The following is a 1038456-nucleotide window of genomic DNA, read 5'->3' as shown; positions in this document are numbered from 1 at the left end:
GATAATACTTCAAAACTGTAACTTTAAAATGTAATCCTACTCATTCTATAATTTCATTGTAGAGTTTAATTTTACTTGTGAAAATTTAAAATTGCGATATGTTCAGAACAGCACTGTGGAAAGCAAATTGTTCCCATTTATCTGTGATTTTTTTTTTTTTTTCAACCAAACACTGAAAGGCTATCTCTTGGTGTTGATATATCATTCGTGGCCAAGACTTTAAGCCATAACATACGTTGGTTGCTTTGAGGTAAAGGTGTGTACAATTGACACAAACTCAGTATGTCGTTGAACTACTTTAGACTGAATCTTTAGATTAGCAATTGTGAACGGTTGTATAAAATCCGGTTGTTGTAATATTAAATGGGTTTATGGCCAACCAACTAAGTATTTTTTAAATAGTTATCGTTAAGTATGTGTGCTTGAAATCTCAAAAATATAATTTACTTGTACCTACTGCAAAACTGATCTGCTGGAATGTTTGTTCATTTTTTAAAAGTAAATTCTCTGAATGTGGATGGTGATGGCAAGGCCACATTTATTGCTCATGCCAAGTATCCATAAAATTGATCATGGGAATTCTCTTTGCAGTGATGGTGCACTCAATGGTATTAGGGAATTCCAGAATATTGATCCAACATTGATGAAGGAAAGTCAGTGCATGTTGAAGTCAGAATGATGTGTGGCTCAAGAATGTAGGAGTCGTGCTGTTATAATCTTGCCGCTGCAGTTCTCCATTTTCAAATAAAGACTGACACACTTTTGAAGTAAGTTTGGCAAGTTTCTTTAGATTGTAAATACTGCAGCTGAAGCAGGCAGAAGTGGAGATTGTGCTTTGTGGCTGGGATGCTGATCCAAGTGGACTGCTTTATCCAGGATGGCATTGAGCTTCTAAACCTGTGTTGTACCCAGTTGGGTGGCAAGTAAACTGAACACACTCCTGACGAGCTTTGCTGATGGTCGAGAGCCATTAAGGAGGTCCGGAAATGTGGCACTGGTTGCAGAATATCAGTTTCGATCCTGACATGCTTAAAATGGCTGGTCAAGTGGAGCTTCTGGTCAGTGGTGATTTTTCAAGATGTTAACAGTGAAAAATTTGGTAATGATTTACCTTTACAGGTCAGGGCAAGATAATACTCTTTTCATTTGTTGGGAATGGTCAAAACTAAGCATATGTGGTACTTTTATATTTCAGTGTCAGTTACTCTCCGATTGGCTGGGCTGTAGAAAGCACTTTCAGGTTCTGCTTTCATGCTCACAATTCCAGGAATACAAAGAACACTGGCTGTTTATCTTCCACTGCAACATATCATCAAGCAACTTTCCCTCTCCCCTTCACCTCTACAATAAGTGCATGCAACTCATGGACCTCTTTGTCATTAAACTGAGGCTACCCGATTTCCCTCCCTCCGCCACTTTCTTCTCTTCCCTTATAGTGACCCCTTCTCTTACCGTGAACTCTCATCTTCTCCCTCAGCCCTATTCAAACTAAACAGCTGACCATCCTGCTTACCTTGTTCGCTGTTATTGCTAATAGTTCTACTTCCTCGGGTACTGGCTTCCGCTGACCCCCCCCCCGCAAATGTGCCGTTGACACTCCTCAATAAAACACTCTTTGACCTCCATCCAGGATTCTATAGACTCTGGAACGTCACTCCAATATTCAAAAAGTGAGGTAGAGAGAAAGCAGGGAATTATAGACCAGTCAGCCTAACATCGGTAGTGGGGAAAGTTCTTGAATCCATTATCAAGGATTTTATGGCAGAACATTGAGAAAGCAGTGGCAGGATCAGTCAGAGTCAGCATGGATTTATGAAGGGGAAATCATGCTTGTCAAATCTGTTGGAATTCTTTGAAGAAGTAACCAGTACAGTTAACCAGGGGGAGCCAGTCAATGTGGTATATTTGGACTTTCATAAGGCGTTTGACAAAGTCCCGCATAAGAGATTATTGTGCAAAATTAAATCGCATGGGATTGGGGGAAATGTATTGAGGTGGATAGAAAAAAAAAGATGGGCAACATGGCAGCACAGTGGTTAGCACAGTTGCTTCACAACTCCAGGGTCTCCATTTCAATTCCCGCTTGGGTCACTCTCTGTGCGGAGTCCGCACGTTCTTCCCATGTGTGCATGGGTTTCCTCCGGCTGCTCTGGTTTCCTCCCACAGTCCAAAGATGTGCAGGTTAGGTGAATTGGCTATGATAATTTGCCCTTAGTGCCCAAAAAGGTTAGCTGGGGTTACTGGGTTACAGGGATAGGGTGGAGGAGTGGTCTTAAGTAGGGTGCTCTTTCCAAGAACCGGTGCAGACTCGATGGGTCTAATGGCCTCCTCCTGCACTGTAAATTCTGAGATTCTGTGAAATCACCAACAATACCTTCTCTTCTTGCTCAGACATAGTTACCTCTAGAGTTCACCAAGGAACTATCCTTAACCTCTTCATGTTTCTCATGTACATGCTGGCCCTCAGCCACATCATCCAAGAACACCTCTTGATTTGCACTCTGACACCATCACCTCTCTCAACCCCTCCTCTATATCTGGTCTGTCGGACTGCATGCCAACATCCCAAGTTAGGTGAGCAAAGCTTTCGTCAAACTGAATATTGAGAAGACCAATGTCATTATCCTCGGTCCCTGCCACTGACTGCATCCCTCTTGCTGCTAATTGTATGAGGTTGAGCCTAAATGTTCACATCAGTGAGCTCCTGACAATATATTTGCACTATGATTAAGATCGCCAATTTCACGTCAGAAATTTCCTTCTTATCATCTTTGATTCTTCTATCATTCATCTTAAATAGGTGTGCTCTGTGGCTCTGCCATAGCTCATCTGCAGCTGAAACACTCATCCATATCTTTGTTACCTCTGCACTTGACTGTTTTAATGTACTGCTGGCCAGCAACTCTTCCATTAAAATTCTGTTATGCAAAATTATTTATTTCCGTGCATAGTACCTTTAAACCATCTTGTGCAGTAACTGTCGCTCACACACATTACTTCTCATGGATCGAGGCCTATGTGGCACCTTCCAGGTTACTGTGTGCCACACATGCGTGTACAGCTTGGTCGGAGTATTGCTGCCCGACCTCTCAGTCTACCCTCTCAACGTGAGCTTGTGCAAAACGATGTGGCCTATGACCTAACTCGCATTATATCCCACCTACCTATAACCCCCTTCTGCTCAGTGACCTACATTGCCTCTCCAGCCTTACAACTGTCCATAATACTTGTACTTCTTCAATTACGGCTACTTGAACTTGCCTGATGTTAATTACTCCATCAATGATGCCTTCAGTTACCAAGGCCTTACGTTTTGAATTTTTTCCATAAACCCCTCTTCCTCTCGCTCCACTCATTACTGACACCTTAAAACCTGCTTCTTTGACCCTACCAAGTATCTTCATATGTGGCTTATATCAGAATTTTGTTTCTTAATGTCCCAGTGAAGGGCCTTTGAACATTTCAATCCATTAAAGATGCTGCATATGTTGTAACCCACGTCTGAATATTGTCCAGAGCCTATCGTAAGCTGGCATGGATTTGTCATTGCCGTAAGAGTTTAGAATGGAGCTGAATATTATGTAATCATCCGCAAACAGCCCTCCTTAACCTAATATCAGATCATTGATGAAGCAACTGGAGATACTCGGTTAAAACTACTGCCCTTAGGAACTCAAGCGCAATGTTCTGAACTGTGATTGCGGTTACTGTCTAAAATGTTTTCCCATTGATCTTGGTTTTACTCGGACTGCTGCATGTCATGCACATGTTGATTTTGATGCTGAGAGCAGCTGATCTTGTTTTATTCCCTTTGGTGTTTCTCTGTTATGCATGCATTTGGAAGAAGGCTGTGATGAAGCCTGGGTTTCAGAGGTGGTGCTGGAACCTGAACTGAGCATCGCTAAGTAGATGCCACCTGATGTCAAGATCAATGACACCCTCCATCACTTGATCTACAATTCAATGGACACCTGAGGCAATAATTGCCAGGTTAAAATCATCCTGCTTTTTCTTTGGAAAATACTTGGATATTTTGTCACATTGTTGGTAAATGCTAGTGTAACAGTTGCTCTGAAGTAGCTTGGCTTGGTTGCTAGATACTTCTGGTGCATGAATCATTCGCATTGTAGCTGAGATCTTCTCGTTCCACAATCTTACTAAGTTCTGTATACTTGGCTACTTCTTAAAGTGACGTGGAGTGAACATGAATTGGCATCTATAATTTGGCATCTATAAGGGGGCTTCTGGAGGAAGTGGCAGCAATTGCAAACATTTGAGCCTTGTTTTCACTTGTTTTTCAAGGTAGATATGCTTTAGGAGCACCCTCCTGTTAGCTACATGCTTGTCCTCCACCATTCCCAAAAGTTTGCAGCATGATTACTGAACTTGCTATGGTACTTTCATTGTTCACTTGCCCTGACAGCGTGCTACTTTGGTGTTTAACATGCAGGGAGCCCAGTTTTGGAGCTTCATAACATTGGTGCCCCATTTTAGTTATGTCGAATGCTTGACATGCCTTCTACACATTCCATTGAATCTGGACGAATCTCTTTGATGGAGAAATGAACAATGTGCCAGGCCATAATGGAACAGATTGTACATCTCTGCTCTGTGTTTTTTAGATGGCCAGTTTTGAAATGCTAAATCTGTCTTCGCCTTGTCCAGTGTGACATTATTTTAGACACTGTCCTCAATGTGAAAACTTTTATCTTCACAAAGGACAGTACCCACTTAAGTGCAGTCCCCACTTAAGCCTGTACTGTCATCGACAAATGTGGCTGTGATGTATATTGGGTGAGGATAAAATCAAGACGGTTATTGTTTTGATGCTCTCACCACCTGATGCAACCTGGCAGTGTTTAAAATTAGTTATATATAAATAAAGTGACACTGGCATCACTGAAGGCACAACCCCCAACCTCACAAGTTAGATGTGCACTGGAGTTCTGGAGGTAATGCCAGCTCAGAGAATTATTTGCATAACTGTTAACATATTTGGATAACTTATTCAAACCAATATTTGTTTGTGATGGTCTGTTTGTACCATCTCAGACCTGAGGAACATCTTATGACCAGGGACTAAATTCAAATGACCCTCAAGATGTTGTTCCCTGTGATGTTTCAGATATGGCCGAGTAGAACTGCAGTGAAATCTAAACAGTTGTTTCACCACATTGCAAAATTACTTCCATTGAATGTATCATTACGTACATGGAACAGTTTAATATAGTCTGCAGTGTAATTTGCTTAGGTTTTCTACAGCTCCCTGGTACCATGACTCAGACTGAGAAAAATGCCTTCTAAACTTTGCACTACAGCAGTGCCCTGCCCCTGTCTTGCAGTCAGAGGTGGATGGAGCCAGTGGGGAGACGTGCAAGGCTGGACTAGAAGAGGGTGTTGTGAGAATTGGGGTCGGGAAATTGAAACTCCAGGAAAAGAGATGTTGGATGGGGAAAAGAGTGAAAGCAATGGAAGTTGAGGGTATTGTGGGAGAAAGCGTGATGTGGTGAAGAACGACTGGGAGGTTGTTCAGTGGGAAATGGGGTTTGGCAGAAAGAGTGATATAGCTCAAGCAGGCAAGAAAACAAACCTGTTGGGTGGTGTATAGAGAGGAATGGGATGGACGGGATATATGGTTCGGCATTCCCTGCAGAGTTTAATACAGTCGCAACAAAAATGAGAATAGCATCAAGAGAAAAGTAACAATAGGACCAAGAGAAAGACAACGAGAGAGGTTGAGTGAAACTTTGGATCCTTACAGTGGGTAAATAGTGAAAAATTGTGTTGGTGAATGGGTAACATTTAAATTGCAAGCACCAATACATGGAGGAGTGACATGCAGGAGTCGCAGAAGCTGACAGTCGTGCTGTGGAGCTAAAAGGAACAAGCCTGCTCTACAAAAGGGAATGTGGAAAAATATTACTTCCCAACTATTTCTTCGCTGACCTCTCAGACCATTTAAGGACTGTTGTTGTGAACTGGCAAAACTCATCTGAGCTTGCATTGCAGGTTTCCATGTATTTTGCACAAAGGCCCAAAAGTGGCTAGGATATACTTTTATTGTTGCAGCGCTGATTCCAGACAGGTGCCTGAAAAAACAATGAGGGCCTCTGTTGTGCCCAGAAATTGCTATAGATTCCCATTTCCGCCCAAAGAAAGAGTGAAACCCAATTTGTTCAAACATGTTAAATTTGGTGAGTGCAGGCTGTCTGAACATGCCCACCATGTCCTAAACTGTGTCAAACAAGTATTATTTGCTTTAAATAATACTTTAATTAACTGGTGCCTGAGCAAGCACATATGTTAATGTACAAGGCAAAAGCAACCAACTTAATTTATGTTGGGAAGTACGGGCAGCATTATCTAGTTTTTTTGAGCAACCCATCCTGTAAACTTGATGGATTGAGATTTTGGTTATTACTGTGGGATTTATTTGTCCCTCCGTGAAAGTGTACATGCATAAATTCAGTATTTATATATTTGTGTGATTATGTTTTATGTTGGTAGGTTCTGCAGTGGTTTTAGGAAACAAATATTTTGGGTTTCATGTTTTGTTCCCTAAGAATACTTTAATTGGAAATGGTTAGTTTAAATCTTGAAAGGATGATCTAGATTCAGTCAGTTTGCTCAGGTAACTCTAGCATGGATGTATTAAATTTATATTGGTGTGATTGATAAGTAGGGATTATGGTTGCAGTCACTGCTTGTAAGAATTGTAAGAATGGATATAATAGAAACTGATGATCTACTTAGTGTGTATTAATGTATGTATCTAAGCATTTAGAATTGTATAGTGAATGCTAAGAATGTTGCTGACTCGATCATGTTAATTTGTAGTATTTTTTTAATTAAAGGAGCTGTATGCTTTAATTTGTGCCTGACTATCCTTTTTAAACTGAAGACTTTTTAAGAATTGATGTCCTTAGCCTTTTTACATTGGCAAGATCTATTTTGCAGAAACAGCATAAATTATCTTAATCAAAGTATGCAAAATGTCAAATCCTAGAGTCATTTACAGCACAGAAGGAGGCCATGAGCCCACACAGGCTCCCTGCAAAGTATGCAGTCAGTTCTACTTCCCCCTTTAGTTCTACTGAATGTCTAAGACATTGTATAGATAAACTATTTTTATGTAATGCAGAATATGTTTTAATTATTGCATGGTACCTCTTAAAGGTTGCTTTATGGTTTCTGTTTGATTTATTTTTTGTTGTTACAATACCACAATGTGGTTTGATTCACTGCTTTTTCTAACTTTGAGTTCCTGATCTTAGTCACATTGTGCACAGGAATTACCAAATGGAGCAAGCCTTGGATGAATGTTTAAACTAATCTGCTTTCTGTGCTTCCTGAAAGCTGTTGATAAATAACATTAGCAGCAATGCAAGAATATGCCATCACCTCAGTACCTCCAGGAAGTGAATAGTCTGGTAGGGGACAGGCAAGTGTCAGGAATCAAGAAGAAAATAGGGACATTATCACCCAAAAATCTATGTAAAAGTAAAGATGTTTCCGGGTTGGCTTGGCATTTTTGGGCCCTTTGGAACTAATCATAACTTAGTTCAACGTTATAGATATAAACTGTTTAATTGAGTATGAAATGCAGAACATCCAAGTGATTGTTACAAAAATGACACTTAAGAATATTGAGTAGTAAACTATTAAAGAAAAGATCATTAAGCGCACAAATGCTATAGCAGGCATTTTATGTTTGAAGATTTGAATGTGTTGTGATGCTGACTGGCCGATTTAATTCCTACAGTACTATATGTTTCACTGGGACACTAGAATAAGCATACATAAAAGTGTACAGCTCCTTTACATAAACAAATTAGACATTAACATTGTGAGCCTTTCCCTGGTATTTTGCATTTAATGATAAAATGAAAGTTATTTACTTGGTCAAAAGTAATTTCTTGTCAGATGATTGAGATAATATGCCTGACCAAGGTAAAGATGGCATCAATAATCAAAGGCTGAAATGACTGGTATGTTCTCTCGGATATTTGCTTTACTCTGCATGTGTGGCTGGCTCTCATTTATTGATGTGTTTTAATTTCTCGAAATGCTTGTATCTAAATCATGGAATTTACAATGCAGAAGTGGGCCATTCGGTCCATCAAGTCTGCACTGGCCCTTAGAAAGAGTGCCCTACTTAAGCCCACACCTTCACCCTATCCCTGTAACCCAGTCACCCCACCTAACCTTTTGGACACTAAGGGGCAATTTAGCATGGCTAATCCACCTAACCTGCACATCTTTGGGCTGTGAAAGGAAACCAGAGCACCCGGAGGAAACCCACGCAGACTCCACACGGCCACCTGAGGCCGGAATTGAACCCAAGACCCTGGAGCTGTGAGACGGCAGTGCTAACCACCATTCCACCCCTAAATGCAAAAGATGGATTTGGCATGTGTCAAGATTTTGGAAACAAACCTAGGCCTAATGATATAGAGCTGTCTCATGCAGTTACTGTTCTGCATTATTGAGTGCTGGATCCTTTTGCACACTGCAATGCAGTGGAGAGGCAGCGGCAATGGAAAGAATCTGTACGCATGTTAAATGCAGGCCTCATTAAAACCCCAACGATGGTATGTTAAAACATCATAATATAGCGTAACAATCCAGACTGTACTTCGAAAAGCATGCTGAGAAGGGATGGGCCTTTAAATATGTTGGGTGCTTTCTCTGAAATTGGGTTCATTTGATTGGATGTTTCAGTCCTAGCTTGCTGTTTAATTGCTTTGCAAAAGGCAATTTGCTGACATCTTAAAGCTCCACCTAACTTTACTATTTTTGATAATTCACCAAATATGTTTAATTGTCTATTTAGAAGTTATTATTGTTATAGCTGTCTGCAAGGGGAACTGAATGCGGCATGCAAAACAGATGAATTTGCACTGCAGGTGATGACTTTGGAATAGCATTTATGCTGGTACCACACTGTTTGCAGGGCCAGATAGTTTGGACAAGTCCAAAGAAAGCTGACCCCAAATAAATCGCCCTAAGAAGTCGCCCCAGAACTATTTCCAGGACATGGATTGCTCTGTTCATAGCGATCAAAGTAACTGCATTGATCATTTATATAACTGGGTTCATCCAAGTATCAAATGTAGATTTCTATGACATCTTGAAATCTGCAGTGCACTGTTGCATCATCAAATTCCAAATACCTTCTTTGCCTGGGCCACTCATTTTACAGCATTGAAAATACATGAGGACACTACAATTTTATTACCTGGCAGGATTCTATAAAATGTAGGGTAGGGAATAATTGTATGAAAGTGGCCATATTGGGTGGCACAGTAGCACAGTGGATAGCGCTGCTGCCTCAATGCCGGGGACCTGGGTTCCATTCCAGTTGTTCCATTCCAGTCTTGGGTGACAGTCTGTATGGAGTTTGCGCTTTCTCCCCATATCTGCGTGGGTTTCCTCTGGGTGCTCCCGTTTCCCCACCCCCCCACAGTCCAAAAATGTGCAGGTTAGGTGAATTGGCCATATTAAATTGCCCCTTGGGGATTGGGCACAGGTAGGGTGCTCTTTCAGAGGGTTGCTGCAGACCCAATGAGCCAAATGGCCTGCACATTAGGGGGTCTATGATTGACTTGTGCGCGAATATTATTCATCCCTTTCATTGGTATAAAGGCTTTCATTCCAAGAATGCATGTTATTCTGAGTTTGTGGTCATCAGGTTCAAAACATGAATGCTTGCAGTTATAATTCATCCATTTTATGCCATATTGAAGTACCACCATTATTTTCAAAATAAGACAACTGCATCCAGAATGAAAGGAATTTACCACCATTTACTCCCTTGAGAACTGAAGAGTCCTAGGAACACGCATGTATGGTGGAACAGGTCAACAGCACCCTGAAGCTACGGTCAGGTTCCTGGATTGTTCAACTCCAAGCTGTCCAAAATTGTCACGTGTGTTGCACCACTTTATCTTGCAAAGGTTCAGGCAGGAGATTGCAACAAATAGAAGACAACCCTGACCAGCAGATTGAAGGCTTAAATGAATTGTAAAACAGGCTGTAACCTAAGATTCATTTAAATACCTGAAGCCTCTAGTACATATCAGTCATGTACATATTCCTAAAATTCTCCCAAATAAAACATTTTGTTTGAGCATGGGTCTCTGCCAAATACATGAAGCAACATAATTTCTTCACAACACCCTTAACGAGTGTTATACCAGAAGAACTGAAGACACTTGCTGATATCAATGAATTTAATGTTGCAGTTGGTGGTGTATATGCTTTGCCAGTGTTTTCCCCTCTTTGAAATGGTCCTGCATTGTTGGAGTGTGTTGGATGGCTGCAGGATACCATTGGCCTCTTGATGGAAGTTATAGTATCCCCTTGTGTTAGCTCATAGCTACTATAAGTACCAGAGATATTAATGTGCTGGCTACTGGAGCTGTAAACTGGAAGTAACATTGGTACCTTTTAAACAAGGTAGCTGGTTGATCTGCAACTTCACCCGCCAAAATATCTGCCATTTTCCAAAATCCCCTTCACCACTGGATGCACAAACAACATAACACAAAGGCTTGCATGTATATTGTGCCTTTCATAACATGAGATGCTTAATTCCTTTATAGCAAATAAAGTATCTTTTAAAGTGTCAAAAAATGTAGGATGCATGGTAGCCAATTTGCGAACAGAGAAGCCTCATGGACAGCCATATAATAATGACCAGATCATCTGCTTTTGTGATGTTGATTGATAAATGTTAGCTGGAACATGGGGGAGAACACCCCGGTCTATGAACTGGTGAGAGCTTCAACAGGGGCTGTTTAGCACAGGGCTAAATCGCTGGCTTTGAAGGCAGGCCAGCAGCATGGTTCGATTCCCGTACCAGCCTCCCCGAACAGGCGCCGGAATGTGGCGACTAGGGGCTTTTCACAGTAACTTCATTTGAAGCCTACTTGTGACAAGTGATTTAGGGGCTGGTTTAGCACACTGGGCTAAATCGCTGGCTTTTAAAGCAGGCCAGCAGCACGGTTCAATTCCCGTACCAGCCTCCCCGAACAGGCGCTGGAATGTGGTGACTACGGGCTTTTCACAGTAACTTCATTGAAGCCTACTTGTGACAATAAGCGATTTTCATTTCATATTAGTCCCACTTTTTTTTTTTAAACTTGGGAAACATTGCACCTTGCTGAATGATTTGTTTTTAATGGAGTGCTAACTCCATAATTATTGTTAAGCACCGTCTTTGGTCCTGAAAAGCTAATTTTATATTTGTGAAATGTTAAAATCTCCAATTTGATTTTCACATTTAATTTTGGGCTTAGCTTTTTTATTTTAGCTTCTGAATCCAAACTTAAATACTTTATTCAGCTATCTGACCATTTAAATCAAAAGTAAGGGGATTCAGTGCTTTTAATTTCCTGGTTTGCGGCCTGTTACAATACTGCAATGTGATTGGCTGTTTATCCTACTTGCTGACATTGCTGCTACTGTTTTTCGAAGCATCAGATTTAAACTGCTGTTGGAAAAGGGAAAATCCATATGATGGACACGGCTAGATTTTTGCAGGCAGCTTTCTTCAAGATCACCAGCAGCTGCTGTAGCTTCATCCCTGACTGCAAACCCCAGGGCAATGAGGTGGGAGATAAGCCTGACATTGTATGAAGGTCTGTCTTCCCCTTCCCTTCCCAGTCTCTGAACTGCCTCCAAGCTCCCAATCTGCAGCCTTTTGCCCCTTCAGCAGTCCAGTGTTATGCTTGCTGTTCCCTCTGTAATTGCTAGTGACTGTTCTGTGTCCACCTTCTGCAAGTATTAGAAAAGAAATGTCTGAATGAGAAAGATGAAAAATGCGTGTCACAATGGTGCTGCCAAACTCACTGACATGTGATTTCTGAACATGTGGTATGCAAGTAGCTTATGCTGACTATTTATTGTTTGTACCTTGCCACACTTGGGTAAACATATTGACATGGTAGCAATACAGATTAGACAGCAAAAACACAGGCATGATTTTGCATTTGGGAAGTAAAAGGAGCGAGTGCTAGTCATTCTATCTTGTGATCCTACACCAAGGTGACATTGAAATTCTGAGTATACCATGTAAACTTAGTGAGCACCTCCTGTCACTTTCTGTGGGAAGTTGTAATGTCATTAATGATTTCAGCCACCTCCATTGAGTTGCTGTTTACAGCATGGAATGTTTCAAAACCACCATTTCCTGAAGTATAACATCCAGAACTGCATCTTGAAATAATGCTCCTGACACTTGACTTTGCTGCAGAAACTTTTCTCATTCCAATCCACAAAGAGCTGCTGGTTCCAGATAACCTGTCCCTTGTCCCCTTTCTCGCCCCAGCATGTCATGTGCTAAGAACATCAATAATCTGTAAATGAATTGGTTTTGCAATATATTACAAAGTCGCAAGGTGGAGAGGAAAACTGCAGGGGATGGGCACAATGGAAATGTGGGAGCTTGTTCAAGGAACAGCTACTGCGTGTCCTTGATACGTATGTACCTGTCAGGCAGGGAGCAAGTGGTCGAGGAAGGGAACCGTGGTTTACTAAAGCAGTTGAAACACTTGTCAAGAGGAAGAAAAGGAGGCTTATGTAAAGATGAGACATGAAGGTTCAGTTAGGGCGCTCGAGAGTTACAAACTAGCTAGAAAGGACCTAAAGAGAGAGCAAAGAAGAGCTAGGAGGGGACATGAGAAGTCTTTGGCAGGTAGGATCAAGGATAACCCTAAAGCTTTCTATAGATATGTCAGGAATAAACGAATGACTAGGGTAAGAGTAGGGCCAGTCAAGGACAGTCGTGGGAAGTTGAGCTTGGAGTCCGAGGCGATAGGAGAAGTGCTACATGAATATTTTTCATCAGTATTCACACAGGAAAAAGACAATGTTGTCAAGGAGAGTACTGAGATTCAGGCTGCTAGACTAGAAGGGCTTGAGATTCATACGGAGGAGGTGTTAGCAATTCTGGAAAGTGTGACAATAGATAAGTCCCCTGGGTCGGATGGGATTTATCCTAGGATTCTCTGGGAAGCTAGGGAGGAGATTGCTGAGCTTTTGGTTTTGATCTTTAAGTCATCTTTGTCTACAGGAATAGTGCCAGAAGACTGGAGGATAGCAAATGTTGTCCCCTTGTTCAAGAAGGGGAGGAGAGACAACCCCGGTAACTATAGACCAGTGAGCCTTACTTCTGTTGTGGGCAAAATCTTGGAAAGGTTTATAAGAGATAGGATGTATAATCATCTGAAAAAGGAATAATTTGATTAGAGATAGTCAACACGGTTTTGTGAAGGGTAGGTCGTGCCTCACAAACCTTATTGAGTTCTTTGAGAAGGTGACCAAACAGGTGGATGAGGGTAAAGCAGTTGGTGGTATATATGGATTTCAGTAAAGCGTTTGATAAGGTTCCCCACGGTAGGCTACTGCAGAAAATACGGAGGCATGGGATTCAGGGTGATTTAGCAGTTTGGATCAGAAATTGGCTAGCTGGAAGAAGACAAAGGGTGGTGGTTGATGGGAAATGTTCAGACTGGAGTCCAGTTACTAGTGGTGTACCACAAGGATCTGTTTTGGGGCCACTGCTGTTTGTCATTTTTATAAATGACCTGGAGGAGGGCGTAGAAGGATGGGTGAGTAAATTTGCAGATGACACTAAAGTCGGTGGAGTTGTGGACAGTGCGGAAGGATGTTACAGAGGGACATAGATAAGCTGCAGCACTGGGCTGAGAGGTGGCAAATGGAGTTTAATGCAGAAAAGTGTGAGGTGATTCATTTTGTAACAGGAAGACAGAATACTGGGCTAATGGTAAGATTCTTGGCAGTGTGGATGAGCAGAGAGATCTCGGTGTCCATGTACATAGATCCCTCAAAGTTGCCACCTAGGTTGAGAGGGTTGTTAAGGCGTACGGTGTGTTAGTTTTTATTGGTAGAGGGATTGAGTTTCGGAGCCATGAGGTCATGTTGCAGCTGTACAAAACTCTGGTGCGGCCGCATTTGGAGTATTGCGTGCAATTCTGGTCGCCACATTATAGGAAGGATGTGGAAGCATTGGAAAGGGTGCAGAGGAGATTTACCAGAATGTTGCCTGGTATGGAGGGACGATCCTATGAGGAAAGGCTGAGTATCGTGAGGCTGTTTTCGTTAAAGAGAAGAAATTGAGGCATACAAGATGATCAGAGGATTGGATATGGGGGACAGTGAGAGCCTTTTTCCTCGGATGGTGATGTCTAGCACGAGGGGACATAGCTTTAAATTGAGGGGAGATAGATATAGGACAGATGTCCGAGGTAGGTTCTTTACTCGGAGAGTAGTAAGGGCATGGAATGCCCTGCCTGCAACAGTAGTGGACTCGCCATCACTAAGGGCATTCAAATGGTCATTGGATAGACATATGGACGATAAGGGAATAGTATAGATGGGCTTTAGAGTGGTTTCACAGGTCAGCGCAACATCGAGGGCCGAAGGGCCTGTACTGCGCTGTAATGTTCTAATTTTCTATTTAAGTCGGTCGGTCCAAGATCGCAAGAAACTGCAGACTGTGGTGAACTCAGCCCAACACATCACACAAGCTTGCCATCCCTACATTGATTCTGTATACACCTCCCGCTGCCTCAGGAAGGCAGACAGCATTATCAGAGACCCCTCACACCCAGGCATTGCCTTCTTCCAGACCCTCCCATCAGGCAGAAGGTACAGAAGTCTGAAGACCCGCATATCCAGACATAGGAACAGATTCTTCCCCACAGTTACAATACTCCTCAACGACTATCTATCAGACTGATCTGTTCCCTGTAAGAACAGTATTGATGACGCCCTATGCTGCTCTTGCTCATGTATTTGCTTTGTTGACCCCTTGTTCAGCACTGTAACCAATCACTGTTTGTCGATGTACCATTTGTCAATGTACTCTGTTGTTTATTCTTTTTGTCGACCATGTACTGTGTAAGTACCCTCAGCTGCAGAAAAATACTTTTCACTGTACTTCGGTACATATGCCAATAAATCAAATCAAATTAATGTGCAGTACAAAAGAGCAACCCTTCTAGCATCTCTACATTTGAATGCCATGATCAGCCAATCACTGGTGTTGGTGAATATGTTTGATTTTCAGCGTTAACTTTGTGTTTTTGAACCTCATGCTTATTATTGTATCAGATCACATTCATGTTATGCTGTACTTCTAATCAAACTAGATCTATTGAATGACGACAGCTGAGATGGCTTAATTTTAAATTAATAATTAGTGGTGACAGAAACACTTCATTTATTCCACCTTCTATGGCATTAATTCCTGGTTACCTTAATCCATTCTCTCCACCATTACCATTACCCCGCTCTATCCTCCCTCCACACCCCTGGTTACCTTAATCCATTCTCTCCACCATTACCATTACCCCGCTTTATCCTCCCGCCACACACCCCTTTTTATCCCACCGAACAACAGTAGTTCACTGATGGCAGTTTCTTAAGTTGCCATAGTCCCAGATGACCATAGGCTGCTCTCCCCTTTGAAGAGAATAATTGACTGTTGGTGATTTAACCTGAGGATCACCACACCTCAGGTGAGGGGTAAACTTGAGAAAGCTGAGCCTTCATAAATAACCTCAGCCAGCATTGGCATTCAACCCGTGGTGTTAGCCTTGCTCTGCATCACAAACCAGCTGTCCAGCCAACTGAGCTAAACCCCTAAACCAGCTGTGTAATTATGCTAACCGTTTCTATAATTTAAATGCACCTTCCATTGTACATTCTGCTCAGGTGCAGAACATTGACTATGCATCTCATCCATCATGTTCGGGTCATAGGGCACAATTCTTCCAAAATAATTCTCAGTTCATTTGTGGCGGTTTTCTGCCGGTGCATTCCCCACCGCTATTAATGACACTTGGTCACTTTTTTGGGCACTGGGGAGTTTTTCACCGGTTTAGTCAACACTTGGAATTTTTTTAAGCACTGGGAAGCTGAACTCTGTGAGCGGGCCGCCATTTTGAAAGGGTGCCCCGATCGCTATGTGAGCTTGTGGGTCTCTTTCCCCCCGCCCCCCCCCCCCCCCCCCCCCCTCCCCACCACACACGGACATTATCCCACACACCCCAAGTGAGGACACCCTGCCACAGGGTCTCTGGAGTTCCCCTCTCTACAGGTCCCTCCCCTTCTAGGACCCCCACCCATAACCCCCTAACCTCCAAGAGGCCTCTCCTTACCTGACTTGCACACCCCCACCCTTCAAACCCCTGTTCCACCCTCTTTTCATGGGCATAGCCCCTCTCGGGCCAGGGCACCCTTGCATTGGCACCTGGGTAAGTGCCCCTGCCACCTTGGCACTGTCATGGTGGCAGTGCCAAAGTGCCCACATTCCAGGGGGAAGTCGAGGGGGGGCCACCCTGCACTTACCCTGACCACCAAGGCGTCGCTGATGGCCCCTTGGGTGCCGTTCCACCTGGTCCATGTTTGTCTGGACCAGCGCTGTGGCCTCTCTGAGGAGCTGGTGGATCATAGGTAGGTTCAAAGCAAAAACTGCTTTGGCGTGCACCATTTGGTCACGCTCCTTGTGGGCATGTTTCTGACTCCCATGCCTCACGGGACTTGAGTGAATCCCGTGAGGCATGAAGACAGACTTCTGGGAAACTAGCGAAAGGGCTCTCCCTACATTCACCGGCCGCACCATGCAACGCGGACGGTGGATCGCGCCCATAGAGTTTTACAGCAGAAAAAGAGGCCATCAGCCCATCGTGTCCGTGTTGGCTAGCAAGCACCTATCTAATCCTATTTTCCAGCACTTGGCCCATCGCCTTGTATACTACGGTATTTCAAGTGCTCATCTAAATACTACTTAAATGCTGTGAGGGTCCACTCCTCAACAACACTTTTAGGCAGTGAGTTCCAGATTCCAACCACCTTCTGGGTGAAAATGAGTTTCCTCACATCCCCAGTAAACGTCCTGCCCCTTACTTTAAATCTATGCCCTTAGTTATTGACTCTCTGCTAAGGGGAAAAGTTCCTTCCTATCCACCCTATCTATGCCCCTCATAATCTTATACACCTCAACCAGGTCTCCCCTTAGCCTTCTCTGCTCCAAGGAAAACAATCCGGCCCAGGCAACATCCTGGTGAAGTTCCTCTGCAGCCTCTCTCGTGCAATCACTTCTTTCCTATAGTGCGGCGACCAGAACTGCACACAGAACTCCAGCTGTGGCCTAACCAGCATTTTATACAGCTCCATCATAGCGTCCCTGCTCTTATGTTCTATGCCTCGACTGATAAAGGCAAGTATCCCATATGCCTTCTTAACCACCTTATTTACCTGTCCTGCTGCCTTCAGGGATCTATGGACATGCACAACCAAGGATCCTCTGTACTTTCTAGGGTCCTACCATTTATTGTACATTCCCTTGCCTTGTTAGTCCTCCCAAAATGCATTACGTCACATTTTTCAGGATTAAATTTCATTTGTCACTGTTCTGCCCATTTAACCAGGCAGTCTATGCCGTCAATATATATTATCCATCTATGTTGGACACTGATTGTGTTGTGAAATTAAAAGATGTCATTTTGCAAGCAATACTAATGCGTTGTACTGTCACCGCAACAGTTTCAGCATGGTCAACACTGGAAATAAAAGAAAAAACAGTCAAGGTTCTTGTAGCTTGCTTGTAGTCTACATTGTGATTTGAGTAAAATCCAATTGTACTGATTTATGCAAATTCTTTGCACTTCAGTTAAATCCAAGTGTGATACCCTACCCCTTTAACTACTGTAATTGCTACTGCATCTCTCAGTTCCGAATATTAGATTAAATATGGAAGAGGCAAGTATATTGTCTCAATTAAAATAATGTTGTTGTGTTTATGCTCATATTACACTGACTTTCTGAGTACTGATTTTTATGGGTTGAGGGATGAGGTAGATTTTTCATTTAGAATACTTAGCAGATAATGAAACTTTCACATTGCTTTTGTTTTATAAGACAAAAAAACTCCCTGTCATTGTATCTCGTGGATTCATCATCCTCTGATAACCATTTAATTTACAGAATGAACTGGCGTGAATTAAATGGAGATTTGGATTGAAGTGATTATCAATATTTCCTGGAACAAATACCCAAGGAAAATTATAAACAAGAAATTTCAAGGCAGGAATTTTTCAGCTGCCATTTTAAATGAACATCTTTCTGCTCTGCATTAGGTCCAAGTACTATTTCTGGCATACTCTGACGCATTTTGGTTGTTTGGCCCTGATACAACAGGTTGGCGTATTTGGAGTCAGAATCCAGGATGCACATTTATCTGCAACCCATGGCTTGGCAGTCTGTCAGTTCAGGTTTGAAACTGAATCTGACTTGTGTGAAGTAAATTGAGATTAATTTTGGATCCGCCCTCCAGATTTATAATGCGAATCGACTGTAGCTTGCGAGTGATTTTTTTTCTGCTAAACCAGGCTTGTCCAACCACCATCCCAGGGGCACATCCAACCCACCAACACACTCTCCGGCCAGTGAACTCACTAGTCAAACTATGGGTAAGTTCATTGCAACACTCTGTAAGAATCTGCTCCTCCAATCTCAGGCTGTATCTCTCCTCTGTTTTCTGCTGACAGGCTCATTGAGGAGCCTATCATAGCAAATTCAGGAGAGAAACACAGCCTGATTTGAGGAGCAGCAAGCATTGTGAAGATGAATGACGTCTCTTTTGTTTTCAGAGTGCGCGCTCTCTCAGCCTTTGTCCATACTCTCTCGCTTTCTCACCCTCCTGTGGAGGCATTAGCCCCTGAAAGGAGCACAGGACTTGGGATGGTTGAGCGGGCCAGGGAGGGCACGAGGAGCAGTAGAGTAGCAACAACAGCGCTCACGTGGCTTCCCGCTTGCTTGAGTCCCAGGCAGAGTGGAGTGAGGAAGCTCATTTCTTCAGTGTCTCAAATACCTCCTCAGTGGCAACATGTCCAAACCTCCCAGGCCCGGGTGAGCAGTGAGTCTAGGGGTATGTGAGCGAGAACCCGGAGACTTGGAGTGAGCCAGACATGCACACACCCTGCCGCCCTCCTCCAGTCCCAAAAATCTACAAAGCGGACCAGGAAAGGAGGAAAGCCCAGGCTGAAAGGCAACTGGATTCTTGCCCCTACTTTCATATGAATTTCTCTGAGGCCCGCACCGTGTGTGTGCCACCAGAAGCAAATGCAAGGTCAGTGTTTGTTAATTCCACTCCTTAGCTTGACCTTGGTTCTCTCCATCCACCCTCCTCCTTCCCTAGTGATCAGAACAAAGCAGCCGGCTTGATTGCTCCCCTTCCACAAACATTCAAACCCTCCACCACTGACGAACAGTGGCAGCCGTGTGTACTGTCTACAAGGTGCACTGCAGTAACTCACCAAGGTTCCTTAGACAGCACCTTCCAAACCCATGACCACTACCATCTAGAAGGACAAGAGCAGCAGATACCTGGGAACCCCAGCACCTGGAGGTTCCCCTCCAAGTCACTCACCACCCCGACTTGGAAATATATCACATTCACTGTCGCTGGGATAAAATCCTGGAACTCCCTCCCTAGCAGCACAGTGGGTGTACCTACACCTCAAGGACTGCAGCGGTTCAAGAAGGCAACTCACCACCACCTTCTGAAGGGCAACTAGGGATGGGCAATAAATGCCATAACCAGCGATGCCCACGTCCCGTAAATACATTTTTTAAAACGGACTTCGGGACTTGTCTCTCTCCAGTTCTGTTTCTTAAACAAAAAGGCATTAACAGTTTTATTGGTTAACTCTGCTGTTTGGCACTTCATTACTGATCATTTTTATTAATTGCTCTTTTTTTTCAATTCGCAATATTTTGCTTTGACGTTGCATTTTTAAGTTCATGTTTAGATACGCCAAACCTTTTGCTGAAATTTGATCATTGGCCGGTTGAGTGAGAAGAAAAAATGAAATGTGTCCCCTATGCAAAAATATTAGACAAGCCTGTATTCATCTGTAGCGTGTGGGAATTTGCATGTGTAGACACTGTGAAAAGAGATAACTCCCAAATGCTTTAACTCAAAGCGCTATTGGAATAGTATCCATTCCAATACTATTTTAATGGAAGTAGACTTATAACAAAATAGTATGTCTGATTTTTTTATTTATTGTTCTTCTGCATACAGTGTTATTATCCCAGCTGCTGTTGATACTGGACAATCTGATCCCAGAGTGAAACCTGGCGTAATAAATCCTAACCCTTTCTCAGAAACTGTTACTGAACAAATTCACAGGAGTCTGCTGATGAGATTTTAACACAGCACAACATATTTAATGAAACAAGAAAAAGTGAACTATATTACACCAGGCAAAAGATGGGAAAGATCGGAGTACAAACACAAGATGAAGATTTAAATTCCCACTGCTCCACATCGCAGCAATATTGTAATCAACACAAACCGTGAAGAGTTACCACTGGCTTGACACAGAGACTTTTCACATGGGGACTGGCACAGTTGCAAACAGTTTTCTTCAGGTGAATTCCTGAACATTCCCTGATGCTTCTTGCCCAACTCTGATCTCTCCTCAAGACACCCAAAAAACACATGTGCAGAGAGTGAACAAAAGTGCTCCCTAAACTCAGTCTTCCCGTAGCAACTCCATGAAACTTTACTTAGTCCCATAACTGACTATTCAGCTAACTACTATCCCACTAGCATTGCAGTTTTTCTTCCCAGAAGGTTTCAGATCCCTGTCTTCTCTCTCTGGCACACACACTCTGAACTCCTACCTTCTGTGTGTCTGTGCCACTGGAGTAAAGCATTTCTACTTTGTGTTTTATTTCCAGAGCCACTGAACTTTCAACTCCTTTTTATCCATCTCTTTCATTTCAGTGATTATAAGATTTCATTAAAGTGTATATATACAAACAATCATTAATGGAGATGATGTAATTGGGATCACGGAGACCTGCCTCCAGGGTGACCAAGGATAGGAACTCAACATCCAGGAATATTCAATATTCAGGAAAGATAGAAGGAAAGGAAAGGTTAAAGAGGAGATTAACACAATAGTAAGGAAGGACATTAGCCTGGACAGTGTGGAATCTGTATGGGTGGAGCTGCGGAACACTAAAGGGCAAAAAACATTAGTGGGAGTTGTGCACAGACCATCAAACAATAGTTGTGAGGTTGAGGAAGGCATGAAACAGGAAATTAGAGATGTGTGCAGTAAGGATACAGCAGTTATTAAGGGTGACTTCAATCTGAATATTGATTGGGCTAATCAAACTGGCAGCAATGCAATGGAGCAGGATTTCCTGAAATGTATAAGGGATGGTTTTCTCAACCAATATGTTGCGGAACCAACCAGAGAGCAGGCCATCCTAGACTGGGTATTGTGCAATGAGAGAGGCTTAATCAGCAACATTGTGGTGCTTTTCGGGAAGAGTGACCATAATATGGTAAAATTCTTCATTAAGGTGGAGAGTGACACAGTTAATTCTGAGACTAGAGTCTTGAACTTAAAGAAATCTAACTTTGATGGTATGAGACATGCATTGGCTAGGATGAGTTTAGGATATTTAAGGGGTTGACGGTAGGTACGCAATGGCAGATATTTAAAGAACACATGGATGAACTTCAACAATTGTACATCTCTGTCTCACACAAGAGTAAGACAGGGAAGGTGGCTCAACCGTGGCTAACAAGGGAAATCAGGGATAGTGTTAAAGCCAAAGAGGAGGCATATAGATTGGCCAGAAAAAGCAGCAAGCCTGAGGACTGGGAGAAATGTAAAATAGAGCAGGGAGGACAAAGTGATTAATTTGGAAAGGGAAGATATAATATGAGAGTAAGCTTGCAGAAAACATAAAACTGACTGTAAAATTTTCTGTAGACATGTGAAGAGAAAGAGACTGGTGAATACAATTGTAGGTCCCTTACAGTTAGAATTCATATAACGGACAACAAAGAAATGGCAGACCAGTTGAACAATTACTTTGGATCTGACTTCACTAAGGAGGACACAAAAACCTTCCGGAAATATTAGGGGACAGAGGGTCTATCATGAAGGAGGAACTGAAGAAAATCCTTATTAGTCGGGAAATTGTATTGGGCAAATTGATGGGATTAAGACCCAATAAGTACCCAGAGCCTGATACTCTGCATCCCAAAGTACTAAAGGAAGTGGCCCTAGAAATAGTGGATGCATTGGTGATCATTTTCCAGCTTTCTATAGACCCTGGAAGAATTCCAATGGATTGGAGGGTAGCTAATGTAACCCCACTTTTTAAAAAAGGAGGGAGAGAGAAAACGGGGAATTATCGACCAGTTAGCCTGACATCAGTGGTGGGGGAAATGCTGGAGTCAATTATTAAGGATGAAATAACTGAGCATTTGCTAATGATATTGATAATGATAATCGCTTATTGTCACAAGTAGGCTTCAATGAAGTTATTGTGAAAAGCCCCTAGTTGCCACATTCCGGCACCTGTTCGGGGAGGCCGGTACAGGAATTAAACCCGCACTGTGGAAAGTCAAGGCAGGATCGGTCCAAGTCAGCATGGATTCACTGAAGGGATATCATGCTTGACAAATCTTCTCGAATTTTTTGAGGATGTGACCAGTAGAGTGGACAATGGATGTTGTGTATCTGGACTTTCAAAAGGCTTTTGACAAAGTCCCACACAAGTGTGGTGATATGCCTGCAGAAAATATTACATGTACTCAGCAGTGTGACCTTCCACCAACAGGTGGCTATGTACTCAGCATTGTGACCTCCACCCAGCAGGCGGCATCAGACATCAGTCAGGTGACATCCGGCTACCAGCAGAAGGTTGTAAGGTGCACATGAGGACAGTCTCACATAAGGGTAGTTCCAGGAGAGTCTAATGTAACTCTCTGATAACTTGATCTGTATCTGATCGTTACCTTACCACGTGAACATTAATAAGTCATAGTTCTGGCTAAGTCACCAGCTGTTCTGTAGAATCATTGCAAGACAAGATCACAGAACACAACAAGAAATTAGTGAGCAAAATGAAAGCTCATGGTCTTGGGAATAATGTATTGGTGTGGATAGTAATACTAAAAGGAATAAAACTTGAAGTAAAAACATAAATGGAAGCGACGCGGCAGGGTGTTACATGAAGATATGGGTTCAACGACAAGAAAAATTAGGAGAAAAGTTAAGAGGAAATATAACTTAGGAGAGGTTACTGATCGAGGTGTTAAGATTCAAAACAGAGATATAAAAGCCAGCATAAGTGTACTTTACCTGAATGCTCGTAGTATTCGGAATAAAGTAAATGAGTTGATGGCGCAAATCATCGTGAATGCCTATGATTTAGTGGCCATTACTGAAACATGGTTAAAGGATGGTCACGATTGGGTGTTAAATATCCGAGGGTATCAAACTATTCGGAAGGACAAAGTGGATGGTAAGGGAGGTGGTGTTAATCTGTTATTTAAGGATGACAAGCGGGCAATAGTAAGGGATGACATCGGTGCTATGGAGGATAAGGTTGAATCCATTTGGGTGGAAATCAGGAATAGTAAGGCGAAAAAGTCACTGATAGGAGTAGTCTATAGGCCACCAAATAGTAATATTATGGTGTGGCAGGCAATAAACAAAGAAATAACTGATGCATGTAGAAATGGTACAGCAGTTATCATGGGGGATTTTAACCTACATGTCGATTGGTTTAATCAGGTCGGTCAAGGCAGCCTTGAGGAGGAGTTTATAGAATGTATCCACGATAGTTTCCTAGAACAGTATGTAATGGAATCTACGAGGGAGCAAGCGGTCCTAGATCTGATCCTGTGTCATGAGACAGGATTGATTAATGATTTCATAGTTAGGGATCCTCTTGGAAGGAGCGATCACAATATGGTGGAATTTAAAATAGAGATGGAGGGTGAGAAGGTAAAATCAAGCACCTGTGTTTTGTGCTTAAACAAAGGAGATTACAATGGGATGAGAGAATAACTGGCTAAGGTAGACTGGGAGCAAAGACTTTCTGGTGAAACAGTTGAGGAACAGTGGAGAACCTTCCAAGCGATTTTTCACAGTGCTCAGCAAAGGTTTATACCAACAAAAAGGAAGGACGGTAAAAAGAGGGAAAATCGACCATGGATATCTAAGGAAATAAGGGAGAGTATCAAATTGAAGGAAAAAGTATACAAAGTGGCAAAGATCAGTGGGAGACTAGAGGACTGGGAAATCTTTAGGGGGCAACAGAAAGCTACTAAAAAAGCTATAAAGAGTAAGATAGATTATCAGAGCAAACGTGCTCAGAATATAAAAACAGATAGTAAAAGTTTCTACAAATATATAAAACAAAAAAGAGTGGCTAAGGTAAATATTGGCCTTTAGAGGATGAGAAGGGAGATTTAATAATGGGAGATGAGGAAATGGCTGAGGAACTGAACAGGTTTTTTGGGTCGGTCTTCACAGTGGAAGACACAAATAACATGCCAGTGACTGATAGAAATGAGGCTATGACAGGTGAGGACCTTGAGAGGATTGTTATCACTAAGGAGGTAGTGATGGGCAAGCTAATGGGGCTAAAGGTAGACAAGTCTCTTGGCCCTGATGGAATGCATCCCAGAGTGCTAAAAGAGATGGCGAGGAAAATTGCAAATGCACTAGTGATAATTTACCAAAATTCACTAGACTCTGGGGTGATCCCGGCAGATTGGAAATTAGCAAACGTGACACCACTGTTTAAAAAAGGAGGTAGGCAGAAAGCGGGTAATTATAGGCCAGTGAGCTTAACTTCGGTAGTAGGGAAGATGCTGGAATCTATTATCAAGGAAGAAATTGCGAGGCATCTGAATGGAAATTGTCCCATTGGGCAGACGCAGCATAGGTTCATAAAGGGCAGGTCGTGCCTAACTAATTTAGTGGAATTTTTTGAGGACATTACCAATGCGGTAGATAATGGGGAGCCAATGGATGTGGTATATCTGGATTTCCAGAAAGCCTTTGACAAGGTGCCACACAAAAAGTTGCTGCATAAGATAAAGATGCATGGCATTAAGGGTAAAGTAGTAAAATGGATAGACGATTGGTTAATTAATAGAAAGCAAAGAGTGGAGATTAATAGATGTTTCTCTGGTTGGCAATCAGTAGCTAGTGGTGTCCCTCCGGGATCAGTGTTGGACCCACAATTGTTCATAATTTACATAGATGATTTGGAGTTGGGGACCAAGGGCAATGTGTCCAGGTTTGCAGACGACACGAAGATGAGTGGTAAAGCAAAAAGTGCGGAGGATACCAGAAGTCTGCAGAGGGATTTGGATAGGCTAAGTGAATGGGCTAGGGTCTGGCAGATGGAATACAATGTTGACAAATGTGAGGTTATCCATTTTGGTAGGAATAACAGCAAAAGGGATTATTATTTAAATGATAAAATATTAAAACATGCTGCTATGCAGAGAGACCTGGGTGTGCTAGTGCATGAGTCGCAAAAAGTTGGTTTACAGGTGCAACAGGTGATTAAGAAGGCAAATGGAATGTTGTCCTTCATTGTTAGAGGGATGGAGTTTAAGACTAGGGAGGTTATGCTGCAATCGTATAAGATGTTAGTGAGGCCACACCTGGAGTATTGTGTTCAGTTTTGGTCTCCTTACCTGAGAAAGGACGTACTGGCGCTGGAGGTTGTGCAGAGGAGATTCACTAGGTTAATCCCAGACCTGAAGGGGTTGGATTACGAGGAGAGGTTGAGTAGACTGGGACTGTACTCATTGGAATTTAGAAGGATGAGGGGGGATCTTATAGAAACATATAAAATTCTGAAGGGAATAGATAGGATAGATGCCGGCAAATTGTTTCCACTGGCGGGTGAAAGCAGAACTAGGGGGCATAGCCTCAAAATAAGGGGAAGTAGATTTAGGACTGAGTTTAGGAGGAACTTCTTCACCCAAAGGGTTGTGAATTTATGGAATTCCTTGCCCAGTGAAGCAGTAGAGGCTCCTTCATTAAATGTTTTTAAGATGAAGATAGATAGTTTTTTAAGAATAAAGGGATTAAGGGTTATGGTGTTCGGGCCGGAAAGTGGAGCTGAGTACACAAAAGATCAGCCATGATCTCATTGAATGGCGGAGCAGACACGAGGGGCCACATGGCCTACTCCTGCTCCTAGTTCTTAAGTTCTTATAGAGAACTGGTTGGCAGACAGGAAGCAGAGAGTGGGAATAAATGGATCCTTTTCAGAGTGTCAGGCAGTGATAAGTGGGGTACCACAAGGTTCAGTGCTGGGACCCCAGCTCTTCACAATCTATGTTAATGATTTGGATGAAGGTATTGCACGCAATATCTCCAGATTTGCAGACAGCACTAAGCTGGGTGACAGTGTGTGCTGTGAGGAGGATACAAAGAGACTGCAGGGTGATTTGGACAGGCTGGCTGAGTGGGCAAATGCTTTGCAAATTAAATATAATGTGGGTAAATGTGAAGTTATCCACTTTGGTGGCAAAAACAGGAAGGCAGATTATCTGAATGGTGGCAGTTTAGGAAAAAGGAAATGCAACGAGACCAGGGTGTCATGGTGGAACAGTCGCTGAAGGTTCACATGCAAATCCAGCAGGCAGTGAGGAAAGCTAATGGCATGCTGGCTTTTATAGCGCGAGGGTTTGTGCATAGGAGTAGGAATGTCTTGCTGCAGTTATACACGGAATTGGTGAGGCCACAGCTTGAGTATTGTGTGCAGTTTTGTTCTCCTAGTTTGAGGAAGGACATTTTTGCTATTGAGGGTTTCCAGACTAATTCCCGGGATGTCACGACTGACATATGAAGAAAGACTGGATCCACTGGGCTTGCACTCACTGGAGTTTAGAAGAATGAGAGGGGAACTCATAGAAACATATAAAACAGTGGTTAGCACTGCTGCCTCACGGCGCTGAGGACCTGGGTTCCATCCTGACCCCAGGTCACGGTCCGTGTGGAGTTTGCACATTCTCCCCGGATCTGCATGGGTCTCATCCCCACAACCCAAAAGATGTGTAGGGTAGGTGGATTGGCCATGTTAAATTTCCCCTTAATCCCTCAATTGGAAAAAAATAATTGGATACTCTAAATTTATTTTAAGAATATAGCAACATATAAAATCCTGATGGGACTGGACAGGCTAGATGCGGGAAGAATGTTCCCGATGTTGGGGACGTTCAGAACTAGGGGTCACAGCCTAAGTATAAGGGGTAAACCATTCAGGACTGAGATGAGGAAGAACTTCTTCTCTGAGAGTTGTGAACATGTGTAATTCTCTACCACAGAAAGCTGTTGGGGCCTGTTCGTTGGATATATTCAAGAGGGAGCTGTATGTGGCTCTTGCGGCTAAAGGGATCAAGGGGTATGGAGAGAAAGCAGGAGTGGGATACTGAATTTGCATGATCAGCCATGATCATATTGAATAGTGGTGCAGGCTCAAAGGGCCGAATGGCCTACTCCTGCACCTATTTTCTATGTTTCTAAACCCAAAATACCTGAAACCTTTCAGTCACCAGTCTATCTACACTTCCAGGCACCAAGGTTTTTAAAACCTGAAATGAAAATGAAACCATCTTTACCTTCCTTAATATGCATACTTATAAATTCATCTCAAAATTATACATTGTTCATAACAAAAGATGTGGTACATTGCATTCATTTTCACTTTATTCAACCTCGTTCATAGCCCACAGCCTAAATTGCACAAATCAACATTATGTTTGAAAATAGGGAAAGTCCCATGAAATATCCCACCTGCAACATTTATTTTGTAAACATTTGCTCAAGATGCTCATCCAGCCAGAAAGACCTTACAATTTCCTCATCATTATATCCAAAATGGGAGCCTGTGTGAGGAGTGATTCCATTTTCTCCCATAATGAAACCTTCTCACCTGGCTATGTCTTCGACTACAGCACAATGATGGTTTTGCTCATGTAACCAAAATCGGACCTTGATCTGTCCCCTTATTTTTCTGGCATTTTGTTTCCTCCTTTGAGTATATCGCTGTCACTGTCACCCATCTATGTATCAGGTAGTGGCAACCGTTCCTAGAATATCTCGCGGAGCGTTGAAGAAGGTCGATCAGCAGCAGCAGCAACCCTGGGGATGGGGGAACAAGAGATTGTTTGAGGGGATGGACGAGCGGGAGATAGCATGGAGGGTGGGGGGAAAATGTACGTGCGGCCAAGAGCCAGTGTATAAAGCTATGTAAATATACCATCTTGCCATGTATATATCTTGCTCAGGGAGATTTTGCGTTATTTTGTTACTGGGGGGGGGGTTACTGTTTGTAAGGGGGAAAATTGTGTTGTTAAAAAATCTTAATAAAAAAAATTTTTTTTTTTTTAAATAAAAAAAATCTATGTATCAGGTCAACTTTCTCACCAAGATATCTTCACTGTTTTCCTCCCTCAGCCCATGCAATGAGCAATTTCTCGGCCTTGGTGATTTCAACCTCCACCTTAATTCATCCTGTTTTCTCTCCTCTGAGTTCATTGCCCTCTTGTTTCTCCCTTTATCTCTCCCCTCTCCTAAATTCCATAATTAATAATCACAGCCATCCTCTTGGCCTTGCATCTCATAAGCCTCACTATTCCCACAGTATCAGCCACAGGTTAGACCATCTCTGGTCACTTCCTTGTATGGCTCACCACCCAAATACTGCTTCCACCTTCCGACATCCTTCTTCTCCTGTACAACACCGGAAACGCACTCTCTCCCAGTTCACTAGGAACTGCACTTTCAAAATCCCAACTGTCTCGCCAGTAAACCATTTGTGAGGAACCAAGACATCATGTTTTTTTTAAATATGTAGATACGCTCATTGCTATTGTAAAATTTTAAAAACTGAACAAAGTCCTTTAATGTGGTTGAAACTGTGTCTGCCTGTGACCCCATAACAAAAGAAGCTACTTGGCAGTTTTCAGGAAAAACTCACACCTTTTTATCTCTGAGGCGCCACTAATGATCTCCTGTGGACTGCAGAGCCCAACTTCAAAGAGAGCTACACAAAAACCATCTGCATTTTACCCCAGCTGGCCAAAACGAGATGGACTGTCTTCTAAGACAAAGGCCCTGCAGCCTTCTGTTTGATTCTTAATGGCTAAGGTTCTTTGGAATCAAGCCAATTGATACATATCCATTGTCAGACATGTGACCTGGGCCTCTGGCTTGTGGAACAAGTAATATTATTATTTTGCTGAACTGAAAAGCTCAGACTGCTGTTTCACATCTGACCAGCAGGCCACATTGAAGGAACTCTGGCCCAGGTTGGAGACCTCATTAGATTGGATTGGATTTGTTTATTGTCATGTGTACCGAGGTACAGTGAATAGTATTTTTCTGTGAGCTGCTCAACAGATCATTAAGTACATGGGAAGAAAAGGGAATACAAGAAAATACATAATAGGGCAACATGAGGTATACAATGTAACTACATAAGCACCGGCATCGGAGGAAGCATACAGGGGTGTAGTATTAATGAGGTCAGTCCATAAGAGGGTCATTTAGGAGTCTGGTAACAGCGGGGAAGAAGCTGTTTTTGAGTCTGTTAGTGCGTGTTCTCAGACTTCTGTATCTCTTGCCCAATGGATTAAGTTGGAAGAGTGAGTAAGCCAGGTGGGAGGGGTCTTTGATTATGCTGCCCGCTTTCCCCAGGCAGCGGTAGGTGTAGATGGAGTCAATGGATGGGAGGCAGGTTCGTGTGATGGACGGGGCTGTGTTCACGACTCTCTGAAGTTTCTTGTGGTCCTGGCAAGCAGTTGCCATACCAGGCTGTGATGCAGCCAGATAGGATGCTTTCTATGGTGCGTCTGTAAAAGTTGGTAAGAGTTAATGTGGACATGCCGAATTTCCTTAGTTTCCTGAGGAAGTATAGGCGCTGTTGTGCTTTCTTGGTGGTAACGTCGACGTGGGTGGACAAGGACAGATTTTTGGAGATGTGCACCGCTAGGAATTTGAAACTGCTAATCATCTCCACCTCGGCCCCATTGATGCTGACAGGGGTGTGTACAATACTTTGCTTCCTGAAGTCAATGACCAGCTCTTTAGTTTTGCTGGCGTTGAGGGAGAGATTGTTGTCGCTGCACCACTCCACTAGGTTCTCTATCTCCCTCCTGTATTCTGACTCGTCGTTATTCGCGATCCGGCCCACTATGGTCGTATCGTCAGCAAACTTGTAGATGGAGTTGGAACCAAATTTTGCCACGCAGTCGTGTGTGTACAGGGAGTAGAGTAGGGGGCTAAGTATGCAGCCTTGCGGGGCCCCGGTATTGAGGACTATTGTGGAGGAGGTGTTGTTCATTCTTACTGATTGTGGTCTGTGGGTCAGAAAGTCGAGGATCAAGTTGCAGAGTGGGGAGCCAAGTCCTAGGTTTAGGAGCTTAGATATGAGCTTGGGATTATGGTGTTGAAGGTAGAGCTGTAGTCAATAAAGGCATTCTGGGAGTATGGAGCTGATGCGCTTCATGACCAACCTCTCGAAGCACTTCATTACGACTGAAGTCAGGGCCACGGACGGTAGTCATTGAGGCATGTTGCCAGGTTCTACTTTGGCACCGGTATGATGGTGGTCTTCTGGAAGCAGGTGGGGACCTCGGAGTGGAGTAGGGACAGGTTAAAGATGTCCGCAAACACCTCTGCCAGCTGGTCCACGCAGACTCTGAGTGCACGACCAGGGATCCCGTCTGGGCCCGTCGCCTTCCGAGGGTTCACTTTCAGGAAGGCCGAACTGACTTCGGAAGCTGTGATGGTGGGTATGGGTGAGTTATGGGCTGCCGGGGCACTCGACAGCGGATTGTTGGTTACCTGCTCGAACCGAGCATAGAAAGCATTGAGTTCATCGGGGAGGGGTGCGCTGCTGCCGGAGATACTGCTCGGTTTCACTTTGTAGCCCGTTAAGTTGTTTAGTCCTTGCCACAACCGCCGAGAGTTTGTCTGTGACTCTAGCTTGGTTTGATATTCTCTCTTGGCATCTCGGATGGCTCTGCGGAGGTCGTACCTGGATTTCTGGTATAGGTCAGGGTCTCCTGACTTGAACGCCTCAGACCTGTCCTTCAGTAGGGAGTCAATCTCACGATTGAACCATAGTTTCCGGTTGGGGAACATACGTGCGGCTTTCTTTGGCACGCAGTCGTCCACACATTTGCTGATGAAGTCTGTGACGGTGGTGGCATACTCATTTAAGTTGGTCGCTGAGCTCTTAAATATGGACCAGTCCACTGTCTCTAAGCAGTCACATAAGAGCTCTTCTGTTTCTTCGGACCAACACTGCACAACCTTCTTAGCTGGATTCTCCCGCTTTAGTTTCTGCTTGTATACCAGGAGAATGAGCACCGTCTTATGGTCTGATTTCCCAAAGTTCGGTCGGGGGAAGGAGCGATTGGCGCCCTAGATTTTTGAGTAGCAGTGGTCAAAAGTGTTCTCGCCCCTGGTGGGACAGGAGATGTGCTGGTGGAATTTTGGCAGTACACTCTTGAGGTTGGCCTTGTTGACGTCTCCGGCCACGATGAACAAGGCCACTGGGTGTTCTGTTTTGTAGTTGCTTTTAACTGTGTACAGTTCGTCCAGCGCCTTCCTCACTACTGCCTGGGGTGAGATGTCGACCGCTGTGAGAATGGCTGAAGTGAACTCACGTGGAAGATAGTATGGGCGGCACCTCACGGTCAGGTATTCCAGGTCCGGGGAGCAGTAGGCCGCCAGGTTCGCCACATCCAAGCACCAGGAGGAGTTGATGAGGAGGCAAATCCCTCCACCCTTCGCTTTGCCAGATGACGCGGTGCGGTGTGCCCGGTGAACTGAGAAGCCTTCAGGTTGTATGGCACAGTCCGGTGAGGCAGGGGTGAGCCATGTCTCTGTGAAACAGAGCACACAGCAGTCTCTTACTTCCCTCTGAGAGGTAAGCCTAGCGTTAAGTTCATCCAGCTTGTTTTCGATCGCTTGGACGTTTGCCAGGAGTATGCTGGGGAGAGGGGTCTTGAAACTGCGTTGCTTCAGTCTAACCTGCAGACCGCCGCGTTTCCCTCACTTCCTCAGTCTGCGGCTGGATGGTCCCGGGATCCGATAGGAGGAGTCTGAACTTGTGGAAGGTAGCTGGTTGCGTCTGGCGGGGTCCAGGGCATTGGCGGGGACCAGGGCGCTAGTTACGTTTCCGGGGTCGCATCTGGCAGGGTCCCAGGCACTGGTTGAGGTAGAGGGGTTACTGGGAGGGCATGTTTGCGATCCGGACGGGTCCCGGCGTTCTGCGGGCACGGGAATGCCTTGCCGCACGTTCAAGTCCTCGCGCGGGGTCTCTGCCATTTCGGGGGTCGTGGGTCATGGGCAGGGGTTTCCTGAGGCAAATTGGGCTGGATCCCGTGGTCTGTTCCTTCCTTGGGCGCTCCTGGGGTCGGGTCTTGAAGTAGGCCCGGTCGGGCTTCCATGTGGATTTTTCTTTCTTCCATCTTCAGGTAGGTCGGGTTGCTGGGCGGGCCTCTCCGGGTCGGATCACTGGGCGGGCCTCTCGGGCTCGAGTTGGGCCAGGTCTCGTCATTGGGGGTTGGGTCGGGAGCTCCGGGGACTGGGCCGGGTGATCCGGGAGCTGGCGTCGGTTGTTAGGCCGGGTTGGGAGCTCCGAGGTCCGGGTCGGCTCTAAACCGAAGTCGGGGCTTCACTTACGATTTGGGCCCGATCCGTTTCCACGTCGTGAAGGTCAGGTCAGTCAGGTCAAAAGGACTCCACGGGCCTCGGAGGATGTTCAAGCCTGCAAGAAAGGATAAAAGAGAGAGGTTATTAATAATGTTAGTCTTAGAATTAAATTTTAAAAGATTAGAACGATTGTAAGTTAAGTAAAAAGTGGATCTGTTGGGGAGAGCTCACAGAGAGTCGCCTCGCTCCGGCGGCCATCTTCTGATCATCCTGTCTACCCTGCTTCAGCTAGAAGTCTGTACCATCATTTACAAGACTGATCCATCTCTGCATACCTATCTCATGTGAAGTCAACACCACTGGAAAAGTGAATTATTCCATCAGTTTTCAACCCATTGACTTCTGTGAAGGAATACCAAATTGAACTTTGCTTCTGAACTCTGGAACACACGTGAAACAATATTTATTTTCTCTGTGGTCTCTTTACTGTCAATTTTTCTTTTCTCTAGCCCTCTCTTTACAATCTGAATGCAAAGGCAACAAACCCTCTTTCATGTTTTGAATGTGTACAAATAAATTAACCCTTTAAGTTAATCCTATCTCGGGTTTTTTGTGTAGTTATTAATAGAAAATTGGATTGTATCAAAGCTGTGGGGTTGGGAAATATGGCACCGCTTATAAAGAGGGGAGCAAATCAAAACACCTTTCTATTCATGGATAGCTGGTGAGAGGAGGAATTTAAAATGTTGTGGTACAATGAGTCAAGATACATGTGTGGCTAGAACAATGCCTCTCATCCATTATTAATAGTCATTACCTCTGCCACTGAAGGTAGGACAAGATAATGTTTTCAACTCCGTTAGTCTGTAAGCGATATATCGGAAAAAAAACAATGAGCAGGTTTCAGCAAAATATGGTGCACAGATAAGGTGCAAGGAAGAACTGATTAATTTTTGGTGAAGATAGGGCAGCACGGCGGTGCAGTGGGTAGCACTGCTGCCTCACGGCGCCGAGGTCCCAGGTTCAATCCCGGCTCTGGATCACTGTCCGTGTGGAGTTTGCACATTCTCCCCATGTTTGTGTGGGTTTTGCCCCCACAACCCAAAAGATGTGCAGGGTAAGTGGATTGGCCACGCTAAATTGCCCCTTAATTAGAAAAATGAGTTGGGTACTCTAAATTTATTTTTTTTAAATAAAAAATAAAAATATTTGGTGAAGAAGTGGATCAGAATCTGGGTTGTGAAATTTCTTGAAGGATCTGTGAACATTGAGAGATGGAGTAAATTGACTTTTTTTCCAAATGTTATGGGTGGTTTATTTGGAATGTCTGTTTTAGAATGCCATTCATTGCCTCAGTTGCTGTGGTGGAATTTGTCGCAGCTGTCAGAATGTGAGCACATTTTTCAGAGCAGGTTGTTGGATGTTGATTGGGCCTGAAGCCTCCGCAGTGAAATGGAAGCTCTGTAGAAACGTATTTATTTTTCAGCTTTAGAGTTAGAGCATCAGCCAGGCAGGGGAAATTCTTAAGGAAATGCTGGTCTTGTTGTCCTCTGTTCACTATTCCACAATCATCCTGCCCTGCCTCCTCTATCCTAGCCTCCAAAATGTTTGAGGAGGTCACTGACTTCTTTATCACAAAGATTGAGACTGTCTGTACGATTACCTCTGCCACTTTCCACCCTATCCCTAGCCTGGAAATTGCAATAACCTTGAGTTAACACAGCATGGTGGAGGTATGCAGTACAAAGGTGATTACAGAAGAAACACATTAAATACAGATTTATCCTGATGTAATAGTCTTTCAGAGATATCATCTTGCTCCACCCCTCAAACCTCTCATATAAAATTCTTGTTTTTTAACCACTCACCAAAGTGCCACACAAGGTATTCACACGGGTATCTTCAATGCTTTGCTTTGTCAACCTCTCCACCAAGCAACACTCGTTTCAAGTGAGGCAGCACTTCACGTGCACTTCCTTCAATCTGCTCTATTGCATTTGCTGCTCCCAGTGTGGTCTACTCTATATTGGAGAGTCTAAACGCAGGGTGACCAATTGGCAGAAGACCTCCGGCCCATTCGCAAGCAGGACCCAGACCTTCCTGTTGTTTGCCATCTCACGTCCACATGTCGGTCCTTGGCCTGCTGCAAAGCTCCAGTGAAGCCCAGCGCAAACTGGAGGAACAGCACCTCGTCTTCCGAAGAGGCACATGACAGCTTTCTCGACTTAACATTGAGTTCTACAACTTCAGACTGTGAACTCTCTCTACCATCTTCACCCCATTTTTATTTCTGTCAGTTTATTTTCATTTTCATTTCTTCCATTGACCTGTATTTCCCTCACCATTGTTCCCCCTCCCCCCACTCCAACTGTTCCTAGTTGCCCTTTGACACACTGCTCACCTTTGTTCTGCCGTTCACATTCCAGTTTTTCTATTGTCATGGGCCAGGGTTTAGAGAATCCCAAAGTGTATCATGGAGTTCACCTGACCCACAACTTTTAATAGATTGTGGTATGGGGAGCACACGGCTCACTCTACAGGTGTGGTACAACAGAAATGGAAAGTTATTTTTTAAAGCAAAACAGTGTTTATTCTATGAACTCAAGTTAACCTTTCTAAAACAAACAGTGAACATCTTAGCAACAGTAAATCAAAAATACCCCCCAAAGAATGCAACACTAAGTAACCTGTATGCTGTCCTTTTACACCCAAAAGACTTAACAAACCTTTAAACATAAGCACATCAGAGTTTACAGTCACTAGTGAAAACATTTATAATTCTTCTGAATTCACCAAATGATCAAGAGATAGTCCTTCATGGCAGAGAGCTCAACAATACAGCTGCTTTGGCTGACTTCAGCTGGAACACACTGGAAAACCCAGACACACCCAAACTGTTCCTCAAAGTGAAACTAAAAAGCAGAACCAGAGCTCAGCTCCATCCACACTCTGACATCACTGCAGTAACATGAGCAGCTAACCATTTCTTAAAGCGATATTCTCATTACACTATGTGCCACTGTCAGCACCCTTCTTAGCCTTAATCACCCCCATTTACATTCCTTTTGTCTTCTGTCCTCACCATCTTTGTCAATCGGCATCTATCGCTGGTCCCCTATCCAGCCCCACTGCTCCACCCCCACACTACAGTATAAATCTGACCCCATTTCCAGTTCTCTCTAGCTTTGACAAAGAGTCATCAGATTCAAAACATTAGCTCCCTTCTCTCTCCACAGATGTTGTCAGACCTACTAACATTGTCCAGTATTATCTGCTTTAGTTTCAGATTCCAGCATCCGCAGTAATTTGCTTTTACTTTAACTTCTCATTTGTGGTCATTTTGACCTTCACCTCAACTCACCACACTTTCCTTCCTCTGAATTCAGTCCCCTTGTATTCTCCTGGACCTTTGTCTTGATTTAAACTCCCATCCATATTAACAGCCAACCTCTTGACCTTGCTATCTCACATGGATTTGCTAATCCCATTGTCTCAATCACACATCTCTGAGCACTTCTTCGTATCATTGTCTGCCCACATCCTCCTCCCAAACCATGCCCCCCCCCCCTACCCCATCAACCCTAATTCCATCTGTACATTCCTGGAAGAAACTCCCCCAAGTCACTTGGAATTGTATTTTGAAATCTCCAGTTGTCTCACCTTTGGCCCTCAAGTCACTAGATATTTTTGTAGCTACCAAGCTGCTTAGTCACATTGTAATCTCTCCACCTGTGATGCCCTTTTCCCAATAAAATGAATATTGCCTCTACTTATTCACCCCTAGTGTTGCATGGGTTTGCTCCAAGTGCTCCGGTTTCCTCCCACGGTCCAAAGATGTGCAGGTTAGAAGGATTGGCCATGCTAAATTTTCCCTTAGTGTCCAAAGATGTGCAGGTTAGAAGGGGTTACGGGTTTATCGGGGTCGGACAGGGGAGTGGACCTAGGTAGAGTGCTCTTTCGGAGGGCCAGTGCAGACTCACCGGGCCAAATGGCCTCCTTCTGAACTGTAAGTATTCTATGGATACAGCTCTCAACACCATTCCCTGAAGTATCCCAAGGGATTCAGACTTGAATGTTTTGTGGCAGGTTTAGCCATTCATGACCACATCTGGCTGGACCACATAGAGCATTATCTGGTCTTGTCCTCTGCCAGAACTGTTCACTATTCCACAATCATCCTGCCCTGCTTCCTCTATCCTAGCCTCCAACATGTTTGAGGAAGTCACTGACTTCTTTGTCACAAAGATTGAGACTGTCTGTTCGATTACATCTGCCACTTTCCATCCTATCCCTAGCCTGGAAATTGCAAGTGACACTCTCTGTGACTGTGCTAAACCATCGCTCCTCACCTTCCTTGACTTGTCTGCCGTGTTATGGGCCAGGGTTTAGAGAACCCCAAAGTGTATCATGGAGTTCACCTGACCCACAACTTTTAATAGATTGTGGTATGGGGAGCACATAGCCCACTCTACAGGTGTAGTACAGCAGAAAAGTATTTTTTAAAGCAAAACAATGTTTATTCTATGAACTCAAATTAACCTTTTTAAAACATACAGTGAACATCTTAGCAACCATTAATTCAAATACAACCCCCAAAGAATACACCACTAAGTAATGCTTATGCTGTCCTTTTAACATCCAGAAGACTTACAAAACACATAACCTTTAACAGAAGCACATCAGGTTAAAGTCACTACTGAAAACATTTATAATTCTGAATTCACCAAATGATCAAGAGATAGTCTTTTCATGACAGAGAGAACATGTCTGACTTCAGCTCCAACACTGAAAACAAAACTAAAACACAGACACACCCAAGCTTTTCTCAAAGTGAAACTAAAAAGCAGAACCAGAGCTCAGCTCCACCCACACTCTGACATCACTGCAGTAAAATGAGCAGCCAAACATTTCTTAAAGCGACATTCTCATGACAGCAGCCTTTAACACTGACCATGTCTTCCTTCTCTAATAATTCTCTATAGTCCTCCTGGGTGGAACTGCACTCAGGCAATCCCATTCTTACCTCCAAAATCATAGCCAGAGAATCACCTGCAATAGCTTTTCTTCCTAATCCTGCACCACTACTTCGGGAGTTCTCTCAGGATCTATCTTTGTTGTCCTCCTATTTCTTTTTTTTTTTAAATATATTTTATTGAAAATTTTTTCCAAACAACAATTTGTTCCCTCTTACAAAGCAAACGTAACAGTAAAGAAATGTTTAACAATACACAAATAACTAAACCCCATTATCTTTTGACATAAACTAAACTAAACACCCGCCCCCCTCCCGCCCCCCCCCCCCCCCCCCCCCCGCCCCCTGGGTTGCTGCTGCTGGTCATCTGTCTTCCCTCTAACGTTCCCCGAGGTAGTCGAGAAATGGCTGCCACCGCCTGGTGAACCCTTGAGCCGATCCTCTCAGGGCAAGCTTTATCTGCTCCAATTTAATGAACCCCGCCATATCATTTACCCAGGCCTCCAGTCCGGGGGGTTTCGCCTCCTTCCACATGAGTAGGATCCTGCGCCGGGCTACTAGGGACGCAAAGGCCACAACGTCGGCCTCTTTCGCCTCCTGCACTCCCGGCTCATCTGCAACTCCAAATAGAGCTAACCCCCAGCCTGGTTTGACCCGGGCCTTCACCACCTTCGAAATCACTCCCGTCACTCCCTTCCAATACCCTTCCAGTGCCGGGCACGCCCAAAACATATGTGCGTGGTTTGCCGGGCTCCCGCCACACCTCCCACATCTGTCCTCCACTCCAAAGAACCTGCTCAATCTTGCTCCCGTTATGTGTGCTCTATGTAGCACCTTAAATTGAATCAGGCTAAGCCTGGCGCATGAGGAAGAGGAATTTACCCTGCTTAGGGCATCAGCCCACATACCCTCCTCTATCTCCTCCCCTAGTTCTTCTTCCCACTTTCCTTTTAGTTCGCCCACTGACTCCTCCCCCTCTTCCCTCATCTCTTGGTATATCTCTGACACCTTGCCCTCTCCGACCCACACCCCTGAAAGCACTCTGTCCTGAATCCCCTGTGTCGGGAGCAACGAAATTCCCTCACCTGTTGTCTAGTAAACGCCCTCACCTGCATATATCTCAAGAAGTTTCCCCGGGGCAACTTATACTTTTCCTCCAATGCTCCCAAGCTCGCAAAAGTCCCATCTATAAATAAATCTCCCATCCTCCTAATTCCCAACTGGTGCCAGCTCTGAAATCCTCCATCCATTCTTCCTGGGGCGAACCTATGGTTGTTCCTGATTGGGGACCCCACCAGGGCTCCCCGCACCCCTCTCTGTCGCCTCCACTGTCCCCAGATATTCAATGTTGCCGCCACCACCGGGTTCATGGTAAACTTTTCAGGTGAGAACGGTAGCGGCGCCGTCACCAGCGCCTCTAAACTCGTCCCTTTACAGGACTTTCTCTCCAGTCTTTTCCACGCCGCTCCCTCACCCTCCATCATCCATTTACGTATCATTGCCACATTGGCGGCCCAATAGTAATCGCCCAAGTTCGGTAGTGCCAATCCCCCTCTGTCCCTACTACGCTGAAGGAACCCCCTCCTTACTCTCGGAACTTTCCCTGCCCACACGAAGCTCGTGATGCTCCTGTCTATTTTATTAAAAAAGGTCTTAGTGATTAGTATAGGGAGACATTGAAATACAAATAAGAACCTCGGGAGGACCATCATCTTAATTGCTTGCACCCTGCCCGCCAGCGACAGAGGCTGCATGTCCCACCTCTTGAAGTCCTCCTCCATTTGTTCTACCAGCCGTGTCAGATTAAGTCTGTGCAAGGTTCCCCAGCTCCTAGCGATCTGAATCCCCAGGTATCGGACGTTTCTTTCCACTTTCCTTAGAGGCAAGCCTTCTATCTCTCTACTCTGGTCCCCTGGATATATCACAAATAATTCACTCTTCCCCACGTTTAGCCTATACCCCGAGAAATCCCCGAACTCCCTCAACATTCGCATAACCTCTATCATCCCCCCCGCTGGGTCCGACACGTATAACAATAGGTCATCTGCGTATAACGAGACTCGGTGTTCTTCTCCCCCTCTAATCACCCCTCTCCATTTCCTGGAGTCTCTCAACGCCATGGCCAGAGGTTCAATTGCCAACGCGAACAACAATGGAGACAGCGGGCATCCCTGTCTTGTTCCCCAATATAGTCGGAAATACTCCGATCTTTGTCGACCCGTAACTACACTTGTCGTTGGAGCCCCATAAAGAAGTTTAACCCAGCTAATAAACCCGTTCCCGAACCCAAACCTCCTTAACACTTCCCATAAATACTCCCACTCCACCCTATCAAATGCCTTCTCTGCATCCATTGCCGCGACTATCTCTGCCTCCCCCTCCACTGGGGGCATCATTATCACCCCTAATAGTCGTCGCACGTTAACATTCAGTTGTCTCCCTTTTACGAACCCTGTCTGGTCTTCGTGCACCACCCCCGGGACACAGTCCTCTCTCCTCGATGCCAGTACCTTTGCCAACAATTTGGCGTCCACGTTCAATGATGAAATAGGTCTATAGGACCCGCACTGCAACGGATCTTGATCCCTCTTCACAATTAGCGATATCGTCGCCTCCGACATCGTCGGGGGTAAAGTCCCTCCTTCCCTGGCCTCATTGAACGTCCTCACCATCAACGGGGCCAACAAGTCCACATATTTTCTGTAATATTCCACCGGGAACCCGTCTGGTCCCGGAGCCTTCCCTGCTTGCATGCTTCCCAGTCCCTTAATAACCTCGCCCACCCCAATCGGTGCCCCCAGGCCTACCACCTCCTGCTCCTCCACTTTCGGGAACCTCAATTGGTCCACGAACCGCCGCATCCCCTCCTCTCCCTCTGGGGGTTGAGACCTATACAGTCCCTCATAGAAGGTCTTGAACACCTCATTTATCTTTCCTGCTCTTCGCACCGTGTCTCCCTTTTCGTCTCTAATTCCTCCTATCTCCCTCGCTGCTGTCCTCTTTCGCAATTGATGAGCCAACAGGCGACTAGCCTTTTCCCCATATTCATACCTCCTCCCCTGTGCCTTCCTCCACAGTACCTCCGCCTTTCTGATGGTCAGAAGGTCAAACTCCGTCTGGAGTCGTCTCCTCTCCCTGTACAGTCCCTCCTCCAGGGTGTCTGCAAATTCCCTATCCACCCTTAAAATCTCCCCCAGTAATCTTTCCCTTTCCTTGGCCTCTGTTTTCCTTTTGTGGGCCCCAATGGAGATCAGCTCTCCTCTGACCACCGCTTTTAGTGCTTCCCATACCACTCCCACAGGGACCTCGCCGTCGTCATTGACCTCCAGGTATCTCTCAATACATCCCCGCACTCTTGCACACACTCCCTCATCCGCCATCAATCCCACATCTAATCGCCAGAGTGCTCTCTGCTCCCTTTCCTCTCCTAATTCCAGGTCCACCCAATGTGGGGCATGGTCCGAAACCGCTATGGCTGAGTACTCAGCTTCTTCCACCCTAGAGATCAACGACCTTCCCAAAACAAAAAAATCTATCCGGGAGTACACTTTATGGACATGGGAGAAGAAGGAGAACTCCCTAGCCCTAGGTCTAAGAAATCGCCATGGATCCACTCCCCCCATTTGGTCCATAAACCCCTTAAGTACCTTGGCCGCTGCCGGCCTTCTTCCGGTCCTTGAGCTGGATCTATCTAGCCCCGGGTCCAGCACAGTATTAAAGTCCCCTCCTAAAATCAAGTTTCCTACCTCCAGGTCCGGTATACGCCCCAGCATCCGTCCCATAAATCCTGCATCGTCCCAGTTTGGGGCATACACATTAACCAACACGACCTCCATTCCCTCCAGCCTGCCACTCACCATTACATATCTACCTCCGCTATCTGCTACGATGTTCTTTGCTTCAAATGCTACCCGTTTCCCCACCAAAATGGCCACCCCTCTGTTCTTTGCGTCTAGTCCTGAGTGGAACACCTGTCCCACCCATCCTTTCCTTAACCTAACTTGGTCCGCCACCTTTAGGTGCGTCTCTTGGAGCATAACCACGTCTGCCCTTAGTCCTTTCAAATGCGCGAGCACTCGGGCCCTTTTTATCGGTCCGTTCAGGCCTCTCACGTTCCACGTGATCAGCCTCACTAGGGGGCTACCTGCCCCCCTCCCGTGTCGACTAGCCATTACCTTCTCTAGGCCAGTCCCATATCCCGCCTCCGCGCTCCCACTCGCTCCCCCAGCGTCGCACACCATCCCCGTCCACCCACTCTTTAGCCATTTCCTTTTGGATTTCCGCAGCAGCAACCCAATTGTCCCCCCCCCCCGCTCGATCTCTTTCTAGCGTGATTGCTCCCCCCATATTACTTCCTCAGCTGACTTCAACTGACTCCGGCTACTCCTGCTCACTCCTCGACCCCCCCCCGTGTGGGGAACTCCCATCCGCCTTGCGCCTGTCTTCCCGCCTTATTCTTTCTGGCGCGGGAACATCCCTTTACCTGACCCGCCTCTTATGGCGCAGCTCCCTTTCCCCTCCCCCTCTCCTTCCCCATTCTCCAACTATGTCCCGTCTTTCCCCCCTCACCGGCGCCCACATTTCCCAATGTCTCCCCCCTTCCCAATTTACTTCTCAATTAACTTCAACCATAACATTAACAATAACATTTCCTGCAGCATCAGTCCCTCAGTTCCGATCCAATTTCTCCTCTTTGATAAAGGTCCATGCTTCCTCCGCCGTCTCGAAATAATGGTGTCTCTCCTGATACGTGACCCATAGTCTTGCCGGCTGCAGCATCCCGAACTTCACCTTCCTTTTATGCAACACCTCTTTGGCTCGGTTAAAGCTCGCCCTCCTTCTCGCCACCTCCGCACTCCAATCCTGGTACACCCGTACCACTGCATTCTCCCATCTGCTACTCCGCACCTTTTTAGCCCATCTCAGGACCTCTTCTCTATCCTTAAGGCGGTGAAATCGCACGATTATCGCCCTGGGTGGTTCGCCCGCTTTTGGTCTTCTCGCCGGGATCCGATGTGCCCACTCCATCTCCAAGGGGCCCGTAGGGGCCTCAGCACCCATCAGTGAGCTCAGCATCATACTTGCATAAGCTCCACAGTCCACTCCTTCCACACCCTCAGGGAGACCCAGTATCCGAAGGTTCTTCCTTCGCGCTCCGTTTTCGAGGGCCTCGATCCTTTCAGTACACTTTTTATGAAGTGCCTCGTGCGTCTGTGTCTTAACCGCCAGGCCCAGGATCTCATCCTCATTATCTGTCACCTTCTGCTCCACCATGTGGAGCTCTGTCTCCTGGGTCTTTTGTGTCTCCTTGAGCCCCTCAATTGCCTGTAGCATCGGGGTCAGCACATCCCTCTTCAGCAGCTCCACGCACCATCTCAAAAATTCATCCTGCTCAGGCCCCCATGTCGCCTGCGCTTTCTCCGCCGTCATCTTGTGCTTCTCCCTTTCTGACCCTTTGGTCGACAATTCCTCGCGCTGCAGCCGCCGCCGCCGCCGGTTTTTTCCTCCTTCGTTGGGGGGGGACGACTCCCTTCTCACACACCCCACACCGGGTTGCGTCGCCAAAAAATTCCCCGTTGGGGCTCTTAAAAGAGCCCGAAGGTCCGTCGGAGCTGGAGCCGCCGAAACGTGAGGCTAGCAAGGCATCACCGCAACCGAAGTGGTCCTCCTATTTCTTTTTTTTTTTTAAATATTTTTATTGAAAATTTTTGGCCAACCATCACAGTACATTGTGTATCCTTTACACAGTAATATAACAATATAAATAACAATGGCCAGTTTTATAAACAAGAAATAAATAATATATAAACAAAAACAAAAATAAAACTAAATGGCAACTGCCTTGTCCCAGATAAATATTCTCCAAAATATGTTTTAACAGTCCAGTATACAATTATCTATAACAACAACCTATACATATTATACTTATATATTAACATCCCTGAGAATCCCTCTGGTTCCTCCCCCGCCCGCCCCCCCCCCCCCCCCATGGGCTGCTGCTGCTGTCTTCTTCTTTTCCATTCCCTCTATCTTTCTGTGAGGTATTCGACGAACGGTTGCCACCGCCTGGTGAACCCTTGAGCCGATCCCCTTAGGACGAACTTAATCCGTTCCAGCTTTATAAACCCTGCCATGTCATTTATCCAGGTCTCCACACCCGGGGGCTTGGCTTCCTTCCACATCAACAGTATCCTGCGCCGGGCTACTAGGGACGCAAAGGCCAAAACATCGGCCTCTCTCGCCTCCTGCACTCCCGGCTCTTCTGCAACCCCAAATATAGCCAACCCGCAGCTTGGTTCGACCTGGACCCCCACTACCTTCGAAAGCACCTTTGTCACCCCCACCCAAAACCCCTGTACTGCCGGACATGACCAGAACATGTGGGTGTGATTCGCTGGGCTTTTCGAGCATCTCGCACACCTATCCTCTACTCCAAAAAATTTGCTAAGCCGTGTTCCAGTCATATGCGCCCTGTGTAACACCTTAAATTGTATCAGGCTTAGCCTGGCACCCGAGGACGATGAGTTTACCCTACTTAGGGCATCAGCCCACAGCCCCTCCTCAATCTCCTCCCCCAGCTCTTCTTCCCATTTCCCTTTCAGCTCGTCTACCATAATCTCCCCCTCGTCTCTCATCTCCCTATATATGTCTGACACCTTACCGTCCCCCACCCATGTCTTTGAGATCACTCTGTCCTGCACCTCCTGCGTCGGGAGCTGCGGGAATTCCCTCACCTGTTGCCTCGTAAAAGCCCTCAGTTGCATATACCGGAATGCATTCCCTTGGGGCAACCCATATTTTTCGGTCAGCGCTCACAGACTTGCAAACGTCCCATCTACAAACAGATCTCTCAATTGTGTTACTCCTGCTCTTTGCCATGTTCCAAATCCCCCATCCATTCTCCCCGGAGCAAACCTATGATTATTTCTTATCGGGGACCACACCGAGGCTCCCGTCTTTCCCCTATGCCGTCTCCATTGCCCCCAAATTTTCAGAGTAGCCACCACCACCGGGCTTGTGGTGTATTTCTTCGGTGAGAACGGCAACGGCGCCGTCACCATAGCTTGTAGGCAAGTCCCCCGACAGGACGCCTTCTCCAATCTCTTCCACGCCACTCCCTCCTCTTCTCCTAGCCACTTACATACCATTGAGATGTTGGCGGCCCAGTAGTACTCACTCAGGTTCGGTAGCGCCAGCCCCCCCCTATCCCTACTACGCTGCAAAAATCCCTTCCTCACTCTCGGGGTCTTCCCGGCCCACACAAAACTCATGATACTCTTCTCAATCCTTTTGAAAAAAGCCTTCGTGATCACCACAGGGAGGCACTGAAACACAAAGAGGAATCTCGGGAGGACCACCATTTTAACCGCTTGTACCCTCCCTGCCAGTGACAGGGATACCATGTCCCATCTCTTGAAGTCCTCCTCCATCTGTTCCACCAACCGCGTTAAGTTTAACCTATTCAATGTACCCCAATTCTTGGCTATCTGGATCCCCAAAGAGCGAAAGTCCCTTGTTACCTTCCTCAGCGGTAAGTCTTCTATTTCTCTGCTCTGCTCCCCTGAATGCACCACAAACAGCTCACTTTTCCCCATGTTCAGCTTATATCCTGAAAATTCTCCAAACTCCCCAAGTATCCGCATTATCTCTGGCATCCCCTCCGCCGGGTCCGCCACATACACCAATAAATCGTCCGCGTAAAGAGATACCCGGTGTTCCTCCCCTCCCCTGAGTACTCCCCTCCACTTCCTGGAACCCCTCAATGCTATTGCCAGGGGCTCAATCGCCAGTGCAAACAATAATGGGGACAGAGGATATCCCTGCCTCGTCCCTCTATGGAGCCGAAAATACGCAGACCCCCGTCCATTTGTGACCACGCTCGCCATCGGGGCCCTATACAGCAGCTGTACCCATCAATATACTCATCTCCAAAGCCAAATCGCTCAACACCTCCCACAAATAATCCCACTCCACTCTATCAAATGCTTTCTCGGCATCCATCGCCACCACTATCTCCGCTTCCCCCTCTGGTGGGGGCATCATCATTACCCCTAGCAGCCTCCGTATATTCGTATTCAGCTGTCTCCCCTTCACAAACCCAGTTTGGTCCTCATGGACTACCCCCGGGACACAATCCTCTATCCTCATTGCCATTACCTTGGCCAGAATTTTAGCGTCTACATTTAGGAGGGAAATAGGTCTATAGGACCCGCATTGCAGCGGGTCTTTTTCCTTCTTTAGGAGAAGCGATATCGTTGCCTCTAACATAGTCGGGGGCAGCTGTCCCCTTTCCTTCGCCTCATTAAAGGTTCTCATCAGTATCGGACCAAGCAAGTCCACATATTTCCTATAAAATTCGACTGGAAATCCATCCGGTCCCGGAGCCTTCCCCGCCTGCATACTCCTAATTCCTTTCACTACTTCCTCTATCTCGATCTGTGCTCCCAGTCCCACCCTCTCCTGCTCCTCCACCTCAGGAAATTCCAGCCGGTCCAGGAAGCACATCATTCTCTCCTTCCCATCCGGGGGCTGAGCTTCGTATAGTCTTTTATAGAATGCCTTGAACACTCCATTCACTCTCTCCACTCCCCGCTCTATCTCTCCTTCCTCATCCCTCACTCCCCCTATTTCCCTCGCTGCTCCCCTTTTCCTCAATTGATGGGCCAGCAACCTGCTCGCCTTCTCCCCATACTCATACTGTACACCCTGTGCCTTCCTCCACTGTGCTTCTGCAGTACCCGTTGTCAGCAAGTCAAATTCTACGTGTAACCTTTGCCTTTCCCTGTACAGTCCCTTCTCCGGTGCCTCCGCATATTGCCTGTCCACCCTCAGAAGTTCTTGCAGCAACCGCTCCCGTTCCCTACTCTCCTGCTTTCCTTTATGTGCCCATATTGATATCATATCCCCTCTAACCACTGCCTTCAGCGCCTCCCAGACCACTCCCACCTGGACCTCCCCGGTATCATTGAGTTCCAAGTACTTTTCAATGCACCCCCTCACCCTTAAACACACCCCTTCATCTGCCATTAGTCCCATGTCCATTCTCCAGGGTAACGCCCTTCTGTTTCCTCCCCAATCTCCAAGTCTACCCAATGTGGAGCGTGATCCGAAATGGCTATAGCCGTATACTCCGTCCCCCTCACCTTCGGGATCAACGCCCTTCCCAAGACAAAAAAGTCTATTCGCGAATAAACTTTGTGGACATAGGAGAAAAACAAAAACTCCTTACTCCTAGGTCTACTAAATCTCCACGGGTCTACTCCTCCCATCTGCTCCATAAAATCTTTAAGCACCTTGGCTGCAGCCGGCCTCCTTCCAGTCCTGGATCTCGACCTGTCCAGCCCTGGCTCCAGCACCGTATTAAAATCTCCCCCCATTACCAACTTTCCCACCTCTAGGTCCGGGATGCGTCCTAGCATGCGCCTCATAAAATTGGCATCATCCCACTTCGGGGCATATACGTTTACCAAGACCACCGCCTCCCCCTGTAATTTGCCACTCACCATCACGTATCTGCCCCCGCTATCCGCCACTATGGCCTTTGCCTCAAACATAACCCGCTTCCCCACTAGTATAGCCACCCCCCTGTTTTTCGCATCTAGCCCCGAATGAAACACCTGCCCCACCCATCCTTTGCGTAGTCTAACCTGGTCTATAAGTTTCAAGTGCGTCTCTTGTAACATAACCACGTCTGCCTTAAGTTTCTTAAGGTGTGCGAGTACTCGTGCCCTCTTTATCGGCCCGTTCAGCCCTCTCACATTCCACGTGATCAACCGGGTTGGGGGGCTTTTTACCCCCCCCCCCTTGTCGATTAGCCATCCCCTTTTTCCAGCTCCTCACCCGGTTCCCACGCAGCTGTGTCCCCCCAGGCGGTGCCCCCCCCCGCCCACCCCACCCCATTCCGGCTCCCCCCTCTCCCCAGCAGCAGCAACCCAGTAACTCCTCCCTCCCACCCCCCCGCTAGATCCCCCTCTAGCGTAGTTACACCCCCCATGTTGCTCCCAGAAGTCAGCAAACTCTGGCCGACCTCGGCTTCCCCCCGTGACCTCGGCTCACACCGTGCGACGCCCCCTCCTTCCTGCTTCCCTATTCCCGCCATGATTATCATAGCACGGGAACAAAGCCCGCGCTTCCCTTTTGGCCCCGCCCCCCATGGCCAACGCCCCATCTCCTCCACCTCCCTTCCTCCCTCCACCACCACCTGTGGAAGAGAGAAAAGTTACCGCATCGCAGGATTAATAACATAAAACTCATCTTTCCCCCCCTTTGTCCCCCCTCTTCGCCCCCCATACTCGCCCCACCACTTTGTTTCAAACGTTCTTTTTTAATAACCTGCTTATTCCAGTTTTTCTTCCACAATAAACGTCCACGCCTCATCCGCCGTCTCAAAGTAGTGGTGCCTCCCTTGATATGTGACCCACAGTCTTGCCGGTTGCAGCATTCCAAATTTTATCTTCTTTTTGTGAAGCACCGCCTTGGCCCGATTAAAGCTCGCCCTCCTTCTCGCCACCTCCGCACTCCAGTCTTGATATACGCGGATCACCGCGTTCTCCCACTTACTGCTCCGAGTTTTCTTTGCCCATCTAAGGACCATCTCTCTGTCCTTAAAACGGAGGAATCTCACCACTATGGCTCTAGGAATTTCTCCTGCTCTCGGTCCTCGCGCCATCACTCGGTATGCTCCCTCCACCTCCAGCGGACCCGCCGGGGCCTCCGCTCCCATTAACGAGTGCAGCATCGTGCTCACATATGCCCCGACGTCTGCTCCTTCTGCACCTTCAGGAAGACCAAGAATCCTTAAATTATTCCTCCTCGCATTATTCTCCAGCACCTCCAGTCTTTCCACACATCGTTTATGGTGTGCCTCGTGCATCTCCGTCTTCACCACCAGGCCCTGTATATCGTCCTCGTTCTCGGCAGCCTTTGCCTTCACGACCCGAAGCTCCCGCTCCTGGGTCTTTTGCTCATCCTTTAGCCCTTTGATCGCCTGTAATATCGGGGCCAACAGCTCCTTCTTCATTTCCTTTTTCAGTTCTTCCACGCAACATTTCAAAAACTCTTGTTGTTCAGGGCCCCATGTTAAACTGCCACCTTCCGTCGCCATCTTGGTTCTTGCTTGCCTTCCTTGCCGCTGCTCCAAAGGATCCACTGCAATCTGGCCACTTCCCTCTCCTTTTTCCATCCGTTTCCAGGGGGATTCCCTTCTGGTTTACCACACAGTGCTTCTAGCCGTTAAAATTGCTGTTGGGGCCCTTATTAAGAGCCCAAAAGTACGTTCCACCGGGAGCTGCCGAAACGTGCGACTTAGCTGGTCATCGCCGCACCCGGAAGTGGTCCTCCTATTTCTAGTCTACACCCAATCCCTTTGTGACATTATCCAAATACACATCAGATTCTTCTGACACAGTGACACACCCACCACTTTGTCAGCTCGTCGCCACCTGTTATTTGTCACACTGCTGGTCTAACATCCAACACGAGAGGAGCCAGACTGTTCACAACCTTGGTATTTATTTGATCCTCAGATGTACTTCTGGCCACACACTCTTGGCATCAGCAAGAGCACGTGCTACCACCTCAGTAACAGCGACTTCTGCCCCCCTTCAATATTGCTGCAGCTGAAACACTCATCCATGCCTTTGTCACCACTAGACCTGATTATTTAAATATACTCCCGACAGTCCTTCCACCTTCCACTCTACATGGGATCGAGCCCATTCAAAACTCTGCTATATCCTAATTCGCACAAAGTTTCATTCATCCATTATTCCTGTGCTTACTGACCAACGTTGATTCTCTGTCAGGTGGCGCCTCAATTTTATAATTCTTATTCTTGTTATCAAATTCAGGGAGGTGGTGGCATTGTGATATTGTCACTGGACTAGTAATCCAGTGACCCTGGGCTAATCCTCTGGGGACCCGGGTTCAAATCAAACCATGTCAGACTGTGAAATTTGAATTCAATAAAAATCTGGAATTAAACCATTGTCGTAAAAACCATCAGGTTCACTAATATCCTTCAGCGACGGAAATATGCCATCCTTACCCTGCCTGGCCTACATGTGATTCCAGACCCACAGCAATGTGGTTGACTCTTAAATGCCCATTGAAATGGAGGACTTTTAGGGATGGACAACAAATGCTGGCCCAGCCAATGATGCCCACATCCCCTTAATTAACTTTTAAAAAGAGTACCTCCATGATCTGTCCCTCCCTAGCTTTGTAACCCCTTCCAGTCCTGGGACACTCCAAGATCTCTGCGCATCCCCAATTTTTGCTTTATTTCTGTTTGCTGATCAGTATAAATAGCATTTCAGCCCAATTATCTCCCATCTTCTTAGCTCCAGTGAGGTAATCCAGGAGCCATTCTATATGAGTATCACTGATCTCTTCTCTTTTTATCTTTCCCTATCCTTATTCCCACCACACATGAGCACACACATGTGCTTTGATATGCAGCAGTATAACATGCAGAGGTACCACTCTGAATAACTTAACCTGTTTCGATCTGTGATAAAATCAGTGGAATTATCCTAATGATTGCACCCACTGGCAGCACGGTGGCACAGCGGTTAGCACTGCTGCCTCACGGCACCGAGGACCCGGGTCCGATCTCAGCCCCAGGTCACTGTCCATGCAGAGTTTGCACATTCTCCCCTTGTCTGCGTGGGTCTCACCCCCATAACCCAAAGATGTGCAGGTTAGGTGGATTGGCTAAATTGCCCCTTAATTGGAATTTAAAAAAATATTATTGCACCCAAAGCCAGATTAGACCCCTTGTTCTGATCTACGGATCACTGTTATGACTAGTTTGTACTACAAATGCTGCTTTAATTTAGAATTGTGCAAGTTTTGCCCGGCTCAGCAGCTCCCAAGCAAGTGAAGTGCAACTCCACGCCTACATATTGAAATATATGTGAAGCTTCAGTCACCCGTGTTACAGCACCAGTGATATTTTTAATGTTAGTGGAAGAACTACCGATTCTCGCAACACTTCACTCACTTCAAAAAGCAACCATCTGGAATTTTTTTTAAACAAGTTGAAGTATGGCCCATTTTAGTTCCAAATATGAAGCCAGTGTGAAGTTAACGTGCTTCATTGAAGTGATTTTGCACAGCTTGCCAAGGTTCGAAGCACACTGAAACTGCTCCAGACTGCAATTACATTGTTGTTTGGGCTGGAAAATCTGTAGAACCCCTCTGGCTGTATGCCTGATGTTGAATGTATTTCATGACTATTGGGGAGGTGGTGGTGGTGTGGTAATGCCAGCGGATTAGTAAGCTAGCGGCCCAGGCTGATGATCTGGCGGCACAGATTTGAACCCCACCAAGTCAGCTGGTTGAATTTCGCAAGTATCAGTACCAGTGAACAGGAAACCCATTTGGTTCGCTAATGTCGTTTAGGGAAGGAAATCTGCCGCTTTTACCTGGCCTGGCCTGCATGTGATTCCCGACCCACATTAATGTGCCTGACACTTAAATGCCCTCTGAAATGTTCATTCAGTGGTATGAAAAACCATGACAAAGTCTACAAAAAGGAATGAAACTGGACGGATCACCTGGCATCGGTCTAGGCATAAGAAACGTCACTGGCAAATCCAAACCTGTCGATCCTGAAATGTTCACCTCGCTAACATCTGGGGGCTTGCACCAAAATTGGAGAGAAGTGCCACAGACTAGTAAAGCAGCAACTCAACACTGTCATATTCATGGGAACCCAAACTGAGTGTCATTGCAGTCAATGTCCCAGACCCCACCATCATTGTCCCACATCTGTGCTACCAGCTCTGGTGGCATGTTTTGTTCCACTGACAGGACAGACCCAACAGAGGTGATGGCAAAGTGCCAAACAGTTGGGAGCGAGTTTCCCTGGGAGTTCTTAACATTGACTCTGGACCCCATGAAGTCTGATGGCATCAGGTCAAAAATGGACAGACTCAATCGACTGAATGGCTTACTTCTGCTCCTATGTCCTATGCAAATCTAATGATTACCCTCTACTAACTTCCCATAGCTGAATCAGTACTGCTCAACATTGACCACTTGGAGGAAGCACTGAGGGTGGCAAGGTACTGAATGTACTTTGGATCTTCAATGTTCAATGCTCTGTAACACTACCACTGACTGTGCTGACCGTGATCTAAAGAACATAGCTGCTGGACTGGGTTTGCAGCAGATGGTGAGGAAATCAACAAAACCGACTTGATCTCATCCTCATCAATGTAACTGTCACAAATGCATCTGTCCATGACAGTATTGGTAGGAGTGACCACCGCATATTCCTTCTGAAGGCAAAGTACTATCTTCTCAGTGAGGATACCCTCCATTGTGTGGTGTGGCACTACCATCATGCTAAATGGGATAGATTTTGAACAGATCTAGCAAGTTAACACTGGGCATCATGAGGCGCTGTGGGCCATCAGCAGCTGCAGAATTATATTTAACCACAATCTGTAACCTCATGGCCTGGTGTATTTCCCATTCTGCCATTACTATCAAATTGGTGGATTACCCCTGAATCAATGAACGATGTGGGGCAGCACCAGGCATACCTAAACATGAGAAAGCAGCATGTAACAGACAGAGTGAAGTGATCCCACAACCAACAGATCAGATCCAAGCTCTGCAGTACCGCCATATCTAGCCGTGAATGGTGGTGTGTAGCCACCTGAGTTGGCCACTTCCCGACTTAAAATGGAGAACAGCAAAGGCTGAAGGGAAATTCAGTCAACACAGGCAAAAACTAGCAGGTGCAAGTTACTGTGTATTAGACTCTGCAAAAACCCAGACAGCATCGATACAAGCAGCCATCTGCATAATAATGTAGCAGCCATCTACATAGTAATGAGCGATTCCCCGGGAACAATCAAAACATTTGAGGTAAACAAGGCCAAGCCACACTCCTCGGTGCCAGCAGGAGCCAACACAAAAAAGGTGAACGGACACTTAAAGACCGCCCAACGATCCAGTATTGGAGAAATCGAACCAAGCGATTGGAACAAAGTCCAATCACTTGGAACCAGGTACGGGGTCCGCCCCGAAAGGCGGGAAGCCCCTGGGGACTATAAAGTAAAGCCCCCAAGTTCAAATCGTCCTTCTTGACAGAGTCACTCAGCAACGCAAAGCAACCCTTGACAGTGACCTGTCTGGCAGCCTCCAAAGAAGTAAGTCTCAAGTCAACGCTCGCTATGAAATAGGCGCTCCTAGCTACCAGTCCATACCAGCTTTTGAATCCCGTAGACTCAGAATCGAACGAAAGGCCATTTGTTCCCCTGACCTGGTGGGTCAGTCCGAAGCTAAGTATAGGCCTGTTAGTGATAGAAATAGCTTAGAAAGTAAAGTTTATGCATGAGTAGCGATTTACTGTGTATAATAAATGTGCTTTGATTTGAATCTTACTAATTGGTGTATTGAGTTATTGACCATTACTTGAACTTGAACCTCGTGGCGGTATCATAAAGATACCTGGCAACTCTAGAGCAAAGGTTATAAAACAGAGCCAATTGAACCAACCAAAAGTTAGCAACAGATGGACAATTAAATAACTAACTGGAGAATGAGGCTCCACATATATCCCCACTCTGAATGATGGGGGAGCCCAGCACATCTGTGCAAAAGACAAGGCTGCAGCATTTGCAACAAGCTTCAGCCAGATGTGCCAAGTGGATGAACCATCTCTGCCTCTTCCGGAAGTCCTCAGCAGTATAGATGCCAATCTTCAGCTAATTCAACTCACTCCACATGATATCAAGAAATGGCTGAAGGCACTGGATACTGCAAAGGCTGTGGGCCCTGACAACATCCCAACAATCGTACTGGAGACTTGTTCTCCAGAACTAGCTGTGCCCTTAGCCAAGCTGTTCCAGTACAGCTGCAACACTGGCATCTACCCGGCAATGTGGAAAATTGCCTGGGTATGTCCTGTCCACAAATAGCAAGACAAATCCAAACCGGCTAATTATTGCCCACCAGTCTACTCTCAATCCACAACATTCTGGTGGAATGGGTCATTGACAGTGATGTCAAGCAGCACTTGCTTCGTAATAACCTTCTCACTGGCACTCAGTTTGGATTCTGCCCAGGCCATTTAGCTCCTGACTTCATTACTGCCTTGGTGCAAACATGGACAAAAATGCTGAACTCAAGAGGGGAGGTGAGAGTGACTGCCCTTGACATGAAGCATTTTAATAATCATCTCAGTCCTAGGACAACACTGCAGGAGTTCCTCAGGGTAGTGTCCCCGGTCCAACAATCTTCAGCTGCTTCATTGATGACCTTGCCTCCAACCCCTCCATGCTGGAAGTGGGGTTTGTCATGTTAGGTACACTGGTCTAACACTGGCTGCAACTGGATGCAGCTTAGATCAGAAAGATACTCCAGACCTTGAAGTTAGTTAAATCAGGTTTATTGAACTAATAGCACAGTTAGCACAGTTCTCTGTGAGTTCGACTCTCTGCTAACTTAAGTGTGGTTACTCTGTCTGACTGAACCAGACTAGCTCTTAGCCACGTGGTGGAGGTGTGAGATTGTAACAACACCCTTAACTGACTGTCTAGATGTTCATCAGTGGAAAGAGGCAGAGTGTGAGTGCCTCGTATCTTTTATATTCAGATCCCACCCCTGAGTGTCCTGCCTGCTTATTGGTCATGTCCTGTTCTCTGTGTCCATTAGCTGCTTGTCTGTATATCATTATATGTGCGTCTGCATATCATGACAGGGTTGTTCACTGATGATTGACCAACGTCCAGCACCATTTGTGACTCCCCAGATCATGAAGCAGCCTGTGGCAATATGCAGCAAGACCTGGACAATATTCAGGCTTTAGTGGCAAGTGGTAAGTGGCAAGTAACATTCGTGCCACACAATGACCATCTCCAGCAAGAGAAATCCAACCATCTCCCCATGACATTCAATGGCATTACCATTGTTGAATCTCCCACTATCAAAAACCTGGGGGTTACCATTGACCAGAAACCGAACTGGACCAGCAAGGGGCAGCACAGTAGCATTGTGGATAGCACAATTGCTTCACAGCTCCAGGGTCCCAGGTTCGATTCCGGCTTGGGTCACTGTCTGTGCGGAGTCTGCACATCCTCCCCGTGTGTGCGTGGGTTTCCTCCGGGTGCTCCGGTTTCCTCCCACAGTCCAAAAATGTGCAGGTTAGGTGGATTGGCCATGATAAATTGCCCTTAGTGTCCAACATTGCCCTTAGTGTTGGGTGGGGTTACTGGGTTATGGGGATAGGGTGGAGGTGTTGACCTTGAGTCGGGTGCTCTTTCCAAGAGCCGGTGCAGACTCAATGGGCCGAAAGGCCTCCTTCTGCACTGTAAAATCTATGATTATAAATACTGTGGTAACAAGAGCAGGACAGAGGCTGGGATTTCTTGGGTGAATAACTTGCCTCCTGCCTCCCCAAAGCCTGTCCATCATCTGCATGGTAAAATCAGGAGTGTGATGGAATACTCTCCACTTGCCTGGATGGGTGCAAAATTCAAAACACTCAAGAAGCTCCACACCATCCAGGACAAAGCAACTGGTTTGAGTGGCACCCCATCCACAAACTCCCTCTACCACCAATGCACAGTGAGAGTAGTGTGTACCTTCTACAAGATGCATCACATTTGAAGGCCCATTAGGCAGCACCTTCCAAACACGCAACCTATACCACCTAGAAGGACAGGTGCTGCAGATGCATGGGAACACACTCTGCAAGTTCCCCTCCAAACCACAGCCCATCAAACTTGGAAATATATTGCCGTTCCTTTACTGTGCTGAGTTACAATCCTGAACTCCCTCTCTAAAAGCACTGTGTGTACCTGAACCATCTGGACTGCAGCAGTTCAAAAACGTGGCTCAGCACCACCTTTTTAATGGCAGTTAGGTATGGGCAATAAGCTGCTGGTCTAGGCAGCGACGCCCACGTCTCATGAAAGGTTAAAGAAAAATCGAGGATATTGAAATTGTATTGAGCCACCTCAGAGAGGAACATGGTTGATTGAGGAAACTTAAATTCTATTGCAATTTAAATGTTTTGCCCCCAGGCTTTATGCTTGACAGCAATGTTTGTTGTGACTATCAAGAGAATTACAATAATAGAAATCCGAGGGGTGTTACCCACTGGCCGGAATTTTCCCAAAATTGCTCACAGTGCTGGATTGGGCAGTGAAAGCTGTGTGAAACTCACCTGCTTCAGAGATGCATTTTCACACCTCATTTAATGGCAGTTTGTGCAGTCTCAGACCTTTGGTGAGGATCACACAGCCAGCATGATAGGGGTGGGCCTAAACACGCCTGCAAAGCCAGGATTCTGAGATCGGGGTGCCTTTTTTAATGGGAGCCCCGATCTCAAAGGTAAGTTTAAACTTCTCCCCCATAACAGACACCAGAGCTACCCCATCCCTAAGCATCGGGGAGAATTGCTGGGTCTATAGCCGCGCATGCACACGGCGGCGACCTGCAGTGGTCACGGCGTACAACTTGGCGCCGGCCGCGCGTGGACTAGGCCTGCCAGATAGTGCTCCCCTGTAACCCCCCTCACCATCCCCAGACCACCCCCCACCAGTCCCCCAGCCCCCGCTGAAGCTCCCCCTGGCCAGTGGAACGCCCCCCCCCCCCCCGACTGTGATGGCGCTGGACACAGTCCGCAGCCGCCACGCGAGGTCTCCAAAAACTGTGAGCACACGCGCCCCATGCCATCGGGATGTTGGCCCATAGGGAGTGGAGCATCAGGGGAGGGCCTCAGGTGAGGCTGTCCCAATGGCGTGCGGTGTACTCAGCGATGACGCCATTTTTGAGGGGACAAAGCATCCGAAAAAAACGCCGCCCCCTGATTATGGCATCAAAACGGATTCTCCCATCGCCGAATGTGATTTCGGCATCGGCAATCGGAAAATCCAGCTCCATGTTTGTATATCATTGCAGTATGATTTGTCTGCAAATGCAAACTTATTTGTAAAGATTGATCAAGTTTTATGTTTCATATCATTGGAAGCAGGATACACACATGTGAAATAATATTTAAACAGCTATTTAATGGATGACGCTTATTCCTCAACATGTATATGAAAAGACAGCTCAATCCATGTTATTCATGAAATGAACAGAGAATTGATCTTATTTCCTTTTTGTTTTTCAGTTCTTGGGCCTAAACTGACATGCTTTTTTCAGACCATTATGCTGGAAAAATAATTCCCTGTGCTGGATGACCAACAACTTGTCTGAGAACTAATTTAATCTTGTCCTCCACCTAATCACAGCTTATTTTTTTTATCTTTCCTCTCCCATCTATTTCCTGCTCCTGCTTCCAAGCTGTTCATCTGTTAACATTTCCCAGTTAATGTCAGCTACTTGAGTAGTTAGCCCAATGTTCCTCTTCACAGCTGTTGCCGAGCCAGCTGAGAGTTTCTCACATTTGCTGTTTTAATTTCAGACGTCCAGAATTTGCAGCATTTTGCTTTTTATTTTCGAGGGTTCTGAGTAAACTGAGCAACATTGCAGAGTATAGAAGGAAGGAGAAAGGACAAGTTCCATATACCTGTTAAATTGCATTTAGACTCGACTTAAAATTCTTCAGGCTCTCAAATAGTTGGGCATAAACTTTTGTTTTGTATTGCATACTTGTAATAGACAAGCAATAAGTAAGGGAGATACTGTATTGATGGCAATGTTAGAATTTTCTGCAATAGATTAATACATTCAAGTGCATGGCTTTTTCAAAGGGTGCCTAGGCCAGCCATACCCTCCCAACAATATGTTTGACATTATATTTAGTTCCAATATCTGATACTTACATTACGCCTATATTGTGTAAATATTCTGTGTCGACTGCTTCATATATCTTGGATCATTCTAAGTACTGTGGGAAAGGTTTAATCTAAGTCGCCTTTTGAATGGGAACCAAGGTATTGCAGCTGAGAGGGGAGAGAAGAAAAATACTTGCATTTATATTTGTTATTTACAGCACAGAAGGAGGCCATTCAGCCCACCATGTCTGCACCAGCTTCTAACAGAGCTACCAGCTAGTCCCATTCCCCAGCCCTATCTCCATAGCCCTCTAAGTTAATAATTTTCAAATATATATTTTGCTCTCTTTTGAAACCTCCTGTTGAATCCCCCTCTCCCAGGCAATGCATTGCAAATCCCAACAGCTCTCTGAGTAAAGAAGTTTCTCCTCATCTTGCTCCTAGCTCTCTTGCTGACCATCTTGAAATTGTGACCCCTAGTCACTGACACACCAACTAGTGGAAATAGATTGTGCTAATGGCAAAATGATCAGTCTTTGTGACGTTAATTGAGGGGTAAGTATTGGCCAGGACACTGGGATAACTTGCCTGCTGTTCTGCAAAATAGTGAATGGGATCTATTATGTATTATCTATTAATGGGTCTCCCATTTAAGATGGAGGTGAGGAGGATTTTCTTCTCTGAGGGTTATTCATCTTTAGAGTTCGCTCTCCCAGAGGCTGGATCGCTGATAATTATTCTTTTTGCCCCTAGTCTTTCATGGGGATTCAAGCGTTGCTAACAAGGCCAGCATTTATTGTCACAATTAACAACTAATTATTAATTATTATTACCATGTCTTACTGAATCGCAGAGCAGGCTAGATGGATTGAGTGGCCTAATTAATTAATATGTTCGACAGATTTTTGATTGTACATTGAACTGTACACTGTGTTCCATTGCAGACTCACCAAATTCTGATATAATTGCAGCAAAACTTCCTTAGTCTTAAACTCCAACCTCTTCTCTTAAAGGCGAATGTACTATTTGCCTTCCTAATTGTTTGCTGTACCTGCATGTTCACTTGCTGTGTTTAATGTGCAATTGCAACCAAAGCATAACATTTCTTAGTCTCTTAATTTTCTTTATCATAATTTACTTTTCCATTCTTCCGATCAAAGTGAATAATTTCACACATCCCCACATTATACTCCATCTTCGATCTTCTTGTCTAATCACTTAAATTGTCCATAATTCTTTGCAACCTCTTTGCATTGTACTCACGGCTATTTATTTAGCTTTGTATTGTCCACAAACTTTGGTGATACTCTGTCTTTTCATCCACATCACTGATATACTTGTAAGTAGCTGAGGCCCAAGCAACATTCCATGAGTTACACCTGCGACAACCTAAAATTGACTTGTTTATTTTGACTTTGTTTTCTGTCCATTCACCAACACTTAGTCCAAGCTAATATATTACCCCAATCCCATGAGCCTTAATCTTGTGTTCCAACCTCTTTTATGGCATCTTTTAAATACCCTCTGAAGATCAAAATATATTGCATCCAATGGTTCCCCCTTATCTGCCCTGCTATTTACATCTAAAACAAAATCAAGAGTTCCCTTTCGCAAAACAATGTGGACACTACCTAATCACATTATGGTTTTCCAAGTGCCCTGTTAGCACAACCCTAATAAAATGTAACATTTCTGTACCAATAATGCCAGGATGACCTGCCTGTAGTTCACTTTTTTCTTTCCCTCTTCTTTGTTGAATAACCGCCGATATTTGTTGCCTTACAATCCACAGAGACTGTTCTCGAGTCAAGGCAATTTTGGAGGATGAAAACCAATGCAGCTACTACCTCTGCAGCCATCTCTTTTAAAAACCATGGGTGTAAGTTGTTGGGTCCAGATGGTTTGTCGGCGTTTAGTGGCACTCGTATTTCTTCTTTAGTATTAATTACTTGCATTTTTTCACTCTCATGGGACCCCTTATGTCTTCTACTGTGAAGGTAGATGTAAAATATACATGTTTAATGTCTCTACCATTTCCTTATTACCCATCTGAGGAAGGATGTTCTTGCTTTGGAGGGGGTGGAGTGAAGGTTTACCAGGCTAATTCCTGGGATGACGGGACTGTCATTTTTCTTTTTTAAAATTAATTTAGAGTACCCAATTCATTTTTTTAAATTAAGAGGCAATTTAGCGTGGCCAATCCACCTAGACTGCACATCTTTGGGTTGTGGGGGCAAGACCCACGCAAACACAGGGAGAATGTGCAAACTCCACACGGACAGTGACCCAGAGCCGGGATCGAACCTGGGACCTCGGCGCCATGAGGCTGCAGGGCGAATCCACTGCGCCACCATGCTGCCCTGGCGGGACTGTCATGAGGAGAGACTAAATCAGTTAGGATTTTATTCATTGGTGTTTAGAGCAATGAGAGTGGATGTCATCGAAACTTACAAAATCCTAAAAGGATTAGACGGGGTAGATTCAGAAAGAATGTTCCTGATGGTGGGGGAGTCCAGAACCAGCGGTCTTAGTTTGAGGATAAGGGGTAAACCTTTTCGGACTGAGGTGAGGAGAAATTTTGTCACCCAGAGAATTGCGAATCTGTGGAAATCACTACCACAGAAAGTAGTTGAGGCCAAAACGTTGTGTAATATCAAGAAGAAATTAGGATCATAGAATTTACAGTGCATATGGTGGCCATTCGGCCCATCGAGTCTGCACCGGCCCTTGGAAAGAACACCCCACTTGAGCTCACACCTCTACCCTGTCCCCGTAACCCAGTAACCCCACCTAATCTTTTGGACACTAAGGGGCAATTTAGCATGGCCAATCTACCTAACCTGCACATCTTTGGACTGTGGGAGGAAACTGGAGCACCCGGGGGAAACCCACTCAGTCACGGGGAGAAAGTGCAAACTCCACACAGACAGTCACCCGAGGCTGGAATTGAACCCGGGATCCTGGAGCTGTGAGGCAGCAGTGCTAACCACTGTGCTGTGCCGATATAGCTCTTAGGGCTAAAGGGATATTGGGGAAGGTGGGATCAGGGTATTGAACCTGATGATCAGCCATGATGAATGGAGGAGTGGGCTCAAAAGGCCGAATGGCCTCCGCTTGCTTCTATTTTCTATGTTGCTATCTCCAATATGAGAGATTCAAACCATCGTCCCTTGACATTCAGTGGCATTACCTTCAATGAATCCCCCACTATCAACATCCTGGAGGTTACCACAAACTAAACTGGACTAGCCATATAAATACTGTGGCTACAAGACCAGGTCAGAGGCTAGGAATCCTGCGGCGAGTAACTCACTCCCTGACTCCCCAAAGCCTGTCCACCACCTACATGGCACAAGTCAAGAGTATGATGGAATACTCCCCACTTGCCTGGATGAGTGCTGTAGCCATCTGGGATGGCCACTTCCCGATTACAAAATGGACACTTGCAAAGAATGCAGGGAAAATTGGACAATGCTAAGAAACAAGCAGGTGCAAGCTCTGTCTGCTGATTAGAACCTTAAACGCTCAGACAGGACAGAAACTACCAAACAATCTACATACTAATGAGCCATCTCCGGGGACAAAAGGGAAACATTTAGATACACAATGTTAGGACAGACTCCCCGGCACCAGAAGAAGCTAAGACAAAGCTGACTGACAGTCACCAGGACACGCCCAGCGGTCAGGGAACCACCCCTCTATTGGAGGAAAATCGATACAGATGATTGGGAAAGACCCAATTAGTTGAGGCCAAGTTCAAGGCCCGGCCAAAAGAGCGCGAAGCCCTGTCTGGGCGTTTAAGGTTCTAATCAACAGACAGACCTTGCACCTGCTTGTTTCTTAGCATTGTCCAATTTTCCCTGCATTCTTTGCAAGTGTCCATTTGTGCAGCTCCAGCAACACTCAAGAAGCTCGACACCATCCAGCGCAAAGCAACCCATTGGATTGGCACCCCTGCCACAAACGTTCACTTCCTCCACCACCGATGCACAGTACGAGCCGTGTGTACTATCTACAAGAAATACTGCAGGAACTCACCAAGGATCCTTGGGCATCACCTTTCAAAACCACAACCACTACTATCTAGAAGGACAAGGGCAGCAGATACATGGGAACACCAACACCTGGTAGCTCCCCTCAAAGTCACTCATCATCATGACTTAGAAATATCTTTCCTTCACCGTTGATGGGTCAAAATCCTAGAACTCCCTACCTAAAATAACAATGGGTGTACCTACACCTCAAGGGCTGCAACGATTGAAGAAGGCAGTTCACCACCATCTTCTCAAGGGAAATTCGGGATGGGCAACAAATGCTGGCCCAGCCAGCGATGTCCACATCCTGTAAAAATTAATTCTTAAAAATCACTGCTGTTCCATATTAAAACGAAAGGAATCTTCTTCCATGGTTGAGTTATAATCCCGAGTTTGGAACTCAGCAGTGAAGATTTGTGGTAGTTTAATTTAACAGATTGTCACCAGGAATCATTTCCAATTTATCCAGTCCACCAAATGAATGAAAGCACTTGGGCGGCATGGAAGCACAGTGGTTAGCACTGTTGCTTCACAGCTCCAGGGTCCCAGATTCGATTCCCGGCTTGGGTCACTGTCTGTGCGGAGTCTGCATGTTCTCCCTGTGTCTGTGTGGGTTACCTTCGGGTGCTCTGGTTTCCTCCCACAAGTCCCAAAGACGTGCTTATTAGGTAATTTGGACATTCTGAATTATCCCCGAGTACCCGAACAGGCGCTGGATGTGGCGACTAGGGGCTTTTCACAGTAACATCATTGCAATGTTAGTTTAAGCCTACTTGTGACAATAACGATTATTATTATTAAATTGTATTTTAATGGAGCCCTCCACATCCACAAAAGGTGTAAAAGCCCTTCAAAACCTACTAAATACTTTCGAAGTATGGTCACAATTGTAAGGTCAGCGCACTATCTAGTCGGTTAAGGTATGCTGTCCTAAATAAGCCTTGATTTAAAAAAAAACGATTTCTCAGGATGTGTAAACTGTTCAGCTAAACGCCATGCGGCAATAAACAATCTAGAAAAGTATTTTCTCCAGACATATAACTTTACACCCGCTAATGGTGAAACACTTGATACTTGTGACAATATACGTGTGATTATAGTTCTCAACATTTACAAGCTCACATTAAAAAGTTTCTGAAAAAATAAAGCCTTGAGAAAAATACTTTGGTGCGAAAGGCTCGTGTGGAATATCGAACTGATTTGCAATGATTAGGGGTTATTTTGCATCGCCATGTTTGTGAATGTTACTTGCAGCATTTTCCACTGCAATTTTGGAAAATTTGCAGGGCAAATAATAAACCTGGTCTCAAAATATCCGACCGGTCGCTCCCGTGGGTGGAATGTGTGCCCATCGGGAGAATAACAAATCCATTTCTGTTATTAAGTTAATTTTAAAAATCCCATTCTATCTTTTGAGGTTTGACCTATTTCTGATTATCCTTGCGGCACTGTGTGAAAGCAAATGGCTCACAAAAGGTTTGTCAGAATTGGACCTCAGTTTTTTTTTATTAACTTGCATTTGCCTTTGGCTGTGCAATTATCAGTTCGCGCTGGAAGTTTCATTCAAAAATTGGCGAACCGCGGCGAGTGGAGGCAGAAGCTGAAATACTGCGTAGACCCGTTAACAGTGATACATGTTCCTGTCAAAAATCACAAATTGTTGCCTCATACGATAAACGGCGAAAGTTCGCTAACATGAAACTCCGGGCTGCCGCTGAACGTCTTTCTCAACATGTCATCCAAATTGGTGAAGATAGTCTGATTCCTGCGCTGAACGGCGATTAGATTCGATCGCTGCAAGCTTTAACTTGACAAAATCTGGGACTGACTTCAAAGTCCAGATTTTCTTTCTGACTTATTCATTTAAGTAGATTTTTTTTAAAGCTCCATATTACGGAATGGGGACAAACTTTTATCTTTTAGTTGAGTTTACAATCTGAGCACTTTTGTTATGAAGTAATATTTCTTTCTCTGTTTTCCGCGAGCGAAATGTGTACTTTTGCACTTTCAGTTCAAGGGAAAACGACACCCATGAATAAAGAACTCGTGAGCAGTGTGCACCAATACTGGAGCTTCAGTTAGACCCTCCATTTATCACATTGCTTTTATCGCTCAGTTAATAGGCCTGACTTGAATGCCCAGAATTGGAAAATTAATATCCTCCAACATTTTGAAGAGCTGTTATGAAGGAACTGGCTGTTAATCAGTCACATCCTCGCGGCTTAGTTTGTAACCTATGCTCTGTGTCAGAGTAACGGGAAGGTCCGACCCCCATGGTCTCAGTTAAATACGCTGCATTCAATATGAACAAGACGGTTCAGCAGGCCATTGTCGCCATTTGGGCTGTGCCAAGCACTGTCTCTTTGATTATAAAGGAGAAATTGATGGATAGTGGATAAGTTGACAGGCGGGAGGAGGAGGGCGGTGTTGACTGATGGAGGTACGCCTATAAGATGGATGTTGGGATCTCTAAACCGAATAAATCAGGTGACGCCAATCTTGAAGAGGTTCCCAAAGACTTACGACTGAATCAAATAAAACATACAAGTACCCAAACAGTAGCACGTGTAGAGGAACAGTGGTGAAGTATTGCACACCCAAGTGTAAACCGGTTCCTCGAATGATGCAGAAGTAACTAAGGGTAATTAAGTTTATCAGACTGCGCACGAAATACATGCAGCAAGCGAGACAAGTAAAACGATGAACTGTAGCAAAAGCGGACATGTCAAAGAAAGAAACACGAGCATTTATAGTGTCCCTGTCCATGGCGCCCTTGCGCGTTTCCATTGTTTCACGTGTAGTTAGTTCTGTTGCACTGTCAAATGCAACGTCCAGTTTACACATTGCTAGAATCCACAAAGACTGGTTGAGGTGGAAATGGGTGTGGTGTGGGGTTTAGCTGAACGCGTGGGTGTCAGAGTGAGCCCTGGGTGACGGATTGCGAAGAGTGCCAAATGCTGCAGCAGCACAGATTCTGTGCTGGGTGGGCAGAGAAGCGAGTCACAATTTAGTGCACAAAGTCAGTTTGGGAGTACCTAAAAATAAAAATGGTCCTATCTGAAAGAGGAGCAGAGAGACTTAATTATGCGGTTGCTGGAGGTAATTGAATGTAGCAGTGCACATACGGAAGGTTCACAGGAAATCAAACCGAAACGTTAGTTTTCATCTGTTCGTAGCTGGTGAACAGAAACACGTGTGTGCCGACTTGAGAATGGGCTGAACGCCCAGTTCCTGTGCCATTGTGATTCCTTATTATCTCTCGTAGCGTTGGTGTAATTACAGTGATAGATCAACTGTATTTATAATCCATGTGTCTGGGTTTCTTGGGCATCGTGCGTGGGTACGTGCGATTCATTCGTTATCTCTCTGGTAACGTTTTCCTCTGTGTGTGTTTGAGAGAAGTGGGACACCAGCTTTGCAGGTGAAGCCGGTCATCCTGGGCGCGCTGTGCGCAGGCGCGCCTGCCTTCCTGCCGGGATGTGTTGGCTCCTGAGAACCTGAAGAAATCGCAAGAACCCGGAGTCCGGATCGCGGGTCGTGGAGCCTCTGGCCAGCTGCAGCACCAGGTAACGGGAGCAGCGAGAGAGAGAGCGAGTCCGATTGTTCTCCATGTTTTACGTTGAAGGGGCGGCGAACCGCGGGCACGAGGTATTTGCAGAGGACGAGGGGTGTTTTTTATCCTGTGTGAGTGAGGTGACAATTGTTTTATTTGGAGCTGATCTTTCCGCCGCAGGTTGGATGTTTATTTTCCAGTTTGTGAGTAATTTCTTGTTGGTGTATTATTTTTTTATTTTAAAAGGCGTTATTTTTCCCAAAGATGTGAATTTTAAAATGGTTTAAAATTGTTGTGAATTTGAAGGACACTTGCTACCTTCGTGTTTAAAAGCTGAACCCGAAAGGGACACGTGGAGTGCCAGCGTGATGGGAACTGAACAGTACATTTAATCAGCGTGATCCTATTCTGCATTTGGACAGCTTTAAATCTCATCGTGAAAGAAACTTTAAATGCATCGCAAATGCTTCAACTTCCACCGTTCACGAATGAAATGGGTGACCCGTATTGTACTGCGATTATTATTATTTTTTAAATGTGTAGAATATAGTGGAAGAACAGGATTGATTTAAACCATATATCGAAGTGGATAACATTTGAAGTGAAAAGTGAGAATATTTACAATTTTGGTCAGTGAGAATTTGTTTAAATCCAGCCTATTAGTGCGGGCTCTGAACAAATGTTTCAGCAGCTGGGTGTACAGCACCGTAATAAATGCTTCGAGGTTGGCTCAGTAACAAGAGGGGGGGCCGTTATTTCGCCCAACGCCCGATTTAAGTTCGAAAGACAGCAGCGACATTGTTGGATGATGCAATTTTGTTACAGTGTTAAATTATATAAGAATCGAGGTGACTTGGAATTCATATTCTGGTTCTTGTAATCATGTCGCGCAATGTTTTTTTTAAAAAAGGATTGCTATCCATTGTCTTCAGTATTGGAAGGTACGCTCTGAACTCCGTTACAATCTCTCTGGCCGAATCCCTCTGCCAATCTCAAGAACAGAAATCGCGTGAAACATTTTTGCTGATTATTGGCCCAAAGATGCATTAAGCGATGAAACAATTGCTTTCATCGCTCCCTGTGAATCTGGGAGTTGGCTGTCAATCACTTAAGCCATATTATATTTTTAATCCTCTTTGGTTCTGAGAGGAATAATCGGGTCTAAATATAGCACCGCGGCATGGAGAGGAAATCATTTCATAATAAGGAGTTTTACATGTCGTGAACTGGTGAGTTCGACATCTTTTATCCTCCCTTTGTTTTCTCCAGTTCTGATGAGTTCATCTGACGTCCTATGTCGTTGATTAAAGATCAGGAAAGCAGGCGGACTTTCTCAGACCTCTGGTTTAAAATCAGCTCATTGGCTATAGATTTGAGCAACTTGGCTTAGATCTGTTCCTCAGCGTGTCACATTTTATTTTCCACCAGTGTCTCACCACCTGGATGGAATTTTTGAATGGCGTGGCCGAGATCAGGGGTGGATTTTCAGGGAGAGCAACTGCAAATACCTTGATATTGAGACACTAAAATTAAAGGTCACGGTATCTGTGCAGGACACCACAACATGTAGAGAGTAAAACAGAAGGCTCAGTGAACTGGGGATTCAAACCTGGCATTTAAACTTGCAGATTGTAGAGCGGTTGGAGGGGAAAAATCTGGTGAAGAGCTATGTTTATGATGGCCTGAAAAATAATGTGTTAAAATGAGAGTATGACTGGTGAGTCTTGATCTCAACATGTGACTATGCCAACAAAACGAAGGGTGTGCAGAATGATATACCTGCAGCCTAGAAGGAAGGATTCAGAAGTGCAATGATAACTGCTGTACTTTGAGTTAAGATATAGAGTGCAGAGAGAGGTTGATGGGCAAAGATGATATGAATTATTGCTACTTGGACAACAACATTTTCTGATGATCCTGTCCAGTTTTGATGGAAGGTATTGGAAGATCCTCCCTTGCTACAAGTACAATACTCGCACTTGACAGTACTTCTTGGATTCCTGAAGGGAAAAATATGTTTGACATAAAATGAAACCACACTTCTCAGAGGTGTGGCTTTAGTAATGACAAATGTGGAAATACCACCTGAAGTGGGAGGAAATAACATGGAGATCCAGAAAATTGATGCACAAAGAATGTCTTGGAGTACAGCCACAGAAGGTTTTCCTTAAAAAAACGGTTTAGATGTAGCCGACATGAAGGAGTAGTCTCTTTTGTGTAATTAAAAAATGAATTACCCAGATTGAAGGATATGAAGAAAATGAATAGCTAAATCGTTGCACTGTGGGGAATGGACTATGTGTGATTAAAGAAAGATGAGTGGCTATGGAGTGGAACTTTGTTATTTATTCATGCGACGTGAATGTTGTAGGTCAAGCCAGCATTTACTGTCAATCCCTAATTTATTGTCCATCACCTAAGAACGTGATGGTGAATTTCCTCCTTGAACCCCTGCAGTCCACGTGGTTTCAGTACACTCACAGTTCTGTTATTTAGGGAATTTAGAGCTCTTGGTCCAGTGATATATTTCCAAGTCCAGATGATGTGTGGCTTGGAAGGAAGTTTGGAAATGGTGGAATTCCCTTGTGCCTGCTGTCTTCCTTCTAAACTATCGAGGAAACCTTGCTGAATTGGTACAGTGCATCTTGTAAATGGATTACATTTACAGGGATGGTACAGTAGTTAGCACTGCTGCCTCACAGAGCCAGGGACTTGGGTTTGATTCTGACCTCGGGTGACTGTCTGTGTGGAGTTTGTAGGTTCTCCCCGAGTCTGCATGGGTTTCCTACGGGTGCTCTGGTTTCCTCCCACAGACAATGAAGTGCAGATTGGGTGGATTGGCCAGGATCAATTGTCCCCTAGTGTCCAAAGTTAGGTGGGATTACGGGTTAGGGTGGGAGGAGTGGACCTAGGTAGGGTGCTCTTTCAGAGGGTCGGTGTAGACTTGATGGGCTGAATGGCCTCCTTCTGCACTGCAGGGCTTCTATACTCTGCATTGGTGGTGGGGGGACTCGATGTTTGAGATGGTGGATGGGATGCCAATTAAGCAGGCCAATTTGCCCTGGATGGGCATTGACCACCTTGAGTGTTGTTGGAGCTCCACTCGTTTATGCATTTGTATCATACATGGTGGAGAGGCTTTGGGAGTCAAGGGGTGAGTTACTGCAGAATGCCTTTTGCTGTCCTGTTTTGGCCACATTTATCTGGTTGGTGAAGTTTTGAGTCCATGGTGGATATTTATGATTAGAGATTTGACAGTATTTATGCCATTGAATGTCAAGGGGTAGTGGTTAGACCCTCTTGTGTTGGAGATGGTCATTGCTTGGCAATTTTGTGACACTGATGTTACTTGCCACTTATCAGTCCAAGCCTAAAGGTTGTCCTGACAGTAGTATGCATGCACGCACTGTTTCAGTATCTGAAGAGTTGCGAACGGAACTGAAAATTCTGCAATTATCAGAGAACATCCCCACTTCTGACCTTTTTATGAAGGGAATGCCACTGATGAAGTTGTGGAAAATGATTGGGCTGAAAATGCTGCCCTGAGGGATTCCTTCTTAGGGCTGAGATGATTGACTTCCAACAACCACAACCATCTTTCTTTGTGCTCGTACCTACACGTGCACACACACACCCCTCATCCCAATTCAGCACTTTCCTCCATGCTTGGACCAAGGCTCGAGTGAGGTCTGGAACTGAGTGGTCTTGGCAGAATCCAGACTGAGCATTGCCAAGCTGTTTATTGGGGAATGTGTTACTTAATAGCATTGTGAACACCCCTTTCATAATTTCCCTAATGTTTGAGAGTTAATTGGTGGGTTTATCCTGCTTTATGCGAGTGGGCATATTCGTCAATTTTCTCCTGTTGTTGGGTAGATGTCAGTCTTGTAGCTGTATTGCAATAACTTGGCTAAAGGCAAAACTAGTTCTGGAGTGCCAGTTTTCAGCAGTACAGGGGGATGGTGTCAGGATCCATAGCTATTGCGTTATCCGGTGTGCTCAGTAATTTTTAAAATCTCATGTAGTGAATCGGTTTGGCTGAAGGCTGGCATTGGTGAAGTTGAGGACCTCCGGACGAGGCCAAGAAATATCATCCATTTAGCACTCCTGGCTGAAGATGGTTACAGTGTTTCAGCTTATCTTATGTGGTTGTATTGAGCTCTGCCATCATTGAGGTTGGACTGTACATGAAGCCTCCTCTTCCAGTTAGTTGCTTAATTGTACACCACTATTTATGATTGACTGTGGCAGGTCGATAAGAGCTTTAATCTGATATATTGGTTGTGGGATAGTGCAGCTCGGATTATAGCATGCTGCATCCCCTGTTGCAAAAGGTTAAATCTCATGGAATCCAGGGTGAGGTAGCCAATTGGATACAAAATTGGCTTGGTGACCGAAACCAATGACAGACAGCAATCATGCAGGCACCACACGGGCTGTTCACAATCTGTCCTCTTTCAGATACCAGGGGCTGGATTCTCTGGTCGCTGACGCTGAAATCGCATTCGGCGAACGGCCGGAGAATCCAAATTTGTGACAAAATTGGGGGCGGCGCCGCTTTCGCAATGCTGCACCCCCTCCAAAGTGGCATCCTCTAGGAGTACGCCGTGCCACATATCGACAGCCTCAGGCCATCGCCTAAGGCCCGCCCCCCAATGGTCTGCCCCCGACCAGCCGAGTTCCCGATGGCGCGGGACGCATGTGGTCTCATCCGTTGGGAATTCAGCGTGGCAGCTGCGGACTCAGTCCAGCGCCGCCCCAGTTGGGGGAGGGCTGATCCGGAGCGCGCAAGCCAGCCGAAGGCGGGACTATTTTGCGGGTCGGGTCCGTGGGCTGCGTCCGCCATGAAGCACGGCACGGCCGCCGTAGACCACCGCCGTGCGCATGTGCGGCCACGGACCCGGCAATTCCCCAAGCTGTATCGGCAGCTAGAGCTGGGTGCTCTACGCTGCCTCCTTGCTAGCCCCCAGCAAACCGGGGCATCGGTGGCCATTTTGCATCAGTTTTCCTGGCATAAAACGCCACGTTCCCATGCTGGAGTGGGGACATAACCCCAGAATTGGAGAATCCAGCCCCACAGATGTGTAGTCACACAAGAAATGTTCAAAGGTGTCATCTGTTGGTTTGTGCTGGGTAGTTTTATTTTTGTTGTAGCAGTTTTGATTTCCAAGACTACATATCTTGCTGGGTTATCTTAGACAACATTTAGATGACAGTAGCACATTGCCATTGGTCTGCAGTTACAAATAGGCCAGACCCGGTAAAGTGAGTAGGTTTATTTCCCAAAGGGTATTAGCAGATAGGCTTTTAATGACAATCCCTTAGTTTAATGGTCACCATTACGAACAAATACTATTCATTCCAGATTTATTAAATTATATTCCTGAACTGCTGTGGGGGGATTTAAGCTCACCTCTCTGGTCTCTGCAGTCCGGTATTATAGTCACTATACTACTGTACCCATTTACCTTTGATACATTATTCCTTAAATCATCATGCATCTTTTGGATCTCTTTTGAAGTATTTGTTTTTGTCCAAAATTATTTCTTTATATTGTGTCGAGCTGCATATTTGGTTGCTAAATATTATTTCTGCAAAGTCAATCACACATAGAGTAGCATAACTACAATTTTAAAAACTCTTCGATTTTCTCAGTCTTTACTGTGACAATCTGCCATAACACTCCTTGGAGTAGCACTTGATGTACTGCACTGCCAAGAGAGGATTGAAGGCTCCATTTTTGACATAAAACAATTTTTATATGATTGAGAAAAAAAAACGAAGAACCACAGAGTATGACATATCCCAGGAAGACTTCCGGTGGTGACATGCAGGTGAAGGTTGTACGTTGTATGGCTCCCGCTGTGTTAATATTTAGCCCTTTTCACCCGGTTTCTTGAGGGAACTTAGATGAAAATCTGTTCCCAATAAGGTTGTGGGTAGCAGAAATTGCCAAAATTTCAACGAGAAATAATGGGAGTAGGGGAACAAGCAAAACTCAACCAGCTGCACCCATCACTGGGAATACATTGGCAAAGGTGATGGTGAGTTTGAGCGTCAATTTGTCAAACACTTTGAACGGCATGGGAAGGAGATGATGGGAACTCTTAAGCGGGTGGTGGAGGATGCAATCACCCCAATAAAGGAGGCTCTTGGAAAGATGATGGAGATGGTGCGGGAGCATGGTGAGGTGCTGGGGGGGGGGGGGGGAGGGGAGGGGCTGGAGGAAACACTATCTTGGCATAACAACCAGCTCGTTTCGCTGGCAGTGGAGCTGTTGAAAGTGGAGGATAACGATGGGTGGATAACCTGGAGAATAGGTCGCGATGACAGAATCATCAGATTGTGGGCCTGCCAGAGGGGCTGGAGGGCCAGAAACTGACGGAGTACTTTGCAATGTTCGCGAAGCAGTTGGGGGAGGATGAAGATGCCACCTCTTCGAGCTGGATATGGCCCATTGGTCGCTTCGGCTGAAACTAAGGACTAATGAGCCACCAAGGGTGGTGATAGTCTGCTTTAGCAGCAATCGGGCAAAGGAGGTCTTTGGATGGGCTAAGCAGAACCGGAAGGTGAGGCGGGATGCAGTGGGTTTTGTATAAACCAGGATGCCACGACGGAGCTGACAAGAAGGCGCAGGGCCTTTAACAAGGTTCTACAAGAGTATGTATGGTTTGGGGTGGTCTACCCGGCGAGGCTGAGGGTTACATATTTTTTGATAAGGCGGAGGAGACCGAGGCGTTCATGAAGGCTGAAAGACTGGGACTGAACTGAGTTTGGATTAAGTTGTCTGAAGTTATAGTTGGGTTGGGAATGTTGGGGTCTGGTGTTTTCCCCCTGTGTTTCTCTTTTGATTGCTTTAAACATGTTTGGCAGTGTTTGCTCTGTACCTGCGTATTACTGTAAGGGAAGGTGGTTGAGTTGGAGGGCGGAGGGGTTTTGGTGTTCAAAGTAGTGGGTGAGGTGGGTGCGGTTGTGTCTGAGGTTTCTTTGTGTTCGATAAATGGGGGGGGAGGGAGCTTTGGCGGGGGCCGCCTTGCTCGCAAGCAAGAGCTGGCTAGTGAACGGATGAGTAAGAGGGTTAGGTTGCAGACGGAGCTGATCACGGGGGCAGATATGTTACAGTTAAGGGCACTTTGGAGGGGAGGTCAATGGTGTTGGTTAGCCTGTATGCCCCAAACTGGGATGATGTGGGGTTAGTGAAGAGAATGTTGGCTGCCATTCCTGGTTTGGACACACATCAGTTGGTTTTGTGTGGGGACCTTAATACGGTGTTGAACCTGAGATTGGATCGGTCAAAGTCACGCTTGGCCGGGGGGGCGGGGGGGGGAAATGTAAAGTGTTTGAGGCATTCATGAAGGAGATGGGGGGAGCAGACCTGTGGCAGTTGCTGCACCTGGTGGGCAAGGAGTATTCTTTTCTTGTTCCAGTGTATAAAGTATACAGGGGCTGGTTTAGCGCAGGGCTAAGTCGCTGGCTTTGAAAGCAGACCAAGGCAGGCCAGCAGCATGGTTCAATTCCCGTACCAGCCTCCCCGAACAGGCGCCGGAATGTGGTGACTAGGGACTTTTCACAGTAACTTCATTTGAAGCCTACTTGTGACAATAAACAATTTTCACTTCATTTCATATTCGTGGATTGATTTCTTTGTTATGGGCAAGTCGTTGCTGTCAGGAATGAGGAAAGCTGAATATTTGGCTATTGTTATTTGAGATAATGCACTGCACTTGGTGGATGTGGTTTTGGAGAGAGGCTGGCATGGCGGATGGACATGGGGTTGCTGGCGGATTTGGGTTTCTATGGGAGGATGGCGGAGGTCATAGGCGACTGATAGATTTAATACAACGGGGAGGTATCGCCATTGGTAGTATGGGCGATGTTGAAAGCGGCGGTGCGGGGTGAGGTTATCTCGTATAAGGAATAGGTTGACAGGGAGACTAGGGTGGAATGCCAGCGATTGGTGGATGAGATTTCTGAAGTAGACAGGAAGTACGCAGAGGATCCCACGTCTAACTTGTTGGTTAGCAGGAAGGAGTTGCAGACAAAGTTTGAACTTTTTTCCAAGGGGAAAGCGGTACGTCAGATTAGGCAGGCAAAGGGAACGGTGTACGAGTATGGGAAGAAGGCCAGTCATTGGTGGGCCAGCTTAAATGGCAGGCGGCCTCCTTGGAGATTGTTCAGGTTCAACATGGCGGGAGGGGTGGGGTGTTGGTTGGTGTCTGCGCCGGAGTAGGTGAATAGGGTATTTGAGGACTTCTATTAGAAATTGTATAGGTCGGAGTCCCCGTGGTATGAGAGGGATATGCAACAATTTTTAGAGGGTTTGGAGTATCCCACACTAGGGGAGGAGGGCAGGGCCAGATTGGAGGAGCCAGTAGGAGGTGCGGATGGCGATTGGGAAAATGTAGACTGGGAAGACACTGGGGCCGGATGGGTTCCCGGTGGAATTTTATAAGAAGTTTGTCGACAGGTTGGCACTGCTGCTGGTGGGGATAGTCGAGGATGTGGTGCTTCCAGAGACAATGGGACGGATGTCTATTTCACTTTTGGTAAAGAAAGATAAGGACCTAGTGGAGTGTAATAATAATAATAATCTTTACTGTCACAAGTAAGATTACATTAACACTGCAATGAAGTTACTGTGAAAAGCCCCTATTCGCCACATTCCGGCGCCTGTTCGGGTACACAGAGGGAGAATTCAGAATGTCCAATTCACCTAACAGCATGTCTTTCGGGACTTGTGGGAGGAAACCGGAGCACCCAGAGGAAACTGACGCAGACACGGGGAGAACGTGCAGACTCTGTACAGGCAGTGACCCAAGCCGGGAATCGAACCTGGGACCTTGGAGCCGTGAAACAACAGTGCTACCCATTGTGCTATCTGGTCATATCGGCCGATATCCCTGTTAAATGTGGGCATGAAGATATGTGCCAAGGTATTGGCACTTAGGCTGGAGGAGTGCTTCCCGCAGGTGGTGGTGAGGACCAGTTGGGGTTTGCAAAGGGGAAGTGGTTTGCACCGAATATGCGGCGCCTGTTAAAAGTGGTTCTGTCGCTGGCAGAAGGGGAGGCGAAGGAGGGCATTGCGGCGTTTGGTGTGGAAAAGGCATTTGACAGGGTCGAATAGAGCTATTTGTTTGTGGTGCTGGAGCGGCTTAGGATAGGGCTTAGGTTTGTGGCATGGGTCATGTTGTTGTACCTGGATCCAAAGGCAAGCGTTCATACGAACGAGGTAAGTCCGGGATACTTCCAGCTACAGAGGTGAATGAGTCAGGAGTGTCCCATGTCCCCTTGTTTGCATTGGCGATAGAGCCCTTGGCCATTACGCTGAGGGGCTCGGATATAATAATCTTTATTAGTGTCACAAATAGGCTTACGTTAACAGTGCAATGAAGTTACTGTGAAAATCCCCTAGTCGCCACACTCTGGAGCCTGTTCAGGTACACTGAGGGAGAATTTAGAATGTCCAATTCACCTAACAGCAGGAGGAAACCGGAGCATCCGGAGGAAACCCACACACATGGGGAGAACGTGCAGACTCTGCACAGACAGTGACCCAAGCCGGGAATCAAACCCTGGTCCTTGACGTTGTGAAGCAACAGTGCAAACCACTGTGCTACCATGCTGCCCAGGTGGAGGGGTATAGTGAGCTGGGGCCGAGGATGTGGCGGGGTGGTGGGGGTTATGGTGGAGCACAGGGAGTCCTTCTTGCCCTACCTACTGTGGGGGACATAATAGGGCTGCTAATGTGGTTTGGGCCTTTTTCGGGTTACAAACTACGTTTGGAGAAGTGTAAATGTTGTTTGGTTTCCTACCAGGAAAGGGGACTTACCTTGGGGGGGAGTTTGCTGCTTCAGGTGGCAGCCACCCATTTGAGGTATCTGGGGGTCTAGGTGGCTCGGGATTGGGCCTGGCTACGTAAGTTAAACTTCAAGCCTGGTGGGTATGGTGAAGGCGGACTAGCAGAGGTGGGATAGTCTCTCCAGTCGCTTGTGGGCCGAGTGCAATCGGTGAAAATGAATATTTTGACAGTTTCTATTTTTATTCCAGTGTCTCCCGGTCTTCCTGCCAAAGGCATTTTTCGTGGAAGTGGAGTGGCTGATCTCGTCATTTATTTTAGCCTGGAAGGTTGCCAGGAATCATTAAAACGATGCTTCAGAGAGGGCGACAGTTGGGGGCTTGGCCTTACCGAATCTTGTGTATTACTACTGGGCGGCGAATGCTGAGAAAGTGCAGGGTTGGGCTAGGCAGCCAGAAGCAGTGTGGGTGAGGATGGAGGCAGGCTCATGTAGGGGGTCGGAGCTGTGGGGGTTGACTACGGCGCTGCTCCGTTCGTGCCAGGGAAGTCCTTGAGTAGCCCAGTGGTGGTGACGACGCTGAAGATATAGAGGCAATTTCGGCAACATTTTAAATTGGGAATGGCGTAGAAATTGATGCCGGCTCAAGAGAATCACTTGTTTGAACTGGCTAGATTGGATGTGAGGTTTTGGGGCTGGGAGGAGAAGGGTGTGGTTACATTGAAGGATCCATTACTGGGGGGACGATTCGCAAGTTTGGAAAGAGTTGAGGGAGAAGTTTGGGATCCCATGGACCGAGGCTTTTAGGTATATGCAGGTGTGGGATTTTGTCAGGAAGACTTTAATGATGTTTCCGGTGATGCCTCCTCCCTCTTTGCTGGAGAGGGTGCTGTTGGCTTTTTATGGGAGGATTATGGAGGAGGATGAGGTGCCTTTGGAGGGGGTGAAGGCCAAGTAGGAATTGTGAGGGGCTGCTGGAGAAGAGGCTGTGGTGCGAGGTGTTGCAGAGGGTGAATGTGTCGACCTCTTTTGCGAGGCTGGGACTGATACAATTGAAGGTGGTGCACAAGGTCAAGGATGAGTCGGTTGCTTGAGGGGGTGGAGGATGTTTCTGAGCGGTGTGGGAGGGGGCCGGCCAACCACATACATATGTTTTGGTCGTGCCTGAATTGAGGATTGGGTCTGCTTCTTCAGCACCATGTCAACAATCTTGCAAATGGACTTGGAGCCTAGTCCACTGGGGCCCATGTTTGGGGTGCAGGACCTGTCGGGGATGGAGGCAGATGTTTTAGCCTTTGCCTCACTGCTGGCTTGGAGGTGGAAAAGCAGTTCACCGCGGCGCACGTTGGCTGGTGAAAGCCGGGAGACCCCGCTCCCAGGATTCAATGCAATCTCGCGAGACGTTGCAAGGGGAATTCCGCCCACAATGGGCGGCATCACATATTAGCAAAACTGCATATTGGACCGAGGCAGTAAGCCTTACTCTAATGTGCAGGCTCTGAAAGTACCAGAGGCTTTTGAATGAATTCCCTTCACCTGGGGGACTCCAGGCGAGCGGCATTTGGTACTGGTCCCTACAAACGGGGCCCAGATGGAACGGCACTTATGGGGGTCTCCAAGGCCACCAGCTGCATGCCCTTTGGCAGGGCGGTACTCTGGCACTGCTGGTGCTAGCCTGATGCCCTGGCAGTGCCAGCCTGGTACTGCCAGTACCCAGGTGTCATTGGCAGCTGGCAGGGGTATTTAAAAATGGGATTCCAATCTCTCGCTACAACAGAGAGTTCCGGCGAGCGGAGCTCCACAATGTAAAAAACGGGGCTACGTGCGGCCTTGGCTGCAAGTTCTCCGTTTAGGCCCCTTATTCAAAGCGAGTTGCGTTGAATAGCCATGTGCTTTTCGGCGCTACGAGTGCTAGGAAACACGTGGCTAAACGCGCTCACTTGGGGACTTTGTTCCACCCTTACGCCCTCTGTGTTTGGAGAAAAAGTGCACTTTGAGATGGGATGTGGGAGGGTTTCATAAGAGATGGTGCACGTTTATTTCCATTTTAAGGAACTGAGCTCCGTCAGTTGCAGGGGGGGTTAGTTTCTGGTTTATGGGTTGGTGGGGGTGGGTTGCTTTTTGTTTTTTCTTGCCTTAAGTATATGTATAAAATAATGATAAATTTAATAATATATATTTTAAAAAAGTATCCCATGAGTATTCATCACAAGTATGGAAACATTACCAATTTTATTTGTTTATATATTTCACTTAACAGGAGTATGTGTTCAATGCATGCTTCGGTGGCATGTTTGGCTGCTGCAGCAAACTTTGTCAGCTGAGTTGGCTTCTTTTGAGACACTTTATTAATATTAAATTATAACTGCTTTATTGGTGTGGAAAAGAAATTGTATACAATGTACAGTACAGAGACTGGACCAGGTAAAACAAGCAGATTTCCTTCTCAAAGGGTGTGACTGAACCCAGATAAGCTTTTAATGACAGTCCCTTAGGTTGCTGGTCACCTTAACTAACACTATTCAATCCAGATTTATTAAATTATATTCCTGAACTGCTGTGGTGGGATTTAAATTGGCCATTTGGCCCAACTGACCCATGCTGCACACAAACTTCCCACCCGATTTCATCTGAGCCTGTCAATATATCCTTTCACCTGTTCTGCCTCGTGAGATTTTTGGACTGTAGGAGAATCATGGGGTTTGGGGACTGGGCAGCAAAGTGGAGATAAGGTTGATGATCAGCTATGATCTTACTAAATGGTGCTTGAGGAGCCATATGGTCTATTCCTCCTATCTCTTAGGCTCTTATTTTGTTGTCATCTTAATTATAATTATTTTAGTGATGAATTAAATATGTTGGTGTTTTTAAAACTAAAAAGCAGTTCTGCCCCAATTTTCCACTTGTTCAAAATTACATTGATCCTGTCTTGTCTTTTTTCACCTAATCAATTGATGCCTAAAGTCTTTTAAAATAAATGTGTTTCTATGACTAATTACAAAGCAAATTAAATGCAAATATTCCCTGTTTAAATCTACTCATGGTACATGTATAATAGGGCAGCAACTAACTGACCTTTTCAGCCATTAACAATTTTCACAAGTCCAGAAATAATTGTTATTGGGAACAAAGTATTAGTTTGGCTGCTGATGCCTACCCACACCACATCGCTGAGGTTGTTTCTAACAATTCAGAGCATTTCTCTCTCTCCCCCCCCCCCCCCCACCCCCCCCCACCCCTCCAAAGTGTTGTCACTGGTCCGGTTGAGAAATAAAATTGCAAAAGTTGCCACCTGAGCCAACATTGCCATTTCCTTGTAAAAATGTGGAGTACTTCAGTGAAATTTAAGTAACTTCACAGTGGACTGAGATGTGAAAGCCATTTTCTTTAGGGAACTGTGTTATAAACTTTGTGTACAAAGTCTCTGCCTGTCTTCAGTAGTCCAGTGTGTTCAGAGCACACACAAAGCTATTGACAAGGTTTTTAGTATGTGCTCTTGGGGCATTCCATCTCAAAACTAAGCTGTTTTCTTTTACAGATTGGTAGGTTTATTTTTAATAGGTGAATATTTCAGACATGTGTAATACATTTAAAAAGTAGAAATTTTGGATGAGTCCTTTTTAGCTTTTGTTTCGTAACATCCATTGAATTTTCAAACTTTTCAACAGGCAGACCTAATTTTTTTAATATGTTTAGATTTTATAATGCTTAAGAATTTTAAATTACCCAAGGAAGCACATTAAAAGAAGTAACAGACATGTAGAATTTCTTTCCTTTACTTGAAAATATTATAACATATATGACAATTCCAAGTTGTTACTTTAAACTGTGGGTTTGGTTTTATCAAGACCACGGTGCAAATTATACTGAAGTTGGAGAATAACTTTGAACTTGGACTGTGACCAGAGTTTTCTGGCGCAGGTGTGTTCCGGTATGTTGTCATACCTAGTTTTGCTTGAACACTTAAGCCTATCCAGATTGATTTTACACGTGGAATGCAGGAGCTACTGGCCATGATTTTTTTTAAAAGAGTATATGAAAGGCATGTATTTCTGCACAACCTGTTACAACCACTGTCCTCTTCTGTTCTGTTGACTGATCAGGAGAATTCCAATTACAAACACTATAAAACCCCACAGTAGTTGACACATACTATAAAGCACACTGTGGTTGATAGGGCACTCAACCGTGTCCAACCCATCTCCTACTCCATTGACCTCCCCCCTTCCGTTCTCCTCCCTCCCAGTCCATGATAGAGTCCTAATAATCCTCACTTTTCGCCCCACCAGCCTCTGCTATTTGCGGAAACTCCAGCTTGATGCCATCATGAAATGCATTTTCCTCTCCGCTTCCCTGGCCCCCCCACCGATCAGCATTCTGTAGGTACCAGACCCTTTGTGACACCTTGATCCACTCCTCCATCGCTCTAAACCTCTCATCCCCTTCCCATATGAGCTTGTCATATGAGAAACGGTTGAAGACTCTGGGTCTGTAGTCATTGGAGTTTAGAAGGATGAGGAGGGAATCTTATTGAAACTTGCAGGATATTGCGAGACCTGGATAGAATGGATGTGGAGAGGATGTTTCCATGAGTAGGGAAAATGTAGAAACAGAGGGCACAGCCTCAGACTAAAGGGACGACCCTTTAAAACAGAGATGAGGAGGAATTTCTTCAGCCAGCGGGTGATAAATTTATGGAACTCATTGCCGCAGAAGGCTGTGGAGGTCAAATTACTGATGTCTTTAGGACAGATAGGTTCTTGATTAATTTAAAAAATAAATAAATTTAGAGTACCAATTCTCTTTTTTTTCCAATTAAGGGGCAATTTAGCGTAACCAATTCACCTATCTTGCTCATCTTTTTGGGTTGTGGAGGTGAGACCCACGCAGACACTGAGAGAATATGCAAACTCCACAAGGCCAGTGACCCAGGGCCAGGACCGAAGTTTGGTCCTCGATGCCGTGAGAACATAGAACATAGGCCATTCGGCCCATCGAGTCTGAACCGACCCACTTGAACCCTCACTTCCACCCTATCCCCGTAACCCAATAACCCCTCCTAACCTTTTTGGTCACTAAGGGCAATTTATCATGGCCAATCCACCACCTTGCCATCTTTGGACTGTGGGAGGTAACCGAAGCACCCGAAGGAAACCCACGCAAACACAGGGAGAACATGCAGATTCCGCACAGACAGTGACCCAGTGGGGAATCGAATCTGGGACCCTGGCGCTGTGAAGCCACAGTGCTTGCCACTTGTGCTACCGTGAGGCAGCAGTCCTAACCACTGTGCCACCGTGCTGCCCCTGGTTCTTGATTAATAAGGGGATCAAGGGTTATGGGGAGAATGCAGGAGAATGGGGATGAGATAAATATCAGCTATGATTGAATGGTGGAGCAGACTCGATGGGCCGCACAGTCTAATTCTGCTCTTCTGGTCCATGCAATCGCAGAAGGTGCAACATTAGCCTTTTGCCTCCTCCCCCTCACAGTCCAAGAGCCCCAAACACTCATTTCAGGTGAAGCAGAATTTAATTTACACCTCCTTCAATTTTGTCTACTGTATTTACTTCTCCTAATATGGCCTCCTCAACATTGGGGAGACTAAATACAGACTGGTGACCACTTTGCAGAACACCTTTGCTCGGTCCTCAAGCATGACCCCAACCTTCCTGTCGCTTGCCATTTCAACTCACCATCTTGCTCTTATTGCCCACATGTCCGTCCTTGGCCTGCTGCAATGCTCCAGTGAAGCCCAATGCAAGCTGGGGAACAACACCTTATCTTCCGATGAGGCTCATTACTGTCTTCTGGACCAACATTGAGTTCAACAAATTTAGACTGTAAATTTTCTCCTCCGCCATGATCTTTTCTTTGAATCCAATTTTTTCTTGTCTCAATGCAATGCCTCCTCCCCCACTGGGCCATCTGTCAATCTTCTTAGTTTTGCTTTCACTGAGTACTGATCTTTGTTCTCCCAGTAACAGATTCCTTTATGCCACTATCAAAATCCTCGGTCGCCTTTAACACTTGCCTTGTTTTGTGCCATAAACATCTTTGTGTAATCTTTCTATTAGCTTTCACCCATCACTGACCTTGTATTTTGCTCCATACCCTCTTAAACAATAAAAAACATCAAATTTCTCCATCTCTTTAGTTCTGAAGAGGAGTCATACAGACTCGAAACATTAATTCTGTTTCTCCCTCGGATGCTGCCAAACTTGAGTATTTCCAGAATTTTCTATTTTTATTTCAGATTTCCAGCATCCGCAGTATTTTACTTTTATTTGACGATAAATAAGTTACTTTGCAAGACTTAAAAATATTAAAATGCAATGGAAATGTTGAAATAACAGATTCTACCACGTGTAAACTTGGGGCTGGATGGTGGCACAGTGGTTAGCACTGCTGCCTCATAGCGCCAGGGATCCGGGTTCAATTCCGGAGTTCTCCCCGTGTCTGCGTGGGTTTCCTCTGGGTTCTCCGATTTCCTTCCACAGTCCAAAGATGTGCAGCTGAGGTGGATTGGCCAGATACAATTGCCCCTTAGTGTGCCAGTTAGGTGGTGTTATGAGGATAAGATCTGGGAGTGGGCCTGGGTAATGTACTCCTTCAGAGGTTGGTTCAGACTCAATTGGCCGAATGCACTGCACTCGGAATTTTGCACTGTAGGAATTTTATCTGCTTTCTCTCTCTGCTTTCCCAGCGTTAAATCTTTTGATTCACTTGGATTTCTTCAGCATGGAGGGACCTGTGTCCTCTTTCAGATAAAGCTCCATCCGCTGTTCAAGGATAAAAGAACTCTTGGCACAATTCAGAGAAGAAAGGAACTTCTCCTGGTGTCCAAACAAATCTGTCAAGTAACGTCATTTAAAAGAAAATGGGTCATTTATCTCCTTGCTGTTTGCTGCCTTTTCTTTACTGCTTAATTTAGTTTCCAGAATCTAGATTTGGGAATTTTCTATTCGACCACTGTGAAATTCTCCTTCTTCCCTGTCTAATGGGGTAGAAAACGTTTAGAATTGGGCAAGGAACCAAGAAATCAAAGATTTGGATATACATATCACTAAATCTAGAAATGCAGAGTTGAAGGTCATCCAAAAAGCAAACCAAGCCCTGGAGTTCATTCCTATAGGGTGGCTTCTTTCAAAAGTAGAAAGGCTGTGCTAAACCTGTAATGAATCTTCACTAGACCACACTTGTATTGTTGTGTGCAGTTTATAATAAAAAGGGTACAGAAACACTGGAGAAGATGTAAAAAAGATTCACAAGGATGGTCGGAAACTGAGAGGATGCACTTACCAGGTAAGGCTGAATAGGCCTGACTTCCCGTGACGACAATGTGCTGAGCAGCCGCACGTGAGGAGGCTCTCCTCCCATGGACCCGAAAAATAGCCACTTTTCAACGATAACTCACCAAAAAGACACAGCAACTCATTCCCCAACCTTAGTAAGTCAGAGGAAGGAAGAAAGAGAGGGGGAATATAAGGAAAAATGCCCGGAAAAAGCCAAACCAGAGGCAGAATGGAGACCAGGAGTGGAAGGGGCCAGGAACGACCACACTCAGACGAGCCAACCAGCACACCGGGCGGTGGAGCGCAAGTTAGCCGGAGTAAAGGGAGCAAGGCAAACAGGAACAAACCCCTCCCGCACCGGGGGGGAGCTGGAAGGCATCTTTCACCAAGGCACTGAGGGAGCACCAACAGGAGATAAAGGCGGAGGTAAAAGCGAACATTGAGGCCGTGGTGGCCATAACTCTGGCCCAAATACAGCTCACCCTGAGCGGAGAGGAGACTGGAAGCCCAAGAGGCGCCCATCAAGGACATGGAGAATGCAGCAACTGACCAGAGCGATCGGAATGTGGCGCTGGAGAAAGAGGTGGCGAGGTTGGTCGCGACGCAGGGCAGCCTGAAGGGTAAAGTAGAATATCAGGAGAACCACACAAGAAGCCAAAACCTGCGGATTGTGGGCCTACCGGAGGGGATCGAAGGCAGGCATTCCACGGTCTATGTGGCCGAGGTGCTGGGCAACCTGGTGGGGACAGAAATTTTCCACAACCCACCAGAAATAGACACGGCACACCGGTCGGTGCGCCCAAAACCCAAAGCTGGGGAACAACCGAGGGCAGTAATAGTTAAACTGCACCGGTACCAGGACCGAGAAAGGATCCTGCGCTGGACCAGGCAGTCCAAGAACTGTAGCTGGGAAGGACATTGAATTAGGATATACCAGGACATTGGGGCTGACATGGCCATGAAACAGGCTGAGTTCAACAGGGCAAAAGCAGCCTGTTCAAGAACGGTGTACTCTTTGGTATGTTCCTTGCTTTTCGGAAGTTGCTCCTTGTGTATTCTAAACTTTATGATACTGTCAAGCCCAGTAGAGGCATACTCATAAACATAGCTAGCGAAGCTCTGGGTCACATACCAAGACAAAGAACACGTCTTTACAGCCCCTGCCGAGGCAGACAAGTTTGTCATGGAAAGCAGACTGGAACAGCGACAGCAGGGAAAATGATAAGGGGCTCCTGGCAAGGAACAGCAGCATGGCGACGAGCCGAGGAGGTGGGGGAGAGGAAACACCTCTCTAACCCCCCCCCCCCCCCAAACCAAACACACCCTGAACGACAAGCGGCAAGCCACCACCTGAGGGACCGCTTCGCGCGGGAGATCGTGACCTCGTACAAAAGAACGAGCGCAGCGGAGAAGGGAAAGCAACGTGGCAAGCGAGAGGAGTGCAGGGTAAGATGAAAGATCGGGCAGGAACTACAGAGAGTGGGCGAGGGAGAAGCCAGACAGTCACACCCCGGGAGGGGGGTCACCGCACTAGTGGGAAAGCTAGCACTGGAGGTATGCAACAGAGCAAGGCCGCGGTGCGTCCCCAACAGGTGGGACCGTACCGGGGGTGGGGGGGGGGGGTTGGGGAGGGGGGGTGGCGTGGAACACACAACAAGGATGGGGGGGGGGGGAAGAGGGGGAATTGGGGGATGGGGGGGATATAGGGAGGGGGATAAAAATAGGACCAGAGCGAGAGCAGCTGACTACAAAGGGCCGCAACCAGGGGCCCGGAGTAAAGAAGCACTGCAAGTAACCACACAGTACAGTCTCTGGATGAAGGGAGACCCCGGAGTGCAGGGGCCTACCCGCGTGGCGGTCGCACACCATGTTGGGTGCTCCTGGACAAAGGGAAACCCTGGAGTGCAGGGACCCGACCGCATGGGGAGAGCAGTGACAGTGGCCATCTTGGGTGGTCCCCTAAAAAAGAGAAACCCCGGAGTGCAGGGGCGCGTCCACCAGGTGTAAGTATGGTTAATTCCACAGGAGCGGGGGGGACAGAAACCCCCCTCCAGGATAGTTACCTGGAACGTAAGGGGACTCAACGGCCCAGTGAAAAGAACCAGAGTCTTCACCCACCTGAGAAACATGAAAGCCGACATAAGCTTCCTCCAAGAGACACACCTGAGAGAACAGACGGGTTCCCAGCGGACTTCTACAAAAAATTTGCAAAAGCACTAGCTGGGAGATGTTCACAGACTCGCTGGCAAGGGACACACTGCCACCTACACTAGCACAGTCCTCAATCTCGCTAATACCTAAGAAGGGCAACGACCCAAGGGAATGTGGGTCATGCAGACCCATCTCACTACTAAACGTAGACGCCAAAATACTGGCCAAAATCCTAGCCAAAAGGCTGGAGAACTACATTCCAGAGGTGGTCGTAGAAGACCAGATGGTAGACAGCTAATATCGAACATCAGGCGCCTGCTGAACGTGATAATGACCCCTTCCAGGGAGAGAATGCCAGAGGTGATCGCCTCCCTGGACGCAGAAAAGGCCTTCGACAGAGTCGAGTGGTGGGACCTCATAGAGGTACTGGAGCGGTTCGGGCTCGGATCAGGGTTCACCTCCTGGGTGAAGCTTCTGTACAATGCTCCCATGGCGAGCGTTCGGGCAAACAACACCAGCTCCCTGTACTTCCAGCTGCACAGGGGCACCAGGCAATAATGCCCGCTGCCTCCATTGCTGTTCGCCCTAACGATCGAACCACTAGCGATCGCTCTCAGAACAGCAGAAAACTGGAGGGGGAGGCAGAGAGCACAGAGTCTCACTCTATGCGGATGACCTGCTCCTCTACATCTCGGTCCCCCAAAGCAGCATGGAAGGAATCATCGTGCTTCTGAAGGAGTTTGGTGCCTTCTCGATCTTCCCGGTGAACCCTCCAGGGGGAGGGGCAGCGCTGAGGGGACTGCCGTTTAAACAGGCCTGGCACAAATTCCGCTACCTGGAGATCCAAATCGTTCACAACTGGGCGAAGATTCACAAGTGGAACCTGACCAGTCTGACAGAGGAAGTTAAAGAGGACCTGCAGAGATGGAACACATTTGCACTATCCCTCATGGGAAGAGTGCAGACGATCAAAATGAACATGCTGCCCAGGTACCTATTCCTACTTAGAGCCATCCCGATCTATATCCCCCAAGGCCTTTTTCAACTCACTGGACAAATTAATCATGGTGTTTGTATGAGAGAGGGAGAATGCTAGGATCCCAAAGAAAGTCCTACAGAAAACAAAGTCCAGGGGAGGACTAGCCCTCCCAAACCTACAATACTACCACTGGGCGGCGACAGCAGAACGGGTAATGGGATGGATTAAGGAGCCAGAAGCCGAGTGGGTGCGCGCTGAGGAGACCGCCTGCAGGGGGACCTCGCTCCGGGCCCTCGCCATGCAAAAAACACCTGAGCAGCCCGTTGGTGGTCGCCGCCCTCCAAACCTGGAACCAATTACAGCAGCAATTCAGCCTGACCGAAATGTCTGTCAAAGCCCCCATCTGAACAACCATAGGTTCGTGCCAGCGCTCACTGATGCTACCTTTACAAGGTGGAGACAGGACGGGGGGGACACTGACAGTCAGGGACCTATACACTGACTGCATGGTCACAACACTGGACGAACTGACCGAGCCTTTCCAGCTGGTTAATTCATAGAATTCATAGAATTTACAGTGCAGAAGGGGGCCATTCGTTAAGGGCAACAAATTCTGATACCTGCAGCTTAAAAACTTCCTACAGAAGGAGACTAGGATATACCCACGACCACCGCGACAGACACTACTAGAGGAATTACTGGACATTCTAGGTAGAACAAACTGTAGCGATATGTACGAACGACTGGTAGAGAGGGCCAAAACTATACTGGACATGACGACGAAGGAATAGGAGGAAGACCTGGTGCTCAAAATAGGGTGGGGACTCTGGAACAAAGCACTACATAGGGTCAACTCGCAAGACTCAACCTAACGCAACTAAAGATGGTACATAGAGCCCACTTAACAAGAACCCGAATGAGTAGGTTCTTCCCAGAGGTGGAGGACAGATGTGAACGGTGCTAAGGAGGCCTGGCCAATCACGCCCACATGTTCTGGTCTTACCCCAGACTTGCTGGGTACTGGACAGCCTTCTTCGAGGCAATGTCTAAGGTGGTGGGGATGAGGGTGGAGTTGTGCCCGAAAGTGTCGGTCTTCGGGGTATCCGACCAGCCAGACCTGTTCATGGGGAAGAGGGCGTACACCATGCCTTTTGTATCCCTTATCGCCCGCCGTATAATCCTGCTCAGCTGGTGGTCAGCAGCACCACCTAAAGCTGCAGACTGGCTGTCCGATATTTTGGAATTTCTCCAGATGGAGAAAATCAAATTCGCCATTCGGGGGTCGGAAGATGGCTTTTCTTATAACATGGGAGCCATGCACCCAACTGTTCTGGGACCTGTTTGTGGCCAACGAACAAACAAATAAATAATCAAGTAGCCAAGAGCCAGGGAAAGCAGCCAAGGCATGAGAAAAGAGAAGGGAAGGACGGGAGGGAGGCAGCCAAACACAACAGAAAAGAAAGGAGAGCTGCAGAGAGAGGGGGAGTGGGGAGAAAGCTGGGCAGGGGAGAGGGTGGGCAGGGAAGAAGGAAGGACAGGGGTAAAGAATAATAGAGGGGAGCCAGAGGGGAGGGAACACAAACTGGAAGGAGAGCACGGGAAATGACAACGACCACAAAGAACACAGCAGGGCAACCGAGAGTAAGAAAGTAAAGGAGGAGGAACGATAGACAGCCGGGGCGGAGGCAAATACACAGCAGCAAAAACTGGCCGGGAGAAGCAAGCAACCACCCACCCAGTTTTGTTTTGTTTGTGCTGTATTTACTTACTTTTTTTTTAAACTGAAAAGCTGCAGGGGGTGGGGGAGAAAGCATCTCCCCCCAACCCCGCCAAAGACATTTATAATGTAATTGTTTCTCCGTTGCTTCCATGTATATGCACTTCCCCAGTTTTTACTTTCCCACCCCTTGGTTTTTTATTTATGTAGTGTTTTTGTTTTTATCTCTTTTTGGTTTCTCTTTTTGTACACCTGTCAATATATCATGTATAAAAGACCCAATAAAAATCATTTAAAAAAAGGCTGAAAGGCCAGGCCTGGACTCACTGCTGTGGAAAATGAAGGCTTGAGGGATGACCTGACAGAATTATTTTAAATTACAGAAGAGTTTGTTAGGGTAGATATGGGGGAACATTTTCCATTCGTGGGAACCTAAGCGAGAGGCCAACAACATAAAATTATTACTCATAACTCTAATAGAGAATTTATGAGACCAGTTCTTTACCAAAAAATGGTAGGAATGTGGAACTTGCTACCAGAAAGCTAACCAAATATTCATTTGAAGGTGAAGATGGATACGTAAACAAGACGGAAAGAAAAAGGAACATAGGCTAGCCAGTGTTAAGATAAAAAGAAGAGAGTAGAAATCTGAGTGGAGCATAAATGCTGTGTTACGGAGAGAAAGGGGGGGTTAATTTAAACAGCCCTGATTTCTCCTCTCACCACCCATCCCAAAGGGGGATAGGGAAAATAAATATTTCCAGAGAAAATACCACCGAGAAAATAATTGTTGTGGGTTCCAGAGTCCCAGAATCAAAGTTCAATTAAGTATTCCTTCACAGGGATCAGCGGGTTGAAAACAGGTGCCTATAATTCGCCTTTCACACGAGAGGCACACGGATGAATCAGTCTTGAAAACGATAGTACAGAGAGGTTCCAGCAGAAACTGAGTAGATGGAGTCAGGTATTCAATCTGGGCAGAGCCCCTTTTCTGTCAGGCTGCTTGTAGATAGTAAAATGGGTTTGCAATACAGTGAGGCACTATAGCTGATTCCACAAGCTGGTGGTGCACATCACATGATTCCCACCCCTCCACAGTGCCTTTAACAAAGGATGTATATCCCCTGTTTAGGTTTCTGAGGTGGTTAAATGTTCCAACCATTCAGACCTGAAATGAATGTTGTGGTTTTCTTTGTCCTAACAGTTGAATTGACTCAGGTTGGTTCATCTGGGTGAGGAAATGCAGATGGCCTTTGTATGATTCTCTTTGAATTTGGTCTGAGCAGCCCACAACGCGTTGTTGGTGTCTCTTTAGAGATAGTGGGGTGTAGGTTTCTCCGAAACTGCCAGGTAGCTCCTTTTGTTCAGGGATCACAAACCAACATAGATTTAACCATTTTAAAAGATTTTTGTCCAGTTTTTAGCTATGACGATATCAATGTCAAATTTATGAAGAGAAATATACAGGGTTGGTCTTAGTTGAACTAATTGACCCGTTTCGATGTTGTTTTACTTTTCTGTGGAAGTTGCATGCTAGAGGGCTTGGCTAAATTGACTGACCTGTGAACACGAAGTGTATATCCTTAACTGTCTGGAAACTTCCCCAGAGTAACATCAGCCGTGTTTGAAATTGTACCACATTTGTGAGAGATTTATAGGGTATATGCGATGTAATGGCTGACGCACAATTATCTCACTAGCGTGATCATCACCAAGATGTCTCGCGTCTGTTGACTTTACTCTAAGCTGCATAACTTCACTGTATTTAGCATTCTACACTGATCAACTCATGGCAGGAATTTCAATTGTAAATGTTGCTGTCATTCTACTCGACCTCATGTAAACTCTGAAATATAATGGAAAATGAGTTCATAGAATAAGACCATAAGACATAGGAGCGGAAGTAAGACCATTCGGCCCATTGAGTCCACTCCACCATTCAATCATGGCTGATTTCAACTCCATTTACCCGCTCTCTCTCCATAGCCCTTAATTCCTCGAGAAATCAAGAATTTATCAACTTCTGTCTTAAAGACACTCGACGTCCCGGCCTCCACCGCCCTCTGTGGCAATGAATTCCACAGACCCACCACTCTTTGGCTGAAGAAATTTCTCCTCATCTCTGTTCTAAAGTGACTCCCTTTTATTCTAAGGCTGTGCCCCCGGGTCCTAGTCTCCCCTGCTAATGGAAACAACTTCCCTATCTAAGCCATTCATTATCTTGTACGTTTCTATTAGATCTCCCCTCAACCTCCTAAACTCCAAAGAATATAATCCCAGGATCCTCAGACGTTCATCGTATGTTAGGCCTACCATTCCTGGGATTATCCGTGTGAATCTCCGCTGGACCCGCTCCAGTGCCAGTATGTCCTTCCTGAGGTGTGGGGCCCAAAATTGCTCACAGTATTCTAAATGGGGCCTAACTAATGCTTTATAAAGCTTCAGAAGTACATCCCTGCTTTTATATTCCAAGCCTCTTGAGATGAATGACAACATTGCATTTGCTTTCTTAATTACGGACTCAACCTGCAAGTTTACCTTTAGAGAATCATGCACTAGGATTCCCAAGTCGCTTTGCACTTCAGCATTATGAATTTTGTCACCGTTTAGAAAATAGTCCATGCCTCTATTTTTTCCAAAGTGCAAGACCTCGCACTTGCCCATGTTGAATTTCATCAGCCATTTCATGGACCACTCTCCTAAACTGTCTAAACCTTTCTGCAGCCTCCCCACCTCCTCCATACGACCTGCCCCTCCACCTATCTTTGTATCATCGGCAAACTTAGCCAGAATGCCCCCAGTCCCGTCATCTAGATCGTTAATATATAAAGAGAACAGCTTGAATGTATATTAGTGATCTGTATTTTTGAATTATGTTAACTGATTGGCATTTTGGTGAGGTAGTTTTTTTCTTACTCACGCAGTGCTTCAGCCCATCATCAAGGATGTTGCTATTTTCAATGTATTCTTCCAGTCTTTGTGGTGTTGGGTGTTCTGACACACAGAAGAGCCAACACAGTTGCATATGGTACAACGCTTCTTTATTTAAACTCACTATTTACAACTTGGTCTTTGCACTCTGCACGTGGGGGGCTCCCTGCTTGTGGTGTTTCAACAGCTCTTTCTTGTTTCCTTCTCCCCAGACCTACTGACCTCCAGGTGTCGTGCTCGTGCTTTTTATGTGGTTGGTGTTCTTGTCTGTGATTGGTTGTGGTGTTGTGTACTCTGATTTGCCTGTTAGTGTGTCCATCATGATGTGTGTGTTTGAATATCATGACATCCCCCCTTTTTACAAAGATATGTGCCTACGTGGTAATAAATATGATCGTGACGTGAGTGCATCTAAGAGTGTGTGTGTGTCGTGTGCAGCATGTGTCTATGACGGAACTATGTACATGGGGCGATGTCGAGTGCGTCACATGAATCCAGTTGTACCATAACATAACAGAAATGCGAACGAGAGAAGAAGAAAAAAAAATTTGAACAGTTGTCCAGTCAGACGACATCTGGAACGATAAACAACAACAGGTTATCATGTAAAATTGTCCAACTTATTAAACATATGAACTGTATTATAAGTCCATTCTAATGGGTTTGCGACGAATTCGGGTTGACCGCCTTAAGGGTGGATCAAGAACCACCGGCTGCTGTGCAGGCATGGCCATGGGTGGCGATGGAAAGGGCGTGATGTGCGGCAGCTCCACAAAGTCATCCTCGGAAGCCTGTTGAGGATCTGGCGTGTTGTGTGGCTGTGAGCGTGGAAGTCGGCGAAGGGCGCGCCGATTGCGGCGACGCACGGAACCATCCGGCATGCGAACCAGGAACGAGCGGGGAGCCACTTGTCGGAGGACTTCGGCCGGTGCTGACCAGCCACCATACGGTTGATGGACGCGTACTTTGTCTCCGGAGGACAGGGGGGGCAGGTCCGTCGCTCGTGTGTCGTACCGACCTTTCTGGCGATCACGCTGCAGTTGCATGTTCCGAAGAACCGCCTCATGGTCTGTTGTCGGTGCCAGGACGGAAGGTACCGTCGTCCTGAGGGAGCGACCCATTAGTAGCTGCGCTGGCGAGAGGCCCGTGGATAACGGGGCCGATCGATAGGCCAGCAAGGCAAGGTTAAAGTCCGATCCGTCATCAGCCGCCTTGCACAGGAGCCGCTTTGCGATGTGGACACCCTTTTCAGCCTTCCCGTTCGATTGTGGATGCAGAGGGCTGGATGTCACATGAGTGAAACCATATGCTGCGGCAAAGGACGACCATTCACGGCTGGCAAAACAAGGTCCATTGTCTGACATGACAGTCCTTGGAATGCCGTGGCGAGCAAACGTTTCCTTGCAGGCCCCAATGACTGCGGACGACGTCAGATCATGGAGAGGCATGACTTCCGGGTAGTTTGAGAAGTAGTCTATAATAACAATGTAATCTCTGCCGAGCGCGTGAAATAGGTCAACACCCACCTTCGCCCAGGGGGACGTCACCATCTCGTGTGGTAGAAGTGTTTCCGGAGGTTGCGCTGGCTGAAACCTCTGACAGGTTGTGCAGTTGAGCACCATGTTGGCTATGTCTTCATTAATACCCGGCCAATATACCGCCTCCCGGGCCCTTCGTCTGCATTTTTCGACGCCCAAGTGGCCTTCGTGTAGTTGACGAAGAATCATCTGGCGCACACTGTGTGGAATGACGATCCTATGCGATTTCATAAGGACCCCGTCTATATTGGTGAGATCATCTCGCACATTATAAAACTGGGGGCACTGCCCTTTTAGCCACCCTTCCGTCATGTGGCGCATCACTCGCTGCAGCAGAGGGTCAGTCGCCGTCTCTGCGCGTATGTGGGCCAGACAAGGATCATCAGCTGGCATATTTGCTGCTGTCAGAGTCACGTGTGCCTCAATTTGACGCACGAACCCCTCCGCATCTGGTGGTGTGCTCACTGCTCGGGAAAGAGTGTCCGCCACTATGAGTTCCTTCCCCGGAGTGTAGATCAGTTCAAAATCGTACCTCCTGAGTTTGAGTAAGATGCGCTGGAGGCGAGGAGTCATGTCGTTCAGGTCTTTGTTAATGATGTTGACCAGGGGGCGGTGGTCAGTTTCGACCGTGAATCGTGGCAGGCCATACACATAGTCGTGGAACTTGTCCAGTCCAGTTAACAAGCCCAGGCATTCTTTTTCGATTTGCGCGTAGCGCTGTTCGGTAGGGGTCATGGCTCGTGAGGCATACGCAACCGGGGCCCATGATGACGTGCTGTCTTTTTGCAGGAGTACCGCTCCAATACCAGATTGGCTGGCGTCTGTTGAGATCTTTGTAGGGCGAGTCGTGTCAAAGAAGGCCAGCACTGGTGCCGTGACCAGTTTGTGCTTGAGCTCCTCCCATTCCCGCTGATGCGACTGGTGCCAGTTGAATTCCGTCGATTTTTTTACGAGATGGCGCATGTTTGTTGTATGAGAAGCCAGGTTGGGAATGAACTTCCCAAGGAAGTTGACCATGCCCAGGAATCTTAAGACAGCCTTCTTGTCAGCCGGTCGTGGCATGGCTGTGATGGCGCTAACCTTGTCTGCATCGGGACGGACCCCGGACCTTGAGATGTGGTCCCCGAGGAATTTCAGCTCCGTCTGGCCGAAAGCACACTTCGCACGGTTGAGACGCAGGCCATTTTGCCGTATGCGGGTGAAGACACGTCGAAGACGATGCATGTGTTCCTGCGGAGTGGTGGACCAAATGATGATATCGTCCACATATACACGTACCCCTTCGATGCCTTCCATCATCTGCTCCATAATGCGGTGGAATACTTCAGATGCCGAAATGATGCCGAATGGCATCCGGTTGTAGCAGAATCTGCCAAAAGGGGTGTTGAATGTGCATAGTCTTCGGCTGGCCGGGTCCAGTTTGATCTGCCAGAATCCTTTGGACGCATCCAATTTAGTGAATATGTTGGCTCGCGCCATCTCGCTGGTGAGGTCTTCTCGTTTCGGGATGGGATAGTGTTCCCGCATGATGTTGTTGTTCAGATCTTTTGGATCTATACATATACGGAGCTCGCCAGAGGGCTTCTTTACACAGACCATGGAGCTGACCCATGGCGTGGGCTCCGTGACCTTGGATAGGACCCCTTGGTCCTGAAGAATCTGCAGTTGTGCCTTGAGGCGGTCTTTGAGAGGCGCAGGAACCCTGCGAGGTGCGTGAACGACAGGGATGGCGTCCGGTCTGAGTCGAATCTTGTACGTGTGTGGCAATGTCCCCATGCCTTCAAAAACCTCCTGGTTGTGAGCAAGGAGGGAATGGAGATTCGCGTGGAACTCAGCATCCGGGAAGTCGGATATCTCATCTGGAGAGAGAGACATGATGCGCTGTACCAGGTGAAGGACCTTACACGCTTGTGCGCCCAGTAACGAGTCCTTTGATGAGCCCACAACTTCGAAGGGGAGTGTGGCCGTGTACCTCTTGTGAGTCACCTGTAGCTGGCAAGATCCTACGGACGGGATAACGTTCCCGTTATAGTCAACCATCTTAAGCCGGGATGGTGTGATGGGTGGTTTGACCTTCATGGCCTGGACTGCAGAGTAAGCAATCAGGTTGGCGGATGCGCCGGTGTCCAGACGGAAGGCGACGCGCGATCGGTTGACCGTCAGGGTGGCACACCACTCATCGTCTGGATTGATGGCATTGACCTTGTTGACATCAATGACGGCAACTCGGAAGTCATCCTGGTCATCTGCATCACTTAACTGGAAGTCGTGATGCGTGGGCTGGACGGTCCTGACTCGTGTGCGAGGTTGTCGAGGATGCGCCGGATCCATGGGTTGAGCCGCACGACAGCGGGCTGCGTAGTGGCCTATCATGGCACATCTGTTGCACTGTCGGTATTTTGCAGGACATTGCCCTTTTAAGTGTAGACCTCCACACTTGCTGCACGTCATGACGTCACGACGTTCGTTGCGCCACTGCGCATGCGCAGTGCGATCTTGCGGTGGGCGCGCCTGCGCAGTGCGTCCCTCGTTGTGGCAGTTATTCTTGGCGCGCACCTGCGCGGGAGACCGCGAAAAGCGCGGGAAGCGGCCGCTGTCGTCCGGGCCGTGGGGCGGGAAGAAATCGACGGCCTGGATGCGTTCAACGTCGTGGGCGGCCTGGCTTGCCGATTCGACGGCTGGGGACCCCCTCCGTGCCAACTCGGACGCCCGAAATCGGGCAAAACGGCAGGCAGCATTTTCATGGAGGACACAGGCTTCCACAGCAGACGCTAAGGTGAGGCTCTTTATTTTAAGAAGCTGCTGGCGTAGGCCACTAGAGGCAACGCCAAAAACAATCTGGTCCCTGATCATGGACTCTGTGGTGGTGCCGTAACCGCAGGACTGCGCTAGAATCCGGAGGTGCGTCAAAAAGGGTTGAAAAAGCTCCTTACCTTGCAGGCGTTGCTGAAAGATGTATCTTTCGAAAGTTTCGTTTACTTCAGTTTGAAAGTGCTGGTCCATTTTGAGGATGACCGTGTCATATTTGGCCTGGTTTTCGCCTTCCTCGAACACCAGTGAATTAAAGACATCGTTTGGGTGGGGGCCTGCGTAGAAGAGGAGCATTGCAATCTTCGAATCATCCGAGACATTCTGTTTTTCGGTGGCACGGATGTACAGGTCAAATCGCTGCCTGTAGAGCTTCCAGTTGGTGCCTAGGTTCCCCGTGACTTGCATCGGCTGCGGTTTGCCGGTGTGGTCCATGTCCAGAATGGCAGGTTGGTAGGCAGGTATCGATCCACTCCTGTACCATGTGGTGTTGGGTGTTCTGACACACAGAAGAGCCAACACAGTTGCATATGGTACAACGCTTCTTTATTTAAACTCACTATTTACAACTTGGTCTTTGCACTCTGCACGTGGGGGGCTCCCTGCTTGTGGTGTTTCAACAGCTCTTTCTTGTTTCCTTCTCCCCAGACCTACTGACCTCCAGGTGTCGTGCTCGTGCTTTTTATGTGGTTGGTGTTCTTGTCTGTGATTGGTTGTGGTGTTGTGTACTCTGATTTGCCTGTTAGTGTGTCCATCATGATGTGTGTGTTTGAATATCATGACAGTCTTATTTTATTTAGAATGTTTCTCCATGCACCATTAAATCATAGCTTCCGTGCCCCTATATTTGAAACAGTGTGTTTGGAATATGGGAGCAACGGAACATTTACTTTTAGTGCCCTGTCTTGCATGTTGCAAGTATTAAAGATGGGCAGTGGTCAGAATGCTAATTACCCTGTGATGACCTACCCCTCAACCCCACAATTTTCCTTTGCATCTCATGAATGCTCATTTAAACAGCTACCCCCGCCAGATTCTTATCAGGCCTCCAAACCTGCGTCACGCCAGCATGCAGTCTGAAACTAAAGAGTGCCATGCACAAGGTGACCCTAGACTCGCAAGAAACTTTGAGATGATTGCAATAAAGCCTACCTGCTGTACTGCTACTCTGCTTCTGAAGTGCTATAGACCACTATTCCAGAGCAAACAGGCTCCTGTCACTCATCTACATGCCGAGTTGGTCTTCAGCACTGTGCGAGGTGAGACTGGGAGGTTGGGGTGCGAGATGAGACTGTGTGGTTTGGATGTGAGGTGAGACTGGGGGGGGGGGGGGGGGGGTTGGGGAGCGAGGTGAGACGGGGAGGTTGGGGAGCAAGGTGAGACGGGGGGGGGGGGGGGGGGGGGGTTGGGGGTCAAAGTGAGACTGCGGGGGTTGGTGTGTGAGGTGAAACTCGGGGAGGTTGGAGTGTGAGGTGAGACTGGGGGGCTGGGGTGTGAGGTGAGACTGGAGGGGTTGGAGTGTGAGGTGAGACTGGGGGGTTGGGGTGTGAGGTGAGACTGGAGGGGTTGGGGTGTGAGGTGAGATGGGGGGTTGGGGTGCAATGTGAGACTGGGGGGGTTGGGGTACGGGGGTGTTGGGTTGCAAGGTGAGACTGGGTGGTTGGGGGATGAGGTGACACTGGGGTATTTGGAATGTGGAAGAAGGCAAGGAGGGCAATGTGGAATGAGAGCTGTTTGAGGGGGCTGGGGGAAAGGGCAAGCACTGGAGAGGGCAATGTGAAAGGATGATTGTGCAAGGAAGGGAATGGGGAATGGCAGACACTAGGGGACAATGTGAAAGAGGGTTGTGCAAGGAATTCATGGAAGGGCAAGGGCTCACGATGGCAAGCAATGGGGTCAAGGAGGTGGATGAAAAGGATGTACAATGGAAGGCCGGGAAGACTGAGGGGACGCAAACTTGACCCCGACAAATATGCAGAAAAACAAGGGGGTCTAAGAGCTGGCACGTGTTACTGAAAGTGAATGCACATAGACAGCAGATTGTGGGCGAAGTCCTATTAGTGTAGCACATTAGGGATGGTTCACACAAATATTGAACAGGTCAGGACTGCAGTGCTTTGTGAAGATGACTGTTGTACTTGTCCCCTTTGGAAATAGCTGGTGGAATTCTCTGTTCCTGAGACCTGTGTTGACACTGGGGCAAGATTCGTGCACTTCCACGACAGCAAGGCTGGTGCTGCACCTGGACGGATTCAGAGACTGTTCAGGAGCTAGCACCGACGCCACATGGAACACAATCGATTCCAATGAGAAACGATGTGGGATTCGGCAGGTTCACAATTGACACTCAGGAGGCTGACCAGCTGTAGCCCCATATACACACTTCACTCCCCACACACACCATCCCAGCCAACAAGATAGCAAGATGCGTGGCCCCGCTATTTATGGACGGCGAGCTTGAGACCCTCCCGGACTGTGGAGGAGAGGCAGGCAACTCTGTATCCCGGCCTGGGAAGGAGGCTGCCAGCTGCCGCTGTTCGCCGTGCCTGGGTGCAGGTGGCAGAGGAGGTCAGTGCCACCAGCAACAAAGTCCGGACCGGCCCGCAGTGCCGGAAAAAACTGCACAACCCCCTCAGGGCTGCCAGGGTGAGTAGGCAGCACAGTGCCCATGGTACCAACCCCCATCCCACGCATCCGTAAACCCCCCACCCCCATGAGGGCAGTCAAACTCCTACCCTGCACCGCATCCCGCCACCCATTCCTGCGGCAATGGCCACTGAAGCCACCCACTCCCTGGGCTATATAGAAGATAGGACCTGGAGGAGGCAATCCGCTCCTTCGAGTCTGCTCCACCATTCGTCACGATCACGGTTGATCGGCCAACCCCAGAGCCTAATCCTGCTTTCTCCCCATAACCCTTGATCCCATTCACCTCAAGTGCCATATCTAGCCGCCCCTTGAATATATTCAATGTCTTAGCCTCAATTACTTTCTGTGGTAATGAATTCCACAGGCTCACCACTCTTTGGGTGAAGAAATGTCTCCTCATCTCTATCCTAAATGGTCTACCCCGAATCTTCAGACTGTGACCCCTGGTTCTGGACACACGCATATTGGGAACACCCTCCCTGCATCCCCCGTATCTCGTCCTGCTGGAATTTTATAAGTCTGAGTTCCTCCCTCATTCGTCTGAACTACAGCAAAAACAATCCTACTTTAGTCAATCTCTCCTCGTACGTCAGTCCCGCTATCCCCAGAATCAGCCTGGTAATCCTTCGCAGCACACCCTCGAGAGCAAGAACATCCTTCCTCAGAAAAGGAGACCGAAACTGCACACAATATTCTCGGTGTATAATTGCACAACACATCCCTGCTCCTGTACTCAAAACCTCTCGCAATGAAAGCCAGCATTCCATTTGCCTTCCTTACCGTCTGCTGCACCTGCATGTTTACCTTCAGCGACTGGTGCACAAGGACATCCAGGCCCCGTTGCATACTCCCCTCTCCCAATTTACAACCAGTTTTTGCTTCCAAAGTGAATCACCTCACATTTATCCAAATTATACTGCCGTCTCACATCGCACCCCAACCCCCCCAGTCTCACCTCACACCCCAACCTCCCCCAGTCTCACTTTGCACCCCAACACAGCCCAGTCTCACCTCTGCCATTGATTTGCCCACTCACCCAAACTGTCCCGATCATGCTGAAGGATCTCTGCATCCTCGTCACAGTTCACCCTCCCACACAACTTGGTATCATCTGCAAATTTTGTGATGTTACATTTTGTTCCCTCGTCCAAATCATTAATATATATTGTGAATAACTGGGGTCCCAGCACTGACCCCTGTGGCACCCCACTAGTTACTGCCTGCCAATTTGAAAAGGACCCGTTAATTCCTACTCTTTGTTTCCTTTCTGCCAACCAGTTTTCTATCCATCTCAATACACTTCCCCCAATCCCGTGCTCTTTAATCTTGCGGGATAATCTCTTATGCGGGACCTTGTCACGCACTTTCTGAAAGTCCAAATATACCACATCGACTGGTTCCCTCTTGTCAACTCTATTAGTTACATCTTCAAAGAATTCCAATAGATTTGTCAAGCATGATTTCCCTTTCATAAATCCATGCTGACTGTGATCCTGCCATTGTTTCCTAAATGCTCTGCTATAAAGTCCTTGGTAATGGATTCAAGAATGTTCCCCACTACTGATGTTAGGTTTACTGGTCAATAATTCCCTGTTTTCTCTCTACTTCCCTTTTTGAATATTGGATTGACATTAATTATCCTCCAATCTGCAGAAACTGCTCCAGAGTCTATAGAATCCTGGAAGATGACCACTATGCATCAACTATTTCCAGAGCCACTTCCTTAAGTACTCTGGGATGTAGATTATCAGACCCTAGGGATTAATCAGCCTATAGTCCCATCAATTTCCCCAGCACCATTTCTCAGTATCTCCCTCAATTCTTCCCTCTCACTAAAACTTGCATTCTCCAATAATTCTGATATCTGATTTGTGTCCTCTTTTGTGAAGACAGAACCAAGTGTGTATTCAGTTGCTCAGCAATTTTTTTGTCCCCTGTTACACATTCCCCCGTTTCTGTCTGTAGGGGACCTACATTCGTCTTCATCAATCTCTTTCTCTTCATGTACTTATAGAAATTTTTACAGTCAGTCTTTGTGTTCCCTGCAAGATTACTTGCATACTGTATTTCCTCCTTCTTAATCAATCTATTGGTCCTTTTTTGCTGAATTCTATACTGCTCCCAATCCTCAGACCTATTATTTCTTGGCCAATCTGTATGCTTCTTCCTTGGATCAGACACTGTCTCTAATTTCCTTTGTGAGCCATGGATTGGCTCTCTTGCCCATTTTGTTTTTGTGTGAGACAGGAATAAACAGTTGTTGCAGTTCCTCCATGCGTTCATTGAATGTTTGCCATTGCCTATCCACTGGCATCCCTTTAAGTAACTCTTCACAATCTATCAAGGCCAACTCACACCTCATATCTTCATAGATTCCTTTTATTAAGATTCAGCACCCAAGTCTCTGAATCAACTATTTCACTCTCCATCTTGATAAAACATTCTATTGTGTTATGGTCGCTCATCCCCAAAGGGTCTCGCACAGCTAGGTTGGTAATGATTCCCTTCTCATTACACAGTACCCAGTCTTAAAATGGCCTGCTCTAGCTGGTTCCTCCACATATTGGTCAAGAAAACCATCCCGTACACACTCTAGGAATTCCACCTCTATGCTACTGTTTGCCCAATCTATGTGCAGATTAAAATCACCCATGATCACAGATATTCACTTACCACATGCATCTCTAATTTTCTGTTTAATGTCAATCCCAACATCACCACTGCAGTTTGGGTGTCAATATATGACGCCCACTAGTGATTTTTGCCCCTTGGTATTACTCAACTCTACCCATACAGACTCCACATTGTCAGAGCTAATATCCTTTCACACTATTGTTAATTTCCTCTTTAACCAGCAGTGCCACGCCACCACATTTTCCTTTTTGCCTGTCCTTCCTCAATACTGAATACCTTGGGACATTCAGTTGCCATGCCTGGCCACCCTGCAGCCATGTCTCCGTAATCCCAATTATATTGTACCGGTTTACATCTATCTGTGCGATTAGTTCATGCACTTTATTGCAAATGCTCTGCGCATTTAGGCACAAAGCCTTTAAGCTTATCTTTTTAACGTTTTTTGTCTTGCTCCCAATATTTTTCTCTACAGCCCTGTTTGAATTTTGACCTTGCTTTCTCTGCCTATCACTTTTCTTTTTCCCCTACCTACCTTTCGTTTTTATCATTGCTCCCTCCTTCTATGACTCCTTGCATAGGTTCCCATCCCCAGGCATGCGTCGGACTGTCTAACACTGTGCATTTTCTGTTCCCCAGCAGTCACTGGCTGATGTGGCACAGACCAAGAAGGTAGTAGCATAGACGCACCGTGATGTGGTGCATTCCCAGTTGAAGGTGGTCCACTTCCTGTGGTCCATGGCTGCGTGCATGCAGACCCTGGCTGAGACAAGAGTGGGACTCCAGGACAGGCAGCGCCAGCTAGTGGGGGAGCTTCAGGAGATTCCCCCCCCCCCCCCCAGCAACATGCCACCTGGGACACCCGAGCAGCAGCTGGGCCATATTCGCCTCACAGGACGCCGACCAAAGGGGACCCAGGTCGCAGGGTAGGAATCATAGAAGGCCACCTCCACTCCAGATGTACCATCTAGAGATCCATCTAAACGTAACGTTAGGACCCGTAAGGTCAGACAATTAGACACTAGTTAAGTTGACATGGTTGCAGCACACAGTTTAGTGATGGGGCTAGGACACAAATCTGTATATATGTTTTTACATTAAACAGCTGTGCACAATGTTACTACTTGTCTCGGTACTCTGTCAGAAGGGTGTGAGGTGTGGGCTTGTCTGGGTTGGCTGCAGAGGGGCGCAGGTGGGAGGGGGAGGATGGGAATATGCACCACCCGCCACCCCAGGGGATTCTGTAGGACTGTGTGATGGAATGGCCAGCTTGCGTGCAGGAATTGACAGGTGAACAGTGAAAAGTGCTGCCGTGGGCAGGAATCAGATGTTGTCAAATGAAGCAGAGTACCAGAGCTCATTGCACAGCAGGAAATCATCCTCCATCCCATGGACCAGTCCCACTGTTACTGCCAACACAGGGCCCTGTTGCTATCTTTTGGTTGGTTCAATTGGCTCTGTTTTATAACCTTTGCTCTCGAGCCACCAGGTATCTTTATGATACCGCCACGAGGTTCAAGTTCAAGTGAGGATCAATAACTCAATACACCAATTAGTAAGATTCCAATCAAAGCACATTTATTATACACAGTAATCTCTACTCATGCATAAATTCTACTTCTAAGCTACTTCTACAACTAACAGGCCTATACTTAGCTTCGGACTGGCCCAACAGGTCAGGGGAACAAATGACCTTTCGTTCGGGTTCTGAGTCTGCGGGATTCAAAGTTGGTACGGACTGCTAGGAGTGCCTATCTCGTAGCGAGCGTTGACTTAAGACTTACTGGATCTTGGCGGCAGCTCAACCGGTCACTGTCAAGGGTTGGTTCGCGTTGCTGAGTGACCCGGTCAAGAAGAACGATTTGAACTTGGGCGCTTAACTTTATAGTCCCCAGGGGCTTCCCGCCTTTCGGGGCGGACCCTGTATCTGGTTCCAAGTGATTGGACTTCGCTCCAATCGCTTGGTTCGATTTCTCAAATACTGGAGCGGTTCCCTGATCGATGGGCGGTCTAGAGGTGTCCGTTAACCTCTTTTGTGTTGGCTCCTGCTGGCGCCGAGGAGTTTGGCTTGGTTTTGGTTATCCCAAATGTTTTGATTGTTCCCGGGGATCGCTCATCAGTATGTAGATGGCTGCTACATTATTATGCAGATGGCTGCTTGTATCGATGCTGTCTGGGCTTTTGCAGAGTTTAATACACAGTAAACTTGCACCTGCTGGTTTCTGCCTGTGTTGGCTGAATTTCCCTGCAGCCTTTGCTGTTCTCCATTTTACGTCGGGAGTTGGCCAACCCAGGTGGCTACAGCCTACACCCCATAATGTGGCAGGTATGTATCATAATAATAATCTTTCTTACTGTCACAAGTAGGCTTACATTAACACTGCAATGAAGTTACTGTGAAAATGTCCTCGTCGCCTCACTCCGGCGCCTGTTCGGGTACACTGAGGGAGAATTTAGAATGTCCAATTCTCCTGACTAGCACGTCTTTCGGGACTTGTGGGAGGAAACCAGAGCACCCGATGGAAACCCATGCAGACACAGAGAGAACGTGCAGACTCCGCACAGCCAGTGACCCAAGCGGAAATCGAACCTGGGACCCTGGTGCTGTGAAGCAACAGTGCTATCCACTGTGCTACTGTGCCGCCCATGGAGGGGTTGCAAGTGGGAGGGGGAGTAGGGTGCGACGGGATGCAGTGTCTGCGCCACTGGACACCCCCATGCACCTCCAAGATGGTGAACCTGGAGGCGATCAGAGCTCTCCTTAGCCATTGCTATCCCTTGAGGACTAGTGATTGAGAACTCGCCCATCATACACCCTGAGTAATGATTTATTGAATTGCCCTGACGGCACACACTGGTACAGTACTAAGTGGCACTGAGGATGACAAAAGGTGAATGTTAATCTTCAAAAGGGATGCTGTCAGGAAGCCTGAACCATGGATTAAGAGAATTGCAAAGATCCAAAGCAAAACCCTTTAATCTGACCGTCACATTCACACAGCCAGAATGATTTACAAAACATGCAATTTATTCAGTGATAGAGCACCCATGAGCCTGTGGTGACGTCAAACCTTTATAACATTTGTAATCTCACCATCCTGCCTTGCTGCAGCACTGACACCCACAGCAGGGGTGGAGGTAGCCTGCTGACTGCTACGTCCTGATGCCTGTGATGACCATGCGGACGTCCTTTGGTGGTCTGAGCCCTGGTACTCTGGCCACGCTGACACACCTCACATATAATAATAATAATAATAATCGTTATTGTCACAAGTAGACTTACATTAGCGGCGCAATAAAGTTACTTTGATAACCACTTAGTGGCCGCATTCTGGCGCCTGTTCGGGTACACAAAGGGAGAATTCAGAATGTCCAAATTATCTAACAGCACGTCTTTCGGGACTTGTGGGAGGAAACCGGAGCGTCGTGAGGAAACCCACGCAGACACTGGGAGAACGTACAGACTCCAGACAGACAGTGACCCAAGCCGGGAATCAAACCTGGGAGCCTGGTGCTGTAAAGCAACAGTGCTAACCACTGTGCTGCCGTGATGCCCTCAGCCTCAAAATGGGAGAATTCACCTTTTTGAACTGGTATCTCTGGAGTGCGACATGAACCCATCAAAGGTCCGATTGTTGCCCAAGTGAGAGCGAACGTAGATAATCTATTGGGTTTTCGAGCCCATACCTGTCCATAGCTGTGATCTTGCATGGGTGCAGGTACAGGCCATCAATAGTGACCAGAGACAGAATCCATGATTTACCTTCCTCCCTACTCCCCCTGGTGGCTGGGACCAGTTATAACTTGCCCTGGCTGTGAACAGATTACTGGAGAAACAGAATCCAATCTTAAATTTTGTCCATATGGCTCTTGTCCTACTATATGACGCATTTACACATTAAGCTACTGTGTAACTTAGTAATGTTTTAAAATTTGCACTTGAGAATAGAGGCGCAAAAGTATTTTTCACAATAAATACGGAGAGCATTGCAGTCACAATTTTTGGGATTTCTAAAGTAAAAACGACACAACCCACTCGACCTTTGAAAGTATAATACTTTAACTGCACCTGTTCATTTTTTGAAATAATTAATAACTTCTGCTTTTATCCACAATTACTTCATCAAATTCACACGCTAATTTGAGGAGCCAGTCTGTTGCTAGTACGAGTTGCATATAATTGTATATGATGTTGTACAATCGATTCTCTGAATATCCCGGTCTGCAATATGAAATCCTAAGTGAACTGTGCCTGGTACAATGTTAATGGAGATCTGTGAAATTGATATGTGGTGATATATTTGCTGAAAGATTGTCACATTTCGACAGTTGAATCCAAGGAAGTGAATTACCAGGAGGCCTGGTCTGTCTGATGTAAGCAATGTCATCATTCAGCTGATAAATATAATTTTAGTTTTGTTTTTTCAACATCACAGGATTGAAAGTGAGACCATCTACTTGTGTTGAAGCTCAGTGCTTTTTATAAGTTATTGTGTTTGGAATCAAAATGTTTGTGATCAAAATATCTGATGAGCAATCCATTGATACTTGTTAATAAGTATCACTGAAAGCAAAGACTTGGGAGGTGAACCACTCAATTTGAGGTGCTGCTTAACTGATATTCTTGGAATGTAATGATGGCTGTTATTAAAATAGATAAGAATTTCATGCATTTTTGTTCTATTTATAACAGTGAGAGGCTTGAGCCTAGCAGGTGATAATGAGCTTCCCTGCTAGGTACAGTTCTGGTAGGTTATTATCAAGTCTAATGTCTTGAAATTGTGATTATCATGTGTCTGACGAAGAAATTGAATAAATCTTTCACATGACTAAAATGACGTGTACTATGTTCATTTGAACTGTTGCGGTGCAGGAATTACTTGGGAGTTAAGGAGTGATGGTTTTATTTTACTAATTTGTTCAGCACCAAATCTCGCAGGATATCTGTATCTGATTGGAAATACAGCACAGAAATAGGCCATTCAGGCCAAACACTCCATGCTAGCATTTGTGTTTTGCTTGAACCTTTTCATATCTTTTCGCATTGAAATCTGCCATAGCAATCTTCTATTCCCCTTCTCCTTAAAATGCCGGTCCAGCTTCCCTTTCAATGCATGCACACTGTAGGCGGCACGGTAGCACAGTGGTTAGTACAGTTGCTTCACAGCTCCAGAATCCCAGGTTTGATTCGCTGCTTGGGTCACTATCTGTGCGGAGTTTGCATGTTCTCCCCGTGTCTGCGTGGGATTCCTCCGGGCGCTCCAGTTTCCTCCCACAGTCCAATGAAGTGCAGGGTAGGTGGAATGGCCATGCTAAATTCCTCTTAGTGTCCAAAAAGGTTAGGTGGGGTTGCTGGGTTATGGGGATAGGGTGGAGGCGTGGGCTTAGGTAGGGTGCTCTTTCCAAGGACTGATGCAGACTCAATGGGCTATGTGGCCTCCTTCTGCACTGCTAATTCTATGATTCTATGATTCACTCCTGTGGTTGAGTTCCTTCTCAAAAGTGTTTAATTTAGTTATTTGTTTTAAAAAGTCACTGGTTTTATAACTTGGGACAATTTTTAAAAAGTACCTACTCGTGATTAGAATTTTTAATGTATTGTGTGTTAATTTGAACTTGTAACAAATGTTTCTCTTGAAGCTGGTGACTTATCGTTCAATACAGGCATTGTTAGCTTTTTAATATTTTCCCCAAATTTTATTTTTCAGTTTGAGCCTGGACACCAGAATCCATTAGGTGAGTTAACTTGGGTAGATGTTAGGGGGGGGCCACAGCTGCACTTGATGCTTTTCTCTGATGGACTTCACTGCTCAATGACTCGCTGTAACCAGCTGTTTTTTACTTTCTTCCTTTTACCTAATCGTAAATCGTGAAGGCAAATTGCGCAATCCTTGTGTTTTAATTCTCATTGGACTGTAAAATTCCTTGCTTTGCATAGAGTTCTTCACTCGTTTGGATTACCTGTGTTTTAAAAAAAATATATGATTGATAGATTCCCCCACTTTATTATTTGATAATACTGCCTGTTGGGTGAACTGGATGCGTCCCGTGCAGGTTATAACAGGTCGATGCATTGTTCCAAGTTTTTCCCGACATCCAAGTTATATTAAGACATGGTCAACAAGTTCAGAAGTTTAAATTGATACTTGGCAATTCTTTTCTTCCATTACTTGGTCAGTTGGCTTTAATGGTCTGTTTGTAGTCGTAAATCAGAGAAGGAAAGTGTGTGAATTCACATAATTGAACTCGTCAAATAGAAAGGCTCTGAAGAAAACTATAAGTGAAAATTAACATCATGTTATGATCCCAGCTGATATTATTGGGCAAACCTGATCTCAGAATGGATCCTGGCTTGATGAATCAAAATTTAAAAAAATGTTTTGTGGCGGGGATTTACTGAAAAGATTCACAGGAGTCTGCAGCTGACTTTTTAACAAAATGATAAATATTTATGAAACAAGAAACAACGGGTGCAATTCCCCGGCCTCGTTGCACTCTCGCACTAGTGAAATGAGGCCGGTGAATAGTGGGAGAGGCCAAAATGAGAAACGAGCCAGGCGTCAAACACTTTGGGGTGCGACAGGCCCGCTCCTGTAGGGGAATCGTGATCTCGCCGGAGCATGGTGAGAAACCAATTATCACCACTTAAGCCCTATTTCCATACAATTAACGGGAGCTACCCCATGTCCAATGGCCTCCTGTCATTCAGCAGCAGGTGGTCGCACTGGTGCCGATCAGTACTCCTTTTAAAAACGTGAACCTGGCTTCTGTGTGGAGCTGAGGAGGTGACTAGTCATCTTTGCTCACAGGCAAAGAGCCTGGGGGCACTGGGCTTGCCACTCGAGTGCTTGGCGGGGAGTGGGGGACCCTCGGCACGGGGGTTACGATGACCAGTAGAGAGCTGAGCTCCTCAATCTATGCCATAGTCTGTCCTTTGCCTGTCTGCTGAGTGCTCTCTCACATCCATTACCTGCATGTGGTGTGTCTGGGGAGGAGGGGATGCCTGGAGAGATGGGCCAAGGGTTCGGAGGTCAGCCTATATTGCAGAAGAAAGTGACAGAGGCGTCATGCTGGTTGTGCACAAGGGTGTTTATTTATTGTGTAACACAATTCCCTATTCTACTGCTGGAGCCACCCCCTCATCCCCATCCTCATTCCCCCCGCTGCCCCGGTGCCCTCAGTGATCCTCGATGTGCTTTGCCTTCCTAGCTCTGCCGCTACGTCTTGGTGTGTCCCTAGCATGCACATTATGGAGACAGCTTACTATGTCCCGTGGCCTTCGATGCCCCTGATGGGCATCCTCTGGGGGCTCTGGAGTCGGAGGCACCGACACCTTGTCGGCGGCACATGCACAGCCGGGCCACCCTGTTCACAGTATCACACAGAATCAAAGAAAAATACAGTGCAGTAATGGCCCTTGGCCCATAGAGTCTGCACTGTCGCCTGAAAGACACCTTATCTGCCAATCCTAATCCCATTTGCCGGAATTTGGCCCATTGCCTTGAATGTTAAGATGTGCCAAGGACTCATCCAGATACTTTTTAAAGGATGTGAGGCAACCAGCCTCTACTACTCTCCCATGTTCTGGGTGCTGACTATGAGATGTGGCCTCATCAGAGGTGTGAAACTCGGGCGAGCTGGTGGCCACCATCGCCATTCCATGGTACAGGTCCGCAATGGCACCCAGTGCCCTTTCCTCCTGGTCAGTGCCCATGGGGCCTTAGGGTTCACCTTGGGACCGAAGGGCAGCTGGTTCAACCCCCGGCTGCCCCTGCATTATCTGGCTCTTCCAGCCCTGACGGGTCCCCATGGTCTGCACCAGAGTGTTGAGGCGCTCCGTGATGCTCCTCAGTGACTATGGCATCCTCTGCAGCGCCTCAGCAATGCCCACCTGCCACTGGGACAAGCTCTTCAGCGCCTCGGCCATTCCCATCTGAGAGCTGGATATGTCCCACAGAATTTCATCAAGGTCAGCCTGGTACCAGGTGACACCCCCAGTGAGGCGGACATTCTGCTGAGACCCTCAGCCATGGCCTTCACTGACTGCACAATGCCTTCGACACCTTCACTCATGGTGCCAACGTCATGCATCAGGCTCTCCACTGCGGCCGGCACCATGGCAGTGTTGGCCTTGGTGCCACGCATTGTCAGCGACATCTCCTGCGCCCGTAGCCTCTGGGACTCCTCCAATCGGCCATGGATCTGCTAAAGTGTCGCTGACATCTCCCTCTGAATGTCCCAGCTGCTCCCTATCGTCTCCGTCATTCCGGGAATACCTCTTCCATAGGCTCAGCATCAGGCTGACACTCAGCTGGGTTCTGGAATCCAACAGACCTCTGACTGCTGTCTCACCTGGGGGTTTCTGCCTCCGCTTGATGTACATCAGCAGCTGTGTGATGCGCACCAGATTGTGCCCCAGAAGCCTGACCACTAACATGTCCCACCGAGGTGCGTGTACCTGCACTGGGTGGAGGGTGGGGATGACAGCTGTGACACCTCAATCGTGTCTTCCTCTGAGGTGGTCTCGTGGGAGGCTGGAGAGGATGCCACCCGGAATGGGCCGAAGCCTTTGACTGGAGGGCATGCAGGAGAATGGACATGTGGCCAGTGGGAGGAATGGGTCAGTCAGTAAGACAATAACTCGTGTTTGACAGGATCTCCCAGTGGAGCCGGGTGGTTCCTTACCTCTGCGGCATCCGCCAGCCTCCGCGTGGGTGACTGCCCTGTCCTTGGCCACCCTAGTCACCTCCAGGGCCTGTTCCTTGAAGAAGGTGAGGATTCTTAAGTCTGGCGCCCCACCGCCAGTCTGGGCCCTCTCTCGGCGATTGTGGGAGAGCTTTTCCTGAGGAGACAGAGAGGGGGCAGCATTAGCCACACGCATGGGTCACAGTGGTGGGAGGGGGAGTGTGTGAAGGAAGGGTTGGGGGAGGTTGAAGGGAGGGGGTGAAGGGGGGGTGGAGGGAGGGTTGGGGGTCGCATGGAGAGTTGGGGAGGTGGATGCTCACGTGGGGGCGGAAAGGTCTCGAGGGGTGCGGGGGCTGGCATTGATGTCGACTCACTCGTGCTGCCTGGTATAGGTCATTGACCTTTTTCCAGCACTGGAGGCCAGTCCTCCTGGTAACACTCGCGGAGCTCGCAACCATCTTGTCCCAGGCAGCACTGACTGCCCAGTGGCTGACCCTCCGGACCCTCAGGGGAACAGGACCTCCTGGCCTCCACTGCGCCTAGGCGCCTCCCCATATCGGCATCCCTGAATCTTGGGGCCGGTCTCCTGGGGGCCATTGTTGCGAGCTGGCTGGGGTTGGCTGATCAAGTGCTGCTTAAGTGCTGTTCGACTATGTTAGGGGGAGGCTGGCAACAGCGGTGCCGGCGAACCGGCTGGCAAGCCTTCATTTGCGGCGAAAAGCTTGTAGGGCCTCATTAAGCGGACCAATTAATGTTAAATGGTATTGCCGGCCTCGCTGGGCCAAGCGCCGGGAAGCTTGCGGCAATTCCCGTTCGCTACCGCACTTCGAAATCTTTCTGGAGAATCGTGCCCATTAACTAATATACACTATGCAACAAAAAGGATGGAAAGATTTCAGCACAGACATCAGGGGCAGAATTTCAGGTGTGACATGCCGCTTGGTGGGCGGAACCGGAAGTGGCTGTGCCTACTGGTCCCACCTGTGATTGATTAGAAATCATGATATTAACACTGATTGGTCACTTATGTAGCAGCCAGGATGCATCGAGCCCGCATTGGATGAGTGGGGCCGAGTGCACAAAAGGGGCAGTGTCCAATGGTAGTCCACTGCGAAGTATAAAGGTAGCCTCCGGAGGCCGCTGAAGAAAGAGGTTGCAGTGGAGATCATTGGGCATGAGCTGGTCTGGTGCACCTGGATCCAGTGCCAGAAAAGGTTCATTGACCTTCTGTGCTTGGCACAGGTGAGTTCTTAGTCGACATTGTCCAGTGTGGGGGATTGAGGAAGGTTGCCCATCCATAGTTGCAATCAAGCATGTGGGATTCAGGGAGTCTCAGAGCACACGTCTGCCCGCGCACTCGAGGCTGGAGAGAACAATCTGAAGCCCAGGGTCCATCAAAGGGTGTCCAAATGAGTGCTAACACTTTTAGCCTCTCTGGGATGATTTGAGGTGGCGAGGGGTGAGGTATGCACAGCATCATATGGGGCTGGATGTGGAGGGTTAAGTACTCAATCGAGCCCTGCACTTTGTTGCAGGAGAAACGTAGCCACAGCAACTGGGAGAGAGCAGCCACTGGTGCTGGTAACTAACTTGGTGATCCTCATCAGCCATGAGCTGGGAGCCCTGGAGCTCAAGTGCAAGCATGGAGGGAGGTTGTCAGGTCACGGAGAGGCTAACATCTCGGAGGAAAGCAAGAGCCCAGTGGGCTCAATCGTGATAGGATGAGGGTGAAAATGATGAATGGGCGTCCCATCCCTGAGAATCACTTCAATGATGCATTGGTCACTGAGACACTTCAATGCAATTAAGACTAATCATAGTGGGCAACATGTGTTGAAAATTGACAGTGTAGTGGCTGGTCTGGGGGCACCAATTGGGTTGGAGGAGCTGAGCAAGGGTTTGGGGAGCATGCAGGCGGGGAAGGCACCGGGACCGGACGGGTTCCCGGTGGAGTTCTACAGGAAGTACGTAGACCTGTTGGCCCCGCTATTAGTGAGGACCTTTAACGAGGCAAGAGAGGAGAGGACCCTACCTCCGACAATGTCGGAAGCGACAATTTCTTTGATCCTAAAGCGGGACAAGGACCCACTGCAATGTGGATCGTAAAGGCCGATCTCGCTCCTTAATGTGGATGCAAAGTTGCTGGCAAAAGTGCTGGCCACGAGGATCGAGGACTGTGTCCCGGGGGTGATTCACGAGGACCAGACGGGATTTGTAAAGGGCAGGCAATGAAACACTAATGTGCGGCGGCTCTTAAACGTGATAATGATGCCATCGGTGGAGGGAGAAGCGGAGATAGTGGCAGCTATGGATGCGGAGAAGGCCTTTGATCGAGTAGAGTGGGAGTACCTCTGGGAGGTGCTGCGTAGGTTTGGGTTCGGGGGAGGGTTTATCAGTTGGGTTAAGCTCCTTTACAGAGCCCCGGTGGCGGGTGTAGTGACGAACCGGCGGAGGTCGGAGTACTTTCGGCTGTACCGAGGGACGAGGCAGGGGTGCCCTCTGTCCCCCCTGTTTGCATTGGCGATCGAACCATTGGCCATGTCATTGAGGGAGTCTAATAAATGGAGGGGGGTGGTCTGAGGGGGAGAAGAGCATCGGGTGTCGCTATATGCGGATGACCTGTTCCTGTACGTGGCGGATCCAATGGAGGGGATGGTGGAGGTTATGCAGACTCTAAGGGAGTTTGGGGAGTTTTCGGGCTATAAGCTCAATGTAGGGAAGCGTGAGCTCTTTTTTTTTTAATTAAATATTTTATTGAAAATTTTTGGTCAACCAACACAGTACATTGTGCATCCTTTACACAATATTATAACAACACAAATAACAATGACCTATTTTATAAACAAAAAATGAATAAATAATAAATAACAAAAATGAAAACTAGCCCTAATTGGCAACTGCCTTGTCACAAGTAACACTCTCCAAAAATATAATTTAACAGTCCAATATATAATTATCTGTAGCAACGACCTATACATACTATACAGTATATATTAACAACCCTGAGAGTCCTTCTGGTTCCTGCCCCCCCCCCACCGATCCTGGGCTGCTGCTGCTGCCTTCTTTTTCCCATTCCGTCTATCTTTCTGCGAGGTATTCGACGAACGGTTGCCACCGCCTGGTGAACCCTTGAGCCGACCCCCTTAGGACGAACTTAATCCGCTCTAGCTTTATAAACCCCGCCATGTCATTTATCCAGGTCTCCACCCCCGGGGGCTTGGCTTCTTTCCACATTAGCAATATCCTGCGCCGGGCTACTAGGGACGCAAAGGCCAAAACATCGGCCTCTCTCGCCTCCTGCACTCCCGGCTCTTGTGCAACCCCAAATATAGCCAACCCCCAGCTTGGTTCGACCCGGACTCCTACTACTTTTGAAAGCACCTTTGTCACCCCCATCCAAAACCTCTGTAGTGCCGGGCATGACCAAAACATATGGGTATGATTCGCTGGGCTTCTCGAGCACCTCGCACACCTATCCTCCACCCCAAAAAATTTACTGATCCGTGCTCCAGTCATATGTGCCCTGTGTAATACCTTAAACTGAATCAGGCTTAGCCTGGCACACGAGGACGACGAGTTTACCCTGCTTAGGGCATCTGCCCACAGCCCCTCCTCGATCTCCTCCCCCAGCTCTTCTTCCCATTTCCCTTTTAGTTCATCTACCATAGTCTCCCCTTCGTCCCTCATTTCCCTATATATATCTGACACCTTACCATCCCCCACCCATGTCTTTGAGATCACTCTGTCCTGCACCTCTTGTGTCGGGAGCTGCGGGAATTCCCTCACCTGTTGCCTCGCAAAAGCCCTCAGTTGCATATACCTGAATGCATTCCCTTGGGGCAACCCATATTTCTCGGTCAGCGCTCCCAGACTCGCGAACTTCCCATCCACAAACAGATCTTTCAGTTGCGTTATTCCTGCTCTTTGCCACATTCCATATCCCCCATCCATTCCCCCCGGGGCAAACCTATGGTTGTTTCTTATCGGGGACCCCCCCCAAGGCTCCAGTCTTTCCCCTATGCCGTCTCCACTGTCCCCATATCTTCAGTGTAGCCACCACCACCGGGCTTGTGGTGTAGTTCCTCGGTGAGAACGGCAATGGGGCTGTCACCATAGCCTGTAGGCTAGTCCCCCTACAGGACGCCCTCTCTAATCTCTTCCACGCCGCTCCCTCCTCCTCTCCCATCCACTTACTCACCATTGAAATATTAGCGGCCCAATAATACTCACTTAGGCTCGGTAGTGCCAGCCCCCCCCTATCCCTGCTACGCTGTAAGAATCCCTTCCTCACTCTCGGGGTCTTCCCGGCCCACACAAAACCCATGATGCTCTTTTCAATCCTTTTAAAAAAAGCCTTCGTGATCACCACCGGGAGGCACTGAAACACAAAGAGGAATCTCGGGAGGACCATCATCTTAACCGCCTGCACCCTCCCTGCCATTGACAGGGATACCATATCCCATCTCTTGAAATCCTCCTCCATCTGTTCCACCAACCGCGTTAAATTTAACCTATGCAATGTGCCCCAATTCTTAGCTATCTGGATCCCCAGGTAACGAAAGTCCCTTGTTACCTTCCTCAGCGGTAGGTCCTCTATTTCTCTACTCTGCTCCCCTGGATGCACCACAAACAACTCACTTTTCCCCATGTTCAATTTATACCCTGAAAAATCCCCAAACTCCCCAAGTATCCGCATTATTTCTGGCATCCCCTCCGCCGGGTCCGCCACGTATAGTAGCAAATCGTCCGCATACAAAGATACCCGGTGCTCTTCTCCTCCCCTAAGTACTCCCCTCCACTTCTTGGAACCCCTCAACGCTATCGCCAGGGGCTCAATCGCCAGTGCAAACAATAATGGGGACAGAGGGCATCCCTGCCTTGTCCCTCTATGGAGCCGAAAATATGCAGATCCCCGTCCATTCGTGACCACGCTCGCCACTGGGGCCCTATACAACAGCTGCGCCCATCTAACATACCCCTCTCCAAAACCAAATCTCCTCAACACCTCCCACAAATAATCCCACTCCACTCTATCAAATGCTTTCTCGGCATCCATCGCCACTACTATCTCCGTTTCTCCCTCTGGTGGGGCCATCATCATTACCCCTAACAACCTCCGTATATTCGTGTTCAGCTGTCTCCCCTTCACAAACCCAGTTTGGTCCTCGTGGACCACCCCCGGGACACATTCCTCTATTCTCATTGCCATTACCTTGGCCAGGACCTTGGCATCTACATTTAGGAGGGAAATAAGTCTATAGGACCCGCATTGTAGCGGGTCCTTTTCCTTCTTTAAGAGAAGCGATATCGTTGCTTCAGACATAGTCGGGGGCAGTTGTCCCCTTTCCTTTGCCTCATTAAAGGTCCTCGTCAGTACCGGGGCGAGCAAGTCCACATATTTTCTATAGAATTCGACTGGGAATCCATCCGGTCCCGGGGCCTTTCCCGCCTGCATGCTCCTAATTCCTTTCACCACTTCTTCTACCTCGATCTGTGCTCCCAGTCCCACCCTTTCCTGCTCTTCCACCTTGGGAAATTCCAGCCGATCCAAGAAGCCCATCATTCTCTCCCTCCCATCCGGGGGTTGAGCTTCATATAATTTTTTATAAAATGTCTTGAACACTCCATTCACTCTCTCCGCCCCCCGCTCCATCTCTCCTTCCTCATCCCTCACTCCCTCTATTTCCCTCGCTGCTCCCCTTTTCCTCAGTTGGTGTGCCAGCAACCTGCTCACCTTCTCCCAATATTCGTACTGTACACCCTGTGCCTTCCTCCATTGTGCCTCTGCAGTGCCTGTAGTCAGCAAGTCAAATTCTACATGTAGCCTTTGCCTTTCCCTGTACAGTCCCTCCTCCGGTGCTTCCGCATATTGTCTGTCCACCCTCAAAAGTTCTTGCAGCAACCGCTCCCGTTCCTTACTCTCCTGCTTCCCTTTATGTGCCCTTATTGATATCAGCTCCCCTCTAACCACCGCCTTCAACGCCTCCCAGACCACGCCCACCTGGACCTCCCCATTATCATTGAGTTCCAAGTACTTTTCAATGCACCCCCTCACCCTTAGACACATCCCCTCATCTGCCATTAGTCCCATGTCCATTCTCCAGGGTGGGCGCCCTCCTGTTTCCTCCCCTATCTTCAAGTCCACCCAGTGTGGAGCGTGATCCGAAATGGCTATAGCCGTATACTCCGTTCCCCTCACCTTCGGGATCAATGCCCTACCCAGCACAAAAAAGTCTATTCGCGAGTAGACTTTATGGACATAGGAGAAAAACGAGAACTCCTGACTCCTAGGTCTGCTAAATCTCCACGGGTCTACACCTCCCATCTGCTCCATAAAATCTTTAAGCACCTTGGCTGCTGCCGGCCTCCTTACAGTCCTGGACTTCGACCTATCCAGACCTGGTTCCAACACCGTATTAAAATCTCCCCCCATTATCAGCTTTCCCATCTCTAGGTCCGGAATGCGTCCTAGCATCCGCCTCATAAAATTGGCATCATCCCAGTTCGGGGCATATACGTTTACCAAAACCACCGTCTCCCCCTGTAGTTTGCCACTCACCATCACGTATCTGCCCCCGTTATCCGCCACTATAGTCTTTGCCTCGAACATTACCCGCTTCGCCACTAATATAGCCACCCCCCTGTTTTTCGCATCTAGCCCCGAATGGAACACCTGCCCCACCCATCCTTTGCGTAGCCTAACCTGGTCTATCAGTTTCAGGTGCGTTTGCTGTAACATAACCACATCTGCCTTAAGTTTCTTAAGGTGTGCGAGTACCCGTGCCCTCTTTATCGGCCCGTTCAGCCCTCTCACATTCCACGTGATCAGCCGAGTTGGGGGGCTTCCTACACCCCCCCCCCCCTTGTCGATTAGCCATCACCTTTTTCCAGCTCCTCACCCAGTTCCCACGCAGCTGTATCTCCCCCAGGCGGTGCCCCCCCGCCCATCCTCTCCCATACCAGCTCCCCCCTCTCCCCAGCAGCAGCAACCCAGTAATTCCCCCCTCCCACCCACCCCGCTAGATCCCCCGCTAGCGTAATTACTCCCCCCGTGTTGCTCCCAGAAGTCAGCAAACTCTGGCTGACCTCGGCTTCCCCCCGTGACCTCGGCTCGCACCGTGCGACGCCCCCTCCTTCCTGCTTCTCTATTCCCGCCATGATTATCATAGCGCGGGAACCAAGCCCGCGCTTCTCCCTTGGCCCCGCCCCCAATGGCCAACGCCCCATCTCCTCCACCTCCCCTCCTCCCCCCATCACCACCTGTGGGAGAGAGAAAAGTTACCACATCGCAGGATTAGTACATAAAACCCCTCTTTGCCCCCCACATTCGCCCCACCACTTTGTTCGAACGTTCTTTTTAATAACCCGCTCATTCCAGTTTTTCTTCCACAATAAAAGTCCACGCTTCATCCGCCGTCTCAAAGTAGTGGTGCCTCCCTCGATATGTGACCCACAGTCTTGCCGGTTGCAGCATTCCAAATTTTATCTTCTTTTTATGAAGCACCGCCTTGGCCCGATTAAAGCTCGCCCTCCTTCTCGCCACCTCCGCACTCCAGTCTTGATAAACGCGGATCACCGCGTTCTCCCATTTACTGTTCCGAGTTTTCTTTGCCCATCTAAGGACCATTTCTCTATCCTTAAAACGGAGGAATCTCACCACTATGGCTCTGGGAATTTCTCCTGCTCTCGGTCCTCGCGCCATCACTCGGTATGCTCCCTCCACCTCCAACGGACCCGCCGGGGCCTCTGCTCCCATTAACGAGTGCAGCATCGTGCTCACATATGCCCCGACGTCCGCTCCCTCCACACCTTCAGGAAGACCAAGAATCCTCAGGTTGTTCCTCCTTGCGTTGTTTTCCAGTGCCTCCAACCTTTCCACGCATCGTTTCTGATGTGCCTCCTGCGTCTCCGTCTTCACCACCAGGCCCTGTATGTCGTCCTCATTCTCGGCTGCCTTTGCCTTCACGACCCGAAGCTCCCGCTCCTGGGTCTTTTGTTCCTCCTTTAGCCCTTCGAACGCCTGTAGTATCGGGGCCAACAGCTCTTTCTTCATTTCCTTTTTGATCTCTTCCACACAGCATTTCAAGAACTCTTGTTGTTCAGGGCCCCATGTTAAACTGCCACCTTCCGACGCCATCTTGGTTTTTGCTTGCCTTTCTTGCCGCTGTTCTAAAGGATCCACTGCAATCTGGCCACTCTCTCCTCCTTTTTCCATCCGTATCCAGGGGGGATTCCCTTCTGGTTTACCGCACAGTGTTTTTAGCCGTCAAAATTGCCGTTGGGGCTCCTATCAAGAGCCCAACAGTCCGTTTCACAGGGAGCTGCCGAAACGTGCGACTCAGCTGGTCATCGCCGCACCCGGAAGTCGGAAGCGTGAGCTCTTTGTATTACAGACGGGGGACCAAGAAAGAGGGATAGGGGACCTACCGCTGAGGAGGGCGGAGTGGAGCTTTCGGTATCTGGGGATCCAGATAGCCAGGAGTTGGGGGTTCCCTACATAAACTGAATCTGACGAGGTTGGTGGAGCAAATGGAGGAGGATTTTAAAAGGTGGGACATGCTACCGCTCTCGCTGGCGGGTAGAGTGCAATCGGTCAAAATGGTGGTCCTTCCGAGGTTTTTGTTTGTGTTTCAGTGCCTTCCCATCGTGATCACTAAGGCCTTTTTTAAGAGAGTAGGCAGGAGTATTATGGGGTTTGTGTGGGCGAATAAGACCCCGAGGGTAAGGAGAGGGTTCCTGGAACGCAGTCGGGACCGAGGAGGGCTGGCGCTGCCGAACCTGGGGAGCTACTACTGGGCAGCAAATGTGGCGATGATCCGCAAGTGGGTTATGGAGGGAGAGGGGGCGGCATGGAAGTGGATGGAGATGGCGTCCTGCAAAGGAAGGAGTCTGGGGGCGTTGGTGACGGCACCGCTGCCGCTCTCGCCGACAAAGTATACCACGAGCCCGGTGGTGGCGGCAACGCTAAGGATCTGGGGCCAGTGGAGACGGCACAGCGGTGCAATGGGAGCATCGGTGTGGTCCCCGATCAGGGGTAACCATCGGTTTGCCCTGGGGAAGATGGACGGGGGGTTCCAGAGCTGGCATCGGGCGGGGATCAGAAGAATGGGGGACCTGTTCATTGACGGAACGTTTGAGAGCATAGGGGCACTGGAGGAGAAGTTTGAGTTACCCCCGGGAAATGCCTTTCGATATATGCAGGTGAGGGCTTTTGTGAGGCGACAGGTGAGGGAATTCCCGTTGCTCCCGGCACAAGAAATTCAAGACAGGGTGATCTCGGGCGCATGGGTCGGGGAGGGCAAGGTGTCGGCAATACACCAGGAGATGAAAGAAGAGGGGGAAGCACTGGTAGAAGAGTTGAAGGGTAAATGGGAGGAGGAACTGGAGGAGGAGATCGAGGAAGGTCTGTGGGCTGATGCCCTGGGTAGGGTTAATTCCTCCTCCTCGTGTGCCAGGCTCAGCCTGATACAATTTAAGGTGGTTCACAGAGCTCAGTTGACGGGGGCGAGGTTGAGCAGGTTCTTTGGGGTAGAGGACAGGTGTGGAAGGTGCTCAGGGAGCCCGGCGAACCATGTCCATATGTTTTGGTCATGCCCGGCACTGGAGGGGTTCTGGAGAGGAGTGGCGGGAGCAATATCTCAGGTGGTGAAAGTCCGGGTCAAGCCAAGCTGGGGGCTAGCAATATTCGGAGTAGTGGACGAACCGGGAGTGCAGGAGGCGAAAGAGGCCGGTATCCTGGCCTTTGCGTCCCTCGTAGCCCGGCGAAGGATCTTGCTAATGTGGAAGGAGGCGAAGCCCCCCAGCGTGGAGGCCTGGATAAACAATATGGCTGGGTTCATAAAGTTGGAGAGGATTAAGTTTGCCTTGAGAGGGTCTGCACAGGGGTTCTACAGGCGGTGGCAACCGTTTCTAGACTATCTCGCGGAGCGTTAGAGGAAGGTCGGTCAGCAGCAGCAGCAACCTGGGGGGGCGGGGGGGGAGCTACCTGGGGGGGTGGATGAGCAAGAGATAACATGAAGAGTCGGGGAAACTGGCATGTACGGGAGAGAGCCAGTGTACAAAGCTATGTAAATATACTATTTTGCCATGTATATATCTTGCTCCGCGTGATTTCTCATTTCTTTTTTTTTGTTACGGGGCGGGGGGGGGGGGGGGGGGGGGCGGGGTTATAGTTTGTAAGGGAGAAAAATTGTGTTAAAAACTTTAATAAATATATTTTACAAAAAAAGAAAATTGACATTGTTATGAATCAAATTGCAGTCCGTTTGTTTTAATCCCACAGATGAGTCATCCAGGAGACCAATGACCCTGGTTTGACACCCCAGCAGGAAACCTTGCAAGATGCACCCCGAGCACACCCTCTCTCAGCACCGAGCAACAGCACAGATACTGACATGTTGGTGGGCACTAACACGTTGGATAAGTTAATGCATAGCATATGCACAGGACATATCGAAAATGAAATGAAAATTGCTTATTGTCACAAGTAGGCTTCAAATGAAGTTACTGTGAAAAGCCTCTAGTTGCCACATTCCGGTGCCTGTTCGGTCACGCTTGCTGGAGCAAATGGTGCAGCCAGGGAATGCCGCTAGAGACGAGGAGCATGCTGAGCCGAGGAAGTTGATTAGCCTCTGGAATCTCCAATTAGGCAGCAAATGCTGCATGTCAAGTGGATGCGCGGGGAGATAGTTCATAGATTTGGTGGAGATCCCTGCCATGGTCTCTGTCATGAAGGAGTCCGTGTGGAGCATGAGCGCTGGGTTGACCTTTAGCTCTGACTGCACAACCTCATCCATTGAGAGACTGGCGACTGTCCTGGCGAGGCAGCTCCAGGTTGAGGTTAGACCTGCCCTCACACAGGCACTGACCCGAGGAGGTCACAGCCAGCGTGGGAGGAGGATACGGCAGCCAGTCTCACCAATGGGTGCCCATCCTTCATTGACGAGCAGGGAGGTGAGGACTCGCCTCACAATGGCAGATGAGTTGGCAGGCGTCTCTGGGGTGTCCTCTCACAGCACCCCGGATGAGGGCAGCAGCTCCTCCACCTCTTTGCCAGTCACTGCGCCATCCTTCGAGTTTGCGGCGACTGAGGAGTGCCTGGCCTTGTCAATGAGTGCACCCACTCAGGCGGTGCCTGCTCAGGCTCTACCAATCAGAGGACGACCACCAATGTAATCTGCACCAACAAAGCACCAAAGTCAGCAAACTGCCTCTCATACCACTGACAGTGAGGCATCTAATTGTAGTACCCGCAAACATAAACTGAAGGCACAGTGAGCAGGGCCAAGGTATGCACAGGGTGGTTTTCTTTTCTTTTCCTGTCACTGTTGATGATCCAACTGGATTTTCGCGCTTTGTTTTATGTTGCTGTTCTCCCATAAATTACTTGTTTCTCACAAGTTATGAAGGTCCTCTGTGCCCGATTGGCGTCAGCCTCATAATTGGCTGTGGAGAGACATCCGGGGTATCAAACTTTATTGCTAAGGCAATGGGTTTATGGAGTTGTTAAGTGTGAGGTGTTTGGGAGTGGTGTGGTGCACATGGACTCTGTGGGATGGCAGGGCACGCCAGACTCTCCAAAAAATGCTGGACTAGGTCCTCCCGGGTGACCCTGCCTCCCTTAAGGTTCCTGATTTCTGCCTCCTTGTCCTCTCCTTCTGGGTGCCTGGGGCCTGCATCCAAATCAACTTTGGTGTCCTCACCTGAGGCAGGTGCAGCAGCATCAGTGTCATCCTGTTCCAGAGGTTCACCCCCCGGAGAGAGTGAATTTGTGAAGAGTGCAGCATACAATGACCATGAGCGCCTCTCGCTAGGGTGGATACTGCAGGGCGCCCCGGGTTTGTCCAGACATCGGAACCTTATCTTGAACAGGCCTATGGCTCTCACTGGTGGATACATGGCAGCAATTGTATCTCTTGTCTCTCTGTCCTTCGGCGACTGACAAGTGCCATCAGCCACCTTTTCAACTGAGATATCTTGTCACCAATAAACCAACTATTGAGACGAGCTGGCGAATGATGAGTCTTGGAACTTGCAAGTGGCGGATTATGTAGGCATCATGGGAACTGGTAGGGTGCCTTGCACAGACCTGAAGAATCTGGGTCTTGTGGTCACAGACGATCTGAACGTTCATGAAGTGAAAACCCCTTCCTGTTCACAAAGGAGCCCAGCTGGCACCTTGATGGCCACATGGGTGCAATTGATGGCACCCTGGATGCGGGGAAACCCTGTAACTACAGCAAAGCCTCTGGCCCGTTTAGCCTGGCTGGCTTGATCTATTCTGAAATGAAAACTCCTAGCTCCTCAGCCTGGCTTTGCTCCAGTCCCATTTTATCCTGCCCTTGATTGAGAAATGCAAGTACAGTTTGCCTGCCTGCTTGTGCAACAACCTAAAAATCACATGGAAAACGTAATGCTCCTGCCAATTGGGGAGATAACTCGTTCGATAACCTGCAAAGGTAAGTGGAAGTCCCCCAATAGAGCTCTCCAGAGCCCCACCCTCACCTGTTACCTGTTTGAAAAGAAAACAGTTGTAAACCTCGCCGATATCACATTGGCGAGGGGGAAATTCCTAATGTGGGGGGATGATCCAGCGGAGAAGCCTGCTAATGATATTTAAATGTATTGAAATGCGATCCCCAATCTTCCTGGAAATCGGAGAATTAGATCTTGCGAGCTCTCGCGGGGTTTTGTACCCTGTTATGGGTCAGGGTTTAGAGAATCCCAAAGTGTATCATGGAGTTCACCTGACCCACAACTTTTAATAGATTGTGGTATGGGGAGCACACGGCCCACTCTACAGGTGTGGTACAGCAGAAATGGAAAAGTATTTCTTAACGCAAAACAATGTTTATTCTATGAACTCAAGTTAACCTTTCTAAAACAAACAGTGAACATCTTGGCAACCATTAATTCAAATACAACCCCAAAGAATACAACACTAAGTAATCTGTATGCTGTCCTTTTAACACCCAGAAGACTTAACAAACCATCAAACATAAGCACATAAGAGTTTACATTCACAACTGAAAACATTCATAATTCTTCTGAATTCACCAAATGATCAAGAGATAGTCCTTCATGGCAGAGAGCTCAACAATACAGCTGCTTTGGCTGACTTCAGCTGGAACACACTGGAAAACCCAGACACACCCAAACTTTTCCTCAAAGTGAAATAAAAAGCAGAACCAGAGCTCAGCTCCACCCACACTCTGACATCACTGCAGTAACATGAGCAGCTAACCATTTCTTACAGCGACATTCTCATGACAACCCGCATTTCTATTTGTGCTCGGAGCAAATATGGGGGGGTGCAAAATCCCCCTCCTAAAGTTCTATAAGCCCAAAACGTTTACATTTTTGATGAACCGAATTAAAGCAGTTTAATATGTGATCATAGGGGGCATGCTTGATTTACAAATTAGGGCATTAGTTTTGTTCAACAAAAGTTATTGAACCAAAGGTTCCAATAGAATTCAGCAAAAAAATGTATCTGAAAACCAGATGTGCTATTGCCTGACAGAAAAGATATTTGTGATAGGTAGACTATCATCTGTATATAATATGTTCCCCAGGAGGAGGAAGCAAAGAGGCAGGCGCTGGAGGAGCCCATGGGGCTGAGGGAGGTGCTGGATAGTATCAGGGGTATGAAGTCAGGGAAGGCCTCTGGGCCGGATGGGCACCCGGTGGAATTCTATAAGGACTTTGGGATGGACCTGGCATCACATCTGTTGGGGCCATTTAATGAAGTACTGGAGAAGGGGGAGTTGCCAGAGACAATGATGCAGGCAGTAATCACACTAATTCCGAAAAAGGGGAAGGACCCGGTCGAATGTAGATCATATAGGCCCATATCACTATTGAACACGGATGTGAAAGTATTGGCTAAGTTGTTGGCGGGGAGGATGGAGGAGTGTGTCCCCGGGGTGGTGGCAGAAGATCAAACATGCTTTGTGAAGGGCAGGCAGCTCGCGAGTAATATAAGACAGCTGTTTAATGTGGTGGTGAATCCATCAGGGGCTCTGGTACCGGAGTTGATGGTGTCCATGGACACGGAGAAGGCAGGTGGAGTGGCAGTACTTATTCGCGGTTTACAGAAGGTTTGGGTTTGGGCCGAGATTTGTGGCATGCGTGCGGTTGCTGTATGTGGCACCACGGGCGAGGGTGAGGACGAATGATATGAGATCACAAAGCTTTGACTTAGACAGGGGTACGAGGCAGGGGTGCCGGCTGTCACCGCTGCTGTTTGCGCTGGCGATAGAGCCATTGCGATGGCTCTCAGGTTGTCGGCAAAGTGGCGGGGGATTATGAGGGGACAGAGGGAGCATCGGCTGTCGCTCTATGCCGATGACCCCTTGCTGAATGTTTCGGATCCGTTGGAGAGTATGAGAAGGATTATGGGCCTGCTGGGGATGTTTGGAGGGTTCTCAGGGTACAAGCTGAATGGAGGGATAAGCGAGGTACTCCCAGTGAATGAGCTGGCACAGCGGACTAATTTAGGGGGCATGCCATTTACGGTAGCGAGGGATAGGTTTAGGTATTTGGGGATTCAGGTAGCGACAGAATGGACGGGGCTCCAGAAATGGAACTTAATGAAGCTGGTGTGGACAAGGTATGGCGGTGGTGGGAAGGAGAAGGGGTAGAGTGGGTTAGGATGGAGGAGGAATCTTGTAAGGGGTTTAGTTTGAGGGCTATGGTGATGGCAGCGTTGCCAATGGCTCTGAGTAGGTATTCAAGGAGCTCTGTGGCGCAGTCCACAGTGAAGATATGGAATCAGTTCAGGAGCATTTTAGGGTGGAAGGGATGTCTGTACTAAAGCCGCTGTGTGAGAATCATGAGTTTGAGCCGGGGGGGATGGATAGTGTATACAGGAGGTGGAGGGAAGTGGGGCTAGTCAAGGTGAGAGATCTGTATTTGGAGAAAGGGTTCGCCAGTCTGGAGGAGCTAAGGGGGAGGTTAAGTTGCCGAGGGGGAGTGAGTTCAGGTATCTGCAGGTTAGGGACTTTGAGCGAAAGGTCTGGAGGGGGTTCCCTAGGTTGCCGGGATACACCCTGCTGGAGTGACTCCTGCTCCCGGAAGTGGAAGGGGAAGGAAGAATTGGGGATATATACAAGTGGCTGAGGGAGCAGGGAGGCGAGTGGGTGGTGAAGATCAAGGAGAAATGGGAAGCGGAGTTGGGAGGGGAAATCAATTGGGGAGCATGGCGTGAGGCACTGCGAAGGATAAACAGGACCTCCTCATGTGCAAGGATGCGCCTGATACAGTTTAAGGTGGTGCACAGGGTGCATATAACTCGGGCGAGAATGAGTGGGTTCTTTCAGGCGGTAGCAGAGGAGTGTGAGAGGTGTGGGCGGGGCCAGCGAATCACACGCACATGTTTTGGGGTTGTGAAAAATTGGGAAGATTCTGGGCGGGTGTGTTCTCAGTCTTGGCAAGGATAGTGGAGGATGAGGTGGATCTTTGGTGGAGATATTTGGGGTCTCAGAGAAGCCGGAGCTCATGGAGAGGAGGAAGGTTGATGTCTTGGCCTTCGCCTCTGTGATTGCACGACGGCAAATTTTGCTGGAATGGCGGTCAGCATCGCCACCAGGGGTAGCGACTTGGTTGGGTGACCTGTATGACTTCCTGCGATTAGAGAAGATAAAGTATGAGTTAAGGGGCTCTTCAAGGGGGTTTGAGGAAAGGTGAGGGATGTTTGTGACCGTGTTTGAGGGGCTGTTAATCGCAGGGGAGGAGAGGGTGAAAAAGAGGAAAAGTCTGTATAGTTGATTGTTGGGAAGCAAGTTTCCCAGGTGTTTGTTCGCTGTAACCTGTTTTGATACTTGTTTGTAATAAAATACATGAAAAAAAAAAATAATAATATGAGTAGATCATTATCATCTGTATGTGTACTATAAATTATATGTTTTACTGTTGTAGTTCTAGCATCCAACCAGTAGGTGGTGCGAGTATGCAGGCACGTGACCCGAACGCCCAATGTGTTCCGACAGAAGGTGTTAGTAAGGAGTTGATAGTAGTCACATATTAGAGTAGCTCTGGAGTATCTTAATGGAAGTTAGTGTTAGACCATTATTTCCAACTGTATTAATCTTAGACATTACTGTAATCCTTTAGAATAGTGTTAGTAATAAATAGTTTTGTTGTAAAACAAAGTCTAATGTTCTTTGTTAACACTACCACATCAAGATTCAACATCAGCATAATCTTCTTTTAAAAAAAAATTTATTAAAGTTTTCACAAAATATCAACAATAAAATGTAAAAGGAACCCAATAGAATTAAGTACAAAACAAAACAACCCCGTGTCCCCCTTCCCCTATACATAAATAATAAATGAACACCCCGAATTAACACATAGCAAATATATCCACCCCCTCAGATCCCCCAGTGTAGACAAACAAAACAAAAAATAGACCCCCCCCACCCACCCAGGTTGCTGCTGCTGACGACTATTGTCTACCGTACTGCCAGGAAGTCCAAGAATGGTTGCCACCGCCTGAAAAACCCTTGCACCGATCCCCTTAAGGCAAATTTCACCCTCTCCAATTTAATAAACCCCGCCATATCGTTGATCCAGGATTCCACGCTTGGGGGCCGTGCATCCTTCCACTGAAGAAGAATCCTTCGCCGGGCTACCAGGGTCGCAAATGCCAGAATACCTGCCTCTTTCGCCTCCTGCACTCCCGGCTCCCCTGCAACCCCAAATATTGCGAGCCCCCAGCCCGGTTTGACCCTGGATCCTACCACCCTCGACACCGTCCTCGCTACGCCCTTCCAAAATTCCTCCAGCGCTGGGCATGCCCAGAACATATGGGTGTGGTTTGCTGGGCTCCCTGAGCACCTAACACACCTGTCCTCACCCCCAAAAAACCAGCTCATCCTTGTCCTGGTCATGTGTGCCCTATGCAGCACCTTAAACTGTATGAGGCTGAGCCTCGCGCACGAAGAGGAAGAGTTCACCCTCCCTAGGGCATCTGCCCACGTCCCCTCCTCGATTGCCTCCCCCATCTCCTCCTCCCACTTACCTTTCAGCTCCTCCTCCTCCTGCATCACCTGGTATGTTGCCGAGATCTTTCCCTCTCCAACCCACACCCCCGAGAGCACCCTGTCCTGCACCGTGGCAGCAACAGCGGGAATTCCACCACTTGCCGCCTGGCAAACGCCCTTACCTGTAGATACCTAAAGGTGTTCCCGGGGGGAGCCCGTACTTCTCCTCCAGCTCACCCAGGCTCGCGAATTTCCCATCCACAAACAGGTCCCCCAACCTTCTTATCCCTGCCCTATGCCACCCCGAAAACCCTCCATCTATTCTCCCTAGGACAAACCGGTGGTTCTCCCGTATCGGGGTCCACACCGAGCCCCCTACTTCCCCGTACCCTCACAAGACGCCGTCTCCAGCCTCTTCCATGCAGCCCCCTCCCCCGCCATCACCCACTTGCGCACCATCGCTGCATTGGCGGCCCACTAGTACCCACAGAGGTTGGGCAGCGCCAGCCCCCCCCCCCCCATCCCTACTCCGCTCCAGGAATTCCATTCTCACCCTCGGAGTCCCTCGCGCCCACACAAACCCCGTTATGCTCCTGTTGACCCGCCTAAAGAAGGCCTTCGGGATAAGAATGGGGAGGCACTGGAACAGGGACAAAAACCCTGGGTGCACCGTCATCTTGACTCGCACCCTACCCTCCAGGGACAGCGGCAACGCGTCCCACCTCTTAAACTCCTCCTGCATTTGCTCCACCAGCCTCGTGAAATTAAGCCTATGCAAGGCTCCTGGCCACCTGGGCCCCCAAATACCCGAAGCTCCTCTCCGCCCTTTTTAGTGGGAGCTCGCCAACCCCCCTCTCCTGGTCCCCTGGGTGAACCGTGAACATCTCGCTCTTCCCCATGGTGAGCTTGTACCCTGAGAAATCCCCGAACTCCCTGAGGATCCTCATTACCTCCGGCATTCCCCCCACCGGGTCCGCCACATATAGCAGCAAGTCGTCCGCATAGTGCGACACCCAATGCTCCTCCCCACCCCGCATCAACCCCCTCCAGTTCCTCGACTCCCTCAGTTCCATAGCCAGGGGTTCAATCGCCAGTGCGAAGAGCAGGGGGGACAGGGGACACCCCTGCCTCATCCCTCGATGCAACCAAAAGTACTCAGACCTCCTCTTGTTCGTGGCCACACTCGCCATTGGGACCTCGTACAACAGCCTAACGCACCTGACTAACCCCTCCCCAAACCCAAACCTCTTCAGCACCTCCCACAAATACCCACACTTTACCCTATCAAAAGGCCTTTTCAGCGTCCATCGCCGCCACTATCTCCGCCTCCCCCTCCCTCGCCGGCATCACAATAACGTTCAGGAGCCTCCGCACATTCGCGTTCAATGCCTCCCCTTCACGAACCCCTTCTGGTCTTCGTGGATGACCTGCGGCACACAATCCTCAATCCTCGTGGCTAAGACCTTCACCAGCACCTTGGCATCTACATTTAACAATGAAATCGGCCTGTAAGACCCACACTGCAGGGGATCCTTGTCCCGCTTCAGGATCAAGGAGATCAGTGCCTGGGACATCGTCGGGGGCAAAGCACCCCCCCCCCCCCCCTCCCTTGCCTCATTGAAGGTCCTAACCAGCAACGGGCCCAACAGGTCCACATATTTTTTGTAGAATTCGACCGGGAAACCGTCCGGCCCCGGTGCCTTCCCAACCTGCATGCTCCCTATCCCTTTGGCCAGCTCCTCCAGCCCAATCGGGGCCCCTAATCCCGCCACCAGTCCCTCCTCCACCTTCGTGAACCTCAATTGGTCCAGAAAGCGGCCCATCCCTCCCTCCCTCCAGTGGGGGCTTGGACCGATACAGTTCCTCATAAAAGTCCCTGAAGACCCCATTGATGCCAACCCCACTCCGCACCACACTCCCTCCCCTATCCTTAACTCCCCCGATCTCCCTAGCTGCGTCCTGCTTCCGAAGCTGTTGCACCAGCATCCGGCTTGCCTTTTCCCCATATTCATAAACCGCCCCCTGGGCCTTCCACCACTGCGCCTCCACCTGCCTAGTGGTCAACAGGTCGAATTCGGCCTGGAGGCTACGCCTCTTCCTCAACAGTTCCTCCTCCGGCACCTCCGCGTACCTCCTGTCTACCCTCACCATCTCCCCCACCAACCTCTCCCTCTCCCTCTGCTCACTCCTCTCCTTGTGGGCCCTAATAGAGATCAGCTCTCCCCGAACCACCGCCTTCAGCGCCTCCCAGACCGTCCCCACTCTGACCTCCCCATTATCGTTAGCCTCCAGGTATCTCTCTATGCTTCCTTGGACCCGCTCGCTCACCTCCTCGTCCGCCAACAGCCCCACCTCCAAGCGCCACAATGGGCGCTGGTCCCTCTCCTCCCCCAGCCCTAGGTCTACCCAATGCGGGGCCTGATCCGAAATGGCTATCGCCGAGTACTTGGTATCCTCTACTCTAGCTATCAGCGCTCTGCTCATAACAAAAAAGTCGATCTGGGAATAGGCCTTATGAACATGCGAGTAGAATGAATGTTCCCTAGCCCCCGGCCTTGCAAATCTCCAAGGGCCCACCCCTCCCATCTGGTCCATAAACCCACTCAGCACTTTAGCCGCCGCCGGCCTCCTACCCTTCCTAGACCTGGAACGGTCCAGTGCCGGTTCCAACACTGTGTTAAAGTCCCCCCCTCATTATCAGGTCCCCCACTTCCAAGTCCGTGATGCGACCCAACATGTGCCGCATAAAACCCGCATCGTCCAAGTTCGGGGCGTACACGTTGACCAGCACCACCCTCTCCCCTTGCAGCTTACCACTTACCCTTACGTACCTGCCGCCATTGTCTGTCACAATGCTCGACGCCTCGAACGACACCCTCTTTCCCACCAAGATCGCCACCCCCCCCCAATTTTTGGCATCCAGCCCCAAATGAAACACCTGACCTACCCACCCCTTCCTCAATCTTACCTGGTCTGCCACCTTCAGGTGTGATAACCTGGAGCATGACCACATCCTCCTTGAGCCCCTTCAAGTGCGCGAACACCCGGGCCCGCTTAACTGGCCCGTTCAGTCCCCTTATGTTCCAGGTTATCAGCCGGATCAGGGGGCTACCCACCCCCCTCGCCCGCCGACTAGCCATGACCCCTCCTCGGCCAGCCACGCGCCCGCACCCCACGCCTGGCCCGTTCCCCACAGCGGCAGACACCAGTCCTAACCCGCTCTACTCGCTCCAGCTCCCCCTTGACCAAACCAGCAGCAACCCGGTTCTCTCCCCCCACACCCCCCCCACCCCCTCCCCAAAGCTAGGACCCCTCCTAGCTGCTTTGCTCCCCCCCCCCCCCCCCATTGCACTCCCGTAAGTCAGCTGACTCCTGCTGACCCCGGCCACTCCTGCCTCTCCTTCGACTCTTCCCATTGTGGGACCTCCCCTCCCCCTTCATTCCCCACCAGCATGCTCTCCGCCACCCCCTTCCATACCAAGCGGGGGAAAAAGCCCACGCTTTACACCTGCCCCGGCCCCGCCCCCTCCAGCCTTCAGCGTGGGAAAAAGCCTGCGCTTTCCACCTGCCCGTCCCCGCCTCTTCTGGCGCAGCTCCTTTTACAGGCCCAGTCCCCTCACCCCTGACTCGGACCACCCCCTACTCCATTTACTTGCCCCCCTCCAAGAGCCCACCCGACAGACCCAACCAAAACAGTGTCCAACACCCACACCGAACCAAAACTAAACGAGAACAAAGAACCCCCCCTCAAAATGTAACACAACAACAACAATCCCCGACCATCCCCACGCCCGAACCCCCCATCCCGACCCTCAGTTTGTGTCCAGCTTCTCGGCCTGAACAAACGCCCACGCCTCCTCTGGGGACTCAAAATAATGGTGCTGGTCCTTGTAGGTGACCCACAGTCACGCCGGCTGCAGCATGCCAAACTTCACCCCCTTACTGTGCAGCACCGCCTTCGCCCGGTTGTACCCGGCCCTCTTCTTCGCCACCTCCGCGCACCAGTCCTGATATATTCGAACCTCCGCGTTCTCCCACCTGCTGTTCCTCTCTTTCTTGGCCCACCTGAGCATGCACTCCCGATCAAAGAACCGATGAAACCGCACCAGCACCGCCCGCGGCGGCTCATTAGCCTTGGGCCTCCTCGCCAGCACTCTATGGGCCCCTTCCAGCTCCAGGGGCCCCTGGAAGGACCCCGCTTTTATGTAGGATGACTTTTTCATACTTGATGCCCCGTCCAATGAAGGCAAGCATTGCGTATGCTTTCTTGACTACCTTGTCCATTTATGTTGCCACTTTCAAAGGTCTGTGGACCTGCACGCCCAGATCTCTCTGACTTTCTATATTCCTAAGAGTTTTACCATTTACGGTATATTTCCCCTCTGTGTTAGACCTACCAAAATGCATTACCTCACACTTGTCCGGATTTAACTCCATTTGCCATTTCTCCGCCTAAGTCTCCAACCTACCTATGTCCTGCTGTATCTTCTGACAATCCTCAACACTATCTGCTATTCCAGAAACCTTGGTGTCATTCACAAACTTACTAATCAGACCGGCTACATTTTCCACCAAATCGTTTATGTACACTACAAACAACAGAGGCCCAAGCATAGATCCCTGTGAAACACCACTAGTCACAACCTTCCATTCAGAAAGAAGTCTTACAACACCAAGTTAAAGTCCAACAGGTTTGTTTCAAACCACTAGCTTTTGGAGGGCAGGTCCTTCCTCTGGTGAATCCTGAGGAAGGAGCTGCGCTCCAAAAGCTAGTGATTTGCAACAAACCTGTTGGACTTTAACCTGGTGTTGTAAGACTTCTTACTGTGCCCAACTCAGCTCAACGCCGGCATCTCCACATAATGGCTTCCATTCAGAAAAACATCCTTCTACTGCTACCCTTTGCCTTCTGTGACCGAGCCAGTTCTGTATTCATCTTACCATCTCTGATCCCGTGTGACTTCACCTTTTGTACCAGTCTGCCATGAGGCACCTTGTCAAAGGCTTTATTGAAGCCCATGTAAACAACATCCACCGCCCTCCCCTCATCTATCATCTTTGTCATCTCAAAAAACTCGATCAAGTTAGTGAGGCACGACCTCCCCTTCACAAAGCTATGCTGTCTATCGCTTATGAGTCCATTTGTTTACAAATGGGTATATATACTGTCCCTGAGAATTCTCTCCCAATAATTTACCTACTACTGAAGTGAGGCTCACCGGCCTATAGTTTCCAGGATTATCCCTGCTACCTTTCTTAAACAGCGGTACCACATTAGCTATTCCCCAGTCCTCTGGGATTTCGCCTGTCACCAATGAGGATACAAAAGGTGTCAGTCAAGGCCCCAGCAATTTCCTCCCTGCTTCCCTCAGTATTCTGGGGTAAATCCCATCTGGCCCAGGAGACTTATCTACCTTAATATCTTAAAAGACCCAATACCTCCTCCTTTTCGATGTTAGCATGATCCAGATTGTCTACAATCCCTACCCAAGAATCATCTTCCACAAAGTCCCTTTGTTTGGTGAACACTGATGCAAAGTATTTGTTTAGTACCTCGCTCATTTCCTCTGTCTCAACACATAGATTCCCTCCCACTGTCATTAAGTGGTCCAATCCTTTCCCTGGCCAGCCTTTTGCTTTTTCCGTATGAATAAAAAGCTTTGGGATTCACAATCCTACTTGCCAAGGACTTTTCACGACCCCTCCTAGCCCTCCTAATTTTCTCTAGCACTTAGTGAGTCCCAGTCAATATAGGGGAAATTAAAATCCTCTACCACAACAACCCTGTTACTTTTGCACCTATCCAAAATCTCCCTACCTATCTGCTCCTCTATCTTTCTCTGGCAGTTGGGGGTCCTGTAATAAATGCCCAACATTGTGATTGCCCCCTTCTTGTTCCTGAGCTCATCCAGATTGCCTCATTGTATGAGCCCTCCAAGGTGTCCTCCCGCAGTACGGCTATAATATTCTCCTTAACCAGTAATGCTACTCCCCACCACTTTTACATCCTCCTCTATCTCTCCTGAAGCATATATATCCTCCAACGTTCAGCTGCCAATCCTGCCTTTCCTTTAACTATGTTTCTGTGATAGCCACACCATCATAATTCCAAGTACTAATTAATCCGGACAAATGTGTGGTAATGCATTTTGGAAGTCTAATGCAGGTAGGGAATATACAGTGAATGGTAGAACCCTCAAGAGTATTGAAAGTCAGAGAGATCTAGGTGTACAGGTCCACAGGTCACTGAAAGGGGCAACACAGGTGGAGAAGGTAGTCAAGAAGGCATACGGCATGCTTGCCTTCATTGGCCGGGGCATTGAGTATAAGAATTGGCAAGTCATGTTGCAGCTGTATAGAACCTTAGTTAGGCCACACTTGGAATATAGTGTTCAATTCTGGTCGCCACAACTACCAGAAGGATGTGGAGGCTATAGAGAGGGTGCAGAAGAGATTTACCAGGATGTTGCCTGGTATGGAGGGTATTAGCTATGAGGAGCGGTTGAATAAACTCGGTTTGTTCTCACTGGAACGAAGGAGGTTGAGGGGCGACCTGATAGAGGTCTACAAAATTATGAGGGGCATAGACAGAGTGGATAGTCAGAGGCTTTTCCCCAGGGTAGAGGGGTCAATTACTAGGGGGCATAGGTTTAAGGTGCTAGGGGCAAGGTTTAGAGTAGATGTACGAGGCAAATTGTTTACACAGAGGGTAGTGGGTGCCTGGAACTCGCTGCCGGAGGAGGTGGTGGAAGCAGGACGATAGTGACATTTAAGCGGCATCTTGACAAATACATGAATAGGATGGGAATAGAGGGATACGGACCCAGGAAGTGTAGAAGATTTTAGTTAGACGGCATGGGCTTGGAGGGCCGAAGGGCCTGTTCCAGTGCTGTACTTTTCTTTGTTCTTTGCTCTAAGTTCTTCTGCCTTACCCGCTATATTTCTGGCATTGAAACAAATACATTTCAAACCACTGCGTTTGATTAGACAGGGTGATATTGTTCTCTTATTTTTGTTCTCTATTTGCCCTTCAGTTATTCCACCTTCTGAGCTAGCGCTTGGTTCCCACCCTCCTGCCATATTAATTTAAACCCTCCCGAGTGACTCTAGCCTTTTTGGCCTTTTTCCTGTGTATTGCAATGTCCAGGCTGCAGCCTGCTCGTCAATATTTATTTAGACTGCAGTCTGCTTGTTCTTGCACTTGGCTAATTTTCCCAGTATACCTTGCAGCACACCACTTAGGTGGCCATTCGGCCACAGAGGGTATCCCAATAGGAAAGTGAATCAGAGGGATTTGGGTGGTAATTCCAAATGGCTAAAGGCACATATCCAATATTGGAGAGAAATGGAAGGGAGATGCACAAAGAGTTGGAGGAATGGGGAGTGAGTTAGTGGTGCGAGATACATAAGCCAACAGGAGGTTAGGTAGAGGTCGGAAAAGCCATGGGGGAAGTAAGCACAAAGCTAAGAATTATAAATTTGATGTGTTTGGGGCAACATAAACCAGTGTAGTTCAGCAAGAACAGGATTGATAGATGAGTACTTATGCAGTAGGATGTAGGCAGCAAGGTTTTGGATAATCTGAAGTCATGGAAAATGGAGATGAGGGGAACATTGGAATTGTCTAATCTCAAGGTGTTTTGTCTAATCTCAAGGTGTTAAGTTATGAATGAAGGGTTCTGGGTAGACATAACTGCTTGAAGAAAAGCAATTTATTTAATATGAAGGAAATCATATAACTAGCAGAAAGAAATGGAGTCTTAATGTTGCTTTGTCATCACTTTACCTTGCGAACACTGTGAAAACAAAAGAACCGGATCCGGCTTTTGACCTAGAGTTTAAATTCGTGCTCACCTGCGTATTTGTTCAACACTGATGGTGATAACACAGAATTAAACAGTGCATTAGTCTAAAAGTTACGAAAATCATTCATCCCTTTGACTTTACTAAATCTCCCTATCTGCGGCTGGAATTAGATATGAGACTGATTGAATAAATCAACCTGTGAGCTTTTTATTTCGTAGCAGCATTTTACTACCCTATAAAAATATTTGTGTATATTGTTCCCAAGAAGATTTATTAAATCATCATTCCCACCATCTGAGAAAGGCAAAGGGTGCGATTTCCCCCCCCCCCCCCCCCCCCCCCCCCCCAACGCCGGGCCGTGCGAATCGCTCCAAGCCGCCCGGACCCCTGCACGTGATTCTCCCACCCACCGGGCCGCTCGGAGAACTGCCGCAAACGGCGAGCGGCGATCTCCAGCCCCGATGGACTGAGCGACCGTTACGACACGACAGGTTCCCGCTGGCGGCGTCCACCCCTGGTCGCTGCCGGCGGGAACTCTGCGGGATCGCTGTGGGGGGAGGGGGGCTCCTTCACCGGGGGAGGGGGGGCCTCCGATGGGGTCTGGCCCGTGATCAGGGCCCACCGATCGGCGGGCCGCCCCCCCCCCCCCCCCCCCCCGGGCCTACCTCCTTCCGCGGATGGCACCAGAGCACTGACGCCCTGTTGGTGAGGGGCCGTCGCGCGTAAGAAGTTTCCTGTGCTTGCGCAGGATGCCGTGGCCCGCATGCGCGGGTTGGCGCGGCGCCCATCTGGCGCCACGTAAGGACGCTGGAGCAGCGTGAACCGCTCCAGCGCCGTGCTGGCCCCATGTGGGGGCCAGAACAGGTCACGCCCGGCCCTGTTCGTGCCGTCGTGAAACGCGACGGCGTTCACGACGGCGCGAACACTTAGTCTCCATTTTGGAGAATCGTCCCCAAAGGGTTCCCAACTAAAATTTGCAATTACCTTCAGGAGTTGCAAATATCTACCTGACAATCCCCTCCACAGTGGAAAGGGACAGTGGAAAGGGAAAATAAATTATAACTAATTCATGAAGAGTTAACTTCCTGAATAACTTGCATCAGCTGCTCCATTAACCGCTGGGTCGACAAGCCAGAGGTCCGGTCTTCCGCCATGCTTTCTCCCCCTGCAGCTTCAGCCCAAGCCCTCTCTGTCTTTCTGTTTCTGTCTTTGCGAGCACTTCTAGTCTCCCTCTCTATGCACCGATGTGGGAATTCAGTACACAATTGCCTCTGTCATCAATTTTTCAATTCAAGTCCGGCAGAAAATCAGGGGGAAAAAGGTCCAAAAGTCAGACCCGAGCGGGAGCCTCCAAATGTGCGACTTACTCCTTCATAGCCGCCGCGGGAAGTCCCTTCTGTGGAATTGTTTTGCTGCAAGAAATACCTACACATTTAATAATTTTAAAGTTGTGTTGTAGGTGAGCCCTGGCTCCGTTGGGACTACACCATCCTCTGAATTGCAAGGTCCTGGATTCAAGTTTGCTGGAATGCCAGCACAGTTGAATTTCAAGGGCAATTAGGGATGGGCAATAATTGCTGGCCTAGCCAGCGACACACATCTCGTAAATGAATAAATAAAAGTAACACTTAGTACTAGTAATTCAGGTTAAATTACATTTAATTTCTCCATAATAAATAAGAAGAACACATACATTTTACAGGCAAGTGGTTTAATTTGAATGTCATTTTCCATTCCCTGTGACTAAATTGTAGATTCAGAAATTATTGTCCCTTATTAATCCCCTCAAAGGACAACGTCTTGTTATATCTAAGGTCATCCTCATACTGTGATTTGATTGCTTCAGTCACAGTAACATTCCTGCTAAGATCGCATTATGTTTCCTCATCTACCACACAATAGAGGCCTGAATTCTCTGTTTGAGAGACTAAGTGCTGACGCCGGAACTGAATCGTGATAGTTCTACATTGATGAAAGTGGTGCAGATCCCGGAGCGATCCAGGACACGTTAATGGGATAGCACCGGTGCCACATGGAATTTGTGCAATTCCAACTATCGCCGGCGTCTGATTCGCTGGGTGGAGAGTGGAATATGCTGCAGCCACATATAAGCACCCCACTCCCCATACACACACATTCCAGCCAAGATGATGCCATCCCAAAGTGCGGACCCGGGATTCATAGAGCTGGAGACGTTGTTGGATGGCGAGGAGAAGGGGGCGCATCCTGTTCCCCGGATGGGAAAGAGGCTGCCACCCGCAGATGTAAACCGGGCCTGGGCGCAGCTGGCGGTGGCAAAGAGTGCCATGGGCCCCACCACCAGACTGGACAGCAGTGCAGGAAAAAGCTGCACCACCTCCTCGGGGTGGCCCGGGTGAGTCACCGCCGTTGTACCCCTGGCACCACCCCTGTCTCACAACCCCCCCCCCCACCCCAACAATGTGGCCCCCGCCAGGCGGACCGGTAGGCAGCATTGGGTGAGGATGCGGCGAAGGCAGCCCACAACTGTAGGGAGGGAAAGAAGACCGGCAGAGGCCTGCCGGATCTGCGGACCCTCGCCGTCGCAAAGCAGAGGGCGTTGGATCTGATTGGTGGGCCCGGTGAGCGTGCAGTCGCCGATGCTGAGGTTGGCATCGGGGAAGCAAATGAGCCCCAGATGGATTGCACTGTCCTTACTTTACAGACACACACCCACCTACGACCTAATCATGCGTCTTGTATTTTGCCTTGCAGGATCAGGTAGAGGTAGGAAACCTTCAGGGGGCAGACTGATGGAGCGCGGCCTGACCCCAGGGACCAGTTTACTTCCAGACGTTTCTCGGGCTTATGGAAATGGCGGTCCCATCAATGTTGGAGATGTTGTCAGCAACCATCCAGCGCCTGGAGGAGTCCAACTTGCAGGGGCAGGAAGCTGTGCTGTGCAAATCTTGCGTGCCATCCAGGCCAACAGCTTGGGGTACTCTGTGCAGGTGGTGGCCGAGGCACAGGACAGGGCAGCCAAGTCTCAGGCAGACATGCACCAAGGCCACCTGAACAATGCTATGACACTCCAGAGCTTGGCTCACAACGGGCCATCGTTGCAGGCATCGATGGTATTGGTCTGGTGCTGACGATCTGAACCCAGCACAGAGGGACCTGGTGCGGTCCCTGAATGAGGTGGCACAGTTGCAGAGGGACCTGTACAGTCCCTGGGCTCCATGCCTGCGACCATGGAGACCCTGGTCGATACGAGAACGGGTCTCCAGGACTGGCAGCTGTAGGTGATGGTGGAGCCCCCGGAGCTTGCTCTAGCCGCACCCCCGTCTCGAGGAGTAGCCCAGATGCCATCGGGCACACCGAGGGAAGAGGAGGTTACGGGGCCTGTGCCGGTGACTCCTGCAGGGGAGGAGCTGGAACACCTAAACACCCTTTGACCCTCCCCCCAATCTGTCCGAGGTGCATCCGGTGGGCAGCAGGTAGAACAGGGTGGCACCACGGCTCCTCTGACACCCGGAGGATAGCCGGGCCTGATCCCTCCAGAGGATGGCCGCCAAATGGCACCCAGGTGACGAGGCATGAGGCGCAGCAGGGCGCCTCCATTCCTGATGTACCATCTGGGGAACTACCTAGACAGAGCGTTAGGGTCTGTAAGGCCAGAAAGGTAGAGACACCAGTTAAGTTGGCATGAGTGAAGCAGATAGTTAGTGATGAGGGCTAAGGCACAATACCAGTAAAGAGCACAATAAACAGCTATTCACCAACACCCTGAACTGCTTCGGTCCTCTGTCAGAAGGGTGAGACGGATGGGCTGTGCTGGGAGCAGAGCGTGTGCCGGGTTGAGGGGAGGGGCTGGAGCTCACTGGTATGGGGTGCACGTGATGACCCTTTTACCTTTCCAGCATTTTCACATTATATCAAGACATTTGCTTAACTGGGAGCCAGCGAGCCTAAGGGGAATAGGACCGAGTTAAGACATGGGCAACAAATATTTATCAGATCTCCAGTTAATGGAGGATAGAATTTGGGAGACAGCCAGGAGTGCAGTGAAATAATGCATCTGCATCATTAAGGTATGGAATGCTGTTGGAAATGATTGGAAGACTGGGTTAAAAGCAAAGCTTCTTAGACCGTAGTTGTGATATTAGACTAGGTGTGGAAAGTGATTTTCCATGGGGACCTGTGTTGCACTATTCCTATTTACTGTACACATAAAATTCTGTAAATTTGGTAATTAAGGGAGTAATTCTTTTAATTTAATTACAACAATTTGAGTTGGGGTTGGTAGATGTGGGGTAGTTCGGACAAACGCTGATCAGGATTGTGAAAATTGCAAGGGAAGGTAGGCTGGTAGGATGGTGCTACACCATCAATAACACACGACGAGTGATGAATGTGACTGAGGCTTTAATACACTAAACAGCAAGCCTCCTGCCTCTGAACCCAAACTGGGTCCGGAGGCGGAGACTTGCCATTTTATACAGAAGCCCGAGGGGAGGAGCCACAGGCGGAGCCAGCCTGGACAAGCCCAGGCATGCACAATACAATACAGTACATGTAATGCAATAATGTGGTTTACCACAGGTGGGCAGATGCAGTTCTATGCAGGAATAAAATGATTCATTTAGAAGTAAGAATAACATGATTGAATCCATGGTTTCAAAGCTTAGGGGCGGGATTATCAGTCGGATGCGGCAGAGAATCGGTTTTGACGCTGAAAACGTGTCGGGCGCCGCGTTCACGCCAAATAGTAACTCCCTGGTGCCTCGACAGCGGTATCAATGCGTTCCATTCCGCATGTCCAGTAAATGCCGTTTGCATATCATTAGTGGACCTGACCCGGTATTCTCCAGAGCCTCCGTGATTCTCCACCCTCACTGGGGGGAATTCCCGATGACGAGTTTAAAAAAAAAAAAATAAAAAAAATTAGAGTAGCCAATTATTTCTCTCTTCCAATTAAGGGCAATTTAGTGTGGCTATTCCACCTAACCAGCACATCTTTGGGTTGCGGGGGTGAAACTCACGCAGACATGGGGAGAATGTGCAAACTCCACACGGACAGTGACGCATGGCTGTGATTCGAACCCAGGTCCTCACCGCCACAGTCCCAGTGCTAATCACTGCGCCACATGTCATTCTCCCGATGATGAGTTCACTTGTGCTTTTAAAAATTGAGAAACAGGCGCCGTGGCTGAGAGGAGGTGGGACATGCAGAGGCGCGATCATGGGCCTGCTGGGCTGGACACTGGCCGTGTTTGGTGTAGGGGAGGGGCGACCAGATGATGGGCTGTGGGCTGGGATGTGTTGTGTTCTTTGGTTCCCCTGATCATGAAGGCACGCTTGGAACATGAGGGTGTGGTGGTAATAAATAATTATTCTTGACACGCATAAAGGTAACCATGCAATTCTATGTACACACTATTAGGTCTAGGTTACTGTGGAGCTAAGGTGAGATGTGACTGTCCTATTGTCCGTCCTGCTGCCAAGTATTTGTCTCATCCATCCCTGGTGTGTATATATATATATATATATATATATATATATATATGTCTCTATGAGTGTCTGGTTCCACCTACTGGCAGGAGGTCATGACTGTCACTACATGAATTGATTAGTAGCTGTATACACTGGTACTGTTATATACAAATATATACATTGGTGTAATTACATACAGTTATACACAGATATGCCTTTGTGCATATCACCACAGGGTGGTGTCCGGGCTTGGCCCGCCATTGCTGCAGCCTGTAAGGCAGCCATCTTGCTGCATACCCCACTGACCACCCACCTTGGGCCCTGGTAGTGCAGAGTGCCACTGGCCATATGAGTGCTCCCACACCACTCACCCACCTCCCCACCCCTATGGGCCCTAACGCTACATCTAGACGGTTCCCCAGATGGTACATCAAGATTGGAGGTGGCCTGCTATTAATCATGGCCTGCGACTTGGATCTTGGATGGGCCCGGCTGCTGCTCAGGTGTCCCAGGTGGCATGGTGACCACCAGATGTACCAGGGACACGGACAGGGAGGGAGGGGGAAAGGAAGTCAGGGATGCTGCGGTATTCCGGCATCTCCCCAGCAGGAGTCACCGGTATGGGCCTCATCACCTCCTCCTCCTTCAGGGTGCCCAATGGTCCCCAGGCTACTCTGTGGGACTACCAACCTGGTAGTGATTAGAGTGTCCCGTGCTTGGCGGCCCAGTTGTGTGCCAAGCCCCATGCTCTGCCCCATCCTGGGTTGGTGTCAGGGACACAGTGCTGCCTACTTACCCTGGCTGCCCTGAGGAGGTCGTACAGTTTGTTACAGATGGTCCAGATGGTGTTGATGACGTTTACAGCCTCTGCCACTTGCACCCAGGCATGGTGAACGGTGGTGACTGGCAGCTTCCTTCCAGTCCAGCGCACCAGGTTGCATTCTCCACCCCCCCCCCCCCCCTCCTCCTCCAAGGCGTCAAGTCGGGTCTCGAGCTCGGTGTCCGTAAAACAGGGTGCCGCTCTCCTCACTGCCATCTTGTGTGCTTGGATGTTGTGTGTGGGAAGTGAGGTGTGTATATGTGGCTGCAACTTCTCAGCCTCCTGAGTGTCAAACCCAGATCCGGCGAATCTGGCACCGCTTCTCATTGGAATTGACCGTGTTCTACGTAGCTCCGGTTAACAGTCATTCAATCAGTCCAGGTACAGCACCAGTTTTCCTGTTGTGGAACTCCACTAATCCTGCTCCGACATCAACAATTAGGGTGCGATTCTCCGGCCTTGTTACCCTCTTGCTCAAGCAAAACGAGGCCGGTGAATAGCAGGAGGCCAAAAACAAGAACCACGCAAGGTGCCAAACAGTTTGGGGTGCAACCAGACCATTCCTGTGGGCGAAATCAGGATCTCGCATAGCGTGGCACGAAACCAATTATCATCACTTAAGCACAATTTCCATTCAATTAACAAGAGCCACCCCACATCCAACGGCCTCCTGTCATTCAGCGACCTCACCAGCAAGCGCTCATGCTCGCGCTGCTTAGTACACCTTTTGAAAAACATAAACCTGGTGAGAGCTTCAGTGGGGAGCTGAGGAGGTGGGTAGCCACGCTTGCTCACAGGCAAAGAGCCTGTGGGCCCTGGGATTGCTACACCTGTGCACTGCGGTGGGGTGGGGCACTATAGGGTGGGGGACCTCCACAGGGGTGGGCCGCCATGGGAGGGTGGGGAGGGGGGGCACCACCATGTCAACCCCTGGATCTTGTGTGCCCATTCCTGGGCAACCTTGTCCCTGCCCGTTTGCCCCACTGCCCATCCATAACGCTCACAGACTGCCAAGGCCTCTGGCCGTGCGACTGAAGGTTATCGCTAATAGGGAATTGGCAATTGTGTTAAGTGAGCAGTTCACACATCCCAACTGGATTCCTGTCGGTGGGCGGGCCATGTAGCATGTGGGAGTCATTGCCTAGCATCCCAATCACACCTTAATGCCTGGACACTGTGCCTGAACACTGCTGGAGGCAACACCACACACAGAGGTATCATAGTGGCTGAGCGCAAAGGTGATTATTGTGTAATACCAGTCCCCACTCTCCCGATGGTGCCCCTCCCCGGTGCCGTCAGTGATACTCAATGTGCTTGGCCCTCCTAGCTCTACCGCTATGTCTAGGTGTCTCCCCAGGATGCACATCGGAGATGGAGGCAGCCAGTTGCTTACCTCATGCTGCTGCCTTCGATGCCCCTGGTGGGTGTCCTCTGGGGGCTCTGAGGCCGGAGAGCCCTGGCTCACATGTCGGCGGCACATGCACAGCTGTGCCGCCCTGTCCCGTGTGCTGACTACGAGAAGCAGCCTCATCGGGGTAGAACTCGAGGGAGCTGATGGCCACCATCACCACTCCATGGGACGAGTCTGGGTTGGCAACCAGCGTCCCCTCTATCCACACGGTGCCCATAGCACCCTGGGGTTCATCTTGGGATGGAGGGGCAGCTGGTTCGAGCCCTGGCTGTCCCTGCATCATTGGCTCTGCTAGCCCTGGCAGTTCCCCTATATCTACACCATTGTGTCGACGCCCTCAGTGATGCTCCTCAGTGACTGGGACATGCTCTGCAGCGCCTCAGCAATGCCCACCTGTGACTGGGTCAAGCTCCGCAGCACCTCGGTCATTCCCATTTGAGAGCAGGACATGTCCCGCCGAACCTCATCAAGGCTAACCTGGTACTGGGTCACATCCCCCAGCGAGTCGGGCAGTCTGCCGAGACCCTCAGCCATGGCTGTCACCGACTGTGCAACGCCTTGGACACCTTCACCAATGGTGCCGACGCCATGCACCAGGCCTTCCACTGCGGTCGCCACCCAAGCAGTGTTGGCCTCTGCATTGCCGGTGACATCTCCTTCACGCTAGCTTCTGGGACTCCTCCAAGCGGCTATAAATCTGCTGGAATGATGCTAACATGCCCCTCTGTCCTGGCTGTTCTCTATCGTCTCCATCAGCTCTGGGTAACTCTGTTAGAATCATAGAATTTACAGTGCAGAAGGAGGCCATTCGGCTTATCGAGTGTGCAACGGTCCTTGGAAAGATAACCCTATTTAAACCCACACCTCCACCCTGCCCCCTCAACCCAGTAACCCCACCTAACATTTTGGGCACTAAGGGGCAATTTAGCATGGCCAATCCACCTAACCTGCACATCTTTGGACTGTGGGAGGAAACCGTAGCACCCAGAGGAAACCCACGCACACACGGGGAGAAAGTGCAAATTCCACACACTGACCCAAGGCTGAAATTGAACTCTGGTCCCTGGAGCTGTGAGGCAGCAGCGCTAACCGTGCAGTTCCACAAGCTCAGCACCAGCTGTTCCGACTGCTGTCTCGCCTGGAGGTTCCTGCCTGCACCTGATGTATATCAGCAGCTGTGTGGTGCTCACCAGATGGTGCCCCCGAAGGCTGTCCACTAACATTTCCCACTGAGGTGCATGTATCTGCGCTGGCGGAGCGTGGGGATGACAGCTGTGCCGCGACTATAACGGTGGCATCCTCCGAGCTCTCCTCTGAGGTGGCCTCCTGGGAGCTGGAGAGGGGGCAACCCGGGATGGGCCTGCGCCATCGGCTGGAGGTCCTGCGGGTGAATGGACATGTGTTTATTGGGAGGGATGGGTCAGTCAGTAATGCAATAACAACTCACGTCTGACAGGTCCCCCAGGTGGAGCCTGGTGGTCCTCACCTCTGCGGTGTCCGCCATCCTCCATGTGGGTGACCGATCTGTCCTTGGCCACCCCAGTCACTTCCGGGGCCCGCTCCTTGAAGGAGGTGAGGATTCTTAAGTTCGGCAGCTCTCCACCAGTCTGGGCCCTCTCCCGACAATTATGGGAGGGAGAGATTTACGTGAGAAGACACAAAGTGGCATTGTTAACCCCACGCGTGGTTCACAGTGCTGGGAAGGGTTATGGCGGGAGCGTTGGGAGGGTGTTGAAGGGGGAAGGGTGGAGTTGCATGGGGAGTTGGGGAGTGGATACTCTCTTGGGGGAGGGGGGGCTGCGGTGCTTGGCGTCTACACACTCGTGCTGCCTGGTGTAGGTCGCTGACATTTTTTCGGCACTGGAGGCCAATTCTTCTGGTCACATTCTCCGAGCTCATAGCTGCCGCCACCTTGTCCCAGGCAGCACTGGCTGCCCTGCGGCTCACCCTCTGGGACCCTCGGGGGAACAGGACATCTCTCCTGGCCTCCATTGTGTCTAGGAGCCTCCCCAAGTCAGCGTCCCTGAATCTTGGGGCTGGTCTCCTCAGCATTTTGTTGCGAGCTGGCTGGAGTTGGCTGAGCAAGTGCTACTTAAGTGCTGCTTGATCTTGTTAGCGTGGGGGCTGGTGATCGCAGTCCTGACGAGCCTTCATTTGTGGCGAGAAGCCAGTGAGGCCAGTTTAAGTGGACAAATTAACGTTGATTTGTGTTGTCGGCTTCGCTGGGCTGAGCGCCGCGAAGCTTGTGGCAATTCCCGCCCGCTCCCACACTTAGAAAGTTTTCCGAAGAATCGTGCCCTTAGTCTCAAGAATGGAGAATTCCTATGTGTTTTTTGAGACCAGTCCTAATTGAAAAGCGAAGCTGCAATAGGAAACTGACCATTGCAGTTTCTGAGGAAACTATGACTGAAACAGATTGGATACCAAAACCTCTGGGGGGGAGCGAAACTGGTTGAAACCATATAGAAGGACAAAGCCATCAGATTTCAGATGCTGATATTAGTGATGAAGTACAGGCAGGGTGAAGAAGTTGGAGGCTACGTCCGGAAGCTATGAAAAGGCAAATATTCCGGGGGGTTGTTGATTTTCCACTCCCATTTTCAGTGGGCAGGAATGGCGGATGAGGGCTCATCCCAACTGTTGTAAGCATAGTCGAGGTTCTGCGGACATGTGCCATTTTTGTTGCAGACTGAGTCCATGGAACTCGGGTTGGTTATGTCTTGCTGTCGGCTGGGGACCAGGTGATATGCGAGAAGAGGAGCTGAAATTCTTTGTGAGGAAGTCAGAGTTTTAAAGTGCTTTGTCACTGAGATTGATGACATATAGCTGAGTGGAGCCAATTTATCAGATTTGTCTCTGTTGTGTGTGCCATTTAACGTGTAATAAATCAACCACAGTTTGCCGGTTGATTCTGTTGATTCATGTTTCATTTACGTTGGTTCTTAATTCTTGCAGTCAATAACTGATTTTGAGATTTTTTTAAAAAGTTACTTGTTTCAACTGAGATCATGACAATGGGAAAGGAATTCACCTGAAATGTTTCATTAAATGGTGAGTAGAAATATTTGCATGTATGTGTATCAATCAGCTAAAATGGTCACGAAAGCAGAAGCTGCTGTAAAAAGGGCAAATTAAATTCTTAGTATCACACCTGAAGACACAGAGTGCAAAAGGAGTGATCTAATTTTATACCTGTGCAAGACCTTGAGCTGCAGTTACAACGTTGTGTACAGTTTTGGCAACTCATTGGAGGAGGAAAATTACCAGGACTAAAAGAAATAGTAAATTTTTCAGAATGTTGTCCATTATGAGGATCTGTGTTTATGAAGAGTGTTTAAGTTGGGACTTTTTTCAATGGCGTGAGCAAGGTTAAGGGGAGTCTGAAACAGTGCTTAAAGATTGTAAATGATCATTATAAGGTGATTGGTGATGGACCATTTTCCATTGGTTGTGATAACTAAATAGATAAAAAATATATATTTTTTAAATTTGGAGTATCATAGAACATAGAAAATACAGCACAGAACAGGCCCTTCAGCCCACGACGTTGTGCCGAACCATTGTCCTAGATTAATCATAGATTATCATTGAATTTACAGTGCAGAAGGAGGCCATTCGGCCCTTTGAGTCTGCACCGGCTCTTGGAAAGAGCACCCTACCCAAACTCAACACCTCCACCCAACACCAAGGGCAATTTTGGATATTAAGGGCAATTTATCATTGGCCAATCCACCTAACCTGCACATCTTTGGACTGTGGGAGGAAACCGGAGCACCCGGAGGAAACCCACGCAGACACTGGGAGGACGTGCAGACTCCACACAGACAGTGACCCAAGCCGGAATCGAACCTGGGACCCTGGAGCTGTGAAGCAATTGTGCTATCCACAATGCTACCGTGCTGCCCTTAAGAACAAATAAATCTACACTATATCATTTTACTGTAATCCATGTACCTATCCAACAGCTGCTTGAAGGTCCCTAATGTTTCTGACTCAACTACTTCCACAGGCAGTGCACTCCATGCCCCCACTACTCTCTGGGTAAAGAACCTACCTCTGATATCCCTCCTATATCTTCCACCTTTCACCTTAAATTTATGTCCCCTTGTAATGGTTTGTTCCACCCGGGGAAAAAGTCTCTGACTGTCTATCTATTCCCCTGATCATCTTATAAACCTCTATCAAGTCGCCCCTCATCCTTCTCCGTTCTAATGAGAAAAGGCCTAGCACCCTCAACCTTTCCTCGTAAGACCTACTCTCCATTCCAGGCAACATCCTGGTAAATCTTCTTTGTACCTTTTCCAAAGCTTCCACATCCTTCCTAAAATGAGGCGACCAGAACTGTACACAGTACCCCAAATGTGGCCTTACCAAAGTTTTGTACAGCTGCATCATACCTCACGGCTCTTAAACTCAATCCCTCTGTCAATGAACGCGAGCACACCATAGGCCTTCTTCACAGCTCTATCCACTTGAGTGGCAACTTTCAAAGATGTATGAACATAGACCCCAAGATCTCTCTGCTCCTCCACATTGCCAAGAACTCTACCGTTAACCCTGTATTCCGCATTCATATTTGTCCTTCCAAAATGGACAACCTCACACTTTTCAGGGTTAAACTCCATCTGCCACTTCTCAGCCCAGCTCTGCATCCTATCTATGTCTCTTTGCAGCCGACAACAGCCCTCCTTACTATCCACAACTCCACCAATCTTCGTATCATCTGCAAATTTACTGACCCACCCTTCAATTCCCTCATCCAAGTCATTAATGAAAATCACAAACAGCAGAGGACCCAGAACTGATCCCTGCGGTACGCCACTGGTAACTGGGATCCAGGCTGAATATTTGCCATCCACCACCACTCTCTGACTTCTATCGGTTAGCCAGTTCGTTATCCAACTGGCCAAATTTCCCACTATCCCATGCCTCCTTTCTTTCTGCATAAGCCTACCATGGGGAACCTTATCAAATGCCTTACTAAAATCCATGTACACTACATCCACTGCTTTACCTTCATCCACATGCTTGGTCACCTCCTCAAAGAATTCAATAAGACTTGTAAGGCAAGACCTACCCCTCACAAATCCGTGCTGACTATCCCTAATCAAACAGTGTCTTTCCAGATGCTCAGAAATCCTATCCTTCAGTACCCTTTCCATTACTTTGCCTACCACCGACGTAAGACTAACTGGCCTGTAATTCCCAGGGTTATCCCTAGTCCCTTTTTTGAACAGGGGCACGACATTCGCCACTCTCCAATCCCCTGGTACCACCCCTGTTGACAGTGAGGACGAAAAGATCATTGCCAACGGCTCTGCAATTTCATCTCTTGCTTCCCATAGAATCCTTGGATATATCCCGTCAGGCCCGGGGGATTTGTCTATCCTCAAGTTTTTCAAAATGCCCAACACATCTTCCTTCCTAACAAGTATTTCCTCGAGCTTACCAATCTGTTTCACACTGTCCTCTCCAACAATATCGCCCCTCTCATTTGTAAATACAGAAGAAAAGTACTCGTTCAAGACCTCTCCTATCTCTTCAGACTCAATACACAATCTCCCGCTACTGTCCTTGATCGGACCTACCCTCGCTCTAGTCATTCTCATATTTCTCACATATGTGTAAAAGGCCTTGGGTTTTTCCTTGATCCTACCCGCCAAAGATTGTTCATGCCCTCTCTTAGCTCTCCTAATCCCTTTCTTCAGTTCCCTCCTGGCTATCTTGTATCCCTCCAATGCCCTGTCTGGACCTTGTTTCCTCAGCCTTACATAAGTCACCTTTTTCCTCTTAACAAGACATTCAACCTCTCTTGTCAACCATGGTTCCCTCACTCGACCATCTCTTCCCTGCCTGACAGGGACATACATATCAAGGACACGTAGCACCTGTTCCTTGAACAAGTTCCACATTTCACTTGTGTCCTTCCCTGACAGCCTATGTTCCCAACTTATGCACTTCAATTCTTGTCTGACAACATCGTATTTACCCTTCCCCAAATTGTAAACCTTGCCCTGTTGCAAGTACCTATCCCTCTCCATTACTAAAGTGAAAGTCACAGAATTGTGGTCACTATCTCCAAAATGCTCCCCCACTAACAAATCTATCACTTGCCCTGGTTCATTACCAAGTACTAAATCCAATATTGCCCCTCCTCTGGTCGGACAATCTACATACTGTGTTAGAAAAGCTTCCTGGACACACTGCACAAACACCACCCCATCCAAACTATTTGATCTAAAGAGTTTCCACTCAATATTTGGGAAGTTAAAGTCGCCCATGACTACTACCCTATGACTTCTGCACCTTTCCAAAATCTGTTTCCCAATCTGTTCCTCCACATCTCTGCTACTATTGGGGGGCCTATAGAAAACTCCTAACAAGGTGACTGCTCCTTTCCTATTTCTGACTTCAATCCATACTACCTCAATAGGGTGATACTCCTCGAACTGCCTTTCTGCAGCTGTTATACTATCTCTAATTAATAATGCCACCCCCCCACCTCTTTTACCACCCTCCTTAATCTTATTGAAACATCTATAACCAGGGACCTCCAACAACCATTTCTGCCCCTCTTCTATCCAAGTTTCCGTGATGGCCACCACATCGTAGTCCCAAGTACCGATCCATGCCTTAAGTTCACCCACCTTATTCCTGATGCTTCTTGCATTGAAGTATACACACTTCAACCCATCTCCGTGCCTGCAAGTACTCTCCTTTGTCAGTGTTCCCTTCCCCACTGCCTCATTACACGCTTTGGCGTTCTGAATATCGGCTACCTTAGTTGCTGGACTACAAATCCGGTTCCCATTCCCCAGCCAAATTAGTTTAAACCCTCCCGAAGAGTACTAGAAAACCTCCCTCCCAGGATATTGGTGCCCCTCTGGTTCAGATGCAACCCGTCCTGCTTGTACAGGTCCCACCTTCCCCAGAATGCGCTCCAATTATCCAAATACCTGAAGCCCTCCCTCCTACACCATTCCTGCAGCCACGTGTTCAACTGCACTCTCTCCCTATTCCTAGCCTCGCTATCACGTGGCACCGGCAACAAACCAGAGATGACAACTCTGTCTGTCCTGGCTTTTAACTTCCAGCCTAACTCCCTAAACTTGTTTATTACCTCCACACCCCTTTTCCTACCTATGTCGTTGGTACCAATGTGCACCACGACTTCTGGCTGCTCCCCCTCCCCTTAAGGATCCTGAAGACACGATCCGAGACATCCCTGGCCCTGGCACCCGGGAGGCAACATACCTTCCGGGAGTCTCGCTCGCGACCACAGAATCTCCTATCTATTCCCCTAACCATTGAATCTCCTACAACTATTGCTTTTCTATTCTCCCCCCCTTCCCTTCTGAGCCCCAGAGCCAGACTCAGTGCCAGAGACCTGGCCGCTAGGGCCTTCCCCCGGTAGGTCACCCCCCCCCCCAACAGCATCCAAAACGGTATACTTGTTTTGAAAGGGAACGGCCACGAGGGATCCCTGCACTGTCTGCCTGTTTGTTTTTTTCCCTCTGACTGTAACCCAGCTATTCTTGTCCTGTACCTTGGGTGTGGTTACCTCCCTGTAACTCTTCTCAATCACCCCCTCTGCCTCCCGGATGATCCGAAGTTCATCCAGCTTCAGCTCCAGTTCCCTAACACGGTCTTTGAGGAGCTGAAGTTGGGTGCACTTCCCGCAGGTATAGTCAGCGGGGACACCAGTGGTATCCCTCACCACCCACATCCTACAGGAGGAGCATGCAACTGGCCTAGCCTCCATCCCCTCTTACCTTACAGAATATAGCTGCCGTGTGGACTAACTAGATCTCCGCCCTCCGACTCTGCTCCCAGTCAGCTACACTTTCTGTAAACTCCTGGCTCTCTTCTCACTCTTTGCGTAAATGTCGGAAACAAAATGAAAGGAGCACTTTACTCCCTCCTCACCTAACTCCCTCAGTCACCAAACTCTCACTATAGCACTCAAATGCACCAAATTCAGCACTCCCTCAGTCAGCAAACTCTCACTATAGCACTCAAATGCACCAAATTCAGCACTCCCTCAGTTACCAAACTCTCACTATAGCACTCAAATGCACCAAATTCAGCACTCCCTCAGTCACCAAACTCTCACTATAGCACTCAAATGCACCAAATTCAGCACTCCCTCAGTCACCAAACTCTCACTATAGCACTCAAATGCACCAAATTCAGCACTCCCTCAGTCACCAAACTCTCACTATAGCACTCAAATGCACCAAATTCAGCACTCAGTGCAAACAAAGTCTGCACTGTAGGGGATCACTTTTATACTGTGAATCTAGCCTCTGAAAACTGGCCTAATCCAATTAACTAATTAACAAGCTCCAGCTGCAAGTGCCTACAAGTAGAAGCCTGTTTAAAGCTGATTAAAAATTCACCTTCTGCTAAACCAAACAGCAACTTTTAAGTTAATTAACTAAATAAAAGAAAGACTAAACTTTAGATAAAAATGAAGCCTTATACTCCCTCGGTCACCAAACTCTTACTATAGCACTCAAAAAGCACCAAATTCAGCACTCAGTGCAAACCAATTCTTTTTTCTTCCAACTAAGGGGCATTTTAGCATGGCCAATCCACCTTACCCTGCATATCTTTGGGTTGTGGGGGTGAGACCCATGTACTGTCTCTTGTATTTTGATAATGTTAATAAACTGAAATACACACTGGGAGAATGTGCAAATTCCACACGGACAGTGACCCGAGGCCACGATAGAACTCGGGCCCTCGGGAGATAAAATATATTTAAGATAAAAGAACGACTGTAGATCACAGTATGCAAGACCCCCCCCCCCTCCCGCCCCCCGCCCCTGTCATTTTGTGGCTAATGAATGCACATTGAAACTTGCATTGGGAGTTGGCCTCAATGTTTTCATATCAGAGATGTATATCCTGGTTATACTCATCTCAAAATTTGGTACATGGGAATCAAGCAGGTGATATGGGCCATGTTGCCAAGAAGATGTGTGGGAGTTTAAGATACTTTCACAGAGCAGATCACACATGGCAACTAATGACCGAAATTGCTCCTCTTGCACGAGCACTGGTTTAATACTGTGATCAGCAATTTTAAAAGATGGGGATTAGGTAGGGTAGAAGCATGGGATTCGGTGGTGACTAATTTCTGTATGGTAAAAATCTTTGATTTGCCGCTGATATAATCAGGTTATTTGTGTTGTGCGCTTCAGATTTCTAAGCAATTTACTTTTTCCCCCATGTCCGGACTTCCTTTCCGCTTCCCTTCTTTACTGAAGGTAGCAAGATTTATTCAATATCGTTCTATCATATTCTGGCCTTGCCCTGCATGTCATTTAAAGGTTGCTGATTAAGATCAGGGTGAGAAAATCTGTCTGTTTTTTCTGCATCTCTGGCATGAAATGCTGCACTGGTTGCAATAAAATCCATTGCCACCCTTGCTGAGATTAGTTACCTCAGCACAGATATGGGATCGAACTCACAATTCTCCTCCTCTCAGCAAATCAGTAGTATATTACTGGGGCAACTTAATTATGGGTTACCTTTTGCTCACCATTTTAAAAAACTTCTTTATCTTCAAATCAAAAATGGGCTCTTCACATACATGCCTCTAATCAGCTAATTTACCTCTAATTTAGAATTGAATAGCTCATACTTAAAATAATTGTTTTACAGAAAGTTGTTTAATTCTTGCTGAAGGCAGCAATAAGACCATAAGATATAGGAGCAGAAATGGCCGCGCTCCATAATCCCATACCCCCCTATTAATCAAGAACCTATCTATCTCTGTCTTAAAGACACTCAGTGATTTGACCTCCACAGCCTTCTGCGGCAAAACGCTCCACAGATTCACCATCCTCTGGCTGAAAGAATTCCTCCTCATTTCTGTTTTAATGGATCATCCCTTTAGTCTGAGATTGTCCTCTGGTTCTAGTTTTTCCTACAAGTGGAAACATCCTCTCCACGTCCACTCTATCCAGGCTTCTCAGTATTCTGTAAGTTTCAATAAGATCCCCCCTTATCCTTCTAAACTCCAACGAGTACATACCCAGAATCCTCAACCGTTCCTCATATGACAAGCTCTTCATTCCAGGGGTCATTCTTGTGAACCTCCTCGAGTCCCTTTCCAAGGCCAACACATCCTTCCTTAGATATGCTGCCCAAAACTGCTCACAATACTCCAAATGAGGTCTGACCAGAGTCTTATACAGTCACAGATGTACATCACTGCTCTTGTATTCTAGCCTCCTCGACATGAATGCTAGCATTGCATTTTCCTCCATAACTGCCGACTTAAAATTGCACATTAAATTTAAGAGAATCTTGAACAAGGACTCCCAAGTCCCTTTGTGCGTCTACGTTCCTAAGCATTTCCCCATTTAGAAAATAGTCTATGCCTCCATTCGTCCTTCCAAAGTGCATAACCTCGCACTTTTCCACATTTTATTCCATCTGCCTCTTCTTTGCCCACTCTCCTAGCCTGTCCAAGTCCTTCGGCAGCTCCCTGATTCATCAATACTACCTGTCCCTCTATATGTCTTTGTATCATCTGCCAACTTAGCAATAGTGCCCTCAGTTCCTTCTTCCAGATCATTCATGTATATTGTGAAAAGTTGTGGTCTCAACACCGACCCCTGAGGCACACCACTAATCACTGGCTGCCATTCTCAAAAAGACCCCTTTATCCCCACTCTCTGCCTTCTGCCAGTCAGCCAATACTCTATCCATGCCAAGATCTTACCCTTAACACAATGGGCTCTTAACTTATTTAACAGTCTCCTCTGCGGCACCTTGTCAAAGGCATTCTGGAATTCTAAATAAATCACGTCCACTGGTTCGCCTTTGTCTAACTTCTTTGTACCTCGTCAAAGAACTTAACAGATTTGTCAGTACTGACCTCCCTTGACGAAGCCATGCTGACTCAGTCCTATTTTATCATGCACTTCCAAGTCCTCCACGATCTCATCTTTAATAATGGACTCTAAAATCTTACCAGTGACCGAAGTCAGGCTAACTGGCCTATAATTTCCCGTCTTCTGCCTCCCTCCTTTCTTAAACAGTGGTGTTACATTAGCCACTTTCCAGTCCTCTGGGACTCTTCCTGCCTCCAGTGATTCCTGAAAGATCACCACCAATGCCGCGACAATCTCCTCAGCTATTTCTTTTAGACCCTGGGGTGTAGTCCATCCGGTCCAGGTGATTTATCCACCTTTAGACCTTTCAGTTTCACCAGAACCTTGTCCTTAGTGATGGCCACTACACTCACTTGTGCCCCCTGATTCTCCTGGAGCTCTGACATCCCACAGGTGTCCTCTACCATGAAGACTAATGCAAAGAAACTATTCACTTCCTCTGCCATTTCTTTGTTTCCTGTTATTACTTCTCCCGTCTCATTTTCCAGTGGTCCAATGTCTATTTTTGTCTCTCTCTTACCTTTTATATATTGAAAAAAGCTCCTCCTATCTTCTTTTATATTACTAGCTAACTTGCACTCATATTCCATCTTCTCCCCCTTATTGTTTTTCTAGTTGTCCTCTGCTCACTTTTAAAGGCTTCCCAATCCTCGGGCTTCCCACTAACGCTCACCACTTTGAATGCTTTTTCTTTTGCTTTTATGCTGTCCTTGATTTCCCTCATCAGCTATGGATGCCTCATCCTCCCCTTAGCATGTTTCCTCCTCTTTGGGCTGAATTTCTGTTGTGCCTCCCGAATAGCCCCCAAAAACTTCTGCCATTGCTGTTCCACTATCTTTGCTGCTAGACTCCCTTTACGATCAACTCGGGCCAGCTCCCCCCTTATCTCTTTGCAGTTACCGTTATTAAATTGTAAAACCGTGACATCTGAGTGCAGCTTGTCCCTCTCAAACTGCGGGGTAAATTCTATCATATTGTGGTCACTGCTCACTGAGGGTTCCTTCACCTTAGGTTCCCTAATCAAGTCTGCCTCATTACACATCACCAAATCCAGAATTGCCTGTTCCGAGTAGGCTTTTTCACAAGCTGCTCCAAAAATCCATCTCTTAGATATTCCACAAATTCCTTTTCTTGGGATCCACTACAAACCTGGTTTTCCCAGTCTAGCTGCATATTGAAGTCCCCCATGATTATTGTAATACTGCCTTTTTTACATGCCTTTTCTATCTCCTGATTTATCTTCTGGCCCACATCCTGACTACTGCCAGGGGCCTGTACATAACTCCTAGCAGGGTCTAAGGAATATGTGAGGATCTAAAAGAAAACCACCTAGTTCCACTTCACTTCTAGTTGATTTTTTTTTTAACTGAGCTGTGAACTTAGACGACAGACGAGCTCCAAACCTTTTCGTTGAAGCACAATAATCTCAATATAATTTCGGAACAAAGGCCAAAGATACACATCTGAAATTACACTGTGAATTTCCAAATAGTACAAACTTCTGCTCTCAGTACAACCGACGTGCCACCAGTTTTTCCTCCTCCTACTTGTGGTACAGCTTTGTGGAAACTCTAGGTTGTGACTAAAGATAATAATCACTGGTGCTTCAATAAGTGCACAAAATATACCACATTCATTTAGTGTTGCTGACTGTCAATGCAAAGTTACTATAACTTGCTGTTTAGAAAATAGCATGAATCTTGAATACATTTTTTGCTGATTAATTCAATCCGGCACTTTTATAAATAACCATCTTAAAATGTTGGTATCTGGAATAAAGTAACACGCCGAATATTTCGTAAATTGTAGAAAATGCTTAATCATTCATAAATGAATAGAACTGTCATCAACTTCAAGTGGTAAAAACAAAATATATATATATTTTTAAGAAACTTAAGAGTACCCAAATCATTTTTTCCAATTAAGGGGCAATTTTAGCGTGGCCAATCCACCTACCCTGCACATCTTTGGATTGTGGGGGCGAATCCCCACACGGACAGTGACCCAGAGCCAGGATAGAACCTGGGACCTCGGTGGCGTGAGGCAGCAGTGCTAACCACAGCACCACCGTGCTGCCTAAAATATATATTCATGCTTGATGGGATGCAGAGGGAGCACACGGCTCTTGCAGTCGATGTTGTGTGTGCAGTCAGCCCACACTCATTTCATGTGCACATGCTTTATGAGTGTATCACTTCAGTCAGACCAGTAGGGACAAAAAAACTACGCGGATGGAAATCAGTGGAATGTGGCAACAGTCTGCGCGTGAGCAACAGTCAACAAAATGTCTCGTGCACCACACTCAGAACCCTGATGGTACTCTAGATTAATCCTATTCAGTATCACTGCATGATTGTATAATTACAGTGAAAAGCGTTCAATGAGTTGAACCTGACCCAGCATTCTCAGTGCCATCTTTCCCAGTGTTTGGAATTATGGTTATCTCTGACAAGAAGCTAAAGTGGGGTAGCTATATAAGTCACTGGTTGGATTGGAAGAGTGGAGACCAAAGTGAACATGATGGAGTGCAGGATGATCCAGAGAAAAAAGCCTGTTCTGCTAAATTCCCTTTTTTTAATTTGAGGGAAATCATTAGGTCCTGAGAAATGCTCATTTCCTACAGCCCAAGTTGTTTAATATTCATAATTTTATAAGTAGACTTGTATGCGTCAAAGTCTGAAAAATTAGATATATCTGATTGAGAATATGAAAAAGAATAGGAGGAAAGTACTGCCCCCGACAAGTTCATCTGGCCACTTATTTTTTGTGAGGGTGGAAAAAGTGTTTTTATAATAATTATTCTTGAACCTCCAGATGTAAAATAGAGGGAAAAAAAGCATTTCCATTTCCCAGATAATTATGACCTTCAGACATGTTCAGCTGGACAGTGTTTCATATTTAACCTTTACTTGAACAAATTGGTCTTTACCATGACTAAAAGCTGGACATAATGTCCAAACGTTTAAGTGACATGCCCACAAAGCACAAAACAAGTCTTCAGTCATTTTGAAGAAAATTGCTTTGTGTGTTATCGCACAATGCTCAGTTCTTGCTCCCCCATCCCTCCATTTTCATGAAAGCATTTTCCTTTATTAAAATCAATCATCAAATTGATCATCAAGCAGAAGACTGCTGGTGCTAGAAATCTGAAATAAAACGCAAAATGCTGAAAATACTCAGCAGGTCTGGCAGCATTTGTGGAGAGGGAAACAGTTAATATTTCAGGCCACTGATCTTTCACCAGACCTGGGAAAGTTAGAGACTCAATACGTTTTGACCATGGGTGGAAGGTTCAAGGACAGAGGAAAGGTTTGAGATAGGGTGGAAGATTTGAGAGGTTGGGTGACAGAAGAGTTGGCCTTACTTTGCCAAAGGAAATGGTGGTGGAGCAAGAAAGGAAACAAAAGATGTGCCTCTGTTTAGTCCACATGTAGGGCCCGAGATTCCGATTGATGTGTTGGGTGCTCTGGATCCGTGGAACACATACAGGCCACCAACACTTTAAGTGGGCGGAGCCACAGTTGCCGCCCATTGTAGCGTCAGTACGTTCGCTGCACCACCGTGCATGCGCGGTGCGGTCGTACGTGGTGCGCGCCTGCGCAGTGCGTTCATCGACGTGGCCGTCCCCTCGTTTGGTGTGCACAAGCGCGGGAGTCCGCGAAAAGCACGCAAAATGGCCCCCCTCATCCCGGCTGAGGCCCTGGAGTTGCTCGATTGCTTGGACCCGTTCTGCCTCGTAGGGACCTTGCCGCGCCGTTTCAGCCTCTTGGATGTGGGAATACCGACTAGTGGCGTGTTCATGTAGCACGCAGGTCTCGATGGCAATCGCTAGGGTGAGCTGCTTTACCTTGAGGAGGTGCTGACGTAGGGGGTCCGACTGAACACTGAAAACGATCTGGTCGCGTATCATGGAGTCGGAGGTGGGCCCGTAATTACAGGACTGCGCAAGAATGCGGAGGTGGGTGAGAAAGGACTGGAAAGGTTCATCCTTACCCTGCAAATGCTGTTGGAATACATAGTGCTCGAAACTTTCATTCACCTCGACGTCGCAGTGACTGTCAAACTTAAGGAGGCCCGTCTTGAATTTTGATTTATCTTCACCATCAGCAAAGGTGAGAGAATTGAAAATGTGGATGGCATGTTCCCCGGCCGTGGATAGGAAGAGAGCGATCATCTTGGTGTCTGAGACAGCTTCCCGGTCTATGGCTTCAAGGTAGAGCTGGAAGCGTTGTTTGAATATCTTCTATTGGCCCCTAGGTTACCGGTGATGCGGAGCGGCGGCGGCGGGCGGACGCTGCCCATTTTGCAGGCTGGCTGTATGCTGGTGGAAGGCAGATCACTTGCAGGTAGATCTAAGTAATTCTAACATCCCTCAACTACTGGTACCATGATGTGTTGGGTGCTCTGGATCCGTGGAATACATACAGGCCGCCAACACTTAAAATAATACAACACTATTTTATTAAGCTAGAAACTGTTGAACATACTTTCACTGTGGGTTAACACGATGTTAGATTAAACTAAAGGCCTATGCCTGTCCTAACCAGTCTATGCACTCAGCACATGGTGAAGATCTGTGCTGTAGGCTGTAAGCTCTGTCCTTCTGAGAGGCTGCATCCCGAATGAGCGGGAACTCTGATGCCGTCTGTCTTTATAGTGAGTGTGCTCCAACTGGTGATTGGCTGCGATGTGTGTGTTGATTGATCTTGCTGTGTGTCCATCAGTGTGTGTGTCTGCACCATGATATACTGGTGTATATTATGACACCGATGGCTGTCAATTTAATTCTCCACCTTGCTCTCACACTGATTTCTCTGTCCTCGGCCTGCTGCATTGGATGGAATTCTCCCCTTTTGAGACCAAAGGTTGGATTCTCCGCCGGCGGGATGCTTTGTTTTGCTGGCAGCCCGGGGGTTTCCCGACGGCGTGGGGATGCCCCACAATGGGAAACCCCATTGACGAGCCGGCGTAACGGAGCATCCCACTGGCGTGCTGAACCAGAAATGTGGCGTGGTGAGGTGGAGAATCCAGCCCCAAGTCCTGTAGAGGGGGCGAGAATGAGGAGTGTTTCTCACTGTGGCAGCCGGCGGGAAGACACATCAAATCTTCAGGCTCTGACCTCATTAATTATGCACCCGGGTGTTTTACGCTGAATTCCGTGGCAGGGCAGGCCTGCATAGAGGATAGGCCACCGTGCCATATTGAAATTATACCCAGAGTTCTGGTGGCAGCCATGCGCGGGTAGGTGCGTTACCGGCAGCTCCCTCCGCTAACGGACTAACGGGCCCTTTCAAGGAGCTTTGGCGGCCCCTTTTTGACATAAATCAGCAGGCAAACGGTGCGAGAAAGTTCCCCACATTAACTTATGGAGGGGACCATGAGCAGGACGGCCAAACAAACGACCACTGAGAAGCGGCAGGAACGGGCACGGGAACAGTAAATGGCGGCCGGCTCGGATCAGGCAGCGTGGGCCCAGTGGACGCGGGAACAGCAGGAGTTCCTCAGAAGCTGCTTTGCTGACCTGAAAACTGAGATGCTGGCCCCAGTGAAGGCCTCAATGGAAAAAATGGTTGAGACCCAGAAAATGCAGGAGAAGGCGATCGAGGAGATTGAGAAAAAGGTCTAGGATAATGAAGATGAGATACTGGGCCTGGCCGTCAGGGTGGAGGCACATGACGCCCTGCATAAGAGGTGGCAGGAGAGGCTGGAAGACCTTGAAAACAGGTCCAGGAGGCAAAACCAGCGCATTCTGGGCCAACCTGAGGGTGGGGAGGGGTCGGACGCGAGTGCATTCGTGACCACGTTGCTGGGGACCCTGATGGGGACGGGAACATTTCCTCGGCCTCTGGAACTGGGTGGGGCGCACAGAGTCCTCGCAAGGAAGCCCAAAACTAATGAACCACCGAGGGCTATGGTGGTACGGTTCCACTGCTTCTCAGATAATAAACGAGTCCTGCGATGGGCTAAAAAGGAGCGGAGCAGCAGGTGGGAAAAGAGCGTAATCCGCATTTACCAGGACCTGGGAGCAGAACTGGTCAAGAGGTGCGCTGGATTCAACTGTGCTAAGACAGCCCTCCACAGCAAAGGGATGAAGTTCGGGCTGTTGCATCCGGCGAGGCTTTGGGTCACGTATCAGGATTGCCACCATTACTTTGACACACCGGATGAGGGGTGGACTTTTATCAAGCAAGAAAAGTTGGACTCGACCTAAAGGACAGCCACACTGGGAAATTACTCTGGTGGGGATGTTAATTGCCGGATAGCCGGAGGGAGCGACATTACGTTGTTCCCTCTTATTTTTGTTTGTTCCCGGTTTCTTTGGCCATGTTTTCGGCTTTTGTAGAGTTCGGCCGCAGAGGGAGGAGAGGGGCCCTACACGTAGGGCTGCTCTTCTGGCGGCTGGGGACATTTTTTGGGGGGGGCCAGGTTTGTGCCCGGGGTTTGTTGTTGTTTCATTGGTGGGGGGGGGGAGTTGGGGGGAGTTTTCATAGGGAGGGAGGGGCCCGAAAAATGAGGTATCTGAATAATCGGAGATAGAGGCGGGAGCGGCCGGGGTCAGAATGGGTCAGCTGACTCACTGAAGCGTAATGGGGAGACAGCCAGTGTCAAGCGAGTGCTTGACTTGAGGGTTTGAGATCATGGGGCTGTTGGGGGGTGGGGGGGGGGTGGGATGGGATGCTGCTTTGCTGATGGAAAAGGAGCCAACATGGGGGAACAGAGTGAGAGTGGGGGGGGGGGGGTGGCCTCCAATGGGAGGGCTTGAGTAAGCGGGGGACGGGGGTTCGTGGCTGGCCAAAAAAGATGTTGCTCGTTTTAGCCTTAGTTTAATTGCTCTTATTCTGTCACCTTTGCTCTTGAGTCGCCAGGTATCCTTCTGATACCGCCACGTGGTTCAAGTCCGAGTAATGATCAATAATCCAACACACCGCTTAGTAAGAGTTAAATCAACGCTCATTTATTATATACAGCAATTAATACTTATACATTAATTCTACTTCTGAGCTACTTCCTACAACTAACAGGCCAATACTTAACTTTGGAACTGGCCCACCAGGTCAGGGAAATGAATGGCCTTTCGAATGGGTTCTGAGCCTGCGGGATTCAAAAGCTGGAACAAGTCGATAGTCAGGAGTGCCTATCTGGTAGCGATCGTTGGAGTAAAACTTAGGTTCGCTTGCAGAAGGGTCTCGAAGAGTGCGGAGAGGAAAAGAAGGGTCGATTTGAACTTGGCCCCTATTCTTATAGTCCCCAGGGGCTTCCCGCCTCTCGGGGCGGGCCTTGTACCTGGTTCCAAGTGATTGGACTTGGTCCCAATCACTTGGTTCGATATTCTCCAATGCTGGAGCGATTCCTTGATCGAGGGGTGGTCGTTTGCCTCTCTTTGTGTCAGCTCCTGCTGGCGCCGAAAGGTCTGGGTTGACTTTGTGTGTCTATTTTGTATCAATTGTTCCCGGGGATTGCTGATTAATATGCAGATGGCTGGCGTGTTCTCGCACCTAAAGGGGTTAAAGGCAGACGTAGCCATGCTACAGAAGACGCACCTAAAACTTGGGGACCAAACAAGATTGAGAAAAGGATGGGTGGGCCAGGTGTTTCATTCGGGGCTGGATACAAAGACCAGAGGAGTAGCAATCCTGGTCAGCAAACGGGTGGCTTTTGAGGCAAGGGATATTGTGGCTGACAATGGGGACAGATACATAATGGTTAGCGGGAAGCTGCAGGGGACTCGGGTGGTGCTAGTGAACGTTTACGCCCCGAACTGGGATGATGTGGAATTCATGAGACGCATGCTGGGTAAAATTCCGGACTTAGATTCACACAATCTGATTATGGGGGGTGACTTTAACACAGTCATAGACCCTATATTGGACCGGTCAAACCCCAGGTCGGGGAAGTGACAGGGGATTCATGGAACAGGTGGGGCGTAGACCCATGGTGATTCGCCTGGCCGAGGGCGAAGGAGTTCTCTTTTTTTTTCCCACGTCTACAAAGTTTATTCCCATATAGATTTCTTTGTGATGAGCAGGGCCTTAATCCCTAGGGTGGAGGGGACAGAATACTCGACCATTGCAGTCTCCGACCATGCTCCGCACTGGGTGGATTTGCGTCTTGTGGAGGAGAGAGGTCAGCCCCCACCATGGAGGCTAGATGTGGGGCTGCTGGCAGATGACGAGGTTTGTGGGCGGATAAGGAGGAACATCAAAAATTACTTGGAAACTAATGATACGGGGGAGGTAGCGGCGTCCACCGTGTGGGAGGCCCTGAAGGCAGTTATCAGAGGGGAGTTCATCTCTATCTTCTCTCATAGAGAGAAGAAAGAAAGAGCGGAAGGAGAAAGGCTAGTCAGGGAGATACTCAGAGTAGCCAGGAGTTACGTGGAGACCCCCGAGACGGGGCTACTGAAAGAGCACCAGAGGCTGCAGCCAGAATTCGACCTGCTGACCACTGGGAAGGTGGTAGCACAGCTGAGGAAGGCCAAAGGGGATGTCTACGAATACGGGGAGAAAGCAAGTAGAATGCTGGCGCCCCAACTTCGCAAGAGGGAGGCGGCCAGGAAAATTGGGGAAGTGCGGGATGATGCACTGTCAATTACCACAAGACGAGAATGGTAGAACAATCAAGGCTTTAGTGAGCAAGATGTTGTGCCTCCTGTAGCTGGAACCAGAATGGCTGCAGCATCGGAGAGCACACACATTTATACGCCGCCTGATGGGCAGAGCCAGCAGGCAGGGATTTATCCTTATACCTCTAATATATGGGCAGTGCCGTAATATATATAATATGCCACTAGTGGTGACTACCACACTCAACCCCTGTTTAAAAAAAAAGAGTCCGGCGGAGGTGGTGGAAAACATTACAAGTTAAGTCTGTCGGGGGCCTTGACCCTCCTCTGCGATCACCTCAGTCCTGGTGGCGATGTGGGCACCGACTTGGTCACCTGCGACTCCGGGAACGTGTTGTCCTCGTCTTCGTCACCGCTGAGTGGAACCAGTGGGAGGACGGATCCTGCTGGGGTGGGGGCTGCGGTGAGGTTCGCTGGAGGGAGGATGAGTGGCGCAGGGGTGAATGAGGCAACCGGGGGGGGGGGGTGTCAGGTCGGGGATCGTGGGTGGGGATCCAGCGGGTGCCAGGTCCCGGAGGAAGACTGTGTCCTGGCGCCCATCGGGGTGTGCCACGTAGGAGTACTGCGGGTTAGCATGTAAGAGGTGGACCTTTTCGACCAAGGGGTCCGACTTATGGGTCCGCACATGCTTACGGAGGAGGACGGGTCCAGGAACTGTCAGCCATGTTGGGAGCGAGACCCTGGAGGTGGAATTCCTGGGGAAGGCAAACACACGTTCGTGAGGGGTCTCATTAGTCGTGGTGCAGAGGAGCGATTGAATGGAGTGGAGCGCGTCGGGGAGGACCTCCTGCCAGCGGGTGACCGGGAAATTTTTAGACCATAGGGCCAGCAGGACGGCCCTCCAGACCGTCCCATTCTCCCTCTCCACCTGCCTGTTGCCTAGGGGTTGTAGCTGGGCGTCCTGCTCGAGGCGATGCGCTTGCTGAGCAGGAATTGACGCAGCTCATCGCTCATGGAAGACGATCCACGATCGCTGTGGATGTAGGTGGGGAAACCGAACAGAGTGAAGATGCTATGCAGGGCTTTGATTACCGTGGCAGAACTCATGTCGGGGCATGGGATGGCGAAAGGGAACCGGGAGTACTCATCAATCACGTTCAGAAAGTACGTGTTGCGGTCGGTGGAGGGGATGGGCCCTTTGAAATCCATGCTGAGGTGTTCAAAGGGGCGGGAGGCCTTCACTAGATGCGCTCGATCTGGCCGGTAGAAGTGCAGCTTGCACTCTGCGCAGACTTGGCAGTCACTGGTGATGGTCCTGACCTTCTCAATGGAGTAGGGCAGGTTGCGGGCCTTGATAAGATGGAAGAACCAGGTGACCCCCGGGTGGCAGAGGTCATAGTGGAGAGCCTGGAGTCGGTCCACTTGTGCGCTGGCACATGTACCGCGGGATAGGGCATCAGGGGGCTCGTTGAGCTTACCCGGGCGTTACAAAATCTCATAATTATTGGTGGAGAGCTCGATCCTCCACCTCAAGATTTTTGATCTTGCCCCGCTGTGTATTATTAAACATAAAGGCAACCGACCGTTGGTCAGTGAGGAGAGTGAATCTCCTGCCGGCCAGGTAATGCCTCCAATGTCGCACAGCTTCCACAATGGCCTGGGCCTTCTTTTTGACAGAAGAGTGCCAAATTTCGGCGGCATGGAGGGTGGCAGGTTGAGGGTGGCAGCCATGGCTTCGTCCGATGCATCGCTCTCCACCTGAAAGGGGAGGGACTCATCGAGTGTGTGCATTGTGGCCTTGGCGATGTCTGCCTTGATGCGGTTGAAGGCCTGGCGGGCCTCAGCTGCCATGGAGAAAACTGTGGACTGAATGAGTGGGTGGGCCTTGGCCGCATAATTAGGGATGCACTGGGTGTAATAGGAGAAAAACCCCAGGCATCGTTTCAGGTCCTTGGGGCAGTGGGGGAGAGGGAGTTCCAGGAGGGGGCGCATGCGGTCGTGGTCGGGCCCTAGGACTCCATTTTCCATGACATAGCCAAGTATTACTTAGCTGTTGGTGCGGAACACGCATTTCTCCTTATTGTATGTGAGATTAAGGAGTTTGGAGGTTTGTGTCGTGGTCCTGCTGATTGTGGCCGCAGATGGTGACGTTATCTAGGTACGGGAAGATGGCCCACAGTCCGTACCGGTCAACCATTCGGTCCATCTCTCGCTGGAAGACCGAGACCTCATTAGTGACGCTGAAGGGAACCCTAAGGAAGTGATAGAGGCGGCCATTTGCTTTGAACGCAGTGTATTGGCGGTCCTCCGTGCGGATGGGGAGCTGGTGGCAGGCGGACTTCAAGTCCACTGTGGAAAAGACTTGATACTGCGCATCTGATTGACCATGTCAGATATGCGTGGGAGAGGGTACGCGTCGAGCTGCCTGTACCGATTGATAGTCTGACTGCAGTCAATGACCATCCTGTGCTTCTCCCCAGTCTTCACTACCACTACTTGAGCTCTCCAGAGGCTGTTGCTGGCCTCAATGATCCCCTCCCGCAGAAGCCGTTGGACATCCGACCTGATGAAGGTCCTGTCCTGGGCACTGTACCATCTGCTCCTAGTGGTTACAGGCTTGCAATCCGGGGTGAGGTTCGCAAACAGGGAAGGTGGATCGACCTTAAGGGTCGTGAGGCCGCAGACGGGGAGGGGGGGTAGGTGTCCGCCGAATTTTTAAGTTAGGCTTTGGAGATGGCATTGAAAATCCAGGCCGAGTAACAGGGCTGCGCAGAGGTGGGGGAGGACATAGAGCCGGAAGTTGCTGAACTCTACGCCTTGGACGGTGAGAGTCCGATGCAGTACCCCCCGGATTTCCACGGAATGGGACCCGGAGGCCAGGGAGATTTTCTGGGTGACTGGGTGTACCGAGAGGGAGCAGCGCCTTACCGCAGTGGGGTGGATGAAGCTCTAGGTGCTCCCAGAGTAAAAGAGGCAGGTCATCTCGTGCCCATCGATCTTCACCGTCGTCGTCGCGGTCGAGAAGTTGCGGGGCTGGAACTAATCCAGAGTGATAGAGGCGAGCTGCGGCAGATGCTGGGAGGTCCCGGGATGGTCAGCGGTGGCGGAGGTAGCGGCAAGCGGCGAATGGCCAGACCAGCAGGGGTCCTGAGGCGCCGTCCAAAATGGCGCCGAAGATAGCGGTGCCCACAGGGCGCACATGGTGGGTGGCATCAAAGATGGCGGCGCCCATGGGCTGCACGTGGTTTGGGGTGAGGAAGATGGTGCCGCCCACAGGCCGCATGTGGCTTGTGAAGGGGAAAATGGCAGCACCCCTGGCTCACATGTGGGGGGTGTAGGAACGCCGGGCCTGGAAAGAGTAGCGAAGTGTCCTTTCTTCCCACACCCGTTGCAGGTCGCGCTCCGCGCCGGGCAGCGATGCCTGGGGTGTTTGTTTTGCCCGCAAAAATAACACTTGGGGGGCCCCCGAGAGTTGGCTGGCTGCCGCGGGCGCAGGCTTGCGGTGAGCTGGAGTCGGCAGCTGGTGGGGCCCACGAGGGTGCGCGCAGTCGGGGGTGTAGGACTGTACATTACGGGAGGCCACTTCTAACGAATTAGCGAGCTGCCTAGTTCCCGCAAGACCGAGCGTACCCCCTTCCAGTAGCCACTGGTAGGCGTACGCAGACTTCATGCCCGTGACGTAAGCGCCTCTAATTAAAAGTTTGGTGTGCTGGACTGCCGAAACTGCCTGGCAGTCACAGTTCCTACCTAGGATGTGCAGGACACGCCAGAAATCGTCCAGAGACCCCCCGGGGAGTTGCTGTCTCGTGGCCAGGAGGTGCCTGGCGTATACTTGATTCACTGGTCGAACGTAATTCCCTTCAGGAGCTCCATCGTTTCGGAGTAGGTGGGCGCATCCCGGATGAGGGGAAAAATGACAGGGCTCACCCGTGAATAGAGGACTTGGAGCTTCTGCGAGTCCGAGGGTTCTTCAGCGGCTGTTCTGAGGTAGCTTTCGAAGCAGGCTAGCCAGTGGTCAAAGGCGAACGTAGCGTTGGCTGCTTGAGGGCTCAGCTGCAGGCAATCAGGCTTGATGCGGAGATCCATCGTTTAAAAACTCTTGCTCAATAAATTGATGCACCGTCAATTCCCACAAGACGAGAATAGTGGAACAATCGAGGCTTTATTGAGCAAGATGTTGTGCCTCCTGTAGCTGGAACCAGAATGGCTGCAGCACCGGCGAGCACACACATTTATACACCGCCTACTGGGCGGAGCCAGCAGGCAGGGATTTACCGTTGTACCTCTAATATACGGGCAGTGCCGTAATACACATAATATGCCACTAGTGGTGACTACCACACGGGATAAGGAGGGCAACATGGTCATGGACCCAGAGGGAGTGAACGTCTTTAGAGCGTTTTACGGTAAATTGTATGAGTCAGAGCCCCAGCCGGGAGGGGAAGGGATGAAGCAATTTATGGACCAACTGAGGTTTCCAAAGGTGGAAGAGGATCTGGTGGAGGGACTGGGGGCCCCGATAGAGCTGGAAGAGATTGGAAAGGGTCCAGGGAACATGCAGTCGGGCAAGGCCCCGGGGCCGGACAACTATCCTGTAGAATTCTACAAGAGATTTCCGGAGCTGCTGAGCCCACTCCTGCTAAGGACCTTTAATGAGGCCAAAGAGAGAGGGACCCTCCCCCAACAATGTCACAGGCTTTGATTTCACTCATCCTCAAACGAGAGAAAGGTCCGCTACAGTGTGGGTCTTATAGACCGATATCGCTCCTGAACGTAGACGCCAAACTGCTGGCCAAGATCTTGGCTGCTAGAAGTGAGGACTGTGTCCCTGGGGTGATAGGGGAGGATCAGACAGGTTTCGTCAAGGACAGGCAACTGAACTCCAATGTACGGAGGCTCCTAAACATCATCATGATGCCCTCAGAGGGAGGGGAAGCAGAAGTAGTGGCGGCCATGGACGCAGAGAAAGCCTTTGACCGGGTGGAATGGGAGTACCTGTGGGAAGCGCTAAGAAGGTTTGGATTCGGTGAGGGGTTCATATGTTGGGTGCAGCTACTCTACCAGGCCCCCGTGGCAAGTGTGTGCACGAACAGGATGAGTTCGGAATACTTTAGGCTCCACCGGGAGACGAGGCAGGGGTGCCCCTTCTCCCTGTTATTATTTGCCCTTGCCATAGAGCCGTTGGCCATAACGCTACAGACTTCAAAGAACTGGCAGGGGTTGGTTCGGGGGGGGGGGGGGGGAGAAGCATTGGGTCATACTTTATGCGGATGATCTGCTCCTGTACATCTCGGACCCACTAGAGGGGATGGGGGAGGTCATGCAGATTTTGAGCGACTTTGGCAATTTCTCGGGGTACAAGTTAAACGAGAAGAAAAGCAAGATGTTCGTGATCCAAGCTAAGGGGCAGGAAAAGAGACTGGGAGAGCTTCCGCTTAGGATGGTCGAGAAGGGCTTTCGATACCTAGGCATACAGAGCCTCGAAAGTGGGATGCCCTCCACCACCTTAATTTATCTTGGCTGGTAGAGCAGATGGAGGGGGACTTCAAAGGGTGGGACTTGCTCCCGCTATCTCTAGCGGGGAGGGTGCAGACCGTTAAGATGACGGTCCTCCCCAGATTCCTGTTCGTCTTCCAGTGCCTTCCCATCTTCATCCCTAAGTCCTTCTTTAAGCGGGTGAACAAGATCATCTCATGATTCGTATGGGCAAATTAGACCCTGCGAGTAAAGAGACTGTACCTAGCGTACTGTCGGGGGAGGGGGAGGGTTGGCGCTGCCGAACTTTTGCAGCTACTATTGGGCGGCTAATATAGCCATGATTAGGAAATGGGTACTGGGGGAGGGGTCGATGTGGGCGCGGCTAGAGGCGTCCTCATGCAAAGGTACCAGCCTAGGGGCACTTGTAACGGCACCTCTGCCGTTCTCGCCGGCCCGCAACTCCTCAGTCCGGTGGTGGTGGCGGCATTAAAGATCTGGGGTCAGTGGAGAAGACACAGGGGGGCGGAGGGAGCCTCAGTCTGGACCCCGATACGTAACAATCACAGATTTGTCCCGGGCAAGATTGACGGAGGGTTCCAAAGCTGGCATAGGGCAGGCATTAAAAGGATGGGGGACCTGTTCGTGGACAGGACCTTTCCCAGCCTGAAAGCGCTTGAGGAGAAATTCAGTTTGCCTCCTGGAAACGCTTTCAGATGCGTTCAGGTACGCGCCTTCCTCAAAAAACAGGTGGTGACATTTCCGTTGCTACCCCCACCCGGGATACAGGATCGGGTGGTCTCCGGCACCTGGGTAGGGGAGGGGAAGGTATCGGACATCTACTGGGAACTTCAGGAGGCGGAGGAAGCCCCAGTGGAGAGCTGAAGGGCAAATGGGAGGAGGACCTATGTGGGGAGCTGGATGCGGGCCTGTGGGTGAATGCCCTAAACAGGGTCAATTCCTCTTCATCATGTGCCAGGCTTAGCTTGATCCAGTTTAAGGTGGTCCACCGGGCACACATGACGGCAACCAGGATGAGCAAGCTCTTGGGGGTTGAGGATAAATGTGCGAGGTGTGCGGGAAGCCCCGCAGATCAAGTCCATATGTTCTGTGCATGGCCGCCTCTGAAGGGATTCTGGCAGGGATTTGCGAAAGCAATGTCCAAGATCTTGGACACGCGGGTGGTGCCGAGTCCAGAGACAGCGATCTTTGGTGTGTCAGACGATCCGGGAGTGCAGGAAGCGAAAGAGGCCGACGTATTGGCCTTTGCCTCCCTGGTAGCCCGGAGACGGATCCTTTTAATGTGGAGGACTCGAAGCCCCCGAGTGTGGAGACCTGGATTTGTGACATGGCTGGGTTTCTCAGTCTTGAGAAAATAAAGTTTGCCTTGAAAGGGTCCATGACGGGTTTCTCTCGGAGGTGGCAGCCGTTCCTCGACTTTCGAGGTAAGCAGTAAAGGTCAGCAGAAGCAACCCGGTGTGGGGGGGAGGGGGAATTGTTACATAGTTCCTTTTTCTGTATATATGGTTAACATTTATTTTGTTATGTTAAATGTTGTTAATGGTTATGCAAAAAATGATGTTTTGATAAAAATTTGAATAAAAATAATTTTAAAAAAAGAAGAAATTGCACCCAACGTCACTGACCCACTATTGACGAAAGAAGGCGAACTACCTGAAAATGAAGGTAGATCTCCAGGAACATTCTGAGGCTGAAAGATGGACCCCCCTCCCCCCCAGGACACGGAATCTGGAAGGTCCAACTGTAGGTGCTCCCCCGACTCACTGCCAAGGTGTTCCAGGATCCAGGATTGTGAGTGGCTCCTTCCTGAACTCTGTAGGCAGCCCTAGGCACTGTTCAGATGAGTCCTAACATCAGCACATCACGTTGTTCCGAATGTCTTTCCCAGCAACCTCATGGAGAATCTGGAGGTCCGGCCTTCCTCTGCATCCCATTATTGGGATCGCGAGATGTCACGATCTGGATCTCACTTGCACTCGGCGAGATCCAGATTAGCAGATTTAAGTAAACTCTACGCTCATTTAAATATGCTTGTGCTGTATTGTCCTGGGGCCCAGAAACTAACCGTCTCTCCAGAGAGGCCTGCACCAGGTGCCATTTAGCACTGTTTCACACAAATGTGGAGGGCACCTGGGGAGGAGGGGCTTCCAGGCCTTTGGAGACCAATGGGTGGTGGGGGACAAGGCAGGGTGGCACCCTGGCTCTCTCTCTGGCACCTGGCACTGCCAGCCTGGCACATTGGCACATCCAACATGGCACTGCCAGAGTGCCTGGGTGGTGGTGCCAAGGTGGTACTGCCATGAGTCTGGGCCTGAGGGGGGACATGCCCATAAAAGGGGAGATGGGGGGCATGAAGGGTCAGGAGTGAAGGGCAGATATGAAGGGGCCTAATAAAAGATGGGGATCCTGAAAGGGGAGGCGTGGGTGGCCCGAAAAGGGAGGGGACCCTCACTTGAGGGAGTTGGGGGGTGGAGGGGATGTAATGTCCATATGTGCGGGGATTACATTGCCGCTGGTGGGGGCATCCGCAAGCTCACTTCGAGATGGTGGCACTCTCTCAAAATGGTGGCCTGATCTCGGAGGAATGTTACGTATGGGTGCATTTTGGTGGGGAGCAATGCGGGAATGGAGGGTCCCGGGGTGGAAGAACCACTGGTCGCCAGTCTCTCACCCTCTCCAATTCCTTACAGATATTACACGAGATAGATGATATCTTGGAACACGTGGAGACTGTAATTGCGGTGAAGCCGGCAGCGTCGACAGAGACTCGAGGCATCAGCTCATATGCAGCGTCCCACCCTACACCTTGAGGGACCCGGGGGGATGCCGATGATGGGCCCCAGTATTCAGGCATCTTGTGTGCCGCTGGAGGCTCTGCCTCGTCAAGGAGACGTGTGCCTTGTGGACTTGGCCCCACGTGGAGGAAGAGGATAACTGCTCCCGGTGGGCGTCCAGGTGACTGCAGCCCTGAAGCTCAACACCTCAGGATCACTCCAGGGCTCAAGCGGGGAGGCGTGGCATCTCACAAGCTACAGCCGTGAGGTCACAGATGCCCTGTTTGCACAGGCAGGAAACTATATTAACATTGGCATGGACCAGGCACAACAGGATACCCGGGCAGCAGGATTCTATACCATTGATGGCATGCCCCAGGTCCAGGGGATAATGGATGGCATGCATGTCGCCCTGCATGCACCGGGCCATCAGGGAGTGCCCTATATAAACAGGAATGGGCTTCAATCCCTGAACCTCCAACTTGTGTGCGACCACCAGACGAAGACCATGCACATGTGTGCACGCTTCCCGGGGAGTGTGCACCACAGCTACATCCAGGGACAGTCGGACATCCCCAGCCTCTTCGAGGACCACCCCATGATGGCCGGTTGGCTTTCTTAGGGGATAAGGGGTACCTACTGAGGACCCCTAGCTAATGAATCCATTAGGGAGGCGAGTGACCGATGCAGAGACCTGAAAGCAGAGAACTGATACAATAAGGCCAATGCAGCCACCCGGGCTGTCACTGAGCCCTGCATCGGACTCGTCAAAATGTGGTTCCGATGCCTCAACCACTCTAGTGGTACTCTGCAGTGCAACCCCCCCCCTCCCGATGGTCACCGGCTTTATGGTGGTCTGCTGTGTCCTCCACAACCTGGGCAACAGCGAGGCGACGTGCTGCAGGGAGGATCATGTGGCCATCTGCGAGGAGGAGGACAAGGAGGTACCGGAGCGGGAGGAAGAGCCCTGCAGGACCGGATGGAGGACAGATGGAAGTGGCGAGGGTCCGGCAAGCCCGGAAGGCCAGGAAGGGCCTCATCCTTGCCCGGTTCACATAGAACATGGCTTCGTCTGTCATCTCACCCCCCCACCCTTCCCTCCCCCTCTGCTCACCACCCGTTTCCATCTGCCCAGGGTCTGTGTAACATCACTCCAGAGTGATGGGACTGTGTCAGCGCTGTCAACGGGTCACCGTCGATGGTAGGGGGTGATAATAACCCGTTCTGAGCTGAGCGCTGGTGCTCCTCAATCGATGTCATAGTCTGACTCCTGCCTATCTGCTGAGTGCTCGCTCACACCCATAACCTGTGCCTGGGTGGGGTGGGGGAGGGAATGGGGGGATGGGGAAATTCAGGACCACCATGCCAAGGGAGCTGGAGCAGGGGATTGGTGGTCTTCCCGTGTTGTGGAAGAAAGTGTCAGAGGCATCATATACCTCTGGTGCAATGTTTTCAATGCTGATATGTGTCCCCAATTGCCCTTAGCCCCTGATGATGCTACCCCTCTTGTCCCTCCCCCCCCTCCCCGTCCCCCATAGTGCCCTTTCAGTGATCCTTGACCTGCCCTCTACTGCTGCGTCTAAGTGTGTCCCCAGGATGCACGTCACAGATGGAGGTAGCCTGCTGCTTACTGCGTCCTGTGACCTTTGATGCCCCTGAAGGGCTTCCTCTGGGGGCCGGAGGGGCACGGCCCACTTACTTGTGGCACATGCCTCACTGCACCACCATGTTCCAGGTGGAACCCGGGGGAGCTGATAGCCACCGTCGCCATGCCGTAGGGTGGCTCCTTGTTGGCATTCGACAATCTCTCCTGGTCAGTGCCCATGGGGCCCTGAGGGTCACTTCGGGACCGAGGGGCTGCTGCCCTTGTGTCATCTGGCCAGCCCTGGCGACTCGCTGATGTCTGCAGCATGGTGTCGACGCCTTCGGCAATGCTCCTCAGTGACTGGGACATATTCTGGAGTGCCCTGGCAATGCCCACCTGTAAATGGGACATGCTCTGCAGAGCCTTCGAGATGTCCACCTGGGACTGGGACACATCACCCCAGCGAGTTGGACGTAGTGTTGAGGCGATCAGCCATGTCCATCACCAACTGAGCCATGCTTTGTTTACCACCACTCATGCTGCTGAAGTTGTGCATCAAGCTCTCCACTGTGGTCACCACCCGAGCAATGTTGGCTTCGGTGCCACGCATTGCCAGCTTGATCTCCTGCGCCCGTAACCTCTGGGACTCCTCCAATCGGCTATTGACCTTCTGGAATGTCGCTTACATCCCCCTTTGATAATCACGGCCGCACTCTTTCACTGCATCAGCTCCGGGTAAACCTGGTCCAGAGATTCAGCATCTGATTGGGACCCAGTTGGGTCCTATGATCCAGCATATCCCCGACTGTTGTCTTGCCTGTGTGTTCCTGGCTCCACCTGATGTGCTTCAGCAACTGTGTGGTGCTCACCAGAATGTGCCCCAGTAACCTGAGCACTACTTTCATCCACCAAGGTGTGTCTCTCCACAGGTGAAGGGTGGGGATGACAGCTGTGCCGCGTATACAGTTGTCCTCCCAGAGCTCCCCTCTGAGGTGTTCTCATGGGAGGTGGGGTTGGGGAACCACAGCGGATGTGCCGGCATGGTTAGGTTGAGATCTTGAGGGATAATGGGCACATGGTCAGGGGGAAGGAAAGGTCATTCTGTCTGGCGTTAACAACTCGCGTGTCACAGGTCATTTGTGTGGCGGCAAGTGGATTTTCACCTCAGCGCCGTACGCCAACCTCTATGTCAGTAACCAGTCTGTCCTCGCCACCTCCGCGACCTCCAACTTGGTGGTAGGGGGAGGTCCAGATGCAGCGGTGGGGATCCCAAAGGGAGTCGCGAGATCCGGGCAGCATTTAAAAGATCCTCGTAGGAGGTGAAGGTTCTGTTGTCCGGCACCCCGCCACCCATCTGGGCCCTCTCCCCGTCTGTTGTGGGCCAACATCCCCTGAGGAGATGCCACATTGTGAGCTGCATGCTTTGTTTATCTTTGGGGGGTGGGGAGAATTGGGAGCTATGGCAGGAGGGATGGAGGGATATGGGAGGGTGGGTGTTTTATTTGTGGGGGGGGGAATGGTGGGGCCGGTCCCTGTCGACCGATGCCAAGATGTCATCAAGAGGTTAAGAAATTATAGTATGGCAGCATGGCAAGTATCACAGCAAGCATTAACCCTTTTGTGCTATAAACCTTTGAAATGAGGGTATTAATTAAATAGTTGCAATCGATCTGAAGACGAATCTTAGGAAAAGAATGATGTGATTGACTCTTGTGACCACGGCAGATGGTGAGATTTGAATTCAATAAAAATCTGGAATTAAAAGTTTAATATTATGAAACCATTGTCAGTTGTCATAAAAACCCAACTGGTTCACTAATGCCCTTTAGGCAATGAAACCTGACATCCTTACTTAGTTTGGATGCAGATCCACAGCAATGTGGTTGACTCTTAAATGCCCTCTGAAATGGCTGAACAAGCCGTTCATTTCAAGGGCAGTGTTGCTAAATTTTGGTTGGCTCTTAATTCGTAATTTGCTCTGTTTGTTTAACCTTTGCTCTCGAGTCGCCAGGTATCTTTACGATACCGCCACGAGGTTCAAGTTCAAGTAATGATCAATAACTCAACACACCAATTAGTAAGATTCAAATCAAAACACATTTATTATACACAGTAAATCACTACTCATGCATAAACCCTACTTTCTAGGCTATTCCTATGACTAAAAGGCCTATACTTAGCTTCGGACTGGCCCACCAGGTCAGGGGAACAAATGGCCTTTTGTTCAGGTATTGAGTCTGCAGGATTCAAAAGCTGGTATGGACTGGTAGCTAGGAGCGCCTATCTCGTAGCGAGCGTTGACTTGAGACTTACTTGGTTGGCGGCAGCTGAGACAGGTCACTCTCACGGGTTGATTCAAGTTGCTGAGTGACCCTGCCAAAGAAGGACGATTTGAACTTGGGGGCTTTACTTTATAGTCCCCAGGGACTTCCCGCCCTTCGGGGCGGACCCCGTACCTGGTTCTAAGTGATTGGACTACTTTCCGATCACTTGGATCGATTTCTCCAATGCTGGAGCAGTTCCCTGATCGTTGGGCAGTCCCTAAGTGTCCATTGGCCTTCCTTTGTCTTGGCTCCTGCTGGCGCCGAGGAGTCTGGCTTGGCTTTGTTTACCTTAACTGTTGCCATTGTGCCTGGGAATCGCACATTACTATGTAGATGGCTGCTACATTACTATGCAGATGGCTGCTGGTTTCAGTGCTGTCTGGTTGTTTTGCAGGTTCCAATATACATGATTTCAGTATTTGCTAGTCTTTGCCTGTGTTGGCTGAATTTCCCTTCAGCCTTTGCGGTTCTCCATTTTAAGTCGTGAAGTGGCCAACCCAGGTGGCTACACACCCTCCTTGTGATCCTAACGCGAAGCGTGAAGGATTACATAACTGCGTTGTCTTCATTCCCTGACCCAGCGAGCACTCTTCTATGGCCTCTACACTGACCATAACTATGCAAGAAAAATTTTAACTAACATTCTAAGTGGCGCTATCTCAAAACAGGGACATGCATTACAAAATAAAACAACGGTACCTCTAACTGTCCTCCATAAAGTACACTCACTCAAACATTCAATCATACTAACTTCCTAAACAATACAAAATAATCGCAGGATTTACATTTTTCCTGGCTTGGCAGTCAAGCACAGGGGTGTGCAATATTTCCATTTCTTTATTTACAGAAGAACGCAAACGAATGTCCTTTATTATAGATCGAGGGATTTGAGGTCCTGGGGATAACTGAACATAGGGGATCTTATTCTGTATACCGGGGTGCGAGCGCGGTCGGCTCTCCTTCTCCATTTCCTCATGCGGATAGTCTGCACGATGCTGCAGAGTATCGCCAACATTAAAAGGGATTCGACTACGTAGGAAAGGGAGTACCACGTTATGAGCTTATCACACCATGATGGTGTATCGGAAACTATCTCGGGGTTCTGTGTGCTATGGGGAAGTGAATCATTAACGGCTGGGGGGGTTGTGGTCAGGGGGTTCGCGTTCGCGCGCAACCGGGTACACATTATGACGAAAAACATGTATGCCGTCTTCATTGTTGTCTTCTTCTTTCTCTTCTCTTCCTTTCCGTTTCGTCTCTTTTCCTGGAGCTTCTGGGGTTCTGTGGGATCAAGCATAGTGTCTGTTACTATCTTGGTTAATATCTCGTCTGTTAGTATGTCTGTCCTTTTGTGCCAATTCTCCCTTTACAATTTGTCACTATGTGTGACTCCCCCATTTAAAAAAATATTTTTAAAACCGAATATTCCGGACAAGACACACTTAAAAATACTGAAACAGTGCGAGCCGTCTCGCAGGCTGTGCGATTTACCATCCAAATGTTTGAGGATGTAAATAGCATAGGGATGGCAACCTAAGGGTCGCCTGGAAAGAAAAGAAAACTTTTTGAACTAAGAGTGCCGAAATGAGGTGCGTATGGGCCGCGACGGGTAAGATTGGATGGAATCCCCGGGTAGGACGACGACCAATGCCGTGTGTGCTCTACCCGAACGTAGCTGACCAGAGGAGGGGTCCTCAGGTAGGGCGGAGACCAATGCCGTTTCTCCACTGCCTGAGCAACCAACAAGAACGGGCAAAAATGTAGTCACCGTGGGGGGTTGCCGTATTGGTTCCACCTTCGAACCAGAAGAGCAGTTATGAAGTCTGGCAAACTCTCGGTTTCTGCCGATGAGCGTGCTGGCAAGTTCTCAAAGGTTTCGGCAGACAAATAAGGCGTGGGGCTGTGGAAAAAATTTCCGCTCTTACAAACAACATTTAACACTAGCAGTAACAAACAACATTAAACAACATGCAGGTTCCATCAGAAAAGACACCGTTTTCTCCCAAGCGGTTCCTTTTGAAAACATCATCTGGACACCTCAGTTATTGGTTGCGAACAGGGTCGCAAAGGGGTTCTCGTTTTGGGAATCAGACTCAAAGTCGTCAACTTCTCCCGGATGCCATACTCTGGAATGTATCAGGGCTGATAGGGCTGCATGGTGCGATTTGGGGTCCATCTCGTCGTTCCGGACGAGCCTGAATGAGTTGTCGCGGTGCCAAAAGGTGGTGTCTAGTTCTATGGGGACAGAGTCGGGATCGTAATCGTAGGGTGGTGGTCTTTGGTGGGGTTTATTGAGAAATGTGATGAGGAAGGGATCACTCGAATCGTGGTCAGATTCGCTGGGTGTGGGTCCTGTTGCCTGGGGATAGTGGGGAGGCGTGCTGTGGCTATTGCCTGTGTCACAGTCGCTGTCGCTGCTGCTGCTGTCTGTGGGCATTGCGGGGTGGAGTCTAGAGGTCGGGGGTGGAGTCGAGGGCGAGTCCGTGGATGTGGTGGGTGTGTTGGGGGAGGGTAGGGATACGTTGGCTGTGGGCGGGGCATGGTCTGCTGCGTCGAGCATGACGTGGTGTGCGTGGTTGGACTGTGGGCCATATGCCTTAAGCTGGTTAATATGGAACCACGCAGTATTTCCGTTGGGGTACTTAATTTTATAGATGGAGGGGCTTACTTTGTCCGCAATGGAGTACGGACCCAAATAATTTGGTGACAGGAATGTGCTGGGGTTGTAAATTGAGAGAATGATCTGCTGTCCTACCTCAAACTCAGTCGCATGCACTGTCTTGTCGAAACAGGCCTTGCTCTGTTTCTTTCTTGTGCCCAATTTCACTGCGGCTGCTAGCTGAGCCGTTTTCACATTTTCCACTAACTGCTTTACTGCGTTCTCGTGTGTGAGGGCCGTCACTTCAGGGCTGGTTAAGTCCAATCCTAATAAAAAATCTGTGCCTTTCATGGGGCGTCCGGTCATGAGAGTGTGTGGGGTGTAACCTGTGGATGTTGAGACAGTATTTCTCAAAAACATCAACGCAAAAGGGAGGACTGAATCCCAAGTGGTGTTGTTCTGTTGGACCATTTTTCTGAGGGTTGATTTTAGGGTCCGATTCATGCGCTCCACGATACCACTTGACTGGGGGTGGTATGCGATGTGGAATTTTTGGGTAATGCCAAATATCGTGAGGACGTTCTTCATGACATGTCCCGTAAAATGGGAACCTTGGTCGGATTCAATGCTGCGGGGGAGTCCCCATCTCGTAAAGATGTGGTGGGTTAAGATCTTTGCGGTGGTCTTTGCCGTGTTCGTTCTGGATGAGAATGCCTCTACCCATTTCGTAAAAGTGTCTATGACAACTAATACGTAACAATTCCTGCAAGGGGGCAATGGTCCTATAAAATCGATCGAGAGGTTAGTCCAGGGGCCGTTAACGGGGCGGGTGTGGCTAAGTTGAGCTTTCTTTGCATATCTGTCCGGATTGTTCTGGGCACAGATAAGGCAATTCTCAACGTAGTGCGTTACGTCTTCTTTTAAGCTTGGCCACCAACAGAGCTGCCTGAGGTGGGCTGTAGTGGGATCAATTCCCTGATGTCCATGACTGTCATGGAAGAAACAAATAAGTTGATTCCTGTCCTGTTCTGGAACCACATAAAGGGTGTCTTTTAGCACCACACCATCATGTCTGGTCAGTGCATTTTTAAATCTATCATAGGGTGCTGTAAATTTTCCTTTCCAAATCTCCCTGAGATTGCTATCCTGCTTCTGGGCCTGCACTAAATCCTCGATATTAGTCTGTGAGACCTGAACTGCCTTCACTGGGGCGCTTTCGGGGGGTGTCCAAAAATATCCGTGCCTGGAACCTGCTTTTGCCAGTCCGTCGGCTTTTACATTTCCAGGGGGGGAGGAACGGTGGTGACTTCGAACTTTAACGATTCCGAATGTCCTGTTCTGTGCTTTTTCTAAAATGTGGCGGAGCAATGGGGCTGAAGGGAGGGGTTTTCCGTCTGCGGAAACAAATCCTCTTGCTTTCCACAGGGGTAGGAGTTCTGTAAGGCTATTGCAGACATAGAGGCTGTCCGAGTATATGTCTGCCGGGCTGGGGAAGGAATCTGGGTGGTCCACAATGTACGCCACAGCTGCTAGTTCTTCCACCTGCGCGCCTAAGTGGCCTGGTAGCTTTAGTGATATTTCTTCTAGGGCGCGTCCCTGCGCGTCCTCGACATAAATGGCGCATCCTGTAATGCGCTTCCCGTCTAATACTGGAAGAACCATCCACATAAATCCTTAAAGGTGCACATGTGTCTGTGTGCGGGGGGCTCTGGGGTGAAGTACCTATCTTTCTGGGGGGTGTTTTTGCAATAAAGGGGCCTGTGTTGTGGTGCGGTGAGATGATTTCACATTCATGGGGGGTGCCTGGGTACTGAAGTTTATCGGCTATGAAAGTGTGGGTCTTGGTCCTTTTAACAGTGATGTCCCGTCCCTGCAAAAGGAGGGTCCATCTGGCTGCTCTAATCTGACTGACTGTACCCGTCCTTGAGTCATCCGTCAAATAAAAGTTGGGCGGGGGTGTGTTCTGTGAGGATTGTGATGGGGTTTAGTCCGGTTGTATAAGAAAAATACTGAACTGCGCAGAAAACTGCGAGCTTCACAGGCCGAAAATCCCTGCTCCACAGGGTCTAAAAGCCTGGAGGCGTAAGCCACGGGTCTTAATTGTTCGTGCCGTTCCTGGAGGAGCACGGCCGAAAGGGTGCGGGTCTGTGCTAGCTATCTCTATAGCATAGGGGGAGAGTGGATCTGGAACTTGTAGTGCAGGGGCTGCAATGAGGGCGCTTTTCAAAGCATCCACAGCATCTGTATGCTACGGAAGCCATTCCCAAGGGGCTCCTTTCTTTAGGAGTTCCGAGAGGGGTGCTGCCTTGCTGGCGAAACCGTCAATGTGGTTTCGGCAGTAGCCAACCAGTCCTAAAAACGACCGGAGGGCTGAAACATTCTGGGGAAGGGGCAATTTGGCAATCGAGTCAATTCTTTTCTGCTCGATCTCGCGTTCACGTCGATCGTACTCAAATCTATCACTTTGTTTTCCAAAATCTGGGCCTTTTTGGGGTTTACTTTGCAACCAATTTTCTGTAGGAGTTCCAGGAGTTCGGCCAGAAGCTCGATGTGCTCTGCCTTGGTGTCTTTCTGCAGTAATAGGTCGTCCACATTCTGGACCAGACATTCGGGGAGAGAAAATTTTGACAAACCATTTGCCAGCTGTTGGTGGAAAATGGAGGGGGAGTTGTGGAATCCTTGTGGAAGGCATGTCCACGTGTACTGCTGATTTTTAAAAGTGAAGGCAAATTTGTATTGGCACGCTTTTGCCAATGGAATAGACCAGAATCCATTACTGACGTCCAAAACCGTAAAGTATTGTGAGTTGAGTCCCTGTTTGAACATGGTCTTAGGACTTGTGGCTACCGTGAGGGCTGCTGCGGGGGTGACTTTGTTGAGTTCCCGGTAATCGATGGTCAGTTGCCATGATCCATCGGGCTTTCTCACTGGCCAAATCGGGGCATTATTAGTGGAGGCTACTGATCTGAGTACGCCCTGCTCTAATAAGCAGTTGATAACTTTTGCGAATTCTCCCTCTGCCTCGTGGGGAAATCCGTATTGCTTTTGGTGTCTAGGGTCAGGTCCTGTGATTTGAACGGAACCAGTCGTCCGGCCACAGTCGTGTTTGTGGGTCGCGAATGTTGTCCTGTGCTTCTGCAGAACTGCCCTAACCTGCTTGTCTGTGCTAATTGTGGTCGGGTCAAACCAAAATTCGCCGACTGCGCTAATCTTGTTGGCGTATTCACCTATTGTGAGCGTTGCAGGGGCTCTTGCGGATTTTGCCATTTTCCAGACACATTGGTTGACTAGATCAAAAGACAGGTTGTGGGAATTCATAAAATCGATGCCCAAAATGTGTTTTGCTGTGTGGGGCAGGTTGACTAAGATTATGGGGTGCTTGGTGGTGATGTTGCAGATTTGAATGGGTACAGGGGCTGTGATGTGTCCCTGTTGTGAGTGGCCTGTAAAGCCGCTGAGGGTGATGGTGGCTGTAGTGGGCCACATTCCTTTCTGGAATATGGTGCAGGAAATAATTGTGGTGCGGGACCCTCCTGTGTCCCAGAGAAATTCGATGGGCTGCCCCTGTATCTTTGCTGCAACTACTGGTCGGCTGGACCTATCCCAAAGGGATTCGCAGATCCAACTGGGGGAGCCCGAACACCGTCAGTCCGTTCCGTTCAGGTCCGTCTGGTCTGAACGGGTGCTCACACTATGTATGGGCTCTGCCTTATTCTTACTTAGAGTGCCCGTCTGCTGAGCTCTCTGTGGCTTTCGTGGGACATTGCATTCTCGTGCAAAGTGTCCTAACTATCCACAGTTGTAACACTCCTGTGGCTTTTGTGGGGGGCTGTTCCTGCCTTCGATCACCCATGCGGGGTTCTGGTTCGTTTTCACCGCTTGGATGTCTGCTTCTGCCTGCTGTTCCTCGTGTTTCCTAACTGCGGGTTTGTTTTGTACAGACTGCACCCAGGTGCGGGACAGTCTTTTTAAGACCTATTTCTCATTGTGGGCTTCCTCTGAGGGGTCATAATTCGTACAGGCTTTTTGTCCTGCCTCTGTGGCATGGGAGATAAGGGTGCGTGTCCATTTGGCCATACCGTCTTGGGACAAATGGGCATGGTCTAAATTGACGAAAACTGCTGTGAAATGAATCCACAGGCGTCCAGCAAGCGCTGTGGGGTGTTCTGTCTTTTTCTGCCTGCACTTATTCAGGCCTTCTACGGGGTCACCTCTGATGTAGCCGATCGCTTCTAGGATCGCTGCGTGCATTTCTGCAAGGGTGCCTCCTCCTACATTCTGTGGGCCGGGAAGGGCTGCTACGACCGAAGGGTCTAAACTCAAAAATGAGAGCTTCACGTGCTCACGCTCATCCAGGCCATACATGGTTGGCTGCTGCTTTAGTCTGGCAAAGAAGTGGTGGGGGTCTGAGGTGGGGAGGAACGGTGTGATTTTCTCACACGCATCCCGTAATTGGGTCACGGTAAAGGGGGTCGTATAAAGAAATTCTGTATCTCCGTCCGATGTGACTTTGCGGTGGGTGGTTACTGGGTTCATTGGTGCCTGAACTATCTGCTCTGTGGGGGGGTTGGGGCGCTTTTCTCTTCTGGGGCTTTCCTTGCGCACATGTTCCCTGAACATATCTATGCGCGGTCTCATTTACTTCTTCCCAATCCGGGCCGTCTTCTGTCTCTAACTGGGATCCAATGGTGCTCTGGAATCCATTCTGAACTGAAAGTAAAGATTGCAGTTCTGCAATGTGCTTCAAACACTTTGCGTGATCTAGTGAGCTTTGTCTGTGCTCCGTGCTGGTAGTATGGAGTGCTCTTAATGCTGCTTTCAGGTTGCTACACTGCCTTTGCAATGCCTCTACCTGTTTCTCTGTTTCCTCTCTTACCAGGACTGCACATTGCGTGTCCTGATAGGTCTTTTCGTACTGTGTCTGGAAGCTGCTTAGGTGCGCCAGACAAGACTGTTGTGCCCGCTTGGCATTATCCACCCCTACGTCCTTTGCTGCTAACTTCCTTCTTAGTTCTAGGTTCTCTTTCTCTATCTCGCCCACATCAACTTTACTCATTCGATGTGTCTCCTCTATCTCTTTACGGAGTGTCCGAACGACTTCCTCTGTGCCTTGCAGTTGTGCCAAACAGGACACGACTGCCATCGGCTTGCGAGCTTTTCCCAAGCTTTTCTTATGGATTTCGCTCAGGTTCTCCCACCAAGTATGTCCTATACTCCCGGGACCTGTTTCCTCATTTTCACAGAATTCGCTCCAAAGGGGCCATCCTTTCCCTTTGAGGTACTTTCCGATTTCCTCTTCCCAAACGGGACACTGTCCTACTGTGCTGCTGGTCGCTGTGACCACGAATTCTTCGGGGTTCATGAGGCGTTGCATTGCCTGCATTGCCATCTTTCCTCTCTAAATACTTCTCTTAAAATTTGGAACAAGGGGTATTAAGGCGGTGCTGAAATTACGGGTACGGCTTTCGCTATTTTCCGGAACTCCCGACAGTTTTGTCGCAACAAAAATCTATCAGTTTACCTTATAGCCCTGTTAGTTACGCATGCATTAACACACTTCCGAATTATGAAGATTGATCAGAACTGCTTGAACACTTGTGGTTTTTCTGTTCCCAATTGGATTTCTAGTTCAAATTTTGGGTTCTCCCGGAGTGGTTAAGCCACTTCTAAGTCGGGTCCCATCAGGATGTCGCCAGTAATATGTTGCTAACTTTTGGTTGGCTCTTAATTCGTAATTTGCTCTGTTTGTTTAACCTTTGCTCTAGAGTCGCCAGGTATCTTTACGATACTGCCACGAGGTTCAAGTTCAAGTAATGATCAATAACTCAACACACCAATTAGTAAGATTCAAATCAAAACACATTTATTATACACAGTAAATCACTACTCATGCATAAACTCTACTTTCTAGGCTATTCCTATCACTAAAAGGCCTATACTTAGCTTCGGACTGGCCCACCAGGTCAGGGGAACAAATGGCCTTTTGTTCAGGTATTGAGTCTGCAGGATTCAAAAGCTGGTATGGACTGGTAGCTAGGAGCGCCTATCTCGTAGCGAGCGTTGACTTAAGACTTACTTGGTTGGCGGCAGCTGAGACAGGTCACTCTCACGGGTTGATTCAAGTTGCTGAGTGACCCGGCCAAAGAAGGACGATTTGAACTTGGGGGCTTTACTTTATAGTCCCCAGGGGCTTCCTGTCCTTCGGGGCGGACCCCGTACCTGGTTCCAAATAATTGGACTACTTTCCGATCACTTGGATCGAGTTCTCCAATGCTGGAGCAGTTCCCTGATCGTTGGGCAGTCCCTAAGTGTCCGTTGGCCTTCCTTTGTCTTGGCTCCTGCTGGCGCCGAGGAGTCTGGCTTGGCTTTGTTTACCTTAACTGTTGCCATTGTGCCTGGGAATCGCACATTACTATGTAGATGGCTCCTACATTACTATGCAGATGGCTGCTGGTTTCAGTGCTGTTTGGTTGTTCTGCAGGTTCCAATATACATGATTTCTGTATTTGCTAGTCTTTGCCTGTGTTGGCTGAATTTCCCTTCAGCCTTTGCGGTTCTGCATTTTACGTCATGAAGTGGGCAACCCAGGTGGCTACAGCATTCAGGGGGGAGCAACAAATACTGGCATTGCCAGCAACGCATTCCCGTGAAAGAATATAAAAAGGTGGTACACTTTGTAATTTATGTAATGCCTCTGAGATATGAAAAACAAAGAGACTTTCGGTAAGCTGAATGCGTTCGAGATGTGGGACATTTAGGAGGATGTTCCACTTATTGGGTGGCTCGGTGGCACAGTGGATATCAATGCTGCCTCACAGCACCAGGGACCTGGGTTCGATTCTGGCACTGCCAGGGTGCCCGGGTGGCACTTCCAGGCTGGTAGGTGCACTCCCAGGGTTCCAGGCTGGCAGTGCTAAGGTGCTCAGGTGCCAGGTTGCCCATGCCAAGGATTGGGTCCGGGGATGCCCTACCTTTAAGGGGGGATTCGACAAACCCCTAAGAGGTTTGGGCATGAAGTTGGGGCATGAGGGGTGGTCCGGATGCTGCAGTGGGGGCCCAAGGAGAGGTGAGAGATCGGGGCAGTGATTAGAATTGGTGCCCTGATCTCTTCCTGCACTGACGAGCAGTCCCTGACTGAGGTCATGAAGAAACCAGTCTCATTTGATAGTGGGGTCATGCTCGGCACGACAGGTTCCTGAGAAACACTCCGTTATATCTGCCCAAAACGGGACTTTGTTTTTTGGGCATTAAATCGCGGGTATATTGAGGAATACAACATATGTCATGTTTTTATTTAATATTGACATCACTCACATGCCTAGTTCGCCAGATTCCGAAAAAACCTCTTGTTCTGTTCCTGCTCATCGGCATTGACTTCCAGTCTTGACAAAGTTCTGTACATCCATATCATTACTTGCTGTTCTCGCTATCCTTACCATCTGACCAGTGTGTTCTGGCACTTTCTGTTTCTGATTCAGAACCAAGTTGTTTGTGCTTCATCCCTACAATATTAATTATTTTGCAACAGTAAATGTTTCATTTTCTCATGGCAATCATATTAAGGCTTTCTAGGGCATTGTTTTCAAATTACATCAAATTAGGGCCTACACCCATCCCATCCCTTTTGTGTTGAACATTTACAACTAGTAGATGGTGAAGTTTCTCATCCGATCTCGTCACGTGTACAGTACTGAAAACTACACATTGACTTATCGATGAATGTGTTATATTCCATTACATTTTGCATGCAGTTCTAATTATAGTGATGCTGACATGAGTAGTTCATCAGAGAGGAACTGGAGTAATTTGTTCCAATTACATCTGGCTCATTTACAATTCAGTTCTAATTTCATTCCAAATCACCAGCACTATAACTGAAGTGCCACCGTGTATGATTGTACATGTCAGATGCTTAACTATTTTAAGTTGTGCTGGCTAAATCACTGGTTATGTCATATATCACTCGGCCTTTTTCTGAAAAGTTTTCCATGTCAGTAAAATTGTGTTTTGGAGCACTTTTAATTTGAGGAATATAAGTCATTCATAAAGAAAATACAGCAGGCAGCATTGATTTAGGGTTTACTATGTAGCAGATTTATAGTCTCTCAGTGGACTGGAGGTAAAGATGTTTGCTGGAGTATTGTGTCCAGAAGATGCCAGGTTTGATATGACCTTAACATGTGACCATCTCAATCGGACAATATTTAAGTCAGCATTTGATAGTTGTTCAAATACCTGTCCCATAAACTGCTTTGGGCTCAATTTGATGTCCACCATAGTCAATTAAAAAAAAACCCAGCCTTGCTGTATGTCTTGGGCATGAGAAACAGTAATTCAGATCAGCTATTCACAGTCACTGATAGGACTGTACCCGTGCATCTGGTTTGTCTTGATTAGATGCGAGAAAGACAAACGTGAGAATTTATGAAGCAATAAATGTTCATTTAATTTGACTTGTAAATGACTGTTACTGTAACATCTTTGCGTACATGGCTATGCATGTTTTAATGTTATTTTAAACAAGAGGATGTAACTGATGTGCTGACAGTTTAAGAACTTTCAAGATTTGAGAGTGTGACCTCCACTGACATTGGATTTAGTAAGGTTCCATTACATTTTCCTGCTCTGCATATTACTGCTTGCAAAGATTCCATTGTAGAATAGTTAAGCTTACCTTCATAACTTTATTGAGTGGCACCCTCTCACTAAAAATGTAATCTAAGATAGATATCAGGAGTCTGAATGATGAATTAGTCTGCTAAACATAGAGTACTAGACATTGCCGTGAGCTCAAAGAGGACCGCCAGTTCAAGACTCATGGAAGTTGTCCTTTGCTTTTCAATGTAAATTGCCATACTGTCATAGCTTGCTTTATTTCAGGTATAAGCAGGAGATTTGGCTGCAATAATATGACTGGCTATGTCATTGTGTGTCACTTGACAAGATACTGATGGTTGGCTTTCCGGATAAGTGAAGCAGCAAAACCAGGTCAGATATGATTGCTCTAGGACATGTGCAAAATGTTTTAGGTATGAGTTTTAATTATTTATTTCATAGTGCTGTAAATCTACAGGTAGTCTATGATACAATTTCCAAAATGATTCAAACATCCTGGGCGGGATTCTCCATCGGCCGAGGCCGGAAACGGGAAACCCAATTGGGTGGAGAATCAGTTATGACGCGAAAATCGTGGCAGGCACCAGTTTCACGCCAAATCACAATTCTCCGGTGCCTCGACAGCGGCATCAATGCGTTCTACTCCGCGTACAGAAATCGCCATTGGCATATCATTATCGGGCCTGACCTGGTATTCTCTGGGGCCTTCACGATTCTCTGTCTGCACTGGGGGGAATTCCTGATGGCGAGGTTCATATAGAACATAGAACATAGAACAATACAGCGCAGTGCAGGCCCTTCGGCCCACGATGTTGCACCGAAACAAAAGCCATCTAACCTACACTATACCATTATCATTCATATGTTTATCCAATAAACTTTTAAATGCCCTCAATGTTGGCGAGTTCACTACTGTAGCAGGTAGGGCATTCCACGGCCTCACTACTCTTTGCGTAAAGAACCTACCTCTGACCTCTGCCCTATATTTATTACCCCTCAGTTTAAAGCTATGTCCCCTCGTGCCAGCCATTTCCATCCGCGGGAGAAGGCTCTCACTGTCCACCCTATCCAACCCCCTGATCATTTTGTATGCCTCTATTAAGTCTCCTCTTAACCTTCTTCTCTCCAACGAAAACAACCTCAAGTCCATCAGCCTTTCCTCATAAGATTTACCCTCCATACCAGGCAACATCCTGGTAAATCTCCTCTGCACCCGCTCCAAAGCCTCCACGTCCTTCCTATAATGCGGTGACCAGAACTGTACGCAATACTCCAAATGCGGCCGTACCAGAGTTCTGCAACATGACCTCCTGACTCCGGAACTCAATCCCTCTACCAATAAAGGCCAGCACTCCATAGGCCTTCTTCACAACCCTATCAACCTGGTTGGCAACTTTCAGGGATCTATGTACATGGACACCTAGATCCCTCTGCTCATCCACACTTTCAAGAACTTTACCATTAGCCAAATATTCCACATTCCTGTTATTCCTTCCAAAGTGAATCACCTCACACTTCTCTACATTAACCTCCATTTGCCACCTCTCAGCCCAGCTCTGCAGCTTATCTATATCCCTCTGTAACCTGCTACATCCTTCCACACTATCGACAATACCACCGACTTTAGTATCGTCTGCAAATTTACTCACCCACCCTTCTGCGCCTTCCTCTAGGTCATTGATAAAAATGACGAACAGCAACGGCCCCAGAACAGATCCTTGTGGTACTCCACTTGTGACTGAACTCCATTCTGAACATTTCCCGTCAACCACCACCCTCTTGTCTTCTTTCAGCTAGCCAATTTCTGATCCACATCTCTAAATCACCCTCAATCCCCAGCCTCCGTATTTTCTGCAATAGCCTACCGTGGGGAACCTTATCAAACGCTTTGCTGAAATCCATATACACCACATCAACTGCTCTACCCTCGTCTACCTGTTCAGTCACCTTCTCAAAGAACTCAATAAGGTTTGTGAGGCATGACCTACCCTTCACAAAGCCATGCTGACTATCCCTGATCATATTATTCCTATCTAGATGATTATAAATCTTGTCTCTTATAATCCCCTCCAAGACTTTACCCACTACAGACGTGAGGCTCACCGGTCTATAGTTGCCGGGGTTGTCTCTGCTCCCCTTTTTGAACAAAGGGACCACATTTGCTATCCTCCAGTCCTCTGGCACTATTCCTGTAGCCAATCATGACATAAAAATCAAAGCCAATGGTCCAGCAATCTCTTCCCTGGCCTCCCAGAGAATCCTAGGATAAATCCCATCAGGTCCCGGGGACTTATCTATTTTCAGCCTGTCCAGAATTGCCAACACCTCTTCCCTACGTACCTCAATGCCATCTAATCTATTTACCTGGAGCTCAGCGTTCTCCTCCACAACATTATCTTTTTCCTGAGTGAATACTGACGAAAAATATTCATTTAGTATCTCGCCTATCTCTTCAGACTCTACACACAACTTCCCATCCCTGTCCTTGACTGGTCCTACTCTTTCCCTAGTCATTCGCTTATTCCTGACATACCTATAGAAAGCTTTTGGGTTTTCCTTAATCCTTCCTGCCAAATACTTCTCATGTCCCCTCCTTGCTCGTCTTAGCTCTCTCTTTAGATCCTTCCTCGCTACCTTGTAACTATCCATCGCCCCAACTGAAACTTCACATCTCATCTTCACATAGGCCTCCTTCTTCCTCTTAACAAGAGATTCCACTTCTTTGGTAAACCACGGTTCCCTCGCTCGGCACCTTCCTCCCTGCCTGACCGGTACATACTTATCAAGAACACGCAGTAGCTGATCCTTGAACAAGCTCCACTTATCCAGTGTGTCCAACACTTGCAGCCTACTTCTCCACCTTATCCCCCCCCAAGTCACGCCTAATGGCATCATAATTTCCCTTCCCCCAGCTATAACTCTTGCCCTGCGGTGTATACTTATCCCTTTCCATCCTTAACGTAAATGTCACCGAATTGTGGTCACTGTCCCCAAAGTGCTCACCTACCTCCAAATCCAACACCTGGCCTGGTTCATTACCCAAAACCAAATCCAATGTGGCCTCGCCTCTTTTTGGCCTGTCAACAAACTGTGTCAGGAAACCCTCCTGCACACACTGTACAAAAAACGATCCATCTAATGTACTCGAACTATATCTTTTCCAGTCAATATTTGGAAAGTTAAAGTCTCCCATAATAACTACCCTGTTACTTTCGCTCTTATCCAGGATCATCCTCGCCATCCTTTCCTCTACATCCCTAGAACTATTTGGAGGCCTATAGAAGACTCCCAACAGTGTGACCTCTCCTTTCATGTTTCTAACCTCAGCCCATACTACCTCGGAAGATGAGTCTCCATCTAGCATCCTCTCCGCCACCGTAATACTGCTCTTGACTAGCAGCGCCACACCTCCCCCTCTTTTGCCTCCTTCGCTGAGCTTACTAAAACACCTAAACCCCGGAACGTGCAACATCCATTTCTGTCCCTGCTCTATCCATGTCTCCGAAATGGCCACAACATCGAAGTCCCAGGTACCAACCCATGCTGCCAGTTCCCCTACCTTATTTCGTATACTCCTGGCATTGAAGTAGACACACTTCAAACCACCTACCTGAACACTGGCCCCCTCCTGCGACGTCAAATCTGAGCTCCTGACCTCTATACTCTCATTCTCCCTTACCCTAAAACTACAATCCAGGTTCCCATGCCCCATGTGCTTTTCAAAATCGAGAAACAGGCGCCGTGGCTGATGAGGGAGAGCGATGAGGTAGGACACGGAGAGGCGTGACTGTGGGCTGTCGGGCTGAACGTGGCAGGGCTGGGGGGGTGGAGGCAGTGAGCAGGGGAGGGGCCGGGGTGACCTCCTCTGGGACTGGGGTGGTGCCCATCCACAGACCACCATTGCCGTGCTTGAAAGGCAGCCATCTTGCTGTGCACCCCACGGACCACCCACCTTGGCCTAGGGATCTGCAGTGTGACACCGACTATTTGGATGCCCACGGTACCCCAGCACCCACCCTCCACCCCACCACACCCTGCGCCAAACCACCCTCCCAAGGGCAACACCCACATTAGCCCTTACAGGGGCGTGCCAGAAGGGGACGCGGACCGTATCATTGGCAAGGGCAGCACAAGCCGACAGTACCCCTGGCAGCAGGGATGGGCGCCAGGGCCAGAGGCCCGCAAGGTGCCAGGCGCTGACGGGACTGGGGATGGGGGAGGGGGGAGATGCGGGAGCAGGGTCCGCAGTGCCAACCTGGGGCCAACATGTAGCCCGTTGAACCTGGTTGGGCATGGGGATACACATCATGCTAATATGTCAGTCTTTCACCCCCCTGCAGACAATGGATATTAGAACACAACCAGCAATGGTGGTCCTCCTGCTAGTCGCTGCAGCCCTGGGGGATGCCCTATGGCTGTACGAGTTGAAGCTGCTCGAGGAGGAGGAGGAAGCTGCAGAAACGGAGCTTCTCCAGAGAAACAGGAGGCAACCACTGAGGATGGAGAGCTGGCCAGCCAACAGGGCGAGGAGGAGGTGTAAAGGAGGCGCCGCATGAAGCCTCGTGTGTTCCGGCCTGTCATTTGCGAACCTGCCGGACCACACATTCCGTCGAAGACACCAGCTGAGTAGGGAGACATTGCGACATAGATATCTGTCAGATGATGGTACATCTGGCGGCGGGGGGAGAATGGGGGAGAATATCTTCTCCTGTTGGCCAGCAGAGTGACAGCTGCCCTGAACTTTAACGCAACGGGGCCCTTCCAGACGCCAAGTAGGGACATGTCCGAGACTTCTCAGAGCTTGGTGCACAGGCGCATCTGTGCCGTTCGGAGGCCATATGTGCCGAGTCGGCACAATACATCCACTTCAATGTGGACTCAGCCCACCAGGATGCCCGGGCAGCGGGGTTCGCCACCATCACCGAGATGCCCCTTGCCAGAGGGTGAACTGTGGGATTATTGCCGCCCTATGAGCACCTGCAGATGACCGGCTGCTCTTCACAAACCGAAAGGGGTTGCACATGCTGAACATGCAGCTCATGTGTGACCATCTGCTGCACATCACGCACATCTGTGCCCGATACTCAACCAGTGTGCACAATGCCTTTATCCTGGCATACTCAACGATTCCCGGCCTCTATGACGCGCAACCCTGCAATGGAGGTTATCTATGGTGGGGTGATGGGGGGCGAGGGGGGACACACCGGAGTGGTGAGCACTGGCTTGCTGAACTGCAATCCCTGAGCCAAGCTCACTCCCAAAGCCTGCCCATTCACCACCCCCCCAACCTGCGCACCTCTGCGCCCAGCCCATCCCACCCTTCACACACTTCAGACAGAGCACCAAGACAGGTTATAACATTGTGCACAGGTGTTTAATGTGAAAACATAGATACAGATGCATGCCTTGGCCCCTATCACTAAACTGTGCCCTGCACTCTTGCCAACTTAACCGGGGCCTAATTTTCTGGCCGTAGGTGACCTAACGCTAAGTCTAGATAGACCCCCAGACGGTACATCAGGAGTGGAGGTAGCCTGCTGTGATTCCCTCCCTGTGACCTAGGTCCCCTTTGGATCTGCACCACGTCACCCAGTGACTGGGCCACCTCCATCTGTACCTATGCCATGGCTTCCAGTGGCCGGGCAATGCCGCCGATGCCCTCAGTCGTGCATTGATGTGACTGGGCCACACTCAGGAGCACCGCTGCACTGTCCAGGTGGCTCTGGCACATGGTCACCTGTGAGAGGGCAGCGCTGTCCTCGTCTTGGCCACCGGCTGCACAGAATGCCCCAGGCCTTGGACATGCTGATCCATACCTGAAACCCTCTCAAGGACTCCACTGTGGACGTCACCCATGCGGTGTTTGCCTGGATGGCACACATGGCCAGCACCGCCTCTTGCTCTGGCACGTGGTTGGACTCCTCCACCTGCGCCTGCAGGTGCTGGATGCACACCGACAATCCTTCGTTGTAGTCCCTGGCTCTGCATCTGCATCTTCATGATCGATTGGACTGTCCGTTCCAGAATCCAGAAACCCATCGGGATGGCAGCTAGTCCCTGGGGTCAGCCCACCTTCCGACTGTCCGCCCCCTCGGATGTTCCTACCTCAATCTGCTGTACCGGACGGCGTGTGTGTGGTGCACAACAGATAGTGTCCCAGGAGCCTCTTCACAAAAGTGCCCAGCCGAGGTGTCTGAGATGGTAGAGGGTGTTGCAGACAGCTGTGATGGGAAATCAGTGTCAACATCGGAATCAAAGGCCGGAGTGTCCTGGGTTTCAGGCATATGAGTTAACTCCGTGTGGGCATCGTCATCACTGCTCGGTCCATGGGAGGGTGTGGTTCTGGTTGTGGCATTGGCTATAGCTGGGGGATAGCAGACGGACCCACCTCATCATCAGCAGCTCCTGCAAGACACAACACAAGATGCATGATTACACGATGGGCCGGGGGGAGGTGTCAGGGGTAGGGGTGAGGGTGGTGGCGGGAGTGATGGTGTGGTGGGGGCGGGCTTGTTGCTCTGTTTCGGTCCCAACAGCTTCGCCAATACTGTGGGTATTTCTATTTATCTTAGTGAACCATAAGCCTTTCCTTATATTGATCAAATGACCACACAACCAGTTAGTTAGTTCAAAAGATGGTTTATTTACATGCACAAGAATTATCTCAACATGCAAACACAATATCTACTACGAGTTAAACTACACCTATCAGCTACAATAACCTATACTTAACTTCAGGGTGACCGGCACTGTGCAAATGGATAAGGCCTTTATCTCGATTTCACTTGGCTGGTTCGAAGAAGGTGGCTCTGTCTCTGCTGGGCTCATCCGTCAGGTTGTGATCGTTGGTCTTGAACTTGGCTGGCTGTTCCTGCTACAATTGGGTTGGCACAGGCCGGATCCAAAAGAGACAGAGCACATGGCTGTGTCCTCTTTTATCCCTATGGGATTTTGCGCTCTTTGGGGCGGTCCTTAACCTTGGACCCAATAGTTCGACAGGGCCCCGATCACTGTCTTCGATTTCGGCCAATAAAGGGGCGGCTCCGTTGGTGGCTGGGCAAATCCATAGCGGTCATTGACCTTGGTAGTTGTGCTTTCTGAGTAAGGGGAGTGGTGCCGATCAGTCTGTGGCTGTACCGGTTGCTTGATTGGAGTTCTATTGTCCTGGGAAATGGGCCATTAAAATGCAAATGAGCGGGGGTTTCGATCAGGTCTGGTTACCTGTGTTTCAGATACACAAGTACTCTATCTATCTGAGTCCTGGGTTGGTCATAATTCCCATGGTCCTTTGCAGGTGGCCATCTTAGATGACTACATTCCGTCCTCTTGATCCTGAACTCGAAACATGGTGTATCACACTATTGATCCCTGTTTATCCTTGGTGGCCCGGTCACCCTTGGTCAAGGCAAGGTTCTACTCCACTCTATCTTATGGTTTGGGACATTTACCTAATATGTCATTAATACATCCATAAATTAATTCATCTCTAACGGTTACTATAATCAGGTCTCCATAAAACATTTAATTTATCCGCACAGTTGACCTCTAGCTAACGCTATCTAAGCTACTCTCATGCTGCTGGTGAATATCAAAGAACTTATATACCGTACAAAATTTAAAACAGCAGCATCCCATTTCTACTTAATCCTTATAAAATTAAAGAGGTACATGATTTATCTTTAGCAGTGATTGTTACATGAGTTCAATTTTGTTGAATTCCAAAGAAGGGGGCTCGGACTGTATATGTCGGGAGAGGGAGGCTTTTGCTCGCCATTTAAGAAGTCGGAGTGTCTGAATGACACTGCAGATTATTGCAATTACTAGAAGGGCCTCTACTATATAAGAAAGGGGGTTCCATTTGGCAATGTTTTTGCACCAGGTGGGGGTTTCAATGTCTGTCTTTACGTGTGGTGTAGTGTCCGGGCTGGTGGTGGCCTGTTGTGTGGTAATGATCGGGGCTGGTGTAGTGTTCGTTACGAAAGTTCGTTGCGCGCACCGTTGCAGAAGTCCAGCGATGATCCAAACGCATGTCAGCAGTCCTTGCTTCAGCCTGTGTTTTCTGTTTACCGTGTAATCCTGGGGGTGCAAGCATAGTATCTGTTATTATCTTCGGTTAATATCTCATTTTATTAGTCTTTCTTTCCTTACTCCAATTACCCGTTATGATTGTCACCATGTGTGACTTCCTCATTTTTTTTTTTCGAAATACCATTTTGGAGTGACAAGAAATGCAAAACCTTTTTTAAAGTACAGAGACTCTCGCACTTGTGGTCGATGCGGGGAGTGGGCGGACAATTTCTCTAACCAGTCTTTTCTTTACTTGCAACCAGTGGTGTTGAGGCTTATCTTAACCAGCTGAATTTCAGGGCAGCCAGTTTTATAGAGTTTGGTCCCAGGGTTCAGAGGTAGTTCGCTTGCAGCATCGTGTATAGCAACCAATCATGTCATATGTGTAAATAGCATGTGGGGAGCCACCAGGGGGTCACGGGAGGTAAAGGAAAGAAGGGGTGAGCGTACGGAACGTGGCAAAATGCATTCTTTATACCACACCAAAGGGTGAGTAGAGAAGGTGAAACTAAGGCCTGCCAAAGGCAATGCAGAGTGTAGAGAACCATTCCGGAGCATATGAAGTGACGGGAACATGAGGTGCGTGTGGGCTGCTGCGGGAGAAGAATGGGTGGAATCCCAGGGTAGGGCGGGGTTAGTGCCGTTACTCCACTACTCGAGCTTAACTGACCGGATGCATTTGGGGTCCTCAGGTAGGGCGGGGATTAGTGCCGTTACTCCTTACCTGGGTGACCTGGGTGGATGGTAAGAGTTTTTAGTCATGTGGAAACTTGTCATAAAGACTGGGAGAACAGTGAGCTGTTTCCCAACAAATGTGTGCCTTTAACTGACATTGGGTATCGTACCCTCGAATCAGAAGAGTAATTTTGTGTCGGGCGACATGAATTAAAACCATGTAGTAGAAAAAAGAAGGAAAAAGGCGGGCAGGCTCCATCAGAACTTTGGACACCTTAATACTTAGGCGGTGTCTCTTTCTCATCATCTGGACACCTCAGGGTTCTGTACCAAACAGTGTTGTAAAAGGATTACCGAAACGAGAGTCAACTCTGAATCATCACCATCTCCCGGTTGCCAGAATCGTGTCTGCCGTTTCTGTGTCTTGGCCGCGTGGGCCGTCGGATGGTCCGAATCGTCGTGCCTTACTAGTCTGCAAGAGTTGTCGCGGTGCCAAAGAGGGGCTTGTTTGTTGTGAGGCCTAGGGGCGGTGGGAGTGGAGGACAAGTTACTGTGGTCAGGCGGTGGCTGTGGCGGTGGCTGGAGGAGGGCATATAGGGGGTCAAAGATATCTAAGTCATGGTTCCGGGGGCTGGGGTGACTGGGGGCAGAGAGATCGCGCCAGTGTTCAGAGATAGTAATCAAATCCGGGAGGCTCTCGCTGCCATCATAGTCCAGTTCAAGGTGAAAGTTCATACCTGTGGTTGGAGACAAGTTCGGGTCTGTGGGCGTAGACAGGGGATAAATGGCTGGGGGAGGGTTGGGGTAGGGGTTGGACTAGGTTGTTGATGGGCGGGGCGTGATCATCTCCTATTGCCAGAGAGATGTGGTGGGAGTGGCTACATTGTGATCCGTAGACTCTGAGTTGGTTGATGTGGAACCAACCAGCTTATCATTGGGGTACGTTATCTTGTATACGGAGGGGCTCACTTTGTCTGAAATGGAGTAGGGTCCTGCAAATTTGGGGGAGAGGAAAGAACTAGGGTTGTAAAGTGAAACCATTACTTGCTGACCGACTATGTACTCTACGGGGTGGACGGTTTTGTCAAAGCAGGCTTTACTCTGCTTCCTTCTAGCGCCTAATCGGACAGCTGCAGCGAGTTGTGCCGCTTTAATGTTATCTGGAACCTGTTGGACTGCTTTTTCGTGGGTGAGGCGGTTACCATAGGGCTTGCCAAATCGAGGCCTAATAAATACTCAATACCCTTCATGGGCCGTCCGGTCATGAGAGTGTGGGGGGTGAAACCTGTGGAACTGGAAATGGTGTTCTGAATAAACATGTGAGCAAATGGGAGGACTGTGTCCCACGAGGTATAATTCTGTTGCACCATCTTCCTCATGGTCGCTTTTAAAGTTTGATTCATTCTCTCGACAATGCCGCTGGATTGGGGGTGATGTGCTATATGGAATTTCTGCCTGATCCCAAAAATTGTGAAAACATTTTGCATGACTCTGCCGGTGAAGTGGGAACCTTGGCCTGACTGCGTGTGAATATCTGTTGGGTTAAAATCTTAGCGGTGGCCTTTGCTGTGTTTGTTCGTGAGGGAAATGCTTCTACCCATTTAGTAAAGGTATCGATTACAACCAGCACGTACTTGAAACCGTTTCTGCAAGGGGGAAGGGGGCCAATGTAATCGATTTGCAAGTTTGTCCAACGGCCATTCACAAGTCGGGAGTGACGTAATTGTCCTTTCTTTGAGTAACGTTCAGGATTGTTCTGAGCACAGATAAGGCCATTCTCGACATAATGGGTTACATCGCTTTGTAAATTGGGCCACCAACACAAAGGCCTTAATGGGAAATGGTATTGTCTATCCCCTGGTGTCCATGTCCGTCATGAAATTGGTGAATGAGCTGGTTTCTGTCTGGGTGGGACCACATAAATTCCATTTTTTAAAGCTATGCCGTCCTGCACAGTCAGTCCTTCCATTTATCATAGGGGGCTGGGAAGTTGCCGTCTAAAACCTTTTTGAGGGTGTTGACTGCTTTTTGGGCTTGGGATAGATCCTCAATTTTGGTCTGGGAAACCTGGACTGAGTGTATCGGTTCGCTTTCGGGTGGCTGCCAGAAGTGACCATGGCGTGATCCTGCTTTGGCTAAAGCGTCTGCCTTTACATTACCGGCTGGGGAGGAGCGATGATGGCTTCTTACTTTAATGATACCATATGTGCGATCTGAGACTGTCCTGAGAATGTGCTTCAACAACAGGGCAGAGGGTAGAGGTTTTCCATCGGCTGAAACAAAACCTCGAGATTCCCGGAGGGGCAGGAATTCTGTTAAGCTGTTGCACACATACAGGCTGTCCGAATGTATACCTGCGGGGGTTGGAAAAGAGTGGGGTGCTGAATTACATAGGCTATGGCTGCGAGTTCTGCTGCTTGTGAACCTAGGTGGCCAGACAATTTTAAAGAGATCTCTTCTAGTGGGCGTCCCTGCACGTCTTCCACGTAAATTCCACCTGGCCACCTGGACCCCCAAATATCTGAAGCTCCTCTCCGCCCTTTTTAGTGGGAGCTCGCCAATCCCCCTCTCCTGGTCCCCTAGCTGAACTACGAACAGCTCGCTCTTCCCCATATTGAGCTTGTACCCCGAAAAGTCCCCGAATTCCCGAAGGATCCTCATTACCTCTGGCATTCCTCCCACCGGGTCCGCCACATACAGCAGCAGGTTGTCTGCATAGAGCGACACCCTATGCTCCTCCCCACCCCACACCAACCCCCTCCAGTTCCTCGATTCTCTCAGTGCCATACCGAGGGGTTCAATCGCCAGTGCGAAGAACAGGGGGGACAGGGGACACCCCTGTCTCGTCCCTCGGTGCAACCGAAAGTACTCGGACCTCCTCCTATTTGTGGCCACACTCGCCATCGGCACTTCATACAACAGCCTAACCCATCTGACAAACCCATCCCCAAACCCGAACCTCTTCAGCACCTCCCACAGGTACCCCCACTCTACCCTATCGAAGGCTTTCTCAGCATCCATTGCCACCACTATCTCCGCCTCCCCCTCCCTCGCCGGCATCATGATAACGTTCAAAAGCCTCCGCACATTCGCGTTCAACTGTCTCCCCTTCACAAACCCCGTCTGGTCTTCATGGATGATCTGCGGCACACAATCCTCAATCCTCGTGGCTAAGACCTTCGCCAGCACCTTGGCATCTACATTTAGCAAGGAAATCGGTCTGTAAGACCCACATTGCAGGGGATCCTTGTCCCGCTTCAGGATCAAGGGGATCAGTGCCCGGGACATCGTTGCCTCAATAAAGGTCCTAACTAACAGCGGGCCCAACAGGTCCATATATTTTTTATAGAACTCGACCGGGAAACCGTCTGGCCCCGGTGCCTTCCCTGCCTGCATGCTTTCTATCCCTTTGATCAGCTCCTCCAGCCCAATCGGGGCCCCCAGACCCGCCACCAGTCCCTCTTCCACCTTTGGAAACCTCAATTGGTCCAGGAAACGGCCCATCCCTCCCTCCTCCCGTGGGGACTCGGATCGGTATAATTCCTCGTAGAAGTCCCTGAAGACCCCATCGATGCAAACCCCACTCCGCACCACGCTCCCTCCCGTGTCCTTAACTCCCCCGATCTCCCTAGCTGCGTCCCGCTTCCGAAGCTGATGCGCCAGCATCCGGCTTGCCTTTTCCCCATACTCGTAGACCGCCCCCTGGGCCTTCCTCCACTGCACCTCCGCCTTCCTGGTGGTCACCAGGTCGAATTCGGCCTGGAGGCTGCGCCTCTTCCTCAACAATCCTGCCTCAGGTTCTTCCGCATACCTCCTGTCTACCCTCACCATCTCCCCCACCAGCCTCTCCCTCTCCCCCCGCTCCCTCCGCTCCTTGTGGGCCCTAATGGAGATCAGCTCTCCCCTCACCACCGCCTTCAGTGCCTCCCATACCATCCCCACTCGGACCTCCCCGTTGTCGTTGGTCTCCAAGTACCTCTCCATACTTCCTCGTACCCGCTTGCTCACCTCCCCGTCCGCCAACAGCCCCACCTCCAAGCGCCACAGCGGGCGCTGGTCCCTCTCTTCCCCCATCTCCAAGTCCACCCAATGCGGGGCGTGATCCGAAATGGCTATTGCCGAATACTCGGTATCCTCTACTCTCGCTATCAGCGCCCTACTCAAAATGAAAAAGTCGATTCGAGAATAAGCCTTATGGACATGTGAGAAGAATGAAAATTCCCTAGCCCCCGGCCTTGCAAATCTCCAAGGGTCCACCCCTCCCATTTGGTCCATAAATCCCCTCAACACTCTAGCCGCCGCCGGCTTCCTACCCGTCCTAGATCTGGAGCGATCCAGTGCCGGATCCAACACCGTGTTAAAGTCTCCCCCCATTATCAGGCCCCCCACTTCCAAGTCTGGGATCCGACCCAACATACGCCGCGTAAAACCCGCATCGTCCCAGTTCGGAGCATACACATTGACCAGTACCACCCTCTCTCCCTGCAACTTACAACTTACCATTATGTACCTACCGCCATTATCTGCCACAATGCTCGACGCCTTGAATGACACCTTCTTTCCCACCAAGATCGCCACCCCTCGATTTTTGGCATCTAGCCCCGAGTGAAACACCTGACCTACCCACCCTTTCCTCAGTCTCACCTGGTCTGCCACCTTCAGGTGTGTCTCCTGGAGCATAACCACATCCGCCTTGAGCCCCTTCAGGTGCGCGAACACACGAGCCCGCTTAACCGGCACATTCAGTCCCCTTACATTCCAGGTTATCAGCCGGTTCAAGGGGCTACCCGCCCCCCTCCCCCGCCGACTAGCCATGACCCCTCCTCGGCCAGCCACGCTCCCGCACCCCACAACCGGCCCGTTCCCCACAGCGGCATACCCCCGTCTCGACCCCCACCACTTGCTCCAGCTCCTCCTTGACCTTAGCAGCAGCAACTCGATTCTCCCACCCCCCCTTGCACTTCTGCAAGTCAGCTGACTCCTGCTGACCCCGGCCACTCCCGCCTCCCCTTCGACTCCTCCCATTGTGTGGCACACCCTCCTCTCCCGCTCCCCATCCACAGGCTCTCCCCCTCCCCCCTCCGTTCTAAGCTAAGAAACAATCCTCGCTTCCCCGCCCCGGCCCCCCCCCCCCCCCAGTCTTTGGCGCGGGAAAAAAGCCCGCGCTCTTCACCTACCATGCCCCACCACCAACCAAAACAGTCGCCCATCCACCCTCCCCAACCCGAAAGAGAAAAACACAGAGAAAAAGAAACCCAAAACAATGCAAAGGCCCCCCCCCGAACCAAAAATAGGCATAACATATCCACCGCAGTCCCCAATCGCCCATCCCGACCCTCAGTCTGTGTCCAGCTTCTCGGCCTGAACAAAGGCCCACGCCTCCTCCGGAGACTCAAAATAATGGTGCCGGTCCTTGTAGGTAACCCACAGTCGCACCGGCTGCAACATGCCAAACTTCACCCCCTTCCTGTGCAGCACCGCCTTCGCTCGATTGTACCCGGCCCTCCTCTTCGCCACCTCCGCACTCCAGTCCTGATATATCCGAACCTCCGCGTTCTCCCACCTGCTGCTCCTCTCCTTCTTGGCCCACCTGAGCACACACTCCTGATCGACGAACCGATGGAACCGCACCAGCAGCGCCCGCGGAGGCTCGTTAGCCTTGGGCCTCCTCGCCAACACTCTATGGGTCTCTTCCAGCTCCAGGGGCCCCTGGAAGGACCCCGCTCCCATCAGCGAGTTCAACATGGTGACCACATAGGCCCCCACGTCCGGCCCCTCCAGCCCCTCCAGGAGGCCCAGAATCCGCAGATTCTTCCACCTTGACCGATTCTCCATCTCCTCGAACCACTCCTGCCATTTCTTGTGGAGCGCCTCATGTGCCTCCACCTTTACCGCCAGGCCTAAGATCTCGTCCTCATTGTCAGAGATCTTTTGTCGAGCCTCTCGGATAGCCACCCCCGGGCCGTCTGTGTCTCCAGCAGCTTATCAATAGAAGCCTTCATCGGCTCCAGCAGGTCCGTTTTAATCTCTCTGAGGCAGCGCTGGATACCCTCCTGTTGGTCCTCCGCCCACTGCCTCCACACTGCCTGGTCTCCGCCCGCCGCCATTTTGTCCTCCTTCCCTCCCTTCTTCTGGTCCACCACCACCTTTTTTGTCGCCCCGCTCCTAGTTAAAGCCATATACTGACGGGGAGCTATTATTAACTCCTTCCCACACTGGGAAACGTCGAAAAAGTGCCCTTGCGGGCCCTGAAAAGAGCCCAAAAGTCAGTTTTTGCGGGAGCCGCCGAATGTGCGACTTGGCTCCGCATAGCCGCAACCAGAAGTCTCAAGCAGGAATCCTTTTGGCAGTGTTCGCTTCACCAGTCTGCTCCAAAAAGTCTATGGAAACTCCTGAAAAAGGTCTGAGAGTCGGTTCCAGACGGGAGCTGCCGAATGCGCGACCTCCTCCTCCATGGCCGCCACCGGAAGCCTCGTCCCCGCTTCTTCAATGGCCTTGGTGAGATCTTTTCACAGTTGTTCCCTCTGCTGCTAGAATTCACCTTTGATAGAGGCCTTCAAGTCAGATTACAGCTTTAAGCTTGCCCTTCCCCCGCCTGCATGCTGGAAGAGGCCTTTGTCTATTCCTGCAGCTCAAGCCAAATCTTTTACTGTTTTTGACGGGTCTGGTAACCAAAAGACATACCCTTCCTGGGGGACACAGTCAGGGGAATGCTGCAGTCTTCTTCCCACACCGGGAAATGTCAAACAAATGCCGTGGGGGCCCTGTAAAAGAGCCCAAAAGTCCGTTCCAAGCGGGAGCTACCGAATATGCGACCTAGCTCTGCATAGCCGCACCCGGAAGTGTGTTTCAGATACAGATAGACTCTGTAGCTGTCTGAGTCCTGGGTTGGCCATAATTCCCATGGTCCTTTGCAGGTGGCCATCTTAGATGGCTACAGGCTTGATACAAGTGGCACGGGGAACCACAACTAAGCGGGGTCTCAGTTCCTTGCCCGCGGCCGATCTCCACCCCGTCGACTTCCCTTTCCACAGATCCACCAACCTCGTCCAGGGCCCGCAGGGGCCACAGGGCAGCAGTCCACTGCCAATTTTCTCCTGATCCTAGTGGTTATAGGCAGCTTTCTCCTGGCAGGGTGGTGGGGGGGAAGGAAAACAGAAAATGCAGTGTTAGGCAGTCCAACGCTTGCGGCGCTTCAGTGGCCAGGACATCAGGCCATGGCAGCCAATATGGGTGCCGGCATGTGGTGCAGGTTGGGGGCTCAGCCACCCTCCTGGTGAGTGGGGGCGAGTTATGGATGTGTGGGACAGGGATTGACAGTGCTGCCTACTCACCCTGAGGAGGTGGTGCAGTTTTCTTTCCTGCATTGCTGGCCGTTCTGGATGGTGTTGCTCGTGGCGCTAATGCCTCTGCCACCCACAGGCATGAACATGGTGAACGGCAGCGGCTGGTAGCCTCCTTCCCGGGTCTGGGTACAGGGTGGCCTGCCTCTCCTCCGCTGCATCCAGGGGGGTCTTGAGTTCGGTGTCTGTAAAACGTGGGCCGTGCGAATTGCTGCCATCTTGTTATCTGGGATGGTGTGTGTGGGGAGTGAAGTATGTATATGCGGCTGCAGCTTGTCAGCCCCTGAGTGTCAATCACGAATCTGGCGAATCCCGCACTGTTGGAATCGATTGCCCCGCGTCAGCACAGGAACAAAGAATACTGCCGTCTATTTTTATATCCAAAGGTACATTGGATCTTGTCCTGTTGCTGCTTAATGTTTTAATACCGTGCTTTATCTTTCCAATAGGGTTCCGGCTTTGGATAATTGGCTTTTATAAGCTAAATTAAACTATCCTGTAAAAAGTTGAATTAATTAAGAACTCCTGGATTCCGCAGCGGAAAATTTTAAACTGCATTCTTCTGCTGTGCTCAGCTTAAAAATATACAAACGTGCGAGGACTGTAAACTTTGACTTTCATTGCAGTTTCTCTTCAATTGCAGTTTGTGTGGGTTCCTTATATTTGTCAACCAATTCAAAGCAGCAATTCAGCATTTACGTATTTCTGGCAACGTAAGTTGCATTAGTAATAATGCAGAAAATTAGTAAATTTTGTTGGAAGCTATCCCGACGTCCAAGAAAATCCAAATGAAATTTGCAAGCTGAATTGCAGAACAAAAATACAAACAAATATAGTGCTAGTCTGTTAAAACGCAATAATGACTGACTATTACTGAGTTTTAACTTGAGATTCTGAAGCATAACTTAAGAAAGAATTATGCTTCATGTTATAGCATTGCATCTAAACAGTAATCAATGTAAATAAAAAATAATATTTTAACTCCGAGCTACGGTGCTTTTCTAACTTAAGTGATGACGAAAAATCAGATGCTTAGCTCACCCTTTAATTGGTTGTTCTGTCCTACAATGATTTATTGCTTTCCTGCTGTGCATTAAAATGATGTATGACTTGATGAGGTTAGATTCTAGAATGGGTTCATACCTGAAGATGCTGAATGGTGTTTTCATTGCAGAATTATGATACGGGACAGAACTGTTCCATTAACTGGACCATGAAATACAGTTACATTAAAGGTGCTATATAAATGCAAGTTACTGTTTCAGTGAGCATTTGATTTAAATTTTTTACAATAAGGATTGTGGGTACATGTAGCTATGTTTTGCAACCAAAATAATAATTCAAAACATTTTCTCAGTCATAATTGAAGGTTGCGCATTCATGTTTAAAGATCATTGAGAATGTATCTTAAAATGTTTTAACAAAAGTTCCCTTTACAATTTTATATTTGGAAGAAATTGGAGTGTTGAAAATTTGAAGCTTGGCCCAGTTTCTAAAATTCACAAACCTTGATGTATGAAATTTTTCTTGCATTCTGAAAGATGCTTCAGGCAGCAATCCAGAAAAACTGGGGTACATAGCAGAAATAAATTGGCTGTACACCTTATCCCTGTGGAGTTTAACAAATGACTGCAGTGGTAAGGATGATATGGTTTGCGAAGGTCAGCTGGTGCCTATCAATAATTAGCATCAAGGACAGATTTGAAGGGAGGGAAAGTGAATCATTTGAGTTCGGCAATTCATCATTCTTCAGAGTTACAGTCCATTTTTAGCAATTGAATATTGTGCCTGAAAGAAATTGATTTTTTTTTTGGATACCTTGCTCTCCGAATTAAAGACGATGAGGTCCCAGGATTCATCCCTGTTAGTTGGGGCATACAATTACAACATCCCGCAACATGAGGAAGGTAAATCATGGGCCCGATTAAACTAATTGGGAACAAAGTCCTTTCGCTGCATGTTCCCTGCGCTCACGTTGTATAAGGGGCCTCAGCGGGGAACATACAGCCTTTGCCGCACATAGCCCCGTTTTGTACCCTGGGGAGTAGCCCCCGAAGCGGCTCCCATCCCAATTGCATGCGTGCAAAATATGTCAGTGTGGCACCTTGGCAGTGCCAACTTGGCAGTGCCGCTTCCAGCTGGCAATGCCAGGCTGGCACTCAGGTGGCAGTGAGCACCCAGGTGGCACCAACAGTGCCAGGGCACAGCCCTGCCAAATGGGCATGTAGCTGGGAGATCCCCACAAGTGCTATACCATTTGTGGAGACCAGTGCTGGATGGTGCTAGCCCGAGGTCTCTGAGGCGAAGGGGATGAATCCCAAAGCCTCAGGTACCTCGGGAATCTGCACATTAGAGTGAGACTAACTGTTTCGCTCTAATATGCAGATTTGCCAAAAAGTGATCCCGCCCACAATTGGTGGAATTTACATCACAACGTCTCGCGAGATCCAACGCCATCTCGTGAGACGATGTGATGTAAATTCCGCCCATTGTTGCATTGCGGGCTGGGTAGATCTTGAGAGTGGGGTCGCCCAGCTTTTATCGGCCAGCTGCTTTTAAGGCGCAGCGTGGCCGTGAGATTTCGCCCTACATCCATGACTTTCAATCTTGTTTACCAGTTGCTTCTGCTGGGAAGTGGTGGTGCAAAATGGATTTCTGATCTGTTCATAGTGTATTAGCCTATTGTCATTCAAGTTGCCATAGAATTGGCAGGGTAGACTTCACCAATTCAATACCCATGACCTTGGTGTTATCCCAATGAGATAAATTTTGGTAAGTTGCTGGTGAGATTTCTGCTTGCACCAGGGTCACCACCTTGGGGATGGGAGGGATGGGAATGAAAATTGATGCTCGAGGTCTTGGAGCCTGCAGCAAATGGTGAGAAAGCCCAGGTATTTGTACAAGTTTTCCCATTTCTATTTCAAACTTTGCAGCTCTAAATTCAATCTATTACATTCCTTTAAAGGGAGGGCCCCATTAACAATGAGGGTTGAAAGCGGCCCCCGCAGCGACTCTCCGCTCTCGACGGGCCAAATGCCCGCCGAGTTCCACCAGTCTCACCGGCGTGGTTCACATGTGGTCCCACCCGGCAGGACCTCGGCATTCTGGTTATGGGGGCCGTCCTGGTAGGGGGGGGGGGGGGGGGCGCGGGGTGATCTGACTCCGGGGGGGGGGGGGGTGCCTCCATGTTAGACGTTTAGCTGCTGTTGTATAAAGAGTCAAAGGTTCTGCTCCTTTTCCACAAACACCTTTAATTTACTTCAACAGACTCTGCACAGAACTCTAACATCACATCACCTGACACAAAGGCCACCTGAAGCCCCTTTACGTATCAGTGTCAATTATTGGATACTTAACATAAACGAGACAACTAATTGGAATGTCTCTTAACCCATTACCTAACAGTCTCCCCTTCCTTGGAGAAAAAAATAATTAGGTGAAAACAAAATTACAAAAACTCAAAAACACACACACAATTTCCCCCCTTCTTTTTTTTCATTTTTGGAAGAAAAAAAAACAGTCACAGAAACAGGCGCCCTTCATTAACAGTGTCCAAAAGTTTCTGTGAGTTAGCCCCTCCTTTTGTAAAACAGTCTGACAATTGATAGCTACTGTCAACCCATTTAATTTTTGCTATTTCCCCTCTGTTCAACATCTGCTTCAAACTTGCAATGTCTATCCTTAACCTTTTTTCATTGACACTTTTTGTAGAGAGCACATTTTCCCACAGGGATTTATTGTTAATGTGACATTCAATAGGTATATTACCCAAATCCCCTAATCCCAAAATTTCTGTCAATATCTGAGATATATAAAAGGTCATATCCACCGCCTCTACAAGGCTTAACGTCTCAGCCGCCAAAGTGCTTTTGACCACTCTCCTTATTTTCTTTGTTTCCCACACAAGAGGGCAACATTTACCATTGTTCCCCAAAAGGAAAATTATAAAACCTCTTGTGCTTGAAACCCCATCACATAAATTAGCATAGGACGCATCACTATAAACTATGAGTTTCAAGTGCCTAAGGTCACCAAAAACTGGGAACCTCAAAACACACTCCTGCATTTTTAGTTTGACCAACGCTTTATTTGCTCTTATTATGTCTTCCACTTTGGGATCATTCAATTTTGTACTCAACTCTAAGACATCAAAACTCACATCCGGTCTAATCTGTCTACCTAACCAATTCAGTTGCCCAATTAAACTTCGCAGTTGCTCTTTTTCCATCTTTGAAACCATTTTTGTGAAACCCGGCCCCAGCTAATTGCTATTAGGCTGATGCTTTCCAAATAAGATTGCTGGCGTAAAGTTGCCCCTAACTTAGTCTGTTCGATTTCCAGTCCAATATATTTAAATGCACCGGAAGCCTGACTTCCAACCCTGAATTCTTTCCTCAAACCAGAGATTACAATAGCTTTGAAATCACTAGTCCCACCCCACAAAAAATCATCGACATGCATCATAAAGATGCCAGAAAGAGTTCCTTTATAGTGCCAGTAAAACATTGCCATATCTGCTTTCAACTGGCAACTGCCTAACTTCAACAAAACTGACCTTACCAAAAAATACCAGACTCCAAACGCATCATTTAATCCATATACACATTTGTTCAATTTGTTTCCCTGGGCCTTTCCATTCATTAAAATTGTCTCTCTTATAGTATACTATGTCTCCTTGCTGAAAAACGGTATTTGATGGCAGTACATTATGCCTCAAAGCTCTGCGAATTCTTTCAGAGACTTCTGCTTCCAAAAACGCTTTACTACTGCTATGTAATGCATTTAAATGCTCAGCAAAGACAGAAATAATTGTAGTCCCTTCCCAAGCTGGAGGCTGGTCATCTAAAATGGATGGAATTTTAGGATCTCTACCAAACACTAATTGATAGGGACTATAGCCCCCAACCATCTGCAATGAATTGCTTGCATGTACCGCCCATGCTAAAGCTGAATTTAGCTTGCAGTTTGGTCTATCTGCCAAAATTTTCCAGAGCATGTCATCGATGACAGCATGATTTCTTTCACACACACCATTACTAAATAGGCTTTCCGCAGCCGTATCCATAATTGTGATATTTACGTTTTCACACATTTCATCATTAGCAAATTCTCCCCCATTGTCCGTAAGGAATTTTGCCGGTGGGCCCATTCCAGTTTAAACTAATGTGCCAGGGGGATGGGAACCGATGCAGGAAGTTGGAAGGTAGTAAAACAGGGACAGAAATAAAAGGCAGTAAGGGGGAAAGTGTAAGGCAGAGAAGCCATAGTCAAAAATCAAAAAGGGCGACAGTACAAGGTACAGTGACTGAGGGGAGCTCAGTGAATAGGACCAGGAATACTAAAAGAAATAAAACGGGAAGTGAAAACATTAATGGTAAGCGACGCGGCAGGTTGTTACATGAAGATATGGGTTCAACGACAAGGAAAATTAGGAGGAAATATAACTTAGGAGAGGTTACTGATCGAGGTGTTAAGATTCAGAACAGAGGAAAAAAAGCCAACATAAGTGTACTTTACCTGAATGCTCATAGTATTCGGAATAAGGTAAATGAGTTGATGGTGCAAATCATCGTGAATGACTATGATTTAGTGGCCATTACTGAAACATGGTTAAAGGATGGTCATGACTGGGAGTTAAATATCCGAGGGTATCAAACTTTTCGGAAGGACAGAGTGGATAGTAAGGGAGGTGGTGTAGCTCTGTTATTTAAGGATGACATCCGGGCAACAGTAAGGGATGACATCGGTGCTATGGAGGATAAAGTTGCATCCATTTGGGTGGAAATCAGGAATAGTAAGACGAAAAAGTCACTGATAGGAGTAATCTATAGGCCACCAAATAGTAACATTATGGTGGGGCAGGCAATAAACAAAGAAATAACTAATGCATGTAGAAATGGTACAGCAGTTATCATGGGGGATTTTAATCTACATGTTGATTGGTTTAACCAGGTCGGTCAAGGCCGCCTTGAGGAGCAATTTATAGAATGTATCCGCGATAGTTTCCTAGAACAGTATGTAATGGAACCTACAAGGTAACAAGCGGTCCTAGATCTGGTCCTGTGTAATGAGGCAGGATTGATTAATGATCTCATAGTTAGGGATCCTCTCGGAAGGAGCGATCACAATATGGTGGAATTTAAAATAGAGATGGAGGGTGAGAAGGTAAAATCAAGCACTAGTGTTTTGTGCTTAAACAAAGGAGATTACAATGGGATGAGAGAAGAACTAGCTAAGGTAGACTGGGAGCAAAGACTTTATGGTGAAACAGTTGAGGAACAGTGGAGAACCTTCCAAGTGATTTTTCACAGTGCTCAGCAAAGGTTTATACCAACAAAAAGGAAGGACGGTAAAAAGAGGGAAAATCGACCGTGGATATCTAAGGATATAAGGGAGAGTATCAAATTGAAGGAAAAAACATACGAAGTAGCAAAGATCAGTGGGAGACTAGAGGACTGGGAAATCTTTAGGGGGCAACAGAAAGCTACTAAAAAAGCTATAAAGAAGAGTAAGATAGATTATGAGAGTAAACTTGCTCAGAATATAAACAGTTAGTAAACGCTTCTACAAATACATAAAACAAAAAAGAGTGGCTAAGGTAAATATTGGTCCTTTAGAGGATGAGAGGGGAGATTTAATAATGGGAGATGAGGAAATGGCTGAGGAACTGAACATGTTTTTTGGGTCGGTCTTCACAGTGGAAGACACAAATAATATGCCAGTGACTGATGGAAATGAGGCTATGACAGGTGAGAACCTTGAGAGGATTGTTATCACCAAGGAGGTAGTGATGGGCAAGCTAATGGGGCTAAAGGTAGACAAGTCTCCTGGACCTGATAGAATGCATCCCAGAGTGCTAAAAGAGATGGCTAGGGAAATTGCAAATGCACTAGTGATAATTTACCAAATTTCACTGGATTCTGGGGTGGTCCCGGCGGATTGGAAATTAGCAAACGTGACACCACTGTTTAAAAAAGGAGGTAGTCAGAAAGCGGGTAATTATAGGCCAGTGAGCTTAACTTCGGTAGTAGGGAAGATGCTGGCATCTATCATCAAGGAAGAAATAGTGAGGCATCTGGATGGAAATTGCCCCATTGGGCAGACGCAGCATGGGTTCATAAAGGGCAGGTCATGCCTAACTAATTTAGTGGAATTTTTTGAGGACATTAACAGTGCGGTAGATAACGGGGAGCCAATGGATGTGGTATATCTGGATTTCCAGAAAGCCTTTGACAAGGTGCCACACAAAAGGTTGCTGCATAAGATAAAGATGCATGGCATTAAGGGGAAAGTAGTAGCATGGATAGTGGATTGGTTAATTAATAGAAAGCAAAGAGTGGAGATTAATGGGTGTTTCTCTGGTTGGCAATCAGTAGCTAGTGGGGTCCCTCAGGGATCAGTGTTGGGCCCACAACTGTTCACAATTTACATAGATGATTTGGAGTTGGGGACCAAGGGCAATGTGTCCAAGTTTGCAGATGACACCAGGATGAGTGGTAAAGCAAAAAGTGCAGAGGATACTGGAAGTCTGCAGAGGGATTTGGATAGGCTAAGTGAATGGGCTAGGGTCTGGCAGATGGATTACAATGTTGACAAATGTGAGGTTATCCATTTTGGTAGGATTAACAGCAAAAGGGATTATTATTTAAATGATAAAATATTAAAACATGCTGCTGTGCAGAGAGACCTGGGTGTGCTAGTGCATGAGTCGCAAAAAATTGGTTTACAGGTGCAACAGGTGATTAAGAAGGCAAATGGAATTTTGTCCTTCATTGCTAGAGGGATGGAGTTTAAGACTAGGGAGGTTCTGCTGCAATTGTATAAGTTGTTAGTGAGGCCACACCTGGAGTATTGTGTTCAGTTTTGGTCTCCTTACTTGAGAAAGGACGTACTGGCACTGGAGGGTGTGCAGAGGAGATTCACTAGGTTAATCCTAGAGCTGAAGGGGTTGGATTACGAGGAGAGGTTGAGTAGACTGGGACTGTACTCGTTGGAATTTAGAAGGATGAGGGGGGGATCTTATAGAAACATATAAGATTATGAAGGGAATATATAGGATAGATGCGGGCAGGTTGTTTCCACTGGCGGGTGAAAGCAGAACTGGGGGGCATAGCCTCAAAATAAGGGGAAGTTGATTTAGGACTGAGTTTAGGAGGAACGTCTTCACCCAAAGGGTTGTGAATCTATGGAATTCCTTGCCCAGTGAAGCAGTAGAGGCTCCTTCATTAAATGTTTTTAAGATAAAGATAGATAGTTTTTTGAAGAATAAAGGGATTAAGGGTTATGGTGTTCGTGCCGGAAAGTGGAGCTGAGTCCACAAAAGATCAGCCATGATCTCATTGAATGGTGGAGCAGGCGCGAGGGGCCAGATGGCCTACTCCTGCTCCTAGTTCTTATGTTCCTATCCATTTTTCCACGATTTGATCCAGAATTACTCTCTTTTCTTTACTTCGTACAATCGTTGATTGACTAAACCTCGTTGCTAAATCTACAAAATGCTAAATAAATATATTATTGGCTTTATCCCAGATCTTAAGGTCCATGTCCACAATGTCATTAAAATCCCTCGCCAAAGGTAGGGTTACTATCGGTCGTGCTGGTGTCCTCCTGTACTTCCTACAAACTTCACAGCGATCACTAACCTGTTCTATTAGTTTAGTATAGTCTTCATCCCTTACCCCTGCATCCTTTAATACATTTTTCAGCCTCAGAGGAGACGGATGTGCAAATTGCCTCTGTAGTTTTAATACAACAAACTTTTTATCAGCTAAAGACCCATTTTCAACTGCCATTAACGCATCCTTAACAACTGTACTTGAAATATTATTTGTCAGTAATGGAATACAATAGTGTCCCGACTGGGTAAATTGTAAGTCCACGGTCTTTCCAAAAACTGTTGCCTTATCCTGTTCCATATCCAGTTTCATGTGTGCTTTTCTTCATCGATGATCTGCTCAGAAGCAAAGGTATCTCACTTGATACAACATCCGTGCTAATGAAATGATTCACTCCGGCAATATTGCAAGGGATCACCACTCTACAGCGACTTCAGAGTATTATCATCCCCAAACCTGAAACTTGTGGAACTTTCAAATTCCTTAACCTTGTTACGATTTTCAGCATTCAAGGAGTCCAAGTAACATTTTAACCAGTCAATTCCACACACAGTAGATGTGCAGCCACTGTCCAATACAGCACAATTGAAGGATCCTGCAACCAACACCCTCATTACCGGCGTAAAACTGCTTGTTAATAGGACAATGCCTTCTTTCTGGTCACTATCTTTTTCCTCTTCTGACTCTTCCATGTCCTGTGTTGCTTCAAACACTCTATTGTAACGTGTTGGACAGTTGAAAGCATAATGGTATTGAGAGTCACATCGAAAACATTGATTTATCATGCCCTGTGCCTTTCTGGGGTTCATCTTCCTATTGTAGGTTCGAACTGGGTTTCTGTCTTCATAATTTCCGGGTCCCGATCTCCTTCTATAGTCTTGGAACCTGTTTGTAGCCGTACGATTTCGCCATCCTGTTAGTAGTCTATCTTCCATATTCTGCTTTATTGCAGGCTGACCTATCTGGGTCATCAGAGCCATCGGAATCGAATGTTTCCCCAGAAACATTTTCAAAGCTTCTGTCATCTGATTGAATAAGGTATCCTTATCCGCAAACTGAACTTCTGTCAAAACCAGGAGCCTATCCATGTTGCTCACTCTAGCACAGTCGAGTAATTTAAAGGCCAACACAGACTGTGGAAATTCCAGATTGTGTTTCTGCAGCCTTTTATATAGACTGCCAAATTCCATTATATAGTCTTCCATGGAGATATCCTCCATTTTCCGGAACCTATCAAAATACGATCATGCTTCATACGCACTTAACAAGTCATCTTTCTTATAAATCTTATCCATATAATGTAATAAAGTCTCCAGACCTTCTTCTGAGTCTAACTCTTCCAATTCCAGCTCCGAAAACACTTTGCTTCGGATTTTACTGTCATATGGTAGAGAAAGAGCCAATGCCATACCTTCTTTTCTCTTTCTCAAGGCAGTTACCTTAGCCCACGTAACTACTGCACTTCTCCATTGATCGTACGATCCCCTTTCAGAAACCAATGGGGGGGTAGTCATATCCGGCCATCTTTATCCTAGGTTCAGCCATATATCTTTTTTTCCTTCTTCTCACTCACTCCTTGGTTTGGTCTGGAAAAGTTGTATCTTTCAACCCTTCACATTTGCACACCAACCGACCTCTGTTACCATTTGTTAGACGTTGAGCTGCTGTTGTATAAAGAGTCAAAGGTTTTGCTCCTTCTTCACAAACAGCTTTAGTTTACTTCAACAGACTCTGCACAAAACTCTAACATCTGGGGCGGGATTCTCCGATATCGGCGCGATGTCTTACGACCGGCGCCAAAATCGGCGCTAATCAGTCCAGCATCGCGCCGCCCCAATGGTGCGGAAGTCTCCGCATCTTGAGCGGCCGAGCCCTTACCTTGAGGGGCTAGGCACGCGCCGGACTGATTTCCACCCCACCAGCTGGCGGGAAAGGCCTTTGGTGCCCCCCCAGCTGGCGCGAAACTGACTTTGCTGGGTGGCGCATGCGCGGGAGTGTCAGCGGAGACCATGGCGAAGGTGGAAGGAAAAGTGTGCCCCCACGGCACAGGCCCGCCCGCGGATCGGTGGGCACAGATCGCGGGCCAGGCCACCGTGGGGGCATCCCCCGGGGCCAGATCGCCCTGTGCCCCCCCCAGGACCCCGGAGCCCGCCCACGCCGCCGTGTCCCGTCGCCCAAAGGTGGCTCAATCCACGCCGGCTGGCGCGGGTTGACAGCGGCGGGACTTCGGCCCATCGTGGGCCGGAGAATCGCCGGGGGGTGGGGCCAACCGGCGCGATTCCCGCCCCCGCCGAATATCCGGTGCCGGAGAATTCGGCAGCCGGCGGGGGCGGGATTCACGCCAGCCCCCGGCGATTCTCCAACCCGGTTGGGGGGGGTGGGGGGGGGGTCGGAGAATCCCGCCCCACATCTTCATTGTTGTTAAAGTGACTGTCAGACCTTGCTGTAGATTGCCGAGGGAATCGTGACTGTATTTCAAAAGTAATTTGTTTCTTTATTGCTCAACAACATAGGAACATTCTGAGACACTGCACAGAAGTGTTATGCAGATTGAAGTAGACGGTCTTTGATCGATAGCATGTGGAATCTGAAGCTTAGCTGGAGGTCAAATGTGGAACCGGTTTCTTGAACTAACTGTCAACCTGAGATGGTGGATGAGGCTGGAATAAGTGGCAAAGCTGCAAGTTCTTGCCATGGCTGACGTCATTGACTTTGGTCTTATTGTTTATTCGGCTGCATTGCCTCTTTCAGTATCGACCCACTGTCCAGTTTATTTATGTTTTTCCCTCACTCATGATTACTACATCACCATTTCACTCCCAAATGATTTGTGGCCACAGAAAGCATTCAGAACGGCTGTTTAGCATAGGGCTAAATCGCTGGCTTTGAAAGCAGACCAAGGCAGGCCAGCAGCATGGTGCAATTCCCGTACCAGCCTCCCCGAACAGGTGCCGGAATGTGGCGACTAGGGGCTTTTCACAGTAACGTAATTGAAGCCTACTTGTGACAATAAGCGATTTTCATTTCATCCAAAAAATACTAGACATGGCATCTGTACTCCTGGACTTTACCCAAATATCCAATTCAGTATTTTTAACCCTCCGCTGCCTCTGATGTCACCTTGCTTGTCTGGACTGATGAACAAAAAAACAAAATCCTCCAGTTAAATATTGGGCAGACTTTTTAGTCTCTATAATGAACTCCATTCTCCAGACCACCAATTCTATTCCGCTGTCTGGTCATTGTCTGAGGCTGAACCTGACTATTCACAATCATGGCATCCTCGTGGATCCTGAGCTGAGCTCCCTAACCCAATTTTCCTCTCAATCACCAAGGCCACCTACTTCCACCACTATGAATCATCCGTCTCCAGGTTTGCCTCAGCTCATCTGCTGCTGAAACCCTTTTCATGCACTTGCTAGCTCCTGACTTGACTATTCCAATATTCTTGTGGTCACCCTCCCACCCTCCACCTTCAGTGTAAATTTGACCACATCCAAATTGCTGGATGTGGCCTGCATCCTAACCAGATCCCATTGACCCATCATTTCTGCTTACTGATCTACAGTGGCTCCAGTCTAGCAATTCCTCAGATTCAACATTCTTATTAGTGTGTTCACATCCTTCATGGCTTGTCCTCCCCATCTATGTAATCTCTTCCAGCCCCACAACTTTTGAGACCGCCTCAATTCTGGCTACTTGTGCATCCTTGATTTGTCATTGCTCCACCGCTAAATGTCTTCAGCTGCCTGGACCCTAAGCTCGGGAATTCCTCCCCCCCCCCCCCCCCCCTCCCCCCCCTCAACATATCACCTCTTGTTGAACATTCTTAAAACTAACCTTTTTGACCAACCTTCTGTTCATATATCCTAATATCTCCTCCTTTGGTATCAAATTTTGTCCCCAACACTGCTTTGAGGATCATTTTACTATGTTAAAGATACTATGCAAATACTGTGAATTGCATTGGCTACAATCTGACCTAGCTAAACTAAGTTCGAGCTTGAATGTGCACTGTGTGTGATAAAATGGCCTACTCACACCTTTGAGGACTTTCAGCTGAAAAAAAGCACATGATTTAAGTTTATTTAAATAATATATGAACATTTCTAGCTTTTAAAAATAATAATGTTAAGTGCAACAAGTTTGAGGTCTGTTGTCAATTTGAAGCCATTGACTGTAACTGTTGAGGTAAATGTCCAGCTTGATATCAGACATAAAATTGTATTTTTTTTCTGAATTTAAAATTCTGGATTAAAAATGCATGAATTGCATATATGTCTGAACCACACGATAAAGTTGATAGAATATGAACAACTTATGTGATATGATTGATGACTGTCATCATTTATCTTGATCTAATTGATTTGTGCTATAAATTATAGCACATAGATTGGTATAAAATGACATGCTTTGTCAATAACATCTGACTATTCATTCGTCTCTGAAGGATTATCAACTTGAAAGATAATGATGAGGTTTAATCTGAAGCCCAAACAGCAACAGCTGTAGCAATAAAGCAAGCTCACCCAATAGCTTAACGTAGCTACAGGCTGCATTTCAATCTAATAATATTCTTTGCCTAGTGCATCATATCAAAACTTCATATCAGACCAGAATATAAACCACAATTAATATTTTATAATGCTTAAATATATTTTATAATCTTCAAAATAGACATATGGACATCCTGGTTTTTTGACGAGTTCTCTGCAACAGATTAATAACATTCTGAGAGGATTTAAATGTTAAGTTGTGGTTTCTGAGGAATGAAATTGGACGTTGATTAATCCTCCTGCTTTCTTTAAAATTGCATACATAATGTAAAAAAACAACAATGAAATAAAGACAGTAACATTAATAAATGTGACAATTTTATTGTGCTGTTGAACTAACTGCGAAAGGAATGGGAGTGCTCAGATAAACTTTATACTCCATGCAATTCGGTGTAATATAAAGGGTTTTTTTTGTTCAGAGGGCTGAAATGCCTGATAAATATAGCTGTTCACTTTTAAAAGGAATAATGTGTAAGAGCAATATACTTTTCAGATGGGCAGTAAGCTGTAACTGGGAATAAAGCAACTTAATTGAAGAATTTGTCTATATTCAAATTCTTCAGTGACAGCCTGGGTTTTCAACTCTACCCTCTTACATGTATTGTTCCTTCACAGACCTTGAAATTTCAAGATCTTCAAGGTGTAGCTCCAAAAAAGCTCAACACTAGGACCCAGTTCAACGACAGTACAATTCTATGTAGATAGTCCAACTAAGGAAGGGGCAGTACTGGACCTGGTATTGGGGAATGAGCCTGGACAGGTGGTTGAGGTTTCAGTAGGGGAACATTTTGGGAGTAGTTACCAGAATTCTGTATGTTTTAGGGTACTTTTGGGTAAGGTGCTAAACTGGGGAAAGGCAAATTGGATTGGATTGGATTTGTTTATTGTCACATGTACCGAGTTACAGTGAAAAGTATTTTTCTGCGAGCAGCTCAAACAGATCATTAAGTAGATGAAAATAAAATAAAATAAAAATAAAATACAGAATAGGGCAACACAAGGTACACAATGTAAATACATAGGCACCGGCATCGGGTGAAGCATTACGATAATATTAGACAGGAATTCAAGAATTTGGATTGGGTGCGGCTGTTGGAGGGTAAATCAACATCAAACCTGTGGGAGTCTTTCAAGCGACAGTTGATTAGGATATCAAGATTCAATATGATCAGGACAATTGTCGCATTGGACATTTCTCTTTCAATCACTCCATGTCGCACCATCTCCACTTTAGCAGCCAAACAGGAAGGAGTAATGTGCTGGGCTGCTGAGCCATCGGCCTAACGACTCAGCTACACCTTGGGTTTCCTTCCTTTTGATTATTAACTGCCTTCTCACAGTCCCATGCACCTACAGCCTTGGCAAAGTCTGCTAAAACACTAAACGCAATCTTAGGGTTTTCAAAGGCTTTTAAGAACATTATTGCTCTACTGTGATACTCCCCTTGAATTGTTCCGATTACTTTAAATTTGATTTTTAAGCAATGTTCCTCACCTAACACTAAGTTGCTCTAGAGAGTCTGCAATCAATTGACTTTGGCAAATTGGAAAAACACATCAACAGCCACTGCAAAGAACTATACAGCACAGGAACGGGCCCTTCAGCACTCCAAGCCTGTACCAGTCATGATACTACCCTTGGCCAAAACCCTCAGCACTTCCTTGTGCCGTATCCCTCTATACCCATCCTAGCCATGTATTTGTCGAGATGACTGGAGAATGCCGTCAATGAATCTGCTTCCACAACCTCCCCTGGCAACGCGTTCCAGGCACTCGCCACCCTCTGTGTAAAAGTCCTGCCTCGCACGTCTCATGTAAACTTTGCCCACGGGCCTTAAATCTGATGACTGACCCCTCCACCCTGGGGAAGAGTGCCTGCCCATCCACTCTATCCATGCCCCTCTATCAGGTAACCCCTCAACCTCCGTAGTTCTAATGAAAACAGTCTGAAACTATTCAGCCACCCGCATATCTAACACCCTCTAGACAAGACAGCATCCTGGTAAACCTCCTCTGCACTCTTTCCAAAGCCTCCACATGCTTCTAGTAGTCTGGTGACCAGAATTGTGTGCAATATTCCAAGTGCAGCCTTACCCAAGTTCTATACAACTGTAGCACGGCTTGACAGTTTTTATATTCGATGCCCCGTCCAATAAAGGCAAGCATTCCGTATGCTTTCTTGACTACCTTGTCCACTTGTGTTGCCACTTACAAAGATCTGTGGACCTGCACGCCCAGATCTCTCTGACTTTCTATATTCCTAAGGGTGGGCGGCATGTGGCGCAGTGGATAGCGCTGGGACTGCTGCGCTGAGGACCCGGGATCGAATCCCGGCCCTGGGTCACTGTCCGTGTGCAGTTTGCACATTCTCCCCATGCTGTGTAGGTTTCACCCCCACAACCCAAAGATGTGCAGGTTAGGTGGATTGGCCACGTTAAATTGCCCTTTAATTGAAAGAAAAAAAAAGAATTGAGTACTCTACTATATTCCTAAGGGTTTTGCCATTTACGGTATATTTCTCCACAATATAAATACTGACGGCGCGGTTCATTTATACTTTTAAAAATCGAGAAACCGGCGTGGTGGATGATGAGGGTACGAGAGAGGAAGTAAGACACAGAGAGGAGCAAAGGTGGGCTGCTGGGCCGGACACTGGCTGGGGTGGGAGAGGGACAGCCTATAAAGAAGCTATCTTGCTGCACGTCCCACTGACCACACACCTTGGCCCTGGTTCTGTAGAATGACACCGACTGAATGGGTGGTCTCCACCCCCCCCCCCCCCCCAATGCCACCCCCCCCCAATAACCTGACCGCCACCCGCCGGCGACCCATCCAGAGCAACATCCACCGTAGCTCCTACGGGACGCGGGTTGGGATCCGTGGAGTGTACCCCTGGCAAGGGCAGTGCCAGTCGATGGTAAACCCTGGCATCAGGGCCAGGCGCCAGGGCCAGAGGCCCCCATGGTGCTGGGCATCGACGGTGCCGGGGTGTGGAGATGGGGGAAACATGCGGGGGAAGAGTACGGAGTGCCAACATGGCCACCATGTCGCCTGCTGGACCTGGTTGGGCACCACGCTAACATGTCGGCCTTTCACCCCCTGCAGACAATGGATACTGGAATACAACCAGCAATGGTGGCCTTCCTCCTATCGCTGCAGCCCTGGGGGATACCCTGCAGCTGTACGAGCTGAGCTGCTCGAGTAGGAGGAAGCTGCAGCAGCAGAGCATGCCACAGCGGAGCATGCCGCAGAGAAACAGGAGGCAGCTGCCCAGGATGAAGAGCCAGCCGCCCAACAAGCTGAGGAGGAGGAGGTGCCAAGAAGACGCCTGTCATTCGAATCCTGCGCGACAGGGACCTTCCAGGAATCGAGTGGGGACCTGTCAGGGATCATAGAATTTATAGAGCAGAAGGATGCCATTGGGCCCCTCAAGTCTGCACCGGCCCTTGGCAAGAGCACCCACCCCACTTAAGCCCAGACCTCCACCCTATCCCAGTAACCCAACCTAACCTTTTTGGACACTAAGGGCAATTTATCATCGCCAATCCACCTAACCTGCACATCTTTGGACTGTGGGAGAAAACTGGAGCACCCGGAGGAAACCCATGCAGACACGGGGAGAACGTGCAGACTACGCACAGACAGAGACCCAAGCCTGGAATCGAACCTGGGACCCTGGAGCTGTGAAGCAACTGTGCTCACCACCATGCTACCATGCTGCCCATAATCTCAGACCTCGGTGCACTGGTGTATCCATGCCATCAAGGAGGCCCTAAATGCCCAGGAGGCACAATACATCCATTTCAATGTGGACCAAGCTCACCAGGATGCCCGGGCAGCGGGGTTCATCGCCATCGACGGGCTGTCCCTGGTCCAGGGGCTGATCGGGATGCATGTCTCCCTACTGTAGATGATCGGTTTCTCTACACCAACCAAAAGGGTTTCCACTCGATGAACATGCAGCTGATATGTGACCTTCAGCTGCACATCATGCACGTTTGCATCAGATACTCAGGCAGTGTGCACGACACCTTCATCCTGGCACACTCGATGATTCTTGACATGTTCGCGATGTCCCACTGGCTGGCGGGTTGGCTCTTGGGTAATGGGGGTTATCCATTGCGGTCGTTGCTGATGACACCAATCCAGTGGCCACCGAACGATGCGGGGACCTGCAACGCCGACACTCCATCAGCGGCCAGGCCCGTGACCGAGGTGCCCTCCAGTATGACGCTGAGAGGGTCACCTGCACCGTGGCAGCCTGCTGCGTCCTCCACAACATAGTGCAGTGACGTACTGGAGGAGGAGGAGGAACACCAGGCCTTGCCTGATGAGGAGGATGCGGAGGAGGGTGAGGTTTGGCAGGACATGGGGCCTGGGCAGGACATGGGGCTCAGGCAAGCAGGGGAGGCCATAAGGCGTGTGCGCCAGGGCCAATGCGCATGGGACACTCTGATCGCCTCTAGGTTCACCAACTAGGGCACCCTACCCACCGCCAACCGCACCCCCCCCGCCCCTCCCTGGGGTGGCAGTGGTGGGGACAGTTGGGGGGGGTGCGGTTGCGAGTCCGGGCTATCTACAACGTATGCTTCTCCACCCCCACCCTCGGCCAGCGCAGCCCACCCCCACACCCATCTGAAAGAGCACCAAGGCAGGTTGTAACAGTGGTAACAGGTGTTTAATGTGAACAGATATTTACAAGTTTGTGCCCTAGCCCCTATAACTAATTTGTGACCTGCACCCATGCCAATTTAACTGGTGTCTAACTTTCTGGCCTTATGGACCCTAACACTACATCTGGGTGATTCCCCAGACGGTACAGCAAGAGTGGAGAGGGCCTGCTGTGATTCCTGCCTGTGAACTGGGTCCCCATTGCTGGGTGCCTTCTGGGGTGACCAGTCCTGGATGGGCCCGGCTGCTTCTCGGGTGTCCCAGGAGGTGTGGTGTCACCCTGTTCTGCCTGTTGCCCACCAGGTGCGCTAGGGACAGGAGTGGGTGTGCTGGGGAGTCCGAGGTGCTCTGGTGTTCTGGCACCTTCCCTTCCAGAAACACCGGCATGGCCCCATCACCTCCTCCTCACTCGGGGATCCCAATGGCCCCCGGGCTACTCCATGGGATGGGTGTGCGAGCAGAGCTATACCCGGAGGCTCCCCTGCCACCTGGCACTGCCAATCCTGGAGGCCCACTCTGATCTTGACTAGGGTCTGCACACTCGTGGCCAAGGAGCATAGAGAGTGGACCACCTCCGTCTGACACTGTGTCATCACCTTCTGGCTTTGTGTTGCATCAGGTAGTGACTGTGCCATCTCCTTCTGGGGTCAGCCCGCCCTCCAACCGTCTGTAGCCATAGCACAGAATACGGCTGTGGCACTTGCTGGGGGCGGGGACGGCTGATGGACCCACCCCATCACCAGCCGCTCCTGCAAGACACAAGACAAAACACATGAATAGACCTCGGGCGGGAGTGGGGGTGGGGGTGAGTGTGTGGGGGTGTGGGGGTGAGGGTGTTGGGCTGGGGGTTGAAACGCGTGTCACGGGGGACTGCAAATAAGGGGGGTCTTGCTTCCTCGCCCACGGCCGAATTTTATCTCGGCGACCTCCCTTTCTTCCGTCCTACCGACCATGTCGAGGGCCCTCTGATCTCCACAGTGAGGGGATGCAGGTCCAGCGGTCCTCCTCCTATCTTCTACCGCTCCTGGCGGTTGTGCGCAGCCTTCTCCTGGGGGAAGGGGGTGTTGTAGGCTGTGTAGAGGTATTACGGTACCTGGTAATGCTGAAATACCATTGGTAAATATTGTATGCTTCCTATTGGTCAAGCTGTATGGTAGCTCCGCCCTGCTTGGCGGGGTATAAGAGCCCGTGCCGCCCCAGCCGCCTTCATTCTGTACCTGAGCTGCTGGGGGAAATATCTAGCTTATTAAAGCCTTCAGTTGGACTACAACCTCACTTAAGTGGTCATTGATCGTGCATCGGGGGGGGTCAAAGCAGAAAGCGGTTAGACAGTCCAATGCATGCAGCCCAGTGACTGGGTAGCTGGTGACCTCAGTGGTTGAGGAACCCAGCCATGGGTGCCAACATGTGGTGCAGGGTGGGGTGGAGGAGCAGGGTCATAGGTGTGTTCCTGATGCCACCTGGGTGCCACCCTGGCAATGCCCTGATGCCCAAGTGGCACTGCCTGGCTGGCAGGGGTGCTGCCAGGCTGACATTGCCATGGTGCCCAGGTGCCATTTTGCCTGTGCCAGAGATCAGGCCCGGGGATGCCCTTCCCTTATGAGGTGGGGGGGGCTCGAGAACCCTCTAATTAGTAGATTGGGGCGTTGTGGGGGTCTGGAGGCCGTGCCGGGGGGGGGGGGGGGTGCGAGATCGGGGTGCTGAGCTCGTTAGTACAGGAAATGAGTGCAGCCTTGGCGGGGCGTTCCTTGCCGTGGCCCGAAAAAGAAGCAGCATCCCGTTTAATAGTGGGGTTGTTCTCGCTGCTGCACACCAGGAAACACGCTGTTAAACGAGCCCAAAACGGGACTCTGTTGTTGTTCCATGAAATCACACCCCATATTACTTACTGCACACATTGCAATATGATGACCCACAAATGTTTTGGTGAATTTCGCCATTTGTCTAATTTATGACTTAACGCCTCATTTCATTATAGTGGACTTGTTAGACGATCAAGTGAGCTTCAAGCCTAAATTGATTTCTTCTGATTAGCAAAGAAAACAATCAAAAAGATAAATTAAATAAAAGCTCATTTCATGAGCAATTTAGTTCCACTTTTTTGCACAATGTTTCCTTTGCCTTTTGATGGATGTACCCAGTTAGACTATTGGCATTTATCGAAATTGTAGTTCCATCTTAATTATTTATCTGCTGAGGGAAATTTTAGACATAGTATCCATCAGTAATTTTTTATGGAGTGACTGCTCTTCCCTATCCAAACACTGGTCAATGCGCAATCAAGTTGTTATGGCCTTAGTGCATTTATCGTAACACTTAAAAAGCATCCTTTAAAAATAGGAAGGAACGTTAGTTGCAACACTTTGTTTTCTATGTGGGATTAAAACTAACATATTTCATTTTTGGAAAAGATTAAGGCTGATCTCCACAATTGTTAAGCCAGATAACTTTAAAATATTGATATTTTTTTTCCTCATCTAGAAATACAGGAGCTTACTTTAAACAATAATTAGAACCTTAATCTAATCTTTATTATTGTTACAAATAAACAGGATTCACCTCCTGGGTAAAATTCCTATACAACGCTCCCATGGCGAGCGTACGGACAAACAACACCAACTCCCGATACTTCCAGCTGCACAGTGGCACCAGACAAGGATGCCCACTGTCCCCGCTGCTGTTCGCCCTAGCAATTGAGCCACTAGCAATTGCGCTCAGAGCGGCAAAAAGCTGGAGGGGGATCCGAAGGGGCGGCAGAGAGCACAGAGCCTCACCCCATGCAGATGACCTGCTCCTCTACATCTCGGACCCACAAAGCAGCATGGACGTAATCATCGCGCTCCTGAAAGAGTTTGGCGCCTTCTCGGGCTACAAACTCAACATGAGCAAAAGCGAGATCTTCCCGGTAGACCCACAAGTAGGTGGGGCAGCACTAACGGGACTGCCGTTTAAACAAGCCCAACTTAAATTCTGCTACCTGGGGATCAAAATAGCCCATGACTGGAAAGGGATTCACAATTGGAACCTCACCAGACTGGCAGAGGAAGTAAAAAAGGACCTGCAAAGATGGAACACACTCCCACTCTCCCTCGCGGGGAGAGTACAGACGATCAAAATGAACGTGCTGCCCAGTTACCTCTTCCTATTCAGAGCCACCCCGATCTACATCCCCAAAGCCTTTTTCCAAGCACTAGACAAACTAATCATGCCGTTCGTATGGGGCAGGGGGGGGGGGGGGGGGGGGAAAGAATGCTAGGATCACAAAGAAGGTCTTACAAAAAACAAAATCAAAGGGAGGGCTAGCCCTCCCAAACCTACAATTCTACCACTGGGAGGCGACGGCCGAGCGAATAAGGGGATGGATCAAGGAGCCAGAAGCCGAGTGGGTGCGCGTGGAAGAGCCCTCCTGTAAGGGGGCCTCCCTCCGGGCCTTCGCCACGGCGGCTCTCCCATCCCCACCCAAAAAACACTCCAGCAACCGGTGGTGATAGCCACCCTTCAGTCCTGGAACCAGCTACGGAAGCAATTGGGCCTGACCAAAATGTCAGACAAAGCTCCCATCTGTAACAACCATAGGTTCACACCAGCACTGACTGACGCCACCTTCAAAAGGTGGGGACAGGACGAGGGGACACTGAGAGTCAGGGACCTGTACACCGACGGCAGGGTCGCGACACTGGACGAACTAATGGAGAAATTCCAGCTGGCCAGAGGGAACGAGCTAAGGTACCTGTAGCTCAGAAACTTCCTACGAAAGGAGACAAGGACTTACCCACGTTACTGGAAGAGTTACTGGAAGCAAGCATATTAGAGAGAGGAAACTGTAGCGACATGTACGACCGATTGCTAGAAGGGGCCAACACCGTACTGGACGCAACAAGAAGGAAATGGGAGGAGGACCTGGGGATCGAGATACGGTGGGGACTCTGGAGCAAAGCACTGCTTAGTGTCAACTCCACCTCCACCTGCGCAAGGCTCAGCCTGACGCAACTAAAAGTGGTACATAGAGCCCACTTAACAAGAACCCGTATGAGTAGGTTCTTCCCGGAGGTGGAGGACAGATGTGAGCGGTGCCAAGGAGGCCCGGCCAACCACACTCCCATGTTCTGGTCTTGCCCCAGACTTGTGGAGTACTGGACAGCCTTCTTCGAGGCAATGTCCAAAGTGGTGGGGGTGAGGGTGGACCCATGCCCGAAAGTGGCGGTCTCCGGGGTTTCAGACCAGCCAGATTTATTCCTGGGGAGGAGGGCAGACGCCCTCGCCTTTGCCTCCCTGATCGCCCGATGTGGAATCCTGTTCGGCTGGTGGTCAGCAGCACCACCCAAAGCTGCAGACTGGCTGTCCGACCTCTCGGAATCTCTCCAAATGGAGAAAATCAAATTCGCCATCCGAGGGTCAGACGACGGCTTCCACAGAACGTGGGAGCCATTCACCCAATTGTTCCGGGACCTGTTTGTGACCAACAAACAAGCAGAAGAATAGCCAGGTAGCCAGGAACCAGGGGAAAGCAGCCAAAGCATGAGAGGGAGAGATAGACCGGGAGCGGGGGGGGACGACAACTCAGTCTAAGAGGAAGGAAAGGCAAACCACGGGGGAGGGGGGGTAGGAGGAAAGGAAAGGCGCACCGCAGGGGAGTGGGGGGGGGGGGGGGGGGAGGGAGAGAGGAGTGATGGTAAGGTGAACCGCCGGGGGGGGCGGGGGGGGTAGGAGGAAAGGAAAGGTGAACCACAGGGGGGGGGAGGAGGGAAGAGACAGGGAACAATAGAGGAGAGCCAGGGAGATGGGGGTGGGGTGGGGGAGGCAGGGAAACATTAACCAACCTGACATCCACAGGAAGAGAGATAAAGGAGAATACAGGCGGAGGACTTGAGGGCCGGCTGAAGCGGTAGTGAGCACGAGAAGACAACGGCGGCGAAGTCCGACCGGGAGAAGCGAGGGGCAACACCGGCACCAGACCCACTCGAGGATTGCCCTCCGGAAGTGCCTCGCTGGCACAAATGGATGCCTACTTACATACATATAGATATATCATATCCTGTGTACCTAACGGCAAAATATACTCTGTGCAAAAATCCAATAAAAAACATTTATAAAAAAAAAAATTATTGTCACAAATAGGCTTACATTAACACTGCAATGACGTTACTGTGAAAATTCCTTAGTCGCCACATTCCGGCGCCAGTTCGGGTACACTGAGGGAGAATGCAGAATGTCCAATTCACTGAACAGCATGCCTTTCGGGACTTGTGGGAGGAAACCGGAGCACCCGTAGCAAACCCACGAAACACAGGAGAACATGCAGACCCTGCACAGACAGTGACCCAAGCGGGAATCGAACCTGGGACCAGGTGCTGTGAATAACAGTGCTAACCACTGTGCTACCATGCCGCCCATATCTTGACCACAATATCCAGAATTAAATTTCTGTTATGAAGGGAAAAAAACCAAATATCATGCAAGTAATCTGTTTTTCCACTGAATTTGAAAAGTTAGATTAGAAGAAGTAAAAAGTTAGATGATTAAATTATAATGTTAAGCTACCACCTAGAAACTTGGTTTCATTCCAAGTGTCGAGAGTTGACATGGGCTGGGAATCTCTGTTTTGGAGACTACAGCAGTCCCGGGTTGGGAGGGGGGGGGCGTGGGGTGGAAGGATCTCTATTATAGGGGGCCCTGGGGGCATCCCCCTATTATGGGGTCCCTGGGGGGGGGGGTCTCCATATTACAGCAGCCCCTGGGGGGTTCAGGATTTCCCTATTACAGGGGTCCCGGTGGGGAGGAGGGTCGGGTCACTCCTGTACTTGGCACCCAGCAAGCCGGGAGTGAGGTGCTGCTTTGCGGGGCGGGGGGGGCCCTCTGAACTTCGCTGTCGGGTTGCCTGCTCAAAATAACAGCCCAATGGCGGGAATCACTCGTATTCCAAGGCGTGCATAAATTTGCACGGCAAGGGATCCGGAATTGCATCCCGATTTGCGCTCCCAGGGAGATCGTGATTCTCCATCCAGTGACAGCGGAATCGCGACAATGTGATTGGGTGGAGAATCGCGCATGAGCCAAAACTCTTGGTCAGCGCCGGGCACCCGATGCAATGCCATGCTCTGGTGCCTCGACAGTGGCGTGAATGCATTCTACTCTGCATGTACAGTAGACGCCTTTGGCATATCATTAACGAGCCCATCCTGGTATTCTCCGGGCCCCCATGATGTTCGCCTCCGCCAGGAGGAATTACCGATGGCGAAGTTCACTCGTGGTTTTGTTATGGGCGAGGTGTTTTCAGAACCCCAAAATGTATCATGGAGTTCAACCAACCTCTCCCTTTAATGGATTGTTGCTTTTGAAGCCCGCGGCTTGTTCCCCAGGTGTGATATTACAATTATGGACACGTGGTTTTTAACACAAAACAATGTTTATTCTATGAACTCAACATAACCTTTTAAATAAACATTGGATCCCTTAACACCCCTTACTTCAAAGATAACCCCAAACATAATACAACACTAAATAATCCCTCAAAATGTTCCTTCAAACATCCAAAAGGTTTCAAACCTTCAAAACAGTAACACACCATTTTCTGTTTTATGGCAGAGATATATCAGCTTGGTTGACTTCAGCTCCAGCACCTTGCTTTTCTTCCTGCAGCTCTCTGGAAACACACAGACACACCCAAGCTGCTTTTTCAAACTGACTTTCTCCCGTCAAGCAACGCACCGCAAACCAGAACTTCTCAAGCAGCTCACAGCAAAACAGCCAGGCACTTTTAAACTGCTCTCAGCAAAACACAGACACACACCGAAGCTCTGTTTCAAACTCAAACTTCAAAATGGCTGAACTGAGCTCAGCTCCACCCACTCTCTGACATCACTGTTTTCTTAAAGGTGTATTGCTTAAACATCCATTTCTGATGGGTCATGGGACCGGGGCAACCGGGCATAGACTGCCATTGTCACGGCCTGCAAGGCAGCCACCTTGCTGCACACCCCACTGACTGTCCATCGTAGCCCGTAGTTGCGCAGAGTGACTCCAGCTGTATGGGTGCCCCACCCCACCAGCCCCGTAGTCCACCCCTCCAATCCCCCCCCCATCCCACAACCGGATGCCACCAGTCGGAAATGCCCTTAGTAGCCCCGACAGGAGGGCCCCAGACGCCGGCTGCAGTGCATACTCCTGGCATGGGTAGAGCCAGCTACCAGTAACCCTGCCAGCAGGAACGGGTGCTGAGTGCGGGCACCGACAGAGCCAGGGATGCCGTGCAGAGGGCAGAGTGCTGTGGGAACGGCAGGTGATGGCTGTGGGGATGGGGGTGGAGGGGGACATGAGAGGACAGGGGCTTCTGTGCAGACCGCTGGGCTACCATGTAGCCCCTTGGGCCTGGTGGGACGCAGGGGTACGCACCATGCTAACATGTCTGCCTTTCACCCTCCTGCAGACAATGGACTTCAGAATCCAACCAGGAATGATGGCCTTCATCCTAGCCACTGTAGAGCTGGGGAATGCACTTCAGTTGTACGAGCAGGAGCTGCTCGGGAGGACCCTGCAGCACTGGAGTTTGTCCCAGAGGAACAGGTGTCAGCCGGTGAGGAAGGAGAACTGGCTGCCCAACAGGCCGAGGAGGAGGTGGGAGGGAGGCGCCTCATCAGGCCTCGCATGTGCAGGCAGCGCCTGTTGGAAGACTCTGGCTGAGAAGGGAGACCAGACAGTACATCTGCTGGATCATGGCGCACCTGGCACTGCGGGGTTATGGGGGAGGACACCCGCACCAATCATGGTGTCAGTCGCTCTGAACGTTTATGGGGTCCTTTCTGGTGCCGAGTGGGGGCCTGTCTGGGTCCTCACAGACCTTGGTGCACAGGTGCATCCATGCTGTTTTGGAGACCTTGTATGCCCACTCGGCACAATATATCAAATTATTTTTTATTATAAATTTAAAGTACCCAATTATTTTCTTTTCCAATTAAGGGGCAATTTAGTGTGGCCAATCCACCTAACCTGCACTCCTTTGGGTTGTTGGGGTGAAACCCACGCTGACACAGAGAGAATGTGCAAACTCCACAATGACATTGCCCAGGGCCGGGATCAAACCCAGGTCCTCAGCACTGTAGGCAGCAGTGCTAACCACTGTGCCGCCCTACAATATATCAAATTCAATGTGGACCGAGCCCACCAGAATGCCCGGATAGCAGAGTTCTCCGCCATCGCCAGGATGCACCGGTCCAGGCGGTGATCGATGGCATGCATGTCCCCCTACAAGCACCTTTGCATGATTGTCTGGTCTTCACAAACTAAAGGGGTTCCACTCCATGAACGTGCAGCTGGTGTGTGACTATGACCTGCACATCATGCACGTCTGTGCCTGATACCCAGGCAATGTGCACAGCGTCTTCATTCTGTCACACTCGACGGTCCCTGACACCTTTGAGTCACACCCTCAGATGAGGGATTGGCTCCTGGGCAACAGGGGTTATCTGCTGTGGTCATGGCTGATGGTACCTCTTCGGAGGCCACAGACCGATGCAGAGTTCTGCTACAACAATGCCCATGCTGCGACAAGGGGTGTGATCGAGCGGTGCTTCAGCATCCTGAAGATGCAGTTCAGGTGCCTGGACTGCTCTGGAGGGACTCTCCAGTATAGCACTAGGAGAGTCTCCCACATGGTGGTGACTAGCTGCATCCTCCACAAGATGGCGCAGCAGAGATAAACACCAGACCTTGTCTGACGAGGATTCGGATGAGGGCCAGGATGGGCAGGGCATGGGGCTCGGGCAGGCACAGAGGGCTGCACAAAGTGTGCGCCAGAGCCGGCGCGCACGGGACACTCTAATCGGCTCCAGGTTCACCGACTGGGGGGCCTGGCCGACTGCACGAACATCCCATCCCGCCCCCGCAACTGAGGACCACCCTCCTCTCCCATCTCCCTGACTCACTAGCCGTTACGGAACCTGGCTTGGCAGTAACAGCGGGTATGGTCCAGGGGTGAATATGGTGTTGACGTTTGACAACGTCTGCATACTGCCCATGGCAGCACTAACAGCCACTGTCTTCCTGAATGATGCCTGCATGTGAGCTATTCCACCACACGGTCCCATCGAATTCTTGGGGTGGCAGTGGTGGGGACAGGGTGTGGTGGTGGGGGGGGGGTTGGAGGGATGGGGATGGGGTCGATGTGCGTGGTCCGACCTCTAGGTGGGGGCGGGGCTGGTGGTTACAGGTGTGTGGGACAGGGGTTGGCGCCAGGGGCATGGTGCTGGTTATTCATCATGGCTGCCCTGAGGAGGTTGTGCAGCTTATTCCTGCACTTCTGTCCGGTCCTGGCACCGTGGCCAACGCCACTCATGGCCTCTGCCACCTGTGCCCAGCTCGGTGTATGGTGGCGGGTGGCAGTCTCCTTCCCAGCCAGGGGAACAGGGTGGCTCAACTTTCCTCTGCAGGGTCCAAAACTCTGTGCCCATAAACTGGGGTGCCACTCTCCGTGCTGGGATGAGTATGTGTGTGGGGAGGGAATACAGCTACAGCTTGTCAGCCCCTCGAGTGACAATCCTGACCCAATTTTTCATTGGAATCGAGTTCCACGTGGTGCCAGTGCTGACCCATGAACAGATCATGAATTGCCCCGGGTCAGTGCCATTTAGTTGTGGAGGTCCGCCTATTCAGTCCCGGCTTCAACATTTAGGGTGGATTCTCCTTTGCCTGATGCTGATATTGTAATCGCCGATCGGGCGGAAAATCCCTTCCGAACGCCAAACCTGAGGCGGCGCCGGTTTGATGCCAGTTTTCTATTCTCCGCCCCCTCTGAAATGGCGACATCGCAACGCACGACCACGCCATTGGAACGGCGGCGCGTCATCGGAAGGCCCTCCCCTGATGCTTCGCCCTCAATGGACCGGGTTCTCGAGAACGCGGTTGACGTGTGGTCTCAGCAGTAGGGAACCCAGCATGTGAGCCGGGAACCGTGCTGCTGGCCGGCGGGGGGGGTGCTTCCGTGAGGGCTGGTGTGGGGTGGCCAGGGGTTGTCCGATGGTGCAGTATTTGGCAGGTCGGGTCCACGTACAGCTGGCGCCATGTTGTATGGCGTGACCGCTGCAGGTCGTCACCATGCGCATGCGCGGCCACAGACCCGGCCATTCTCTGGCGGTTTTTGGTGCGGGAGCTGAGGGTTTCACCCAGCGCCGATGCTAGCGTCGTAAAACGCCACAGTTCCCATGCCGGCTACAGCACTTAGCCGCAAAATTGGAGAAAACAGCCCTTAGTTTTTGAAATGGAGAATCCCGCCTGTAGTTTCCCAAACGGAAAATCCACCCCTATGTTCTCCTGACGGAGGTGAATTGGAACTGACTTGTGTTCTCCTATCTCTCGCGAGGCAAATTTATGTATTTATGTAGGAATAAGGGGATTCACGAGGGAATCCAGCTATCTGGCTACCATTTTGTGTGGACGGTCCGATAGTGATGTCCCGCAGCTGGAAACCGCCCCCTGTCATCGGAGAGCAGCCCCCCTCCTCTGCATCATGATTCAGCCCCCATACCCAGACTTTCTGGGTTTCCTCCCCCTTTCCCCAAGTCCAGGGGTGACCCAACCCTCCACCCCCCTCCCCAGAGACCCTCTGAATAGGGAGACCTCTGCCCGAGACAACCTGTATAACATAGGTGTCAGCCTTGCTTCTTTCCTCTTCCTTCACAGGTGAGTAACTCCCAAAGTGCTGGAACCACAATGTTTGCAAATATCAGCACATCAGAATCGCTCAAGCGTGAAGGGCAGTGATTGGAATGCACTTAACTCTCGTTGATGTGGTTGGGGAGGGCTGGGCAGGTTGTGCATTGTGGGGGGGGAGGGCGGGCCTCAGGTGAACTTTGGGGTCAACTCCCTTAAAGGGTTACCCCATTGGCCCAAGGCGAGGTCCACTACGTCAGGGCCACTCGGGTAAATACCAGTAGTGATCCGCGCCCACATGATTCCCGGCTCAGAGGACTGGGGAAGCGTGAGGGCCCAGAGACTCTGGTGTCGCGTGGGTGTGAACCCTGATCCCGCCATCAGTGGGAGGCCAGAGCAGAACGGTCTGTTCAGCGTCCAGCGCGACCATCGATTTCAGCTGGACGCCCGATTCTCCACCCGATTACGATTACTGTTCCCGGCATCGCGGAATGCAGAATCCAGCCCATGGTCTCAATGGGCAGAATTACCTTTCCCTGATCTGCCACCATTCTATGATCCCATGACCACACAGTAAGCAGAGAAGGTGACTGTAAATATTGACATTTTCACAAAAATATTAGAAGTTACAGATTAAAAAGATCTTTCCAACTAGTTGAATTTTATGGAATTATGTTTTCCCTCATAAAATTATATGGTTTGTTTGAAATCAGATATGAATGTTTATAATGTTTATAATTAGTGTTGTGTTGGAAGAACACTGGGTAACAGATGGAAATGGTTCTGTTTTCTTACTATCCTGGGGAGAAAGGACAGAATTGAGTGTTGCACGGGCCTGTCATTGTCCCCTGTGTCCTTGCAGAACTCATACTTCAAATGCATCATTCCATTCAGTGTGTTCAGCCAGCTTGTCAAGTCCTCTTTGCATCAAGTTGATTGTGGCACATTCATATGTTCAAGAATGGCATACTCAGCAATCAGTATTCTCTTCTCAAAAAAATATTCAGGCATTTGTACAAACAAACAAAGCAAATAAGAGCAGAAGTCAAATTATACAACATAATAAATAACCAAAATCCACTCCCCCCCCCCCCCCAACCCCTCCTCCCGCCCTGCCTTCTCCATTTTAACCCCCTTATCCCCCCCCCCCCCGCGCTGACACCTCAATCCTCCTTAAATAAGTCAATGAACGGCTTCCACCTCCGAGCAAACCCATCGACCGACCCCCTCGAGACGAATTTGATCCTCTCCAACCTCAGGAATTCCGCCAGATCACTCGCCCACACCCCCGCTTTCAGAGCCTCCGAGTCCCTCCACCCGAGCAAAAGAGCAAGATGGCCAAGTCATCAGCCTCTCTCGCCCCCTAGAATCCCGGGTCTTCCGACAACCCAAATATCGCTATATCTGGACTCGGGGCCACCTTCACCCACAATGCCTCGGACATTTTGTCCGTGAACCCCTTCAGTTTTGGACATGCCCAAAACATGTGGACATGATTTATGGGTCTCCCTGCGCACCGCCTACGCCTATCTAATCCCTCAAAGAATCTACTCATCCTCACCACCGTCATATGCGCCTTTGGGACTATGTTAAAATGACTAAGACTGAGCCTTGCACATGACGAGGACGCATTCACCCTCCGAAGGGCCTCCTCCCATGGCCCGGCCTACACTTCACCTCCCACTTCTGTTTAATGTCTCCCATCGGGGATCCCTCCCAGTCCATCAGCTCCTTGTAGACCGGGGGCGCCTTCCCCTCCCCTAGACCCACCCTCGACAGCACCTTGTCTTACAGCTTCAAGGGTGCCAACCCGGACATGTAAGTACTTAAAATCATTCCCCCTGGGCAGGTCATATTCCTCCTCCAGGTCCTCCAATTTTGCCAAGCTGTCCCCTACGAACAAGTCCCTGAATCGCTCAATCCTTGCATGCCTCCACCACCAGAACCTCGCATCCAGCTCCCCCCGGTGCAAACTTATGATTTCACAGATCGGTGCCCATGCCGGGGCACACTCCAGTCTCAAATTCTGCCTCCACTGCCCCCATTGCCTCAAGGCCGACTCCACCACTGGGCTCACAGAGTACTTGGCCGGTGAGAACTGCAGAGGCACTGTCAACAATGCCCTCAGGCTCATTCCCCTCCCATACTGACCCCTCACCCACTACCCATTTCCTGACCACAGCGATATTAGCCACCCAGTAATAATTCATTATATTCAGAATGTCAACTGCACCCCCCCCAACCTCCTCGCCCCGACTCCAAAAAGCCCTCTTGACCTGTTGGGTCTTCCCCGCCGCACAGACCCCGAGGTCAATCCTTTTTAAAGAATGATTTTGGGACAAAGATCAGGACGTTCTGAAATATAACCAGGAACCTTGGCAGCACCGTCATCTTCACTATCTGCACTGTTCCCGCCAACGATGGTGGCAGTACATCCCACCTCTTAAAATCCCCCTTCATCTGCTCGACTAACCAAATCAAATTTAACTTGTGTAACTGCGCCCAACCCCACGTCACCTGGATGCCCAAGTACCTGAAACATGCCCCCAGCACCTTAAACGGCAGCTCCCCCAACCTCCTTTCCTGGCCTCTGGTCTCAATTGGGAACACATCGCTCTTTTCCATGTTCCACTTGTACCCAGAGAACCGATCAAAGTCCTCCAAAATCCCCATGATGCTGCCAATGCCCCCCAATGGGTCCGAAATATATAACAACAGGTCGTCTGTGTACAATGAAACCCTGTATTTGACTGCACCCCACACCCCCCCACACACAATCTCTTTCCAATCTCGCGACACTCTAAGCACCATAACGAATGGCTCATTTCCAAGGCAAAAAGCAATGGGGAGAGCAGGCACCTCTGCGTTGCCCCACGATGCAACCCAAAATATCCCGAGCTCACTCGGTTCGTCCGCACACTTGTGACTGGCGCCTTGTACAACAACCGGACCCAGCCCACAAATCCCTACCCAAACCGGCTAAGATATTCCCACTCCATGTCCATCGCCATTTCCTGCCCCTCCGGGGGGCATCATAATCACGTTAAGCAACCTCCTCACATTTGCCAACAACTCTCTCCCTTTCGCAAACCCATTTGATTCTCACCTATCACCCCCAGGACTCAGTCCTCAATTCGCAAAGCCTAAAACTTCGGCAACAACTTAGCATCCACATTAAGCAACAATATGGGACAGTACGATCCACACTGTTCCGGAACCTTCTCTTTGTTCAGTATCGGGGAGATGGAGGCCTCCGATAGTGTAGTGGGGATTTCCTCCCTCTCCCTAACCTCATTATATGCCCTCACCAGCCACGGCCCCAGGAACCCCAAACCTTTTATAAAACTCCACCGGGAACCAATCCAGGCCCGTGGCCTTCCCTGCCTGCATCGCCCCCATGCCCTCCATCACCGCGCTCAACCCAATAGGGGCCCCCAAATCTTCACTCTACCAATCTTCCTTGCTGCCTCTTGTCTCCTAAGCTGGTGGGCCAGCATTCTGGCCTTCTCCCCGTACTTGTATATTGCCGCACTGGCCTCCGCAACTGCCCTAATACCTTACCTGTGGACACCAATCCAAACTCCATCTGGAGCCTCTGCCTCTCCTTCAGCAGCCCCTCCAGGGCCTCCGCGTACCTCTTGTCCACCCTCAAAATCCCTTCCACCGGCGGCATGTGGCGCAGTGGTTAGCACTGGGACTACGGGGCTGAGGGCCCGGGTTCAAATCCCTGTCCGTGTGGAATTTGCACATTCTCTCCATGTTTACGTGGGTTTCACCCTCACAGCCCAAAGATGTGCAAGGTAGGTGGATTGGCCAATAAATAATTGGGTACTCTAAATTTATATTTTAAAAAATCTCTTCCGCCAAACTTGCCATCTTTCACTTTCCACCTTCTCCCTATGTGCCCGAATCAAAATAAGCTCCCCCAAACCACCACCTTGATTGCCTCCCACAGCGTGGCGGCTGTGACCTCCCCCATGGCTTTCAGCTCTACGTATCTCCAGATGACGGAGCTCATCTGCTCGCACACCACCTCATCCGCCAACAACCCCACATCCACCCTCCACTGTCGGCGCTGCCCCCCCCCCAACCGGTCCGCCCGCAGATCCACCCAGTGCGGTGCATGGTCTGAAACCACAATCTCTGAATACTCCGAATTCACCACCCCGCCAGCCATGCCTTGTCCACCACAAAAAAGTCAGTCCTGGAGTACACCTGGCGCACATGGGGAAAAATACGAAAATTCCTTTGCCCTCGGCCTTCCTTCGCTAAAGGACATTGGTGAAACAGATGGGTTTTTACGACAATCGACAATGGTTTCATGGTCATTGTTAGACACGGATCCACCCCCTCCCATATGCTCCATAAGCCCCTTCAACTTCGCCACCGCCGGGCTCAACCAGTCCAAACTCGGCTCAATGACCCGTGATCAACGGGTGCGTGTCCAGGTCAAGAATCGCCCCCAGCACCCACCTCATAAGCTCCAAATCATCCCAGTTTGAGGCATAAATATTTACCAGGACCACTCCATCCGCTCCAGCTTACAACTAACCATCAAGAACCGTCCGTCCCCCCAATCCTAAACTATATCCAAGGCCACTGAACTCCCTGAGACATCCCCGTTCCCCAAACAACATTCAAATCAAATACGTCTGTAAGTAAAATCCAGGTTGTAGTTACCACACAATATAGGGATGGTAATCAAGTCTGGGAAATGTCTTTTCCAGATCCAGCAAAGATACTTAAACTGTCTTTCCAAAGGTTTCTGTTGCGTGCGGACCCGGCCTGCCAAAAACTGCCCCCCTGTAACCATCCTCACCACCCCTGGACCACCCATCATCGGTCCCCCCAGCCCCTGCCGAAGCCCCCTTGCCAGTGAAACAGCTCGCCCCTGACTGTGGCGGTGCAGGACTCAGTCCGCAGCCACCACGCGAGGTCCCCGAACGGAGTGAGCATACTTGTCCCACGCCGTCGGGGACTCGGCCAATCGGGGGTGGAGCATCGGGGGAGGGCCTCAGGTGATGCCCTGAGGCCGTCCATATGGCGTGCGGCGTACTCCCCGAGTATGCAGTTTTTGAGGGGCAGAGCATCGAAAAAAGGAGCTGCGCCCAATTCCGTTGTAAACGGTGATTCTCCGATCGATCGCGATTTTGGCATCGCCGATTGGAGTATCCAGCCCTTGACTCTAGAAATGAACATGTGCATGCTTCCCTGGTCCCCAAATTGTCTAGTTAATTTGTGTCTCCTAATAAGTGACTCACGTCTGATTCTATCGATTGTCCTGTGAGTGTTCCATTAAGAAAGTTTGGTCTTAGCACAAGACTTGTAGCACGGCTTCAGTGATGTCATTTGTGGGTGGAGCTGGGCTGTGGCTGTCAGGTGAGAGGAGTTTTTAGTGTTTTGTTTTGTTGCTTTGGACTGCAGAAGAGAAGCAGCATTTCCCTGTTTTCATTTTAAAGCTGTTCCAGGGAACTGAAAGCACATTGGGTGTGGCAAACTGCCTTGGTAACTTTAAAGATAGAGTTGCTTTCCAGAAGGAGTTTTGAATCTGCTGGTTGGAACTGGATCAGAAACTCAGGGAAAGGACCAGTCCTATTCAAATGAGATTACAGTGTGCTGGGCCATGCCCTTGAAAGGGGTTTTGGTTGATTGGATTGTGTATTGAATTTGAACAGCTACTAAGGGGGATTCATTAAGAGTTATACACATAGATTACAATAGCTGTTGTGTTTTATTCATGTTTGTAATTGATACCAAATTCTTGTTTTATATATGTTAACGACATTCTTATGATAAACTTTGTTTTGATAAAAGCGCCCAGGAAGCCTGGTGAATCACATCTGAAGTGAAGGCTCTTGTGCTCGTCCTAGCCAAATTCAACATAAAAGTTATAGGTCAGGTGAGCTTCATAATACACTTTGGAGTTTCTAAGCCCTGGCCCACAACAAATTGGGGGCTCGTCGGATAAAAGTCCATATTTCGTGATTGGGTTAGCTTCGTGAACTCAAAGACAGTGAGGAGTGAGCATATTTGTGTTTGCTGTTCAGGTGTTGTATTCAAGTTTAAATAGGGAGTGTGTTGGGGACAATGGCTTTTTCAGGGGCTCAGAAGTTTTTGGGGGTGGAAACGGTCATGCGCTGTAACTTACAAATGTTGACTAAAACAAGGCATTTAGATTTGGCAAAAATATTACAGTTAACATTGCCTGGCAAAGTATGGAAAGGAGAAATAATTGCGTCGGTAGCTGAGTATTTAAAATTGCTTGAGACACAGTCAGAATCATTGGAAATGGCACGAATTCAATTACGGATGAAACAGCTTGAACATGAAATAGAATTAGAGCAGCTTGAATTCGAAATGAAGGAAAAAGAAAAGGAGAGAGAGGAAAGGGAAAAACAGAGAGGCTTTGCAATTTGGAAACTGGCCTTGAGAAATAAACGTCAATTAAAACTTACAGGATACTGCAAGGCCTGGATAGAGTGGTGTGGAGAGGCTGTTTCCACTTGTAGGAAAAACTAGAACCAGAGGACACAATCTCAGAGTAAAGGGACGATCCATCAAAACAGGGATGAGGAGGAATTCCTCCAGCCAGAGGGTGGTGAATCTGTGGATCTGCGCCGCAGAAGGCTGTCGAGACCAAATCATTGAGTGTCTTTAAGACAGTGATAGATAGGTTCTTGATTAATAAGGGAATCAGTGATTATGGGGAGAAGGCAGGAGAACGGGAATGAGAAAAATAACAGCCATGATTGAATGGTGGAGGAGACTCGATGGGCCGAGTGGCCTAATTCTGCTCCTATGTCGTATGGTCTTAGAGCAGCCTGGAGGCCAGTTTTACATCCAACAGCCTGAGGTCTTAGAGCCCAGACCGTGCAGAAACCTTCGGAAAGGCAGTTTAGATATCTTTGCTGGATCCGGATAGAACATTTCCCAGGCTTGATTATCATCCCTGTATTTTACATTTGGCAGTGAACATATTTAAATAGTGAACATATGTAAATCCTAAATAAGAATAGAAAATGCTGAAAGTACTCGGGAGGTTTGGCAGCATTTGTGGAGAGGGAAACAGTTAACATTTCAGAACAATGTCCCATCAGAACCGAAAAAACATTGTTTTATCAGAATAGTTAAATGGCAATTTGGAGCTAGCGGGGGGTAATCTGCACGTGCTGTGCCACAGACTAGTAAACTTCCTTGGGTTCTCAAAGTTTGAAACTCCAAAGTTGAACAATTAAAACACAATTCACAATTTGAGGCTTGACAGCCCAGCCTGTTCCATTGGGTCATTTATCCTGTCCATTGCATCGTGTTTAATTATTTAATGCAGCTGGACTAACAAATGATTAAAATATAAGTATTAAATGACTCAATAAAATAACTCATATTATTTTCAATTCACATATTAAATGTATATATATATATATATATAAAATTGCTTTAGTTTTGTTGTAACATAATGGGTTATAAAAGGCCATGACCATGATTTTTTAGTAAAACCATATAAAATCTAAAAATGCCTCAGGATTTTTTGACATGGTTATGAACTTGAATAGAAGGCATCAAATGTGACCTTTAATTTACTAATGCATTGGAGATTAAGGAAATTGCATACTTGTAGTTACAGAAAGCTGTGTGTAGAATGAAAGGAAGAAGGGGTCCACCTGGAGGGTGAGTTGTACTCTGTTTTGTTGCACCTCCAAGTGGTTAATTTATGAACAGCATAGGCAAAATTCTTAGCAAGGTCTTTGTTTGCTTGTGCATATCCAAAACAAAACAAACTAATATGTGTTTGAACTGATGAATCAATTGCACTGTGTTGAAATGTAAATTTATTTTCATGAATTGAACTTATGTCAGTTGAAATTGTTATCATGTCAGAACTTCACCTTTGTTATCGCCTGTGAGTCAATTTTTAACTTCCAGAGTTATGGAGACTTTACCAAGGCGTGATCAAAGCTCAAATAAAGCTTTATCCAGCATGTTAAAAATGAACAATAGTGCAACAGAAATACATTGGCCCAAGATGTATCAGCAGGTCTAATAGTGCTCAATGTCACTTGAGTGTAAATGCTGCAGTAACCTCAGTGAGGGCAGATATGCGATTAAACGTGGAAATGGGGAAGTTCCATTTGGGGGTGCACTGCCCTACCATTTGCTTTGTGAAAGCACTATTGCCTTGTCTGCCTCAACATTTAAATGCACCGAGTGACATGAAGTTCCTATATTTGCACCATGAACTCGAACGTTTAGTCGGCATTTAAAATCTAAGTAACATTTTAACAACGTGCTAAGTGTTTATTACTATCAGCCAACCTTCCTGGCATTGAAAATGATGGCCTGAATCTCCTGGTCATTTTTCCCAACCTGATGCTACTGTCCATTTCTTCTGGCATCTTCCGATCCTAGCTGATGGAGAAATGGTAGTGCACCATCTCCAGGGGAACTCCGTGGGATCATAGTAGTGTAAGGGAGGCAGCTGAGGAAACTGTGGAATATCTGCGAGGTGGAGAAGTATGGTGGATAGCATGTATAGCTAGGTGGTCACACCGCAGGCTCAAATCACAGGCTGGAAGGGAGACCACCAGGTGGAGCAAGAGGACTAGGCAGGAAGTACAAAAATCTCCTGTGGTCATTCCCCTGCAAAAGGATATACCACTTTGGATAATGTTGGGAAAAATCGCCACTCAGGGAAAGCAGCAACAGGCAAATTCTTTGCACCAGGGTTAGCTCTGCTGCACAGGGGAGGAGTAAAAAGTGTGACAATGCAATAGTTACAGGGAATTTAATTGTACGGGGAATAGATTGGCATTTCTGAGGTCGCAAACGAGACACCAGGATGGTATGCTGCCTCCATGTGCTAGGGTCAAGGATGTCTGGGAGCAGTTACAGGACATTCTGGACAGGGAGGGTGAATATTCACTGGTCGTGGTACACATCGGTACAAACAACATAGGTTAAAAAAAGAGATGAAGTCCTCAGTCAGAATATAGGGAGTTAGGAAGTAAATTGAAAAGTAGGACCTCCAAGGTACTGATCCCAGGATTACTACCAGTGTCACATGCTCATCAGAGCTGAAATAGGAGGACATATCAGATGAATATGTGGCTGAAGAGATGGTGCAAGGGGAGGGTTCCAGATTCCTGGGACGTTAGGATCGGTTCTGGTGGAGGCGGGACCAGTACAAACTGACCGAGTTACACCTGGGCAAGACCGGGACTCATGTCTCAGGGGCAGTATTTGCTAGTGGTTGGAGAGGGTTTATGCTAAAAAGACAAAGGGATAGGAACTTGTGCAAGGAGTCAGAGGAGGGGGAAAAGACGGACAAGAAAAATAGACAAAAAAAGGAAATAAGAGAAGTGATGGGCAAAGAAATCAAAGGCCAGAATCAAACAGGGCCACAGTGAAAACTAATGGGAATAGGACAAGAAACGCTAAAAAGGCAAGCTTTAAGGTTTTGTGTCTTAATGTGTGGAGCATTTGCAACAAAATGGATGAATTAATCACGCAAATTGATATATACAGAGTCAGGATTACAGAGACATGGCTGCAGGCTGACCAGGGATAGAAACTGAAGGTTAAAGGTGTTCAGTATTTATGAAGGACAGACAAAAAGGAAAAGTGGTGGATTTGCTTTGGTGGTTAAAGAGTAAATTAACACAATAGTGAGGAAAAGTCTTAGCTTCGATGATGTGGTTCTGCATGGAAAGAGCTAACGAGCAATAAGGGGTAAAAAATGTTGGTGCGAGTTGTACATAGAGCCCCAAACTGTAGTGGTGATATTGGTAATGGCATTAAACAAGAAATTTGGCTCACAAGAGAAATTAGAGATAGTGTTAGCTACAAATTGGCCAGAAGAAAAACAGCCCGAGAATTGGGAGCAGTTTAGAATTCAGCAAAAGCAAAGGGGGACCTAAGTATGTATTAAGGAGAAAATAATAATAATCTTTATTAGTGTCACAAGTAGGCTTACATCAACACTGCAATGACGTTACTGTGAAAAGCTCCTAGTTGCTTCTTCGACTACGGGAGCGCAGAGAGCTTTGTCCACCCAGAAACGGTAAGGCGCTGCTCCTTGCACACCTATGCCCCTTCCCAAACCATAGCCCTCGCCTCCGGGTCCCACTCGGTCCAAATCAAGGGATATTGTATTGCGAATCTCGCGATACAGGGTGCCGAATACGCTCATTTCAAGCTCTATATCCTCCCTCACCTCTGCGCCCCCCTTCTGCTTGGTCCAATGCAGCCACCGAAGCCTGACCCTGAAGTTCGGCGGACCCTTGCCCCCCCCTCACAGTATGCAGCCTTGCAACACTGAAAGCTGCACCCCCCTCACTATTCGCGAACCTCACCCCCGACTCTAAGCCCGTCGCCACCAGGAGCCGGCGGTACAGTGCCCAAGATATGACTTTTATCAAGTCAGAGGTCCAGCGTTTACTGGAAGAGGGGTTCATCGAGGCTAGCAACAGCCCCTGGAGAGCACAAGTGGTGGTAGTACGGTCCGGGGAAAAGAAATGGATGGTTGTGGACGACAGCCAGACCAGAAACCGCTTCACGCAGCTCGATGCGTACCCCCTTCCCTGCATTGCAGAGATGGTCAATCGGATCGCTCAATACCGTGTATTCTCTACTGTCGACCTAAAATCGTCCTACCACCAGCTCCCTATCCGACCGAAAGACCACCTCTATTCTGCTTTCGAAGCAGCCAGCCGGCTTTTTCACTTCCTCAGGGTCCCCTTCGGCGTCACAAATGGGGGCTCCATCTTCCAGAGGGCGATGGACCAAATGGTGGACCAGTACGGCTTGCGGGCTACATACCCGTACTTGGACAATGTCACCAGCTGCGGCCATGATCAGCAGGACCATGACGCGAACCTTGAAAGGTTCCTCCAGACCGCCCGGGCCCTCAATCTGACCTACAACGAGAAAAAATGCGCTTTCCACACAACCCGACTAGCCATCCTCGGCTACGTCGAGGGAAACGGGGTCCTAGGTCCTGACCCCGACCGCATGCGCCCCCTTAAGGAACTCCCCCTCCCCCGTAGCCTCAAGGCCCTCAAACGGTGCTTGGGGCTTTTCTCCTATTACGCCCAGTGGGTCCCCAGATATGCGGACAAAGCCCACCCACTCATTAAGACCACGACATTTCCCCTGATGGCTGAGGTCCGGTCGGCCTTCAGTCGCATCAAGGCCAACATCATCAAGGCCGCTATGCACGCGGTGGACGAAACAATCCCTTTCCAGGTAGAGAGCGATGCGTCAGACATCGCCCTGGCTGCTACCCTCAACCAGACAGGCCAGTAGCATTCTTTTCCCGGACCCTCACCGCCTCTTGAGGTTCGGCACTCTGCAGTCGAAAAGGAGGCACAAACCATTGTGGAGGCTGTGCGGCACTGGAGGCACTCCCTAGCCGGTAGGAGGTTCACCCTCGTTACCGACCAACGGTCGGTAGCCTTCATGTTTGATAATGCACAACGGGGCAAAATTAAAAGTGATAAAATCTTGAGGTGGAGGATCGAACTCTCCACCTACACGTACGATATTAAGTATCATCCAGGGGAGCTCAACGAGCCCCCAGATGCCCTGTCCTGCAAGCCATCCACAATGACCTCTGTTACTTGGGGGTTACCCGACTCGCCCACTTTATCAAGTCCCGCAACCTACCTTACTCCACCAAGGAGGTCAAGATCATGACCAGGGCTTGCCAGATCTGCGCGGAGTGCAAATCGCAATTCTACCGGCCAGATGAGGCTCGCCTTGTAAAGGCCTCGGGGCCCTTTGAGCGACTAAGCGTGGACTTCAAAGGTCCCCTCCCGTCCACCAACCTTAATACCTACTTCCGAACTGTCATCGACGAGTTCTCCCGCTTCCCATTCGCCGTTCCCTGTCCCGCCATGACCTCGGCCACCGTGATAAAGGCACTGCACAGCATCTTCACCCTGTTTGGTTTCCCCACTTATATCCACAGCGACCGGGGTATATTGTTCATGAACGATGAGCTGCGTCAGTATCTGCTCAGCAAGGGCATCACCTCGAGCAGAACGACCAGCCATAACCCGCGGGGAAACAGGCAGGTGGCGAGGGAGAACGCGACAGTTTGGAAGGCCGTCCTTCTGGCCCTACGGTCGAGAAGTCTCCCAACAACCCGCTGGCAGGAGGTCCTACCCGATGCCCTCCACTCCATTAGGTCGCTCTTCTGCACGGCCACGAATGAGACCCCTCACAACCACTTGTTTGTCTTCCCCAGGAAGTCCACCTCTGGAGTCTCGCTTCCACCTTGGCTGACGACTCCGGGACCTGTTCTTCTCCGGAGGCACACGAGGAGCCATAAAACAGACCCCCTGGTCGAGAGGGTCCAACTGCTACATGCGAACCCCCGATACGCCTACGTCGCGCACCCCGACGGCAGGCAAGACACGATTTCCCTCCGGGATCTGGCACCCGCTGGTTCCCCCACTGATGCCCACCCCTCGCGGTTTCCCTACGGGACCTCGTACCCGCTGGTTCCCCCACTGATGCCCCCCCCCCCCCGATCCCCCACTCCTTCGGTAGACACCGACCGTGCCCCCCAGCACCCCCCCTCCACATTCCCCTCCGGCGCTGGCACCGTTACCCCCAGCCCCAGCTATTCCCCCCCGCTATTCCCTCTGTCCCCCGACCCCTTACCGCGACCCGGACGAAAGCTCCGACCACCGTGCTCCCGGATGTAGCCTCACCAAAGACGACGTGCCCGCCGCACCACCGCCCGAGCTGAGAAGGTCGACTAGGATGATCATGCCGCCGAAAAGAATAGACATGTAATTCCACTTCACCCCCGACGGACTTTGCGTTTTTTTTAAACAGGGGGTGAATGTGATGAATGGTTACTGTACCCTTAACACCATGTAGGTGCTGCCCCTTTAAGACCGAGTTTGGAGCCCTGGGGGACTCCGCCTCTGGCTCCGCCCACCAGGGAGCCGTATATAAGGTGACGCCCTGTAGGCGGCACTTAGTAAGCACATGTCTCTGTAGCTGGCTAGTTCTCTGCTTATTAAAGCCTTCATTTACCATTCCACACTCTCGTGTTGCTATTAAGGGGACTACAATCTCCAAATTTGCAGATGACATAAAGCTGGGTAGGAGGGTGTGAGCTGTGAGAAGGATGCAGAGATGTTGCACTGAGGTTTGGACAAGTTGAGATGAGTGGGCAAATGCATGGCAGATGCAGTGTAATTTGGGTAAATGTGAGCTTATCAACTTTGGTAGCAAAATTAGGAGCGTAGATTACTATCTGAACGGCTATAGATTGAAAGAGGGAATGTGCAATGGGACCTGGATGTCCTTGTACACCAGTCGCTGAAGTTAAGCATGCAGGTTCAGCAGGCGGTAAAGAAGGCAAATAGTACGTTGGTCTTCATAGCAAGAGGAGTCAAGTACAAGAGTAGGGATGTCTTGCTGCAATTATACAGGGCCTTGGTGAGGCCACACTTGGAATGTTGTGTGCAGTTTTGGTCTCCTTTTCTGAAGAAGGATGTTCTTGCAACCGAGGGAGTGCAAAGAAGGTTTACCAGATTGATTCACAGAAGCATAGAAACATAGAAAATAGAAGCTGGAGGAGGCCATTCAGCCCTTCGAACCTGCCCCCCATTCATTGGCTGATCATCAAGCTCAATACCCTGATCCCTCCCCTCCTCCCCTCCATACACCTTGATCCCGTTAGCCCCCAAGAGCTATATTTAATTCCGTCTTGAAATTACACAATATTTTGCCTCAACTACTTTCTGTGGTACTGAATTTCGCAGATTCACCACACTATCTCCGGGTGAAGAAATTTCTCCTCACCTCAGTCCCAAAAGGTTTACCCCTTATCCTCAAACTATGACCACTAGTTCTGGACTCCCCCAACATTGGGAACATTCTTTCTGAATCTACCCTGTCTAATCCTGTTAGAATTTTGTAAGTTTCTATGAGATCCCCTCCCACTCTTCTAAACTCAGTGAATATAATCCTAACTGATTTAGTCTCCCGTCATATGATCGTTCCACCATCTCAGAAATCGGCCTGGTAAACCTTCGCTGCACTCCCTCCATAGCAAGAACATCCTTCCTCAAATAAGGACACCAAAACTGCACACAATACTCCAGGTGTGGCCTCACCAATGCCCAAGACAATTGAAGTAAAACATCTCTATTGCCAAACTCATATCCTCTCACTATGAAGGCCAACATACATTTGCCTTTTTACTGCCTGCTGCACCTGCACGCTTACTTTCAGCGACTGAAGCATGGGGACCAAGATCTTGCTGAGTATCCAACTCTCTCAATTTACTCCCATTCAAAGAATAATCAGCCTTGCTATTTTTGGTATCGAAGTGGATAACTTCACATTTACCCACATTATACTGTATCTGCAATGCATGTGCCCACTCACTCAGCCTGTCCAAATCCTGCTGAAGCATCTTTGCATCCCCCTCACAGCTCACCCTCCCATCCAACTTTGTATCATCTGCAAATTTGGAGATAATGGGTGGGATTCTTCGGAAACCGGTGGGGCGGGCAACTCCGGTGCGGAGTGGGGTGAACCACTCCGGCGTCGGGCCGCCCCGAAGTTGCAGAATCCTCCGCACCTTTAGGGACTAGGCCGGCGGGTACAAGGGTACAAGTATGACTTCAGGAGCCAAGCGGGGCACAAATGACCAAATGGCCAAGAGAGAAATGAAAAGATGCACATTTTGGGAGCCAAGCTGGGTACAAAGGAGCTTGAGAGGGAAAGTAAGAGAGAATTCGGGAGACAAGCAGGATTGACTGCTGCTGCTCATCTACAGTCGGAGCTGCACTCAGAAAGAAAAATCAAGATATCACATTTTGATCATATGCATAATGTAAGTTTGAACATAATGTTATGCACGACCTCCGACCACTAGGTGGCATTGTAAACCCATCACGTCGTGATCCAGGAGTTGGGAGTTGGTCGTGCTGGGAGATGGATGTAGTTGCAGTAGTTTCACAATAGTTGTTTAGTGTTAGTTTATTATTTTATTTATCCTAGTTATCTTACCATGCAGTTGCTTTACAATAAATTATTTTAAACTACATGTTCTGTCGTTCATCATTCACTTTGGCTAGTCTACAGAACATGACACACATCTCTGGGAAGCATAATAAACTCCCCCATCTTTCTGTTTTTAAAGTGAGGTTTATTACCAGTAAGGTATTAGAGCTTACCAGTATTAGTAAGGTTTGTTAATAATGGTTTGGTTTATTAGTAAGGTATTAGTAAGATTTTGAATAGTAAGGTTCTAGGTATACTCAGATTTGCTTTCCTTGGCCTTGACGAGCTTTATAGGTCACCACATGATCTGCAGTGAATCAAGAGGGTAGCTCATTACCACCTTTTCAAGGGTATTTAAGGATAGGCAATAGATACAGTCCTTGCCGGGAACCTGATTTGGTAATGATTGAGGAAAAACCGACTTCAGTGCTCTAAAAACTTTATGTATTTCATTTTTATTGTTATTGAAGAATATACATGGACTCACTTATTTCCAGAGAAATATATCTAGCCAGCCACTGTAAGGTCAAGTGCTTTGCCTCAGAAAATGTGTTAATTAAATACCAAAGCCGAAGCATTGTAACCCGGAGCACAAATAATAATGGAAAAGCAAATCCAGAGAATGCTGGAAATCCGAAATAAAAACAACATTTCTGGAAATAGCCAACAGGTCTGACAGCATCAGAGGATAGAGAAACAGAAATGTTTCAGTCCTTGTAGCCAGTCATCAGCACTGTTTATTATAGATCTAATAAATAGAAGCTCAAGAAGGACACTGTGCCGGTAGAAAATTGCTGTATGCAAGTGAGAGAGTTCTAAACACTGCTCCCTGGTGGGTGATTTACAGAGTAACTCAACCAGGTGCAATGTTGACAATGATGACATTCCATTTAAGAAATTAAGGTGATGCTCCAGTGAACAGGGAACAGTGTCAGATCTCTTATTTTCCTTGTGTGGTCATTGAATTTTTTATGCACTGGTCAGGTGTCCAGAGGGTGAGGAAAAAGCCACTCTGTTAGTACATAGAGGACTAGCAATTCTTTTAATTGATTTTATTTCCAGTGAGCTCAGTAAGTAAGTAAGTAAGTAAGTATGCATCTTGTCCAAGAGGGTCCAGAGGTTTGTGACACTGAATTTTCAGTACATCAGGAAAATTAGTAAAAAGTGAAACTTTTGTGAGGGCCACAAAGAATCCAGCACGAGTTTTAAGGATACAAAGAAATAACATTTATTTACAATAACATATATATACAACAGCAGCATCAACTTTGCTTGCTGCTCACTCCTTCCTGCTGGTTCCAAACTGGCCAGCGTTATTTATACAGGGAGTCTGCTAATGATTTCTCCGCTCCCCTCATTGGGGAAGCTCATGCTCCCACAGGATTATGGGATTGTCATTAGTCCCCAGCCAATGGTAAGCAGGCAGGTTATAGCATTCCTCCCCCCAAAGTCCAAGGAACCCACCGATGACCCTGGCGAAGGAGGGCGTCGGACTCGTTTTGACGCAGGCCGGACACCATTTGCACGAGGCGCTGGATCAGGCGGCGTGTAATGAGATGGAGACCGGCGCTTCCGTGATGAACGGCGTAACGATTGTACATCCACGGCCCGTGGGCCCGAGGATTCCCCCTCTGATGCGTCCTGTGTCTCCATCTCGGAGTCAGAATCTGCTGCCTCCGTCATCTCGGCGTCTCTATCTCCACTCGGTTCTGTAACGACCTGCGCACGCTTTGAATGAGGCACCAGAGGACGATTGTGAGGACTATTTTCCATTGTCTCTGGTCTCTGTGGCTGTAGAAATGAGCTCCGGGGGCGGGGAATCTTTGGAAGGGATAGTCTTCTGGACGGAACGTGGTCTACATGTTTGCGCTGGAGTCGACCCTGTGCTTGCACCTGGTAAGATATAGGGCCCGTTTGGTGAAAGATTACGCCAGGGACCCACTGGGCACCACCAGCAAAATTCCGAACAAACACTGGGTCACCGGGTGCAAACTGCCGAATCGGCCGATGCCGAGAAAAGCCATGTCCCTGCTGATATTGTGTGCGGTGTACTTTTGCGCCAATGTCCGGGAAAACCATGCTAAGGCGGGTGCGAAGTCTCCGGCCCATTAGGAGTTCTGCGGGAGCTACCCCAGTCACCGCATGGGGGGTGGTCCTATACGAAAACAAAAAGCGAGCCAGTCTCGTGTCCATTGACCCGGAAGACTGCTTCTTTAGGCCTCTTTTGAATGTCTGCACTGCGCGTTCCGCCAACCTATTTGAAGCCGGGTGGTAAGGGGCAGTGCGGATATGGCGTATGCCATTCATCTTCATGAACCTCGCAAACTCCTCACTTGTGAATGGAGTGCCGTTATCCGTGACCAGCACCTCGGGGAGGCCATGTGTACTAAAAGACAAACGCATCTTCTCAATTTTTGCGCAGGACGTTGGGCCTAGCATCTTGTGCACCTCTAGCCATTTAGACTGGGCATCGATTAATAAATGGAACATGAAAAGGGCCGGCGAAATACGCATGCAAGCACGCCCAAGGCCGCCCTGGCCATTCCCAGTGATATAGGGGCGCGGTCGGCGAAAGCTTCTGATGCTGCTGGCAAATGGAGCCGTTTTGGGCCACCTTCTCAATGTCAGTGTCGAGGTCTGGCCACCAGACATAACTCCGGGCCAACATTTTCATTTTGGTCACACCCGGATGTCCATTGTGCAAGTCTCTGTTGCTCCTGTCCTTTTTCCGGGACAATCACACGCGTCCCCCACAAGAGGGTGCCGTCTTCCACGCTGAATTCTGACAGTTTGGTGGAAAATGCCCGTAACTCGCCTGGGAGCTGTCTATGCTGCCCACCATACAGGAATTTGTGCCGAACCTTTGACAGGACTGGCTCCATCTGGGCCCTCTCACGGATCTGTGATGCCGTGACAGGCAAGGTGTCCATAAAATTTAGGGTTGCAACCACCTCACTGGTCATGGGGGTCGACACGGGGCCGGTCGATAAAGGCAATCGGCTCAGTGCGTCGGCATTTTCTATCTGCGTTCCTGGTTTGTGCTCCAGAGAATACGCGTATGCAGCGAGCAACAAAACCCAGCGCTGGATCCGTGCGGAAGCAATGGGCGGTATTGGCTTATCCTCTCGGAAAAGTCCCAGCAGAGGCTTATGATCAGTCACGATAGTAAAGTGGCGGCCATACATGTACTGGTGGAAACCTTTCACTGCAAAGACCACTGCCAGGCCCTCCTGCGCGTACTTTTTCTCCGCTGCAGTCAATGTGCGGGAGGCGAAAGCTATCGGCTGCTCGGCCCCGTTCTCCACCTTGTGGGACAGGACGGCCCCAATACCATACGGGGATGCATCACATGTGATGAGCAAAGGCTTTCCAGGATCATAGTGGGTTAGTAGCCCAGACGACGACAATTGTTGTTTTACCCGCCGGAAAGCGTCTTTTTGCGGCTGACCCCAAACCGAGGTGTGATTTTTCTTTAGCAGAAGGTGCAACGGGGCCAGCATAGTTGCCAGATTGGGGAGGAACTTCCCGTAATAGTTTACGAGACCGAGAAGAGAACGAAGATGCGAAGTGTCAGTCGGGGCGGGGGCCTGTTGAATCGCGCACACCTTCTCTGCGACGGGGTGCAAACCTTCGCGGTCCACCCGATAACCCAGGTAGACTATTTCCTTTGCCTGAAAGACGCACTTTGTGCGACGTAAACAGACTCCAGCCTCCGAAAAGCGTCTAAGGACAGCCTCCAGATTTTCCAAATGTTCCTGCTCCGACGTCCCTGTGATCAAAACGTCATCTAAGTAGACAGCGACACGCGGTAAACCTCTCAAAATACCCTCCATAACACGTTGAAAAATAGCGTAGGCAGAGGATACTCCAAAGGGCAACCGTGTATATTCATACAAGCCTCGGTGTGTATTAATCGTTACATATGGTCGGGAGGCAGGGTCCAGCTCCAACTTTAGGGAGGCGTGACTCATATCTAATTTTGTCAACGAGAGTCTGCCTGCAAGCTTCGCGTAGAGATCCTCTATGCGAGGCATTGGATATCGGTCAAGTCGGGAAGCCGTATTCACTGTAAGTTTGTAGTCACTGCACAAGCGAGCTGTGGCATCTGGCTTCATTACAGGTACAATTGGTGCTGCCCAGTCAGTGAAACGGACGGATCTGATAATACCCAAAGTCTCCAAACGAGTGAGCTCCCCTTCTACCTTCTTGAGCAAGGGGTAAGGCACCGGGTGAGCGCCGAAAAAAGAGCAGCGTAGCTCCTGGTTCAACTTGGATACGGGCTACGGCCCCTTTTATTTTCCCCAACCCGGGCTGGAATACATCTGGGTATCGTCCTAGCACCTCAGTCAACCCTCCAGAAACTGTTTGGAGGATGTGCTGCCACTGCAACCGCAAATGGCGCAACCAGTCCCGACCCAACAGGCTGGGCCCATGGACGCGCACCACGATAAGTGGGAAACACCCCTCCTGGCGTCCATAAACAACAGGGGTCATCGTAGTTCCTGCAATGTCCAATGTTTCCCCCCATGTAGGTGGCCAACCTGGCCTGTGTGGCGGTTAATGTAAGGGTCTGTATACCCTGCTTGATGCGGTCGAATGTCCTCTGGGCGATCACGGAGACCGCTGCGCCAGTGTCCAACTCCATCTCAAGCAGGTGACCATTGACCCGTACTGTCACCTTAATGGGGGCCACATGGGGAGCTGCCACACAATGCAGCTGCAGGCAGTCGTCCTCCGTCTCCACGTCCTCAGGAATAGTCGCCGCAGGTTCATCCACATGGAAGGTACGGCCCCTGGGCTGCTCCCAGTTTCGGTTGGAACGACGGCGCCTCTGGTGACCCCAGGACCGGCGTCCGCGACGGGGTCGGTGCCTACAAGTCTGACACGGACATGGCTCCTCATCCATTGGTTCTGGAGAAGGCTCCCTTCGGGGAGGAATGTCCGACGGCCACTGCCGTCGATCCGGACGTTGCCTCACCCAAGGTACCGCAGTAGTGGGGGGGGGGTTTCGGACGGAAGGGGTTGCGCCCCAAGGCATGCACCTCCATTCCCTGTAGCTCCTGCACTCCTCGTTCTGCGCTCTCTCGGGACAATACTATTTGAATGGCCTGTTGTATAGTCACTGTTGGCTCAGCTAACAACTTTCTCTGGGTGGCCGCATTGTTAATGCCGCAAACAAAACGGTCGCGTAACATTTCTGACAAGGTTTCACCATAGTCACAGTACTCCGCAATCCTATGTAGCCTGGATAGAAAGTCGGCAAGGGATTCTCCTGGGGTCCTCTCAGCGGAATTAAACCGGCAACGTTGGACTATCGTGGACGGGGTTGGGGTAAAATGTTGCCCCACTAAATTCACATGTTCATCAAACGTTTTGGTGTCTGGCGCAGCTCCTAATCACCCCAAACGTATGCGGGCCGCAGGCGGTGAGCAATATGACCACCTGGCGCTCGTTTTCGGTGATATTGTTTGCCCGGAAATAGTAACGCATCTGTTGTGCGTACTGGTTCCAGCTTTCCAGCGCAGCATCAAAAACATCCAAACGTCCGTACAGAGGCATGGTGTAATAGAAAACAACTTCTGACCTGTATCCAACAAAAATCCAGGGAGGTGGCTTCAGCAGTGTAGACAGCTATTCACTTTAACCCTCGTCGCCAGTTTTGTGAGGGCCACGAAGAATCCAGCACAAGCTTTCAGGATACAAAGAAATAACATTTATTTACAATAACGTATATATACAACAGCAGCAGCAACTTCGCTTGCTGCTCACTCCTTCCTGCTGGTTCCAAACTGGCCAGCTTTATTTATACAGGGAGTCTACTAATGATTTCTCCCCCCCCCCCCCCCCCCCCCCCCCCCCCCCCCCCCCCATTGGGGAAGCTCATACTCCCACAGGATTGTGGGATTATCATTAGTTCCCAGCCAATGGTAAGCAGGCAGGTTATAACTGAAAACGATTTTTATTTCCCTATGAAGGCGCAGTTTAGCGTGGCCTATCCACCTATCCTGCACATCTTTGGATCGTGGGTGTGAGACCCACGCAGACACAGGGAGAATGTACAAAACCCACACGGACAGTGATCCGGGGCCGAGGATTAAACCCGCGTCCTTGGCGCCTTGAGGCAGCAGTGCTAACCACTGCACCACTGTGCCGGCCCAAGTGAGACTGATTTTTTAAATGTATACGAACATCAGTGAGCATTTTGTACATTTTCAGCAAATAAGCAGGCTCATAGATTTGGTCTCCTATAGATAGAATGTCTATGCGCCTCGCAGGCATTTTTAAAAGAAGATGCCATCCTTCTAAAGTAGTCTTGAAAAATCAGAAAAATCCTCAGACAAGAAATGAATTTAGCTGCATGTTGTGACAAAAGCTAAAGGAAATGACCATCACCTACCCAGTCATGCTCCAAAAAGGTGTTCTGTTTTGAGTCACTGCAGACTTTCATACCCTTCCACCCACCTTCAATGCCAGTTCATGCAAATAGTGCAAGCTGTTCTTTTTGTAATGATGTCATGGACACAGGATGGGAAGGAACTTGAAGGACAATCTTCGGTTGAAATATGGTTTACATTGACAGCATTGCAATTGTCTTTGGATTGGAAAAGACACTGCACAATGCTGTGGGAGCAAGGTGCATTGTCTAGTCTTCGGCGATCCATTCATTACCGTAGTTGTGTGGGTGCCAATCTGCTTAACCCCTCACTTGTGTTCATCTGTAATTCCCTCGTCGTCAACAGAACTTTCACTCTCTCCTATCTTAGTTAATTAGAACATAAGGACATAAGAACTAGGAACAGGAGTAGGCCATCTGGCCCCTCGAGCCTGCTCCGCCATTTAATGAGATCATGGCTGATCTTTGTGGACTCAGCTCCACTCTCCGGCCCATACACCATATCCCCGAATCCCTTTATTCTTTAGAAAGGTATCTATCTTTTTCTTTAAAACATTTAAAGAAGGAGCCTCAACTGCTTCACTGGGCAAGGAATTCCAGAGATTCACAACCCTTTGGGTGAAGACGTTCCTCCTACACTCCGTCCTAAATCTACTTCTCCTTATTTTGAGGCTATGCCCCCTAGTTCTGCTTTCCCCAACCAGTGGAAACAACCTGCCCACATCTATCCTATCTATTCCCTTCATAATTTCATATGTTTCAATAAGATCCCCCCGCATCCTTCTAAACTCCAATGAGTACAGTCCCAGTCTACTCAACCTCTCGTCATAATCTAATCCCCTCAACTCTGGGATCAACCTAGTGGATCTCCTCTGCACTCCCTCCAGTGCCAATATGTCCTTTCTCAGGTAAGGAGACCAAAACTGAACACAATACTCCAGATGCGGCCTCACCAACACCCTATACAATTGCAGCATAACCTCCCTAGTCTTGAACTCCATCCCTCTAGCAACGAAAGACAAAACTCGATTAGCCTTCTTAATCACCTGTTGCACCTGCACACCAACTTTTTGCGACTCGTGCACCAGCACACCCAGGTCCCTCTGCACAGCAGCATGTTTTAACATCTTACCGTTTAAATAATAATCCATTCTGCTGTTACTCCTCCCAAAGTGGATAGCCTCACACTTGGCAACATTGAATTCCATCTGCCAGACCCTAGCCCATTCACCTAACCTATCCAAATCCTTCTTCAGACTTCCGGTATCCTCTGCACTTTTTGCTTTACCACTCATCTTAGTGTCGTCTGCAAACTTTGACACATTGCACTTGGTCCCCAACTCCAAATCGTCTATGTAAATTGTGAACAACTGCGGGCGCAACACTGATCCTTGAGGGACCCCACTAGTTACAGGTTGCCAACCAGAGAAACACCCATTTATCCCCACTCTCTGCTTTCTGTTAGTTAACCAATCCTCTACCCATGCTACCACTTTACCCTCAATGCCATGCATCTTTAGTTTATGCAGCAACCTTTTGTGTGGCACCTTGTCAAAAGCTTTCTGGAAATCCAGATATACCACATCCATTGGCTCCCTGGTATCTACTGCACTGGTAACGTCCTCAAAAAATTCTACCAAATTAGTCAGACACGACCTACCCTTTGTGAACCTATGCTGCGTCTGCCCAATGGGACAATTTCCCTCCAGGTGCCCCGCTATTTCCTCCTTAATGATAGATTTCAGCATTTTCCCTACAACCGAAGTTAAGCTGACCGGCCTATCATTACCCGCTTTCTGCCGACCTCCTTTTTTAAACACTGGTGTCACGTTTGCTACTTTCCAATCCTCTGGGACCACCCCAGAGTCTAGTGAATTTTGATAAATTATCACTAGTGCGTTTACAATTTCCCTAGCCATCTCTTTTAACACTCTGGAATGCATCCCATCAGGGCTAGGAGACTTGTCTACCTTTAGCCCCATTAGCTTGCCCAATACTGCCTCCTTAGTGATTACAATCATCTCAAGGTCCTCACCTATCATATCTTTATTTCCATCAGTCACTGGCATGTTATTTGTGTCCTCCACTGTGAAGACTGACCCAAAAAACCTGTTCAGCTCCTCAGCCATTTCTCCGTCTCCTATTATTAAATCTCCCTTCTCATCTTCCAAAGGACCAATATTTACCTTAGCCACTCTTTTTTGTCTTATATATTTGTAGAAGCTTTTACTATCTGCTTTTATGTTCTGAGCCAGTTTACTTTCATAGTCTACCTTACTCTTCTTTATAGCTTTTTTAGTAGCTTTCTGTTGTCCCCTAAAGACTTCCCAGTCCTCTAGTCTCCCACTAATTTTTGCCACTTTGTATGTTTTTTCCTTCAATTTGATACTCTCCCTCACCTCCTTAGATATCCACGGTCGATTTTTCCCCTTTCAACCGTCTTTCTTTTTTGTCGGTATGAACCTTTTCTGAACACTGTGAAAGATCGCTCGGAAGGTTCTCCACTGTTCCTCAACTGCTTCACCATGAAGTCTTTGCTCCCAGTCTACCTTAGCTAGTTCTTCTCTCATCCTATTGTAATCGCCTTTGTTTAAGCACAAAACACTAGTGTTTGATTTTACCTTGTCATCCTCCAACTGTATTTTAAATTCCACCATATTGTGGTCGCTCCTTCCAAGAGGATCCCAAACTATGAGATCATTAATCAATCCTGCCTCATTACACAGGACCAGATCTAGGACCACTTGTTCCCTTGTAGGTTCCATTACATACTCTTCCAGGAAATTATCCCGGGCACATTCTATAAACTCCTCCGCAAGGCTGCCTTTCCCAACCTGGTTAAACCAATCGATATGCAGATTAAAATCTCCCATGATAACCGCTGTACCATTTCTACATGCATCCGTTATTTTTTTGCTTATTGCCTGCCCTACCATCCTGTTACTATTTGGTGGCCTATAGACTACTCCTATCAGTGACCTTTTCGCCTTACTATTCCTGATTTCCACCCAAATTGATTCAACCTTGTCCTCCATAGCACCAATATCATCCCTTACTATTGCCCGGATGCCATCCTTAAACATCAAAGCTACACCACCGCCCTTGCCGTCCATTCTATCCTTTTGTATAGTCTGATACCCTTGGATATTTAACTCCCAGTCGTGACCATCTTTTAACCATGTTTCAGTAATGGCCACTAAATCATAGTCATTCATGATGATTTGCGCCATCAACTCATTTACCTTATTTCGTATACTACGAGCATTCAGGTAAAGTACACTTATGCTGTTTTTTATGTCTTTGTTATGAATCCTAACATCTTGATCAGTAACTTTTCGCAAATTATTTTTCCTCTTACCCTTTCTCCTAATTTTCCTCGTCTTTGAACCCATATCTCTACATAATAACCTGTCACTTAACCTGCTGCCTTGCTCTCCATTAACCATTATACTGTCCATAGCTTTACCCTTCCCTTCCCCCCAACTTGCTAGTTTAAAGTCCTTGTGACCAACCTATTTATCCTATTCGCTAGAACACTGGTCCCAGAATGGTTCAGGTGAAGACCGTCCCAACGGTACAGGTCCCTCCTGCCCCAGTACTGATGCCAATGCCCCATGAAATGGAATCCCTCTTTCCCGCACCACTCCTTTAGCCATGTGTTAACTTCCCTAATTTTCTCAACCCTATGCCAATTGGCACGTGGCTCGGGTAGTAATCCAGAGATTATAACCCTGGAGGACCTGTTCTTTAATTTAGTCCCTCGTGTTTGATAATTGCCTTTGTATGTCCCCTTGAATTTTATTTAGTTGCAACTGTTCTTTGGAAATGGGTATTTTGGCAAAGGACAGTATTTATTGCCTGTACCTAGTTGCCCTTAAAAAGGTGGTGGTGAGTTACCTTCATGGATCACTGAAGACCATAAAGCTCATTCAACTCCAAGGAAAGCAAATCTGAGCATATCTAGAATATAATTGATGTATTCAACCATCACTGCATATGGCTTTAAAAATGTGGAACAAAGACAGAGAAGAATTTTCATTTTAAACTTTATCGACATGGCAGTCAAATTTGTTTTTTCTCTTAAAAGGCTGATTATGGATCAAGTCATGGAAAAAGATAGGGACCGGGCATGGAGCACTGGCTAAATTTCTGACCTACAGTTTGCTAATGATGAGTTCAGAGACATGTGAAAATATTGTTTTGATCCCAGTTGATGTTATAGCTGGATATGAGGATTCCCGAATGGAACCCTGGCTCAGAGGACTGTAACTTTTAGTTTTATTTAAATGAAACACGGAGGAACAGAGTCACAGGACCTCTAATTAGCTTTCACATTTAAAAAAAAAATATATATATTTTATTGAAAATTTTTGGTCAACCAACACAGTACATTGTGCATCCTTTACACAATATTATAACAACGCCAATAACAATGACCTATTTTATAAACAGAAAATGAATAAATAATAAATAACAAAAATGAAAACTAACCCTAATTGGCAACTGCCTTATCACAAGTAACACTCTCCAAAAATATAATTTAACAGTCCAATATATAATTATCTGTAGCAACGACCTATACATATTATACAGTATATATTAACAACCCTGAGAGTCCTTCTGGTTCCTCCTCCCCCCCCCCCCCCCCCCCCCCCCCCCGATCCTGGGCTGCTGCTGCTGCCTTCTTTTTTCCATTCCCTCTATCTTTCTGCGAGGTATTCGACGAACGGTTGCCACCGCCTGGTGAACCCTTGAGCCGACCCCCTTAGAACGAACTTAATCCGCTCTAGCTTTATAAACCCTGCCATGTCATTTATCCAGGTCTCCACCCCCAGGGGCTTGGCTTCTTTCCACATTAGCAATATCCTGCGCCGGGCTACTAGGGACGCAAAGGCCAAAACATCGGCCTCTCTCGCCTCCTGCACTCCCGGCTCTTGTGCAACCCCAAATATAGCCAACCCCCAGCTTGGTTCGACCCGGACCCCCACTACTTTTGAAAGCACCTTTGTCACCCCCATCCAAAACCCCTGTAGTGCCGGGCATGACCAAAACATATGGGTATGATTCGCTGGGCTTCTCGAGCACCTTGCACACCTATCCTCCACCCCAAAAAATGTACTGAGCCGTGCTCCAGTCATATGCGCCCTGTGTAATACCTTAAACTGAATCAGGCTTAGCCTGGCACACGAGGACGATGAGTTTACCCTGCTTAGGGCATCTCCCCACAGCCCCTCCTCGATCTCCTCCCCCAGCTCTTCTTCCCATTTCCCTTTTAGTTCATCTACCATAGTCTCCCCTTCGTCCCTCATTTCCCTATATATATCTGACACCTTACCATCCCCCACCCATGTCTTTGAGATCACTCTGTCCTGCACCTCTTGTGTCGGGAGCTGCGGGAATTCCCTCACCTGTTGCCTCGCAAAAGCCCTCAGTTGCATATACCTGAATGCATTCCCTTGGGGCAACCCATATTTCTCGGTCAGCGCTCCCAGACTCGCGAACTTCCCATCCACAAACAGATCTTTCAGTTGCGTTATTCCTGCTCTTTGCCACATTCCATATCCCCCATCCATTCCCCCCGGGGCAAACCTATGGTTATTTCTTATCGGGGACCCCCCCAAGGCTCCAGTCTTTCCCCTATGCCGTCTCCACTGTCCCCAAATCTTCAGTGTAGCCACCACCACCGGGCTTGTGGTGTAGTTCCTCGGTGAGAACGGCAATGGGGCTGTCACCATAGCCTGTAGGCTAGTCCCCCTACAGGACGCCCTCTCTAATCTCTTCCACGCCGCTCCCTCCTCCTCTCCCATCCACTTACTCACCATTGAAATATTAGCGGCCCAATAATACTCGCTTAGGCTCGGTAGTGCCAGCCCCCCCCTATCCCTGCTACGCTGTAAGAATCCCTTCCTCACTCTCGGGGTCTTCCCGGCCCACACAAAACCCATGATGCTCTTTTCAATCCTTTTAAAAAAAAAAAGCCTTCGTGATCACCACCGGGAGGCACTGAAACACAAAGAGGAATCTCGGGAGGACCACCATCTTAACCGCCTGCACCCTCCCTGCCAGTGACAGGGATACCATATCCCATCTCTTGAAATCCTCCTCCATTTGTTCCACCAACCGCGTTAAATTTAACCTATGCAATGTGCCCCAATTCTTGGCTATCTGGATCCCCAGGTAACGAAAGTCCCTTGTTACCTTCCTCAATGGTAGGTCCTCTATTTCTCTACTCTGCTCCCCTGGATGCACCACAAACAACTCACTTTTCCCCATGTTCAATTTATACCCTGAAAAATCCCCAAACTCCCCAAGTATCCGCATTATTTCTGGCATCCCCTCCGCCGGGTCTGCCACATATAGTAACAAATCGTCCGCATACAAAGATACCCGGTGTTCTTCTCCTCCTCTAAGTACTCCCCTCCACTTCTTGGAACCCCTCAACGCTATCGCCAGGGGCTCAATCGCCAGTGCAAACAATAATGGGGACAGAGGGCATCCCTGCCTTGTCCCTCTATGGAGCCGAAAATATGCAGATCCCCGTCCATTCGTGACCACGCTCGCCATCGGGGCCCTATACAACAGCTGCACCCATCTAACATACCCCTCTCCAAAACCAAATCTCCTCAACACCTCCCACAAATAATCCCACTCCACTCTATCAAATGCTTTCTCGGCATCCATCGCCACTACTATCTCCGTTTCCCCCTCTGGTGGGGGCATCATCATTACCCCTAACAGCCTCCGTATATTCGTGTTCAGCTGTCTCCCCTTCACAAACCCAGTTTGGTCCTCGTGGACCACCCCCGGGACACATTCCTCTATTCTCATTGCCATTACCTTGGCCAGGATCTTGGCATCTACATTTAGGAGGGAAATAGGTCTATAGGACCCGCATTGTAGCGGGTCCTTTTCCTTCTTTAAGAGAAGCGATATCGTTGCTTCAGACATAGTCTGGGGCAGTTGTCCCCTTTCCTTTGCCTCATTAAAGGTCCTCGTCAATACCGGGGCGAGCAAGTCCACATATTTTCTATAGAATTCGACTGGGAATCCATCCGGTCCCGGGGCCTTTCCCGCCTGCATGCTCCTAATTCCTTTCACCACTTCTTCTACCTCGATCTGTGCTCCCAGTCCCACCCTTTCCTGCTCTTCCACCTTGGGAAATTCCAGCCGATCCAAAAAGCCCATCATTCTCTCCCTCCCATCCGGGGGTTGAGCTTCATATAATTTTTTATAAAATGTCTTGAACACTCCATTCACTCTCTCCGCTCCCCGCTCCATCTCTCCTTCCTCATCCCTCACTCCCCCTATTTCCCTCGCTGCTCCCCTTTTCCTCAATTGGTGTGCCAGCAACCTGAACGCCTTCTCCCCATATTCGTATTGTACACCCTGTGCCTTCCTCCACTGTGCCTCTGCAGTACCCGTAGTCAGCAAATCAAATTCTACGTGTAGCCTTTGCCTTTCCCTGTACAGTCCCTCCTCCGGTGCCTCTGCATATTGCCTGTCCACCCTCAGAAGTTCTTGCAGCAACCGCTCCCGTTCCCTACTCTCCTGCTTTCCTTTATGTGCCCTGATTGATATCAGCTCCCCTCTAACCACTGCCTTCAGCGCCTCCCAGACCACTCCCACCTGGACCTCCCCATTATCATTGAGTTCCAAGTACTTTTCAATACACCCCCTCACCCTTAGACACACCCCCTCATCCGACATTAGTCCCATGTCCATTCTCCAGGGTGGACGCCGTTCTTTTTCCTCCCCTATCTCCAAGTCCACCCTGTGTGGAGCGTGATCCGAAATAGCTATGGCCGTATACTCCGTCCCCCTCACCTTCGGGATCAGCGCCCTTCCCAAAACAAAAAAGTCTATTCGCGAATAAACTTTGTGGACATAGGAGAAAAACGAAAACTCCTTACTCCTAGGTCTACTAAATCTCCATGGGTCTACTCCTCCCATCTGCTCCATAAAGTCTTTAAGCACCTTGGCTGCTGCCGGCCTCCTTCCAGTCCTGGACCTCGATCTGTCCAGCCCTGGTTCCAGCACCGTGTTAAAATCTCCACCCATTACCAACTTCCCCACCTCTAGGTCCGGGATACGTCCTAACATGCGCCTCATAAAGTTGACATCATCCCAGTTCGGGGCATATACGTTCACTAAGACCGCCGCCTCCCCCTGTAATTTGCCACTCACCATCACGTATCTGCCCCCACTATCCGCCACTATGGTCTTCGCCTCAAACATTACCCGCTTCCCCACTAATATAGCCACCCTCCTGTTTTTCGCATCCAGCCCCGAATGAAACACCTGCCCCACCCATCCTTTGCGTAGTCTAACCTGGTCTATCAGTTTCAAATGCGTCTCCTGTAACATAACCACATCTGCCTTAAGTTTCTTTAGGTGTGCGAGTACCCGTGCCCTCTTTATTGGCCCGTTCAGCCCTCTCACATTCCACGTGATCAGCCGGGTTGGGGGGCTCTTTACCCCCCCCCCCTTGTCGATTAGCCATCCCCTTTTACCCAGCTCCTCACCCGGTTCCCACGCAGCTGTGTCCCCTCCAGGCAGTGCCCCCCCGCCCCGCCCACCCCACCCCATACCAGCTCCCCCTTCTCCCCAGCAGCAGCAACCCAGTAAATCCCCCCCTCCCACCCCCCCCCCGCTAGATCCCCCACTAGCGTAGTTACACCCCCCATGTTGCTCCCAGAAGTCAGCATATTCTGGCCGACCTCGGCTTCCCCCCGTGACCTCGGCTCGCACCGTGCGACGCCCCCTCCTTCCTGCTTCCCTATTCCCGCCATAATTATCATAGCGCGGGAACAAAGCCCGCGCTTCCCTTTTGGCCCCGCCCCCAATGGCCAACGCCCCCAACTCCTCCACCTCCCTTCCTCCCTCCCCCACAACCTGTGGAAGAGAGAAAAGTTACCGGGTCGCAGGATTAACAACATAAAAATCCTCTCTCCCCCCTTTTTTCCCCTCTCTTCGCCCCCCATATTCGCCACTTTGTCTCGAACGTTCTTTTTTAATAACCCACTCATTCCAATTTCTCTTCAACAATAAATGTCCACGCCTCATCCGCCGTTTCAAAGTAGTGGTGCTTCCCTTGATATGTGACCCACAGTCTTGCCGGCTGCAGCATTCCAAATTTGATCTTTTTATGAGGCACCGCCTTGGCCCGATTAAAGCTCGCCCTCCTTCTCGCCACCTCCGCACTCCAGTCTTGATATGCGCGGATCACCGCGTTCTCCCATCTACTGCTCTGAGTTTTCTTTGCCCATCTTAAGACCATCTCTCTGTCCTTAAAACGGAGGAATCTCACCACTATGGCTCAAGGAATTTCTCCAGCCCTCGGTCTTCGCGCCATAACTTGATAGGCTCCCTCCACCTCCAGCAGACCCGTCGGGGCCTCCGATCCCATCAACGAGTGTAGCATCGTGCTCACATATGCCCCGACGTCCGCCCCTTCTGCACCTTCAGGAAGACCAAGAATACTGAAATTCTTCCTCCTCGCATTATTCTCCAGCACCTCCAGCCTTTCCACACATCGTTTATGGTGTGCCTCGTGCATCTCCGTCTTCACCACCAGGCCCTGTATATCGTCCTCGTTCTCGGCAACCTTTGCCTTCACGACCCGAAGCTCCCGCTCCTGGGTCTTTTGCTCATCTTTTAGCCCTTCAATCGCCTGTAATATCGGGGCCAACAGCTCCTTCTTCATCTCCTTTTTAAGCTCTTCCAAGCAGCGTTTCAAAAACTCGTGTTGTTCAGGGCCCCATATTAAACTGCCACCTTCCGACGCCATCTTGGTTTTTGCTTGCCTTCCTTGCCGCTGCGCTAAAGGATCCACCGCAATCCGGCCACTTTCCTCTCCTTTTTCCATCCGTATCCAGGGGGATTCCCTTCTGGTTTACCGCACAGTGCTTTTATCCGTTAAAATTGCCATTGGGGCTCTTATTGAGAGCCCAACAGTCCGTTCCGCTGGGAGCTGCCGAAACGTGCGACTTAGCTGGTCATCGCCGCACCCGGAAGTCCTAACTGGTTTTCCTGTAGTAGATTAAGAACCAATTTCTACAGAGCGAGAAGGATAGAAAGGGGAAAAAAACCCTCATCATCCCCCCCATCAAAAACTCCTTAAAGAAAAAACTTTTCAGAATCAAACACGCGCACAAACTCCTAGTTCAATGTTCTCACTCTCTTCCTAGTCCATTACCCATCATGAACTCCATCACCTCTTCTGGCGTGCTGGAATAATACTCCCGCTTTTGGAAAGTCACCCAGAGGCGAGCTGGGTACAGTACTCTGAACTTCACCTCCTTTTTAAAGAGGGCAGCCTTGGCCCGGGTAAACCCGGCCCTCCTCTTAGCCAGTTCTGCTCCCAGGTCCTGGTACAGCTGCAGCTCATTCCCTTCCCAGGTGCATTTCCAAGTCTGCCTCGCCCAGCGGAGAATCTTCTCCTTATCCAGAAAACAGTGCAACCGCACAATCACCCTTGGCGGCTCACCCACCTGCAGCTTCCTCATTAGCGCCCTGTGCGCTCGGTCGACCTCCAGAGACCGGCCAAAGGCCCCCATCCCCATCAGCTTCTCCAACATTTTGGCCACGTACATGCCTTCGGGCTTCTCCACGATCCTCAGATTTTGTCTTCTGAAGCGATTCTTCAGATCCTCCATATTCTCCTTCAGCCTCTTTTGGGTCTCCCGTATCATTCCCACCTCCGCCACCAACGAGGCCAACTGCTCCTTATGCTCCCCCACCGCCTTCTCCACTTTCTGGATCGTCCAGCCCTGGGACTCCAGCCTTTGTTCCACTCTCTCTCGATCCCTGACTTAATTGGTTCCACCACCTTGGCCAGGTCTTCCGGGGCCTCCTTCCTCTGCTGACAGAACTTTCCATTTAGGAACTCTATTAGCTGCTCCGTTGACCATTGGGCGGATAGGGCAGCTCCCTTGCCCACCACCATCTTATCCTGTGGCGCACCACGAAGACTCTCCTGTTCCAGCAGCTCTTTTCTTCTTGCCCACTCCTAGTTCGTGGATCCATCCACCAGCCACACCAGAGCAGCAAAACCTTCCCCAGGCACTCCTGCACCTCTTGCACTCAAATACTTCATTCTTCGGGTGGGGAAAAGATTGGAAAAATCCGCCTTGAACAGGAGCCACCAAATGTGTGACCCCTCACTCCATGGTTGCCACCGGATGTCTTTAGTTCCAATATTTTTCTACACACTTGTTTTCCTGCTTGTAAAGCATTCCTGATCCTGGCTGAAGTCAAAGAGAAAATGTTGAGAGATCTAGAAGTGTATTCCAAAGCATTTGAGACAATCTACAAACCTGGCAAATTGGTATGCTATAAAAGTGTAAGGATATGGACTCTATACTAAACCTGAGAATTACAAATTCTTGTTGAGGAATAACGGGCTGGATTCTCTGTTTTTTGGGATTATGTCCCCACGCCGTCGTAAAAACTGTGGTCTTTCATGCCACAAGGCGGCGTGGGCGGGCTCCGGGGTCCTGGAGGGGGCGCGGGGCGATCTGGCCCCGGGGGGTGCCCCCATGGTGGCCTGGCCCGCGACCGGGGCCCACCGATTCGCGGGCGGGCCTGTGCCGTGGGGGCACTCTTTCCCTTCCGCCTCCGCCACGGTCTCCACCATGGCGGAGGCGGAAGAGACTCCCTCCACTGCGCATGCGAGGGAAACTGTCAGCGGCCGCTGACGCTCCCGTGCATGCGCCGCCCGGGGATGTCATTTCCGCGCCAGCTGGCGGGGCAACAAAGGCCGTTTCCGCCAGCTGGCGGGGCGGAAGTTCCTCCAGCGTCGGCCTAGCCCCTCAATGTTGGTGCTCGGCCCCCAAAGATGCGGAGCATTCCGCACCTTTGGGGCGGCGCGATGCCCGTCTGATTGGCGCCGTTTTGGGCACCAGTCAGCGGACATCGCGCCGTTTCGGGAGAATTTCGCCCCTGATTCCATGCGTGGAAGTGGATTCTACGCCCCGGCGCCGGGCGTGATTTTGATGTCTGGGTGCAGAGAATCCAGCCCAACCTTCTTGGCAAAAAGATCAGTCACTAATTTAGAATGTAGACTAAAATGTAGACTAAAAGACAACAAAGATTAATACTTAAAATTCCACTGGTTGAGGCATGGCGCGATACACAAGTTCAAGGACCCCGGGACCTCTGGTACCAATTGTTACTGCTCATTCTTTCTTCCTGCATGTGGTAGTATGTATTGGGGGTCATGTGGGACTGGAAGCCCTAATGTCATTGGCTGACAGATCCCGGGTCCTGGTTGGCCGTTGACCTCATACTCCGCCCTGAAGGCGAAGTATAAGAAGCCGGTGCCTTCCCCCGCAGGCCAGTTTACTATCGGGCTACTGGGGAACAGACACGCTTAATAAAGCCTCATCGCCTTCACTCTATTTGTCTCACGGAGTCTTTGTGCGCCACACTGCAAAAGCCCCATTTCACCCAGTTGCATTCACATTACCTTCTGACATCAGCAGTTTCTAATAGGGGCTACCATATTCAGCAGCAGGATGCCTGAATTGTCTTATCAGTCTGAGTCGTATTACTACTGCCCAATCCAGAATAGCTACCTCAGCCCAAGCTGAGAGAAAAAAAAGCAGGACTTCCTTAATTTCTTAACTTTTATGTCACAGGAAAAGATTGATATGGTTTCTTGTACCTTATCAAGTATAAGCATTCTGGAGAGTGTTGATTAGTAAAATCTCAAATGATGTTTGACTTTTCTATATGGATGATTTTTTGTCATCCTAATTTGATTGTAAATCCATGGCCAGCTTAATTTTACATGTAGCAACAATTTTACATGGTAATTAGACATTTAGTTTATATACATAAGTATTACATTTAGTTTATATAAAAACTATTCTGACTTGGACTTTTCTGTCGGTGACAAAGGAAAAGTGCTTGCTGTTCATCTAGCTGATGGTTGTGTGGAGTTTCCTTGGGCTTGTCAACGGAAATTTCCTCCAATTTGGCACCTGTTGCAGTGCATCACTCCTTGCGACCTGATCCATGAGCAGGGAAAGAATCCTCACTGAGCCACTCAATCCCTAAGCCAGGACGTATAAGGCAGGAATTACAAAGTAAATTTAAAGGGTGCACAGAAAGCAAAATGACAATTGGGAAATATAATTAAGAAAGAGGATGAAGAGAGAGGGATAAAAGAGGAAGGAAAAGTGGGGAGGGGGGTGCGAGAAATATCTCCAGCATTAATTTCTTTAGAGACTGCTGAATGCACCATTTTTACTAGGGATTTGATGAGTAGGCACCCCCACATTCACTTTGTTGCTTCTGTTTCACTGCTAAACTCATCACTCCAGGGTTGCAACAGTGCACCCTATTTCGCAGCAGGGTATCTCTGGTAGCAAGTGTCAGATTCCTGTGTTTAGTTGTGGTTGTACATGTGCAAATGCTCAAAATTGCTGTCCAGTTTATCATATAATGGCAATTACCCCAAAATCCAGGTTATTGTGTTTCATATTACACCTTATATATTTAACTATATTCGTTTTTTAAAAAAAAGTATCTAGGTTTCACATTCAATTAATTAATTAGGATTCTGATGTGATCTGAATGTCTTGTGTTTAAATTGTTGCAGGTATGAAGCGACCGCTGAGTCCTGAACATATTGCTGAAGATGTCACGATGAATTCAGCAGACATTTACACTTGCAGTGATGGGAAGATACTAAGTAGTGAATACCTGGACTATCAGTTGAACATAGAGCAGAGAAAAATAGGACGAGCACTGTGTGAAGTATGTAACATTCAGCTGAACTCGGCAGCACAAGCTGAGATTCATTATAATGGGAGGTCTCACTTGAAGAGGATGAAACAAGTCAATGGTCACATTCCAGTTACTTCAGCACCAAACACCATTATTACCACCACCAGTGCAGGTATGTGGAATTGTTTAATACAAATTGTCAACATTGTGCTTGAAATAATTCTCATAGTGTTAGTTAGTTTATTCATTGGCAGTTTCTGTACTATTTAGTCAAATTTGACCCATTGTTCAGTTGGTTATTTCTTAGTTCATAAGCGCAAGTAAAAATATATTCAATCTGTATATTTTTCCTCCATTGTGATCTTGGCTTTTGGGCCTGCGGCTGTGCAGATAGTTCACCTCTCAAATTAGATACTTCGACAAACTGTTTCTGAATTATCCTTTTATCTAGCATGGGCTGGTTGCGATTGAATGGTGGAGGTAATCTTCAGTTCAGCACTGGAGCGTAACAGTGCCAGGCAACTCTCAGAAAAATCAGCCAGTTTTTCTTTCTATTCAAATCAGTGGGACAGGGAACCTGGCAGTACCTGGTACTTAACCTGAAACTCAGGGCAGGGTTCTCTCAGCTCTGGGCTGGGCTGGAGAATCCCCGTGACCGGGCCATGCCGCCCCGATACCGGCACGCGGAGAATCGGCGCCATTGGCGCCAGTGTGGTTGGCGCGTCGCCAGTTGGGGGACGCTCTATGCGGCCGGACCGCCGATTCTCGGCCCGGGATGGGCCGAGCGGCTGTCGTGGAAACGCTGAGTTCCGCCGGTGCCGTCCACACTTGCTCTCAGCCGGCGGGAACTCAGCAACTCAGCGTGGAAAGGCCGGGCGGCAGCCTGTGGGGGGGCGAGGGGGGCCTCCGATGTGGCATGGCTCGCGATCGGGGCCCACCGATCGGCGGGCCAGCCTCTCTGGCTGGGGAACTCATTTCCTACGCGCCTGCCCCTGTAGTCCTGCACCATGTTGCGTTGGGGCCGGCGTGTTGAAGGAAGCCACTGCGCATGTGCGGAACCCGCGGCATCCAGTTCGCACCGGAATCGGTAACTGGAGTGGCGTGAACCGCTCCAGCACCATGCTGTCCCCCTGTAGGGGCCAGAATTAGTCGTGGGAGCGGTCCGTTCACGCCGTCGTAAAACACCACGGCGTTTACGATGCCGTGGACACTCTGCCGCGGGATGAGAGAATCCCGCCCCCAGTTTTATGCTGTGACAATTAGTTGAAAAAGATCTTAGTGATGCTGAGACCAACAAGGTTGCTGATTATTCCGGTTGCTTTGTCCTGAATGGTGCTTTCTTTCTTCAGTAGTGCAGCTGCACATATCCAGGAATGTCCTGTATTACAGAGATGAAGTTTTACGATTATGTTTTGGACTGTATCTTTAATGTAGCGTAAAATGGAGGCCTTCAGATGTCATATGACCTGTTCCGATTTCTGCCTGTGAACTAGCCTTGCTGGCTTTGTTGTTAAAGGGGGACCAGGCTGTCTTACGGGGAAAATGGTGTGAGATATTTCACACGTGTAAACAATGACCAGGGCAGCTGTGCTGATGGTGGATGCACTATTTGTCTCCGAGTCACACGAAGGTGTGATGTTTTGTAAAAAAAATTAACTTTAGACTATCTTTTTAATTCAGGATAGAATGGAGTTGGGGAAATAAAGGATAGCTGATTAGCATTTGTACCTGGATACATTGCCATGGAGATGGGGATATCGAGGTGAAGAGTCCACAGCAAGCGGTTGTAGTATTGGGTTACAGGGGTTTTCTTAAGAATGTGGGAGACACAGAGAGAGAGAGGAACAGATAGAGTCAGCCAGTCTTGATTGTTCACCACACAAAATACTGGTGAGAGCTCACACTTGGACTGAAGAGACCAATGCCTGTTCTGGGACAGATTAAAAGTATAACCATGGAGGCAAATTTTCTGTGATTTTAATTTAAATGGGGGATCTTTCCTGTACCTTAAAGTATAAGCTGCCAACTGAATAGTGTTTAGACAATGTTACTTTTAATTTGATTATGACAATCAAAGTCTTAAAACTTGAAATCTTGCTATATGATCCTTCCAGTCAACCAATGGAAATGTAAATAACTTGCTAAAACTAATTGGTTTCCATGGGATCATTACAGATTATCATACTCCTGATTTGAATCTTGCAGGAGGTGGGCTGCCTCGCTAGGCTCCGGAGGGGAGCATGCATGCACGGGATGTAGGCTGACATGGTCTTTTTCAATATTGGATGTGTTGCGAATGGTGTTAAACTCCATAAAAGCAGCTGTGAACCACCTAATTATTCACAATTATTAAAGGAACGATTGTGATGAAGTAATTGAAGATTGGCTGGGTCATGCACACTGCTCTAAGGCAGTCATTTTCAAAGTCAGGGTCGTGACCCACGGGCGGGTGACGGGACTGTCGCGGGGCCACCGGTCGTGAGGAACAAGTGCCCAGAAGCTGCGACCGACTTTTTAAAATGCTGGCCGCGACCAGCTTTAAGAGTGCTGGCCATCCCGTGCATACGTGCTCCCCTCAGACATGTGCAGGCCTAGAGCCCAGCGAGGCAGACCACCACCTGCTGAAGTCAGCGTGCTGACCCAGGAGCAGATTCTTTTAAAAAAAATAGATGGAATCTTCTCTCCAGAAGAAGTGGCAGAGAGCAGGTCACGCGCCCCGTATACTGATGTCACATGCCCAGGGTGTGAGAGAGATTATTTGTTTTGTAGCTGCCAACAGTGCTGGTATGAGCTCCAGGGCCTCTGGTGAATAACCCATGAAGAAGAAGCTGAAAACGGGAACAAACCAGTATAAAGATGATTTTTATTTATAAAGCATTTATAGCTTTATAAAGCATTAGTTAGGCCCCATTTAGAATACTGTGAGCAATTTTGGGCCCCACACCTCAGGAAGGACATACTGGCACTGGAGCGGGTCCAGCGGAGATTCACACGGATAATCCCAGGAATGGTAGGCCTAACATACGATGAACGTCTGAGGATCCTGGGATTATATTCATTTGAGTTTAGGAGGTTGAGGGGAGATCTAATAGAAACTTACAAGATAATGAATGGCTTAGATAGGGTGGATGTAGGGAAGTTGTTTCCATTAGCAGGGGAGACTAGGGCCCGGGGGCACAGCCTTAGAATAAAAGGGAGTCACTTTAGAACAGAGATGAGGAGAAATTTCTTCAGCCAGAGAGTGGTGGGTCTGTGGAATTCATTGCCACAGAGGGCGGTGGAGGCCAGGACGTTGAGTGTCTTTAAGACAGAAGTTGATAAATTCTTGATTTCTCGAGGAATTAAGGGCTATGGAGAGAGAGCGGGTAAATGGAGTTGAAATCAGCCATGATTGAATGGCGGAGTGGACTCGATGGGCCGAATGGCCTTACTTCCGCTCCTATGTCTTATGGTCTTATGATTTCCTGAGTTTTGGTTTATTAACTGTGCCACTGTGAATCCGAATACAGCGTTCATGTGTGTTATCTGCAGGGAAGTACTGGCAAATGAAAGATTAAAACCCTCAAAACTTCAAAGACATTTCAAGACTAAGCATGGCAAGTTCGAGGACAAACCTCTTGAATTTTGGATGCATGAGATCTTAAATCATCAGCTGAAGTCCTTAGCAGAATTTAATGACAAAGCAAGTGAGATCGTGAGGACCAAGCAGGCTCACTTGTCACATTAAAGGTAAGTGAAAATGATGGATCACGAAGGTGGGCTAGCATGGATCCCGAAGGATGGCCGGTTGGTTAAAAATGGATCCTGGTAAAAAAGTTTGAAAAACACTGCTCTAAGGACCTCCTTAACTGCAATGATTGACCGCCTGTGATCCCTTTCCTTTGCCAGTCATAGTGAGTTTGTTCTCTGGCCTCTGTTGAGCTGTCTCACCATAGCTCCTTGGTGCCATGCTCATTTTATTTCTGTGAATGGTAGGGCCAGCCATTGGATGCTCTTCTGAATTATTCGATCCTTGCATCTATACAGTGCTGAGATCTGGGACTGGTTCCAGCAGAATCTCAGCTAAAACTTCAAGCTTTAATGACGGACATTGAATCCAGTTGAAAAGTGAGGAAAACATGCATGTTACATTTTCTGAATAAAAATCAAGAAGTGGTGGAAATTTCAATTTACAACAAAAGTTAATAGAAATCTTTCATGTTCGATCAACCTTGCCTTTAAATTTAGGTTACCCAATTATTGTTTATTCCAATTAAGGGACAATTTAGCTTGGCCAATTCACCTAACCTGCACATCTTTGGGTTGTGGGGGTGAAACCCACGCAGACACGGGGAGAATGTGCAAACTCCACACGGACAATGACCCAGAGCCGGGATTCGAACCCTCAGCGCTGTAGTCCCAGTGCTAACCACTGTGTCACATGCCGCCCTTGACACTAATAAAAATGATTATAAATTGCTCCTTAGGCCAAAAGGTTAGGTGGGGTTACTGGATTAAGGAGATTGGGTGGGGGCAACCTCAATGGGCCGAATGGCCTCCTCCTGTGCTGACATTTCTCGTGTCATCTATTCTTAAGGACTTTCTCCCTCTTCCTTCCTTCCCTTCTAAAATGTTAGGCCTTAATTGAGACAACTTTATGTCAAATCACAAGATGCAGTTCATAAATTGTTCATAATATAGTTTTCACTATTATGACAATTGAGGATTGGACTGTTGCCTATCTACACCTTAAACAGAGAAAATTGATATTCCCTCAGTAGCTGCAAGTAATCTCCAGTCGTTCTTCATTCATTACTTTAGCTATTAACTGCACATGGTTTCCATGAAATGCAAGATAATTTCCTTATTTGAGGAATAGTGATGCCATCTGCAGGCTGCATTCTAAAAGAATAGTGAACATAGCAGTAACTGAAAGAGCAGAAGCCAGGTTTGACCCAATGCTGACTTTGCTCTGAAGTAGCAGCATGTGATAACCAACAAGAGTGTCAAAGATGCTGGCATTTAGCCACTTCAATCATTAGCAAAAAAAAAAAATTGTATGTACTAATCGTTCTTTGTCAATTTTTGTTAAAACTATCTGACATTGGTAGGTGAACCAACAGCAGAATCAAAGGCCCTGTTGCCTTGTCAAATTCTAATAATTAGCCTGATCCTGAAAAATTGTGGGTGGAAGTTAGGGTCATGTTGGAATGGCTGGTTGGAACTCCTGGCCTGTCCATTTGCTGAGTTCTGATGAAATGTCTGCACCCAAAATATTGAACTTTTCATTTCAGGCACCTAGCGATCTGTATTGTATTTTGTGTATCTTCCATTTAATTCAGAATTTGAAGGTTTTGTTTTTCTTTGCAGCTGGAGATAAAATGTCTCCGCTTTTTGACCCTGAAACTCTGGGTATTTGTCATGAAGGTCTCCAACAGCTCGATATAAGCTCCTTCTGCAGCAAGTGATTGTCTTCCAATATTTTCATGGAGGGCTGGATTTTGATCTCAACTTCTTGGGCGGGATTTTATAGCCATTCTCGCTGGCGAGATCTCCTGGTCCCGCCGACAGCGACTCCAGCTGTGGGTTCCCCTGTAGCTGAGGATGCGAACAATGGGAAACCCAGTAGACAGCGGGGGGATCGGAAGATCTCGTTGTAGCCAATGGCAGGTCACCACTGCCGCTGCAAAACACAGTGGAGGGGGGGGGCACAGGAATCCCACCCCTTGTGTAGGTGACTATTTTAAACGCAAACTTGTTGTGTGAAAGTTTAGAACTGATGCAGGATGTGGAAGTTCAGCACATCTAGCATAAACTTGGAAATCTTATGTAGCATTGCAATCCCTTATGTTGCAGCTGTGATCATTTTCTAATTGCAAAAGATGTGTGCATGTCATAGGTTTTACAATGAGGGAAATTGTTACAAATGCAAAGTTTACAAGATTTATGCATTAAACTGCCTTTGCAATTTAAGATAAAACAGAAATGCCTTGGAAATATGGTTGGTATGAGGTTGTACAACTGCCTGGTGGACTTCCGATGGCCACCATGAGCTGAGCAGTTGCACGAAAGATGGATCTCTCCTTGAAACTTTTCATTGGATCTTTATAACCCGACAAACGGGCACCAAAATATGGAAAAGTGAACCAACTGAATTTTTAAAAAAACCAACCCGCCTGATTGAGGTGCCGGCGAGTTAGCAACCAGTCTGCAAGGCCAGTAAAAGAAAAGAGAGAAAGACCCTAATCCCAGAACAGGGGGACCCACTTGGTGACGCAGACCTGAACGTGGCAGACCCAGCGTTGGCGACTGAGAAATAGATGGAGTTTATCTCCACAGAGCTCCAGAGGCACAGAGAGACGGCAAAAGAAGACCTCTTGTCGGCAATGAAGCCAGCAATAGAGGTCGAGCTGGCCACTATAAAGGAAGTGTTGGACAGGGTGGAGCGGAGACTGGAGGACCAAGAAACCTGGTTCGAGACCTGGAGAAAGTGGCCAGCGACCAGGATGAGTGGATCGCATTACTTGAAGCCGAGGTCACAAAGTTGGTGGCAACCCAGAAGATGCTAAGGGCGAAGGTGGATGACCAAGAGACCAGGTCCCGACGACAGAGCCTTTGGCGCATCAGGTTATCAGCGGGCGCAGAGGGTAGGAGCCCAATGGAATTTATCTCGAAGATGCCCGGAAAACTGGGGAAGAAGGCTTCAAAAACATTAGCGGAAAAGCTGGTGTACGTGAGTAAAAAAGGAGGGGGATTGCAGTGGCTCTCCCAAGTGGGTAGGAGTGCCTGACACGGGAGAGGGGGCTGGTAGAGCAGCAAGCTAGGTGGGATGCAGGGTACAAGGGGCAAGGAGGGGGGGGGGGGGGGGTTTGGGGGACTTCTGAGGCTCGTAAAAATAAAATTTGCCATCAAGGGATTGGAGGAATGTTTCCACTGCAGGTGGCAACAGTTCACCAACATCTTCCTAGACCTGTTCATGACCAGCAGCTAAGTGGGGGGGGGTGGAGATAGAGGGAGCTGGGGTGAAGACGGGATGGGAGGAAGGGGAGAATAGCCAGAGGTGGGGGATGTGGGGTTGGAGGAAGTGGGGTGGGGGGTGGGGAGGCAGAACCCATTACTCAGGGAAAACAAAATGTTTGCACTACACCAGGATTGTGGGTGCCTACAAGCAGCACCACAGCAAATTGGCCCTAAAAGAAACCTCCAGGGCAGGCTTTACCACCTTCGGTTTGCCTCATCCTGTGGGGGCTGTATGCTGGGACCAACAACCCCCACCCCCAATGACTGATCATATTGTTACTATGGCTATCACAAGTGTACTTTCTAATCACATTTCTTGAATGTTCATTTCAAGGATGTATTTTATTTATACCCGTTATTTTGGTAGATACAATTGCATACTTGGATTATATGTTTGATATGTTATAAAAGAAAATTTTCAATAAAAATATTTCTAAAAACTGCCTGGTGACATCCAGTTGGTGTGGTTAGCATGGGACCTAAGTTAGAAGACTTGGGGGTGAGTGGGTGGGGGGAGGGGTAGCATTGGCAGAATAATTTCCGGAATAGGTTTTACTCCTAGTTGTCGATTTGGGACATGTCTGGTGACTGAGAGAAATGTCTGTTGATGGTCACTCAATATTCTGGCTCGATGAAATGGGGAGAAGTGAACTTGTTGGAAGCTCGGATGATGTTGGACAGGTTCTTCTGAAAAATTTTACTCTGTGGACAGTGGGATGAAGCATAACCTTTGTGGGTTTTAAAAGCTAGAAATGTAGCTCAGACTACTGGTTGTCCACAAAGTAGTGTTTAGTCCTGTTTCTTTTGTTGTTTTGTTACAGGAAAAATCTTAAAACTTATATTGTCCTATGATCCTTCCAGTTGGTTACTGGAATTCAAATCTCTTTAAGTTATTGGGCTCTACAGGGGTTGTGGCAATTCCAGTTAGGACTACAAAGTACTATTTTGGATGGATATACCGGAAATATTTTGAATAATGAGAGGAAATTGGTGTTTTTGTTGACGTTTTAGTGATATTTAATCTATGCCCTTATTTCTTCCTCTTTGTTTTGAACATTTTGTTTTTATTTCAATGTTGATTGTTTTCTCTTTATTTCCTCTATTATTGTGGTCCATTAACTTTGCGAATTTTTTTTGCTGTTTCTGTTTCTGTTCTGCCATTGATTATTCAGTTTGAATTTTGCTGAAATCGAAACAGTGTGTCCACAACATTCCCAACACACACAGTTTCTTGTAGAATTTTTGCAGAAGATGAAAATTGTGGAAGTCCTACCTTTATGAAACCAGGATTATTTCGACATCACACAAGGGAAATGATAATAAAGGAATAATGATGATAACCATTGTATCACTACATGTCGAAACTTTGAATTGATATATGTGGAGAAGATCCTTCTTTTTTTCTTTGGCTATCCTTTTATCTTGTATCAATTGTGTCTATGTTATTGGCAATGCTAGTATACTTTTTAAAAATATATATTTTAATCCAAGATTCTTCATAGGATCATAGAATTTATCATAGATTTTACAGTGCAGAAGGAGGCCATTCGGCCCATCGAGTCTGCACCGGCTCTTGGAAAGAGCACCCTACCCAAGGTCAACACCTCCACCCTATCCCCATAACCCAGTAAAGCCCACACAACACTAAGGGCAATTTTGGACACTAAGGGCAATTTATCGTGGCCAATCCACCTAATCTGCACATCTTTGGACTGTGGGAGGAAACCAGAGCACCCGGAGGAAACCCACGCACACACGGGGAGGATGTGCAGACTCCGCACAGACAGTGACCCAAGCCGGAATTGAACCTGGGACCCTGGAGCTGCGAAGCAATTGTGCTATCCACAATGCTACCGTGCTGCCCAGTTCAGTTACAATAAACTTTGTAACCAAACCAGCACTAGGGCTGTAAGATAGCACAGTGGTTAGCACAGTTGCTTCACAACTCCAGGGTCCCAGGTTCGATTCCTGGCTTGGGTCACTGTCTGTGTGGAGTTTGCACGTTCTCCCTATGTCTGCGTGGGTTTCCTCCGGGTGCTCTGTATTCCTCCCACAGTCCAAAGATGTGCAGGTTAGGTGGATTGGCCATGCCAAATTGCCCTTTGTCTCCAAACTAATGGTTGGGTTTGGTTTCTGGGTTAGGGAGATAGGCTGGAGGTGTAGACTTAAATGGGGTGCTCCTTCAAAGGGCCGGTGCAGACTCGATGGGCCGAATGGCCTCCTTCTGCACTGTAAATTCTACGATATTACCCACAGCTAAAGTTTACATAAGATCCATTTGCATCCACTTAATGGGCTGGATGCCACATTCTCCGGGCCCCCGTTATTCTCTGGACCTTTGGGCCGGGAATCACATGGGTGACTATTACTACAGGTTCTGACAATTGTGGCCCTGACAACGGTAGACCTTGTGGTAGGCCAAAGGGGAAACTCTTAGGGAATTACCCCAAAAGACTAACGGAGGGCCACCCTTCCCCCCTCCCAACAATGCAAGACTCCCCCCACCCCCCCACCACCACCACCACCACTCTCCCCGCTACCATAGATCCGCTAAATAAAAAGACCCCTCGGAGACCTCCTAAAAAAGAGATCCCTGCAGAGAACTCCTAAATAAACAGACCTCCCCCACAGATACCCCTGGGGTTGGCCAGCCACGGGACCTCACTGTTTGTCCCGCCCACTCAAAATGACGTTCCGATAGCGGAATTCCATCGGGAATCCCTTGTAATCCTCCATACATGAATTTGCAAAGCTAAGGATTTGGAATCGCTTCCTGATTTGCGGAAAACAAATGAGGTGCAATTCCGCTCCAGCAGGAGAACATAGGGCTGGATTCCCCGTTGCCCGACGCCGATATCGTAATCGGCGATGTGGCGGAGAATCGACTCCAACGCCAAATCAGGGTCTGCTCAACCATCCTCTCCCCCCCCCCCTCGGAAATGGCGTAATCGCACTGCGTGCCGTTGGCGCATAATCGGCAGGCCCTCCTGCGATGCTCCACCCCGATAGGACGACTTTGTCCAGCACCGCCACACTCGGCCGGGATCCGTGCCACTGTCTGTGGGCTTCCGCGAGGGCTGGGGGGACTGGTGGGTGGTGGCCAGTGGGTGGCCTGGGGTCGTGGATGGCGGGTCAGATCCGCGCACTTCCGGCATTGTACGGCCCGACCGCTGCAGTCCGTCAGCATTTGCAGCCAGGGCCCCGGCCATTCTCTGGCCATTTTCAGCACAGGAGCCGGGAGTTTCACCTGGCACCATTGCTAGCCCCTCACCAGTCCCAGAATCGGTGAGGGGTTGCCGCCGATATTTCTGGTCGCAAGCCTCCTACGAATTCTCCGTTCGAGCCGGCACTTAGCTGCTTAAATGAAGCATCCAGCCCATAGTTTCCCAAATGGAGAATTATGCCCAATATCCAATTGAAACCAAAGCCGTGTCTTATAAAGGTTCATCATAACTTCCTTGTTTTGTATTCTCTACCACTATAGATAAAACTCAGGATTCCATATGTCATTTTAACTGCTTTCACGTCTATCCTGTCACATTTAACTATTTGTGCACATATACTCCAACATCTCTGTTTTCCAACTGCTTTAGAATTGCACCCTTTATTTTGCCACTCTTTGTTCTGCCTACCAAGATGTACCGATTCGCACTTGCTACAATTCCTGGGGAACTCACTTCCTCCACTCGACCGAAAAATCCACTGCTCTGTTTCGTGTATTGCAAATTAGTATCTGTGCAGCCACTACCCCTTTTGGTCCATGAGTGTCAACTTGCTAGTAAGCGTATTGTGTAGCACTTTATTCAACACTTTTTTGCAAGTCTGTGACCCTTATCAATCCTCTCAGTTACCACATCAAAAATCCTTCAAAATGTCCCTGCTGAATTTTCCTTTCGAAACACTTTGTCAGTACCCAGTTAAACTGACTGGCCTGTAATTGCTGGATTCTTGAACAAATTCTTGCAATTCTTCAAACCTCTGGCAGAAAGGAAGATTGCAGCCAGTGCCTCTGCCATCACCCCCCCCCCCCCCCCCCCCCATTCCACCAGCCTTGGATGCATCCCATCTGTCCTGGTGACTTATCAGGTTTAAGTACAGCTTGTCTTTCCACTACCTCATTTTTCAAACTAATTTTTTACATCATTCATTGTCTCAAACTACCTCCTTCACTGCAACCTGCAGCAAAATCTTGCACCGTTACAAGTGTAGCTCTCATAGAATTTACAGTGCAGAAGGAGGCCATTCGGCCTGTCGAGTCTGCACCGGCTCTTGGAAAGAGCACCCTACCCAAGGTCAACACCCTCACCCTATCCCCATAACCCAGTAACCCCACCCAACACTAAGGGCAATTTTGGACACTAAGGGCAATTTATCATGGCCAATCCACCTAACCTGCACATCTTTGGACTGTGGGAGGAAACCGGAGCACCCGGAGGAAACCCACGCTCACACGGGGAGGATGTGCAGACTCCGCACAGACAGTGACCCAGCGGGGAATCGACCCTGGAGCTGTGAAGCAATTGAGCTGTCCACAATGCTAACGAGCACATTCTCCCCGTGTCTGCATGGTTCTCACCCCTACAACCCAAAAAGATGTGCAGGGTAGGTGGGAAGGCCACGTTAAATTGCCCTTAATTGGAAAAAAATAATTGGGTGCTCTAAATTTATTTTAAAAAAAACAAGTGGCACTAGAATTTATAACTGGCACCTTTATCTGGCTAATCACACTTTTTTAAAGAATTGATTTTAGTTTGATCTTGACAAAAAGATTGTACAGACAGGATTGAGAATTGCATTTATGTTTAGTTCAAGGTAAATTATGGACACTTCTCCTTGGAGCAAACAGAGAAGTGAATCACTGTTTCCAAATGATTTCAAATTGAAGTGTATTTAAATTTTGCAATTTGAAAAGTCTAATTTCTGAAATAGTACATTTAGGATACAGTTTAACTTATCCTAAAGTAAATCCAAACAATTGTAGCAGAAAAAAATGGCCATCTTTCATTAATGTGGTTTCGAATAACTAAAGTTTCAAAGGGAACCTGGAAGTTTACATATTCCCTGTGCAATAGTGTATCCTGAAAGATATGGGGCTGGATTCTCCGAGCCTCGTGCCGAAATCGCGTTCGGCGCGGAGGACGGAGAATGGTCATCAAACCAGAAATTCGGACCGGCGCCGCTCCCGCAATTCTCCGGTCCTTGGAGAATCGCTCGAGAATCACATGCATGTGAACTACGTGGCGCGGGTAGGGGGCCATTGACAGAGGCCCCCCCACCCCGCGATTCTCCGCGCACAACTGGCTGAGTTCCCGACGGCATGGTTCTAACCACCTACCGGCCGTCGGGCACGTCGGGTGGTGGCTGCGGACTCAGTCCGCGGCTGCCCTGGTGGGGGGTGGGCGGATCGTTCACCGTGGGGGCCTCATGGATGGCCAGGGGAGCGATTGGGCATCACGGACCCGCAGGCGTGCGCAATCTCAGGGGGCCCTACATTTTTGGTGCTGCTCCGCGGTCCGAGTCACCATGTCGCACAGGGCGGCCACTGCAGGCCGCCGCCGCGCGCATGCGCGGACTCCCTGCCGGACGTGCAGGGCCCCATATCTGCAGCCAGAGCTGCGAGAAGCACTCCGGGGCCCTGCCAGCCCCCTGCAGATGGGAGAATCACTCAGGACTTTCTTAGGAAAGTCCAGAGTGAAACGCCAGCGTTTTTACGCTGGCGTGGGGACATGGCCCCATTATTGGAGAATCCAGCCCCATATGTTTTGTGACTGTAAATTGTCTACCAGCTGATTTACCAAGAGGAACTGTTGCATTCCAAGAAATTTAAGAAGCAATTTAAAAAAAAAGCATATTTAATGCTAGATTCCAGTTCTCTTTTGTTACTAGTGTACTGTTTTAATTTGCTTTTGTGTATCATTTATTTACTTGTAAATCCAGAACACACTGCTGGAGCTTGCATAATATGGTTCAATTGTGTGATATTTTCTATCTTTGAGATTGACAGGATCCAGAGTATTCGCTAGAAAGCATTTCCTTGCAATCAGTTAATTGTAAGACCAGGGCTATGTTAATTTAAATACAACAGGAGATGACATATTAAGCTCATAACATTGGCATTTACCATACGTTTCTGAGCTATTGATTAAACATTAAGGTTGCGATCTAACAGAAAATTTAAGAGTCCGTTCTGGGCAAGATTAGAGGGATAATTTTGGTACTTGTAGCACCGGGAATGACCTTACTATCTAACTGCACTCTGTATTTTTCGGGCATCAGCGGGGAACGTCTTGTCAATTTCCTGCACTGAGGAGCTCCACTTGTCAGGATCTCACTACCCGCCAACCCCCCAACACCCCAACTCACCTGTTGGGAGGGATCTCGAACTCCCCGCACCCCACCTCATACGGCAGGGCACCACGGCAGGCCTGATTCCTGGCACAAGCAAAATGTTAACCTGGCCACTGCCAGTCTGGCACCTGTGTGTCACTGCCTGTGTGCCCATGTGGCACTGCAAGGGTGCAAGGCTGGTCGTGCTACAGTGCCCAGATGGCAATAACAGTAGCAGGGTGCTACCCGGCCCAAATTCCAACCACCTGTGGGCCTCCTATTGCCTGGGAGACCCACCAATTGCAATTCCGCCTGGTCCCCGTTTGTGAGGACCAGTGTTAAACAACCCCCGGCTGGGGTCTTCTTGGCGAGGCTGGTAGTTCCTTGGCACTGGTTTGATCTGGCAATGGCAGAGTTAACTATGCAAGATTGCGACATTTTGTGAGATCTCATTGGATCTCACGAGGCATAGCGGCCCTCGGGAATCCTGGAAGAGGCTTCTTGCGGGATCTACTGACTGTGTCCCATGCTGATTCCGGTGGGATGTGGCCGGTAAATCACGGCCCAAGTAAATTATACGCAATGGCAGAATCTCTTGGCATCCTATCCATATTCCAGTCTCAACTCTGTGCACATTAAAAACTTTTAGACGCAAAAGAAAAAGTGGAAAATTTACTTAACCTGAGGTTAAATGATGCAAAGTGAGAAATGGAGGGTTTTCAAATTTTTTTTTAAAAAAAGGACACGCTCAAAGGACAGAGAAGCTCAGTGTTTTCAACACTTGCACTTTACACTTGTGACTGATGAGTTCATTTAACAGTGACATGTATTCGATGGATGCGGGAAAAAGCTTTTGACCGGGTTGAGTGGGATTATTTATGGGAGGTTCTGGGGCGGTTCGGATTTGGGAGGGGCTTTATTGACTGGGTCAGGTTGCTATACCAGGCTCCTGTGGCAAGTGTACGGACGAACAGGACGACTTCGGACTATTTTAGACTGCACCAGGGGACGAGCCAGGGATGTCCCCTCTCCCCACTGCTGTTTGCGCTGGCTATAGAGCCGCTGGCAATTGCTCTGAGGGCCTCAAGGGGCTGGTCTGGGGGGGCGGGTGGCGGAGCACAGAGTCTCGCTGTATGCGGCCGACCTGCTTCTGTATGTTGCAGATCCAATTGAGGGGATGGAAGAAATCATGGGGATTTTCGGGGAATTCAGCCAGTTTTCAGGGTATAAGCTTGATCTGGAGAAGAGCCAGATGTTTGCGGTCCAGGCGAGGGGTCAGGAGAGGCGACTGGGGGAACTGCCGTTTAGATTGATAGGGGACAGTTTCAGGTACCTAGGTATCCAAGTGGCACGGGATTGGGACCGGCTATATAAATTGAACTTGGTCCGGTTGGTGGATCAGATGAAAGATGATTTCCGGAGATGGGATGCGCTCCCATTGTCTCTAGCTGGGAGAGTTCAAACGGTGAAAATGACGGTCCTCCCGATATTTCCTGTTTGTATTTCGATGTCTCCCTGTCCTTTTTTAAGCAGGTCAATAAAGTTATAACGTGCTTTGTATGGGGGGGGTAAGTCCCCGAGAGTGAGGAGGGGAATGCTGGAGCTGAGTCGAGGAGAGGGAGGGCTGGCCCTGCCGAACTTTAGCAATTATTACTGGGCGGCTAACATAGCCACGATCAGGAAATGGCTGGTGGGGGTTGGTGGGTGGGGGGGGGGAGGGGTTGGGTGGGGGGTTTCGACATGGGTGCGGATGCAAATGGAGGGGGCACAATTTTGGGGGCGCTGGTAACTGCGCCTCTGCCATTCCCGCCGGCGCAGTACTCCACCAGCCCCGTGGTGGTGGCGGCCTTGAGAGTCTGGGTGCAATGGAGGAGACATGTGGGAGCAGTGTGAGCATCGGTCTGGTCATCAACCTGCGATAATCACTGGTTTGCCCCGGGGAGGATGGATGGGGGGTTCCGAATGTGGCGGAGAGCGGGGATTGAGAGGATGGGGGACTATTGTTTATAGAGGGGAGCTTTCCGAGTATGAGGGCGCTGGAAGAGAAGTTTGCATTGGCCGGGGGGGTGGGGGGGGATTTCAATATCTGCAGGTGTGGGACTTTCTGCGTAGACAGGTACCAACCTTCCCACTCCTGCCGGTAAGGGGGATTCAGGATAGGGTAGTTTCCAGAGGCTGGATAGGTGAGGGGAGCGTTTCTGACATTTATAAGGAACTTATGGGTTCAGAGGAGACGCAGACTGAGGAGCTGAAGCAAAGGTGGGAGGAGAAGCTGAGGGGAGAGATAGAGGAGGGCCTTTGGGCAGACGTGTTCAGTAGAGTCAATGAGACCGCAACTTGTGCCAGACTCAGCTTGATTCAATTCAAGGTCGTTCACCGGGCTCACATGACAGTGGCCCAGATGAGCAGATTCTTTGGGGTGGAAGATAGGGTCGCAAAATGTGCGGGAGGACCAGCGAACCATGTCCACATGTCCTGGGCATGTCCATAGCTGAGAGGATTTTGACAGGGGTTTGCTGACGTCATGTCCAAGGTATTAAATACAAGGGTGGCATTGAGTCCAGAGGTGGCGACGTTCGGGGTGTCGCAGGATCCGGAAATCCAGGAGGAGAAAGAGGCAGACGTTCTGGCCTTTGCTTCCCTGGTAACCTGGAGGCGGATATTACTCGCATGGAGGGACTCAAAGGCCTCGAAGTCGGAGACCTGGCTATCGGACATGGCTGCTTCCTCTGTCTGGAGAAAATTAAGTTCGCCATGAGCGGGTCACTGTTAGGGTTCGCCTGGAGGTGGAAACCATTCATCGACTTCTTCGCGGAGAATTAATCGTCAGCGGGGGTGGGGTTAGGTTAGCGTAGATTAGGGGGTCAATTAATGGTGGGACCTGTTAGGGAGGGAGGTGGTATTTGCACTATGTTTATATTTTTATGTACATTGTTTATATTGCTGCTGTTACAATGCCAAAAAAATACCTCAATAAAATGTTTATTAAAAAGAAAACAATGACATATATTACTTTCTCCGACAGCAAGTTGAATAGTTTTGGAGTTCCACATTACACTGTTGTATTTTTCTTAAAAATGTTTTTGATTGGGTTTTTCCACATAGAATATTTACAGGTGTACACGAAGAAGAAAAAAAGAGAAGATAATAAAAACAAGATAAAAATAGCAACACTATATAATTAGAAAAATCACCTAAATAAAAAAACCAAGGGGTAGGAAAGTAAAAACTGGGTAAGTGTATATGCATCGAGGCACTGGAGAGACGATTACATTATACATGTATACATGTCTTTGATTTTTTTTGAACAAAGAGAGCACATACAACACCAGTAATACAAAATAGATCTTGGTGGGGGGGGGTCGCCAAGGTGGCACCGCTGATGTTGCTTCCTTCTCCCGGTCGGTTTTCGCTGTTGTGCGTTTGCCTCCGATTCGGCCGTCCGTCGATTCTTCCTCCTGTACTTTCTTACTCTCTGTTGCCCTGCTTTGTTCGTCATGGATTCTTTGTCATTTCCCGTTTGTGTTCCCTCGTCTTTCCCCCCTCTGGCTCCCCTCTATTGTTCTTTGCCCCCTGTCCTTCCTTCTCCTCTTGGAAAGAGCACGCTACCCAAGGTCAACACGTCCACCCTATCCACATAACCCAGTAACCCCACCCAAGACTAAGGGCAATTTTGGACACGAAGGGCAATTTACCATGGCCAATCCACCTAACCTGCACATCTTTGGACTGTGGGAGGAAACCGGAACACCCGGAGGAAACCCACGCACACACGGGGAGGATGTGCAGACTCCGCACAGACAGTGACCCAGCGGGGAATCGACCCTGGAGCTGTGAAGCAATTGTGCTGTCCACAATGCTAACGAGCACATTCTCCCCGTGTCTGCATGGTTCTCACCCCTACAACCCAAAAAGATGTGCAGGGTAGGTGGGAAGGCCACGTTAAATTGCCCTTAATTGGAAAAAAATAATTGGGTACTCTAAATTTATTTAAAAAAAAACAAGTGGCACTAGAATTTATAACTGGCACCTTTATCTGGCTAATCACACTTTTTTAAAGAATTGATTTTAGTTTGATCTTGACAAAAAGATTGTGCAGACTCCGCACAGACAGTCACCCAAGCCGGAATCGAACCTGGGACCCTGGAGCTGTGAAGCAGTTGTGCTATCCACAATGCTACCATGCTGCCCATGCTGTCCTGGTATATCCTAATACTATGTCCTCCCAGCTGCAGTCCTTGGCCTGTCTGGCTCAGCGCAGGATTCTTTCCCGGTCCTGTTACTGGTGCAGTTTGGCTATTACTGCCCTCAGATGTTCCCCAGCTTTGGGTTTTGGGTGCAGCGGTCGGTGTGCCCTGTCCATTTTTGGTGGGTTGGAGAAAGTTTTTCTCTCCACTAAGTTGCCCAGCATCTCAGCCACATATACCATTGGGTCACTGCTTTCGATCCCCTCTGGTAGACCCACAATCCACAGGTTTTGCCTTCTCGAGCGGTTCTCTTGATCCTCTACTTTGCTCTTCAGACTGCCCCACGTCGTGACCAAGCTCGCCACCTCTTTCTCCAGTGCCACGATCCGATCGCTCTGGTCGGTTGCGGCCTATTCCATGTCTTTGATGGTGGCCTCTTGGACTTCCAGCCTCTTCTCCGCTCTGCTCAGCGTGAGCTGTATTTGGGCCAGGGTCTCAGCCACCGCTGCATTCATCGCGGCCTCAAAGTCCGCTTTTACCTCCACCTTTATCTCCTGTTGGTTCTCCCTCAGTGCCTCGATGAAGGGTGCCTTCCAGTTCCCACCTGATGTGAGAAGGATTTGTTCCTGTCTATCTTGCTCTTTTTGTTTTGGCGAAACATGCGCTCCGCCACATCGTGCGCTGGTTGGCTCATCCGAGTGTGGCCTCTTCGTCCCTGGCCCCTTCTACTCCTGGGGCAGGATTCTCCAATAATGGGGCTATGTCCTCACGCCGGCATGAAAAGCGGCACGAAGCACTCTGGCATCAACGGCCCCCGATAATGGGGAATGCTCCCCTTCCTAGGGGAGTGGTCCCCGCAGCTCCAGCTGGCGCGGGTTCGCGCGTGCGCGCTATGGCCGGTGTATTTCCGCGCATGCGTGGAATGGCCAGCGTGATTCCGTGCATGCGCGGGGGTTCCCTTCTCCACGTCGGCCCACGGGCAATATGGCGGAGCCCTACAGGGGCCCAGCGCGGAGGAACAAAGCCCCCACGGAACCAGCCCGTCCGCCGATTGGTAGGTCCTGATCGCGGGCCAGGCCATTGTGGCCCCCCCCCCGGGCCGGATATTCCCCCCCCCCTTCCCCCTCCAGGACAGCTCCCGCAGACTCACCTTCCAGGTCCCGCCGTGTGGGACCTGAGTAACCCACGCTGGCGGAACTCGGCCGACTTCATCGGCCACTCGGCCCATCTGGGGCCCGGAGAATCGGCGGGGGGATACTTTCAACGCCCCCGACCGGTGTGGCGAGAGTCCCGCGGACGCCCAAGAATCGGCGGGGGAGAATCGGGAAGCCGGCGTCGGGACGGCGAGGCGTGATTCTCGCGTCCCCCCGGGGTTTCTCTTACCCAGCGCGGGGTCGGAGAATCCTGGCCCTGGTCTCCATTCTGTCTCTAGTTTGGCTTTCTTTGGGCATTTTTACTTATATTTCCCTCACTTTCTCCCTTCCTCTGTCCTATTAAAGTTGGGGAATGGATTGCTGTGTATTTTTGGCAAATTATCGTTGAAAAGTGGCTATTTTCGGGTCCACTGAAGGAGAGCCATCTAACGTGCGACTGCTCAGCACATTGTCGTCACCGTAAGTCCATTACACTGTTGTATTGACTGTTACATTAACATTTACGTTATCCAGCAGGGGGCAGTCAAAGCATTTGATCTGTTGATGTGCTTAGGTCAGCTGCGCATAGTGATCAGACTGTCTTTTATCTTTATTTTTTTACTGCATGTGCTTGGATTTTGCCACGAGGGATTTGTGTACCAAACTGAGATCTTTGTGCAATATTTTTATTGGCATTCATTGGGAGACAATAGACTGCGACCAAGGTGTATGTAACTACTGGATTGATTGTGCAATATTAACAATTGCAAGTACCTTAATATTTTGGTGATCTGAAAAGTTTTGTTTTGCGTTGAAGTAGATTTGTTGTCGCTAATGATGCAAAGGTTTGTATTCAGACTCAGTAATATTTCTATTTTGTGGATACATTTTTGGTGGTGAGGTCATTTTTCAGTGCTTTCAGCGCTGTGATATATTTAAATATAAATGTAACAACAACAGCTATTGATCTAAAAACACCAATTTAGACTCGTGTTGAGAAGATGATTCCTTTCATTGATGATGCCTTTACACATTCCTGCTTTTTATGTTCCTTATCTCAATTTTATTACCATTAAAAGTTTAACCAACAGAACAGAATTTTTAATCTGAAGTAAGCATTTAAAATCAAAACCTGCAACCTATCAATGGATTGTTAAACACGTAATTTAACATTCATGTCTGAGGTGTGTTTTCTTTCAAACAAAAGGATTGTTCAATGTTACGTAGTATTACTGCAGTATCCTCATTCAATAATTAGGAATAAATTGCTGTTGTAGTCATTTATTGAAGAGATGTATCTTTCAGTGGCCCAAGCTTAATATCATTCAACATAAATATCTTAACCAGGAGACCCAGAAGTTAAAGAAGTATGATACACACTGGGAACATTCCAAAACCTATAGTTATACCAAGAAAGGTAATTAGGAAGCATGTTGTAGGAAATACAGAAGAGAGGGAAGAGGTCTTCAGCTTCAAGTTCAAGATGGAGGAGGGATCGCGTTAAGAATTGTGGAACTTGTAATGAATCCTCATGGGTCAAGGAGACTATATGGGATAGGATTTGGATTGGATTTGTTTATTGTCACGTGTACCAAGGTACAGTGAAAAGTATTTTTCTGCGAGCAGCTCAACAGATCATTAAGTACATGAAAAGAAAAGGAAATAAAAGAAAATACATAATAGGGCAACACAAGGTACACAATGTAACTAGATAACACTGGCATCGGGTGAAGCACACAGGGGTGTAGTGTTAATGAGGTCAGTCCATAAGAGGGTCGTTTAGGAGTCTGGTAACAGTGGGGAAGAAGCTGTTTTTGAATCTGTTCATGCGTGTTCTCAGACTTTTGTATCTCCTGCCCAATGGAAGAAGTTGGAAGAGTGAGTAGGCCGGGTGGGAGGGATCTTTGATTATGCTGCCCGCTTTCACCAGGCAGCGGGAGGTGTAAATGGAGTCAATGGATGGGAGGCAGGTTTGTGTGATGTACTGGGCTGTGTTCATGACTCTCTGAAGTTTCTCGCGGTTTTGGGCTGAGCAGTTGCCATAACAGGCTGTGATGCAGCCAGATAGAATGCTTTCTATGATGCATCTGTACTGTGTAAAAGTTGGTAAGAGTTAATGTGGAAATGCCAAATTGCCTTAGTTTCCTGAGGAAGTATAGGCGCTGTTGTGCTTTCTTGGTGGTAGCGTTGACGTGGGTGGACTAGGACAGATTTTTGGAGATGTGTACCCCTAGGAATTTGAAACTGCTAACCATCTCCACCTCGGCCCCGTTGATGCTGACAGTGGTGTGTACAGTACTTTGCTTCCTGAAGTCAATGACCAGCTCTTTAGTTTTGCTGCCATTGAGGGATAGATTATTGTCACTGCACCACTCCACTAGGTTCTCAATCTCCCTCCTGTATTCTGACTCATCGTTATTCGCGATCCGGCTCACTATGGTCGTATCGTCAGCAAACCTGTAGTTGGAGTTGGAACCAAATTTTGCCATGCAATCGTGTGGGTACAGGGAGTATAGTAGGGGGCTAAGTACGCAGCGTTGCGGGACCCCGGTATTGAGGACTATTGTGGAGGAGGTGTTGTTTATTCTTACTGACTGTGGTCAGTGGATTAGAAAGTCAAGGATCCAGTTGCAGAGTGAGGAGCCAAGTCCTAGGTTTTGGAGCTTTGATATGAGCTTGGCTGGGATTATGGTGTTGAAGGCCCAGCTGTAGCCAATAAATAGGAGTCTGATGTAGGAGTCCTTGTTGTCGAGATGCTCTAGGGATGAGTGTAGGGCCAGGGAGATGGTGTCTGCTGTGGACCAGTTGCGGCGGTATGCGAATTGCAGTGGATCAAAGCGTTCTGGGAGTATGGAGGTGATGCGTTTCATGACCAACCTCTCGAAGTACTTCATTACGACTGAAGTCAGGGCCACCGGACGGTAGTCATTGAGGCACGTTGCCTGGTTTTTCTTTGGCACCGGGGATGGTGGTCTTCTTGAAGCAGGTGGGGACCTCGGAGCAGAGTAGGGACAGGTTAAAGATGTCCGTGAACACATGAAATGAATGAAAAATGAAAATCGCTTATTGTCACAAGTAGGCTTCAAATGAAGTTACTGTGAAAAGCCCCTAATCGCCACATTCCGGCGCCTGTTCGGGGAGGCTGGTACGGGAATTGAACCGTGCTGCTGGCCTGCCTTGGTCTGCTTTAAAAGCCAGCTCTTTAGCCCTGTGCTAAACCAGCCCCAGTTGCCAGCTGGTCCGCGCAGGCTCTTAGTGCACGACCAGGGATCCCGTCTGGACCCGACGCCTTCCGAGGGTTCACTTTCAGGAAAGCCAATCTGACTTCGGAAGCTGTGACAGTGGGTATGGGTGTGTTCTGGGCTGCTGGGGCACTCGGCAGCGGATAGTTGGTTTCCTGCTCGAACCGAGCATAGAAAGCATTGAGTTCATCGGGGAGGGTGTGCTGCTGCTGGAGATACTGCTCGGCTTCGCTTTGTAGCCCGTTATGTTATTTAGACCTTGCCACAACCTCCGGTAGTCTTTTTTGACCTCACAAGGGATGAAAATGGAAAACTCTGACCAATCTGATATGAAGAAAGGCCAGAGGAGCAAGATCTAGATTGAAGCCAAGGGAAGAACATAAGAACTAGGAGCAGGAGTAGGCCATCTGGCCCCTCGAGCCTGCTCCACCATTCAATGAGATCACAGCTGATCCTTTGTGGACTCAGCTCCACTTTCCGGCCCGAACACCATAACCCTTAATCCCTTTATTCTTCAAAAAACTATCTCTCTTTATCTTAAAAACATTTAATGAAGGAGCCTCTACTGCTTCACTGGGCAAGGAATTCCATAGATTCACAACCCTTTGGGTGAAGAGGTTCCTCCTAAACTCAGTCCTAAATCTACGTCCCCTTATTTTGAGGCTATGCCCCCTAGTTCTGCTTTCACCCGCCAGTGGAAACAACCTGCCCGCATCTATCCTGTCTATTCCCTTCATAATCTTATATGTTTCTATAAGATCCCCCCTCATCCTTCTAAATTCCAATGAGTACAGTCCCAGTCTACTCAACCTCTCCTCGTAATCCAACCCCTTCAGCTCTGGGATTAACCTAGTGAATCTCCTCTGCACACCCTCCAGTGCCAGTACGTCCTTTCTCAAGTAAGGAGAGACCAAAACTGAACACAATACTCCAGGTGTGGTCTCACTAACACCTTATACAATTGCAGCAGAACCTCCCTAGTCTTAAACTCCATCCCTCTAGCAATGAAGGACAAAATTCCATTTGGCTTCTTAATCACCTGTTGCACCTGAAAACCAACTTTTTGCGACTCATGCACTAGCACACCCAGGTCTCTCTGCACAGCAGCATGTTTTAATATTTTATCATTTAAATAATAATCCCTTTTGCTGTTAATCCTACCAAAATGGATAACCTCACATTTGTCAGCATTGTATTCCATCTGCCAGACCCTAGCCCATTCACTTAGCCTATCCAAATCCCTCTGCAGACTTCCAGTATCCTCTGCACTTTTTGCTTTACCACTTATCTTAGTGTCGTCTGCAAACTTGGACACATTGCCCTTGGTCCCCAACTCCAAATCATCGATGTAAATTGTGAACAGTTGTGGGCCCAACACTGATCCCTGAGGGACACCACTAGCTACTGATTGCCAACCAGAGAAACACCCATTAATCCCCACTCTTTGCTTTCTATTAATTAACCAATCCTCTATCCATGCTACTACTTTCCCCTTAATGCCATGCATCTTTAGCTTATGCAACAACCTTTTGTGTGGCACCTTGTCAAAGGCTTTCTGGAAATCCAGATATACCACATCCATTGGCTCCCCGTTATCTACCGCACTGTTAATGTCCTCAAAAAATTCCACTAAATTAGTTAGGCACGACCTGCCCTTTATGAACCCAATGGGACAATTTCCATCCAGATGCCTCGCTATTTCTTCCTTGATGATAGATTCCAGCATCTTCCCTACTACCGAAGTTAAGCTCACTGGCCTATAATTACCCGCTTTCTGCCTACCTCCTTTTTTAAACAGTGGTGTCACGTTTGCTAATTTCCAATCCGCCGGGACCACCCCAGAGTCTAGTGAATTTTGGTAAATTATCACTAGTGCATTTGCAATTTCCCTAGCCATCTCTTTTAGCACTCTGGGATGCATTCCATCAGGTCCAGGAGACTTGTCTACCTTCAGCCCCATTAGCTTGCCCATCACTACCTCCTTGGTGATAACAATCCTCTCAAGGTCCTCACCTGTCATAGCCTCATTTCCATCAGTCACTGGCATGTTATTTGTGTCTTCCACTGTGAAGACCGACCCAAAAAACCTGTTCAGTTCCTCAGCCATTTCCTCATCTCCTACTATTAAATCTCCCTTCTCATCCTCTAAAGGACCAATATTTACCTTAGCCACTCTTTTTTGTTTTATGTATTTGTAGAAACTTTTACTATCTGTTTTTATATTCTGAGCAAGTTTACTCTCATAATCTATCTTACTCTTCTTTATAGCTTTTTTAGTAGCTTTCTGTTGCCCCCTAAAGATTTCCCAGTCCTCTAGTCTCCCACTGATCTCTGCTACTTTGTATGTTTTTTCCTTCAATTTGATACTCTTCCTTATTTCCTTAGATATCCACGGTCAATTTTCCCTCTTTTTACCGTCCTTCCTTTTTGTTGGTATAAACCTTTGCTGAGCACTGTGAAAAATCACTTGGATGGTTCTCCACTGTTCCTCAACTGTTTCACTATAAAGTCTTTGCTCCCAGTCTACCTTAGCTAGTTCTTCTCTCATCCCATTGTAATCTCCTTTGTTTAAGCACAAAACACTGGTGCTTGATTTTACCTTCTCACCCTCCATCTGTATTTTAAATTCCACCATATTGTGATTTGTCCTGGTGGTGTCAAATGTCTTGTGTTGTCGGAGCTGCATTTATCCAATCAGGTGAAAGTATTCCATGGAATTCCTAACTTGTACCTTGCAGGTTTTGGGGAGTCAAGAGGTGTTACTCATGACAGGATGTCAGCCTCTGATCCGCTCTTGCAGTCACAGTATTTAAATGGGCAGTCCAGTTAAGTTTCTGCTAAATGTTAATTCCCATGATGTTAATGGAGGGGCATTCAGTGATGGTAATGCTGTTCAAAGTCAGAAGGAGATGGTTAGGTTCTCTCTTGTTGGCGATGTTCACTCTCTGCCATTTGGGTGTTGCAAATGTTACTTGCCACTTATCAACCCAAACCTGTGAGGCACGATCAATTTGACTGGAGACGAAGTTGAATCCAAACTGAGGCTTTATTAGTATCAGATGTGTGGCCTCCCACAGCAGCTGACGAAATGGCTGCGAGCTGGAGGCCACGCATATTTATACCCCGCCTCCTGGGCAGAGCTAGCATGCAGGGGCCACAGGTGAACCTGTAGTGCAGGTTCTACCGTACAACCTCTAATATCAGTGGTTTACCACATTCACACCCTGTTAAAATTGAGTCCAGCGGAGGTGGTGGATAACTATATACAATTAGAAATTTTAATATTTACAGAGCAGAAAAAAAAAATGTCTCTTGGCATCCGCCGGGCTGGTCAGAGGTTCAGCCGGTCCGGTGTCTTAATGGTTCTTTGAGATCGGCGAAGTGGTGACTGCGATGTGGGCGCTGTCGTGGTCGAAGTTGACTCCGGGACCGTGCTGAAATCCTCTTCATCGACAGGCGTGGGCAGGGGGAGGACGGACGGTCCTAGGGGGGGTAATGGGAGCGGCGGGGGAGGGGAGGGTGGCGCCAGGTGCGACGGTGATGGTGTGGGGGTGGAACCTGCTGGTGCCAGGTCCCTGAGGGAGACGGTATCCTGGCGGCCGTCGGGGATTGCCACTTAGGCGTACTGTGGATTTGCGTGGAGTAGGTGCACCCTCTCCACCAACGGATCCGCCTTGTGGAGCCGCACATGTTTACGGAGAAGCACGGTTCCCGGAGCTATAAGCCATGTTGGGAGCGATACCCCGGATATGGACTTCCTGGGGAAGGCAAAAAGACGTTCATGTGATATACTGTCAGTGGCAGTGCAGAGTAATGAGCGAATGGAATGTAGTGTATCAAGGAGGACCTCCTGCCAGCGGGAGGCCGGGAGATTCCTGGACTGCAGGGCCAGCTGGACGGCCCTCCATACCGTCCCATTCTCCCTTTCAACTGTCCGTTTCCCCGGGGGTTGTAGCTCGTCGTTCTTCTGGAGGCGATACCCTGCTGAGCAGGAACTGATGTAGCTCATCACTCATGAATGAGGATCCCCTGTCACTGTGGACAAGCCGAACAGAGTGAAGATAGAATTAAGGGCTTTAATGACGGTGGCAGACGTCATGTCGGGGCATGGGATGGCGAAGGGGAACTGGGAGTATTCATCGATCACACTGAGGAAATATGTGTGTCGATCGGAGGAGGGGAGGGGGCCTTTGAAATCCATGCTGAGGCGCTCAAAGGGGCGGGAGGCCTTCACCAGGCGCGCGTGGTCCGGCCGGTAGAAGTGCGGCTTGCACTCGGCACAGACCTGGCCGTCCCTGGTGATTGTCCTTACTTCCTCGACGGAGTAGGGCAAATTTTGTGCCTTAATGAAATGGTACAACCGAGTGACCCCTGGGTGACAAAGGTTGTCGCGCAGGGTCCGGAGTCGGTCTACCTGTGCGCTGGGACATGTACCTCGGGATAGGGCGTCTGTGGGCTTGTTGAGTTTGCCGGGACGATATTTAATCTCATAATTATAGGTGGAGAGCTCAATCCTCCACCGCAAGATTTTATCATTTTTGATCTTGCCCCGCTGTGTGTTGTTGAACATGAAGGTTACCGACCGTTGGTCAGTGAGGAGAGTAAATCTCCTGCCGGCCAGGTAATGCCTCCAATGTCGAACAGCCTCAACGATAGCCTGGGCCTCTTTTCCGCTGGACGAGTGCCGAATTTCAGAGGCATGGAGGGTGCGGGGAAATAATGCCACAGGCCTGCCTGCCTGGTTGAGGGTGGCGGCAAGGGTGACGTCCGATGCATCGCTTTCTACTTGGAATGGAAGTGTTTCATCTACAGCGTGCATTCCAGCTTTGGCAATATCAGCTTTGATCCGGGCGAAGGCCTGTTGGGCCTCGGCCGTCAGGGGGAAGTGAGTGGACTGTATGAGTGGGCGGGCCTTGTCTGCATAGTTTGGGACCCACTGTGTGTAAAATGAGAAGAACCCCAGGCAAGGTTTGAGGGCCTTGGGGCAGTGGGAGCTCCATGAGGGGGCGCATGCGGTCGGGATCGGGCCCCAGAACTCCATTCTGGACCACGTAGCCGAGGATGGCTAAGCGGTTTGTACGGAACACACACTTCTCCTTGTTATATGTGAGGTTGAGGAGAGTGGCGGTGCGGAGAAATTTAGCGAGGTTGGCGTCGTGGTCCTGCTGGTCATCGCTGCAGATAGTCACATTGTCTAGGTACGGAAACGTGGCCCGCAAACCGTACCGGTCGACCATTCGATCCATCTCCCTTTGGAAGACTGAAACCCCGTTGGTGACGCCGAAGGTTACTCTAAGGAAGTGATATAGCCGGCCGTCTGCCTCGAAGGTGGTGTATGGACGGTCCGATTTACGGATGGGGAGCTGGTAGTAGGCGGATTTCAGGTCCACCGTTGAGAAGACCCGGTACTGTGCAATTTGGTTAACCATGTCAAATATGCATGGGAGGGGGTAAGCGTCGAGCTACGTGTACCTGTTGATGGTCTGGCTGTAGTCCACGACCATTCGGTTTTTCTCCCCAGACTTAACCACTACCACTTGAGCTCTCCAGGGGCTGTTGCTGGCCTCGATGATGCCCTCCCGAAGCAACCGCTGGACCTCAGACCTGATGAAGGCCTTATCCTGGGTGCTGTACTGTCTGCTCCTGGTGGAGACGGGTTTGCAATCTGGAGTTAGATTGGCAAAGAGGGAAGGAGGATTGACCTTTTAGGGTCGCGAGGCCGCACACAGTGAGGGGTGGTAAGGGGTCGTCGAATTTAAGGGTCAGGCTCTGGAGGTTGCGCTGGAAGTCCAGGCCGAGGATAAGTGCAGCGCAGAGGTTGAGGAGGACGTAGAGGCGAAAGCCACGGAACTCTATGCCTTGGACTGTGAGCGTGACCGTGCAGTACCCCCGATCGCTACGCGATGGGATCCGGAGGCCAGGGCGATTTTTTGATTGGTAGGGTGTACCTTAAGGCAGCGCCTTACCGTATTTGGGTGTACAAAGCTCTCGGTGCTCCCGGAGTCCAGTAGGCAGGAGGTCACATGGCCGTTGACTTTCACACTGGTGGATGCGTTGGTCAGGTTATGTGGTCGGGACTGGTCCGGTGCCATGGAGGCGAGCCGTGGTTGATCATCGGGTAGTGAGGCGGCCGTTGAGTTGAGGTCCCGGAACACCGTTGGTGTCCATTTGCTGCGGGGTGGACAAGATGGTGGCGCCCGGAGATCCTGGGGTTACAAAATGGCGGCGCCCATGGAATGCACGTTGCAGGGGTGGAGCAAGATGGCGGCGCCCATGAAACGCACGCGTTGCGCGGAGGAGAAGATGGCGACACCCATTGGTCGCACATGGCCTGGGGAGGAAAGGACGATGGCGGCGCCCATTGTCCGTGACCGGGGTGGGTAGGGGCGACTGCGGCCGCTGAGCGGGCCTGGCACACCGCAGCGAAGTGACCCTTCTTCCTGCAGGCCTTACAAAGGGCTGCGCGGGCTGGGCAGCGTTGGCAGGGGTGTTTTTGCTGGCTGCTGAAGTAGCATTGGGGCCCCCCGGGGTGCACTGGCTGGCGCGTAGCGCAGGTGTATTGGGTGGGTAGCGCCCCTGCTGGGGCTGCTGCGTGTGGGGCCCATGAAGCGTAGGAGGAGTGGGCCACGCAGTTGGGGGCGTAGGACTGGACATTGCGCAGGGCGACCGTCATGGAGAGTGCTAGTGTTTTAGTCTCTGCGAGGTCGAGCGTGGCCCCTTCTAGAAGCTGCTGCCTGATAATATCAGACCCAATCCCAGTCACAAAAGCGTCCCGCATAAGGAGATCTGAGTGCTCCTTAGCTGTAACGTCCTGGCAGTCACAGTCCCGAACTAGTGGGATCAGGGCCCTCCAGAAGTCCTCGATTGACTCACCAGGTAGTTGAATACGAGTTGCGAGCGCGTGCCTGGCAAAGAGCGTGTTCGTCTTCTGTTCATAATTTTCTTTGAGTCGAGTCACGGCATCAGCATAATTGGGCGCATCCTGGATCAGTGGGAAAACTTTGGAGCTGAGTCTGGAGTACAATATCTGGATCTTCTGAGCCTCTGGAACAGGGATCAGCGCCGCGTTGCTATACGCTTCAAAACAAGCTAGCTAATGCTGGAAGTCCTTTCTGGCGTCGCTTGAGTGTGGATCCAGCTGCAGGCGATCTGGTTTAATCCGGAGGTCAATCTTCTGAATCTGATACTAATGAATTGAGGCACGATCAATTTAACTGGAGACGAAGTTGAATCCAAACTGAGGCTTTATTAGTATCAGATGTGTGGCCTCCCACAGCAGCTGGCGAAATGGCTGTGAGCTGGAGGCCACACATATTTATACCCCGCCTCCTGGGCAGAGCAAGCATGCAGGGGCCACAGGTGAACCTGTAGTGCAGGTTCTACCGTACAACCTCTAATATCAGAACACAGCGGTTTACCACAACCTGAGATTGCACCAGTCCTGCAGAATGCAGGCATGGACTGCTTCAGTATCTGAAGAGTCATGAATTTTACTGAACACTGCATGATCATTAATGAACATCCCCACTTCCGACCTTATGTTGGAGGGAAGGTTATTGATGAAGCAGCTGAAGAAATGAAAAATGAAATGAAAATCGCTTACTGTCACAAGTAGGCTTCAAATGAAGTTACTGTGAAAAGCCCCTAGTCGCCACATTCCGGCGCATGTTGGGGAGGCCGGTACGGGAATTGAACCGTGCTGCTGGCCTGCCTTGGTCTGCTTTAAAAGGCAGCTCTTTAGCCCTGTGCTAAACCAGCCCCTGGTTGGGTGAAGACACTACCCTGAGGAATTCCAACAGCTATGTCCTGGGACTGAGATAATTGGACTGCAATGACCACAAACATTTTCTTGGTGCAGGCATGAGCACAGCAGTGGAGAATGTTCTCTTGATTCCCATTGACTTCCATTTTAATAGGTCTCCTTGATGCCACATTTGATCAAGTGCTGCCTAGACGTCGAGGGCAGACACCCTGACTCCACCACTGGAATTCAGCCTTTATTGACTATGTTACACCAAGGTTTTGTGGTTTGGAGTTGAGTCGTCTTGGCAGACCAAACTGAGCTTTAACGCCCTCTATAAGATCACCCCTTAGCCTTCTCACTGCAAGAAAAAAGTGACCCAGCCTATCCACCCTTTTCCGAGAGGTATAACCTCACATTTCTCGTATCATCCTTGTAAATCACTTTTGAAACCTCTCCAGTTTGTCCATTGTTACAGTCCCCATAGAGATTGGTAACTGGATTTAAATTCCTTGTGACCAGACTCCATGATCACACAACAAAATTACACACATTAAGAATTTTTGTGTCTCAAACTAAGTAAAATCAACTAAATATTTTTCGCAGGCAGCTAATACTGTAAACTTCAGAAAAGATAACCCCCCCAAACCTCCTGAGATGACCAAAAACCCCATGCCATGTTTACACATTACATCGTACTCTCCAGAGAATTGTAGCTTTTACAGGAGCCAGTCTAAAGTTACCCTCAGCTTCCAATAGGCTTGCTTTTCCTTGTTTTGCTGAGTCATAATGCCCAGCGTCTGACAAAATTTGTTTCCCTCCGTCTTCTCAGAAGCTCCAAATGGACTTCCCACAGCAAGCTTTGCTCTGGAAATTCCTTCTGTCTGTCATGTCAGGGCAAATCTTCCAGTGTTCTTAACTCACCACAGGTCCTGTCCCTTTGACCAGCGAACAAACTCCCACCAGAATTCTGGCTGGTGGCTAACAGGAAGTTCTTTCCTTTATTGTTGACAGCAACAGCTGTTTTCCTCTCTTTCTCTCCAGTACACACACACTCTCTGTCAAGGGTGTTTGATTCAGTAAGTCTGTAATTAGCTAGATCACTTCTGTGTTCAGGTGTTAAATATCGCCCTTGAATAAGTTTTGACGTGGGCCCCTATCCCCATGGCAACCAGATCACCTGGGCTTATTGCCAGGTAGAACAATTTGCGGTCACACGCCCTTTTCCATTGCTCTGTTTCCCATAGATGTCAAGGAAATAGTTTGAAACATAACCATCTTATGAAGCCTTGCATTTGTAACGCTATATTTTCTATAATATGATGCTGTGACTGCAAAGTACTTCGTGGTCTAACGAAGTTTGGATACAAGGGGCAGGATTCTACGTTTCTGAAACTAAGAGTTGACGCAATGCAGAATTTGTGGACTTTCATGACAGAAAAACTGGCGCGACACCTGGATCGATTCAGCAACTGTGGAACGGCTAGCAACGGAGCCGCATGGAACACAATCGAATTCAGTGAAAAACGGTGCGGGATTCACGGGGTCGTGATTGACACTCGGGAGGCTGATAAGCTGCAGCCGCACATACACATTACAACCCCCACACATGCTCATCCCAGCCAACAACATGGCACTGGTTGGTGTGGAGCACGCCCATACAGCAGATGGGTCAGCTGGGACCAGAGGGCACCCGGGGGAGTGCCCTGGGGGGACAACTATGCAGCCCGTGGTACTAAGTCCAAAGGGGTCTGTTAGCAGTGTGTGCAGCTGCATGGCTGCCTTGTAGGCTGCAGCAATGGTGTTCCGTGCCCCTCCACCCTGACCCCACAGTGCACCTCCTGGCCACCCCCCACTACTCCCCTCGGCTCTGGTAGAAGTGCCCCGGCCAGCAGCACAACTGTCAGCAAACTATGTTGATGTTGGACACTTTCCGTACCCCCTCTCTCTCCCTCAGCAGCTACGACGCCGGTTTCCCGATTTTTAAATGCACAAGTCAACCAGGCCGACGGGAACTCGGCCCATCGGAGGAGGAGAATTGCAGAGGCTCCCGGAGAATACCGGGTCAGGCCCGCTAATGATATGCAAATAGTGTCTACTGTACGTGCGTTCCGGAACACATTGACGCCACTATCGAGGTGATGGAGAATTGCGATTTGACGCCAAATCGCGCCTGCTACGTTTTTGCCGTCGGAACCGATTCTCCGCCCAATCGCTAACTGAGAATCTCGCCCTACGTTTGTACAACTTTTTAATTCTGTCCTTCCAGAAATAAACCCCTACTGTTTGGTTTTTTGATTTCTTTTTTGATTTAGATTTTGGATTTGATTTATTGTTGCATGTACCGAAGTACAGTGAAAAATATTTTTCTGCGGCCAAGGGAACTTACACAGTACGTACATAGTAGACAAAATGAATAATCAACGAATACATTGACAAATGGTACATCAACAAACCAAACAGTGATTGATTACAGTGCGGAACAAGGGGCCAAACAAAGCAGATGCATGAGCAAGAGCAGCATAGGGCGTCGTGAATAGTGTTCTTACAGGGAACAGAGGCGGAGTCATTGAGGAGTCTTGTTGCTGTTGTTACCTTTTTTGTCTACTGTAAATATGGCAGTCAGTGAGGTTGCCCTCCTTTCTTTAGGTATCTGTATTATATTGCTCAGAGTCGCCAGGTATCAAATGATACCACCACAAGGTTCAATCGGCTATCGATCAAAGAGCCAAACACCAGTTAGTTAGTTCAAGGTCAAAGGTACTTTATTTACACACACAATTAATCATGCAACATAAACACTACTAGTTAAACTACACCTATCGACTATGACAACCTGTACTTAACTTCAGGCACCCAGCTTAGGTCAGAGGAACAGTGGCCGTTGTTCGATTCTGTATCTATCGGGTCTGTAGGAGTAACTGCTGCTCAGCTAGGCTCATCCGTCTGGTCGCGGGCGTTGAACTTCAATTTGCTTCTGGTGGTGCTGCACTTGGAAGTAGGCGTTGCTGGAGTGCCAGGCCCAAGAGAGGCTGAACACATGGTGGTCTCTCTTTTTATTTTGGGGGTTTTTTGCGCTCTTTTGGGTGGTCCTTCAGTTTGGACCCCACTAATTGGTTTTCTGATCACCGTGTTCGATTCGAACCAATAAAGGGGCGGGTGCCTTGATGGTTGAGCATGTCCTAAGCGGTCATTGATCCTGTTGTTTACGCTTCCCGAGTACAGGTAGTGGCGTCAAAATGTCTGGGATTGTATCGGTCGTTCAAGTATCAGTCCTTTGTCTGGCGGAGATGGGCCATCAAATGCTAATCGGTTGGGGGTTTCGATACCGTCTGGATTCCTCACTCACAAATATACATTCAGGCTCTGAGCCTGGCTGAATCTCGCATTGTCCATTTTTCCCGCTATGCTTTGCGACCTTCCCTGTTCCTGGTTACAAGTGGCCATCCCAGATGGCTACGCTGTGGGGAAGAAGCTGTTCCTATGTCTGGATGTGTGAATCTTCAGACTTCTGTACCATCTGCCTGATGGAAGGGTCTGGAAGAAGGCAATGCCTGGGTGGGAGGGGTCTCTGATAATGCTGACTGCCTTCCTGAGGCAGCGAGAGGTGTATACAGAATCAATGTGAGGGTGGCAAGCTTGTGTGATGTGTTGGGCTGAGTTCCCCACACTCTGCAGTTTCTTGCAATCTTGGACCAAGCAGTTGCCATACCAAGCTGTGATGCAGCAGGATAGGATGCTCTCTGTTGCACATCTGTAGAAGTTTGTGAGAGTCGATACAGACTTGCCGAATTCCGTTATCTTCCATAGGAAGTAGAGACGGTGTTGGGCTTTCTTGACTGTTGCATCAACTTGAGTGGACCAGGACAGACTGTTGATGATGGTGACCCCCAGGAACTTAAAGCTATCGACCATCTCCACTTTGGAGGCATTGATGCAGACGGGAGTGTGTCGTGCTACGCTTCCTGAAGTCGATGATCAGTTCCTTGGTCTTTCCGACATTTAGAGAGAGGTTGTTTTCAGTACACCATGCAACAAGGGATTTATCTTCCTTCTGTAGTCTGATTCGTCGATGTTTGAGATACGGCCCACCACAGTCATATCATCTGCAAACTTATAGATTGAGTTGGAGTTAAATCTTGCCACACAGTCATGTGTGTATAGGGAGTACAGTAGAGGACTGAGCACGCTGCCTTCCCCTCCACCCACCCTGCCTTCCCCATTTTTTATCCCCTGTAACCCCCATCCCCCTCGCTGACAGCTTAACTATCTTTGAAGAAGTCAATAAAAGGCCCCCATTTCCGTGCAAACCTCCCCATTGATCCCCTCAAGGCGAACTTGATTTTTTCCAGCCTTAGGAATTCCACCAGGTCACACCCCCACACCCTCGGCTTCGGCGCCCCCCAGTCGCTCCACTCCAACAAAATTTGTCTCTGGCTATCTGCGAGGCAAAGGCCAAAACGTCGGCCTCTCTCGCCTACTGGACACCCGGGTCTTCCGACACTGTAAATCGCCACTTCTGGACTCGGGGCCACCTTCACCTTCAGCACCTGGGATATTATATTTGTGAAACCCTGCCAGAACCCCCTCAGCTTCGGACACGCCCAAAACATGTGGACATGATTCGCGGACCCCCCCCTGCACTGCCCACACTTGTCCTCCACCCCCTCAAAGAACCTGCTTGTCATAATATACACTAGTATATCATGGTGCAGCCACACACACTGATGGACACACAGCAAGACCAATCAACACACACAACACCGCAGTCAATCACCAGTTAGAGCACACTCACTATATCAGAGTTCCCGCTCATTCGGGATGCAGCCTCTCAGAAGGACAGAGCTTACAGCGTACAGCACAGTTCTTCACCATGTGCTGAGTGCATAGACTGGTTAGGACAGGCATAGGTCTTTAGTTTAATCTAACATTGTGTTAACACACAGTGAAAGTATGTTCAACAGTTTCTAACTTAATAAAATAGTGTTGTACTATTTTAAGTGTTGGTGGCCTGTATGTGTTCCACGGATCCAGAGCACCCAACACATCACTGCTCATTCTGACCACCATCATTCTGTGCCCTATGGACGACTTTGAATTGAATAAGGCTAAGCCTAGCACACGAGGAGGATGCATTCACTCTAGTGGCTCCTTCCTTCGCGACCCACGTCTGGTCTGCAAATCCATCCACTGACTCCACCAGTGGAGTATAACTTTCCTCCTCCATCTCTGCACCCTTTTCCTTCAAAACATCCATAGCAACCGGGGAAAAGGACAAAAAAAAAACACCTCGAGCGGGAGCTGCCAAATATGTGACCATTCACTGCATGTCCGGCACTAGAAACCTGTCTGCATCATTACCTTTTGTGATTTAATTTCTCCTTTATCCCATTTAGATTCATATTTTTGGAGTAAGGTATTTTTACCAGTGTAAGAGATGACATCAAAATCTGAAGTATTGTTTTTCATCCAGTCCACCTTTGCTGTAAATACTCCGCAAGGTGGTGCTGTAATTATAAATCGTCAAGCCACATTTATTGCTACAAAATTTGCATTTCAAGAACATTTTTTAATCTATAATTTATTTCAAATGTGTTTTGCAATATTTCCCCCCTCCTGCAATTATTAGTCAAAACGTCTGTTACAGATTTGAGTCTGCAAAAGGTAACATCTGAGGTTCAGAGATGTCAATCGATCCCTTAAGCTCTAAGAGCATCTAACTTTGATCGAAGTTGATTTAAACTGACCTCTATCTTTGTATGATTCCATAACCTTCCATGTAGCAACAATGAACTGATGTTCCTGGGTTTTGTTTGAATATTTAAGTCTGTCTGAAGGCAGATCATGTGACCGGACAGGGTTTCCTGGGCAACCCGTTGCGTGTTTTTCGCCGGCGGAGGCTGCCCGCCAGCGAGATTTTCTGGCCCCGACCTTGTCAACTGGATTTCCCGTTCAAAGCGCCCCTCGTCGCCGGGAAACCTGGGTGAAATTCTCCGGTATCGGCGCAATGTCCGCCAACCGGCGCCAAAAATGGCGCAAATCAGTCGGGCATCGCGTCGCCCCAAAGGTGCGGAATCCTCCGCATCTTGACCGGCCGAGCCCTAACCTTGAGGGGCTAGGCCCGAGCCGGACTGATTTCCGCCCCGCCAGCTGGCAGAAAAGGCCTTTGGTGCCCCGCCAGCTGGCGTGGAAATGACATTACCGGGCGGCGCATGCGCGGGAGCGTTGGCGGCCGCTCACGGCATCCCCGCGCATGCGCTGTGGAGCGAGTCCCTTCCGCCTCTGCCATGGTGGAGACTGTGGCGAAGGCGGAAGGAAAAGAGTGCCCCCACGGCACAGGCCCGCCCATGGATCGGTGGGCCCCGATCGCGGGCCAGGCCACCGTGGGGGCACCCCCCCGGGGCCAGATCGCCCCGTGCCCCCCCCAGGACCCCGGATCCCGCCCGTGCCGCCTTGTCCCGCCGGTAAGAGAGGTGGTTTAATCCACGTCGGCGGGACAGGCATCCTGGGCGAAATTCTCCGTTTCCGCCGATCGGCGCAAAAAACGGCGCAAATCCGACTTGCGTCACGTCGGAAAAATGGGTCGATAGTCTCCGGCCCGAAATGGGCTAGCAGCGACGTAACGGGATCCGCGCTTGCGCAGTGGTTCACGCCGTGCAGCGTCATACGCGCTGCACGGCGTGACGGCTCATAAGGCCGCGCTGCTCCCCCCCACCCGACCGGAACACCCGACCGCAACACCCGACTGGATGGCTGGCCGTCGCTCAGCCCCGAGGTTCGAGTCACGCGATGTGGAGGCGCTCCTGGACGTGGTGGAGCAGAGGAGGGACGCCCTGTATCCCGGGCACGGCCGCAGAGTTGCCCCACGCCACAGCCGGCGTCTGTGGAGGGAACTGGCAGAGGCCGTCACCGCTGTGGCCCTGACACCCGAACAGGCACCCAGTGCCACAAGAAGGTGAACAACCTCGTCAGAGCAGGCAGGGTGAGCCTCCCATATCCCCCCCTCCCCATATCCCCCCTCCCCATATCCCCCCTACCCCATATCCCCCCTCCCCCATATCCGCCCCTCCCCATATCTCCCATATCCCCCCTCCCCCATATCCCCCATTTCCCCCCCTCCCCCATATCCCCCCCTCCCCCATATCCCCCCTCCCCCATATCCCCCCTCCCCCATATCCCCCCTCCCCATATCCCCCCTCCCCCATATCCCCCCTCCCCCATATTCCCCTCCCCCATATCCCCCCATCCCATATCCCCCTCCCCCATATCCCCCCTCCCCCATATCCCCCATATCCCCCCTCCCCCATATCCTCCATATCCCCCCTCCCCCATATCCCCCCCTCCCCCATATCCCCCCTCCCCCATATCCCCCATATCCCCCCTCCCCATATCCCCCCTCCCCCATATTCCCCCTCCCCATATCCCCCTCCCCCATATCCCCCTCCCCCATATCCCCCATATCCCCTATCCCCCATATCCCCCCTCCCCCATATGCCCCCTCCCCCATATCCCCCCTCCCCCATATCCCCCCTCCCCCATATCCCCCATATCCCCCCTCCCCCATATCCCCCCCTCCCCCATATCCCCCCTCCCCCATATCCCCCATATCCCCCCCTCCCCCATATCCGCCATATCCCCAAGTGAATCCAGCCCTAACCTTAACCTCTGCAATGCACGCGCAACCGATGGCGTGCATTCATATACCTGCCTAACACTGTTGCCTTTTACCCCTGCCCCCCCCCCCCCCACAGGAGAAGCGCGCACACAACAATAGGGAGCATGTGAGGACTGGAGGAGGGCCCGCTGATGAGAGGCCACTGACCGTACACGAGGAAAGGGCCCTGGAACTGGCTGGCGGACCTGAGGACCGGGAGGTTGCTGATGCAGAGGTCGGGGGTGTACTAGCGAGTGAGCCACCGACAGCCTGTCCCCATATACCCCCTCCCCTATATCCCCCTCCCCCGTATCACCTGATCACTGCCTGATGTCTAACCATGCATGCTTCATTGTGTATCGCAGGACCAAACGTCCAGGCACCCATCCCCGCAGATGCAGACCGCCCGCAGGATGCCCCTCGGAGACCACAGGAGACGGAGAGACCCGCACCCTCCAGCATGCGACGCCCGCAGGATGCCCCTCGGAGACCACGGGAGACGGAGAGACCCGCACCCTCCAGCATGCGACGCCCGCAGGATGCCCCTCGGAGACCACAGGACACGGAGAGACCCGCACCCTCCAGCATGCGACGCCCGCAGGATGCCCCTCGGAGACCACAGGAGACGGAGAGACCCGCACCCTCCAGCATGCGACGCCCGCAGGATGCCCCTCGCACACCACGGGAGACGGAGAGACCTGGAGCAACAGGGAGACGACACCCCCGTCACGTGCGGGAGCGACCACCCAGCGATGAGGGGGGCAGCCACAGGCCGCCGTCACATCCGAGCCAGGACACCACTACCCAGGACACCACTACCCAGGACACCACTACCCAGGACACCCCTACCCGGGACAGCACTACCCAGGACACCCCTACCCGGGACAGCACTACCCAGGAAGACGAAATACCGGACAGTGACTCAGAGTGGATGGGTGGAGACGAACCCCCACCCCAAAGTGCCATGGACTCAGAGTGGGATGAAGAGCACGACACAACGCCACTGCTGTCACCAACACCCTCCACCATTGCAGAAACACTCACCACGGTTGGGCACTTTAGTGATGAGGCGTCTGGTACACTCACTGGTGCGCACAACACAGCCGTCCCGGTACAGCAGGTGGAGGTAGGAGCAGCAGAGGGACCGGGCGGTCGGAGGGCAGCCCAGGCCAAGCGAACATCTGCCGCCCAGATGGATCCCGGGTTCCTGCAGTTACCACACCCACACATAGATCCGATGCAACCACCGACCCGGAGACGAGCGAAGAGGGTGACGGGCGGCTTGCGGCGGCTGCGGTCGCAGGTGGATGAGTCCACCCGCGTCCAGGAGCTGGGAGTGGTGCCGGTCATGCGTGCCACCCAGGCTGACACCGCACGGGTGGCGTCCGCGGTGGAGGCAATGGGTGCGACGGTGTCAGACATGGGGAACGGTTTGCGAGGCCTGGGGCCTTCCGTGCAGGCGGCGTCTGTGCCCCAGGAAATGGCTGCCCTCTCACAGGAGGCCATGAGCCAGTGCCAGCGCCAGATGGCAGAGGCGCTCAACGCCATAGCCCAGGCTCTGCAGGCCATGGCCCAATCTCAGCAGGCCATGGCCCAGTCTCTGCAGGCCATCGCTGAGGGCATCGGCGCCAGTGGCCATGTGCGAGCCGGCGTCGCACTGTCACAGACAGGGTTTGCCAACCCCCTGGGCTCCATGGCTGCAAACCTGCAGACCCCTGTCGATACCAGCACGGGCCTCCAGGACTGGCAGCGCCAGATGTCGGGGGGGCGTCGGATGGCCAGTCCGTTCGCATCCCCCACCCATGTAGAGGCCTGGGGGCCAACGGGCACCCCGAGGGAGGAGGAGGTGGTGTGGTCCGTCCCGGCTCCCCCTGTAGGGGAGGTCCCGGTACACCGCGACACCTCGGACACCCCCCCTTCCGTCCCAGGTGCATCGGGTGGGCAATGGGCAGGACAGGCTGGCAGCTCGCCATCCCAGTCGCCCGGGCCGCAGCCTGGCCCATCTAGGCCAGGACGCCCCAGGAAACGGCCGCCAAAGGGATCCAGTGTCAGAGGGCAGGAATCACAGGAGTCCACCTCCAGTTCTGCTGTACCGTCTGGGGAACCACGTAGACGTAGTCAAAAGGCCCGTAAGGCCAAACAATTAGACACTGAGTAAGTTGGCACGGGTGCAGGGCACAGATGAGTTTTAGGGGCTAGGGCACGTGCATGAACTCGTTTGGTTATTAAAGTCAATGTTACACCTACAGAAGCTGCCTTTGTGCTCTGTCCAAAGTGTGCGGGGGTGTCATGTACGTTGAGCGCAAGTGTGTGTGTGAGGGGTGGTCTTACCTCAGCCCCAGGTGAGTCTGCCCCTTCCCCCTGGGCCGCCATCAACATCCCCCGGGCAGAGGACGGGACCGTGCGCTGCAGTGTCACAGCCGCATGCAGGGACGGTCCGGGCGGATGGTGGTACTGTGGCCATGGGTCAGACATAGTCCAGCGATGTAGAGACCAGGAGCTCATCGCAGGGCGGGTTGTCATCATCCTCCATGGCCTGCGATAGACACGCGTCCACCCGCAACTGTGTGAGCCCGGCCCGTTGTGCCGCAGGTGGATCGGCAATGGGGGGGGGGGGGGGTCGTGTGCATGCGGGTGGGGTGGGTGGGGTTGGGGAGGGGGGTGAGGGTGCTGGGTAGGTGGATGGGTGGGGAGTGTGGGTGGTCGGCTGTTGCCATGGTGTGCGGTCTGTGGCCATACTACCCGATTCCCACGCCCATCTAGTCAGTGAAGCGGGCGTCTATCAGTCTGTCCCGTGCCCGCTGGGCCAGCCGGTAATGGTGGACAGCCACCCGCCTGTGTCTACCCCGTCTGCCCTGACCATTGCCCCCATCCCCCTCATCTGGGAGGACTGGGCCTCTTCCTGCTGCTCCTGCACTCCGCCCTCCTCTGCCTGCGGCACATCGCCCCTCTGCTGGGCTATGTTGTGCAGGACGCAGCACACCACAATGATGCGGCCGACCCTATCTGACCGATACTGGAGGGCGCCCCCAGAGAGGTCCAGGCACCTGAAATGCATCTTCAGCACGCCAAAGCACCTCTCGATCACTCCCCTTGTCGCTACATGGGCATCATTGTAGCGGTTCTCCGCCTCACTGCGTGGCCTCCGTATAGGCGTCATCAGCCACGATCGCAATGGGTAGCCCCTGTCGCCCAGCAACCAGCCCCTCAGCCGGGGATGGCGTCCCTCGTACATGCCGGGGATGGATTACCGCGACAACACGAATGAGTCGTGTACACTGCCTGGGTGACGGGCGCAGACGTGCAGGATCATCATGCGGTGGTCGCAGACCACCTGTACGTTCATCGAATAGGTCCCCTTCCTATTAGTGAACACGGCCCTGTTATCTGCAGGTGGCCGCACGGCGACGTGCATCCCATCGATCGCGCCCTGAACCATGGGGAACCCGGCAACGGCAGAGAAGCCCACGGCCCGGGCATCTTGGCTGGCCCGGTCCACGGGGAAGCGGATGTAGCGGCGCGCCATGGCATATAGGGCATCTGTCACTGCCCGGATGCACCGATGCACCGATGTCTGCGATATGCCGGACAGGTCCCCACTCGGTGCCTGGAATGACCCCGTTGCATAAAAGTTCAGGGCCACCGTAACCTTGACGGACACGGGGAGAGGGTGTCCCCCGCCAGTGCCACGCGGTGACAGGTGTGCCAGCAGGTGGCAGATGTGTGCCACGGTTTCCCGGCTCATCCGGAGTCTCCTCCTGCATTCCCAGTCCGTGAGGTCCTGGTATGACTGCCGGGGCCAGTACACACGGGGCGCCCTCGGGTGCCTCCGTTGCCGTGGGGCCGCGACGTCCTCCTCCCCCTCCTCGTCCTGTCGGTCAGGTGTCCCTCCAGCCTGGGCGGCTGCCGCCTGCCCCTCTGCGGCAGCCTGCGCCGCCTCTCTGGCACGCTCCTCCTCCTCCTCCTCCTCCTCTTCCTCATCCAGGGCAACATAGACATGAGCGGCTGCCACCACGGCGGCCAACATCGCTGGATGATCTGAAAACATGACGGCCTGGTGGGGGGGAGGGGAATGACGACATGTCATCATTGCCCATATCCCCTCCTCCCCCCAGCCAGGTGGCATGGACCACATGGGTCCAACTGTTGGAGGCTGGCACCTGGCCAGGTGGACCAACTCACTTGCCCTCCCATCCCCCTCCTCAGCACGGACCCCCCCCCAACCTCCACCCCGGCACGGCACGGACCCCCCCCAACCTCCACCCCAGCACGGACCCCCCCCCCAACCTCCACCCCAGCACGGACCCCCCCCCCCAACCTCCACCCCAGCACGGACCCCCCCCAACCTCCACCCCAGCACGGACGCCCCCCCAACCTCCACCCCGGCACGGACCCCCCCAACCTCCACCCCAGCACAACCCCCCCCACCCAACCTCCACCCCGGCACGGCACGGACCCCCCACCCAACCTCCACCCCAGCACGGACCCCCCCCCCAACCTCCACCCCAGCACGGACCCCCCCCAACCCGCACCCCGGCACGGACCCCCCCCCCAACCCCCAACCTCCACCCCAGCACGGACCCCCCCCCCAACCTCCACCCCAGCACGGACCCCCCCCCCCAACCCCCAACCTCCACCCCGGCACGGCACGGACCCCCCCAACCTCCACCCCAGCACGGACCCCCCCCCAACCTCCACCCCGGCACGGACCCCCCCCCAACCTCCACCCCGGCACGGACCCCCCCCCAACCTCCACCCCAGCACGGACCCCCCCCCAACCTCCACCCCAGCAGTGACCCCCCCCCAACCTCCACCCCAGCACGGACCCCCCCCCAACCCCCAACCTCCACCCCGGCACGGACCCCCCCCAACCCCCAACCTCCACCCCAGCACGGACCCCCCCCCAAACTCCACCCCAGCACGGACCCCCCCCCCCCAACCTCCACCCCGGCACGGCATGGACCCCCCCCAACCTCCACCCCAGCACGGACCCCCCCCCCAACCTCCACCCCGGCACGGCACGGACCCCCCCCAACCTCCACCCCAGCACGGACCCCCCCCCAACCTCCACCCCGGCACGGACCCCCTCCCGGCACTCCCCCGGAGCCCAGCCTACTCTAACCACCCCCCCCCCCCGCCGCACGCACACACACAACCCGAGACACACCTCTCCTCACGCAATCAGACTGCGGCCACGCCATTGCCTGCCCAGAGCCAACCCCCAAGGCCGTCACTCACCTCCACGCTGGTCGGCGTGAGCCTGGAGCACCGGGTCACGCCGATGAAAAGGAGGTTTGATTCACGTCGACGTGAACGGTCATCACGTCGACGGGACTTCGGCCCATCCGGAAGGGAGAATATCGGCAGGCCGAAAATCGGCTGCCTTGCGCAGACCCGTGACATTCTCTGCGGCAGCGGCGCCATTAACGCCCCGCCGACTTTTCTCCCTTCGGAGACTTCGGCGGGGGCGGGATTCACGGCGGCCAACGGCCATTCTCCGACCCTCTGGGGGGGCGGAGAATGACGCCCCCTAGCAGCGGGACTTTGGCCCATCTGGGCCGGAGAATCGCGGGGGTGGGGGGGGGAGGGGTGCGCCATTCGGAGCGGCGGGATTCCCGCCCCCGCCGAATCTCCGGTGCCGGAGAATTTGGCAACCGGCGGGGGCGAGATTCACGCCAGCCCCCGGCCGATTCTCCGACCCGCTGGGTCGGAGAATCTCGCCCCCTGTGCGCCGTCGGTGTGACCGGAATATCTCACCGGCGTGAACAGCTGGTAAATTCTGCCCAACAAGATGAGATGAATCTTGTTTCGAAGCACCAAGCTGTTTTATTCCACAGTATGGTGAAATCTGAGTAATAATTATGATAACATTTGCTTTGTCCAACCAATACAACGTACCCTGCATAATAGCATATAAATAATGAATATACTACCTCCTTGACTTAAATTGATTTATTCCTGTGCATTCTAATTTTCTGAGCCCACTTTTTCTAAGGCTTTTCTTCTTGAGTGACCTTTCTGTTTCAAACACCATATTGACATTTAATGTCTTTCCTTTTTGTTATCTCCCACTTCACAGACAGACTGATCCAAGGCTTTCCAGCATACTGGCTGAAAGTGGTTTTCTGACATCAAGACTTCTTGTTTTGTCTTGGGTGTCTGGAAGCAACATCTGTTTGGCATAATAACCATCATTTGTCTGTGTTCCTTTTATAAACGTTGTAACAAACCTTCTTTTTAAACTCGGCATTAGGAGTAATTATTTTTCCAAATAATCATCTGCGGCTCAGATGGTAGTTCCCTTGCCTCTGAGTCACAAGGTTCCAACTTCAAGACCCGTTTCAGGGGTCGAGTACAAAATCAAAACTGAGGGAATGCTACACAATTGGAGAGGCTGTCATTCAGATGAAACGTTGATCCGAGGCATGGCCAGCTGTCTGCACGGGTAAATGTCAAAGATCCCACATCACGATGTCAAAGAAGAGCAGAGGAGTTATTGTCAGTGCCGTGGCCACTATATATCCTCCAGTTAACATCATGGAGCCAGATTAGCTGGTCATTATCACATTGCTGTTTGCAGGAGTAGATGTGCGCATAATGGCTGCCGTGTTTCCTACATTAAAATTGTGACGACACTTCAAAAGTACTTAATTGACTGGAGAGCACCTTGAGACACCCTGTGATTATGACAAGTGCTTCATAAATACAAGTCTTTTACCCTGTCAAATCCTTTCTGTGAGCACTGAGCAAAACTTCCTGAGAAGTGATGAATTTTTTTTCGCGGATGCAATCTATCTAACCCATATTGATTGTAATTTTCCCCCAATACATTGTATCGTTATTTAAATGAAAACAGGTATTCTGCTTAATTATTCCACAGCATCTATGAACAAAATGCATTAGTTATGCTTATAAAAGAAAATCAACTTTGCCACCTTTGACTTGTGTTAATGGAGAAGAATTATATGTCCTCAGAGGTCACATGCAGGTGAAGGCGCTTCACGAACTATAATTTGAACATTTTAATACGTTTTGTAGGATGTAAGAAAATTCAGTAATGTCTGGAATTGGTCATAACAGTCACCACCACCGTGATGATCTGGACGAGGCAAGTGGTGAGAGCTATCCCCTGGCAGGAATGTATCTTTCCCCTCAGTCAGTTTTCCATCAAAGACATGGGCCGGGATTCTCTGAGCCTATGCGCCGCAATCGAGCGCGGGGCGGGGACGGAGAATGGGGCGTCGGACCCTGACAGATCTGCACTTTGGTCAATGTAACTTATTTGTCGCCGCACGATATATTACTCGACAGAACTTAAAACTGAGCTTCATGCGTGAAGTAAATTTGAACTTTATTCAGTCAGTTTCAGATGTCTCTTGATCAAGCCAGTTTGCTTGCAAATACAGAGGACGGGATTCTCCGCCCCCCCCCCCACCCCCAGCCGGGTTGGAGAATCGCCGGGGGGCGGAGTGAATCCCACCCGCCGCTCGGACGCCTGCTGCCGAATTCTCCGGCGCCGGTTTTTGGGCAGGGATTGCGCCGCGCCGGTCGGGGGTCGTTGGCAGTGGCACTCCCAGCGATTCTCTGGGCCCCGATGGGCCGAGCGGCATCCCGTATTTGGCCAATCCCACCGGCGTGGATTAGACAAGGTACATACCGACGGGACCTGACTTTGAGGGCGGCTTGCGGAGTCCTCGGGGGGGGGGGGGGGGGCGTGGGGGGATCCTGCCCCGTGGGGGGGGGGCCACGGTGGCCTGGCCTGCGATCGGGGCCCACCGATCTGCGGGCGGGCTTGTGCCGTGGGGGTACTCTTTCCCTCTGCGCTGGCCTGTCTAAGACTCCGCCATGGCCGACACAGAGAAGAAATCCCCTGCGCATGCGCAGGAATCACGGCAGCGGTTCTGCGCATGCGCCAGAACACGCTGGCGCTCCTGCTCATGCGCCAACTCCCGCCGCCGCCAACCACTCCAGCGCCGGCCTAGCTCCTGGAAGTGCAGAGGTTTCTACACCTTCCGAGCGGCCCGACGCCGGAGTGGTTCATGCCACTCTTTGACTCCGGTACGGCCTGCGCCTCGATTGCGGGAGAATCCCGCCCAGAGTTTTTAAAAGTTTTTTTTGTCCAATCAAGTACAGATGACTAAGTCAAATTCAATAAAAATTACAGTTCTTGATGATTTCTTCAAATTAAAATACACGAGAAGTTGAAAATAGACAAAATGGCAGCTTTCAGAGCAAAGCGCAGGAGATAGTTAAAGACAGGAGGTAAGATGATTCCGGAATAATTTGCTCAAAATCGGCACCTATTTTTAACGTAATTGCTATTGCTAATGTTCTGTCCCCTTTCTGTCTGTGATTGGGTCATAATAATTGTAGTTCATTTTATTCAATAGAAATGGCTGTCCATCAAATTTTTCGTATGGAGTGACTGTAACATCTCGTTCCCACCACACTTTATCAGTTCTCATGACCACTGAACTAGGAACTTTGCCCAGATTCACATACTAATGAATGTGTAACGAATGTGTCTGTCTGGAGTTTTAATCTGATCATTCTCATGGTATTCCTCAGTTTTCACTGCCTGTCTATTTGAACTGTGCGACCTTAGTGAACCATTTTGATCCTGAACCACTTTAATAAGCCATTTTGATTTTGAACCGTTTCTTCCTTTTAAACTTATTATATATTAAAACTATCTTTCTATCAGTCCCCCCTTTTGATTACTCGAAAGATAAATGAGATGAATAAAAATAAAATAGAAATCAAGAAAGAAAGGAAGAAATGCAATCGGACAGTTGTAAGCGTAGAGAGAAACCCATTCACATTGCCTTTAATAGTTTACTTGTCTGAGAACAGCCTTCAATAACAGAGTGGGAAAGCCTTGCAAGCGTTACAAACATTCTGGTATATTTCAATGAAACAAATCAAATATCAAATTAAAATATCAATGCATTAATAATTGAAATTGATTATATATTAATTATATGATTTAGTAAAAATTTGATTAAATGATTACATAATTCAGTAATAAAAGATTAATAATAATTCATTGATAACTGATAAATGATGCAATAAAAAAAGGAAGCAGTAAATAACAATTCAATAGAAACTTTCCTTTTCAAAGTTATCGGCTGGGGGTGCAGTGGGTGTGGACTGAATCAATTGGATCCTTTGGGCGTCACGGGTCGCCCTACATTTGCAAATTTGATGAGCAAGATTGTTACGTAAAGGATAAGTCCAATAACGCAAACCAAAAGGATTCCATGGATAATGGGCATTCCTGTGCTACCCATCCACCCAGAAAGCCAACCCCAAACATTGTAATCGGAGGGGTGTTTCAGTTTCTTAACTTCGCTTTGCATGTGAATTGCTAAGTCTTTGACTTGTTTGGGATTATTTGGGATGTAGGTGCAACATTCTGCACCAATCAGGTCACAGGTGCCACCTTTTTCGGCCAACAAATAGTCAAGTGCCATTCAATTCTGTAAAGCGACAGTTCTGATGGCAAGCATTTCGTTGGAAATTTGGACTAGTGCAGTCGAGGTGTCATTGGCTACTTGTTCAGTTATGTCAATCATTTTATTTATCTCGTAGGATATTTTTCCATACCAATAAAAGGGAGTAAGATAGGCCAGAACTATCGTACGCTATGATGGCGCGCTTGTGTCTTTGAACTGGTGGTCCTGCTAAGGTATGGAGGTGACAGATGGGAGGTATTACGTATGCTAAATAACAGGATCCTGACCAAAGTCTTGGAAGCCAGGGATATGCCCTGTTATTACAGACAAAATAAGTCCCACTATAAGGAGTGAAATGGGCAATGTCCTCTGAGAACCATAGACCTGAAAATGTGGAATTACTCGTGTGATTCATTAAGCCTGTCAGTAAGGAGGAACAAATAAGTCTCTGAGATGGAAATTAATTACATTTGTAAGCTGAACTTACATCAAAATAATGATCCCAACTTAACCCCTTCAGGGTGATTACTAACCAGGCATATGGATCCATTCGGAGTAACAGTGGGCAGGAGGTGAATTTGGGGAGGGTTTTTGTTTGTGTCATAGTTATGTTGATACCATCCTCTAAAAGTATTCAATGAATAACCTGCAGATTCCCAATGTTGGACAGTAATCAGTAAAATTAATTTGCCATTTGGAGTTCCAACATGCGTCTGCTCCTGCACGGAAATGGGAAGAGCGGTCCGCGCTCTGAAAAACATACCATTCAGTGGTTTGCGAAATGTTAAAAGGAAGGGGAGTGAAAGGGATACCTCTCTCTGAGTGGGTAGGGATTGCAGTACATACCCAGCACCTGGAGATATTAAACCTTTCCGCATAAATGTGAGACATTTGAAGGAAAGAATTGTCATGTAACCGTTTAGTAAGGCCTGCTAAGCAGACCGTGCAACTGAAAATCAATAATGTGGCAAACATTTTTACGGATTATTATTCTGACGCGCGCGCTTCACATGTGACGCGTGAATCCAGTTTTTCTTCCCTTGGAGTTTCGCGGTCGATTGTGTAGTCAGAAGAACTTGTTCAGGGCCCTCCCACTTGGCCCCGAGAGGGTCCCTTTGCAACTTCTTTAGATATACCGCTTCGCCAGGAACTATATTAAGTCCTCCTTCATAAGGATCGCCCCAGGCTGCGGAAACCTGTTGAGAAGCAGAACTAACAGCATTTGTTAGATTTTGACAATAACCAAGTAATGCATCACTCATTAAATGACTGTCTGCCTTTCGTAAGTCAATAGTTCCTGGCAAGGACATGGGTCTGCCTGTGATGACCTCAAATGGGCTTAGGCCTGTGGTTCTGTTTGGGGTTGCTCTGATACTGCACAATACTAGGCGCAAAGCTTGAATCCAATTCATGACTTCTTGGTTGTATTGGACAGTCTTTCTTTTAAAGTCCGGTTCATGCATTCCACTAGTCCTGATGATTCTGGATGATAAGGACAATGCAAATTCCGATCAATGTTCAGTAATCTGCACACCTCCTGGCATACAGCACCTGTAAAGTGGGTTCCATTATCTGAATCAATACTAGCTGGTACTCCCCATCTGGGAATATAGTCTTTGCATCGGACTTTGGCTGTATTGGGTGGCAGTAGCCTTTCTGGAGCAGCTTCTACTCATCTAGAAAATGTATCTACTATCACCAGGACCTCAGTGTATCTTTGGCACAGAGGAAGGGAGATGTAATCGACCTGTATATGCTGAAATGGTCCTGCAGGGGCAGGAGCTCTTAGCTGAAGCATCTTTGTGACAGATCCTAAGTTGTTCTTTTGACATGTAACACAGCGGTCTGCTACCAATTGTGCATGTTTTTTGAATCCTTTGCCACACCAACTCCTGAATCGATCCATCATCTGTTGAGGGGCTAAATGTCCCTATGAATGGATCTGTTGTGCCAGGAATGGCATCAGTGACTGTGGTGCCACTGGTTTATCAGTCTGAACTCCTCTCCAAATATCATCATCATATTCCTCAATACCTGAGTCTAGCCATGACCATTTTTCTTGTGGTGTACAGTTATGTTGCATTTCACGTCGATCTTGTAATAACTTGGTCACTCCCAATTGGTAGATGTGCCTTGGAGCTGCTGAAGGATGCCCCTTGGAGGCAGCTTTCTTTGCTGCTTGGTCTGCAAAGGCATTTCCTTTAGCTTCCATAGTGTCTTCTTGAGTATGAGCCTCACATTTGAGAAGAGAGACTTATTTTGGTAAAGCCATGGCTTCTAGGAGGTCTTGTACTTTTTTCCCATTTCGTGTAGGTGCTCCTGCTGTGGTGAGGTATCCTCTTTTCTTCCATAAGTGACCAAAATCATGGGCTACTACAAAATCGTATCTGGACCACGAGTCCGTATAGATGTTGGCTGTTTGATCTTTCGCCACACGACATGCTTACGTTAAAGCCCTTAATTCAGCCCGTTGAGCTGATGTTCCTTGGGACAAACTTCCTTCCGCCATTACTTCATACAGGCTGGTGACTGTCCATCCAGCTTTTCTGACACCTTTATCAATAAAGAAGGAACCATCTGTAAATAGAATCAAATCTGGGTTCTGTAGTGGTTCTTCTTCTATCAGGCGTAGCTCTTCCATTTCTTTTGTTACTTCCACACAGTCATGTTCTTCTATTTCTACCCCCTGTTGCTCCTCAGGGAGAGGGAGCAAAGTTGACGGATTTACTGGACTGGATCGGTTGAAGTAAAGATTAGGTGCTTCCAACACTGCTGATACTCTGTTCATGGAAAGTAGAGAATGGACTACGTGGGGGGCATTTAATAGTCAGCTGCTGGTCCAAGACAAGGCCTGCTGTATGCATCACAGCTCGACATGTGGCTTCCATGACTGAGACAGCTGCCATATGCCAGTGCAACATTGTCGAGTTTGGCAGAGTAGTATCCTACAGGTCTAAACTGGTCACCATGTTCTTGGGCTAGTACTGCTGTCATGTAGCCTTCTTTCTCATAAACAAACATCGTGAAAGATCTTCTATTGTGTGGGATGCCAAGTGCAGGTGCTGTGCACAAAGCACGTTTCAGGTTCAAGAATGACTCTTTCTGTTCCAATGTGAAGTTAACTGAGTCTTTTGATTTCCGGTTGCCTTTTCAGAGATCATTTCACCCCCACTCTGCAACTGGATCCTCGATTTTCTGACCAACAGACCACAATCAGTAAGAATGAACAACAACACCTCCTCCACAATAGTCCTCAATACCGGCACCCCGCAAGGCTGCGTACTTACCCTACTCCCTGTACACAACTGCGTGGCAAAACCTGGTTTCAACTCCATCTACAAGTTTGCTGACGATACGACCATAGTGGGCCGGATCTCGAATAACGATGAGTCCGAATACAGGAGGGAGATAGAGAACCTAGTGGAGTGGTGTAGCGACAACAATCTCTCCCTCCATGCCAGCAAAACTAAAGAGCTGGTAATTGACTTCAGGAAGCAAAGTACTGTACACACCCCTGTCAGCATCAATGGGGCCGAGGTGGAGATGGTTAGCAGTTTCAAATTCCTAGGGGTGCACATCTCCAAAAATCTGTCCTGGTCCACCCATGTCGACGCTACCACCAAGAAAGCACAACAGCGCCTATACTTCCTCAGGAAACTAAGGAAATTCGGCATGTCCACATTGACTCTTACCAACTTTTACAGATGTACCATAGAAAGCATCCTATCGGGCTTCATCACAGCCTGGTATGGCAACTGCTCGGCCCAGGACCGCAAGAAACTTCAGAGAGTCGTGAACACCGCCCAGTCCATCACACAAACCTGCCTCCCATCCATTGACTCTATATACACCTCCCGCTACCTGGGGAAAGCGGGCAGTATAATCAAAGATCCCTCCCACCCGGCTTACTCACCCTTCCAACTTCTTCCATCGGGCAGGAGATACAGAAGTCTGAGAACACGCACGAACAGACTCAAAAACAGCTTCTTCCCCACTGTTACCAGACTCCTAAATGACCCTCTTATGGACTGACTTCATTAACACTACACCCCTGTATGCTTCACCCAATGCCAGTGCTTTTGTAGTTACATTGTATATGTTGTGTTGCCCTGTTATGTATTTTCTTTTATTCCCTTTTCTTCTCATGTACTTAATGATCTGTTGAGCTGCTCGCAGAAAAATACTTTTCACTGTACCTCGGTACACGTGACAATAAACAAATCCAATCCAATCCATTTAATGGTTGAGCCATCTGAGTAAAGGAATCAATCCAATTTCTGTTAAAATTGCAAAGTCCCAAAAATGACCTCACCTCCTGGACAGTTGTCTGGCACCTCTTACTGCTGCTGTCCTGGGTAAGTTTTCTTTTACCTTTGGAGATTACCTAACCTAAGTAAATAACTTCACCCTGGGAAATTTGTGCTTTGGTGAGGCTTGATTTGTGTCCATTGTAGCAAAGGTGATCTAAAAGGGAAGACAAATCTTTCTCATGGTCATCGTCATGTGAAAAACAGTAGGACTGTTATGGAATCCTTGTGGACGTCTGGTCCATGTGTACTGTTGTTGGTTAACTGTGAAAGCAAACCATGTTTGCACTTCCTCAGCCAGTGGTACTGACCAAAAGCCATTTGCCATGTCTATAACTGAAAACTATTCAAGCTCCGGTGTTAAGGCATTGAAGATTGTCGAAGGATCGGCTACCAAAGGAGTTTTTCTGTCAATGCATTCAGTGGCTTTTCTATAATCAATAGTCAGGCGCCAGGTGCCATTAGCCTTTTTGACAGGCCACACTGGACTGTTTGAGGAACTATGGGTTTTGATTAAAACTCCTCTTTCTTCCAATTGCTGTACTACAGGTAGTATTCCCTCAATTGAGGAGGTGTTAAAGGGATATTGGGGAGTACACGGTGGTGCTATTCTAGTAAAGAATGCTGGTTCCATTTTTAAAAGACCACAGTCATTTTTGTCCTTTGCCCAAATTGGGTGTTGCTCAAGTTCACTCTTTTTGAGGCGTCTGAGGGACCATGTAACTTTGCCATTATCAAAATTAAGGGATGAATTCAATTGTGAGATGATATCCATTTGCAGAAGGGCTTGAGTAACTGGCCCAATCCAGATTGGGGCTGTCATTTGATATTTGCCAAATTCAAGCAGTAAAGTTTCTGTTCGTCGAAGGGTTAATGGATCACCTCCTACTGCGTAGGCCTCATTGTGTTTTCTGTTTAAGGGGAAGAATTTAACATATTCGTTAGGAACACAGGTTAATTCTGATCCAGTATCAAAAAGAAAATCAATTATTTGTCCTCCCACTCTCAATAATATATACAGTCCATCCGAATTGTTTTTAATTAAAGCGTGTAACGCTGTTTGAATGGACTCACTGAGAGTGGAGTCCACTAGTTTTTTGACCTCTCAAGTTGTGGTTTCCATTGTTGTCTTTGTCATCATCATAATTGTGTCTAGGTGGTGCGCATGGGTGGGGTCTAGGTTGTTCCCAGTATGTATCGCCGTAATACGTGTTCCTGGGCAGATCCCTATAGTTGTCATGGGGTGTGTTCCGATAGTAGTCACGGGGTGTGTCTCGATAGTTGTCATGGGGCGTAGCCCTGTGATATGAGTCATGAGGTGGATCTTTGTAGTCTTTTCCCTGTAACCCCTCTATTCTGTAACGACATCTTTTTGCCCAATGTCCGGTTTTACCACAAAAATGGCATTGCCCCAGTTTTCTGGAATCTTTTAACGGAGCAAGAAGAGGGCCGTGGTAGATGCTGCTAGCCCCCTTAAATCACTCCGGACATTCTAGAAAAAGGTCTGGAGTGATTTGCGTCCGTTTTCTCGCGAGCGTGGGGTCATAGCCCTATTTTTGGAGAATCTTGCCTGATGTCAATGCATTAAGGTCATGGATTGCTAGGTCTGTGGTCACAATATACTGGAGGGAGATGTAGAGAGTGCGATCGTTCCAAGCAAGGATGAGGGAGAACTGAAACGCCTGTTCCCTTTGCTCACTGTAATCAATGTGTTTCTTAACCCTGAGTGAACAATCAATTTGAATAACAAGCAGCACACTTTTCATGGATTGAAATAAAGGGGATTAAATTTGCCTCTGTCGTCCTGGAGGAAATTAATTTACAGATGATTTGCCAGTAAATTTCTAAATCCCTTAATTGCTGCTTCTACGACCCAAGAATATACTATTGCTAGTTCTGGTACTTATTTCTTATTAATTCTTATTTCTAGGGTGACAATGGGTAGTAAACTATTTTAGAACCCACACAAGGTCTCTGGGTTCTCCTTCTGCAACTTATCTTCAGTGGGTTCTGAAGTTGAATTAGTGGGCTTAGTTAGATTTGAACTTGACAATTTGATCCTTTCGTGGGCATTCCACACTGAATGAACGTGTTCCTCTTGTGGTTTTCACAAGTGCTGTTCATCACAGGACATATTCTCTTTTCTTTTCCCCATTACCTTGGGGATACATTTTCCCTCAATTTGTCCTATGTCATCAGGAACACAATGACCGGCAGGTGGATGTCTAGCTTCCGCTGCACTCCCGTGTGGTATTTCAACTAGGTGAGGCAGCTCCCTCATTCATTGTTGCCTATTTGGGAAATTTTTCTTGTCCCTATTTAAGTCTTGGAAAAAGGTGTCTGCTAACCATACCTCTGGTTCATTCCCTTCAAGCTCTGCTGCTTTTATCCTGGCTCCTTTGCATTCCACTGGCCTTATCTTGGCTTCTTTAAATTCTATGCGTTCTATCCTGACCTCCTTAAACACGACTGGCTTTTCTTTAGATGCCTTAACCCTCACTTGCCCTACTGCTCCCTGTAGGGTTTTAGGGATTTCCTCAGTCCTCTGCAGCTGAGCAGAAATTTGCTGCTTCCCCTCAATTTCCCCAGTCTCTGTGGACTTTTGGATCCCCTGGACACAAGACCAAATTTCCCATTGAGTTGTTTTTCTGTAATAGGTCAACCGCCTGCATGGTTAAGCTTGGTTACGTCAACCATCAATTTAGCAGTGGCCAACTTATTCTGCGGGTAAATTTTAACCCATTTACCACTAATGTCATATTTGTTCTGTTTTTGGGTGGTATCTCTGCAACCTTTGCTACTAGTAGTGTCTGTAAGTAGCTGGTTTCTTGAAGGTAGGTATCTGGGATATCAAAGGACTAATTTTTCCTTTGTGCAAAAAGTTCTTGTAGGTATGCTGGTCCTGTCCTGCTACATTTGAGCATAGATTCCCTACCCTCACAGCTACAGACACTATCTTGACTGCAGCACCCACTGTTGGTATTTTGGAATTGCTAACAATTCCGTCTGATGTGTCCAGGCTTTCCACACTGAATACGCACTGGGTGTGCCCCTGCTCGTTCACTATAATGGCCCCCTGTAAGAGTTGAGGATTGATCTATTTGTTCTTCCCTTTTCTCTCAATCCCATCTCCGCTTTGTCAATGTCCCTCCTATCACTTTCTAGCTTATAAAGATTACCAGATCCAAATTTATTTTGAGTTAATTGAGTTAATACATTGTCATCTGCTATGATGGCTGTTTCTCTGGGTTTTGAACCCCTATGCTCCTTTGTGTGTTGCCAAGCTATGTGGGGGCCAGTTATTCCTCAAATGGAATACTTCTCTTAATCCTTCATGAATGTGTTCAGTTTTTAGTATTCGACTCCGCCAGTCAAATGCAAGTCAATTCTCTCAGATTTGTGGAAGGTTTGAGTGGACTTTCTTGTGAGCATTCCCAAATCACTGGTGATATGCTTCTGGCACTCAGGATTGCATTATTTGTTCATAGTTTAAAGAGCTCTCTGAGGACATGGATAGCCCGGGAACTCTAGCCTAAGAAACCCTGCCATGCCACTAACCCAAACCCCCGACTTTGGAGGCTCCGAGTCCCTCCAACCCAGCAGAATCCGTCTCCGGGCCATCAGGGAGGCAAAGGCCAAAACGTCGGCCTCTCTTCCCCCCCTGGGCTCCTGGATTTCCGACACTCCAAATATCGCCACCTCTGGACTCGGAGTCACCCTCCCTTCCAGGACCTCGTAGGACTTCCCTCACACAGACCACACCTGTCCTCAACCTCCTCAAAAAACCTGCTCATCTGGGCCACAGTGATATGAGCCCTGTGGGCAACCTTGAATTGGATCAGGCTAAGCCTGGCACAAGCCGAGGATGCATTGACTCTCCTCAGGGCCTTCTCCCATACCCCGACTTCCAACTCCCCTCCCAGCACTTCCTTCCACTTCCTCTTCACGTCCCCAATGGGAACCCCTTCCCACCTCATCAGTTCCTGATATATTTCCGAGACCCTCCCCTCCCCAACCCCTGTTTTTGACACCACCTTATCCTGTAGCCCCCTTAGTGGGAAGTGAGGGACCTGACTGGACAAAATCCCGCACCTGCAAGCACCGGAACCCATTTTCGCCTGGCGACTCAAACTCTTCCTCCAGCTCCTCAAGGCTCGGGAAACCCTCCTCAATGAAGAGATCCCCAAAGCTCTCAATCCCTGCCCGCTGCCACCTCCTGAAGCCCACGTCCAGGCACCCCTCCCCCCCACCCCCCTGCCCCAAACGGAGCAAACCGGTGATTGTCAGAGATCGGTGACCACACCAACTACAGTCTCATGTGCTGCCTCTATTGCCCCCACACTCTCAGGGCTGCACTACCACTAGGCTTGTGGAGTACCGAGCTGGCGAGAATCACAGAGATGCTGTGACCAAAGCCTTCAGACTCGTGCCCTTGCAAGATGCCGCATCCACCCGCTCCCAACCGACCCCTCCCCCACTACCCATTTCCTAACCATCGCTATGTTAGCTGCCCAGGAGTAATTAATAAAGTTCGGAAGGGCTAAGCCCCCCCCTCCCCGTGCCCCTGGTCAAGAAGGACCTTCTTCACCCTATGGGCTTTCCCAGCCCAAACAAAACCCGAGATCACCGCGTCCATCTTCCTAAAAAATGACTTAGGGATGAAGATTGGAAGACACTGAAAAACGAACAGCAATCTCGGGAGGACATTTTCACAGTCTGAACCCTCCCTGCCAATGACAGCGGGAGCACATCCCACCAACGAAAGTCCCCTTTCATTTGCTCAATCACCCTGCCCAAATTTAATTTACGGAGCTGACCCCAGTCCCTTGCCACAATCCCCAGGTACCTAAAGCTCCCTCCCACCACTTTGAACGACATCTCCCTCAGCCTCCTCTCCTGTCCCCTAGCCTGGATCACAAAACCCACACTTTTACCCATATCCAGCTTGTAACCTGAGAACTGGCCAAATTCCTCCAGTATCTCCATAATTCCTGCAGTCCCTCCCAGTGGTTCAGTTATATAAAGGAGCAGTTCATCCGCATAGAGTGAGACCCTATGCTCCACCCTGCCTCTCACTATACCCTGCCAAATGTTCGATCCCTGCAGTGCCATTGCGAAAGGCTCTACGGCCAGGGCAAACAGTAGTGGGGAGAATGGACACACCTGTCTCATCCCCCAACACAGACTAAAATATTCTGATCGAACCACCGGTTCGCCACCGGTGCCTGATATAACAACCGTACCCAATTTACAAATCCCTGCCCAGTCCCAAACCTTCCCACGACATCCCACAGATATTTCCACTCCACCCGACCACAGGCCTTTTCTGCTCTTCCGCAGGCATCAATATTACATTAAGGAGTCGCCTAATAGACGGCAGGTGTCGTCCCTTAACAAATTCTGTCTGTTCCTCCCCTATTACCCCCGGAACACAATCCCCTCCTCCCCAGCTAGGCGTTCCAATTTATACAATTTACTATAGAACTCCTGAAACACATCATTTACCCCCGCCAGATCCAGAATCACCTTCCCCCCTGTATCCCCCACTTTCCCCATCTCTCTCGCCGCCTCCTGTTTCCTCAGCTGATGCGCCAGCATCCTGCTGTTTTTTTTCCCCATATTCATACACCGCCCCTTTACCCTCCTCAGCTGTCCGTCCGCCTTACCTGTGGACAGGAGCTCAAATTCCAGCTGCAGTCTCTGACGCTCCTTCAGAAGCCCGTCATCTAGACACCCGCATACCTCCTGTCCACCCGTAGAATTTTGCCTCCCAATCTACCAACTCCGCCCGCTCAGCCTTCTCCTTATGGGCCCCAATTGAGATGAGTTCCCCCCTGAGATCCGCCTTCAGTGCCTCCCAAAGCACCCCAGCCGAGACCTCCCCTATGTCATTAATCCTAATATATCCCCTAAAGGCCTCCCTCACCCGCTCACATGCCTCCTCCTCCACTGCGGGCGCTGGGCCTTTCCTTTACTAACTTGCAAGTCCACCCAGTGCGGGACGTGGTCTGACACCACTATTACTGAATATTCAGCATTACCACCTCAGCCAGCAACGTCTTATCCATAACAAAAAAGTCTATCCGGGAATACACCTTATGCACATGTATCGCTTCCCAGACCTAGAACTCAAACGATCCAACCTTGGATCTAAGACCGTATTAAAATCTCCCCCCATAATCAATTGATATGAATATAGGTCCGGAGATCTTCTCCAGAACCCGTCGAAGAAACTCAGCGTCATCCCAGTTCGGAGCATATATATTTACTAATACCACAGCCATTCTCTCCACCTTCCCACTAACTATAACATATCTCTCTCCCCCCCCCCCCCCGGGTCCGCTTCTATATTACCTCCTCAAATGCCACCCACTTATTAACCAAGATTGCCCCTCGTTTTAAACTCTAGCCCCGAGTGGAAGACCTGTCCAACCCATCCCTTCCTTAACCTAATCTGATCCCCCACCTTCATATGTGTCCCATGCAACATGGCCACGTCCGCCTTCAATTGCCTCAAGTGCGCGAACACACTTGAATGAGCAAGCCCTTTTGACTTGCTCATTCAGCCCCCGAACATTCCACGTGACCAGCCTGGTCATGGGGCACCCCACCCCCCTGTCCTGCCGATCAACCATAACCTCTCCTAGACCAGTCTTTGGCCCAAGCCCCACACCTCCCCTGGCCAGCCCTCAGGCAGACACTGTCATCGACCCTCCTTCTTCTCCACTTTAAAAGTCCCCTCCTCATCAACAGTGAAATCCCACCCCCAACACCCCCACTCTCCCTCCTATCCTCCCCCCCCACATTGATCTTCAGCTCACCCCCCACTTTGCTTCTGTGAACTAGCCCACCCAGCTAGCCTGACAGCCCCCCCATGACCCCTAGCATCCTACCCTCCACTGCTTCCCCTCCCTCCACTCCTCGTGCAAACAGTCAAAATAAAAGCAAGAAGTAAAAGCAAACAAACAATCCCTCCCAAGGTCCGAACGCAGAGACCCACCCCTCATCCCTTAACAAAGAACTGTAACCCAGCCTAACCCCAAACAGAACAGAAAAATGGACAAAGAAACGAACAAAACCCAAACAGCAAAAGCCCAAAGTTTCTCACAGTACAATACATGCACTTAAGTTCTCATCAATCAGAGTTCAAGGCCTCCTTCTCCTGCCATTCCATTTTCCTTCATGAAGTCCGCTGCCTACTCCGCCGAGTCAAAGTACAGTTCCCGGCCCCCATAGGTCACCTATAGGCGAGCTGGGTAGAGTAGACCAAACTTAACACCCTTCTTGTTCAAGGCCGACTTGACCTTATTAAAGCTCGACTTCTTCTTTGCGAGTCTGCCCCCAGATCCTGGTACACCCGAATCTCGATGCCTTCCCAGGTACATCGTCTCATCTGCCTGGCCCACCTCATGATGCATTCCTTATCCAGGAACAGGTGCAATCGAACCACCATTGCCCTTGGCGGCTCACCCCCCTGGGGCTTGCACATCAGTGGCCTGTGGGCCCGATCCACCTCCAATGGCTGATCAAACACTCCTTCCCCAAGCAACTTCTCCAGCATCTTTCCAACATTTGCACCCGCATCCGTACCTTCGATTCCCTCCGGCAAGCCCACAATCCAAGTGTTCTGCCTATGAGAATGGTTCTCCAGGTCCTCCACTTTCTCCCAGCAGTCGCTTCTGATGGTCCCGCATCAGTCCCAACTCTGCTGCCAATGTGATGGACTGTTCCTCATGCTCCCTCGCCAGCTCCTCCAACCTTTGGATCGCCTAACCCTGGGCGCCAGTCTCGTCTCAATGCGATGCACAAACGCCTTGATCAAGTCCACCGCCCGGGACAGGTCCTCCAGACTTTCCTTCCGCTGTTGGGTGAACGTCTCATTTAAGAAGCTCACCAACTGATCCATCGACCACTGAGCCAGCAGGGCCGAACCATGTCCATCCGCCATCTCTGCGTGTGTTGACCGCTCCTCACTCTCCACTGCCACCTGGTTCGTTCTTTTCCAAGTACTTCGGTGTGTGTCGATGTCGGGGATTTCTGACATGGTCTTTTTCATAATTCTGTGTCATCCCAGTTGGGAGCGTACACATTTACCAGCACCACCGGTGCCCCTTCCAGACACCACTGACCATGACGTACCGTCTCCTTGAGTCCTTAACCGTCTTGGTCTGTGTAAATCTTGTCCTCTTGCTGATCAGTATGGCTACTGCCCTTGCCCTCGTCCCATAACATGAATGGTACATCTGTCCCACCCATTCTTTCCTTACCAGTAATCTGCCTTCTCCCTCAAGTGTGTCTCCTGTAGGTAGACTATGTCAGCCTTCAGGCTTCTCAGGTGGGCGAAGACTCTGGATCTTTTCACTGGGCCGTTAAGTCCCCTTTCGTTCCAGGTGACTATCCGGGTGGGGGTTCTGACCCTCCCCCCGGCCCCGTTCCTGTAGGATCAACCATACTTACCTGGTGGGCGTGCTTCTGCACTCCGGGGTTTCCCTTTGTTAGTGGGGCGTCCAAAATGGCCAGGGTCGCCGCTCTCTCACTGAGCTCGGGCCCCTGCGCTCCAGCGTCTCCCTTTGTCCAGGGGGCACCCAACATGGCCGGCAACTATGTGTACGCCACGTGGGTACGCCCCTGCACCTCCGGGGTCTCCCTTTGCCCAGGGGCGCTCCCGAGTAGCTACTTGCGGCACCATCTTGGTTCATCGCCCTGTTCTGGGGGGCCAGGGAAGTTTTCCCTCCCAACTAAGTTGCCCAGCACTTGGGCAATATAGCCCGTTGGGTCCCTTCCCTCAATCCCCTCTGGCAGATCCACAATGCGGACATTTTGCCATCGGGACCTGTTCTCCTGGTCATCGACCTTTCCCTTTACGTTCTCCTGGGCCACCACCAACCTCTTCACCTCGGCATCCAGAGCCACGATCCTGTCACTCTGATACGTTGATGCCTTCTCCAGGTCCAGGATCGTCTTCTCTGGGCCTCCACCTTCCGTCACAGGCTGTCTATCGTGCGCTGAAGGGTGGCTGTCTCTTCCGTCACTACCTCCTTCACCAACACCTGGAACTCCATTTTGATCGCTTCCTTCATGGCGGTCAGTTCCTTTTTAAAGACGCTCTCCCACCCGTCCCCCTGTGTGAGGGTGGGGGGAAAGTCGTTGTCCGCTCCTGCTTCGCCGCTCGAATCGCCGATCTCCTGGTTTGCCTGGGTCTCCACCTCGTCTTGTGGGGCAGCTGATCCGTCCGCCATTGCTCCTGCCCCTTGCCTCCTTTTCTGCTGTCTCGTCGGCTCTTTGAACTAACATTTGCCGGTATCTTCCTTCCCCCTCGTTGTTGTTCGTGCCTTTTAAGTTTGGAGGAGTTTTAGGTGGCTTTTTGTGTGCCAAAAACTCAAAAACAATTTGCTGCATTGGGTCCAATTGGGAGGAGAGCCACCTGCTGTGCATCCGCTCAGCACATCACCCCCACTGAAGTCGCCACACACAGGCTTTAGGAGTAATATTGATTGCAAAGTGCATCTTAATCTACAATGGTCTCATTAACACAAAGTCCATTTTAGCACACAAGATGATTGTGGCCAAATACATTCACCACTCTGAACTCCAAGTGAATGCCTGTGGATATCTCCTCAGAATCCCTCAGATGATTGTCACCTGGCGGCACAGTGGTTAACATTGCTGCCTCACAGTTCCAGGGTCCCGGGTTCAATTCCGGCCTTGGGTGAGTGCCTGTGTGGAGTTTGCACTTTCTCCCCATGTCTGTGTGGGTTTCTTCCGGATGCTCCGGTTTCCTCCCAGTTCAAAGATGTGCAGGTTAGGTGGATTGGCCGTGCTAAATAGTGTCCAAAAGGTTACGTAGGATTTCTGGGTTATGGGGATAGGGTGAAGGTGTGGTCTTACGTGGGGTGTTCTTTCTAAGGGCCAGTGAAGACTCAATGGGCTGAATGGCCTCCTTCTGCATTGTAAATTTTATGATTCCATGAAAGTTTCTAAACTTCACTCCCAAAAACACACTTAACTCTTCTTTCATTAGAATGCTTTCGCTTAGTGGAATGCATTGCAAAATTAAGATCAGGTTTTCCAAATGACACCTTTAAACAAAGCTTCCCTCCCCTTTTAACAGCAAATTCAGTCCGGGATTTTACACAAATCCCTTTAGAATTTCACTGTATTGACAGTTGTGCAAACTGCTAACAATTGCTTTAACTCATGATTCCCAGACTGTTCAAAAATTGCATCAAATGTTTGATTTGTCTTTGAAGACTGCTGACATACTTTAAATCTGGTTGATGCAATTGTCTTTTAAACTCTGAATACTGTTTTTATCCTTCTTATATTCTTCTGAACAGTACCTTGGTCACTGTTCCCTTAACTCCAGTCATCTCAAATATTCTTTCTGCCTCAATTCCTTGGTTATCTGGACTGCAACGTACTTTAGAAAGCCTCCCGTCCTGACCAGTCTTCTTCTGGCAGAGTTGAGGAATGTTCACTCCCTAAAGTCCTGTCTCCAACTGCCCATAAATTCAGCTGAAACTAAAAAGCTTTTTTTATCCTTACACGGGCCTTCAGTTGCTAAGTAACCCCTGCCTGTTCTATTTATTCTTCATAACCCTCTTTAAGCACAATAGAAACACAATCAGTGCTTAACCAACCCCATCACATACAAACACCTGTGTCCAGTCTGAATCTAGCTATAGGATTTACCCTTCCAGGCACAGAAATATTAAATTAAACGCACTTATTTTTCATGTTTACTAATACAAATATAAATCCCTCAAAACTATTTTTATTTTCCTAACGAGGTAGAAAACTAAGAGGGGATCTTCACTTGTGCTTTCATAACTTTTCGGGCTACGGGTCTACTGCTGGGAAATGGATTTGATGTAGTCAGACCTTTGTTGACTGGTATGGACATGATAGGCCAAATGGTCTCCTGTTCTGTAAACATCTATGAATCTATGAAAATGTTGTTATTACACTGTTTCAATATTGGATCAGGCCTTTTATACTGTAGTGTAGCATCAGTTTGAAGAATTGCTTGGCAGTGAGGTACATACAGTTTCAGTGTTATGGTATTTTTGGTTGAGAATAGTACATTCTTTCAGAGTAACAGTGGTGGGTGTAGTTTTTACTGTGTTAGAGCAGAAGTGTGGTATTAACCCCTTTATGGAGAACATGAGCACAGGCAGTCCTCGGACTTACAACACAACTGGTTCCTGAAACCATTTTAAATCCGAACCGGTTTTCCCGTGGGAACAATTTTAGAAATGGGGAGTTGGTCCCTGAACCAAGGCGCAATACCCTATTTTCACTGAATCATGAAAGATTTTGAAATCTTGCTTCAATATAACTGCCTTACAGTAGTGTATTTACCATGATACAATAGTGCCTATTTTCAAAAACACTTCTAAACTGTATCTGAGAAGTAATTTGCTCTTTCTGAGGTTGTGAAAGGTGGACCATAAAGAAACATGACAATTGGTAAAGACCAACAGTTTGCTGCTATGACAAAGTCGATACTGGCGCTGTAAAGTTGAAACAAGGTATCAATTTATAAACTTTTTAAGTGCCATTCGTTGTAACTTGAACGTCGTAAAGTCGAAAACATGCTTGCACCAGGAATGAAAATAAATTATTAATTGTCATCCAGTGATTATATGGGCTATTAATGGCTCACTGGTTAATTATTGTTATGAAATGTTACAAAGACATTTTTGTGATGTTTGTGCAATTGATTATGTTGGACAGGTATGAAATATCAAACAGAACAATTTATGATTTCTGATCATTTGCCTCAAAATAAAACACCTGCACTGTTTTTAAAAGTAAGAACCTTACTGCTTTTTACATTATAGGTATGAATTTTAAAATGTGCATTAGAACAGAAACCAGCTCTTTATATAAATAGGTTTATAATTTTATATACATAATCTTCCAAAGGAAATTTTCTGCCATTTTGGGGGAAAGAAATTGCAAATATTGGAAATCTGAAATAAAAATGTATAATTTCAAAGAACACCTGAATTAAAAAGTGGGTTATTATTTTGCAGGGAATCCGGCAGGACTTGTGAGTAACCCGAAATTATTATGTTCTCCATCAGGTCAGCATCAAACTTTTCAAACGCTTAAAAAAAAAATATTGATCTTAAATATTGTCAGGAATAAAACTGGTATCCGTAAATATGAAGATCTACAAATTTGAGGAAGCATGTATATGCTGGTAACAGATGCCTTCTTGCTAAGAGCATACTACAAAATGAAGGTGCACAATCCCTCACAAAAGCTTTAAGTTTCACTTGAGTGCAACTATGGTTTCTACACAAAACAGTAATTCGGAGCATATGAGCGTTTATTTAATCCAATCATTGAAATAGTTTCAAGTGTGTTTAAATCAAAATAAACTTCCCTTTGAAAAGTGTGCAGCGGAATCCATTATTTAATCTAGATTGAGGCAAAGGTCATCACTCATCACATTAAAATTAGTTTCGGTGAATGTTAGTTCACATCTAGGGCAAAACCACACATCGGAGATTCCTGCCAATTAACCAAATTTCATAATTTGTACCCATGTCAGCAGGACTTTTCTTTCAACTTGTATTTTTCCTGAGCTGCCATTTCTAATGATATCAGTTGTCAGTTCGGCCTGTCTGAGAAAAGGCAATTATTCTGATTTTCTGCACCCCTCACAATAATAACTCATCAGCTTTGGATTTGTCATCCCTTCATTCCAGAGTGCCATTTAAATTATCGAAGCATAGAACACTGATTTCCTTCTGTCTCCGCTGTTTATCATTGAAAAGGAAAATGCTATTTTTAGCATTAACACAATGTTCAGAGACGAATCTCTATCTGTAGCTTGGATCTGGCCATGCTGAGGAACCAGTAATTGCAACGTTGTGGTGTTTGAATATCTTACTGCAAGTGATTATCTTCACTGCCAATGGGGACTTTCTCTGCCTGTTTCTACATGTTCTGCTACTTGGATTTCTTATGTGACATGCATATCCTTTGCCATAGCATATAGCAGCACATTGCTATTGAACGGAAAATAATTTGCTTGCTTTACAAATTGACTCTGAATATCTATTTTCCTTCAGTGGCAGAAACGTATCCAGGATTTTAATAGACCACTGACTCAAACCTGCACCCAGGGAAGTATAATAAAAGGCACACCTGATTTCCAGCATTACATTACAGATCATTTAACCAGAAATCAAGGAATTTAAACAGCACAATTGTCAAAACAAGCTTTTATTCTTTACAACATAGCAATTGTATTTTTGAAGCTGCAGTCATAATGTGGAGTGGATTTCTCAGCAGAGGTGAGTACCATGCTGTTTATTTTCCTTGATATTGAAACCAACAAATGGGTGATTGGGGAATTGGTGTGTAAACCTCAGTTCCCTTTCTTAATCCATTCATTGCCAGTAGCAGTTTTGGTGGGAAGTATTTGAAGTTAGTAAATATTGAAGCATAAATAACATTCAGCGTTGCTTATGAATGTTCTATGCACAGTTAATATTTTTTTCTTTAAATGTTTTTCAGAAATGTGCTTAGTTATGCAAACTGTTCATTTCTACAGTGCTATAATTCTGAGTAGTGCCATCACCTTACTGACAATGTCCTTGAAATCATATTGCTGTAGAGAGTGTGCTGTGTTGGTCTTTCTCTCGGTACATGATTTTTTTTTTTATTGACGTGATAAAGTGGCCAACAGACCTTAACAGTTTCTTTTTCTGGATTTTTTACCCTTTGATTGAAAACATTTGTTTGCCTTTTGAAATTAAGGCATTCTGTTATCTTTCATCTCCAGCTGTGTTTTTCTACACACATGTGGTAAACTACTGTTACTGTATTATATATATTGTGGTAAACCACTGTTACTGTATTGTATATATTGTTTGTTGTCTCTGCTGGCTCCGCCTGTGGCTCCTCCCCCCAGGCTCTGTGTAAATGTGGCCGACCTCTGGCCCTGCCCCAGTTCGGGATCAGTTGCCAGCAGGTTCTCGTTTGGCTTATTAAAGCCACAGTTTTGTTCACAACTCGTCTTTTTTATAATTGATGGCACATCAATTTAATAAACTAAACAATTAAGATCGATGCATCACTCAAGCCTGATCGCCTGGAACTGGACCCCCAAGCAGCCGATGCCACTGCGACATTTGAGCACTGGCTAAGCTGCTTCGAAGCTTGCCTCGAATCTGCTGCCGACACCGTCGCCGACATCCACAAGCTTCGAGTCCTCAACGCCCGGGTAAGCCTGCAGGTTTTCCTCCTTATCAGGAATGCTGCCTCATATGCGGAGGCGATAACACTGCTGAAGGGGCAGTATGTAAAGGCAATAAATGAGGTGTACGCTAGGCATCTCCTTGCCACTAGGCGTCAACGCCCTGGAGATTCGCAGGCCGGATTCCTGCGCGCCTTGCGGGTACTCGGCCGGAACTGTAGTTGTCAGGCGGTATCGGCTGTCCAGCCCATGGAGCTGTTGATCAAGGATGCCTATGTCGCTGGCATAAAATCTAACTACATCCGCCCGCGCCTGCTAGAAGGGGGTACACTCGGCCTCCAAGAGACAGTGCAGCTCTCGAATTCGCTGGAAGTTCCCTTCCATAACACGGATGACGTCACCTCCGACCACACGGCACCCTCGTGGACGTCGTGGGCGCCACCATCACCCGACCCGGGTGCATCGCAAGCCTGTGCCGCCCAATCCACCAACTCCGGAGGCCCGAGATGCTACTTCTGTGACCAGGATAAGCACCCCAGACAACACTGCCCAGCACGGAGCGCGATCTGCAACGGGTGCGGAAAGAAGGGCCACTTCGCCAAAGTCTGCCAGACCCTACCTGTTCCTAAAGTTTCCAGACCCAGCAGCAGCAGCGCTGCGTGTTGCCTGTCGGGACTGCCCCCATCTACCACGTCATCCACCCCGTGGGGGCCGCCATCTTCGATGCCACCCACCACGTGTGACCCGTGGGGGCCGCCATCTTCGACGCCACCCGCCACGTGCAACCCGTGGGGGCCGCCATCTTGGAATCACCCCGCCCCCTCCCGGAACCCCTGCTCACACAGTTGTATGCTGGCCTCCGCTACTCTCGACCAGCTCACTCACTTCCGAAGCTCGCCTCCATCACCCTCGTCCAGTCTCTACCACATCACCTCACTAAATCCATGATGGCCGCCAGGATCAACGGGCACGAGACGACATGAGGGGCACGAGGGGCTGTTTAGCACAGGGTTAAATCGCTGGCTTTGAAAGCGGACCAAGGCAGGCCAGCAGCATGGTTCGATTCCCGTAACAACCTCCCCGAACAGGCGCCGGAATGTGGCGACTAGGGGCTTTTTGCAGTAACTTCATTTGAAGCCTACTTGTGACAATAAGCGATTTTCATTTCATTTCATTTCATTTCACATGCCTCTTCGACTCCAGGAGCACTGACAGCTTCATCCACCCAGATACGGTAAGGCGCTGCTCCCTCCCAATTTTACCCGCGACCCAGAAAATCTCCCTGGCTTCCGGATCACTTTCCGTGGAGATCCAGGGGTACTGTGTCGCAGCCCTTTCAGTACAGGGTGTAGAGTACGCTAATTTCAAGCTCTTCGTCCTCCCTCATCTCTGCGCTGCCATAATACTGGGTCTTGATTTTCAGTGCCACCTCCGAAGCCTTACCTTGAAGTTCGGTGGACCCCTGCCCCCCCCCCCTCACTGTCTGTACCCTCGCTCTTCGTTAACCTCACCCCGGACTGTAAGCCCGTCGCCACTAGGAGCAGACAATACAGTGCCCGGACAAGGCCTTTATCAGGTCAGAGGTCCAGCGACTCCTGCGGGAAGAGATCATACAGGCCAGTACCAGCCGCTGGAAAGCCCAAGTGGTGGTCGTCAAGACTGGGGAGAAGCACCGGATGGTCATCGACTACAGTCAGACGTTCAACCGGTACACACAGCTCGATGCGTACCCCCTTCCCCGCATATCTGACATGGTCAATCAGATTGTGCAGTATCAGGTCTTCTCCACTGTTGGCTTGAAGTCCGCGTACTACCAGCTCCCTATCCGCCCGGAGGACCGCCAATACACTGCCTTCGAGGCAGATGGCCGCCTCTACCACTTCCTCAGAGTCCCCTTCAGCGTCACCAATGGGGTCTCGGTCTTCCAATGGGAGATGGACCGAATGGTTGACCAGTACGGGTTGCGGGCCACGTTCCCTTATCTGGATAATGTCACCATCTGCGGCCATGACCAGCAGGACCATGACACTAACCTCCGACACGTCCTCCACACTGCCAAGCTCCTTAACCTGACATACAATAAGGAGAAATGCGTTTTCCGCACAACCCGCCTAGCCATCCTTGGCTATGTTGTGGAAAACAGAGTCCTAGGGCCTGATCCCGACTGCATTCTAGAGCTTCCACTCCCCCACTGCCCCAAGGCCCTGAAGAGATGCCTGGGGTTCTTCTCCTATTATGCCCAGTGGGTCCCCAATTATGCAGACAAGGCCCGCCCACTCATTAAATCCACCATTTTTCCCCTGACGGCTGAGGCCCGCCTGGCCTTCAACCGCATCAAGGCAGATATTGCCAAAGCCGCAATGCACGCTGTAGACGAGTCCATCCCGTTCCAGGTGGAGAGCGATGCGTCTGACTTTGCCCTGGCCTCTACCCTCAACCAGGCGGGCAGGCCGGTGGCTTCCTTCTCCCGTACCCTCCAGGCCTCCGAAATTCGACACTCCTCCGTCGAAAAGGAAGCCCAAGCCATTGTGGAAGCTGTGCGACATTGGAGGCATTACCTGGCTGACAGGCGATTCACTCTCCACACTGACCAACGGTCGGTTGCCTTCATGTTTAATAACACACAGCGGGGCAAGATCAAGAATGACAAGATCCTGAGGTGGAGGATCGAACTCTCCACCTACAATGACGATATCTTGTATCGCCCGTGGACGCTCAGTGAGCCCCCTCTGCCACTGTCATCAAGGCCCTGCACAGTCTCTTCAGCTTATTCGGTTTCCCCACCTACATCCATAGCGATCAGGGTTCCTCTTTCATGAGTGACGAGTTGCGTCAGTTCCGGCTTAGCAAGGGCATCGCCTCAAGCAGGACTACCAGCTACAACCCCCGGGGAAAATGACAGGTGGAGAGGGAGAACGCGACGGTCTGGAAGGCTGTCCTTCTTGCCCTACGGTCCAGAAGTCTCCCCATCTCCTGCTGGCAGGAGGTCCTTACCGATGTGCTCCACTCTATCCGGTCGCTCCTGTGCACTGCCACCAATGAGACCCCTCACGAACGAATGTTTGTCTTCTCCAGGAAGTCCACCTCGGGGGTTTCGCTCCCGTCCTGGCTGACAGTCCCAGGTCCCGTACTCCTCCGGAAACATGCGAGGAGTCATAAATCAGATCCCCTGATCGAAAGGGTCCTTCTCCTCCATGGTAACCCCCAATAAGCCTACGTGGAACACCATGACGGGCGGCAGGACACAGTCTCCCTTCGGGATTTGGCACCCGCATGTTCCCCAGTGACCATCACCACCACCCCCGCCCCTTCCCGTCTCCCTCTCCACCGACTCAACTGTCATAATATCCACTCATGTATATAATGAGATGCAGACAGGCAGTGATTGACACACAGGATGACCAATGAACACACAACACATAACAACCAATCACCAGACAGGACACCACCACTATAAAGCTCACGGGGCATTAAGACTCTCCCTCTCTCTACAGGACACATGACACAGCTACTGAGATAGTAAGAGTGCACAAGCCAGTGAGCACTATCACCATGAGGTAGAGAGTTAGTCTGGTCAAGCCAGTAGGAGGTTATCAGTTAGATTGAGAGTGTCAACTCACAGCAGACTATGCACAGCAATCAGCAAGTTCAATAAAACAGTGTTGGACCATCTCCTGTGTCAGAAGCCTGTTTCTAGTTTTACTGCATCCAGTTGCAGTCAACGTTGAACCAACTTACTTAACACATCATGGTACCGGAGTGCTATTAATCCTAATGAACCTACCTCGAGTTCATCTGCAATGACCAGCAAGCAGCCATCCAGCGGCATGGAAAGGATCCAGCCTCCTTCGCAACTCCGGATCTCCGGAAAGTCTTCAAGGCAGCATTGGATGCCAGAAAGATCACGCTGTTCCTATCGACTGCGGGTGTCCACTCTCCTGACTGCTGTTTGCCCTGGCCATCGAGCCTTTGGCAATGGCGCTGCGAGCTTCGAAGGTCTGGCAGGGGATAGTACGAGGGGGGGTGGAGCATTGGGTCTCGCTCTATGCGGACGATTTGCTCTTATATAAATATCAGACCCGTTGGGGGGGATTGGAGGGATTATGGGGAATTCAGCCGGTTCTTGGGGTATAAATTGAACATGGGCAAAAGTGAGGTTTTTGCAATCCAGGCAAGGGGGCAGGAGAGGAGATTGTGGGAGATGCCATTCAAGGTGGTGGGAGGGAGCTTTAGGTACTTTAGTGGCACGGGAATGGGGACAGCTGCACAAACTGAATCTGGGTATGGTAGTAGAGCAGATTTGGGCAGCACGGTAGCCTTGTGGATAGCACAATTGCTTCACAGCTCCAGGGTCCCAGGTTCGATTCCGGCTTGGGTCACTGTCTGTGCGGAGTCTGCACATCCTCCCCGTGTGTGCGTGGGTTTCCTCCGGGTGCTCTGGTTTCCTCCCACAGTCCAAAGATGTGCGGGTTAGGTGGATTGGCCATGATAAATTGCCCTTAGTGTCCAAAATTGCCCTTAGTGTTGGGTGGAGTTACTGGGTTATGGGGATAGGGTGGCGGTGTTGACCTTGGGTAGGGTGCTCTTTCCAAGAGCCGGTGCAGACTCGATGGGCTGAATGGCCTCCTTTTGCACTGTAAATTCTATGATGAAGCGGGACCTTCAGAGGTGGGACGCCCTCCCGCTGCTTCTGGCGGGGAGGGTACAGACTGTGAAAATGACAGTCCTCCTAAGGTTGCTGTTTTTCAGTGTCTCCCAATTTTTATCCTCAAAGCGCTTTTTAGGAGGATGAATGCGGTAATTTGGGGATTTATTTGGGTCGATGAGGAAGGTGCTGTTGGAGCGGGAGAGTGGGAAAGCGGGGGGGGGGGGGCTGGCCCTTCCGAACTTTATTAATTATTTCTGGGCGGCGAATATATCGATGCTCAGGAAGTGGGCAGTGGGGGAGGGGTCGGTGTGGGAACGAGTGGAGACGGCATCCTGTAAGGGCTCGGGTTTGAGGGCATTGTTAACGGCATCTCTGCCGTTCTCACCGGCTCGGTTCTCCACAGGTCCAGTAGTAGTGGCAGCCCTGAGGGTGTGGGGACAGTGGCGGCAGCACAGGGTTTTTGAGGGGGGTGTCGGTGTGGGCACCGATATGCGATAACCATCGGTTCATTCCGGGGGGGGCTGGACGGGGGGGGGTTTCGGAGGTGGCAGCGGGCAAGGACCGAGAGATTTGGGGATCTATTTATTGATGAGCGTTTTCCGTGTTTAGAGGAGCCGGAGGAGGAGTTTGAGTTGCCAGGTGGGAAAGGGTTCCGGTACCTGCAAGTGAGGGATTTTGTACGGAGGCAGGTCTCGAGCTTTCCACGCCTCCCGCAAAGGGGGTTACAGGACAAGGTGATGTCGAGATCAGGAGCTGAGGAGGGGCAGGTCTCGGAGATCTATAAGAAGCTGTAGGAATGGGAGGGGGCATCAATAATCAATAGGGGAGGTGAAGAGAAAGTGGGAAGAAGAGGTCGGGGGAGACACTGGAGACTATGTTATGGGAGGAGGCCCTGCGGAGAAGTAACGCATCCTCATCATGTGCCAGGCTCAGCCTGATCCAATTCAAGGTGGTCCACAGGGCTCATATGTCTGTGGCCCGGATGAGCAGGGTTTTTGAGGAGGTGGAGGACTGGTGTGGGCGATGTGGGGAAAGACCTGCGAATCATGTGCACATGTTCTGTGTGTGTCCGAGGCAAAGAGTCTTTTGGCAGGGATTTGCGGATGTCATGTCCGAGGTCCTGCAAGGGAGGGTGGCCTCGAGTCCAGAGGTGACGATCTTTGGAGTGTCGGAAGACCCGGGAGCCCAGGGGGGGAGAGAGGCCGACGTTTTGGCCTTTGCTTCCCTGGTGGCCTGGAAACAGATTTTACTAGGATGGAGGGACTCAGAACCCCTGAAGTCGGGGTATGAGTAGCGACATGGTGGTGTTTCTCAGGCTGTAGAAAATTAAGTTCGCCTTGAGGGGTTTGTTACAGAAGTTCACTCGGAGGTGGCAGCCGTTCATCGACTTCGAGAAAAATTAATCTGTCAGCAGGGGGTGGGGATGGGAGGAGAGGGGAAAAAGGGGAGGCATGGAGGTGACGAATAAAAGTAGGAAAACCAATGGCGGGAGGGCCGCGAAGGGCTGGTGGTGTGTTTTTATAAGCCATGTTGGTTGGGGTTTGTGTTTGGGGGGAATGATGGTTATTTTGCTGTGTGTTCTGTTGGATGTTATTGTTGAAAAGAGTTACAATTATAAATGCCTCAATAAAATATTTTCTGAAATAAAAAGTAGTAGGCAAAACTGAGTGATTCCCGGCTGTTTAGCAAAGGGCTAAATCGCTGGCTTTGAAAGCAGACCAAGGCAGGCCAGCAGCACGGTTCAATTCCTGTACCAGCCTCCCCGAACAGGTGCCGGAATGTGGCGACTAGGGGCTTTTCACAGTAACTTCATTTGAAGCCTACTTGTGACAATAAGCGATTTTCATTTCATTTCATTTCATGAACACATCTGATCTAAGCTCAATGAAGGAGAAGCCCAGCACATATGTGCAGAAGACAAGGCTGAAGTATTTGCAACAATCTTCAGTCGGAAGTGCCAAATGGATGATCCATCTCGGTCTCCTCCAGAGGTCCCCCAGCATCACAAATGTTTGTCTTCAGCCAATACGATTCACTCCACATGATATCAAGAAATGGCTGAAGGCACTGGATACTGCAAAGGCTATGGGTCCTGACAATATTCCGGTAATAGTACTGAAGACCTGTGCTCCAGAACTTGCCACACCTCTAGCCAAGCTGTTCCAGTACAGCTACAACACTGGCATCTACCGTGCAATGTGGAAAATTGCCAAGGTGTGTCCTGTACACAAGAAATAGGGCAAAGCAAACCCAGCCAATTACCGCCCTATCAGTCTACTCTCCATCATCAGCAAAGTGATGGAGGGAATCATAAACAGTGCTATCAAGCGGGCACTTATTCAGCAATAACCTGTTCACGGACGCTCAGTTTGGGTTCTGCCAGGGTGACTCAGTTCCTGTTCTCAGCCGTGGTTCAAACATGGACAAAAGAGCTGATTGCCAGAGGTGAGGTGAGAGTGATTGCCCTTGACATCAAGGCAGCATTTGAGAATGGCATCAAGGAGCCCTAGTAAAACTGGAGTCAATGAGAATTGGTGCAAAACTCTCCACTGGTTGGAGTCATGCCTGACACAAAGGAAGATGGTTGTGGTGGTTGGAGGTCAATCATCTCAGCTCTAGGACATCACAGCATGAGTTCCTCAGGGTGGTGTCCTGGGTCCAACCATCTACAGCTGCTTCATCAATGACCTTCCTTCCATCATATGGTCAGAAGTGGGGATGTTTCCAGATGACTGCACAATGTTCAGCACCAATCGCGACTCCTCAGATAATGAAGCAGTCCATGTCCAAATGCAGCAAGACCTGGGCAATATCTAGACTTGGGGCTGACAAGTGGCAAATTAGATTTGTGCCACACAAGTGCCAGGCAATGACTATCTTCTACAAGAGAGAATCTAACTACCGCCCCTTGACATTCAATGGCATTACCATTGCTGAATCCCCCACAATCAACAACCCGGGAATTACCATTGATTAGAAACTGATTGGTCTAGCCACATTAATACTGTAGCTACCAAAGCAGTCAAAGGCTAGCAATCCTACGGTGAGTAACTCACCTCCTGACTCTCCTCTCTCCCCCCCCCCCCCCCCCCCCCCCCCCCCCAAAGCCATCTACAAGGCACAAGTCAGGAGTGTAATGGAATACTCTTCACTTCGCTGGATGAGTGTAGCTCCAACAACACCATCCAGAACAAAGTAGCCCGCTTGATTTTTTTAATCATAGAATGTACAGTGCAGAAGGAGGCCATTCGGCCATCGAGTCTGCACTGGCTCTTGGAAAGAGCACCCCACTTAAGCCCAGACCTCCACCCTATCCCCATAAGCAGTAACCCCAACCTAACCTAAGGGCAATTTAGCACGGCCAATCCACCTAACCTGCATATCTTTGGTCTGTGGGAGGAAACCGGAGCACCCGGAGGAAACACATGCAGACATGGGGAGAACATGCAGACTCCGTACAGATAGAAACCCAAGCCGGGAATCGAACCTGGGACCCTGGAGCTGTGAAGCAACTGTGCCAACCACTGTGCTGCCCACTAATTGATTGCTACCCCTTCCACAAACATTGACGAACAGTGGCAACCATTTATACCATCTACAAGATGAACTGCAGTAACTCACCAAGGTTTCTTAGACAGCACCTTCCAAACCCACGATCACTAATATCTGGAAGGACAAGAGCAACAGACACCTGGGAACCCCGCCACGTGGAGGTTCCCCTCCAAATCACACACCACCCTGGCTTGTAAATATATCGCTGTTTCTTCACTGTCATGGGTCAAAATCCTGGATTTCCCTCCTGAATAGCACAGTAAGTGTACCTATCTCATGGACTACAGTGGTTCAAGAAGGCAGCTCACCACCACCTCGCTGCCACAGGAGGTGGTGGAAGCAGGACGATAGTGACGTTTGAGGGGCATCTTGACAAATACCTGAATAGGATGGGAATAGAGGGATATGGATCCCGGAAGTGTAGAAGATTTTAGTTTAGATGGGCAGCATGGTCATGCAAGCTTGGAGGGCCGAAGGGCCTGTTCCTGTGCTGTACTTTTCTTTGTTCTTTGTTCACCTTCTGAAGGGCAACTAGGGATGGGCAATAAATGCTGGCCTAACCAGCAATGCCCACATCCCGTAAATGAATGTTTTAAAAATTCAATTTTGTTTATCATTGATTATTTCCTTAGTTTTCATTTTTCAATTGACTTCACTTGCGCATCAGTGATTTTTATGCTCATTTAATTAGTTTTTTACTTTGTATTCATTGAATTTCCACTTTCATGTTTTTTAAGCTTTCATTTAATTTGCTGCATGGATTGCATTATGATTTCACTTCTAACAACTTGTACACAATGTCATATCACCAACTAGAAGGTAGAACTAAATTGTGTTTAATTAGAAGGCACACATTTTGAATCTGAGGCCAAACTGACACTAAAGTCAGCGGCACCTACACATGTTGCTGTTACTGAAGAGTAGAGATCAGGCTCGTACTCACCATTAACCTGAAGGAAATTAATCTCCCACAACAATTACGAAGGATGAAATATAAGTCTATCACTGGACCATCATGTTATTTCAAACCTCCAATTTATATTACTTTAATTACACCATTGAGTCGGAAATGGTGCTGAGCCTTCTGCCATAGAATCCACTGCATGCTGAATTAACAATATTCCATCAAGTTTCATGAAAGTAATTAGGGGAATGAAATTGCGCTGCGCATGTACAGGGGGATATTTTTATTCTGTTGGTAGATATTTGTATGTTAGTCAAATTGGTGCATGAGCTGAAGAGTATATTTTATCTTTCATTGGAAACCTATCATTTGTTGAAAGGAATTGTGGTAACCTGCGTCCACAAGGATCTTCTATTTTAAATAAATAATTATGTTTAATTAAAGTAGTAAACAAAAGATAACAACAGCCAATTCCAAGCTGAAAGAAATGTCTGTTAACCATTTACACCACTCTACTCCCTTGCAAGATTTTCCAATCAATTATTTAAACACAAATTTGCAGTAGGTAGATAATACAATGAAACAATTCTGGTGGTGATCCAATTCTTTTAGAGTTTGGAGTTTGGGGGTTTCTGAAATTCACTTTCAAAGAGATTTTTATGAAATAGGGTAGAAGTTCCCCTTGAGTTCAAAGTGTAATGGATGTACCCATAGAAGGTTCAAGGATCCTCATGCCGATCCTATGACTTCTCTTCAAAGAAGAGGCTTTCATTTCATTAATGTGAGGTGATATCTGGCCATGCAAATGTCATTATGAATGTATGGCTGTCATCCAGGAAGCAGCTGTGATGTCATCAATTAATGATTGAGACTATTGGGCTAGAAGCCAGAGTATCTTTTCCCTGCTACTTCCTCTGCAACAACGTTGGACTTGAAGACTGCATATTGAAGACGGGAAGACTTGAAAGCAATGATTTTGTCAAGTACTTGAACTGGTATAGCCCAGAAGAATTTAGTGTATGGATTTATTCCACCACAAAATATGTACAGCAATGAGGAATGCACTTATCTTCACTTGCTATTGGATTTTTGAAAACCTCTTCTTTGTTCACAGCTTGATGCAAAGAACTTGGATAACCATATGGCCTTCTTCAATTTGACTTACATGTCCTTTTATTGGAGTTGGCCTTCAGCCCCAAATACAGCTCCCATCCTTTGGTGAACCCCCTTCAGCAGGACATCTGTATAAGGGCATAAAGTTAATGGAAACTGTTCAGGAGCTGCTTGATTGCTGGATTTATCAACCCTCAGTTAAGCCAAGTTCTTCAGATAAAGTTTTTCTGTCTAAGATATTAAAATTAGGTGGGGTACTTGCAAAATAAATCGGGCAAGGAACAGCTCCTCCACACTAAATTCTCAGGCAGAAATATGCATTGTGGCAGTTTCTTTTCCTTTCTTGGTACGTTAGGTTACAGTATTATCACAAAGGGATTATTTTTTACATGAAGCTTATATTCATGCTCAATGTGCTGTCAGACAAATGATGGGTCTCAATTTGTTTATTTTTTGTCCTCTTACAAAATACTCTGCTTATGTCCAATTTCAAAAACATGACATGAGGGGCGTCATTCTCCGACCCCCCCAGAGGGTCGGAGAATGGCCGTTTGCCGCCGTGAATCCCGCCCCCGCCGGTTGCCGAAGTCTCCGAAGGGAGAAAAGTCGGCGGGGCGTTAATGTCGCCGCTGCCGTCGGAGAATGTCACGGGTCTGCGCAAGGCAGCCGATTTTCGGCCTGCCGATATTCTCTCTTCCGGATGGGGCCGAAGTCCCGTCGACGTGATGACCAGCGTGGAGGTGAGTGACGGCCTGGGGGGTTGGCTCTGGGCAGGCGATGGCGTGGCCGCAGTCTGAATGCGTGAGGAGAGGTGTGTCTCGGGTTGTGTGTGTGTGTGTGCGGCGGGGGGTGGTTAGAATAGGCTGGGCTCCGGGGGAGTGCCGGGAGGGGGTCCGTGCCGGGGAGGGGGATGGGGGGGGGGTCCGTGCCGGGGAGGGGGGATGGGGGGGGTCCGTGCCGGGGAGGGGGATGGGGGGGGGTCCGTGCCGGGGAGGGGGATGGGGGTTCCGTGCCAGGGTGGAGGTTGGGGGGGGGGGTCCGTGCCGGGGTGGAGGTTGGGGATGGGTGGTCCCGTGCCGGGGTGGAGGTTGGGGGGGGGGGTCCGTGCCGGGGAGGAGGATGCGGGGGGCAAGTGAGTTGGTCCACCTGGCCAGGTGCCAGCCTCCAACAGTTGGACCCATGCGGTCCATGCCACCTGGCTGGGGGGAGGAGGGGATATGGGCAATGATGACATGTCGTCGTTCCCCTCCCCCCAACCAGGCCGTCATGTTTTCCGATCATCCAGCGATGTTGGCCGCCGTGGCGGCAGCCGCTCATGTCTATGTTGCCCTGGATGAGGAGGAGGAGGAGCGTGCCAGAGAGGCGGCGCAGGCTGCCGCAGAGGGACAGGCGGCAGCCGCCCAGGCTGGAGGGACACCTGACCGACAGGACGAGGAGGGGGAGGAGGACGTTGCCCCACGGCAACGGAGGCACCCGAGGGCGCCCCGTGTGTACCGCCCCGGCAGTCATACCAGGACCTCACGGACCGGGGAATGCAGGAGGAGACTCCGGATGAGGCGGGAGACCGTGGCACACATCTGTCACCTGCTGGCACACATGTCACCGCGTGGCACTGGCGGGGGACACCCTCTCCCCGTGTCCGTCAAGGTTACGGTGGCCCTGAACGTTTATGCAACGGGGTCATTCCAGGCACCGAGTGGGGACCTGTCCGGCATATCGCAGACATCGGTGCATCGGTGCATCCGGCAGTGACAGATGCCCTATATGCCATGGCGCACCGCTACATCCGCTTCCCCGTGGACCGGGCCAGCCAAGATGCCCGGGCCGTGGGCTTCTCTGCCGTGGCCGGGTTCCCCATGGTCCAGGGCGCGATCGATGGGCGGCCACCTGCAGATAACAGGGCCGTGTTCACCAATAGGAAGGGGACCTATTCGATGAACATACAGGTGGTCTGCGACCACCGCATGATGATCCTGCACGTCTGCGCCCGTTACCCAGGCAGTGTACACGACTCATACGTGTTATCGCGGTCATCCATCCCCGGCATGTACGAGGGACGCCATCCCCGGCTGAGGGGCTGGTTGCTGGGCGACAGGGGCTACCCATTGCGATCGTGGCTGATGACGCCTATACGGAGGCCACGCAATGAGGCGGAGAACCGCTACAATGATGCCCATGTAGCGACAAGGGGAGTGATAGAGAGGTGCTTTGGCGTGCTGAAGATGCATTTCAGGTGCCTGGACCTCTCTGGGGGCGCCCTCCAGTATCGGTCAGATAGGGTCGGCCGCATCATTGTGGTATGCTGCGTCCTGCACAACATAGCCCAGCAGAGGGGCGATGTGCCGCAGGCAGAGGAGGGTGGACTGGAGGAGCAGCAGGAAGAGGCGCCGTCCTCCCCAGATGAGGGGGATGGGGGTAATGGTCAGGGCAGACGGGGTAGACACAGGCGGGTGGCTGTCCACCGTTACCGGCTGGCCCAGCGGGCACGGGACAGACTGATAGCCGCCCGCTTCACTGACTAGATGGGCGTGGGAATCGGTAGAATGGCCACAGACCGCACACCATGGCAACAGCTGACCACCCACACCCCCCACCCATCCACCCACCCAGCACCCTCACCCCCCTCCCCAACCCCACCCACCCCACCCGCATGCACACCACCCCCCCCATTGCCGATCCACCTGCGGCAAAACGGGCCGGGCTCACACAGTTGCGGGTGGACTCGTGTCTATTGCAGGCCATGGAGGATGATGACAACCCGCCCTGCGGTGAGCTCCTGGCTCTACATCGTTGGACTATGTCTGACCCATGGCCACAGTACCACCATCCACCCGCACCATCCCTGCATGCGGCTGTGACACTGCAGCGCACGGTCCGTCATCTGCCCGGGGAATGTTGATGGCGGCCCAGGGGGAAGGGGGCAGACTCACCTGGGGCTGAGGTAAGACCACCCTTCACACACACACACTTGCGCTCAACGTACATGACACCCCCGCACGCTTTGGACAGAGCACAAAGGCAGCTTCTGTAGGTGTAACATTGACTTTAATAACCAAACGAGTTCATGCACGTGCCCTAGCCCCTAAAACTCATCTGTGCCCTGCACCCGTGCCAACTTACTCAGTGTCTAATTGTTTGGCCTTACGGGCCCTTTGACTACGTCTACGTGGTTCCCCAGACGGTACAGCAGAACTGGAGGTGGACTCCTGTGATTCCTGCCCTCTGACACTGGATCCCTTTGGCGGCCGTTTCCTGGGGCGTCCTGGCCTAGATGGGCCAGGCTGCGGCCCGGGCGACTGGGATGGCGAGCTGCCAGCCTGTCCTGCCCGTTGCCCACCGATGCACCTGGGACGGAAGGGGGGGGAGTCCTAGGTGTCGTGGTGTACCGGGACCTCCCCTACAGAGGGAGCCGGGACGGACCACACCACCTCCTCCTCCCTCGGGGTGCCCGATGGCCCCCAGGCCTCTACATGGGTGGGGGATGCGAACGGACTGGCCATCCGACGCCCCCCCGACATCTGGCGCTGCCAGTCCTGGAGGCCCGTGCTGGTATCGACAGGGGTCTGCAGGTTTGCAGCCATGGAGCCCAGGGGGTTGGCAAACCCTGTCTGTGACAGTGCGACGCCGGCTCGCACATGGCCACTGGCGCCGATGCCCTCAGCGATGGCCTGCAGAGACTGGGCCATGGCCTGCTGAGACTGGGCCATGGCCTGCTGAGACTGGGCCATGGCCTGCAGAGACTGGGCTATGGCGTTGAGCGCCTCTGCCATCTGGCGCTGGCACTGGCTCATGGCCTCCTGTGAGAGGGCAGCCATTTCCTGGGCCACACACGCCGCCTGCACGGAAAGCCCCAGGCCTCGCAAACCGTTCCCCATGTCTGACACCGTCGCACCCATTGCCTCCACCGCGGACGCCACCCGTGCGGTGTCAGCTTGGGTGGCACGCATGACCGGCACCACTCCCAGCTCCTGGACGTGGGTGGACTCCTCCACCTGCGACTGCAGCCGCCGCAAGCCGCCCGTCACCCTCTTCGCTCGTCTCCGGGTCGGTGGTTGCATCGGATCTATGTGTGGGTGTGGTAACTCCAGGAACCCGGGATCCATCTGGGCGGCAGATGTTCGCTTGGGCTGGGCTGCCCTCCGACCGCCCGGCCCTCTGCTGCTCCTACCTTCACCTGCTGTACCGGGACGGCTGTGTTGTGCGCATCAGTGAGTGTACCAGACGCCTCATCACTAAAGTGCCCAACCGAGGTGAGTGTTTCTGCGTTGGTGGAGGGTGTTGGTGACAGCAGTGGCGTTGTGTCGTGCTCTTCGTCCCACTCTGAGTCCATGGCACTTTGGGGTGGGGGTTCGTCTCCACCCATCCACTCTGAGTCACTGTCCGGTATTTCGTCTTCCTGGGTAGTGCTGTCCCGGGTAGGGGTGTCCTGGGCAGTGCTGTCCCGGGTAGTGGTGTCCCGGGTAGTGGTGTCCCGGGTAGTGGTGTCCCGGGTAGTGGTGTCCCGGGTAGTGGTGTCCCGGGTAGTGGTGTCCCGGGTAGTGGTGTCCTGGGTAGTGGTGTCCTGGGTAGTGGTGTCCTGGCTCGGATGTGACGGGGGCCTGTGGCTGCCCCCCTCGTCGCTGGGTGGTCGCTCCCGCACGTGACGGGGGTGTCGTCTCCCTGTTGCTCCAGGTCTCTCCGTCTCCCGTGGTGTGCGAGGGGCATCCTGCGGGCGTCACATGCTGGAGGGTGCGGGTCTCTCAGTCTCCCGTGGTGTGCGAGGGGCATCCTGCGGGCGTCGCATGCTGGAGTGTCCGGGTCTCTCCGTCTCCCGTGGCCTCCGAGGGGCATCCTGCGGGCGGTCTGCATCTGCGGGGATGGGTGCCTGGACGTTTGGTCCTGCGATACACAATGAAGCATGCATGGTTAGACATCAGGCAGTGATCAGGTGATATGGGGGAGGGGATATAGGGGAAGGGGGATATGGGGACGGGCTGTCGGTGGCTCACTTGCTACTACACCCCCGATCTCTGCATCAGCAACCTCCCGGTCGTCAGGTCCGCCAGCCAGTTCCAGGGCCCTTTCCTCGTGTTCGGTCAGTGGCCTCTCATCAGCGGGGCCTCCTCCAGTCTTCACATGCTCCCTATTGTTGCGCTTATCCTGTGGGGCGGGGGGGGGGGTGGCAGGGGTAAAAGGCAACACTGTTAGGCAGGTATATGAATGCACGCCATCGGTTGCGCATGCATTGCAGAGGTTAAGGTTAGGGCTGGATTCACTTGGGGATATGGGGGATATGGGGGAGGGGGATATGGGGGATATGGGGAGGGGGGATATGGGGAGGGGGGATATGAGGAGGGGGGATATGGGGGAGGGGATATGGGGAGGGGGATATGGGGAAGGGGGAAATGGGGGAGGGGGGAAATGGGGGAAGAAGGGATATGAGGGAGGCGGATATGGGGGAGGGGTGATATGGGGGAGGGGGGGATATGGGGGAAGGGGGGATATGGGAGGGGGGATATGGGGGGATATGGGGGAGGGGGGATATGTGTGAGGGGGATATGGGGGAAGGGGGGGAGGGGGGATATGGGGGAGGGGGGATGTGGGGGAAATGGGGGAGGGGGGGAAATGGGGGAGGGGGGAAATGGGGGAGGGGGGATATGGGGGAGGCTCACCCTGCCTGCTCTGACGAGGTCGTTCACCTTCTTGTGGCACTAGGTGCCTGTCCGTGGTGTCAGGGTCGCAGCGGTGACGTCCTCTGCCACTTCTCCACGTCGCAGCGGTGACGTCCTCTGCCACTTCTCCACAGACGCCGTCTGTGGCGAGGGGCAACTCTGCGGGCCGTGCCCGGGATACAGGACGTCCCTCCTCTGCTCCACCGCGTCCAGGAGCGCCTCCACATCCCGTGACTCGAACCTCGGGGCTGAGCGGTGGCCAGCCATCCAGTCGGGTGTTGCGGTCGGGTGTTCCGGTCGGGTGGGGGGGAGCAGCGCGGCCTTATGAGCCGTCACGCCGTGCGGCGCGTATGACGCTGCACGGCGTGAACCACTGCGTAAGCGCGGATCCCGTTACGTCGCTGCTAGCCCATTTCGGGCCGGAGACTTTCGACCCATTTTTCCGACGTGATGCAAGTCGGATTTGCGCCGTTTTTTGCGCCAATCGGCGGACTTTCCGCCGATAACGGAGAATTTCGCCCCTGATGTTTTCCTATTTCAAATTACATACTTATCATTTCATTTTGTGTTACCTAGTATGATTTAGTATTTCTAGACTGTTGGATCGAAATTAACCTGTGATCTGTGATTAATGCCATTTGCTTATCAAGGACCTCAGAATCTAGCCTGATGTTTAACTGTGTCGCAATTGGGATTTATTTTCTTTATTAGTGGGGGATGGGTGGGAGAATCAAATTTTGCTGCATATTGCTGCTAATATTTATTCAGTTTTACAATAAAGTGTGATAATATTGGAACCAAATTAGAAAATACTGAAAACAGCATTGTTGAACGGGAACGGCAAAATTAATGTTTTGGACATGATCTTACATCAAAAGTTCACATATTGGCATTGTGCTGTTTTCATATTTTTGTATGCAAAATATGTTTGTACACTCTGTTATGATCCTGTAAGGAACCATCCAACAATTTTTAATTTTAGAGTGCCCAATTATTTTTTTTTCCAATTATGGGGCAATTTAGCATGGCCAATCCACCTAATCTACACATCTTTGGGTTGTGGGGGTGAAACCGACACAGACATGGGGAGAATGTGTAAACTCCACATAGACAGTGGGCTGGGACCGAACCCGGATACTCAGCACCTAAGGCAGCAGTGCTAACCACTGCGCCACCGTGCCGCCCCAACTGACAGAACTAAGGCACAATATTTCACTTCTTTAATCAAAAACAAACATTATTGGGCTTCAAACAAAATTGAAGAGGGTAAGCCCTATTAACTTAATAATTAACGAATAACTAACTCAGTTCTAAGAGTTCCCTTATCTTTGAAAATGTTGACGGTTGATTACCTTTTCCTGGAACCAATGTAAAGGCGTGCCAGAGCTCTCTGGAAATTACTTTATTCTGCTTATCATTCATGCTATACCTCGAGATACAAATTTCATGGGGATCCTTCAATTAGCTTTTGGCTGAGGGATCCTAAAATTTTCCTCAAAATGACAACACAACTCTGGACTCTCTAGTTGTGTTGAAGATAAAATAATTAATTTACACTTGTTGAGGACATCCTAGTTATTATCATATTGCCATATTGATTCAAGTTGGAATATTAGTTAGAAACATTCTGTTGTTTCTTAACAGAAATAGTCAGTTCTGTGAGGCAGAAGAATCGCACAACAGAAACAATGGTGGAACTTTGACAAGGAAGGCTCGAAGTTCTCAACCTTTATCCCTAATCTGAATTTCTTTGTTCATAATTAAGCAATAGTCTCAAGTTAACATTTTTTTCATTGCCTGAGGATGAGGTTCATCTGGTCTCACCCCACCTCTGTAACTAGAATCATATTGGCTGCGATATAGGTACATCGCTTTATTCCGGGCCCCGTGAGGTTACATTACATTGAGGAAAAATGACACATCATCTTTCGATACAGATTACAATTTTATAAAGGACTCTACATCCTTTTATCAATGATACAAACTGTTGTAGACAAATCATATAAACATGATAATTTATTCCCAGAAATACTAAGATAATTTTAGAATAGACCTTAGTAATAATTCCAAGCAAGTTATCTTCATGAGATATGATTATTCTTTTGCTAATTATATGGATAACCAATCAAGGTTAAACCTAAGTCCAATCCAAAGACATGGGGTGGGATTCCCCATATGTCCCCACGCCCGCGAAAAACGCACACGAACCACCCTGGACTTACTCTAAGTAAGTCCAGGGTGATTCTGCGATTTGCAGGAGCCTAGCAGGGTCGCGGAGTACTCTTTGCAGCTCCGGCTGCTGATACGTGGCCCTGCACCTCCGGTCAGGGGGTCAGTGCATGCGCACGGCAGCGGCCTGTGTCGGCTGCCCCGCGCCAACCGCCGCGATTCCTGCCCCCGCCGAATATCCGGTGCTGGAGAATTCGGCAACCTACGGGGGGCGGGATTCACGGGCGAAATTCTCTATCCCGCCGCGCCACATTTCTGCCCCGACCCGCCGGCGGGATGCTCCGTTACACCGGCCGGTCAATGGGGTTTCCCATTGTGGGGCAGCCCCACGCCGTCGGGGAAACCCCCGGGCGCCGGCAAAACGGAGACTCCCGCCGGCGGAGAATGACGCCCCACGCCAGCCCCCGGCAATTCTCCGACCCGGCGGGGGGTCGGAGAATCTCGCCCCTGATGCCCATTCTGAGCCCCCGCGCTGAAGGCAAATATAACGTTAAAGAAGCTATGTTGAGTTCAAACTGTTGACCTAAACTGGCTTGCCTGTTTAAGGCTTTAAGTTTCCTAGACATTTTGTCACCTTTAATTACGTTATCAAGAAGCACAGTTCTCACAGGCACATCTGCTTTCCTGTTCTCAACCTACTTTTAACTGTTGAATTGTCACATTGGCAGAAATTCAAACTGAACTATTTAAAGGTTGATGAAAATAATACCCAGAAATATTAGTTCAATGATATTGAACTCTCAAAATTAGTGGTATTAGCAAAATCTTACATTTTATTTGTAATTAGCTTGTTTGAATTGCATTTATTTCAGGCACGGTAGCACAGTGGTTAGCACTGTTGTTTCACAGCACCAGGGTCCCCGGTTCGATTCCCGCTTGGGTCACTTTCTGTACGGAGTCTGCACGTTCTCCCCGTCTCTGCATGGGTTTCCTCCCGGTACTCCGGTTTCCTCCCACAAGTCCCGAAAGATGTGCTTGTTCGGTGAATTGGACATTCTAAATTCTCCCTCAGTGTACCCGAACAGGCGCCTGAGTGTGGCGACTCATGGCTTTTCACAGGAACTTCATTGCAGTGTTAATGTAAGCCTACTTGTGACAATAATAAAGATTATAGATTATAGGTTTGCTTATCAGTTTCTCAATCAGATGCCTCAATTCTTCTGTAGTTAAACTTTAATTCCTGCAACTAAAATCTATTTTCTTCAAACAAAAGAATTATGAACTAGATATTTGCAACAACTCAAATCTCAAGATTGATCAAACCTTGCTAAATTCTACCAGTAATTTCCAGTCACTTGAGTAAAAATGGACATGGAGCAGAGAATAAGACTTAAGAAAAAATTCTTTACAAAGTTGAGATTTAAATTGTTTTGAGGTTTTTCCTCCCAATGCTCAATTATCTCATGAGCTTCTGGAGTTTAAGAGCTGGACTGCAAAGGAGAACGGGTGTTCTAAAGAAAGGCCTTGCATTCACAAATGTTCCAGTGCATCAGCATATAATCAGAGCTGATTCTTTATCGTGCTGGGCGAATGCAGCATTGTTTGATATATAGGAGGAAATTTTCCGTCATTGTTTTCAGTAAGTGGGAAGCCGGTGGAAGTGGAGAATCCAACAGGAGTCCCTAAGTAACTTTCAGGCCGGTGGAAGTTCCTATTGACATTGGCCCCAACCATGCCAGTGACACAATGGGGTTCCCGCCATGAACGGCCAAGATTTAAATGTATGGTAATTGGGTTTGTTCTTGACCTTTCGTGGCATTTGCATGGAGGTTGCTGGCGGGGTGGGTACTAAATGAGCCAACCCTGCTAGCATGACATCGTGGGTCCCGTCCCTTCCATTTCTTTTTTCAAAGTGCTTGAAAATTTGATGGGAAAAGCTGCCAAGACAGCTGGTGGATGCTCTCTGCTCTTGTGCGAGACAAAACTTCGGGGGAAAAAATCATAAAATGCTGCCCACAGTGATTTCAGTGAGATGCTAAAGCAATGATCTTATCTATCTGCTTGGGTGATAGCACTATTTGAAGAAAACAGATTTTTTTCCTCTGTTCTGGCATCTCCTATAATTATAAATATAAAAGCAACTCCTTGAATGCTAACAGAACTGTGTTGTACATGGCTGCCTGCATAATATCCGACTGGACTTTAAAAAAGTAATTTATTCTGAATACGTGATAAGGTACTGTATAAATATTGGTACATGTTATTTTTCTCTGAATTTTCAATTACTTTGCCAGCTACAGTGTATACATATGAAAATTATTGGTTGTTTTTTATTCCCTCTGAAGATGAAAATCTGCCCAATGTGCCTTTTTGCTGCTATTTGGAAAATAGTTCAGAACTTTTTCCTGGCTTTTTGATATTAAACCGCCTTTGACCTAATATAATTGGTTTTAAATTGGCATTTAGAGGCAATTAATTAAGATGTTAACTTGCTTACATTTTCCAAAATTTATTAAATTGAAGAAATAATTGTTGACACATGGTGGGGTAGACAAAAATGACAAACTGGAGAACTGGTGAGATGGGCAAGCCAATTTAGTGAAGTATGTGGATGTCAAAAGCAATAAAGAAACAGTTCAATTTTATTAGTGAGAGGCTTTTACTAAGGCAGATAAAATAGCTATAATATAGGGACCCCCAGACCACTGGAGTAATTTTATGACCCTGTTGCTGTGGGAGCAGGGCTGGAAAATGCAGCAAGCTTTTCAGAAGGTTATTGGCATGTGGGTGGCACGGTAGCACAGAGGTTAGCAATGCGGTTCACAGCTCCAGGGTCCCAGGTTCGATTCCCAGCTTGGATCACTGCCTGTGCGGAGTCTGCACGTTCTCCCCGTGTCTGTTGGGTTTCCTCCGGGAACTCCGGTTTCCTCCCACAGTCCAAGGACGTGCAGGTTAGGTGGATTGGCCATGCTAAATTGCCCTTAGTGTCCAAAGGAGTTGGGTGGGGTTGCTGGGTTCTGGGGTATAGGTGTGGGCATAAGTGGGATGCTCTTTCCAAAGGCCGGTGCAAACACGATGGGCTGAATGGCCTCCTTCTGCACTGTAAATTCTATGCTCCATGTTCTATGACTTCAGCAGGAAAATCCCATTGGTGGAAGGAGGCCTAAAATATCACCCCATGAATGATACCTGGTATCTATCCGGTAGTAATCTAGGGACATGTTTCCAATTTAACTGTTTATGTGGCAGTCTTTTGTGGAGGGTACCTCACTTCTTTTGGAGTTGGTCCAATTTTAGTTCTATTGAAATTCAAGGGATGTAACATCGGGAGGGTTCTACAATTTGTGCCAGATGACTGACCAGGCAATGGTGAAAATTACTGATGTTTTGAAGTTAAGTTACATGAGAGAGGATCCCCCCCCCCCCCCCCCCCCCCCCCCCACACACACACACACACTTGTTATCATTGATGTGTACCTGAGCCACTGGAACAGGCAGATGGGTCTCACTTTAACTTCTGACCCACTGAGTGTGCCTCTGGCACTGCATAACTCCCTAACCCTACTTGCGTCTCAGACTTATATCAGTTCACAGAGTGGGATTGGAATCCACAGCCTTGTAAATCAGAGGAACCATGGTACCAACTAATCCAAACTGCTTCAAAACATTCAAATATACTTTGGGTAAATTGGAGGTATCCACAATGTAACCACACCCTTTTATGATTATACCAGTAGTCTGAAACTTCAAAAATACATTTGATACAATAAGTTTCTTTTGCAAAGTCTTTTTTTTTTAACCTACTGCATCTGGTATTCCCAAGCGGTCTCTCATCCAAGTACTAACCAGGTCTGAGTCTGCTTAGCTTCCTAGATTAAGACTAGTATGGCCTTACGCTGCCAAGTCATTTTTAACAGCAATTTTATTTTTATTTACAACTTACTGATTATTTAGATTCATAGAATCACGGAATTGTTGCAGCACAGATGTAGGCCATTCAATTCTCAAGTGAGTGCCGGCTCATTGGAGGAGCTGCTCAGCTAATCCCTCTCCCAGTCTTTTTCCTGTTATCCTGCAATTATTTTCTGTTCAGATAATTATGCAATTCCTTTTTGTAACAATTGCACATGCAATAGATCTGCCACTACCTTGCTCTCAGGACAGTGCATTCCAGATTGTTACCCATTACTGCTTAATTGTTTTTCCTCGGGTCATCCCAAGTTCTCTTGCCATTCACTGTAATGTGTTTCTGCTGGTTGGCAACCCTTACACAGAGAACAGTTTCTCCCAATCTACTCTGTCCAGATCCCTCAGGGTGTTGAACACCGCTTTTAAATTTCAGCTCCACCTTGTTTCCTAGAGAGAACAGCCCCAACTTTGCCAATCTTCCTATGTAACTGAATTAGCTCAATCCCAGAAATAGAGTTATAAAACTTTTCTGTATTGCCTTCACAACTTTCCTGGAGTCTGGTACCCAGAATTGGACACAATGGGCTGCATTTTTGGGCCTCACTGAGGTCGGGAATAGTGAACAATATTTAGATATTATTGCATTACCTCGTCCTCTGGCGCCACCAACCTACTCCTCTCTGTCTCTCCCAATCTTTTGTGCACCTTGTTTTTCCTAATTGTACATCCTGGTTCCAATTCCCCAATCCAAGTTGGGTTAAATGCTCCCCTCTACCACTAAAAAAAGGCACTTTACAAAGTCTTGGCCCTATTGAGATGCAAACCATCCACTTATACAGGCTACATCCTGCAAAGGAAACATCACTGTTCGCAATAATCAGAATTGAATATTAGAGAGTGAGGTGCAATTGGGACTCCTGCAACATCTTCCTGGCCCTCCTTGACTGCAAGTTGGGCAACCATTCCATAGAATTTAGAAGGAGGCCATTCAGTCCATCACATGAGCACCAACCTTTCGAAACAGCACTCTACCTAGGCCCACTTCCCCGCCTTATCCCCATAGCCCCGCGCATTTTTGGAAACTAAGGGGCAATTTAGCATGGCCAATCCACCTAACATGAACACCTTTGGACTGTGGGAGGAAACCGGAGCACCTGGAGGAAACCTATTGAGACATTGTGAGAACATGTAAACTCCACATAGGCAGTCGCCCAAAGCCAATTGAACCCAGGTCGCTGGCGTTGTGATGCAACCGTGCTAACCGCTGTGCTGCATATAGTTCCCTCTCAAGCATACCCTTAAGATGTGGGGTGACAATATCCAGAAACACACATTCTCCATATTATCTCTCCTGCATTGATGCATTGTAGCTCCGAAACCCAGATCCTGAGCTCCTCCAGCTGACGACACTTACTGAACATATGTTTGTCCAAGAGAAAGGTTCCGGAGTTCTCGCATGGAGCAGGATTTATATTTCACACGACTGAAGATTCCTGCCATGTTTCTATTTTATCAGACTAACTTAACAGATGTAAACTAAAGACAGATGAAAGAAAAAAATAATTCACCAGTCAGCACCCACCTTTTTGCTGAAAATACTTTAATTTGTTTTTAACCTAGCTCCCTGACCTTCACCCTGCTGTCTTCAAGCTCTTTTAGCTATGTGCTCCTTTACCAGGATGCTCCAAAAAACTCAAACACCTGCCTGCTAGCCTATTACATTATTTTTTGTTGATTTGTTCTCAGAATGCTCTTTCTCTAACTCCCGCTGACTCCCCAGCAGCAATTCTTTTCTGTCGGTCTCTTTCATTGTTTTCCCTCAGGCTCCCTTCTCTGGTTTCCTGCCGCAGCTTTTATTTGTGGGTTTTTGCCTCGGGCTCGCTCCCTGTCTCAATGAATGTATGTTAAGCGTTATTAGCAAATGTCAAGGTAAATACATGGATGTTGATGATTCGGCAGCTATTGGGTACTTCATGTTTCACTTGCAATTATTGACTTGTATAATTCAACAATTTCCAGATCTACTTTAATTGATGGGGATAAATAGAAAATATCACCCACAAGACAAAATTCAATTACCATCTCTGATTTGATTATTTTATGACTATCTTTGAATATTATTGGCCTCACTGATTAAGTGTTAAACAACACACACATGTATGATTGGTTTGATCTGTTTTTCTTCCAACATTATGGGCGTCATTCTCCGACCCCCCGCCGGGTCGGAGAATGGCCGTTGGCCGCCGTGAATCCCGCCCCCGCCTAGGTCTCCGCTCCCGGAGATTGGGCGGGGGCGGGAATCGGGCCGCGCCGGTTGGCGGGACCCCCCGCTGGATTCTCCGGCCCGGATGGGCCTGCCCCACCGATGTAAATCAAACCTGGTATTTACCGGCGGGACCAGGCGGCGTGGGCGGGCTCCGGGGTCCTGGGGGGGGGGGCGCGGGGTGATCTGACCCCGGGGGGTGCCCCCACGGTGGCCTGGCCCGCGATCGGGGCCCACCGATCCGCGGGCGGGCCTGTGCCGTGGGGGCACTCTTTCCCTTGCGCCTCCGCTACGGCCTCCACCATGGCGGAGGCGGAAGAGACTCTCCCCACTGCGCATGCGCGGGAAACTGACAGCGGCCGCTGACGCTCCCGCGCATGCGCTGGGAAACTGACAGCGGCCGCTGACGCTCCCGCGCATGCGCCGCATTTCCGCGCCAGCTGGCGGGGCAACAAACGCCATTTCCGCCAGCTGGCGGGGCGGAAATCCCTCCGGCGTCGGCCTAGCCCCTCAATGTTGGGGCTAGGCCGCCAAAGATGCGGAGCCTTCCATACCTTTGGGCCGGCGCGATGTCCGTCTGATTGGCGCCGGCTTTGGCGCCAGTCGGCGGACATCCCGCCGTTGGGGGAGAATTTTGCCCTATATCTGTGGTTTATTTGGACCAAGACTCGAGTTCAAAGTGTTCAACCAAAACAATAGGCAGCATGAAGACTTTTGAGGCTGTTTATATCTTTCCTGGAGAATTAGAATAAGAAACATGCAACTAAATCTGTAAATATTTGTTTTTCTGAGCACATTTATTTTATTTCCATTAACGATAAGCTTGGTTAGAATGATGGCAGTATTAGCACTGCCAGAAATATCATTTCTGCAGGCCTGGGCAATTATCTTTCTTGAAGCAGCTATGTGCTTTAAAAGCATGAAATTAGTTTTATTTGGAGTGTATGGTTTCTCATTTAAAAGTTATTTTAAGGGAATGGTCAATTTATGGTTCACTGGCAGAATTGCTACATTTTTCTGGACTCGAATACCTTGTGCTAAGGTGTCGCTTCAAGATAAAAACTTAATTACACCCTAGAGAGAGAACTGCATCACTGACCAAGGCTGTTCAGGGGAGCACTGAATTAATTGTACAGAATTCATCATTTTCCAAAAAAGCATCTTTTTTGTTTGCGTGTGTATGGAATTGTCCTGTGAGTAAGGATTAGTGGGGTATTTTACATAAATTTGCATGTTGGCATGGGGGAAATATGGGCATTTTCCCTGTATTAATGCTAGTTGTGAGTTTCTGAACATAATTAGTAGAACAGTGTGTTTTAGAATTTCTGAAATTCATAATCAGGAGGTCAGTTGTGCTTCTGCTGGGGGAATATGCCGAAGAAATTAGTGTAATGTTTGAAGAAATGCCAGAACATATTCTGAGATCCCTTTGTGACAAGTTGGACAAATAAACTTATTGCTTTGGATTCTATTCAAATTCAATAGCTAACAGACAACAAGAATGTCTATTAGATCTAGGTACCAAAGATGATACTCCCTTAGAAATTTGTGAATTGATTCTCAAGTTAACATGAAAATGCTGTAACCAAATCAATTCCAGCATACGTGTCTTGAAATTTAGCTTGCAAATTCATGATATTCATGTTGTTGTTTCTCAGTTGTTCTTGTTATGGTCTGAGGGGTTGGAAATTGAAGGAGTGTATTGTGGAGAGTATCAAAATTTCACTGCTGCAAATAAAGCTTCAGATGTAGCCAAGTAATAGTAATGCTGTTAATAACAGGCTTGTAGTGAAAATTAAGGAAGCTGTTTCTAATTTGTTTGTGTACAGAGATCATATCAGCTTTCATATTTTATGTCATTCTCATGGGTAACTCCCAATTCCCTGAAATATGCAAGTCTTTGGACTGGATTCTCTGTTTGGGAGACTACGTAACTTTGAAGTGGTCTGACCACAATGTTGATAAATATCAAGCTTTGATTGACAGCTCCTGGACCACTTCAAACAGAGTTAAGTGCTTTCTGTTAGTTTTACTACTGACTACTTTACAGTGAATGACTTTGAAATGGTCAACTATGAAACTAACCACAATGGTTGTGCACATCGAGCTTTGATTGACAGCTCCTGGACCACATCAAACTGAGTTAAGTGCTTTCTGTTAGTTTCACTGCTGACTACTTCACAGTCACTCAAGCATGAAGGGAGATAAATGGAAAGCACTTCACTCAGTTTTATGTGGTCCAGGAGCTGTCAATCAAAGCTTGATGTTCATAAGCATTACGCGTAGTTTCACAGCTGACCATCTCAAAGTCACTAAACCGTGAAGGGAGATGAATGGAACAATGCTTCCAGACAGGTATCATTCCTCTGGGGGCTTTCAGACATGGGTTTCTCTTCTGGGGGGCTTCCCAGCAGGGTCTCTCTTCTTCAAGGCTTCCAGACATGGGTTTTTCTTCTGGGGATCTCTTTAATTAGGTGGTCTCTGTGGGAAATCTCTTTATTTAGGGGGTTTCTGGGGAGGATTTTTTTAATTCAGGGGTCTCTGGGATCTCTTTCTTTAGGGGGTCTGTGTGAGTTTATCTTTATTTAGAGGGTCCCTTTATTTATAGGGTCTCTATATTTAGTGGGTCACTGGTGGGGGTCTCTTTAATTAGGGGATTTCTGGGGTGGTCTCTTTAATTGGAGCATCTCCGGGGGTCTCTTTATTTAGGGGGTTTCTGGACGAGTCTTTTTATCAAGGAGGCCTCTGATGGGAGGCAATGGGGTGTCTTGTGGGGTGGGCAGGGCTTGCATTTTGGGAGGGGGGGTGGTGGGTGACCCTCCTTTGGGGACAACCCTTTTAAAGAGTTTCCCCTTTGGCCCACTACGAGATCCACTGCATCAGGTATGTGCTTGTCACGACCAGCATCAATTCTCACCCATGTGATTCTTGGCCCAGAGAAAATTGTGCCCGACCCGTTAATAGTATGCAAACGGATCTTAATGACCCATTTGCACCCTCCAACTGGCGCAGGGAGTGAACCTTGATCCCAACTTCAACAGGGTACTGGAGCATCGGGAGGCATTGCCCCTGTTTCTTCCCCGGCGCTGGATTCTCCGCTGCATCGGGAACTCCACTATCGGTCGCTGCCAGTGGAGAATCCAGCCCTTTCGTTTTACCCAAAGCTTTTCTAGATTTAAATTCAGTGTGGATGGTGAATAAATCTTATCTAGTGATCACATTTAGCGGCTGGACTTCTCCCATGCCTCCACAAACAGGCTACCGAACTGACATCAGGACGTGTATTCAATTTAAAAACTGAGGATATTTATTTATAAAAGGTTGACAGGCTAAGTGACCAGCTGTTTAATATAGTTACATATTTACGATTGACATAGAATCATAGAGTCATAGATGTTTACAGAAGGAAACAGGCCCTTTGGCCCAGCTTGTCATGCCGCCCAGTTTCTATCACAAAGCTAGTCCCACTTTCCCCCATTTGGCCCATATCCCTCTATACCCACCCTGCCCATGTAACTGTCTGTTTTTTAAAGGATGAAATTGTACCCACCTCTACCACTGCCTCTGGCAGCTCGATCCAGATGCTCACCACCCTCTCATAGAATTTTTTTTTTTCATAAAATTTACAGTGCAGAAGGAGGCCATTCGGCCCGTCGAGTCTGCACCGGCTCTTGGAAAGAGCACCTTACCCAAGGTCAACACCTCCACCCCATCCCCATAACCCAGTAACCCCACCCAACACTAAGAGCAATTTTGGACACTAAGGGCAATTTAGCATGGCCAATCCACCTAACCTGCACATCTTTGGATTGTGGGAGGAAACCGGAGCACCCGGAGGAAACCCACGCACACACGGGGAGGATGTGCAGACTCCGCACAGACAGTGACCCAAGCCGGAATCGAACCTGGGACCCTGGAGCTGTGAAGCAATTGTGCTATCCACAATGCTACCGTGCTGCCTCTGTGTGAAGAAATTTCCCCTCTGGTCTCTTTTGTATCTCTCCCCTCTCACCTTAAACCTATGCCTTCTAGTTCTGGACTCCTCTACCTTTGAGGAGTCCAGGGGCTGGTTTAGCTCACTGGGCTAAATCGCTGGCTTTTAAAGCAGACCAAGGCAGGTCAGCAGCGCGGTTCAATTCCCGTACCAGCCTCCCCGAACAGGTGCCGGAATGTGTCGACTCGGGGCTCTTCACAGTAACTTCACTGAAGCCTACTCGTGACAATAAGCGATTTTCATTTTCATTTCATTTTCTTTGGGAAAAGATGTTGATTATCTACATTATCAATGCCCCTCATTATTTTATAGACCTCTATAAGATCACCTCTATCTCCAGGGAAAAAGGTCCCAGACTATCCAGCCTCTCCTTATAGCTCAGACCATCAAGTCCTGATAGCATCCTCGTAAATCTCTTCTGCACTCTTTCTAGTTGAACAATATCCTTCCTATAATAGGGTGACTAGAACTGAACACAGTATTCCATATGCGGTCTTACTAATGTCTTATACAACTTCAACAAGACGTTCCAACTCCTGTATTCAATATTCTGACCAATAAAACCTAGCATACTGAATTCCTTCTTCACCACCCTGTCACCTGCGACTCCACCTTCAAGGAGCTATGAACCTGTACCCCTTTGTTCTGTAACTCTCCCCAACTCCCTACCATTAACTGAGTATCATTCTATTAACTCCATGAATGGAACAAAAGAACACAAAAGTGGCAACTCTGATCCAGTGACTACCACCATCCCAAGATATTGATGGTGAAAGATTCAGCGATAGAAACCAGCTATTAAATGTCAAGGGATGTAGTTAATAATTGTATGTTAATTATATGCCAAATTTAAAAAGAGACACTGACTGAAATTGTTGTGTGGTTGAGTTACAAATGTATGCTTGTAATATTTCACTCTGTAAATAATTGCAAGACTCCATAAGATTTGGATCCATTATCGTCCTTCATCAACTGGCTTTCCAGAATAAAATAGTTGGCCACATCCTTGTTGGAGGTGATTATTGCCTGGGACTGTGGGCGGGATGTTACTTGCCACTTACGAACCAGTGGGTACATGCTTTACAGATAATGTCAATTTCCTGTGCTGACAGGAAGGTCATTTCAGATTGTTTCAATTGTGTTTGGGAGCTATATTAAGCTGCACAATTTATGCAAGTTACATCAGTCATCCTAAAGTATTGTTGAGTTCAATAACATGGTCTAATCTCCTGAAGCTGGTTTTCAAAATGCACTTGCTATCACTACTCTCGTTCCCAATTACACCGGTGCATGGTTAGAAACTGGGACTGGAATTGTCCAGCTGTTCGCCGACGGCTTATTTTTCTGGTCCCACTTGCAGCACACCCCTGCCCGTGGGTTTCCCAGTGGCATGGGGTGGCTTCAATGGGAAATCCCATTGACAAATGGCGGGAGTATAGAATCCTGCCGCCAGTGAACGGCACGTTGCCGAGAACCTTGCGCCCGAGGGACTGGAAATCATGGGCGAGATTCTCCGACACCCTGCCGGGTCGGAAAATCGCCGGGGGCTGGCGTGAATCCCGCCCCCGCCGGTTGCCGAATTCTCCGGCACCGGATATTCGGCAGGGACGGGAATCGCGCCGGTTGGCGGGCCCCCCCCACAATTCTCCGGCCCTGATGGGCCGAAGTCCTGCTGCTAGGATGCCTGACCCGCCGGCGTGGATTAAACCACCTCTCTTACCGGCGGGACAAGGCGGCGCGGGCAGGCTCCGGGGTCCTGGGAGGGGCGAGGGGGTGATCTGGCCCGGGGGGGTGCCCCCACGGTGGCCTGGTCCGCGATCGGTATAGAGTGCCGCGGGGGCACTCTTTTCCTTCGCCACGGTCTCCACCATGGCGGGGGCAGAAGAGACTCCCTCCACTGCGCATGCGCGGGGTGCCGTGAGCAGCCGCTAATGCTCCCACGCATGCGCCGCCCGGCAATGTAATTTCTGCGCCAGCTGGCGGGGCGGAAATCAGTCTGGCGCGGGCCTAGCCCCTCAACGTTAGGGCTCGGCCCCCCAAGATGCGGAGGATTCCGCACCTTTGGGGCGGCGCGATGCCCAACTGATTTGCGCCGTTTTTGGCGCCGGTCGGCGGACATCGCGGCGATACCGGAGAATTTCGCCCCATGTTTTGAAACATCTCTCTTCCTTGTCTCTTTGTGTCAGGGTAGGATTATGAATTTGCTTTGGCAGTGGGATCTGTCATTCCAGAAATATAAAGGTTGCTTGCCCACGATTTGCACCAGGATTTTCTGGGCCTTTTTTTATCTGAGATGCTTGAAAAATTCATTTTTTTAAATGTATTCATTGTCGGGATGTGGATATCACTGGCTAAGCCAACATTCATTGCCCATTTCTCGTTGTTCTTGGGAAGATCCTCCACCAGTCTGGGAGCACTCCCCTTTGCCAGCTTGTTCATTATGAAACAGAAGGCACGGGTGTGAGCAGGATGTGTACCAGATGATAAGAATGCCTGGCATGTGCAGGTGGCGAGTGGGACCATGGACAGGGGAGTTGAAAGTGTGCGTGGAAGAGTGAGTAGTGATGTCCATTGAGCTGGCGTTGAGTGAGATTCCTGTGGATGTGTAATGGGTCTATGACTGTGTGAGTTGCGAGTGATGAGAAGAATGACTTACCCTGGTGGAATGATGGAAATCATTCATACTCTTTCAGCATTGGATAGCTGACCTCCTTTGGAGGGCACTAGCGCTGACCACTGCTGTCACCGTCTCCCATACTGGATTGGTGTCCTTTCTTGGTGGTCTTCACCCAAAGTGGGAATGGAGGACATCGTGGCAAACCTCCACTGCATCTAGTAGGCACTCGAGGGAGGCATCACTAAATTTGGAGGCAGCATGTTTACTAGCTTTGGCAGCCATACGTTCCTTAGAGAATATTAGCTCTGTGCCAGGGCAGCCTTTAAATATGGAACTCGGATTAATGAACCTCTGAGGTCACAGTGGGGAGGATGAATCAGAGGTTGCCCCACCAGCGATACAACATGAAACTTGTGTCCGTTAATATTTTAAACCAAATGCCGCACAATATGACAGAAAAACCCGCTGTTGGTGTCGGCGGATCCAATGCCACTTTTCCCACCTGATATCAGACATTGCTGATTTCTGGGACAATTGCACCACATAACTCCTGTTTTTTCTATCGTGCTGAAAGATTCAACTCAAATAATCCTGTCATTGTTGCATTAAAAGATCTCGCTCGGCTTCTTAGAGGAAAGAAGCTGATTGAAAAATCCATGTCAAAGCAGGGATATATATTAACCTTTAATTGATCTATAAAGATGCAGCTTTTTCCAGCTTTGATTTCAAAAGCCCAAAAATTAGGAAGGCTATACATCAGCCACATTGACCTTCGCACGTGATCATATGTCTGAAGAGTCTTTTGGATTAAGACTCTGTGCCAGGAATGGAATCCTACAATGTTAGGATTATATTCACCGACTGTTAACCCTGGATTAGTATAATAACAGAAATTTGTTAATTTATTATTCAGCCCAGTGTAATGACAATACATATTGGACCACCTGTTGTACATTGTACATTCCGATCTTTACAGAAAGCTTTGAACAATCGCTTCAAATCAGTCTGCAAAGTAGAACTCATTTCAGCAATTAGAAAATGATATCATCAGTATTTATGTGGAAAGATGTAATGTTAGACGACTCAGAATTGGAAGCATATGTTGCATCCATGATGAAGTATTTTTGACTCGCAACTATTATTTTTTCAGTTTAAAGAGACATATTAAGTCAGAGATAGTTGATCAGCCAGCCAGATAGAGAGAAGTCAGAGATAGACGTAAAGGGCGTGATCAAATGGCCACATCGTGCCAGTGACGCGATGAGGCCGTTAAATCCATCTCGCAAGATTTGTGACTCTCGGAACGCCTTGCAAGATCTAACAAGATCTCACGGTACGTTGTGATCTGAATCTCGCCCTCACTGGGTGAGATCCAGATTAACATAGACTCATTTAAATATGCCAGCACCCGATTCTCCTGATGCCTGGGAACTAACACCTGCACCTGGGAGACCTCGCCAAGGCACCTTTTAGCACTGGCCCACACATATGTGGTCCAGGCGTAATGGCACCTGGGAGGGGGGGGGGAGTTCTCCCAGGCCATTGGAGGCCCCCATGTGGTTGGGTTCTGGGCATGGTAGTATGGTGGCACTCCCGCTGGCACCCATGTACCTGGGCAGTGGCACTGCCAGCCTGGCACGTTGATACCCCCAGTCTGGCAACTTGGCAGTGCCCGGTGTTATATGATAGAAATGTAATATAAATATTACTCATTTGTCATGCCGAGTTGTATTTCACTTGATGATAAACAGTCAAAGTCTTCCAGTTGATGACAAATTATATATTGAGTAATAAAATAATATACTTGTAAGTTCTTTCACTTTAATACTTTGACTAGTAATATAATTAACTAAGATTAGATTAAACTAACAATTATGATAATACACTACACTCTGATCTATCACGTCTTTACTCCAGTTGCACTACATACACACAGTAACCTACAGAAAGAGCGGGAAACTCCTTATGTAAGGTCCTGCTAGTGTTGCCATCTAGTGACCATCTTTCTGTACTGACTGTACATTAACTAATCATGTATTAACATATACAGAGATCACTACAACCCCCTTTTTTGTGTTATACGTTTCTATATATAGGATAAAGAAAATTGTACATTAGAAATGAAGTATTCTGTCATGCATTGAACATTAGTTATGAATCAATCAGTCAAATGTTTATAAATTCAAACAATTCGGTTTTCTTCTATGTCTAGTAGATCGTCTCAATTTGATTGGAGAAGTCGACACTTTACTATTCTGCTGTTCACTTTCAACAGGTTGTTTGATATTCACATGCTGATTTAAAGATTGGTTTAGATTCAAATTTAGAAAACTAGATTGACGAATGTGCGCACTTAAAATGCCACGCCTGTTCCTTCTAATCAATCCACCTTCTACAGTTTTGATTATGTAGGAACGTGGTGATATTTACCTAATAACCATAGCAGTATCAGATCATCCTCCATCAGGACATCTGATTCGAACAATGTCATCTGCTGTGAGAGGTTTTAGTGGTTTTTTGTGCCAGTCATAGTAACTTTGTTGTTTTTCACGTTGCTTTTGAATTCTTTCCAGCACATCCAGTTGATCTGGATCACCAACATTAATTTTCGGTAATGTTGTTCTAATTTCACGATTGTACAACATTTGAGCAGGAGATAAACCTGAATTCAACGGAGAGGCTCTGTATGATAGTAAAGCCAAGTAAAAATCGAATTGAGAATCTCTTGCTTTGCTCAACAATTGCTTCACAATATATACACCTTTTTCCACTCTTCGATTTGATTGAAGAAAATGGGGCTTGAAGTATTGTGATTGAAGTTATATGTTCTTGAAAATTCCTTCCACTCCCAGCTCGCAAAGCACAGACCATTAGCTGACATAACAGCTTGCGGAATGCCATGCCTCGCAAAAATTTCCTTACACACTTTGATCACTGCTGTAGAGGTGAGATCAGGTAGTCTCATTACTTCCGGAAAGTTGGAATAATAATCAATGACAAGAACATAGTCTTTTCCACTTGCATGGAACAAGTCAATGCCTACTTTCACTCATGGTGACGTAGCAATGTCATGTTGTTGTAGTGTTTCTTTGCATTGTGCTGGTTGAGGCCTTTGACATGTCGAACATAACATTATCATTTCTGCAATGTCTTTGTTTATACCGGGCCAATGCACAGCTTGCTAGCTCTTCGTTTGCACTTCTCGATGCCGAGATGTCCTTCATGAAGTTTGCTTAGCATTTCTGACCTGCGATTTGATGGAATGACAATCCTGTCATTTCTTAATAGTATGCCATCTACCACAGTAAGTTCTGCTTGAATACTTTGATGCTGAGGACAGTGTCCTTTTGGCCACCCATGCTGTAGATGATTGATAACTCTAAGCAAGGTTACGTCTTTTTGTGTTTCTTCACGTATCTGCTTCAGCTTTTCATCTGGTGCAGGAAGTGTTTCTCTACGTAACTGTAGCTGAGCTTTTACATCGTTGATGGATTCAAACGGTAGATTCTCGGTATTTATATATCTTGAAAGTGTATCTGCAATTACGAGATCTTTGCCAGATTAAAGTAAATAGATTAAAGTAAAATCATACCTCCTTAACTTCATCATCATTCATCATCATTCTCTGTAATCTTGGTGTCATATCATTGAAGCTTTTCTCTATGATATTTACTAGAGGTCAATGATCAGTTTCAACTATGAACTTAGGGAGACCATACACATGGTCATGAAAGTTAGTGATGCCTGTTACTAGTCCTAAACATTCTCTTTCTATTTGTGCATACTTGCACTCTGTGGCGGTCATCGCTCTAGATGCGTATGCCATTGGAATTTAATTAGTCTGGTTGTCTTGCTGAAGTAAAACTGCACCAATTCCATCTTGACTTGCATCTGTCGAGATTTTTGTGTGTTTGTTTGGATCAAAGAAATTTAAACTTGGAGCTTTTATTAATTGCCATTCTGCATTTTGGCGTGGAGTCCACTCAAACTCAGTCTTCTTTATGATCACGTTTCGTAGAGCAACAATTCTTGAAGATAGGTTGGAGATGAATTTCCCAAGGAAATTTACAAATCCAAAAAATCTAAGTACAGCTTTCTTGTCTTTTGGTTCTGTATGGCTGATATCTTTTCTTCATCTGGTCTGACACTTTTAGCTGAGATGGTATCCCCTAAAAGTTTTAATGACGAGGCGGATGTGCATTTAAATTGGTTCAATTTTAAATCATATTGATGTATTTGGTGAAATACTTTCCTTAGCCTTGCAATATGCTCTTACTCAGTAGTTGACCATATAATTATGTCGTCCACATAGACTCTAACACCATTTATGTTTTCCGTCATCTGCTCCATAACTCGGTGAAACATCTCTTGAGGCAGAGATGATCCTGAAGGGCATTCTATCAAAGCAGTACTTTCCAAAAGGCATGGTGAATGTACAGAGTAGCTTGCTGGAGTCATAGAGCTGCATCTGCCAAAAACTTGGTGATGCGTCCAACTTTGTGTAAATTTGCGCATTCGACATTTCAGAAGTAATTTCTTCTCTTTTGGGAATATGATAATGTTCCCTACATATGTTTTTATTTAGATCTTTGGGATCCATACAAATTCTAATATCTTCTGAACATTTTTTTACACAAACCAAAGAACTGACCCAACCAGTCGGTTGCTTGACTTTGGATATTATGCCTTGAGTTTGCAATCTCTGTAGTTCAGCTGTTAATCTCTTCTAGAGGTGCTGGAACTCTTCTTGGCGGATAGATGTCGGGTTTCGCATCCTTTTTAGCAAAATCTTGTACTGATGTGGCAATGTGCCCATACCATGAAATACCTCTTGGTATTCACTGAGTAACTGTTGAATGTCTTCTTCCAACCGTGATGTCTCATTTGTGTGCATGAAGATTCTTTGAATTAACTGCAATTCCTTGCATGCTTGAGCATCTAATAAAGAAGATTTGTGATCAACCACAATCTCAAAACAAAGTGTTTTCTGCACTTCTTTGTTGACAACTGCTAAGTGGCACGAGCCATGTGACACAATCTGATTATCATTATAATCTTTTAATTTGCATGCCGCAGGTATAATCTCGTAATCTCCTTGGATTGATGAGAGATCCTGGCAATTTAATAAATTGGCGGAAGCACCAGTGTCAAGTTTGAATAATATTGGGCTGTTATTCACATGTACTGCCATTGTCCATTCATTGTTGTTGTTAATTAAATTCATTCGATGAGGAGCCTTCCTTGTTGATTGAAGATTCTTTGATGTTGATTGAAGATCCTTTGATGTTGATTGAAGATCCTTTGACATTGATTGAAGATCCGTTGTTGTTTCAATGATGCCAACAAAAAATGAATTTTCCAGCGAAATATTTTCATCATCTTCTGAGAAATTCCTTTGTGGAGTTTTATTTTCTGTTTTCTCGATGGATCTAACATTAAAATGCTTTTTTGGTGCAGTATTGAGACAAATTGCAGTTGATTTACACTGAGAAGCGAAGTGGTTTAGTTTTGAGAACTTCAAACACCGTTTACCCTGAGCAGGACAATTCCCCTTTGAGTGGGCGTAACCACATCTGTAGCACGTCATGATGTTGTCTCTCTGACTCATGAGTGATGTTCGCGCATGCGCAGACTTCTTCTGTTGAGTCTTGCATTTCTGAATGAACTGCGCGTTGGAACGTGCATGCGCACGATAGCTGCCACCCCGAACATGCTTCTTTGCTGCCTGCGACACCATTTTCTCGGTGATAAAATTCCAAGTATTGTTTTTTACTCTTCCAAATAGAGCTGGAATTGCTGTTTAAATAACTTCCAATTAAGATTTAAGTTACCAGTAGTTTTCAGCTGTCTTGGAGCCTGCACATGATCCATCGAATAGATTTGCTGTCGAGGATCCGTTTGCTGCGACTTCCACAGTTGAACAGTTGGTATCGGAACTTTTTCTTTTCTTTCCTAATCTTACTACTAGTTGTTCTTAAAGCTTGTTTTTACCTGGTACCATGTTATATTACCAAAATGTAATATAAATATTACTCATTTGTCTTTCCGAGTTGTATTTAACTTGATCATAAACAATTGAAGTCTTCCAGTTGATGACAAATCATTTGTTGAGTAATAAAATAATATACTTGTGAGTTCTTTCACTTGATATACTTTGACTAGTAATATAATTAACTAAGATTAAATTAAACTAACAATTATGATTGTGCACTACACTGATCTGTCACGTCTTTACTCTAACTGCACTACACACACACACGAACCTACAGAAAGAGTGGGAAACTCCTTATATATATCCTGTTAATGTTGTCATCTAGTGATCATCTGTCTGTACTGACTGCGTATTAACTAATCATGCATTAACATATACAGGTGCCAAAGTACCTGGGTGCCAGGTTACCATTCCATGGATCTGGCCCTTAAGAGGTGGGGCGAGGGGGGGCTTCTGGCACCCCCTAAGAAGTAAGTTGGGGCAGTGTGGGTGTCTGGAGGCCGCAGTGGGGTGTCCGTGTGGGGTTGAGAGATCGGGGCAATATTTTAAAATGGCGCCCTGATCTTTTCCTGCACCGATGAGCTCAGCTTGTCGGTGTTGGAAGTGAGGTAAGTGCGGCCTCGGCGGGTATTCCTAACCGAGGGCAGAAAAAAATTACAGAATCCCGATTGATAGCAGGGTCATTCTCAACATTGCAGGCACCGAGTAAGGCCCTGCTATATGCACCCAAAATGGGACTCTTTTTTGCGCTTTAAATTGCACCCAAAGTTTTCTCATCCCAAAAAAACAAGCTAATATAATTTAACTAATGAAACAGTCTGTGTCCACATACAGCAGGACCTGAATAATATTCAGGCTTGGTCTGATAAGTGGCAAGACCATTTCCAACAAGAGAGAATCTAACCACCTCCCCATGATATATAATGGCATTGCCATTGGTGAATCCCCCCTTAATCAACATTCTGGGAGTTACCATTGATCAGAAACTGGACTGTACCAGCCATATAAATACTGTAGCTACAAGATCAGGACAGAGGCTGGGAATTCTGCAGAGAGTAACAAACCTCCTGACTCCCCAAATCCTGTCCATCACCTACAAGGCTCAAGTCAGGAGTGTGATAGAATATTCCACACTTTCCTGGATGAGTGCAGCTCCAAAACATTGAAGAAGCTCAACATCATCCAGGGCAAAGCAGCCCGCTTGATTGGCATCCCATCCACCATCTTGAATATTCACTCCCTTCACCAAAGACGCACAGTATCATCTACCAAAGCAAAGCAGCAACTCATTGTCGTGGAAATTATAATGAAGACAAATTCCTCGAGGTTCGATTTAAGGAAATTTATTTGCACAAATATATTTGCGGAGAGAGAGTGTTCCAGCTGCAAAGCCAGGGCACTGCACTCTGAGATTCGATTGAAGGAAGCATATTTTTATAGTCTGAAATAACAGCTTGAAGTAAACAGGCATGTTTATATTTTTTTTAAAATATATATTTTATTCATAATGTTTGGCCAACCATAACAGTACATTGTGTATCTTTTACACAGTAATATAACAATATAAATAACAATGGCCAGTTTTTTAAACAAGAAATAAATAATATATAAACAACATCAAAATTAAAAAACAAAACTGAATGGCAACTGCCTTGTCCCAAATAAATACTCTCCAAAAATATAATTCAGCAGTCCAGTATACAATTACCATAACAACAACCTATACATATTATACTTATACACTAACATCCCTGAGAGTCCTTCTGGTTCCTCCCCCACCCCCCCGGGTTGCCGCTGCTGTCTTCTTCTTTTCCATTCCCTCTATCTTTCTGTGAGGTATTCGACGAACGGTTGCCACCGCCTGGTGAACCCTTGAGCCGATCCCCTTAGGATGAACTTAATCCGTTCCAGCTTTATAAACCCTGCCATGTCATTTATCCAGGTCTCCACACCCGGGGGCTTGGCTTCCTTCCACATCAACAGTATCCTGCGCCGGGCTACTAGGGACGCAAAGGCCAAAACATCAGCCTCTTTCGCCTCCTGCACTCCTGGCTCTTCTGCAACCCCGAATATAGCCAACCCCCAGCTTGGTTCGACCTGGACCCCCACCATCTTCGAAAGCACCTTTGTCACCCCCACCCAAAACCCCTGTAGTGCCGGACATGACCAGAACATGTGGGTGTGATTCGCTGGGCTTCTCGAGAATCTTGCACACCTATGCTCTACTCCAAAAAATTTACTGAGCCGTGCTCCAGTCATATGCGCCCTGTGTAACACCTTAAATTGTATCAGGCTTAGCCTGGCACACGAGGACGATGAGTTTACCCTACTTAGGGCATCAGCCCACAGCCCCTCCTCAATCTCCTCCCCCAGCTCTTCTTCCCATTTCCCTTTCAGCTCATCTACCATAATCTCCCCCTCGTCCCTCATTTCCCTATATATGTCTGATACCTTACCGTCCCCCACCCATGTCTTTGAGATCACTCTGTCCTGCACCTCCTGCGTCGGGAGCTGCGGGAATTCCCTCACCTGTTGCCTCGCAAAAGCCCTCAGTTGCATATACCGGAATGCATTCCCTTGGGGCAACCCATATTTTTCGGTCAGCGCTCCCAGACTTGCAAATGTCCCATCTACAAACAGATCTCTCAATTGTGTTACTCCTGCTCTTTGCCATGTTCCAAATCCCCCATCCATTCTCCCCGGAGCAAACCTATGGTTATTTCTTATCGGGGACCACACCGAGGCTCCCGTCTTTCCCCTATGCCGTCTCCACTGCCCCCAAATTTTCAGAGTAGCCACCACCACCGGGCTTGTGGTGTATTTCTTCGGTGAGAACGGCAACGGCGCCGTCACCATAGCTTGTAGGCTAGTCCCCCTGCCCTCTCCAATCTCTTCCACGCCGCTCCCTCCTCTTCTCCCATCCACTTACATACCATTGAGATATTGGCGGCCCAGTAGTACTCACTTAGGCTCGGTAGTGCCAGCCCCCCCTATCCCTACTACGCTGCAAAAATCCCTTCCTCACTCTCGGGGTCTTCCCGGCCCACACAAAACTCATGATACTCTTCTCAGTCCTTTTGAAAAAAGCCTTCGTGATCACCACCGGGAGGCACTGAAACACAAAGAGGAATCTCGGGAGGACCACCATTTTAACCGCCTGCACCCTGCCTGCCAGTGACAGGGATACCATGTCCCATCTCTTGAAGTCTTCCTCCATCTGTTCCACCAACCGCGTTAAATTTAACCTATGCAATGTACCCCAATTCTTGGCTATCTGGATCCCCAAGTAGCGAAAGTCCCTTGTTACCTTCCTCAGCGGTAAGTCCTCTATTTCTCTGCTCTGCTCCCCTGGATGCACCACAAGCAACTCACTTTTCCCCATGTTCAGTTTATATCCTGAAAATTCTCCAAACTCCCCAAGTATCCGCATTATCTCTGGCATCCCCTCCGCCGGGTCCGCCGCATACAACAACAAATCGTCTGCATACAGAGATACCCGGTGTTCTTCTTCTCCCCTGAGTACTCCCCTCCACTTCCTGGAACCCCTCAATGCTATTGCCAGGGGCTCAATCGCCAGTGCAAACAATAATGGGGACAGAGGACATCCCTGCCTCGTCCCTCTATGGAGCCGAAAATACGCAGACCCCCATCCATTCGTGACCATGCTTGCCATCGGGGCCCTATACAGCAGCTGTACCCATCTAATATACTCATCTCCAAAGCCAAATCTCCTCAACACCTCCCACAAATAATCCCACTCCACTCTATCAAATGCTTTCTCGGCATCCATCGCCACCACTATCTCCGCTTCCCCCTCTGGTGGGGGCATCATCATTACCCCTAGCAGCCTCTGTATATTCGTATTCAGCTGTCTCCCCTTCACAAACCCAGTTTGGTCCTCATGGACCACCCCCGGGACACAATCCTCTATCCTCATTGCCATTACCTTGGCCAGAATCTTAGCATCTATGTTCAGGAGGGAAATAGGCCTATAGGACCCGCATTGTGTGGTAGTATGTATTGGGGGTCATGTGGGACTGGAAGCCCTAATGTCATTGGCTGACAGATCCCGGGTCCTGGCTGGCCGTTGACCTCATGCTCCGCCCTGAAGGCGAAGTATAAGAAGCCGGTGCCTTCCCCCGCAGGCCAGTTTACTATCGGGCTGCTGGGGAACAGACACGCTTAATAAAGCCTCATCGACTTCACTCTATTCGTCTCACGGAGTCTTTGTGCGCTACAATTTATTAAGCGTGCCTAAAAAGGACTATGGAGCTCAGGATCATTCCAGAATGCCTGAGGATCAGCCCCCACGCAGTGAATGCGGCAGCAGCCTTCAAACACTGGCAGACTTGCTTCGAGGCCTACATCAGATCGACCACAGGCCGAGTCTCAGACGAACAAAAACTGCAGGTCCTGCACTCGAGGGTGAGCACGGAGATTTTCACCCTCATTGAAGACACCGACGATTTCCAGACGGCGTTCACAGCACTGAGAAGTCTCTACGTTCGCCCAGTTAACCAAATCTACGCTCGCTACCAGCTCGCGACAAGACGGCAAGCTCCCGGAGAATCGATGGACGAGTTCTACGCCGCGCTGCTGATTTTGGGACGAGCCTGCAGCTGCCCGTCGGTGAATGCAAACGAACATACGGACATGTTAATGCGCGATGCTTTTGTGGCAGGTATGCAATCCTCCCAAATCCGCCAAAGACTTCTAGAAAAAGAGTCGCTAGGACTCTCAGAGGTACGGGCCCGAGGAGCCTCCCTAGACGTAGCCGCGCGTAATACCCGCGCCTACGGCCCCGACCGCGCGGCAGGCCATTGGGCCCCGTACGTACCCGTCGCGGCAAACCCCCTAACCCCCCCCCCGGACACCCCACAGGCTTGCGCAGTCCAAACGCCGAGTCGCATCGGGGGCGCCCGCTGTTATTTCTGCGGCCAGGCGAAGCACCCCCGACAACGCTGTCCGGCCCGCGCAGCCATCTGCAAAAGCTGCGGGAAAAAGGGCCACTATGCGATGGTGTGCCGATCCCGCGAGGTCGCCGCCATCCCGGGGCCACAGGGAGCCCTACAGGCAGTCTATGCCTCCCAACCCCCCCAGCACGCCATGTGCGACCCGCAGACGCCGCCATTTTGGGTCCCGACCACCGCGGCCCCGGGAGAACTGGGAGCCCTGCACGCCGCCTACGCTCCCCAACCCCCCTCCCCGCAGTCCATGTACGACCCGCCGCCGGCGCTCCCGATTTGGGTGCCGGCCAACACTCTCCACGGAGAGGAAGGGGTTTTTCGCGTCCCGAACGCCACCCTCACCCCCGTCCCGTGCCCCACGCCTGACCCGCCGGCGCAACCTACCTGGAGCCCGACCACCGCTGTCCCCGGCGAGGGAGCTCCGCGCGGTCCCAGCGCTCGCGGCCCCACGACTGACCCGCCGGCGCAACCTACCTGGACCACGACCACCGCTGTCCCCGGCGAGGGAGCTCCGCACGGTCCCAGCGCTCGCGGCCCCACGACTGACCCGCCGGCGCCGCCGACCTGGGCCCCGACCACTGCTGTCCCCGGCGAGGGAGCTCCGCGCGGTCCTAGCGCCCGCGGCCCTGGCGCTCGCAGTGAAGGAACTCCGCGTGGTCCAAGCGCCCGCGGCCCTGGCGCTCGCAGTGCAGGAACTCCGCGCGGTCCTGGCGCTCCCCAGACCCCCCAGCACACCATGTGCGACCCGCAGACGCCGCCATTTTGGGTCCCGACCACCACGAGCGGAGGAGGGGCGCCGCCATCTTGGACCGCCCCCGACCTGTACGACGCATGGGGGCGGCCATTTTGTCCACCCCCGACGCCATCTTGTGACCCCTCAGCCACGTGCGATGTATGGGGGGGGGCCATTTTGTCCATCCCCGATGCCATCTTGGACGGCAACAACGGACCCCACCCCACTACTACAACCACGGCTCGCTTCGGTTACGCTCGATCAGGCTCGGCCCCGGACTCTCCAGACGACGACGACAACGGTCCTAATTAACGGCCACGAGACGCCATGCCTAGTCGACTCCGGGAGCACGGAAAGTTTTATACATCCCGACACGGTAAGACGCTGTTCCTTAACTACCTACCCCAGCGCACAAAAGATTTGCCTAGATGTAGGATCCCACTCCGTACAGATCCAGGGATTCTGCATAGTTACCCTAACGGTACAGGGGAGGGAATTCAAAAACTACAAACTTAACGTCCTTCCCCAACTCTGTGCCCCCCACCTTGCTGGGCTTAGATTTTCAATGTAACCTACAGAGCCTTACGTTTAAATTCGGCGGCCCCATACCCCCACTCACTATCTGCGGCCTCGCCACCCTCAAGGTGGCGAACCTCACCCCGGATTGCAAACCCGTCGCCACTAGGAGCAGACGGTACAGCGCCCAGGACCGGACCTTCATTCGCTCCGAAGTCCAGCGGCTACTAAAGGAGGGCATAATCCAGGCCAGCAATAGTCCCTGGAGAGCGCAGGTGGTAGCAGTGAAGACAGGGGAGAAACAAAGGATGGTCATTGACTATAGCCAGACCATCAACAGGTACACACAACTAGACACAACCTCTCCCCCACATATCCGACATGGTCAATCGGATTGCCCAGTATAAAGTCTTCTCCACCGTGGACCTCAAGTCCGCCTACCATCAGCTCCCCATCCGCCCAAGTGACCGCAAGTACACAGCCTTCGAGGCAGACGGGCGATTATACCATTTCCTACGGGTCCCTTTTGGCGTCACAAACGGGGTCTCGGTCTTCCAACGGGAGATGGACCGAATGGTTGATCAACATGGGTTACGGGCCACGTTCCCGTACCTCGACAATGTAACCATCTGCGGCCACGATCAGCAGGACCACGACGCCAACCTCCAAAAATTCCTCCAGACCGCCAAAGCCTTGAACCTCACGTACAACGAGGACAAGTGCGTTTTTAGCACCGATCGGCTAGCCATTCTGGGCTACATAGTGCGCAATGGGATAATAGGCCCCGACCCCGAACGTATGCGCGCACTCATGGAATTTCCCCTCCCGCACTGCCCAAAAGCCCTGAAACGCTGCCTGGGGTTCTTTTCGTACTACGCCCAGTGGGTCCCCCAGTACGCAGACAAGGCCCGCCCCCTAATACAGACCACGACTTTCCCTCTGTCGACAGAGGCTTGCCAGGCCTTCAGCCGCATCAAAGCGGACATCGCAAAGGCCACGATGCGCGCCATCGACGAGTCCCTCCCCTTCCAGGTCGAGAGCGACGCCTCTGACGTAGCTCTAGCGGCTACCCTTAACCAAGCGGGCAGACCCGTGGCCTTCTTCTCCCGAACCCTCCACGCCTCAGAAATCCGCCACTCCTCAGTGGAAAAGGAAGCCCAAGTCATAGTGGAAGCTGTGCGACATTGGAGGCATTACCTGGCCGGCAGGAGATTCACTCTCCTCACTGACCAACGGTCGGTCGCCTTCATGTTCGATAATGCACAGCGGGGCAAGATTAAAAATTACAAGATCTTAAGGTGGAGGATCGAGCTCTCCACCTTCAACTATGAGATCTTGTACCGGCCCGGAAAGCTGAACGAGCCGTCCGATGCCCTATCCCGCGGCACATGTGCCAACGCACAAATTGACCGCCTCCAAGCCCTCCACGAGGACCTCTGCCACCCGGGGGTCACTCGGTTTTACCACTTCATCAAGTCCCGCAATCTCCCATACTCTTTAGAGGAGGTCCGTACAGTCACAAGGGACTGCCACATCTGCGCAGAATGCAAACCGCATTTTTTCAGGCCAGATGGAGCGCACCTGATTAAGGCTTCCTGCCCCTTTGAACGCCTCAGTCTCGATTTCAAAGGGCCCCTCCCCTCCACCGACTGCAACGCGTATTTCCTTAATGTAGTGGACGAATACTCCCGCTTCCCTTTTGCCAGTCCCTGCTCCGACATGCCCGCGGCCACAGTCATTTAAGTCCTGAACAGCATATTCACACTGTTCGGTTACCCCCATACGTCCACAGCGACAGGGGGTCCTCTTTCATGAGTGACGAGCTGCGCCAGTTCCTGCTCAGCAAGGGCATAGCTTCAAGCAGGACGACCAGCTACAACCCCCGGGGGTACGGGCAAGTAGAAAGGGAGAACGGCACGGTCTGGAAGGCCGTCCTACTGGCCCTACGGTCCAGGGATCTCCCAGTTTCACGGTGGCAGGAGGTCCTCCCGGACGCTCTCCATTCCATCTGGTCGTTATTATGTACAAGCACTAATCAAACGCCTCACGAGCGTCTCCTTGTCTTCCCTAGGAGGTCCTCCTCTGGAACATCGCTGCCGACCTGGCTGGCGGCCCCAGGACCCATCCTGCTCCGAAAGCACGTGCGGGCACATAAGGCGGACCCGTTGGTCGAAAGGGTTCACCTCCTCCACGCAAACCCCCAGTACGCCTACGTGGAGTACCCCGACGGCCGACAGGACACGGTCTCCCTGCGGGATCTGGCGCCCGCCGGCACCACGCACACCCCCCCGACACCATCAACCCAACCGCCCCCTTCCTGCCACCGCCGCACCCCGCGACCGCCCCCTTCCCAGGAGGATCAGTCCCCCTCCCCTTTGCACCGACAGCTGAAACCGTGTGGCTCCCAGAGGCGACAACACTGGTACAAGCACCACCACCACCGCCGGGGCCGAGGCGATCGACACGGATGACCAGACCGCCCGACCGACTCGTGGCGTCGATGTAAAACAAAGATGGACTGTCCAATGAACATTTTGTTTTTCCTATACCCTCTGTAAATAGTTGTAACAGGACGATACTGTCCAATACTGTACTACCATGTAACTGTTCTATCCTCCCAGGACCAGCCCTGTAAACCCTTACCACCATACGAAGCATCACCCCGCCGGGTTCATTTTTGACAAGGGATGAATGTGGTAGTATGTATTGGGGGTCATGTGGGACTGGAAGCCCTAATGTCATTGGCTGACAGATCCCGGGTCCTGGTTGGCCGTTGACCTCATGCTCCGCCCTGAAGGCGAAGTATAAGAAGCCGGTGCCTTCCCCCGCAGGCCAGTTTACTATCGGGCTGCTGGGGAACAGACACGCTTAATAAAGCCTCATCGACTTCACTCTATTCGTCTCACGGAGTCTTTGTGCGCTACACATTGCAGCGGGTCTTTTTCCTTCTTTAGGAGAAGCGATATCGTTGCCTCTGACATAGTCGGGGGCAGCTGTCCCCTTTCCCTCGCCTCAGTAAAGGTTCTCATCAGTAGCGGGGCGAGCAAGTCCACATATTTCCTGTAAAATTTACCTGGGAATCCATCCGGTCCCGGGGCCTTCCCCGCCTGCATGCTCCTAATTCCTTTCACTACTTCCTCCATTTCGATCTGTGCTCCCAGTCCCACCCTCTCCTGCTCCTCCACCTTAGGAAATTCCAGCTGGTCCAGAAAACACATCATTCTCTCCTTCCCATCCAGGGGCTGAGCTTCATATAATCTTTCATAGAATGCCTTGAACACTCCATTCACTCTCTCCGCTCCCCGCTCCATCTCTCCCTCCTCATCCCTCACTCCCCCTATTTCCCTCGCTGCTCCCCTTTTCCTCAATTGGTGGGCCAGCAACCTGATCGCCTTCTCCCCATATTCGTACTGTACACCCTGTGCCTTCCTCCACTGTGCCTCTGCAGTACCCGTTGTCAGCAAATCAAATTCTACGTGTAGCCTTTGCCTTTCCCTGTACAGTCCCTCCTCCGGTGCCTCCGCATATTGCCTGTCCACCCTCAGAAGTTCTTGCAGCAACCGCTCCCGTTCCCTACTCTCCTGCTTTCCTTTATGTGCCCTGATTGATATCAGCTCCCCTCTAACCACTGCCTTCAGCGCCTCCCAGACCACTCCCACCTGGACCTCCCCATTATCATTGAGTTCCAAGTACTTTACAATACACCCCCTCACCCTTAGGCACACCCCCTCATCCGCCATTAGTCCCATGTCCATTCTCCAGGGTGGACGCCGTTCTTTTTCCTCCCCTATCTCCAAGTCCACCCAGTGTGGAGCGTGATCCGAAATAGCTATAGCCGTATACTCCGTCCCCCTCACCTTCGGGATCAACGCCCTTCCCAAAACAAAAAAATCGATTCGCGAATAAACTTTGTGGACATAGGAGAAAAACGAAAACTCCTCACTCCTAGGTCTACTAAATCTCCATGGGTCTACTCCTCCCATCTGCTCCATAAAGTCTTTAAGCACCTTGGCTGCTGCCGGCCTCCTTCCAGTCCTGGACCTCGATCTGTCCAGCCCTGGTTCCAGCACCGTGTTAAAATCTCCACCCATTACCAACTTCACCACCTCTAGGTCCGGGATACGTCCTAACATGCGCCTCATAAAGTTGGCATCATCCCAGTTCGGGGCATATACGTTCACTAAGACCACCGCCTCCCCCTGTAATTTGCCACTCACCATCACGTATCTGCCCCCACTATCCGCCACTATGGTCTTTGCCTCAAACATTACCCGCTTCCCCACTAGTATAGCCACCCCCCTGTTTTTCGCATCTAGCCCCGAATGAAACACCTGCCCCACCCATCCTTTGCGTAGTCTAACCTGGTCTATCAGTTTCAAATGCGTCTCCTGTAACATAACCACATCTGCCTTAAGTTTCTTAAGGTGTGCGAGTACCCGTGCCCTCTTTATCGGCCTGTTCAGCCCTCTCACATTCCACGTGATCAGCCGGGTTGGGGGGCTCCCCCTTGTCGATTAGCCATCCCCTTTTATCCAGCTCCTCACCCGGTTCCCACGCAGCTGTGTCCCCCCCCAGGCGGTGCCCTCCCGCCCCGCCCACCCCACCCCATACCAGCTCCCCCTTCTCCCCAGCAGCAGCGACCCAGTAAATCCCCCCTCCCACCCCCCCCGCTAGATCCCCCTCTAGCGTAGTTACACCCCCCATGTTGCTCCCAGAAGTCAGCAAACTCTGGCCGACCTCGGCTTCCCCCCGTGACCTCGGCTCGCACCGTGCGACGCCCCCTCCTTCCTGCTTCCCTATTCCCGCCATAATTATCATAGCGCGGGAACAAAGCCCGCGCTTCCCTTTTGGCCCCGCCCCCAATGGCCAACGCCCCCAGCTCCTCCACCTCCCTTCCTCCCTCCCCCACAACCTGTGGAAGAGAGAAAAGTTACCGGGTCGCAGGATTAACAACATAAAAATCATCTCTCCCCCCTTTTCCCCCCCTCTTCGCCCCCCATATTCGCCCCACCACTTTGTCTCAAACGTTCTTTTTTAATAACCCGCTTATTCCAATTTCTCTTCAACAATAAATGTCCACGCCTCATCCGCCGTTTCAAAGTAGTGGTGCTTCCCTTGATATGTGACCCACAGTCTTGCCGGCTGCAGCATTCCAAATTTAATCTTCTTTTTATGAAGCACCGCCTTGGCCCGATTAAAGCTCGCCCTCCTTTTCGCCACCTCCGCACTCCAGTCTTGATAAACGCGGATCACCGCGTTCTCCCACCTACTGCTCCGAGTTTTCTTTGCCCATCTGAGGACCATCTCTCTGTCCTTAAAACGGAGGAATCTCACCACTATGGCTCTGGGAATTTCTCCTGCTCTCGGTCCTCGCGCCATCACTCGGTGTGCTCTCTCCACCTCCAACGGACCCGTCAGGGCCTCCGCTCCCATTAACGAGTGCAGCATCGTGCTCACATATGCCCCGACATCCGCCCCTTCTGCACCTTCAGGAAGACCAAGAATCCTTAAATTCTTCCTCCTCACATTATTCTCCAGCACCTCCAGCCTTTCCACACATCGTTTATGGTGTGCCTCGTGCATCTCCGTCTTCACCACCAGGCCCTGTATATCGTCCTCGTTCTCGGCAGCCTTTGCCTTCACGACCCGAAGCTCCCGCTCCTGGGTCTTTTGCTCATCTTTTAGCCCTTCAATCACCTGTAATATCGGGGCCAACAGCTCCTTCTTCATCTCCTTTTTAAGCTCTTCCACGCAGCGTTTCAAAAACCCGTGTTGTTCAGGGCCCCATATTAAACTGCCACCTTCCGACGCCATCTTGGTTTTTGCTTGCCTTCCTTGCCGCTGCTCTAAAGGATCCACCGCAATCCGGCCACCTTCCTCTCCTTTTTCCATCTGTATCCAGGGGGGATTCCCTTCTGGTTTACCGCACAGTGCTTTTAGCCGTTAAAATTGCCGTTGGGGCTCTTATTAAGAGCCCAAAAGTCCGTTCCACCGGGAGCTGCCGAAACGTGCGACTTAGCTGGTCATCGCCGCACCCGGAAGTCACAGGCATGTTTATATTAAATAGACCTTGGAAAGTACGTACGATGAAATACGTAGTACATCAGTAACAAGTATACCATATTGGATACTGTTGAGGGGGACGACCTACCAGGGGTAAGCCACGGTGAATGGATCTCCAGCACTGAGTCCATCCCTGTGGCTCAGAAGCGAAGGAGGGAGAGCAGGAGAGCAATAGTTATTGGGGACTCGATAGTTTGAGGGACAGATAGACGGTTCTGTGGCAGTGAAAGAGACTCACGGATGGCATGTTGCTTCCCGGGTGCCAGGGTCCGTGACGTCTCGGACCGTGTTTTCAGAATCCTGAAAGGGGAGGGGGAGCAGTCACAAGTCGTGGTACACAACGGTACCAATGACCTAGGTAAGAGAAGGGACTGGGATTTAAAACAGGAATTTAGGGAGCTAGAGTGGAAGCTGAGAGCCAGGACAAACGATATTGTCATCTCTGGTTTGTTGCCGGTGCCACGTGCTCGTGAGGTGAGGAACAGGGAGAGAGTGCAGATAAACACGTGGCTGCAGGGATGGTGTAGGAGGGAGGGTTTCAGGTACGTGGATAATTGGAGCACATTCTGGGGAAGGTGGGACCTGTACAGACAGGACGGTTTGCACCTGAACCAGAGGGGCGCCAATATCCTGGGAGGGAAATTTGCTACGGCTCTTCGGAGGGGGGGGGGGGTTTAAACTAATTTGTCGGGGGCTGGGAAAAGGAGCTGTTTTCCAGAAGCCAGTTTCGAGAGTAGTGAGGTACTGAGGAGGGTATCAAGGTCGCAGGAGTGTACCGGCACACAGAAAGGTGGGTTGAACTATGTCTACTTCAATGCACGGAGCATCCGGAATAAGGTCGGTGAACTTGGAGCATAGATTGGTACTTGGGACTACGATGTTGTGGCCATTACGGAGACATGGTTAGAACAGGGACAGGAATGGTTGTTGGAAGTTCCAGGGTATAGATGTTTCAGTAAGAGTAGGGAAGGTGGTAAAAGAGGTGGAAGAGTAGCATTGTTAATCAAGGATAATTTAACGGCTGCAGAAAGGCAGTTTGAAGGGGATCTGTCTACTGAGGTAATGTGGGCCGAAGTTAGAAATAGGAAAGGAGCGGTCACATTGTTAGGAGTTTTCTGTAGGCCCCCAAATAGTAATAGAGATGTGGAGGAAGAAATTGCAAAACAGATTATGGATACATGTGGAGGTTTCAGGGTAGTTGTCATGGGTGACTTTAACTTTCCAAATATTGATTGGAACCTCTATAGGTCGAACAGTTCGGCTGAGGCAGTTTTTGTACAGTGTGTGCAGGAGGGTTTCCTGACACAATATGTGGATAGGCCGACAAGGGGGGAGCCACATTGGATTTGGTACTGGGTAATGAACCTGGCCAAGTGTTAGATTTGTTTGTGGGAGAGCACTTTGGATGTAGTGACCACAATTCGGTGTCTTTCACTATTGCAATGGAGAGGGATAGGGCCATATGGCAGGGCAAGGTTTATAATTGGGGGAGGGGTAATTATGATGCGATTAGGCAAGAATTAGGCAGCATAAGATGGGAACAGAAACTGTCAGGGAAAGGCACAAATGAAAAGTGGAGCTTGTTCAAGGAACAAATACTGCGTGTCCTTGATAGGCATGTGAAATGAAAATGAAATGAAAATTGCTTATTGTCACGAGTAGGCTTCAATGAAGTTACTGTGAAAAGCCCCTAGTCGCCACATTCCGGCGCCTGGTCGGGGAGGCTGGAACGGGAATTGAACCGTGCTGCTGGCCTGCCTTGGTCTGCTTTAAAAGCCAGCGATTTAGCCCAGTGAGCTAAACCAGTCCCTGTCAGACAGGGAGGAAATGGCCGTGCGAGGGAACCATGGTTCACAAAAGAGGTTGAATGTCTTGTCAAGAGGAAAAAGGAAGAGTATGTAAGGATGAGAAAACAAGGTTCAGTCAGGTCGCTTGAGGGTTACAAGGCAGCAAGGAATGAGCTGAAAAAAGGGCTTAGGAGAGCTAGGAGGGGGCATGAGACGTCCTTGACGGGTCGGATCAAGGAAAACCCCAAGGGTTTTTACTCTTATGTGAGAAATAAAAGAATGACCAGGGTAAGGTTAAGGCCGGTCAAGAACAGTAGTGGGAACTTGTGCATGGAGTCAGAAGAAATAGGAGAGGCGTTGAATGAATACTTTTCTTCAGTGTTCACAAAGGAGAGGGGTCATGTTTTTGAGGATAAGAGTGTGATTCAGGCGGGTAGGCTGGAGGAAGTAAATGTTCTGAGGAAGGATGTATTAGCAATTTTGAAAAACCTGAGGGTCGACAAGTCCCCTGGGCCAGATGGGATATACCCAAGGATTCTTTGAGAGGCAAAGGATGAGATTGCAGAGCCTTTGGCTTTGATCTTTGGGTCCTCGCAGTCCACGGGGATAGTGCCAGAGGACTGGAGAGTGGCGAATATTGTTCCTCTGCTCAAGAAAGGGAATAGGAATGACCCTGATAATTATTGGCCAGTTAGTCTTACTTCGGTGGTCAGGAAGATAATGGAAAAGGTCCTGAAGGATAGGATTTAAGACCATTTGGAAAGATGCAGCTTAATCCGGGATAGTCAACACGGATTCGTGAAGGGTAGGTCTTGCCTCACAAATTTGATTGAATTCTTTGAGGAGGTAACTAAGTGTGTAGATGAAGGTAGAGCAGTTGATGTCGTATACATGGATTTTAGTAAGGCATTTGATAAGATTCCCCATGGTCGGCTCATGAAGAAAGTAAGGAGGTATGTGATAGAGGGAAATTTAGCCAATTGGATAAGTAACTGGCTATCACATAGAAACCATAGGGTGGTGGTGGATGGCAAATATTCAGACTGGAGACATGTTACCAGCAGTGTACCACGGCACGGCAGCATTGTGGATAGCACAATTGCTTCACAGCTCCAGGGTCCCAGGTTCGATTCCGGCTTGGGTCACTGTCTGTGCGGAGTCTGCACATCCTCCCCTTGTGTGCGTGGGTTTCCTCCGGGTGCTCCGGTTTCCTCCCACAGTCCAAAGATGTGCAGGTTAGGTGGATTGGTCATGATAAATTGCCCTTCGTGTCCAAAATTGCCCTTAGTGTTGGGTGGGGTTACTGGGTTATGGGGATCGGGTGGAAGTGTTGACCTTGGGAAGGGTGCTCTTTCCAAGAGCCGGTGCAGTCTCGATGGGCCGAATGGCCTCCTGTACTGTAAATTCTATGTTAACCACAGGGATCAGTGCTGGGTCCTCTGCTATTTGTGAATTTTATCAATGACTTGGAGGAGGGGGCTGAAGGGTGGGTCAGTAAATTTGCTGATGACACCAAGATTGGTGGAGTAGTGGATGAGGTGGAGGGCTGTTGTAGGCTGCAAAGAGACATTGATAGGATGCAGAGCTGGGCCGCAAAATGGCAGATGGAGTTTAACCCTGATAAGTGCGAGGTGATTAATTTTGGTAGAAAAAATTTGAATGCGGATTACAGAGTCAACGGCAGGGTTCTGAGGAATGTGGAGGAACAGAGAGATCTTGGGGTTCATGTCCACTGATCTCTGAAGGTTGCCACTCAAGTGGATAGAGCCATGAAGAAGGCTTATAGTGTGTTCGCGTTTATTAACAGGGGGCTTGAGTTTAAGAGCCGCGGGGTTATGCTACAACTATACATGACCCTGGTGAGACCATATTTGGAATGTTGTGTGCAGTTCTGGTCACCTCATTATAGGAAGGATATGGAAGCATTGGAAAGGGTGCAAAGGAGATTTACCAGGATGCTGCCTGGTTTGCAGGATAGGTCTCATGAGGAAAGGTTGAGGGAGCTAGGGCTTTTCTCTTTGGAGCGGAGGAGGATGAGAGGTGACTTAATAGAGGTTTATAAGATAATGAGGGGGATAGATAGAGTGGACGTTCAGAGACTATTTCCTCGCGTGGATTTCCTCGTAGCTGTTACAAGGAGGCATAACTATAAGATTCAGGGAGGGAGATATAGGAGGGATGTCCGAGGTAGGTTCTTTACTCAGAGAGTGATTAGGGTATGGAATAGACTGCCTGCTGTTATAGTGGAGTCGGACACTTTAGGAACTTTCAAGCGGTTATTGGATAGGCACATGGAGCACACCAGAATGACAAGGAGTGGGATAGCTTGATCTTGGTTTCGGACAATGCTCGGCACAACATTGAGGGCCGAAGGGCCTGTTCTGTGCTGTACTGTTCTATATGTTCTTGCCCTTGGCTAAAAACAACTTGAGTACACATTTTTTTAATCTTTCGGAGGACAATGTGTTTTCATAATAAGGCCGAGACCAGAATATTAAGCAGTATTTCATTTATGCTACCTGACCTACTTATTTTCATTCAAAAGCAGTGGTGAACTATAGTCAAGCATTTCCAGCATTCTCCTAAGTTGGCAACTCATTAATTTCCCTTCCACACTCATTAAGGCTCCTTCAACATTACCTTCCCAACCGATGACCTCTTCTCACCTAAAAGGACAAGGGCAGCAGATGCATTGGAACACCACCACCTGGAAGTTACCTTCCAAGACACTCATCATCCTGATTTGGAACTATATCACCATTCCTCCATTGTCAGTGCGTCAAAATCCTGCAACTCACTTCCTAACAGCACTGTCGGTGTTCCTGCAAAACACAGACTGCAAATGTTGAAGAAAGCGCTCATTCAAGGCCTTGGGCTCCAGCCTCGAGAACAGCACTGCTGAGCAAACTAAGACATCAAAATTGTTAACCCCTCACAACACTCACACACATCCCCCACCAGCGCAGAGACACACACCTTGGTGGGACCAAGTTCTTGAGTAGCTGCACGGTCACGGTCAGATGAGCATCCTCTACTGTCTGATCCATGGTAGGCAGAGGGAGGGACATCCCAGGGTGCTAGCACGCTGAAGATTGCTGGTGGCCAGGAATCTGCTGAGTCTGAGGCAGATGGGGAGCCTCTGGACTCAGTCATGCCTCAGTTACTGCAGCTGCAAAGACAAGCTTGGGAAATTTTGGCAGGGATGTCTGCTGCATTCCTCAGATTGTAAGGCTCGATGGAGGAGTCCGTCCACCTTTGGACCGAGGTGATAATAATAATCTTGCTTAGCGTCACAGGTAGGCTTCCATTAACACTGCAATGATGTTACTGTGAAAATCCCCGAAGTCACCACACTCAGGCGCCTGTTCGGGAACACAGAGGGAGAATTCAGAATGTCCAATTCATCTAACAAGCACCTCTTTGGGGACTTGTGGTAAGAAACCATAGCACCTGAAGAAAATCCACACACACACACAGAACGTGCAGAGTCCGCACAGACAGTGACCCAAGCCAGGAATTGAACCCTGGTCCCTGGCTCTGTGAAGCAACAATGCTAACCACTGTGCTACCATGCCACCCACCAGTAGTGCCGGCATGCCAGTGGACTGAGGTCAACACTGTTGGGATGATGGCTGCTATGAATATCTTGTTCCAGGCCATCTGTCCTGCACTGCTGCAGGAGCTGTACTCCATGGCTGAGGCAATTGCTGGCAGTGTCAATACTAGAGGGGGACAGTGCTTCCCGAACTCACTCCAACTGTCCCTCACTCTCAAGGAGGCAGCCAGGGACCCCCGAGCACCCATAGGGAGGAAGCTGAGCAGGTGCACACACATGGTCCATCCACCCAGATGACATTGGGAGTATCCAGCCCATCCAGATTTCCTCTTCCTGCGATCCCTTCACCACAGGCTAAGGAGGATCGCATTGCCATACAGCCGGACCTCAAATGAAGGCTTGTGCCCCCCTGGCCTCAACCCTCCGCAAGTCACCTGCCAAGGTCATCATAGACAACAGAGTGTAGCAGTCAGCAGGTTGCCTCCACGCCCCCTGTGGATGTTGGGGAAGCACCAAGATGTAGCGGCAGGGTTAGAAATGTCATTCTGTCTATGGCTCCTTGTTATAATGAGCAGTGTTCCTGGCAGTCTGACGTGAAAGCTTGGTTCCTGCACAAGATAAAGGAGGTTTCTCAGTCCAGAATCTCCTCCATGTGCTGTGTGAAACCTTCCCAATGCACTGCTGGCACACCCGCCTTCACAGTCACTGGACATATCAGTCATGCCTGCATCTCACTGGGAACCTATAGTTGCTACCAGACTGTCATGAGCTAGTGCCACAGAATTTAGCCATTCTCCCTGTGCTCTCAGCATACTTAAGATACGGCTGGCCCTCCAACTCATCAGCTTGTGTCTCCAGTGACACTGTGATCCTGAAGGGTCCAGCTCAGGAAGGTTGCCATTGAACCAAGAGGAGTTAAAGTTTCCCCGGTGCCTCTCCATGATATAACCCTGTTCATTGAGCGCAAGTGAGCTGCCATCAGCCAGACTGGAGTCAGACATTCACATAAGCTCTGTGAGGGTCTATGGAGTGTCCCCATTGCATGCCATCATCATTCACCTGGAATGACCTGATCACGGTCGAAATGTACAAAGTTGTGTGCCTTCACTAAGTTGGCATCCATGATCTCCTGGATGCACCGCTGGATGCGGATGCTGAAGAGATCCTGCAGAGGTCACCTTTAGAGCCCTGGAAAGAGCCACTAGCATAAAAATTGAGCGCCTTGGTCATGGAGATGCTCTCCAAATGCCTGTTGCGGCAAATCCTGCAGCAGGTGGAAGATGTGACCAATTAGTTCCCGGGACATGTGCAGTCTTTGGCCACACTGGTTCTTGGTCGCCTGTGGGAAGAACTGTGGACCCTGGGTCTAGTGAGGCGCCTATGAATTGTCATGATATTCAAGTGAACATCACAGCACATACACACATACATAGTGATGGACAGATCAACGGACCAATTAGCACACACAACACGACAGCCAATCACAGACAAGAGCATACACAGTACAAAACAAGGAACATGGCACTTCCTGGGCAGTCCAGCAGGAGACGGCTCAGGGCAAGGACCTCCAAGCCAGACACTCAGACAGTCACCATGTGCTGAGTACCAAGTTTGTTATATAAATAGTTAAAAGAAATAAAACTGCGTTGTACCAATCGCAATCGTGTTGGTTCGTCTGTGTCTCCGAGTACCCAACACTGCAAGAATGACAACTCTCTGGCATTTATCCGCTGTGTGCAGAGGAGGCCTTGCCTTCCCTTGCTTTTGAGGATTCTGCTCCTGCCTTTGGTGAGCCAAGTGCCAGTATCACGTTTTTCTCTGCGTTCTCCCCTGCCTATAAGTAATTTGACAGTCTGCAAGATCACCAAGCTCTATCTTTTTGATAGTCTGCTCACTGCAGTTTCAAAGAGAGAAGCAACGGTCACCATTTGTCTGTGAAAGATCACTCTTCGTCAAGTCATTGCCTGTGGCTGCATCTTAAGGCCCCTTTATGCATACCGCAAATCCTGACCACCCCACATGGATGATCAGTGTTCCTTATACAACCACCTCACACCACATGAACGAATGGCAACAGCTTTGGCCTTTCAATTGTATCCTGAGCTCTCATCTCAGGCGTGGACATTGTCCTAAATTGCACTGTGAATGCTTGTGCTTTGCTCAGACTATGAGGGGCACTGTTCAATGTGAACTTTAATATAAAGCAAGTGATTAGCAGTGCAGCCCTGGCCACCTTTCAAATGGGAACCTCAAACATGCCCAGTCACCCAGTGGTTCTGCCGAACCATAGCACTCATTGGATTTGGAAATCTGCATGCAAGAGGTTAAATGCAGAGTGGCAATCATTGGCTCTCTCGGGCATTAGTGCTGCTTGAGTGGCATGATTGCTTGATGAGCCTGACTCCAAGCTTGTCAATTGAGCTCAGATTACACGATCTCAGTTGCGATAGAGTGCTCACCTTTGACATTTTATTTATCTGGTTGTTGTCTTTACTCCCCCTCCCCCATTTCCTTGCGTGCAACATTCATTCTGTGCTGCCTTGACTACCACCCCCCCAACTGTTCCAACTTCCCCGGGGTTCCCTCGCCTGTTCCCCTTGTTGCATTAGGTTGTGTGCATTCACCTCCAAGTTCCCCTTGGAGTTCAGCTCACCAGATGCATGCCTATTGAAACCAATCGTACATATCGCCACTATGAGATCACGCTGACATGGGAGAATGATTCTGGTTTGTGGCCTCTATAATTAGATGCAAATTTATTATGATCCCATCATTCAAACAGCAGGAACCACGATGCACTATTGACGGTGGTGGGGGGCAATCACGTCCTGTATTCCCGCCTCTGGGAAATGCACCTAGGGCCTTTTGCTGATATTTTCCAGTTGCATCACCAAACATTCCTGCCCTAACTGGCGTCAACACAGCCTCAGGATCAGCAATTCTGGCCCCTACAGGGGGCCAGCATGGCACTGGAGTGGTTCACGCCCCTCCATCTGCTGATCCCGGCATCAACTAGGCCCCGCGGGGTCCGCGCATACGCAGTGGCACCGGCGCCAACGCACACATGCGCGGTGGCTCCCTTCAACGCGCCGGCCCCGACGCAACATGGCGCAGGGCTACAGGAACCGACGCGGAAGAAAGGAAGCCCCCAGCCAGAGAGGCCGGCTCGCCAATCAGTGGGCCCCGATCGCGGGCCAAGCCACATCGGAGGCCCCCCCAATGTCTGACCCCAACCCCCCAGGCCACCCCCTGACACTTCCACGGCGAGTTCCCGCCGGCTGAGAGCAGATGTGGACGGCGGCACTGGGACTCAACTTTTTTATGACGGCCGCTCAGCCCATCCCGGACCACGAATCGGCGGGGTGGGGTGGGGGGGGGGGAGCCCGCATAGAGCGATGCGCCAACCACGCTCTGCAGAGAATCGCGTGCTGGTGTCAGGGCGGCGTGTCGCGATTCGCGCTGGTCGCGGCGATTCTCCGGCCCAGACCCGGGCTGAGAGAATCCCGCCTAGGGTATGGCCGAAGCGAACCGAGTTTTGACAAGATTTAAATCTGGACCATGGAACTTTTTTTATTAAGGACCTACTAACATTGGGAGACACTGAAAAATTCCATTTTCTTTCTGAATGTTGAATTGTTTAATTTAGAATGTTGTTGATTGTTTTCCAATGTTATGGATTGTCTCAAGAGCTGTGGTTGAATTTGTCAACAGCTGCCAAAATATGAGCAGGGTTTTCAGAGAAGGTTGTTGGATGTGGATTAGCCTGAAACCTCTTCAGTGAAAAGGAAACTCTGAAATTTTTTTTTCATCTTTGTAATTACAGAGCATCAACAAGGTAGGGAAAGCCTCAAGGAAGAGCTGCAATATTGTAATAATGTTGAGTCAATACAGTGTGGTGGATAGATGAGGCCTACTGAGTGCCATCTTCACTTGTTTTAGATATGAAGTTTATAGACTTTTTGCAGACAAATTTATCAAGAAATGTGTGGCAAAGACAGGCATATGGTGTTAGTTCACAGTTCAGTCATGATCTTATTGAATAGCTGAACAGGTTTTATGGATTAAATGGCCTACTTCTGTTCCATATGTTCAAATTGCTGCAATTCATACTAATAATCACTGGATAAGCTGGATAATGTATTTGTGCATTCCATACTACATTTGAGTGCTACCCTAATACTCTCAGTGTTAAATCCATAAAGTGCCTGACTCACAATCCTTGAGGAACAGTGACTTTGGTCACTTGGTGCTATGTTTTCATGTATTACCTATTACCTGGTAGTCTTTCTGGGGTACATCTGTTTTATTTCCTTACTGATAAACTTCAGTCCCCTTTAACGTAGCTCTATTGTAGCAGATTGGAAAGACTTCACAGTACTGCTATTGGGTAGCCAGGTGCTGCGAGTCCTCACTTCCGATGTCAGTGGGACACAAAATGCAGATTGTTAACATGTGGAAAGAGAATTGTGGCTACCTTGTTTGATCTATCTGTTCCATTTAAGCAAGAGGAATAATCAAAGGACCATTCTTTCCAGGTGGCAACGTGGAGCACTTCACTCAAGTATCCAAAGTGTTGATTTAATTGTGTGTTTTCATGGATTACTGATTAATGGCACCAAACTGTCAATTCTATCAAACCACATTCATGCTCTTCTTGCAGCATTGACAGTCATTCACCAGTATTATTAATCTATGAACATGACTGTTAAGATTTCATAAGCTTTCATATTGTGTTTTTTATGTATTATGTATGTTTAGATAAGCAAGTTGCTCCAAGTAAGAATGAATGTTCGATGTGTACTGTGTCTATTCAGTAATTAAAATCCTGTTGCTAGCGAAGGATGATAACAATTGCAATAGATCAACTTTAATTTCAAATTATTTTCCAAACAGATCAAATAGTTTGAAATGTGTAACATACACAGATAGAGAACTTTTATTTTGATGTTTTTAAATCTCTTAATTGGCAACTTTTAGTTCTATATTTTTTAACTAAACTTTTGTCAGTTTTGCTTCTCCCAGGTTGGACATGAACAATCATCCATTCTTGGGAAAATGCAACAAAAGTTGCTGCTGGCTGTATAAGGAAGGAGATTTGTTGTTCCTACTTTGTTATTTTTCTCCCCCAACTAGGATCCATGACATAGAGGAGGTGAAACCCGATCTTGTTCTTCAGCACAAAATGAACACAGAAACCACCAATTTGTCACCAATGCCCTGATTGAAAAGTACAGGGAATGTGTTGGTTGCTTTATTGATGGTGGTAGCTGTTAGTCATCCTGGGTACCAATCTAAAGTATTTGCAATATGTTTACAACATTAACTGATGCTCCTTAGACCAATTTAGGTCTGATTCCTGAAATCTATTTGAGCTACGAAGGCAGGGATGCAGGCAGCCCTGCATCACATTGATGTTGAGGGACAACATTTCATATTTTGACTTTGCTCAAGAGTAATTGTCTCACCTTTCAGATGGGAAGTAATCAGGGAGATTTCTAATCTGTTCACTGGATTATACAGTGAATGGTAGAACCCTCAAGAGTATTGACAGTCAGAGAGATCTAGGTGTATAGGTCCACAGGTCACTGAAAGGGGAAACACAGATGGAGAAGGTAGTGAAGAAGGCATACGGCATGCTTGCCTTCATTGGCCGGGGCATTGAGTATAAGAATTAGCAAGTCATGTTGCAGTTGTATAGAACCTTAGTTAGGCCACACTTGGAGTATAGTGTTCAATTCTGGTCGTCACACTACCAGAAGGATGTGGAGGCTTTAGAGAGGGTGCAGAAGAGATTTACCAGAATGTTGCCTGGTATGGAGGGCATTAGCTATGAGGAGCGGTTGAAGAAACTCGGTTTGTTCTCACTGGAACGAAGGAGGTTGAGGGGCGACCTGATAGAGGTCTACAAAATTATGAGGGGCATAGACAGAGTGGATATAGAGACCTTTTCCCAGGGTTGAGGGGTCAATTACTAGGGGACATAGGTTTAAGGTGCGAGGGGCAAGTTTTAGAGGAGAGGTACGAGGCAAGTTTTTTACACAGAGGGTAATGAGTGCCTAGAACTCGTTGCCGGAGGATGTGGTGGAAGCAGGGACGATAGTGACATTTAAGGGGCATCTTGACAAATACATGAATAGGATGGGAATAGAGGGATACAGACCCAGGAAGTTGTCATGTGCGAGTACCTTTAAGAAATGGATGTTTAAGCAATGTACCTTTAAGAAATGGAGCTGATCATATTTCTGAAGTGATGTCAGAGGGTGAGGGGAGCTGAGCTCACTTCTGCTTTTTTAGTTTCAGTTTGAGAAGGCAGCTGGGAGTGTCTGTGTGTTTTGCTGAGAGCTGCAGGAAGAAACACAGAGCTGGTCTGTTGATTTCTGAAATCCAAAGACTATAAATATATTGAATGTGACCTAATGTCTGTTTTTGAAGGTTTGAAGTCTTTTGGATGTTTAAAGGAACAGTTTGAAGGATTATTTAGTGTTGTAGTCTTTTGGGGTTATCTTTGAAGTAATGGGCGTTAAGATATTCAATGTTTGTTTTAAAAAAGTTAACTTGAGTTCATAGAATAAACATTGTTTTGTTTTAAAAACCATTTTGTCCATTTCTGCTGTATCACACCTGGAGAGTACGCCGTGTGCTTCCCACACCACAACCTATTAAAGGTTGTGGGCCAGTTGAACTCCATGAAACACTTTGGAGTTCTGTAAACACGGACCCATAACAAAGTGTAGAAGATTTTAGTTTAGACGGGCCGCATATTCGGCACAGGCTTGGAGGGCCAAAGGGCCTGTTCCTGTGCTGTACTTTTCTTTGTTTCTTTGTTTGTTCTTTGTTTCTTTGTTTGGATCTGCCTGTAACTGGCATTGCCAGCATTGATTGCCCATCCTTAATTGTCCTGAGAAGGTGCTGTTGAGCCACCTGCAGTACACCCACATTGCTGTTAGTGAAGAAGTTCCAGGATTTTGACCCGGTGACAATGAAGAACCTGTAATATATCTCCCCGTCAGAATGGTGTGTAAATTGGAGGGAAACGTGGTGGTGTTCCCTTGCACCTGATGACCTTGTCCTTCTCAACATTACATATTATCTAGTGGAATGGTGTAGCGACAACAATCTCTCCCTCAATGCCAACAAAACTAAAGAGCTGGTAATTGACTTCAGGAAGCAAAGTACTGTACACACCCCTGTCAGCATCAACGGGGCCGAGGTGGAGATGATTAGCAGTTTCAAATTCCTAGGGGTGCACATCTCCAAAAATCTGTCCCTAGTCCACCCACGTCGACGCTACCACCAAGAAAGCACAACAGCGCCTATACTTCCTCAGGAAACTAAGGAAATTCGGCATGTCCACATTAACCCTGACCGACTTTTACAGATGCACCATAGAAAGCATCCTATCGGGCTGCATCACAGCCTGGTATGGCAACTGCTCGGCCCAGGGCCGCAAGAAACTTCAGAGAGTCGTGAACACCGCCCAGTCCATCACACAAACCTGCCTCCCATCCATTGACTCTATCTACACCTCCCGCTGCCTGGGGAAAGCGAGCAGCATAATCAAAGACCCCTCCCACCCGGCTTACTCACTCTTCCAACTTCTTCCATCGGGCAGGAGATACAGAAGTCTGAGAACACGCACGAACAGACTCAAAAACAGCTTCTTCCCCACTGTCACCAGACTCCTAAATGACCCTCTTATGGACTGACCTCATTAACACTACACCCTGTATGCTTCATCCGATGCCAGTGCTTATGTAGTTACATTGTATATGTTGTGTTGCCCTATTATGTATTTTCTTTTATTCCCTTTTCTTCTCATGTACTTAATGATCTGTTGAGCTGCTCGCAGAAAAATACTTTTCACTGTACCTCGGTACACGTGACAATAAACAAATCCAATCCATAAGGAAAAACACCTTTATGCAATGAATACTTGGGATCTGGAATGCACTGTAAAGTGGGATAATTAAAATAATTCAACATTAAACATTGATCGCTTTTATGTCGGCAAATGTAGTTAAGAGCATTAACAACTTTAAAAGAGCAGTTGTTAGAGCCCTTTATCAGCATGATAGTGTGGGAAAGTAATGATCGCAAACTTCACCGGGTGGACAAGCAGAAAGTGTGATAAGAAGCTCAGACTTCAGCCATCAGTTAGATAAAGGGGACAGCTGTAACCTGTATAATTCTACTTATTGGGATTTTATAGTGTAAGTGTGATAACCAGGCAGACATTCTGTAGGAGCAGCTTGTGTCTCCCAAGCATGCTTGTGAATACTGCAATTTACAGACTTACGTGGTTTCAATCTTTTAACACAAGGCACTGCCTGAGGGTATATTGCAGACAGATTGAATCATGGCTTTCAAAAGGGAAATGGATAATTACCTGAAGAAATAAAAATTGCAGGCCCCTGGGGAAAAGGCAGGGGAATGGGACTAGCTGCATTGCTCTTGCAGAAAGCTGGCATGGACATGACGGGCCAAATAGCCTCCTTCTGTGCTGTTGTGATTCTCTGATTCTAGAGGTTGCTGGATTTGGAGATAGTTGTGCATTCGAAGAAGTCTTGGTGAGTTGCTGCAGTGCACTAAAGATCAGCCATGATCTCATTGAATGGCAGAGCAGGCTCGAGGGGCCAGATGGCCTACTCCTGCTCCTAGTTCTTATGTTCTTACGCACCTTGTCGGCAGAGATCACCATTACTCAGCATTTGTGTGGCATGAATGTTGCTTGGATTTGGATTTGTTTATTATCACGTTTTTTTGACATAATGCTCAAACAGATCATTTGTATATGAAAAGAAAATATGTAATAGGGCAACACAAGGTACACAATGTAAATACATAGACACCAGCATTGGGTGAAGCACACAGGAGTGTATGGTATTATATCAGATCAGTCCATAAGAGGGTTGTTTAGGAGTCTGATAACAGTGGGGAAGAAGCTGTTTTTGAACCTGTTTGTGTGTATTCTCAGACTTTTGTATCTCCTGCCCGATGGAAGAAGTTGGAAGAGTGATTAAGCCGGGTGAGAGGGGTTTTTGATTATGCTGTCCGCTTTCCCCAGGCAGCGGGAGGTGTAGATGGAGTCAATTGATGGGAGGCAAGTTTGGGTGATAGACTGGGCTGTGTTCACAAATCTCTGAAGTTTCTTGCGGTCTTGGGCCGAGCAGTTGCCATATCAGGATGTGACGCAGCCAGATAGGATGCTTTCTATGCTGCACTTGTAAAAGTTGGGAAGAGTCAATGTGGACATGCCAAATTTGCTTAGTTTCCTGAGGAAGTATAGGCGCTGTTGTGCTTTCTTGGTGGTAGCGTCGACGTGGATGGACCAGGACAGATTTTTGGAGATGTGCACCGCTAGGAATTTGAAACTGTTAATCATCTCCACCTCGGCCCCGTTGATGCTGACAGGGGTGTGCACAGTACTTTGCTTCCTGAAGTCAATTACCAGCTCTTTAGTTTTGCTGGCATTGAGGGAGAGATTGTTGTCGTTACACCACTCCACTAGGTTCTCTATCTCCCTCCTGTATTCGGACTCGTCGTTATTCGAGATCCGGCCCACTATGGTTGTGTCGTCAGCAAACTTGTAGATGGAGTTGGAGCCAAATTTTGCCACGCAGTCGTGTGTGCACAGGGAGTATAGTAGGGGGCTACCGATGAGTCCAAGCCTGAATGGTATCTAGATCTTGCTGCATGCATTAACTACTTCAGTATCTGAGGAGTTGCAAATGGAACGGAACACTAATCATCAGTGAAAATCCCCACTTTTGAGTTTATGATGGAGGGAAAGGCATTGCTGAATCAGCTGAAGGTGTTTGTTCTAGGACACTGTCCTCCAAAACTCATACATTGATGTTCTAGGGATGAGGTGATTGATGTCCAATAACCGTAACACTATCCTTTTGTGCGAAGTATGACTTCAGCCATGGAATATTTCTTTTCAATGCCCATCGACTTCAAATTTATAGTTTGCTACACTTGGTCAAATGTTGCCTTGATGTCAAAGGCACCCATTTTTGAAGTCAGCCGTTTTGCTATGCTTAGGTTGTAATGAATTCTGGAGCTTGAGTGGTTCTGGCTGAATACAGCTGATCATGGCAGAGTAGGTTATCACGAGAAAGTGCCGCTTTGCTGTTGATGGCATATTCATCCTTTTAATGATGGGGTACAATTGGATTTAATCCTACTCATGGTGTTGGTAAAATGTAATTTCATGAATCATGGCAGGGATTCTCCGTTGCCTGATGCCAATATCATAATCAGTGATCGGGGCGGAGAATCCATTCCGACGCCCAAATTAGGGAAGGTGCCAGTTTGACGCCGGTCAGCCATGCTCCGCCCTCACAGAAGAGACGTAATCGCGTTGCGCACTGCATATTGTTGCAATGCCGTTGGTGCGTCATCGACAGGCCCCCCCCGCGATTTTCCGACCCCAATGGGCCGAGTTCCCGACAGCTCCGTTGACGTGCCCCCCCCCCACCCCCTCTCTCGGAGCCCTCAGTGATCCTCTATGTGCTTTGCCCTCCTAGCTCTAACACTGTGTCTAGATGGTGTTCCCAGGATGCACATCTGAGGTGGAGGCAGTCAGCTGCCTATCACTTCCCGTGGCCATCGATGCCCCTGGTGGGCGTCTTCTGGAGGCTCTGGGGCCGGGGGGGGCCCCACTCACTAGTCGGCGGCACATGCATACCCTTACCGCCCTGTCCAGTGTGTCGACTTCAAGAAGCGGCCGCATCTGAGGGGTGGAACTCTGGGGAGCTGGTGGCCACCGTCGCCATTCCATGGGACGGGTCTGGGTTGGCACCTGGCAACCCTCTTCCCGCTCACTGTGTATAGGGCCTTAGGGTTCACCTTGGGACGGAGGGGCAGTTGGTTCGAGCCCCGGCTGCCCCTGCATCTTCTGGCTCTGCCAGCCCTGGCGGTTCCCCATTGGCTGGACCATCGTATCAACGTCCTCATTGATGCTACTCAGTGACTCGGACATGCTCTGCAGCAGCTAGCAATGCCCACCTGCGGCTGGCATAAGCTGCACAGTGCCTCGGCCATTCCCATCTGACAGCGGGACATGTTCCGCAGAACCTGATCAAGGTCAATTTGGTACTGGGTCACATCCCCCAGCGAGACGGATATTCTGCTGAGACCCTCATCCATGTCTGTCACTGACTGCACAACGCCTTGGACACCTTCACTAATGGTGCCGATGTTGTGCACCACGCTCTTCACTGCGGTAGCCACCCTAGCAGTGTTGGCCTCGGTGCCATGCATTGCCGGTGACATCTCCTGCGCCCGTAGCCTCTGCGACTCCTCCAAGCAGCTATGAATCTGTTGGAGTGTCGCTGACATCTCCATCTGAATGTGCGGAATAGGCCACACCCTAACGTCTCCATCAGCTGCGGGATGACCTCTTCTACAGGCTCATCATCAGGCTGGGGCCCAGCTGGGTCCTGGGATCCAGTAGACCTCCGACGACTGTCTCGGGTTTCTGCCTCCACCTGATGTGCATCAGCAGCTGTGTGGTGCTCACCAGATTGTGCCCCAGAAGCCTGACACAAACATTTCCCACCAAGGTGTGTGTTTTTGCGCTGGTGAAGGATGGGGATGACAGCTCTGACACGGCTATTAGATTGGAATCCTCGGAGCTCTCCTCCGAGGTGGTCCCCTGGGAGGCTGAAGAGGGGGCCACATGGGCTGGGCTAGTGCCGTCGGCTGGAGGACCTGCGGGAGAATGGACATGTGGTCAGTGGGTGGGATGGGTCAGTCAATAAGGCAATAACGACTCACGTTTGACAGGTCCTCTGGGTGGAGCCCGGTGGTTCCTCACTTCTGCGGCATCCGCCAGCTTCGTGTTGGTGACCGCCCTGTCCTCAGACACCTCCTGGGCATGCTCCTCGAAGATGGTGAGAATTCTTGGGCGGGATTCTCCGACCCCCCGCCGGGTCGGAGAATCGCTGGGGGCTGGCGTGAATCCAGCCCCCGCCGTGTCCCGAATTCTCCGTCACCAGAGATTCGGCGGGGGCGGGAATCGCACTGCGCCGGTCGGCAGGCCCACCCCCGGCGGCGGGCCGAAGACCCACCGCTATCAACCCTCACCCGCCGTCGGGAGCAGGCGGCACGAGTGGGCTCCGGGGTCCTGGGCGCTCTGGCCCCGGGGGGTGCCCCCACGGTGGCCTGGCCTGCGATCGGGGCCCACCGATCCGAGGGCAGGCCTGTGCCGTGGGGGCACTCTTTTTCTTCCGCCTTCGCCATGGTATTCACCATGGCGGAGGCGTAAGAGACCCCCTCCCCTGCGCATGTGCGGGGTGACGTCAGCAGCCGCTGACGCTCCCACGCATGCGTGGACGTACGCAGGCCAGCAAAGTCCTTTCGGCCCTGTCTGGCGTGGCGCCAAAGGCCTTCCACGCCAGCCTGTGGAGCGGAAACCACTCCGGCGCGGGCCTAGCACCTCAAGGTGAGAGCTTGGCCCCGAAAGGTGCGGAGACCTCCGCACCTTTGGGGCGGCCCGATGCCGGAGCGGTTCCCGCCACTCCATCACGCCGGGACCCCCCACCCTGCTGGGTAGGGGAGAATCCCGCCCCTTATGTCTGACACACCACCGCCAGTCTGGGCCCTCTCCTGGCGATTGTGGGAGAGCTTTTCCTGAGGAGACACAGAGAGGGCATCATTAGCCACAAGCGTGGTTCACAGTGGCGGGAGGGAGTGTGTGAAGGAAGGATTGGGGGCGGTTGGAGGGGGAGAGGTGGTGGTGGGAGGATCGGGGATTTGGGGAGCATGGAGGGGGGTGGTGGATGCTCCCATGGGGCCGAAAGGTCTTTGGGGGGAGGGGGTGTCGTTGGCGTCTACTCGTGTTGCCCGGTGTAGGTCATTGACCTTTTTCTTCCACTGGAAGCCAGTCCTCCTGGTCACACTCACGGCACTCACAACTGCCGCCAGCTCGTTCCAGGCAGCACTGAGTGTCCTAGCGCTGACCCTCATGGACCTTCGGGGGTACAGGACATCTCTCCTGGCCTCCATAGCGTCTAGCAGCCTCCCCATGCATTCCCGAATCTTGGGGCCAGTCTCCTGGTCACCATTGTTGGGAGCTGACAGGGGTTGGCTGAGCAAGTGCTGCTTAAATGTTCGACCTTGATAGTGGGGGGCTGGTGAACACGGTTCTGACGAATCAGCTGGCGAGCTTTCATTTGCGGCGAGATGTCCGTGAGGCCTCTTTATGTGGACCAATTAACATTGAATAGCGTTGCCGGCCTCGCTGGGCCGAGTGCCGGGAAGCTCGCAGCAACACTTCGAAAATTTTTCGGAGAAACGTGCCCTGTAGCTGTAAAATGTGAGTTGCAGAAATGCAATGTAAATAGTTAAAGACATAAGGGGGAATGTTGTCCTGCAATTGTCCTGCAAGTGAACCAATCCTTGGAAGCATTTGGGGAGGCAGAAATTCAGAAGCAGGAAAACGAGGGTGACTGGGAAAAGGGGTCCATGAGATGTTAGAGCTGTAAAACATTAAATGATTGAGCTGTTTGAAAAATCTCTCTCCTACCTGGTGAACCAACTCTCCCCACTTCCATATTATTAAGCTCCTCTTACTACCACATTAATGCCCATGAAGTGTATCATCGGATCATAGAAAAGTTGCAGCACAGAAGGAGACCATTCGGCCCATCTTGTCCGTGCCAGCCCGATGTCCATGTTTATTTTTCCCCCTCTTTCTACTTTTTCCTCCACCTTCCTCCTCTTCCCCTTCACCTCTGTTTCCTCCTTTCTCCTCTGCCTTGTCTTTCTCTTTCCTTATCCCTCTACCAAATGTTTTTGGCCATTCGTAGTGTCAGTCTTTAGCTCACTTCCACATCTCCCAGCAATTCTCTGAACAGCTATTTGAAATGGAAAAACTGAATGTCACTGTATTTTGTTCTGTCAGTGACTTCTCAATGCTGTGGGAAATTTCCTGCTGTAAGAGCAGCAAAAGAAATGCAACAGTCCAATTGTCAAAGCAAGATGCAGGAAGTGTTGAAATGCAGCCCGGTAGTGTTCATGGAGCATTAAATTCAGATGCATTAGACAAGACTACAATTTTGGGCTGAATGTATGTAAAGTTGAGAGTGACAGGATTTTTCCATGTGATTGTTGTGCTGTATTAAGGTGGAACCCCACTGCCTTGTGGTTATGCCCGGTGAGGTGTGTTATTCCAATTAGAGGCAAGTGTCAAACATGCCCTATGTACATCGGTTTCTGTAGTTGGTACTGCTGCAAGTGGCACAACTGTCGACCACATCCCTTTTGAAGCAGAGGCATCCGATGCTTTGCTCTTCGGTGAAGTTGGTGTATGAGATTCTGTCCTCAGCAACAATCTTGTAAAGATCCTCCTGCACCACCTCTTCCTTTACCATCTTGTACCAGATGCAGGACAGTGCACTCTCCCGAGCTGGTGTTGCTGCTCTTCATCCTTGAATCCCAGGGGCAGATGCATATGACAACAGGAATTGTACAGAACAAAAACTCCTGCATCTCCAAAAATGTAGCTGAAAGAAATTTTAAATCATGATATGGGCAGCACGGTGGTGCAGTGGGTTAGCCCTGTTGCCTCACGGCGCCGAGATCCCAGGTTCGATCCTGGCTCTGGGTCACTGTCTGTGTGGAGTTTGCACATTCTCCCCATGTTTGCGTGGGTTTCGCCCCCACAATCCAAAAATGTGCAAGCTAGGTGGATTGGCCACGCTAAATTGCCCCTTAATTGGAAAAAATGACAGAGAAGTGATAGTAGGTTCTCAAAGTTTGACTGACCTTGTAACATAACTTATTCCGGTTGAGGTGTCACTCACATTGGAGACAACGTCTTCTCAATTCTTGGCATCGCACTCTATTCTGGGCCACTTAATCTTGAAAACTCTTGATGGGCCCACAATAACCAGGTCACTCTCTGGCCAACTGCTCACTTTCCAGAAACTGTTGAGTTACAGTTTCCAAAGTTTTTAACAGTGCATAATTCACCCACTCCATGCCATGTTACTGGACAAGCTGCCAATGAGAGGCATCCTCTATGCCTGACCTTTGCCCAGATTATTGTAATTTGGCTGACCCCAGCAGTTCCGCGGAGGTCAGTGCAGGGTGAAATATGGATGCAATCCGACTTCCGGTGGCGCTTATGCCTGGCCTAATCAGCTAAATCCTTCAGTCCAATACTGCTACAATCCTTGTACAACTAAAGGTCACAGTCGTATTAACCTGTTTTGCTTCAATTTAATTTCATGAACCAATGGGCATCAGCCAGGCATGAACTGCCATTGTATGTTTCAAATTAATGGAGCTTTTGTCAAGTGAAATTTTTTCTGAACTCTGTTTTCTGGGCATGTACAGTATTGATTTTGCAAATTCCTCAATGTATTTGATGAATCAGTATTGTTACATAAAACTGTTGCATGCCTTGAATATGCCAGTTGCCTGATGTCGTATTTAAAATCATTTCTCAAAATGTATTACATCCCCGAGGATCTCCTGTCGTCTGTTAATACAGAATTAATCGTTGTCTGTTTTGTGCTGTTCTCTAATTCTTAATGCTTTGTTTTATGCAACTGTTTGTTTCAATGCTCCACATTTGTTGTCCTATGAGACATCACACTGTATGGGACAAATTAGATTGACCAATAGATCTTTTCCTGCCTGTTATTTGCGAGTTTTAGTTTGTAAGTCCATGTGACATTATCTACTGCCATGTCTTACAACAGTTTATATGCCTTCATCTTACAGTTTCTCTGCAAAAAAACTATAATACAGAACTTTAAAAAATCACATTATGTTTTCAGTTTCATTTTGTCAAAGCTGAAGAACAAATCTTGATTCCAAAAATCTATAAATCATCTCTAAGCGCGCAGATCTGTCCAGTGGTGACTTCTGCCTTTCATTATTATGTTAAAGTATGCAGAGTTCAGAGAATGTTGGCTGGGATTCTCCGAGCCTCTGCGCCGAAATGGTGCTTGGCGCAGAGAATGAGGCCTCAGACCCGCGATCGGGTCCGATGCTAGGATGCGATTCTCCGGCAACCGGAGAATCGGCGCCAGTCGAGTGCGGTCGACGCAGTGCCGGTCGGGGCCGTTGAAAGAGGTCCTCCTGGCGATTCTCCGCGGTCAAACGGCTGAGTTCCCGCCGGCGTGGTTCACGTAGGGTTCCACCTGACGGGAGCTCGGCGCCGCGGCTGCGGGGGCCGCACTGGTGGGGAGCCACCGATCGGCGAGTGTGTGCGGTCTGGGGGGGGGGGGCCTGCCTTCTTCCGTGCCAGCCCGCTGTGTGGCTCTGCCATGTTGTGTGGCGCGCAGCGGCTGCTGCGCGCATGTGCGGACCCACGGCGAGCAGTGCAGGGCCGCATACGGCAGCTGGAGCAGCGCGGAGCACTCCCGGCGCCGTGCTGGCCCCCTGTGGGCTACAGAATCGCTGGGCCAAGAGGCCCGTTGACGCCAGCGTGAAATACTCCAGTGTTTACGCCGGGGTCAACACTTAGCTGCGTTTTTAGAGAATCCCGACCATGATTTAAATAAGCGGGCAGCACCCACAGTGTTAAGCTTAGGACTTTCCTGCCAGTCAGAGTGATCCTATGCATTCCACACTCACTGTTTCCTGCTTGAATACCATGGTGACTTAAGGATATTTACTTTGAAATTAATTTGAGGATTTACAATTATGAAAATATTTTGTACCGTTGTAAAACTGGCAGCGGGAGCCTGAGTTCACTGCACCAGGGAGGTAGTAAACTTGCACCATTTCTTTCTGATACTGGAATGTAAATCTGATTTACAAAATCACTCCCTTAAATTTCTGTAAATGTTCATGGTTTTGATTTTACACCCCTCTGGTGGCAGTTTGGCCTGAAACATTCGATGGGTGCCATGCCTTCAAATTGCCTTTGAACTGTTGCAATTTTACCAGCAGCGGAGAATCGTCGGGAGTTGGTCTGCTTGAAGGCCAAATGTAGCCCTTAAGTGGCCAATTAATAATGACTTAAGCTATCGGATTCAACGAGCAGCAGGAGAGGCCCACACCAAATGTCCAGTGTGGCAGCTTTTCCGTGCTGGCTGGTGGCAGCAATGGGGAAATGCCTCCTTAACAGGCTCCCTGGGTCCAATGAAGCACCCTGCACCACCCCAAACACCCACAATCCCCTGCATTAAATGTTATCCCCCCCCCCCCACCTCCCTTGCCTAGGCCTGCAACCTTACTCTTGGCAAGGCCTCCTCCCCACTTGCGTATAACTCCAGCTTTATGGTTCCTTACAGTGGAGAACTAGATGTAGTACCAGCAGTGGCCACCTCTCCCAGCAGCACTGCTGGAACCAGAGAGCTACCAGCCATTTAATTTTCTGGTAGCTCTTGGAGGCAATTCCCTGTGGGGCTACCTTTCACCGCAGGGTCAGATTCACCCCTGACCTTTTTAGTTGGGGGAGGACCATGGCACACTGAAAAATCTAGCCTTCTATTTATCACTTACATGAGATAGCTCTGTAATATACATGTATTCAGGCCTACCCTTAAACACTTAAGTCACCCCTCCCCCTCCACTGCAGTCAAGCAGAAGATCAGTTTAAAAAAAGACATGATTGTTTCTGATTAGAAGCTGGACTACAATAATATTCTAGACTAGTAACCGCAGCACAAGTGCATCTATACAACTGGCTGTTTAATGGGAATTGATTGATACTGTAAATGTGTTCCAAATACCTAATATGTTGTGACAGAAATAATTTATTGTGTCTAAATTTGCTTGAGGTTTACTCATTTTAGGCTTGAGTTTCTTTAGTTGTGCACTCTTGAGTTTGAGTTAAATATTTGTTCGCATCTCCAGCCTCTCAGTACTTAACGACTGGATTATTCCATCTGCTCAATTTCTTCTTTAAAATAAAAAGCTTAGTTCATGAATCTCCCTTTACAGCGGAGGTTTCCATTTTTATTGTCCTTCACTGAACCCTGAGTAGGGTATTGACTGTTTTTTCAAAGCCTAAGGCTGAGAATTTAGCTTCTCAGCAACCCTGAGCTCCAGTCCTGATAGGACTGTGTGTTTGTTTAGTTTTTGGCTCGACCACAAGGTCTTCTATTAATACATCATATAGCAGTAATAACGAAGGTTGCACTAATCATGAAGTTTATGGAATAATCAGCTTTGACATTCAGAAAGTAATTTGCTCCTTGCGATTTTAACAAGAAGACTCGATACAAGATTTATATGAGCCATGCTAGGGTGAAAGGTCAAACCTTTGGCCTGTAATTAGATTTGTAGGAAACCACAGCGCAGGCTGGAAGTAGGTTGGTACATAACTTTTATCCACCTGGCATGCACAGTACTGATGCCACCATACCCTTGGAGTCAACGTTGCTATGATATTACAAAAGAGCTGCAACTATTGAAAATATTTCTGATTGCGAGCTCATCCATTGAAGGGTTCTCATTGCATGCTGTCACCGCATTTAAAGGTCTGCAGCAGCTTAAAGGGGGAGGCATCCAGCTACTTCTAGTTGTCAGAGAAACAGCATTGAGGAGGGCCAGCATGTAGGAGAAATGCAGGAAACAGCCAGGTTTTCTCACAGGAGTCAGAAGCATTACACCAAGTCTTACAACATATCTTGCAACAAGTAAGACAGAGGAACAGAGTTATTTTTGGAATAGCTGGTCACAGCCCCCCTGCTCCCAGGAGAGCCAGTGTGGTTGGGCTGCAGGGCATGTGTGGAAATGGAAGCAGAGTGCCATATCTGTCATGCCACACATGTAAATTCAGAGCATTGTCAGAGCTTGCTTTAAATTACATCGATAACAGCCCAATTTCAGAGAAACCCCGACTGGATCATTAATTTGTCAATTTTCACTACTGATAATTATATTTATTGTCTAACAATGATGCATTCCTGTGATAGTGCATTCAAGGTGACACTGACATAATCCATTGAAGATCCAATGGAAATGAAAATGATTTAACCAGACCTGAAGCAAAGTAGAAGCTGGCTTTGATTGTTTCACAGCTGTCATGATATTCAGATAAACATCATGGTGCAAACATACATACACACTGATGGACAGATCAACGGACCAATCAATACACACACAACATCACAGCCAATCACAGGCAAGAGCATACACACTATAAAACGGGGAACACGACACTTCCCGCTCATTCCAGCAGGAGACAGCTCAGGGCACAGAGCTCAGAGCAAGCCATTCAGACATTCACCATGTGCTGAGTGCTTCTCCAAGATAGTGTTAGGGCTAGGTCCACAGGTTAGAGGGTAATGAACGAACCACAGTAACCAGTTTACAGATGTTGTTAATGTTAGTAATAAAACTGAGTTGTACCACCCGCAACCGTGTTGGTTCGTCTATGTAGCAGAGCACCCAACACGACAACAGCCTGAGGGATAATGCAAACTAAATGAAACTTTAACCTAGGGCATGATTTAATGGGCAAAAAACAGAACCCGTGGACCCCGCTATCCAATAGGATTCTGTTGCTTTTTTTTGCCTCAGTCGGGAATGCTGTGCTGAGGCAGCATTTAGCTCGTTAGTGCAGGAAGAGATAGAGGCGGCATTTTTAAATGCTGCCTCGATCTCTTGCCCCCCTCAGACACCAAACTGCGCCTCTGGACCCCCTCACTGCCCCAACTTACTTCCTATGGGATACCAGAGGCCCCCCCTCACCCAACCTCTTAAAGCCAGGACACCCTCAGGCCCGATCCCTGGCACGGTCAACCTGGCACTCAGGCACCTTGGCACTGCTAGCCTGGCAACCTGGCAGTGCTCCTGCCAACCTGGACAAAGAACAAAGAACAAAGAAAAGTACAGGAAAAGCACAGGAACAGACCCTTTGGCCCTCCAAGCCTGTGCCGGCCATGCTGCCCATCTAAACTAAAATCTTCTGCACTTCCAGGGTCCGTATCCCTCTATTCCCATCCTATTCATGTATTTGTCAAGATGCCCCTTAAACGTCACTATCGTCCCTGCTTCCACCACCTCCTCCGGCAGCGAGTTCCAGGCACCCACTACCCTCTGTGTAAAAAACTTGCCTCGTACATCTCCTCTAAACTTTGCCCCTTAAACCTATGCCCCCTAGTAATTAACCCCTCTACCCTGGGAAAAAGCCTCTGACTATCCACTCTGTCTATGCCCCTCATAATTTTGTAGACCTCTATCAGGTCGCCCCTCAACCTCCATTGTTCCAGTGAGAACAAACTGAGTTTATACAACCTCTCCTCTTGGCTAATGCCCGCCATACCAGGCAACATCCTGGTAAATCTCTTCTGCACCCTCTCTAAAGCCTCCACATATTTCTGGTAGCGTGGCGACCAGAATTGAATACTATACTCCTAAGTGTGGCCTAACTGAGGTTCTCTTCAGCTGCAACATGACATGCCAATTTTTATACTCAATGCCCCAGCTAATGAAGGCAAGCATGCCGTATGCCTTCTTGACTACCTTCTCCACCTGTGTTGCCCCTTTCAGTGACCTGTGGACCTGTACACCTAGATCTCTCAATACTATTGAGGGTTCTCCCATTTACTGTATATTCCCTACCTGCATTAGACGTTCCAAAATGCATTACCTCACATTTGTCCAGATTAAACTCCATTTGCCATCTCGCCGCACAACTCTCCAAACGATCTAAATCCTGCTGTATCCTCTGACAGTCCTCATCACTATCCGCAATTCCACCAACCTTTGTGTCGTCGGCAAACTTACTAATCAGACCAGTTACATTTTCCTCCAAATCATTTATATATACTATGAACAGCAAAGGTCCCAACACTGATCCCAGCGAAACACCACTAGTCACAACCCTCCAATCAGAAAATCACCCTACCATTGCTACTCTCTGCCTTCTATTACATAGCCAGTTCTGTATCCATCTTGCCAGCTCACCTCTGATCCCGTGTGACTTCACCTTTTGTACTAGTCTGCCATGAGGGATCTTGTCAAAGGCCTTACTGAAGTCCATATAGACAACATCCACTGCACTACCTGCATCAATCATCTTTGTCACCTCCTCGAAAAACTCCATCAAGTTAGTGAGACACGACCAACCCTTCAGAAAATCGTGCTGCCTCTCGCTAATACGTCCATTTGCTTCCAAATGGGAGTAGATCCTGTCTCAAAGAATTCTCTCCAGTAATTTCTCTACCACTGACGTAAGGCTCACCGTCCTGTAGTTCCCTGGATTATCCTTGCTACCCTTCTTAAACAAAGGAACAACATTGGCTATTCTCCAGTCCTCCTAGACATCACCTGAAGACAGTGAGGATCCAAAGATTTCTGTCAAGGCCTTAGCAATTTCCTCTCTAGCTTCCTTCAGTATTCTGGGGCAGATCCCATCAGGCCCTGGGGACTTATTTACCGTAATATTTTTAAAGGCTCCCAACACCTCGTCTTTTTGGATCTCAATGTGACCCAGGCTATGTACACACCCTTCTCCAGACTCAACATCCACCAATTCCTTCTCTTTGGTGAATACTAATGCAAAGTATTCATTTAGTACCTCGCCCATTTCCTCTAGCTCCATACATAGATTCCCTCGCCTGTCCTTCAGTGGGCCCACCCTTTCCCTGGCTACCCTCTTTTTATGTATGTGTACAAAGCCTCGGAATTTTCCTTAACCCTATTTTCCAATGACTTTCCGTGACCCCTTTTAGCCCACCTGACTCCTTGCTTAAGTTCCTTTCTACTTTCCTGAAATTCTACACAGGCTTCGCCTGTTCCCAGCCTTCTTGCCCTGACAAATGCCTCCATTTTCTTTTTGACGAGGCCTACAATATCTCTCGTTATCCAAGGTTCCCGAAATTTGCAGTATTTATCCTTCTTCCGCACAGGAACATGCCGGTCCTGAATTCCTTTCAACTGACATTTGAAAGCCTCCCACATGTCAGATGCTGATTTACCCTCAAACATCCGCCCCCAATCTATGTTCTTCAGTTCCTGCCTAATATTGTTATAATTAGCCTTCCCCCAATTTAGCACATTCACCCTAGGACCACTCTTATTCTTGTCCACCAGCACTTTTAAACTTACTGAATTGTGGTCACTGTTCCCGAAATGCTCCCCTACTGAAACTTTTACCACCTGGCCGGGCTCATTCCCCAATACCAGGTCCAGTATAGCCCCTTCCCTAGTTGGACTATTTACATATTGTTTTCAGAAACCCTCCTGGATGCTCCTTACAAACTCTGCCCCGTCCAAGCCCCTGGCACTAAGTGAGTCCCAGTCAATATTGGGGAAGTTAAAGTCTCCCATCACAACAACCCTGTTGCTTTTGCTCCTTTCCAAAATCTGCTATCTGCTCCTCTATCTCCCACTGGCTGTTGGGTGGCCTGCAGTAAACCACCAACATTGTGACTGCATCCTTTTTATTCCTGATCTCTACCCATTTAGCCTCGCTGCCCTCTGAGGTGTCCTCCCGCAGTACAGCTGTGATATTCTCCCTAACCAGTAGCGCAACTCCTCCACCCATTTTAAAGCCCCTTCTATCCCGTCTGAAACATCTAAATCCAAGAACATTTCGCTGCCAATCCTGTCCTTCCCTCAACCAGCTCTCTGTAATGGCAACAACATCATAGTTCCAAGTACTAATCCAAGCTCTAAGTTCATCTGCCTTACCTGTTATACTTCTTGCATTAAAACGTATGCACTTCAGGCCACCAGTCCCACTGTTTTCAGCAACATCTCCCTGTCTGCTCTTCCTCAGAGCCATACTGGCCCTATTCCTTAGTTCTCCCTCAATTTTTTCACCTTTTGACCTATTGCTCCGGTACCCACCCCCCTCCCATACTAGTTTAAATCTTCCCGTGTGACACTAGCAAACCTCGCGGCCAGGATATGTTTGCCTTTCCAGTTTAGATGCAACCCGTCCTTCTTATACAGGTCACAGCTGCCCCGGAAGAGCTCCCAGTGGTCCAGATAACGGAAACAGTCCCTCCTACACCAGCTGTTTAGCCACGTGTTTAGCTGCTCTATCTTCCTATTTCTAGCCTCACTGGCACGTGACACAGGGAGTAATCCCGAGATTACAACCCTCGAGGTCCTGTCTTTTAACATTCTGCCAAGCTCCCTGAACTCCTGCTGCAGGACCTCATGCCCCTTCCTGCCTATGTCGTTAGTACCAATATGTACAACGACCTCTGCCTGTTTGCCCTCCCCCTTCAGGATGCCCGCTACCCATTCGGAGACATCCTAGACCCTGGCACCAGGGAGGCAAAATACCATCCTGGAGTCTCTTTCACATCCACAGAAGCGCCTATCTGTGTCCCTGACTATAGACTCCCCTATGCCTACTGCTCTTCTGCGCTTTGACCCTCCCTGCTGAACATCGGAGCCAGCCGTGGTGCCACTGCTCTGGGGTATGCTGTTTTCCCCTGATAGGCTATTCACCCCAACAGTATCCTAAGCGGTATACCTGTTCAAGAGGGGGACAACCACAGGGGATTCCTGCACTGACTGTCTGCCCCTTCTGGTGGTCACCCATCTCTCTGCCTGCACCTTGGGTGTGACCACATCACTATAACTCCTATCTATGATGCTTTCCGCCACCTGCATGCTCCTAAGTACATCCAATTGCTGCTCCAACCGAACCACATGGTCTGTGAGGAGCTTCCATTGGTTACACTTGCTGCAGATGTAGTCGACCGGAGTTCTGGAAACACCTGGGTGGCAGTGCCAAGGTGACCAGGTGGCAGCAGGAGTGCCAGGGCACCACCCTGCCAGAGCCCGACCACCCGGGGGACTCCGATGACCTGGGAGGAGCCCCCCCCCCCCCCCCCCCCCCCCAGGTGCTGTTATGCCTGGTCCATGTATGGGTGGGCCAGTGTAAGGCCTCCCAGGTGGGGGGGTTCATTCCTGGGCCTCGAGAAAATTGGGTGCTGACATATTTAAATGAGCCTAATAGTTTAATAGATTAAATTTGTTCATCTGCATCCCCCCCCCCCCCCAAAGCGCTGAGGCCTCTCGGCAGTTTAACGGTCTCGTCGCGTCACCAAGTCAGGAGCAAAAAGGTTGTTCGATCGCACCCCACATGTTAGTTTTAACAGGGCCACGTACGGCTTCATAGTCCTATGGGGTGGTGGGGTTGGGTGTCACTAAAATACGTGTAAAATGTTTGGAACACATGTCTGATATTTGTGACAACAAAGAAGTACTTGCGAGACAGCGCAACTTCAAATTTAACGTTTTGCTCTTATCTGACATGCGTACATCCATGTGATGACAAAAGAAAATATTCACTGTATTTGAACAAAAATCTTCATGAAATACTTTCATTTTAAAATCACTTCAACTTCATTACAAGTGCTTCTCAATTCCTCAAACCTCAATGTGGAAAAAATAGAGAGTTAATTATATGGACCTATCTACGCTGAATGAAATAGACGGACAAAATTGAATTCATATTCCGAGCTGGAATTAAACTGATTCCCCAGCGACATAGGATGAGATTCTCCGTCAGCCGAATCAGGGAAGGTGATTGAGCGGAGAATCATGCGTGATGCCAAAATCATGGCCAATGCTAAGCGCCTGACAGAATGCCATACTCCGGTGTCTAAACAGCGGTGTCAATCCATTCTACTCCGCACGTACAGTGAACGCCATTCATATATCTTGAGCGGGCCTGACCTGGAATTCTCCAGGGTTTCCGTGATTCTCCGCTTCTTCCCGGAGGAATTACAATCTGAAACTGGTGCTGTGGCTGATGAGGGACAGAGAGGAATAGGACATGCAGAGGCACGACTGTGGGCTGCTGGTCCTGCCACTGGCTGGGGGGGGGGGGGGGGGGGGGGTGACCAGGGGATGGGCCGTGGTGTCGGGGTGAACCCTGATTGGACAGGGGCATCCAGGCATGGACCGCCATTGCCAGGGCCTACAAGGCAGCCATCTTACTGCACACCATACTGACCGCCCATCATGACCTGTGGTTGTGCAGCGTCCCACCCCCGCACCCCAGCCCCTCCCTCCACCCACCACCCCTTGTACACCAACCTCCCACCCCACCAACTCCCCCTCCCCCCCATACCGGCCACCACCCGCCACGGGCCAGCAGGTGGCCCATGGTAGCCCCAGGTAGTCAGGACGGCACCAGACGGGGGCTGCAGAGTGTACCGCTGGCATGGGTAGTACCAGCCAATGGTATCCTTGGCACAGGGAAGGGTGCCAGGGCCAGAGATGTCCATGGTGCTGGGCACCAATGGAGCCAGGGGTGTGGAGTGCAGGGCGCCGGGGGAACGGCTGGGAATGGGTGAGGGAATGGGGGAGGAGGGGGATATGCGGGGCCAGGATCTGCAATGCCGCCTGGGGCCACCATATAGCCCGCTGGACCTGGTGGGGCACAGGGGTATGCACAGGAGGGGGGGGGGGGGGGCAGGGAGTCTGAGGCACTGTGGTGTTCCGGCACCACCCCTACCGGAGTCACCAGCACAGGCCCTATCACCACCTCTGTCCTCCGGGTTGCCCCCGGGATAGTCCTTGGGGTGGAACTCACCCCTGAATCTCCCCCGCCACCTGGCACTGCCAGTCCTGAAGGCCCGCTTCCGTCTCGACCAGGGTCCCAATGCTCACGGCCATGGAGAACAGGGAGTTGGCCACCTCCCTCTGGGTCTGTGCCACATCACCCAGTAACTGTGTCACCAATCTCTGGGTCTGTGCCACATCAGCCAGTGAGTGTGCCACCTCCCTCTGGGTATGTGCCACATCACCCAGTAACTGGGTCACCACTAGAACAACAAAGAACAAAGAAATGTACAGCACAGGAACAGGCCCTTCGGCCCTCCAAGCCCGTGCCGACCATGCTGCCCGACTAAACTACAATCTTCTACACTTCCTGGGTCCATATCCCTCTATTCCCATCCTATTCATGTATTTGTCAAGATGCCCCTTAAATGTCACTATCGTCCCTGCTTCCACCACCTCCTCCGGTAGCGAGTTCCAGGCACCCACTACCCTCTGTGTAAAAAAAATTGCCTCGTACATCTACTCTAAACCTTGCCCCTCTCACCTTAAACCTATGCCCCCTAGTAATTGACCCCTCTACCCCGGGGAAAAGCCTCTGACTATCCACTCTGTCTATGCCCCTCATAATTTTGTAGACCTCTATCAGGTCGCCCCTCAACCTCCGTCGTTCCAGTGAGAACAAACCGAGTTTATTCAACCGCTCCTCGTAGCTAATACCCTCCATACCAGGCAACATCCTGGTAAATCTCTTCTGCACCCTCTCTATAGCCTCCACATCCTTCTGGTAGTTGTGGCGACCAGAATTGTACACTATATTCCAAGTGTGGCCTAACTAAGGTTCTATACAGCTGCAACATAACTTGCCAATTCTTATACTCAATGCCCTGGCCAATGAAGGCAAGCATGCCGTATGCCTTCTTGACTACCTTCTCCACCTGTGTTGCCCCTTTCAGTGACCTGTGGACCTGTACTCCTAGATCTCTCTGACTTTCAATCCTGTTGAGGGTTCTACCATTCACTGTATATTCCCTACCAGCATTAGACCTTCCAAAATGCATGACCTCACATTTGTCCGGATTAAACTCCATCTGCCATCTCTCCGCCCAAGTCTCCAAACAATCTAAATCCTGCTGTATCCTCTGACAGTCCTCATCGCTATCCGCAATTCCACCAACCTTTGTGTCGTCTGCAAACTTACTAATCAGACCAGTTACATTTTCCTCCAAATCATTTATATATACTACAAACAGCAAAGGTCCCAGCACTGATCTCTGTGGAACACCACTGGTCACAGCCCTCCAATTAGAAAAGCATCCTTCCATTGCTACTCTCTGCCTTCTATGACCTAGCCAGTTCTGTATCCACCTTGCCAGCTCACCCCTGATCCCGTGTGACTTAACCTTTTGTACTAGTCTACCATGAGGGACCTTGTCAAAGGCCTTACTGAAGTCCATATAGACAACATCCACTGCCCTACCTGCATCAATCATCTTTGTCACCCCCTCGAAAAACTCTATCAAGTTAGTGAGACACGACCTCCCTTTCACAAAATCACGCTGCCTCACACTAATACGTCCGTTTGCTTCCAAATGGGAGTAGATCCTGTGAAGAATTCTCTCCAGTAATTTCCCTACCACTGAAGTAAGGCTCACTGGCCTGTAGTTCCCACGATTATCCTTGCTACCCTTCTTAAACAGAGGAACAACATTGGCTATTCTCCAGTCCTCCGGGACATCACCTGAAAACAGTGAGGATCCAAAGATTTCTGTCAAGGCCTTAGCAATTTCCTCTCCAGCCTCCTTAAGTATTCTGGGGTAGATCCCATCAGACCCTGGGGACTTATCTACCTTAATATTTTTTAAGACGCCCAACACCTCGTCTTTTTGGACCTCAATGTGACCCAGGCTATCTACACACCCTTCTCCAGACTCAACATCAACCAATTCCTTCTCTTTGGTGAATACTGATGCAAAGTATTCATTTAGTACCTCGCCCATTTCCTCTGGCTCCACACATAGATTCCCTTGCCTATCCTTCAGTGGGCCAACCCTTCCCCTGGCTACCCTCTTGCTTTTTATGTCCGTGTAAAAAGCCTTGGGATTTTCCTTAACCTTATTTGCCAATGACTTTTCGTGACCCCTTCTAGCCCTCCTGACTCCTTGCTTAAGTTCCTTCCTACTTTCCTTATATTCCACACAGGCTTCGTCTGTTCCCAGCCTTTTAGCCCTGACAAATGCCTCCTTTTTCTTTTTGACGAGGCCTACTATATCTCTTGTTATCCAAGGTTCCCGAAAATTGCCGTATTTATCCTTCTTCCTCACAGGAACATGCCGGTCCTGAATTCCTTTCAACTGAAAGCCTCCCACATGTCAGATGTTGATTTGCCCTCAAACATCCGCCCCCAATCTATGTTCTTCAGTTCCTGCCTAATATTGTTATAATTAGCCTTCCCCCAATTTAGCACATTCATCCTAGGACCACTCTTATCCTTGTCCACCAGCACTTTAAAACTTACTGGATTGTGGTCACTGTTCCCGAAATGCTCCCCCACTGGAACGTCTACCACCTGGCCGGGCTCATTCCCCAATACCAGGTCCAGTACCGCCCCTTCCCTAGTTGGTCTGTCTACATATTGTTTTAAGAAGCCCTCCTGGATGCTCCTTACAAACTCTGCCCCATCTAAGCCCCTGGCACTAAGTGAGTCCCAGTCAATATTGGGGAAGTTGAAGCCTCCCAGCACCACAACCCCGTTGTTTTTACTCTTTTCCAAAATCTGTCTACCTATCTGCTCCTCTATCTCCCGCTGGCTGTTGGGAGGCCTGTAGTAAACCCCCAACATTGTGACTGCACCCTTCTTATTCCTGATCTCTACCCATATAGTCTCACTGCCCTCCGAGGTGTCCTCCCGTGGTACAGCTGTGATATTCTCCCTAACCAGTAGCGCAACTCCGCCACCCCTTTTACATCCCCCTCTATCCCGCCTGAAACATCTAAATCCTGGAACGTTTAGCTGCCAATCAACCAGGTCTCTGTAATGGCAACAACATCATAGTTCCAAGTACTAATCCAAGCTCGAAGTTCATCTGCCTTACCCGTAATACGTCTTGCATTAAAACATATGCACTTCAGGCCACCAGACCCGCTGTGTTCAGCAACTTCTCCCTGTCTGCTCTGCCTCAGAGCTACACTGTCCCAATTCCCTAGTTCTCCCTCAATGCTCTCACCTTCTGACCTATTGCTCCCATGCCCACCCCCCTGCCATACTAGTTTAAACCCTCCCGTGTGACACTAGCAAACCTCGCGGCCAGGATATTTATGCCTCTCCAGTTTAGATGCAACCAGTTCTTCTTATATCGGTCACACCTGCCCCGGAAGAGCTCCCAGTGGTCCAGATAACCGAAACCCTCCCTCCTACACCAGCTGTTTAGCCACGTGTTTAGCTGCTCTATCTTCCTATTTCTAGCCTCACTGGCACGTGGCACAGGGAGTAATCCCGAGATTACAACGCTAGAGGTCCTGTCTTTTAACTTTCTGCCTAGCTCCCTGAACTCCTGCTGCAGGACCTCATGCCCCTTCCTGCCTATGTCGTTAGTACCAATATGTACAACAACCTCTGCCTGTTTGCCCCCCCCCTTCAGGATGCCCTCTACCCGTTCGGAGACATCCTGGACCCTGGCACCAGGGAGGCAACATACCATCCTGGAGTCTCTTTGACGTCCACAGAAACGCCTATCTGTGCCCCTGACTATAGAGTCCCCTATTACTATTGCTCTTCTGCGCTTTTCCCTCCCTTCTGAACATCAGAGCCGGCCGTGGTGCCACTGCTCTGGCTGCTGCTGTTTTCCCCTGATAGGCTATCCCCCCCGACAGTATCCAAAGGGGTATACCTGTTCGAGAGGGGGCAACCACAGGGGATTCCTGCAGTGACTGTCTGCCCTTTCTGGTGGTCACCCATTTCTCTGCCTGCACCTTGGGTGTGACCACATTTATATAACTGCGATCTATGACGCTTTCCACCACCTGCATGCTCCTAAGTGCATCCAATTGCTGCTCCAACCGAACCATGCTGTCTGTGATGAGCTCCAGTTGGGTGCACTTTCTGCAGATGAAGCCATCCGGGACGCTGGAAGCCACCCGGGATGCTGGAAGCCACCCGGGTCTGCCACATCTCACAGTCAGAGCACTGCACCCCTTTAACTGACATTGCGTCAATTAATTAGTAAGTTAAAATTAAAAGTCTCTGGGTCTGTGCCACATCAGCCAGTAACTGTGTCACCACTCTCTGGGTCTGTGCCACAATAGCCAGTGAGTGCGACACCTCCCTCTGGGTGTGTACCACATCAGCCAGTGACTGTGCCACCTCCCTCTGTGCCCGGCTCAGGTCAGCCAGTGCCCAGGCAATGCTGCCAACACCCTTAGCCATGACCCTCTGTGACTGGGCCATGCTCTGAAGCACTGCTGCAATGTCTCTGTGACCCTGGTCTGCCTGCCTGTGTCTGCCTGTGACAAGGCAGCCCTGTGCTATGCCTCGGCCACCACCTGCACAGAGTGCCCCAGGCCTTGGACATCCTGACCCATGGCCAGTACCTTTGCCCCAAGGCCTCCACCGTGGTGTAATGCTGCATGTGTGTGGTGCGCACCAGATAGTGTCCTAGGATGGTGGAGGGAGTTGGAGACTGCTATGTCAGGAAATCAGTGTCATCCTCTCACTGTGCTCCGGTTGCCCTCCGGGTGGTGGGGGGAGGTGGGGGTTACAGGTGTGTGGGGTTGGTGACAGGGGCATAGTGCTGCCTACTCAGCCTGGATGCACTGAGGAGGTTGTGCAATTTTTTGCGGCACTGCTGTCTGTCCCGGCAGTGGCGCCCATGCTGCTCACGGCCTCTGCCACCTGTGGTCAGGCCCGGTGTAAGGAGGCGGGTGGCAGCTTCCTTCTCAGCCCAGGGTAACCCACCTCTCCTCCACGGCATCCAGCAAGGTCTTGAGCTCTGCATCCGTGAACCAGCGTGCCACCCTCTGTGCTGCCATCTTGTTGGCTGGGATGAGCGTGTGGGGAGCAGAATGCTAATATGAGGCTGCAGCTTGTCAGCCTCACGAGTGTCAAGCCCGGCTCCATCGAATCCGACACCGTTTTTTATTGTAATCGCTCGTCTTCCACGTGGCACCGATGCTAGCCCATTAACGGTTGTTGAATAGCTCCAGGAGCGGCACCAATTCTGCAGTCCACCGATTACATCTCAGCAGTCTCTGAAGCGCAGAATCCCACCCATAGAGTATTATAAATCATTTTACATTCCCTTTCTGGTGTAAAGTTCCATTAATTTTTTGTTTATTCACTGATTTACTAACAAATGTGTATTAATTCCTTGTACCATATTATTATACATCTAATAATATATTTCTTCTAAACATAATTACTAGAATTCGCATTTTATCTGAAATAATGATTTGAAGCTGTATTTAAATTTTTCCTCAACCTCCCTTAAAAACAAACCAGAGGAGCAGTTGAAGAAACCATGCTCCCACGGTGAAATCTCGAAAGATTTTGTTAGCACCATTCCTTAAAACTCTCCTCCTTTGGAGTGTGGACAGCAAAGGTCCACTAATGTGGAGTACAAAGTTAATTCCACGTGGGTGAGACTTGCATTTGAACCTTTGAAAGTGCACTGTGCAATGTAATGAATACCATATGACTCAAATATGCAGCGAGCTTTGCTGATAATGAATAGTGCCGAAAACAATTTGACATATGTGAAAAAAAGCTGCCATTTAACTGCAGGAACTCGGTACCAAATGATGGTTGAAGGAAGAAACTGAACCATAAGTTCGACAATGAAGTTTGAAGGAGTGAACTTTGTAAATATAATTTGACAGCACTGTTTTAGATACTTTGTTCAGTAACAGTCTGCAGAGATGAAGCCAGATATTAAGTGATAGCACAGTGACAACCAGATTCAAGTTGAGAATGTAAAATATTCTGCAAAATATTTCCTTTAAACCTTAACAGGGTGATCCAGTTCTATCCCCGCTCCTCTCCCCAGGCGTGGGGCCCATAGAACGTTCCCCACTCAAGTGTTCTGACAGCAATCATCTATTCCTATGCAATTTTCAACCTTATCTGCCAGTCAGCTCCTTTCTGCAGGGAACTGGGAAGTAGCAGGTCAATTCAAATCTGTCAGACCGATGACTCGTCCTCCCATGAACCTGGAGCTAAAATCAGCCATATACTTAATTCGTATAATGTCCAACCATTTCCAAAGCAGTGATCGTGGCACCTAAACTTTAAATTATATCAATCTATTTTCTTATTTATTGCCGCTTGGTAAATTCTTCTGAAAGCTATTGCCCATTAGCAATGAACTATTTCCAGTTGAGAAGCCAGCCTAACCCATTCTTCTCTTCTTGGCCAAAAGCCCTGCTACTCATGCTGGAAGTTGAAATATGATTATATCCTTAACATTAAGTCAAACTATAACTTATTGCTTCTCACCATACATTAAATACTCAAGTCGTATGTATTTTGGCTCCAAAGTCTGAACTTTGCATTTCCACATGTTGAATTCCATCTCCCACCGATTTGCCCAGTCACTTAATCTATCTGTCTCAGCTACACCATCAGCAAACTTAGATACATGGTTCTCTATTCTTTCATCAAAATCTAAATGTAATAAAAAACTGTGGCCCTGGTACAAACACCAGTGGTTATATCCTACCAATTGGAGTGCATAGCCCCTTATGTCCTACTTTCTGTCTCCTAACGCCTGACCAATTGTATACATGATCAATAGATTGTCCCCAATTCCATGTGCTTCCATTACCCTAAGCAGCTTATTGTGCGGTACTTTATTGAGTGCCTTCTGGACGTCTATGTAAATAACATTCCCTTACTTGCCACGTTTGTGATCAGCTCAAGAAATGCAATCAAGTTAGTTAGGCATTGCTCACCCATCATAAATCCATGCTCTCTCTCAGCCATTCATATTTATCCAAATGCTCAGTCACGTCCCAAATAACTAATCTGGGAACTTCTTCATAAAAGACATGAGATGAATAAGTCTATAATTTCCTCGGTTTATCTCCCACCCTTAGAAAATTAAGTCATTGTGGCAGTTTTCCAATCCCAGGGAACAATTTCTAAATCAGATGGTATTGGCATGGTTACACTGCTTGACTCAGGTAACAGCTAGTTCTGGAGTTAAGTTTTGAATAGTGCAGTCAAGCTGTTGTCAAAGGCCTTAAACCTGACAGAAATGCAAAATATTGGCCACCCACTTTACAAGGCTCTGGAAAAGCATCAAGTACTTTGCGACAGGAATTATTGATTTTTAACCTGTGTTCTATGTAGAACTGCATGCCGTAAGGGATCCTAGGGCTGCATTTTCCAGAAAATCCTCGGTCTGGATTCTCCGTTTGGGAGACTATGTGCTGACGCCGGCATGAGAACAGTGACATTTTACGCCCGTAGAAAATGGCGCAAAAGCTGCACCGATGCTCTGTCTGGTGAGGGGCTAGCAGGCACGCAGCGTAGAGACCCAGGCTCTAGCTGCGGATACGGCCGGAGAATTGCCGGGTCCGTGGCCTCGCATGCGCATGCGGATGGCCTGCAGTGGCCGGGCCGTTCAACATGGCGCCGGCCCGGCGCGGACCTGGCCTGCCAAATAGTGCCCCCCTTTGGCAAGGCTCGCCACTCCCGGAACACCCCCCACCAGTGCCCCAGCCCCCGCCAAAGCCTACCTGTCTGCGGATCGGCTCCCCCCCCCCGACTGTGGTGGCGCTGGACTCAGTCCGCCCCATGCCATCGGGAACTCGGCCCATCGGGGGCGGAGCATCTGGGGAGGGCCTCAGGTGACGTCCTGATGCCGCCCCGACGGTGTTTTGGAGGGGGCGGAGCATTGCAAAAGTGGTGCCGCCCCCGATTTCGGAGGCAACAGGGATTCTCCGGCCGATCGCCGAACGCGATTTTGGCGTCAGAGACCGGAGAATTCAGCTCCTCAACTCTGCAAACCCGATAAAGGAGAAAGTGCCGTGAATCTTTGGATTTTCATTCCAGGGTGTGGGGTGTTGGGTGCTAACAAGAGTCGGGCCCCCCGATCCTAGATGGAGTTTGGGGCTGGCCATGAGCGCTGACTGGTGCCGAGTGGCTGTTTATATGATCTGGTTCAGTGCTCAGGGAATTTATCCTAATTATACCAAAATCAGTAAAACAAAAAAAAACCTTTAGCCCTAAGCCCCACATATTCCCAATTCCCCAACCATGCCCCTCATTCTCCCCACTCATCCCACGACTCTTTATAGCCCTGTGCCAACTTAGTTCCATTTCATGCCAACCCATGACCCTTCACTCATGTCTTGCACGTTTTTCCATTTTGACAACATCACGCAACTCATGTACTTCATCAGTATCTCTCCAGCTTCTCACAGCCCCAATACCATTTGCCCTTACATCCTCCTGCCAAATTACCCAGTACACCATGGAGCGACCTCAGGAACCATGGCGCGATGAAATTGAATAAGATTCTCAATATGTATTGCAGACTTCATGATATTTAAACAGAGTACTCTCATTTCTGTAAATCCCTTCAGGTACTTAATCGCATATAAAACAAATACTTCTGAAAGGAAAATAAACATTTTTTAAAAAATGTATTTTATTCCAAACTTATTCAAACAGGTACAAAACATAAACGATCCAGGGAACATTCTCCCCATCACACAATTCTACAGTTTGTCCAGATTTCCCCTCCTTTTCACCCCACACCCCCTGCCCCATCTCCCTCCTCCTTGTGATGAACAGCTCCTCAAACATAGCCAGGAACAGCCCCCACCTTGTCTTGAAGCCCTCTGCTGAACCCCTCAGTTCATATTTAATTTTTTCCAAATGGAAAGAGTCAAATAAGTCTCCTAGCCAGGCCGCCACCTCCGACAGTGTGCCAACCACCATTCCAACAAGATCCTTCACCGGGCAACCAGAGAAATGAAGGCCACGATATCGGCCTTCCTCCCCTCCATCAGCTCCAGCTTCTCTGAAATCCCGAATATCGACACACCAGGGTCTGGTCCAACCTTCGAACACTCCCATCCAGTATCTCTCCAGCTTCTCACAGCCCCAGAACATATGTCCGTGGTTTGCTGGTCCCCAGCTACACTTCTCGCACTCGTCTGCCACTCGCTGGAAGGACCCAGGTCTCGCCCAAGTCATATGCATCCTGTGTACTACTGTATCAGGCTTATCCTTGTGCACGAGGAGGTCGCGTTTACCCTACGTAGCGCTCCATATTCCCCAGTTTATCTACCCTCCCAGTTCTCCCTTCCACTACTCATTCTTCACCACCTGCTCAACCCCTGTTCTCCCCGCCATCCATTTATATCTCCGATCCTGCCCTTCCCATCCACATCTAGGAGCAGCAGCTGCTCCAGTAGGGTATACTTCAGCAGCTTGGGGAACTCTTTCCAGACCTTCAGTAAATCCCTTCTCCTTTTCCTATCCTCATGTGCCTTAAATTAGATAATCTCCCCTCGGACCACCACCGGCCGACACCTCCCCATTCTGGTTCAACTCTACATAACCTTGAATCACTGACCGCACCTTATCACGGAACACTCTGTCTGCCAACAACCCCAAATCAAGCCTCCACCCTGGCCTCTGCTCCCATCCTGATTTAAGCCAAACCTCCAGCCAGTGGGGTCCGAAATTACTATCCCCGCGTACTCTGCCCCCTCCACACCTACCAACATCCCATGGCTCACCACGAAAAAGTAGATTCTGGAGTATACCTGTAAACATGCGAGAAAAAGGATTACTTTCTCTCCCTGGGTTTTCGTTTTAGAAAATATTTTATTGAGGCATTTATAATTTTAATATTTAAAACAACAGAGATCCAACACACACAAAAAACCCACAATAACATACCCAACTCCCCACAACCCTAGACCCTAACTACATATGTTAGATTCCCTACCCTTATTCATCACTTCCATGTCTCCCCTTACACCACCGCCCCCCCCCCCCCCCCCCCGCCCCCGGACTCGAAACGTTAGCTCTTTTGGCAATTCCTGCCCAAACTCCTACTGCCTGCCCCGCCCCATCCCTCCCCCTTCCCTCACCTCTTTGTTCTGTGTAGAAAGCTCCCCACGGACTTCACCCTCCCCAACCCAAAGAAAGACACATCCCAAACCACAGGTCGCTTCCTTCGAAAAAAAGAAAAAGCACCACCACGGGCAAGGCGGGGGGAGGGGGGGGCAGTCCCCTTACATATTTTCACCCTTGCTACCCATTGTTGACCCAACAAATAAAGAAAAACCCTCCACCTGGGAGGAACACCCCCCCCACCCGTTTCTCCTGTTATTTCAAAGTGCCGGCCCCTCCGTCTCCCACAAAGGCTCAGTTCTAACCCAGTTTGTGCTCATTAATAAAGTCATTGGCCGCTTCTGGGGTCTCAAAAGTAGTATTTCATAAGTCACCCACAGTTTTGCCGGGGAGAGCATCCCGAACCTGATCTGCCGTCGATGAAGCACTGCCTTGGCCTTGTTAAATCCAGCACGCCGTTTTGCCAGTTCAGCTCCAATGTCTTGGTATATTCGAACCTTGTTCCCCTGCCATCCACAGTTCCATTTCTTCCTGGCTCACTGCAGGATCTTCTCTTTTTCCACAAACATATGGAGTCTTATAATCACTGCCCGTGGCATCTCCCCAGCTTTTGACTTCTGCCTCGGAGACCTGTGCCATCTATCCACCTCTCGGGCCTCGTCCAGCATCCTCTCCGCCACCAGCCTGCCAACATCCAACTGCCTCCTTCAGGCAGGCCGACAATGCACAGATTGTGCCTTCTTGACCTATTCTCTTGTTCTTCCACCTTTGCTCTCAGCATCTTGCAAAGGTCTCCTAAGAGCCCCACCTCCACCTCCAATGCCACCACCCGACTGCTGTGGCCTGACATCACCCTCTCCATCTCTCAGATCGGCGACCCCTGTGCCTCCAGACACTTTTTAACCTTTTCCATTGAGCCCTTCAGGGGTACCACAGCCCCTTTGATAGCCTTCGAGTGATCCTCTTGCATCTCCTTCCTCTGCTGGCAAAACCCTTTCCTGATGAAAGCCATCAACTGTTCCATCTGGGACTTTACAACTTACACTGACCTTTCCCCCTGAGCTGTCTTTCTAGTAACTGCTGTGCCACAGATCTCTTCCAACTCCTTGGCCAGGTCTTTCACCTTCAGGGGGGTTTGATAACCAGCAGACATGCTACACCTGGGCGAAACTTCTTTTCCAACCTTCATCTGCACTTTTCCGCCGATGTTTCTCCAGTTTTCAGTACAAAGTGCTCTTTTCAATGCGTTCAAGCAGGAGCTGCCACTCACACTGCCACTCACGCCTGACACAATATGTTGACAGGCCAACAAGAGGCGAGGCCACGTTGGATTTGGTTTTGGGTAATGAACCAGGCCAGGTGTTGGATTTGGAGGTAGGAGAGCACTTTGGGGACAGTGACCACAATTCGGTGACGTTTACGTTAATGATGGAAAGGGATAAGTATACACCGCAGGGCAAGAGTTATAGCTGGGGGAAGGGCAATTATGATGCCATTAGACGTGACTTGGGGGGGATAAGGAGGAGAAGTAGGCTGCAAGTGTTGGGCACACTGGATAAGTGGAGCTTGTTCAAGGATCAGCTACTGCGTGTTCTTGATAAGTATATACCGGTCAGGCAGGGAGGAAGGCGTCGAGCGAGGGAACCGTGGTTTACCAAAGAAGTGGAATCTCTTGTTAAGAGGAAGAAGGAGGCCAATGTGACGATGAGGTGTGAAGTTTCAGTTGGGGCGATGGATAGTTACAAGGTAGCAAGGAAGGATCTAAAGAGAGAGCTAAGACGAGCAAGGAGGGGACATGAGAAGTATTTGGCAGGTAAGATCAAGGAAAACCCAAAAGCTTTCTATAGGTATGTCAGGAATAAGCGAATGACTAGGGAAAGAGTAGGACCAGTCAAGGACAGGGATGGGAAGTTGTGTGTGGAGTCTGAAGAGATAGGCGAGATACTAAATGAATATTTTTCATCAGTATTCACTCAGGAAAAAGATAATGTTGTGGAGGAGAATGCTGAGACCCAGGCTAATAGAATAGATGGCATTGAGGTACATAGGGAAGAGGTGTTGGCAATTCTGGACAGGCTGAAAATAGATAAGTCCCCGGGTCCTGATGGGATTTATCCTGGGATTCTCTGGGAGGCCAGGGAAGAGATTGCTGGACCTTTGGCTTTGATTTTTATGTCATCATTGGCTACAGGAATAGTGCCAGAGGACTGGAGGATAGCAAATGTGGTCCCTTTGTTCAAAAAGGGGAGCAGAGACAACCCCGGCAACTATAGACCGGTGAGCCTCACGTCTGTAGTGGGTAAAGTCTTGGCGGGGATTATAAGAGACAAGATTTATAATCATCTAGATAGGAATAATATGATCAGGGATAGTCAGCATGGCTTTGTGAAGGGTAGGTCATGCCTCACAAACCTTATCGAGTTCTTTGAGAAGGTGACTGAACAGGTAGACGAGGGTAGAGCAGTTGATGTGGTGTATATGGATTTCAGCAAAGCGTTTGATAAGGTTCCCCACAGTAGGCTATTGCAGAAAATACGGAGGCTGGGGATTGAGGGTGATTTAGAGATGTGGATCAGAAATTGGCTAGCTGAAAGAAGACAGAGGGTGGTGGTTGATGGGAAATGTTCAGAATGGAGTTCAGTTACAAGTGGAGTACCACAAGGATCTGTTCTGGGGCCGTTGCTGTTTGTCATTTTTATCAATGACCTAGAGGAAGGCGCAGAAGGGTGGGTGAGTAAATTTGCAGACGATACTAAAGTCGGTGGTGTTGTCGATACTGTGGAAGGATGTAGCAGGTTACAGAGGGATATAGATAAGCTGCAGAGCTGGGCTGAGAGGTGGCAAATGGAGTTTAATGTAGAGAAGTGTGAGGTGATTCACATTGGAAGGAATAACAGGAATGCTGAATATTTGGCTAATGGTAAAGTTCTTGGAAGTGTGGATGAGCAGAGGGATCTAGGTGTCCATGTACATAGATCCCTGAAAGTTGCTACCCAGGTTGATAGGGTTGTGAAGAAGGCCTATGGAGTGTTGGCCTTTATTGGTAGTGGGATTGAGTTCCGGAGTCAGGAGGTCATGTTGCAGTTGTACAGAACTCAGGTACGGCCGCATTTGGAGTATTGCGTACAGTTCTGGTCACCGCATTATAGGAAGGACGTGGAGGCTTTGGAGCGGGTGCAGAGGAGATTTACCAGGATGTTGCCTGGTATGGAGGGAAAATCTTATGAAGAAAGGCTGATGGACTTGAGGTTGTTTTCGTTGGAGAGAAGAAGGTTAAGAGGAGACTTAATAGAGGCATACAAAATGGTCAGGGGGTTAGATAGGGTGGACAGTGAGAGCCTTCTCCCGCGGATGGAAATGGCTGGCACGATGGGACATAGCTTTAAACTGAGGGGTAATAGATATAGGACAGAGGTCAGAGGTAGGCTCTTTATGCAAAGAGTAGTGAGGCCGTGGAATGCCCTACCTGCTACAGTCGTGAACTCGCCAACATTGAGGGCATTTAAAAGTTTATTGGATAAACATATGGATGATAATGGCATAGTGTAGGTTAGATGGCTTTTGTTTCGGTGCAACATCGTGGGCCGAAGGGCCTGTACTGCGCTGTATCGTTCTATGATCTATGATCTACACTATGGCTGCCACCGGAAGTTCCTAAAATAAACACTTATGAAATTAAATATTTGTATTCATAGCCCCACACCAGAGGCAGCTTGTCTCTTTACAATCACTTGGAGCTGTCAGTTGAACTGGAACTTACAGCCACCCCCCAGCTGTGATGATAGGTTGTGAAAGCAACGATGTTATAATGACCTTATAATGACAACCCATGTGTCCAAACAATGAAATTGGACCAATTTCTTTTATACTACAGGCTAGATTTTTCATCAGTTATAGGGCCTTGGAATTTAAATGGCTTCACAGCTTGACAATTCCATAGAGCTAATAGACCTTTTATGCGCATTCATGTCGAACTTTAAAAATCCTAAAGGGGTACCGTACCTCTCCAAATAACTCCGGCAGCTTTAAACCTTTCCCTGAAATAGCTCAAGTCCATGAAACTTGTTTCAGGCATCCCAGTATAAAGGGTTGCTCCTGTTTTCAAGGAAAAAAACTTTTACATGTACAGTTGCCTCTGTAAACTACAAATGTGCAAAGTACAATCCACCCCCTGACCTGGCGCCAAACTTGGGGGTGAGACTTCTGGAATTGGGGCTCCAACATCATTTTGGCAAAGGCCTTTTATGAAAATGTCTTTATGTCTTCATGCAAATTCAGGCCCTATTTTCTGTTGGTTTTAACATTTGTTGATGCATATTCATCAACAAAATTATTTAGGTCACAACTCCATGAAGTATCGAGTTTATCAAATGAACTTTAATAAGACTCTGAAACACATTTAGCACATTGTCATAATCCACAAGAGGAGCAATTGACCATATGTTAGATTAAATTGGAAGTATATCAATGCAGTAGAATGTATATGTTGATATGCATTTGGACATTGAATCATACAATCAGTTTCAAACAAGTTTTTTTGATAAAGATTTTAGTTTATTTTAATTCACCAGATTTACTTGCGTTTCTTGCTTTACTTCCGTACAATGCACTTCCATGGACATCCTGTAATTAAGCTGTGGAATGGGACTTATTTCTGCTCTCATAACACAGAATGTCTGCTATGACATTCCAGCAACTTAACTCTATGCTGGTTGGATTCTATTGACATCTATCTGCTTCTTCTGCAGTTTTCTGAGAGAGCTGGCTAGATGGATCTTCACTTCAAGACTTCAATAAAGTCTTATATCTTTTCTGACTGCCATATCCCAGCTGTTGGTCTCCCCTTTCAAAATACTAAATCCCCCCACCTCTGGAGAACACACCATTGCCCTAACGATCATAAAGCTAACAACAAGGTCCTCTCAAGCCAATCTCCTTGCCTGCATAGATCAGATGTTAATCGGCAGTAGACTGGAACCTAAGGCTTCGAGAGATGCGAAAAACGACATCAGCACTTGAACTCTGTCCCTCTCTTGCAGTGTGTTCTGGATTTGCCACTTATTTGGTTGAATCTGATAAATATCCCCTTCATGCCTCCGTCAACAAGAACTGCTGCTTGTTTATTTCATGCAGGGAACCCTGAAGACTCTCAAATAACCGCATGAAATACTTCAGTTTAATGAATGCAACTTTATGGGACTAAAGTACTTAATTATGATTGTTTATCTGATGGCTTGCTTCTTGCCTGTTCTTTTAACTTCATTTTGGGAGATTTTTAAGGTGTGACAGGGAATAAGCTATCACAAGGCATACAGTGAATGGCTATTCAGTCAATAGGAAGAGGTACAGAGAAGCAGATGTGACTGTGCTATGTACTCCAATTGTTGGATGCTGCATTGTAGACTTAAAAAAAGAATTGTAAAGAAAGGTTTTTTCAAATATAACACCATTAGAACCATATTCAAACAACAATGACAATATTTCAACCTCCCCACCCCCCAAAACCAGACCCAAAAAGAACAAAAAACACTTCCCCAATCCCTACCCCTAACATATGATGGTGACCAGCACCCTGAAGTCGGAAATAAACGGCTTTCATCTCAGATAGAACCCTTCCGTCGACCCTCTCAGGATATACTTAATCTTTTCTAAGTGTAAGAACTCCATCAGGTCACTTAACCACTTCACGCTATGGGGCGGGACCGAAGACTTCCATCCAAACAACTGACTCCTTTGGGCTATTAGCAAGGCAAAGCCCAGAGCATCTTTCTTCGCCCCTATTTGCAGCTCCGGTAAATGTGAAACCCCAAAGGTAGCCACCAAAGGGCAAGGTTCCAACTCAACCCTGAGAATTCCTGATATGGTGCTGAGGAAGGAGGCCCAAAAGCTCATAAGCTTAGAACAAGACCAGAGCATGTGTGTATGATACACCAGACCCCTAGAACACCGCTCGCAACTATCATATACTTCCAAGAATTCATCCGTGCCCTGGTCAAATCTGTGCTATGAACCACTTTAAATTGAACTGCACTGTAAAGTTAGCACAAAGCTAACAAGTTCTCTTTCAATAATTCTCTCTATGGCCTCCACGTGCAATGATTTAAAGGGTCTGCTCGCAGAGTCTGTGGAAGCAGTATAAGATAGCTGGTCAACTCCTATGAAGATACTGCAAAAAGATTATGAGCAGCCTACTGCTGGGAAAATGCAAACAGAAACTTAGGGCATTAGTAGTGAAGGTCAATTGCATCCTTATAGCTAGAAAGAAAAGGTGAGAGAACATGTGACTAGTTTGAGGAGTCATGATGAGTGGGTGAATCAAGGTATCAAGTATTGTCATTGAAGCAAACCATGCCAGCTCTGAACAATGGGTTCGACCGATGATCAGATTCAGAAGGGGGTTTAGCAGGATAGAGGAACAAAGTAAAGGCATTGGATTAGAGCTATTGTTTATGTGGAAGAAGAAAACCAAGTTGAACAGTCTGTTATAAATAAACTGTCCACGTGGCTGTGTGGTTTGAATATCATTCTGTGGATAAAGAAATAATGACATTCTCTGCATTGTGCAAATCAAACATGGCATTAAATTCAAAGTGAGATTTCTAAACCACTGTACCAGTCTTTCCAAAATGTTTTGTTTTCTTAAATTACTGAAGATGAAAAATACATTTATCACATTAGTAACTGTTTCCACGGTTTCCAGCAGTAATGCTTGGCACCATTTTACTAGGTTTATTTTTTTTTCATGACTATTTAGATGTACTGGATAATGTGAACTGCTGTTACATATTAAGTTTTAGCCATATAAGCTTGATGCCAACATGAAAATGGCCTGACGTGGTTTTATACGTGGATGTATAAGATAGCGATGAATTGGTTTGTCTCATTCTTATCTATATCTAAGCATACTAATTAATTTCACACCAAAGATTGGAGTTTGAACGTTGGCAGTTTCCCAGATTCATGAAATTATGTTCATTTCATCTCCTGAAAGTTTAATTAAACACACAATGTTCTGGAATGACAGTCTCCTCTTTGTCTTCGTTTAATTACTAGTTTTCTTCATTTCATTTTAAGCTTCTTGCGTGGTGGCGGGAATGGCAGGAGGACAAGTTTACCATATTTATTCAATAACTTTTTTCTAGCCTTAATGAAGTGTTCCCTTCTTTTATATTGGCCGAATAAAAGCTACTCTGGCTTGTCTGGGACTAAAGACACACATCTGTAGGCCTTAAAACATATTCTGGCACAATTGTGGAAAGACAATCAGGAAATGATTAACAGATGTTTGACTGAAACAGCCAATTTGAAATCTGTGCTCATTAAGTGGATTAGTACAAATACAAATAATAATGCAGATTCAAACTTTTTTAAAAATGTTTTTATTCTCCATTTTCACATTTTCCTTCAAATTTTACACCCCACCCACAAACAGTAAACGGTAACAAATACAAAATCAATCCCCTTAACAATACCAACGATCCCATCCTCCCACCACCCCAAACAACAGCCCACCTGTCAATATATGCATCCAATAAAACAAACCCTCCCACGGTGGCAACAAAAACCAAAGGAGAAAAAGAAAAAGGAGTCCGGGACCGCCCATGGTCACCATTGACCTATAGAGTCCACTCCCCCTCCCCCCCTACACTCAACGCCATCCAACCTCTGAAAGAGTACCGTACATGATACCCAAGAGTTGTACCCCCCCCCCCCCCCCCCACCCCAACCCGGTCTCCAACTCCTCCCGTCCACTGCCTCTTGTAAAACTCCTCCCCCCAACCTCGGTTCCTTCCCCCCAACTTTCCACCCCGGCTAGACCACTCAGACCCTGTTCTGCCAGGCTCCGATGGCGCAGCCCCTCCCCCCACCTCACTTCCGTTCACTGGCCGGCTTAAACCGGCCAGCGTGGAGGCCCCCGCCCGGGTCCCTTTACCCCTTGCCCAGCCCTTGGAAAGCCCAGAAATCTCCTTTTAGCACACAAACCCCGCATATCCACCTACACCCCAAAGAGCCCTCATTTCGAGTGAAAGTCCCATCACTTCCCTTGTCCAAATATATACAACATTGGCTCCTTTAGCCCATACACCCGCACGCAGTGAAACAAAAAAAGAAGAAAATACAGTCAGTCATGAAGTCACATCGGCACATGGCCATTTCTCAATTTCTCAGTTCTGCCACAGTCCTTCTGCCTTCGCAAACTCCTCCGCTGCTTCCGCCGTTCCAAAATAAAAGTCCCTGAGCTTGTAAGTCACCCTCAGCTTCGCTGGATATACAATGCCGCACTGCACCTTGCTAATGTACAGTGCCCTCTTCACCCGGTTGAAGGCAATGCAGATTCAAACTTTATGAGCTTTCTCCAATAAAGGCATTTTATATCTTAACTTGCACCACAACTGATCTGTATCCTCCATTGCCTGAAATACACGGGAACGGGAATAGGTCATTCAGTCTTTCAAGCCCGTTCTGCCATTCAGAGAGCCAAAAATGATCTATCTCTTTACTCCATCCTCCAATCTTGGCTCCATAACCCTGGATCAATTGATCTTAGATTTAAAATGATGAGCTATCATACACTGTTTTTTGCAGGAAATATTACCATTCTTCTATTGCCATTTGTGCAAAGTAGTGTTTTCTAACTTCCTTCCTGAATGGCCTCGCTCTGATTTTTAGTTGAGCCTCTTTGTCTTCGACTTCCCCACCAGTGGAAAAACATTTTCTCCAGCTACCATGTCAATTGTTTTAAAAGTTCTGGAACCCACCATCAAATCAGCCCTAACCTGCCATATTTCCAGGAATATAGTCCAGTTTTCACAACTTAATCTTTGATGTTCTGGAAACAATCAGGTGAATCTCTGCTGTACTCCTTCCAATACCAATCCTGCAATCTTTTCTAAAATGCAGTGCCCAAAACTATACACTGTACACCATGAAGCTCCGCCTTCTCAACGTTGCCCCTTGCCTGAGGTTTGGTGATCCTCGGGTTAAATCACCACCAGTCAACTCTCAGCCTCAAAGAGGAAAGCAGACTATGGTCATCAGGGGCTATGGCGATTTTACCTGTACATTACACCATACACCATATACGGTGTAAGAAAGGCTTCATATAGCTATAATAAACTTAAAGAAACATGAGAAGTAGGAGCAGGAATTGGCCATATCACCGCTCAAGTCTGATCCACTGTTCAATGAAATCATAACTGACCTTGGAGTTCAACGTCTTGAGAACGTAACTCGTGGAACAGATAAAGGGTAACCAGTAGGTATGGTATACTTGGATTTTGACATTCAATAAAGCGATACAAAAAGTAACAATCATAATCTTTATTAGTGTCACATTTCATTAATACTGCAATGAGTTACTGTGAAAATCCCCTAGTCCCCACACTCCGACGCTTGTTCGGGTACACTGAGGGAGAATTCAGAATGTCTAATTCACCTAACAAGCACATCTTTCGGGACATGTGGGAGGAAACCGAAGCGCCCGGAGGAAACCCATGCAGACAAGGGGAGAACGTGCAGACTCTGCACAGACAGTGACCCAAGCCGGGCATCGAACCCGGGACCCTACCGCTGTGAAGCGACAGTGCTACCACTGTGCTACCGTGCTGCCCTGTACATGTACCGAAGTGAAAAGTATTTCTCTGTGACCGAGGGAACGCACACAGTACGTACATAGTAGACAATAAGGTTGTAGATGATGTATAATGGAGTGAGGTATTCACTTTGATTGTAAGAACCAATTTTTTTTTAATATTGAAAATCAGAATATTTTAAAAATATTTAAAATATCTTGAAATGTATAAATATTGGTATTCAGACAGACTTGAGTGTACTTGTACAAGGAAGACCGAGTTAGTATGGAAATACAGAAAGAAATGAAAAAGGCAAATTGCTTGTTTGCATTTAATGCAATGGGATTTGAATGCAAGAAAAATCTTTCTACAATTGTGGAGGTCGGTGAGTGTTATGAGGTCCGGAAAGGAATTCATATTGAGCCGAACAGGTTGCATCGCAGCAGGCCAGTGTAGGTCAGAATGAGCCAGAACAAGTCCAGTGCAGGAGCAAATACTCCAATGAAGTCTCAAATAACATCGACAGTCTCAACGATGATCTTTTCAAAATGATTTCATTGTCTCAAATCAAAAAATAACTTCCTGCACCTTGTATACTTCTCATCATAAGAGGGACCTGTATTCTTTGTTAATGTTTGTGTCTCTGCTTCCACTGAGGTATAGACATTTCAAACTTCCATGACACAACTTCTAACTGAGGCTAACAATTGTGAAGCGTTCAATAAAGTTGTGTCAACATTTAGCAGCAATTTGTTGACTGCATTAATTCTTTGAAGTAAATGGTTCCACAAAACAGTAAAAGATGCAATTTTGTACTTTCAAACCTCTCTGCAAAGGATTTTGCTTCAGCTTTCACGTGTGGTTTCTCCGAATTTGATGTGGCCATGTCTGATGAGCATTCCTTTATATTAACAAAGTTTAGTCTCAAAGCCAAAACAGCATCTGCAGGAACGGACTGCCTGGTGTCACAAATTCTTTTGGCCTTGGGATCAGGTCACCCCTGCTCCCCTCGACGATATAAGTTTCTAAGTTCTTGGTGTGCTCCTGGCTGCCTAGCTGCAGCTACAGGCTATCTGACCTGGCCTTTGCTCTCACCCATGCAGGTCCAGTTTCTGCCTAGCCCCCTCACTCTCACACCCTGACTACTGATCAAGTTGCCTCACTGCACCCAAAAACCATGACGCCTGTGCCTGCCTGGCCCTCACACCTCTTGGACTGCTCACACCGCTCGCTCGGGCGGTTGGCGTTGAGCCTCAACGACCACGTGTGCTCCTGGCTGGCTAATGCTGCTGGCTATCTGGCCTGGTTTCTGCTCTCACCCTCACTGGTCCGGTTGCCGCCCAGCCCTCTCACTCTCAGCCCTGTCCACCAGCTCTGATTGAGTCACCCCACTGGCCGCTGCTCCCCGAAAACCAGAATGCCGGTGCTTGCCTGGCCCACAGACCTCAAGCTGCGCTCCTGGCTGACTGCCTGGCTGCTGCTGTGAAGTGCAGAGAAGGTTTACCAAACTGATTATTGGGATAGCAGGACAGACGTATGAAGAAAGGTTGAATCGGTTAGAGCTATATTTGCTGGAGTTAAGAAAAATCAGGGGGACCTCATAGAAACCCATAAAATTCTAACTGGATTAGACCGGGTAGATGCAGGAAGGTGGTTCCTGATGGCGGGAGTGTCAAGAACCAGGGGTCATTGTCTAAGAAGATGGGTTTAACCTTTTAGGACTGAAATGAGGAGAAATGTTTTCACCCAGAGAGTGGTAAACCTGTGGAATTTTCTACCAAAGAAAACAGTTGAGACTAAAACATTGCATGCTTTCAGAAAGCAGTTAGATATGGCTCTTGGGCTCAAGGTGGAAAATGGGAACAGGTTACTGAGTTGGATGATCAGCCATGAGCATATTGAATGGCAGAGTGGGCTTGAAGGGCCGAATGAACTACTCTTGGTCCTATTTTCTACATTCCTATGGTTCCCTGCTGTCTTGTTCTTTTTAAAAAAATATATTTTTATTGAAGTATTTGCAAAATTTTATAACAATAACAAACGCAAGAATAATAACATAAACATCAACATGGTTAAAAAAAAGACATTACCCACCCAACCCCTTCCATACATCCCTCAACCATGATGTGGAGATGCCGGCGTTGGACTGGGGTGAGGACAGTACGAAGTCTTACAACACCAGGTTAAAGTCCAACAGGTTTGTTTCGATGTCACTAGCTTTCGGAGCGCTGCTCCATCCTCAGGTGAATGAAGAGGTATGTTCCAGAAACATATATATAGACAAATTCAAAGATGCCAAACAATGCTAGTAATGCGACCATTAGCAGGTGATTAAATCTTTACAGATCCAGAGATGGGGTAAACCCAGGTTAAAGAGGTGTGAATTGTATCAAGTCAGGACAGTTGGTAGGATTTCGCAGGCCAGATGGTGGGGGATGAATGTAATGCGACATGAATCCCAGGTCCCGGTTGAGGCCGCACTCATGTGTGCGGAACTTGGCTATAAGTTTCTGCTCGGCGATTCTGCGTTGTCGCGGGTCCTGAAGGCCGCCTTGGAAAACGCTTACCCGGAGATCAGAGGCTGAATGCCCTTGACTGCTGAAGTGTTCCCCGACTGGAAGGGAACATTCCTGCCTGGTGATTGTTGCGCGATATTGCATCCATATTGCCCCTCAACCATATTGCATCAACCCGCCTCCCCCCCCCCCCCCCTTCGGAATGCTGTTTTTGCCGACATTTTAATTTTCCCCGAGAAAGTCGACGAACGGCTGCCACCTCCGAGAGAACCGCAGCATTGACCCTCTCAAGGCAAACTTTATTTTCTCCAGCCTGAGAAACCCAGCCATGTCACTGACCCAAGTCTCCACACTCGAGGGCTTTGAGTCCCTCCACATTAAAAGGATACGTCTCCGGGCTACCAGGGAGACAAAGGCCAAAACGTCGGCCTCTTTCACTCACTGAACTCCCGGATCTCCTGACACTTCAAAGATCGCTACCTCCGCACTCGGCACCACCCGCGTGTCTAGCACCCTGGACATTGCTTTAGCAAAACCCTGCCAAAACCCGCTAAGCTTTGGGTATGCCCAAAACTTGTGGACATGGTTTGCTGGGCTTCCCGCACACATCGCACATCTATCTTCCACTCCAGAACACTTGCTCATCCTCGCCGCCATCATGTGTGCCCGGTGTACCACTTTAAACTGTATTAAACAGAGCATGGCACATGATGAGGAGGAATTAACCCTGCTTGGGGCGTCCACCCACAGACCCGCCTCCAACTCTCCAACTAGCTCCTCCTCCCACTTGCCCTTCAGTTCCTCCACCGGGGTTTCCTCCACCTCCAACGACTCCTGATAGATATCTGACACCTTCCCCTCCCCCACCCAGGCGCCAGAAAATACTCTGTCCTGTATCCACCGTGGCGGCAAGAGCGGGAAAGCCAACACCTCTTTCCCGCACTTGCAAATATCTGAAACCATTCCCCGGCGGCAACTTGAACATATCCTCCAGCGCCTTCAGACTGGGAAAACTCCCGTCTATGAATAGATCTCCCACCCTTCTAATTCCTGCTCTCTGCCAGCTCCGGAACCCGCCATCTATCCTGCCCGGTGCGAACCTGTGGTTAATTCAAATCGGGGTCCAGACCAACGCACCCTCCACCTTCTTATACCTCCTGCATTGCCCCCAGATCCTCAGTGCCGTCACCACCACCGAGCTAGTGGAGTAATGGGCCGGCGAGAATGGCAGAGGTGCCATTACCAATGCTCCCAAACTGGTGCCTTTGCACGACGCCGCCTCCATCCACTCCCATGCCGACCCCTCTACCCTTACCCACTTCCGAACCATCGCTATATTAGCCGCCCAGTAGTAGTTGCAGAAGTTCGGCAGCGCCAACCCACCCTCCCCCGACTGCGTTCCAGCAACATTTTCTTCATTCGTGGGGTTTTATTCGCCCAGTCAAAGCCCAAAATGATCTTGTTCACCCACTTGAAAAAGGCCTTAGCGATGAAGATGGGGAGGCACTGGAAAACAAACAGAAATCTGGGGAGAACCGTCATTTTCACAGCCTGTACCCTCCCTGCCAACAAAAGTGGGAGCATATCCCATCTTTTAAAGTCCCCTTCCATTTGCTCTACCAGCTGGGTTTGGTTGAGCTTGTCTAATGCCTCCCATTTCCGAGCCACCTATATTCTCAGGTAGCGATAGCTCCTCTCTACCACCTTGAGCGGCAGCTCCTTCAGTCCCCTCTCCTGCCCCCTTGCCTGGATCACGAACAATTCACTTTTTCCCATGTTCAATTTATACCATGAAAACCTGCCAAATTCCCCCAAGATCTGCATAACCTCCCACAACCCCTCCACCGGGTCCGACATGTACAAGAGCAGATCGTCCGCATAAAGCAAAACCCGATGCTCCACCCCCCCCCCCCCCCCGAACCAGCCCCTGCCAATTCCTTGATGCTCTCAGCGCCATGGCCAACGGCTCTATAGCCAGAGTGAACAGCAACGGGGAGAGGGGGCACCCCTGCCTCATCCCTTGGTGTAACTTAAAATACCCTGACCTCAGCCGGTTCGTGCACACGCTCGCTACAGGCGCCTGGTAGAGCAATTGCACCCAGTCAATAAAGCCCTCACCAAACCCAAACCTTCCCAGCGTCTCCCACAGGTACTCCCACTCCACCCGATCAAAAGCCTTCTCCACGTCCATTGCTACCACCACCTCCGCCTCCTCTCCTTATGAGGGCATCATAATTACATTTAACAGCCTCCGGACGTTAGCATTGAGCTGTCTGTCCTGAACAAATCCAGTTTGGTCCTCCCCTATCACCCCGGACACAGTGTTCCATCCTAGTGGCCAGAATCTTAGCCAGCAGCTTGGCTTCTATGTTCAACAGCGAAATCGGCCTATATGACCCACATTGCTCCGGATCCTTCTCGTTTAAGAATGAGTGAAATCGAGGCCTGCAACATCGTTGGGGGGAGGATCCCCTCTGTCTATCCTCGTTAAAAGTCCTCACCAGCAGTGGGCACAGCACCACTGTGCCGTCTGGTAACCATCCGGCCCCGGTGCCTTGCCCGACTGCATGCCCTCCAGTCCTTTAACAATTTCCTCTGCCTCAGTCGGGGCCCCCAGCCTCTCCACCCTCGGAAACCTCAACTGATCTAGGAATTGCCTCATCCCTTCTGCTCCGGCCAGGGGTTCTGACTCATATAATTTACTGTAAAACTCTTAAAAAACTTTGTTCACCCCCCCTTGGTCCAAGACCATGTTACCCTCCCTATTCTTCACTCTACCAATCTCCCTGGCCGTCTCTCTCTTCCTAAGCTGGTGCGCCAGCATCCTGCTCGCCTTTTCCCCGTATTCGTAAACCGCCCCCTTTACCTTCCTCAATTGTTCCACTGCTTTCCCTGTGGTCAACAACTCAAACTCCGCCTGTAGCTTCTGGCGCTCCCTCAGGAGCACAGCATCCGGGGCCTCCTCCTATCCACTCAAAGTATCTCCTCCACTAATCGCTCCCTCTCCGCTCGTTCCTCCTTTTCTCTCTGGGACCGAATTGAAATTAGTTCCCCTCTTACAACAGCCTTCAGAGCCCCCCAAACCATCGCTGCTGCTACCTCTCCCGTGTCATTTGTTTCCAGGTAGTTCTGAATGGACTTATTCACCCGCCCGCAGACCTCTTCGTCCGCTAACAACCCCACATCCAGTCTCCACAGCGGACGCTGCCCCCTCTCCTCACCCAACCGCAAATCCACCCAATGCGGGGCATGATCAGAGACTGCAATCGCCGAATATTCCGTCCCCGCCACCTTCGGAATTAGCGCCCTGCTTAGAACAAAAAAATCAATACGGAGTAAACTTTATGGACATGAGAAAAAGACGAAAACTCCTTCGCCCTCGGCCACTCGAATCTCCACAAGTCTACACCCCCCATCTGCTCTATGAAACCCCTCAACTCCTTTGCCACGGCAGGCCTCCTCCCAGTCCTGGATTTTGACTGGTCCAGATCGGGATCAATGACCGTGTTAAAGTCCCCCCCCCGTGATCAGGCCGTGAGACACCATGTCTGGGATCCTGCCTACCACCCGCCTCATAAATCCCACATCGTCCCAGTTCGGAGCATATACGTTCACAAGCACCACCTGTACACCCTCCAACTTCCCACTCACCATTATATATCTACCCCCCCTTATCTGCCACAATTCTTCCAGTCTCAAATGCCACTCGCTTACCCCCCTCGTCTTTGAGTCCAGCCCAGAGTGAAACACCTGAGCAACCCAACCCTTTCTCAATCTCGTCTGGTCTATAATCTTTAGATGTGTCTCCTGAAGCATTGCCACGTCTGCCTTCAGCCCCTTTAAATGCGTGAAAATGCGAGCCCTTATGACCGGCCCATTCAAACCCCTCACGTTCCACGTAATCAGCTTGGACGGGGGGCTGCCCCCCCCCGGCTGCCCCCCCCCCCCACCCCCACCCCCCGGCGACTAGTCATAACCTTTCTTCGGCCAGCCCCGAGCCCGCACCCCCCGCTTCCCCGAGCACCCAGCAACCGTTCTAGGCCTCCCATTTGTTCCCCAGTAATAGTTCCTCCCCTGTCAGCAAAACAGACCCCCCCCCCCCCACAGCAGCACCCGAAACCTTATCCCCCAGGTCAAGCACCGACTTAGCACTTGCTCACCCCCCCATCTCGCTCCCAAAAGTCAGCTGAACCATGCTAACCCTGATAACACCCGCCCCTGGTGCAAAAGAGTCTGACTCCCTATTGTTCGAAACCCTCTCCCTACATGAATAAACCATTTAACAACATCGCATTCCCCAGTAAGTAAACAACTTCAAGTAGAAGGAAATTAACATAAACCAATGAAGAAACAATCACTTGAAACAAAACCCAACCTCCCACCGAGTAGCACCAACTTCAGGGACTCCTCCCCCCTCCACATCAAATCCCTGCAAAACAAAGCACCCTCAAACCACCACCCCAGCCCAATAATTAACCCAAAACTACATACAATCTTGTTTGACCCGATGCAAACATTACAAAAATACGAACCACCGTCACATAACTTCTTCGAGACTTAAGTGTCCTTTAAGACGCTTCTAACGTCTTTTCTTTGATAAATGTCCATACATCGTCTGGTGTCTCAAAGTAAAAATGCCGGTTTTCGTGCGTAACCTACAACCATGCTGGATACAGCATCCCGAATTTCACCCCCTTCTTGAAGAGGATCGCCTTCACCCGGTTGAACGCAGCATGTTTCTTGGCCAGCTCCCAGGTCCTGATAGATGTGCACCTCGCTGTTCTCCCATCTGCTGCTCCGCTCTTTTTTGGCCCACTGCAAAACGAGTTCTTTGTCCGAAAAACGGTGGAAACCATGGCCCTCGGCGGGTCATTCGCCTTAGGCTTCCTTGCGAGGGCTCTGTGCGCTCCATCCACTTCCAGGGGCCAAAAGAACACCCCAGCCCCCTTCAGCGTCTCCAGCATGCCAGCCACATATGCTCCCAGGTTCGACCCCTCAATTCCTTCAGGGAGGCCAACAATCCTTAAGTTCTGCCTTCTGGACTTGTTCTCCAGGTCTGCCAGCTTCTCCTGCATTCTCTTGTAGCGATCATCTAACACCTCCACCTTGTGCTCCAGCACGGTTAGATAGTCCTCCTGGCTGGATAACTTCAGCTCAATCTTTTGTATCGCTTTCCCTTGGGCCGCCTGATTCAATACCATTTGATCAACCGCTGCCTTGATCGGAGTCAACGTTTCCTTTTTCAGCTCAGCGAAACAGCCTTTAAAGAACTTCATCTGTTGCTCCTCAGACCACTGAGCCACCGCTCCCTGTTCCTGACCCTCCACCATGCTGCGCCGCGATACCAGCTCCGACTGCTTCACTCTATCAGGGCTGAGTCTTCTCACACGGCCACTTCTAGTCCAATTAGCCATACATCGGAGAGGGAATTCTTCTTAATATTGTCCATTTCACCTATCTATCCCATAAAGCTTGAGAAAAATCGGGGAAAAAGGTCCGAAAGTCCGTTCCAGGCGGCAGCTATCGAATGTGCGACCTACTCCTCCATGGCCGCCACCGGAAGTCTGCTGTCTTGTTCTTGGGAACTGCCTCGAATGTTTTCTATAAACTTGTCCTTCAAGCTACTTTTGCTGATTTGATTTGTCAGTCAAAATTAAGATTGGAATCTCCCACAATGAATACTTTGTCTTTTTTACTAGCTCCCCTATTTCTTGATTAATACTTTAGCAAACAGCATAGCTACAGGTAAAGATCCTATAAACTACTTTCGCTAGTGTTCTCTATTAATTCCACCCATATAAATTCTACTCCCTGATTTTCGAAGCAAAAATGCTTCCTTATTACTGTCCTTAAGTCCTCTTATTAAGGTGACCTGCATTCCCATCGATCCTTCCATATTCCCATTTTGTCTGGCTTTTGAAAATGTCAGTATCCTGGTATATTTAGTTCCTGTCTTGGTCACTTGCAATCACATCACCATAAGATATATTAGATCATGTCCATTTTAACTCGAGCTGTACCATTGATTAATTCACCTAAATTGTTACCAATGCTTTATGCAATCAGATAAAGAACATTTTATTTTAACTTATTACAATTTTCCCTTGATTTTAACCTTTCACACGAGGCACTGTACAAGTTAACTCTGTTCCTCTCAAAATCAGTTTCTGTTGACCAAAATCGCTGCACTGCTCTATGGCCTTGACCTTTCTGTTTAAATTTGTTGATTTTTCCTCACCTGAATGGTCAATCCCACACCATCACACTCTATTGCTTAGAGGTCCTATTTCCAGCCATAGTTATTCAATTTGCTGAGATACAGGTTCCAGCCCAGTTTAAGTGGAGCCCGTCTGAGTGGAACAGTTCCCTCTTTCCCCTCTTCACTTCTTCCTGTTCCTCATTAATTAATCTTGGGTGGATGGATTTGTTTATTGTCACATGTAACGAGGTACAGTGAAAAGTATTTTTCTGCGAGCAGCTAAAACAGATCATTCAGTACATAAAAAAAGAAAAGAAAAGGAAAAGAAAATACATAACAGGGCAACACAAGGTCCACAATGTAATACATAGGCACTGGCATCGGGTGAAGGATACAAGAGTGTAGTATTAATCAGGTCAGTCCATAAGTGGGTCGTTTAGGAGTCTGGTAACAGTGGGCTTTTGAATCTGTGTGTTTTATCAGATTTTTGTATCTCCTGCCCGATGGAAGAAGTTGGAAGAGTGAGTAAGCCGGGTGGGAGGGGTCTTTGATTATGCTGCCTGCTTTCCCCAGCAGCGGGAGGTGTAGCTAGAGTCAATGGATGGGAGGCAGGTTTGTGTGATGGACTGGGCTGTGTTCACGACTCCCTGAAGTTTCTTGTGGTCTTGGGCCGAGCAGTTGATATACCAGACTGTGATGCAGCCAGATAGGATGCTTTCTATGGTGCATCAGTAAAAGTTGGTAAGAGTTGATGCGGCCATCAATTCACATGAAACTAGGAGTAGAAATAAACTGTGGCTTTAATCAACTAGAACAGTGCCTGCCTGCGACTGGTCTGCTAGTGAGAGCCGCCTACAGGGCTACTGCTCCACCCTCAGAAGTTCTTGCAGCAACCGCTCCCGTTCCCTACTCTCCTGCTTTCCTTTATGTGCCCTTATTGATATCAGCTCCCCTCTAACCACTGCCTTCAGCGCCTTCCAGACCACTCCCACCTGGACCTCCCCATTATCATTGAGTTCCAAGTACTTTTCAATGCACCCCCTCACCCTTAGACACACCCCCTCATCTGCCATTAGTCCCATGTCCATTCTCCAGGGTGGGCGCCCTTCTGTTTCCTCCCCTATCTCCAAGTCCACCCAGTGTGGAGCGTGATCCGAAATGGCTATAGCCGTATACTCCGTTCCCCTCACCTTCGGGATCAACGCCCTTCCCAAAACAAAAAAGTCTATTCGCGAATAGACTTTGTGGACATAGGAGAAAAACGAAAACTCCTTACTCCTAGGTCTGCTAAATCTCCACGGGTCTACTCCTCCCATCTGCTCCTTAAAATCTTTAAGCACCTTGGCTGCTGCCGGCCTCCTTCCAGTCCTGGACCTCGACCTGTCCAGCCCTGGTTCCAACACCGTATTGAAATCTCCCCCATTACCAACTTTCCCACCTCTAGGTCCGGGATGCGTCCTAGCATACGCCTCATAAAATTGGCATCATCCCAGTTCAGGGCATATACGTTTACCAAAACCACCGTCTCCCCCTGTAGTTTGCCACTCACCATCACGTATCTGCCCCCGCTATCCGCCACTATAGTCTTTGCCTCAAACATTACCCGCTTCCCCACTAATATAGCCACCCCACTGTTTTTCGCATCTAGCCCCGAATGGAACACCTGCCCCACCCAACCTTTGCGTAGTCTCACCTGGTCTATCAGTTTCAAATGCGTTTCCTGTAACATAACCACGTCTGCCTTAAGTTTCTTAAGGTGTGCGAGTACCCATGCCCTCTTTATCGGCTCGTTCAGCCCTCTCACGTTCCACGTGATCAGCCGGGTTGGGGGGCTTTTTACCCCCCCGCCCCTTGTCGATTAGCCATCCCCTTTTTCCAGCTCCTCACCCGGTTCCCACGCAGCTGTGTCCCCCCCCAGGCGGTGCCCCCCCCCGCCCATCCCACCCCTTACCAGCTCCCCCCTATCCCCAGCAGCAGCAGCCCAATAGTTCCCCCCTCCCACCCCCCCCGCTAGATCCCCCACTAGCGTAGTTACACCCCCCATGTTGCTCCCAGAAGTCAGCAAACTCTGGCCGACCTCGGCTTCCCCCCGTGACCTCGGCTCGCACCGTGCGACGCCCCCTCCTTCCTGCTTCCCTATTCCCGCCATGATTATCATAGCGCGGGAACCGAGCCCGCGCTTCCCCCTTGGCCCCGCCCCCAATGGTCAACGCCCCATCTCCTCCACCTCCTTTCCTCCCCCACCACCTCCTGTGGAAGAGAGAAAAGTTACCACATCGCAGGATTAATAACATAAAACTCCTCTTTCCCCCCTTTTTACCCCCCTCTCCACCCCCCATACTCGCCCCACCACTTTGTTTCAAACGTTCTTTTTTTTTTAATAACCCGCTCATTCCAATTTTTCTTCCACGATAAAAGTCCACGCCTCATCCGCCGTCTCAAAGTAGTGGTGCCTCCCTTGATATGTGACCCACAGTCTTGCCGGTTGCAGCATTCCGAATTTTATCTTCTTTTTGTGAAGCACCGCCTTGGCCCGATTAAAGCTCGCCCTTCTTCTCGCCACCTCCGCACTCCAGTCTTGGTATACACGGATCACCGCGTTCTCCCACTTACTGCTCCGAGTTTTCTTTGCCCATCTAAGGACCATCTCTTTGTCCTTAAAACGGAGGAATCTCACCACTATGGCTCTAGGAATTTCTCCTGCTCTCGGTCCTCGCGCCATCACTCGGTATGCTCCCTCCACCTCCAGCGGACCCGCCGGGGCCTCCGCTCCCATTAACGAGTGCAGCATCGTGCTCACATATGCCCCGACGTCCGCTCCCTCCGCACCTTCAGGAAGACCAAGAATCCTTAGGTTGTTCCTCCTCGCGTTGTTCTCCAGCGCCTCCAGCCTTTCCACACATCGTTTATGGTGTGCCTCGTGCATCTCCGTCTTCACCACCAGGCCCTGTATGTCGTCCTCATTCTCGGCAGCCTTTGCCTTCACGACCCGAAGCTCTCGCTCCTGGGTCTTTTGCTCCTCCTTTAGCCCTTCGATCGCCTGTAATATCGGGGCCAACAGCTCCTTCTTCATTTCCTTTTTGAGTTCTTCCACGCAGCGTTTCAAAAACTCGTGTTGTTCAGGGCCCCATATTAAACTGCCACCTTCCGACGCCATCTTGGTTTTTGCTTGCCTTCCTTGCCGCTGCTCTAAAGGATCCACCGCAATCTGGCCACCTTCCTCTCCTTTTTCATCCGTATCCAGGGGGGATTCCCTTCTGGTTCACCGCACAGTACTTTTAGCCGTTAAAATTGCCGTTGGGGCTCTTATTAAGAGCCCAAAAGTCCGTTCCACCGGGAGCTGCCGAAACGTGCGACTCAGCTGGTCATCGCCGCACCCGGAAGTCTGAGCCACACATTCAACCCCACTGATCAGTTTGTCACTCAGGTAGACATCAAAGAATAATTAAACTATTTCCCTAGCTTAAGGATCAAAAATTAGTAGTCTTAGGCGGCATGATGGCACAATGGTTAGCACTGCTGCCTCATAGCTCCAGGGAGGCATGGGCTTAATTCGGGTACTCTTTGCAAGGGAAGACTCAATGGACTGAATGGCCTCCTTCTGCACTGTAGTGATTCTATGATCACTGACTAATAACCCTCCTCTTTATATTCTAACCCTCTAGTTTAAAGGCTAACATTCTAATAGCTTTTGTGAATTTTTTATGCACCTGACTACTACCTTTTAATGAGTTTTCCATTTCTTAAAAAGATTTGGATGGGTTTTTGGACAGGATTTTCAGATCCATTTGAAGATGATCATGGAGGCAGATGAGCACCAAAATTCACACCTTTGGCTAACGTGACTGTTGGTTCCATAACAGCCGCGGACTGTCTTCCCAGAGTCAAGTTCGGAGTTGGCAAGGCTACTCGCATTGCAAGCGGCAGATAGACTATTAAGGATAGTTAAAGGCCTATTGGGGTCTATTGTTCAGTCGCTCTAAAGGTGCCCCTAGGCCTTTCCACAATGAAAGGCGAAGCCTGGCTGCAGAGAGCATTTTTAAATTTAAATGTTTAACACGTTGGAAAGAAGGCACCTCAAATTGGAGGCATCCCCTGTCTTACCTGGACCACAGACTGCAACTTCTGAGCTGGAGGACCTCCGACTGAATGGCAAGCCTGCCCTCATGACAAATTGGCTAATTCGAGGAATGTCACTGCCAGATGCCTGTTTGCCACACAAAGTGGGCCTATGACTTCTGAGTTCTTATCCAAAGGCCAAAGTCTCACCCCTTACCTCTGGTGAAGTTTAGCTGCCACGTTTTGCTTACTTACTTAACATATAATATCTCTTGACATTTTTTGCTCCTGTCTATGCTACTTAGTACGGCAGTACCATAGAAAGCATCCTATCTGGCTGCATCACAGCCTGGTATGGCAACTGTTTGGCCCAGGACCGCAAGAAACTTCAGAGAGTCGTGAACACCGCCCAGTCCATCACACGAACCTGCCTCCCATCCATTGACTCTATATACACCTCCCGCTGCCTGGGGAAAGCGGGCAGCATAATCAAAGAACCCTCCCACCCGGCTTACTCACTCTTCCAACTTCTTCCATCGGACAGGAGATACAGCAGTCTGAGAACACGCACGAACAGACTCAAAAACAGCTTCTTCCCCGCTGTCACCAGACTCCTAAATGACCCTCTTATGGACTGACCTCATTAACACTACACCCTGTATGCTTCATCCGATGCCAGTGTTTATGTAGTTACATTGTATATGTTGTGTTGCCCTATTATGTATTTTCTTTTATTCCCTTTTCTTCTCATGTACTTAATGATCTGTTGAGCTGCTCGCAGAAAAATACTTTTCTCTGTACCTCGGTACACGTGACAATAAACAAATCCAATCCAATCCAATCCAAAAGGAAACTTGGATATAGGGGTCTCTATTGTGTTATTTAGCCTAGTGGAATGAATAGTTGAAGCCCCAGCACAGAGCTTTGTGTGAAACTATCTTTTACTTCCTTCCAATTTAACAACTTATTCTTCCTAATTTGACTCCTACCACTCAATCTCTTAACCAGGTCAATAATTTACTTTCGATTCCATGTCATTCAATTTTAGCTAACACTCATGTGGAACTTTTTACTAACACAACTGATATTAGATTAAACGAAAGAGAAAATGCTGGAAAATCTCAGCAAGTCTGGCAGCATCTGTAGGGAGAGAAAAGTGCTAACGTTTCGAGTCCGATGGCTCTTTTTCAAAGCTAACAGACAGAGAAAGTGGGAAATATTTATACTGTGGAGTGAGAATGAAAGATGAGTCATAGCCACAGAAACCCAGGAAAACCGGGTGCTCATGGCCACAGAAACCAAGGGGAAAGAGTGCTAATGGCAGTCTTCAGAGAGAACAAAAGATGTAAAAGGTCAAACAGCAGGGAAACTAACATCAGAGGATCAACTGTAGATGTGGGGGAGGGGAAGGGGGAAGCAAAGAGGAGAAAGGTGAAGGAAAGATGGATAGGACTGGGGGGGGGGGGGGGATTAAATATATATTAAAAAAGGAAGAAATGGTAAAAGACAGTTAAAATGAAATGGGATGAAAACAAATGAAATAAAAATGAAATGAAAATCGCTTATTGTCACAAGAAGGCTTCAAATGAAGTTACTGTGAAAAGCCCTAGTCGCTACATTCTGGCGCCTGTTTGGGAGGCTGGTCTGAGAATTGAACCGTGCTACTGGCCTGCCTTGGTCTGCTTTAAAAGCCAGCGATTTAGCCCTGTGCTAAACCAACAACTGTGGGTCGAGGTGGGGTAGAGCTGATCATCTGAAGTTGTTGAATTTGATGTTCAGGCCGGAAGGCTGTAGCATGCCAAACCGGAAGATGAGGGGGGGGGGCGATTCTCCAATATGGAGCCCAAGTGTTCGCGCCGTCATGAACGCCATCACGTTTCACGACAGCGCGAACCGGGCCTGGGTATGACCGATTCTGGCCCCCACAGGGGGCCAGCATGGCACTGGAGCAGTTCACGCCGCTCCAGCCTCCTTTCCCAGTGCCAAGTGGGTGCCGCACCAACCTGCGCATGCGCAGGGGACTTCTTCAGCGCGCCGGCCCCGACTCAACATGGCGTTGGCGTTCAGGGGCCGGCCGCACCAGAAAGTAGGCCCTGGGGGGAGAGACCGGCCCGCCGATCGGTGGGCCCCGATCGCGGGCCAGACTTCATCGGAGGGCCCCCCCGGTGAAGGAGCCCTCCTCCTCCCCACAGGCTGCCCCCCGACCATTCGCGCAGAGTTCCCGCCGGCAGCGATCGGGTGAACGGCGCCGGCGGGACGCTGTCGGATCCACGTGGCCGCTCGGCCCATCCGGGCCGAGGAATAGGCTGCCCCGCCGATTCCAGCGGCCCGCAGCCGGCGGCGCGCCAAACGCACCGGCGCAAATGGCGCCGATTCTCCGCACCTTGGAAAATCGCGCGCCGGCGTCGTGGTGCGGTTGCGCCGATTCTCTGGCCTGGCACGGGGCTCGGAGATTCGCCCCCGAGATGTTGTTCCTCACGTTTGCGTTGAGCCTCACTGGAACATTCGGCCCATCGAGTCTGCACCGGCTCTTGGTAAGAGCACCCTACCCAAGGTCAACACCTCCATTCTATCCCCATAACCCAGTAACTACACCCAACAGTAAGGGTAATTTTGGACACTAAGGGCAATTTATCATGACCAATCCACCAAACCTGCACATCTTTGGACTGTGGGAGGAAACCGGAGCACCCGGAGGAAACCCACGCACACACGGGGAGGATGTGCAGACTCCGCACAGACAGTGACCCAAGCCGGAATCGAACCTGGGACCCTGGAGCTGTGAAGCAATTGTGCTATCCACAATGCTACCGTGCTGCCCAGAAGTAGTGTTGATAGTTGAGGTGTAATCTCTTTGTAAGAGCACATTACTGCCGAGAATGGAATGGTTTGTTGGTTGAGGGGGAGAATCTGCACCTGAACTAAATTTTTTTACTATTTCAGAACTAAAGACTAAAAATTGTTTTCAGAAAGCCCTGTTTTCAGATCTTCTGTGCCTGCAGTTAATCCTCCCCTCTAGACTCCCTTCATTTTCTCTCCCATGATTTTTCAGTCTCTTAATTTTTTGGGGGTTATTTTGTTCTTTTGATGTTCTATCATAATCTCACCAAAATAATTTTTGATTTTACCAAAGTGCTTCCAGCTTTTCTATTAAGATTTTCAGGCACAGCACAGTGGCATAGCGGTTAGCATTGCTGCCTCACGGCGCTGAGGTCCCAGGTTCGATCCCGGCTCTGGGTCACTGTCCGTGTGGAGTTTGCATATTCTCCCCGTGTTTGCAACCCAGCATCAAACTGGCACCTTGGCATAAAATTGGCATTAGCTTGGCGCCCCGTGGAATTACCCTGGCATGACCCTCTTCCCCCCCCTGAGCACTGCGCTCTCCTCCAAGCCCCTCTCGGAGTACTGCTCGCCAGGTGCATGCCTTCTGAGACCAGTTGTGCATTCTACCGGTTCTCACATCATGCTACCATGGGTGCATTTTCTGACATGGGGGATATGATTTTGGCATATGGGCATGATAATAATATGGAAATGTTTTACAATAAGATTCCTGACATTGAATGGTGGGAAACAAGCCCTGCCGCTGACAGGGGGAGGGGATAATAGGTTCCTGTTTTTCGGTAGACATGAAATGCGACTTTAGCCTTCTCACTATATTTTCCGCACTTGTCGCCAAACCCGCCCGATCCGAACGGGAGCACAAAATCCCGGCCATGGAATGAGTGGGACAGTTGCATTGCAAGAACTTGTTGTTCAATTTAGCTTTTCACTCAGGGTTTGAGGATGCAGCAAGACTCAAATATTCTGCTTCCCAGATCACTGAAGAAAAATGTTAATGATATTTTAAAAGACAAAAATCAATGCAAGTGTAAGATTTCATGAGCTGAAAGGTTTCTTAAATTGGAAACTAAGGGTAAATGTTAACGTTTGGCATTTCCAGTTCAGTGCGTTACGTAATTGGAGAATGTATTTGGACTTCTGGCAAAAGATTACTGTGCCCCAAATCATTTGTTCTGTTATAGATAAAAAGATTGAATAATCAATGGAGTGTATGGGCCTATATGCTCGAACTGGTGAAAATGTGCACTTCTCACACAAATTTACGTGGGTGTAAAAAATTGAAACAATTTTCAAAGCAATTAAGATTTCATGGGTTAGAAGGAGCACACGTACATTAATTTGGCAGCTTTCACAACCTAAGAACATCTCAAAGAGCTTACATAGAAGGTTTCAATTTTGAGAATGGCATACGGGAGCTTCAACCGTGTCAGCAAACCTGGATGCATTATACTCAATCCACTGATCTAAATTCACTTCCTCATAAAATTCAATTAGGTTTGTTCGATGTAGCCTGTCGTTTAGCTGAGGCTCAAGCACTCATCCTAGTGGCGCTCTACCAGGTACATTGTGCCAATTTAATTGAAGAATTCTCATAGACAGCAAACCAAGAAACCAGAAGCACTGCATGATTATCATTCACTTTTTAATCATTTTGTAAAGAGCAAAAGAAAGATTGGGATGTACATGTGCAATTAAGATCAAAACTGACAAAGTGTGGGCTGGAGCAGGGGGAAATGTTTAGATACATCCAGGTTCGGGATTTTGCCAGGAAGGAGATACAGAATCTCCCATTGGAGCTGGCCTCCACATTGCTGGAGGAGGTGCTGACGACGGGGGGACTGGAGAAGGGGGTAGTTGAGAAGGCACCACTGGGAGGGATCAAAGCAAAGTGGGAGGAAGAGTTGGGAGAGGGTATGGAGGAGGGGTTCTGGTGTGAGGTGTTCTGGAGAATGAATGCCTCCACCTCGTGCGCGAGGTTGGGGTTGATACAGCTGAAGGTGGTACATAGAGCACACCTCACAAGGGCAAGGATGAGCTGGCCCTTTGAGGGGGTAGAAGATGTGTGTGAACGTTGCCGGCGTGGGGGGTTCCCACAAATCATGTTGATGTGTTTTGGTCCTGTATAAAGCTGGAGGATTACTGGAAGGAGGTTTTTAGGGTAGTCTCTAAAGTGGTGCACTTGAAACTGGACCCGGGCCCTCAGGAGGCCATATTCGGGGTGTCGGTCCAGCCGGGGTTGGAAACGGGTGCGGAGGCAGATGTTGTAGCCTTCGCCTTGATGATCGCCCGAAGGCCGATCCTGTTGGGATGGAGAGCAACCTCTCCACCCTGTGCCGTGGCGTGGGGGGGGGGGGGGGGGGGGCCTGTTCGAATTCTTGACTCTTGAGAAGGTTAAGTTTGAACTGAGGGGAAGGATGAAGGGGTTCTACAATTCATGGGAGTTACTCATTATGCACTTTCAAGAATTGGATAACGTCGAACATTAGTGGGCGGGGGGAGGGGGTGGGAGGGTTGGGGGAGGGGGACTGTATGTGTTAATGGTGACTATGGGTGATTCCTGATTCTTTTTTGTTATTTGTTTATGTTAACATGTGGGCAGTTGTTTGGAGATTGGTGGGAGGATGGGATTGTTGTTGTTGATATGGGGATTGACATTATATTCATTACTGCTTATTGTTTATTGTTGGTGGGTGCCAATTTGAGAGAAAATGTGAAAAAGGAGGATAAAGAAATATTTTTTAAAAAAAATCAAAACTGAAACATCATAAAAAACCTGTAGAACTTTTATCACAGAGGGAATGAAACTCTAGACATTTAAAATTAGCTTTTCAGAGCCAGAGTGATTGTTCATCAATAATTACGACTTTGTACAAAGTTAAAAAGTCAGTTACGCCTCATTAAATAAGGTGTAATTATTTGAACGGTTTCTACAGTGAACTTAGTCTGTAGAAAATGAAAGTACATACCACATCCCTAATTTCTATGCTGATTACATCTGCAAATAATGCAAGAATGTGCCCTGTGAAGGAGCAAGGTATTCCTGACAGCAACACCCCAAATTGCCTTTGAATAGCACATGTGTGACCAGACATTGCGATGCAGTTTCACTGAGAATGATCAGTTTCACATTAATGATGGCAAATGCTGACAGTTTCACCATGATTACAACCAGAAAATGCAGGCCATTGACTTTGTTCTTCCCAATATTTAATTGAAGGAAATTTATGCTCCTGCAAAGACTTCAGAGAGAAAAGGTTGTAATTTGCATGGGCAGAGAGTTTGAGGGTGGATTTTGTAGGAAAGGCGATGATGATTGCATATTTTGCAGCCGGTTGCACTTGTGCGTAAGCATTAAGCAGATTTTGTGGTTAACATTTTATTTGACCAACGTTAGCAAATTATTGGGATCTATTTTTGTTAATGTCATTAGACTGAGCATATGGTGAAAAACAGAGTCAACTTTAGAAAAAAGCCTTTAATTCTTTTCCGCAACTTAATGAGCCGGAACAGGATTTCAGTCACTTACCTGCAAGCATCACACATTGAAGTTCACACACAAAAGCCAGCTATTGAAATGTCATGAGAATCAAACATTTTTTTGAAAAATTGCAATGACTAGTCATGACACACAAGCAAACGTTGGCATTACGGTTGATTTCTTGTTGCACACAATGAGCATCTTTTTTAATGCACTGTAATTATATGGTACAGAACTGCAGGATGCTTGAAAGTTGTTATTAGGTAGCAGCCTTCTCCAACTGTGAAGAAGGTTTGAAGTTTCTAACCCTTCCTAATGGTCTTTTAATATACTCCAAAAATGTGGACTAAATTTAGCCCTCCTGACTGTACTCAGACAGCTGAAATTCTCTTCAGCTGAGTTTCGCAGTGGCTTGGGAACTGCATGTTATTGTCAGTCAAGTCAGATTACTGGTTAACTTTTTTCTACTTGCAAATCGGCAATACATAAAACCTGCAACATCATTATCAATTCCGACATTTCCATTGTTCTTTTTGTTTGCTGGAGTAATTGTTTTATGCATTTAACAGGTTTGGTTCTGGAAGATGTGGTTGGCTGCATTTCCCATGTTACAGTATCTCTGTTGGTAGCAGAAATGACACTATTCAGCACATGTGTCACTCCTGACTCTGGTGATCATATTCAAAATACAATCCACTTTCTCAGCAATCAAAAGCACACAGTTTGCAGGGAATTTGACCACTTAAGTTGCCACATAGTTTGTGGAGCCAAAGTTAATTTGATTTTGATAACTTGGCATATTTCAAGTCTTCCTCTAATTACGCTTCAGTGTGTCATTGGTTTCATGTCAACGATTGCTGCATAAAGTCAGAAGTAATTTTTGTAGTGGAAACTAAAAGACATGAGGTGAATATTGAACCATTCGAACGCTTGTCTCACATTTGCTAATATGCATCTAAGTTAATTTGACTATGTTCTTGATATATGCTTGATCGACATTCATCGATACATCCAATAAGTAAGGTACAGTAATGTCTTGGTTACAATAAGGTAAATATATTTTCTATGTGACAAGCAATGTTTTAATATTATTTGGTGTTTTAAATAGTAATAGTTTTCAAAATAGTTTTCTTACATTGTTACAATAAACAGTTGGATTCATAATGGAGTTCAAAATTAAGAATGGACAAATTTTTTTAATGACTTGTGAAACTTAGCAGACATATGCTTCAATCGTAGCCTGGTAATTAATTGAAAGACATAATTTCGTCTTTAAGTCAAGATGGAACTACCTTCTGAAAGCACATATATTTCTAATTTTTGAACTTTAGCAGCTGAGGTTTAATATCACAGAGTGCCAATGGTTTCAACAGATACTATGCTACAGCAATAGTGTTTGCATTTTACACTTCCAGTAAATATTCAACTTTAATTAGCATTTCAAAATTTTCCACAGCCAAGGGCGATACAATATACTGTTTTGCTGCAAATATTCTGAACCATAATCCTTAACGATATTTTTCTATAAGTTAAATTATAATGCGACTAGGAGCTGTTGAAGTTAAAACTCAATATAACTCAACTGTTACCCAAAGTCCTTTGTGATCTCTTTTGAAAACCACTCTTTTCAATTGAAGTACAGCAAGTACCATTTAAAAGCATTCTCTTAATGTTTTTTGGAAATGAATCTTATACTTGTCAGGAAAGATCCCTTACTTTCACACCTTACTAACAGTTGGAAACTTCCAATTTGAGGTTTCTAATCTCATGGACAGCTGCTAAGCTGGAGACCAGCTTTGTACAGCATCTGATGATGCCTTCTCCAACCTTGAGACCTGACATGATGACTGCTACTGAGGGGGAGTTGCAACTCCATACTATCAATCGGAAATTACTTTACATTGGAAGCATTTCCATCCCACCAATTCTCCCATAATGTTGTTTCTGCTTAATGAAGCATTTTTAAAAAAATATTTAAAATGAACTTCCAGTGGTGGCCATGAGCTGAGCAGTCGCACAAAAGGTATCTCTCTCCAATAAACTTCCTTATAGACCTTGCTACCCCATCAAATGGGCATCAAAAGTACCAGAAGGTTGCCCCTAACTTAACACCCACCTACCACTCAACCAACTAAGATGTTGGCGAGCCAGCTGCCAAGGTGAAAGGCTAGCAAAAGCAAAGAAAGGAAAACCACAACTTCAGAACGGGGGGCCCACGTGGTGACCTAGAACTAAGCATGATGGACCCAAAATGATCGCCAACTCCGGCCCAATCGTCGACAGAGAAGCTGATGGAGTTGGTCTCTGCTGAGCTATTAAAGCATAGAGAAGTGGCGAAAGATGACCTCATGTCAGCAATGAAGTCTGCAATAAAGACCGCACTGGCCCCCATAAAGGGAGCAATGGACACAGTGGGTACTGGAGGACCAAGAGGCAATGGTGCAGGATCTGGAGAAGGCAGCCACCAATCAGGATGAGAAGATTGTCTCGCTGGAAGCTGAGGTGGTTAGGTTGGGGATAACCCAGAAGGCACTAAAGGGGAAGGTGGATCGTCACATTATCGGGGGGCGCAGAGGGTAAGAACCTGATGGAATTCATCTCGAAGATGCTGGTGGAACTGGTTGGGGAGTGTCATGAGAATGTCGCTTTAAGAAATGTTTGGCTGCTCATATTACTGCAGTGATGTCAGAGTGTGGGTGGAGCTGGGCTGTCTGTCTGCTTTTTACTTTTGTTTTAGGCTGTTTGCTGCAGGGTGTGTTTTAGTTTTGTTTTCAGTGTTGGAGCTGAAGCCAGACAGAGCAGGTGTACTGTTGTTCTCTCTACCATGAAAAGACTATCTCTTGATCATTTGGTGAATTCAGAATTATAAATGTTCTCAGTAGTGAATGTAAACCTAATGTGCTTCTGTTTAAAGTTTTTTTTAAAAGTCTTCTGGATGTTAAAAGGACAGCGTAAGCATTACTTAGTGTTGTATTCTTTGGGGGTTGTATTTGAATTAATGGTTGCTAAGATGTTCACTATATGTTTTAAAAAGGTTAACTTGAGTTCATAGAATAAACATTGTTTTGCTTTAAAAAATACTTTTCCATTTCTGCTGTACCACACCTGTAGAGTGGGCCGTGTGCTTCCCATACCACAATCTATTAAAGGTTGTGGGTCAGGTGAACTCCATGATACGCTTTGGGGTTCTCTAATCTCTGGCCCATAACAGGAGGAGCGCTTCGCCAAGCCCCCAGAAGTGGACCGGGCCCACAGGTCGCTCCGACAAAACTCTTAAGTTGGGAGAACCACCGAGGACAATAGTTGGGAAACTTCACAAGTTTCAAGACAAGGAATGTGTTCTGTAATGGGCGAGCAGCACGCGGTCATGGAAGTGGAAAATCACACAATTCGCATATACCAGGACATTGCAGCTGACCTGGCCAGTGCCAGACAGGTTTACTGGGGCCAAAAGTATACTGTTTAAAAGTAATGCGCGATTTGGCATGTTGTACCCGGAAAGACTATGGGCTGGATTCTCCTTAGCCCGCGCTGAAATCGGGATCGGCCATTGGGCGGAGAATAGATTCCAATGCCGGAATCGGGGCCTGCGCCGATGTGACGCAGGTTTGCAATGCTTCGCCCCCTCCGAACGTGTGTCATCGGGACGCACGCCATGAAGGTTGTTTGCGCGTCATTAGCTGGCCCGCCTGCAATGCTCTGCCCCTGATGGGTTGAGTTCCCGATGGCATGGGCCACGTGTAGTCCCAGTGGTCAGCAACCCAGCGTGCCGGCTGCGGACTGTGTCCAGTGCCGCCACAGTTGTCCGGGATACATGCCACTGGCCGGGAGGCTTCTGCTAGGCTTCGGGGGATTGGTGGGGTGGCCAGGGGGTGGGCTGTGGGGTCGGGGTGGGCAGGTTAGGGTTCCAGCGTAGTTGGTTCCAGCATGGCTGGTGCCATGTTTTTCGGCAAGACCGGTGCATGCCGTCAGTCCTGCGCATGCGCGGCCCGGGACCCGGCCATTCTCCAGTCGTTTTCTGCGCAATCCACGGGTAGTTCACACCACGCCGATGCTAGCCCCTCACCAGTACCGGAATCGGTCAGGGGTTCGAGCCAATTTTCCTGTCATGAACCATCATGGAGAATTCCACCCTATTGAGTCACGTTTAATGACAAAGAACATTATTTCAACATAAGGAGGCAGCAAATGAGTTTGTTCAAAAGAACAGGCTCGGGATAAGCAGCGAGAGAGACCAAGGAAAATGTGACCCACACAATCCAAGGGGGGGGGAGGGGATAACTATATTTCGGGATGTGAAAATGGGGGGAAAATCAGATAGTTTGGAATGAGAGAGAACAGTTTTTCCATGGCGGAGCCACCACATTAGTGAGCAGACTAGTGCATGGGAAAAAGAGGGTGGTGATGGTCATGGCGTACCTCACGAGAGGGAGGGAGTGCCTGGGGGGGGGGGGGGGGTAGGACAGCAAGCCGGTGAGGGGATATGGGCAAGAAGCAAGGAAAGGGTGGCGGTGGACAAGGGGGGAAGAGATAATGGGGGAACGGGGAAAAGGAAGGGGGGGACAGGTAAAGAGGCTCAGGGAAGGGGAAAGGTCGGGGGGAAGGTGAAATGCTGGTTACAACAGGTCGCATGTGGAGAGCACTGGAATGAGAGAGATGGCCCATGAACAAAGGGAAACCCTGGCGTGCAGGGACACGTCCACGAGGTAAGTATGGCTGACCCCACAGGAGGCAGGGAGGGGGTGGGGACAGAAACCCTCCATCAGAAGAGTCACCTGGAAGTGAGGAGACTCAATGCATCGGTGAAAAGATTCTGATTCTTCGCGCATCTAAAAAGCCTCGGGGTCGACGTTGTCTTTCTAAGGGAGATGCACATAAGAGAAAAGTATTGAATGAGGGTAAGGAAAAGCTAGGTATGACAGACTTATCAGGTGTGCTTCGACACAAGGGCGAGGGAATGGCCAAACTGTCCAACAAAACAGTAGCATTTCGAGCAACGAACACAGTGCCGAACCCAGGAGATGATACGTAATGTTTAGCGGGACCCTGGAAGGAGCCTGGGTTGTACTTGTAAATATAATGGCCCCAAACTGGGACAACTCAGAATTCCTTAAAAAAGCTATGGCAGAAATTCCCGACCTAGGTCCCCACCAACTCATCATGGGGGGAGATGTCAGCTGCAGGACCCAAAAAACAGACAAATCCAGCCCTGGAACAGGGGCTATAAGCACAGCGACAAGGCCAGCCATGTGCTGGCACACCCGCTGAGGAAGCAGGCTGGCACAAGAGAGACAGCACAGGTAAGAGACAGGAATGATTGGGTTTTAACGGCTCTAGACGGGATCAACGGAACCTCCGCAATCTTTTACTGGAGACTGTACATCTCCGAGCCCCTGGAGGGAAACTTGAAGATGAAACAATTCCTCGACGGGTTGGACATACCAGTGGTGGGGGAGGAAATGAGACAGGGACTGGAAGCACCACTACGACTGGAAGAGTTCATAGAATGGATTAATTCCATGCAGTCAGGGAAGGCACCGGGGCTGGATGGGTTTCCCGGGTACTGGAAGACCTTCTTTGAGGCTATGTCCAGAATGGGGGAGTGAGGGAGTCATGCACAAAAGTGACGGTCTTCAGGGTTTCAGATCAGACAGAATTCTTCATGGGGAGGGGCGGCACTTTTGGGCATGGCTCTACCCTCACTCCTCTAACCCTGGACTTTGCCTCAAAAAAGGTCATCCAGTAGCTGGCAAGTCTGGGGCAGGCCCAGAACTGAGTGTGTATTTGGCTGGGTCTCCATGGCACCGCTCACATTTGTCTTCCACCTCCGAAAAGAACCTCAATGTCTCTTCTGTTTAGGTGCACCACCTTTAGCTGCTTTAGGCTAAGCCCTGTGCGCGTGGAGGTAAAGTTCGCCCTGTGTAGTGCTTCGATCCAGAGTCGTCCCCCTATTTCACTGTCGAGTTCCCACTTCCATTTTTCCCTTGTCTCATTCAGGGGGGAGTGTACCTCCTCCAACAGGTGCCCGTGCAAGTCCCCACAGCTTCCCTTCCCTAGGTCGCCCGCATCCAGCATTTCTTCTACTAATGAGTGTCCTGGTATCTGGGGGTACATTGTCAATTCCTTACGGAAGAAGTTTTTGACCTGTATGTGTCTTAGCCTGTTTTCTTTTGGCAATTGGAACCCCTCCATGAGTTCCCCCAGGGTTGCTACTCTGTCGTCCCTGTACATGACCCTAACAGTCAGTGTCTCCCTGTCCTGTCTCCACCTTTTGAAAGTGGCATCCATTATGAAATTAAAATCGCTTATTGTCACAAGTAGGCTTCAAATGAAGTTACTGTGAAAAGCCCCTAGTCGCCACATTCCGGCGCCTGTTTGGGGAGGTTGGTACGGGAGATTGCGGGAGTAAACCTGTGGTTGTTGCAGATGGGGGCCATGGTAGACATTTTGGTTAGGCCGAAGTGTTGCCTCATTTGGTACCCCGTCTCAGAATGGCTACTACCACTGGGCTTCGAGTGCTTGGCTGGAGGGGCGGTGAGCGAACAATTGTGACTAGCGCTGGAAGGACGTCACTATGCAGGAATTCTCCATCTCTATTCATTCTGCTCTTGTTTCCTTTACCCATTCCCTCACTCTTTCTGCTGTGGCCACCCAGTGGTGGAGCTGTAGGTTTGGGAGGGCCAGGCCTCCCATGTTTTTTTTCATTTGTAGGACCCTCCCCACCGCCCACTAGCAACACACTAAAACACCATGATGAGTTTGTCAACTGTATTGAAAAAGGCTTTGTGGATGTAGCTTGGGAGGGACCTGAACAGGAAGAGGAACCTGGGCAGTACGTTCATTTTGATTGTCTGCACTCTCCCTACCAGGGAGAGTGGGAGTGGGCCCCACCTCTGCATGCCCCTTTTGGCTTCCTCCACTAGACTCGTGAGGTACCATTCGTGGATGTGTGTCCAGTCATGGGCTATTTGGCTCCCCAGATAGCAGAATTTGGTCTGGGCTTGTTTGAACAGCAATCCTGGTACTATGTTATGCCTTGGTGCTTGGCCGCTAGGAATGATGCACAATAGAACGTCTAGTTCTTGACTAGTTAAGGTGTTTTATTATAAAATTAATGCATGATTAAGATAACGATGAAAAATATATTGCAAACTACAAATAATGATTGCCACTCTGAGGGTAATCGCCAGTGATTGCTGGAGCAAATAGCAGCAGGGATAACGAGCATCTCTGCGTCGTGCCTTTGTGCAGCTGAAAGTATTTGGAGCAGGTGGTGTTTGTGCATACGCTCGGCATGAGAGCACTGTATAGTAGTTTCACCCAGGAGGTGAACCCTGATCCGGACCCAAACAGTTCACTACCTCCGAGGTACTTCCATTCGACTCTGACGAAGGCCTTTTTTGCATACAGGGAGATGATCACTTCTGGTGTTCTCTCCCTCATGGGGTCATTATCATGCTCAGCAAGCAGCTGATGTTTGCTGTCAGCTGCCTGACCTTGACAAAACTCGTCTGGTCCTCCGTGACTACCTTTGGCACGTACCTCTCCAGCTGCTATGCCAAGACCTTTGCCAGGATCCTTGCATCTACGTTGAGCAAGTTAGGTGGACCTATAGGATCCGCATTCAGTTGGGTCTTTTGTCCTTTTTGGGTACCAGTGATATTGAGGCTTGTGCCAGCGTCGGTGGCAGGGTGCCTCCTACAATGAATCTGCGAACATCTCCCACAGATAGGGGACCAGTGCTGGTGCAAATGTTTTGGAGCAATTCACCAGGAATCCATCTGGCCCCAGCGACTTGATTTGATTTGATTTGATTTTCCTGCCTACATGGAATTGCTACTTCCCATGACTTCTCCCAGTTCTAATGGTGCTTCCAGGCCCTGTCTTCCCTTCCCCAAGAAGACTTTGTTGACCCTTTCTGGCGTGGCAACTAGCCTACCGCTACCGTTCCTAACCTAGGCTATTTCCCTCGTGGCTGCCTGCTTTCTCAGCTGGTGGGCCAGCAGGCAGCTGATTTTGCCTCCATCTTTGTAAAAGGTCCCCTGTGTATGGCGGAGCTGGTACACTGCTTTCCCCATGGAGGCCAGGTCAAAGTCCATTTGTAGCTTCTTCCTCTCTGCCAGTAGCTCTACAGTCTGGACCAAGGAGTACCGCCCATTCATCTCCAGTGTGGAGTCGACCAGATCTTGCCTAGCCGCCCTTTCCTTCCTATCTTTACACACCTCATAAACAATAATTCCCCCCCTTATCACTGCCTTCAGTGCCTCCCAGAATGTGGAGGGTGAGACCTTGCCATTCTGATTGTTGGTAACATACCCGTTTATGGCATCTGTTTGCAGAATGCCTTTGTCGGCCAGGTGGGCGGTGTCTGGCATGTGGGCTGTGCCCAGCATCCATGGTGGGGCGTTGTGCCCAGTCTGTCTCCAGCTTCACATTCACATAGTGTGGAGCATGGCCAGAAATTATGATTGTGGAGTACTCCGCTCCTGCTACCACTGGAAGCATGGCTTTCCCAACTGCAATGAAGTCGGGGATTTCCGTCATGGTTTTCTTCATGAGTTCCGTGTCGTCCCAGTTGGGAGCATACACGTTTGCAAGGACCACTGGTGCCTCTTCCAGGACACCACTAACCATGACATACCATGCCCCTTGGTCCATAACCGTCCTCAGCTCTGTAAATACGGTCCTCTTATTGATCAGTATGGCCACTTCCCAGCCCTCGTTTCATAGCATGAATAGCATGTCTGTCCCACCCAGCTCTTTCTTACCTGCAGTTGGTCCTTACTTACAAGACTTACCTTGTGGATGCGTCCCTGAACTCTGGGGTTTCCCTTTGTTTCAGGGGGTGATCCAGGATGGCTGTGGTCACAGTACACACCATGTGGCTGTACCCCTGTTCTCCGAGGTTTCCCATTGTCCAGGGGCCAACCAAGATGGCCACTATCATTGTGACTGCCATATGGATGTGCCCCTGCGCTCCGGGGTTTCTCTTTGTTTGGGGCCTTTATTTTCCTTGCCGCCATGTGCGCCCTGTCGTAGCCAGCCTATTACCACTCCCCCCATTCCTCAGCTTTCCCCCCCTCATCCCTACGAGTTGCCCCCTCCCCCAGCTTTTGCCCCTTTGTTTACTCCCCCATTTCATCCCCCTCCCATTTTAGGTTTTTCTCTTCCTCTGCCGCCAGGCACCCTCTCGCCATCGGGAGGTGTGCTGCGGCGATCCCTTCGCTCATACCTCCTTGTGCGAGCTCACCCGCTAGTGTGGTGCCCCCCTGGATTGATCTGTATCTCCCCCAATCCCGGCCTCTGACCCGGATGTGCGGGGGGCCATATCGGTAGCTAGAGCTGCGAGCTCTAAGACAGCTGCCTGCTAGCCCCCTGCAAGACGGTGTATCTGTGACCTTTTGACACCAGTTTTCCTTGCGTAAAAGACCACAGTTTTCACGATGGTGTGGGGACATAGTCCTAAAAACGGTGAATCCGGCCCCACAAATTAACCACTTCTCTGATACCACCAGAAAGTTCCTTTTGTTTGAAAGTCACATCCAGACAAGGTTTCAGTAATGTTAGTCTTTGTCCAGTGTTTAATACTTCTGAAGATAGACATGAGGATATCTATATATTTTATTTTTAAAATGTAGATTGAGAGGTCTCAGCTCCATTACCTGGGGGATGCGACCCAGAGACCTATGGGGGAAACAATTGCCTGGCAATGATTTTATTTAAATTGGCTAATGGTTAAAGGGTGAGCTCTCGAAGCTGGAGGACCAATAATAAACTCTCCAGCTTGGAAGGAGCTCCAGCCTGCTGTATTAGTTAAAAGAGAGTATGTCTCTATCTTGAGGAGCCCTCTCGGCAACTTTAAAAACTTTAAATTACAAGTGACCACAGTAGCTATACCACCATCGCAGGAGGGCAAACCGCTATATTTGGCTGTGGCCACAGCTGTGAGCAGAGAGATGAGTAGGGCCTCAAACCTGCCTGGAGTGTTAGCCCCTGCCACTGGGAAGCTGCCTCCACACAGCTGGTCAATTGCTCATCACGTGGAGTCCTACAGCCAACTTCAACAATAGGCCTTAACGGGACATTACTTAACCTTAATTGTCTATCTATCTGCCATTTGCTTTTTGTACCCCAATCTCACCTCTGAAAAAATGGCCTGAGATCAGGGGCCCCCAGAGGGTCGGAGAATGGCCGTTGGCCGCCGTGAATCCCGCCCCCGCCGGTTGCCGAAGTCTCCGAAGGGAGAAAAGTCGGCGGGGCGTTAATGGCGCCGCTGACGTCGGAGAATGGCACGGGTCAGCGCAAGGCAGCCGATTTCCGGCCTGCCGATATTCTCCCTTCCGGATGGGCCGAAGTCCCGTCGACGTGATGACCGTTCACGTCGACGTAAATCGAACCTCCTTTTCATCGGCGTGAACCTGTGCTCCAGGTTCACGCCGACCAGCGTGGAGGTGAGTGACGGCCTGGGGGGTTGGTTCTGGGCAGGCGATGGCGTGGCCGCAGTCTGAATGTGTGGGGAGAGGTGTGTCTCGGGTTGTGTGTGTGTGTGTGCGGCGGGGGGGGTGGTTAGAGTGGGCTGGGCTCCGGGGGAGTGCCGGGAGGGGGGTCCGTGCCGGGGAGGAGGATGGGGGGGTCCGTGCCGGGGAGGGGGATGGGGGGTCTGTGCCGGGGAGGAGGATGGGAGGTTGGGGTCCGTGCCGGGGAGGGGGATGTGGGGGTCCGTGCCAGGGAGGAGGTTGGGGTCCGTGCCGGGGAGGGGGATGGGGGGTCCGTGCCGGGGAGGAGGTTGGGGTCCGTGCCGGGGAGGAGGTTGGGGTCTGTGCCGGGGAGGGGGATGGGGGGTCCGTGCCGGGGAGGGGGATGGGGAGTCCGTGCCGGGGAGGAGGTTGGGGTCCGTGCCGGGGAGGAGGATGGGGGGGTTCCGTGCCGGGGAGGGGGATGTGGGGTCTGTGCCGGGGAGGAGGATGGGAGGTTGGAGTCCGTGCCGGGGATGGGGATGGGGGGGGTCCATGCCGGGGAGGGGGATGGGGGGTCCGTGCCGGGGAGGAGGTTGGGGTCCGTGCCGGGGAGGAGGTTGGGGTCCGTGCCGGGGAGGGGGATGGGGGGTCCGTGCCGGGGAGGAGGATGGGAGGTTGGGTCCGTGCCGGGGAGGGGGATGGGGGGGGGTCAGTGCCGGGGAGGGGGATGGGGGGTCCGTGCCGGGGAGGAGGATGGGGGGTGCAAGTGAGTTGGTCCACCTGGCCAGGTGCCAGCCTCCAACAGTTGGACCCATGCGGTCCATGCCACCTGGCTGGGGGGAAGGAGGGGATATGGGCAATGATGACATGTCGTCGTTTCCCCCCCCCCCCCCCAACCAGGCCGTCATGTTTTCCGATCATCCAGCGATGTTGGCCGCCGTGGCGGCAGCCGCTAATGTCCATGTTGCCCTGGATGAGGAGGAGGAGCGTGCCAGAGAGGCGGCGCAGCCTGCCGCAGAGGGGCAGGTGGCAGCCGCCCAGGCTGGAGGGACACCTGACCGACAGGACGAGGAGGGGGAGGAGGACGTCGCGGCCCCACGGCAACGGAGGCACCCGAGGGCGCCCCGTGTGTACCGGCCCCGGCAGTCATACCAGGACCTCACGGACCGGGAATGCAGGAGGAGACTCCGGATGAGGCGGGAAACCGTGGCACACATTTGCCACCTGCTGGCACACCTGTCACCGCGTGGCACTGGCGGGGGACACCCTCTCCCCGTGTCCGTCAAGGTTACGGTTGCCCTGAACCTTTATGCAACGGGGTCATTCCAGGCACCGAGTGGGGACCTGTCCGGCATATCGCAGACATCGGTGCATCCGGGCAGTGACAGATGCTCTATATGCCATGGCGCACCGCTCCATCCGCTTCCCTGTGGACCGGGCCAGCCAAGATGCCCGGGCCGTGGGCTTCTCTGCCGTGGCCGGGTTCCCCATGGTCCAGGGCGCGATTGATGGGATGCATGTCGCCGTGCGGCCACCTGCCCATAACAGGGCCGTGTTCACCAATAGGAAGGGGACCTATTTGATGAACATACAGGTGGTCTGCGACCACCGCATGATGATCCTGCACGTCTGCGCCCGTTATCCAGGCAGTGTACACGACTCATACGTGTTGTCGCGGTCATCATCCCCGGCATGTACGAGGGACGCCATCCCCGGCTGAGGGGCTGGTTGCTGGGCGACAGGGGCTACCCATTGCGATCGTGGCTGATGACGCCTGTACGGAGGCCACGCAATGAGGCGGAGAACCGCTACAATGATGCCCATGTAGCGACAAGGGGAGTGATAGAGAGGTGCTTTGGCGTGCTGAAGATGCGTTTCAGGTGCCTGGACCTCTCTGGGGGCGCCCTCCAGTATCGGTCAGATAGGGTCGGCTGCATCATTGTGGTGTGCTGCGTCCTGCACAACATAGCCCAACAGAGGGGCGATGTGCCGCAGGCAGAGGAGGGCGGAGTGGAGGAGCAGCAGGAAGAGGCGCAGTCCTCCCAGATGAGGGGGATGGGGGCAATGGTCAGGGCAGACGGTCTAGACACAGGCGGGTGGCTGTCCACCGTTACCGGCTGGCCCAGCAGGCACGGGACAGACTGATAGCCGCCCGCTTCACTGACTAGATGGGCGTGGGAATCGGGTAGTATGGCCACAGACCGCACACCATGGCAACAGCCGACCACCCCCACCCATCCACCCACCCAGCACACTCACCCCCCTCCCCAACCCCACCCACCCCACCCGCATGCACACCCCCCCCCCCATTGCCGATCCACCTGCGGCACAACGGCCGGGCTCACACAGTTGCGGGTGGACGCGTGTCTATTGCAGGCCATGGAGGATGATGACAACCCGCCCTGCGGTGAGCTCCTGGCTCCACATCGTTGGACTATGTCTGACCCATGGCCACAGTACCACCATCCACCAGGACCATACCTGCATGCGGCTGTGACACTGCAGCGCACGGTCCCGTCCTCTGCCCGGGGGGATGTTGATGGCGGCCCAGGGGGAAGGGGGCAGACTCACATGGGGCTGAGGTAAGACCACCCCTCACACACACACTTGCGCTCAACGTACATGACACCCCCGCACGCTTTGGACAGAGCACAAAGGCAGCTTCTGTAGGTGTAACATTGACTTTAATAACCAAACGAGTTCATGCATGTGCCCTAGCCCCTAAAACTCATCTGTGCCCTGCACCCGTGCCAATTTACTCAGTGTCTAATTGTTTGGCCTTACGGGCTCTTTGACTACGTCTACGTGGTTCCCCAGACGGTACAGCAGAACTGGAGGTGGACTCCTGTGATTCCTGCCCTCTGACACTGGATCCCTTTGGCGGCCGTTTCCTGGGGCGTCCTGGCCTAGATGGGCCAGGCTGCGGCCCGGGCGACTGGGATGGCGAGCTGCCAGCCTGTCCTGCCCGTTGCCCACCCGATGCACCTGGGACGGAAGGGGGGGGGAGTCCGAGGTGTCGCGGTGTACCGGGACCTCCCCTACAGGGGGAGCCGGGACGGACCACACCACCTCCTCCTCCCTCGGGGTTCCCGATGGCTCCCAGGCCTCTACATGGGTGGGGGATGCGAACGGACTGGCCATCCGACGCCCCCCCGACATCTGGCGCTGCCAGTCCTGGAGGCCCGTGCTGGTATCGACAGGGGTCTGCAGGTTTGCAGCCATGGAGCCCAGGGGGTTGGCAAACCCTGTCTGTGACAGTGCGACGCCGGCTCGCTCATGGCCACTGGCGCCGATGCCCTCAGCGATGGCCTGCAGAGACTGGGCCATGACCTGCTGAGACTGGGCCATGGCCTGCAGAGACTGGGCGATGGACTGCTGAGACTGGGCCATGGCGTTGAGCGCCTCTGCCATCTGGCGCTGGCACTGGCTCATGGCCTCCTGTGAGAGGGCAGCCATGTCCTGGGCCACAGACGCCGCCTGCACGGAAAGCCCCAGGCCTCGCAAACCGTTCCCCATGTCTGACACCGTCGCACCCATTGCCTCCACCGCGGATGCCACCCATGCGGTGTCGGCCTGGGTGGCACGCATGACCGGCACCACTTCCAGCTCCTGGACGCGGGTGGACTCCTCCACCTGCGACTGCAGCCGCCGCAAGCCGGCCGTCACCCTCTTCGCTCGTCTCCGGGTCAGTGGTTGCATCGAATCTATGGGTGGGTGTGGTAACTCCAGGAACCCGGGATCCATCTGGGCGGCAGATGTTCGCTTGGGCTGGGCTGCCCTCCGACCGCCCGGCCCCTCTGCTGCTCCTACCTCCACCTGCTGTACCGGGACGGCTGTGTTGTGCGCACCAGTGAGTGTTCCAGACGCCTCATCACTAAAGTGCCCAACCGAGGTGAGTGTTTCTGCGATGGTGGAGGGTGTTGGTGACAGCAGTGGCGTTGTGTCGTGCTCTTCGTTCCACTCTGAGTCCATGGCACTTTGGGGTGGGGGTTCGTCTCCACCCATCCACTCTGAGTCACTGTCCGGTATTTCGTCTTCCTGGGTAGTGCTGTCCCGGGTAGGGGTGTCCTGGGCAGTGCTGTCCTGGGTAGTGGTGTCCTGGGTAGTGGTGTCCTGGGTAGTGGTGTCCTGGGGAGTGGTGTCCCTCCTCTGCTCCACTGCGTCCAGGAGCGCCTCCACATCCCGTGACTCGAACCTCGGGGCTGAGCGGCGGCCAGCCATCCAGTCGGGTGTTCCGGTCAGGTGTTCCGGTCGGGTGAGGGGGAGCAGCGCAGCCTTATGAGCCGTCACGCCGTGCGGCGTGTATGACGCTGCACGGCGTGAACCACGTGCGCAAGCGCGGATCCCGTCAGGTCGCGTCGCTGCTAGCCCATTTCGGGCCAGAGACTTTCAAACCATTTTTCCGACGTGACTCAAGTTGGATTTGCGCCATTTTTTGCGCCGATCGGCGGACTTTGCGCCGATAACGGAGAATTTCGCCCCAGAGCTGGATTCCCGGGCTCGGAGAATCTCCGTGGCGATTCTCCGCGGGCGATCGGCCGAACTCCCGCCGGCGTGGTTTACATCTTGTGCCACCCGGCGGGAGCTTGGACCCGTGGCCGCGGTCCTGGTGGGGAGGCAGGAGGAATCTGACTCCGGGGGCCTCAGCGGTGTTCAGGCCTGCGATCGCGGGCCACCGATCGGCGGGCCATCGCAATCTGTCAGGGACCTACCTACCTCCGCGCGGGTCTGCTGTGTGGCTCCGCCATGTCGGTGGTGCCCACGCTGAAGTGGCCCGCTGTACTCATGCGCGGACCCGCTTGTGGCCGCTATGCGCATGCGCGGCCGCGCGGCCTGGACAGCTGCGGGACGTATGCCGGGGCCCTGCTAGCCCCCTGGAAAACGAAGAATCACCCTGGACTTTCGAGGAAAAAGTCCAGAGTGATTCTCGCCCGTTTTCCAGCATGCCTGGGGACTTAGTCCCCAAAAGGGAGAATCCTGGCCCAGAATTTTGAAGACAAACCAGCACCTCGGCTGGTAGTGTAAATGTTAGCATCCTCCCACCTCTATATTCATCCTCATACGTTGAGCAAAGATTCTGCCGTGTTTTGCTGCATTTGAAAATGTTTTACAGAAACTTTTGTAAAGTCCTCCCCGGTGTTACCATGTTGCTATGTAATTCAGTTTAAGGTTACGATAACATTGATGGGAGATAACAGACAACATAACAATTGATTTAAAAAATGTCCTTCTCTGTTACATCCTTTATTGGTTGTGCTCCTCAAAAAAAGGGGGCACAATTGTTTTATGGGAATTCCTCAACGTCTTCTTATTAGTTTATTAAAGCAACAGTAAGATCTTACGTGCAACCTGCAGCTACTGTAATACTGATTGCATCCTGTTTATCCAATTTTCTATTTAAGAATTGCAAAGTTGTTCCGGTGTTGGGGATGTGCTGAGTAGATGCACGAAAGGTGGATCTCATCCTGGAAACTCAAAATTAGGCGCTTTTACCCCCAAATAGCCCTCTAAGCCCGGGGAAGAAAAGCCCCAACCTCCTCGAACACCACCACAGCAAACAAAACATGCCAGGTAACAACAACCTGAGCAGCGGAAGAAACAACAGAGGTAGTAAAAGACTGAAGAGAAAGACTAAGGTGATGGCAGACACGTGGGGTGACGAGATCCCGGCCACACCAGAACGGAATGGACCGCCAGAACATATGCCAGGCTACCTCCCGATGAATGAATGGAGGGAATTCTGAACACAGGAACACCAAGAGGTCAAGGACGCCATCAAGCATCCCCGGGTTTGAACGCGATTTCGGCATCAGGGTGCGGAGAATCCAGCCCGTTATCTCAAAAGAGACACTAATGGCCTGCAGAGACCCAAATTCAAAGGGAATTGCATAAAAGCCATCTTAGGGCGCGATTGACCGGAAACATTTCAGAATACAGTTTTGGGCGCGTTTGCTGCAGTGCCGAGATTGACACCTCTGTTCAACAGCACATCGTTTCTTTGGGCCTCTGGGAGTTTCTTCCCATCGAGGCCACATTTAGTACATTTTCCTGCACTGTGGAGCTGAGCTCGCCAACAGGTCCAGGTCCTCACAGATCATGGTGCCATTTTGAAAAGCTGCCCCCCATCTCTGCACCCTCCCCTTTCAGGTCACCCTGCTTTCAGGACCCTGCCTTCACCCTCCCCAACCTTTTTGCGGCCCCCTCAAACCACCCCTCACCCCACCCTTTCATGAGATTAACCCCCCCTCCCCGAGGCCCAATCCTTGACAGTGCCAACCTGCCATCCCGGCACCTAGGCACTGCCATCCTGACACCCTGGCAGTGTCAAACAGGCACCATAGCATTGTCAGGGTTCCCAGGTGGCATTTAAGGGTGCCAGGCTGACAATGCCATGGTACTTCCCTGCCCTGTTCTCGACTACCCGGGGGGGGCTCGAATGGCCTGCGAGACCACCCCCCCCCAAGGTGCCATCACGCCTGGTCTATGATTGGGGAAACCAGTGCTAAATGCTGATGTTGGAAAATTCACCTTGCCTGGTTGAGGCCTCGGAGTTGCGGCTGTTGACTCCCGGACACTAGGTGAATACAGCATGTCATGGGAATGTCCCTTTAAGAAAAGTTTTTGGCTTACCACATGACTTCAATGATGTCATTTTGTGGGTGGAGCTGAGGTGTGGCTGTGGCTTTTTCTTAGTTTCACTTTCAGATTTGACGGCTGTGGGCTCAGGGAGAAAGAAGTGTTTTGTTCCTGGCTTTCTATTTTCATTTTGAAGAGTTGTCCCAGGAAAAGAAAACATTGATTATAGCTACCTGCTTTAGTAACTTAAAAAATATAGTTTGCTTTCCAGAAGGGCTTAAAACTGCTGGTGAGACGTGGTCAGAATGTCAAGAAAAGACAGTCTTATTCAATTGAGAATGGAGAGTGCTGGGCCACGCCCTTGAAAAGGTTTTTTTTGGTTTATGGAATTTTGTTTTTGAATTGGAACAGTAAAAGGGGGAATTCATTAAGTGTTATACATAGATTACTGTAGCTATGGGGTATCTTTTTGTTTGTAATTGATAAAAATTCTTGCTGTTTGTTTATACATAAATGTTAACTAAATTCTTAGAATAAAGCATGTTTTTGATGAAAGGATCTCGGAAGACAATTGAATCACACCACAAGTGAAGGCTCTTGTGCTCATTCAAGTCAAATTCAACACAAAATATTATCGGTCAGGTGAACTCCATAATCCAGATCACGCCGGCACCGTGGGTTGGGTGACTCCGGTGAGGTTCCGCATCCGCATGGAGCCCAATTTGGGGCTTCCCGCGATTCGCCCGTTGTGCCCTGTGCAGAGCTGGGTGCAGTGCGGTTGGAAAATCATACCCTAAATTTCAAATCCCAGTCTGTTAGGGCAAAGGACCCTACAATTTTCTTTCAAATAATTTTTCTTTTACCCAATTCATTTTTTCCAATTAAGGGGTGTAGCGCACAAAGACTCACGAGAGACGAATAGCGATGAAGTCGATGAGGCTTTATTAAGCGTGACTTGTTCCCCGCAGTTCAGTAGCTGACTGGCCTGCGGGGGAGAACTCCAGGTTCTTATACTCCGCCTTCAGGGCGGAGCTAGAGGTCAACAGCCAACCAGGACCCGGGATCTGTCAGCCAATGACATCACGGCTTCACAGTCCCACATGACCCCTAATGCATACTACCACAAGGGGCAATTTAGCGTGGCCTACCCTACCCTACACACCTACCCTACACACCTTTGGGTTGTGGGAACGAAACCCACGCAAACTCGGAGAGAATGTGCAAACTCCACACAGAGGAGGAGGTGCTGGAAGTCTTAAAGCGCATCAAGGTAGATAAATCCCTGGGACCTGATGAAATGTATCCCAGGATGTTGTGGGAGGCTAGGGAGGAAATTGCGGGTCCCCTAACAGAGATATTTGAATCATCGGCAGCCACAGGCGAGGTGCCTGAAGATTGGAGAGTGGCGAATGTTGTGCCCTTGTTTAAGAAGGGCAGCAGGGAAAAGCCTGGGAACTACAGACCGGTGAGCCTAACGTCTGTAGTAGGTAAGTTGCTAGAAGGTATTCTGAGAGACAGGATCTGCAAGCATTTAGAGAGGCAAGGACTGATTCGGGGCAGTCAGCATGGCTTTGTGAGTGGAAAATCATGTCTCACAAATTTGATTGAGTTTTTTGAGGGGGTGACCAAGAAGGTAGATGAGGGCAGTGCAGTAGACGTTGTCTACATGGACTTTAGCAAAGCCTTTGACAAGGTACCGCATGGTAGGTTGTTGCAGAAGGTTAAAGCTCACGGGATCCAGGGTGAGGTTGCCAATTGGATTCAAAATTGGCTGGACGACAGAAGGCAGAGGGTGGCTGTAGAGGGTTGTTTTTCAAACTGGAGGCCTGTGACCAGTGGTGTGCCTCAGGGATTGGTGCTGGGTCCACTGTTATTTGTGATTTATATTAATGATTTGGATGAGAATTTAGGAGGCATGGTTAGTAAGTTTGCAGATGACACCAAGATTGGTGGCACAGTGGACAGTGAAGAAGGTTATCTAGGAATGCAACGGGATCTTGATCAATTAGGCCAGTGGGCCGACGAATGGCATATGGAGTTTAATTTAGATAAATGTGAGGTGATGCATTTTGGCAGATCGAAACAGGCCAGGACCTACTCAGTTAATGGTATGGCGTTGGGGAGAGTTATAGAACAAAGAGATCTAGGAGTACAGGTTCATAGCTCCTTGAAGGTGGAGTCGCAGGTGGACCGGGTGGTGAAGAAGGCATTCGGCATGCTTGGTTTCATTGGTCAGAACATTGAATACAGGAGTTGGGACGTCTTGTTGAAGTTGTACAAGACATTGGTACGGCCACACTTGGAATACTGTGTGCAGTTCTGGTCACCCTATTATAGAAAGGATATTATTAAACTGGAAAGAGTGCAGGAAAGATTTACTAGGATGTTGCCGGGACTTGATGGTTTGAGTTATAAGGGGAGGCTGGATAGACTGGGACTTTTTTCCCTGGAGCGTAGGAGGCTTAGGGGTGATCTTATAGAGGTCTATAAAATAATGAGGGGCATAGATAAGGTAGATAGTCAACATCTTTTCCCAAAGGTAGGGGAGTCTAAAACTAGAGGGCATAGGTTTAAGGTGAGAGGGGAGAGATTCAGAAGGGCCCAGAGGGGCAATTTCTTCACTCAGAGGGTAGTGAGTGTCTGGAATGGGCTGCCAGAGGTAGTAGTAGAGGCGGGTACAATTGTGTCTTTTAAAAAGCATTTAGACAGTTACATGGGTAAGATGGGTATAGAGGGTTATGGGCCAAGTGCGGGCAACTGGGACTAGCTTAATGGTAAAAACTGGACGGCATGGACTGGTTGGGCCGAAGGGCCTGTTTCCATGCTGTAAACTTCTATGATTCTATGATTCTATGAGACATTGACCCAGAGCTGTGAGGTAGCAGTACTAACCACTGCACCAGCGTGCTGCCCTTTCTTTCAAATTCTTAATGGTTGGAACATTAACAACCCCAAGAACCCAGACAATGGAATATACACCTTTTGTCAAACCCAAAGTTGAGAGGTGGAGAGTCTTATGACGTGACCCCCAACCCCCCCAAGCTGGGAGGACCAGTTATATTGTCCTGCTGTACTGAAAATTAGTGCACCATCTTCCATCAACCAAACAACAACACTAAAAAGGGTTCTGGTCAGGTTTGAAAGCCTGGTCCCTATCTACACTGCTTCTACAGGAACTTGTGAATTTCTATACCGTCGGTTACAAAAGTAATTTATCTCTGCATGCCCATTTCATTGTGTAATCTCCACGGGATGTTAGACAAAGAAGAACCAGGGGACGTGATTTATTTGGATTTCAAGAAGGCCTTTGACAAGGTGCCGCACAGGAGACTGTTAAATAAATTAAGAGCCCATGGTGTTCAGGGTAAGATCCTGGCATGGATAGAGGATTGGCTGACTGGCAGAAGGCAGAGAGTGGGGATAAAGGGGTCTTTTTCAGGATGGCTGTGGTGACTAGTGGTGTGCCTCGCGGGACTGTGCTGGAACCACAACTTTTCACAATGTACATTAATGATTGGAAGAAGGAACTGAAGGCACTGTTGCTAAGTTTGCAGATGATACAAAGTTCTGTAGAGGGACAGGTAGTATTGAGGAAGCAGGCGGGCTGCAGAAGGACTTGTACAGGCTAGGAGAGTGGGCAAAGAATTGGCAGATAGAATACAATGTGGAAAAGTGTGAGGTTATGCACTTTGGAAGGAGAAATGGAGACATAGAGGGCGGGATTCTGTGATCCTGAGGCTAAGTCGCGTTTCTTGACGGCGTCAACACGGCCTCAGGATCAGCAATTCTGGCCCCTCCAGCTGCTGATCCCGGCGTGAACTGGGCGCCTCGGGATCCGTGCATGCGCAGTGGCACCGGCGCCAACGCGCACATGCGCAGTGGCTTCCTTCAACACGCCGGGCCTGATGCAACATGGCACAGGACTACAGGGGCTGGCGCAGAAGAAAGGAGGCCGCCTGCCAGGGAGGCCGGCCTGGCAATCGGTGGGCCCCGATCACGGGCCAAGCCACATCGGAGGCCACCCCCCAGATGTCTCCACCCCCCCCCCCACAGGCCGCCCCCTGACCCTTCCACGCCAAAGTCCCCCAGGCTGAGAGCAGGTGTGGACGGCGGCGGTGGGACTTGGCGTTTTTACAACGGCTGCTCGGCCCATCACGGGCCGAGAATCGGTGGGCCAGCCGCGTAGAGCGCCCCAACTTGCGCCGCGCCAACCACGCTATGCGGAGAATCGCTTGCCCGCGTCGGGGCAGCATGGCTCAATTCACGCCGGTCGCGGGGATTCTCCGGTTTGGCCCCGGGCTGAGAGAATCCCGCCCAGACTATTGGACTATTTTCTAAATGGGGAAATGCTTAGGAAATCAGAAGCCCAAAGGGACTTGCAAGTCCTTGTTCACGATTCTCTTAATGTTAATATGTAGGTTCAGTCAGCAGTTAGGAAGGCAAATGCAGTGTTAGCATTCATGTAGAGAGGGCTAGAATACAAGACCAAGTATGTACTTCTGGGGCTATATAAGGCTCTGGTCAGACCCCATTTGGAGTATTGTGAGGAGTTTTGGGCCCCGTATCTAAGGAAGGATGTGCTGGCCTTGGAAAGGGTCCAGCAGAGATTCACAAGAATGATCCCTGGAATGAAGAGCTTGTAGTATGAGGAACAGTTGAGGACTCTGGGTCTGTATTCGTTTGGGTTTAGAAGGATGAGGGGGGATCTTATTGAAACTTACAGGATACTGCGAGGCCTGAATAGAGTGGACGTGGAGAAGATGCTTCGACTTGTAGGAAAAACTAGAAGCAGAGGACACAATCTCAAACTAAAGGGGCAATCCTTCAAAACAGAGATGAGGAGGAATTTCTTCAGCCAGAGGGTGGTGAATCTTTGCCGCAGAATGCTGTGGAGGTCAAATCACTGAGTGTCTTTAAAACAGAGATAGATAGGTTTTTGATTAATAAGGGGATCAGGGGTTATGGGGAGAAGGCAGGAAAATGGGGATGAGAAAGATATCAGCCATGATTATATCAGAGCAGATTTGATGGGCCTAGTGGCCTAATTCTGCTCTTACGTCTTATGGTCTTATGGAAACAATAATTCATTTTTTCTCTTTGGTCTTTGCCCAGTAAATCTTACTTTCTCTACTCCCTCTTTTATTGCATGAATGTTGCTACCCTGCTCACGCTTTTGAGTGTGTGTCAAAATAAAGTAATCCTCCCATTTTATCTATCTGGAATTCACTGTGGACTTATTAAATAGGAAATGTTTCACACCATAACTGAAGAAACATGCCATCACTTATGAAGGGAAAATCAAAATCAAAACACCTTTCTGTTTATGTAAGGGTGGTGAGGGAGGAAACCAGGAATGTTTAAATTAAATGCCCTCCTGTCCGTAACACACCATGTCAGGGTCAAATATGGGTCTCAATATCCATTGGCGGTCATGCAGTGAGTCGTCGCACACAGGGCGGCTCCTGCTTGAAGGTGTTGGTTTTGGCCCCTTTTACCCAAACTTTGGGGAGTTTCAGTGGAAAGGTTGTATGGAGAGTGGAGGGGGATAAGTTCTCCCCCGGATGGGCATGTATACGGGTTACCAAACTTGACAGAAGGCAGTGAGAGAGAGCACTGGCTAAAGAGTTGGAGGAAACTCATGGAACAGCATCAATTATAAAGATGGCGGAGGGGAAGGGCCGCTGTCGACTGGAAAGCTGCAACTGGAACAGTTGATGAGCTTCATTCAGGACGCATTTCAGCAGTGCGTAAGGAAATGCAGAACGACTGGTCTCAGGCGATTAAGGGTGGCACCACTTTGTGGGACCTTGGAATGGGTGGAGAAGAGCTTCAAGGTGTAGGGGGTGATGATCCAGGGGGTGGAGAAGGTGGTGGCTGACCAAAGTGATCGGATTGTATCGTTGGAGGCAGAGTTGGCGATCCTGTGGGGGTCATGTGTAAGACACTACGAGCAAAGGTGGAGGACCAGCGAAACTGGTCCACACGATAAAATCTGCGGATTGTGGGCCCTCGAGGGGGAGTGGAGGGAATGAGCGCAATAGGCTATGTTGCAACAATGCTGGCCAGGTTGATGGAAGAGAAGGTGCTGGACAAGGCCCTGGAGGCAGATCGCGTCTATAGGTTCCTGAGGCAGAGGCCAAGAGCGGGAGAACCGCCACAAATGGTGATTGTGCATATGCACAAGTCCCTGGACAAAGAAAAGATTCTGAGGTGGGCCGGGGCACAGCAGGCAGGACTGCAAGTGGGAAGGAAACCAAATCCAGATCTATCAGGTGTTTAGAGTGGAGTTGGCCAGAGATGGGCGGCGTTCAACAGGGCCAAGACAGTGCTGTATCAGCGCCAGATTCGGTTTAGGATGCTGTACCTGGCCAGAGTTTGAGTAACATTCGAGGGACGAGAATATTACTTTGGGATGCCGGAGGGGGCAAATGACTTTATTACAGAACCATAAGCTGGGAGAGAGCTGAGGGGAGAGTGTTATTTCTGCAAATGTACGTTGTCTGTTTCTGACGTTGTAAGAGGGGGTTGTTTCACCCCCCCCCCCCCCCCCCCCCCACACACCCTCCTGTTTTTGTAGTTTTTTTTTGTACATTTAGCACTTTTTGTATATTTGGTACATACCTTGTAGATAGTTATTTTTGTACTGGTGTTTAATTGCTGCTTGTTTTAGAGGGCGGCATCTCGATGTTCGGGTACAGTGTTTAGTTTTAATGCACTCTGTTGGTTATGCACTGTGCAGGGCATGGGGAGGTTGATATGAGTCGAGGTGGGGTTGTTTGAGAATGCTGCCAAGATTTTTGTTTGTGTTTCAGTCCTTCCCAATTTTTCTCTCCAAGACCTTTTTCTGAGGGTAGATGCGCTAATTTCACCATTTTTGTGGGCAGGGAAGGTGCTGAGGGTGAAGAGGGCTTTGTTGCAAAGACAGAGGTGGGAAGGGGGGGTTGGCGCTCCTGAACTTATTGCATTACTATTGGGTAGGGAATGTGGAGATGATGAGATAATGATGGGAGAGGCAGGGGGCTGATTGGGTCAGGTTGGAGGAGGAGTCTTGTAAGGGTATGAGCCTGAGGGCTCTGGTGAGGGACCCATTACCGCTCGTTCCGAAGAAGTATACGGGGAGTCCGGTGGTGGAGTCGCCTATAAAAATCTGGAACCAGTTGAGGAGGCACTTTAAATTGGGCCATTTGCCAGTGCTGACGCCACTGTGTGTGAATCGTAGATTCAAGCTTGGGGGCTGGATGGGATGCATAGGCGGTGGAGGGAGGAGGGGCTGGGCTGGGTCAGGGGCATGTTTTCGAAGGGGAGGTTCACCGGGCTAGAGGAGCTGTGAGAGAGGTTTGAGTTACCAAGGGGGAGTGTGTTTAGGTATTGGCATGTGCGGGACTTTGCGGGTAAGGAGTTGCCTTTGTTCGGTCAGGTACCGGAGAATATGCTTCTGGAAAAATTGCTGCTCCTGGGGGTTTGGGGAGTTAAAGAACCTTTGGGAGATGATGTTCGGGACTCTATTGGGGATTGTAGGGGTTGAGGTTGTCATGTTGGGTGCTCTGCTACACAGACGAACCAACACGGTTGTGGATGGTACAACTCAGTTTTATTACTAACAATATTTACAATGGTAAACTGGTTACTGTGGTTCCTTCATTACCCTTGAATGTGTGGACCTATCCCTAACACGATCTTGGAGTGGCACTCAGCGCATGGTGGATGTCTGAGTGGCTTGCTGTGAGCTCTGTGCCCTGAGCTGTCTCCTGCTGGAATGAGCGGGAAGTGTCGTGTTCCCCGTTTTATAGTGTGTATGCTCTTGCCTGTGATTGGCTGTGGTGTTGTGTGTGTATTGATTGGTCCGTTGATCTGTCCATCAGTATGTATGTATGTTTGCACCATGATGTTTACCTGAATATCATGACAGAGGTGAAGCCGGATCCTATGGTGGCGGTCTTTGGGGTGTCAGAGGTGCCAGAGCTGCTGGAGGGGAAGGAGGCCGATGTCATGGACTTCACCTCTCTGATTGCTGAACTACGCTACCGGGGTTGTGGCATGGCTGTGGGATGTGTACGAATATCTCAGTTTGGAGAAAATCAAATTTGTCTTAAGGAGCGCTTCGAGGTATGGTGGAGGCCAATCATGGCTATATATGAACTGTTTGTCGTGGAAGGGGGGGGGATTAAAAGTGGGAAAAAGTCAAACTGTATACATTGGCTGGATGTTAAGCTTGTGTTATTTTGTTGAATGTGTTTGGAATAAACTATCTTTAAAAAAAAAATGGTCTCAACCCAAAATCCTGCTCATAGCTCGTGTAAAGAGTTTATGACCGGTTTGATATTAAATAAGTCACTAATGAGAGTAATAAACCAACTGTCAGTGGTAGTGGTTTATGTTTGAAAAAATAGCAACTCATGATTTTTATACCAGATCTCTTGCATTTTGAAGAATTTGTTTCTTGCTTAATGTTATGGTGAGGTTGGAATTACTGTGAAGGCAATGAAACATCTGGGACTTTCTTTTCTGTTCTTATTCAAAACAAGCAATTTAATAGGGAAACAAATCACAGGAATGAACATTTTAAAATCCACGATTCCTGAGAATAATTTTATTAATGGTCTGGGGACATAGGGTCAAATCTCACCATGTCAGCTGGTGGAATTTAAATTCAATAAATCTGGAATATAACAGAATATAACAGTCACTCATGGTGACTATGAAACTACCATCAATTGTTGCAAAACCCATCTGGTCCAAGAATGTCCTTTAGGTAAGGACATTTGCTGTCCTTACCTGGCCTGGTCCACGCGTGACTCCAGACCCACAGCAATGTAGTTGACTCTTAACTGTCCTCTGAAATGTTCAGCTCCATTGCAATTAAGGATGGACAACAAATGTTGCTTCCGCAACCCACGTCAATGAATAAAGGAAGAAAATACATGATTTGGAGTTTAGATAAATGACAGTTGATCTCACTGGAACATCAAGGCATGATCCAATGGCCACGCTGTGCCCGAAAAGCAGCTCGCCGCGGCACAGCGTGGCCAATAAAAGCTGAGAGACCCCGCTCCCAGGATCTAGCTGGCTCGCAACGCCTCGCTAGATCCAATGCTATCTCGCGAGATGTTGCGATCACTTTTGGCAAATCTGCATTTTAGTGAGACAGCTAGTCTCACTGTAATGTGCAGATTCCCGAGGTACCTGAAGCTTTGGGATTCATCCCCTTTGCCTTGCAGTGCCATTCAGCACTGGTCTCCATAAATGGGGACCAGATGGAATGGCATGGGGGGGGGGGTGGTCTCCCAGGGGATTGGAGGCCCCCAGCAGCATGCCCAATGGGCAGGGTGGTGCCCTGGTGCTGGAGGTGCCACCTGGACACTCTGGCAGTGCCATGTGGGTACCAGCCTGTCACTGCAAGGTGCTCAGGTGGCATGGCTGGCATGTGTACTGTCAGGGTGCCAGCCTGGTGGTGCCCAGGTGACGTTGCCAGCTGGCATGGGCACTGCCAGATTGGCAATGCCAAGCTGGCATTTGTTGTGCAGGGGTGTGCTTGCAGGGGAGGGGGTGCTAGAGACCCTCTCTCACTGCGTTCAGACTGGGAGGTTGGCGATCGCTTCGGGGGCCTTGGAGATCGGGACGTCATTTAAAAATGACATCTCGATCTCGCGCTGCACTGGGAGTTCTGGCAAGCAGAACTCTCAGTGTACAAAATGAGGCTATGTGCAGCCTCAGCTGCGTGTTCCCTGCTGAGGCCCCTTACACAATGTAGCCACCTAAAGTGGCCAACTCCCGATTTAAAATGGCGAATGGCAAAGGCTGATGGGCAAGTCAGCAAACAAGACAAAAACCAGCAGCTGCAGGTTTGCTGTGTATTTACCTCTGCAAAAACCAGACAACATTGATACCAGCGACCATCAGCATAACAAAGTAGCAGCCATCTGCATACTGATGAGCAATCCCCGGGAACAATAAGTAACATTTCTGACACACAAAGCAAAGCCAGACTCCTCGGCGCCAGCAGGAGCCAACACAAAGGAGGTGAACGAGCACCTCAAGACCGCCCATCGATCAGGGAACCGCTCCAGTATTGGAGAAAATTGAACCAAGCTATTGGGACAAAGTCCAATCACTTGGGACCAGGTATAGGGTCCGCCCCAAAAGGCGAGAAGCCCCTGGGGACTATAAGAGTTAAGCCCCAAGTTCAAATCGCTCTCTCTGCTCTCTTCACCGCTCTCTTCTTCCTGCCCGGGTCACCCAGCAAAAGGAACCAACATTGACCGTGACCGGTGCAGTGACTCCAGTGATCATCAAAATCGTAAGTCTTAATTCAACGCTCGCTACGAGATAGGCGCTCCTAGCTACCAATCCGTACCAACTTCGAATCCCGCAGATTCAGAACCCGAACGAAAGGCCATTTGTTCCCCTGACCTGGTGGGCCAGTCCAAAGTCAAGTATAGGCCTGTTAGTTGTAGAAGTAGCTTAGACGTAGAATTTGTGCATGAGTAGCGATTACTGTGTATAATAAATGTGCTTTGATTTGAATCTTCCTAATCGGTGTATTGGATTATTGATCATTACTCGGACCTGAACCTCGTGGCGGTATCATAAAGATACCTGGCGACTCGAGAGCAAAGGTAATAAAACAGAGCAATTGAACCAAGGAGAAAATCAGCAACACAATGGTCACTGCGAGCGCTAGGAAACACATGACTAAACATGCTCGCTATGGGACTTTGTTTCCAATTAGATGAACCCTAAAGATTCTGAAGGGGTTTGACAGGGTAAACACTGAGAAATTATTTCCTTTGGCTGGGAAATCTATAACACAGGGGGAATTAGTTCAGATTAAGGGTCCAATCATTTACGACTGAAGAGGAAAATTGCTTAATTCAAAGGGTTGTGGATGTACCATTTAAGCTTGAAATAGACAGATTTTCAGTCCCTCGGACTTGAGGGATATGGAGAGCGAGAGAGAAGGTGGAGTTGAAGCCCAAAATCAACCATGATATTGAATGGCAGAGCAGGTTTGATGGGCAATGTTGTCTTTGCTGCTCCTATTTCTTTTGTTTTTTTGTTAATAATAACAGCTAACCAGGTTGCACTTCTCAGTAAAGATTATTCAAAGCTTCTGGACATAGAAGAAACTACTTTGAATTCTAAACAGGAGGCCCCAGTAGAACTGTTACTTACTGCGCACTTTAATTTGCAAATATAGGACCCACCCATTGTGTGCAGGATCCAGATCATGGCGTCTCGCGAGATCCCGTTAAATCTCAGGAGCCATAGTGAGCTGAGTGAATCTCGCGATAGACTCTCGCAAGATTTACCGGCCACGTCACAACTGGAACGGGCATGGCATGGCCGTTAGATCTTGCCCGAAATATAATTTCTTGGAAATGCTCCAGACTTATTTTTTGCAGTGATGTACTGGGCTCCTCCATTATTGAGAATGAAGATATCTTTGGAGCATGCTCCTCCAGTGAGTTGTTTAATTGTCCATCTCTAGTCTTGGCTGGATGTGGCAAGACTGCACAGCTTTGATCTCGTCCATTGGTGGTGGGTTGCTTAGCTCTGTCTATCATTTTCTGCTTATGCTGCTTGCCATGCAAGTAGTCCTATGTTGTAGCTTCATCAGGTTGACAGCTCATTTTTAGGTATGACTGGTGGTGCTCCTGACATGTCCTCCTGCACTCTTCATTGAACCAGCGTTCGTCCACTTTCTTGATGAAATGTTAGAGAGGGGATATGCTGGGCCACATTGTGGTTGAGTGCAATTCTGCTGCTGCTGATGGCCACAGCACCCAGATTTGAGTTGCAAACCTGTTCGAAATCTATCCCATTTGGCATGGTGGTAGCGCCACACAGCACGATGGAGGGTATCCTCAATGTGAAGACGGGACTTTGTCTCCACAAGGACTGTGTGATGGTCACTCCTACCAATACTGCCATGGACAGATGCATGTGCAGCAGGCAGATTGATGAGGATGAGGCCCAAGTATGGTTTTCCTTCTTGGTAGTTCTCTCACCATCTGCTGAAAACCTAATCTAGCAACTATGTCCTTTAGGACTCAGCCAACTCGGTCAGTATTGGTTCTATCGAACCACTCTTGGTGATGGACATTGAATTCCCCACCGAGGATGTATTCTGCGCCCTTACCACCCTCCATGCTTCATTCAAGTGTTGTTCAACATGGAGGAATACTGATTCATCAGCTGAGGGGGTGAGCACGATACATAGTAATGAACAGGAGTTTTTTTTACCCATGTATGACCTGATGCCATGAGATTTCAAAGGGTTCGGAATCGATATGGAGGACTCCAAGCGCAACTTCCACCTGACTGCATGCTGCTGTGACACCACATCTACTGGCTCTGTTCTGTTGGTGGGACATAACATACTCAGAGATGGTGATGATGAGTCTGGGACATTATCTGTAAGGTATGATTCAGGCTGTTGCCTGATTAGTCTGTGAGACAGTTCACCCAATTTTGACACAAGTCCCCAGATGTTTATAAAGAGGACTTTGCTGGGCTGTGTTTGCTGCTGTCATTTCTGGGGCTTTTTCGATACCAGTTGATCCATCCAGTTTTATTCCTTTGAGATTCTTTATCTGAGGTTTGCTTGGCCATTTCAGAGGGCAATTAATTGTTGTGGATCTGGGTTCACACGTAGGTCAGATCATGCTCCTCATCCCCTCGATGAGGCCCTCATGCCTGGATTTACCTGGGTTCATTGGCGTGGAGAAACTACCTTTCGTCCCAGCCATGGCCATCTCTCCAAACTGACACTGCTGGAATTACAAAGCCACTGACTGTCTGATTTGCCTGCAGCTCTCCAAAGTGAACTTCCTCCTGAGTTAAATTGCTGATGGACAGTCGTTGGAATCGTGACCAACATCCCGTGGGGTTGGGGACCATGGTGCCCGAAAAATTCCCCTTATGTCTTAAAAGAACAAGGGGGATTTTAAGTGCCTCCCAATGAACTGCAAACAGGCACGACTAATGGAAACTCATGATGATTCATTTGATCTGGGGACATGGCCAGTTTTGTGGGCAATCAGAGTTCCAGGACATTTGGTTTTTAAACCAGCGCAAAATATTGCTGAACATGTATTTGAGTCGAATGTGCCTTTAAGAAATGTTTTTGTCTTATCACATGGCTTCAGTGATGTCATTATGTGGGTGGAGCTGGGCTGTGGCTCTGCGAGTTTTACTTTCGCTTTGAGTTTGGACTGGTTTGAACTGCACAGATTGAAAGAAGTGCTTTTCTCTCTCTTCATTTTAGAAGCTGTACCCGACTTCTTGGTAACTTAAAAGACATAATTGCTTTCTGGAAGGAATTCAAAGCTGCTGTTTGAAAAGGGGAACAAGAGTTTTGTAAGGGCCCCGAAGAATCCAGCACGAGTTTTAAGGATACAAAATAATAAAGTTTATTTACTATAACAATATATACATAGTAGTAGCAGTAACTTCCCTTGCTACCTTCTCCTTTCCTCTTGGTTCCTGGACTGGCCAGCTTATTTATAGTAGGAGTTTCTCCGCCCCCCTCATTGGGGAAGTTCATACTCCCATAGGATTGTGGGATAATCATTAGTCCCCAGCCAATCGTCAGTAGGCAGGTTATAACAAAGAGTAACAATAACAAGAGTCTAATACCAGCAAGAATGCCGTGTGCTGGGCCACACCTTTGAAAAGGAGTTTCTGGTTTTACTTGGATTTTGTTATTGAATTGGAACAATTAAGGGGGAAGTCATTAAGGGTTCTACATACATTACTGTAGATGTGTGGGGTTTTTATGTTCTTAATTGATAAAAGTTCTTGCTGTGTGTGTTTATACAAAAATGTCAATTAAGTTCTTTGAATAAAGCTTGTTTTTTTAAATTAAAAGCGCCTAAGAAGCCTGTTGAATAACAGCAGAAAGGCAGGCTCAGTGCTCATTTTAGCTAAATTCAACAAGTTATCATAGAATTTTTTTTTTATCATAGAATTTACAGTGCAGAAGGAGGCCATTCGGCCCATCGAGTCTGCACCGGCTCTTGGAAAGAGCACCCTACCCAAGGGCAACACCTCCCCCCTATCCCCATAACCCAGTAATCCCACCTAACACTAAGGGCAATTTTGGACACTAAGGGCAATTTTTCATGACCAATCCACCTAACCTGCACATCTTTGCCCTGGGGGAAGAAACCGGAGCACCCGGAGGAAACCCACGCACACACGGGGAGGATGTGCAGACTCCGCACAGACAGTGACCCAAGCCGGAATCGAACCTGGGACCCTGGAGCTGTGAAGCAATTGTGCTATACACAATGCTACCGTGCTGCCCCAGTTATAGGTCAGGTGAACTCCATAATATAGTTTGGAGTTTTCTCAAACCTGGCCCATAACAAATGTAACTATTATAAGGTCCGAAAAGGAGTCCAGGTTGTGTCAAAGGAAAAAGGTTCAATGCAACAGAACAAGAGTAGAGAGCAGTTACTCTATTACAAGGAGCCACTCACAGTTCTTGGCCCTCCAATTTATACAGGATGTAGAGGAGCGCCCTCTCTTCAGTGGGGGCATGCATATTCCCCATAGTCCTTTGGGAATATCAATACCCCAGTTTCATAAAAGTGTCCCATGACTTGTTTACGGTTTCATAAATGTCCCATGACCTGCTTAACCCCAGGTTATGACAGTAACAGCGCTTGAAATTCATCAACACCGGCTGGGACGATTTCAGACAAGTTAATAAATGCAAACTAAAAGAAACTCTATCCATTGTTCACACTAAAAGCTCATGAAGTTGTGATGCATCAACAGTAAGGCAATATTGGCGTATCGGTCTAAAAAGGTCTGGTTTTAACAAATTCAAACAAGACAAAACAGAAAGTAAGAAATGGAAATACAAATAATAAGAATGAATTGCCCAGACTTTGGCCACTAAATTTCCAGAGTTTAGGGACCGTATGTGGTCCATAGGCTGAATGTTATTAATGTATGTCACAGACAGGCTTTAGATTTTGTACATTTTATTCCCACATATCTGCATCACATGATTTGCTTTACAGGGAAGCACAACAGTTGTTGAGAAGGATACATGAAAGAAGACTTAAATAATGAAGAACAATTATAGAAAACAGGATTTTTTTGTGAGGGCCACGAAGAATCCAGCACGAGTTTGTAGAATAGAAAGAAACAACTTCATTTACAATTACATATATATATAAACACAACAGCAGCAGCAGTACTCTCTTGCTGCTCACTCCTCTCTCTAGCTGGTTCCAAACTGGCCAGCTTTATTTATGCAAGGAATCTGCTAATGATTTCTCTACCCCCCTCATTGGGGAAGCTCATACTCCCTAAGGATTGTGGGATTGCCATTAGTCCCCAACCAGTGGTAAGCAGGCAGGTTATAACATCCCTCCTCCCCCCAAAGTCCAAGGAATCCACCGAAGACCCTGGCGAAGGAGGGCGTTGGACTCGTTTTTCCGTAGGCCGGATACCATTTGCACGAGGTGCTGGATCGGGCGGCGTGTAATGAGACGGAGAATGGCGCCTCCGTGATGAACGGCGTAACGGTTGTACATCCACGGCCTGTGGGACCGAAGACTCCCCCTCTGAGGCGTCCTGTGTCTCCATCTCGGAGTTGGTGTCCACTGCCTCCGTCATCTCGGCGTCCCTATCTCCACGCGGTTCTGCAACGACCCGCGCAGGCTTTGAGTGCGGCACCAGAGGAAGATCATGAGAAATACTCTCCACTGTGTCTGGTCTCTGCGGCTGTAGATGTGACTTCCGGTGGCAGGGAACCTCTGGAAGATCAGTCTTCTGGAGCGAACGTGGTCAACATGCTTGCACTGGAGATGACCCTGGGCTTGCACCTGGTTAGAGATGGGGCCCGTTCGGCAAAAGATAACGGCAGGGACCCACTGGGCACCACCAGCAAAATTTTGAATGAACACTCGGTCACCGGGCACAAACTGCCGAATCGGCCAATGCCGAGAAAGGCCATGTCCATGCCGTTCTTGAATGCGGCGTACTTTTGCGCCAATGTCCGGAAAAACCATGCTCAGGCGGGTGTGAAGTCTCCGGCCCATTAGGAGTTCTGCGGGAGCTACCCCAGTCACCGCATGTAGAGTGGTCCTGTATGAAAACAAAAAACGAGCCAGTCTCATGTTCATAGACCCGGAAGACTGTTTCTTTAGGCCCTGTTTGAATGTCTGCACTGTGCGCTCCGCCAACCCATTGGAAGCCTGGTGGTATGGAGCGGTGCGGATATGGCGTATGCCGTTCATCTTCATGAACCTCGCAAACTCCTCACTTTGAACGAAGTGCCGTTGCCCGTGACTAGCACCTCAGGGAGGCCATGCGTACTGAAAGACAAACGCATCTTCTTGATTGTTGCGCAGGACATTGTGCCTACCATCTTATGCACCTCTAACCATTTAGACTGGGCATCAATTAATAGAAGGAACATGGATCCTTGAAAAAAGCCGACGAAATCCGCATGTAAGCGCGCCCAAGGCCGCCCTGGCCATTCCCAGTGATGTAGGGCGCGGCCGGCGGAAGCTTCTGATGCTCCTGGAAAATGGAGCAGTTTTGGGCCACCTTCTCAATGTCGGTGTTGATGCCTGGCCACCAGACAAAACTCCGGGCCAACATTTTCATTTTGGTCACACCCGGATGCCCATTGTGCAAGTCCTTTAGTATCAGCTGTCCTTTTTCCGGGACAATCACATGCGCCCCCCACGAGAGGATACCGTCTTCCACGCTAAATTCTGACAGCTTGGAGGAAAATGCCCGCAACTCACCTGGGAGCTGTCTATGTTGCCCATCATACAGGACTATGTGCCGAACCTTTGACAGGACTGGGTCCTTTTGGGTCCACTCACTGATCTGTGATGCCGTGATAGGCAAGGTGGCCATAAAATTTAGGGTTGCAACCACCTCACCGGTCGTGGGGGTCGGCATGGGGCGGGTCGACAAAGGCATTGGGCTCAGTGCATCGGCATTCGCTATCTGGGTCCATGGTTTATGTTCCAGAGAATACTCGTAGACAGCGAGCAACAAAGCCCAGCGCTGGATCCATGCGGAAGCAATGGGTGGTATTGGCTTATCATCTCGGAAAAGTCCCAGCAGAGGCTTATGATCAGTCACGATAGCGAAGTGGCGGCCATACACACCGCAAAGACCACCGCTATGCCCTCCTTCTCGATCTGCACGTACTTCTTTTCCGCTGCAGTTAATGTGCGGGAGGCGAAAGCGATCGTCCGCTCGGCACCGTTCTCCATCTTATGGGACAGGACGGCCCCAATACCACCCCATCCTCGTCACCAGTTTTGTGAGGACCACGAAGAATCCAGCACGAGTTTGTAGAATAGAAAGAAACAACTTCATTTACAATTACATATATATATACGCAGCAGCAGCACTCTCTTGCTGCTCACTCCTCTCTCTAGCTGGTTCCATACTGGCCAACTCTATTTATGCAGGGACTCTGCTAATGATTTCTCCGCCCCCCTCATTGGGAAGCTCATACTCCCTAAGGATTGTGGGATTGCCATTTGTCCCCAGCCAGTGTCAACAAAGCCCAGCGCTGGTTATAACATCTTTGTTTTTCACATGTTCATTCATACTCAATCAGCCCTAGAATTAGATTTCTCATCTAAATCGCGAAAGGAAAAGAAACATCAAATCAGAAAGGGATTCAATGGAGCATCAGGTTATTTTAGCAATAATCATGAGAAACAACAATGAAGAAAAGCGCATTGCCATCGCATCTTTTCAGGCAAAAGCATCAAACTATTTTTTTGTAACCTGACAGTCTTACTCTGGCTTTGTCTTACATGTAGCTTCTAGCAAGCCTCAGTGATGTGAGCCCAACTGATAATCTTAACTTGGTTGTTAGTGTAAACTACATGGGCGGGATTCTCCACTCCCACGCCAAAGTGGCCGCGCCGTCGTGAACGCCGTCGAGGTTCACGACGGCGCAGAACGGCCCCGGTCCCGACCGATTCAGGCCCTGACAATGGGCCAGTATCGGGCCGCGTCATCTACATGCGCCAGGCCTTGTCGCCCGCGTAAAAGCGGCGGCGCATAAATGAAGCGGCTGGCGCCGCATAACGGACGTCATCCGCGCATGCGCGGGTTGGCCGGTGCCAACCCGCGCATGCGTGGTTGCCGTCCTCTCTAAGTCCGCCCCGCAAGAAGATGGGGGACGGATCTTGCGGGGCCGCGGAAGGAAGGAGGTCCTCCTTCAGAGAGGACGGCCCGACGATCGGTGGGCACCGATCGCAGGCCACCCCACGTTGCAGGTGAAGCCCGGTGCAGGATCCCCCCTTGCCCCCCCCCACAGGCCGCCCCCCCCCCCCAGCGTTCACGCACCGCCCACGACTGCAGCGACCAGGTGTGGACGGCGCCGGGGGGAACCCGCCGTTTTGGCCTGGCCGCTCAGCCCATCCGGGCCTCAGAATAGCGGGGGTGCCGGAGAATCGCCATTTTTGGTGTCTCCGGCGATTCTCCGGCCTGCGGCCCGCGAAACCCGACCGGGCCGTCCCCGCCGCTTGGGAGAATCGCGGGAGGGCGTCGGACCGGCGTCCCCGGAAATTTTGGCGGCCCAGGCGATTCTCCCAACCGGCATGGGAGTGGAGAATCGCGCCCCATATATTCAGTCACAGCGACCTGTCCTCTGCAAGGAAGAAGGAACATGTCCAGACATTTCCCCTCTTTTGAATTAAACAAAAGTGTTGGGGCAGTTTTCTCCTGATGAGTACATAGAGGGGAAATATACCATAAATGGCAAAACATTTAGGAATATAGAAATTCTGGCGATCAGCAGCACCACCCACAGCTGCGGACTGGCTTGCTGACCTTTCGGAATTTCTCCAGCTCAAGATTAAATATGCTATCTGACGGTTGGAGGAAGGCTTCCTAAATGCCTGGGGGCAGTTCGTCGGCCTGTTCCAGAACCTTTTCGAGGCCAGCAACCATGAATAGATAGGGAAACGGGAAAGTTAGAAAGAAAAGAGCGTGGAAAAAGAAAAGAAAGACTAGGGGGAAACCATAGGAATGCGCAACCCGGGGTAAGGGAGGGGGGACGAGGAGAAAGTGCTGGAGAGACATAAAACAGACAATGCGGGAGGGAGGGCATAAACCCCGCCCCCAGCCACAGGGGAAACACGGCTGAAGCCAAAGGGGGAAGAGAAGAAAGTGTGGGGGGGGGGGGGTAGAGTGGAAGGGGAGGGTGATGCTCGATCAATAACTCCAGAAGCGAGATTGGATGACAATTGAAGGCTTTACTGGACTAGATGTTTCCCCCAGCAGCGCAGGTACAGAATGCGGCTGCTAGGGAGACACAGACTCTTATATTCCGCCTTACTGGGCGGAACCAGCAGGCAGGCTTCACCAATGATATTGCTGTCTCAGGTACCTCCCACACCAATGGTCTTACAGCATCAACCTGGATACCGTAATACCCCTAATACTGACTACCACAGAGGTGAAGAGGGATACCCCCTCCCAGGCCAGCCAGGAGAGACACAATGGGGGGGGGGGGGGGGGAAGGGGGGAAACCGCACACCGAGCCAGATGGTGGCAGACTGTATATAGGAAAACTCAAGGGACGGAAAAGACAAATCTTTCTGTATTGTACGGTGAATGAACATGACCAGCAATGTACATAATTGTTTATTATTCTTGAAAATACCAATAAAAAGATTAAAAAAAAAAGGAATATTGAAAGTGAGAGAGATCTGGGCATGCAAGTCCACAGATCTTTGAAAGTGGCAACACAAGTGGAGGTAGTCAAGAAAGCATACGGAATGTTTGCCTTCATTGGATGGGGCATCGAGTATAAAAACTTGCAAGTCATGCTGCAGTTGCATAGAACCTTGGTAAGGCCACACTTGAAATATTGCGCACAATTCTGGTCGCCGCACTACCAGAAGGATGTGGAGGTTTTGGAGAGGGTGCAGAGGAGGTTTACCAGGAAGTTGCCTGATCTGGAGGGTGTTAGCTATGCAGAGAAGCTGAATAAACTTGGACTGCTTTTATTAAAACGCCGGAGATTGAGGGGTAACCTGATAGAGGTCTACAAGATTATGAGAGGCATGGATAGAGTGGGTGGGCAGGCACTCTTTCCCAGAGTGGAGGGGTCAGTCACCAGGAGGCATAAGTTTAAGGTCTGTGGGGCAAAGTTTATAGGAGATGTGTGAGGCAGATTTTTTACACAGAGGGTGGTGAGTGCCTGGAACGCGTTGCCAGGGGAGGTTGTGGAAACAGATACATTTACGGCATTCAAAAGGCACCTTGACAAATACATGGATAGGATGGGTATAGAGGGATATGGTCAAGGAAGTGCTGAGGGTTTTGGCCAAGGTTAGTATCTTTACCGGTGGAGGGCTGAAGGGCCTGTTCCTGTGCTCAATTGTTCTTTGCATTTGCCATGGGAAAGCCACAACGAATCAGAGTTGTCTTGCCAACCAATCAGCATCCTTTTCTCGTGTGGCATAAATTGTTCCTGCCATTGATATTTTGACAATCTTGACACCGACCTGATGAGTGCAAGACATAAAGCTTTGACAGTATGTTTATATTTTCAGTAATAAGAAACACAATCATTCACCATAATGTTATTATCTATGAAAGGAATTATCATCAATACAAACGTTGCATGTGAGAACAGAAGGGTCCTTCCCAGTGCTCATGACCAGTATATTCTGTTTGGTAATTGTACCAGAGAGCCTCAGTTATAACTAAAGTATCTAAATATTTTATGGCTTAATTTAACTCTAGTTAACTAACTTCCAAATTGCAGCAGGGAGAGATGTCAGGTAGAAGGTAGGAAAAGGGATAGGGATGTAAGGCAGGAATTCAGGGAGCTAGGGTGGAAACTTAGATCTAGGACAAACAGAGTTACTTTCTCTGGGTTGTTACCTGTGCCACATGCTAGTGAGACGAGGAATAGGGAGAGAGAGGGCATTCAAATGGTTATTGGATAGACATATGGATGATAAGGGAATAGTGTAGAGTGGTTTCACAGGTCGGCGCAACATCGAGGGCCGAAGGGCCTGTACTGCGCTGTAATGTTCTATGTTCTATGTTCTAAGGTTCAAGCTGACATTGTGAAGGGTAGGATAATTTTTTATTTAAGAACTTTAAAGTTATAAAAATGGAACAGTGGAATTTTGTATTCACTTCTTTGTTACTTGAAAGCAATTATTTTCTGTGGCATTGCATGACATTAATCACTGTTGATTATGTTTAAGATTGGGATTAGCACTTCCTCTCAAGCAGTAATGCACCATTACCAATATTTCAGAGCTGTGAAGAAATTCTTGCAAAACCATTGTATTACAGAAACAACAGCATCTAACTCAGCCTTTTCATCCCTGCAAAATCCTCCTTATTAACATCTCGGGGCTTGTGCCAAAATTAGGATTGTTCTGCAGACCAGTCGGGCAATAATCTCACGTTGTCATACTCAAGAAATCATATCCTAACAACAGTGTCCCAGACACCACCAGTACCATCCCGGGTATGTCCACCGTGGTATGTGTTTGGGAGGAAGTGCCCTCCTCAACATTGACCTGGACGCCACAAAATTTCATAGGTTCAGGTCAAACATTGGCAAAGAAGCCTCTTGCTGATTACCACAACCGACTACAACCTCCTTTCCCCCTCAGCTGATGAATCAGTAGTCCTCCATGTTGAACACCACTTGAACGAAGCACTGAGAGTGGCAAGGGCACAGAATGTATTCTGGGTGGGGGCCCTCGATGTCCATCACCAAGAGAGTCTCAGTAGCACCATTACTGACCAAGCTGGCCAAGTCCTAATAGAAATGGCTGTCAGACTGAGTTTGCGGCAGGTGGAGAAGGTCCAACAAGATGGAAAAAGCTGCTTGACCTCATCCTCACTAATCTACCTGTTGCAGATACATCTGCCATTACAGTATTGGTAGGAGTGACCACTGCACAGTCCATGTGGAGATCGAGTCCCGTCTTCATACTGGGGACATGCGTTGTGCAGCACTACCACTGCCCTAAATGAGATGGATTTCGATCAGATCTAGAAACGCAAAACAACTCAAAACTGGCTGTCCTTGTGGCATTGTGTCCAATCATGAGCAGCAGAATTGTATTCAAACACAATCTGTAAACTCATGGCCCAGCATATCCCCACACTCTACCATTGCCAACAAGTCATGGAATCAACCCTTCTTCAATGAAGAGTGCCCGGAATCTTGCACCACGCATACCTAAAAATGAGCTGTCAACCTGGTAAGGCTACAACCAAGACTAGTTGAATGCCAAACAGTGGAAGCAGTGTGCAATAGACAGTAGTGAAAACTTGTACTCCGGAACCAGCTGCACCCTAATTCAAGCTGGCCCAGTACAGCTACAACACTGGCATCTACCTGGCAATGTGGAAAATTGCCCAGGTATCCACTGCCCACAAAAAGCAGGACAAATCCAACCCAGCCAATTATTGCTCCATCAAACTACTCTCAATCAGCAACCAAATGTGGGAAGGAAGGACCAGCAGTGATGTCAAGCAGACCTTGCTAAGCCATACCTGTTCAATGACACTTGCTGTAGGTCTCACCTGGGCCCTGGGCCATTTAGCTCCTGATCTCATTACTGCCTTGGTTCAAATATGGACAAAAGAGCTAAATTCAGAGGGGAGAGGAGAGTGACTTCCCTTGACATCAAGTTTGCATTTGACCAAGTGTGACATAAAGAAGCTTTAGCAAAACTAAAGACAATGGAAATCAGGGGCGTACCTCTCCACTGGCTAGAGTCATATCTCGCACAAAGGAAGATGGTTCTGGTTGTCCAAGGCCCAACGATATTTTATTGCTTCATCAATCCTCCATCAATAGATCAGAAGTGGGGCCGTTCACTGGTGATTACACAATGTTCAGTGCTATTCATAACTCCTCAGATACTGAAGCAGTACATGTTCATATGCAGCAAGACCTGGGCAACATTCAGGCTTGCGCTCTCAAATGGCGAGTAATATTCTCACCACAAAAGTGCCAGACAATGAACATGTCCAACAAAAGAGAATCTGACCATCTCTCCTTGACACTCAAAGTCATTACATCACTGAATCTCCCTCTATGAACTATTGGGGGTTGCCATTGACCAGAAACTGGACTGGACCCAGTCATATAAATACTGTGGCCACAATAGCAAGTTGGAGATGGGACTTATGTGGCAGGTAACTCACCTGCTTACTTCCTAATGCCTGTCCACCATCCACCAAGCAGAAGCACAGTGGTTAGCACTGTTGTTTCATAGCGCCAGGGTCCCAGGTTTGATTTTGGACTTGGGTCACTGTCTGTGTGGAGTCTGCACGTTCTCCCCGTGTCTGCGTGGGTTTCTTCCGGGTGCTCCGGTTTCCTCCCACAAGTCCCGAAAGACATGTTGTTATGTATTTGGACATTCTGAATTCTCCCTCTGTGTACCCGAACAAGTGCCGGAATGTGTCAACTACGGGATTTTCACAGTAACATCATTGAAGTGTTAATGTAAGCCAACTTGTGACAATAATGATTATTATTATTAAGTCAGGAGTGTGATGGAATACTTATCATTTGCATGGATGAGTGCAGCTCCAACAACACTCAAAAAGCTTGACACCATTCAGGCCAAAACAGATAATTTCATTGGCACCTTATCCACCATCTTAAACATTCACTCCCTCTACCAATGACATACAATGACAGCAGAGTGTACTATCTACAAGATGTACTGCAGCAACTCATCAAGGCTCCTTTGACAGCACCTTCCAATCTCACAACCTCGTGAAGGAGGAGGGCAGCAGATGCATGGGAATAATGTCACCTGCCAGTACCCCACCAAGCTCCACACCATTCTGTTGTGGAACTATATTGTCATTCCTTCACTGTGGCTGGATCAAATTCCTGGAACTCCCTTCCTAATGACACAGTGGGTATACTATTCCCTGATACTTGAAAAGTGTGAGTTTTAACCTTGAAAAATGTGAGGTAATTCATTTTGGGAGGTCCAACAAGGTGAGGGAATACACAGTGAATGGTAGGACGTCCGGACGTATGGAGGACCAGAGGGACCTTGGGCTGCATATCCGTAGGGCCGAAGGCAGGTAGGTAAGGTAGTTAAGAAGGTATATGGGATACTTGCCTTTATTAGCTGAGGCATAGAATTAAAAAGCAGGAAGGTTATGATGGAGCTGTATAAAACGCTTGTTAGTCCACAGCTAGAGTACTGTGTGCAGTTCTGGTTGCAACACTATAGGGAGGATGTGATTGCACTGGAGAGGGTGCAGAGGAGATTCATCAGGATGTTGCCTGGACTGGAATGTTTCAGCTATGAAGAGAGACTGGCTAGGCTGGGGTTGATCTCCTTAGAGTGGAGAAGGCTGAGGGGGGACCTGGTCGAGATGCACAAAAGTATGTATTTGATTTGATTTATTATTGTCACATGTATTAGTATACAATGAAAATGATTGTTTCTTGCAAGCTATACAAACAATGCATACCGTACATAGGGAAGGAAGGAGAGACTGCAGAATGTAATGTTACAGTTACAGCAAGGTGTAGAAAAAAGATCAACTTAATACGAGGTAGGTCAATTCAAAAGTCTGATGGCAGCAGGGAAGAAGTTGTTCTTGAGTCGGTTTGTACGTGACCTCAAACTTTTGTATCTTTTTCCTGACGGAAGAAGGTGGAAGGGAGTGTGTCCGGGGTGCGTGGGGTCCTTAATTATGTTGGTTGTCTTTCCGAGGCAGCGGGAATTGTAGATAGAGTCTATGGATGGGAGGTTGGTTTGTGTTATGGATTGGGCTAAATTCACGACCTTTTGTAGTTTCCTGCAGTCTGGTGGAGAACAGGATCCATACCAAGCTGTGATACAACCAGAAAGAATGCTTTCTATGGTGCATCTGTAAAAGTTGGTGAGAGTCATGGCTGACATTCCAAATTTCCTTAGCCTTCTGAGAAAGTAGAGTCGTTGGTGGGCTTTCTTAACTATAGTGTCGGCATGGGGGGACCAGGACAGGCTGTTGGTGATCTGGAATAAAAACTTGAAGCTCTTGACCCTTTCTACTTCATTCCCATTGATGTAGACAGGGGCATGTCTACATCAATGGGAATTGATGAACCACTACACTTCCTCAAGTCAATGACAATCTCCTTTGTTTTGTTGACTTTGAGGGAGAGATTATTGTCATCGCACCAGTTCACCAGATTCTCTACCTCATTCCTGTACTCTGTCTCGTCATTGTTTGAGATCCGACGCACTACGGTGATGTCCTCAGCAAATGTGAAAATAGAGTTGGAGGGGAATTTGGCCACACAGTCATAGGTGTACAAGCAGTATAGTAGGGGGCTGAGGACACAGCCTTGTGGGGCACCGATGTTGAGGATGATCGTGGAGGAGGTGTTGCCTATTCTTACTGATTGTGGCCTGTGGGTTAGGAAGTTCAGGATCCAGTCGCAGAGGGAGGAGCCAAGGCCCAGGTCACAGAGTTTGGAGATAAGTTTTGTAGGAATAATGGTGTTGAAGGCTGAGCTGCAGTCAATAAACAGGAGTCTGTCATAGGTGTCTTTGTTATCTAGGTGTTCCAAGGTTGAGTGCATTGCCAGGGAGATGGCGTCTGCTGTGGACCTGTTGCAGCGGTAGGCGAACTGTTGTGGATCAAGGCAATCCGGGAGACTGGAGTTGATTTGTGCCATGACTAACCGTTTGAAGCACTTCATAATGATGGATGTGAGAGCCACTGGATGACCATTAAGGCACGCTGCTTGGCTTTTCTGTGGTACAGGGATAATGGTCGTCTTCTTGAAGCAGATAGGGACCTCAGATTGTTGTAAAGAGAGGTTTGAGATGTCTGTGAATACCCTGCCAGCTGATCCGCGCAAGACCTGAGTGCTCGTCTGGGTACCCCACCTGGCCAGTGGCTTTCCGCTGGTTGACCTTCGAGAAGGCTGCTCTGATATCTGCAATGGTGACCTCAGATACCAGTTCATCTGAGGCTTCTGGGGTGGAGGGTGTGCTCTCGCTGGGAATAGGGGGATAGGGGAGAGGGAGGGGGGATCACGGACGAAGCCACACCCTATGTGAAGCGGGTGAGGATGAGGGTCTCCTTGGCCCTCCAGGCTTGTGGGAGCCTCGCCACTGCTGCCTAACCTCCATCTTACAGCTAGTCCTGCTGGTGCTCCCTGGGCTAAAAGCTTAAGTAGTGTGAGTCACCTTGGTTTAGCTGAGTTCTATATAAGAGACAGGCATCAAGCGAGCACTCAGTAAGCTTGCGCATGTGAAGGAGACACATTCTGAGTGAGACACAGCCAGAGTGGGAATTGGAACTTGGTAATTTGGGGCAATGCGGTAATTCAGCGCGGAGTGGGAGGAGGTGCTGTTTCCCTTTTTGTTCTGTTTTGTTTGTTTGGATTTGTAACTGGTCATCTGCAGGGAGAGATCCAGAATGCATTCCGGGAAGCAGGGAGAAAACTAGGGAGCACCCTGGGAAGGTAGGTGATATAAGATCTTACCCCCAGGTTCCGGCAGCCTTCATTTTCGGGAGCGGGAGAGAGAGAGAGACAGGGAGCAGCGTGGGAACAGGTAAGTGATAGATATTCTGCTATTCTGAGTGATCTGACTGGGGGAGGCGGGGGTGTGTGTGAAAAACTGAAAAGTGACGTGACAGGAAAGCTGTGACCTGATTGGTTGGTAGGGAATCTGCACTAAATTTTAAAATTAAACATTGTTAAACTAATTAAACGTAATTAATTAATTACTTAATCATAATTTAGAGGGGTATCTCAGCCAGAGACCCAAGAGTACTGTATTTAGCATTTACATTTATAGTAGAAATCTAGTGCTAGGAAACATATAGTTAACAGTAACTTTTTAAAAAAAAATATTTTAAAATTTTATTTATTAATTAGTTAATGCAATGTCAATTAGAGAGGTGCAGTGCTCTGCCTGTGAGATGTGGCAGGTTCAGGAGGCTTCCAGTGTCCTGGATGGCTTCATTTGCAGAAAGTGCACCCAATTGAGGCTCCTCACAGACCGCATGGTTCGGTTGGAGCAGCAGTTGGATGCACTTAGGAGCATGCAGGTGACGGAAAGCATCATAGATAGCAGTTATATAGATGTGATCACACCCAAGGTGCAGGCAGAGATATGGGTGACCACCAGAAGGGGCAGGCAGTCAGTGCAGGAATCCCTCTGGTTGTCCCCCTCTTGAACAGGTATACTGCTTTAGATACTGTTGGGGGGAATAACCTATCAGGGGAAAGGGCACAGATAGGTGCTTCTGTGGATGTGAAAGAGACTCCAGGATGGTATGTTGCCTCCCTGGTGCCAGGGTCCAGAATGGATAGCGGTCATCCTGAAGGGGGAGGGCAACCAGGCAGAGGTTGTGGTACATATTGCTACTAACGCCATAGGCAAGAACGGGGATGAGGTCCTGCAGCAGCAGTTCAGGGAGCTAGGCAGAAAGTTAAAAGACAGGACCTCAAGGGTTGTAATCTCGGGATTACTCCCTGTGCCACGTGCCACTGAGGCTAAAAATAGGAAAATAGATCAGCTAAACACGTGGCTAAACAGCAGGTGTAGGAGGGAGGGTTTCAGTTATCTGGACCACTGGGAGCTCTTCCAGGGCAGGTGTGACCTGTAGAAGAAGGACGGGTTGCATCTAAACTGGAGAGGCTTAAATATCCTGGCCGTGAGCTTTGCTAGTGTCACACGGGAGGGTTTAAACTAGTATGGCAGGGGGTGGGTACCAGAGCAATAGGTCAGAAGGTGAAAAAATTGAGGGAGAACTGGGAAATAGGGCCACTATGGCTCTGAGGAAGAGCAGACAGGGAAATGTTGCTGAAAACAGCAGGACTGGTGGCCTGAAGTGCATATGTTTTAATGCAAGAAGTAAAACTGGTCAGGCAGACAAACTTAGAGCTTGGATTAGTACTTGGAACTATGATGTTGTTGCCATTACAGAGACCTGGTTGAGGGAAGTACAGGATTGGCAGCTAAATGTTCCAGGATTTAGATGTTTCAGGTGGGATAGAGGGGGATGTAAAAGGGGTGGCGGAGTTGCTCTACTGGTTAGGGAGAATATCACAGCTGTACTGCCAGAGGACACCTCAAAGGGCAGCGAGGCTATATGGGTAGAGATCAGGAAAAAGAAGGGTGCAGTCACAATGTTAGGGGTTTACAACAGGCCTCCTAACAGCCAGCGGGAGATAGAGGAACAGATAGGTAGACAGATTTTGGAAAGGAGTAAAAGCACCAGAGTTGTGGTGATGGGAGACTTTAACTTCCCCAATATTGACTGGGACTCACTTAGTGCGAGGGGCTTGGACGGGTCAGAGTTTGTAAGGAGCATCCAGGAGGGCTTCTTAAAACAATATGTAGATAGTCCAACTAGGGAAGGGGCTGTACTGGACCTGGTATTGGGGAATGAGCCCGGCCAGGTGGTAGAAGTTTCAGTAGGGGAGCATTTCGGTAACAGTGACCACAATTCAGTAAGTTTTAAAGTGTTGGTGGATGCAGGTAGGGCAGTGGATGTTGTGTATATGGACTTCAGTAAAGCCTTTGACAAGGTCCCTCATGACAGTCTGGTACAAAAGGTGAAGTCACACGGGATCAGAGGTGAGCTGGCAAGATGGATACAGAACTGGCTAGAGAGTAGCAATGGAAGGGTGCTTTTCTGATTGGAGGGCTGTCACTAGTGGTGTTCCGCAGGGCTCAGTGCTGGGACCTTTGCTGTTCGTAATATATACAAATGATTTGGAGGAAAATGTAACTGGTCTGATTAGTAAGTTTGCGGACAACACAAAGGTTGGTGGAATTGCGGATAGCGATGAGGACTGTCAGAGGATACAGCAGGATTTAGATCGTTTGGAGACTTGGGCGGAAAGATGGCAGATGGATTTTAATCCGGACCAATGTGAGGTAATGCATTTTGGAAGGTCTAATACAGGTAGGGAATATACAGTGAATGGTAGAACCCTCAAGAGTATTGACAGTCAGAGAGATCTAGGTGTACAGGTCCACAGGTCATTGAAAGGGGCAACACAGGTGGAGAATGTAGTCAAGAAGGCATATGGCATGCTTGCCTTCATTGGCCGGGGCATTGAGTATTAAAATTGGCAACTCATGTTGCAGCTGTATAGAACCTTCGTTAGGCCACACTTGGAGTTTCGTGTTCAATTCTGGTCGCCACATTACCAGAAGGATGTGGAGGCTTTAGAGAGGGTGCAGAAAAGATTCACCAGGATGTTGCCCGGTATGGAGGGCATTAGCAGGGGTTGTTGAGCACAGGGCTAAATCGCTGGCTTTGAAAGCAGACCAAGGCAGGCCAGCAGCACGGTTCAATTCCTGTAACAGCCTCCCTGAACAGGCGCCGGAATGTGGCGACTAGGGGCTTTTCACAGTAACTTCATTTGAAGTCTACTTGTGACAATAAGCAATTTTCATTTCATTTCATTTCATTAGCTATGATGAGAGGTTGAATAAACTCGGTTTGTTCTCACTGGAACGACGGAGGTTGAGGGGAAACCTGATAGAGGTCTACAAAATTATGACGGTCATAGACAGAGTGTATAGTCAGAGACTTTTTCCCAGGGTAGCGGGGTGAATTACTCGGGGGCATAGGTTTAAGGGGCAAGGTTTAGAGGAGATGTACGAGGCAAGTTTTTACACAGAGGGTAGTGGGTGCCTAGAACTCGCTGCCGGAGGAGGCGGTGGAAGCAGGGACGATCGTGATGTTTAAGGGGTATCTTGACAAATACACAAATCAGATGGGAATAGAGGGATACGGACCCCGGAAGTGTAGAAGATTTTAGTTTAGACGGGCAGCATGGTCGGCGCAGGCTTGGAGGGCCAAAGGGCCTGTTCCTGTGCTGTACTTTTCTTTGTTCTTTGTTCTAAAAGTCTCTGATTCTCAGGCGGCTCACCATCACCTTAAGAACAATCAGGGATGGCCAACAAGAGCTACCCTAGCCAACAATGCACACACCCCATGGAAGAATTTTAAAAAAACATGTGCAGGCTATTTATTTTACTCCAGTGTAAGATGTTCAGAAAAAGTACATCACAGAGAAGCACACAGAAATGTTTCTAAATTTTGCTGTCGATTGAAAAAATAGTCAAATTATTAATTCAATTTTGTATGATTGTGTAATCCTTTCACTATGCCCTTATTATGTTGCCATGTCGCATGACACTAAGCGATAATTGCATTTGGAATATGTACAACCCAAAACCAATGCTAGACCATGCTAAACAATATCTGTGTAACATGCTGCGCTGCAGCAAGAGCTGTTTGCAATTACCAAGAAGATATCAATATCTATAGATTGTGATGAAGTTGCAGTGGGTAATTTTGTTAAAATGTCTGTGCAATCTGTATTTGGTTTTAATAATGATTGAAAGGGAATTTTAAGAGTTTGCATCGATTATAAGGGGATCAATTGTAATTTTCTTGAATAATATGAAATACTTGTTCATGTGAGCTCGCAACTTTAAATCTGGAAATAAGGAACTTAACATACGGAAGCCATATCTCCAGATACAAAGGACGCCTGCAGACAAGGCAGAGCTCAGCAGAGGGGAGAAAACAGAGAAGGAATCTTTACAAGCAGCTGTCGATGTTAAATAGTTAAACAGGACAGAAAGTCAGAGGCAGGGTTAGATGCGTTAGTGAGGATCGTGAATTAGACTGATTTACTGCTCCTGCTTAAGTTTTGCAAAAGCTGGCCAGGCTATTTTATGTGTTGATTAAAGGGTTATGTTAAAGGGGTCTCTGGGGGATCTGTGGCATCAAGACTGATGTGAACCCAGCTGAGGAGATTCTGCACAAGTATACCATTCAGGTGACAAATGTCTCCGTTGACCTCAGATAGAATGCAGCTGCCGGTCAACGCAATTCTAAGGCCAAAGCAATTGACTGGGAAAGTGAGAGATCCTCAAAATTGATATTATGATCTAGCATGGTGCCACATGTCTGTGGGGAATGTTGCTAATTGTGCAAGGCGTATCTCAGTATCTTTGTTATATCAATCATTTAAAATGAAACCTGCCTTTTTATTTTGAAGTATCATTTGTCAGTTGATTTATGCTTAATTTGCATTGGTTCCGATTCATGTTAAAGTAAAAAGTAAAACCTTGGCCTGGCTTTTTGACACGACGCAGAGGCTCTCCATTGTGGCAAAAATCCCAGAAATGGATGAAATGTTCAAGTCCTGTCCCTGAACCCGGCGTTTCCCATCTTTGCGGGGATGGGACTGGAGTTGGGCCGGGGCTTACGAATGCGCAATCATGGAAGCAGCTAGCCAGCCTTAAATCATCAGTTGCCTCCACTGACTTTTGATTTTTGGAGAGGTATGGTACTCCTTTGAATAGGGTCCCGGGACACCTTTCGGAGAAGTAAGGCACCCTTCAGGATTAAATGTCGAAGAGTTTTTCAGGAACTTTCATAAAAAATGAAAGACGTAACAGAGGAGAGAGAATAGAATTTCACATCCATTTCTGGCCAGAGCAATTAATGTGATTAATGAGATGCAATGATATTCCAACAGGCTGTGTCCATGTAATTATTTTTGTTCTGATGGAGCAGCATAATGCTGTCCTTTATATCTTGTCTTGAAAAATCATATAGAAAAATAGCATTATTTAGAATAATGGATTCTTCAGCCTTCTGGGACATCATGGGCCAGATTTTCGTGGAGGAGGCAGGAAGGTCAATAGAGATCCAGTGGCAGACATTTCAGGGTTTTTTTTCAGAATAAACAGAATGGATATATTCCAACGAGAAAGAATAACTCCCAGGGGAGGACGCACTATCCGTGGTGAACTAATATGACAGAAAGCTAGCTTGAAATATAAAGACAGATAGTAAGGGATTCTGTAGATGTTTTAAAAAGAAAAGAGTTAACAAAGTGAGCATTGGTCCGACAGAAAGTGAGCCTGGGAATTAGTAACGGAAAATAAGGATCTGGGAGGTGAATTGAACAGTTATTTTGCATCAGTTTTCACTATAGAGGATACAAGTGACATCCCATTCTTATAAATCAGGAGATGGAGGGAGTCCAGAACTTAGGAAAATTACAGTCACCAGAGAACTGGTACTGAGAAAATTGTTGGAGCTGCGAATTGATAAATCCTCGGGTCCAGATGGATTTCCTAAAAGGTCTTAAGATTTGATTTGATTTACTGTCACGTACTGAAATACAGTGAAAAGTATTTTTCTGCGGCCAAGGAAAGTACACAGTACGTACATAGTAGACAAAAAAAGAGCACATTGACAAATGGTACATCAACAGTGATTGGTTACAGTGCGGAACAAGGGGCCAAACAAAGCAAATACACGAGCAAGAACAGCACAGAGCATCGTGAATAGTGTTCATACAGGGAAAAGATTAGTCTGAGGGAGAGTCGTTGAGGAGTCTAGTAGCTATGGGGAAGAAGCTGTTCCTATGTCTGGATGTGCAGGTCTTCAGACTTCTGTATCTTCTGCCTGATGGAAGGGTCTGGAAGAAGGCAAAGCCTGGGTGGGAGGGGTTTCTGAAAATGCTGCCTGCCTTCCTGAGGCAGCGGGAGATGTAGACAGAATCAATGTGCGGGTGGCAAGATTGTGTGATGCATTGGGCTGAGTTCACCACACTCTGCATTTTCTTGCGATCTTGGGCCGAGCAGTTGCCATACCAAGCTGTGATGCAGCCGGATAGGATGGTCTCTATGGCACATCTGTGGAAGTTTATGAGAGTCGATACAGACTTGCCGAATTTCTTTAGCTTCCATAGGAAATAGAGACGTTGTTGGGGTTTCTAGACTGTTGCATCAACGTGAGTGGACCAGGACAGACTGTTGGTGATGGTGACCCCCAGGAACTTAAAGCTATCTACCATCTCCATTTCGGAGCCATTGATGCAGATGGGAGGGTGTGTCGTGCTACGTTTCCTGAAGTCGATGATCAGTTCCTTGGTCTTTCTGGCATTTAGAGAGAGGTTGGTTTTGGTACACCATGCAACCAAGTGATTTATCTCCCTTCTGTAGTCTGATTCATCGTTGTTTGAGATACGACCCATCACAGTCGTATCATCCGCAAACGTATAGATTGAATTGGAGTTGAATCTTGCCATACAGTCGTGTGTGTGTATATGGAGTATAGTAGAGGACTATTGTGGGGGAGGTGCTGTTGCCTATCTTGACAGATTGCGGTCTGTTGGTGAGGAAGTCAAGGATCTAGTTGCAATGGGAGGGGTCAAATCCATGATTGCAGAATTTGGTTATAAGTCTTGTTGGGATAATGGTGTTGAAGGCGGAGCTGTAGTCAATGAACTGCAGTCTGACATAGGTGTCCTTGTTGTTGAGGTGTTCGAGTGTTGATTGTAGAGCCAGGGAGATAGCATCTGCTGTGGACCGGTTGGGTGATAAGCAAACTGCAGTGGATCGAGACCGTCTGGGAGGCTGGCAGTGATCCATCTCATGACAAGCCGCTCGAAGTATTTCATGATAACAGACGTCAGGGCCACCGGTCGGTAGTCTTGAGGCAGGCTACCTTGTTCTTCTTTGGTACTGGTATTATGGTGGTCTTTTTGAAGGACGTGAGGACCTTGGAGTGGAGGAGTGAGGTTTTGAAGATGTCTGCGAATACACTCGCCAGCTGGTCTGCGCAGGCTCTGAGTGCTCGCCCAGGGACTCCGTCGGGGCCCGTCGCTTTCCGCGGATTCACTTTCATGAAGGCTGTAATAGTGGGTATGGGTGTGTCCAGGGCTGTTGGTGCGGGTGGCACTGATGTATTGGCTGACTGCTCAAAGCGGGCATAGAACTTGTTCAGTTCATCGGGAAGGGATGCTCCAGCCCCAGATATTCCGCCTGGCCTTGCTTTGTAGCCTGCGATCTCTTGTAAGCCCTACCATAAACATCGTGGGTTTGTGTCATTGGCCTGGGACACTAGTTTGATCCGGTATTGTCTTTTGGCATCCCTGATGGCTTTCCATATGTCGTACCTGGATTTCTTATATAGGTCAGGGTTGTCAGACTTAAACACCTCCATCCGGAACTTCAGCAGGGAGTGAACCCTTTGGTTGAGCCAGGGTTTCCGATTGGGGAACGCCCGTTTTGAGGGTCTAAGTAGAATGTCTGCCTCGCTGACCTTGATGAGGTTCTGCGGGATATGTCCCGCTCTCAGCTGGGAATGGCCAAACCGCTGTGAAGCTTGTCCCAGTCATAGGTGGACATTGCTGAGGCGCTGCAGAGCATGTCACAGTCACTGAGGAGCATCGCTGAGGGAGTTGACACGATGATGCAGACCATGGGGAACCGCCAGAGCCAGATGATGCAGAGGCCTCCAGGGCTCGAAACAGCTGTCCCTCTGTCCAAGGTTCTTTGGGAACCGAGTGGGAGGTGGGGGCACTGAGTGGAAACCCGGAACCACCCCTTGGAGTGGCGAAAGTGCAACCAGCTCCCCGAGTTCCACCTCTCTGATGAGTCTGTGTCTCACAGCCAACACACGGAACAGGGTGGCACAGCTGTGCAGAACCCCCAGTGGACACTCGCCAGGGGCATTGAAGGATACAGGACATGGTAAGCAGCTGGCTGCCTCCATCTCTCATATGCATCCTGGGGAGACACCTAGGCATAGTGATAGAGCTGGGAGGGCCAGCACATCGAGGTTCACTGAGGGCACCGGGGGAGAGGGGGTGGGGGCATGGGTAGCAGGTGAGAGAACTGAAGCTGGGGAGGGAACAGCACCAATGGGAGGCTGGGGAATTGTAAAACACAATAAACACCTTTGTGCACAATTAGTATGATGCCTCTGTCACTTTCTTACGCAGTGTGGGCCGACCTCCGAATCCTTGGTCCATTGCACCAGGCACCTCCCCCTCCCCTAGGCACTCACCCACCCTCTGGCCATGGACATGTCCCCGGAGCAGTGTCCCATCCCCTGAGTGTTTGGAGGTTGGCTGCTGCATGTGTGATGTTGCTCTCGCAGTGTTCAAGCACAGTGTCCAGGCAACAAGGTGTGGTTGGGATGCAAGGCAATAACTCTTACGTGCTACATGGCCCACCCATGTACAGGAATCCACTTTGGTTGTGTGAAGTGCTCACTTAACCACGATTGGCAATTTCCTGTTAGCAATAGCCTTCAGGCATGGCCAAAGACCTCGGCAGTCAGTGGGGGTTATGGGTCATTGGTGGGGCATATGGGCAGGGACAAGGGTTTCCCCCGAAATGGGTACACACGCTCCATGTGTTGGTATGGTTGTGCTGCGCATGGTTGCCCCCCCGTTGCTCCCCCCCCCCAGCACCTCCGCCCCCCCCCCCCCCCCCCCACCTCCCATGGTGGCTCACCCCTGCGGAGAATTCCCACCCCCAGTGGGATACCCGCACCTCCCCACTGAGCACTGGAGTGGCAAGTCCTGCACCCAGGCTCTTTGCTTGTGAGCAAAGATGGTTACTTCCCTCCTCGGCTTCCCACAGAAACCCTCCCGCTAAGTTCACGGTTTTAGAAGGAGTATTATTCGCGTGAGCACTTGCTGGGGAGGCCGCCGAATAACAGGAGGCCATTGGATATAGGGTAGCTCTCGTTAATTCTATGGAAATAAGGCTTAGATGGTGATAATTACTTCCGGGTGCGGCTATGCAGAGCTAGGTCGCATATTCGGTAGCTCCCGCTTGGAACGGACTTTTGGGCTCTTTTACAGGGCCCCCACAGCATTTGTTTGACATTTCCCGGTGTGGCAAGAGGACTGCAACACTCCCCTGACGGTGTCACCCAGGAGTGTTGTGTCTTTTGGCTGCCAGGCCCGGCAGAAGCAGTGGAAGATTTGGCTGCAACAGGATAAACAGGGCCCCTTCCAGCATGCAAGCGGGGGAAGGGCAAGCTTAAAGCTGCAAACTGACCTGAGGACCTTTATCAAAAGTGAATTCTAACAGCAGAGGGAACAACTGCGAAAAGATCTCACCAGGGCCACTGAAGAAGCGGGGACGAGGCTTCCGGTGGCGGCCATGGAGGAGTAGGTCACGCATTCGGCAGCTCCCATCTGGAATGGACACTTAGACCTTTTTCAGGAGTTTCCACGGACATTTTGGGGCAGATTGGTGAAGCGAACACTGCCAAAAGGATTCCCTCTCGAGACTTTTGGGCTCTTTTCAGGGCCCCCAAGGGCACTTTTTCGACGTTTCCCGGTGTGGGAAGGAGTTAATAATAGTTCCCCGTCAGTATATGGCTTTAACTAGGAGCGGGGTGACAAAAAAGTGGTGGTGGACCAGAAGAAGGGAGGGAAGAAGGACAAAATGGCGGCGGGCGGAGACCAGGCAGCGTGGAGGCAGTGGGCGGAGGAGCAACAGGAGGGTATCCAGCGCTGCCTCAGCGAGATTAAAAAGGACCTGCTAGAGCCGATGAAGGCTTCTATTGATAAGCTGCTGGAGACACAGACGGCCCAGGGGGTGGCGATCCGAGAGGCTCAACAAAAGATCTCTGACAATGAGGACGAGATCTTAGCCCTGGCGGTAAAGGTGGAGGCGCATGAGGCGCTCCACAAGAAATGGCAGGAGCGGTTCGAGGAGATGGAGAATCGGTCGAGGCGGAAGAATCTGCGGATTCTGGGCCTCCCGGAGGGGCTGGAGGTGCCGGACATGGGGCCTATGTGGTCACCATGTTAAACTCGCTGATGGGAGCGGGGTCCTTCCAGGGGCCCCTGGAGCTGGAAGGGGCCCATAGAGTGTTGGCGAGGAGGCCCAAGGCTAACGAGCCTCCGCGGGCGCTGCTGGTGCGGTTCCATCGGTTCGTCGATCGGGAATGTGTGCTCAGGTGGGCCAAGAAGGAGAGGAGCAGCAGGTGGGAGAACGCGGAGGTTCAGATATATCAGGACTGGAGTGCGGAGGTGGCGAAGAGGAGGGCCGGGTACAATCGAGCGAAGGCGGTGCTGCGCAGGAAGGGGGTGAAGTTTGGCATGTTGCAGCCGGCGCGATTGTGGGTTACCTACAAGGACCGGCACCATTATTTTGAGTCTCCGGAGGAGGCGTGGGCCTTTGTTCAGGCCGAGAAGCTGGACACAGACTGAGGGTCGGGATGGGCAATTGGAGACTGCGGTGGATATGTTATGCCTATTTTTGGTTCGGGGGGGGGGGCCTTTGCATTGTTTTGGGTTTCTTTTTCTCTGTGTTTTTCTCTTTCGGGTTGGGGAGGGTGGATGGGGCGGGTTGGGCACTGTTTTGGTTGGTGGCGGGGCCTGGTAGGTGGAGAGCGCGGGATTTTTTTCCCGCGCCGAAGACTGGGGGGGGGGCGGGATGGGGAGCGGGAGAGGAGGGTGTGCCACACAATGGGAGGAGTCGAAGGGGAGGCGGGAGTGGCTGGGGTCAGCAGGAGTCAGCTGACTTGCGGAAGTGCAATGGGGGGAGTAAACCAGCTAGGATGGGTCCTAGCCCGGGGGGGGGCGGGAATCGAGTTGCTGCTGCTAAGATCAAGGAGGAGCTGGAGCGAGTGGGGTGGGTCAAGACGGGGGTATGCCGCTGTGGGGAACGGGCCGGGTGCGGGCGCGTGGCTGGCCGGGGAGGGGTCATGGCTAGTCGGCGGGGGAGGGGGGGCGGGTAGCCCCCTAATCCGGCTGATAACCTGGAATGTATGGGGACTGAATGGGCCGGTTAAGCGGGCCCGCGTGTTCGCGCACCTGAAAGGGCTCAAGGCGGATGCGGTTATGCTCCAGGAGACACACCTGAAGGTGGCAGACCAGGTAAGACTGAGGAAAGGGTGGGTAGGTCAGGAGTTTCACTCGGGGCTAGATGCCAAAAATCGAGGGGTGGCGATCTTGGTGGGAAAGAAGGTGTTATTCGAGGCGTCGAGCATTGTGGCAGATAATGGCGGTAGGTACATAATGGTAAGTGGTAAGTTGCAGGGAGAGAGGGTGGTACTGGTCAATGTGTATGCTCCGAACTGGGACGATGCGGGTTTTATGCGGCGTATGTTGGGTCGGATCCCAGACTTGGAAGTGGGGGGCCTGACAATGGGGGGAGACTTTAACACGGTGTTGGATCCTGCACTGGATCGCTCCAGGTCTAGGACGGGTAGGAAGCCGGTGGCGGCTAGAGTGTTGAGGGGATTTATGGACCAAATGGGAGGGGTGGACCCTTGGAGATTTGCAAGGCCGGGGGCTAGGGAATTTTCATTCTTCTCACAAGTCCATAAGGCTTATTCTCAAATCGACTTTTTCATTTTGAGTAGGGCGCTGATAGCGAGAGTAGAGGATACCGAGTATTCGGCAACAGCCATTTCGGACCACGCCCCGCATTGGGTGGACTTGGAGATGGGGGAGGAGAGGGACCAGCGCCCGCTGTGGCGCTTGGAGGTGGGGCTGTTGGCGGACGAGGAGGTGAGCGAGCGGGTCCGAGGAAGTATAGAGAGGTACTTGGAGACCAACGACAACGGGGAGGTCCGAGTGGGGATGGCATGGGAGGCACTGAAGGCGGTGGTGAGGGGAGAGCTGATCTCCATCAGGGCCCACAAGGAGCGGAGGGAGCGGGGGGAGAGGGAGAGGCTGGTGGGGGAGATGGTGAGGGTAGACAGGAAGTATGCGGAAGAACCTGAGGAAGGATTGTTGAGGAAGAGGCGCAGCCTCCAGGCCAAATTCGACCTGGTGACCACCAGGAAGGCGGAGGTGCAGTGGAGGAAGGCCCAGGGGGCGGTCTACGAGTATGGGGAAAAGGCAAGCCGGATGCTGGCGCATCAGCTTCGGAAGCGGGACGCAGCTAGGGAGATCGGGGGAGTTAAGGACAGGGGAGGGAGCATGGTGTGGAGTGGAGTTGGCATCAATGGGGTCTTCAGGGACTTCTACGAGGAATTGTACCGATCCGAGCCCCCACGGGAGGAGGGAGGGATGGGCCGTTTCCTGGACCAATTGAGGTTTCCAAAGGTGGAAGAGGGACTGGTGGCGGGACTGGGGGCCCCGATTGGGCTGGAGGAGCTGATCAAAGGGATAGGAAGCATGCAGGCGGGGAAGGCACCGGGGCCGGTCGGTTTCCCGGTCGAGTTCTATAAAAAATATATGGACCTGTTGGGCCCGCTGTTAGTTAGGACCTTTAATGAGGCAAGGGAGGGGGGGGCTTTGCCCCCGACGATGTCCCGGGCACTGATCTCCTTGATCCTGAAGCGGGACAAGGATCCCCTGCAATGTGGGTCTAACAGACCGATTTCCTTGCTAAATGTAGATGCCAAAGTGCTGGCGAAGGTCTTAGCCACGAGGATTGAGGATTGTGTGCTGCAGATCATCCATGAAGACCAGATGGGGTTTGTGAAGGGGAGACAGTTGAACGCGAATGTGCGGAGGCTTTTGAACTTTATCATGATGCCGGCGAGGGAGGGGGAGGCGGAGATAGTGGTGGCGATGGACGCTGAGAAAGCCTTCGATCGGGTAGAGTGGGGGTACCTGTGGGAGGTGCTGAAGAGGTTCGGGTTTGGGGAGGGGTTTGTCAGGTGGGTTAGGCTGTTGTACGAGGTCCCAATGGCGAGTGTGGCCACAAATAGGAGGAGGTCCGAGTACTTTCGGTTGCACCGAGGGACGAGACAGGGGTGTCCCCTGTCCCCCCTGCTCTTCGCACTGGCGATTGAACCCCTGGCTATGGCACTGAGAGAGTCGAGGAACTGGAGGGGGTTGGTGCGGGGTGGGGAGGAGCACAGGGTGTCGCTTTCTGCGGACGACCTGCTGCTGTATGTGGCGGACCCGGTGGGAGGAATGCCAGAGGTAATGTGGATGCTTAGGGAATTCGGGGACTTTTCGGGGTACAAGCTCAACATGGGGAAGAGCGAGCTGTTCGTAGTTCAGCTAGGGGACTAGGAGAGGGGGATTGGCGAGCTCCCACTAAAAAGGGCGGAGAGGAGTTTCAGATATTTGGGGGTCCAGGTGGCCAGGAGCTGGGGGGCCCTGCATAGGCTTAACTTTACAAGGCTGGTGGAGCAAATGGAGGAGGAGTTCAAGAGGTGGGATGCGTTGCCACTGTCCCTGGCGGGTAGGGTGCAGTCAATCAAAATGACGGTGCTCCCAAGGTTTTTGTTCCTGTTCCAATGCCTCCCCGTGTTTATCCCGAAGGCTTTTTTCAGGCAGGTTAACCGGAGTATAATGGGGTTTGTATGGGCGCGAGGGACTCCGAGGGTGAGAAGGGTGTTCCTGGAGTGGAGTAGAGATAGGGGGGGGCTGGCGCTGCCCAACCTCTGTGGGTACTACTGGGCCGCCAATGCGACAATGGTGCGCAAGCGGGTGATGGAGGGGGAGGGGGCTGCATGGAAGAGGCTGTCGGCGTCCTGTGTGGGTACGAGTCTGGGGGCGCTGGCAACGGCACCGCTGCCACTCCCTCCAAGGAGGTATACCACGAGCCCGGTGGTGGTGGCGGCCCTCAAAATTTGGGGGCAGTGGAGGCGGCATAGGGGGGAAGTTAGGGCCTCGGCGTGGACCCCATTACGGGGGAACCACCGGTTCGCCCCAGGAAGAACAGGTGGAGGGTTTTCGGGGTGGCACAGGGCAGGCATACGAAAGTTGGGGGACCTGTTTGTGGACGGGAAGTTCGCGAGCTTGGGTGAGCTGGAGGAGAAGTACGGGCTCCCCCCGGGGAACACCTTCAGGTACTTACAGGTAAGGGCGTTTGCCAGACGGCAGGTGGTGGAATTCCCACGGCTACTGCCACACACAGTTCAGGACAGGGTGCTCTCGGGGGGGTGGGTGGGAGTGGGGAACTTACCAGGTGATGCAGGAGGAGGAGGAGGAGGCCTCGGTGGTGGAGTTGAAAGGTAAGTGGGAGGAGGAGTTGGGAGAGGAGATCGAAGAGGGGACGTGGGCAGATGCCCTAGGGTGGGTGAACTCTTCCTCTTCATGCGCGAGGCTCAGCCTCATACAGTTTAAGGTGCTGCACAAGGCACACATGACCGGGACAAGTATGAGCAGGTTCTTTGGGGGTGAGGACAGGTGTGTAAGGTGCTCAGGGAGCCCAGCAAATCACACCCATATGTTCTGGGCATGCCCAGCGCTGGAGGAATTTTGGAAGGGCGTAGCGAGGACGGTGTCGAGGGTGGTAGGATCCAGGGTCAAACCGGGCTGGGGGCTCGCAATATTTGGGGTGGCAGAGGAGCCGGGAGTGCAGGAGGCGAAAGAGGCCGGAATTCTGGCCTTTGCGTCCCTGGTAGCCCGGCGAAGGATTTTCCTTCAGTGGAAAGATACGACACCCCCAAGCGTGGAATCCTGGATCAGCGATATGGCAGGGTTCATTAAATTGGAGAGGGTGAAATTCACCTGGAGAGGGTCGGTACAAGGGTTCTTTAGGCGGTGGCAACCGTTCTTAGACTTTCTGGCAGAACGATAGACATTCGTCAATGGCAGCATCAGCTCGGGGGGTGGGGGGGGGGGGCGGGTTTACTTTATTTTTGTTTATGTTATTTACACTGGAAGGGTCTGAGGGGGTGTATACACCTGTTGTCTTAAGTCGGGGTGTTAATTTATTATTTAGGTGCAGGGGGAGGGGTTTGGGGGGTTGCTTTTTTAGATTGTGTTTTGTACTTAACCCTGTTGGGTTCTTTTTTCTTTCTCATTTTGTTATTGATATTTTATGAAAACCTTTAATAAAAATTATGTAAAAAAAAAAAAGATGGTGATAATTGGTTTCTCACCATGCTACAGTGAGATCCCAATTTTGCCTGCAGAAGCAGGCCGGTTGCATCACAAACAGTTTGGCGCCTGGCGTGGTTCTCGTTTTCTGTCTCTTCCGCTATTCACCAGGCTCGTTTCGCTTGAGCAAGAGTAACGATGCCAGAGAATCTCGCCCATAATCTCCCAAGCAGAGAATCCTGGCCCACACCCTTTAAGTATTGCATACTTTTAGCATTCATTGTTTGATTGATTGCATCATCAGAGTTTGGGATGATAGGGGCTGTTTAGCACAGGGCTAAATCGCTGGCTTGGGAAGCAGATCAAGGCAGGCCAGCAGCACGGTTCAATTCCCGTACCAGCCTCCCCGAACAGGTGCTGGAATGTGGCGACTAGGGGCTTCATTTGAAGCCAACTTGTGACAATAAGCGATTTTCATTTCATTTCATTTTCAATATCTAGATGACTCATAATTTTCTCCACCCATATTCATGATTCTGCCCCTGTTTGTTAGTTTGTTTGCCTGTAAACTATTAGCTCACTTGGCTAGATAGCTGATTCATGATGCAGAGCAAGGCCAACTGTGTGGGCTCAATTCCTGTACCGGCTGAGGTTATTCATGAAGGTCCACCTTCTCAACCTTGCCCCTTGCCTGAGGTGTGATGATCCTCAGGTTAAATCACCACCTGTCAGCTCTCCCCTTCAAAGAGGAAAGCAGCCTATGGTTATCTGGGACTATGTGACTTTACCTTTAACTTAATCTATATATATCTCAAATATTAATGGACAGATTTCACCAAAACTTAGATAAGATATAGTCCAAGGAAGAACAAATTAGTTTTTGGCCAAGATGTGGATCCAGATTTGGATCCTTGAATTTTATTTTAAATAATCTGTAAATATTTAGAGATTGAGTGATTAGTCTTTTTTTTATAATACTGTGGGCTATTATATTTAGAATGTTGTTGATTATCTTAAAATGTTGTTGATTGTTTTAGTTGGTGTGGTGGAATTTTGTCACAGCAGTCAAAATGTGAGCAGAGTTTTCAGAACAGGTTTTTGGTGTGGATCAACTTGAAGACTCCTCAGTGAGGTGGAAGCACTGAATAAAAAGATTTCTTGTTGAAGCTTTGTAGTTCCAGAGCCTCAAGGAAGAGCTGTGTAATTAAAATAACATTGAGTTGACATATTACTCCACTGTGTGCCTTCTTCACTTGCCCTTTGATGTGAGTACAAAGAACAAAGAAAGGTACAGCACAGGAACAGGCCCTTCGGCCTTCCAAGCCTACACCGACCCAAGCTGCCGTCTAACCGAAAACCTTCTACACTTACGGGGTCCGCATCCCTCTATTCCCATCCTATTTGGGCTGGTTTAGCTCAGTGGGCTAGGAAGCTGGTTTGTAATGCAGAACAAGGCCAGCAATGCGGGTTCAATTCCCATACCAGCTTACCCGAACAGGTGCCGGAATAGAACATAGAACATAAAACAGTACAGCACAGAATAGGCCCTTCGGCCCTTAATGTTGTGCCGAGCATTGTCCGAAACCAAGATCAAGCTGTCCCACTCCCTGTCATTCTGGTGTGCTCCATGTGCCTATCCAATAACCGCTTGAAAGTTCCTAAAGTGTCCGACTCCACTATCACAGCAGTCAGTCCATTCCACACCCTAACCACTCTCTGAGTAAAGAACCTACCTCGGACATCCCTCCTATATCTCCCACCCTGAATCTTATAGTTATGCCCCCTTGTAACAGCTACATCCACCCGAGGAAATAGTCTCTGAACGTTCACTCTATCAATCCCCCTCACTATCTTATAAACCTCTATTAAGTCGCCTTTGTGACGGAATGTGGCGACTCTGGGCTTTTCACAGTAACTTCATACTTGTGACAATAAAAGATTATTATTATTATTTGTTAGGAAGCCCCTTAAACATCACTGTCGTACCTGCTTCCACCACCTCTTCCAGCAGCAAGTTCCAGGAACCCACTACCCTTTATGTAAAAGATTTCCCTCGCACATCTCCTAAACTTTGACCCTCGCACCTTAAACCTATGCCCCCTAGTAATTGCCTCTTGAACCCTTGGAAAAGCTCCTGACTATCCACTCTGTCTATGCCCTCATAATTTTGTAGGTGTCTATCAGGTCTTCCCTCAACCTCCGTTGTTCCAGTGAAAACAAATCGAGTTTATCAAACCTCTCCACTTATCTAATGCCCTCCATAGAAGGCAACATTCTGGTAAACCTCTTCTGTACCCTCTCCAAAGCCTCCATACCCTTCTGGTAGTGTGGCGACCAAAATTGAACACTATACTCCAAGTGTAGCCTAACTAAGGTTCTAATCAGCTGCAGCATGATTTGCCAGTTTTTATACTTAATGTCCCGACCGATGAAGGTAAGCATGCCGTATGTCTTCTTGACTAGCTTCTCCACCTACATTGCCATTTCCAATGACCTTTGGACCTGTACACCCAGATCCCCCTGTCTGCCAGTTCTCTTAAGGGTTCTGCCATTTACTGTATATTTCCCATCTGCATTAGACCTTCCAAAATGCATTCCCTCACATTTGACCAGATTAAACTCCATCTGCCATCTCTCCTCCCAAGTCTCCAACCAATCTATATCCTGCTGTATCCTCTGACAGTCCTCATCCCGATCCACAATTCCACCAACCTTTGTGTCGTCCGCAAACTTATTACATTTCCTCCAAATCATTTATATGTATATTACAAACAGCAATGGTCTCAGGACTAATTCCTGCGGAACACCACTAGTCACAGCCCTCCATTCAGAAAAGCACCCTTCCACTGCTACCCTCTGAGTTTGTTCACCAAGCTACTTCTGTATCCATCTTGCCAGTTCAGCTCTGATCCCGTGTGACTTCACCTTCCATACAAATCTGCCACCAGGGACCTTGTCAGATCCATTACTGAAGTCCATGTAGACAACATCCTACCTTCATCAATCATCTTCGTCACTTCCTCGAAAAACTCGATGACGGTTGTGAGACATGACTTCCTCTTCACAAAACCATGCTACCTCTCGCTAATATGTCCACTTGTTTCCAAATGGGAGTAAATCCTGTCTCGAAGAATCCTCACTAATAATTTCCCTACCACCGATACAAGGCTCACCAGCCTGTAATTTCATAGAATTTACAGTGCAGAAGGAGGCCATTCGACCCATCGAATATGCCTTGGAAAGAGCACCCTCCACCTTATCCCCGTAACCCAGTAACCCCACCCAACCTTTTTGGACACTAAGGGCAATTTAGCATGGCCAATCCACCTAACCTGCACATATTTGGACTGTGGGCGGAAACCGGAGCATCCGGAGGAAACCCATGCAGAACAAGAGATTTCCTGGCTATCTTTCTGAAAAAAGGAACCACATTGGCTATTCTCCAATCCTCAGGGACATCACCTGTTGTCAGTGAGGATACAAAGAATTCTGTCAAGGCCCCAGCAATTTCCACCTTGCCTCACTCAGTATTCTAGGGTAGATTCCATCAGGCCCTGGGGACTTATCTACTGTAATGTTTTTCAAGATGCCCAACACCTCCTTTTTGATCGCAGTGTGACCCAGACTATCTACCCACCATTCCCCAGACTCATCATCCACCAAGTCCTCTTTGGTGAATACTGATGCAAAGTACTCATTTAATACCTCACAAATTTCCTGGCTCCACGCTTAGATTCCCTCCCCTATCATTGAGTGGGCAAACTCTTTCCCTGGCAACTTCTTGCTCTTTATAAACAAATAAAAAGCCTTGGGATTTTCCTTAATCTTGTTTGCCAATGACTTTTCATGACCCCTTTTAGCCCTCCTGGCTCCCTCCTTAAGTTCCTTCCTGCTTTCCTTATCTTCCTCAAGGGCTTTGTCTGTTCCAGCCTTCTAGCGCTTACAAATGCTTCATTTTTCTTTTGGATTAGATTCACAATATCCTTTATTATCCAAGGTTTCCGAAACATGCCATATTTAAAAAAAATAAATTTAGAGTACCCAATTATTTTTTTTCCAATTAAAGGGCAATTTAGCTTGGCCAATCCACTTAACCTGCACATCTTTGGGTTGTGAGGGTGAAACCCACGTAGACATAGGGAGAATGTGCAAACTCCACACGGACAGTGACCCAGGGCCGGGATTCGAACCTGGGTCCTCAACGCCGTAGTCCATATGCTAACCACTGTGCCACATGCCGCCCCAAAACTTGCCATACTTATCCTTCTTCCTCACAGTAACATGCTGGACCTGAATTTCTATCAGCTGACATTTGAAAGCCTCCCACATGCCAGATCTTGATTTACCCTCAAATATGGGCCAGACAGGATATGCCCAAGGTTATTACAGGAAGCGAGGGAGGAGATTGCTGCGCCGTTGCCGATGATCTTTACGTCCTCACTCTCCACTGGACTAGTACCGGATGATTGGAGGGAGGTAAATATTGTTCCCCTGTTCAAGAAAGGGAATAGGGAAATCCCTGGGAATTACACAACAGTCAGTCTTACGTCTGTGGTGAGAAAAGATTCTGAGATATGGGGGGCGGGTTTCTCCGCCCCGCCGTACCACTTTTCTGCCTCGACCCACCGGCGGGATTCTCCGTTACCCCGGCCGGTCATAGGGTTTCCCATTGTGGGGCACCCCTGGGCACTGGCAAAATGGAGAATCCCGCCGGCGGAAAATCCCGCCCAGGATTTATGATTATTTAGAAAAATATAGTTTGATTAAAGATAGTCAGCATGGCTTTGTGAGGGGCAGGTCATGCCTCACAAGCCTCATTGAATTCTTTGAGGATGTGACGAGACACATTGATGAAGGTCAGGCAGTGGATGTGATGTATATGGATTTCAGTAAGTCATTTGATAAGGTTCCCCATGGTAGGCTCATTCTAAAAGTGAGGCAGCATGGGATACAGGGAAATTTGGCTGTCTGGGTACAGAATTGGCTAGCCGAAGGTAGACAGCGAGTGGATGGGAAGTATTCCGCCTGGAGGTCGTGACCAGTGGTATCCCGCAGGGATCTGTTCTGGGACCTCTGCTCTTTGTGGTTTTTATAAATGACTTGGATGAGGAAGTGGAAGGGTGGGTTAGTAAGTTTGCCGATGACACGAAGGTTGGTGGAGTTGTAGATAGTGTCGAGGGCTGTTGCAGATTACAACAGGACATTGACAGGATGCAGAGCTGGGTTGAGAAGTGGCAGATGGAGTTCAACCTAAATAAATGTGAAGTGATTAATTTTGGAAGTGAATTTGAATGCTGAATACAGGGTTAAAGGCAGGATTCTTGGAAGTGTGGAGGAACAGAGGGATCTTGGTGTCCACGTACATAGATCTCTCAAAGTTGCCACACAGATTGATAGGGCTGTTAAGAAGGCATATGGTGTGTTGGCTTTCATTAACAGGGGGATTGAGTTTAAGAGTCGTGAGGTTTTGCTGCAGCTTTATAAAACTCTAGTTAGACCTCACTTGGAATATTGTGCCCAGTTCTAGCTGCCTCATTATAGGAAGGATGTGGATGCTTTGGAGAGGGTGCAGAGGAGATTTACCAGGATGCAGCCTGGACTGGAGGGCATGTCTTATGAAGAAATGTTGAGGGAGCTAGGACTTTTCTCACTGGAGCGAAGAAGGAAGAGGGGGTGACTTGATAGAGTTGTACAAGGTGATGAGAGGCATGGATAGAGTGGATAGCAAGAGACTTTCCCTGGGTGGAAATGGCTGTCACGAGGGGACATAATTTTAAGGTGATTGGCGGAAGGTATAGGGGAGATGTCAGAGGTAGGTTCTTTACATAGAGAGTGGTGGTTGCGTGGAATGCACTGCCAGCAGAGGTGGTGGAGTCAGAGTCATTAAGGACATTTAAGCGACTCTTGGACAGGCACATGGACAGCAGTAAATTGAAGGGGTGTAGTTTAGGTTGATCTGATATTAGGATAAATGGTCGGCACAACATCGTGGGCCGAAGGGCCTATACTGTGCTGTACTGTTCTATGTTCTATGTTCTATCCATCCCCAATCTAGATTCTTCAGTTCCTGATTAATGTTGTTATAATTAGCCTTCCCCCAATTTAGTACCTTCACCCGAGGACCACTCTTACCTTTATTTAACAGAACCTTAAAACTTACTGAATTACGATCACTGATCCCGAAATGCACCCCTACTGAAACTTTGACCACCTGACCAGTCTGATTCACCAATACCAGGTCCAGTATGGCCCCTTCCCTCATTGGACTATCTACATATTGTTTCAAGAAGCCCTCCTGGATGCTCCTTAGAAGCTTTGTCCCATCCAAGCCCCCAGCACTAAGTGAGTCCGAGTCAATAGAGGGGAAGTTAAAATCACCCACCACAACAACCCTGTTGCTTTTACATCTTTCCAAAATCTGCCTCCATATCTGCTCCTTTATCTCCGCTGGTTGTTGGGAGGCCTGTAGTAAATCCCCAACATTGTGACTTCACCCTTCCTATTCCTGAGCTCTACCAATATTGCCTCACTGTATGAGCCCTCTGAAGTGTCCTCTCGCAGTACAGCTGTGATATTCTCCTTAACCAGCGGTGCAATCCCCCATCCCTTTTACATCCCCCTCTATCTCGCCTGAAATTTGTTTCAGTAATCTGCTATCTTGAATGTAATCTCATTGTGCCAGAGTATGTTTTCAGAGATCAATGTAATTTTAGAGTCAAACAGCAGAAGAGGCAATTAAAAGGCATTTTGGATCCATGACTTTATACATAGAGACATAGAGCACAAAATCAAGGTTTGGGCTCTGCTGCACTGCTTCATCCCCAGTTTGAGTATTGTGTCCAATTCTGGGCACCACTCGTTAGGAAGTATGCCAGTGCCTTCAAGAAAGGGCAAAGCAGGTTTTATACAGTGGTACCAAGGATGAAAGATTCCAATTTTGTGGAGGGACTGGAGGAATTGGGGTCATTCTCATTGAAGCAGAGAAGAATAAGAGGAGATTTGATAGAGTTGTCAAAAATCCTGAAGGGTTTTGTTGGAGTAAATGAAGAAATACTGTTTTCAGTGGCAGATGGGTCAGTAACCCAAGAGACAGTTTTAAGGTATTTGGTAGCATGAGGAAAAGGTATTTTTATGCTGAGTTCTGATGATCTGGAATGCATTCGCTGAGATAGCGGTGAAGGCAGATTCAACAATAATTTTCAAAAAGGAATTTGATACACACTCAGAGTGGAAGAAATTGCAAGGCTATGGAGAAAGATCAGGAGAGTGGGAAGAATACACCAAAGATGGATCAAATGACCAGTTTCTGTGCTGTACCATTCAGTGATTCCATGAAGAATTTAACACACAGGTTATTCCTTGAGAATTCAAGATCATTCAAGGAAATAGTTCCTCCAGTTGCTACACAAGGTGTCCATGTAAAGGCATGTGAGGACATGGCTCCATGCAGAATTTCTAATGCAATTTTAAACACTATCTAACAGAATCAAACCTCTTGGTTGGAGGAGTCTCCAATGCGATTTCATGTTTGACTGAATTATACTTAGATTGAATATTTCAGTTGTGTACCTGTGTATTGCAATGTAAAGGGTTAATGTGAGTATGTAAATTGGCCATGGCATTGATAATCAAGAGGATAGCTGTTGTCTCCAGAATGATACCAATGGTTTGGTTGAGTTGGAAGAGAAATGGAATTCAATCTGTAAAAGTGTGAGGCATTTTGGGAGGGTATACAAAGCAAGGGAATACACAATAAATGGAAAGATATTGAGAGGGGTTTAGGAAGTGAGAGACCTTGGCATGTTACAGGTCCTTGAATGTGGCAGGACAAGTGGACAAGATGGTCAAGGAAGCATATGGAATGTTTTCCTTTGTTGGGTGAGGTATTGAATACAAAAGCAGGGATGTAATACTGGATGTGTATAAACTGCTGGTTAGGCTACAGCTGGAATCTTGTGTACAGTGTTGTGTTATGTTACTAACATAAGCTGCTTCCTTGATGTACAAAGAACAAAGAACAAAGAAATGTACAGCACAGGAACAGGCCCTTCGGCCCTCCAAGCCCGTCCGACCATGCTGCCCGACTAACTACAATCTTCTACACTTCCTGGGTCCGTATCCCTCTATTCCCATCCTATTCATGTATTTGTCAAGATGCCCCTTAAATGTCACTATCGTCCCTGCTTCCACCACCTCCTCCGGTAGTGAGCTCCAGGCACCCACCACCCTCTGTATAAAAAACTTGTCTCGTACATCTACTCTAAACCTTGCCCATCTCACCTTAAACCTATGCCCCCTAGTAATTGACCCCTCTACCCTGGGGAAAAGCCTCTGACTATCCACTCTGTCTATGCCCCTCATAATTTTGTAGACCTCTATCAGGTCGCCCCTCAACCTCTGTCGTTCCAGTGAGAACAAACTGAGTTTATTCAACCGCTCCTCATAGCTAATGCCCTCCATACCAGGCAACATTCTGGTAAATCTCTTCTGCACCCTCCCTAAAACCTCCACATTCTTCTGGTAGTGTGGCGACCAGAATTGAACACTATACTCCAAGTGTGGCCTAACTAAGGTTCTATACAGCTGCAACATGACTTGCCAATTCTTATACTCAATGCCCCGGCCAATGAAGGCAATCATGCCGTATGCCTTCTTGACTACCTTCTCCACCTGTGTTGCCCCTTTCAGTGACCTGTGGACCTGTACACCTAGATCTCTCTGACTTTCAATACTCTTGAGGGTTCTACCATTCCCTATATATTCCTTACCTGCATTAGACCTTCCAAAATGCATTACCTCACATGTAGTCTCTATGAAAGGATGCTCCAAACTAGCAAATGAGTTCAATATGTTTATTGAACTATTAACAGTTCTTAAATGAGTTTTACACTTTGCTAATCTACCTCTCTAGTAACTCAGTCTAACTATACCAGCTTGCTCTAAGCCACGTGCTAGGTTGTGATACTGCTGCTGATCAATCCTGTCTTACTCTCTAGATGTCTGTCTGTGGAAGAGGCAGAGCCTGTGTGCCCTGACATTTTATATGGGTTGTGCAGTGCCTCCTTGTGGTACTGCCACCTCTGGGTGTCCTGATTATCCATTGGTTGTGCCCCGTTCTAATGATTCATTGGTTGCGTGTCTGCATGTCGTGACATCTCTGGTGCTCCCTCTAGTGGTTACTTAGTTGTAGTGTATTTACATTAACCCCTTGTGTATATACAGTGATGCATATCACTATATCCCCCCTTTTTTCGTGTTACATATTTTCTGTACTTTGTTGAAGAAAATTGTACAAAACAAGTAGAAAAGTGATGACATGTACAAGTTGTGATGATATTGATGATTATACAATACCAATGAATATTTATGAGTCCAAACGTTATGAATTTGTACGGTCGAGTGGCTTTCTTCTTTTGTTGTTGAAGTTGTCATTTCTTTGTGAATGTCGTCAGTGTTCTTGTGTTGAGGTAATCAAGAAGTCAACATGAGGTGTTCGAATGGTCGATTCACTTCGTTGTCTGATTTGGACTCTTTTTTTTATGCTTGTGGTAGTGATTCTGTATGTCATCTTTCCTGAAAGCTGGTTTGCTTGTTTGTAGTGCAGCAAACGTGAATCGGTGAGATTCATTGTCATGCCATGGTGTGTCTGCACTCTTGCCATTGTCTTGAGCTGTACTGTCACATTGTCTTTCATGTGCAGAGTTGTACCATGTTGTACAAGTTGTTGTTATATTGTTGTTGTTTTTGTCGTGCTTGTTGTTGCTGTTGTAGCCTTTGTTATGCTTTTTGTTGTTCTTGTAGTTTTTGTTGTTGTGCTTGTTGCGCTCAATGACCGTTCTGAGTGGATAAGTCAAGTCATTCTCAAAGTTACTTGTGTCAGTGTCCTTTATGGTATCTGCTGCTTCATTGAGCGATTCTTCTTTGATTCCGTGGTGCTCCCCTTCTGGAGTCATTTCTGATTTATTTGAATCATCTTTGGTTTCTTGATGCTCCTCGGCTGGAGTCAAAATCTTCAAGATTTCATTTTCTTGTGGATAGGCTCGAGTGGATGAGGTTTTAATTTACATGGTCTCACTGGACTCATGAGTAGTTTCACTTTGATTGTTGAGTTCCTCTGTACATACGAGCTGAGATCTGTCAGTCTCAGCGTGATGTTGCACACCTTGTATGGGAATTGTGATGCCTTCATCACTTGTCTCACAGACAGTGGGTAGACCTTCAGTGTCTTCTTGTTGGTTAAATGAGCTGGGTAGACTTTCATAGTCTTCTTCTGGTGGCTCAAATAAGCTGGGTAGACTGTCATAGTCTTTTTGTTGTTCACGTGAGCGTGGTAGACTTGCATAATCTGCTGCTGGTTGCTCAGATAAGGTGGATAGACCTTCATGGTCTTGTTCATGCATGGACTGCATTATGGAGTCTTGAGTTGCTTCCATTGTGGAGTCTGTCAATGAGCTCTCTGTGGAGACATGTATAGCTCTCTCTGTGGAGTCGTGCATCGTTCCCTGTGTGGAGTCGTGCAGTGGTCTCGCTGTGGAGTTGATCTGTGCGGTCTCAACGGAGTTGTGCACTGGTCTCGCTGTGGAGTCTTTCATCGCTTTCTGTGTGGAGTCGGGGCTCTTCGTGGTGCATGGACCACTCTTCATGGTGCGTGAACCAGTGGTTTGTCGTCAGGCTGCTCTCTGTGGGCTTCGTCTTCTTCTTGGGTATTTGACAGGTTGCTGTCATCCAATGGATCGACGATCTGCCATGGCATCATGGTATTGGATTTGTCTACCATGAGTAGAGTCATGTTGAGCTTTGCAACCGTGTAATGATCATCAAATCCGAAGAACTCATCCATGTCTGAGTAGTATTCTTCAATGTACAAATCATCTCTTTGTGTTTCGGAGTTGTTATTGTGCTCTCTATGTCCAATGATGAATTCATCTTCTGAGTAGTATGCTTCAATGAACAAATCATCTCTTTTTGTTTCGGATTTGTTATAGTGCTCTCCTCTTTGGGTGGTGCTAACTGCTTGTTCCAGGGTGCGGCGGAGGTTGTTTTCAACTGATGGTAGAAGTTCAGGCATTGTTCTGTCTTTCGAGGTGGAAGAACTGTGTTTGTGGCTTTAAAACTCTTCTTTTTTATTTTCGGACATTTCCCCTTTAAGTGGGCATGGTCCGGGGCCTCTTGATGTCATGATGCTCGTGACGTCATGCGTAGGACTCAATTACGCATGCGCGCACCGAGGTTCCTTTACTGTGCGCTCTGCGCAAAACACTGTTTTGCTGCGGTTTGCAATTTGTAGGGAAGTACGCATGTGCGGACTGGTCAGGCTGCATACGCGCAAGATGGCTGCCAATCAAAACTGACGTCTGCTTCTTCTTCAACCCTGCCTCTGTCTCGTGGTGAGTATTCGCGCCATTCTTACCTATTTCTTTCATCTCCACCTCGCAGTGGCTGTCGAATTTGTCCAGGATTGTCTGGAATTTTGTTCTGTCCTGCCCTTCGGAGTATTTGAAGGAGTTGAAGATCTCTATTGCATGTTCACCCGCAATGGTGAGTAGCAGAGCTATCTTCCGAGCATCGGCCACGCCATGTAGGCCGGATGCTCCCACATATAGTAGGAATTTTCGTTTGAACGAACGCCAGCTAGCACTAAGATTGCCATTGTACCTGAGCGGATGAGGAGCCTGAATCTTGTTCATCGTGCCTGGGTTTGGATGCTGGTTGTTTCTAACCTTGCTGAGTTGATACCATGTTGTATTATGTTACTTCGTATAACATAAGCTGCTTCCTTGATGTAGTCTCTACCAAAGGATGCTCCGGACTATGAAATGAGTTCAACGTGTTCATTGAACTATTAACACAGTTCTTAAATGAGTTCGACAATCTGATAATCTACCTCTCTAGTAACTCAGTCTAACTATACCAGCTTGCTCTAAGCCACATGCTAGGGTATGATGCTGCTACTGATCAACTCTCTAGGTGTCTGTCTGTGGAAGAGGCAGTGTGCCCTGTCCTTTTATATGGGTTGTGAAGTGCCCCCTTGTGGTACTGCCACCTCTGGGTGTCCTGATTACCCATTGGTTGTGTCCTGTTCTAATGATCCATTGGTTGCGTGTCTGCATGTCATGACATCTCTGGTGCTCCCTCTAGAGGTTACTTAGTTGTAGTGTATTTACATTACACCCTTGTGTATATACAGTGATGCATATCGCTACATACAGTTCTGGTCACCACATTACAGTAAGGCCATCATTGCTCTGGAGAGAGTGCAGAGGATTTTCAAACAAGCACCAAGATTCAGCTTGACTTGTAATGATAAGGGTCCTTCCCATCAGATTTTTAGAGTATACTTTGAGGCTTACCCCCTTCACATGTTTCCCTTGAGGTGGCTGCAGTGAGGAAGAGACTGTCACTCACTTCCTTCCAGAAAGCACAATTGCAAAGCAGGTCTGGAAAGAAATGCAGTGTTTTTGTTGAGTTGCGTCCTGAGCAGCTCTATACACAGGACTTGGTGCTCTCCAGGCTGCACTCAGGAACACACATCAAGACAAACATCAACAGTTGCTGGAGGAACATAAACTCGGTGAAAGAAACTCTGGTCTGCCCAAACCTTGCTGCTCTTCCAGTGTAAAATGCTGTCATTGATTGAGTGTTGCAGACTGACACATTCCAAGGTCCAGGACTACGTGCAGAAGGATGCACTTAAGTTTAGGGCAGCCACCACAAAATCTCACTAGGGGATGCCAAGGTTTAATGCTCTCCTGCCATTGTATATCAAGGGACTGGAAACCATGTAAAACCCCTTGGGCTGTCTGCACCAAAATGTAATTGTACATTGTAAATATACCCTGTAATGACAAATGTAGGGAGGGATCTCATGTACTATATTGAAAGAAACTTCTGCATTGCACTTTATATAATGTCAATTTTGAACTGATGCGTAATATGTTTTTACAATGTCATGTGAGAGTACCTTTAAGACATGGATGTTTAAGCAATGTACCTTTAAGAAAACAGTGATGGCAGAGAGTGGGTGGGGCTGAGCTCAGGTCAGCCATTTTGCAGTTTAGTTTTGCAGTTTGGAGGAAAAGAGCTGGGTGTTTGTCTGTGTTTTGCAGTGAGCTGGATCTCTGCCATGAAAGACTATCTCTGGATCATTTGGGTGATTTAAACGTATAATAGTGAAGCCTTTAACCTGATGTGATTTTGTTTAAAGGTGTTAAGTTTCTTGGAAGTTTGAAGGAACATTTTAAGGAATTATTTACTGTTGCAATATTTTCTGAGGTATCTTTGAAGTAAGGGGTGTTAAGAGATCCAATGTTTATTTAAGATGTTAAGTTGAGTTCATGGAATAAACAGTGTTTTGTGTTTAAAAACCCACGTGTCCATAATTGTAATCCCACACCTCGGAAAAAAGCCGTGTGCTCGGAAAAGCAACAAATCCATTAAAGGGAGAGGTTGGCTGAACTCCCTGATACATTTTGGGGTTCTGAAAACGCCTCGCCCATAACAATTGGGGGCTTGAGGGGGATAAAAGTCTATCTATTGGATTGGCTTTTGTGAACTTAAAGACAGTGAAGGATTATTGTTTTTCCGGTGTGGCATTTTAGTTTAAGTGGGGAGAGTGTTGTGAACAATGGCTCTTTCAGAGGCTCAGAAGTTTTTGGGGGCGGAGAATGTCACACGTAGTACTTTATGGACAGAAACGAAAAGCAGACCGTTAAGATTTGGCAAGAACATTGCAGTTAACATTACCTGATAAAATGCGAAAAGATGAGGTAATTATGGCAGTGGTTAAACATTTAAAGTTGCCTGAGATAGATTATGACTCATTGGAAATGGCAAAAATTCAGTTGCAAATTAAACAAATGGAACATGAGAAAGAATTAAAGTGGCTTGCATACGAGAGTGAGAGAGAGGAAAAAGAAAGAGGAAGCGAGAGAGAGGAAAAAGAAAAGGAGAGAGAAGAAAGGAGAAAAGAAAGAATAGCCCTAGCAGAACTTAAAGACAAAGAAAGGGAGATACAGATCAGGGAAAAAGATAAAGAGAGGGAGTTTGAACTTCAGAAAATGGCCATGAAACATGACAATCAGTTAAAATTGGCAGACGTAAAAGGAAACGTACAGTTGGATGATAGTGATGAGGATAGTGAGAAAGAGCGTCATAGTCGAAGGCTTGGTGGGAATCTATTTAAATATGTCCAAGCATTGCCAAGGTTTGACGAGAGGAAAGTGGAAGCCTTTTTCATTTCATTTGAGAAGGTAGCTAAACAAATGAAATGGACACAGGACATGTGGGTGTTACTGATTCAAACAAAGCTGGTAGGTAGAGCTAGTGAAGTGTTTGCATCACTACCGGAGGAGGTATCTGGAACGTATGAGGAGGTGAAGAAATCCATCTTAAGTGCATATGAGCTAGTGCCTGAAGCTTACAGACAAAGGTTTAGAAATTTAAGGAAAGAATTTGGTCAAACGTACATGGAGTTTGAAAGGCTCAAACAGAGTCATTTTGATAGGTGAATAAGGGCTTTGAAAATAGACCAAACGTATGAAGCTCTCAAGAGAAATTATACTTTTGGAGGAGTTTAAAAATTCAATTCCTGATGTAGTGAGAACTCATGTGGAAGAACAGATGGTTAAAACTGCGATATTAGCAGCGGAAATAGCAGATGATTATGAATTAGTTCATAAATCGAAGATTGGTTTCCGACATCAGTTTCAGCCGATGAGGGATAGAAACTGGGGACATGAGAAATACTGAAGTGGTAAAGGTAAAGATGATCTGATGGGAGACAATAAAGAGAGTGTACCTCAGATTCAAAAAGAAATCCAGGAGGGTGGAAAAGAAATGAAAAGTTTCAAATGTTTTCACTGTAATAAACTAGGCCATGTAAAGTCACAGTGTTGGTGGTTGAAGAAAAGCACTGGGAAGACTGATGTGGTAAAACAGGATAAGACGGTGGGGTTTGTTAGAGTGGTAAAGGAAAGCCCAAGGGAAGCGAAGGAGGTGCTAACGATTGTACAGCCTGTTCAAGAAGTAATTGTTATGAAGGTGCCAGATGTATTTAAAGAATTTACTTGTGTGGGTAAAGTTTACTCATGTGTATCAGGGGGAGCAGGTAAAGAAGTCACAATTTTAAGAGATACAGGGGCTAGTCAATCTTTAATGGTAAGAGATGAGGAATTATGTAGTTTGGGAAGACTGTTGCCAGAAAAGGTGGTGATATGTGGAATTCAGGGTGAGAGGAGTAGCGTTCCATTATATAAGGTAAGGTTTGAAAGTCCAGTGAAGAGTGGTGCAATGGCAGTAGGAGTAATCGAGAAACTATCCAGGAATACAGTTTATCTTGGGTAATGATATAGCTGGATTGCAGGTGGGAGTGGTGCCTACTGTGGTTGATAAGCTAGTGGAAAATCAGACAACTGAAGTGTTGAAGGACGAATATCCTGGGATTTTTCCGGATTGTGGAGTAACAAGGTCGCAAAGTCATAGGTTAAGACAAGAGGAGAAATCAAAGTGTGAAGGTGAAGTTGAAGTGCAATTGTCAGAAACGATTTTTGATCAGATGGTTGAAAAAGAACAAGGTACCGGGTTGCGGCGATGCGGAGCTAAGCCGCGCGATTCGGCAGCTCCCGCGAAAACGGACTTTCGGGCCCGCTAAACGAGCCCCAACGGCACTTTTTGGAAAATCAACCCGTGGGGAAGGAAGGAGAAAGGTCCCCAACCAACCTGTATGGATCGGACCTGCAGCGAAACGGCAAAAAAAGCGGCCCTGGAGCAGCGAGAGAAGAAGGGAAAAAAAACCAAAATGGCGGCGCCAACAGAAAGAAGAGATGCAGGAGTTCATCAAGCGCTGCTTTGAGGAGATGCGCAAGGAGATGGTGGCGCCTCTGCTGGCGATAATTGAAGGACTTGGAGCAACCCAGAAAGCCCAAGAGGTGAAGATCCAGGAGATCCAGGAAAAAGTGAACGTGAACGACGATGAGCTCGTGGGCCTGGCGGTGAAAGTGGAGCGGCACGAGGCGCTGCACAAGACGTGGGCGGGAAGACTCGAAGACCTGGAGAATAGGTCGAGGAGAAGCAACTTGAGGATCCTGGGACTCCCAGAAGAAGTGGAGGGGGCCGATGCCGCGGCATATGTGGGCACAATGATCGGAACGCTGATGGGTGTGGAGGCCCCCCCGGGACTGCTGGAGCTGGATGGGGTGCACCGAGTGCTTGCGAGGAAGCTCAAGGCAAATGAGCCGCCAAGGGCGATGGTGGTGAGATTTCACCGGTTTACGGACAGAGGGAGGGTCCTGAAATGGGCCAAAGGGAACGGAGCAGCAAGTGGGACAATGCAGAGATGAGAATATACCCGGACTAGAGCACGGAGGTCGCTAAGCGGAGAGTGGGTTTCAACCGGGCCAAAGCGGTGCTGCATCGGAAAGGAGTGAAATTTGGAATGTTGCAGCCAGCGCGACTGTGGGTTACACATAGTGGCCAACACCACTACTTTGAAACGCCCGAAGAGGCATGGACCTTTATACTAACTGAAAAGCTGGACTCTAATTGAGGGTTTGTGTGGGAGGGGGGTGTTTGAGGGTTGAGGTATGATGGTCGTTGTGCATAGGGGGTCAATCACGCACAGGAAATGTTATATGGGCTGGGGGAGAGAGACAAGGTCACAACAGGAGGCGCCATGGGGGGGCGGGGCAGGCTTTGGAAAGCGTGGGGTTTTCTTTCCCGCGCGCGGCAAGAAAGGCAGGAAGGGGAACGAAGGAATGTATATTGATTGGGAGATGCCCACCCGGGGGGGGAGGGGTCAAAGGGATGGCAGGGGAAGCCGGGGTCAGCAGGTGTCAGCTGACTTACGGGAGGGATATGGGGGGAGCAAAAAAGCTAGACGGGGATCTAGCGAGGGGGAGGGGAGGGAGGGGAGGGGGGGAAGGCGGGGGAGAGGAGGGGGAAAAGGGTTGCTGCTGCACTGGCCGAAAGAGAACGGGACACAGAAGAGGTGGCTGGGACGGGGGTCCCCCGGCTGGGGGACTGGAGAGGGAGGGAGACGCGGACAAGGGACTGGCCCAGAAAAGGAGATGGCTAGTCGGCGCGGGGGGGGGGGGGGGGGCGTGAGAGTCCCTCCAATCCGGCTGATAACATGGAACGTGAGGGGCCTGAACGGACCGGTGATGAGGGCTCGAGTGTTCGCGCACTTGAAGGGACTGAAGGCAGACGTGGCAATGCTCCAAGAGACACACCTGAAGGTGGCGGACCAGGTCAGGTTAAGAAGGGGATGGGTAGGACAGGTATTTCACTCGGGATTAGACGCGGAAAATAGAGGGGTGGCAATTCTGGTGGGAAAGCATGTGTCATTTGAGGCCAAGACTATCGTAGCGGATAATGGAGGGAGATATGTGATGGTGAGTGGTAGGTTGCAGGGGACGTGGGTGGTGTTGGTAAATGTATACGCCCCGAACTGGGATGATGCTGGATTTATGAAGCGTATGTTGGGGCGCATTCCGGACCTGGAGGTAGGAGGACTGATAATGGGAGGGGACTTTAATACAGTGCTGGACCCAGCACTGGACCGCTCCAGATCAAGGACGGGAAGGAGGCCGGCGGCGGCCAAGGTGCTCAGGGGTTTTATGGATCAGATGGGGGGAGTGGACCCATGGAGGTTTGCAAGACCGCAGGCCAGGGAATTTTCTTTTTTCTCCCACGTACATAAGGTTTACTCCCGGATAGATTTCTTTGTTCTGGGCAGGGTGCTCATCCCGAGGGTGGAGGGGACGGAGTATTCGGCCATAGCCGTGTCGGACCATGCCCCGCACTGGGTGGAAATGGGGCTGGGAGAGGAGCGGACCAACGCCCGCTGTGGCGGTTGGTCGTGGGACTGCTGGCTGATGAAGTGGTGTGTGGGAAGGTGAGGGGGTGCATTGAAAGGTACTTGGAGGCCAACGACAACGGGGAGGTGCGGGTGGGGGTGGTATGGGAGGCGTTGAAGGCAGTGGTCAGGGGAGAGCTGATCTCCATTAGGGCTCATAGGGAGAAGCCAGAGGGCATGGAAAGGGAGAGGTTAGTGGGGGAGATCTTGCAAGTGGACAGGAGATACGCAGAGGCCCCGGAGGAAAGAGTACTCAGGGAATGGCGACGGCTCCAGACGGAGTTTGACCTACTGACCACGGGCAAGGCGGAGGTACAATGGAGGAAGGCGCAGGGGGAGACCTATGAGTACGGGGAAAAGGCTAGTCGGATGCTGGCGCACCAGCTCCGTAAGAGGGCGGCAGCGAGGGAAATAGGGGGAATCAAAGATGGAAGGGGAGCCACGGTTCGAAGTGCCACGAAAATAAATAAGGTATTCAAGGCCTTCTATGAAGAGCTGTACAGGTCCCAGCCCCCAGGGGGGGAAGGGGGGATGAGGCGATTTCTGGACCAGCTGGGGTTCCCGATGGTGGAGGAGCAGGATGCGGTTGGTTTGGGAGCACCAATTGGGTTGGAGGAGCTAAGTAAGTGCTTGGGGAGCATGCAGGCGGGGAAGGCCCCGGGGCCGGACGGGTTCCCGGTGGAGTTCTATAGAAAATATGTGGACCTGCTGGCCCCGCTGCTAGTGAGGACCTTTAACGAGGCAAGAGAGGAGGGAACCCTGCCCCAGACAATGTCGGAGGCGATAATCTCCTTGATTCTTAAGCGAGACAAGGATCCACTTCAATGTGGATCGTACAGGCCGATATCGCTCCTCAATGTGGACACTAGGTTATTGGCAAAAGTGCTGGCCACGAGGATTGAGGACTGTGTCCCGGGGTTGATTCATGAGGACCAGACGGGATTTGTAAAGGGCAGGCAGTTAAATACCAATGTGCGGCGGCTCTTAAACGTGATAATGATGACATCGGAGGAGGGAGAGGTGGAGATAGTGGCAGCTATGGACGCGGAAAAAGCCTTGGACCGAGTAGAGTGGGAGTACCTCTGGGAGGTATTGCGCAGGTTTGGGTTCGGGGGAGGATTTATTAGATGGGTTAAGCTCCTTTATAGCGCCCCGGTGGCGAGTGTAGTGACGAACCGGCGGAGGTCGGAGTACTTTCGGCTGTACCGAGGGACGAGGCAGGGGTGCCCCCTGTCACCCCCTGTTGTTTGCACTGGCGATCGAACCCTTGGCCATATCACTTAGGGAGTCCAAGAAATGGAGGGGAATAGTCTGCGGGGGAGAGGAGCATCGGGTATCGCTATACGCGGATGACCTGCTGCTATACGTGGCGGACCCAGTGCAGTGGAGGTCATGCAGACTCTGAAGGAGTTTGGGGAGTTCTCGGGCTACAAGCTTAATGTAGGAAAGAGTGAGCTTTTTGTATTACAGGCAGGGGACCAAGAAAGAGGGATAGGGGACCTACCGCTGAGGAGGGCGGAGAGGAGTTTTCGGTATCTGGGGATACAGGTGGCCAGAAGCTGGGGGGCCCTACATAAACTGAATTTGACGAGGTTGGTGGAGCAAATGGAGGAGGATTTTAAAAGATGGGACATGCTCCCGCTCTCGTTGGCGGGTAGGGTGCAGTCGGTCATAATGGTGGTCCTTCCGAGGTTTTTGTTCGTGTTTCAGTGCCTCCCCATCGTGATCACCAAGGGCTTTTTCAAGAAAGTAGGTAGGAGTATTATGGGCTATGTGTGGGCAAATAAGACACCGAGGGTTAGAAGAGGGTTCTTGGAACGCAACAGGGACCGAGGAGGGTTGGCTTTGCCAAACCTAGAGAGTTACTACTGGGCAGCAAACATGGCGATGATCCGCAAGTGGGTCATGGAGGGAGAGGGGGCGGCATGGAAGAGGATGGAGATGGCGTCCTGTAAAGGAACGAGCCTGGGGGCGTTGGTAACGGCACCGCTGCCGCTCTCGCCGACAAAACACACCACAAGCCCGGTGGTGGCGGCAACGCTAAGGATCTGGGGCCAGTGGAGAAGGCACAGGGGTGCAATGGGAGCATCGGTGTGGTCCCCGATCAGGGGTAACCACCGGTTTGTCCCGGGGAACATGGACGTGGGGTTCCAAGGCTGGCATCGGGCGGGGATTAGAAGAATGGGGGACCTGTTCATTGACGGGACATTTGCGAGCCTAGGGGCACTGGAGGAGAAATTTGAGTTACCCCCGGGAAACGCATTTAGATATATGCGGGTGAGGGCTTTTGTGAGGCAACAGATGAGGGAATTTCCAATGCTCCCGGCACAAGAAGTTCAAGATAGGGTGATCTCGGGGGTATGGGTCGGGGAGGGCAAGGTGTCGGAAATATACCAAGAGATGAAAGAAGAGGGGGAAGCGCTAGTAGAAGAATTGAAAGGTAAATGGGAGGCGGAGCTGGGGGAGGAGATTGAGGAAGGGCTATGGGCTGATGCCCTGGGCAGGGTTAATACCTCCTCCTCGTGTGCCAGGCTCAGTCTGATACAATTTAATGTGGTTCACAGCGCGTATTTGACGAGGGTGAGGCTGAGTAGGTTCTTTGGAGTAGAGGATAGATGTGAAAGATGTTCAGGGAGCCCGGCAAACCATGTCCATATGTTTTGGTCATGCCCGGCATTGGAGGGGTTCTGGAGAGGAGTGGCGGGAGTAATATCTCAGGTGGTGAAAGTCTGGGTCAAGCCAAGCTGGGGGCTAGCAATATTTGGAGTAGGGGATGAGCCGGGAGTGCAGGAGGCGAAAGAGGCCAGAATTCTGGCCTTTGCGTCCCTAGTAGCCCGGCGAAGGGTCTTGCTATTGTGGAAGGAGGCGAAGCCCCCTAGCCTGGAGGCCTGGATAAACGACATGGCAGGGTTCATAAAATTGGAGAGAATTAAGTTCGCTTTGAGAGGGTCTGCACAATGGTTCTACAGGCGGTGGCAACCGTTCCTAGAATATCTCGCGGAGCATTAGAGGAAGGTCGGTCAGCAGCAGCGGCAACCCTGGGGGAGGGGGAGGGGAGGGGGGAACGAGAGATTGCTGGAGGGGACGGATGAGCGGGGGATAACATGGAGGGTGGGGGAAACTGGCACGAATGGGCGAGAGCCAGTGTATAAAGCTATGTAAATATACCATCCTGCCATATATATATCTTGCTCAGGGAGAATTTGCGTTATTTTGTTACGGGGGGGGGGGGGGGGTATTATTTGTAAGGGGAAAAAATTGTGTTGTTAAAAAACCTTAATAAAAATATTATTAAAAGAAAAAGAACAAGAACAGGTGGAGGTTGAGGCGGATATTTTTAGTTCAGGAAAATTGCCGGACTTACAACAGAAAGATGTGGAAATAAAACGGATATATCAGAAAGCATATACGGAAGAGGAATCTGAGAGTATACCAGAGTGTTATTACCGTAAAAATGATGTCTTGCTGAGAAAATGGAGACCTGTACATATTCAGGCGGATGAAAAGTGGGTAGAAGTTCATCAAGTAGTATTGCCGGTAGGGTATAGAAAGGAGGTGTTGCGAGTTGCACATGAGGTATGAGAGGGAGGTCATTTGGGAATAAGGAAAACTCAAGCTAAAATCCAGAAACATTTTTATTGGCCTGGACTACATAAAGATGTAGTTAAATTTTTTCAATCATGTCACACATGTCAAGTGATAGGGAAACCTCAAGCAGTGATAAAACCAGCGGCCTTAATACCCATTCCAGCATTTGAGGAACCTTTTACAAGGGTCCTAATCGATTGTGTAGAACCGCTTCCTAAAACAAAAAGTGGGAATCAATATCTTTTGACTGTAATGGATGTGTCTACTAGGTTTCCAGAGGCCATTCCAATACGTAATATTACAGCTAAAAGGATTGTGGAGGAGTTACTTAAATTCTTTACTAGATATGGACTACCCACAGAAATCCTATTCGTATTGTTTGCAATTAGGGATGCACCTAATGAGTCTACCAAATTTAGTCCTTTTGAACTAATTTTTGGTCATGAGGTAAGAGGACCACTTAAATTGATTAAGGAAAAATTAATGGGTGAGAAATCGGAAATTACACTGTTGGATTACGTGTCAAATTTTAGGGAACGATTAAATACATCAGGTGAATTGGCTGGACAACAATTGAAAGTTGCACAAAATGTGCTAAAAAGGGTAGCGGACAAGAAATCCAAAGTTCGTAGTTTTGCCAGTGGGGAGAAGGTTTTAGTGTTGTTACCAGTGGTAGGGGAGCCTTTAAAAGCTATGTTTTGTGGACCGTATCAGATTGAAAGGAAATTAAGTGAGGTGAATTATGTGGTAAAAACACCAGATAGAAGGAAGACTTGCCGAGTGTGTCATGTGAATATGCTTAAAAGGTACTTTGAAAGGGAAGGAGAGAAAAAGGAGGTTTTAATGATTCTAACTCAAAATGACAAACCAAATCCAGATGACTGTGAATTTGACATACCTCAGATTAAATTGGAAAATAAGGATGTTCTTAAAAATTGGGATGAATTGTTAAGTTACCTTCCAGAGGAAAAACGAACTGAGCTGAAAGAGTTATTGATATCACATGGGCAAGGTTGTAGAGATAAATTGGGAAGTACTAAAATGGCTATACATGATGTAGATGTGGGAAATGCTGTTCCTATCAAACAACATCCATATAGACTTAATCCTTTAAAATTGGCACAGGTTAACAGAGAGATTGAGAGTATGCTGAAGAATGGCATAATTGAAGTGGGTTGCAGCCATGGAGCAATGAGAAACTGGGACAATCTGCTTTTATTTCCAACTTTCGGACATGGAAAGAACATTTAAAACATCGTATGGAGTTCTTCGATCGACTTCACGAGGCGGGTTTGATGATGAACCTAGCCGAAAGTGAATTTGGAGAAGCCCGAATCACTTTCCTTGAGGAGTTTCCGATACCCTCAAGACGAAAGGAAATAATGCGATCTCTTAACATGAATGAATTTGATCGAACAGCTGTGCAAATGTTTTGTGGCATGATTACTCCACTGATGGAATTGCTGAAGAAACGTAAAGAAATTCATTGGACCGCGGACTTTCATCAGGCATTTGACTGCCTGAAAACTGTGACCACCAATGCTCCTGTATTGGAGAATTGCAAGGGACTCTGTGGTCAGATTGAACTAAAGTATCTGATTCGAAAGAGAAATGCCGAGGAGTAGAGGAATGGATGGATCATGCAGAGAATTTGTTCAAAGAGACTGTTCATCGAGAATGATTTTGGTTGGAGGAAGAAGAACAAAGAAAAATGGACTATATTATTATACCTGTTTGCATGTGTATTTTTTAAAAACGAAAATGTATATTTACTGTGTACATTTCTTAGTGGATGGTGCAAAAGTGAAAAATGAAACCATCTTGAAGATGATGGTTTATTTTTTTTCCTTGGGGGGAGGTGTCATGTGAGAGTACCTTTAAGACATGGATGTTTAAGCAATGTACCTTTAAGAAAACAGTGATGTCAGAGTGTAGGTGGGGCTGAACTCAGGTCAGCCATTTTGCAGTTTAGTTTTGCAGTTTGGAGGAAAAGAGCTGGGTGTGCGTCTGTGTTTTGCAGTGAGCTGGATCTCTGCCATGAAAGACTATCTCTGGATCATTTGGGTGATTTAAACTTATAATAGTGAAGCCTTTAACCTGATGTGATTTTGTTTAAAGGTGTTAAGTCTCTTGGAAGTTTGAAGGAACATTTTAAGGAATTATTTACTGTTGCAATATTTTCTGAGGTATCTTTGAAATAAGTGGTGTTAAGAAATCCAATGTTTATTTAAGATGTTAAGTTGAGTTCATGGAATAAACAGTGTTTTGTGTTTAAAAACCCACGTGCCCATAATTGTAATCCCACACCTAGTGAAAAAGCCGTGTGCTAGGAAAAGCATCAAATACATTAAAGGGAGAGGTTGGTTGAACTGCACGATACAGTTTGGGGTTCTGAAAACGCCTCGCCCATAACAACAAAATAAATTAATAAAGTGTTCTTTTGGAACGAATCAAATTTAAAATGCTGGTCCATTGCTTTTCTAAATGGGAATCTCTAAACAGACTTGTAAATTAAGTGCAGTTGCTTCATTTTGCACACGGCGTATATACAAGACCATGTCAAATGTATGTTTTCATTTTAATTTAAAATAATTGATAGGAAGAAGAAACCACCTTTGAGGTTCCAAAGAAGGGGCCATTTTGAGATTTTGATGATTCAACAGTAGAAAATGAAATAGAGTGGCAATTATTGAATGGAGTTGTGGTTTGCTGACCAAGTTTGGAATATGTTCAAAAAAGTTAGTTCTTCAAGAAACGTTCAGAGTGTATAAATGGTTTCTAAACTTACCTCCAGTACAATTTGGTTGAGGTTTGAATTGAAGGCAAAATCTAATTAAAGAGCAAAGCATGAATTAGCTGCATAGCTGGTGTGCTGTCTCCAGTTGAAGGTTATTCTCGTACCATGTAATCTTAGAACATGCCATAGAATTTAGCCAAGAAATGTAGACTGAAATCTAGATACAGTAAGAAGTCTTACAACACCAGGTTAAAGTCCAACAGTTTTGTTTCAAACGCTAGCTTTTGGAGCACTGCTCCTTCCTCAGGTGAACATGAGGAAGGAGCAGTGCTCCGAAAGCTAGTGTTTGAAACAAACCTGTTGGACTTTAACCTGGTGTTGTAAGACTGCTTACTGTGCTCACCCCAGTCGAACGCCGGCATCTCCACATCATGGCAATCTAGATAGTATAGTAACCCTTTTTGAAATAACACAATAATATGCCATCTTCAAAACAGCTCAGTGATTTGTTACTCTCAATAGGATAATAGGTATATCAACAGCTTCAAACCAACCTACTGGACTAAAGTTGAATTTGTCCTCCTTGTTTAATAGTACAATATTGTAACTTCACCTTGACATTTCAGGCTGCTGAAATCTGCTCCTTATGGTGCTAATGATTTTGTAGAAATTATCTTTCATGTTGTGATAGGATATTTATATATTTATTGTATGTAGATCAGTTGCTAATGTTTTACGTTCTTCTACATCAGTGAGGCAGTAGATTATATAATTTAGATACAAAAGCTTTGGAGGCTCTTGGACTTAATTAGCTAAACATAGTTTGGCCTACTTGGCCAGGGAAAGGAGGACCATTATCTTCAACAGGCTTTTAAAAGTCATTTTGATTTATCCTGACATCCTTGTGATGCTCCTTGCATTGTTCTCCAAGATAACTAAAAGTTGTAGTGATGATAAAGAACATCAAGCTATGTATTTAAAACAGAGCTAGTTTATTTACACTACTTTAAATGGTTTGTACACTTTACTCAGTAATATCTAATAAAACAACAGTATTAAATCTATGCTACAGTAATCTATAATGTCCTTCTAATACAACTAACACTCTATCTCAACCTCACACTACCCTTCTCCTTAACCTTCTCCCAGAATGCTTAGAGACGCTGCTTTTCATAAGACTACTCAGTGATGCCATCCAGCGTTGAGATACACGAACATCATCTTGCTCATCCTTTACATTCCTGACATTATACATATCATAACAATCCTTGTGCCTCTTCACTTGTTTTTCTTCAAATGGTTTCAATGTGCTAGTGACATAGTTTGAGGACTGGGTTAAAGCAGTTTATTCACCCAGTAGCATGAGGGAACTGAATTAACGCAATTCAAATTCAAAGATCCTTGTAAGAATCTGGGGCGAGATTCTCCGACCACCCGCCGGGTCAGAGAATCGGCGGGGGCTGGCGTGAATCCTGCCCCCGCCGGTTTCCGAATTTTCCACCACCGGATATTCGGCGGGGGCGGGAATCGCGCCGCGCCGGTTGGCAGGCCCCCCCCCCGCGATTCTCCGGCCCGGATGGGCCGAAGTCCCGCCGCTAAAATGCCTGTCCCACTGGCGTAGATTAAACCACCTACCTTACCGGCGGGACAAGGCGGCGCGGGCGGGCTCCGGGGTCCTGGGGGGGGGGGGCGCGGAGCGATCTGGCCCCGGGGGGGTGCCCCCACGGTGGCCGGGCCCACGATCGGGGCCCACCGATCCGCAGGCGGGCCTGTGCCGTGGGGGCACTCTTTCCCTTCCGTCTTCGCCACGATCTCCACCATGGCGAAGGCGGAAGAGACTCTCTCCACTGCGCATGCGCGGGAATGCCGTCAGCGGCCGCTGACGCTCCCGCGCATGCGCCACCCGGAGATGTCATTTCTGCGCCAGCTGGCAGGGCACCAAAGGCCTTTTCCGCCAGCTGGCGGGGCGGAAATCAGTCCGGCGCGGGCCTAGCCCCTTAAGGTTGGGGCTCGGCCCCCAAAGATGCGGAGCATTCCGCACCTTTGGGGCGGTGCGATGCCCGACTGATTTGCGCCGTTTTGGGCGCCAGTCGGCAGACATCGCGCTGTTTCCGGAGAATTTCGCCCCTGGTGTTGATTACGTTTACAAATGTTAATTCACTTTCCTCTCACTGTGTTCAGCTCAGCAGGTTGTCAGTCTCCTGTCAACATTCCATCAACATTCCTGTAAACAAAATATTTTGGACAACAGCTGAAGAGCCAGATAGAATAAAAGCTTGTCAGAATTCTTATTTAATAAGAGAAGTAAAGATGTGGGGGGCGATTCTCCGATATGGAGGCCAGGTGTTCGCGCCGTCGTGAAACAGGGCCCGGGCACGACCTAGTCTGGCCCCCACAGGGGCCAGCATGGTGCTGGGCCGTGCCATCCTGCACATGCGTGGGGAATGTCTTACGCATGCCGGCCCCTTACCAACGTGGCGCCAGTGTTCTGGGGCCACGCGCGGAAGAAGGTAGACCCGGGGGAGGGGGGGTGGAGAGGCCGGCCCCGATTGCGGGCCAGACCCCATCGGAGGCCCCCGGTGAAGGAGCCCCCCCTACCTCCCCCACAGGCCACCCCCCCCCCCCCCCCCGCGTTCCCGCAGAGTTCCTGCCGGCAGCGGCCAGGGGTGGACGGCGCCGGCGGGAACCTGTTGTGTTGTAGCGGCCGCTCGGCCCATACGGGCCAGAGAATGGCCGCTCGCCAGTTCTCCGAGCGGCCCGGTGCGAATCGTGCCCCGCTGGTTTCCGGGAGGTGGGAGAATCGCGTGCGTGGGTCGGAGCGGCGTGGTGCGATCCGCGTGGCGCCCCGGCGATTTTCCCACCCTGCGTGGGGGGGAGAGAATAGCACCCGTGATATTCTTTATAGTTTCTGGAATCTATTTTGTCTCCTCTGTTTGATGTTTTTGGTGCTCTTCACAGCTGCTTTCAGATACCATTTTTAAAGTTAATTTACGGGATGTGGGCATTTCTGGCTCGGCCAGTGTTTATTGCCCATCCCTAATTGCCCTTGAGATCCCTCATCTGAAAGGAGACAACAGACAAGTCATGTCCCCAAAAGAGGAAAATATGGAAGAGACTCAAAATGGGATTTAGTACTGAAGGTGCGTTCTATCTGTTTTCTATCCCACGCTAGGTATAATGAAATAGTGATATAATTGAAGGCAAATGTTCTGTCATTACAGCTTCATTTATGTTAGTTGTAATTATTGCTGTGTCTTTTGTTGCTATAATGTAACAATAAAGGCAGAATTGAATTCATAGGAACAAAGCAGCAATATTAGATTTCCTGTTAAATCCGCATTTTATACGTCTGGCTTAATCTTAAATTGTTTCCCTTTCCTCCATATGTGTCTTCAGGTCTTCTGCTACATTTCATCTAGTTTTTGGAACTATTCCCATTCTATGTAGAACACTGGAATTTCATTTGGGAATAACCCTTATTCCTCTCTCTTGCCAGAGAATGACGTGAAGTGATGATGAGAACACATGTTGACCAGCTTAGACAGGCGACCCACCCGAAAGAATTTAAGGGCTTTGTTGTTCATAACTCTTCTCAATTCCGGAAACCAAAAATGAGTTGTTTTACTGTGGTATTTTAAAAGCACAGCTTGCAGACCATGAAGGTAGAAACAAAACATGAGCTTTATTAGAAAGCTGTTTAATCAACGGGCTCTAGAATAGACTGATTGTTACCCTGCCCAAACTGCCGATGATGTCATCCTTATGTCACATGATCGGACTCTTAAAATGACCTTGTTCCAACCAAGAATACACAACGCTTTCCTCCCCCTTTACATCAGAGGTTCCTGGAATGAAACACAGTATAACGTTAACACTCAAAATTTGCAATATGAACAAACATAACAGTCAATAAGTTAGATGTTTCGGAGGACTTTGATTCCCATCTCGTTGTTGGCAAACCTCAGGCGGCTGTTTTATCGTGTTGACTGTAACCTCTGATGTATTTTGGATATTAACCGTTGTTGCATCAATTGGAGTCGACGTAGGATTTGGAGTTTGATTCAGTGTTTAAATGTCCTCAACTGAGGTACTATCTTCCACAGTGTTTCCGGGATTGTCAGGTTCTCAAGTATGTACAGGTCTTCATGTGGCATAGTTTGTTGCAGACTCTCAGTTGACTCTGTATCTGGCAACCTTGTTCCAGCTGCTAAAATTTGCTCTGCATGTCTTCTCCACACAACGTCATCCCAAGTTTGAACATTTTAGGAGATCGGTCCTGTCTGTGCTGATACGATAGCAGATATACACTTCTCACTGTTGGTATAGCTTCTTGCCAATACTTCTTGACCTTTATGACAAACACGACATTTAGCCCTATTCTCATGTCGCAGAACCTGACTCGGCTGCGTTTTCGAAGCTTTCACTTTCAGAGGCTATGAACCTTCATTCGCACTGCTGAGCTTGATATACCCAGGATAGATCTGAGCTGGCATAAGGTGGAGCTGGGATTATGCGGGTGTTCGAGTTCTCCGACTCGACTCAAGCTCTGTTTCCTGCCTCTAAAGCCCTTGCCCCAGGCTGCTGATCTGGTATTCTTTTTGTTGCCAACCGCTGCCCTTCCAGCCTGAATACCAGGGCCTTCTTTACCTGAATCTCATGACACAGCCTTTGCAGTGCCATCTCCAGATTGTGCTGTGCCTCCATCGGACCCTACATCTCTCCCCTCGAGGTTTCATTCTAGCCCCATTCACCGTCTTGTGTTAGGACTTGTTTCTGGAATGCAATCTCTAACGTCTTCAGTTGAAGCTGTTGCTCCTGAGGATTTCCAAAAAGGTCCTCGCCCTTTCACAACATATCAAATTTAGCCTTTAGAGATGGCTTGTTCAGCAGTCAGCATACGGTAATTCTTCTTGCTGTTGGCATATTCATTCGACTTCAGATGCTGCAGTACAGAGTGAAATAAGAAAGGAATATTGGTGTTGCAAACTGCACTCTGAGCAGCTCCAACTCTTTTCATTTGGTCATCTGGAGCAACTCCCATCCAAACATCCTTCTTGACTTTTTGTGCTGGCTCCTTTTGCTCTTGTTGCCGTTGTTTACGATCAGCAATGATTTTAATCTTGTTGATCCTTGATGCATGAAGGAAGTCAGCAGTTCTTTTCCCAAACTGAATGTTCTTTCAATGAACTCGAGAGTTTCCTTATGGTCAGGCATTTCGCGATGCGCCTCAATCTCTTGTTCCTCTGTGGTACGGAATTTGCAAAGGGAGCATTTAAATGCATTCCGGTCATCCATGTTTCAACATACTTTTGACCTCCATTTTTACCAAAGCATCCATATGCAGCTGCTACTTTCTGTTCCTTTAGGCTTTTGGTTGGAACTGCTTTGCGACATGAGATTCACCATGGCCCAGTTTACCTTGATCTTTCTCCAGCCAGGGCTTGCTCGGTACCTTTAACGATGTGCAGGGGCAAGTCTGTCTGTTTAGCTGCACATTTACAGCGATCTGGTCCCTCACTGTTTCTCCAGTATATGCTAGATAGTGTTATCTTTGAGGGTTTTAAGGTGGTATGCCATAGTTTCTCTTGGAAAACAGTTTCTGGTACAATGAAATGGTTGCGCCAGTGCCCACTTCCATTTTCACTGGGTGTCCATGCAATAAAGGGGTGACCCAGTAACGGTTTGTTGTGCTCGCAATGGCAAATGCGTTCAATGATATTTTGTCATTTGACTGTGGCTTTGGTCTCTTCTCGAGCCCTTTCCGTATCATGTGGATACTCTTCCCACTATTCAATTCTTCACTTGATGTAATTGATTCTTGCTTTGTAGAATTCCTGTTTGTAACTTGTTGTTTCTTTCTCCAACATGCTTAATTTTTGCACTAGCTGTTAGCTCCATAGAGATTGTGAGTTCTAAAGCTTTCTGTTAACAGCCATTTCTGGATAGCTTTACTTCTTAACCCACACACAAGTCAGACTCTAATGGTGTCATTCAAGACATCACCAATTTCACGGTATTCAACTAATTCCTTTAAAGTGGCTACGAATTGTGTGATAGGTTCACCTACTTGCTGATTACGCTTATGGAACCTTAACTTCTTGGCGATGACCAAGGGTTTGGTAAGAAGTGGCTTTGCAATATCTCCACTAATTCACCATATGTTTTCAAACCTGTTTTTTCTGGTTGCACCAGACTACGCAGGAAATTGAAGGTTCTCCCCCACATTGTACTCAGGAAAGTTGGACTTCAATGTCTGCCAAAATTTTGTTCGCTGGACAAATAATTCAAACCTTTTAGTGTATGAGCTCCAGCGCTCGGTGTTTTCATAATCCGGTCCCATGGTGCCAAAAATTCCCATCATTTTACTTTGGGAAGGCTAGCCTAAGCACAAATGTGCCACAAAGCTTTTAGCACTACCTCTTTTCTTTTTCCCCCCCTTTCAAACAAGGAAACCCTGAGCTCAGCGAGTTCCTTTCTGAGTTTTATAAGGGGTGTTGCAGAAGTCCCCTAGCTCTCCATTAATTTTTGCAGGGTATTTGTTCCTTTGCTTGCTACTGTTCCAGAACTTTCCAGGCAGAGCACATGGCAAGCTTCTTTTGATGTTGTTTTCTCTGAAATCTGTTTAAATGTTGGTTCCTTCGATGGTTGCTGCTATTTTTGGCAACTCTCCATTGCCAGCTTTGGTGTAGCACAAACGTTTAGCTTCTTAAACCTTTTCAGATATCTGTGCACAGATCGACAATTTAAAAATATTTTTGTTTTCTTCTCCGGCAGCTGTTTAACGCCTATAATTATGGGTGATTTTAATCTGCATATAAATAGGGCAAATCAAATTAGCCACAATACCATAGAGGAGGAATTCCTGGAGTGTATACGGGATGGTTTTCTGGACCAAAATGTTGAGGAACAAACTAGAGAACAGGCTATCCTAGACTAGATACTGTGTAATGAGAATGGAATTATTGGCAAACTAGTTGTGCAAGACCCCTTGGGGATGAGCAACCATAATATGATAGAATTTTTCATCAAAATGGAGAGCGAGGTACTTGATTCTGAGTCTAGGGGCGCGAGTCTCTAGCCGCACTGCACTCAAACGAGAGCACAACGCAGCTGGAGAATCCTGGAGAGAGGCCTCGACAACCTCTGCGACTCGCGGGATTCACCGAAGTCCCGTGAGACATCAGAGTCAGAACTCCGCCCAAAATGTGGGAGACCAAATTGCTTTTGTAGAAGTAGGTCATAAACCTACTTACAACCTATCTGCCCGGGATCCACCAGCCACTGTTGATTCTCCGGCCTCCCCAAGGAGGCTGCAACTGGGCGCCAATCAGTGCGGGTCCACACATATGTGGACCAGGTGGAATGGCACGCGGGGGAGGTCTCTCGTGCAGGGTGGCTCCCTGGCCCTCCCCCGGAATGCAGGCAACTTGGCACTGCCCAGCTGGCACCTTGGAACTGCCACCCTGGCATTGCCAAGCTGGCAGCAGCACTGCCTGGCTGCAAGTGTGCCAGTGCAAGGGTGGCCAGGTGCCATGGTGGCTCTGCCAAGGGAGGGCCATGCCCATGAGATGAGGGTGGAGGGGGGGTGTAGTGATCTGTACATCTGTACATACATCTGCACATACACCAGGGACTGCAGCACAGATGTAACAGCCACAGCATCACTAGAGGGCAGCATCAGAGACGGGTATAATGGGCCGAGCACAAGGCAGTATCCCCCTCTTTCAGAAGCACAGGGCTAGGAGCAGCAGCACACAGAGACAGCTCAGCATAGGCAGCTTACCTTAGCTTCACTGGTCATACCTCTTGACTGTATTATATCTAGTTAAGCTCTGGAAACAGAACAAACCCATTGAATAAAGTATTTGTTTTAACTGGAAGTCTACAATCTTTATTCAGACTTAGAGAATAACATATGGTACCCGGAGTGATTTCAGAAAGCTAGCTAGACACCAGCAAGAGAAGAAAAACTTAAACCGGATATTCGACTGTTGAAGACTTCGCAGCAAATGGATCCTCGACGACTAACTGATTCGATGCAACTTGTTGGAACTCCATGGCAGCTGGAAACAACCGGTAATGTAAGTTATAACTGGAAAATGTTTGAACAACTGTTCCAAATATTTATCACAGCTAATGATTTAAGCACTGCCTCTGACGCAATGAAAATAGCCCTACTACTCTCAACAGGAGGGCATGAAGCGAGAGAAATGTATACTTGCTTTAATTACCTAGAAGGTGAAGACAACACCACAGTAGACGGTTCACTCAAAAAATTTGCTAAACGCTGTAACAGTCAGGCTGGTGCGTTGCTGGAAAGATTTAACTCTTGTCAGAGAAACAGAGGGCCCATCTTTGATTTTATTACAAACCTCAAGTTAATACCACAAGGCTGTGATTATGCTGATTTCAGAGACACTGTGATAATGCATCAATTAATTTCTGGACTATCTGATAAAAATTTGAGGGAAGAACTATCACAAAATAAGCATCTAACTCTAGAAATCGCTATACAAAAATGCCTTGCTTATGAACAAAAACAACATCAATCCTGTCAGTCTTTACAAACACAGAATCAGTGTCTAGAAAAGAAAATCGGAAAAAACAGCGCCAAAACTCACCACGATGCGGACACAGGGTTGAATCGGAGAAAGACGGATGTTCTGAGCGGCAGCCATCTTGAGAAAGGAGCCGCACATGCTCAGTTGTGAAAAGAGGGCACAGTACAGGAAACTTGGAGTGCGCATGGGCAATCGAGTCCTACGCATGACGTCACGAGCGTCATGACGTCAGAGGACCAGGCCCACGCCCACTTAAAAGGGAAATGCACGAAAATGAAGAAAAAGAAATTTAAAGCTGCAAAACCCAATTTTCTTGCCTCAAAAGACAGAACAATGCCCGGACTTACACCAGCAGTTGAAAATAACTTTCACAACACCCTGGAACAAGCAGTTAGCACTGCCCTACAAGATGATATGGTCCTTGTAGACTACAACTCAGACAAAGATTTAATCTTGGGAGATGGCTACCCCAGTACCAAATCCAAACCGCAACTAGAGGTGTTGTACTGGGAAGACCCCGATGATGAGTTCTTCGGAATGGGGAATCTTCAGCCCAGCATTTATGACATCCCGACTCGTGAGTGCAGGATTATGCTGCAGCCTGACGCCAAGAAACAGAGAGTGGTCCACGCACCACGAAGGGTCCCAGCCTCCACACAAGAAGATGATTGGTTCATTGAACATGAAGAGAACGATCACAACTCCGAAACAAAAAGCGATGATTTGTCCATCGAGCAATACACACAATACTACTCAGACATGGCTGAGATATTCAGAGATCCTGACCACAGCATCAGCAACACGGTTGAAAAGCTCAATTCGACTCTTCTCATGGTAAATGAATCCAATACCATGATGCCATGGAAGATCATCGGTACATTGGATGACAGCAATACCCAAGACGAAGACGATGCCACACAGAGAGCACAGAACGACTCCGTTGAGAGAGCACAGATCGACTCTACAGCGAGAACAATGCACAACTCCACAAAGAGAGCGATGACAGACTCCACAGAGAAAGTGATGACAGACTACACAGAGAGAGCGATGATAGACTCCACAGAGAGAGCGATGACAGACTCCACAGAGAGAGCGATGACAAACCCCACAGAGAGAGCGATGAAGGACTCCACAGAGAGAGCGATGAAGGACTCCACAAAGAGAGCGATGCAAGCCTCCACAAAGAGAGTGAGGCAAGCCTCCACAGACAGCTCGGTGACAGACTCAAAAATGGAAGCAAGCAAACACTCCATAGCAAACGCCATGGATGCATAAGACCACGAAGATCTGTCAAGCTTATTTGAGCCACCAGAAGAAGACACTGAATGTCTACCCACTGTATGTGAGACAAGTGACGAAGAAATCACAATTCCCATACAGGATGTGCAGGATCACAGCGAGACTGAAGTATCTCAGCTCGTAAGCACTCAATAATCAGAGGACAGCCACCCATAAGTCCAGAGAGACCACATTAATAGAAATCTTAAAGATTTTGACTCCAGAAAAGGAGCACAAAGAGATCACAGATGATTCAAATGAACCTGAAATGACTCAGAAAGAGGAGCACCAAGAACTCAATGATAATTCAAGTGAACCTGAAATGACTCCAAAAGAGGAGCACCTAGAAATAAATGATGATTCAAGTGAACCAGAAATGACTCTAGAAGAGGAGTACCAAGTAAGCAAAGAAGAGGAATCGAATCCACCACAAATGACTGATGTCACCAACATCAATGCAACATCAGATCATTCTCACAATACACAAGAAGATACGCTCAATGTAGCAGAGGCCACAAAGGACACTGACACCAATAACTGTGACAATGACTCAAATCATCCACATGGCACACTCATTGAGCGCACCAAGAACAACAAAAACCGCAAGGAGCACAGCAGAAACAAGAACAACAGCAACAACAAAAACAACATGCAGCGCAACAAGAACGACAAAAGCAACAAGAAGCATCCCAGAAACAACAAGCACGACAAGAAAAAGAACAAGAATAAAAGCGAAATCAACGAAAACAGAGTCAACAAGCGCGACAAAAAGAACAACAAGAACGATAACAACAAGAACTCCAACGAAAACAACAAAGACAGGAACGACAGAAACAACAACAATGAAACAACGACCTGTACAACATGGTACAACTCTGCACGTGAAGGACAATGCCACAGCACACTGCGAAACAATGACAAGAATACAAACATGCCATGGCATGATAAAGAATCTCACGAATTCACATCTGCTCCAGAACAAACAAGCAAAATAGCTTTCACGAACGATGACATACAGAATCAATACATGTGGGTACTATGCGACACAGAATCGCTACCCGCAATCAAATGGAACAGGGGGAAAAGGTGTCCACATCATTAAATGATTCATCAGCAAAGCAGCCGAGTCACGTTCCGACATCAACCTAGCTCTGTTATCATACTGAGCAACCTCATTGAGCTCAGGACTGTCACCAGCACAAATGCTCTTCGGCAGAGACATCCGGGCAACCCTACCGGCAAAGCAATTCCGATACCCCGGCAACCTACCAGTTCTCGACGACATGCGGGTACTATGCTCCAAACAAAAACTATACTACGAATAACATGCGATCCCACTCAAGCCACTGACAATAGGTGACACCATCAGAATCAGGGACCCAGAAGGTGGATGGTCTGTGTCAGCTACGGTGATCAGGCAAAAGGCACCGCGGTCCTACATTGTCAAATCGTCTGCAGGACTACTTTTTTGCCATAACCGCCGGGATCTATTAGAGATTTGACCTACAACGCCAGTATTTCCCACACTGGACTTGACCGAGTCCATTTGTCCACAGGACGTTCCTCGCCACACACCAGACAGTACTCTTGATGACATCAAACCATCATCCCTACTACCACAGTTAAGACGCTCCAGCAGAAGCCGTAAGGCACCCGACCGATAGATTTGTAACGACACTTCAACACATCCACAAGACAAATATGAACATTTCTCACAATGGACTCATAACACTGTTAATTGTTTCTCTGTTACGTTATCATTTTTGCAGTGTGCAGATTTGCTTATTCTCACCACTTGTTATGTACAGTTTTATTGCGGCCAATCTAGAAAACATATCAAATCAAATGGGGGGATGTAGTCATCTGTACATACACCAGCGACTGCAACACAGATGTAACAGCCACAGCATCACTAGAGGGCAGCATCAGAGACGGGTATAAAGGGTCGAGCCCAAGGTAGGATCCGCCTCTTTCAGAAGCACAGGGCTAGGCAGCAGCAGCACACAGAGACAGCTCAGCAAAGGCAGTTTACCTTAGCTTCACTGGTCATTCCTCTTGACTGTATTATATCTAATTAAGCTCTGGAAACAGAACAAACCTACTGAATAAAGTATTTGTGTTAACTGGAAGTCTACAATCTTTATTCAGACTTAGAGAATAACATGGGGGGGTTGAAGAATGGGGGAGTGCAGGACATGTAAGTAGGGGCCTTTGGGAGGTGGAGGGATGAAAGGTTAGGATCCTGGAAGGATGGGGGTGCTGTAAGGAGGCTGGGGGGGGGGGGGGGTAGTGTCCATGTATGTGGGCAGTGACATTGCCAATTGGATGGGAGTGTGAGGGACCCACAAGCTCACTTGGAGATCGGAACACCCTTTCAAAATGGCGGCCCAATCTCGGAGTTCAGCTCCCCAGTGCTAAAAAATTTTTAAAGTGTGGGCTAAACCAGTGAGAAACTCAAAAAGCCCAAAAAGGTGTAATTGAGTAGCGGTGGGGAACCCGCCAGCAGAGCCAGCGGGAAACTCCCTGAGAAACCTGCCACAAATTAACTTAGAGATTTTGGGGGAGAATCGCGTCCTGGGTAAAGTATTAAAGTAAGCTTGACTGTAAAAGTTTCTATAGTCCCTTACGATCAGAAACAGTATAACAGGGGAGAAAGAAATGGCTGAGCAACGAAGCACATACTTTGGTTCTGTCTTCATAAATGAGGATACAAATCAGATATCAGAAATGTTGGAAACGCAGGGTTTAGTGGGAAGGAAGAACTGAAGGGGATCAAGATTAGTCGAGAAATGGTGTTGGATTGTCCGCAGCCTGATGCTGTAATCGCGGCTGGGGCGGAGAATCCAGTTTGAGGCCATAATCGGGCCCGGCACCGGTCTGGCGATTCTCCGGGCACCGAAGATCGGCATCACCGCGGAGTACCCCACGCAGCCAGGGGGCCATTGCCAGAGGCCCGCTCAGCAAACCTTCGCTCCTGACCGCCCGAGTTCCCGACGGCGTGGAACTAACCACCTATTGCCGGTTGAGATGCTCACATGGCCGCGACCGCCCCGGTCTGGGGAGGGTGGATCAGAGACCAGGGGTGGCCTTAAGGCGGCCGGGGATTAAATGTGCGGGGGTGGTGGCTCGGGCGCGTGGCCAATCGGGGGGGGTTTATTTTTTTTGCCTGGCTCTGCAGTCCGAGTCCGGCATGGAGCACGGCGCGGTCGCTGGAGGCCGCTGCCGTGCACATGTGCGGCCCCTGACCCTGATGTGTGGGGGCCCTGCAGGGCTATGAATTCGTCTGACTTTTTTCAAGAAATTTCGGGAGTAAAACTCCACTGTGTGGGGACATAGTCTCATTTTGGGAGAATCCAGCCCCAGGTGTTTTTCATGCATCAGTACTGGCTCAATGGGCCCAAGGGCCTCTTCTGTGCTGCAGTATTCTGTCATTCTGTGAGAATACGAGTGTCATGCAATTTTATAAAAGTTGTAAATTTCTCTTTGCATAGGGGAACATGGGTTGCTCCCATAAAGCGATATTTTGTAAATGGTAAGCTTTTTTTGTGTAGTGCAAATGAAAGCTTACATTCCTGACAGTTGCCACAATACCTTCACATTAAGTCATTCCGCCTTACCAGCACCCTTTTGAACTAGAAAGACAAATGTCCAAGTGGATTCTGAACAAGTAAACCTTTTGTCTACAGCCTTACCTGATGATATCGGTGCACTTTGGCAGAACACCAGCTAAGATTTATTACAGTGAGGTCCGCCATTTAATATGCTGAGTTAGCGGGACAACACCCATCATCTGCCTCCTGTTTTACAACTTCTTACAGTCTAGAAAAGGAGAAGATACAAGGTTAGAATGGATTACACTTGAATCAAGCTCATTTAGTATTTGTGGTCTCAGAGGTTTTATTAATATAACATTGTGATTACATAGAATGTGCAGCATGGAAACTTGCTGTTCACACCAAGAGGTCCTTGCTGGTGAATATGCTCTTTGTGAACTTTATGAACCTCCTCCCATCCTACTTTAACAACTGTATCAACAAATCTTTCCATTCATTCTTCCCTCATGTGTAATCATCTAGCCTCCCTGTAATTGCATCTATGTTATTCACCTCAGCTAATCTACATGGTAGCAAATTCCACATTCTCCCCTGGATTCCTTATTGGATTTATGAGTAAATATCTTCCTAACTTGTGAGATTTGAGATGCTTGGGAAGTTATGCGAGATCCAACAAGATCTTGTGAGATGTTGCAACCTGGATCGTGCGCCCACTGTGCGTGATCCAAATTTGCATTTTTAAGTGAGCAGTTAGGCTCAATTAAATATGTCGCCGCCGGATTCTCCCAAGGCCTGGGATCAAACGCCCACACCTGGGAGATTTCACCATGGTGCCATTTAGCTCTGATCCACACAAACATGGACCAGGCATTATAGCACCTGGGGGTGGATTTCCCAAGCCATCGGAGGCCCCCCCAGGTGGTAGGACTCAGCAGTGTGACACTCTGGCACTCCTGCCACCCAGGCACCTTGGAAATGCTAGCTTGGCACCCTGCAGTGCCACCCTGCATTGCTTGGGTGGCACTACCAGATTGCGAGCCTTGCGGTGCCTGGCTGCCAGGTTGGCATTACCAGGGTTCGAGCCCAGAGGTGCCCTGTCCTTAGGAGGTGGGGTGAGCTCGAGGACCCAAACTGGCATGTTGGGGCATTGGGAGGTGTCTGCAGGTTCCGGCGGGGGGGGGAAGGGATTGGGGAGATCGGAACGACATTTAAAAATGGCAGCCCGATCTGTTCACCGAGGCTTATAAAAACAGTCTCATTTGGTAACGAGGTCGTTCTTGGCGCTGCAGGCGGCAAGAAACATCGTGTTAAACGTGACTAAATTTTTTTGTGAGGAATTCCACTATCTACTTTATTTGTGAACTCGGAAGTTAAGATGGCTTGTCAAACTAAACCTTCCCTTTCAAAATTTGGTCTGAATCATTTATTGCTGTGCAGGTAACAACATGGCACCAAACAAAATTGGAATAATTTTACCTGTTGTGGTAATACCAGGGATTGCGGTACCTGAGAGGTGGATGACCATTGGTTAAACCCAGGAGTCTACCATTGGCTGATGTACATAGCTCCGCCCTGAGAGGCGGAGTATAAGAACCAATGCCGTCCCAGCAGCCTTCACTTTCTGTATCGAAGCTGCTGGGGAAGAGTTCTAGCAGATTAAAGCCTTCAGTTATGAATCACCTTGTCTTGAGAGTAATTGATTGCGAATCAATTTAATCTGCTACAACTTCAGTTGAAAGGACGGATCTCCGTATCAAACCGGAGTGCCTTCAGCTCAGCCCCCATGCGGACAACTCTGCTGCTATTTTCAAACATTGGCTGGCGTGCTTTAAGGGCTACCTCGACACAGCCGCCGACACCCCCCACGGAAGGACAAAAGATGCATCTCCTACGCTCACGGGTCAGCCCTGGGATCTAGCCTCTTATCGAGGAGGCGGCGAATTATGCTGCCGCGATCGAGCTGCCAGAAGGACTTTATATCCGCCCTGTGAACCAGGTCTACGCTCGTCACCTGCTGGCAACTAGGAGGCAAAGCCCCGAGGAAACGTTGGAAGACTTCTACCGGGCGCTGCTGGTGCTGGGCCGAAACTGTGGCTGCCCACCAGTTTTGGGGAACGAGCATACGGAACTTGTGATCAGTAATGCTTTCGTGGCAGGTATGACCTCCCCCGATATCCGCCGAAGGCGCCTAGAAATGGACACTCTGGGACTTGCAGAGGCACGGGGCCTGGTGGGGTCCATGGACGTTGCCTATAAAAACGCGCTGTCCTTTGCTCTCGATCGCGCGGCGGCCCCCTGGGCTGCGTGGCACCTCGTAGCAGCAGCCCCTCAGACCTTTCCCCTGACCCCGCAAGCCTGCACGGCGAGACGGCCCGCTAATGCCGCCGGACACCGCTGTTTCTTCTGCGGGCAGGCAAATCATCCCCGCCCACGCTGCCCGGCCCGCACCGCCACCTGCAAAGGGTGCGGCAAGAAGGGCCACTATGTGGGGGTCTGCCAGGCCCACGCAGTGGCCGTGGTCTCCAGCGACTATCGGCAACCTCCCTATCAGGCCCCGACCGCCCAGCACTCACCGCCACCCCCCTATCCTAAGGCCACGTGCGACCCGCGGGCGTGGCCATTTTGTCCCCCGGACACTACACTGGACGGGTGGGCGCCACCATTTTGTCCCTCGCCGCCGCCATCTTCTTCATCCCCAGACACCATGTGCGACCCATGGATGACGCCATCTTGGATGGAGCCCCAGGCCCCCAGCACAGCCGACTACATGCTGCCCAACCAGAACTCTCCAGTACTGCAGCTGGCCTCGGTGACTCTGGACCAGAGTCGGCCCCGGACGCTTGCGAAAGCTACAACGACGATCTCCATCAACGGCCACGAGACACCGTGCCTGATTGACTCTGGGAGCACGGAAAGCTTTGTTCACCCTGACACGGTAAGGCGCTGTTCTCTTGTCACCCATCCCGTAAATCAAAGGATCTCCCTGGGCTCCGGGTCACACGCGGTGGAGATAAAGGGGTTCTGCCTAGCGAACCTCACTGTCCAAGGCAGGGAATTCCACAATTTCCGCCTGTACGTCCTGCCGCACCTCTGCACAGCCACCCTCCCTGGGCTGGATTTCCAGTGCCATCTGCAAAGCCTGACTTTTAAATTCGGCGGCCCTATACCCCCCCCTTACTGTCTGCGGCCTCGCGACCCTTAACGTCGACCCGCCTTCCCTGTTTGCGAACCTCACCCCGGATTGCAAACCCGTCGCCACCAGGAGCAGACGGTACAGTGCTCAGGACCGGACCTTTATCAGGTCGGAGGTCCAGAGGCTGCTGAGGGAAGGGGTCATCGAAGCGAGCAACAGTCCCTGGAGAGCTCAAGTAGTGGTGGTAAAGACCGGGGAGAAACATAGGATGGTCATTGACTACAGTCAGACCATCAACAGGTTTACGCAGCTGGCTGCGTACCCTCTCCCCCGTATAGCCGACCTGGCGAACAGGATCGCGCAATACAAGGTTTTCTCCACGGTGGATCTTAAGTCTGCCTACCACCAGCTACCGCTCCGTAATGGTGACCGCCAGTACACTGCCTTCGAAGCAGTTGGGCGGCTCTATCACTTTTTAAGAGTTCCCTTCGGTGTCACGAACCGGGTCTCGGTCTTCCAGCGAGAGATGGACCGAATGGTTGACCGGTACGGCTTACGCGCAACGTTGCCGTATCTGGATAACGTCACCATCTGCGGCCATGACCAGCAGGACCACGACACCAACCTCCGCAAATTTCTCCAGACCGCGAAAATCCTTAACCTGACATACAACAAGGATAAATGCGTGATTAGCACCGACCTTCTAGCCATTCTAGGCTACGTAGTGCGAAGTGGAGTCATAGGCCCCGACCCTGAGCTCATGCGCCCCCTCATGGAGTTCCCCCTCCCTCACTGCCCCAAGGCCCTAAAGCGCTGCCTCGGCTTCTTCAGCTATTATGCACAGTGGGTCCCCAATTACGCAGACAAGGCTCGACATCTGATCCAGTCCACACCCTTCCCCCTGTTGACGGAGGCCCGCCAGGCCTTCAGCCGCATCAAAGCAGACATTGCAAAAGCCACGATGCGCGCCATCGACGAGTCCCTCCCCTTCCAGGATGAGAGCGATGCGTCCGCGTAGCTCTGGGGGCCACCCTCAACCAAGCGGGCAGGCCCGTGGCTTTCTTCTCCCGCACTCTCCATGCTTCCGAAATTCGCCACTCCTTGGTCGAAAAGGAGGCCCAGGCCATAGTAGAAGCTGTGCGACAGTGGACGCATTACCTGGCCGGCAGGAGATTCACTCTCCTCACGGACCAACGGTCGGTTGCCTCCATGTTCGATAATGCACAGCGGGGCAAGATTAAGAACGACAAGATCTTGCGGAGGAGGATAGAACTCTCCACCTTACGAGATCTTGTACCGTCCGGGGAAGCTGAACGAGCCTGCTGATGCCCTGTCCCGCGGCACTTGTGCCACCGCACAGGTGGACCGCCTCCGATCCCTCCACGAGGACCTCTGCCACCTGGGGGTCACTCGCTTTTTCCACTTTATCAAGACCCACAACCTGCCCTACTCCATCGAGGAGGTCAGGACAGCCACCAGGGACTGCCAAATCTGCGCGGAGTGCAAACCGCACTTCTACCGGCCAGAGAGGGCGCACCTGCTAAAGGGTTCCCGCCCTTTGAACGCCTCAGCATGGATTTGAAAGGCCCCTTCCCCTCCACCGACCGCAACACGTACTTCCTTAACGTGATTGACGCGTACTCCCGGTTCCCATTCGCCATCCCCTGCCCAGACATGACCGCAACCACCGTCATCAAGGCCCTCCAGGGTATCTTTACACTGCTCGGTTTCCCCGCATACATCCACAGTGATAGGGGACCTCCTTTATGAGCGACAAACTGCGTCAATTCCTGCTCAGCAAGGGCATCGCCTCGAGCAGGACGACAAGTTCCAATCCCCGGGGAAACGGGCAGGTAGAGAGGGAGAATGGAACGGTCTGGAAGACCGTCCTGCTGGCCCTACGGTCCAGGAATCTCCCAGTCTCCCGCTGGCAGGAAGTCCTCCCGGTGGCCCTCCACTCCATCCGGTCACTCCTCTGTACAACCACGAATCAGACACCTCACGAACGTCTCCTTGTTTTCCCCAGGAAGTCCTCCTCCGGGACCTCGCTCCCAACCTCGCTAGCGACACCCGGACCCATCCTGCTTCAGAAACATCTGAGGGCGCACAAGTCGGACCCGTTGGTCGAGAGGGTCCACCTGCTGCACGCCAACCCCCAGTATGCCTACGTAGCATTCCCTGACGGCCGCCAAGACACGGTCTCCCTTCGGGACCTGGCGCCGGCCGGAACCCCACGCATACCCGCACCATTGCCCCCACCCCCACCCTCCCCACAGCACCTAACTGGAGGGTCAGTACTCCCGCCGCTCTTGCCTAGGCCCTAACACACACCGACGCCCCCTACAGGCGCCTTCCCCCCCTATCCACCTTTTGCCCCAACAGCGCCGCTTAGGGGTGACGAAGCTGCCTGGGAGGATGACATCACGCTCCCGGAGTCGCAACTGCCGGGACCCCCATCAGAATCACCGCCGAAGCCCAGACCCTCCAGAAGGACGACCAGGCCACCCGATCGACTGATTACTGCACTATGAACACTTTGTTATTACCCTCGACATCACGGTACCTCCATACCTGGTCATACCATGCGAAAGGCGACTATTAACCCTGGCCATCACCCCGCCGGGCTCTTTTTTAACAGGGGGTGAATGTGGTAATACCAGGTATTGCGGTACCTGAGAGGTGGATGACCATTGGTTAGACCCAGGAATCTACCATTGGCTGATGTACATAGCTCCGCCCTGAGAGGCGGAGTATAAGAACCGATGCCATCCCAGCAGCCTTCACTTTCTGTATCGAAGCTGCTGGGGAAGAGTTCTAGCAGATTAATGCCTTCAGTTATGAATCACCTTGTCTTGAGAGTAATTGATTGCGCATCACCTGTTTCTAATGTTTGACGGCCTATTCACACCAAAATTGGCTCTAATGAGTCCTTTATGGACTATGGCTAATTACTTGCGGTTATGTCACACGGTTTCCTTTGTGCAGCCCAGCAAACTTCACCAGTGCTTTTGATTTTTTTATTATGGTGCGCCCTGCTCAACAAATTTCCTCCTTGGAGACCTTCATGATTATGTAACATGTGACTTATGAGATTTGTTAATTTTAAGCTATTCAATTTGTGAAGTACCTTCACCAAAGTAACTTCAAAACCTTGAAGGAATTTGACTATCATATTGGATATTGAGTTGGCATTGATACAATATTTTTGCAACTACTACAAAAAATACTCAATGAGTGTTTTTATTGTTTACTGTCCATTTTACTGCCATTTTTTATGTTCAGAATTCTGACTGAATTTTACTGTTAAAATATTGAAAGAATACTTTTAAAATATATTTAGCATATTTTGATATCTTCATCTCTTCAGTCAATTTTGAACCTTTATTATCTTTTCAAATTTGTTTGAACAAGATTCCCCATCTGGGATGGCCAATGATTTTTCTTGCTACTTTTAATATAATTTGCCTCTCTTTCTTCCATTTTAATTGCTCTGTTTGTTCATGTTGGAGATCTTTTATTTAGTTCACATTTATTCTTTTTGGGAATCTTGCAACTGGACTTCTACTAAGTCAATCTTGTTCAGACAAGGAGTACAATAATTTTAACTCTTCATTGAGTAATAGCATTTCAAGTACTAAGGCCTTACAGAGCAAGGCTGTACAATGGGAGAGTCGTCTTTGTTCTACGTTTCCCTAAATATAATTATGTTCTGGATTAAAATATATACATAATTATTTTGGAGACATGATATTGATAGTACATGCATTTTCAAAGGACTTGATCAAAAGAAAATAGTTCTTTAGAAGTTAGAATTATAACTTCAGGTGTGCATTTATTTGAAATCGAGAATAGATTATTTTACATTCATCATACGTAAAATAAACTTGTTCAATTTGCATAATCTACCTAATTAACAGCAATTAACATCATAAACAACAGCTCAACCAATGTCTATAAATACTATAGAATCTCACAATTGCTGTTTAATGATTCATGCCACATAAATTATGAAACACAATGCAGCAAGAAATGAGTATTCATTTAACATAATATTCATAACTTACACTTTATGGTCTTGAAAATATGAGAACATTATCAACAAAATACAAGTTTTGTCTCAGTTTTTAAGTTTATTTTGTTTCAAGTAATTACTTTCCATGTTCAGTGAAATGCATTAGCATGTCTGTTTAATATTCCACCCCTCTTCTTGTCTACAATGTAGAACAAAGAGTAAAAGATGTCTGAGACTTGATTTATGGTGGGTTAGATTCTTTCAGGCTCTAAATCTTAGCCGCGAGGTGTATGGCAGAAGAGATTATTTCTGATTTAAATTAATATGTGAGTAGGCCATCCATGTATTCAAATCTTAATACTTCAAGTTAGGAACCTTAGTGTACTGACCTAGTTTTCTGTGGCTTCATGGGTTTGCAGTTTGAGGTGGCTGCAGCTGCTGACAGTCACTCTATTGTTTCAGTTAGTTTCTTTAAAGGAAAACCAATAGAGGGTGAGCACTTCGGTTGCCTTAGGGTACAATTCAATAGAAGCAGGTTTCTGAAGTCTCACGTTCAGTGCTTTGAGAAAACTTTGCAAGACTGATCGAGTCAACCCACAACTTTTTTTAAATGCTTTTTGAGCCTACTTTTCATAGCTTACGCTTTTGCTGAACTTGTTGAATGTGAGACATGCTGTTGGGTAAGTAAAACCAAGTGGAAGATAGATTTCTGTTTCTAACTGCGATCTTCAACAGTAGTACTTGAACTATATATGCAGATTGTTTGGTCTTTTATTGCTGAAGGCTGACAGACCTTTGCCCTATTTCAGGAAGAAGTAGTAGATATGTGGCTAAAGTTAAGAATTTCCATAGGAAACTCAGTTATGAAGTAGTATAAGTTACCTAGAAATGTAAATTCACAAACTGTTCAATCACGGATGTTTTTTGAAGTTGAAGTTTTTAAGACACAATGTGGTATAATTTAAATATTCAAATTACATTCAGCAAATAACTTTATGAATAGTTTGTAAACACCTAATATAATCACAGTAGAAACATGAAGTATGCTTTGCAACATCGAGGAGCAGTCAATAACTTTATGGCTGTTAGTGCCATCTGATTTTATGAAATTACTTATAATGTACCAAACGTAAATATGGAACACTTAATTGCAGATTAGTATTTATTCAGACCTATTGGACAGTGCTTTGACGTTTAACTGGTAACCCTGTTATCATCCTGATAATTAGTCTGTTCATGTTAATCTGTTTTCACAAAGCATTATTCAGTAAACATGAGTATTCACTTATCAGAAACTGACAAAGATATTATTGGAAGAATTGTTTGTTAAGAGTTTTAAAGTATTTATCGTACATGGGTCAGGAAGGAAAGGATTTCTTGTGCTTAATTTATGATAACTTGTTAATGTGTTAAATAGTTTGCACATTGTTGGGAAAGTAGGTGCACAGTGTGGGTTTGCCAGGTTAAAATGTTAAATTGGCAAAAGAAGAATTCATTGAGTGGATTAGAGGTAAAACCACTGAACCAGCAGAAGTGAATGTACTTGTGCCAACAGAAAACAGCTTTTGATTTAACTTTTGGCAACTTATAAGTATCCACTTAATCAGGTGTTGAATGATGTGAAGTTGGTTCTACAGTATGCCAAAATCATTACATAAACAACAAGTATCGCAAATGTATTTTTTCCAAAAATGCCCCACCATGAAGCAATATTTTACAAAATACCAGAATGATATGCTAGCTTTAGCAAACCAAGAGGATGATTGATGGACACTAAATGTTCATGTTACTGCCAAGTACTAACATCCTAGCCTCTGGGACATTTTCTGCTTGTTGTACTGAGTGCAAAAATATTTATCCTTTTGTTTAAATGAGCAACATTACTGGAATAACACTGATTTTATTTTATTGCAGTTGATTTAGACACTGCCTCTGAATCAGGTTCAGCATTACTTTATAAATTTACTTCATCAGGTGTATCTGTTGTATCTTGCTAAACTTTATTTGGCAATCAACTAATTGCGCAAGCTAGGAAGTTTACTCATTTCCTTTAGGGCAGGTTTAGCACAGATGATAATTATCTATATGCCTGCAACGTTTGTAGCTGTTTTAAAGGTTTCAATTAGGTAAGATTAGGTGCAGGGTTTCTCATCTCCTCCCAGATGCTATCAGGTATGTCCCATTATATTTTTGGAGGTTCACAAAATTATTTGAAGGAACTCTTGATAAAGGCATTTGATAAACTCTGACCAGAACAGTCGTTTTGTAAATAATTTACTCAACTGCTATGCATTTGAAGAAAATGAAGTGTTGCTGATTGCTCCCAGACTCTTCTGCATAAATTGACCTAAGTTCAAACAGAAATTTCAAAGTGCAAATTACAAAGTAACTAGCTTATATTTTCCCCCTAATAGGGATGTTGTGTGTATTAGCCTATAAATTAGTTGATTGCAGTTGAAATAATTACAACTGGATAGAACTTAAAGAATACTCACATTTTTACAGTTGACATCTATGGTATACTTTTGGATCCTATAGAATACTCAGTATTTAAATATAGTTTACTTAAACTCTTCACAAGTTAATGATAGGGTAACCCAATCCTTTGATAAAGCATATTTGTGCACAATGTCAATTTTGGTGTGTACATAAATTTAAATATATTTCCTTGGGCTTACTGATTTGAGTTCCCACTTCCTCAATTATTTTAATTTTAATTTTAATTTTTATTGTTGGTTGCAAGTCACAGAAATCCCTTTTAATAGTAGCTTCTTTTATTTTTTCTGAATACTAGTGATCTAGAAGTGACTTAAGAAATGACTTAATAAAACCATAAGAAATAGGAACAGGAGTAGGCCCTCAAGCCTGTTCCGCCATTCTGTAGAATCATGGCTGATTCCTTATTCCTTATGTTCACTCTCCTGCCCTTTCCCCCTAACACTTGATTTCCTGACTGATCACAAATCTATCTATCTCAGCCTTAAAAGTATACAAGGACTCTGTCTCCACAGCTCCCTGTGGCAGGGAGTTCTAAAGACTCACAACCTCTGAGAAAATAAATTTCTTCTCACATCAGCAGAGGGAGGACACCTTGGAAGAATCAAGTCACGAGACACTCAGAAACAGGAAGGGGCAGTCACTATAATGGGGGTGTACTACAGGCCTACCAACAGCTCACAGGGAGTTGAAGAACAGATATGTCAGCAGATTCTGGATAGATGTAGAAATAATAGGGTTGTTGTAGTGGGAGCCTTTAATTTTCCTCGTTTTAGGGCTAGGATTTCCGATGATGAGGAATTTGTGAAGTGTGTCCAGAAAGGTTTTTCGGAATAATATGTGGATAGTCTGACTGGAGAGGGGGCTATGCTGGACCTAGTACTAGGGAATGAACCCGGCCATGTCATCAAAGATGCAGTGGGGGAACATGTGGACAACAGTGACCACAATTCTGTAAGCTTTCAGATACTCATGGAAAAGGACGAATGTTATCCGAGGGTTAAGGTGCTAAATTGGGGAAAGGCTAACTACAACCAGATTAGACAGGATTTGGAGACTGTTGTTTGGGAGAGGCTGTTTGAGGGTAAATCCACAATTAGCATGTGGGAGCCTTTTAAGGCCCAGTTGATGGGAGTGCATGATTCAGGAACTGTGAATGACCAGGGAAAATGCGAGTCGAGTCAAAAAGAAAAAATGCGTACATGAGGGCTAGGCAACTACAAACAGATGAAGCACTTGAAGAATACAGGGAAAGTAGAAAAGAGCTCAAACAGCGTGTTAGAAGGGCTAAAATGGCCTTAGCCCCATTGGTTTGTCTGATACTACTTCACTGGTGATGGTATTTAATTGCTCCCCCGTACTCTTCGTACCAGTGGGATGTCTGAAGTATTTTCCATCGTGTAGACTGATGAAAAATATCTGTGTGTAACTCTTCTGCCATTTCCTTGTTCCCCGTAACTGTCTCCCCAGATTAATTGTCTTCCTTTTTATGTATTAAAAGACGTCTCCCAGTGCTGCAGATTAATACATTCACAGGACAGATATAGTATGATAATAGCTGTCAGCCTCTGTGTGCTCTGTGAAAGAGAACACTGACGTCATTTGGAAAACTTTCAATGTTACCTTATAAGTTCAAGGAGTATTACATTGTCAGATCTGTGGGGCAGATTATCAAGGATGCCTTCAATAATTTATGGAATCCAAACTCCTCATGAATTTGAAACGTCTGTGATGTAGAGCGGACTAGGTCTGGACTCCTATAAAGAAAAACTGTAGGCAGACCAGAGTATTTACCTAAAACAGTTTATTTACTCTGTTTACAGTATGTACAGAATTTATTGCAGAGAAGACATCTCCTCTTACAGTTGCACATCTGCTGAAGAGTGCTGAGCACATGACTGCCTAATCATCTACATCATAGATTACATATCCGTTCTGTTAACACTTTATACGATAGTCTACAAACAAGGCAGTTTAGAGTCCCTGGGCGCGATTCTCACAGCCCTGCGCCAGGCCAGAGAATCGCCACAACCGTGCCACGTCGCCCCGACACCGGCGCGTGATTCTCCGAGGTGCAGAGAATTGGCACCATTTGCGCCGGTCGTGGGCCGCTGTACGAGGCAGGGCCGCCGATTCTCCGGTCCGGATGGGCTCAGCGGCCGCGCGGAAAAAGCAGAGTCCCGCCGGCGCCGTCCACATCTGGTCGCTGCCGGCGGGAACTCTGTGCGAAGGGTCTGGGGGCGGCCTGTGGGGGGAGGGGGTGGGGGAGGGAGGGGGGCTCCGTCCCTAGGGGGAGCCTCCAATGTGGTCTGGCCCGCGATGGAAGCTCACCAATCGGCGGGTCGGCCTCTTCCCCCACCCCCCGGGCCTACTTTGCTGCGCGTCCGGCCCCAGAACCCCCGCGCCATGTTACCTCGGGGCCAGCGCATTCCATGCGCAGGTTGGCACGTCGTGAACTGCTCCAGTGCCGTGCTGGCCCCCTGTGGGGGCCAGAATCGCTAGTACCTGCGCCCGTTTTGCGCCGTCGTGAAACGCGACAGTGTTCATGATGGTGCGGATACTCTGTCCCGCAATCGGAGAATCGCGCCCCCTGTGCCTGCACTGTGGTATTTGGCAAGTGGGCCTGAGGGCTGGAATCACTCTGTGCACAATTGCGCAATACCAAAATTTTACAATTTTTTGGAGGTCATGTGGAGAACAAGTGTGGGCCTCATTGTACTCCTAATTTTGGTCAATCTTATTTAAATGAATTACACACATTTTTACCCGCTGGATTTCCATAGTATCATAGAGTCATAGAATTTACAATGCAGAAGGAGGCCATTTGGCCCATCGAGGCCCTTGGAAAGAGCACCCGACTTAAGCCCACACATCCCTATCCCTGTCACCCAGTAACTCCACCTAACCTTTATTGGACACTAAGGGCAATTTAGCATGGCAAATCCACCTAACCTGAACATCTTTGGACTGTGAGAGGAAACCGGAGCACCTGGAAGAAACCCGCGTAGACATGGGGAGAACATTCAGATTCCGCACAGTGACCCAAACCGGGAATCGAACCTGGGATTCTGGAGCTGTGAAGCCACAGTGCTAACCACTGTGCTACTGTGCTACCCGTATTATGCAGTCAAAAAAAACAAACGAACCCATGCTGTTTGCTCAAAATTTTGATCCTTAAACCTGTGCCTGACAGATCCATAGCATCTTGTTGGGTGACTTTCATACTTCAATTTCCACATCACCTTGATTTAGTGATGTTTCCTGCTGCATTTTTGCAACATAGGACTCCTTTTGCATCAAGCTGCAGTCACAATGCTGCTGTTGCTGTCACCTTCAGCTGTACTTGCACTGTCTGGAATGGGCCCAATCATTGGCTGTGCAGTTGGAGGATGAAATAGAATTCAGGCACTGTGAAGAAATATGAATGAGGACTGCTAATGCAGTCATACCTGTTGCTGTGACGGTCATCACAGTCCTGAACTTTAACATACCTGAATCATTTCAAGCCACCGCTTCTGGCATATACCGTAATGGTCAGATTTGGGCCCAGTGACAGAACAAACAGATAACAGAAGCTGTGTTTGTCAGCAGAAACACTTTTTGTCTATTTCCTCATGGAAAGGAGGCAAAAGCATTTTGGAGCAGGTGACTGGATACCCTCAAAGGCAAAACTTTGTAATATACGTAAAAATCAAGGCTGCTCACAACCCTTCCATGTTTACAAATAGGAAGGACTTTCATTGGTGCATATGGCCTCGAACCACAAACATAGAAGAATATGATGAACTCTAGAAGCTGTGGAAGTTGTTGTGGAAGCTGCCCCCACCATAAACTTAAATTAAACTAATTAATTAATTAGTGATGGCTGGTCAGGTGATGTGCTTGAGCTGCTTGATGTGGGAGCTGGCAGATCCCATTGCGAGCTGCAGCGACCACATCTGCAGTAAGTGTTGGCTGCTCGAAGAGCTCCGGCTCAGAGTTGATGAGCTGGAGTCTGAGCTTCAAACACTGAGGCACATCCGGGAGGGGGAGACTTACCTGGACACTGTGTTTCAGGAGGCAGTCACACCTGTCAGAGTAAGTAGTTTAAATCCTGCCAGTGGCCAGGGACAGCAGGGTGTGACTGCAAGTCAGGCAGGTAAAGGGAACCAGCAGTCAGGAACTCAGGAGCCTCAGCCCTTGACTCTGTCCAACAGGTATGAGGCACTTGCTCCCTGTGTGGATGGCGAACAGGGTTGCAGGAAGGATGAGTCAGCTGACCAAGGCACCATGGTTCAGCAGGCCATTCAAGGGGAGGGAGTAAATAGGCAAGTTGTAGTTGTAGGGGATTCTATTATCAGGGGGATAGATAGTATCCTTTGTGAGCAGGATAAAGAGTCCCGCATTGTATGTTGCCTGCCCGGTGCTAGGGTGCGGGACATCTCTGACCGGCTTGAAAGGATACTGGAGAGGGAGGGGGAGGATCCAGTTGTTGTGGTCCATGTCGGTACCAACAACATAGGCAAGTCTAGGAAAGAGGACCTGTTTAGAGATTATAAAGAGCTAGGATTCAAATTAAAAAACAGGTCCTCAAGGGTCATAATCTCCGGATTACTGCCCGAGCCACATGCAAATTGGCATAGGGAGGCAAGAATAAGGGAAGTTAACACGTGGCTGAAAGAGTTGTGTGGGAATGAGGGGTTCCTTTTCATGGGACACTGGCATCAGTTTTGGGACAGGGGGGACCTATACGTTGGGATGGTCTCCACCTGAACCGAGCTGGGACCAGTGTTCTGGCGAAAAGAGTAAATAGGGTGGTCAACAGGACTTTAAACTAAAGATTGGGGGGGAAGGGAAAGTCAGGGAACCAAGAGGTGAAGTAATCAGCGGGGAGCGTAGCTGCTTAGGAATACAAAAAAACACGAACAGACAAAACCCAACAGTGGTTACGATTGTCCCCATCCCACAAAATATGACACAGTGTATGGAAAGGCTCAGTAAACCAAGGTCCACCACACTAAGAAAACAAAAAGGGACGGTCAATAGAGAATTAAAGGTGCTATATTTAAATGCACGCAGTGTACGGAACAATGTAGATGAGCTTGTGGTCCAGATTGTGACTGGCAGGTATGATGTGGTAGGCATCACAGAGTCGTGGTTGCAGGGGGTTCAGGACTGGCATTTAAACATCCAGGGATTCACAACCTATCGAAAAGACAGAGAGGTGGGCAGAGGGGGCGGGGTTGCCTTGTTAATTAGGAATGAAATTAAATCAATAGCACTAAACGACATAAGGTCAGATGATGTGGAGTCTGTGTGGGTAGAGTTGAGGAACCACAAAGGCAAAAAAAACATAATGGGAGTTATGTACAGGCCTCCTAACAGTGGTCAGGACCGGGGGCACAAAATGCACCACGAAATAGAAAGTGCATGTCAGAAAGGCAAGGTCACAGTGATCATGGGGAACTTCAATATTCCGGTGGACTGGGTAAATAATGCTGCCAGTGGACCCAAGGAAAGGGAATTCATTGAATGTTTACAGGAGGGCTTTTTGGAACAGCTTGTGATAGAGCCCACGAGGGAACAGGCCATTCTGGACTTAGTGTTATGTAATGAGCCAGACTTGATTAAAGATCTTAAAGTAAGGGAACACTTAGGAGGCAGTGATCATAATATGGTCGAATTCAATCTCCAATTTGAAAGAAAGAAGGTAGAATCAGATGTAAAGGTGTTACAGTTAAATAAAGGTAACTAAAGGGGCATGAGGGAGGAACTGACGGAAATTGACTGGGAGCAGAGCCTAGTGGGAAAGACAGTAGAACAGCAATGGCAGGAGTTTCTGGGAGTAATTGAGGACACAGTACAGAGGTTCATTCCAAAGAAAAGAAAGGTTATCAGAGGGGGGATTAGGCAGCCATGGCTGACAAAGGAAGTTAGGGAATGCATCAAAGCAAAAGAGAAAGCCTATAATGTGGCAAAGAGTAGTGGGAAGTCAGAAGATTGGGAAGACTACAAAAACAAACAGAGGATAACAAAGAGAGAAATAAGGAAAGAGAGGATCAAATTTGAAGGTAGGCTAGCCAGTAACATGAGGAATGATAGTAAAAGTTTCTTTAAATACATTAAAAACAAACGGGAGGCAAAAGTTGACATTGGGCCGCTCCAAAATGACGCTGGTAATTTTGTGATGGGAGACAAGGAAATAGCTGAGGAACTGAATAAGTACTTTGCGTCAGTCTTCACAGTAGAAGACATGAGTAATATCCCAACAATTCCGGAGAGTCTGGGGGCAGAGTTGAATATGGTAGCCATCACAAAGGAGAAAGTGCTAGAGAAACTAAGAGGTCTAAAAATTGATAAATCTCCGGGCCCAGATGGGCTACATCCTAGAGTTCTAAAGGAGATAGCTGAAGAAATAGTGGAGGCGTTAGTTATGATCTTTCAAAAGTCACTGGAGTCAGGGAAAGTCCCAGAGGATTGGAAAATCGCTGTTGTTACTCCCCTGTTCAAGAAGGGAACAAGGAAAAAGATGGAAAATTATAGGCCAATTAGCCTAACCTCGGTTGTTGGCAAGATTTTAGAATCCATTGTTAAGGATGAGATTTCTAAATTCTTGGAAGTGCAGGGTCGGATTAGGACAAGTCAGCATGGATTTAGTAAGGGGAGGTCGTGCCTGACAAACCTGTTAGAGTTCTTTGAAGAGATAACAAATAGGTTAGACCAAGGAGAGCCAATGGATGTTACTATCTTGACTTCCAAAAGGCCTTTGATAAGGTGCCTCACGGGAGACTGCTGAGTAAAATAAGGACCCATGGTATTCGAGGCAAGGTACTAACATGGGTTGATGATTGGCTGTCAGGCAGAAGGCAGAGAGTTGGGATAAAAGGTTCTTTTTTGGAATGGCAACCGGTGACGAGTGGTGTCCCGCAGGGTTCAGTGTTGGGGCCACAGCTGTTCTCTTTTTCTTTTAACGATCTAGATGACAGGACTGGGGGCATTCTGGCTAAGTTTGCCGATGATACAAAGATAGGTGGAGGGGCAGGTAGTATGGAGGAGGTGGGGAGGCTGCAGAAAGATTTAGACAGTTCAGGAGAGTGGTCCAAGAAATGGCTGATGAAATTCAACGTGGGCAAGTGCGAGGTCTTGCACTTTGGAAAAAAGAATAGAGGCATGGACTATTTTCTAAACGGTGACAAAATTCATAATGCTGAAGTGCAAAGGGACTTGGGAGTCCTAGTCCAGGATTCTCTAAAGGTAAACTTGCAGGTTGAGTCCGTAATTAAGAAAGCAAATGCAATGTTGTCATTCATCTCAAGAGGCTTGGAATATAAAAGCAGGGATGTACTTCTGAAGCTTTGTAAAGCATTAGTTAGGCCCCATTTAGAATACTGTGAGCAATTTTGGGCCCCACACCTCAGGAAGGACATACTGGCACTGGAGCGGGTCCAGCGGAGATTCACACGGATGATCCCAGGAATGATAGGCCTAACATACGATGAACGTCTGAGGATCCTGGGATTATATTAATTGGAGTTTAGGAGGTTGAGGGGAGATCTAATAGAAACTTACAAGATAATGAATGGCTTAGATAGGGTGGATGTCGGGAAGTTGTTTACATTAGCAGGGGAGACTAGGACCCGGGGGCACAGCCTTAGAATAAAAGGGAGTCACTTTAGAACAGAGAAATTTCTTCAGCCAGAGAGTGGTGGGTCTGTGGAATTCATTGCCACAGAGGGCGGTGGAGGCTGGGACATTGAGTGTCTTTAAGACAGAAGTTGATAAATTCTTGATTTCTCGAGGAATTAAGGGCTATGGAGAGAGAGAGGGTAAATGGAGTTGAAATCAGCCATGATTGAATGGTGGAGTGGACTCGATGGGCCGAATGGCCTTACTTCCGCTCCTATGTCTTATGGTCTTAAGTCCAAAGGACTTGGGGATTCAGGGATATAGGTCATTAAAATCTATGTGGAAGTACAGAAAATAATCAAAACATTTAATGTAATGTACGCTTTTACATCGACAGGACCATAATACACAGGAGCAGAAATTATGCTTCTGCTATTCAAAAGACTGTTTCGACCAGATTTGTAGCACCACAAGCAGTTCTGGGCACCACACCCTCGGAAAGATATATTAGCTTTGGAAAGTGGTAACATAGATTTACCAGAATTCATATGGATTGCAAGGATTAAATCATGAGGATAGAGTAAACAAACTAGGGTTGCTCGGCCTGGGATTTAGAAGAGTGATTTGATCAATGTTTGTCAAGATATTTAGAGGAATCGGCTGAGTAGATTGAGAAGAAACATTTCCATTCTCTGGGGAGTCCCTGCCTCGGGACAAAGTCTCAAATTAAAACTAAACTTTTCAGGAATGAAATTCAGAAACTCCTCTTCACACAAAGGGTGGTAGGAGTTTAGAACACTCTTCCGCAAACTGTAATTGAGAGATCGATTTCTAATTTTAAATCTGAGATTGAAGATAACCAAAGTTATGACAAGTACATGCAGCTGTGTTGGATATCAGCCATGATCTCATTGAATGGTAGTACAGGCTGGAGAGACTAAATGCCATACTCTAGCAGTAGCCATGATGTATTTTCTTTGTGGTAGCACTTTTTCATGGAGCAAATAGACTGGACTGTTAGAACATGATGATTGCTCCTGTTGTTAAAACCAATGATGAATCCCTGAACAAAGGAAATACATTTCAAACCATCAATTGGATTGTTGTGGAATGTACAGGTATTTTAAACCAATTTGGCTCCCTCATTTACAGCTTTGATAATATTCTGCAAATGGATTACATAGTATGGTTCAGAATAGACTATTCTAGCACAAGTTTTCTCACATCCAAAGGGCCTGAAAGGAGATGTGGTGCTGTTACAGGAGACTCATCTGAGGATAAAGGACTAGATGAGCCTGAGGAAGGGCTGGGTGAGTCAGGTGCCGGAGTGGAGGCTAGATGTGGGTTTGTTGGCAGACCCGAATTTGTGCATTAAGATGGGGAGGGTAATTGATGAGTATGTGGAGTTCAACCAAAATGGGGAGGTCTCATCGTCGGTGGTTTGGGAGGCATTAAAGGCAGTAGTGGTGGGGTGAAGTCATCGTATTTAAGGCGAAGGTGGATAGAGAGGCATGGGAGGAGCAGCAGTGGTTGATAGAGGAGATTTTGGAGGCGGATGGGAGCTACCCAGAGGATCCGGAGCCAGGGCTATTGATGAGGAGGAAGGAATTGTAGGCAAAGTTGACCTTCTGTCTACGGGTAGGGTGGTTCGGCAGTTGAGGCGATTGTGGGGGGGTTGTGAATGAGTATGGCGAGAAGGCCAGTCGATTGCTTGCGGGCCAGTTCCGTCGCCAGGAAGCAGCGAGGGAGATTGTGCAGATTAGGGATGGAATGGGAGGGGTGGTGGTGGCTCCGAGCAGGTGAATAGGGTTTTAAAGGACTTTAAGAGGGCGTTATATAGGATGGAGCCGCCAGAGGATGAGTCCGTGGATGAGGGAGTTTCTGGAGCACCTGGAGTGGCCGGAGGTGGGAGAGGAGGAGAGGGCCAGGTTAGAGGAGCATTAGGGCTGGAGGAAGTGAAGACAGCGATAGGGAAGATGCAGTCAGGTAAGGTGCCCGGGTAGGATGGGTTCCCAGTGGAATTTTATAAGACGTTTAAGGACAAGTTGGCGCCGCTGATGGTGGAAATGTTTGAGGACGCAATGGCAAAGGGAGGGCTGCCGGAGACAATGAGGCAGGCATCTATTTCATTGTTACTGAAAAAGAAGAAGGATCCACTGGAGTTTGGGTCATTAGGCCCATTTCTCTACTGAATGTGGATGCTAAGATATTGACGAAGGTGCTGGCGGTGAGGCTGGAAGAGTGTCTGCCGAAGGTTGTGAGGGAGGATCAGACGGGGTTCATCAAGGGCAGGCAGCTGTCGTCAAATGTGCGGCGGCGGTTGAATGTGGAACACTCTCCAGCAGAGGGGAGGGAGTTAGAGCTGTTGGTGGCGTTGGATGCGGAGAAAGCATTTCACAGAGTGGAGCGGAATTATCTGAATTAAGATGTTAAGTTGAGTTCATGGAATAAACAGTGTTTTGTGTTTAAAAACACACGTGTCCATAATTGTAATCCCACACCTAGGGAAAAAGCCGTGTGCTAGGAAAAGCAACAAATCCATTAAAGGGAGAGGTTGGTTGAACTCCATGATACATTTTGGGGTTCTGAAAACACCTCGTCCATAACAATTGGGGGCTCGAGGGGGATAAAAGTCTATATATTGGATTGGCTTTTGTGAACTTAAAGACAGCGAAGGATTGTTGCTTTTCCGGTGTGGTGTTTTAGTTTAAGTGGGGAGAGTGTTGTGAACAATGGCTCTTTCAGAGGCTCAGAAGTTTTTGGGGGTGGAGAATGTCACACATAGCACTTTACGGACAAAAACGAAAAGCAGACTTAGATTTGGCAAGAACATTGCAGTTAACATTACCTGACAAAATGCGAAAAGATGAAGTAATTATGGCGGTGGTTAAGCATTTAAAGTTGCCTGAGATAGAGTTTGACTCATTGGAAATGGCAAAAATTCAGTTGCAAATGAAACAAATGGAACATGAGAAAGAATTAAAGCGGCTTGCATACGAGAGTGAGAGAGAGGAAAGAGAAAGAGAGAGAGAGGAAAGAGAAAGAGAGAGAGAGGAAAAAGAAAGAGAGAGAGAGGAAAAAGAAAGAGAAAGAGAGAGAGAGGAAAAAGAAAAGGAGAGAGAAGAAAGGAGAAAAGAAAGAATAGCCCTAGGAGAACAAAAAGAAAAAGAAAGGGAGATACAGTTCAGGGAAAAAGAGAAAGAGAGGGAGTTTGAACTTCAGAAAATGGCCACGAAATATGACAATCAGTTAAAATTGGCAGACGTAAAAGGAAACGTACAGTTGGATGATAATGATGAGGATAGTGAGAAAGAGCGTCATAGTCAAAGGCTTGGTGGGAATCTATTTAAATATGTCCAAGCATTGCCAAGGTTTGACGAGAAGGAAGTGGAAGCCTTTTCATTTCATTTGAGAAGGTAGCTAAACAAATGAAATGGCCACAGGACATGAGAGTGTTACTGATTCAAACAAAGCTGGTAGGTAGAGCTAGTGAAGTGTTTGCATCACTACCGGAGGAGGTATCTGGAACGTATGAAGATGTGAAGAAATCCATCTTAAGTGCATATGAGCTAGTGCCTGAAGCTTACAGACAAAGGTTTAAAAATTTAAGGAAAGAATTTGGTCAAACATACATGGAGTTTGAAAGGCTCAAACAGAGTAATTTTCATATGTGGATAAGGACTTTGAAAATAGACCAAACGTATGAAGCTCTCAGAGAAATTATACTTTTGGAGGAGTTTAAAAATTCAATTCCTGATGTAGTGAGAACTCATGTGGAAGAACAGAGGGTTAAAACTGCGAGATTAGCAGCGGAAATAGCAGATGATTATGAATTAGTTCATAAATCGAAGATTGGTTTCTGACATCAGTTTCAGCCGGTGAGGGATAGAAACTGGGGATATGAGAAATACTCAAGTGGTAAAGGTAAAGGTGATCTGATGGGAGACAATAAAGAGAGTGTACCTCAGATTAAAAAATAAGTTCAGGAGGGTGGAAGAGAAATGAAAAGTTTCAAATGTTTTCACTGTAATAAACTAGGCCATGTAAAGTCACAGTGTTGGTGGTTGAAGAAAAGCACTGGGAAGGCTGATGTGGTAAAACAGGATAAGACGGTGGGGTTTGTTAGAGTGGTATAGGAAAGCCCAAGGGAAGCGAAGGAGGTGCTAACGATTGTACAGCCTGTTCAAGAAGTAATTGTTAAGAAGGTGCCAGATGTATTTAAAGAATTTACTTGTGTGGGTAAAGTTTACTCATGTGTATCAGGAGGAGCAGGTAAAGAAGTCACAATTTTAAGAGATACAGGGGCTCGTCAATCTTTAATGGTAAGAGATGAGGAATTATGTAGTTTGGGAAGAATGTTGCCAGAAAAGGTGGTGATATGTGGAATTCAGGGTGAGAGGAGTAGTGTTCCATTATATAAGGTAAGGTTAGAAAGTCCAGTGAAGAGTGGTGACGTGGTAGTAGGAGTAATAGAGAAAATATCTTGTCCAGGAATACAGTTTATCTTGGGTAATGATATAGCTTGATCGCAGGTGGGAGTGATGCCTACTGTGGTTGATAAGCCAGTGGAAAATCAGTCAACTGAATTGTTGAAGGACGAATATCCTGGGATTTTTCCGGATTGTGTAGTTACAAGGTCGCAAAGTCATAGGTTAAGACAAGAGGAGAAATCAAAGAGTGAAGATGAAGTTGAAGTGCAATTATCAGAAACGATTTTTGATCAGATGGTTGAAAAAGAACAAAAACAGGTGGAGGATGAGGCAGATATTTTTAGTTCAGGAAAATTGGCGGTGTTACAACAGAAAGATGTAGAAATAAAACGGATATATCAGAAAGCATATACGGAAGAGGAATCTGAGCGTATACCAGAGTGTTATTACCGTAAAAATGATGTCTTGCTGAGAAAATGGAGACCTGTACATATGCAGGCGGATGAAAAGTGGGCAGAAGTTCATCAAGTAGTATTGCCGGAAGGGTGTAGAATGGAGGTGTTGCGAGTTGCACATGAGGTACCAGTGGGAGGTCATTTGGGAATAAGGAAAACTCAAGCAAAAATCCAGAAACATATTTATTGGCCTGGACTACATAAAGATGTAGTTAAATTTTTTCAATCATGTCACACATGTCAAGTGATAGGGAAACCTCAAGCAGTGATAAAACCAGCGGCCTTAATACCCATTCCAGCATTTGAGGAACCTTTTACAAGGGTCCTAATCGATTGTGTAGGACCGCTTCATAAAACAAAAAGTGGGAATAAATATCTTTTGACTATAATGGATGTGTCTCCTAGGTTTCCAGAGGCCATTCCAGTACATAATATTACAGCTGAAAGGATTGTGGAGGAGTTACTTAAATTCTTTATTAGATATGGACTACCCACAGAAATTCAATCGGATCAAGGAACAAATTTTACTTCAAAGTTATTCAAAGAAGTTATGGATAGCTTCGGAATAAAACATTTTAAATCAACTGCGTACCATCCAGAATCGCAGGGTGCGTCAGAAAGGTGGCATCAGACATTAAAGACAATGTTGAGGGCGTATTGTCAAGATTATCCAGAGGATTGGGATAAAGGAATCCCATTCGTATTGTTGCAATTAGGGATGCACCTAATGAGTCTACCAAATTTAGTCCTTTTGAACTAATTTTTGATCATGAGGTAAGAGGACCACTTAAATTGATTAAGGAAAAATTGATGGGTGAGAAATCGGAAATTACACTGTTGGATTACGTGTCAAATTTTAGGGAACGGTTAAATAGAGCAGGTGAATTGGCTAGACAACAATTGAAAGTTGCACAAAATGTGATGAAACGGGTAGCGGACAAGAAATCCAAAGTTCGTAGTTTTGCCAGTGGGGAGAAGGTTTTAGTGTTGTTACCAGTGGTAGGTGAACCTTTAAAAGCTATGTTTTGTGGACCGTATCAGATTGAAAGGAAATTAAGTGAGGTGAATTATGTGGTATAAACACCAGATAGAAGGAAGACTCATCGAGTGTGTCATGTGAATATGCTTAAAAGGTACTTTGAAAGGGAAGGAGAGAAAAAGGAGGTTTTAATGATTCTAACTCAAAATGACAAACCAAATCCAGATGACTGTGAATTTGACATACCTCAGATTAATCTGGAAAATAAGGATGATCTTAAAAATTGGGATGAATTGTTAAGTTACCTTCCAGAGGAAAAACAAACTGAGCTGAAAGAGTTTTTGATATCACATGGGCAATGTTGTAGAGATAAATTGGGAAATACTAAAATGGCTATACATGATGTAGATGTGGGAAATGCTGTTCCGATCAAACAACATCCATATAGACTTAACCCGTTAAAATTGGCACAGGTTAACCGAGAGATTGAGAGTATGCTGAAGAATGGCATAATTGAAGTGGGTTGCAGCCAATGGAGCTCACCCATAGTGATGGTACCTAGACCAGATGGTACCCAACGGTTGTGTGTGGACTATCGAAAGGTCAATGCAGTTACAAGAACGGACTCTTATCCTATCCCACGTTTGAAGAATTGCATGGAGAAAGTGGGACAATCTGCTTTTATTTACAACTTCCAGACATGGAAAGAACATTTTTAGCATCGTATGGAGTTCTTCGATCAACTTCAGGTGGCGGGTTTGGTGATGAACCTAGCTGAAAGTGAATTTGGAGAAGCCTGTATCACTTTCCTTGCGGAGTTTCCGTTATCCTCAAGACAAAAGGAAATAATGCAATTTCTTAGCATGAGTGGATTTGATTGAACAGCTGTGCAAAGGTTTTGTGGCGTGATTACTCCACTGATGGAATTGCTGAAGAAACGTAAAAAAGTTCAATGGACAGCGGACTTTCAACAGGCATTTGACTGCCTGAAAGCTGTGGTAACCAATGCTTCTGTATTGGAGAATTGCAAGGGACTCTGTGGTCAGATTGAACTAAATTCTCTGTTTCTGAAGAGAAATGCTGAGGAGTAGAGGAATGGATGGATCGTGCAGAGACTTTGTTCAAAGAGACTGTCAATCGAGAAGGATTTTGGTTGGAGGAAGAAGAACAAAGAAAAATGGACTATATTATTATACCTGTTTGCATGTGTTGTTTTTTAAAAAAATGAAAAGGTATATTTACTGTGTTTTACCACATTTCTTAGTGGATGGTGCAAAAGTGAAAAATGAAACCATCTTGAAATTGATGGGTTTTTTTTTCTTGGGGGGAGGTGTCATGAAAGAGTGCCTTTAAAAAATGGATGTGTAAGCAATGTACCTTTAAGAAAACAGTGATGTCAGAGAGTGGGGGGAGCTCAGCTCAGTTCAGCCATTTTGAAGTTTCAGTTTTGAAAAGTGCCTGGCTGGTTTTGCTGAGAGCAGTTTAAAAGTGCCTGGCTGTTTTGCTGTGCGCTGATTAAAAGGAGAAAGCCAGTTTGAGACAGCAGCTTGAGAAGTTCTGGTTTGCTGTGAGCTGATTAAAAGGAGAAAGCCAGTTTCAGACAGCAGCTTGAGAAGTTCTGGTTTGGAAAAGAGCTGGGTGTGTGTCTGTGTTTTGCAGTGAGCTGGATTTCTGCCATGAAAGACTATCTCTGGATCATTTACTTGGAAGTTTGAAGGAACATTTTAAGGAATTATTTACTGTTGCAATATTTTCTGAGTTATCTTTGAAGTAAGGGGTGTTAAGAGATCCAATGTTTATTTAAGGTGTTAAGTTGAGTTCATGGAATAAACAGTGTTTTGTGTTTAAAAACCCACGTGTCCATAATTGTAATCCCACACCTAGGGAAAAAGCTGTGTGTTAGGAAAAGCAACAATACATTAAAGGGAGAGGTTGGTTGAACTCCATGATACATTTTGGGGTTCTGAAAACACCTCGCCCATAACACTGTATTTACATTCACCACATTACTGTTGTACATTTCTGATCCGGGCGCATCGGTGAGAGACATAATGGGTTTGCTAGGGAAATTTGGGGTGCTTTTGGGGTATAAATTAGGGAAGAGTGAGTACTTTGTCGTGTCTCCATCAGATATAGGGGTGGGAGTGGAGGCATTGCCACTTAGGGTAGCGAGAACTCACTTCAGGCATTTGGGGGTGCAAGTAGTGTGGGATTGAGTACGACTCCGTAAACTAAATTTCACAAGCCTGGTGGGGAAAGTGAAAGAGGATTTGGAAAGTGGGATAATCTCCCTTTGTCATTGGCTAGCCGGGTATCAAAATAAATATTTTGCCACAGTTTCTGTTTTTGTTCCAGTGTCTACCGTTCTTTTTGGCAATGGCGTTTTTTCGAGGGGCGGATGGGCTGGTCTCGTTGTTTGTGTGGACAGGGGAGGTAGCGAAGATAAGGAAGGCGATGCTCCAAGGTGGACGGCAGTCAGGGGCTTGCCTCTTCCGAATTTATTGCACGGCGAATGCGGAGAACGTGCGGGGCTGGAGTAAGGAGATGGAGGCTTTGTGGGCGTGGATGTAGGTGGTGTCCTGTAAGGGGTCAGGGCTGCGGGCGCTTTCAACAGTGCTGCTGCTGCTCTTCCCAGAGAAGTATTCTGGGAATCTGGTAGTGGCAGCCACACGGAAGATTTAGGGACAATTTCAACAGCCTGTCAAGTTGAGGGCAGGGTCGAGGGTGAGGCCGATAAGAAGGAATCAGGTGTTTGAGCTGGGGATGCTCGATGGAGCAGAAAGGGGTAAAAGAGTTGAAGGATCTGTTTCTTGAGGGGAGATTTGCTAGTTTGGAGGAATTGGGGGTGAAGCATCGGCTGCCGCATGAGGATGGCTTTAGGTATATGCAGGTGCGGAACTTCGCAAGAAAGGCTTTCCCGAGTTTCCGGTGGCACTGTCTTCCTCGTTGTTGGAGGAGGTGCTGTCGGTGTGAGAGTTGGAGAGTGGGGTCGTTTCAGCAATTTATAGTAGGATTATGAAGGAGGACAAGGAGTCTATGAAAGGCAAGTGGGAGGAAGAGCTGTGGATGGGGCTGGAAGAAGGATTATGGTGTGAAGTGGTGCGAAGGGTCAATGCCTCGATTGTGTGCGCAAGGCTGATTCAATTAAACGTGGTGTATAGAGACCACTTAAAAGGCAAAGATGAGCCGGCTGTTTGAGGGGTTAGATGATAGTTGTGAGTGGTGTGGGAGAGGCCCAGCCAACCAGATCTACATGTTTTGTTCTTGCTCGAAGTTGGAGAAATATTGGGGGTGATTTTTTATGGGGGGTGAGGTTCTGCATATGGAATTGGAGCTTGGTCCCTAGAGGTCATATTTGAGGTGCCAGACGGGAGAGGGGGCAGACCCCTTTGCCTCGTTGATTGATCGCAGGGTGGAGGTCAGCTTCTCCCCATAGTGCCTCGGGGTGGCTGGGGGACCTGTTGGAATTTCTGTCCTTGGAATAGGTGAACTTTGGCGGATTGGGGTTGTTCATTTTACATTTTGGAGATCTGATTGCTGCCGAAGGGTGGGGGGATGATGGGAGGATGGGTGTTGGGTACCGTTAAAATGTTGAAGATGTTGAATAAAAGTATATATATTAAAAGAATAGGCTATTCTGCCCAATATGTCCATACCAATGTTTATGCTCCACTCAAGCCTCCTTCCAACTTCTCTCATCTAAATCTACCATCATAGCCATACATTCTCTTCTCCTTCAGATGCTTGCCTAGTTTCTCCTTAAATACATCTCTTCTATTCACTTCAACCATTCCCCATTGTTGAGAGTTCCACAATATCACCACTTTTTGGGTAAAGCTTCTTCTAAATTCTCCATTGGATTTCTTGGTGACATAGGGAGGCTACAAAGGGATATAGATAGTCGTTTAGAACTTGAATATTGCTGAAAGAAGGCATTTTGTTTAATCTTTTAACCTTTTCTCACCAGGACAAGAGCAAAAATATCACAAGATGCAGACACAACATGTACACACATTGTGCCTGTTTCAGCTATACAAAATAAGTGGTGGCCATTTGCTGATTCATTTCACAGGGCAATGCCTTGACCAATCAGTCAAGCTGCCTGGTTTAAATTTCAAACAATGCTTGGTAGTTAACTGTCAGTCGGCATCAACTGGTGCATTCTGCATGGTAAAACCTCTGCCAATCAGAGTCCACTTATCAACCAATCAGCACCCTCTTTTCATCCAGTATAAAGTTGTTGTTTCCCCTGACATTTGTCCTGATGACTGCAAGATGAAAAGCTTCGACAAAATGTATTTTTACAGCAAATCGAAGGGATATAGATATGTTAGGTGAGTGGGCAAAAATCTGGCAAATGGAATTTAATGTTGTAAAATGTGAGGTTATCCATTTTGGCAGGACAAATAAAAAGAAATCATTTTAACTAAATGGTGAGAGATTGCAGAGCTCTGAAATGCAGATGAATCTGGTTGTCCTAGTGCATGAATCACAAAATGTTGGTGTGCAGGTGCAGCAAGTAATTAGCAAAGCTAATAGAATGTTATCGTTAGCAAGGAGAATTGAATATAAGAGTTAAGGAGGTTATGCTTCAGTTGTACAGGGCATTGGTGAGGCCACATCTGGAACATTGTGTACAGGATTGGTCTCTATTTTTAAGGAGAGATCTAAATGCATTGAAAGAAGTTCAGTGTAGGATTCTTAGAATAATACCTGGAATGGGTGGGCTGTCTTATGAAGAAAGGCTGGCTAGGCGAGGATTGCATCTGCTGGAGTTTAGAAACGTAAGAGGTAACTTAATTGAAACCTTTAAGTTTCTGAGAGGACTTTGCAGAATGGGTGTGGAAAGGATGTTTCTTGTTATCGGAGAATCTAGAACTGGGGGCCACTGCGCAGGAGGAGGGGTTGTGGTGTGAGGTGTTGTAGAGGGTGAATGCCTCAATCTCGTGTGCGAGTCTGGGGTTAATACAGTTAAAGGTGGGCAATTGCGGCAATTTACATTAGGGGTGGGTTTGAGACTGTTACAAATTCGAGAGAATCATTTGTTTGAGCCGACGAGAGTGGATGCTAGATTTCATGGATGGGAGGAATGGAAGGTGGTGGAAATGAAAGACTTATTCTTGGAAGAGCGGTTTGTGAGCTTGGAGGAGTTGACAGAGAAGTTTGGGTTTCCATGGGGAGAGGCCTTTAGGTCTATGCAGGTGCGGGATTTTGTAAGGAAGGTTTCCCCGATGTTTCCAGTGACACCTCCCTCCTCGTTGTTGGAGAGGTGCTGTCGGTGATGGGGTTGGGTGGGGTGTGGGGGGGGGGGGGTCATCTTGGCGATTTATGGGAGGATCCTTGAGGAGGATACGGTGTCGTTGGAGGGAGTTAAAGCCATGTGGAAGGAGGAGTTGGGAGGAGGAGCTGGAGGAGGTGTGTGAGGTGTTGTGGAGGGTGAATGCCTTGACTTTGTGTGAGAAACTGAGATTAATTGAGGGGGTGGAAGAGACTTGCGAGCGGTGTGAGAACATGTACATATGTTCTGGTCCTGCCCAAAGTTGGAGAAATTCTGGAGGTTTGTTTTCAGCACCCATGTCGGTGATCTTGCACTTGGAGGAGTCCAGTCCCCTGGGTGCCATATTTGGGGTGTTGGACCTGCCGAGCTGCAGATGAATCAGTGGAGGATATTTTAGCCTTCGCATCTCTGATTGCTTGCAGGCGGGCCCTGTTGGGGTGGAGGTCAGCTTCTCCACCCTGTGCCTCAGTGTGGCTGGGAGACCTGATGGAGTTGCTATATCTTGATAAGGTGACGTTCACCTTGAGGGAGCGATTGAGGGGTTCCACAAGAGATGGGGTCTACTTACTCTGTACTTTAAAGAGTTGCTTGCCATCAGCTGCTAATGGGGGGGGGGGGGGGCGGGGGGAGGTTTGGTTTGGGAGGGTGGTTGGAATGGTGGGCGGCTTATTCTTCGAGTCATAGGTGGGTTGGTTGATAGAGTTGGGGGGGGGGGCGTTCTTCTGTTATTCTTTTAGTTTGTGTTGTTTTGAATTAAGTATAAAATGTTAAAAACCGAATAAAAATATATATATATTTTTAAATTTGACCTTAGGCTTCAACTCCATTTTCTCACCTGCTCCCCATATACCTTAATTCCCTGAGAGTAAATTCTGTCTATCTTAGCCTTAAATGTATTCAATGCTGGATTGTCCACAACCCTCTAGGGTAGAGAATTCCAAGGGTTCACAGCCACTTGAGTGAAATAATTTCTCCTAATTTCTGTCCGAAATGATTGGCCCCCTATTCTGAAATTATGTCACCATGTTTTAGACTCCCCAACCTGCAAAAACAATATCAGCAACTAGCTGATTAAGTCTCCTCAGAATTTTGTAGTTTTCAATGAAATTGCCTCTCATTCTTTTAAACTCCAGAGAGTATAAGCCCAGTTTACTTAGTCTCTCATCATTGGAAAACCTCCTTGTCCCAAGGACCAATCTCATGGACCTTCCATGCACTTCCTCAAATGCAAGTATTTTCTTTCTTAAATATTGAGACCAAAACTGCACACAGTATTCCAGATGTGCACTCAGCAAAATGCTGTACAACTGTAGCATGACTTATCTATTCTAGTACTCCAATCCACTTGCAATAAAGGTCAACATGCCTTTGCCTTCCTAATTGCTTACTGCACGTACATGCTAACTTTCTGTATTTCTTGTATAAGCACACCCAAGTCTCTTTAAACATGAACACAAGCAAGTTTCGCATCTTTCAAATAATATTCTGGATTTCTATTCTTATGACCAAAATGAGTAACTTCACACTTCCCTACATAATACTCCACCTGCCACCTTGTTGCCCATTCACTTAATCTGTTTCCATCTCTTCAACTAACTTGGTATCACCAGCAAACCTAGGGTGTATGCCATCAGTTGCCGGGGACCGAAATTTAGTCCCTCCAGTTTTGCCAATGCTTTTTCTCAGCTAATAATAATTTCCTCACTCTTTTTAGCTGATAGGTTACTGTCCATTTCTGGTATGAAACTTGAGCCTTCTACTGTGAAAACAGATCCAAATTATTTATTCAATTAATATCAATCTCCATGATAATTTCTTCTGTATCTGCTCCTAAGGGGTCAACATTTATTTTAACCACTCTCTTTTTTACATATTTCTAAAAGCTCTTACAGTATGTTTTTTATATTCCTGGGTAATTCGCACTCATTCTATTTTTTTCCCCTCTACATCAAATTTTTGGTGACCCACTGCTGGTTTCTAGAACACTCTCAATCCTCAGACTTACAACTGTTTTTTTCAACCTTGTAAGTCCCTTCTTTTAATCTAATCATATCCTTAATTTGTTGAGTGAGCCATGGCTGGGTCTTTTTCGTTGCATCAACTGTTGACAGGACCTTGGCCTAAATTATGCCCTTGCAGCCAACTATCCTCACTGTCACTATCACTGTTCTGCTGTTTTCCACTACATGTTAATGTTAGTATGTCCTTCTGGGAACAAATCCACATAGAGTATTTGACCAGTTTATTCCTTGCACAAGTTCTCCATATCAATGATTTCCAGCACTTGCTCTCTGTGAGAGGATCTGTGAACTCCAACGCTTAGCACGAACAGAGATGGGGAAAAAAACACTTGGGTCATCTAGATCTAATGCAGTCTTATAAACCATTAACATATTCACTCCAACTCATGCAATCTCCTGGAGTCAGAGAAAAATTAGAGCATGGAAGTCAATTTAAGAATGAAATTAACCTAATCACCCTTGAGGCACTTCATAGAGCAATACTCCAAAGCCCTAAGCTCTGGAATTCCCTTCCGAAACCTCTATGCCTCTCCACATCTCTTCCTGCCTTTAAGGAGCTTCTTAAAACTTACCTCTTTTATCAAGCCAAGTCATCAGCTCAAGTTACTCCTTACAGGACTCAATGTCAAATTTTGCTTTATAGTACTCCTGTGAAGCGCCTTGGGATGTTTTATTATGTTAACGAAATTACAGGGGCGGCACGTGGGTTTCACCCTCACAACCCAAAGATGTGCACTTTAGGTGGATTAGCCATGCTAAATTAACCCTCAATTGGAAATAAATAATAATTGGGTACTCTAAATTTATTTAAAAAAAAGAATGTTAGTGACATTATGGCATCTTCAGAGCAGTGGCAATGATGATCAGATTGTTGTTTTTCTCAAAAATACCCCGGCCTTGATGCTGCTGCGCATTTCTACCTGGAACTCCTGAACCTGGTTTCCACAGAAATGTAGCAGGGAGTCCATCAGTGGTATTGTTAATAATGAAGGGTAAATATCAGCTTCTGTCCCTTTACCTGCTTTTTCTTCAGGCTAAGAGAGGTTGGCATGGGGATGTGTTTCTGGTCCAGTTTTTGCCATTGTTCAGTGGTGAGAGGAGATGATTGTGAGTTCACTTTCTGACCCACCAGAGACTGGAAACTTTGGCGCAATATGCCATTGTTATTAACGGCAGATCCACCCTACCATTTCCATCCTTCCAATGAGCAGTAAACCCGGGAGCTGAGGGCAAACCTATATTCCAACGCCTCATTGAGCCATAATTTCTGGAGTCACCCCAACACAAAGCCTATTGTCCTCACAGTAACAATAATTCATTTGAGTAATTGAAGTCTCATCCATCTCCCCTTGTTCATACAATTTGAGCTGTAAATCCTCGTTGACAGGGCAAACTTAGCTATTCCCCAATCCCTCTCTCCACTTTCCACCCCCTCTTACATTGGACCAAAGAGTAAATTCACGGTCCTCCCACCACAAACCAAAGACATTAAGAGTGAAGAACTAGGTTAGGATTGAAAGAACAGATGATGAAGCTAGTTGAGGAGAATACGGTGGAATGGCGACCTCTGTGAAGTGCACGTATGCAGTATGGCTAGGAAAGCAGAGGCAATTAACCCAAGTTTTGGAGATAGATATGTCAGAACAAGGCTTCAACAAACAAAAACTTTAAAAAATATTTTTCTCTCATTTCCAAGAACACATTTCTCCAAATAACAATAAACACAGGTTCTTTCTACCCACAGTACACAGGTCTGTTTTGTTAAATTTAGTGGCCAGTAAAAATCCGGGCCTTGTTGCACCTGACTCTGTGATGCGATGAGGCCCTTAAAATCTTGCGCGACACAGCAGGAACATCTCGCGAGATCTAACGGGATCTTACAAGGCACCGTGATCTGGATCTCACCCTTATTGGGCAAGATCCAGATTAGCATATTGACTCCAGTCTGAACATTTCCCATCAACCACCACACTTTGTCTTCTTCCAGCTAGCCAATTTCTGATCCAAACTGCTAAATCACCCTGAATCCCATGCCTCCGTATTTTCTGCAGTAGCCTATCGTGGGGAACCTTATCAAACGCTTTACTGAAATCCATATACACCACATCAACTGTTTTACCCTCATCCACCTATTTGGTCACCTTCTCAAAGAACTCAAAGAATTCTCCCAGCCTCAAATGCCACTCGCTTACTGATCAAAATTGCTACCCCCCTGGTCTCCAAGTCCAGCCCTGAGTGGAACACCTGACTAACCCAACCCTTCCTTAATCTCATCTGGTCTGTGACCTTCAGATGTGTCTCCTGCAGCATTGCCACGTCTGCCTTTAGTCCCTTTAAATGCGTGAACACGGGTGCTCTCTTCACCGGCCCATTCAGACCTCTCACGTTCCACGTAATCAGCCTGGACGGGGGGGGCTACCCCCCACCCCCCGGGGCTACCGCCACCCCCCCCCCCCCCCGCCCCGCTCCCCCCCGCCGACTAGCCATCACCCTTCTTAGGCCAGCCCCGATCCCGTGCCCCCCACTTCCCCGAGCACTCCCTTAAGCAGCAGTCGCCCCCGACCTCGCATTTATTCCCTGAAAATAATTCTCCCTTGTCAGCAAAGCAGCCCACCCCCCCCCCCCCCACCATAGTACCAGAAACCGAATCTCCCAAATCAAACACCAACTCAACACTAGCACACCCCCCATCACGCTTCCGAGAGGCAGCCGATCCATGCTGACCCCGATAACCCCCGCCCCTGGCGCCGATCAGACTATCACCTTATTGTTCGGACCCCTCTCAACAGTATTTACAGGATCACATTCCCCAGTAAGTAAACAACAGCTCTCAAGAAGGCATTAACATAACCATAAAGCAGAACAGACACACTCACCTAAAACAAAACCCAGTCTCCCGAAGGATAATGCTAACTTCAGTGCCCCCCCCCCCCCCTTCAAGATCCATCCGCCCGACAATGTCGCATATGTGAGTCAGCACCCAGAACAGGGTGTCATAGGAGGGCATGTGCAGCTGGCAAGTGCACCGGGGCCCTCCGGCCATAGAGCCCCCAGAAAATACCTGCCGGGGGCAACGAAGACCGCCGGACATGGTAGGCAGCAGGCTGCCTCCATCTCTGATGTGTATACTGGGGATACACCTAGGCGCAGCGGTAGGGCATGGGAGACTAAACAGGTTGAGGATCACTGAGAGGGCACTAGGGGGTAGGGGAAAGGAGTGAGGGTATTTTTAGGGGGGGTGGGGGAGCACCATCGGGGGATTGGGGCAGTTGGGAACACATACAGTATGAAAAGAAGTTGACCCAGATCAATATGATGCCGAGCACCAGTCCCATGCCCCACCACTCTGGACATGGAGGTCCTGGATGCCTCTTCTGCACCCTCCCAGCACTCCCCCGTTCCCCCCCCCCCCAGCACTCCCCCGCTGACACACCATGTGCAGGTGACAGGTGTGAGCAAGCATACAGCAGACAGGCAGGAATCAGACTATGGCATAGATTGAGGAGCACCAGCGCTCAGCTCTCTGTGGGTCATCATCACCCCCCTGCCCTCGACAGTGTCCCACTGACAGTCCCTGCACAGTCCCAGCAACCTGGAATGCAGTTACACAGACCCTGTGAGGGTAGTTCAGGGTCGGGGGGAGAAATGGCAGGGAGGTGAGGGGGGGCTGGGGGAGGGGGGAAATGACAGACAAAGCCAGTGTAGCAGGTGAGGATGAGGGCCTCCCTGGCCCTCCGGGCTGGCAGGACCCTCGCCACTGACAGCTGGTCCTGCGGGTCCTTCCCGGGCTCATCCTCCAGCTCCTCCTGATCCGGCGCCTCCTTGTCCTCATCCTGCTCCTTGGAGATGGCCACATGTTCCTCCTCCTCCACCTCCAGCACAATGCCCAGCTGCTGTGCCCAGTTGTGGAGGACATCGCAGACCACCACAACGCAGGCGACCCTCTGGGGGGTGTACTGCACTGCACCACATCTCGAGGAGTCCGATCCACCACTCAATGACGATGGCTGCATGTCTCCACATCGGTCACCAGCCTCCGTACTGGTGATTTTCCCCCAAGGGCAAACCGGACACCCTGGGGTGGTCCTGGAAGAGGCTGGGGTGTCCGATTGCCTCAGGATGTAGCTGTTGTGCACACCAATGGGAAGCGTGCACACACGTGCATGATCTTCATGTGGTGGTCGCACATGAGCTGGACAATCATGCAGTGGAACCCCTTCCTGTTGACGTAAGGCACTCCTAGACGGCCTCTGAGAGCAAGGCAACAGCAATCTATTAGACCCTGGACCTGGGGCATCCCATTGATGGCAGAAAATCCTGCTGCCCGGGCATCCTGTTGGGCTTGGTGCATGTCAAAGTTTATGTAGTTTGCTGTCCAGGAAAACAAGACATCCATGACCTCACTGATGCACTTGTGGACTGTGGCGTGTGAGATGCCGCACAAGTCCCCCCTCGAGCCCTGGAATGATCCTAAGGCACAGATGTTCTGGGCTGCGGTGACCTTGATGGACATCAGGAGTGAGTATCCCCTTGCTCCACATGGTGCCAAGTCTGCAAGGACTGCGAGGCCTGGATAGAGTGGACGTGGAGAGGATGTTTCCACTTGTAGGAAAAACTAGAACCAGAAGACATCATCTCAGACTAAAGGGACGATCCTTTAAAACAGATGAGGAGGAATTTCTTCAGCCAGAGGGTGGTGAATCTGTGAAACTCTTTGCCGCAGAAGGCTGTGGAGGCCAAATCACTGAGTGTCTTTAAGACAGAGATAGATAGGTTCATGATTAATAAAGGGTTCAGGGATTATGGGGAGAAGGCAGGAGAATGGGGATGAGAAAGTATCAGCCATGATTGATTGGCGGAGCAGACTCGATGGGCCGAGTGACCGAATTCTGCTCCTATGTCTTATGGTCTTATGGCACAGGTGCCACACCGTTCCCACACCTTTTCCTTGTTGAGGTGAAGCCTCCTGTGGCACCTCGCTGTTCTTCACCTGTTTGAACGACGCCTGTACACCTTGGGCCTCCTCTGGGTCCCTCCTTGGCCTGATGGGTGGCTGGGTCCTCAGTGTGTGGAGTTGGTGCTGCACGTGGGCAGCCGCCTTGAGTCTCTGTCTGTGCCACTGTCGTCTCCGGCATCTGGCCGCATGGCCTGCCAGCAACACCACGAGGGCAGACTCCATGAAGTCCAAGATATCAACCATTCCGTGTACTATCTGTGAGGAATTGGGAAACCAACAGTGTCTTCCACCCCGGGATCTTCCATTTCCCCCATTGCTCCCCTCTCCTTGCCGCATTCTCCCATTGCTTACCACCCCCCCCCCCCCCCACCCCAACCCCCACATCTCCTGCCATCCGACACGTTCTACCCACGCAGCCCCTGCCGCAGTGGGGGGCCCTGCTCACCAGTCCCCACTCCCTGTACCCCAGCACACTTGCATGTAATTTTACCTGGACCCAGCGCTGGTGCCCTCCCCAGTGCACATGCCCACCCTCTGGTCGCCGAAATGACCCAAGTGCTGGGGCCCAGCCCCTGGGTGCTCGGATGTTGGCTGCTGCATCCGTGGTGTTGCCTCCCGCAGTGTTCAGGCAAATTGTCCAGGCCTCACAGTCTGATTGAGATGCTAGGCAATAACTTCCACATGCTACAGGCATGCCTCTGCATGGGGATCCTCTTGGGAGCTATGAAGTGCCCAGTGATTAGCATTGTTGCTTCACAGCACCAGGGACCCATGTTCGATTCCCAGCTTCGGTCACTGTCTGTGTGGAGTCTGCACGTTCTCCCCGTGTCTGGATAGGTTTCCTCTGGGTGCTCCGGTTTCCTTCCACAAGTCTCGAAGGACATGCTGTTAGGTGAATTGGACGTTCTGAATTCTCTCTCAGTGTAGCTGAACAGGCGCCGTAATGTGGCGACTCGGGGATGTAACTTCATCACATTGTTAATGTAAGCCTACTTGTGACACTGATAACGAATATTATTATTACTACTTAACAACGATTGACAATTCTCTATTAGCAATAGCCTTCAGCCACTTGGCTGGAGGCCTCCGTGATCAGTGGGAGTTATGGGTTGGCAGTGGGGCAGGCGGGCTGGTGCTGAGGTTGCCTCCGGAATGGGAACACACGGTCCAGGGGTTGACATGGTGGACCCGCGAGCACTAATACACCAATCTCCACCCCCCCTCACCGACAGCCGTCGTCACGTTTGGCCACCCTCCTGCTCTGCAACCCTGTATTTCTGCCAGCTTCGCATTTTTAAAAAGCACTAATCTGCACCCGTGTGACCACTTGCTGGGGAGACCAATAGATCCCAGGAGGCCATTAGAGATGGGGTGGCTCCCGTTAATTGTATGGAGATTGGGCTTAAGTGGCGATTATTGGTTTCTCACCACGCTACAGCGGGATCCTGATTTCACAACAGGGTCGGGCTGGTTAGATCGCAAACAGATCGGTGGCCGGCGCAATTCTTAATTTTTGCCTCTCCTGCGATTTAACGGCCTTGTCGCGCTCTCGCTTAAGCGTAACACGGCCATTAAATCGCGCCCTAAGTGTGGGTAAATATCAATGTGCATCTCACCGAAAAAGCGGGCGACAAACAGCCCACCAAACTTCCCCAAATTTTACGTTAAATTGCACCCTCTTTTGCTTACCCTTCTATGAATTATATTGGAATAATCTTATAAGAATTAGGAGCAGGAGTAGGCCATCTGGCCCTTTGAGCCTGCTCTACCATTCAATGAGATCATGGCTGATCTTATGTGGACTCAGCTCCACTTTCCCGCTCGAACGCCATAACCCTTTATTCCTTTATTCTTCAAGAAACTATCTATCTTTATCCTGAAAACATTTAATGAAGGAGCCCGAACTGCTTCACTGGGAAGGGAATTCAGTAGATTCACAACCCTTTCGGTGAAGAAGTTCCTCTGAAACTCAGTCCTAAATCTACTTCCCCTTATTTTGAAGCTATGACCCCTAATTCTGCTTTCACCCACCAGTGGAAACAACGTGCCCGCATCTATCCTATCTATTCCCTTCAGAATTTTATATGTTTCTATAAGATTGCCCCACATCCTTCTAAATTCCAATGAGTACAGTCTCAGTCTACTCAAACTCTCCTCATAATCCAACCCCCTCAACTCTGGGATTAACCTAGTGAATCTCCTCTGCACACCCTCCAGTGCCAGTATGTCCTTTCTCAGGTAAGGAGACCAAAACTGAACACAATACTCCAGGTGTGGCCTCACTAACACCTTATACAGTTGCAGCAGAACCTCCCTAGTCTTAAACTCTATCCCTTTAGCAATGAAGGACAAAACTCCATTCACCTTCTTAATCACCTGTTGCACCTGTAAATCAACTTTTTGCGACTCATGCACTACACAGCAGCCTGTTTTAATATTTTATCTCTTAAATAATAATCCCTTTTGCTGTTATTTCTACCAAAATGGATAACCTCACATTTGTCAACATAGTATTCCATCTGCCAGACCCTAACCCATTCACTTCAACTATCCAAATCCCTCTGCAGACTTCTGGTATCCTCTGCATTTTTTGCTTTACCACTCTACTTAGTGTCGTCTGCAAACTTGGACACATTGCACTTGTTCCCCAACTCCAGATCATCTATGTAAATTGTGAACAGTTGTGGGCCCAACACTGATCCCTGAGGGACACCACTAGCTACTGATTGCCAACCAGAGAAACACCCATTAATCCCCACTCTTTGCTTTCTATTAATTAACTAATCCTCTATCCATGCTACTACTTTCCCCTTAATGCCATGCATCTTTATCTTATGCAGCAACCTTTTGTGTGGCACCTTGTCAAAAGCTTTCTGGAAATCCAGATATATCATATCCATTGGATCCCCATTGTCTACCGCACTGGTAATGTCCTCAAAATATTCCACTAAATTAGTTAGGCATGACCTGCTTTTATGAACCCATGCTGCGTCTGTCCAATGGGACAATTTCCATCCAGATGCCTCGTATTTCTTCCTTGATGATAGATTCCAGCATCTTCCCTACTACCGAAGATAAGCTAACTACCCGCTTTCTGCCTACCTCCTTTTTTAAAACAGCAGTGTCACATTTGCTAATTTCCAATCCACCGGGACCACCCCAGAGTCTAGTGAATTTTGGTAAATTATCACTAGTGCATTTGCAATTTCCCTAACCATCTCTTTTAGTACTCTGGGATGCATTCCATCAGGGCCAGGAGACTTGTCTACCTTTAACCCCATTAGCTTGCCCATCACTACCTCCTTAGTAATAACAATCGTCTCAAGGTCCTCACCTGTCATAGCCTCATTTCTATCAGTCACTGGCATGTTATTTGTGTCTTCCACTGTACCCACAAAAAAAACCTGTTCAGTTCCTCTGCCGTTTCCTCATCTCCCATTATTAAATCTCCCTTCTCATCCTCTAAAGGACCAATATTTACCTTAGCCACTCTTTTTTGTTTTATATATTTGTAGAAACTTTTACTGTCTGTTTTTATATTCTGAGCAAGTTTACTCATAATCTATCTAGGGGCTGGTTTAGCACAGGGCCAAATCGCTGGCTTTGAAAGCAGACCAAGGCAGGCCAGCAGCACGGTTCAATTCCCATACCAGCCTCCCTGAACAGGCGCCGGAAGGTGGCGACTAGGGTCTTTTCACGGTAACGTCATTTGAAGCCTACTTGTGACAATAAGCGATTTTCATTTCATTTCATATCTTACTCTTCTTTATAGCTTTTTTAGTAGCTTTCTGTTGCCCCATAAAGATTTCCCAACCCTCTAGTCTCCCACTAATCTTTGCCACTTTGTATGCTTTTTCCTTCAATTTGATATTCTTCCTTATTTCCTTAGATATCCACGGTCGATTTTCCCTCTTTCTACCGTCCTTCCTTTTTGTTGGTATAAACTTTTACTGAGCACTGTGAAAAATCACTTGGAAGGTTCTCCACTGTTTCACCATAAAGTCTTTGCTCCCAGTCTACCTTAGCCAGCTATTCTCTCATCCCATTGCAATCTCCTTTGTTTAAGCACAAAACATTAGTGTTTCATTTTACCTTCTCACCCTCCATCTGTATTTTAAATTCCACCATATTGTGATTGCTCCTTCCGAGAGGATCCCTAACTATGAGATCATTAATCAATCCTGTCTCATTACACAGGACCAGTTCTCGGACCGCTTGTTCCCTCGTAGGTTCCATTACATACTGTTCGAGGAAACTATCGTGGATACATACTATAAACTCCTCCTCAAGGCTGCCTTGACCGACCTGGTTAAACCAATCAACATGTAGATTAAAATCTCCCATGGTAACTGCTGTACCATTTATTACATGCATCAGTTATTTCTTTGTTTATTGCCCGCCCCACCGTAATGTTACTGTTTGGTGGCCTATAGATTACTCCTATCAGTGACTTTTGCGCCTTACTATTCCTGATTTGCACCCAAACCTTATCCTCCATAGCACTGATGTCATCCCTCACTACTGCTTGGATGCCATCCTTAAATAACAGAGCTACACTACCTCCCTTACATCCACTCTGTCCTTCCGAATAGTTTGATACCCTTGAATATTTCACTCCCAGCCGTGACCACCCTTTAACCATGTTTCAGTAATGGCCACTAAATCATAGTCATGGGAATAATTTTTGGAAATAATTGCCTAAATTCAGCTTGATGACATCCGTAAAGTGAACATCCGTATTACAGATTACAGTTATTTGCAGACTGAAAATACTTTGTTTATGAACAGACAATTATAGGGTTGATTTTCCACTCCCAAGCTAGTTTTATGTTCTTGTGCCTCGTTGCTGGCCTGACGCCGATCCGTCATGCAGTGAGCTGACTGCAATTTTCCATGGTTTCCATGGCTCATTGAATAATTATTCATTAGTGTCAGCACAGCCTTGTGGAAAAACCGTGTATTGGACAAGTAGCCCAAATGAAATGCCACTCAGCGTTTGTAATGTCTTCCCAGAACTAAAGCATTTGTGTACAGCGCAGAATCAGGCACATTTGTGAAATTAGTTTAATCCAGTTTGACTTTTATACACATATGCATAGACGAATAACCACAAGAGGGCACTATTATATTCCTCCTTCCATATTGAGAAAGGGCGCAATCTATCGGAGAAGTTTCTAAGTGTCATTTCAGGCAGGTTTGGCTGGGAGTTACTCCCCGGTTCTGTCAGCGAGTTCCCCACCGCTTTCTAACCACACATAGGGCACGATCTACCCAAATGGGGTCAGCGTCCATAACATATGAGATTAGCCGGGTGTTTCTTAGCGCTCGGAGCACTGACAAACACCCCCCTATCCAACGCTTATCCGGGAACTCCCCAATGAGGCTGCACTTAACCCTGTTTTCTGCACTGAGGAGCTCCGCTCACCGGAACTCAACCCCCCTCAAGCGCCAAATCCCCTCCCCCCTCTCGCCCCCTCCCCCCGCACCCACGCAGAGCACCCTTGGCCTGATTGCCACTGTGCAAAAAATGCCAGCTTGGCATCTTAGCAGTAACCCTGCCAGCTGGCAGTGTCACCTGGGCACTTTGGCAGTACCAGGCCTACACCCAGATGGCACTGCCGGAGTGCCAAGCTGGCTCTACCAGGGTGCTCAGGTGGCACCAGCACGGGCAGGACGCCACCCTGTCGAGAGAGAATGCACCTAGGGATTTCCAATGTCCTGGGAAATACCCATGAGTGCTTTGCCATCTGATACCCATTTGTGGAGATCAGCACTGCACGGTGCTCGCCCGAGGTCTCCAAGGTGAGTGAGTTAGATCCCACGGCTTGGTTAGATCTCAAGAACGTAGATCTCGGGAAAGCATCTAAAAATGAGACTAGCTACCTCACTCTAATATGCATATTTGCCAGAACGTTATCCCGCCCACAATGGGTGGGAGTCACATCGCGACATTTCGTGAGATCGCGTTACATCTCATGAGGCATGGTGAGCTGAGTAGATCCTGGAAGTGGGATCTCCCGGCATTTACTGGTCACATTACACTGGACCACGCAGCTTTTCGGATGCAACATGCCTGGATGAGCCGCCCCAGTCACTTTTTCGGGCCTTGGGGAGTTTCTCTGTGGGCTAGCCCACACTATGAATTTTTTCCATCATTGGGGAGCTGGATCCGTTGGCCAGACCGGCTCATGGATTGGACCACCATTTCGAAAGAGTGCCCTCATCTCTAAGTGAGCTTGAGGGTCCCCCACACCCCCACCCATGGGCAATGTCACCCGCCCCCCCCCACACACACATGAGCACTAGCCCCCCCCCCCCCCCCCAAGTGCAGACACCACACTATGGAGTTACTGAGGGCCCCCACTTTTCATGCCTTCCCTCACACCGTTTCAGGCCCTCCCCTTCCAGGACCCTGACCCTTCACCCTCCCCAGCCTTCTGGAGGCAACTTCATACCTGCTCTTCACCCCCACTATCCTTCATGCCCCCTCCCCTCATCCCTGGCCCCCTCAGGCCCTGACCCTCGGCAGTGCCACCCTGGCAGTGTGCCTGCCAGCCTGGCAATGCCACCCAGGCACCTTAGCAGTGGGTGGCAGTGCCAAGATTCCAGCCTGGCAGTGCCAAGGGCCCATGTGTCAGAGGGAGAACCAGAGTGCCACCCTGCCCTGTCCCTGATCACCCATGCACTAACCTGGGAGACCCCCCTAGTTGCCTTTCCACCTTGTCCATGTTGGTTTGGACCAGTACTAATCAGCACCTGGCTGTGGTCTTCCTGAGAAGGCCGACAGATTTAAGGAACTGGACGAGATCCAGATCAGCATATTTAAATGAGACTTTTGGCTCATTTAAATGCGGTGATGTGCCAGATTCACCCAGCGCTCCAGGGGTATATGGCCATGCCTGCAAGTTCTCACCAGGGCGCTATTTAGAACTGGTCTACACAAACATGGACCAGGCAGAACAACATCTTGGAAAGTCTCGCAGTGCATTCGAGACTCCCAGGTATTCATGGACAAGGCAAGATGGTACTCCCTCTGGCAGTCAGGCACCTTGTCACTGACATCCTGGCACCCTGGCAATGCCACCTGGGTACCCTGGAAGTGCAAGCATGGAATCACAGTTCAAGTCATTGTAAGCAAACTAGCTGGATTGTGTGCAGTCACACCTGTGTTGACTTGAATGCTTTCTCTAATCTTTGTGTTTTGTTGAATTTCATGAGTATAAATGGCTCAAACATTCTGCATGTAAGAGTTGTTCTATTTCCTGCACTCAGGTTGAATGCTCCATTGGCAGATTACCACCCATGGATACCATAATAATCAATGAATCACCTTGATTAATATACATTGGATGCTCTTAGTTTAACTTTAGATGGTTAGTATATATTTGTTTCTTGTATTGAAACAATAAGAAGTGCACCTCACCAACACTTCAACCAAAAGAGGAGTTTTAAAGTCAGTAAACCATGCCAAGGGTGCTGTAAATAGTCAAAGTTTTTGTTCAGGAAGATTGATGAATTTTATTCAGGATCTCTGTGATCTATTAAAGCAAAAAGCTATTTTTACCATTCAATGCAGCATTGCACTGATTCGCTCCGTCATGTAATTTTTATTCAACTATAATGGTATGAGAAAACCTAAGCAGGTAATAATCCAATCCTAGTTCACCATTGAAAACCTTAACAATATTTTTATCCAGTACGCCTTCCAATAACTGTTGCCAACTTTGCATCCTATTTATTTATTTTCTATTTAAATAATGCACTAAATGATTGTGTAGTTGGAAACATGGAATGCAACCCACAATTTTCCCAAAAGCTTTAATGTGTTGTCCGCTAATATTTCTAGGCAATGGCTTTACCAAACATTTATTACCGGTCACACTAACGGGGACGCAGTGACATAGTGGTATTGTCATAGATTATCATAGAATTTACAGTGCAGAAGGAGGCCATTCGGCCCATCGAGTCTGCACCGGCTCTTAGAAAGAGCACCCTACCCAAGGTCAACACCTCCACCCTATCCCCATAACCCAGTAACCCCACCCAACACTGGACTTATCACTGGACTAGTGATCCAGGGACCCAGGGTAATGCACTGGGGACTCGGGTTCAAATCTTTCAATGGATAAATATCTGGAATTATAAGTCTCATGATAACCAGGTGTCGATTGTCGTAAAAAACCCAGCTGGGAGAGGAGGAGAGGGCAGGGCTGGAGAAGCTAGTGGGGGTGAAGGAAGTGCAGGTGGCGATAGGGAAGATGCAGACAGGGATAGCACAATTGCTTCACAGTTCCAGGGTCCCAGGTGCGATTCTGGCTTGGGTAACTGTCTGTGCGGAGTCTGCACATCCTCCTCCCCATGTGTGCGTGGGTTTCCTCCGGGTGCTCCGGTTTCCTCCCACAGTCCAAAGATGTGCGGGTTAGGTGGATTGGCCATGATAAATTGCCCTTAGTGTCCAAAATTGCCCTTAGTGTTGGGTGGGGTTACTGGGTTATGGGGATAGGGTGGCGGTGTTGACCTTGGGTGGGGTGCTCTTTCCAAGAGCCGGTGCAGACTCGATGGGCTGAATGGCCTCCTTCTGCACTGTAAATTCTATGATAATGAAAAAGGCACCAGGGCTGGATGGCTTCCCGGTGGGGTTTTAGAAGAAGTTCTCGGATAAGTTGGCGCCGCTGTTGATGGAGGTGTTTGAGGACGCAGTGGCGAAGTGGGTACTGCTGGAGATGATGGGACAGGCATCCATCACTTTGCTGCTAAAAAAGGATAAGGACCCAGTAGAATGTGGGTTGTATAGGCCAATTTCATTTCTAAAAGTGGGTGCCAAGAATTTGGCAAAGATGTTGGCAGTTAGGTTGGAGGGATGCCTCCCCAAGGTGATTGGGGAGGAGCAGACAATGTTTGTGATGCAAAGACAGTTGTCGTCCAAAGTGTGGCGCCTGTTGAATGTAGGGCTTTCTCCGGTGGAAGGAAAAGAGGTGGTGTCTTTGGATGCAGAAAAGGCTTTTGACCATGTGGAGCGGAGCTATCTGTTTGCGGTATTGGAGAGGTTTAGGATTGGGCCTAGGTTTGTGGCGTGGGTGAAGTTATTGTACAAGGACCCAAGAGTGAGTGTGCGTACAAACAAAATGAACTCAGGGTACTTTCCTTTGCATAGGGGAACGAGGCAGGGGTGCCCTATGTACCCCTTCAATTTGTGCTGGCAAGAGAGCCCATGGCTATTGCGCTAAGGTGCTCAGAAAAATGGAAGGGGATAAGGAGGGCAGGGGGAGGGTGTGGAACAAGAGTGTCCCTGTACGTGGATGACTTTCTGCTGTATATTTTCAATATGGGTGCTTTGGTGGAGGATATAATGGGGTTTCTTAAGAGATTTGGGACTTTTTCAGGGTAAAAGCTAAATTTGGGGAGAAGTGAGTGTTTTGTAGTGTCTGCTCCGGGGCCGGAGGCCAGGGGGGGGGGGGGGGGGGGGGGTCGGGGGGTTGCCATTTCCCAGCCCACTTTAGGTATTTGGGAGTGCAGGTGGCACAGGACTGGGATTGACTCCGCAAGTTGAACTTTACAAGTTTAGTGAGCAGGACTAAGGAGGATTTGCTGAGGTGGGATAGTCTCCCCCTATTGTTGGCTGCCCGGGTAGTGAAAATGAACATTTTGCCACGGTTCTTATTCTTGGTCCACTGCCTGCCAGTCATTTTACCGGAGTTATTTTTTCTGGGGTTGGAAAGGTTGATTTTGTCATTTATATGGGCAGGTAAAGTGGCAAGGATTCGAACGATGGTGCTCCCGAGAGGGCGACAGTCGGGAGGTTTGGCCCTTCTGGACTTGCTATATTATTATTGGGCCGTGAATGCCGAGAAGGTGCGGGGTTGGAGTAGGGAGCCAGAGGCATCGTGGGTGAAGTTGGAGGCTGGTTTCTGTAAGGGGTCGGGGTTCGGATGCTGACCGGCACCAGTCCCGTTTACCCCAGGGACATATACGTGATGCCCAGTTCTGATGGCTGCGATGAAAATGTAGAGGCAGTTTCGAGGGACACTTTGGGGGCGGGTTAAAGATGATGCTGATCCGAGGGAACCTAGGATTTGAGCTTGGGAGGATGGATGCGAGGTTGCAGGGTTGGGAGGAACAAGGGCTGGCGAAAGTGAAGGATCTGTTTTTAGAAGGTCAATTTGTGACATTGGAGGAGCTGGAGATGAAGTGTGTGTTCCCCCGGGAGCGGGGGTGGGGCTGGGCAGGAGGGGTTCAGGTGGATGCAGGTGCAGGGTTTTGTAAGAAAAGAAAAGCCTGCCTGACATTCCTGGTGACACCACCCTCCTTGCTGTTGGAGGGGGTGTTGTCGGTGGAAGTGGGGAAGGGGTTGGGGGCTGGAGGAGGGGAGGTTGTCTCAGCAATTTATGGGAGGATATTGGAGGAGGACAGGGCGTCTCTGGAGGACGTCAAAGCCAAGTGGGAGGAAGAGTTGGGGATGGAGTTGGAGGAGGGATTGTGGTATGAGATGCTGCGGATGGTGTCATACTCACGGAATCATACCTTACAGATAATGTCCCAGGAACCACTATTACCATCCCTGAGTGTGTCATGTCCCACTGACACAATGGTATACAAGTGTAAGGGAGTTGCCCTGGGAGTTCTCAACATTGACTCTGGACTCCATGAAGTCTCATGGCTTCAGGGCAAACATGGGCAATGAAACCTCCTGTTAATTACCATGTACTGTCCACCCTCAGCTGATGAATCAGCACTTCTCCATGTTGAACACTTGGAGGAAGCACTGAGGGTGGTAAGGGTACAGAATATACTCTGGGTAGGGAAATTCAATGACTCTTAGTAGCTCGGTAGCATCACTACTGACCAAGTCCTAAAGTATATACTGCTAAACTGGGTCTGCGACAGATGATGAGGGGACCAACAAGAGGGAAAAACATACTAGACTTCAACCTCACCAACCTGCCTGTCGCAGATGCATCTGTCCATGACAGTATCAATAGGAGTGACCACTACACAAAGTCCCATCTTCACATTGAGGATACCCTCCATCATGTTGTAAGGCACTACCACCATGCTAAATGGGATAAATTCATCACAGATCTAGAAACTCAAGACTGGGCATCCATGACGTCCTGTGGGCCATCAATAGCAGCAGAATTGTACTCAGCCACAATCTGTAACCTCATGGCTCAACATATCCCCCACTCTACCATTACCACCAATCCAGGGATCAACCCTGGTTCAATTAAGAGTGCAGGAGAGCATGTCAGGAGCAGCACCAAGTATACCAAAAAATGAGTTGTCAACCTGATGAACCTACAACATAGAACAACTTGTACGCCAGACAACATGAGCAGCAAGTAATTGACAGAACTAAGTGATCCCACAACCAATGGATCAGATCTAAGCTCTGTAGCCCTGCCACATCTCGTCATGAATGGTGGTGGACAGTTAAACAACTCACTGGAGGAGGAGGCTCCACAAAGGAGAAGGCGGAAGCATTCACAACAATCTTCAGTCAGAAGTGCCGAGTGGATGATCCGCCTTTGTCTCCTCCTGAGGTCCCCAGCATCATAGATGTCAGTCTGCAGCCAATTTGATTCACCCCCCATGATATCAAGAGACGGCTGAAGGCACTGGATACTGCAAAGGCTATGGGCCGTGACACTATTCCGGCAATAGTCCTGAGGACCGATGCTGCAGATCTTACCACACCCCTAGCCAAGCTGCAACTTTGGTGTCTAGCCGGCAATGTGGAAAATTGCCCAGGTGTGTCCTGTACACAAAAATCAACAAATCCAATGCAGCCAATTACCACCCCATCAGTGAAATCTTAATCATCAGTAAAATGATGGAAGAGGTCATCAACAGTGCTATCAAGCAGCATTTACTCAGCAATAACCTGCTCACTGACTCGCAGTTTGGATTCTGCCAGGATCACTCAGCTCCTGACCTCTTACAACCTTAGTTCAAAAGTGGACAAAAGAGCTGAACTCCAGAGGTGAGGTGACAGTAACTGCCCTTGTCATCAAGTCAGCATTTGATCGACTATAGAACAAGGAGACCTGCAAACTAGAGTCAATAGGAATCAGGGGGAAAATTCCCTATCCCCATAACCCTGCTCATTGATTATTGCCAACCCACCTAATCTGCCTATCTTTGGACATTAAAGGGCAATTTAGTGTGGCCAATGGGAACTCCCAGGATCTGGCACATCATAATTGAAGGTTCTTTTGTTTTTCTGCCTCTGTAGATAGTTCAGGCAGTGCCCTATTTGCCCCTCCCCCCCCCCCAACCTTCACCAACACTCCCGACTCCCTCCCCTTCCTTTCCCTTCTGTTGGTACAGAGGTGAGGGTATCTGGTCTCTCCAGCACAAAGTTTAGTGCTTGTACCATTTGTTTTTTGTAGAAACGTGTGTGAACTGTTTTAATAATCAGAGTATCCCCCCACCCCCCATACATTGGTACTGAGGGGAGGGTACTGCATTTCTCCAACACAAAATGAGTGTTTGTACCGTTTGGCCTTGCACATATTTTTTACTGTTTTAATAAAAAGATATGGCCAATCCACCTAACCTGCACATCTTTGGACTGTGGGAGGAAAGTGAAGCACTCGGAGCAAAACATGCAAACTCCACACAGACAGTCACCAAAGGCTGGAATTGAATCCGGGTCCCTGGTGCAGTGAGGCAGTAGTGCTAACTGATGTGTTAAGTAAGTTGGTTCAACGTTGACTGCAACTGGATGCAGTGAAACCAGAAACAGGCTTCTGACACAGGAGATGGTCCAACACTGTTTTATTGAACTTCCTGATTGCTGTACATAGTCTGCTGTGAGTTGACACTCTCAATCTAACTGATAACCTCCTACTGGCTTGACCAGACTAACTCTCTACCTCATGGTGATAGTGCTCACTGGCTTGTGCACCCTTACTATCTCAGTAGCTGTGTCCTGTAGAGAGAGGGAGAGTCTGAATGCCCTGTGTGCTTTATAATGATGGTGTCCTGTCCGGTGATTGGTTGTTATGTGCCGTGTGTGTTCATTGGTTATCCTGTGTGTCAATCACTGCCTGTCTGCATCTCATTATATACATGAGTGGATATTATGACACTAACCACTGAAGTGCAAACCATGAAGTCTGTCCACTTGGGTGAGGCACTGCAGCATTGCTTACACTTATGGAACTAGACACAAATATAAGTCACTACTAGCAGGAAATAAGGGAGAAAATTGGATTTGTTTTTTTGAAACAGCATCCTCGTCTCATAGTTTCTGTGACCATTTTTATTAGATATAGTCTAAGACTGTTTCAATGATGGAAAACAGGCAGAAAGCCATTTTAAATGTTCTTTTGCAAACATTGATTAGAGACTAATGTTTGTGTATAGAATGCTTCAATGTTTAATAGTAATTTAAATAAGTGTTGCTGCTGGAGAATACATTTTAAAGCTATGTTGCACTGGGATTTCAATTTCTTTTCACTTCCAACTGCACTTTAATCAAATGCAGATACTCCCTTAAAGAGTCTTTTGTAAATTATTATTTAAATGGAATTTTGCCAACTTGCTGTAAGAAAAGAAGAATTCCGTGCATAAGGCTAATTTATCTTTCATGCTGTACTGTATCCAGAGAGCTCTTATAACTCTTCTTGGGTCTCCATGGAAACTATAAAATTGAAACAATAGATTTTTTTCTGATGAAATCAGTTTCTGAAAGTAAGTTATACTCTTGTATAATCATCTACACCGCATCTAAATACTTATAGCAACATAACCTGATATTGATACATGCTCAGTGAACAGAATTAACATTGAGTTGAGATGTAGAAATTGCAATGGTGAGCAGTTTCAGTAAAATTACATTTTGCTCCTCAACATCTCAATAAGAACTAGTAAATCCCTAATCTTAGAATATATTCAAGTTTAATAGTAAAAGTGACTTTTGAGGAATACAAAGCAATATGTGTTCACAGTACTAATATGTGCTGCTCATAAACAATTCCTGTCTTGATAGTTGTCAGGAAATCAGGATAAAGAATGGAGGCCAGTAACAAACCCCAAAAATGTGATGATCTTCTGAACAAATGGGATAGGGAGCAGCCTTTTATCAGTCAGGTTTGCTTGATTGTCAAATCAACAAAAGTAGAAAAAAATTGTGTGCAGCATTGTAGGAAACTTAAAGATGAAGGCAGAATTTAAGAGCCCTTTCATTTAGGAATAATGTGAGTTAAGATGGTGGGGGCTGCAACATGTTCCCAATGTGTTCCTGTTCGTGGCCTAGACACTGGGGATAACTCCCTAGTGTTCTTTGCAGTAGTGTTCTGGGATCTGTTATGTCCATATGCGGGAGCAGACCAGGCCTGGTTTATCAAAAGACAGCAAATCCAACATTGCAGCATTGCACTGCAGTGACAGCCAAGTCTTTATGCTGAAGTCTCTGGAGTGGGACTTGAATCCACGGCCTTCTGACTCAGAGGCAACTCGGTTACCAACTGGGCCAGAGCTGTATTTAAAATGTCCCGTAAGACCATCAGATCATAAGAAATAGGGGCAGGGTAGGTCATTTGGCCAATTGATCATGCCACTCAATAAGATCATGGCTGAGCTGATTGTTGCCTTAATTCCACTTTCCTGCCTTCCCATAACCCTGGACTTCCTTGTAGGTAAACATTCGACCAAATTTATTTTTCAATACTGTCAATGATCCAGCCTACATTGCTCCCTGTGAAAGAGAATTCCAAAGACTAACCAATACCGTCAGAGAAGAAATTCTCCTCATCTCAGCCTTAAATGGGAGAGCCCTTCAGCGGAATTCTCTGTTCCTGAGACTAAGTGTTGACGTTGGGGCAGGATTCACGAACTTCCACGACAGCATAATTGCCGCCGCACCTGGACTGATTCAGTGACCATTGAGGGACTAGCACCGGCGCCACGTGGAACATAATTGATTTCAATGAGAAACGGTGCGGGATTTGCTGGGTCCGTGATTGACACTCGGGAGGCTGACAAGCTGCAGCCGCATATACACACTTCACTCCCACACACACACATCCCAGCCAACAAGTTGGCACTGGTTGCGCTGGAGCACACCCATACTGCTGAGTTGGCTGGGGCCAGAGGGCACTTAGGGGTTGGCCTGGGGGGGGGGATACCCATACGACCTGTGGCCATAAGTTCGCAGTGGGCAGTCAGCAGCATGCACAGCTGCATGGCTGCCTTGCAGGCCGCGGCAATGGTGTTCCGTGCCTATCCACCCCGACTCCACAATCCACCTCCTGGCCACCCCCCCATTACTCCCCCTGGCCTTAGCAGAAGCCCCCCCGGCCAACGGCATGACTGTCAAAACACAATGCCAATGTTGGACACTTTCCATACCCTCTCTGCCTCAGCAGCCACGGCGCCTGTTGCACGATTTTTAAAAGCACAAGTGAACCCCTCATCACGAATTTGCCCCGGTGGAGGCGGAGGATCGCTAGGGCCCCGGAGAATACGGGGTTGGGCCCGCTAATGATATGGCAAGGGTGTCTACTATACATGCGGAGTGGAATGCATTGAAGCCACTGTCAAGGCGATGGAGAATTGTGATTTGGCATTAAACCGGCGCCCGCCATATTTTCGGCATCAAAACCAATTATCCGCCCGATCAGGTCTGCCGATTTCGGCGTCGGCCAACGGATATCCGACCCATGATTTTTGAACTGCGCCCCCTAGTTCTAGATGCCCCCATGCGGGAATACATCCTCTCAACAACTACTCTGTCAAGACTCCTATTATCAAGAACACAAGAAATAGGAGCAGGAGTAGAGCACATGGGCCTTCAAGCCTGCTACACTGTTCAATACAATCATGGCTGATATTAGACTTCAACTCCATTTTCTTGCCCACTCGCGAAATTCCTTAATTTCCTGTCAGACCAACAGTCTGTCTATCCCAGCCTTAAATGTGTTCAACGATGGAGCATCCACAACCCTTTGAGGTAAAGAATTCCAAAGCCTTTTGAGTGAAATAATTTCTCTTCATCTCAGTCCTAAATGGCCTGAGACTGTGCGCCTGCGTTTTAGACTCGCTGGCCAATGGAAGCAATCTTTCAACATCTATCCTATCAAACCCCTTCAGGATTTTGTAGGTTTCAATGATATTGCCTCTCATTCTTCGAAACTCCAGAGAATACAAGCCCAATTTACTCAACCTCTCATCATAGGACCATCACAGGGACGAATGAACCATCGCTGTACTGCCTCCAATGCAAGTATATCCTTTCTTAAGTATTGACACAAAAACTGTACACTTGTGGTCTCACCAAAACCGTGTACAATTGGTGGCAAGACTTCTTTATTCTTGTACAGGCAGTCCTCCGACTTATGAAACAATTTGTTCATCGTAACTGTGCCGTAAATCAAAACATTATCAGTTGCAACCAACTTCCCCATAGGAACAATGTTAAAAATGGGGGATTAGTATCATCAGTGGGGCAAAGCTGCATTTTTACCAGCAAATTATGACATCACTTTCTGCAGGTTTTTGACGTTCACCCAATGCACTCAGACCTCAGCCTGCGAACCAGAGAGACAGACTGTTCTCCATACCTGGCTGAGCAAAAGGCTTCAGGCCACAGGCGTCAAAGGTCCCATTGTAATCAATGGGAGATCAGCCGACGCGGCAAGGCAGGATTTTTAGAAGCAATTTGTAGCCTCATTTTCCGGTTCTCAGATTTTTTTTTACAGTTTCTGGGCTCTAGATCGACCAGGCAGCGTGTTGCCAGCAGGCCACAGTGATCGTTCTCTGTAGCGATTTTGCAGGCCGGAGTTACGACCTTGTGAGGGAAGGGTGCAGGTGGCCCAGTATTTTGGCGGGAGGTTTCACAACACCCCCAGGTTTGTTCAAAACATATCAAATTTACAAATCATACTTATAAGAAATATTAAAGATGGGCTGGCGTGACATTGTAAAGTTAAGACCAACATCACAAATACAAATCAGGGTGTCAATTTTTAAATGTTTTAAGTTGAGGACTGCCTGTACGCCAATCTCCCTGCAATAAAGATTAACATGCCTTTTGCCTTCCTATTTACTTGCTACACCTGCATGCTAACTTTCTGCATTCCGGGTGCCCAAGTTTCTTTGAACATCAACATTTACAAGTTTTTCACCTTTTAAAGAATATTCTGCTTTTCAATTTTCAGTGTGATCAAAGCGAATAACTTCATACTCCCCTTCATCATACTTCATCTGCAATCTTGTTTCCCATTCACACAAACTGCCCATGTTTCTTTTCAGCCTCTCTGTGCCCTCCCCACATCTTTCCTTTCCATCGAGCTTGGTATCATCAGCAAATTTTGATAGTTAATCTCTTGTCTCTTCAAATAAGTAACTAATATAGATAGGATCCATAGACTCCCTACAGGACAGAAGGAGGTCATTCGGCCCATCGAGTCTGCACCGATCCTTTGAAAGAGCACTCTACCAAGGCCCACTTCTTCACCCTATTCCCTTAACGCTGTGCATTAATCATGGCTAATCCACCTAACCTGCACATCTTTGGACTATGGGAGAAAACTAGAGCACCTGGAGGCAAGCCACACAGACACAAGGAGAACATGCAAACTCCACACTGACAGTCACCCAAGGTCGGAATGGAACCCAGTCCCTGCTGCTGTGAGGCAGCAGTGATAATCATTGTGACACCATGCGCCTTTAGTTCCCTCTCCCTTAAGCATACCTTTAAGCTTTGCTCACACTCCATCCTCTGGCCCTTCTGGGACGGACTCAGCACACATAGGGGATATGCATCCCCTTATATTGCCTATAAACCTTTTGCGTAACACCAGGGGCGGGATACTCCGATCCCGCTCCAGGTCAGAGAATCGCCGGGGAGGGGCGCGAATCCTGCGACGCCGCTCCAACGCCGGACCGCCGATTCTCCGGTGACCGGGGAATCGGCGACAATGGTGCCACCGCAGTCGGCACGACGCCAGTTGGGGGCCACTCAACGCGGCCCTCCTCCCGGCGATTCGGCTGAGTCCCGCCAGCGTTGTTCGCGTGTGGTCTTATCCGGCGGGACCTCGGCTTTCTGGCTGCGGCAGCCGTCCCGGTGGGGAGAGAGGGGATCTGACTCCGGTGGGGGGGGGGCGGCTCCAAGGTAGCCAGGCCCACAATCAGGACCAACCGATCGGCGGGCTGCTAATTGCGGGGGGGCCTATGTTCCTCTGCCCCTTTGGGCTCCGCCATATTGCCCGGAGCGGCATGCGCGGACCCGCGCCGGCCGTGCTGGCACCCATATCAGCAGCTGGAGCTGCGTGAGGTGCTACAGTGCCATGCTGGCCCCCTGTGCAGCGCAGGATCACTGCTCCCAGGGGCCAGATGACGACGTCGTAAAATGCTCCGGCGTTTATGACGGCGTCAACACTTAGCCCCATTATCGGAGAATCCCGCCTCTCATCTTGTTCAAAGTCTCGACCATTTCCTTGTTTCCCATTATTAGTAGCCCTACCCTCCCCAGATGTGCCACAAATTAAAATCAACCACAAGATGTTAATTGCCATTGCCAAATATATAATGACTATTGTCATAATATCCACTCATGTGTATAATGAGATGCAGACAGGCAGTGATTGACACACAGGATAACCAATGAACACACACGGCACATAACAACCAATCACCAGACAGGACACCACCACTATAAAGCACACAGGGCATTAAAACTCTCCCTCTCTCTACAGGACACAGCTACTGAGATAGTAAGAGTGCACAAGCCAGTGAGCACTAACACCATGAGGTAGAGAGTTAGTCTGGTCAAGCCAGTAGGAGGTTATCAGTTAGATTGAGAGTGTCAACTCACAGCACACTATGTACAGCAATCAGGAAGTTCAATAAAACAGTGTTGGACCGTCTCCTGTGTCAGAAGCCTGTTTCTAGTTTCACTGCATCCAGTTGCAGACAACGTTGAACCAACTTACTTAACACATCAACTATATTTTCACCTTTTGGTGAGATTCAATTTATGTGCTCGTAAGTGATAAGTGATGATCGCCTCTGGATGGTGGAACATCTGGAATTATTTTCTCATGAATTTTTCCGCTGACTGCATCTCTTGTGCGGTTCCTTCAATTCATAAAAAGTCCACACCTCAGTCTTCCATTTAGTATTACAGAATTCAGCAGGTCTGAAATGATCAACTTTCACACCTTTGAATTAACAGTGCTGTGGGGAGTTAAATTATGAACAATACGTTTGAAACATAATTTAATGATCACTTGTCAATGGAGATTGCCTAACATGTGTCACAAGATCAAATTAATCATTCAGACTTGAATTTGAAATGTATTAGTAAAAATTATTTGAAGTGGGATCTAATACGTCTTAGTATTCCAGGGGTCAAAAAGGAACTAATTGTAAAGAAATTCCCAGAACTGCAATCTACTTGCAATGCATTTTAATTCCCACGGGAGAAATCGGGCAGAAATCCCAAAGAAAGTACAAAAGAATTCTTGGCTATGGGTCACAGAGCAGATAGGCAAGGCAGAGTGGTACAGTGATATTGTCATTGGATCAGTAATCCAGAGACCAAAGGTGATGCTCTGGGGACCAGGTTTGAATCCCACCATAGCAGATGGTGAAATTTGAATTCAATACAAAATCTGGAATTAAAAGTCCAATAATGATCATGAAACCATTGTTGACTGTCTTAAACACATCTGGCACCGTTCTAGACTGCTTTTAAAAATCGTCAGCCAGTCGTGCCAGTGGGGGGGGGGACTGTCGGCTAGCGTGACGGGCACAGCTGGGGGGCGAGGGGGGGAGGCCCTCCAGGTTCGGGGGGGGGGCCTGGGGTGGCCTGCCTCGCCGGCCGGGAATGGCCCGCCATGGCAGGGCGGTACCAAAGCCACGGCCGCCATTACGGCGGCCAGGCTGATGGGTGCCGACCCCGGGCGCTGGCTAAGCGCAAGACCCCGGCCATGCGCATGGATGCCGGAGCCCCCACGGCACCCACCGGCGGGTAGGTCCAGGGCCACACCAATGGCAGCCCCCAGTGAGGGCAGTGCTGTCCAAAGGTGGCGGTTGCAGGAGGGACGGACAACAGGGGTCGGGGCACAGACGGTGCGGGCAGGGGTGGGGGTGCATGCAGACAACCTGGGCGGCCATGTAGCCCATGGCATCTGGTTGTGGAGGGGGCCTTGCGCTATTGCTAAACCTGTTGTCTAACCCCCCACCCCCTGAAGATCATAATGTTTGGCCACCAGCCAGCGATGTTGGCCGCCGTGGCGAAGGCAGCTGCCCTGCATGCAGTCCTGTGGCAGCGTTGGCGCAGAGAGTCGGCAGCAGCAGCGGTTGCAGCCGAGGGATGGGCTGCAGAGGGCCAGGTGGCACCCGCTCAGGTTGCAGGAGGAGGAGGACAATGACAAGGGCAAGGCACAGGATGAGGATACCGATGTGGAGGAGGCGGGGGTGAGGGGAGAGGAGGAGGTGGTGGTGCCACGGCGCCGGAGGCGCCCGATGAGGCCTCATGTCCACCGGTGCCGCATGTCCTTCGAGGACCTGCTGGACAGGGCATGCAGGAGGAGACTCCGGATGAGCCAGGAAACCGTTGCCCATATCTGTTACCTGATGGCACACCTGGCACTGCGTGGAACTGGGGGAGGACATGATCACCAGGTACAGGGTTGATCCAATATCACTCCCACCACGTGGATTGCAGCAACTGGTCAGTCAGTCTGGGTAGCTATAGTAGGATTAGCAGTAGTGTTGAACCCGAGTAATAGAAGTGTAAATAGTTTAATAAACGTGTTGAAGTTATCCCATGTCTGAACCTTCCTTTGTCAAGTGCAGCACAAGGAAGCTGCTTATGCTACACCTAGAGCATAACAAATCAGCATGGGCCTCATTGTAGCGGGTCTCCGCATCGGTCTGTGGCCCCTGTATCGGCGGCAACCAGCACCGCAGCCGGGGGGGGGGGGGGGTCCTCGAACATGGCGGGGATGAACGATTGTGCCAGGATAAATGCGTCATGCACACTGCCCGGGTATCGGGCTCACAGACGTGCATGATCGTCATCTGGTGGTCACACATCACCCTGAATGGCCGTCAAGGTGACGGTGGCCCTGAACCTTTATGCCACGGGGTCGTTCCAGGCGCCGAGTGGGGACCTGTCTGGCATCTCCCAGGCATTTGTACACCGATGCATCCGTGCAGTGATGGACGCCCTATATGACATCATGGAGCACTACATCCAATTCCCTGTGGACCGTGCCCACCAGGATGCCCGGGCAGCGGGCTTCGCTGTCATGGCCAGGATCCCCATGTTACCGAGGGCGATCGATGGGGTGCACATCACCATGCGGTCACCAGCGGATAACAGGGACGTGTTCATGAATAGGAAGGGGGCATACTCCATGAACATTCAGGTGATGTGTGACCACCAGATGACGATCATGCACGTCTGTGAGCCCGATACCCGGGCAGTGTGCATGACGCATTTATCCTGGCACAATCGTTCATCCCCGCCATGTTCGAGGACCCCTCTCCCCCCCCACCCCCCCCCCCCCCCCCCCCCCCCCCCCCCCCCCCCCCCCCCCGGCTGCGGTGCTGGTTGCCGCCGATACAGGGGCCACAGGCCGATGCGGAGACCCGCTACAATGAGGCCCATGCTGATTTGTTATGCTCTAGGTGTAGCATAAGCAGCTTCCTTGTGCTGCACTTGACAAAGGAAGGTTCAGACATGGAGATAACTTCAACACGTTTATTAAACTATTTACACTTCTATTACTCGGGTTCAACACTACTGCTAATCCTACTATAGCTACCCAGACTGACTGACCAGTTGCTGCAATCCACGTGGTGGGAGTGATATTGGATCAACCCTGTATCTGCACTCACTGACTGTCTCCACTGGAAAGAGGCAGATCATGTGTGTGTGGTGTCCTTTTATATATAGGTTGGTGTAATGCCCCCCTGTGGTCGTGTCACCTGTGTGTGTATCGTGAATGTCAATTGGTCGCGTCCTATCTAACTGATCTATTGGTTGAGTGTGTGTGTGTGATGTCTCTGGTGCACCCACCAGTGTCTATCTAGCCTACATGTATTTACATTGATGCACATCACCACATCCCCCCTTTTTTATATGTTACATATTTTCTGTACACTTTAAGAAAATTTAACAAAAAACAAGTAGATAAGTTAAGGTATATACAAGTCATGGGAACAATGATTAAACAATAAGTCGAAATCATTCATGTGAGTCCAGAAACCATCAATTATCATGGTGAAATGTCTCTCTTGGTTATGAACGCCATCAACATCCCTGTGCTACAGGAACCAAGAAGTGGTCAAATTACTTCGCTGTCTGATTTGGAGTCCCTTTCTTTTTCGATGTTTGTGATGGTGCTGTCGGATGGCATCTTGTAGCTGATAAGGTGTTGACATTGAAGAGGTACCATCAACAGTATCATTCGAGGTCATGGATGTGCCATATGTTGAAGTTGGATAAGACTGTACATACTGGTTCTGGCCACATGCTGTGCAGGAAGGGTGGTCCTGCTGAGAACCATTGAAGCTTGTCGAATTGGAAACAGAATTGCTGCTCACATAAATACCTGGTGATGGTGTGAAACTAGAACCTTGCATCTAATAGGAATATGCCATCTGGCCAGGCTGGGTTGCAGCAAATCCTGGGCTGTAACTAAGGCCATGATGTGGAGATGCCGGCGTTGGACTGGGGTGAGCACAGTACGAAGTCTTACAACACCAGGTTAAAGTCCAACAGGTTTGTTTCTATGTCACTAGCTTTCGGAGCGCTGCTCCTTCCTCAGGTGAATGCAGAGGTCTGTTCCAGAAACACATATATAGACAAATTCAAAGATGCCAAACAATGCTAGGAATGCGAGCATTAGCAGGTGATTAAATCTTTACAGATCCAGAGATGGGGTAACCCCAGGTTAAAGAGGTGTGAATTGTGTCAAGCCAGGACAGTTGGTAGGATTTCGCAGGCCAGATGGTGGGGGATGAATGTAATGCGACATGAATCCCAGGTCCCGGTTGAGGCCGCACTCATGTGTGCGGAACTTGGCTATAAGTTTCTGCTCGGCGATTCTGCGTTGTCGCGGGTCCTGAAGGCCGCCTTGGAGAACGCTTACCCGGAGATCAGAGGCTGAATGCCCTTGACTGCTGAAGTGTTCCCCGACTGGAAGGGAACATTCCTGCCTGGTGATTGTCGCGTGATGTCCGTTCATCCGTTGTCGCAGCGTCTGCATGGTCTCGCCAATGTACCACGCTTCGGGACATCCTTTCCTGCAGCGTATGAGGTAGACAACGTTGGCCGAGTCGCACGAGTATGTACCGCGTACCTGGTGGGTGGTGTTCTCACGTGTAATAGTGGTATCCATGTCAATGATCTGGCACGTCTTGCAGAGATTGCCATGACAGGGTTGTGTGGTGTCGTGGTCACTGTTCTGAAGACTGGGTAGTTTGCTGCAAACAATGGTTCGTTTGAGGTTGCGCGGTTGTTTGAAGGCAAGTAGTGGGGGTGTGGGGATGACCTTGGCAAGATGTTCCTAGTCATCAATGACGTGTTGAAGGCTGTGAAGAAGATGACGTAGTTTCTCCGCTCCGGGGAAGTACTGGACGACGAAGGGTATTCTGTCGGTTGTGTCCCATGTTTGTCTTCTGAGGAGGTCGGTCCGGTTTTTCGCTGTGGCGCGTTGGAACTGTCGATCGATGAGTCGAGTGCCATATCCCGTTCGTACGAGGGCATCTTTCAACGTCTGTAGATGTCTGTTACGCTCCTCCTCGTGCTGAGGTGCTCACCATGGACTACTCTCCAAAATCAGCTGCATTCTTGGACTCACCATGGACTACTCTCCAAAATCAGTTGCATTCTTGGACACACTCGTCTCCATCAAGGACGGTCACCTCAGCACGTCGCTTTACCGCAAACCCACGGATAACCTCAAGATGCTCCACTTCTCCAGCTTCCAGCTTGGGTGTTCCCTGTAAGCGGCCTGGACACTCAATCACATGGCCCTGCAGAATCGCTGGGGGTGGGGTGATGTTTGTGTCAGGCGGGGGGGGAGGGGGGGGGTGCACATTACACCCACCGGGGCTCAGCGTTCCATCACCCCTCGACCACAGTGGCACTCAGTCCCCTACAGGACCCCGCAGGCATCGGACATAGCGCAGCTTGCATTGGTGCAACAGTGAGTTTAATTAGAACGGTTATATACACGTGCCCTAGGCCCTATAACTAAACTGTGCCCTGCACCCGTGCCAACTTGCTAGGTTTCTAAGTTCCTGGCCTTATGGGCCCTACCGCTACGTATTTGTGCCTCCCCAGACGGTGCAGCAGGACTGGATGTGGACTGCTGAGAATCCTGCCCTGCGACGTGGCTCCCCAATGGTGCTCGTTTCCTGGGGCGGCCCAGCTTGGATGGACCAGGCTGCTCCCCGGGCGTCCTGGATGGCATAGTGCCACCCTGTTGAATGAAAATGAAATGAAAATCGCTTATTGTCACAAGTAGGCTTCAAATGAATTACTTTGAAAAGCCCCTAGTCGCTACATTCCGGTGCCTGTTTGGGGAGGCTGGTACGGCCTGCTGCCCACCAGATGCACCAGGGACGGAATGGGGGGAGTCCGAGGTGCCGCAGTGTTTTGGGACCTCCCCTGCAGGAGTCACCGAAACGTACCCCAGTACCTTCTCCTCCCTCGGGGTGCCCGGTCGCCCCCTGGCCTCTCTGTGGGACGGGGGAGCGAACGGAGACAAGCTCCGAGGCACCACTGACACCTGGCGCTGCCGGTCCTGGAGGCCCACTGTGGTATCGACCAGGGTCTGTATGTCAGCTGCGATGGAGCCCAGGGAGTGGCTCATCCCTGTTTGGGACTGCGCCACCTCCCTCTGGGCTTGTGCGATCCCATCCAGCATCTGGGCAATGCCGCAGATACTCTCAGCGATGGCCTGCTGAGACTGGGCCATCATCTGGGCAATGCCGTCCATGCTCTCAGCGATGGCCTGCTGAGACTGGGCCATCACCTGGGCAATGCCGTCCATGCTCTCAGCGATGGCCTGCTGAGACTGGGCCATCACCTGGGAAAGGCCGCCGATGCTCTCAGCGATGGCCTGCTGAGACTGGGCCATCACCTGGGCAATGCCGTCCATGCTCTCAGCGATGGCCTGCTGAGACTGGGCCATCACCTGGGCAATGCCGTCCATGCTCTCAGCGATGGCCTGCTGAGACTGGGCCATCACCTGGGCAATGCCGTCCATGCTCTCAGCGATGGCCTGCTGAGACTGGGCCATCACCTGGGCAATGCCGTCCATGCTCTCAGCGATGGCCTGCTGAGACTGGGCCATCACCTGGGCAATGCCGCCGATGCTCTCAGCGATGGCCTGCTGAGACTGGGCCATCACCTGGGCAATGTCGCCGATGCTCTCAGCGATGGCCTGCTGAGACTGGGCCATCACCTGGGCAATGCCGTCCATGCTCTCAGCGATGGCCTGCTGAGACTGGGCCATCACCTGGGCAATGCCGCCGATGCTCTCAGCGATGGCCTGCTGAGACTGGGCCATCACCTGGGCAATGTCGCCGATGCTCTCAGCGATGGCCTGCTGAGACTGGGCCATCACCTGGGCAATGTCGCCGATGCTCTCAGCGATGGCCTGCTGAGACTGGGCCATCACCTGGGCAATGCCGCCGATGCTCTCAGCGATGGCCTGCTGAGACTGGGCCATCACCTGGGCAATGCCGTCCATGCTCTCAGCGATGGCCTGCTGAGACTGGGCCATCACCTGGGCAATGCCGTCCATGCTCTCAGCGATGGCCTGCTGAGACTGGGCCATCACCTGGGCAATGCCGCCGATGCTCTCAGCGATGGCCTGCTGAGACTGGGCCATCACCTGGGCAATGCCGCCGATGCTCTCAGCGATGGCCTGCTGAGACTGGGCCATCACCTGGGCAATGCCGTCCATGCTCTCAGCGATGGCCTGCTGAGACTGGGCCATCACCTGGGCAATGCCGTCCATGCTCTCAGCGATGGCCTGCTGAGACTGGGCCATCACCTGGGCAATGCCGCCGATGCTCTCAGCGATGGCCTGCTGATACTGGGCCATCACCTGGGCAATGCCGCCGATGCTCTCAGCGATGGCCTGCTGAGACTGGGCCATCACCTGGGCAATGCCGCCGATGCTCTCAGCGATGGCCTGCTGAGACTGGGCCATCGCCTGGGCAATGCCCCCGATGCTCTCAGCGATGGCCTGCTGAGACTCGGCCAGACTGCGGAAATGTCCAGCTGGCTCTGGCACATGGCTGCCTGTGTGAGGGCAGCCATGTCCTGGGCCACGGATGACGCATGCACATGAAGCCCCAAGCCTTGCATAGCCTGACCCATGACCGACACCGTTGCCCCCATTGCCTCTACCGTGGATGCCACCCATACGGTGTCGGCCTGGGTGGTAGCCATGACATGCACCACTCCATGCTCCTGGATGCGGATGGCCTCCTCGACCTATGTCTGCAGCTGCTGGAAGCCGGCCGTCATCCCGTTGTCCAGACCCTGGGTGCCTGATTGCATCAGGTCTATGGATGGGTCTGATAAGTCCAGGGACCCCAGTACCGTCTGGGCGGCAGCTGGTTGCTGGGGCCGGTCTGCCCTCTGACCGTCCGGCCCCTCGGCTGCTCCTACCTCCACCTGCTGTACTGGCAAGGCTGTGTGGTGCGCACCAGTGTGTGTCCCAGAAGCCTCATCACTAAAGTGCCCAACCGAGGTGATAGTCTCTGCCATGGTGGGGGGTGTGGGAGATAGCAGTGACGAGAAGTCAATGACTTCATCCGAGCCAAAGTCCGGGGTCTCCTGCATCAACCCTTGCCCGATGGTCCTTATGTCGCCCCCGTCTGTGAGTCACTTTCTGGTCTGTCCATCCTCTGGGTGTCGGTCCTCTGGCTGTCACTGTCCTGGATGTCTGTCCTCTGTGTGCCAGTGTCCTGGGTGTCCGTCCTCTGTGTGTCAGTGTCCTGGGTGTCGTGTGCATCTGTTTCCTGGGTGCCTGTGTCCTGGCTGTCGGTGTCCTGGGTGTCCGTCCTCTGTGCATCAGTGTCCTGGGTCTCTGTGTCGGCGGAAGGGCTTCCTTGCCGTCTGCCTTCCCCGCCATGGCTTGCGTCCTTGGAGGCCACTGGCCATGGGCATGCTACGCCAGACAGGCCGGGACGACCGGCGGCTGGTCCTGGAAGACCCAAGGCAGCAAGTATCATTAGACAGGCGGACTGGGGTGAGGGGGTGGAGTGGGGCAATGGGGTGAGGGGGTGGAGTGGGGGGATGGGGTGAGGGGGTGGAGTGGGGGAATGGGGTGAGAGGGTGGAGTGGGGGGTGGGGTTGTCATGTGAGAGTACCTTTAAGAAATGGATGTTTAAGCAATGTACCTTTAAGAAAACAGTGATGTCAGAGAGTGGGTGGAGCTGATCTCAGTTCAGCCATTTTGAAGTTTCAGTTTGAAAAGGAGCTTGGGTATGTGTCTGTGTTTTGCAGTGAGCTGGATCTGCTGTGATCTCTGCCATGAAAGACTATCGCTGGATCATTTGGGTGATTTAAACTCAATAGTAAAGCCTTTAACCTGATGTGTTTCTGTTTAAAGGTGTTAAGTCTTATGGTTGTTGAAAGGAATAACTGAAGGATTATTTAGTGTTGTAATATTTTCAGGGTTATCTTTGAAGTAAGGGGTGTTAAGGGATCCAATGTTTACTTAAAAGGTTTAGTTGAGTTCATAGAATAAACATTGTTTTATGTTAAAAACCACGTGTCCATAATTGTAATATCACATCTGGGGAACAAGCCGCGTGCTTCAAAAGCAACAGTCCATTAAAGGGGGAGGTTGGTTGAACTCCATGATACATTTTGGGGTTCTGAAAACGCCTCGCCCATAACAGGGTGGAGTGGGGGGATGGGGTGGAGTGGGGGGATGGGGTGAGGGGGTGGAGTGGGGGAACGGGGTGAGGGGGTGGAGTGGGGGATGGGGTGGAGTCAGGCAGGGGAGTCTCACTTGCTGGTGTGCCTCTGACCTGGCAACCGGCAACCTCCCGGTCCTCGGCTCTGCCTGCGAGGTCCAATGCCCTCTGCTCATGGACGTTAGGGGGTGCAGTAAGGGTGGACCCTCTCCGCTTCTTTCCCGCTCCCTGTGGTTGAGGGCGCTCTTAAACTGGGGGGGTGGGGGAAAGCATCAGTGTTAGGCGGTCCGACGCATACAACGCAGCTGTTGGGTATATGCTGGCATGGCAGCACGGGGCACCCGGCCAGAGCAGCTGACATGGGTGGGTGCAGTTCACGTGGGTCAGGTAGGGGCTTGTGCCATTCACCTGGAGGGAGGGGGGCGCCTTTCACATGTGTGGGTGGAAGGGGGGTATGGTGCCAGGGTAGCCATCTAAGATGACCACTTGCAGAGGACCATGGGAATTATGGCCAACCCAGTACTCAGACAGATGCAGAGCCTATGTGTATCTAAAACTGAGGTAACCAGACTTGATCGAAACCGCCGCTCGTTTACATTTCAATGGCCCATTTTCCCAGGACAATAGAACTCCAATCAAGCAACCGATACAGCCACAGACTGATCAGCGCCACTCCCCTTACTCAGAAAGCACAACTGCCAAGGACAATGACCGCGAAGGATCCTCCCAACTACGAAGGCACCCGCCCATTTATTGGCCGAAATCGAAGACAGTGATGAGAGCCCTGTCGAATTATTGGGTCCAAGGTTAAGGACCGCCCCAAAGAGCGCGAAATCCCAGAGGGATCAAAGAGAGCACAGCCATGTGTTCTGTCTCTTTTGGATCCGGCCTGTGCCAACCCAATCGTAGCAGAAACAGCCAGCCAAGTTCAAGACCAACGATCGCTACCTGACGGATGAGCCCACCAGAGACAGAGCCACTTTCTTCGAACCAGCCAAGTGAAATCCAGATAAAGGCCTTATCCATTTGCACAGTGCCGGTCGCCCTGAAGTTAAGTATAGGTTATTGTAGCTGATAGGCGTAGGTTAACTCGTAGTAGATATTGTGTTTGCATGTCGAGATAACTCTTGTGTATGTAAATAAACCATCTTTTGAACTAACTAACTGGTTGTGTGGTCATTTGATTGATATAAGGGAAGGCTTGTGGTTCACCAACATTATTAATAGAGCAACATTATTGGCGACCTTTGATGGGACTCGTTTAGAAGCGACTTTGTCACTCCGAGTGTATTGCCAATCGGCACCGGAGTAATGGTGCCAATTAATAATGATGCTCTTTTTAATGAGCGGAATACTATCCCACCAATCGGCACCAATAATGTTGCCAAATTAACTAGATATGGCAGCTATTAATGATAATATTGCTTTTCAGAGTCGCCAGGTATCAAATGATATCACCACAAGGCTTTACCGGATATCGATCAAAAACCAAAAACTAGTTAGTCAGTTCAAGTTCAAAGATAGTTTATTTACACACAAGGATCACTTCGACATGCAACATAAAACACTACAAGTTAAACTACACCTAACAACTACAATAACCTATACTTAATTTCAGGGCAACCGGCTCTTTGCAGATGAACAAGGCCTTTGTTTGGATCTTGCGTGGCTGGGTAGAAGAAGTGGCTTCGTTTCTGCTGGGCTCATCCATCTGGTAGCCATTGTTGGTCTTGAACTTGTCTTCTGGTTGTAATGTTACACTTGGTTTTAGGCGTAGGCCAAGGCCAAGAGAGACCGAACACATGGCTGTGTCTCTTTATCCCCCTGGGATTTCGCACTTTTATGGGCGATCCTTTACTTTGGACCCAATAATTTGACAGGCTTCAATCATTGCCTTCAATTTTGGCCAATAAAGGGCGCGTGCTTTGATGGCTGGGCGTGTCCTGAGCGGCCATTGACCTTGGCTGTTTGGGCTTTCTTAGCAAAGGGAGTGGCGCCGGTTAGTCTGCATCTTATCGGTTACCTGAGTACAGTCCTTTTGTTCTGGGGAAATGGGCCATTAGAATGCAAACAAGCGGGGGTTTCGATCGCGTCTAGCTATCCGGGTTGCAAATACACACACATGCTCTGAGTGTGTCTGAGTCCTGGGTTGGCCATAATTCCCCTGGTCCTTTTCAGGTGGACCTCTGAGATGGCTACATCCCATCCTCTTGATCCTGAACGCGAAGCGTGGTGGATCACACTGTTGACCCCTTATCCATCCTTGGTGTGTCGGTTACCCTTGGTCAAGGACAGGTTCTACGCTATTCTGTCCTATGTTTTGGAGCATTTTACCTAAGTTTTATTAACACATCATACATTCATAATCTCTAAGGGGTCATTATAAGACATTCAACTATTACACATTTAACTTATTCGCACAAGGGAATATCTAACTATCACTATCTAAGCTACTCTCATGTTGCTGGCAAATATAAAAAGGAACTTATGTACAATCCAAAAGTTTAAACCAACTGCAGCATTGCATTTCTACTTAACTTATCAACGTTACAGAGTTGTACAATCTTTATTTTTATCGGTGGTTACATTGTTTGTTGGGTTGGGTGAATTCCGAAGAAGGGGGCTGGGAGCGTATATATCGGGGAGCAGGAGGATCATTTTCGCCATTTGCAGAGTCTAAGTGTCTGGATGATACTGCAGATTATCGCTATCACCAGAAGGGCCTCTACTGTGTAGGAAAGGGAATACCATTTAACAATGTTTTCGCACCAAGTGGGGATATCAGTGTTTATCTCTGTGTGTGGTGTGGTGACCGGGCTGGGGGTATCATGTTGTGTGATCATGTTTGGGGCTGGTGTGGTGTAGGGTACCAAAGCTTGTAATGCGCGCAGTTGTAGGAGTCCAGCGATGATCACAATGGAGGTCATCAGTCCTCTCTTCATCTTGTCTTCTGTTTTTCGTTCTTCGTATATTCCTGGGGGTGCAAGCATAATATCTGTTATTATCATTGGTTAACATCTTGTTTTGTTTGTCTTTCTCTCCTTAACTTCAATTACCCATTAGAATCGTCACCATGTGTGACTCCCTCATTTTTGTTTTTTGAAATAAACTTTTTTAGAGACAAGACGTGCGAGAAAAATAAATTTCCTTTCAAGTGCAGAGAATCTCACAGCTTGTGGTCGATGCTTGGAGTGGGTGGACAATTTCTTCAACCAGTCTTTCTTAAATCATAACCATTGATGATTGAGGCTCATTCTTAACTAGCCGAATTTTAGGGCGGCCAGTTTTATAAAGTTTCTTCATCCCAGGGTCCAGAGGTAGTTCGCGTATAGCAGCGTATATGTAGCAACCAACTGTATCAAACATGTAAATAGCAGGTTGGGAAGCGACCAAAGAGTCACGGAAGGTAAAGAGTTGAGTGTACAGACTGTGACAAAGGGCATTCTTTAAACCACAATAAGAGCAGAGAAGGGAAAACTAAGACCTGCCAAAGACAGTGAAAAGTGTAAAGAACCATTCCAGAGTAAGTGACGGGAATATGAGGTGCGTATGGGCTGCTGCACGGCAAGAATGGGTTGGATTCCCGGGTAGGGCGGTGATCAGTGCCGTTGCTCCACTACCCGAGCTTAACTGACAGGATGCATTTGGGGTCCTCAGGCAGGGTGAGGATCAGTGCCGTTGCTCTCTACCTGGGTGACCGAAACGAGCAGAAAGAATTTGTAACACATGTGAGATCCAACAATTGTTCCTTTAACGGTCATTGGTCAGTAAATGGTGTCGGAAGAGTAGCTATGAGTGTATCAAGAAATTGGGTGTCAGGCCGACATTAATTAAAACCATGTAGCAATAAGAAAGAAAGGAGGAATTAAAAGGCAGGCAGGCTCCATCAGTAAGTAGGACACGGTAATTCTTATGCGGCTCCTTTTTCTCATCATCTGGACACCTCAGGGTTCTGTATCGGAAAGCGTTGTAAAAGGGTTACCGTAACGGGAGTCAGACTCGGAACCGTCACCATCTCCCGGTTGCCAGACTCGTGTCTGCCGTTTTTGTGCCGTGGCCGTGTGGGCCGTCATGGAATCCGAATCAACATGTCTAACCAATCTACAAGAGTTGTCACGGTGCCAAAGAGGGGTTCGCTTGTCGTGAGGTGTAGGGGCGGTGGCAGCAAAGGGCAAATTACTGTTGTCTTGCAGGGGCGGTGGCTCTGGCTGTGGAAGGGGATATTGGGGGTCAAACATGTCCTGGTCGTGGTTCCAGGGGCTGGACTGACTGGATACGGGCAGGTTGTACCAGTGGTCAGTGATCGTAGTCAATTCGGGGAGGCTGGCGCTATCGTCTGAATCAAGCTCAAGGTGGAAAGTCGTACTTGTGGGCGGAGACAAGGTTTGGTCTGTGGACATGGACGTGCTGTCATGGCTGGGGGAGGGTTGGACTAGGTTGTCGGTGGGCGGGGGCAGAATCGTCTGCTATTGCCAGGGAGATGTGGTGGGAGTGGCTACATTGGGTTCAATAGACTTTGAGCTGGTTGATGTGGAACCAACCAGTTTTACCATTGGGGTACGTTATCTTGTACACAGAGGGGCTCACTTTTCCAAAATGGAGTAGGGTCCTGCAAATTTAGGGGAGAGGAATGAACTGGGATTGTACAGGGAAACCATCACTTGCTGACCGACTGTATACCCTAAGGGGTGGACTGTTTTACCAAAGCAGGCTTTACTCTGCTTTTTCCTAGCGCCTAGTCGGACAGCTGCAGCAAGCTGTGCTGCTTTAATATTTTCCGTGACTTGTTTGACTGCTTTTTCATGGGTGAGGGCGATGACTGTGGGGCTTGCCAAATCGAGACCTAATAAATAATCAGTTCCTTTCATGGGCCGTCCGGTCATGAGAGTGTGGGGGTTGAAACCTGTGCAACTGAATACTGTGTTCCTAAACATAAGGGCGAATGGGAGGACTGTGTCCCATGTGGTGTTATGCTGTTGCACCATTTTTCTAATGGTCGCTTTCAAGGTGCGATTCATTCGTTCAACAATGTCGCTGGACTGGGGGTGATACACTATGTGAAATTTTTGCCTGATTCCAAAAATCGTTAGGACATTTTGTATGACTCTGCCGGTGAAGTGGGAACCTTGGTCTGACTTAATGCTGCGGGGAAGACCCCAGCGTGCAAATATCTGTTGGGTCAAAATCTTAGCTGTGGCTTTCGCTGTGTTCGTCTGGGAGGGAAATGCTTCTACCCATTTTGTAAAGGTGTTGATTCCTACTAATACATATTTAAAACCATTTCTGCAGGAGGGGGAGGGGACCAATGTAGTCAAGCTGTAAATTTGTCCATGGGCCATTAACAGGTCGGGTGTGTCCCAATTGTCCTTTCTTGGAGTACCTTTCAGGATTGTTCTGTGAACAGATTAAACAATTCTCAACATAATGCGCGCCGTCTGCTTTTAAATCGTGCCACCAGCACAAAGGTCTTAAATGGGCAATGGTATTGTCTATCCCTGATGTCCGTGTGTGTCATGAAACTGGTAAATTATCTGGTTTTCTGTCCTGGGTGGGGACCACATAAATTCCATTTTTCAAAATTATACCGTCTTGTACCATCAATGAGATCCTTGAATTTGTCGTAGGGGGCTGGGAAGTTACCGTCTAAAACTTGCTTAAGAGTATCGTCTGCCTTTTGGGCCTGGGCTAAATCTTCGATATTGGTCTGTGAAACCTGGACTGCGTGTATCGGTTCACTTTCGGCGGGTTGCCAAAAGTGTCCGTGGCGTGATCCTGACTTGGCTAAGGCGTCTGCCTTTACGTTACCGGGTGGGGAGGAATGATGATGGCTTCTCACTTTGATTATGCCATATGTGCGGTCTTTTGCTGTCTTAAGGATATGCTTCAACAATGGGGCTGAGGGTAGGGGTTTACCATCAGCGGATACGAATCCTCGAGATTCCCACAGGGGCAGGAATTCTGTCAAACTATTGCAGACATATAAACTGTCCGAATGTATGTCCGCTGGGGTCGGAAATGAATCTGGGTGCTGCACTACATATGCTACACCTGCTAATTCGGCTGCTTGTGATCCTAGGTGGCCGGGCAATTTTAAAGATATTTCCTCTAATGCGCGTCCCTGTGCATCTTCCACGTAAATTCCACAACCAGTTATTCTCTTTCCATTCTCAAGGGTGGAGGAACCGTCTACATAAATCTTTAAAGCGTTGTCCGTGGTCTGGGGATTCTGTGTTCTGATGCCTGCACATGGGTGTAGTGATTTTGGAATAAAGGGTCCTGTGTGGTGTTTGGCTGCAATGATCTGGCACTCATGTGGGGTGTCTGCATACTGAAGGTTGTATGCTAAAACTGTGTGGATCTTTGTCCGTTTGTCCGTTGTCCCTTCCTTGTAACAACAGTGTCCAGCGAGCTGCTCTAATCTGGCTGACTGAACCGTCCTTTAACCTACCATCTAACAATATGAAATGAAATGATAATGAAATGAAAATCGCTTATTGTCACAAGTAGGCTTCAAATGAAGTTGCTGTGAAAAGCCCCTAGTCGCCACATTCCGGCGCCTGTTCGGGGAGGCTGGTACGGGAATTGAACCATGCTGCTGGCCTGCTTTGGTCTGCTTTAAAAGCCAGCGATTTAGCCCTGTGCTAAACGAGCCCCTATAGCTGCGTCGGGGTGTGCTGGGTTAAATCGTTACTGGGTTGAGGCCTGTGATATATGCAAAATACTGCACTGCCCAAAAGACTGCGAGCAAGTGCCGTTCGCAGGCTGAAAATCCTTGCTCTACGGGATCCAAAATTCATGAGGCATAGGCTACGGGTCCTAATCGGTCATGTCTTTCCTGTAGGAGTACTGCTGATAGGTTGGTGGTCGCTACTTCTATGGCTTGAGTGTGGGTCTGAAACTTGCAAAGCGTCTGCCTTTACGTTACCGGGTGGGGAGGAACGATGATGGCTTCTCACTTTGATAATGCCTTATGTGTGGTCTTTTGCTGTCTCAAGGATATGCTTCAACAATGGGGCTGAGGGTAGGGGTTTACCATCAGCGGATATGAATCCTCGAGATTCCACAGGGGCAGGAATTCTGTCAAACTATTGCAGACATATAAACTGTCCGAATGTATGTCCGCTGGGGTCGGAAAGGAATCTGGGTGCTGCACTACATATGCTACACCTGCTAATTCGGCTGCTTGTGATCCTAGGTGGCCGGGCAATTTTAAAGATATTTCCTCTAATGCGCGTCTTCCACATAAATTCCACAACCAGTCATTCTCTTTCCATTTTCTATGGTTGAGGAACCGCCTACATAAAAGCTTTATCCGTGGTCTGGGGATTCTGTGTTCTGATGCCTGCTCGTGTGTGTAGTGACTTTGGAATAAAGGATCCTGTGTGGTGTTTGGCTGCAATGATCTGGCACTCATGTGGGGTGTCTGCATACTGAAGGTTGTCTGCTAAAAATGTGTGGGTCTTTGTACGTTTAACTGTAATGTCCCTTCCTTGTAACAACAGTGTCCAGCGAGCTGCTCTATTCTGGCTGACTGAACCATCCTTTAACCTACCATCTAACAATAGCTGCGTCGGGATGTGCTGGGTTAAATCGTTACGGGGTTGAGGCCTCTGATATATGCAAAATACTCCACTGCCCAAAAGACTGCGAGCAAGTGCCGTTCGCAAGCTGAAAATCCTTGCTCTACGGGATCCAGAATTCGTGAGGCATAGGCTACGGGTCCTAATCGGTCATGTCTTTCCTGTAGGAGTACTGCTGATAGGGTTCGGTCGGTGGTCGCTACTTCTATGGCGTAGGGAGAGTGTGGGTCTGGAACTTGCAAAGAGGGGGCTGTGCCTAGGGCGCGTTTTAATTCATTGATGGCGTCCATGTGCTGAGGAAGCCATTCCCATGGGGCGTTCTTTTTTAGGAGCTCTGAGAGTGGGGCTGCTTTTGTGGCAAAACCATCTATATGGTTCCTATAATATCCAACTAATGCTAAGAATGACCGGAGTGCAGTGACATTGTGGGGCAGGGACAATTTAACTAATGACTCAATTCTTTTGTGTTCAATCTCTCTCTTCCTGTGGGTGATAATGGTGCCTAAATAAAGGATCTTTTCTTTTAGGACCTGGGCTTTTTTCAGGTTAACCTTGCATCCAATTGATTGTAAGAGACCTAGCAATTCTGAAAGAAGCTTAACATGCTCTTCTTTTGCGTCCGTCTGTAGTAGTAAGTTGTCCACATACTGAATATGCCAGTCGGGGCGAGAAAATTTGGAAAGTCCGTTGGCCAATTGTTGGTGAAAAATGGAGGGGGAGTTGTGGAAACCTTGCGGGAGGCATGTCCACGTATACTGCTGCCCTTGAAATGTGAACGCAAACTTGTATTGACAGGCCTTATCTAAGGGGATGGACCAGAAGCCATTGCTAATATCCAGCACTGTAAAGTACTTTGCGTGTACTCCCTGTTTGAGCATGGTTTCGGGACTCGTGGCAATGGTGGGGGCTGCAAATGGGGTGACCTTGTTGAGCTCTTGGTGGTCGATGGTTAATCTCCATGAACCGTCGGGTTTCTTTACGGGCCAATTTGGGGTATTGTTTGTTGAAGCTACGGGCCAAATTACTCCTTGGTCGAGACCTGAAATTGTGGCCATGCCTGAGATCTTCCCACAATCGTGATTGTGTTGGGCGAAGGATGCTTTATGTTTTCTGAGGACCTCTCTAATTGTCTGATCTGTACTAATTGTTTGCGGATCAAACCAATAGTCTCCTACTGAGCAAATCCTATGTTCGTAGTCCCCCACTGTGAGCGTGGCGGGGGCTCTCGCTGTTTTGGCCATTTTCCATACACACCTGTTCACGGGGTCAAAGGAAAGGTTGTGGGAGCTCATAAAGTCAATTCCTAGAATGTGCTCGGCTGTTTGGGGCAAGTCGACTAAAACAATGGGGTGTCTGGTGCTTATGTTTCCTATCTGAATATCTACAGGGGTTGTAATGGATCCCTGCTGTACATGTCCTGTAAATCCACTAAGGGTGATGGTGTCTGGGGTGGGCCATTTGTCACACTGAAACATTGTGGAGGAGTTTAAGTGGTGCGGGACCCTCCTGTGTCCCAAATGAACTCTACTGGATGTCCCCGGACTGTGCCTGTTACTATTGGTCTGCCTGATTTGTCCCAGAGTGTATCGCAGACCCAAGTTGGGGAGTCCGAACACCATCAATCTGTGGTGTTGATTACTGCATTATCTGTTTGTGCGCTAATGCTATGTATGGGCCCAACATTGTTCCTAGGTGGGGCGTTCGATTGCTGGTGCCGTTGCTGGTTCAGGGGGTTTTGTCTGCATTTGCGGACGTAATATCCCATGTGTCCACAATTATAGCAACCTCACGGTTCCTGTGCTTTGGGGTACTGTCCTTCATGTCTGCCCTTATTTACCCATGCTGGGTCCTGATTAGTCCTGACTGGGTGCATATTCGCCTCTGCCTTTTCCTGATCTGCCTTCCTATGTAGGGATTGTTCCCAAGCTCTGGAGAGTCGCTTTAAAACCCAAACTTCATTATGTGTGGCATCTGCGGGGTCATAATTTACACAAGCCTTTTGAGCTGCCTCTGTGGCGTGGCAGGCTAAAGTGTGGGCCCGTTTAGTTGTGTCGTTGTTATCTAAGTGTGCACGGTTCAAATCCCCAAATACTGCTTTAAAATGGATCTAAAGGCGACCTGCAAATACAGTCGGATGCTCTCCCTTCTGTTGCCTACAACGGTTCGAACTTTCTGCTGGGTCTCCCTTGTTGTACCCAATCGCATCTAAAATGTCCCGTTTTGATCTCCTGTAGGGTTCCTCCTCCTACATTCTGGGGTTCTGGTAAAGCTGAGCTAACGGAAGGGTCAAGGCTCATGACTATAAGCTTAACTTCATCCCTTTTGTCTGGACCGTACATAACCGTTTGCTGTCGCACTCTCTCAAATAAATTATGTGGATCTGCGGTGGGTTCGAATGGTTCAATTTTGGCACAGGCATCTCAATTGGGTGATGGTTAGTGAGGTGGTGTAAACAAAATCAGGCTCATCCCGATTTGATGACTTGCGCTGTGTGGTGACTTGATTCATGTGTGCTGCCTGTGCAGTCGGTGGTGCGGGCGCTTTCCTTTTTGGGGCCTGGGGGCCTCTATTGTGATTTTCTGTGTTCTCCACATATCTCTGGGCGGTTTCATTTAGTTCTTGCCAATTGGGGGCACCTTCCTCATTTAAATTTTGTCCAAAGGTATCTCTAAATCCGTTTTGCACAGAAGGCAGTGACTGCAACTTCTCTATTTGTCGTCTACATTTCGCGGGATCTACTGTGCTCTGTCTTTGTTCTGTAGTGGAGCTATGGAGCGCTCATAAAGCTGCCTTTAAATCTGCGCATTGTCTTGTTAACTGTGCTACCTGCTGTTCTGTCTCTACTCGTACCAAAATTGCGTGCTGTGTATCTTGATAGGCTTTTTCGTACAGGGTCTGAAAGCTGCTAAGGTGAACTAAACAAGATTGGTGTGCCCGTTTGACATCAGCCACCTCTTTATATTTAGCTGCCAACTGATCCCGGAGTTGCTCAATAATCTTTTCGCTTTCACTATTGTTTCCCTTATTCTTCTCTTCTTTCTCAACTAACTGTCTGCGGAGCGTCCTCACGACCTCCTCTGTGCCTCGCAACTGTGCCAAACAGGACACTATTGCCATCGGCTTACGAACTTTCACTGCATTCTTCTTATGTACCTCGGCTAGGTTGTCCCACCAGGTTTGTCCTATGCTTCCTGGACCTGACTCTTCATTTGAACAGAACTCGGATCAAAGGGGCCATCCTTTCCCCTTCAAATACTTCCTCAACTCTTCTCCCCATATGGGGCACTGCTCTGCTCTGTTGGTTGCTGCGACCTCGGGTTCCTGTGGGTTCATTAGGCGTTCCATCGCTTTTGTGGCCATTGCTACTATTATCTCGTTTTTCCTACCGTTAATCTCTGTTTTCCTACCTCTAAGTTCTCTTTTGCTCTGCTTCTAACTTCTCTTTCCTTCCTGTCAATTTGGGACAGGGGGAATAAGGCGGTGATTCGAACAGCAGGTATGGCCCAGTGTATTTTACCGATTCACAATACTCCCGATAGTTTTACGCAAAATCTAACGAGTTTACCTTGTATCCCTGTTAGTACACATGCAAGTTAATACACACTTCCGAATCTTAGTGATTTGATCGATACGGGCCTTACACATGTGGTTTCTTTCACTTTTCCTCAATTGGATTTCTCATGCAAAGTTTTGTGGGTTCTCTCGGAGGACAAAATCACTTCGAGGTCGAGTTCTAGATGTCGCCAATAATGTTGCCAATCGGCACCGGAGTAATGTTGCCAATTAATAATGATGCTCTTTTTAATGAATGGAATACTATCCCACCAATCAGCACCAATAATTACATAGAATTTACAGTGCAGAAGGAGGCCATTCAGCCCATCGAGCCTGCACCGGCCCTTGGAAAGAGCACCCCCATTTTAAGCCCAGAACTCCGCTCCATACCCGTAACTCAGCAACCCCACCCAACCCCTTTGGACACTAAGGGCAATTTAGCATGGCCAATCCACCTAACCTGCACGTCTTTGGACTGTGGGAGGAAACCGGAGCACCCGGAGAAAACCCACGCAGACACGGGGAGAACGTGCAGACTCCGCACAGACAGTGACCCAAGCCGGGAATCGAACCTGGGACCCTGGAGCTGTGCAGCGACAATGCTAACCACTGTGCTACCATGCCAACAATAATGTTGCCAAAGTAACTAGATATGGCAGTTATTAATGATAATATTGCTTTTCAGAGTCGCCAGGTATCAAATGATACCACCACAAGGCTTTACCAGATATCGATCAAAGACCAAAAACCAGTTAGTCAGTTAAAGTTCAAAGATAGTTTATTTACACACCAGGATTACTTCGACATGCAACATAAAACACTACAAGTTAAACTACACCTACAAACTACAATAACCTATACTTAACTTCAGGGCAACCGGTTCTTTGCAGATGAACAAAGCCTTTGTTTGGATCTTGCGTGGCTGGGTAGAAGAAGTGGCTTCGTTTCTGCTGGGCTTAGCTGTCTGCTAGTGATCGTTGGTCTTGAACTTGTCTTCTGGTCGTAATGCTACACTTGGTTTTAGGCGTAGGCCAGGGCCAAGAGAGACCGAACACATGGCTATGTCTCTTTTTATCCCTCTGGGATTTCGCGCTTTTTGAGGCGGTCTTTAGCTTTGGACCCAATAATTCGACAGGCTTCAATCACTGCCTTCGATTTTGGCCAATAAAGGGGCGTGTGCCTTGATGGCTGGGTGTGTCCTGAGCGGTCATTGACCTTGGCTGTTTGGGCTTTCTTAGCAAAGGGAGTGGCACTGTTTAGTCTGTATCTGTATCGGTTACCTGAGTACAGTCCTTTTGTTCTGGGGAAATGGGCCATTAGAATGCAAACGAGCGGGGGTTTCGATCGCGTCTAGCTATCCGGGTTGCAAATACACACACAAGCTCTGAGTGTGTCTGAGTCCTGGGTTGGCCATAATTCCCACGGTCCTTTGTAGGTGGCCAACTGAGATGGCGACAAGAGAACCCACAAACTTTGAATCCAATTGCGAGAAAGAGAAAGAACCACAAGTGCAAGTCCCATATCGACCAAATAACCGAATTTCAGAAGTGTGTACTAAATGCGTACCTGACAGGAAGAGTAAGGTAAACTCGTTAGAATTGTGTACAACTATCGAGGGATTGTGAGCCGGAAAATAGCTTAAGCCATACCCGCTGTTCAAATCGCCGTCTTATTCCCCTGCCCCAAATTAAAAGCAGAGAAAGAGAAAAGAGAAGTAATGGCCACTAAAGCAATGGAAAGATTGATGAATCCACAGTAATCTGAGGTCGCAGCGACCAACAGAGCAGAGACAGAGCCACTTTCTTCGAACCAGCCACGTGAAATCCAGATAAAGGCCTTATCCATTTGCACAGTGCTGGTCACCCTGAAGTTAAGTACAGGTTATTGCAGCTGATAGGTGTAGTTTAACTCGTAGTAGATATTATGTTTGCATGTCGAGGTAACCCTTGTGTATGTAAATAAACCATCTTTTGAACTAACTAACTGGTTGTGTGGTCATTTGATTGATATAAGGGAAGGCTTGTGGTTCTCCAACATTCTTAATAGAGCAACACCAGGGGCACATCACTGTGTACTCACCCTGGCTACGCATGTTAGGTTGTTCATCTTCTTCCAGCACTGGTCGCCGGTATGTGGGGTGTGCCCACCTCCCTCCACATACGGCTGACGGTGCTACACGGGTGGCGGTGTCCCCGTCTTGGTCACAGGACTGGCCCCCTCTCCTCTACCGTGTCCAGCAGTGCATCTAGATCGTGTCCCTGAACCTCGGGGCGGCACGGCGGGTGGTGGCCATCTTGCGGGTCTTGGGACTGAGCGCCGCTTGCGCACCTTAAGCGACACGGGCCCACGTCATTGATGTGTCCCGCGTATCCAACACTGGTCTGGGGCCTCTCCCCCCATGCTTCTTGCGGCGCCCGTGCTGGCCCCTTTTGCGGGCCTGAATCGCTACTCACAGCGGCCCTTTCACGCCGTCATAAAACGCTCTGGCATTTACGACGGCGTCAACATTCTGCCGCGGGATCAGAGAATCCCACCCAGTGTGTTTGGCTGCAGTGCTCATGGTTTTTAAAAAGGATTTTGTTTTGCTTCCTGGAAACAGCAGGTGAAATTTACCAGGAGTGTATGTATTAACTGGGAGGTCCCTGGCGATTAATGTGCTTTTGCAGCCTGCAAAGATATTTTGTTTTTCAGTTTAGGGAGATGAGATCATTGCTGGTGGAGCCAAGAAAAGCAGAAAGGCAATGAGTTTTGAGAAGCTTTTAGAGGGAGAGGAACTGCTTCGGAGTCCACAATTCCTTTCCAGTAGTTTAAAAAAGGGTGATACAATTTTAAAACAGAGCAGTCTTGCCTGGAGTCAAGGAAGAGGCTGAAAAAACCTAGTTGAAGGAGCCATTTGAAGACATTCAGCCAGAATCTGCTGGGGTTCTAACCGGGGCCCAGATCTGTTCTGCAAAGCAACTATTACTCCATGTTCTCCATATTTTTTAATATAGGTTGAGAGTTGTATGTTTCTTTTCTGGCTGTTTAATGGGATGTTGTGTAGTAGTGCTAAAAGGTCATTATAAGCTGTTCTTTTCAGGTGTGAAGTTAAAAGTTGAATATTGTATTAATAATAAAGTTTTGTTTTAGAAACACCAAAGCCCTATTTTTTCATGCAATCACTCCTGGAGTAAATAATTTTTTCTGCAAAGTCTTAAGATACACTAAATTATTGGGGTTTTAGCCGAGTATCCAAGCCATTTTTAGGGTCTGGTCTGGGATCGTTATACCATCCAGTGCAGGAATAGTATAAATGATCTCATCCGTTCCACCAGGGTAAGTCACCCTTCAGCTCCCTCCACTATCAAACTCTCATCATGGCATCATGCACTCAAACAGCTACCCTTTTGACAGATTTCACATAACCATTAGCGTGTAAAACTCTTTTTCTGATGGAGACCACCGCCCCATCTGTCATGTTGCTCACACTCCATCCTCTGGCACTTCTGGGGTGGACTCACCATACACTAGAGACATGCATCTTACCCAATCTCTGCTCCATCCTTCTCATTGCATGCCTTTCTTTCGTCTTCAAACCCGGTAAGCTGGCACACAACAGGCACGAAAGATCGCAGACCAGGGAGGGATGGCCGACATCATTGCCCTCATTGAGTACGATGAGGCTACAGCAGAGCTGACTGGGGAATTGAGCGATTGCACCTGTGGGGAATGGGAGATCGGCCTCTCCCAGCAACCTAGTGCAGATCACTGGTCTGTCATTACATCACATCCTGACAATCACAGTGAGTCACCTGCAGTCTTATGTTGCTCATGCTCATCAACTAACTCGAGTCTCTATTTTCTTGGCACCAGCACTTCAAAGCTCACAAGGCAGCCAAGCAGCAGTCCGAGCCCTAGACTAGCTCCGAACAGGAAGTTCTGAAAGAAGCGTCGCTGCGCTCAGCTACCTCTTCCACCAGCGCAGAGGCAGGGATAGCCCAGGTCTCTGGCATTCAGAGGATTCAGCATCCGTCAGTCTGAATCAGATGATGAGCCTCTGGAAGCAGCTGCCAATTCAATACTGGAGATACAATGATAAACGACAGAATATCAGGCAGAAATTTGACAGTCACTCAGCAGACTAGAGTGAATGATGGAGGAGACTATCTGTGTTTTGTCTGATATTATGGCTCCAAATACGAGCACCTTGAGGTTACCATGGGACCATTGATGACCACCATGGAGACCTTGATGCCGGTCTTGAATCCTGCCAGATTTGCACTTGGCACTGCACTCCATGGCCACACACCCTGGTTGGCATCATCAGGATATAGGCGACATGGGGTTGAGGCACTATGACCGCCCTCAAAGTGCACAATCTCCTGCAGGAGTCAGGCCAGGTCCCTCAGGCATTCACGGGGAAGACAGCCTGGGTCCTCCTCTCAAGACAAGGGTGTGTAGCCGCTCACATTCCCCACTGCCTGTGACCCTTTGCACTCCAGCTACTCACGCCGCTGAGTGTGCTTCATCCCTCATGTGCTACACTATCAACCTCCACTCCTCCTATTCCAGAGTTTGTGTGCACCCCCTTCCAGTCAAAAATGCTGTACTCCTTTTACCCCCTTATTTGTCAGCATTTCATGCACCCTTGCCGGGCTGTATTCCGAAGCTTTAAGTAAATAAAAATTTTATTCACGCTACTAAACCACCATTAACCTGGTTTAGCACACTGGGCTAAATCGCTGGCTTTTAAAGCAGATCAAGGCAGGCCAGCAGCACGGTTCAATTCCCGTACCAGCCTCCCTGAACAGGCGCCGGAATGTGGCGACTAGGGGCTTTTCACAGTAACTTCATTTGAAGCCTACTTGTGACAAGAAGCGATTTTCATTTCATTTCATTTCATTTTCATTTCATCGGGAGAGTTGCAAACTGTTTTTACGCTGGCAGATTTCTGACTTTTGGCTGCCGCTAGATTCTCCACTCCTGCCCATCATGAAACCTGGGATAGGGAAATTTCACCTTCAATGTACATAGAGTGGCAGAAATGACCCTACGCATTAGCACAAGGACAATGATATATCAAATGCAATTGATAGAAATATTCTGTCACCCGCCATCTGAGTAGCCACTCTTTATGTTGGTCTGAACCAAATGAATTGTTGATGACTCTGTGAATGCTGTTGCACAAACCATAAAACAGAGGACAGCAAATTGCCTTTGTAGGTTGTTAGTTGGTACAAGCTTACAACATGTTCTCTGTTGATTCTGTTAGAATCTTATTCAGAATTCAGATGGTAGGATAAGGGATGTAAATGGAGTGCTTGTGTCAGACATATATATTTTATGGCGGTGCTATTATTAAAATTATTTAAAAGCACTAAAACTATCAACAGTACATGTAATGGGGGGAACCCTGAACTACATTATAGGCATAATTTTGCAAGGCCACCTTGCAAGATGGGAGTATAGATTCCCCGCATTGGTCTTTGATTTTATAGCTCCATATTTCATCATTGCTTTTAGTATGAGAAACAGAGGCTCACCAAGTTATTCTTTTTATCATTTCACAGCATTTCGTGAATTTATTACAAGTCTTTGGCATCAATATAAAAATAAGAAATTTATTCTTGTCTAAAAGAAAGGGAAATATCTACTAACTTCTACACCACTTCATGGTGCCTCAGTATGGAAAAACTAGAATGACACATTCCATTACCTTCACCAATTATGTTTGTTACCACAAAATTCCAGAAAGATTGCACATGAATGACAAGTTCATTCCCATAATTTCATGCCATAGCTAGGGTGATTTACAAGTGGACTCGGTGTTCTATTTTATGGTCTGGGATTTCTAAAATATGTGGCAGTAAAATAGGCACTGTAATAGCTGTCCTGTCTTCAATTAGAGTAACGGGTTTAGTGGCTCTCAGCAAACCTGCCAATTTAATTGATCTTATGCTCACTGCGATTCTACACAGATCTCCTATTTTAAGTGAACCTGTTTGTTCCTATTTGGAACAAGGTGACTTTAAGAGTCCAATCATGTACTGTATTGATGACATCATCAGCCGTTTGCATGGGCAGTCAATCCTAACAGCGAGTAGAGTAAACACCCTTTCAGTAAAGCTCTTCTCTGTTTGTACATTCATGGTCTGTAAGCCTATCATTTAAAAATACCACAGAACCCTTTCCCAAGACTTTGGGAATGATTCTCCCTGGTTGCACCTGGTGTAAATCCCGCTCTGTTTGGAGAATTCCAGCAGATTTGCGCCAGGTGCCAAATAGTGTCCGATGCTCCTGTCCCACTCCAGCTGGTGTGATCTGGTTCACGCCCAGTGAGGGTGTCAGCCAGATTAGAATATGTAAATCTTCATTTAAATACGCAGGATCTGTTTTGAGCCGGATTCTCCCGGCCAGATGAAGTTTAATTTGGATAAATGTGAGGTGATGCATTTTGGTAGATCAAATCAGGGTAGGACCTCCTCAGTTAATGGTAGGGAGTTGGGGAGAGTTACAAGAGAGTTAGAGAGATCTAGGGGTACAGGTTCATAGCTCCATGAAGTCACAGGTGGACAGGGTGGTGAAGAAGGCATTCAACATGCTAGGTTTGTTGGTCAGCATATTGAACGCAGGAGTTGGGACGTCTTGTTGAAGTTGTACAAGACATTGGTAAGACCACACATGGAATACTGTGTTCAGTTCTGGTCACCCTATTATAGGAAGGATATTGTTAAACTAGAAAGAGTGCAGAAGAGATTTACGAGGATGCTACCAGGACTTGATGGTCTGAGTTACAAGGAGAGGCTGGATAGACTGGGACTTTTTCCCCTGGAGCATAGGAGGCTTAGGGGTGATCTTATAGAGGTCTATAAAATAATGAGGAGCATAGATAAGGTAGATAGTCGACATATTTTCCCAAAGGTAGAGGAGTCCAGAAATAGAAGGCATAGGTTTAAGGTGAGAGGGGAGAGATACAAAAGAGACCAGAGGGGAAATGTTTCACACAGAGGGTGGTGAGCATCTGGAACAGGCTGCCAGAGGCAGTGGTAGAGGTGGGCACAATTTTTTCCTTTAAAAAGCAGTTAGACAGTTACATGGGCAGGGTGGGTATAGAGGGATATGGGCCAAATGCGGGCAAGTGGGACTAGCTTAGTGATAGAAACTGGGCGGCATGGGCAAGCTGGGCCAAAGGGCCTGTTTCCTTCTGTAAACACCTATGACTCTATAGCTTCTGCAATTCTCCCACCCGCTCGCTGCTCAACGTGGAGCTGGCGCAAATCACTGCTGATCTCCACAAATGCAAACCATGCCAGGGGATTAGAGGCCATTGTAGCCCCCGGATGGTCTTGGACATGGCAGTGAAATGCCCTGGCACTATCTCTGGTACCCTGACAGTACCAACCTGGCACTGCCAAGTGGTGGGTCCTGAAGGGGCATTTGGTGACCCAGCAGGGTGTCACTCAACTGGGGGGGAGTTGTTGCTGGTACCGACTATTTTGAGCGGGTCTGATGCTGGCGATCGGGGGGGGGGGCGGGTGGACTGATACCAGTGATTGGGGAGTGTGGTCTTTGCCAGGGTGAAGTGGCAGGGGAGGGAGAAACAAAGAGAGGGGAGAGAAGCCGGATCTGCCAGTGTCTTCAGGCACACCTCATTCATGGTGCATTTCACCCCGACCTCCAAAAATATTTCTAAATGTGGGTGCATTGTGATCTGGAACACACCGAATCATCCGACAGGTATCACACTTTGTTTCCTGCCAGAGGCCACACTTAGAGACTTTTGGGGAGAATTGCACCCTTTGTTATTTCTCTTAGTAACAAAACAGATACATAAGAGGGGAAAATGGAAGATTTTTAATGCAGGTACATATTGATTCTTGTCAGTTTGGAAATTATTGTTTTCATGATTATTAGTTTGTCTAACCAAAGAGTACTTGTCAAAAAGGACAGATTTAGGATCTGATTTGACATAAACAGCAAATCAGTGGTACTGTAAGCAGCAGTTAATGTCAGGTACTACCTTCTTACACAATTCTTTTCTCCATCTTCCTCCTGGATTCTAAGGGTGTTTGGCATAGCAAGGCTTAATGTGGGACTGGGGGAACAGTACAGCCCATATAATGATATAGAGTCACATAATAGTAAACTAGGTGCAATAGTCTGAAGGAGCAAGTATGGAGCAAGCATGGTTGTAGTGCTATACCTTGGAAATGTATGTAGTTTTGAGTTGTTAATAAACATACAAACCTCCAGAGTTCTCCGTGAGATACCAAACAACCCTTACAACAGCTCCTGCTTCGACAACATAGACTCCAACTTCCTGGTGGTCCAAGAGAAAACACCTCGGGTGGGATTCTTTCAGCCTGGGGCCGGGCCGGAGAATCCCCGCGACCGGCGCAAATCGCGCCACGCCGCCCCGATGCAGGCAGGCGATTCTCCGCGTGTTTGGCGAAGCACCGGTCGGGGGATGATCTACGCGGCTGGCCCGCCGATTCTCGGCCCGGGGTGGGCCAAGCGGCCATCGTAAAAACAGCGAGTCCCGCCGCCGCCGTCCACACCTGTTCTCAGCCGGCGGGAACTCGGCGTGGAATGGTCGGGGGGCAGCCTGTGGGGGGGGGGTCAGACCCCGGGTGGGGCCTCCAATGTGGCCTGGCCCGCGATCGGGGCCACTGATCGCCAGGCCGGCCTCCCTGGCTGGCGGCCTCTTTCTTCCCGGCCGGCCACTGTAGTCCTGCGCCATGGTGCATCGGGCCAGCATGTTGAAGGAAGCCACTGCGCATGTGCGCATTGGCTCCGGTGCCACTGCGCATGCGCGGATCCCGCAACGCCCAGTTTGCGCCGGGATCAGCAGCTAGAGCGGCGTGAACCGCTCCAGTGCCGTGCTGGCCCCCTGTAGGGGCCAGAATTGCTGATCCTGAGGCCGTGTTGACGTCGTCGAGAAATGCGACGGCATTTCCAACGGCGTCAACACTTAGCCTCAGGATCACAGTATCTTGCCCCTCATCTGCAGTTAAAATTAAATTGCTTTTATTAAACTACAGGAAAAAGGGTCATTATCATTGCCTGTTTCTCCATTTGTACAATGTCTCATCTTCCATGAGAGAGGAAGCAACTGAGGGCCTATTGTCCAGGAAACCTGGGTCCCAAAAGACTTTTGATAATATGTTGCTTGACAGTCGTCGCTAGCTATTGTGGGAAAATCATGTTTGCTGGATATGGGATTGTAAAAATACTTCATAAAAACAAATTTTAAAAACCAAAAGTTAAAAAATCTTGGTAGAAATCACCCTTTTAGTATTTCCAGAAGGACTATTTTTATATCATGGCCTACTTCGTGGTTGGAAAATATAACTTAAGAAATTGCAGTTCAAAACCAAAAAAGACATTAATGAACTTGAGGTTTTTTTCAGCAAACAAAAGACAGTTTTACCAACCAAGATTGGTGGTTTGACTATGTACAAGGATAAGTATTGGACTCAATAGTTTAACAAGTTAAAATCTGTGAGAATGGAAGACACATACAGGCAGCTGCATGTGGGAGAGTCTGAAAGGAAACCGCTCCTACATAAGATAGTCGCTATTAAATCACCAGTGGGCATTACAGATTTTGCGAGGGCAAGGTGAATAGTTCGAATTCATGGTCCATATTAGAACCAACAATATAGGAAGAAGAAGATTGAACTTTTACAACATTTCATGAGCCCAAGAATAAGTTAAAGAGCAGAACCTCAGATATGGTCATCTCTAGATTACATTCAGGGGTAAAAATAAGTAAGATAAGGTTTTCCAGTCCTACACACGGCCAGATTTTCTGGTCTCCCAGAAAACTGATGGATTTATAATAATAATAATCCTTATTGTCAGAAATAGGCTTATATTAACACTGCAATGAAGTTACTGTGCAAAGCCCTTAGTCGCCACATTCCGGTGCCTGTTCGGGTACATGGAGGGCGAATTCAGAATGTCCAATTCACCTAACAGCAAGTCTTTCTGGACTTGTGGGAGGAAACCGGAATACGGGGAGGAAACCCACACAGACACGGGGAGAACGTGCAGATTCCACACAGACAGTGACCCAAGCCGGGAATCGAACCTGGGACCCAGGCACTGTGAAGCAACAGTGCTAACCACTGTGCTACCGTGCCACCCATAGTTTTTGTCTACCTCTTCCAATTTTCCATTCCCGCCCATGACAGTTCTCACCACGGACAAGTCAGGAAAATCCCAGCCAAAGACCATTTGATATATGTGGCTGGAGAACTGCTGGAGGAGGAACAGCTTCTGATTCCTGGGGCTTTGGGTTCAGTTCTGTGACAGGACAGACCTGTTCAGGATAAATGAGTTGCATTTTAACAGAACCGGAATGACATTCACATCCTCCTTTTCCAGGCAAACAAATTGATGCTTTAGGGATGTTGAGTTGGAGGTTTTTGCTTCCCACCCAAAGGTCACACTGTGTTAATACCTCACCCTGACCTGCATGCTAATATGCTATACAGAAATGGGCCAAACCCTAACCCTAACCCGACCCAACCAGTTCATGCTAGCATTTATTCTCCACTCGAGCCTTCTCCCATCCTTCCTCCCATTCTCAGTGCATCCCTCTATTCCCTTCTTCCTCATATGCTTTTCTAGCTTCCCCTTAAATACATCTATACTGTTTGCTTCATTCACTCTGGGTATATAAGCAAGTTCCGCATTCCCACCATTCTCTGGGTAAGGGCTGGCTTAGCTCAGTGGGCTAGACAGCTGGTTTGTAATGCAGAACAATGCCAGCAGCGTGGGTTCAATTCCCGTACCAGCTTATGTGAACAGGTGCCGGAATGTAGCGACTCGGGGCTTTTCACAGTATACTTGTGACAATAAAAGATTATTATTATGTAAGGAGGTTTCTTCTCCAATATCTATTGCATTTCTTAGTGACTATTTTTTGTTGATGGCCTCCAGTTTTTCAGTTCCACACAACTAGAAACATTCCCTCTGATTCTACTCCATCAGAACCTTTTGAGATTTTACAGAAATCTATTAGGTGATCCCTGTTCTGTTCATCCTTTCCTAATAGATATAATAACACATCTGGTATCATCCTTGTCAATCTTTTTTACACCTCGTGTCAGACAAATACAAATTTCATACTTAACCATCTCTTGTTCAGCATAATAAGAGTTTTTCTGCAAGTCATTCACTGATGACATGGTCTTAAGCATTTGTGTTCATAAACGTCCCAGGGCATTTTAGAAGTGGAGTGGATAAAAAGCAGGAATGGATGATTAAGTTTGAAAAGTGGATTGAAAGGATGATTGAAAAGGCAAAAAATGTTGTGAAAGAAGTAGCAAGATGGTGTTTTCGGAAGAAACTTCCAGATATGGTCAAGCACGGTGGCACAGTGGTTAGCACTGTTGCCTCACAACGCCAGGGACCCGGGTTCAATTCCGGCCTATCTGCGTGGAGTTTGTACGTTCTCCCCATGTCGGCGTGTGTTTGTTCCGGGTGATCCGCTTTCCTACCACCGTCCAAAGATGTGCAGGATATGTAGATTGGCCATGTTAAATTGTCCCTTAGTATCCAAAACGTTAGGTGGGGGTAGGGTGGGGGCATGGGCCTAGGTAGGGTGTTTTTCGGAGGGTTGGTGCAGACTCGATGGCCAGAATGGCCTACTTCTGCACTTCAGTGATTCTATTCTATAATCTGGCTGCAAGTGGCTGAAAATGTTGCAATCAGTGTTGGAATGGAAGGGAGGTTTGCATGCCAGAGTCAGAAAACTGAAGTAAGTGGGATGTAATGCCAAAGGTGGTTGCAGATATCTGGGGCGGGATTCGCCAACCCCACGCCAGGTCGGAGAATCGCCAGGGGCTGGCGTGAATCCCGCCCCCACCGTGTCCCGAAGTCTCCGCCACCAGAGATTCGGCGGGGGCGGGAATCGCGGCGGTCGGCGGGCCCACCCCCGCTGATTCTCCGGCCCGCGCTGGGCCGAAGTCCCGCTGCTGGAATGCCTGTCCCGCCAGCGTAGATTAAACCACCTTTTGAACAGCGGGACAAGGCGGCGCGGGCAGGCTCCGGGGTCCTGGGGGAGGGGGGGGGGCGTGGAGCGATCTGGCCCTGGGGGGTGCCCCCACGGTGGCCTGGCCCGCGATGGAGGCCCACCGATCCGCGGGCGGGCCTGTGCCGTGGGGGCACTCTTTTTCTTCCGCCTTCGCCATGGTCTTCACTATGGCAGAGGCGGGAGAGACCCCCTCCCCTGCACATGCGCGGGGATGACGTCAGCAGCTGATGACGCTCCCGTGCATGCATTGCCCGGCGAAGACCTTTCGGCCCCGGCTGGCGTGGCGCCAAAGGCCTTTCCCGCCAGCCGGCGGAGCGCAAACCACTCCGGCGCGGGCCTAGCCCCGAAAGATGAGGGCTTGGCCCCGAAAGGTGCGGTTCTCCGCACCTTTGGGGCGGCCCAATGCCGGAGTGGTTTCCGCCGCTCCATTATGCCGGAACCCCCCGCCCACCGGGTAGGGGAGAATCGTGCCCCTGGAGTGCAAACACATGGAGAGATTTATAAACAAGTGCACAGATTTGAATTAAGTGCATTGAAGGATAGGGAACCCATTAAGGCTGCCAAAGGAAAAAGGTAATGTAAGAGGTATGATTAGTTTGGAACAAAGTGCATCTGTCAGAATTTTGGACTTTGCTTAGCGTGGCATTCAGAAAGCTAGTGAGAAGAAGGGTGTGGGTGAAGTTCAGCTGGAGGTAATAAAAACATTGCTAAGTGAGTGATTTTCTGGAGACGATGGTATTGTTTGTAGAACCAACGGGTTGTTAAATAGGATGAGCAAATTTGATCCTCTTGGAGCATGGCTGGTGGTACTGCCTGAAGCAAAACATTTTTTCTCAATGTCAATTCCCTGTTCTTATTTTAGTCAAGGCAACCTTGAAGTTTTAAACCCCTCTCCCCACCACCATCACACCAACAATGCAGTGGCCAGGAATACACTGGCACTGTAATTTTTAAAGATCCAAAAGCATCACTGATGAAATAATACAGCATAGCAGATCACTCTCGTTCTTTAATTTAGGACATAAAGTCGATGAGTTTTAACGATTTATATGTTAAGATTTTATTCGTGCTTAGGATGTAAATGTCGCTGGCCTGGCCAGCATTTATTACCCATTACAATTTGCCCTTGAGAAGGTTGTTGTGAGCTGCCTTCTTGCATGGCTGCAGTCCCTGTAGTGTAGGTACACCCGCAAAACTGTTAGGGATGGAGCTGCAGGATTTCTTACCCAGTGACAGTGATGGAATGGAGACATATTTCCAAGTCAAGATGGTGTATGACTTGGAGGAGAACTTATAGAGGGTGGTGTTCCCATGCATGTACTTCCCTTCCCCTTCAAGGTGGTACAGGATGAGGGTTTAGAAGGTGCTGCCAAAGGATCCTTGGTGAGTTGCTACAGCACATCTTGCAAATTGTGCACACTGCTCATTAGTCATAAAGTGAATTTCTGTCAGCTGGGGTCAGACTAGCACCTGGGAGAGGAGCTGAAATTCCTCATGAGGAAGACAGGGTTTTAAAGGACTTTGTGACTGAGATGGATGGCGTATATGCTGAGTGGACGTCTGAGCCAATTTGTAAGATTTACCCTTGTATCTGCCCTTGTATGTATAGTTATAGTCTATAATCAACCACTATTTGCTTGTTAATTCATGTTTAACTTGTGTTGAAAACCTATGTTTTAGAGGATAGGAAGGTACCTAAGATAGTATTTAGTTTTTGATTTGTTTGACTCTTTTATAGTAAAAAATCATTTGTTTTAAACCGTGGAATCTTGTGGCTTCATTCTTTTAGTAGATAACTGAGATTTCAGATTTCTTCTTTGGGGAAAAAAAAAGTTACTGACGTCAACCATGATTGTAACATCTGTATCCTGTGTGCACCACCATTCTGTGATGTCATGGAATGAATCTGTGGAAAACTGACATTGAACTTCCCCAACCAGAGTAAATTATGTGCCTTTGCTACACTCAGTGGTGTTCAACATGGAGGGGCACTGATACATCATCTGTAATCTGCAGGAGACTTTCGTGCACATGTTTGACCTGATATGAGAATTCATGGGGTCTGGAGTCAATGTTGAGAACTGCCAGAGCCATTCCCTTCCAACTGTGCACTGTGCCACCACCTCTGATAGGTCTCCAGCAGTGGGACAGGACACCCTCCAGGGTTAGTGATGGTGGAGTCTGGGGTGCTGGTTAAAATATATGACTGTATCAGGTTGTTGCTTGACTAATCTGTGGGACAGCTCTGCTAATTTTGGGACATGTCCTCAGATGTTAATGAGAAGGATTGCACGGGATTGATTAGGTTATGTGTGCCTTTGCTGTATCTGATAATCTGATGTCTCAGGCTCATCTGGTTTTATTATTATTGATATTCTGAGCAACTTTGGTACAACAGCATGGCTTGCTTGGCCAGAGGGCAGTTCGGATGTCAGCCACAGTGTTGTGCATCTGATGTCACATATAGGTGGGTGAGGATCGCAGATTTCCTTCTCAAAAGGGCTTCATTTAACTAGTTGGGGCTTTAGGAGAATTCAGTAGTTTCATCTTCAATGTGATTAATGTGAGCGTTTTATTCCAGATTCCCTTAATAGGTTGAACTAAGATTCCCCTGAAGTCCTGTCGGGATTTGAGGGGCGGGGGACTGCCTGTGGAGGGCACGTCAATCAGGAGCAGGGGGAACAAGTGGGGCCTTGTTGCCAACAACCCTTGCTGCCTGAGTTGAGCTGGGACCCTTCATTATTCAGTGGGTACCCGAACAGGAGGGACATCCCCAAACTCACAGCCATGCTGTCAAAGTTTACCTCGTGGCCTTGCACGTGGTGTAGGCACCAACTTGCAACTGGTAAAACACCAGCGGCGGTGAGAGGGGATCCTTAAGTGGCTATTAATTGACCACCCAAGGGCCTCAGTTGGCAAAGGGCAGATGGACACCTGAAACCCACCCGGCTGCTTGTAAAATCTTGGTGAAGGCCGGTAGGCGATGCACATGGTATGCCTGCCATGCCACCGATTTTATGGCTCGTTCTGCCTGGCAACCCATTCCTGGGGGTGCGGGGCAGGGGAAGGGTGAAATATTCTGGCACATTCTTTATAGGCATTGAATTGAGACTTTCAAAAAGATTGCTTAAAAATTTGTAACACTGAGCCATTCTCTTCAGCTTCTTCTTCAAATGCTTGGAATGGTCTGTATTCCTCCTCTTAGTTTGTCTCAAATTGAACAAGATCATTTTAACTTTCATTCTTGTATTTAATTCTGAATTAAGCTTTTGTACCCCACACTCTCCGTCACACAACCTGTCTACTTCCACCCACGTAACATTTACCTCTACCTTAACCCAGCTGCTGTTCAAACTCTTTCCCTCCACAATCCGAGCACTTCCTATCTGATTTCCCATCCTCCAATGGAAGTGGAAACAGAATATTGAGCAGGGAGATGGCATAGCACACCATGGTTCATATTCCACTCCCATCTGCACACTTATCACCTCAAAAACGGCTAGGATTTTAAGGAAAGCTTATGCCGGGTTCCAGCCTGAAACTGTGGTTTAGCAGGAATATCTTTAGGATATATCTTGGTGTCGTAGCTCTGGCACTTGATATGCTGGGCCTACGCTTCCATAATCTCCATGACAATGACGCCTCGACTGGCAAAGCTGAGTGGACACCAGACTATACTGATATTTGAAACACGATATGGCTGTGCTGCATTAACCCTGATCTTTCCAAATAACAGAACCTTTCTTTTAACATTTCAATATTGGTCGGGATTCTCCAAGCCTGCGCTGGGTCGGAGAATCGGCGGCGGCGGGGGGGATCCCGCCACGCCACGCCGCCGCGCCGCTCTGACGCCGGGCTGTTGATTCTCAGGTCTCCGGAGAATTGGCGGCAATCGCGCCCGCGGGGTTGCCGCGCCGCCGGCCGGGGACGGTAAAGTGGCACCTGTGGCGATTCTCCACGCTCGACGGGCCGAGTGCCCGCCGGGTTCCGCCGAGTCCCACCGGTGTGGTTTACATATGGTCTCACCCGGTGGGACCTCGGCTTTCTGGCTGCGGGGGCCGTTCTGGTGGGGGGCACCTACAGTGGCCAGGCCCGCGATCGGGGCTACCAATCGACGGGCGCACTCATTCCGGGGGGGGGCCTATGTTCCTCCTCGCCGGGCCCCTGTGCGGCTTCGCCATGTTGCCCGGGGGGGGCGATGCGGAGATGGTCGTGGCGCGCATGCCACTCCGGCGCCGTTCTAGCCCCCGAGGAAGGGGAGAATGACTGGGCCTGGAGGCCCGTTGACGCTGGCGTCACTCGCATCGGTTTTGATGGTAGCGTCAACACTTGGCCGGGATTTTGGAGAATCCCGGCCATTATGTTTGATTATGCCAGTACCAGTTATATCTGCCTTTTTGTATGGTTTTTCAGTTCATGTTCACGCCTCAAGGAGATGATAAGCCAGTGCTCTTCCCATCAAGGAACCATTTTGACTCCTTAAATATTGATGAGAGCCATAGATAGCCAGAAAGTGAAGGACTCAAGAGCTACCAGTATTGCAGCCTTTCATGCACATAATGTGCTTGTGGTGCCAGATGGTATATACATTAGTGGAGCAAATTCCATTTCAGTTCTTGGAACCTGTGAGATTGGAGATATTTTCAGTCACATCAATGCCAGTAATAATGCTGCACTTTGGGGAACCATTGACATGGAAATGGTGCTGTGCTATATTATGCTGCTGATTACTTGTCTCAGGGAGAGTAATGGAGGAGCTAGTACTGCCACTTGATTTTTACATCAGTAGAATGCTGATTGTGAAATATGACACACATAGAATCACAGAATTTTACATAACAAGAGGAGGCCATTCGGCACGTTATCCCTGCGGCAGCTTCCGAAAGAGCTACCTAGTTAGTCCCATTCCTCAGCCCTCTCTCCGTAGCCCTCTAAATTACCAGCTCTCTTTTGAAACCTCCTATGGAATCCGTCCCCACCACTCTCCCAGGCAGCATATTCCGAATCCCAACAACTCTCTGAGTAAAGAAGTTTCTCCTCATCTCATTGCGAGCACTCTTGCTAACCATCTTGAAATTGTGACCCCTAGTCACTGACCAATTAGTGAAAACAGAATATCCTTCTTTACCCTGTCAAAATTGTTCATAATTTTGAACACCTCAATAAGGTCACCTCTTAATCTTCTCTGCTCCAAGGGGAACAAGCCCAATTTCTCCAATCTTTCCTTGTATCTAAAATTCCTCATTCCTGGTATCGTTGTAGTAAATCTCCTCTGCACTCCCTCCAGAGCTTTAACATCCTTCCTTAAATAAAGTGCCCAAAACTGAACACAGTACACCAAATGTGATCTGACCAATGATTTGTAGAGATGTAGCATCACTTCCTTGCTTTTATACTCTATGCCTCTATTTATAAACCCAAGTCTCCTTCTTAACAATTGTTTCAACTTGCCTGGCCACCTTCAGAGAATTATGCACTTGAACCCCGAGGTCCCTCTGCTCCGGTACTCCCCTCCATTGAGCCTATATTGTCTCCCCATGTTTCTTCTCCCCAAATGCATTACCTCACATTTCTGTGCCTTGAAATTCATCTGCCAAGTATCTGCCCATTTAGCCAACTTGCCAACGTCGCCCTGAAGTTGCTCAGTGTCACCCTCACAATTCACTATTCTCCCTAGCTTAGTATCAACTGCAAATGGTATTTTATCCTCAACACATAAAAGCAATCGTCCCAACACTGAGCCCTGGGGAACACCACTTTCAACTCGTCTTCCGTCTGAGAAATGTCCATCTATACCTACCCTCTGCTTTCTATCTCTTAGCCAACTTCTAATCCATGCTGCCAAGGCCCCATCAATCCCAAATAATTCTAATTTGCTAACCAACCTGTCATATGGCACCGTATCAAATGCTTTCTGAAAGTCCAAATATACAACATCCGCAACATTAGCCTAATCTACTGCCTGTTTCACCTCAAAGAACTCAATTAAATTTGGCAGATATGACCTATCCTTGACAAAGCCATGTTGACTGTCTGGTCTGAACATATTTTTCTCCAAGTGTATATTTATCTTCTGTATTATGGCCTCCATCAATTTTCCCACTATTGACGTCAAGCTGACAGACATGTAGTTTCCTGGGTTATCTCCTTTCTTAAACAACAGCGACACATTTGCATTCTTCCAGACCCCCGGGACTATTTCTGTGTTCAGAGAGACCCGAAAACTTTCTGTCAATGGCTCTGGAATTTGCTCCCTTACCTCTCTCAGCAATCTAGGATGCATCCAATCCAGACTTGGCGATTTTTCTACCTGGAGTGCTGCCAGCCTTTTTAGCACCTCTTTATCTATCACTATACTGCTCAGTTGCCATTGTCACCATCTTCTCTTTTGGTGAAGACAGAAACAAAGTACTCATTTAGTAACTGCCATAACCTCTCCTTCAGTGAGCAGTTTACCCTGCTTGTCCCTTATGCGCTCCACTCTATCCTTCCTCAACTTTTGCTATTGATATGTTTGAAGAACATTTGACAATATTTTTTAGCGCAGCCTGCCACCTTTTCCTCATGTGTTCTCTTAGCCTTCCTTATTTCAGCCTCAGCCTCTCTCCTGCATTTGAGATACTCTTCCTGATTTCTATTGCTATTATTATTCTGGCATATGTCATGTGCCTCACCTTTTCTTCCTTATTTTCTCCTCAATAACCATAGTCATCCAGGGTACTCTAGCTTTGGATACCCCATCATTATTTCTCATGGGAATGTACCTAGTTTGCACCCTATTCACCTCTCCTTTGAAAGTCTCCCATTTTTCATCCACTTTTTTAACCACCCAAATGTGTTTCCAATAAACCTGCTCCAGTTCAACTTTTAGACCTCTAAAATGTGCCCTTTACCAGTCTGGGATCTTAATCCATGACTGGTTTTTACCCTTTTCCAACTTAATATTGAACCTTATTATATTATGATCGCTATTTCCCAACTTCCCCCCCCCCACTCTGATGTTCTTCACCTGCCCTGTCTCATTGCCTAGGTCTAGAACCAGCATAGCTTCCTCCCTGGTCAGACTGGAAATGTACTGTTCCAGAAAGCTCTTCTGCATACACTGCAGGAATTTCTCCCCTCCTGTGCCCCACACTTTACCTTTCTCACAGTCTACCTCAGGGTAATTGAAATCCCCAACTTTCATAACCCTACTTGTCCTGCAGATTTCCACAATCTGCCTGCAAATGTTCTCTTCTACTTCCTCCCCATTATTTCGAGGTCTATAATGAATACCCAAAAAGGTAACCGCTCCCTTTCGGTTTCTCATCTCCTGCGTTTCAACTTATCCCCTAAATCCTGAAACTGGTCCTGCAAGACCTCCAAGCTGTCCCTCCCTATGTTGTTGGTTCCCACAAGAATCACAGCCTCTGGTTCTTCACCCTCCCTTTCCAGAAGTTTGTCCAGCCGATCCGTTATGTTCCGAACCCTTGCACAAGGGAGGCAATAACCATACAGGCCTCAACAATCTCGACTGTAAACTAGACTGTCAATCCCTCAAACTATTGAGTGACCCACTACTGCCACCTTTCTAATCTGCCTACCAGCCTCCCTCTCTTTTCCCACAGTAGCCTCCGGCACCATGGTAATATGGTTTTCTCTCAAATAATCTACCCCTGAGTCAGTCGTTCAAAGGCACTAAAATTTCATACCTGTTTGCCAACTAGTCCTGGGTTTCCTGGACCTGATTCATAGAATTTACAGTGCAGAAGGAGGCCATTCGGCCCCTCAGGTCTGCACCGTCCCTTGGAAAGAGCACCCTACTTAAGCCCATACCTCTACCCTATCCCCATAACCCAGTAACCCCTTCTGACCTGTTTGGATACTAAGAGCAATTTAGCATGGCCAATCCACATAACCTGCACATCTTTGGACTGTGGGAGGAAACCGGAGCACCCGGAGGAAACCCACGCAGACACGCGGAGAACATGCAAACTCTGCAGACAGTGACCCAAGCCGGGAATCAAACTCGGGTTCCTGCCGCTGTGAAGCAACAGCGCTAACCACTGTGCTACTGTGCCACCTGTACCTGCTCTCTCTTTACCTTTCGACAAATGGGGCGACATTCTCCGACCCCCCGCCGGGTCGGAGAATCGCCGGGGGCTGGCGTGAATCCCTCCCCTGTCGGTTGCCGAAGTCTCCGGCACCGGACATTCGGCGGGGGCGGGAATCGCGCCGCGCCGGTTGGCGGGCCCCCCCGCTCGATTCTACGGCCCGGATGGGCCGAAGTCCCGCCGATAAATTGCCTGTCCCGCCGGCGTAAATTAAATCACCTACCTTACCGGCGGGACAAGGCGGCGTGGGCGGGCTCCGGGGTCCTGGGGGGGGCGCGGGGCGATCTGGCCCCGGGGGTGCCCCCACAGTGGCCTGGCCCGCGATCGGGGCCCACCGATCCGCGGGCGGGCCTGTGCCGTGGGGACACTCTTTCCCTTCTGCCTTCACCACGGTCTCCACCATGGTGGAGGCGGAAGAGACTCCCTCCACTGCGCATGCGCGGGAAACTGTCAGCGGCCGCTGACGCTCCCGCGCATGCGCCGCCCGGAGATATCATTTCCGCGCCAGCTGGCGGGACAACAAAGGCCGTTTCTGCCAGCTGGCGGGGCGGAAATTCCTCCGGCGCCGGCCTAGCCCCTCAATGTTGGGGCTCGGCCCCCAAAGATGCGGAGCATTCCGCACCTTTGGGGCGGCGTGATGCCCGTCTGCTTGGCGCTGTTTTGGGCGCCAGTCGGCGGACATCGCGCCGTTTCGGGAGAATTTCGCCCATGGTCACCCACACGCCTGCAATACCTAATCACAATAATCTTGATTGTCACAAGTAGGCTTACATTAACTGCAATGAAGTTACTGTGAAAAGCCCCGAGTCGGCACATTCCGACGCCTGTTCGGGTACACGGAGGGAAAATTCAGAATGTCCAATTCACCTAACAAGCACGTCTTTCGGGACTTGTGAGAGGAAACCGGAGCACCCGTAGGAAATCCACGCAGACACGGGGAGAACGGGCAGACTCCGCACAGACAGTGACCCAAGCCGGGAATCGAACCTGGCAACCTGGCGCTGTGAAGCAACAGGGCTAACCACTGTGCTATCGTGCTGCCCATGGTACACCCCTCCTTGCCTGCCTATCACGATGTGGAGTGACCACCCTCTGGTATGACTGTTCGAGAAAGCTCTCTCCCTCTTGTAATATGTGCAGTGAAGAGAGTCGCTGCTCCAAATCAGCCACATATTGTTCAAGGACTACTACCCTCTTTCACTCCTTACAGATCCGACTGTCCTGGATGTCTTGTGGATCCAAACATCTTGCATGCCACACACATCACAAGTCTTCCAAGAGTCCTTGCCATATTTACTGGTTGAGATGATGCACTGAGGCTCTGCTGTTTCTCTTACATTTGCCTGGAAGGACTCAGTCACTTGGAAGTTTAAGACTGTAGACACGTGGACAGGCAGATATGTGTACGTTATGCCTTTAAATATCCAAAATGGAAAGTTGGTGGTTTAGTAGTAATATAAGGAAAGTAGGAAGGAACTTAAGCAAGGAGTCAGGAGGGCTAGAAGGGGTCACGAAAAGTCATTGGCAAATAGGGTTAAGGAAAATCCCAAGGCTTTTTACACGTACATAAAAAGCAAGAGGGTAGCCAGGGAAAGGGTTGGCCCACTGAAGGATAGGCAAGGGAATCTATGTGTGGAGCCAGAGGAAATGGGCGAGGTACTAAATGAATACTTTGCATCAGTATTCACCAAAGAGAAGAAATTGGTAGATGTTGAGTCTGGAGAAGGGTGTGTAGATAGCCTGGGTCACATTGAGATCCAAAAAGACGAGGTGTTGGGTGTCTTAAAAAATATTAAGGTAGATAAGTCCCCAGGGCCTGATGGGATCTACCCCAGAATACTGAAGGAGGCTGGAGAGGAAATTGCTGAGGCCTTGACAGAAATCTTTGGATCCTCACTGTCTTCAGGGGATGTCCCGGAGGACTGGAGAATAGCCAATGTTGTTCCTCTGTTTAAGAAGGGTAGCAAGGGTAATCCCGGGAACTACAAGCTGGTGAGCCTTACTTCAGTGGTAGGGAAATTACTGGAGAGAATTCTTCGAGACAGGATCAACTCCCATTTGGAAGCAAATGGACGTATTAGTGAGAGGCAGAATGGTTTTGTGACGGGGAGGTCGTGTCTCACTAACTTGATAGAGTTTTTCGAGGAGGTCACTAAGATGATTGATGCAGGTAGGGCAGTGGATGTTGTCTATATGGACTTCAGTAAGGCCTTTGACAAGATCCCTCATGGCAGACTAGTACAAAAGATGAAGTCACACGGGATCAGGGGGGAGCTGGCAAGGTGGATACAGAACTGGCTAGGTCATAGAAGGCAGAGAGTAGCAATGGAAGGATGCTTTTCTAATTGGAGGGCGGTGACCAGTGGTGTTCCACAGGGATCAGTGCTGGGACTTTTGCTCTTTGTAGTATATATAAATGATTTGGAGGAAAATGTAACTGGTCTGATTAGTAAGTTTGCAGACGACACAAAGGTTGGTGGAATTGCGGATAGCGATGAGGACTGTCAGAGGATACAGCAGGATTTAGATTGTTTGGAGACTTGGGCGGAGAGATGGCAGATGGAGTTTAATCCGGACAAATGTGAGGTAATGCATTTTGGAAGGTCTAATGCAGGTAGGGAATATACAGTGAATGGTAGAACCCTCAAGAGTATTGAAAGTCAAAGAGATCTAGGAGTACAGGTCCACAGGTCATTGAAAGGGGCAACACAGGTGGAGAAGGTAGTCAAGAAGGCATATGGCATGCTTGCCTTCATTGGCCGGGGCATTGAGTATAAGAATTGGCAAGTCATGTTGCAGCTGTATAGAACCTTAGTTAGGCCACACTTGGAGTATAATGTTCAATTCTGGTCGCCACACTACCAGAAGGATGTGGAGGCTTTAGAGAGGGTGCAGAAGAGATTTACCAGAATGTTACCTGGTATGGAGGGCATTAGCTATGAGGAGCGGTTGAATAAACTCGGTTTGTTCTCACTGGAACGAAGGAGGTTGAGGGGAGACCTGATAGAGGTCTACAAAATTATGAGGGGCATAGACAGAGTGGATAGTCAGAGGCTTTTCCCCAGGGTAGAGGGGTCAATTACTAGGGGGCATAGGTTTAAGGTGAGAGGGGCAAGGTTTAGAATAGATGTACGAGGCAAGTTTTTTACACAGAGGGTAGTGGGTGCCTGGAACTCGCTACCGGAGGAGGTGGTGGAAGCAGGGACGATAGTGACATTTAAGGGGCATCTTGACAAATACATGAATAGGATGGGAATAGAGGGATACGGACCCAGGAAGTGTAGAAGATTGTAGTTTAGTCGGGCAGCATGGTCGGCACGGGCTTAGAGGGCCGAAGGGCCTGTTCCTGTGCTGTACATTTCTTTGTTCTTTGTTCTTTGTAAACTATATTGCAAACTGTATTTTGTTTTCTCCCTCCATTGTAATTATGGGCGAAATTCTCCGGAAACGGCGCGATGTCCGCCGACTGGCGCCCCAAACGGCGCCAATCAGACGGGCATCGCGCCGCCCCAAAGGTGCGGAATGCTCCGCATCTTCGGGGGCCAAGCCCCAACATTGAGGGGCTAGGCCGACGCCGGAGGAATTTCCGCCCCGCCAGCTGGCACAGAAATGACATCTCCGGGCGGCGCATGCGCGGGAGTGCCAGCGGCCGCTGACATTTCCCCGCGCATACGCAATGGAGGGAGTCTCTTCCGCCTCTGCCCTGGTGGAGACCGTGGCGGAGGCGGAAGGGAAATAGTGCCCCCACGGCACAGGCCCGCCCGCGGATCGGTGGGCCCCGATCGCGGGCCAGGCCACTGTGGGGGCACCCCCATGGGGCCAGATCGCCCCGCGCCCCCCCCAGGACCCCGGAGCCCGCCCACGCCGCCTTGTCCCGCCGATAAGGTAGGTGGCCTAATTTACGCCGGCGGGACAGGCAATTTATCGGCGAGACATCGGCCCATCCGGGCCGGAGAATCGAGCGGGGGGTGGGCCTGCCAAACGGCGCGGCACGATTCCCGCCCCCGCCAAATCTCCGGTGCCGGAGACTTCGGCAACCGGCGGGGGAGGGATTCACGCCAGCCCCCGGCGACATTCTCCGACTATAATTCTATTTTCACTAAAGGTACGTAATGGGCTGTGTCATTACTCACATTTCTCAATCAGTACAAGGTTCCTGTATAATATTTGATTCTTGAGCACATCGGGGTAATGATTTGAATTTGTATCCACTTTGGAGTGTACATTGAGCTGTGAGGCTTGCCAAAAAGAGGATTTTCAATATTTACTCACTGAAATAAACTTTTGTAACATTCTTAAAAATAGCCCACTGCTACTTGGTACATGGTGAGCAAATCGCAAGTAAAACATTTACAGGACTTCAGTGGATCATAACCGATGGGGAAAGAGGCTAAAGAAAAAGGGCCGGGATTCTATGTTTGAGAGACCAAGTGCTGATGTTGGGACTGAATCGGTGGTGTTCTACAGCCCCCAAAAGCGGAGCCAGTCCCTGAGCAATTCAGGATCCGTTAATGGGCTAGCACCGGCGCCATGAAGAACTAGTGCAATTACAATGCATGATGGCATCCGATTCGCCGGGGTCGGGATTGGCACTTGTGAGGCTGACAAGCTTCAGCCGCATGTGAGCATTCCCCTCCCCACACACACTCATTCCAGCCAACAAGATGGCAGCCAGAAGAGCGGCACCCTGTTTCGCCGATGCAGAGCTCGAGACCCTGCTGGATGCCGTGGAGGAGAGGTGGGGCACCCTGTTCCCCGGGGTGGGAAGGAGGCTGCCACCTGCCGCCGTACGCAGTGCCTGGCCAAAGGTTGCAAAGGTCATGAGCGCCGTGGGCCCCAGCGCCAAGACCAGCCAGCAGTGCCATAAAAAGGTGCACAACCTCCTCAGGGTGGCCAGCGTGAGAAACCTGCACCATGCCCATGGCACGAACCCCTGTCCCACACTCCCATACTCCTGTCTCTTCCCCCCCCCCACCCAGAAGGCAACCGAACCCTACCTGCCGTCTGGCAGCACGCACCCCACCCTCCACCACATGACTAACACCCATACCGCCTGCCATGGCCGGATGCTCTGTCCACATAGGCCACTAGCTGCCCACCCCCTGTGCTATCTATGTCCGACTGCCTTACACTGTGCACTTTCTGTCCCTTTCCCCAAGAGAAGGCAGCGCACAACTGCAGAGAGAGAGAAAGAGAGCAGATTGGAGGGGCCTGCCGGACCTGTGGCCCCTCACCGTTGCAGAGCGGCGGGTATTGGACCTGCCCAGTGGGCCTGGAGAATAGGCAGTCACCGAGGCAGAGGCCAGCTTTAGGGAACCATGTGAGGCCATGGATAGTTGAGTTGAGTTGGCACCACCCCCACCCCAGCACCCCACCACCTCCACAGCACCCTTCCACCACCCCACTACCTCCAGACCACCCCTCCACCTCCCCACCCCTGCACCCCACCACCCCCACACCACCCCTCCACCACCCCCACCCGCGATCCAATCATATGTCACGTCTTGTGACTTGCAGGATCACCTGGTGATGAGCCGGGCCCTTCTGGTGCCCCCCACCCCCTGCCACAATCCCAGGACATGTCGAGTGACGGGGCGGGACCGGACAGTGATGCAAGCCCCCAAACGCCAGCTTGCAACACCCCAGTGCACCAGTCTGGGGACGACACCGACTTTCCGTCACAACTTCCAACACCCTCCACCATCCCAGAGACACTCACCTCGGTTAGGCATTACAGTGAAGAGGCTCCTGGGTCAGTATCTGGTGCACACCACACAAGCAAAGTGGTACATCAGGTGAAGGTAGAAACCCCCGAGGGGGGGAACGGTCGGAGGGCGGCCCATCCCATGGACTAGCTGCCGTCCAGACGGGTCTCATGTTTCGATGCTGGAGATGCGGACACTGAGCCAGGGACTACATGAGGGGGTGTCAACAACCATCCAGCACCTGCAAGTGCAGTTGGAAGAGTCCAACCACCTGCAGGGGCAGAATGTGGTGCCGACCATGCATGCTACCCAGGCCAACACTGAACGGGTGGTGTCTGATGGGGAGACCTTGGGGGCGAGGGTCACGACCATCAGTTAAGATGGCGGTGGCCAAGGCACATGACAGGGCGGCCCTGTCACAGGACCACCGGGACATGTGGCTCTCCAGAGCATGGCCCAGTCACAACTGGTCATGGCTGCGGGTGTGGGCGGCATTGCACAGGTGCTGGCTGACCTGTGCAAGTCACAGAGGGATGAGGCACAGTCTCAGCGGGAGGTGACCCAGTCCCTGTGCACGATGGCCACAAATATTGAGACCCTGGTCGAGATGAGAGCGGGCCTCCAGGACAGGCATCGCCAGGTTACAGCGGAGCACCTGGAGCTCGCTCCGGCTGCACCTCTGTCCCAAGGAGTACCTTGGGGGTCATCAGACACCCCGAGGAAGGAGAAGGTGATGGGGCCCATGCTAGTGATCCCTGCAGGGGAGGTGCCGGCACACACAGCGCCTCAGACTGTACACCCCCCCCCCCCCCAGCCTCCTGTCCCTGGTGCATCTGACGGGCAGCGCTCAGAACAGGGTGGCACCACGCCATGTAGGACACTCGAGAAACTGCCAGGCGATGCTGCTCAAGAGGACGGCTGCCGAAGGGGACCAAGGTGACAGGGCAGGAATCGCAGTAGGTCATCACCACCCCTGACATACTACCTGGGGAACCACCTAGATGTAACGTTAGGACCCGTACGGTTGGAAAGTTGGCACGGGTGCAGCACAGGTGCATTAGGGGCTAGGGCACAAACCAGCGAAACATGTTCACCTGTGCACAATAAAAATACCTATTCACAAATGCTCCAATCTGGCTCTGTTCTATCTCAGAAAGGTGTGAGGACTGGGCTGGCTGCAGAGGGGGTGCAGCAGACAGGGGTGGAGGGATGGAGGGAGGGGACATTGCCCGGTACCTGGTCCTGCTTGATCCGCCCTGGACCGCGGACCTCATCTCCACCTCCGCTACCCTAAGGATTCACTGCGACCGTGTGATGGAATGGCCAGCTCGCATGCACAGATCACCCAGGCAGATGGTGGAAAGTGGTGCCGTGGACAGGAGTCAGACGTTGTCACTTGATTCAATGCTCATCACAGAGCGGGTTGTCATCACCTTCATTCGCATGGACCAGACCCGAAAATACCGCCATCCAGGGCCCATACCCCATAGTGAGGCAGGTAGGAATCACGGAGGGGGGTGCAGATATTTGCAAAGGGGGGGTGGTTTAGGAGTTGGACGGGATCGTCGTGCTGGAAGGACCTCATGCCAAAAAGGTTCAAGGCGACTGTCACCTTGACGACCCCTGGGTGAGGTCGTCCTCTCCCATACTCCCGTGGTTTCAGCTACGTCATGATGCAGCAGATATGCCGTACAGTCCACCTGCTCAGCCGGACTCTTCGGCGACATGCCTGGTCCGGCAGGCCCTCGAAGGACAGGCACTGCCGCTACACAGGGGGTCTAATGCGGCGCCTCCTTCCCACCTCCTCCTTGGCCTTTTGGGCGTCCAGGTCCCCATCCTCACTGGCTGCCTCCTGTTCCTCTGGGGCAAGCTCCACGGCTGCAGGGCCCACCCCAAGCAGCTCCTACTCATACAGCCTCAGTTCATCTTCAAGGGGTACGGTGACAAGGCAGATGCCAAATATTCCTGGTTGGATCCCAAAATCCATTTTCTGCGGGGGGTGAAAAGCAGACATGTTAGCATGGTGCGTAGACCCGTGCCCCATCATGTCCAACGGGCTACACGGTGACCCTGGCTGGCACTTCAGCCCTTGTCCCTACATGTCCCCATCCTCCCTTCCCACTCCTTCTCCCATCCCCATGCCCACCCCCAGCCATTCCTCCTGGCACTCTGCCCTCCACACAGCACTATACTCCTGGCCGCGTCGGTGCCCGAGGGACTCTGGCCCCAGCATCCGTCCCAGCCGGCAGGGGTACCAGTGGCAGCTGCCCACCTTCGGTGGACCACGTAATGTCCCACCGGCAGTGTGGCGCCACGTTACGGGAGCACATATACGGCCGGCGTCTCTCTGTGCAATCACGGGCAACGGTGGGCGGTTGGTAGGGTGTCTGCCTTTCAGGCTGTGGCAATGGCGTTCCATGGATGTACACCTCAGTCCCAGTGAGGACACGTCAACTCCACGGCCCATCCCCTGGTCACCCCCGCTAATCCCTTCTGCCCTGGCAGGCGCCCCCCACAGCCAGCCCAGCCAGAGGCAGGAACAGCAGCCTACGTACGAGCCTCTGGGAACATGTCTTACCTCCTGTGTCTCCCTCTGCAGCCACGGCGCCTGTTTCCCGATTTTAAATACCACAAGTGAACCTTGCCGTCGGTAATTCCTCCTGCAGACGCGGAGCTTCGTGGGAGGCCCGGAGAATACCAGGTCGGGCCCGTTAATGATATATCAACGGCATTTACTGTACAATTTGCATGGCCATGCAGGTGCGCAGCGTAGGACGTATTCACGCCGTTGTTGAGGCAGCAGAGCATGGCTTTCCATTGGGCGGCCAGTACCAGCCTTGATTTTCTGCTCACGCACGATCCTCCGCCCAATCGCATTTCACGATTCCGACGTCGCTGGATGGAGAATCCCGCCCAAGCATTTTTTCCAAGGAAACTTTCACAGGAGCCGCGTGATGTGTTGGGTACTCTGCTACACAGACGAACCAACACGGTTGCGAATGGTACAACTCAGTTTTATTACTAACATTTATTTACAGTGGTAAACTGGTTACTGAGGTTCAATCATAACCCTAGAATCTGTGGACCTATTCCTAATACTATCTTGGAGTGGCACTCAGCACATGGTGGATGTCTGAGTGGCTTGCTGTGAGCTCTGTGCCCTGAGCTGTCTGCTGCTGGAATCCCCGGGAAGTGTCGTGTTCCCTGTTTTGTACTGTGTATGCTCTTGCCTGTGATTGGCTGTGGTGTTGTGTGTGTGTTGATTGGTCCGTTGATCTGTCCATCAGTATGTATGTATGTTTGTACCATGATGTTTACCTGAATATCATGACACCGCGGATCAGTTTGGTGCAACCTATACATTCTGTCATGGGGCAGCCAGGAAAAATAAACTTAATGATGGGTGCTAATTTGGTTTTATTCCAATATACCTTATAATTAAAGTGATATAAAATGAAATAAATTATGCAAAGGAGATGATCAGGTTCCTGAGGTGCAGAGACCATGGGCAGGATTCTTCGCTGCCCGACGGCGATATCGTAATCGGCGATCGGGCGGAGAATCCAAGTTTATGACCGAATCGGGGGCGGCGCAGGTTCTTGGATGCTCCGCCCCTCCAAAACAGCGTCACCGAGGAGTATGCTGCACGCCATTGGGACAGCCTCAGGTTGTTACCTGAAGGCCCTCCCCCGATACTCCGCCCCCGATGGGCCACGTTCCCGACGGCGCAGGACACGTGTGCTCTCAGTTTTCGTGAACCCGGCATGGTGGTTGCAGACTGTGTCCAGCACCGCCACAGTCGGGGAGGAGCCATGCTGCTGGCTTGGGGGGGGCTTCGGCAAGGGCTGGGGGGACTGGTGGGGGGTGGCCCAGGGTGGTGAGAGGGTGTCCAGGGCGGGGGGTACTATCTGGCAGATCGTGTCTGCGCGAGGCCGGTGCCATGTTGTACGGCGAGATCGCTGCAGGCCGTGCGTATGCGCAGTTACGGACCCGGCAATTCTCCAGGCGGTTATATCGGGAAGTCTGAGAGTTTTTCGTGGTGTGGCTGCTAGCCCCTCACCGGTCGGAGGATCGGTGCTGGGGCCACGCCGATATTTTCATCGTAAAAGTAGACACTTCCTCCGGACATATCCTCAAAATCGGAGAATCCAGTGCCATGACTTCCATCATGCAAACTGGTCTTGGCACACCTACCCACGATAAAGGAAAATGCCCAGCACTAGCTTCACGTCAGCAGTGAACTGGTTGCACAACTCGGCCGTATGTTGCAGTAACTTCAGCAAACCTGCAGCAAAGGCCCAACACAGATATCCATCTTCTTTTGTGCCAGGTATAACTCCAACCCGTGGAGAGTTTCCTCCTGATTTCTGTTTGTTCCAGTTTTTCTAGGGCTCCTTGATGCCATACTCGGTCAAATGCTGCCTTGATGTCAAGGGCAGTCACTCTCGCCTCACCTCTGGAGTTCAGCTCTTTTGCCCATATTTGAACCAAGGCTGTAATGAGGTCAGAAGCTGAGTGATCCTGACGGAACCCAAACTGAGTATCACTGACCGGGTTATTGCCAGCCAAGTGTCACTTGATAGCACTGTTGATGTCGCCTTCCATCACTTTATAATGATTGAGAGTAGATTGATGTGGCAGTATTTGGTTGCGTTGGATTTGTCCTACTTTTTGTGCACAGGATGTACCTGGGAAATTTTCCATTTTGGCAGGTAGATGCCAGTGTTGTAGCTGTACTGGAACAGCTTGGTGAAGGGTGCCGGAAGGTCTGAAGCACAAGTACTATTGCCGAAATATTGTCAAGGCCCATAGCCGTTGCAGTGTCCAGTGCATTCAGCCATTTCTTGATATCATCTAGAGTTAATCAACTTGGATGAAGACTGACACCTGTAATGCTGGGGATCACAGGAGGTGACCAAGGTGAATCATCCACTCGACATTTCTGGCTGAAGATTGCTTGATGGCAATGGTAGAGTGCGGATATGCCAGGCCAGGAGGTTGCAGATTGCATTTGACTAATAATCTGCTGCTGCACAGCATCTCGTGGATGGCCAGTGTTGAGTTGCTAGATTTGTTCGAAACCTATCCCATTTAGCACAATGGTAGTGCCCATACAGCACAATGAAGGGCATCCTCAATGTGAAGACGGAATTTTGTCTCCACAAGGACAGTGCGGTGGTCAACTCCCACTGATACTGTCATAGATAGAGGCCGCTGCGGCAGGCAAGCTGTTGCGGATGAGGTCAAATATATTTTTCCCTTTTGGTTCTCTCACCACCTGCCGCAGACCCAGTCTAGCAGTCATGTCCTTTAGGACTCGGCCAGCTCAGTCGCTACTGGTCTCAACCGAACCACTCTTGGTGATGGACATTGAAGTCACCGCCCCCCCCCCCCTCAGTGCTTCCTCCAAGTGTTGTTTGACTTGGAGGAGTTCTGATTCACCAGATGAGGGTGTGTGTAGGATACAGAATGTGGTAATCAGCAGGAGGTTTCCTGTGCCCTTGTTTGACCTGATACTATGAGACTTTTTGGAGGCCAGAGTCGATGTTGAGGACTCCCTCCTGACCGTATACCATTGTGCTGTGTCTGTCCTGCCGCTGGTATCTGGACACATTAGCTGTAAGGTATGATTCCAGGGGCGTCATTCTCCGCCGACGGGGAGTCTCCGTTTTGCCGGCGCCCGGGGGTTTCCCGACGGCGTGGGGCTGCCCCACAATGGGAAACCCCATTGACCGGCCGGTGTTACGGAGACTCCCGCCGGCCGGTCGGGGCAGAAATGTGGCAGGGAGGGTAGGAGAATTTCGCCCCATGTGTATGACTAGTTGCCTGACTAGCCTGTGGCACAATTCTCCCAAGAGGACTTTGCAGGGTTGACAGGGCTGGGTTTGCTGTTGTCATTTCCAGCGCTTAGGTCAATGGTTTCATTCCTTTTAATTGAATTTTTTAGCAGTTTCAAGGGCTTGCTAGGTCATTTTATAGGGCATTTAAGAGTCAACCATATTACAGGGATCTGGAGTCACATGTAAGCCGGGGCATTAGTGAACCAGATGTTTTTTTACTGCAATCAACAATGGCTTTGTGGTTATCATTGGAGTTTTAATTCCAGAATCCTCCATGTTGGGATTCATCCCCAGAGCATTACCCTGGATCTCTGGGTTATTAGTCCAGTAATATTAGACACAAATTTATCTCCACAGATGCTGCCAGTCTGACTGAGCTTTTGCAGCACTTTTATTATTGCGCTTCTTCACTTGTGTACTGAGACCTCCCCAGTTACTTCAAGCTTACTAACTGCCTCATCCAGGATGTATGAAACTGTTGTGACCCTTATGAAAGCAAATGGGAGACATGCAACTGGATGTGTCTTATTCTGAGCCACATGCATAGTGGGCAGGCTCTTCTTCCAGGCCTCCGATAACAGAAAAATGAAAGTTATTAGAAGATTTGTTACAAGAGATACCATAAATAATAAATGATATTGTAATATATTCCGGATCATTTCAATGGTTATATTCGTGTGGGAGTGAATTTGAAAAGGAATGGGACATGAGGGCAACTGGCCGTGAACGTGAAGGACACCTTCATCTGCCCTTTCTGTACTCCTTTCTCCTGGATGTAAGGCAGTTTAAAGTGACTTCCTGCAAAGTAATGAGATCTCTGGCTGATTTGTTTCCTTACATTATTTCCCCACCTGAACATCAAAGTAAGGAGATATTCTTGACCTGTTGTAAGTTGAATAAATCCAGATTTAGGGGCTCGTCATCATTGCCGATTTTAAAATGGTTACACGTTTTTAAGACTCATTGTCTGTTCTATTTTATAAATAAAGTTCCTTTTCAAAGTGGTAACTATGTATATTTAAATTGTCTCATTGGGATATTTTGAGAGGAAGTTGTATTAGGTTATATTTGGCTGGGACTGTGACGTCAGAGATGCAGTCAGGTTACCCACCCACCTGAGATCAAGTTTCATACATCAGCAACAGCAATTAGAACTTGGCAGCAATTACCTTCTCTTTGTCTAAACTTACCCTTGCCTGCTGTTTCCTAGCATCCATCTTTACATGGAAGTAGTGCATTGCGATGAAAAGGAATTTTTGACTGCTGAAGTCTGGGCTTTTGATGTTTTGGGACAGCAATAGACTATTGGGCATACTTACCATGCAAGGTACGTCTCACACAATATGCTGTACTTCAGACCCTTTGTGCTATCTATTAATTTAAAAAATTGCATGTAAATAACTGGCAGAAGAAAATTGCTTTGTAAATTTTAAACTAAGACAAATTGAATGGAGGATTTTGAGAGTAATCTTAGCTTCGCTTGTATTAAAATATTGACATGCTTCAGATATGTAGTTTAAGGAACTGAAACACAGCATGGACAAGCATTTGAACAAGTTTAAACTAGTTTGGGGAATATTTTAATAATATTGAAGTACTATGCAATGTGCTCATGAGGCAACCAGTAAATTGCTACATCTTTTTAAACAAACTTTCTTAATATGTTCAGTGCATTCATTTTAAAATTTATAATTATTTTAAAAAACAAGTGGCGGCCTTTGTCTTCAATTATTTGTGCTTTGTTATGGAGCTGTTTTTCTCCAATCCTATCCACTATCCACTTTTGCCAAATTGGAACACATGCTTTGCATTTACAGAACATTATGCAAATTTGGTATAATTTGTGGCACTGGTAGCAGTGGAGTGTCAGTATTAAAACGGCGGAGGAAACCCTTGATATTAAAAAACCCAGTTGAGATTAAGCCAAATTGCGAGGCACTAGGCTATTTGCAATTACCATGTTCGGTATAATAATTTTTTCTTTATTCTTTCACGGGGTGTGGGCCTCGCTGGCTAAGCCAGCATTTACTGCCCATTCCAATTGGCCTTGGGGACGTAGTGGTGAGCCAGCTTCTTGAACAACTGCAGTCCATTTAATGTAGTGCTATTAGGAAGGGAATTATTCTCCCATTCTCTTTATGGGCTCTTTATCGTTCGAAGTTGAAAACGTTATATGCAAGCCTTTATTGCTGGCATATTCTATTTTTTAGTAAATTTAGAGCACCCAATTCTTTTTTTCCCAATTTAACGGATAATTTAGCGTGGCCAATCCACCTAACCTCCACATCCTTGACACGTGGAGAATGTGCAAACTCCACACGGACACTGACCCAGGGCCGGGTTTCGAACCCGGGTCCTCAGCGCCGTCAGCAGCAGTGCTAACCACTTTGCCATGTGCCGCCCTCTGCTGGCATTTTCTGCTTGGGTGAAAACCTCCCATAAAGTTAATCCCCCACAGCTTCTTTCCCCAGTGAATTTTTGGTGGACATGGGGAGGCTTGTTAGAATAATACTGAAGAGCACCCTGATAGGATTGTCATCTATGCCAGGAAACCTGCAGCAGGGAAAGGTTGAAGAATTGGCCTTGAGCAGCACAGTGAAGCATGGTCATCATTATTAATTGCAGGGTACCTCCAGAATTCATCTTTTCATTTAAAAAAATTCCCAAGCAGAGGGAGGGTAACTGATCATCCAATGCTCAGTCATACCTTATTGAACCTTCCATCACAGACATCCAGCAGGAAGGCTGGCATTCCTAACATCTTGCATTGTAACAACAGGATGCTGAATGATGTTTTCTCATTAGTACGTTCATTTGACATGCCCACCCCATAGCATATTCAACGTTCTTTCGAGGAGTGGTGGAATGGTTCCCCAATAAATCATGTGCCCTGCCGAGCAGAGCTATATTGGGAAACTTGTGCGATTTAACAGGAAATTTCTTGTCATATGTCATGGACTGTCATTTGACTACAGTTGAGCAATAGTAAATGGCAAGAAAATGTGTGTTATAGATTATTTAAATAAGAATTATATTGAATTAATTTTAATATCGATAATATTTAGCGGGAGAGGCCAATCACGAGATTTACGATGCTTGGAATGACTTGCGAGATCTAATGAGATCTTGTGAGATTGGGAGATATGGATATTTAGGCAGATATAGGTATTTAAATGAGCCATAAAGCTTATTTAAATATGTCAGCACCTATTTCTCTTGAAGCCTGCGAACAAACACTCGTGCCTGGGAGATCTAGCTACAAACGTGGACCAGACGTAACGACACCTGAGGGCAGGGGTCTCTCAGGTCATTGAAGACACCTGGGTGGCCAGGGAAGGGTGGCACCCTGGCTCTCCCTCTCGTGCCAGGGCACTTTGGCAGTGCCAGGCTGGCATCTTGGCACTGCCACCTTGGCATTGCCAAGGCTCTGGGTGGCACTGCCAGGCTGTCAGGGTTACTACCAGAGTGCTCACATGGCAGTGCCAGGGTGCCCAGGTGCCAGGGTGGCACTGCCAAGGGCCAGGGCCTGAGGGAAGCCATTCCCATGAAAGGGGAGTTGAGGGGAAGTATGAAGGTTGGTGAGGTGAAGGACATGTATGAAAGGGCCTCCTAAAGGTTTGGGTGGGAGAGGTGAAGGGTGGGGGTCCTTACAGGGGGATCCCAAAAGGGGGAGTGGGGTGGCCTGAATAGGGGGCCCTCAGCAGCCCCATAGAGGGATTTTCTCACCTTGGGGGGGGGGGGGGGGAATACCCATGTGTGTCGGGGACGACATTGCCCATTGTCGATTTTCGTAAAAACCCACTTGGTTCACTAATGTCCTTTAGGGAAGGAAATCTATCATTCTTACCTGGTCTGGCCTACATGTGACTCCAGATCCACAGCAATGTGTTGATTCTTAATTGCCGTCAGGGATGGGCCATAAATGTTGCCTGCCCCCCCACCCCCCCACCCGCCCAGTGACACCCCCATCCTATGGACAAACAAAAAATTTGTTTGCACAATATAACTTGTGCAAAGATTTGGTGCATTCTTGCATATTAAGGTCAGGGTGTACACATTGGGAGGTTTAATTCATTGATAGCTTCAGTGCTTAACCATATTCATCATCTGCATGGTCGGATTGCTAAAATTCAATTCACAGTTTTACTTGCAAATCTGTGTTAGAAGTAAAAGGTTGCGTTAACATATTGTCAGGATTCTTCATAGTTTTTGTTTATTGACTGAAAATATGACAAACTCATCTTCCTAAACTTAACTGCACCAATGTTATTCACAAGGACCGCGCACATTATGTTTATTAGTAATCTGTGCTTCAAAATAGTTGATAGTTATCATCGACTATCAAATATTCTTTTCGAATAAGATAAATGTTTCAATCTCCAGGCTTTGCGGGTAATATCACAAAGACACATCGGTATTCTGCTTCTCTCAAACTTACCGAAACACCTAAACTATTTGAAACGATAATTTAAATGTACTATGATATTATTTGAGAACAAATGAGATGATACAAAACTAAGAATAAACATTTGAGGAGGTAGTTTTCAAATTTAAAGCAGGAAATGATAATGTTTTCAGCTTGTCACTATTTAACCAAGAATCAATGTTTACCACATCAAGAAATGTGATGCCATTATTTCAGACGAAATGTATTTTTACATCAGCTGCATTGCCACAGAGTGATCAAACACATTACACTCCACCGTCTTCCAGGCTGTCCTGAAAATCAATATCCCTGACATTGCAATTCTATTTAAAGCTAGGCAGCTACCACATTACACGGGCAGACGTAGAATTAAAATGAAACGTGTTTCAAACATGGGCACAAAAACAATCACTGCAGCGCGTGTCAGTTTAAGATGATTCACGATTCCCTGTTTAACCACTTTATGACACTGTCAGGTATTAAACACTGGGTGGGATTTTCCAGTCGCACCCTCCCCGAGACAGGATTTTGGCTTTGTTTTCAGAACTGAGAATATCTCAGCTATTATGGGTTGAAAGGGGTGCCGTTCATGTTGGGGGTCTGTGTTGTGAAGCCAACATCTCAACACACCCACAGATTCCACTAGCAAAGTTGACTCATCAAAATGCAAATAGCATTGCAGCGGCTCCTTTTGAGATTGGTCTGTACAGTCCCAAGTGGTCTGTCAGAAGCTCCTTAGGCGTAATGAGGTATGACATTCCCAAAATGAAAGAGAATTATTTTGCATTGGAGACCGCTGAGGGATAATTTCCAGGAAGAGTGTCAACCATCTTGTCTTTGTTCAGCAGAAAATTCCGGTTTTGAAATAAGAAATCGGAATAAGGATAACATTTTAAAATATAACAGGATTGGGTTTCTTTTCCACGTCAGAGGGACCCAACAAAGTAGAACATAGAACATTACAGCGCAGTACGGGCCTTCGGCCCTGGATGTTGCGCCGACCTGTGAAACCACTCTAAAGCCCATCTACACTATTCCCTTATCGTCCATATGTCTATCCAATGACCATTTGAATGCCCTTAGTGTTGGAGAGTCCACTACTGTTGCAGGCAGGGCATGCCACGCACTTACTACTCTCTGAATAAAGAACCTACCTCTTACATCTGTCCTATATCTATCTCCCCTCAATTTAAAGCTATGTCCGCTCATGCTAGACATCACCATCCGAGGAAAAAGGCTCTCACTGTCCACCCTATCCAATCCTCTGATCATCTTGTATGCCTCAATTAAGTCACCTTCTCTCTAATGAAAACAGCCTCAAGTCCCTCAGCCTTTCCTCATAAGATCTTCCCTCCATACCAAGCAACATTCTGGTAAATCTCCTCTGCACCCTTTCCAATGCTTCCACGTCCTTCCTATAATGCGGCGACCAGAATTGCACGCAATACTCCAAATGCGGCCGCACCAGAGTTTTGTACAGCTGCAACATGACCTCATGGCTCCGAAACTCAATCCCTCTACCAATAAAAGTTAACACACAGTATGCCTTCTTAACAACCCTCTCAACCTGGGTGGCAACTTTCAGCGATCTATCTACATGGACACCGAGATCTCTCTGCTCATCCACACTGCCAAGAATCTTACCATTAGCCCAGTACTCTGTCTTCCTGTTATCACTGCGGCCAATGGGAGGGGGGGGGGGGGGGTGGGAGGGAGGGGAGGGAGAGTGTGGAGGTGGGAGGGGGGTGAGGGAGGGAGTGGAGGTGGGAGGGGGTGAGGGAGGGAGTGGAGGTGGGAGGGGGAGGGAGAGTGTGGAGGTGCGAGGGGGTGAGAGAGGGAGTGGAGGGGGTGAGGGAGGGAGTGGAGGTGGGAGGGGGGTGAGGGAGGGAGTGGAGGGGGGAGGGAGAGTGTGGAGGTGGGAGGGAGAGTGTGGAGGTGGGAGGGGGAGGGAGAGTGTGGAGGTGGGAGGGAGTGAGGGAGGGAGTGGAGGTGAGAGAGGGGTGAGGGAGGTGGGAGGGAGAGTGTGGAGGTGGGAGGGGGAGGGAGGGAGTGGAGGTAGGTGGGGGTGAGGGAGGGAGTGAGTGGAGGTGGGAGGGGGTAAGGGAGGGAGTGGAGGGGGGAGGGAGGGAGTGGGGGTGGGAGGGGGGAGGGAGTGAGTGGAGGTGGGAGGGGATGAGGGAGTGAGTGGAGGTGGGAGGGGGGTGGAGGGAGGTAGTGGAGGTGGGAGGGGGAGGGAGGGAGTGGAGGTGGGGGGGGAGGGAGAGTGTGGAGGTGGGGGGGTGAGGGAGGGAGTGGATGGTGAGGGAGGGAGTGGAGGGGTGAGGGAGAGTGTGGAGGTGGGAGGGGGTGAGGGAGGGAGTGAAGGTGGGAGGGGTGAGGGAGGGAGTGGAGGTAGGAGGGGGAGGGAGAGTGTGGAGGTGGGAGGGGGTGAGGGAGAGTGTGGAGGTGGGAGGGGGGTTAGGAAGGGTCTGGAGGTTGGAGGGGGGTTAGGAAGGGTGTGGAGGTGGGAGGGGGAGGGAGGGAGTGGAGGTGGGAGGAGGGAGTGGAGCTGGGAGGGAGGGAGTGGAGGTGGGAGGGGGTGAGGCAGGGAGTGGTGGTGAGGGGGTGAGGGAGGGAGTGGAGGTGGGGAGGGAGAGTGTGGAGGTGGGAGGGGGAGAGAGGGAGTGGGGTGGGTGGGGTGGGGAGGGAGTGGTGGGGGGTGGGAGAGTGTGGAGGTGGGAGGGAGAGTGTGGAGGTGGGAGGGGGAGGGAGAGTGGTGGAGGTGGGTGGGGTGGGGGTGAGGGGTGGAGGTGAGAGAGGGGTGTGGGAGGTGGGAGGGAGAGTGAGGAGGTGGGAGGGAGGAGCGGTAGGTGGGGGAGTGTGCGGAGGGAATGGAGGTGGAAGGGGGGGAGGGAGTGAGTGGAGGTGGGAGGGGGGTAAGGAGGGAGTGGTGGGGGATGGGAGGGAGTGGAGGGGGGAGGGAGGGAGTGGGGGTGGGAGGGTGGAGGGAGTGAGTGGAGGTGGGGTGGGGGAGTGAGGGAGTGAGGGAGGGTGGGAGGGGGGTGGAGGTATGGTAGTGGTGGGGAGGGGGAGGGAGGGAGTGGAGGTGGGGGGGGGTGAGGGAGAGTGTGGAGGTGGGTGGGGAGTGGGAGTGAGTGGAGGGGGAGGGAGAGTGTGGAGGTGGAGGGAGTGAGGGAGGGAGTGGGTGGTGGGTGGGGTGAGGGTGGGGTGGAGGGTGGAGGTGGAGGGAGAGTGTGGAGGTGGGAGGGGGGTGAGGGGTGTGTGGAGGTGGGAGGGGGGTTGGAAGGGGTGTGGAGGTGGGAGGGGGTGAGGCAGGGAGTGGAGGTGAGGGGGTGTGAGGAGGGTGAGGAGGTGAGAGGGGGGTGAGGGAGGGAGTGGAGGTGGGAGGGGGGAGGGAGAGTGTGGAGGTGTCCCCCGCGGTGAAGGATCGCTTTTCCCCGCCCCACAGGCCGCCCCCCCCCCCCCCCCCCGACCCTTTGCGCAGAGTTCCCGCTGGCAGCGACCAGGGGGTGAACAGTGCCAGCGGGACTCTGTCGTATCTGCGCGGCCAGCTTCGGCCCACTCGGGCCGGAAAATCGGCGGGGGCCGCCGATTCCAACGGCCCACGGCTGGCACCGCGTTTAAACGCACCCGGCGCAAATGGTGCCGATTCTCCGCACCTCGAAGAATCGCGTGCCGGCGTCGTGGCGCGATTGCGGTGATTCTCCGGCCCGGCGTAGGGCTCGGAGAATTGCCCCCGTTATCGTTAATGAGTTTTGCCTACACTTCCAGGTTAATATGAGAAGACTGTTTCATCCCTTCATCAGGGCTGAAACCAAATCCAGGTGTGGCAGGTGTGCTAAAATGCAGAATTAATGCAACATACTTTCACAGCTGTTAAGTTTGGTAACAATATGTTAATTATACAAGCAAATTCTTCCTGGAGCTTAGAGTTGAATTAGTACATGCCACATTTAATTTGGTAGCTACATGCTGATCTTTTTACGCCGCTTTACTACAAATGTAAATGTGTTTGAATGAAGATGAAAGTCTTCTCTGTCATTTTGACATGGACAATCACAGCTCAACTCATGAAGGACCTGAGACCTCAGTGCAAGACTATTGATAAATTGCTACTAGATTCGCAACTTTATTTCTTTTTAAAAGAGTGGTTTAGCAAACCCTCATTGTACCTGACTTAGGAATGGTTAGAGATAACACTGTCCAGGGGGAAAAAAAGCATTTCAATCTGCCTTCCTGATTTTTTTTCCGATTCATCAAAAATAGTTTGAAAATTGAAATGGTATATACTAATTATATGCAATTTTTAAATGTAGTTTATTACTACGGCAAGAAAATGATATTTGCCTTTCAGACAATCTTAGTAAACTGTGGGACATTTGCATCAACTGATTCACTGATTTTCTGATAGCTTTCACTTTCTGTGATGTAACGATGCCTATTGTGAGAGTTTCATGTGCAAGTGGGCGGCATGGTGCCATAGTGGTTAGCACTGCTGCTTCACAGCGTCAGTGACCTGGGTTCAATTCTGACCTTGGGAGTCTGCGTGGGTTTCCTCCGAGTGCTCCAGTTTTCTCCCAAAAGTCCCGAAAGACGTGCTGCTAGGTAATTTGGACATTCTGAATTCTCCCTCAGTGTACCCGAACAGGCGGCGGAATGTGGCGACTTGGGGATTTTCACAGTAACTTCATTGCAGTGTTAATGTAAGCCTACTTGTGACAATAATAAACATTATTATTATTATAAAGATTATTATTATTATGTGTCAATTTTTGTTTTAGAAGACCCCTGTGAAGCACCTTGGGATGTTTTATATGTTTAAGGCACTATATAAATATATGTTGGTCATGTTGGATGTTACCAATGGGTTCAATAAAGTTGTGAAAATTATATGCATTTGAGAAAATTTCTAAAAATATAGTAAGCTTGATGTCAGCCCATTGAACGGAATTATGTTAAAGTATATTAATATTATTTGCAAAGTTCATAGAATAGGGAAACGCAGAGGAAGGCTATGTAGCCCATTGAACTGTGCCAGTTTTTTTTGAGGAAGTTAGGCCACACCCAGTTCCTTCCACATACCCCGACAATTTTTTCTCCAAATATTTTGAATTCCATTTTCAAGGCGACAATTGAATACCCACCATCCTATCAGGTAGTTCATTCAAAATTCTAACCACTCCTTGGCGTAAAAGAGCTTTTCCTCATGTCACTTCTGGTTCTACTGCCAGTCACTTTAAATCTCTTCCCTCTGATTGTTAACCATTCAGTTTCTCTTTATTTACTTTATCGAAATCTTTTGACGCAATTTAATGGAAACATTTCTAAGTGTCACTTTGGGCATAATTGGCGTTTCTCGATGGCCGAGATCGCGGACGGCATTTAATGGCACATCGTACTGTAAATGAGCCCCCACGAGCTTCTCGCCATTACTGGCTGTCTTGCTGTCTGATTCGCCAGCCTCACGCCTAAGCATCTCGCTGCTAAAACGGGGGAATTGCTTTTAAACGCGCCCTCACCACTCACTCCCCGTCAACACACAGTTATGGCAGCGCGCAGACATACTCTTCGTTTTGAGAATGCCAAACTACTCAGGTTTCTTGACCCTGTGCATGCGGGACGGGACATCGTGTTCCCCTGAGGGGGTCAGAGGGCCAGCAGCAGGGTCACCAATACTGCCTGGGAAGCAGCGGCAGTGCATGTCAGTGAGGGCAGTATGATGAGGAGGACCGCCATCCAACGTAGGTAGAAGACCAACAACCTCCACCGAGCTGCAAGGGTAAGTTACCACCTCTCTCCTGGCATCAGTTCCCTCCGCCACCCCTTAATACCCACTCCTCCCCCAAATCTGGTTAACGCCTCGCACCCTCCCCAAATCCGATTTTCGTGCTTGCGACTCAGAACCCGCTGGCACCCACCAGCACAACCCCTTCATGTCCAGGTGCAGTGCGCACACATGCCTCCTGCTATTGACACCCCTGATCCATCAAGCGTGCGGCTCACAATGCCCTCTCTTTGACCGCGCAGGGGAAGATAGCTCATAGTAGCAGCAAAGGATGGGGGAGAAGGACCTGAGATTCGAGTCCTCACCCCCGATGAGGAACGGGCCCTGGAAATTGCGGGGTTTGACTGAGCAGACAGCAGTCACCGACAGCGAGGTTTGTCTATGCCACAGAGATCAGGATCCACAGCCCCTTCACCCAGATGACCTGTCTCACGTGAGTTGTTCATGTCAGACCAAATGATCCTTCCCTCTCACTGACCACATGTCCATTGTATCGCAGGATCTCCGTCTGATGGAGCTGGGCCATCCAGAGTCACTCCCCCCCCCCCCCCCCCCCCCCCCCCCCCCTGCCACCCAAGAAAGCACCTCGGAGGAGTGCTCCGAGGTGACCACCATCAAGGCATCACAGCTATCACCCCCATCTTCCACCAGCGTAGAAACACGTGCCTCAGTGGGTAACATTAATAATAATAATCGCTTATTGTCACAAGTAGGCTTCAATTATGTTATTGCAAAAAGCCCCTAGTCGCCACATTCCAACGCCTGTTCGTGGAGGCTGGAATGGGAATTGAACCCGCGCTGCTGGTCTTGCTCTGCATTACAAGCCAGCTGTCTTAGCCCACTGTGCTAAACCATTAGTGGACAGGCTTCTGGGGCACCATCTTGTGAGCACCACACAGTTGCTGATGCACATCAGGTGGAGACAGGAACATCCAAGGGAGACAGCAGTTGGAGGTCTGCTGGATCACAGGACTCAACTGAGTCTCAGTCAGATGCCGAACCTCTAAACAATGTTATCCCAGAGCTGATGCAGAGGATAGGACACAGCCGTTAGATTCAGAAGGGGATGTCAGCGACATTCCAGTGAGTGCAGAGCCGATTGGAGGAGTCCCAATGGCAACGGACGCAGGAGAGGATGCCGACAATGCATGGCACTGAGGCTGCCATCCACACTGGCATCATCAACCAGGACCTCAGCTGGTACCCCTTATCCCCCAAGAGCCAACCCGTTATCCTGGGGTGGTCCTCGAAGACGCAGGGGATGTCCAAGCGTCCCAGGATGTAGCTGTCATGAACGATTCCTGGGAGGGATGCACACATGTGTATGGTCCGGGGGCGGTGGTCATTGAACATTCAGAGAGTGGAACCCCTTCCTGTTCATGAACAGGGCAACGTACCTGCCATCAGTAATCCACTGGATCTGAGGCATTCCGGCGATGGGGGAAAATCCTGCAGCCCGTACACCTGGGTGGGCCTGGTCCAGCCCAAAATTTATGTAGTCTGCTGTCCAGGCATACAGGGCATCCATTACCTCATTGATGCACCTATGAGGCGGGATTCTCCCGCAGTCGGGGGGGTGGCCCGTACCGGCGCCAAGAGCGGCGTGAACCACTCCGGCATCGGGCCGCCCGGAAGTTGCGGAATCCTCCGCACATCCAGGGGCTAGGCCGGCGCTGGAGGGGTTGGCACCGCGCCAACCGGTGCCGAAGGGCCTCCTCCGGCCGGCGCAAGTTGCCGCATGCGCAGGACTGCCAGTGTGTTCTGCCGCATGCACAGAACCGCCGGAATGCTTCCTGCGCATGCGCAGGGGGTTTCTTCTCCGCACCGGCCATGGCGGAGCCCTACAGAGGCCGGCGCGGAGGGAAAGAGTGCCCCCACGGTACAGGCCCACCCGCAGATCGGTGGGCCCTGATCGCGGGCCAGGCCACAGTGGGGGCCCCCTCGGGGCCGGATGTCCCTGCGCCCCCCCCAAAACCCCGTTAACCACCCTCCAAGCCAGGTCCCGCCGGGATGGACCATGTCCATTTCTTGCCGGCGGGACTGGCCAAAAACGGGCAGCCGCTTGACCCAATGGCCGCTTGCTGCCAACGGCCCACGACTGGCGCGGTGCGATCCCCTCCCCCCGCATGAAAACCGGTGGCGGAGAATTCGGCAGCCGGCGTCGGAGTGGCGGGGCGGGATTCACGTCGCCCCCCCCGCCGATTCTCCGACCCGGCGGGGGGTCGGAGAATCCCGCCCATGGGCTGTCGTTTGAGAAATGCCGCACAAGTCCTCGCTCGAGCCCAGCAATGAGCTGGTTGCATAGAAGTTCAGAGCTATGGTGACCTTCATGGCCACTGGGAATATAGAATCACTACAGTGCAGAAGGACGAAATTTGCCCCATCGAGTCTGCACCGACCCTTTGAAGGAGCAGACTACCTAAGCCCAATCCAATTCCCCACCCTATCCCCATAATCCCATCTAGAGGAAATTTAACATAGCCAATCTACCTAATCTGCACATCTTTGGACTGTGGGAGCAAACCGGAGCACCCAGTGGAATCTCACGCAGATAGGGGAAGAATGTGCAAACCCCACAGACAGTCACCCAAGGTTGGAATCAAACCCGGATCCATGGCGCTGTGAGGCAACCGTACTAACCATTGTGCTACCATGCCTCCCAAGGATGTCCTCCTTCGCGGACCTAGCCCTGGTGCCGCATTCTTTGTTGAGGCAGAGTCTCCTGCAACACATGTTGTCCGTCATCTCCTCGAAAGACAAACGTTGCCAGAACATCTTGGGCTGTCACTGGTGTTCCCCTCTTGGTTCGTCCTCAACCTGATGGGCAGCCGGTGACTTTAAGACAGAAGTTGATAAATTCTTGATTTCTCGAGGAATTAAGGGCTATGGAGAGAGAGAGCGGGTAAATGGAGTTGAAATCAGCCATGATTGAATGGTGGAGTGGACTCGATGGGCCAAATGGCCTTACTTCCGCTCCTATGTCTTATGGTCTTAAGATTTGATTGAAATGCAGTGCAATAATCATTGTCTGAGACATGACACCTGTACCCACGAGAATCCACTTCAGAATATCTTGTTTATTAAACGGTCAACAGTACCTTTAAACAAAGAGATGAAAACTAACTACTTAACAGTCCATAAATCATACTAACCATTAAACAAGGAAAGAAAAGGCACCGTGCCATACATAAACAAATACCTTACCGCTACAGAATATCGGTACAAACACAAAGCGACAACAATTCATTTGTACAAAGAAAACCAAACCACTGCATCACCCCTCCGAGGTCCTCAACAAATTGGAATCTGTGCTGTGCGCCCGTTTTACTTATCTGTTTCTGTCCATGAGCCACCGTTTACAGGCCTTCTCATACGGCCTAATTTCATTGGAACCAAAGCTCAGTGTCCACATGTTCTGCTGGCATTCAAGGTTCAGTAAAACAGCCTCGACATCCAGCATGTTTGACTTGCGGTGACGTGCTAGTCGATGTGGCAACACTCACCACACTCACAATAAAATATCCAGCAATCTACAAAAGCAGAGAACTATCATCGACTCACTCACACGTCAGGCTGAAAACCTACCCTGCACATCTTTGGGTTGTGGGGGCAAAACCCACGCAAGCACGGGGAGAATGTGCAAACTCCACACGGACAGTGATCCAGAGCTGGGATCGAACCTGGGACCGCGGCGCCGTGAGGCAGCAGGGCTAACCCACTGCACCACCGTGCTGCCCCTGAAGCCTAACTTGATCTCGAGTGGTCCATTTGGTTTCTTTCCCTTTTGTAACAGATTGATATATCTGAATGGCTTACTAGGCCTTTTCAGAGAACAGTTAATAGTCAAATTCATTGTTGAAGTCACATATAGACCCAACTGAGTTAGGATGACAAGTTTACATCCCTAAAGGACATTATTGAGTTTTTACAACAATCTAATAGTTTCCTTGCCACCATTCCTGAGACTAGCTTTTTATTCTATATTTACTTAATTAACTTTATTTAAATATCACAACTGTAGGAGCGGCATGTGGCTCAGTGGTTAGCACTGGGAATGCGGTGCTGAGGACCTGGGTTCGTATCCTGGCACTGGGTCACTGTCCGTGTGGAGTTTGCACATTCTCCACGTGTCTGCGTGGGTTTCACCCCCACAACCCAAAGATGTGCTGGTTAGGTGGATTGGCCACGCTAAATTGCCCCTTAATTGGAGAAAAAATAATTGGGTGTTCTAAATTTAAAAAAAAATATCACAACTGCCACAGAAAGATTTGAATCAATGGGCTGGATTAGATGTTCCCCATGCAGGTTCCACCCATCCGCCAGTTGGAGAACTGGTGGGACAGCCACCTCACTCCCGAAGGAAAGGCCCGACCAAATGAAGTGCCTGCCAGGTACTAACTTGCCTACGTCAGGGCTTCCACAGAATTTAAGACCCTGGCAGGGGAATCTCACCCCTGAGAGCTGCTGACCTTTCAGAGGCCGGCAGCTTTTTTGATGCCAGCAGTGTCACTAGTAATGGTGCCTATGCTAGTCATGCAGTGAAGCTTTCACCAGAGATTATCATGGTTTCTCTGGAGAGAAGTGAGTGAGGCAGGATGGGGTAACAGGGATGGTGTTGCTAGCAAAGGAGGGCAGTGTAGGATCAGATCCAAGGGCAGTAGGTGGCACTTAGCAGGAATCTCTCTTCCTGATGCTGGGTCCTTTGATCAGGCAATAAGTGCCTTTGAAAAAGGGATACTCTGGGGAGGCTGCCAAAAAACATGATAGGGTTTGCTGGGCAACCTTCAGGAGACACAGGAAACCCATGAAGGTTTGGAAGGATCTCTGAACCACCACCAAATCCTGATGGGTGTGTTCAGGAATAATGACCTTAATAATGTACCTTATTAGTCAGCAGGTGGGTCCCCTGCATCAGTCCATTCCCACTGTTGGTTCAATAGGATCAGTTTTCCCACCGGCGTGAATGGGATGCGCAGCTCCCCTGTGGTTATGCCACCTAGCCCAATCAGGTGGGCTACTGTAAATCCCAGCTAATATCTTTGGCCTATTAACTCAGTGACAAAATTACTATGCTAACAAACGGAAAATATTTAGTTGATGGGATTTAGTGTTTTCTGTGTTCTGGTGAAACTTTTACCCAGGCTATGTTGCTGCAATACAAAGATCTCTTTAACAAGTATAATTTGCTGCATTTCCACTCATTGGGTAAGGAGATCCTAACCGTACATATGTGTGTTCTCACCAATTCCATACAAATTGTAGAATGTCTTTATTCTCAGATTCCAACATCTTTGTAATAAAGGTGAACATAGGACTGAATTCTCTGCTTCGCGCCGCCGGTAGCGGAGTTAACCACGCGGCTGAAAATCCTACTTTCCCAACAAACTTTGCATTGGGAGCAAAATCTGAACAGATCACTCAGCCCCTTTATCCAAGTCATTGATATAAATTGTAAATAGTTGAGGCCCCAGAACTAATCCTTGCAGTACCGTGCTAGCTACAGCCTCCTGCCAACCTGAAATGACCAGTTTATTCCTACTTTATAATTCCTGCCTATGACCCAATCCTCAACCTATCCTAATATATTGCCTCCAATCCCATGAACACTAATTTAGTGTAATAACTCTTGTGTGGCACCTTATCAAGTACTTTTCAAAAAACCCAATGATGTAGACCAGCACGTCCAAGAGATTTGTCAACTTTTCTTCGAACTGTTTCTTCAGTAATGCTACTTTATTTTAAGTTCCTCATTCTCATTAATTGCCCAGTGTTCCAGGATTGTCAGAACACGTTTTGTGACTTCTACAATGAAGGCAGATACAAAGTATTTGTTTAATGTCTCTGCCATTTCCTTATTCCCCGGAGATACAAAAGTCTGAGAACAAGCACAAACAGATTCAAAACTAGCTTCTTCCCCACCGTTACCAGACTCCTAAACGACCCTCTTATGGACTGACCTGATTAACACTACACTCCTGTATGCTTCACCCGATGTCTGTGCCTATGTATTTACATTGTGTACCTTGTGTTGCCCTATTATGTATTTTCTTTTCATGTACTAAATGATCTGTTTGAGCTGCACGCAGAAAAATACTTTTCACTGTACCTCGGTACAGGTGACAGACAATAAACAAATCCGATCCAATCCATTATAATTTCCCCTGTCTGTAATGTTTACATTTTCTCATCCCTTTCTTTCTTTACAAACATGTAAACTTTTTCTAATCTATTTTATGTCCCTTATTAGTTGAATTTCATGTTTTCTCTTTATCAATTCATCCTCAGCCGAATTCTAAAATCCTCCCGATCCTCAGGCATCTCTACTCTACTTGGCAATATTATAAGCCTCATCAATAACAAGTTATATAGCATCATGTGGTTCTGTCTACCACATTGTGAATAATGTGGTATATTAATTTTGGTGCCACTACTTTGCCAATGACTGGTCGATTGTATCAAAGCACGTCACATCAGCTATTCACAATAGGCAGAGTATTGGCCACATTTAACCAGCTTGTATTTACAAAGTTCAGAACAGAGACCCATAACATCCTGGTTCCCCAGTGTCACATTTAGATGGTACCCCAATGTTGCTGGGGAATCTACCCCTGTCAAGAGGAAACCAGGCAAAGTGAGAATTAAAATCCATCTTACATTTAATATGCTCTGCACCCCATGTCATTGAGGCTATTTCAACACCATCATTTTCTCAGGCGTCGAAGCTGATCCACTGATTTAGGGGGAAGCCTCAAATATGTGCAAAACAGAATTATTCTACTACTATTATAACTTCTCTGTCAACCTGAGCCTCTCACTCCATATAGCCTGACAAGGAAACCAGTGGAGGCCGTGTAAGATAAGTAGAACATTTATATTTACGGTGGCGGGGCGGGAGTGGTGAAGAGCTTTGAAATCTCTGGTATGTATGTCATACCAACATTCATATGCAAACTCTGCAAACAGAAACCTTAATTTCCCAACAATTCATTGAAAGCAGTATAGCTATTATCTACTTACTGATTGGTTCAAACCAATTCAAAAGCTATTCATCACCATCTGCTTAGCTTAATACATCAATTTCCCCAGGAACCAATCCAAAATAACAATCAATTATTTATATCGTTTATGGTCTCTCACCACCTCTTGTCTGTTCACAAACGTATTTCGCTTGAACAACATCATGGGAAAGCCATTAGATTTTTTTTCAAAAACCAGCTCGCTTTACTGGCAAGGTTCAGTGCTGCTTACTTGGCTTACTATGACATGCTGGGACACATTAATTAGGTCTCACTCCAGCAGAAGTTTCAGTTTGGTAAAAAAAAATTGGTTTGATCACTTTCAATTTGTTACAGCTTTTAATTTAATATTTGGCGGGATTCTCCGTTCCCGCTGCAGTGAATGGAGATTTGCTGAGCGCCAATTCCCACGTTCTCGCTGGCAGTGGTGGCAAGGCGGACTTGCAACGGAGACTGCCGATCATTATTTTATTGTGATTTTATTGTACCATAACCTTTGTTGTTATGTTGGAGAACAAGAGACTGCAGGCTGGCTCCGCCCGCCGCAAGAACGCCACAGGCAAGACGCGGACAACGGAGAAGTCCATTGACCTCGGGCGGGATTCTCCGGTCGCCGGGCGAATGCTGCCGGAGAATTCCGCCCTACATTTTCTTGTAACGTTAACATTGAGCCAATTCTAATGAAAAAAATGATTGTTTAGTTCTTTTGTGTTGGAAGTTCTGTAACTGGAATGGATAAGTATCCTAAAGTATCTGCAGCAAAGGCAATATTGGCCTATGCAAAAGGCAATTCATGCATGTTTCAGTTTTGTTTATGAGAGTGCAAGGATAAGGTTACAGTGCAGTCATTGGAATTCTACCTTGTCAATACACTGTATAGTTATGAAGAGTTCCTGGCACGGTGTGCTTGTTGAACTGGAACATTGTCTCAAAAATGGAATTGGTGCTGGGAGCTATTTCCACTAAACACATAAAAATGCTGGCACTTTTAGATAATGCTGCCCCCACCACACCCTATGATATAATTGATACCATGTGTAAAATATGATGCAATTTATGCTGCGAAGAAAACTTCCACAGTTAGAACACATTTCATCCACACTAACTGGTTCATATTTTCACCTGAATTATTTGCATTACCACTGAGGAACATATAATGAAGGGAGCACTCATAGTGTAAAAATCCTGACCTGCAGACCCTTCGGGGAGTGGAGAGTGTTGTGTATAGTGAATAAATCAGTATTGTTGCATCCATACGTGTTCCATGCGTATTCGCTCTGTGTGGATTCTACAGGGGTGTTTGACATTAACTCACTTTTTTATCATTCAAATGCTATGTTTTCTTTCAATTTTACAATCTGTACTTTTTCCTCTATCTCTTATTTTTTAGTGTATTTTATTTTAGCCTACACATTCTATTTGCTACCGAGCATTAATAGATTTATCTTTTCAAAAAAGCATACTTAGATCTAAAATAACAATTTGTTGAATATTGAAATTATGAAAGTTAATTTCTTGGATAATTGGGAGATTAATACACATGTTAATGCATTGCATTGAAATGCTAAGTTTATTGATACTGGTATTTGAGGCCAATTTTGTAAAAAGATATTTTATTCCAAACATACACAACATCAACTGAATACACAGTCAACAGTTTGTACTGTTTTTCCTCTTTTAATCCCTCCCCCTCCCCTCCTCCAATGACAAACAGCTCCTCAAATAAGGCCATGAATGGCCTCCACCGCCCCTCAAAACCCTCTGAACTCAACTTAATCTTCTGCAGCCGGAGAAAGTCGTGCATGTCCCGCAGTCAGGCCGCCATCCACCCCCCCCACCCGACCTTCAATGATACAGAGGCCAATATGGCCGCTTTTATTTACTTTAGAAGTATTAATCAACACTTACTTTGTTCACATCTGTGTAAACTCATCTATTGTCCAGACTCCAATGTGTTAAATTAATACATTAAAAAGTTCTACGATGGCAGGACTGGGTGGTGCAGTACATTAGTGTTATATCTTTGAGGTTGCAGCAAAGAGAAAAGGTGTGGAGGTGCCACACTCTTGGATTCTTACAAACACAATGAGAGGTTTTATTAGGAATGTTGCTCATACAAACTTAGATGGAGAACTGAAGCCCACGCAAACACTCTCTGCTGAAGTCACAACAGCTCATGTAATGCTTCAGCAGGGATGTATTCTCTGATACATAATAGCTAGAAATCTATCTTTCAGAGCGGGAATCATAGGTCAAAACTGGCTCATGATGCTGAGAATGATGGTTGACCATACTCAACAAAATGTCAACCATTGAGGGCAGCACGGTAGCATTGTGGATAGCACAATTGCTTCACAGCTCCAGGGTCCCAGGTTCGATTCCGGCTTGGGTCACTGTCTGTGCGGAGTCTGCACATCCTCCCCGTGTGTGCGTGGGTTTCCTCCGGGTGCTCTGGTTTCCTCCCACAGTCCAAAGATGTGCAGGTTAGTTGGATTGCCCATGATAAATTGCCCTTAGTGTCCAAAATTGCCCTTAGTGTTGGGTGGGGTTACTGGGTTATGGGGATAGGGTGGAGGTGTTGACCTTGGATAGGGTGCTCTTTCCAAGAGCGGGTGCAGACTCGATGGGCCGAATGGCCTCCTTCTGCACTGTAAAAAAAAATTCTATGATTAGATGCGATTTGGCAGCACCTGCTGAGTAATCCTTAGTGCACTAATAGCTACACTAACAACACATTTAAGATGATCAGTCAAGCTCATAACATGATTCATTAGGTTGGCTAGAAATGGCATACAGTCCTGACAAGGGAGTCCTTCCCTGAAAAAAAAAGGATTGTGCTCAAGCCTTGCATCTTTTTTGAATTACTCAGGAGCTTGGGGAGCCCATAGTTCCCCATTGCTTTCTTCATGGTCGCACCTTGGTCAGTCAAAGTTGACTTGCAAACTAATCTGTGTTCTTTTACCCTGTAGTATAAATGTGATTGCTTGAAAGCTGGCATTTGGCCTGATGAGTGCAAGATAAAAAGCTTCAGCAAAATGTTCCTCTTTTCAGCAATATTCAAGTTGCCCTTTCTGTGTTAAAGATTCTACGTAAAATGAATGTGGACAGCCTTGATGTAGTTATTAATAGCCAAGGATTTACTGCCCAAATTTCCCAAAGTTTGATGCTTGCAGTCTATTCCTGACAATTCCTGACATTTTTGTGCTACAATATCTGAATTGCTCAATTATTTGACTTTAACCATATGAGTAAAAAGAGCAAAATGGGAATATAGAATGAAAAATATTGAATTATCAGATAATCTGTAGTAAGCACATTTTATTTATCAGTGTTATTCATCTAGGTGTAGGATAGTTATTGTATTAAATTTTAAATGGTACCATGACAGAGGAGGCCGTTTGAAGTTGGGATGTGAAACAGATTGCTGGGCCACAGTCGAGGGTGCTCGTCTGACTGTACTTCACACCACCCAAGTTTCTTTTTTATTGCACAAAATGGACAATAGCAAAACTGGTAGCTAGTTTTACAGCCTGTTTCATTTTCGTTTCCACTAAGAGCAATGGGAAAGAAACACTATCAGAGTGTAAAAGGAGCTGCTGATTCTTTCGTTTTCTCGCTAAAACCGCTCACTTTAAGCACATAAAAGTGGAGTGCAAATTAGAAGCGGTTAACCATTGAGCAGCCAAAATCAAGAATGCTACTGAAAAGATATCAATGTAGTGCATGCATTGGCATAGTCCAGATAATGGCATTTGTCCTCCACAATTGAATCCCTGACCTGCAATTCAGATATAATGGGCGGGATTCTCTGATCCTGAGGATAAGTGTTGATGCCATCCTAAACGCTGTCGCGTTTCCCGACGGTGTCAACATGGCCTCAGGATCAGCAATTCTGGCCCCTACAGGAGGCCAGCACAGCACTGGAGCGACCCACGGCACTCCAACTGCCGATCCCGGCGTCAACTGGGCGGCGCAGGGTCCGCGCATGTGCAGTGGCACCGGTGCCAATGCGCGCATGCGTAATGGCACCGTGCCAATGCGCATATGCGCAGTGGCTCCCTTCTCTGCGCCGGCCCTGACGCAACATGGTGTGGGGCTACAGGGGCCGGTGCGGAAGAAAGGAGGCCCCCAGCCCGAGATGCTGGCCCGCCAATCGGTGGGCTCCGATCACGGGCCAGGCCACAGCGGAGGCCCCCCGGGGTCGGACCCCCCCATCCCCTCCACAGGCCGCCCACGGCCCCTTCCATGCTGAGGATCCGCCGGGTAAGACCAGGTTAGAACGGTGCTGGCGGGACTCGGGTTTTTTGTTACGGCCGCTCGGCCTATCCCGGGCCGAGAATCGCCGGGGGGTCCCCGTATAGTGGCCCCCGACTGGTGCCGCGCCGACCACGCTGGCGCCAATGCCGCCGATTCTCTCTGCTCTGCGGAGAATCGCGTCCCGGCGTCAGGGCGGTGTGGCACAATTCGCACCGGTCGTGGCGATTCTCTGGCCCGGCCCCGGGCTGTGAGAATCCTGCCCAATGTGCATCATTTAGTAAATATCAGTACAAAAAAAAGATATCTGGTAATTATAAAATGACTGATAGTTTTCTGCTAGAGCTGATGGATGTTGAGTTGGAAGTCTTGCTGTATTTTTCGGTACAACTTATATTGGCAGCACAATTTATCTTTCGGGATAGAAGTTCTACAAGAAACTTCCTGACCTTCCTATCTGTGTTTTTTTCTATTTTTGTTTCTATTGCTCTTCATATACTTCAGGTTCAAGCTACTCTTCTGGATAAAAGTATTGGAATTAAATTTAATTTGAGGCAGGTGGGGGACAGAATGAGCAACCATCTCCCAATAGCATGAGAGTCAGGCAATATTAATGCCTAATGAAAAAAAATCATTAGAATATGATTGATGGGATTCCCACTCATAGTGGGAAATAGGATACAGGTAACCTGAATATCTTCTGAACAGTTTTTGATGGGCAGCACAAAACCTTTTAAAATTTGGAATTAGTTGTCGAAAGAAAGACTGCATTCCCTGCTTTAAGGTTTTGTCAGAATTTGGTGGGTAGGAATAAGTCAGAGCCCCCGCCTCCAGGTGTTTAGAGGGCAGCATGGCACCACAGTTGTTAGTACAGTTGCTTCACAGCTCCAGGGTCCCAGGTTCGATTCCCGGCTTGGGTCACTGTCTGTGCGGAGTCTGATCTCCCCCCCCCCCCCCCCACCCCGACCAGGACAGCCACTGCGGCCATGGGTCCGAGTTCCCGCCGGGTGGTACCAGGTTGGAACCACGCCCGCAGAACTCGGCGGGAACTCGGCCAGTCGACTGGCGCCGCGTCGACTGCACGCGCGCAACTGCCGTGATTCTCCGGTCGCCGGAGAATCGCGTCCCAGCGTGTGCTCGGAGAATCTCGGCCCGGGAGTCCACACTGAGGAAAACAACACTTGATTTATTTACAATAATGGTAGATACACTACCCGGTAGATCCCTAATGGGTCTCTTTGTAGTCGGTGCCTTGCTGGCTGACCTTTTATACAATTGGAGCTCCCCTGCCCCCCTCAGTGGGGGCGATCGTACTCTGTGAGAACCACAGGAAAGATGATCATTCCCACTCTTTAAGTCCCGTGTGGGATATTACATTCATCAGCCCCCCCCCCCAAATTGTTGTGTATCTGATACAGCGGATCTGTCGGCGTATACCTTGCAGGGGAGCGTCGTCTGTGGTAGGAACACCATGATGGACGATCAGCAGGAGGCGACTGAACTGTTGAATCGGCATCTGGGACCCCAGACCGCTGCGTCTCCATTTCTGAATCTGAAGATACAACATCGGACATGGAGACTGGAGACATCACAACAGGCTGCTTCGGCAATGGAGTCTGAGGAACTAGGACAGGTTCATCCGAGGAACCTTATGAGGGACCAACCTCCCTGAGCGAATATGATCCAAATGACATCTCATTAGTTACCCCAGGACCAAGCCAGATAGGAGTCTGGTACCATTTGATGGGCGACAATCCCAGAGAGCCATCGAGCACTGTTGTTGAAGTTACTAACAAGCACCGCATCGGAGAGGTTGATATCGAACCGGGCACCGCCCTTGCAACTCCGGTAATGGCACACTTTCGCACCGATGTCTGGGAGAATCAAACTGAGTTGAGTAGAAGTCTACGACCCATTAGCATCTCAGTGGGGCCTACCCCAGTTACTGTGTGTGGCATGGTCCTGTATGAGAATAAGAAACATGCCAGCCTGGTGTCCATTGTGCGTGAAGCGCTGTTTCATTAGCCCCTGTTTAACCGTCTGCACAGCCCTCTCTACCAATCCATTTGAGGGTCATATGGACATGCCAAATCCCATTGCCTTACATTAAGGCAGTGAACTCTTCGCTTGTGAAAGAGGCCCCGTTATCTGTTACAATCATCTCCGGAATTCCATGAGTGGAAAAAGAAATGCGTAATCGCTCCATTGTCGCCCAGGAGGTGATCATCGCCATCTTGTGGATCTTCTAGCTACTTGGAGTGGGCATCCAGTAGGACAAGAAACATCGAACTCAGAATGGACCAGCAAGATTTACATTTACGCGAGCCCAAGGGTGCTCCAGCCATTCCCAAGGGTATAAGGGTGCTGCCGCAGGTAGCTTCTGGTGCTCTTGACAGATGGATCACCTTTGAGCCAAGGTCTCGAAATCCATGTCTAACCCTGCCACCAGACATAAGTTCTCAGCAGCATCTTCATTTTGGACACTCCAGGATGCCTATTGTGAAGATCCTTCAACATGATTGCCTGGCCGTTTGTTGAAACAACAACCCTCATGCCCCACATGATGATAACGCCTTCTACGATCAGCTCCGAGAACTTCAATAAGAAAGCCTTCAACTCCCCTGGTAGCTGTCGATGCTGGCCACCAGATGTCACACCTTGACAAGGACAGGGTCGGTTTGTGACCAGTCACAAATAAGCGATCCTGTGATGGGCAGAGTCCAGAAAATTGAGGACAGCGACCACTTTGTCCGCTGTAGGGGGGTTTGCAAATTTGGTTTGCAGAGGAAAACGGCTCAATGCATCAGCAAGTGCAATTTGGGTCCTGGGCGGTGCTTGAAAGTATCCGTTAGCAGCCAGTAACAAGACCCAGCGCTGGATCCTTGCAGAAGTAATCGGTCGGATTGCCTTGTCCTCATGGAAGATCCCAATAACGGCTTGTGATCTCTGACCATATAGAATTGGCAACCATAGACGTTTCTTCACTTTCTTCACTCCAAGTACAACCGTCAAGCCTTCCTTTTCTATTTGAACGTACTTTCACTCAGCCGCAGCCAGTGTCCATGAGCAAAGGCGATCAGACATTCACGGCCAGTGCTCATCCAGTGAGACAGGACTGGCCCAATCCCATACGGCAATCCATCATGTGATGAATAATTGCTTCGAAGGACCAAAATGTGTCAACAACCCCGAAGAGGACAACTGTCATTTCACTTTTTTAATCACCTCATTCTGGGCCTTGCTCCACACCCAAGGCTGGTGCGTCTTGAGGAACAAATTAAATGGGGCCAGGACAGAAAAGAGTGAAGCTCCGTGGCATCCTGCGGGGCAGGGACCTGATTGATGGCTCTCACTTTCTCGGTAACCGGCTGCAGGCCACCCCAGTCCACCCAATACCTGAAATAGACTACTTTTGTGTGAAACGCTCACTTGAAGTGACGCACGCGGAATCTGTATACGGAAAACTGCTTCAACAATGCTTCGAGGTTCTGTAAATGTTCTTGGCCTGTGGTCCCCATGATTAGCACACCATCTAAGTGAACTGCAATGCATAGCAAACCACGCAGGATGTTCTCCATGACGCGCTGGAAGACTGCGCATACTCTAAATGGTAGTTGGGTATCCTTGTAGAGACCCTTGTGCGTATTGATAATGACTTACGTCCGTGAGGACTTATCGAGATCCAACTGTAGATAAGCCTTACTCATGTCCAATTTTGTAAATGTGTAGCCTCCGACCAATGTAGCACAAAGAGCCTCGATGCGGGGTAAAGGATAACGGTCTAGCCTCGAAGCCGGGTTCACCATCAAATCAGAGTCCTTGCAGAGACAAATGATTCAGCTTCATGACCTAGGCGCCACCCAAGCGACGAATCACACAGGCCCAAACTCTCCAAAGATGAAATTCGACCTCGACTTTCTCTACTAAAGGGAACCAGGGGCACAAAAATATCGGGGCTGGGCATGTGGGTCCACCGGATATTGGCCGCAGCCCCTTTAATTGCACCCAAGTCAGGCTGGAAAACCTTGGGGAACTTGCTCAGTATCGCACACAGACCACAGTGCCCACTTGGAGAATGTGTTGCCAATCCAACTGCAGCTGGTGTAGCCATAAGACCATAAGACATAGGAGCAGAATTGGGCCATTCGGCCCATCGGGTCTGCTCCACCATTCTGTCATGGCCAATATTTTTCTCATCCCCATTCTCCTGCCTTCTCCCCCTAACCCCTGATCCTTTTAATAATCAAGATCTTATCTATCTCTGTCTTAAAGACACTCAGTGATTTGACCTCCACAGCCATGTGCGGCAAAGAGTTCCACAGATTCACCACCCTCTGGCTGAAGAAATTCCTCCTCATCTCTGTTTTAAAGGATCGGCCCTTTACTCTGAGATTGTGTCCTCAGGTTCTAGTTTTACCTACAAGTGGAAACATCCTCTCCTCGTCCACTCTATCCAGGCCATGCAGTATTCTGTAAGTTTCAATAAGATCCCCCCTCATCCTTCTAAACTCCAACGAGTACAGACCCAGCATCCTCAACCACTCCTCGTACGATAAGCTCTTCAATCCAGGGATCATTCTTGTGAACCTCCTCTGGACCGTTTCCAAGACCAGCACATCCTTCCTTAGATATGCGGCCCAAATCGTGGCCCAGAAGGCTAGTGCAGCTTCCTTTCACGACAAAGAGGGGAAGGTGAACCAATTGCCGCCCATAAACGACCGAGGTAAGCATAGTCCCCACAATATTCAGTCAATCCCCAGTATAAATGGCCCAATGAGCTGCCATGTCAGCCAAAGTCAAAGTTTTCACAGCCCATTTAATAAGATCAAAGGTGCTCTACACCACCACAGAAATGGCAGGTCCCGTATCCAAATCCCTCTGGAGTGTATGGCCACTCACCTGTATCAGAACATGAATAGGGGGCATGGGTCGCTGCCAAATAGTTTAACTGCATCTCAGCCTCATCCTCTGCCGTTTCTGGGTCAATTAAATTAAAGGCCGGGGCTGAAACCTACCTCTACCAGGGTGCTGGAGCGCTGGCCCTCCTGTTGCCTGCAGTTACGCCTAGACCGGTGCCCACAAGTTGCACATGGGCTGGAATCTCCTTCGGCTGAGGCTGGGATGTCACACATCTCAATAGCTGTCCCTTTGGCCAGAGGGTGGAGTTGCTGTGATGCTCAGTCACAGCCGTGGGGATACCACGTGAAGGAAGACACTTCAACATTTTCACCTCATAGAATCATAGAATCCCTACATTGCAGAAGGCGGTCATTCGGCCCATTGAGTCTGCACCAACCCCGCAAAAGACCGCCCTATCCCTGTAACCCCACCTAAACTTTTGGGCACTTTGGGGCAATTTAGCATGGCCAATCCACCTCACCTGCACATCTTTGGACAGTGGGAGTAAACCGGAGCACCCAGAAGAAACCCACGTAGACACAGAGAGAATATGCAAACTTCACACAGTCACCCGAGGTCGAAATCGAGCCTTTAACTCTGGTGCTGCAAAGCAGCAGTGCTAACCACTGTGCTGCTATGCCACCCATCCCCCATCCCTATATTTCTTGGATGCCCTGTTCTGCGCTCGCTTGTGTACCCTTCCGCAACTGAGTTCTGAATAGAGGAATTGATTTGGGAGTCTGATGTCAGGCATACAAAGGGGATGTCCAACCAATGGAGCTGGATTTGAGTGCTTAGAGCCTCTATGCTGGGCTAATTGACTCGCTAAAGGATGCTTATGTTGGTCTGCATTTTTTGCCACTGGATTTGGAGATCTTATGAAACTATCGCTGGTGGTACTGCCACAGTGCTTTGAGATACGTCCTACAGGTTGTCTAAATTTCCAAAGCCTATAGAAGTGTAGGGATCTTTTCTGGCCAGTAAATCATGACCAAGTTGTCACATCCTTCAAAAAACAATTACAGGAACTCACTGCAATGCTTTTCTCTCATTCATTTAACCTCTTCATTTTCTATTTTCACACCACATGCCACAGCATTCCCTTCTTGCATTATTGTGCTTACGAAAACAGAAACTGCACCGAGTACCCATTCAACATTTCACGGGGGCGATTCTCCGATATGGAGGCCAAGTGTTTGCACCGTCATGAACGCCGTCGCGTTTCATGACTGCGCGAAAGGTGCCCGGGCACGACCTATTACAGGGGGCCAGCACGGCGCTGGAGCGGTTCACGCCGCTCCAGTGTCCTTACGCGGTGTCAAATGGGCGCCGCGCCAACCCGCGCATGCGCAGTCGGGCAGCCCAATCCTGCGCATGCGCAGTTGGGCCGTGCCATCCTGCGCATGCGTGGGGAACATCTTATGCACGCCGGCCCCTCACCAACATGGCGGCGGTGTTCTGGGGCTGCGCACAGAAGGAGGTAGGCCCGGGGGGGGGGGAGACAGGTCGACCCGCCGATTGGTGGGCCCCAATCGCGGGCCAGACCCCATTGGAGACCACCCTGGTGAAGAAGCCCCCATCCCTCCCCCTCAGGCTGCCCCCGCGCAGAGTCCCCACCAGCAGCCAGGCCGCCGCCGCCGGGAACCTGACGTGTCGTAGCGGCTGCTCAGCCCATCCGGGCCGGAGAATCGCCGCTCGCCGGTTCTCCGAGCCGCCCGGTGCGAATCGCGTGCCGCTGGTTTCCGGGGTGTGGGAGAATCGCGTGCGGGGGTCGGGGTGGCGTGGCGCATTTCGCGCGGCGCCCCGGCGATTCTCCCACCCGGCGTGGGGGGGGGGGGGGTGGTAGAATAGCACCCCACATACTTGGCTTCCCAGTCACTACATTGTCATTCTCATTTCACCCTTTTTCCAAACTTTCAACGGGATTACAACATGCACATGTCCTTCATATCTCCACATACTTTCCAAGACCTATTTACTTCTGCCCTTCTCTTTTTTCAAAACAAGAAAGCACATAATGTAATGGGGAGACGTAAAACCCAGAGTGGAGTACGTGCTATAACAGCTCTCATCCAAGTGGAGTAGGAATCTTGGGACATTATTAGTCCAGGAAAAGTCATGAGCTTTAGAGAAGATGAAGTTTTTAAGTGAGCAGGTTGTCTTCATTTTATTTAAAACTCTTCATTTACTTCAAGAAATATTCAATCATAGAATTTACAGTGCAGAAGGAGGCCATTCGGCCCATTGAGTCTGCACCGACCCTTGGAAAAAGCACCCTACTTAAGCCCACACCTGCACCCTATCCCAGTAACCCAGTAACCCCAAGTAACCGTTTTGACACTAAGGGGAAATTTAGCATGGCCGATCCTGCATATCTTTGGACTGTGGGAGGAAACCGGAGCACCCGGAGGAAACTTACGCAGGCACAGGGAGAAAGTGCAAACTCCACACAGATAGTCACCCGGGGCCGGAATTGAACTCGGGTCCCTGGAGCTTGAGGCATCAGTGCTAACCATTGTGCCACCGTGCCGCCGCAATAATCCTGACAATTTTAAACTACAGTATCAAGACCGACACCTGCTAATACCCAACCTTATTCTTGTTTCTTTTCTCTAAGTCCTTCTCATCACTTGGACTCGCTGAAAAAGATATCTTCAAGGATGACATTCCTCCCGTGGCTGCACTATCTCATACTCCATTCATCTGAAGCACCAGTACAGACATTGGCACTCTGCTTGGCTTAGTCATTGAGCTGCAGCCCTTGACATGGTCAATCACAAGTGAGCAGCAGCAAGTACTGGTGGCAGGGACACTTTGGGAGAAAGTTCCTCGGAGGGCAAGTTCCTCTCCTAACTGTGCTACACAAGACAGAGATGAGGATTTCATGGACACAGCCATGAAAAGGGGATTCCTTGCAGTGATACCAGGTACTGGGAAACCTGTTCCAAGAGTTTAAGCACTACGGTTGAAACTAAAGTTACGTTTGCTTCCAGCCTGTGTGCTGTCATCTAGCATGGCATCAGCACCTCACAGTTTACCTTCAAGAGTCCAGAATAATACAGCAAAGCCCTCATAGGGTGAGAATTATACAGTTTAAGGTGGTGCATAGGGCCCAAATGACTCGGGCTTGTATGAGTGGGTTCTTTCCTGGGGTTGAGGACAAATGCAAGAGGTGCGCAAGGGGGCCTGTGAATCATGCATTGGTCTTGCCGAAAGTTGAGGGGATTCTGGACATCGATTTTTGAGACACTGTCAGAGATTGTCAGGGTGAGGTTGATGCCGTGCTCATTGGTGGGATTAGCTAAGGGAAAAAAAGGGGAAAATAATGAACTGTTTGTAACTTGGTTGTATTCACTTTGTTGACTTTATTATTGATTGTGTTAGAATAAGATATATATTTTTTGTATATTTTTCAAAAAAGCAAAGCCCTCACAATCTGAGGCAGTTTCACCACTCTTTGCAGTGGAAGCTCAAATGGATGCCATGTAGACTTTCTTTCCACTTTGGGAAGATTGTTGCACTGAATGGATGAGGACTTTCAAGCGTTCATTCGCCACCCGCATCCTGTTCTCCTAAAGATCAGTGGAAACGATGAACCCCAGAATGACAATGTTGCTATGGGAGCAATATGTGTTATCCTTTCTCAGGATAGCAGTCGGTTTGTTCTTTTATTGCTCCTTAATTGATACCCATTTACAATGCCAATACTCCATCTTGGTCAGATTGAACCAGCAGCTCACAGGCTCAAGCGCCCAGAAGTCACCAGCTATCTTCAGGGTAGCAGCAGCTTTCCACCAGGTTTTCTGAGGACACTATGGGAGCACCTTCTAGGAATGGTAGTGTTTATAAATGTTTTTAGATAGACATTGCCATTGGTGATAAATTAATTCAAAACAATTATTGGTAATTAAATTCATCACCTATGTTACATTTGGTACTTTAGTGTGCAGTTTGATTTTATAGCAGTTTCTGAGTTTGCATTTACAGTCTGTCATTCATATACAAGTTGCCTGAATGGTCTTTATTACAGAGCTAAGGGAGCAAGTGATAGAAAAATACTATTAATGCAGAGCTTTCATAGGAGGGAAATGAACAAGTTATCAGAATCATTGAGTTAGCCCCTTATTCCTTGCAACTCTTTCTGTAAGGCATTGAGGGAGCTCTAATGCTGCTGCTGCTTTCTTGCTTTCGCTCTGGTATACATCATCTAATGAGCATTGATGCTGGTGCTCCATCACTTTCAACTGCAGATCGCTGAATGTCAATGTTTGCAAAATGTAGAACACCCACTATGATGCAGGAAATATTTTGTGGGATATATCATCAAAAGCCCACAGATCTGCTGAGATACCTGAACCTCTGTTTGAGCAGCCCTATGGCATCTTCAATAATCAAACTGTTAATCTGTTTCCTGGCTATATATGTATGTTGCTTAGGCATGACAGAATGATGGAGGGCTGTAGTGAGCCATATTTGTGGGGCTTGACATTCATTCTGCAATGCCCTGATTTGCTCTTGGTATGTTGAATATTGGTGTGATGGTTGTGATTTTCAGGATAAAATATCTTTAAAATTGCCAGGACACTTTGTATAAGCTTGCAATATCCCGTTTCTATTATCAGGTCTACCAGGTCATTTATGGACTCAGTGTCATTTCTGTTTGTCGATACTGCGGGCTACTGTTAATGGCAACAATTGTGTAGTCAATGATGCCCATGGCAACTGGAAGGAAGTCACTTATTGCTTCACATCCCCAAGTGCTCTCCTGGTGACTGATGTTGAATGAAAGGGATGCACTGGTTATCCCCGGTGAACAACACATTAATGGGCAGATAGAGCTAATTGAGAGAAAGTAGGGCAAAGAGTATCATCATAAAGATGTAATTTGGAAGCTGGAAATTCTTCGCATTCCAAGCAAGGTAATGGTGAACGTCTCCTTGACAGCTATTTTAAACTCTCACTTGCCATTTCACACGAGATGGGCAAGGTTAAAGTCGCCTGTACCTTCATGGTTTAGAAAAAGTATATATGAAAACTATGTAGCCCAAAACTTTTGTTTTATTAAGTAATAGGAAAAGCTATTCAAGTTGTTCTATCATTCGTTTGAATTCTGGCATCTCATTTTCCTGAATGGCCTTGGGTTGATTTGAGTAGACATATTACAATACCGGTTCTTGAACTTACACTCTAAATTTTAAATGGGCCAGCCTTTGGGAATGCTCAATGAAATGCAGAAAAAGTACTGAATGCAAATTTTAAAAAGAATTTGCATTCCGTACTACTTCAGTTGTGAGATTATTGGTGTTTCTGAAATTTACTGAGGGTTTTGACAGTCTTTTGAAGTCTGCAGATATGTATGTATGTTTGTGGAAAAGAGAGATAGACTAGCTTTGAAATCAGTCCTGCATTCCCAAACATTTCACTGTTATGAGCATTCAGAGCTGGAGTGCTCCCATGGGCAGTAGGAAAAGCAGTGAATTGTGCTGGCACAGTCAAGCTTCACATAATTGCAAAAGGCATTAAAATTAGCATTGTTGGAAATATATCAAGTAATCAGGACTACAAGTGTTTAAAACCCTTTAAAGGGTGAAGCTCCACACAGGACTGACGCTTTAATGGGGGCAGTGCAACACATTATTAGCACTCCTGATGTGGATCAACAGTTTTGATGAAAATGGCGAGTGTAGGTTAATGGTCCATCAGGCCAGTCCCAATATTTAAAAACTGTTATATTAATGTTTTTTCCAAAGAATTTTGTTTGAGTTAAAACCTCAACTGCTGATTAACATAAACAAGTTATCAGTACAGCCTTTTAAATTCAGATCTCTTTGTGCATTGTGTAGTGTAACAAATCAATTTCTTTAAGGGTAGAGTTTTAAGTGTTGTTCACATACAAATAATAGTGATAAAGATTTTTCTGGAATTCATTGAGTCAGAAGACAGGAGTAGATCACACAAAGGGTCAGCTTTGCATTAATTAAGGGATGGTTCCAGATTGCTTTGACTGTTTTCCAATAATGTTAATTACAAAATAATTTAAATCAATAGGCAAGAATTTGTCTGTGACCTGTGCAGTGCTCACCTAAAACTAATTGAGAATAAAACATTTTGCTCTACAAATACAAATTCATAAACTAGGTCTCCAATGCCATTTATTTTCAGTCTAGGTGGCAGCGACAGAAAATGGCTCAGAAATAACAAATTCATGATCACCATTGATTTTAATGATGGTCGAAGACCTTCAATGTGGTAATGACAGAGTGGCGCAAAAATCATCACAAGTTATGGTGTGATGTAAGCCGTGGCATACATAAGTCAATCACACCGTAATTCCCTGGAATTGTGCCATAGATGTGCTATTATTATGGTAAGCTTTCAGCAGGTTCCAGCATTTCATGGGTATTACTTGGCCAGAATTTCCCAAATTGGCAGCGTATTAGGGTAGTGACATCTATGGACATGTGAAGATTTGTGACAAGGGTAAAAATGGGACAGATGATATTAAACACAGGGAAACGTGAATTGATTCATTGAAGAATCATAGATATTTACGGTACAGAAAGAGACCATTTGACCCAGTGTATCTATGTTGGCTGGAAAAGAGCCATTTGGCCTCATCACACTTTCTTTTCAGCTCTTGGCTCAATGCCTGTTGGTTATGGCACTTCAAGTGAATATCCAAGTACTTTGCAGTGTTAAATGTTTGCACAGCAGCAATCTGGAGCAGGGGTGGGCTTCCTCTCGACTTCTTAGCTGGGATAGTGGGGACCACAATACCCCATAAAATACAGCTGTTTTGAACCATGTCCATGTCTTCTGCTGCCACACACAAATTACCTTATTGGTCTCTAAGCAACCCTACTCTTTCCTTATTTATCCTCTGCTCTTTATGTATTCATAAAACATCTTAGGGTTTTCTTTGTTTTTATTTGTAACTATTTCTTCATGTCCTCTCTTTGCTTTTCTAATTTCCTTTACGCTATCAGCACTACATTTTCTACACTATTGAATTTCTGCAGTATTGAGCTCACTGTACCTGACAGGTTTCTCTTTTCTGCCTCATCATAACCTTTATACTGTTTGACATCCAAGGGGCTTAGATTTGGCAGTCCGACACTTTTTCTATGTGGGAATATATTTGTTCTACATTCTCTCTATTTCCTCCTTCAATGCCTCCTACTGTTCTGACACTGAATTACACTCAAACAGTTGCTTTCTGTGTGTTTTTGCAAAATCTTGTCACTGTTTAGTAAAAGTAACCTTTCCCCAATTTAAAACTTTTACTCCTAGACTATATCTAAATCTACTTGAATTTGCTCCCTACCACCAAAATGTGGTCCCACTAATGCTCCTTCTACTTCATTCCCTACGATGTAGGTGCAAACTACCCCTTCTTTTGTTGGGCGTGCTGTGTAATGGATAAAGAAAATCATCCTGAATATATTTTCAGAAAGCTGTGACCTCTATATCTTTTATACTGATTTGATCCCAATTAATATTAGGGTAGTTGAAATCACACTTCTTACAATTTGCCTGGACATTCTTCTTCTAAATCTCTCTGACTCTTTGAGGGTCTACAGTTGACGGTAAACATACCAGAAATGAAGTCTACGGCTTGCCGCTGATTTGGGCCACGAAACAGCTTCTTCCCTTTTGCTAACATCACTTAGTTGTTTTTTAAATTTCTCTGCCTGCTGCTCACATTCCCTTATTTCTTAGTCTATATTTGTAGATGCATTTTTTACCTTTAAGGCTGCTTAACTGGTTAGTTAACACCAAAACATACACTATGCCACTTGTTGAGATTTTCCCTTTTGTTTCTTTGGTGTCTGCTGCTCTGCCCCCAATAGGCTCTGCTGCTGCCAGCGCCCCTCGCTTTTACTGCTCGCAATAGGCTGAGCCTTTGGAAGAAAGAATTAGGAGCAGCAATATAACTGAAACAGAGCAATTGTAACAGGGGTGAAGGAGCAGAGACCTGGAGGAATTCGCACACTAATATGGGATCCAGGGCTTTATAAATTGATGTACAGAGCACAAACCCAAGGAAGCTATACTAAATCTTTATAAATGTTGGTTAGACTCTAGCTAGAGTATTAGGGTCAATTCTGGGCACCACATTTTATGAAGGATGACAAAGCTTTCAAGAGGAGGCAGAGGAGATGGATTAGAACAAAACTAGTGATGAAAGACTTCAGCTACATGGAGAGATGAGAGTAAATTTGGTTGTCCTCCTTAGACTAGAGAGGATTAAGAGGAAATTTAAGAGAGATTTTCAAAATTATGAACGGTTTTAATCATGTTATTGAGGAGGAATTGTTTCCAGTGTCATTTGCTTGGTAAGCAGAGCATACAGATTTAATGTCAAGAGAACCAGAGATGACATACAATATTTGTGTAATGTTTTCTTATGATTTGGCATGCACTGCCTGAAGCAGTGGTGAGCAGATTCAATAATAACTTTACAAAGGGAATTTTGCTAAATTGGGCAGCATGGTGGCACAGTGGTTAGCACTGTTGCCACACAACGCCAAGGACCCTGGTTCGATTCCGGCCTTGGTTGACTGTGTGGAGTTTGCACGTTCTCCCTGTGACTGTGTGGGTTTCCTCCGGGGACTCTGGTTTCCTCCCACAGTCCAAAGATGTGCAGGTTAGGTGGATTGATCATGCTAATTGTTGTCCCCTTGGTGTCCAAAGATGTGCAGTACAGGTGGATTAGCCATGATGAATGTGCGAGGTTACAGGTATGGGGAGCCCGAGGTAGAGAGCTCTTTCGGAGGGTCGGTGCAGACTCAATGTGATTTTAAAATGCCTCCCGATCTCTCACCCCCCCCTTGGGCATCCCATCATGGCCTCCGGACCCCCCACTGCCCCAATACACCTCTTAGGGCATAATTGAGCCCCCACCTCTTAAGAGCAGGGCAGCCATGGGGCCCAATCCCTGGAATGGACAACCTGGCACCCTGGCATATTGGCACTGCCAACCGACACCCTGCCAGTGCCCCTGCCAACCTGGCAGTGCCACCCAGCTGGCAGTGCCAAGGTGTCTGGGTGCCAGGGTGTCACCCTGCTCTGTCCCCGACCACCCTGGGGCTTCCAATGGCCTGGGAGGCCCCCTCAGGAGCCCAATGGCTCATTTAAATATGTTAATCTAGATATCGTCCAGCAAGGTGTTCCGAGTGGCGCAAATCTCGAGAGAGGCCTCTTGTGAGATTTAACGGCATCGTTGCATCACCGAGTCAGGTACAGTGTGGTCATTCGATCATGCCTACTGTCTAACTAATGCACTCTTCTGTCAGCTTTCTTTCCTTCTGTAATTAGCTTCAATTGGGTAACTTTTGTTTTATGTTTATCTTTTTTCGGTTTTAGAAATATTTCAGGTAGGATATTTACCATCTGTGGCAACCCATTCTTCTGTTTTACTCTGAGGCAGACTATCCGATTAGTTTAGTCACTTAGGCCATAAATGTAATTTCCGTTGGCAGGAGAGACTTTGGGCTGTAAGCCTGTGTGCCAAATTAGAAATGTCTTTGCTGTGCACTACACAAAGAAAACATATATGGCTTGAGTAACAAAACTAAAAAAATGTTGAAGTGGTGAAGCATTCAAAATTTAAAGAGGACAAATAGTCTTATTTGACTAATACTACAAGAGTATAAAACTGGAAATAGGTTTTGTAATTCTACTGTCCCTGTATGGTAGGAACGTATTGCCACTGCTTTATGACATTATAGTGAAATAAAATGTTTCTATGAGACAAGATGATGATGATGGCCTTTTTTTATCTTGGAAATTAGTTTAAATCCAGCTTGGATTAACAGGATGAAGTCTTCTCTGCCTGCTGATCCAATCTTTCTGGGATTCTGATACCGCTAGGTTAAAATGTGAAAGGTTGGATTGTTCTCTGAATGCTGGATTAGCAGCAGGGAGGATATATACCAACCCATGTGTTGTGGCTTGAGGAAACACTGAGGAGGCTTCTCGTTCAACAAAAGGAGCTTCTTGAGAACAAAGGAAATCTTAACGATATTTAGGCTCAGAGGCATCTGAAACAGGGGCGAAATTCTCCGTTATCGGCGGAAACTCCGCCGATCGGCGCAAAAAACGGCGCAAATCCCACTTGCGTCACGTCATAAAAATGGGCCGATAGTCTGCGGCCCGAAATGGGCTAGCAGCGACGTAACGGGATCCGCGCTTGCGCAGTGGTTCACGCCATGCAGCGTCATACGCGCTGCACGGCGTGACGGCTCATAAGGCCGCGCAGCTCCCCCCCACCCGACCGGAACAGCCGACCGCAACACCCGACTTGATGGCTGGCCGTCGCTCAGCCCCGAGGTTCGAGTCACGCGATGTGGAGGCGCTCCTGGATGCGGTGGAGCAGAGGAGGGACGCCCTGTATCCCGGGCACGGCCGCAGAGTTGCCCCACGCCACAGCCGGCGTCTGTGGAGGGAGGTGGCTGAGGCCATCACCGCTGTGGCCCTAACACCACGGACAGGCACCCAGTGCCACAAGAAGGTGAACGACCTCGTCAGAGCAGGCAGGGTGAGCCTCCCCATATCCCCCATATCCCCTCTCCCCCAAATCCCCCCCTCCCCCATATCCCCCCCTCCCCCATATCCCCCCTCCCCCATATCCCCCATATCCCCCATATCCCCCCCTCCCCCATATCTCCCATATCCCCCCTCCCCCATATCCCCCATATTCCCCCCTCCCCCATATCCCCTCCCCCATATCTCCCATATCCCCCCTCCCCCATATCCCCCATATTCCCCCCTCCCCCATATCCCCCCTCCCCCATATCCCCCATATCCCCCATATCCCCCCTCCCCCATATCCCCCATATTCCCCCTCCCCCATATCCCCCTCCCCATATCCCCCATATCCCCCTCCCCCATAGCCCCCATATTCCCCCCTCCCCCATATCCCCCCTCCCCCATATCCCCCCTCCCCCATATCCCCCCTCCCCCCCCTCCCCCATATCCCCCCTCCCCCATATCCCCCATATCCCTCCCTCCCCCATATCCCCCCTCCCCCATATCTCCCATATCCCCCCTCCCCCATATCCCCCATATTCCCCCCTCCCCCATATCCCCCTCCCCCATATCTCCCATATCCCCCCTCCCCCATATCCCCCATATTCCCCCCTCCCCCATATCCCCCCTCCCCCATATCCCCCATATCCCCCCTCCCCCATATCCCCCATATTCCCCCTCCCCCATATCCCCCCTCCCCCATATCCCCCATATTCCCCCTCCCCCATAGCCCCCATATTCCCCCCTCCCCCATATCCCCCCTCCCCCATATCCCCCATATTCCCCCTCCCCCATAGCCCCCATATTCCCCCCTCCCCCATATCCCCCCTCCCCCATATCCCCCCTCCCCCATATCCCCCATATCCCCCCTCCCCATATCCCCCATATTCCTCCCTCCCCCATATCCCCCCTCCCGCATATCCCCCATATCCCCCCTATCCCCCATATCCCCCCTCCCCCATATCCCCCATATTCCCCCCTCCCCCATATCCCCCCTCCCCCATATCCCCCATATTCCCCCCTCCCCCATATCCCCCCTCCCCCATAACCCCCATATCCCCCCTCCCCCATATCCCCCATATCCCCCCTCCCCCATATCCCCTCCCCCATATTCCCCATATCCCCCCTCCCCATATCCCCCCCTCCCCCATATCCCCCTCCCCCATATCCCCCATATCCCCCCTCCACCATATTCCCCATATTCCCCCCTCCCCCATATCCCCCATATTCCCCCCTCCCCCATATCCCCCCTCCCCATATCCCCCTCCCCCATATCCCCCATATCCCCCCTCCCCCATATCCCCCATATTCCCCCTCCCCCATATCCCCCCTCCCCCATATCCCCCATATCCCCCTCCCCCATATCCCCCATATTCCCCCCTCCCCCATATCCCCCCTCCCCCATATCCCCCCTCCCCCATATCCCCGATATCCCCCCTCCCATATCCCCCATATTCCTCCCTCCCCCATATCCCCCCTCCCCCATATCCCCCATATCCCCCCTCCCCATATCCCCCATATTCCCCCCTCCCCCATATCCCCCCTCCCCCATATCCCCCATATTCCCCCCTCCCCCATATCCCCCCTCCCCCATAACCCCCATATCCCCCCTCCCCCATATCCCCCCCATATCCCCCCTCCCCCATATCCCCCCTCCCCCATATTCCCCATATCCCCCCTCCCCCATATCCCCATATCCCCCCTCCCCCATATCCCCCCTCCCCATATCCCCCCTCCCCCATATCCCCCCTCCCCATATCCCCCATATCCCCAAGTGAATCCAGCCCTAACCTTAACCTCTGCAATGCACGCGCAACCGATGGCGTGCATTCATATACCTGCCTAACACTGTTGCCTTTTACCCCTGCCACCACCCCCCCCCCCCCCCCAGGAGAAGCGCGCACACAACAATAGGGAGCATGTGAGGACTGGAGGAGGGCCCGCTGATGAGAGGCCACTGACCGTACACGAGGAAAGGGCCCTGGAACTAGCTGGCGGACCTGAGGACCGGGAGGTTGCTGATGCAGAGGTCGGGGCCCAACGAGCAAGTGAGCCACCAACAGCCCGTCCCCATATCCCCCCTCCCCTATATCCCCCTCTCCCGTATCACCTGATCACTGCCTGATGTCTAACCATGCATGCTTCATTGTGTATCGCAGGACCAAACGTCCAGGCACCCATCCCGCAGATGCAGACCGCCGCAGGATGCCCCTCGGAGACCACAGGAGACGGAGAGACCCGCACCCTCCAGCATGCGACACCCGCAGGATGCCCCTCGGAGACCACGGGAGACGGAGAGACCCGCACCCTCCAGCATGCGACGCCCGCAGGATGCCCCTCGGAGACCACGGGAGACGGAGAGACCCGCACCCTCCAGCATGCGACGCCCGCAGGATGCCCCTCGCACACCACGGGAGACGGAGAGACCTGGAGCAACAGGGAGACGACACCCCCGTCACGTGCGGGAGCGACCACCCAGCGATGAGGGGGGCAGCCACAGGCCCCCGTCACACCCGAGCCAGGACACCACTACCCAGGACACCACTATCCAGGACACCCCTACCCGGGACACCACTACCCAGGACACCCCTACCCGGGACAGCACTACCCGGGACAGCACTACCCGGGACAGCACTACCCAGGACACCCCTACCCGGGAAGACAAAATACCGGACAGTGACTCAGAGTGGATGGGTGGAGACGAACCCCCACCCCAAAGTGCCATGGACTCAGAGTGGGACGAAGAGCACGACACAACGCCACTGCTGTCACCAACACCCTCCACCATCGCAGAAACACTCACCACGGTTGGGCACTTTAGTGATGAGGCGTCTGGTACACTCACTGGTGCGCACAACACAGCCGTCCCGGTACAGCAGGTGGAGGTAGGAGCAGCAGAGGGACCGGGCGGTCGGAGGGCAAGCGAACATCTGCCGCCCAGATGGATCCCGGGTTCCTGCAGTTACCACGCCCACACATAGATCCGATGCAACCACTGACACGGAGACGAGCGAATAGGGTGACGGGTGGCTTGCGGCGGCTGCGGTCACAGGTGGAGTCCACCCGCGTCCAGGAGCTGGGAGTGGTCCCGGTCATGCGTGCCACCCAGGCTGACACCGCACGGGTGGCGTCCGCGGTGGAGGCAATGGGTGCGACGGTGTCAGACATGGGGAACGGTTTGCGAGGCCTGGGGCCTTCCGTGCAGGCGGCGTCTGTGGCCCAGGAAATGGCTGCCCTCTCACAGGAGGCCATGAGCCAGTGCCAGCGCCAGATGGCAGAGGCGCTCAACGCCATAGCCCAGTCTCAGCACGCCATAGCCCAGTCTCAGCAGGCCATGGCCCAGTCTCAGCAGGCCATGGCCCAGTCTCAGCAGGCCATAGCCCAGTCTCTGCAGGCCATGGCCCAGTCTCTGCAGACCATCGCTGAGGGCATCGGCGCCAGTGGCCATGTGCGAGCTGGCGTCGCACTGTCGCAGACAGGGTTCGACAACCCCCTGGGCTCCATGGCTGCAAACCTGCAGACCCCTGTCGATACCAGCACGGGCCTCCAGGACTGGCAGCGCCAGATGTCGGGGGCGCGTCGGATGGCCAGTCCGTTCGCATCCCCCACCCATGTAGAGGCCTGGGGGCCATCGGGCACCCCGAGGGAGGAGGAGGTGGTGTGGTCCGTCCCGGCTCCCTCTGTAGGGGAGGTCCCGGTACACCGCGACACCTCGGACTCCCCCCCTTCCGTCCCAGGTGCATCGGGTGGGCAATGGGCAGGACAGGCTGGCAGCTCGCCATCCCAGTCGCCCGGGCCGCAGCCTGGCCCATCTAGGCCAGGACGCCCCAGGAAACGGCCGCCAAAGGGATCCAGTGTCAGAGGGCAGGAATCACAGGAGTCCACCTCCAGTTCTGCTGTACCGTCTGGGGAACCACGTAGACGTAGTCAAAGGGCCCGTAAGGCCAAACAATTAGACACTGAGTAAGTTGGCACGGGTGCAGGGCACAGATGAGTTTTAGGCGCTAGGGCACGTGCATGAACTCCTTTGGTTATTAAAGTCAATGTTACACCTACCGAAGCTGCCTTTGTGCTCTGTCCAAAGTGTGCGGGGGGTGTCATGTACGTTGAGCGCAAGTGTGTGTGTGAGGGGTGGTCTTACCTCAGCCCCAGGTGAGTCTGCCCCCTTCCCCCTGGGCCGCCATCAACATCCCCCGGGCAGAGGACGGGACCGTGCGCTGCAGTGTCACAGCCGCATGCAGGGATGGTCCGGGTGGATGGTGGTACTGTGGCCATGGGTCAGACATAGTCCAACGATGTAGAGCCAGGAGCTCATCGGAGGCGGGTTGTCATCATTCTCCATGGCCTGCGATAGACACGCGTCCACCCGCAACTGGGTGAGCCCGGCCCGTTGTGCCGCCGGTGGATCGGCAATTGGGGGTGGGGGGGTGGTGTGCATGCGGGTGGGGTGTGTGGGGTTGGGGAGGGGGGTGAGGGTGCTGGGTGGGTGGATGGGTGGGGGGTGTGGGTGGTCGGCTGTTGTCATGGTGTGCGGTCTGTGGCCATACTACCCGATTCCCACGCCCATCTAGTCAGTGAAGCGGGCGGCTATCAGTCTGTCCCGTGCCCGCTGGGCCAGCCGGTAACGGTGGACAGCCACCCGTCTGTGTCTACCCCGTCTGCCCTGACCATTGCCCCCATCCCCCTCATCTGGGGAGGACTGGGCCTCTTCCTGCTGCTCCTCCACTCCGCCCTCCTCTGCCTGCGGCACATCGCCCCTCTGCTGGGCTATGTTGTGCAGGACGCAGCACACCACAATGATGCGGCCGACCCTATCTGACCGATACTGGAGGGCGCCCCCAGAGAGGTCCAGGCACCTGAAACGCATCTTCAGCACGCCAAAGCACCTCTCGATCACTCCCCTTGTCGCTACATGGGCATCATTGTAGCGGTTCTCCGCCTCATTGCGTGGCCTCCGTATAGGCGTCATCAGCCACGATCGCAATGGGTAGCCCCTGTCGCCCAGCAACCAGCCCCTCAGCCGGGGATGGCGTCCCTCGTACATGCCGGGGATGGATGACCGCGACAACACGAATGAGTCGTGTACACTGCCTGGGTGACGGGCGCAGACGTGCAGGACCATCATGCGGTGGTCGCAGACCACCTGTACGTTCATCGAATAGGTCCCCTTCCTATTAGTGAACACGGCCCTGTTATCTGCAGGTGGCCGCACGGCGACGTGCATCCCATCGATCGCGCCCTGGACCATGGGGAACACGGCAATGGCAGAGAAGCCCACGGCCCGGGCATCTTGGCTGGCCCGGTCCACGGGGAAGCGGATGTAGCGGTGCGCCATGGCATAAAGGGCATCTGTCACTGCCCGGATGCACCGATGCACCGATGTCTGCGATATGCCGGACAGGTCCCCACTCGGTGCCTGGAATGACCCCGTTGCATAAAAGTTCAGGGCCACCGTAACCTTGACGGACACGGGGAGAGGGTGTCCCCCGCCAGTGCCACGCGGTGACAGGTGTGCCAGCAGGTGGCAGATGTGTGCCACGGTTTCCCGGCTCATCCGGAGTCTCCTCCTGCATTCCCGGTCCGTGAGGTCCTGGTATGACTGCCGGGGCCGGTACACACGGGGCGCCCTCGGGTGCCTCCGTTGCCGTGGGGCCGCGATGTCCTCCTCCCCCTCCTCTTCCTGTCGGTCAGGTGTCCCTCCAGCCTGGGCGGCTGCCGCCTGCCCCTCTGCGGCAGCCTGCGCCGCCTCTCTGGCACGCTCCTCCTCCTCCTCCTCATCCAGGGCAACATAGACATGAGCGGCTGCCACCACGGCGGCCAACATCGCTGGATGGTCTGAAAACATGACGGCCTGGTGGGGGGGAGGGGAACGACGACATGTCATCATTGCCCATATCCCCTCCTCCCCCCAGCCAGGTGGCATGGACCGCATGGGTCCAACTGTTGGAGGCTGGCACCTGGCCAGGTGGACCAACTCATTTGCCCTCCCATCACCCACCCCAGCACGGACCAACCCCCAACCTCCACCCCGGCACGGACCCCCTCCCCAACCTCCTCCCCCAGCACGGACCCCCCCCCAACCCCCAACCTCCATCCCGGCACGGACCCCCTCCCCAACCTCCACCCCAGTACGGACCCCCCCCCCCCAACCCCCAACCTCCACCCCGGCACGGACACCCTCCCCAACCTCCACCCCAGCACGGACACCCCCCCCAACCCCCAACCTCCACCCCGGCACGGACCCCCTCCCCAACCTCCACCCCGGCACGGACCGCCCCCCCCAACCTCCACCCCGGCACGGACCCCCCCCCCCAACCTCCACCCCGGCACGGACCGCCCCCCCCAACCTCCACCCCGGCACGGACCCCCTCCCCAACCTCCACCCCGGCACGCCCCCCCCCCCCCAACCTCCACCCCGGCACGGACCCCCTCCCCAACCTCCACCCCGGCACGGACCCCCTCCCCAACCTCCACCCCAGCACGGACCCCCCCCCCAACCCCCAACCTCCATCCCGGCACGGACCCCCTCCCCAACCTCCACCCCAGCACGGACCCCCCCCCAACCCCCAACCTCCACCCCGGCACGGACCCCCTCCCCAACCTCCACCCCAGCACGGACCCCCCCCCAACCCCCAACCTCCATCCCGGCACGGACCCCCTCCCCAACCCCCAACCTCCACCCCGGCACGGACCCCCCCCCCCCCCCCAACCTCCACCCCGGCACGGACCCCCCCCCCCCCAACCTCCACCCCGGCACGGACCCCCTCCCCAACCTCCACCCCGGCACGCCCCCCCCCAACCTCCACCCCGGCACGGACCCCCTCCCCAACCTCCACCCCGGCACGGACCCCCTCCCCAACCTCCACCCCAGCACGGACCCCCCCCCCCAACCCCCAACCTCCATCCCGGCACGGACCCCCTCCCCAACCTCCACCCCAGCACGGACCCCCCCCAACCCCCAACCTCCACCCTGGCACGGACCCCCTCCCCAACCTCCACCCCAGCACGGACCCCCCCCAACCCCCAACCTCCATCCCGGCACGGACCCCCTCCCCAACCTCCACCCCAGCACGGACCCCCCCCCAACCCCCAACCTCCATCCCGGCACGGACCCCCTCCCCAACCTCCACCCCAGCACGGACCCCCCCCCCCCAACCCCCAACCTCCATCCCGGCACGGACCCCCTCCCCAACCTCCACCCCAGCACGGACCCCCCCCCCCCAACCCCCAACCTCCACCCCGGCACGGACCCCCCCCCCCAACCTCCACCCCGGCACGGACCCCCTCCCGGCACTCCCCCGGAGCCCAACCTACTCTAACCACCCCCCCCCCCCTCCCCCCCCCCCCACGGCCGCACACACACACACACAAGCCGAGACACACCTCTCCTCAGGCAATCAGTCTGCGGCCACGCCATTTCCTGCCCAGAGCCAACCCCCCAGGCCGTCACTCACCTCCTCGCTGGTCGGCGTGAGCCTGGAGCACCGGGTCACGCCGATGAAAAGGAGGTTTGATTCACGTCGACGTGAACGGTCATCACGTCGACGGGACTTCGGCCCATCCGGAAGGGAGAATATCGGCAGGCCGAAAATCGGCTGCCTTGCGCAGACCCGTGACATTCTCCGCGGCAGCGGCGCCATTAACGCCCCGCCGACTTTTCTCCCTTCGGAGACTTCGGCGGGGGCGGGGGCGGGATTCACGGCGGCCAACGGCCATTCTCCGACCCGGCGGGGGGTCGGAGAATGACGCCCCTGGTCTTTACTCTACAATTCCCGGTGTCATGTGAGAGTACCTTTAAGAAATGGATGTTTAAACAATGTAAGAGATACAGGAGCTAGTCAATCTTTAATGGTAAGAGATGAGGAATTATGTAGTTTGGGAAGAAAATTGCCAGAAAAGGTGGTAAAATGTGGAATTCAGGGTGAGAGGAGTAGCGTTCCATTATATAAGTTAAGGTTGGAAAGTCCAATGAAGAGTGGTGAAGTGGTAGTAGGAGTCATAGAGAAACTATCTTGTCCAGGAATACAGTTTATCTTGGGTAATGATACAGCTGGATCGCAGGTGGGAGTGATGCCTACTGTGGTTGATAAGCCAGTGGAAAATCAGACAATTGAAGTGATGAAGGACGAATATCCTGGGATTTTTCCGGATTGTGTAGTAACAAGGTCGCAAAGTCACAGGTTAAGACAAGAGGAGAAATCAAAGAGTGAAGATGAAGTTGAAGTGCAATTGTCAGAATCGATTTTTGATCAGATGGTTGAAAAAGAACAAGAACCCAGGTGGAGGATGAGGCGGATATTTTTAGTTCAGGAAAACTGGCGGAGTTACAACAGAAAGATGTAGAAATAAAACGGATATATCAGAAAGCATATATGGAAGAGGAATCTGAGAGTATACCAGAGTGTTATTACCGTAAAAGTGATGTCTTGGTGAGAAAATGGAGACCTGTACATATGCAGGCGGATGAAAAGTGGGCAGAAGTTCATCAAGTAGTATTGCCAGTAGGGTATAGAAAGGAGGTGTTGCGAGTGGCACATGGGGTACCAGTGGGAGGTCATTTGGGGTTAAGGAAAACTTAAGCTAAAATCCAGAAACATTTTTATTGACCTGGATTACATAAAGATGTAGTTAAATTTTGTCAATCATGTCACACATGTCAAGTGATAGGGAAACTTCAAGCAGTGATAAAACCAGTGCCCTTAATACCCATTCCAGCATTTGAGGAACCTTTTACAAGAGTCCTAATTGATTGTGTAGGACCGCTTCCGAAAACAAAAAGTGGGAATCAATATCTTCTGACTATAATGGATGTGTCTACTAGATTTCCAGAGGCCATTCCAGTACGTAATATTACAGCTAAAAAGATTGTGGAGGAGTTACTTAAATTCTTTGCTAGATATGGACTACCCACAGAACTTCAATCGGATCAAGGAACAAATTTTACCTCAAAGTTATTCAAAGAAGTTATGGATAGTTTAGGAATAAAACAATTTAAATCAACTGCGTACCATCCAGAATCGCAGGGAGCGTTAGAAAGGTGGAATCAGACATTAAAGACAATGTTGAGGGCTTATTGTCAAGATTATCCAGAGGATTGGGATAAAGGAATTTCATTCGTACTGTTTGCAATTAGGGATTCACCTAATGAGTCAGCCAAATTTAGTCCTTTTGAACTAACTTTTGGTCATGAGGTAAGAGGACCACTTAAATTGATTAAAGAAAAATTGGTGGGGGAGAAATTGCAAGTTACACTATTGGATTACGTGTCAAATTTTAGGGAACGATTAAATCGAGCAGGTGAATTAGCTCGACAACATTTGAAAGTTGCACAAAATGTGATGAAACAGGTAACGGACAAGAAATCCAAGTTCGTAGTTTTGCCAGTGGAGATAAAGTTTTAGTGTTGTTACCAGTGGTAGGTGAACCTTTAAAAGCTCGGTTTTGTGGACCGTATCAGATTGAAAGGAAATTAAGTGAGGTGAATTATGTGGTAAAAACACCAGATAGAAGGAAGACTCACCGAGTGTGTCATGTGAATATGCTTAAAAGGTACTTTGAAAGGGAAGGAGAGAAAAAGGATGTTTTAATGATTCTGAATCAAAGTGACGAACCAAATCCAGATGACTGTGAATTTGACATACCTCAAATTAAATTGGAAAATGAGGATGTTCTTAAAAATTGGGATAAATTGTTGAGTTATCTTCCAGAGGAAAAACAAACTGACATGAAAGAGTTATTGATATCACATGGGCAAGTTTGTAGAGATAAATTGGGAAGTACTAAAATGGCTATACATGATGTAGATATGGGAAACGCTGTTCCTGTCAACAACATCCAAATAGACTTAATCCTTCAAAACTGGCACATATTAACAAAGAGATTGAGAGTATGCTTAAAAATGGCATAATTGAAGTGGGTTGCAGCCAATGGAGTTCACCCATAGTGATGGTACCTAAACCAGACGGTACCCAACGGTTGTGTGTGGACTATAGAAAGGTGAATGCAGTTTCAAGAACGGACTCTTATCCAATCCCACGTTTGGAGGATTGCATTGAGAAAGTGGGACAATCCGCTTTTATTTCTAAATTGGATTTACTTAAAGGTTACTGGCAGGTACCTTTATCCGAAAGGGCAAAGGAGATTTCAGCTTTTGTGACTCCAGATGGTATATACCAATTCAAAGTTATGCCATTTGGCATGAAAAACGCCCCAGTCATATTTCAACGGTTAATTAATACAGGATTGCCCAATTGTGCGATATATATCGACGATCTGGTAGTTTTCAGCCAGACATGGAAAGAACATTTAAAACATCTTATGGAGTTATTCGATCGACTTCAGGAGGCGGGTTTGGTGATAAACCTAGCCAAAATTGAATTTGGAAAAGCCCAAGTCACTTTCCTTGAGGAGGTTTCTTGGCATGAGTCGATTTGATCGAACATTTGTGGAAAAGTTTTGTAGCGTGATTGCTCTGCTGATGGACTTGCTGAAGAAACGTTTAAAAATTAAATTCAACGGACAGCGGAGTTTCAACATGCATTTGACTGCCTGAAAGCTGTGGTAACCGAAGCTCCTGTATTGGAGAATTGCAAGGGACTCTGATCAGATTGAACTGAAGTATCTAACTTTAAAGAGAAATGGCGAGGCGTAGAGGAATGGATGGATCGTGCAGAGACTTTCTTGTTCAAAGAGACTGTCAATCGAGAAGGATTTCGGTTGGAGGAAGAAGAACGAAGAAAAAAAAATGGACAATATTATTATACCTGTTTGCGTGTGTTGTTTTTTTTTGAACCGGTAAAGTGTTTTTACTGTGTGCATTTCTTAATTGATGGTGCAAAGGTGAAAAGTGAAACCATCTTGAGGTTGTTGGGGTTTTTCTTTCCTGGGGGGAGGTGTCATGTGAGAGTACCTTTAAGAAATGGATGTTTAAGCAATGTACCTTTTAGAAATGGAGCTGATCATATTACTGAAGTGATGTCAGAGGGTGGGGGGGAGGTGAGCTCACTTCTGCTTTTTTGAGTTTCAGCTTGAGAAGGCAGTTGGGAGTGTCTGTGTGTTTTGCTGTGAGCTGCAGGAAGAAACACAGAGCTGGTCTGTTGATGTCTGAAATCCAAAGACTACAAATATATTGAATGTAACCTGATGTGTTCTTATTTTTGAAGGTTTGAAGTCTTTTGGATGTTTAAAGGAACAGTTTGAAGGATTATTTAGTGTTGTAGTCTTTTGGAGTTATCTTTGAATAATGGGTGTTAAGGTATTCAATGTTTGTTTTTAAAAGGTTATCTTGAGTTCATAGAAGAAACATTGTTTTGTTTTAAAAACCACTTATCCATTTCTGCTGTATGACACCTGGAAAGTACGCTGTGTGCTTCACACACCACAATCTATTACAAGTTGTGGATCGGTTGAACTCCATGAAATACTTTGGGGTTCTGTAAACCCGGACACATAACACCAGGTCCACACTGCCCGGGTCGCTCCTCCCAGGGCTCCGTGCTTTACCCCCATTGGTTGGGGTTTGCACGATCAGGCACGCTAGGTCATGTGGACCATGTAGAATCACCCCTTAAAGGGACTATGCTATCACACCATGTGACCACATTAACCTACCGAGATTTCCTGAAGTGGCATTCAGAATTATGTTGAATAGGTTTATAACAATTAAACCAATGCTCATAAATTTACTGTCATTGCAAGGTGGTAATGGTGGACTTGGTACCTCACTGTTTAAAACAATGTAGTTGATTAAATGCGCAAACAGTTTTGGCAAGGAGCAGCAGAACAAGACAAGAATAAGTTAGGTGGTAGGATCCTTGGCAGGGAAGGGTTCAGCAGTTAGATCTCCAAATTTATTGATGCATCAGTTGATTACCAACTCAAAAAATTACAGGTAAGAAGTGCAGAACCTTTGAAGACTGTGAACAAGAAATGTGGTTCAGACTCTACAGAGCAAAATGTCAGAGACCTCCATTGCCCCATGAACTGCTGCATACTGCTCTAAAGTTTACTGACCTCACAGTGTTGACCAAAGACAGTGAAGGGCATGTTTCACATATCCTCCCAAATCCGTGACCTCGACCGCAAAAAAAAAGGACATGGATAGCAGGCACATAAGAAGATCGTCACCTGAAACCTCTCCCAAATCACACACCATCGTGACTGGAAAATATATCACTGTTTCTTCATTGGCAGTGCAATAAAATCTTGAAACTCCATAGCTAACAGCACTGTACTTTCACCGAATTGACTTCATGGGTTCAACACAGCAGATCACCATTGTCAGGAAAACCCAAGAAATTGTAATACTTGCCCGTTGGTAACATTTGTGTTTTTATTTTAAACTGTGAGGAATGTGTGAGTGCCAATTGAATCAAAGAACAGAGGGACTGTGAAAATCTAAGCTGTGGTTTTGATATGGTCATGAGCCTTGCAATACTTCATACAAATTGCTCACATAAGATAATTTAGTAAGAATGTTTAGCGAAAGGAGTAGATTTGAATGGGTTGTTGTGGTTCAAAAGAGAAGATATTCTCGGTAAAGTATAGATAGAATGAGTGTACTTTTCTTTTAAATTCTATTAAATTTAAATAAATAAATGAAGTGAATCAATTCTAGAAGAGAGCATCTCCATAGAGTCTGGGTGAGACAATAGAGCGATCAAAGGGAAAGAATGAATTTAAGGAGTTACTGAAACCAATGGGGGTGGTTATTTTAGCTCTCAGCAGACAGCAGGAATAGATGGTCAACTCCCAGAAAACAGTGTGAATGAAGCCAGATCTGAAAGGCCAACTTCTGGTAATCTCAGGGCACCACAAGAGAAATTAAAGGCACTATGTGTGTAATATCGTGCCAGGACATACGGAATTGGAATGATTATCTTTGCCGTGGAATACGAGTTCCCCCACTGAGGGAAGGGGGAACTTGATCAACCATTGTATAAAAGGTTGGCCGGTGAAGCACCGACCAGTGAAGTAACACAGTAGGGATCTACCAGGTAGTGTATATACCGTTGTTAGAAATATATCTGCGATCTTTACTTTACTCGGTGTGAACTCCCCATGTCCTTATTAAAATGTGGTAAACATTATTGGTCTTTTCTAGATTTTACAATCTATAAGGAGTTGCTGAACAGACACAGGGAAGGTTAGCTCTGAAAGTAGTTAAATTAAGATTGTGTGGAACTGACTTGCAGTATTGGTACTGCACAAAGCCATTGTTGTGTTTCAGTATAATTCTATTTCCCCCCACCCCATTTCTTAATAAATATTTATTTTACTATAAAATCATCACAAGTAGTCGGGGACATCATTTCTGAATTTCAAAACCTTTCCTCATACTTTTCAAATTGCAAAAAAAAAAAGCAAACGTGAGACAGTTGTTTCAGGTTCACCTTCTGGAATTTGAACAGCTCATCATTTATCATCAGCCATGGTTAAACATCATCACCTTCTCAAGGACAATTAGGAATGGACAATAGATGTTGGCCTTGTCAGGGGCTGTGTGTCCACATCTCGCGAATAAATAAATAAAAAACATCTCCTGGAATAAAAGAGGTGCAGCTTCTCTCCATACATCTCATGGCTTCTCTATCTTCTCCTGCCTGATGGAAAAACTGATCCAGTCCCATTAAAATCTCTGCAAATAGAAATACAACTACTTTGTGAACTCTCATTGCCTGCCACAGATGTTAATTTTGATGGAAAACTGAGACTTCCGGTGGTGCGATGTAAGGGGAAGACGTGTATGAGGTGGCTCCTGCTGGAGAACTGATCTTTTTGCCCTTTTTCTTGACACCACGGATCATTTACACCTTGGAAATTCATGAAACCTATTGGGGTAGAGTTCTCTCTTTGCTGAGATGCCCAGAAGAAACAAAGCCAAGAACGTTTTGAGCAGAAAGTCATTGATGGTCTTCAAGCCTTTCAGGGCTCAATGTGAGGTAAGATGGCGGAGTTGGCTTCTTCCTCTCTGTCTATTCCATTAACGGCAGAAGCTCTCTCTGGTATTTTATCGGTTCAAGAAAAACTGAAAAATGGAGGATTTTAAAAGATCAATCAAAGCACCCTCTGCCCCCAATTCGTGTGGTTCTGGAAAAAAAGTAGTAAGTCCGTCGAAGCCTGTGGAGTCACGATTAAAAGCATGGAGGCAGTTTTAGCGGATCATAATGATCAGATTACCAGCCTGGAGACTGATCTGACTTCAGTAGTTGAAACCAATAAAGCTTCAAGAACCAAGCTGAATGACACGAAAAACAGGTTTTGGAGGCACAACATCCAGTTTGTGGGGTTACCGGAGCGGATCGAAGGCCATACCCCCACAGAATATTTCTTGGACATGTTCCTGAAAATGGTGGGTGAGGGTGGATTTGCATCCCTGCCTGAATTAAACCGCGCCCATCACTCGCTTCGACCAAAACTTCATTCTGAAGATCCATCGCATGCATGATCTGTTGCAATCCGGGGCCTCAGCGGGGCATTTCCCGCTGAGGCCGCACTTAGTCCCGTTTCCTGCACTGAAGACTCCCCAGTGCAGGAGGAGATCGGGACACCATTTCAAAATGGCACCCTGATCTCTCGATCCCCTCGAACTGGCCCCCACACCCAACATAGCCCCAACTCACCTATAAAGGGGTCCATGGCCCCACCTCACACGGACAGGGCACCACTGGGCCTGATAGCCGGCCCGGGTACAATGCCAGCCTTGGCAGAGCCACCTGGGCATCTTGGCAGTGCCAGGCTGGCACCTCAGTGGCAGTGTCAAGGTGCCTGGGTGGCACCAGAAGTGCCAGGGTGCCACCCTGCCCAGAGGCCAATCACCCAAGGGCCTCTGATCTCCTGGAAGACCCCCCCCAAATGCCATTTCACCTGGACCCCGTTTGTGGTGACCAGTACTGAACAGCGCTCAACTAAGGCCTCCAAGGCGAAGGGGTTAGACCCAACGCCTCAGTTAGATCAGGCGAGCTGCAGATTAGCGTGTGAATAGTTGCTCACTCTAATCTGCAGATTTGCCAAATACTGATCCCATCCACAATCAGATCCAGATCCCATTAGATCACACGAGGCAAGATGAGCCGAGTAAATCCCTGAAGACGCCTCTCCCGACATCTACCCGCCCTGTCGCACCCCTGTTCAGATGGGATGTGTCCGGTAAATCACACCCATAGTTTTACTTAAATTTAGATTTATTGTCACGTGTATCGAGGTACATTAATTGTTTTGCATACAGTCCAGGCACATTGTTCCATTTATGAAAAACATAGGACATACAATAAATACACAATGTAAATACGTAGACGTAGACATCGGATGAGGCATAATGTGTATAGTGCTACAACTGTCGAGAAGATGCGTAGAGGGATAAATTCAGTCCATAACAGGGCCATTCAGGAGTCTGGTAACAGTGGGGAAGAAGCTATTTTTGAATCTGTTAGTGCGTGTTCTCAGACTCTTGTATCTTCTGAGGTTGGAAGAGCAAATATACCTGGGTGGGAGGGGTTTTGATTATGCTGCCCACTTTCCCAAGGCAACGGGAGGTTTGGACTGAGTCAATGGATGGGAGGTGGGTTTGTGTGATGGACTGGGCTGCGTTCACAACTCTCTGTAATTTCTTAGGGTCTTGGCCCGCGCAGTTGCCACATCAAGCTGTGATGCAGCCAGATAGGATGCTTTCTATGGTGCATCTGTAAAAATTGGTAAGAGTCAATGTGGACATGCCGAATTTTCTTATTTCCTGAGGAAGTATAGACGCTGTTGTGCTTTCTTGGTTGGTTTAGTACAGTGGGCTAAATACCTGGCTTGTAAAACAGACCAAGGCCAGCAGCGTGGGTTCAATTCCTGCCTCCCCGAACAGGCGCCGGAATGTGGCGACTAGGGGCTTTTCACAGTAACTTCATTTGTAGCCTACTTGTGACAATAAGCGATTTTCATTTCATCTAGACACCCACACAAGTGGAAACATCTACCCAGCATCTATGTTGTAATACCACCTCAGAATTTCATGTTTTAATGATTCATGTTTTCTCATTCTTCTAAGTTTCAATGGGTACAGGCACAACCTGCCCAACCTTCCTGCCGAAGACAAGCCTCTCATCCCAGGAATCAGCCTGGTGTACCTTCTCTGAATTTAGTTTCTATGCAAGTATATACCTCCTTAAGTAAGTTCGCTCTTGGTTGAGGTGACTAGGGCCCTAGATCTTAAGGGCCCTGTCTGCAAAAGAAAAACATTGAGGAGTACTAATCTGATGTGCTGGCAAGAGTGGGCTCACTGGAAGCATGACTCTGAGGATCTTCACTGAGATGAAGGTCACCTCAGTTTATTTAGGCTCCAGCAGAAATGGTCCTGTGGGCTTGTGTGGAGTGCTGCACACCCCAAGCTTCCAGACATTTTAACGTTTCCCCATCATGTTGGAAAACTGGAGGTTTTCCATTTTAGCCCTTGAAAAATCTCTTAATGAACCGAGTGGCTGGCAGTCTTGAGTGATGCCAGGAATGGCACCTATGATTAAGAATCTTCGTCCCTATGTTTAAGGCATTTGGAAACCAGCACATCGGTGGCAGGCCTGAAAATCCTGGGGGCGATCCTCCGAGTCCCGCACTGGGCTGGAGAATCGCCGCAACCGCGCCACGAAGTCCCGACGCCGGCGCGCGATTCTCCGAAGTGCGGAGAATCGGCGCCATTTGCGCTGGCGATTTTGGCGCGGCGCCGGCCGCTGGAATCAGCGGGGCCGCCGATTCTCCAGCCCGCATGGGCCGAGCGGCGGAGCCGATACGACAGAGTCCCGCTGGCGCCGTTCACCCCGGTCGCTGCCGGCGAGAACTCGGTGGGAATGGTCAGGGGGCGGCCTCTCCCCCGGGCCTACTTTCTGGCACGGCCGGCCCCTGAACACCGACCCCATGTTGAGTCGGGGCCGGCACGCTAAAGAAGTCCCCCACGCATGTGCAGGTTGGTGTGGCCCAACAGCGCATGTGCAGGTTGGCGTGGCGCCCAGTTGGCACGGTGCCCATTTGGCGCCGCAAAAGGAGGCTGAAACGGCATGAACTGCTCGAGCGCCATGCTGGCCCCCTGTGGGTCCAGAATTGGTCGTACCCAGGCCCGGTTCGTGCCGTCGTGAAACGCGAACACTCAGGCTCCATATTGGAGAATCGCACCTCCTGTCCCTTGAGTCGGTTCTGTCATTCAATTAGTTCATGGTTGATTGACACCTCAACTCTATTTACCTGCCTTTGCTCCACCTTAATATACTCACCTTACAAGCATCATGAGCTGATAAGAATTTAGGCAAAAAGGGGTAGACATTGTGCTAAGAAATAGCAACAGTTAGTCTATGAAATGCTGTTTATTAAGCTGTGAACCTGTACCGTGAGAAGAAAGCAGCAGCTGTTTTTGTAAATGAAATTCTTTAGTAGCCACACGATACAGACAGAATTCTGCACAATCAAGTTAGTTAAACATGTCTGAAAGCCTTGCGATTCAGATGACTGCACATCTAGTTGTGAGGCCATTACTGTTACTTAAAGGCTTGTGGTTTTGAGGATTTATGCAACCATCACTGGGACAGTCAATCAACGTATCAGCTAGTACTGAATTCCTCCTGTATTCTGCAAATGATTTGCTGTAGTATGCAGAAAGGTTACTGAAAAACAATTCAAAATTTAAGCCAGACAGCTGAACTATTCTGCGATTATCTCGGCTGCATTTCCTTCGGTGCCCGGACTGGCATTTGACATTCTGTCTGGAAAACCAAAGCAGTGCCTCATTGTGCCTCTGTAAATCATACTAGTTTCTCAAAGGTATAATTTTGTGTAAATGAGATTCTAGAACAAACACGTGACGTTGAATTGTTAGGCCGCAAGGTAGCACAGTGGTTAGCACTGTTGCTTCACAGCACCAGGGTCCCAGGTTCGATTCTGGCTTGGGGCACTGTCTGTGTGGATTCGGCACGTTCTCCCTGTGTCTGTGTGTGTTTCCTCCGGGTGCTCCTGTTTCCTCCCACAAGTCCCTGAAGACGTGCTGTTATGTAATTTGGACATTCTGAATTCCCCCTCTGTGTACCCAACAGGCGCCGGAGTGTGGCGACTAGGGACTTTTCACAGTACCTTCATTGCAGTGTTAATGTAAGCCTACTTGTGACAATAAAGATTATTGTAGGGCAGCACGGTGGCACAGTGGTTAGCATTGTTGCCTACGGCGCTGAGGACCTGGGTTCGAATCCTGGCCCTGGGTCACTGTCCGTGTGGAGTTTGCACATTCTCCCTGTGTCTGTGTGAGTTTCGTCCCCACAACCCAAAAGATGTGCAGGATAGGTGGATTGGCCACGCTAAATTGCCCCTTAATTGGAAAAAATAATTGGGTACTCTAAATTTATTTTTAAAAAAGAGAGATAAAGATTAGTATTATTATTAGTGAATATTAACACCAATCTCAGAAAGGCAAATGAATATTGCAAATATTCTGTTCATCCAAAGAACTCAAAATGGTGTAGATTGCTGAATAATAGTTATCCACTAGACATTGAAAGCTCATATCAAACTGAAATGTTTAATAAATGTTATGAGCAGTGAGACTTGTATAGTTCCGAACCATGGGCGAAATTCTCCGTAATTGGCACGATGTCCGCCGACCGGCGCCAAAAACGGAGCAAATCAGTCCGGCATCGCGCTGCCCCAAAGGTGCAGAATCCTCCGCATCTTGAGCGGCCGAGCCCTAACCTTGAGGGGCTAGGCCTTTGGTGCCCCGCCATCTGGCGGGAAAGGCCTTTGGTGCCCCGCCAGCTGGCGCGGAAATGACTTTGCCGGGCGGCGCATGCGCGGGAGGGACAGTGGCCGCTCACGGCATCCCCGCGCATGCGCAGTGGAGGGGGGTCTCTTCCTCCTCCGCCATGGTGGAGACCGTGGCGAAGGCGGAAGGAAAAGAGTGCCCCCACGGCACAGGCCTGCCCGTGGATCGGTGGGCCCCTATCGCGGGCCAGGCCACCGTGGGGGCCCCCCCCCGGGGCCAGATCGCCCCCCCGCCCCCCCAGGACCCCGGAGCCCGCCCGCGCCGCCTTGTCCCGCCGGTAAGAGAGGTGGTTTAATCCACGCCGGCGGGACAGGTATTCTAGCAGCGGGACTTTGGCCCATCCGGGCCGGAGAATCGCCGGGGGGGGGGGCCCACCAACCGGCGTGGCACGATTCCCGCCCCTGCCGAATATCCGGTGCCGGAGAATTCAGCAACTGGCGGGGGCGGGATTCACGCCAGCCCCCGGCGATTCTCCGACCCGGCGGGGGGGTCGGAGAATCTCGCACCACTTGAACCCCGAGTTGAAATTACATTTTGAAAATCGCTCTGAGAACAATTTATTTTTGTTGTCTCCACATAAATGGTGCCAGCTGACATGGTGAAAGGATGGAGGCTAATTTTGTAGTTTGTGTACCAGCAGAAGCAATCGTAGTTTGCCTTCATGCAGGTTAACATTCACTTAAGTGCGCTGATTTTTGGTGATGCCATTACTCTAGCTTTGATTACTGAAAATATTGTGTTCACTCTAGTCTATAATGCTATTTCAGTTTGAAGTTTAATAAATCATTATGAGCTTTTAATGTCACATGATTCACTCACCTTTTGTAAGGCAAGTACATCCTTCACCTTGATGTTTTTATGGTATTATTTTTATTTCTTGCCTGCCCTATGTTCCTAAGCTTTACTTTGTAAACCTTTGTGGAAAGCTGTAAATTGTGTTCGGTATCTTATGTTTAACTGCTTTTGCCCTTTTGAACATCATGGGACATTTTGACTGCAAGCATAAAAAGGAACACACGTCTTAAACTGCTTTCCAGAGGTTTCTGAATAGCTAAATGAGACAATAAGATATAGGAGCAGAATTCGGCCATTTGGCCCATCGAGTCTGCTCTGCTTTTCAATCATGGCTGATAAGTTTCTCATCCCATTCTCCTGCCTTCTCCCCATAACCCCTGATCCCCTTAGTAATCAAGAACCTATCATTTTCTTAAAGACAGTCAGTGATTTGGCCTTTACAGCCTTCTGTGACAAAGAGTTCCACAGATTCACCATCCTCTGGCTGAAGAAATTCCTCCTCATCCCAGTTTTAAAGGGTCGTCCTTCAGTCTGAAGCTGTGGCCTCTGGTTCTAGTTTTTCCTACAAGTGGAAACATCCGCTCCACATCCACTCTATCCAGGCCTCTCGGTATCCTTTAAGTTTCAATAAGATCCACCCTCATCCATCTAAACTCCAATGAGTACAGACCCAGAGTCCTCAACCGCTCCTCATACGACAAGCTCTTCATTCCAGAGATTATTAATGTGAACCTCCTCTGGACTCTTTCCAATGCCAGTATATCCTTCCTTAGACAGGGGGCCCAAAACTGCTCACGATACTCCAAATGGGGTCTGACCAGAGCCTTATACAGCATCAGAAGTACATCCCTGGTCTTGTATTCTAGCCGTCTCGACATGAATGCTAACATTGCATTTGCCTTCCTAACTTCAAACTGAAACTACACGTTAACCTTAAAATAATCTTGAACTGGGACTTCTAAGTCCCTTTGTGCTTCTGATTCCTAAGCATTTCCCCATTTAGAAAATAGTCAATGCCTCCATTCTTCCTTCCAAAGTGCATAACCTCACACTTTTCCACATTGTATCCCATCTGCCACTTCTTTGTCCACTCTCCTAGCTTGTCCAAGTCCTTCTGCAGCCCCCTGCTTTCTCAATACTAACTGTGCGTCTGATGCCTTTGTATCATCTGCAAACTTAATGTCAATGCCCTCAGTTCCTTCTTCCAGATCGTTGATGTATATTGTGAAAAGTTGTGGTCCCAACACCGACCCCTGAGACTAGTTACCGGCTGCCATCCTGAAAAAGACCCCTTTATCCCCCCACTCCCTGACTTCTGCCAGTCAGCCAATCCTCTATCCATGCCAGTGTCTTACCCTTAACACAATGGGCTCTTAACTTATTGAACAGCCTCCTATGCAGCACCTTGTCAAAGGCCTTCTGGAAATCTAAATAAATCACGTCCACTGGTTCTCCTTTGTCAAACATTCTTGTTACCTCCTCAAAGAACTGTAACAGATTTGTCAGACACCTCCCCTTGACGAAGCCATGCTGACTCAGTCCTATTTTATCATGCACTGCCAAGTACTCCACGATCTCATCTTTAATAATGGACTCTAAAATCTTACCAATGACCGAAGTCAGGTTAACTGGCCTATAATTTCCCGTCTTCTGCCTCCCTCCTTTCTTAAACAGTGGTGTTACATTAGCCACTTTCCAGTCCTCTGGGACTCTTCCTGCCTCCAGTGATTCCTAAAAGATCACCACCAATGCCTCCAGAATCTCCTCAGCTATCTCTTTTAGAACCCTGGGGTATAGTCCATCCGGTCCAGGTGATTTATCCAACTTCAAACCTTTCAGTTTCCCTAGAATCTTGTCCTTAGTGATGGCTGTTTTTTTCACAGTATTTCATAAATGTTACTTTTCAGTGGCAAACATTCGAAATTCAAATATCAGTTTTGTTGTGATTTATGCTAGAAACATCTAAAACTGCTCGCTCCCAGGGTAGCGGGCACACATGTGCAGGTTTGGAGGAAGTGGTTGCACACGATCTGAACGTTCAGGGAGTAAAACCCCTTCCCGTTCATATAGGGCACTCCCTGATGCCCTGATGCTCGGAGGGCGACATGCGTGTCATCGATCGCCCCAGACCTGGGATGTCCCGACGATGGGGGTAAACCCTGCAGCCCAGGCATCTTGGTGGGCTTGGTCCAGGTCAAAGGTGATATAGTCAGGTGCACGAGCATACAGAGTATCCATCACTTCCCAAATGCACCTGTGCGCTGCTGAGTGCAAGATGCCACACAGATCCCCGCTCAAGCCCTGGAATGACCTGGTGGCACAGAAGTTTAGGGCCGCCATGACCTTCGTGGCCACCGGGAGTGTGTGTGTCCCCTCCTCCTCACATGGCACAGGTGCAGCCCTGTCTCCCTGTTGTGATGGAGTCTTCTGTGGCATAGACAGTTCATCAACTCCTGAAAGGACCATAGATGCCTGTACACCATGGGCCATTGCTGGCCTCTCCTTCTCGCCCCCTCCTCAGCCTGATGAGCGACCGGGTCTTCAGGGTGTGCGGCGGTCCCCTGCACCGGTGGTACCGCCTCCAGCATGTGTTGGCGTTGCAGCCGTCTTCGGTGTCTGCCCTCCTCTACTGCTATACGCACAGTGAAGGCAGCCTCTGCGGCATCTACACCAGCAAACATTTTTTATCTGAAAGGAATAATCAGTTAGGGCTTCCATCCTGGGACCTTCAAATCCCCCAAGCCTCTCCCGGCCTTAGCATAACTGTCCCGCCTTCTCTCAGACTGCCATCCAATCAGCCAGTTGCGCTGGCAACCCTTACTCTGCTGCACACTTGCTGTCCTGCATTCTCTCAGACTGCCATCCACTCAGCCAGTTGCACTGGCAAACCTTGCTCTGCACACTTGCTGTCCTGCATTCTCTCAGAGTACCATCCAATGCGCCAGTTGCGCTGGCAAATCTTGCTCTGCACACTTGTCCCCGGCCACATCAGGAGCCCCTAGACTCCAGACCTCTGCTGGGAACATTGGGGAGGCCATGCTCAACAACGCTCTGCTCATCCACACACCTTTAGCTGCAAGAGCATCCTCAGTGGTGAAGCCCAACTCTTTAGTGTTTTATTGTTGACAGCTGCCTCTATAGTGCTGACGCTCCTAGAGTTTTCGAATATACAACATACAGTGCAGAAGGAGGTTATTCGGCCCATCGAGTCTTTATCAACCCACTTAAGCCCTCACTTCCATCCTATCCTCGTAACTCAATAACCCTTCCTCACCTTTGGTCACTAAGGGCAATTTATCATGGCCAATCCACCTAACCTGCAAGTCTTTGGACTGTGGGAGGGAACTGGAGTACCCGGAGGAAACTCACGCAGACACGGGGAGATCGTGCAGACTCCGCATAGACAGTGACCCAACGGGGAATCAAACCTGGGACCCTAACACTGTGAAGCCACAGTGCTATCCACTTGTGCTACCGTGCTGACCCAAGTTTAGGCACACTGTTCAGGATCAAAGATTGCTGGACATGCAGTGCACTAATCATCCTCTGAGGCATAGCACCTGTGCCTTTGAGGAGGCGCTTGAGAGTCTAGGAGCAGGAAGTGCCCTCCCAACTAACAAGGCTAACCCCTCACTTGAAATAGCCTTCAGCTGTGAAGCTAGAGGCTGCTTACAGTCAAAGGGGGTGAAATTGACTTTCAGGAGAGAAGGACCAGAGATGCCCCTTTTAGGGGTCTCCACAATGTTTAAAGATGGCTCAAAGGCCTCACAGATGCAAATCCCCTCATGTCCACCACCACACCCCCGCCGCACCGGCCAGCAGCGACCCCCGAACAACCCCAACCCCCCTGAAGGGCCCCAATCTCACCCCCACCTCCTCCAGCCTGAGCACTGGGGCAGCAGCTCCGGTGCCCTTTAAGTGCATGCTGGTAAATGGAAAAGGCTCCTCACCTCCTTGTCATGATATACATCAGCATATCATGGTGCAATCACACACACACTGACACACTGATGGCCATACTGTAGGACCAACCAGCATACACAACATCGCAGCCAATCACCAGTGAGAGCACACACACTATAAAGACAGGGGACACCAGAGTTCCCGCTCATTCTAGCAGCAGCCAGCTCAGAGCACAGAGCTCACAGCCTGCCTCTCAGACATTCACCTGTGCTGAGTGCCTCACCTAGATAGTGATAGGACAGGGTCCACAGATAAGCTGGTAATGCACGTACCCAAAGTTACAGTATGTTATTACAGTTGAGTTGTTAATAAAATAGAGTTACACCATCTCCAGCCGTGTTGACCTGTTTGTAGACCAGAACACCCAACACGACATGGTTCCAGGAGTGGACGCATACTAGCCCCTGTGATACCTACCTGCAACTTATCAGCAATCCGCCATCCTGCAGCATGGAGAACATCAAGCTGCCGCCCCCTCTACGCATCGCTGGCAATCTCGGGGTGAATTGGAAGCTTTTTAAACAGCGCTTCCAGCTCTTCCTAGAAACCACAGACAGGGAGAATGCATCGGACACTAGGAAGATTGCCCTTCTTCTCTCCACGGCAGGGCAACACACCACCCACATCTTTAACTCCCTGGCGTTCGCGGACGGCGAGGACAAAACCAAATACAAGACGGTTCTCCTAAAATTTGATGAACACTTCAGCTTTGAAGTTAACGAAAGCTTCGAAAGGTACCTGTTCCAGCAGCACCTGCAGGGTAAGGACGAGCCTTTCCAGTCTTATTTTACGCACCTCCGCAACCTCACGCAGTCCTGCGGCTATGGGCCCACCTCTGACTCCATGATACGCGACCAGATAGTTTTCGGGGTCATGGCGGCCACCCTGCGCCAGTAGCTCCTTAAAATCAAGCAACTCACCCTAGCGACGGCCATCGAGACCTGCATCCTGCATGAGAACGCCACCAGCCGGTACTCACACATCCAGGTGGCTGAAACGGCGCTGCAGGGGCCCCACGAGGTGGAGCGGGTCCAAACAATCGAGTACCTCACGGCCCGCGGCCCGGAGGAGGGCGGCCGTTTTGCGTGCTTTCCAAGGCCTCCCGCGCTTGTACGAGCCAAAAGAGGGGACGTTGAGGCGGAGGAACGCGATGCGCAGGCGCGCACTATGCAAGACCGCACCGCGCATGCACGGTGGCGCAACGAACGCACTGACGTCATGACGTGCGGCAACTGTGGCTCCGCCCATTTAAAGCGGCAATGTCCGGCCAAAGCGTGACAATGCCTACGCTGTGGCAGGCTTGGCCACTATGCTGCCTGCTGTCGAGCACATCAGCCTGCCAACTCGCAACAGTTTAACCAGCCTCGCAGAAATGTTCGGGCAATTCTACCCACGTTCACCGAGTGCGATCCTGACATCATACAGACCAGTGACACGGAGGACAGGGAGCCTTTCCGCGTTGCTGTCATCAACAAGAACAAGCTGTCCCTGAGTCAAACGCACCAGCCGCTGTCGGTGCACAGCATTGATCCGGACGACGAGTGGTGTGCCACCCTGACGGTCAACCGATCCCAGATCACATTCCACCTGGACACTGGTGCTTCCGCAAACCTCCTCGCATGGTCAGCATTTCAAACCCTTAGCGTCAAACCAGCAATTCTTCCATCCATCTGTCAACTGGTCGACTATAATGGCAACGTCATCCCCACCACGGGGTCGTGCCAACTCGAAGTGACGCACAACTCGCGTAAAGCCATCCTACCCTTTGAGATCGTGGGCTCTTCAAAAGACTATCTGCTAGGCGCACAGGCGTGCAAACTCCTCCACCTCATTCAGCGAGTACACTCTCTCTCTCCAGAAGGCACGTCTGACTTCCAAGATGCGGAATCCAGGGCGCAACTAAACTCAATCCTCTCTCACAACCAGGATGTTTTCGAGGGCATGGGTACACTGCCCTACACATACAAAAATCCTGCTCAAACAGGATGCCACCCCGGTAGATCATGCACCTCGCAGAGACACAGCACCCCTCAAGGACCGCCTCAAGCACCAGCTGCAGGACCTTCAGGACCAAGGAGTGCTTTCCCAGGTGACGGAGCCAACTGCTTGGGTCAGCTCCATGGTGTGCGTCAAGAAGCCTTCCGGCGAGCTCCGGATCTGTATTGACCCGAAAGACTTAAATCGCAATATAATGAAGGAACATTACCCTATACCCAAACGTGAGGAGATCACATGCGAGATGGCTCGGGCAAAAATATTCACCAAGCTTGACGCCTCAAAGGGCTTCTGGCAGATTCAATTGGATCAGTCCAGCAGGAAGCTGTGTACCTTCAGCACTCTATTTGGCAGATACTGCTACAATAGGATGCCATTTGGAATCATATCGGCCTCTGAAGTTTTCCATCGCATCATGGAACAGATGATGGAGGGCATCGAAGGCGTGCGCGCCTATGTGGACGATATCATTATTTGGTCTACCACACCGCAGGAGCATATCAGTCGCTTCCAACGCGTCTTTCAACGGATACGGGACCAGGGCCTGCGTCTTAACAGAGCCAAATGTTCTTTTGGCCAAACCAAGCTCAAGTTCTTGGGGGACCACAGCTCCCGGTTGGGTGTGCGGCCGGATGCCGACAAGGTGGCAGCCATCACGGCTATGCAGAAGCCGACAGACAAGAAGGCGATGCTACACTTTCTAGGAATGGTCAACTCCCTGGGAAAATTCATCCCTAACCTCGCTTCCCACACCACAGCTCTCCAGCACCTTGTCAGGAAGACAACTGAATTCCAGTGGCTTCCCACCCACCAGCGTGAATGGGAGGAGCTCAAGGTCAAGCTTACCACCGCCCCGGTACTGGCGTTCTTCGATCCGTTCTTCGATCAGACGAAGATCTCGACTGACGCCAGCCAATCCGGCATTGGGGTGGTCCTCCTGCAATGAGATGAGGCCTTATCATGGGCCCCTGTCGCCTATGCATCACGTGCCATGACCCCCACAGAGCAGCGCTATACGCAAATTGAGAAGGAGTGCCTAGGCCTGTTGACTGGCGTTGACAAGTTCCACGACTATGTGTATGGCCTTCCCCAATTCACTGTGGAGACCGACCATCGCCCGCTGGTTGGCATCATCCAAAAGGACCTTAATGACATGACCCCTTGCCTCCAGTGCATTCTGCTCAAACTCCGGAGGTAGACTTCCAACTTGTATACACCCCGGGTAAGGACCTGATCATAGCAGACGCTCTATCCAGGGCAATCGACACTCCGTCCGACCCAGTGGGGTTCGTTTGCCAAGTCGACGCACATTTAGCCTTCACTCCTGCCAATCTGCCGGCCACTGACGAACGCCTTGCCCACATTCGCCGTGAGACTGCGGCTGACCCCCTTCTGCAATGTGTGATACGCCACATGACGGACGGGTGGCTCAAGGGACAATGCCCACAGTTTTACAACATTCGGGACGACTTGGCAGTCGTGGATCGTGTCCTCCTGAAGCTGGACCGCATTGTGATCCCACACAGCATGCACCAGCTTGTCTTAGAACAGCTGCACGAAGGCCATCTCGGCGTTGAGAAGTGCCGACGGAGGGCCCGAGAGGCTGTATACTGGCCGGGAATAAATGAGGACATTGCCAACACTGTGCTCAATTGCCCCACCTGTCAGCAGTTCCAGCCGGCACAACCACGTGAGACCCTTCAACCCCATGAGTTGGTCACGTCCCCCTGGTCGAAGGTGGGCGTGGACCTGTTCTATGTGCTCGGCAGGGACTACATCATCATCATCGACTACTTTTCCAGCTATCCTGAGGTCATACGCCTGCACGACACCACGTCATCGGCTGTTATCCGGGCCTGTAAGGAGACCTTTGCTCTCCACGGCATTCCGCTCACCGTGATGTCAGACATTGGCCCCTGCTTCGCGAGTCAGGAATGGTCTTCCTTCGCTAGTGCATACAACTTTGCACACGTGACGTCCAGTCCCCTGCACCCTCAGTCAAATGGCAAAGCAGAGAAGGGCGTCCACATTGTAAAAAGGCTCCTCTGCAAGGCTGCTGATGCAGGATCTGACTTCTGCCTCACCTTGCTGGCCTATCGCTCGGCCCCACTGTCCACGGGCCTATCGCTGGCCCAACTGTTTATGGATCGCACCCTCAGGACCACTGTGCCGTCCATTCACGTCCCAGACCTCGACCATGCTCCGGTACTTCGGCGGATGCAACAAGAGCGTGAGCAACACAAGGCGGCTCATGATGCTCGGGCGACTGATCTTCCTGCCCTGGTGCCTGGAGATCATGTCCACATACATCTTCCGGAGGGTGGCTGGTCGGCAACCGCTGAAGTTCTGAGACAGGTGGCTCCCCGCTCGTTTTTGGTTTGTTTGCCTGATGGCTCTATTCACAGCTGCAATCGGCGTGCCCTTCGTCTGGTTCCACGCTCGCTTCGAAATTTTGCACCGGTGCCACGCCCTCCTGTTGTCTCTGACATGGACTTTGTTGAGCTTCTGGATACCCTGCCTCCTCCTCACTCGACCGTGGCCTGACCCATTCCTCAGCCGGTGGATCCTGAACCACCCTTGAGGCGATCAACCCAAATTTGTCGCCCACCCCAAAGACTTGATTTATAAACCTTGCACTATTGGACTCACTGACTTGTTCTGCCGTACTGCTTAAGAATTTTTCATCATTTGTTAAGAGCATTTCTTTCGTTCTTGGTGTAACATAGTTTTCCTCTGCACCTGGCACCTTCCCGTGTATATAGCATAGCCACATGTACATATTGATGTAAATAATGCACACACATGATCAGACACACTCACTACACTTTATTTATTCTCATGTAGGCACATATTCTTTGCTAAAAGGGGGGATGTCATGATATACATCAGCATATCATGGTGCAATCACACACACACTGACACACCGATGGACATACAGTAGGACCAACCAGCATACACAACATCGCAGCCAATCACCAGTGAGAGCACACACACTGTAAAGACAGGGGCACCAAAGTTCCTGCTCATTCTAGCAGCAGCCAGCTCAGAGCACAGAGCTCACAGCCTGCCTCTCAGACATTCACCATGTGCTGAGTGCCTCACCTAGATAGTGATAGGACAGGGTCAACAGATAAGCCGGTAATGCACTTACCCAAGCTTACAGTATGTTATTACAATTGAGTTGTGAATAAAATCGAGTTACACCATCTCCAGCCGTGTTGACCTGTTTGTAGACCAGAACACCCAACACGACACTCCTCACTTCTCCTAAGCAGCCATTGTGCCAGCTTCAGATTTTTGAAAAGGAGTACTAAACAACGCCTGTGTGACTTCCCGCTGGGGAGTCAGGTAATATCTGGGAAGCCGCTGCATTCAACTTCAATCTCGTTAATGAGATTGAAATAAATGCAAATTAGGGTTAATGAAAATCCTGCCATTTTGGGGCGAGATCTGGAACTCGCTGGCGGGAGCAGGCCAGCTGAATCGCAAAATGGTTCGCGCCTGGTGCGAATCATGATTTCTCCCTTTGCTATTCACGCAGTACAGCTGGATCTGCGCTGGGCGCAATGTGGTCACTGAATCTCTCTCAGTACTTTTCATAGGAGATTTATTTGGAATTTTACTTCAATGTTTTCCTTGTTTTTAACATCAGAGATCATTCCTGTAAAACAGCCTGTCTGTGTTGTATGTTAAAAGTTCAGCAGGTCTCAAAGAGGTTCTGAATCTTCAATTGTTTAAAATAAACTGTTCATTGATAATACATAACTTTGTACAGATGTAGGGTATCGCCCAGTGTTTTTCAAACCTTTTTGCACGGGACCCATTTTTACCCAACGGCCATCCTTCAGGACCCACGCCGGCCGACCTTTGCTACCCACCATTTTCACTTACCTTGAATGGGACAGATTAGCCTGCATTGTCCTCACAAACTCACTTGCTTTGTTATTCAATGTTACATTTCTGCTCGGAGCAGCACAGTGGCGCAGTGGTTCGCAATGCTGCCTCACAGGTCAAAGACCCAGGTTCGATCCTGGCCCTGAGTCACTGTCCGTATGGAGTTTGCACATTCTCCTGTGTCCGTGTCTCACCCCCGCAGCCCAAAAGATGCGCAGGGTAGGTGAATTGACCACGCTAAATTGCCCCTTAATTGGGTACTCTAAATGTTTTAAAAATTTAAAAGTGACTTCAGCTGATGATTTAGGTCTCGCAACATCCGTTGAAAAAAATAGAGTTTTGTCCTTGAAATCGCCATTCTTAGTCTTCAAATGTCTTTGAGGTTTTGAGGGTTTTAATTTGCCAGTGTTTCTGTGCATATGACACACATGAAATTTGAATCCTGCAAAATGGAGGGATCCCTCACGTGCCCAGAACATGTGACGTCAGTGTGCGGGAGCGTGACCTGCTCTCTGCCGCCGCTCCAGGCAGGAAGACTCCAGCGATCTAAAAACAAATCTGCTCCTGGGTCAGTGCACTGACATCAGGAGGAAGCAATCTGCCTCACTGGGCTCTGGGCCTGCGCACTGCTGCGGGGACGTGCATGTGCGAAACGGCCGGCATGGCCCTGCGATCGGGAACGCCATGACGCCTGGCCCCATGACTCTCCCGCCATCCATCCACGGCCCACCCGTGGGTCGCGACCCTGGGTTTGAAAATGACTGGCATAGCCCAATGTATGAGCTAACCTGTGCTTACTTTGACATTGGTTCTGTTGATTTGGGAAATCTTTGTTGATTTGGAGTTTGAGTGTAGTCTGTTTTTTTAACATTTTATACAAAATAACAATCAAAACAACAACCCATATACCAACAACCTCAACAAAGCATAACAAACCAAAAACCAAACCCCCTGCAACCCTTACAACCCCTTTTCCCAATTGAACTCCCCGTTCCCGTCCCCCACCACTAACAGCTAACAGTGACCAAATCCTTAAAATGCAGAATAAGCGGATGCCATCTCCAATAGAATTTATCAATCACTCCCCTCACCGTGAACGTAACCTTCTCGAGTTGCAAAAACTCCTTCAAGTCACCCAGCCATGCCGGTACACCTGTCTCCAACTCAGCAAGGTCTGCCGCTGAGCCAGCAATGAGGCAAAGCGTCTGCCATCACATGCGTCTTCAGTTCCGGCTGGTCTGACACCCCAAATATCGCTACTAATGGGCAGTGCTCCAAAGCCACATTAAAAGTTACCACTACGGTGTTAAAAAAAAGCCTCCGAAAACCCACTGTGGTAGTCACCACTAACTGTATTAGACATATATTAGATGTAGTACGGTAAGACTCCTGTACTAGAGGTACATGGGTAAATCCCTGCCTGCTGGCTCTGCCCAGTAGGCGGCATATAAATGTGTGTGCTCGCTGGTGCTGCTCCCATTCTGGTAGCAGCTGCAGGAGGCCACACATCTTTGCTCAATAAAGCCTCGATTATTCACTACTCTCGTCTTTGTAGTAATTGATAGTGCATTAATTTATTGAGCAAAGATTTTTAAACGATGGAATTTCGCATCAAGCCTGATCGCCTACAGCTGAGCCCTCAAGCAGCCAACGCTACGTCCGATTTTGACCACTGGCTAGCCTGCTTCGAAAGCTACCTCCGAACATCCGCTGAAGAACCCTCGGACGCACAGAAGCTCCAGGTCCTTTATTCCCGGGTGAGCCCTGATATTTTTCCTCTCATCCGGGATGCGTCCACTTACACTGAAGCAATGGAGCTCCTGAAAGGACATTACGTTCGGCCGGTCAACAAACTATATGCCAGGCACCTCCTGTCCACGAGACAGCAACTCCCGGTGAGTCCCTAGACGATTTCTGGCGTGCCCTGCACATCCTGGTGAGGAACTGTGACTGCCAGGCAATTTCGGCAGTCCAGCATACAGAACTTTTAATCAGAGATGCTTTTGTTACGGGCATGGGGTCGGCGTACATCCGCCAGCGCCTATTGGAGGTGGGTACGCTTGATATTGCGGGCACCAGGCAGCTCACGAACCCGTTAACAGTGGCCTCCCATAACATCCAGTCATACGCCCCCGACCGCAAGGCACCCTCATGGGCATCATGGGCCCCACCAGCTACCGACCCCAGCCCACTGTAAGCCTGCGCCGCGCGGCAGCCAGCCAACCCTGGGGGGCCCAAATGCTACTTCTGCGGGCAGAACAAACACCCCCAGCAACGCTGCCCGGCGCGGAGCGCAACCTGCAACGGCTGCGGAAAGAAGGGACATTTTGCTGCTGTGTGCCAGGCCCGGTCGGTCGCCGCTGTTTCTAGGCCCAGCGTTCCTACACCCCTCCACGTGCGGCCCGTGGGCGCCGCCATCTTCTTCTCCGCAGGCCACATGCAGCCCGTAGGTGCCACCATCTTCTTCTCCGCAGGCCACATGCAGCCCGTAGGCGCCACCATCTTCTTCTCCGCAGGCCACGTGCAGCCCGTGGGCGCCACCATCATCTTCTCCGCAGGCCACGTGCAGCCCGTGGGCGCCGCCATCTTCGACGCCATTTTGGACGGCGCCTCAGGACCCCTGCTCATCGGGAAGCTCGTCTGGCTGCTCATCGCTTGCCACCACCGCTGACCAGCCCGGGGCCTCCCAGCATCAGCCGCAGCTCGCCTCGATCACCCTCGACCAGTCCCAGCCCCACAACCTCGCAACCGCAACGACAACTTCCGGCTCTACGTCCTCCCCCACCTCTGCACTGCCCTGTTACTCGGCCTGGACTTCCAGTGCCACTTCCAAAGCTTAACTTTAAAATTCGGCGGACCCCTATCCCCCCTCATCGTATGCGGCCTCACGACCCTTAAGGTCGAACTACCTTCCGTGTTTGCAAATCTCACCCCGGATTGCAAACCCGTCGCCACCAGGAGCAGACGGTACAATGCCCAGGACAGGGGGGCGAGATTCTCCGACCCCCCGACCCCCCCCCCCCCCCCCCCCCGCGATTCGCCGGCCTGGATGGGCTGAAGTCCTGCCGCTAAAATGCCTGTCCCGCCGGCGTAGATTAAACCACCTACCTTACCGGCGGGACAAGGCGGTCCGGGGCCCTGGGTCCTGGGGGGGGGGGGGGGGGGGGGGGCGCGGGGCGATCTGGCCCCGGGGGGTGCCCCCACGGTGGCCTGGCACACGATCGGGGCCCACCGATCCGCGGGCGGGCCTGTGCCATGGGGGCACTCTTTCCCTTCCGCCTTCACCACGGTCTCCACCATGGCGGAGGCGGAAGAGACTCCCTCCACTGCGCATGCGCCGCCCGGAGATGTCATTTCCGCGCCAGCCGGCGGGGCACCAAAGGCCTTTCCCACCAGCTGGCGGGGCAGAAATTCGTCCGGCGCGGGCCTAGCCCCTTAAGGTTGGGGCTCGGCCCCCCAGATGCGGAGCATTCCGCACCTTTGGGGCAGCGCGATGCCCGACTGATTTGCGCCGTTTTGGGCGCCGGTCATCGCGCCGATTTCGCCCAGGATCTTCATCAGGTCGGAGGTCCAGCCGCTTCTGCGGGAAGGCATCATTGAGGCCAGAAACAGCCTCTGGAGAGCCCAAGTGGTAGTAGTAAAGGCTGGGGAGAAACACAGGATGGTCATTGACTACAGTCAGAACATCAACCGGTACACGCAGCTCGATGCGTACCCCCTCCCACGCATATCTGATATGGTCAATCAGATTGCACAGTACCGGGTCTTTTCCACAGCGGACCTGAAGTCCACCTACCACCAGCTCCCCATCCGCAAGGAGGACCGCCAATACACTGCGTTCGAAGCAGATGGCCGCCTCTATCACTTCCTCAGGGTTCCTTTCGTGGTCACTTAAGGGGTCTCGGTCTTCCAACGTGAGATGGAACGAATGGTTGACCGGTATGGACTGTGGGCCACCTTCCCGTACCTAGACAACGCCACCATCTGTGGCCACGATCAGCAGGACCACAACACTAACCTTCTCAAATTTCTCCACACCACCAAACTACTTAATCTCACGTACAATAAGGAAAAGTGCGTGTTCCGCACCAACCGCTTAGCCATCCTTGGCTAAGTCGTGGAAAATGGAGTTCTAGGGCCCGACCCCGACCACATGCGCCCCCTCATGGAACTCCCCCACTGCCCCAAGGCCCTGAAACGATGCCTGGGGTCCTTCTCCTATTATGCCCAGTGGGTCCCTAACTATGCGGACAAGGCCCGCCCAATCATTCAGTCCACAGTTTTCCCCCTGGCGGCTGAGGCCCGCCAGGCCTTTCACCGCATCAAGGCAGACATCGCCAAGGCCACGATGCATGCGGTCGACGAGTCCCTCCCCTTTCAGTTCGAGAGCGATGCATCGTACGTAGCTCTGGCCGCCACCCTCAACCAGGCAGACAGGCCCGTGGCATTCTTTTCCCGCACCCTCCATGCCTCCGAAATTCGGCACTCCTCTGTCGAAAAGAAGGCCCAGGCCATTGTGGAAGATGTGCAGCATTGGAGGCATTACCTGGCCGGCAGGAGATACACTCTCCTCACTGACCAACGGTCGGCTGCCTTCATGTTCAATAATACACAGCGAGGCAAGATCAAAAACGATAAGATCTTGAGGTGGAGGATCGAGCTCTCCACCTATAATTATGAGATTTTGCATCGCCCCGGGAAGCTCAACGAGCCCCCCGATGCCGAGGCACATGTGCCAGCGTACAAGTGGACCGGCTCTGGGCTATACACAATGGCCTCTGTCACCAGGGGGGCACCAGGTTCTTCCACTTCATCAGGGCCCACAATCTGCCCTACTCCATTGAGGAGGTCAGGACTGTCACCAGAGACTGCCAGGTCTGCGCGGAGTGCAAACCGCACTTCTACCGGCCAGATCGAGCACACCTAGTGAAGGCCTCCCTCCCCTTTGAACACCTCAGCATGGACTTCAAAGGGCCCCTCCCCTCCACCGACCGAAACACGTACTTTCTGAACATGGTCAATGAGTACTCCCGGTTTCCCTTCGCCATCCCATGCCTCGATATGACGTCTGCCATGGTCATTAAAGCACTCCACAGCATCTTCGCCCTGTTCGGTATCCCCGCTTACGTCCACAGCGATCGGGGATCTTCCTTTATGAGCGATGAATTCGTCAGTTCCTGCTCAGCAAGGGCATTGCCTCGAGCAGGACGACCGGCTACAACCACCGGGGAAACGGGCAGGTGGAGAGGGAGAACGGTCTGGTCTGGAAGGCCGTCCTGCTGGCCCAACGGTCTAAGAATCTCCCAGTCTCCCGCTGGCAGGATGTCCTCCCCGATGCGCTCCACTCCATCCGATCGCTCCTCTACACTGCAACTAATGAAACCCCCCATGAACATCTCTTTGCCTTCCCCAGGAAGTCCACCTCTGGGGTCTCACTCCCAACATGGCTGGCAGTTCCTGGACCCGTCCTCCTTCTCAAACACGTGCGGACCCATCAGTCGGACCCGTTGGTCGAAAGAGTCCAACTACTGCAGGCGAACCCGCAGTACGCCTACGTGGCGCACCGCGACGGGCGCCAGGATGCAGTCTCCCTCCGGAACCTGGCACCCGCTGGATCCCCACCCACGGCCCACCACCCGACACCCCCCCCTCCGATTGCCCCTGCGCCACTCCCCCTCCCCCCAGCGCACTTCACCGCAGCCCCCGCCCCAGGAGGATCCGTCCTCCCACTGGTTCCACTCTGGGGCGATGAAGACGAGGACAACATGCTCCCGGAGTCACCGGTGACCAAGTCGACGCCCGCATCACCACCAGGAACGAGGCGATCACAGCGGAGGATCAAGGCCCCTGACAGACAGAACTTGTAAATTTTTCCACCACCCCCACCGGACTCTTTTTTTAACAGGGGGTGAATGTGGTAGCTAACTGTATTAGATGTATATTAGATGTAGTACGGTAAGACTCCTGTACTAGAGGTACATGGGTAAATCCCTGCCTGCTGGCTCCGCCCAGTAGGCGGCGTATAAATGTGTGTGCTCGCCGGTGCTGCTCCCATTCTGGTAGCAGCTACAGGAGGCCACGCATCTTTGCTCAATAAAGCCTCAATTATTCACTACTCTCGTCTTTGTAGTACCTTTGTAGTAATTGATAGTGCATCACCCACCAACTTGGGGTTGGACCAGAACATGTGCGCATGGTTCGCTGGCCCACTTGAGCACCACAGACACCTATCCTCCCTCCACCCCCTCAAAAAAACAACTCATTTTGGCCTTGGAGCGATGCGCCCAGAACACCACCTTGAGCTGAATTGAAATTAACCTTGCCTAGGATAACGCAGCATTTATCCGAAGGAAAGACTCGTGCCACACCTCCTCCTCCAAAATGGGACCCAGTTCCTGCTTCCACTTAGACTCCACCTTCTTCATCGCCACTCTTGATCTGTGATACACAATCAATACGCTTGAGTCCACGTGGAGTCATATCGATTCAGCTTTAATCAGATAGAACTGTACCCAGCAGCGAAGTTACAGAAGTGAAGGCTGCTGGGACGGCATTGGCGAAGCTGCTGCCATATCTTTGGCGTAGAGATGACCACCGGGTTCGACGAATACTTCACTGTAATGAATGGCAGAGTAGTTGTCACCAACGCCTGCAGACACGGCAACTTACATGACCCCCAACTCCATCCGTACCCAGACAACATCCTGGTCCCCGAACCAGCCGAACACCTTCTCTTCATTGACCAATAGTAAACCAGCAGGTTTGGTAGTGCCAGCCTCCTCTGCCTGCTTCTCCCTCTGCAAGATTCCCCCTCCAAATCTGAGGCGGTCGCCCTGCCCATATAAATCCCATTATGAGTTACTCCAAGCCCTGAACGAACACTTTAGGCATAAAGGCAGGAAGGCACTGAATCAACAACACCAATCTTGGCAGGATATTCATCTTAACCGCCTGCCCCAGTCCACCAGACAAAATGTAATGCTGCCCCATCTCTGCAAATCTGTCCTCACCCTACTCGCCAAGCTAGTAAAATTTAGCTTGCGAAGCTGCGCCCAGCCCCGGCGCCACCTGGACCCCCAGATAGCGAAGGCTAGCCCCAGGGCACCGAAAGCGTAGCCCCCTTACCTCAGCACCCACATTCACAGGGACCACCACAAACTGCTCACTCTTCCCAGCATTCAACTTATACCCCGAAAACAAACAGAACCTCTCCAATATCCCTGTGATATCGGCTTTCCCTGCCCCCGTTCCCTTACATACAACTTGGAGCAGAGAAGATTAAGAGATGATCTTATTGATGTGTTCAAAATTCTGAACAATTTTGACAGGGTAATGGATATTCTGTTTCCACTGATTGGTATGTCTGTGACTCGGGGGGTCACAATTTCAAGATGGTCAAAAAGAGAGCTTGGAGTGAGATGAATAAAAACGTCTTTACTCAGAGAGTTGTTGTGGTTTGGAATGCACTGACTGGGAGAGTGGTGGAGTTGGATTTCACAGCAGGTTTCAAAAGAGAGGTTGGATATATATGTGAAAGTGATGAACTTAGAGGGCTACGGAGATAGGATTGGGGAATGGGACAAGCTAGGTTGCTTTTTTGGGAGCATGTGCAGACACGATGGGCCAAATGGCCTCCTTCTGTGCTGTAAATAACAAATAAAAGATCATCATCATACAGAGATACCCTGTTCCCCCCCCCCCCTCCCCCCACCACCGATTGGCCATGCTAAATTGCCCTGAGTGTCCAAAAGGTTAGGTGGGGAGACTGGGTTACGGGGGTGGGATGGAGGCGTGAGCTTAAGTAGGGTTCTCTTTCCAAGGGCTGGTGCAGACACGATGGGCTGAATGACCTCCTTCTGCACTGTAAATTCTATGATTCCATGATGTGCTCCACCTTCTCTGAGATTCTGTGTTTTTCCATTAGCTGCCACCATGTTGTCTGTTCAATAGATCTCACGAATCTTGTGTGGTTTAACATTAACTGTTTATTGATAACACAGCCCCACATTAACCCTTGCTATGCTTATAATTCAATGTGCCCTGTGAACCAGTGCCTCCCTTTATATGCTCAATATGGGGACATTGAGGCAAGCGGTGGAGCGAAAATACTGATTACTGTATTAAACCTGCTTTGGAAAATGGTACAGTAAATCTCTATCAGACTGCAGCTGAGGCTGTAAGGCATGGAAAGGTGGCATTAAAAATAACAGGAGCAAAGACAGCCTGCAATATTTCTTACAGGATTTGTAATGTGCCACCTATAAACACAAAATAATTATAAATGTGATTCTTTGTTGACTCCACTGCTGCAAAAACTGGATGTGGGTCAGTAACATAAATTATACTGGGATTTTCTTTATATCCATAAAGTCTGCAGTCCTGTCTCAAAAGCTTTTCAAGAAACGTCGAAGAAATAGTATACCAGGATCATACTCCTTGCAATAAATGGCTTTTTTGAACAGAAATAAAGGAACTCAGAAATGCATCCCTCAAGTTCTTAATATGTTTTTGCAAACAAAATGTATTTTCATGAGAATAATGTGCTGTATGTTGAAATGAATATGAAAGTTATGGCTCTTGTCTTCAGCAGTTTCATGTTTGAAGCTGAATAATAACTGTCAGTAACCAGAATTTAAAGTACTTGCCAGGTTAATACTTGGAGATATTGAAATGCAGAAACATATTCATGATTAGATTTGAGATTTAAACTCCCCATGTGTCACAGATATTTGATATCTGAAATGCTGCCAGTAGAATTCAAGAGACACAACATGTTTGATATGATGAATTGACAATTGATATGATGAATTGGCAGAATTCATTTTTTTAAAATTTACAGTAATTATTTAAACACTACAATCTTGTTGTTTTTGTGTGCTGTTATGAAAGAATATCAATTATATGCAGTTTATTTAAGTAATGCGGTAACTGAATGAAAGGACATGATCTTGCTGGAAGGCATTATTTCGATAATATTTTCTAGTGATAATTTTCCTTGGTTCATTAAAGGTAGTAATTATTTCCATGAACTGGTTTCACACTAATCTGTAGAATGGTACACAACGTTACCATCATAACATATGTACATATGACATTTTCAACACATTTCCATACAATACTTAGAACACAAAATTTTGGACATGATTTACGTGCCCAACGCAAGAGTTTTAAACTTTTTCAATTAAATATGTGCTTCACGACCATTAGCATAATGGAAATTTAGTAAGATTCCAATTCAGTAGGAGGGGAAAATTAAGTCTGAAGAAAGTGATATTTGATTCTGGGGAAGTCCCATTTAGGTAATTCAGAATTAATAGCAATTGGGGGACAGTCATCTGCCTGAGGTTTTGGGTTTACATTTCTTCTTGCAAACCCACTTAATTCCAATTATCTGATAATTCAATTTGTTTCAACCTTGAATCCCTGCTTTACAAACATTTGAGAACGATGTACAGGAAAACCAGCATGAGTAAACATTCCTTCTCTCCCTTGACACCCATTCTCACAGCTATGTGATCTCCTGGGAGAGGCAAAAAATCCAAAAATAACCCAGGGTGAAATAAGAGAAAAATATTCTATAAAATTCCTCTCCAATGCCCCCAGGTAGTCAAAACCAGATCAGGAAATCACATGGTCCAATTTTTATCTTTAAAGCCACTTAACCTGCTGCATGGTGTGACCTCCGCGCCTGTCAGGAATTACTTCAACTCCCCTTTGAAGGGATACAGTGAATTCACACCCACCAAATGAGCCAGCAATGTATTCCAGAGATTCACAATCCTTTGGGAAAAGAAGAACCACCTAATAACCAATATATTCCTGTCCTTGCATAGTTTAAACTCATGTCCCTTGTCATTGCCAATCTATTAAATTGGAATAATCTTACATTAGGTTGCAGCTATTTCACTGTTCCTGATCTTCTGCAGAGTAGCTATCACAGTCGAATTGCCACACAGCTTATACTTTCTCAGCAAAGTTCCTTTTGATCCTACATTGCCCGAACTTCCAACTCAGGCTGGGTGAGATCCAGGCAATACAGTGTGTCCATGGGACTGACCATCAAGTGTAGCTCAGTTGGATGTAAGGAGGCAGTCACTTTTTTAGACTATTTGCCGTAAACCAGGTAAATTAAACGTCCAGCCAATTTAAAGGTCTTTGCCCGGCCAGAGAGTAGGCAAGTGTATAAGGAAGGGTATAAGGTGAGTGGGTGGGATTTGGTGGAGGCGGGCGTGGAAGGGGGCAGAAAGGTGGGGTTCGGGTCGGACCGGGCCATGAGGTTGGTGGATAAAGTTGCGAGTTGACCTGTGTGGTGGGGTGGGAGGGAAAATCCCGTGGCAGGGGCAAGAATCTCGTGGGCGGGGCGGGGGGGGGGGGTTGTGGCTGTGAGGGTTGGGAGAAAACCCTGTGGGGTGTTGGGGTGGGTGTCCTGTGTGGTGGGTGGAAGACATCAAGGTGGAATTTGAATGAGTGTAGCATCAAGGAGCCCAAACAAAATTGGAGTCAATGGGAATCGAGGAAAATCTCTCCGCTGGTTGGAATCATATCGAGCACAAAGGAAGATGATTTCTGGCCCATCGGATTCTACAGGCTCTATATTGGAAGTGAATTGGCAGTACTCCACGGCCTTGACTGTGGAACTGCTGGCAGAAAGGGAAAACCTACAAATGGAATGTGACCTGCTATCCAGCGGGAAAGCGGTGGACCAACTCCGCCAGACACAGGGGACCTTTTACGAACCTGGAGACAAGACCATTCGCCTACTGGCACACCAGCTGAGAAGGCAGGCAGCCACGAGGAAAATAGCACAGGTGAAGGACAGGAACGGTAAACTAGTCACAGCGTCAGACAAGATCAATGAGGTCTTTATAAGAACATAAGACATATGGTGCAATGTCCTCTACGCCCCCCCATCTGCAAAAAACATAAATTAATCTCGGCAACAATAGACACCTCCTTCAAAAAGACAGAAGAGATACTGACAATAGGGCCTGTATGTAGACGGTGCAGTATCAACTCTGGGGGAACAGAAAAGCTCCAATTGGCAAAAAGGAACAAACTCCAATATCTGCAACTGAGGAACTTCCTCCGCAAGGAGACTGCCACGTTCTCCCAGCCACCCAAACACACCCTACTGGAAAGACTGCTAGCCTCAGACTAATTAGGGGACAGTAACTGCGACGGCATGTACGGACGAATGCTAAGGAGGTAAGAGCCTCATGGGACGAAACACGGGAAAGGTGGGAGGAAGAACTAGGCATGGAGATAGGGGGAAAACTTTGGATCGAAGTACTGCAGAAAGCAAACTCTACCTCCTCATGCGCAGAGCTGAGCCTAACGCAGCTAAAGGTAGTGCACAGGGCGCACTTGACCAGAACACTCATGAGCGGGTTCTTTCCAGGGGTGGAGGACAAATGTAAACGGTGTCAGAGAGGCCTAGCCAACCACACCCACATGTTCTGGGCCTGCCTTTTTTGAAGCCATGTCCAGGGTGTGGGAGTGAGGGTGGCGGTCTTCGAGGTGTCAGGACAGCCAGAGCTGTTTCGAGGGAGAGGGGCAGATGCTCTAGCCTTTGCCTCCCTGATTGTCCACCGGAGACTCCAGTTTGGCTGGAGATCAGCAGCACCACCCAAGACCGCAGACTGGCTATCCAACTTAGCAGAATTGGAAAGGATCAAATTTGCAATTTGAGATCAGAGGAAGGCTTCCGCAACAGATGGAAGCAGTTTACCAACCTGTTTGAGGACCTGTTCGTGACCAGCAACCAATATGGAAGTGGGGGACGGGGGACGGGGGGGACTGAAAATGACAAAAGAAGAAGAAGGAGAGTGGGATCATAGGAAAAGGAGGAGGGAGCACACCACCCAGAGTACAGGGGAAATAGGGCAGAGGAACCAAAGGGTGCCAAAGAAAAGAAAAACCCACAGGTACAGCCACATCAAATTAATACGCTTGGCCTCAAGCATGACCCTGGTATGTTTTAATACCATGGGCAACATGTAGATAGTAAACAGAATGCTTGTGGTAACCGATTACTAGGAGTCCAATGTTAATGTGCCTCGTACCTGTAGATATGTCTCCTATGTATTCATACCTGTTTATTTTTTCCCTTTTTTCTTTTTTCCTTTTCTTTCCTTACAATGTTGTTACAAATAAATGCAAAAACTAATAAAAATATTTTTAAAAAGAGAATCTAACCATCGCCACTTGACATTCAATGGCATTATCATTGTTAAATCCTCCACTATTAACATCCTGGGTGGTTACCATTGACTAGATATTGAACTGGACTAGCCATATTAATACTGTGGCTACAAAAGCAGGTCAGTGGCTAGAAATCCTGTGATGAGGAGCTCACCTCCTGATTCCCCAAAGCCGGTCCACCATCTACAAGACACAAGTCAGAAGTGTGATGGAATACTCTCCCCCTTGCCTGGATGAGTGCAGCCCCATCAACACGCAAGAAGGTCAACACCATCTAGGACAAAGGAGCCCGCTTCATTGACACCCAATCCACAAACATTCACTTCCTTCACCACCGATGTACAGTATCAGCAGTGTGTACCATCTAACATTTGCACTGCAGAAACTAACCAAGGCTTCTTTGACAACACCTTCCAAACTCAAGACCACTGCCATCTTACAGGAGATAGGAACACAAAACTACATGAAAGTTCCGCTCCAAGCCATTGACCAGCCTGACCTGTCCCTTCACTGTCGCTGGACCAAATTCCTGGAATTCCCTCCCTAACAGCACTGTTGGTCTACCTGAAGCACATGGGCTGTAGTGGTTCAAGAAGGCAGCTCATCACCACCTTCTCAAGGGCAATTAGGGATGGGCAATAAATGCTGGCCTAGCCAGCGACGGCCATATCCCATGAATGAATAACACAAAACTGGGCACAGTACACTGTGGTCTGCATAGTGTAAATATGGTGGGCGCGATTCTTCACTCCCGCGCCAGTTGGGAGAATCGCCTGGTGCGCTATTTTTCCCCGCGACGCCGGTCCGACGCCCTCCCACCCAAGCGAGAATGGCCCCGTCGAGTTTTGCGCGCGCAGGCCGAAGAATCGCCCGGGAGACCCAAAATGGCGATTCTCCGCTACACCCGCTTTTCTCCGGCCCGGGTAGGCCGAGCGGCCTGCCCAAAACGACGGCTTCCCACCGGTGCCATCCACACCTGGTCGCTGCCGGCGGAAACAGCGCAGGAACGCTGGGGGGGCGGCCTGTGGGGGGGGGGGGGGGGCGAGGGGGGTTCTTTCACCGTGATAGGACTGAAAAGGGGTCTGGCCCACGATCGGTGCCCACCGATCGGCGGCCCGGCCTCTCTGAAGGAGGACCTCCTTTCCTCCGCGCCCCGCAAGAAGTTGTCGGATGGATCTTGCGGGGCCTCGGGGAGGATGACAACCACGCATGCACGGGTGATGCCAGTTACGCGGCAGATAACGTGGCGCCGCATAAAAGCGGCGCCAATGCCCGACGCGCGCTGACGACGCTGCATTCGCGACCCGCCCCCCCGAGATTCTCGCGGCCCCGATCCTAGCCCATTTTCAGGCCCTGAATCGGTTGAGAACGGGGCCGTTTTGCGCTGTCGTGAACCTCGACGGCGTTCACGACGGCGTGGGCACTTAGTCGCGGGAGTGGAGAATCGCGCCCGATATCTTCTGATTTTTACAGAATACATCTATTAATACATACCTTCAGCTATGTTTTTTTTCCATTGGCCGCGAACAGTGGTCCACTCATCAAAAACATTTAGTGACTTGAGTACCGTGATCTTTTTCTTCCTTAATCTCTGACAGAATGCTTCATTGCAAATGGAAATGTATTCTGTTGACTGACTAACGTGCATGACATTTAATTGATCTAAATGTTTGTGTTATTTATGCTCAACTCAAATTACTGCATAGTTTGATTTTTTGACACACATAATTACAACTATTTAAAATGAATTCCTTTACAAAATTCTTCATTGAAACGAGGAATTTATTGTGAAAATTGATTTTAAAAGAAATAAATTAAGGTGCAATTTAGCGGGACCAATCCACCTACCCTGCACATCTTTTTGGGTTGTGGGTGTGAGACCCACGCTGACACTGGGAGAATGTGCAAACTCCACATAAACGGAGATCCGGGGCTGGGATTGAACCCGGGTCCTCAGTGCCGTGAGGCAGCAGTGCTAACCACTTCACCACCATGCGCCGGCATGTACAGACGAATGCTAAGGAGGTAAGAGCCTCATGGGACGAAACACGGGAAAGGTGGGAGGAAGAACTAGGCATGGAGATAGAGGGAAAACTTTGGATCGAAGTACTGCAGAAAGCAAACTCTACCTCCTCATGCGCAGAGCTGAGCCTAACGCAGCTAAAGGTAGTGCACAGGGCGCACTTGACCAGAACACTCATGAGCGGGTTCTTTCCAGGGGTGGTAGACACCCTCAACTGGGGGAAACATTCTTCCTGCATCTACCCTGTCGAGCCCTGGAAGAACTTTCTACATTTGAATGTGATCGCCTCTCATTCTTATAAATTCCAGGGAATGAAGGCCCAGCCTATTTAATCATTCCTCAGAGGCAATCCCGCCACCCCAGGAATTAAATTTGTGAACATTTGCTACACTCCCTCTATGGCAAGTGCATCTTTCCTTAGATCTGGACACCTCATTGAGGAGCTTGTTAACGGGAAAGAAGGTGATTTTTCATTTGCAAATCGCCAAACCCAAACAACCCGATGCACATTACTGCACATCTGTTGGGCCTCAATGCAGGGAGAAATTGATGGATTTTTTAATGATGGAAAATATTGGGAAAGGGGGAAATTGCTCTGATCATGGCACAATGCCTTTTAGTTGGCCTTTTGGTCACTTTTGTCCACTTTTGTCCACAGTGAGGCTGCTGCCCCTCTTGGTTGTGTTTAGATATATGTAGTGCTAAGCATCTTACACAGGCAAATATGGAATACACATATCATTTGCAGTGTACCATTCTGTAAGAGGTCAAGAGAGAGAAAGGTCATAGTGTTATTGTGAACAGTCCATCTCGGAGATGCAGCATCCTCACTTCTGCAAAGCAGTGGCAAGCCCCATCATGGCTGTTGTCTGCTTTTGCTGCTCATGCTCCGCAGGCAGCTCCCAATTCCTCGTAGCACTCATCGCCACTAATTGGCCACCAAGCCCAATTAGGGCTTTTACATTTAATGATTGGGTAACAAAATGCCCAAAGCGCTTACAGGAGCTTTACAGAACAAAGTGTGACACTGTCATACTTTGGTTTCAGATTCCAGCATCCGCAGTAATTTGCTTTTATAAAGTATGACACTGAGCCACATATTGGGTGGGATGTTCCACGCCCCCACGGCGATTTTCACAGTGGGCGGCCCACTATTGGATGGCGACGAGATCTTCTGGTCCACGACTCTGTCAACGGGGATTCCTGTGCTGCCAGGCAACTCACAGCTGCCGTTTGCTATCGGCAGGACCATAAGGTCCCACCAGTGAGAACGGCTGGAAAATTCCAGCCAAGGAGATATGTGGTCACCAAATACCTGGTCAAAGATTATGTTATGAGGAGTGTCTTGGAGGAAAGCAAGGCAGAGAAGTGTAGGAGGGAATTTCAGAGTTTGGGCATGAAGCAACTGAAGGCACAGGAACATAGGGATTAGGAGCAGAAGCAGGCTAATGAGTCCTTCGAGCCTGCTCCGCCATTCAATCAAATCATGGCCAATCTCTTCCTGGCCTCAAAACCACCGCCCCAGCTGTTCCCCATATCCCTTTAACCAGTTTTTTTAACCAGAAATATATCTATCTCCTTCCGATTCCACCACACTATGGGGCAGTGAGTTCCACAAATACACCACCCTCTGCAAAAAGTTGTTCCTTGTCATCTCAGTTCTAAATCTACCACCTCGCAACCTTTACCCATGATCTCTCATTCTAGATTGCCCCACAAGGGGGAACATTTGGTCTACGTTTACTTTATCAATCCCTTTTAGTATCTTATAAACCTCGATCAGATCCCCTCTCATCCTTCAAAACTCCAGCAAGTATAAGCCCAAACTGTTCACTCTCTCCTCATACGTCAACCCTTTCATCCCTAGAATCAATCTGCCGAAACTTCTCTGAATTGCCTTCAATGCCATCACATCCTTCCTCAAATAAGGGGCGGGATTCTGCGGGAATCGGCGGGGCAGGAAACTCCGGCGGGAAGGAGTGGCGTGAACCACTCCGCCATCTGGCCGCCCCAAAGGTGCAGAATCCTCCGCACCTTCAGGGGCTAGGCTGGAGTGGTTTGCGCCACGCTGGCCGGCCGGTAAGGGGGTTAGCGCCACGCCAACCGGCGCCGAAGGGTCTCCGCGGCCGGCGTGAGTTGGTGCATGCATGGGAGCGCCAGCGTGTGCTAGTGTCATCCCAGCGCATGTGCAGGGGGGATCATCTCCACGTCGCCCATCGCGGAGGACCACAGCAGCCGACGTGGAGGAATAGAGTGCCCCCATGGCACAGGCCCGCCCGCGGATCGATGGGCCCCGATCGCGGACCAGGCCACCGTGGGGGCACCTCCCGGGGCCAGATCCCCCCGCGCCCCCCAGAGGACCCCGGAGGCCGCCCGCGCCGCTAGGTCCCACCGGTAAGGATCTACTCTAATTTACGTTGGTGGGTCCGGCCGAAAACCGGCGGCCACTTGGTCCATCGCAGGCCTGAGAATCACCTGGAGGTCCGCTGCCAGCGGCCGCCGGCAGGCGTGGCCCGGTTCCCGGCCACGCCAAATCCGAGGCGCCGGAGAATTCGGCAGCCAGTGGGGGCAGGATTCACGCCGCCCCCCGGCGATTCACCGACCCGGCGGGAGGCCGGAGAATCCTGTCCAAGAAGACCAAGATTCTCCCTTCTGGGGACTAAGTCCCCACGCTGGCGGGAAAACTGGCGCCAACCACTCCAGCATCAACAGCTCCCGAAAGTGCAGAATTCTCCGCATTTTCGGGGGCTAGGTGTATGCCGGTGGGGTTGGCGCCGCTCCAGCCGGCGGTGAAGGGCCGGCGCGAGTTCGCGCATGCGGGAAACGGCCGGTATGATCTCATGCATGAGCGAAATGGCCAGTGTGATTCCGCGCATGCGCAGACTGGCCGCCGTATTTTCGCGCATGCGCGGGGGGCTCTCTTCTCCGTGCCCGCCATCGGGCAATATGGTGGAGCCCGACAGGGGCCCGGTGCGGAAGAAAGAAGTGTCCCCACGGAAAAAGCCCGCCCACAGATTGGTGGGCCCCGATCGTGGGCCAGGCCACTGTGGGGGACCCCCCCGAGGTCAGAACCCCCCGCGCCTCCCCGAGGACCGCCCCCGCATACTCACCTGTCAGGTCCTGCCGTGCATGAGGTGAATAATTGACGCCAGTGGGATTGGCCAAAAATGGACAGCTGCCCAGCCCATCGGGGCCCGGAGAATCGCCGGGGGCGGCCGCTGTCAATGGCCCCCAACCGGCGTGGCGGGAATTCCGCCGCCACCCGAGAAACGGCGCCGGAGAATACGGCAGCTGGTGTCGAGGTGGTGGGGCAGGATTCGTGCCTCCTCCCGGGAATTCACTGACCCGGCGGGGGGTTGGAGAATCCCGGCCTATAACTTTGCACAATACTCCAGATGTGGGGTGGGATTCTCCGCCAACCGGCGGGGCGGGCCACTCCGGCGCTGAGGAGTGGCATGAACCACTCCGGCGTCGGGCAGCCCCAAAGGTGCGGAATCCTCCATACCTTCAAGGGCTAGGCCGGTGCCGGAGTGTTTGGCACCGCGACAGCCGGCGCAGAAGGGCATGGCGCCACGCCAACCGATGCCGAAGGGCCTCCGCTGGCCGGCGTGAGTTGGCGCATGCGCGGGAGCGCCTACGCGTGCTGGCGTCATCCCAGCGCATGCGCAGGGGGGTTCTTCTCCGCACCGGCCATGGTGGAGGTTGACAGCGGCCGGTGCGGAGGGAAAGAGTGCCCCTACGGCACAGGCCAGCCCGCAGGTTGGTGGGCCCCGATCACGGGCCAAGCCACTGTGGGGGCACCCCCGGGGCCAGATGCCCCCGCGCCCCCCCCCCCCCCGAGGACTCTGCAGGCTGCCCGTGGAGCCAGGTCCCGCTGGTAAGGACCTGGTTGGTGGGCCTCGATCGCGGGCCGGAGAATTGCCGGGGGGGGGGGGGCGCTGCCAGCGGCCGCGACCGGCGCGGCGCGATTCCCGCCCCCACCAAAACCCCGGCGCCGGAGAATTCGGCAGCCAGCAGGGGCGGGATACACCCCGCCACCCCCAGCGATTCTCTGACCCGGCGGGGGATCGGAGAATCCCGCCAGTGGTCTCACCAACACCCCATACAATTGCAATAACACCAGTAGTGGAGGAATTATAATTGTGAATCCAAAGAGGCCAGAAGTAGAGATGCAGAGATTGCAGAATGTTGTGTGGCTGAATGAGGTTAGAGAGATGAAGGATAAGGCCAAAGAAGGATTTAAAGATCAGGATAAGAATTTTAAAAGTGAAAACATTGCTTAACTGGCAGCCAGTGTCAGTCAATAAGCAGATGAACGATAGGGGAATGGGGCTTGGTGCAAGTTAAGACACGGGCAGCTTTACTTTTCGATGGCTTCAAGTTTACAGAGAGGAGAATGTGAAAGCTAGCCAGGATTCTGTTGAAATAATTGAGTTTGGAGGTAACAAAGGCATGAATGAGGGTTTCAGCAACAAATGAGCTGAGACAGGCATGAAGTCTAGTGATATTACAGAGATGGAAAATAGACGGTATTAGTAATGGCATGCATATGAATTTGGAAGCTCATCTCTGAGGCAAATGATACAAAAAGGCTGTGAAGAGATTATGGTTTAAGTCTTCCCAAAATTTGATTGGGAATATTCAAGCCTTCTATAATGTTATATTTGTCTTAGCCCCCATCGCCAGCCTTTATTGGAGAATTTTACTTGTGGGACTTTTTAAACTTCTTAAGGCACTGTCTATGCATTGTAAATTACGAATTGCATCTCTCGAATGGTAGTCTTTGTTTATGTATCATGGTTCTGCCTCTGGGCCATTTTAATTTCAGAAGAATTGGTGCAGGTGTTTGGAGGACGGTGTGTGGGGTGGCTAGCTGCGACCCATCTGCAGCAGCAGGTACCCCATTTTGACAATGAATGGGTTTATTAAGGTGAAACATAGACAAACAATGGAGTCGGCCTCCTGCCAGCAGACCATGGGTGGTGCCAATTCTCCATCCACCGAGGGAAGGTCCTCTTGCCCACCCCAAACACTTGCCATAGCCATTGGTCAACAGCTCCCCCAGTGAAATGGTTGGCCCCTCCACTTTGAAGGCCTGACTGCTGAGGGCCTTTTTAAAGTTCAAAACTTTTAAGATCCTTTCAAAGATTATCTCCAACTTGAGGCGTTTTCTCATTCACCCTCCTAGATTGGCAACCCCCACCTCAAATGGTAGGGCTGCAGCTCTATCATCGCTGGAGGGTCTCCAATTGGCCCTCCAGCCTCAAGAGCCTCCCTGCAATCTTGAATTGGTTGGTGAGGACTGGCCTTTAATTGGACTGCTCATCAAAAATGACATTGGTCGCCAGGCAGCAATGCGATATGGGGTTAGGGCCTGGAAATTCACTTGTCCCAACCCAGAACAAGAATTCAGCCTCAGAAGTCAGTATTAGCACAATTCAGTGCCTGCATGACTACAGAAGGCTTGATCCCTTTGTGCAGAGTGAAATTTGCATTTAATTTGCTCTCATAAATCTGCTGTGTTTAATTTCCAGTGGGTAAATTTCCGAGGCTGTAAAATAAATTAGTTGCTTTTGTTGTTTACATAATGCTGCAGTTGTAACTCAGAACATATTTAAACCACATTTTGTTTCAACATTCAATATTATGAAGAAATAATAAACTGAGCGATTAGATGGCCTGTAGTGTCTAAGATTTGTATAATATCCTTAGCCCTCCAGTTCTATGCACCAATAGGTTAGCTTGCTTTCAATAGCATCTGGCTTTAATAGGTGCCTGTCCCCAGTTTCCTCAGCTCCATCAGAATTGTTCAGACAAGGGAGACACACACTCATTCTACCTGCCAGGATGACTCACGCACCATATGTCTCCTCTGAGTTTCAACTTGAATGGCTGTGGGGAAATGCTTTGCTCCAGCTGGAAATTAATTGTGTTGGTTTCATTTCTCATGTTGACATGTTCATTGTAATTGTTTATTCTATGTAACCGTTGTATCAGTCAGAAAATATTCCACATGACTGTAAATGTTTTATTTTATTAATTCATCCATTTTCTTTTCCTCATTGACAGGAAGTACATGCCATGCTAGCACACTTCCTGCATTTGTGCGGGCACCTACCCTGATGATGCAGCCGGCGCTTGACATTAAATCATTTATGCCCTTTCCAATGGATACTGGCTCAGCTGTTGGACTCTTCCCGAATTTTAACACAGTGAGTAGCAACTGAAATATATTTTTTCTCTGTGGCTCCAAGATTGATTCGAATATTGGTACCCAGTAGATGGAGCCTTTCTCACAGAATGAAAGGACTCCCAAGTCTTAAGCTCAAATATTAATCAAGGCTTCCAAACTGTTAGCTGATTTTATTACGTCAGGGACTTTGTCTGATTGACATTCCGTATTCATCTGTGCAAATAGTCTTCCTGGATTCTGTTAACCTACCACGTAGCAAAATAGCTGAAGCTGTGCAGCATCAAGCTACGAACAACTGTGAACTGTTCATGCTGTTAAAATGCTGTTGGTTTGCTTTCGGAGGAGCTAAAAGAGCAGCAGAGTAAGAGAAGGGAATATTGATTTTGAACTAAACTAAATGAAAAAAAAATTATTTTGACAGGTTTATGTAACCAAAAGCTGTGAATGTTGTGATGAATATCAATTAAAAATTGTTATTTCCATTATGTTAGCATGCTTCTATCTTTTAGAAAAAATATCAGACAATATTTTAAATATTATTTCAATTGTTATGATTTTGCATTCGAAAACTGGACATTGGATTACGAATTTTGAGAATTTCTGAGCTTGTGGAAATGAATATGATGAAGTGGTTACTAGAAAAATCTAATAAATAACAATGCAGTGACATAGTCTTTGTAGTTGTAGTTGGTTTCAGTTGCTGCCTTTTTGATTCTCGATTCCTCAATTGTTACTGTTCCTGTTATGGAGGTAGAAAAACGTTACGATGTTATAGGAGACTTACCTTTTGGTTTATGAGAAATCTTATCTGCAGAATGCACACTGGGCTATCACAGATTCAGTTTCATTGTAAATATCTTTGGAATATTTACAGCATGTGCAGTGGTTCGTACAGAGTGAAAATTGTATTTGGTTTATTCAAAATTTCCAAATTAATTCCAGCTTGTACATCAAATTAATTTGAAAAGAACTAAAACAAAACCTATGCATATGAATGGTAAAGTTATATTCCTGGCTCCTGAGGCAGTACAGATTATGTATGAGGTAGTTAGATTTCTGGTATAGCATCATAAATGTCTTTGTAATCAAGAAAGAATTATGTTATCAACAGGAGCAGACTGTGGGTGTTTGAAATATCGCCAAGTGATTAACGACATTAATTGTTTTAGCAAATTAATCTAGCGTGAAAAGAGAATGTAACAGGGGATTTCTGGTGTGCTGTAAATTAAGCTGTTGTCAAATGCACTGTTTTTCAGCCAAGGTTGTGTTTGAGAATCTCTTACATGATTTATAATTTTCTAGTTCTAAAAGATTAAGTCAAAATCGTAAAACAGGAACTAAGAATATTTCAATCCTCTGAATTATTCTGTATCAGTATATTGCTTTCTGGCTAAAAATCTGGAGAATTTTGTCTTAATGCCATTCATTAAAATCAGACCGTTCTTAATACGATTAAATTTCAGGTATTCTTGAATTTTAGCTTCAGTGGCAAAGAGGAGGACATGACCTCTTTTGACTGATATATAGTGTGGAGTTATTTGTCATGACACTGACAGCGATTGGATGTGCCAACACCTCTAAACTGCAGAGAATTAGATACATACTTCCACCACTGAATTGAGTAGTTAATCAGCAATACCAGGGAGTGCAAATATCCATCATTTGACTGCCAGGAAAAAATATGCAAATCCAGTAGATTGTGTGAAGTTTCTCTTCCTTCCAGACTCATACATGAGACCACCTGGAATAAAATAATTTGAAATAAAAATGAACACATATTCCACTAATACTGCCCAAAATCAGACTTTCCTACTGATGAATTTTAAAAAGCTATATTGGAAGCTATATTTAGCAGAGGTCAAATTAGAACCTCATACATACAGTATGCTTTGTAAATATAGTCTGCGGGATTCTCCATCGGCGGGATCCTCTGCTTCTCCAGTAGCACACTCATGCCTGCGGATTTCCCAATGGTGTAGGGGTGGCCACAATGAGAAACCCGATTGGCCTGCTGCGGGAACGGAGAATCCCGATGCCGACGGGGGCGTGCTGTGCCAAAAAATGGGGCTGACAGGATAGAGAATCCCGCCCAGTGTGTTACAAATGTATGATTTTAAGGTCAAAATGTTTTAGCATTATAACGTTTGGATTATAAGATATTATTCGGGTACAGGAAACTGTGATTTTAAATGTGGGATAGATGAAGGAAAGTTTGGTCTGGACAGCTTATCAGATAGATCTGGAGTTGCATATCAAAGGAGAAGTCTTTTACATCACTGTGATGGTGTGAGAGGTATTCAGACCTGGGAGTATACTGGTCTCCCTGAATATCTATTGAGGAGATGAGCTTTCTGTCGGCATCTTGGGAGAGGGTTTGAAGTCCAGGTATAAACCAGATATTTAAATTATTTTTGTAACTTCTCCAGATCAAAGAAAGACTTTAAAGTATCCATATACTTGTCTGATCACAAGACAGGTTTAAAGTTAAAGATAATTAATTTGCATTTCTATGGGAACATGTGTGTCATGTTGCCATGAGTATCAGCTGTGGGGGTTGGAAATTTTTTTTTGTGTGTGTTTTGATATATGCTAGCTGTATTGGTCAGTTGTGTCTAGAACAGAGAGACAATCTGGAGTAGAAAGGATAAGGAGTAGAGGGTCATCAGGAGCTCAGGAGCATTTGGATCATCAGGAACCAGGGGTATTTCTGATTTGGAATGACTATACAAGGATGCAAGTGAGGTTCATGTAAAGGCTAGGAAATCCAAATTTGTGAGGTGTTGAAATAAGGCTGGAGGATTTGCATAGCCAGATGCTAGTGGAAGAATCCCTAAGAAACTCCTCACCTCAAGATAATTGGAAAACCAAGGAGAATTGGAGTGAATTCTTGGGAGCTGTGACATACCTTGGTTTGATTTCAGGAGAATTTAATAACCTCAAGTAACTGAAAAGGAGTTCTCATTTGAAACAAGAAGTAGAATGGGGAATGTTTCATTCGGAATTCTGGGGCGTCATTCTCCGCCGGCGGGAGTCTCCGTTTTGCCGGCGCCCGGGGGTTTCCCGACGGCGTGGGGCTGCCCCACAATGGGAAACCCCATTGACCGGCCGGTGTAACGGAGCATCCCGCCGGCGGGTCGGGGCAGAAATGTGGCGGGGCGGGATGGAGAATTTCACTCGTGGGGCAAAATTCTCCGTTATCGGCGGAAAGTCCGCCGATCGGCGCACAAAACGGCGCAAATCCGACTTGCGTCACGTCGGAAAAATGGGTCGATAGTCTCCGGCCCGAAATGGGCTAGCAGCGACGTAACGGGATCCGCGCTTGCGCAGTGGTTCACGCCGTGCAGCGTCATACTGCACCCTGCGCTGCTCCCCCCCACCCGACCGCAACACCCGACCGCAACACCCGACTGGATGGCTGGCCGTCGCTCAGCCCCGAGGTTCGAGTCACGCGATGTGGAGGCGCTCCTGGACGAGGTGGAGCAGAGGAGGGACGCCCTGTATCCCGGGCACGGCCGCAGAGTTGCCCCACGCCACAGCCGGCGTCTGTGGAGGGAAGTGGCAGAGGCCGTCACCGCTGTGGCCCTGACACCACGGACAGGCACCCAGTGCCACAAGAAGGTGAATGACCTCGTCAGAGCAGGCAGGGTGAGCCTCCCCTATCCCCCCCTCCCCATATCCCCCCTCCCCCATATCCCCCCTCCCCCATATCCCCCCTCCCCCATATCCCCCCTCCCCCATATCCCCCCCTCCCCCATATCCCCCTCCCCATATCCCCCATATCCCCCCTCCCCCATATCCCCCCTCCCCCATATCCCCCATATCCCCCCTCCCCCATATCCCATATCCCCCATATCCCCCCTCCCCATATCCCCCTCCCCCATATCCCCCCTCCCCATATCCCCCCCTCCCCCATATCCCCCCTCCCCCATATCCCCCCTCCCCCATATCCCCCATATCCCCCTCCCCCATATCCCCCCTCCCCGTATCCCCCCCTCCCCCATATCCCCCCTCCCCCATATCCCCCCTCCCCCATATCCCCCCTCCCCATATCCCCCCTCCCCCATATCCCCCCTCCCCCATATCCCCCCTCCCCCATATCCCCAAGTGAATCCAGCCCTAACCTTAACCTCTGCAATGCACGCGCAACCGATGGCGTGCATTCATATACTTGCCTAACACTGTTGCCTTTTACCCCTGCCCCCCCCCCCCCCCCTCCACAGGAGAAGCGAGCACACAACAATAGGGAGCATGTGAGGACTGGAGGAGGGCCCGCTGATGAGAGGCCACTGACCGTACACGAGGAAAGGGCCCTGGAACTGGCTGGCGGACCTGAGGACCGGGAGGTTGCTGATGCAGAGGTCGGGGGCGTACTAGCGAGTGAGCCACTGACAGCCCGTCCCCATATCCCCCCTCCCCTATATCCCCCTCCCCTGTATCACCTGATCACTGCCTGATGTCTAACCATTCATGCTTCATGGTGTATCGCAGGACCAAACGTCCAGGCACCCATCCCCGCAGATGCAGACCGCCCGCAGGATGCCCCTCGGAGACCACAGGAGACGGAGAGACCCGCACCCTCCAGCATGCGACGCCCGCAGGATGCCCCTCGGAGGCCACAGGAGACGGAGAGACCCGCACCCTCCAGCATGCGACGCCCGCAGGATGCCCCTCGGAGACCACAGGAGACGGAGGGACCCACACCCTCCAGCATGCGACGCCCGCAGGATGCCCCTCGGAGACCACGGGAGACGGAGAGACCCGGACCCTCCAGCATGCGACGCCCGCAGGATACCCCTCGGAGACCACGGGAGACGGAGAGACCTGGAGCAACAGGGAGACGACACCCCCGTCACGTGCGGGAGCGACCACCCAGCGACGAGGGGGGCAGCCATAGGCCCCCGTCACATCCGAGCCAGGACACCACGACCCAGGACACCACTACCCAGGACACCACTACCCAGGACACCCCTACCCGGGACAGCACTACCCAGGAAGACGAAATACCGGACAGTGACTCAGAGTGGATGGGTGGAGACGAACCCCCACCCCAAAGTGCCATGGACTCAGAGTGGGACGAAGAGCATGACACAACACCACTGCTGTCACCAACACCCTCCACCATCGCAGAAACACTCACCACGGTTGGGCACTTTAGTGATGAGGCGTCTGGTACACTCACTGGTGCGCACAACACAGCCGTCCCGGTACAGCGGTGGAGGTAGGAGCAGCAGAGGGACCGGGCGGTCGGAGGGCAGCCCAGCCCAAGCGAACATCTGCCGCCCAGATGGATCCCGGGTTCCTGCAGTTACCACATCCACACATAGATCCGATGCAACCACCGACCCGGAGACGAGCGAAGAGGGTGACGGGCGGCATGCGGCGGCTGCGGTCGCAGGTGGAGGAGTCCACCCGCGTCCATGTGTGCCACCCATGCCGACACCGCACGGGTGGCGTCCGCGGTGGAGGCAATAGGTGCGACGGTGTCAGACATGGGGAACGGTTTGCGAGGCCTGGGGCCTTCCGTGCAGGCGGCGCCTGTGGCCCAGGAAATGGCTGCCTTCTCACAGGAGGCCATGAGCCAGCGCCAGATGGCAGAGGCGCTCAACGCCATAGCCCAGTCTCAGCAGGCCATGGCCCAGTCTCTGCAGGCCATGGCCCAGTCTCAGCAGGCCATGGCCCAGTCTCTGCAGGCCATCGCTGAGGGCATCGGCGCCAGTGGCCATGTGCGAGCCGGCGTCGCACTGTCACAGACAGGGTTTGCCAACCCCCTGGGCTCCATGGCTGCAAACCTGCAGACCCCTGTCGATACCAGCACGGGCCTCCAGGACTGGCAGCGCCAGATGTCGGGGGGGCGTCGGATGGCCAGTCCGTTCGCATCCCCCACCCATGTAGAGGCCTGGGGGCCATCGGGCACCCCGAGGGAGGAGGAGGTGGTGTGGTCCGTCCCGGCTCCCTCTGTAGGGGAGGTCCCGGTACACCGCGACACCTCGGACTCCCCCCCCTTCCGTCCCAGGTGCATCGGGTGGGCAACGGGCAGGACAGGCTGGCAGCTCGCCATCCCAGTCGTCCGGGCCGCAGCCTGGCCCATCTAGGCCAGGACGCCCCAGGAAACGGCCGCCAAAGGGATCCAGTGTCAGAGGGCAGGAATCACAGGAGTCCACCTCCAGTTCTGCTGTACCGTCTGGGGAACCACGTAGACATAGTCAAAGGGCCCGTAAGGCCAAACAATTAGACACTGAGTAAGTTGGCACGGGTGCAGGGCACAGATGAGTTTTAGGGGCTAGGGCACGTGCATGAACTCCTTTGGTTATTAAAGTCAATGTTACACCTACCGAAGCTGCCTTTGTGCTCTGTCCAAAGTATTCGGGGGTGTCATGTACGTTGAGCGCAAGTGTGTGTGTGAGGGGTGGTCTTACCTCAGCCCCAGGTGAGTCTGCCCCCTTCCCCCTGGGCCGCCATCAACATCACCCGGGCAGAGGACGGGACCGTGCGCTGCAGTGTCACAGCCGCATGCAGGGATGGTCCGGGTGGATGGTGGTACTGTGGCCATGGGTCAGACATAGTCCAACAATGTAGAGCCAGGAGCTCATCGCAGGGCGGGTTGTCATCATCCTCCATGGCCTGCGATAGACACGCGTCCACCCGCAACTGTGTGAGCCCGGCCCGTTGTGCCGCAGGTGGATCGGCAATGGGGTGGGGGGTGGTGTGCACGCGGGTGGGGTGGGTGGGGTTGGGGAGGGGGGTGAGGGTGCTGGATGGGTGGGGGGTGTGGGTGGTCGGCTGTTGCCATGGTGTGCGGTCTGTGGCCATACTACCCGATTCCCACGCCCATCTAGTCAGTGAAGCGGGCGTCTATCAGTCTGTCCCGTGCCCGCTGGGCCAGCCACCCGCCTGTGTCTGCCCTGACCATTGCCCCCATCCCCCTCATCTGGGGAGGACTGCGCCTCTTCCTGCTGCTCCTCCACTCCGCCCTCCTCTGCCTGCGGCACATCGCCCCTCTGCTGGGCTATGTTGTGCAGGACGCAGCACACCACAATGATGCGGCCGACCCTATCTGACCGATACTGGAGGGCGCCCCCAGAGAGGTCCAGGCACTTGAAACGCATCTTCAGCACGCCAAAGCACCTCTCTATCACTCCCCTTGTCGCTACATGGGCATCATTGTAGCGGTTCTCCGCCTCATTGCGTGGCCTCCGTATAGGCGTCATCAGCCACGATCGCAATGGGTAGCCCCTGTCGCCCAGCAACCAGCCCCTCAGCCGGGGATGGCGTCCCTCGTACATGCCGGGGATGGATGACCGCGACAACACGAATGAGTCGTGTACACTGCATGGGTGACGGGCGCAGACGTGCAGGATCATCATGCGGTGGTCGCAGACCACCTGTACGTTCATCGAATAGGTCCCCTTCCTATTAGTGAACACGGCCCTGTTATCTGCAGGTGGCCGCACGGCGACGTGCATCCCATCGATCGCGCCCTGGACCATGGGGAACCCGGCCACGGCAGAGAAGCCCATGGCCCGGGCATCTTGGCTGGCCCGGTCCACGGGGAAGCGGATGTAGCGGTGCGCCATGGCATATAGGGCATCTGTCACTGCCCGGATGCACCGGTGCACCAATGTCTGCGATATGCCGGACAGGTCCCCACTCGGTGCCTGGAATGACCCCGTTGCATAAAAGTTCAGGGCCGCCGTAACCTTGACGGACACGGGGAGAGGGTGTCCCCCGCCAGTGCCACGCGGTGACAGGTGTGCCAGCAGGTGGCAGATGTGTGCCACGGTTTCCCGGCTCATCCGGAGTCTCCTCCTGCATTCCCGGTCCGTGAGGTCCTGGTATGACTGCCGGGGCCGGTACACACGGGGCGCCCTCGGGTGCCTCCGTTGCCGTGGGGCCGCGACGTCCTCCTCCCCCTCCTCGTCCTGTCGGTCAGGTGTCCCTCCAGCCTGGGCGGCAGCCGCCTGCCCCTCTGCGGCAGCCTGCGCCGCCTCTCTGGCACGCTCCTCCTCCTCCTCCTCCTCATCCAGGGCAACATAGACATGAGCGGCTGCCACCACGGCGGCCAACATCGCTGGATGATCTGAAAACATGACGGCCTGGTGGGGGGGAGGGGAACGACGACATGTCATCATTGCCCATATCCCCTCCTCCCCCCAGCCAGGTGGCATGGACCGCATGGGTCCAACTGTTGGAGGCTGGCACCTGGCCAGGTGGACCAACTCACTTGCCCTCCCATCCCCCTCCTCGGCACGGAACCCCCCCCCCAACCTCCACCCCAGCACGGACCCCCCCCCCAACCTCCACCCCGGCACGGACCCCCCCCCCCCAACCTCCACCCCAGCACGGACCCCCCCCCAACCTCCACCCCGGCACGGCACGGACCCCCAACCTCCACCCCGGCACGGACCCCCCCCCCCAACCTCCACCCCAGCACGGACCCCCCCCCCCAACCTCCACCGCGGCACGGACCCCCCCCAACCTCCACCCCAGCATGGACCCCCCCCAACCTCCACCCCGGCACGGACCCCCCCCCAACCTCACCCCGGCACGACCCCCCCCCCCCAACCTCCACCCCAGCACGGACCCCCCTCCCAACCTCCACCCCGGCACGGACCCCCCCCAACCTCCACCCCAGCACGGACCCCCCCTCAACCTCCACCCCAGCACGGACCCCCCCCCAACCTCACCCCGGCATGGACCCCCCCCAACCTCCACCCCAGCACGGACCCCCCCCAAACTCCACCCCGGCACGGCACGGACCCCCCCCCCCAACCTCCACCCCGGCACGGCACGGACCCCCCCCCCCAACCTCCACCCCGGCACGGACCCCCCCCCCCCCAACCTCCACCCCGGCACGGACCCCCCCCCAACCTCCACCCCGGCACGGACCCCCCATCCACCTCCCCGGCACGGACCCCCTCCCGGCACTCCCCCGGAGCCCAGCCTACTCTAACCACCCCCCCCCCCCCCGTCGCACACACACACACACAACCCGAGACACACCTCTCCTCACGCATTCAGACTGCGGCCACGCCATTGCCTGCCCAGAGCCAACCCCCCAGGCTGTCACTCACCTCCACGCTGGTCGGCGTGAACCTGGAGCACCGGGTCACGCCGATGAAAAGGAGGTTTGATTCATGTCGACGTGAACGGTCATCACGTCGACGGGACTTCGGCCCATCCGGAAGGGAGAATATCGGCAGGCCGAAAATCGGCTGCCTTGCGCAGACCCGTGACATTCTCCGACGGCAGCGGCGACATTAACGCCCCGCCGCATTTCTCCCTTCGGAGACTTCGGCGGGGGCGGGATTCACAACGGCCATTCTCCGGCCCTCTGGGGGGTCGGAGAATGACGCCCCTGATTCTCTGAGCCCAGGCCGAGGCGGAGAATCGCTGGGATGGGCGTGAATCGCGCGACGCCGCCCCGACGGCAGTCTGCCAATTCTCCGGAGAGCGGAGAATCGGCACCATTGGCGCAGCCATGGTCGGCGCGGCACCAGTCGGGGGCCGCTCTACACCCTCCTCCCCCCTCCCCCCGGCGATTCTCGGCCCAGGATGCCGTACAATAAAAACCAAGTCCCGTTGGCGCCGTTCACACCTGGCCTTACCCGGCAGGACCTCGGCATTAATGAATCCGGGGCGGCCTGATGGGGGAGAGGGGGGGTCCGACCCCGGAGGGAGCTTCCGCTGTGGCCTGGCCCGCGATCGGGGCCTACCAATTGGCGGGCCGGCATCTCATTCTGGGGGCCTCTTTTGTTCCGCGCCGGCCCCTGTAGCCCTACACCAGGTTGCGTTGGTGCTGGCGCAGAGAAGGGAGCCACCGCACATACACGGCAGTCGTGCCGATCCCACTGCGCATACATTGCATTGGCGCCGGCCCCACTGTGCATGCGCAGACCCGCAGTGCCCATCTGACGCCGGGATCGGCAGCTGGAGTGGTGTGGGTCACTCCAGTGCCATGCTGGCCTCCTGTAGGGGTCAGAATCGCTGCTCCTGAGGCCATGTTGACGCCTTCAAGAAACGCAACGGCGTTTACGATGGCGTCAACACATAGCCTCAAGATCAGAGACTCCCGCCCAAGTTCTTTAGGGTTGTTAATAGTGCTTGTTCTTTTCCTATTGTCAGTAAAAGTTTGCCTCTTTAAATCTTGTGTGATCTTTTCAGTCAATAATAGCGACTCCTAATTTATTTTTAAAACCTTCCAGCCTTACTGAGATTGTCACACGGGATAAATCTAGTCAGATACACATATGGGGCGAGATTCTCCAACACCGGATATTCGGCGGGGGCGGGAATCGCGCCGTGCCGGTTGGCGGGGCCCCCCCCCCCGCGATTCTCTGGCCCGGATGGGCCGAAGTCCCGTTGCTAAAATGCCTGTCCCGCCGGCGTAGATTAAACCACCTACCTAACCGGCGGGACAAGGCGGCACGGGCCTGGGGGGGGGCGCGGGGCGAGCTGGCCCCGGGGGGTGCCCCCATAGTGGCCTGGCCCACGATCGGGGCCCACCGATCCGCGGGCGGGCCTGTGCCGTGGGGGCACTCTTTTCCTTCCGCCTTCGCCACGGTTTCCACCATGGCGGAGGCGGAAGAGACTCCCTCCACTGCGCATGCGTGGGAATGCCGTCAGCGGCCGCTAACGCTCCCGCGCATGCGCCGCCCGGAGATGTCATTTCTGCGCCAGCTGGCGGGGCACCAAAGGCCTTTTCCGCCAGCTGGCGGGGCGGAAATTCGTCCGGCGCGGGCCTAGCCCCTTAAGGTTGGGGCTCGGCCCCCCAAGATGCGGAGCATTCCGCACCTTTGGGGCGGCGCGATGACCGACTGATTTGCGCCGTTTTGGGCGCCAGTCGGCGGACATCGCGCCAATACTGGAGAATTTCGCCCTTGATTATTATAGCCAGCTGATTGCATGAGTTGAATCTTCTGTCCATTCATAATAAAAAGAGTGATATATTTGGTCTCCTGGGAACCTGAAGAGGGGGGCCACCCAGGGTGGGCCGGCGCCGTTTTCTGGAGGACCTGCAGCAGAATGGACAATGTGGTCAGTGGGAGGGGTGGGTCAGTCAGTAAGGCAATAAGAATTCATGTTTGACAAGTCTTTTGGTTGGGCCAGGTGGTTCCTCACCTCCTCGGCGCCACCAGCCTCCGTGTTGGTGACTGCTCTGTCCGCGGCCACCCCATTCATGCCCAGGGCACGCTCCTCGAAGGTGGTGAGGATTCTTATGTCTGGCACACCACTGCCAATCTGGGTCTTCTCCTGCCATTTTTGGGAGAGCTTTTCCTGAGGAGACACAGAGAGGGCATTGTTAGCCACATGTGTAGTTCACAGTGGTGGGAGGGGCGTGAGGTCTGAATGAAGGATTGGCGGGGTTGAAGAAGGGGGGGGGGGGGTGAACGACGGGTTTGGGGGGGCTTCAAGGGAAGGGAATTGAAGGGAGCATTGGGGGCCGCATGGAGAGTTTGGATGTGGATGCTCAGGTGGAGGCGGAATAGTCTCGGAGTGGGGGGGAGGAGCAGGTTGTGGGGGTGGTGGTGGGGGGCGGGGGGCAGACATTAGTGTCTACTCACTCGTGCTGTCCAGTGTAGAGCGTTGACCATTTTCCGTCACTGGATGCTAGTCCTCCTGGTTATATTCCCGGTGCTCACAGCGGCCGCCACCTCGTCCAAGGCAACGCTGGCAGCCCTATGGCTGACCTTCCGGGACCCTCGGGGAACAGGACTCCACTGCGTCTAGGAACCTTCCCGGATCTGCATCGCAAAACGTGGTGCCGGTCTCCTGGGCACCATTGTTGCGAGCTGTCTGGGGTTGGCTGAGCAAGTGCTGCATAAGTGTTGCTCGACCTTGTTAGGGGGGCTACTAAGCATCGTGCCAGCGAATCAGCTGGCGAGCTTTCATTTGCAGTAAGAAGCCCGTGGGGCCTCATTAAGTAGACCAATTAATGTTGTATAGCATTGCCGGCTTCCCTGGGCCGAACGACGGGAAGCTTGCGGCAGTTTTCGCCCGCTACAACACTTTTAAATCTTTCTGGAGAATCGCATCCTTAGTCTCCAAAACGGATTTCTTACCCATTTTTGAATTTCATTTAGGGTAGTCAGCAAAATTTTAGAAATGTCGGATTTGTCGTGTTATGTACTCTGGGATAACACAGGCTGCAACTGGATGCAACTTCAACCAAAAGATACTCCAGACCTTGAAGTTAGTTCAATCTGATTTATTGAACCAGTAGCACAGTTAGCACAGTTCTCTATGAGTTCGACTCTCTGCTAACCTAAGTGTGGTTACTCTGTCTGACTGAACCAGACTAGCTCTTAGCCACGTGCTGGAGGTGTGATACTGTACATACACCCTGACTCACTCTGTAGATGTTCATCAGTGGAAAGAGGCGGAGTGTGAGTGCCTCGTGCCTTTTATAGTGAGATACCATCCGAGTGTCCTGCCTGCTCATTGGTCATGTCCTGTTCTCTGTGTTCATTAGCTGCCTGTATGTACGTGTCTGTATATCATTATCTGAATGTCTGCATATCATGACAGAATTTTTACGAGTTACAGTAAGTTTGTAATTTATATGTTGTGCCTTGAAGACGTGGTTTGCATCTTCATGTACGCTCGAAGTGTCTGCACTCTATGAATGAGTTGCATTGTTCCATTACTGGGACGGTAACAGCAACACAGATATCACTGCAGTCAGCCTTGTAGGGAACTGGTATGGGGTTAGTGTTAAACCACATGGTATGTGGTGGTCAGGAGAAACAAGTTTAGGTATGAAAACTGGTAGTATTGGAAAACGAGAAGTTTGACTTGCATGGAACTGGGGCAGTGTGGGGGAGTGGTGCGATTTCTATTCTTTTTTTTAATAAATATTTTATTGAAAATTTTTGGTCAACCAACACAGTACATTGTGCATCCTTTACACAATGTTATAACAACACAAATAACAATGACCTATTTTATGAACAAAAAATGAATAACTAATAAATAACAAAAATGAAAACTAACCCTAATTGGCAACAGCCTTATCACAAGTAACACTCTCCAAAAATATAATTTAACAGTCCAATATATAATTATCTGTCGCAACGACCTATACATATTATACAGTATATATTAACAACCCTGAGAGTCCTTCTGGTTCCTCCTCCCCCCCCCCCCCCCCCCCCCCCCCCCCCCCCTCCGATCCTGGGCTGCTGCTGCTGCCTTCTTTTTTCCATTCCATCTATCTTTCTGCGAGGTATTCGACGAACGGTTGCCACCGCCTGGTGAACCCTTGAGCCGACCCCCTTAGAACGAACTTAATCCGCTCTAGCTTTATAAACCCTGCCATGTCATTTATCCAGGTCTCCACCCCCAGGGGCTTGGCTTCTTTCCACATTAACAATATCCTGCGCCGGGCTACTAGGGACGCAAAGGCCAAAACATCGGCCTCTCTCGCCTCCTGCACTCCCGGCTCTTGTGCAACCCCAAATATAGCCAACCCCCAGCTTGGTTCGACCCGGACCCCCACTACTTTTGAAAGCACCTTTGTCACCCCCATCCAAAACCCCTGTAGTGCCGGGCATGACCAAAACATATGGGTATGATTCGCTGGGCTTCTCGAGCACCTCGCACACCTATCCTCCACCCCAAAAAAATTACTGAGCCGTGCTCCAGTCATATGCGCCCTGTGTAATACCTTAAACTGAATCAGGCTTAGCCTGGCACACGAGGACGACGAGTTTACCCTGCTTAGGGCATCTGCCCACAGCCCCTCCTCGATCTCCTCCCCCAGCTCTTCTTCCCATTTCCCTTTTAGTTCATCTACCATAGTCTCCCCTTCGTCCCTCATTTCCCTATATATATCTGACACCTTACCATCCCCCACCCATGTCTTTGAGATCACTGTGTCCTGCACCTCTTGTGTCGGGAGCTGCGGGAATTCCCTCACCTGTTGCCTCGCAAAAGCCCTCAGTTGCATATACCTGAATGCATTCCCTTGGGGCAACCCATATTTCTCGGTCAGCGCTCCCAGACTCGCGAACTTCCCATCCACAAACAGATCTTTCAGTTGCGTTATTCCTGCTCTTTGCCACATTCCATATCCCCCATCCATTCCCCCCGGGGCAAACCTATGGTTGTTTCTTATCGGGGACCCCCCCAAGGCTCCAGTCTTTCCCCTATGCCGTCTCCACTGTCCCCAAATCTTCAGTGTAGCCACCACCACCGGGCCTGTGGTGTAGTTCCTCGGTGAGAACGGCAATGGGGCTGTCACCATAGCCTGTAGGCTAGTCCCCCTACAGGACGCCCTCTCTAATCTCTTCCACGCCGCTCCCTCCTCCTCTCCCATCCACTTACTCACCATTGAAATATTAGCGGCCCAATAATACTCACTTAGGCTCGGTAGTGCCAGCCCCCCCCTATCCCTGCTACGCTGTAAGAATCCCTTCCTCACTGTCGGGGTCTTCCCGGCCCACACAAAACCCATGATGCTCTTATCAATCCTTTTAAAAAAAGCCTTCGTGATCACCACCGGGAGGCACTGAAACACAAAGAGGAATCTCGGGAGGACCACCATCTTAACCGCCTGCACCCTCCCTGCCAGTGACAGGGATACCATATCCCATCTCTTGAAATCCTCCTCCATTTGTTCCACCAACCGCGTTAAATTTAACCGATGCAATGTGCCCCAATTCTTGGCTATCTGGATCCCCAGGTAACAAAAGTCCCTTGTGACCTTCCTCAACGGTAGGTCCTCTATTTCTCTACTCTGCTCCCCTGGATGCACCACAAACAACTCACTTTTCCCCATGTTCAATTTATACCCTGAAAAATCCCCAAACTCCCCAAGTATCCGCATTATTTCTGGCATCCCCTCCGCCGGGTCTGCCACGTATAGTAGCAAATCGTCCGCATACAAAGATACCCGGTGTTCTTCTCCTCCTCTTAGTACTCCCCTCCACTTTTTGGAACCCCTCAACGCTATCGCCAGGGGCTCAATCGCCAGTGCAAACAATAATGGGGACAGAGGGCATCCCTGCCTTGTCCCTCTATGGAGCCGAAAATATGCAGATCCCCGTCCATTCGTGACCACGCTCGCCATCGGGGCCCTATACAACAGCTGCACCCATCTAACATACCCCTCTCCAAAACCAAATCTCCTCAACACCTCCCACAAATAATCCCACTCCACTCTATCAAATGCTTTCTCGGCATCCATCGCCACTACTATCTCCGTTTCCCCCTCTGGTGGGGCCATCATCATTACCCCTAACAGCCTCCGTATATTCGTGTTCAGCTGTCTCCCCTTCACAAACCCAGTTTGGTCCTCGTGGACCACCCCCGGGACACATTCCTCTATTCTCATTGCCATTACCTTGGCCAGGATCTTGGCATCTACATTTAGGAGGGAAATAGGTCTATAGGACCCGCATTGTAGCGGGTCCTTTTCCTTCTTTAAGAGAAGCGATATCGTTGCTTCAGACATAGTCGGGGGCAGTTGTCCCCTTTCCTTTGCCTCATTAAAGGTCCTCGTCAATACCGGGGCGAGCAAGTCCACATATTTTCTATAGAATTCGACTGGGAATCCATCCGGTCCCGGGGCCTTTCCCGCCTGCATGCTCCTAATTCCTTTCACCACTTCTTCTTCCTCGATCTGTGCTCCCAGTCCCACCCTTTCCTGCTCTTCCACCTTGGGAAATTGCAGCCAATCCAAGAAGCCCATCATTCTCTCCCTCCCATCCGGGGGTTGAACTTCTTATAATTTTTTATAAAATGTCTTGAACACTCCATTCACTCTCTCCGCTCCCCGCTCCATCTCTCCTTCCTCATCCCTCACTCCCCCTATTTCCCTCGCTGCTCCCCTTTTCCTCAATTGGTGTGCCAGCAACCTGCTCGCCTTCTCCCCATATTCGTACTGTACACCCTGTGCCTTCCTCCATTGTGCCTCTGCAGTGCCCGTAGTCAGCAAGTCAAATTCTACATGTAGCCTTTGCCTTTCCCTGTACAGTCCCTCCTCCGGTGCTTCCGCATATTGTCTGTCCACCCTCAAAAGTTCTTGCAGCAACTGCTCCCGTTCCTTACTCTCCTGCTTCCCTTTATGTGCCCTTATTGATATCAGCTCCCCTCTAACCACCGCCTTCAACGCCTCCCAGACCACTCCCACCTGGACCTCCCCATTATCATTGAGTTCCAAGTACTTTTCAATGCACCCCCTCACCCTTAGACACACCCCCTCATCTGCCATTAGTCCCATGTCCATTCTCCAGGGTGGGCGCCCTCCTGTTTCCTCCCCTATCTCCAAGTCTACCCAGTGTGGAGCGTGATCCGAAATGGCTATAGCCGTATACTCCGTTCCCCTCACCTTCGGGATCAACGCCCTTCCCAGCACAAAAAAGTCTATTCGCGAGTAGACTTTATGGACATAGGAGAAAAACGAGAACTCCTTACTCCTAGGTCTGCTAAATCTCCACGGGTCTACACCTCCCATCTGCTCCATAAAATCTTTAAGTACCTTGGCTGCTGCCGGCCTCCTTCCAGTCCTGGACTTCGACCTATCCAGCCCTGGTTCCAACACCGTATTAAAATCTCCCCCCATTATCAGCTTTCCCATCTCTAGGTCCGGAATGCGTCCTAGCATCCGCCTCATAAAATTGGCATCATCCCAGTTCGGGGCATATACGTTTACCAAAACCACCGTCTCCCCCTGTAGTTTGCCACTCACCATCACGTATCTGCCCCCGTTATCCGCCACTATAGTCTTTGCCTCGAACATTACCCGCTTCCCCACTAATATAGCCACCCCCCTGTTTTTCGCATCTAGCCCCGAATGGAACACCTGCCCCACCCATCCTTTGCGTAGCCTAACCTGGTCTATCAGTCTCAGGTGCGTTTCCTGTAACATAACCACATCTGCCTTAAGTTTCTTAAGGTGTGCGAGTACCCATGCCCTCTTTATCGGCCCGTTCAGCCCTCTCACGTTCCACGTGATCAGCCGGGTTGGGGGGCTTCCTACCCCCCCCCCCCTTGTCGATTAGCCATCCCCTTTTTACAGCTCCTCACCCAGTTCCCACGCAGCTGTATCTCCCCCAGGCGGTGCCCCCCCGCCCATCCCCTCCCATACCAGCTCCCCCCTCTCCCCAGCAGCAGCAACCCAGTAATTCCCCCCTCCCACCCCCCCCCCCCCGCTAGATCCCCCGCTAGCGTAATTACTCCCCCCATGTTGCTCCCAGAAGTCAGCAAACTCTGGCCGACCTCAGCTTCCCCCCGTGACCTCGGCTTGCACCGTGCGACGCCCCCTCCTTCCTGCTTCTCTATTCCCGCCATGATTATCATAGCGCGGGAACCAAGCCCGTGCTTCTCCCTTGGCCCCGCCCCCAATGGCCAACGCCCCATCTCCTCCACCTCCCCTTCTCCCCCCATCACCACCTGTGGAAGAGAGAAAAGTTACCACATCGCAGGATTAGTACATAAAACTCCTCTTTCCCCCCTTTTTAACCCTCCTCTTCGCCCCCCACATTCGCCCCACCACTTTGTTCAAACGTTCTTTTTAATAACCCGCTCATTCCAGTTTTTCTTCCACAATAAAAGTCCACGCTTCATCCGCCGTCTCAAAGTAGTGGTGCCTCCCTCGATATGTGACCCACAGTCTAGCCGGTTGCAGCATTCCATATTTTATCTTCTTTTTATGAAGCACCGCCTTGGCCCGATTAAAGCTCGCCCTCCTTCTCGCCACCTCCGCACTCCAGTCTTGATAAACGCGGATCATCGCGTTCTCCCATTTACTGCTCCAAGTTTTCTTTGCCCATCTAAGGACCATTTCTCTATCCTTAAAACGGAGGAATCTCACCACTCTGGCTCTGGGAATTTCTCCTGCTCTCGGTCCTCGCGCCATCACTCGGTATGCTCCCTCCACCTCCAACGGACCCGCCGGGGCCTCCGCTCCCATTAACGAGTGCAGCATCGTGCTCACATATGCCCCGACGTCCGCTCCCACCGCACCTTCAGGAAGACCAAGAATCCTCAGGTTGTTCCTCCTTGCGTTGTTCTCCAGTTCCTCCAACCTTTCCACACATCGTTTCTGATGTGCCTCATGCGTCTCCGTCTTCACCACCAGGCCCTGTATGTCGTCCTCATTCTCGGCTGCCTTTGCCTTCACGACCCGAAGCTCCCGCTCCTGGGTCTTTTGTTCCTCCTTTAGCCCTTCGATCGCCTGTAGTATCGGGGCCAACAGCTCTTTCTTCATTTCCTTTTTGAGCTCTTCCACACAGCATTTCAAGAACTCTTGTTGTTCAGGGCCCCATGTTAAACTGCCACCTTCCGACGCCATCTTGGTTTTTGCTTGCCTTCCTTGCTGCTGTTCTAAAGGATCCACTGCAATCCGGCCACTTTCTCCTTTTTTCATCCGTATCCAGGGGGGATTCCCTTCTGGTTTACCGCACAGTGTTTTTAGCCGTCAAAATTGCCGTTGGGGCTCCTATCAAGAGCCCAAAAGTCCGTTTCACCGGGAGCTGCCGAAACGTGCGACTCAGCTGGTCATCGCCGCACCCGGAAGTCGTGCGATTTCTATTCTGTGATAAGGACAGGTTGTTGGCGACTCAGGAGAAAACCAGGCAAATATTTTCAGTAACTGCTGAGAGAACATATGGTTGTTTTCCCACTTTTGCCTCCAAATAAACCATATTGTAAATAGCAGAAGTGGCACAGGACTGAATATAGTTTCGATCACTAAGTGCAAATGAATAACAGCATCTATGGCAAGTTCAGATGTAGCAAAACACCCTTAAGGCAAAAATAAAGGTCTTTCCCGTCAATACCAATCTGTCTCTTGAGAGTGATGAAACGAAAGAATTTGATTAAGCCCGTTAGCTCGCACGGGGTGTATGATGTGCAATTACCCCATGGCCGTGATTGGAGCGAGGCAGGAATTATGGAAACATTGTGTTGCCCGACCACCTCAATGATTTTGGTGCGCAGCCCAATGTCAAATGTGCTGCAGACTGGCTGCACATTGAGTGGGGTTCCAGATATGTGTGCAACTAATACAACTTAGTGTTAGCCAGCACTTCTTAAAACAGATATGCAGGAACATGGAAGAACTGTTGTGAAAGGCTTTGAGAGAAGCTATCAATGAAGCATCAGGTTCTCTGATGTTATACTAGAGGTCTTATTTCAGAAGGTGCAAAGGCGGGGGAGTGGTCAGGTTTCTGCAGGGAGTGAGGAGGCCTCCAGGCACAAACACTGAAGGGAATGGGAGCAGATGTCCATGGAAGTCCATGCAAGGAGTCTGGCTCCAAAAGGCCCGATGCAGTGTCACAAGAAGTTCAATTACTTTACACACATTCTAAATCAGTGAATACATCTTCAAAATTACTTCTCCTACACATTGCAGCACCAACCTCTCATGCTGCTCAATTCACTGCACCCCCATAATTCACCCATCAACAATCTGAAGCAATCAGAGTCATGTCTAACATTCGGATGCTCCACCTCACACACTTACCAATGTTACAAGCCTTGTACCCACATCTCTCAGCTTTCACATTTATTTCAGCTATGACAGGCACATCCAAACATCTCACAGCTCACTAACAATTTTCCTCCTCACTTTTTAGACAAGCTCGCGCTCTGCAGCAGTAGAGAACTAGTGGAGGCCAGGTGTGCCTGCACCTCCTGAACCATTTAAATGAGATGATTCATAGAATCTACAGTGCAGAAGAAGGTCAATCAGCCCATCGAGTCTCCACCGGCCCATAAAAAGAGCACCCTACTGAAGCCCACGTATCTACCCTATCCCCGTAACCCAGTAACCCACACTTAACATTTTTTGGATACTAAGGGCAATTTTGCATGGCCAATCCACCTAACCCACACATCTTTGGACTGTGGGAGGAAACTGGAGCACCCGGAGGAAACCCACGCAGACACGGGGAGAACTTGCAGACTCCGCACAGACAGTGACCCAGCGGGGAATCGAACCTGGGACCCTGGAGCTGTGAAGCAACTGTGCTAACCACTATGCTATTGTGCTGCATCTACTGTGCCAAGAACATCCACGATCATGGTATGTTCTTGCCTAATGCATCTTCTTAAATCTCACTTCACGCTCATCCTGCTATCTGGCATGATGTATAAACTGTAGATTGTACAAGCATGGACCTCTTGTAATCTACCCCACCCACCTTACCTGCTCCAACCCTCCCTTCTACATTTCTGCTTTTAGATATCCAGGAGCTGCCTGACCAACCATTGCAGCCTACTCATGAAGGGTGTGCACAAGACTAGGGGCGGGATTCTCCGACCCCCCTGGCGGGTCGGAGAATCACCGGGGGCTGGCGTGAATCCCGCCCCCGCCTATTGCTGAATTCTCCGGCACCGGATATTCGGCGGGGGCAGGAATTGCGCCGCGCCGGTTGGTGGCCCCACCCCCGGCGATTCTCCGGCCCGGATGGGCCGAAGTCCCGCTGCTGGAATGCCTGTCCCGCCGGCAATAATGAAACCACCTCTCTTACCGGCGGGACAAGGCGGCGCGGGCAGGCTCCGGGGTCCTGGGGGGGGGCGCGGGGCGATCTGGCCCCGGGGGGTGCCCCCATGGTGGCCTGGCCCGCGATCGGGGTCCACCGATCCGCGGGCGGGCCTGTGCCGTGGGGGCACTCTTTTCCTTCCGCCTTCGCCATGGTCTCCACCATGGCGGAGGCGGAAAAGACCCCCTCCACTGCGAATGCACGGGGAGGGGCGCTCCCGCGCTGGCGCTCCCACGCATGCGCCGCCCGGCAAAGTCAGTTTCACGCCAGCTGGCGCGGCACCAAAGGCCTTTCCCGCCAGCTGGTGGGGCGGAAATCAGTCCGCCGCGGGCCTAGCCCCTCAAGGTTAGGGCTCGGCCCCTCAAGATGCGGAGACTTCCGCACCTTTGGGGCGGCACGATGCCAGACTGATTCGTACCATTTTTGGTGCTGGTCGGCGGACATCGCGCCGATTGCGGAGAATCCCGCCCCTGATGTCTGATGAAGAAGCACAGCTCATATATTGAAAATGTAATTACTTTAGAGAGCAGTATATAGGTGCAATCTGCACAGGCTGAGTCACCGCGCACAAATGGGCCTCAGTAATGTCAGGGGGGAAGGATAGCATGTGTTCCAGCATACCAGAGGGCATGGTCGCAAATGAGTTTTGCTTTAGGAGACTCAGGTCACAGCTTTGATGGCGCAACATACAGAAGAACGTTGATGAACATGTATTCAGAGATACATAATGCAGTGCCTAACACGCCACGGAGTCCGGTGTTACTGTCAAGGAGTATAGAGGAGTCCTGCTGCAACTTGGCACAGGCTTCATGCAGAACCTGGAGACCACCCTTTCCAACGTGGAAATAAAGGCCAACTTAGTGAGAGCAGCTATGGAGCCAGCTGTAATGTAGCATCTGATAGTCAATGTCTCAGCTTCCATTGCAGCCCAGGCAAAAGATAGTCAGTGTTTGGGTGCTGTAGTGGAATCTGAGAATAAAGTCATGACATTCATGAATGCTGCTAGGCAAGTCTAGATTGGTGCAATAAGGCTGAAGACAGACCCTCACAAATTTGGAACGACGCTCTCAATTATTGGAGTGCTTCAGGCATTGGAATCGTTGCTTCAGAACTCTGATTGTTGACTCCATGATGTTCCTGATAGCAGCAAGACTCTTATTGTACATTCCATGAATAGTCAGGTGAAAGAGGGAGTCATGAGCCATGTCTAGAGGGGATAATTCTTGCCACCATGCTACTAACCTTCGTTGTGCTGTGATGCTCAAATATGGTGACAATGCGTACTGCCACAGGATTGAAGCTTGTGACTGCTGCAAGAATAGTAGGCATTCACCAACATGCTCTGTGCATGGTCTCACACTGACTGCACAGGTAGGGTATGGTAGCCCTTTTGGTTGCTGCATATGCCCCTGTTAATGGATGGCATCTGCATATCCACCGGCAGCAGTTGATGGCTGCCTGCACCATTGAGATTCTGCAAGTCTAGCAAATCCATGCGCCCATGCCTTCTGCCTCTCCCTGGTTAGAGAGAAGACTATGAACATCCCTCTCAAGGCATACAGGGCCTCTATCACCTCTGATACTGTGATGCATGGGAAACCATGATATTTTGGCAATATTGTCTGCTTCCACCATGGGTGATGATGATGGTGATCTTCATGGAAACCTGCATCTCCACCTTTCCCTGCTGTGTGGCTGCAGGTCTGAATGGAGGAGGTAGCACAGTTCAGTGACCATCTCCTAGACGAAACTTGTCACCTTAGTCACTGTCCTGGCTCAGGAGGAGATAGGAGAACCTCTTTCTGAAGATCCTTGATGAAACGATCTTCAATTGAGAGCCTTCCTACTCCTCTGCTTGGACACAGCTTCCACTGCCTGTGCTCTGTGTCCTTGTCCTGCTGTGGCCCTTGAGGGACTGCAATTACAGCTCTCAATTTTGTCAGCAGGCTTTCTGCTCACAGCCCTTCAAAGTCCACTTCACTCCTTGTAAATGGTCCAGCAACATTTTCTCCTGATTGCACCACCTTTTCAGAACATGTTCAGCTGTTTACGAGAAGGTGTTAATAGGGCCTTAAAAGTTTAAAATAGCACAGCAGGAGCCAAATCAGCATTTAACACAGAATGACATAATGATCTGTCCACTCTCTATGCTTCCAGCGCATGCATCGCATGCCAGCTGTAGTACCCATACAAACATGCTGCAGAGTTAAAAATGCTTCAAGCTAAAGAAAGAGATGCAAAGGGAGAAGCAAAGTGGGCTTGAAAGAAGCTGTGAAAATCCGAGGAGGCAGCCAAAGGTTGCTGACTTCTCACTGCCGGCCTTTGGAGCAGAGTTATTGTGCATGTACCATGTGAGAAGTTGCTGATAGTGAGATCCCTGCCACTTTCATCACTCCAGACTTCCATGACACCATCAGCAGTGTAGAGCCGAATTCTGCCACCAGTGTGCAGCTGCGGAATGAGAAGAACCTGGGGCGAGATTCTCCGACCCCCCCGCCGGGTCGGAGAATCGCCGGGGGCTGGCATGAATCCCGCCCCCGCCGGTTGCCGAATTCTCCGGCACCGGATATTCGGCGGGGGCGGGAATCGCGCCGTGCCAGTTGGCGGGCCCCCCCCCACGATTCTCCGGCCCTAATGGGCCGAAGTCCCGCCGCTAAAATGCCTGTCCTGCCGGCGTAGATTAAACCACCTACCTAACCGGCAGGACAAGGCGGCGCGGGCGGGCTCCGGGGTCCTGGGGGGGATACTGGGCGATCTGGCCCCGGGGGGTGCCTCCACGGTGGCCTGGCCCGCGATCGGGGCCCACCGATCTGCGGGCGGGCCTGTGCCGTGGGGGCACTCTTTCCCTTCCGCCTCCGCCACATCTCCACCGTGGCGGAGGCAGAAGAGACTCCCTCCAATGCGCATGTGCGGGAATGCCGTCAGCGGCCGCTAACGCTCCCGCGCATGCGCCGCCCGGAGATGTCATTTCCGCGCCAGCTGGCGGGGCACCAAAGGCCTTTTCCGCCAGCTGGCGGGGCGGAAATACGTCCGGCGCCGACCTAGCCCCTTAAGGTTGGGGCTCAGCCCCCAAAGCTGCGGAGCATTCCGCACCTTTGGGGCGGCGTGATGCCCGACTGATTTGCGCCGTTTTGGGCGCCAGCCGCGGACATTGCGCCGTTTCCGGAGAATTTCGCCCCATGTTTTAGTGAGTGCAGTTGTAATGGCAGCAAAGGAATGCCACTAATTTTAATTACGATATAGTTTGAAAATAGGACATTGAATATGACCTCGAACCATAGTTATGACAATAATATCAATACATGAAAGAACGCAACGCACTAGTGGTTTTAAGGAATTTATTTTAGTATAATATGATTCTGCAACCATATATTGCATTCCTGTGTCCTTCAAAAACTTTGGGCGTAGTTCTCAATTCCCATGGCACGGTAGCACAGTGGCTTCACAGCTCCAGGGTCCTCTTTTTGATTCCCGGTGTGGGTCACCGTCTGTGCGGAGTCTTCACGTTCTCCCTGTGTCTGCGTGGGTTTCCTCCGGGTACTCTGGTTTCCTCACACAGTCCAAAGATGTACAGGTTAGGTGGATTGGCCATGCTAAATTGCTCTCAGTGTCCAAAAAGGTTAGGTGGGGTTACTGGGTTACGGGGACAGGGTGGAGGTGTGGGCTTAAGTAGGGTACTCTTTTCAAGGGCCGGCACAGACTCAGTGAGCCCAATGGCCTCCTTCTGCACAGTAAATTCTATGATTCTATGATCTGCCGCAACCAGTCCACAGCAGACACCATCTCCCTGGCCCTGCACTTATCCCTAGAGCCTCAACAACAAGGGCTCCTGCATCAGATTCCTATTTATTGACTACAGCTCCACCTTCAACACCATAATCCAGCCAAGCTCATATCAAAGCTCCAAAACCTAGGACTTGGCTCCTCACTCTGCAACTGGATCCTCGACTTTCTGACCCACAGACCACAATCAGTAAGAATAAATAACACCTCCTCCACAATAGTCCTCAATACCGGGGCCCCGCAAGGCTGCATACTTAGCCCCCTACTATACTCCCTGTACACACACGACTGTTTGGCAAAATTAGGTTCCACCTCCATCTACAGGTTTGCTGATGATACGACCATAGTGGGCCGGATCTCGAATAACGACGAGTCAGAATACAGGAGGGAGATAGAGAACCTAGTGGAGTATTGCAGCGACAACAATCTCTCCCTCAATGCCAGCAAAACTAAAGAGCTGGTCATTGACTTCAGGAAGCAAAGTACTGTACACACCCCTGTCTGCATCAACGGGGCCGAGGTGGAAATGGTTAGCAGCTTCAAATTCCTAGGGGTACACATCTCCAAAAATCTGTCCTGGTCCACCCACGTCGACGCTACCACCAAGAAAGCACAATAGTGCCTATACTTCCTCAGGAAACTAAGGAAATTCAGCATGTCTACATTAACTCTGAACAACTTGTACAGATGCACCATAGAAAGCATCCTACCGGGCTGCATCACAGCCTGGTATGGCAACTGCTCGGCCCAAGACCGCAAGAAACTTCAGAGAATCGTGAATACAGCCCAGTCCATCCCACAAACCTGCATCACATCCATTGACTCCATCTACACCTCCCACTGCCTTGGGAAAGTGGGCAGCGTAATCAAAGATACCATCCACCCGGCTTACTCACTCTTCCAACTTCTTCCATTGGGCAGGAGATACAAAAGTCTGATAACACACACAAACAGACTCAGAAACAGCTTGTTCCCCGCTGTTACCAGACTCCGAAACGACCCTCTTATGGACTGACCTAATTAGTATTACACTCCTGTATGCTTCACCCTATGCCGGTGTTATCTAGTTACATTGTGTACCTTGTGTTGCCCTATTATGTATTTTATTTTTAATTTATTTTCTTCCCATGTACTTAATGATCTGTTGAGCTGCTCGCAGAAAAATACTTTTCACTGTACCTCGGTACACGTGACAATAAACAAATCCAATCCAATCCAATCCCGCCCATGGCAGGTTTGGCAGCAGGTGGGAACGAAGAATCGAGGGGGAGTCAAAAAGCCGTGAAGCTGCCGGTATAAAATCATGTTGCAATTCTCCCACTGGCAGGTTAATGCCGGGTCAGCCTTCCTGCTCGCTGGTGGTGTGAACACCATTGGCATTAATTTGCATCTCATGAATGCTCATTAAAACAGCTGCCTGCTGGTGTCCCGTCAGACCGTCCAATCTTGCGACACACAAGCACGAAATTACTTTGGTGTAAAACATGATTGCTCTAGAGTGGTGTGCACAAGGCAGTCCTCAGTTCAGAAGAGACTTTGGGGTAAATGCAACAACATTCTGCCATATTGCTGCACTGCTCCTGATGCACTGTACACCACTCTGCCAGAGCAGACCGTTCTTTCCATCCATCTCCATGTTGAGCTGGTCCAAATGGACAGCACCGTGCTTTTGGACCCATGGACTCTCCTCTGTCACCATCTCGATTCAGTACTGCACCTGGGGTTGGGGAGTACAGGAGTCTCCTTCCCCCCAGTTCCACACACTAGTATCTATCAGGACAGCGCTGTACTACGGGACTCATGTAGGGATGGGCATGTGCCGAGGGGAGGGGCAGGCATAGGGACATTGAGGTGGACGAAGAAGATGAACAATGGAAAGCAGAAGAAAGATCAAGGAAAGGGAAGCTGGACCCCAAAACGACTGCAGGAAAAGCTCACAAACAGTGAGTCAAAGGGATACCAGTTGTTTACTGGAAGGGGACACACAAAGACGCCGGATGTGATAGATAGAGGTCCAAGTAGGACATGGGCGCCTCACAGAGGATGAGCCCAGGATCGAGGGTGGTTGAATCGAGGAACACATGTCTTCTTGAGGCTGCTATCCTTTTCCCTCTGGGTTGCTGACATCCTGGGCAGGATTCTCTGACCCCCCCCCCCCGCCGGATTGGAGAATCCCGGGTGGCGGGGGGGGGGGGCGGGAATCCCGCCCTGCAGCTCCGACGCCGGCTGCCGTATTTCCGGCGCCGGTTTTCGGGCGGGGGCAGGGATCACGCCACGCCGGTTGGGGGCGGTTGGCAGCGGCCCCCCTGGCAATTCTCCGGGCCCTGATGGGCCGAGCAGTCGTCGGTTTCTGGCCAGTCCCGCCGCCGTGGATTGGACATGGTCTCACACGGTGGGACCTGGCTGGTAAGGCCGGCTGGTGCAGTCCTCGGGGGGAACCGGCCACGGGGGGCTCCCACGGTGGCCTGGCCCGCGATCGGGGCCCACTGATCTGCAGGCAGGCCTGTGCCATGGGGGCACTCCTTCCTTCCATGCTGGCCCCTGTAGGGCTCCACCATGGCTGCCGCGGAGAAGACACCCCCTGCACATGCGGCAGAATACACCGGCCGGTCTGCCCATGCGCTAAACCACGCCGGCGGTTCTGCGCATGCGCTAACTCGCGTAGTCTCTTCGGCGTCGGCTGGCGCGGCGCCAACCCCTCCGCCGCCGGCCTAGCCCCAGGAATTGCAGAGAATTCAGCAACTTCCGGTTGGCCCGACGCCGGAGTGGTTCGCGCCGTTCTTGGCGCCAGCGTGGAGCCAATTCGCCAATTGCAGTGAATCACCCCCCCTGTTTGGTGAAGACCGATAGGCTGGAGAGAGTGATATCAGTGTGCTGGATTTCTGTTTAAATATGGTGCCGGGACCTTCGGACCCACCAGCTGAGGGCGCGTGGATAAATCAGCTGCCACCCCGCCAGGAGAGTTGGAGGGAAACTCGCCTGTGCATAATTAATGAGCTTCCAAGCCCAGAATCTGACGCAGGGTCCGACTATTCTGACCAGTGATAAATGCCCCGCGGGAACTTCCCGCCACCGCACTTGGATTTGGATTTGAATTTGGATTTGTTTATTGTCACGTGTACTGAGGTACAGTGAAAAGTACTGTTCTGCGTACAGTCCACACAGATCATTCCACACATGAAAAAAAAACATAGGGCAAACATAAATACACAAAGTTCATACATAGACACCGGCATTGAGTGAAGCATGCTGCAGTATAGTACTATTCAGTAGAGGAGATGTGTGAAGAGATCAGGGGCTAGATTCTCCACTCACCGACGCCAAAATCACGGGTGGGATTCTCCAACCCCCCGCCGGGCCGGAGAATCACCGGGGGGCGGCGTGAATCCCGCCGCCCAACGGCAGATGCCGGATTCTCCAGCACTGGTTTTTCAGCAGGGGCGGGAATAGCGCGTGCCGTTCGGGGGCCGTTGGCAGCGGCCCCCCCCTGCGATTCTCCGGCCCGCGATGGGCCGAGTGGCCGCCTGTTTTCAGCGGGTCCCGCCGGCGTAGATTACACCAGATCCGTACTGGCGGGACCTGGCTCTGCGGGCGGCCTGCGGAGTCCTGGGGGGGGGGGGGGCGAGATCTGGCCCCGGGGGGGGCCGCCACAGTGGCCTGGCCGCGATCAGGGCCCACCGATCCGCGGGTGGGCCTGTGCCGTGGGGGCACTCTTTCCCTCCGTGCTGGCCGGTGTAACAGTCTGCCATGGCCGACGCGGAGAAGAACCCCCCCCCTGCGCATGTGCTGGGATGACGCCAGCAAACGCTGGCGCTCTCGCGCATGCGGCAACTCGCGCCGGCCGGGGGAGGCCCTTCGGCGCCGGTTGGCGCGGTGCCACGCCCTTCCGCACCGGCTGCTGCCCGCCAACCGCGCCGCTGCCAGCCTAGCCTCTGAAGGTGCACTCCTCGGCACCGGTACGGCCCGCCCCGCCGTTTAGGGGAGAATCCCGCCCCACGTTTGGCGATGGGCCGAGAATCTGTTTTAGTGCTGAAATCGGGAGCGGCGCCGTTTTTAATATTCTCTGCCTCCCCGAAAATGGGCGTAGCGCCATGTATCCACTGCCTGAGGCCTGCCCAGCGATGCTCCGTTGCCGACCGGCTGAATTCCCGATGGTGTGGCTTACATGTGCTCACATTGCACGGGATCCTTGCGTGCCGGCTGCGGACTCAGTCCAGGGGCCGCCACAGTTGGGGGAGGGCCCCTCGGCGGGCAATGTGGGGCTTCATTCGGGGCTGGGGGCAATGTGGGTGGGTGGTCCGGGGGCGCGAGCGGCCAATGCGGGGCACTACTTTGGCGGTCCAGGTCTGCGGGCTGAGTCCGCCATGGAGCAGCCGCTGCAGGCCGCCACCGTGCGCATGCGCGGCCTCTGACCTGGAAGTGCTGGGGGCCGTATCGGCAGCTAGAGCTGAGAGCTTTACGACGGCTCCCTGCTAGCTCCCAGCAAAACGGGGAATCTGTGGCCTTTTGACGCCAGTTTCCCTGGTGTATAAGACCACAGTTTTCATGATGTCGTGGGGACTTAGTCCCAAAAAGGGAATCCAGCCCCAGATCAGTCCATAAGAGGGAGAATTCCACCCTTTTTTCCCCTGATCCTGTATGTATGCAAATTGAATAAGTCTGGAGATATTTTTGTTTATTGACTTTTTATAGCACAAAGAACAAATTGTAAATAGTCTCATTTTCTTTCATGTTCTTGTTTTTGAAATAGGAATGCATTTAAATACCAGTGACCCATTTCCAAAGACTCTCCAAAAGTTTGTTGCAGTTATTACTGATCTGTGAATCAAGTTCCGTTTGTTACTCTGATAACCTGACTCAAGGCATCAGAAACTTCAGCTCCTGCATCAGCTTTTTCACTTTGCAAAAGCTTTAATGGCCAGTAACTTCCTTTCAGATCCCCGACTTAAGTTGCTGGTCCATCGCACATGCACGGGGCGGAAGTGCGGATGTATGGACATACGCACTGGAAGTGCACGGTTTTCAAACTCTCGGCCTGCTTTTTTTTGACAGATTGAGTGAAGCGCTGCGCTCACACGGCTGAATGCAAATTAAAGGGACAGCGCTAACTTGGTCGGTTGGTTTGGTGGGTTTGGTTTATTGTCACACGTACCGAGGTACAGTGAAAAGTATTGTTCTTCGTGCAGCTCAAACAGATCATTCCATACATGAAAAGAAAATACATAATAGGGCAAGCATAAAATACACAAGGTAAGTGCATAGTCACAGACATTGGGTGAAGCATATAAAATGTTGTACTACTCAAGTCGAGAAGGTGTGTGTTGAGATCAGGGGCGAAATTCTCCCCCAACGGCGGGATGCCCGCCGACTGGCGCCAAAGCCGGCGCCAATCAGACGGGCATCGCGCCAGCCCAAAGGTGCGGAAGTCTCCGCATCTTTGGCGGCCTAGCCCCAACATTGAGGGGCTAGGCCGACGCCGGAGGGATTTCCGCCCCGCCAGCTGGCGGAAATGGCATTTGTTGCCCCGCCAGCTGGCGCGGAAATGCGGCGCATGCGCGGGAGCGTCAGCGGCCGCTGTCAGTTTCCCAGCGCATGCGCGGGAGCGTCAGCGGCCGCTGTCAGTTTCCCGCGCATGCGCAGTGGGGAGAGTCTCTTCCGCCTCCGCCATGGTGGAGGCCGTGGCGGAGGCGGAAGGGAAAGAGTGCCCCCACGGCACAGGCCCGCCCGCGAATCGGTGGGCCCCGATCGCGGGCCAGGCCACCGTGGGGGCACCCCCCGGGGTCAGATCGCCCCGCGCCCCCCCCCCCCCCAGGACCCCGGAGCCCGCCCATGCCGCCTGGTCCCGCCGGTAAATACCAGGTTTAATTTACGCCGGCGGGACAGGCAATTCCTGGGCGGGACTTCGGCCCATCCGGGCCGGAGAATCCAGCGGGGGGTCCCGCCAACCGGCGCGGCCCGATTCCCGCCCCCGCCCAATCTCCGGGAGCGGAGACTTCGGCGGGGGCGGGGGTGGGATTCACGGCGGCCAACGGCCATTCTCCGACCCGGCGGGGGGTCGGAGAATGACGCCCCAGATCAGTCCATAAGTCCATCGCTCCATAAGAGGGCCGTTTAGGAGTCTATTAACAGTGGGGAAGAAGCTCTTTTTGAATCTGTTAATGAGTGTTCTCAGACATTTGTATCTCCTGCCCGATGGAAGATGTTGGAAGTGTGAGTAAGCCGGGTGGAGAGGTCTTTGATTATGCAGCCCGCTTTCCCCAGGCAGCGGGAGGTGTAAACAGAGTCAATGGATGGGAAGTGGGTTTGCGTGATGGACTGGGCTGTGTTCACGACTCTCTGTAGTTTCTTCCAATCTTGGGCCGAGCAGTTGCTATACCAGGCTTTGATGCAGCTAGATAGGATGCTTTCTGTGGTGCATCTGTAAAAATTGGTGAGAGTCAAGGTGGACATGCTGAATTTCCTTAGTTTCCTGAGGACGTATATGCCCTGTTGTACTTACTTGGTCGTAGCGTCAACGTGGGTGGACCAGGACAGATTGTTGGTGATGTGCACACCTAGGAATTTGAAGCTGTCAACCATCTCCACCTCGGCATCATGGATGCAGACAGAGGTGTGTACAATACTTTGCTTCCTGCTGTCAATGACCAGCGCTTTAGTTTTGCTGGCATTGAGGGAGAGATTGTTGTCGTTACACCACTCCACCAGGTTCTCTCTCTCCCTCCAATATTCTGACCCATCGTTGTTTGAGATCCGACCCACTATGGTCGTGACGTCAGCAAACTTGTAGATGGAGTTGGAGCCAAATTTTGCCGCGCAATCATGTATGGTAGGGGGCTAAGTATGCAGCCTTGTGGGGCCCCAGTATTGAGGACTATCGTGGAGGAGTTGTTGTTTACTCTTACTGATTGTGGTCTATGGGTCAGGAAGTCAAGGATCCAGTTGCAGAGTGAGGAGCTAGGTTCGAGGTTTTGGAGCTTTGATATAAGCTTGGCTGGGATTATGGTGTTGAAGGCGGAGCTCTAGTCCATAAATAGGAGTTTGATGTAGGAGTCCTTGTTGTCGAGATGCTCCAGGGATGAATGTAGGGCCAGGGAGATGCCGTCTGCTGTAGACCGGTTGCAGCGGTATGCGAATTGCAGTGGATCTAGGAATTATTGGAGTATGGAGTTGATGTGCCTCATGACCAACCTTTCAAAGCACTTCATTGCGATCGGTGTCAAGGCCACCGGATGATAGTAATTGAGGCACATTGCCTGGTTCTTCTTTATGCCTTGGTCGACTTGACCCAATGTTCAGTAAGTATTTATACCTTTTATTTAGGTACGTTTTTACACCTTTTATTTGCGCTTTTATTGCTCGGTCCACAATCATCGAACATAGGCAGGAGACATCAGTAGGTTAATGTTTATATTATTTGTGTTTACCGTTTATAAATATGTTTAAATGCAAATAAAGTGAAAGGAAGATATAGTTTTTTTAAACTTTGGTTTGTCATGAGGCTGTTCATTCCATTAAAACAGTACTTTACTGTATAAAGTGAGTTTTGAGTCACAGAAAGTGAAAGAAAGATTTTTGTTAGCTTTGGTTTGTCATGAGGATGTTATTCCATTAAAGGAAGTATAATGGATCGAATGCGGTGATCACTCGCTGCCGAGAATGATTGTACGCTGAAGATATTCCATGTTACTAGTCATGGGCTCTGTGGGTCCTTGCATAGCTGATGAGCCCGATCCTAGAGCCACATCTGCAATCACTCATTGGCAGGAGTTTCTAAAAGGTGGGTCAGTTGTTGGATGTTAAGTCATGGGTATTCCTTTCTCGGCCTTCTTTTCCAAGCCTCCTCTTGCCGTGGGTGTTTTCGAAGAATTGTGTCACTTCAGGAAATTCCTCCAAGTACTTCTCTTCTGAGCACAGGTCTCACGAGCATTGACGTCTATGTTCCATTTCTTGAGGTAAGCCTTCAAGGTGTCTTTGAAGAGCTTCCTTTGTCCTCCTCTTGTTCAGAATCCTTTCTTGAGCTGGGTGAGGAAGATTTGCTTTGGCATTCGGTGCTATGACATCTTAAGCATGTGGGTGGCTCAGCAGAGTTGATTTCAAATGATCATGGCCTCAATACTGGACCTATTGACTCCTTCAAGGACACTAATGTTAACACGCCTGTCCTCTCAGCTGATTCAGAGCTAGAGTACATTACAATGTATTTTAAACTATGTTGTTTAAGTGTCTCCCTGATGTAATGTTCATCCTTGCAAGCCTCAATGATTACTTCAAATGCTTTAACAAAGTTTAATGCCTTAGCTGATATATGCAAACCTCTTGTAAGCTAATGTGAACTCTGACAGGTATTGCAGAATCGAGTGCAGATTCAAAATCTGGAATCATGCTTCACCTCCGCTGGAACATCACAGTAATACCTTGACTTCTTAAAATCCTTGAACTTCTTTTGAGGCTTCGATATAGGCACAGATCTTGAGAGAAGAGTCAGGCTATATCTCCGCCTGTGGAGGAAGCGAATCAATTGCCCACTCTTAAAAGTATACAGGCAAAGGACATCCAGAAATGATGTCAGAGGAGATGTGTGCCAGGACACTGCGCTTCGCAACTGCTACTTTCGGACTTTGAGCTTGTAAAATTAACAAGTGATATGTCTGATCCCTCTCTCCGTCCTCATCCCCTTTCCACCCCCCTCTCCCCTTCCCCCTCTTCACTTCCCCCCTCTTCTTTTCAAATAGACAGAACCGTTGTGTTTATGTGGAAAAATATATTTTATTGACCATTCTGTTTAAGTGAGAACATTTATTTATTGCAAGAAATTTGTAAAAGTTAAGGTTATTACACAAAATGCCATTGATCAGCTGATAACATTTAACTTAACTTTTAACTTTAACTAGTTTCAAAGTTTGGCATTTATAAAATTATTTTTGTTAATAAATCTTTTACATTAAACTTTACAAGCTTCTACAAATGTCTTGCTAAAACATCAAAACACAACATTTAATTACGTGATAATTATAAATGAATAAGATATTGAAGTAAACAAGGCAGAAACATAATAACATGGGTAACATGGCGGCCTGCTAGTTAACACTGCTGCCTTAAAACACCAATTCAAACTTTGAGTGTTTGCACATTCTCCCCGTATCTGCATGAGTTTCCTGGAACCATAGAATATAACCATAGAATTCCTATAGTGCAGAAGGAGGTCATTCGGCCAATCAAGTCTGCACTGACCCTTTGAAAGAGCACCCGACCTAGGCCCACTCACCCACCTATCCCCGGAATCTAACCTGTACATCCCTGGACACTAAGGGGCAATTTAACATGGCCAATCCACATAACCTGCACATCTCTGGACTGTGGGAGGAAACAGAGCACCCAGAAGAAACCCACGGCAGAACATACAAACTCCACATTGTCATCCAAGGCTGGAATTGAACACTGGTCCCGGCACTGTGAGGCAGCAGTGCTAACCACTCTGCTACCATGCCACCGCTGTTTTCACCGGGTGCTTCAGTTGCCTCCCACAGTCCAAAGATGTGCAGGTGCGGTGGATTGGCTTTGCAAAATTGCCCCTTAGTGCCCAATGGTTAGGGATAGGGTGGAGCCATGGGCCGGGGTAGGATTCTCTTTCGGAGCTTCGGTGCAGACACGATGTGCCAAATGGCTTTCTTCTGCACTGCAGTGATTCTATGATTCTATAAACACAAATCGAAAAAATATCGGATGTTACAAGAACAGTGACAACAAAATGAACTGGGGCGCTTTTAAAGTCTTATGACGATAATCTAAATTAAAACATACAAACACTTTTAAGCATGCCACACGTAAAGTAATGTAATAATATAGTGCAGGTTTAAATAGTTTCACAGATTTAAAACAAATAACCAAACCTATGATCGCTTATAAATAATCACCTTTAACCATAAAAAAATAAAATTAAAAATTACTTCAACAGAAACAATAACAACAGCAATACCTTTATAAAAGAACGAGCAAAGAAAACTCTTTCAAAAACTTCTCCCTACTTTTAAAACACTTACAACAACAGGTTAAAGTCCAACAGGTTTGTTTGGAATCACTAGCTTTCGGAGCGTGGCTTCTTCATCAGGTGAGTGAAGAGGTGGGTTACACAAACTAGCTTTCGGAGCGTGGCTTCTTCATCAGGTGAGTGAAGAGGTGGGTTACACAAACACATATATGCACACAATCAATGATGCAAGATGATACTTTCAACGTGAGTCTTTGCAGGCAATTAAGTCTTTACAGGTCCAGATGGTGTGACTGGAGAGAGGGATAATCACAGGTTAAAGAGGTGTGAATTGTCTCAAGCCAGGACAGTTGCTAGGATTTCGCAAGCCCAGACCAGATGGTGGGGGGTTTAATGCAGTGAGACATAAATCCAAGGTCCCAGTTGAGGCCTTACTTATGCGTGCAGAACTTGGCTGTCAGTTTCTGCTCAACGATTCTGAGTTGTCGTGCATCCTGAAGGCCGCCTTGGAGAACGCTTACCCGAAGATCAGAGGTTGAATGCTCTTGACTGCTAAAGTGTTCCCCAACTGTAAGAGAGCATTCCTGCCTGGTGATTGTCGCGCAATGTCCGTTCATCCATTGTTGCAGCGTCAGCATGGTCTCGCCAATGTACCACACCTTAGGACATCCTTTCCTGCAGCGTATGAGTGGATGACGTTGATTGAGTCGCACAAGTATGTACCGCGTACCTGGTGGGTGAAAATCCAGTAGTCATGGAGGGCGTTAATCATCATATAGATTAGACAAACCAATTTTGGAGCAATGCTGTGGAAATCGTTTACGATGGCTTTCTAGGTCAGTATGCTAAGGAAACAAAAGGGAACATGCTAATTTAGATTTATTATTGGGCAATGAATCATAGAATCACCACAGTGAAGAATGTGGCCATTCGGCCCATCGAATCTGCATCAAACCTCTGAAAGAGCACCCTACCTAAGCCCACACCCCTACCTTATACCCATAGCGCAATAACCCCAACAAACCTTTTGGACACTGAAGGAAAAATTAGCATGGCCAATCCATCTAACCTGCACATCTTTGTGGGAGAAAATGGAGCACCCGGAGGAAACCAACGCAGACACGGGGAGAACGTACAAACTCCACACAGACAGTGACACAAGGCTGGAAGTGAACCTGGGTCCCTGGCGCTGTGAGGCAGCAGAGCTACTCACGGTGCTACCATGTGCCCAATGAGACAGGGTTAATTAATATTTTTTTATTTTAAAATATATTTATTCAAGTTTTTCAACAAATTTTCAACAAAAACACTCCCCCCAACAAAAAGAAAGCAACAAGAACACAAGTAGAAATTATACATTGGATTTCCCCATGTACAGTAACCCCCCTTATAACAGTAAACAGCACAAATAGGGGGAAAAAAACCACCTTGACCCAAATACCCCCCCAAGGGAACCCGGCCCCCCCCCCCCCCCCCCCTGCCCCTGGGCTGCTGCTGCTGACCTCCTCCTAACGCTCTGCGAGATAGTCTAGGAACGGTTTCCACTGCCTGAGGAACCACTGCACAGACCCTCACAAGGCAAACTTTATCCTCTCCAGCTTGATGAACCCTGCCATGTCATTGATCCAAGCTTCCACACTCGGGGGCTTCGCATCCTTCCATAGAAGTAAAATCCTCTGCCGGGCTACCAGGGACGCAAAGGCCAGAATGCCGGCCTCTTTCGCCTCCTGCACTCCCGGCTCATCCGATACCCCAAATAATGCTAATCCCCAGCTCGGCTTGACCCGGGCATTCACCGCCTTGGACATAGTCCTCGCAAAACCCCTCCAAAACCCATCCAGTGCCGGGCACGACCAGAACATATGGACGTGATTTGCCGGGCTCCCCGAGCACCTCCCACATCTGTCCTCCACTCCAAAGAACCTACTCAACCTCGCCCCTGTCATAGACGCTCTGTGAGTAACCTTGAACTGTATTAGGCTGAGCCTGGCGCAAGAGGAGAAAGAATTAACCCTACTCAGGGCATCAGCCCACAGACCCTCATCTATCTCCTCCCAAAGCTCCTCCTCCCACTTGCCCTTTAACTCCTCCACCGAGGCCTCCTCCTCTTCCTGCAGCTCCTGATAAATCGCTGAAACCTTGCCTTCTCCAACCCATACACCCGAAATCACCCTGTCCTGAATCCCACGTGCCGGAAGCAGCGGGAATTCCCTCACCTGCCACCTCACAAACGCCCTCACTTGCATGTACCTGAAAGCATTTCCCGGGTGTAGCCCAAACCTCTCCTCCAACGCCCCCAGGCTCGCAAACATCCCATCGATGAACAGGTCCCCCATTCTTCTAATCCCCACCCGATACCAGCTCCGAAACCCCCCATCCATCCTTTCCGGGATGAACCAATGGTTCTCCCGAATCGGGGACCAAACTGAGGCCCCCACCTCGCCCCTGTGTCACCTCCACTGCCCCCAGATCTTCAACGTCGCCACCACCACCGGACTTGTGGTGTTCCTTGTCGGCGAGAACGGCAGCAGTGCCGTCACCAGCGCCCTCAGACTCGTGCCCACACACAACGCCATCTCTAACCTCTTCCACGCCGCCCCCTCTCCCTCCATTACCCACTTACGGATCATCGCCACATTGGCTGCCCAATAATAGCCACACAGATTCGGCAGCGCCAGCCCCCCCCTGTCCCTGCTATGCTCCAGAAACACCCTCTTCACCCTCGGGGTCTTATTCGCCCACACAAATCCCATGATGCTCCTGCTTACTCATTTGAAAAAGGCCTTGGGGATCAAAATGGGAAGGCACTGGAACACAAAGAGAAACCTCGGAAGGACCGTAATTTTTACCGACTGCACCCTACCCGTCAGTGAGAGTGGCAGCATATCTCATCTTTTAAAATCCCCCTCCATCTGCTCCACCAACCGCGTCAAATTGAGCTTGTGCAGGGCCCCCCAACTCCTAGCTACTTGGATCCCCAGGTACCGAAAGCTCCTTTCCGCCCTCTTCAGCAGTAACTCGTCTATCCCCCTTCCCTGGTCCCCTGAGTGCACCACAAAGAGCCCACTCTTCCCTATATTGGGTTTATACCCCAAAAAGTCCTCAAACTCCCTAAGGATCCTCATGACCTCCGCCATCCCCTCCACAGGATCCGCAACATACAACAACAGGTCATCGGCATACAACGACACCCGATGTTCCTCTCCCCCCCGAACCAATCCCCTCCATTTCCTGGACTCCCTCAGTGCCATGGCCAGCGGCTCAATTGCCATTGCAAACAACAAGGGGGATAAGGGACACCCCTGTCTCGTCCCCGGTACAGCCGAAAGTACTCCGACCTCCGCCGGTTCATAGCCACACTCGCCACCGGGGCTCTATATAGCAGCCTGACCCAACTTATGAACCCCTCCCCGAACCCAAATCTCCGCAACACTTCCCAAAGATACTCCCACTCCACCCGATCAAAGGCCTTCTCCGCGTCCATAGCTGCCACTACCTCCGCTTCCACCTGCCCAATAATAGCGACACAGATTCGGCAGCGCCAGCCCCCCCCCTGTCCCTGCTATGCTCCAGAAACACCCTCTTCACCCTAGGGGTCTTATTCGCCCACGCATAATCAGGGCATCATAATCACTTTGAGGAGCCTCCGCACATTTGTATTTAGCTGCCTACCCTTCACAAATCCAGTCTGGTCCTCATGAATCACCCCTGGGACACAGTCCTCAATTCTCGTAGCCAGCACCTTCTCCAGCAACTTAGCGTCAACATTGAGGAGCGAGATCGGTCTATACGACCCACATTGCAATGGATCCTTGTCCCGCTTCAAGATCAAAGAAATCAGCGCCCTGGACATTCTCGGGGGCAAGGTCCCCCCCTCCCTCGCCTTATTAAAAGTCCTCACTAGCAACGGGCCCAGCAGGTCCACGTATTTCCTGTAGAATTCAACCGGGAACCCATCCGGCCCCGGGGCCTTCCCCGCCTGCATGCTCCCCAATCCTTTAACCAGCCCAATCGGCGCCCCCAAACCAGCCACCTCCCCCTCCTCCACCCTCGGGAACCTCAGCTGATCTAGGAATCGTCGCATCCCCTCCTCCCCCGCCGGGGGCTCAGACCTGTACAGATCCCCATAGAAGTCCCTAAATACCTTGTTTATTCTCACCGCACTCCGCACCGTATTCCCCCCTCTATCTTTAACTCCACCAATCTCCCTCGCTGCCTCCGTCTTACGAAGCTGATGTGCCAGCATCCGACTCGCCTTCTCCCCATACTCATACGTCGCCCCCTGCGCTTTCCTCCACTGTGCCTCTGCTTTCGCCGTGGTCAACCAGTCGAATTCCGTCTGGAGGTTCCGTCTCTCCCTAAGTAGCCCCTCCTCGGGGGCCCCTGCATGCCTCCTGTCCACCCTTAAAATCTCCCCCACCAACCTCTCCCTCCCCCTCCCCTCTCTCTTCTCCCTGTGGGCCCTAATGGAGATTAGCTCTCCCTTGACCACCGCCTTCAACGCCTCCCAGAGTACCCCTACCTGCACCTCCCCGTTGTCGTTGGCCTCCAAATATCTTTCAATACACCCACGCACCTGCCCGCACACCCCCTCATCCGCCAACAGTCCCACATCCAGGCGGCTCAGTGGGCGCTGGTCCCTCTCCTCCCCCAACTCCAGCTCCACCCAATGCGGGGCGTGGTCCGAGATGGCTATGGCCGAATATTCCGTTCCCTCCACTTTCGGGATTAGCGCTACTCAAAATGAAAAAATCTATCCGGGAGTAGGCTCTATGGACGTGGGAAAAGAAGGAAAATTCCCTGGCCAGCGGCCTGGCAAACCTCCATGGATACACTCCCCCCATCATAAACCCCCTGAGCACCTTGGCCGCAGCCGGCCTCTTACCCGTCCTGGACCTAGAACGGTCCAGTGCTGGGTCCAGCACCGTGTTGAAGTCCCCCCCCACCCATTACCAAGCTTCCTACCTCCAGATCCGGAATCCGACCCAGCATGCGTTTCATAAATCCGGCATCATCCCAATTTGGGGCATATACGTTCACCAGTACCACCCGCACCCCCTGCAACCTACCACTCACCATCACATATCGACCTCATTATCCACTACAATATTCAGTGCCTCGAACGACACCCGCTTCCCCACCAGTATTGCAACCCCTTTGTTCTTCGCATCCAGCCCTGAATGAAAGACCTGCCCTACCCATCCCTTTCTCAGCCTAACCTGATCTGCCACCTTCAGATGTGTCTCCTGGAGCATAACCACGTCTGCCTTTAGTCCCTTTAAGTGCGCGAACACCCGGGCCCTCTTGACCGGCCCGTTCAGGCCCCTCACATTCCAAGTTGTCAGCCGGATCAGGGGGGTACTCGCCCCCCCCTGCCGACTAGCCATCTCCTATTCTAGGTCAGCCACATGCCCGCGCCTCCCGCACCCTCCAGTCCCCCAGGTGGCGGACCCCTGCCCCGACTACCTCTCATACTTCCAGCTCCCCTTTGGCAAATGCAGCAGCAACCCAGTTCCCCCCCCTCCCACCTGCCCCCTCCCCTCCCCCCGCTAGATCCTCATCTAGCCATTTTGCTCCCCCCATGACACTCCCGTAAGTCAGCAGACTCCTGCTGACCCCGGCCTCTCCCGCCCTTCCATCGACCCCCCAGTGTGAGAATCCCCCCACCCCTTGGCAGTCCAGCGTGTGCCCCCCCCTCTTCCTCCATGGGGGCCTGCCTCTCCAACACTGACGCCCACACTCTCCCGCAGCCCCCACATCAAATCCATTCACCCATCCCCACCCAGCACTCAAACAAAAAGAACATTCCCCAAACGCAGTAAGCACAGTAAACATCCCCCCACGACAAACCCTCAATTTGAGTCCAACTTTTCAGTCTGTATAAAGGTCCATGCCTCATCAGGCGTTCCAAAATAGTGGTGCCGATCTTGAAACGTGACCCACAATCGTGCTGGCAGCAGCATCCCGAACTTCACCCCCTTCCGATGGAGCACCGCCTTAGCCCGGTTGAAACCAGCCCTCTTCTTAGCCACCTCCGCACTCCAGTCCTGGTAAATTCGGATCTCCGTGTTCTCCCACCTGTTACTCCGCTCCTTTTTGGCCTATCTCAGGACACACTCTTTGTCCATAAAGCGGTGGAACCTCACCACTACAGCCCTTGGCGGCTCGTTGGCTTTGGGTCTCCTTGCCAAGACCCGATGAGCGCCATCCAGCTCCAGGGGCCTCGGGAATGCTCCCGCGCCCATCAGCGAATTGAGCATCGTGCGCATATATGCCCTGGCATCGGGCCCCTCCACTCCTTCAGGGAGACCCAGAATCCGAAGATTCTTCCTCCTCGACCTATTCTCCAGGTCCTCGAATGTTTCCGCCCACCTCTTGTGCAGCGCCTCGTGCGCCTCCACCTTCACCGCCAGGCCCAAGATCTCATCCTCGTTCTCCGAGGCTTTTTGCCGCACCTCTCGGATCGCCGCCCCTTGGGCCTTCTGGGTCTCCACAAGCTTCTCAAATCGCCGCCTTCATTGGCGCCAGCATTTCTGTCCTCAGCTCCTCAAAGCAGCGTTTAAGAAACACCTGCTTCTCCTGCGACCACTGTGCCCACGCTGCTCGGTCTCCACCCGCCGCTAGATTGCTTTTCCTCTCTCGCACTTTTCGCTGCACCAGGATCACTTTTTTAACCGCTCCTCTCCTGGTCCAATCCATATAATGTTGGGGGGACCTTGCTGTCACCTTCCCACACTGGAAGCCGTCGAACAATTGCCGTTGGGGCCCCTCTGAAGAGCCCAAAAGTCCGTTCCCGGCGGGAGCTGCCAAACGTGCGACCTATCTAGGCATAGCCGCAACCGGAAGTGACAGGGTTAATTAATAACCTTGTAGCAAAGTAGCCTCTGGGCAAGCATGAACCGAATACAAAAGAATTTTGCAATGAATTTACAAACAATTTTGTTTAGTTCAGTCCTGAGTCTTAAACCTGAATAAGTCAAATTGTGCAGGTATGAGGGGAGAGTTGTCGAAGATATATTAGTAAACTAGATCAAAATATATGGTGGTGGATATAAAACATAATTCTGAAGAAAACTACATTTCCATAAGGATTGAAAAAGCGGTCCAAAAGAAGTTAAAATGTGCAGGACGGGATTCTCGCTTGCACGTCTGTCCCTCGCTGCTCGCGATGGAGAATGTTTTTTTTTTAAAAAAATATTTTTTTATTCTCCTTTTTCACATTTTCTCCCAAATTTACACCTAACAATAAACAATAATCAGTAACGAATGTAATGTCAATCCCCATATCAATAACAATGATCCCATCCTCCAACCCAACCCTAGACATTAGCACGCATGTTAACATAAACAAATGACAAAAAGGAATCAGGAATCACCCATAGTCACCATTAACACATACAGTCCCCCTCCCCCCAACCCTCCCAACACCGCACCTAATGTTTGATGTGATCCAATTCCCGAAAGTGCATAATGAATAACGCCCGTGAATTGTAGAACCCCTCCATCCTTCCCCTCAGTGATGGTGGAGAATTTTGATGTGCCGTTTGCTGGTGGTGGAATTCTCAACTCCCGCCTCTTGTCAATGGCGTTTCCTATTGAAGCTAACCCACGCCGCCGGGAAATCCACAGGTGGGGGCGCTCTGCCAGTGGGCCCAAAGAGTCCCGCCGCCAGTGAAGATTGGATGGATTCAACAAAGGATGTATATTTGCAAAAAATAGAACACATCCAATCTGGCCAATTATCATCCCATCAGTCAATGCTCAATTAACTGCAAAGTGATGGAAAATGTCATCAACAGTACTATTAAGTAACAACCTGCTCACCAATGTCAGTTTGGGCTTTGTCCCAAAACTCATTACCGCCTTGGTCCAAGAATAGATAAAGGAATTTATTGTGGGAAAAAAATACAGCTATTCGGCTAGAGTGCACTTCACTCTCTCACTCACAAGGACCCGATGGATATTCAGCGAATATGACTATGTCAGTTTGTTGCTTCACTGGTTATTTTGGCACATGTCCCAAAGAGGATTTGGCAGGATTAACTGGGCAACGTGTGCCTTTGTCATTTCTGGTGTCTAGTTAATGATGGGTGGTCAGCTTTGTTTTGTTCTTATTTTACTTTCCTATAATGGCTTGGTGCGACTGAATGTCTTGCTAGGCCATTTCAAGAAAAGAAGGAAAGAGAAAAGAGGAATCAATAGGGCAGTTAGCTTACTACCAGTGGCAGGGGAATTGTTAGAATCTATTGGTAGAAATGTGGCGGGAGAGGGCGGCACGGTGGCACAGTGGTTAGCACTGCTGCCTCTACGGCAACAAGGACCCAGGTTCGATCCCAGCCCCGGCTCACTGTCTGTGTGGTGTTTGCACATTCTCCCCGTCTCTGCGTGGGTCTACCCCCCACAACCCAAAGATGTGGGTGATATCCATTTTGGTAGGGAGAATAGAAAGGCAGAATATTTATAAATGGTGAAAAACTGGGAAATGTTGGTATTCAGAGGGACCTGGTGTTCTTGTACATAAAGCACAAAGTTAACTTACAGGTACGAGCAAGCAGGTGGTATGTTAGCCTTAATTGGAGTACAAGAGTCAGAAAATCTTACTGTAGGGCATTGGGAACCCCAACCTGGAGTACTGTGCACAGTTTTGGATTTACTTGCCTCAAATAGAGACCAGTGTAGGATCACTTGGCTACTTTGGGGATGTGTGCATTGTCCTATGAGGAGAGATTGAGTAGATTTGAGGCCAATATTCCCTGGATTTAGAAGAATGAGAGGTGGTCTCATTGAAACATAAACTTCTCGATGCAAGGAGGATATTTCCCCCTGTCCGGGAGTCTGGAGCCAATGACAGACCCAGGATAAGAGTTTGGCCATTTAGGACTGAGATGAGAATTTTCTTCACTTCAGAGGGCTGTGAATATTTGGAATTCTCTACCCCAAAGGAAGTGGATGCCCAGACATGGAGTAAATTCAAGCCAAAAACTGATAGATTTTGGGATATTAAGGGAATCAAAGGAGATGCAGAAATCCAAGTGGAAAAGTGGAGTTGAGGTAGAATATCAACCATGATCTTATTGCATAGGGGAAAAGGCTTCAAGAGCAAATGGCCTACTCCTCCTATTAATCTTCATTAATTGGGTGAACCCCTTTGAAAATTAATCGCACAACAGAGGCTGGTTGAGGGTTGGGAGGTAATGGGGAAAGCAACATTGAGGAAAGCACGGCAAAGAAGTCAATGGAATAGAGGGAGTTGGATTCAAGTTGGGAGTTTCTCAGTGAAGAAGCAGAATTTGAGCATTGGAAAATACAAACTGAGGATTCAGAAGTATTTTGCCAACTAAAGCACTGCAGTATATCACAGAAGAAACAGGTTGCACAAAATTTAAAGAAACAAAAATAATGACTGTACTTCCCAATCTCCATGTTACCCATATGTTCCCACATTTTACTACAAGCAAAACTACACACAGCCCTCAATACTGTTCTGTCTATTGCCTCCGAGCTGGCTCTTTTCCCCAAGTTTTAATTGTGTGTGACTGAGAAACTAGAGAATGATCTCTTTAACTATCCACAGATCATAGAGTTTTACTAATATAAGACTGTAATTAAAGTTTGCTAGAAGTATGTGGAACTGGTGATTTCCTGATTCATGTTATAACGATCACAAAATGACACCATTCTGTTACCAGCTAGAAATGCACATTTTGCAGTTGGAATTCATTGAACTTTGATAAACTGACAAGTCAGCCCAAATTTTATATGCCGAAGTTGAACCACAAGACTAAGTCAAAAATAGCTTTCTCATTTTCAGTATTGCACTTGAAACTGGAACTCAAATACTATGAAACGTACCTAACTCTTTTTGTAATCTTTTAGGTGGTATACATTTATGGCAAAGTAGTTAGTAAGCATATGTGAATCATGAGCACACAATATGAAGCTACAAAATACATTTAATGGTGTAACTTCAATTACTACATGTTCATGAAATTACTAGTCACTTTATTGTGTATGAATAACTGGAGAACCTCTTGTAGAATCAGTTGTGCCCTGAAAATTCAGGAAACCGGTAATTTAGAAAATAACTTCTTCACCTTCAGGAAACAGCTACAGTCCTGAGAAAATGCATTCAATAACTTCTTCTTTTGTTCCTTACCCTACCCGCATTTTGTATGATGGTATTCGCTTTGTTTAAGCTGACATGTGCCATATAGCATTGCATTAAAGAAACATACAGATAACCTCCTTTGACGCAAGAAGATACATGCTCACTCTCAGTAGTCTTTTCTCCCTTTTCTTGGAGAAAATTACTAGTCACTTTATTGTGTACGAATAACGGGAGAACCTCTTATAGAATCTTATAGAATTATTGACAAAGGCTAGTCAAATGTTTATTATGTTAAAATCTCCCTGATTTTTACACAACTGTCTTGGCTACTTTCACGTGATACAGTGTTCTAGCTGTTGGGTTTATGTTGAACATCAGGTCGACTTTGCTTTTTGCTTCAATGACAGACGTCATCTCTGCTGAGTGGGTCTCAAATCAGTCTTTGTTGTAGGTTCCACCTCCTGTATTCAACTTCTCTTTCAGATAGCTTAATTGAATTCTAGGACTCGCCTTATCTTACCAATATTATGTGCACGCAAAGACTGCTGTTATTCAGAATTACAAATTGCTGATCAGGAAAGTTTATGTAATGTTGGAGGGATATCAATTAAACTCAATCAGTAAAGGAATTAAGGATTATGGGGAGTTGAGGACTATTATATCAGATCAGTCGTGATCTCATTGAATGGCAGAGCAGACTCAATAGGCCCAATGGCCTACTTCTGCTCCTATGTCTTATGGTAACAGTAGAGAGAGATTCCACAATCAGTTGAGAAGAATGCCCAGTTAAGCTGTATTTATTACCTTAGTCGAGGGAAGAATGTTGACCAGAAAGTGTAGGGAGGGTGTCGGGAGAAGAGCCCTTGCTGACCCCATAGCAGGGTATCACTTGGCGAGGGTCTGATGCCGGCAAGAATGCATGGGGGGGAGACGTGACCGGGTCACTCTCATGCCTGCGTGGTTGAGCGGGGGGGCAAGGGTGGTGAGGTGGACATTTAGTGATGGGGGGAGGTTGCCCCTCTGGGGTTCAGGGTTGGGGTTGATGTCCATGTCTGCAGGGGGCCGTGATGTGCATGGACCTGGACAGAAATCCATGGGATACATGACATGATTTCCCAGTGTGTGCCGCTGGCGGGTGGAGCTTTACACCAAGAAAGAAAAGAATTACCTTTTAATGGTGTACACAAAAGGTGGGAAGTTCAACAATGCAGCATTCCCTCATCACTGCATTGGAGTTTCAACCAAGATTATGTGCTAAAGTCCTGGAGTGAAATTGAAAAGCCCAACCTTTAGGCTTGGGTGGAAGTCCAACCAATTTAATCAAGGTGACACATTTTGTTATTAGTTTATGAACACACACATTTAATGAGTGTCTGAGGGATTATTTGTGACCATCATCATTTGGGGGAAATACTTGGCAGTGGCGAAGTGGTTCAAGAATTCTGGCATAAACATATTTAGACGGAAGTTATCATTAGGGGCAGCACGGTAGCATTGTGGATAGCATATTTGCTTCACAGCTCCAGGGTCCCAGGTTCGATTCCGGCTTGGGTCACTGTCTGTGCGGAGTCAGCACATCCTCCCCGAGTGTGCGTGGGTTTCCTCCGGGTGCTCCGGTTTCCTCCCACTGTCCAAAGATGTGCCGGTTAGGTGGATTGGCCATGATAAATTGCCCTTAGTGTCCAAAATTGCCCTTAGTGTTGGGTGGGGTTACTGGGTTATGGGGATAGGGTGGAGGTGTTGACCTTGGGTAGGATGCTCTTTCCAAGAGCCGGTGCAGACTCGATGGGCCGAATGGCCTCCTTCTGCACTGTAAATTCTATGATTTTTATTCATTTACAGTATTCTTATGGGTGAAAATGATTACAGTAATTTTAGTATAATTCTGGAAGAGGATGAACCTTAAGATTTGGAACAGTCAGGATTTATAATGAAATTTTATACTTGTTGAAAGAATAGTCACAGAATTGTTATGCCACAGAGAAGGCCATTCACTGAGTCTGCAACATTCTCCAAATGAGCATTATGACTTCGTGCATTCTCCTGCATTTTCCTCATAGCCTTGCACATTGTTTCTAATCAAATGATCATCTCATGCCCTATTGAAGGACCTTGCCTACACCACACTTCCCAGCAGTGTATTCCAGACCACTCATCGTGTGAAAAAGTTTTTTCTCTCATCAGATTTGCTTCTTTTTTACTCTGTCAAGCCCCCTCACAATTTTGAACAGCTTAATAAAATCTCCTCTTAGCCGACTTCTCTCTCAGGAGAACAGTACAAAACTCTCCAATCTGTTCTCAAAAGTGAAGTATCTCTTTCCTGGAGTCATTCTTGTAAACCTCTTCTGCACTCTTTCCCATGTGTTCACGTCCTTCCTATAGTGTGGTGTCCAGACCTTTACACAATACTCCAGCTGAGGTCTAACTAATGTTTTGTATAAGTTCAGCATAACCTCCTTGCTCGTGTACTCCATGCCCATATTAATGAAGGTCAGGATACTGTATGCTTTATTGTTATATAGTTGTTGTTGCCACAAAGAGAAAAAGAAGTAGAGGTGCCATGCTTTCAATTTGTTAAACATAGTGCAGGGTTTATTAGGAGATGTTGCTTCTACAGAGTAAGATGGTGAACTTTATATTGTTGTGGGGGGAGGAGGGTTGGGGGAGGTTATTACTGTTATTATATGTTATTGTTTGGTCTTTGTAAACTTTGTATGTAATTTGTTAAAATTTCAATGAATGTATTTCCAAAAGAGCATGGTGAACTCACCAAAAAGCCCACAAAACACTCTGCTGACGTCACTGCGTATCACATGACATTTCACCAGCCAATAGTGTTATTTGAATATACAACGCCCCTTCCCTTTTACTCCTTTAGTGCCAGCGAATTTTCTTTAAAAAAAATAAATTTAGAGTACCCAATTAATTTTTTCCAATTGAGGGGCAATTTAGCGTGACCAATCCACCTACCCTGCACATCTTTGGGTTATGGGGGCGAAACCCACGCAAACACGGGGAGAATGTGCAAACTCCACACGGACAGTGACCCAGGGCTGGGATCGAACCTGGGACCTCGGTGCCGTGAGGCAGCAGTGCTAACCACTGCGCCACCATGCTGCCCGCGACTTTTCTTTTAAGCACTTCAACAACAGATCCAACACAATATTCATTACATTACAGCATCAAGTTATTTATAATACATGCATCAGTAAGACAGTCTCTTTGGAGGGTATCTGTTTTGTTTAGGTAATATCCGACTTTCAGGAATTTATCTCTTTCAGATCACGGAAGTGTCTTCCTGTATATTTGTTGGTAGCACTTCTTGAGAAGCCAACTCAGTATCTGTTTCTGGTGTGTAGCCAGTTAAAATGGCTAACTCCCGATTTAGAATGGTGAACGGCAAAGGCTGATGGGAAAGTCAGCCAACAGGACACAAACGAGCAGCTGCAGGTTGAGTGTGTATTTACCTCTGGAAAGGCCAGACAAGATCGATACCGGCAACCATCAGCATAACAAAACACCAGCCATCTGCAGATGAATGAGCAATCCCCGGGAACAATGAGCAACATTTAGACACCTAAAGCCAAACCAGACTCTTTGGCGCCAGCAGAAGCCTACACAATGGGAGGTGAACGACCACCTCAGGACAGCCCATCGATCAGGGAACCGCTCCAGCATTGGAGAAAATCGAACCAAGCGATTGGGCCAAAGTCCAATCACTTTTAACCAGGTACAGGGTCCCCCCCGAAAGGCGGGAAGCCCCATGGAACTATAAGAATCAAGCCCAAGTTCAAATCGTCCTTCTCTTCTTGACCAGATCACTCAGCAACGCGAACTAACCCTTGATGTGACCGGTCCAGCCGCCGCTGATATCCAGTAAGTCTTACTTCAACGCTCGCTACGAGATATGCGCTCCTAGCTACCAATCTGTACCAACATCGAATCCCGCAGGCTCAGAACCCGAACGAAAGACCATTTGTTTCCCTGACCTGGTGGGCCAGTTCCAAGTTAAGTATTGGCCTATTAGCTGTAGAAGTAGCTTAGACGTAGAATTTATACATGAGTAGTGATTACTGTGTATAATAAATGTGCTTTGATTTAAATCTTACTAAGCGGTGTATTGGATTATTGATCATTACTCGGACTTGAACCACCTGGCGGTATCATAACGATACCTGGCGACTCAAGAGCAAAGGTGATAAAACAGAGCAATTAAACTAAGGCAAAAGTTAGCAACATTGTTTGGCGACATCCTGACGGGACCCGATCTAGAAGTGGAAAACCACTCCGGGAGAACCCAGAATTTGAATTAGAGATCCAATTGGAAACAGAAAACCACAAGTGTTCAAGCAGTTCTGATCAATACTCATAATTCGGAAGTTGTGTATGCATGCGTAACTAACAGGGCGATAAGGTAAAACTGATAGATTTTTTGTTGCGTCAAAACTATTGGAAGTTTGTATTTCGGAAAGTAGCGAAAGCCGTACCCGTATTTACAGCACCGCCTTAGCTCCCCTGTTCCAAATTTAAAAGAAGCGTTCGGATAGGAAAGATGGCAATGCAGTCAATGCAGCGCCTCATGAACCCCGAGGAATTTGCGGTCGCAGCGACCAGCAGCAGTAGAGTGGGACAATGTTCCATTGGGTGGAAGAGATCAGGAAATATCTCAAAGGGAAAGGATGGCCCCTTTGGAGTGATTTCTGTGATAACGAAGAATCAGGTCCCGGGAGTATAGGACATACTTGGTGGGAGACCCTGAGCGAGATCCACAAAAAGAGCTTAGGGAAAGCTCGCAAGCAGATGGCAATCGTGTCCTGCTTGGCACAATTGCGAGGCACAGAGGAGGTCGTTAGGACGCTCCGGAAAGAAGTTGAAGGCATACATCGGATGAGTAAGGTCGATGTAAGCGAGGTAGAAAAGGAGAATTTAGACTTGAGAAGGAAATTGGCAGCAAAAGATGGAGAGGTGGATGACGCCAAAAGGGCTCACCAGTCTTGTCTGGCGCACTTAAGCAGCTTCCAGTCTCAATACAAAAAGGCCTATCAGGACACGCAACGTGTAGTCCTGGTACGAGAAGAAACGGAAAAACAGGTAGAGGCATTACAAAAACAGTGTAGTGACCTCAAGGCAGCATTAAGAGCACTCCATGCTGCCACCACAGAACAAAGACAAAGCACATTAGACCACGCAAAGTGTCGGAAGCAGATTGCAGAGCTGCAATCACTGCTTTCTGTTCAAAAAGGTTTTCAGGAAACCTTTGGAGAAAGATTAGATCAGGAGGACGGCCCTGATTGGGAAGAATTGAATTAAACAGCACAGAGATATGTTCAGGGAATATGTGCGCAGGGAAAGCCACAAAAGAGAAAAGCGCCCCAACCCCCCACACAGCAGATAGTCCACGCTCCAATGAACCCTGTAACCACCCACTGCACAGCCACATCAGTCGATGCGGAATTTCTATATTCCACCCCCTTAACAGTGACCCAATTACGGGACGTGTGCGATAGGATCACACCGTTCCTCCCCACCTCAGACCCCCACCATTTCTTTGCCACAGTTAAGCATCAGGCGACCATGTACGGCCTGGATGAGCGAGAGCATGTAAAGCTCTCCGTTTTAAGTTTAGACCCGTCAGTAGCAGCAGCCCTCCCCGACCCACAGAACGTAGGAGGAGGCACCCTTGATGAAATGCATACCGCGATCCTGGATGCGATCGGGTATAACCGGGGTGACCCCGTAGATGGCCTCAACAAATGTAGGCAAAAGAAATCCGAGCACCCCACAGCGTTTGCTGGACGCCTGTGGATTCACTTTGCAGCAATCTTTGGAGACGTAGACCGTGCCCATTTGTCCCCAGACAACATGGCCAAATGGACCCGCACCCTTATCTCCCATGCCACAGAAACAGGACAGAAAGACAGAAAGCGCGAGTTATGATCCCTCAGAGGAGGCCTATAACGAGAAGTAGGTAGTGAAAAGATTGTCCCGCGCTTGGGAGCAACCTGTTCAAAGTAAATCCTCAGTTAAGAATACTGAGGAAAATCAGGCCGGCGCAGATATGCAGGCAGTAAAGACAACACACCACGACCCTGCATGGGTGAATGAGGGAAAGAACAGCCCCCCACCCAAGTCACAGGAGTGTTACAACTGCGGACAGTTGGGACACTTCGCAAGAGTGCAATGCCCCTAAAAAGCCACAGAGAGCCCAGCAGACTCTGAGTAAGAAAAAGACAGAGCTCATTCATAGCGTTAGCGCCCGTTCAGATCAGATGGGCTTGACCGGAACGGACTGACGGTATACGGGCTCCCCCAGTTGGGTCTGCGACACCCTTTGGGATAGGTCCGGACGACCGGTAGTTGCAGCAAAAATTCAGGGACAGCCCATCGAATTTCTCTTGGACACAGGAGGGTCCCGCACCACCATAAATTCCTCCACCCTGTTTCAAAAAGACACGTGGCCCACTACAGCCACTATCACCCTCAGCGGCTTTACAGGCCACTCACAGCAGGGACACATCACAGCCCCTGTACCCATTCAAATCGGCAACATCACCACCAAGCACCCCGTGGTTTTAGTTGACCTGCCCCACACAGCAGAACACATTTTGGGAATCGATTTCATGAACTCCCACCACCTTTCATTCGATCCAATTAACCAGTGTGTCTGGAAGATGGCAAAATCCGCAAGAGCCCCCACAACGCTCAACATAGGAGAGTACATGAACAAAATTAGCGCCGTAGACGAATTTTGGTTCAACCCGACCACGCTTAGTACGGACAAGCAGGTTAGGGCAGTTCTGCAAAAGAACAGGGCAGCATTCGCGACACACAAGCACGACTGTGGACGGATGACTGGCTCCGTACAAGTAACAGGACCTGACCCTAGACCTTCAAAACAATATGGACTTCCACAAGAGGCAGAGGGAGAAATCTCCAAGGTAATAGAAAGCTTATTAGAGCTTATTAGATGTACTTAGATCAGTAGTCTCCACTAATAATGCCCCGATTTGGCCAGTGAGAAAGCCCGATGGATCATGGCGACTGACCATCGATTACCGGGAACTCAACAAAGTCACCCCCGCAGCAGCCCCCACAGTAGCAACAAGTCCCGAGACCATGCTCAAGCAGGGACTCAATTCCCGATTCTTTACGGTTTTGGGCGCCAATAATGGATTCTGGTCCATTCCATTGGCAAAGGCGTGCCAGTACAAATTTGCCTTCACCTTTAAAGCACAGCAGTACACGTGGACATGCCTGCCACAAGGATTCCACAACTCCCCCTCCATTTTCCACCGACAGCTGGCAAATGGTTTAGCCAAATTCTCTCACCCCGAATGTCTCGTTCAGTATGTAGACGACCTACTACTGCAGACAGACACCAAGGCAGAGCACAGTGAACTTCTGTCCGAACTCCTGGAACTATTACACTCAATCGGTTGTAAAGTCAACCCCAAAAAGGCCCAGATTTTGGAAGAAAAAGTGATATATTTGGGAACAATTATCACACATGGTAAATGCGAGATTGAGCATAAAAGGATTGACTCGATTGCTAAATTGCCCCTTCCCCAGAACGTTTCAGCCCTCCGGTCATTTTTAGGACTGGTTGGCTACTACCGAAACCACATTGATGGTTTCACCAGCAAGGCAGCACCCCTCTCAGACCTCCTAAAGAAAGGAGCCCCCTGGGAATGGCTTCCGCAGCATACGGATGCTGTGGACTCTTTAAAACAGGCACTCATAGCAGCCCCCGCACTACAAGTTCCAGACCCGCGTTCCCCTTACGCCATAGAGGTAGCGACCACAGACCGCACCCTTTCAGCCGTGCTCCTCCAGGAACGGCACAACCAGTTAAGGCCCGTAGCTTACGCCTCCAGACTTTTAAATGCTGTGGAGCAGGGATTTTCAGCCTGTGAGAGGCACCTGCTCGCAGTATTTTGGGCAGTCCAGTATTTTTCGTACATTATCGGGCTGAACCCATCACAATTCTCACCGAACACACCCCCACCCAACTTTTACTGGACGGACGACTCAAGGACAGTACAGTCAGTCAAATAAGAGCAGCTAGATGGACCCTTCTCTTGCAGGGACGGGACGTCACTGTGAAAAGGACAAAGACCCACACCTACTTAGCCGACAACTTAGAGTACCCCGGAACCCCCATGAATGTGAAATTATCTCTCCACACCACAACACAGGCCCCTTTATCGCTAAAACACCCCCCAGAAAGATAGATAGTTCAACCCAGAGCCCCCAGCACACGGACACGTGTGAGCTCATAAAGATCTATGTGGATGGATCTTCCACAGTCTTGGATGGGAAGCGCATAACAGGTTGCGGTATCTATGTCGAGGACGCACAGGGACGCGCCCTTGAGGAAATATCGTTAAAACTACCCGGACACTTAGGCGCGCAGGCAGCAGAGCTTGCGGCCATCGCAGATATAGTTGAGCACCCAGATTCCTTCCCCAGCCCAGCAGACCTATACTCGGACAGCCTCTATGTCTGCAACAGCCTCACGGAATTTCTGCCCCTGTGGAAAGCAAGAGGATTTGTTTCCGCAGATGGAAAACCCCTCCCCTCAGCCTCATTGCTCCGTCATATTTTACAAAGAGCCCAGAAGAGGACTTATGGGATAATCAAAGTCCGCAGTCACCATCGTTCCTCCCCCCCTGGAAATGTGAAAGCCGACGCACTGGCAAAAGCAAGTTCCAGGCATGGATACCTTTGGACACCCCCCGAAAGCGCACCAGTGAGTGCAGTTCAGGTCTCACAGACAAAGATCGAGGATCTAGTGGAGGCCCAGAAGCAGGACAGCAATCTCAGGGAGATTGTAAAAGGAAAATATCCAGCACCCTATGAGAGGTTCAGAAATGCACTGACCACACAAGACGGTGTGGTGTTAAAAGACACCCTTTATGTGGTTCCTGAACAGGAGAGGAATCAATTGATTTGCTTGTTCCATGACGGTCATGGACATCAGGGAATCGATCCCACTGCAGCCGATCTCAAGCAGCTTTGTTGGTGGCCGAATTTAAAGGAGGATTTAAACCATTACATCGAAAATTGTCTTATCTGTGCCCAGAATAATCCAGACAGATATGCCAAAAAGGCTCAACTCAGCCACATCCGACCCGTTAATGGCCCCTGGACTAACCTCCAGATTGATTTTATAGGACTATTGCCCCCTTGCAGGAATGGCTATAAATATGTACTTGTGGTGATTGACACATTTACAAAATGGGTGGAAGCATTCCCAGCCCGCACAAACACGGCAAAATCCACAGCCAATATTTTGACCCACCACGGGCGGGATTCTCCGCAATCGGCGCGATGTCCGCCGACCGGCGCCAAAAACGTTGTGAATCAGTCCGGCATCGCGCCGCCCCAAAGGTGCGGAATTCTCCGCATCTTGAGGGGCCCAGCCCTCACCCTGAGGGGAAAGGCCCGCGCCGGACTGATTTCCGCCCCGCCAGCTGGTGGGAAGGGCCTTTGGTGCCCCGCCAGCTGGCGCGGAAATGACTTTGCCGTGCGGCACATGCGCGGGAGGGTCAGCGGCCGCTCACGGCATCCCTGTGCATGCGCAGTGGAGGGGGTCTCTTCTCCCTCCGCCATGGTGGGGACCATGGCCAAGGCGGAAGGAAAAGAGTGCCCCCACGGTACAGGCCCACCCGCGGATCGGTGGGCCCCGGTCGCGGGCCAGGCCACCGTGGGGCCCCCCCCCCCCCCCGGGGCCAGATGGCCCCACGTCCCCCCCAGGACCCCGGAGCCCGCCCACGCCACCTTGTCCCGCCGGTAAGAGAGGTGGTTTGATTCACGACGGCGGGACAGGCATTCCAGCAGCGGGACTTCGGCCCATCGCGGGCCGGATAATCGCCGGGGGGGGGGCCCGCCAACTGGCGCGGCGCGATTCCCACCCCCGCCGAATATCCGGTGCCGGAGAATTCAGCAACCGGCGGGGGCGGGATTCACGCCAGCCCCCGGCGATTCTCCGACCCGGCGGGGGGTCGGAGAATCCCGCCCCACATCTTTACAAGATGGGGACTCACCTGCAGCATTGAATCAGACCAAGGCTCCCATTTTACGGGACGTGTCATGCAGAACGTCCTCACGATATTTGGCATCACCCAAAAATTCCACATAGCATACCACCCACAGTCGAGTGGTATCGTGGAGCGCATTAATCGGACCCTAAAATCCACCCTCAGAAAGATGGTCCAACAGAACAACACCACTTGGGACTCAGTCCTCCCTTTTGCGCTGATGTTTTTGCGTAACACAATTTCGACTTCCACAGGTTACACCCCACACACCCTCATGACCGGACGCCCCATGAAAGGCACAGAATATTTGTTAGGTTTGGACTTGACCAGCCCCGAAGTGACGGCCCTCACACACGAGAAAGCGGTAGAACAATTAGTGGAAAACGTTAAAACGGCTCAGCTAGCAGCCGCAGTAAAATTGGGCACAAGGAAGAAACAGAGCAAGGCTTGTTTCGACAAGACAGTGCATGCGACTGAGTACAGTATCGGACAGCAAGTGATGCTGTCTGTACATAACCCCAGCACATTCCTGTCACCAAAATACTCGGGTCCGTATTCCATTGCGGACAAAGTAAGCCCTTCCGTTTATAAAATAAAGTACCCCGACGGTAAGACTGCGTGGTTTCATATAAACCAGCTGAAGGCATGGAACACAGTCGAACCATGCACACCACGTCATGCTCGAAGCAGCACACCACAACCCGCCCACAGCCAACATAACCCTACCATCCCCCAACACGTCCAGCCCAGCCACGGACTCGACCTCGACTCCACCCCCGAAATATAAACTCCGCCCCGGAACGCCCACAGACTGCAGCAGCAGAGACAGCGAATGTGACTCAGACGATAGCCACAGCACGCCTCCCTACTATCCCCATGCAACAGGACCCATACCCAGCGACTCCGACTACGATCCAAGTGATCCCTTCATGATTACTTTCCTGAACCAACCCCACCACCGACCACCGAACCACACTGACGACCCCGATTTTGTCCCCACACAGCTAGACACCAATTACTGGCACTGAGATAACTCATTCAGACTCATCCGCAACAACGAGAGCGACCCCACCTCACACCATGCAGCCCTTTCAGCCCTGATACACTCAAGAGTGTAGCACCCGGGAGAAGAGGACAACCTTGGGTCTGACTCCCAAACCGAGAACCCCTTTGCGACCCTGTTCACAACCGAGAACTGAGGTGTCCAGATGATGTTGTAAAAGGAACCGCTTGGGAGAAGTGTTGTCCTTTCTGATGGAACCTGCAGAATGTTTTATGTTGTGTGTACGTTTGTTAAATGTTGTATGTCCGACAGGAGAATTTTTTTCCCTCACTGCCCCACGCCTATTCGGCCGAAACCTCTGAGGACTTGCCTGCAGAGACTCACCATTGCCAGACACTAGTTCAGCAGAAACCTCTGAGAGCTTGTCTGCAGAGACTGGTTAAGGAACCAGACGTTCGTAACTGCCCTTCTAGTTTGAAGGTAGAACCACTACGGCAGCCCCACCACGATGACTACATTTTCTGCCCGTTCTTGTCGGTTGCTCAGGCAGTGGAGAAACGGCTTGGGACCCGCCCTGCCTGGGAACCCCCCTCTTGTCAACTACGCTCGGGTAGGGGAGATACGGCATTGGTAGCCGTCCTACCCGGGGACTCCATCCAAATCGTACCCGTCGCGTCCAACTGAGAGAGAAGCCAACTCAGTGTCTGTTTCTGGTGTGTAGCCAGTTAAAATGGCTAACTCCCGATTCAGAATGGCTAACTCCCGATTTAAAATGGTGAACGGCAAAGGCTGATGGGAAAGTCAGCCAACAGGACACAAACGAGCAGCTGCAGGTTGAGTGTGTATTTACCTCTGGAAAGGCCAGACAAGGTCGATACCAGCAACCATCAGCATAACAAAATACCAGCCATCTGCAGATGAATGAGCAATCCCCGGGAACAATGAGCAACATTTAGACACCTAAAGCCAAACCGGACTCTTTCGCGCCAGCAGAAGCCTACACAATGGGAGGTGAACGACCACCTCAGGACCGCTCATCGATCAGGGAACCGCTCCAGCATTGGAGAAAATCGAACCAAGTCCAATCACTTGTGACCAGGTATAGGGTCCGCCCCGAAAGGCGGGAAGCCCCTGGGGACTATAAGAATCAAGCCCAAGTTCAAATCGTCCTTCTCTTCTTGACTGGATCACTCAGCAACGCGAACCAACCCTTGACAGTGACCGGTCCAGCCGCCGCTGATATCCAGTAAGTCTTACTTCAACGCTCGCTACGAGATAGGCGCTCCTAGCTACCAATCTGTACCACCTTCGAATCCCGCAGGCTCAGAACCCGAACGAAAGGCCATTTGTTTCCCTGACCTGGTGGGCCAGTTCCAAGTTAAGTATAGGCCTGTTAGCTGTAGAAGTAGCTTAGACGTAGAATTTATACATGAGTAGTGATTACTGCGTATAATAAATGTGCTTTGATTTAAATCTTACTAATCGGTGTATTGGATTATTGATCATTACTCGGACTTGAACCACGTGGCGGTATCAGAAAGATACCTGGCGACTCAAGAGCAAAGGTGATAAAACAGAGCAATTAAACTAAGGCAAAAGTTAGCAACAGGTGGTACTGACGATTTTGTAGTTACAGATTCAGCAATTTCTGCAGTAGTAGATCTCAGTTCTGGCACATCACCGTATTACTGTCCATACACTTCAATGTGACAATTTCTGATGAAGACTTCTTTGCATTCACTTTGTGCAGCTAATAATTGGGAAGTGTGCTGATGCCAAACTCTTGCCTCGTCTGTTTGAACCGTGTAACATATCAAATCTGTCTTGGCTAGAATGATGGCTGAAGTCCATTTTTCACTTGTGTTATAATTCGCAGGTAATACACAGGGCTCGATTCAACTAAATGGGAACAAAGTCCAATAGCGAGCACATTTAACCACTTGTTTCCCACGTTTGCATTGTGACTCGCGTTGTATAGGTGGCTTCAGCGAGAAACACGCGGCTGAGGTCGCACATAGCCCCGTTTTGTACAGTGTGGAGTTCCGCTCACCAGAACAGTGTAGCGAGAAATCGGGACTGCATTTTAAAATTAATATTCCTTAATGCAGCGCAGGATTGGCATAGCCCCACCTTCGCCTCAATTTGGGCATTAATCCTGGCCACCGGAAGGTGCTGCGTGCCAACTCCTCCATCTTAACCTTACCATAATCTCCTTCATGTAGCTGTTCAAGAATTCTGTTTCGTAGATACGGTGGAATTATCACTCGAATACTCCACAGCAGAACTCCACTCTGAACTATCAACTCAAATCGGCTCGTAATGCAGGGCTTGAGGACTGGATTCTTTCGGTGCACATCGATGGTGCCTTTTTGGATCATATCAATAACCTTCTCCGTCATTGGATCAGTTCTTGCACATCTTTGTACTCGAAATATTTATGAAATTTTAATCAGATTCTTGTTCCACTTCCTGATCTTGTTTGACTTGCAGCAGCAGTCTAGCTAAAGCATCTGCATTTGCTGCACTGGCTTACGATACTGGATGTGATAATTGTGTGCCGACACGATCAAAGACCATCTTTGTAATTGACTGGCTGTTAGAGAAGGAATATCCTTATATGGCCCAAAGGTTGTAGTCAAGGGCCAATAGTCAGTCAAAAGTGTAAAATGACGACCATAAAAATAATAGTGGAACTTTCCTACGCTGAAAATGATGCTCAAAGTTTCTTTTTATAGCTGAGCATAGCTTGACTATTGCGAGTTAATGTTTCAGAGGCAAATGTTATTGGTCATTTCTCTCCTGAGAGCATTATGTGTAAGACAACTGCACCAACCCCATAGGGTGATGTATCACAAGCAGTTTATAACCTCAGCTTTGGATTGTAATGTACCAATAACTCCAACTTCTTTAAAACTTTTTTTACATTTTGGTAAGCATTTTCACATTCATCAGTTCAGTGGCAAGTTTGGTTTGACACAAAGCAAAGTGTGTAATGGTTTCAGCCTCATTTCAAGGAATTAATTTGCCATAATAATAGAGCAACCCTAAAATGACCTAAAAACAGCTACATCACATTGGGCGAAATTCTCCCGGGACGGCGCGATGTCCGCCGACTGGCGCCCAAAACGGTGCCAATCAGACGGGCATCCCGCCCCAAAGGTGAGGAATGCTCCGCATCTTTGGGGGCCGAGCCCCAACATTGAGGGGCTAGGCCGACGCCGGAGGAATTTCCGCCCCGCCAGCTGGCGGAAACGGCCTTTGTTGCCCCGCCAGCTGGCGCGGAAATGACATGTCGGGGCGGCGCATGCGCGGGAGCGTCAGCGGCCGCTGAAAGTTTCCCGCGCATGCGCAGTGGAGGGAGTCTCTTCCGCCTCCGCCATGGTGGAGACCGTGGCGGAGGCAAAAGGGAAAGAGTGCCCCCATGGCACAGGCCCGCCCGCGGATCGGTGGGCCCCGATCGCGGGCCAGGCCACCGTGGGGGCACCCCCCGGGGTCAGATCGCCCTGCGCCCCCCCAGGACCCCGGAGCCCGCCCACGCCGCCTTGTCCCGCCGTTCAAAAGGTGGTTTAATCCACGCCGGCGGGACAGGCATTTTCTGGGCGGGACTTCGGCCCATACGGGCCGGAGAATCCAGCGGGGGGGCCCGGCAACCGGCGCGGCCCGATTCCCGCCCCCGCCGAATATCCGGTACCGGAGACTTCGGCAACCAGCGGGGGCGGGATTCACGGCAGCCCCCGGCGATTCTCCAACCCGGCGGGGGGTCGGAGAATGACGCCCGTTGTGTGGACGTGGAGCTTCTAGGATCTCAGCCACCTTCGTTAGTTCTTTATGTAAACCATCTCTATCAAAGATATGATCCAGATGGAAGACTTAAAAAATTCACACTTTTCTTTCTTCACTGTAATTTTGCAAATGTAGAAGAATATTTTCCAAATTCTTTCCATGGTCTTCATCATTCGAGCGTGTAATAAGAATGTAATCTAGCTCAGGCATTGTCAAACTCGGGGGCGCGACCTGCGGGGGGGTCGCGGGCAGGTGTCGGGAGAGTCGCGGAGCCGTCCGTCACGGCGCTCCCGATCGTGCAAATCTGCGCGCAACAGCCGCAGAAGCCGGCTGTTAATAACTCCGGCTGCAAGCGACCTTCAAAATGGCCGTGAACACGTAATAAAAATGCAACCGCACTGCACATGCATGCCAGATCATCGTGCACATGCGCAAAACTATGTGCATGCGCACCGATGATCAGGCACGCATGCGCAGTGCGGCCGCTTTTTTTTTAAAAATGGTCGCAGCTTTTTGTTTTACAAGTTCGGGGGAGTTTTATTCATTTATTTTGTTCATTTAATTTTTATTTTTTTCATTTATTTTATTCATTTTATTTTTATTTTTTTTACAAGTTCGTGGGTGTTTTATTTGATAAAGTTTTACAGGAAAGAAATGCAGAACTTTGGACAGATGGAGGCTCCATACTTTCCAACACCGGAAGGCTTCACCTTCATCCACCAGGTTCCATTGGAGGAGTGTGTACGAGGGCCAAAGGGACCCAAAACCATTTCCTCCATTTTTGTCAGCAGCAAACCTTCGCGACCCATGCAGGTCGGCCGGCGTCGGTCGCGAAGGTTGGCTGGCGTGGGTCGCGAAGGTCGGCCAAGTTGGGTACCGAAGGTTGGCCGGTTGGTAAAAATAGGTCCCCGGAAAAAAAGTTTGAAGAACACTGATCGAGCTAACATTTGTTGTCTGTAGAACCTCAGACACTTCAATTGTTTTACCCAGGTGTCCTTATTTGTGAGATGAACAAAGGAAAAATACAAGTTTACGATTCAACCAAATTTATTATCAAACTCAGTAAAAACAGTTACTCCCTTTAATTTATCCCAACTACAATAATTATAAAATTCTTAATACTACTTATAACGATGGACTCAATCGAGCTGTGGGTCCAGTCTTTTGAGTCTCGGACATCTCAGGGCCTCTGTCCACAAAGGTGGGGATCACCTGCTGATTTCTTCCATCCTCTTGTTGAATCTTCTCTGTTACCTCTGAGCTGACTCTTCATTGTGGAGGGTTCTGGGAAGTTGATCTTTTCCCCTTCTTCACACCTCTCCAGCCAATGTGGTCTTAGGGTGGGGGTCGTAACACCCAATGGAGTTGCCGATTGCAACTCTGCAGGGCACCAGGAACCCACCTGCAGAGGACCATCTCCAGGTGTATTGTTTGCACGTAACCTTACTCCATATATATTTACGGCAGGAAAATTGGGTGCCGTAAAGTCTATCTATATCTGGCCAATCCATAACAATCTGTCCATTTGAATGGGACTGATTATCTCCTGATGTCTTGTTGACAGGGCAGACACAGATTTGTCCCGACTGTCTGTCTCTGTTCAGTGTTCACTACCACCTAGAAGGACATGAGCAGCAGATACCTGGGAACCCAACCACCTGGAGGCTCCTCTCCAAGTCACTCACCACCCTGACTTGGAAATATATCGTCGTTCCTTCACTGCCGCTGGGGCAACATCCTGGAACTCCTTCCCAAATAGCACAGTGGATGTAGCTGCAACTCAAGGACTGCAGCGGTTCAAGAAGGCAACTCACCACCACCTTCTGAAGGGCAATTAGGGACGGGCGATAAATGCTGGCCTAACCAGTGAAGGCCACATCCTGTAAATTAATTTTTTTAAACCCTGGCTGATTGAAAGTCCATCAGGCCTGCCTGTGAGCTGGTTATTGTTTAATTTAAAATGTCCAATTTTTAATTCAAAGCATAAAAATTTATATTGGGCCTAAGTTTCAGATCGCTGTCCATTTTACCACACATTGCACAGATAGCCCACTCAGGATTTGACCCATGGATTCCTGAAAAAGTGAAGGTGCCAAAGTATTCCTAAATGGAAGCCTTTGTTAATGAAAAAGACCCTTGTATGTCTTTATGATCACATTCAGTCACATGCAGGGCGTGTATGTTGGGTTGAGCCTTGTTCCAGGAGATATATAGCATTGGCAGTTTAAAAAAAAAATGTAAACTATCTTTTTATCTCTGTCTTCTAATACCATCTTTCTGTATATAGTTAAAGTTTACTTTTAGGGAGGGTGTGTGTGAAAGTTCCCAGCAACTTGGTGGCCTTTTGGAAGCAGGTGGACTGAGAAATTCACGGAGAGGTTGTACCGGTTCCCCAATGTGTTCCAGCCACCTCTCACTTTTCCCAGAGGTGGCTTCAGCCCTGTGATGGTTCGACCGGTCCAGCAGCGGAAAGAAGCTAATAGCTAATAAGGCTCATCATCAACCAATTTGCGATTTTCTGGTGTAAATGAGATTTTGCCAGGAGCATGCAGTCTCGATATGCAGGTACAGCATGTAATTAAAAAGGCAAATAGATTGTTATCGTTTATTGCAAAAGGACTGGAGTGTAAAAGTAGAGATGTATTGTTGCAATTGTATAGGGTGTTGGTGAAACCACATCAGGAGTATTGTGTCCAGTATTGGTCTCCTTATTTGAGGAATGATGTGGTGGCATTGGAGGCAGTTCAGAGGAGCTTCACCAGATTCATTCCGGGGAAGAAAGGGTTGGCATATGAGGAGAGATCAAACAGTTTGGACTTATACTCGTTGGAGTTTAGAAGGATGAGAGGGGATCTGATCGAGGTGTACAAAATACTAAATGCGAATCAAATAAATGTAGACCAAATGTTCCCTCTTGTGTGGAAATCTAGAACGTGAGGTCACAGATATAGGTTAAGAGGCGGTAGATATAGAGCTAAGATAAGGAGGAACTACTTCTCGTAGAGGGTGGTGAATTTGTGGAACTTGCTGGCCCATAGTGCGGTGGAATCTGAATCATTAAATGTTTTCAAAAAAGAGATAGATATATTTTCGATTTTAAAAAGGTTAAAGAGATATGGACAACAGGTGGGAGGTGGATTTGAGACCAGGAAGAGATCAGCCATGATCTGATTGAATAGTGGAGCAGTCTTGAAGGGCTGAATTGCCCACTTCTGCTCATAATTCCTATGTTCCTTTGACTCCTGCTGTGACTGCCGTTGATGAGGTAACTGGAGGCGCATGCTTTAAGATGCAAGTTATCAAGCCTGAATTCCTCTTACTTCTACAACATTCCAGCTGTCCCTACCTGGACCAGAGGCAGCCTCTAAATTACTCCGAGCTATGCTGTTGCCAGGAATAAATATATCCATATGTGGCTTCATGTCATATTTTGTTGTAAGGACTAGGGCTAGCAATGGATGGCGAAGCAGTGGGGTAGTGGTATTGTCGCTGGATTAGTAATCCAGAAACCCAGGGTAATGATCTGGGGGCCCGGGTTCGAATCCCACCATGGCAGGTGGTGAAATTTAAACTCAATAAAACATCTGGAATTAAAAGTCTAATGATGACCGTGAAACCATTGTTGATTTTTGTAAAAACCCATCTGGTTCACTAATGTCCTTCAGTGAAGGAAATCTGCCATCCTTACCTGGCCTGGCCTACATGTGACTCCAGACCCACAGCAATGTGGTTAACTCTTAAATGCCCTCTGAACTGGCCGAACAAGTCACTCAATTGTATTCAACTGCTACAAAGACGCGAATACAAAAAAAACTTGAAAAAGGAATGAAACTGGATGGACCACCCAGCATCGATCCAGGCACCAGAAACAACAATGGCAAACCCAGCCATGTTGACTCTGCAAAATCCTCCTTACTAACACTTGGGGCTTGTGCCAAAGTTGGGGGAGCTGTATCACAGACCAGTCAAGCAACAAACTGACATAATCATACTCACCGAGTCATACCTTACAGACAATATTTCAGACAGCACTGTCACCATTCCTAGTTATGTCCTGTCTCACCGGCGAGACATACCCAGCAGAGGTGGCGGCACAGTGATATACAGTTGGAGGGAATTGTCCTGGGTGTCCTCAACATTGACTCTGGACCCCATGAAGTCTCATGGCTTCAGGTTAAACATGGGCTAGGAAACCTCCTGCTGATTACCTCATACTGTCCACCATCAGCTGATGAATCAATACTTCTCCATGTTGAACACCTTTTGGAGGAAGTACTGAGGGTGGCAAGGACTTAGAATATACTCTGGATGGGGGACTTCAATGTCCATCACCAAGAGTGGCTCTGTAGTACCGCCATTGACCAAACTGGCCAGGTCCTAAAGGACATGGTTGCTAGACTGCGACTGAACAGGTGGTAAGGGAATCAACAAGAGGGAAAAACATACTTGACCTCAATCTCACCAATCTGCCTGCTGCAGATGCATCTGTCCATGACAGTATCGGTAAAAGTGACCACCGCACAGTCCTTGTGGAGACAAAGTCCCGTCTTCACATTGAGGATACCCTCCATCGCGTTGTGTGGCACTACCACCATGCTAAATGGGATAGACTTGGAACAGATCTAACAACTCAATACTGGGCATCATGATCCACTGTGGCCATCAGCAGCAGCAGAATTGTATTCAACCACAATCTGCAACCTCATGGCCCAGCATATCCCCGAAACTACCATTACCACCAAGCCAGGGGAGCAACACTGGCTCAATGAAGATTGCAGGAGATAATCAGGAGCAACGTCAGGCATACTGAAAAATGAGGTGTCAACCTGATGCCAGGCAATGACCATCTCCTGCAAGAGAGGATCCAACCACCACCCCTTAACATTCAATGGCATTACCATAGCTGAATCGCCCACAATCAACTTCATGGGTTTTACCATTGATCAGAAACTGTACTGGACTAGCCATATAAATACTGTGGCTACCAGAGCAGGTAAAAAGCTAAGAATCATGATGTGTTGGGTACTCTGCTACACAGACGAACCAACACGGTTGCGAATGGTACAACTCAGTTTTATTACTAACATTTATTTACAGTGGTAAACTGGTTACTGAGGTTTGATCATAACCCTAGAATCTGTGGACCTATTCCTAATACTATCTTGTAGTGGCACTCAGCACATGGTGGATGTCTGAGTGGCTTGCTATGAGCTCTGTGCCCTGAGCTGTCTCCTGCTGGAATGCTCAGAAAGTGTCGTGTTCCCTGTTTTGTACTGTGTCTGCTCTTGCCTGTGATTGGCTGTGGTGTTGTGTGTGTTGATTGGTCCGTTGATCTGTCCATCAGTATGTATGTATGTTTGTACTATGATGTTTACCTGAATATCATGACAAATCCTATGGCGAGCAGCTCACCTCCTGACTCCCCCCACACACACACACAAAAACCCTGTTCACCATCGACAAGGCACAAGTTGGGAGTGTAATGGAATACTGTCCACTTGCCCGGATGAGTGCAGCTCCAACATCAGATATATCATACATCTGTGAAAATCCTTTGATACTTTGCATCCTTAATTATAATTAGGCAGTGATAGTAAATAACTGCTGTAAGCCTGGGTAACAAAATTACAGAGTTTACAGTTAGCTGTTAATTTTGTGTATAACAAAATTAAGCAGTTTTTTTTCAAAGCCGTGTGTGTTGGCAGCAAATTCCTCCCATTCATTACTGTCAATGCTGCCACACTTCAAGGGGAAGATCAGAACTTCTTCGTAGTATTTTCTTTATCCTCCTCTGGAATGTTGATGAGTTGAGAAATCGACCTGGTCGGAGAAACACCTTTCAGCCACCTGGGCATAGTATCCAGTCCATTGTAATTAATTTTGCAGGGGCTTTCCCCGAATGCCTGTGGAGCTGGTTTGAAGAAGGACTCTGTGATGATATGCATAAGCAATCATGTATGTAATAATGTACACGACCTCCGACCAGCAATTGGCAGTGTAAACCTACCATGTGACTCTGTGCCTCGGGGAGTTGGGAGTAAGTCGTGTTGGTGGATAGACATGTTTTGCAGTAGCTCTAGAATAATTAGTATTTTGTAATATATTTCTTCTAGTTATATTTACCATGCATTTGTTTTATAATAAATTATTTTAACCAGTCAAGAACTAGATGTTTTTCTGTACATCATTCACTCCGGCCGAGCAGAAGAACATGACATGGTCCCAAGAGTGAAGATCGACTAAGAGCAAGACGATTCTGCGAATATCCGAACAATTCAAATTTAAAGATAACTCCGAATAAGAAGAAGGTACAATAAGAAAACTATTTTTTTCTACTAATCTCGAAAGTTGCTGGCAACTAGCACTCAATGCATTGTAAGTCTTCGAAGCCCAGGATGGAAGGTCTGAAGGCACCTCAACATCTTCGGGTCACCAGTAACGCAAACGGGAATTGGCGAGTGTTCAAACAGCAATTCAAACTCTATGTTGCAGCCCTTGGTCTGCAGGCACAGCCTGATAAGAGGCATATCACATTGCTACTCACTGTAGCAGGTCCCCAAACAATTGAAAGTTTTAACACATTTGTCTTTGAGAGCGAGGCAGATAGCACAAACTTCAACGAAGTTCTAAAGCAATTTGATCGGTATTGCTCTCCTAAAAAAGATGAGACCTTCAAGCGCTACATATTTTGCATGCGTACCCAGAAAGACGGTGAATCAATTGATAGTTTTCTAATCAACTTGAGGTTGAAGGCGCAGTCGGGTAATTTTCATACCTTTCAGTTATCAATGATCCGTGATCAGATAGTATTAGGGATTTCTTTTTTTTTTAGAAAATATTTTATTAAGGCATTTATAATTTTAACACTTTTAAACGGAAAAATCCAACAAAGACAAAATAAACACAATAACATGGCCAACCCCCCTCCCTGCCCAAACACAGACCCCAACCGACATGGTCCATATAAACACTCCGGCCGGGATTCTCCAAGCCCGCGCCGGCTCGAAGAATCGGAGTTGATGCTAAGGCGGCCCGCGACACGATTCTCCGGCGACTGGAGAATCGCCTCCAGCCGCGTGCGTGCACGATCGACGCGGCAGTCAGGGACCGTTGAAAGAGGCCCTCACGGCGATTCTCCGCGGTCGACTGGCCAAGTTCCCACCGGCATGGTTCTAACATGGTTCCACCCGGTGGCCGTCCTGGGTTGGGGGGGGATCAGACTCCAGGGGGGGCCTCCACGGTGGCCAGGCCCACGATTGGGGGCCACCGATTGGCAGGCGTGCGCGATCCGGGGTGCCTACCTTCCGCGCCGGCCCGCTGTGTGGCTCCGCCATGTTGCCGGCGGCCGGCGCACACAGACGCTGACCCGCAGTCAGCTGCCACACGCATGCGCAGACCCGCGGCCAGCCACTACACCCATGCGCGGAACCGCGTCCGGCAATGCAAGGCCGCATATCGGCAGCGGCGCTGCATGGAGCACTCCAGCACCGTGCTGGCCCCCTGTGGGTGACGGAATCACTGAGCCAGGCGGCCCGTTGACGGCAGCGTCAAATACACATACCCGTCGTATTACAGAATCCCAGCCCCATTCCCACCCTCCTTCCTGACAGACTAACTTTCCTTAAAGAAGTCGATGAATGGCTGCCACCTCCGAGCAAACCCCTGCAATGGACCCCTGAAGAATATTCGGCTTTCTATTGACAAGGTGCGCGAGAGGCCTTTAAGAGAAATGAGCTTCAGCTTGATGATGCTATCAAAATATATACGAGCTTGCAGCAAAACAGATTGGCACATTGAATCAACGACATTAGTGTAGTGACGCATTCGAATACAAAATGTGGTCCCAGCGCAGGTGCCATCTTGAGCAGCCAACCCGATCCTCCATTTTATGCCAGTGATGTGACAACCAACATTTGCCATGACACTGTCCAGCATTTGGAAGGGTATTCTCCAAACTTGGAAGAACAAATCATTTTGCTAGGCAATGATTTTTTCATCAAAAAGAGGAACAAACAAAAGCCGTCAACACAGTTGAAGAACCATGCCTCAAAGACATGTTCTTCGTCGACATGATCTCTAGCGAGGATAAATGTAGTCATTGTATGTAAAATGACAATGACGCAATGACAATTTGTAGCAATAGTAAAGTTAATGCAGAAACTCCTGTAGCCAAATGGACAGTTCCATTCATGATTAATGACACTTTAATCAACTTCAAACTCGACAACGGAGCGAGAGCCAACCTCCCCAGTTTGTCAGATTTAAAAGAGCAGAGATTTAAACCGCAAATGTTAAACTAAGTAGTACTGCTAAGAGACTACAACAGAAATGAAATTATGACGCCAGGAGACAAATTAAGTGAAAACAAATCAGCTGAGAACAACCAGCTGGATATTGAAGAAATAATCCCCATTTTGGAGAGCATTGACCTGTCCAAGATACAGGAATATGAGGCTTTGCAGATCATTCCTGGAGTCACAAACTTGCCTTAAACTTCAAATGCGTCCTGGCATCCGCAGACATTAGACGCCTCACCAGTTCATGGACACACAGTACAGCTCATGAATGCAAGCGCAATGGATCAACCAAACCTTTCTATCCAGCAAAAGCTCCAGACAGATCTAATTCCTTGGCCGAGACCAGCAGCAAGAATGTTGTTAAAGGTGCACAGGCAGATGTGAACGTGGACCTGACCAAATTCGAGGATGGTGGCACTAAAGTTAAGATAAAAGGGAAAAAGAAAGAACTGGGACAGGATTCTCTGTCCCGCCGCACCAGATTTCTGGTGCCACACGCCCCCGCCGGTAGCTGGATTCTCCATCTCGCCAGCCGGCCAATGGGATTACCCATTGTGGGCAGCCCCACACCGTCGGGAAATCCTCAGGTGTGAGTGCGCTGCCAGCACAATGGAGAATCCCGACAACGGAGAATCCAGCCCCTGATCTTTCAAAAAAGAGGGAAGTGCAAGAGAAGAGCCGAGGACACAGTCTATTGGCCGGGCATCAGCCGCGACATTGAAGCAATGGTAAAAGCTTGCACACAGTGTAAAGAGTCAGTTACTCGAAGACCAGGAAGAGAGGAAACTGATCTTTTGAAAGATGAAACAAGGTCACAAGTTCAGCCGCCACTCAGACGGTTGACAAGGCTATGACGTAAACCTGAGAGACTGAATTGGTGATGAAATGTTTTAAATTTATTATGCATATATTGTTTTGGAAAAATTAAGTCATGAATGTAAATAATTACATTTCCAAAGGAATGGGGATGTGATGATATACATAAGCAATCATGTATATAATAATGTACACGACCACCGACCAGCAGGTGGCAATGTAAACCTACCATGTAACTCTGTGCCTCGGGGAGTTGGGAGTAAGTCGTGTTAGTGGATCGTCATACTTGGTCCCTCGCTGGTGGTGATATCGATGTCAGTGCCGTATGCCAAATGCAGGCAAATGGCATTAGCTTAGATGGGCTTTTTTGTTAGAACAAACAAAGAACAAAGAAAAGTACAGCACAGGAACAGACCCTTCGTCCCTCCAAGCCTGCGCCGACCATGCTGCCCGTCTAAACTAAAATCTTCTACACTTCCGGGGTCCGTATCCTTCTATTCCCATCCTATTCATGTATTTGTCAAGATGCCCCTTAAACGTCACCACCTCCTCCGGCAGCGAGTTCCAGGCACCCACTACCCTCTGTGTAAAAAACTTACCTCGTACATCTCCTCTAAACATTGCCCCTCGCACCTTAAATCTATGCCCCCTAGTGATCGACCCCTATACCCTGGGAAAAAGATTCAGACTATCCACCCAGTCCATGCCCCTCATAATTTTGTAGACCTCTATCAGGTCGCCCCTCAATCTCCTTCGTTCCAGTGAGAACAAACCGAGTTTATTCAACCTCTCCTCATAACGTGGACAATTTTGGGCCAAAGGCCTGTCTCCATGCCGTAGATTCTATGATTAACGGCTTAGACACAGCATGCTCCACCCTTCCGCGATGCTCCACCCCTCTTAGGCAGAAGTCTCGCAGCTGTGAAATAATGCAAGTATTGACAAGTAGGGCCAGGTGACATGGCTGGGTGGCATGGGGAAGTGGGAGGATAAAAAAGCTGTGAAAAACTCTCAAAAATTGTCGGGCTTGTTGGAGGGAGGCTGCCCGGGCCAGGGGCAGTAGTGGAGAGTGGCTTGGTGCCAAGTCTGTTGACTCAGTTGTCACCCTCGAGATCAAGTAGCCTGGCTCAGACCGTTATTGCTGCAATTTGCCTTTTAAACACAATTTGTGTGGTGCGCCTTACCTGGCTGTTCACTCTGCTGAGTGCTGCCTGTGTTCTTGGAATGCTGAGAGAGCTTTTGGTCATCTGGGAGCCCACCCAGGACACCCGCATACCCCAGCTGTTAGGGATGGGCGCAGCCAGACTCGGTCAAGGGCCATCCAGGTGTTGGCACCCCTCAGAAGCTCTGCCCCACTGCAGAGAAAGCAGTGAATTAGCAACGCTCACCCCAACCAGAGGACACCTGCACCATGGCCTTTGGAGCCCTCTCTGGTTAGCTGCCCCTCTTAGGGCAGAGGCCTCACCAGTGACCCACACCCCCTCAGACCACCAGCTGTCTCCTCCTGGTAAGGCTGGCAGCAATGACTGCCTCTGCCATCAACTCCCGACAGTGTTCAGGAGGGCAAGCGTGAGTCTACGGCCCACCCTGCGTGTCTCTCCTCCCTGGCATGGAGCTGCGGATCCACCTCGGACTCCCGGCTTTGCGGGCAGGTCTTCCGTGAGCTATATTTGTGGCTGCAGTGAGTTTGTGGTAAGAGGAGCACTTAAAAACAGCTCCAGCTGCCAGGCTCTTTAGCGCTAACACCAGCCCAAGCGGTTAGAACGTCCGTTGGGCCAGGAGTTGCTCTAAATGCGCACCGGCAGAGTGTTGGTACATTTGCGTGTCCTAACTTGCTTTCTGAATAGCGTTCGCAATGGAAACGCGAATCACACACAATTCAATTCCAGTGGCAACAAGTCGTCTCCTGCCCGTAATTGCTGCAATGTACTTTACGGTATGTAAACACTATACATATTAAGTTAGCTCAGAAGTTTCAAGTGAGCCAAAAACAGATTGATTCATGTTTTTTGCAGAGGTTTGGTTGGTGCAGACTCTGAGCCACATGGCCGCCTTCTGCACTGTCGGGATTCTATGTTCAATAAATATTGAATAGAAATTTGACATCCTCACATGAGATTGAAAAGAATGTAATAGATATGCTTCTAATTCATTTTAGAAATTGAAATGCCGATTTCATTTGTGTAGTTCCCAAAACCTCCCGCAATTATCTCTAAACACTATTATTTTAAATATAAATTTAAAGAACCCAATTCTTTCTTTTCCAATTCTAGGGGCAATTTAGTGTGGCCAATCCACCTACCCTGCACATCTTTGGGTTGTGGGGGTGAGACCACGCAAACATCGAGAGAATGTGCAAACTCCACACCGACAGTGACCTGGGACCGGGATCGAACCAGCAGCAGTGCTAAGCATTGTGTCACCGTGCCGCCCCTTATCGCAAACGCTATTATATGTTGGAGATTGCATTTTTGCCCAATTGCTTTTGAATTGTATCATTTTATTGACACAGTTTTAAATGAATATTCTCACCACATTCTCAATGATTTGTTTGAAAACACAGCCCTATATTTTAACACGTATAAAACTGATGGGCAAGAACAGACCAGCTGGTCCATCAGGCTTGTCTCCACACTCATGGCACCTGGAAATTCATGACAAAACACCATCTCCCCCCCTTCTCCTTTCCCCCTTCCTGCAGCAATGTAATAACCTGGAAGAGGCAAAATAGCCAGTGCCAATAAGGGGAAAAGAAACTCGACCAAAGTTTGACTTCCCTCAGATGATCAAAACCAGTCCAGGAGACCACATGGATCAAGTGTTATCTATAGAGACACACAACCTCTCCATGATACAATCATTTTCCCAATTGAGAACCAATCCAGCTCCCACTTAAAGGAATATGGTGCATCAACACCCACCATACCAGCTCCAGGGGCATACTAATCTCAGGGAAAAGAAGAATTGCCTAATGTCTAAATCTATCCCTACCCCTGACTCATGTCAATGGTCTTCCTCAATGATTGGACTGGAACAATCTACTAATAAAGACCCTATACAGCCCTTAAATTATTTTACAAACCTCAATCAGGTCATCTCCAAGTCGAAAGTAATTAGCCCAAGCACCTTGAGCCTGTCTGAATAGCTGAGGTTCTTTAAGCCCAGAAATCATTCTTGGCTAAACAAATATTTTTTCTCAACTCATGCGGTTCAGCAGGCTTCCTGTGCCAGGATCTTCATCATGTCTCTGCAACCCAGTGCAAAATCATAATATTCTATTTCTTAGCCTCAGAAATCAGCAGCTTCCACTAAAGGGGCTGAGGAGAGAGAAATGCCCCAGCCATCAGGCACTGGGGCATTTGGTGTATTTTTCCTTTCCTGTGCCTTGTTCTGAATCTGTTTTAGTCATTGCACTGATGGGATGGGATTTAGCAAGTGGATTTTACAGCTCAGCATGTGCAGTCACCAGTTTCCCTTTTCTTGTAAATGACAGGCGATGCAGCAGGTTGTTTGTTTATTTTTAGCAGAGGAAAGCCAAGTCTAAATAAAGGCTGGTGTGCATTTTTTTCGATGCGGTAAACTAAGACTGTTTGAACCAGGAATGAGGTCATTAGTGTTAAGTACAGGAGTTGTTCATTCATAAGGATTGGTTGCATGCTCCAGGGGTTGGAGGGGATGTGGTGATTTAATATCATGTGAAATAATTGTTTCATGGTATATAAAGAGATTGTTAATTTGTAGCACCTTGGGGTGCTTTACTACATTAAAGGTGTGATATAAATGTTGTTGCCAAGGTGTGAGAGAAAGAATCTCCAGCAGTGCAGAATACATGAGCTGAAGCAAATTGCAGATGGCTTGTGGAGAAGGGTGTCTATCCCGTGGTCTCATGGTACCACTGAGAATTACTGTTACAGACAGGAGAGAGATAGACAAACTGTACTTGAACTGTACTGAACTGTATCCAAAGCTTTTTCAATCGACCGAATGGACCGCACGACGGCCTCAGGCAAGTCGAAGGGCGGGGATGTTTGCTTCCTGATCAACACCTCCTGGTGCTCGGATGTGGTGTCCCGAGCGTGCCATTGCTCCCAGACCAAGAATACCTAACCGTGTAGTGTCGCCCCTTCTACCTCCCACGTGAATTCACCTCTGTACTCATCACAGCAGTCTGCAGGCTAAATCGCTGGCTTTGAAAGCAGACCAAGGCAGGCCATCAGCACGGTTCAATTCCCGTACCAGCCTCCCCGAACAGGTGACGGAATGTGGCAACTAGGGGCTTTTCACAGTAACTTAATTGAAGTCTACTTGTGACAATAAGCGATTTTCATTTTCATTTCATCCCACCCCAGGCGAAGTGAAGAAAACATTTGACGAACTACATTCCACCATCAACAACCAAGAAACAAATCACCCCGAAGCCCTGAGACTCGTGGCTGGAGACTTCAACCAGGCCAACCTCAAGAAAGTCCTACCCAAACTCCACCAACATATCTCCTGCTCCACCAGAGGTGCAAGCACCCTGGACCACTGCTACACGAGCATCAAAGGTGCCTACCACCTTTCCCCGACCACACTTTGATAAATCCCACCACAAGTCGGTATTCCTACTTCCGGATTACGAACGGCAACTCAGGCGTGCTGAACCAGTCAAGAAAACCATGCAGTGCTGGTCCGAGAAATCTGAGGACATCCTCCACGACTGCTTGGAGACTGTGGACTGGTCCATGTTCAAGGTGGCGGCAGTTAACCTGGACGAGTACACAACTACTGTCACAGACTTCATCAGTAAGTGTGTCGAGGATTGTGTACCAAAGAAGACAATACAGGTGTTCCCCAATCTGAAATCCTGGCTTAACCAAAGGGTTCATTCCCTGCTGAAGTTCCGGATGGAGGCGTTCAAGTCTGCCGACCCTGACCTATATAAGAAATCCAGGTACGACGTACGGAAAGCCATCAGGGATGCCAAAAGACAATACCGCATTAAACTAGAGTCCCAGGCCAATGACACAAACCCACGACAACTGTGGCAGGGCCTACACAAGATCACAGGCTTTAATGCAAGGCCAGGTGGAATATCTGGGGCTGGCGCATCCCTTCCCGATGATTTGAACAAGTTCTATGCCCGCTTTGAGCAGTCAGCCAATGTATCAGTGCCACCCGCCCCAACAGCCCTGGAGACACCCATACACACTATTACAGCCTCAGAGGCAAGAGCTGCCTTCTTGAAAGTGAATCCGCGGAAAGCGACGGGCCCCGACGGAGTCCCTGGGCGAGCACTCAGAGCCTGCGCAGACCAGCTGGCGAGTTATTCGCAGATGTCTTCACCACCTCACTCCTCCGTTCTGTGGTCCCCACCTCTTTCAAGACCACGATAGTATCAGTACCAAATAAGAACAAGGTAGTGTCAACGACTACCGACCGGTGGCCCTGACGTCTGTTATGAAATGCTTCGAGCGGCTAGTCATGAGACGGATCACTGCCAGCCTCCCAGACGGTCTCGATCCACTGCACTTTGCCTATCACCGCAACGGGCCCACAGCAGATGCTATCTCCCTGGCTCTACAATCAACACTCGAAAACCTCGACAACAAGGACACCTATGTAAGACTGCTGTTCATTGACTACAGCTCCGTCTTCAACACCATTATCCCGACAAAACTAATAACCAAATTCCGCAATCTTGGACTTGACCCCTCCCTGTGCAGCTGGATCCTCGACTTCCTCACCAACAGACCGCAATCTGTCAGGATTGGCAACAGCACCTTATCCACAATAGTCCTCAACACCGGAGCCCCGCAAGAATGTGCGCTCAGTCCTCTACTGTACTCCCTATACGCACACGACTGTGTGGCAAGATTTAACTCCAACTCTATCAATAAGTTTGCGGATGATATGACTGTGGTGGGTCGTATCTCAAACAACAACGAATCAGACTACAGGAGGGAAATAAATCACTTGGTTGCATGGTGTAACGAAAGCAATCTCTCTCTAAATGTCGGAAAGACCAAGGAACTGATCATCGACTTCAGGAAGCGTAGCATGACACACACTCCATCTGCATCAATGGCTCCAAAGTGGAGATGGTCAATAGCTTTAAGTCCCTGGGGGTCACCATCACCAACAGTCTGTCCTGGTCCACTCACATTGATGCAACAGTCAAGAAAGCCCAACAATGTCTCTACTTCCTACGGAAGCTGAAGAAATTTGGCATGTCTGCATCGACTCTCACAAACATCTACAGATGTGCGATAGACAGCATCCTATCCGGCTGCATCACAGCTTGGTATGGCAACTGTTTGGTCTAAGATCGCAAGAAACTGCAGAGTGTGGTGAACTCAACCCAATGCATCACACAAGCTTGCCACCCCCATATAGATTCTGTATTCACCTCCTGCTGCCTCAGGATCGCAGACGGCATTATCAGAGACCCCTCCCACCAAGGCATTGCCTTCTTCCAGACCCTTCCATCAGGCAGAAGATCCAGAAGTCTGAAGACCCGCACATCTAGACATAGGAACAGCTTCTTCCCCACAGCTACAAGACTCCTCAACAACTCCCCCTTGGACTGATCTGTTCCCTGTAAGTACACTATTCACGACGCCCTATGCTGCTCTTGCCCATGTATTTGCTTTCTTTGGCCCCTTGTTCCACACTGTAACCAATCACTGCTTGTCGATGTACCATTTGTCAATGTTCTCTGTTGATTATTCTTTGGTCTACTATGTACGTACTGTGTATGTTCCCTCGGCCGCAGAAAAATACGTTTCACTGTACTTCGGTACATGTGACAATAAATCAAATCAAATTTCTTCTCACCACCTCCCCTTGAGCTGTTTTGAATTATTTTTAAAGTATGTAGTGCTGTCATTTTCCAATCTTCCTGTTTGCGTGGTCCATTTTACTCATAATCCGCAGCAAACTCACATTATGATTAACTCAGAAGGTTAATTTATTTCACATTTTAAAAAGCATGCACACACATACAGTACAAGAATCACAGAAATTAATATTAGTTCACATGATTTCCAGAATCCGAGAAGTGGAAGTCCAGAGGGTGTTTCCTTTGTGGCAGCATTCAGTTCCGATGGATTTCTGGTTGGAGATAACAATGCAAAACTTCTTGAAATGAATGATGCTGCAGGATGATAGGGTTTCTGCGATTAGACTGCTTGGCAGGCATCGATCGGCGACTTTTAAAATCCAAGCAGGCTTCATGGAGTTGAGAAGCGGTAAACGACTGTTTGCTCAGCTAAGCTGATAGAGTCCTGTCCAGTTAATGCTAAAACAGCAGTCTGCTTATGAAGCTAAAGATGTGATGTTATAACTGTTCAAAAAGACCAGAGGCTTGGCTCAAGTGACCTGTCACATTAATGGTTAATTGCAGCTTCGCAATCATTTTCTGTGCTTCTGGCCAGAATTATATTGTTCCTCCTTAGAGAGAGAGACATGTGGTCATTCTTCCACTATAATGATTTTCAATCTCTCTCTTTTGTGATAGTTCCGGTTGGGGAAGCCAGTTCATCTGTACTTCCTCTACTTTATTGATTACTAGGAGTCTATAAAATAAGTTGTGAGATTTAATAGGCTCATTGAAGAATCCATTTCTTCTTGTAACTCCTGCCGCTAGCTCCCAGAATAAAGTACCAGCCCTTTGGTCTTATGACTTGTAGCAGCCATCCATTTTGGTTCAGCAACAAATCCATTCAAAAAATTAGTAATAAGAAAGTTTTGAATATACTGGGCCTGATTCTCCAGAAACATTTCTAAGTGTCGTAACGAGCGGGAAATGCCGTGAGCTTCCCGGCGCTCAGCCCAGCGAGGCTGGTAACACTATTCAATGCTAATTGGTCCACTTAACAAGGCCCCGCCGGTTTCTCGCCGCAAATGAAGGATCGGCAGCCAATTCACCGGCACCGCGCTCGCCAACCCCCCACTAACAAGGCCGAGCAGCACTTAAACAGCTCTTCCTCAGCCAACCCCAGGCAGCTCGCAACAATGGCGCCCAGGAGACCGGTCCCAAAATTCGGCAATGCAGATTTGGGGAGGCTCCTAGACGCAGTTGAGGCCAGGCGAGATGTTCTGTTCCTCATAGGGTCGTGGCGGGTGAGCCATAGGGCAGCCAGTGCTGCCTGGGATGAGGTGACGGCAGCTGTAAGCTCTGGGAGTATGAACAGAAGTCCTGCCTCCAGAGCCAGAAAAAGGTCAATGGCCTACACCGGGAAGAACAAGTGCATTGACATGAATGCCCGCCCCCCTCACCCCATCCTGCCAAGATCTTCCCACCGCAAGTGTGCATCCACCCCCCCCCCCCAACTCTCTACGCAACCCCCAACTCCCCCTTCACCCCCCGCTTGGGAGGTGTGGTGACCCTCAGGTTAAGTCACCACAGTCAGCTCTCTCTCGAAGAGCAGAGCAGCCTATGGTCCTCTGGGACTGTAGTGGCATTTACGTAACTAGATGTACTTTCGTACACCCATTCTGGTGCTATTCCTAGGACCAGTGAAGCCCAATATATAGCTGCTTCTATGCTACAAAAGGGAAAGTGTGAATAAGGTGGCCCTCCTATGGTGTTAGCTTGTTCCTGGCAGGGATCCGAGAGAGATGCTGCTGGCTGCATCTCTGAAGTTTGTCCTTGTGCAATATCACCTCCTACATACTACAGGAGTTTCCCTCTGATGGGGACAGTAGGTGCCTGGCAATTACAGCTGCCCTGAGAAACTGCAGTCACAAATCCATCTATTCCAGTTATTTCCATTCTATGAGGCAGTGTATCTGAATAAAAAACGCAGAAAAACTTTATATAGCCATTTATAACCTCAGAACATCAAAATGTACTTTATAGTCATCAAAGTGTTTTTGAAATGCAGTCACTGTTGTAATGTATGAATTGTAGTAACAAGCTGCCACAACTTGTGCACAGTAAGTAAGGTCCCACAGATAGTAATTCGATAAATGCTAGATCATCTGTTTTAGGGATTAAGGGATCAGTAATGCCCAGGACATACTGGAGCACCCCCGCCTTTCTTCAAAATAGTACTAAGAATCTTTTATGTCCACCCGAGAGCACAAAATACCTCATATGGAAGACCACACATCCAACAGTGCAGCACTCACTCAATACTGCATTGGAGTGCCAGCCTAGGTTATGTGTCCAAGTCTCTAGAACGGAATCAGTCCAGGACATCTTGACTGACGCAAGAGTAATACCAACTGAGCCATATTTGCCAGTAATGATCAGCAGAATGGCGGATCTTTTGGAAACTATCTGATCCAGACATTTGGAGAGGAGGCACACAGTTATTCCCCAGTCACTTCTTGGGTTGACACAAATTTTACTACAACTACTTTGTGTTCTATTGACTGCAACAAAGCTTCTTACAAACTGCCACCACAAATGAGGGTTATTCTAGAGTCACACATGCCATCCTTGGAAGCTCAGACCTGTAGGTTTGATGTTCCTTGAACATATCTCCTGTCAGGCACATACCAATGTGTTTTGCATCCCACAACCCTGGAGCCACTGGCAGTTCTCTCCATGGAAGGCGAAACATTTTCACCTCCTTCACTCCTCAGCCACCATCGTGCTCTTTGAATCATGAGTGCCACATTTTTACGAACACAATTCCTTCCCCTGGGTGAAAGCATCTCAGTTGGTGCACAAACGTGAAAAAGAACGTGACAAAAACTGTGATATTGAGAGTTGTAGTAATGAATACAGGCTTGAGGTTGGTCCACAATCCCATGGGTGGGTTTGACCTCAATTTCTTGTTCACTGTCATCTCCTCCAACATTATCATCATTTGCATATCCATGAAATGAAAGTTCTCTGTCTTCTGCTTCTGCTCCCCATCATTATTATCATCATCCTCCTCCCCTTGCTCCTCCCCTACCTCATCCTGTGCTCCATACCTCATCCTGTGCTCCATACCCCCTCCCCATTAATCTAATGGATTTGCAGTTAAGGAGGATATAAGCAAAACATTGCTGAGCATGTGTGAGAGTTGACACTCAGTACTAATGCCATCTTTCTCCATATGGCACAATACATTTTTGGAGACTTGCTCTCATGTTGGCACAAAAATCACTTTACCCTCTGCGCAGTCACTTTGAAGTAGATTTCAAGTTTGATTTATGAACACTTTGTGTCCTTGAAAGCATACATGAGTGTTCAGAGACTATTATTTAATTAGGCACACAATAACTGGAAGTCATTGCTGTTAATTTTCTTTTCTTTTGTGGCACCTTAAATCTAGGTGTAGTATCAGGAAAAAACTGAACACATGGACTGGTGCAGTAAATTATTCCCTTATGCGACCACATGACCTGCTGGCTTGGAGGAGTGCTGGAAAACAAAATGAATGAAGCTTGTTACATCCTGTATGAGGTGACAGATGTTTCAAATGGCCGGCAAGGATATATACACTTATTTTAGCATTCAGGTAGGGAGAGACTAGTAATAATCTCACCAAGGCCAGTCTTCCAACACCATACCCTTTTATTTATATAACGGAAAAGGCCACTGCTGCTGGTTAGTGCACAAGTCCAAGCCCGGGGACCGACTGCATACTAGCCCGAGTTGAAGCAGCGGATTGTAAACTCCCGCAGCTCGTTTCCCATAGAGCGAGCTCCTGCCCACTCAATAAGGAAGTTCATACTTCACAAAGTTCACAGAGTGATCTATTGATGATCTCCCATGTTCTTCGTGGTCACCATAACAGACTGAGGCCTTTGTTAAGATTTAAAGACAGAACTCAGACCGCAGATAACATTTGCACTACTTATAATTTGTAAATTTTAAAACCGAGCACATATGCCTCTAAATAGTGAAGCAAACACTCAGCTACTTTTGTGAACACCTCTAGGTATATTTCTGTTCAAATTGTTTCTGCCATATGATTATTTGCTACATTGAGCACATGTCCAGAGTTTTGGAATGTGAATCCAAAGGCCAGTATTTGTTTCCCATGTCTAATTGCCCTTGAGAAGGCTCCGGTGAGCCCTGCCTTGAACTACTACAGTTCATATGATGCGGGTGCACCCACAGTATTGATAAGGTGCAGGTCTAAGGTTTTTGACCCATTGAAGAAGAACATCGATATTGTTCCAAGTTATGATGGTGTGTGTCTTGGAGGGAAACTTACAGGTAGGGGAGCTCCCATGGGTCTGTTGCCCGTCTTGATGATAGAGGAGCTGTTGAAACAGCCTCAGCAACTTGCTGCAATGCATTTTTATTGATGGTATACCATGCTACCACCATGCGCCAGGGGTGGAGAAAGTGAATGTTTATAGTGGTGGAAGTAATGCCAATCAAGCAGGCTCTTCTGTCTTGTACAGTGTTGGGCTCCTTGAATTGGAACTGCACTCGTTCAGGCTATTACAATTATGAGGTTTATAAGACTGTTATGCCTTGGAACAGAATGTAAAATAGAGGGGATGATGTGGCTTATTCTTAAGTCTACTACTGGGGGGGCACGGTGGCACACTGGTTAGCCCTGCTGCCTCACAGCTTCAGAGTCCCGGGTTCAATTCTGGCCTCGGGTGACTATCTGTGTGGAGTTGCACTTTCTCCCTGTGTCTGCGTGGGTTTCTTCCGGGTGCTCTGGTTTGCTCCCACAGTCCAAAGATGTGCAGGTTCGGTAGTTTGGCCATGCTAAATTGTCCCTTAATGTCCAAAAGGTTAGTTGGGGTTACTAGGTTGCGGGGGTAGGGTGGGTGTGTGGGTTTAAATAAGGTGCTCTGTCCAAGAGCCGGTGCAGCCTCAACATGCCAAATGGCCTCCTTCTGCACTGTAACTTCTATGATTCTATGTTATCACCTAGAAGGACAAGGACAGCAGAAATATGGGAACATCACCAGCTGCAAGTTCCCCTCCAAGCCACATACCATCCTGATCTGGAACTATGTCACCGTTCCTTCACTGGCGCTGGGTCAAAATCCTGGAACATCCTTCCTAACTGCACTATGGGTGTATCTACACCACATTGACTGCAATAAGTCAAGAACGTGGCTCACCACGTTTCAAGGGCAATTAGCGATGGGCAGTGAAATGCTGTTCTAGTCAGGATGGCCACATCACATTAATTTTTTTTTAAACTGTCCAAGGTAAAAGAGAGTTGGGGCCTCAATGATAGCTGATCAACATTTCTACCTGGATACAAGACCCAAGTGGTTCACGTTGCCATGGACCTGGATGTTTTGAAGGGAATGGTCTAATACACCCCTGTAAACACACAGACAAGTTTAGCCTTCCAAGGTCTAAGTAGGAGAGGTCAGCCATAGCCTTCATAGCAAGAGGATTCGAGTACAGGAGCAGGGATGTCTTGCTGCAAATAGCTAGGTCCTTGTTATAGAGGAAAAGCAGAGAAGGTTTACCAGACTGATTCCTGGGATTGAAAGACTGACGTATGAGGAGAGATTGAGTTGGTTAGATTTTTTATTCGCTGGAGTTCAGAAGAATGAGGGGGGAATCTCATTGAAACCTACAAAATTCTAACAGGACTAGGCAGGGTAGTTGCAGGAATGATGTTTCCGTTGGTGGGAGTGTCCAGAACCAGGGGTCCCAGCCTGATCATGTGGGATAGACCATTTAGGACTGAGATAAGGAGAAATTTCCTCACCTAGGGAGTGGTCGGCCTGTGGAATCTGCTACCACAGAAAGCATTTGAGGCCAAAGCACTGTATTTGCAAGAAGCAGTTAGATATAGCACTTGGGGTGAAGGGGATCAAAGGATCTGGGGGGGGGGGGAAGGGTGGGATCAGGCTAATGAGTTGGATGATCATCCATGATCGTGATGAATGGTGGAGCAGGCTCGAAGGGCAGCATGGCCTCCTCCTGCTCCTATTTTCCTTGTTTCTATAGGCAGCAAGGCAAGGTGGTTCACCATGCAGGAATGCAGGTAAAATCTCATGAGGAGCTCATGAGGGGGATCTCTGGGGAACAAATTTCACTGTGAAAGACTGCTGTAAGATTAGAAGTTTCCAGTGAGAGACAGAAAAAGAACAGAAGTAAACCCTTAGGAGCTAGAAATCACCTTGGACTTTTTCTGGAAGAATTGAATGTCTTCTTAAAGGAATTTCTAACGTATATCTGTGAAGTGAGTTTTCGGTTGTGCTTAAAGAAAAAAGGGAATGTTCTGTTTTGTGGTTTAAAGTATTGGTTTCCTACAAAAATAGTGCTTTGTCAATATTGCTTTTAGTCTTTTGTTACAGTTAAAAGTCTTAAATTTGAAATCTTGTATCATCCTCTCAGCTCTTAACTCCAAGTTTTAACTTCTTAAATTTATTGGTGGCTACAGAGATTGTAGCACAGGCAAGTGGAGAGTTGTTCCTTAAAGTCCTGGAGCGGGATTCTCCAGTCTGCCAGCCGCGTTTTCCTGGGCAGCACACCCTTGCCGGCAGCAGAATTCTCCGTTCCTGTCACCTACCAATGGGATTCCCATTGTAGTCACCCCACGCCATCGGGAAATTAGTCACATTGCAAGGATCCCAGTGTTTCAACTTTAACAGAAGCCTCATGAAAATGAAATGAAAATCGCTGATTGTCACAAGTAGGCTTCAAATGAAGTTACTGTGAAATTCCCCTAGTCGCCACATTCCGGCGCCTGTTCGGGAGGCTGGTACGGGAATTGAACCGTGCTGCTGGCCTGCCTTGGTCTGCTTTCAAAGCCAGCTATTTAGCCCCGTGCTAAACCAGCCCCTTGTATCATCCTTCCTTTTGTAATAATCATGTGCATACTTGAGCAGAATTCTAGCCACCCGTTTTCTTGTCTATTCCAGTGTTTCTTGGGGGTCAACATAGTGTTTCTTGATGCAAGGAAGCCATTGATCTGGAAGTAGTTTATCACAGTACCCTGGAGAATGTTGGTGAGCTGAAATGGTAATTTTGATTCACATTTTCAGGGAGACAAATTTAAAACTAAAATTGTCTGTTGATGCTGCTTTAATTATCACCATGCTGTGCTTATACTGTTGCTAAAGCCTCGGCCCTTTATAGGATCCTGGGAGTATAATTAATGACATTTGAAGGAATTGTGTGAATATCCGTTTCTGAAGTTGCAAAAGAGAGACAACGGCTGAAAGAAGAACAAAACAGCAACAATGAAAAATAGAAAAGCACACACTCATAGGGTGCGATTCTCTGGTTTCATTGCGCTCTCGCTCAAACGTAACAACGCCAATGAATAGCAGGAGAGGCCAAAAACGAGATCCGTGCAGGCCGCCAAACAGTTTGCGATGCAACCTGCCCACTCCCATATGCAAAATCGGGATCTCACTGTAGCATGGCGAGAAATTTATCGCCACTTAAGCCCCATTTCTGTGCAATCAACAAGAGTGGCCCCATATCCAATGGCCTCCCGTCATTCAGCGGCCTCCCCAGAAAATGCTCACGTTGGCGTCGATTAGTACTCCTTTTGAAAAATGTTAGCCTAGTGGAAGGGCTTCTGTGGGGAGCCGAGGATGAAAGTAGCCATCTTTGATCACATGATGTGGAGATGCCGGCATTGGACAGGGGTGAGCACAGTAAGAAGTCTTACAACACCAGGTTAAAGTCCAACAGGTTTGTTTCAAACACTAGCTTTCGGAGCACTGCATTGCTTAGATTCACCTGAGGAAGGAGCAGTGCTCCGAAAGCTAGTGTTTGAAACAAACCTGTTGGACTTTAACCTGGTATCTTTGATCACAGGCAAAGAGCCCCGGGGGTGCTGGACTTGCTATCCCAGTGCTTGGCAGGGGGTGGTGGTGAGGGGGAGCTCGGCTGGGATGGGTCGTCATAGGGGGTTAGGAAGGAGGTGCTGTGGGGGCAACCGGTGGGGCAATCGCTTGCGGCGCCACCATGTCCACCCCTGAATTGTGAGTAACCGTTCCAGGGGCAATCCTTGTCTCTGCCCTGCTGATCACCCAGACCCCCCACCGACTGCTGAGGCCTCTGGCTGTGCTGCTGAAGGCTATTGCTGATAGGGTATTGGCAATCGTGGTTAAGTGAGCACTTGACAAATGCCAAGTGGATTCCCGTGGGTGCGCGGGCCGTGTAGCATGTGGGCGTTATTGCTTAGCATCCCAATCACCTTGATGTCTAGACACTGTGATTCAACAATGCGGGTGGCAACACCATACATGCAACATCCGACATCCGAACACCTAGGGGATGGGAACTGCTCTGGGGACATATCTATGGCCGAAGGGTGTGTGAGCACCACGGGGAGGGGGCGTTACCTGGAGGATGGGCAAAGGGTCTGGAGATTGGTCCACATTGCAGAACTAAGAGACAGAGGCATCATAATGCAAAAAGGAGTTTAATGTGCTGTACAAAATCCCACTCACAGTGGTTCCACCCCCAACCCTCCAACACCTCCTCCCCACCTCTTACCTATCACCCCCTCCCCCAGTGCCCTCAGTGATCCTCAAGGTGCATGGCCCTCCGAGCTCTACAACTACATCTAGGTATTTCCCCAGGATGCGCATCTGACTGCCAGCTGCCTACCTCGTCCCATGGCCTTTGATGCCCCTGCTGGGCATTCTCTGGGGGCTTGGGGGCTGGAGGGCCCCAGCTCACTTGTCGGCGGTGTTCTGTTATGCTCTTGTCGTAGCATAAGCTGCTTCCTTGATGTGCACTGTGACAAAGGAAGGTTCAGACTTGGAGATAGCTTTAACACGTTTATTAAACTATTAACAATCTCCTACTTGGATTCAACGCTACTGTTAATCCTGCTATAGCTACTCAGACTGACTAACCAGTCTGCTACAATCCATGTGGCAGGAGTGATGTGTTTCAATCAACCCTGTGTCTGTACTCACTGAGAGTCTCCACTGGAAAGAGGAAGGTCATGTGTGCAGTGTCCTTATATATGGGTTGGTGTAATGCCCCCCTGTGGTAGTGTCACCTCTGTGTGTATCGTGAATGCCCATTGGTCGTGTCCTATCTTACTGACCTATTGGTTGGTTGTCTGGGTGTCATGTCTCTGGTGTTCCCTCCAGTGTCTAGCTAGGTGTAGTGTATGTACATTAACTCTTTGTGTACTTACAATGATGTATATCACCACAGGCGGCACATGCACAGCCGTGCCGTGCCACTTGTCCCCCTGCTGACTGCGAGATGCAGCCTCAACAGAGGGGTGGAACCCGGGAGAGCTGGCGGGTACCGTCGCCACTCCATAGGACGGGTCCAGGTTGGCACTCAGCGTCCCCTCCTCCCAATCCTTAGGGCCCTGCCGTCAACCTTGGGATGGAGCAGCAGCTGGTTTGAGCCCTGGCTGCGCCTGCATCGTCTGGCTCTGCCAACCCTGGCGGCTTCCAATGGTCTGCACCATCATGCCAGCGCCCTTGGCGATGCTTCTCAATGACTGGGACACGCCCTGCAGCACCTCGGCAATGCCCACCTGCGAGTGGGGCAAGCTCCACAGCACCTCGGCCATGCCCATCTGAGTGCAGAACCTCATCAAGGTCGGCCTGGTACTGGGTGACAACCCCCAGTGAGGTGGTCATTCTGCCGAGGCCCTCAGCTATGGCCGTCACTGACTGCGCGAAGCCTTGGACATCTTCACTCATGGTGCCGACGTCGTGCACCAAGCTCTCCACTGCGGTCGCCACTCATTGCCGGCGCCATCTCCTGCACCCGTCCCTCTGGGACTCCTCCAAGTAGCTATGAATCTCTAGAGCGACGCTGACATCTCCCTCTGGACATTCTCGTCGCTCTCTATCATCTCTATCAGCTCCGGGTAACCCATTTCCACAGGCTCAGCATCAGGCTGGAACCCAGCTGGGTCCTGGGATCCAACAGCTCTCTGACAAGCACTGACTACCTTGTGGCTCACCCTCCAGTACGCTCGGGGGAACAGGACATCCCTCCGGACCTCCACCACGTCTAGGAGCCTCCCCAAGTCAGCGTCCCCGAATCTTGGGGCCGGTCTCCTGTGCGCCATTGTTGCCAGCTGGCTGGTGTTGGCTGAGCAAGTGCAGTTTTAGTGCTGCTTGATCTTGTTAGCGGTGGGCTGGCGAGCGCGGTGCCGCTAAATCAGCTAGCAAGTTGTTATTTGCGGTGAGAAGCCCGTGAGGCCTCGTTAAGTGGAGTTGTGCTGCCGGCCTCACTGCGCCGAGCGCCAGGAAGCTCAAGGCAATCCCCACTAGCCGTGTTTGCGCGGGTTTCACCCCCACAACCTAAAGATGTGCAGGGTAGGTGGATTGGCCAAATAAACTGCCCCTTACATGAAAAACAAAATGAATTGGGTACTCAAAATTTTCTTTTAAAAAAGGACAGGCTTGAGGTGTTGAAAGGCCACTCCTATGTTCATGTTAACTACAATGTGCAATACTATATATCGGTGTAACATAGATTTGTAATCATGGGCAGGATTCTCCGCCAACCAGCGGGGCAGGCCGTACCGGCACCGAGGAGTGGCGTGAACCACTCCGGCGTCGGGCCACCTGGGAGGTGCGGAATCCTCCGCACCTTCAGGGGCTAGGCTGGCGCCTGCGGGGTTGGCGCTACGCCAGCGCGCGGCGAAGGGCTTTGCACCATGCCAACCGGCCCTGAAGGGCCTCCGCTGGCCGGCATAGTTGCCGCATGCGTGGGAGCACCAGCGTGTGCTGGCGTCATCCCAGCGCATGCGCAGGGGGGGATCTTCTCCGCCATGGCGGACCTTTACACCGGCTGCCGCGGAGGGAAAGAGTGCCCCCCACGGCACAGGCCCGCCCGCGGATCGGTGGGCCTCGATCGTGGGCCAGGCTACCGGGGCCAGATTCCCCCGCGTCCCCCCGAGGACTCCGCAGGCCGCCCGCAGAGCCAGGTCCCGCCGGTAAGGACCTGGTCTAATTTACGCCAGCGGGACCGGCCGAAAACTGGCGGCCACTCGGCCCAGTGAATCGCCGGGGGGGCTGCTGCCAATGGCCCCCGACCGGTGCGGAGCGATTCCCGCCCCCGTCGAAAAACCACCGCCAGAGCATCCGGCAGCCGGCGTCGGGGCGGGATTCATGCCGCCCCCCCGGCGATTCTCCGGCCCGGCGGGGGGTCGGAGAACCCTGCCCCATGTTTTCCAAGTTAAATTTTTGAATCTTAGTTGTGGTATTATAAATTCATAAAGCCATGATCAGACATTCCCTGAAAGAGATAGCAGAAAAATTCAATCGTCAATTTTTTTGTTGTTCCTTTAAGAGCACTGATGAGGCAGGAGCAAGTTTAAGTAAAATCAGGCAAACCCTGACAAAATGGTAGGCATTTTTTAAAAATTAAGATCCTGGCATCCAATGACGAATCAGCAACCAATTGAAAGACAATATTGATTTATTGAACAGCTTCTTATTGACATGTGGGGACATGGCACCTGTGCCTTTAGAAGTGTACATTTACACGAGGGATAAAAATGTATTTATAATGTTACCTCAGTACATTTTTGGTTAAAATTTTTGAGGATTGGTTACATCTCGTGGTTTTCTTGCTAAGACGATGTTTATTCAAGACTGGCGAGGAGAGCATTGGAGAATTTAAGTTTCTTCTACACCTCTCATTTATCCTGTATATTACTTCCTTTCAATATTATTTCCCCCATTTTTTTTATCTCTGTCCCTCCCATATATTCTCTTTTTTTTTGTCTATCCTTCCCATACCCCTCTTTCTTTTCTCTCTACCCATGTCAAACATTCTCCATTAGCTGTCTTGTTTCTCTCTTGCACCTTGATCCACAACTTATCGCCAAAGGTATCACCTTAAGCCTCCCTTTATTTCCTTTCCTCTATACCCCGTTTACTCTGTGCTGCATCCAATAATTTCCCCTCCCACCCTGGCTTTTTACACAAATCTAAAATATTATAACATTTCAGTAAATCATTCTGCCAATACACTCTTTCTTTGATGTCAAACTCTGCTTATGACTAAGATACCATATTATTGATGCCTACCATCTGCGGGTGTAGGCTGCAATTAGTAGTGCCTGTGTCAGCTTCAGGGAGTGAGTGGTACCAGTGAGAGTGCTTACAAATCACACCTTTCACAGTTTCAAATTAACTTTGCCATGACTGCCAAAAGTTGTGTCTGAGCTGGTTTAGCTTTAAAGTAAGGTATTTCCACATTGGGAGACCTCGGGCGTCATTCTCCGACCCCCCGCCGGGTCGGAGAATGGCCGTTGGCCGCCGTGAATCCCGCCCCCGCCCCCGCCGAAGTCTCCGGTACCGGAGATTGGGCGGGGGCGGGAATCGGGCCGCGCCGGTTGGCGGGACCCCCCCTGGATTCTCCGGCCCGGATGGGCCGAAGTCCCGCCCAGAAATTGCCTGTCCCGCCGGCGTAAATCAAAGCTGGTATTTACCGGCGGGACCAGGCGGCGTGGGCGGGCTCCGGGGTCCTGGGGGGGGGCGCGGGGCGATCTGACCCCGGGGGGTGACCCCACGGTGGCCTGGCCCGCGATCGGGGCCCACCGATCCGCGGGCGGGCCTGTGCCGTGGGGGCACTCTTTCCCTTCCGCCCCGCCATGGCCTCCACCATGGCGGAGGCGGAAGAGACTCTCCCCACTGCGCATGCGCGGGAAACTGTCGGCGGCCACTGACGCTCCCGCGCATGCGCCGCATTTCCACGCCAGCTAGCGGGGCACCAAACGCCATTTCCGCCAGCTGGCGGGGCACCAAACGCCATTTCCGCCAGCTGGCGGGGCGGAAATCCCTCCGGCGCCGGCCTAGCCCCTAAATGTTGGGGCTCGGCCCCCAAAGATGCGGAGCATTCCGCACCTTTGGGCCGGCGCGATGCCCGTCTGATTGGCGCCGTTTTGGGCGCCAGTCGGCGGACATCGCGCCGTTGGGGAAGAATTTAGCCCCAGAGGTCTGGGGCGAGATTCTCCGACCCCCCGCCGGGTCGGAGAATCGCCAGGGGCTGGCGTGAATCCCGCCCCCGCCGGTTGCCGAATTCTCCACCACCGGATATTCGGCGGGGGCGAGAATCGCGCCGTGCCGGTTGGTGGGCCCCCCCCCCCCCACGATTCTCCGCCCCAGATGGGCCGAAGTCCCGCCGCTAAAATGCCTGTCCCGCCGGCGTAAATTAAACCACCTACCTTACCGGCGGGACAAGGCGGCGCGGGCGGGCTCCGGGGTCCTGTGGGGGGCGCGGGGCGATCTGGCCCCGGGGGGTGCCCCCACGGTGGTGTGGCCCGCGATCGGGGCCCACCGATCCGCGGGCGGGCCTGTGCCATGGGGGCACTCTTTCTTTCCGCCTTCGCCACGGTCTCCACCATGGTGGAGGTGGAAGAGACTCCCTCCACTGCGCATGCGCGGGAATGCCGTCAGCGGCCGCTGACGCTCCCGCGCATGCGCCGCCCGGAGATGTCATTTCCGCGCCAGCTGGCGGGGCACCAAAGGCCTTTTCCGCCAGCTGGCGGGGCGGAAATTCGTCCGGCGCCGACCTAGCCCCTTAAGGTTGGGGCTCGGCCCCCAAAGATGCAGAGCATTCCTCACCTTTGGGGCGGCGCGATGCCCGACTGATTTGCGCCGTTTTGGGCGCCAGTCGGCGGACGTCGCGCCGATACCGGAGAATTTCGCCCCTGTTTTTATTATCCCTGATGACTGACAAAACTGTAAGTAATTAAATAGAGTGCAGTCAGTGGATTTATATTTAGTAGCACTAAACCAAAGAATTCTGGCACATCTGAACCGTTTCTCCACGCATGACTTAGAAAGTTTATAACTCATAAGAAAAGTCATCTGCATAATAACTTCCTAATCTCATGGCAAAGCTCTTTTGTTGTCAGAACATGAGCCAAAATAATACAGGACTTTATTAAAACATGTTATGCAACAAAAGATATCAGTCTTGAGAAGATTTTTATCAATATTCTACATAGCTCAAGTTCATTCACTGCTCATTTTAGTAAAGGTGCTACCGCCAGGCCGAGAATGACAGAAATATTCACACTTCACTTTGTAACAATAAAGGCCTAGATTTTGCACTTGTAATGATTGTGAAAGTGTCAAAGCTTGCTGTCATTACAACTGTGAAATTGTCAGCAACGTCTGGCATGTACACATGCAGAAATTCAGAGGTTACTGTCACAGGTTCTCTGATCCTCCACACACTGTTCTAGTTCCCCCAGATTGAAATCTTTTCAATTCATGTGGAATCCACTTTTTACATTCTAATTTTTCTGTAAAAGCCTCAAAAAACATTACGCCTCCTTCAATGAGGTGTAACTGTGTTTCAATGGGCGGCACAGTAGCACAGTGAGTATCACTGTTGCTTCGCAGCGCCCGGGTCCCAGGTTTGATTCCCGGCTTGTAATCTGCACGTTTTCCCTGTGTTTGCGTGGGTTTCCTCCGGGTGCTCCGATTTCCTCCCACAAGTCCTGAAAGACGTGCTGGTAGGTGAATTGTACATTCTGAATTCTCCCTCTGTGTACCCGAACAGGCGCCGAGGCGAATAGGGGCTTTTCACAATAACTTAATTGCAGTGTTAATGTAAGCCTACTTGTGACAATAAAGATTATTTAAAAAAATCCTTGACCCTGAATAGCTAATTTAATATTTACAAAATGCTAACTTCACAGGTTAATATTTATTTTCAAAGTTTCTTTCTGATATTTCACCTACAATAATCCAATGTACGTTTCCCAATTTTGCTCTCTGTAAAGAAATCAGGTGCATTTTACGTCCTAGTTTTCCAACTGTAAGAATTCATTAATGAGATTGCTTGCTTTGCCTGCTTGATGATATTACTGTTGCTGAGGTTCTTTAAAGTTAGTTGCCATGATCAAATTCATGTCAGAAAAGGTGAAATTCATGTCAGAGAGACCACTAGATCTTTGTGGGAAACCTTCTTCAAGATGAGCAGTGGTCACTTTGCTCTGTCAGCAAAATCCATGCCAATAGGTGTGTCATTTTCTGGTACATTCAATGGAAAGTTATGTTGGAAGAATATTTTGTAACTGTGGTTGTTTGTCTTTTGCATGTTTTATACCAAAGCATTTAGAATATCACTTATGTTTTTACTTTTAAGTTCCCTGTTTGAAATTCAGGTGAAAGATTCAATCCCAGTTAAAGATGATAATTTAGGTCCAATTAATTTGGAATGATTCTAAGGATAGAGTTTCATTGAGGAGTTATACCATAAAAACTACAGCATAGTGTTTAATTGATTTAATTTTAGTCCAGAAGTGAAAAGAGGGAAATTGTTACTATTTAATGTTGTTGTCCTAACATTTCAACTATATCTGCAAATATTTGCCAATGGCATTTATTATCATAAAGATGTTGGGTGGGATTCTCCGTTAGCCGACACCAAAATCGCGGCAGGCACCGATTTGACATCAAATTGCAATGCTCCAGCACCTCAACAGCGGCGTCAATGCGTTCCGGAACGCACATACAGTATTCTCTGGAGCCTCCGCGATTCTCCGCCTCCAATGGGCTGAGTTCCCAACGACGTGGTTCACTGGTGTTTTTTAAAATCATGAAACCAGCGTGGCGGCTGCTGAGGGTGAGAGTATGCAAGATGTCCAACATCTCTATAGTTTGCTGACAGGGGGGCCTCTGCCAGGGCTGGGGAGAGTAGTGGGGGTGGCCAGGAGGTGGGCTGTGGGATCGGGGTGGACGAGCAGGGAACACCATTGCCACAGCCGGCAAGGCAGCCATGCAGCTGCGCACACCGCTAACAGTCCACTTTGAATTTAGTGCCACGGGTCGTATAGGTGTCTCCCCAGGACACCCCCCCCCCGGGTGCCCTCTGGCCCCAACCGACTCACCAGTTGTATGGGGATACTCCAGCGCAACCAGTGCCAACCTTGTTGGATGGGATGGTGTGTGTGGGGATTGTATTATGGCTGCAGCTTGTCAGCCTCCAGAGTGCCAATCACGGACCCGGTGAATCCCGCACCATTTTTCACCGGAATCAATTGTATTCCACACGGCACCGGTGCTAGCCCCTCAATGGTAGCAGAATTGGTCCAAGTGCAGCGCCGATATTTCTGTCTTAAAAGTCCATGGATTCTGCATTGGCATCAACACTTAGTCTCAGAAACGGAAAATGCCGTCCGTCGCTTGCACTAAATAAATGACATAATTATCACATTTAAACCTTCAGAGGTAAAACATAAAGCTGTGTCCTTGCCTAAATGGGTGATGTTTCCCCTTTTTATTGCAGTAGTGCGCTCACTTTTCAGCATTTATAACTTTCAATAATTTACTAATAGTTCTCCCGTGGCACTGCACATGATAAAGTATAGAATGTGATCTCTGTCTTACTTATCTCCATTGTCTTCATGTGTCAGCTTCTTTGTCTCCTTTTCTGCTTTTCTTCTGTCGTTCTCTTCTATTCTGCCTCTCTAATTCCTTTTGTTTCTGTCTCTGTACTCCTCGTATTTCTGTCATTTTCTTCTCTGCTTCTTTTCATTCAGGTGCACATTATGGATGACAAAGCAGTAAGCAGCAAGGAGCCTGTATTTCCCACCAGTGTTATTAGAAAATATGGCCTTCAATCCTCAGGACAGTGATCACCAACCCCTCCCAATTATATTCTATCTCTCAAGTTCTTCACTGCCATTGCTTACGCACTATGGTGCTATCAACTTTCCCTCCATTACGTATCATCCTCTCTCTCCCAGTATAGCTCATTAGCACACATTCAAAAAAATATTTTTATTTAAAAAATTTCATATTAAACAAAACCACCCAAAATAATCAAACATAAATATACAATTAAAGAGAGAAACAAAGAGAATAAAACCCTAAAGACCCACCATGTCACCAAACATATCTGCGAAGTACTCCATGGGCATTGGGCCTTCCATCGACTCTGGCAGCCCCACAATTTGAATATTTTGCCTCCTTGACCTATTCTCTAGGTCATTCATCTTGGGCTTGAACAACTTGTGAAGGTAGCTCCGATTCCAGAGAGGCATTACGATCACCATGGCTTGAGTGGGCCACTTCCACACCTTTGATTGTGGTTTCATTGGTTTGCCAGAGCCTCACGAATGGGGCTAAAGCCTCTTCCATTGATTTCCGGAGGTCCTCCGACACAACTCATCGGTGCTTTTCAAACTCCTTCACCAAGGTACTAGAAAGCACCTCAGCTGTCAATGAAGTGACCAGAGCCCCAAAGACTGACTCCGCCATTTTACCTGCCGTTGAACTCTTAGAGGCCTCAGATTGCGACAACTTCTTTGGGCATTTCAGCCAAACAGGATCCTTAATACATTAATTGTGTGGGTTTTCAAGAGAAAACAACCCATGGCATTAAAGAAAGGGGCAAAAAGGGGCTCTCTGTCACCGGACGTCATATTTAATTCTTCCTTTTCGAATTACCTGCTGAGATTGTACGTTCTTCCCTCATGCACAACACATGCCACTTTGTTCAGCTGCGACACATCTCATTTTAAAGCTCCATCCACTTCCTATTTGCACTTATTCCGTCCAAGATTGGCAGAAGACTGCAGAGGCCTCAGCACCTTGCCAATATATGCAAACCTGTTTCCCTCCTCCTCTCCCCTTCCCAACTTGCCATCACATCAATTACCCTCGAACCAGTTTTTTTTGCTTAAATCGTTTCAGTTTACTTTATTTCTTCAAACAAACTCAAATTTGTTTCAATCAAGTCACCTCGTACTCTTCCAAACTCTAGCGAATATAAACCTAATCTGTCAAACCTTTCCTCTTAAGACAATCCACCCATTTCAGTTATTAGTCTAGTAAACCATCTCTGAACTGCATCTATTACATTTACAGCCTTCCTTAAATAAGGAGTCTAATATTGTACATGGTACTGCAGATGTGGTCTCACCAATGCCCTGTATAATTGAAGCGTAACCTCCTTACTTCTGTATTCAATTCTTCTCACAATAAATACTAACATTCTATTAGCTTTCCTAATTACTTGCTTTACCTGTTACTAACGTTTTACAATTCATGCACTAGGACACCTTTGGATCTCAGTGCTCTGCAATCTCACACCATTTAGATAACATGCGTCTTTTTTATTTTTCCTGCCAAATGGACAGTTTCGCATTTTCCCATGTTATACTCCATTTGCCAGATGATTGCCCACCCACTTAACCTATCTACATCATTTTGTTGCCTCTTTATGTCCTCTGCATAAGTTACTTTCCTACGTATTTTTGTGTCGGCAGCAGATTTGGCATCCAGCCCTTCAATCCCTTCCTTCAAGTAATTTATATGAAATTATAACTGGTCCCTATGGCACACCTCTTGTAAAATCTTATCAATCTTCTGTCCATTCCAATATGTTACCCTCACACTATGAGCTTTTATTTTCCGCAATAACCTTTGATTAGGCACCTTATCAAATGTCTTCTGGAAATCTAATTGCAGTGTATCCATCAGTTCCCCTTTATCCACAGCACATGTTAGTTCTTCAAAGAATTTAAATAAATTGGTTAAACGTGACCACGTTGACACTGCTTGATTACCTTAATTTTTTCCAAAGAGAAAATGCTGGAAAATCTCAGCAGGTCTGGCAGCATCTGTAGGGAGAGAAAAGAGCTAATGTTTCAAGTCCAGATGACTCTTTGTCAAATAATTTTTTCCAAATGCCCTGCTATAACGTCTTTAATAATAGCTGCTAACATTTTCCTTTTGACAGGTTTCAAGCTAACTGACCTGTAGATTCCTGCTTTCTGTCTGCCTCCCTTTTTGAATGAAGAGTTGGATGCGATCAAACCAAAAAAAGACAGAATCCGTTCTGGGTGGGATTAGCAGGGTCGTTCCCAGCACTTGAAGCGATGGGAACGACCCTGCTATCTAATGGCACTCTGTTTTTTTCTGAGTCTCAACAGGGAACGTCCCGCCGAGGCCGCACTCAACCACATTTTATGCACTGAGGAGCTCTGGCTCACCAGATCAGGGCACCATTTTTAAATGCCACCCCCAATCTCTTGATGCCCCAATGTGCCCCATCGACCCATGCCCCATCGACCCATGCCCCAACTCATCTGTTGGGGGTCCTCAAACCTTCCGCATCGCACCTCACATGGGCAGGCACTCCCGAATCCGATCCCTGGCGCAGGCAAAATGTCACCTGGGTACTTTGGCATTTCCAGCCTGCCAGCCTGGCAATGCCACCTGGGAACCCTGGCATGCCAGGCTGACACCCAGGAGGCACTGCCAGGGTTCCAGGCTGCCAGTGCCAAGGTGCTCAGGTAGCATCAGCAGTGCCAAGGATGCATCCCTGCCCAGATGCCAGACAACCGGGGGCCTCCGATGGTCTGGGAAATTCCCTCAAGTGCCTGGTCCTTGTTTGTGGGGACCAGTACTAATCGGCGCCTGAGGTCTCCTTGGCGAGGACGTTAGATTCCGGGAGCCGGTAGAATCTGGCAAAGGCAGAGTTAAGTGAGTTTTTAAACTCACTAACTCTGCGACTCAGGGTCCTGCCCATTGTGGGTTGGGGGGGGGGGGGGGGGGGGGGGGGCGGAGGGGGGGAAGATCCAGATCTCAAAGTCTCTCAAGATCGTGTTAGATCTCGCAAGGCACAACGACCATTGGGAATCCCAGGAGAGACCTCTCCCTGTAACTACCAGCCATATCCCAAACCAATTCCGGCGGGACGCAGCCTGTAAATCGCACCTGTAATATTTGCCATTTTCCAACCTAATGGAACCTTTCCTAAATCTCGGGAATTTCAGAAAATTAAAAGCAACGCATCAACTATCTTCCTAGCCACTTCTTTTAAGACCCAGGGATGAAGTCCATCAGGACCTAGGGACTTGTCAGCTTGCAGCTCCAACTTATTTACTCAGTACCACTTACTTGGTGATTGTAGTTTTCCCGCACTCCTCGCTCCCTTCCATTTCTTGATTTACAGTGACTTCTGGGATCTTACTTGTATCCTCTACAGTGAAGACTGATGCAAAGTATCTGTCCAATTCATCTGCCATGTCCTTACTTTATGTAGGATCAATGCTCACTCATTAACTGTTTTCCTTTTTAAATATCTATGGAATCTCTTACTATCTATTTTCATATTTCTAGCTTTTCCCCCCCCCACACAGTAATTTTTCCTTACTTTCAGTCTTTTAATTTTTCATTCTTTGGTTTTTTTATATTCTATACAATCTTCTGACCTTCCACCCATCTTTGCACAATAATTAAGATACTGAGCGGGGTTCTCCGACCCCCCGCCGGGTCAGAGAATCGCTGGGGGGAGGGGGCGTGAATCCCGCCCCCGCCGGCCGCCGAATTCTCCAGCACCGGAGATTCGGCGGGGGCGGAAATCGCGGCGCGCCGGTCGGCGGGTCCCCCCCCGGCAATTCTCCGGCCCACGATGGGCCGAAGTCCCGCTGCTTCTATGCCAGTCCCACCGGCGTAAATTGAACCAGGTCCTTTACTGGCGGGACCTGGCGGCGCGGGCAGGCTCCGGGGTCCTGGGGGGGGGGGGGCACGGGGTGATCTGGCCCCGGGGGGTGCCCCCACGGTGGCCTGGCCTGCTATTGGGGCCCACCATTCCGCGGGCGGTCCTGTGCCGTGGGGGCACTCTTTTCCTACGCGCCGACCATCATCCTCCACCATGGCCGATGCGTGGGTGAACCCCCCCCCGCGCATGCGCGGGGATGCGTCAGCAGCAGCCGCTGACACTCCCGCGCATGCGCAGACTCGCGCCTGCCGGCGGAGTCCTTTCAGCCCCGGCTGGCGTGGTGCCAAAGGCCTTCCATGCCAGCCGGTGGGGCGCTAACCACTCCGGGGCAGTCCTAGCCCTTAAAGGTGCGGGCCTAGTCCCTAAAGGTGCGGAGGATTCTGCACCTTTGGGGCGGCCCGATGCCGGAGTGGTTCACACCACTCCGTCCCGCCGGGACCCCCCGCCCCGCCGGGTAGGGGAGAATCCCGCCCACTGTCTTTAACTTTTTTAATTAACAAAGGAATGTGGGCTCCCCTTGGAATTTTTTGTTCTCATTGGAATGTATGTATGTGATTCGCTAGGCCCCTCCCACACGCTTACATTTATCTTCTACCCCCTCAAACACCTGACTCATAATTACCCTCATTAAGTGTGCCTGATGCACCATTTTCAGTTGTATGAGCCTAGGCCTTGCACCCTCTGGAAGACCTCACACCACACCCCCTCTGCCACTTCACCCCCTAGCTCCTCCTCCTATTTCACCTTAATCTCCTCCGATGAGGCCCTGTCCTCCGCCAGCATCCTCCCATGGGTATCTGAAGTTTTACCCTCTTCCAACCTGCCCAGTGACAGTACCCTCTCCACCAATGACGCTGGTGGCACAACTAAAAAACTTGAATAAACCTTCCAGACTTGCAAGTACCTGAACGCCTCCGACTGCGCGAGCCCATATTTCTCCACTATCTTCCCTAAACTCGCAAACTGCCCCTCCAGGAACAAATCCCCCATTACTGCTAATATGATCCTTAATTAAGAGAACCACCCTTCTAACCTTTCCTAGCAGCCTGTCCTTCCTAAATGTCATGTACCCATCACAGGTCCTAATCTCTGTCCTCCTATAATGGCTATCAGATCGTACTTGTTTATTTCCATTAACGCTATTAGTTCATCTGATTTGTTACAAATGCAACGTGCATTCATGTACAGAGCTTTTAGCTTTGACCTTTATTATTTTTGTAACTCTAGCATTATCAGCTGATTTAATCTTAGATTTGTATTCTGTCCCTTCCTGTCACGGTGTCTTTATCAATTTTCATATTAAGTACTTTCTCTCTTGCCTTTTCTCTTCTCTATGATTTAGCACACCTTCCCGAAGATGACCCACTTGCCCCCACTATTTATTTTGACACCCTCTCTACTTTCCTCGCTATGCAGCTCGCTGGAACAGCAGTCCCAGCACAGTTCAGGTGTGGACCCTCCCAATGATACAGCCCCAATTTCCCCAGTACTGTTGCCAGTGCCCACAAACCAGAATCCACTTTTCCCACACATTCTCTGAACCATTCATTCATCTTTCTAATCTTATGTACCCAATGCCAACCTATACATGGCTCAGGTAATTATCCAGTGATTAAAACCTTAGAGGTTCTGCCTTTTTTATTTAGTGCCTTGCTCCTCATACTCTCAATACAGAACCTCTTTCCTACTCCTATGTACATTCTTGGAACCTACAAGGCCACAATGACTGGAGCCTCCCCCTCTCACTGCAAGTTCCTCTCCATCCCTGAGCTGATGTCCCGAACCCTAGTACCAGGCAGGCAACACAGCCATCTGAACTCTTGCTCTTTGGGGCAGAGAACAGTGTCAATCCCCAACTACACTATTCCCCCTCCCTAATGTGCTGCAGTGCCTCCAGCTCAATGACTTTGATCTGAAACTTCTTATGCTGCATACACTTACTGCAGATGTATTTTCCTTTGATCACACTGGCATTCAGGAGTTCCCAAATGCTGTGTCGTGACACACCAATCCTTAATGTGTTTTAATCAATTACTTAATTGTATTATTAAATTATTTATTTTCCATTTTTATATATTTTATTAAATTTACCACCAGTTCCTGCACTATTTTAAACCATAGGAATAGAATAGAACTTGGCCACTTCCCAGATACGCAACAACTAACTTTTTTCCCTACAGTAGAGTGAGAACCAATTACTACTGGATGAAGAAGTTAGGAAAAACAAAAGGAAAACCTCCTTCCCCTCCTCACCAAACTCTTCCACTCATCAAACTCCGAGGTGTACATTCAGTTACAAACTGCACTAATTTGCCAATGCTAATCAATGCTGCCTTTTCCTTGTAGCCCGGAAAATTAAGTTTCCATTGCTCTCATTGAGCCAATTCTCTGTTATTGTCACCGTCTCATGTGGCAACTTGTTTATGCAGCACCAACTCGCCAACTTTAATTATTACACTCCAAGCATTTACACACACATACCTCCAAAACCTTCTTAGACTGCGTTGTCTGATCCCTCCCAGACATTTTGACACTCCTCTCCATTGTTTCATCCTGGTGCCTATCTTCCTGGTTAATTAATTTAAACCCCCCCCCCCCCCCCCAGTACTGTTTCTGAAAAGGCATTGGTCTCAGCTCTTCTGGGGTGCTTCCTGCCCCAGAACTGATCCACTGCCCAGGAATCTGAAGCACTGCCTCCTATTGCACTTTTCAAGTCGTGTGCTAGCTCGTCTTATGCTACTCAGCAGCAAAAATAAGGCGGCAGACTATTATTTGAATAGGTGTAAATTGAGAGAGGTGGATATTCAGCAAGACCTTGGTGTCCTTATGCATCAGTAGCCGAAAGTAAGTACGCAGGTACAGCTGGCAGTAAAGATGTCAAGCAAGGTTTGTTGGCCTTCATAGTGAGAGGATTTGTGTACAAGAATAGGAATGTTTTACTGTAATTGTATAGAGCGTTGGTGAGGCCTGGAATATTGTGTGCAGTTTTGGTGCCTTTATCTGCGGAAGGATGTTCTTGCTATGGAAGGAGTGCAGCAAAGGTTTACCAGGCTGATTCCTGGGATGGCGGGACTGTCATATGAGGAGAGACTAAGTTGGTTAGGATTATATTCATTGGAGTTTAGAAGAGTGAGAGTGGATCTCAAAGAAACTTATAAAATTCAAACAGGATTAGACAGGGTAGATTCAGAAAGAATGTTCCTGACTGGGGGAAGTTCAGAACTAGGTATTGTCCTGGAAATATTTGGTGCAATAAACAGGCAGCAGCTGTGGTTGCCTCTGTTATGGATCTCCACAATATTTGAAGATGGCTTGAAGATTTCATTGATGAAAAACCCTTCACCATCACTCCCAGCCCAGGTGACCTGGAATGCTTCAGACCTCCAACCAAGCCCAGGGGGCACCCCCTCCCCCTCCCCCCCCCCCCCTCCCTCCCAAAGCACTGTGGCAACAGCCCCAGTGCCTGGAGCTGCTTCCCCGAAATGGAAATAGCTGCTTACCTCCTCAGATCCCCTCAGCAGCCATTGCACCAGCTTCACGTTTTTAAAACGGAGTACTAAAAGACGCCTGCGGGATTTCTCGCTGGAGAGCCAGTTAATTCCCAGGAGGCCTTTGTATTCAACTTCAATCTCGCTAATGAAATGGAAATTGGGGTCAATGATAAGCACGCTATATTTGGGCGAGATCCAGAACTGGCCATAGGGAGTGGGCCAGTAAGATGGCAAACTGATTCGCGCTAGGCGGGGATTTTGATTTCAGCCTTTCCTGCTGTTTAGACGCCGGGCACAGATTTGCGCTGGGCACAAAGCGATGGTTGAATTGTACCCGGCATGACAATGGTGCACCCTGCTGGGATGGAGGGGGTGAATGTATGTGAAAGGGATGCCAATAAAACAGGCTGCATTGTCCTGGATGGTGTCGAGCTTCTCGAGTGTTGTTGCTCATCCAGGAAAGTGACGCCTATTCTACAGCACTCTTGACTTATGCATTGTCGATTGTGGACAGGCTTTGGTGAGTTACTCACTGCTGGATTTCTAGCCTCTGGTCTTCTCTTCTAGCCACAGTATTGTATGGCTAATCCAGTTCAGTTTCTGGTCAATGTTTATCCCGGGATCGTAAGAAGTCTTATAACACCAGGTTAAAGTCCAATAGGTTTGTTTGGAATCACTAGTTTTCGGAGCGCAGCTCCTTCATCAGGTGAATGCTTCTTACGGTGCCCACCCCAGTCCAACACCGGCCTCTCCACATCATGGCTTCCCCAGAATATTGACTGGGGGGGATTCAGCGACGGTAATGCCTTTGAATGTTTGGCATGAAACAAAGTTGATCTATTATTCATTTACCTGAACTTTCTGCGGTGAGGATGATAATTCTGTTTTTGTTTTTATTTTACTTACCCACCTCTGGTGCAACCAGTTATTTAAAAAATAAATCCCTGAGTGCTTGTCATAAATCACCATAATGGTGGTAGAATAATGTTAGAGAAATTACTGACCCAATTCAAATGTTCTCCAACTTAAATTGCTGACTTAAATTGGCCCCAACTCAGTAACTAAGCTTTCAAAAAGTGTATCCAGGGATATATTTGAGGGCCCAGCCTGAAGATGATAGGCCAGGGCAGCTGTAATCAAGATATTTAAGAATCATAATCCAGTTGCCAGTTACCAAATAACTGGACATTTAGCCATTTATTTCCACTGATGATAGTCACAGGGTGATTTCCAAATTGACAAAACATTGCTGGGCAAGCATTGGTGCATCCAAATCTGTTCATTACCACCTAAAGTGTAAAGTATTATAAGCAGTTGGTGCAATGGCATAATATTGCTGAGAAACCTGTTATTTGCCTGGCTGAAATAAAATCGCTGACACTGTAAACACAAATACTGAGGAAAACGCCACTTTCGACTTAATTATCACACCACTAGAAATTGCCCTATCTGGTAGTTGCCTACCATGGTTTTACAACTTTCGAGACAGGGTTAACTGAATATAATCTGACAGAACTAACCTTGTCTTCAAGGTGAAGTGAATTGCCACAGCACTCAATTAGTTACCAGGCATTACTGTATCATACAGGAAGAGTCAATATAGTGGTGAACATCGCACAAAGCTAATCAATACTCTATGACAAGCAAGATAATATGCCAATATAAGACAAAATAAAGTTAATTTAAGTCTGTTAAAAAAACAGTGATCAGGACAGCAAATTTTAATACATTTTAGAAATTATTAAATATATATGAGGTGTATTTTCATGGCTCATGGCCACATACATGAAATATGTCAACGGGGGTGAGATGATCAGGCAGAAACCCCTTTAGGATTCTCAACTGATTCAGATAACATGCACACTTTTAGAACTGACTAAAATGCTCTTTCATAAAATGTGGGAGAGCTTTATTTCAATACTTAAGCTGTTCATTTAACATGGGTATGATGCCATTTGAAATGCAAATAATACTTTACTTACCCATCTGGAGTTGGTAAAAATTCAAAGCGATGAAACTCTTTCAAGTTTTACAGCATCATTTTTTTTTACCCATCGAGTGTTTTTCTGCAATTTTTAATTTTGTTCTTTGCAGCGTGAAAAGGATTTTTTCTATTTAAAAACAAAAGCTGGATTTCTTCAACATTTTTAAACAAATGGCAATTGAAGCATTATTTCATAAGACAGGAAGACCTTAAGAGAGGAACATGTGAACAAGGTCTTAGAATACAAACTTTCATGGGAGTTCTGGGAACAAACAAAAAGCCAAGTGTAAGATTAGTGATGGTCACTAAGTCAAATTAGAACACAAAATGCTGGAAATACTCAGCAGGTCAAGCAGCATCTGTGGAGAGAATCACAGTTAAGGTTTCAGGTCATTAACCTTCATCACAACACATTTTATCCCTGTCTCCCTGTCAACCTCTCTCTCACTTCTCTCTTGCTTTCCTTAATACTTTCTCCTGCTCTCTCTGTCCATGTCTCCACGGAAGAATGAAGGCTATCAGCAAGGAAGTACAGTTGGAGGTGAGCAAGACAGGTGAAGTGACTTCCAAAAGCTTGGCAGTCACCTTATAAGCACTTTCTAGGAAGACACTTTCAAAGACTGAGGCTCCTCGACTTCTTGATCCCAATATCTGCCTCACTTATAGTCACACCCTCCTGTCCTTGAACATAGGCCAAATGAGATGACCCTAGCCTCAGTTTTGTGGCTGCCCTCTAGAACAAAGTGTCCAAGTGACTAACCCCGTCCTGATGCATTAAAATGTTCGAAGCGTGGCCTCCAGCTTAGTAACGATGAGCTAGAGTTCCTTGAGCCACAAACATAATTGCCATGACTCATACTGTTGTCCACCAGATCTCACATTTGGCAGCTGCAACACATCACATGCGCCACCCTAATCGTGTTATAATTAACTAATTAATTATTTTCTTAACTAAATTTGAATTAATGCCATAGCCATACTTACACTGACTTAAATTCCCTATTTAGATAAGGGAAAAAGAGAAAATGCTTACCGACCAATCAACCTCTTACCTTCTTTCCTGTTACATCACATTTTGATATTCTTTGGAATACTTGAACCCAAAGACTCACTTCTGCTAGCTTTTCAAATTCTTGCCGTGTCTCTCAGTTACCTTCTATTTCTGGGAAGTAATTTGTGTTTCCTACAAATATTGAAGGCTTAAAAAGTTGGGAAAAGGAGCACTTTTTGCCTCTCTGCACCTACATTCCCACATGAATCAAATTCTCAACTATTCACTCGGTCCACCTCTCACTCCAGCATAGTCTTCTCTCTGTGCATCCTCTTACGCCATGCTGTTTGAAAAACTGTCTGCTTGTAGTGAGCCTCTGATAATTCACTAGCTAGCTCAGCTTCTTCCTACAGTAATTACCACCTACTGAAGGTAAATACTTTCAGTTGATTGACAGATAACTGCCACTGTTAGCTAAGCTATTTACCTAATGAGGCACGATCAATTTGGCTGGAGATGAAGTTGAATTCAAACTGAGGCTTTATTAGTATCTGAAGTGTGGCCTCCTACAGCAACTGACAAAATGGCTGCGAGCTGAAGGCCACGCATATTTATAACCCGGCTCCTGGGCGGAGCTAGCATGAAGGGGCCCAGGTGAACCTGTAGTGCAGGTTCTACCGTACAACCCTTAATATAAGAACACAGTGGTTTAGCACATTCACCCCCTGTTAAAATTGAGTCCGGCGGGGGGGGGGGGGATAACTATATACAATTCGCAATCTTTAATATTTACAGAACGGTAAAAAAAATGTCTCTGGTCATCCGGTGGGCGGGTCAGTGCCTTGATCGTCCTCTGGGATTGACGAAGTGGAGCCGGCGATGTTGGTGCTGTCGTGGTCGAAGTTGACTCCGGGAGCGTGCCAAAATCCTCTTCATCAACGGGGGTGGGCAGGGGGAGGATGGACAGTCCTGGGGGGGGGGGGGGTGATGGGGGCCGTGGGGGAGGGGGGGTGGCGACGTGGGCGACGGAGGTGGTGCGGGGGTGGAACCTGCTGGTGCCAGGTCTCTGAGGGAGACGGTATCCTGGCGGCCGTTGGGGATCGCCCCGTAGGCGTACTGCTGGTTTGCGTGGAGCAGGTGCACCCTTTCCACCAACGGATCCGCCTTGTGGAGCCGCACATGTTTACGGAGAAGCACGGTTCCCGGAGCTGTGAGCCAAGTTGGGATGTGGACATCCTGGGGAAGGCAAAAAGACGTTCATGCGGGGGTGGAGCAAGATGGCGGTGCCCATGAAACACACGTGTTGTGCGGGGGAGAAGATGGCGGCGTCCATTGCTCGCACATGGCCTGGGGAGGAGGGGAGGATAGCGGCGCCCATTATCCGTGACCGGGCGGGGTGGGGGCGACCGCTGCTGCTGAGCGGGCCTGGCACACCGCTGCGTAGTGGCCCTTCTTCCCGCAGGCCTTGCGAAGGGCAGCGCGGGCCAGGCAGCATTGGCGGGGGTGTCTTTGTGGGCCGCAAAAATAGCATCAGGGCCCCCAGGAGATCACTGGCTGGCGCGTTGCGCAGGCGTACTGGGTGGGTAGCGCCCCCGCTGGGGCGGCTGCCGTGGGGCCCATGAAGTGTAGGAGGAGTGGGCCACACGGTTGGGGGCGTAGGACTGTACATTGCGCAGGGCGACCATCATGGAAAGCGCTAGTGTTTTAGTCTCTGCGAGGTCTTCTAGGAGCCGCTGCCTGATAACATCGGACCCAATCCAATCCCAGTTACAAAAGCGTCCCTCATAAGGACATCTGAGTGCTTCTTAGCTGTAATATCCTGGCAGTCACAGTCCCCAACTAGTGGGATCAGGGCACTCCAGAAGTCCTCGATTGACTCACCAGGTAGTTGAGTACGCGTTGCGAGCGCGTGTCTGGCGAAGAGCGTGTTTGTCTTCTGCTCATAATTTTCTTTGAGTCGAGTCATAGCATCAGCGTAATTGGGTGCATCCTGGATCAGCGGGAAGATTTTAGAGCTGAGTCTGGAGTACAAGATTTGAATCTTCTGAGCCTCTAGAACAGGGGTCGGCGCCGCGTTGATATACACTTCAAAACAAGCTAGCCAGTGCTGGAAGTCCTTTCCGGTGTCGCTTGCGTGTGGATCCAGCTGCAGTCGATCTGGTTTAATCCGGAGGTCCATCTTCTGAATCGGATACTAATAAATTGAGGCACGATCAATTTGGCTGGAGACGAAGTTGAATTCAAACTGAGGCTTTATTAGTTTCTGATGTGTGGCCTCCTACAGCAGCTGATGAAATGGCTGCGAGCTGAAGGCCACGCATATTTATAACCCGGATCCTGGGTGGAGCTAGCATGCAGGGGCCCAGGTGAACCTGTAGGGCAGGTTCTACCGTACAACCCTTAATATAAGAACACAGTGGTTTACCACACCTAACTTAAAGGTTTGAAGTTCTACGTCAGAGCCTGACTATTAACCTAAATTTAATTTTGAGTAAAACCTACCACTTGAACCAAATTCCCAACCACATACTTGGTCTACAGCTCACTCTGGCATAGCCTCCTCTCTGTGAATCCCCGATGTATGATTCACCATATGCTACATATCCCAAAGTAGAAAGGATCCTGACAAATATGTAGCCCTATGGGCATCAGATACTATCATGTCTCCTGCCTTACTTTCTTCACTTGCGCATTGTGGTACTGTCATCTCCAGTTCGCTGCAATATTTCGGTAACGTACAAATTTGTGCCAGTGCTTTCAAACAATGATGAGAGTTGCAAGGTGTATGTCTGTTCGGCACCACTATTGGTTATGACAAACTAATCTTTCAGGTCTATTCCAAATGTTAGAATGTGATGCCACGTCACACCTTCAAACCGAGCTTTTATGCATTATGGTATTGTGGCCATGTATATGTTTGTTTGCACGAGTGAGTAAAAAAGGAATAAGAAATAAGAGTGTGGGAGTCACCACTGTTTGTATATAGTGCGTATATGAGAAGTAATACGGTAAGGCTCCTATACTACAGGTACGGGGGTAGATCCCTGCCTGCTGGCTCCGCCCAGTAGGCAGAGTATAAATGTGTGTGCTCACCGAGCTGTAGCCATTTCGGCAGCAGCTGCAGGAGGCAACACATCGCTGCTTAATAAAGCCTCGATTACTCTCTACTCTCGTCTCGTCGTAATTAATAGTGCATCAATTTATTAAGCAGAGATTTTACAGCGATGGACCTACGCATCGAGCCAGATCGCCTGCAGCTACACCCTCAAGCAGACAACGCCACGTCAGCCTTCGACCACTGGCTAGCTTGCTTTGAAGCCTACATCGGATCAGCGACAGAACAACCCTCAGAAGCACAGAAACTCCAGATCCTGTGTACACGGTTGCGCTCCAATATTTTTCCACTTATCCGGGACGTGCCCAATTGCACTGAGGCCATGGCGCTTCTGAAAAAGAACTATACCCGGCCGATCAACAAACTCTACGCCAGGCACCTCCTGTCCACGCGGCAACAACTCCCCTTTGAGTCATTGGAAGATTTCTGGCGTGCCCTGCACGCCCTAGCGAGGAACTGCGATTGCCAGGCAGTTTCGGCCGTTGAACATACCAAACCCCTAATCAGGGACGCTTTCGTTACGGGCATTGGATCGGCGTACATCCGCCAGCGCCTCTTAGAAGGGGGTACACTCGACCTCGCGGTGACCCAGAAACTCACAACCTCACCAACGGTCGCCTCCCGGAATGTACAAGCGTACACCCCCGACCGCAGGGCGCCCTCCTCCTGGACATCGTGGACCCCACCAGCGACCGCCCCCAGCCAACCCCAAGCCTGCGCTGCGCGACAGCCAGCCAACCCCGGGGAGCCCAACTGCTATTTCTGCAGGCAGACAAAGCACCCCCGGCATCGCTGCCCGGCGTGGAGCGCACTCTGCAAGGCCTGCGGGAAGAAGGGACATTGCACAGCGCCGTGCCAGGCCCGGTCGATCGCCGCTGTAACCAGACCCATTGTTCCTGCACCCCCCATGTGCGACCCGTGGGTGATGCCATTTTCATCCCCGCAACCCACGTGCGGCCCGTGGGCGCCGCCATCTTCCTCGTATCAGACCTCGTGCGGCCCGTGGGCGCCGCCGTCTTTAACGCCGCCATCTTCGGCGCCAATTTGGACGGCGCCTCAGGACCCCTGCTCGCCGGGCACCTCATCGGGCTCCTAATCACCCGCAACCGCCGTTGACCAGCCCGGGGCCCACCAACACCAGCCGCAGCTCGCCTCCATCACGCTCGACCAGTCCCAGTCACACAATCTCGCAACCGCGACAACGACGGTGAAAGTTGATGGCCACAGGACACCTTGCCTCTCAACTCCGGGAGCACGGAGAGCTTCATCCACCCCGATACGGTAAGGCGCTGCTCCCTCGTGGTACACCCCATTACCCAACGAATCTCCCTGGCCTCCGGATCCCCTCCGTGGAGATCCGGGGGTACTGCGCCGTCACACTCACCGTCCAGGGCGTAGAGTTCAGCAACTTCCGGCTCTACGTCCTCCCCAACCTCTGCGCTGCCTTGCTACTCGGCCTGGACTTCCAGTGCAACCTCCAAAGTCTAACTCTGAAACCCCTACCACCCCTTACTGTATGCGGCCTCACGACCCTTAAGGTCGACCCACCTCCCCTGTTTGCAAACCTCACCCCGGATTGCAAACCCGTCGTAACCAGGAGCAGATGGTACAGTGCCCAGGACAGGACCTTCATCAGGTCAGAGATCCAGCGGCTACTGCGGTAAGGCATAATCAAGGCCAGCAGCAGCCCCTGGAGAGCCCAAGTGGTAGTTGTAAAGACTGGGGATAAACACAGGATGGTCATTGACGACAGTCAGACCATCAATCGGTACACACAGCTTGACACATATCCCCTCCCATGCATATCTGATATGGTCAATCAGATTGCACAGTATCAGGTCTTCTCTACAGTGGACCTGAAATCTGCCTACCACCAGCTCCCCATCCGCAAGGCGGACCGCCAATACATTGCGTTCGAAGCAGACGCCAGCCTTTACCACTGCCTTAGGGTTCCCTTCGGCGTCACTAATGGGGTCTCAGTCTTCCAATGTGAGATGGACCGATTGGTTGACAGGCTGCGGGCCACCTTCCCGCACCTAGATAATGTCACCATCTGCGGCCATGACCAGCAGGATCACGACGCTAACCTTTTCAAATTTCTCCACACCGCCAAACTCCTGAACATTACGTGTAACAAGGAGAAGTGTGTGTTCCGCACCAACCGCTTAGCCATCCTTGGCTATGTGGTGCAAAATGGAGTTCTAGGGCCCGACCCCGACCGCATGCGCCCCCTCATGGAACTCCCCCACCCCCAGTGCCCCAAGGCCCTAAACGATGCCTGGGGTTCTTCTCATACTACCGCCCAGTGGGTCCCTAACTGTGCAGACAAGGCCCGCCCACTCATTCACTCCACAGTTTTCTCCCTGACGGCTGAGGCTCACCAGGCCTTCAACCGTATTAAGGCCGACATCGCCAAGGCCGCGATACACGCGGTCGACGAGACCCTCCCCTTTCAAGTCAAGAGCGATGCATCAGACGTCGCTCTGGCCGCCACCCTCAACCAGGCAGGCAGACCCATGGCATTCTTTTCCCGCACCCTCCACGCCTCCGAAATGCGGCACTCCTCCGTCGTAAAGGAGGCCCAAGCCATCGCAGAAGCTGTGCGGCATTGGAGGCATATCCTGGCTGGCAGGAGATTCATCCTCCTCACTGACCAACGGTCGGTTGCCTTCATGTTCAATAACACACAGTGGGACAAGATCAAAAATTATAAAATCTTGAGGTGGAGGATCGAGCTCTCCACCTACAATTACGAGATTTTGTATCGCCCCGGTAAGCTCAACGAGCCGCCCGATGCCCTATCCCGAGGTACATGTGCCAACGCATAAGTGGACCGACTCCGGGCCCTACACAATGGTCTCTGTCACCCAGGGGTCACCCGGTTCTTTCACTTCATAAAGGCCCGCAACCTGCCCTACTCCATTGCGGATGTCAGGGCGGTCACAAAGATTGTCAGGTCTGCGCAAACTGCACTTCTACCGGCCAGACCGAGCGCAACCTGGTGAAGGCCTACCGTCCCTTTGAACGCCTCAGCATGGATTTCAAAGGGCCCCTCCCCTCCTCTGACCGAAACACGTACTTCCTTAACGTGGTTGATGAATACTGCAGATTCCCCTTCGCCATCCCATGCCCCGATATGGCGTCTGCCGCGGTCATCAAAGCCCTCAATAGCATCCTCACTCTGATCGGTTTCCCCGCTTACGTCCACAGCGTCCTTTATGAGTGATGAGCTGCGTCAATTCCTGCTCAGCAAGGGCATTGCCTCGAGCAGGACGACCAGCTACAACCCCCGGGGAAATGGGCAGGTAGAGAGGGAGAACGGGACGGACTGGAAGGCCGTTCAGCTGGCCCTACAGTCTAAATATCTCCCAGTCTCCCGCTGGCAGGAGGTCCTCCCCGAAGTGTTCCACTCCATCCGATCGCTACTTTGCACTGCGACTAATGCAACCCCCCATAAATGCCTCCTTGCCTTCCCTAGGAAGTCCACCTCTGGGATTTCGCTCCCAATGTGGCTGGCAGCTCCAGGACCCGTTCTCCTCCGCAAGCACGTGCGGCTCCACAAGGCGGACCCGTTGGTCGAGAGGGTGCAGCTACTCCATGCAAACCCGCAGTTCGCCTATGTGGCATACTCTGACGGCCGCCAAGACACAGTCTCCCTCAGGGACCTGGCACCAGATGGTTCCCCCCCCCCAATTGCCCCAGCGCCACCCATCCTCCCTCCAGCGCACCTCACCACAGCCCCCGCTCCAAGACGATCCGTCCTCCCCTTGGTCCCGCCCGGGGATGAAGATGAGGACTACGCGCTCCCGGAATCACTAGCGACCAAACCGGCGCTTGCATCACCACTGGGACTGCGGCGCTCACAATGGAGGATCAAGGCCCCCGACCGGCTAAATTTGTAAACTTTCCTAAAACTGTACACTTCAAAAATGCTCACATACATGTAAATAGTTTTCCACCACCCCAGCTGGACTCTTTTTTAACAGGGGGTGAATGTGGTAGTCACCACTGTTTGTATATATTACGTATATGAGAAGTAATACGGTAAGGCTCCTGTACTACAGGTACGTGGGTAGATCCCTGCCTGCTGGCTCCGCCCAGTAGGCAGAGTATAAATGTGTGTGCTCACCGAGCTGCAGCCATTTCGGCAGCAGCTGCAGGAGGCAACGCATCTCTGCTTAATAAAGCCTCGATTACTCTCTACTCTCATCTCGTCGTAATTAATAGTGCATCAAAGAGCAAGACCAATATTCGCCCTTAGCTTGTAGGAGGTCTGCAGGCTCAGCCTATCTCATGTGATAGTAAGTGACCATGCATCATGCGGTTAGAATGACTTGAAATGATTTGAAAGAAATCTATTTTCCACTGAGCCAAGAGCTTATGGGTTTGAGGCCCATTATAAATATGAGGATATAATCTGGGCCAATACTTCAGTGCACTGAAGTATTGTGGTTGTGTTGCATTATTGGAAATGCTGCATTTTAAATGAGAAGTCCCATTTGCATGTTCGGTTGGACACAAAAGATCATAGGGCACTCTTTCAAAGGAGAGAATAAATGATTGTGCCTTGGCCAACGTACATCCTTCAACCAACAGGGTCAGGTTAACTGTTCATTTATCTCAATGCAGTGTCCAAATTGACTACCAAAGTTTTCTACAAGAGTGACTGTATTTCAATAAGTAATTCAGTAGCTGTGAAATGCTTTGGGATGTAACAGCAGCACATTCATTTCACCAGACTTCAAGCATGGGGTTTGGATGCTGCAGTGCCCACACTGTCACACACTTTTATTTATTCGTTCATGGGATGTGGGTGTCACTAGCTAGACCAGCATTTATTGTCCATCCCTAACTCCACTGGAGAAGGTGACGGTGAGCCATCATCCTGAACCGCTGCAGTCCCTGTGTTGCAGGAGCACCCACAGTGCATGTGTCCATGTTTGTTTTGCCATCCACATGATTTTATTTGCCCTATACAGCCTTTGGAAAGACTGGAAATGTATTTCAAAGTTTCTACAGCATTCAAAATGACTGAAAAAATATATGTTCTTATGTGTGGCCATTTACTTTTAATTAGTCACATCCCTTTAAATTCTGTCATATAGGCCTTTTCTTCTGACCCCTGGGTGAGCTCACACCTATAGGCTCAATCCAGATACCTTTCCTTGCTAATCAAATGAGGGGCGTCCCTAAATATTACATCAGGGTTAGCTCTTTCCAAATCAGGTGAGCGTAATACCTTTCAGGTTTCATATATTTATGGCCAGCCCAAACCTTCTAATGGACAGCTTGTACTTTATTACTATCTGCTTGCAGCTAGGATTCTGCTTATGTATTTAGCACTGACTAAAGGATTAGCCAATTGATCCATTCATCCAAATATTTTCTTCATTGAAAAATAGTTTAATTTGACCTGTTCAATCTGCATTAACAATTATATTTGTTTTCTCAGTGTTGACCTTATATATACTCTTTCTTTTTCTCCTGTGAGCAGTATTAGATTTCGGCTTTTGACAGAGTTGAGGTTAATTAAATATTAATGCTGCACCTTCTTGTAATATAATTTTAGTCTGACTTTATCCATTCCTTGATCGTTTATAAAGAAACATTGCCTGCTCCATGGCAATTGTTTCTCATTCAGTCTCAAGAGACCCGATACACTGTTGTGTTTGTATGAATTGTCCTTGTACAGCTCTTCATTGTTGTAATTGAGACTTGTGTGCATGGCCTCCACTCTGTTGTGTAAAAGCTTAAATTCGATTATTACCCAGTTTGCGCTGGAGAATCAGTACGTGTTCGCTTTTTAGTTCAGCAGCACACCTTTGTTTTTCCATTATTCTCATGGACCACTACAGGTACTTAAACTACTCCTATTTGGCAATTCAATTTTACTTTTCTTCATGCAGCTTGCTGAATGTGTTCAATAATTAACTTCTGAGTGTAAAGGAGAAAAACAAGCATTCTCATGTGACAGTGTTGATCATCGGTGGTGGCAAGAGTGGATTTTCCACGCTTCTCTGCACAGATTTTTCTTGAATAACCTTGCCCCAAAGACACTGCATGAACAGTTTTATAATACAGTATAACCAAAGTTGCTACTGTGAACAAAGCTTTGACATTTCAGGCTACACTAGTGAGCAACTACTGTAGATAATGTTTGATCTGTCATAGTACTTATTTGCACAGTCAAATAGATCAATATTTAATTCTACTTTGAATGCATTTAACATCTCCTTTTATCCTATAACAGGTGAGCTGCCAAATGCAGTAAATGTATCTCTGCCTTCTTTAACTCCCTATGTTATGTAATGATATATCTGAAATAAAAAAACCTGAACATATGTTGCCTTTCATATGATTGCTGAATTTGAGGAGCTAACTTGCCTTGTACAGTAGTATTTGGACTTATTACAAGCACAACTCTGATGGCTTTCTCTGCCAGCATTTATCCTCAAGGCTTATAAATGTTTTAAACATTTCTTTTCCAGATGGATCCTGTGCAGAAAGCAGTCATTAACCACACTTTTGGAGTTTCGGTTCCTCCAAAAAAGAAGCAAATGATTTCATGCAATGTCTGCCAGCTACGATTTAATTCAGAGGTGAGTACAGTCTGCATTTAGCGTTAAATAATTATTTCTGTTCTTTTTTTTTAAGTGCCTCAGCCACAGTTCTATTGATATGTTTATGCAGAGCTCATTTCTAGAAATTATCTGACACATACTGCATGTTGTGTTAATTTCTCAAGTACTCCACTGATGGTTAGCATACATGGTACATTTTACACTTTTGGAGCAGTTGAGTAGAAAGGTGCTCAGTGCAGCATATACCAGTTTGAGGGCTGCTGTCACACTGATCTATGGTATTGATTCCCTTGGTATTGATTACAGTACCTTGGTAACTTACCCAGGTATTGGAGCTCTTCAAGGTGAGTGTTAATAATGCATTGGGCTTAAATTATATCCCTTTGTAATAGGATACTGCAGCAATATTTTTGTGCAATTGAAAATGTTGAAATATCAGCTTAAAGAATATGCCCTGCTTCGAAATTGGTATTCTCAGAGTGCTATCATTAAGCAAATAGTAAATTATAAATGTACAACTAATATTGTCATGAATGTTCTGGCCACCCTGAGAAATTAGCTGTAAGTACAATGCTGGTGCATTCTCAACAGTAAATCTGGAATACCTTTAGTATTTCTAAATGGTCATGAAATAATTTGTGCTTTATTTAGGAAAGCAGCAGTGATAATGCCAGAATTTTTGACTTATCCTTAATTGTTTAAAACTACAATAAGAAATATAAAGGTACAAAGTATTCATTTAAAAAAGGTATGCTATATGTCCTCAGCATGCCAGTGGGATGTCTATAAATAAATGTAGACCATTGCTGTCTAGTGTATTGAATCTAAGCAGCAGAATTCATTTCTGACTTAATGGGTACTGCTATGAAGGCACAAGGGAATGTATCATTATAGCAAAGGCTGTCATGCAGTGCAATCGTTAGATCCTCTTCTGTTTCAGATCTAAGCATGTCATTACTAGGGATGGTAAAAGAAAAGACAATTAGGTCATATTTTGAACAATACCTTGTTCAGCTGGTCCCATGGGTTGGTGACATGAGTACATATTTTGGATAAAAATTTAGTGCAATTCACTGCAGAATGTTTTTTTAGGGAAACATGGAGTACTAAGTAGCTGTCATAGACTATTGTCCTTAACCATCCCAGTGTGGTTTTAATTTTTTTTTCTTTGTAAGATCAGCTTTACAATGTTTCAAGATACTGAGTGGAATTTTTCATTCTCTGCACTGAGTGCTGGCTGAGACGAGAATACCAGTGTGCAGCTCACAAGCTGCACAGCTGGACGTTTCTCTCCAGTTAATCCAGCACTCTGTGCAGAAATAAGTCTGCGGTGTGGCCCGTGCCGCCACGTTGAACCCCCCATACAGGAATCGCCCACATGCACACAGAGACCGTCCCGGACACAGGGATCATCCCCCCCCCCCCATGCACAGGGCCCTTCCCCCACAGGCACAAGGGTTAACCATTAACGTGAGCTTCCCAGAGGGGCCTCCCCTCGGCACAGCAGTAGTACCAGTGGCCAGTGCCAGGGAGAAGTGCCAAAGGGAAGGGCCAGAGAATGGCGCCAGGGGGAAATCCCAAGGTACTGTCTAGGTATGTCCTTTCCCCCGGGGTGGCTTTACTTAGTTGTGTACCCCCGGCAGGTTCCCTTCGCCTAGTTCCTGTTTTTAGAAAACAATTGTAAATCTCGTTCACGTGGTGCTGGCGAGATTCTCGTGATATTTTGTGTCCACGCTACCGTTTGCATTCAGGGCGAATGCGGGTGCAAAATTATGGCAATTGTATCAGGTTTCTGTAAATTGCTATTTATTCTGCATTTGTACAGTTGAGAGACAATAGTTGCCGATGGACTAAAAACGGTTCAGGAAGGAAAAACAAAGGCATTTAATACATTCACACAAAAATGCTTTTTGATTATTAAAAAAATGGGTTTACTTAAAAGAGAAACCTGGAAGTTTGTACTAATGTGATGTGAGTGAATGTGCAGATATGGGTGTTGGGCAGGATGGCATCTCTGCCCCATTTGCCACATGCCAGTCGTTTTGCTATAGTTGGGGATGGATGCTTATAGTGCTGACCTCAGTCCTTATGCTACTTAAAGAGATGAGACTGGATACGCCTTTTACTAGAATTAATATCAGTTGCACCAAATGGAATCATAGAATTTACAGTGCAGAAGAAGACCATTCGATCCATCAAGTCTACACCGGCCCTTGGAAAGACAACCTGACTTAAGCCCATGCCTCCACTCTATCCCCGTAACCCAGTAACATCACCTAACCGTTTAGACACTAAGGGGCAATTTAGCATGGCCAATCCACCTAACCTGCCCATCTTCGGACAGTGGGAGGAAACCAGAGCACCCGGGGGAAACCCACGCAGACACGGGAAGAAAGTGAAAACTCCACACAGGCAGTCACCAAGGCCGGAATTGAACCTGGGACCCTGGAGCTGTGTGGCAACATTGCTAACCACTGTGCCACAGTGTCGCTGTGAAGCATCTGTACATAATTTTTCAGAACCACTTTGTGGTGGTCGCAGGGCCAAAAAGATAATGAATGGCTAAACTCAAATTGGGACATATGATCAGACAGTGATTGGCTACCATAAAGAAACCAACAAATGCTGGAAGTACTCAGCCAGCCAGGAAGTAGGTCAGAACAGCTCTGGTGAAAGGTCATCTCAATCTGAAATGTTAACTGTGTTTCTCTCCCCAGATGCTACCTGACTTGCTAAGTATCTCCAGCATTTTCGGTTTTTATTTCAGATTTTCAGCATCCAGTTTTTTTCTTTTATGATAAACAAATATTTTGAGATAAGGACCAATTTGAGAATTTTCAACCAGTACTGCCAGGTGTTCTACCTATACTCTGCAAGATACTCCCACTTATACTGCAAATTGTACAGGTGCCCATTACTTTATTATAATATCCCTGACTCCAGGAGTTTAAAGTGTGTGTTGGGGGGGACTGGCCAACAGGCAGAACTTCTGCTCCACCAGTGTTACACTGCTGGAGTGGCACTTGCGGATTTTCAAAAGCCCATGTCTCCACCTGTCACAATTAAGCACACTTTAAATACAATACCTGCTAACTGGGTCTCAGTTAAGCAAGTTTCTGATACAAGATTCACATAAAATGGCAAGCAGTAATGGAAGAAAATGATGGAAAGTAAAATGTACCAGTGATACTATGGAAAATCTGTAGCACTGATCTCCAAAACAAACAATTATAAGTTTGCACTTAGTGCTGAATTTGGGTGCATTTGATTGCGAAAGTGAGAGTTTGGTGACTGAGTGAGTTAGGTGAGGAGGGAGTAAGGTGCTCCTTTCATTTTATTTGCTACATTTCCTCAAAGAGCGAGAAGGGAGCCAGGAGTTTACAGAGAGTGCAGCTGACTGGGAGCAGAGTCGGAGGGCGGAGTTCCAGTTGGTCCACAGGGCAGCTACATTCTATAAGGTAAGAGGGGATGGAGGCTAGGGCAGTTGCATGCTCCTGTAGGATGTGGGTGGTGAGGGATACCACCGGCGTTCCCGCTGACTATACCTGCGGGAAGTGCACCCAACTCCAGCTCCTCAGAGACCGTGTTAGGGAACTGGAGCTGGAGCTGGATGAACTTCGGATCATCTGGGAGGCAGAGGGGGTAATAGAGAAGAGTTACAGGGAGGTAGCCACACCCAAGGTACAGGACAAGAGTAGCTGGGTTACAGTCAGGGGAAGGAAAACGAACGAACAGACAGTGCAGGGATCCCTCGTGGCCATTCCCCTTCAAAACAAGTATACCGTTTTGGATGCTGTTGGGGGGAATGACCTATCGGGGGAAGGCCCTAGCGGCCAGGTCTCTGGCACTGAGTCTGGCTCTGTGGCTCAGAAGGGAAGGTGGGAGAATAGAAAAGCAATAGTGATAGGAGACTCAATGGTTAGGGAAATGGATAGATTCTGTGGTCGCGATTGTTGCCTCCCGGGTGCCAGGGCCAGGGATGTCTCGGATCGAGTCTACAGGATTCTTAAGGGGGAGGGGGAGCAGCCAGAAGTTGTGGTGCACATAGGCACCAACGACATAGCTAAGAAAAGGGATGAGGATCTAAAAAGTGATTTTAGGGAGTTAGGTTGGAAGCTAAAGAGCAGGACAAGTAGAGTAGTGATCTCAGGATTGCTACTGGTGCCACATGCAAGTGAGGCAAGGAATAGAGAGCGAGTGCAGCTGAACACGTGGCTACAGGGCTGGTGCAGGAGGGAAGGCTTCAGATATGTGGATCATTGGGCTATCTTCTGGGGAAGGTGGGACCTGTACATGAAGGATGGATTGCACCTAAACTGGAGGGGCACCAATATCCTGGGTGGGAGGTTTGCTAGAACTCTTCGGGAGGGTTTAAACTAGTTTGGCAGGGGGATGGGAGCCAGAACTATGGATCAGAGGAAAGGATAGCTGTTGAACAGGCAGAAATAGTATGCAGCAAGTTTGTGAGGAAGGATAGACAGTTGATAGGGCAAAGTTGCACTCAGTGGAATGGGTTAAAGTGTGTCTGTTTCAATGTAAGGAGTGTCAAGAATAAGGGAGATGAACTTAGAGCATGGATCAGTACTTGGAACTACGATGTTGTGGCCATTACGGAGACATGGATTTCACAGGGGCAGGAATGGTTGTTAGATGTTCCGGGGTGTAGATGTTTTCAGAAGAATAGGAAGGGAGGTAAACGAGGAGGGGGAGTGGCACTGTTAATTAGGGAGTGCACCACAGCTGCAGAAAAGGAGGTAGTTGAGGAGGGTTTGTCTACTGAGTCAGTATGGGTGGAAGTCAGAAACAAGAAAGGAGCAGTCACTTTATTGGGAGTTTTCTATAGACCCCCATAGCAGCAGAGAGATCGAGGAACAGATTGGGTGGAAGATCTTGGAAAAGTGCAGAAGTAATAGAGTTGTTGTCATGGGTGACTTCAACTTCCCTAATATTGACTGGAACTTCCTTAGTGCAAATGGTGGATGGAGCACATTTTGTCAGGTGTGTACAGGAAGGATTCCCAACACAATATATAGATAGGCTGACTAGGGGGGGAGGCCATATTGGACTTGTTGCTCGGCAACGAACCAGACCAGGTGTCAGATGTCTCGGTGGGGGAGCATTTCGGTGACAGTGACCACAACTCCTTGACCTTTACCATAGTCATGGAGAGGGATTGGAACACACAGTATGGGAAGGTATTTAATTGGGGGAGGGGAAATTATACTGCTATTAGACAGGAGCTGAGGAGCATAAAGTGGGAACAATTATTTTTGGGGAAATGCACAACAGTAATCTGGGGATTGTTTAAGGAGCATTTGCTGCGAGTGCTGAATAGTTTTGTCCCACTGAAACGAGGAAGGAATGGTAAGGTGAAGGAGCCTTGGATGACAAGAGAAATGGAGCTTCTAGTCAAGAGGAAGAAGGAAGCTTACGTAAGGTTGAGGAAGCAAGGATCGGACTCTGCTCGAGAGGGTTACAAGGTAGCCAGGAAGGAACTCAAAAATGGACTGAGGAGAGATAGAAGGGAGCATGAAAAAGCCCTGGCGAGAAGGATTAGGGAAAACCCCAAGGCGTTCTACACTTATGTGAGAAATAAGAGGATAATCAGAGTGAGTGTAGGGTCAATCAGGGATAGTGGAGGGAACTTGTGCCGAGTCTGAAGAGATGCGAGAGGCCCTAAATGAATACTTTGCTTAAGTATTCACTAGAGAGAGGGACCTTGTTGCCCATGAGAACAGTGTGAACCAGGTTGCTATTAAGAAGGAGGAAGTGCTGGAAATTTTGAAAAGCATCAGGATAGATAAGTCCCCTGGTCCTGACGGGATATATCCAAGGTTACTACGGGAAGCGAGGGAGGAGATTGCTGCGCCATTGGTGATGATCTTTGCTTCCTCACTCTCCACTGGAGTAGTACCGGATGATTGGAGGGAGCTGAACTTTGTTCCCCTACTCAAGAAAGGGAATAGGGCAATTATTGGGAATTACAGACCCATCAGTCTTACGTCTGTGGTGAGCAAAATATTGGAAAGGATTCTGAGAGATAGGATGTATGATTATTCAGAAAAACATAGTTTGATTAAAGATAGTCAGCATGGTTTTGTGAGGGACAGGTCATGCCTCACAAGCCTCATTGAATTCTTTGAGGATGTGACGAGACACATTGATGAAGGTCGGGCAGTGGATGTGGTGTATATGGATTTAAGTAAGGCATTTGATCAGGTTCCCCATGGTATGGGTTCCCCATGGTAGGCTCATTCAGAAAGTTAGCGGGCATGGGATACAGGCTGTCTGGATACAGAATTGGCTGGCTGAAAGAAGACAGCGAGTGGTAGTGGATGGAAAGTATTCGGCCTGGAGGTCGGTGACCAGTGGTGTCCCGCAAGAATCTGTTCTGGGACCTCTGCTCTTTGTCGTTTTTATAAATGACTTGGATGAGGAAAGGTGGGTTAGTAAGTTTGCCGATGACACGATGGTTGGGGGAGTTGTAGATAGTGTTGAGGGTTGTTGCAGGTTACAGCAGGACATTGACAGGATGCAGAGCTGGGCTGAGAAGTGGCAGATGGAGTTCAACCTTGATAAATGTGAAGTGATTCATATTGGAAGGTCAAATTTGAATGCTGAATACAGAGTTAAAGGCAGGATTCTTGGAAGTGTGGAGGAACAGAGGGATCTCGGGGTCCACGTACATAGATCCCTCAAAGTTGCCATCCAGGTTGATAGGGTTGTTAAGAAGACATATGGTGTGTTGGCTTTCATTAACAGAGGGGTTGAGTTTAAGAGCCGTGAGGTTTTGCTGCAGCTTTATAAAACTCTAGTTAGACCACACTTGGAATATTGTGTCCAGTTCTGGTCGCCTCATTATAGGAAGGATGTGGATGCTTTGGAGAGGGTACAGAGGAGATTTACCAGGATGCTGCCTGGACTGGAGGGCATGTCTTATGAAGAAAGGTTGAGGGAGCTAGGGGTTTTCTCACTGGAGCGAAGAAGGCAGAGAGGTGACTTGATAGAGGTGTACAAGGTGATGAGAGGCATGGATAGAGTGGATAGCCAGAGACTTTTCCCCAGGGTGGAAATGGCTGTCACGAGGGGACATAATTTTAAGGTGATTGGAGGAAGGTATAGGGGAGATGTCAGAGGTAGGTTCTTTACACAGAGAGTGGTTGGTGTGTGGAATGCACTGCCAGCAGAGGTGGTGGCGTCAGAGTCATTAGGAACATTTAAGCGACTCATAGACAGGCACATGCACAGCAGTAAATTGAAGGGGTGTAGGTTAGGTTGATCTTAGATTAGGATAAATAGTCGGCACAACATCGCTGGCTGAAGGGTCTGTACTGTGCTGTACTGTTCTATGTTCTATCTATCTATGTTCTAACTCTGTGTGGCATAGCAGAGTACTAAAATGTTTAATTTGTTGATTAATGAAGCACAGTTCCTTGACAGTACAAATACCTTGGGCGGGATTCTCCCAATCGGCGGCAGAGTGTCCACGCCATCGGAAACGCCGTCGCGTTTCACAACGGCATGACCGGGCTGCTGGGAGTACCGATTCTGGCCCCTACAGGGGCCAGGTTCACGCCCGCTCCAGAGTCCCATCACGGCGCGAAATACGCGCATTCGCAGTGGCACCGGCACCAACCCGCGCATGTGCGGTGGCCCCGACGCAACATGGCGCGGGAGTTCAGGGGCCGGCGTGGAAGAAAATAGGCCCGGGGAGCGAGAGGCAGGCCCGATCGCGGGGCCAGGCCCCATCGGAGGCCCCCCCGGGGTCGGAGCCCCCCCCACAGGCCGCCCCTCCCGACCCTGAGCGCAGAGTTCCCGCCGGCTGCGACCAGGTGTGGCCGGCGCCGGCGGGACTCTGTCTTTTTAGAGCGGCCGCTTGGCCCATGTGGGCCGGAGAGTCGCGGACAAGCCGCATATAGCGGCCCGCGACCGGCACCAATGGCGCCGATTCTCCGCTCTGCCCAAAATCATGTGCCGGTGTCGGGGCGGCGTGGCCCGGTTGCGGGGATTCTCCGGGCCGGGAGAATCCTGCCCCAGGGCGAAATTCTCCCCAAACGGCGGGATGTCCGCCGACTGGCGCCAAAGACGGCGCCAATAAGACGGGCATCGCGCCAGCCCAAAGGTGCGGAATGCTCCGCATCTTTGGCGGCCTAGCCCCAACATTGAGGGGCTAGGCCGACGCCGGAGGGATTTCCGCCCCGCCAGCTGGTGGAAATGGCGTTTGTTGCCCCGCCAGCTGGCGCGGAAATGCGGCGCATGTGCTGGAGCGTCAGCGGCCGCTGTCAGTTTCCCGGCGCATGCGCGGGAGTGTCAGCGGCCGCTGTCAGTTTCCCGGCGCATGCGCAGTGGGGAGAGTCTCTTCCGCCTCCGCCATGGTGGAGGCCGTAGCGGAGGCGGAAAGGAAAGAGTGCCCCCACGGCACAGGCCCGCCCGCGGATCGGTGGGCCCCGATCGCGGGCCAGGCCACCGTGGGGGTACCCCCCGGGGTCAGATCACCCCGTGCCCCCCCCCAGGACCCCGGAGCCCGCCCACGCCGCCTGGTCCCGCCGGTAAATACCAGGTTTGATTTACGCCGGCGGGACAGGCAATTTCTGGGCGGGACTTCGGCCCATCCGGGCCGGAGAATCCAGCGGGGGGTCCCGCCAACCGGCGTGGCCCGATTCCCGCCCCCGCCCAATCTCCGGTACCGGAGACTTCGGCGGGGGCGGGGGCGGGATTCACGGCGGCCAACGGCCATTCTCCGACCCGGCGGGGGGGTCGGAGAATGACGCCCATAATGTGAGCACATAAAGACAGAATGTCACAGCTGAGGTCTGTGCACCCTTACTTAAGCTTTTTGCTGCATTAGGATAATGGCATATGGGGCCTATCTGTGCTAGTCATTGAATTGCAAACAATGAAGATCAATGGGACTGTATTCAAAATTGCTGAAGTAGGTCAAACATCAGAAGGTTAAAATATGAGGAATCCAGACATCCTGGAACCCTATTTCACATAGACATGGATAAAGTCTGTGTATTAGATGGAAGTTATAATCAGCCCTACTGATATGGACTCTATGAATGGCAACAAACTCAAATCCCACCCAAATCATAGAATACCTACAGTGCAGAAGGAGGCCTTTGGTCCCATTGAGTTTTGCATCAATCCTTTGCCCTACCTAGGGTCAGGCTCGCACCTTATACCTGGAACGCAGTAAACCCATTTAACATTTGGACACAAAGGGGCAATTTAGCATGACCAACCTACCCAACCTGTTTACCCTTGCATTGATATAGCAACACGTAGAGCTATATGTCTTTGCTGCTGCGAGAGATTTGTTGACATAATTTTTAAAAATAAGTTTCTGAAATGTAAAGGTGCTGACATAATTCCTAAACAATGCTTTAGTCGGTGAGGAAGTCAAAAGTGAAGGTACTGTTATTTTCAATAAGAAAAGCTCAATCTGACTTAATGTTTTGTATAGCTGTAACATAAGATTATTGCTGGTGTGACTGTCTGAAGCTCTCCTACTTCCCTTTGGATGCACAGAATGTTAGTTCTGGACAACCTGGTGGTACACTACTTTTTCACCAATGCAAGATTTGGGGAGAATATTACATCCACCTATTTTATGCAAAGAGCTGCACCTGCTCAAGCTGCTGTGCATGCACCATATGTGGCCTGTTTATGTAGATGCTATTTTTAAAAATTATGTCACGCCGTCGCCGTTCACCCCTGCTAAATAAATTTGTCAGCCAGTCGTGCGGGCTGACGGTGCGGAGTGAGATGGTGAGCGGCCGGCGTTCTCAGAGGCAGCATGTTGTGGCGTCCACGGCCGTTGCTGGCGGGGGGAGGGGTTTTGGGGAAGGGTGCCGCCATGCTCGGGGAGGGGGAGAGGAGGGGGGAAGGAGGAGGGGGTGGGGGAAGGATGCCGCCAATGATCGGGGGGGAGGAGGGGGAGGGGTTTTGGGGAAGGGTGCCGCCATGCTCGGGGGGGAGGAGGGGGAAGGGGGAGGGGTTTTGGAGAAGGGTGCCACCATGTTCGTGGGGCAGTGGGGGGAGGAGGGGGTGGGGGATGGATGCCACCAATGATCGGGGGGGAGGAGGGGGAGGGGTTTTGGGGAAGGGTGCCGCCATGCTCGGGGGAGGGGGAGAGGAGGGGGAGGAGGAGGGGGTGGGGGAAGGACGCCGCCATGCTCGGGGGGAGGAGGGGGAGGGGTTTTGGGGAAGGGTGCCGCCATGCTCGGGGGGGGGGAGGAGGGGGAAGGGGGAGGGGTTTTGGGGAAGGGTGCCACCATGTTCGTGGGGCAGTGGGGGAGGAGGGGGTGGGGGAAGGATGCCGCCATGCTCGGGGGGGGGGGGGGAAGGAGGAGGGGGTGGGGGAAGGAGGAGGGTGGGGGAAGGATGCCGCCATGCTCGGGGGGAGGGGGAGAAGGGGGAAGGAGGAGGGAGGAGGGGGGAAGAGGGGGGAGGAAGTGTGAGGGGGGAGGAGGATGGGGGGAGGAGGGAGGGAAGGGTGCAGTCATGTCCGGGGGGGGGGGAGGGGTCGGGGCAGGGGGCCTCCATGTTCTGGGGTGGCAAGGGGGGGGGGGGAGGGGGTAGCGTTTTCCGTGGGAGCGACATGCCAGCCGGCCTGCCATGGCAGGACGGTGGCGAAGACATGCTTGCAAGTTGAGGTCATGCTGATGGGCAAAGGCCACAGGCGCCGCTATCCCGCGCAGCCACACGCCTTGACCTGGGAGCCGCAACACTCAGCCCCTGTGAGGGCATGGCCAACCCACGGTGGCGCAATCAAGAGGGACGGGGTAAACTGGGCGGTGGACGGAGACTGCGGGCAGGGGCCAGGGTGCCTGCGTGTCTGTAGCGCGACCAGGCAACCGGGGAACACATGTGCTGCACAACATAGCCCAGCAGAGGGGCGATGTCTTGGAGGAGGAGGCACAGGGGGAGCCCGATGAGGGTGACGCATCTGCACATGAGGAGGAGGAGGAGGATGGGGAGGGGGTGGGCACAGACATGACATGGGGGCTGGATATGGCCGGGAGGCTGCACAACGCCACCGGCTTGGCGAGCAAGCACGCGAGGCGTTGATCGCCGCACGTTTCACAAACTAGGGGGAGGGCATCGCTGAGCAAGGCACTTGCACCACTGCTCCACCCAAACGCACCACCCAACATCCCTCACCTCCCGCACCACCCGACAACCCAACCGCCCACAGCACACTTTCACAGCACCTTACACCTGCGGCACAGCGGGATGGGCTCACACAGTTGCTTGTGTAAGCGGGTGTGATCAGTGAGATGTTGAATGATGACAACCCGCTCTGCGGAGCTGTGAGCTCTGGATCGTTAGACAATGTCTGACTCATGGCCACAGCTACACCCTCCACCTCGGTGGTCCCTGTATGCGTCATGGACACTCCATCACATGGCCATGTGGGGTAGCTGCCGTCGGTATGCCGAGGACGACGGAGTTTTGGGGGGAGACACCAGGTCTCACTGTTGTACCGAACTTCCACCCCAGCGCCACTCGGTCCCCTTCACGACCCCTCAGGCACCGGACAAAGCACAGAGGCATCTAGGTATGGTGTAACAGTGACTTTAATCGTGACATTCACATACAAGTGCCCTAGCCCCTATAACTAGGCTGTGCCCTGCACCCGTGCCAACTTACTACGTGTCCAACTTCTTTGCCTTACGGGCCCTACCACTACGCCTTGGTGTTTCCCCAGACGGTAGAGCAGGAGTGGAGGTGGACTGCCGAGACTCCTGCCCTGTGACTTGGCTCCCCGGGCGCGCCTTTCCTGGGGCGGCCCGGCTTGGATGGGCCAGGCTGCTCGGCAGGCGTGCTGGATGGCGTGGTGCCACCCCGTTCTGCCCGCTGCCCACCAGATGCACCAGGGACGGAACTAGGTTTGCTAGTGTCACACGGGAGGGTTTAAACTAGTATGGCAGGGGGGTGGGCACGGGAGCAATAGGTCAGAAGGTGAGAGCATTGAGGGAGAACGAGGGAATAGGGACAGTGTGGCTCTGAGGCAGAGCAGACGGGGAGAAGTTACTGAACACAGCGGGTCTGGTGGCCTGAAGTGCATATGTTTTAATGCAAGGAGCATTACGGGTAAGGCAGATGAACTTAGAGCTTGGATTACTACTTGGAACTATGATGTTGTTGCCATTACAGAGACCTGGTTGAGGGAAGGGCAGGATTGGCAGCTAAACGTTCCAGGATTTAGATGTTTCAGGCGGGATAGAGGGGGATGTAAAAGGGGAGGCGGAGTTGCGCTACTTGTTCGGGAGAATATCACAGCTATACTGCGAGAGGACACCTCAGAGGGCAGTGAGGCTATATGGGTAGAGATCAGGAATAAGAAGCGTGCAGTCACAATGTTGGGGGTATACTACAGGCCTCCCAACAGCCAGCGGGAGATAGAGGAGCAGATAGGTAGACAGATTTTGGAAAAGAGTAAAAACAACAGGGTTGTGGTGATGGGAGACTTCAACTTCCCCAATATTGACTGGGACTCACTTAGTGCCAGGGGCTTAGACGGGGCGGAGTTTGTAAGGAGCATCCAGGAGGGCTTCTTAAAACAATATGTAAACAGTCCAACTAGGGAAGGGGCGGTACTGGACCTGGTATTGGGGAATGAGCCCGGCCAGGTGGTAGATGTTTCAGTAGGGGAGCATTTCGGTAACAGTGACCACAATTCAGTAAGTTTTAAAGTACTGGTGGACAAGGATAAGAGTGGTCCGAGGATGAATGTGCTAAATTGGGGGAAGGCTAATTATAACAATATTAGGCGGGAACTGAAGAACATAGATTGGGGGCGGATGTTTGAGGGCAAATCAACATCTGACAGGTGGGAGGCTTTCAAGTGTCAGTTGAAAGGAATACAGGACAGGCATGTTCCTGTGAGGAAGCAAGATAAATACGGCAATTTTCGGGAACCTTGGATGACGAGTGATATTGTAGGCCTCGTCAAAAAGAAAAAGGAGGCATTTGTCAGGGCTAAAAGGCTGGGAACAGACGAAGCCTGTGTGGCATATAAGGAAAGTAGGAAGGAACTTAAGCAAGGAGTCAGGAGGGCTAGAAGGGGTCATGAAAAGTCATTGGCAAATAGGGTTAAGGAAAATCCCAAGGCTTTTTACACGTACATAAAAAGCAAGAGGGTAGCCAGGGAAAGGGTTGGCCCACTGAAGGATAGGCAAGGGAATCTATGTGCGGAGCCAGAGGAAATGGGAGGTACTAAATGAATACTTTGCATCAGTATTCACCAAAGAGAAGGAATTGGTAGATGTTGAGTCTGGAGAAGGGGGTGTAGATAGCCTGGGTCACATTGTGATCCAAAAAGACGAGGTGTTGGGTGTCTTAAAAAATATTAAGGTAGATAAATCCCCAGGGCCTGATGGGATCTACCCCAGAATACTGAAGGAGGCTGGAGAGGAAATTGCTGAGGCCTTGACAGAAATCTTTGGATCCTCGCTGTCTTCAGGGGATGTCCCGGAGGACTGGAGAATAGCCAATGTTGTTCCTCTGTTTAAGAAGGGTAGCAAGGATAATCCCGGGAACTACAGGCCGGTGAGCCTTACTTCAGTGGTAGGGAAATTACTGGAGAGAATTCTTCGAGACAGGATCTACTCCCATTTGGAAGCAAATGGACGTATTAGTGAGAGGCAGCACGGTTTTGTGAAGGGGAGGTCGTGTCTCACTAACTTGATAGAGTTTTTCAAGGAGGTCACTAAGATGATTGATGCAGGTAGGGCAGTAGATGTTGTCTATATGGACTTCAGTAAGGCCTTTGACAAGGTCCCTCATGGTAGACTAGTACAAAAGGTGAAGTCACACGGGATCAGGGGTGAACTGGCAAGGTGGATACAGAACTGGCTAGGCCATAGAAGGCAGAGGGTAGCAATGGAGGGATGCTTTTCTAATTGGAGGGCTGTGACCAGTGGTGTTCCACAGGGATCAGTGTTGGGACCCTTGCTGTTTGTAGTATATATAAATGATTTGGAGGAAAACGTAACTGGTCTGATTAGTAAGTTTGCAGACGACACAAAGGTTGGTGGAATTGCGGATAGCGATGAGGACTGTCTGAGGATACAGCAGGATTTAGATTGTCTGGAGACTTGGGCGGAGAGATGGCAGATGGAGTTTAATCCGGACAAATGTGAGGTAATGCATTTTGGAAGGGCTAATAATGCAGGTAGGGAATATACAGTGAATGGTAGAACCCTCAAGAGTATTGAAAGTCAAAGAGATCTAGGAGTACACGTCCACAGGTCATTGAAAGGGGCAACACAGGTGGAGAAGGTAGTCAAGAAGGCATACGGCATGCTTGCCTTCATTGGCCGGGGCATTGAGTTTAAGAATTGGCAAGTCATGTTGCAGCTGTATAGAACCTTAGTTAGGCCACACTTGAAGTATAGTGTTCAATTCTGGTCGCCACACTACCAGAAGGATGTGGAGGCTTTAGAGAGGGTGCAGAAGAGATTTACCAGAATGTTGCCTGGTATGGAGGGCATAAGCTATGAGGAGCGATTGAATAAACTCGGTTTGTTCTCACTGGAACGAAGGAGGTTGAGGGGCGACCTGATAGAGGTATACAAAATTATGAGGGGCATAGACAGAGTGGATAGTCAGAGGCTTTTCCCCAGGGTAGAGGGGTCAATTACTAGGGGGCATAGGTTTAAGGTGAGAGGGGCAAGGTTTAGAGTAGATGTACGAGGCAAGTTTTTTACGCAGAGGGTAGTGGGTGCCTGGAACTCGCTACCGGAGGAGGTAGTGGAAGCAGGGACGATAGGGACATTTAAGGGGCATCTTGACAAATATATGAATAGGATGGGAATAGAAGGATACGGACCCAGGAAGTGTAGAAGATTGTAGTTTAGTCGGGCAGTATGGTCGGCACGGGCTTGGAGGGCCGAAGGGCCTGTTCCTGTGCTGTACATTTCTTTGTTCTTTGTTTTGGGGGGAGTCCGAGTGTTCCGGGACCTCCCTTGCTGGAGTCACTGGGATGGGCACTAGAACCTCCTCCTCCCTCGGGGAGCCCGGTGGCCCCCAGGCCTCACTATGAGACGGTGGTGTAAGCGGAGACAAGCGCCGTGGCACCACCGACACCTGGCACTGCCAGTCCTGGAGGCCCGCTGTGGCATCGACCAGGGTCTGAACGTTCGCAGCGATGGAGCTCAGGGAGTGTGCCATCCCTGCCAGGGACTGTGCAACCTCCCGCTGGGCTTGTGCGACGCCATCCAGCACGTGCGCAAGGCTGCTGATGCTCTCAGCGATGGCCTGCTGGGACTGGACCATGGCCTGCTGAGACTGGGCCATGGCCTGCTGAGACTGGGCCAGACCCCGGAGCGCAACGGCAATGTCCAGTTGGCCCTGGGACATGGCTGCCTGTGAGAGGGCAGCCCTGTCCTGGGCCACGGATGACGCGTGCACATGAAGCCCCACGCCTTGCAGAACCTGACCCATGGCCAAAACCGTTGCCCCCATGGCCTCCACCGCGGACGCGGTGAGGGGGTGGATGGGGGAGGTGAGGGGCTGAGGGAGCGTAGCCAGGCAGGGGAGTCTCACTTGGTACTGCGCTTCCGATCTGGCATGGCGCTACCTCCCGGGTGGCGGCTCCCCCAGCGAGGTCCAGAGCCCTCTGCTCATGGACGGTGAGGAGGTGCAGCACAGATGATCCCCCTCCGTACGCTCACGATGGTTGTGGGCTGTCTTGTCCTGCGGGTGCGGGGAGTGGGTGGGGGGGGGGGAGCATCAGAGTTAGGCGGTCAGCAGCAAGACGCACAGATGTTGGCAACATTATGACTGGGGGTGGGGCACTGGGCACCACGCCATGGCAGCTCGCATGGGGTGTGTGGTGCCCATGTGGGTCGGGTGCGACACGTGGTGGGGGGGAGGGAGGGGTGGGGTGTGGCCCGGGGGAACTCTCGGCGTACTTACCCTGGCTGCCCTCGTCAGGTCCCGGAGCTCCTTGCGACACTGGTCTCCATAGCGGGGCGTGTCCCCCACAGCGCCGACGGCGATGCACACTTCACGCCAGCTGCGCTTGACTGTGCTGGCCTGGTACCGGTGGCCACATCTTGGGCACAGGATCACCCTGCGCTCTTCAACTGCTTCCAGCAATGCCTGCAGGTCATTGTCCCGGAACCTGGGAGCGGCATGCGGGGCTCAGCCAGCTCTCTCTGTCGGGGCCTGTGCGCGGATCGCGTTTCTCGCTGCCATGCTGCTGGCCCCTTTTTGGGGCCTGAGTTGATACTGCCGGCGGCCCCTTCGCGCCGTCATGAAACGCGACGGCGTTCACGACGGCGCGGACACTCTGACTCGCCATCGGAGAATCCCACCCGGGCTGAACCTTTCCATTTTTGAAGCTAAGTGCAGTGACGGGTGGATTCAGTGCCGCGTTTCATGCTGGTCGGAATAGCAGGAAATCACACCCGATTCCGCACTTGAAAGCTAATTAAAATTAATTATGTACAGCCAATTATCTCTCGGGGGAACCGCGGCAGGGGGGGCAGGGGGATCAGACTCCGGGGAGGGCCAGCACGATGGCCAAGCCCACGGTTGGGGGCTACCGATCGGCGGGCGGGCGTGATCTGGAGAGGGTCTACCTCCTTCTGTGTGGGCCCATTGTGTGGCTCCGCCATGTAGCGTGGCACTGACGTGGAAACAGGCACCACGTGCATGCACCGGCACGAAAACGCCCACCACACACATGCGGCGGTGTGGAAATGGCCACCATGCACATGCGCCAGTGCAGAAACGGCCGCCGCACACATGTACAGACCCACGCATGCAGTGCAGGGCCACGTATCGGCGCCGGAGCTGTGTGCAGCACTCCGGCACCATGCTGGCCACCTGCGGGCCACTGAATCGCTGGGCCAAGAGGCCCATTGATGCCGGCGTGAAACACTCCGGTGTTTCCATCGGCGTCAAAACTTAGCTGAGATTATGGAGAATCCCCGCCCTTATGTTGCTGTTAGCTTCACAGTTGTGATGATGGTGAACCCTGACAGATTCACCATCATCGCTACTGGAAAAACAAAGGCACATTTTTTGCTGCAAATATTTCAAGTAACCTCTTTTGAAATACCTGTTTAAATATGTACATTACCTCAGCTGTTGATGTAATATAACCACAATGATTTCCACCCCGCCGGCTGGCGGGAAAGACCTTTGGTGCCCCGCCAGCTGGCGCGGTAATGACTTTGCCGGGCGGCGCATGCGCGGGAGCGTCAGCGGCCTCTCAAGGCATCCCCGCGCATGCGCAGTGGAGGGGGTCTCTTCCGCCACCGCCATAGTGGTAACCATGGCGAAGGCGGAAGGAAAAGAGTGCCCCACAGCACAGGCCCGCCCGCGGATCGGTGGGCCCCGATCGCGGGCCAGGCCACCGTGGGGGCACCCCCAGGGGCCAGATCGCCCCGCGCCCCCCCCCAAGGACCCTGGAGCCCGCCTGCTCCCGCCGGTAGGATAGGTGGTTTAATCCACGCCGGCGGGAGAGGGTTGACAGCGGCAGGACGCCGGCCCATTGTGGGCCGGAGAATCGCCGGGGGATTCCCGCCGACCGGCGCGGTGCGATTCCTGCCCCCGCCGAATCTCCGGTGGCGGAGAATTCGCGACACGGCGCGGGTGGAATTCACACCGGCCCCCGGCGATTCTCCAACCCGGTGGGGGGTCGGAGAATCGCGCCCCATCGGTTGACTCATGTACCAGTAGGCATAGAAAGGAAGAAGGGGCATACACTTCAGATAGATTGTGAATCTAGGCCAAATGGACATGACAGCAGGCAAATAGAGGAATGTGAACAAGGAAGCCACTGAGTGAAATGAGTGATTCTACAAATGATTGATTTGATAAATAAGGACATAGCTTAGTAAAGCTACTTATGTTACTGAAATCTTGAGTGCCGCTAGTTCTCCCTTTGTCAGAGAAAGTTGACAAAGTGGTGGGCATTTTAGTTTAATTTTGGCAGAAAAGACATCTGGTGGATGTGGCAGTTCTCTCCCACACTAAGATTTTAAAACACATGTGAAGCTTTCTTCAGTAGTTCCAATTTAGTTATGTTAATATCAAATTCCTGTCTCTCCTAGTCTCAGATAATGTTTTACATGTGTTCAGCAGGATTCTGTGACTTCATCTTGTTGATGATGCATGACTGTAAAATCCTTGAATCAAATTTAGCCCAGGAATATCTTTTTCTTAATCGTCTTTGTATTTCCATTAAACTTGCTTTCAGTGCATCATTTGATGTTATCACTCATGCGTGTTCTTAAAATAAGATTTTCAGGACAGAGTTCTCTTTGCAACTTGGTCTGTAAATGCCCTACTTTGACATGAACAGCAGGACTGAAATAAGAGATCTTTGCCGTAACAATTTCTTCCATAGAGTCAGTCTCCAGAGCTAAACTTTGAGCTCAATCATTTGCACATCAAGTGCTCGAGGAAACTGATGATAGCAACACATTCCAAACACTGATCTTTTTCTCCTTTTTATTTTTAGTCTTCAGTGTCCAGCTCCCTGAACCTTGTAAGAAGGAGCTCTATACAAATGTATTAAACATAAGTTAGTTTTTTTATGTGCCTATCACACATTTGGATCCTATTGTTATTTGTAAAAGCTACGTTCTTCATAGATTAAAAAGTTGAAGCTTGGATTTGATCTGCTATTATCCAATATAGATTGTCATATTTTCAGGAATTCAAATTAATCAAAGCAATTGTAAACACATTTTTAATTCATATTTGACTTGTAGACTAAATAGAAGTGAAATTCATGTTGGCCAGTGGCACAAAGTGGCTGATAATGAATTGACAGCTGTTTTACATTCCAGCTGACAGTGGAAAGAAAATTAGGTGGGATGTAAAATAGGCCACTGATTCGCTACTTCTCATTTTGTGCTGCAACCCCAAAATAATACTATAATAGTAATAAACAATTCCACTCCCAATAAGTTGAACTTGTTTTAGGTTATTTTCCGTCCTACTGTAGGTTACTGTTTTGGTGATCTTATTGCTACGACAAACAAATCTGACATGAGTCAATACAGCATGGATAAAGAACTATGGCTGGCTCAACTTTCGCGCTTTCAGCGCAAAAGCACGGAAAGGAAATATGATCTTGTAGAACAACATAAATATGAATTTGACTATTAATAGAACTTTACAGTATAGCACACAGTTGTTGGGCAACAAAACGTAAACGTAGGCAAATGATGCTTAGTTCTTATTTGTAATGTGAGGCAAACCTAGATCTTGTTTTCAAGTTCGGTATTGGACATCTGTTATTATAGGCAGAGAGGGGAATCAACTCTCATGTGGCTGTCAAATTATAATGTGCCAAAATGCCTGTAGGCTGCCAAATATCATTAGGATGAAGAGAAGGGAGACAAATTATTGTACAGTGTGTGATAATGCTTGACTGAAGTGAGAAGTAAAGAAATCATATTTAAGTTGAATTTCATAATATTGAACCAAGTTTATTTGTATATTCTAATGACAAGCAATTCAGGTATTAAAGTTATATTTATTGAACAATAATGTGGGGGTGGAACAGATGGCTCTTGGAGGAAATTGATCTTTTAGTTATTGCTTCATACCTGATATTGTAATGCCAGATTCACCAGAATAACTAGCATGGATGAGTTCATAAGATAATTGTAAACATTGGAAAGTAAATTTTATACATAGAAAAAATAATTGAAATGTAAATTATATAAGGAGCGCCTTATTTCTTGTTTCTTGCAAAATGTTTGGTATAGTCCAAAAGCAGAATTATCAATCAAAGTCGAGCTGCAAGTACTTATCTATAAGGTTAAACAACCTTATTGAAACTTTTTGGTGTTAATTTGAGATACTTATGGTCACAATTATGGACATCTTAGTCTTTATTCGTAATATTTTTGTTTGACTAGTTATGTGCAAAATGGAAGCAATTCTCTCATTACTGCGTTGCAAAATGGAAGACCGGAGCTATGCTGTTTGCAAGATCAATTGATTTGAAATTAGGGGATCATGCGCCATGTCTTAAATATACTTTGGACTTGGCCTGCTGAGTCTAATAGGATTACATATATGCCTACTTAAAAAATCAATTTAACTTTTATTTATGACTGACTTCATGTATTCCATGGAACAGTAACATAACAGTCATGGGACATTGCACTACATTTTGCAATGAGACAACTGTAATCAGTCAGGACACAGTGATTATCTGGGAATGCGGCCAGTCAGCATCATTCCTCTGTGACAGATTCAGCAAAACTCCCAGTCTCGGCACAAACCCTCTGTGTATAGCTTTCCACTCTCTTAACACTCTGCATCCTGCTCCAGACGCAGCTTCCCTCTGGCTCCCTTTTGCTGAATTAGCACTTTGCTATCCATATAATTTGTATTGACAAGTACCAGTTACCCTGACAAATCAGCACATTCTTCCTGCAGTCAGTTATTCTTGAACCCTGTGGAACTGTTAACCATAAGTTTTTAGTTATGATCCATTCTTACAAAGCACTCAACTTTTAACTGCCTTTATTCCACCTGGAGTGCAATTTCAATGCAAAGACATACCCTATTCTTTTTTCTACTTCAGTATTTTTTATCATCTCTAACCATTTGTTTGTTAATTCATTCATTCAAAAAACAACTATTTAAACAATTTATTTACACACAACTACAAAACTGCGATGGCACTGATTAGTTACTGTCAAATAAGAAGAGGATTAAATTGTAATGTTTGACAAATGAAGGTTAGAATTTACACTTGTACAAAATGTAGCATATAAATACTAAACTAATGGATTCATTTTCGATCAAGTCAGACACAGATATCTGTTGCTACCCTGATTAATCCTTTCAATATTGGCCTATTACAGATTCCAGTAACAAAATGTATCTCCATAGCACTGGCGCAAGTGGCACTACATCAGCCCTGAAGTCTGTAAATGGTGCATGTTGTGTTTCTGGGCACTTGCATAACAGCCCGTGGCTAGGAAGGACGGTGTGTGCCAGAAGTGATTAGATTGTGACATCAAACAGTTGTTCACCTGTTTGATGTATGTTTATGAAACTTGGACGTCACAAGTCCCAGAAACCGTTGTGCTAATTACTCACTCATCTGTGCAGCTTTATTTTTTATTTTTTTATTTTTTCTCCAATTAAGGGGCAATTTAGCGTGCCAATACACCTAGTCTGCACATCTTTTGGGTTGTGGGGGCGAAACCCACGCAAACACAGGGAGAATGTGCAAACTCCACACGGACAGTGACCCAGAGCCGGGATCGAATCTGGGACCTCGGTGCCATGAGGCAGCAGGGCTAACCCACTGCGCCACCGTGCTGCCCGATCTGTGCAGCTTTTGAGGGATCCCCACTACTGCTATTTAAAGGGCCAACTTGCCGATGAGGTGCTTACGGCTTATTTCTGCTGTGGCAAAGCTTTTGGAAGTTCAGAGGCTTGCTTTTGGAGGTCTTTTGATGAATAGGTACATTATTTCAGGGAGGCCACAGGATTTAATCACTTTTATGCAAGAGGCCTACAGGTGGTATGAGGATTGAAGTTGCAGTGCCTCGTTGCTTCTACAACATGATTGAGAAATGAAACAGAAACTGTGGAGAAAGGAAGCTCTGTGAAAAGGGAGGAGTAGGAGATGTGTTCACATAAGGCTTAGCCATCATTGATTTTCAGAGAGCACTTTTGATACCTCCATCTCACCTAAGAGCGCAATGCCTGAGACAACTTGAATTTAACCAAGAGATGGTCGCTGGACTGTTGTGATACCACTTTAAAAGAATATATAAAGCATGTAAAACGACATGTGACCAGCAGGCTGTATTGGTGTTGGTGATGGTTACTGTATGTGTAGAATCCTGAGACTGGACCATTTTTTCCAGCTCCCCTATAACGTGTATATACTTCTAGTCTTCAAATCCTGAGAACAAATTACACTTTGCCTATCCTGTGTGTGATGGTTGAGTTTGCATAAAGAAACTAGAAATACGATAATCTGGCAGTAATGTGAGATTTAAGACCACAGGAGGAGCCGCAGACAAGATTTGGTGGAATATAGGCTTCTGCAACAAGACAGAGACTGTGGGCGCGGTCTAACAGCCGCGTCACGCCTTATTCGGGATGCAATGTGGCCAATATATCTCACAAGAGGCCTCTCGTGAGATTCACCTGGCTTGCCACGCCTCGTGTGATCTGGATGTGGGCAGGACCTAAATTTACATATCACACTTGAATATGCACTCATCGGATCTAACCAGTGCCCGGGATCGAATATTCCCATCGAGGAGACCCCAGCTGGACACCATTTTGCGCTGGTCTCCACAGATAGAGTCCAGACGGAACGGCACTTGCGGGGGGGGGTCTCAAGTGATTGGAGGTCCCTGAGTGGTTGGCCTCTGGGCAGGGTGGCATCCTGGCAAAGCTGATGCCACCTGGGCAACTTGGCACTGCCAGCCTGGAACCCTGGCAGTACCACCTGGCTGACATACTGGCACTGCCAGGGTGTCCAGATGACACTGGCAAGGGCACTAACAGAGTGCCAGGTTAGTAGTGCCAAGGTAGCATTTTGTCCATTCTGGGGATTGAGCCTGGGCCCAGGGGTGCCCTGCCCTGATGAGGTGGGGTGCAGGGGCTCGCGAATCCCCCCCAACAGGTGAGTTGGGACAGTGGGTGGGAATCCGGGGATCGCGTTGGGGGATTGCGAGATTGGTGCGCCATTTGAAAATGGCGCCCTGATCACTTCCTGCATTGCCATGCAAAGCTCCTCAGTGCAGGAAAGGAAGGTCAGTGCACCGTGCCAAGGCCTGAAAAAAAGAATAGAATCCCATTCGATAGCGGAGTCGTTCGTGGCACTACAAGTGCGGGAAACACCTCGCTAAACCCACCAACAACAGGACTCTTTCTTTCGTTAAATCGCACCATGGCAGGAGGTGTTCCTCTATAGATTGTACTTTGCAGAACAGTGAGTATCTGGTTTGTGGGATCGCCAGATTGATGGTGAATGGGAGCAATGAGTCAGTTCAGGGTTGGGTTATGCATACAGTTTTGAGTTGGGCAGAAAAGCTGCAGGGCTAATGAAGTATCGTTGGGTGCCAGTCCTGCACTACGAGCATAAAGCATATGAACCAAGAAAACCGCACCAGTGTTCAGCTGTGGAATTTGCTGGAGGATCAGCTTTGTGCAAAGGTGAACTTCAGAATACATCGATTGGAGCAGACGGCCCACAGCCATCAGCCACAAGAATTCCTTGATCAGTTTGTCAGCCGGTGCCATGACAGGAATGAAACTGCGATTCTCAGAAGCTGAGCTATCTGAACTGATCATGGAGCTTGTCATGGCTTCAACGCGGATTAAATCCTTCCAAAAATAGCTTTTGGAGGTCACAATATTGACACACTGCTCAAAGGCAGCACAAAATATGAAGCCATCGTGGCTGGACCGTAACACATGCAAGCATTAAGTGTGGCTACCAGTATTGGTGTGGAGATCAAGCAAGCCATGTGGGATATGCAGCCTCCTGAACCCACTGCAAAGCTGTTCTCAGTTTGGTGCAGAGATCAAGCAAGCCATGTGGGAAATGCAGCCTCCTGAACCCACCGCAAAGCTGTTCTCAGTTCAATCACCTTTTGAAATGTATGTTGAAAAGGTCTTATTCATGCCAAGCTATGCCCCTCTACCCACCACCATGGTCCATCATACACTCCATGCCAAGCTATGGCATTTCTATACTTCCACACCCATTCACTCAGTGGTATAGAACCAGTGAACCCTATAGTAACAATATATGGAAATGTATTCCCTTGGTCGCAGCTGTTAAAACAGACTAATGGATGTCTGGGCTCGCAACGAAGAGAGTATAATGAAGGAATGCATAATGATGGGTTTCGTGCTCAATAAGGTTAGTGCGTACTGAAATAAATGACACAATCCAGGTATGCTTGGACCCCAGCTGAATGTACGCCTGATACATGGTTTGGGCTCTATTTGTTTGAGTTCCAAGATCTGTACTGACCCAGGCCAGCTCAAATATGTATCCCGCGAATAGAGAGAATTTGCAGAGAAGCCTTGGATTCTTCAATTTTGTCGTGCCACACAAACCCATCTTCACTAATAGAGCAATGTCACATCACATAGGCAGCTGTTAAGGAAGGATGTTCAATTCTCACGGGAGGAGGACCATCAACATATGTTTGCGTCACTTAACCAGGCATAGTCAGAAGAGAAAAGAGCACCAAAGTGATGAGTTTGGATCTCAGGAAGGAAGTACCATCATGAGATCCAAGAGGATGAGTGAGCCACCTACACATTATACAAACACTGAAATTATGAATGGAGATCCATCTTTGGAGTAAATATTTTCCAATCACCCAGCTGTATATGTACATTTACTTACTGTATATAATGTTATATTTGAGTGCTGTTGGTGATAGTTATTGAGTGTGTTGAATTCCTAGATGGCCCTGTTTGTTGAGGTCCCTTGAAATGAGTGTATATATTAGTTCTAGTCTTCAAATGAATAGAATCTACTTATAGCTTACCAATCCTGTGTGCGATTGGTAGGTTTACATAAAGAAGCTCGAAACGCAACAAAAACTATGTCACATCTTGCAAGAGGAGCGGCAGTCTCATACTAGGGCAAAGGTGTTGCTGCCAGTAGTCATAAAGTTCTCAGACTATCGTGGGCAGCTCTGGGTTTGAGGGCCCACAACCTCAGGTTGAGTGTCAGCAGTGTTAGCTGAAGAAACAGCAAGGACACTGGTGGAGTGGCGGTTGGGTGAGAGCACAAATGATCTCATCCTGATAGATTGCTGAACCGCTGGAGTGCTAGCATGGACCTCATGACTTTAGTCTTAGCTTTCACTACACAATTGAGACATTGAGGGCTTCCACTTATGCTGCAGTGGAAATGGAGAATCCGGCATTGCATTGTGGGCGGGTCTACAAGTGCTGCCATGGATTGGTCACCACTTTTATCTTGGTAAGAATGGGCTCCCATCTCTGTGTAAATTCCCGTCACAAGTTGGAACTGGTCTCCTCAAGTTGACAGGCACAGCAGGCTGTCTGGCAGGCCTGCCAATGCACTAAACATCATTGTATTCAAGGTCCTCAGCACTGTGTGTTAATGGTATGTTAATTATATCGTTATGGTACACAGCGGAAGGGCATTGTTTAATGAAATACTAAGAGCACTTGAGACTGCTAGGGTACTGGGTGGGGAGGTAGGAAGCAGACATAGGTTATACTGCATTCTGTAAATAAGCACATCAAGAAAAGTATTTGTGTCTGGTTTCATACTTCACCAACCTGCTTAAAATCAAAATGACATGTATGTGCCATGCCACTAAAGGCTTCACCTAAGTCGCTTGCAAAAGAACTTGTCTGCGATCTCGCTCTTTTGCAAGGAAACAGAAATTGTCCTTCCCCAGCCTGTTTATTCCCTGTGAAACACCATGTGCAGAGCTCAACTTTACACTACTCTCTAAGTTGCATGCAATGCTCATTTGTGAGCTGGTGGCTGTGAGTGTGTGGTGGTATGTATTAAGGGTAATGTGGTACCTGTGAAGCCGAGAGGCTATTGGCTGTCAGGTCCCGGGTCCTGGTTGGATCTGCCGACTTCTGGCTCCGCCCTGAAGGCAGAGTATAAGAGCCCGAGCTCCTCCCCGCAGCCTTATTCTGTTGCTGAGCTGCTGGGGACAAGTCTCGCTTAATAAAGCCTAGATCGACTTCATCGCTTCTCGTCTCGCGTAAGCCATTGTGCGCTACAATTTATTAAGCGAGCTTAAAAGACTATGGAGCTCCGGATCGCCCCGGAGTGCCTGCGGATCAGCCCCCATGCAGCGAACTCGGCAGCCGTATTCAAACACTGGCAAGCATGCTTTGAAGGTTACCTCCGAACTGCCCCCGGCCGGATCACAGAAAAGCAGAAAATGCAGGTCCTGCATTCGAGGGTAAGCCTGGAGATTTACTCGCTTATAGAAGACGCAGAGGATTTCCCGACGGCGCTCGCATTGCTGAAGGGCATCTACGTTCGGCCCGTAAACCAGGTCTACGAGTGCCACCAACTCGCGACGAGACGGCAAATTCCCAGAGAATCGCTCGAGGAATTCTACGGCGCGCTGCTAATTTTGGGACGAGGCTGCAACTGCCCGCCGGTGAACGCGATAGAACACAGGGACCTGCTAATTCGTGATGCATTCGTGGCAGGTATGAACTCTCCCCAAATCCGTCAGAGACTTTTAGAAAGAGAGTTGCTAGGACTCTCAGAGGCACGGGCCCTCGCAGCCTCCCTTGATGTGGCCTCCCAAAACGCCCGCGCCTACGGCCCCGACCGCACGGCAGCCCCTTGGGCTCCGTGGACCCCTGTCGTGACCAACTACCCGGCACCCCCCCCCCCGCAAGCTTGCGCGGATAAAGCGCCAGACCATCCTGGGGGGGCCCGCTGCTATTTTTGCGGACAAGTGAAACACCTCCGGCAGCGCTGCCCGGCCCGCGCAGCTACTTGTAAAAGCTGCGGCAAAAAGGGCCATTTCGCGGCAGTGTGCTGGTCCCGGGGGGTCGCCACAATCCCCAGAGAAGAACGAGGACAACAGATCCCGAACACCCCCCAACCCCCCCAGCGCCCCGTGTGCGACCCGCGGGCGCCGCCATTTTGGGTCCCGGGCACCACGAGGGGAGGATGGGCGCCGCCATCTTGTGACCCCCCAGCCACGTGCGATTCATGGAGGTGGCCATTTTGTCCACCCCCGACCACGTGCGACCCATGGGGGCGGCCATTTTGTCCACCCCCGACCGCGTGCGATTCATGGACGCCACCATCTTGGTTGACAACAAAGGACCCCAGCATCGACAGCTCCACGGGGTCCGACGAAGACGCCGCGACACTACCACCACGACTGGCTTCGGTGACACTGGATCAATCGCGGCCCCGGACGCTCCAGACAACGACAACAACGGTGCTGGTCAATGGATACGAGACGCCATGCCTGGTCGACTCCGGGAGCACTGAAAGTTTTATTCACCCAGACACGGTAAGACGCTGTTTTCTGACCACCCATCCAAGCACGCAAAAGATTTCCCTAGCTGCAGGATCCCACTCAGTGGAGATCAAAGGGTTCTGCATCGCAAACCTAACGGTGCAAGGAAGGGAGTTTAAGAACTACAGGCTCTACGTCCTGCCCCAACTCTGCGCGCCCACATTACTGGGATTAGAATTCCAATGCAACCTTCAGAGCCTAACATTTCAATTCGGCGGCCCAATACCCCCACTCACTATCTGCGGCCTCGCAACCCTCCAGGTTGAACCGCCGTCCTTGTTTGCAAACCTCACCCCGGATTGCAAACCCGTCGCCACTAGGAGCAGACGGTACAGCGCCCAGGACCGGACATTTATCCGGTCTGAAGTCCAGCGGTTGCTGAAGGAAGGCATAATCCAGGCCAGCAATAGTCCCTAGAGAGCCCAGGTGGTAGTCGTAAAGACCGGGGAGAAGCAAAGGATGGTCGTAGACTATAGTCAGACCATCAACAGGTACACGCAGCTAGATGCGTACCCTCTTCCCCGCATATCCGACATGGTCAATCGGATTGCCCAATATAAGGTCTTCTCCACCGTGGACCTCAAGTCCGGCTACCACCAGCTCCCCATCTGCCCAGGTGACCGCAAGTACACCGCCTTTGAGGCAGACGGGCGGATATACCACTTCCTAAGGGTCCCATTTGGCGTCACGTACGGGGTCTCGGTCTTCCAGCGGGAGATGGACCGAATGGTTGACCAGCACGGGTTGCAGGCCACGTTCCCGTATCTCGACAACGTAACCATCTGCGGCCACGATCAGCAGGACCACGACGGCAACCTCCAAAAGTTCCTCCAGACCGCTAACGCCCTGAACCTCACATATAACGAGGAAAAATGCGTTTTTAGCACAAACCGTTTGGCCATCCTGGGATACGTAGTGCGCAATGGAGTAATAGGCCCCGACCTCGAACGCATGCGCCTCCTTATGGAATTTCCCCTCCCCCACTGCTCCAAAGCCCTGAAACGTTGCCTGGGCTTCTTTTCATATTACGCCCAGTGGGTCCCCCAGTACGCAGACAAGGCCCACCTGCTAATACAGTCCACTACCTTCCCCCTGTCAACAGAGGCTCGCCAGGCCTTCAGCCGCATCAAAGCGGATATCGCAAAGGCCACGATGCGCGCCATCGACGAGTCCCTCCCCTTCCAGGTCGAGAGCGACGCATCCGATGTAGCTCTGGCGGCCACTCTTAACCAAGCGGGCAGACCCGTGGCCATTTTCTCCCGGACCCTCCACGCCTCAGAAATCCGCCACTCCTCAGAGGAAAAGGAAGCCCAAGCCATAGTGGAAGCTGTGCGACATTGAAGGCATTACCTGGTCGGCAGGAGATTCACTCTCCTCACCGACCAATGGTCGGTAGCCTTTATATTCGATAATGCACAGCGGGGCAAAATTAAGAATGACAAGATCTTAAGGTGGAGGATCGAGCTCTCCACCTTTAACTATGAGATCTTGTACCGTCCCGGAAAGCTGAACGAGCCGTCCGATGCCCTATCACGCGGCACATGTGCCAATGCATAAATAGACCGCCTCCAAGCCCTCCACGAGGACCTCTGCCACCCGGGGGTCACTCGATTCTACCATTTCATAAAGTCCCGCAACCTCCCCTACTCTGTGGAGGAGGTCCGTACAGTCACCAGGAACTGCCACATCTGCGCAGAGTGCAAACCGCATTTTTTCAGGCCGGATAGAGCGCACCTGATCAAGGCTTCCCGCCCCTTTGAATGCCTCAGTTTGGATTTCAAAGGGCCCCTCCCCTCCACCGACCGCAACGCGTACTTCCTGAACGTGGTGGACGAGTACTCCCGTTTCCCCTTCGCCATCCCCTGCCCCGACATGACAGCGGCCACAGTCATTAAAGCTCTCTCCACCATATTCACACTGTTCGGTTTCCCCGCGTATATCCATAGCGACAGGGGGTCCTCCATCATGAGTGACGAGCTGCGCCAGTTCCTGCTCAGCAAGGGCATAGCCTCGAGCAGGACGACCAGCTACAACCCCCGGGGGAACGCGCAAGTAGAGAGTGAGAACGGCACGGTCTGGAAGACCGTCCTACTGGCCCTACGGTCCAGGGATCTCCCAGTTTCCTGGTGGCAGGAAGTCCTCCCGGATGCTCTCCACTCCATCCGGTCGCTGCTGTGTACCACCACTAACCAAACGCCTCATGAGCACCTCCTTGTCTTCCCCAGGAAGTCCCCCTCCGGAACGTCACTGCTGACCTGGCTGGCGCCCCAGGACCCATCTTGCTCCGGAAACATGTACGGGCGCACAAATCGCCCGTTGGTCGAGAGGGTCCACCTTCTCCACACGAGCCCGCAGTACGCTTATGTGGCGTACCCCGACGGCCAACAGGATACGGTCTCCCTGCGGGACCTGGCGCCCGCCAGCAACACGCACACCCCCCCGACACCGATCACCCCCTTCCTGCCACCGGCGCATCCCGCGACTGCCCCCTTCCCGGGGGGTTCAGTCCTCCTCTCGTGCCCGCCCAGGAGTAAAACAGGAACAAACATCGAAACGCTCCCGGAGACGACAACGCCCGAGCAAGCACCTGCACCACCACCGGGCCTGAGGCGATTGACGAGAAAGACCAGACCGCCCGCTCGACTCGTGGAATCCGCATGACACCAAGAAAAGCAAGAATGTTGTTGTACAAAACTTTTTTTTTGCTCGTATTGTAAATAGTTCTCACAAACTTGTACATAGCCCAGTATAGGGCTAAAGCTGTATTAACAGTCCGAAATTTGTTCCAGGGCCAGACTTGTAAACCCTTACCACCATGCGAACCACCACCCCACCGGGTTCTTTTTTTAACAAGGCGTGAATGTGGTGGTATGTATTAGGGGTAATGTGGTGCCTGTGAAGCCGAGAGGCTATTGGCTGTCAGGTCTCGGGTCCTGGTTGGATCTGCCGACTTCTGGCTCCGCCCTGAAGGCGGATTATAAGAGCCCGAGCTTCTCCCCGCAGCCTTATTCTGTTGCTGAGCTGCTGGGGACAAGTCTCGCTTAATAAAGCCTAGATCGACTTCATCACTTCTCGTCTCGCGTAAGTCATTGTGCGCTACAGAGTGTCAGGCTGAGTGATGGTGCTTCTTCCCCAGAGGTCTGTAACAGCTGTCACTCATCCTCACAAGGCTGTAGAGGCAGGCCAGGTGGCAGTTCTTGAATCTCAAAGTAGAAATGCAGAAGGGAAAGGTTGTGGTGAGGAAAGCAGGGTGGGATGGAAAACAAGGCTGAGGTCACACCACCTGCTTCCACTGCTTCCCAGATATTAAAATGAGGGTGAGATGGGATTTGAGAAGGGACATAAGGCAATTAAGTGTCATAATCCTGAATGTTTTCGGGAACATTGAATACATAGAAACTAAATAGAAAATAGAAGCAGAGGAGGCTATTCGGCCCTTCGTGCCTGTTCCGCCATTGTGCTTCCCATTTCTCACAAAGCCAAGCCCTGAAGACTCGGCAAGAAATGCAGCATACATTGTGGTTGCAGGGAGAACAAAGGTTCTTTGTGGATGTGATACAACAGTTGGATTTGGTTGATGATTTTTTTCAATTCAACATGGTAATTCAGCCACCCGCTGTTCAACACAAAACCTTATAACCCTTAAATTGCGATATTCCAGAGAGAATAAAGAAGCGAACACCTGAGGAAAAATGTATCAATAGACTATATGGGTAAAACAACTTCCAAAAATTCTCATAATATATCAAGCACCACAATAGCTAAATAACAGATGGATAATTAAATATATAGTAGTTTGGTTTATTGTCTAGGCACCTGGTGAAATTTACTTACAATGTAAAAATAATTTAGTTATAATACCTTAATATTGATGTGATTGGCAGTCAACCGACCATTGCTGAAACAATTAATTCAATCTTTGCAATGTACTTACTTGAATAGTTACCCAGGAACGTTAGACAGAAAAAAACGTGGTCCTACTCCTGGTGTTTAATCAACTGACCACTCACTCTCACTGATCACCCCGACTCCCCCTTCAATCCTCTGACTACTCCTCTGACATCCTGACTACCATCGACACCTGACCATCCCTCCTCCGGCCTGACTTAACTACCCCCCGACAATCCAATTACCCATCAACCCTGACACCCTACTCATCTGTCACCTCAGCCAGCCGCCACCTCACCCACCCTCCCCACCTGCCTCACCCAACCAACCCATTCACTCATTAAGCTACTCACCCATTAACAAACATTCACCCATTCACTAACATTCACTCAACATTTAAACTTGCCCTACAGCAGATGGTGCCGTAAAAAAGGTGGCATATCCCAACTTCTCCACAACTCTGTGACAGAGTTCTCAGAGGGGCCCTGTGCTCCACATTTCTTGCAAAGCCAGGCCCTGAAGACACGGCAAGAAATGCGGAGCAACATTGAGGTGGGACAAAACTCGAGTGCAGCTGCAATCCAGTGATGATTGCCGCTGCTTGGAAGATCCAGGCTAATGGAAATGTGGAACTCTCTCCTCAAAAAGGCTGTGGATACTGGGTGAATTGTAATTTCAAGATTGACATCAATAGATTTATGTAAGGTTAGGGATAGAGAATCATGGAAGGTGAAGAGGGAGGTAAATGGAGTTGAAGTTCATTTAAATCATGACCCAAAAGAATGTGGGAGCAGCCTCAAATTATGAGACAGGTTTCCTTGTCTATGCTTAACCTGAAGCCATGAAGCTTCATGGAGTCCAGAGGCGATGTTGAGGACTCCCAGGGCAGCTCCCTCCTGATTGTATACCACTCTGCTGCCACCTCTGCTGGGTTTGTCTTTCTGGTGAAACATGACATACCCAGAAATGGAGATAGTGGTGTCTGGAACATTATCTGTAAGGTATGATTCTGTGAGTTTGACTATTTCCGGCTATTGTTTGACTCTTCTGTTTAGCTATGAGGAGAGGTTGAATAACCTCGGTTTGTTCTCATTGGAATGACGAAGGTTGAGGGGCGACCTTATAGAGGTCTACAGAATTATGAGGGGCATAGACAGAGTGGATAGTCAGAGACTTTTCCCCAGGGTAGAGGGGGCATAGGTTTAAGGTGCGAGGGGCAAGGTTTAGAGGAGATGGACGAGGCAAGTTTTTTACACAGAGGGTAGTGGGTGCCCGGAACTCGCTACTGGAGGATGTGGTGGAAGCAGGGACGATCGTGATGTTTCTGGGGCATCTTGATAAATACATGGATAGGATGGGAATAGAGGGATATGGACCCAGGAAGTGTAGAAGATTTTAGTTTAGACGGGCAGCATGGTCGGCACAGGCTTGGAGTGCCGAAGGGCCTGTTCCTGTGCTGTACTTTTCTTTGTTCTTTGAAACAGGCAATGCACTTTCGATCCTAACCATTCAATGCATAAAAATGTTTTTTCCCATTTTGCCTCTGGTTCTTTTAGTCACCTTATATCTGTGTCTCCTGGTTCTCAGCACTTCTGCCAATGCCACTGTTTCCCCCCATCTACTGGGTGCAGACCCATCATAATTTAGAATACCTTGATCAAATATCCTCTCAACTCTCCAAGAAGAGCGCCAGCTCTGCCAATCTCGTGACAGATGTCTCTCATCCCCAGAACCACTCTTGCCATTTATTTTCTGCATCCTCCTTAGTGCATTTAGAATCTTCCTAAAGTGCAGTGCCCAGAATTAGACACAATGGCCTGTATCTGCTAGATTTGGCGCGGGTGGGTCAGAAAACTTGGAGAGCAGCCAAAAGTCTGTTGATTTTGAGCAGGAATTTAAAATCCCAACCAATATTCCAGCAGAGACTGAACCAGTCATAACTTCCTTGCTTTGTAGTCTTTGGGTGCGATTTAACAAGAAAGAAAGAGTCCCAATTAGGGTGCGTTTAGCGGGGTGTTTTCAGCACCTGCACCACTGAGAATGTCTGTACTTTTAAACAGGAACTCTGTTCTTTTTTGGCCCTAGGCGAGGAACGCCCAACCGAGCTGCACTTGGCTTTGTTTCCTGCACTAGCTTGACAGTGCAGGAAGAGATCGGAGCGTCATTTAAAAATATTTCCCGATCTCTGGACCCCCCCCCCTTACCGCGGCCACCGGACCCCCACAATGCTCCAACTTACCGATTAGAGGGTTCTCGGCCCCCGTTCACTCCATCATATGAGGGCAGGGCACCCCGAGCCCAGTCCCCGGCATCGGCAAACTGGCATCCATGTAGCTTGTCACTGCCAATCTGGCACCCTGGCAGTGTCTCTGCCAGCCTAGCACCTACTAGCCGGCAGTGTCAAGGTGCCTGGGTGACATCGGGGGTGGCAGGGTACCACCCTGCCCAGAGTCTGACCACCTGGGGGCGTCCGACTGCCTGGGGGATATCACCAAGTGCCATTACGGCTGGTCCATGTTTGTGGAAATCAGTGCTAAGCAGCGCCACAACAAGGTCTCCCAGGCGTGGGCGTTCAATCCAGCGCCTCGGGATACTTCGACGCAGACATATTCAAGTGAACTTAACTGCTCACTTAAATATGCAACTCTGGATCCCGCCCAGTGAGGGCAAGATCCAAACCGCAACATCTTGTGAGATGTCATTAGATCTCGCGAGTATCTGGAGTGTCGTAAATCTCCCGCGATTTACCGGCTTTGTTGCATCACTGAGTCCGGTGCGAAGTGGGAGTACAATTGTGCCTGATGCTCTAATCATGAAGTCCTGGGTCCCAGATGCCTTATTAACTACTTTCTCAAACTGCCCTGCTACCATCAATGATTTGTATACATATGCCCACATGTCTCTCTGCACCTGTGCCCTATTTAGAATTGTGTCCTTTATTTTTTGTTGCCTTCTCTTGTTCTTTCCCACCAAAATGTATCAGTTCACCCTTCTCGGCAATAAATTTCATCCACCACATGAACACCTATTCCACCACTCTGTCTATGTCCTTTTAAAGCCGTTATTATAGGCAGCTAGGGCACAGTCAGCTGCATACAAAAATTATATGATTACTGCCTTTGTGACTTTGGTAGAGGCACACAGTCTGGAGAGATTGAAGAGCTTCCCTGAATGGAACCTTACATTAATGCCTGCAGACTTGTCTCTAGTGGCTTCCTGAAGCATTGCAGCAAAGAAGTGATTGTAGTCGGGAAGCCATAATACATCCATTATTATAATTCATATGCCAGTAGTATGCATTGGCATAGTTAAAGTGCAACTAAAATTAACCTTGCCTTTCCTACTTTAGAAAATACATGAAAAAACACAGATGACCTACTGTATCACCATCCAAATTGCTTCCAAATATTTCTACTGGGGCTGTTTAGCACAGGGTTAAATCGCTGGCTTTGAAAGCAGACCGAGGCAGGCCAGCAGCACGGTTCTATTCCCGTAACAGCCTCCCCGAACAGGCGCCGGAATGTGGCGACTAGGGGCTTTTCACAGAACTTCATTTGAAGCCTACTTGTGACAATAAGCGATTTTCATTTCATTTTATTTCATTCTATGGGCTTGCAGCTAAGGAGGTTTATGTATACCTTGGGTGACCTTGCTGCCACACTCTCGCCAAGCGCCCACCTGTCTGCAATTTTATGTGGGGTGGGCAATGTCCACCCCCCTCATGCCAAACTATGCCCTCTTATCAAACCCATGGCTTCTCTTACCCTCCATGCCAAACTATGCCCCACTCACTACCCCACCCACCCATACGTCTCCTTATACATTCTTGGATGAGAGCCCAGACACCCATGAGACTGTTGAAACAGCGCAGCTGTACTCCAGGCAAAACATTGCTTTGTTGACAGCTTTGTCTCTTAGATCTATTCTGTCAATTACACAATATTTATTTACACAAGGTAAAGAGGTTTCAACTGCATACAGTTTCTACTGTTAATATTTTAACAGGTCAGGATGATTGACACTTTTGTTGGGCTGTGGTGAAAGTAGTTTGGTCAAAGTTATGAACAAATGACTTTTTTTAAAAAGCTTTTTTTAATATATCCTATTGTCACTATAGGGCTTGTTGGTTCTATACAATGTGCATAGAAGGTGAATGGGAATGGATGTGTCACAGCCTGTCATGGAGGGTATGAGGGGCCATTGAGGTGGGTGGAGGGGCATGGTTTGGCATGAATGGGGCAAAGGGAGTACGTGGCAGGCAAGGGTTACAGCTAAGAGAAAGTCCCAGAGCACCAAGCTGGGCATTTTAAACAGTCCTTGTATCCAGCAGCCCTTGTGGCTGTGACCAAACTCTTTCCTGGGTAATGGTCCAACTTGCACCTTCACTGTCACTTTCTTCTGAGGCAGATGGGCCAAGCTGGGAAATTTCTGGATTTCCGCCAGCTGCCTGGAAGATGAAAATCCAGCTCTATTTCACAGTGGAAAAATGATTTACTGGAGACTAATGACAAACTGCAAGAAATGTTGGAGCATTTACAACAAGAAATATGAAATGCAAGAAGCTAAGCAGAGCGGATGTAGCTGAAAGCTGAAAACCAGTAGGAGACAGGTGGCATAAAATGATTGGAAGAGAAACATAAGCTGCAGAATCTTAATATAGGGCTTGAGTAGAAGTATTGTCAGGCCAAAGATCAACTGCAGTGGGCTGTTTTTAGCTCCGAAGAAGTCACAACATTTTTAACTCAGCTATTCTATAAATAATGTTTCTTTGAGAAAAGAAGACGAATTACAAAAGGCTCTCAAAGTCTTGGGTTCAGGTATAAATGCGATTGTTAATCTTGTTTAGATTATACATGATATTAAAAATGTTACTGATTGGATCAATTCTATACAGGTGCGTATTTTTAAAGAAAGAGGAATGTTACATTGTTACATCACTCCAAAGTGAGTTAGGAACTAATTTGTAATGCGTAGGTATATCCAGAGTGCCACATCACTCAGTCCTGCACTGCAGTCTGTGTTCCAAACTTTTCATCCCGCAGCACATGAGTGAAACCAAAAGAATACACTCAATGAAAGCTCGTGGGTGGAATTCTCCCTTCTGGGGACTAAGCCCCCATGCCTGCCGGAAAACGGGCGAGAATCACTCCAGACTTTTTCCTCGAAGGTCCGGGGTGATTCTCCATTTTCCAGGGGACTAGCTGAGCCCCAACATGCATCCCGCAGCTCTGCCAGGCCGCGCATGCGCACAGCGGCCACAAGCAGGTCCGCGCATATGCGGGACGGCCCACCTCGGCGTGGGTGCCGCCGACATGGCGGAGCCACACAGCGGGCCCGCATGGAGGAAGGTAGGTCCCTCCCAGATCGCGATGGCCCCCCGATCGGTGGCCCCCGACCGCGGGCATGGCCACCGCTGAGGCCCCCCCCTGGAGTCAGATACCCCCCGTCCCACACCAGGACCGCCACCGCGGCCGCGGGTCCCAGCTCCCGCTGGGTGGTACCACATGTAAACCACGGCGGCGGGAGTTCGGCTGGTCGACCGTGGAAAATCACCGCGGGGGCCTGTTCCAACGGCCCCCGACCGGCACCACGTCGACCACGCGCGCGGGACTGGCAGGTCCGCGGAGAATCACAGAAGTGCCGTCGGGCCAGATTTCCGGCAAGAACGGCTATTCGCCGCCCCCGTGTACGGCGCGATTCCGGCATGGAGGGTCGGAGAATCCGCACCATATTCGTGCCTGAAAGTGTGATTATGTCCAACTTCAGTTTCTGAACTTAATCAAAATGCAAATTTAATAACTTCTGGGTAATTGCTACGTTTGGTATTATTTATTTAATCTACTCCAGCCTCCCTGAACAGGCACCGGAATGTGGCGACTAGGGGCTTTTCACAGTAACTTCATTGAAGCCTACTTGTGACAATAAATGATTTTCATTTCATTCATTTCATTTCCCAAAGGTGAACTGTCAGCCATCATTCTCGAAGATGGCTCCATTTGACCATGATGTCACCAAGTTTCATGCAGGAAGATTAGCCTGCTAATATGTGAAACTACCCTTCGTCATAAGTAAGTGCAGATAGGTAAAGACATAAGAATGGATAATAATGTTGGAATTTAGTTGTTCGATATTATGGATTTCTAGCTTGTAGTTCCAGTTAATATTTTAGAGGTAATGTTTAGTTTGTTGTGAAATTAAGGCGCTTACAATGCTGGGCTTTGGAGATTGCCAAAACACCTTAAAGAAGAGATAATTCAGAAGGCTACCCACAGAGTCAGAACTGAAGAGATGGAGCTGTAAAACAGCGGGTGAGCTTACCTAGCTGGAGAAATAGTAAAGGAAGGATAATTGGCTTGGAGGTCTGTTTGAGGATAGACTAGAACAGGCTACAATGTCATGGAGATGGGTTGAGCAGAATGAAGAAGGTTCTCTGGTTTCAATTTATCTGACTGAAAAGGTGCTGCGGTTAGCAGGTTTCAGACAGTTAGGACTCAGAAAAGTCCTGGGAGCTGTTCAGTGTAGTTAGGGCTCAGGAGAAGTCCTGGTGAGCTGGGAAGGTAGCAGAAGGTTGTTGGTTCTGTGCTGCAGACAGTTAACATTCAGGGAAGCCCTCGGAGCTGTTCATAGTTCGGTGCAATCAGGACACTGGAGTTTGTAGAAATCCAAGGGCAATGCCAACTTAATGAAGCGAGTGGCCTGCGAAAGGGTATTGCTAATCAGAGAAAGCAGAAGTCCCTCATGAGGGAGACAGCGTTTTAACAAGATAGTGTGACACACCAATGGCCACTGCACTCTGGTGGGTTGCTGAGAAATCTGTGGGATCTGTCTTGGTCACTGTTACGATCCCTGGGAAGTAAGGGGGTATGCATTATCCGGTTCCCATGAACTCATAATGAGTATGAATTCCCTTGGTAGTTGGGGGCGGGGCTTCCCCCTTAACAGGGTCCACAGTATAAAATCCCTGGCCTGGGTGAAGGTTGATGAGGGTGACCATCCGGGGCATGGGTTCAGCAGTGTATGTTAATAAATATCTTTCTTTGTATCCTACCATGTGTCCTATGAGCGTTTCTTGCCCATCGGATTCTACTCTGGCGATGAGGCTAAAGTGGAGCTGCTGACACCATGTGTTCCACATCCAGACTACTTTGTCTAGGCCACAAGAGGCCTTACCTAAACTGGCTGTGATTCCTCATATAGGAAAGCTGGAGGCTTTCGACGTGAGTAACAATGATTGTGCTCAAAATATATAATTTTTTTTCGGACCAATGCCATAATTGGAGATGAATTGCAGACCGTAACTCTATTAATGGCGGTTGGCGGGCCAATGTATGCGCTTATCAAAAGCTTGACACACCCGGACGTGCCTGATTCCTGGTCTTTTGCAGCTTCTGTTGCATTGGTAGAAAAGCATTTAAATCCCAATTCGCCACTCATGAGTCACCGATTTCGCTTCCACATGGCCACCCAAGCCCAAGATGAATCAAACAGCGATTTTTTGGCGAGTTTAAGGAAGCTGGCTGAGACTTGTGAGTTCAGGCCTACCCTGAGCGAATCCATTCACAACCATTTTGTTTGCAGGATCCGGGACGCTGCCACTGTTCCTGACTGAAACCCAACTGACTTTGCAGCAGGTAATTGAGATTACCGTCTTCCGTGAGAGCGTGGAGTTGAGTGTCCAAGAGCTGCAAGGGAATCTGGGGCACTCTGGAAGATGCTGCTAAGATCCAACCCGGCTGGAGGACCGGGAGTCGCGACAGTGGGGTGTCCGCCCAAAAGATGGCTACACCGCCGCAGAGAAACCGTGGAGTGCAGCGACAAGTCCGCGGAGCAGGGGTACCCAGACAGATGTCCAGGTCCAAGGCCTAGTGGGCTACGTGACAACTAACCAGCCTGCCGCCCATCCAGACTGTTCTGCCCCCCCCTTGTGACAGGGCGTACTATGTCTTTGACAGTAAGGAGGACCCCTACGAATAATTGCACAGTGTTACAGCACGCCGAGTAGCACCAATTCAAGTGTCCCTTTTGATAAATGGGCACCCCATCGACATGGAGCTGGATACGGCAGCAGCTGTGCCCATGATCAGCCGCAGCACATTTGAGGGCATCCACACTGGCCTCCACACACTGACTCTCCACGCCACCGAGGCCAGGTTGACTACCTACACCGGAGAGCCGTTGGCCTTTGAGGTACCGCCCAGGTTCCGGTAACCAGAGGCACCAATTCCCTAACCTGCCATTGATGGTAGTCCATGGTGTAGTCCGTGGTGGGGGACCAGGTTTGCTGGGTCGGGATGGCTGCACCATTTGAAACTCCACTGGCAGAGGATATGTCACATGATCCCGCACAGACCCGAGGGGGTCCTAGCCAGGTTCCTTGAGGTCTTCACAGACGGTCTGCGGACAATCAAAAGGGCCGTGGCACAAATCAACAGGCACAGCCTCAGTATTTCAGTGCCTGCCCGGCCCCTACACATTGCGGCCAAAAGTCAATGCTGAATTGGACCGGCTCAAACATATAGAGATCATCTGCCCTGTACAATTCCCTGATTGGGCCGCTCCGGTCATGCCAGTCCTAAAAGCAGACAGTTCTGTGCGTTTCTGCGGGAACTGTAAGATGGCAGTGAACCGTGACTCCCGTTGGACCGATACCCGGTCACCCGCATCGAGGATCTCTATACAAAGCTGAGCAGAGGACAAATGTTCACAAAACTGGACATGAGTCATGCATATTGACAGTTAATACTGGACCCGGACACCCGCTGGTTCATCACCATGAGTACCCACAGGAGTATATACAAATATAACCGGTTGCCACTTGGGGTCTTGGCCGCACAAACTATTTTCTAGCGTGTGATGTAGAACATTCTGCGGGGGTTACCCAGGCTGGCCGTCAACTTGAACTATGTCCTCATCACCGGGACGTCCAAACAGGAACATCTGGCAAACCTGACCGAGGTCCTCCGGAGTTTTGAGCAGGTGGACGTACGCCTCCGGCAGGAAAATTGTGAGTGGACCAGAATGGGTTGCACCCTGTAGAGGACGGGGTGAAGGCGATAAAACTCCGCTTTATGGACTCATTGTGAATAATGGCGGCCCGGATGAAGAGTTGGACCCAATGGGCACACAGATGTCCCGCGCCTGCCACACTGGTGTATGAAGCCCAACACAGGGTTAACCTGATTATTTGAAGGCTTACACACCAAAGTTCTGGTGCTCAGCATGGAGGATGGTGTCCTCCTTTGGGGGAACAGGGAGGTCACTGGAATGCATGCGAGCCACCTTACTACAGCACCTCCATAACAGACACCCAGGGCTGTCCAAGGTGAAAATGTTCACCTGCAGTTATGTCTGGTGGCTGGGCATCAACACGGATAGAGAGAAATTGGCCCAACAATGCGGGCCGGGACAGGAGCATCAGAAAGCACCACCAGTAGCGCCATTGCAACCTTGGGAATGGCCAGGCGTTCACATAGATTCCACCGGTTCTTTTCAGGGATCGATGTTCCTGGTCATGGTAGACGCAAACTCAAAGTGGCTCGACGTCCACAGGATGCAGGCAACGACCACAAACGCGACTGTGGACCGGCTGCACTACACCTTCAGCATACATGGTATCCCCATGGTACTGGTCTCCGACAACAGAGCTGCTTTCACTAGTGCGGAGTTCGAGGCATTCATGGGCACGAACGGGATCCACCTCATGCGGACCGCCCCGTTTCACCTGGCCTCAAACGGACTGGCCGAATGGGCGGTCTAAACATTTAAGAGGGGGATGAAGAAGCTGACCAACAGAACCTGGGAAACCCAATTTGCCCTTTTTCTGTTGAGTTACGGGACCACTGGAATGACACCGACTGAGCTACACATGATTGACGACTCTGGGCACAGTTAAGCTTGGTCATTCCGGACATCGGGAAGAATGTCCAGCTGGGTCAAGAGCGGTCCGAAGCTCATGCAGGGCATCGGAGATCGCTTCGCAGTTTCACTCCTGGGGACGACATATGTGTCCGGAATTTCGGCGATGGAGCCACGTGGAATCCGGGGATCGTGCTATGCCAAACAACGCCAGTACCTTATTCTGTACGGGTATTGGGTGGATAATCAAACCAGCTCCAGGGCATCACTGCAAGGGTTCCTCAGGGTAGAGTCCTGGACCCAACCTTCTTCAGCTGCTTCATCAATGACCTCCCTTCCATCATAAGGTCAGAAGTGGGGATGTTGCCAGATGACTGCACAATGTTCAGCACCATTTGTGACTCAGATAATGAAGCAGTCCATGTCCCAATGTAGCAAGAACTGGACAATATCTAGGTTTGGGCTGACAAGTGGCAAGTTACATTCGCGCCACACAAGTGCCAGGCAATGACCACCTCCAACAAAAGAGGATCCAACCCCCGCCCCTTGACAGCCAATGGCATTGCCATCGCTGAATCCCCCACAATCAACATCCTGGGGGTTATTATTGATTAGAAACTGAACTGGACTAACCACATTAATACTGTGGCTACCAGGGCAGATCAAAGGCTAGGAAAGCCAAGGTGAGTAACTCCCTCCTAACCATCCAGAGGTTGTCCAACATCTACAAGCCACAAGTCAGATTGTAATGGAATATTCTCCACTTGCCTGGATGAGCGCAGCTCCAACAACACTCAAGAAGCTCGACACCATCCAGGACAAAGCAGCCCACTTAATTTCTACCACTTCCACAAACCTTCAGACTCTCCCCACCGACGAACAGTGGCAGCCGTGTGTACTATCTACAAGATACACTGCAGTAACTCAGTATACCAAGGTTCCTTAAGCAGCACCTTCAAAACCCACGACCACTACCATCTAAAAGGACATGTCGCTGGGGCAACTTCCTGGAACTCCCTCCCTAGCAGCACAGTGGGTGCACCTACACCTCAAGGACTGCAGTGGTTCAAGAAGGCAACTCATCACCACCATGGGGACCACATCCACAGCCGCCTCCTAGAATTACCAGCACCTGCCATCAACTCCCAGATTCCGTGGATCCTCCAGCCATAAACTCCGCCACAACTGGCATCCCCCCCTCCCCGACAATCAATGGCCAGGAGTCAAGATGCCCGACGCCATTTTCTCGGATCCAGGTACAGGAAGAAGCAGATTCTCAGCCATTGACGCCCTTGCCGATACCTGCGACTGCTCCTCCTCCGACACCAGCCCTACCAGGCCAGCCTCGGCACGGAAGAGCCACTCACCATTAAGGTATACGCCTCCTGGGCCAACCCCTTCAACGCCGACACCAGACAAAACGGACAAAGGGTCCCACATATCAGCCAGGAGACATGGATATTTCTCTGGACCTGGGCGGAGGAGGGGTGTTATGACCCCCGGGAAGCAAGGGAGTGTGCGTCATTTGGTTCCCATGAACTCATAACGAGTATGAACTCTCCCGGTAATTGGGGGCAGGGTTTCCCCCATAACAGGGAAGGGTCCACAGTATAAAAACCCCGGCCTGGGTGCAGGTCGACAAGGGTGAATCCTCAGGTCATGGGAGTTTATCTCAATAAATCTCTTTCTTTGTACCCTACCACGCCGCCTATGAGTGTTTCTCGCCTGTCGGATTCTACAGTCACATCTGCCATTTAATGTGCAGTGTGGTGTATTTGACCACCATTTTCTTGTTAATTCATATTTACCTCATATTTACCTGAATATTAGAGTATACAATAGGTTTGCAGATGGACTATTTCCACTCCAGCAGGGAGGGCATTGATGCACTATCAATTACAACAAAGATGAAAGTAGTGGAATAATCGAGGCTTTGTTGAGCAAGATGTGGAGCCTCCTGTAGCTGGAACCAGAATGGCTGCAGCACCGGCGAGCACACACATTTATATGCCACCTACTGGGCGGAGCCATCAGACAGGGATTTACCCATGTACCTCTATTATACGTGTCTTACCAGAATGCATATAATACTGCGAGTGGTGACTACCACATTCACCCCCTGTTAAAAAAGAGTCCGGCGGAAGTGGTGGAAAAAAAAGAATTACAAGTTCAGTCTGTTGGGGGCCTTGACGCACCTCTGCAATCGCCTCAGTCCTGGTGGTGATGTGGGCGCCGATTTGGTCACCTGTAATTCCGGGAGCATGTTGATCTCATCTTCATCACCCTTGAGAGGAACCAATGGGAGGACATATCCTCCTGGGGTGGGGGCTGCGGTGAGGTTCGCTGGGGGGGAGGGTGAGTGGCGCAAGGGAGGGGCGGTGTCAGGTTGGGGGTGGTGGGTGGGGATCCAGCGGGTGCCAGGTCCCGAAGGGAAACTGTGTCCTGGCGCCCTTCGGGGTGTGCCACGTAGGCGTACTGCGGGTTTGTGTGTAGGAACAAAGAACAAAGAAAATTACAGCACAGGAACAGGCCCTTTGGCCCTCCCAGCCTGCGCCGATCCAGATCCTTTACCTAAACCTGTCTTCTATTTTCCAAGGATCTACTTCCCTCTGTTCCCCGCCCGTTCATATATCTGTCTAGATGCATCTTAAATGATGCTATCGTGCCCGCCTCTACCACCTCCGCTGGCAAAGCATTCCAGGCACCCACCACCCTCTGCGTAAAAAACTTTCCCCGCACATCTCCCTTAAACCTTCCCCCGCTCACCTTGAAATCATGACCGCTTGTAATTGACACCCCCACTCTTGGAAAAAGCTTGTTGCTATCCACCCTGTCCATACCTCTCATAATTTTGTAGACCTCAATCAGGTCCACCCTCAACATCCGCCTTTCCAACAAAAACAATCCTAATCTACTCAACCTTTCTTCATAGCTAGCACCCTCCATACCAGGCAACATCCTGGTGAACCTCCTCTGCACCCTCTCTAAAGCATCCACATCCTTCTGGTAATGTTGCGACCAGAACTGCACGCAGTATTCCAAATGTGGCCTAACCAAAGTCCTATACAACTGTAACATGACCTGCCGACTCTTGTACTCAATACCCCGTCCAATGAAGGCAAGCATGCTGTATGCCATCTTGACCACTCTATCGACACCTTCAGGGTACAATGGACCTGAACGCCCAGATCTCTCTGTACATCAATTTTCCCAGGATTCTTCCATTGACCGTATAGTCCGCTCTTGAATTAGATCTTCCAAAATGCATCACCTCGCATTTGCCTGGATTGAACTCCATCTGCCATTTCTCTGCCCAACTCTCCAATCTATCTATATTTTGCGGTATTCTCTGATAGTCCTCCTCGCTATCTGTAACTCCACCAATCTTAGTACCATCTGCAAACTTGCTAATCAGACCACCTATACCTTCGTCCAGATCATTTATGTATTTCACATTGGCCTTCCTGATAGTGAGCCCTTGGAAGGCGACGGGCCCGGACGGGATCCCTAGTCGTGCACTCAGAGCCTGCGCGGACCAGCTGGCAGAGGTATTCGCGGACATCTTTAACCTGTCCCTACTCCACTTCGAGGTCCCCACCTGCTTCAAGAAGACCACCATCATACTGGTGCCAAAGAAGAACCAGGCAACGTGCCTCAATGACTACCGTCCAGTGGCCCTGACTTCAGTCGTAATGAAGTGCTTCGAGAGGTTGATCATGAAGCGCATCACCTCCATACTCCCAGAACGCCTTGATCCACTGCAATTCGCATACCGCTACAACCGGTCCACATCAGACGCCATTTCCCTGGCTCTACACTCATCCCGAGAGCATCTCGAAAACAAGGACTCCTACATCAGACTCCTGTTTATTGACTAGAGCTCCACCTTTAACGCCATAATCCCAGCCAAACTCATATCAAAGCTCCAAAACCTAGGACTTGGCTCCCCACTCTGCAACTGGATCCTCGATTTTCTGACCGACAGACCACAATCAGTAAGAATGAACAACAATACCTCCTCCACAATAGTCCTCAACACCGGGGCCCTGCAAGGCTGCGTACTTAGCCCCCTACTCTACTCCCTGTACACACACAACTGCATGGCAAAACTTGGTCCCAACTCCATCTACAAGTTTGCTGACGATACAGCCATAGTGGGCCGGATCTCGAATAACGACGAGTCAGAATACAGGCGGGAGATCGAGAACCTAGTGGAGTGGTGTAGCGACAACAATCTCTCCCTTAATGCCAGCAAAACTAAAGAGCTGGTCATTGACTTCAGGAAGCAAAGTACTGTACACACCCCTGTCAGCATCAACGGGGCCGAGGTGGAGATGGTTAGCAGTTTCAAATTCCTAGGGGTGCACATCTCCAAAAATCTGTCCTGGTCCACCCACGTCGACGCGACCACCAAGAAAGCACAACAGCGCCTATACTTCCTCAGGAAACTAAGGAAATTCGGCATGTCCACATTAACCCTTACCAACTTTTACAGATGCACCATAGAAAGCATCCTATCGGGCTGTATCGCAGCCTGGTATGGCAACTGCTTGGCCCAGGACCGCAAGAAACTTCAGAGAGTCGTGAACACCGCCCAGTCCATCACACGAACCTGCCTCCCATCCATTGACTCCATCTACACCTCCCACTGCCTGGGGAAAGCGGGAAGCATAATCAAAGATCCCTCCCACCCGGCTTACTCACTCTTCCAACTTCTTCCATCGGGCAGGAGATACCGAAGTCTGAGAACACGCACGAACAGACTCAAAAACAGCTTCTTCCCCACTGTCACCAGACTCCTAAATGACCCTCTTATGGACTGACCTCATTAACACTACACCCTGTATGCCTCATCCGATACTAGTGCTTATGTAGTTTCATTGTATATGTTGTGTTGCCCTATTATGTATTTTCTTTTATTCCCTTTTCTGCCCATGTATTTAATGATCTGTTGAGCTGCTCGCAGAAAAATACTTTTCACTGTACCTACACGCGACAATAAACAAATCCAAATCCACAAACAACAGTGATCCGAGCACGGATCCCTGTGGAACACCACTCGTCACCTTTCTCCATTTTGAGACACTCCCTTACACCACTACTCTCTGTCTCCTGTTGCCCAGCCAGTTCTTTATCCATCTAGCTAGTACACCCTGAACCCCATACAACTTCACTTTTTCCAACAACCTGCCATGGGAAACTTTATCAAACGCCTTACTGAAGTCCATGTATATGGCATCTACAGTCCTTCCCTCATCAATTAACTTTGTCACTTCCTCAAAGAATTCTATTAGGTTTGTAAGACATAACCTTCCCTGCACAAAACCATGGTGCCTATCACTGATAAGTCTATTTTCTTCCAAATGTGAATCGATCCTATCCCTCAGTATCTTCTCCAACAGTTTGCCTACCACTGACGTCAAGCTCACAGGTCTATAATTCTCTGGATTATCCCTGCTACCCTTCTTAAACAAAGGGACAACATTAGCAATTCTCCAGTCCTCCGGGACCTCACCCGTGCTCAAAGATGCTGCAAAGATATCTGTTAAGGCCCCAGCTATTTCATCCCTCGCTTCCCTCAGTAACCTGGGATAGATCCCACCCGGACCTGGGGACTTGTCCAACTTACTGCCTTTTAGAATACCCAAAACTTCCCCCTTCCTTATACCGACTTGACCTAGAGTATTTAAACATCCATCCCTAGTCTCAACATCCGTCATGTCCCTCTCCTTGGTGAATACCGATGCAAAGTACTCATTAAGAATCTCACCCATTTCCTCTGACTCCACGAATAAATTCCCTCTTTTGTCTTTGAGTGGGCCAATCCTTTCTCTAGTTACCCTCTTGCTCCGTATATACGAATAAAAGGCTTTGGGAGTTTCCTTAACCCTGTTAGCCAAAGATATTTCATGACCCCTTTTAGCCCTCTTTATTGCGCGTTTGAGATTTGTCCTACTTTCCCGATATTCCTCCAAAGCTTCATCAGTTTTAAGCCTAGATCTTATGTATGCTTCCTTTTTCATCTTAGCTAGTCTCACAATTCCACCCGTCATCCATGGTTCCCTAATCTTGCCATTTCTATCCCTCATTTTCACAGGGACATGTCTGTCCTGCACTCTAATCAACCTTTCCTTAAAAGACTCCCACATTTCAAATGTGGATTTACCCTTAAACAGCTGCTCCCAATCCACACTCCCTAACTCCTGCCGAATTTTGTTATACTTGGCCTTTCCACAATTTAGCACTCTTCCTTTAGGACCACTCTCGCCTTTGTCCATGAGTATTCTAAAACTTACGGAATTGTGATCGCTATTCCCAAAGTAATCACCGACTGAATCTTCAACCACCTGGCCGGGGTCATTCCCCAATACCAGGTCCAGTATGGCCCCTTCCCGAGTTGGACTATTTACATACTGCTCTGAAAAAACTCTCCTGGATGCTCCTTACAAATTCTGTTTCATCTACGCCTCCAACACTACATGAGTCCCATTCAATGTTGGGGAAGTTAAAATCTCCCATCACGACCACCCTATTGCTCCTAAATTTTTCTATAATCTGTCTACATATTTGTACCTCTACTTCACGCTCGCTTTTGGGAGGCCTGTAGTAAAGTCCCAACAATGTTACTGCACCCTTCCTATTTCTTAGCTCTACCCATATTGCCTCAGTGCTCGAATTCTCCATCGTGCCCTCCTTAATCACAGCTGTGATATCATCTCTGACCAGTAATCCAACTCCTCCACCCCTTTTACCGCCCTCTCTATCCCCCCTGAAGCATCTATACCCTGGGATATTTAGGAGGTGGACCCTTTCGACCAAAGGGTCCGACTTATGGGTGCGCACATGCTTGCGAAGGAGGACGGTTCCAGGAACTGTCAGCCATGTTGGGAGCGAGACCCCGGAGGTGGACTTCCTGGGGAAGGCAAAGAGACGCTCATGAGGGGTCTCATTAGTCGCGGTGCAGAGGAGCGATCAGATGGAGTGGATCGTGTCGGGGAGGACCTACTGCCAGCGGGAGACCGGGAGATTTTTAGACCGCAGGGCAAGCAGAACGGCCTTCCAGACCGTCCCGTTCTCCCTCTCCACCTGCCTGTTTCCCCGGGGGTTGTAGCTGGTCGTCCTGCTCGAGGCGATGCCCTTGCTGAGCAGGAACTGACGCAGCTCATCACTCATAAAAGAGGATCCCCGATCCCTGTGGATGTAGGTGGGGAAACCGAACGGTGTGAAGATGCTGTGGAGGGCTTTAATGACCGTGGCAGAAGTCATATCGGGGCATGGGATGGCGAAAGGGAAATGGGAGTACTCATCGACCACGTTCAGAAAGTACGTGTTGCGGTCGGTGTAGGGGAGGGGCCCTTTGAAGTCCATGCTGAGGCGCTCAAAGGGGCGGGAGGCCTTCACCAGGTGCGCTCTATCTGGCCGGTAGAAGGCGGCTTGCACTCCGCGCAGACCTGACATTCTCTGGTGACATTCCTGACCTCCTCAATGGAGTAGGGTAGGTTGCGGGCCTTGAAGAAAGGGAAGAACCAGGTGACCCCCGGGTGGCAGAGGTCATAGTGGAGAGCCCGGAGTCGGTCCACTTGTGCGCTGGCACATGTCCGCGGGATAGGGCGACAGCGGGCTCGTTGAGCTTCCCCAGGCGATACAAAATCTCTTTATTATAGGTGGAGAGCTCGATCCTCCACCTCAAGATCTTGTCGTTTTTGATCTTGCCCCGCTGTGTGTTATTGAACATGAAGGCAACCGACCGTTGGTCAGTGAGGAGAGTGAATCTCCTGCCAGCCAGGTAATACCTCCAATGTTGCACAGCTTCCACAATGGCTTGGGCCTCCTTTTCGACAGAGGAGTGCCAAATTTCAGAGGCATGGAGGGTGGGGGAAAAGAAGGCCACGGGCCTGCCCGCCTGGTTGAGGGTGGCAGCCAGAACTACGTCCGATGCATCGCTCTCGGGGAGAGACTCGTCGACCGCGTGCATCGTGGCCTATGCGATGTCTGCCTTGATGCGGTTGAAGGCCTGGCGGGCCTCAGCCGTCAGGGGAAAGACTGGACTGAATGAGTGGGCGGGCCTTGTCTGCATAATTAGAGACCCACTGGGCATAGTCGGAGAAAAACCCCAGGCATCGTTTCAGGGCTTGGGGCAGTGGGGGAGGGGGAGTTCCATGAGGGTCGCATGCAGTTGGGGTCGGGCCCTAGAACTCCATTTTCCACGACATAGCCAAGGATGGCTAAGCGGCTGGTGCGGAACACGCATTTATCCTTATTGTAGGTGAGGTTAAAGAGTTTGGCGGCCTGGAGGAATTTTTGGAGGTCAGCGTCATGGTCCTGCTGATCGTGGCCGCAGATGGTGACGTTATCTAGGTACGGGAAGGTGGCCCGCAGTCCGTACCGGTCAACCATTCGGTCCATCTCACGTTGGAAGACCGAGACCCCATTAGTGATGCCGAAGGGAACCCTCAGGAAGTGATAGAGGCGGCCATCTGCTTTGAACGCAGTGTATTGGCGGTCCTCGGGGCGGATGGGGAGCTGGTGGTAGGCGGACTTCAGGTCCACTGTGGAAAAGAGCCGATACTGCACAATCGGATTGACCATGTCAGATATGCGTGGGAGGGGGTACGCGTCGAGCTGCATAGACCGATTGATGGTCTGACTGTAGTCAATCACCATCCTGTGCTTCTCCCCAGTCTTTACTACTATCACTTTCTCCAGGGGCTGTTGCTGGCCTCAATGACCCCATCCCGCAGAAGCCATTGGACCTCCGACCTGATGAAGGTCCTGTCCTGGGCACTGTACCGTCTGCTCCTGGTGGCGACGGGTTTGCAATCCAGGGTGAGGTTCGCAAACAAGGAAGATGGATCGACCTTAAGGGTCGTGAGGCTGCATACGGTGAAGGGGGGTAGGGGTCCGCCGAATTTTAAGGTTAAGCTTTGGATGTGGCACTGGAAGTCCAGGCCGAGCAACAGGGCAGCGCAGAGTTGGGGGAGGACGTAGAGCCGGAAGTTGCTAAACTCTACGCCCTGGACGATGAGGGTCGCGATGCAGTACCCCCCGGATTTCCACGGAATGGAATCCGGAGGCCAGGGAGATTTTCTGGGTAACGCGGTGTACTGCGAGGGAGCAGCGCCTTACCATTATGGGGTGGATGAAGCTCTCTGTGCTCCCGGGATCAAAAAGGCAGGTCGTCTCGTGACCATAGATTTTCACCGTCGTTGTTGCGGTCGTGAGATTGCAGGGCGGGACTGATCCAAGGTGATCGAGGTGAGCTGCGGCAGATGCTGGGAGGTCCTGGGCTGGTCAGTGGTGGTGGAGGTAGCGGCAGGCGATGAACGGCCAGATGAGCAGGGGTCCTGAGGGGCCATCCAAAATGGCACTGTAGATGGCGGCACCCATGGGGCGCACATAGCGGGCAGCATCAAAGATGGCGGCAGCCACGGGCCACACGCGGCCTGCGGAGAAGAAGGTGGCAGCGCCCACGGGCCGCATGTGGCTTGCGAGGAGGAAAATGGCGGCGTCCCTGGGTCGCACGTGGGGGGTGCAGGAACGCCGGGCCTGGAAACAGCGGCGACCGACCGGGCCTGGCAAACAGAAGCAAAGTGTCCCTTCCTTCCACATCCATTGCAGATTTTGCGGGGGGGGGGGGGGGGGGGTGTCCATGGTTGGTATTGGAGTCTACTGTCTATGATGTACAACCCTGCTTTCACTGCTGCGTGAGTATGCAGTCTGTGGCATGGGAGTCGGGGGGGGGGGGGGCGGGAGGTTGTCTGTCACCAGGGCGTCTGCAGGGCACAAGGGTGGGTGGGTACATGGGATGAGACGAGAGCCATGGAGCCGGGCCAGATAGGCTTGGTGGATGAAACCCAGAAAGAGAAAGCAACTTGGTGTCCACCCGGGTGGGGGTGGGTAGAAGTGGAGAGGGGACGTCAACTTATGGATCAGCTATACAGGAGCCTAAAGTGCAGAGGGTTGGCGACAATGAGCTGTCTGCATTATCCATCCTGACTAAGCAGGTGTCTATTAGCTCTGCTTCTCCCTGGAGGAGAAAGCAATAATGCCATGTGTATTCCTAAGACTCATGCTTGTGAAACTGATTGGTCATTAAGAGATTACCCTTTGCAAGATACGCTCCCCAGTTTCTGTTGAGGAACCTGCGAGGGTTGATACAGTGAGTTTTTGTTTGTGAAGGTGAGCTGACATAGCATTGTATGGGTACCAATATGAAATGACAACATTTTTTTGTTATTTAATGGTTAGTGTGATAGGTGGAATGTCACGTAGTTGAGTTTCAAATCTTTGTTACTGTTGACCGTTTAATAAACAAAATATTCTCAAAGGCAAAGAATGGCATTAAGCCTCAGGTTTGAGGCCGTTTGGTGGCACGGGATCAAAAGGCAAGGGGGTTGCTTCTCTGCTGCGTCCTTAACCAGTCCTGCCAGTCAGGATCCATTAGAACCCTGCCCCAAAGGAAGACATAACAACTGAATTGACCTCAACCAGTCAGGATGAGTCAACATATTACCCTCCTGAACCCCCAGTGGGAGCGAGCTTAAGGAAGGGAAACCCAGACTGAAGGCCAGAGGCATGTTTAGGTGGGCCAGAGAATATGCGAGGGGCAGTCCTGTTATGGAAATGGGAGGGCACCTGAGCTGTGAGCATGCGATCGCTGCTGGCGATGCTGTGTGACTGGCTGCTTCCATGTCTGGAAGGCCAATGGCTCAGGAATCTGACCATCTCCCCTCGGTCTCTCTCTCTCTCTCATTCCTCGCAGGATTCTAAGTGATATCGGGATGGGGGCTGCAGGGCAAGATCAGGGGCTGGAGGCCACAACAGTCATGCAGGGAGTATGACGGCATCAAAGAAAGCACAGGGTCTACCGGACTCATCTGTCCTTCCTGGATATGTCTGACACCGTTTGCCGACAAGACTCCGCCTGACTAAGGAGAGGGGACGCGCCTGTGCCATGTCCTTGCGACTTGGACCAGACCCGGCAGCATGAGAGGGCTATGGGGTTTTGGCAGATAGCTGGTCTGCCACAGGTGCAGGGGGCAATAGACTGCACCCAAGTTGCTTTCTGCACCCCATGGCACCTTCATCAACCTGAAGGGGTTCCACTCCTTCAATGTCCAGCTGGTGTGCGATCATCAGATGCGGCTCATGCATGTGTGTGCCTGTTTCCAGAGAGTGTGTATGACAGCTTCATCCTTGGCCAGGCGCGGATTCCTGCAGTCCCCATGCTACAGGGCTGGCTCCTTAGGGACAAGAGATATTCCCTCAGGTCATGGTTAATGACATCAATGCAGGGGCCACACACCACTGCAGATGTACAGTGAGGCACACAGTGCGACCTGATCGGTCATCGAACGGAGCGTTGGCCTGTTAAAGATGCAGATCTGTAAGAGGCTGGTTTAGCACAGTGGGCTCAACAGCTGGCTTGCAATGCAGAACAATGCCAGCAGCGCGGGTTCAATTCCCGTACCAGCCTCCTCGAACAGGCGCTGGAATGTGGCAACTAGGGGCGTTTCACAGTAACTTCATTGAAGCCTATTTGTGACAATAAGCTATTATTATTATCTGCTGCTTTAACAGGCCCAGTAGGGCCCTTCAATAGAGTCCCTAGAGGATCTCCCGCATTGTTGGGGTCTGCTGTGCCCCCCCATAACTTGGCTCTGCAGAGGGGTGAGGAGCTTCTGAGGATGACTTCGAGGAATGCCGCGTGTCCTCATATGAGGACGACATACCTGAGGACACTGAGGAAGAGGACACTGACAACTCTTGAGTATGGAGGGTTGGCGGGGACGTGGGTGCAGATAGGAAGAAGGGCTAGAGATGTCCTCATTGCCTCCTGCTTCATGGGTGAAGACTAGCTCAATGGACTAAAGCGTGACCCCTTCTCAGGATGTCGTGACCTCTCAGTAACCGAGATATTGATCATCAGGATGCTGGGGCTGGGGAGTGCTCAATTGCCTGCTGCCTGGTCAATGCAGGGTGTGATGCCAACTTGTAGTGAGGAATGATAAGTGATGCTCCTCAGAGATATTGCTCATGTCTGACTCCTGTCTGTCTGCTGCCAGCACGCTGGCACCCCTGCTCATGTCTGAGGGAGGTTCTACCCGACATTCCTTTGTCCCTTTGTTCGAGAGGAGAAATTAAGGGCGAGGGAGTAGGGTTCACAGAATCATGCCTGAGTCCTATCATTGCGAGTGAAACATTTGCATTGAGAAGGCCTAACCAGCTGACAGGCATGGAGGCCCAGTGAGAACATTTGTGTTCAGTTGGGGAGAATAGCTATGCCGCTGGGAGGTGGGTTAAAGATCCTGAGGAATTAGAATGGTGAGCAACAATAATGATTCATTTACTGAGACCACTAAAATTTGCAACTGACAATGTTCCTGTTAGATAGTGGGATACAGTGTTGAGAAACACCCCACTATACGTGCCCAAAATCGTACTCTGTTTTGAGCGTTAAATCACGCCCTATATGTTCAAATCTCTGCAGTGGGCTTGAATGGCAAGAGTGCTACTTACGGAACCGGAGCTGACACCTAAATCCTGTCTTTATATTTGTAATAGTAACTGCCTACATAAGCTTGACACACTATAATTATAATCTCCTCAGGCAGTGGTACTATAGTTCTTCAGTTTCACAATTCTCAGCTTTTCAGCTGACACTGCAGACAAACTCCTGTGCAGCATCTGAATCTACTACTCCTGCTTACCCAATTGTCGTACGTTTAGCCAAAAACATTGAATCTTTAAATAGGGGCTGAATTATGTCTTCTCATGCTGGTCCATTGTTCCTTGACCTTTAACCTGCCCTCTCCCCTTTGTCAGAAGATTAGATGGCATTCATCCTGTGCATGCATGAAGCTAATTATATAATTCTTAGTACAGAGCTTTATTTGTTGTGAAGAACTGGCATAATTTAATATCTACTGCAGACACATTATTTATGTGTTCATCTCCTATTCATCACATTCATTTGATAGTTAAAATCTACAACAAGTCCCAATATTTTGATTTTCTGTTGCTTCTTAGAAAATTAGGAGACTCCTTTTGGGTGAACCAAAAGCTAAAGGAATCTTAATCTTGGTTTTCTGTTCATTATCCAAGGGCATGTTATCAAATCTTACCTCAACATCAGAGCCAATTAAGACATTTATGAGATGGAAGAAAGCTTGTACACAAGATAAAGTACCTTGAGTAATAATGTCAGAAAAGAGCCAAGGATTAACAACCACATTGCTCCTGCAGTGATTTTTGTTTCAAACAATGCTTTCCTTGATAAATAAAAACTACCCCTGTAATGTTCAGGCCACCCAACAGAGTAAAACAAAATCCTAAATGCTTGGGCCAGTGGTTGCATTCTTGTATTTGAATAAGGGAAATCTGGTGGTGTAGTGGTATTGTCACTGGTAATTGGGCAGCACGGTAGCACAAGTAGCTAGCGCTGTGGCTTCACAGCACCAGGGCCCCAGGTTCGATTCCCCGCTGGATCACTGTGAGTGCGGAGTCTGCACGTTCTCCCCATGTCTGCGTGGGTTTCCTCCGGGTGCTCCGGTTTCCTCCCACAGTCCAAAGATGTGCAGGTTAGGTGGCTTGGCCAGGATAAATTGCCCTTAGTGTCCAAAAAGGTTAGAAGGGGCTACTGGGTTACGGGGATAGGGTGGAGGTGAGGGCTTAAACGGGTCGGTGCAGATTATATAGGCCAAATGGCCTCCTTCTGCACTGTATGTTCTATGTTCTTAATCCAGAGACCGAGGGTCATGCTCTGGAGGACCTGGATTCTAATCCCATTATGGCAATGGTGAAATATGAATTCAATAAAGCCTAATGTCAATTGTCGCAAAAACCCACCTGGTTCACTTTAGGGAAGGAAATCTGCCATCCTTACCTGGTCTGACCTACATATAAGTTCAGACCTGCAACAATGTTGTCTGAAAATAGTGCCTAGTAAGCCACTCAGTTCAAGGGCAATTAGGGACGAATGAATAAAAGAAAAGAATCCTACTGCAGGAAGTGAAAATATAATCCAAGTTGACACTTCTGTGTGGTTCGGAGGATGACCTGCTTGTTAGAGGTGCCACCTTTTGATTGAGACATTATATTGAGGACCTGTCTGCCTGTTCATTCACATCAATTCCTGTGCATGGAACTGTGCTTTGCATAAAATGACTGCTGAACTCAGTCATATATCATATATCAGCTGCAAAGCACAATTTATCTTATGGTGTTGACATGTAATAAAAGTGATTCATACATATGAACATAAATTTGGGTGTATATATATATGTAAATGAGTATCTCACTGAGTTGAAAATGTGATTGCATATATTTTCGATGCAGATTCCTGTGTTAAAATGCTCACATATACCTGTAATGATACCCTACACTGCCTGGAATCTATGCTGAAACAGGGGGCGGGATTCTCCCCTACCCGGCGGGGCGGGGGGTTCCGGTGTGATGGAGTGGCAGGAACCACTCCGGCGTCGGGCCGCCCGTTCCGCACCTTTAGGGGCCAAGCCGTCACCTTGAGGGGCTAGGCCCGCGCCGGAGTGGTTTGCGCTCCACCGGCTGGCGGGAAAGGCCTTTGGCACCACGCCAGCCGGGGCCAAAAGGTCTACGCCGGGCGATGAGGGTCGGCGCATGCGCGGAAGCGTCAGCGGCTGCTGACGTCATCCATGCGCAGGGGAGGGGGTCTCTTCCGCCTCTGCCATAGTGAAGACCATGGCGAAGGCGTAAGAAAAAGAGTGCCCCCACGGCACAGGTCCGCCCGTGGATCGGTGGGCCTGATCGCGGGCCAGGCCACCGTGGGGGTACCCCCCGGGGCCAGATCGCCCCGCGCCCCCCCCCCCAGGACCCCAGAGCCTGCCCGCACCGCCTTGTCCCGCCGTTCAAAAGGTGGTTTAATCCATGCTGGCGGTACAGGCATTCCAGCAGCGGGACTTCGGCCCATCGCGGGCCGTAAAATCGGCGGGGGTGGGCCCGCCGACCGGCGCGGTGCAATTCCCGCCCCCGCCGACTGGCGCGGCATGATTCCCGCCCCCACCAAATGTCTGGTGGCGGAGACTTCGGGACACGGCGGGGGCGGGATTCACGCCAGCCCCTGACGATTCTCCGACCCCACCCAGGATTTTAAATGTTAATTTTGTGACTTGTTACTTATGACTCCCTATTTCACCACCAGATGGTGCTATCTTTTCCTCACAAATCACTCAAAATATTTTGTGGAAAAGTTCAAGTGCCATTTTTCTCATTTAATGACCAAAATGAAGTTTTAAGCTAAATTTTCAAATGACTAATATTGAAATAACAATTTAATATGCTTTTTCTGTCTTTCAAACTCTGTGTTAAAAAATTATTTGAAAGGCTACTCCTTTCCAATAAGTGATTTGTAAATAATTAAGATTTGATTGTTTTACCCAAAGCTCTGATGTAGTCAACCGAATGCAGGCAGTACACTCTGAACATGTGTGGTGTACTCAATTTCCTTGAGTGGTGCTGCATCCAATCAGGTGAATTGCTGCAATACCTTTCTTCAGTTTTTCGCAGTTTGTGCTCAGTTATGATGGGGGTTGGGGGTGTGGGAAGCCCGGACAACCAGCAACATCCGTCCATTCCCCTCCCACTCCTCTGGCCAGCCCATCCCTCACAACCATCGTACAGAGCATCAGGACAGGTTGTAACAGTGGTAACAGGTGTTTAATGTGTACAGATATGTGCACTAGCCCCGATAGCCCCTATAACTAAACTGTGCCCTACACCCGTGCCAACGTAACTGGTGTCTAACTTTCTGGCCTTACAGGCCCTAACGCTAAGCCTAACTGGTTCCCCAGATTGTACAGCAGGAGTGGAGGCGGCCTGCTGTGATTCCCGCCCTGTGACCTGGGTCCCCGTTGGTGGACATCTTATATGGCGACTGGCCCTGGATGGGCCCGGCTGCTGCTCGGGTGTCCCAGGTGGTGTGGTGCTGCCCTGTTCCGCCCACTGCCTACCTGATGCACCAGGGACAGGAGGAGGGGAGTCTGAGGTGCTGCGGTGTTCCGGCACCTCCTCTGCAGGAGTCACCAGCACGGGCCCCCTCACCTCATCCTCCCTCGGGGTGCCCGATGGCCCCGAGCTACTCCATGGGATGGGGTGTGAGTGGACCTAACCTCTGAGGCTCCCCGCCACCTGGCGCTGCCAGTTCTGGAGGTCCGCTCTGATCTCGACTAGGGTCTGCACGCTCGTGGCAATGGAGCACAGGAGTGGACCATTCCGGTCTGGGACTGCACCACATCACGCTGAGACTGTGCCACCACCTTCTGGTTTTGTGTCACATCAGCCATGACTGCGCCATCTCCGTCTGGGACTGGGCCATCTCCCACTGTGTCTGCGCCACGTCGGCCAGTGCCTGGGCAATGCCGCCGACATTCCTAGCCATGGACTGCTGTGACTGGGCCATGCTCAAGAGTGGCGCTGCGATGTCCCTGTGGCTCTGGCACATGGTTGCCTGTGTGATGGCAACCCTGTCCTGGGCCTCTGCCAGTGCCTGCACAAAATGCCCAGGCCTTGGACATGCTGATCCATAGCCAAAACCCGTGGGGTGTTGGCCTGGGTGGCATGCACTGTCGGCACCACGTCCTACGGTGCACGCGGTTGGACTCGTCCATCTGCGCCTGCAGGCGCTGGATGCTCGCCGACAACTCCTCATGTAGTCCCTGGCTCTGTGACTGCATCTCCACGATCAAAGGGACGGTCTGTCTACCCCCTTGGGTGTTCCTACCTCTACCTGCTGTACCGGGTCAGCTGTGTGGTGTGCAGCAGAGAGTGTCCCAGGAGCTTCTTCACTAAGGTGAAGAAACACTCACCCACCTGAGGTGAGTGTCTCGGGGATGGTGGAGGGTGTTGGAGACAGCTGTGACGGAAAGTCAGTGTCATCCTTGGGCTCGAGCTCTGGGGTCTCGTGCTGGTGTCCAAGCTGTCTCATCGCTGCTCGGCTCACGGGGAGGGGGCTCTGGCTCTGGCACTGGCTGGACGTGCCACAAGACAAGACGCATGATTAGACCGCGGGCCGGGGGATGATGGGGATGAGTGTGTGGGTGGGGGTGGTGAGGGTGAGTGCGGTGTAGGTTGAGGGTGGTGTGGAGGTGATGGTGAGTGCGGTGTAGGGTGAGGGGGGTTGGGGGTGTTGTGAGGATGGGGGTGGAGTAGAGTGAGGATGGTGTGGGGGTGAGGGTGATGGGGGGGTGAGGGTGGTTTGGGGTGAGGGTGGTGTGGGGGTAAGGGTGATGTAGGGTGAGGGTGGTGTGGGGTTGAGGGTGGTGTGAGGGTGGTGTGGGGGCGAGGGTGGTGTGGGGGTGAGGGTGGTGTGGGGGCGAGGGTGGTGTGGGGGTGAGGGTGGTGTGGGTGGTTTGGGGGTGAGGGTGGTGTGGGGGTGAGGGTGGTGTGGGGTTGAGGGTGGTGTGGGGGTGAGGGTGGTGTGGGGGTGAGGGTGAGGGTGGTGTGGGGGTGAGGGTGGTGTGGGGGTGAGGGTGGTGTGGGGGCGAGGGTGGTGAGGGTGGTGTGGGGGTGTGGGTGGTTTGGGGGTGAGGGTGGTGTAGGGTGAGGGTGGTGTGGGGGTGAGGGTGGTGTGGGGGTGAGGGTGGTGTGGGGGTGAGGGTGGTGTGGGGTTGAGGGTGGTGTGGGGGTGAAGGTGGTGTGGGTGTGGGTGTGAGGGTGGTGTGGGGGTGAGGGTGGTGTGGGGGTGAGGGTGGTGTGGGGGTGAGGGTGGTGTGGGGGTGAGGGTGGTGTAGGGTGAGGGTGGTGTGGGTGTGAGGGTGGTTTCGGGGTGAGGGTGGTGTAGGGTGAGGGTGGTGTAGGGTGAGGGTAATGTGGGGGTGAGGGTGGCGTGTGGGTGAGGGTGGTGTGGGGTTGCAGGTGATATTGGTGGAGGTTGACACACATCTGACAGGGCACCCGGCCATGGCGACCAGTATGGGTACTGGCATGTGGTGCAGGGTGGGGGCTCAGCCGCCCTCGTGGGGTGGTGGGTGGAGTTACAGGTGTGTGGGATGGGGTTATAGCCGGAGGCACAGTGCTGTCTACTCACACTGTCCGTCCTGAGGAGGTTGTGCAGTTTTGTAGGCACTGCTGGCCGGTCCGGTTGGCTTTGCCCACAGCGCTAACCGCTTCTGCGCCCAGCGGCTGGCAGCCTCCTTCTCGTGCTGGTGTACAGCATCATCCTCCTCTCCTCCATCACATCCAGGAGGGTCTCTAGCTCGGCACCCGTGAACCTTGGGGCTGTTCTCCTGGCTGCCATGTTTGTTGGCCGGGATGGTGTGTGTGGGGAGTGAAGTGTGAATGTGCGGCTGCAGATTTTCAGTCTCCTAAGTGTCAATCGCGAAAGTGGTGAATCTGGAACCATTTCTCACTCGAATTAATTGTGTTCCACGAGGCACCGGTGCTAGCCTCTTAACAGTCGCTGAATCAATTCAGGTGCGGCGCCAGTTTTGCTGTTGTGAAAGTCCACGAATTCTGCGTCGCGTCAACACTTAGTCTCAGAAATGGAGAATCTCGCCCCATGTTTTGCCGCATCATCATCTGAATGATTAAAAACTCACTAATAAGTTGAATGTAACAGCAAACAAAGCCCCTTAGAGAGAAACGGATCAGACCTGACGGTAGGAAGGGGTACAGGAAACAGGCTGAATGCTCTGCAGTCAGCCAGCCTTAGGGAAGAGAGTTGACTAGCTGGTTGAATAGCAGGTGAGGTGAGTAATGGCAGAGAAGGGGAAGATACAAGAATTGAACAGATAGGTTATTTTAAAATTTGTTCTTTGGACATGGATGGTGCTCGTATGATCAAATTTCGTGCCCATCCTCAATTGCGATAGGAAGACTGTGATGCATCTTCTACTTGAAGTGCCAGTCTTTGTGATGATGCTCCACAATGGTGTTAGGTTAAAAAACACAGCTTCCTAATGCAGTGACAAAGAACAAATGGGAGGAATGTCCAATCAAAATATTTTGGGGGTGATCCCATTCCAGTAACATTGCTGCTTTTGACCTTCTTGGTGCTAACGGCCACACAGGAGAGATTTACCATGGCAATTTCCAGCAGTGTATCCTACCCTATCAATGGTGCATCTTGCAACCACGAAGCAGATGGGATGAACATTGAGCTGGATTCTCCGTTTCATAGACTAAGTGCTGACGCCAGGACTGAATGGGAGGTGTCCACGGAATCGCCGCCAGTCCCGTGCAATTCAGGATCCGTTAATGGGCTAGCATCGGCGACACGTGGAACGAGAGCAATCCCAATGAAAATCGGTGTCCGATTCGCCGGGATCGAGATTGGCACTTGAGAGGCTGACAAGCTGCAGCCGCGTGTGAGCACTCCGCTCCCCACACACACTCATTCCCGCCAACAAGTTGGCAGCCCAAAGAGCAGCACCACCGTTCGCAGATACGGAACTCGAGACCCTGCTGCTCGCCGTGGAGAAGAAGCGGGGCATCTTATTCCTCGGAGTGAGATGGAGGCTGCCACCCGCCGCCATACACCGGGCCTGGGCGCAGGTGGCAGAGGCCAAGGGCATCGTGTGTCCCACCACCAGGACCCGACAGCAGTGCTAAAAAAGGTTGCACAACCTCCTCAGGGCAGCCAGGGTGAGTAGCTAGCACTGTGTCCCTGGCACCATCCCCATCCCACACCCATAACCCCCCCACCACCACCCGGAGAGTGCCAGAACCCCACCTGCCGCAGTCTGCTCGCCTGTTCACAAAGGCCACCAGCTGCCCATCCCCTGTGCTGCTCGCATCCGACTGCCTAACATTGTGCATTTTCTGTGAGAGACACTCACCTCGGTTGGACATTTTAGTGAAGAGGCTCCTGGGGCACTAACTGGTGCGCACCGCACACATGTTCCGTTACAACACGTGGAGGAAGGAACTCCAGAGGGGGTGGATGGCCGGAAGTCACCGGACCCCAGGGAATGCTGCCATCCCGACAGATCTCGGGTTTCTGGATAAGGCAGTCCCATTGATGTGGGAGACGCGGGCACAGAGCCGGGGACTACATGAGGGGTCAACCATCGGTGCCTGCAGGTGCAGTTGGAGGAGCCCGTTGACCCTGCAGGGGATGTGCTGTAACGCTGCAGCGCCTCGGACCCACCCCCACCCCGTCACCCCCCCCCCCCCCGTCCCCCGTCCCCATCCCGTGTCCCCCCCCCGTCCCCCGTCCCTGGTGCATATGATAGCCAGCGGGCAGAATAGGGAGGCACCATGCGTGCTACCCAGGCCAATGCCGCATAGGTGGTGTCCGCAGTGGAGGCCTTGGGGGCGGAAATATCGCCCATGGGTCAAGATGTCCAAGACCTGGTGCACCCTGTGTGGGTGGTGGCTGAGACATAGGAGTGGGCTGCTCAGTTGCAGGCAGCTATTTACCAGGGCCACCTGGACATTGCAGTGGCAATCCAGAGCTTGGCCCAGTCACAACTGGTCATGGTTGCGAGCGTCAACTGCATCGTCTGGGCACTGGCTGATCCGAGCCAGTTACAGAGAGATGTGGTACAGTCCCAGAGGGTGGTGGCCCAGTTCCTGCGCTCCATGGCCGCGAGCGTTGAAACCCTACTTGAGGCGAGAGCGGGCCTCCAAGACTGGGAGCAGCAGGTGGCAGTAGAGCCCTCAGCGCTCACTTCAACCGCACCCCAATCCCAAGGAGTAGCCCGGTGCCATCGGGCAGCCCAAGGGTGGAAGAGGTGATAGGGCCAGTGCCGGTGACCCCCGCAGGATAGATGCTGTGACACCGCAGCGCCTCGGACTCCCCCCCCCCCCGCCCCCTGTCCCTGGTGCATCCGATAGCCAGCGGGCAGAACAGGGTGGCATCATATCACCTGGGACGCCCGAGAGACTGCCATGCCCGGTCACTCCAGAGGTCCCAGGTCACAGGATGTGCGTCGCATGGTAGCACAGTGGTAAGCACTGTAGCTTCACAGCGCCAGGGACCTGGGTTCAATCCCCAGCTTGAGTCTCTGTCTGTGCGGAGTCTGCACGTTCTCCCTGTGTCTGCGAGGGTTTCATCCGGGTGCTCCAGTTTCCTCCCACAAGGCCTGAAAGATGCGCTTGTTCGGTTAATTGGACATTCTGAATTCTCCCTCCGTGTACCCGCACAGGCACCCAAATGCGGCGATTAGGGGATTTTCACAGAAACCTCATTGCAGTGTTAATGTAAGCCTACTTGTGACACTAATAAAAAGATTATTAGTTTAGGATGGGAATCACAGCAGGCTACCTCCACCCCTGATGTACCAGCTGGGGATCCACCTAGACGTAGTGTTCGGGCCCATAAGGCCAGAAAGTTAGACATGAGTTAAGTTGGCGCAGGTGCAGCACACAGGATAGTGTTAGGGGCTAGGGCACAAGAATGTAGATACATGTTCACCTGTTCACAATAAACACCTGCTCACAAACACTTCAACCAGCCTTGGTGCTCTGTCAGAAGAGTGTGAGGGATGGTCTGGGCTGGCTGCAGAAGAGGCGCAGTGGGCGGTGGGGGGGGGGAATGGGCAGCCGTTAAAGGGCGGCACGGGTCAGGGCCCCCAGGTCATCCACCGCTCACCGCCCCGGCACACGGCCCCACCCTCATCCCCCTCCACTCCAACACCACCCCCCCCAATGCACCCCTTCCCCACCTCCGCCATCCCAAGGACTCGGTGGGACCATATGATGGAATGGCTAGCTCGCATGCAGGGATCACCCAGGTGGACGGTGGATTGTGCTACTGTGGGTAGGAGTCAGATGTTGTCAAACGATGAAGAACACCGTAGCTCATCGCAGAGCAGGTCGTCGTCATGCTCCATCCCCTCCATCCCATTGACCAAACCTGCTGTTTCTGCCAACCCAGGGCCCGCACCTCATAGTGAGGCAAGTAGGAATCATAAAGGAGGTAGCACATACCAGGGACAGGGGGGTGAGGGTGTGGGACAGGATAGTCGTGCTGCTCTAGTCCCCTAGTCGGTAATACTGGAGGCGATTAGAGCGTCCCGTGCACACTGGTCCTGGAGCACATGTTCTGTGGCCTCCTGTGCCTTCTCGGACACCATCCTGACCCTCTGTGCATCCTCTTTGTCAGACGAGACCTGATGTTTATCCCCCTCCTCCAGCATGTTGCCCCTCTGTTGCGCGAAGTTGTGGAGGGTGCAGCAGGCCACGACAAAGTGGGAGACACTCCTAGCACTATACTGGAGTGCCCTGCCAGAGCGCTCCTGGCACCTGAACCGCATATTCAGGACGCCAATGCACTGGGCAATCATGGGCCTGGTAGTGGAGTGGGTCTTTGCAGTGGGTCTCCGTGCCAGTATGTGGACTCTGGATAGACGTCACCAGCCACAACTGCAGTAGATAACCCCTGTCACCCAGGAGCAAACCCCTCACCAGGGGAATGCTTTGAAGGTGTCGGGAACTGACGAGTGTGCCAGGATGAAGGCACCATGCACACTGCCTGGGTATCGGGTGCTGACGTGCTTCTCGTGTCACACACCAGCTGCATGTTCATGGAGTGAAATCCCTTTTGGTTCATGAAGACCATCCCCTTCTGCTTGCAGGGGGACAGGCATGCCGTCAATCACCCCCTAGACCTAGGGCATCATGGCAAAGGTGGCGAACCCCACTGCCCGGGCTTCCTAGTGGGCTCGGTCTACATTGAAGTTGATCTAATTTGCCGATCGGGCGTACAGGGCCTTTATGATGACACCGATCAACCTGTGCATCAAGGTCTGCAAGATCCCAGACAGGTTCCCATTCGGCGAAGAGCTTCAGGGCTACTGTCATCTTGATGCCACCAAGAGTGGGTATACTCCCCCACACCCACGGTTCCAGGTGCGCCATGATCCGGCTGATATGCTGAATGGTCCTCCTGCTTAGCCGGAGTCTTCGACAGCATGCCCAGTGTGGCAGGCCCTCCAGTGACAAGCGCTGCTGGTACACACGAGGCCTGATGTGGCACCTCCTTCCCACCTCCTCCTCAGCCTGTTGGACAGCCGGCTCTCCATCCTCATCGACTGACACCTGTTCCTCTGGGATGGGCTCTGCTGCTTCAGTGTCCTTCCTGAGCAGCTCCTGCTTATACAGCCTCAGTGCACCCTCCAGGGCTGCGACTGCTAGGATGATAGCAACCATTCCTGGTTTGATTCCAAAATCCATTGTCTGCAGGGGATGAAAGACAGACCTCCGTGCCCAGCCAGATCAAATGGGCTGCATGGTGGCCTCAGCCTGCACTGCAGCCCCTGCTCTCGCATGTCTCCCTCCACCCCAATCTCCCCCCCCACCCCCAACCTATCCCCTGGCAATTTGCCCACCACACAGCTGGTCCTGTCGGTGGCCGGCAGTGCTGGGGCCTCTGGCCCTAGGACCCACCCCTGCTGGCAGGAGTACCATGGGCGTTGCCCTTGGGTGGACTGCGTGATGCCCCGCCGGCGGGTGGTTCTTGATTGTCGGTGGAGATGGGTGGAGGAAGGAGTTTGGTAGGATGGAGGGAGGGGTTGAGGTGGGAGGGCATTGGGTGTGTGCCCCCATACGGCCGGTGTTGCTCTTCGCAACCACAGGCCACAGTAGGCAGTCAGTGGGGATCGCAGCATGGTGGCTTCCTTGCAGGCCGCAGCAATGGCAGTCCGTGCCTGTATACTCCAGTCCCGGGGGTCTCCCCGATGCCATGGCCCATCCCGTGGTCCTTCTCCACTTCTCCCCCTGGCACTGGCAGGCAACCTAGCCCCTCCCCCAACCAGCCATGCCAGCGGAAAAGACCGGCAGCCCATGGTCGCGCCTCTCCGCCCTCCTACGGCAGCCACTGTGCCTTTTTCCCGATTTTTAAAACCACAAGTGAACCTCCCTTTAGTAATTCCTCCTGGCGGAGGCAGAGCATCACGGGAGCCCCGCAGAATACTGGGACTGGGCCCATTAATGATGTGCCAACGGCTTTTACTGAACATGTGACAGAGAAAGCATTCACACTGCTGTCAAGGCACCGGAACATGGCATTCCGTCGGGTGCCCGGCGCCAACCTCAATTTTCGACTGACGCCGAATTCTGTGCCCAATTGTTTCTCCCGATTCCAGCATAGGCTGACGGAGAATCCTGCCCATTGAGTCTAGTGGCAGCAAACTGCTTTGCCCTGGAAATATTTTATGTTGTTGCAGTTATATTCAGCTTGGAGTGTAATAAGTGTCCATTATAGTTCTGGCAAGTCTTGTAGGTGGTGAAGGTTCTTTCAGAGATCAAGTGGTAAACTATACTTCACAGCGTAACCAGTCCCTGTCCTATTCTCAAGTGGAAGATGAAGATAATAATGGGTGTGAGTAACGTTAATGAGACTGATAAGATGGTAGGATGACAAAGAGGCGGTGGACATGTAACAAGCAAGTGGGTGGAAAAGTGTGAGATGATAGGAAGGGAAAGAAGCCTTGAGGGTTACAATTTCCTCATGATCCCAAGCAGAATTCAGGTGTTGGGGGCTTCTTTCGCCACCATGCCAACCTATACCTACCATCTGCAAGAGCTAGAAGCAAAAAGGAAATGTTAAGGAAATGTCTCAGAGCTGCTGGCACCAAATAGCCCATCCCAAGGAACACCCAACACATCATGCACTAGGAACAACATAATATATGAAAGAACTGACCGTGCCTTACAATATGAAGGCAGGGGAGCAAGGTGGCACAGTGGTTAACACTGCTGCCTCACGGCGCCAAGGACCCGGGTTCAAGCCGGGCCCCGGGTCACTGTCCGTGTGGCGTTTGCACATTCTCCCTGTGTCTGCGTGGGTCTCACCCCCACAACCCAAAAAGACGTGCAAGGTAGGTGAAATGGCCACACTAAATTCTCCCTTAATTGGAAAAAGAAATGAATTGGGCACTCTAAATGTATTTTAAAAAAACAATATGAAGGCTGTTTAAAGGCACTGCAGGTGCATATGGCAACCAGAGACAACTGCCTCTGACACCACTGTGGTGATATGCATGTACACATCAATGTATATAGTTGTCTATCAGTGCACATAGTTATCGGTACGACCTCCGACCAGCAGGTGGTGTTAGAGATCTATCCCGTAACTCGGAACACTCGCCAGTTGATAGTATGTCGTACAAGAAGACAGTCGCACTTAGAGTAGCTGCAGGAGAATTCACTGAATTCATTTAGTAGCCATTGTCTGTAATATAGTTCATTAGTTACCTTTACCACGTGCTTGTTGATAAATCATCTTTATAGGTAAACAACTATATGTTCTGTGTACATCATTACAATGGTTATATCACAGACCACAACAACCACGACATTAGTATAACATCGTCAACCTGTTAGGTTTTAGTCAGGAAATTATAGAACTATTCCACAGAAATATAACTCAGTTATTGACATATTAAAAATATCTTAAACCTTCTTTAATTGTTCAAGTTCGTTCCCGAAACAATTTCTTGATTTCTTTGGGGAAACAGAAGCTTGAAGCTGCCATGAAAAGAACAATAACAAGCTTTCTAATAAATTTCAGTGGAATATTTTTTGGCAGTGACAGCCACATTTCCTGCAGACAAAAGTTCAATTCCAGACAAAGTATCTTTAATTCTGAAATCTTGATTAGATTAAAAATGATTTTTAGTCTTTTAGTTTTTAGATTAGTTAAAAATGTCATGCTGGACTACATTGCTCAGGAAAGTAAAGGAACTCCGAGTTATATCTGATATGGTTCGGTGAGATCACTGAATGCAAATGTGGATGGAAAACTTGACTAAATATGTTCAACTGCATTTTTAAATTCCAGTACTATGCAGCATGGTGGCAACACAATGGACTGAATGGCCTCTTGCATAGAATCATTCTGTGAAATACATTTAGAAAAAAAGGAATGCTGTTACATTAGAAGTACTGCTGAAATACATTGAAGCTCAAGAGGGTAAAACAAAGGATAGAGTCAATTACAATAACTCAGTTTCCTCAACTCAGTTACAGCTTAAGCTCAACCATGGGAAGACTGAAACTGTAGTCTTTGGATTCTAGCACAAATTGCAGTCCTGTCGCACTAACACAATTCTCCTCGCCAGCCTATCTGTCAAATTGAACCGAGAAGGTTTTGCAGCTTTAGAACCTTGTTCGACCTTGAGCTGAGCTTAAACTTCACATTTGATCGACCAAAACTGTTTGCTTTGACCACTGTACCATTGCCCCTCCATCTTCTTTGTAATTTCCAGTCTTAACTATTCAAGCACTTTTTGCTTCTGGCTTCATACCAATGGATTCCCTTTATCCGGTCACATAATTTGTTCCACAAAACTTTTGTCTCAATCAAGTGGCCTCCCATTTGCAAATCCATATTACCTGTCACTGAGTAACCCATACCAAATTGTTCTCTCATGTTATACTTAATTGTAATTTTGAAAAGTTTAATGCTGCCAATGTGAGGCTGCCTGGTGTACTGGTTTATCTGTTTTCCTTATTTTGAATATTTGTTGCCCTCCAGCCCTGTGTTACCATTTCAAAGAATTTTGGAAGGGAATAATTTTTCTGTTGTTTTTATTTCATCAGCCTTCTTCAACATTCTGAATGTTGTCTTCTTTGGCAGTCCCTCAGAGTTAAGCTTTACTTGCTTCCACACTAAAAAGGAGTTCTCAGGTGACCGCGGAGTTCAATACACATCCTACAGCCCCTGTCATAGGTGATGCAGAAGGTCTTTGGAGGAACATGTGGATGGGATGCCTGGGTTGCTCCTTTCACTGTCAATGCTTGGCTTTAGCTTACTCGCAGCAATGAAATGCGAGGTGTTCAATTCCTTCCTAGATGCTTTTCTGACTCTTTGGACGGTCTTGGGCAGGGATTCTCAAGTGTTAGTGGGGATGTTGCACTTTTTCAAGGAGACTTTGAGGGTGTCCATGAAGTATTTCTCCTGCCCTCCTGGGGCTCGCTTGTCGTGTCAAAGCTCCGAGTAGAGTGCTTGTTTCGGGAGTCTTGTGGAAGACATGCAAATGATATTACTGCCCAGCGGAGCTGATTGAACACAGTCAATGTCCTGATGCTGGGGATATTGGCCTGAGCGAGAACACTGACATTGGTGTGCCTATCGTGGCAATGCATTTGCAGGATCTTACGAAGCCAATACTGGTGGTACTTCTCCAGGATATTGAGGTGTCTGATGTACATCGTTCAGGTCTCGGATCCATATAGGCAAATGGGTATCACTACTGTTCTGTAGACCATGAGCTTGGCGCTGGTTCTGAGATCCTGGTCTTCAAACACTTTCTTCCTCAGGTGATCAAAGGCAGCGCTGGTACACTGAAGGCGATATTAAACCTTGTCGTCAATGCCTGCTCTTGTTGACAGGAGACTCCCAAGGTAAGGAAAGTGGTTCACGTTGTGTGACAAGGCAGGTTGGTAGGGGACCTTTGTCTTACGGATGTTTACTGTAAGGCCCGTGTTCTTGTACGCCTCGGTAAAGATATTGACGATGCCTTGGAGCTCAGCCTCTTGGTGTACACAGATGCAAGCATTGTCTGCATACTGTAATTCAATGACAGTGGATGGAATGACCTTGGGTTTGGTTGACAGGTGGCAGTGGTTGAACAGGTTCCATTTGTGCTGCAGTTTAGCTCCATCCCAGCAGGGAGCTTGCTGATGGTGAGATGGAGCAAGAAAGATCGAGAAGAGGATTGGTGCGATGTCGCAGCCTTGCTTGACTCCTATCCGAAAGTGAATTTGACCTGTGGTGGATGCATTGGTCAGGATCGCGGCTTGCATGTCATTGTGGAGCAGGCAGTGGATGGTGACAAACCTTTGGGGGCAACAGAGGACGACGCTGCCATTTACATGGATCAGTGCTGTTCCCTGCATTTTTCTTGTAGTTGTTGCACCATGAAAATTATGTCCGTTTCGCCCCTTAGTGGGCAGAATCTGCTTTGCAACCCTGGAAGGAGCTGTTCAGCCACAGGGAGAAGGTGAACCGGAGGTCACCCTCTAACTTCCACATTATCTCCTGGTACTTCCCATAAGATCATAAGAAATAGGAGCAGGGATAGGCCATTTGGCCCATGAAACCTGCTCTGCCATTTGATAAGATTGTAGCTGATCTGTTTGTGGCTTTAACATCACTTTCCTCTCTGTCCCCCATAACCCTTGATTCCCTTGTCAATTAAAAATCTAACTCAGCCTCCTCTGATCTCTGTGGATGAGAATTCCAAACGCCTCTCTGGGAAAATAAATTGCTGCTCATTTCCATCTTGAATGGGCGACTACTTATTTTGAAACAGTGTCCCTTAGTTCTAGATTACCCTGCGAGAGGAAATGTCCCGTTGGCTTCTACCATGTCAAGCCTCTTGAAATCTTACATGTTTCAAAAGATTACTCCTCATTTCTCTAAACCCCAATGAATATAGACCCAACCTGCTCAACCTTTCCTCATAAGACAGTTTCTGCCTCTGGCATTCTTTCCTCAAGAGTATTAGTCATGTGCAGAATTATTAAACAACGTTAACCACAAGTTAACCAAAACTTAAATAAAAATGTATTGCTCCATTTAGTCAGTTGTTTCATATTCAATAGTTTGTCCTGAAGTTGTAAGATTGTCGTACATGATGGAATAAGAATTTAGAAATACCCACAAGTTAGTACAAATCATTTTGAGACCATCTGTCTTTGACAACTCCCAGTGGGTACATTTCCATAAGATCCTCATGATTGTCCACATGCAATTAAAGTTTCCTGAATAAACTCTTCCGCTGTAAAAAAAAAATCATTTTATTTATATTGTGACTTATTGCATTGAAAATGGGTTTGCATGCAACAGTTGTTACATAGATTTGAACTACTTAGGTGAATTGGAGATTGAACCAGCACATTTAGTATAATTCGATTGTAGTTGTGTCAGCAAAATATGCATTTTGTGTTTGTTACTGCTCACGATGGATGATTCCCAAAAATGTAGTCTTATTTCTTTTATGACACCTTGGAATACATTCCAGTGTTAAAAGGTGCTATATAAATGCAATTTATTATTATATGATGTTGGTAATGACAATTTACATGCATTTTAGGTGCTTGCCACTTGCAATTGATAAAAGCCACTGATGCTTTCATGCAGTAATTATATTTCAAAACCTGTTTTCACAGAACAACATTTTGGCAATAGGTCTCAAGTTGTGAATAATGTGAGACAGCAAAGACATTAAATCACAGATTAATAAGTTCACCAAGTTAAATCACATTTTTTCCAATAAATAATTGTTTTCTAATAAAAAAGCAGGTGCTACTATTTTCCCCCAAACCCCTTTAAACTGTGATAGTTGGAGCTGTACAGAATGATGGAACCTAACTTAAAATATAATAGAAACTTTAATTTCTGTGCAATATGTTTTCTCCTGGCTCGGTACCAATAACAACCATATAGTGCTGGGATCATTTCAGAAATAGTGAACTGCTATACTTGGAGGTAACAGGGTTGGTTCCTTGGATGAAATGGAAAAGAACAGCGGACCCTTGCACTGAACATTTCTGGCGATTCTCAATGTAGCTCCTAATCAGAGCTGAGTTGCGGACAGAGACACATGGAAGCCATGCACGTAGCAGGGCAAGGGAGCAAGTCAACCCATACTGCTTTTGTGTACTTCAGTTAAAGATTGTCATGAAGAAAACCTAACAGTGGGACATGTGCCCAGTTCAGGTCGGGAATGGTGTATAATGTAGAGGCTCTATGGAGAAGCAGAAAATTTGTCAGAGTGTGTGGAGTAATGGGTGGGGGTGGGGGGTGCGGTGGGGGGTTTAGTGAATAACGAGTTTCATCTTTTTTGTGCCAGAATAGGATAAACATACTACTTAGCAACATATACAGATGCCCTTTCATTGTAAACTAAATGATTTATAGCCAACTTTCTACCATTTTAAAGTTCTTTCTTTAAATTATTTGTGTTTCAACAGGTCTCATTTTTGTAGATGGGGAGTGATTGAAGTGAGCCATTGACTGTAGTAGGTTTACACTGATATTGCAGGCTTAGAGTTTGTTGCAAATATCAGCAGAAAGACTTACTGGTAGATAAATGACTAAGTAAGCCTTTCCCATGGGTGCAATGAAGTTTGCTATGTTTTATTTATCAATATATTGTGTGTTCCACAATTATGTATAATCTGGGTCAATAAATGCCTATTGGACAACAGATTAGCATTTTCTTGTCATTTTATATGTAATTGTCCAACAACTATGTTTTTTATATAAATTAAAGCAATACACTGATCAACCAGATCAATGCTGTACATATTTGTTATTGCAACTGACAATGCGGCTGCATATGTGTAGTTAACTGTTTTTTATCATCTAGAAGTAATGTTAAACTAATCATTTGTAATCTTAATGCTGCAGACATCTTTTCTCAGAGAAGATATCTATTCACAACCAAAGAGACTACGTTTTGTGTTCCCTTGTTTGTGCAATCTGTGTCTACTGTTTTCATGGCTTGCTTCACCACTGCCAACACAGTGAGCTGTATCCAAGTTGGTTAATTGGAACGATACAACCACGTGTTCAAGATACATCTTTGTATGTACCAGCCAAATGTTTCTCATACAAAGTATATTTTTACTGGTAGCTCTGCGATCTACACAGTCACTCTTTATCATTGTGTTAATGGCATGTTTCCTGTAAGTTTCTTTTGTTTGAGTAGAATGATGTTATTAACTAGACGAGTTAATACATATCTTTCAATAGAGGCACCTTTACCATTTTAATTATTAAAAATATCAGAAACAATTTTCTGACATAGGGCATTTTCTGGTACCTATTATTGAAAGTTCTTTCTGTATTGTCACCTGTAAATTTAGTGGAAGTATGATAAATGAGCCTGATTGCACGGTTCATTTGTTCTCCTTTGTAGAGCCAAGCCGAGGCGCACTACAAAGGCAGTAAACATGCCAAGAAGCTCAAAGCACTGGAGGCCACGAAAAATAAGCAGAAAACTGCTCCTTCCAAGGACAGCACAAAGGCCATCACCTCCTCCACCACAACCACTGCAATCACTCCCAACAGCTCTGAAAAAACAGGTTAAAAGAAACTTTTGTTCTTCTCATTTGTGTTCTTTTTTTATTTGTGTTGTATGTTTGCATGATACTGCTTTTTTCTGCTTTTATTGCCACATGTTTTATTAATGCTGTTCACTTGATCACAAATAATGGCTGACTAATTATTTAATAATGATGGAACAAATGACATGATAAATATGACATCATTTGCAACTGTAATTTGTTCCATTGGATCAACTGGTTTGGCTTTATTTAGTATACTATTTTTGTTCTATTGGTACAGCAAACTATACTTTAGGCTACATTCCAATATGGCTCTATCAAGATAGCTTTACTTTCAGCTTCTTTTCCCAGTCACAATTGCTGGAGATATCAGCTCATTAGAGAATCAGAGATGAAGCCTAATGCTTAACAAAAGATGTCAGGAATGTTCATCAGCCTCTATGGTATTAGTGTGGTTCTTTAAATAAATTCAGGGTAATTTTACAAAGTTTCTGTGGAAACATAAACTTGTAGAGTTCTATCCCCTTATATTTGAATAAAGACTTGCTGTTCCAACTTAATTAATTGAAAAATAATATTTTCTATGATTAAATAGCTCCAGTTTCAATCAGTTTAATTTGACACATCTAATTTGGACAATTAAAAAATTCCCCCAGGGCAGCACGATGGTGCAGTGGTTCGCATTGCTGCCTCACGGTGCTGAGGTCCCAGGTTCGATTCCGGCTCTGGGCCACTGTCCGTGTGGAGTTTGCACATTCTCCTCAAGTTTGTGTGGGTTTCGCCCCCACAACCCAAAGATGTGCAGGGTAGGTAGATTGGCCACACTAAATTGCTCCTTAATTGGATAAAATGAATTGGGTATTAAAAATATATATATTTTTTTTAATTCCCCCGAATGAAACATCGGACATGTTTAATTAAAGTATTGGGATAAAAAAGAAATTTAAAAATAACTTGATCAAGTTTATGTAACGATTTACATTTTTGGAACAGTTTTTCTATTTTCAATTCAATTTATCAGCAGTTGCATTCTTAAAAATCTGCAAATAGACAAAATCCTGTAGATGTCAACATATAAATCGACCTTTAAAGACTCAAAAATCCTTCCAAAAAACAAGGTGTAATAAGTCCACGGAGGCCCTTCACCAGAATCCCTTTTATTAACAAAACCAACAGCAGTATGACCAGGTGCATTCAGCTTGCTATCTGCACTGGGAGTGCAGAGGATCTGACACTCCCTGTTATATACAAAGAAGAGGTTCCTTGATTGGCCCACTAATCAGGGAACTCGTATACCAATTGGCCAATCTCAAAGGCCTAGTCTAAGTCATTACACAGGGGTCAACTTGTAGGCCCCGTATAAAAGGGAACCGCTGGCGTGGTGGTCACCATCTTTGTCATTTGCCTTGCTCCGGGTGAGCTTGATATAAACCTCTTCACAAAATAGCCATTATCATAGCAAGCAGCCACGAGTGAGATTTTTCTGGGTCCGGGATAGGACAGGGGAGTTGGTGGTGGCACTGAAGAAGGTGAAGAAAGTGTTTGAGGAGTTTTATAAGAATCTGAATCAGTCGGAACATCCAGAGGATGAATCAGACATGAGGGAGTTTCTGGGGTGATTGAAGTGTCTTGTGGTGAGAGAGGAGGAGAGGACAGGGTTGGAGGAGCCAGTGGGCATGGAGGACGGTTTCCCGGTGGAGTTTTATAAGACGTTTCTGGGTAGGTTGGCGCCACTGCTAGTAGAGATGTTAGAAGATGCAGTAGCAAAGGAGGTACTACTGGAGACAATGGGACAGGCATCCATTTCACTGCTGCTGAAAAAGGACAAAGATCCAGTAGAATGTGGGTCGTACAGGCCTATATCTTTATTGAATGTGAATGCCAAAACTTTGGCAAAGGTGTTGGTACTCAGGTTGGAGGAGTGCCTCCCGAAGGTGATTGGGGAAGAACAGACAGGGTTCATGAAGGGCAGGCAGGTGTTGTTTAATGTGCGTCGCATGTTAAATGTCGTGCTTTCTCCGGCTGAAGGGAGGGAGTTGGAGGTGCTGGTGGCATTGGATGCAGAGAAGGCAGTTGATCATGTCGAGTGCAGCTGTTGGAGAGGTTTGGGCCTACGTTTGTGGCGTGGGTGAAGCTGTTGTATAAGGACCCAATGGTTGAGTATGCGTACAAACTAAATGTTTGTACTTCCCTTTGCACAGGGGAAGGAGGCAGGAGTGCCCTATGTTCCCCCTTCTGTTCGCACTGGCCATAGGGCTGAGGTGCTCGGAAAAATGGAGGGGGATAAGGAGAGGTGATGGGTGGAGCACAGGGTGTCCCTGTATGCTGATGATCTGCTGTTGTATATTTCCAATCCGGGTGCTTCGGTGGCAGATATAATGGGATTGCTTTGGAGATTCGGGGTTTTTTTTCAGGCTACAAGTTAAATTTGGGAGAAAGTGAGTGTTTTGTACTGTCTTCTCCTAAGGGGGGAGTTGGGGTTGTTTTGGGTTGGTTTTATTTTGTAAATGTTATGTGTTTTATATGATTAATTGTTAAAATGGTAAAATTTTAATACATTTTTTTAAATAAGGAGAGATACTACAAATAATTAATAATTACTTGAGTTCCTATCACCATGATAGGAACATAGGAATTAGGAGCAGAAGTAGGCAATTCAGCCCTTTGAGCCTGCTCCGTGATTCAATCAGATCATGGCTGATCTCTTACTGGTCTCAAAGCAACCTCCATACCTGTTCCCAATATCCCTTTAACCCGTTTTTTATCAGAAATATACCTATCTGGGCAGCACGGAGGAGCAGTGGTTAGCATTGCTGCCTCACAGCGCCAAGGTCCCAGGTTCGATCCCGACTCTGGGTCACTGTCTGTGTGGAGTTTGCACATTCTCCCCGTGTTTGCGTGGGTTTCGCCCCCACAACCCAAAGATGTGCAGGCTAGGTGGATTGGCCAAGCTAAATTGCCCCTTAATTGGAAAAAATGAATTGAGTACTCTAAATTATTTTTTTTAAAAAGAAATATACCTATCTCCCTCTTGACGGCAGAGACATCTGGGTGTAGAGCTCCACAGATCTTTGAAAGTGTCAACACAAGTAGACAAGGTAGTCAAGAAAGTTTATGGAGTGCTAGCCTTCATTGGATGGGGCATCGAGTATAAAAATTGGCAAGTCATGCTACAGTTGTATAGAACCTTGGTAAGGCTGAAATTGGAATATTGCGCACAATTCTGGTCGCCACACTACCAGAAGGATGTGGAGGCTTTGGAGAGGGTACAGAGGAGGTTTACCAGGATGTTGCCTGGTCTGGAGGGTGTTAGTTATGCAGAGAGGCTGAATAGACTCGGACTGTTTTCATTAGAACAACGGAGTACCTAGATAAAGGTCTACAAGATTATGAGGGGCATGGATAGAGTGGATTTGCAGGCACTCTTTCCCAGGGTGGAGGGGTCTGTCACAAGGGGGCATAGGTTTAAGGTCCATGGGGCAAAGTTTAGAGAAGATGTGCGAGGCAGGCCTTTTACACAGAGGGTGGTGAGTGCCTGGAATGCATTGCCAGGGGAGGTTGTGGAAGCAGAAACATTAACGGCGTCCAAAAGGCATCTCAACAAATACATGGATATATGGGTATAGAGGGATATGGCACTAGGAAGTGCTGAGGGTTTTGGCCAAGGGTGGTATGATGACTGGTACAGGCTTGGAGGGCTGAAGGGCCTGATCCTGTGCTGGATTGTTCTTTGTTCTTTGAAACCATTTACTGATTCGGACTCCATTGCACTATGAGGCAAGAGTTCAACAAATTCACCACCCTCTGAGAAAAATTGTGTTTCCTCATACCTATATTTGTGACCTTGTGTTCTAGATTGACCCACAAGGGGGAATATTTGGTCTACATTTACTTTATCAAGTCCTTTTAGAATTTTATATACCTCAATCAGATCCCTTCTCATCCTAAACTCCAGTGAGTATAATCCCAAATTGCTGAATCACTACTCATACGTCAACCACTTCATCCCCGGAATCAATCTGATGAACCTCCTCTGAACTGTTTCCAATGCCACCACATCCTTCCTCGAATAAAGAAACCAAACTGGACACAATATTCCAGATGTGGTCTCAACAACACCCTATACAATTGCAACAACACTTCTCTACTTTTATAGTCCAATCCTTTTCAAATTAGCTAACATTCCATTTGCCTTTCTTATTACATTTTGTACCTGCATGCAGACGTTCCATGATTCATGAACAAAGACACGCAGATCACTCGCCCAGATGCAATTAGAATCTGCTTTCCATTCAAATAATAATTTGCCTGACTATTCTTTCGGCCGAAATGGAAAACATCACACTTACCCACATTAAACCCCATCTGTTAGATTTTGGCCCAATCTCCCAGCCTATCTATATCCATCTGTAAAATCTGTACCTCCTCTTCACTCCCTGCTTTCCCACCTATTTTAGTATCATCCGCAAATATTGCTATTTACATATTGTCCCTGCTTGCAGATCATTTATATAGATTGTAAGCAGTTGAGGTCCGAGGAATGAACCCTGAGGCATGCCACTAGTTACAGCTCACCAGCCAGAGAAGGACCCATTTAACCCGCCCCTCGGCTTTCTGTCAGTCAGCCAATCCTCAATCAAATCTAGTATTCTACTCCCAACCCCCTGCGATCTCACCTTCTAGATAAATCTTTTATGTGGCACCTTGTCAAACGCCTAGTGGAAGTCTAGATATACCACATCCACAGGTTCCCCGTTATCCACCTTGCTGGTTACGTCTTCAAAGAACTCAAGCAAGTTTGTCAAGCATGACTTACCCTTCATAAAACCATGCTGATAATGGTGGATTGAACTTTGTCTTTCCAAATGTTCAGTCATCTCCTCCTTAATGATTGATTCAGCAATTTCCCCATCACAGAGGTCAAGCTAACCGGTCTGTAGTTTCCTACTTTTTACCCTGCACCCTTTTTGAATGGGAAGTTACATTAGCTTCCAATTCACTGGGACTTTTCCAGAATCCAGGGAATTTTGAAATATCATAATCAATGCATCCACTATCTCTGCTGCCATCTCTCTTAATAGCCTAGGGTGCAGGCCATCAGGTCCCAGAGACTTATCTACCTTTAGTCCCATTAGTTTATTCAATACCTTTTCCCTAGTGATGGTTATTGCACGAACTTCCTCTGCATTAACTGCAGTTCTTGGAAAAAAATTATTATCCTCTATCGTGAAGATATCGCAAAATATTGATTCAGTGCCTCCACCATCTCTGTGTTCCCATTATTACCTCACTGGTATTGTCCTCTAAAGGGTCAACGTTTACTTTAGCTGTTCTCTTCCTCTTTATGTACTTATAGAAGCTTTTGGTAACGGTGTTTATGTTTTCTGCTAGTTTCCTTTCATAATTCATCTTGGCTTTTTTGATTCTATTTTGAGTAGCTTTTTGCTGATGCTAAAGTTCTCCCAATCCTCCAGCTTACCACTAGCTTTTGCAGTACGGTATGCCCTAGTTTTTATCTTTATGTCCTCCTTGGCTTCCTTGTTTAGCCATGGAACGTTTTTCTCCCTTTTTCAATTCTTCTTCCTCTCAGGAATATACTTTAATTGAGAGATGTTTAATATATCCCTGAACATCCGCCATTGTTCCTCAACTGTCCTACCCTCAATTATTTGTGCCCAGACTACTTGGGCCAACTCTTTCCTCAGGCCTCTGCCCAATGCTAAAACTCTAGTATGGTACTCTATCCTCTCTCGCTCAATTTGAATTTGAAATTCTAGCATGCTGTGATCACTCCTTCCAAGAGGATCCTCAACGACAAGACTATTTATCAACCATTCTTCATTCCATAATACTAAATCTAAAATAGCCTACTCCCTAGTTGGCTCCATAACATATTGCTCTAAGAAACAATCCCTCATGGTCTGTATGAAATCTCCCTCGAGGCTACCCTTGCCAATTTGATTGTTAATGCTTGAAAATTCCATTGTGATTGTACGTTCTGATATCGTTAAATATTATGTAACATAAGTGTGTCACTAACCCAGTAAATTCAGTGCAGTTTTAGCTTGATTGTCTGTTTTATTTTGTTATTGCTGATAGTTTATTATTTTCTACATTGCAGATGCCCACTTTCTTGACCACATAATTTGCCTAAATAGGAAATAGGGCAGTTATGCATTGATCCTGTCCACATATTAAGGCTAATAATGATTCTAAGCTCCTGATGCCGACAGAGGTTATTATCACACAATTTTATATGGATAGGAGGTGCCATTTGGCCCAATTCCTGATCCTTCTGCAGAAACAGACCATCCCTCCCAGCTTCCATCACAGTGGCTAATTGTCTTTTGAAAGAATCTTATTTTTTGCCTCTGGCTCTTGTAAGAAAGTAGGAAATATGTTTGTAACAGTCTGTTGGGCTGATTTGAGAATGTGCTTAGATGTTGGGTGCACAATGTGAAGTGGGGATGACATAGTGGTGAGAGTAGGAGGAGAAGGAGGTGGTGCAGTGATTCCTGAAAAGTTAAAGGATGCACGTGGGAAAAAATATTCATATAATGCTTGCAGGTGTGAGGAGGGTCTAGTTAAAGTCAGAGGTCAGATTATGATCTTTAAAACTCTGTTGAGGTCACTAAATTTCTTTTTGACATTAATTCATATCCTGCAAGCTAAACTTGTTGAACTGATCTCCTCAATGACCTTTTCCCACTGATCTCTCTGGTGTTCAGCACTTTTCCCACTGATCTCCTCTCTGGTGTTCAGACCAAGACAGTAATGAGGACAGGAGCTGAGTTTAACCCAAAATGAGCATTCATCTGTGTAAGTGTTGCTTGACAGCGTTGTTGAAAATACCACCCATCACTTTGCTAATGATCGCAAAGAGGCTTGTGGGGTGGTGATTGGCAGGATTGGAGTTGCCCTGCTGTTTGTGGATATGTCAAACTTAGGTAATTTCTGTAGCTGTGCTAGAACTATTTGGCTTGGGTTGTGGCTAGTTCTGGAGCACAAGTAATCAGCACTACAGCTGAGATGTTGTCAGGTCCCATAACATTTACTCAATACAGTGCCTCAGCCATTTCTTTATACGAGGGATTTTTAAACTCCGGATCGCAACCCGCAGGCGGGTCGTGGAGCCATCAGTCGCAGCGTTCCCGATCACGAGAGAAGAGCCCAATGGCCATGACCAGCTTTCAAGAATGCCAGCTGTCCCATGCAGGCCCGGAGCCCAGCGGGGCAGACCGCCTCCTCTTGATGTCAGCATGCTGTCCCAGGACCAGGTTTTTTTTTAAACAATGGAGTCTTCCTGCAGAAGCGGAAGCAGGGAGCAGGTTACGTGCCCCATACACTGACGTGCCATGTACGTCCGTCGCGAAATTAAAGGAGGAGAGGTTCCTCAATTTTGTAGCTGCCAACAAGCAAGCAACAGGACTGAAGAATTGAAAATGGATTGTTCTATAATAAGAGAAGGCCAGAGACACAAACAGGCCAAGACCACACAACTGAATCTGCTGGAGAGAGCTGCACGGGAGAGGTCACAGCAGGACAAAGCGGTGCAGGTGTGAGTTCCAGGGCCTCTGGTGAACAACCCATTAAGAAGAAGCTGAAATCAGGAACAAAGCAGTATAAAGATGACTTCCTGAGGTATGACTTTATTAAGTGTGCCAATGCAAATCAGGATGCAAAGCCCATGCGTGTTATATTCAGGGAAGTACTGGCAAATGGAAGTTGAAAACCCTCAAAACATTAAAGGCATTTGAAGACTAAGCATGGCAGGTTCGAGGACAAACCTCCTGATTTTTTTCAAAGGATGCAACGAGAACTTAAATGCTTAGCAGAAATGTACAAAGCACAATTATCCTCTTACATAGCAGCTTACCGTGTAGCTATATAGAAAATGCAGCAATAGATATATTTTGTACGATCCTAAATGAGAGGTTGGCTGAAAAAATGAAATGCATCCCAGTTAGTGATAACTAACCGCCAAATTTGTAATATTGCTGAGAATTTAGAAGGCCAGCTTATTTCTCATCTAAAATCAGCACAGGAGTTGTCAATACAACTGGATGAAAGTACAGACGTTTCGGATTGTGCAGCCTTGCTAGTTTACGTTGGAACCATGAATTTGTTGAGGGTCTGCTGTGTTGCCTGATCACTTGTGGCGTTCATTAGGGATACCGTTTCTCGTGGCCTTGCTCTGGGGCCCCTGATATATGTTTCAGATGTTTTCCAGCCTCCCTCTCCGGCCTCCCCCATCCTCCCCACCCCTCCTCTTCCTTCCCTGTCTGTTCCCTGGAGTTTCAAAGGCTCCCTGCCCTCTCCTCGCTCTATTGGTGTTGGCCTCAAACAGGTCCTGGAGCAAGTTGGTTTCTGGCCTCCATGCTTTGTGGAAGCCCTCCTCTGACTCGCGGATAGCGAACTTGATCTTCTACAGGTGGAAAACTTCCAACCGGTCTGCCAGCCAGTCTGCAGCTGTGGGTGGTGCTGCTGATCGCCAGTCGAGCAGGATTCTCTGGCGGGCGATTAGGGAAGCAAAGGCAAGGGTGTCGGCCCTCTTCTACATGTATAGTTCTGGTTGGTCCAATACCCCGAAGATTGCCACTCTTGGGCATGGCTCCACTCTTACCCCCATACCTTGGACATTGCCTCGAAGGAGGCTGTCCAAAACCCGATAATTCTGCAGCATGCCCAAAACATGTGGGCATGATTGGCCGGTCCTCCCTGTCATTGTTCACATTTGGCCTCCACCTCCAGGAAGAACCTGCTCATTCTGGTTCTTGTCAGGTGAACTCTGTGCAACACTTTCTGCTGCATAAGGCGCATGAAGAGGTGAAGTTAGCCCTGTTCAGTGCTTTGTTCCAGAGTCCCCACCCTATTTCCGTCCCTAGTTCTTCCTCCCATTTTTCTTGTGTTTCGTCCAGTGGGGAGTGTGTCCTTTCTAATAGTCATCCATACAGGTCTCCCCAGATTCCCTCCCCAGATTTCATGTGTCCAGTAGTTCCTCTAACATTGTGTGTCTCGGGGTCTGTGGATAGTCTGTTGTCTCCTTGCAGAGAAATTCTTAAGCTGTAGTTGGAGTTTGTTTCCATTAGCTGGCTGCAGTCACTCCATCAGTTCCTCTTGGGTCACTAGTCTGTCTTCTGTGTAAAAGTCCCTAACAGTCAGTGTCCCCCATCCTGTCTCCACCTCATAAAGGGGACATCAAGCATGGCTGGTGCAAACCTATGGTTGTCGCAGTTGGGAGCCATGGTGGACATTTCGGTCAAGCCGAAGTGCTGTCTCATCTTCTTCCAGAATCTGAGGATGGGTCCCACCACTGGGCATGTTGAGTGTTTTGTTGGCAGGGATGAGAGTGCAGCTGTGGTGAGGGCCCAGAGGGTCATCTCTGTCCATGAGCTCTCCTCCATCCTCACCCATCCCCTCACTCGGTCCACTGTGGCTGCCCAGAGGTTGTACTGTAGGTTTGGGAGGGCCAGACCCCCCATGTTCTTCTTTGTAGAACTTTTTTTGGGGATCCTTGGATTCTTCCACACCACACACAAATGCCATAATCATCTTATCTATCGTGTTGAAAAAGGTCTTGGGGATCTAGATTGATATAGACCTGAACAGGAAGAGGAACTTGGGCAGTGCGTTCATCTTGATCATCTGTGCCCTCCCCTCCAGGGAGAGCGGGAGTGTACCCCATCTCTGAAGGTCCTTTTTAACATCGTCCTCCAGACTGGTCAGATTCCACTTGTGGATCTGTGTCCAGTCATGGGCTATCTGGATCCTCGGGTAGCAGAACTTTTGGGGGGCTGGTTTGAAAGGTAATCCTTCCAGCTCTGACCCTCCCTCTCTCGGGTTCACAGGGAATATTTAATTCTTGCTCAGGTTGAGTTTGTAGCCCGAGAAGACTCCAAACTCTCTCAGGAGCTTCATGATCCCTTCCATGATCGTTTTACGGGTCTGAAATGTAGAGGAGCAGGTCATCCACGTAGAGCAAGACTCTGTGTTCTTTGCCTCCTCTTCGGATTCCCTTCCAGCTTCTCGCTGCTCGAAGGGCGATCGCCAGTGGTTTGGTTGCCAGGGCAGATTAGAGCGGGGACAGTGGGCATCCCTGCCTTGTGCCTCATGCAACTGGAAGTATTCAGAGCTGGTGGTGTTGGTCCATACACTCACCTTGGTAGTGTTGTTTCACCCATGATGTGAACCCCGTCCCCAGCCCAAGCCGCACTAGTACCTTAATGAGGTTCTTCGACTCTGTTGAAAGCCTTCTCCGTGTCCAGGGAAATAATCACCTCTGGCATTCTCTCCCCAGATGTCGTCATTATCACGTTCAGCAATTGCCTGATGTTCCCTGTTAGTTGTCTACCCTTAACAAAGCCCGTCTGGTCCTCTGCGACCACTCTGGTACGGAGTTCTCCAGCCGCTTAGCCAGGATTTGTGCGAGTATATTTGCGCCACATTGAGCAGCGAAATGGGTCTGTATACCGTTGAGTCTTTATCCTTTTTGGGTATCAGCGATATGGTGGCTTGTGTTAGCGTTGGACATAGGACACCCCTTGCTAACGAGTCTGCAAACATCTCCCGCAGGTGCAGGACCAGTGCCATCACAGATCTTTTGTAGAATTCCGCCGGAACCTGTCTGCATGGAGTTGATGCTCTCCATGACCTCTCCCAATTCTAGTGGTGCTTCCAGCCCCTTCTGTCTATCGTCCCCAGCGACAAGCATGTCCAGTCCGTCGAGGAAACGTTTCATCCCCGAGTCCCCATCTCCAACCTCACATCCATGTAATGTGGAGCATGGTCGGAGATTACAATCGCGGAGTATTCCACTCTTACTATCTCTGGAAGCACCGATGACCCCACTACAAAGAAGTCAATGCGGATATAGACCTTGCGTGGCCCGCAAGCCGTACCGGTCGACCATTCGGTCCATCTCCCTTTGGAAGACCAAAACTCCATTGGTGACGCCGAAGGGGACCCTAAGGAAGTGATATAGCCGACCGTCTGCCTGGAAGGCGGTGTATGGCCGGTCCGATTTATGGATGGGGAGCTGGTGGTAAGCGGATTTCAGGTCCACCATTGAGTAGACCCGATAATGTGCAATCTGGTTAACCATGTCAGATATGTGTGGGAGGGGGTACATGTCGAGCTGCATGTACCTGCTGATGGTCTGGCTGTAGTCCACGACCATTCGATTTTTCTCCCCAGACTTAACCACTACCACTTGGGCTTTCCAGGGGCTGTTGCTGGCCTTGATGAATCCCTCCTGAAGCAACTGCTGGACCTCGGACCTAATGAAGGCCTTATCCTGGGTGCTGGGGGTCACAAAATGGCGGCGCCCATGGAACGCACGTTGTGGGGGTGGAGCAAGATGGCAGCTCCCATGAAACGCACGTGTTGTGCAGGGGAGAAGATCGGCGGTGCCGATTGCTCGCACATGGCCTGGGGAGGATAGCGGCACCCACTGTCCGTGACCGGGGGGGGGGGGGGGGGGACGACCACTGCCACTGAGCGGGCCTGGTGCGGGGGAGAAGATGGCGGCACCCATTTCTCGCACATGGCCTGGGGAGGAGGGGTGGATAGAGGCGCCCATTGTCCGTGACCGGGGAGGGGTGGGGGCTGCCATTGAGTGGCCCTGGCACACCGCTGCCTAGTGGCCCTTCTTCCCGCAGGCCTTACAAAGGGCAGCGCAGGCCGGGCAGCGTTGGCGGGGGTGTCTTTGTTGGCCGCAAAATTAGCATCGGGGCCACCCGGAGATCACAGGCTGGCGCGTAGCGCAGGCGTACTGGGTGGGTTGCGCTCCCGCTGGGGCGGCTGCCTGTGGGACCCATGAAGCGTCGGAGGGGTGGGCTGCGCGGTTGGGGGTGTAGGACTGTACATTGCGCAGGGCGTCGGTCATGGAAAACGCTCTGAATCCCCAGCCTCTGATCTGCTCATATAGCCACAGTATTTATATGGCTAGTCCAGTTTAATTTCTGGTCAATGGTAACCCCCAGGATGTTTTTAGTGATGGCAATGCGATTGAATATCATCAGAGGGAAATGGTTAGATTGTTAGACATGGTCATTGCCGGACTTCCGGTGGCAGCCATGGAGTAGGAGGCCGCACATTTGGTCGCTCCGGCTTGTGACTGAGCTTTTGGGCCTTTTCTCCCGATTTTGTCGGAGTTTTATTGGAATAATTGGTGGAGAGTGAGACAGTGGGAGAAATTCCCCACCACTATATGGAGCAGTGGACTAGAAGTTGTCTTACAAGGAGACATAGTCAAGCAAAGAAGGCGTGTGCAGAACTGGCAGCACAGGAAAGCATGGCGGGGGCGCTGGATCCTGGTGCGGTGGCACAGTGGTCGACGGTACAGCTGGTGAAGTTCTTCGGGGAGAGCTTTGCCAAGCTAAAGAAGGATACGCTAGACCCGATTAAGGCATCGATTGATCGGGTGGAACAGGGGCTAGAAGCCCACGAACGGGCGATCCAGAAAGTGGAGGAAAAGGTGTCCGAGCATGAGGACTATCTAACCGCGTTGGAGGCTGAGGTGGGGCTGATGAAGGACCACCAGAAAAGACTACAGGAGAAGGTGGAGGATTTGGAGAACAGGTCCAGGAGACAGAACCTGAGGATTGTAGGCCTCCCGCAGGGTAGTGAGGGATCACACGCGACGGCATATGTGGCAAGTATGCTGGAAAAGTTGATGGGAGAGGGGACGTTTACTCGACCCTTGGAGGTGGACAGAGCGCATAGAGAGCTTGCGAGGAAGCCACGAGCGAACAAACCATTCCTGGACAAGGAACAGATTTTGCAGTGGGCCAAGCAGATATGGAGCTGCAAGTGGGAGAACTGTGAGTTGCGCAATAACCAGGACCTGGGCGCGGAACTGGCCAAAAGGCGAACAGGATTTAATAGGGCAAATTCGGCCCTCTTCAAGAAGGGGGTGAAGTTCAGGATGCTATATCCAGCGCGTTTGTGGGTCACTTTTGAGGGCCAGGAACTTTACTTTGAATCGCCGGACGAAGCAATGAACTTTATCAAGGACAAAAAGCTGGCAGGGGTCCAAGGACACTGAACCTTGGGGGAGGGCATTGTGGGGTCGATTTGGCTTAAAGTTATTTATGGGCGGTTCTGGATATGCAGTGCTCTCTGCAACAAGGGATTATTCTTTGTTGTTTTTTCGCCCCTTCCTTTTTCTTTGGTTTTCGTTTTGTTAAGATGTTTGAGCAGTTGCTCAGAAATGTAATTTAACTCTGTTCTGGTGGGTAATGGGTGGAAGGATTTTTTCTACTGTTTGTTTACTGGGGACTGTGATGCTCTGAATATGTATGTCCGGGCTGAGGGGGGAGGGAGAACAATAGGGAAATATGGTGTCTGGCGCCATGGGCGGGAGCTACTAGGCTAGCTAGGTGAGCTAGTTCACGGAAGCGCAGTGGGGGGTGAGCAGGTGACAAGCTTAGTATGGGGGGTTGGGATTGTGGTTCTGCTAATAGGGGGGGAAGGGTTGGGGGAGCTGCTCTGCTGACAGGGAGGAACTGTTGCTAGGGGACAAAAGGGAGGTCGAGGACGGCGGATGCCCAAGCACGGGCCCGAGGAGGCGAGGGACGCGAGCTGGAGGCCGGCCTAAGAAGGGTGATGACTGATCGGCAGGTGAGGGGGACGGGAAGCCCCCCGACTATGCTGATCACTTGGAACATCAGAGGGATAAATGGGCCGGTTAAGAGGGCTCGCGTTTTGGTGCATCTGAGGGGACTGAAAGCGGTTGTGGCAATGTTACAAGAGACACACCTGAAGGTTATAGACCAGACCAGATTGAGGAAGAGGTGGGTCGGCCAAGTATTTCATTCGGGGCTCGACTTTTAAGACCAGGAGGCTCGCGATCCTGATCAACAAACGTGTGGCATTCGAGGCAGGGAGAAGTATGTCGGACGCGGGGGGGCAGGTACATCATGGTGAGTGGGAAGTTTGAGGGGATGCGGATGGTACTTGTGAATATATATGCACCAAATTGGGACGATGTGGAATTTATGAGGCGGGTGTTCGGTAAGACCCCGGATCTAGAGTCACATGATGATAGCCCAGAAGAGCAAGTTTTTTGGGATAGAGGACAGGTGTGCGAGGTGCGTGGGAGGGCGAGCAAATCATGTCCACATGTTTTGAGGGTTTTGGCAAGGTTTCGCTGATGTCATGTCCACGGTACTTAAAACAAGGGTGGTGCCGAGTCCAGAGATGGCGATCTTTGGAGTGTCGGAACAACCGGGAGTCCAGGGGGTGAGAGGCTGACGTTTTGGCCTTTGCCTCTCTGGTAGCCCGGAGACGGATACTGTTAATGTGGAGGGACTCAAAGCCCCTGAAATCAGAGACCTGGGTTAGTGACATGGCTGGGTTTCTCAGTCTTGAGAAAATAAAGTTCGCCCTAAGAGAGTCAATGTTCGGGTTCGACCAGAGGTGGCAGCCGTTTGTCGACTTTTTCGGGGAAAATTAAATGTGAGCAGAGGCAGAAATCAAGGGGGGGTGGGTTCAGGCTGTGTTGGTGGTGTGAGGAACGTGTTAGGGATGGAAATGTCTTATATACTATGTTCATGTTGTTGTTATTATTATTATAAATACCCTAATAAAATGTTTTTATAAAAAGAAATTTAAAAAAAAGAAATGGTCATTGCCTGCCCCCAATATTACTTTTCACTTATCAGCCCAAACCCAAATATTGTCCAGGTCTTGCTGCAAATGGAGGGCTGCTTCAGTATATGAGGAGTTGCTGAATATTGTACAATCTCAGTGAACATCCCCATTTCAGACCTTATGATTGAGGAAAGGTTGATGAAGCAGTTGAAGATGGTTCAGGTTAGGACACTACCCTGAGTAACTCCTGCAGCAATTTTCCAACACTGAGATGATTGACCTCTGACAACTGAAACCATCTTCCTTTATAACAGGCATGACTCCAATCGGTGGAGCGTTTTCCCTTGACTCCCATTGACTTCAGTTTTACGAGGCTCCTTGATACCACTCAGTCAAATGCTGAATTGATGTCAAGGACTGTCACTCTCACCTCACCTTTGGAGTTCAGCACTTTTGTGCATGTTTGGACCAAGGGTGGAATGAAGTCAGGAACTGAGCGTCCCTGGTGAAACCCAAACTGAACATCAGTGAGCAGGTTATTGCTGTGTAAATGCCGCTTAATAGCACTGATAACAATTTTTTCCATCATTTTGTTGATGATCAAGAGTAGACTGATGGGGTTGGATTTGGCCAGGTTGGAATTGTACTGCTTTTTATGAACAGGACGTACCTGGGCAATTTTCCACATTGCCAGGTAGATGCCAGTGTTATAGCTATACTGAAACAGCATGGAGAGGGCCGTGACAAGTTCTGGAGCACAAGTCTTCAGTACAATTGCTGGAATGTTATTAGGGCCTATAGCCTTTGCATATGAAGTACCTTCAGCCATTTCTTGATATCATGTGGAGTGAAACAAGGATGAGCGTTTTAAAAGTTAGGTTTGCTTGTCCAGAGCCAACATGGGTTCACGAGCACAAGGCTGCTGGGTGAAAGGAAGTTGATGTGCGTTTGGACTTAGATGCATCAGAGTTTTGGACCTCAATTTTACAGAGTGTAGAATGTGGCAGGCTAGCCAAGGGGCGTCTTGCAATAATCAAGTCTGGATGCAACAAAGACATAGATGAGGGTTTCTGCAGCAGCTGAGCTGGGCATGAACAGAATCAAAATATGGGCTGGGATTCTCCCCTACCCGGCGGGGTGGGGAGTCCCGGCGGGATGGAGTGGCGGGAACCACTCCAGCGTCGGGCCGCACCTTTAGGGGCTAAGCCCTCACCGTGAGGGGCTAGACCCGTGCCGGAGTGGTTTCCGCTCCACCGTCTGGCGTGGAAGGCCTTTGGCGCCACGCGAGCCAGGGCCGAAAGGATTTCGCCGGCCGGCGGAAGTCCGCGCATGCGCGGGAGCGTCAGCGGCTGCTGACGTCATCCCCGCGCATGGGCAGGGGGTTGTCTCTTCAGCGTCGGCCATGGTGAAGGCTATGGCCGAGGCGGAGGGAAAAGAATGCCCCCACGGCACAGGCCCGCCCGCGGATCGGTGGGCCCCGATCGTGGGCCAGGCCACCGTGGGGGCACCCCCCGGGGCCAGATCACCCTGCGCCCCACCCGGGACCTCGGAGCCCCGCCCACGCCGCCAGTCCCGCTGGTAAGGTAGGTGGTTTGATTCACGCTGGCGGGACTGGCATGACAGCAGCGGGACTTCGGCCCATCGCGGGCCGGAGAAACGCAGGGGGGGGGGGCGCCGACCGGCGCGGCGCGATTTCCGCCCCTGCCGACTATCCGTTCCGGAGAATTTGGCGGCCGGCGGGGGCTGGATTCACGCCAGCCCCCCGCGATTATCCGACCCGGCGGGGCGTCGGAGAATCCCGCCCATGGAGTGGAAATAGTCTGAATGCTGGTGTAACAATCTGGTCAAAAGCCTACATCGTGGTCAGATATAACACCGAGGTTGCAAACAGGCAGGTTCAGCCTCAAACTGTTGCCAGAGGTACAGTTGCCAGAGGTACGAGAATCAGGAACTAGGGGATGAAGCTCATAGCAGAAAAGGAAGACAATTTTTAGTCTTCACAATATTTTATTGCAGGAAATGTCTCCTCATCCAGCACTAGATGTCAGACAAGGAGTCTGATAACTTAGAAAAAGGATAAAAGAGAGAGAGGTGGTCGTGAAGAGCTGAGTCTAATCAGCATGTGTGTAGACGCTGATCTGTCTTTTCACATGATGTCATCGAGGGTTAACATGTTGATGAGAAAAAGGAGTGATACTCATGAATATATGTATGAAGGCATCATACATGCATTCATTGACATTTTATTAAGCTGCTGTAAAAATAAATGCGTGTTCAGATATGTTTGAAGAGAACATTGTATATTTAGATCCCTGAGAGTAGACTTTAAAGCTATAGGGTGCAGAGCGACTCCATATATTGCCTTTCGGAGGAATGCACTGCAACATCAAGCAGTTTGCATTGGTAAGGATTCGGATTAAAGGGGCCAAAACAGTTAGTTTGGCCTTAGATTCTGAAAGTTGTTTAAGTTTGAGCACTGTGAGGAATGTCCTGAATTTTTATGGTTATGCTGGTTGGGGTAGTACCCCTCATGACCGGTAGGTGAGTTACTGCATTCAGGTACTTTGTGTTGAGTGGGTCTCCAAGACTGGACAGCAGGCTGCCGAGTATTTTCCCAATTCAAGGAAGAGGGCAGGCATCAACTGCCGATGTCCCATATGTGTCAGTTCTTGAACTTTTAAAATTTATAATACTTACCCATCTTGTATTATTCACTGGTCTGTGGAGTTATAATGGAATGTAATACATTGTTGTGAAGTTCTTTAATCTCTCTCTTTTCCAGTTTCATATTTAGCTCTCTCTATGCAAGGTGTGACTTTATTAGTTGAAGTGAACCCTTAGTTTTATTCACATTTCTAAGTTTATATTTGGGGCAAAATTAGTTTTGGACAGTAACACAAAAAGGGTGACAACTAAGCAGTTGCCCATTTTCCACTTTACTTGTAACAAATTCGGCCAGAGTGTTAAAGAGGCTGCCAGTTTACTGTTGGACATTTTATGTCCCATCCAACAGGAATTTCATCTTCGCTTCTGTATTTACACAAATGATCGCTTTGTGTGCAGTTCCCTTTTTCTGGAAAATGCAAAGTTTTCTTAGTTTAGATCTAGGATGATCATGGCGAGGAGCCATGAAAATAAAAATACTTTACCCTCCTTTACTCTTTGACCCGTTCACACAGTCATAACACATATAACTGTGCATGCATGGAAGCACCAACAAGTCCCTGTATATGGGTTCATTGAGTTTCAGTCTTTCACCACTGTAATGTGACAGCAAAACAGAAATACTGTACCAGGAAGCTGTGCTTAGTTATGTTTCATTTATTTTGGAGTTCGAATGGATTTTTTAAAAAATTATGTTTATTGAAGTTTTACACAACAATATAACAAACAACTAATGAGAACGCAAGAGTGCAAGAAATTACAAGTAAATATAAACCAAAAACACACAATTAACTGAAACACTGAAACTAAACCCCTTAACAGCTGGCAGTGTCTAGATCCTTAAAAAGATAAATAAATGGTTGCCACCTCTGGTAAAACCTCACCATCGACCCCCTAATGGTGAATTTGATTTTCTCTAAGTGTAGGAATGACATTAAGTCACCCAGAACCACTGGGCAGAATGGGAGACCTATGACCAAGTAATATTCGCCTTTGGGCTATCAGTGAGGCAAAACTGACAATGTCCGCCTCTACCCCAGAGTGAAACGCCGGTGAATCCAAAACGCCAAATATGGCTACCAGTGGACATGGGTTTAAATCTACCTGGATTGTCTCAGACGTTCTACTAAAAAATGGAAACCCAGAAGCTGGTGAGGTTGGAGCAGAGCCAAAACATATGAGTATGGTTATCAATTGGCATTTTTTAAAGGCAGATTTCTTTAAAAGAATGGTCATTGTTTATTGGCAAAAACAATATTAATATTAAATTTGAAAATATAATAGACATTTCTATTACTTCATGATAGAAATAGGCTACCACAAATCATTATTTTAAAATGAATAGCTTAACTTGAATTCTTTACCTGTCCCATGATTCTCAAGGTGATGGAATGTTTGTGAGATCGAACATATGAACAATGCAGCAATTCAAATTAATTGAAGATACAAATGTTAAAAGCACAAATATAGACATATCCATCTTTTTGGTCCCAAGAGAATATACTTTTTATATAGTTACATTCTCCTTGAAATACATGCATAGAAAATGTATTTACTTGCAGGAAATAGTCAGGTCACATGTTCAGTTGCTATCTGTTAGCAACTAGAAATATAATGTTCAGTACCATTACAATTATTATTCAAAATTGGCAAAATTACTTTTCTTTTACTCACAGATGCAGTCAGGCTGGCGTTCAACAGTGTGACTGTTAACAATGTACTGATACATACCAGCGTAGGCACTGAACTGCCTAAAACCACTTCAGTTATAGGAGAAACTGGGAATCTGAACGCACATACAACAAAAACTGTGATATCAGTGGCAGCAGTAAGCGTTGATGGCACTGCAAGCACTTCTACTGAGTCAGAGGAAGAAAAAGCAAAAAAACTTCTCTACTGTTCACTATGCAAAGTAGCTGTAAATTCATTGTCACAACTGGAAGCACACAATACAGGTTGGTACTATCATGGTAATTAATTTCACAGCTAAAACCGCTAAACCTTCCTATTACGTAATTTAATTATTCGAGCGATCCTTTTAAGAATTTATGGGGAAAGAATAATTATGTGGGCCTGGACAATTTGTATAGGTGAAAAATATACTGTTTCCCAGTCAGCTTTGTGAATTAAGGCACAGTGCCAGAAAAAGTAAGAGAAAAAATAGGATTACTGTCAGTTCTGAAGAATAAGTACAAATGAACCTGTCAGAATACGTGCCAGGGAGATTATTAATGTGGGTAGCCAGTTTGAAAAAATCTGAAATGACATATTTTAAACTTTTTTTGACTAGCAATAAACCTCTAGGATGTGATCTGCAACTAATTTCTACCTTTTGTTTTTTTCACACAAAAAACATTTACTTTCACAAAAATATTTATGAATCTTGCATGATTCAAGTTCAGAAATCATTAGATTTTATAATTGTTTATAAAAAAAGTTTTCGTAATTATTGATTGCTCCCTGTTGCATTTCCTTGCAGTTCACACATAGAACAACCTATACCAACCTAAATATTCATTTACTCACAGCACCACACACAGGACTGGATTTGACGCACCTCTGGCAGCGGAGTTGAAGGCAGGGAGCATGTAAAATAGCATGTGGCTATGGCGGCATGTGACACAGTGGTTAGCAGTGGGACTGCGGCGCTGAGGACCCGGGTTCGAATCCCGCCCTGGGTTACTGTCCGTGTGGAGTTTGCACATTCTCCTCATGTCTGCGTGGGTTTCACCCCCTCAACCCAAAGATGTGCAGGTTAGGTGGATTGGCTATGCTAAATTGCCCCTTAATTGGAAAAAAATAATTGGGTACTCTAAATTTATCCAAAAAAAAAGCATGTGGCCTTCCCACCCCCACCTGTCTGAAACTTTAGGGGGCATCAGGGAGACGTTACACAGTCACCTACCCTGAGACCTACTGAAACACAAGTAGCCAATTAATGGCCACTTAAGGGCCTCATCGAATCACTGCTTTTAGTTCACCTGTAGCGGTGGAGTGGGTGGGGCTCAATGCCATGCAGAGGACCTAGCAGCTTTAACTTTGGGACCTGATGTCAGGCAAGATAGGGGAACCTTCTTTGTGAACCCCCAAGGACCATTGGAGGCATCTCCTCCCCCCCCCTTAACTCTACCCCTGACATCTTGGGCCTGACCCCCCCCCCCCCCCCCCCCCCCCCCACCCACTTCAACAAAACCCTGGATTTAACTGGGCTCCTTGGCGTGGTGGGACTGCCTGTGGTCCCAGCAGTTGCCAGTGCTCCCTCTGGTGCTGCTGGAACTACAGTGCAAGTGGCTGGCAGCTCTCTAAGGCAGGAGTTCCTCTGAGATAGGGGTGGAAATCTCACTTTAACATAATTAACACTGCCACTAGCGTTCCATTAATGTGGGGCAGCCGCGGGGAACGTGAGTGGGCTCCTCACCTACATTTTATCTGGGGAGGTGATACAGGGACCATGGTGCCCTGTGAAATCCAACCCATGCAGTCTGATGAAAATAGGCACGCTGTGCTAAGATGGTACTTGGGTATAATTATACCCAGATCTGGCATGAAAGTTTGATAAATAATTATACAGTTCAAAACTCTCTAAATTGTAATGCATGTATTTGAAGTTTGCATCCCATTCTCTTCTCACCTCCAGGCATTCATGCTTCTCCCCCCTCCAAACTGCTTCATTCCTCTTTCCTATTCCCCTTCAACTCAGCTTACCCTCTATGCTCCATTCATTGACTCATTACCCAGCTGCCATTGTCAATTTCTAGCGCCAGGATTCAGCGTTGACACTCTAGTATTGTTATTCGTCTTCAAAACATTTCAATTCCATTATAGCAGCTGGGATATTCCTACTGAAATTTGCATTTATTGCTTAGCCTTTCTGGAAAATGAATGGCAGCAATGGTGACTCTGGCAATGACAGTGGACAACAACAGTCAGGGAGCACAGAAACAGACAAAAATGGTAAATTCCTATAAAATACAGGAAAATTGATAGCCCTAAAAGTATAACTGCACTACTGTATGATAAGGTGGACAATCCTAACAATCCTTGAACCAAGATGCACCCTACCTACACCATACACCATGCTTTCCTTCTAACATCACAACATCGAGGGCCGAAGGGCCTGTACTGCGCTGTAATGTTCTATGTTCTAACTGTTCATCCTGCACCCACCCGCTCACCCCTCGCACCAACATAAAACCATGTAGTATACATTAACAGATAATTTGTAGAATATAACATACTATAGAGATTCTAAATTTGTTATGTTATAACCAGGTTCCAAGCACAAAACAATGGTTGAAGCTCGGATTGGAGCCGGTCCTATTAAATCTTATCCCAGACCAGGATCAAAAGCTAAACCTCAAAATGGTACAAAGGGTTCAGGATTGCAAAACAAGACTTTTCATTGTGAAATCTGTGATGTTCATGTCAACTCAGAAATCCAACTCAAACAGGTAAATAGTAAATAATATCCAAAAAAGGAAAGCTACTTCCAAAATCAATGACTTATTTTCCATCATATAGATCAGTGTCCTATAATTTAATGAATTTTTAATGTTTTATCGCTTCCAGCACATTTCCAGCAGGAGGCACAAGGACAGAGTAGCAGGAAAACCATTGAAACCTAAATATAGTCCTTATAACAAACTACAACGCAGCTCAAGTATCTTGGCAGTAAGTCCATAAAATTCCTATTTCCATGTTGATACAGTGCTTAAAGTTACAAGGTCTTCAACTTTTGTTAGTGATCTGGGTAGAGTGTGAATGAAACTATAATCAGTAAAGCTGTAAACTTCTAAATTTGAGGTATTATGCAATTCTCCCTCACTATTACAATGAAAATGGAAGGTAGGGTCTAGATTTCTGCAGCGTCAGGAGGACTTTGAGGAGCTTTAATTTGATGGGCAAGACCTGCCCTCCACCCACCCCCCACCCCCCTTTCCAACAGATCACATTTTTACAGCAGGGGAAGAGAGCAGGATGTGATTCACAGAGGGGGCAAACCTGAAATCAACAGAACCAGAATTCCAAAAGATCCTGGGCGGGATTTTCCAGTAATGTGACTATGTTCCTACTCCAGCGTCAAAACGCGGGCGAATCACTTTGGAATTTCCTGAAGAAAGTCTAGAATGATTCTCCTACCTGAAGGGGGCTAGCAGGGCCCCGGAGTAGTCCTCGCAGCTCCGGCTGCCGATACGGGGCCCTGCACTTCTGGTCGGGGGTCCGCTCATGCGCATGGCAGCGGCCTGCGTCGGCCGCCCCGTGCGACATGGCGGACCCACACCGCGGACAGGCACCAAAAGGTTCGGCCCTTCCAGGATCGTGCGCGCCCACTGATCGGTGGCCCCCAATCGCTAGCCTGGCCGTCTGTGAGGCCCTCCCCCCCCGGGTGAAGGATCCCCCCGCCCCCCTCCAGAGCAGTTGGGACTGAGTCCACAGCCGCCACACCGAGTTCCCGACGGGTGGGACTATTATGCCATTATGAATGCTTAGCTGAGATTCTAAAACTATATTTAACACAGCAGAAGGTTCCGAGATCCTCATTCAATTAATAGTTTAAAGAGGTTATTCAAGGACGATCTGTCTTCGATGTGGGGTCTGAGTAAAAGCTTTTTGTTTTTATAAGCGATGAAACACTTGGGATTTAAAAGCTTTGAATAGGTTTCTTATATTCTTCACTATAAAGAGTGTAATGATGGGAGCTTGTTATATTGTTAGAAGTTATTTTGAAAATCTCAACATGGTTCCTGAGGTCTGCCCATGATGAATACTGGGTAAGTGAATATGGAATTGTCATGGGTCGATGAGGAACCCTGGTGAGTGGGTGAAGGAGTGAGGGAGTGTGAGGAGTGAGAATTAGATGACCTAACAGGACCTAACAGATCCTAACAGGATCTACAGCAACTGGGACAATGTCCGACAGACTCAAGGCAGGCCCTCTAACCTGACCGCCTTGGCACCCTCTCGCCCCCTGACCACCTAGGATCTGCTTCCAAGATCGGCGGGCCCATCTCAATCCTTCCCCTTGCCTGCTTGGAGTGAAAATTGGGTCAAGCGAGGTCCTTTAAACCAAGTCAGGTCCGATGAGTCAAGAAATTTCCCAACTCAAGCTCCCTGCCTCGAGCGAAAATATGAACCTAGGAGTGCATTGTTGCGTTGGATGTTCCTATTAATACCAAGACCCAGAGAACAAGCACAAGGCAGCAAATATGTATATTTACATTATAGAAGGCAACGTCCTTATCCTAATTGCAGAATTGAAACCCCAGATTTTCCTGGGTTTCAATCCAGTTGGATGCCAGAACCTGGATTGTTCATACTATGAAGTGCAACCAAAAACTGCACTCACACAGTTGATTACACTGTTGTATGCAGAAGTTTTTTTATAACAAAAACAAATTGCCACCTATTCAATTGGTTGCACTGTTGCATTGGAAAAGTTGTTTAAAATGCAAAGTTGTAATGCCGACAGCTAATAATTTGAATAAATTACAAATTACAATAAATTACAAATTACAATTGAAAATTCAAATTTTGTATGGTTCATAATGCTATGGATAGGGGAGGAGAAATATACTGAAATCCCCAATTCCCTTCCCTTCTGTCCATAAACAGAGTGGTTTATGTTTGAAGGTACGTTTCAATGTATGTTTCAAAATTCCTGTCGGAATATGATCAATTTTAAAAGTACCAGCAGCAAACTTTTGTGGGTTTAAACAAGAGGTTACTTATTCATGAATTCACCCCAAAAATCTAAAAGTTACGTCAGTCACAGACCACACAATCAAGAAAGATACAATTAAGGAAGATGGTGGACTTATACAAATATTAAACCAAAGGAATAGTTAACAGTTCAAATGTCTTGTAAGTCCTGTGAAAAAGGAAGCTTTTTCCCACTCTAGAATTATAGTTCTGGTAAGTTCAGATAGCTGAAGTCTCATTTCTGGAGACAGTGGGGTTCCTTGAAGAGAACGCTGGTTCAGTAGGTCACTGATGTCTGTTATATCAAAGGTTCAATTTCTTTACAAGTGAATTCAAATCTTTGGAATCAGGCAGGGAGGTTTTTAAAAGACTTTGGAAGCCTTCTAAAGATCAAAGTTGGCACAGCCTTTCTCCATAGTTGTTGTCTTGTCCGTAATATTCTGCAGACAGACTCCTGCCCCAGGACTCTGGGATAAAACAAGTTCAGTATCAGATAATCAGTTTCAGTCATATGGTCAACACCCTTTGATACAGAATGAAAGATACATGGCTTGTGGATAACTGGTCCTGTCAGCTTTACTCTGTTACATTGCAAACCTGGAGACATAGATCCTTGGAGTCCATTGACTCCGTGATTTGGACAATGGCAGGTATGAATTCCCCAAAGGAGTGCAGACCAGGCAAGTTCATCCAAGGGGGAAACCCCAACCATTCTGTTTCAATTTGGAACATTCCATAAGCTTTACATTCTGTGTTGAAATTGCAAAAACCACCTGATACCCTTGGCAGCCATCTTAACAGTAAAGGCTGTTCCACGGACGCAACCCATGTTTAAAGTTATGGATAAGATATGATTTTCAATGGGCATCACAATAACCAAAGACCAAGTCCGCAAGTTTTCAGTCAAGTTATTAAAAAGGTATTTTAACAAATCAGCCAATAGTTTTATTTTCAAGTATCACCAGTATTATTTTAGGCAGGGATTGAGTTACTATGGTATAAACATTGAATGATAATGATGCCATGGACTGCATCATGTGAAATAGTAACTCACATTCACAGTATGCATATAATGTAAAAAGGTTATAATTGTAATGATCTGTGAAACTTAAGGCATTTTTTGTCTTTCTCGTTACCAGGCAAAGATAGCATTTCAAAAGGATTTAATAAAACCGTTGGCAACTGGATTTTTATCAAATCCTTTTGCAGCTGCAGCGATGACCTCTCCACTTTCTCTCCATCCACGTCCAGCTACCTCGCTGTTCCAGACAACTGCATTAACACCTGCTCTTTTGAGGCCAGCACCTGGACCCATCCGTACATCCCCAGGCTCAATTCTCTTTGCACCTTATTGATTCTTTCCTTTCATGGGACAACGTGGGGCCAGTAGAGACAGGAAAACAAACAACATTTTTTTTCTCTTCCTTGTGTTTGTCCCTGCTGTGATACACATAGACTGATACCTGATCACAGGATCTTCCATGGACAGTTGTGATCTCAGTGCTGGAATTACAAGATTTTTAGTTAACTTAACAACACCAGCTTGTGATTTACAAGGGAACTTTTATAGGGTTTTTTGCCCTTAAAATATATAATTGTTTTTATTTGAATTGAGTCTGACCATGATGGAATCCATCTACAGACCAAGAGCAAATATTTGATTCCTTTTGCTGCAGACTTGAAATCAAGAGTCTTCCTAATAAATAGAAATGTACAAAAATATTCTGGATGTAAATGAACATCTCCTGGTACATAATGTAATACATTATGTGGTAAATTGTGAATAACATACAAACAATTGATTCTGTAGTTTAAAACAATGTTGTGCTGTCAGGGATTGTGAAATGCTGTTACAGACCTGAGGACAATACTGGTGTAACTTGTGTAGTGATAGAATTGTTTCAGGTCTAATTTAAAACTCTAATGGTAATTTATGTTTAGTTGCAGTGCAGGTGCTTGCAGATATTTACAGAACATTCTGTGAACCTTTTCTTTCACGTCTTGTTTTGCCAGAGTATCTTACCCCAGTAAGTTCATAACATGCAGATGTACTGGCTCATGAGATTCAATTCACATTTTGAGTTTTTCCTTTTTGCTCTGTGCTAAATTTGTTTTAACATTTTGGTAGCATTTTTGCCAGTTTTGCTGCTAAATAATGTGAAAGATGCATTTGAAGTATCAGCTCAGTGTATAGCACAATTTATGATGATTCTCTTGCAGAACTTTTTAAAGAAATATTTAGGTCTTTTTATTTTGCAGTCTGACTTCTTCCATTGTGATGTTTAGTTGTAATGCTGCTGCATTAATTTGTAGCACTTCAATGCAATAATGTACAGAAAATAAATAATTTTAGAGAAAATATAATTTTAGGCTTTACTGAACGTGTTGCAATACCATTGCCTTGAAAATAAAGGCTAACGAGATATGCAGTGCATAAAATAAAATAAGTTGATGTTTGTATTTTTCAATACTCAGAAGACATTACAACAATTATGAGGTGCATCAATCAACCCTCAGTAACTTCCATCAAGTACTTGTAAGATGGCCAGTGTTTAATACATGTCAAAATAAAACTAACACTGTCTACCATTTCAGATACAATGGATTTTTTAAAAATTTAGATTGAAAATTGTACAACCACATTGTTTTTAATTTTAGTAATAGGGCCCATCACAAATTTTTGAATTCTTTGTTTCAATAGCAAGTATTTATAAAGAACTAAACAACCACAACCCATGAAAATTAAATAACTGACAGTCTGAAAGCAGCTAACTAATTTTCCTATTGGTTTGACATCTTGGTCCCCCTGTATTAGTGCATGCAGAAGGATTGAGTTCCAGTTACAGTCATGGTCTTAATGCACAGTTCTTCAGCCCGAGGATCAAACATTATGCGGTATTGTCTCAAAGCCCACTGCTGCCGGTGTAAAAGACATAAGTCAGAAGAAGAATAATCTTTATTGTCACAAGTAGGCTTACATTAACACTGCAATGAAGTTACTGTGAAAAGCCCCTAGTTGCTGTCATGATATGCGGACCCACACACATAATGATATACAGACAAGCAGCTAATGGACAGAGAACAGCACATGACCAATAAGCAGGCAGGACACTCAGGGGTGGGATCTGACTATAAAAGACACGAGGCACTCACATTCTGCCTCTTTCCACTGATGAACATCTAGAGAGTCAGTCAAGGGTGTTGTTACAATCTCACATCCCCACCACGTGGCTAAGAGCTAGTCTGGTTCAGTCAAACAGAGTAACCACACTTAAGTTAGCGGAGAGTCAAACTAACAGAGAACTGTGCTATTAGTTCAATAAACCTGTTTGAACTAACTTCAAGGTCTGGAGTATCTTTTTGATCTATGCTGCATCCAGTGTCAGCCAGTGTCATACCAGTGTACCTAACACGACATGATACCAGGAGACTACTAATTTAAGGTGGCTTACCTCAGTCTGTTCCGTGACGACCACCAAATGGATCCTGGCACCATGGAGAAGATTCAGGCTCCTCACCAGCTCAGGACCTCCAGCAATCTCAGTGCCAACTGGCGGATATTCAAGCAAAAGTTTCTGCTGTACATCGAAGCTTCAGACCTCGAGGGTGCGTCTGATCCAAGAAAGATCGCGTTTCTCCTCTCAACAGCGGGTGATCAAGCCATCGAACTCTTCAACTTGTTTAACTTCACCGAAGGCCAGGACAAGACAAAGTTTCAGACCATCCTGGACAAGTTCGATAGTCACTTTGAAGTGGACACCAATGAAATCTTCGAGCGCTATATATTCAAACAACATCTTCAAGGTAAAGATGAAACTTTCAGTGCCTTCTTAACTAGCCCCCGCCTGCTAGCGCTGTCCAGCAACTTTGGTGCTATTGCTGACTCCATGATCAGAGACCAAATTGTGTTTGGGGTTCACTCGGATCCTCTGAGAGAGCAGCTCTTAACAATCAAGGATATGACCCTGCCAGTCGTGATTGAAACATGTACAGTGCATGAGCACGCAAAAAATCGGTATTCCCAATACAAATCGTCTGAAAATGAGAAACTTGCCTCCCACGAGGCAGAGAGTGTGCAGGACATCTCCCGGATGCAGCGCCTCAGCATTGAAGACAGTGGCCATCTCGCGCGCTTTTCCCGGAGCCCCACGCATGCGCAATGCGAACGGGATAACGAAGCAGCCGACACCCACACTGCGCAGGTGCAGACGTCTTCCGACCGCACTGCGCATGTGCGACGACGTACATCGCGTCATGACGTCGACGTCATGACGTGACCGAACTGCGGCAACACCCACTTAAAGGGACACTGCCCTGCAAGAGGCAGGCGATGTTTAAACTGTGGGAAGCCTGGGCACTATGCAGCCTTGTGCAGGTCTGCACCACCAGTCAGAGGCCAGCGCCCCCAATTCCGACGACGGCGCATCCAGAATGTGCAACAACAATTACAGGATTCTGATCCTGGCAGTACAACGGATCCAGAGGACGAGTGCCTGGAGTCCGCCTACCGAGTGGGCATCATTACCACACGTGAACTTGCCACACCTAACTCATCTCGCATTCAGTCCATCCTCGCTATGGAATCGGAGGACGAATGGCGTGCGGTGATGCAGGTCAACCGCTGCTCCATCCAGTTCAAGCTGGACACAGGTGCTTCTGCCAACCTCCTCTCACAGGCAGACTTCAAATGCATCAAGAAGCCCCCCAAGGTCCTTCCACTGCCAGCTCCTGGACTATAACGGTAATGCCATCATGGCACTGGGGTCCTGCCATCTACTCGTCTCCAACCGGAGCACCCATGCACGGCTAAGGTTTGAAATTGTCAAGCCGGACAGGGCATCCCTACAGCGCATGCCTGCAAAAAGCTAAACCTGGTGCAGCGGGTTTATTCAACGACATCCTCCAACGCCGATCTTCAAGCTGGCATTGACGACATCCTCGCTCAGTATCCAGATGTGTTTGACGGGATGGGCACGTTGCCATATCGGTACAAGATCTTACTGTGACCTGATGCCAAGCCAGTGGTCCATGCACCACGCCGGGTCCTGGCTCTGCTGAAGGAGCGTGTGAAGGAACAGCTCAAGGAGCTGCAGCAGCAGGGGATCATTTCCAGGGTAACCGAACCGACTGACTGGGTCAGCTCGATGGTGGTGGTTAAAAAACCCTTTGGAGACCTGCGCATCTGCATTGATCCCAAGGATCTCAACCAGAATATAATGCGTGAACACTACCCCATACCGAAATGGGAGGTACTCGCCAGTGAGATGGCACATGCAAGGTTTTTCACAAAGTTAGATGCGTCACATGGATTCTGGCAAATCCAGCTAGATGAGTCCAGCAGAAGGTTCTGCACCTTCAACACACCACTTGGCAGGTACTGTGATAACTGTATACCGTTCGGCATCGTCTCGGCATCGGAGATATTTCACCGCATCATGGAGCAGATGATGGAGGGTATCGAAGGGGTTCGTGTGTACGTGGATGACGTAATTATATGGTCCACGACACCTGAGGAGCATGTTTCCCGTCTCCAACAGGTATTCCGCCGTGTCCATGCCAATGGCCTGAAGCTGAAAAGGGCCAAATGTTGCTTTGGCATGTCGACACTCAAGTTCCTAGGTGACCAGATCTCTCAGCAGGGCGTGTGCCCCGACACAGACAAGGTCAAGGCCATCGCAGCCATGAAGGTCCCAGAAGACAAGAAGGCGGTATTGCGCTTCCTGGGCATGGTCAATTTTCTGGGCAAGTTCATCCCAAACATGGCCTCACATAACTCGGCCCTATGAAACCGAATGAAGAAGTCCACTGCCTTCGAGTGGAAGGCGGCCCATCAGGCAGAGTGGTTGGAGCTGAATGCCAAGCTCACCACTGCACCCGTATTGGCATTTTTCGACCCAGACAGGGAAACGAAAATCTCGACAGATGCGAGCCAGGATGGCACCGGTGCGGTCCTGCTGCAATGCGATGATACCTCATCCTGGGCACCAGTTGCCTACACAACACGGGCAATGACGCCCACCGCACAAAGGTATGCACAAATCGAGAAAGAATGCCTGGGCCTTCTCACTGGCATTCTCAAGTTTCACGACTATGTCTACGGCCTGCCGACATTCACAGTCTAGACGGATCACGGGCCCCTGGTCCACATTATCCACAAGGACCTTAATGACATGACGCCTCGGTTGCAGCGCATCCTCCTCCAGCTCAGAAGGTACGACTTTGACCTGGTCTACATGCCTGGAAAGGAGCTCATCATTGCCGATACACTGTCCCGCTCCATCATTGTGCCTGGTGAATCACTGAATGTCATCCGGCAAATTGAGTCACAGGTTGAGTCACAGGTGCAGCTGTGTGTTCGCACCCTCCCGGCATCTGATGAGAAGGTGATTCGTATCCGAGAGGAGACAGCCAAAGACCCCCTCTTGCAGCGTTTAATGCAACACTGTCATGATATACATCAGCATATCATGGTGCAATCACACACACACTGATGGCCATACAGTAGGACCAACCTGCATATACAACATCGCAGCCAATCACCAGTGAGAGCACACGCACTATAAAGACAGGGGGCACCAAAGTTCCCGCTCATTCTAGCAGGAAGAGGTGTTGGCAATTCTGGACAGGCTGAAAATAGATAAGTCCCCGGGGCCTGATGGGATTTATCCTAGGATTCTCTGGGAGGCCAGGGAAGAGATTGCTGGACCATTGGATTTGATTTTTATGTCATCATTGGCTACAGGAATAGTGCCAGAGGACTGGAGGATAGCAAATGTGGTCCCTTTGTTCAAAAAGGGGAGCAGAGACAACCCCGGCAACTATAGACCGGTGAGCCTCACGTCTGTAGTGGGTAAAGTCTTGGAGGGGATTATAAGGGACAAGATTTATAATCATCTAGATAGGAATAATATGATCAGGGATAGTCAGCATGGCTTTGTGAAGGGTAGGTCATGCCTCACAAACCTTATCGAGTTCTTTGAGAAGGTGACTGAACAGGTAGACGAGGGTAGAGCAGTTGATGTGGTGTATATGGATTTCAGTAAAGCGTTTGATAAGGTTCCCCACGGTAGGCTATTGCAGAAAATACGGAGGCTGGGGATTGAGGGTGATTTAGAGATGTGGATCAGAAATTGGCTAGCTAAAAGAAGACAGAGGGTGGTGGTTGATGGGAAATGTTCAGAATGGAGTTCCGTTACAAGTGGCGTACCACAAGGATCTGTTCTGGGGCCGTTGCTGTTTGTCATTTTTATCAATGACCTAGAGGAAGGCGCAGAAGGGTGGGTGAGTAAATTTGCAGACGACACTAAAGTCGGTGGTGTTGTCGACAATGTGGAAGGATGTAGCAGGTTACAGAGGGACATAGATAAGCTGCAGAGCTGGGCTGAGAGGTGGCAAATGGAGTTTAATGTAGAGAAGTGTGAGGTGATTCACTTTGGAAGGAATAACAGGAATGCGGAATATTTGGCTAATGGTAAAGTTCTTGGAAGTGTGGATGAGCAGAGGGATCTAGGTGTCTATGTACATAGATCCCTGAAAGTTGCCACCCAGGTTGATAGGGTTGTGAAGAAGGCCTATGGAGTGTCGGCCTTTATTGGTAGAGGGATTGAGTTCCGGAGTCAGGAGGTCATGTTGCAGCTGTACAAAACTCTGGTACGGCCGCATTTGGAGTATTGCGTACAGTTCTGGTCACCGCATTATAGGAAGGACGTGGAGGCTTTGGCGCGGGTGCAGAGGAGATTTACCAGGATGTTGCCTGGTATGGAGGGAAAATCTTATGAGGAAAGGCTGATGGACTTGAGGTTGTTTTCATTGGAGAGAAGAAGGTTAAGAGGAGACTTAATAGAGGCATACAAAATGATCAGGGGGTTAGATAGGTTGGACAGTGAGAGCCTTCTCCCGCGGATGGAAATGGCTAGCACGAGGGGACATAGCTTTAAACTGAGGGGTAATAGATATAGGACAGAGGTCAGAGGTAGGTTCTTTCCGCAAAGAGTGGTGAGGCCGTGGAATGCCCTACCTGCAACAGTAGTGAACTCGCCAACATTGAGGGCATTTAAAAGTTTATTGGATAAGCATATGGATGATAATGGCATAGTGTAGGTTAGATGGCTTTTGTTTCGGTGCAACATCGTGGGCCGAAGGGCCTGTACTGCGCTGTATTGTTCTATGTTCTATGTTCTAACTGGTCGACTATAATGGCAACATCATCCCCGCCACGGGGTCGTGCCAACTCCAAGTGACGCACAACTCGCGTAAAGCCATCCTATCCTTCGAGATCGTGGGCTCTTCAAAGGACTCTCTGCTAGACGCACAGGCGTGCAAACTCCTCCACCTCGTTCAGCGAGTACACTCTCTCTCTCCAGAAGAGTGTCTGTCTTCCAAGATGCGGAATTCAGGGCGCAACTAAACTCAATCTGCTCTCACAACCAGGATGCTTTCGAGGGCCTGGGTACACTGCCCTACACATACAAAAATCCTGCTCAAACAGGATGCCACCCCGGTAGTTCATGCACCTCGCAGAGTCACAGCACCCCTCAAGGACCGCCTCAAGCAGCAGCTGCAGGACCTTCAGGACCAAGGAGTGCTTTCCCGGGTGACGGAGCCAACTACATGGGTCAGCTCGATGGTGTGCGTCAAGAAGCCTTCTGGCGAGCTCCGGATCTGTATTGACCCGAAAGACTTAAATTGCAATATAATGAAGGAACATTACCCTATACCCAAACGTGAGGAGATCACATGCGAGATGGCTCGGGCAAAAATATTCACCAAGCTTGATGCCTCAAAGGGCTTCTGGCAGATTCAATTGGATCAATCCAGCAGGAAGCTGTGCACCTTCAACACTCCATTTGGCAGATACTGCTACAATAGGATGCCATTTGGAATCATATCGGCCTCTGAAGGTTTCCATCGCATCATGGAACAGATGATGGAGGGCATCGAAGGCGTGTGCGTCTATGTGAACGATATCATTATTTGGTCTACCACACCGCAGGAGCAGATCAGTTGCCTCCAACCCGTCTTTCAACGGATACGGGACCAGGGCCTGCGCCTTTGGCCAAACCAAGCTCAAGTTCTTGGGGGACCACATCTCCCGGTTGGGTGTGCGGCCGGATGCCGACAAGGTGGCAGCCATCACGGCTATGCAGAAGACGACAGACAAGAAGGCGATGCTACGCTTTCTAGGAATGGTCAACTTCCTGGGAAAATTCATCCCTAACCTCGCTTCCCACACCACAGCTCTCCGCCACCTTGTCAGGAAGACAACTGAATTCCAGTGGCTTCACACCCACCAGCGTGAATGGGAGGAGCTCAAGGTCAAGCTTACCACCGCCCCGGTACTGGCGTTCTTCGATCCTGCAAGGAAGACAAAGATCTCGACTGACACCAGCCAATCCGGCATTGGGGTGGTCCTCCTGCAACTGACGCCTCACCATGGGCCCCTGTCGCCTATGCGTCACGTGCCATGACCCCCACAGAGCAGCACTATGCGCGAATTGAGAAGGAGTGCCTAGGCCTGTTGACTGGCGTTGACAAGTTCCACGACTATGTGTGTGGCCTTCCCCAGTTCACTGTGGAGACCGACCATCACCCGCTGGTTGGCATCATCCAAAAGGACCTTAATGACATGACCCCTCGCCTCCAGCGCATTCTGCTCAAACTCCGGAGGTACGACTTCCAACTTGTATACACCCCGGGTAAGGACCTGATCATACCAGATGCTCTGTCCAGGGCAGTCGACACTCCGTCCGACCCAGAGGGGTTCGTTGGCCAAGTCGACGCACATGTAGCCTTCACTTCTGCCAATCTGCCGGCCACTGACGAACGCTTTGCCCACATTCACCGTGAGACTGCAGCTGACCCCCTTCTGCAACGTGTGATACGCCACATGACGGACAGGTGGCTCAAGGGACAAAGCCCACAGTTTTACAACATTCGGGACGACTTGGCAGTCATGGATGGTGTCCTCCTGAAGCTGGACCGCATTGTGATCCCACACAGCATGCACCGGCTTGTCTTAGAACAGCTGCACGAAGGCCATCTCGGCGTTGAGAAGTGCCGACGGAGGGCCCAAGAGGCTGTACTGGCCGGGAATAAATGAGGACATTGCCAACACTGTGCTCAATTGCCCCACCTGTCAACAGTTCCAGCCGGCACAACCACGTGAGACCCTTCGGCCCCATGAGTTGGTCACGTCCCCCTGGTCGAAGGTGGGCGTGGACCTGTTCTATGCGCTCGGCAGGGACTACATCATCATCATCCACTTCTTTTCCAGCTATCCTGAGGTCGTACGCCTGCACGACACCACGTCATCAGCTGTTATCCGGGCCTGTAAGGAGACCTTTGCTCGCCACGGCATTCCGCTCACCGTGATGTCAGACAATGGCCCCTGGTTCGCGAGTCAGGAATGGTCTTCCTTCGCTAGTGCATACAACTTTGGACACGTGTCGTCCAGTCCCCTGCACCCTCAGTCAAATGGCAAAGCAGAGAAGGGAGTCCACATTGTAAAAAGGCTCCTCTGCAAGGCTGCTGATGCAGGATCTGACTTCTGGCTCGCCTTGCTGGCCTATCGCTCGGCCCCACTGTCCACAGGCCTATCGCCGGCCCAACTGTTTATGGGTCGCACCTTCAGGACCACTGTGCCATCAATTCACGTCCCAGACCTCGTCCATGCTCCGGTACTTCGGCGGATGCAACAAGAGCGTGAGCAACAGGTCAGGAATGGTCTTCCTTCGCTAGTGCAGACAACTTTGCACACGTGTCATCCAGTCCCCTGCACCCTCAGTCAAATGGCAAAGCAGAGAAGGGTGTCCACATTGTAAAAAGGCTCCTCTGCAAGGCTGCTGATGCAGGATCTGACTTCTGGCTCGCCTTGCTGGCCTATCGCTCGGCCCCACTGTCCACGGGCCTATCGCCGGCCCAACTGTTTATCGGTCGCACCTTCAGGACCACGGTGCCGTCCATTCACGTCCCAGACCTCGACCATGCTCCGGTACTTCGGCGGATGCAACAAGAGCGTGAGCAACACAAGGCGGCTCATGATGCTCGGGCGACTGATCTTCCTGCCCTGGTGCCTGGAGATCATGTCCACATACATCTTCCGGAGGGTGGCTGGTCGGCAACCGCTGAGGTTCTTAGACAGGTGGCTCCCCGCTCGTTTCTGGTTCATTTGCTTGATGGCTCCATTCGCCGCCGCAATCAGTGTGCCCTTCGTCTGGTTCGACGCTCGCTACAAAATTCTGCACCGGTGCCACGCCCTCCTGTTGTCCCTGACATGGACTTTGTTGAGCTTCTGGATACCCTGCCTCCTCCTCACTCGACCGTGGCCCGGCCTATTCCTCAGCCGGTCGATCCTGAACCACCCTTGAGGCGGTCAACCCAAATTCGTCGCCCACCACAAAGATTTGATTTATAAACCTTGCACTATTGGACTCACTGACTTGTTCTGCCGTACTGTTTAAGAGTTTTTCATCATTTGTTAATAGCACTTGTTTCGTTCTTGGTGTAACATAGTTTTCCTCTGCACCTGTATATAGCATAGCCACATGTACATATTGATATAAATAATGCACACACATGATCAGACACACTCACTACACTTTATTTATTCTCATGTAGGCACATATTCTTTGCGAAAAGGGGGGATGTCATGATATACATCAGCATATCATGGTGCAATCACACACACACTGACACACCGATGGACATACAGTAGGACCAACCAGCATACACAACATCGCAGCCAATCACCAGTGAGAGCACACGCACTATAAAGACAGGGGACACCAGAGTTCCCGCTCATTCTAGCAGCAGCCAGCTCAGAACACAGAGCTCACAGCCTGCCTCTCAGACATTCACCATGTGCTGAGTGCCTCACCTTGAGAGTGATAGGACAGGGTCCACAGATAAGCTGGTAAAGCACGTACCCATGCTTACAATATGTTATTACAGTTGAGTTTTTAATAAAATAGAGTTACACCATCTCCAGCCGTGTTGACCTGTTTGTAGACCAGAACACCCAACACGACAGTGTGCTAGCAGCCTCCCGGCATCTGATGAGAAGGTGATTCGTATCCGTGAGGAGACAGCCAAAGACCCCCTCTTGCAGCGTGTTATGCAACACCTCACCAATGTCTGGCAAAAAGGTCAGTGCCTTCAATTTTTCAATGTAAAGGACGACCTGACGGTGGCTGATGGCATCCTCCTCAAACTGGACCGGATTGTAATTCCACACAGTCTCCAGAGCTTGGTGCTCCGTCAAATCCATGAGGGCCACACACAGCCAGGTAGGCTGTCCACTGGCCCGGGATTAGCCAGGACATCACGAACATGGTCCTTAACTGTGCGACCTGTCAATGCTTCCAGCCAGTGCAGAGTAAGGAGACACTTCAACAGCATGAAATCGAAACCTCTCTGTGGTCCAATGTTGGCATCGACCTCTTTCATGCAAATGGTCGTGATTACGTGTTAATCATTGATTATTTTACCAATTACCCTGAAGTCGTGAAGCTCTCAGACCTCACATCTCGGACCGTCATCAAGGCCTGTAAGGAGACGTTCTCCAGGCATGGTATCCCACTCACTGTCATGAGTGACAATGGCCCGTGCTTCAGCAGCCATGAATGGTCTCTGTTTGCCCAGTCGTATCAGTTCAAACACGTCACTTCCAGCCCACACTATCCGCAGTCAAACGGAAAAGTTGAGAACGGGGTGCACATAGTGAAGCAGCTCATCTGCAAGGCTGCGGATTCTGTGTCTGACATTCACCTTGCGCTGCTTGAGTACAGGGCGACCCCACTGTCCACTGGTATGTCGCCGGCTCAACTCCTGATGAACAGGGACCTGCGAACGACACTTCCAGCCGTACACATGCCCAACCTGGATCACCTCGCGGTGCTGCAGAAGGTGCAGCAGCTCTGAAACCAGCAAAAGCAGGGCTATGATGCTCATGCCACCGATTTGCCCGTGTTATCCCCGTCCGACACTGTTCAGGTCAAGATCCCTGATGGAGGCTGGTCAGCTCCAGTTGTCGTTGTTCGACAGGCTGCCCCCCCGCTCGTATGTTGTGCGCCTGGCTGATGGTTCTGTTGTGCGACGAAACAGACGGGTACTGCGCAAAGTTGCCTGCCCGCAACCACATACTTCTCCGTTTCCTCCTGTTGTTTTGCCACCTCCTGATACCTCGACTCACGTGTCCACCAGTCAGGCTTCAATCCCGCCCATCAAGGCACTGTCGTCCCCACCACCACCTCTCCGGCGGTCGACCAGGATCAGACGCAAGCCACAGAGACTGGACTTATGAACATTTGTTCTGTTTGCTATGTTCTGTGTTCTTGCATTAGACAGCTGTTTTCACATGTACATATGTTCACATCCACTGCATGTATATATGTTAATATTGGCCTATTCTTGTAAATACGTTCACATATGTCATCCAAACATTAAAAAAGGGAAGATGTCATGATCTGCGGACACACACATAATGATATACAGACAAGCAGCTAATGGACACAGAGAACAGGACATGACCAATAAGCAGGCAGGACACTCAGTGGTGGGATCTGACTATAAATGACACGAGGCACTCACACTCTACCTCTTTCCACTGATGAACATCTGGAGAGTCAATCAAGGGTGTTGTTACAATCTCACACCCCCACCACGTGGCTAAGAGCTAGTCTGGTTCAGTCAGAGAGAGTAACCACACTTAAGTTAGCAGAGAGTCGAACTCACAGAGAACTGTGCTAACTGTGCTATTAGTTCAATAAACCTGATTGAACTAACTTCAAGGTCTGGAGTATCTTTTTGTTCTATGCTGCATCCAGTTGCAACCAGTGTACCTAACACGACAGAAAGGGCCGGCAAAATCTGCCTAAAACCATACCCAACACCATCCCAGCCACTCCAGGGATGAAGAGATGCAGCGGCGGGAGCTCCTGCAGTTCCTGAAACACACTACATTGTTGGGCCAGTTGCTCTATCTCTGTGTCCAGGCCCGGCCACCAGAAATAGCTGCGGACGAGCATTTTCATTTTGGATACGCCCGGGTATCCGTTATGCAGGTCCCTCAGCATGGAGTCCTGACCCTTGTACGGAACCACAACGTGAGCCCCCACAAGAAGATGCTGTCTTCCCACACTGAATACTCCGGTCTTGGAAATGCTCCTACACACAGGTAGGCTTACATTAACACTGCAATGAAATTACTGTGAAAATCCCCTAGTCACCATACTCCAGTGCCTGTTCGGGTACACCGGTATTTTGGTGGTAAAAGTCTTTAACTTGCGAGACAGCTCCCGATGCTGGCCCCCATATAGTACCATATGGCGAACTTTTGATAAACTTTGTTTGTGTTCACTCATATATTTGACCGCCGTAACTGGCAACGAATCCATGAAGTGCAATGTGGCTATGACTCCATCGACTTTGGGGAGCATTAACGGTCTCATCGGCAGCGGGAGTCTGCTCAATGCATCCACAATCGCTGTGGCCGCCCGATGTTCCTACATATACTCATACGCTGTCAGTAAGAGGGCCCATCTCTGGAATCGGGCCAACGCTGTGGGTGGAATGGCCTTTTCCTCCTTGAAGAGTCACAACAGCAGTTTGTGGTCCGTCAACACTGCAAAACGACGCCCAGACACATAGGGCGGGATTCTCCACTCCCGCGCCGAAGTGGCCGCGCCGTTGTGAATGCCGTCGAGGTTCACGACGGCGCGAAACGGCCCCGATCGATTTAGGCCCTGACAATGGGCCAGGATCGGGGCCGCGTCATCTACACGCGCCAGGCCTTGTCGCCCGCGTAAAACGGCGCCGCATAGATGACGCGGCCGGCGCCGCATAACGGGCGTCATCCGCGCATGCGTGGGTTGCCGTCCTCTCTAGGTCCGCCCCGCAAGAAGATGTTTGACGGATCATGCGGGGCCGTGGAAGGAAGGAGGTCCTCCTTCAGAGAGGACGGCCCGACGATCAGTGGGCACCGATCACGGGCCACCCCACATCTGAGGTACCCCCCGGTGCAGGATCCCCCCCACGCCCCCCCCCGCAGGCCGCCCCCCCCAGTGTTCATACACCGCTCACGACTGCAGCGACCAGGTGTGGACAGCGCCGGGGGGAACCCGCCGTTTTGGCCTGGCCGCTCAGCCCATCCGGGCCTCAGATTAGCGGGGGTGCCGGAGAATCGCCATTTTCGGTGTCTCCGGCGATTCTCCGGCCTGCGGCCCGCGAAACCCGACCGGGCCATTCCCGCCGCTTGGGAGAATCGCGGGAGGGTGTCGGACTGGCGTCCCCGGAAATGTTGGCGGCCCAGGCGATTCTCCCAACCAGCATGGGAGTGGAGAATCGCGCCCATAATGTTGGGACTTCTTGACAGCGAAGATGGGCAGCACGGTAGCATAGTGGTTAGCACAATGGCTTCACAGCACCGGGGTCCCAGATTCGATTCCCGGCTTCGGTCACTGTCTGTGTGGAGTCTGCACATTCTCACCGTGTCTGCGTGGGTTTCCTCCGGGTGCTCCGGTTTTCTCCCACAGTCCAAAGATGTGCAGTGGTAGGTGGATTGGCTATTCTAAATTGTCCTTAGTGTCCAAGTAAGGTAAGGTGGGGTTACAGGTATAGGGTGGAAGTGTGGGGATAGGGTGGGGATACGGGCTTAGGTAGGGTGCTCTTTCCAAGGGACGGTGCAGATTCGATGGGCCGAATGGCCTCCTTCTGCACTGTAAATTCTGTGATTCTGTGAAGACCACCGCCAGACCTTCTTTCTCGATTTGGGCATAATTGCACTCAGTCGCGGCCGGTGCAAATGGCCGCTCCCTACCATTGTCCATCCAATGTGAGAAAACAGCACCGATGCCATATGGCGAGGCATCACACTTGACTAGGAGTGGTTTGGCAGGATCGTGATACGTCAACAGGCTGAATAAAGTTAGCTGCTGTTTCACTTTATCCCACACCTCTTCCTGCGGTGCTCTCCACTTCCACTCCTCATTTTGCCTTAGCAGGGCATGTAAGGGGGCTAGTATGGTTATGAGGCCCGGGATCAATTTTCTGTAGTAGTTTACTAGTCCCAGAGACGAGTGCAGTTTGGTTATGTTTTCCGTTGTGGGTGCTTGTTTGATGGCATGTACCTTTTCCCCCAGTAGGTGTGGACCCACACGATACCCCAGATAGGCAACCGCTTTAGCATGAAAATCGCACTTCTCTCTCTTGAGGCATACGCCCGTCTCTGAAAAGCGGCAGAGCACTTCATCCAGACTGCTCAAGCGCGCGCGCTTCGCTGTACCTGTGACCAAAACATCTTCCAAATAAACCACCGAGCGTGATAAACCACACAGTATATTTTCCATGATTCCCTGAAAAATGGTGCAAGCCGATGATTCCCTCGAAAGGCAGTCTAGTGTAATCATACAACCCTCTGTAGGTATTGCCACGTACTGTCGGGACTCTGGGCCCAACTCCAACTGGAGATATGCATGGCTCATATTGAGCTTTGTGAACAAGTGACCTCCAGCCAAATTTGCATATATGTCAGCATTGGGAACCAGTCCAATCTGGAGGCCCTATTCACAGTCAGTTTATAATCGCCACAAAGACAAACAGTTTTATCTGGCTTTAGGATGGGAATACTGGTGCTGCCCAGTTAGTAAATTTAACCAGCCTGCTGATCCCCAAGTCTTCTAACTGTCCGGCTCTGCCTCAACCTTTGGTAGCAGTGCGTAGGAAACCGGGTGAGCCTGACAATATTTAGGGTGTGCGCCAGGGTCTACATGAATTTTCGCCATGGCTCCTTTGCTTTTCCCCAAGCCGGCCTGGAAAACCTCAGGGTACTTCCTCAATCTCTCGTCGAGGTCTCCTGAGCACATCTGGAAAGTTCGCTGCCAATCCAGGCGGAGACGCTACAGCCAGTCACAGCCTAGTAAGCTGGGGCCATGTCCTTTCACTATAATCAGTGGGAGCCACGATAATCGGTGGACTGCTGCCCGCAGACGACTGGGGTCATTGTAGTCCCTGCTATGGCCAGCGATTCTCCCATATATGTGGCCAGTCTTGCTTCAGTATCCTGGTAACTGCAGACATTGGGGGCGATTCTCCAAAATGGAGACTAAGTGTTTGCGCCGTCGTGAACGCCGTCGCGGGCACAGGGACGGGGACGAACGATTCTGTCCCCCACAGGGGGCCAGCACGGTGCTGGAGCGGTTCACGCCGCTCCAGCCTCCAATCCCGGCGCCAAATGGGCGCTGCGCCAACCCGCGCAAGTGCGGTGGCCCCAACGCAACATGGCGTGGGGGTTCAAGGGCCGACCGCGCAACAATGTAGGCCTGGGGGGGAGAGGCCGGCCCGCCGATCGGTGAGTCCCGATCGTGGGCCAGACCGCAACGGAGGCCCCCCCCCGGTGAAGGAGCGCTTTACCCCGCCCCACAGGCCGCCCCGACCCTTCGCGCAGAGTTCCCGCCGGCAGCGACCAGGGGTGAACGGCACCGGCGGGACTCTGCTTTTTCCGCGCGGCCGCTCGGCCCATCCGGTCTGGAGAATCGGCGGCCCGCCGATTCCAGCAGCCCGCGGCCGGCGCCGTGTCAAACGCACCGGCGCAAATGGCGCTGATTCTCCGCACTTCGGAGAATCATGTGCTGGCGCGGGGCGTCGTGGCGTGGTTGCGGCGATTCTCCGGCCCGGCGCGGGGCTCGGAGATTCGCACCCATTATACTCCTGATTTGATCTTCCCAAATATTTGCCGGCTAATGACCAAGGCGGCGGCTCCTGTATCTAATTCTATTTCCATGGAATGGCCGTTTATGAACAGTGATCCTAACTTTGGGTGCCACAATGCAGTTTAGTTGTCTAACACATCTAAGAGAAAAGTGCGGGATTTGTGCTGACGCCTACCCCTAGTTGAGCGGGCGGGCTGACTGTCTGCCCTGTGACTTCTGCTCCCTGCAGCCTCTCCGACCGCATGCCCCACATTGTCTAGGGTCTCCCTCTATTGTTTCAGGGGACGGGTTCTGCCTGGTCGGCTCGGTCCTAGACCATCGACCCTGACCTCGGCGGTGTTCCATCCAGGATAGGATTCCCGGGGTTCCCCGTTTAGGGGGTACCGCATGCCGGGAGAGGGTGCGCCCACACTATTGACTTCCATTCCCTGCAACTCCTGCACTCCCTTCTCTGTCCCCCCTCTCGATAGAGAGATTTGGTGACTTTAATCTACGTGTCGATTAGGCAAAGGTAGCCTGGAACATGAGTTCAGAGTGTGTTTTTGGAGCAATTTATTACAGCAATTCTATCTGGCACCAACCAGGGAGCAGGTTATTCAGGACCTGGTAATGAGTAATTAGGCAGGATTATTCAATAACCGCATAGCAAAGGAGCCTCTAGGCGAGAGGGACTGGGGGTAGAATCGTCCCCTCCTGCCAATAACAGCGGTGGACAGTATAACAGTGGCGAAAGAATTGATTTTCTGATGGCGGGAACTTGCGGGTCAAACCACCATGGCAGGATAATGGTGGGTCACCATTCCCACCAAAGACCACCAGGAAGCCATTTTTCATCTCATTATTGGGATTCAAATGTATACAGAGCCAGAATTGTGCCCCCCACCCAATCACTCACCCCATCAGCAGTATTTCACGCAAGTCCAGAATGCATCCACACCAACGTGGTAGGCACATGTTGGGATTTACCTAGATGGAGGCCTGGAGCAGATGGTGGATCCTCACGATGATGGACCCTGGAGCAGATGATGGAGTCTTATGATGGTGGGCTGTGGAACAGATAGTGGAATGTTATGTTGGTGTGCCCTGGAGCAGATGGCGGAGTTTCGCAATGATGGACCTTGGAGCAGATGGGGGAGTCTCACAATGGTGGACCCTGGAGAAGATGGTGGAATCCTACAATGATGGCTTTGAAGCAAATGGTGGAGTTTTATGATGATGAACCCCTGCGCAGGTGATGGATCCTCACGATGATGGACCCTGGAGCAGATGGTGATGTCTCATGATGATGGACCCTGGAGCAGATGGTGGATCCTCACGATGATGGACCCTGGAGCAGATGGTGGATCCTCACGATGATGGAACCTGGAGCAGATGGTGGATCCTCACGATGATGGAACCTGGAGCAGACGGTGGATCCTCACGATGATGGACACTGGAGCAGATGGTGGATCCTCACGATGATGGACACTGGCACAGATGGTGAGGTTTAACAGAAGTGGGCCCTGGAGCAGATGGTCAAGTTTTACGGTAGTGGGACCTGCAACAAATGGTGGAGTGTTATGATGGTGGGCCCTGAAGCAGGTATTGGAGTCTCGCAATGGTGAGTTTATGAAAGGGAAATTGTGTTTAACTGATTTCTTAGAGTTTTTTGAGGAAGCAACGTGTAAGGTGTTGATTTTGAAATGACCAATAAAAGTGAATCTGTAGATGTGGTGTAGCCACCTGGGTTGGCCAACTCCCGATGTAAAATGGAAAACAGCAAAGGCTGCAGGGAAATTCAGCCAACACAGGCAGAAACCAGCAGGTGCAAGTTTACTGTGTATTAAACTCTGCAAAAGCCCAGACAGCATCGATACAAGCAGCCATCTGCGTAATAATGTAGCAGCCATCTACATACTGATGAGCGATCCCCGGGAACAATCGCAATATTTGGGACAAACAAAGCTAAGCCAGACTCCCCGGCGCCAGCAGGAGCCAACACAAAAGAGTTTAACGGACACCTCAAGACCGCCCATCGATCAGGGAACCGCTCCAGTATTGGAGAAATCGAACCAAGCGATTGGAACAAAGTCCAATCACTTGGGACCAGGTACAGGGCCCACCCCGAAAGGCGGGAAGCCCCTGGGGACTATAAAGTTAAGCCCCCAAGTTCAAATCGTTTTTCTTGACCGGGTCACTCAGCAACACGAACCAACCTTGACCGTGACCGGTTCAACTGCCGCCGAGATCCAGTAAGTCTTAAGTCAATGCTCGCTACGAGATAGGCGCTCCTAGCTACCAATCCGGACCAACTTCGAATCCCGCAGACTCCGAACCCGAACAAAAGGCCATTTGTTCCCCTGACCTGGTGGGCCAGTCCGAAGCTAAGTATAGGCCTGTTAGTCATATAAGTAGCTTAGACGTAGAATTTGTGCATGAGTAGCGATTATTGTGGATAATAAATGTGCTTTGATTTGAATCTTACTAATTGATGTATTGAGTTATTGATCATTACTTGAATTTGAACCTCGTGGCGGTATCATAAAGATACCTGGCGACTCGAGAGCAAAGGTTATAAATTAAAGCCAATTGAACCAACCAAAGGTTAGCAACATATTACTGGCGACATCTGATGGGACCCGAACTAGAGTGGCTTCACCACTCCGGGAGAACCCAAAAATTTGAATTAGAGATCCAATTGGGAACAGAAAACCACAAGTGTTCAAGCAGTTCTGATCAATCCTCATAATTCAGAAGCGTGTTAAATGCATGCGTAACTAACAGGGCTATAAGGTAAACTGATAGATTTTTTGTTGCGACAAAACTGTCGGGAGTTTGTATTTCGGAAATTAGCGAAAGCCGTACCTGTATTTACAGCACCGCCTTAGTCCCCCTGTTCCAAATTTAAAAGAAGCATTCAGATAGGAAAGATGGCAATGCAGGCAATGCAGCGCCTCATGAACCCAGAAGAATTTGCGGTCGCAGCGACCAGCAGCAGTAGAGTAGGACAGTGTCCCGTATGGGAGGGAGAAATCAGGAAGTACCTCAAAGGGAAAGGATGGCCCCTTTGGAGCGAATTCTGTAACAACGAGGAAACAGGTCCCGGGAGTATAGGACATACTTGGTGGGAGAACCTGAGCGAGATTCACAAGAAGAGCTTAGGGAAAGCTCGCAAGCCGATGGCAACCATGTCCTGCTTGGCACAATTGCGAGGCACAGAGGAGGTCGTTAGGACACTCCGGAAAGAGATAGAAGGCATACATCGAATGAGCAAGGTCGATGTTAGTGAGGTAGAAAGAGAGAACGCAGAGTTAAAGAGGAAGTTGGCAGCAAAAGACGGACAGGTGGATGATGCCAAGGGGGCACACCAGTCTTGTCTGGCGCACCTAAGCAGCTTCCAGTTCCAGTATGAAAAGGCCTATCAGGACACGCAACGTGCAGTCCTGGTACGAGAAGAAACCGAGAAGTAGGTAGAAGCATTGCAGAGGCAGTGTAGTGACCTGAAGGCAGTGTTAAGAGCACTCCATGCTGCCACCACGGAGCAAAGACAAAGCTCATTATACCACGCAAAGTGCCGGAAGCAGATTGCAGAGCTGCAATCGCTGCTTTCAGTCCAAAAAGGATTCCAGGAAACCTTCGGAGCAAAATTAGATGAGGAAGACGGCCCTGATTGGGAAGAGTTGAATTAGACAGCGCAGAGATAGGTTCAGGGAACATGTGCGCAGGGAAAGCCCCAGAAGAGAAAAGCGCCCCAACCCCCCACAGAGCAGATAGTTCAGGCACCAATGAACCCTGTAACCATCCACCGCACAGCCACATCGGACGATACGGAATTTCTATACACCACCCCCTTAACAGTGACCCAATTACGGGACACGTGCGAGAAATTCACAACGTTCCTCCCCACCTCAGACCCCCACCACTTCTTTGCCAGAGTAAAACAGCAGGCGACCATGTACGGCCTGGATGAGCGAGAGCATGTAAAGCTCACAGTTTTGAGTTTAGACCCTTCGGTCGTAGCAGCCCTTCCCGACCCACAGAATGTAGGAGGAGGCACCCTTGCAGAAATGCATACCGCGGTCCTAGATGCGATCGGGTATAACCGGGGTGACCCCGTAGATGGCCTCAATAAATGCAGACGAAAGAAAACCGAGCACCCCACAGCGTTTGCTGGACGCCTGTGGGTCCACTTTGCAGCAGTCTTTGGAGACTTAGACCGCGCCCATTTGTCCCCCAGACAACATGGCCAAATGGACCCGCACCCTTATCTCCCATGCCACAGTAACAGGACAAATAGCTTGCACGAATTATGATCCCTCAGAGGAGGCTCATAACGAGAAATGGGTGGTAAAAAGATTGTCCCGCGCCTGGGAGCAGTCTGTACAAAGCAAACACGCAGTTAAAAATCCCGAAGAAAAGCAGGCAGGAGCAGACATACAAGCCGTTAAAACACACCAGAACCCCGCATGGGTAAATGAAGGAAAGAACAGTCCCCCACAAAAGTCACAGGAGTGTTACTACTGTGGACAGTTGGGACACTTTTTCAAGGGAATGCAATGCCCCACGAAAGCCACATAGAGCCCAGCAGACGGGCACTCTAAGTAAGAATAAGACAGAGCCCATACAATGTGTGAGCACCCTTTCAGATCAGACGGACCTGAACGGAACGGACTGACGGTGTTCGGGCTCCCCCAGTTGGGTCTGCGACACCCTTTGGGATAGGTCCGGCCGGCCGGTAGTTGCAGCGAAAATACGGGGACAGCTCATCGAGTTTCTCTGGGACACAGGAGGGTCCTGACCACAATAAATTCCTCCACCATGTTCCAAAAGGACACGTGGCCCACTACAGCCACTATCACCCTCAGCGGCTTTACAGGCCACTCACAGCAGGGACACATCACAGCCGCTGTACCCATTCAAATCGGCAACATCACCACCAAGCACCCCGTAGTTTTAGTTGACCTGCCACACACAGCAGAACATATTCTGGGAATCGATTTTATGAATTCCCACAACCTATCATTTGATCCAGTCAACTAGTGTGTCTGGAAAATGGCAAAATCTGCAAGAGCCCCCGCAACGCTCACAATAGGAGAATATGCCAACAAAATTAGCGCAGTAGGCGAATTTTGGTTTAACCCGACTACACTTAGCACGGACAAGCAGGTTAGGGCAGTTTTACAGAAGAACAGGACAGCATTCGCGACCCACAAACACGACTGTGGGCGGATAACTGGTTCAGTACAAATCACAGGACCTGACCCTCGACCCCAAAAACAGTATGGATTTTCCCAAGAGGCAGAGGGAGAAATCTCAAAGGTAATCGACAGTTTCTTAGAGCAGGGCATACTTAGATCAGTAGCCTCCACTAATAATGCCCCGATTTGGCCAGTGAGAAAGCCCGATGGATCATGGCGACTGACCATCGATTATCGGGAACTCAACAAAGTCACCCCCGCAGCAGTCCCCACGGTAGCAACAAGTCCCGTGACCATGCTCAAGCAGGGACTCAGTTCCCGATACTTCACGGTTTTGGGCATCAGTAATGGATTCTGGTCCATTCCATTGGCAAAGGCGTGCCAGTACAAATTTGCCTTCACCTTTAAAAATCAACAGTACACGTGGACATGCCTTCCACAAGGATTCCACAACTCCGCCTCCATTTTCCACCAACAGCTGGCAAATGGTTTATCAAAATTTTCTCACCCCGAATGTCTGGTCCAGTACGTAGACGACCTACTACTGCAGACAGACACCAAGGAAGAGCACATTGAGCTTCTGTCCGAACTCCTGGAACACTTACAAGCAATTGGATGTAAAGTTAACCCCAAAAAGGCCCAGATTTTGGAAGATAAGGTGATATATTTGGGTACAATTATCACACATGGTAAACACGAGATTGAGCACAAAAGAATTGACTCGATTGCTAAATTGTCCCTTCCCCAGAACATTTCAGCCCTCCGGTCGTTTTTAGGACTGGTTGGCTACTGCCGAAACCACATTGACGGTTTCGCCAGCAAGGCAGCACCCCTCTCAGACCTCCTAATGAAAGGAGCCCCCTGGGAATGGCTTCCGCAGCATACGGATGCTGTGGATGCGTTGAAAAGAGCACTCGTAGCAGCCCCCGCACTACAAGTTCCAGACCCGCTTTCCCCCTATGCGATAGAGGTAGCAAGCACAGACCGCACCCTTTCGGCCGTGCTCCTTCAGGAACGGCACGAACAGTTAAGGCCCTTGGCTTACGCCTCCAGAGTTTTAGATGCTGTGGAGCAGGGATTTTCAGCCTGTGAAAGGCACCTGCTCGCAGTATTCTGGGCAGTACAGTATTTTTCATACATTACCAGACTAAACCCCATCACAATCCTCACAGAACACACCCCCACCCAACTTTTACTGGACGGATGACTCAAGGACGGTACAGTTAGTCAGATAAGAGCAGCCAGATGGACCCTTCTTTTGCAGCGACGGGACATCACCGTGAAAAGGACAAAGACCCACACTTTTTTAGCCGACAACCTACAATACTCGGAACTCCCCAAGAATGTGAAATTATCTCTCCACACCACAACGCAGGCCCCTTTATTGCTAAAACGCCCCCCAGAAAGATAGGTAGTTCAACCCAGCGTCCCAAGAACACCGACACATGCGAACCCATAAAGATATATGTGGATGGATCTTCCACAATATTAGAAGGGAAGCGCATAACAGGATGCGGTATTTACGTCGAGGACGCGCAGGGACGTGCCCTAGAAGAAATAGCAATAAAACTTCCAGGCCACTTAGGCGCGCAGGCAGCAGAACTTGCGGCCATCGCATACATAGTGGAACACCCAGATTCCTTCCCCAGCCCAGCAGACATATACTCGGACAGCCTCTATGTCTGCAACAGCCTTACGGAATTCCTACCCCTGTGGAAAGCAAGAGGATTTATTTCTGCAGACGGAAAACCCCTCCCTCAGCCCCATTGCTCCGTCACATTTTAAAGAGAGCACAGAACAGGACTTTTGGGATAGTCAAAGTTCGTAGTCACCATTGTTCCTCCCCCCCTGGAAATGTAAAAGCCGACGCACTGGCTAAAGCAGGTTCCAGGCACAGATATTTTTGGACACCCCCCGAAAACACACCAGTGAGTGCAGTTCAGGCCTCGCAGACTAATATCGAGGATTTAGTGCAGGCCCAGAAGCAGGACAGCAATCTCAGGGACATTTTAAAAGGAAACTATCCAACACCCTATGAGAGGTTTAAAAATGCTCTGACCACACATGACGGTGTGGTGTTAAAAGACACCCTTTATGTGGTTCCTGAACAGGACAGGAATCAACTGATTTGTTTATTCCATGACAGTTATGGACATCAGGGAATCGATCCCACTACAGCCCACCTCAGGCAACTCTGCTGGTGGCCGAGTTTAAAGGACGATGTAAATCACTATATTGAGAATTGCCTTATCTGTGTCCAGAACAACCCGGACAGATATGCCAAAAAGGCTCAGCTCAGTCACACCCGACCCGTTAATGGCCCCTGGACTAACCTCCAGATTGATTATATAGGACCATTGCCCCCTTGCAGGAATGGTTATAAATATGTACTCGTGGTGATAGACACGTTTACAAAATGGGTGGAAGCATTCCCATCCAGAACAAGCACGGCAAAGACCACAGCCAAGATCCTCACCCACCACATCTTTACGAGATGGGGACTCCCCCGCAGCATTGAATCCAACCAAGGTTCCCATTTTACGGGACGTGTCATGAAGAACGTCCTCACGATATTTGGCATTACCCAAAAATTCCACATTGCATACCACCCCTAGTCGAGTGGTATCGTGGAGCGCATGAATCGGACCCTAAAATCCTCCCTCAGAAAAATGGTCCAGCAAAACAACACCACTTGGGACTCAGTCCTCCCTTTTGCGCTGATGTTTTTGCAAAATACAATTTCCACATCCACAGGTTACACCCCACACACTCTCATGACCGGACGCCCCATGAAAGGCACAGAATTTTTATTAGGATTAGATTTGACCAGCCCCGAAGTGACGGCCCTCACACACAAGAACGCAGTCAAACAACTAGTGGAGAATGTTAAAACGGCTCAGCTAGCAGCCGCAGTGAAATTGGGCACAAGAAAGAAACAGAGCAAGGCCTGTTTCGATAAGACAGTGCATGCGACTGAGTTCAGTGTAGGACAGCAAGTCATGCTCTCCGTATACAACCCCAGCACATTCCTGTCACCAAAGTATTCGGGTCCGTACTCCATTGCGGACAAAGTAAGCCCTTCCGTCTACAAAATAAAGTTCCCCAACGGAAAGACTGCGTGGTTCCATATCAACCAGATGAAGGCATATGGAACACAGTCTAACCACGCACACCACGTCATGCTCAATGCAGCAGATCACGCCCCGCCCACAGCCAACGTAACTCTACCCTCCCCCAACACATCGAGCCGAGCCACGGACACAACCTCGACTCCACCCCCGAAATATACACTCCGCCCCGGAACGCCCACAGACTGCAGCAGCAGCGACAGTGACTGTGACTCGGACAATAGCCACAGCACACCTCCCTACTACCCCCATGCAACAGGACCGACACCCAGCGAATCTGAACATGATTCGAATGATCCCTTCACGATCACTTTCCTAAACAAACCCCACCACCGACCACCGACCTACAATGACGACTCCGACTCCGTCCCCACAGAACTAGACACCACCTATTGGCACAGAGATCATTCGTACAGACTCGTCCAGAACGACGAGAGCGATCCAAAATCACACCATGCAGCCCTATCAGCCCTGATACACTCGAGAGTGTGGCATCCGGGAGAAGATGACGACCTTGAGTCTGACTCCCAAAACGAGAACCCCTTTGCGACCCTTTTCGCAACCAATAACTGAGGTGTCCAGATGATGTTTTAAAAGGAACCGCTTGGGAGAAAACGGTGTCCTTTCTGATGGAACCTGCAGCATGTTTTATGTTGTTTGTAAGTTTTGTTAAATGTTGTATGTCAGACCGGAAAAAAATTTTCCACGGCCCTACGCCTTTTCGGCCAAAACCTCAAAGAATTTCTCCACAGAGACTTGTTAAGGTCCCAGACACCAGTTCAGAGGAACCCGTCTGTCGACGGAAACACAGACCCCCGTTCATAACTGCCCTTCTAGTTCGAGGGAAGAACCACTACAGCAGCCCCCCACGATGACTAAATTTCTTGCCCGTTCTTGTCGGTTGCTCAGGCAGTGGAGAAACGGCATTGGGACCCGCCCTGCCTGGGAACCCCCCTCTGGTCAGCTACGCTCGGGTAGGGCACACACGGCATTGGTCACCATCCGACCCGGGGACTCCATCCAAATCGTACCCGTCGCGGCCCATACGCACCTCATTTCGGCAAAGTTTTGTTCAAAAAATTTTCTTTTGTTTTCAGGTACCCCTTAGGTTGCCAACCCTCTGCTATTTACATCCTCAAACATTTGGATGGTAAATCGCACAGTCTGCGAGACGGCTCACACTGGTTCATTATTTGTAAGTGTGTCTTGTCCTGAAATTCAGTTTTGGGAAAAGAAAATGAGGGAGCCACACACATAGTGACCAATTATAAAGGGAGTAATTGGCACTAAAGGACAGACAGGCTATCATACGAGATATTAAACCAAGATAGTAACAGACACTATGCTTGATCACACAGAACTCCAGAAGCTTCAGGACCAGAGAAGAGAAGAAAAGAAGAAGAACCATGAGGACATCCTCCACGTGGCTCATAACACTAATGTACATTTGGTTGCGCGCAAATGCGAACCCCCTGACCTCAACTCCCCCAGCCATTAATGATTCACTTCCTCACAGTACCCAGTGCCCAGTCATAAGCGACACCACACCATCTTGGTGTGGCAGGTTTATAACCTGGTACTCCCTGTCCTACGTGATAGAATCCCTATTGGTATTGGCGATACTCTGCTGCATCGTGCAGACTATTCGTCTGAGAAAATGGAGAAGGAGAGCCTACCGCGCTCGTACCCCGGTTTATAGAATAAGATCCCCTATTTTCGGATACGACCAGACCCCCGACCCCCGCGATCTATAATAAAGAGCATTCGTTATGCTTTGTTGTAAATAAAGAAATGTTCATGAGCAATTGTACAATCCCGAGCTTGACTGCCAAGCCAGGAAAATGTGTATAAAACTGCTATGATTTTGTTTGTATGGTTTAGGAAGTTAGTGTGATGAAATGTTTGAGTGAGTGTAGTATATCAACGATAGTTAGAGGTTCCCATTTTCTTGTTTTGTAATGCATGTCCCTGTTTAACATAGCGCCCCTCAGAATCGTCAGTTAAAAATTTTTTGCATATTTATGGTCAGTGTAGAGGCCATAGAAGAGTGCTCGCCGGGTCAGAGAATGAAAAACAACGCAGTTATGTGATCCTTCACGCTTCGCGTTAGGATCACAAGGAGGGTGTGTAGCCACCTGGGTTGGCCAACTCCCGATGTAAAATGGAGAACAGCAAAGGCTACAGGGAAATTCAGCCAACACAGGCAGAAACCAGCAGGTGCAAGTTTACTGTGTATTAAACTCTGCAAAAGCCCAGACAGCATCGATACAAGCAGCCATCTGCATAATAATGTAGCAGCCATCTACATACTGATGAGCGAGCCCCAGGAACAATCGCAACATTTGGGACAAACAAAGCTAAGCCAGACTCCCCGGCGCCAGCAGGAGCCAACACAAAAGAGGTTAACGGACACCTCAAGACCGCCCATCGATCAGGGAACCGCTCCAGTATTGGAGAAATCGAACCAAGCGATTGGAACAAAGTCCAATCACTTGGAACCAGGTACGGGGTCCGCCCCGAAAGGCGGGAAGCCCCTGGGGATTATAAAGTTAAGCCCCCAAGTTCAAATCGTTCTTCTTGACCGGGTCACTCAACAACGCGAACCAACCTTGACCGTGACCGGTTCAACTGCCGCCGAGATCCAGTAAGTCTTAAGTCAACGCTCGCTACGAGATAGGCGCTCCTAGCTACCAATCCGTACCAACTTCGAATCCCGCAGACTCAGAACCCGAACGAAAGGCCATTTGTTCCCCTGACCTGGTGGGCCAGTCCGAAGCTAAGTATAGGCCTGTTAGTCGTAGAAGTAGCTTAGACTTGTTACTTTGGCAGGAAGAATAGAAAAGCAGTATATTATTTAAATGGAGCGATTACAGAACTCGGAGGTTTAGAGGGATCTGGGTGCCTGGAAGGGGCTGTGCTGGACCTGGTATTGGGGAATGAGCCCGGCCAGGTGGTAGAAGTTTCAGTAGGGGAGCATTTCGGGAACAGTGACCACAATTCCGTAAGTTTTAAAGTGCTGGTGGACAAGGATAGGAGTGGTCCTCGGGTGAATGTGCTAAATTGGGGGAAGGCTAATTATAAAAATATCAGGCGGGAACTGAAGAACATAGATTGGGGGCGGCTGTTTGAGGGTAAATCAACATCTAACATGTGGGAGGCTTTCAAATGTCAGTTGAAAGGAATTCAGGACTGGCATGTTCCTGTGAGGAAGAAGGATAAATATGCAATCCTTGGATAACGAGGGATATTGTAGGCCTTGTCAAAAAGAAAAAGGAGGCATTTGTCAGGGCTAGAAGGCTGGGAACAGATAAAGCCTGAGTGCAATATAAGGAAAGTAGGAAGGAACTTAAGCAAGGAGTCAGGAGAGCTAAAAGGGGTCACGAAATGTCATTGGCAAATAGGGTTAAGGAAAATCCCAAGGCTTTTTATATGTACATAAAAAGCGAAAGGGTAGCCAGGGAAAGGGTTGGCCCACTGAAGGACAGGGGAGGGAATCTATTTGTGGAGCCAGAGGAAATGGGCGAGGTACTAAATGAATACTTTGCATCAGTATTCACCAAAGAGAAGGAATTAGTGGATGTTGAGTCTGGCGAAGGGTGTGGGTCACATTCAGATCCAAAAAGACGAGGTGTTGGGCGTCTTGAAAAATATTAAGTTGGATAAGTTCCCAGGGCCTGATGGAATCTACCCCAGAATACTGAAGGAGGCTAGAGAAGAAATTGCTGATGCCTTGACAGAAATCTTTGGATCCTCACTGTCTTCAGGTGATGTCTCGGAGGACTGGAGAATAGCCAGTGTTGTTCCTTTGTTTAAGAAGGGTAGCAAGGATAATCCATGGAACTATAGGCCGGTGAGCCTTACATCAGTGGTAGGGAAATTACTGGAGAGAATTCTTCGAGACAGGATCTACTCCCATTTGGAAGCACAGGGTCATATTAGCGAGAGGCAGCACGGTTTTGTGAAGGGGCGGTCATGTCTCACTAACTTGATAGAGTTTTTCGAGGAGGTCACAAAGATGATTGATGCAGGTAGGGCCGTGGATGTTGTTTATATGGACTTCAGGAACACCTTTGACAAGGACCCTCATGGCAGACTGGGACAAAAGGTGAAGTCACATGGGATCAGAGGTGAGCTGGCAAGATGGATACAGAACTGGCTAGGTCATAGAAGGCAGAGAGTAGCAACGAAAGGGTGCTTTTCTGATTGGATGGCTGTGACTAGTGGTGTTCCGCAGGGATCAGTGCTGGGACCTTTGCTGTTCGTAGTATATATAAATGATTTGGAGGAAAATGTAACTGGTCTGATTATTAAGTGTGCGGATGACACAAAGGTTGGTGGAATTGCGTATAGCGATGAGGACTGTCAGAGGATACAGCAGGATTTAGTTTGGAGACTTTGGCGGCGAGATGGCAGATGGAGTTTAATTTGGACAAATGTGAGGTGATGCATTTTGTAAGGTCTAATACAGGTAGGGAATATACAGTGAATGGTAGAACTCTCAAGATTATTGACAGTCAGAGAGATCTTGGTGTACAGTTCCACAGGTCACTGAAAGGGGCAACACAGGTGGAGAAGGTAGTCAAGAAGGCATACGGCATGCTTGCCTTCATTGGCCGGGGCAGTGAGTATAAAAACTGGCAATTCATGTTGCAGCTGTATAGATAATCTTAATTAGGCCACACTTGGAGTATAATGTTCATTTCTGGTCGCCACACTACCAGAAGGATGTGGAGGCTTTAGAGAGGGTGCAGAAGAGATTTACCAGGATGTTGCCTGGTATGGAGGGCATTAGCTATGAGGAGAGGTTGACTAAACTTGGTTTGTTCTCACTGGAATTAAAAAGGTTGAGGGGCGACCTGATAGAGGTCTACAAAATTATGAGGGGCATAGGCAGAGTGGATAGTCAGAGACTTTTTCCCAGGGTAGAGGGGTCAATTACTAGGGGGCATAGGTTTAAGGTGCAAGGGGCAAGGTTTAGAGGAGATGTGCGAGGCAAGTTTTTTACACAGAGGGTAGTGGTTGCCTGGAACTTGCTGCCGGAGGAGGTGGTGGAAGCAGGGACGATAGTGACGTTTAAGGGACATCTTGACAAATACATGAATAGGATGAGAATAGAGGGATACGGACCCCGGAAGTGTAGAAGATTACGTTCGAGTTGAGGGGGTCAGAGCAGGGCGTCGAGCTTCAGTGGGGGCTGTTCATAACACCATTTGAGTCCCGCCATGCAGCATGGTCGGCGCAGGCTTGGAGGGCCGAAGGGCCTGTTCTTGTGCTGTACTTTTCTTTGTTCTTTGTTCTTTGAATAATGTACCGGAAGTTCTGACAAACACAGGTTTTAGTGAGGAGCTGAAGAAAATTAGTATTCGTAAATAAATTATTTTGGGAAAATTAATGGGATTGAAGGTGGACAAATCTCCAGGGCTTGATAATCTTCATCCCAAAGTACTGAAGGAAGTAGCCCTAGAAATAGTAGATCCATTGGTGGTCATTTTCCAAAATTCTTTGGACTCTGGAATGGTTCCGATAGATTGGAGGGTAGCAAATGTAACCCTGCTTTCAAAAAGGGAGGTAAAGGGAAAAAAGGGAACTATAGACCAGAGAGCCTAACATCGGTAGTAGGGAAGTTGTTGTAGTCCATTATCAAGGATTTCATAGCACAGCATTTGGAAAGCAGTGGTGTAATCAGACAAAGTCAGCATGGATGTTTGAAAGGAAAATCATGCTTGACAAATCTACGAGAATTTTTTGAAGATGTAACTAGTTGAATTGATCAGGGAGAACCGGTGGATGTGCTTTATTTAGACTTTCAGAAGGCCTTTGACACGGTCTCACATAGCAAATTAATATGTAAAGTTAAAGCACATGGGATTACAGATATTGTCCTGAGATGGATAGAAAGCTGCTTAGCAGACAGGAAGCAAGAGGTTGGAGTAAGTGGGTCTTTTACTGATTGGGAGGCAGTGACTAGTGGGATACTGCATAGATCTGTGCCAGGACCCCAACTGTTCTCATTATATATTATATTAATGATTTGGAAGAGATAAGATATTATCTCCAAATTTGCAGATGATACAAGATTGGGTGGGTGGGTGATCTGTGAGGAGGATGCAGAGATGCTTCAGTGGGATTTGGACAGGTTGAGTGAGTGGGCACATGTATGGCAGATGCAGTATAATGTGGATAAATATGAGGTTATCCACTTCGGTAGCAAAAATGGAAGGCATATTATTAGTTGAATGGGTGTAAATTGAGAGGGATACTCAGCGAGACCTTGGTGTCCTTGTGTATCAGTCGCTGAAAGTAAGTGCGCAGATACAGCAAGCACTAAAGAAGGCAAATGGTATGATGGCCTTCACGGTGAGAGGATTTGAGTATAGGAATAGGGATGCTTTACTGCAGTTGTATAGGGCATTGGTGAGGCCACACCTGTGGAATTGTGTGCAGTTTTGGTGTCCTTATCTGAGGAAGGATGTTCTTGCTACAGAGGGAGTACAGCCAAGGTTTACCAGGCTGACTCCTGGGATGGCGGGACTGTCATATGAGGAGAGACTAAGTCGGTTAGGATTATATTCATTGGAGCTTAGAAGAGTGAGAGGGGATCCCATAGAAACTTACAAAATTCTAACAGAATTAGACAGGGTAGATTCAGAAAGAATGTTCCTGATGGTGTCCAGAACTGGGGTCATAGTTTGATGATAAGGAGTAAATCTTTTAGGACTGAGGAGAGGAGAAATTTGTTCACCCAGAGTGTGGTGAATCTGTGGAATTTACTGTCACAAGAAGTAGTTGAGGCGAAAACGTGTGCAATTTCAAGAAGGAATTAGATATAGTTCTTGGGGCTAAAGGGATCAAAGGATATGGGGGGAAGGCAGGATCAGGATATTGATTATTGAAGCCATGATCATAATGAATGGCAGGCAAGCTTGAAGGGCCGAATGGCCTCCTTTTGCTTCTATTTTCTATGTTTCTATGTTGCTGTTATTGCTGTTCCTGTAGCTCGGCTTTGCAACTAAACCGAAGTGTCAAGTTGATATCTATCTTGAGCCCTGTGTTATGTTCTGTGTTGTGCCCATTGTAATGGTGCACACAGAAAATCGAGTTCTTTACTAGTAAGATAGTTCATTGACAAAAAAGAATGGGTGGAAAGATAACTAAAGAAACTATAATACAAACTTCTAATGTGGCTACGCCCAAGCATACCACAAAAATATTTAAATTTAGGTTTCCCAATTTACTAGTCAAATACCAGTTGTGTGCTTAGATTACACATTATACACTACATAATAATCTTAGCGATACACATTCTCAAAATAGTGCCTAGGAACACTGGTATTAACTTTCAGCTGCGTATATGTATGCATCAGGAAATAGCAATGACATTTTAAAGTGATCACAGTACGAAGTCTTACAACACCAGGTTAAAGTCCAACAGGTTTGTTTCGATGTCACTAGCTTTCGGAGCGCTGCTCCTTCCTCAGGTGAATGAAGAGGTATGTTCCAGAAACACATATATAGACAGATTCAAAGATGCCAAACAATGCTAGGAATGCGACCATTAGCAGGTGATTAAATCTTTACAGATCCAGAGATGGGGTAACCCCAGGTTAAGGAGGTGTGAATTGTGTCAAGCCAGGACAGTTGGTAGGATTTCGCAGGCCAGATGGTGGGGGATGAATGTAATGCGACATGAATCCCAGGTCCCGGTTGAGGCCGCACTCATGTGTGCGGAACTTGGCTATAAGTTTCTGCTCGGCGATTCTGCGTTGTCGCGCGTCCTGAAGGCCGCCTTGGAGAACGCTTACCCGGAGATCAGAGGCTGAATGCCCTTGACTGCTGAAGTGTTCCCTGACTGGAAGGGAACATTCCTGCCTGGTGATTGTTGCGCGATGTCTGTTCATTCGTTGTCGCAGCGTCTGCATGGTCTCGCCAATGTACCACGCTTCGGGACATCCTTTCCTGCAGCGTATGAGGTAGACAACGTTGGCCGAGTCGCACGAGTATGTACCGCGTACCTGGTGGGTGGTGTTCTCACGTGTAATAGTGGTATCCATGTCGATGATCTGGCACGTCTTGCAGAGATTGCCATGGCAGGGTTGTGTGGTGTCGTGGTCACTGTTCTGAAGACTGGGTAGTTTGCTGCAAACAATGGTTTGTTTGAGGTTGCGCGGTTGTTTGAAGGCAAGTAGTGGGGGTGTGGGGATGACCTTGGCAAGATGTTCATCGTCATCAATGACGTGTTGAAGGCTGTGAAGAAGATGACGTAATTTCTCCGCTCCGGGGAAGTACTGGACGACAAAGGGTATTCTGTCGGTTGTGTCCCATGTTTGCCTTCTGAGGAGGTTGGTGCGGTTTTTCGCTGTGGCGCGTTGGAACTGTCGATCGATGAGTCGAGTGTCATATCCCGTTCGTACGAGGGCATCTTTCAACGTCTGTAGATGTCTGTTACGCTCCTCCTCGTCTGAGCAGATCCTGTGTATACAGAGCGCTTGTCCATAGGGGATGGCTTCTTTAATGTGTTTAGGGTGGAAGCTGGAGAAGTGGAGCATCGTGAGGTTATCCGTGGGTTTGCGGTAAAGCGAAGTGCTGAGGTGACCGTCCTTGATGGAGACGAGTGTGTCCAAGAATGCAACTGATTTTGGAGAGTAGTCCATGGTGAGTCTGATGGTTGGATGGAACTTATTGATGTCATCGTGTAGTCGTTTCAGTGATTCTTCGCCGTGGGTTCAAAGGAAAAAGAATGTCATCGATGTATCTGGTGTATAACGTCGGTTGAAGGTCCTGTGCGGTGAGTAGGTCCTGTTCAAACTTGTGCATGAAGATGTTGGCGTATTGGGGTGCGAATTTGGTCCCCATGGCTGTTCCGTGCGTCTGGATGAAGAACTTGTTGTCGAAGGTGAAGACGTTGTGATCCAGAATGAAGCGGATGAGTTGCAGAATTGCGTCTGGAGATTGGCAGTTGTCGGTGTTGAGTACTGATGCTGTTGCAGCAATGCCGTCGTCATGGGGGATGCTGGTGTAGAGTGCCGAGACGTCCATTGTGACGAGGAATGTTCCTGGTTCAACTGGTCCATGGGTGCTGAGTTTCTGCAGGAAGTCCGTAGTGTCGCGACAGAAGCTGGGCGTACCTTGTATGATGGGTTTCAAGATGCCCTCGATGTAGCCAGAGAGGTTCTCACACAAGGTCCCATTGCCTGAAACGATAGGGCGGCCTGGTGTGTTGGCCTTATGTATTTTCGGGAGGCAGTAGAGATCTCCGATGCGGGGAGTACGTGGGATGAGAGCACAAAGGGTGCTCTGAAGATCTGTATCCAAGGTCTTGATCAGTCTGTTAAGTTGGCGGATGTGTCACCTGCTAATGGTCGCATTCCAAGCATTGTTTGGCATCTTTGAATCTGTCTATATATGTGTTTCTGGAACATACCTCTTCATTCACCTGAGGAAGGAGCAGCGCTCCGAAAGCTAGTGACATCGAAACAAACCTGTTGGACTTTAACCTGGTGTTGTAAGACTTCGTACTGTGCTCACCCCAGTCCAACGCCGGCATCTCCACATCATTTCAAAGGGATGGAAGACGAGCAGGAAGAGCTTAAATGAATGCAGTAGAGATTAAATTCCTGTTACTGTTAATTTTCCCCCCACATAATTGGTTCCTTTAGGACTGCAGTTTTTCTTCAGTTGATGAACAGTTAATACAGTTTTTGCCCAAACTGTACCCCTCCAGTCGACATTTTCTAAGAATATCACAAGAACATCTGTTAAATCTGCTCTTGTTGTTGGTATGCCATACAAGATAAACACTGATGCTAGTTGGAAGAATTTTCTTTTTTCTTTCTTCGGTCTGTTTCATCCCCTCCTCTCTGTAGTTATCTTCAGTTGTTCAAGACCCCTGGTACCATGTTATGTTCTGTGTTGTGGCCGTTGTAATGGTGTACACAGAACATCTAGTTCTTTACTAGTAAGATAGTTTATTGACAAAAATGAACACGTGGACTCTAGAAACTACAATACAAACGGTAATGATTAGTGAATTCTTCTGGAACTACTTCAAATGCGACTGTCCCCTGATACCACTCATTACCAACTGCTCATTTTCTGGAGTCACATGATGAATCCATGTTGCCACCTGCTGGTCAGAGGTTGTATATCTAACTTGGTACATTACTATGCAAATGAATATCACCACACCCTGTACTTGTTGAAAGTGTAGATGTACAATAAATGTTCAAGAAACCAATCTCCAGGCAGTACGGTGGCGCAGTGGGTTAGCCCTGTTGCCTCACGGCGCCGAGGTTCCAGGTTCGATCCCGGCTCTGGGTCACTGACCGTATGTAGTTTGCACATTCTCCCCGTGTTTGTGTGGGTTTTGCCCCCACAACAAAGATGTGCCGGCTAGGTGGATTGGCCACGCTAAATTGCCCCCTAATTGGAAAAATGAATTGGGCACTCATCTCCAAATCTTATGGGAATTCAAACAATGCTATAGCAAACAGATGCCAATGACCTACTTTTAAGTAAATATTTTAAGTACTGTTTCTTGCTTGCTGTTTTAAAAGTGTGTTCAGACTTTAATGGAACATAAAATGAATTTGGGGTTTATCTAGCACCATAGAACCCCAATTGGAATACATTAATATGGCTCCCGGAACAAATATCAAATGGCTGCCAATTGTCAGGGGCTGCCAATTAAGACTCTGGAGGGAATATGGCAACCAGCAGGGGCAGGGTGGTTAGTCCACGACTGCCATTTTAACTCCATTATTGTTCCATTTCCACGAGGCAGAGGGGGTAAAAATGAGCTCATATGTCTCTTGGCCAATGGAACCTAACAACCGAAGGAGGTTGAGGGGAGACCTGATAGAGGTATACAAAATTATGAGGGGCATAGACAGAGTGGATAGTCAGAGGCTTTTCCCCAGGGTAGAGGGGTCAATTACTAGGGGGTATAGGTTTAAGGTGAGAGGGGCAAGGTTTAGAGTAGATGTACGAGGCAAGTTTTTTACACAGAGGGTAGTGGATGCCTGGAACTCGCTACCGGAGGAGGTGGTGGAAGCAGGGACGATAGTGACATTTAAGGGGCATCTTGACAAATACATGAATAGGATGGGAATAGAGGGATACGGACCCAGGAAGTGTAGAAGATTGTAGTTTAGTCGGGCAGCATGGTCGGCACGGGCTTGGAGGGCCGAATGGCCTGTTCCTGTGCTGTACATTTCTTTGTTCTTTGTTCTTTGTATATGCAAGTCAGGAGTGAAAAAGAATACCACTTAGAAGTCGTTACTTTACATTTACTGTTATAATCATTCACATCAACAACTATTTTAATCTTTGAAGCATTACCCACTCATTAACACAGCCTATTATATTTCAGTGAAAAATGATTATGATCAGTTCATACCACACCCATATAACTTTGTTACATCTTCCTCAAGTCTGCCTTGCAACCCAAAAGGAGAAAGGAGTCTTACAATTTAAGCCAAATACTAAGCTTGTGGTGATACTTAGTAAATCCGAGGATCTTTGACTTTGAAATATCTGTGTCTTTGTATTCTAATTTTACCTTAAGACTGTTATTGTAGACTGGCGTCTGCAGATTCCACAGGCAAAATAATTGTTGGTTTCCTCTGAAAGTGGTAGGTTGTTCTCTGATGGGTTTCATTAGTTGAAATATAGGTTTCTATTTTGAGTTCAGTATACCATAGACTGAAGATTTTGAAATGTAGTGCGGTTGCATTCAGGAAGACTGTAACACAACTACTGTTGCCCCCTGCAGGAATACTGGAATAGTGTCAAAAGGCTAATCGGTTCACAGCAGCTGGAGATAAAACAAAATTGGCTCATTAATCAAGGGTGAGAACCTTGGCTTGACTTTTCTAAACAGTTCAAATCAGTTCAAATAAATTTTGAAATCAAACCTCTTTGTTGCAACTGAATTGCTCTGCCTAATTGGGGGTTCTAAAACAAAAACTATTCCATGTTTGTGTCATAGATGTTCACCACATTATAGATTACAATGTAATTTTCCTCCTAAGGAACGCAGTTCTCATTCGCAAACTTAAAATTTGCTTAATCTCAGACAGCTGTATTGTACATTAAAATTATAACCATCAAATCTCTTGATAGAGGCAGGCATCACAGCCAATTTCTATAAAGGTTAGCTGGCTCAACCTTCTTCATGGTGTGCTTATGTAAAAAGATAGCATCAGTGTTTATCTTGTATGGCATACCAACAACAAGAGCAGATTTAACAGATGTTATTGTGATATTTTTAGAAAAATGTCGACTGGGTGGGTACAGTTTCGGCAAAACTGTATTAACTTTTCACCAACTGAAGAAAAACTGCACTCCTCATGGAACCAATTATGTGGGGGGAAAATTAACAATAACAGGAGTTTAATCTCTACCGCATTCATTTAAGCTCTTCCTGCTTGTCTTCCATCCCTTTGAAATGTCATTGCTATTTGCTGATATATACACATGGTCAGCTGAAAGTTAATACCGGTGTTCCTAGGCACTATTTTGAGAATGTGTATCTCTAAGATTATTATGTAGTGTATAATGTGTGATCTAAGCACACAACTGGTGTTTGACTAGTAAATTGGGAAACCTAAATTTGAATATCTTTGTGGTGTGCCTGGGCATAGCCTATGATACATTGGGAGCGAAGGATCAGAAGACAGAACACTGGTTGCCAGCGGCCATTGAAGAACTGCGTAGCTGCTCTTGAAGTGCTAATGTTATTTTATTAATTTTTTGGCAAACTAAAGCCTCCTTCAGGGAACAGACATTGGAGGCCAAGTAAAAATAGGGCCAGTAAAAAGTCAGTCATTGCAGCACAAAAAGCTGACATTTGATCCATCAACTTCATGCTGGATCTCTGTAGAGAAATCTAGTCAGTCCCATTCTCTGTAGCCTGCAAGTTTATTTTCCTCAAGTGGCCAACCAATTTCTCTTGAAATCACTGATCATCTCTGCTACCTTTAGAGGTAGTCATTTCCAAGTTATGACCACGCGCCATGTGAAAACATTCTTGCCGAAAACCATTAAGCTTGTGACTCTAGTCCTTGTAACATCCACGGAAAAAAACATATTTTCTTTATCCACTTTATCTAAACCTGTCGCAATCCAATATACCGTAAATAACTGTTCCTTCACACTCCTTTCTTTCCAGATTCTCCAACCTACCTTGCAACTAAAAGCTGTCATACCTGGAACTGTTCTGGTCAATCTCCTCCGTATGCTCTGTAGGACTGTCACATTCTCAATAAAGTGTTGTGACCAGAGCCCAGCAAAACTTTCCTGCTTTTGTACTCAATGCCTCAATATGTGACGCCCAAAATCCCAAATGATCTTGTACTCTGATCGCTTTGCAGTAAAATTCAACATGACATTTTCTCTCCTAATTGCAAATTAACTTTGTGTTCCTTGTGTTTTTTAAAAAGGTACTTTATTCCAATCCCATGTAACAACAGCAGAATACAAAATACACATGTGGTAGTCACCACTGTTGTATTGTATATACCGCATACAAGGGGTATTACGGTAAGGCCCATGTACTAAGGTACGGGGATAGATCCCTGCCTGCTGGCTCCATCCAGTAGGCGGAGTATAAATGTGTGGGCTCTCCGAGCTGCAGCCATTTCGGAAGCAGCTGCGGGAGGCTACACATCTCTGCGTAATAAAGCCTCGTCGTAATTGATAGTGCATCAATTTATTACGCAGAGGTTTTACAACGATGGATCTCCGCATCAAGCCTGATCGTCTGCAGCTGCACCCTCAAGCAGACAACGCCTTCGCACATTGGCTAGCTTGCTTTGAAGCATACATCGGATCTGCGACAGAACCACCCTCAGAGGCACAGAAGCTCCAGATCCTTTACACGCGGCTGAGCTCCGATATCTTTCCCCTCATCCGGAATGCGCCGACCTACTCTCAGCAGACCAACAAAATCTACGCCAGGCACCATCTGTCCACGCGGCATCACACACGGTGAGTCTGTGGAAGATTTCTGGCGTGCTCTGCGCGTCCTGGTGAGAGACTGCGATTGCCAGGCCGTTTCGGCCGTTGAACATTCTGACCTGCTTGATGGAGACGCGTTCGTTATGGGCATTGGGTCGGCCTACATCCGCCATCGCCTCTTAGAAGGGGCTACCCTCGACCTCGCGGCGACCAAGAAACTAGCGATCTCGCTCACAGTCGCCTCACGCAATGTACAGGCATATGCCCCCGACCGCACGGCCCGCCCCTCCTGGGCATCGTGGATCCCGCCAGTGAACACCCCAATGTGGACCCAATCAGCGACCTCCCCCAGCCAATCCCAGACCTGCGCCGTGCGGCAGCCAACCAACCCCGGGGACCCAAGTGCTACTTCTGCGGACAGACAAAACACCCCCTGCAGCGCTGCCTGGCGCGGAGCGCGCACTGCAAGGCCTGCGGGAAGAAAGGACATTTTGCTGCTGTGTGCCAGGCCCGCTCGATCGCCGCTATTGTCCCTGCAACCCCCACGTGCGAGCCGTGGGCGTTGCCATCTTCCTCGCCTCAGACCTCATGCGGCCCATGGGCGCCGCCATCTTGCTCGCCTCACAACACGTGCGGCCCTTGGGCGCCGCCATCTTGCTCGCCACCTTGCTCGCCTCACAACACGTGCGACCCGTGGGCGCCGCCATCTTCCCCGCTTCAGGACCCCTGCTCGTCGGCCACCTCATTGGGCTGCTCATCGCCTGCAACCGCCGCCGACCAGCCGCGTCTCGCCTCCATCACGATCGATCCACTCCGTGGTGATCTGGGGGTACTGCACCGCCGCCCTCACCATCCAGGGCGTAGAGTTCAGCGGCTTCCGGCTCTACGTCCTTCCCGACCTCTGCGCTGCCTTGCTACTCAGCCTGGACTTCCAGTGCAACCTCCAGAGCCTAACCCTGAAATTTGGTGGGCCCCTATCACCCCTTACTGTATGCGGTCTCATGACCCTTAAGGTCGACCCGCCTTCTCTGTTTGCAAACCTCACCCCGGATTGCAAATCAGTCGCCACCAGGAGCAGACGGTACAGCGCCGAGGACAGGACCTTCATCAGGTCTGAGGTCCAGCGGCTGCTACGGGAAGGTATTATCGAGGCCAGCAACAGCCACTGGAGAGCCTAAGTGGTAGTTGTGAAAACTGGGGAGAAAAACAGGATGGTCGTTGACTACAGTCAGACCATCAATCGGTACATGCAGCTCGATGCGTACTCCCTCCCACGCATATCTGATATGGTCAATCAGATTGCACAGTACCGGGTCTTCTCGACAGTGGACCTGGAATCTGTCTACCACCAGCTCCCCATTCGCAAGACGGACCGTCCGTACACCGCGTTTGAAGCGGACGGCCGCCTTTACTACTTCCTTCGGGTTCCCTTTGGCGTCACTAACGGGGTCTCGGTCTTCCAACGGGAGATGGACCGAATGGTTGACCGGTACGGACTGCAGGCCACCTTCCCAGACCTGGATAATGTCACCATCTGCGACCACGACCAGCAGGACCACGACGCTAACCTTTCCAAATTCCTCCACACCGCTAAACTCCTCAACCTAACCTACAACAAGGAGAAGTGTGTGTTCAACGCGAACCGATTAGCCATCCTCGGCTATGTGGTCCATAACGGAGTGCTAGGGCCCGACCCCAATCGCATGCGCCCCCTCATGGAACTCTCCCTTCCCTACTGCCCCAAGGGCCTCAAACGATGCCTGGGCTTCTTCTCATACTACGCCCAGTGGGTCCCTAACTATGCAGACAAGGCCCGCCCACTCATCCACTCCATTGTTTTCCCACTGACGGTCGAGGCTCACCAGGCCTTCAACCGTATCAAGGCCGACATTGCCAAGGCCGCGATGCACGCGGTCGATGAGACGCTCCCCTTCCAAGTCGAGAGCGGTGCATCAGACGTCGCTCTAGCCGCCACCGTCAACCAGGCAGGCAGGCCCGTGGCATTCTTTTCCTGCACCCTACATGCCTCTGAAATTCAGCACTCCTCTGTCGAAAAGGAGGCCCAAGCTATCCAGATTCCCCTTCGCCATCCCATGCCCCGATATGACGCCTGCCACCGTCATCAAAGCCCTCAACACCATCTTCGCTGTTCGGTTTCCCCACCTACGTCCACAGCGACCGGGGATCCTCATTTATGAGCGATGAGTTGCGCCAGCACCTGCTCAACAGGGGCATTGCCTCGAGCAGGACGACCAGCTACAACCCCAGGGGAAACGGGCAGGTGGAGCGGGAGAATGGGACGGTCTGGAGTGGCGTCCAGCTGGCCCTACGGTCCAGAAATCTCCCGGCCTCCCGCTGGCAGGAGGTCCTCCCCAATGCCCTTCACTTCATTTGGTAGCTCCTTTGCACTGTGACTAATGAAACTCCCCATGAACGTCTCTTGGCCTTCCCCAAGAAGTCCACCTCCGGGGTTTCGCTCCCAACGTGGCTGGCAGCTCCGGGACCCGTTTCTTCCGCAAGCACGTGCGGCTACACAAGGCGGACCCGTTGGTTGAGAGGGTATAGCTACTCCACGCGAACCCACAGTACGCCTATGTAGCATACCCCGACAGCCGCCAAGACACAGTCTCCCTCAGGGACCTGGCACCAGCTGGGTCCCCACACCCCCATTCTGCCCTGGCACCACCCTCCCTCCCCCCAGCGCACCCCACCACAGCCACTGCTCCATGACGATCCGTCCTCCCCTTGGTCCCACCCGGGGATGAAGATGAGGTCGACACCCTCCCGGAGTCACCGGCGACCGAGCCGATGCCAAAATCGCCAACAGAACTGCGGCGCTCGCACCGACGGATCAAGGCGCCCGATCATCTGAATTTGTAAACTTTTCCATAAAATGTTAAACACCTGAATGTAAATAGTTTTCCACCCCCCCCGCTGGACTCTTTTTCAACAGGGGGTGAATGTGGTAGTCACCACTGTTGTATTGTATATACTGCATACGAGGGGTATTACGGTAATGCCCCTGTACTACAGGTACGGGGGTAGATCCCTGTCTGCTGGCTCTGCCCAGTCGTGGTGAGTGAACCAACAAGAGTGAAAAACATACTGGACCTCATCAACCTGTCTGCTGCAGATGCATCCGTCCAGGTTTGCATTGAGTGCTGAATTTGGTGCTTTTTGAGTGTGATAGTGAGAGTTTGGTGACCGAGGGAGTGCTGAATTTGGTGCTTTTTGAGTGCGATAATGAGAGTTTGGTGACCGAGGGAGTTAGGTGAGGAGGGAGTAAGGTGCTCCTTTCATTTTGTTTCCGACATTTCCGCAAAGAGTGCGAAGAGAGCCAGGAGTTTACAGGAAGTGTAGCTGACTGGGAGCAGAGTCGGAGGGCGGAGATCTAGTTAGTCCACACAGCAGCTATATTCTGTAAGGTAAGAGGGGATGGAGGCTAGGCCAGTTACATGCTCCTCCTGTAGGATGTGGGTGGTGAGGGATACCATCGGTGTCCCCACTGACTATACCTGCGGGAAGTGCACCCAACTTCAGCTCCTCAAAGACCGTGTTAGGGAACTGGAGCTGAAGCTGGATGAACTTCGGATCATCCGGGAGGCAGAGGGGGTGATTGAGAAGAGTTACAGGGAGGTAACCACACCCAAGGTACAGGACAAGAATAGCTGGGTTACAGTCAGGGGGAAAAAAACAAACAGGCAGACAGTGCAGGGATCCCTCGTGGCCGTTCCCCTTCAAAACAAGTATACCGTTTTGGATGCTGTTGGGGGGGATGACCTACCGGGGGAAGGCCCTAGCGGTCAGGTCTCTGGCACGGAGTCTGGCTCTGGGGCTCAGAAGGGAAGGGGGGAGAATAGAAAAGCAATAGTTGTAGGAGATTCAATGGTTAGGGGAATAGATAGGAGATTCTGTGGTCGCGAGCGAGACTCCCGGAAGGTATGTTGCCTCCCGGGTGCCAGGGCCAGGGATGTCTCGGATCGTGCCTTCAGGATCCTTAAGGGGGACGGTGAGCAGCCAGAAGTCGTGGTGCACATTGGTACCAACGACATAGGTAGGAAAAGGGGTGTGGAGGTAATAAACAAGTTTAGGGAGTTAGGCTGGAAGTTGAAAGCCAGGACAGACAGAGTTGTCATCTCTGGTTTGCTGCCGGTGCCACGTGATAGCGAGGCTAGGAATAGGGAGAGAGTGCAGTTGAACACGTGGCTGCAGGAATGGTGGAGGAGGGAGGGCTTCAGGTATTTGGATAATTGGAGCGCATTCTGGGGAAGGTGGGACCTGTACAAGCAGGACGGGTTGCATCTGAACCAGAGGGGCACAAATATCCTGGGAGGGAGGTTTGGTAGTACTCTTCGGGAGGGTTTAAACTAATTTGGCAGGGGAATGGGAACCGGATTTGTAGTCCAGCAACTAAGGTAGCCGATATTCAGGACGCCAAAGCATGTAATGAGGCAGTGGGGAAGGGAACACTGACAAAGGAGAGTATTTGCAGGCACGGAGATGGGTTGAAGTGTGTATACTTCAACGCAAGAAGCATCAGGAATAAGGTGGGTGAACTTAAGGCATGGTTCGGTACTTGGGACTACGATGTGGTGGCCATCACGGAAACTTGGATAGAAGAGGGGCAGAAATGGTTGTTGGAGGTCCCTGGTTATAGATGTTTCAATAAGATTAGGGAGGGTGGTAAAAGAGGTGGGGGGGTGGCATTATTAATTAGAGATAGTATAACAGCTGCAGAAAGGCAGTTCGAGGAGTATCACCCTATTGAGGTAGTATGGGTTGAAGTCAGAAATAGGAAAGGAGCAGTCACCTTGTTAGGAGTTTTCTATAGGCCCCCCAATAGTAGCAGAGAGGTGGAGGAACAGATTGGGAAACAGATTTTGGAAAGGTGCAGAAGTCATAGGGTAGTAGTCATGGGCGACTTTAACTTCCCAAATATTGAGTGGAAACTCTTTAGATCAAATAGTTTGGATGGGGTGGTGTTTGTGCAGTGTGTCCAGGAAGCTTTTCTAACACAGTATGTAGATTGTCCGACCAGAGGAGGGGCAATATTGGATTTAGTACTGGGTAATGAACCAGGGCAAGTGATAGATTTGTTAGTGGGGGAGCATTTTGGAGATAGTGACCACAATTCTGTGACTTTCACTAGTAATGGAGAGGGATAGGTACGTGCAACAGGGCAAGGTTTACAATTGGGGGAAGGGTAAATACGATGTTGTCAGACAAGAATTGAAGTGCATAAGTTGGGAACATAGGCTGGCAGGGAAGGACACAAGTGAAATGTGGAACTTGTTCAAGGAACAGGTGCTACGTGTCCTTGATATGTATGTCCCTGTCAGGCAGGGAAGAGATGGTCGAGTGAGGGAACCATGGTTGACAAGAGAGGTTGAATGTCTTGTTAAGAGGAAAAAGGTGACTTATGTAAGGCTGAGGAAACAAGGTTCAGACAGGGCATTGGAGGGATACAAGATAGCCAGGAGGGAACTGAAGAAAGGGATTAGGAGAGCTAAGAGAGGGCATGAACAATCTTTGGCGGGTAGGATCAAGGAAAACCCCAAGGCCTTTTACACATATGTGAGAAATATGAGAATGACTAGAGCGAGGGTAGGTCCGATCAAGGACAGTAGCGGGAGATTGTGTATTGAGTCTGAAGAGATAGGAGAGGTCTTGAATGAGTACTTTTCTTCTGTATTTACAAATGAGAGGGGCGATATTGTTGGAGAGGACAGTGTGAAACAGATTGGTAAGCTCGAGGAAATACTTGTTAGGAAGGAAGATGTGTTGGGCATTTTGAAAAACTTGAGGATAGACAAGTCCCCCGGGCCTGACGGGATATATCCAAGGATTCTATGGGAAGCAAGAGATGAAATTGCAGAGCCGTTGGCAATTATCTTTTCGTCCTCACTGTCAACAGGGGTGGTACCAGGGGATTGGAGAGTGGCGAATGTCGTGCCCCTGTTCAAAAAAGGAACTAGGGATAACCCTGGGAATTACAGGCCAGTTAGTCTTACTTCGGTGGTAGGCAAAGTAATGGAAAGGGTACTGAAGGATAGGATTTCTGAGCATCTGGAAAGACACTGCTTGATTAGGGATAGTCAGCACGGATTTGTGAGGGGTAGGTCTTGCCTTACAAATCTTATTGAATTCTTTGAGGAGGTGACCAAGCATGTGGATGAAGGTAAAGCAGTGGATGTAGTGTACATGGATTTTAGTATGGCATTTGATAAAGTTCCCCATGGTATGTTTCTGCACAAAGTAAGGAGGCATGGGATAGTGGGAAATTTGGCCAGTTGGATAACAAACTGGCTAACCGATAGAAGTCAGAGAGTGGTGGTGGATGGCAAATATTCAGCCTGGATCCCAGTTACCAGTGGTGTACCGCAGGGATCAGTTCTGGGTCCTCTGCTGTTTGTGATTTTCATTAATGACTTGGATGAGGGAGTTGAAGGGTGGGTCAGTAAATTTGCAGACGATACGAAGATTGGTGGAGTTGTGGATAGTAAGGAGGGCTGTTGTCGGCTGCAAAGAGACATAGATAGGATGCAGAGCTGGGCTGAGAAGTGGCAGATGGAGTTTAACCCTGAAAAGTATGAGGTTGTCCATTTTGGAAGGACAAATATGAATGCGGAATACAGGGTTAACGGTAGAGTTCTTGGCAATGTGGAGGAGCAGAGAGATCTTGGGGTCTATGTTCATACATCTTTGAAAGTTGCCACTCAAGTGGATAGAGCTGTGAAGAAGGCCTATGGTGTGCTCGCGTTCATTAACAGAGGGATTGAATTTAAGAGCCGTGAGGTGATGATGCAGCTGTACAAAACTTTGGTAAGGCCACATTTGGAGTACTGTGTACAGTTCTGGTCGCCTCATTTTAGGAAGGATGTGGAAGCTCTGGAAAAGGTGCAAAGAAGATTTACCAGGATGTTGCCTGGAATGGAGAGTAGGTCTTACGAGGAAAGGTTGAGGGTGCTAGGCCTTTTCTCATTAGAGCGGAGAAGGATGAGGGGCGACTTGATAGAGGTTTATAAGATGATCAGGGGAATAGATAGAGTAGACAGTCAGAGACTTTTTCCCCGGGTGGAACACACCATTACAAGGGGACATAAATTTAAGGTGAAAGGTGGAAGGTATAGGAGGGATATCAGAGGTAGGTTCTTTACCCAGAGAGTAGTGGGGGCATGGAATGCACTGCCTGTGGAAGTAGTTGAGTCAGAAACATTAAGGACCTTCAAGCAGCTATTGGATAGGTACATGGATTACGGGAAAATGATATAGTGTAGATTTATTTGTTCTTAAGGGCAGCACGGTAGCATTGTGGATAGCACAATTGCTTCACAGCTCCATGGTCCCAGGTTCGATTCCGGCTTGGGTCATTGTCTGTGCGGCATCTGCACGTCCTCCCCGTGTCTGCGTGGGTTTCCTCCGGGTGCTCCGGTTTCCTCCCACAGTCCAAAGATGTGCGGGTTAGATGAATTGGCCAATGATAAATTGCCCTTAATGTCCAAATTGCCCTTGGTGTTGGGTGGAGGTGTTGAGTTTGGGTAGGGTGCTCTTTCCAAGAGCTGGTGCAGACTCAAAGGGCCGAATGGCCTCCTTCTGCACTGTAAATTCAATGATAATCTATGATTAATCTAGGACAAAGGTTCGGCACAACATCGTGGGCCGAAGGGCCTGTTCTGTGCTGTATTTTCTATGTTCTATGTTCTATGACAGTATCGGAAGACGTGACCACCTCACAGTCCTTGTGGAGACAAAGTCCCATTTTCACATTGAGTTTACCCTCCATCCCGGGTCACGATGCAATCCTGCGTCTTGTCTTATGTCTTGGAGGAGCTGCTGATGATGGGGTGGCCCTGTCTGGTGTCCCCACTGCTGGCCCCAGCCACAGCCAGAACCCCAGGTATTGACCAGCGATGAAGACCAGCACGACACCAACACGGAAGGGAGCCATCGGGCTGCAACCCGAGACATCCCCGAGCTCGGGTCCAGGGATGGCACTGACTTCCCATCACAGCTGTAACCAACACTCTCCACCATCCCAGAGACACACACCTCAACTTGGCAATTTAGTGAAGAGGCTCATGGGACACTATCTGATGTGGAGCGAAAAAGAACATCTCCTCCAAAGTTCAATGTCCTCCTTCTCCTGCTAGTCCATTGTCCCTCACAAACTCCATTGCTTCCACCGGCATCCCAAAATAAAGTTCCTGGCCATTGTAGGTCACCCAGAGGCTAACTGGGTACAGTATTCCAAATTTCACCCCCTTCTTAAAGAGGGCAGCCTTCACCTTGTTGAACCCCGCTCTCCTCTTGGCCAGCTCCGCACCCAGGTCTTGGTATGCTCAAAACTCATTACCCTCCAGGTACATAGCCTCGTCTGCCTGGCCCACCTCAGGATCTGCTCCTTATCCAGAAACCGATGCAACCACATCAACGTCGTCTTCGGCGGCTCATTACCCTGCGGCTTCCTCATCAGCGCACTGTGCACCCAGTCCACCTCCAAAGGTCATTCAAAGGCCCCCTCTCCCAACAACTTCTCGAAATTCTGAGCCACGTATGAGCCCAGATCCGTTCCCTCGCTGCCCTCTGGCAGACCCACGATCCTCAGATTCTCCCTCCGGGACCCATTCTCCAAATCCTCCACCTTCTCCTGTAGCCGCCTCTGAGTATCGCTCATCACCCCCATCTCAGCCGCCATTGAGGTGAGCTGCCCCTCATGCTCCCCCACTGTCTCCTCCACCTTCTGGATCGCCTGGCTCTGAGCCTCCAGCCTCATTTCCAAATGGTCAAACCCCGCCTTAATCGCGTCGACTGTCCTCGCCTGGTCCTCCAAAGTCTCCTTCCTCTGATGGGTGAACTTCTCATTCAAGAGTTCCCACCAGCTGCTCCATCGACCACTGCGAAGTTGGGGCCGACCCCTTACCCGCCGCAGTCTTCCTCTGTGTCACAGGTACCCCTCCTCACTCCAACTGCTCCTTCTTTTTAAAACTGCTCCTGGTCCACAAATCCATCCACCAGTGGATCATTTTTCCTCAACAAATCCACCCGTTAGCCGGGGGAAAGGTCCAAAAACACTGAAACGAGTGGAAGCCACCAAATGTGCGACCACTCACACCATAGCCGCCACTGGAAGTCGCTGGTGCACAATCTTTTACGAAACTTGATGCACCTCAAGGTTTCTGGCAACTAAAGCTAGAGGAACAAAGTGTAAAATACTGCATTTTTAATATGGCATTTGGACGATACTGCTTTATGAGAATGATGTTTGGCATAATTTTGGGATCAGAAATTTTTCACCACATCATGGAGCACATAATCGAAGGTATCGAAGGTGTACGTGTGTATGTGGATGATATCATTGTTTGGGGCTCAACCATAGAAGAACACAATACGAGGTTGCTTCAAGATATAATGAGCATCAGGAGAAATGGGCTGAAGCTCAACAAGTAAAAGTGCCAATTTGGAGTAACTGAAGTCACATTCCTAGGTGACAAGCTCTCATCGCATGGCATTGAACCCAACAAGGACATAATTGTAGCCAGTTAAAACGGCTAACTCCCGATTTAGAATGGCTAACCCCGATTTAAAATAGCGAACGGAAAAGGCTGATGGGAAAATCAGCCAACAGGACTAAAACAAGAAGCTGCAGGTAAAACTGTGTATTCGCCTCTAGGAAGGCCAGACAAGATCGATACCTGCAGCCACCAGCACAACAAAACACCAGCCATCTGAATATTAATGAGCAATCCCCGGGAACAATGTGCAACAATTTAGACACACAAAGACAACCCAGACTTTTCGGCGCCAACAGGAGCCTACACAAAGGGAGGTGAACAAAAGGTGGAAAGCCCCTGGGGACTATAAGTATAGAGTCCAAGTTCAAATCACCCTTCTGCCACCCTTCTGCTACCCCTTCTGCAACCCCTTCTGCCTCCTGCACCCTTCTGCTGACCTTCTGCAACAGCCGCTCAAATCGTAAGTCTTACATCAACGCTCGCTACGAGATAGGCACTCCTAGCTATCAATCTGTACTAGCTTTGAATCCCGCAGGCTCAAAACCCAAATGAAAGGCCATTCGTTTCACTGACCTGGTGGGCCATTTCCAAAGTTAAGTATTGGCCTGTTAGTTGTAGGAAGTAGCTTAGAAGTAGAATTTATGCATAAGCATTGATTACTGTATATAATAAATGTGCGTTGATTTAACTCTTACTATGCGGTGTGTGGATTATTGATCATTACTCGGACTTGAACCACGTGCCGGTATCAGAAAGATACCTGGCGACTCAAGAGCAAAGGTGATAGAACAGAGCAATTAAACTAAGGCTAAAGTTAGCAGCAACATTTGGCGACATCCTGACGGGACCCGATCTAGAAGTGGAAAACCACTCCGGGAGAACCCAAGAATTTGAATTTGAGATCCAATTGGAAACAGAAAATCACAAGTGTTCAAGCAGTTCTGATCAATAGTCATAATTCGGAAGTGCGTGTATGCATGCGTAACTAACAGGGCTATAAGGTAAAACTGATAGATTTTTGATGCGTCAAAACTGTCGGAAGTTTGTATTTCGGAAAGTAGCGAAAGCCGTACCCGTATTTACAACACCGCCTTAGCCCCCTGTCCCAAATTTTAAAGAAGAGGCATTCAGATAGGCAATATGGCAATGCAGGCAATGCAGCGCCTCATGAACCCTGAGAAATTTGCGGTCACAGCGACCAGCAGCAGTAGAGTGGGACAATGTCCCATTTGGGAGGAAGAGATCAGGAAATATCTCAAAGGGAAGGGATGGCCCCTTTGGAATGATTTCTGTGATAACGAGGAATCAGGTCCCGGGAGTATAGGGCATACTTGGTGGGAGAACCTGAGCGAGATCCTCAAAAAGAGCTTGGGAAAAGCTCGCAAGCCGATGGCAATCGTGTCCTGTTTGGCACAATTGCGAGGCACAGAGGAGGTCGTTAAGACGCTCCGCAAAGAAGTTGAGGGCATACATCGGATGAGTAAAGTCGATGAAAGCGAAGTAGAAAGAGTGAATATGGAATTGAGGAGGAAATTGGCGGCAAAAGATGGAGAGGTGGATGACGCCAAACGGGCTCACCAGTCTTGTCTGGCGCATTTAAGCAGCTTCCAGTCTCAATACGAAAAGGCCTATCAGGACACGCAACGTGCAGTCCTGGTACGAGAGGAGACAGAAAAACAGGTAGAGACATTACAGAAACAGTGTAGTGATCTCAAGGCAGCATTAAGAGCACTCCATGCTGCCACCACAGAACAAAGACAAAGCACATTAGATCACGAAAAGTGCTGGAAGCAGATTGCAGAGCTGCAATCACTGCTTTCTGTTCAAAAAGGATTCCAGGAAACCTTTGGGGAAAAGTTAGATCAGGAAGACGGCCCTGATTGGAAAGAGTTAAACGAAACAGCGCAGAGATATGTTCAGGGAACATGTGCACAGGGAAAGCCCCAAAAGAGAAAAGCACCCCAACCCCCCACACAGCAGATAGTTCACGCTCCAATGAACCCTGTAACCACCCACCGCACAGCCACATCAGACGATGTGGAATATCTATATTCCACCCCCTTAACAGTGACCCAATTACGGGACGCGTGCGAGAAGATCACATCGTTCCTCCCCACCTCAGACCCCCAACATTTATTTGCCACAGTTAAGCATCAGGCGACCATGTACGGCCTGGATGAGCGAGAGCATGTAAAGCTCACCGTTTTAAGTTTAAACCCGTTGGTAGCAGCAGCCCTTCCCGACCCACAGAATGTAGGAGGAGGCACCCTGGCAGAAATGCATACGCGATCTTGGATGCGATCGGGTATAACCGGGGTGACCCCGTAGATGGCCTCAACAAATGTAGGCAAAAGAAATCTGAGCACCCCACAGCGTTCGCTGGACGCCTGTGGATTCACTTTGCAGCAGTCTTTGGAGATGTAGACCGTGCCCATTTGTCCCCAGACAACATGGCCAAATGGACCCGCACCCTTATCTCCCATGCCACAGAAACAGGACAGAAAGCCTGTACGAGTTATGATCCCTCAGAGGAGGCCCATAACGAGATGTGGGTAGTGAAAAGATTGTCCCGCATTTGGGAACAATCTGTTCAAAGTAAACCCACCGTTAAGAATAGCGAGGAAAAGCAGGCCGGCGCAGATATGCAGGCAGTAAAGACAACACACCACGACCCCGCATGGGTGAATGAGGGAAAGAACAGCCCCCCACCCAAGTCACAAGAGTGTTACAACTGCGGACAGTTGGGACACTTCGCAAAAGAGTGCAATGCCCCTAAAAAGTCACAGAGAGCCCAGCAGACGGGCACTCTGATTAAGGAAACGACAGAGCCCACTCATAGGGCGAAATTCTCCGTTATCGGCGGAAACTCCGCCGATCGGCGCAAAAAACGGCGCAAATCCCACTTGCGTCACGTCATAAAAATGGGCCGATAGTCTGCGGCCCGAAATGGGCTAGCAGCGACGTAACGGGATCCGCGCTTGCGCAGTGGTTCACGCCATGCAGCGTCATACGCGCTGCACGGCGTGACGGCTCATAAGGCCGCGCAGCTCCCCCCCACCCGACCGGAACAGCCGACCGCAACACCCGACTTGATGGCTGGCCGTCGCTCAGCCCCGAGGTTCGAGTCACGCGATGTGGAGGCGCTCCTGGATGCGGTGGAGCAGAGGAGGGACGCCCTGTATCCCGGGCACGGCCGCAGAGTTGCCCCACGCCACAGCCGGCGTCTGTGGAGGGAGGTGGCTGAGGCCATCACCGCTGTGGCCCTAACACCACGGACAGGCACCCAGTGCCACAAGAAGGTGAACGACCTCGTCAGAGCAGGCAGGGTGAGCCTCCCCCATATCCCCCATATCCCCTCTCCCCCAAATCCCCCCTCCCCCATATCCCCCCCTCCCCCATATCCCCCCTCCCCCATATCCCCCATATCCCCCATATCCCCCCTCCCCCATATCCCCCCTCCCCCATATCTCCCATATCCCCCCTCCCCCATATCCCCCATATTCCCCCCTCCCCCATATCCCCCTCCCCCATATCTCCCATATCCCCCTCCCCATATCCCCCATATTCCCCCCTCCCCCATATCCCCCTCCCCATATCCCCCATATCCCCCCTCCCCCATATTCCCCCTCCCCCATATCCCCCTCCCCCATATCCCCCCCTCCCCCATAGCCCCCATATTCCCCCCTCCCCCATATCCCCCCTCCCCCATATCCCCCCTCCCCCATATCCCCCATATCCCCCCTCCCCATATCCCCCATATTCCTCCCTCCCCATATCCCCCCTCCCCATATCCCCCATATCCCCCTCCCCCATATCCCCCCTCCCCCATATCCCCCCTCCCCCATATCCCCCATATCCCCCCTCCCCCATATCCCCCCTCCCCCATATCTCCCATATCCCCCCTCCCCCATATCCCCCATATTCCCCCCTCCCCCATATCCCCCTCCCCCATATCTCCCATATCCCCCCTCCCCCATATCCCCCATATTCCCCCCTCCCCCATATCCCCCCTCCCCCATATCCCCCATATCCCCCCTCCCCCATATCCCCCATATTCCCCCTCCCCCATATCCCCCCTCCCCCATATCCCCCATATTCCCCCTCCCCCATATCCCCCCTCCCCCATATCCCCCCTCCCCCATAGCCCCCATATTCCCCCCTCCCCCATATCCCCCCTCCCCCATAGCCCCCATATTCCCCCCTCCCCCATATCCCCCTCCCCCATATCCCCCCTCCCCATATCCCCCATATTCCTCCCTCCCCCATATCCCCCTCCCCCATATCCCCCATATCCCCCTCCCCCATATCCCCCCCTCCCCCATATCCCCCCTCCCCCATATCCCCCATATCCCCCCCTCCCCCATATCCCCCCTCCCCCATATCTCCCATATCCCCCCTCCCCCATATCCCCCATATTCCCCCTCCCCATATCCCCCATATTCCCCCCTCCCCCATATCCCCCTCCCCATATCTCCCATATCCCCCCTCCCCCATATCCCCCATATTCCCCCCTCCCCCATATCCCCCCTCCCCCATATCCCCCATATCCCCCATATCCCCCCTCACCCATATCCCCCATATTCCCCCTCCCCCATATCCCCCCTCCCCCATATCCCCCATATTCCCCCTCCCCATATCCCCCCTCCCCCATATCACCCATATCCCCCCTCCCCCATATCCCCCATATTCCCCCTCCCCCATATCCCCCCTCCCCCATATCCCCCATATCCCCCCTCCCCCATAGCCCCCATATTCCCCCCTCGCCCATATCCCCCCTCCCCCATATCCCCCCTCCCCCATATCCCCCCTCCCCATATCCCCCATATTCCTCCCTCCCCCATATCCCCCCTCCCCCATATCCCCCATATCCCCCCTCCCCCATATCCCCCATATTCCCCCCTCCCCCATATCCCCCCTCCCCCATATCCCCCATATTCCCCCCTCCCCATATCCCCCCTCCCCCATAACCCCCATATCCCCCCTCCCCCATATCCCCCATATCCCCCCCATATCCCCCCTCCCCCATATCCCCCTCCCCCATATTCCCCATATCCCCCCTCCCCCATATCCCCCCCTCCCCATATCCCCCATATCCCCCCTCCCCCATATCCCCCATATCCCCCCTCCACCATATCCCCCATATTCCCCCCTCCCCCATATCCCCCATATTCCCCCCTCCCCCATATCCCCCCTCCCCATATCCCCCCTCCCCCATATCCCCCATATCCCCCTCCCCCATATCCCCCATATTCCCCCTCCCCCATATCCCCCCTCCCCCATATCCCCCATATCCCCCCTCCCCCATATCCCCCATATTCCCCCCTCCCCATATCCCCCCTCCCCCATATCCCCCCTCCCCCATATCCCCCATATCCCCCCTCCCCATATCCCCCATATTCCTCCCTCCCCCATATCCCCCCTCCCCCATATCCCCCATATCCCCCCTCCCCATATCCCCCATATTCCCCCCTCCCCCATATCCCCCCTCCCCCATATCCCCCATATTCCCCCCTCCCCCATATCCCCCCTCCCCCATAACCCCCATATCCCCCCTCCCCCATATCCCCCATATCCCCCCCATATCCCCCCTCCCCCATATCCCCCCTCCCCATATTCCCCATATCCCCCCTCCCCCATATCCCCCATATCCCCCCTCCCCCATATCCCCCCTCCCCATATCCCCCCTCCCCCATATCCCCCCTCCCCATATCCCCCATATCCCCAAGTGAATCCAGCCCTAACCTTAACCTCTGCAATGCACGCGCAACCGATGGCGTGCATTCATATACCTGCCTAACACTGTTGCCTTTTACCCCTGCCACCACCCCCCCCCCCCCAGGAGAAGCGCGCACACAACAATAGGGAGCATGTGAGGACTGGAGGAGGGCCCGCTGATGAGAGGCCACTGACCGTACACGAGGAAAGGGCCCTGGAACTGGCTGGCGGACCTGAGGACCGGGAGGTTGCTGATGCAGAGGTTGGGGCCCCACGAGCAAGTGAGCCACCAACAGCCCGTCCCCATATCCCCCCTCCCCTATATCCCCCTCTCCCGTATCACCTGATCACTGCCTGATGTCTAACCATGCATGCTTCATTGTGTATCGCAGGACCAAACGTCCAGGCACCCATCCCCGCAGATGCAGACCGCCGCAGGATGCCCCTCGGAGACCACAGGAGACGGAGAGACCCGCACCCTCCAGCATGCGACGCCCGCAGGATGCCCCTCGGAGACCACGGGAGACGGAGAGACCCGCACCCTCCAGCATGCGACGCCCGCAGGATGCCCCTCGGAGACCACGGGAGACGGAGAGACCCGCACCCTCCAGCATGCGACGCCCGCAGGATGCCCCTCGCACACCACGGGAGACGGAGAGACCTGGAGCAACAGGGAGACGACACCCCCGTCACGTGCGGGAGCGACCACCCAGCGATGAGGGGGGCAGCCACAGGCCCCCGTCACACCCGAGCCAGGACACCACTACCCAGGACACCACTATCCAGGACACTCCTACCCGGGACACCACTACCCAGGACACCCCTACCCGGGACAGCACTACCCGGGACAGCACTACCCGGGACAGCACTACCCAGGACACCCCTACCCGGGAAGACGAAATACCGGACAGTGACTCAGAGTGGATGGGTGGAGACGAACCCCCACCCCAAAGTGCCATGGACTCAGAGTGGGACGAAGAGCACGACACAACGCCACTGCTGTCACCAACACCCTCCACCATCGCAGAAACACTCACCACGGTTGGGCACTTTAGTGATGAGGCGTCTGGTACACTCACTGGTGCGCACAACACAGCCGTCCCGGTACAGCAGGTGGAGGTAGGAGCAGCAGAGGGACCGGGCGGTCGGAGGGCAGCCCAGGCCAAGCGAACATCTGCCGCCCAGATGGATCCCGGGTTCCTGCAGTTACCACACCCACACATAGATCCGATGCAACCACTGACACGGAGACGAGCGAATAGGGTGACGGGTGGCTTGCGGCGGCTGCGGTCACAGGTGGAGGAGTCCACCCGCGTCCAGGAGCTGGGAGTGGTCCCGGTCATGCGTGCCACCCAGGCTGACACCGCACGGGTGGCGTCCGCGGTGGAGGCAATGGGTGCGACGGTGTCAGACATGGGGAACGGTTTGCGAGGCCTGGGGCCTTCCGTGCAGGCGGCGTCTGTGGCCCAGGAAATGGCTGCCCTCTCACAGGAGGCCATGAGCCAGTGCCAGCGCCAGATGGCAGAGGCGCTCAACGCCATAGCCCAGTCTCAGCACGCCATAGCCCAGTCTCAGCAGGCCATGGCCCAGTCTCAGCAGGCCATAGCCCAGTCTCTGCAGGCCATGGCCCAGTCTCTGCAGACCATCGCTGAGGGCATCGGCGCCAGTGGCCATGTGCGAGCTGGCGTCGCACTGTCGCAGACAGGGTTCGACAACCCCCTGGGCTCCATGGCTGCAAACCTGCAGACCCCTGTCGATACCAGCACGGGCCTCCAGGACTGGCAGCGCCAGATGTCGGGGGCGCGTCGGATGGCCAGTCCGTTCGCATCCCCCACCCATGTAGAGGCCTGGGGGCCATCGGGCACCCCGAGGGAGGAGGAGGTGGTGTGGTCCGTCCCGGCTCCCTCTGTAGGGGAGGTCCCGGTACACCGCGACACCTCGGACTCCCCCCCTTCCGTCCCAGGTGCATCGGGTGGGCAACGGGCAGGACAGGCTGGCAGCTCGCCATCCCAGTCGCCCGGGCCGCAGCCTGGCCCATCTAGGCCAGGACGCCCCAGGAAACGGCCGCCAAAGGGATCCAGTGTCAGAGGGCAGGAATCACAGGAGTCCACCTCCAGTTCTGCTGTACCGTCTGGGGAACCACGTAGACGTAGTCAAAGGGCCCGTAAGGCCAAACAATTAGACACTGAGTAAGTTGGCACGGGTGCAGGGCACAGATGAGTTTTAGGCGCTAGGGCACGTGCATGAACTCCTTTGGTTATTAAAGTCAATGTTACACCTACCGAAGCTGCCTTTGTGCTCTGTCCAAAGTGTGCGGGGGGTGTCATGTACGTTGAGCGCAAGTGTGTGTGTGAGGGGTGGTCTTACCTCAGCCCCAGGTGAGTCTGCCCCCTTCCCCCTGGGCCGCCATCAACATCCCCCGGGCAGAGGACGGGACCGTGCGCTGCAGTGTCACAGCCGCATGCAGGGATGGTCCGGGTGGATGGTGGTACTGTGGCCATGGGTCAGACATAGTCCAACGATGTAGAGCCAGGAGCTCATCGGAGGCAGGTTGTCATCATTCTCCATGGCCTGCGATAGACACGCGTCCACCCGCAACTGGGTGAGCCCGGCCCGTTGTGCCGCCGGTGGATCGGCAATTGGGGGTGGGGGGGTGGTGTGCATGCGGGTGGGGTGTGTGGGGTTGGGGAGGGGGGTGAGGGTGCTGGGTGGGTGGATGGGTGGGGGGTGTGGGTGGTCGGCTGTTGTCATGGTGTGCGGTCTGTGGCCATACTACCCGATTCCCACGCCCATCTAGTCAGTGAAGCGGGTGGCTATCAGTCTGTCCCGTGCCCGCTGGGCCAGCCGGTAACGGTGGACAGCCACCCGTCTGTGTCTACCCCGTCTGCCCTGACCATTGCCCCCATCCCCCTCATCTGGGGAGGACTGGGCCTCTTCCTGCTGCTCCTCCACTCCGCCCTCCTCTGCCTGCGGCACATCGCCCCTCTGCTGGGCTATGTTGTGCAGGACGCAGCACACCACAATGATGCGGCCGACCCTATCTGACCGATACTGGAGGGCGCCCCCAGAGAGGTCCAGGCACCTGAAACGCATCTTCAGCACGCCAAAGCACCTCTCGATCACTCCCCTTGTCGCTACATGGGCATCATTGTAGCGGTTCTCCGCCTCATTGCGTGGCCTCCGTATAGGCGTCATCAGCCACGATCGCAATGGGTAGCCCCTGTCGCCCAGCAACCAGCCCCTCAGCCGGGGATGGCGTCCCTCGTACATGCCGGGGATGGATGACCGCGACAACACGAATGAGTCGTGTACACTGCCTGGGTGACGGGCGCAGACGTGCAGGATCATCATGCGGTGGTCGCAGACCACCTGTACGTTCATCGAATAGGTCCCCTTCCTATTAGTGAACACGGCCCTGTTATCTGCAGGTGGCCGCACGGCGACGTGCATCCCATCGATCGCGCCCTGGACCATGGGGAACCCAGCAATGGCAGAGAAGCCCACGGCCCGGGCATCTTGGCTGGCCCGGTCCACGGGGAAGCGGATGTAGCGGTGCGCCATGGCATAAAGGGCATCTGTCACTGCCCGGATGCACCGATGCACCGATGTCTGCGATATGCCGGACAGGTCCCCACTCGGTGCCTGGAATGACCCCGTTGCATAAAAGTTCAGGGCCACCGTAACCTTGACGGACACGGGGAGAGGGTGTCCCCCGCCAGTGCCACGCGGTGACAGGTGTGCCAGCAGGTGGCAGATGTGTGCCACGGTTTCCCGGCTCATCCGGAGTCTCCTCCTGCATTCCCGGTCCGTGAGGTCCTGGTATGACTGCCGGGGCCGGTACACACGGGGCGCCCTCGGGTGCCTCTGTTGCCGTGGGGCCGCGACGTCCTCCTCCCCCTCCTCGTCCTGTCGGTCAGGTGTCCCTCCAGCCTGGGCGGCTGCCGCCTGCCCCTCTGCGGCAGCCTGCGCCGCCTCTCTGGCACGCTCCTCCTCCTCCTCCTCCTCATCCAGGGCAACATAGACATGAGCGGCTGCCACCACGGCGGCCAACATCGCTGGATGGTCTGAAAACATGACGGCCTGGTGGGGGGGAGGGGAACGACGACATGTCATCATTGCCCATATCCCCTCCTCCCCCCAGCCAGGTGGCATGGACCGCATGGGTCCAACTGTTGGAGGCTGTCACCTGGCCAGGTGGACCAACTCATTTGCCCTCCCATCACCCACCCCAGCACGGACCAACCCCCAACCTCCACCCCGGCACGGACCCCCTCCCCAACCTCCTCCCCCAGCACGGACACCCCCCCAACCCCCAACCTCCATCCCGGCACGGACCCCCTCCCCAACCTCCACCCCAGTACGGACCCCCCCCCCCCAACCCCCAACCTCCACCCCGGCACGGACCCCCTCCCCAACCTCCACCCCAGCACGGACACCCCCCCCAACCCCCAACCTCCACCCCGGCACGGACCCCCTCCCCAACCTCCACCCCGGCACGGACCCCCTCCCCAACCCCCAACCTCCACCCCGGCACGGATCCCCCCCCCCCAACCTCCACCCCGGCACGGACCCCCCCCCCCAACCTCCACCCCGGCACGGACCCCCTCCCCAACCTCCACCCCGGCACGCCCCCCCCCAACCTCCACCCCGGCACGGACCCCCTCCCCAACCTCCACCCCGGCACGGACCCCCTCCCCAACCTCCACACCAGCACGGACCCCCCCCCCAACCCCCAACCTCCATCCCGGCACGGACCCCCTCCCCAACCTCCACCCCAGCACGGACCCCCCCCCAACCCCCAACCTCCACCCCGGCACGGACCCCCTCCCCAACCTCCACCCCAGCACGGACCCCCCCCCCCAACCCCCAACCTCCATCCCGGCACGGACCCCCTCCCCAACCTCCACCCCGGCACGCCCCCCCCCAACCTCCACCCCGGCACGGACCCCCTCCCCAACCTCCACCCCGGCACGGACCCCCTCCCCAACCTCCACCCCAGCACGGAACCCCCCCCCTCAACCCCCAACCTCCATCACGGCACGGACCCCCTCCCCAACCTCCACCCCAGCACGGACCCCCCCCCAACCCCCAACCTCCACCCCGGAACGGACCCCCTCCCCAACCTCCACCCCAGCACGGACCCCCCCCAACCCCCAACCTCCATCCCGGCACGGACCCCCTCCCCAACCTCCACCCCAGCACGGACCCCCCCCCCAACCCCCAACCTCCATCCCGGCACGGACCCCCTCCCCAACCTCCACCCCAGCACGGACCCCCCCCCCCCCCAACCCCCAACCTCCATCCCGGCACGGACCCCCTCCCCAACCTCCACCCCAGCACGGACCCCCCCCCCCCAACCCCCAACCTCCACCCCGGCACGGACCCCCCCCCCAACCTCCACCCCGGCACGGACCCCCTCCCGGCACTCCCCCGGAGCCCAACCTACTCTAACCACCCCCCCCTCCCCCCCCCCCCCCCCCCCCCCCCCCCCCCACGGCCGCACACACACACACACAAGCCGAGACACACCTCTCCTCAGGCAATCAGTCTGCGGCCACGCCATTTCCTGCCCAGAGCCAACCCCCCAGGCCGTCACTCACCTCCTCGCTGGTCGGCGTGAGCCTGGAGCACCGGGTCACGCCGATGAAAAGGAGGTTTGATTCACGTCGACGTGAACGGTCATCACGTCGACGGGACTTCGGCCCATCCGGAAGGGAGAATATCGGCAGGCCGAAAATCGGCTGCCTTGCGCAGACCCGTGACATTCTCCGCGGCAGCGGCGCCATTAACGCCCCGCCGACTTTTCTCCCTTCGGAGACTTCGGCGGGGGCGGGGGCGGGATTCACGGCGGCCAACGGCCATTCTCCGACCCGGCGGGGGGTGGGAGAATGACGCCCATAGTGTTAGCACCCGTTCGGATCAGACGGACTTGACCGGAACGGACTGATGGTGTACGGGCTCCCCCAGTTGGGTCTGCGACACCCTTTGGGATAGGTCAGGACGACCGGTAGTTGCAGCAAAAATTCGGGGACAGCCTATCGAATTTCTCTGGGACACAGGAGGGTCCCCGCACCACGATAAATTCCTCCACCATGTTCCAAACAGACAGGTGGCCCACTACACCCACCATCACCCTCAGCGGCTTTACAGGCCACTCACAGCAGGGACACATCACAGCCGCTGTACCCATTCAAATTGGTAACATTACCACCAAGCACCCCGTGGTTTTAGTTGACCTGCCCCACACAGCAGAACACATTCTGGGAATTGATTTCATGAATTCCCACAACTTATCATTCGATCCAGTCTACCAGTGTGTCTGGAGGAGGGCTAAATCCGCAAGAGCTCCCGCAACGCTCAACATAGGAGAATACATGAACAAAATTAGCGCCGTAGGCGAATTCTGGTTCAATCCGACCACGCTTAGTACGGACAAGCAGGTTAGGGCAGTTCTGCAAAAGAACAGGGCAGCATTCGCGACCCACAAGGATGACTGTGGACGGATGACTGGCTCCGTACAAGTAACAGGACCTGACCCTAGACCCCAAAAACAGTACGGGTTTCCTCAAGAGGCAGAGGGAAAAATCTCAAAAGTAATAGAGAGCTTATTAGAGCAGGGAGTACTTAGATCAGTAGCCTCCACTAATAATGCCCCGATTTGGCCAGTGAGAAAACCCGATGGATCATGGCGACTGACCATCGATTATCGGGAACTCAACAAAGTCACCCCCGCAGCAGCCCCCACCGTAGCAACAAGTCCCGAGACCATGCTCAAGCAGGGACTCAATTCCCGATACTTCACGGTTTTGGACGTCAGTAATGGATTCTGGTCCATTCCATTGGCAAAGGCGTGCCAGTACAAATTTGCCTTCACCTTTAAAGCGCAGCAGTACACGTGGACATGCCTGCCACAAAGCATCCACAACTCCACCTCCATTTTCCACCGACAGCTGGCAAATGGTTTAGCCAAATTCTCTCGCCCCGAATGTCTGGTCCAGTATGTAGACGACCTACTACTGCAGACAGACTCCAAGGAAGAATACATTGAGCTTCTGTCCGAACTCCTGGAACTATTACACTCAACCGGTTGTAAAGTCAACCCCAAAAAGGCCCAGGTTTTGGAAGAAAAAGTGATATATTTGGGAAAAATTATCACGCACGGTAAACGCGAGATCGAGCAAAAAAGGATTGACTCGATTGCTAAATTGCCCCTTCCCCAGAACGTTTCAGCCCTCTGGTCGTTTTTAGGACTGGTTGGCTACTACCGAAACCACATTGACGGTTTCGCCAGCAAGGCAGCACCCCTCTCAGACGTCCTAAAGAAGGGAGTCCCCAGGGAATGGCTTCTGCAGCATACGGATGCTGTGGACTCTTTAAAACAGGCACTCATAGCAGCCCCCGCACTACAGGTTCCAGACCCGCTTTCCCCTTACGCCATAGAGGTAGCAACCACAGACCGCAACCTTTCAGCCGTGCTCCTCCAGGAACGGCACGACCAGTTCAGGCCCGTAGCTTACGCTTCCAGAATTTTAGATGCTGTGGAGCAGGGATTTTCAGCCTGTGAGAGGCACCTGCTCGCAGTTTTCTGGGCAGTCCAGTACTTTCCATATATTACCGGACTGAACTCCATCACAATTTTCACCGAACACACCCCCACCCAACTTTCACTGGACGGACGACTCAAGGACGGTACCGTCAGTCAAATAAGAGCAGCTAGATGGACCCTTCTCTTGCAGGGACGGGACATCACTGTAAAAAGGACAAAGACACACACCTATTTAGCCGACAATTGACAGTACCCCGGAACCCCCCATGAGTGTGAGATTATCTCTCCACACCACAACACAGGCCCCTTTATCGCTAAAACCCCCCCCCCCCCAGAAAGATAGGTAATTCAACTCAGGGCCCCCCGCACACGGACACATGTGAGCCCATTAAGATTTATGTGGATGGATCTTCCACAGTCTTGGATGGGAAGCGCATAACAGGTTGCGGTATATATGTCGAGGACGCACAGGGATGCGCCCTCGAGGAAATATCGTTGAAACTGCCAGGCCACTTAGGCGTGCAGGCAGCAGAGCTTGCGACCATCGCATATATAGTTGAACACCCAGATTCCTTCCCCAGCCCAGCAGACATATACTCGGACAGCCTCTATGTCTGTAACAAGAGGCGAGGCCACGTTGGATTTGGTTTTGGGTAATGACCCAGGCCAGGTGTTGGATTTGGAGGTAGGAGAGCACTTTGGGGACAGTGACCACAATTCGGTGACGTTTACGTTAATGATGGAAAGGGATAAGTATACACCGCAGGGCAAGAGTTATAGCTGGGGGAAGGGCAATTATGATGCCATTAGACGTGACTTGGGGGGGATAAGGTGGAGAAGTAGGCTGCAAGTGTTGGGCACACTGGATAAGTGGGGCTTGTTCAAGGATCAGCTACTGCGTGTTCTTGATAAGTATGTACCGGTCAGACAGGGAGGAAGGCGTCGAGCGAGGGAACCGTGGTTTACCAAGGAAGTGGAATCTCTTGTTAAGAGGAAGAAGGAGGCCTATGTGAAGATGAAGTGTGAAGTTTCGGTTGGGGCGATGGATAGTTACAAGGTAGCGAGGAAGGATCTAAAGAGAGAGCTAAGACGAGCAAGGAGGGGACATGAGAAGTATTTGGCAGGAAGGATCAAGGAAAACCCAAAAGCTTTCTATAGGTATGTCAGGAATAAGCGAATGACTAGGGAAAGAGTAGGACCAGTCAAGGACAGGGATGGGAAATTGTGTGTGGAGTCTGAAGAGATAGGCGAGATACTAAATGAATATTTTTCGTCAGTATTCACTCAGGAAAAAGATAATGTTGTGGAGGAGAATGCTGAGCCCCAGGCTAATAGAATAGATGGCATTGAGGTACGTAGGGAAGAGGTGTTGGCAATTCTGGACAGGCTGAAAATAGATAAGTCCCCGGGACCTGATGGGATTTATCCTAGGATTCTATGGGAGGCCAGGGAAGAGATTGCTGGACCTTTGGCTTTGATTTTTATGTCATCATTGGCTACAGGAATAGTGCCAGAGGACTGGAGGACAGCAAATGTGGTCCCTTTGTTCAAAAAGGGGAGCAGAGACAACCCCGGCAACTATAGGCCGGTGAGCCTCACGTCTGTAGTGGGTAAAGTCTTGGAGGGGATTATAAGAGACAAGATTTATAATCATCTAGATAGGAATAATATGATCAGGGATAGTCAGCATGGCTTTGTGAAGGGTAGGTCATGCCTCACAAACCTTATTGAGTTCTTTGATAAGGTGACTGAACAGGTAGACGAGGGTAGAGCAGTTGATGTGGTGTATATGGATTTCAGCAAAGCGTTTGATAAGGTTCCCCACGGTAGGCTATTGCAAAAAATACGGAGGCTGGGGATTGAGGGTGATTTAGAGATGTGGATCAGAAATTGGCTAGCTGAAAGAAGACAGAGGGTGGTGGTTGATGGGAAATGTTCAGAATGGAGTACAGTCACAAGTGGAGTACCACAAGGATCTGTTCTGGGGCCGTTGCTGTTTGTCATTTTTATCAATGACCTAGAGGAAGGCGCAGAAGGGTGGGTGAGTAAATTTGCAGACGATACTAAAGTCGGTGGTGTTGTCGATAGTGTGGAAGGATGTAGCAGATTACAGAGGGATATAGATAAGCTGCAGAGCTGGGCTGAGAGGTGGCAAATGGAGTTTAATGTAGAGAAGTGTGAGGTGATTCACTTTGGTAGGAATAACAGGAATGCGGAATATTCGGCTAATGGTAAAGTTCTTGAAAGTGTGGATGAGCAGAGGGATCTAGGTGTCCATGTACATAGATCCCTGAAAGTTGCCACCCAGGTTGATAGGGTTGTGAAGAAGGCCTATGGAGTGTCGGCCTTTATTGGTAGAGGGATTGAGTTCCGGAGTCGGGAGGTCATGTTGCAGCTGTACAGAACTCTGGTACGGCCGCATTTGGAGTATTGCGTACAGTTCTGGTCACCGCATTATAGGAAGACGTGGAGGCTTTGGAGCGGGTGCAGAGGAGATTTACCAGGATGTTGCCTGGTATGGAGGGAAAATCTTATGAGGAAAGGCTGATGGACTTGAGGTTGTTTTCGTTGGAGAGAAGAAGGTTAAGAGGAGACTTAATAGAGGCATACAAAATGATCAGGGGGTTGGATAGGGTGGACAGTGAGAGCCTTCTCCCACGGATGGATATGGCTGGCACGAGGGGACATAACTTTAAACTGAGGGGTAATAGATATAGGACAGAGGTCAGAGGTAGGTTCTTTACGCAAAGAGTAGTGAGGCCGTGGAATGCCCTACCTGCTACAGTGGTGAACTCGCCAACATTGAGGGCATTTAAAAGTTTATTGGATAAACATATGGATGATAATGGCATAGTGTAGGTTGGATGGCTTTTGTTTCGGTGCAACATCGTGGGCCGAAGGGCCTGTACTGCGCTGTATTGTTCTATGTTCTATGTTCTATTTCACTTGGATTGAGAAATATGGGCAAGAGTGTGTAGTGACCTCTGCATGTGTTAATACATGTTTAGTTAATGCGAAGTCAGTATAGACAGATGATCATTAGATGGCAACACTAACAAGAACTACATAAGGAGTTTCCCACTCTTTCTGTAGGTTAGTGTGTGTACAGTGCAGCTAGAGTGAAGACGTGACCAGATCAGAGTGTAGTATATTACCTTAATTGTTAGTTTAATCTAGTCTTAGTTATTTGTTTTACTAGTCAAAGTATTAAAGTGTAAGAACTCACGAGTATATTATTTTATTACTCAATAAATAATTTGGCATCAACTGGAAGACTTTGACTGTTTATCATCAGAATTCAATAGAACTCGGCAAGACAAATGAGTAATATTTTCTGTAATATAACAGAGTGGACGAAGCTCAAGACTTCACTAACCACCATGCTAGTTCTCTCATTTTTTGACCCATCTAAGCAGATTAAAGTGTCAACATCCAAAGATGGTCTAGGAGCAGTTCTTCTACTCCAGATTGACGATTGGAAACCAGTCGCATATGCATTACGATCCATGATGACAACAGAGCAGAGGTACGCTCAAATAAAACTAGAATGCCTAGGTTTAGTTGTAGGCTTGGAGAAATTCCATGACTACGTGTAAGAGCTTCCAACTTTAACAGTTGAGACAGATCATCGTCCTTTAGTCAACATCAACAAAACAAATCTCAACCAGATCATTCCTCACATTCAGAGGTTGATGAAGTTACAATGCTATAACTTCCATCTCATCTACACGCCAGGCAAATATTTGTTCTCAGCAGATACATTATCAAGAGCGCCAATACAAAGTATTAGTAGTGAAATTGCTGAAGATGTAGATCTGCATGTCAATCTTATTTCCACACTACTAACAGTATCAGATGCGAAAACTACTTGAGATCCAAGAAGGGACCAAACTCTTCAAGAAGTGATGAGGAAAATCAACTCACACTGGCCCAGACATCAATGTATGGAGTTCTACAATATAAGATCCGAACTCAGTGTCATTAAAGGAGTAGTGCTTCGTTTGAACACTATAATCATCCCTCAATCTCTTCGCAAGGATGTACTAAAGATGATACACAAAGGACATCTTGGGATTGAAAAATGGTAAACGGAGAGCTCATGATTCTGTTTACTGGCCAGGTATAAACCAGGATATTGACAAGATGGTCAGTTGCTGTGACACATGCCGGATGCATCGTTCCAAGCAAACACGGGAACCTATGCAAGTATCTGATTTTCCTACGGCACTATGGCAGAAAGTAGCTATGGATCTCTTTCATCGATGAGGGAAAGATTATTTAATGATCATAGACTATTTTTCAAACTATCCTGAAATGGCTCTACTGTCAAGCACAATGACAAGCAGTGTAATATTGCATACCAAGTCAATTTTTGCCAGACACGGAATTCCGCAAGTCGTCATGAGTGACAACAGTTCTTGTTTTAGCTGTAAAGAGTGGCAACACTTTGCAGTAATGGATGATTTCAATCATGCACGCCGAGTGCGTTGTATCCTCAAGTCAATGGAAAAGCTGAAAAAGGTGTTCATATTGTTAAGCAATTGTTGAAGAAAGCAATGGACAGCCAATCTGATCCATATTTTGCACTATTGAGTTACAGAGCATCACCATTGTCATATGGTAGATTCCCAGCAGAGTTACTCATGAACAGAAAGTTGCATACCACACTTCCATAGTTGGCAAAGAAGGAGGAGAATGCAATAGTACTGCAGGAAATGCAAAACATTAAAGCAAAACAAAAGCAATTATATGATAGAGTTTCTTTTAAATGTTGTCTAGCCAATTCACCTGCTCTATTTACCGTTCCCTAAAATTTGACACGTAATCCAATAATATAATTTCTGATTTCTCACTCACCAATTTTTCCTTAATCAATTTAAGTGGTCCTCTTACCTCATGACCAAAAATTAATTCAAAAGGACTTAATTTGGTTGACTCATTGGGTGCATCCCTAATTGCAAACGGTACAAATGGAATTCCTTTATCCCAATTCTCTGGATAATCGTGACAATAAGCCCTCAACATTGTCTTTAACGTCTGATGCCCCCTTTCTAACGCTCCCTGCAATTCTGGATGGTAGGCAGTTGATTTAAATTGTTTTATTCCTAAACTATCCATAACTTCTTTGAATAACCTTGAGGTAAAATTTGATCCTTGATCCGATTGTATTTCTATGGGTAGTCCATATCCGTTTTAGGAAGCGGTCCTACGCAATCAATTGGGACCCTTGTAAAAGGTTCCTCAAATGCTGGAATGGGTATTAAGGGCACTGGTTTTATCACTGCTTGAGGTTTCCCTATCACTTGACATGTGTGACATGATTGACAAAATTTAACTACATCTTTATGTCGTCCAGGCCAATAAAAATGTTTTTGTATTTTAGCTTGAGTTTTCCTTATTCCCAAATTACCTCACACTGGTACCTCATGTGCAACTTGCAACACCTCCTTTCTATACCCTACCGGCAATACTACTTGATGAACTTCTGCCCACTTTTCATCCACCTGCATATGTAAAGGTCTCCATTTTCTCATCAAGACATCACTTTTACGGTACTAACACTCTGGTATACACTCAGATTCCTCTCCGTGTATGCTTTCTGATACATCCGTTTTCTTTCTACAGCTATCTATTGTAACACCGCCAATTTTCCTGAACTAAAAATATCCGCCTCATTCTCCACCTGTTCTTGTTCTTTTTCAACCATCTGATCAAAACTTGTTTCTGATAATTGTACTTCAACGTCATCTTCACTCTTTGATTTCTCCTCTTGTCTTAACCTGTGACTTTGCGACCTTGTTACTACACAATCCGGAAAAAGCCCAGGATGTTCGTCCTTCAACACTTCAGTTGTCTGATTTTCCACTGGCTTACCAACCACAGTAGGCATCACTCCCACCTGCGATCCAGCTATATCATTACCCAAGATAAACTGTATTCCTGGACATCACTAGTTTCGCTATTACTCCTACTACCACTTCACCACTCTTCACTGGACTTTCCAACCTTACCTTATATAATTGAACACTACTCCTCTCACCCTGAATTCCACAAATTACAACCTTTTCTGGCAACGTTGTTCCCAAACTACATAACTCCTCATCTCTTACCATTAAAGATTGACTAGCTCCCGTATCTCTTAAAATTGTGACTTCTTTACCTGCTCCTCCTGATACACATGAGTAAACTTTACCCACACAAGTAAATTCGAAATCTGACACCTTCTTATCAATCACCTCTTGATCAGGCTCTACAATCTTTTGCACCTCCTTCGCTTCACTTGGGCTTTCCTTTACCACTTTAACTAACCCCACTGTCTTATCCTGTTTTACCACATCAGCCTTCCCAGTGCTTTTCTTCGACCACCAACACTGTGACTTTACATGGCCTAGTTTATTAGTGAAAACATTTGAAATTTTTCATGTCTCTTCCACCCTCCTGGATTTCTTTTTTAATCTGAGGTACACTCTCCTTATTATCTCCCATCAGATCACCTTTACCTTTACCACTTGAGTATTTCTCATGTCCCCAGTTTCTATCCCTCACGGGCTGAAACTAATGTCGGAAACCAAGCTTTGATTTATGAACTAATTCATAATCATCTGACATTTCTGCTGCTAATCTCGCAGTTTTAACCCTCAGATCTTCCACATGATTTCTCACTACATCAGGAATTGAATTTTTAGGCTCCTCCAAAAGCATAATTTCTCTGAGAGCTTCATACGTTTGGTCTATTTTCAAAGCCCTTATCCACCTATCAAAATTACTCTGATTGAGCCTTTCAAACTCCATGTATGTTTGACCACTCTGACATCACTGATAATACCCATTACTTAAAGGTACATTTCTTAAACACCCATTTCTTAAAGGTACTCTTCCTTGGCACGACTACCCACTTCCGGTACTTGGGGGTGCAGGTGGCTCGAGATTGGACCCGGCTCCGTATGTTGAACTTTACAAGTCTGGTGGGTAGGGTCAAGGCAGATTTATTAAGATGGGACGGCCTCCCCATGTCATTAGCAGGCCGTGTGCAGGTGGTAAAGATGAATATGTTGCCGCATTTTTATTTTTATTCCAGAATTTGCCAGTCTTTTTGCCGGAGGCGGTTTTTATGGGGGTGGGACGGTTGATTTCATTGTTTGCCTGGGCAAGTAAGGTCATGAGGATTCGGAAGATGGTGCTTCATAGAGGGCGACAGTCAGGGGGTTTGGCTCTTCCAAATCTGTTGCATTACTATTGGGCTGCAAACGGCAAGAAGGAGCGGGTTGGGGTAGGGATCCAGAGGCAATGTAGGTGAGGAAGGAGGCAAGCTCTTGTAGGGGGTCAGGTTGCTGGTGCTGGCAACGACATCACTCCTGTTTGCCCAGGAAATAGTCGTGGTGTCTGGTGGTGGTGTCCACGCTGAAGATCTGGAGGCAATTTCGGCACCATTTTAAGTTGAGGGTGGGGTGGATGTTAATGCCAGTCCGGGAGAATCATGTGTTTTAGCTGGTGAGGCTGGATGCTAGGTTTTGGAGGTGGGAGGAGTGGGTGCGGGGGGGGGGGCGGGGGGGTTTGGAAATGAAGGACTTATTTTTGGAAGGGCGCTTTGCGAATTTGGAGGATTTGACGGAGAAGTTTCGGATTCTGGGAGGGAGGTTTTTAGGTATATACAGGTGCAAAAAAGGTTTCACCGCTTCCGGTGACACCACCCTCCTCGATGGTGGAGGGGGTGTTGTCAGTGATGGTATTGGAGGGGATTTATGAGAAGATTTTGGAGGAGGATATGACATCACTGGAGGGGGTTAAGACCAAGTGGGAGGAGGAGCTGGGGATGGTGCTGGAGGAGGAGTTGTGGTGTGAGGTATTGCGGAGGGTGAATGCTTCAACCTCGTGCGAGGCTGGGGTTAATCCCGTTAAATGTAGTGCACAGAGCGCACCTGACGAGGATGAGCCAGTTGTTTGAGGGGTTGGAGGACACATGTGAACGGTGTGGGAGGATCTGGCCAATCATGTACATATGTTATGGTCCTTCCCAAAGTTGGAGAAATTTTGGAGGTCGTTTTTCGACACTATGTCAGCGATCCTGCATGTGGATTTGGAGCCCAGTTCCCTGGGGCCATATTTGGTGTATTGGACGTGTCGGAGATTTAGACAGGAGCGGGGGCAGATGTTTTAGTCTTCACCTTGCTGATTGCTCATAGGCGGCTCCTGTTGGGGTGGAGGTCAGCTTCTCCACCTTGTGCCTCAGTGTGGCTTGTGGACTTGATGGAGTATTTGGAGAAGGTTCAGTTTGCTTTAAGGGGGCGATGGAGGGGGTCCACAAGAGTTTGGGTCAGTTTATTCTATACTTTAAAGAGTTGGTTACCATCAGCTGCTAAGGGGAGGGGATGTTTGGGGAGGCGTAGCATTGGGGAGGGGGTGGTTTCCTTTGAGTTATTGGGTTATTGGTTGGTGTAGTGGAGAGGGAGGTTTCTGTTGTTCTTGATGTTTTGTATTGTTTTGTTTTCTGTATAAAATGTTAAAAACCGAATAAAAATGTTTTCAAAAAGAAAATGTGTCACTGTTGTAAGAGGTTTGCACTTCCGTTTCTCCTTCCTGATAGTTCCTGACTTCAGTATTTTGTAAAGGACAAAACTACACAATACAAAGTTTGGTTCAACCAGAATCTTGATATTTATTTTAAATGCTTCTAACGCCCAATACAAAGATTCTAAAACTAGTGTAAATGACACTACACAACACTTAATTGGTTAGTCCCATTTAAATCCTGCCACGATTTAACTTTGGCTTCCACTTAAACACATAAATATCACCATGACTTATGAAAAGCCTAACTGAAAAACCACAGGCAAAACCCTACATTTCTGTCCAAACCTTTTTCAATTCAAACCCAATTCCCCCACCCTCCCGGATTTGGTTATTACTCTTAAATTACTTTTAAAATTTCAGTCGCAATACCCTTTGGATTTGGCTGACAACTTACAGCTCCCCACATGGTTAGTCCTTCCAATTGTCGGTCCGCGAGCTTGGTTGGCTTTTCCTGACCCTCCTCCTTGATTGCAGTGCCAGAACCTTTGACCTTGGCCTTTTTATGACTATCCTTATCAAAATATCATACATATGTTTAAGAAGACCTCCTGCTGAATCGTGAACATAAAGTCATCCTGCTAGATGATCAGTGCTTAGCACCTTTTTAATCTCTGTCGTCTGTTACATCCCTTGGTCCAGACAGACTGATACAGGACTGATATTATTTCCATAACTGAAACAATGGGCTCCATTAAAGAGAGATAGCTCGGGCTCCCAAACTGATAGTCATGCAAAGTTTTCTCTCCTTCTTGACAGTTGTAAATGCTGTTTGTGTGATAGCTTTTGTCTAGGGCCATTTGTGATAATGGACCCTTCAGCTTCTCAGTTGAGGTATCTGGTGGCAGCTTCCTTGTGTCACTGTCGAAATGTCCTCCCATTGTATCAGTTGTTGTTGGAATGTTTGAATTTAAAATATAGCCTACCTCTGTGTGTTTTTCATGTTGACGTTTGGCCAATTTATTTGCAGTGCTGGTGTCCATGGGCTTTGGAGGTTTTTCATATTTCATAATGTCCAGTTGCAGCGGATTCCGATTCTACACTGTTGTGTAATTTCAACATAGGTTTACTCCTGGTGAATCATAGAATCATAGAATTTACAGTACAGAAGGAGTCCATTCGGCCCATCGAGTCTGCACCAGCTCTTGGAAAGAGCATTTTACTTAAGCCCACGCCTCCACCCTATCCCTGTAATCCAGTAACCCTACCAAATCTTTTTGGATACTAAAGGGCAATTTAGCATGGCCAATCCACCTAACCTGCACATCTTTGGACAGTGAGAGGAAACCGGAGCACCCGGAGGAAACCCACGCAGAAAAGGGGAGAAAATACAAACTCCACACAGACAGTCACCCATGGCCGGAATTGGATTGGATAGGATTGGATGAATTGAACTCATATCCCTGGAACTGTGATGCAGCAGTGCTAACCACTGTGCCATCATGCCGCCTTGGTGCTTACACTAATCTACTCTAAAAGTTTTCCTTTTCCTTTTCAAAACTCAATCGACTTCCTTCATTAATGCATTCTTCTCCCATTAATACTTTCAGTATGATAATCCTTCTCCTAATAACTCCAACACACTCATATAAATTTATCATCCTAACCACTGTCTTCTTTCCTGCGGTGCTGATGTTAAATTAGTAATCTGTAGTTACTGACTCAATGACCAGTGGAACTAGTTATTTTAAATTTACCTTACTAAAACAGCACATCATTTTGAACAGATATAAGGTCAAATGTGCAAACTTGGGATGGGATTCCCAGTCTCCGAGGCCGAAATCGCGTTCGGCGATCGGGTGGAGAATCCACGTTGGCGCCGAAATCGGGGGCGGTACCGTTTTTGCGATGCTCAGCCCCTCCAAAACAGCATATTCTAGGAGCACGCCACACGCCACATGGACGGCTTCAGGGCGTTACCTGAGGCCGTCCTCCCCGATGCTCCGACCCCGATGGGCTGAGTTCCCGACGGCGTGGGTCTCTCATGCTACGTTTTGTCGGGAGCTTGGCGTGGCGGCTGCGGACTGAGTCCAGCACCGCCACAGTCGGGGGAGAGCCAATCCACGGGCAGGGGTGGCTTTGGCATGGGCGGGGGGCACTGGTGGGGGTGTAGTCCAGGGGTGGCGAGCCTGGCTAAAGGGGGGCACTATTTGACAGGCCGGGTCTGCGTGCAGCCGCCACTGTGCACACTGTCAGCACTTATTCTCAGAATCGGAGAATCCAGTCCTTGGTTTCTGAGAACCTTGGCATGCCTTCTTTCATGGAATACCACGTAAATCAGGAGATTAATGTGTCTTGGCTGCTTTGGAAGAAAACAAACTTTTGAAAAAGGAGCTCCACCAATACAATACTTTACACAGCAAACAGTGTTGTCTCAATTGTGGATGTGGCAATATGGGTGTTTGTAGGACTCTATGTTCCACCTCTCCATCAGGTCCATTTGCTTCCCATTCCTGTCGGTCTTCCTTTTGCTCTGAATACAATGGGCATGATTTAACAGATCTGAGCATACCGGTCAACTAGTGGGAAAGGGACTTCCGGTTGCGGCTATGCGGAGCTAAGCCGCATGATTCGGCAGCTCCCGCGATTATGGACTTTCAGGCTCGCTAGAGGAGCCCCAACGGAATTTTTTTTACAGACAACCCGTGGGGAAGAGGAGAGAGAGGTCCCCTACCGACTTTTATGGACCGGACCCGAAGTGCAGCGGCCAGAAAAGCGGCATTGGAGCAGCGGGAGAAGCGAGGGGAAAAAAACAAAATGGCGGCGGCCAGGGACAAAGAGGAGATGCAGGAATTCATCAAGCGCTGCTTTGAGGAGTTGCGTAAGGAGATGCTGGCTCCTATGCTGGCGGTAATCGAAGGACTAGGGATAACCCAGAAGGCCCACGAGGTGAAGATCCAGGAGGTCCAGAAAAGAGTGAGGGAGAATGAGGACGAGCTCTTGGGCCTGGCGGTGAGAGTGGAGCGGCACGAGGCGCTACACAAGAAGTGGGCGGGAAGACTCGAAGACCTGGAGAATAGGTCGTGGAGAAATAATCTGAGAATCCTGGGTCTCCCAGAAGGAGTGGAGGGGGCTGATGCCGCGGCATACACGGGCACGATGATCGGGGTGGAGGCCCCTTCGAGGGCGCTGGAGCTGGACGGGGCGCACCGGGTGCTGGCGAGGAAGCCCAAGGCAACTGAGCCGCCAAGGGTGATGGTGGTGAGATTTGACCAGTTTACGGACAGAGAGAGGGTCCTGAAATGGGCCAAGAAGGAGCGGAGCAGCAAGTGGGACAATGCAGAGATCCGAATATACCCGGACTGGACCATGGAGGTTGCCAAGCGGAGAGCGGGTTTCAACCGGGCCAAAGCGGGGCTGCATCGGAAAGGAGTGAAATTTGGAATGCTGCAGCCAGCGCGACTGTGGGTTACATACAAAGACCAACATTACTACTTCGAAACGCCTGAAGAGGCGTGGACCTTTATACAAGCTGAAAAGTTGGACTCTAATTGAGGGTTTGTGAGGGTGGGGGGTGTTTGAGGGTTGAAGTATGATGGTTGTTGTCTATAGGAGGTCAATCACACGCAGGAAATGGTATATGGGCTGGGGGAGAGAGACTAGGCCGCGACAGGAGCTGCGCCAGAGGGGGCGGGGCAAGCTTTGGAAAGCGCGGGGGTTTTCTCCCGCATGCGGGAAGAAAGGCGGGAAGGGGAACGAAGGATTGATCGGGAGATTCCCACACGGGGGGGGTCAAAGGGACGGCGGGGGAAGCCGGAGTCAGCAGGTGTCAGCTGACTTACGGGAGTGATATGGGGGGAGCAAAAAAGCTAGACAGGGGTCCAGCAGGGGGGAGAGGAGGGGGGAAGGGGGGGAGGGGGGGAAGGGGGGGGGCAAAAAGGGTTGCTGCTGCACTGGCCGAAAGGGAATGGGACACAGAAGAGGTGGTCGGGACAGAGGTACCCCGGCTGGGGGACTGGAGGGCCCAGAAAAGGAGATGGCTAGTCGGGGGGGGGGCTCCAATCTGGCTGATAACGTGGAATGTGAGGGGCCTGAATGGGCCGGTGAAGAGGGCTCGAGTGTTCGTGCACTTGAAGGGACTGAAGGCAGACGTGGCTATGCTCCAAGAGACACACCTGAAGGTGGCGGACCAGGTCAGGTTAAGAAGGGGATGGGTAGGACAGGTATTTCACTCGGGACTGGACGCGAAAAATAGGGGGGTGCCAATTTTGGTGGGAAAGCATGTGTCATTTGAGGCCAAGACTATCGTAGTGGATAACGGAGGGCGATATGTGATGGTGAGCAGTAGGTTGCAGGGGACGTGGGTGGTGTTGGTAAACGTATACGCCCCGAACTGGGATGATGCTGGATTCATGAAGCGCATGTCGGGGCGCATTCCGGACCTGGAGTAAGGAGGCCTGATAATGGGAGGGGACTTCAATACAGTGCTGGACCCAGCACTAGACCGCTCCAGATCAAGGACGGGAAAGAGGCCGGCGGCGGCCAAGGTACTTAGGGGGTTTATGGATCAGATGGAGGGAGTGGACCCATGGCGGTTTGTAAGGCCACAGGCCAGAGAATTTTCTTTCTTCTCCCACGTGCACAAAGCCTACACCCGGATAGATTTCTTTATTCTGGGCAGGGCGCTCATCCCGAGGGTGGAGGGGACGGAGTATTCGGCCATAGCCGTTTCGGACCACGCCCCGCACTGGGTGGAAATCGGGCTGGGAGAGGAGAGGGACCAACGCCCGCTGTGGCGGCTGGATGTGGGACTGCTGGCAGATGAGGTGCTGTGTGGGAAGGTGAGGGGGTGTATCGAAAGGTTCTTGGAGGCCAACGACAATGGGGAGGTGCAAGTGGGGGTGGTATGGGAGGCGTTGAAGGCGGTGATCAGGGGAGAGCTAATCTCCATCAGGGCTCATAGGGAGAGGACAGAGGGCATGGAAAGGGAGAGGTTAGTGGGGGAGATTTTGAGAGTGGACAGGAGATACGCAGAGGCCCCGGAGGAAAGATTACTTGGGGAAAGACGACGGCTCCAGACGGAGTTTGACCTGTTGACCATGGGGAAGGCAGAGGCACAGTGGAGGAAGGCGTAGGGGGCTACCTACGAGTACGGGGAAAAGGCTAGTCGGATGCTGGCACACCAGCTCCGTAAGAGGACGGCAGTGAGGGAAATAGGGGGAATCAAAGATGGAAGGGGAGCCACAGTTCGGAGTGTAATGAAAATAAACAAGATATCCAAGGCCTTCTATGAAGAGCTGTACAGATCCCAGCCCCCAGGGGGGAAGGGGGGATGAGACGATTCCTAGACCAACTGAGGTTCCCGAGGGTGGAGGAGCAAGAAGTGGCTGGTTTGGGGGCACCAATCGGGTTGGAGGAGCTGAGCAAGGGTTTGGGGAGTATGCAGGCGGGGAAGGCCCCGGGACCGGACGGATTCCCGGTGGAGTTCTACAGAAAGTACGTAGATCTGTTGGCCCCGCTACTAGTGAGGACCTTTAACGAGGCAAGAGGGGAGGGGACACTGCCCCCGACAATGTCGGAGGCGACAATTTCCTTGATCTTAAAGCGAGACAAGGACCCACTGCAATGTGGATGGTACAGGTCGATCTCGCTCCTCAATGTGGACGCTAAGTTATTGGCAAAAGTGATGGCCACGAGGATTGAGGATTGTGTCCCAGGGGTGATTCATGAGGACCAGACGGGATTTGTAAAGGGCTCGCAATTAAACACTAATGTGCGGCGGCTCTTAAACGTGATAATGATGCCATCGGAGGAGGGAGAGGCGGAGATAGTGGCAGCTATGGACGCGGAAAAGGCCTTTGACCGAGTAGAGTGGGAGTACCTCTGGGAGGTGTTGCGTAGGTTTGGGTTCGGGGGAGGGTTTATCAGCTGGGTTAAGCTCCTTTACAGAGCCCAGGTGGCGAGTGCAGTGACGAACCGGCAGAGGTCGGAGTACTTTCGGCTGTACCAAGGAACGAGGCAGGGGTGCCCCCTGTCCACCCTGTTGTTTGCATTGGCGATCGAACCCTTGGCCATATCACTGAGGGAGTCTAATAAATGGAGGGGGGGTGGTCCGAGGGGGAGAAGAGCATCGGGTGTCGCTATACGCAGATGACCTGTTGCTGTACGTGGCGGACCCAGTGGAGGGGATGGTGGAGGTCATGCAGACTCTTAGGGAGTTTGGGGAGTTCTCGGGCTATAAGCTCAATGTAGGGAAGAGTGAGCTCTTTGTATTACAGGCAGGGGACCAAGAAAGAGGGATAGGGGACCTACCGCTGAGGAGGGCGGTGGGGAGTTTTCGGTATCTGGGTATCCAGATAGCCAGGACTTGGGGGGCCCTACATAAATTGAATCTGACGAGGTTGGTGGACCAAATGGAGGAGGACTTCAAAGGATGGGACATGGTACTGCTCTCGCTGGCGGGTAGAGTGCAGTCGGTCAAAATGCTGGTCCTTCCGAGGTTTTTGTTTGTGTTTCAGTGCCTTCCCATCGTGATCACCAAGGGCTTTTTCAAGAGAGTAGGTAGGAGTATTATGGGGTTTGTGTCGGCTAATAAGACCCCGAGGGTAAGGAGAGGGTTCCTGGAACGCAGCAGGGACCGAGGAGGGTTGGCGCTGCCAAACCTAGGGAGCTACTACTGGGCAGCAAATGTGGCCTTGAGAGGGTCTGCGCAGGGGTTCTACAGGGGGTGGCAACCATTCCTGGACTATCTCGCGGAACGTTAGAGCAAGTTCGGTCAGCAGCAGCAGCAACCTTGGGGGGGAATGGGGGATTGCTTGGGGGTTGGAGGAGCAGGAGATAACATGAAGGGTGGGGGAAACTGGCACGTGCCAGTGTATAAAGGGACCGAGGAGGGTTGGCGCTGCCAAACCTAGGGAGCTACTACTGTGCAGCAAATGTGGCGATGATCCGCAAGTGGGTTATGGAGGGAGAGGGGGCGGCACGGAAGAGGATGGAGATGGCGTTCTGTAAAGGAACGAGCTTGGGGGCGTTGGTGACGGCACCGCTGCCGTTCTCGCCGTCAAAATATACCACGAGCCCGGTGGTGGCGGCAACGCTAAGGATCTGGGGCCAGTGGAGATGGCACAGGGGTGCAGTGGGAGCATCGGTGTGGTCCCCGATCAGGGGTAACCACCGGTTTGTCCCGGGGAAGATGGACGGGGAGTTCCAGGGCTGGCATCGGGCGGGTTTAGAAGAATGGGGGACCTGTTCATTGACGGGACAGTGTATAAAGCTATGTAAATATACCATTTTGCCATGTATATATCTTGCTCAGTGCGTTTTCGTGTTATTTTGTTACGGGGGGTTGGGGGGGGGGGCGGGGTTATTGTATTAAGGGGAAAAAATTGTGTTGGTAAAAACTTTAATAAATATTTTTTTTTTAAACTAGTGGGAAAGTCCAAAATCGTGATTCGCACTGAGCTATCTGACCCGATGGTGAGTTCCGGATCATGTCCAAATATGTCATGCATATTATTAACCCTAATTAACATTCCATTCCATCGCATTAGCGAGATTAATGTAGAATGTTCTGGCATCCCGGAAATTAACCGGCTCCTCAATGAGAAATCCCGCCGGGGTTGTTTAGTATTCTTATCTAAAAACATGACGCTGGCACAATGGCTGCTGAGGGGAACTGGAGAGGTGAGTAGCCATTTCCGTTTTCGGGCATGTAGCTTTGCCACAGTGCTCACCGGGGAAGGGAGAAACTTTCAGGGGGATTGGGCTTGGTCAGGGGGTCTGAAGCCTTCCAGGTCGGGGGTCGCCCCTGGGCCGATGGGGGAGGGGAAGTACTGGGGGTTGAGGGGCTTTTTGTCGGTGAGGCCTTCAAGCCATCTTTAAATATTGTGAATATCCATAAGAGGGGCAACTACAGCTGCTGCCTATCTGTCCTGACAAACATTTCCAGGACAGAGCCCTGTTCTTGGTTCTATGCTGAAGGTCACTTTAACTCCCTTTGACTATGAATAGCCTCCAGCTTCACAGCTGAAAGCTATTGCTCATAAGGAATTGGCATTGATAGTTGTGAGAACACTTCACAGCTGCAGGTTGTGTTAGCTGCTTGCTCCTGCTGGTGGCTCCAGAAGCCTGGAGGCTACTGTTGCTGTCTCCTTCCTTTTCTGTAGCCGGGAATAAGGACAATTTTTTCTAAGCTATCTGGGTCCTGGAATACCGGGCTCAGGGGGATGTGAGTCCAGAAGGCAATCCGGGTTGAAGCAAATAGATGCTGTGGGACCTAATGCGTGACACTGTTCTAATTGGGCCACCTTCTAACGTCATTGCAGAAATGCTTTCACAGATTGCTGATGCTTTGGTTGCTGGTGTGGTGAGTGCTGCATGTAACTGCCATGACTCCGTGTGTCAAACACGCTGGGAGGCAAGATGTTCAACTACACCTTGAGTGCCAGTGGAATATGTGGATGCTAGGATTTGGTTCCAGTGAGATTAGGCTGTGTGGGAGGGCCCGCACAGCTGCAGTTTCCAAATTGAGAATGGCACTGATACGTGGAAAAGTCACACATTGATGGACAGATCATTTCTATGAGAAGGTTCTGGACATGAAAACACATTCTCCGGCGTCTCCTCTGTTTCTGTTGAGGAACCTGCGAGGGATGATACCGTGTGTTTGTTTTGGGGGAAAATAAGCTGATTTACCTTTGTATTGGTACCAATATAGAATGGTGATATTTCCTTGTTGTTTAATGGTGGAATGTTACGTAGTTCACTTTCAAATCTAACTGTTGACCGCTTAATAAACAAAATATTCTCAAATGGATTCTTGTGGGTAGAGATGCCATGTCTCAGATGATGGTTACTGCACCGCATTTCAGTCACACTTTGAAGCCTGAACAGTTTGCCTGTAGAAGCTTCAGCACCAGAGAGGCAGCAGCCAACAATCAAACACTCAAGAGCTGAGCCTCAGCACTGGGATATCCTCGCGACCAAAGGGTAAGTGTGTGGATCAGGGGAGGGCGCCTGAGCACAATCTCCCTGGTGCTCCTGGCTGGGGTCTGGTGTCTAGGGTCTCGTGCTGTGTCTGGGGATGAGTGTGCAGAGTGAGCTTCTCAAGCACAGCTGACTCACTGGATGGCACTCTGAGAAAAGGCGGGACACGTAAGAGTTGGGGAGACTTGGGGGATTTGGGTGTTCTGAGGTGGAAGCCCTAACTGATTGTCGGTCTCTCTCCTTCTCCAATTCCTTACAGAGACCAGAATGGCTGGTGGTGTTGGTCCTGCAGAGGCTGCCCTCGCGGTGCTGGTGGCAGCCCAGCCAGCCAGATGCCAGAGAAGACAGCAGCGACGATGCAGGCTAGAGGAAGGTGTGCAGGGGGCCGCTGCACACCCTGAAGACCCAGCCGCCTTTCAGGCCGAGGGGAAACCCAGAGGGGTACGCTAACGACAGCCCACGGTGTACAGGTATTGTTGGTCTTCCGAGGAGATGACAGACAGCATGTGCCGCAGGAAACTCCACCTCAACAAAGACACAGTGCGGCACCTTTGCCAAGTCCTCGTGGACTTAGAACTCTGTGGAGAAGGAGGACACCCGCTCCCAGTGGCTGTGAAGGTCACCGCAGCCCTGAACGTTTATGCAACTGGCTCATTCCTGGGCTCGAGCAGGGACATGTGCGTCATATCACAATTTACAGCCCACAAGTGAATCTGTGAGGTCATAGATGCCCTACATTCCCGGGCAGCAGATTATATCAGCTTTGAGCTGGACAAGGCCTCCAAGATGCCCGGGCAACGGGATTCTCCTCCATCACCGGGATGTCAGGGAGTTCCCTTGATTAACAACAGCTCTGGTGCTCCTCAGTTTATGCCAAAGTCTGACCCCTGTCTTTCTGCTGACAGCGCACTCACACCCATCCTCTGACCGGGGTGTGCATTGGGGGCATTTGATCTTGGACCACTGTGCCTAGGAAGCTATGGGTGTGGTAGCCGAGGTCAACAGGGGCTTGGGGTGCAGGCAGGCCCACTGTGAAGATTAACATGACAGAGGCTTCACGTGTATCGGTGATCCTCAATCGTCTTCATCTTACATGGTCTACTGGTACATCTAGGTGTGTCCCCAGGATGCACATCACAGATGGAGGCAGCCTGCTGCTTTTTGCGTACTGTGGCCTTTGATGCCCTTGGCGGATTACCTCTGGGGGCCCTGGAGCCCGAGGGCCACGGCCGACTCATTGGTATCGCTGTGTCACCCTGTTCCGTCCGCTGCCCTTAAGATGTGCCTGTGTCAGGAACGGGTGAGTCTGAAGAACTAGAGATCGCCATTGTCTCCTTGGTGGCAGGCCCCGGGGTGGCTTTCAGTGCTTCCTCCTCCCTGATGGCGCTCGTAGTGCCCTGGGGGTCTCGTGGGATGGAGGGGTAGCTCCAAATGGTTATCTGCCTCAGCGATGGTCCTCAGTGACTGTAACACGCTCTGCAGTGCCCCGGCAATGTCAACCTGCATCTGGGACATGTCCCTCAGAGACTTGGACATGATGATGAGGCCCTCAGCCATGGTCATCACGGATTGAGCCATGCTTTGGACACCACCACTCAAGACTCTGACCTTGTGCTCCAGGATTTCCCTGCAGTCGCCATCCTAGCTGTGTGTCCTCGATGCAACACATTATCAGCATCATCTCTTGCGCCTGTAGCCTTTGGGACTCCTCCAATTGACTATGCACCCGCTATAATTTCACTGACATCCCCTGCTGAATCTCATGGATGTATACTAGAATCAGTTCTGGGGTAACCTTGTCCAGAGGCTCGACATCTGGCTGGGACTCAGCTGTGTTTCGGGATCCAGCAGGCCTCTGACTGCAGACTCCCTTGGATGTTCCTACCTCCACCTGATGTGCATCAGCAACTGTGTGGTGTTTTCCCAATTGTGCCCCAGACGTCGGTCCACTAATGTCCCCTACCAAGGTGTGTGTCACTGCGCTGGTGAAAGGTGAGGGTGACAGCTATGACGCATCGCAGGTGAGCTCCTCGGAGCTCTCCACTGAGGTGTTCTCTTGGGTGGCAAGTGGGGGACGACTCCGAATGGCCTGGTCCTATCAGATGGAGATCCTGCGAGACAATGGACATGTGGTCAGTGAGAGGGAAGGTTCATTTGGTCTGACGTGAACAACTCACTTGAAACAGGTATCTGGGTGAATGGGCAGTGGATCCTCACCTCTGCGACGCACCCCCTAGCACCCACCAGCACAACCCCTTCATGTCCAGTTGCGGTGCCCTCACATGCCACCTGCCATAGACAACCCTGATCCATCAAGCACCTTACTCAAGCAGGCCAACCTTACTGTTGGTGACTGCTTTCTGCTCGATCAATCCCGCAATTTCTAGGGCCTGTTCCTCAAAGGGAGTGAGGACTTGAACCTCTAGTACGCTTCCCCCCCGTCTTGGCCTTTTCCTGCTTATTATGGGCTATCTTCTCCTGTGGGAACAAAGAGAGGGAACCGTGTGCTTGATGGATCAGGGTTGTCTATGGCAGGTGGCATGTGAGGGCACCGCAACTGGACATGTAGGGGTTGTGCTGGTGGGTGCTAGGGGGTGCGGAGGAACAAGCACAAAGATCACATGTGGGAAGGGTGCGAGGTGTCAGCCAGAGATTTGTGGGGGGAGCGGGCAGGATTGAGAATTTGCGGGTTGACAGGCAGAACTGATGCCAGGAGAGAGGTCGAACTTACCCTTGCAGTTCGGTGGAGGTCATTGGTCTTCCTCTGACATTGGATGCTGGTTCTCCTTGTCATGTTGGCCGCACTGACAGCTGCTGTCACTGCCTCACAGGTGACCCTGCTGCTGGTCCTCCGACCCCCCCTCGGGGAAACAGGATGTCCCGTCTTGCATTCACAGCATCGAGAAGCTTTGTGAGATTGGCATCCCCAAAGCGAGGAACAGGTCTGCCTGCAGCCATGCTTGTCTGACGACTGGATTGAGTGGCGAGGGAGCACTTGAAACCCACTCCTCCTTGTTAGCAGCAGGATGCTGAGGTACGAATCCGGCAAAGCAGACAGCGAGACAGCCATTAATAGCGCGAAACTCATGGTGGCTTATTTACAGCACTAAGTGCCGTTAAATACAGGTCTCACCTATGCGACCGTCGAAAAACACTCACCAATTGCTCCCAAAATGACACTTAGAAATGTTTCCATTAAATTGTGCCCATTATCTCAGAGAGCCCTGTTCTACAATTCAGTAAGTGCAATAAAGGAAATGGGACCAAAAGTAAAAATAAAAATAACATGACTAATAGAAAGTTGGCTCAGGAGAAACGAAAGCAGTCGGAAATAATTACTTTAAAAAACAAATTTATTCAGAAAATTTTCAATTTTACAAAACACAAAAAAAATAATCATGTTTATACAATTTTTATAAAACTATCCCCACAACCCAGTCCCATATTTCCGTCATTTATCCAAAACAAAAAATAACTATTTAAAGACCTGAAAGAAACACAGTTGAAATTTCTGAATCCTTCATAGATTCTTCTGTTTATAGAGCTGCCCAAGGACTCCCCACGGGAGATTTCCCCATGTGTGCAGTCACAGAGTCCAGTACAGTTTTTGTCATCCCACGAATGCGCCTCAGGCTTTTTGTGACACCAGAGTGCAATAGAACATAGAACATAGAACAATACAGCGCAGTACAGGCCCTTCGGCCCACGATGTTGCACCGAAACAAAAGCCATCTAACCTACACTGTGCCATTATCATCCATATGTTTATCCAATAAACTTTTAAATGCCCTCAATGTTGGCGAGTTCACTACTGTAGCAGGTAGGGCATTCCACGGCCTCACTACTCTTTGCGTAAAGAACCTACCTCTGACCTCTGTCCTATATCTATTACCCCTCAGTTTAAAGTTATGTCCCCTTGTGCCAGCCATTTCCATCCGTGGGAGAAGGCTCTCACTGTCCACCCTATCCAACCCCCTGATCATTTTGTATGCCTCTATTAAGTCTCCTCTTAACCTTCTTCTCTCCAACGAAAACAACCTCAAGTCCATCAGCCTTTCCTCATAAGATTTACCCTCCATACCAGGCAACATCCTGGTAAATCTCCTCTGCACCCGCTCCAAAGCCTCCACGTCCTTCCTATAATGCGGTGACCAGAACTGTACGCAATACTCCAAATGCGGCCGTACCAGAGTTCTGTACAGCTGCAACATGACCTCCCGACTCCGGAACTCAATCCCTCTACCAATAAAGGCCAACACTCCATAGGCCTTCTTCACAACCCTATCAACCTGGGTGGCAACTTTCAGGGATCTATGTACATGGACACCTAGATCCCTCTGCTCATCCACACTTTCAAGAACTTTACCATTAGCCAAATATTCCGCATTCCTGTTATTCCTTCCAAAGTGAATCACCTCACACTTCTCTACATTAAACTCCATTTGCCACCTCTCAGCCCAGCTCTGCAGCTTATCTATATCCCTCTGTAACCTGCTACATCCTTCCACACTATCGACAACACCACCGACTTTAGTATCGTCTGCAAATTTACTCACCCACCCTTCTGCGCCTTCCTTTAGGTCATTGATAAAAATGACAAACAGCAACGGCCCCAGAAAAGATCCTTGTGGTACTCCACTTGTGACTGTACTCCATTCTGAACATTTCCCATCAACCACCACCCTCTGTCTTCTTTCAGCTAGCCAATTTCTGATCCACATCTCTAAATCACCCTCAATCCCCAGCCTCCGTATTTTCTGCAATAGCCTACCATGGGGAACCTTATCAAACGCTTTGCTGAAATCCATATACACCACATCAACTGCTCTACCCTCATCTACCTGTTCAGTCACCTTCTCAAAGAACTCAATAAGGTTTGTGAGGCATGACCTACCCTTCACAAAGCCATGCTGACTAGCCCTGATCATATTATTCCTATCTAGATGATTATAAATCTTGTCTCTTATAATCCCCTCCAAGACTTTACCCACTACAGACGTGAGGCTCACCGGTCTATAGTTGCCGGGGTTGTCTCTGCTCCCCTTTTTGAACAAAGGGACCACATTTGCTGTCCTCCAGTCCTCTGGCACTATTCCTGTAGCCAATGATGACATAAAAATCAAAGCCAAAGGTCCAGCAATCTCTTCCCTGGCCTCCCAGAGAATCCTAGGATAAATCCCATCAGGTCCCGGGGACTTATCTATTTTCAGCCTGTCCAGAATTGCCAACACCTCTTCCCTACGTACCTCAATGCCATCTATTCTATTAGCCTGGGGCTCAGCATTCTCCTCCACAACATTATCTTTTTCCTGAGTGAATACTGACGAAAAATATTCATTTAGTATCTCGCCTATCTCTTCAGACTCCACACACAATTTCCCATCCCTGTCCTTGACTGGTCCTACTCTTTCCCTAGTCATTCGCTTATTCCTGACATACCTATAGAAAGCTTTTGGGTTTTCCTTGATCCTTCCTGCCAAATACTTCTCATGTCCCCTCCTTGCTCGTCTTAGGTCTCTCTTTAGATCGTTCCTCGCTACCTTGTAACTATCCATCGCCCCAACTGAAACTTCACACCTCATCTTCACATAGACCTCCTTCTTCCTCTTAACAAGAGATTCCACTTCCTTGGTAAACCACGGTTCCCTCGCTTGACGCCTTCCTCCCTGCCTGACCGGTACATACTTATCAAGAACACGCAGTAGCTGATCCTTGAACAAGCCCCACTTATCCAGTGTGCCCAACACTTGCAGCCTACTTCTTCACCTTATCCCCCCCAAGTCACGTCTAATGGCATCATAATTTCCCTTCCCCCAGCTATAACTCTTGCCCTGCGGTGTATACTTATCCCTTTCCATCATTAACGTAAACGTCACCGAATTGTGGTCACTGTCCCCAAAGTGCTCTCCTACCTCCAAATCCAACACCTGGCCTGGTTCATTACCCAAAACCAAATCCAACGTGGCCTTGCCTCTTGTTGGCCTGTCAACATATTGTTTCAGGAAACCCTCCTGCACACACTGTACAAAAAACGACCCATCTATTGTACTCGAACTATATCTTTTCCAGTCAATATTTGGAAAGTTAAAGTCTCCCATAATAACTACCCTGTTACTTTCGCTCTTATCCAGAATCATCTTCGCCATCCTTTCCTCTACATCCCTAGAACTATTAGGAGGCCTATAAAAAACTCCCAACAGGGTGACCTCTCCTTTCCTGTTTCTAACTTCAGCCCATACTACCTCGGAAGAAGAGTCCCCATCTAGCATCCTCTCCGCCACCGTAATACTGCTCTTGACTAGCAGCGCCACACCTCCCCCTCTTTTGCCTCCTTCTCTGAGCTTACTAAAACACCTAAACCCCGGAACCTGCAACATCCATTCCTGTCCCTGCTCTATCCATGTCTCCGAAATGGCCACAACATCGAAGTCCCAGGTACCAACCCATGCTGCCAGTTCCCCTACCTTGTTTCGTATACTCCTGGCATTGAAGTAGACACACTTCAAACCACCTACCTGAACACTGGCCCCCTCCTGTGACGTCAAATCTGTGCTCCTGACCTCTATACTCTCATTCTCCCTTACCCTAAAACTACAATCCAGGTTCCCATGCCCCTGCTGCATTAGTTTAAACCCCCCCAAAGAGCACTAACAAATCTCCCCCCCAGGATATTTGTGCCCCTCTGGTTCAGATGTAGACCATCCTGTCTGTAGAGGTCCCACCTTCCCCAGAAAGAGCCCCAGTTATGCAGAAATCTGAATCCCTCCCACCTGCACCATCCCTGTAGCCACGTGTTTAATTGCTATCTCTCCCTATTCCTCATCTCACTATCACGTGGCACGGGCAACAACCCAGAGATAACAACTCTGTTTGTTCTAGTTCTGAGCTTCCATCCTAGCTCCCTGAAAGCCTGCCTGACATCCTTGTCCCCTTTCCTACCTATGTCGTTAGTGCCAATGTGGACCACGACTTGGGGCTGCTCCCCCTCCCCCTAAGGACCCGGAAAAGACGATCCGAGACATCACATACCCTTGCACCTGGGAGGCAACATACCAACATACCAATAATGACGTGCCACTCTGAGAGCCTCTGGCAATGCTAGTCACCAAACCCAAGAATGCAACAGTCCATGGCAGTAGTGTGAGCATTACACTTCTGAGCTAAAGTCTGCACAAGACAATGGTCCCATTGATATGGATTGAAGCTAACTTTAATCATCTTCTTATCCATCGTCCTACGTGCTCAGGTAAGTAAGTTCCTCCCACATTTCTTTCCCAAGGACACCAAATCATTTGCTAATTCAATTTTAATTGAACAGGCAATGGCATGTATGGATGTTTTTGAGATTCAGATAATGCAGGTTCAAAAAATGTAATCTAGTTCATTTGTGTTTTATTTCACTGGAGTCAGCATTCTGAATTTTAACCCTTCTCACCCAAGTCATCTAATAAGTAATGCTCAGAAAACATGTGTTCTGTGTCCTCTCCGCAGAATCCCTTGAAGTTTTCAATCACCATGGGCAAATGACAGCCACTGGACTAAGGCCTATGTCTATGTATTTCTCTTTCATCCTTTGTACTGCCTGTCACGTAACAAAGGAGAGGGATGCACCCAGATTTTCTCTGAGCTGTGCAAATGGCTGGGGTTTGAAATCCCAGTAATTCTGGAGCTAGACAAGGGCCGGGATTCTACAAGCCCGCGCCAGGTCGGAGAATCACCGGGCGGGGGGGCGCGACTCCCGCCACGCCGCTCAGGTGCTGGGCCGCCGACCGGAGAATCAGTGCCAATCGCGCCGTCGCGGTCGCCGCGGCGCCGGTTGGGGGCTGTTGAAAGCGGCCCCCGCGCTGATTCTGCATGCTTGACTGTGCCGAGCGCCTGCCGAGTTCCGCCAAGTCCCGCCAGCGTTGTTTGCGTATGGTCCTACCCGGCGGGACCTTGGCTTTCTGGCTGCCAGGGGTCATCCTAGTGGGGGGGCGGGGGGGCCAACTACGGGGGTGGTCCTCCATGGTGGCCAGGCCTGCAATCGGGGGCAACCGATCGGCGGACACGCTAATTCCAGATGTTCCTCTGCGCCGGGCCCCTATAGGGCTCCGCCATTTTGCCCGCGGAGACGGCCATGGCACGCATGCGCAAACCCACGCCTGGCCGTGGCACGCATGGTGCCAGCCGTAGTGGGCCGGTTTTCGGCGCCGGAGCAGCGCACAACACTCCAGCGTCGCTTGCGCCGGTTTTGATGCCGGCGTCAACACTTGGCCGGGATTTCGGAGAATTCCGGCCAAGAATTTCAGATGTGCTGCTCTAGCAGCAAGGCAAGAAAATCTGTCTTTATATGCTGTAATTACTAATTAGATATGCAAAGTTGTTTAGCCTGGTATTAGATGGTCTGAAGAAATAACAGATATTATTAAATTACTTCAGAAGTTAAATCTTTTACCATCAGCTGGCGCCTCAGTAGAATCTTAATCCTAGTGAAGAAACAAAAATGCATGAAACTGCTGAACAGTCACCGACTCCTAGGGCTATAGACCTGATGTAGCTCCCTAAGGCTTTGCAAAGGGATTGCAATTCCCATTTTCTGTGTGGCATTTTGTGGTAGAGTGTATTATTAGTTTCCATAGTAACTTACTGCCTGAAGATTTGCAATCAAGGATTGGGTGCATAGAACATGACTCCTGAGCAGGTGTTGCTGAAATACTCACGTGCAAATGTAACTTGATAGTAAATAATCACATTGCATGGTATGTGCTTACAATGTCTAATAAGGTTATATTCAAATATCGCCACCCAACTCAAGAGTGCAATACCACGGCAAAACCTTTCAATGTTGCTCGGTCAATTGCAAGCCAGATTCTCTTGGCCAATGGTTGGAACTATCAGGGGGCGGGACCTGTAAGGAGGCAAGGTCATGAAGAGGACAAGGCCATAGTGGGGCGGGGAGGAATTTGGCAACCCCATAGTAAAATGTCGCATACCTTTGAGGAGGTGGGGGGTGCAACTGCTGGTTGCCGATTTGGGGGGAACTTGATACTGGCTAAACGTGTAGGGGGTCTTTACCGGTGAGAAGGGGCAGGGCCTGAAGGGAGACCCTTTAGGAGGGGCCCTATTGCCAGCAATCCTTGGAGGGTGAGGGGGTGGGAAGAGGGGGTTGTTGCCCATGAGAATGGTGGTGGGGGTGAGGCATTGAAATCCAAATGCCTGTGCTGTTGTGGGCGGGGCCTGCACGCTCATTCTTTAAAGGGCACTCGATCTCTGTGAAGCGCGGGTTGCAGGTATTTTTGGGTTCCACACATCACTTTTTTTGACGTGTTTGAACCCTGGTTCCAGAAAAATGACTTGCGTGTGGGAAGATTGTGATGGGAATCGTGCCGGAACAGCAGCCGTGATTTGCATTGGTTTTCCTGCCCAAAATTACACTTAGTCATTTTTTTGGAACATTCCATTCAGTATTTCTCGCTTCTGATTGTTATCATTAATATCTAGGGATATTAGGTCATGGCATCACCCACAGGACTTAAAGACATTGGCCGGAATCCTCCGATTATGCACGCCAGTGGGATCCTCTGGTCCTGCAGACGGTACACCCGCGCCTGGGGTTTCCTGGTGGCGTGTGGTGGGATCAATGGTAAATCCCATTGACAGTGGTGGGAACAAAGAATCCAGCCAGCTGCAGACAGCCAATTCCCCGCCGTGAGGAAAACGCCACGGGGAGGCCAGAGAATTCCCCCAATTCATTCTTTATGATGCTTATGGTCTTAAGGTCTTTAGTTGCTCCTTTGCAGTTAGTGGTTTCCTTTGTGCACTTTATTACTTGTTCTTTTCTTTTTCTGCTCTAGAAAATTGCCCGTGGGCTGCTATTACTCGCATTTATTTCTTATAGTTTAAGTTTTCAATTATTTAGTGTTTAAATATCTGAATGTAATGTAATATTTTCATCATATTCTACTTCACATTCTCATTTCTTTGTTATAGGCTGTTTAACGTGGAAATGTGATCTATCAATATGTCAAAATGTGTACTGTCGATATTATGAAAAAATAGTTGACATTCACATTATATTAAAATGTGAGATTACGGGGAGATTCTCTGGCCACGTTGTGACCGGTGCATATCCAGCTATGCCAGGAGAATAGCGGGAGAGCCCCTAAACTGGGCGCGATTCTCCACTCCCATGCCGGTTGGGAGAATCGCCTGGGCCGCCGAAATTTCCGGGGACGCCGGTCCGACGCCCTCCTGCGATTCTCCCAAGCGACGGGATCGGGCCGGTCGAGTTTCGCGGGCCGCAGGCCGGAGAATCGCCGGAGATACCCAAAATGGCGATTCTCCGGCACCCCTGCTATTCTGAGGCCCGGATGGGCCGAGTGGCCAGGCCAAAACGGCAGGTTCCCCCCAGCGCCGTCCACACCGGTCACTACAGTCGTGGGCAGTGCGTGAATGCTGGGGGGGCGGCCTGTGGGGGGGCGAGGGGGGATCCTGCACCGGGCTTCACCTTGAATGTGGGGTGGCCCGCGATCGGTGCCCACCGATCGTCGGGCCGTCCTCTCTGAAGGAGGACCTCCTTCCTTCCGCGGCCCCGCAAGATCCGTCCCCCATCTTCTTGCGGGGCGGATTTGGACAGGACGGCAAACACGCATGCGCGGGTTGGCGCCGGCCAACCCGCGCATGCGCAGATGACGTCCGTTATGTGGCGCCGGCCGCGTCATCTATGCGGCGCCGCTTTTACGCGGGCGACAAGGCCAGGCGTGGGTAGATGACGCGGCCCCGATACTGGCCCATTGTCAGGGCCTGAATCGGTCGGGATCAGGGCCGTTCCGCGCCGTCGTGAACCTCGACGGCGTTCACGACGGCGCGGCCACTTCGGCGTGGGGGTGGAGAATCCCGCCCCTTTGCTAGGCACTGAACAGAGCGTGATGATCCCGGCCGCTGCAGGTGACAAAATCTAGTTCCCTCCCTCACTAGGTGTGAACCAGACCAGCATATTTTAATAAGTATTTAAATATGCTGTACCTATTTCAAGCCGGTTCTCCTGGCTCCTAAGGGTTCTCCCCCCCACTGGCCGGTGCAGCTGTGGCCGGCAGGAATGTGCGGGACATTGGTGCAGAGAGCCTTTACTGTCACTTTGAGATCAGGGCGCTCTTTAAAAAAGTATGGTAACTGGCCAGGAGTTTAGGCCCAATAAAATTGGACATGTTAAATTAGGATTTGGACACTTTAAACTGCAGTCAACCTCAAGGAGGCTGATGGGAATTCGGAGTTGACCAAAGTCAAATACAATGCAAACAGACAAACTGCCAGGATATGTCTGGACCTGCCTTGTCAATCGCACATCTTGAGATAATCAGTTCTATTGATATGCACCGATTTGTTTTGGGTTGCCTGGATGGAACCAGACTTTCGGGCGCCCATAATTCCCACTGTTACAGGCTACGTGCGAGCAACACCACCGGAGATGGACACCTCGGGGTGGGCCCTGCTGGCCCATCAAACGGTCATCATCATCCATTGGTGCTGGGACCCTCTCCCGAGGCCTCATTGGCCGAAAGCCAGAGAGATATCTGGAAAGGCATGAAGGGAGGGGAATAAAGGTAGACACACAAGACACACCTCAGCGAAGACTCTGCATGGAGGTGACCTTGACCATTCTGAAGACTGACCAGAGAAGGAAGAAAGGAAGCAGCCAGTGAGACGTACCTTTGAGATGCGTCCCCGAGGACATAAGAAATTGGACCGCGGCTCAACCTAGTTCATCAGCACGGGTAATATCACAAATCTTTATATGATTGCTATTGGGTTAATATGAGGGTTAAAATATTGTACTGATTAAACTCGATTTGATTTATACTAGCGCTGTCCTTTGCTTGCCTCGTCAATAAAGATATCTGGGTAAAACTTTTGATTAAATGCTGGTTGAAGTATCTGAGATTTTACAGATACAACAAAAGACACCCCGATCTCTGTGGAACCGGGCTTGCTGGTGTGTTTAGGCCCTGCTCCTCTCAGTGTCGGAGCAAAACTAATTCCCCTCCAAAACAATTTCCAAGAGTGGGTAGATTGCGATCTGAATCGTGCCCAACTAAGATATCACAATGGACGCCGCTCTTAAGCCTGACCGACTTGAACTCAACCCGCAGGCAGCTGAAGCCACTGCAATCTTTGAGCATTGGCAAAGTTGTTTCGAGGCCTACCTCGACTCCTTGACTGACAACGTCTCCTGGGCGCACAAGCTGCGTCTCCTCAACGCTCGGGTGAGCCACAAAATGTTCCTATTAATCAGAGACGCGGTCTCGTACGAAGAGGCGGTTGCACTGTTGAAAGGACAGTTCGTGAGGCCGGTGAATGAGGTGTTCGCTCGACATCTTCTTACCACGCTGCGTCAGCTGGCAGAATCGCTGGCAGAATTCCTGCGTGATCAGAGGGTACTCGCCAGGAATTGTAACTGCCAGGCAGTTATGGCAGTGCAACACACGGAACTCATGATCCGGGACACCAATGTGGCCGGAGTCTGGTCCAGTTATATCTGGCAACGACTGCTCGAAAGGGGTGCCCTCGACCTCAAGGACACGGTACAGCTATCTACCACGTTAGTGGTAGCATTCCAGAGTTTGGATGCCTTCATGCCTGACCACGCGGCATCCTCGTGGACATCGGAGGCGTGGCCATCACCCGACCCAGGCGTGTTCCATGCCTGCGCCGCACGGCTGCCCGCCAACTCCGGGGGGCCGTTCTGCTACTTCCTGTGGCAAGCTCTCAGTGTGGGAGCAGCAGCAGGCTGGCATACTTCTTAGCTTATTAAAACCACTGTTCTCTTCGACAACTCGACTCGTATGAATTGATGGTCCATCACATTGATTGATTAGTGCTGGCCTGTGAGTACGTGACTAGAAGCATGAGCAAGATTTGTATAAAAAGGAGAGACAAAGGGACTTCTGAAGCGATAACCTGTAGGAATAACCATCATAAAAAGCCGTGGGCTGGGTCCAAGACCCAGTGAGGACATCAGAATACACCAAGAGGGAGCCTGATCACCTCTTCATGGGTTATATTTAAGTCCAAGCCATGAGTTTTGATACCTTTTGTAGAATAGAGATTTGGTTAGCAGATTCAGTAAGTGCCATTTGATAGGATACTTTGCTGATGATTGAGGGTAAGTTGTCAGCGGTAGATGGCCAACTGGATTTGTCCTGATCTTAGTGGACAGGATATTCCTGGACAATTTTGCACTTGGTCGGGTCGATGCCAATATTGTAAATGTACTGAAATAGGCAGGCTAGAGGTGTGACTGGCTCTGGAGCCCAAATCGTCATCACTGTGTACATTGGATAAGGACAAGTTTGGGTATGCATATGATGCCTTCCATGGTAAAATAGCCTGCTGACTTTCATCACCTGGGTTCACATATTGAAAAATACTCACTTTAATAAAAGTGACGGGAGCCCAACAAGTAAATAAAATCCCAGGTTCAATTCCGGACTTGGGTCACTGTCTCTGTGGAGTTTGCACTTTCTCCCCATGTCTGCGTGCGTTTCCTCTGGGTGCTGCGGTTTCTTCCCACAGTCCAAAGGTGTCCAGGTTAGGTGGATTGGCTATGCTAAGTTGCCCCTTAGTGCACAAAAAGGTTAGGTGGGGTTACTGGGTTATGAGGATAGGCTGGAGGCATGGGCTTAAGTAGAGTGCCCTTTCTAAGGGCCGTGCAGACTCGATGGGCCAAATGGCCTCCTTCTGCACTGTAAATTCTATGATGCTACGATTCTAAGATGTTTATTGATAAGAACAACTATTTACATGAGGCCCGGTTATACCTCACCTGTCCTCTCTATTGCAGCCACATAGTTAGCGGGGGAGCTCCTTGAGCCACACAGCGAAAACAATCAATCCCACCCTGTGTCTCCTGTGCAGGTTATTACAACCTCCCCAAAGTCCGAAGACCCCCAAGTGAAACAATGAGGACGATGAAGACAAAGAGTAGAAGAAGAAGTCAAAAACAGCGATGACGAGGAAGGAGGAGAAGAAACCGGGGCAGTGCCAGTGGGCAGCAGATGATGAGATGCTTTGGCTTTAGCACATTGCTGCCAGGTATGGGACCAGGTCCACCAGCGTATACCTAACTGGAGAACGACGCTTGCGGCTGGATCATCTGGGTGGAAAGCCAACCAAAGGCAAAGAACAAAGAAATGTACAGCACAGGAACAGGCCCTTCGGCCCTCCAAGCCCGTGCCGACCATGCTGCCCGACTAAACTACAATCTTCTACACTTCCTGGGTCCGTATCCCTCTATTCCCATCCTATTCATGTACTTATCAATGTCACTATCGTCCCTGCTTCCACCACCTCCTCCGGTAGCGAGTTCCAGGCACCCACTACCCTCTGTGTAAAATACTTGCCTCGTACATCTACTCTAAACCTTGCCCCTCTCACCTTAAACCTATGCCCCCTAGTAATTGACCCCTCTACCCTGGGGAAAAGCTTCTGACTATCCACTCTGTCTATGCCCCTCATAATTTTGTAGACCTCTATCAGGTCGCACCTCAACCTCCTTCGTTCCAGTGAGAACAAACCGAGTTTATTCAACCGCTCCTCATAGCTAATGCCCTCCATACCAGGCAACATTCTGGTAAATCTCTTCTGCACCCTCTCTAAAGCCTCCACATCCTTCTGGTAGTGTGGCGACCAGAATTGAAGACTATACTCCAAGTGTGGCCTAACTAAGGTTCTATACAGCTGCAACATGACTTGCCAATTCTTATACTCTATGCCGCGGCCAATTAAGGCAA

The 1038456-nt window shown here is 49.2% G+C and overlaps 1 protein-coding gene and 1 long non-coding RNA gene across 10 annotated transcripts; one reads left to right on the top strand and one right to left on the bottom strand.

The window, feature by feature from the left end:
* The first annotated feature begins 64956 nt into the window (after positions 1 to 64956).
* znf385b (zinc finger protein 385B) lies at positions 64957 to 946045 on the top strand. 9 transcript variants are annotated; one of them, XM_072477367.1, is made up of 9 exons: positions 64965 to 65050; positions 262957 to 263256; positions 735822 to 735964; positions 847650 to 847760; positions 919354 to 919519; positions 938434 to 938712; positions 941030 to 941208; positions 941327 to 941428; positions 944596 to 946045. In XM_072477367.1, exons 2-9 carry the CDS (start codon positions 262959 to 262961, stop codon positions 944809 to 944811), a joined length of 1494 nt encoding a protein of 497 aa, XP_072333468.1. In that variant the 5' UTR covers positions 64965 to 65050; positions 262957 to 262958; the 3' UTR covers positions 944812 to 946045. The 9 variants fall into 9 exon arrangements, with proteins under 9 accessions (XP_072333475.1, XP_072333468.1, XP_072333484.1 ...); XM_072477383.1 differs by lacking the exons at positions 64965 to 65050; positions 262957 to 263256 and adding exons at positions 550793 to 550951; positions 650404 to 650520; XM_072477391.1 differs by lacking the exons at positions 64965 to 65050; positions 262957 to 263256 and adding an exon at positions 550811 to 550951.
* LOC140392127 (uncharacterized) lies at positions 533393 to 550788 on the bottom strand. Its single transcript, XR_011935250.1, has 3 exons — positions 550661 to 550788; positions 543265 to 543391; positions 533393 to 533578 (listed from the first exon to the last, which is right to left on the bottom strand). It is a non-coding gene; the product is annotated as an uncharacterized lncRNA (long non-coding RNA).
* Positions 946046 to 1038456: the final 92411 nt, after the last annotated feature.

This window comes from Scyliorhinus torazame, chromosome 2 (genome assembly GCF_047496885.1).
Source record: "Scyliorhinus torazame isolate Kashiwa2021f chromosome 2, sScyTor2.1, whole genome shotgun sequence".
Classification (NCBI taxonomy): Eukaryota; Metazoa; Chordata; class Chondrichthyes; order Carcharhiniformes; family Scyliorhinidae; genus Scyliorhinus; species Scyliorhinus torazame.
The sequence above is the reverse complement of the archived record's forward strand: the minus strand, read 5'-3'. Positions and strand labels throughout refer to the sequence as shown.

What these genes read in the sequence shown, in the direction of transcription:
- znf385b (XM_072477367.1), top strand. Translation starts at nt 262,959, where the DNA reads ATGAAGCGACCGCTGAGTCCTGAACATATTGCTGAAGATGTCACGATG. An exon ending in TATTACCACCACCAGTGCAG is followed by an intron (nt 263,257 to 735,821) that starts GTATGTGGAATT and finishes CCTCATTGACAG; the next exon opens with GAAGTACATGCCATGCTAGC. An exon ending in CAACAGCTCTGAAAAAACAG is followed by an intron (nt 919,520 to 938,433) that starts GTTAAAAGAAAC and finishes TTTTACTCACAG; the next exon opens with ATGCAGTCAGGCTGGCGTTC.